General features: G+C 38.3%; 1 protein-coding gene and 1 pseudogene across 1 annotated transcript; both read left to right on the forward strand.

The window, feature by feature from the left end:
* The first annotated feature begins 147430 nt into the window (after window positions 1-147430).
* Dpp10 (dipeptidyl peptidase like 10) lies at window positions 147431-865006 on the forward strand. The gene is made up of 26 exons (XM_038349339.1): window positions 147431-147502; window positions 295894-296008; window positions 326066-326161; window positions 504132-504226; window positions 528170-528244; window positions 729719-729771; window positions 729872-729953; window positions 761504-761624; window positions 772483-772637; window positions 782351-782448; window positions 792067-792190; window positions 801768-801806; window positions 805964-806071; window positions 817453-817544; window positions 818170-818217; window positions 822626-822747; window positions 824472-824519; window positions 833929-834027; window positions 834139-834208; window positions 848609-848803; window positions 850050-850104; window positions 857989-858088; window positions 858331-858389; window positions 858505-858577; window positions 862763-862836; window positions 864872-865006. The coding sequence occupies exons 1-26, from the start codon at window positions 147431-147433 to the stop codon at window positions 865004-865006; spliced, it is 2403 nt and encodes an 800-aa protein (XP_038205267.1).
* Window positions 865007-1018974: 153968 nt separating this feature from the next.
* LOC119827168 lies at window positions 1018975-1056740 on the forward strand (annotated as a pseudogene).
* The last annotated feature ends 96693 nt before the right edge of the window (window positions 1056741-1153433 follow it).

The raw sequence follows: 1153433 nt of genomic DNA on the forward strand, positions 1-1153433 counted from the left end.
CTGTCCTGGCATTATGCTGTTAATCCTAAACAGTAAATGCTTCTTCTCATTGTTTTGGTACCTGAGTACACTATTCTTTTGTAGTGGTAATTACTGGAGACACTCCAACTGATTTTCCATAGTATGCATTATAAATAGGCTTGGTTTTTTTATTTCTGCAAAAGTTTGGATATATCACCACAAAATCTGAATGTTGTGATCAGTGATCACTGAATAATTTTGTATTCATATGAATATTATTGAAGTTATTCTAAGAGGCTACTAAGTTTTCTGGAAAGAGCCTGGCTTCTACCCCCATTAATCAGTAAGTACAGTTTAAGTCTGGTTTTGTCCTCCTGTTGAAACACAGTGTTCGGAGTACAATACCCAGTGCTGTGTGGTTCAAGCAGAGCTGTTCTTACCTGCCATACAGTTCTACTGTGTGTGTGTGTGTGTGTGTGTGTGTGTGTGTGTGTGTGTGTGTGTGTGTGTGTGTATGTATGTGTGTGTGTGTGTATGTGTGTGTGTGTGTGTATGTGCACTCACCCATGTATGCACACATGGAAGACAGATGTCTTCTTCACTTACCCACCTTAGCTTTTAAGATGGGTTCTCTCACTGAACCTGGAGCTCACAGATCCAGCCAACACTACTGTCTATCAGACTTCAGAGATCTTTCTGACTCTGACTCCTGTCTTTTAGCAGAGTGGGGTTATCAGCTTGTGCTCAGTTTGCCTGGCATTCACTCTCTTACATGAGTGCTAAGGGTGTAAACTCACGTCGTCATATTTGCTAAACAAACTACTTAGCCATCTTCCCAGCCCTTTGGTAGTTTCCTTATGTGGATATATCTGAAGTTTTCGGCTCATGAATTCCTTACCTTTCTAACATGTGATCTACAAAGTCACCCAACATGGACCTTCTATGATTCTTCAGCACAGTGAGACCTCAAGGTTAAGTCTAGAATGTCTTCCGAACATCATGCCCTGTGTCTTCCTAGTCAGGAAGCTCAACAACACTCAAGGTTCCTTAAATGCTTTTCCCTCTCAGAATTATTGCCCTTCATTGCCTAATGTTCAGTTCCTTGGAGAACATTCTTGTCTGCATTTTTTCAAGTTTGTTATTTTGTCTTTTATTTCGTGTTTTCAGTTAACTTACACATGCTGGTAAAGATGATCCCTATTCACCATCTGACGTAGACATCAGACATCATCAAAATGCAAATTGACCCTAGATAATATTTAACTTTCTAAGGTTGGGTGTTGCTATTAGTGTAATTCCCAAGCTGAGAGGGCATTATAATAAAATATAAGGGAGTCTTCCTAACATTCAATTTATTTTTTCAGAATACTGCCTCGGTAAGTGGGGGTGCTGTTGAAATCATTTACCAGACAGTTGTTGGACACAAAAAATTTATATGGATCTCCCTGGGAAGGGAAAATAGACAAGATCTCCTGAGAAATTTGAGAGCATGGGGTGGCAGGAGCAGAGGGTAAGGGAAGAGGGGAGGAAGGAGGAAAACATGAGGGAGCAGGATGGTCGAGATAGAAGAAGGACAGAGAGGGAGAACAAAGAAAGAGATATCTTGATTGTGGGAGCCATTATAAGGTTACCATGAAATATGGCACCAGGGAAATTCCCAGGAATTCATTAGGATGACCCCACTAAGACCCTAAGCAATAGTCCAGAAGGTACCTGAACTGGCCTTCCCCTGTAATCAACTTGATGACTACCTTAATTGTCATCATAGAACCTTCATCCAGCAACCGATGGAAGCAGATACAGAGATCCAGAGCAAAGCACTGGGCTGAACTCCCAAAGTCCAAAGAGAGCAATTATATGAGCACTGACTCCAGACTGATAGCAAAGGAATCTGTATAGGACCAAACTAGGTCCTTCCTCTGGATGCTGGCAACAGTTGTGTCATGTGCAGTCTACGGGGCCACTGGCAGTGGGACCAGGGTTTATCCCTACTGCTTGAACTGTTTTGGTTTTTTTCTGGAGTCCATTGTTTTTGGAAGGATACCTTGCTCAGCCTAAATATAGTGGGGAGGACCTTAGTCCTGCCTCAAAGTGAGGTGTCAGAGCTTGTTGGGAGCAGATGGAGGGTAGGGAAAGGAAGGAGGGATAGTGGGAGGAGAGGAGGGAGTAGAAAGTGGGATAGGTATGTAAAATGAGAAAAGATTACTTTAAAAACTAAATTAATTTTAAAAAGGAATTTATTTTACTTCTAGGTTTTACATGTTTAATATACACACAGTGTTTGTCTATTTCTTGTAAGTTATTTTTTTCAAAAAATATTTGAGTATTTTTCTCAAGTTATTGTCTAACTTATGGAAAATGAATCCTTCTGCCAATACAGTGTGTACTTGTAAGTAAAGCAAGGTATCAAGCAGTAGCTTTATGATATAAAAACTCTCAGCCCTTGATTGCCACCCTGGCTCCAACTCTTCACCCATTATTTCTATCTGGGGAGGCCTTTGGCATGTTCAGTTAGTGTGGTGGTTGGGTTTTAATTTCTAACATTCCAACTGTGAATCATCTTAGAAGGAGCCTTGGTGAAGCTATTGTCTAGATCAGGCTGGTCTGCGAGGATTTGTGTTGATGGCGGAGGGAAGGCCCACATTCATTGTAGGCAACAGTGCTTTATGCACTGGGCCTGAACTTTGCAAGACCAAAGAAACATAAGTGCAAGGGGCAAACAAGCTTATGTCTATGCTCTTGACTGTAGATATTACGTGACTAAGTGCTTTGAGTTCTCGCCTTGACTTCCTCTCAGTGATGGACTGAAACCTGCCTGTAAGCAAAATAAACTTCTTTCCATCCAAATGTTGCTCTGAATCAGGATAATTTATCACAGAAATAGAAGTGTATCAGTGGATCAGAGAAAATAACTAGATTTTTCTTGGTTTGATTATACCTAATCAGGAATTATTCCAATTTCATTAAGTAATATTTCCCTCACCTCTGTTAACTTTCAACGAACTTAAAGAAAATTCTGAAATCCTTGAATCATGGTTTTCTCCATCAGTGAGCTGCTTTCCTGCATGACGATTACGTAGTCAATCTGAAAAGCTTAGATACCATTGAATGAAAATTGAAAGAACTGTGAAGATTTCTTCAGCTGGTGCTTTTTAAAAAAATATTTTATTTTATTGTAAATGATATGTGTTCATGCATGTGCACTTGCTTATGATCAAACACGTACACACACACACACACACACACACACACACACACACACTGTGGATGCTGATGCCCTTGGAACCGAGGAGGAGCACCAGATTTTCTCAACTGAAGTTCTGGCTCGTTGTATGCCACACAACATGGTGCTCAAAACAGAACTCTGGTCCTCTACAGGAGCAGCAAGTGCTCTTAACCACTTAACTATCTCTCCAGGCCCTGTTTATCCCTCTTCAACATTGTCACAGTGGGATAAATCTTTCTGAAAGCTCTCAAAAGTAGTTTAGGATTTATTTTCATAATATGAACAATTGAGCCATTAGCAGTTTGGCACTCCAACCTTACTGTGTGACATAAAGGAAAAAATCGCTTGGCTTTCTTTATCTTGGAGCTTTTACCTGTAATACAGTCAGCATGTTTTCTTGCCTTTGTATGGACTGAATATGATAACGGTTGTAAAGATTTCTTGTGGACCCAAGCCATTCATCTTATACATATGCATGTATCCAAATTTTCCCTTTTCAAGGTTTATCATGATGGTGAATGCAAAGTCTGAGTTTATAGTATACCATTTTCTTAATTTTTTTTAAAAGAAAACTCTTTTGAAAGATTCAAAATAGGAGATAAAATTGTTCCTTGATTTCAATGCAGTCTGCATGAAAGCAAGGATACAACGAAAAGATGAAAGCAGGCAATACTTCAGGACAATAATGATGGCAACTGGAAACTCATTCTGATGAGCAACAGAAGAAATCTTTCTGTGTCTGCAACAAGCTGGAAGTTTATTTTTGTTGCTGATTTTCCCCCTACATACATGACAAGGGAATGCCTTATAGCAGAGCAGAGGTATTGTTAGGTGTGGAAGGCAGACCAGAGTGTGGCCTTGAATCTGCTCCTTGAGGACGAATGCTACAAAAAGAACACATTGTTTCCAGATAGTAATTGCAAAGACTTAATTCTTGCCCACTTTATATTTCTTTCATAAACCATTATTTATACAGAAAAGATTTTTAAGCATATGATCTCTCAAATAAAATAATTTTAACAGCATGACTATGAGTATAAAAGAGCTATTGACAGTTTGTGGGATGTCAAAGAACAAACAATTTGCTTCAGAGCTGCAGTCCCGCCCATGATACATGATACTGCTCACATGCTGACATCATGAAACTGATTCACCAGGGTAAAGAAAGCAAACGTAAATTTGGGAGGGAGAAGTAGTGTAGGGTAGGGAAATAATAGGAGGAGAGAGTGTGGGATTAAATTTAATCAAAATATGTTGTGCTTAATGAAATTCTCAAACTATGAAAAGTATAAAGAAAGATTACTCTTTCCCTTAACAACAGACTGCTACTATTCCTTCTAGATACATATTATTTGCTTTGCAATAAAAATATTTTTTAAATAACAAAAGAAAACATATTCACAATATGAATTCTTATTAGTATTGTTAATAATATCATAATCTCCCTTTTCTCCTGGTTTTAATCGCAAGAATTATTAAAATTTTTGTCTTTCTACCATGACTTTTGGTATTTCTATCTTAAAATAACAATAAAGAATCTGAAAAGTGGTTAAAAGCTTGTATTGCCCTTCAGGGAGACCTGAGTTTAGTTCACAGAACCTGCTTTGAAATCACCTATAACTCCCACTCCAGAGAATACAATACTCTTTTCTTTCCTCCATGCTTACCGGCACACATGTTTACAACTCCACACACAAGCACACAGACATATACATGAGTAAAAATAAAAGCTTAGGATCAGAGGGATTTCTCAGTGGGCAAGAGCACTTGCAGCTCTTGCAGAGGACACAGGCTTGGTCTCAAGCATCCGCATGGCAGCTCATGATGTTCAGTAACCCCAGTTCCAGGCAGATCTGTTGCCCTCTTCTGGCCTGTGTGGGCACTGAATACAGGTGGTGCAATGCATGCATATGTACATACAAGCAAAACAGTCACTCCCATAACTAAATTTAAACCTTTAAAAAATAAACAAGAATTAACAGTTAATCTTAAAAGATCCTTAACCAAGAGTAACTTGTTAAATTTGTTTCCAGCTTCATGTTGCTTTACCTTTCCATGATTGCTGAAGATACTGCAAGTTAATAATCTGATATTCAACATGCTTGGGATCAGAAATGTTTCAGGATTATGATTGGAGTGTGTATGAAATATTTGCATGAGTTTACTGTATTAGCTTTCATCCCTAAGTCAAAAACACAGTCTGCAGTTCTCCCAATTCCAAAACTCATAAGCATCATCTTGCTATTTGTTCAGTACGGATGCTGATAGCTACCTTCCTCATACAGTTGAGTAGTGAGAATCCCGTGGGCAAAACGCTCTGCTGGACTGGCATCTCTGTGCTTATCGACACTGAGAAGTGTTGTATAAATCCATCCTTGACCCTCACCATCTGTTCCTGTATCCATTCTCTGCATCTGTCAACACCTTCTGTCTTCTACACCTTCATGTCTCCTTCCATTATTATTATATGTTGATGATTTTCAGTTTCCTCTGAATGTAAGTGTTATGATGGTCCTTCCTTCTGGCTCCTGTTTCATGGCAAAGAGAACAAAGCAACAGTCCTCTCTGCCTCCTCTGTCCTTGCTCTTGTTTTCTACGTCACACTTATCAAGTTAGCAAAAGTGTTCCCAAATTTTTGCCCATTTTTAGTTCATATCCATCAATGAATGTTTATAAATTTTATTTTCATTACATCAGATGGCTCACAATGTATATCACTCCAATGTTGGTGGTCCAGTTCTCTCCTCTTGCCTTCAGAGGCACTGCACTCACATGTACGCACACACACACACACACACACACACACATACATACATACACACAAACACTTGCACACACATTAAAACAATTTACGAAGAGTTTATGGGAAAATGGTCATGTTTACAGCAAGTATTCATAATTTTTGTAATCCTGGATCAGAGGGCAAAATGGAATTACATATTACTATAGTATTTTCTCATTTATTAAATGTCCTGAGATGGTAGGTGGTCTCCTGTTCATCTGATGCCTAGCATGTAGCTCCTGTGTTATAAGAAACAGAAAGTCTCTAAATTTGAAGCTGTCTTGGCACTAGCCAAGGAGACAGGACTGTTTGCCATCCATTCTAACTGTGAGCTAACACTGCTGTTCATGCCATGAGATAGAGCATGGGGATTCTCCACTTTAGTGAACTTTGTGATCCCAGGTAGGATATGAACTGAAGCATCTGCACCCTTGTACACTGACTGGCTATGTACTCTGGAAATTTTTCATAATAGCAGTACTGTTCTGGTGTTTCTTTACCATTCTCTTTTTTAGATCACAATGAAACTCAGATACTCTTTTCTGCTGGCATACTAGGTTACGCTTTTGCTGCATAAGGAATTTTAACAAGAGTAACAAATCTAAAGGGTCCAAATACCTGGAAATATCGTCCTGACCTCATCTTTTATTACTTTCATGTGGGAACTTGATGTTCTACTGAGTAACTGTGAGTGTTTTTTTTTAATTTAATATATTTCATTTTTAAAAAGAGAAAATAAACGATCGTTTTTCATTTTACATACCAGTCCCAGTTCCCCCTCCTTACTCTCCTCCCAATCCCTCTACCTATCCTTCCCCGACCCCCCATTTACTCCTCAAAGAGGGTAAGGCACATTACTTTAAGGAAGGACCAAGGCCCTTCCTACTATATCTAGGCTGAACAAGGTATCCATCCAAAGAGAATGGGTTTTCAAAAAGCCAGTACAAGCAGTAGGGATGAATCCTGGTGCCACTGCCAGTGGCCCCGCAGTCATCCCAGCCGTACAACTGTAACCCACTCATATTCATATGAATGTGTATGTGTTTTGAGTATTTTTAAGATTTATTTTAGTAGTTACTTGTGCCTATGTATAGATATGGGCATGAACAAGATGGTGCCCGTGGAGGCCAGAAGAGGGCAGGGAGCTGGAATTAAAAGTGTTTGTGAGCCACCTGAAGTGGGTGCTTAGAAATGAGCCTTGGTCCTCTGCAAGAGCAGTAAGAAAGCACCGTGCCTCCAGTTTCCAGCTCTCCCGTGAGTATTTTAAATAAGCTGCATATTATGATTCTCAGCATGAGTGGGGAAAGGAAAGCATGATTTCTCTCTCGAGAACCCTTAAGCATTTCATCCAATTATGATTCTATAGGATCAGGAAAGTCCAACAGAAACCAAAGTCAGTGCTAACTGTTTATAATTCCCCACTACAGAAGAGTCTCCACATGTTGTCTTAATGAATTCCTGCTCTGCAGTACCAAACTCCTTTAATATTGCCAGTACCTAGAAACTACTTTGTAAAGACTAAAGACAAAAGCATCCAGTTCTCCAAAACATTGTGGAGAAATGATCTACCTGTAATTAAATTTATCATACTGTGACATTGATTTGTTTAATCACTATTTGTTGAGGTATTATTATTTTTCATAGGTCCTTTCATTCTTTACACAACTTATTGTTTGCAAAATTTTATTATTTCATTTTATGCTTTTTATATTTTCTTGCCCATGATATTTTTTAAAAAGTCAATTTCCTGAATGTTGTAATCTGTAATACACAGCAGCTATAGATACCTGAATGAAGGCTACAAGAGATTGACCCTTATACATTCCAACATGAATATGGGAGAAGCACATGAAACCTTACCTCTTTGAAGGTTAATGGTTGTTGGACAGGCCACAGGGTGACACTCTCATCACTGATAAGTTTTTCATGCTATAATAAATAACTGAAGTAACTTCCATTAAATTCCATGATGGGGAAGGGTAATTAGGAAGAAGGGGTTCCGAAGGAGAGTGAAGGGAGTAAGATAGGATAATAGGGTGAATAGAAACAGTTGCATATATGTATAAAACTGTCAAACAGTAAAGAAGGGGAATCGAGAAGTAGCTTAGCTGTTAGGAGCACTTGCTGCTTGTAGGGAACAGAGGAAGGTGAAGCCCTGAGTGAATGTGGATTTTGACAGTCAGTGTTGATGAGGATTCAGAAACCCATTGGCCCCTGCCCATATGGAGCAGGCATAAGATTCGTGAATGTTTCTACAGTCTGAGTCTGAGTGTTCCTAAAGGACTAGCCAGCCAGTATGTGAAAGGACTAGCAAATCCTCCCTGAAGACATATATATTATACACATTATATTATACATTATACATTATATATTATATATTATTATTATATTATATATTATATGTGACCCTGAGATCCCTTGACTGTAAAGACCACCAGCAGAGACTAGCTACCCCATTTCTGGGTTGTGTCTAGTAAAGACACTGAGATGCCAGGTCCCAGTGGTAGTCATAGCAGGAGCATTTGGGGACCACACCTGATAGCAGCTTCATTGCATGTGTGTTTGTGTGTTTGCACTTTTTCGTTGCCCTGCTGCCACTAACTAGGTTCCAGGACCCAAAGCTCCATGCATTGAAGCAGCTGTTCTTACACAGGGCTTCAGTTAGGTGTCCGGCTCTGTACTGGCTAGTTTAAGGTCAACTTGACACAAGCTACAGTTATTGGAGAAAAGGGATCCTCAATAGAAAAAAAGGCCTCAAGAAAATAAGGCTTTAGGCAGGCTTGTAGGGTATGTCCTTAAATTAGTAATCGATGTGGGAGGCTTCAGTCCATTGTGGGTGGGGACACACCAAGTAGGTTATCCTGGGTTCTATAAGAAATCAGGCTGAGCAAGTCATTGGGATGAAGCCTGTAAGCAGCTCCCCTCCATGGCCTCTGCATCAGTTCCTGCCTCAGGTTCCTGTCCTGCTGGAGTTTCTGTCCTGCCTTACTTTGATGTTAAACAGTGTTATGGAAGTATGGACCAAATAAACCCTTTCTCCCCACTTTTTCAGCACAGCATTAGAAACCTTACCTTAAACAAGAACTCATGTAAAATGGCTCACAATTGCTTATAATAACTCCAAGGGATCAGATGCTTTTTTTCTAGCCTCCAGGAGCACATGCATGTATGTGAGCCTCCTTCCAGCCCCCACTTCTACCTATAAATAAAATAAACTTTTAGAAATAAAGTAAAAATTAGAGAATTGAGGAAAGATTAAAAGCAGGTGTTTTAAAACAAGAGATTATTTTTAAAGGTACATTCTATAAATAGAGAGAAAATAATGAGGATAGATTCAATATAATTAGCTAACAATTGCAATGGAGAACCAAACATAGCTGCACAGCCTTTTATTTCCACATGTGGGAGGCAGAGACAATCATATATCAAGGCCAGTCTGGTATACATATGAGGTCTAAGCCAGTCAGAGCTGCATAGTGGGACATACATCAAAAACTTTGCCATGAAGAAACTCTTTTAAGAAATACTACATTTTTTCAGTTAGATATCTGTGGTGTGCTTTGCTCCATGATATCAGTGTTAAGGGCAGGAGATGTCTTGCAAAACGTGGTCTTCTCTTACCATGTAGATCCTGGGGATCAATCTCATGTCATCAGAATCAGTGCCAAACAACTTTTCCTGCTGAGCTACCTAGAAAGTCAATTAAAGTACTAGGGAAAATAAACATCAACCTAGAAATACTCATTTACTAGAAATGATGTTCTGTTCACCAGTTCCATGAAGATGGTTGCTTATCCGGGTCTTCTTTGTTACCACTGACGTCTTCATTGACCCATTAGCCATGGATGGATATTTAACAAAGGGACACACTGCTAAGACAATGGAGAAAAATAGCATTATTACAAAATGTGTTTTTATTTTTAAATTTTGTTTGCTTTTTTATATAGGCCTTATTATTTATATATTAACATGAATTTTATCTTCATTCATTCAGATTCATTCTATATAGTTTTATTGGAAGTAGTCATTATAGATTATTTACCTTATTTATCATTTGAATACAGTTGAAAATAATTTAAACCATAATAACTTAGGTATGTAATTCTATTGAACAACCAAGGGAAAATTTGAAATACTGAATTCTATGAAAATGTATACACTGAAACCTTGCTGATAGATAGCTCTCAGGTCAATATTTAATAATTCAAAATAATGTCTCACTTGAATTTATCTTGAATTTTTAATGAGATATCCTATTTTTACAAATATATTTATAGTTTATCATTTAAGTTCATTGTTATTGCTCTTTTGAATATTCACCTGTAGTCCCAGCTGGGCTCAAACACACTTTGCAGTCAAGGATGACTTTGAACTCTTCTGACCTTCCCATCTCCATTTCCCAAGTTCTGGGATTATAGGCATGCAACAACATGCCTGGTTCATTCAGTCCTGGCAATGAAACCAGGATTTTGTGCATGCTAGGCAAGCACTCTCTGACTGAACAACGTCCTCAGCTCCATTTGAACATTATTTCTCTAGTAATAATTGCTTACAATCAAGTTTAACCATTTCCCTTTTATTCTCATAGGAAAACTTGAGGATTTTCTTCCTTTCTTTATAATGTCTAAATGCAACATAATAAAAGTACCATGTTTTCCATGTAAAAATTGAACAACATCTTAACATGCAATGAACTATGCTCTAAGAATGTGATAGAGTAGAATAGTGAACACTTAGCTTTGATAAGGACAGAATCTTAGATTAGCAAATCTCAAAGGGAGACATACGATAAAAAAAAACAAAAAACAAAAACAAAAAAAACAAAACAAAAAAAAAAAAAAAACAAAGAGAGACAGGCAGGGGAGCTCCTGGCTCTTCCTGACCTACTAATGCCATCTACCAGCAGTTGATAACTCTATTTTGAAAGCCCACTGTCTGCTTGTTCAAACTGATCACTACATCCCTTCTTTCTTTTCTTTAATTCTTTCTTGAAATTCTTCTGCTGTCTGCTATGTCTGCAGTTCATTTTATGCATGAAAATAGAATAACCCTCCGTGTTGTGTTTATCACTTAGCTCCACAACTATACGACTCTTCGGTGATTTCTCAGTTTTAAAGTTTATTTTTGTGTGTTTCTTAGCCACTTTATGAAGCATGGAGAACTTGGAACATGTTTTATACTATGGGGGTGCTCATTATTTTTTGTGGTGTCATTGTCTACACTGTATCATGTGTCTATATTTGAGTGTCCCCAATATCCAATACTCATCTACTCATCGTCAAACTTCTCCTTTATTGATTTCATAGTTCTCAGCTACGTGGCTCCATGAGCTTCCCGTTGGCTTAACTAAATAAGGCAGGTACCTTCCTTAATATGATGAATCAGTCAGTTTCTTTTGGTGTAGCTCCTTGCTGTGTTTTGTCTAGATTAGTCACTTATACTGATTATCATGGTTCAGGACACTGTTAGCTTTATCTTTGCTGACAATGCCCTTCTCACCCCTATTCTTCCCTAAACTGTCTTTACATGTCTAGTCTGTATCCAGACTGGTATTTCTAAAATGAATACTTCTCTTTTTAAATTTTTAGTGGGTTTTCATTTTACCAGTGTAATAGCTTAAATTTAAGCATATTATCATTAAAAACATGCTTTACTCTCTGGCCACTAGTCGCATTACCTTCTCACATCAAGCAACTCTTTTCATTGTTTTCAGTTCAATAGACTCTCTTCCAACTAAATCTCTTCCAACAATTTTTTTTCCTAGCCATATAACACAAAACACATAAGTGTGTCAACATGTACTCTCTGTTGTGGTATACAGTTTCTCTTCCTTCACTTTATCCATGATGTTTATTCAAAAGGCTTCAGTGAGCTCAGGATACAGTACAATTGTTATAGTACATTTCTGGCCTGCAAAGATTCCTGGATTTGATCCCTAGTGGCACATAAACTAGGTGAGGGATCTTATGTCTGTCTTTGCAGTACTTGGAAGATGGAAGCGGAATGATCAGCAGTTTACGGTCACACCCAGTTACAAAGTGAGGTTAAGTCGAGACAGAAGAAAGACCCTGACTCCTACAATCTTGCAGAACCCTCTTCTGTGATGTCACCTGAGTCCCAGCTGTCAAGGATGTCTTGGTTGTATCTGGGAACTCCACAACCACTTGCTATTCTCTGATTTTGACCAGTTGAGGTTTCTGTAGTGATCTGCTGTCTTACTAAGCATAAAAAAATATAAATCACTTCATGGAAAGTTGAGTTCAGTTTCTATTATAACATAAAAACATTCCACTTTCATTTCTTTATTCTTTTACCAGCTCAATAAAAATAATACTTGATGGCTGTATGCTATTAGAGTTGGGAGCAGTGAGGGAATGCAGTGAACATGATTTTAAATTCTACCATTACACAAGTCGGGTTTAAGGCATTCGTTTCCTAAATGTAGTTTCTGTTTCTCTGGTGCCAGAAAATAATGCTATCTTCACTTATGCCGAAAGTCTTCCATATCTCCAACAGAAAGTGATTGGTTACCTCCAGGACAGTCATAGCACTATTGTAGAAGTAGACATATGTCTGGACTTCCACTTGTATTTTATTGCATGTGTGCATTTACACTCGACACATGAACTCCCATACAGATACATATCACACACACACACACACACACACACACACACACACACACACACACACACACACACCAGACAAGAAAAACAAAATAAACAGTATTATACTAAATAAAATTTTCAGATAGAAGGGTCAAAAAAACATGTAAACTTTTAAAGGGTTAAATTCTTTCTTCAGAGTTCATTAGTTTCACATTAAACCTCAAAAATCAAATGAATATTTGACAGACCATGTCTCTGGCAGTTGTCCAATAGTGGTTTGAAAATAATTCATTTCAATTACTAGTTGAACTGTTGTAATATCCATCGCACATATTTCCAAGATTGAATTTAACAAATTTACATAGAAGAAAACAACTGGAATAATTTATGTGCCACCCATTCTTCAAACACAAATTTAAATGTATCTTCTAGTAAAGGCACTGTACCAGGGAATCTTTCCTAATTCTGTATTCAAATATTTTAGATGGCTGTGTGGTGGTGGTACCTGCCTTTAATCCCAGTACCCAGAAGGCAGAAGGAGATAGATCTCTGTGAGTTCAAGGCCAACTGTTCTACAGAGTGAACTCCAGGACAGCCAGGGTTATACAGAGTAACCCTGTCTTGAAAAAGAAATATTTGAAATGTTTCAGTGTCATCAACATTAGTTAGTATTAGGTATTTTTTACACATATACATGTGCATGTGTGTACGTGTGTGTATGAATAGACAGATACAGAGAAAATATATGTGTTTCTATTTATATATTTAATAAATATCTATACATATTTACTATGCATATAAAATAGTCTCTAGTGTTTTAGAGTAAATCATGATGTATGCCAAATAAAAATTATAAAGAGCACAAAAAATAGAACCGTGATACCAGATTGATAAATAATACATTTTCAAAGGTTAAATATACTTTGTTTCTTACTCTCAGAACATCTCCAGCAGAAATAATTTGTTTTGATGTTTTCTTTTGCTTTCACAAAATATGCTGATTATGGCAAAGAACAAAATTGCCAGGAAGCAAAGAAGTGGTAAATTATTCACGTCATGATTTTAAAGAGTTCTACTTTATAGATAAAGGTGTGATAGAGACACTGACAACAGGAATATACCAAAACCATTAAATTCAAGACTTGGAGAGGCTTTTGAGGTGATTTAGGACAATTCTCCCAAGGGACAATATTTTATTCCAACATCTCTGTAAAAATGTCATGTAGCCACACCTCCCAGGCTGGTATAGGCTTGAGATTGTATGAGAGTTTTTAGCAGGGCTGAACATGAGTCTATGTTCTCTCTGGTTTATTAACAAAGCATTAATAATCAGGGTGGACTCTGAAGGAATCAGGAATATTTGGGGTCTTCACAGTGAAATAATCTTTTCTCATCTTTACGTGCTCAGTAAATGTCTCCTTTTGTCCATTGTGTACTCCATGGGCATAATCCGTCTTGTTTCACCAGATTCTGTGTGGAACATCCTGTATAATGAGCGGTTGACAACTTTCTAGAATTTTTAGTTGAGGCACCTAGTTATCAGCCATTTTTCTGCAGCTTTCATCTTGTAAACAAGACTGGATGGAAATCCACAGTGGCAAGAAACACATTCCCTAAGGAGTCTTAGTTTCTTCTGCTTTGTTACCAGCTCTTCCTTTTAACCACACAAGGGAGCACAATTTTAGATACTTTCCACAGGACTAGGATGAAAACCTGACACAATCAACTTAAGAGAGCAAGAGGTTGTTTAGGCGCATAGTTCAAAGGGATACAGTCCATCCAGAGGGAAAGACATGGCAGCAGGACACGGAGGTGACTGTTGTCACTGCTTCCACTCTCAGACCAATTATTGAACCCCAAAGCCCTTACCCTTTTCATGTGACCCCTTTTCTCTTCCAAGTCTCCACCTTCCAAAGGTTTCACAGGATCCCCAAACAACACTACCAGCTGGGGCCAAGGGTTAAAGAAGTTAACCCTTCTTTATGGGGACATTTCACAGCCACACCAAACAAGGGACATTTTCAATGTCCCAATCCTTTCCCTATTTTCTTCTCAGGCTGAACTAACCCAGAAAAGTCATCTCTTTCACAAGATAACTTTTAAATTTCTGAATAAATTGCCTTCTCCACACAACAGTTTCCAGCATGTCCTTAATACTGACATCTCCAGGTCCCATAACACAATTTTGCTTCCCTTTGTGTTCACCGGAAAGAATTTTCTCCAGTGCGTCATTGCCAGTTATGGAATTCAGTTTTCCTAGTAAAGTCATTAGAGACCCAACCAGCCTCCCTGAATATCACATCTTTGTGAGCATTTACCCATGGGAAGATTGGAAATACTATACTCTTGGTAGTTACTGACTTGTATAAGTTTGAGGCTTTTTTTTCACTATATAATGGTCTAAAAAAATAAGACATGTTCATTAGAAACAATATTTTGAAATTCTAATTTTTGTCTTTTACTGAATGGTGATATGTGGTATAACACTTTTTGCCAATTCAAAAAGAAAAATTGTCTATTATTTTTATATAATATGTAAAGTTATCTATTATTTACCAATCCACTATATATCATTATCACCTATATATCTGTCTTTCATCTATTAATCATCTATCAACTATATCTATCTTTTTATCTAGTATCTATTTGCTGTCCTTTATTGTCTATCTTTCTTTATGTCATCTATCCTGTCACCTCTATATCTCTACATCTATTTCTCTATCTGTCATCTATCCTGTGTCTATCATGAATTTATCATATGTATTTGACTCTTAAATCAAGTTGTTGCTTTAAATTTTCTATCCCTTCTTACTCTGAATCTATTATCCAGTAAATGAAAATATTCTAATGGTCCTTCCACTCAAGACTAGAAGTTTCTTTGCATTTTATATCATCTTATCTTTCTGCATTTTGATGCCATATCTTAAATATATCAGACTTTGTTATTTTCTTTTCATGACTATGAAATACTTTTAATCAGTTATAACCATATTTTTGCCCTACAATAGTACAAAACGTTCTTTGGTGCTGATACAAGCCTTCCTTTGTGATAAAATTTGTACAATATGCTTTTCTTACTTTTTTATTTTCACACTTTCTTGCTTTCATACAGTATTAAAATAGGTTTGAGATTGTTGTTAATTTAGTGTCTTTCATCTTTTTGTTAGTTTTGTTTTGGCTAATAGGACTTCTGATCTATAATAGCTTGTAGGTTATTTAACAGTTTTCTGCCTGGAGATTTTGTATTTTCTTTCTTATGATTAATTTATTTTGTTTTCCTGGATTCAGTTCTTTTTTTCACTTTTTTCTATTTCTGAACTTTTTGTCATTATACAATGCACTAAACAGTTGCATATACAATATTTAGATGCACATAAGTATGAATATTCATTTATGGTATTAAAGAGATATATTAGTATTTAGAAAAACAACTGTTTTTGTATATATATATATGTATGTATGTATATATATATATATATATATATATGAATTTTGGTATACACTTTCCCTGTTCCATTCTTACCAGTCAATCTTCATGTTGGCATTTTTGAGTTTCTTCTTAATATAGTATTTTCCCAATGTTTCTGGATCATATCACATAGTTATGTTGCCTATTTTTATTATAAATTCAAAAAAACATTCATTTTTTAGCTCATCAATTTTTGTAGTTCTATTTATTCTTTTATTCAGCCTCTGAATTTAGCATCCATATTATCTGTTTAAAATTGGAAATTGAGAGTCAAATCAAGCACAAATAGCAGTGACTTGGTATGTATCCAGAAGACAGACGTAAGTAGAGGTCAGTCTGTGTTGAAAACTGGCCTGGTAAGAAGCCAGGATGCTCTAGCCTTCCTAGTATCCAGGGCTCTTCTTGAGGCAAATCTACACCACTGAACCAAACAGAAGAATCTGAAAACGTAAGTTCACTTCTCTGCATTTGTTTCTACTTATTACTTTTAAATTTCCTTTATTACACATAGTTTCTGGTTTAACAGTTTCTCTAAATGCCTAATCAGCTAATGTCACTCATCGTCTTTGTGCTCATTTCAAAGGTGTCTGTGTGTGTGTGTGTGTGTGTGTGTGTGTGTGTGTGACAAGCACATGTTTCTTGTGACTGCTCAGTCATCCTAACACTAACACATTCTTCTCCCTTTTACCCCCTCTTTTTCTAATTTCTCTGATTTTTCTCCTTTTAAGTAATTTTAAAACATAACAGAGTAAAATGATGAGGTCAATTTATTCCTTTGGATCAATTTCTATTTCACTTTCTACTTAATTTTACATTTTACTCTGTTAGTAAAATATGTTATAACATATATATATATGTATATATATATACACACACATATGTCATTAGTTGCTAAATCACTGCAGTGTGGTAGTGCACACCTTTAATTGAGATCTCTTCCTGGTCCATGTAGCAAGTTTCAGGCCAACCAATGCTATACAATGAGGTCCTGTATCCAAAAACAAAGTACTCGAAATTAATTGAATTATGAGTACTTGAGTTCGTTTGATGGTTAATCTTCTTATTGTGATGCAGGTTAATGTCAGCATTTTCATATCTATGCACTTAATTCAGTTGTTCTAGAACAAGAACAAGAACTTAATTGAAATATTACAGTATAAACAATAAATATTCAGATTTACTTTTAATAGAAATGGTGTGTCATGACAGGTAGCTAACTATTTCCTCAATAAGACTGCAGTATGCAGATACTGCAAAGCAGAAACTGTGTGCGGTAGTATGATAGAATATTGACATCACACCCAGGAATTCATTATGTAGGGACATCTCAATTATAGGAAGCTTGCCATACCATGTAAAACCCAGAGATCAATGTCTACCAATGCAGAAGGCAATAACAACAAAACAGGCAAAAATAAAAGAGAGCTCACTAATATTACAGACAATACAACATGTAAATATGTGATAAGTTGTTGGAGAGATGGTTGAGAGTATAAAAATCTTGTAGCTCAAACATGAAGATGGGACTCTGCCACCATAGGCCCCATGGATAAACTTGGCAGACATGGCAGCCTCCTATATTCCCAGAATTTAGAGGCAGGGGAAGCTGGTTAACTAGAGTAGCCAGAAATTGTGAACTCTGGATTCAGTGAGAGAACCTGCCTTTATAAATGAAGTGGAGAGGGACAAGGAAGGAATCCAAAGTCAATTTAATGCTTGCATATGCAAGGGGATTTATATGAGTCCACATACATTTAAAGATATAGACATACATGCATAATACATAAACTGTCTAATTATTATACACAGTATTTGAATACTGTGTAATTATTATATGTGCTCAATTATTTTTGTAGTGTTTTGTAAATTTTTGACTGCCTGGGATCAAATATCAGGTGTAATTTTGTTGCCTAGGAACCTGTACAAGTGCATAAGTTACATATAGATATGTTTGCTTTGATTTATTTCAGTATATTTACGCATTGTTTTAAGAATAGAGTTATACTTAAGGATATGCGAAGTGGCAGGAAGATTCAAATAAAGTACACAAAACCAGTTTCATTTATTTTAGCATTCTAAATATAGAATCCAAATATGCCTCAAGGATCTAGTGTCCATTCAAAATTACAACTGTTTTAAAATGACATTATTCAAAATTTTAAAACTATTTCTTTTACTATTTTTAATTATGAGTGTAGCTGTGTAGAGGTGTGTGCATGTGACTGTAGACATCTACAGAGGCCAGAAGAGGTCATCAAAAAGCCTTAGGAGTGGTGTAGTGATTTGAAAGAGAATGACCACCATAAGCTTATGATGTCAAATTCTTCTGTTAGGTTCAGTGGTCAAAATATGTCTCAAATGGATACTAGAAAGGAAGGGCATCCTGGCTCCTTACCAGGTCAGTAATCAACACCGAGCTTGAACGTTTGGCAATCACAGAGTGGCACTACTTGAGAAGAGCAGTGTGACTCTGTTGGACTAGGTGCAGCCTTGTTGAAGGAAGTGTGTCATTGGAGGTGGCTTTAAAGTTTCAAAAGCCCAAGTTAGGCCCTGTGTTTGTCTCTTCCAGCTTCCTGCAGATCTCGATGTAGAATTCTCCGCTACCTCTCCAGTAATCGGTCTGCTTGACTGTTGTTCTGCTCCCCACCGTGATGAAATGGGCTAAACCCCTGACACTATAAGTAAACTCCAATTAAGCGTTTTCTCTTAGAAGAGTTGCCTTGGCCGTAGTGTCTCTTCAAAGCAATAGAACACTGACTAAAGCACATGGGGTTCATGAAATTATGAGCAGCCCAACACGAACTCTGTAAACTAAACTCAGGACATCTGCAGAAGCAGTGCACGTTCTTAACTGCTGAGTCATCTCTTCAGCAGCCCATAAGTTTTCATAGGACCCTTCACCCAGTCAGGTAGTGGGGGCTCGTGCCTTTAATCCCAGCACTCAGGAGGCAGAGACAGACAGATCTCTGACTTTAAGGACAGCCTGGTCTCCAGAGTGAGTTCTAGGACAAGCAGGGCTACACAGAGAAATCCTGCCTCTTGAAGAACAGCAAAGCAAAACAAAACAAAACAAAACAAAAGATAAACAAAACTAAAACAAACAAAAGAAACTTACCAACAACTTTCAACAAATGGTAAACAACAAAATGTTAGAATAAAATACAACACTTGGCAAAGTGATTCTAAATCACCACTCTGTCCTAACTAAGACCTACTGCTCAGTGTTCTATTACACATTCAAACTGTAATGACGAATAAGGGGAAATTAACAACAAAACGTTATGTTTCCTATCTTTATTGTGTTGTGATATAAAAAGTTTAAAAAATATTCACGTTTACACCTAGGGATATAGATCTGTAAAGAGGATGTGCCTAGCATGAACAAGGAGAACTGTGATATATGTTTTATATTTTGCTGTATTTTATATATACAGAGAGAAAGACACTATCTCATCTATCCTGGAGAATGCTATGTAGCTCAGGACGCTCTTCTGGCCTTGCAGACTCCTGGAGTACTCTTACCACTTTCAGTTTCTATGGTGTTGGTGATTAAATCCCAGGCTTAGTGTATAATAAACAAGTTTTCTATGAATTGATGCACACACTCAGCTCCACTATATTTTGATAGATAGTCACACTATGAAAGGATTATTACAATCAGTGAAATAAACATACCCAATAACCTCACAGGGTTCCTTTATTTCTGTTTATCTCTTGATAATAGTTTAGCTCTCCTGTGTTAGCATAGTTTGAGTATTTATTAATCTTATTTATTACAATTACTCTAGTAGTGCTTTCTTTTGTACTGTTATCCCTTTCTTCCCCTGAATAAACAACTCCCAATCTCCTGCTCCTCCAGCTTCTTGGTGTCACTTTCTTCTCTTCCTCGAGTAGAGCTCTGTCAGGTTGTGCAGAAGAGCGAGACTATGCAGTATTTATCTTACCATGCCCATCTTATTCTTTTAGGGTAGCTTCCTGTTTAATCCATGACATTACAAATAATAGTATTTCTTAAAAGAAGAAAGATATTCCTCTGTGTGTGTGTGTGTGTGTGTGTGTGTGTGTGTGAGTGTACCACAGTCTTCATCTGTTGATTCATCAATATTGAGGTGGATTGAATATCTTGGCTATTCGAGGAAAACAGTGTTACAGTGAAGAGGAGATTGAGATTACACCTTGACATTTCATTTCCACTAACCACATGTCTAGAAAAGGAATTTTTTTCTTGCACATAGTAGTTCAATTTTTAACTTTCTCTAAAACTCACATACTGTGGTCCTTCATGGGTATGATAATTTAAATTCCAATCAGTAGCATGTGATTTTCACCCTTATATCACATTCTTATCGATATATGTTAATGCTTATTCTTTTTGCTGTGTGTGTGTATGTGTATGTGATGCATATGTATGTCTGGTTTTGAAAGTGTATGTGCATGCATCTGGAGGAGGCTAACATCAGATGTTATCACTCCTTCACTCTCCATCTTGATTCTGAGATTGGAGTTCATACCAGTTGGCTCCTAGTTTTGGTTTGCACTCTCTGATGATCCGAATATTGAGTATTTTCTCATATAACTGTTGCCTATTTGTATGCTTCTTGAAATGTGTATTAACATGTATACATATTTTAGTTGTTTCCTTATTATTAAATTGATGATTACATATATTCATATATACATATATACATATATCCATGTCTAGTTTGCAAATCATTTATTTTACATGCCTCCTCTTTAGTGAAATTATTGATTTTGCTGTGCAGAAAACATTAAATTTACTACAATTATTTCAGTCTGCTCTTTTCTTTTTCTTTCTGTCTGTGTGTATTTTAAGAGTGATTCAAGGAACTGGAGAGTTGGCTCAAAGGTAAGAGGACCCACTTTGGGTGGCAGTACCTCAGTAGGTGGCTCAACCACCTAGAACTACAGAGCAGGACATCTGGTGTCTTCTTCTGGCTTCTGTTTACATTACATTCGTGCATGTATATAGACTGACACATGCATTTAATGAAAGAACACACTTTTTAAAGAGACACAGTCTTCAGCATGGTGATGTTGTTGAGTTGTGCAGCCTTCAGAAAGCGTTCCCTCTAGGATGTCTGCAGGTCATTGGAGCATGCTGATGGGCAGGGCTTTGTGAGCTTTATCTGCTTCTTTCTGCATGCTGACATGAAGCTTAAGGCTTACTCCATCGCATACCCCTTTCCACAATACACTCTCTCACCTCAGGCCCCTAACTCACAGCGCTCACCAACTGAAGACAGAAACCACCATGAACCAGAACAGCCTTTTTCTCTTTAGAAGTTGAGAATCTCCGGTATTTGTTCTAGTGACAGAAAGCTGAGTAGCCAAGTCCTGACAGATAAACTCTAAACCTTTCAGTTACTTCCTCCCTGAAGTCAGTTTTATTCTCAATAACCTCTGCAGATTACAAAGACAAATGGACATGCACAGTGCCTTTGTTTGTTAAAATAGAGTAGCTCAGGATTCCTCAGTTTGCCATAGTTGGTAAAGGATAAAGGGTTTGATATTAGGTAGATGAAAGTTTCAATTATAATTTCATAAAAGACATGCTGATAAACTGAGTGATTTTTGTGGTAGTGGCAGGGTAGTGTGGGTAAAAGCACTTGTCCCTATGTCTGAAAACCTGAAGGTTATCCTCAGAGAGGAAGGAGAAAGCTGACTCCTGAAAGTTGCCCTTTGTCCCAATTTGTGCACGACATTCACATGATTGCTTACAAACACACACACACACACACACACACACACACACAAATAAGTCAATGCTTAATAAAACTTAAAATAAAATATAGTGTATAGGTTTATAAAGTGTCCAAATTTAGGTAAGATTGATTTGAAATTTACCAGAATGTTAGATTTTCATTATTGCAGTTTGTTAGGTTATAACATATGTGCTCTAAACTAAACAGAAGGAAACCCACAGGGTCATGAATATAATGAGAAACATACAATGTGGTGATAGCATTTCATACGGATGTGACACCGTGCATCTCTTTGTGCTGTAGACTTCACTTGTCAGCTATGAAAGGCCAGCCATTATTTCCTGACATACTCTGATGCCTAAATAATACAAAAAGGCAAATTCTGTATTTTACTTGTTTAAAACGTTATGCTATATACCTTAGAGGAAACCTAAAGAACTAGAGCCTAGTACCATGTTTGATCAATTTTCAGAATAAATCCATGTAGAGAATTATTAAGCAGAACCTCAAGCTTACTGTTTTTAAAAATGTGATAGACTATCTAGCACCATGTCATGGCACATAAGCTAATTCACACATGATAGATACCATGTCACGGCACATGTGCTAATTGAATATGATAGATAACATGTTAGGTACATGTTAGGTACATGAATATGATAGGTACATGTGCTAATTCACATATGATAAATTACAACAAACAAAACAAAATGAAAAAAGGTAGTTTATGATTTCTTCCCAAGTTCAAATGTTGGACTTAAGTTATTATTAACTGGACACATTTATTAGTGTGATAATCACTGCTTGCCATAGAATGGACCATGTGACAGTTAAAAAGTTGTGATTATAAGGAAAAAAACATAACCATTATTTACAGCACTTGATTTTTAGTAGTCTAAGAATAATGACTTTAAAAATAAACATAGATTTACTAATTTGCTAATTAAATGTTTTCAAATTGACAATTGTTGCTATCTGCTGATTAGTTCTGTGCCTTTTTGAGTTCTAAACAAAAACCAAATGCATTATATAACTGAGAGCTTTCTCAAATTAATTTATCACTGAACTTAAACCTTTATCTAATAAAAATGTTTATTTGGCTTCAGGCATGAAATTCACAGATAGTCAAAAACAATTCTGCCACATCAATGCCAGCAATCTTTTAAGTATTTTGAAAATTAATATTTATGAAGGACAAAGGGTTACTTTTCTAATTTTGCAATTAAATGTCTATTTTTCTACTTATAAATAGAAAATGATTAGTGAATCAATATTTATGCCATTGTCAGCTTACCAATTAAATTCTACCTTAGTACTTACAAATGTACTTACTTGTCAAAGAATCGGCGACACGGGATTCTTTCTTTCACTCCTTTTGAAATAATCTTTCCTCTGTTTAATTTTTCCCTGGTGTTCAGCCTGGGGAATGATTTCTTATCCTATGTTCTAAACACGCTGTTCTTTCTTCTTCCTCCTCCATCCTTCCTTGATTTAGTGCTAACACAAAACAGCATAATGAGCCACAATTGGGGCTGAGGCAGAGCCTAGGGAAGGAGCACAGTTCTCAATACTTCAATACTCTCTCTCTCTCTCTCTCTCTCTCTCTCTCTCTCTCTCTCTGTGTGTGTGTGTGTGTGTGTGTGTGTGTGTGTAGGTGTGTGTGTGTTTGTGTGTGTGTGTGTGTGTGTGTATGTGTCACAGTCTCTCATTCTTCTGGAACTTACCAAGTATCCCAGACTGGCTAACTCATGAGTCCCAGGGACCCTTCTCTCTCTTCCTACCCAGTACTAGAAATCCAAATTCATGTCACCACACCCTACTTTGGTACATGAGTAGATATGGCTCGAACTCAGGTCCATGTTCTTGCAAGGAAGCACTTTATCGATGGAGACATCTTCCCACCTAAAAGCCAGCTATCTTCTTGAGATTGAAGAAGCTAAGCACCCTCAGAATATGAGACTGACCTGCTTAGTGTTCTTCTGAGATGGCACCTATGACCAGGGTTCTTTTGGTCTAAGGATTCTGTCAAATTATCATTCAATAGTGGAAGGCCATTTTTTGCTTTGTACTCTAGGAACCTTCCAGAAGGCTCCACTTCCTTTTTTGTCACATAAGCAGAAGATAGGTTCTACAAATTGTTCCACGCCATCATCTGTGTTACTGAGGCTGGTCTAGAGAGAGGAGTGTTGAAGGAACACATCAAAGAAAGATGGCCTACTCCTGCAAATGAGGAAATTGAGCTCAGGATTGAGATAACTATCCCATTTCTGCAAAGGACAGGGGTGATAGAAGGAATACAGAAAAGGAGACATTATGGAATTCAGCAAGGGCTGAAGGAAGACTAGAAATGAGCCACAAAATGGAAGTGAACAAAAGCACACTGATGCCCTTTTTCCCGCTGTTTCTTTAAGAGCACATATATCACCTGATGGATAGCTCAGCCACAGGCTGCCCGAAGAGGGTGACAATCAGACTAAGCTAAGCAGACAAGCCACACTGCTACAGGGAACAGTTCTAAAAACAGGTTTTATGATTTAGCATAGATATGTCTTTTCTCTTAAAAGAAACAATCTTGGCTTATATTTTATTCATAGAAGCCATTCTTTACTCCGTTGCCTTGAGTGATTTGGGCTGTGCGTGGGTTAGATGAGAGTGTCGTGGCTCTAAATTCACCCGTGCCCTTGAAACAGCAGCGTGGAATGCAGCCAGTATTTCCACACTTAGCCTGCTAGCCTGCCTCTCTGAGTCTGTCTGTCTCCTCGTAAAATCCTGGTCTGGCGATGCTGTTGAGTTAAAACATGCATGCATACACCACAGGCAGAATTATGCAGTTAATTCAAGAACAGCAAAAGCAAAAGGCATCTCGGTATGAAGAGCATTTGAAGAGTGTGAAATTCCCTATTTAACCCCGATGAAGAAGGAGGGCTCAGGGATTTATTGGTGATGGATAAGCAGAAATATACAAAACAGGAAGTAATATCACAAGCTTTCTTTCAGATGCAATAATAACAAGTATAGCTTTCCTGATTTTTCTCCTCTGCTAATGATTATTGTCTGTCCTAAATTTACTATTCTTTTGAATAGAAAGTTTAAAGGCAAAAGGATAGACTCACTGGGAGAATGTTAATTGTTTTCCATGTCATCTTCACACTGGAATCAACTATTTACCTCTATACCCATGGATTAGTAAAACACTCAGCCAATATTCAGAGAAACTTCTCTTTCAGTGGGTGCCATTGAACACAGAGATGTTTAACTGGTCAAAGTGTAAAGAATAAATGACTTTGACTAATCTGCACCAATGGGACATCTATATCATGCCCCTTGTTCGTAAGACTTGGGGAAAACATACACAAACACACACACACACAGAGAGAGAGAGAGAGAGAGAGAGAGAGAGAGAGAGAGAGAGAGAGAGAGGAGAGAGAGATTATTCAACAACTCAGCCACAGTTCTGAGAATTCGGCACCCAGGAAGGGCCCATGCACATGAACTTGGCCCTTGTTTGCTGATGACTTCTGACCTTTCCTACTATGGAGTACAGGCAAGTGAGAGCAATTCGGTCAAAGTCAGACCCCTTTGAAAAGTTGGAAATGGTCCTTCCTGACAGAGGAGACCATGGCCACTTTGCAGTTTTCATGGAAGGAAATGTGCTCATTGAACTCACCTCATAGCTAATATTTTTATTTAATAAAATAAGCATTTTATTTTTATTTAATAAAATATTTTTTATTTAATAAATGCTGTCTAACTTGAAATAGCTACTTTTGGTGCTTGTGTGACAGCTTATGGGTAATATACTTCTCATGCACACCTAACAACCTGTGTTTTATTCCTTAGAACACACATAAAAAAGAACAGAACACAATAGTGCCTTTGTCTGTAATCCTGCGGTTCCTGCTAGGCAATGGGAGGAAGAAACAGAAGGGTCCCTGGGAGCCAATAAGGAAGAATCAGTTCTCTACAGGAGAGATCTTGTCTCAGACAAGGCAGGTGGGGAATACTAATGTCTATGGTTGTGCTGCAACCTCCACACTCATACTACGGCAGATATAAGGAGATAAGGGTGGAGGAGAAAAAGGGAGAGAGTTTTAAGTGCTCCAAGATTATCTCCAAGGTTATGCTGTTGTGACTTAAAAAAGAGAAAAAAAGAAAACCACATCCTTGAAATTGTTTTCCAGAGTTTAGGGCCTCTGTGTCAAGGAGAGAATGTAATACAATGGTGAGATTCTGAGACCATGAACCTGAGAAAAGCTAACACACTTCCAAAGATCATAGAGTTTCCACATTAATTTATTTTTTGCTTTTGTTTTTAACCATGTGTGCATGTGTGTCTGTGGGAGTATGTACACATGAGTACAGTTGCCTGTGAGGACCAGAAGAGAGCGTTGGGTCCCCTGCAGTCACAGACAGAGCTGGTTGTTAGCCACCACACAACTTGGCTGTGAGGAGAAGAGCAATAAATGCTCTTCAACCCTGAACTATCTCTAGAGCCCTGAGTTTACCTTCTTGAAAAAAGTTTTAGTCAAGCAACCTACAGTTCACTAAAACATATATGGTTATAATCCCTTTAGGAGAAGAGCTGCTCTGTGTAATGAGATAATGGATGTTGTTCAATGAGAAAGAAGATGATACCAAAGACTAAAGTGGGGTGATAGAGACAGAGAACTATAGAAGGAGTGGCGGGCTGCTTCCCAGCCACCTGGCTAGCTTATGCCCCAAAATAACAACATACAAAATGTATTCTTTTAAACACTGCCTGGCCCATTAGTTTCAGCCTCTTATTGGCTAATTCTCACGTTTTGCTTTAACCCATATTTAGTAATCCGTGTAGCACCACAAGGTGGTGGCTTACCAGGAGAGATCCTTACCTGTGTCTGTCTCAGAGAGGAGAGGCATGGCTACTGCCTCACTGCCTTCTTCCTCCCAGCATTCTGTTCTGTCTACTCCACCTACCTATGTTCTGACCTATCAGGTCAAGCAGTTTTCTTTATTAATTAACCAATGAAACAACAGATAAACAGATGACCCTCCTACATCAGAGAACTATAATGTTACATGAAGTATTTAGGATGCTAAGTCATGCTGTTTGAATGCAGAGGAGAGTTATGTATATCCTATTATAAAGGCAAAATTAGCAGGATTTGAAGAGTTTATGTATAATAAGTCTGACTTCAGCAACCAAACAGATAATTCATCTTGTCACCAAAACCCTTCTTTGGAATGGAAGCATGTGTTTTGATTGTTGTAATATTTAGAGGCCTTGGGATTACAAGGGCTAAGGCATGAGGATCAGTGCTTGGGAGTTTTATTTCAGAGGCTTGGGAGATGGTTCAATCAATAAAGTCCTTCCTGAGCAAGCATGAGGACCTGAACTTGATGTCCCAGGACCCACATGTGAAGGTATGTGCCTACCATACCATAGAGGCAGAGTCAGGGCTGACTGGCCAGCCGAGTTAAATCTGTGAGACTCAGACCACTAAGAGAACTTGTCGGAGAGAAAGTAGGGGGAGTGCAAATGATCGCCATGCTTACCACTGGCATTTGGTGGCAAACAGACTTTTCATGAGTTCTCTGGCTTAGAGGTCATTGGGAAAGAAACTAGAGTGCTTTGCAAGAACTGCTTCTTGCTCATGCTTGCCAGCTGCAGGCAGGAGCCAAAGTCTCCAAATGACTCTTTAATGAAAGACACAGCCAGGACAGAGGAACCCCACAGAAGCCCTGGCCTGAGAACTTTGAAAAGTGTCTCACTGTGTCAGTTTTAAGTTTAGTGCAGAGTCCTCAGAGTTTAACCCTCTGTAGTGTTATCAGCTATGATTTTGCCAAAGTTATCTGTTTCAAAGATACTTTTAAAAGTATGTTTGCCAGTTGCTATCTGTAAATTAACAGTTAAATAGGATTTCTAAATCATTCTTGAGCCAGGTTTCTGCTAACCCTATAATGGTTCCCTCAATCAAAATATCTCTTTCCTTGCTCTCATCTCTGTCCTTCCTCCATCTTGACCATCCCATTCCCTCAAGTTCTCCTCTAACCTCTCGCTCTCCTACCCTCTTCTCCTCCTACCCTTCCCTCTTTCCCCACCCCCATGCACCCAACCCTGCCAGTCAATCCTGTCCATTTCCAATTTCCAGGAGGATATATATATTTTCCTTTGGGATCACCTTATTACTTAACTTCTCTAGGATCATGAACTATAGCCTCAATGTTTATAACTAGTATCCACTTGTGAGTGAGTACATACCCTATTCATCCTTTTGGGTCTGGGTTACCTCACTTAGGATATTGTTTTTTTAATTCCATCATTTGCATCCAAAATTCAAGATGTCATTGTTATTTTCCACTGAGTAGTACTCTAATGTGTAATGTACCACATTTTCTTTATTCATTCTTTACAATTTCTTCCATCTGTGGGACACACATGTGCATGTAGGGTGTATGTGTGTTCAGGTGAGTATGTTTACCCATGAAGGCCAGAGGATGACCTTGAATGCTGTTTCTAAGTTATTATCTACCTTTCCTAGTTGTCGTTTTTTAAGATAGAGTTTAACACATTGGTCTATAACACAAGTAGGTTATTCTGACTGGCAATTGAGCAGGTGAGTCCATCTTTTCTACACCTGTCTACACCTGCCCAGCACTGGGATTACAAGTGTTGATCAACACTCTGGCTATTTTGTGTGCATTCTGGCAATTTAACTCAAGTCGTCACGCAAGCAAGGAAAAACCTTTATTGTACATGCTGTATCTCCAGCCCATTATCCTTCACTGGATCTATGTTGATAGAGATCAATCAGATCATTCTGAAGACCACAGAATACTCTACTCTCAGCTGTGTCAGGAGACATTGTCCCTGTTCCTGCTAATGCAAATCTGGCTATCCTGCTTATTTTCATAAATATCGGAGAACATCCCTGCCCTTTTACCTGCCTTGTGCTCGTTTGTGAAGGTTAGATGTGGGCTATGAGCTTGCTCTTGTTTGCTATTCCTGGTTAAGAGTAACCCTGAAGTGGTTTTATAAATGTATACTTCCAATGGCTGTGGTGAGTGTCCATGTGTTTTTGTGCTTCTTTTTCTATTTCCTTTTGCTTCCCTGCAACACCTGCTCTTTTCTTTTGTGTGTGTGTGTGTGTTTGCTCAATATTTTTCCTAAGACCTTCACAGTTAAGTCTTTGTTACCACCACCAGGTGTCATATTTATACATTATATTAACATCTCTTTTCGGGAGCAATTTTTAAACTTTTAATTGCAGTGAATGAACCAAGTATGATATGAGAAGTGGCCATTCAACTCTAACATATAACTGTGGAATCAAAATTGCATGGATGAGACCTTTAATATTTACTATGTACTAGAGAGTTGTTCTGGCTCAGTGATAACAACAGAGCTGTTGTGCCATTGCTTATGGGTACCTGGGCGACTCTGAATGAACTTCAAAGAGAGCCCGTACCCTCTTGCTTGGTTTGAAGCTTCATGTTGACTATCAGCTTGGCAGGCACTGAACCTACCTGGGAGACAAACGGGCAAGCTCGTCTGTGATTCTTTCACTTAGGCTAATGGAGGTGTCGAGACCTATCCTAACTGTGGGGTCATGCGTCCACCAGCTGGACTCCTAGGCTGCCTTAAGGGACAAACGGAGCTGAGCATCAACTTTCATCTCTATTTCCTGACCCCAGATGCAATGTGCCCAGCTGCTTCCCATGCGGTAGCTATGACTCCCCTGCCATGGAGGACTGTTTCTTCAGACATTAAGCCAAACTAAACCCGCCATCTATTAGGTGGCTTATTGTGGGTGTTATCGTGGCAATTAGAAGGCTAACTGTTACACTGCGGTCGCATGCATCGCACTTGGCAACACAGAAAAATTGGGGAATAAGTCGAACTTGACCTCAAATAGTTCTGCAGTGAAAGGGTGTACTGCCCAGCTGGTCTAATCACCTGGTTTAAAATGTGTGCCTTTTCCCCACATTCTGAGGCAGACATTATTGAGAAGTCCTGACCAAGTTGTATGACCGCATTTCATCTTGAACTTTTTCATTCTCATTTTAAAAGCCACACGTTATTTTATGTAAAGCAATACAACTTACATATTAGATAATGCTTTACCGTGCCTTTAGACAGAAGTAAAGGGGGGAAACATTCGGGTTACAAAATCTTTTCCCAAAATATTTTTTTCTTTAAGTTACTCCTACTAGAAAGCTTTTTGTAACCCAGTGATTTGGCTTTCTAAGCCCCTGCTGGGTGGTTGCCTAAGTACAGGTCTTCTTCCTCTGTTATGGGATCAGGACTTCCCTGCCAGACTCATTTCCATTAACATCTCCTTGAATTCTTATCTGTTGTTTCAGGACCTTACCCCTTGCTACCAGATCTGGTAAAGAGAATCAGCAAAGAGAGGCTTGATTCCAGGCCTGTCCTCAGCAATGCAACCTGTGTTAGTGCCTTTTCTCTTTGCTGTGACCAAGTAATGAACAAAAACAAATTTGAGGGAGCCTTCTGTGGCTCACCTTTTGCGAGGATTTGGTCTGTTTTGAAAGCGAAGGCATGAGGGTGGGGAGCAGAGGCTGGATGCTCACATTGCATTAGTGATCAGGAAGCAGAGTGTGCACAAGAGGGGTTGGGCCTGGGTACAAAGTCACAATGTCTTCTATGACAGTTTTTCCAGGAGACAACATCCCCTAAAGTTTTCACGGCTTTACAAAGCAGTGGCATATTCTTAAAGTGTTCAAACATACAAGCCTGTGGGAAACATTTCTCATTCAAACCACAAGGCAGGCCAGAACAGTTTTGTGGGTAATTTTTTTCTCTCTCTCTCTTATTTAAGCTTTCTAGAACATTGCCCTTTGTTATAACAACCCCCTTAAACAAGGTAAAAGCAAAATCATTGTAGAGGTTTTATACTACTCCCACCCCCACAAACAAGTGTAAAAGCAAAATCATTGTAGAGCTTTTCTAATTTATTCTTTGAGAATTTCATACATATTCATATTCCCATTTCCGCCTACCAACAAATGACTCTCCCAATTTCATGTTCTTTATTAGAAATAGCACATTAAGTCCAATTAGTACCGCTCGTTTGCCCACAGGAATGGGCTAGTTTCTAGAAACTGAGTAACTTATCTGTGGCCATACCTAAAGAAGAATGTTTTTCCTTCACCTGGCAGCCATTAGCTGCTAAGAGCTCCTTAACTAGAGGCAAAAGCTTCTGTTACATGAAGGAACAGGACTGGAAAACACACACACACAATAAAACATATAAAGGTAATGTGTTTTAATATTTATTAAGTAGTGTTAAATTAAAATGAAACATTTAGGAAAATATATGTGACATCAAAATGAACACCAAATGACTTCACTTTATGCTAGTCAGCATTAAATTAACTCAACATTACATGAAAATGTTAAAAATCCCTGAAATAAGCAATAAAATAAAATTATGCGATAATCTTAACCAGTACATCGTGGTTAGAAATTCATTTTTAAAAGAGAAGATTTAGGCATATATTGTAAAACTGCTTTAAAGTCAATTATTTTTAGAAGAATTAGAAGGAAATGTATCACTGCAGTAGTTTCATTGTGTGTCTTAAATTAATGAGCAGGAGATGCACTAAAGTGTAGGCAGCCATAAACAAATTGTTTTTTTTTAATACACAATGCTTACTCAAGTTTACCTAAGCAGAACACTGAATGTTCAGAATATCAAGTTTGTGGACAGTAACTTTTAGAATTATATTTAAAATTTTTTATACTTAAAGTAACTATAAGTAACTAATACCCAAGTAACCCCCAGATGTGTAATATGCTTGCATGATTATAACTTGAATCAATTAAACAGATATTGAAATTATTTAAAAATACAGGCTTGGTTAAACAATTCCTTTGTTTTCCACATCCATTTGCATGATTTCCACATTTTCATTAAAGAAAAAGCTTCATTTAACTATTGGAATAACTGAAATTATACAGGTGATCAGTTAACTTGCCCAAAGAATAACACCATTATCAATGTATAGAAGTATTGTAGCTTTGTTTCCTCCTTTTTAAAATCATGTTCAAGAGATTTCTATGAGTTACTTGATACATGGGCAATTTTGATTCAGATTGATTCTCTGAGCAAATTAAGGGTATCCAGAACTTTTACTCCTTTAGCAAACAATTTACTAATATGCACACTTATTCGTTGAATGTACACAAAGACAAACAGAGGCCTAACGCTTAATAGACTGTGCTTGAGACGAGGCAATTGTTATATCAAGCCAGAGCGTATGGGTCCTGGATTCAAGGACATTGCTTGTTATTAGAAGGGGGCCATGGACCGAGTCCTACATCACTCGCACTTCTCAGGTTAGTTGTAGTAAGTCAGAAGTGAAAGCTCACATAGACACACTTACCCAAAGACAAAAGCTGGAGTGCCTTCAGGAGCCTGTATTCCTCCATGAAAACTATATGGGGAGCGTAGATACTGTGGCAAAAAGAAATACAAAATACACAGTTAGAGGAGAAACAGGAAAAAAAAAAACGAAGAAATTTAATGATTGAACCAAGTTTTTTCTTTCTCCAAGGAGATAAGGAGAAGCTTGATATGAAGTAGAATAAAGGGAGAAGGGTCCTGGAGGGGAAAATCTCACCTTGCTAATCCCACAGTTTGTGGAAAAAAAACAAACAAAAAACAAAACAACCTATGGAATAGTGTGGCCTAAAAAGCAACAACAAATCAAAGTTTATGCAAACATAGCTTAAATGGATAGAGATGTTCCATCCCAATCAGGAAGCCAAACCAGGAAGTGTTCCTGGTTGTGGAACATTTTTCTTCAACTAAGAAAATCCACTGAGGCCAGTCATGTGGAAGGGAGGGTCCTGAACGGATATTATGAGAGGTCTTTTCTTGAAACTGTGGAAGTGAAGACTGGATTATAGTAGTTTCCCCAGGATGGTGAAGATACCAGAGCTATGGGATAACTGCCAAGGAGAACTGCATAAGGAAGTGGAACAAGCCCAGGAAAGAGAAGTACGTTACCATAAACAAAGCCGAGGGGATGGAGCCTTCTAAAACCCTTTGATATCAGTCATGAAGCCTCAAGATTTGGAATTTGCCTTGTTGACTTTCAGTATTGATTTGGCCTCATTATGGTCCTATTCCTCCCTTTTAAATCAGTACTGCATATTCTGTGACATTGTTTGTTAAAAATTTAAAATTTGTATTTTGATTTTGCTGGGGATATTTAAGAGATTGCCGTGAGTTCAGGGAGACTTTGGACTGTTCAGCAACGTTGTGACTGTAAAAGACTTTGCGGCTTTTTAAGTTGGGCTAAACATAGTTTGCATTCTGATAAGGCTACATGGGATTATGGAGTAGAAGAGGCTAGGGAGAGGAAGATCATGGTTTGAATAGTTATAGCTCCCACGAGCTGTATGTTTGCATACATGGTCCCCAGTTGGTGGAACTGTTTGGAAAGGATTGGAAGGTATGGCATCACTGAAGGAGGTGTGTCATTGGGCAGGTCACTTGAGATTTCAAAAAGTCAATGCCATTATCAGTTAGTGTTCTCTGTCTTCTGCTTGTGGAGCAAGCAGATCTCTCTTGTGGAGTGCAGAGCTCTCAGCTACTGATCCAGTGTCATGTCTGCCTTTCTACTGCCATGCTCTTTATCATGATGGTCATGAACTCTAACCCTCTGAAACTATAAGCTCTAAATAAACTCTTTCTTCTATAAGTTGCCTTAGTCATGGTGTCTTATAACATAATAGAAAAGTAATTAAGACAGGTGTGTTAATATATAAGCGGCTGAGAACCAATAGAATGTAGAAACTTCACATCTTGCTGAGAAATCTGGGCTTTATAAAAATCTCATTTTATTGGGATTAATATTGTTAATATTTCTCATTATTATATCTCAGTTTCTTTTCCTATTGCTTTGATAATATTCCCTTAAAAAAGCAAGGTAAAGGAGAAAGGATTTGTTTTTATTCACAATTCAGAGTGTGGTTTTCCTGATGGGGAAGTTAAGGCTACAGGAGCATACAGCAGCATGTCACACTGTATGAACAGCCATGGAAAAGAGAACATTGAATGCTATACTTGGCTAACTTTCTCCCTTTATGTATTCCATCTACCCAAGCAAAAGAATGGTGGTTGTCTTAAGGTTTCTACTACTGTTAGAAGACACCATGACTGTGAAACTCATATAAAGGAAAACATTTAATTAAGGTGGCATCTTACAGTTCAGAGGTTCAGTTCATCATCATTATGGTGGGGAGCATTGAAACATGCAAGCAGGCATGTGCTGGCTAAATCTCGGTCAGAAGGTAGCAGGAACTGGACTGTCTCACTGGGCATGATTTGAGTATATCTGAAACCTCAAAGCCTACCTCCATAGTGACATACTTTCTCCAACAAGACCACACCTACTTCAACAAAGCCACACCTCATAATGGTGTCACTCCCAATAGACTTACAGAGGCCAATTATATTACCACAGGTGCTGCCCACTTGTATGTCTTCCCTTCTCAGTTAATCTAAGCAATATAATCCCTCTGGCGCATGCTTAGAGAATAATTTTTCACAAGTATTCTTGGAAGCTTGCTTGCCACATCATTCTAAATATTATCAGGTTGACAATACTACCCATCCGTAATTAGGATGAGTAAGTGAACGTAAGAGTCCACTTTCTAATAATTGTCTAGGCTTTATAGAGGGAACCATTTGCTAATCTGTTGTTACAGCTCATACATTTGTTAAACTATAATAAGAAAAGAAATTGTGTGAGTCTTTTTTAGGGTTGGGATTTCTTTGCTTCTTTTCCTCAGCAAGCAAGCAAAGCAAATGGATAGAGATGGAAGTTTCTTAAGTTAAAGGTCTGGAAATGATGGTTGCAGCCCATTTCCACTGCTTGACTCCCTAAGTAACATTTTTTTTTCCAGAATTCAGACACACACACTTGTCCCTTGAATTGTCTGTGGCTGTCTGTCTGCAACAAAAGCAGAATATTGTAAGAGTACAAATGATACACAGAGCCTAAAATTCTCATGGTCTGACTCTGTACAGAGAAAACAAAACCAGGCTCTGACTTTAGACATCATGCAGTTCACAACATGGAAGCTCCTCTACACACCTTTCCTCTTTTGAGTTTTGCTTTTTCTTCTTTCTTGTTTTTTAGATATACCTGGAGTCAGTTGTCTTCTGTGCTAATACATGTTTCAGGTATTCAGTGAAAGTCCATCCTTGGTACCTCATTCACAATTGCTTATCCTAAAATTTCATTTCTATTCTTACAGTCCTTAGGTTATGACCATTCTTTTTAAAGCATTGTATTGCTTTTTCCCTTGCAGTCTATCTCCAACATTGTCACTTTCCTCTGTGCCTGGCAGAATATCTGGCAGTTTCTTCTGTAAAGCAGGGCCCTGAAGGACCATCCTGCCTTGTTTTGGCAAGGTTTAGTTGTCATTTTCCTGTGGGTCCTACATGTATAATTTATATAGCATACTGTGAAGCAGTCCCAATGAGCAGTTTCTTGCCTAAATAGCTAGCTTTGTCACATTGAAAGCAAACTCCATAATGGGTTTCCTCTATGCCCATCATCCTCCTTGAATTAATTGCTGCTGCCAGGAGCAGACATGTCATATTGTCAAGAAAAGTCCAAGTTATTAAAACATTGAAAAGCCATATTCTGTAGATCTTTGAAGGGTATCAAGATTACTCATTCATCTGAAATGTATTTCTGCATATTTAGAAATTATAACTAAAATGACTGCAAGCTTGACTATGATAGTCAGCTGTTTCTGTCATTTCTCACATTGTTTGGGAAGCCACTTACTTGCACTTCCTGCTTACTTAGGTAATATTACTTCCTTCTCGGGTCTCTGATGGAGTTGAAGACTAGGTAGTTGTAGCAGTGTTTTTTTTTCCTTGTTAACAAATTCAGAAAAGAAATCTACATAAAGAGGTGAAAAGTGTATAGGGTTTATAGACATCAAGAGATAGTTTGGGGTTGATAATGCAAGTTAGGACAGAATAACTATAAGTGTGTGTTTAAAATTTGTTTATGTTGTAGTTGGCTTTAGTCTTCAGAAACTTTCCTCCATGGTTAATGTAGATTTGCATAACTTGTTTTTTGTTTGTTTATTCTTTTGCTTTTTGAGTTTTTGTTTTGGTTTTTTGAGACAGGGTTTCTCTGAAGCTTTGGAGCCTGTCCTGGCCCTAACTTTTGTAGACCAGGCTAGCCTCAAACTCACAGAGATCCACCTTTCTCTGCCTCCCAAGTTCTAGAATTATAGGTGTGTGCTACCACCACCCAGCAAGATGTACGACTTCTAATTCATGAAAATAAGTGACTATTGAATTCTCATGCGTTCTATCTCCCATCACAAACAAGGTTCAAAGAACAACATGAAAGAGAGTGGTGGAATAATTTAAAAGCTGGAGATTAGGCAGGAGTACTGGAAAATGCTGTTTTCAGGACATGGCTGAGTGTATGTGAACTCAATGCCCCAGTAACAGACCTTCATAAGATCAAGCCAGCAAGATCAGTCAACATTCCACAAGGCATCTCTAATGGGACTCAGAGTTACAAGAGAGAAAGAGAGAGGATGTGATAGTGTTAAAGGGACCAGGATGTGTTGAGTGTGTCTGTGGAATGGAAGGGGACATTGGGGTGCTGATTATCATGACTCCTTTTTCATGTGTATAAAATTGTTAAAGAAGAAATAATATTTTTAAATGCACCTTTAAAATTCAGCTATTTTTTTATTATTTCCTAAACAGACTCTTGGTTCAAATGTACAATATAATAAAATCATCAGAGAATAAGATTTAGACTGAAGATTTAGAAGGATACTGGGTTCATTGCTTTTAGCTTCATTATAAGAATCCTACAGGGGACATTTGACATTTTCTCTACTGCCATCCATTTCCCCAGTTGGTGGTATGTATTCACCCCAGAGAAAAATGCTTCATGAAACTAAGCATTATGGGATGCGGAAACAGAAACCTCCTCACAATACTATTAGCAGAAAGAATGGAAGCTAATTTTCTCTTATAAATGCTGAGCCACTTCCCCCACCTGGGGCTGTAAGCTGCAACTTGTATAATACGTGTAGACTTGAAACTTGAGCACACTCTAAGGGTAGAATTAGCCTCAAGCAACTAGGAATCATCATGATATGCAAAGCATCTCTCCAGGCTCAGCATATGGACCTCAAACTGGCAGGCAGCCTTAGCTGAAGGAGGAAGGATGCCAGTGCCCTGCCGTCTTCTCCTTTGCTGTTGGGAGAGATTTCAGCTTTTCAGCAGTTCCTCTTCCTGACCAGCTTTCCCCAGGATAAGTCAGAGCTGGCACCATATGTTTCAGGAACACATCACAGTATCTGAATTATTACAGCATGGCTTCTTCTTCCTGGGAAATGCAAGTGGCTTGGGCACTGTGTTTACAGTGCCAGGCAGAACTGCAGAGAAGAGAGATCCTCATTTCACCTCCCCATGGCAGACAAGGTATATCACACAGAGTCCATGATCTTCCCCCTTTCTGAAGTTGAGAGGAGGAGTTGCTAAATACAGTGCGAAACAAAACTCTTACTGAATGGTCATGTCCTAAATGATTATGGGCTCACAAATATTGGCTATGGGGAGTCTAATGAACTTCATTAAAAAGAAAATTTTATTTTATATTTAGTAAGTGTCTTTGTGTCTGCTTAGGGTGATGAGTATGTGAATTCAATTGCCTGTGGAAGTTGAATCCCCTGGAGCTGCAATTACAGGTAGCTGTGAGTTGCCTAGCATGAGTACAGGGAACAAAACTAGGGTCATCTGCAAGGGAAGGACCTACACTGCTGCATAGTCTTTCTGACCCTTCTGTGTTTCTTTAAGCATAAATGTGTTATTAATTCTTGTGTTACTCAGTGGTTGTGATTGTTAGGGACTGTGCTAAAACCTGGAAATAGAATTAATTGATTCTTAGAAAGATAAATATCACATATTTAGTATTATTCATGGTTCATAGATTTTATATGCACACAAAACCATATATATATACATATATATGAGGATTTATGCATGTATATATGTATATGTGTACAAATACATATGCATATAACATGAAAGTAGAAGTAAAACTGTCTAGGGGGATAATAAGGATTAAAAGAAAGAGAGGCAAGAGAAAAAGATGGTAGGATATTTGTTAAAATATGTTCAATGTATATTCAAAAACAGGAAAAACTATAACAAAAAATTATAAAATTCATTTGAAATGTTTAAATATGCCACTTGACCATATGGAGAAATAATGGAGCAAACAGACAGAGCATTGACAAAAAGCAACAATATGTGCAGGTGTCTTCGGAGAAATTCATGAGGGTGTTGCCATGATCGCGGGTGTGGGTGCTACATCTAGTGTAGATGGTACACACAGGAGCACCTGAAAACAAAATGCATTTAATCTTAAAGAAGTATCACAATAACAGAATGGGTAATGGATTGATGTTGTTTCTAGAGGAAGCAGAATATAAAAAAGGAAAATTGAGAGGTGATACATAACAGAGGTAAGGTGATACTTTGTTTTCTCTATAAAATCTGTAGGAAGGAGTGGGTACTTTAGAAGAGACAGACAGGATACAGGTAACAGACCATGGTTCATTGGCTGAATACATTCCATCAGGAGCTCGGTGTGGAAGAATAAAAACACCCATGTGTTTTTTGATGCTCCTCTCATTGGCAAGTAGAAACCTCCCTCTTGAATCTTGGAATGGATGAAAACACTGGTTTGATCAATAAAATGTGAAGAAAGTATATTTTCTGAAATTTTGCAGGTTGATTGATTTTTTTTTTTAAAGAAAAGCAGGTTCTCATTTAGCCCAGCATGACTTCAAACTCTGTATAACTAAAGATGGTCTTGAGCTGCATATCCTCCTGCCTCTATTTCCCAAGTGTTGAAGTTACGGATGTACATCACTATGCCTGGCTTATGAACTGGTGTTTGAACCCAAGGCTTTGAGTGTGCTAGTCAAGGCTTGCTATCAACTAAGCCACAGTTCCAGCCTCCTCTCAGGCTGAGCTTTAAAAATTGATTTAAGAGCCTAGTGTTTTTTAAAGAATCTGTCAGACTATTTTGAAGAAACCTGAAGGGTCCCATGAAGAAACTCATGGCATTATAAGAAAGAATAGAAGTTACTCACAGCCTAAAGCTGCCATCAGCTTGCCAATTATGTGAATAACATACCTCAAAAGGAATCTCTCTAGGAAGATTGAGATCTCCTAGGTAATATTTCAAAGAGCAATTGATTCCTTACTGACTCTAAGTTATGGTTTCAAATCAATTTCAAAAGTAAATTGTTATTATCATGGAGGCCATTGATATTTATGATGGCTAATACAGATGGCCAACAAGAGATCCCTGGGAGAAAAACCTCTGGACATGTCTGTGAGGGGGTTTCTAAGCTGTCCTCACTGAGGTGGAAAAACCTAGTCCATGTGGTGTTCTCCATCCATGGCCTGGGGTCTGGGCTGAAGAAGTGAAAACAAGCTGAGTACCAGTGTTCATCTTTGTGGCATCAGAAGCAGTATGACCAGCTGCCTCATGCTCCTGCCACCAGGCCTCCCAATTACAGTGAATCCTCAAATAGTGAGCCAAACCAGCCCTTCCTTACTCAAGTTGCTTTGGTCAGATATATTAACCCAGCAATGAGACACATGTAACCAAGCCAGTAGGGATAGGTTATACTGGAAAATAGTTGACACATATAACCAAGCCTGTAGCAATGGCATATACTGGAAAATAGTTGAGTATTTATAAAGTGCTTGTCCTACTGTCACTATGGAGCGATACAGAGGTCACACTTTAATCTGGGCACAGATATTCTTCCTGGACAACTGGACAAGCACCTCAGAAATCTCTTAGCATCTACACATCAGTCTTGCACTACAGATGCTCAAAACAAATGTTTTTTGGCTATCCTAACCTCCTCTGTTGAAAGGATTAAACAAATATTATGACATTGCTGAAATCCCAGTCCACATCCTCAGGTTTAACTCAACACATCACAGCACCACCTTGAGAAAGGTGAAGAATGCAAGAAGAATTTGCTCTTTATTCGAGTTCGTGGTCTGACAGTAGGTTACCAACCAACATCCTAACATTAATCATTTAGTGAAAGGGGACTGTGCTTGTGAATTCTACCCTGACACTTTTAGACACATATATTTCTCTTGCCCAGGATTGTTTTTTTTGTTTGTTTATTTGTTTGTTTTCCTTTGTTGGTTTTGTTTATCTTTTTTGTTGGTTTGTGTGTTTCTCCAAAGAACTGAAAGTCAGTCCTCTCAAGTAGAATCAAGGAAAAACATGCTTTTGGTTTCTGCCCTGGTTTGCCTTGCCAATTTGGCACAGCCTACAATCATCTGAGAAGCCTCAACTGAGGTATTGCCTAGATCACATTGGTGTGTGGACATATCTGTAGGGTATGGTCTTGATTGTTAGTTGCTAGAGGGCCCAGCCAATTGTGTGCATAACCATTGCTATGGGTTGGTAAAGAACCAAGCTAAATATGAGTAAGCCAGAAACATGTGTTCTTCATAATTTTTATCTTTGAGTTCGTGCTTCGGTTTCTGTCCTGATGTCGCTCAATGACTGAGTGTGACCTGGATTCTTCCCTCAAGTTTCTTTTGAACAGAGGGTTGTATCAAAGTAGCATGAAAGAAACTAGAACATGCATGATGTGAAGCAGAAACCTTACTTTGGTAATTACTAACACATATCACACACACACACACACACACACACACACACACACACACACACACACAGAGCTGACATATTTGTACTTAGACTTTCCAGCCCTCTATCTCAGATGCCATTCAATCAGAACTCTGTAAGTCCCTTTCATTATCCATTCAGGGTTTCTCAAAGACAGTGGTTCTCAACCCATGTGTAATGATCCTTTTGGGGGTTTCAATAACCCTTTCACAGGGGTTGACAAATACCATCTGCATATCATATATTTACATTATGATTCAGAAAAGTATCAAGATTATAGTTATGAAGTAGCAATGAGAATAATTTTATGACTGGGGTCAGCACAACCCATGGAACTGTATTAAAGGGTTGCAGCATTAGGAAGGTTGAAAAAAATCACTGCTGTAAGAGGTCCAGCTTCCTCTATAAATTCAAGTTGAGTTTAATTCCATTCAGGACACTTCTGTAATACAATAGGATACATCACAAACAAGGTTATCTTTACAACTTAAAATCATTAATAAATTTTGTCTTTAATGCTACATCTCACCCAGAACAATGATGGGGACAGAGTAGGATTCTAGAAAGAACAAAAAGATCCCAGCACTTACTGATGGCTGCCAGGGGCAGAAATAAGCTCACAGTAACACATATATGCTAGTTAATTGCCAGCTCCTCTGCAGTACTTCCTCAGTCTCTGCTAATAGTGACTATGCAATAATGTAATTTCATATCTAACTGTAGCAAAGACCTTAGAGAATCCCACATAATAAAAGAGAGGAGTCCAGAATCTTGATAGTTTAAGAAAAAGCAGAATACCCAAACAGACCAATAAGAAAGAAATAAAAAGGATGGAAACACAATGGCATAAAGCAAGCCAGCTTCTCTCCTCAGGTACCTCTGCTTATTTTTTGGGTGACAAGCTTGGCACTGCATACTTCAGAGAAGAAATTGGTCAGCCAGCAGATGGCACAGAAGACTGAGTTTACTCATCCTGGGATATCCTGATCCTCATTAGCTGGGACATATGTCTGTCTTCTGTGAGACCAAATATTCATGTTAGTGATGCAGACAAAAAAAAGTTGTGGATAAAATTAGGTTAGGTTACCGTAACCAAAGAAATGTGAGTGGAAAGAAAAAAGTAGATATTCAAAAAGGAGAGTGAAGATGTAGAAACCAATGGAAAAGATAATGGAATCTAGCGAACAGTGCCTTAGTTACTGTTTTTATTGTTCTAAGAAAATACCTGACAAACTTGACTTAAGGGAGAAAGAATGATTTATTTTGGCTCACAGTTTGAGGGTACAGAACAGCAGACAAGGCCAACAGGAGCATGAAGCAGATGGTCCAACTGCATCCATAGTCAAGACACAGAAAGAGATAATAGTTGCTTCTCAGTTCACTTTCTCCTTTTCGCTCAGTCTAGGACCCCAGCCTGTGAGACGGTGATGTCTGTATTCAGGATGGGCCTTCCATCTCAATAAATCCTGATATTTCCTCACAGTTATGTTCACAAGTTTGTTTTCACGGTGATTCTAAAGTCCATCAGCTTAACACTCAAGATTAATGATAACATGGAGCAAACAAATAGATATAAAATCTATAGTGAACAAAAAGCATCAATATCATGGAAGTTTTAACTAAAATAAGGAACAAGGGCACATTAACAAAGAATGAGAGATAATTTTAAGAGTAATTGCACTGCCGGATGCTGAAAGTCAGTCTTTTGAGGCAAGAACTAAAGGAACACCTTTTCCACTTCTGTTACTGTGATAAAACGTTCTGATCAAAATCAACCTGGAAGGGAAAGGTTTATTTCAGTTTGTACTTCCAGGTCATAATCCATTCCTGTAAGAAGTCAGGGCAAGAACTCAAATCAGGAACCTGAGCAGGAAACATGGAGGAAAGCAACTTGTGAGCTCATTCTCTGGCTCTGACTCAGTTAGCTTTCTCATGCAGCCCAGAACCAGAGACCACAGGCAGTGGCCTGGCCTCGCCCATCAATCAAGAGTTTAGACAACTCCTCACAGATATGCCCACAGGTCAGCTTTAACTAGGCAACTTCTGAGTGAGTCAAAGATGTTCCTCTCAAATGACTCCTCACTGTCAAGTTGACAATTCAATCTAAAATAAGATGCTCATAGGATCCACAGATCATGGATCATTCATGATTTTAACAAGGTAATTGAAATAAAGTAATATAGTTATACATATTAACTTTGCAGACCAAACCACTTCATGATGTAGGGATTTCAAATAGTAACTAGTTATTTGAGACCCGAATCTTGGGTGGCCTGACTGGTCACAGTGGATTTACATTGATACCCCTCATGGATCTATGCCTGGAGGATGAGCAGGAACTCTTTTCATATTTATTCTTTTATGTAGCAGTCTTTCCTGGTTTGTTCATATGAGTGTTTTAAAGAGGAACAAATGAACCCGAAGGTTCCCCAACCCGTCTCTGTTCAGAACATAGGTGGACACATTTTGTGAAGCACTGTAGCCACAGAACATGAGGTAAGACAGACCAGACTCAAGAGCTGGAGAAATGCATCCCATATTTTTCCAGAAACATAGCAGAGTTGTCTGTTTTGCAACAGACAGCACCACCAGCAGAGTTCTTGACAGTTTGGCTTGCTGTTCCAGCCCCAGTCCTTTTGGATAAAACTGGCCTTAACTGGTTAATTCTGTGTGACCTTTTTAGGTTAGAAGAAAACAATCAGGAAATTTGACTTCACTAACTCTTAAGTTCATAGCAGGGTTGAAGGATGAGACCCCTACCCCAGCTCACTACCCACCATGATAAGAGAGCAACCAGAGATCTACTGCTTATTTAAGCCTTTATTTATCAAAATATCCCACCTTTAAAATGTGTTTTCAAAAGACTTCTTTTTTCTAATTTGAGGAAGATCAGGTTACTAAAATTGTGACTGAAATTCCTAAAGAGAGCCATGCCTACCACTGACCCTCCATCCTATAAGGCTGACTAACTGGTTAGAACTTCAGTGGTTTGGGAGACTGGAATGTTGTAAATACACGGACTAATTACCCTTGGGTATCTTTAGTCCCTTAATAGCTATTTAGAGCTCTTTTCTATACCTGACCTAGCATTTTTGTGACCATTAGGTCAATCCTTTGGAATTTACAAATAGATGCCTAGCTTCAAATCATCAAAAGGGCTAAGAATGCTGACAGATGACATCTATGGCCTATGTCAGAGTTTTCCCAGCTTGGGTGTAGCCCACCTCCCCCTAATCCCCACTCATATACCTGAGAAGTACCTTTATTTCCGGCTTTCATTGTTCTCTTACTGCAGATACTTTGTCACAACTGCTCCCACATAGAGAGAATTTGTGATAACCCAGATCTGTGTTCTCAGACCCTGGTCCGTTTGTCTCCAGAATAAACACCTTTTATTCTCTTTGAGGTGAAAATTACACTGAGTGACCTCTGGGGATAACAATTAAGAAGCTTCCTGTAGATAACAGGGCAGAGAAAAATTATCAAGATAAAGAAAAGAATAATGAAGCTGGGGATTTCTGTCAGCACAAAATCTGAGTTTTGCCCTGAAGGTAATTGATTTCCTAGTATGGGTGTTCTGAGAATGGGGGGAAAAAATCAAAGTCAGAATTGTCTTAAAGAATGAAGTATAATAGGAGTATTTTTTGGAAAGCTGGGCCCCTGAAGAGTTACCCCTAGGCTATGAGTCAAGGGTGTGGGCAGAATTAGTCATGTTATTGAATTGCTTATATCAATTGCTGTATTTGATATAGCATAGAACATTCTAGTTTTTATTTTAAAAAATGGTTGCCAATTAATTTTAAAAATGCTTTTTTCCCCCAGAGAGGATTCATCACATTCAAGATTACTAGGTACAATGTGTGATAGATTTCATGAGAACATGCAAAAATAAATCAAAGGCAGAAATAGAAACCCGAAAGAAGGTACAGGAATCAGAATAAAAATGTAGGTACCAACTATAGGAAAAGGACAGAGACAGCAACTAATAAAGAAACAGAGCTGGGGAGACATTCAGTAGGTAAAGTGATTTCCTTGCAAGCATGAGGATATGACTTTCAACCTTGGAATCCATGCAAAAGTTGGAAACACACCGACCTTTCAAGTGGACTCCAGATATATTCCTACAACAATTGTCAGATGATTTACAGCTGATTTGAACTCCAAACAGGGGGAACTGATGCTCTTTTCTAGTGTCCTTAGGGAGTACATTTTTGCATAATCTCCCCCATATATATACTTTAAAATATTCTAAACTGGGAAAAAGGAAAAAAGTATCATATGCCTCCATTGTATTGAAATCATTTCTTTCCCAGGTTATCTCCAGTGTCAATATGCTTTTATTAATGTAGCAAAAATTTGAGGTAGTGTTTTAGGGTATATATTGCTTTGAAAAGATATTATGTTTCCTACTGAGTATCTTCTAAATGACACTATAGAAAATGCTCTGTGCCTGTCTTTTCATTATTTACTTTTTAAAATATTTTACTGAAACTATTTTGTACAATACATTATGATCACAGTTTACCCTTCTTCATCTGTTCCCAGAGTCTTTCAACTTCCCAATTTGTTCAATCCTTGCCTTCTATCCCTCTCTGTAAAAAACAAATGTTCTGTGCTATTTCGATTGAGAGGTTTATTTTCCTGTTGTCTTCAGGATAGAAATGTATCTGAAGAGAAGTTCCTTGAATGATGAAATGACAGCAGCCAGCCACCTCCCTGGGCTGACATGTAAGACTAATGACAGCAGAAATGGTCGGTCAGCAAGGCACCATGCTCCACCATACTCGCCTCGTCTACATTGCAGGCTTATGTCACAACCAGGTCATTCTGTGTCCTTCCTGGTACTATGCATGTTCCTGAACATTGTCACCACCTCCACAGCTTATCCCTTAGTCACCACTGCAGGACCCAATCATTCTGCCCTAGAGAAGACTCCAGTATGAAGTCAGAGGCAGTGAAGAGGAGGATTAACCTGAATACAAATTTTAATATTATAAGACAGAAATTTTATTTTACAATACTCACATTGATGTTAGGCTCCATTCTTCTTTTGTCATATTAAAAATGGTTTTGCTTCTTAACCTCTTAAGCATGGTTATATGTTTTATTAGGCTTAAAGAAAGAAGAAAAATTAAAAATGTCTCATTTTTGACATTTTCTCTTGAATGTACTTGCCAATTTATATTAAAATTTTCTTTGAAAATAATGTACAATGAACACAAAATAAACAACAATGTCAAAATTTTTGCTAGGTGTACGTGGTTCTGAGAAAATTACTTTTTGTGCCACTTATTCTGATGTTTGCTTCTATTGTTTTTTTCTTGAGTACACGTGTTCTGTGCACCTTCCCTGCAATGTGGTATTTAACATGATAAATTCTTCTCTTGTTTAGCACTGTGATTGCAACTTGTTTGAAGTCTCTTCTGAGAATGGCACCAGTAGTGTTCTAGAGCCCACATTCTAGGTGATGCCCTGCAAGTTGGGGACAGCACTGAAAGAAGCAGTACCACTTAGTCCTCAGAGAATGTGGAGAGAGAGAGAGAGAGAGAGAGAGAGAGAGAGAGAGAGAGAGAGAGAGAGAGAGAGAGAGAGAGAAAGGGAAGTTGGGCATATCTATAGACCCTTGAAACTGTCCCAGCTGATGTACTTTCTCCAACAAGGCTCTTCCTCCTAAAGGTTCCATAACCTCACTGAACAGTACCATCAATTTGGAGTGTTCAAATAATACACCTATAGAGAACATTTCTCACTAAAACAAAATAATGATCTTGAAATTCTGATCCTTAAGGCACCACCTGGTGAGTTTTTGAATTATAATCATGTGGCATATGCTTAAGGGTACTGGGGATAGCACTTATAACCTCATTCAACCTAGGCAAAAGATCTACAAACTGAATATATATATATATATATATATATATATATATATATATATGTATGTATGTATATATATGTATGTATGTATATGTATATATATACATATATATCTTTAGTTCAATATAAAACACATTAGTGTATATCTTGCTCACTCTTCTTAGGATGGTGTCTTAATTACTTTTCAATTGCTGTAAACAAACAAATAGAAAATAGCATGATCAAGACAACTTACAAATGAAAGCATTTACTTTGAGGCTCAAGATACCAAAGGGTTAGAGTCCATTAGCATCACAGCAGGAAGCATGGCAGCAAATAGATAGTCATGACACTGGAGCAGTAGCTGAGAGTTTGCATCTTCATCTCTAAGCATGAGGTAGAGAGATATAACTGGCAATGCTGTGAGCTTTCAAAACCTCAAGCCAATCTTCATTGACACACCTCCTCCGACAAGACCACCCAAGCTACTATTTCCCAAGCAGTTTCAATTACTAACTAACATTCAGACATATAAGCCTATCAGGGGGATGCTCATTCAGATTCCTTTTTCAGGGACTCATAGAATTGTGACCATGTCATATTTTAAAATGATTTTAGTCCAACTTTAATGTTCTTCATAATCTTTCAGTCTTTACACAGTTATAAAGTTCAATGTCTCTTCTGAGATGCAAAGCAATCTCTTAACTAATACCTTACAAAGTAGAAAAGAAAATTACATACTTCCAATATTTAATGGCATAGAATATGCATTACAGTTCCAAAAGGGAGGAATAAGGACACAATGAGGAAATAATGGACCAAATCAAGACTGAAACCAGAAAAGCAAATTCCAAATCTTGTAACTCCCTAGTCTGAAGCCTTAAGGCGTAGATGGCTCCACCAATCCAGTTTTGCTAACCGCAACACATTCTCTCTTTTGGACTGTGTCTTAGTTAGGATTATCATTGCTGTGATGAAGCACCATGACCAAAAAGCAACTTGGAAAGAAAAGTGTATATATAAACACACACACATACACACACACATACACACACACACACACACACACACACACACACACACACACACACACACAAACAGTCTCCATGGTGGAATAATGCAGAACTCAAAACAGGTAGAAACCTGAAGTCAAGAACTGAGGCAGAGACCATGGGACAGTTCTGCTCATAGAATTGCTCTATTGTTTGCTTTTATGGATTCTGTTTACTAGTCTATGTGTTCCAGGCCCACTCAGTCTTTCACTATTAAGAAACTGCTCTACAGATTTGTCTGCTACTCTAACTTATGAGGTCATTTTTCAGTTGAGATTCCCTCATCTCAAGTGATTTTTAGCTTCTTTCAAGTTGTCATAAAACTAACCAGAACAGGCAGAATCCACTTATTGTATGAAATGATCCATTCCAAGCATCCCATGACCCTGGCATCTCCAACATCCTGAGGTCTCCAATGCTATGGAGACTTCATTTTTAACACCTTCAATTAATGATGCCTCTGTGCCTCCATGCACAGTCTCTTTGGCAATACCACTTGGCCTCAGTCACTTTCCTTAAGCATTGGAAGATGATTCCACATCCCTTTATCTTGTGCATTCTTCATCACTTTAAAGCTGATCCCATGTGGCCAACTCTACTGAGTTCAGCTACCTCTTTGTAATGGAGCCTGGCCTTCTCTTAGAATTACATTTGTATAAGGTTTGATTTATTATTTCTTTTTAGAGACATAAAACTCATTAGGCTTTTCTTTCAGTAAATGTCTTAGAAAAAAATTGGGGAAGGGCCCTTGCTGTGAGGACAGCACCCCCTTTTTCCATTTTAGATCAGAACTCTTTTCATTAATTCCAACATGAACTTTGATGCCTACATTACATTTTTTGGTATTTATTTTTCCCTCAATCTGGATATTTTATATTTATTTTGCCTCATTTTTTCTTTTGCATTGTAGACCTGTGTTTGAATGATTACTAATAAGCATACAACAATACTAGAAACAATACTAGGCTTCTTGAAATCTCTGCCAGTGAAATTAGTCTAAAACTTTTAAATTTAGGCTGAAGTCAGATTCTTAGGACAAGAAAGAAGCGGCATTCTTTCTCAAAATATCCCAAGAACTGCTTCAGTTCCTAATGTTCCCATTTGAAACCATTTCACTTAAACGTCCACAGTTCACAATTCTTTCAGCCCTCTTGTCTTCCAGTCTTCTACTTTATTGGCCCATTCAGTTCTATGTACAAAATTCAACCATTTTCCTAGGCCAAAGCTGTCAAATTTTCCTCATTCTTCCAAAAGACCTAGCATGGTCAGGTTTGTCATAGCAATACCTGACTCCTGGTACCAAATTCTGTCTTAGTTTTTTACAGCTGCTGTGACAAATCATGACAAAGACAAGTTATAAATGAAAGCATTTGATTTGTGGTTTCCAGTTCCAGAAGACTGGAATCGATGATTATCTTAGTTACAGTTCTATTGCTCTGAAGAGACACCATGACCAAGGCAACTTAGAGAAGGAAGCATTTAATTGGGGACTTGCTTACATTTTTATAGGGTTAGCTCGTGGCCAATGTAGCTGGGAACATGGCAGCAGGCAAGCAGGCGTAGCATTGAGGCAGTATCTGAGAACTTACATCTTTATCTGCACCTGGAAGGCAGAGAAAGCTAGGAGGTATAGCATGGGTTTTTGAAATGTCAAAGATTACTCCTTAGTGCCACATCTCCTCCAGGAAGCCTACATTTCCTAATCCTTTCCAAAGAGTCCCTCCTACTGGGAACAAAGTATTAACGTATACCAGCCTATGGGGAGCCTTTTCATTTAAGCCACCAGAGATGGTGCGCGGCTTAATTGATTAAATAAAGTAAGGTGAATGGCAGAGGTATAGGAATAAAATTGTGATACTTCATAATGGTTCTTTGATAATAAGGTCTTCAGACTGGAGAACAATGGCATTTTACATGATAAGAGAGGTGGTTACTCAGTGAGTAACATTTTGGTAGTGTTTTGTGGTAGATAAAAAATAAAGAAGAATGTTTCATGTTTATACTGGACAGATTTCTGTATTGTATTGTATTGTATTATATTGTATTGTAAGGTTTTGTTCTATCAGTACCAAAGATTTAAAAGATTATGGATTTTTTGCTTTTGTAATTTTTAATTTTGTATTTTTATATGATAGTTCAACAAAGCCACATAAGAAAAAGAACTACTGCAATAGTAATTTTCATGACATTCATTGTGTATATCACATTAGCCACTCTGCTTAGAATTCCATAATGCTACCATTCCTGCAGCCTGCAACTGGTCAACTATGCCACATTTGTAAAGTAAGGAAATTGAATCTCAGAAAATTTAATAATGTGTTTAATTCATGACACTAATCAGTGACAATTTCTGTTGACTGCACGCCAAAGTCTTCAGTCTTGAACAATATACAAACTAACAGAAATAATACACTTTCCAAATGCTTCATGTCCATTATCAACTTATTGGTTGCTTTACTCTGTTTCACACTTCTTATCTGGGGTGGAGATGTGGATCAGAGATTTAAAATGCTTGCTTTTCTTCAAAAGGGCCTGAGTTCAGTTCCTGAGATCCATTGTAGTAACTCACAACTGCCTGTACCTTCAGTTCCAGGGGATTAGATACCCTTTTTCGGCTTTAGTGGACACCCACATTCACCCATATACCATACCTCACCCATACTTATATACAAAATAAAAATAAAATAAACTTTTAAAAAGTTTCAAAATGGGTTTGTCATTTTCTGTAGCATAAAATATCCTGTCCATCATTAAAATTTTATTTTATATTTCTTCTTGTATCTCTTTGGGCCCTAACTTTCCAGCATAAAGACATTGCTTTCTCCATTACCAAGTTAAGTCTGTGTTTAGTGCTTTCTTACGTATGAGTTCACAGTGGAACAACTTCTGTCACAATTTGGTCTCACAGTCTGTTGTAAGGAGACTGCTTGTTTGTTCCTGGCTGCTCAGTCCCAAAATAATCACATAGAAATTATATTATTTTCAATACTGTTTAGCCAATAGCTTAAACATATTTCTGGCTAACTCATACCTTAAATTAACCCATCTCCATTAATCTGTGTATCACTACAAGCCTGTGGGTTACTGGGTAAAATTCTGGTGTCTGTCTCCAGTGGGGCTACATGGCTTCTCCTGAATCTGCCTTCTTTCTCCCAGCATTCAGTTTAGTTTTCCCTGCCTTGCTCTACTCTGCATATCTCTTTTAGCCTGGCTTTACTATGTTAAGCCGTTGGCCGAAAGCAGCCTCTATTCATTAACCAATAAAAGCAACACATAGACAGAACTTCCTACAACAGTCATATACTCACTTGTTTGAATTGGGTTCAGGAAGGCTTATTGGTGTTTTTCTGTGTACTCAAGTTCAATACCTAATATGTAAAGGTGAGGCATGCTACAGTAAAGGATAGAACACTAATCTAAGAAGATCCATTTTTACCCTTAACATCTACTAATAGTGTAATATGAGAACATGCATTAGAGACCAATAGACCTCAACACTGTCATTGGTAAAACTGGTAGTCACAATGAAGCTACTTATTTTACCTTTCATTGAGCTTTTATTGATAGGCAGGAGCGTTTTATGATCCATATTGCTATGTGACTGCACATTGTCATTAATAATAAAAATAGTTGGTTGATCAACCGATTTTCTTTGGTTTTTAGACAAGTATATAGTGAAAAAAATTTTTTAAAAAGTGAATGCATTAAGACTGTGAGCTAAAGACGTGCTGCAGGAGTTCTGAGCTGCCTTTTCTCAGCTGGAGTTACCTGGTTCTGCTTTGCCTTAGGGACTTTTTTGTCACCCAGTAAGATGAAAGTTCAGAAGATAAAAACCAGGAAAGATTACAGGGATGTGAGATAAAAGTATTTTCAGAATGCAAGGAAGTAAACCAAGATAAGCAATGCCAAGCTGCCCAACTTCTCCATCTTTCTGCAGGCTGAGATGAAAGACAGGTATATGACTAGTCACACAGAAAGCTAAGCTACTTAGAAAATGTGGGATCTGGGTCTGGAGAGATGGCACAACAGTTAAGGGCATGTGCTCTTGCAGAGGACACAAGTTCAATTCCCAACACCAACAATAAGCTTACACAGTTGACTCTGGCTGGAGGGAACCCAACCTCTCTAGCTCTAAAGATACTTTCCCTCACATGAACTCACCGACATACAGACACATATTTAAAAATAAAAATACATTTACAAAAAGGAAAGTAAAAATGTTGGCACTGACTCCTGCACCATGAATTTCTTCTCATATGTGTGACATGTTCAAAAAAGCTATTACAAATACTAACAGTTAGTAATAAGCTGGTTTGACTGGTACCAATAATATTCTCAGCTGGTCTGGAGAGAGGCCTCAGTGTTTGAGTCCTTAGTGTTGTTTCAGAGGACACAAGTTCAATTCCCAGTACCTATCTTGAGTAACTCATTATTATGCCCAAATTCATGAACTTCCCCAAAAGACAACAAGGAGACAAAGTCCCGTATGTAAAAGCAATGAGCCTTTATTTTATGCAAGTTTGCAAATTCAGTCTCTCCGCATGTCCAACGTATCAGAATAAATGGAGAGCCCCGAGCTTACTTAGAGTTGGGTTTTTATAGTAGTAAAGGTAGGGGTGAGGGATTTCTGAAGTTCAGGACCCCTGATTGGCTGGCATTTGTCTAGGGGTGTCCTGGTGAGTATGTACTGGCAGGTGATCCTATCTACAGTGGTTGGAGCATTAGGCATTTCCTTTGGATGGTCTGTTCTTGGGTGGTACTCAGGTAATCTTAGTTTATGGTCCTTCCTGCAACTAGGTATTGCTTCAAGGTAAGCTACTGAGACTCAGGCCTCCATTAAACTCTGGAAGTTGATAATGGTTGGAAGTAAAGAACTTCCTTTGGGTGATCTGTTCATATTTAGCTTATCATGGCTGGCTCCTACACTCATAACTGCTTGTAACTCTAGCTTCAGGAATTGGACACTACTGGCCTCTGTAAGCACCTGCATGTGTGCGCCCTCTCCCCCCCCCACACATACACATGCACATGGAGGAGTGAGATGGGGATTGAAGAAGAGCTGTGGGAGAGACATAAAATATAAAGTAACTCTTTGAAGAAATATGAAAGAAGTGAATTCTGCAAGTCATCTTCTGACCTCCACATGCTCACTGTGTAGCTCACATGCATGCACACACATATGAATATACACAAAATGTGAGAAGAAGCACTTTGGGGGTATCATAAGATATATGAGGTAAAGATGTAACAAGAAGGGGGGGCCTGCTTGTTGGGGGTTTTCTGTCCCACCCGGTTCCCACAGCTGTTTAGCCCCAAAGAAAATCACACAGAGATCTCTATAAGTTATAAAGCTGATTGGCCCATTTGCTCTAACCTCTTATTAGTTCTTGTAGCATATATTAACCCACTGTTTTTATCTATGCTAACCATGTGGCTCAGTACCTTTTACAGCTGGGTAGATTACATGCTGCTTCTTTGGTAGTCTGGCCAGGTGTGGGAGGAATCAGCTTCCTCCTTCCCAGAATTCTCTTGTTCTCATTGCATCACCTCTACTTCCTGTCTTGTTTTCCCACCTATACTTCCCACCTGGCCAATCAGCATTTATTTAAAACATGATTGACAGATTACAGACAATTCTCCCTCACCATAGAGATCGTTTTATGAAAAGTTCCACTTTAAGAGTGAAATATCATGTATATCTCTACATGATCTATTCTCATACTCAATGGGAGACACTAAAGTTATGCCTATTCTTTTCAAGTTATGCCTACTCCTTTTAAGTACCTCTGAGTTATTAAGGACTGAATTGTAAGTAGTGGACTTCAGGTTCTATTCCACATGAGGAAGGATATATTTGCACCACAGCTTTAATCAGTATTGCATTACAAAGTGATGTACAAATTAAAATTGGGAAGCTCTCATTTAAGTCAGCTTAGGAGTTATTCAGCATTAGAAATATGACACCTGATCACCTTCAATGTGATGCCTTACCACAGCAGCAACTGCATGAATGCCATTCAATTTCCTGTGGGAATTGGCTGAAGGTAATAAAAGAAGTTCAATATCTGGTAGGAGATATATATTGTAGGAGATAGAAAGTTACTCCTCTTGACTTTGACAAACTTGCTTATTTATCACAAGGCATAAAGGAACCTTCAGTGATCTAATGTTAAGCTAACAACTGAAGAACACAAAATGGTATGGAAAGGTAATATTCTGTGTGTAAAATGGGGAAAAGACAGAACTTTTATTATCTTGGTCAATTTTTACAATATTTTTACTTGAGTGTAGGTATGTATGGTTGTGTCAGTGATGTAACACGTGTATGGTTAGCCTCAGAAGTCAGAAGAGGCTGTTGGATCCCATGAAGCTGGAATTACAAATGGTTAAGAGCTGCCAAATGTGGGAGCTAGAAACCAAATGCAGGTCTCTGAAAGAGCAGCAGAATATGCTCTTAATTGCTGCCCCATTATTTCTTCACCCCTAAGTTAAAACTTAACTCTAATCTTTTAAGAATAATTTCTTTGAAATCACTGGCTCCATCTTGTCTATTGAAATCAACAAAATTCAGCTCTATAAATTTAAATGAACTTGAATTACCAGCATAATCAATTCAGCTTAAATACTTCTACTTAGTAACAGCAACAAGAAGGACATTAAATAGGAACAGGAATAAGTCCAAGTTCTGAAAACATCTGTCAAAAAGGGAAGAAAGCAAAATATTCTTTAGGGTGTGAAGATGTGAAATCAAGGATAATATTTGGGTAACTTAGATAGTCTACTGTAACCAAAACTCTTAGAATCTTGGGGTTGGAGAGCTGACTCAATGGCAAAAAACGCTTGCTGCTTGTGCAAATGACCTAGTTAGACTCCCAGAAGATACAATGGATGGCTCACAACTGTTGCCTGTAATTCCCATTCCAGGGGATCTGACTTCAACTTCTGGCATCCATATAGACCCATATGCATGTGTACATACTTATATACTGATTCACACATATAAACATTAAAAATAAAATATAGAGTTTTAAATTTTATATATGAACTATATTTTGTCACCTCCTCAATTTAATTTTTGTATAGTATACTTGAAAATATTTTTCTCATAGTTGACATAATTGTTGATATACATTTTTTCTGATGATGCAAATATACACAGTCAAATGGTTTCTGGTGATACACTGGAATAGAATTCTTATGAACTTGGTCCTTCTCCCAAATAAAAATGTTAGAAAAGAATTTGCTCATATATGCCTTTATCTTACTGTTTCCTTGGACTCCAGCTCCAAGGGATCAAATACCCTCCTCTGCCTCCATGAGCATCAAAACACATGCTACATTCAATCATACAAACACATATAGATACACAGAGATAATAAATAAATCTTAAAATAAAAAAAACATTTTGGATATTATAATAGAATCACAGCATTTCTTTTTTCTCAAAATAAAAGAAAATGTAGGGGGTAGCAAAATAAGTTTATGGATTTCAGAGGCGGTTTCTTAGAAAAAGAATATATGTGGATAAGAAGAGTCTTTGCTTCCAGGATGTAATAACTAGGTTTGCTCCTAAACATAAGACTATATTAGATGCAGCAAGAGAGAGCTTGGGAAAGCCCTCTTCACATAACAAAAGTTTATGTTCCTGACGTCCTATGTAAGAAAACCTAGCACTTGGAAAGGTTCAGCCACATAAAGTCTCCTTGGAAAACTTTCATCACACCTCCCTCCCAAATTCTACACTTGTAAAATATGAATAAAAGATGAACAAATAAATAAATAAAATAAAATATTCGACCATCCCAAGGAGCACTGGAAGTCAATTCAATTTGTTTCTGATTTTCAAAGAGCACTTGGCATTTTCGTCTTATTAAGGAACTACATGACCTTTCTGAGCCATAAGCACGTTATACATATGTAATGACTATTCTTGGTTGTCAACTTGACTGTATCTGGAATGAACTACAATCAAAAAATGGAGGGCACACTTGTGATCTGGATCTTGAGACAAGAAGACAACATGCTTTTGATCTAAGATTTGAGGCTGAAAGACACAGGCTTTTGATCTGGATCTTGGAATTGGAAAATGCATGCCTTTAATATAGATCTTAAGGTGTGAATGCATGCCTTTAGTCTAGGCTACACCTTCTGCTGGAAGCCTATATAAGGGCAAAGAAGAAGGAAGGTTTTGTTCTTTTTTGCCAGCTTATCCTAAACTTGATAACAAATCCATTTCTTCTTCAGGATTCCAGCATATACAGAAGACCAGTTGAGCTACCCAGTTTTGTGGAACCGAGAAACTACTAGATTCTTGGACTTTCTATTCACAGCTAGACATTATTTGATTAGTGGGACTGCAGCCTTTAAGTCATTTCAATAAATTTCCTTTACACACACACACACGTACACAAACACAGACACACTCATACACACACATGCACACACGAGTGCACACACATGAAGAGAATCATTCCATAAGTTCTGTAACATTAGAGAATCCTGTCTAATATAACATTACAACATCACATAATACTAAAACTTTAATAATTGAAAAAAACATATATGTAGGCTCACATATAAGTAAATATATGCATACATATACATGAACTAATATCTTAAGCTTCATTATAAAAGTATTTTATTATATTTGTACATGTGTGTGAGTGTGTGTGTGTGTGTTTCTGCATGCCACATCACAGTGTGTATGGGGGTCAAATAAAAATTGTGGTGGTTTGCTCTCTCCTTCTACCATGCGGTCGTGAGCTCCAAACTTGGGTTGCTGGGTTTGGGAGCAAGTGTCTTTACCTGCTACATCATCTCACTGGTCTAGGAGACCTAAGAGACTTTCTAAATTGTTTTGAAAATTATCGATCTAGTGATTACCAAAGACTTTATCTCTACACTGCCAGGAAGCCATGAACATTTTATAATTTAAATGACATACCCAAAGTGAGAAATTACTAATCTATGCAAGGTGCACAAATGTATGCATGTGTAATCTTCCAGCACAGAGACACATAGTTCTCAAACTGTGTCTCTAATATCACTGCAATGAACTCATAATAATTCAATAAAAAAAATAAAATTTATAACTTATCAGAAACTGTGCAGGATAGCACATAGAGATGGTTCAGCTGCAGTTGAAGATGAATATGTTCCCTATATCACAGGCATTTCCTTTGAAAACTAGGTTATCAGGGGCAGCTGCTCTGATAGACACTAATTCTCTCTTTTCGATATCATGATGGAATACAAAGAACAGGTGTGCAGGATAGCATGTTCATCCAGGAAAAATTGGCAGAGCAAAATGAGCATTCGGAAGAATGTCATTCAAGAATTGATCTTTATAAGCCTGGTGATGGTGGTGCATGCCTTTAAACCCAGCACTTGGGAGGCAGAAGCAGACAGATCTCTGTGAGATCGAGGCCAGCTTGGTCTACAAGAGCTAGTTCCATGACAGGCTCCAAAGCTACAGAGAAACTCTGTCTTGAAAAAAACCAAAAAAAGAATTGATCTTTCTTTTATTAAATTTAATTTTGTATTAAATTTTATAATTTTACAAATTTTCACCTCCTCCCTTCCTCCCATTTCCCTTCCCCTCCCCACAAGCCCTCCTTCTCCCTCTCCAGTCCAAGGAGCAGTCAGGGTTCCCTGCCCTGTGGGAAGTCCAAGTACCTCCCCCATCCATCCAGGTCTAGGAAAGTGAGGATCCAAACAGACTAGGTTCCCACAAAGCCAATACATACAATAGAGTCAAAACCCAGTGTGATTGTCCTTGGCTTCTCAGTCAGCCCTCCTCATCAGCCACGTTCAGAGAGTCCGGTTTGATCACATGCTCCATCCGTCCCAGTCCAGTTGGCCTTGGTGAGCTCCCAAGGTCCAAATGAGGAGCAGAAGGAGGGAGAAAAGAATTGATCTTTATGAAGGATGCATAGGTGACTTAATTGGTAAAGAGCCTTTAAAAATTAACATCAAGTATTGGTTTCAATATCCAGCACCCAAGAGAAAAGGTAGGGCTGGTAGTAACCATCTGAAATTTTAATGTTGGGAAGGAAGAGAGAGAATTCCTGGTGACTGCAGGTGAAACCATCTATGTAAATGAACTCTTGGGTTCAGTAGGAGAAGCCATATGAAAAAGCAATGTGAGAAGTGAGTTGACTTGTGTTTTTGTCAACTTGACACCAACTAGGGCTATCTTGGGAAAGGGAACTCCCAAAGAAGAAAATGCCCCTAACATAATGTCCTGTAATCCATTTGTGGGGCATTTTCTTGATTAATGATTGATGTGGGTGGGTCCATCCCACCATTAGTGCCCCCTGGGCAGGTGGTTCTGGGTAGGTATAAGGAAGCAAGCTGAGGAAGTCATGTGGAGCAAGCAAGTAGGCAACATTCTTCTATGGTGTTTGCTTCAGTTCCTGCCTTGAGTTTCTGTCTTTGATTTTCTCATGAACTGTGACCTGGGCTTTGCAAACCAAGTAAATCTTTTCCTCTCCAAATAGCTTTTGGTAAAGATCTTTATCACGCAATAGAAAGCAAAGCAGGACGATGGATAATGGTGCTATCTGCCATAACTGAGATTTTGAGTTTCATCCCAGGGATCCAAGAAAAGATAGAATAAATCCCCACAGGATTTATTGTTCTCTGATCTCCGCACATGTGCCACTGCACACACCCATGCTTTCACAAATAAATGGAAAGATAAATAGATAGTGATATGTAATAAAAAGTTAAAATAAAAATTACATAGAAAATGACTAGGAAAGAAACCTGGATCAACTTCTGGCCCTTACAGGCCTGCAAATGTGTGTGCATATTCACTCATACATGCATGTGCACACACAGAAACATGTATACACACATGTGTTACACACACACACATGCAAATACACAAATTAGCATTAGAAGGAAATAATGGGCCATGGAGCTGCACAGAAAGTTAAAGCACTGCCCCTTGAAAATAAATTTCTGGGTCATTTATGTGGCCATTGTGAACTGCAATACATCTGACTGTGTCCTACTAAATCTACAGTCAGAGAATTCATGCAATGACAGCAGGTTGTTGAAACAGATACATGTGACTCTTCTTGTCCTTAACTATTTAAAGCAGTATTTTAGGTATTGTCTTTGTTCTGGCAACTTAGTGAATCTATTACTAAGATATTTGGTTTCATGAACCAAGGAAATTTGGAAACTTTTGATATTATCTCTATTTAGTGGCTTTAATATTTTCAAATAGTCTTACAAACTATTTATTAGAAAGTCACAAATTTGAATTTGCTGAACATGGATGAAATCCTTTTTGAGGTATTACCATGGTTTCACCAAACACAGGTACATTAGAATGAAAACAATTTGGAGAAGGAGTTTACTGTTATTTTAGACACAATTACATCCAAGTTTTTAAACTTCAAAAATTTACATGTTAATAACTTGTTTTTAGCTGGTTATATGCCATGGTATAATTGTGCATATCAAGACTTACATGTGGGTATTATTTCTCTCTTTCTACTATATAGATCCTGGAAACTGAAGTTAGGTCCTCAGGCTTGTCAGCTAGTGTCTAATACAGTCAACCATCCTTAACCCAGTGAGCCATCTCACTGACATACAGCATAGGTTGCTTGTTTGCTTTCTTTCTTTCTTTCTTTCTTTCTTTCTTTCTTTCTTTCTTTCTTTCTTTCTTTCTTTCTTCCTTCCTTCCTTCCTTCCTTCTTTTCTTCTTTCTTTCTTCCTTCCTTCCTTCCTTCCTTCCTTCCTTCCTTCTTTCTTTCTTTCTTTCTTTCTTTCTTTCTTATTTTTTTTTGTTTTTTGTGTTTTAGGGTTTGTTTGTTTGTTTGTTTGATTCTCTGTAGCTTTGGAGCCTGTCCTGGAACCAGGCTGGCCTCAAACTCACAGAGATCTGCCTGCTTCTTCCTCCTGAGTGCTGGGATTAAATGCATGTTCCACCACTGCCAAGCTTTTTTTTCAATTAATAGTTTTGAATTTTAAAAATTCTATCCAGTAGCTATAACCAGAAAACTAGAAAAAGAAGATAAGTTGCTGACTAGCCCTAAAACTTTAAAAAGTGATGTGACAATCTTTTTAGCATATCGCTTCTATATCAGCACATCCATTAATAATTCATGGAAATATCGGTACATTGGTACAAAGAACAAACCACACCAGAAAATGAATGAATGGTACAGCTTCTCATGAAGAAATGCTAGGCTATCATCAGCGAATTTTAAACAAAATGGCAGGATAAAGTGCCAATGAATAGCCCTACCATCAATATTTCTAAGATTTCAAATGTGCATATTTGTGCATGCAATTCATTTCCTGCAATTGCAGAGTAACATATTAATGCAGTCCTAGACACATATGAACAGACATGGTACACAAACTAAAAGATCATACATTCTATAGATTTCTATGCAATAAACCTGATTATTTTCTGGTCCTCCTAATAAATGGTAGAATCAACTTTTACAATTCTTTAAAAATTGAAGAGTCTCAAAAATTTTGTTGGCATTGGGATTTTGTGGCTGTAATTTTAGCAGGCTCTCTTGAAATCAAACAAGAACAGGTAAATGCTGGCTTTCTCAAAGACAAGAAGGGAGAGTTACCAGCTCTTGTCCATCCTACAGACCGGCTCAGCATGTGCTTCTCCTGGACATTAGTCCTTGCTCAGTAAATAACTGATGGTCCGTGTAGTGAGGAACCTGGAACAGTCTTGCAGAAGAGATATCCAAACAGACTCAGCTCAAATAGCCAATAAGCACATAGTATGTTGGGTAGCCTTCTTGAAATGGCTGAGCAGTTCAGGCTTGTGGCTCATATAGTTTCTTTTACTAACAGTTCTGTTATTATAGGACCTAAATACCTATGAATAATAAATACACACAAGATTAAGGTTGTGTTCTGGTAAAACTACTTATAAAAGATGTAGCATAGGTTCTGAGAGATTGAACACAGTCAATAAAGTACAAACAAGCAGACTTCAGCTTAGGTGTCCCACATCCATATAACTGGACATGCTGGCATATATGTAAAGCCCTAGTGTGAGGAAGACAAAGACAGGTAATCTCTAGAGCTCATTGGTCAGCCACACTAAGTGGACAGGTGAGTCTGTTTTCAGAGAGAGACCTTTTCTTAAATATTATGAAGTAGAAATGACTGATTGGGATACCTTCCAATCTTTAGCCTGCACATGAACATATAAAACATGAATGTACACACACACATATTATGCATATGTGTTTAATTTGTTTTACAGAAATGTATAGGCATTTGATGGACTCCATGATTTATGAAAAGAATGGCAAATAAGGATTAAGGAGGAGAATGGAAAAGGAAAATGATAAGCTCAAAAGGATATGGATTGAGAGTATAGAATATATTAGTAAAGGAAAGGAACCTAAAGAATACAACACACCTGTATTCTTTTTCTGCTTGATCTGCAAGATGATCTATGATAGCCATAATTTGTGTTTTGGCTTAGTGAGTTTTACATGTAAGTGGCAAGCCAAAGTAAAGAAATCAATAGCAAGTGCCATATAGATATATTAATAATAGATAATTAGATAGATTAGATAGATAGATGTTAGATAGATAGATAGATGATAGATAGATAGATAGATAGATAGATAGATAGATAGATAGATGATAGAAGGATAGATAGATAGATGATAGATAGGCAGGCAGACAGAGAGTTGATAGACAAGGAGAAATGGAAAGAGAGAGGGGATGAAAGGGTAGTAAAACATCAAATTGAGTGCTCAGAACATTGAACAACTTAACTTCCTGGTTGAGAGTTTCAGGCTGAGCAGAGTGTCCTCCCAGATGAGACATCAATGTAGAAGATCAAATAGGAACAGAGAGGTGGGATCATGTGGGTACCACAGCATGCAATAGAAATAAAGTGGGGAAGTGGAGGCTATCAGTTCAAGTTTATGATTATAAAACCCCCCATGGCTGATTATTTTATGGTTGAATAGCAAACTGGTGATGTCATGAAATGAACACTAATCATCTGTTGAAATAGTTTATATCCAGCTGTTCTCAAGAAAGCAATGTGTTTACTCTTGAGCTGTTTTGTTTTCTCAATTTTCTATCAAGATATAGAGGAAGGCAAACTATCCCCAGAGGACTTTTGAAATTAATATTCTATGGCATAAAGTGTGGGGTTGGGGCCACCCTATCAGTTTTTTTGAAAGTTTAAACAACACCTTAAAATTTACCAATATAATAAAATTTTGCATATATGTATAGACACATATAGTGACATTCTCAACTCTGTAAAATGTGGTTTTCAATTTCTTTTTGTGGCAATAGTTTGTATTACATATGAAATATATGTAACTTGTATTGTTATGAAGCTTGCATAATTCTTAAGGATAAATTAATGAATATCTCACTTTCATCAAACTCATTATTTTAGTACTGTCTCTTAGAAAGTATAATAAGATATTTGTCTAAACAATATGCCTGCTGAATGTTGACATTACACTATCGTAAAAAATAACCACTCTGAGAGCAATAAGTGAGTCAGTTAGATAATAATGAAGCTAGGAGAGAAGTATACTTATTTGGTTGACAATCAGCTGGCCATGTTACCAGTATGCAAGATCTTGTAGCAAGTATTCACTAAATGAAATAATCAACAGTAGTAGAATATTACAACTTGCTGTCAGAGAACTCATGAAATCTTCCTTCTAACTTCATGTTAAAGACTGCCTCTTTGATCTTAGTTAAAGATAAAATCTTAAAAATCTGGGGATGTCATATCATGTCTGTATTGAAGCTTGATTATCTTTGCTAGAATGCTTTAAACCAGATTAGAAATATCGATTCCTACTTAAATGTTCTCAGATCACTCAAATCTCACTAATGAATTTCTTTAAATAATGACTCCTATTGGCTAGTTAACAAACTATCATGAACATGTAAGACATTAATCCCTCAATAAATATGACCTGAAATCCCTACATTGGAGATGTATCACTTTGCTCCAGACTGTAATTGATTTAAAGGAGGCATTAATGAAGCCTTCGGCCCTTGCTTAGCGTGTATATGGCCGTGATTTTTTAAGAAAATTGTGAACTCCAAAGGTTCTTAAAAATCCATTTTGTTCTTTATTAAGATGCGAAATAGAGGTGCAGTTGGGTCACCTTGAGTTGAAGCGAGAAAGTGCATAAGAATGCAGTTTATCTCTTTACTTTGTGGAATTTTTTTTAAAACGAGCTCTTATATTAGTTACTTTTCCCATTGTGGTGATAAAAATATTCTATAAAAAAGGCAACTTATTCTGGATCCCAGCTACAAATGAAGTTCATTATGGCTGAAGGTCAAGGCAGTAGAAGCTTGATGAGCTGGCCATATCTTATCTACAGTCAAGAGAGAGCATCACGAATGCTTGCAAGCTTTTGTTCAACTTGCTTTCTCCATTTGTGCAGTCCAGGATCCCCTTGCCCAAGGAATGAGCTCATCCACAAGTGAAATGGATTTTCCTAACTTGATTGACTTAATTAGAATAATCCTCCATAGTCATTTTGAGATGATTTTAGATTTTATCAAGTTGGAAATTTATACTAATTATCACAATTCTTATTATGATCAAAACATTGTGGGCACTGAACTTGAAATACTGTCTATGATGTCTTTGTAGAATGCAGAAATATGGTTACTGTATCTGATTGGGTCTTCTGGAACTTAAAATTTGGGACACAAATATAAATATAAGAGGTTTAGTGAGTAATTCCCTTGGGCTTAACATCTACAGGGATTCAAGGAGTCTAGATTGGGAAGATGCACATAGAAGAAAATAAGACCTCACCAGACCATCCCCCCTTTTTTAACCAGGAGCCATGGTGCTAGGATGTATCTGTAGAATTACTCTCAGACTTCTCAATGCAAAGATATTTATACTTTCTTACCAGTCAGTACCAGTTACTTTCCTGTTGCTGTGATAAAATACTATAACCAAGCACAACTTATAGACTAAAGTGTTTATTTTAGCTTGTGGTTCCAGAGGGTCAGACTCCATCATGGGAATACAGGAGGAGACCATGACAGCTGGAGCATGAAACAGGAAAATCACATTTCATCTTTACACAGGACACAGAGAGAACGGGAAATGTGGTTAGACAGTAATCCTTCATAGCCCATTTCCAATGATGTAACTCCTTCTGCAAGGCTCCACTTGCTATGGATTCTGTAACCTCTATAAACAGTATTACCAACTAGAGAACAAATGTTCAAATTCGTGAGCCTATGGAAGATGTCATTACACATGGGGAAAAACACAAAGTGAACTCTCTGTATTAGCTACTTTTTGATGCTGTGATAAAATACATGGCCCAAAGCAATTTATAAATGAAAGCACTGATTAGGCTCACAGTACCATAGGTAAAGAGATGTACCCCAATCATGGGATAGAATGTGGAGGCAGAGCAACTGAAGCAGAAAGCAGAGATGAAGCTTTCCATCTACATACATAACAAGACAATACATGGTAGGAAGGAACAGGAAGTGTTATCAGGCTATAAACCTTCACAGCCCACCCTCAGTGACATACATCCTCCAAAGAAGATATACCTCTTAAAGATACTATAAGATCCCTAAACAGGACCACCATTTGGGGACCACACATTCAAATACACAAATGTATGGGTGTCATTTCTCACTCAAAACATTATACTCTCTTTAACTTGTCTCTACTACCCTGAGAAGGATGTGGCAGAGTCACCATTTAAAAATACTTTCAGAACTGGGGTTAGTATGGGCCTTGATCCTTGACCTGGTTTCTTTCTCCATCACTGTGATAAGTTAGCTTGACACGTGTAACTTAAAGGAGAAAGAGTTGTTTAGATCACAATTTCCAGTTATAGTTCATCTGTGTAAGGAAGTCATAATAGCAAGAACTTCAAAGAACTGGTCACAATGCATCCATGAGAGCAGGTAGCAGATGAATGCATGCATACTCTGGCTCACCTCACTCTCTCCATTCTTAACCAGGTCAAGACCTACTACCTAAGGAATAGTGCTGCCCACAGAGGGCAGGTCTTGCCACGTCAATTAATTAAAACAGTCTCCCCAGACATGATCACAGGTCAACTCTTTGTAAATGATTCATCTTTGAGATTCTCTTCTCACATGATTCTAGATTGTATCGAGTTCACAGCATGGACAGCCACACCCCTGTAGGTCACATGAAAAGTGAACAGGAGCAGCCCCTGCATTCTTCCTTTTGTGCAGCTCATACCCTCACAGTTCATGTGGGCTATAGAATTCGCTACTCTGCTTTGCCTGGGGAAACACGAAAGTGAAAGATGAGATGAACTATGGACCCATGCACTTTAGCTAGCCTGCAGTCATGATTGACACTCGCTGTTTCACCCCTTTAACACTTGTAGTGTCAGCATTAGCTGATGCCTCCATTCACTTTGATAACTCTCTGGCCAGAACACTGTGAAACTAGCAACATATAGATTTCATTTCCTGGCTTCCAGAGATCATTCCCTAAATTTTGGGAATAAAGAAAATGTATTCATGATGCTTGATGACATGAGAGAACTAAGAATTTTGACAGATGAGCCTCAAAATGAGGAACACTGCTTCTGAGAATATTATTTTATTGAGACTCATATTAATTGTGACCCTGCAAAGAGGAAATGGGTAAGTATCACTATCCAGAGAAACTTAATGCATTTTTTTCCAGTCATTTTCTCACATAACACAATTGTACTGCTTGTATACTGTTGTCTGAGTTTTCTGTCCTGCCCAGTTCCCACAGTCATTAAGTCCCAAAGAAATCACACAGAGGTCTACATTAGTTATAAATTGATTGGCCCATTAGCTCAGGCTTCTTATTAACTTTTAAAACTTATATTAACCCATTATTCTTGTCTATGTTAGCCATGTGGCTTGGTACCTTGTTTGGCAAGGTAGTCATATCTTGATTATTCTGTGGCTGGATCAGGACTGCAGAATAGGACTTCCTTCTTCCTAGAATTCTCCTGATCTCCTTGACCCACCTCTACTTCCTGCCTGGTTGTCCCACCTATACTTCATGCCTGGCTACTGGCCAATCAGCATATATTTAAAAATACAATTAACAGAACACAGACTATTTTCCCACATCAGTACATTATCAATAACAAGATCACTTCCTTCTTTCTTTCCTTTCTTGCCCTTTCTATTAATGCACAAGTTTTGAGAGAATAATAGTTTTATCTTGTACTGCTTCCTCCCCAAAACCTAGTTCAGTGCCTAGTTTATAATAATATAAACTAAACACAGCCCTGCTTAACAAATCAAGATTCTTCTCCTTTGTTCTACTCCACAGCCAAAATTACAACTTTTATTTATGCACAACTTGCAAATGTTTTATATAACCATGTGTAAGTTCCAGACAAACTATAATTTTGTGTGTGTATATGTGCGTGTTTGTGTACGTTGGTGAGTGTGAGTTCAGGGGACTGTATGACTTTATACATGTACACAGAGTTCCCAGGACAAGCTCAGTCTCAGTTCTCACATTTAACTTTGTTGAACGTAGGGTCTTTTGTTCTATGCTTCATAAACTATGTTAGCTGGCCCTTAAGCCTCTGGGGCTTTAGTTGACTCAACCTCCCATCTCCCCCATTTCTTCTTAGGATTAATAATGGATGCTACCATGTCCATGAGTACAAGGGTTCTGGGGACTGTGATTCAAGTCTGATGCTTTCAAGTCTAGTTATTTTTTTCTTCTTCTGGAAATTGTGTTTTATTTAAACACACACCCAGGAATTGAGACAGAGCAAATATGAGCATCTGGGGCTTGAGTTCACAATTCTTGTCCCTCTCCCTTGCATCCCAACACACACACACTCACACACACACACACACACACACACACACACACACACACACACACCACAGCTTCCATGTGCCATTATTATCTTCATTGCTCAGTCACATTGAAACGACTATTGACAACATTCATCCCAGACGGGCCTTCAGTAGGTAACTTTTAGTTCCCAACTAAATACAGAAAGGTATCAGTGGTAAGATCTTTTAAAAGGCAATGCTTTTTAAAAAAATCAAGTCAAGTTCTTTAAACACTGAGCCACATTCTGAGGTCGTGTGTGTGTGTGTGTGTGTGTGTGTGTGTGTGTGTGTGTGTGTGTATCTTCACAATACCAATCTGGCAGTCTTCTTAGCGACACTGTTAATAATTTCCTTGGCTCTTCCTACTAAGTGACTCGGGTGTGATATATTGCTTTTTTTCTTTTTCTTTTCCAGTAATCTGAAGGAGTACCATTGTCCACCAGTACAACATGAGAAGCATCTGACTATAATAATAATTTTACTCCATATTTTTTCTCATTTTGAATGAAAATTTTATAAAAGTCCATTTTATAAAATAAACTTTTGCATTGATTGAATGTAGTCAGAAAAACTTCTAATTTGCCAAAGAACTTAAAAACCAGTTCTGATTTTTTTTTTGTAATTAATACTGCTTGGGCTGATATATAGCTATACATCTCTAGATAACATATACATATTGTGTAGTCATAAAATTTCCCCATAAAATTATTTCATTGCTACTTTATAACTATAGTTTTGCTACTGTTATGAACTTACTGTAAATATCTGATATGCAGGAGATCTGAAGTGTGACCCATGTGAAATAATTTATCAGCCCCCAAGGGGTTGCAACCCACAGGTTGAGAAGCACTGGTATGACCCATCACTGCAGAGAAGTCATGATGACAGTAGCAAGAAGGAACTAGTCACATTGTCTACAGCCAGGGATCCTAGAAAAAGGAATACTGGTGTTCTTCATGTTCTTTTTCTCTTATTCAGTTCAGGATCCAGTCAGTGGAATCATGCCACCAGCGATGGGCAGGTCTTCTCATCTCAGTTAACATTCAAGATAATCCTTTAGAAGCAGGCAAAGAGGACCATGTCCCATCAAGTAGAAAATCAAATTAAACCAATAGAGATACCCATATTTTGACTCTAAAATCCCCTAAGATTCTTTACAATAAAATGGATAAGCTCAGTGATAGATCATTGACTACACTCCAGGGTCTACTCAGCTAGTATCAATCCTACACATAATAAATATTTATATTTTTGAACAAATGTCATCTGCTGCAAAGCACACATTTTAGCTGAATCATGAACACACTTACTTTTTTATTTAATTAGACACATGTTTTAGAGACTGTATTTTAAAGTATGCTGGCAAAAGACTCCAAATAAACTTATCCAGGACTTGGGAATAAATATTATATCTTGATATCAACAACAAACATTTTTTAAAAATTGTTTTTAGCCGGGCGGTGGTGGCGCACGCCTTTAATCCCAGCACTCAGGAGGCAGAGGTAGACGGATCTCTGTGAGTTCGAGGCCAGCCTGGTCTACAAGAGCTAGTTCCAGGACAGGCTCCAAAGCCACAGAGAAACTCTGTCTCGAAAAACCAAAAAAAAAAAAAAAAAAAAAAAAAACAATTGTTTTTATTGAGCTATACATTTTTCTCCACTCCCTTTCCTTCATCTCCCCTCCCCTTCTACCCTCTCCCATGATCCCCATGCTCCCAATTTACTCAGGAGATCTTGTCTTTTTTCTACTTCCCAAGTAGATTAGATATATGCATGTCTCTCTTAGGATCCTCATTGTTGTCTAGGTTCTCTGGAATTGTAAATTGTATGCTGGTTTTTCTTTGCTTTATGTCTGAAAGCCACTTATATGAGTGAATACATATGATATTAGTCTCTTTGGGTCTGGATTACCTCACTCAATATGATGTTTTCTAGATCCACCCATTTGCCTGCAAATTTCAAGATGTCTTTTTTTACTGCTGTATAGTACTCCATTGTGTAAATGGACCACATTTTCCTTATCCATTCTTTGGTCAAGGGCCATTTAGGTTGTTTCCAGGTTCCTGTTATGACAAATAATGCTGCTATAAACATAGTTAAGCACACACCCTTGTGGTATGATTGAATATCTTTTGAGTATATACCCAAAAGTGGTATTGCTGGGTTTTGAGGTAGATTGTTACCTAATTTTCTGAGAAATCTCCATACTGAAATTCAAAGTTGCTGTACCAGTTTTCTCTCCCACCAGCAATGAAGGAGTGTTCATTTTACCCCACATCCTTTCCAGCACAAGTTGTCATCAGTGTGTTTGATCTTGGCCACTCTTACAGGTGTAAGATGGAATCTCAGAGTTGTTTTGATTTGTATTTCTCTGATGACTAAGGATGTTAAATATTTCCTTAAGTGTCTTTCAGCCATTTTAGATTCCTCTGTTGAGAGTTCTCTGTTTAGGTCTGTGCTCCATTTTTTTTATTGGATTATGTAATCTTTTGGTGTCCAATTTCTTGAGTTCTTTGTATATTTTGGAGATCAGTTCTCTGTTCGATGTGGGGTTAGTGAAGATCTTTTCCCATTCTGTAGGCTATCATTTTGTCTTGTTGACAGTTTCCTTTGATTTACAGAAGCTTTTCATTTTCAGGAGGTCCCATTTATTAATTGTTTCTCTCAGTGTCTGTGCTACTAGGGTTATATTTAGGAAGTGGTCTCCTGTGCCAGTATGTTCAAGTGTACTTCCCACTTTCTCTTCTATGAAGTACAGTGTGGTTGGTTTTATAACTGCAAACATTTTTATACTTTTATTTTATTCTTGAACAAATCCACGCATGTGTCTAATGTGTTCTTGTCACACTCATTCTTCCACCCCTCTTTGTCCTTTCTCACCACTGCCTTCTCTCACTAATATCTATTGACGTTCATGTCTTTATCTTGTTTTTGCTTCATGACTCAGTATGTTTACAAGGTTGACTAGTGCACATTTTAATGTAACATAAGCTTTTAAGCACAAGTTAGATTAACTCCTGATATATCCCAGATATTTACCTGTTGTTCCCCAGAATAAAGATGTGAGCATCCATGTAATGCCCATTACTTAAAGCAGTTTGGATATCACTGTGATGACCTACTGTAATTTGGAAATTACTTTATCTCGCTTGCTGCTTAGCTATTCTCCCTGTCAGTGCCATACCTCAGATAATGTCACTTGGTACAGTGATTGCAGCAATGCTTAGAATTACTCATAATTTCCACAGACAATATCTAGGAGTGACATAGGAAGGGAATACTTATTACATTCTGTGCAAGAGCCTTAACAGTGACTGATTTTTAAAGATGGCTTTCCTGGCATCCAGATGCAAAGTCTCTAGTCCTGAGAGAAAACCTGTGCACAGATTAGAAATACTAGCAAAGCTTTCCTATGGCAGATGTGGGTGAGGAGCTGTGCTGTGCTAAAAATGGAGGGGGTTTAGACCAATAATTTTCTATAATCAATAATTAATGATGGCTAGCATGACTCTGACCATGACAGTTTTGAGGGAGTATATTTGACAGGATTATACTATAAAAAGAATAGAGACTATCTATATGAGAGCCCACTATCAGAAGTAATTGTTTATGCAACTATATTTCCACAAAACATTAAAAGATAAAGATGAAAAGCAAATTGTCTATGGAGTTGGAGAGATGGCTTAGTGGTTAAGAAGGGATATATCTCTTGCAAAGGATTCACATTGTGTTCCCAGGTTGGGTGTACACAAACCCTGTAAGTACAACCCCAAGGGACTTGTCACTCGCTTCTGGTCTTCATGGGCACGTGCTTTCAAGCATGCATACATACTTGTAGACACACACACACACATAAAATAAAATAAAAATCAGTCTTTAAAACAATAAGTTGTTTAGGAAGAAAAATGAGAAGCAAGATACTGGCGAGCAAGACAATGAAAGAGAAATAGTGGCATGACTTGGGGTTGGCAATGGTTTGGCTCTATTTTGTCTCATTTCACTTTACTTTCAGGAACTCAGAGCAAGAATGACCTTATGTCACAGCCTAGAATATTAAATTCTGTATTTTAAAAGCCAGGAACATAAATCTCAATTGATATTCTTTTAAGAATGATGTTTATCAGATAGAGAAAGTAGTAGACAGACAGAGGTGGCCTTCCATAATCTACATTATCATGTTCAAAGTACTTCAAATCAAACTGCTCCCTTTGTGCTGAACACGAATACAGATTGTTTCTGCCTTTATCCCCTATACACTATAATACAATAGCATTTATACTATATTAGTTACTCTAAGTAACCTGAAAATCATTTAAAATGTATGTACATAGAATATAGTAAAAAAAAAAAACTATGATGTTTTTATGTCAAGTTGGGTTTTGTTTATATAGTTATTTTTATAATTTTGGAGTTTTAAAAATAATAATACAATTATATCATGCCCCTTTCTCTGCTTTCCCATGTACCTTACACACACATGAGTGTGTGTATATTTATGTGTGAGTGTGTGTGTGTAAGGAACTTAAATATTTACATGCCTTGTTGTCCAAATATAGAATAGACCTTAACAAAATTTCAAGAAACCAAAAGTCTGCTTTTTGAGGTCAAGCCTCAAGTTAAATGTAGATGACCTTTGCAAACACAGATTGGGAGAGATGTACTGACCATCTTTAAATAAATATATAGATTTAATACAGAAATGACCAATTATTTGTAACAGAAGTCCAAAAAAATAAAGTCAAATTCCATGACTTTTGTGGCCATTCTATTACTTCACTTGTCACTTATCATCCTGCATCTGTCAGTCTTGTCATTTTTCCTGCACTAGGTCCCTTTGGTTTGTAACCAGTATTGATTCAATAAACACCATCAGTAGAAGCTGGGCTGGGTATATGGGAGAGAAAAGGAGTGAGAGATTGCAGAACATGGCTGTAGTCTTCATCAGGGCACTGTGACAATTCTTTTTCCCTACCAGTGGTGAAGTTGTGCCTCCACTGGAGTATCCCTGCAGGGATTATTGTCTGCTCTGCTAAGAGGTAGACAAATTGAATAACTGTATTTTTATCAAGGCTGTATAGGGTTGTATATGAACTCTCATAGAAAGACATTTCCAGAACAAAGATTGGGAGTTTCTTAGCCCTGTGCTTTGCCAGAATTTTAGATACAGAAATGTCAGTAAAAATGTGACAAGGAGGCACAAAGAAAATGCAATGTTAAATAGTATTAATATTCAAGGAATTATATCTATAATACCATTTATAGAGGTAGCCCTTTCCTGTAGGGTAGTATTTCGCACCAGAGGTCATCCCTTTGACCTGCCTCCTGGAGGCACATGGAAACATTTTGAGTTGTTACAAGTTTAGAAGGGTACTGACATGTAATAGATAGAAGTCAGGAGTGAATCAAATATCGTACAACAGTCAGAGAAATTCTCAGATCAATAACCGTCTAACCCAACTTGTCAATAATGTCAAGGTTGAGACTGCTTTAAAAGAAAAATCACCAACCTAGATAATGTGATGCCATTTTGAACCTCTGTGGAGACCCGGAAGTGATACAGCCACTTGGTCTTTCTGCTTTCTTATGCAGAAATTGAGGACAATAAGATTTAGTTATTAGTTTTTGTTAATGAACAGAACTCTTTACAAGTGCCTACTACAATGGAGGATAAAAGTCAGGAAGAAAACGCTTAATTACTATATATTTCTCACTCGCCTTTCTTTTTGTGGTGGAATAAGGGGGCTGCTGCTCTGGACTAAGTTTATTGGACAATCAGCTCCTTCTCAGAGATAGGGAGGAGACATGAACAGGAAAATTCTAGGGATGTGGGAAAAGAAATGTGTCTTTATTCTCCCCAAATTACTTATGACGTTAGGCAAAACAACTTCCTGCCTCTCTGTTTAGTTTTATTAACCATTAAAAAGATGAGAGGGCTTTCCCCCTTACTTGTCTCAGAGATTAAGATAAATGTGGTTACATAGGAAAAGCAACAGTCCAGAGGTGATGGAGAAATAATTTTGATTTCAGCAACATGTGCAAGTTCATTTAGAAGTGAGGCATATTATCCAAATCGAGGAATTTAAGTATTTACCCAGATTTTCATTGGCAAGAAAGTGCTTCTTGTCTTTGTTCCTGTGAATGTGTCTAAATCCATGTGCATATATGCAGGACTAATTGGACACTGTGGGATTTGGGAAACTATAAGAGAACAGGAAGTTGGGAGGAAGGCACAGTTGATGGAACAGATCTGGGAAGTATTGGAAAAGAAAATGCAGGTAGCTGGGGTCAAAACACATTGTAGACACAAATGAAGTTCTTAAATAATAAATTAAACCACATTTAAAACATATTAGGGAATTATCTATGGAAAATTTAAATGTATGCTGAAATAAATTGGACATAATTTTACATATAAGTCACAAGTAAATCTAACTTTGCATTCAAGCTGATTATGAAAGCCCACGCCTTAAATATGAGACCTTGGGAGACAGAGGTAAACAGAGTGCTCTGAGGTCAAGACTAATCTGGACCAAAAAGTAAGTTCTAGGTCATCTAGGGCTACCTACTGAGACCTTGTCTCAAACAAAATAAGACAAAATAAAATAAAATTTCACACCATTTCAACTCTATATGGTTCAATCCATTTCATATTTTCTCATTTTTCTTCAACTTCGTTTACAAATTTAAATAATTTTAACTTTTTTTCTGTATTTTCTCTGGTTAGAGAACAATTGATTCTAGTTTTCAAAAGATTGAACCATGACTCACCCAATCACATATCTTTTCTTTTGCCTCTAAAGATTGTTGTTTGTATTATTATTTTAAAATTGTAAAGTTCATAAAATCTACATTTGACATGTAGCTCAGGTTGCTTTCCAGTTTTACTGTGAGTTGATTTCAAAGACATAAGCATAAAAGCATGGCATTCATTGCTTTAAAATTATGTAAATAAAATTATGTAGATATATAACTTAAGTGGAACCTATAAAAGGAAATGCAATCCTGTTACTAAATTCAAATGCTAAAGGAAAATATCCCAAGCACGATCCATAGAATGCTTTCTTCTCTAGACATAGATTTCTTCATGTATCTTCAATGACAATTAATTTACACCCATACTCACTTTCTCATTCTGTCTTCCGAGAGTGCTGTTTTGGTTGCTACTGCAAATAGTCCTCGTGTTTTTAAACTTTTCTGTTAAATTTACTAGAGTGGTTTGGTTACCTTGGAATAAAATCTGAGACAGATTTGTGATCTAGCAATTGATTGCACCTTGTCTATGAGAATCCACCTGTCATGGGGTGAGCAAAGGAAACATGAGTTTCCTTTTGCTTTTTTTTGTTTTTGTATATTTTTAAGAAGGCAGTGTTGTATAAATGAGAACATGGCACTGTAATTTGCTCACAGCAGAGGCCTCCTTTGACTATAATGAGGAGCTCTTTGTTGGGATGCCTGATGCTCCTTAAGTTTCAATCCTAATTGACGCCAAGAAGTAGACTCTGGGTACGGGTTATACTAAGAAAGGCCATGACCTTGAATAAGGTGAATCTCTACAAACAGCAGAGTGTTGAGCTAGGGAATAAAGAGAGCCACAGCTACAAGTCAAGTATGGATGGACCCAGCAGCTAGTGCCCTATTAATTTGGGGCCTGAAAGTGAAAACAAAGGCAATCTTTTTGCATGTGAGATTCTTGAACTTTTCTTTCCATATTATTTTGGATATAGGGTCACATGTAAGCAAGGCTGGCCTTCTATTGGCTGTATAGCCAACAATGACCCTGAACTTCTGATTCTCCTGCCTCTACCTTCTGAATGTGGGGATTACAGACACATAAATCTACCTACAGTGTGTGGTGTGAGGATGGAACCTATGACTTTACACAGGCTAAGGATGCAGTCTATCAACTGAGAGAAATACACAGAATTTTCCTTCAACATTGTAAAAGCTGAAGTTTCACATAGGTCACTGATGAGTTGACCCACAAGTGATTTTCAAACTATGTCTAGATTTTCTCCTGAGCCATCAGTGTTTTTGAAATAGCCCAACAAGGGCTTTGCTTGATGGACATTTGTTAGACATATCCTATATATAGAACAACGAGCTTATTTCTCTTAATCTTTGAAGGTTTGAAACTTCAAAGGCATGGATTGTTCTTCACACTAATCTTTCCTATGAGCTTCAGCATGAAGATCTTTCATTCTTTACCAAAATTAATCCTTTTCCAATATGTATCTCATTCATTCATCTCACTGTTCTTTATACCTAAAATTCTTTTAATTTTTACCTAGAATTCTTGATAGACAAAATATAGCATTCTGCATCTGTCTTCTCTGAAAAAAAACTTATTTTTCTATTATCCTTCATTGTATCCTTTGTTCTGATTGTCTCCCGCAATAGTTTCTTAAATTTTATCTTCTAGATCATTAGCTACGTCCTTAGCTTTGTTATTGTATTTTGATTCCATAAATTGACTTTTAACGTATTCAATTATTTTAATTTCTTTCTTTTCTTTCCTTTTTCTTACATTATGAAAAGCACAATGTATACATTTTTTGTTTGTGTGTTTTGAAATACACAAATGTTATGAAAAGAATAAGTTATGCTAATTAATACATATTTAAACACTCTTTGTGGAAACAACATTTTAAGTGGACTCCCTTAGGTCTCAATAATTTTCAAGATTAAAATGCATTGTTAGAATTGTAGAGTGATAAATAAACATTATCTCATTCATGCGTGGAATTTACAAAACTAAAGGCCAAAGATTGGTCAACAGTACAAACATCAATGAAGGGAGGAAGAAATCTTTGAGATGTATTATACAAATAGGATAACAATAGGGAATGTTTTTTTCCCCATTTTATTGCCATTCATTTTTTAATGAGAAAAACAAATTCTTATTTTCTTCACAACACCCTATATTTATTTTTTATTTTTTAGATTTTTTTGCTGTAAACATTTCTCTTTATTATTACTTATCTGAGTGTTCTTTTACATTGGCAACTGTGCATATGTGTGTGTGTGTGTGTGTGTGTGTGTGTGTGTGTGTGTGTGTCCATGTACATGTGGAGACCCAGGAAAGGTACCTGTTTTTCTTTCTATCATTCTTTGCTTGCTTCCATTGAGGCAGGATCTCTTGCTGAACTTGGAGCTTCCAGTTTTCAGGAAACCAATGAACCGTCGATTCATTGAGAGACCTTGTCTAAAAAATAAGATGAAGAGTAAGCACTCAATGTTGAAACTTGGCCTTCATACACATATACACACAAGTGCACATACATAAATATACATAATGAGGTTATTTAATTTCAATGGTGCCTTCTTTTATTTCACTCTTATTTAGAAAAAAAATAAAATCACCCTTTAAAGCAAGCCTTTCTCATATTGTGAAAGAGCATTTCAGTCAAAATAGAAATATCCACATATTTTTTCATTTTATCTAGTGTTATTAACCAATACTGGAATTAGTAACCTATTACTTTTGGCACACCTTTGACCAGGTTATGACATAACAATGCAGTGAGTTTTTTTATGTTGAAACTTAGAGGAAAACCATTAGTATAAGGGTGTGTATTAATTCCTTGACTTAATGAGACATGAACGGTTTGATAGGAATAGAGGAACAAAAACATCTTGCAGACTGTAAGTGCATAGCCTTATTAATGTCTCTTTTTGTGGAGAGCTGAACAATTGCAGTATAGAATAACTAAGGAAGATGCAGAGAGACTTGCCTATATGCATAGCTGTCCTCATGTTGGTACACTGTAGAAGGCTAGTCAGTGATAGTGTGGAAAAACAGTTATTTCTTTACAATTTTCAGAGTCCTCACTAGTCAGCATCACTGTTGGCACTGGTAATGCAACTACAGAATGTTATTTGAATAAATAGCCCAGTTCTGAGAAATGGACAAATGACCTGAAAGCACTAGGTGTGAAGATGCTTGCCTGGTCTTACTGTGTCTGTCACTCAGTTGCTGTGACAACCATTGCTAAACAAACAATAAAGCCCATGGTAACCTTTACGGTTGTATGGAGTTGTGAGGGGAAAATTATAAAAAAAATATGGCTCATCCATTCTCAGGAGACCCATTCAATCACTGAAGCCTAATGTCATTTGTCTGCAGCTCTTTCAACAAAACAGTCCACATACCAATTTGCTTAAATGGTGGATACACATGCCAAATCTAGTTTTTCCTCGTCTCAGTCATTAATCATTCCTATCCATTATTCATTGGCTACCCATAGCCACGACAGTCTTCAGTACATGAAACTTCAATGCATATTACAGTATCTTGTTTGTAAGTGGCATTTGTCTCTGAAATGGAATGTGTGGCCTTTCCGAGTTAAAGGAAATATTCTTGGCATGGAAGCCAGCACTATGTTTTGTAGCATTATTCTTATAATCTAGAAAATTAATAAAATGAAGGCAGTGCATTGGAGATAACTGCGAGGCTGCAGATGGTTATTCCCTTGTCACTAACTAATACAGTGTGGTAATACAACCATACCCAGGAACCCCACCACTACAGCCTAGATCCTTGCTCTGGGATCCCATCAATACAACCTACAACAATACCCAGGTGCCCAACCAATGCAATCTACAGCCTTACCCAGGGATCCCATCAATACAACCTACAACAATACCCAGGGACCCCACCAGTACAGCCTAGATCCTTGCTCTGGGATCCCATCAATACAACTTACAACAATACCCAGGTGCCCAACCAATGCAATCTACAGCCTTATGCCCAGGGATCCCATCAATACAACCTACAACAATACCCAGGGATCCCATAGATATCACCTACAACAATACCCAGGGACCCCACCAGTACAGCCTAGATCCTTGCTCTGGGATCCCATCAATACAGCTTACAACAATACCAGGTGCTCAACCAATGCAATCTACAACCTTACCCAGGGATCCCATCAATACAACCTACAACAATACCCAGGGACCCCACCAGTACAGCCTAGATCCTTGCTCTGGGATCCCATCAATACAGCTTACAACAATACCAGGTGCTCAACCAATGCAACCTACAACAATACCCAGGGATCCCATCAATAGAACCTACAACAATACCCAGGGACCCCACCAGTACAGCCTAGATCCTTGCTCTGGGATCCCATCAATACAGCTTACAACAATACCAGGTGCCCAACCAATGCAATCTACAGCCTTACCCAGGGATCCCATCAATACAACCTACAACAATACCCAGGGACCCCACCAGTACAGCCTAGATCCTTGCTCTGGGATCCCATCAATACAACTTACAACAATACCCAGGTGCCCAACCAATGCAATCTACAACCTTATACCCAGGGATCCCATCAATACAACCTACAACAATACCCAGGGATCCCATAGATATCACCTACAACAATACCCAGGGACACCACCAATATACCTACAATTCCCAAGTACCCCAGCAATAAAACTTACAACCATACCCAGTGACCCTAAGAATACAAACTACAATACCCAAAGATTCTAATAATGCAATCTACATTAATACCCAAGCATATCAGATACAACCTACAAACAGTTTCCAGGATCCCACTTCATTTTGAAAATGCATTCGTATGTGATGAATCAGGTACATGCCATATGAAATATCTTTTTTAAATTTAATTTTATTTAGTGTTTTTGATTGGGCTATACACTTTCTTCTGCTCCTGTTCCTTCTTCCCCTCTCTCCTTCTACCCTTTCCCCTTGCACCCACACTCCTAAATTACTCAGAAGATCTTGTCTTTTTTCTTCCATGTAGATTCATATATGTCTCTCTTAGAGTATTCTTTGTTTTCTAGGCTCTCTAAAGGTGTGAACTAAAGACTGTTTTATTATATTTTATTTTTTTTATTTTTTGCTTTATGCCTAAAAGTCACTTATGAGTGAGTACATACTATGTTTGTCTTATATTTATATTTGTCTTTCTGAATCTGGGTTACCTCACTCATTTGTCCTTTTTCTAGTTCCATCTAATTGTTTGAAAATTTCAAGCTGTCATTATCTTTCACAACTGAGTAGTACAGCCTTGTGTAAATGTACCACATTGTCCTTATCCATTCTACAATTGAGGGACATCTAGATTGTTTCCACGTCCTGGCTATTACAAATAATGCTGCCATGAATGTAGCTGAGCAAATTTCTTGTAGTATGTTTGAGCACTCTTTGAGTATATGCCCATGAGTGGTATTGCTAGGTCTTGAGATATACTGATTCCTAATTTTCTGAAAAAATGCCATACAGATTTTCAAAGAAATTGTTAAAGTTTGCACTCCCACCAGCAATAGCAAAGTGGTCCCCTTAACCCCACATCCTCTTCAACATATGTTGTCATCAGTGTTTTTGATCGTGGCAGTTCTTACAGTTGTAAGATGATTTCTCAGAGTTGTTGTGATTTGCATTTCTCTGATGGCTAAGGATGTGGTTTATTTCCTTAAGTGTCTTTCAGCATTTGACATTCTTCTGTTAAGAGCACTGTGTTTTGGTCCGTATCCACTTTTCATTGGATTATTTAGTTTTTGATGTCTAGTTCTTTTTAATTCTTTGTAAATTTTGTAGGTCAATACAAAATTTGTAAGTCAAATGTGGGGTTAGTGAAGATTTTTTCCCACTCTGTAGGCTGTCATTTTGTCTTGTTGACTGTGTCCTTTATTTTATAGAAGTTTCTCAGTTTCAGGAGGTCCCATTTATTAATTGTTATGTGCAGTGTCTATGCTAGTGGAGTTATAATTAAGAAGTTGTTGTCTGAGGTTTCTGTCCTGCCCCATTTCCGTAGTCATTAAGTCACAAAGAAATCACACAGAGGTCTACATTAACTCTTAACTGATTGGCCCATTAACTCAGGCTTCTTATTAACTCTTATAACTATTACCTTATTATTCTTGTCTATGTTAGCCATGTGGCTCGATTCAGTGAGGTCGTCACATATTTCTTCTTCTGTGGCAGGGTCACAACTGCTAAATAAGCTTTCCTCTTTCCAGAATTCTCCTGTTCTCATTGATCTGCTTTTATTTTCTGTATGGTTGTCCCACCTACACTTTTTGCCTGGCTACTGGCCATTCAGTGTTTATTTAAAATATAATTGACAGAATACAGACCATTGTCCCACACCAGGAAGTGATTTCCTGTGCCAATGCATTCAAGACTAGTTCTCACTTTCTCTTCTGTGAGATTCAGTGTGGTTGGTTTTATGTTGAGGTCTTTGATCCTTTTGGACTTGAGTTTTGTTCATGGTGATAGATATGGATTGATTTGCAAACTTCTACATGTCAATATCCAGTTATGCCAGATCATTTGTTGAAGATGCCTTAATTTACCTTTTTTTAATTTTAGCTTCCTTGTCAAAAATCAGGTGTTCATAGGTGTGTGGATTAATATCAGGGTTCAGTTCAATTCCATTGGTCTTTCTGCCTATTTTTGTGCCGATAACAGGCTGTTTTTATTATTGTAGATCTATAGTAGAGCTTGAAATCAGGGATGGTGATGCCTCCAGAAGTTGCTTTATTGTATAGGATTGTATTGGCTATCCTGGGTCTTTTGTTTTTCCATGGAAGTTGATTATTGTTCTTTTGAGGCCAGTGAAGAATTTTGCAGGGATTTTAATGGGCATTGCATAGAATCTGTAGATTGCTTTTGGTAGGATTGCTATTTTTATTATGTTAATTCTACATACCTAAGAGCATGGGAGAGCTTTCTATTTTCTGATGTCTTCCTCAAATTCTTTCTTCAAAGCTTTAAAGTTTTTGTCACACAGGTCTTTCACTTGTTTGGTTAGAGGCACCCCGAAAATATTTTATGTTATTTGTGGCTATTGTAAAGGGTGATGTTTCTCTGATTTCTTTCTCAGCCCATTTATCATCTGTGTAAAGGAGGGCCACTGATTTTTTTTAGTTAATTCCGTATCTTGCTACATCACTGAAAGTGTTTATCAGTTGTAGGAGTTCCCTAGTAGAATTTTTGGGGTCACTTATATAAATTATCATATCATTAGCAAATAGTTTGACTTCTTCTTTTCCTATTTGTATCCCCTTGATCTCCTTTGGTTTTCTTATTGCTCTAGCTATAAACTCAAGTACTATTTGACTAGGTATGGAAAGACTGAACAGCCTTGTCTTGTTCCTGATTTCAATGGGATTGCTTTGAGTTTCTCTTCATTCAGTTTGATATTGGCTATTGCCTTGCTGTATATTACCTTTATTATGTTTAGATATTTTCCTTGTATCCCTGCTCTTTCCAACCCCTTTATCATGAAGGGGTGTTGAATTTTGTTGAAAGCTTTTTCAGCATCTAATGAAATGATTATGTGGGTTTTTTTCTTTCAGTTTTTTTATATGATGGATTACATTAACGTATTTTCATATGATGAACTATCCCTGCATCTCAGAGCAGGAGCTTTTTGATCATGGTAGATGATTTTTCTGATATATTCTTGGATTTGGTTTTCCAGTATTTTTGCACCAATATTCATGAGGGACATTGGCCTATAATTTTTCTTAGTTATGTCTTTGTGTGGTTTGAGTATGAGGGTAACTGTAGTGTAGCATGAATAACAAAAACCCAGAGATAGAAATTGGGGTTTAACCCCAAAATCAGAAAAGTCAGGCAGCCAAGCTACTAAAGAAGTCATACTTCTACCAAAACTGGGCGACTGTAGACTAAACAGACTAAACCTCTCTCTTTTCCCATTTATATTTCCTCTAGGGCTGGGATTAAAGGCATATGACTCCCTAGGACTGGGATTAAAGGTATGAGTCACCACCATCTGGATTTGTTTCTGCATTAGTCTTGTGTAGCCCAGGCTGTCCTTGAACTCACAGAGATCCATCTGACTCTTTCTCCCAAATCCTGGGATTAAAGATGTGTCACCATTACCTGAACTCTAGTGACCTTAGCTTTGCCTCTGGTCTTCAGGCTATATTTATTTATCAAAATACAAATAATATACCACTATACTGTAGCCTAATAAAGAGTTTGGCAATGTTTTTTTCTGTTTCTATTGTGTGGAACAATGTGAGGAGTATTGATATTAGTTATTTGAAAATATGGTAGTATTCTGCACTGAAACCACCTGGAACTGGGCTTTTTTTTGGTTGGGAGACTTTTGATGACTATTTCTATTTTCTTAGCAGTTAGAGGTCTATTTAATTTGTGTATCTAGTCTTGATTTAATTTTAGTGTATGATACTTACCCAGAAAACTGGTCATTTCCTTTAAGTTTTCCAGTTGTCTAGAGTACAGGTTTTTGAAGTATGATGTGATGACTATCTGTGTTTCCTTTGTGTCTTTTGTTATGTCCCCATTTTTCATTTCTGCTCTTGTTAATTTAGATATTCTCTCTTTGTGTTTTGATTAGTTTGGATAAAATTTGTCTATTTTGTTGATTTTCTCAAGAACCAGCACCTTGTCTCATTGATTCTTTGTTTTGTTTTCTTTCTTTTTATTTTGCTGATTTTAGCTCTCAGTTGATTATTTTTGTCATCTAGTCCTTCTGGGTGAGTTTGTTTCTTTTTGTTTTAGAGCTTTCAGGTGTTCTGTTAATTCACTAGTGTGGAATTTTTCCAACTTCTTTATGTAGGCATTTAATGCTATGAACTTTCCTCTTAGCACTGCTTTCATTGTATCCCATAAGTTTCGGGATGTTGTGCAGTCATTTTCATTGAATTTTAGGAACTCGTTAATTTCTTTCTTAATTTCTTCCTGACCCAGTGGTGATTTGAAGCACGATTGATAAAAAACTGAGGCAGAGAAATTGAGGTTCAACCTGAAGGTCAAAAAAGCAAAACAGCCAGTCACTGACTTTCACTTCTATCTCAGTTTGAAATGGCGATACTGATTCCAAGAATCTCAGAATGAGCCTGAGTTTGAGTACTGTATTTTATAACCCTCTCTAGGACTGGGACTAAAACCATGCACCATTGGATTTCTCTGGAGACTAGTGTGGTTACTGGGTTTAAAGGTATGTGTTATCACTGCCTGGTCTGTAAGGCTGATAGTGGGGCTGTTTTCTTTCTGATCTTCAGGCACACTTTATTATTAAAATACAAATGAAATACCACTAAAATGTTTCAGCTGAGCATTGTTCAGTTTCCATGAGTTTGTGGTCTTACTGCAACTAGTATTCTTGTTGAATTCTAACTTCAAGACATGATGGTCCAATAAGAAAGAAGGGTTTATTCCAAATTTTTTGTATCTGTTGAGATTTGCTTTGGTACTGAATATGTGATCAATTTTGGAAAAGGATCCATGAGGTGCTGAGAAGAACGTATATTCTTTTGTGTTTGTGTGAAGTGTTTTATAGATGTCTGTTAAGTGTTGAGTTATAACATCTTTTAGATCCTTTATTTTTTTTTTTAGGTTTCTGTTTAGTAGACCTGTCCATTGGTGATGGAGGGGTGTTGAAATCTCCCATTATTAGTGTGTAGTGTTTGATTTGTGATTTGAGCTTTAGTAATGTTTCTTTTACAAATGAGGGTTTCCTTGTATTTGGGGAATAAATGTTCAGAATTCAGACTTCATCTTGATGGATTTTTCCTGTGATGAATATGAAATACCTTTTCGGCTCTTTTGACTACTTATAATTTGAAGTCTGTTAGATATTAGGATAACTATACTATCTTGTTTGGTAGGTCCATTTGATTGGAATTTTTTCCCAACCATTTATTTTGAGATGATGTCTGTCTTTGAGATTGAGGTGTATTTCTTGTATACAGCATAAGGATGGATCCTGTTTTTGAAACCATTCTGCTAACCTGTGTCTTTTTATAGGCAAATTGAGTCCCTTGGTATTAAGGGATATTAATGACTAGTGATTTTTACTTCCTGTTATTTTTGTTTTTGTTGTTGTTGGTGGTGGTGGTGATGGTGGTGGTGGTGGTGGTGTGTGTGTGTGTGTGTGTGTTTCCCTTCTTTGAGATTTGCTATTGTGATATTATCTATTGCCTGTGTTTTTGTGATTGTAACTAAATTTCTTGAGTTGGAGTTTTCCTTCTAGTACTTTCTGTAGGGCTGCATTTGTGGATAGGTATTGATTAAATCTGTTTTTTTCATAGAATATCTTGTTTTCTCCATTAATGTTGGTTGAAAACTTTGCTGTATATAGTAGTCTGGGTTGGCCACTGTGGTCTCTTAGTGTCTGCAGAATGCCTGACCAGGCCCTTCTCACTTGCATTGTTTCTATTGAAAAGTCAGGTGTAATTCTGCTAGGTTTGCCTTTATATGTTACTTAACCTTTTTACTTTGCAGCTCTTAATATTCTTTTTTATTCTGTATGTTTAACATTTTGATTGTTATGTGGTAATGGGACCCCCCTTTTTCTTGGTCCAGTCTATTTGGTGTTCTGTAAGCTTCTGTTATTTTCATAGACATGTCTTTCTTTATGTTGGGAAAGTTTTCTCCTCTGATTTTGCTAAATATATTTTCTGTGTCTTTGAGCTAGACTTCTTTTTTAATTTCTATTATTTTTAGGTTCAGTCTTCTTTTGTTTTACATATTTCTCAAATATTTTGTGTTAAGAATTTGTTGCATTTAACATTTTCTTTGACAAATGAATCCATCTCCTCTATCATATCTTTAATGAGTGAGATTCTTTCTTCCATTCCTTTTATTCTGTTGTTTATGCTTGCATCTGCAGTTCCCATTCATTTACTCAGATTTTCCATTTCCAAATTTCCCTGTGTTTTTCTTTTTTTATTGCCTCTACTTCAGTTTTTAAGTCTTGAACCATTTCTTTTACCTGTATGATTGGTTTTTCTTAGTTTTCATTAAGGGATTTTTTGATTTCTTTCATTTTTTGGATTGTTTTTTTCCCATTCTTTTAAAGGATTTTTTTATTTTCTCTTTAAGACCCTCGATCATCTTCATAAAGTTATCTTTAATGTTGTTTCCTTCTACTTCAACTGTGCTGGGATATTTAGGTCTTACTGTTTTAGAGCCACCAATTTCTGGTGGTGCTGCATTGCTCTTTATGTTGTTGAGTGTATTCTTATCCTGTAGTCTACTCATGTCTTCCTCTAATCAGAACAGGTGACGCAGGTGTTTCATTGGACCCTGTGTCCTCAATTAATCACTCCCTCAGGTGTAGGCAGAAGAGAGCCTTTGGTTATCATTCCTCCAGGTGTCTACAAACCCAAAGTTCTGATAATCCTTCCTCCAGTTGTTGACAGAGCTGGGGATCAGGTGGTCAGGTAATTTCTAGGGCCACTGCTATTGTCACTGCCACACTGCTGCTCATTTTTCTCCCCCTGAGCCCAGCCTGGCCTGCCTGCTACACTGCTGTTCATACCTCTTCACCTGGTGTCCTCCATATGAAATATTGATTATAACTCTTCCCACCTCAGTCTTTTATGTTGTCTTGCCTTTGTCATTGCAGCCAATCTAACTGTTGACTAAATAATTGTTTGATCATGACAGAGAGTGAATTGCTTAGTCTATTTCAATTTACAACATACAGCAAGTCGCGTAATGCATGTGTGTTTGTCGGTGAAAAGAAAAAGACAAATTGCACATGTTATAAATTCACAATGGAGTTCTTCCTGCTGCTTTGGATGGAGGGAAGGAAAACAATGGTTTTTAGCAGATAGTTTGTCCTGGGTCATGATTTTAGATCAGTCAGCTCTGCTGTCTAACTCAAACTGTCTGAAAATAACTGGTAGTGTTTAAACTGCAAAATGTGTCTGTACTTCACATCCTTTTCCCAACCTTTAGAGGATCAACATGATCACTGATTCCTGAAAAGATTTTTGTAAGACATTATATATAAGACAGAGGTTCAGAACCAACCTGATGTTGGAACCAATGAGACGTATATTAAAAAAAAAAAAATAACAAAAGAAAACAAACAAGTACAGGAAGGGAAAAGAAATTCAGATGTTGTCTTTCTTCCCACCCCAAGTCCTTTTCTTTGCATTACCCTTTTCTGATGTGGGAAGTTCTTTTGTATGTGTTGCTTTTATAGGTTAATGAATAAAGAATCTACCTTAGTCTGTGATAGGGTAGAGTAGAGCTAGGTGAGAAAAAATAAGCTGAATGCTAGGGCAAAGAAGGCAGAGTCAGAGAGACACCATGCAGCCAACAGAGGGGAAAGAAATGAGCTGCCAGCTGGAACCTTGCAGGTAGGTCACTAACTTTGTGGTAAAATATTAAATAATAGAAATGGCTTAATTTAATATGTAAGAGCTTGCTAGGAATATATTATAGTGATTGGCCAAGCAGTGATTTAATTAATACAGTTTCTGTGTGTATTTCAGGGCTGAGCAGCTGGGAACAAACAAGCAGCCTCCTACAACAGATTGGCCAACGTGGTCAACTATGTTCACATAAAACATGAAAAAGCTTAAAAAGTAATTTTAGACTCTAAAGAACAGAGTTAAGCACAGCTTCTTGATATCCAGCATTTTGCTGGCTGTGTGCTGCAACTCCTTTAAGAGAGGTCTTCTTGATTCAACAGTTGTAGCAAAACAAACAAACAAACCCTCAAGGTTTCAAAATGGCAACACAAACCGCTCTGGCTCTTTCTGGAGGTTGAGTATTTGAATGGCATTTGTGGGCCCAAGTGCTTGTTTGCCCGCTAGGGTTGGGAGGAAAGTACCTGAGACCATGCCCATGTCTCAGCATGGGCAGACAGTGAAATCAGGTTTATTAGTAATGCACAAGCAGGAGAACAGAGATATTTCCAGGCCACACAGTATGCTGCATGACAGATTTAGCTATTACTCAGATAAAAAGGGTTTATGTGCTGCATGCTCCTTCTCAGAGTTAAGGTGGTGAGCATAGCTCCTAACTGGTAGTCCCAGAGCTGGTGGAAATGGTACCTCTGCCATTTTGAAAAGTGGAGAGAGGTGGAGCCAGCACCCAGGGATGCTGCAACCAAGCTGTTTACCATTTTAAAAGCTCTCCAGGACAGAAAAGGATTAGAGATATACAATAGGACAGAACACCTCTAAATGAGACATAATAATGTGTTTAAAAAATGTAAGTAGGCTTGGGAGAGAGAAAAAAAAGAATAGGAGACTAGAAATGTAATATAAAAGAGGACAGTCATAGATTAAAGAAGTAAAGATAATAAAATAAATATTAAACTTGTAGTAAAAGTAATAGAGTAAGAAAATAAGCCATGTAAAGATGAAATATACACAGAGTTTGGATTATGTAAATTATTGTGTTTTCTTAGAATTTTTTTGACAGTGAAGGAGCTAAGTACAGAGAGAATTTTCTTGTATGGGCTGCTAAACTAAACCAACATATATGTTCTAAAGGTTTCTTGACTTCCAAATTTGGATCTAAGAATGTGTTGCTTTAGAAAAGAGGTTTTTCTTTTGTTTCCATAGACAATGAGAACCTATGGATTAGTTCTAGACTAATGAAATTTGATGGGCCAAGATCCCCAAAAAGACTACTGTGAACACCCCAAAAATTACTTTGCCCAACAAAAAGAAGGAAGCTGTTTGGAGGAAAATATGTTTAAATTCCCAAATATTGTTTATAAAATGTTTCCTCTCATTTCAAAAGGGACATGATATAGAGTCTTGCATTGGTATGGGTGTTGCTTTATTGATATAAGTTTAGGTCAATTTTATTATATGTATATTTCTGCTCTTGTTAAGGTATTGTATTTGTACAGCTCATTTAAAAATGTAATGCATAATTTGAAAATATAGGTTAATAAACAGTCATCTACAGTAGTCAAACTTATAGTCATATTAGTTAGGTTTTCTAGATATATAGAAATATATTTTAATTAGATAGGTATTCTTCAGATCTTTCAGACTACAGAATATAGCATTTAAAATGTTTTAAGAACTTAGACTTTTCATGACAATGAGACACCAATTACTTCAAGAGAAAGATGAGCATCAAAGAGGTTCCTTGTGATAGCCATTTGGGCAAGAAATTGCTCTTGCCTGGACTGCTTGATGCTATGCTGTATTAACGGGACATGTAGGACCCACAGAGAAATGACTACTGAACTTGCCTGAAGGTGAGATGAACCTTAAGGGTTCTATCTTCATAAAAGAGTCTGCTAGACATTCTGCAGGATACAGAAGAAAGTGACTGACAAACTGCCAATATATGCAGTCTTTGAAATTTCCTGCTTCATGGATAAGTCTATTGGATATTGTGGGCCTGTGGACTGAAGATTGGATGCCCCAATGATGCAGAAGAACTTTGTGTTACTGTCCAGGCAGTGAAATGTTTCTGTCAATTCTAGAGTTTGGAAATTGCTTACAATGTACTTCCTGTTTACTTAAGATATATTATATGCTTCTGGAGTCTTTGATGGAGTAAAGAATAAATAGTTATAACTACAGTTTTCCTTAGTTATAATAAAAGATAAATTAGATATAAATATTTTTTCCCAGTGCTTCACATGAGTTAAATTATTTGACTGAATTTCTTTTTTTTTAGCTTAACATTGTTTTTTTATTTTTTTCTCCTCATTTTTTTTTATTAAAGATTTCCATCTCCTTCCCTCCTCCTCCCCCTTCCCTCCCCTCCCTTCCACCCATACCCCCACTCCACCCCTCTCCAAGACAAAGAGCCATCAGGGTTCCCTTCACTATGTTAAGTCCAAGGTCCTCCCAGCTCCCCCTAAGTCCAGGAAGGTGAGCAACCAAACTGACAAGGCTCACAGTGAGCCTGTCCATGCTGTATATATAAATATTTTAACTGTAATTCTTATTCAATACCTGTTTTGTTATATGTAATTTTACTATGTTAAAGTTAAAACCTTACTTTTTATTTAGACAGAAAAAAAGGAAAATGATGTGGGAGGTCCCTTCTGTCCATGTGTTGCTTTTATTGGTTAATGAATAAAGAAGCTGCTTTCAGCCAATGGCTTAGCAGAGTATAGCCAGGCTTGAAGAGATATAGAGAGAAAGAAGGCAGAGTCAGGAGAAGCCATGTAGCCCTGCCAGAGACAAACACTGGACAGAATATTGCCCATAAGCCACAGACATGTGGCAATGCACAGATTAATAGAAATGGGTTAAATTAAGATGTAAGAGCTAGAAGCTAGAGTGTAGACCTAATAGGTCAAGCAGCAATTTAAATAATATATTTTCTGTGTGATTTATTTCAGGAGTCTGGGCAGCCAGGAAATGAACAAATGGGTTCCCCCAATACTTTTCAAAATATGTGTATTTATTTTAAAATATGTTTATTTATTGTTTTTAATTGTTTGCATGTGTTTGTATGAGAGTCTAAGTATAGGTATATATAGTTGCCTGTGGATGCCAGAAGAAGGCCTCAGATCTGCTAGAACTGGAGTTACAAGAGCTTGGGAGCTACCAAATGGGTCCTAGGAACCAAATTCAGCTCTTCTGCAGGAGCAGCACATGCTTTAACTACTAAGTCTTCTCTCCAGCCTCAGTGTTTCTGTTTCTTAGCTCATCAGTGAGACAGCATTCTTAGGGAAAATCTCATGTTTAGTTATACACATTGCTTATCTCCAGCAACCTCAATTTGAAGAGCAGTTTCTAGGGACATTTTTATATGATGTTATTATGTGATTACTCAAGGCTAAACCAAGTGGATCAAGTCTCCAGGTTTTGAGCAAATTTAAAATATCGAGAAGTGTATAACTAATTAGTTACTTATGTGATTATGTGACTTAATTTTGTTTCTATTGGGTAAATTTTTGGGGGGGTTTAGAAATATTGTATGTGTGGGAAATGTTATTTTTGTTAACTATCATGTCACTTGCATCTAAACCAGTACCTGGCATCTAGTTCAGTCAACATTATTTGTAAATAAATGGATCAGGGAAATATATGTAGATTTCCTCTGGTGCTTTATTCTTTGCTCAATGATTTGCCCTAAGTTCAATAACTAGGAAAGTAAAAAATTGCAGCAGATGTAATGCAAGTAGCTTGAATCTGAAATGTCATAGATGCTTATATTTTAATATTTGTGCTTTAAATGCTGTGGAGGCTTTAGAAGATGGCCCTACATGGCAGGAGTGGGAAAGAGAGACTGGACTTTTGAGGATGATATCTCAGCCTAGTTCATCTATACAGATGTTATTCTCCTCTTCACTGATCCAACATGTTGTGAACAGTCTTGGACTGAAATCTCCTGGAAAAGTACAATGTTTCCTCCCATGTATATTGCTTCAGCTTTGTAGTAACAGCCACATGAAAGCTAGTTAGCAGAGCACAGTAACTACCCAATGCAAAAGTAAAGTGATAAGCCCCAGTCTTCCTTTCTCACAAATTTCATTCTCTCCTTTTCTGTTTACTGTGCTTTTAACTCAGACATGGTAATGACAAGCCTATTAAGTGGTGCATCGCTAAGAGGTTTAGTATACGATCCCAAACACAATTTCTTAATTTTTAAAAGACTCATTTATTTGTATTTTATGTGTTTGAGTATTTTCTTCTTTGTATGTATGTGTTTCATGTTCATTTTGGTGCCCATGCATAAGAGGAAATAAGATTTTCTAGAACTGGGGTTACATATGATTATCAGTCGCTATATGGGTCCTGGGAATCAAGTGTAAGTTCTTGGCTAGAGCAGCAAGTGCTCTTAACTACTAAGTAATTTCTCAGATCTCCAAATTAAAACTTTTGAGTTAGTGAGATTGGTAAATATGGCTTAAATATGTATATTTGAACATGTAAGATTAGTATTAAATACACATACACATATTTATAATAATAAAAGATTCATTAAGCTTAAACACACATTTATGTTGGGAACAAACCTTAGAATTAATGTTTCTTTTATTGTATCTTATTAAGATCAGTCCTTGGCATACACACACCACACACACACACACACACACACACACACACACACACAGAGAGAGAGAGAGAGAGAGAGAGAGAGAGAGAGAGAGATTTGTAGATTTTTTTGAATATTTCATAAATTATCTACAAACCAGAAGAAAAGATAAAAAACAATGGTGACCTGTTTTAGGCCAATGCTCAACATCTGGACAGTTCTTAGGGGAAGTGGTGACTCTAGTGTGAGGAATGCTGGAAATGCAGTTAGACATCTTTACAATGAACATTTGTTGTGATTGTCCTCTCTCCATGCCCTTAATGAGTCCTTTGAAACTAACAGGTCATAGCTTCCTCAAATATATTTGAGTGAGGTTTTAATAAATCAAATTATTAGACTAAACAGTAGGTATCCTTTTTGAAACTGGGATTTAATATGGGCTGGGAAGATGTCTCATGGGTTAAGGTGCATGTCATGTAAGCAAAAGTGGCACACTTCCCCAGAAACCACAGAAATGCCAAGTAACTTTGGCAGTCTTCTGTCTCCAAAAATGGAAATGGGATTCCCTGTAGTAATGAGGAGCAGTGGGCTGTGTCCTGCTGCCTGGCTAGCTTAACCCCCGAAATAACCACATGGAAATTGTATTAATAAAACACTGCATGGCTCATTAGTTCTAGTCTCTTATTGGCTAACTCTCACATCTTTATTCAACCCATTTCTAATAATCTGCATTGCCACTTCACTGTGGCTTGCCAGTATGAGTCTAACCAGCGTCCATCTCGAAGAGGAGAGCCATGGCGTCTGCCGTACTGCCTTCTTCTTCCCAGAATTCTGTTCTGTCTACTCCACTCACCTAAGGTCTGCCCTATCAAAAAGCCAAGGCAGCATCTTTATTCAACCAATGAAATCAACACAAATGCAGAAGGACCTCCTGCACCAATTCCCGGTACAAGCTGGATAGCTGGTTCAGTCATATTAGTAAGATTCCTGATATGAGTTGCAGGGCTTCACAGACAAGCACTAATGCCTGCCCCCCCCCCACACAAACAGATAAAATACATATTTTTATAATGAATGAGCCGTCTTCTCTCCACGTTTATAGATTAGTCATTCAAATATCAACCTAACAACAGACTCAAACTGCCTTAGAATAAAAACTGTCATTTTGTCCTTTACTGGTGAGGTGCAGGTAAACTTGACAAAAGCTGGAGATATCTTGAAAAAATACCTTAGCTGAGAAAATACCTCCATCCTATTGGCATGCAAGTAAGCCTGTTGGGTATTTGGATTAATCACTGATGTGGGAAGGTCCAGCCAACTATGGGTAGTACCGAACCTGGGCAAGAGGCCCTGGATTGTACAAGAAAGCACACTGAGCAAGCCATGGAACAAGCCACTAAGTAGGTTTCCTTTATGCTCTCTGCTTCCGTTTACCCTTCCTGGCTCCTGCTCCTCTTCAATTCCTGCCTGGACCACCCTCAATGATGGACTATGGCCAAAAGTTATAAGATGAAGTAAGTTGTTTTTGGATCATGTTATCTTATCACAGCAATAGGCAGTAAAGTAGAACAGTCCTCAAACACTGTAGAAGTGTCTCCATGTCCTAATGTTTCTACATTGCATCATGAATTATAAATCATCTAAAATATAGAAGGACAAGTGTCCCCTGAATGTCAATACTGTGCTGTTTTACATAACTGATGTGAGATCTGATATGTGAAGAGTCTTGTAATGCCTGAGGATAGCTACAAAGATTTATTGCAAGATATCCATTTGCTGAACCTTATTATTGGTCTTGTTAGTGGTGATGGTGATGGTGATGGTGGTGTGTGTGTATGTGCTTTGTGTGTGAGGTGGTGGGGTCATACACAAGGAGGCCACAAAACAACTTCAGGAAGCCAGTTCACTCATTCCAATCTGGTTCCTGGAATTGCTCTCAAGACATCAGGCTTATGCAACCAAAGCTTTTATCTCTAAACCATCTCGCCAGCTTTTGTTGAATATTTCTCTTTTATTTCATACGTTTGTAGTCTGTAGTCCACAGCATCAATGCCGCTGACAAGAATTGTATTAGCACTCCACGAAATATCAAGTGACTTTCTGTTTTCTGCTCTTAGGCAATATTGACCAAATATAATGCTCTCTTTGCTAGCCTAGAGTAGTTGAAACACATTTACTTAAAAGTAATAGTAATGATATAAATTAGTACAAGTACATTATGACCTGGAAAAGAATTTTCAGATGAGACAATGGTTTATATTTGAAATGGAGGAATATGTATATATATACAAAAATATATATTATAACTATAATTTGTATGTGCTGGATATTTGTATATTCAGTATCTGTATATTCATATAAATCATCCATTATGTATAAAACTCAACTTCTCTTTATTCTTGCTGTTTAGATGATCTTTCTCTTGTTCCTTTTGTGTGCCAGAGACATTTATACTTCTCTGTTCCTCTCCTAACCTTTTCCTGATTACAGGCCTTGAGCTAATTAGTCATTGTGCTTCCAAAGTTCAACACAAACAGCTTTGTTCCCACTCTTGCAAAGGCAGGAGGACACATCAGCATTCAGAAGGGACCTCTCGAAAACAACCCAAGATCATCTGGGAGTAGATCTTCCCCTTTGAATCAACACAATATACATTCATCATTTACCAAGTATAGTTTTGAATTTCTCTAGACTTTCCAAGTGAGCCCTATTATAATGAAATATTCATAGTATGCTAATACAAGTGTAAATAGCATATGAGGCCACATATAAATGATGCAGAATTTTAGTAAGTAAAGGTGCTCATTACTCTAGGATTTTAAGATTTTAAGCTAGAGTGCATGTCCAGGAATATCTGCCTGAACTGAAAGAGTCAGGAAGTTCAGGGCTAGCAAGATGGTGGCCAAGAGATGCTTACCAAGCCCGTAGTTGTTGGTGCAGTCCCTAAGACCTATATGGGGAAGGAAAAGTCAGCTGTTGCAAGGTGTTCTCTCACTTGCATATGTGGACTACGGTACATACACATGCATTCGTACAAACACAGAGAGACAGAGAGAGAAAGAGAGAGAGAGAAGAGAAGGGAAGGGAAAGAGGAATGAGGGAAAAACAAGTAAGTATAAGAAAAGATTTTTTTTAAAAAAGTAACAAAAAGAAAATGTCTTTTTGTTTTGTGGGTGTGTATAAGTATCCAGAAAACACAACTGTGTCCTGGATTGCATTATTTAGCTACAAAATTCAGAGTATTATTGTGCTAAAATAGTTAATTTCTTTTTTTCTAAATGAGGTGGTGGGAGTGAAGTTCATCAGCAGAGCATTTGTCTAGCATGGGCTAGCCCTAGGTTCCATCTCCAGTGCCTAAAATTAAAACAAGGCACAGTTTAAATTCTTTGGGCTATGACAGCACATCACAGAAGGCCTGGGTTTATAATTTTTGTCTTCTATTGGAGAGAAGAGAGGTCTCCTGACACTTCATCTTATTTCTGCCCTGTAGCAGTTCCTGCAACTAGTGACTGCCATGGAAGGAGGATCTCTCCCTCTTAGCTCTTCTCACTTCCATCATTGCCTTCACACTCTGAGACTTCAGTCCTTACTGCTTTCCTAATTTTAAACTTGTAGCATGTTTTAAATCTGCTCTTGTTTTATCTATTCTTGTGTAGCCATCAACGGTAATAAGATTTAAAGAGAATCTATATGACTGCATGTTTCAAACACGGAGGTACAGTGCAGGGAGGGGGTGCATTTTGGGGGAAATCTAAAGCATAAAGTATTTTTAATTTATAATGCATCTGTGGGAGAGGTGACATCTTTGCCATCCCACCTACCTGCTTTAGTATATTCTTTTTTATTAGCTTACTTGCTTCTTCGGTGAATTGAAGTGCAACAGCACTAATAAGTCAGTTGTAGTAGGAGCTGAGCTGGATGAAAGCTTTGAAATGTGTGAATTCTTAGGATAAAATATTAGAGGACATATACCCAGTCTACTTCTTAATCTGCTAGTTAGGTTCTAGAGCCATACAAATTTTCATGTTTACTCTGTGTGTGTGTGTGTGTGTGTGTGTGTGTGTGTGTGTGTGTGTGTATGTGAGAGAGAGAGAGAGAGAGAGAGAGAGAGAGAGAGAGAGAGAGACTGTCTGTCTTCACATGTAGAAGTTAAAGTTGACATTGGATGTACTTATTCATTAATAGATTGATCACTACTTACCCTGTTTTTCCTGTTTTTTTTTTTTTTTTTTTTTTTTATTTTAAGATAGCGCCTGTCACTGAATCTATAGCCTACCAATTTGCCTAGACTGACTGACCATCAAGCCCCAGTGATCTTCTTGTCTCCATCCTCCAGCACCCGAGTTATAGGGATGGGCACACCATTATACATATCATTTGGTGGTTGATGGTACAAACTCAGTTCCTCATGCTTTCATAGCCATTCCCTAACTTCCATCCCCTTCCTCTGTTTGCTTCTTCATGTTGCACATTTTAGAAAATGTGCTTGTGTCATTTTTTTCATGTTTATTTTGCATGTAATTGCTTTGTAAAGGGTCTGATGCATGTCATAACATACATGCGAAGGTCAGAAGGCAAGGAGTCAGTTTTCTCTTTCCACTAAGTGCAACCTTAAGGTTGAACTCAGTTCCCCAGCATTGGCAGCAAGGGCCTTTATCTGCTAAGTCATTTCACCAGCTCCGCTTGTTATTTTTTATTTTATTTTATTTTTGTTTTATTGAGACACGGTTTCTCTGTGTAACAACCCTAGCTGTCCTGAAACTCAGTTTGTAGACTAGGCTGTCTGCTTGTTATTTTTACAAACCGAGAAATAATAAAACAAACAAAAATAATTATAAAGAAACCATTTTGTAGAAAACTAAGTACAGCTAGTCATGGTGGCTCAGGTTTGTAATTGTATTATTTTTATAGATTCAAGACCAGCTGGAGTTACATAGTGATTCCAACAGGTTAGCCTACTGTGTAATATCCAAAAGTGAATAAAAATTACAAAATAAAAGGAATCATAACTGCATATTACATGTGTATACTCTTCTGGATGAAATTGGTACATATTTAGAGGGTAGAGGGTGATTCCTTGGTTAAAAACATTTGGTGCTAGTGGAGAGAGCCAAAGTTCTGTTCCCAGGACTTGAGTCAGGCATATCACAATTGCCTGTGACTACAGTTTTAATGGACCCTGATGTGGTTATTCCCCTCTGTATGCTGTGTGTTTTGTTGCTATTGGTTAGTGAATAAAGCTGCTTTGGCCTACCAGCAAGGCAGAACAGGACAAGGCAGGAATTCCAATCAGATAGGTGTAGAGAGAGAGCAGGCAGAAACAATAAGAAGCCATGTAGCTGCTGCAAGAGACAGATGTGCCAAAACCTTGCCAATAAACTATGAGCCTCATGGTAAAATATAAAATAATAGAAATGGGTTAATTTAAGATGTAAGAGCTAGCTAGAAAGATACTTAAGCTAAGGTCCTCCCAACTCCCCCCATGTCCAGGAAGGTGATCGACCAAGCTGAGAAGGCTCCCACAGAGCCCGTCCATGCAGAAGAATCAGAGCCCAGCGCCATTGTCCTTTGCTTCTCAGTCAGCCCCCGCTGTTGGCCACATTCAGAGAGACGGGTTTGGTCGCATGATCCATCAGTCCCATTCCAACTGGAGTTGGTGATCTCCCTTTAGTTCTGTCCCACCGTCTCCATGAGTGAAGGCACCCCTCACGTTCCTGACTTTCTCCCTAATGTTCTCGCTCCTTCTGCTCCTCATCAGGACCTTGGGAGCTCAGTCCAGTGCTCCAATGTGGGGCTCAGTCACCTTCCCCATCTGTCACCAGCTGGAGGTTCCCTCACGGTCCTGACTTTCTTTCTCATGTTCTCCCTCCTTCTGCTCCTCATCAGGACCTTGGGAGCTCAGTCCGGTGCTACAATGTGGGGCTCTGTCATTTTAGAGTGGGGAACCCCTGATGGCTCCTTGGCCTTGAGAGGGAGGGAGGGGAGGTATGGGTGGAGGGGAGGGGAGGGAAGGGGGAGAAGGAGGGGAGGGAAGGGAGAGAAGGAGGGGAGGGAGGGGGGAGGAGGAGGGAAGGAGATGGAAATTTTTAAATATAAAAAAACACCATGAGGAAAAAAAATAAAAGTATATCTGATTAAAAATGTTATAAAATAAGATACTTAATCTATTGGTCAAACAGTATTACAAATAATATAGTTTCTGTGTGATTTATTTGGGTTTGAGTGGCTGTGAACGAATGAGTAGCCTCAGCCAACAAGACCCAATGTCCTTTTCTGAATGTTGAAAGCACCACTGCTCATGTGGAAATACTTACACACAGGCATACACATACACACAAGTTTTAAAATATTTTTTTAAAGAAATGGTTTACAGTTAATGCAACCTTCAGTCTTCACAGTACCTTACCCCAGGGGCCATTATGATCAGCTTCTCCAGTTAATTTCCACTCAGTCAAAAACCTCCTTTCCAGACAGATATATTTTCTCATTGTTTCTTGAACACACCTGAACTCTGAACCACTTCCCCTTCAACACTCCCATTTATCCTGTTGACTTTCTCTATGTCACCCCATTCCAGAATATCTCATTTTGTGGCTACTTCAAAATATGAATCTCACTCCAGACCTGCTCAGACTCTATTCATAGTGCTTTCCTGAACTTTGTAAAACGAAGACTACCTTCCTAACTGGACATTGTTTTTGCAAAGGACCCAAATTCTATTCCTAGAAGCCACACTGGTAGTCTCAAAACCACTCATACCTCTAGCTCCAGGGAATCTGGCTTCTGAGAATACCTATGTTCATATTCACAGCATGTATACATAAGCATACACTCATAATTAAAATAAAAGTAAATCTTTTTAAAAGCAAAACAGTCAGAAACCTTTGGTTTAAATAAAGTTTGTAGCCTACTGAAGTGCCTCAGTTGTGAGGGCACTTGTCACAAAATTCTGAGAATCTCAGTTAGATCTCCTAATTCTCAGTGTGGTAGGACAGAACCAACTTACATGAATTTTCATCTGACTAACACACATTAACTGTGATACATATGTATATATGACAATGCTCACAATAAATAAGTGTAAAAACTTTCAAAAAGTAGAGAGAGATTTATTTATTACACGACTTTGTGCAATATTGCAGTATGTAACTCTCCTATAAATAATACAGAAAAGTTTTGATATAAGATATTTGGAAATTCTTGTCAACTTCAAATTGCATTTTATCCATTGTTTTCTAGCACAGTTCACAAAACATATTCACTTTTTCTCTTTTATTGAAAGTAAATTCTTTCCTCATATAATATAACCTGATTATAGTTTCCCCTCCCTCCATACCTCACTGTTCCTCCTCATCTCCCCTCTCTTCTGGATCCACTACCTTTTTGTGTCTCATTAGAAAGGAGTAGGTTGTTATCAAAAGGGACAACAACGAAATGACAAAATAAGATGAAGCAAACACAAATGAAGAGTCTCAAGAACAAGCAAAATAGTTAGAGACCCATTCATTCTCATAATCAAGACTCCAATAAAAATCCTGAGCTCATAGCTATACTGTATACATTGAGGAACTGATGCAGACCCATGTAGGCCCTGTGCTTTCTATATTAGTCTGTGTAAGCTCATATGTACCTTGCTTAGTTGCTCTAGCATATTTTGCAGACTAATGGTTTTTGGCTGGATTGGTCCCACATTATTCTTTTGATAGCCTGAAGAGTATCATCTTTCACCAAAGAGACTAGAATGTCGGGGTGAAGACCCCATGTAGACACCAGTTCAACTTCTCAGGGTTCAATGGGTTTTGTATGTTGTCCTTTGCAAAGTTACCCTTTTATCAGTTTGTGGAACGAAACCCTCAGTTGTTTTGGGATAGATGGTGCCCATTTGGCTTACAACTCAATTGAATGTAAACCAAACCCATGACTGGAAGTTTTGCCTAGTAAAAAAGTTTTGTCTTGTTGCTTCTTAAGTTCATTTGCTTAGAAAATCTTTTTCCAAACATTTACTCTAAGGTAATGTCTATTCTTGATGTTGAGGTATGTTTATTGTATGCAGAAGAAGAATGGATGCTATTTTCACATTGATTCTGCTAGTCTGTATCTTTTTATAAGGGAATTAAGACCACTAATATTAAGATATCAGGAGCAGGTATGAAGGAACAACTTCCGAGGGCACAGGCCTGAGCTTGCAATCTCTGTGGGACCAGGTCCAAGCCAGCAACCTCCACAGGACCAGGACCTGGCCATTGACCTTAACAGGAGCAGGGCTGAGCCAGCAACCTCTGCCAGAGCAGGCCCAAGCTAACAACCTCCACAGAATTAGGCCTGAGCCAGTGCCCTTTACTGGTAAATGCCTGAGCTAGCGCCCTCCATAGGAACAGGCCATAGCCAGTGACCTCAGTGGGACCAGACCCAGGCCAGTGACCTCCATGGGAACAGGCCCAAGACAGTAACACCCACGGTAGCAAGCCCAAGCCAATGACTTAGAAGCAGGCCAGAGCAATCCTCCACAGGATCTGGTATGAGGAAGAAACTTCTGAGGGAGCAGGCCTGAGTCATTAACCTCTTTGAGACTGGCCCAGAGTCAGTGAACTCTGCAGGACCAGGCCCTGGTCAGTGACTTCCATGGGAGCAGGCCCGAGCCAGGGACATCTGTTAGAGTAGGCCTAAGCAAGCAACCTCTGCTGGAGCAGGCTCAAGCAAGGGACCTATGTAGGAGCAGGACCTTTGGGAGTGCAGACAAAATTCCAGGACTTCCAAGTAACCTCTTGAAGCATTGAGTGGCCTCCAGGTTGGTTAGAACCATGGATGTGACTCAACCATAAGGAATAATCATCTAATGCTTGGATCCACTGGCCTGGAAGAGTGATCACAAGAGGCCCAGAACAAACTTCCACTAATGAGAGCAAAAGATGGGTAGACAAGGTAAGAACATACTCAACAGCACAAAGAGCAACACAACACCAACAAAAACTAGTAATTTTAAAATAGCAAGACTTTAACACCCCAATACAGATAAAAACAGAAGAAAATTACTTAAAAATTAACTTTAAGAGAATGTTTGAGGCCATTGATGAAGAAATGAAAAATTATCTCAAAGAAATTGAAGGAAAATAAAACAAAGAAAATTGAAAGAAATCAACAAATCTCTTGAAGAAAACTGAGAAAAAGCAATCAGACAGATGAAAGAAACAATTCAAGACTTGAAAACTGAAATAGAGACAATAAAGAAAATACAAACTGAGGGAACTCTGAAAATGGAAAATATAGGAAACTATCAGGAACAACAAATGCAACCATAAACAGCAGAATACAAGAGATGGAAGAGAGAATATCATGTATTGAAGATACAGTAGACTCATCAGTCAAAGAAAACATTAAATCTAACAAACACTTACCACAAAATATCCAGGAAATATGGGACACCATGAAAAGACCAAACGTAAGAATAATAGGTAATAAAAGAAGAATTCCAGCTCAAAGGCATAAAAAATATATTCAACAAAATTATTGAAGAAAACTTTCCTAACTTAAAAACATGAACATGCAGATATAAGAAGATTACAGAACACCAAATAGACTGGTCATGAAACAAAAGTCTCTCACCACATAATAATCAAAACACTAAAGATACAGAATAAAGAATATTAAGAGATGCAAAGGAAAAAGACCAAGTGACATATAAAGTTAGACATATCAGAATTACACCTGACTTCTCAATGGAGACAATGAAAGCCATAAGGTCATGGTCAAGTGTTATGCAGACATTAAGAGACCACGGATGCCAGCCCAGACTACTACACCCAGTAAAACTTTCAGTCACGATAGATGGACAAAACAAGATATTTCACGACAGAACCAGATTTAACTAATACCTAGCCACAAACTCAGCCCTACACAAAGTACTAAAAAAAAAAAAAAAACCATCAACTCAAGGAAGTTAGCTACAACTGAGAATCTCACAGCAGCAAATCCCATATAAGGGAAAAACACACACAATAACATCACCAACAATAAAAACTAAAATAACAGGAATTAGCAATCACTGATGCTTAACATCCCTTAATATAAATGGACTCAACTCAGCTATAAGAAGACGCAGGCTAACAGATTTGATACAAAAACAAAATCCATCTTCTTTTGCATACAAGAAACACACTTCAATCTCAAAGACAGATATCACCATAGAATAAAAAGTTGGGAAAATTTTTCTAATCAAATGGGCCTAAGAAACAGGCTGGTGTAGCTATCCTAATATCTAACAAAATAGACTCCAAACTAAAATTAATCAAAAAAGACAAAAATGGACATTTTATATTTGTCAAAGTAAAAATCCATCAAAACCTCAATACTGAGCATCTATGCCCCAAATAAGGGCACCTTCATATGTAGAAGAAACACTACTAAAGCTTAAATCATACATCAAACCCCATACACTAATATTGAGAGACTTCAACATCCTACTCTCACCAATGGACAGGTCAGTCAGACAGGAAATTAGTAGAGAGTTAAGAGAACTAACAGATGTTACAACTGAAATGGACTTAACTAACATTTGTAGGACATTCCATCCAAACACAAAAGAATATATCTTCTTCTCAGCACCTCATAGAAACTTCTCCAAAGGTGACCACATACTCAGAAAAAAAAAAAAAACTCAAAAGACATAAAAAAAAAAATTGGAATGAACCCATGTATCGTATCAGATCACCATGGCCTAAAATTAGAATTCAATAGAAACACTAATTTCAGAAAGCCCATAAACCCAAAGAAATTAAACAATGATCACCTGAATCACCAATGGGTCAAGGAAGAAATAAAGGAAAAAATTAAAGACTTCTTAAGCATCAACAAAAATAACCACAGAACATACCCAAATATTTGGTGTACAATGAAAGCAGTGTGAAGAGGAACATTCATAGCACTAAATGTCTACATAAAAAAGATGGAAAATTTTAGTAAGTTAACAGAACACCAGAAAACTATAGATCAAAAAGAATCAAACTCACCCAAGAGGACTAGATAGCAGGAAATAATCAAATTGAGAGCTGAAATCAGAAAATAGAAACAAAGAAAACAATACAAAGAATCAATGAAACAAAGAATTGGTTCTTTAAAAAAATAAAAAAATAGAAAAACCTTTATCCAACCTAACCAAAAGGCAGAGAGAGAATATCCAAATTAACAAAATCAGAAATGAAAAGGAGGAAATTCAGAGAATCGTCAGGTAATACTTTGAAAGCCTGCACTCCACAAAACTGGAAAAAAAATCAGAGAAAATGGACAATTTTTTTATAAATATCACTTACCAAAATGTAATCAAGACCAGATAAGCAAATTAAACTTTGAAATAGAAGCAGTCATCAAAAGCCTCCCCCCACAAAAATACCCAGGTTGTTATAGTGCAGAATTCTACAAAATCTATTCCTCAAATTGTTTCACACAATAGAAACAGAAGAAACATTGTTGCAAAAACTCCTTTACAAGGCTACAATTACTCTAATACCTTAACTACACAAAGACATTGCTAAGAAAAAGAATTACAGACTAATCTCAAGGACATTGATGAAAAAATGCTCAGTAAAATGCTAACAAACCACATCCAAGAACACATCAGAAAAATCATCCACCATGACCAAGAGTGCTTCATTCCAGAAATGCAGGGATGGTTCAATATACAAAAGTCTGTCAATGTAATCCACCATATAAATAAACTGAAGAAAAAGTAAACATGATCATCTCATTATATGCTGATACAGCCTTTGAAAAATTACAACATCCCTTCATGATAAAAGTCTTGGAGAAAGTAGGAATACAAAGAACTTACATAAATATAATAAAGGCAATATACAGAAAACATCAAGCTAAATGTATAGAAAATTATAATGATCCCACTAAAATCAGGAACAAAACAAGGGTATCTACTCTCAATACATTACATGAGGTTCTATCTATAGCAATAAGACAACAAAAAGAGATCAAGGGGATACAATTCAGAAAAAAGAAATCAAAGTCTCACTATTTGCTGATAATATGATAGTTTACATAAAAGACCAAAAAAAATCCACCAAGGAACTTCTACAACTCATAAAAACCTTCAGTAATGTATCAAAATAAATGATTAACTCAAAAAAATCAGTAGCCCTCCTTTATAGAGATGATAAATGGCTGAGAAAGAAATCAGAGAAACATCACCCTTCACAATAGCCACAAATAACATAAAATATCTTGGAGTAAGTCTAACTAAACAAGTGGAAGACCTGTATGACAAGAACTTGAAATCATTGAAGAAAGAATTTGAAGAAGATACCAAAAAGTAGAAAGATCTCCCATGCTCTTGGGTAGGTAGAATTAACATAGTAAAAATGGCAATCTTACCAAAAGCAAGCTACAGATTCTATGCGATGCCCATCAAAATCCCAGAAAAATTCTTCACAGACCAAAAAAATAAAAATAAAACAATAGTCAATTTCATATAGAAAACAAAAAATCTGGGCGAGCCATAACAACCGTGTAGAATAAGGAAACTTTTGGAGGCATCACAGTCCTTGTCTTCAAACTCTACTCCAGAGCTACAGTACTAAAAACAGCCTGAAATTGGCATAAAAACAGAAAGGAGGACCAATGAAACTGAATCAAAGACCTGGATATATATCCATATACGTATGGACTCCTTATTTTTGACAAAGAAGCAAAAAATATAAAATGGAAAAAGAAAGACATATTGAACAAATAGTGTTGGCATAACTAGATATCAACATGTAGAAGAATGAAAATAGATCCATATCTATTGCCATGCACAAATGTCAAGTCCAAATGTATCAAAGACCTCCACATAAAACCAACCACACTGAACTGCTTAGAACAGAACGTGGGAAGCACACTTGAACACTTTGGCACAGGAGACCACTTCCTAAATATAACCCTAGTAGCACAGACACTGAGAGAAATAATTAATAAATGGGACCTCTTGAAACTAAGAAGCTTCTGTAAAGAAAAGGACACAGTCAACAATACAAAGTGGCAGCATACAGAATGGGAAAAGATCTTCACTAGCTCCACATTGATCTCCAAAATACACAAAGAACTCAAGAAGTCAGTCATCAAAAGAATGAATAATCCAATAAAAAAATTGGGTAGAGACCTAAATAGAGAACCCTCCACAGATGAATCTAAAATGTCTGAAAGATATTTAAGGAAATGCTCAGCATCCTTAGCCATCAGAGAAATGTACATCAAAATAAGTCTGAGAATCTATCTTACACTGGTAAGAATGGCCAAGATCAAAAAACTGATGACAGCTTATGCTAGAGAGGATGTAGGGTAAAGGGGACACTCCCCCATTGTTGGTGGGAGTGCAAACTGGAACAGTTGTTTTGAAAATCAGTATGACTATTTCTTAGAAAATTAGGAAACAACCTACCTCAAGACCAAGAAATTACCACTTTGGGTATGTACCCAAAGAATGCTCAATCATACCACCAAGAACATGTGCTCAACTATGTTCATAGCAGCATTATTTGTCAAAGCCAGAACCTGGAGACAACCTAAATGTCCTTCAATCAAAGCATGGATAAAGAAGTTGTGGTACATTTACACAACGGAGTATGACCGAGTGGAAAAATAACAATGACATCTTGAAATTTTGAGGCAACTGGATGGATCTAGAAAACATCATATTGAATGAGGTAACCCAGATCCAGAAATCCAAATATAATATGTGACATAAGGCAAAGAAAAGTCATTCTATGATTCACAGTCCCAGAGAACCTAGACAACAAAGTGGATGCTAAGAGAGACATACATGGGAAGTAAAAGAAGACAAGATTTCCTGAGAAAATTGGGAGTGTGGGGATTATGGAACAGAATAGAAGTGGAGGAGACATAAAGGGAGGGAAATAGAGAAAATATGTAGCTCAATAAAGACAATGAAAAGAGTAATACTTCTTATTAAAAAAATTGAGATATCAATGACCAAAAATTGTTGATTCCTATTATTTTGTTGTTGTTGCTGTTGATGGTAGTGCTGCTGTTGTTGTTGGGGTGAAGTATGAGTGTGTGTGTGTTTCCATATTTATGTCTTGCTGGTATGAGATTATTTTTTCCTGTGTTTTCATGGGTTTATAAGGTTGAGTTTTCTTTTTAGCACATTCTGTAGGGCTAGATTTGTAGACAGAAAATGAAATAATGAAATATTTTTATGTCCTCACAATGTTGAAGCATGCATGGGCAATCTGTATATGACAGTTCTGATAAACTTATCCATATTGGGTTTCATGGTCTAGGTTGATGAGGACAAATGACCAGGTCTCTTCCTCAAGAGGGTACCAGATCTCATTACAGATGGCTGTGAGTCACTGTATCATTGCTGGGAATTGAACTCAGGGCCTTTGGAAGAGCAGGCAATACTCTTAACTACTGAGACGTAGTCCCAACCCTTGATAGACACTGTTTAAATCTGACTAACTCCAGTGAAGATAGACTCCAGTATAAATAGACCCTATTTAAATTTGACTTTTTCATGAAATGCTTTATTTACTCCATTTATGGTGATTCAAAGTTTGGAAGTATATAGTAGTCTAGGATGGCTTCTGTGATCTCTAAGAGTCTACTCCATATCTGTCCAAGTCCTTTTTGCTTTTAGAGTATTCATTGAGAAGTTCGGTGTAATTCTAATAGGTCTGTGTTTATATGTTACTTACTTGGTCTTTTTCCCTTGCAAATTTTATTAGTCTTTCTTCATTATTTATATTTAGTGTTTGGGTTATTATGTGCCAAGGGGACTTTTTGTTCTTGACCAATTTATTTGGTGCTCTGTATGCTACTTTTACATTGAGAACCATCTCCTTCTTTAGGTTAGAGAAATTTTCTTCTATTATTTTGTTGAAATATTTTCTGGGTCTTTGAGCAAGGATTCTTCTCTTTCTTTTATTTCTATTAGTTTTCAGTTTGGTGTTTTCATAGTTTCCCAGATTTCCTGGATATTTTTGGTCAGGAGTTCTCTTAGATTTAACATTTTCTTTGACTGATTTATCCATCTCTTCTATTGAAATTCACTACAGAAATTCACTGGGTTTGGTTAAGATGTTGTAATACCAAGTGATGGCTTGTCTCAGATTCAAGGAATTATGAGAAAACACTTTAAGACTCCAACCACCTCGGAATAACTAGCAGCTCCTTCTGTATGGCACAAGCTCCTGAATTCCTTTCTGTCTGAACAAAATGATTTCTAACTCATGCTTCCTGCAGCGCTCCACTGTGAAAGAGACTCAGAGAGATAGGGAGACTGCCATTCAAACTGCGTCCTCATTTTCCCCTCTCTAGCTCACAATCCGATAGGAAGTTTACATTTGCCATGTCCATTTTAAAAGATGAATGTATGACTGGCAGATGATAATAAAATCCAATATTTGATCAATTTCAAATTGAATGATAAGTTGAAAATCTTTCCTAAAGTCATGATCCAAAGAAATATGGAAGCTGTTTGCCATGTCTAATGGAGTTGATCTTTATTTTTTAAGAACTTATTCATCTGTAATATATTCATAAAGATATATTTTCTTTGCATTCTTCCCTATGTATGATACATAAAAAAAAGAGTTTGAAGTCAAGCACAGCATCACACATTTCTAATTCCCAGGTACGGTGGTTGATCAAAAGAACCACAAGTTTGTGGGTATTCTATACAGCCAACAGATGATCTCTTGTAACTGTATCTTTAGTTTTCAATGAGTGGGCTTATTCAGTACATAGCAAGTGAAAGTAAGAGAATAAGTAGCACATAGACAGGCAGACATATGGACAGATGAGCGGACACACAGATAATAGATAGATAGATAGATAGATAGATAGATAGATAGATAGATAGATAGATGATAGATAGATAGATAGATAGATAGATAGATGATAGATAGATAATAGATAGATGATAGATAGATAGATAGATAGATAGATAGATAGATAGATAGATAGATAGATAGATAGATAGATAGATAGATAGATAGATAGATGATAGATAGATGATAGATAGATAGATGATAGATAGATGATTAATGGATTCTAGGAAGACAGTTAAAATAGATGATATAAAATGATATGTAAAAAGATGATGAAATATAAAAAATGAAGACTTGATAGATGATGATGATGATGAAGATAGATAGATAGATAGATAGATAGATAGATAGATAGATAGATATAGATGATAGAGAGAGAGATAGAAGAGGGAAGGAGGGAGGGAAGGAAGGAGGGAGGTAGAGAAGGAAAGAGAATAGATTTGATTTAGGCAAGATGTGGGCTTAAGTCCAGTCTAAAGAGTTTTTTCCATTTTTATTTTGTGAGATCCTCCTGGCCAAGGTCCAGGTCTCTGGCCCTATTTCAACTTCTTCTTTCTTTCTGTGGTGATTGTCTATAGGAAACTGCACTGAAGGAGCAGTTTAAGAACAAGGTAGCATGGCAATAACTGTGATTCTGAGTTTAAACAAGTTGAGGCTTCCTGGAGCCTGATTACTGCATGTCATGAGAATACCAGTTCAAAGATGAGGCACACAAATACATGGACTAGGAACTGCTTCAGCTGCAAGCCTGGCAGGCCCTAATCTGTGCTTTGAGGGCTACCAAACTAAACTATTTAAGCTAACTATAGTGCTGCCACTATGATTGACAGCTACTCAAGGATGCTTCACAGGTTAACAAGTGATCACTGACTCAAAATACTGTTTAATTTAATTTATTTATCTATTCATTTATTCATTAATTGATTTATTTATTTGGTGCGTGCATAAGAATTTCTATAAGAACGTGTGTGTGTGTGTGTGTGTGTGTGTGTGTGTGTGTGTTTGAGGGTGACCATGTATTGTGTGCACATGAATGTAGAGAAAAGAAGTCAGTGATGTTGAGTGTCGTCTTCCGTCAATCTCCAATTTATTTTCGGAGATGGGTCTTTCATTGAGCCTGGGACTCACTGTTTCAGTTAGACTAGCTAGTGAGTTAGCTCAAATTAGAGGAGATATTTGCCTCTTTGCTTTTTATATGGGTATTGGGGATCTGAATACAAGTTCTGCTTTACCAACAAAAGCACCCCAACCTTCCCTCCCTTTTTTTTGAAAAAGGGTCTCATGTTTCCAAGACTCCAGCTCACCATGTAGCAAAGATAATGATGAATTTCTGATCCTGTTCATTTCACCTCTCCAGCACTGAGTTTAGAGGTGTACACTACCACACCTGGTTTATCTGGTGATGGAGACTGAGCCAGGGCCTTGTGCATATGAGGCAAGCATTTTACCAACTGACTCATGTCCCCATACCCAAAATATTATTTTCTTAGATGGCATTTGATAGATTTTCTACATGCAACAATGTACTTCATATACAATGGAAAAGTTAGTATATAAACTAAAAATTTCATTATGGGAATCTAGATATCATCAAGTCACAGATTATTAGATGTGTTTAATGTGCCCTTTTTAAGCTCTTCTATTTGGATAGGTTTTGGAGCCTATTCAAACTAAGAGTCAGAGTCAGAAGGAATCCCAATTCTATTTTTATAGAAGCAAAAGTCCCCTGTGTTGTTTCTTATGTGCTTAAATGCAAAGAGAACTGAACCATCCATTAGTACTGTCTGCTTCCTCAGAACAAAAATATAATTATTAGCTCATCCATTATAGATGGTGTTAATGGATAGTGCATAAAGGGAAACTTGGCTACGAACGTTTTGCTTGAGGAACCTAACGTTCAAGGAGCTCAACTCACTCAGTAAAGGCATAGGACATACTTTAGTTCTGCTTGAGTCTTTAGAGTATTTTCTTATTTATTCTTCATAAAATCCTACAAGGAGATTTTTATGCTAGACCCAAAGTGGGGAAAGTAAGAAAAGTAATAGCAACCAGTTACTTTCGTCACGCCAAGAATGCTAATGGGCATGAGGAGTTACTTTGCACATGAAACTCAATGCCCTGAGAAGACCAGTGACTTGCTCTTGGAGACTCAGCTCAGAGTTGAAAGCGCTGGGCCTTACTTAGATGATTTTCAGGACCAAACTAGTTTCATCACAACCCTATTTGCAACTGTGTGTGTGAGAGTTGTATATAATTGTCTGTGTGGCCATATTCACATGTGTATGTAGGTACATGTTTGGGGGTTTGTTAGAGGACAGCATCAAGTGTCTTTCTGCATTACTTCTAAACTTATTTTGGGGGAATAGGGTCTCTCACTGAGTCTGAAGCTTACCTACTGATTAGACTGCCTGGTCAGTGAGCTTCAAGCACCCACCTGCTTCTGTACCCCCATCTCAACCACAGGGGTTCATTTTATAAATTCATTCATAGGTACTGGCATTTTGAACTTAAGTCCTCATGCTTATTCAATAAACTTTCTAACTGAACTATCCTCCTAGCCTCCTATTACAATTTTTAAAGTAAGTGAAGACCTTCAGGACACAGGAGAACTAAAGTACTTATTACATTTCCATGAGGAAACTTTTCTAGCTCCTTGTATTCGCCCCATACTACCCAATTGTACCCACAATTGATAGGTGAAAGTAAACCGAGGGGAAAGGAGGATTAAATGTTAATTTTGGTTTCTTGGGTTAATGGAAAACTGGTTATGATGTAGCCTTTAAAGCAAATAACCTTATTATTCTCTGAAAATAAATTTATTAAAAAGAGCATATTGTTTATAATTTGATTTGTTTTTGAAGTTACTGGCCTTTCACATAGTTAAACAGCCAAAAAATTAGGAATGACAGTAGGAAAGATATCATTTATAAAATCTCATGAAAAATAGTCACTCTCACAGGCTAAATACACAAAAATTCTTTTATGGAATATGCAAATTTATTGTTTATGTTTGGTCATGTAATATTTATTTTTTGCATGTGTGTATGTGTGTTCACATGTGTGGAGGTGCACGTGTTTGCACAGAGCTGCATGTGTATATGGTAGATAGAAGTTTATGCCACATCTTCTTTGATTTATTTTTATCTTTATATTGAGGGCACATCTTTCACTTGACATTAGATCATTTCAATTTGTCTAGTCTAGCTAGGAAGCTCACTCTAAAATTTCCATCTCTGCCCTCTGTGCTGGGATTATAGGCAGATTTATATGTCCTACAGATGTTTATGTTTGTTCTACAAATCCAAACTTAGGTCTTGAAGCTTGCAATGCAGGTACCTTACCCACTAAGTCATCTATATTCTCCATCAAGCAATATTTCTTGAGATAATTATATATACATACATATATATATATATATATATATATATATATATTCCACTCACTGACAAACTCCAGTGAATGTAACCCTTGGATCCTACTGTGAAGAATGAAGAATAAGTGGTAAGAGCTTACATGTTTGTTTTATGTCTGTGGCCCTCATTGATATACAGAGCAGTTAGTTGGTATCCAAACACTTATCAAACTTACGGCTGACAGCCTTGGCCATAAGTCAGGTTCAGTCACCTGTCCTTGATAAGTCAATAAAAGAGCCAGGCTAAAAGGGGAGAACAGAGAAAAGGAGATTTACTCAATATGGCCACATTGGAATAAGGAACAAACATATCCAATAAACTCCTCACCAAACCCCAAGTCCATGTTTGGTGTCCTAAAATAAGATCAAAGGTTAAATAGAGTCCCAAGGATATGCACGTGTAAGCAGCCTCATCAAGATACAGTCCTGCTCACTGTGGAACCATCCTTGTCTGGGCTTCAGTCCCATTTTGTGATGTGCTTCGCCCCCTCACATTGTTAGAACTATATGAAATCTCTGAGAGGCAAGTTCCTTTCTTTTTCCTCCTCCTAGCACAAGGGATTCCTGGGAAACTCCACATTTCTTTGGGAGCTGTCAGATTAAGAAATCTTTTCTGCCAGACCAGTTTCAAAGGCAGCATATGAGCAAGGAGTGACCATAATCAGTTTAAACAGTGAACTGAGGGGTATTAATTAAGCATCTCACCATGAGTGTGCTAAGACCTGAGCTAAAACCTGCCTGCCCAATCCCAAAGTTCCTGCCCCTTATCCTTTAACCATGCCACTCCCAATACCTCAAAATATATAGAAAAGCAAGTGATGCAAATTAAGCCTCTGCCCGAAAGCATCAGAGGCTCAGCATAATGGATAATAAAATATTTACAATATCAACAGGGTCAATGATAAGTGCACTTTTGAACAAAAAAAACTGAAAGGAAGCAGCACGATGTAATGGCGGTTACATTATATTTTGTTTTCCTATTTAAGTAATGGAAAATTTCTAACTCAGAGCAAGAAAAGTGCATTTTAGGACAAGGCTATAGGTTGCATTAGGTTGCAGAGACATTCTGGGAGAAGAGCAGCAGGAAATCATTTTCTGGGGCTGCTGTGTTGGGACACAGGCTTCGGTGTACAGTGGCGAGCTGAGAGATGACAATCTTAACTTTGTACTCAGATTAGGAAAAGCAGTCATGCTTGGAGTATAATACTGAAGAGAGAGGTGAGGAAGGCTTTCACCTTCAGCCTCAACGAACAGTGACTGACAGGTGCTAAACTGACCAGATAGATAGTGAGCTCAACTTGACCTTGGAGGTGGAGGACCGAAAGCATAAGTAAACCTAATGTGTGCAACAGAAAATGCCTCCGTGCTTGTAGGCCTCTGACACTAGAGATCTTCTAAGGAGGGGGATGTGACCCACTTTTGTTCTTCTTTCTTGAAGCATGGTTGTATACTATATACAGGGGTAGTAGAAACCAAGGCAGATGATTATGGGGAGAATCTAGCAACTTCTATTCTTACTCTTGTAAATCTTCTTCTCTTCTCTCCTTCTCTTTCATTTCTCCATTGGCTGTCTTCCTTCTTCCCTTCTTTCTCTCCTTTTCTCCTTCATTCTTTCCTTTCTCCTTCTTTCTTTCCATTGTTTCTTCAAACCATTCATTCTGAATGAATCTCCTACTTCTTGGCTCTTTTTTTAAAGTAAGTTTATCAAATATAGTGATTATAAATTCCCTTATCAAGTAGCACTAAACCCATGTGTTCTAAAGAAAAATCAGGTTATGCCAACACTAAAGGGAGCCTGGGTATGAGGAGAGTGCCACTTCTCATAATGGTAGACAGCATGGCCTTACATGTGAACACAGCCTCCCTAATATAAAGTGGAGCATTGTAAAGCTTACTTCATCAGTGCAATACCTGTATTTCTCTGCATGATGTCATGGAAGTGCACATGGGAGCCTTTCGTGTATATGACTCTTGGTGTTAACACATCAGCTGCTTCAGATAAGTGCCTGTGAGCATTTAAGAGGGGATATTCAGTTCCATGAGATTGAAAGACAATTCCTTAACACCATGATGCAAAGGGCTGCTTAGGGGACCATGGCAAAGATCAGAGGCAAGTTTTTTAGCATGATTCTTAATATATAAGAATCTACATATTCTCTGCTCCCTTCCCTGCCTCTCTCCTCCCCTTCAACCCTCTCCCAAGGTCCCAATGCTCCCAATTTACTCAGAAGATCTTGTCTTTTTCTACTTCTCATGTAGATTAGATCCATGTATGCCTCTCTTAGAGTCCTTACTGTTGTCTAGGTTCTCTGAGATTGTGATTTGTAGGCTGGTTTTCTTTGCTTTATGTTTTAAAACCACTTATGAATGAGTACATATGATAATAATCTTTCTGGGTCTGGGTTACCTTGTGCAAACTGATGTTTTCTAGCTCCATTCATTTGCCTGAAAATTTCAAGATGTCATTATTTTTTTCTGCTGTGTAGTACTCTATTGTGTAAAGGTATAATATTTTTCTTATTCATTCTTCAGTTGACGGGCATTTAGATTGTTTCTAGGTTCTGGCTATGATGAACAATGCTGCTATGAACATAGTAGATAGAGCGCATGTCCTTTTGGCATGATTGAGTATCCATTGGATATATACCCAAAAGTGGTATTACTAAGTCTTAAGGAAAGTTGTTTCCTAATTTTCTGAGAAATTGCCACACTAATATCCAAAGGGACCGTACCAGCTTGCACTCCTACCAGCAATGCAGAACTGTTCTCTTTACCCCTCAACCTCTTCAACTAAGTTGTCATTAGTGTTTTTGATCTTGGCCATTCTTACAGGTTTAAGATGGAATCTCAGAGTTGTGTGATTTTGTATCTCTCTGATGACTAAGAGTGTTGGGCATTTCCTTAAGAGTCTTTCAGCCATTTTAGATTCCTCTGTTAAGAGTTCTCTGTTTAGGTTTGTACTCCATTTTTTATTGGATTATTTGTTCTTTTGATGACCAATTTCTTGAGTTCTTTGTATATTTTGGAGATCAGACCTTTGTCTGATGTGGGGTTGGTGAAAAATTTTCTCCATTCAGTAGGCTGTGGTTTTGTCTTGTTGACCATGTCTTTTGCTGTAGAGAAGCTTTTCAGTTTTAGGAGGTCCCATTTATTAATTGTTTCTCTCAGGGTCTGTCCTACTGGGGTTATATTTAGGAAGTGGTTTCCTGTGCCAATGCATTCAAGTGTACTTCCCACTTTCTTTTCTATAAAGTTCAGTGTGGCTGGCTTTATGTTGAGGTCTTTTAGCCATTTGGACTTGACCTTTGTGCATGGTGATAGATATGAATCTATTTTCGTTCTTCTACATGTTGATATCCAGTTATGCCAGCACCATTTGTTGAATATGCTTTCTTTCTTCCATTTGATATTTTTTTGCTATTTTGTCAAAATTCAGGTGTCATAGGTGTGTAGATTTATATCTGGGTTTTTTATTCAGTTCTATTGGTCCTCCTGTCTGTTTTTATGCCAGTTCCAAGCTGTTGTCAGTACTATAGCTCTGTAGTAGAGTTTGAAGTCAGGGATTGTGATGCCTCCAGAAGTTCTTTTATTGTACAGGATTGTTTTGACTATCCTGGGTTTTTTGTTTTTCCATATGAAGTGAGTATCATTCTTTCAAGGTCTGTGGAGGATTTTTCTAGGATTTTGATGGGCATTGCATTGAATCTGTAGATTGCTTTTGGTAAGACTGCCATTTTTACTATGTTAATTCTACCTACCTAAGAGCATGGGAGATTTTTCTACTTTCTGGTGTCTTCTTCAATCTCTTTCTTCAAAGATTTAAAGTTCTCATCATATAAGTCTTCTCTTGTTTGATTAGAGTAACTCCAAGATATTTTATGCTATTTGTGGCTATTGTAAATGGTTATGTTTCTTATGCTGAAGATGGATGGATGTGGGTAACATGCAAGGTCACAGTTTCTCCCCTAAGAGTCTGGTTTGAGCAGCCAACCTGCTAATCTCACCTTGTACTGTCATTCTGAGTTTTGCTTCAGGAAAATTTCTTTCTTTTTTTTGGGGGGGGGGATAAAAGACAGAACACCTAGAAAGATAGCTTATCTGTGTTATTTTTATGTTTGTTCTTGGTTTTGAAACATGGTCCTTCTGTGAAACCCTGTTTGTTAGTTTTAGAACTCAACTTTGTAGACCAGTCTGACTTCAAATTCACAGAAATCTACCTGCCTCTGTTTCTCTGGTACTGGTTAAATTGTATGCCACTATGCCCAGCTGAATTTTTATTTATTTTTATAATTATGTGTCTGGCATATATGTGGAGGGTGCTCACAGAAACCAGAAGAGAGCATCAGATACGGTAGAGAGCATCAGGTACGGTAGAGAGCATCAGATACAGTAGAGAGCATCAGATACAGTAGAGAGCATCAGGTACGGTAGAGAGCATCAGGTACAGTAGAGAGCATCATCAGGTACAGTAGAAAGCATCATCAGATACGGTAGAGAGCATCAGATATGGTAGAGCTAGAGTTACAGGCAGGTGCAAGATGACCAGGACGGATGCTAAGAATTGAGCTCAAGTCCTCTGAAAAAAACAATAAAGCTCTCTTAAGCATTGGGACATCTCTCCTTTCTCTCAGTTTTTTGTTTTTAAAAAGCAGGAGCAACTGGGAAGGAAAAAGATGTCTTGTGTCTTTGATGAGTCTATCATAGAGCAAACTTTAGGATACAGGACAGCAAAACTGCAGCTTCCTGTTTTGTTCCTGGAAGAGAACTGTGCGAATATGAATTGCAATGTCATAACTACTGTGTGTCCCTGGCTCCCTCTAAGCACGCCTAAGAATCTTAGATGTTCCATTAGAGAAAATGTGTTTTGGTCTGTGAACAAAGAGTGCACCTGTGTGAGCGCTGTCTGTTTCTGTGATGATGTGGGGATGCTATTAAGATATTAGAAGCAAATGGTGATGTTTTTCCAACCCTGATCTGATTCTCATGGTCCCTACAGGAAAATAGCAAGTGGCCAGAGAAGCAACTAGGAATCATTGTATTTCAAAATCAATTATTCTTGAAAGATCTTGCAAATATTCTCAAGAGATGACCCATAGGCAGGTCACCATTCTCAGTAGTTAAGCTTTGGTTTTGGTTTCTATCATGACCTATTCTGCCGTAATAGTTATCTTCTCTGTTTAGTCAAAACAGATTGAGGGGATATGTACATAGTAGTGACAAAATGATGCAAAGAGGTAGACAGGAAAACCAGAAAGCCCATGCAATGATTTACAGCAAGAAGCAGTAAACAAATGTGTATTTTAGGTGGCAAAAATCACACCAAACCTGAATATCTCTAGGGGCTTTGAACACACACACACACACACACACACACACACACACACACACACAGAACGGTTGTCCTAAATGTTGACCCAAATTATCATATTTAAAATCTCCAGTGCTATTGGACCTTGTGGTATAAGCCTGGAACTTCAGGTTGTGGGAAGATGAAGCAGGAAGATCATAGGTTCAAGTCCAGTATGGGCTATATATAGCAAGACCTTGCCAAAGAAGAAGAAGGAGGCTGAAAGGAGGGGGAGGAGAGAAGAAGAAGAGGAAGGAGAAGAAGAAGGAGGAGGAGGAAGAGGAGCAGGATATTAAATAAATTAGCTCCAAAGGAAGAGAATGGAAGAGAAGTGTAGAAAATTTAGATTTTTATATTGGAAGATGTAGTTCAGTGATAGAGTGCTTGCCAAGTCCTTAAGAAGACCTGAGTTTGATCCCCCCCCCCAAAAAAAAAACAAATAAAAAAGACAAAAATGGAGGCATGAGCTTACAATCTCAGCACTGGGGAAATGGAACAGGTGGATCCCTGGGATTCTTCCTTCAGTCATCCCAGCATGCTTTGTGAGTTCCAGGTCAGAGAAAACAAATATTGCCCAAAAAAAAAAAAAAAAAAAAAAAAAAATGACATCGAATGTTGTCTTCTGGTCTGAACATTCATGCACTTATGTACAAGCACAAATGCATATATTCAGGAAGGAACACATACAAATAGATAATAGAAAATAAATACATAAAATAGATTTTTTAATGTATTTCATATTTTAAAACAAGTAGACCTTAAACAAGGCAGTATTTTTTCCAGTGATAATAAGACAAATTGTTACTCTGTACAGGTCTGAGGTTCAATAACTCAGTTTTACTTAGTAGTAGCTAGAGATAAAAGTCACTCTCTATTGTGGTCTAGATGATTTTATCTTGTTGCCACAAGGGTTCCTGAGAAGTTGGCATAGAAACCATGTGCCGGTTTGTTTGTGTGTGTGGGGGGGGGGATCAAGTTGTAGGGAGAGGATTTCATATATGCTAATGGAAAATAAACCCAAAGTGCAACTCTTACATCATCTGCATTGCGTGAAGGGCATCTATTCAGAATTCACATTTTCTAGCAACATGTTGTAGGTTTATAACTAACAGAGTCATCTTTAGGGAGTGACACCCACACTTCCGACTGTGGCAGGGATTGGACTTTCTCTAGTGTACCTACTTGATGAAGGCATTTGGCTAGGAACCTGTGTGTCAGAACAGCCAAAAGGGTAGCCTTGAGTCAGGTTAGAAGAAGTCAAGAAGTGGGAAGTGAAGGGTGTGCTGTGGGCCAGCTGCCTGTTATTTGAAATTGATCATATAGAGATGAAATTGATTGGGCCACATCTTTTTGTCTAGAGTGTTTGACTAGGTTAGCTCAAATGTTCAGGGACACTACCAAGAAATTCATGAGGGTAGCTGAGATAGGAGAGGAGATCAGGCAGCAGCTAAGAAAAAAACTGTTTATTTGATAGGGAGGGGCTCATTCATATTTGGAGACTTTCAAAAGGCAAATGTAATTCCTCAATGGAAAGAAAGTGAGATTCATTAGACTCCTCTTTAAAAGACCTGTCGATTGGCCAGGGATGTTAACCCCAGCCCTCCACCAGATTTCAGCAGTATCCCTACCCAACACTATATGGTTGGGGTGGATGAAACTCATATAAGCATGTGCCCAAGTGTTTAACTCTAGCCTGACACTGTATTCCAGCAGAGTCCTTACCCCACGGCATGCAACCAGGCAGTCGGGCACTGTAATGATCTCTTTGTGATGAGGAAGCATGACCTAGCCCAGCATCATGGCAAACTGAATGGCACAAGGAGACTCACAGGCAGGTCTGTGGGCTGTCTGCCCTGGACTCCAAGCAAAAATCTCAGATTCATTGGCACATGGCAGCACCAACAAGATGGGCACTATTAGAGTAAGCAGAGGTGGCAAGGGAGCTGACCCCTTGACCAGCTGCAACAGGAAAGTGAGTCCTGCACTTCATTTGGGTAGCACAGCAGAACTGACCCTGTTGAAGAGAGAACAGGCGAGCCAGTCCTGAGATCCTGAGCATGGGAGACCTAACCCACCCCTCATCTATCATACAGATGCACGGGATAGGGTGAAATATCTTTCCTTAGCCGCCGACTCATCAATGCCTGAGGAAGGTCTGAGAGCTAGCCCTGTAGTCATAAGGGTGGGAGAGCCATCCCTGTCACCCAACAGCTGCAACACTCTGGAGAGCAAGTCCTACACCCACCTCGTCAAGGCAGCACAGTACAGCCAACCCTGTTAGTGGAGGTTTGGGTGAGCCAGACCCCCAGTTGTGAGCATGGGAGAACTGTCCCTATTACTCAGCTGTCTTGGGGTAGCATGGGTGGGGGAAAGCTGCCCCTCCAGCTCATTACTATAGCCTGAGACAGGTTAGAGAGCTAGCTGAAGACAGACACTTGCTGTGCAAGCGTGAGGAATTGAGTTTGGATCACAAGAAGCTAGATACCATAGCACTGTAATTCAATACTTCTACCAAAAGACGGGAGGCAGAAACAAGAGAATCCATGGAGGGTCATGGGACAACTAACCCAGAATGTGTAGAGATAAGAAACCCTATGATGGAGAAGCAAAGCCAATACCAGAGATTGTCCTCTGATCTCCACACATGTGCTGTGTCATATACACTGGTACTCACATTCATGAAGATACAGGTACATGCACACACACACACACACACACACACACACACACACAAAGTGCAAGGGTCCCCTTCAGAAACAGTCATGCTAATAAACCATGGTAACAAAACTAGTTCAAAGTTCTATTTAGCTCTTATGTTTAGGCTGTTAATATTTCCCACTAGGTCCCACTTGGCTAAGCAAGACTTACACAGAGAAACCAGGGCACCACTGTAACACATTAAAAGGCCAAAGTTAAGAAAGGAAAAAGAAGGATGTGAAATAAGGGCAGAGAGACATTGGTATGCATCACTCACAACTAAGATGCGTCTTACAGCTCTGGGCTCAACACGTTTTATTCTAATTTGTTTTCTAAACATTATATGCTTGAATACTTTCACTGCCTCATTATGTACTCAACATGGGGGTCTAGGATGTCTATCTGGAAGTAGAAAGTAAAGAACTTATCAATGATATTTTGAAAGTACTGTATTGTATGCATCACTGCATTTTAATCTGGGACAGAGGGTGGAAAATGGCATCTGGTTAATCAGGGGTTCATAGATTATTCGGTGATACAGCTTAATGATGCTGAGATAAAATGAGGAATTGTGTATCTTCCCTGGAGCAGCATTATAAAGTATCCTTCCTGGTACTTAAAATTGATTGTGCATTATATTGGTTAAAGAGTAGCATTTGGAAAATAAAATTAAGGCTGATTTGCATTGCTGTAGAATACTTGCACATAGATTTAATAAGACATTTTGTTTTGCTTTTGCTTTTAAAACACATTCAGAATTTGGATCCATTTATATTTACTCAGCATCTTATTGAGTGAATGTGTGCGTGTGTGTGTGTGTGTGTGTGTGTGAAGTTCAAGTACCTACAGAAACCAGAAAAAAAATCAGATCCACAGGGTGTGTAGTTACATTCTGTTGTTAACTACACACCATGAGACTGGGAACTGATCTTAGATCTTCTGCAAAAGCAGCAAATGCATTTATTACTGAGTTGTCTCTCCATGCCCACCAAGTTGCATTAAAGGAAACAGAATAAATACATGAGCATAATGGCTCACGAGGAAAACATCTCTCATGAACCACATATTAATTTGGGAGTGTAAAATACAAGAGCACATTTCATTAATTGGATCACATTCAATAATTCAGCAACTGTAACAAGATGATGTTTCAAATCATTTTTAAAGATTTATTTTTATTTTTAAATTTATATGTTCAGATGTGTGTATACTGCATGGGTGTAGAGCCTGCAGAGGAAAGAAGAGGGCATTGGAGCCCCTGAAACTAGAGTTTCAAGGGGTTGTGGGGTGCTGGTAGAACTTGGGTCCTCTGAGAGAACAGCAAGCACATTCTTAACTGCTGATCCATCCATCTACCATGCTTACCTCTCTTTTGGAAGAGGTGATTCTGTGTTTTAATTAAAAGTTTTGAAAAGTAATGGAAGCATGACATTACTAAATTTTACATCTAGAATCACATGGCAGAAGTTTCCAAATCCTTGATTGGCTTCTGTTGATTAAGTTTTAAGCTACAAAACTTTGTTATGCTATGTTTAATTTATGTGCATTTCTTTGCTTTGCAATCTATAGTAAATTTTTATTGCTTAGATCTGGGAAAAATTGTAAAAGTGTCAATAACATCTAGGTAGTAGTATTGATGTAAGTGAAAATAAACTGCTGATATAACACACACAGATGTATTAACTAAGTAAATCATTATCACTCCTTCAAATATGATTAAAAGTTATCTTATTTCTAGAAATTCTATTTTCTAGTAGGGTGTCTGTGAAGACAGTAGGAATCAGGATAACAATGACTGGGGCTAGAAAGATGGTTCAGTGGTTAAGCATGCTTGATACTCTTTCAGAAGACCAAGGTTTGACTCTCAGCATCCAAGGTGGGCAATCTCATTATCACCTATAACTCCAGTATCAGGGGCTCCAACACCAGCTTCCGGCCTCTGTAGGTACCTGAATACACATGCACTCACAAAGACACACATACACATAATTAAAATCAAATACAGTTTTAAAAAGAAGAACAAGCACTCAAATAATTGCAGTGAATATGTATGCAAAAGGACAGAGCAGACATCTTCTCTAATTTATGATATATTTCATTACCTCTGGAAAGAGGTGCAGGGGAGTTATGGTTTCAACATTTTAATCATCTAAGCAAGACATATATTGGTGCTATAGAATTGGTTTTATAAGTTGATATCAGAGATGAAAATACTAAAGAAGTTTGTATATTTTTCAATTTTTTAGTTTCCTAATGTAAATGATCAATTGACTCTCTTAGACACAATAAATCTTCTCTTCTCCCCTTATTCTTACTTGCTCACCCTCTTGGAAGATTTACATTTTAAAAGGCCAGGCAAATACTACAGAGGCAGTGAGTGTATATCAAGGACCTGGTTGTAAATCTGAAGATAATCATCTAGGAAGATTGGTTATAAAATGGACATTTTGGGCTGAGTGTCAAAGATTTAATAAATTAAACTTTGTCAGGCAGAATAAGGGATTGAGTCTCTGAGTGGCTCAGAGGTACAAAGCAAGCATCAGGAGAATTAGCTACCATATACCCGGACATCAGCTAAAGATCCTTCAGTGAATATCAAATCTGCAGAGTGAACGCAGCAGGCAGGAGCTTGGAAGTACTGTGTGAAAAAGAACCGGATGCTCTGTGTCAGTGAAACCCAAATCAAGCTTATGCTCCCGTTAACCAGAACTCTGAGTTCTGGAAAAAGAGACCCTTCCAGAGGGGCGCTGCATTGAGTATTATGCGGCACATATATCATGAGTCAAAGAACCATGTTTTGCATTGTGGTGATTATGCCTTTAATCCTAGCATGGGGGAGCTAGATATAGATAAATCTGTGAGTTCTGGGCTACAAAGTAGACACTGTCTTAAAAAGAAAAAAATTTAAAAAGTAAGAAGCAGGTGCTATAGTTTGAATTTTAAGTGTTCCCAAAAGCCTGTGTGTTGGAGACTTGGGCTCCATCATGAATTCTTGGACTGTGGCAAAACTTGTAAGAGGAGGAGCCCGAGGAAGCCTTCAGCTTAAAGGGTGGCTGTGCCAGCACAGTCTCCTCCCTTTTCTCATTTACATCCTAATTGCATTAGCTGTCTTTCTTGTTGGGATGACAACATCCTCACAAAAGAAGTTTCAGAAAAGAAGAGTCTATTCTGGCTCATGGTGAGAGGGTACTGTATATCAGATCTCAGAAGGCATGGTGGTCAGAAGGTAGAGTGGCTTGTCTTAGTGCTGATGTCAGGACTGTCAGGACGTGGGGAAAGGTAAATGTTGTTACTCAGTTCACTGTCCCCATTTTTATCCAGCCCATGACCCTCAACCTACAGAATGACATATGCATATTTAGGGTGTGCTTTCCCATATCAGTTAACTCCCAGAAATTGCCTCACAGACAGTGTGGATCTCCTAGATGACTGTAAATCCTGCCAAGCTGACAATGTGGCAATTGACATGGACTGTCACATTAACTGTAGATCACATCACTTTGCTCCACTTTACACTCTCAGCCCTGATACATTGACTTGTTTAGACTCAAAGTCATAGGATTATTCAATCATGGGCTGAAACAAAGAAGAATGTGAGTCTAAATAAACCCCTTTTCTGTGTGTGCTAGTTCTAGTTTCCTTAGGTGATTATTGGAGCAACAAAAACTGCCCAATACCCAAAGCCAGGAGCAGATAGAGGAACAATATGTAAATTCCTAGTAAGTAGCCAGGAAAGATCTTCCAGACACAAGGGCATTTCTCAGAGACTTCCCGGAAGGGAAGAATGAGCCATGTAGATTTTTGCAGAGAAGTATACTCTTGGCTAAGAGAACTGCAGAAATAATTCAAAGTTTCTATGCAAGGACAGCAAATGGCCAGTGGGCTGCAAGGCTGTGAGTAGGAGGAGTGATGGCGGAATGTTTCTAAGAGCTGGCTATGGCATATGGCAAGATGCGTGATGTCATTTCAGAAATAGCGTAAGAGGTATGGCTCTTCTTTTCTCTGAGACAAGAGTCAACTAAACAGCATATGTTTTGTGTATTTGCATGTGTTTGTGTGTATGTGGGTTTGTGCTTCTATGTATGCTTGCATGTGTGTGTGTGTGTGTGTATTTGTGTATGTATGCTTGTGTTTGTGTATGTAGTGGTGTGTGTTGAGGAATTGTGTACTCGTGGATTCCAGAGTGTCATCCTCAGTCACTCTACCTTACTTTTTTGAGACAAGATCTCTTACTGAACTGGTAACTCACTGACTCACCAGTACTAGCTTGTCATCATCCTCTGGGAATCTTCCTATTCCTGCCTCCCAGTGTTGGCTTACAGATGCTATGTCCTCACTTCCGGCTTTATGCAGCTACTGGGGATTTGATTTGGGTTTTAGTTTTGGTGTAGGAATCCCTTTACCCCCTGAGCCAACTTCCCTGTCCCTACTGTATAGTTTTGAATAGAAGAATGATGGAATACGGCTTCTGTGGTAAAAAGCTGACTTTGCCTTTTCTATGCAACTTGACGGGAAGCAACATTGTAGAAAAAGATAACAACAAACTCCTTCTAGCAATCCAGGCAAAAGATTCAAACCACTCCAGAAATTTCTAGAGGCAGAAGTAACAAGAAATCAAGATCTATTTTGAAGTGACAGCAAAGATTGATGTGATGTAATAGGGGAGAGAGAGGGCCATAAAGAAGTAACCTTGACTGCTGTTCTTCTGCTTCAACTAATTTTTAAAATGGAGCTGCCTTTTACAGAAATGGTACAAATGATGAAATGGGGGAAAGTTAGGAGATGCTTTGGGGTCCATAATCATCTTGAGATGTCTGTTAGTCATTGAGAGAGCAAAAAAAAACCTGTTGGTTTTGGCAGGTAAAATAATGAATGGACTAGACAGCTGGGGCTACAGCGGGCTCGTTGGTTAAGAGTGCTTGCTGCTCCTACCAAGGGCTCAGGCCCTGTTCTAAGCACCATGCTGTGAGGCTCACAAGTGTCAGTAGCTCCAGATCGAGGGTATCTGACACCATCTTCTAGCCTCTTTGGGCACCTGTACAAATGTACATACACAGACAAACATAAAATAAAAAGATTATCAGAAAGTGTTAGATATCCATCATAGATTGCTATATGGCACAGTGGACTCTAGTTTTTCACCAGGAATGTAACAGCTTCAGAAGAAAAAGAAAGGGTATGCATCTACGGAATGCCTTGCATCCTTGCTGCTTTACTTATTTTCTTAGTCAAACTTCAAGATACATTTATTTTTTGAGTTGGAGATCTTTCCCTTAATTTTAGAGAGCAAAGTAAAAATAAATTGGAGGTAGTTCAATGAGTAGAATGCTTGCTTCACACGCACAAGGAACTTAGCTTGACTCTCAGAACTCATGTTTTAAAAAAAAAAAGGTTGGCACACTGGTTCGTGTTTATAGTCTTAGCACTGATTGCACAGAGACAAGCTGTTCCTTGGGGCTTAATCACCAGCCTGAATAGCATCTGATGGATATTACGTCGGTGAGAGACCCCATCTCAACAATAAGGTGAAGAGATCCCGAAGAATTATAGTTGGAGTTTTCCTCTGGTCTACATACCAGTGCACATACACTCACCTGCATACATCAATCCCCATACACAACATACATAGCTAAAAATAAAACAGAATCTTAAAATATATGAAGTCTGGAGACACACAAATGTGGGATTGAGAGTTTCCACAGTGTTGAGATAAGGTGTCTTCTCTCTCCCTTTGCTCCCCATTTCTGACGTACATGAGACTCACAACTCTTGGGGGCTTGATGCTATAGCGAGTCAGATGCCAATGCTCTGTAAGGGCTGAGTTCCTCTCCCTTGTTTAATGTTTATCAAGTGCCTATAATCCCAGGCTTTGCAAAAAAAAAAAAAATCATTCACTTCTTTCTGCAGTGATCAGTTAATCAAACCCAGCCATACAGAAATTGTGCAAAAATAGGAGAAGTCTGGATTCCAGAATTCCAGAAAATCTCTGTTTGTCATAGTTCAAGCTTCTAAATCGACACAGAGTCAGAGGCTGGGGACAAAGCAGTGTGAGCTCACAGGTAACTTGAGCCCTGGAGGTCAGCTCCCTGGAGAGTGTGCAGAAGGAAGCCAGTAGACATAGTAGAGGCAGACCAAGACCAGAAATTCATCTGTACAGGTTCAGAATGATAAAAGAAGTTCCCTGATGATATAAAAATTATAAATGAGAATTAGGGGTAGAAGTGGTAAAAGTCTAAGAGGTTTTCACCAGAGGACTCACCGCTGGTGCATCATGTCTGTGACTGTTCAGGCATCTCTATGGCTTTCTCTGTCTACACTTGGAGAAGGAGGAGCTCTTCTCTGGAGATAATCACTATATATAGGGGGGAATCGAAGAAGTGAGACTTCTTTGAGCTTCTGGTTTAAAAGTCATTGATAATCTCTGTCTAATTCAGGTCCTCATTTAAAGTGATCGAGTGCCATCCCCCTCACAGATGAGCTTGTGGTCCTTGCTGATGGATGGATCTTTCCTAGATCTGGCTACTTGCCTCATTTAGAGCATTAATTCGGAATTTGAATATTCCTTAAAGGGAATGTCATTTGATATTTGTGTACTTATGCTTCATATTTCAGTCAGAAGTTTGGATTTCTGAGAATACTCTTACTACTCAGTTCACCTCACAGAGGGTCTTTCCTCATTCTGTGGTCACATTAGATCATAACATCACAGCAGCAGAGGTGCATGGTGCTATAAGACTCTCTGACTGGCCCTGGATGAAAAAGAGAAATAACAGGACCTACTGTTCTCCTATCTATTGAGAAAATGACCCTGGGTATATCTAGAGCCTTGAAGCAAAGTCAAAGAAAACACAGAGACAGCTAGAATTTACGGTTTATTAGTGTGATTAATATAACAATAGTGACGACAACCTCCAAACTAAGGAGATATTCATGGTATTGTGCAATGCCTGGGTAATACAAAACTGGTCATTAAGCTGGAGAAATTTATAAAATGCAAGTGAAAAATGGCTGGGAAGTGGGTGTGAATGGAGGACAGGTAACTTTTGGCGATACAGAATAACTTCTGTCTACCAGATGCAGTTTGTAACAGAGGAAGCATGAAAAATATAAAACACACCAGACTCTCAATGTGCCAAAGGTATTGTAAAAACACCACGCTTGAATCTGCTGAGGATGGCTCTGTCTTAGCAACGCCTAAACATGTGCATGTCAAATCATTTGTATAATTTAAAGGCATAAACATGAGTGGCTTCATGGGGTGTGCTGGGCATCTACCTTACTGAAGCAAACTTTCCAAATGTGTAAGGGTTCATTGGCACATCATATTCAAAGAAGAGGGAGTAGGGTAACTCTAATAGGTGGCTTCAGTAAAAGGCTATATTTCAATAATGACATCCATCTTCATATAGTTTCTAAAAGTAGTCTTCTTCATAGCCTGGTACACAGTGCACTTTGACCCATAGGAAGCAAAATAGCAAGAAAATGCGCAAGTGAAAGTTTTTGCTTTTTAATGTAGCAGACAATCTTAATGACTATGGATAATATAGGGTAACATTCATTTATTTTGTTTCCCCATATTCAAGACAATGAAATGTGTATGTGCAGGGTGTGGGGTGTCAGAGTAACTGTGTATGGAGACCAGAGGAGGACACCAGGTGTCTTTCTCAATCACTTTCAAACCCATTTCTTTTGACACGGAGACCTAGAGTTGCCCCACCCGGCTAGACTGGTTGGTCAAGGAGCTTCACGACTCTTTCTGTCTTCACCTGTCTCCCCATTGGTGGAATTGAAAACATAACACTTCTATGCCTAGGTTGTATGTGGGCACTGGGTGGGGATCAAATCCAAGTCTTCATGCTTGTCTGGAAAGAACTTTACAAATTGAGCCATCTCCTCTATTTGAAATCTTTCAAAATAAAGTCTTTATTAGTTCAGTCAGTTATTTGCCAGAAAGTAGAAAACTCCCAAAGTAGTATATATGCCTTTCCCCAAACTGTTACAATATGAAACTGAAATACTTTTTATGAAACACCAATGTAGGAGGCAGGGGAAGAGGGCCCATTAACTAAACTCCCGACCAAACACAAAATAAGAGGATTGGTTCAGATTCTCAGAACCCATGCAAATGTTAGGTAAGTGTGTCAGCCTACTTGTACACTTGTACCTTCAGCCTGCAATGGTTAAGACAGAAGATCTTCAGAGCAAATAAGATGTTGAGAATGTCCATATCAGCTATCTCTGGATTTGATTGAGAGACTGCCTTAATTAATTAAAATGGAGAGCCATTGAAGGAAACTCCTAGCATCAACCTTAGGTCTCCAAACAAGTGTTCCACAAATGTGTGTCCACATACATGGAAACATACACACACACACACACACACACATACACACACACATACACACACACACACACACGCACACACACACACACACACATATGCATGAGTATATACCACACACTGTATGTTGCTATAGGTCCAAAGCAGTTTCTTTATTCATTAATGGTAATCGCAGCACACAGAGGGGACTCCCACATCAACACAATCATATTCAAAGAAAGAATTATCAATATAGGACTAGTGAAGATGCTCACTGGGTAAAAGTGCTTCCACACTCGCCGGAGAACAAAATTGATCCCTGTAACTCATGGCAGAAGGAAAGAGCTGACTCCTAAAGAACCATCTTCAAAAAATTTCCATATGGCTGTGTCTGTGGTGTGTGCCCACCTCCCTACCTCTCACATACACACAAATAATGATTATCGTTATGGGTGAGGTAAAGGAGAGAAACACTGTTACTCTGTTAGGAAAGCGCCCCACTCTGACCTCTACTTCTAATGAAATATCTGTTAATTTCTCCTTTCTAGAGTTTCTGCGCAGGACAAGCTGCTTCATTTCTTTTGTTTATTTACTTAAAGACAAGGCCATTCCCCCCCTCCCATTTCCAGGTTACTGTCTCTAGTCTCCAGTGCTGGTGATCTCAACTTTCATCCTCATGTTTGTCTGGCTAGCACTTTATTCACTGAAATGTCTTCTCAGCAATAATAATTATTTGCAATAATGCTCTAAGGGCTTGAAATCTTCCCCTATCTAGATGTGGTGTGAAGGGCAGCATGCCTATTTACCATTACTATCTTCTAAGTATTCCCCACATACTCTCTTTCTCCCTGACCAGTGCCCTCAGGTGGTTGATTTTTCTAATTCCCCCAAAATATCTAGTTGTTATCTTCTCAGGGACACTGTGAAGTTATCATGAATAATAACTAAGCCATTCTAGAAACTTCCATGAGCTAACAGAGGGGGAATTGTGCATCACTAAGCCCTTTCCTTGTGATCAAAATATTTGCAGTTGTTTAAATACAAAATAGTCAAAATGGTACCCAGTTAGGCAGGTAGGTAGATGGACAAGCAGATGGGCTTAAGATAGATAAGTAATAGATGGATTATATTAGGTAGCCAAATAACTAGATGATATGAAGAGAGATGACAGAAAATTGATCATTATATTATAGCTAGATAGATATATAGATAGATACATAGACACATACATACGTGCATGTATACATACATACATGCAGATAATAGACAACAATGTAAAGCCGGGCGGTGGTGGCGCACGCCTTTAATCCCAGCACTCGGGAGGCAGAGGCAGGCGGATCTCTGTGAGTTCGAGACCAGCCTGATCTACAAGAGCTAGTTCCAGGACAGGCTCTAAAAAACTGCAGAGAAACCCTGTCTCAAAAAAACCAAAAAAAAAAAAAAAATAGACAACAATGTAATAAAAATAGATTTACAGATTGGTAAGTTGGATGATAGATAATGGGTGGACGGATAATTGATGATATATAGACAGATGATTAATAAATGATAGAAAAATGATAGGTGAGACATAAAGGTCACACAGATGGCAGATAATGGTGATATATTTATAGATAATTATTTTATACAAACTCACATATTTTATACTTATAATTTATATGGAATTCCAGAAATAATAACTTGGTACTTCATCACTGCACAGTAGAAGAGTACACTCACACAGCATTCTGGGTTTTGCTTTCAGCATCATATTCAGTAACATCCACGAGGTGTTAAGCACTCTATTATAAAATGAATTTGTATTTAATGATTCTTCTCAACAGTAGATTACTGCAGGTCTTTTCAGCATGTTTAGATATTGCCGGTCTGGTCTGTGATGTTCAGTAGTGTGGATATCTTAATTTCAATTTCTATCATTAATTTCAATTAATTAATTCTTTTCAATGTCTAATATTTTTAACTTATAGTGAGTTTATTGGTATGCAATCCTGGCATAAATCTGGGAATATCTGAATGTGAAAAAATATAAAGAAGAAATTAATGAAAAAAGGGAATAAAAATCATGAGAAGGGGAGAAGAATTCTAACAGACAGTGCATATATGGGCAAGATCTGAGTAGTTCCCTGAGGTGGTATTTACGGGAATCTGATATAAAGAAACCATGTTGTCATCTCAGACGGTCCCAGTCAGAAGGAAAAGTGAGTGGAGCCATGGAAACCCTCATTCCTAGATGCTCTCTCACCCTATTAGCATCTTCATCCTGAGGATGAGAGGAAAATCCAAGACACACACAGCATAAAACTCACTGCACTAGGGCCAGTGATCTAACTCAGGTAAAAGTTCTTTGCCACCAGGTCTGATGGCCTAAGTTTTGATCCTCTAGATCCACACAGTGGAAGGATATAACTAACTCCCTAAATTGGTCCTCTGAGCTCCATGCATGTACTTTGACATTTCACATCCCCATGCATGCATCACTGACAGTCTCTGGCACATGCACCTACACACACACACACACACACACACACACACACACACACACATACTGTAAATGCAACAAAAGGCAATTAAAGGTAATAATTGCACTAATATGCTGAGATTATGTTACATCCAGGAAGAAGTTTGAATGTTCTACTTATGCCTTATATTGTATTTTCTCTTTTATATGTACTACTTACTAAACACAATTGCTCATAGAATAGTTTGGAAGATGCTGTAAAAACTTCTCATCACCGACTCCCAAGATACAAACAAATTTAATAATAATAAACGAAAATCAAAATGAAGCAAAACATATCCCACCAAGGTTTCTGATCACAGACCGGGTATTCCTCTGGTATAATCTGAATGTCTGTATCCTCCTTGATTTCGTATTAAAAATCATAAATCCCAGAGTGGTGTGGTAGCAGATGGGTCTCTGAGACATGGCTAGGTGGAAATAGCCTCCTATCTGCTCCTTCGGCGCCCTCAGAAAGAGGCTCTGTAAGTATAACCTGCCCTTCCACTACTCAATGATACAAGAAATATTATCTCAGAACCACAGTATGCTCCCACCAGATGCAAATCTATCGGCCCTTGATTTTGATATTCACAGCTTAAACTACTGAAAATTAAATATTTTGTTTAATCATATAATATATAATATTTTGTTATAGTACAATGTACTGTTACCCTTTGTGTTAGAGAAATTGCATGGAGACCATCTAAAGCATAACTCATATAACTACCCAAATATCTTCACATCTTCATTCGTTAACTTAATCCATTGTCAAAGCCTATATTTATATATAATAGAGAAATCAAAGATAAAGGGGTAGCTGATAAATAGAAAATAGATAAATATTTTATAGATGATAAATACTTATTGATAAACAGATGATTTAATAACTAATACAATATATGACAGATAGATAATAATTTATATATAAATGGGACAGATACAGACAGGTAGTTAGATAAATATATAGATAAATGATAGATAGGATAGATAGATGATAGACAGATAGATAGATAGCACATCAATAGACAATAGGTATTTCACACCAATTTTAAGCCAAGCAAACAGTTGATATAGAATGCACTCTATGAAATTTATACACTTAATACATAGTTGTATATCATTTATATCTTTCACCTTAACATAATACATCACAAGCTATATAAGCAATAGAATTATGTGTTCCAGTTATGCAACCTTGGGCAAGGATTCGTTTAGGTCTTGGTGTTCTGACTTTAAATGGAAGCAGGGATAGCATCTTCACCCCAGAGTTATTGCGTGAAAAGCATTAGACAGTACCTGCTTCACATTAAGCACTCAATAAATGTGAGGCATTATTGTTTTTATATTATTATTATTCACAGGAAAAAATGCAAAACATGAAAATGGACTCAGTAGACCGGTGGAGTGGGAAGAATATTGCAGTGGTTGTGTGGTGACTAATGGCATGAGACACTAAATGACACGTGGAACTGCGTAAGAAGAGATCAAGAGCCCGGGAGTGGAAAGCAGAAACATTTCACTGATGTGCAGATCATGTAACTTCTTGGGGGAATCAGAGGAACTAGAGAAGGTCTTAGATAGAGAGAATATACATTTGAGCAGGCATCTTCAGGAAGGCAAAAGCAAGACTGTAGCATCCCTTGGCAAATGAGACGAATTCCTCAGACAAAACACTGTGCTAAGATACAGAAGGTGAGGCCATGTGGTGCCAAGCTGGCTGCCATCAGTGAAGGAGTCTTAGTTGTATGAAAAGGAGATTTTATTTTTGTTTTTTGAGAAGGGTTTCTCTGTAGCTTTGGAACCTGTCCTGGAACTAGCTTTTGTAGACCAGGCTGCCCTTGAACTCACAAAGTTCTGCCTGTCTCTTCCTTCTGAGTGCTAAGATTAAAGGCATGTACCACCATCACCAGGTTTGAAAAGGATATATGTTTTTAACAGTAACCAACTTGCTTGAATATTGTGCCATACACCCATTTATAGCTGGAAAATTGCAGACTACGGACACCAGCCTGTTAAAGTCAAACATGTCACTAAGAACGGAGGGCTCAGAGGTAGGGTCTGAAAATCCTGATGATACTGATGGGCTTATTACTGTTCTCTGTATCATAAAGCTTATGTCATTCTCTTACCAGTAAGAACAGTGGGCTTAGACTGGGACCACTCTCTTTTTTTTTTTTTAGGTAACCTGGAATTGAACAAATAGGCATCTGTCTGCAATAAATATGAAACTGAGCAAGTAGACCTCAGTGTGCAATCTTTGACTATGGTGTTGAACCCTGGCTGCATCAATACAGTTTTTTTTAAAGAATGTAGATGAGTTAATGGCCTTGAATTGAACATCCACAGCAGCATAAAGCATCACCGTCTCCTGTGTTGGTGTTTACTAACTCCGAGGACTTCTAAACGCAAGGATGATATCCGGCTTCAATGCCATAAGCACATTTTGAAAAGATGGGCAGTTTTAGAGCTGTGCACTCACTGGGCAGAGCGTGTGACCCTGAAGAGCTGAAGTCTCAGTTTGTCTTTAAAAAGGCATGGGAAGCTTGAGTTCAGTGTAATCACTGCGCTTTACTTTATATTCTTTAATGGCTGCCTTTTATTGTGTCTTTAGTGAGAGCCAGGAACTCAATTAAGTACTTTTTTTTTTTGAAACAATTTTTTTTCCAGTTTATTTATTTTTTATTAAAAATTGCCATCTCCTCCCCTCCTCCTCCCCCTTCCCTCCCCTCCCCTCCACCCACACCCCCACTCCCTCCCTCTTGAGGCCAAACAGCCATCAGGGTTCTCTACCCTATGTTGAGTCCAAGATCCTCCCAACTCCCCCCAGGTCCAGGAAGGTGAGCAACCAAACTGACAAGGCTCACACAGAGCCCATCCATGTCGTAGAGACCAAGCCCATCGCCATTGTCCTTGGCTCCTCGGTCAGACTCCACCATCAGCCACCCTCAGAGGATACTGGAAGTAGACAAGATTGCCGGAAAAAAATTAAGTACTTTTTAAAGTACTTTTAAAACTTTTATTTTAAAACAAAACACAAGTACACACACACACATACACACACACACACACAAATAGCATAAGACAAATAATGTTTTTACCCCATCCTCAACACACACACACACACACACACACACACACACACACACACACACACACACACACGTCAAAGAATGAAACATGCTGGCCTCCTAGAGAACTATCCATATGCTATGATCATTATCCTTCAAAAACTCGGTGCTGTCAGGAGTTTCATAAAGGTCTTTTTCCTTGGGTTTTTTGATGGCTAATATTGCGGTGTGCATCCTGGAGCATTGTAGATCAGTCATCAGTTTGTAAACTGAAACGTCCTTTAACTAGAGTCTGATCAAGGCATCTTCTCTTCCCTCCCCCAAACTTCCTTCCCTTGAAATGAGTCTATTGTAATCTTGGGTTTGTTGTCTTTGGGAGTCTGCCCTAGAGTGGGCCTGACGTTTGCACCTTCCTGATGCCAATCTGTATCTTCTTCTTCTCTGTAGTTCCCACAGATGGACAAGGGGGCTCTCAATTAGAATCAGCTTGGGCCTATTTGGCAGCACTATAAGTAATTTGTACTCCTTTACTAAGAAGCATATTGATGCTTAATGTATGGATCAATTACTTTATTCGTTTTATTGGAGATTCCAAAGAGATAATACTTTAATTTCAAATTCATTATTTTTATATATTGTATTGAATAATTTTACAGCTTGCAGAAGCTTCCTATAATCTATAAAAAGGTTACCCAGTAGCTTAATTCAAAAGAAGTCAGAATCAATGTTTCTTCCTGTTCTTTTACCTGGTATTTACGGAAGTAATAAATTGACTCCCTGTTTCGGAAGAGAACTAGTTAACATTATAACATATCTGATGGACACTGTCAACTACAGCACTTATTGGAGACCATATTTCTCCATCTTTGTCTAGACAGAGCCTTGTTGAGTTCAGTTTTGATTCTCTGGTTGATAAGCTTTGAAAGATTTTGGACTAGTTTGCATCAAGATGCAACAAAGTCAAAAACAGTTTTTATCTTTATCTTCAGTCTTATTTCCACCCCTTTTTCTGAGAAGCCTTGATGTCTTTTATTACCCCAATCTTTGTAAAAGATCTGATAATTTCTCCTGTGTTTGGCAGATGTACTCTATAAAAATATAAGATGCCCAGTTGAAACTGAAGATTAACAAACTTGAGATGTTCTTTTATATATATATACACACACACACATACATATATGTGTGTATATATATGCTGATTATTTGTAAATCAAATTCACCTAGAAACCATGGGCTCTGAAAGTTGATTAGGACTGGTTAGTCCCTGTTTCTAACTATGTAAGTCCAAGTCCTCTGAGAAGTAATTACAACTGGATAAACAAGAGAGCTGCTGATAAATAGCTGGTTGGTGGGAAATGTTTTTCATTGTCTCATGTGTTGGAAGACCTGATTTCCCGCTGGTAGTGCTATTTGGGGAGGTTAGGAAACTCCTAGAAGATGGCACCTAACTATAGGAAGTATCAGGTTACTGGCGATGGGCTTTTGGAGCTATTATCCTGGCCCTACATTTTGCTCTCACACACACTCTCTGTGTGTCTTTCTTTTCCCTTCCTGTGTGGAGATGGAATGCCAACTCGCTGCTTCCTGGTTGCCAGAGTGATCTCAAGCCTCTGTTGCCATGTTTTCCCTCTCGGGACTGATTCTGTCCCTTTATAAGCCAAAATAAGCACATTTCTCCTCTAAATTGCTTTTGGTCATGGTATTTTATCACAGCAACAGAAAAGTTACTAATAATTTGCCTAAAATGGGGAAAATGGAAGGGAATGGCAGATACAGGGAGTTCATTGGCTTTACCACTATGAAGAGAAAGAGAAGAGAAAGATCCATGGGAACATCCTCAAATTATAGAGCAGTTCTAAGAGAACTGAGTAGTCCTCAGGTAATGTCGTGTATTCCAGGAGTCCCACAGATCTGAGGAAGTAGGCTTGGGCAGTACTCCAGATGCATCAATTACATTCTTTTTGTGGTAAAGATTATAGTTCCACTGTTATTGCTATTTATACATTCAGTACAATGTAATAATGAGCTCTCCAAACCAGTTTAAATGTAGGGGTTTGTGTGCTTTTGAAGTGAAACTCTTTCATTTGAGTCTTCTTTTTTGATATTGAGAATCTTTTATTTAGAAATATTTCTGTTTTATTCTCTTAATTATGTATATGTGTGTGTTCATATGTTGCTATGTGTATATGAGTGATTACGTCCACAAAGGTCAGTGTATGTATATGAGTACTAAAGCCCTCAGAGGCTAACAAGAAGAGAGTAACAGATCCCTTGGAACTAGCATTGCAGATAGTTGTGAGAAGCCCAATACTGGGGCTGGAAACCAAACTCTGGACCTCTGCAACAGCAGCAAGCATTCTCAACCACTAAGTCATTCCAAGACTCACTGATAATCTTGTTTGTTGAGACACTTGACATACTGGAATGAGAATATCACATAATATCAGACATTTAATTTACTATGTTTTAATATTTGTGTGTGTGTGTCTATGTGCACATGTGTGTGCATCGTCCTGTGAGCACAGGTGTGCCTGTGTACAGGATGTGCAGGTGACAGTGTGGATCTGGAGGTCAGAGGACAACCTTGAATGAACTATTACTACACTTCCACCTTGCTCCATTTTCAATTTATTTAATTTATTTTATTGGTTTTTTGAGATGGGGTCTTACTATTTAGTCCCAGGTGGCCTAGAACTCACAGAGATCCTCCTGCTGTTGTCTCCTGAGAGCTCAGATTAAACATGCCACTACACGGAGTACATTCCACCTTTTCAGAGAAAATATCTGTTGTTTGCTGGTATTTCTAGGCTAGCTAGCCAATAAGATCCTGAGAATTCTTTCTTTCTACCATCTCACTGTAGGAACACAAGGATTACAAATGCACATTTCCAAGTCTTGCTTTACACAGGTGCTCTCGTCCAAACTCAGATCTGGCAGACCCTACATACTGAGCCATCTCCCAAGTCCACACTGCACTATTCAGTATCAGTGTACTAATATCAGTGTACTGATACTGAACAGCATCCATTGTTAGGATTGAAAATGGAGGTGGGAGGTGGTACATGCCTTTAATCCCAGCATGTGGGAAGTAAAGGCAGGCAGATCTCTGTGAGTTCAAGTCCAGCCTGGACTACAACAGTTAGCTCCAGGACAGGCTCCAAAGTTACAGAGAAACCCTGTCTCAAAAAACCAAAAATAAAAAATATTAAAAATGTTACATTTTTATATATACCATCTTTATTCTTCCCCATCTGTGGGATTTGACTATATTAAAGCTATGTGGAGAGATCTCAAAACTATTGTGTGCTCTTATTTAAACATGAATTTATCTTAATTCTTTAGTACCAAAATATTTAATACTCACCAAGTTAGTTTTCTATCTTTTGCTGTGATCAATAACTGAATAAAAACAACTTAGGAGTGGAAATAATGTATTTCAGCTTAATTTTCTAGATCACTGTTTATCACCGAAGTAAATAAAAACATAAACTCAAAGCAGAAATCTGAAGTCATGTTCACTTGCTAATTCTATACAGTATTACCACTAACGAAGGAATTCAGGCACAGCCCCAAAAGTACAGCAGAAATAATGAAGGATGCTGCTGGCTGACTTTCATACATGTGTTCATACTTAGTTAACTTTCTTTTAATGCCTAGGACCACTTACCTAGGGAATGGTGATGCCCACAGTGGGCTTGACTTTTCCAAATAGATTAATATTCAAGATAATCCCTACAGACAAACATGTACACCAATCTCATCTGGGAAATCCTTCAACCAAGGCTCCCATCTCAGTTGCTGCCAGTCTGTGTCTAGTTGACGGGTGTGGCTGGACAGGAGACTGAACAGGGTCTGTGTCCTTAGTTCAATGTATACCTACCCTCTCTGTAATGTCTATTTGTCACATTTGGTATAGAGCAGTTGAAATTTAACTAAACTAAGTTCCTGGGTTCAAAGTGAAAATTTATGCTGGGTTTCTAAAATCATGATATTTTAAGGGCTCCTATATAATTTTCATATAAATCAGATATCAAATTCATAATATTTTAATCATTTCTGAACTAAGTATACTTAGTCATAAGCTAAAATTTCATATCACTGTTGTTTGATTTTTACTTGTGATGATTTAGTCACGGTTGAGTTTCACACCTTATTCTTAGGTTTCTAAAAGACACTCATTAGGATCGTATTTCATGACAAATCAGAGTCCCCCTACAGCTTGTGTGTTTAACACTGAGATATGATGTAGAAAGCCTTTGTTCTGACTGATCTGCACTTCAAATTCTTAAATATACTTCTTCATTTCTTCTTACTAGAATAAGGTGTTATACCAAAGCAAAAATAATATATTAATAATTCTAAAAGAAAGTACTTTAGCTAATACTAAAAATACCTTTTCTTGCCTTCAAAGTATTATAATTTAAAATTATTTCTCATTGTTACATGCTAGTATTTTCAGGTTTACAGTACAATTTTTCAAAGATATTATTTTTTAAATATCAGGACTGCTATCTTAAATGATAGGATTTCTAAGTTGTACATATTTTCCTAATGTTATTTTCCTTTCTTTTTCTTTCTTTCATTCATTTATTCTTTCTTTTTTCTCTTTCTATTTCTTTCCTTCTTCTCGCTCTCTCATCTATGCATATCATATTAGTTCACTCAAAAGTATTTAAGGCTAGCACTGAAATGTGAAAGTGGAGGCAGATAATGCATAGGTGAGTGCACTGATCTGTATTCCACATAAAGTTTATTTGCGTAGGGCAAACCGGGCTGGATTTGACTTGTGCTCTAGAAATCCCCAATCCCTGGTGCAGAGGGATAATCTCTGTGTTATGGTTTCCAATGCTATGTAGAGACACCATCATCACTGTATTTATTATAAAAGAAAACAGCTAATTGGGGCTGGCTTATAGTTTCAGAAGTTTAGTCTATTTTCTTCATGGTGGCACGTAGGCAGACATGTTGATGGAGAGGGAGCTGAGAGTTCTGCATCTTGATCTGCAGGCATCAGAAAAATTATGTGCCACACTGGGCATAGCTTAAGCATATAAGACCTCAACCCCCCCCCCCCCCCCACAATGACACACGTCCACCAACAAGTGCATATCTCCTAATAGCGCCATTCCCTAGGAGCAAAGCATTCAAACATATAAATGTATGTGGCCATTTCTATTCAAACCACCAGAGTCCCCTCCTGTTTTATTTTTGTGTTTTTAAGTTTATTTACTTATTTAAAATTAAGTCTGTTTATTCAGTGGTGTGTGTGTGTGTGTGTGTGTGTGTGTGTGTGTATGTGTACCACAATATGAGGGTGGAGGTTAAAGGAGATTTTAGAGAAGTCAGTTCTCTTTTCCTACCACATGGGGCCTGGGAATTGAATCCAGGTCATCAGGCCGGGTAGCAAGCACCTTTACCTGCTGACCTATCTCATCACTCTTTATTCTATTTTATTTTAAGGCCAATCTTGATATGATATTTGACCTTGAACGTATTATGTGATTTATTTTTAAACTTAATTTGATTTCATGAATTTATATATAGTTAAGAGTTCTTTCCAATTGCAAATGTAGTGCTTTTCTCTTACTATCATAGCAATAGGAATGAATATACAGACATGTATGTAATATTTATGGCAAATATATAGTAAATATATATTATAGTAATATAAGTAAATGTATGTGTGTAACATACACACACGTACACACATATGTATATAATTTAGTATAGTTGTAAGCATGAAGGTCTGTGTTAGACCTCCAGAAGAATATAATAAAGTAGACATATTTGCATACTCGGAATCCCAGAGCTGGAAAGGCATACACAGAAGAATCCTTTAGACCTATTCTAATAAACAAGGAAGATGGCTTCTAAGGAAAGATGTCCTAGGTTGTCCTCTGACCTCCAAGTTACACACACGAGCACACACGCGCACACACACACACACACACACACACACACACACACACACACACAGCCATGCACCTATATACACAGCCAAGTACCACTTAGTGTGAGGAAAGTGACAGACAAGTCAGTATGCATATATATATATATATATATATATATATATGTCATATATATATATATATATGACAGTCACTAAATTGAATACTATAATATGCTAACACTGATGTACAGATACACACTGCTTGCAGTCTTGCCCATTTTGTGAACATTGGCAAAAGACTTGAAACTTTTGGATCTGAAACAGAGACCACAGTTATTCATGGCAGATGAAGTAGGATGAGTATCAGCATATTCGTATGGGCTTTCACTTCCTGCCAAGCCCCAAGGGAGAAAAGCTCTGCCCAGGCGGATTCCTGCTTACACAGGGGATCACTTACAGAGAAAGCCTTGCACCACAGGAGCCCACATCTTTGCTTCCGTGGAGAGATGCTATGTCATCCTCTCAGAAGCTTGCTGGAGCAATATCCATTCAAATGTTTTGGGGAAAAATTCCTGCTAACATGGACTTCAGGATTGTGAAAGATGCTCAGAAGATGGACGTCCATAAGAGCCTTTTGTCTGAATATTGGAATGCACAGAGTGACACTTCATTTTGTTGTGTGCTCAGTGTTGAGTATTTGGCTTTCTCTCTGAATATTTTGAGACTTTCAGGTCAACTGGCTCCCTTAGTTTTCTACTGCATATTAAATGAACTACACTCATGTTGGACGGCTTTTTTTTTTTTTTTTTTCTTTTTGAGACAGGGTTTCTCTGTAGCTTTGGTGCCTGTCCTGGAACTAGCTCTTGTAGACCAGGTTGGCCTCAAACTCACAAAGATCCACCTGCCTCTGCCTCCCAAGTGCTGGGATTAAAGGCGTGCGCCACCACTGCCCTGCATGGCTTTTCTTATTTAGAGACGCATAAAGATATTTTATTACTTGTTTTGAAAACAGTATACTTTTGATGTTTATCTAGCTTATTTTCAAACTGACATCACTATAACACATACTTTCCAAAATAGTCCTTCCTTATAAGGACAGCTTAACTACATGCTGAAAACATAAACCTGATATATTCTTTTTTGTTTTGTTTTGTTTTTTCAAGACAGGGTTTTTATGTGTAACTGCTCTGGCTGTCCTGGAATTCTCTCTGTAGACCAGGGTTCTGGCCTCGAACTCACTGAGATCCAGCTGCCTCTGCCTTCACAGTTGAGAGCAGAGAATGAATACACGCATGGCCCTGTTCAGCTCCCTTTCTGCACTCAGATACAGTCCAGCCTGCACTCTGCTGAGCCTTAGCCCAGCTAAGGAAACTTCCTCAGAGACATGCTCTGGGCCATCCTGTTATAGACAGTCACTACTGCACACTGTCTTCCAAGGTGAGTCCACATTCCATCAAGCTGAAAGGATAAAGCAACTATAACATAATCTCACAGTGACTGTTTTCAATAAAACACAAAACCAAAAGAGAAATCTTCACAGGAGACCCTGATGGAATTTAGTCTTGAGATAGTGGGAAAAGAGTTTTTCTCTCCGGGCCATTTCTTACAAGTTCTTCTCTATTTAACAAGGAAAACAGTTAGGCTCCTACCCAGTACTACATGCTAAAGATGAGCAAACATCCAAAAATACCCACAGAAAAGCCTTAAGCCTAGTTCCCATCAGAGATTTGCTTTCTTCTAAGAATTATAATTTACTGCACCAGGTAAGATTCTATTCAGCACAACTGTGGTGCCAAATAAGTCAGTGCAGGGTAAAGTTGAGAGTTACATAGTAAGCTATACCCTACAGGAATAGTTAGCTTTAAAAAAAGGCCCAAAGTTCAAGTGAGCTTTAGCGTTCATGGATAGGTGTTCATAATTATTGGGGAATATGGGAAAATGCAGGGCCTACTTCTCTGTGGGGAAGCTAGGAGATCACCCAAGTGGACAGTTCACCGCCCCCCAGGAAGATCTTCTTGTCCTATAAGTGAAGATTAAACATCCCAACTGTAAGTCAGTAAAGAGATAATTGCAGAGTCTCTCTCAAATGGTTGCTTTTTATGAACTGTACTATTCATTACATATTTTCTTCACCTCCTCCTCTAATGCTTATTGTCAAGTTGTTTAACTTAACATATGATAAAATGTTACAAGAAATGGTAGGCTTGAAATTAATTGAGACTGTCAACTACAAATCACCTGCAGGGGAATGAGAAGGTTATAATGTGGACTGTAAATTACAAAATTATACAGATCCATACCATACACCCGATGTCAGGAAGAGTGTTTTGGAGCTAACCAATGGGAGTTATTAATTTTTGATATCTCTATAACAGCATTAATAAAAATGTGATCATTGAGACACCCTAACAGCTTCAGAATGTATAATTTTGGGTTCCGCCTTTACTTTGCATCCTCCCATCTTAATTTGTCTTTTTCTCCTCTTTTCTTTTTTTTTCTTTCTTTAACTGAAATAAGGGCATGTATATATATAGATTTACAAATTTAGATAGAAAATGAGTAATGTGAAATATTTACCTATTATTCTAAATTTATGTAGACAGGTGGGTGATAAATAATTAAGCATGAGCAGTTAGGTAGATAAATGATTGATAATGACACATAGATAATAGATACATAGCTATGGGTAAATGAATAAATTATAGCTAAGTAGAAGGATAGATGAACAGATAGAGAGAGAGAGCAATAGAAGACAGATGATTTTAAAAAGAGTAATATATTGATCGATAAATGTCTGAGATACATAGTAGGTGATGGATCAATAAGAGATCGGCAGAAAGATACACAGGCAGATAGATGAATAATGACAGGTGGGTAGGTATATAGATGATAGAAAACTAGATAGATAGATAGATAGATAGATAGATAGATAGATAGATAGATAGATAGATAAGATAGATGGATAGATAGATGGATGGATGGATGGATGGATGGATGGATGGATGGATGGATGGATGGATGGATAGATGATGATGATGATAGATAGATAGATAGATAGATAGATGATAGATAGATAGATAGATAGATAGATAGATAGATAGATAGATAGGAATATAAGAAAGGACCTTTTTTTTACCAGCAAGAAACTAATCGAGATTCATAAGTCAAATAAACTTAAGCATGACAGCAAAGAGACATGTATTTTAATGAGTTTGATTACAAGACAGTCTGGTTCCCAGGATGATCTGATGTTACAATTTGCTTAGACTAAACAAATTGCTTTGTCTGGTAAATAACTCACCCCAAAACCGTAGCCTTCAGTTTCTGTTGGAGACTACAGAGAAATAATTACCAGCCTTAAAAACTTAGCTAGTGGGAAGTGTAAGGGCACCTCTAAGCTGCACACAGCAGGTTCTTAGGGGCCTTCACATGCAAATCTGAGGCTGTCTCTTAGCTTCTGAAGGAAAATTTTTCTGATTATTAGAGTCCAGTAGTAAATCTTTAGTAATAAACTAAGCATGGTAAGTATACCAAAAATAAAAATCCTCTCAATTTGCCAATATATAATCAAGATCTTACATAGAGTTCTCTCAACCTGTAGATTTCCCAAAGTGGTCTCCTAGTTTCTTTTTTTGCTATGCTAAAATGCTCTGACTAAAGTAACATAAGGGAGAAAGGGTCTGTCTTAGCATAATGTCCCAGGTACAGTTTGCCACAGCAGGGAAATCCATGTTGCCAGGGGCTTGAAGCAAGTGTTGACAATGAATTCAAGAAAGGCAACAGAGAAAGATAAACACAGCTGCTCAGCATTCTTGCTCTTTTTTATTCAGACCAGGATGCCAGATCAGGGGAGGATGCCACCCACAATTAATGTGGGTCTTTCCATCTTGATTGCATATTGATTACATAATCAAGATAATCCCCCACAGATACATCTAGAGACCCATCTTTAAGGTTTTTCTAGATTCTGTCAAGCTGACAATTATCATAAACCATCCTGAGTAGGAAATAGGTTCTTGTTGTCCTGTGAATTATATAAAGACAGAAGGCAAGGAGCCTACCCTAATGTCTGACTGTAAGAGAAAGCACATATATAGCTAGTTCCCAGAGATAAACAGAAAATATATTTGAATTATTGGAAAATCTAGTCTTGTTTAGGGAAATGAGAAATAGGAGGCTCAAAAGAAAAATAAATCCATCAAAGGAAGACTTGTTATCTGGAAAGGACAAATGTTTCCTAGTGTTATTTAACACTCTCTCGTGTCTGACAGCTTTCATGCCATTTGTAGACAGAAACCTTGTCTCCAAACAAACACGAAGATGAAAAATAAAATTACTGCTCATATCATCAGAAAGAGATGAAAGGTCTTTTGTTTCTTGTGCCAATAACCAATTCACTGAGATATTCTTGGAATGGTGCCAACGAGATAACTCAGTGAATGAAGGCACTTACATCTAAACCTAATGACCAGAGTTTGATACACAAGCCATGTGTGGTGGAAGATAGAACCAGTCTCACAAGTTGTGCTCTGACAACCACACAAGAGTGCGTGACTTCCTGTGCACTACCACTCCTTGTGCCGACACACACACATTGTGTGTGTGCAGGTGTGAATGTATATGTGTCTGTTCTTTAAACAGTAAAATAGGGTTGTGAAGATGGCTCGGCAGGTAAAGCCCTTGATGACCAGCGCTTGCATTCCCAGCATGAAGTTAAAAACCATGATGTAGCAGCAGCCTAGAACTCAGTAAAAAGACAAGCTCCCAAGAAACCTTACCTTCATATATCAAAGGAAGAGAAATTATGGAAGTCACTTAACATCAATGTTTTGCCTCCACATTTGCGCACACACAATTCTACTTGTACCTACCTGCACCAACGTGTCCACCCATATATTTATGAACATGCTTATACCTATGCATACAATGTCACACACACACACACACACACACACACACACACACGAAGTAGTAGAATGATCACAAGGTCTTGCTGAGCTTGTAGTGGGTAAAACAATAAAACTGAGATGACATCTTACATTTACAAGTCATTTCATTGTCACAGCTCCGCTCCACATGGAAAAATCACCCCTAGGAAAAATCACCTGCATTGTTTTATTGCCTCAGTGGCCTTCTATATGTCACCAAAGACTGAGGGGAGAGGAAGACGTGAGGTGTGTAAATATAACAAGCAGAGAGGCTCTCTCAGACAGCAACTCAGTATGAATGAGCTGTTTGTCAATATCCCCAGGTCTCTGGTGAGCAACAGGAATGACTCCGAGGATATTGCAACTCTGTCTCCTTCCACCAGAGATCATAATTGGGCTATGAATTTTTATAACAGGAGAGTCTTCCTGTTGTAGGCAGAGAGCGACAGAAAGTTTAGTTAGCAGCAAAAGAAGCCCCGAACAGGCTGTGTCGCCAGCATAGATATCACCTAAATAGGCAGTGCCTCTTTTTTCCTCTCTTCATCCTTTTTTTCCTTTCTTTTAAAACAAACATCTATTATGGTTTACTTGCTAAAGTTTCTGAAATATACAGCTCGTTTCTGAATGTTGCTCACTGTTCTGGTTTTTTGCCCAAGGACATGAGAGGCTCTCTGGCACTGTGGGGGAACTTGAAAAGCTGGTGGAGGTGAGGAGAGGTAATTTATAAATCGAAACCAAATGATACCAAGCAGTATGAACTAAAGTTGTGTCTTCATGTGCAAGGAGCTAATTGGACCCATTTCCAGCCAGATCTCTGAAGCTTAGCTCCTGAGCCCTCTCTCCCTGATGCTATGCTCTTACAAACACTCAATGGGGAACCAGCCCCTGCTGGGGAAAGCCCTGTGACAGTAGGTTGTTTGTGACAAAGCAGATTTACTTCAGGAAAAAGAGAGACAAGAGAGGGAGCCGCTATGCAAGTAGCCGCTTTTCAGGGTCACATTTGTTTTTATCTAGCTTATCTGAATTTGAAGAGTGTGTGTCTACTCTGCTTTGTAAAATCTCGAGGCATTTTTGTCTTTCTCTGACATATCAGAGTTTAACTGGCCCTTATTTATTACTTGGTTGCTGGTAGAGAGTAAATTTTGCTTCTTTGTCCCTGTGTCTTTACTTTGAAATGGAAGATCAGAACAGATAAGACTTGCCTATTTCTGGAACTATCTATCTTTGCTACTGATGCTGAAATATTTTAATGATATCTTGAGCCAGTTCATTCATTATCTACTTTCATGACCTGTCCTCAAGGATTCAACTTCATATTCTAAGGGGAAAGGCGGTACAGGGTAAGAATCTCACCCCTGAAGCACTGGATGACAGCTTCAGATACAAAATATAGATGTCTGCATTTCTGTACCTGGGAAGGTTTGGCGGTGTCTCTAGAATCCCCAGTAAGTATATGGGGAAGGCAGCTTTGCAAAGTTTTCTTTATGGGGATCTGAAACTGGAATTAGAGGTCATTTGGTTTTCCTGGTGCAATGGTGGAGCCGAATTTGGTAGATTTTTCTGAATGAAGGGTCAGCTCTCTATTGCAACCCTTAGCAGAAGTGTGTTACTGGTGGCCTCGCCCATTGTTTCTAAGTGGTGGGAGCAGGACTCCACACCACTGCAAGAGCAAAAACTCTCATTACCTACTCAAAGTGTTACTGTGTCCAGTCCATGAGTTAGCTTCTCCAAGAAACAAAATAAGAAAGAGTATCCAGAGGTACTCCAAAAACTTGCATTAAAGCTTACTTTAGTTATGTTTGTATACCATGGTGTAAGTGTGTGCAGTGGATTCCTGTGTGTTTGCCTGTGTGTGTAAGGTGTGCAGGAAAGTTCATGGACATATTTGAGGAGGCAGAGGTTCCTATCTATTGTATTTTCCTGTTGTTTGCTGTCTTCTTATTTGAGACACTGTTTCCTCCCTGAACTGGGAGCTTGCTGATTCAGCAAGAACAGCTTCCAGAAAACCACAGGAATCCTCCTTCTAGTGCTTCCCCAGCACTGGGATTACAGGCACTGAGTTCCACATGGGACTTCCTATTAAGGGCATGGAATCTGAACTCAGGTCCTTAAGTTTGTGTGGCATATACTTGCTAATCATTCCTAACCTCATTATAAAGCTTTTTATTTTCAATACTGCTTTGTCAATTAAATTTTAATTTTATTTTTATGTGCTCTAAAGACATTAATAAAACAATGTAATTATCATACAACTAAGTGTAATAAGAATCTACTGGAAATTTATAGGCAGGGCTCTTTTGTGAGTTAACTCATCTTTTCTTAATTTACATTTTAATATTTTGAGAATTTCATACATGAATACTGAATGTACATCACCACCATCCCTTCTTCCTCCCTCCAATTCCTCTCATGTCCACCTCCCTCCTAAATCATGATCTCTTTTTAGTTAATATTTAATTAATTGCTATATATACATACATCTACATACACAATTTAATTATATTTTCCTCATTGTTTTAAACATATGTAAATAATTTCTCACCCAGAAGATATTTTTCTAATTTACAAAAATTAACATATAAAACCATGAAGTTTTAGAGATAGAGGTGATCTGAATAATGGTACAGTGTGAAAAAATTATTTTTGCGAGGTAAGGAAGCCGAAGCAGGCTGCCACTGACTTTCTCTTGCTCTTAGCTCATCAATGATGCAACAGGAGCCCAAGCTGCCTGCTTAAGCCTAGCTAGGTACAAGCACAAGTACTGTTTGTCTCGGATGTGTTTATGGATATTGGATTATGAATTAGTGTTTATTGCTTTGTCTTTAATGACACCATAATCAAAGACCATACTGACCAGAATGGCAAAGGTTTTTTAGAAGGCAAAGTCTTCTTAATTTTTCTTAAATAGTATATCTTTCCTTTCAGTAAGAAATTAAGTTGGAACTTGATTAGCTACCATTGGAATTCAAGTATCTCATTTTCTCAAATTTAAGAGGGGAAAGGGAGGGAGGGAGGGAGGGAGGGAGGGAGGGAGGGAGGGAGGGAGGGAGGGAGACAGAGAGAGAGAGAGAGAGAGAGAGAGAGAGAGAGAGAGAGAGAGAGAGAGAGAGAGAGAGAATTTGCCTTGAGAAAAATCAATTTACATATGATTAACTTTCCAAAGTTTAAGCTATAGGAATTGACCACAAAAGATACAATGAAGCTATTCTTAAAAATAAGATTACCTCCTAGGCACCACAGTTAGAGAAGCATGTAACAATTTGTGTCTTGTTTTGTAAGCAAAGTAAATTATAGTGAATACTGAGAATGGATGCGAGGCCAGCCACTGACTTCAATCCAATAAGTGATCCTAAATGAAAGCCGCTATTCCTGCCGTGTACTTGCCTGTGTGAAAGAAATCTGTCATAAAGTAAGTTCCCTCACGGTGAGCAAATTGTCCAAAATGGAAACGCTTGAGATAACCCATACACTCCAGTAATGAAGAGAGGAGCGGAATGTAAAGATGGGAGCACTTTCTGAATAATGCATGCTCTCTCCCCAACCACTCAAATGATACAGGAAGGGAAAAATACCTGGGTTGCCAGATTTATGGCAGATTTTCTTGTATTTCACCTTTATACATGCTTTATACTTTTACAACAAGTAAAATTATTCCCATCAAAAAGTTATTTCTACTGGAACAGAACAAATAAAACATTCACAAGGAGCCGGGGATCCCAGATGTTCACAAAGTAAAGGCTTCTCGTCAGCTGATTCGTTATTATGACTGCTTGGGGGTAAACATAATTTTTGTAGAAACACAAGTAAAAAGACCGACAGCTGACAAGAGGAGACTTGGTGGTCTGAATAACAGGTACAGGAGGGGAGTCAGCCTGTAAAGACACCACTTAAAGCTGTGCTACATCATCCTTCATGGGCTCGGGCTCTGTTCTGCTGGACGATGCTCGCTGCAAACTGCGATCACCAGGGTTCAGTCCCCAGAACTCACTCTGTGGAAAAAGAGCCAACGCCTGCGTATTTGCCTCTCTCTTGCCTTCCCACTGAGGAACAATCCTCAGTGGACCCAGAAATACTAGGACACTGCTTGTGTTCCATTTACCAAAAGCATATTCCTCTGAGCACCTCGGACAGAGCCACCTGCAGGTGCACGTGGGTGAAATTAGTGACCTTTGATAATTATAGCCTAAAGTGCTCCACTTCCAAACTAGGCTGACTTTCTGATTTGTATCGCTGCTCTAGGTCCCAGTCTTCACACCGCAGCTTAAGCTCTTGCGCAGAGGCGGAGGGCAAAAGGAGAGGACTGCCACCTTAATGTCTTCCTTGTTGCTCTCCCCCCCCCCCCCCCAATTTTATGCTTGGCTCAAGGTAGACTCAGCGAAACGTATTTGTAAAGGGAATGGCTGGTATGACTAGGAAAGACTTAAAATGTGAAGAGATTATTTTTAATGAATCCGGGGGAAAAATGTGGAAAGAAGAATCATGTGTGGTTAATGTCATTTTTCACAAACCTTTAGGGATTCCATTGCGTTACCCAGGCAGCCATCTGGGGAATCCAGGCTGGAGGTTAAAGCCTTTCTATTGCTTTAAGTCAGCAGTCACACAGCGGCAGGTCACCAAGTGGGACAAATGTCTCCAGTGCAGACAGGTGTTGCACACGCCCAGTGGGGCTCCAGGCGGGGATCTCCCGCTACCCCTGCTTTCTCAAAGTGCTGGAGCATGCCTAGTGGCCGCTCTGGAGCCACGGAGGGTTTTTGCACAGGCTCACACTCCGCTTCTCCGGGTTTTATCCGGAGCCCGCCGGGAGGGGGGTGGAGGACAGGGGGAGCCCACAGAGCCCGGCGGCCTGGGCTACACGAGTGCGGAGCTTGTGCGGGGTTGTCTCTCCCGCGCGCTTTACAGTTGCTCGGGAGATGCTAGAGCGCAGAGCCTGGCTGCTGCTGCTGCTGCTGCTACTGCTGCTGCTGCTTCTGCACCTGACGCACTGAGCACCGCGCGGGGAGCCCCCGAGGGCCGGCGGCGGTGCGGGTGCGCGGGTGGCGGACTGCGGTAGAATGAAAGCCTGGCTCCTCCGCGGTTGCAAACCACCGCTCCGGCGCGATCAGGTGCTGGCAACCAGCCGCCCGCCGCTCCACTAACTTGCCACTTGGTCGCGTCTGGTGTCTGCATTTTCGGGTGGTGGTGGGGGGCGGGGACATTGGGGAGCCCGAGGATCTGCGGTAGCCGAAAAGAGGGATCCTGCAAAAGAGGGGAGCCTGCTTGGCTCTGCTGCCGCTCTCAGTCCCCTCCCTGGCGCTCCCTTCCCCCACCCCATCGCTGCCGCCGCTCTTTTCTTCCGACAATTCCGAGAGCGACGGGGCGTCTGTGACATGCGTTCGCTTGCCAAGTGACGGTCCCCGAGTGCGAAGTGCCCGCGAGGAAGTGCGAGCTCCGACGCGGGCGGCCAGGGGATGACAGCCATGAAGCAGGAGCAGCAACCCACTCCAGGGGCCAGGGCAAGCCAGGCTCAGCCGGCTGACCAGGTGAGAGTTGGCCTCTAGGGACTATCCCTCCCAGGAGGGGTGGCTCCACTTAGCCATTCCTCCTTGTCCCTCAGGATCGGCTCCCACGCTTGCCTCTTCTCATTCCCCCCACCTCCCACCCTACTCTCGGGCTCTTTTCGCCTCATTCATGGACCCAGCAGGAACTTGGAGCATCCTAGTACGCTCTGGGGCTGGGCGACGGGATGCCCAGGGTGGAGAGCAGAGGGGAAGGGGGCAGAGAGGTAAATGCTGGAGATGCCCCCAGGGATCCCCAGGGGGCAGTCGCCGTGGGAGGGAGAGATGAGCTCTTCTTAGCCGTGTGGAGTCTTGACTTCTCATGAACGCGTTTTGGATGGTTCCAGCGCGATCCTGGAGACAGTCTCTTGCACAGGTCTAGCCCTGTCTCACTGTGGTTCGGACGCGCGCTAGCCAGAGATTCTGAAGTAGCAAACGACCTTTAAGCTACCAGAGTTTCCCTTCTATTTTCTTTTGAGAAGACCAAGATGGAAAAGCTAGGTGGGAGAAGAGGAAGGGCTCGGCATTTCTAGTCTGCCCAGGAGACTGAACATGGGGGAGTAGAACGGCATTTATCACTGAGGGGGAAAGAAAGATACTGATTCTGCTCGTTTGTTGGGTCTAGATGTGTCGCGTCTGCAGAGCTAAGGGGCCCTGTATTGGCTGATCCTGTCCCTTTTGCGTCCTTCGGTACCTGTCACCCCATTTTTCGTTATTGTTGTTTGGGTCTTTAGAGCGTCAGTAGCCTAATTATATGGAGAAATGTCTGTCTCCTCAGTGTCTGGTTTTGGGGAGATTTGAGAGTTGGGTCACGCTTTTTCCTAAAGTTGGAGGGGTCAGGAGCATGACGATGCCCTATCGAGGAGGAGGGAAGCTGTGAAGAGCTTGCTATAGACGCGGTCACGTTTACATCAATTCCAACTGGAATAAGAGAGCCAGTACTTGGTCAGCACAATGTGATTGAGCTGGAGGAGCTCCGCACAGATATGCAGGAGGTGGAGCACCAAGAGCTCTCTGCCCCAAGAGTGCATTTTCAGTCGAAGGCTGCTAGAGGCGTTCACCTTAGAGACACTCTCGGCTCATGGTTAGAAGTGGGGGATAACCGGGCCTGGGACAGAGTAAGGCAACTAGACTCCAGCTATTCAGCTCTTGAACCTCTGAATCCGCCTTGGAGGAACTGTCCAAATTGCTCAGGCGATGCTGAGGTACAGGAAAGGATACCAGGGATGCTGTCACTAATATTCTAGTCCTGATCATCTCTCCTGGTCTCTCTTTCCTATCTTTCTCTCCCTTTCCCATTTCCCATACATGTGTTTCACACAGGTGGTGGTGATTTTTTAGAGGTTTACTGTCCTTTCTCTCTCTGTTTACAGAGTAATGTTGCAGATTTATGAGGTTGTTTTTCTTGTTGTTGTTGTTTGCCTTTAACTGTCCAGTACCTTTGCCCTTAGATACGAATGCAAAGATTAAGGCATTCCTCCATAATGCTCTCCTCTTAGACCTCTCCTCTGATCCCCTCCCCCATCAGCACACATCACCATGTAGAGACCGGTTATTAGGCTTGTTTAAAAATATTTTACGAGAGGAGAACAGATGTGACATTCCCCTTTCCGGCTGACGTCCTTAAATTTCACCAACAAACCTTGGACTCTTGGCTGCTCCTGGAATGATGTGACTGAGAAGAATAATTAGTCAAGAGAGTCCCCACATGAAATTTTTGCTCACTAACCTGTGACACCAGCTGGTAACTCGAGGTGCTGCAGACTGCTTCCACAAGGGCGGGGGTGGGTTACAAGAAGTCAGGCAGATATACAGAAGCACATTGTATATATGCATGGTAAATCCCTTTGTTAGATTAATGTAACACTTAAAATTCACATGGGGAAAGAACTTCAAACTTGGTTCCATTTATTTCTTAGCATGTATATTTGTAGTGGCTGTTCCAGATATTCAGAGAGTGGCCATATACAGATCTTCACTCTAATTGGCTGCTTTTATGACATTTTGTGGCTGCACATGGTTCCTAAGTGTCAATGGCATGCATTCTATACATGCATTAGAGGAGGCTGATTTTGTAAATGCAAAATCAGATTGATATAATTGTTACAGTGGCCTCATGGGAGACTTTCACAAACTCCTGGGGAATCCCTATAGCTAGCATTTCTTTTGTCTGAAGATTAATATCTGAAATGATGGCCATATAATGTGGGTGATCGCTGTGAATACTTAAGTTAGTCTGAAGCCCACAAAGAATTGAGCAGCTTCAGTCACTATGCCTTGAATTTCAATTATCAGACAACTTTCATACAATACTAGATATGCTAGATTAATTGTGCTGGCTGCTACGATACTTCAAATTTAAAAAAAATTGTAAATTTAACTTGAAGTGGGCCTTTACAAAAGTCTTCTGAGTGGTCAAGGAGGAGGCACGTTCCAGCCACTCACTCACTCACTGTGTATTGATTCTGAATGATTTAGATTGTTGAATGTTGTCCAAAAGGTCTTTCACTTTCTGTGATAGAGATTTTCATGAGCCTCAAAGATGCCTTGTCCTGTGGCATCTGACACCTATGTTCATTTAGAACTGGCAAGAACAGTCTTTCTTGGGAGTGGCAGTGGTTGGGGTCATGGAATCTGGCTGCTATCAGAACCTGTAAAGGGCTTGACCTTTCTGCTTTCTCTTGTCACCTGCTGTCCTCTGTCACAGAAGCCCTGGCCAGAGGGAACTTCTTCCAAGAATGAATCAGGGTCTGAACACATTTTTAATACTTGGAACCATGGATAATAAATTTATCATTTTAATCATCTCTCTTTTTAAATAACTGTTGATTCATCTATTTTTAAAGATTGATTATAGCATTTACAGTAGCTATTTTTGTTTTCATAATACTCTACATTTATAAAATGTTCATAAATAAGTACTTCCCCATGGAAAGACACCATCATTCCCACTTCACGTGATCAAATACTCACTTTTTATTAATTTATCTAAAGATCTGCGGTGGACAGTTGTAGCTCACAGTGATCTGAGAACAAGCGCTTCAGAAGCAGTTGCTGTGTGTGCTCTGATGCTCTTAGGTTGACCAGGAGATATTTATCAAATGCGGTTTCCTATTAGCCTCTCAAAGCAGCATATTGAGGTCCCTGCTGTTGCTATTTCCACTTTAGGGCTGACATATAATGTCCCCTCGAAAAAGTTACACCACTTAAGCCAATTTGTATCCAGCAATGGTGAAGTGACAGAACTTGGCTCATTTAAATCAGAGGTCCCATCTCCTAACTACGCAATCACAGCAACATGTTTTTATGAGAAGTAGGAAAGATGATCACAAACTTTGCTTTGCACATATGTGCACAGAAAGGCTAATTGATGTAGATCTCTTTAAAGCATCAGGCACATATATGTAAATGCTACCTTTTGGGATGTTAAAGCTAACTGGGCATTCCTCAGATAAGCTAGATACTATGAAACAAATAGAATAAGCCATCATAAATACATTAAGAAGCTTTTAGAAAGTTTCTATCGCTCATCTCTGGTCTCAAGGTCTGTGAATAGAGTTCTCATCTCTTAAGAGTCAGCAAGGCAAGGTTTTGAATTTGTTCTTATTCCACCAGGTGGCGCCCTTCTGCTGACGCCAATGGGGACAGATACACCTAAATGCCTGACTATCGTCTACGCCAAAAGACAAAACAAAAACAACTGTTGGTAGACAGAAGACCCAAATAAAGCAAAAGAGCAATCTCAGTTTCTGGAATAGAACTCAATTGTACTTTTTAAAGCAACTATTTGAAACCAATGACAAAAATTGACATGTATTTTTCTTTTAAAATCGCACTTTTGGTAGAAGTCCAATTTTATCGCAACTGACACCTGCAGGTCTCCTGATAAATATATCAAGTTATGATGACGTTGGTCATGTATAAAAAGAATTAGACAAATAGAGGCATTCTACTCTGGACCATTAGGTAACACTAATTGAAAACAACTTGATAGGGAGCTGTCGTTCAATGTTTTTACTGTAGCTTTGTCTAGCAAGGTTGCTAACAATTTTGAAATGTAAACTAAAGACAAAGTTGTAAAAACATTGTCCATGCTTCTTCTGCTCACATATAAACATGTCAAAATTTAGTTAAAAATTATTCTTTTTAGCGTAGAGTCTTGAAACACTTTGGAAATAATTCTGAAACAAATTTGGAAATCATTTGAAAGCAGGTCTATAAACAGTGCTGGGGGCCAAACAGGACAATCAGAAATCCAAGCCAGCCTGGGATGCAGAGTAAGAGCTTGAAAAGCAAACACAACACAGTAGCAAGCCCGTGCGACCCCCCACCCCCATATACAAACTGTATAGGGGACACATTGATTGTCTTCTAGCTAATGTAAAACATACCTTTTAATTTACAGTGGTATTTCTATATGATTTGGTTAGAAAATATAATTATGGTTGAATAAGGCTCCTGCTATGATTTCGAACAGAGTATAAAGTTTCTCTCCTTTGCCTTTTTTTTTTTGGTGTGTGTGTGTGTGTGTGTGTGTGTTGTGCCTTTACGTGTGTAAGGTGTCAATGTCCAGCATCTCCCTCTATTGTTTTCCACCTCAGGTTTTGAAGGCAGAACATCTCACTGACCCTGAAACTGGAACTGGTTAGCTAGATTAGCTGAACACCAAGCACAACGCATCCACCTGTCCTCTCTTTCTAAGAGTCTCTGCCCCTGAATCTCATGTGTAGGCTGAGGATCCCAACTAGGGTTCTTGCACTTGGACATCAAGTAGTTTACTGACTGCATTACCATCTCCTTAACCCCCTATTCTTGGGACTTCTGAAATAAGGTCTTGCTATGTGTCCCGGAGTTAGCGTGAATGCCCTGTGTATCAAGAAAGACCCCTACTTCATGATCATCTCTCTTCAGGGCTGAGGTAACAGGTGTGACAACATACCTGGCATTTTACTCTCTCTTAACTTCTTATTTTATTCACTTAAGCATACAACTATAAACTAATAAAATATACAACATAAATATTTTATACACAAGCCATTTATCTACTGAATTAAGAATATACCATAAAAACATCTTGCTGAGAATTATCTGGTTTTATATCTATTTATTTATTTCAAGGGATGAGAAAATGACATGTTTAAAAAATTAAATTATATAAAAACACATTAAAGGAAATTGTGTTGTTAAATATTAATGCTAAATTATCTTATGCTTATTTCACTGAAAAAAATGTTTAAGCTAAGTATCTTCCAAACTGAGGGGGGAAAATGAAGCCATTTCTAAAATTCACTATCTTGTGTTAATTATTATTGTAAAATATTTTAAGACTCAGTATGCAAAGGATTAGTTCATGTATTTAGCATGCATCATGCTGCATATAGACACTAATTACCATGACTATAGCTGAGAATTTTGCACTACCAACCATAAATATTTACTAATTTTCATCTGTGGGTATTTGCTAGAAATCCTAAGCTCAAAGTATGCATGGATCTACCAGTAATTTTTAACTTGTCACAAGCTAGATTCACCTGGAAAGAGAGTCTTAATGAAGGGTTGCCCAAATCTGGTTGGCCTATGAGAATATCTATGGCGATTGCCTTGTTGGATCTTACTTATGTGGTTAGACCCACCTGAAAGTGGGCCCTGCCAACCCCTGGTTTTAGACTCAGATTTATATATGAGTAGAGAAAGCCAACTGAGTACTAGGCCTGCATGCATTCATTCTCTCTGCTCTTCGCTGTAGATGATGTGATGTGCCTACCTGCTTCAAACTCCTTCTTCCTTCACTTCCCTGCAATGATGCATTCTAACCTACAATTATAAGGCAAAATAAACCCTTTTCTTGCCATTGCTTTTTATCAGTCTGTCTTATCACAACAACACAAACGCAGCTCAGGACAGACAGAATGATTTGCATCTTCATTTCACCTGTGAATGAAGGAGACTGTTGGGACTCTGCATGCTTCCCTCACTGATTAAGTGAAATAATATGGAAAAGAAGAGTGCCTTTGATGAATGCATGTCTTATAGTCAATACTCTCATTATTGTGTGGTCTGGGAATAAGAGCCCAATCAAAATCTAAATAATAAAAAGAGGATCATAGGTCACCTCTAACAGACACATTATATTTCATAAACTCTCAGTGGAAATTTTTGAAATTCAATAAGTCCATCTGTGTGTACAAGTATCATATGACCATTTTTACATTTCAAGGCATTCAGGTTTCAAAGTATTTCTGTTGCATCTTAGAATCCCGTCAGTCAAAACTCATTTGGTCACACCATCCTCTAATAGACCAAGCTGAAAATAAATACAGGGTAATTCCCTAACAGTTTAATTAGGTATCAAATACGCCACATAGAGTTTCCAATGCAGTTCACTTAGTTAGATAATCAGCCTGAGATAAAGATGTTTGAGGAAGTGATGTGATTTATAGAACTATATTCTAGGGGCACAGCCATGCACTCAGGAGCTTGAGACTGCTGTCTTCAAAGGAACTGCACAATATTGAGCACCATCAATTTTGCACTGAAGAAGGGGGCACACACAAGGTTCTACCCACCATTCACTGAAGAACTGCTGGCTGTTAACTGCTGCTAAGGAGAAGGGGGTCCACTTTCCTTTCTACTCCTTCTTTGAAATTTTCATATATTCACACAGTGTATTTGATCATATCTACTCTTCACTTCCCCTCTTTCTACTCTACCTGAAGATTCCCATACCACCTTCCTCCTAACTCCATGTCCTCACTTTGTAATTTTTAGAATTCATTTGTTTCCTGAACTCATTAAATCCTATTAGAACCCCTTCTTTGAACATGGCCTTTGGGTCATCCGCAGGGTCATGGGCATGGCAAAACTATCAATGGTGCCCTTCTAAAGAAAAGTGACTCTCCCCAAGTGTAGTAGGAGTGGCGGGCTGCATTCCCGTCTGGCTCCCGGCCGCCTGGCTAGCTTTACCCAAAATAATTACACGGAAACTATATTCATTTAAACACTGCCTGGTCCATTAGTTTTAGCCTCTTATTGGCTAATTCTCACATCTTGCTTAACCCATTTCTATTAATGTGTGTAGTACCACAAGGTGGTAGCTTACCAGGAGAGATCTTAACCTGCATCTGTCTCAGAGAAGACAGGCATGGTGACTGCCTCACTTCCCTTCTTCCCAGCATTCTGTTCTGTCTATTCCACCCACCTAATTTTCTGTCCTATTAAAGGGCCAAGGCAGTTTCTTTACTAACCAATGAAAGTAACAGATAGACAGATGACCCTCCTCCATCACCCAAGCAGCCATCAGGTGCCAGAGGACTGAGTCATTTTTTTTCAGTGGTGTAGCCACTGGTCTGTTGTCCAAGATCCAGTAAATAGCCTCACACTCACGTACATACAGATAACCCTGAGTGGACTCAGTGAGTCATTTATAAAGATGACAAGAAGGTAGGAGGCATGCTTGTTGGAAAAGGAAAAGGTTTGGTAACATCATCAAAATGTGTTATACATATGTGTGTAATTGTCAACACACACACACACACACACACAAGGAAAATGTATAGTGAACTATTTTAAAAGAAACATTCCTTGGGATGAGATTTCAGTCTCCTTTGAGAGGTTATTGTATGGAAGTCTGCAATATCCCAGGGGATGTCTCTAGCATCACTGGTGTCAACAGGGTTAGCAAGCACAGTCAGAACCATTTCCCCCTTAAATTCTTCTAGCTCAATACATATATACAACATATCATATACTGATATTCTTCTAAGGATAATACTCCCTTGTGTTTTCCTTCTCGCTGAATGACATTTTAAAGGTGTTAATCACATCTGCGTACTATATTTTTATCCACAGCACAGTAATGTTTCAAATTAAAGATTCATTTTATTATTTTAAAGTATGTGTGTGTGTGTGTTCATTTGTTTGTGGGTATGTATATGTGAATGCAGTATTTTCAGAGATCAGAAGAGGGGTTCAGATGCCCTGAAGCTAGAGTTACAAGTGACTGGGAGAGGCCATGAATGCTGGGAGTTAAACTTAATTTCTTTGCAGAAATGGCAGATGTTCTTAACTATTGAGCAATTTGTCTAGCCTCGCTTTCATGTTTTCATTGGCCAGATTTCCATAGTTTTTGGCAATCATCAATGTATCTGTATGGAATATGTGTGTATGTATGTGTATGTATGTATATATGTGTGGGGGGTATGTGTGTGTGTATTTGAGATGTTAGACAGTTGTTGTCTGTATATATGTAGTCATCCATGTTGAGAGTGAGTTCACCTGAGTATGTGTATGCAGAAGCCAGAGGTCAAAATCAGATACATCTGTCCATTTCTTTCCCATCTTGTTTGAGGTCCCTCAAGGTCCTTGATATTCTCTGTAATCTATCTGACCATCGAGCCCCCGATGTTTACCTGCCTCTGCTTCTCCAGAGCTGTGCTACAGATGCAGTCCATCCCACATCATGTGGCTACTGGGGACTGGGGTCCTCATTCTGGCATGCAAATACTTTACCCGGTGGCTCATGAACTCACCTGAGTGCACTTCTTTTTCTAAAGTAGAAATCATGTGCTCTCTAAGGCATTTAAATACACCTTCCTCCTCCCTGGTAGGTATTTTTATATATCTAAGAGACAATAAGCCACATTTACCTCCTAAGGGGTGATTATAAGTCCTAGGTTCAAACAGAGACAAGTAATAGGGTTCGAGGAAATAAGGTCATTGAGACAGAGATCTGTCATATATTCATCTCCTGTCGAGCTGTCCTGAAGTCTCAGAATTTTTTATATAGTAGGAAATCTAACATCCATTGCCACTCCAAATAGTTCACCTTTATGAAAGACTGGTAATTTTTTTATTTTGAAAAATAAATTCTCAGGAATTATCATTCAAAGTACTTTTTATCATGTCTTCTATGTAATAAAGTGACTTTATACTCACCATGACATTGTTTATCTGGGATAGTAAAAATGTTAGTAATTTCCAACAAGTCTTCAGGTAATATGTTATTCAAGTGATAAGGATAGAACACTTTTGTACAAACAGAAAAGCGAAACATTAAATGGGTTTTTAGATTTGGTTATTGGGAGGCAGGGAGATGAGATGACCAGATGAAGGATTGAGAGCAGAATTTAAACAGATTTCAGATTGAAGCCATCCATCGCCTCCTTCTCAAGGTGCCATCCACAGCCCCTCTAAAAAGCACAGTATAGCTCCAAAATGAATGGAGTGCGGAGAGAGCAGAGGAGAGTGCCCTTATGGCTTATGAACATCCAAGCAAGAGAAATGTTTACTCTTGGTATTGCCAGGCTTCTAGACCTTTAGATCTCTTGAGATAGTTCCCTCCCTGTTTTCTCTCTCCCTCTCCTCCCCTCCCTCCCTCCCTTCCACCTCCCTCCCTCCCTTCCACCTCCCTCCCTCCCTTCCACTTCCCTCCCTCCCTCCCTCCCTTCTGCCCTCCCCTTCCTCTCTTAACATGCACATGTAAATGCATACGTGGATGCTAGAATTCTTCATCATTTGGGGCATCTTCACTACCATTCTCCATTTTTTTTTGAAGCAGTGTCTCTTCCTGTATACAAAGCTTACTGTCTCAGCTAAACTGTCTGGCCAGTGAGTGTCAAGGATCCATTAATCTCTACCTCACCCCATAGCTGAGATTATAGACACACACTGTTATACCTGGCTTCTAAGTGTGTGCTTGGGACCTGAGCTCACAGTGCATTCTTTGAAAAAATAATTTGGCAATTTTGTCAACAAAAATTCTCAGCAAATGTATGTTTTTTTCTTTATCATTAAATATATACATATCACATGATGTATATGTACATGTGTGGTATTGAAATACACTCCATATTTAATTTTTTTTTTTTTTTTTTTTTTTTTTTTTTTTTTTTTTTTTTTCTCATGGTTTATTTTTTTTTTATATTTAAAAATTTCCATCTCCTTCCCTCCTCCTCCCCCCTCCCTCCCCTCCTTCTCCCCTTTCTCTCCCCTCCTTCTCCCCCTTCCCTCCCCTCCCCTCCACCCATACCTCCCCTCCCTCCCTCTCAAGGCCAAGGAGCCATCAGGGTTCCCCACTATTATTATACAGGATTGGGAAAAAATCAGTTTGTAACAGCTTCATTTATTTCCATTATTTTTAGATGGACACTTACTGCTTTTCTAAAAGGCTTAATTAAAATCTGTCTTTGAAGTATTCTTGGTTAAATATTCTCTTTCCAGAATTCAGGTCACAGAAATGAATGGCTTTACAACTGTTTTTTTTTTTTTTTTTTTTTTTTTTTTTTTTTTTTTTTTTTTGAGACCTTGTGATATATCATGTGGAAGTTTCAGCAAAGTCAGTCAACAAGCTGGAGTAAAAGTTCAAAGGGAAAGATGCTGATTGTTTCATCAGAGGAGCAGAGTTGACAGTCCCAGCAGCAGCTTGCAAATTCTTATAACTCTAGCATCAGGACTCTGAATTCTTTGGGGAACCCCTACACACATAGATTTTTTTTTAAAAAAATCATAAAAAGAAAAGTTAGTTGAGTTCATAATAAAAACTGACTCTACACTGGGAAATGTTCTCCCGGCAAACTCCATCCTATCTGACTTTAATATCATTGTAATTTCTCATACCTATTGATTTTCTTAGGTTAGAACAAATAGCTATGCATGAGGTTACAAGAAAGCAAATGAAGACAAGTGAGGGAAACAGTCATTTTTATTAGCTTCATACCTATCTCCTTTTTCAGAGCTAAATGAACATTCGATTTTTTATTTCATTCGGTGGTGTCTGCCTTGAAAAGAGCAGTGTGACAAGGTTGGGTTATAATTGAGAATGAGAATGGCAGGCTCCCTGGTGGTTTATTTAGAAACAGTGAACCAGGGAACCTAGGGAAAGCTACATTAATTTTGTGAGCATGGGGAGGTAAGAAAGTCTTCTAATGGAACCTGAGTGGTCCAGCAAGAGGAACCGAGTGACACTTTCAGGCTCATCCATCTATTAATCACTCTTCAAAGGCAGAAATAATTGTAAAATGCATGACGTTGACATTTTACATTTAGAAAAATTACATCATTTTTCTTTAACTTTAATATGTATGTGTATGTGGGTATATTCATATACATACAATGCCTGAGGAGGGAAGAAGCGCATGTCCGAACCCTTGGAGCTGGAGTTACAGGTGGCTATGAGCTGATGGATATGGGAACTGAATTTGGGTCCTTAATCACTGAGCAATCTCTCCATCCCCTTGTGTTGGTGTGTGTGTGTGTGTGTGTGTTTTCTAAATAGCTTTTTAAACTAAAAATATTACAAATTTACCAAATACCTTTTCTCACTTAAAAAGAAAGACTATATTCAAAATGTACAGAAAAAAATAATTTTTAAAATACTGTTCCTCTGAGTCAGGTTCTCAAATTGCACAGGTTGTTCTACAGTTTGGTATGAAGCTGAGGATAATCTTGAATTCATGATCTCCTGCTTCTACCAGAAGTGCTAGGATTACAGATACTTAATACCATACCTGGTTCCCCATGGTACAGGGATTAGAATTCAAAGATTTATATGAATGTCAGGCAACCACTACCAGCTAAGTTATATTTCCAACACAAAGTATGTATCTTTTATGATGGAGGAGTGTCTATGTGTTACTTTCATTGGTTAATAAAAAAAACTGCCTTGGCCCCTTTAATAGGACAGAAAATTAGGTAGGTGGAGTAGACAGAACAGAATTCTGGGAGAAAGAAGGCAGACACTTCAGGCAGTTGCCATAGGCAGATGCCATGCCTCTCCTCTTCAAGACGAACGCAGGTTAAGATCTCTCCTGGTAAGCCACCCCTCATGGTGCTACACAGATTATTAGATATGGGTTAGTTTAGATGTGAGAATTAGCTAATAAGAGGCTGAAACTAATGGGCCAGATAGTGTTTAAATGAATACTATTTGTGTTTTGTTATTTCGGGACATAAGCTAACCAGGTAGCCAGGAGCCAGGTGGGACGAAAAGCAGGCCTGCCCACAGCTCATCACTACACTTTTATTCCTCAACTTAATATTTTTGTTAATTGTTTGTAAATTTTATATAATGCACTCCAATCACATTCATTTCACATTCCTCCCTTGTTCACCCTCTCACCTTTGCACCCTAACCTCTTAAGCAAAAAGAAAACAAAACAAAACACCAAGTCCAATTTGTCTTGCCCATATACTCATTGGAGCATGGTCAAATGAGTGGCCATCCCCTTAAAGAAAACACAGAGAGAAACAAATCTGAATTATAAAACATTTGGCAGTTTAGAAATAGATCATTTGTTTGGCTACATTACCCTACACTTTAAACTTCCAGGGACCTGGGTGTTTATGAAAAGATTGTTATATCAAGTCTGTTATTCTTGGGGACATTATTGGAAAACACCAGCCTTCTTCTTTTCTTTTTAGTTCTATAAAAGGAGTAGCATGGGCATTCAAAAAGTTAAGTGAGCATGTGCTGAATTATCCAGTATCTTATAAAATATACACTATCTTTATTACTTGAAATTCCGTACATATATACAATGAATTTTGATCATATTCAGCCTCACCTTTCACCCAGATCCCCCTACCTACTCTGACTTTGTATGTCATTTTTTCTTTGGTTTTTAATAATCAACCTAGTCACATCTGCTGTTCACATGTTCAGTGGAGCTCTATGTTGCAGTGTGCCCAACCTATGAGGGGCTACATCGTTAAAGAAAACTCTCTGCCTCGCACAGAAGTCTTTTATTTAAATATTTATTTATTTATTATGTATACAACATTCTGCCTCGATGTATGCCTGCACGCCAGAGGAGGGCATCAGATCTCAGTACAGATGGTTGTGAGCCACCATGTGGTTGCTGGGAATTGAACTCAGGACCTCTGGAAGAGCAGCCAGTGCTCTTAAACTCTGAGCCATCTCTCCAGTCCCACCATAGAAGTCTTAAATTTTGCTGGGTCCCAGCTTTGATGGTAGCTGATGAACCTCTCTTCCCTCCCCTCTCACACCTAAACACACACACACACACACACACACACACACACACACACAGAGAGAGAGAGAGAGAGAGAGAGAGAGAGAGAGAGAGAGAGAGAGAGAGAGAGAGAGAGAGAGAGAGAGAGAGAGAGAGAATGACATATGCATGGAAATCAGAGGACAATTTTCAGGAATCTGCTCTATCTTCTACAATATGGATTCCAGGGACCAAATTAAAGTCATCAGTCTCAGTGGCAAGCATGATTACCCACTGAACCATCTCATTAGCCTCTATCCAGCTTCCACAACTGGGTTCTTTCTCTTTTTTGATCCAAGGAATTGTGGATATGCTACTTCTTTTTGGCTGTTCTTAGATGTTTAAATACATTTTATTATGTAATGACATTTTGTGAAGATGTCATGTCTTACCCACAGAAGAACAAAATTGTTTAAAAAATACTACAAATTAATTCAGTAGACCTTAAAATTAATTTAGAAATAATAGCATTAGAACCAAGTAATGTACACAGAAGAATAGATAAATGCAAACATAGATGAGAGAAATTAAAAATGATGTCAAAAGTAGTGAAAAATAAAGTCAAAGTTACTTGACAAAGTAAGACAAAATAAGGAGATGAAGATAGAGAAATCTCAAAATTTGTTAGCAATGGATAGCAACTGATAACTCCCAACCCACCAGAGCTGAACGCAAAGCACTGAGATTAAGAACTCTTCAATTATCTGAACTGTGCAGGGTATGCTGCTTTTATAAAAATATTTGGACCTATCTGTTTATTTACTTGAGTGGGGGCATTTATGTGTCAATGTGCATGTGCAGTGGTCAGAGGATACCCTGTGGGCTTGTTCTCTCTTCCCACCACAAGGGGGTGGTTAGGAGCAGCTAGCACCTTTATCAACTGAGCAGTCTTGCTGGTCTCAATGTCAGCTTCTCGAGGATCATCTTGGGAGCACCGATGCTTATGTGTGATTCCAACATGGTGTAGGGATGGAAGTGATTCACTTTGGTTGTGGGTTGCTCTGAGTTTCAGGGACCCGACTAGTGCTTCCTGAGGTGGTGAGGAGTTCCATCCAATCCTGCACAGAGTTGGAACATCAGAACTATATTTATTGTGTAACATTTATTGTGTGGGGGGCACGTTCAAGTGTAAGGGAACCATAGGAGAATGTGTATGGGGGTGTGCACATGTGCATGCACACATATGTTTATAGGGCATGTTCTAGTGTAGATGAACCATAGGAGGATGTGTGTGTGTGTGTGTGTGTGTGTGTGTGTGTGTGTGTGTGTGTGATGATATGTATATGCAACACTCTGCCTATTTCCTTGATACAGGACTCACACAACCAATAGGAAGGCTAGCAGTCATGTCTCCCTCCTTCAGCACTGAGGTGAGCTTTTAAAATAGATGCTTAGAATTCAAACATAAGTCCTCATGTACTTGCAGCAAATGCTTACCTGTTGGGACATCTCTAGAATTCTCAGAACGATATATTTCTGATTTTTTTCTCCCCTTTTATATGTACCATCTCTAAATTTAAGTAAAATTTCTTCTCTTTTCTTAAGTTTCTGAAATTTATTTCTGCCACATTGGATCACCTAGCATAAAGAATGAATCTTTTTTTTAAATATTTATTTATTATGTATACAATATTCTGTCTGTATGCCTCCAGGCCAGAAGGAGGCACCAGACCCCATTAAAGATGGTTGTAAGCCACTATGTGGTTGCTGGGAATTGAACTCAGGACCTTTGGAAGAGCAGGCAATGCTCCTAACCTCCGAGCCATCTCTCCAGCCCATAAAGAATGAATCTTGATGTCACTGCCAGTCTTGCCTCCCCAAACTCCTCCTTGGGAACAGCCCAAGCATCAGCAGTGATGTCCGTAGTCTGAGAAACACTTCTGTTACCTCAGCCTAAAACAACCTGCTTATCAAATTAGTAACGACCAAGAAGTGAGCGGACTGTTTCAAATCACACATTTGTTTATAGAGTTAGAAGCTGTTTTTGGTCCTGGATGTCTCCTAGTGTGAGAACTAAGTGTTTACCTGGATGGTGTCAGAATGCCACTTTCAAGTTCCTTAGCTCTTGACGTAAGTGTGACCTTTTATATAAAAATAAATGGTAAAAAATTGTATTTTGAAGATTTATTTTATTATTTTACTTTAATTATATCTATGTGTGTGTAGTTGTGTGCACGTGACTGCAGCACCATGGAGGACATCAGATATATAACTCCATGGAGGCGGAGTTATAGGTGGCTGTGAGCTGCCCACTGTGGGTGCTGGAAACCAAATTCTGGTCTTCTGAAAGAGCAGCAAGTGTGCTTGGCTGATGAGTTGAGACATCTCTCAGGCTCAGTAATTTGACATGGTGCACCTACAGCTTTACCATACCATTTATTAACAAGGAAAGCAAATTTTCAAAATAATAAGATGGGTGTGTGAGTGAGAATCAGGTAGTTTGCTAAAGAGATAATGGGACGTGAAAAATGGAAAAAGTATTACATTTATGAAATGTCATAATGAAACTTGTTATTATGACCTTTTAATGATTTAGTGTATGTATTCTAAAAGGTATAAGTCCATATGCAAAACTCAGTTGGCATCTCCGGAGTCTTCCCTTGCAGTGGACTAAGTCTAAGATAGTGTTCTTAGTCTTTTAATAATGAGCCACAGCCCTTTGTAGAAGAGCATATTTGTGTCATCTATATCGTTATGACAAGAAGTAGATTCCCAACTATAATGACATTACGGAAGTCCACTGTGACACCCACCATTCCAAGAAATGATGGTGCTCCCTCTATTTACAAAGAAGTGATCTTTCTTAGGCTTCCTGTCTTATGTCAGAATCCACAGACACTTGGCCTCTTTATACAATATTCTTATATGTATGGAATATGTGCATACTTGTGTGTGAGAGTGAAGGTTCACACTGCCCACAAGTGGGTGTGGAGGTCAGAGGACATCTTCAGGTGTTGGTCCTTGCCTCCTACTGTGTTTGAGACACAAGTTCTTATTCTTTGATGTTGCATTCACAAGGCTACTTGGCACTTTGTTCCTAGGCTTCTGTCTCTGCCTTTCATCCACTGTAGGAGAAGAGGGCTTACAAATGCACTACCACATCTGGTGTTTAAACATGGTTCTTGTACTCTGAACTCAGATGTCCAAACTTGCATGGCAATCATGTTAGATACTTGCCTTTAGAACTGCAACTCTTCAGAACTTTGAATACTGGTATGTTTCAAGGTTTTCCTAAGCCATTTATGGTGCAAAAACATGAGCAGATGTATACACACACACACACACACACACACACACACACACACAAGCACAGGCATCAGAACCAGATACACATGTATACAGACAGAAATAAATGCACATGTACATGCACATACAACCCTAAGTAGCTGGACTTCTTAGTGGGTGTGATTTCATTGCAGAAACTGTGATTATTTTTATTTTTAAACAGAGTTGTCAGGGAACCAAGTTCTAATACCAGGAATGAGAAATGTTTATATACTGAATAAATCAATCTATATAAAGAATTTTCTGGGTCATGCATAATATCTTTTGGTGGAAACAACTGGGGATGCCTATTGATTTAAGTTCATACTGAACCCCAGAACCTTGATTTTCTAGATTGAGTTTATTTTACTCAGCCTCTTCCTGAATTTATATTGCCTCTGGAAGTGAAATGGTGTTGTCCCCATAGAATTGTTGGGAGGCTAGACCATAGAGGGGCTTTTCACCTGGGAAAGACTGACAGATGCAGTATTTATCATTTGGTTCTTAATGTGTTGTTCTGCTTGACTGAATCTCTGCAGGGTGATGGAAAATCAAATTATGCTGAATGCCTAGGTTCCCATACATGGGGACCTGGTTTTAAAGAACCTCTTCCCATTTATTTGATTAACTCAGAAACTGAAGGTCGCCTTTAATCCTGAGTTCCTATCTTGCTGATATGAAGATTACAAGCTCCCAAGCAAACATGCATTGGGAGTTGGTGAATGGAATATGTAGCCTTTGTTTATATATTCCTTATCAGTGCCAAGAAGTCAACAGATTTGGGCGTTGAAGGTGGCAAACTGCATATGCATCAACTCTCCTGAGTGTGTTATTTCCTCTCCTCATCTCATGGATAAATTTCATCTCCTGCTTATCATACATTCTGTATTCGAAGTGTTGCTTCATTCCTTCCCAGAACTACAGTCCTTGGGCTGTAACAGTGAAGCCAAAAAAACCAATATGGAATCACAGATGGTGCAAATATTTGGAAATAGGTAAATACAATCTAGGATTAGATGCCTGGGCTCGGAAATGTCACTTTCGAGTTGCTTATGGGTCACACAGGGCAATTTTGAGTTAAGACAAAACCTGGGCAAATGCATGATGATGGAAAATTGCTGGTTTGGAGTTGTATGACTAACAAGCCCAGAATTGTTATATAAACCTCAGAATGAGTCGCTCTGTGTAATAGGGAACGGGCATTTCAGAGAGGTCATGCACACCCAGCGGTTATACAGGAGGTGCAAAATTAAGCAGGTTCCATAACAATCCACTGCCATCTGCTGACTTCCCTACAGCCAAATTTTAAAGAATAATAATCCTTCATGTGAGTGTGTTTAAGGCAAGGAAATATTAAATGATCTGGATTTTGGAAGAAACATAGGGCCAGTATGATATCTACATAAGTTAATTACTATTAACAGAGACTGTGAGTTCCTATTTCTGTCCATAAGAGTTTTAAGAAGGGATTATTATTTGAATAATCTCTCCCTTTAAATAATACTTATTTTTTAAAAAAGAGTTATTTCATTTTTATTTATTTGCATGTGTGTGTGTGTGTGTGTGTGTGTGTGTGTGTGTCTGTGTGTGTCTGTATGGGTATTTACACGAGGGTGCAAGCACCCAGTGAGGCCAGAGGGAGTATCAGATCTCCTGGAGCTGGACTGTAGGTGGGTATGAACTGCCTAGTGTGGTACTGAGAACTCACTGTGCCATCTACCTAACTTATACTTACACCTTTTAAAAAACTCTTTGCATTGATCATGTGATTGTCACCTAGTTTACTGATAAAACACAGGCAATTACACCTACAAAAGCACAACATTTGATGGGTTTGGTGTATTAGATACCAGCGTTCCCCTCTCCCAGGGGAGAAGTTGGTAGAGGAAGAACACTTTCATTATCAGTCCTATAGAAATTATATCTTGTTGTCTTTGATGCTATCAAAAAACAGTGAACATTAAAGTGGGTAGGTTATAGGTTAGCTAAAATGTTTTAATTAATTGTATTTATTTTCTGAAGATTAGGTTAATATGATTAAATTGTATGTATAGATTTTATCTGAGAGGAACAAGATCAGTTTTGTCATGATTGAAGGAACCTTGGGCTTATGGACATTCTCACTTCTCAAGTAGCCGAGACGAGGAAAATGAGTGTGAGTTCAGATATGAAGAAGGTATTTACCCATGCATGGCAAAGGATGGCTCGGTTGGTAAAGTGTTTGCCTCACAAATATGAGGATCTGATTTCAATATCCAGAACAGCCTCTGTTTTAGGGGAAAAAAAGCAATATGTAGTGGCAACTGTTTTTAATCCCAACACTGGGAACGTAAAAACTAATGGATTTCTGTGGCCCTCTGGCTGACCACCCTAGCCTTTCTGGCAAGTTTCAGGTCACTCTTAGATCCTGTCTCAAAAAATCAAGGCTGGCAGCATCTGAGGGATTACAGGCATGGTTGAATACATACTTCTACACCCATACATACATGCATTAAGTACTCATACATACATATATGCATATACATTCATGCACATACATATATACAAAGAATTTAAAACAACCTAAAGAGAAAGGGAGAGAGAGAGAGAGAGAGAGAGAGAGAGAGAGAGAGAGAGAGAGAGAGAGAGAGAGAGAAGAAAGAAGGAAGGAAGGAAAGAAAGAAAGAAAGAAAGAAAGAAAGAGAGAGAGAGAGAGAGAAAAGGCAAAGCAAACAAAACAAAACAACATGTGAGTGGGTCTGTGTGTGCAGGTGTGCACATACATGTGTGAAAGATAGTGTCTAATCTTAGGAGATTCCCCCATTATTTTCAGACAGCCAAGGTTAGCTGACCTGTGAGTCCTAGGGATTCTCTAGTTTCTACGACCCCAGTGATGGGATTACAACTTCATGACACAATGCCCTGTGTTTTATGCGGGTTCTTGAAATCAAACTCAGTTCCTTATGGCTGCAAGACAAGTATTTTGCAGATAAAACCATCTCTCCAGTTTGCAACTCATCTGCTTTCTGTAATTAAGATCCAAATTTACAAGCTCAGAGTCTATGTTAATAATAAATAGTGAGTACAGGAAAGCTCTTCTTCAATATATTAACCGGTTTCCAGAATCCAGCCATCTCTTCTCCTAGCACAGCTCTTGTATGAGCCAGTCCTCTGGGCTTTTCTGAAAGGAAAGCCCTTTTCATGCTCTTTTTGGGGGGGGTACTTACTTTGCATTTGTTTTTTTTTGTTTGTTTGTTTGATTTTATTTTGCAACTAACTTTAGAATAGGGTGCAATGTGTGCCTGCATCTGCTGTCCCAGCCAGGCTTCTTCAGCAATTTTATCAAAGCTCTCTACAAGTCCCATGGAGCTTTAAGTGTCAGACTCGATTCACAAACTCTGAGGTCCTGGAACTCAGCCAGTCATCCAATACTTCTGGTCTGTTCCCTCTAACAAATTGGTCCAGGTGTCTTTGAAGGACAGAGGAGAACAGTTTGCTAATCTCAAATAGCTTCTCAAGAGAAGATGAGATAGGGTCCTTGCATACAGCAGAGAGAACAGCCATTCTCCTGAACCTCAGTTCAGATCAAATTGCATGGGGCTATTGTACCTGGATATAGTTGTATTCGCAGCTGCTCTGAGGATGAGGGAGATACCTCACCCATGGGTTGTGATTTAAGACACATAAGTCTTCCTTCCTTCATGACAAACTTCCCTAGCAGCCAGAAACAAGTACATTCTTCTAATTTATCTTCAGATCTGGACTCCACTTATGCTTTCTTTTGTTCCTTTAATTTAAGGTCAAGCAGAGGGTCTTAACCACTATGTCTCAGTTGTACTTACTTATCTCCCGATGATAGCATGGCGTGCTCTGACCTACAACCCGATATTCAGGGTCAGCAGAAATTGAGGGAGTTATGAATATAAAGTATAGGTCAAGAGAAATAATAAAATAGGTCTGGGAATTTATAAAGAAAAGACTGTATCAGGAAACAAGCATCTTCCTTCCCTGGCTCTCTATTTGCTTGCTTGTATAAGCATTGTTGTGTTGCTTGTGTGTGTGTGTGTGTGTGTGTGTGTGTGTGCACGCTTACTGACGTGTGTGTGCGGACACCAGAGATTGACACAGAACATCTTCCTCAATCACTTCTCCACCTTGTTTTTTCTTTGAGTCAGAGTCTCTCAGAGATAGTCAAGCTTACTCCTTCAGTTAGACTGGCTGTATAACAAGCCCCCAGAATCCACCTGTCTCTGTCCTCCAGCACTGGAGTTACAGACATACACAGCCATGCTCAATTTTTACAAGGGCGCTTGGGAATATAAACCTAGGTCTTCATACCTATACAGCATGCACTTTATTAACTCAGCTAACTGTCATAAATAGATTTTGATAATCATTTGCCTCCCCTTCACAAAGGGGTTCAGTGAAGAACTTGGAGCTTAAGAAAACTTATCAAATTATCAAAACACATCCTTTTACTATACCTTTTAATTTCTCAGAGAAACTTATCTTAGTGGATACTGAGAAATGTTATTGCATATCTATACTTCCCAAAGACACATTCTACAACAATAAGTGTGTGTCTCCTGTCTGTACATTTATTGTGGTCTTCACCATCCACATGCAGTTACTGAACACACAATGTCTAGTTTGTGCTACTCAGAAGATGAGATTTTTTTTTTAAACTTATGTATGTAAATGCTCTATCTGCTATGCCTCTGTATACCATGTGTGTCATGGCTGGGTTGTCCCAGAGAGGGCATTAGATCTACTGAGGCTAAAGTTACAGAATAGGAAGAAAAAAACTTAAAAACTGCTCATCTATGATACAGAACATTAATAAAATATAAGGAATCTGATAATATGATTAACTACTTCCCTAAATAATTCAGTTAAAAATGAACCAGAGTAGAAGGTAGAGACTTCCCAAAGGAAGATATTCTGATGGCCAATAGATTTACAAAAACAAAATAAAAAATTGACTTCAATAATGTCAGGAGAAAGAAAAGATCAAATCAAATCATAATGGGATATCATCTTGCCCTCTTAGAATGTCTATTATCAAAAAGACATTGGGTTTCCTGGAGGTGATACACACCATTAATCCCAACACTCATAGGCAGAGGCAGGCAGATCTCTGAGTTCGAGGCCAACTTGGTCTACAAAGCAAGTTCCAGGACAATTAAGGACACACAGAAGAACCTTATTACAAAGCAAAACAAAAACCAACAAAAAGAAAGAAAGAAGGAAAGGAAGGAAGGAAGGAAGGAAGGAAGGAAGGAAGAAAGAAAGAAAGAAAGAAAGAAAGAAAGAAAGAAAGAAAGAAAAACCTTGGGTCAAGTAGATGCCTAAACAAGTAAATCCTAGAACCTGAGTAAAGGTGGAATGAGAGAAGGGACTCCTCAATGTTGTCTCTGACCTCCACATGCGTGCCATGACATATACATGACCCCCCCACACACAGCAGATACCCACATACTAATATAATAATAATAAAATATAATGAAAAATCCCTAAAAATAGAACTGTTTAACTGTTTTGTGGTTCATATCTGTCACATGAATACAGACCCAAAGGAAATCAATCAGCATATTAAGGAGGTGCCTGTGAGGCCCTGTTTCCTTAAGCTCTCTTCATAATCACTTAGAAATGGCATCAAACTTGATGCTCATCTAGACATGAGTGGTGAAGAGAGTGTGATGCATGTATACAATGGAATGTTATTCAGATATGAAAAGCTATACATTTGTAGAACACTGTGTTAAACAAAGTCATATGCCCAATAAATCCCTCATGTTCCCTCTCACAAACAGGCATTAGAACACATTCATCCGAATGTACATAAAGCCAGGGGGGTGGCTCAGTGCATAGAACACTGCTACACATATCTGAGGACATGAATTCAAGACTCCCCCCACCAAAAGCTAGATACAACAGCATACAGGTTTATAAGACAGTATTTCTGTAACAACCTTGGTGCGGTTGTACAGAAGCATGCAGAGGACGGCACACACGCTTTGTCTTGGAACTTTGCCTGAGAACAGTGTATGCCTGGTGGTTATGGCAGAAGCAGATTTCTGCTGTGTCAGGAATGTGGAGTCCCGTGATTAGGCAGGCAAGGATGAAGTTGGATCCTCCAAAGTCGTATGGCTCTAGTCAGGCTCTTTGACTTCACCAGCCTCAGTTTCCTTACCCATAATGTGAGAACAACAGCATCCACTGGCACAAGAGACTCCTGCTGATATTCCTACATGTACTGGTACGTCTGCCATGACTATATCTATGAAAGAGGGCTAATTACGATTTAATACTCAGCGATCAGTTGGCCAATTAGTGTTACTAATGATCAAATCATTATGATTATTAATACCTGTAAAATCTGTGTGACCCAGAAAGAATTTCTGTGTTCCCTAGCTGTATTTCCTAAGATCTCATAACTTCTGAACCTTGGTGTCTCAAGTAAGCTAAACTCAAAAAGCTATAGTTTGCATCTAGAATGTTCTCCTATGGTTTTGTTCCTGTATAGGAAACTTTGTCTTCAGCGTTTGGTGAGATTTACTGATCAGAAAAATGCTAAGAGATGATGCCTCCATCTGTTAAAGTTTCATGACCCATCTCCCATATCCCGCCTCACACTAGAAATGTAAACATCAGCTTGGCCATCTCTTGGAACTCAAATTATCATATGAAAAGGTGATAGGATCTGAGCATTGTTCTAAGATGCAGCTCAGGCCCCGGGTGGAGAGCTGGCATTTGTACTAATGAGTAATTATTATCTTGTTAATAATGAGATGGTGTTCTTTTCTTTTCAAGAAGCTTCCTCTCAAGGCAGTTTCTTGTAGGCACTTCCACCAGGAAGTACCCACAGGCCTTTCTGACGTGTGCCTGTCTGTGGAATGTACTAGGCTAAGGCAACAGCATAGTGCTCTCTTCTCAATCTCTCTGTCAATTGCCAAGAACATAACAGCTCCTTGCTCTGCTACTTCTCTTTAATACTAATAAAATTACCCTCAAAATACCTATCACATCATTTCTAAATTCTTTAATTAATTAATTAATTAATTAATTAATTAATTGGTTTTTAGAGACAGGGTTTCTTTGTAGCTTTGGACCCTGTCCTGGAACTAACTCTGTAGATCAGGCTGGCCTCAAACTCTGCCTGACTCTGCCTCCCAAGTGCAGGGAATAAAGGTGTGTGCCACCACCCACTGCCAGGCTTCTAAATTCTTTATCAATGAGACTAAGAACTCCAAAGGAAGTGTTGGCTTCCTCAGGAGCAGTGGGATTTGGGGAAGTAAATACAGTTCTCAACAAGTGACCATAGGGAGGACATCCTGAACACTTGCATCTCTTCTGCATTCCAAAAACAAACATTTGCTCTGCTGCAGTCTCTGTTTGTGACCTATTCACATGCTTCTAAGCAGCTGAAACTACTGGCAGAAACTCAAACCCTGAAACTATAGCTTAAATACTTTTTTCCTCCTTAGTCAGCTATCTCTGCCTTTCATCACAGTGGTAGGAAGATCACTGTCATCAAAAGGATTCTGTTTGTTAACACTCATTTCAATACTGTGCACTGAGTGTCTGTACACATGTATAAGTATGTAATATGCTCGAATATCTTCATCTCTATAGCATTGGCTCGCATATTTTGTATGTCTATTATGTAAAATGCCTCTATTCCTAACCATTAGACTTGAAACAAAAGACATACTTATATATTCCACAATTTGAAAAGAATTGGTGAGCAATCCCAGTGGACAGGTGAAAGGGCAGAAACTGCTGACATATTCAAAGAGAGGATTCTTTTTGAAATATTCATGCTTGAGCTATTTTACTTGGAAACAATAATGCTATGCAGAAATTAATAATGAGGACCTTATATTTTCTATGATACTAGATGTAAGGATACAGATTGACTGGGTGATGCCCAAAACTTGTTTTGGACAAGGTCTGACTTTGTGAAATTTTTTATATTATTATTTAAGAATATGGGAGCTCTCTACATATAATTATGATTTCATCAAGAGCACTTTCTTATATTATGTGAGCTTAACACAATTTGATAAGTAGGAACATTTATTGGAATAGCTTGTTCTGGGCTGGTAAGATGGATGATTCAAAGGATAAAGCGTGTTGTGTAAGTCTGTCATCATCAATTTGACTCCGCAAACCCAATAAAGGGAGGAAAGAAGCAACTCTTCAAAGTTGTTTCCTGACCCCCACAGATGTACTGTTGTGTGGGTGTCCTCACCTTGTACACACACACACACACACACACACACACACACACACAAATTAAATATATCATTCTTCCAGACATTTAACCTAAAATGTCTCATATGTTCAAAACCGTAGATGATCTTTCAGTGAGCAAGAGAATATTTTGTTGAGGGAGAGGTTAAAATATTTAGTCTTCCTAGAATCCACTCGAATCTTCTTTTATTTTCACACAATAATTACTTCAAAGATTATCAGTTCCTGAGTTTTTATGTTCTTTGTATCCTATATGCTTAAGAGGCAGAGAACTATTTTAAACTTATTAAAATATAGCTAACTATTTTATTTTATTTTTTCAAAACACCAATTATACCAGGTAGTTCTAAAAATTGTTATTAAATATTCCAAGAAGAAAAATAGTAATATTGGAATATTTTATTGGCTCATTAATAAAGACTACAAACCATTTCACAAAAGTAATTTTTAGTTAAACTGTTCTTTTTTACATCTGGAAAAAAAAAGATAGCTTTCTTATTGAGTTTAACATTCTTTGAATATTACAAACTTGAAATCAAATACCCTATTTTCTTTATAAAAGATTATAGAAAAAATTCAGATGTTCCAATCTGTGCTGTATCAGAGCATACTTAGTAGTAGATAATATTTTAACACTAAAAAGCTTATCTAGCTTCTGAGCCAGAGATGTAGTTGATTGGTAGAGTACTTAGCTAGCATGTAGAAAGTCTAGGATTTCATACCCAACAATGTATAGACACAATCATTTGATCCAAATTCAAAAGAAAAGAAAACCTCAAAAAAGCTCAAAACAAAACAAACAAAATCCAGAAAAGTATGTACTTTCTACTTTCTAAAATTTCTAGAAAGTCATGCCATAGGGGCAGGAGATGTGACAGAGAAATTAGGTTAGGAGCAGCTCATCTCTTCCAAAGGACCACACTTCATTTTCCAGCATCCCCTGCTTCAGATTGCACATAGTTGCCTGTAACTCCAGCTCCAGTGGATTCTTCTGTCCTCTTCCACCTTCTGTGGGCAGCTCCCCCAACAGCAAACAAACACACACCCACACACATATCTACAGAAATAAAAATAATATGCTTTTGCATGTTTTATTTTTTAATTAAAAATTTCACAGAACATAATTGAGCATGTTTTTCTAACACTTCCCAAATATTCCCCACCTCCCTATCATCTATTCTCTCTCTCTTTCAAAACAAAACTAAGAAGCAAAACAAAAAACAACAAAAGTAAGAAACAAAGAAACAACAAAAAAAACCCACTAAAACAAAAATCAAAACAAATAGACAAAAGACAAGAAGACAAAAAATACAACAAAACAAAGCAATCAGAGCAAAAAATATCACAGAATTAATTTTATGTTGGCCATCTACTCCTGGACATGGGTTCTGCCCTGAAATCTGATTAATATCTAGTGACACTCCATTAGTGAAAACTGATCTTACCTTTGTCACCAGATATCAGTTGAAGATAGGTTCTTGGCTGGAGATGGGACCCTATGTCTATTTCCACCCTTCAGGATTTACAAATGCAATCACAGTTTCTGTGAGTTCATATATGCATCTGCCCAATTTTTTTTTTTTTTAAAGAAGAGCCTGTTTCCATCCAACACCTCTCTTAGAATCATTCTATCTCCTCATCTGCATAGCTCCCGGAGCCCTGAGGGGAGAGCTTTGATGAAGACACAGTGTTTATGACTGAGGGCTCCAATGGCTCTCACTCTCTACACACTGGACAGTTATGGGTTTCCATGTTAACTCCAATCTACTGCAATAAGAAGCTTAGCTGGTGAGGAATTAACAAGGGACTCTTCTATGAACACAGCACTATTTCAATAAGAATTTTGTTATTGCAATGTACCTTTAACAGATGGTGGTGTTATGTTTTCCGCTCCATCCACAGCCACTCTTCTCTTGGCCACCTTAACAGTGTCATTCATGGATGAGTTCCATATCATGGAATGGCCCTTAAATACAATCAAAAAGTGGCTGCTTATTCCCATAACGTTTCTACCACCATGACACCAGAATATCTTAGTAATGCATAAAGTGTTTATAAAATAAAATATATAAATATATAATAATATATAAATATAACATAATGATAACATGTAAAATATGTCTTCTGAAAAGAAAAAACGCTACACTGAATAACAGAATGTGGTTTGTAGCCGTCTGGTTCTTGGTGTCTCCATGTACATTAGAATGATGAGGGGCTCTATTAGGAGAGGACACATGCATGAAAATCAGCTAAAACTCTGGCAATTTCTTTTTTAAATTCTCTCTAAATGGCATAGTTAGAGAGGGAACATGAAATGATATTAGCAAAGGCCTTTGTTTGTCATCAGTACTGAATAGATACAATTTAAAGTACAGGTCTGAGGAAAAACTAATCCTACCTTTATATATGAGGGCCAGGAGGAGGTGACTCATTTATCCCATGAGGAATCAGCCCTCTGGTGTATTATAGTCCAGGATCTCTTAGCTTCGACGCTCGTTACGCAAATTAACTCAGACATTCCATCATATAATCTAGTCCCAGTGACAAAGGACAACCAAGAAGCTTGGATACTCCTGGGCTTAGGGCTTTGAATGTGTTAGATGGGGCACATAAGTGTGTTTCTTTCTAGTGTCAGTATCATGGCAAACTCCATAGATGTCTGGCAAATTATGTTCCCTGGAAATAACGAGCATCCTATCAGTGGATGGGGACACACACACACTCCATCTTGTGAATATGGAGAATTATAAATCACTTTACAATGTAAAACATCCTCAGCTTTCACACCAGGACCTTGCACGGCAAGGCACATCTGTTCTTTTCATTCTGAAGCATGAAAAATAATCTTCATCCAGTTTTAGCTTGAAAACTCATAAAGTGAGCAACTTTCATTGATTTGTAAGAAGTCACAAAGGAAAAGTCTGGTGAAATATTGTGCCTACCCACATAGATTGAGACAAGTGTTTAGGCAGATTGTGTTTAATTCTCTGCTTCGTGATGTGGAATTAAAAGATCTGGAGGCTAAAGCCTCCATCTTATTTCAGAAATTTTATCTGGGCCAGGAAATGTTTGTTGCTCAGGTAGTTGGTAAAGTACTTGCCAAGCATGTGTGAGGCCCTGAATTCTAACTGCAGAAATACACAAACAAATTGAAAAGTCACATACCTGTACTACCAACTCTGGGGAGGTACAGGCAAGAGAAAATTTCAAAGTCATTATTGGCTATACAGTGAGTTTGATTTCTGCTTGAGATATATGAATCCCAGCCAAAAGAGAGCTGAGTGGGTGAATGAGAACTCAAGACTAAGATTAAGCAAGGAGAGAGGAACTCAGACAGACTGAAACAGGAGAGAGAGAGAGAGAGAGAGAGAGAGAGAGAGAGAGAGAGAGAGAGAGAGAGAGAGAGAGAGAGAGAGAGAGAGAGAGAGAGAGAGAGAGAGACAGAGAGAGAGAGACAGAGACAGAACAGACAGACATAGACAGAAAGGAAGGAGGAAAAGGGAGAAGATAACTGTAGGGAAGGGTCAAAGATAAGAGAGAAGAGAATTTCTGACAGGAAGGAGAGCTATTCACAGGGCTGCATTTAGCAGTTATCTGCTCTAGAAAGCAAGAGTTTAACTTATCTCTTAGGTGTCCTGTTCCTCCATCACAGGCTATTTCCATTCATCCATTAACACACATATAGAATGCGAGCATTTGCCATGCAAGCCTGATAATCTGTTCAGATCCACAGAACCCATGCACGGCTGGACTCCACAGCATTCACAGCTGCACTCCACAGCATGCATCTGCAGAATCCTTAGAAACTCACAGGGTACCTGGCATTTGTAGTAGCAAACACCAAGAGACATTGTATCAAATAAGGAGAAAGGCAATGACCCACAGCTAAGATTGTCTTCTGAGCACTTCATGATTGTCATGACTCACATATCCCTACACTCACAGCCATGAATAGCAACACAATTCTACCATACTCATATACATATACATGTAGTGTGGTATAGTATACTGCACTATACACGGAAACAAAGAAAATGGTGTAAGGCGCTTGCACACAAGTCAAAACTCTTCCTATCCTCACTTAGATATAAAGAGTACACGAAAGCCACCATTCTCAGTGGTCAAGTTATTTAAATTGCTTATTTCTTTTTTTAACTATATGAACAAGTATGTATATGTGTAGGTATGTGCATGTGTGATTGCAGCTACCTACAAAACTAGAAAAGGGCATCAGATCCCATGGCACTGGAATTACAGACAGCTATGAGCTTGGGGGTTTCTCTACAACAGTTTTACCCACTTTTTACTACTGTGATACATTCCCAATCATGTTGCGACCTTTCCAGAGAGACTCCAAAACACAGGATGTTTGTTCCTGTTCTTGTTTATCCCCTTCAGACATAGACCTAGATGAAGTCAGTATTAAATCTATGTCCAGGCATCTGAGTGATCTCAGCTTTGACTGTTATTATAGTTACCTTTTTACTATAATGTAGATTTTCAAAGAAAGTTCTTCTTCTCTCTCTCTCTCTCTCTCTCTCTCTCTCTCTCTCTCTCTCTCTCTCTCTCTCTCTCTCTCTCTCACACACACACACACACACACACACACACACCTCTTGAGAGTTATTGGGTCATCTGCACACTTGACCCCACTGTGCCAGACAGACTACTTTTTGCAAGAAAAAAAAAAAGCAATTTTAAACACAGCTAGGAAGTGCAGTTGGTGAATACTGAGGTGATACAGGCAAAGTCGTATTTCTTCTGGTCCTGGAGTTTTCTGAGATGAGAGCAGAGGCCTGACAAGGCTGATGTTCTCTTTGGAGGCTGCCCTTGAGTAATGCTCCCATTCATCACAACCACACAGGAGTCACCGATGGGGAAGCAGCAACAGGCAAAGCCAAGTCAGCTGTAATGAATGACCAAGGTCAATATCAGTCTTGCAGTATTTGGATATTAATAATTGTTAGATAAGAAAGACAGCTATTTATCTCATCACCCAACACACCTTCAAATATTTGTACAAGAGACAGATATCTGAATGCAAGCATGTGCTGTCTCTCATTGTCTGAATCTAAATGGTGACTGAGGACAAGCAGATGCCCTAAGTAAGCTGTGCCATTAATAGTCTGAAAGATGCACTCTTGCAGAGAGGAACAAATTTACCATTGTGTGAAAATTACAATAAATACTAAAGATTTTAAAGGATAATTTATCATCAGTTTCATCAATGATTGCGGAAAACTAAATTTTATATAGGAGTCCTGATTTCTGCATCAATCAAATTATGGAATTTATGGTGGTATAAAAGGGCATTATTGGATGCTTTTCCTTTAAAAATCGTGTTAGGATGTCACAAGAGATAGATAGTAAGTGAATTATATCACTAGGGTAGTCAACTATTACAAACAATATGATGACATTGTCATGTTGTGTCTGAAACGTAAAACTCACTGCATATCAGGTTGCTATTTCAAGAGTTTATTTCTATAGGTGAAGAGGGGTTCTGCAAACTCTTGGATTATAATCACTCAGTGATATGTAAGAGCATGTACATGGTTCTCATATTGTTAGAAGGTAAATTACATCTTATTCATGAGAAATATTGAAGTCAAGAATTTAAGTTTTGTTGGGGATGGGAGAAAGTAGACAAGAGAATTGGTTATATAAGCATGGGACCCAGAGTTCAAATCCCTAGTACCTATATAATAAAAATATGTATATTTTTGCATTTATCTGTTGCCTTGGTGCTATTGAGGGGATGAGAAAAAAGGACAGCTTGGTTTTACTGCCTGCCATCCTAACTTAGGTTCAATGAAAGATCCAATCTCAAGGTGGAGACAGATAGAGCATGACACTTAACATCCTCTTCCTGCTTTTGTGTGCACATAAGCTTATGTATCCTCTCCCATGTCTGTAACATACACACACGCACACACAAATGACACACACAGACACACAAATATGCACAAACACATATTCCCATACCCAAACCACTTGCAACATCCCTCAAAAGACATTTTAATCTTCAGCATTCAATGACCTATATTTAGAGCGTGTCAATAAAGAAATACTAAGTGACAAAAATTTTAATTGATCAGGCGAGCGACTGTACAAAAAAAAAAGAGCTCACAGAATATTAATGAACCATTTCACCAAATTCATTATGCATGAAAAATTAAACACTGAAGTCTTTAAAATGATAGGTTCTTTCCAAAAATCTGACAGAAATGCATGAAATTTAAATGCTTGTTGAGGCATATTTTAACTTTATGTCACCCTATATTAAAATGGTGAGAGTTTGCTAAATTTATGGAGGAAACTGAAAGAAGGATGTATGGGGTTTGGGTTTTAGGATTATAATCAACAAACCACAAAATAACATAAACATAGACATTTATGCTTGTCTAATTGGGTGGTGGTGATAACTCTAGGAAAATAGGAACACTTTTTTCATGACTCTAAATCTTCTACGGGAGCTGGTATGAACACACTGGAACTGATGGAGTGTCCTAGGCTTCATCTGTAAAATGTGAAATTATTAACCAGGAAAGTTTCATCTGTTATGTATTGATGCAAGTCATGTTTACATATTCATTTAAGTTACGTGTATGTGTATGTGTGTGTGTGTGTGTGTAAAAGAAATTTGAATAGAGGCTACATGTGTACATAGAGGGAAGTAATTTATATGTGTGTGTGTTTATGTCACATACATGGAAGAAACTCATATACATGAATGCATCCATATATTTATGATCAGAAATCATGTATAAACACATATTTGAATTGAAGTTGTTTATACATCTATATCTCATATAGAGGAGAAGTCTATCAAGGCTTCAAAAATCAAAACATATCATAATGATACAAAATCAGAAAGGAAGCATCATAAAATCCAGGGAAGTATGATTATAACAAGGTAGAAATTTCCAACTTAAGCAGAGAGGCTGAGAGAGAGAGAGAGAGAGAGAGAGAAAGAGAGAGAGAGAGAGAGAGAGAGAGAGAGAGAGAGAGAGCGCTATGTTAGGGTCATATTTTATGATATTTAGGGGAGAAATGATAAAAGTAGCAAAGTGCAATATCAAAATACTTTCTTAAGGAATGGGAGAAGAGAGAGGAAAAGTGAGATGGAAAACACGTAGAAGTCAGGAGATATGGCTATTAGATCTATGTGTCCTTACTTTTAGGATAGAGCACTGAAAGACAGTTGTAGATTGTAGGTGACATCAGATGGTCTGAGATTGGAGGTGTGGAAGAAAGTGAATATTAAGGAGGCAGGGTCGTGGAGAATATCAGATAGCTTGATCCTTCTGTGTAAAACATACACTAATTTCTAACACACATTATGGTTTCTAAATGTTCATTGAGTTTCACTAAAAAAGACTATTAATTGAGCAATTTTAACCCTGCAGAGATACATTAAGAGAGCAAATGGTACTATAGCTTCTTAGCAAGAATCAAACTGTCAAAATACACAAAACCGAAGAAAGACCACTATAGAGAATGGAGAGGAAAGAGGAAAACCATGCAATTCCTAACCATATAGAAAGACCCTCATAATTTCTTATAAAAATAGAAACGGATGTTTAAAACACATTGCAATAGTATTAATCAACATTTGGATGAGCTCAAATCTAGACATTTGGTAATCTGCACATGTTGTCATTGGGAGTTGGTACAGGCACTATACGACTTAAGCAAAATGAGGAGAAACTGAATGTAGGTTTACTCATTGATGTATTAATCACATCTCTAAAAATCTATTTTGAATATTAAGGCAAATATGAAAAGAAGTATATTTGAGATTATTGACTATAAATAATATTAAAGAATATCATCACAAATGAACATGAGTCTAAAAATCATTAAGAAATACAGTGCATTGTCTTATATTCAGATATGTGTATATATGAAATACATATATTTTCACCTGTGTACACACTCCAGGTAGGTGGAAGTATATTTTATTTGCTACCATTATTTTATCTAAGAGGGGTGATATAAGACTTAATACATAGTACATTAATTGTAAAAGGTATGTAGCTCAATTATTACTTTCTTTGCATCTTGGTTACTTTTGTATTACTGTGACAATAGACCATTACTAAGAAACTCACAAAAGAAAGGATATATTTTGACTTATGTTTTCAGAAGATCAGAGTCTATGATGGCAGAACAAACCATGCAGTCAGGAATAGCTGAAACTTCTTGATGGTCCTGATGAGACCTTTTGTGGATCACATCTTGATCTACAACCCAAAGGCAAAGAGATAAACCACACACACACACACACACACACACACAGAGAGAGACAGAGACAGAGACAGAGAGAGAGACAGAGACAGAGAAAGACAGACAGACAGACAGAGACAGACAGAGAGACAGAGACAGAGAGACAGAGAGACACAGAGACAGAGAGACACAGAGACAGAGAGACACAGAGACACAGAGAGACAGACAGACAGACAGAGACAGACAGAGAGACAGAGACAGAGAGACACAGAGACAGAGAGACACAGAGACAGAGAGACACAGAGACAGAGAGAGACTCAGAGACAGAGAGACACAGAGACACAGAGAGAGACAAAGAGCACACTAGGAATGGCCTGATTCCTTTGAAACCTCAAAGCAGACTCCCAGTGACATGCTTACTCCTTCTGATCCTTTCCAAATTGTTCCCCCAAGTACTAAGTACCAAGTATTCAAATATATGAATTTATGGTGGTCATTTATATTCAAACCACCACACATAGCATATATGAAACCCTGGGTTTAGTACCCAGTACCATACAAATAAGAAGTAATAGTGCATAGCTGTAATTCTGGGACTGGAGGGGAAGGCAGGAAATCCACAAGTTCAAGGTTGTATTTGGCTCTATAAAAGTCTTGAAGCCTACTGGACTGCATGAATGTTGTCTCAGAACCACCCTGAAAATAATAAAAGAGCACACATACTGCATGTATTTATCTAGGTAAGTTGTATAGGCCAAGGGATGTCATTAAAATGAGAATATATTCTTCTTTGAATATACATTATTGTGTAGATTTTTTGCCATAATTTACACACTTTTGATTATGAAAATTTAAACTTGAAATCAATTCCTTAATATTAAAAAAGAAAATAATAGACATAGACATATATATAGTTGGTGACATAAGATGTAAAAACTTTTTAAATGGTTTTAAAATGCAGTAACACAGTAATTTCATATTTGATGCAGAGAAGAATATTCTTAGATCAAAAAATGCCAGTAAAGTAACTTCCACTTGCCTTATGTTGTCATGTTTTATCTACATTTACCTATCTACTGTGTGTGTGTGTGTGATACACTACTGTACAAGGGGCAAGTCTGTGTTCTCCTATCATGCAGGTGTCTTTCTGGAGCTCAGATAGTCAAGCACGGCAGCAATTGCTTCCACTCTCTGAGACCTCTTGGAGGCCCCCTTTGAACTGTTGTTATTGATACTTTGGAATCTGTGTTTGTGAGGTCATGTGGATAATATTGCCCATCTCATGGAGATAAAGAAAGAGTAGTATGTAAGTTTATACCCTAGCAGAGATGGCTTCAGATTAGGATCTGACTCTCTGGCCAGGGTTGTCTTCCCTCTTCCATGTTGTTGCCTATAGTAATGTTGATTGTCATGTTAGACTGATACACACCTAGGAAATTAGCAAAGAATACATGTGAGTATCCCTAAGGATGTCTCCAGAGAGAATGAGCGAAGGGAGGCAGGTATAACCTGAAACTACCCTATAAGCTGGTGTCCGGTGAAATTAAAGGGGAACAAAGGAGAGCCTGTTGGTAAGAGCATACCTTCTCTTTACTTCCTGCCCACCATGAGTTCAGAAACATTTTCCATCTTGGACTCTTGTGACCATGAGGCTCTCTGTCCAAACAAAGGCTGAAGATGTGAAACTAACCAATCTTCTACCTGTACCAAAACCTCTGAAAGCTGAGTGAAATAAGTCCTTCTTCCTTTACATGGTCAGATGAATGAGAACCTTGTGCTAATGCATCACCTATATAAGAAGTGAGTCTTTTCAGGACACTCTTTCCTGCTGCTTTACAACTTTTGGGGGGATTGGGATGGCATGGAAGTAGAATGGACTTGCATGTGTGATGCTTGGATTGAGGCATTATATTGGGTACAGCACAAATCCCTCAGTATTTCTTTTCAGTGGATCTTGGAGCTACAGTGCTGGTTGTCACCTAGGGTAGAAGCTCCCTCGTGTTGACTTTTCCCTCCCTTACAACCTTGAACAAGGGCAGCGTCTCCTGGGATGACGGGGTGTTCTATAAATAGATAGTGCATGTCAATCCTCTTTGCAGACTTAACAAATGTATGTTGAAGAAACAGCATAGTAATTAGAGAATGGGAGCCTCTAATTCCAAACCCATTTTGTACTCGTGAGACATTATACAAGCATCTAGTTCTGATTCCACGTGGCTTTCAAGAAAGACATTTTTTTTCTAAAGTGATGTGGTCTTTGCCCCTTTGTGATACATTACTATTGTCTACTGTGAAAAATGTTAGGACTACCCATTATTTATATTCGAGTATAATGAAAACACCATACCACATTACTGACAACCCTGGAAGGAAATATTTGATTGGGCTGGCAACCTTGAATCCTGGGTGGGAAAAAAAAAAAAAAAAAGCCTGTGAGCACTGATAGCCTGCGTCTCTGTTTCTTGCCCATTATGGTAAGCATATGGTAAGCAACTTTTGTCCATCATAGAGGACCTTCCTCCATGGTGGACCATCTCACTGGAGGCTCATGGAAATGGGTGGAGCCTACGCTGCTTATAGAGTGAAGCTTGTTTTGCTCATCTGTCTCTTAAAATTATGATCTCACTTCTAGAGGTGATTTTCACCAAGAGCTTCCCTTTCATTCAGTTGTTGAACTCAATATACCAAGAGGATTCACAGCTTCGCTCTCACCTTTTCAGGTATTCATACATAAAATAACACTTTCATGGGCCTGGACAGATGGATCAATGGTTAAAGAGCTTGCCAAGTTTTCTGAAGGTTGTAGCACATTCCCCAGAATTTCCAAGGAGCCAAATGATAGCCCCTTTGAGGCTAGGTGACAGGGGATTCCAGGAATAAGCTGGTTAGTGAGACTACCGATGTCTCCAATCTCTATATTGGATGGAGAGATCCTTCCTCAAAAAGATAAAGTGGAGAGTAATCAAGGAAGACTAACCACTTTAACCCAGCATCAACCACTGTCCTCAACACACATGAATACGCATATATACCTGCAAATACATATATTCACACATGTGTACAAACAGGCACAAACACCATATACATACGTTTGAAAGATTAAAATGAAAAAATATTGTCATGAGAAGTATGACATGGCTGTGTGTGTCCAGAAATTATTATTGCATTTGTTTTCTCACTACTCTAAGTTAGATAATGAACAAAATTTGGGAGAACTTGGTCTCGTGTACCTCAGTCTAGCCTCAGAACTACTATATAGCTGAGACAGTCTCTGTAGTGCTGATCCTCTTACCTCTACCTCCTGAGAGCTGGAAATACAGCTTTATACCACGCCTAGTTTCTGTAGTACTGGTGACTAAACCAAGGGATTACTACATGCTAGGTGAGCACTTTCCCATTCCCCAGCCCCTTTGTGACAGAATTCTTAGCAGCACCTTCTGTCTTGGTTTTCCTTCCTTTAACAGCCCGGACAATGACACAATACCAGACCATAACAGCAACAGGCACCTGGTCAATGCATGCTAGAATATTCTGACATTCTTCCACATTTACTCCAGTACCAATACATAGTAATCCACTACCACACTGCTTCAAGTTTGATGAAAATCTCTATTTTCCATGACAACTGCATATTTGAAGGAAGAGGAGACCAGATAAAGAACCCATCTTGAAAGATGTCCACAGGAGCAATATCTCATGTCAATCTGAAGTGTTTTCAGAATGGAGGCAAACATACATCTCATCCAAATGTCATTTTTCCCCTGGAACCAGATGTTCATTTTATTTATGAATTGCGAACAATCCATCAAGACCCACAATATTTTCCCAGTGATTTCTCCCTGTGGTTTTCCAATTTATTTGACATGTAGAAAAAAACAATCGCTTCAACTGCAACAGATGAATTTGAGTTCAACTTATACATCTATGGTCATGGCAATATATTCTTTCTGCAGATGACCATTGTTTATCAGAATATCTTTGCTTTGGTACTGCCTGGCTTTGGGACATCCCCTTCATCCCATATACAGGCTTGTGACATTGACAGTGACCCACTAGATAACCACTGAGGAATTCTTAACTTTATGAAAGAACAATCTAAAGTTATTACTGCAAAATATTTCATATTGAAAACTTTTCAAATATATAGATTTCTAAGTTCGGAGTTTCAAAATACTTGCCGATTTATAGAATTCATTTATAAGTGTAAAAGAACTTTAATTGTTAACACTGAACTTGAAATTTTATTTCTCTTCACTTTAGCAGATTAATTGGACCAACAAGCAAAAAACTCTGTGTGGGTGGGAATGTTTGGTGAGAGCACATACATATATGCTTGACTTAGGTATGAAGGTTGGAAGGCAACCTAAACTCTTTCCTCAATCACCTTCCCCTTTTTGTTTGTTTCAGCAGCTCTTTGACATAGTACTTTTATCATATCAACAAGAATAACTGGTCCATAGGCCCTGCAGGGGTACCCTTCTTTCTACCTCGAAAAGTTGGGGTTGCAGGCATTTATGCATATGCATAGTGCCCAGTTTCTTTACATAGTTTCCAGAGATGCAAACATAAGATATTCCATTTGCAAGGCAAGCACTTCACCAACTGAGCCAGCCACAGAAAGGAACTTTTAGAAAAGATTGGGTTAGCATTTGTTGTCAGTATAAATACAATGAGGCAAGGCTTTTGATCATGTTGCAAGGAACTGATGAATGTTTGTGGACCTCTCCATCAGCTCACAGCTTTCACATATGTTAGAACATGTGAAGGTGTGGGCGTGGTGTGCAGCCAGACTGCCCTGAAGCGAACTGCCAAGAGGCATGTTTGGAGGCCAAGTGCAGTGCAGCACGAGGGCAGCTGAAATCACAGTCTGTGGCTAATGGCATAAAGCAAAAAAGAGAAGTGACTCCTATCGAAGAGCCTAGTCACTTGTTGAAAATCAATGATTAAAGCATAACCTAGTTGTTTGTAAACTGAAGAACATTACTGGCAAATAACTATTATGTAGGGAGAGGTTTAAGGAGAGAAATTAGGAAGCAAAGAGAAGATTAGAATGAATTGGAGTTGGACTGGTAGACTTACTTGAACAGTTATTAAGAGACTTTTACATTAGAGATGGTCAGCCACAATTAGGTCATGTGCTCCTGCTGTATGTCAGTCGTTTTTGTATGAAGGTGCATGTCCACATATGAATTGGATCCCAGAGGTTGATGTTGGTGTCTTCTTCAATTGATTTGTTTCATTTATTGAGGTATGGTCTATCACTTAACCTATTGCTTAATGGTTCAGCTAGTTTGCCTAGTCATCTTGGCAGTGGGATCACCCAGCTTCACGTTCTGAGATCTGGGATTCCGGGCAGGCTGTCATTGTCCTCCAGGGACACCAGTACTTGTTTGGGTTCTGGGGATATGAACCCTGGTCTTCATGCTTGCATGCAAAGTACTTAATCTACTAAGCCATCTCCACAGATCCAATGCCAATAATTTCAGGACTATAATTTAACTAAGAATTTACATTTCAGGCTTCAGTAACTTACTGGTTATCATCCAACAATGACATCTAATATTCTCACTGTACATTGAGCCCACATTGAACTCCAACATATGATTTGATTTGTCGGAAGTTGGGATATAGATGCTTGTCTATAAAAGTTGAATGTTAGAGGACTAGAGAGACAGTTTAATTGGTAGAGTGTTTAGTGTGTATGCATAAAGACCTGATTTCAGATATCCTGCATTACATAGACCTGGGTGTGATGTGCATGTCTACAGCTCCAGTGCTGGAGGTCAGATATAGGCAAAACCACAGGGCTTTCTGGTCAACTAGTCTATACAATCAGTGAGCTTCCAGTTCAATGTGAGACTTTGCCCACAAAGATAAAGTAGGAAGTGACTGAAGAGAACATCCAAAATCAACCTCTGGCCTTTGTGCACGTGTGTGTGTGCATACATGAGTGCATGTGCGCACAAACACACACACACACACACACACACACACACACACACACACACACACTAGTGTATACATCAACTGGCATACATATCTACAAACATGTACAGAAAGGAAAATGAGTTAATTGCTAACACATTCCAGAAACTCTACATGTTATTTGTATGTGCTGTATGATACTGAGGTTTAGAAATATACTTAAGATGATGGATAGACTACATTTGAGGTTGATATGAGTTGGAATTTGAATAGTTGCTGTCCTTGGGCTTTGTCTTATTATAAGTCTTTGTAACTCTACTTGCAGAATAGTTTAAATAATTTATAGAAGTTCTATGATGACAATAAATAATAATAATTTTCAGTGACTTTAATATATATGCTATATTATAATGTATATGTATTACATTATAATATGCAATATGATCTATATGATATATATATATATGTATATGTATATGTATATATTACATTTTGGGGGGAAGTTGGTAGGGAAACACACATATTCCACAGGGTGGTTATGGAGGTCAGAGGACCACTCCCAGTAGAGTCTGCACTCTTCTTCCACCATGTGTATACCAGGGACTGAACTCAGAACATCAAGTTTGATGACTAGCTCCTTTACCCATTGAGCCATCTTATCAGCTCCTCTTCGATTTTTACTAATGCATTTTCACTGTCAACTATTCCTGAATTTTGTTAAGTGATTTGGGGTATTTTTTTTTAGAAACAACTGAGCTTCTCCTTGACTATACTGTCACATTACAATGTCCTGGTCCCATCAGTCCTCCTTGTCTAGAAATGATTCAAATAATAGCAACAAGACTAATTAAAATATGTTTGTGTGTACTAACATATCTCGTAAGATGAAACACGTTGATCTCCTCAAATTCCTTCTCCTCTCCCTCCTTCAGTGTCTGCTCCATCTCTTTCTCTCTTTGTGTCTAATAAGCATGTGTATGTGTTCATGTATATGTATCTGTTTGTATGTCTGTGAAGATCATATGCTGGTTTCTTCCTGTATATCTATCAACCTGATTTTTTTTGAGACAGTTTCTCTCAAGGAGCACGACCCTTACTGCTATGACTAGCCTAGCTGGTCAGTGTGCTGCAAAAAGTCTCCTGTCTTTCTCTCTCCAGTGTTGGCATGATAGGCATCTGCCATCACACTCAGGGTTTTTTCTTTGAGTGTGTGTGTATGTGCCATGGGGTTCCAGTAGAAGCCATAATATAGCTTTTGAGAGTTAGTTCTCATATTTCATGATGTAGGCCCCATGTAGAATCAAACTTGGGAGGTCAGGCTTAGTGGCAATCACATTTACCTGCTGAGTCATCTGTATGCCCTGAAATTCACAGAGATCTCCAAATGTGATCCTTGGCAACTATATATTCCTTTTTATTCCATTAAAAACAGAACAATAAAAATAAGAGAGAAAACAAAAACAACAACATTCCTAAATAATTCTCTAACAGTTACTTGCTTAGATACAACAACTAACATTTTGTATAGAGAGCTCCTAACCATTAATGTTGCTGCTCATGAACTCCACTTGAAAATGAAAGATTTAAGATTTGACATTCAACTTTCCAAAGGTCAGTGACCATCTGCACCATGAGGGTCTTCTTGTTGGGGTTTCTGCCCTGCCCAGTTCCTACAGACAGTAATCCCCAAAGAAACCACACAGAATTCTATATTAATCATAAACTGATTGGCCGGTTAGCTCAGGCTTCTTATTAACTCTCATAACTTATATTAACCCATTATTCCTATGTTAGCCACATGGCTTGGTACCTTTTTCAGCAGGGTAGGTCACATCTTCCTTCTTCTGTGTCTGGGCAGGACTGGGGGGTAATGGGCTTCCTCCTTCCCACAATTCTCCTATTCTCTTTTACCTGCCTCTACTTCCTGCCTGATTGTCCTGCCTATACTTCCTGCCTGGCTACTGACCAATCAGTGTTTATTTAAAACTTAATTGACAGAATACAGAATTGTCCTACACCAACCATCTAGCTAATTGATAGATGATAAAACATCATGCATATATGTATGATAAAAAACAAAACAAAATTAAACACAATATTGAGCATCATTGGTAAATACAATGCTTTAAAATATCTACTTTTGAGGCTGAGCATGGTGGCACATGCCTTTAATTCCAGCACTTAGGAGGCAGAGGCAGGAGTATCTCTGTGAGTTTGAGGCCAGGCTGGTCTACAGAGCAAGTTCCATGACAGCAACAATTAGGGCTACACAAAGAAACCCTGTCTCAAAAAACAAGCAAACCAAAAGAAAATAATAGAAAAGTTTATTTTTATTATAATAAATGTCTTGTATTTCTAAGACAAAAATCTTGTAACCTGATCAAATTTCATATATATGTGCATATTCATCACATTCATATACAGATTTTTTTGTTTTTTACCTTTGAAAAATAGTGCTCATTATTTCTTTGGTTGGGAGTAAAAACAGAACATTATGAAAGTTCTATTCCTTTAATTAAAATTTTCCTTGTTATAAACTCTCATGTCTCAAATTTGCTGACATTTGTTCCTCTTACTTTTAGTGACAGAGCTTTGTCTTTAGGGTAGAGTTCTCTGGCAGAGAATCCAATTTCTATTTGCCTTGAACCTTATCTATTCTATGAATGTGGATGTATATGCCTATTTTCTGGTGGAGATCTATTAGCCACTCAAATGCAGTTTTCACTGTAGCCACGAGAGTGTTAGTAGCAGACAGTTCTATGAATCCTTTTGTATCCTTTGGCTTTTGGGGGTGAAGTACACAGACTATTAGAGGTAACTATTAATTTATCACCTGACTTTTCTTCTAACCTTCTGCTCTAAAGAAACCACCCTTTTCAGCACTTCCCATTTGGATTTCTAGGGTGTTAGGTGACACATAATACAGAAGAACATTTTGACCATAGAAAGTATTACAATTTTCTATGTTGTACCATACTTATATCCTGAAATATTGAGAAAGGAAAATTTCAGTTCACTTAGTGCCAGACAGTTCTATTTATTCTTTTGTTTTTCTTTCAGGACCAATGCTCAATAGGGGCACTGGGTTAAGTTGAAGTTGTCCTTTATTTACGAAACTTATTGGGAGAATTGTTAAAGCCATAGGCAGACAAAAAGACATTATAATAAGGGCTCTGGTAGGAGTTCAAGCACCAACAACACAGATAGTCAGATGGCATACTAGGGCCTCTGGTGAGATGCCAAGCCCAGGAGTCAGCATAGAGCATCCCTTTGCATAGATCTCAAAAGAAAAGAAAGGCTTCATGTCGCCAGGCTGTCTCTAATTCTTGGTGCCAAGGGGAGGGAAGGGACTTCCTGAGAAGGAATGTGACACCTCGAGGATATGACTGAAGAGGGCCACATTTATTTCAGATGCATCCATCTATGAAAGGAGGTTATCCATGTATCTGCTACTGGTAGCCTTATGATGTTTTTACAGTTTGGTAATCTGGGCCTATAAACTACCTTTGCAGGTAAGAGTGACGCATGCCATTCTGAAATCCAGGAATTCAAGTATTGGTTAGAGGATTAGAGATTCACAGGCAGGCTTTTAGTAAGGGGTTGTATTTTTTCTACCGTAATTAGAAGGAGACTGCGACAGGTGGGCATGGCCAGTGCAGTCCTTTATCTCAAACCTAACAGCCTCATCATCTCCTGGGATCGTTGTCTTTTAGTTACCTCTCTGCTCCTTTCACTTCGTGCATACAAGGAAGAGATAGTTAGAGAAGGCAGCCACTGTGACATGATTGGCTTATCATCCTTGTCTTTATGGAATGGTTAAAAATATCTGGATTTCCTAGGGCATAATTCACAGGTATGAATCTGAGTTTAGGTACATGTCAACTAATGTGTGAAAATGTCAGCTTGATATACTGAGTAATGAAACACTGTCATAACATTGGAGTTTTAAAGTAAAATAGAGGGGCTGGGTAGATGGCTCAGTGGCTAAGAGTACTCTTAAGCATCAGTACCTGGGCTTGGATCCCTAGTTCTCATGTAGAAAATCAGCTATGGCTGCCCAAGTGCTTCTAACTCCAGCCCTGTGGGGAAGAGAGACTGGAGAATAAGGGGGAGGTGATAGAGCAGAGCACCCAACATCTGCCTCTGACCTCCGTGTGGCTACAATGTGCACACGTGCGCATACTCGCAAATGAACACCACCCCCCTAACACACACACAGAGGCAGGGGTTCTACCTTCTAAACTGCTGACCGACAACCAAGAGGTAGTGAGGAAAATGTAGCGAGAGCAGAATGATCGTTTCAAGCTGAGATTGTCTTGAGTCCCCTTCCTGTGTTGTTGCATAAGCAGCTGCATGGGAGAAGCCGAGTTCTCTTTGCGGACCCCACCCCAGTTCGTGAGTTTGAAGAAAGGATGTTTAGAAAGGCAGCAAAGCCAACTGGCATTCCAGCTGAACTCTATCTTCTCTGACAGACAGTTCGTTTGGGCGTCTTTTTCATTCTGAGCAGTGGTGTTTGTGAAGAATGCAAGCATTGAGAGAGATCATTTGTTGTGTAGAGGCTTAGCTTTCAAATAACCCTTACCACTGCCAATCTCTGCCTTAATTCTTGAATTTTCTCATAGGTGTTCAAGAAGCCCTGCGGTGAGATTAAACGTTCAGTAATTTTTACCCCCAAAGTCATTAGGTACTGCACATTTAATCTTTTATATATGCAGATTAAAAATGAAGGTTGATTAAGTAGCAACAAAGAGATTCATTCAGAAAGAAACTCTGGCATATTCTTTGGTGTGTTTGGTGGAAATGAATAATTTATTAGGGAGGATATGACTTTATAAGAATATTGTCTCCTGAACCAGGCAGATCCCTGCAGCAGTTTGTAAACGGGGTCTGCTCTGCTGACCTACTCTGTGCCTGTTTCTATGCTGGGTGGTCTTTTGCAATGTGGTCTCAGAACACCCTTCCAGAACTGTTATGGGAAGTTTGGAGTGACTTTGACAATGGCAGAGTCCTTCTCTTCTTGGCAACCTAGAGTCCTGGAAAATTCCACAGCCACTAAAACCATACAGAGCCAGGGGTTTTGATATACTTGTTTGATGAATTCAAAGAGCAAAATTCACAAAGGGTGCAATTTAGAGAGTAGTTTCTTATAGATTACTAGGTGGGAGAGAGAAGGGGGGTAAACAGAGACAGAGAACAGTTAGAGGTCCCAGATAATAGAGTACCATCTAGTTGCTAGTCTAGGAGATTTTTACTGGACTTAAGACAGAAAAGGGGATGATTTACGGGGAGGAGGATGAGCTGATCAACCCAGTGGCCCAGCTAGGTGTCCACGTATCTCCCTTAATTTCAGTCATGCAGTCATACAGCCCTTAGACAGAGCTGCTCATTTAATAGGTGTCAAGAAAACAGGAACCAGAGCTCTCTTTTGGCACTTGGTCTAGAGCAAGGACATCATCAGGACTGCAGCTCTGGGGTTCCTGCCATACCTGATCAGTTTGCCTTCTGTTCTAGTTAGAACCACACTTGGATACATCGCAGTCTCTTGACCTTCCTTGTTCTCCTCTTGATCATGAGATTCCATGAATCTTTATGCTTTTTTATTTGAGCCTTCCCAGATAATGGAGCAAAATATGTTTTATGTGAATTTAAGCTAAAGTATTGCTGATTGACCAAATATATTTCCATTTTCATAAGTAGTTCAGAGCTCTCTCCCCAAAAAATTACCTTCATACTGAGGAAGCAGGCATGGTAATTCTTCATTAGGGAGGGAAGAAAGAAAACATTAATATTTGAAAATAAGAGAGATTTTGTTCGTCCTAAAGTCACAACACTAGCTTGCACCTATTTTAGGTTTCTCACCTAACTTTGCAAAAGGCTAAATGGGTATTTTTTCAAAATGACCAAAGAACTAACTTGGAAAATTTTTCGCCATGGAATGCTGGTGAGTTGTGAAGAGAGGTGTTTGCATAGCATGAAATGTATACATGGACTGAATATAATGTGCTATTAGCCAAGTAATGGATAGGAATTTGTTTGCATTTATTGAACATGTTTTTAAAATAAGAAAGTTGATCTATGAGATGACTCAGCAAGTGATGGTACTTACCATGAATCATGATTACCCGACTAGGATTCCTAGGTCCCCCAATTTGTCCTCTGGCTCCTCAGGAGTTCATTGGCACAAGTGAGCCCCCAAGTAAATAAATATAATATGAAAAATATTAAAGAACTAAAATATTTTTTAGCAAAGAAAATAAGTGAACACTTAGGTGTCATGAAGTCAAAAAATGATTAAGAGTGAGTGTGGGGGCAGAGCTTGAAGTTGTCCTGTTTACTTTGGAGAGAGGTGATGTGTTTTCATACCACTTGCCGGCTAACAAAGCCTTAAGGAAGGGTCTTGTAACTGTGCTGGAAACAAACAGAGGATATGGGGCCATGGACAGGAAACCAGAAAGTTTCTTTAGCAGAGCATAGTCTTTTTATATCCAGGTCTGCCTCCCCATCTGGAGATCTCGCATTCAGAACCCTGTCAAAGCTGCAGTGAATAACCCCGCCCCTCCCATTGAAAACATCCTTAATAAACTCAGGGAGTCACAGTGAAGCAAACATAGAGAGCAAGAGAAGAGATCTGTTCTGTACAAGAAATAATCCTGCATGCAAGAGTGTGAGACAGATGAGCAACGGCGATTGGGAATGAAAATCACACACACACACACACACACACACACACACACACACACACACATGTAATTAGCAAAGAAAAATGGAATGTTTTTCAAATTGTGTTTAAGAAAGTAAAATATTATAAAACTTGGGGTCACAGTGTATATCCCAATAATCCAGGCTTTATCATCCATCTTTCAGAAAACCAATTTGAACAGCCAAATCAATACTATGAAACAGCAAAAGAAGACTTATTCAATGTGGCCACAATAGGAAGTAGGAAAAAGATTCAGTGGCTTTCCCACTCCAGTACTTCTTTGCTGTCCTGAAGGGAGATTAAACTTAGAGGACAGAGCTGTGCACATCCATGCTGTTCTGGTCCATCTGTAGACCTGACGACCACTGGCCCATCATTGTCTGAGCTCCATTCTCTCCCACAGGATGATGTGACAGCCTGTCAGACCTGTGTGAAATCTGCCTTCACAAAGGGAACCCTGATAGCTGTTTGGCCTGGAGAGGGAGGGAGTGGGGGTATGGGTGGAGGGGAGGGGAGGGAAGGGGGAGGAGAAGGGAAGGAGATGGAAATTTTTAATAAAAAATGAGGGAAAAAATCTGCCTTCATGAGACAAGTTGCCTCTCTGGCAAGTGCCGGATTCAATCTTTTCCTAACTCCTAGCATAAAATTTCTAGAGAAATTTTCATTTGTTGGCGTCCATTGTCTTGAGAGTCTGAGAATCAAATTGAGGATCACAGAGTCTCTTTAGAATATCGTCACTTCTTTCAGACCAGACATAATAGCGTGTCTTCAGATCAGGCATCTGTGAAGAGAATGGTTCCAAATTTGACCTTAATTTACAGCTTATACATTTTTAGCATGATAATCATCAAGATAATTTTATATTTGACTAAAGTCAGCTACAGCAGGTGGAGGTATGTCTCAGTGGTTAAGAGCACTAGCTGCTCTTCCGGAAGATCAGAGTTCAGTTCCAGGCCCCACAATTTCACCTGTAACTCCAGTTCCAGGGGATGTGATATAGTCTGGTGTGTGTGTGTGTGTGTGTGTGTGTGTGTGTGTACACAAATAAAAAAGCTTAAATAACAAAAGTTGTATTTATATTATTTGTTATAATCTTTTTTAAAAATAAAGGCTATTGAGTATAAATTAAGTAGTTTTCTGTGATGAAATATTCTAAGGAAAATTGTTCTTCGTTTATCACAAAATGAAAATACCCAGAGAAATCATTGCTTGGTGGATAGAGTTCTTTTTCAATTTTCTGATTAAAAGCCCTTGGAATTGTAAGTTAATCTAATTCAGTTTGTATTAGTATTTGTGTAATTACTTGACACTAGTCTATCTGCAGTGGGTCTCTTCCTCTCTTTTGCTCTTTTTAAATTGAGAAGTCTATAACTTAGAAAGTCGTATTGCCTTAATTAAATCATTTATATTCTTTTTTGTTTTTCTTCTTTTATTCCGAGCAACATTTTCTCAAGCTATAATGTATCATTAACTAGATATATCTGTGTATATTGATCAATGCATTCTATATATCCAGTATAGATGTGAGACTAAGGAACATTTGGTGTATGGTTGATGTCTTAGTTGAGGTTTCTATTACTGTGATTAAACACCATGGCTAAAACGCAAATCAGGGAGGGAAGAGTTTAATTGGCTTACACTTGGCATATCACTGTTCATTGAAGGAAATCAGGAGAGGTAGTCAAGTATGGCAAGAACCTGGAGGCAGGAGCTGATGCTGAGGTCACAGGTGAATGCTGCTTAGGGGCTTGCCCCTCATGACTTCCTTAGTCTGTTTTTTATAGAACTCAGGATGACCAGACTGAGGATGGCACCACGCACAATGTGCTGGGCCCTCACCCATCAGCCATTAATGTAGAAAATGTCCTATAGCCTTGCCTATAGCCTGGTAGTATGAAGGCGTTTTCTTAGTTGGGATTTCCTTCTCTCAGATGGTTTTACCTTGTATCAAGTTGACATAAAACCATCCAGGACAGCTGGTATAACTGAATTGCAGAATTTTACATTTTGTCAAATTGTAGCAAGATTAAGTTGAACATGTGAAGAATAACATCATAGAAAATTCCATTCCTCCAGGGAGTAGCTTTAAAGATACAGAACTCAGTATAAGGTGAACTTGAGCAAAGGACTTCTGGGTTGCTATGCATTTTCTTCTGTTGTCTGACTTGCCCACTTTCAGCCCACTTGTCAAGAAAAGAAAATTTCACTAATTAATGAAAGTGTCTTCTACACTTAAAAAGAAACCATTACACTTTGTGCACTTGTTTCTTTTATAATTTAAAGAGATATGTGAGCTGATAGCCTCTGAACACAGGGTGTCTTCGCAATTGGGGCAGTCGGACAGCACCCGTACGAAAGGGACCGCTCATCTAGTTTCAGGGAAGTGGCTCTCTCAGCACGAGTTCAGCACTGGTCGCTCACTATTCAAAGCTAAGATAAAGCTAAGTACTCAGCCTCTTTCAGTGCTTTCTTGGTAAAACAACAGACCATGCCGGTACATTTTATAATAGCAGCAGAAAATAAAATTGTTTATTGTGACTTACTATTTTACATTTATGTATTTGTGTGTGGAGGTCAGAGGATAGCCTAAGAAAATGGATCCAAACAAGACTCAAGTGTATTTGGCCTTTTTAAAATTTTGCCTCTTTTTTTTTGGTGCTTGGTCTTGAACCAACAGCCTTTGTACAATAGGAAAGCACTCTACCACTGAACCACATCCACAACACCTATTGTATGTTGGAGTAAGTGGGCTGCTTGTTCGTCCTGGCTGCCTTGCTAGCTTAGCCTGAAATAACCACACAGAAATTGTATTAATTAAATCACTGCTTGACCCATTAGCTCTAACTTCTTATTGGCTGAGTCTTACATATCAATTTAACCCATTTCTATTAATCTGTGTATCGCCATGTGGCAGTGGCTTACCAGCAAAGCACGCCTATCTCTGGTGGCAGATCCATGACATCTCTCTGGCTCTTTCCTTCTCCCAGCATTCAGTTCTGTCTTCCCTGCCTACCTAAGTTATGCCCCATCAGCAGGCCAAGGAAGTTTCTTTATTCATTAATCAAGAAAAGCAACATACAGAGGGGACTTCCACATCAATTGTGCCTTTTGAAAATGCTCGGATTTCACAGGGCACATTACAGTCAGCATTTGGAAACCACAGCTTGTGTTTTGACTGTCACGTTGCAGATGGGTATTTTGTGGCTAAAAGAAGTGCTCTTAAAAGAAGAATGCCTCGGTCTCTCACCCTGACTGTAGGAAAGAAGAGAGAACTGTCACTTTTTGAAGATGGCATAGATCACAGGGAAAAAGAAGAGGCTCAGTTTCATCTTTGTGATTGTTAGTTTTGTCGTTTTTGACAAAATGTAAAATCAGCTGGGAAGAATGTCTAGGTGGGATGTTGTCTAGGCCATTTTGGTCTGTGTGTCTGTTGGTGGGGGATTGTCTTGATTATGTTAATTGACAAGACAGCCCACTGTGGGTGGTACCATTCCTTAGGCAGGGGATGCTGAGCTGTAGAAGTATAGAGTTGGGGCTAAGCACAAGTAAGCATGCATGCACTCATTGTACTTTGCCCTGGACTTGACTATGAATGTGCTGTGACCAGCTGCTTTAAGTTCCTGCCTTGACTTCCCTGCAATGATAGACTGGAACCTGAAAATGGGAGCTACAATAAAGCTTTCCCCCTCAACCTGCTTTTTCAGAGTATTTTATCACAGCAGCAGAAAAAAAAAAAAACTAAGACAAGTTTGCACCTCCAATCAGGTAAAGAATTCCCTTCCTCTAGACAGTAGAGAGGACATTTGTAAGGGACCAGGGACAGACAGAGGAGAAACTACTTTCCCCAGAGAGAAGAAATGGATTTCCACTCCCAGAAAGCCTCTGACAGGAATATTTTCATATGAATACAGATGTTTTACACATGCAAACACATATGCTTAGGATAATATGATGATAAAGTTGTGATACTTTCTGCATCAGAAGACAAGGTTTCTAAATAAGTGCGCCAGATGGATGACATGTATCCCAGCATAAGGCCCATGCAGCAGATTTCACGAGAAAGCCAATTTCAATTTTTCTTAACAATGCAACACCTTAAAGCAATGTTTTCTAACCTAACTTTCACATTTTAGTAACTATTCTCTGAAAAAGAAGTTTCTGAGCTGAGTTCTAATTGTAGGACGAAATATAAAATAGGTGCCCCACCCCAAATCTCTAAAGAGGGCAGCAGTAGAGAAACCAGTTGACACTGTCTAAAGCCTTTCCCCATTGTAAAATGGGGCCATGTTTGTCAACCTATACACCTAGGTCAACCCGTGAGAACATCTAACTGGCACAGCGCATTGGAGAAGTGCCTCTTTAAACCAGGGAAATGGGCGTTGGCTCGGTGGACAGTTCTCAAATGTGCTTTCTCCTACCCACTTGGTGAGCCTCAGATATAAGTGACAGACTGTCAAGAACCAAGATGCACTGTACCTAAGGAATGGTGTTCAAGTTTATGTGTACATGCACACATACATGTGTTCGCAGGTACACACACACAATAAATGAGTGTTGTGGGAAAAATGGGAAAGGGTAGGCATCACAGTAATAGCAGAGCAACATATATGCTGGAAGATGAACTATGGGTATGCAAGATATAGCACTGCTCAGCAAGACTTATCTTTCTTTTTGTAGACTCTAGTAGCAAGGGGCTATAATGATTCATTTTTCTAGAGTATTAGGGATAATCAATCTTTTATTTACATTATAAATGCTTAACCATGTGAATTTGCACCATCATAGCTAGGCAAGTCTGTGTACTTTGTTCAGTCTCTGCCCATACTTTGGCAAAGAATTGATGATCTCAGCAAGAGTGAAGGTGCTGTCTCTCTAACAGATTTGTGTTCTGCATGTAATTGCCTTCATCATTCATCGTTGAGAACAAGAATAATTCCTTTAACAAACTTCAAACATAGGATCCTAAGACTTGTGGAATGAGAAACAGTACAGGGCCAAAGGAACAGAACAGTTAGCAAAACATGAAACTGCCAACAAGCTTGCAGTTGACTGTTCAGACTTTGAAAAGTGCTGTAGCTTCAACATTTGAATCTCCTTTCTGTGTGCACAGTAAACATTCCGGCTCTCTGTAATTTTAACTAGCCCGAACGATGCTTACACTTTCCAGATACCAGCTGTTGAAGCAGCAACTTTCAAACAATTTTGCAGATCGGCAAACACATTATATCATTGTGCGTGTCGCAGCTGTCTCGCTGGTTAGCCTGGCTTTGCATTTCGGGGAGTAACTGGTGGATAGTTACAGTACAGTATTTGTTTGCCTCCAGCAGTCTTGGCAATTAGTGCCTTCCTAGCTCCAGTTTTTCTTCAGTGCAATAGGTAGCCTGTTTTGTGAAGCGTTTTACAAACCAAGGTGATGACTTTTATTATGAAAGAAGTAATTATTATACCTCAAAAAAAAAAAAGGGGAAAATGCTCTATTCTGGCTTGGAACATTTTTTCCCATTTATTTTGTGTGTGGTTTGCATGAGTATATATACGATGCTTCTCGTGTATGATGTGAGTGTGTGTGTGTGTGTGTGTGTGTGTGTGTGTGTGCATGTGTACTTCTGGTGTGTACATACCTACCTAAAGTCCAAAGATTTATGTTGGGAATTATCCTTTATTGCTCTTTCACCTTATTCTTTGAGGCGGGTCCTCTCAATAATATTCAGGGTTTGCAGCTATGCCCAGTCTTGCTTGTCACCCTACTGTAAGCAACGTATCTCCACCATCAAAACTTGGAATTGCAGGTAGAATACTATGTCCACTTAATATTTCTGCATTTTCTGTGATCATACTTGTGCAGCAAGTGCTTTAACCATTGAGTCAATGTACAGTCCTGGAATGATTTAACAATGAAAAAATGAATGTTTCTTGTGTTTAGGGAAGTCTGCTAAATATTTTTCATCTATTGAAGATTAAATAACAGAAGTGAATTAAATAGTCATTAATGTGGAGTTTGTTCTGTGGACCACCAAATTCCATAGGAAAAAGAGAAAACACATTGGTTTAAGGGAAGAGTAGACTCATCAAAGAGAGCTCAACTTCAGACTCTATCTCAGAACTGAGACTATAAGGGTAAAAGATTGTGGTAGAGTGTGGAATAGAATGGAACTGATATTACTGAAAAATCCTTTGAAGAATTTGTAACAGAGTAATAACTAGACCACGCTGGTGTTCCTAGGAAAAGAGCACTAAAGAGACAAGGGAGAGGAGATAGCATCAGATCTTCCTGATGTGGAACGGCAGAAAGGTGGTCTTTCCTGGCTGAAAGTATGAGAGCAAGAGGTTTGGGAAAATGGAGAATCCTAGTTCCTCGTCTATGTCTGTTGTCTAGTATGCAGCTGTTGATCAGAGAATGGCATTTTAGAGCCTGATTACCCATTAATTCAAGTGTTTAGTTGAAAATGGAAAAGTGAAGGCTTGAGATAGTTGGAACACTTTTTAGCTTGTGTGTGAATGGTGTACTCATACATAAAAGTGCTTGTGATGTACATGCAGGGGCCATAAATTGATGTCAGATATCTTCCTTCAGCCCTGATCTCTTTCTTAGTGAAGCCTGGTATTTACTATTTCAGCCTGACTAGCTGGTCAGAACATCCCAGAGATCTGCTTGTCTCTGCCCCTTCAGGCTGGGATTAACAATGCTGCACCTGGTTTATACATTGGTGCTGGCAATACAGGGTCTCATGTTTCCACAGCACGCACATCCCCAGCTCCAATATTACTATTCATCTTAAAGCTAGTTGGTGGCAATGTTAAGTTTAGGATTCTCATCTCAGGAGCCTTTATGCCTCTTCTCTATTTCTAATTTATTTTATGTTTTATTACCATCATCATTTAGTTTTTAAACACACCACATGCATGGAGTAGAAGAATAATTTCCTTTAAAAAATTATTAGTTGCTAAAACAAAGATCCTAGAGCAGAGAAAGGCAGAGCCTCTGGCTCTTCAACTTTGAGTGATGTTTTCATTTGGAGCTAACCTCTGCTTTATATTCTTTAACTACCTCCCTTGTCCGCATTACTCACTAAGCAAGTATTGATCACCACTTGTGTTGCAGAGACTGTAATAGGTGCTGTGTGAAAACGCTGAGACATTGCTGTCCTCGAGGCTTTCACAGATGAGGAGAGATGCTGTGGGAGGGAGACAGCATGGGGGTTCTACAGCTGCAGGAGCCAGATGCCCAGATAGTTCTAGGCACAACGAGCAGCCTTCAAGAGAGTGAATTTTACTAATCATATGGCTGATACTGGAGTTTCAAATGATCTCAAACAGTAGGTATAGGACCACCTTTTCACAGCTGTCGAGACGGCATAGCTCATGTCATATCTAACACTAGAATTTCATGATTATGCCTCTGAATAAATAGACTCCGAAATCCTTTCTGAGTTTGGCCGTGTGTATGAACGACATTTAAGTTGGCTGAACAGCAAGGGCTTGTAGTTGCTCAACCACCTTCCCAGCCCATTTCAATAACATCTTAATTAGAGTTTCTAAAGATTTGGGCATGACTCAAATATTTTAAAATAAATACGTATGAAATATTTTATGTGAGTTTTGATATCCGTTTTTAAAAATGGCACAACAAATTCTTGGTATAGACTTGCTACATTTGGTTATACTGTAGTGATTAAGATATTTTTATCTTTTATGCATGTGTGTTCATGGGTGTGAGTGAGGTATGGGTGTGCTATTATTTTTGTCAGAGTCAGAGGACAGCCTTCAGTGTCAGTCCTCATCAATTTCCATGCTGTCTCACAGAAGGTCTTTTCACTAGTTTGCTGCTGTTGCTGCTGCTGCTGCTGCTGCTGCTGGTGGTGGTGGTGGTGGTGTGTGCATGTACCAGGGTAATTCTTCTGTCTCTGTCTGCAGAGACTGGGGAATTCCTAGGATTCTCTGGTCAGACAGCCTAACCTAATAGGTGAGCTTCAGGCTGGTGAAAGTGCTTGTCTCAAACAACCAACCAAACAAAAGTAGAAAGTGCCTGAATAACATCTGTGCTTGTCCTTTAGTTTCTAAAAGCACATTCACACACACACACACTCACACACACACACACACACACACACACACAGCAAATACATAAGTAAATTAAGTAATCAACTGGATAAGCCAATTACTTTTTTCTTTACATTTGATGGGAGAGAGACAGCCAATGCTTTATTTGGGTGGTTAAGTATTTTTTTTTCTTTTCAATTTCTTATTCTATTCCCCTAACAAGCAAATACTAGTTGAAGCTATTTGGTGTTCTGCTTAAGTGCTCATGCACAAGACAGGTCAAAATCATTTGATGGTGAGTTAACAGTGTGCTATACAAAAACAGAAACCCAGGTTGCGTAACTTTGACCTTCACCTGTAATTATTTCTCAATGAAGCTCTGCCCTACTGATGCCTTTGTCAAGTACCCGTGCTTTATCCACAAATGAGCTAATTTTCAGGTTGTAAGGTTAATCTTTATCTATGTTACCTTTAAACTAAATTCTTATTGTTCCCTAAGGCACTTTAACTCTTTAGAAAATGGGTTGTGCTGGACTTCCTTTCTGGACTCTGTTATGGCGTGACCCCTCATTACAGAGTCTTTTGAGCTGTGAGGCAGCTTTATATCAAGTGAAGAGTATCAGAGCTGCCTGCCTTCTGGAAAGTATCAACCCTATGGACATGGCATGCAGTAACAGTTCCCTTTTTTCAAGAAACACGCACTAATCATTGACATCACAGAATGTGGGTTGGCATGGTCAAAATATTTCCTTCTGGTCTGAATCTTTCTAGATTGAAGACACACTTCTGAATATCTTTTTAAAGTCTTCTGTGGTACTCAGAGAATCCTTATATATTCTTAATTATTCTTACATATTTATTAAGTGAAACAGCATGTTATTTTTGGAAGGTCATTCTGTGTTTAATGGATTTAATAATAATTGTATGATACTAGTTTTGTCCATAGTACCTCTATAAGACTTAAACTTATCATATACTAAAATCCCTTGCTACAGTATCACATATCAGGATGAGAAGATGGCTTAGGACATAATCACTTATGGGGATCTGATTTAAATCCCCGAGATCTTGCAGAAGTTGACTTGCTGCTATGTGTTTGTAACAACTTGTTGGAGTGCAAGCAGAGACAGGATGATGTGTGGGGCTTACTGGCTAGCATTTCTTATTCAACCAGTGAGCTTCAGGTTCAAAGAGAGACACTGTCTCAAAAGCAACATGAAATATGATAGACCTTGTCCTCTGCCTACACACACACACACACACACACACACACACCCTGGGCAAGAGTACCTGTACATTTGTATTCACATGTATAAATATACCACACAAATGTACACAATAAATACAATCATAATAAAGATATTATGTAATCATAATAAATGTAATAGTAGTAGTATCACATGAGACTATATATATTTATATAGTTATAGTATAATAGTAGTTACACTTGTTCATCAGTTGTTCAAATAGCCTAGTTTCTGTGGTCCTTTATAACGATTTAATATTTCATTATTTCACTCTGAAAATGTCAGAGGAAGTCACACTGTGTTTATTACCTATGGAACTAGACTATTATTTTATTTCCCTGGGAAAATAATGCTTAAAGATCATGGAAGGGGGCATGAGAAGAATGAGTCAGTAGATCGAGAGGAATGCTGGGAAATGCTGCCATTTGAACATGACACAGCTATTACATCCATCAGTTCAGAGTCAGAATTACTATTTGCAATTTCAGTGCTGTAATTAACATTTGCATCCTAGTGTCCATGTGTATTAGCACGCTTTTAATGAATACGAATGGATGTGTTGCCTGTACAGTGTGCACAGAGGACTGGTACTCTCGGCTGCAAACCCCAGATAGTAGTATCTAGACTACTTTCATTTTAATACTTACTATCACCACTAAATAGGCATGGTCAAGAAATTTATAAACAGACTTAGGCTCCTAGGATTTCTATGCTACATACAAATAACAACAGGATTTACAATGTTCTTTTGAACAGAAATAATGGGATAAAATAATCCCTGTAAATGGCATTTGACATTTGCAATTTGAATTTTTGTTTGAATTCTGGTGTTTGGAGATTCAGTCTCTGAGGGGTCCAAGTTGGGAAGGAGGCCTAGGAAGGAATTATAACATCCAGACAAATGTGGCTGGTGAGCAGGGAGTGCCATGCATACTGAGAACTGAGAACAGTTGTGTGTGCGGAATGAATGGGGGTTTGGTCTCTGTGCCAAGTAAACGTAAGGAATAAAAGCTACAGCACATGAAGATGGTTTAGTGACAACTCTTGCTTTCAGCAAGTTGAAGAAAAGCTTGATTATCCTAATTCTGTGGCAGTTACAGGCGTCCTTTCTGGGGTTAAGCAGACCCGAGAGGATTACCTCATTTCCCAGTCCATTACAGGGTTTGAAATTGTTTATCGTTGCCGATTTTTCAGCCGACTTTTCAAAATGATCTCTGTCAACAGAAGTGATGTTAGGATGCACAAGCTCATATGGAATTGCTGGCAGTTCAGCTGATGTTGAGAGGGAGAAATATATAATACTTCAATGGGTATTTTATGTAGGTCGCAATTACGTAAAACGCTAAACAGGTGTTTGCCCACAGGCAGTACAGAGTTGTTTGTGACTTCCTTTTATCTCTGTGCATGTATTATAAGATGGACATGCCTGATCATGTGTATACAGGTACACATGTGTGCATACATGTGGAGGTCAGAGGACAATAGTGTCATTCCACAGGCACTGTCCAGTTTGTCCCAGATACGACATTTTACTAGCCTGGAGCTTGTCAGAGAGGCTAGGCTGGCTGGGCAGTGAGCCCTAGGGATCCATATGTCTCTATATTACCAGTATTGGGATGAAAAGTACACACCACTAAGCTTGACATTTGTCCTGGGCTCTGAGGGTCAAACTAAGGTCCTCGTAGTTAATCTGGCAAACACTTTCCCAGCTAAGGAATCTCCCCAGTTTCAACTTCATTTTTTTTCTTCCATCCACTCAGTGGACCTACACTGTTCTTAACACAAGATGGGCTCCTATCACTAAGGTTCTATCAGACTTTAACCTTCTCTCTCTACTTGAACAAGCAGGGACATTCACAAACTTCTTACCTCAACATGTTATTTCTTCCTTGACAAACTGTGATTCTAGGCATCCTTCTGACCTCTGGGTTCTCAACACACTCTCTCTGAGGTTTGTTTCACTTTCTGTCCCATGTATCCTGCCTTTCTGAGTCCCTGTTTTGTTGGCAGCTAGAATGTTAACTGCAGTACAGACGTAACTGGATTGGTTATTTAATAACTGCAGTATAGACATAACTGGATTGTTATTTGATAGCTGTAGTATAGACATAACTGGATTGTTATTTGATAACTGTAGTATAGGCATAACTGGATTGGTTATTTGTCCTATTGCTGTAGCGAAATGCCCCATGTAGCAACTTCAGGAAAGAAAATGCTGTTTACTCTGGCTCACATTTTGAGAGAACAGTCCATCATGATGGAGAAGGTATAGTGGCAGAATTGTGAGGCCATGGGACACAGTGTATCCGCAGCCAGGAGGCAGAGAGCAATGAATCAACTTGCTTGGCCAGTCTTTCTCTGTTTTATTCAATCCAGTATGGTGCACACATGTAAAGAGAGTCTTCTCACTTCATTAATGCATCCAAAAACTCACTCCCAGATGTGCCCAGAGACAATTGTGGACCCATGGTGATTCTGAATCTTATCAACGTGATAATCAAGATTAATAATCACAGTGATTTAGATCATAAAAGGCAAGAAAAGTTTTAACTCTCTCTGTTTCCCCTGTTGGTGTATTTTTAAAATGTGTTTTTATTACATAAGGGGTAATTATAGTCTATTTCTATAGTAACTCTTTGATGGATGTGTTTAATGTCAGTACTCAGGACTATATTAGGAGAAACACCTGGCATTATAATCTATGCTGACAAATTTATTGTGCATCTGATTGTGCAGTTCCAAAGAGTAACTTAAGCTATTGGATCAAATTTTAAAAAGTACTTTAGGGGCTGGAGAAATAACTCAGTGGTTAAATGTAATGAACACTCTTTCAGCTGACCTGCATCAAAGCTGCCTATGACTGCAGTCACAGATGATCTGATACCTTCTGGTCTCCACAAATAGCAGCAGTTATATGCACACAAGTTCATACATGTGTATAACACAAATAAAAGAATAAAATAATCTTAAAATTTGTTTACTTTTGTTGTAGAGGAACTCAAGTTATTCCCTTCACCAATATAATTTATTTGGTCAATATGATTAAGAGAAGTATAATGAAGTAAGCCACATGATTTTGGTAATCTGTGAAGCTGATGCAAAATGGTTAAATTAAAATTAAGAACACAGGTCACATTACATCTTAGCTGAAATATGTAGAAAAAGAAACCATATCTTCCAAAGTATATGGTGTGACCATTGGACTTGGAGGTTTTAACAGTTAATTTCACAAATTTATATGTATATTTGTAGTATAGATCAAGACATGCTGTCATATACTAAAGAGGTCAATTACAATGTGCTTTTCGATTCATCTTTCATGGAGTTATACTTACCCTCTTATCTGTCTTGTAAGAAGGTATTAGTCATGAAGGTCTCATTAACAAACTCCCTTCCCACATTTCCAGCATGGGGTTTTATGAATCTTTATAATTTTAAGTATCAAATAAATGAAAAATAAACAAATAAAATAAAAAATTCTGGATCAGAAAAGGAAAGAAAAAGGTAACAGATAATTTAGTTTTGAGTTGCATGCTCATTATTCACCAGTTACGTGGTTGTAGGGTAATCATCTAATGGCTTTAAATTTCAATTCCTCCATCTTAAAAATAAGCAATAGTTATTTAAATCTATCTAGTCCTTTTTTGTGAATGTTAAGAAACATTGTGTTTGGCTAACACACATAGCATGTTTGTTTCATAAGTGCCATTGAATATTAATCCTGGTTTTGTGGGTGATGAATATTGTTATTGATTTAGAGACTACCATTTGATTCTGTGTGTCTGTGTGTTTGTGTGTGTATGCATTTTGTATGTGCCTGTATGTATGTTCAATGTCATTTGCAGTATTGGAGTATTCTCTATTTTTTGAGACAAGGTCTCTCTCAGGTTGAACCTGATATTCACCAATTCAGCTAGACTGACAAACCAACAAGTCCCAGGGATCCTCCTGTCACCACCTCCTTAGAACTGGGATTGTAAATGCGGATCACTGAGTCTGCTTATATGTGGTAGTGAGAGATTAGCTTGTGTGCCCAGAATTTTACCGGCTGCTCTGCACCAAAGCCTCCTTGATACTTGCTTTAACTATCGACTACCACATCTACTCTTTCCTGTCAGTGAGGATTTGCTATGAGGTCTTGCCTTAATATCTGACACTAATTAGAGGCAAAGAATCATTTAATTCTTTGGCAGTGAATAAATGAAGAATGCCATCTCAATGACACCAAAGTGTCTGGGGAGGTGGCAGAGGACATGAGTTGGATTCTAAGCACCTATGTCACAAACCAAATAATTCACAGCCACCTCTCCAGCTCCAGAGGATCCAATGCTTGCTTCTGGCCTCCAAGGGTTCCTGAATTTGCATATATACAAACACACACACACAATTAAAACTAAACAAAAAATGTCACTAGAAAGACTTAGCAGGTAAACTCTGGTGTTCCCATCATCAATCTTAAGCCCTTTGACCTGCCTGTGAGGTCAAGTTCTTACCAGTAATGGTGTTCACTATACCACTGCAGCTGGTAGTTTTCACTTTCTCTATACCTATTTATAATGAATTCTACTCTGCAAAGCAAGGTTAGAATCTATGTATCCTTCTGCTGTTGCTCATGTCACTATTGGCCACTCATGCCTGGAGTTGTCCTCACCTTGTGTTCTCTGATCATTCTTACTCAAGACTCAGTCCTAGCATTGCTTTTCCTGACATCTCAGTGAGGGTTAAGATGTTCCTATGGTACTCTGTGTGTTGATCATTGTCTTTGTAACTGAGACATAAATATCTGACAGAAGCCACTCAAAGAGAGAAAGGTTTGGTTTGGTTTGTAATTCAAGGAAGTACTGTCAATGGAGTGGAAAGCGGACCACCAGGGACATGAGGTAATTTATGACATTGTCTCTCCCATCAAGAAGGGGAGGGCCAGCAGAATATGTGCCTAGCTTGTAAAAACTCATAGAAATTCACTTCCTCAGCAATGCTCCAACTTCTAACAATTCCCCAAATTTCAAAACAGCAACTCCACTTGGGGACTAATTGTTGAATACATGAGCCTATAGGGAATGTTTCATATTCAAAATTTAATACTCTCTGTCTACTTGTCATATGTCCCAATACCTTCATTGTGCTTACTTGTTTTTATCTTTGACCCATGAGATTGAGATGCAGTTCCTGTGATTTAATTAATTATGAATGTGTTGCCAGGGACATATTTAGTATTTCCATTACAAGACTCAGTAAACACATGTTGAACTGAACGAATGTTTTATGTAATTTTCCTTTCTTCTTTCAGCTTCTTGACTTGCATTCAGAAGGATACCATTTGTGTATTTGTATCCTAGCAGCCAAGTGTAATTAAAAACTTGAACTCTACATATAAGGAGTATTGAACTGAATTTTTCAGAATGGAATGTAAAAAGCCTTTAATTCCACTTGAAGCCTTATTTCTGGCTTTATTGAAAAAAAAATTGGTTGTTTTTATCTTTTCATTGTGTTTTATTTGTTTATGTATTTTGCATGTGTGTGTGTGTGTGTGTGTGTGTGTGTGTGTGTGAGAGAGAGAGAGAGAGAGAGAGAGAGAGAGAGAGAGAGAGAGAGAGAGAGAGAGAGAGATGGACAGGGGACTGTGATAAGTTATAGCCCCCAAAGAGAAGCTACCAAGGCACCTACAGTCTCTATCTCCTACTTCCAAAGTCTCCTTCATCTCCCATTGCACTGGAGGGAGATCAGAGGCTACATGATGGTGTGAGCTGTCACTTCCCAGATGCTGCACCTCTGAACACTGATGGGTTGCAGTCAAGCGTTTCACTCATCAAACTTCAGGAGGCATTTTAAACCCAAACATTAGTGATTTTGTTGTAGTTAGTATTATTTCTCAATGTGTCAGAAGCTAGAACCACCTAGAAGACGGGCTTCTTACTGTGCCTGTGGGGAACTATCTTGATTGAGTTAATTGGGTGGAAGACTTTTCCACATGCTCTGGTTAGGATCCTAGGCTGTAATGTTGAAATAGAGTAAGAACGTACACACATTTTTTTCTGCTTCTTGCTTATGGATGTGATATGACCAACTACTCCAACTTCCTGCTGTCTTGGCTTCCCCACCAGAAGGAATGGGAACCTGTACTGAAGACCAGAATATGACCTCTCTCCCTTGCTCTTGTCGGAATATTTGATCATAACAACAGAATAAGGAAACTAAGCCAATCTTCTGTGTCTAATATTTGATTCCTGACCATCATGATTTCTGAAAATCAGTTTTATGACCATTGGTTATCTGTTCAAAATTTGAACACCCCCCAAAATCTTACTAACATAATAAATTCAAGATAGATTTATTATGTATTTTTACAAAGAAGGGTCAGTATCATATATTCCAAGGAATGTCATCATAGTTAACATATTTGAATCTGAAGCATAAATATCATACATCCTAGTATTTACCACAGCTTCCTACTAAATTTTGTTCAGTGCCTCCTATCCAGTAGTTTCAGTTTTCAGTGATAAAATGCATTACTTTTTCTACCGAAGTAAATGAATTAATTGCTTTATATAGATATCAACACAAACAGGTAAATTTGTTATATTTGAAGAAATAGCTTGTAAAAGGTGAAAACAATTTATAAATTTTATTTTTGTCATTTTTGTGTGTGGTTTTGTATGAGTACTTGCATGGCATGGCATGGCATGTATGTGAGGTTAGTAGACAACTTTGTGGAATTGGTTCACTTCTCAAACTCTTATAAAGGTCTCAAGAATTGATCTCAGATACTCAAGCTTGTACAGCAAGCATCTTTACTACTGGGTCATCTTACTCCCTGTTGAAACCAGGTTTTCATTCTTCTTTCCAAAGTAGTAACATATAATCCTGGCTAGACTTCTCTGTACCCACAGGTTCAAAGGAAAGAAATTTGGTACCTAGATTGAACACTATGAAAATATTTAAAATTGTGTTTCATTTATTCTCCCCATTTTCCATTCATGGCAGGAACTTATTTGATTTCTGTCTCCATGTTTTCAAGCCATACTTAGAACCACATGGTTCTAGATTTCCAATTTTGATTATGAGTCTTTTTCATATTCAGTTCATTTCAGTTTCAGGAAATAACTCTCTAGCTCCATTCTTTTTTTTTAAGGATGTATTTATTTATTGTATACACAATGTTAAGCCCCCTTGTATGCATGCAGGCCAGAAGAGGGCACCAGATCATATTACAGATGGTTGTGAGCCACCATGTGGTTGCTGGGAATTGAACTCAGGGCCTCTGGAAGATCAGCCAGTGCTCTTAACCTCTGAGCCATCTCTCCAGCCCTCTAGCTCCATTCTTAAACCTGGTCTCTCTCTGTATATTGCTCTGCAGACAAGAAGCTGTCTCATTGCTGTGGGACAATGGTCTGTACCCTGTCCCTTGTATTTTAAATAGATGCTGATTGGCAAGTAGCCAGGCAGGAAGTATAGGTGAGGTGACCAGGCAGGAGGTAGATAGAGGTAGGGCAACAAGAATTCGGGAAGAGGGAAGTTTCAGTCTGCAGTCGTCACCCAGACACAGAGCAAGCAAGATGTGACTGCTTCACAGAAATAAGACAGACACCTCAGTAAACATCTCATGGAGAACTGCAAGTATGATTCTTTCAAAAGGATATGTAGGGATTTGGGAGATGGCTCTGCTAGTGAACTGTCTGCAATATAAGCATTAAGACTGGGGTTTGTACCTCAAGCAGACACCTGAAATACCATGTACATACGGTGACACATGCCTATAATTCAGCACTTGAGAGACAGGAACAGAAGAATCTCTGCAGTTTGTTGACTAGTCCTTTCCACATTGGCAAGAACCTGGCTCAATTGAAAATCCTGTCTCAAAAATATAGGTTGAGAATTAACATGACACATGGGTTGACCTATGACCTTTACATACATGAATGTACATTTGCACATACATTTACCCCCCCACACACCAAAAAATAAGCCTATAAATGTTACTTTATTTACCATTATCAAGACGATAGACAATGATAATATATAGTACTTAGCATAAGGATCTTTCTATAGCTTGAAATCTTATCCTAAATTATGAATTATAACCTGTGGAAACAGTAATTAAAAAAGTAAATAACCTCAAATATTATGAACTATAAATAACAGGGTAATAAAACTGAAGGAAAAAGAAGCTACACTGACTTTTTCTTACCCTGGTCAATGATGGCTTCTTTGGAGAACTCTTGCATTAATAATGATAAAATTACATCTGGGGAGATGACTCAGTGGGGTACAACCATTGCTACATAAATCTGAGGACTCAAGTTCAAATTCTCATAACTCATTTACAGACTGCCCATATCCATTGTCTCAGTGCTCCTACATGGAGAGGTGGTGTGGAGATGGGAGAACTACCAGGAACATACAGGGTAGCCAGGCTGGCACTCACAGCAGCTGACAGGAGACTACACAGTGGTGAATCAGAGATCTCATCTCAAGAAAGAAGGAAGCAAAGACTGATCGCTGAAGTTCTCTGTTTACCACACGTGTGCCATGGCACACGTACACATCTGCACTCACACTTTCCATCATGGGCAATATGAACAGCTGACACTTTTAATCAGAAATCATCATCTGTTATCAATAACTAGAGATTTTTGAGCCTGTTAGTCAGCTCATCATCCTGGAGGGTGTGTTAGGATGATGATAATGATTGTTACTATAACAACTGGTGTTGTCTGAGTTCTCCCTGTAATCTTTTGAAGCACTCTTCAATTTCATTTGACTCCCCATCAAAACTGAAGTTCTGATTAGATGACAAGGACTTTGTTGCTCAGGGAGACTTAGCTACTAGTTGCCCTTGGTCAAGAAGGAGGGGCTTTATACTAAGTCAGGCTACCTGACATTAATATATGCTTTTAGACATTATTCTTACCTTGCTTTCTTTTTTCTCCCTCTTTTGTTTGGTCCATCACTGTATCTATGTGGAGCTGTCAAAATCATGGCCATTAGCACCACCAATGATGGCTTTTATGAGTCTGTGTGAAATGCAAAATAAAAATAATGCAGAGTATTTCCAATTAGTGACCTTTAGAGAACTTTTTCATTTGATCTTACAGAGGAAACCTTGAGTTTAATGATTTACAAAGAGAAATCAATTCAGGAAAATTGGTACCACAGAGTAGTTTGTTTGCAAATGAATATGTGTAATGCAGACATCTAATACAGGGGAGCTGTATGTCATTTACACAAATTAGCTTGGGAAACTATTAAACGTGCCTAAACTTGGAGTTTACCTAATTGATAGTGCCAAGAATGAGAGGGAACTTTGTGTTCATTCTTGAGAGACTCAAAAAGGAGCCATAGTTCAGTCCTTACTGTGCACTATACTCTAGTCCATTCAGATGGCTTGTAATTACCACATCCATACACTCACATATGTATTTATATGCTCATATACTATCTATTTATATGTGACTAAAATATTTTACAGTTAATGAAGTAGAGACCCATAAATTATCTCAGTTAATTTTGATTTCAAAATTAACCTAATGATAAGTTATAGACTGAGTTGCCCAAGAGAAATATATATTGCATATATGTTTCAATGTGTTTAGTTATTGTTTTTGTTTTTCCAAATGTTGTATTTTGTAATGGTGAAGTTGAAATTTTTTGACAACATTTCAAAGTGAGGTTATTTCATGAGGAAATGGGTAATTTTCAAATTTCTTAAAATATTAGTAATCTAGCAACCTGGGCTCACATTCATGTGTTAATTTATGGCGAAAGTAGATTAGTGCTTAAATGGGAATGCTCTCTTTATAATACTGTAGTCACCACCTGGCTTACTTCATGCATCCAAATCAGCATATGTTAATATAAATTAGCATATGCTAATGTGGATCCCTGGAGGTCTATACTCAAATGCATTCAAGTAGGAATCAGCAAAGCATGACTCACAGTGCCAGGGTACTTTTAAATCTGAACTAAGGATGACTTAGACATTTTCAGAGGGTAAAATAAAGAGGGGGCATGACAAAAAATTCAGGAAACAGCACTATCAGTCCCATGTGGATGACACACTTCTGTTTATCTCTGCTTCTTAAGCCAGATCTGGGCAGGTCTGAACTAACTGTTCATTTCTTTCTGTTTGTTTGAATCTAAAAAATGTGTTATAAATGCTCAGTGTGAATAAGCAATGTTATTTTTAGTCTGGGCTTTGAAGATTTTCTTCTTCAGACCTGCCTTACCTGATGGGAGGAATAAACAAATGGTTTTCTGGCTAGTCAGTGTTTAGGAATGCATCAGAAAGCAAGTTCAGGGCCTGGGGAGATAGTTTAGTGTTACTGATAAAATGCTTACCACACACACATGAAGACCTGAGTTCAGGTGCCCAGAATCCATGGAAATCTGAACATGATAGCATGGATCCGAAGTCCCAGTGCTCATGTGGTGATGTAGGAGATGGAGATAAGAAAACCACAGAAGCTTGTGGGTTAGCTATCTTGGAATACAATTCAGTGAAGATAAGACCATATTGCAAACATGGTTGAGTATGAGGACACACAACAAAGTTGTCCTCTGACTTTTACACACACACACACTTAAAAAATAAAGAATAAAAGCAAATTCAGTAAGTATTAAGTTTATTATTGTGCCTGTTACTATGTGTGAGTGAAGATCCCCATGGAGGTCAAACAGATAATACAAATTAATAGAAGAAACCCATAAATGAATTCAATAATGCATATATTATCAAAGGCACTAAAACACAGAGGAAGCAAAGTAAATGGGTTATGTTCACCAGCAAAATGGACCCTCTGTCAATTGAGCTGAGGCTTGTAGGCTGTAATTTCTAGTTTAGAATCGTGATCTCTGATAAGTAGGGTAGAAGATATGTGAAGGCAATTTAATCCATCTCCATTTCATAATCAAATGAAGAAATAAAAATAAAGTTCATATTTAATTAGTTTGCCCTGAGATGCGCACTATAGCACCTAGCTCTTCCAATGCAAATTTAGGACTCTTTTCATCACATCCTCTGTGATTCCAAGGACATTTTCCCCCTGAAGAAACTAATAAAAATCTGTTGTCTGGGTGATTCTGAGGAGCATACTCAAAGGCAAAAGTTTTAGCATGGGTAATCAGTTTAATGAACATTTATAAGTCTAATTGTAAATGCATTTGACTCATACAAATAGATGCCATATATCTGCCAATAATCTTTCAATGTCTTAGAGGAGGGATCTTGCCTGGGGATGACTTGGCTAAGTACAAAAGCTGCTGCATTATCAGTAAGACTCAAAATAGGCCATTGTGAGACTTAAAGAGAGAGGAGAGAGAGAGAGAGAGAGAGAGAGAGAGAGAGAGAGAGAGAGAGAGGGCCATGGAAAGGCCAAGTTACCTAAGATTTTCCCGCCAATGAGTTTAACTTTTGCTTAAAATTTTAATCTTAAAAGAGTCTATTTGACTTTAGATCTTTCTCTCACCATGCTTTATTAAAATTGATTATTACTATTTTTCAGAATATCAGATCATGTATGCATATATCTATATATGGGTTGCAGAAACAGAAAAACTTGATCAGTAACTAAAAGTTGAAATATGTTCCTTTAAAGTTAAAAATTAAAGAGAAGAGAGGACTAGAGGAGAGGATCAAGGAAAGAGGGAGGACCAGAAGAGAAGCATAGTGAGGAGAAAGGGAGGACCAGAGAAGAGGAACAAAGAGAGAGGGAGGACTAGAGAAGAGGAATGAGGAGAGAGGGAGGACCAGAAGAGAGGAGCAAAGAGAGAGAGGACCAGAGGAGAGGAACAAAGAGAGAGGGAAGACAGGAGGAGAGGAACAAGGAGAGAGGGAGGACCAGAGGAGAGGAGAGAAGACAGAGGGAGCACTGGAGGAGAGGAACGAGGAGATGAAAACGATACCTAACTTTGTAATGCTGTATGGGAGACCCAGCAGTCCTAGGTAAATTAGGGCTCACCTATTTTTTCATCACAGGGATTTGAAGAAGTAATTTCAGATTGAAACTCAGAAAACTTCCTAGAAATAAAAAACCAGTGCTTGGTACATACTACAAGGCTTGTAAGAACAAGAATATTAGACAGCATATGTAAAAGAAAAAGAAAGGGAGTGTAGAGTTTTAATAAACTATAAATAAGTTGATTTGAGGCATTGAATGAATCCTGCTGAAAAGACAGAAAAAGATTATGTTAAAATATAAAAACTAAAAAGTACAAGTAAAAAACAAAAACAAAAAAATCCTGTTCAGCAAGAAGATTCCAGGACACCCTGAAAAATAATATACTACTGAGATTAGACTGATTGGGGAAAAATAAGAGAAATTTTCTTTGAAAATGATTGCTAGTATATACAGATATGTTACAGACTAGCATAAGTAATGGAATTTAGGAGCAAGGTGGGATCAACAAAATGCATTGCATTGACAAACAATATCAATAATTGGGGGTTTTATGAAACCTTTTTATTTTCGAGACAGGGTTTCTCTGTAGCTTTGGAGCCTGTCCTGGAACTAGCTTTGTAGACCAGGTTGGCCTCGAACTCATAGAGATCCGCCTGCCTCTGCCGCCCAAGTGCTGTGATTAAAGGCATGCACCACCATCGCCAGGCCTTATGAAACCATTTTAAATGATTGTATGGTATTGTTTGCCTTAATATCGAAGCAGTAAACATACAGGTAATCTATGCAATAAACCTTAATTGAGCTCCTGCCAGGTTAGCCACCATTACAGGAACCAAGAGACAAGAAGCCCAACTAAGACCAATACCCTTAAGTAGAGGTCTATTGAATGGGATATTGACTGCCATAGCTTCTTTTCTTGCTGCTGTGGTAATACCATCTGATAATAGAAGCGTAAGGGAGGGATGCTTTAACTTGGCTCACAATTCAAGGCTGCAGTCCATCTTGGGGAAGGCATGAAAATAGGAGCTTGAAGTGCTGCTCACACCGCAGCTACATTAACAAGTTGAGAGCTGGGAAGACATGCTACTTTTCAGCTCTTTCTCTATTTAAACAATCCAGGATCCCAGCCAGCAAAAGGCACCTTTCACAGTGGGTGGGTCTTCCCACAAGAAGGACCACTATCAAGATACCCCTGCCATAGACAGGTCTGTAGTCTTGTATACAGGGTAATAGTTGATTCTGTGATATTAATATCACACTGGTATTAATCTTGTATACATACAAACTAATGGTGAAAGCACTCTAAAAATAAATGTGTGGTTTTGTGAAAGAATGCAGAAGCAGTTTTTGCCATTTGGGATCAGAAAGATGAAGATATTGTGAAAGTTTTCATATTTCCTTGAAATCTTTTTGAGGCATAATCGGCCCATATTTTTAAAACCCTAATGCTTCAGGGTGTATGGTTGATTACCAACTCGAGCAAATAAAACAACTGCAAACACAGCCCTTGAACGCTCATACAGTACCATAACAGGCAATCTTGTTCTTAGCTACAAAATGCTTAATAATTTAGAAATGACATTTTATCGAGTTCTTCTTTCTGCAATGGAGTTTATTAAAATGATCATTTTGACTAATAACAGCTGTATCAAGTCCGTAGCTCCAGTAGCAGTTGGAAGAGCAACAATTTAATTAAATTACCTGGAAGGGGTAAATTGATTTCAGAGCAAAATCACTTATTTCAGTTTACCATTTTAGACCTCCGATTTTACTTGTTAATTGAGTTACCTTTGAATATTCAATTGTAGTAGGTTAGCCTCTTCATGAAGGGTGCAGTAAGACAAAACAAGAATTTCAAAACCAAGACACAAAAGTATCGACTACCAACATAAAGATGTGTTTCACAGCCATTTTAAGAGGCAGAAAACACATTGATATTGTTGTATTCCTAGGGTGGTTTTATTTGTTAGGCAAAGTAAGAAACATTAAATATTTTCTTACTATGAATTCAAGACAAGGATGAGACTGATCTTCCTAACTGGTCATTTTGCATTGTTGTAATGAAGTGTACATTTTCTTCTGTCTTCTCATGATACATTAAAAAGTCCACATGGGTTAAATTATGCAGACAAGTCAGGTATTAGGAATGTAAAGGGATCTTTAGTTAGTTAATTGTATGAGTGTGTGTGTACATGTCTGTGCATGTGTGTGTGTGTGTGTGTGTATGTGTGTAGAAGTGTGTACACTTGAGTGCGGGTGCTCACGGATGCCAGAAGATGTTGGATCTCCTGAACCTGGAGTACAAGTTGAAGGTGAACTGTGTTAGTATGGGTGCTGGGAGCTGAATTCGGGTCCTCTGGAAGAGCAGTACACATTCATAACTGTGGATTCATCTCTTCCTAGTACTGAGGTATTAGGAATTTAATGAAAATTTAAATAAACTGTGTACATCTCAATGATTGTTACTATATGCATATGTATATACTAACAGTAAAATTACTATCATTGTGACATTGGTTTTCTAAACACATGAAATCATTTAAAATATTTTTCCTGTAGTAGAGGAAGATGCTGAGCCCTCCAGCTGGAACTAAGACTTCTCATTTCCCTCTCATCCTATTGGCAAGAGCTTGGAGATGATATGTATCAAGACTCCTTCCTTTACTGAACTTTTGAGAGTAATTACATACTGTCATGCAATGACACCACAATTAATACATAAGATAGTTCCTAAAACTCTCTCTTGCCTTTCTTTTGTCCTCTGCATAACTTAAAGTTCTTAGTAGACAGTACTCTCTTTCTATTCAGTCACAATTTTTCTGTCCAGGTTATCATACAAGTAATTCCAAATGACACAGTATGTCCCTGTCAGTGACAGGTATCTTTAACACGACACATATGATGCCTCTCTATGCTGCAAGTAGACCAGAAACTCCATTCCTTTTATTGGTGAATGCTATCTGTTGCAGAGTTAGTCTATAACTGGCTTAGATAATTTATAATTTTATTTGTGGCTGATATTTCTGCTACAACTACCCATATTCTATTAACTTTAACTTTTGTTTTTTGTCAATATGCGGTTTTATATATTAATAAAATTTGATGTGATATTTCAACACATGTATATGACACACACTGACCACTTCCAGAGATTTTATTAATGCTTCTCCATATCATTTTTTTTTATTTTTAGGAATTCCTAGTTCCAATTCTTCATAAAAATACAATTAATTAAATCTCCTAAGCTTCCTTCAACTTTGAAAATACATGTCTCTGAAGTGCATATTCTATTATCCTTTTGCCTAGTTGCCATCTTATAGGTTTTTTTTTTTAACTTTCTTTTGTAAGTTTTATTTTAATGTGTGTGTGTGTGTGTGTGTGTGTGTGTGTGCGTGTGTGCATACATACAAGTGCAGTTGCATGTGGAGGACAGAAGAGGACACTGTATTGCCTGCTTAATGTGGTTGTGAACTAAACCTGGATCCTCTGCAAGGGCAGTTAATTGTTCTTAGCTACTGAGTTACCTTCCCAGCACCTCCCTTTTCTTTTCTATTGGGACTTTTTCTAATAAATTCTCATGACTTTAGTTTTTAGAAAAGGAAACACTGTGTATACAATATGGTATTTGTAATCATTTGCATATTTTGGGCTATTTCATTTAATTAAAAAATATGTGAGGATGGACAGTATTAAAACTCCAACACTGAGTAATGATTGATTTGCTTCAGTCTCCTGAAATACTTTTGTTTTGGGAGCCAAATGAATGCAGAAGTCAGATTGCACACATCCACTCTAACCTTGATTAGAGCTTGCTGGGGAAGAGAAGTAATTTTTTTCCTCTATTAATTCTCCCTTAAAGATGGAAAATGGCTGGCAAACCCTACACAAAGACTGGGGACTGGGACTGCAGACTTCTGCATCTTCTGAATTTTCCAGGTGACTGTATGGATGTAGGCTGAGCACCTGCTCAGAGGCTCATGTAGCATTCTTGCTGTTTGCTTCACTAGCATTGCAAACATAATAAGCCTCTGGAATCCCTGAACAGAATCACACTTTACACCTTAGTAACTAAAGTATACAGCCTAATCTGGGCTAAGGACCTCTTTCTCCATCCCCTTTCTGGAGTACAGTGTTGAAAGAGTTCTTTCTACTCTTGTAGACTTAGGGTAAGCTTCTTGTTGCTTCTCATATAACAGAATGATCCATGATTACTTTTTTTTTTTTCTGAATGAAAACTGGCAGAGAGGTTGATGAATATTGAACATAATACATAAACTCTATGCCTAGAGTTAATAAGGTAGGGTTTGATAATTTGACAGACTGCTTCCAAAATTTTCTATTAGGTCTTCTTATATAAAATTAGTTTATGATGATCTCACCTCTATTTATGCATGCATGTTTGTGTGCACACACACATGCTTGCATAGTGTTTGCACACATGTAGAATGGATATGTGTGTCTGTGTTTGTTTGGAAGCCAGAGGAGGCCATCAGATGTCTTTTGCTAGCATGCTCCACCTTATTTCTTTGATACTGTGTCTCAGTGAGCATATGGCTAGGCTGGCAGCAAAGCCCAGACATACTCATGTCTGCCACTCACATGTGCAGCTATGGTTGCTTTTCTTTGTTAGATGTATGTGTTCTGTGTGCTATTGTTTAGCTTCCAGGTATGTATGTGCACCATGTCTGTTCGTCCTGTTCACAGAAGTCATCAGGTAATGGTTCAGATTCTACAGAACTGAACGGCTGGAAGCCCCCATGTGGGTGTTTGTAATCAAACCTGCGTCCTCTGTAAGAGGAACAAGAATTCTTAAACTCTGACCAATTCCTCCAGTCTCCACAGATCCACAGATGGATTTTTATAAGAATGCTGGGGTTTTGAACTCAGGTCTTCATGCTTGCCCTTTTTCCCATTAAGAACTTGTCTCTACTTTTAATGATTATTATTATGATGATGTTCTGACTGTCTTTTCTGGACATACACACACCTTAGTCTCCAGTGTTAACTCCCAGGTACTTCAGGTCCCCCAGTATAATGTGCTTTCTTTCTTCTCTGAACATGGAAAGAATTGTCATGCAGCCTCTGTGAAAAAAAAGCCGTTCTGCTATAAGGGAAGATCCTGGGTATTCTGTTATGCTCTACAAGTCAAAGATGTTAAATTTATTCCTTTTAATAACTATCAGAGGAGTCCCCTAAAACACATATTGAATTAAGTTAATGCTCTTATTTTGAGCTCTGAATCTATGTACACATTAATAGTTCTACATAATCATAACAGAAGCTGCTGTTGATCTGGTAGGTATTGTGTGTTGGCCTCAGTGATGAGTCACTTATGCATATTGTCATCATTGGCTACCTTCAAACGACTACCCATGATTAGAGCTTGTTAGCTTCGTTTCACATATGAGACAGTTTCAACTATAGGAATGCGACATCATGTTATAGTTTGTGATACCTTGTAAGTACCAGAGCTGTGTCATCCTGATAATTCTAACCCTAGTTCTGTGTTGCTTATTTATATTTATTTTAGGATTGTTAATACTAATATGTTTGAATGCAGAAACTAATGTGCTACAATATACACGTGGAGGTCTAGAGAACACTCGAGATTTAGCTCTCTCTTTCCACCATGGGGACCAAACATCCACTTCAGACTGTTAGGGTTACACAACAAATGCTTGGTTCTTTTATTTTCTGAGTCATCCAATTGATATGTTTATACATGTATATAATATATGTGAGTGGACTTAATATAACAAAACAAATAAATGATTACAAATAAGAGGTTTATTCTAAAGACTTACACTGAAACAAAAATAATTGATGCATAAATTCAACAGTGATCAAAGGTATGTCTCTCTCTCTCTTTGTGTGTGTGTGTGTGTTTGCTTACATACAGTCAGTTGAGGTCACATAAAGACACCATCTATGATGATTGTTTTTAAGATTTGGAATCAAAATCTGATTGTGTAACATTTCAGGAACTTAATACTTATTTAAAGAATCTTAAGTAGTTTTGGTATTGCTTAGATTTTTGCTTGTATGTTTGCTTAAGATCTGGTTCTGGAATGTGGTCTTGGGTAGAGTACTGTTTCTGCTTATGAAGTGTTCATACACCCAAGCTTCCCTTTATAACATGTAGAGCTGTGTTACAGAGGAGCTGAAAAAATGTCTTCTTTCTCCACTCCCTTCCTCCACTTTTGGCTTTCTCCCGTGTTACACTTTATAGATGGAATGCAAGTGCTTTTCCTATGTAGTACCGTTTTACAGATTTCATTCATATTCTGGGACTCCCCTCCAGAATTTCTTGCAGCTCAAATTCCATCTCTGCCAAGAACAATCCATAGAGAGCCTGCCAGTGATGTAGACTTGCTGGGTTGGCAAGCTCTGGTAGGCATGAACTTGATGCTGATCCTCAGTGGATCTGACTACATCTTGCTCACTCTTGGAATGATGACGTGCCTCGGCTATATCCTATGTAGGAACGCAGGTTCTTGTGTGCCTGCTCTCCCAGTTGCAGCATTTCTGCTCTCCTGCTTCTTCCCTGGTCCTCCAGAGGGACCTAAGTGTTAAAACCTTCAGATAAGAGGTATAAATCAACCCTAACATCAGCAGGACAGAAGGTGAGAGATGTCTTTTATATCAGGCCACTCTTGAAGAAAGGTGGATTTTTATAAGAGACAAGATGAAGGGTAAAAATGGCTGCTTTCTCTCACATTCTCTTACCACCATACAGCACACAGAGTAGCATTTACTGTCTTTTTACTGACTTCCACATTAAGAAACATTCTATATAACAGTTTTTTTCTCTCTTCATGTGTGCATACACACACATACACACACACACACACACACTGATGTGATTTTCTAAACAAACAACAGTCTCTTCTATACTATGCTATATTTCTTCCTGTTGTCAGTGCTATTAGTGTTTAAGCCATTTCTTTCATGACTTACAATGCTAGTCATGTTATTTGACATAAGTCAAATATCACAGTGTGAGAAACAGCACTGCAACAGGTAAACGCAATACACATGCAATGTGGCCTTTCTCCTTGCTCTGTTTTCATGATCCAGAGTATGATCACCGGTAGCTATTCTTTTGTCACAGTTTATTGAGTAGGTTTGCATTTGTGCATTTGTTGAGCATGTAACAAACAAAAGTAAAAATAAACAAATAACATGTAGCAAGTAGAGAGAAATCGCAGACATAGCAGAACATCATCAAATCAAAAGTGTAGTTTTTAAGACTTAAAATAATATTTACATTAATGTGTGTTTCTCTGCACATATATGGGTACCTGAGAAGGCCAGAAGAGGACATTGAATCCCTGAAGTTGGAATTACATGCAGTGGCAGCCTCCTGAGTCCTGGGAACACAACAGGTTCTTTGCCCAATCACTAAGTGCTCTTAACCCCTGTACTGTACCATCTCTGCAGCCCCTGAGTTTAATTTGTTTCATTTCTTTATGTGCGTGCGTGCGTGCGTGCATGCGTGCGTGCGTGCGTGTGTGTGTGTGTGTGTGTGTGTGTGTGTGTGTGGTGTATTTATAGCATCTACCAGAGACAACTGTAATAACCAGATTGATAGAGCATATAAAGGCACTAAACGTACTATCATCTAATGAAGGGCTCGCAAACATCCAGCAGAAATCTACTGGAGAATCTAAGACAGTCTGCTGGAGTTTCTGACTGAGCTTTCTCTCCAGAGATGAGCTTCCCACTTTCCTTTCTCTTTGTGGGAATTTCTATGCTATGGGATAGACAATAGCATCTGCAGAAAAGGTTTTCTTTTCTTGCTTGTCTTGGAGACAAAGTAATTTCAGTGTCCTATGGTGCCTGATGCTTTCCTCGTGCCCCTTCCAGAGCCTGCGGCAACATGATCTGGAAAGAGGGATTCGGAAGGAAACTAAGGACTACTATGTTGCTTTCAGAGTCCACTTTCTACAAGCTTAACAAGCTCATCACAGTTTAGAAACATAGTTTAAATTATACTCCCAAGTCCAGTTAATTATTATGTCATTAGCAGGACTTTCTTAAAGATGATTCTAAAAATTTCAGTATTGCAATTCTACAATGAGTTCCCTGTACTGGAAGATTTGCAGCACAGGAAACAATTGGAGGCAAGAGAAATAGTCACTGACGACCAGGCCACTGTCTCCCTGTGTATGCTTAAATTTGGAGAGCACTCTCTGCGTGTATATTTGCTATTATTGAACAATTTATAGTTTTATATGATGTAATAGTCACCTCTTCAAACTGTTCTGAGTGTAAGGGATACCCATTCCTCCTCGGTGGGTAGTTTTTTTTTTTTTTTTTTAACTCAATGGGTAAATGCAAGCATGAGGACCTGACCCCAATCCTTAGCATCACATGAAAATGCTAGGTCTATACACTTGCATCCCAGTGCTAAAGCAGCAGAGAAAGGCAGGGCACTGGATCCTGCTGCTTGCCAGTCTAGCCTCCTACAGGCCACTGAGTGACACTCAAGAGGAGGAAGTAGATTTTCTGAGGATGACATCTAATACTTCCCTCTAACCTCCACATACACATGCACACAAGCACACACACACACATACAGATGCACACACACAAAGATGAACACATGTACATATACATTTTCATTAAAGACAATATGGAATTTATGGATTTAAAAACTCCCACTATTTTTCACTATCCAAAGTATCCTACTGTTTCCAGTACTGGGGCTCCACAATCCCTTTATATACTTGCTTATGTTCTAGTATCCATTTCATTCCAGGATGACTTTCTGTTTTCCAAATGTTGATCATGGTAAGCAGGAAGAACTTGATGGGGATGCAGACCTTGTTCTCAGGTTGTAGCTGATATCTCCCCATTGAGTCATAGGGCAAATTTATGATCCCTCTAGGGTGAGAACATGATCTTCAGACTCAATTAGTTTTTCTCCAGCTTCCTCCTTTGTGACTCAAAAATGCTTAGGCTTCCCTTATTTTTATTTTTTATCAAGCTTTTATTGTACACTTCTAATTTTATTCTCAGTGTGACCTCTTGGATATCTACAGCGAAAGGCAAATTGCTGTGGAAAACCCCTGTGGGAGCAAGTGAAGGGAAACAAGTTTCTCTTTCTAGAAGGAGTGGGACTAGATTTGCTTACTGGGAACACAGACCACTTCCTGCACCTTAAGAGGAGCAGGAGACCAGAATGACATAGGTTGTACATACTATAATAAGGAATTGGCCTCCCTTTGGGGGTTTTATAAAAATTTCCAATAGTTACTGGAATTTCCATAGATCTATGTTCTCTAATTTAATGGGGGGAAATGTAGAAGAAAGAAAGAGTCTACTTGTGACATACCTATAATGGCAACACTTCAGAGTTAGAGGCAGGAGGATCATCCTCAGTGATGTGACAAGCTATAAGGCTACGTAAGACCCCACCTCAAAGACTTTCTCAGTAACTGATTCTTTCATAGCAGAGCTAAACTCCAAACTAAATAACAGGTATGCCTTTACTGTTCTGAAACTGGTGTTACAACACTCAGCTAAGTTCAAGACTGTTGTCAGGGACTACCTTCAAAGAAAATACCTCATGTCACAGTAGGGGTATGGGGACCAGAAACATAGTAAAGAAGACACAGACCCAAATAAAATAATAAAACAGAAACATGGGACAGTATCAGAAGGGAGTTTTGGTGAATACTGAAATTGCCCGTGTTTAATCTTCCATACGCTTTTATACCATAATACAAAAGGAGGAAGAAGGCAACAAAAGACTTCTTTAACATGATACAAAGGACAGCTCGAACAGTTGTTTAAACCATCAAGCCATTAATTCACTCAGTAGCATTCTGATGTTTAGGCAGTGAAGCCACACTAGACCACTCTCTAGGTCACTTCATATTACAAAAGAAGGAGCAGAAATATGCTTTCATATCCTGACCATCATTCAGGATGAAGTGGATCTACCTGTATGGGCCATTTTAATGTCAAAAGAAGTAAGTAACCACATTCTGAGTCAGGATGTATAGCCCTGGTTGTTGTCAACAATTTTTAGCAACCTCCAAACTCTCTATCAGAAAAGGCTCACATTTTGGGGCCACGATAGACTGGGAGCTCACTGGAAATGCATAGAAACCAGTACTGTTTCCAGTATGCCTAAGATTGATTTTTGTCCATCTGTATGCTTTAAGTAATCTAATAGACACCAAAGATTTTGTTGTACATGGTAGTAACAAATTCTAATTGTTACTAATAATTAAAACCTAGAATCAGATATAAGGGTTAATGCTAAAGACCAAAGAAGCAGAATGGCCAGTCACTAGAGAGTTCTTATCTCTACCAATGCTCAGAACAAAGATCCTGTCCTCAGACTGCCTTCTCAGATGGCCATGCTGAGACTGATTGCCTCAGACTGCAGACCGCAGGGCTTCCATCTCCTCTCACCTTATATTTGTCTCTCTACCTAGTCATATCACTACTGTCTCCACCTCCCTAGAGCTAAGATTAAAGGCATGTGATGCCAAGTGCTGAAATTACCTTTGTGTGAGCTCTCTTTCTCTTTTAGACTGGATCAATTTTATGTAGACCAGGTGGTTTTGAAATAGCAGAGTTCCTTCTGTCCTCTTAGTCCTGTGACTAGAGGTGTGTGCCACCACTGCCTGTCCTCTTGTGGCTTAATTCTACACTCTGATCTTCAGGCAAACTTTATTTGTTATAACACAGACAAAATATCACTATAGTTTCCTATGCATTCCTTCTTCATCTTCCTCTTCTTCCTCCTCTTCTTGTCATCTTCTTTTTGTCTTCTTCCTCTTCTTTCTCTTCTTCTTCATCTTTCTCCTCTTCTTCCCTCTGCTCCTCTTCTCCTTCTTCATCTTCTTCTCCATACCTTTGAAACACACACACACACACACACACACACACACACACACACACCGAGAAAGAGAGAGAGAGAACCAAAAAGATTTAATGTTCTATATCCTCAGAATCATGTTTTGTGCAAACTAGTGATGTAATACAATGAGAATTTATTAAGCAAATCAAATTGCTGTATGTAGATTCTGTGGCTTCCAATAAACAACTAACAGCATGCCAATCCCTCTCCTCTCCCCACTGGCCTTGGTTCTGTCCATGCCAGGAATTCTATGGACTGAGGCTTTTCACTAGGCTTATTTTGACTTTGTACAATTCAAAACTACTCATACTTTGATAAGCAATTGTGCTAATTTTTAATTAATTTTGTTCTTTGCTAATTTGTAGACCTCTGCCAAATTTCCCACTCTCTCTGTTTCAGAAATTTGTCTGGAGAATGGTGGTAGACTCAAGTCTTGGAATTGTTGTAGAGAAGCTAATATTCTCAAAAGCAGTCCATTGGGTGGTGAGAACAAGATATAACAAATCTGAGAATCCCACCCTTTCCAATGTTCCAGAAGAGCCAGGTGATACAGGGAAAAGGTTACAGGATTCTGCTTTTGGAATTTACATTGGTGGATTTTAGTTAATGTCCTTTTCCTCCTATTGCTAATACAATTAGTAATATCAGAAACAGAAGAAGAATTAAATTTAAATAGAAAACTCCCATTATTCCATCATGAATTTGGTTCTATGGCCAAGGTTGGGAAATTTCTTGTATACTGAACATGTTACAAGTTTTTGTTTTTGTTTGTTTTTCATGAGGACTGATTTTTCTGGTGCTTTGTAATCCTGTGATCATCCCCATTTAATTTAATGTAGTAAAATAAAAGTATTTATTTAAATACAACAAATACCAACATGAAAAGTCAGGACTGGAGATACTGCTCAATGGGAAAGAAGTTTGTCCAACATTCAAGACTCCCTGGATTTGATCCTCAGCACTTCATAAATTAAGCAGCATGTGAACACCTGTAATGCAACACATATTAGCAAGAATGTAGGGATAGGAGAATCATTTTTTTTCACTGCTGGTGAGAATATAAACATGCTTAGCAACTGTGAAAATTAGTATGGAAATTCTGTTGCAAACTGAAAATTGACCCACCATGAAACCCAGTGTTGAACTGCTCCTGGCTTTGTACTTGGGGAAGTCAAATCAGAATACAATAGGGTACTTCTATCAAAGAAAACATAAAAATATGTCTGCTTGTGTAATGTGGCAATGGAGATGTTAGAATTAAAAATGAGCATAAATAGCTTAATGGTATTAAAATAGTTTTTTTGCTTTGGATCAGACATTGATTGGCCTGGTGTGGGGCTTTGGGCAAGAAGACTCCAAAAGCTTACATATTTGATTCTCAGCTGGTGAAACTGTTTGAGAAAAGATTGGCAGGTGTGACCTGATTGAAGGAAGTGTGCCATTGAAGGTAGGCTTTGAGGTTTCAAAAGCCTATGGCATTCTTAGTATCTCTCTACCTGGTGCTTATGATTAAAGATACAGACTCTCCACTAATGCTCTAGTGTCATGCCTGCCTGCCTGCCTGCCTGCCTGCCTGCCTGTCTGCCTGCCTGCCTGCCTGCCTGCCTGCCTGCCTGCCTGCCTGCTGGCATGTTCTTTGCCAAAATGGCCATGGAATCACCCACTGAATCTGTAAACCCTCAATAAAGTCTTCCTTCTATAAATTTCTTTGGCTATTGTGTCTTTTAAAAACTAAAATAATTTTAATTTAATTTTTAAATTTGATTCATTTAGTGTGTATGGGTAGTTTGTCTGCCTGTATATATGTGTACATACTGTAGGTGTCTCTGGTTCTAGCATAGCTGAGAAAAGAGCCTCTGCTCCCCTGAAACTGCAGTTATGAATAGTTGTAAACTAGCATGTGGGTATTAGAAACTGAGCCTAGGTCCTCTGAAGGAGCACCAAGTGCTCTTACAAAGTTTGCCTTCTTTCCATCCCTGTTTTTTAGTTCATAAATGAATTAATTGTGGCTTTCAAATTTGAGAATGAGTGAGAATGTGTCACACTTGAAAACGTGAAGTGATAAGGTTAGTCCCGTGTCTCAGGATCTTCTTGTAATTCTGTTTCCATTTTAATGAGCATGGAAGAAATCTAAAACCAGGTGACAGCATAGGTTATAGATACAATATTTTTCTAAATTGCATTCCAGAATCACCTGCTTCTTCTCTGCTGTATTAGATGGTCACCAGTGCAAATGCTCTGATATAGCAGAAGCATGTTGCTCTTTTTGCTGACATTTGCGTTACTGATTTTGATCTTGTAAAAGCAACAAATATTTAAGAGTCTTCTGGCATTCTTATACCTATCTTAAAGGGACCAATATTAAAACACATTTTTAATTGAGTTTTATATCTAAAATGTATAAATTATTCCAGATATAGCATGTTTTTTAAACTGACTTTTTTAATGTATTTTTTCACAGTTGTTTGCTCTATTAACATCATTCCTTCCTCTCCTCCTTTAAATGGCCCTGTCATGTTCCACCCAGATCACAGACAATTTCATGGTCTCTTTTATTTTGATTAATATTGTTATACACAGACACATGCACACATATGTGCACATAAATATATAAATACCACTTGCTTTTTCTATTTAGTGTTTGTCATTTGTATATGCTTTTAGGGCTTATGCATGGTATTGGATAATCAATTAGGAAGCTCATGCCTGGGAAAGACTGATTTTTCTTCTCTCAGCAGTCATTAATTGCTTGTAGCTCTTCTCTTAAGGGTAGGGCCCAGTGAGTTTTCCCCTATCAATAATGGTATGTCAACTAATATTATCACTATTTGGGTCCTGTTTAGGAAGCTATGCTGTTGAAATTTCATGGTGCAGCTTCCCTGCCATGTGTAGACGACTCCCAAAGCAGATGTTCTGGTCCTCTAGCTGTTACCACCATTCTGTCTTCTTTGCTGTGATGGTCCCTGAGTCCTAGGTGTAGGTGTTGTGATGTAGATGCATCAGTGGGGGCTGGATATCCCATCTGTCACTGGGTCTCTATACTTTGATCAGTTAAGGATTTTTTTTCTTTTTTTTCTTTTTCTTTTTTATTTATTTTTTTCTTTCTTTTCTTTTTTTTATTTTTTTTTTTTTTTTTTTTTTTCTCTTTTTCCCCCCTCCTCCCTCCCCTCCTCCTCCCCCTTCCCTTCCCTCCTTCTCCCCCTTCCCTCCCCTCCCCTCCACCCATACCTCCCCTCCCTCCCTCTCAAGGCCAAGGAGCCATCAGGGTTCCCCACTCTATGCTAAGACCAAGGTCCTCCCAACTCCCCCCAGGTCCAGGAAGGTGATCGACCAAGCTGAGAAGGCTCCCACAGAGCCCGTCCATGAAGAACAATCAAAGCCCAGAGCCATTGTCCTTTGCTTCTCAGTCAGCCCCTGCTGTTGGCCACATTCAGAGAGACGGGTTTGGTCGCATGATCCATCAGTCCCATTCCAACTGGAGTTGGTGATCTCCCATTAGTTCTGTCCCACCGTCTCCATGAGTGAACGCACCCCTCTCGTTCCTGACTTTCTCCCTCATGTTCTCGCTCCTTCTGCTCCTCATCAGGACCTTGGGAGCTCAGTCCAGTGCTCCAATGTGGGGCTCAGTCACCTTCCCCATCTGTCGCCAGCTGGAGGTTCCCTCACGGTCCTGACTTTCTTTCTCATGTTCTCCCTCCTTCTGCTCCTCATCAGGACCTTGGGAGCTCAGTCCGGTGCTCCAATGTGGGGCTCTGTCATTTTCTTCATCTATCGTCAGGTGGAGGTTCTATGGTGATATGCAAGAAATTCATCAGTATGGCTATAGGAACTGGCCTTTTCAGGCTCCCTCTCCTCAGCTGCCCAAGGAACTAACTGGGGGCGTCTCCCTGGAAACCTGGGAACCCCTCTAGGGTCAAGTCTCTTGACAACCCTCAGGTTGTTAAATTAAGATATATGCTTCCCTGCTCCCATATCCACCCTTCCTATATCCCAAGCACCCCATTCCTCCGAGCTCCCCCCATTCTCCCCTTCACACTTTTCTCTCCCCATCTTCCCTTGGCCCAGTCTTGCCCAACCCTCAAGTTCCCAATTTTGCCTGGCGATCGTGTCTACTTCCAATATCCAGGAGGATTACTATATCTTTTTTTGGGAGTTCACCTTCTTATTATCTTCTCAAGGATCAGTTAAGGATTTTTGCAGAAATCTCAATCTGCTGTAAAAAGAAGCTTCTTTGACAAGGGGTAAGAACTACACACATCTGTGGGTGTAACTGTAAGCATTTAGAGATTATACCGATTTGGGAAAGTGACAGGAGCCAATTCTCCTCTAGGTTCCATGTCCTTACAGCTGTGAGTAACTGTTTAGGTGTGTAGTGCAGGGCATGAATTCTCTTTCATTGAGAAAGCCTAACGTTCAATTTGACAGCTATTGTCTACGCCAAAATACAAAGACCACCATTTTGATGATAGTTGTATTATACACTGTATTTATTGTATGTGTGTGTGTGTTTGCACACCCACATGTACAAGCATAAACACCATGCTATGTATGTGACAGTCAGAGGACAACCTTGAGATTGCTCCCTCTCACCCACCATGTGGGTCTCAGGGATTGAATAAAGTCAAGTTGTTCAGCTTGTTGGCAAGTGCTTTTGCCCACGGAGCCATCTCAGAATGTCATTAGTTTAATTAAGAGACCATAATCAATCAGCTCTAAGAGAGGAGCTTGAACATGTTCTGAGGAACCGATGGGCATTGAATTGAAAGCCCAGAGGATGCACACTTGAAAAGAAACTACTTTTAGAGTACAGAGATCCAGGTTCTATACTGAGTAGCATTCAAAGCTCCCTCTTGCCAGATGATCCACCAGAGTGACGGTGTGCTCTTCCATCCCCAGCTGTGCACAGAGCTACTGCACTTCTAGAATACTAAATGAGGTCACCCAGAGATAGGGAAGCTCATTGGGACCAGCACTGGGGATATACAACATTTGTTAAACAGTGAACAGTAGGGTTATCAAGGGGTTGGCAGTAGATTCCATCATGCATGGGAGAACAGCAGGATTATCCATGATTAGGCATCTAGCCTTGAAATAGTCCAGGGTATGAGTGGGTATCTAAAGAGTGGAAGGAAAAAAGAGACATGACAAGAGAGCTAAGATATTATCTGATTTTGTGTGAGAGTGTGAATGTAACATGTCTGTATGTTTTTGCCATAGAACTACAATTTTTATAGTGAAATAATATAGTTACACACACATATTGTCTGTATGTATGCATACATACACACATACAAACAATATAAATATGTGTTATAAGAATATATACTATAATATACATGATAAATATAGGAGTATATCTGTGTTAGATTCATACATACAAATACATGTGCCAACACTATAAATATGTATTATGAGAATATATGCTATAATATACATGATAAATATATATTGATATTTTTGCATTAGATAGATAAATACATACTAACACATACATACACACATCTTCATTTATAGATACACATACACACATTAGGCTGTCAGTGTACATGTATGTCAGTTACAGAGGTAAATAAGGTATGGTCCCTAGGAAATTGTGCTGATATATACTGTACCATGATAGTCAGGCAGTGGTGTCACATGCCATTAATCCCAGCACTTAAGAGGCAGAGGCAGGCAGTTCTCTGTGAGTTTAAGGTCAGCCTGGTCTATGAAACAAGTTCCAGGACGGACAAACTGTTACACAAAGAAAGCCTGTCTCGACAAGCCAATAACTAACTAGCTAACTAACTAACTAAATAACTAACTAAATAAATAAATAAATAACTGAGATGGTAAATATAAAAATAAAACAAACAAACAAACAAAAAGCCCTCTATGGTATGTATTCCATTTTTGAGCAATATCTGTGTACACAAATCAGATGACCCCAAACTGAACAAATAGGCTCGCTGGCAAAGGAGAGCATTTGGGGAGGAAACAATAGGAGAAGCTGCAAGATCAGTCTTGCTGTGATCAGTCTGAGAGAGAGAGAAAAGAAGAGGTTGCTGATTTAGCCCTCCTTGTTCTGGCAGTATTTTTCTTTTAGTGCTTACAATAAGGAGGGAGCTGTAGTGAAACCTAAACACAGGAAATGGGTGCAAATGCTAATAAACAGGAAGAAATATTAGTTTTTAAGGTTAGTGTGAAAGGTTAGGAGGATCATTTTAAGTATTTGAAACGAACACCAAGCCTGTATGAAGTTTAAATATGAAAACCAGGCAAAAAATATAGCACAATTTTGTATATTCCCGTGGCCTTATGTCTACTGGTGAGGGAAGGTTATGCAGCCTTCTTATAAATTTCATCCTTTGGATCAAGTTGTATCCTGACTTAACATGATAAGTCACTTTGGGCACATTTCTTGGTTTTGTGGCAAAATATTAGACAAAAGCAATCAAAGCAAATTAGGGCTTGTTTGACTCACAGTTCAAGGACAGAGTCCATCCTGGGGTGGATGTCTGACAGAGGGGGCATGAGGCGGCTGATCACATTGCACATGATTTAGGGAGCAGGGACAAACGCTGAGACTCGGCTCACTTTCTCAGCTTTCCTTTTTATTCAGTTTGGGTCCCCAGGGCACGGATGCAGCTGTCCATGTTCAGCATATGTCTCTTCCTCCTCCCAAGCCTCTCCAGAAACACCTTCACAGACACCCCCACAAGAGTGTCTGCTAGATGATTCCAAACCTAGCAAGCTGGAAATCAAGAGTGAGTGTGAAGGCTACTGTGTCCCTTTTGCTGTCAGCAGGTGGCAGGTGGCAGGTGGCAGAGCTTGTGAATGCTCTGCTACACGGTTATCTAAGGTACTAACGCACTTCCCTCCTTATGTACTTCCCTCTAGGTGCTGATGCTGCCTCCCGGGGACGTCATAATGTCTCTCTTGCTCCTGTAAAGCTTTGCCCTGTGCTTTCAGAGTCTTTTAGATATTTCTGTAAAGCAGCTTTTAGCCCTTTATTCTCTTTTATGCTTCAGTGCAATTTTCTGTCTCTGGGACTCAGGTATGTGTCCCCCAGGAGAAAGGCTGGCAGATGTATTAAGTGCTTGGCTGTGAGCCTCAGCCCACCTTCCTTCCATTCAGAACTGACTCCTGTTTTGAGCTGTACTTGTCTACCTTAGCGTTCTTTTTTTTTCTTAGAAGATGTTTCTCATTGAGGGGATTCTTGTGCCTGGGATTGCAGACTTCGGTGGAGTGTTAGTTCCATTTGTGCATCAAGAACACAGAAGTTAAAGCTGGGGAGATAGTTTAGTCTGAAAGGTGCCCACCATACCTATATGAGGCCCTGAGTTTGGATCCCTAGCATCTTCGTAAAATCCATGTAAGAGCTCAGGTTCAATAAGAGACTGTCACCAAAGTAAGTTGACACAAGAGCAGATGAGAGGAAAAAAGAGTCAGTGTTTGGTAACCATGTGCATATTTTTCCACCACCCATACCTACGCACATGACACATGTATACACACATACTATATACATATGTACAACACACATATTTATACCACACACAAGCATGTGTACACACACAAGTATACAACTTATCAATTAACAATGACAGCAGTCCCATGAGTAATTACACAGAGAAAAGGAAGAGGATCTATAAAAACTGCTGTGAATTTATTGGCATTGAGTTAAGTGGAGGTGGAGGAAGAGAGGAAGAACAGCTCCGCCGATTATGAGAATGAAGAAGGATGCTACATTCACGACTATCTAATGAAGTAACTGTGCCAAAAAGAAATGGGCAAAATTGTGAGGGGTACCAGCACAAATCTACCCACAGTTCTGCTGTGAATGCATCATGAACTGAAACAATCAATTTCTAGCACACGAAGAAATCTGACTGAAGTCATGGAATCAATCACAACATTGAGGAGAGATGGGGAACTGGTAAGGAATGTGCATAAGGAAAATTCTTGTGATTTCTTGAATGTCACAAAACAAAACATTTGAGTTATTTACAACTTCTAAATCATATTATGATAAAATGTTTCATTGGGAATCAAACAGTAATTTTTGGTAAGTTTATCATGCTAAAGAACAAAACTGTTGCTTGTCCTCAGAATTATTTTCTGAGGCGATAGATCAATGATAAACATGTAATATATAAAATAGATAGCATGGCATGGATACAGAGAAGAATGCACACTGTCCATTTCATTTTGTTAGTATACTTAAAATAACCATAACGTTTACTACTAGAAAAGAAGGCTAGTTCAGGAATTCAGAGTTTATGTCCATGACTAGAAATATCTTGCATTTTTTTGTCATTTTTGTTGTTCACATTAGAGGCATTTAGAAATGGAGAAGAGGAGGGATAGGGTTATGTCTCAGAAAGTAGAGTGATTAATGAGCATGCAAGAAGCTTCCACGCATAGCATTATATAAACAGTCTGTAGTGGTGCACTCCTAATATTGTAGTCCTGGGGAGGTGGAAGTAGAAGGATTAGGAATCCAGAGTCATCCCTAGCTCTTAGCTATACAATGTGTTAAAAATAGCCTGAGCTACCACCTGAGACCCTTACTCAAGGGAAAAAAAAGATACAGACGAGCATAAAGATCACTACAGGTAAAGAAGTAAAGAAAACTTCACAGGCTAAAAGGGAAGGAGCAGTGAATCTGGAGCATAGGACACACACTTTGCTTATATTGGGTCAGTGGGTTTATGATAGAAGTCAAGAGAAATAAGAGAGAAAATAGAAATTAAAGGCAAGACATTGTCCACTATGGTAAGCAGACTCAGTTTCATCTGCAGTGATTTTGTGGACTGTGTTAAGCCATGTTGCTGAAACATCTAACTATGGATTTCCAAGACTGAACTGCAGAAAATGAGCTTGAGAGATGCAGTTTCTTTATTTATAAATGACATATGCAGAAGCGATTTGCAAATCTACAAACTAATGATCAAGATAAAAGATACTTTGATTGTTTTTAACTTAAAGTGATAATCAGAGGAAGATAAGGAAAGAAATAAAGAGAGAAAGTGAAAGAGGAAAAAAGAAAAGAAAGGAAAGAAAGGACGGAGGGAGGGAGAGGAGAAGAAGAAAGAGAAGGAACAATAAGTGTATGGATCATGAAAACTGCCAAGTTGATGAATAACTTACACATATGCACACACACACAGTGAAAGAGAGACAGAGAGAGACAGAGACAGAGAGAGAGATTGAATAGTACATCTAAAAACAATTCTTTATTTCTATTACAATAACTGTCATGTTGTTTATTAACTTTAGGCATTAGTTGAGTTCCCAAACTCGATTCTTTGGATGTATATTCTGTAAGCTGATCAAACCCTGGTAAAACAATAGGCGCACAATGTATTTGGCCAGAAAACTCACTATTTGAACAATCCCTGGAAGTCATCTCTTTTCTTCTTTGTTCTCTTTGGCGTGCACTCACTGTCTGTGAATGAGGTGGATGCTTAGACTGTCCCCACATGCAACGGTTTTCTCATGTATCTCAGGAGCAAGAATTCATTTTATGGATCCCTTATCTAACCACAGTGATCTCACAATATCCAATAAGCTTAGCTTCCAGAGTTTCCTAAAGCCATCAAAATCTCTAGTTGAACAAGTCCTTTATCCACAGTGGCATCTTGAGCAGGGTAAAGCACTTGGAAGGATTTGAGTGCCAATCCCAGGAATGCATGTTAAACTAGACTTGGTAGTGATGCACTTTGCAAGTCTATTCTCTGCCATCCATAAAGGACAACTCTGGCAACCACATGCCTACACTTGATCATACATCATACAAATACAGATTTTCACACATATTAAACAAAATGGAATTGTATTATCATATAGCTAATGAATAACATGTCAGCTCTAGATTATTTATAATACTTATAATACTTCAGGGGTAAGTGTATATAAGTAGTTCATATATATGATAGTTTAGGAAATCATAAGAAAAATTTTACTTACACAAGCACAAACATGTTTCTGAATATTTTTCCTCAAAAGATGATAAGTTACATACATAGATGAAGAACCCAGATACACTGACAGCTGACTCTGTTCTGTAAAGCAGTTATTTAGAGATTGGGCAGGTTCCTTACCTCTAATCAATAATCGATAACATCTGATGAGATAGATTTTATGTTATAAATATGATCTGAAACAGATCCTAACTTGGTGGTAGATATTAAGATCAAAGGTTTATCTTAAAGAGAAATCACAAGGAATATGTCAAGCACATACAAAGATAAATAACCAGAAAAGGGGACAAGAATGGAACGGAAATATATGATGATTGTCCTTGTTTCCTGTGATGAAATGCCCTAAGAAAAACTAGCTTTAAAGAAAAGAGGCTTTATTCAGTTCATAATTCCTTCACTGAAGGACACTAAGCAAGAACGTGAAGCAACTGGTTGTACTCACAGTCAGAACAAAGGGAATGCATGCATGCATGCTATGCTATGCTATGCCCAGGTTCTTTTCTCATACAGTTTTGTACTCAAATTCAGGGAATGACACTGCATACCTTTAACCTGAGTCTTCCCCCATCATCCCTGACAGCCTTGGACACAGATCAGACTGATTGAGAAAATCCATCTCTGCCCAGGTGCCTATAGATTGTGTCAAAGGGATGACTTAAATTATTCCACAATGAGCCATGTAGGTGATATGGAGTCAAAGCACAATGAGTCAACTGAGAGACTTTTTAGTATGGCAAAAATCTTATCTCTTATGACCTTTATTTTGGTTTCAGTTCTTAGAGAAGTTTACGTAAAATAATATTGATTAATATGTCCTCCTCATTAACAACTTAACATTCTAACTTTGTAAATTTTTGGTACTTATTGGGAATTTAACAAATACTTAAAAAACCATAATACATATTAAGCTTCCATATTTCCTTAGCCAAGACCTATCTCATAGCTCCTAGAATTATCTTGTGGACAGCTGTGATATGCTTTTACAGTTATGGCTTTTGTTTTGCTTTGCTTTGTTTTCTTCAAGACAGGGTTCACTGTGTATTAACCCTGGCTGTCCTGGGACTAGTTTTGCAGATCAGGCTAGCCTCGAACTCAAATTAGCGATCACTGCCTCCCAAGTGCTGGTACTAAAAGCATGTACCACCCCCACCAGATATGGCTTTTATGATGAAATGTGAACTGAATTTCAATCAAGTGCCAAGTTCAAATATGTCATCATTATGATAGAATTGAGTGTACAAATATTGTTCCAGAAGGTGGGACTACAGTTCTGTCAGAATAAAAAAGGATGAAAGCAATGGGGAGTTGAGTAACTTCTGGAAAATTGTGTTGTGGCTTCTTCCTATTGACTTTGGAAAAAAATGTCTCTGCAGTTGATGTGGAAAAGGTCACTAGGAATAATAGAACCTGGGGGCTAGAGAGATGACTCTGTGGTCATTTGCTTGCTGTTTTACAGGACCAGAGTTCAATTCCTATCACCCATGTCAGGTCACCCACAATTACCTGCAACTCTAACACCAGGAAATCCAATGCTCTCTTCTATCCTCCAGGGGCACACACACACACACACACACACACACACACACACACACACACATAGTCACTCATATACATACACAATTATAAAAGTAACTCTAATAATAAATAAAAGTAGCTAGGATGGGAACCTCAATGGTAGTGTGTTTGTCAAGCATAGATGAGATCCCGAGTTCAATTCCTAACACCATGATGATGTTGAGGAGGACTCAGGTAGAGTCCTACATACCCCTCCCCCATCCTGAATGCCTTGTTTCTACTCCTTTATTTCCACTGAAATCCACAGCTTTGGAAACACTTCTCCTCTTCCCCATTTCCAAAAACTTAACTTAAAAATACCCTTCCCAGCATTCCCTAGGGAAAAGTAGAGGGGAGGTGTGGTTGACCTGATTTATTAATGACAGTTTTTAAGTGGGTTGAGATTGGAGAGCTAGGCTGTCATCATGAGCTGAAATAGCTCATTTCCCCTGACACCTTCTTTCATAGGTGCAGCTATGTCTCTCCTGCCACCCTGTTAGCTGTCTGCAGGTTCTGTGTTGATCTCTAAATACGGCCACAGGGGAAGAATGAGCTTACTATAATCCTCTTACTCAAAGCTCTGTCTTGAACCCCAAATCCCCCAAATCTTAGCTCTAAGTCTCTTCAACCTGTATCAATGGGGGCTAATTGAAGTGTAGATTGTCTGAGAAAGACGGTGAAACCAAAGTGAGGAGGGTGGCAGGAAGAGGACTGTGTGTTCCGAGACAGCCTTAGAAAGGGACAAGTTAGTGCATCAGGATCGCTGGGATTAGCCCAGGGTTCCCCAGCATCATTAGTGTATCCCGGCTTGATGAAGAGTCCTGGAACAGAGATTAAGAAGGTAGTTAACAGATTAAGAATATGGTTCCCATGTTTATGATGGTGTCAATGTTTGTGTGTGTGTGTGTGTGTGTGTGTGTGTGTGTGTACAGTGTATGTGCCAGTAAAGGCCAAATCCTCTGGAGCCGGAATCACAGGCAGAATCACAGGCAGATCTGACCCACTGCACGCACATGTGTTCTACCACTTGAGTTCAGGCCTTCTGTATGATCAACAAGTCCTGTTATTAGCTGCTGAGGAGCCATCTCCCCAGCCCATTCCAAGCTCCATCAAGTGGCCAGGTTGGAAATGTGACAATAGGGTAACCTTGTTCCCAGAGTTTTAACTGGTGGCTTACCTTCTGTGTATTATGAAAGAAACTAACATTGGAAAATTGCTCAAACACAAACCAGTGAGCGTATGTCCAAGGGATGACTTTTACTTTAATAGTTTGGATACTTGCACCTTTCTAACCTGATTGCTATAGGCTGCTGACCTATAGCCTTGTCGGTTTGATTACAGCAGAGAGCATTGCACATATTCTAGCGGAGTTTCCGCTGTTTCAGTGTGTTGATGTGTCATTGTGACATTGTGGTTGTTAATTTGCCCTCTCACTCAAGTAGATCCGTTCTGGCTTCTACGGTGTGGACTTCTTCTTGTTCGTTTCTCTCTGTTGAATGTCCAAGAAAATAAATCTGATGGACTTCATGTTCCCTGAATTTGCTGGCCTTAAACAAGGAAAGGTATTACTTGAATTTAGGATTTTGCCATACAAATATTTTGATTTGTGTATAAAAATGAATTTTGTCTAAAGTCTAAGGTTTCTCTAATGTTGTATTTTACTTCCTTGCTGCACTTATGAATATATATCTGTATACATATGTATTTCTGTTTGTAGACATATATTTTCATGTGTGTGTCTGTTTATATTGTATCTTGTGTGTGTGAGTAGATAAATACATTAATGGATTTATTAAAGCCAAAGATTTGAACAAATGTTTTCTTTGATTCTTTCATTTGCCTCAATTTTCTTTACGTTTAAACACGTATACAGGCATTCTATGTCTCAGTATGTTTTCTATTTTATCAGTTAAGGATGAGAACGTCAAGAGAAACTTTGACTGTCTAAGCGGATGTTGAGACTATGTGAAGGTTATATGCCATGGCACTCATCAATTCTTTCATACGATGATCTCATTGCTTTGAGAGCATAGTCTATGTGGTGTTCCAGTTTAAAATTATTTAATGAGTTTTTAAGTTAGTAATGTCCACAAAATTGAATTTATTTATAAATGTTATTTTTTTTTAAAGCAAAGCCAGGGAGAAGTCTCAGTGGATAAACACTTGTTGCACAAGTGCAATTCCCACTTCTGATCCACTTGATGCATGTAAAGTAGGGTTGGGTAACATTCTTCTGTAATCCACCCTCAGTTGGCAGATGGATGGGGAGACAAGAAAACCTCTGAAACGTCATAGGACATTCAAGTTGGGCTGTACAGTATAGAATAAGAGGCATGGTGTCAAGGAAGGTAGAATGAAGTACCAACACCTGAGGTTATCCTTTGACCTCTGCATGGCTGCCATGGTGTGGTGTATACCCATTCACACTCACACACACAAATGCACACAACAGCATGCACACACAAACACATACAAGCACACACACACACACACACACACATACAACACCCATCTTCCAGATGTCAAAAACATTTAGCATTATTCAGCCACAATTTTAAACACACTACCAATATAAAATATTAGGGTTTTATTTTCATGTCACTTATTTACTTATTGATTCTGTTTTATTGACACAAGGTCTCATTGTCCAGCCCTAGATAGCTTAAGTCTTCAATTCTTCGATTCTCTCTCTCTCTTTCTCTCTCTCTCTCTTTCTTCCTCTCTCTTCCTCTTTCTCCACTTCTCTTCCTCCCTCCCTCCCTCCCTCCCCCCTCTCAAATATTTCTTTGTATAGCATGTTGAAATAATCAATATCATTTTGTTGGTATTGGTTTGGATTTATCTCTTTCATGCTATAACCCCTTTTCTTTCTTTAGAAACAGGAAGATTGGATTGATAGTTCTTGTTCATTTGTGGGTCAGATGTCCCATTCTACTAGGGCTTTCTATGAGCTGTTGCTGTTCTTTGAAATGACCTCATGAATGAAAGCTTACTGCCACACCTAAATCTTAGTGTGCTGCTGCCTTTCCCCACATCTCAGTGACGAAAGCATTGCATCCTTAGGTGCTGCGTGTGCCTGTCCATGTTTCTTTCACAGTTTGGAGTGCTGACTTTCCTTCACTCACCAACGATCCTATGATGAACGAGGCAGAAGTTACAGGTATTTCTCTCTCTTGCCTGTCATCAATACCGCATGAAGCCTGGGAGTGAACCATTTTTTCAATGGATTGGCTTCATTTCTCTTCAGTACGCAGCCAGCAGTGAGGCTACTGCTCTTTATGGCAGACCTATTCTGGGAATTTTAGAAACAATTTTATGTTTATCTTTCTAGCTTAACAGCAACAGGTTTCAAACATCCTTTCCATAGACCCTTCATTTCGATTGGTTACCAACCCTGATTCTCCCCCACCTCGTTTGTTCTAAGCACTTTTTTCCTTCTTCAATATCAGATGTGTTCTGTTGTCTTCCCCACGTCCTCCTTTCAAACAGCTTAGAGCTGCTGTTTGGCTGTCATGGGTTCATTCACAGTTTGTGGACTTGACCTACATTTACTCCCACCTGGATATGTGTATATCATCTGAAGCTAGGATCTGCATATAAGAAAGAACAGGTGGGACTGGTTTGTTTGTGTCTGGGTTACCTCTCTTGATATATAGTGTTTTTTAGTTTTATCTATTTTTCATAATTTAATTTTTGTGGCTAAGGGAAATTCTGCTGTGTGTATGTACCACATTTCCACTCTTTATTCACTTGGCAATGGAAATCTAAATGTATAAGGTGAAAGCCCTTTTCTTTTTTTAAAATTTGTATTGCTTTATAAATAACACCATTCTTCCACTACCTCCCCACGTCCCATTTTCCTCCCGCTCCCCCACTCCTCCTCTTCCCTCCCCCTCCAGTCCTAAGAGGGCAGGGTACCCTGCACTGTGGGAAGTCCAAGGCACTCCCTCCTCCATCTAGGTCTAGGAAGGTGAGCATCCAAACAGACTAGGATCCCAAAAAGCCAGTCCATGCAGTAGAGACAAATCCCAGTGTCCTTATCATTGGCTTCTCAGTCAGCCCCCATTGTCAGCCACATTTAGAGAGTCTGGTTTGATCACATGCTCGTTCAGTCCCAGTCCAGCTGGCTTTGGTGAACTCCCATTAGATCAGGCACACTGTCTTAGTGGATGGACCAACCCCTCGTGGTCCTGACTTCCTTGCTCATCTTCTCCCTCCTTATGCTCTTCAACTGGACCTTGGGAGCTCAGTTTAGTGTTTTTATGTGGGTCTCTGTCTCTATCTCCAAATATGGTATGCACTCACTCATTAGTGGATTCTAGCCATAAACAAAAGACATTGAGCCTATAGTTCATGATCCTAGAGAAGCTAAATAATAAGGTGAACCCAAAGAAAAAACATATAGTTATCCTCCTGGAAATTGGAAGCAGACATGATTGCCAGGCAAAAGTTGGGAGCATGGGGGTGGAGTGGGGGGAAGGAGAAAGGGGGAGAGAGAAAGAAGGGGAGGATTGGGGAGATATTGGGGGAGTGGGATGATTGAGGTGGAGGAAGGACAGATAGGGGAGCAGGGAAGAAGCTATCTTAAGGGAGCGATTTTAGGGTTGACAAGAGACTTGGCTCTAGAGGGGTTCCCAGGTGTCCACGGGGATGTCCCCAGCTAGGTTCTTGGGGAGTAGAGGAGAGGGAGCCTGAACTGGCCTTCTCCCATAGTCACACTGATGAGTATTTTGAATATCACCATAGAACCTTCGTCTGAAAATCCCCTTTGCAAGGCTGTTCTTAAGAGCTGTAAGATGTTTTAGTTTACCCTAATAAATGTCTACTTTGGAAGTGATTTTATGAAAAGCAAAACAAAATGTGGGGAGGATGCTGTTAAAGTCAGAGCCTCTCCTGGATTTCATTAAATGAGGAAATTAAAAGTAGAAAAAACTATCAAGGGAATTGGTACCTGCCATGGAATTATTCTCAAGGCTAACCAGGAAATCAAAATGGTGTCAAAGTCATAACTAGAACATGCCCTTGAAATGTCCTTGCTCATGTACATAAAACAGAAAAAATGTTGCATAGATGTATTACCTGGAAACTATATTCATAGTTAATAAATACAAAATACCTTATTTCTGTGCAATTAAGGGAAAGGATGTAGGTTCTTATTTGAAAACAACCTTTTACAATACTTTAAGTGCTTGTTTGTGTGTTGGTATGTGTATAGGAATGCAGATACCTAGAGTGACCAGAAAAGGGTGTTGGATTTTCTGAAGTTTGCGGTAGAAGTATGTAGTGATATTTCATTTGTATTTTAATAAATGAAGCTTGCCTGAAGATCAGAGAATAAAACAGCTCCAGTTGTCAGTCTTACAGACCAGGCAGTGGTAACATACACCCTTAATATCAATAACCACACTAGTTTGCTGTAGAGACTGAGAGATGCATGCCTTTAATTCCAGTGGTGCACACATTTAAACCCAGCCCTAGGGAAGAATATGGGACAGGAGGAGACAGCTCACAGACACAGTCTCATTATGAGATTCCTAGAGGAAGAATTGCCATTTCGGCTGGGGTAGAGGCAAGAGCCTGTGGCTGGCTGGTTTGCTTTTCTCACTTTCAGGTTGAACCCCATTTCTGGTCTGGGTTTTTATTATTCATGCAACAGAAGTGGTTGTGAGCCACCTGGTTGCTGCTACACAACAACAAGAAAGCAGGGTGAAGAAGCCATGAGAAGCAGCATTCTTCTATGGCTTCTGCTTCAGTTCCTTCCTCTAAGTTCCTGTCTTGGATGTCTGCCCTGACATCCCTTGGAAACGGAGTGTGACCTGTGAGTAGTTAGATGAAATAAACCCTTTTATCCCCCAAGTTGCTTTAGATCATGCTGTTTTATCACTGCAATAGAAACCCTAGCTAAAATGTCACCAAAAAGGCCCTCCCAACATGGGTGACTACTTGTCAAATCTGCAGGTCTTGAGCTCTGCACAGTTTGCAGAGGGTAAATAGTCTGAGACTCCTTAATCTTTGATATTCTGCAGGTCAATATTGTCCCACAGTAGTTGTTGATTCCTTCTATGAAAATGGAGAAGGGCATTTCAGAATCCTGCAAACATCTCCCTTGCTACACAGGATATTTTGTTTGCCTCCTCCTTCTTTTTCCTGAATGTAACTTTTCAATTCAAAGAAAACTGTTATACAACACAGAGTTTGTGGACTGGTAAACTTAAGAAAAAAGAACAGGAAACTAGCTGGGGGCGTCTTCCTGGACACCTGGGAACCCCTCTAGAGTCAAGTATCTGCCAACCCTAGAATGGCTTTCTTAATTAAGATATATAATTCCTTGTTCCCATATCCACCCTTCCTATATCCCAACCATCCTATTCCCCCAAGCTCTTCCCATCCTCCACTTCACACTTTTCTCTCCCCATCCCCCCACCCCCCCCCCCCCCAAGTTCCCATTTTTTTGTCCGTCAATCTTGTCTACTTCCAATATCCAGGAGGATAACTATATGTTTTTCTTTGGATTCACCTTCTTATTTAGCTTCTCTAGGATTTTTTACGAATTATAGGCTCAATGTCCTTTATGGACGGGCTCACTGTGAGCCTTGTCAGTTTGGTTGCTCACCTTCCTGGACTTAGGGGGAGTTGGGAGGACCTTGGACTTAACATAGTGAAGGGAACCCTGATGGCTCTTTGGCTTGGAGAGGGAGGGAGTGGGGGTATGGGTGGAAGGGAGGGGAGGGAAGGGGGAGGAGGGGAGGAGATGGAAATTTTTAATAAAAAAATGAGAAAAAAATAAAAATAAAATAGCTGGCATAAAACATCTATAATTTCATTAAAATTTATAAAAATAAAAAGAAGAAAAAAGAACAGATACCTCACCTGCTTACGCAATGAACACTAGGTGTTGTGGTCAGAACCTGTTGGGCTTTATTACATATAAATCTGCTGACAAGACAATGGGCCATGAAGATACCTTAGTAAAGTACTTGCCTTGCAAACATGACAACCTGAGTTCCATCTTCAGAACCCAGGGAAAGACCCAGATATAGCGATGCATTTTTAATATCCCAGAAAAGTTGAGATAGGAGGGAAAAAAAGAAAGATAGGAATACCTGGGACCAAATGACCAGCTAACCTAGTCTACATGCTGAAGTACCATGCCATTGAGAGAATCTATCTTAAATGAAAGTTGAAAGACACATAAGCTTCTCTTCTCAAATCACATTCATGTGCAGCACACACACACACACACACACACACACACACACACACACACACACACAGAGAGAGAGAGAGAGAGAGAGAGAGAGAGAGGGAGACTGTAGAGGGAAGACTAACTATATCCCTAGCAACCACAAAGGAGGGTAAGTTTTTGCCTGTCCATTGAGAATAGGGTGTGACTATTTAACTCAGAAATTATGTGAGTCCGTTTGTTGTTGAGGAAGCATCGTTCAAATATGATGTTGATGTTCATTGTAGATATTTGTCTTTGATCATATTATTTCCCACAGACATTAGATTTGAAGGTACAAAACCATTCTCATACCAACACTCCAGGAAGCCACTGACTGTCAATCATTTAGTCTAGGTATTCTGTTGTATTCCTTCTTTCTTCTTTTTTGTTTATACATTTTTAAAAATTATTTTATGATGTGTGTGTGTGTGTGTGTGTGTGTGTGTGCGTGTGTGCATGTCAGTGCAGTTCCCATGGAGGCCAGAAGAGGATGTTGGATCACCTGGAGCTGGATTTGCAGGTGGTTGTGAGCTGCTCAATATGTGTACTGGGAACTAAACTCAGGTCTTCAGCAAGAGCACTAAGTACTGTTAACTGCTAGGTCATCTTTCCAGCAGATGTGTTTGTTCTTTAAATTATTAAATGCAGCATATGTTTATCAATATCCTGTAAATTATATATTTTTATTCCACTTTGGGGAAACAATAATTTAGTATAAAATGTCAGAATAAGTGATGATGGTGTGCCCAGCACATCCAAACACAGTTCCCCACTCACTAGAAGGGCTGTGTGGTGCTACCTTGGTCAGAAGAGTATTGCAATAGGTAATGGTTAATGCAGAGGCCCATTATTGCCCAAAGGACTGATTATAAGTGATTATGAGTGCTGAACTTTAGGTGAGACATCTGCATTATGCTATCCTGAAAAGTTCAGGGAACATCCTAGAGGAGGAAGCAGGAAAATAAAAAAAATAAAACAAACAAACACACAAACAACAACAAAAAATGCCCAGAGCCTGAGGATCGGACTGAGTCCTGTGGCATGATGACTTCTGTACAGGAGCACATGAACTCACAGCAGCTGACTGCTCACACAAGATGAAGCCGGTTAAACATTCCCTCATGTAGGAGGAAAGGGCTCCAAAGTTTCATCCCTATCTGAGGAGCTAAGACTTCTGGGGGATGGAGAGTCACTTTTCTTTAGGAGTGTGGCCACTGGTAACTGTTGCATGCCCATATGAATGACCCTATACCCATCACGTACAGGTAGATAGCACTAATTGGATCCGGTGAGTTAAATAAATAAATATAAAAGAAGGACATGATGATTGGAATGAGATGAGATTTTTGTAGAGTCGGAGAAAAGGAGTATGGTGTAGGTGTGACCAAGATACATTATATACATGAATAAAGTTGTCAGAGAACAATTAAAATGTTTCAAAATGTGTGAGTTTTTTCTATCATGCTATTGTAGCTCAAATGGGAATTGTACTTTGTGTTGGTAGAACATCAAAAACCTGTTTTAAGTCATTTTAAGAAAAATAATATGGATTTTTCTTAGAGGGACAGAATCCAAATTGATTGATTTGATTTGGAAAATACTAAAATAATTATTAACTATATTCTCTTTTTTTTTTTTTTTTTTTTACAAACTGTCACTGACATTTTTAGACACCTGGGTACTTTACTATCTGCTAAGGTTTGAAATGAAGGAAGTTTGACAGAGCTTTGAAGAGCCTTCTTGATCTTTTCAAACTGTGGAAACTGTATGCCTTCTGAGGAGGAGGCTTTAATGTCCCACAAGGGATTGTGTCAGATATTGCCTTCTGGAGTCTTTGCTCTGCAGGATGTTGGATTTCCTTTCTTTACTGTTGAACATTCATTCTTAATGCCTTTTTTGTTACTGATTTCAGAAATGTGATGACAAGCTTTGAACTCAGCAAGAATAACTCATAGAGACCCCAGATAGCATAGAACAGTTATGATGTCTTTTAAAAATATTTATTTGGTTGCAATAAAACTTCAAAATCTATCAGAAAATGAGAATTTCACTTGGAAAACAATCAAGCTTTAGATAAACCATAGGTGGAAAAGACTGGAGTAGTTGAATCAGAACAAAAATGCTTTGAATAATAATAATACAATAGCTTCAATAGAACAAGTCATAATTTTGATGACTTTATTTTAATTTGACATATATTAACAAAAACTATAAAATGAGAAGTATATATAGATTTTTAGACTTTTATAATTTATTTAGCCACTGGCTCTGTCTGTGGGCAATCATGCCACAATATACATGTGGCAGGAAGTCAGAGGTCAACCTTTAAAAGCCAACTATCACTCTTCTCATTGTGAACCTTTGAGATCAAACTCAGGTCAGCAGAATTGGTGCCAAGTACACTATGCCATCTCATCAGCTTAAACATAGGTATTCCCATGGTTATAGAGGAGATGATTCTAATGATTTCCATTGTCTTGATAAGAATATCACTTAATAAATCAAAAATACATACACAATATTAATTCAATATTTGTCTTAAGGGAAACATCTTAATGAATCAAATGTGTGTGAAAATATCTGAACAATCTTCTTAGACTTTTAATGAAGATGTCTTTAAAGCAAGGACATATAATCAATCAATAATTTTATGTGCATGAATTTCTAGACATAATTTGCTAATTATGCATTTTGCAGATGCACAATAAAGCTGAATAAATAAGATGCTCAGAGAAACCGATGTTGTTGTAGTACAATTGGCACTGTTAAAATTATTCTCCCTGTCTCCTTGATCTTGTCTCATGCTTCTTTCTGGAACTTACCAAACTCAACGCTCAGAGCTTGTTGTAGGAGGTTGAAAGGGAACAGTTCGCTTAGATCATAGAGTTCTGAAGGTCATGGTGACTGAAATTGCCAGACTAGCCTATGCTATTAGTTCCCAAAGAGAAGTAATTCCAAAATGCTCCAATGTTTACACTTGTACAACTTGTGGACCTACGCAAATGTTAAAACAGTTCTCCCATTTGATCTGGAATGCACAGATTTTTTAAAGACTGCAAATATGGAGGATGAGGAAAAGTTCTGTGGGCAAAGTGCTTGCCACACATGCATGAGGGCAGAAATGTGGATCCCAGGGCCCATGAAAACGCTGCTGCAACAAAGAATCCCTGGACTCCCAACATCCAGGAGGTGGAGGTGGGAGACCTAAGGATCCAGTTCACTAGCTTGAACTGGAAAGTTCCTGGTTATTCATGAGATCTGCTTCAGCAAATACTGTGGAGAGTATTTGATTATAGAAGACAGTTAAGATCAACTTTAGACACACATACATGAGCACAAATAGCCATATGCAAGCATGCCTTACACATATATACACAAAACTTTTTATAAATGCCGGGCTTATCAAAACTTCTTTATAACATTGAGCTACTAAAAGTCAAACCAAACGTGATCAATTTCTTTTATTTTACATATTTGGAGGACAGACTCACTCAGTGACTTCATTGACTGGATCCCCAGAAAACTCATTAGCAAAAGTAGGCATGTAAAGATGATTAAATTCACCTTCTCATAAAACATCACAAGTTTCAATATTTTGCCTCCATTTTCCTTTTGTAGTGTGTTTAGTTGCCAATATCTCCAACATCAGGACATAACCACAATGCTAGCTGTTGGGATTTCTGTGGAAGGTATACTGTGGTGGGTTAGGACTAAGTTATGCTACAAAGATCACACCACACAATAGATCTCATGCAAGAGATTAATTGGGGTTGGGAGCAGGGAGCAAAATGCTGCCTTAGAACATGTGAGGGGGGAGAAAAACAGAGAGAGACAGAGAGAGACAGAGACAGTGAGATTGAGACAGACAGAATAATAGCTAGAGAGTTGGCCTTCATGGGGGTATAGCACATGCTCATAGGGAAAATACTCAACTTAAGGTCAAGAGAGTAGAAATGTGTAGCTATTGGCAGCGGGTCATGTGACTGCTGATGCTGAGTTGTTAAAGGCACTCTGGGGAAGCATCTGGTTTCTAACACTAGCTTTCTAAAAATTATTTTTGCATGTTTTTATTTTATAAACTGGGTGCTTTTTCTTCCTGTATGTCTGTATATTAGATGCATATCCGGTATCTGCAGATATCAGGTGTCAGAGCCCCTGGAAGCAGAGGTAGAGGTGGGTGTGAGCCATCATGAGGGCGCTAGGAACCAACCCAGGGGCCTCTCAAGAAGCAACAGTGCTCTTAACTCCTGAGCCAATTTTCTGGCCCTACACCCTAGCTTTTTTCTGGCCCTACACCCTAGCTTTTTTCTGCACTCTCCACTACATGAAAATGTGAGAAGTATACAGAATGTAGAGGCTGTAATGTTGGACTTTCCCTTTTGTTTATTTCACTTAACAGCAAGAATCAAAGTGCTTCAGAGTTAAATATTTACAAGCTTAGATGTGTTGTCAAGTGATCTTAGAACAGGGAGGTACTGTCAGATTAGCCCCGGCATATTTGGGTTTGGCATGGCAGCTTTCTGACTCTGGCTGTTACAGTTCAGCTGTGCTTGATAAAGATGAACAAGTACACTTCCAAAGAAAAGTGGAGTTCTTAATCTTTAAGCAATGTTATTTTGTTTTTTTAAATTTTTTTCTCATTTTTTTATTAAAGATTTCCATCTCCTCCCTTCCTCCTCCCCCTTCCCTCCCCTCCCTTCCACCCATACCCCCACTCCCTCCCTCTCCTGGTCAAAGAGCCATCAGGGTTCCCTTCACTATGTTAAGTCCAAGGTCCTCCCAGCTCCCCCTAAGTCCAGGAAGGTGAGCAACCAAACTGACAAGGCTCACAGAGAGCCCATCCATGCTGAAGACTCCAAGCCCATTGCCGATGTCCTTGGTTTCTCAGTCCTCCTCCACTGTCAGCCACATTCAGAGAGTCCGGTTTGGTCGCCTGTTCCATCAGTCCCATTCCAACTGGACTTGGTGGTCTCCCGTTAGTTCTGTCCCACCGTCTCAATGGGTGAACGCACCCCTCACGGTCCTGACTTCCTTGCTCATGATCTCCCTTGTTTTGCTCCTCATCAGGACCTTGGGAGCTCAGTCCGGTGCTCCAATGTGGGGCTCTGTCATTTTCTCCATCCAATGCCAGGTGAAGGTTCTATGGTGATATGCAAGATATTCATGAGTATGGCAATAGGATCTGTACATTTCTGGCACCCTCTCCTCAGCTGCCCAAGGAACTAGCTGGGGGCGTCTTCCTGGACACCTGGGAACCCCTCTAGAGTCAAGTCTCTGCCAACCCTAGAATGGCTCCCTTATTTAAGATATATAATTTCTTGTTCCCATGTCCACCCTTCCTATATCCCAAGCATCCTATTCCCCCAAGCTCTCCCCATCCTCCACTTCACACTTTTTTCTCCCCATCCCCCCATCCCACCCCACCCCCAAGTTCCCATTGAAAAGAGGCATCTAGAGGGAAGACAGACAGACAGACAAGCAGTATATATAAATTTAGGCTTGAGCCTTTGGAAATGGTCGCATTTTGTTTTACACTGAAAGTTGTTTGAATGCTAAAATGTGCAATGTCTTTCTTTTGTATGACGGAAATTTTTCTCCACTTTATTCTTTGATGCATTCACTCTGTCTATGCACTTGAGTGTTCTCTTAGCAGTCTCAAATGGCCAAAATTATACATAGTAAGGTTTTTTTTTCAGTTACTTTAGACTGCTTCACTAAAAGAGCACTCACCAGTAGCTAGCATTTAAAACGGCCTCCTAATATATATCCTATATAGTTGATATTTCAGAACATGTTCCCATGGGCAAGGGACACAGTGTGGAAACTGCTGTAATGGCTGCACCATAACAAGGGGCAAATTTTTACTGTGGGCAAGAAAGAAAATAAAGATTCAGAGGCAGCTGGGAGAATTCTGAGTAGAGAGAACGTGAAGTAGACTGGATATGACCAGATTATCTGTGAGACAAAGATGAGATGAGAGAGAGAGAGAGAGAGAGAGAGAGAGAGAGAGAGAGAGAGAGAGAGAGAGAGAGAGAGAGAGAGGGAGAGGGAGAGGGAGAGGGAGAGGGAGAGGGAGAGGGAGAGGGAGAGAGGGAGAGAGGGGGAAGGGGGAGGGGGAGGGGAAGAGAGAATGATGAACAAATCATAAGGATTATAAAGAGTTGTAAGAGTAGTGATTTCTTGAAGGACAGACTTATGAAGACAGAAAACCTGATTTCCAAGTTTCTGAGGAAATCTGGTTTTGATCTAAGCATCAGAAATCTTTCTACAGCCCAGCTTGAGCTCATTTCTAGGTGTATGTACTCCCTGAGACTTAACAGTCCCCGGCAATTTGCAATGATGATTTTAAAAACCATGAAGATTGATGCCTTTCTATAGTTTAATAGAAACATTTATTCTGGAGATTGCATTTAGGGCAGGAGGCCTATGCTATGTTCTCTAAATTGTTTTGAGTGGAACACTGGTGCCTGCTTTTAAAATAGAACTCCGTGGCCAAGGCTTTAGGAATTACAGAGTTAAAACACCCAAATAGGATGAGAGATTTCCAGTGAGCCACTTTTCTTATCCACAGTTTGCAAAAGCCCTGGTTAGAAATTATTGTTAAATTATCTTTGCATGTGAATGAGATTTCTATTCCATTAATGGCATAACTGGCTTTGAAAACAGAACCTCATTATTTTATCTTTCTGGTTTTCATTATTATGTCTCTGTTTATTGGGGTGTAGGTCCAGGTGCATTTATGTGTATGTATGCCGTGTCTATCTTGGAGACATTCACTTTTTCTTTTCTTAAAGTTTCTCATTGATCTGTAACTCCAGCTAGACTAGACTAGTCAGTCAGTCATTGAACACTAGGGAAGCATTTGCCACTGCCTTCTGAATATTGGGATTACACGAGCTTGCCACCACACCCAGTTGCTTCTGCTTCTACCTCCTCCACCTCCTCCTCCTCCTCCTCCTCCTCCTCCTCCTCCTCCTCCTCTTCTTCCTCCTCCTCCTCCCCCTCCTCTTCCTCCTCCACCTTCTCTTCATCCTCTTCTTTCTACTCCTCCCCCACCTCTTCTTATTATTCACATAGGTGCTAGTGGCCTAACTCAGGTCCTCATGCTTGCAAGCAAACCCTTCATTGACCTAACAGGCAAGGCTATCTCCCTACCCTTTTGTTTTCTTTTTAAAGGTAAATATACAAACTCATACTTAAGGACCCATTCACTTCATGTGGGCATGCTTGAACTCTGGAAACCCTGCAACTAACCCAACTCTGATTCTTCAGATGCTACATTGTCAGCACACTCATCTCCCTTGTTAAATGTGACGTGAGCTTTGAGCTCTCATTGCTGTCTATCTTGTGGTCTAACCAGTGTGCTCCCTCCTGCCTACTTCCATTTTTGTTTAATGACAGAGCTCTGCAGAGACCCGATGGGCAGCATGGTGCACCACACATACTGCCCAAGGAGCTAATAAAAAATTTACACACTGGAGCCTCAGTTGCATGAATTATTCATTGACAACTATCCATCAGGGAATTAGAAGTTTATGGCAACAGGAGCTGGGGAAAATAGAAAGAGAAATTACCCATCACCGACTTTTTAAGTGGAGCATTAGAAACTCAGAATTTGGAGTTAACCCATTCATGTGCTGTAAGTGAAGCAGTGGACAAGCTTACAAAAGGCATAACTCATTATTCTACAAGCATATAACTGCCTTCTAAATGACAAGCATATTACCCTTCTTTCTTTCCTTTCTCCTCATTAGGCATACCAACATGCACAGAACAAGCAGTGTTTTCTTGTTGGCCTTAGCATACCTCTTTAACATCATTTAGGTACAGCACCCTAACCAAGGCTCTGGGCCCAGAATAGAATCTTGTTTTGTTTTCTTCTTTATTAGAAACAGCCTACTGCATCCTAACCAGATCTTATGAATCAGAGAGGAGAGGTCAACCTTTTAAACCAGCTTAGTACATGCAAATTATAGAAATTATTTCCTGGCTTTCTGAAATTACTTTTAACAGCCACCCATAATTCAACATATTTCCCTAATTAGATGCTCAAAAAAGGTGGATTGACCAGTTCTGAATGAGAAATATTGCTTTTTATTTTTGATAAGTATCATGGGAGGCATGATTTAATTTACTGATTAAAGAGCATATTCTCTCTCCTCGCTCTGTCTCTCTGTTTCTGTCTGTCTGTCTCTCAATTTGCACAAACACATATGTAGTACAATTAATAAAAATCCAGAGACAGATATCGGGGTTCAACCTGAAGGCCAGAAAAGCAAAACAGCCAGCCATTGGCTCTTACCTTTACCATAGTCCAAAATGGCGATCTGCCTCCAGGAGCCCTCAGAATGATATGAGAATAAACTGTTTGACTTACTACAAGATTAGAGGAAAGGCAGAGAAACACAGAGGAAGCAAGATGAAAATGCCTTACTGAGAAAAGGTACCTAACCATGTGGCTAAACATAGGTAAGAATTATGGGTTAATTTAAGATGTAAGAGATAGTTAATAATAAGCCTGAGCTAATAAGCCAAACAGTTTATAATATAAACCTCTGTGTGTTCCTTTGAGACTGAATAATTGTGGGACCAAATGGGACAGAAACTTCCATCTACAATGTACCTGCTCAAATACATTTTTTACATAAAGAATATGTTGATAAAATTGATAATTGATAGGGCTGAAGAGATGTCTCAGTCAATTGACTGCTGTGTAAGCATGAGGATATGAGTTTTAGAACCAGAACCCATGTGAAAAAACAGACATATTGGCATGAGCCTTAAATTCCAGAGCTGCAAAGGCAGAGAGAGAAGAACCCCTGAGGATGACTTAACCAGTTTAACAAAACCAGTAAGAAACCCCGCCTTAAGAAGTAAAGTGGAGGTCAGGGGGCTGTTGCTCAGCTCTTTGAATGTTTGCTTACCACATTCAAAGCTTTGATTTCGGTCCTCTACACCAATAAGAAGGACAAAGTGGTGCACAACTTTAATCTTAGCACTCAGGGCATGGAAAGATCTGAAGTTCAAGGTCATCAATGGCTATTTAGAAATTTCAATACAAGTCTGGACTAGGCACCTTATAAAAATAAAACAAGGGCTAGAGAGATGGCTCATTGGTTAAGAGCATTGCCTGCTCTTCCAAAGGTCCTGAGTTCAATTCCTGGCAACCACATGGTGGCTCACAACCATCTGTAATGAGGTCTGGTGCCCTCATGTAGCCTGCAGACATACACGCAGACAGAATATTGTACACATAATAAATAAACATTAAAAAAAAACAGAAAAAACATAAAAATGACTTGCAAAGTGATTTAAAAAGGCACCTTGGGGGTGGAAAGATGGCTTATCAGTTAAGAGCACTTATTACTCTTGCAGAGGATTTAGGTTCAATTCCCAACTACTCATAAGGTGATTCAAAACTAACTGTAATCCTATTTTTGGCCTTTGTTGGTAACTCATGAACATGATGCACATGTATAATGTAGGCAAAACACCCATAAAATATAAATAATAAATCTTTAAAGTACAGAAGACACTTGGTATAATCCTCTGGCCCCTGCATGTACATGTACACAAACAGACATGCATTAACCACTCATACACAGCGTAATGATAGCTATATACTCAGCACCCTTATTTAATGTATATAATTTCCTATACACGCAGATATTTTCACGTAATAAATCTATTGATATATTGATAGATAATTATAGTTTTAACACATTTAGAATGTATGATCTCATATATGATTTAAAAATATCTAACAATAAATATAATGCTAGAATTATTTCTCATACAATAAGACTGATATTCAAAGAATTTGGAAGGCTTTTTCAAATTCTTATTCTGAGATGAAAAATAACTATAAGACTAATGTTCACAGAAAATCTCATCTTTTGTGGTATCATATAAAAATGTAACATATTCATGTGTAAATTTAAAACTTGTCACCAGGACTATATCTCACTTTCTGTTGTGGCCTGTTATTACTCTCCTGGGTCAGAAACCCCTTTCATAGCTTTTACATCAAAGTGGCTAATATAAACTCTAATCTTAAGCTATTTTATTTATTCTCTGTGTGTGCATGTGTGTGTGTGTGTGCACATGTGTGACTATGCATGCACATGTGCATAAACATGTGTCCCACCATTGATACGGAGATAGAGCACATGTTTCAAGAGTTGGCTCTCTTTCTATCTATGGTTTCTAGGGACCAAACTCTACACATAGCTTAATGTTGCAGTTTGTAGCTAGTGATGTGTGCTACTCTCTTACTGTGTATTATTTATAAATGAAGCTTTTCAAGAGGTACATATGCATTAGTGAAAAAGTATGCAATATACAGGACTGGGTACCACCAACTTTCAAGTGTCCGGTGGGGCTTCTGAAATGTGTTCCTTATGGATAAGAATTCTCCTGTACATATGACCTGAGCAGTCTAAATTTTGGACAACCAAGTTCTAATGATATTTATATATTATATTAATATAAATAATGTAATATTTATATTAAAGAAACAAATATGTTTTACTTGTGGAAAATGCAGAGGAGAAAAAGAAGACCTGGAGATGCATCAGCCAAAGATTATTACTATAATATTATGCAAAAATATTTGCACATCCTTGTTCCACATTCTTTTTTGTTTTTATATTTATTTTCTTTTCATTTTAGATAGATTTAGTCATCTACTTGTAATTTTACACACGAACATGTGGCATTTGTACAGTGTATTCTGATTATTTCAACTCTCTGCTTATATTCTCCAGAACTCCAGGATCACTCTCCCATATCCCCTTACCAACTTCATGTCTTCCTCTCTCTTTTTTTAAAAAATAAACTTTTAAATTTTCCACTGTAAATATTCATTATATATGGTATTTTGTCACATTCAGAGATCCAGAACAGTCATACATTGGATGCTGAACACACAACAGACAACCAACACTTAGGAAATGGAAAGTTGTCTAAACATGCTAATGGATCCTACCTATCACTCAAGGGAACAATTTATTAATACTGTATAAAGAATCATGTGCCAGAGCACACATTTTTCTCGGAAGAGCAAACCCACATTATATTGACCTGTTTTCAGTTTTAATTTTCAAAATGATGCTCTTATGATCCAATGAGCAAATCCATCCCTTTGCTAAGTGTGGGTAACTGCTTTTGCACTAAATCCATTGACGTTAGGGAGAGAACTACATTAAGTCAAGTGGTCAGCTGTCCAAGGGTACACTATCTCAAGTGGAACACTAATAAGAAAGGAGACATTACTTCAAAAGAAATTAATGATGTCATTTATTTCTTGGTGCTCTGAGGGACAGTCCCTATTAAGATGGATGACTTTTAGGGTTCTGTAAGATTGCCAGTGAGATAAAACCCTCCTTATTGGTGTCACTGTAAATGGAAGCTGAGGAGATTTGGCAAGATCATCTTTTTACTCCAGAAATGCACTTATTCTGCCACTCCCCCCCCATCTTTATTAAGCAGGTGCAAAGAGTCTCTTCATTGTGGTTCTGCTCACAGGGCCACCTGGGATCCTGTTCATAAAGCTCTCAACTGAGGAATTCTGTTGCTGACCCTTGCTCCTCTATGCCTATTCATCTAGAAAATATCTCCACATAAAATACATGCCAAAACCTTTTACCATTTAAAAATCTAAGATCTGCATTTCTTCCTCATTTTTCCCTAAGGTATCATAAATTGAAATCTCGAGCCATCTCAGTGAGAATAAGAAACTATTATATTTTTAAAATGCACAGTTTCCACTAAGAACACACACACACATGCACACACACACACACACACACACACACAGACACACACACACATACATACTGTAGATATTTTAAAAAGCAAGAAACAAATGTCTTACATCTATATTACTCAATTAATTTGTTTCTTTGGTTTCTGGAGCCAGAAATCAACTGTGGTAGGCGTTTTCTACTATGTGGGCAGGGGAAGGTCTGTCAGGCTTGTCAACAAATACCTTTACCCAATGAACTATCCCACTAGTCAAGAAGAATTTTTTCTTTTATTTTCAAAACATTTTAGACTTTTTCAGTTGTTTATATATGTGGTAGGAGGGGGCTGGAGAGATGGCTCAGCGGTTAAGAGCACTGCCTGCTCTTCCATAGGTCCTGAGTTCAATTCCCAGCAACCACATGGTGGCTCACAACCATCTATATGTGGTAGGAGGTGGTGTATGTGAATTCTTGCAGTGCCCTCAGAGGCCAGGAGGAGGCGACAGAGCCCCTGTTGCTGACTTTGCAGTAAATTGTCCTGTGTGGGTGCTCAGAACCAAACTCAGGGCTTCTCGAGCAGCAAACTCCGAACTGCCACACTATCGTGATCCTTCAGTCCCAGAAATAAACTCTTAAAGACGACATTTTCTGTTTATATCTTACTTCAAACTTCAAAGCTGAAATAAATGCCCAGAAGGAAACAGTAACAGAGAATCCTGCAGTAACTGTGTCACAGAAGAGGGGGTGCCGGTGAGGTGGACAGGGCTCCAGTACCTGGCAATGAACAACCATGTAGAGCTTTCCACCCTCAATGTCGGTTGTGAAGGCAATACTGTCTTTTAGCTCAGCTTACCTTTTGAGCTGAGTGTAGATGCAAATGAAAAGGATATTTTTCCTTAAAACCTGTGAGATTTTTTTCTTCTATTTTTCCATACTCTATAGTGCTTTCCTTATACCCCACACATGGCATTGTGCTATAGAACAAAGCGCTTTATTAAATGTTTATGAGCCATTTGGGCTTTTTAAGCACTGTTTTCCCTCATTCTAATAAGAGAATAAATCACTTAATAATAAAAGTCATTCTATCAAACTATATTATTTCTTTGTTCATTCATATTTTTCTTTTGTAAGTTGAGTTTTAATGAAAATATAGACAGCAATTTGTGATGGTATTCATACCAGACAAGTAAAAGATTTTTTATGAACTATTGCCACACATACAGGGTGCTTGTGTAATGTGTGAGACCATTTTGAAACATACATTTTTAAACTTTTCTAAACTTCATTGGCATTTTAAAATTTCTATAAAATTTGTGTTATTTTTCAAAGCAGAAAATAAATGGGGAGTGGTAAAGTTTTGGGGTAACATTTGTTTCTGTGAGATGACACATTAGCCAGGTATACACAGCATAAAATGGTGGTTATGCTCTCAGTTGTTTCTAAATCTGATGGAAAATTTATTTTATTTTTTTTTTGGAAAATTTATTTTAATACATAACAAAATAAATTATATATATTTACAAGTACATATTACTATACATATATTACTGTAGTCAGAGGCTGTTTGTTCCCAGCTGCCGAGACCCGAAATAATCACATAGAAACTGTATTATTTGCAATACTGTTTGGCCAATAACTTAAGCATATTTCTAGCTCTTACATCTTAAATTAACCCATTTGTATTAATCTGTGTATTGCCAGATCATTGTGACCTACCCGTAAGGTTCTGTCTGTCATCCAACATCTGTCTCCTATGGCAGCTACATAGATTCTCATTGACTCTGCCTACTCTCTCCTCCTCTACCTACTTAGAACTCTTGTGTTGCCATACTCTGCACTGCAATAGGCCCAAAGCAGCTTCTTTATTAACTAATGGTATTAACAACACACAGAGGGGAATCCCACGTCACATTAAATTACAAAATTATATATATACATACATGCACACATATATATTATGAAACTTCAACAGATGATTGGAACATCAGTTGTTAAAATCAAACATTCTACAACAATATAATCAAGATAGACTATTGTTATTTACATACTGAAAAATGATAGGGAAATACAGAATGTCTTAATTTTCAATCTTTAAGCTGCTATGGTTTTATAAGAGTAACAAATTAGAAATGCAGAGTTAAAACATTGACATTTATATCATACTTTGAGTCAGAGACAAGTGTCTTTCAGCCATTTTAGATTCATTTGTTGAGAGTTCTCTGTTTAGGTCTGTACCTATTCTTTAAATTTGATTATTTGTTCTTTTGATGACAGGTTTCTCAAGTTGTTTGTATATTTTGGAGATCAGCCTCTGTCTGATGTGAGGTTGGTGAAGATCTTTTTTTCTGTAGGCTGCTGCTTTTTCAACATTCAAGAATGTTTCATTATTGACAATCTTTTGCAACAATAGATTATGGGGTTTCATGTGAGTCATGATCTCCAGTTTCAGAAATTGTAGCTTGCTTCAGCAACTAAGATCACAGGTTACTCTTGCAGGGGATCCTGGTTGAATTCTCAGTAACAACACAGCCAACTATCTATAACTGTAGTTTCAGAGAATGCAACATTCCATTCTGGCATCTATGGACACCAGGTATACAGATGATATACAAACATATATGTAGGCAAAACATTAATATGAATAGAATGAAATGATGATTAAACATTTTTAAAGGAAGAAATAGAAGCTGTGAGTCAGACTCGCTAGATTCTGTATGGGTAGGAATTTGACCGTATAAATGTGTGGCAAGCTGACCACTTAGCAAAGGCGGCTCTCCCTGAAGTGGATGTGGTTGAGGTTGTCTTTGGCTGGTAAAACTTTCTAAGTTAACTAAGCATTGTTTAGGTTTATATTATACAACATCTGATTGCAAACCAATATTGTAATAGTTTTTTTGTTTGTTTGCTTGTTGCTGCTCTATTTCTTATATCTAATAATGCCCAGTGGGGCAGATGGTTTGTCCCAATAGTGCTTGAAGAGTCTTGGTAGAATACATTGTAGGGAACGTAGTTAAGGTTCTGTAACACTTTGTAGTACCTGCTCACTGTGTTCCCTCTATGACTTTTCTATAGAGCACATTTTTATGCTTCCCCTTCCTCTCCCTTAAGTCCACTTTATGTCCTCCTATGAGCCCCTTTTGTAATATTTTTGCTTCTACAAATACTTCCACATAAATATAGAATTAGATGTTTTCTTGTGGAGAAAAACATTATGGTAAAAGACATTTGTATATGATGAATAGGTATGTATGGAAATTAACATTTATGTTTAGACACCCTAAAAAATAGACAAAACTTTGTTATGACTTCAATATATTATGGCCAAAGTTTTCAGATCTCTGTCATATACTTTCAGATATGCAGGTGAAAAGACAATGATATTTTACTATTTGAAGATTTTTTAAAAATTATGTGTATGTATGTCTGTGTCTATGTACATGAGATTGCACTTGCTGCTCCTGAGAGCCAAAGAGGACATCAGACCTCTCAGAGGTGGAGTTTGGTTTGGAACTATTCAACTTTCCTTCTGAGAACCAAACTCAGATCCTTCCAAAGAATAACAAGTGTTATTATCCTCTGAGTCTTTGCTTGTTCCAGTCTCCAAATTAATTTTAATAAGCTGGTATCCATATGGCATTTTCATATACGTTATAATTAATTTTGGTTACCGTTTCTTCCCCCAGATCCTCCTCTCCCCATCTTCCTGCTCTCCCCATTGCCTGTAACACTTTGTAGTACCTGCTCACTGTGTTCCCTCTATGACTTTTCTATAGAGCACATTTTTATGCTTCCCCTTCCTCTCCCTTAAGTCCACTTTATGTCCTCCTATGAGCCCCTTTTGTAATAGTTTTGCTTCTACAAATACTTCCTCATAAATACACACACGTAACAAGAAGAAGCTTGACTTTGTGCAGAAAAAAATTTGGAAAAATCTATTCAGGATTTTTTTTCATATAATATTTGAATCTCTAGATATTGAAACATTTTTCAGAGGGGTCATGAATCATTTATTTTATTTTATATTTATGTCTTTGAATGTGTATGTGTGCATATGCACACACATATGTTCAGGTTCACATGCAAGCAAGAGAGGTCGTTGGGAAACAAATCTAGAACTCTGTAAGAGAAGAGAGCTCTTTGAAATGCTTAATATTCTATAAAATCTGCATCATAAAATTTTGAAAACTGAAGGTGTATTCTGGAATTACAAAGGCTAGGGACATGTTCTGGACAATAAACAAATATCGGCCTCATGGCCAGTGGCACTTGGCGGGACGTCTATCATCTGAATGACGTCAGGCTAATTGGGTGTCACCGGGTAACTGACATTGCAAAGAGGATCTGCTGCATAACAACAGGAAACAGTCATTGTTACATTGCACTCTGTGTTGAATTCATCTTTTGTGTATTTTGATTATTACTTAAATTTGGACTATTAGCCTTTGCTGTGAGGTTTGAACCATCTTGCGTGACTTTTTTTATATTATTGCAATCCTGGAATTTTGAGAGCGAGTGATATCTACGTCCCTTTTCCTGTGGCTGTGATAAAACAGCCTGGCTGATGCAAGCCACCATAGAATGGCTTTGTTCTGGCTCAAATGCTGTTTATCAAGGTGGGGAGTGAAGGAGCTTTAGGTAGCTGGTCACATGTTTCTACAGTCAAGAAACAGCAATGGATGTTTCCTAGTGCTCAGTTCACTCGCTCCATTGTACAGAGTCCGAGATCCCCTGCTGCAGGAATGACCCTGCCCACAGTTGAGGTGAATCTTCCCACATCATTCGGCACACTCGGTCTCTCCCACAAGCATGTCCAGAAACCCATATGCCAGGGATTCTCGACTTTGTTAAGTTCACAGCTATCATTACCATCACAGATAGTGCCAGTTTTTCTTAAATATTAAATCCTACCTAGGAGAAATTACGTAAGAGAATTCCATGGCAGTTCTTTTTTATAAATTGAATTTTATTGAGGTCTACATTTTTCTCTGCTCCCATTCCTGCCTCTCCCCTCCCCTTCAACTCTCCCCCAAGGTCCCCATGCTCCCAATTTACTCAGGAGATCTTGTCTTTTTCTACTTCCCATGCAGATTAGATCCATGTATGTCTTTCTTAGGGTCCCCATTGTCATCTAAATTCTCTGGGATTGTGATTTGTGGGCTGTTTTTTTTGCGTTATGTTTAAAAACCACTTATGAGTGAGTACATGTGATAATTGTTTTTTTTGTGTCTGGGTTACCTCACTCAAAATGATGTTTTCTAGCTCCATCCATTTTCCTGCAAAATTCAAGATGTCGTTATTTTTTTTTATGGCAGTTATGAATCCACTCAGGTGGCGAACCTTATACCCTGTGCTTATCTGATTTCTTTCAGTATTTCACAGTTGATGATTCTTTTAAAAGTGTTTCATACATTTATATAATACGTTTTAGCAATTTTCTTCCCCACTCCTATCCTTCACTCCACCCTCCATCATTTCTTCCTCTCTTTGGAGCTCTTCTCTTAAGCCCCTCCTGAAAGGATAAAAATCAGGTGAAGTAGGTACCTTTCAGCAGACCCTGACAAGGTATGCCACTAAAGAAACTGCCACATGCAATGGAGTTAGTGCAAGAGGTTTATTAGGAGAATGGGGAGGGGGAGAGAGAACGAACAAAAGGCCATCTTAGTGAGGGCATGAAAGAACCAGGCAGGCAGACAGACAGACAGACAGACAGACAGACAGACAGGAAGGCAAAAGATAAGAAAGGTAAGAGAGAGAGAGAGAGAACTGTGCTTGGCAGACCCTTTTAAGGGGCACACACTGAAGCAGGTGATGATGCAGCTGCCTGGGTGGCTGGCAGAAGCAGCATGCTGCTGTGGCGGGACCCAACACATCCTCCTGTCATATCTTCCTTCTGTGTGTGGCTCATTGAGTTGAGTAGGAAGCTATTCAGTGGAGTAAGGAAAATATTTCTGTAGCTACACCACTGAAGAAAGTGACATCTCTCCTCCAACAAATATTAATTGCATTTAGACACTCTAATAAGTATGGAGCTTCATGGATCACTCACTCATCCTTGATGTAATGTTGATGAGACCAATCTTATGCAAATCTTGGCCAGATAGGCATGACTACAGTTGAGCTATAAAAGATGTAAAAATCATCTGAGGATGTTATCCAGTTCTCTCTAAAATACTGGTTCTCAAACAATGAGACACCTGAGCTTTCCATAGTAGACATCCTAAATATCAGATATTTACATTATAATTCATAGCAGTAGCCAAATTACAGTTATGAAGTAGCAATGGAATAATTTTATGGTTAGGGGTCAGCAGAACATGAGGAAATGTATTAAAGGGTCACAGCATTAGGAAGGTTGAGAACCGCTGCTCTAAAAGCTGTAGATAGAGGCTGCAAACAAGATGGCTCAGTAGTTAAGAGTGCTTGCTGCTCTTGCAGGGTACCCAATATTGATTTCCTGAATGTATGTTGCAGGGCTAATAAGCACTGTAGCTCCAGCTCCAGGGAATCCCATGCCCGTTTTTGGCCACTGCAGTTCATATGTACATAATCTATAGACACACTCCCAAATAGATGTGTACATATGTGTACATATGCCTGTGTGTGTGTTGTATTTATAAAGTTCAAAGCTAGAGGTAAATATACCATCTACATCCTTAAGGTATAGAGGTCAATGTGGAGAGATGACAATGGAATGTGATGCTGGTAACATATCCAACAGATGTGTGCAACTTTGGGTCACTTATAGTTTTTACATTTGCCTAACAACTCCCCCAAACTTGAGTTTCTCTTCTACAGTCACCTCTTTGCAGATAAGGGAGATTTTATTTTGTTTCAGTAGATGATAGAAAGAGATGCTTTTAAAGAAGGAACTTTTCAACCCATCTAAGAAATGCTTACAGCCTTCCTTTTCTTCTGAAGCAGAGGCAAGCCTTGCACTTGCTGGTGAGTGTTCTGTAGATCTCCACCCCTCACAGCGCCTACTAGTTAGCAGTGTGGCAGAAATCCCACTGAGTAATTGTGTCTGAGACATCACAGACACGCAAGCTGGCAGAAAATGATGCTTCTTCCTCAGAGGAGCTCATTTGATAATGCTGAAGAATGGATGCAGGTGTGAAGTGAATCCCACTGCAGCCGTGACTCTGAAAACAGGTGACCCTGGACATGGGATATACCCATAGAAGGAAACATAGATTCTCACTTTGGCAAAGTGCCTGTGATCATAACTTTTTTTTTTTCTTGAGAGAAGATTTCACGTAGCCCTTGCTGGCCTTGAACTCGATGTGGAGCTGAGGATAATGAAGTCTTATCCTTCTGCCTCCACCTGGATTACAGAGATGTACCACCTCACCAGCTTATGTATTGCTGGGGTCAAAGCAAGAGTTTCATTATGTTCATTATGCGAGGCAAGCACTTTACCAACCAAGCACCATTCTTGGCTTGTCTATTTTATAACTTTGGTCATTTTAATTGTGATAGATATTATTAACGGTGACATTTGTCTATTTTATAACTTTGGTCATTTTAATTGTGATAGATATTTTTAATGGTGGTATTTGTCCTCATCAGTGCCTAACATGGAAAGGTATTTGATAAATACTAGCTGGCTGGATGAATACAGTAACATACTTTATATACATTAATATAACAAAGAATATAAATATATATATCATCAGGATTCATCATAAAACTACTACAGATCTTAAAACTGTCAATGGCCTGTGTCATCAGGGGTTCAGGTCCCAAAAAGGGTATAAAGACTCAGTGAGGTGGAGGGTAGGGAGGGAAAGGAGACAGACACCATCTGAGGGAGAATCAGGATGACTGCCAGCAGCATTTACTGAAAAAAAGAATAGACCTTTTATATCAAGAGTAGCATATAGGATTAAATGGATAAAAGGGAGCACGTCATCTGGGGTGTGGTTTGAGGAATCAGGCAGAGACCTTGTTACTACACACCAGTCAAGACTTTAAAGTTCCTTTTGCCAGCCATAAGAAGAATGATTGCTTAACTTAGCAAGAACTTTACTCAATCCCCTGAGGGAATGGAGAGCATCACCCAAATGCCTGACCTTGGGAAAGGACCTCTGGGGACCAGACACTATACTGCAATGTCTTTTTCTCAATATATGGGTCTATTTCCCCATAACATTCCCCAAAGGGAAAGTCCCGAGGTCTTATTCTTTTTCCATTATACCATAGCATTCTGATATCTCTACACTTATTAACCGAACTCTTGCCCTTAATGGCCTCAGGCTCTGGGTCTGAATTCTCACATTTCATCCTTGATATCAGCTGTGTCTCCTGAATCTCCAGCTTTCCTGTTGTCGGTGCAATTAGGAGAGCGCATGGAATTCTTGGTTCCGAGGTGGCTGAAATTTTTCTGAAAGAGTTATTTTGATTAGTGAGGCTACCACTGTACATATGTTCATCCTTTACCAAAGCATATACAAAATTTCCCAAAGGGGAAGACATTAATTGTGAGAATCATCAAAAATAAAGGTTCAAAGCCAGTGAAGAAGTGTGGTCTGCAATGTCAAATGCTGGGAGTTGTCAAGACGCAATGCTCGCCATGCTGCCCATGCCATAAAATGCTACCGCGCCAGTTGTGAATAATTAGCACCGCTTTTAAAGTTTAAAACGTGAAATTTCCATAAGATATTTAAAAAATGCCACAAGAGTTATGAGCTAAGACAAAGTTCTATGAAGATGATTTCTTACTCAGTAATAAAATTATTGATTTTTAAAATTTTAAAGAGATAGTCTATGGCTTAGCTGAACTAACGAAGCAATTCTAAGATCCTTTCTCTAGACCCAATGCAATCTTCTGAGTGAGCACATATGTCATCTACAAATAAAGGTTGGTTTGAAGTCTTTTGCTTTTTAATGTCAGATAGGTTAAGACTAATGCATAATTTAAACTATGGTTCACATTATCTTTTACTTTTTTAAAAATATTACATTTTGTTTATTTATTTAATAGGAATAGAGGCACATGCTATGATGTGTATATAAATCAGAAGAGAGTTTGTGGGTGTTTGTTCTCTTCCTCTATGGTGTGGATCCTTAGGACTAAACACTGCTGTACAGGCTGAGCCATCTGGACAGCACCTCATCTCACATTTCATGCTTACAGTTTGACAAAAGCAGAAACAAAAAAAAACAAAACAAAAAAAAAAACCAGCGTTTATAAAAAGAGTATTTCTTGTGGTAACTACTTACCTTTTTGTTGCCAAAATAAAATACCATGACAGAAAGTAACTAGGAAGAAAGTTGATTTGGGGTCCTGGCTCCAGAGAAAGAGTCCATAACAGTGTGAGAGGCCTGGCAGTCGCTGACTGGAACAAGACTTTGAGATACCTCATATCAACCACATACACAGGTAGCAGAGAGAGAACCAAGCAAGGTTATGACTTTCAAAGCTCCCCCAGTGGAGTACTTCCTCCAGCAAGCCTCCACATTCCATTTCATAACCTGCTCCAACCATCTACACCAACAGAGGACCAATTGTTCCAATATATGTGACCATGTGGGACATTTTTCATCAAGTGATAACATGCATTTGCTGCTGAGGTTTGCATCTGGGGAGAATGTAACACTGAACGTGATCCTCCTCTGTGAATGGACTATCTCACCCTTTCAGGGTTTCCTTAGAACGGAGTGGACCAGATCCTGCTGAAATATAAAAGGTTCCATATTCTTCGGTTGGGACAGAAGATAAATTCTACTTTGAAGTCATTGGTTTAAAGCACAGCATTGGCGATTTTTCTCATTTGCTCATTTGTTCTGTTGGTAAAAATGTCTTTTCTACTTTATACCTTGTTTCCCAGCTTGAACAGTAAAGTGTGAATCCAGTCTTGAAACACCGAGACTCTCCTTTCCCCTCCAATGACACATTAGATCCCTATGAAAAGAAAACTCACATAGGCCACAGAGCAAGCTTCTCTGAATGTGTTTAGTCTCGTTTAACATCTATTTCTTAATAATGGGTCCTCTTCAATCACTTTGTAATTCTTTGTTTCTTTGCAATTATTTAGCTCTGAATGCATATTTGTGTGTCTATGTGTTTGCTCACGTATCAAGGTACTGGCACCAAGAACAGAAAACAACATAAAAGAGTAAGTTCTTGTGGGACCCAGAACAGCTTGGATGCACTGCTGCCATGATACTGACTGACCACACTGGTTTCCAGGAAAAGTCATGTATGGACACCACCCAGGGAGGGTCAGCATCTAAATGGACGCACCTGAAATTCCAATCATTATATAATATTCGATAGGATCACCAAATTTCCCTGAAACCAGGACTCACCTATTCCTCTTTTGCTAAGATACCCCTAGACAAATGCCAGACATCCAGGGTCCCAAACCCTGGAAATTCCCTCACCTCCAACCTCTACTATGATAAAAATATCTCTACCCTGCCTGGACTGGGCACTCTCTGCTCTCCCACTACTGCATAGGACAGAGAGCCCAAGCACAAACTTGCATAAAGGCACTTTGCTTTTCCTAGAGGATTCACTCTCTGTGGTGGTCGTTTAGGGGTCTCCAGTCATCTAGGTATAGCAGTTCTCCCCTTCTACCAAGTGGGACCAGGGATCAAAGTCAGATGATCAGGCATGGTTTCAAGTGCCTCTGCACTGAGACATCCTGCCAGTCTCTCTTCTTTTCTAACTGGATTTTATAAGCTGATAGTAGTTTCTCTCCAGGTCTTCTAGATGTACAGATGGATAGGTATTCTTCAAACCTTTCAAAGACAAACACTATATGGCATTTTAAATGGTTTAAGAACTTAGTACTTTTCATGACAATGAGACACATCTGCTCCTGGCAGTACTAAACTACTTCAAGAGGATAATGGGCATCACATTGAAGAGGATCCTAATGGAATTTGTTAGTCATTTGGGCAAGAAACTGCGCTTGCCTGGACTGCTTGATGTTATGCTGTATGAACTGGTTATGCAGTACCCACAGAAAAATGACTGTTGAACTTTTGTAAAGGGGAGATGATTCTTCGGGGTTACTGCTTCATTAAAGAGTCTTCCAGACATTCTTCAGGACACAGAAGAAAGTGAATGACAAACTGCCAATATAGGCAGAACTGTCTTTGAAATTTACTGCTTCATGGAAAAGTCTGCTGAATATTATGGGCTTGTAGGCTAAAGATAGGTACCCCAAAGTTACAGAAAAACTTGGCATGACTTTCCATTCAGCGGGATATCATTGTCAATTCTAGAGTTTTGGAAGTTGCTTACAATGCACTTCTTGCTTACTTAGGTTATATTATATCCTTTTGGAATCTTTGATGGATTTGAATAATAAACAGTTATAATTATAGTTTTCCTTAGTTATGATAAAAAATAAAATAAATATAAATATTGAATTATAAAAAAAAGAATCTTAGTTTCAAGACTGACTTGTAGCCAAGAGCAAAAATAGTGCATCTTGCCATTCCTGGGGCTTCCCAGAGCTTATGCATGTTGCTCAGTGACACAGTATTCCAGGGAGTCATTTTGATGCATGCAATGGAAAATCACTGTCTCATGGGTATACTTTATCACATGCTCATACCAAAATTAATCAGTGGAAAGCTTTCCCAAATACAGCATTCAATTTTTTTGATAAACAGTCTGGTTGAGATTTAAGCAGTCTACAATCAAGGTCTGCAGAAGGGAATGCCCTGATCCATTCTCCCAATGCTAGGTTGTTAATTCTCAGTGATGTATTGCTTTCTAATGGTTGACTGTTTTATAATGTAGAAATAATAATTATTCATTCTTAGTAACCATTTCTGGTTCATAGGCCAAAAATATTAGAGATTATATTTAACTAAATATTTATGTTCATTCAGGTTTATGTAGTGAGGTGCTGTGGGCAGGGCTGCTTTTCATCCTGCCCGGCTCCCGCATGGTTAGCTTTACACCCGAAATAATAACACACAAATTGTATTCTTTTAAATACTGCCTGGTCCATTATTTTCAGCCTCTTACTCACATCTTGACTAACCCATATCTAATAATCTGTTTAACACCACGAGCGGTGTCTTACCGGGAAAGATTCAGCATGTCTGACCGGGCTGCTGGCTTCATCGCATCTCTCTCTGAGGAGAGGCATGGCAGTCTGACTAACTTAAGAGAGGTGTGGCATCTGACTGAGCCATCTACCTCACTTCCTTCTTCCTGTTCTGTCTACTCCACCCACCTAAGGGCCGGTCTATCAGATGGGCCAGGCAGTTTCTTTATTAGCCAATGGGAATCCTCCATCAGGTTTATGTCAGTATAAAAGGTGTTGTTAGCAGTTAAGAAAGAAGAAAAATAATCAGGCTGATACACATTCATTTTAAGAAAAAAAATGTGTGTCTCTTTGTGTGTAGGTCAGAGAACATCTTGGAGGAGTCTGTTCTCTCCTTCTTTCAAGTGGGTTTGAGGGGTTGAATTCAGGTAATCAGATTTGATGCCAAGTCCCTGTACCCATGAGCTCTGTTGCAGACCCTAACAGGATTGGTTTCTAATTAATCTGGTGTTTTTTTTTTTTATAATTGTGAATTTCTGAGCATGAGCAACACACCCATACAAGCATAAACATGCAATATTTTATTGTGATCATTTGATCATTTCCCAATTACAAAGAAATGAATTGTCAATTTTCTTCACAATCTTATATGATTCTAAAGAAAAATCCTGTTTTGAAGAGAAGAAAATATCTATTTCCATGAAATTTCCTTATAGTTCCTTCGTGCTCTTGACTGTTAGTAATTTGCTCTTACTTTTTGGTGATGAAGTTCCTGTAACAATCAGAGCCTCTTTGCTGCATTCTGATTTCTTTAGACCAGTCATGCTTTAGTTAGACCAATTCTGCTGAGTCATAGTGCGTAACCTCTCAAAAACCCCATTAATATTTCATTTGTAATCTCTGTGTGGCCTCACTAAGTTATAACATCCCATTTTCTAACCTGTTAGGGCATCAGGCATCAAGTACTTCTTCCCATACTTTTAATTACCATTGCATGATACTATGAGGAAAATATGTTAGCCAGTTGCTTTAGTTTCTCTTCTTGGTGCTGTGACAAATTATTCTGATAAAAGAGACTTAAAGGGAAAAATATTAGTTTTAGCTTACAGCTTGAGGTTACAGTCCATCATGACAAGGGAATCCAATCAACAAGAACCAGCTAGTCCGATGACTTCTATAGTCAGTAAGCTCACTTAGCTCAGGATCTCAGCCAGGGAATGGTGCTACCTACAATGGCTATTTCTTCCCACTCAATTAACAGGATCAAAAAAATTCTCCACAGGCATGCCCAGGTGATTATAGCTTTCATCACGTTGATAATTAACACTGACCACCACAACAGTTATGACAAAAGAAACAAAACCAGTTTAGAGTTTAGCGAATGGAAAGACAAATGCATTTTGAGCTAATGCGTGCATGTGCATATCGTCTGTACGTGTCAGTGTGTGAAGGGGGAACAAAGAGAGAGAGGAAAAATAGTTTGGGTGTTGTTTGTATGTGTCTGTGCATGGAAGAGTGTTCAAGGGAAGCATAAGAAAGCGATGCTCAGAAATGGGTGTAAGGAAGAAGAAAGGGTTTAAATCACATGTCTTATAAACATGCCTCTAAGGTACCACGGAGAGAAAGAGGCACTATTAGGACCAATGGGTGATCAATGAGCTACAGGAATTGGTTTTAAATCTTTGTCAGATTAATTTCTCATTTATTCTCTGGATCATTTACCTTTATTCTTCTTTCCCTTAGTGCATATCATGCTCTAAAATTGAAAGCATTCCTCATGATTTTACCAAACTCCCAGCTCCTCATGGTATTTCTTGCTCATTGTAGTGTTTATAATTAATTAAATTTATTGTTTGAGAGTTTCAGATGTGTATATAATATATTCTGACTCATCTCATCCTTTATCCCCTTATCATCCTCCCACTCTTTCCAACTTTCTTCCTCCCTATGTCTGTTTCTCACACTTGTCATTTTATTTTATTTAGTAACAGTCCCCTCCCCACATTTAATCAGAGCCATCTAGCTGAGGATAATGACTCTCTCTTGGTCAGCACCCTTTAGTACTCTTAATTCCTCAGGGAGGGGTAAGGCTCCACGAACTGATGGGACCAGTCCAGGCCCAGTGCAAGCAAACTTAGCCTCAGTGTGTTCAGTGTTGCAGTGGCTGTGTCCCGCGAAAGATAAAAATGTCACAGCTATTTTCCATAGCATTTGGCTGTTGTGTGGCTTCCACTCCTTATTTTATGACAGTCCCTGAGCTTCTGAGTAGGACTGAGCTCTTATTCTTAACACCTTGAGCAGCATTTCGTTCTGTACTCCCTGTTCGTTGTGTCTTAACAGCTGAAGTGTGGGTTTGTAACTAGGTTTCACACAGCTAACTTTTCTTTCTTTTTACTTTAATTAAATTAGTTAATTCATTTATTTTTGGTGTATAAATGTACATGGTGTATGTGCACGTGCGCATGTCTGTGGGCTCATGCAGAGGCCAGAGAAGGTTGTCCTGCTCTATTACACTCTTCCTCATTTTTTTTGAGATAGTGTCTTTCCTTGAACCTAGAGTTAGACTGAAGGCCACCAAGCCCCAGTGACCCTTCTGTCTCTGCCTCTGAGAGGTACAGGCACACCTGGCCACACCTGGCCATACTTGGTCAGAATGCTTGCATAGAAAACACCAATCCCCCTGAGCCATCTCTGCAGCTGCTGTATTAATTCACCTTCTGCTTAGTATTAGCAATATTTCAGCATCTTAAGGACTTGGCTCTCATTATCTTCTTCACTTCCCACTATCCTCTGAGGTTAACAGTCTTTAGACTCTGCATGAGGAGGATAATACTTCAGGAATTTAGCCACCAATTTGGGAAAAGTGACAGAATAGCCCCCATAAGTCTTTCCGCAGTGACATTCATACTCCCACATGGTACTGACTTTCACATTACCCAGGCAGTCCCTACTGTGATAATTGTTTTGTAAAAGGAGAATCAACACCTGTTGTTGTGAGGTGGAAGATACAGTGCCTATTGTGTTGGAATGTGTTGTTGCTCACTATATATATATATATATATCTGAGTGAAAATAATACTGAATATGCAACAAAAAAACAAAAGGCAGGGCACGTTAGGAAGGGCCTTTATCTCTGTGTTGATTCCGTCTAAAAATCTCTGTGATGTTGGCAAGTTCTGTGGTGACCTTTCTTCATGGAACTCCAGTGAGAAAAGGCATCCTATTGTCTGGGGAAAGGCTTTTCATTTCCACCGTGTGAACTGTTCCACACTCAGCAGATTAAAGATCGATTGCTCTCAGCCGGCAAAGAGCAATGTGAAGTTAGTTAGTCCCCCTAGCTGTCTCTCTCATTAGGCTGAAGAATGGAAGAGAAACACTTCCTGGTCTGCTGTCCTGCACACTAGCATCTAATAGTGAAATTGCTGAAATAAAACCCAAGAACAATTAGGTTGCAGTTCCCAAGTGTAACTGTATTATAGATGCTTCTCTTTGCTTTATACCTATATACACAATTTATGCTTCAAGTATTAGTGAGAATGAGCTAATGACGTGCCATAGTTAATGAAGCACCTTCTTTATCCATTGTTTCTTTCGTGTTTCTAGTTCATTTTGTTCAGCAAAATAAGATGTTTATGTTAATTTTTATGCATGCTGTAGTTAGGTTTGTATATATTATTTACGGAAACGTCTACATTAGCGCTAATAAATAAATGTTGGGTTTTAAATCATTGGCTTTGCTCTACTTAGTTTATTTATATTTATTCTTTTTTCATTACTGCAGGAGGAAACAGAGCCCGTGCTTTATTTTTATAATAAAACACTCAGAGAAGAGTTATTATGGACCCTAACACTCGTATGCAAACATCATTAAAGTTTACACAACGAAGGTTCTTAATAATGTTTGGAGAGATTTTGGTTCATGTAGTTTCTGTACTAATCTTTCTCCATCAGGATAAGATAGCTGGATTCTATGCTCACTAGGACCCGGGGAAACACTTGTGTTATTTGTAAATGGAGACTTGGCAGTGTTAAATCAAGCTTTCTGTTTGAGGTATACATAGCAAGGCACATCTTTTTCATTTTAGAATTTTAAAATATGGTTTATCTTTCTGTGTCAGGTAGCCTGTGGAGTTTCAAGAATAAAATAAACAGAGGGCTGGAAGTTGAAGCAGTATTGACTCTTTCTAAGTGGTAGCACTGTGGATTCAGTGTGGTAGCAAAGAGATGACAGAAAAAGTAGAAAACAGGTATAAGTTCTTCCTCATTAAAAGTGTTCATGGGACTGAAAAAATAGCTCCATCAGTAAAGTACATACTTCACAAGCATAAGAACATGAGTACAAATCACCAGTGCCCGTGTAAAAATCCAGGCATGTTGGTGTGTACCTGTAATCCAGTGTTAGGGTGTCCAGAGGCAAGTGAATCTCTGGGATTTACTGACGAGCCAGTATAGGCAAATCAATAAGTTCCTGATTCAATGAGAGATCTTATTGCAAAAAAGCATGCGAAGACTGAGCAATACAATCAACATAGACTCCGGGCTCCCTGATCCCCCAGATGTACACAGAAGTGTATGTATGTGCACCTACACACACACACACACACACACACACACACACACGCACACACACTTAAATGCATGTATACACGCATATGTGCACACACATACACATTCACAAACATACATGTACATTCAAACACACTCACACACAACCATTCTAGACTTTAACTCATTCATTCATTAAGTTCAGATGCTTTTTACTATAAAGGAATTTCATGAGATCAGTACAGCTTATCCCTAAACACTTAAAAGCACATAATAACTGATTTTAATATTATTTATTTGGTATATGATTTTTGTTGCAATTTTTCCATAGAATGTGATGTATATATCTCATACATTTGTTTATTTCAAATTTCAATTAATGGTTCCTCTGCCTCTTCCCCTTGCCCAATTCCTGACACAATGGGATAGGCACCTATATTGTTCTCTTTACCCATATACATAATAATTTCCCAAATATCAATTCTATAATCCTGTATTTTCTGCTTCTCTGGAGAGGAGAGAGCTTATTGTTAAACTCTCAGTGATTCCTTAGTTTTAGAGATACATAATTCAGTGTTATCTACATGTTTTAACTCATTAAAATATCAGTACTACTTCTTACTCTAAGTTTAAAATATTTTAAATGATTTTGTGTGTGTGTGTGTGTATGTGTGTGTGTGTGTGTGTGTGTATGTGTGTGTGTGTGTGTGTGTGTGTGTGTGAGTATGTGTGTCTGTCTAAACAGGGAAATGTGATAAAGCTAACTGTTTCAGAAAGGAAGCATTAATTAAAAAATCTAGGAAATGACATTCTCCCAACTTTGTTTAATGTTTGAAAACTTTCATAATATATCTCTGTAATAAAGTTAAGCAACTGCTAAAGTCATTGAAACATCTGTAAGGTAACATTATAAAGACAGGGCTTACTGAGAATTAACTTCTTCAGAAAAGTATTCTGGTAAAAGCGCTGTGTTTATGAAAAGTATTCTCTTCTATGACATCAGCAGTGTTCTGACCTTCTCAGGATAAGCCTTGATCAAGGCTGACAATTTTGGGACCTTGTGTGACATTCACTGGTAGGACATCTGCCAAGCACCTATGAGAAAAATGGATTTCAATTCTTAGTATGGTTAGAACATAAAAGGAGTGAGAGATGCGGTGGCTGAGAAAAAGAGGAACAGGAGAGGGGGCAGGAGGAAGAGATTGGGAGCAAGAGAGGAGAATGAACGGAAGGACAGAAGAAGGGAGCAAGAGAGATGATGTTCATGTTATGTATATTTAATACAAAATGTCTTAACTACTTTTCCTATGTTTGTGATTAAATATCCTGGAAAAAAAACCACTCCAAACGGGAAGTGTTTGTTTTGGCTCATCATGGCAGAAAAGGCATGGCAGCTGCAGCAGGTGGCTGGATGTTACATTGCTTCCAGAGTGCCAATTAAAAGTGGGTCCAGACTGTAAAACTTCAAGACGTGTCCCCAAGAACGTACTTCCATCGACAAGACTCCATTTTCTGAAGGTTTGGCAATTTTCCTAAAGAGTGCAAACATCTGGGGACCTAATGTTCAAACTGTCTATAGAAGAATTTTTCACATTTACATAAAAACAGAAAGTGTTTCTGATTTATAATTCCTAGGTAGAAAATTACCTTAAGTCCCAGTGCATTGATCTATTGCAGATCAGATGTATAGCAGTAATATTACCATCTGAAGTCCCTGTTCAGAAGTCTTCTGGGCAGAGATGTCTATGAGATAATTGACAACCATTTTGTTGAGTTTTTTGATCTAGAAAACTAAATATATATTTGGGATGCATTCTAAAGCAAGGATGAGAAACAAGTTTAAAATAGCCTCTAAGTAGAAAGACTGTCTCAGTCCTAAAATATCACTGAGGCTGCAATGCAAGCATCTCTCTAGGGTAATGTAGTATATATTTAGGAGAAAGACATTTCTTCCTCTAGATCATGATTTGTTATTAGTCATGAATATGCAGTGATATTATTAGTCATTTTCTGAATACTACAGTGCTACCTGAGAATGAGGCTGTTCTATAGGGTCAGGGAGTGTCCTTCTATCTCCTTAAAGATAAAGATAATGTCCATCCAGGCAGCCTTCCCTGAGGCAAGGGCTCCTTTTATTGACAAAAGCCTACATCAGAGGAGTAGAATATGCCATAGGGCCACAGATGGAAGTAGTGCTATCTCTCTTTCTTGCCTATAATTTTTCCCACCTTCCTGGAAAAGGTACTCAAGGTCATTAACTGAATGTTATTAAATCTGAACATAAAATTTCTAACTGAAACCTTTATTAACCAACATGACATATTGAATGTTCCTGGTCACAAACTTCCAGTAGCTGGTGAGTTAACAGTGTGTTTTGATTTGCATCTTAAAAAGGAAGAACTGCCCAGGTATATGCCAATGTCTCGATATTCATCCTCATGAGCAATTTATATGGCTGGTGTGTTGATGTTTTATTTAGTTACAGATTTTTCTACCTCCACTTTTACTTAAATGATGGATGTGTTGATGCTAAGCCTATTCATCAACAAGAATAACTAGTACTGAGGAAGTTTTGTGAGTTTTATAGCCATGAGAATTTCAGAAGCAGCCGGTTGTGACCAGGGAACGGTCTCTGACCACATCCTCATTGTATACTCATTATTTCCAACACATTCATCAATAGACAGGCCTTGAGGGTGACTGGATTTTACGGATCTGTAACATTGTGCCACTGTGCAGGCTCTAAAAACCTGCCATGAAGTCTAGGCCATGCTTTTCCAAGCTGAAGGATGAGATATTGATTGCCTTTCCCACGAGTTTATGCAATCAGAAAAACTTAGAATTTAAAAAACTTTAGGCAGTCATTCAGGGTAAACATTTACTTGTTTAAAGAATTTTTTAAAGTATCCATGATGGGGCTGTGAAGATGGTTCACGGTCTAAGAGCAATTGTTGCTCTGATGGAGGAGAGTTATCTGTCTATGTTTCTTTCATTGGTTAATTAATAAAGAAAACTGCCTTGGCCCTTTAAGAGACAGAAAATTAGGTAGGTGGAGTAGACAGAACAGAATTGTGGGAACAAGGAAGTAGAGTGGGGGAGACACTTCAGGCAGTCTCCATAGGAGTCTCCATGCTGCTCCTCTCCGAGATGGACGCAGGTTAAGATCTCTCCTGGTAAGCCACACCTCGTGGTGCTACCCAGATTACTAAATATGGGTTAAAGGAAGATGTGAGAATTAACCAATAAGAGGCTGAAACTATGGGCCAGGCAGTGTTTTAAAAGAATACAGTTTCCGTGTAATTATTTCGGGTGTAAAGCTAGCCGGCGGCCAGGTGGCGGGACGCAGCCCCGCCGCTTCCTTCTACATTGCTCTTTTGGAAGAATTAAGTTGAATACCCAGAACCTGCTTCAAATGGCTCACTACAACCAGTAACTCCAGTTCTAGGGGATTCAACTCCCTCTTCTGGCCTCCTTGGCCATTTGCACACACGTGGCATGCACTTAAAGGCATGCATACAAATAACTAAAAATAAAATAAGTCAACATATACAATATAGGGAGTGTCAGGTTATGCTCTAAATATTTCTGAATTAAATTTTAACTCTGTGGGGGATGTAGAAGGGCATTGGAGGGAAGGATTGGGAGGAGACAAGGGAGGGGAAACTGTGGTCCTGATGTAAATTAAATGAATAAATTCAATGAATAAAGAAACAAAATAAAATACTGTAATGTAGAAAAAACACTTCATTTTAAAAATGGAATTCTTTCTTATGTCTTGTGATTAATTGAGTTTTCTATTTTACTTGATTATGTGTGTGTGTTATATGTGTGTGGTATATGTACATGTGTGCACCCTTATTTACATATGGAGGCAAGAGTATAATAGGAGTGCCCTGCTCTGTCACTTTCTTCATTGTTCACTTAGCAACATGATCCCTCATTGGACCTGAAACCATGCTGTCAGCCACAAAGTCTCAGCTATCCTCCTGTCTCCACCCCTGATAGCAGGACAATGCTGGGTTAATAGGAATATGTGCAATGAGAGCAGACACTTTACATGGGTACTGGGAATTGGAACTTAGGTCTTCATGTTTCTTAGCCAGCTATCATACCTACTGAGCCATTTCCATGGCGTCTTAGTTACTCTTATATTGCTGTGAAAATATATCATGACCATGGGAATTTAGAAAGTATTTAGTTAGGGCTTGCTTACAGTTTCAGAGTGTGAGTTCATGATCACCATGGCAGGACATATGGCAGAAGTCAGGCAGGCGCGTGTAGAACGATAGGTCAGTGGCTGAGAGGTTACTTCTTTATAGCTAGTGCTGTAGATATCTTGCCAGCCAGCAACCAAATCATGACATGGAGACTTATTACTGATTATGAAAGCTTGGCTAATAGCTTAGGCTTGATTCTAACTAATTCTTATTACTTAAATTAACCCATATCTTTTAATCTACAGTCTTTGACATGACTCAGTTACCTTTAATTTGTAATTCTCATGCTGCTTGCTCTGCATCCCTTGGCATCTTCTCGAGACTCTGCCCTTCTTCTTTCCTAGTGTACTTCGTGCCTGGAAATCCTATGTAGCTAGTGAGCATTCAGATTTTTATTAAACAAACCAGAGTGGCACATCTTCACAGTGTACGAAGAGATTATTCCACAACACATCTCATCTGCAAATTGGAGGTAGAGAGAAAGCACAAGAGAGAGATACTGAGCCTGAAATGGGCTTCTGAAACATCAATGCTTACCTGTGATGACACACTTCCTCCTTCATGGCAGCACTTCCTACTTCCTAATTCCAAAACAGTTTCACCAGTCATGGTGTCCATTCTCATTGAAACCACCACATTCAACCTCTCAGCTTTTATGTTATTTATATGTTAAACCTTTCATCTAAACCTTGTCTTTCAACTACATAGATATGAGTCCTTCCTGGTGTCATTTCATGATGCTAGACTGTGTGTGTATGTGTGTGCAAATGAATTGAAATATAATTAATTATATTTCCACTTAGTCATTTTCACAAAAAGTATACAGATTTCACTCTTCTGATTTTGTTTTAAAATAAAGATTTCTTTCACTAAATAGTACCAGGAGTCTCTGAAAATAAATAAAGACTAGATCTTGACATGTCTAAACTTCAAGATCTGCATGTCTTTAAGACATATCAAATGGGATTGTTTTACTTATTTCTCCATTTTGGACTTTTGCTTAGTTTAAATCATTGTCATTCAAGTTACTAGAACACTTTTATACACCAAATATCTAGGTATAATGGATTATTCTTACCAAAAATGTTTACCGTGTATCCCTGCATCCAGATCTGTTAATCACACATCTTCAGTTGGTTACTACATAATAGAGTCATAAATTACCTAACAACAAAATGTGGTCTTTGAAAGATTTCTTCAGACAACTTCATCATTGTGGAGACAACATACAGTATGCTTTCCGGGTGTCTTAGCCTCCTATACCTGGATTGTCTCTTGTACATAAAAGGTCTAGCCTATAGTTCCTAGAGCCACAAGACTAAAATCAATCTCAAAAGAATATGATGTAGTCAAGAGACAAGATTAAAAGAGACACGTGAAGCTGCTGGGGTAAAGCAGCAGGCCGTTGTGCAGTAAGATTTTCTTTAAATGAGGGACTGTGTTCTAATTAACAGCAAAATATAATACATTAAATATGTAAATTAGTAATACAGTAATTTTTTGTGAATTAGTTGTTACACACTACACATAGTTATATATGTTTGACACTTGGCCGCATCATCAAGGAGGAAAAGAATTCTAGTTTCTTTACACTCTTCTTTATTTTTTAATTCCATGTGCAAATGTGTGTACAAGGAGCCAAGAAGGCAACATCAGTTTCATCCTCTGTTGCTCTCCACTATATTTTGAGGCAGTGTCTCTTGCTGAGCCTGATGCTCACTGATTAGCTAGACTGGATAACCAGTAAACCCTAAGGATCTTCCCTCTGCCTCCTCAACTCTGGGATTAGAATCACAAGCCACCATACTTGGCCCTTTAAGTGGTTTCTGGGCTTCTGAACTCAGATCCTCATGCTTGAGCAGCAGTTTACTGGCGGAACCATCTTCCCAGCCTTGACTTCATGATATCTTAAGGGTCACTATCAGATGCAGTTCATCATAGGCTTAAATGTTGATGCTGTTTTATAAAAGAACATTTCCTGTATCTGGGAAACACATGGTTTTCAAACGGAAACACTTGCTTGGGATCTTGTCATGATCCAGGGACCTGCTAGGAAGCACTGCAGCAGAGGACGTAACTGAAGGTGCTGGCTGAAGCTTGGTATGTGTCTACTGTGACCGTTGAAAGGCAAGTGGATGTGAAGGTCAGATCATCACTCTGTCAAGTCAGATGACTGGACACTAAAGTTTCTCGCAGCATCCCATTTATTTTGATGGATTCGGCTAGGTAGGAGGGCTGCCATTCTGCTTTGGGGTCCAGGAGCTCTGATGTTATACACATGTTTAATGGATCCATCTCTTGGGGTCAGGCTCACAGGAACAAACGGCACAGAGAGTATTGAATAAATTGCATTGCCTAAGTATAGGTTTATAATTAAAGAAAAAGAAAATTAACTTGCAGGCTATAGTGTATGAGTGAGTCTAAACTAGACTTCCCTAGTCAGGTGCTTAGGGAAGCTACAACAGCAACTTCAAATAATTCATGCTATGAAAGTAGCATAGCATTGTATCACGGCATGATTGGATATACCAGGGCAGAACCTAATATTTCCTTAGGTATTTAATTTTGAGTAGGAGGATTGATGGTGTAGGAATCACAGAGTAGGGAGGGCCCTGTGTGTTCCCTTCTGAGTCTCCACAGCTTCTCTGGATATTTGAAGAGCATTGCAGCATCATAGTTTATTTCTTTCTCTGTCTATTGGACTTCCTGCTGCAGTGTGTGTGTGTGTGTGTGTGTGTGTGTGTGTGTCTGTGTGTCTGTGTGTCTGTGTGTCTGTGTAGGTTTGTGTATGTACATGTGTGTGAAGGTCAGATAGAAATGTTCCATGCTTTCTTTTATCACCCTCTACTTTTTTATTTTTTTAAGAAACTCTCTCTTACTGAACCCCCAGCTCACCGCTTGACTAACCCAGGTTACTGGTAAGGCTCAGGGATCCTGTTCTCTTCCTCTCAAGTACTGTGTTTTGCTTGTATATAGGTATCAGGGACTAAATTTAGGACTTTATGCTTTCAAGGCAAGTATTTTACTGACCAAGTTATCCCCAGTTCCTCTTGTTTTCTTCTCTCTCATTGTTACACCACCACGTAATGAAGATAACCTTTTGGTAAGAAATAAAACAGGCTGCGTTTGTTCACTCAGAAATGGGATGCTTGAAGAACAAGGGTAGTGGTAAAGAAATACACTCAATAGGCAGATACACAAGCACAATGAGTACTTGGTATTAATAAAAACAGAGAAAGTGACAGGGGGTGGTTATATCATACTCTTATTTCCTATAAAGGCTCATGCACGGCTATTGCTACAGTTTGGATGTACTTGATTCCCACCAATATGAAAGATGAGTATAGGTAGTGAGAGGTGTTGGGTACTTTAAGAATGATGAGTTATATTCTGGTTGGGGTGAATCATTGCTCTCGAGGGTCTGTGCTCACTAACTTTGGTTGTTAGGAAACATGACTGGCACTCCTGTTTCCTTGGATATCTGCATTCTTCCTTACAAGCCCATTCCTCATCTTGTTTTCTTCCCCTATTTCCATTGTAAGTTGGGCCAACCTGAAGTATTCATAGAAACCACGATGGAGCTGTTGGTCATCTAGTCCCTCAGCATATTCTTAGTTTTTTTAACTTTTAATTCATGTGCATTGCTGTTTTGCCATGGGTGTCATTTCCCTGGAACTGGAATTACAGACACCTGAGAGCTGGGTGATGGGAATTGAACCCAGGACCCCTGGGAAAGCAGTCAGTGCTCTTAACTGCTGAGCCATCTCCCCAGTCCTAACCTTTAGCACTTCTAACCAAATAAATTCTTCACAAAATACCCAATTCAGGTATTTTCTTAGAGCATCACGAAACAAGTACTGAACTCAGAATCTGCTAGTCACCAGTAAACATAGTCTCTATTTCTTTTCTTAATTCTCTCTTCTTTCTCCTTGCTCCCCTCCTCTTCTTTCTTCTCGCTCTCCCTTCTTTTTTCCCTTCCTCCTTCTCTTCCCTCTCTCTCCCTCTCTCTTTTCCATGCTTCCTTGTATGCCACCCTGACATCAAACTTACTAACTACTAATGGTGGTCATTTTTTCTTCCAGCTGCCCAGTGCTTGAATTACAGACATGTATCAACACACCTGGTTTACTTCTCTTTGTTCTTAAAGAATTTGACAAGGTTATGGAGATAAAAACTCAATTCCTAATCCACTGATTTCACCTGACAGCCAAATAAAAGCAAAGAGATAAATTCCAAAAAAAAAAACATTTCAATATGAAAAATAGCAAAAGAGTGGAGAGATGGCTTAGTGGTTAAGAGCAATTGATGCTCTTACAGAGGACTGTATTCACTTCCTAGCACCTTAAGTCAGGTGGGTAACAGCTACCCAGAATGCTGGCTTCCAGGGACTCTTTTTTTCTAGCCTCTGTAGGTACCCAAACACACATGAACATGTATATACACACACAGTTGAAAAGAAAATTAAGCAAAAATAACAAAAGTAATACATCATTGGAAGAGAAAGTAGTCAAGCCCACTGGGTCTGTATTTCAGGCACTGCCAGCCTGCTCAGTCCATTTGCATTGATGAAAGAGACAGTGGGAGAAGGAAGGCACGGAGCTACATTCACAGATTAAGTCTGACAAGAGGCCCCATAAATATAAGCTGAGATGGCTCTTTCATTCCCTAGCCACCCAGACCCAAATACTCACACAGAAACTATATTAATTACAACAGTGCTTAGCCTGTTAGCTCAGGCTTCTTATTAACCAACTGTTACATCTTAAATCAACCCATTTCTATTCATCTGTGTATCATCACGAGGCTGTGGCTTAATGTTAAGGGTCCGATTTCCGTCTCCTTCGACAACTATAAGGTGTTTCCCTGAAAAAAAAAAAAGGTGTCTTCCTGACTCCGCCTACTCTATCCTTTTCAGCTTGGATATATTTTTTCCTGCTATAGACCAAAGCAGCCTTATTCGTTAACCAATAGAAGCAGCACATATACAGAAGAACATCCCACATCACATAAAAATCACCAAGAATTTCTGAGTAGACTTGAGAGGCCTCATTTAGCCTGGGGGGGGGTCAACATTGCTCCATTTTGTGAATATGGCTTTCATATCCATAGCCAAAAGGTGGTTGTATATGATAGACACACGTTATCAAGATAGTTGAAATAGTACAGAGATACGTTTCTAATTTTAGAGACAAACCACCTGTGTATGTGTGTGTATTTGTGAGTGTGTGTACATAGATGGCTTATGGAAAAAGGTTTGCCAAGGTTGCTGGCTACCAGCCTAGTTGTAGGTTCTGTGAGAGATCATGCCTCAAAGGAATAAGGTAGAGAATGGTAGAACAGGGATGTGTCCTTTGGGAGCCTCAGTATGTACACACACACACACACACATACACACACACACACACACACACACACACACACACCTTTTAAAAATAATAACTGACAAAAGGAAAAGTTACCAAGTCTACAATGGTACACTGATTCATTATACTGCTTTACTTGGAAGTTTTATGCTCATATGTTTATGTTGCAGAAGGTTGTAACGGAAATGAGTCAGCTATTAAACACCAACTTTTCCCGGATGCTGCTGTTATACTAATAAGCATCAACTCAAAATGAATCATTTCTCTTGTGACCAACAGTGGTAATTTTACAGCAGGGACAGACGTGGAATTTGTTATCTTTTTCTAACAGATGGGCCCTCAATCCTTGGTGCCTCTTCCCCCAGGAAGAAATGAGACAGAATTTGTTCTCCTCTTTTGGAATAGGAAAATTAAAAAGGAAAAGAAAAAAATGAAAAATACTATAAATTTAAACAACCTGTGGCTTTGTAATTCCTGCAAAAGGACAGTTTGGAGCAGTTTCCTTCTGAAGATGGGTGAGGAATGATCTGTTTTTAAATTGTTGAATGGAGGGGACATTCTAGGGACTTGAGAATTCTGGCTACTCTATTCACAGACAATGGGGAAAAAGAAGGCTCTCTTCCATTCATGAATGGAAACATTGACTGACTTGATGCCACTCCTTGCCTGACTTCCCACACAAAGAATTTCAGCTAGAGGGACAATCCTCTAAGCAGAACATAAAGAACATGTGCCGCATACTTACAAGAGAAATTTAAACTCACCTAGTGTTTAGTTAATTATTCCCGACCCATGAAATTTCTGAAAAGTATACAGAAAACTTCCTTATTACAGATTTAAATCAGCCTCTGTAAATTTCTCTGTTTTTGATTGTGTAATGTGTGTGCACAGCATTTGTGTTAGAGTTGGCTGTGACCATCTGAGCGGTGGGGCAGTTAACACACACGTGTTCTATATTCATATAGAATTTGAACTTACAAGATCATGGAATACTGATGTGTATAGGAGAAACTTTCTTTGAAATTTCTTTTTAAAGTACCTACACGGAACTGATTAACATTTTAATAGCAAAAGCAATAAAAATAATTAAAAGCACATTTAGTATCGGTTCTGCACCACTTCATTAATTTCTGTTTCTGTTTTTCTCTTGGAGGAAAAAAATGTAAAATTGGTATCTTACCTTTAGTTGCCTTATTAGGGTACTGAATTCCTTTATGTAAAACATTGTCAGACATAGGGTCTCCTATACCTTTGTATAGAACAGTATCAAATATCGGGGTTTATATATACGTTTTATGTGTCAATTTAAAAGAAAACGTGAATCTGTTTCCATCTCTCCTCTTTAAAAGGCAGCTTTGAAATCTTAACTTTGGATGGAATATTTAGTTTTAAAGTGAATTATATCTGATTTGTTGTAGAGTTAAACTGGAGGAGTTTAGTATGTGTGGGGAAATAATGTGTAAAATATAAAATAAACTCTCTGTCTTCATATTTGTTTAGACTCCTGAGAAAGTCACAAGTTCTTCTGAAAAGGAGGAAACCTCCCTACCCACAGCCTTTTGTTGGCTCTGTCTTCAGAGACTTGGCACTATGCAGAGAAATCAATTGGATCCAACTAGGGGAGGTCTTAGCTTACAAGCTGTGATGGTTGAGAAGCACGGTTAGTTAAGAGGAGATCAGGTTCACTGCCAAGTCCCTCTCTCCATTCTCAGTACTATCTAAAGGTCAGTTCTGTTATGAAGAGCAAATTAATAATGCCAGCCTTGAACTCAGCTCGGAGCTTCAGGGCTCCTTGCCCATCTTTAGCACTCCTATTTTGTTTAACCTTTGTTTGGGATCTTAATTTGACTCTTGGGCAATTACAACCTTTAACTCACTAGCAGAAAAGGAAACACATTAAACATTACCTTGAAAAGACAATGGAGGGATGGGGGCTGCTTCAGCTGGGGTGACATTTATTCACATTCACATCCCACTCTCCCCCTTCCCAGCTGAGACTCTTTAACTGGGGAAGGATGAGAACAGATGTGATCTTTAGCACACTTCACAATGAACTCCACCAGGGACCTCTTTCCCTTTGATTCCATTCATACTTAATATCATACTCCATGGAGTTGAGTATTTAAAAAATATTTTCCTCTTTTCATAATGAATGTAGTATTAATATTCCCAGAGTGTCTTTTGTTGGATGACAATAACTCATCTGTAGTCTCTCCCTCCACCTCTCTCCTCCCCTTCTTCTTCCTTTCTTTCCCTCTGCCCCTGCCCCGTATTCTCCCATCCTCCAAGTCACTCTATGCAGATACCTACTATAACAACAGCTTGACCAAGTGTAGACTTCAAAAATCTATAAGTTTATTGAGGATTTAAAGTAGTTTTAAAGCTCTCTGTTTCAAAGGAACTAATTTTCCTGCCTTAACGACCATTAATCCTTACAAACAACTTCATAAATATTCTACTCCTTTACTTAAATTAGCCCTATTTAGTTTAGAACTTAAATTGATAGACAGAAGAGCTCACAGACCCTTTCCACTAATTTACTTTGTGAAAAGCTCATAGAAATTGTACCCAACACAAACTCAACCCTGTGTGTGAGCAATGTGCTGTACGGAGGAGTTTTAAAAAAGTGTGGATTCTGTGGCATGTTGTCTCCACCGCATTGTAGCCAATGACATGGATTAGCTCCGTGCTACTATTTTTATTTGCTATTTTAAATAATAAATTTTTTTCTTAATTCTTCCCAGCAAATTTTAATGTACTGACTGGTAGGCAAGGCAAGCTGACAGGGTTTCTGTGTTCTCGTATGAGGAATATTCTACACTACACATGGATAATCTGTATCCAAGGAAGCTTCATATTACTCCTTTTTATAGATTGTTAATAGAATTTAGAAATATATTTTGAAAGCAACTTGATGGTAAATATCACTATGAATCAATAAAATTTATTTAATAAATATGGGTAGACATACTGGATACCACAAATTGTGCTATGTTTTGAAAGACAAGATGAGGGCAACTTCACTCTAGAATTTTTAGCAAATAGCAGAAAATTATTTTTATACCTTATTTATATTAAAAAATAAAATATGTGGGCTAGATAAATGGCACAGCATTTAAGAAGACTTTCTGCATAGGACCTGAGATAGATTCCCAGCACCCACACCAGGTACTTCACAACTGCCTGAAATTCCAGTTCCAGGGGATTCTACACCCTCTTGTGGCCTCTGGGCTTGCCTGCATGTGTGTGATGCATGCATACACTCAGATAAACACATACACAAAACATACATGCATATGTATTTCTTAAAAAATCTAAATAATTAAAATCAACTGTCTGGTCCAATAGCAATATATGATGGCTATCTAAACCAGAGATGCAGGGCTGCTGACCTAGTCTGTAGAAGAGTTAATCTTCCAGGCTTCTTCCTATTTATCCTTTTCTTCTTCTTCTTTATTTTGGAGACAGGATCTCATGGCACCCAAAATGACCTCCATCTCACTGTGGGCTTTAGTTCCCTATTCTCCTGCCTCCAACTCTTAAGGGCTGGTATTTCAGGTCAGTGCTAACATGCAGTACTGGGAATTGAAGTTAGGGCTTCCTGCACTGCAGGTAAGTACTCTACCCACTTAGTCACATACCCAGCCCTCTCCTGTCCACTGCACAAAATTACTCTTGAGATGGACTGTCAGTTGGACACTTACCCCATCTGAATGTCTCTGAAATTCCCATGGAGTTCTTGACTGCTCCCACAAGGCTTCATATTGCTGACACGAACATTTGTTCTTTATTCTTAATGTGAAAATCTGAGCAAATGCTTCAGTACAAATGTTTAGAGAACATTTGGTTTGTATGTTCCTATCTCAGATGAGTATGAAATAGTGTCTAACCAGGTGGAGCTCAGTTTAGAGTTAAACATGCCATGAAAAAGTAGCATGCGCAGAAAAATATGAATCAGCCTCATCCGGTATCTTATTGTGAGTAGTTAAGTTTAGAGTTCTGTTGGCAGGGATCCAGACAATTGTGCATGAACAGAATTAGTAGCTAGATGACTGGAGAATAAAATCCAGTTGTGCAACCACTAGGTTGTCATGCAGATACCACCTTGCTGTGAGTCTCAAATAGATCATATTAACTTGAAAACTTCTGTTCTTTCTTTTGCACAGGAATTGCCTAGCTTATCCTTTTGCTGTTGTGGTTTTTGTGCTTTTTTTGTTATTTAAAAGAGTGATATGCAGCCCTGGTTTGTTTCTAACTCATCATGCTGGATGATCTTGATCCTCCTGCTTCCACTTTCAGAGTTCTGGAATTACAGGCATGCATCAACACACCCAGTTTATGAGGTTCTGGGGATAAAATGCAGGGAATCGTAAATACTAGGCAAACACTCTTTTACTCTCCCACTGAGCTGCACCCCAAGTCCTTCACTACCTAGGGAGATTTTTAAAAACAAAGATTGCTGAACTAACAAGAAATTCTTTGCAGTTCTACAATGCACGGCGGCCATGACCTTGGTTAGAGTAGCTCTACCCTCAAAAAATGCTTCTTCAGTCATAGCAGACTCCTCTGGAGAGTCCGGGAAAGCTTTACTGGGCCTACTCTGCTTCTGGGGATTTAGGGAGTCTGGGATGTGCTGAATAATGTTTGCTTCAAATAAGATTTCAGTCAATGCTGATAGTGCAGCTCTGTGAATCACCCCAAGATGTGATAAAGAATGGTCTAGAAAGGCAGAGAACAACACACTACTGAGAATTAAGATATGGAAAAGTATAAAAGTTCATATTAAATTATACAATCTATTTAGTAGGGAGTCTATTAATTAGAGGCACTCAGAGAAGCAGAAAATTGAGAAGTCTACATCTCCTTGACAATATTAAGAAGTAGGCACTATGGACAACAGCTGGCACCGGTATACAAGGTTCTTCTTAAAGGCAGAAGAAGATCATGTCTTCTGAGAATTTAGGAATAACCTTAGCCTCCTCAGTTTCTATAGTTTAGTCTTCTCTGTATTTTAGGCATCATTGACATTGATACAGAAAGTCGTCAAAAAATTCTTAGCAACTTAATCACGGGGTGGGGAGAGGCTGATGGATTATAGGGGAGAGACAGTCGTTGTCTTTAGTTATTTACCAAATAGTGGTCCTACCAGGTTCTAGTGAACTGCTTAAATCTACGAGCACATAAATGTCCCTAGTTAAACTTAGTGGATCATAAAACAAAACAAAATGAATGAATGTGGGGAAAGGATTTTAGGAAATTGGGGTTGTTAGGTGTGGGAGGGAGATCAGAGAGATTTTGGATGAAGGTTTTCAAGATATATACATCTATGACATTATCAAAGGATAAATTTAGTTAAGTAGAAAAATGAAGTACTATTGATGAGATCGCTAGTTTAAGTTCATGTAGAGAAGTGAGGGAGTAAATGGGTAAGAACTGCAGAACTTCAAAGCCTAGAGAAGACAGGGCAATGAAGAGGGTGTAGTACTGGGGACTGTGACATCTCAGACACAGGGAGGATCTCTCGGAAGAGACTTAAGAAAGGAACTGGGAGCAGCTGGCAGGAACCGTTATGTGGTAGTGGGAAAATAACACATCATAGCTGATAGCATGATGTATCTGTTTCCTTGTTTAAAGATTTAGTGTGTGTGTGTGTGTGTGTGTGTGTGTGTGTGTGTCTGTGTGTGTGTGTGTATGGTGTGATGCCTGTGTTTGTCTATGTGTGTGTGTGTACACAAATCAGTACAAGTACTCGAGGAACCCAGAGGAACCCTTGAACTCGAGTTACATACAGTTGTGAGCTACTTTGGGTCCTCTGCTAGAGCAGGAAGGGCTTTTAAAATTTGAGCCACATCTCCAGCTCTGATTATGTTTCTTACTGGATTGTTGTGTGAATTCTCAGCTGTCCTTCCATGTTGAGAGATGACAGAACCAGAATCAGTACAAAGAGGTTCAATTCTACCTATCTGTGCTTCAGTGTTTGTATAAATTTTTTTCTTTAAAATTTAGTTTTTCTTCTAATTATTTTCTCTACCGGCCATGTCTTTGGTTGTTGCGGTACTTGCGTGCTTACAGAAGTCCAAACTAGACTATGGTCATCAGGTATTTTCTCACTTGCTGGATCTTTGAAGGAACTAGGCTTGGCCCAACAGGGATGTCTAACATTTTTTTTTAACATTTTTAATTAACGGTCATTTTTCATACAATATATTTTGATACATGATGTTATCATCTACAGAGTTCACTAAAAATAAAACATGCAGTTTAGTCATAAATGTTGCAAAAACATTGTCATGTTTTAATGAAGATTTTTTTGTGTTGAATTGGGTTTTATTCCTGTGGTTTGTGGACTACAAGTTAAATATACATGGTGAGTGCTCCTAGCTGGCTACTTCCCCAACTTTAGATTTGGTTGTTCTATCATTTTGCTACACAGATTAATTTTTTGTTCTCTCTCTCTCTCTCTCTCTCTCTCTCTCTCTCTCTCTCTCTCTCTCTCTCTCTCTCTCTGGGTCTGTCTGTGTCTCACTCTCTGTCTCTCTCTGTGTCTCTGTCTCTGTCTCTCTCTCTCTCTCTCTCTCTCTCTGTGTGTGTGTGTGTGTGTGTGTGTGTGTATGTGTTTCTGTGTTCCTGCATGCACCTATGTGCTTAGGTGTATGTGGCTGCCCTCTGAGGCAAGAAGTGGGTGTCTCATCTGTGGATCTGGTATCGCAGGCAGTTTTTAGTTGCCTGATGCAGGTCCTGGGAACTGAACTCAGGTCCTCTAAAAGAAGAGCAAGTGTTCATAAAGGCTGAGCCATCTCTCTAGTCTCCTGTTTACATCTTAATTACTTTGAACCTAATTTTAGCTGTGGTTTGGAACTGTACATACCACAGATGCTTAGCCTCCTCTAAGCACTCTTAAGCTGGGACATTGAAAATGTAAATACACTATAGAGCGTGTTGATGATTATCCCTGTTTCCCTTCCATCTTAGTTAGAATTTCTATTGCTGTGAAGAGACACCATGCTACAGCAACTCTTTTCAAGGTAAACATTTAACTAGAGCTGGCTTACAGTTTCAGAGGTTTAGTCTAGGTCTCTTCATGGCAGTGTGTAAGCAGACAGGGTGCTGGCGAAGGAGTTGAGCTTTACCTTTTGATCCACAGGCAGCAGAACCAACTGTGTGTCCCACTGGGTGTATCTTGAGCATAGGAAACCTTAAAACCCACTCCCATGGTGGTACACTTCTTCTCAGTCCACACCTACTCCAACAAGTCCATCCCCCCTAATGAATAGTGCCATTCCCTATGGGAACCATTTTCTTTCAAACCACTGCTCTTTCATAGTATTTCTACTCTAAAAGCCTGTCATCCACAATTCTAATTACTGGGGAGGAGTTAATGACAAATGGCAATTGATACAATTTCCATTTCTTTCAGAAGCTTAGAAATGGTAAAAAAGAAAACCAAAATCCACACAAACCTTAAAACAAATAGCACCAAAAGGCACTGAGTCTGCACTCGTGGTACTGAGTTGATCTTTAGGTCTGGCAGAGTCCATGTAAGTGAGGGAGGCTGTAGCTGCTGATGCACTGCGGTCATTGCAGGTCAAACAAGATCCAGGGGAGGCTGCAGCTGCTAACAGCTTCACCCCCATTCAGTCCGACTGCAACTATTTGTAGAAAGTCATTGTGCTATGAGGGCATTTTGTGTATTGGAAGAGGAAGATGCCTGTACCTCTAGATCCAGGGATGAGGTATACCCTCCCTCAGAGGGCACCCACATATACATAGTTACATAAACATGTGAACACACACTGAGAAACAAAGAAAAAAAATAGTGTAACATGTGTGTGCATGAGCGTAGGGCACAGGAGCTGCCATTGATATCTTTCTCCAATGCTGTGCACCTTATTTTTTGAGAGACCATTGTCCACTGAACCTGGTACTCATCTAATCAGTTAGACTCCGCTGGCCAGTGAGCCCCAGGGATCTCCTGCCATGCCCAGCATTTTCATGTGGGTTCTGGCCAATGACTGCAGGCCCTTCTGGCTGCACCATGGGTACTTTACTGACTGAACCATTTCCTTGGCCCCTAATGTGATAATTTATTAAAAATATTCACTCTAATTACAGAGTTCTTCGGTCAGAGAGATTAAATGAGGAAACTGCAAATGCACACGAGGACACTAGAGAGTTTTAAGAGGCATTGGCCGCTATGATTATTAACTGAAATTTAAATTTGAGAAATTATCTGCTATCATATTTTGTTATGGATCTTAGTTGATTATCATTTATTAGTACACTCTTCCACATTATTGACTCTTGACATTAAACTTGAATTTAAATTCAATTTGTTTAAGTTGATTTCAAATTTTCTGTACCAAATTTTTAATTAAATTTGCATATCTATGTGTGGGGAAAGATGTAGGCTACTCATGCATGCATGCATATGGCACAGTGCACATATGTAAGTCAGACCAACACTCAGAACATGTTCTCTGCTTCCATATTTCGGGCCATAGGGAACTGAACTCAAAAAGTCAGCTTTGGCAGTAAGTGGCTTTATCCACTGAGCCATCCCACTGGCCCTCAGAATTTTTTGTGCTATTATTTCAGACATATTATGAAGAAAACATGAACATATTTTTAAGATATGCTGAATACTATATGTATGTAATCTCAGATACTGCAGCTGCTGAGAAAGGAGGGTCAGATTCTTGGCCAAGCTTGGTTAGCGATTGGCTGTCTGAAATTTAAAATTCAAGCAAATGGAGGCAAATTTTATTTATTGAAACACAAAGCAGTAAGTTCATTTCCCAGTACCACAGACAAAGGCACTTTAGTATTCTAGAAAACAGTTCAATGATGTCAACATCAGTAGTTTCTTGTAGACAAGACCTACGATCCTGGAAGGGTAAAGTCATTCAGTGGGAAAAGGTGCTGTTGCTGAGGTCCCTCACCAGGGCACCTGAGGTAGAAGGGGAGAACAGACTCCTGCAGCTTGTTCTCTGCCTTCACATAACACTATTGCATCTAGGTACCAACACACATAACACACACCGTGCAAGGGAGAACCAAGTCCAAAATTGTCTTCTCTCTGACCTTCACAGTTCTGGTATTGTGAGCGTGCGCGCGCGCACACACACACACACACACACACACACACACACACACACACACACACAAATAAAAAGTGTAGTTTTTAAGAAACATTAAAAGTCTTTAGTCCTGTACACATTACGACTTCCTTGGAATAGATTATCCCTTTAAAAAAAGATTTGCAATTCTGGATTTGGGATGGTTTCAGAATGGTGCAGTATCCCATAGCCTCTACCACTCTGTTTCTGTACATGTTGGCTACGTGTAGTGATTACTTCTTGTCAGTTTGAAGAAATTTCTCATTTCTCATAGAAGAGTTTATGGGAAATGATAAACTCAGAATGTTTCTGTGTTATTTGTATTCAGCCTTGTGTTATACTGGCAGTTGGCAAACTGTTCAGTATGTGCTATGTTCAGTAGACACGTCCTATCTTAATGTCTTCCCAGGTGCATCTTACACAATGCTCTCTAACCAAACCCAAGATCACCCCAGACCTTATACAGAATGATACACAGTAATCTTTTTGGAAATTTGGCTAGTTGTCGGAGTTCTGCATTTTGAGGTTGTTTTTTTTTTTTTTTTTGAGCAAGATCTAGGTAAACATTTTCTAACTACACCTTAAAAACATCTCAAAAAAATTGAAATTCATGGTAGTTTCTCAAATATTACATCTAAGTGTTGTTTTTCTGAAATAAAATAATATGGAAAAATTTAAATTAATTTTATTATATTTATTTATTGTTTTTTTACATTGTGCGTGTCCCACAGTGTGTGTTTGGGAGTCAGAGGACAACTTTCAGGAGTTGGTTATTTTACTTAATATTAAAGTCTTTTTCCTTTTTTTTTTGAAGGTCAAACCTTTATTAAGAACCTACCATGTGCCACCTACTGAGCTTACAGCCAGCATTATCACCATCATAATCAAATATATGTTAGCTAATTTAACTATTTTTATTGATTTTTATTGATCTCTATGTTTTTCTCTGCTACCCTCCCTGACTCTCCCCTCCCCTTCAACCCTCTCCTATCGTCCCCATGTTCCAAATTTACTCAGGATATCTTGTCTTTTTCTACTTCACATGTGGATTAGATCTATGTGTGTCTCTCTTAGAGTCGTCATTGTTATCTATGTTCTCTGGGATTTTGATTTGTAGGCTGATTTTCTTTGTTTTATGTTTAAAAACCACTTATGAGTGAGTACAGGTGATAATTGTCTTTCTGAGTCTGGGTTACCTCACTCAAAATGATGTTTTCTAGCTCCATCCATTCTGCAAAATTCAAGATGTCATTATTTAAAAAAAATGTGTTTTTAGATTATTCAGTGAAGAAAAAAATTATTATGAAAAAAATCTCTTAAATTTTTAATGACTGGAACTTTTGCTGGACCAAACAGCTAAGGTGAATATACTTTGAGATCACATAAGACTTAAGACTGCATTGTACTCAGCCTGCTTGTTTAATGGGCCTTTAATAGACAATGGGACAACCAGCTTTAACTGTATTGAAATTTCCATGTTACCAGCTCTCATAAACTAAGTTAATGCACAGTTGTAATCCTAAAATGCACATTCTTGCATGACCCCAATGCAGAGACAGGAATGGGTATTTGTAGCTGTGTTAGGACAATCATTAGTTGAAAACACAAAACTGATGTTGAAAGCAAGCTTAGAAAATATGAATTCCCACCATGAATGCTGAATGTCATATATAGGCATTGTCTGATAAACAATGGTGTTTGTAATACTGATGTTGTCTTTATCCATTTGGGCCAGTTGTAGTCAGTGATTTAATTCCTTGTAAATCTCTGTTAATGATTTCTGTGATGTGTTCCACTCCTTTCCCATGTGATGCTTTCTGTGCTCTTCAATAAAGACAAAGCAAAGCCATTTGTTAGGGACACACAGAGACATGCAGAGACACAGATTCAGGAAGCAGCTTTCAGAGAGGCACAGATCTAGACTCATTCAGCAGATAGGCAGTGGCAGTGGAAGACACAGGAAAGTGGAGAATTCAAATTTAGGCCTGCTCCTACTCGAATAGCACCGGGGGAAAGTGCTTGGATTTCTTTCCCTACTGCGACACCAACACATTATTAGTGATTCTTAGTTTATCACTAATGTATTCAAACCAACTGAATTTTGATGCTCAATGTGAGGAATCTCAAATGTGTTAAATCTATGCAATTCAGTATAAATGTCCTTGGACTACTGGTGACCAAATCATCCTTGAAACTATCTGCAGTTGAAAGTGTGAACAGTGCAAATAGAATAGAAACAATTCGAATAAAAATAATTTAAAAAATTCAGCTTCCCAAGAGGGAATGATTTGGTACAATCTGTTACCCAGTTTGAAATAATTTTCAGCTTTATGGGGCTGGATTTTGAGAAACGTCATGTTTGTATTTGCAGAATTAAGCACGTAGGAAGGTTACTGAAGCACTAAAGTAAATACAGGGAAGAGATAAAAGGCAAGGAGTTTCGTTTCAGGACAGCTGGTGACTGTTCAGAAACAGACTGAAGAATCAGTAAGATAAAAGCTCAGACTTTAAGTCCCAAGTATTAGCACATCATTTTAAGCAGGGATAATGATATTTTAAAAAATTCTCCAATTTTTCTTAGACATGTGTTTGAAGAAAACACTTTTTTTTTAAGATTTATTTTGTGTGCACATGGATGTTTGTGCAGGTGCATTTCCATGTGGGTGTACATGTGTGAACAGGTCAGAGATAAATGTCGATTACTTGTCATTCCTAACGATAAAGTTCACCTTGTTTTCTTGAGGAGGAATCTCTTACTGGCCAGTGATTCAATGATTGACCCATACCGGTTAGTCAGCAAGTCCTGTCTCCACTTCTATTCCAAGGACTGAGATTTTAAGTACACCACCATGCCTAGCCAATCTTCTTACATGGATATTCTGAATCAGATGCAGATCTTCAGTCTTTATGAAAGTTTTCATTCTCAAAAGAAGTATTTTATGGACTCAACCATCTCTCCAACCCTATCTGCTGGTCCTTGAGATGAGTATTTGGTCATTGGCAGAACATTTTCTGGCTTTGATTCATACTAGTAATTGCTCCCGTCCCTTGCTTCTGAAGAGCATATAAGCATCACCACAGAAAATTACCCATCATCACATACACCTCTTCTGATATATCAGTGTTTGTCAACCTTCTTATGCTACAGCCCTTTAGTACAGTTCCTTATGTCTTTGTGTCTCCAAACCATAAAAATTATTTTGTTGCTACTTCATAACTGTATTTTTGCTACTGTTAGGAATCATTATGTAAATATCTGATATGTAGGATATCTGACATGTGACCCCTAAGGGGGTCTTACCCGCAGGTTAAGAATGGCTGTGGTAGATGGACATCTTGAAAAGCCTGTGGGAATACTGCAGTCCAGGGAAGAGTCTGTCATCCGTCATCATCTATTGTTTGTGTTAGCTAGTCGAAAATGAATGATATAGCAAAGCACCCACCTGATGTACATGGGAGAAAATGAATAGAAATTATCATAAGTAGAAGAGAGAAAGAGGAGTTAGAAAATAACTATACTTTAAGGCTAGGGAGGTGGCTCAAGGGTATGAGAACCTGAGTTCAGATTTACTGCACCAATGTAAAAAACAGAATGTGTATATATGTGCCTGCAGCATCTGTGAGGTGGGAGACCAAGTGGAGCTTGTGACCACCAGCTTAGTTAAAAAAAAAAAAAAAAAAAAAAAAAAAAAAAAAAAAAGCCAATTCAGGTCAGTGAGAAAGCCTGTCTAAAGGTAATAAGGGGACGAGTAAAAGAATGGGACTTCTGATGACCTCCTGTGGCCTCTGCACATACATTCACACATAGGAATATGTGCATACACACACACACACACACACACACACACACATGCATCACAAATACAAGCACAACGTTCACACAGAAAAAGAAACCAAGCAGAAGTTGAAAATTGGAATATGGAATGTCATTGTAGTTTTTCCTCATAATGAAAGACAAATTTACTATTGTTAGACTGACTGCCTTGAGATGGAAAACAACTCACTATACATCACCTCCTGTGAACCCATTACTCCTTGTCACAGCTGGTAGCAATGAGTGTTGATCTGACTTAACTCAATGTTATAATCACAGTATGAGAATCTGTTTCAATGTGTATTTTTAAGAATTTATTTTAGTGTGTGTGTGTGTGTGTGTGTGTGTGTATGAGAGAGAGAGAGAGAGAGAGAGAGAGAGAGAGAGAGAGAGAGAGAGAATGTTCCTGTGAGTTTGTGCATAGAATCACAGGTGACTGCAGAGACCAGAAGAGCACACTGAACGCCCCAGGAGCTGGAGTTACAGGTGGTTTAGAACTACCTAATGTGGGTGCTGTGAGCAGAAACTGGGGAACTCTGCAAGAGCATTTATTTCTCTTAAACCCCAAATCATCTCTTCAGCTTCAGGTCCCATGTTGTATAAAATTATTTCAGTGAAAAGCTGGCATTCATTGCAACCTTCTGTGTTCTGGACTTTGCTTTGGCAAATCAAGCTTCTGCATTTCCAGGCAGCAGGGCAGAACACAGGTCAATTGAAAAATGAATAGCTCGACTATGTGCTTTGGAAGAGATGTCCCAGTTTACCCTATCCTGTCAATCTTCTTTCCTTGTCAATATCTGCACACTGCCCATTGAGAAAATATTTTAACCATTGATATAAAAGAACTCACTTAATTTAGCTACTACACCCTGTTTGTTTTTAATGACTGGTGGAGAAACTATTTGAAATAACTTGCTTCAGTGTACAATGTACAGTGTTTGATGGTAAAGAACAATGAGTATTATTTTCTTATTTTCACTTTTTTTCCTCATACACTTAAAACAGCAATCGACAGTGCTTCAAGAAAAAAATGTGCTTTCAATTCTTTGTGGTGTTTTCTATTATAGTGATTGCAAATACAAGTTGACATTGTTTTTTTTTGTTTGTTTGTTTGTTTGTTTGTTTTTTTTTTAGCACCTTTACAGAGCCTTGCTCACAGGTAATGCACTGGAGCACTTTCTACACCAAGACAGCAGCTATAAAGCTCTGCTCCATTCTCTGGTAGGGGAAGGAGATTCCCCACCCACTCCAAAGATATCTACTGAATAATTAAAGAAGTGTTTGAAAAAAAAACTGGTTGTAATCAGCTTTCAAACTATGATTATGCCCTTGCCGAATCTTTCCTTTTTGAATGTATTTCTCCTGAAGCAAATATAATCATGAAACTCCCTTTTTGTCTCTGCAGGAACTGGGAAGTAACAGCCCTCCACAGAGAAACTGGAAGGGAATTGCCATCGCCCTGCTGGTGATCTTGGTAGTATGCTCGCTCATCACCATGTCTGTCATCCTGCTAACACCAGGTAATCTACAGCTCTTTCTATCTTTGGATGGTGCTGTGTTGCATAGTCATGATGCCTTAAGACGGTGGTGGTATACAGTTTATTTGAACTAATTAACACAGTCTAGATGTTTTAAATGCTTAATTAGACAACTTTGCTAATGGTATGGTGATTTTGTATCTTCAATATTATGTGCCATTTTGGGTGAAGCTGGAACATGAGATACATAAAATGAGGATACAAGAAAGATCCATATCTCCATTACTACCCAAACGTTTATTAATTTTACAAATGCCTAAGCCATGTGACTCTTTTTTGTGTTTCAATATTTATAGAAATTGTATTACAAACTTGGCATTCCTTTCAACCTTCTCTGTTCTGGACTTTGCTTATCCTTATAATGGTGAATGCATATATCCTTCAAGTAGTTAATGGATGAACAAATATATAATAAAATAGTAGTCCACAGAGATATAAGTCAATGCTCAACATATACAAAACACACAAAGCCCTGTGTGTGCATAATGCTAAGCGCAAAAATCTAAACACAAATATTATGTATTATACATAAATATTTGTATAAACAGCATTCATATGGCATTCTGAACAATAAAGGGCAAAATGGGGCCTGTGGATGTAATTCAGTTAAGAGAGTGCTTCACTAGCACGCCTGAGACCCTGGATCCATGCCCATACTCCATGAGGAGTAATGGTGCACAGCTATTATCCCTAGGGTACTGGTAGAAGTACCCATTTATTCTTGTCTATGTTGGTTAATGACAGTCCAGGATACAAAAAACCACAAAGAAACAAGATCTTAGGAAAGAGGCTAAGTTCGAATCTGGTAACAAAATTGTTCTCGGTGTTGATTGCATTGGTGTTGAGGCCCTTTGTAAATGCAGTAAATAGGAGTGATAGTACACTCGATTTTCATTGAGGGCTGAATTGAAGATGTGGAGTCTGGAACTGTGGATGATAACCCAATATATGGATATATAGAATATGAGAGAGGTAGAAATAATATCATAAGAGACCGATCAGAATGTGGAGACCTTTTCCATGTGCACCTTTTCATCAATGGTGTCTTGATACCTTAATAAGGATAGTCCCTGCAATAATCTTTGGATGGGAATCTTTAGATACTTTGATATGGAAATCATCATAGACGTAGTTCTTCTGTAGGTGCTACTTCAATCCTCAGAAGTTTTTCTGTTCTTTAGTAGCGGTTAATAAAGGAGGCAAAAGTAGTAGGTTCCTCAAGGCAGCTTCCAGAAAAGGACAAAATGGCCATGCTTCTGTAGCCCACCCGAGTGTCTTTTGCAAAATTGAAATAACTGTGTTTAGTTTTCTGGAAATATAATCGTTTCTGGAATAGGATTGAGTAGCTTGAGTCTACTGAGGAACACAGTTGTGACCCCTTGCTGTTGCTTTGTTTACACTTCACTCCTACCCAGGTTTCATTATTATCTAAATCCGTAAAGACAGTGGACTTATTTCCTCTTGAGCAAAATGTGATTAACAAGGACTCCACTTTAGAGTCATTTACTCATGTAATTATAGTGACTAATTTACATAAATGACAGTTATCAATCACTCCAGCATGGAGGGAAATATTCCATCTTTGTAAAAATGGTGACTTGCAATTATGTAAACTACCAAAAATTAATAGTTGATAGTTTATATTTATCCTCTGGAGTTCCTGAGAAAGAAAGGAAAGAAGCCAAGGAGAGCAGAAAGAAGAGAGAAAGGTAATTGAAGAAATACGCAATAAAAACGATTTCCTGGAAAGAACTGGCTTGCCTGGTACGCTCCGTGGAGCCTCCCCCTCACTGCCTCACTCGTGCATCTGTGGTTTGGTGTAATTGAGCAACGAGAAGGCTCTAATAAGTGACTGCAGCATGCCAAGAGGCTCCGCTCCAGGAAGATGAGCTTCTGTTCAGATGGTGTTTCACTTAAACATAAGAATTTGAGCATAATTACAAAAAATGAACCACTTGCTTTTGCTGCCTTGAATGGGTGCCTATTCACCAGATGCAAAAAACCTGGTTCTATGATTTCTGTGCTGCTTTTGAGCTCATCCTTCCAATCTGATTCTACTGCCTTTGACTTAGTGTTTCATTCTCTCAAATTGTTTCCTCACTCATTTAAAGAAAGACATGTGTATGTGTGTGTAATATATATATATATATATATATATATATATATATATATATATATATATATATATATATAACTTACACAGTATGGTCTGTATAGTCAGAAAAGCTGTTTGATACTGGAAAGGTGGGGAGTCTGTTAGTTGCTCAGTTCCAATCTGATGTTGAAGGCCTGGAGGATTTCCAAGTAACTGTTGATTTTCAATCTATTTTGGAAGCCTAAGGAAGTTTGTTCTAATCCTGCAGCAACAGTGTAGAAGAGCATAAAATGGGAAGAAGGCAAACTCTGGGTTCAATTGACACTGCCTGCCTCACTGAATAAGGTAGAAAATGAAAGAAGACTCTGATCAGCCTCTGACATCTAAATATGTATGTACATGAGTGTGCGCGCATACATGGAAATAAGCATGCACATACATGTACATCACAGCATACACAGAAGAAAGGAGAAAAAACGTTGGGCATTGGTAGATTCATGTGGAGATTAAACCATATTGTAGATGTTCTGCTTTTAATCTGCTCTCTTGCTGTTTTAAATTTTAAACACTCTCTTCTCTTCCTGTTATATAAACACAGAAGTCTACAAAATCTTCACACATACCCAATTCAAACACTGAATTTGCATATGACATTAGTCATACAAATGATAGTGACAATTATTGTTTTAATTTGTAATCTTTCAAGTGTGTTTCACATATTCATTTGTCATTGGAATTCTGTGTTATTTTGGGTAGAGATATTATGAAATAAAACCAAAATAATTATGGTGGATTATGATGCTTTAGTAAGTAGATACCCATGCTACCACCACTGCTGTTTACAAACCCAAAGGGCAGAGAAGGTGACATAAGCGGATAAGAAGAGGATGCATATTTTTCACTGGCCTGTCAGGGATGAAAGTATTCTAAAGAGACACATTTGTCCCTCCTGTTGGCTGACAGATTAAGAAACAAAGCACCCCATGGAACTGGAACTTACCTATGTAACTATTGCCTCTCAAATGCCTGTTGTGTAACATAGTAAGAATAACAGCAACAATATCATAATGGAGACCAGTCCATTATACATATGTGAATCCAGTTTGCCCACACTCTTTCTGTGTTATTTTCACTTTGAAAAAACTTATATTTAGGTTTCTATATTTTCGTTTTTTTTTTTTTTTTTTTTTTTTTTGTTCGAGACAGAGTTGTGGCTTTTGGAGCCTGTCCTGGAACTAGCTCTTGTAGACCAGGCTGGCCTCGAACTCACAGAGATCCACCTGCCTCTGCCTCCCAAGTGCTGGGATTAAAGGCGTGTGCCACCACCGCCTGGCTAGGTTTCTATATTTTCACTTTGAAAAAATTATATTTAGGTTTCTATAAGTGAATGCATACAAAAGATTAACTGGTCTGAGAAATTATTCAGAAGCTGCCTTTCTCAGAATAGCCTTGGAGTCTGTAGGTAATGCTGAGGAACGCAAGCCTATATCTAGACAAACACATGTTCATTGTAATTTTGGCTTGATTGCAGATTTTATTACAGTAGTAATTTCAAACAGGTGCCTCAGTCTCTGCTTGTCAGAATCTTCTGTGCCTTGTGAAGAGAAGGCTTGATTGTTTTTGAAGACTGAGTTAACCAATCAAGCATTCCACTTAAAAGGAAGCATTTCTGAAAGGGGAAAAAAATCTTCACTCAATGTTTAATTGAAGAGTCAAGTGCTTGAGTGCATTAATCGAACCTGCATGCTTTTTTAGCTTATGTTAACTTTAATAAATAGTGGGTCCTCATGACTTTAATTTCAGCAGTGGGAAGGCAGAGAAAGGCAGACCTCTGTGAGTGTGAGGCCAGTCTGGTCTACATAGAAAGAGACACTGTCTCAAGCAAATGAACAAACAAAAACTTAAAAGAAGGAAGAGGTGAGAACTTTTTGCTTTTAGAAGGCAATGAATGTAAGGCCGATAATTATACTCTACAAACACGGTACAAATTTCTTTTCACTAAAGGCATAGCAACCATCTAATGTGAATACACTTTTTCTAGTGTCTGCTTTACATCAAACGTGGAGCAGGGACTAGAGAGAGCTCACCTCTTAAACTGCTTGCCTTGTAAGTAAAAAGACCCGAGTTTGATGGCAAGAATGTGGCTGTCATGCCATGTTCTTGTCATTTAAGCACCAGGAAGATGGAGACAGAACTTCTTGGTGCTCTAGAACCATTCTTTTTTAGTTAATTGTTGTACCCTGTCCCAAAGGACAAAGACATGGAAGATATTCCTCAAGAGAACATTGGAGACTGTCCTCTGGCAACCACACAATGTATACATATACAAACATACATGACCCTCCCATGCACATATCAACATACGTGTGCGCACACATGCACATGTTTTTAAAACGTGACTTATCATGTTCTGAAAAACATTTTATGAGGAATATGGTTTACTAATTTTGGCTTGCTGTTGAAGCAGCAGTCCCTAGTCTTTTTAGTCACAATGTTTTGTAAAAGATATCCATCAAGTTCTTCAATTTGCCTGTCATGTTGAACTAACACCCTGTGGGTTCTTTATATGACACCATTATTCAGCTACAGTGGGCTGGTGCCCTTGATTTCATGTTTCTTATCATGGCTGACTAAGGCTGAAATTGTAGAGTCCTGACAGTGTCTCGAATGTTAGCTCTAGCTGTCATTCCTATTGCAGAGTTTTCATTACTTTGGCACTAGATATATGAGCATATGACATAGAATTTTTTTCAGAACAATCAGAGCATGGAAAGTATCAGACATTCATTTATAATATCAGTTTTAGCAGGGAATACCTTTGTTTCTACTTCCTAAAGTAGTCTCAATTTTAAGACTTTTGTAAGTGGTCCAATACCATGTAAGAAAATAGTCTGCAAAATGCTAGACTAAGTATATTAATGTTTAGGTAGAACTGTGCTACCTGGTGAAGTGTAGAACCCATCAAACTCAAGTAATTCACTGGAGTCAAAGGGTGGGACTAAGGATGGAGGGAACCAGATAGATGGCCACGCCAATCAACAGAACCAAAGTTGAGGTTAGTACTTGGGGAATCATGCCTTTGTTTACATAAATATCATCTAATAGGACAATTTAACTTTTCCACAGCAGTCATTATTAAAGCTTATCGAGTTTATAGCTGGGTAAGACTGTCCATGACTTTTGTCTTCAACAGCCTACATAGAACCTTTCAAACTATGAGAGATAGCCAGCAAAGAGAAAGCTGACTGGTCAGTACCTACTTGATTTTTTTATATCCTATGACCAAAACATGTGGCTGCCTTCAACAACTGGGTTCTATCACTAAGTTCTGGTGGAGAACCAAGAGTGGGGGCAATATCGTGTATTGTTTTGGAGATATCTGCAATATGTCTGATGGACATCTCAAGGGGCGATATACCATAAATGCCACTGGGCTTTCTGTCAACATTTGGCTTCTTAGAGGAACATGATCTCCTGTGTTGGGCAAATCTAGTCACATTTTTATTTTAGTAAGAATTTTTAAACCTCCTTAGTACTAGTTATTTCTCCCCTCCCCTGTACTCTGTCTTACTCTCCTATTCCTGTCCACATGTAAGCCTCCCTCCTCTCTGATTTCAAGCCCATTCCAGAGGAGAAAAAACATGCATGGCACTGTAAAGTTGACTATAAAGTCATAGTTGACAAGATCACAGGTCTCAGTGTGCTCAGTGTGAAACTACTGTCAGTCTTGAAAAATGAATGTAATATCAAACTGCCTCCCAAATCCCCTTATCCTTACCAATAGATTAGTCTAGCTCTCAACTTCCATTTGAAAAGTTGCTTTGAGATTGATGCTTTGAGGTGAAACTCACAACTATCCATAGTGCAGAGTAAATGTTAGTGAGCTGTCAGTCACAAATGGGATATTGAAATTATTTCCCTCTCCCTCAGTCCCCAAGGGTCATTATAGAAAAGGAGATGGAACAATAGTAAAGGTCAGAAGTTGAAGAAGACCAGAGCAAATCAATGTCTTCTAGGCATGATGGGACTCTTGTACAGCGGTTATGCTTGTTTGAACAACACCTGGACAAGATCAAGCCAGTTAAACATTCTAGCATTGATAAAGGAGAGACTTGTGAAGGCCCCTCCTAACTGAGGAGTTATTGACAATTGATGGTCTCTGTGGGAGGGAAAGCTAGTTTTATTTTTGGATATGGGTCTTGGTAATTCAACTCTGCTCCAGTGAATGGGCCAAGATTCCTGAGTTTGTGAACAGTACAAATTAGACTACATGGGCTCTAAAAACATTGAAAAAGAGTAAATGACATTGGGAGGGTAAGAGGAATATTTTGGACCTCAGAGGAGTGGGAGGTGAATTGAGTTGAATGACATTATATGCATGTGGAAAATTCTTTAAGAATTATATGTAGATAGATAGATAGGTAGATAGATAGATAGATAGATAGAGATAGTGTGTGTATGTTTGTGTGTGTGTGTTTGCGTGTGTGTGTATTGTAAAACAAGTCAGCAACCCAGCAGATTTAAATGGTTTTTGTAGAAAGTAAAAAGCAAGCAAATGTAAATAAATTGACCTCAGTGTCAGAATGACAGGTTGAGGTTCCAGCCTTGTGGTGATGCATCTTTATGAAAATAGATCTTGAACCATAAAGGATTAAACTTTTGGTAGACCACACAACAAAAGTCATCTAAGACCATATTCTTAGCCTGCTGTCATACTGTGTGTTCAACACATGTAAGTTTACCCTGCCTTTAAAACAAACAAACAAACAAACAAACAAAACAAAATTGATGTAACCAACTTTGCTTTCTGTGGATTTCTGTTGTCATCAGTTTTTCAAGCTAAGCTAAATGAATAGCTTTACTCTTATGTTGTCTTCTATGCTACTGAGTCAGAATAATTGTGTGTGTGTGTGTGTGTCTGTGTCTGTGTCTGTGTGTGTGTGTGTGTGTGTTGTGGCAATTATCCACTGAAAATAGCCAATGTAGTTGATGAAACCTTTAACCCACTCCCCACCATAAATGTCGCAAACCTCATTGATATAGTTTGGTAACATCAGTATGCTGTTCTGAGTCAACTGGGTGACTGTTTCCCTTTTATACTCTGTTACAGAGGTCTGAAGAGAATCCATCATTCCTTTCTCATGTCATGTTTTCTCTGTTGATCAATAAATGTTGAAGTTTTTGTTTGGGAGAAACAGTAGGTACAGACAAGACACTCATCACTGATAGGCTATAGACATGCTAGTAACCATAAACTACAGAGAAATGGGAGACACAATGAAAGCAATGCAGAATTCAAATTTGGACTCATTCATAGTCCACGTAATTCAAGAGGACATCAGTGTTATAATTCCTTAATATGACATGATGCATCTCAGTGTTCTCTGAGCCTATGTTTAATATCTGACCTGACACCAGGCCTTGCAGTGTACGGCAATGATATGAAGAATGCTTCCTATTTCTGCTCACTGTGAAAACAACCAGAAATATGCAAGTGCCTTGAGGCCTCATAGGAAGAATTTTTATAAAATTGGGCCTCTCAACATTTTATCATGAATTGCAATTGTGGGAGGAGGTGAGTCATTTTCTTCAATGGTGTTGACCTAAATTCAGTAATCACATACAAAAGAAAACATGGAAGTAGGAGGAATCCTTAGTGAGAAGAAGGAGGCCAGTGGGGGTGGGACCAAAAGAGAGGAAAGAGTCAGTAAAAATGAATGAAGTGCATTACAGAATTGTATAAACCTCAATAACAATTATTATTTAATTACAGTTAAACTGCTTTCTAAAATAAAGACTCTAATATTAAAAATATATCCATCTGCTTCTGTTGGGAGAAAAGGAGATAAAGACATATATCTGAGCATAGCTTTAGATGACATTAAGGATTTGATTGGACATGTGACAGCTGATTTGTTTTTGTTATACAGACATTCAGAGTGGGTTGATTCCGGTGACTATTTTTTGCCATTGCAATAATAACGCCTGCTAAGAGTCAGTTAGAATGTCATATTAGATTATGCTGCAAACAATTTCTTGGCAGCTATAATTTAACAGGTGTCATTAAAGCATGTGACCTGTGTCTTTAAATGTCAAAGCAGCAATTAAACTCTCTCATTATGCTTTTATGAGGGGAAAATAATATTTTACAGATTTTCAGATTTGCATGGCCCATGCATAAACAACAACATCAAACAAGATGCAATTTGTTTGCTTTATTTTGTTGAATTAGAAAAGGAGATTGTGTTGTGTTGATAGGAATTATGGAATGTCTTCGCTTGTTTACTTTTCCAGGAACGGCACAGATGAGCACACAAGAATGTCACATTGCTCAGTACGATTAGCCTGCCAAAGAGAAAACAATGGCAGCCTAACAGTTTCCCTTGAGTAAACTAATTGTTTTCTTCGAAGCTTATTTATATTTTGTACGCATTCATGCTATGTGTCTCTGTATGCAAACACTCACAGAGGTCAGTGAGTAGGGGTCATCAAATCTTCTGGAGCTGGAGTTACAGGTATTTATGAACCACCCAATATGGGTGGGGTCAGGAACCAAACGGAATCCTCTGCAACAGCAACAAGTGCTTTTAACTGTGGAGCTATTGCTCTGAGTTTCATTGTTGCTTGTTAAATAGACATTTCTGACAGCTAACAAAAATAGAGTAAGAAAAAGTTACAAAATTTTATTTATTTTTCCGTTACATTTTTTCTAATATTTTAAATTGTCCAAAATGTAACAGAAGAAAATTTAGTTTATATGATAATGTGTGTTTAGGTTTGCAAAGGTCAGAAGAAATCCTGTTTTAACACATAACATTTATTACAGTTTCCCACATACCAGATGCTGTACTAGGTGTTTGACACGTACTGTTTTATCTAACCTTCCACTACTAACATGAAGTAGAATATTTATTCATATTTTTCAGTATTTGCTAGAGTTTTTTAAATTATGATAGTTAACATTCAATTGGAAAGTTTCTATTTGCAACTTTTATTTATTATTATTACGTGTATGCTGTGCACATATGGGTGCATTGCGAAACAAGGAAGGACAGCCTTCTGAAGTCAGTTCTCTTCCATTACTTTTACATGATGCTGAGTGGATCAAACTTGCCTTGTCAGCTTTATATACAACATACCCTACATATTAATCCATCTCACAACGCCTGGCAGGATGGAGAATGACAGCAGATATCTATCTGGGTACATCATTGAGAAAGTACTTAGATCAGATGACCTGAGGTGGAAAAACTCACCCCCAATGTGAGCAACAGCTTTAGGTGCCCTTGTGGCAAGACTAAGTTCAAAGAAGAAGGTGAGCTGAGCGCCAGCATTCATCTCCTTCTGCTTCCTGCCTGTGGATGCCATGTGAGCAGGCTCCTCACGCTCTTACAATTGTTAATCCCCCTACACGATGGACTGTTCCTCCTAATGAGAACTTAATACATCCTCCCTTTCCTAAGGTGCTTCTTGTCACAACAGCCACAAAAGCAGCCAATATGCATGTTACCTTCATGGTCCAGTTCGTGCAGGGCAAATGCAGAGAAGTAGAAATGACATCCTGGGCTTCGGGGCTAGATCATGAGTCTTAGGCTTTATAAAATAGCTTGTGGTTCCTTCTCCTACTTGAAATAAGATAGGGACCAATGTAGTCCCCAAAATAAGCAAATACATAAGCCAAGCTTTGCTATGTTCTGTTTCTCACTTTCTTTTTAATGAGTAAAAGTCAATCTTGAAAAGGAAAACATTGTTGAGAAATTCAATGTGACACAGGGCAAGAGAGAGCTGAAAAGCTGAAAAAACATAATGTAAATTTTTATTTTACCTGTCATAACTTTACTGAAAGGTCAAATGCCCTGAATAAGTATGAGTATGTATTTTCTCTGCTAAACCACAATATATAAAATTGTATAACACAGTGCAGCATTATATATTTTCCTATACTTTCAGTCTTTTCTTCTAAAATATTCTTATTTCATCACTAGAAATGTTTCATAGATGAATAGATGGTAGTAATAAATAATAGATAAGTGAGCGATGCATACTTATTGTAGATGATACTTCAATGGACAAATGATAGATCTATTCCCCAGCCTTAGGCGTTATTCTTCATCTTTCATGGTTCCCTTCCTACTTTCACATCCTACACACAAATGCGTGTGCACATGTGCATACACATACATACATACGCACACACAAACTTCTATTTCTGCTTATGAGAGGAAACATAAAGAGTTCTTCTTTCTGAATCTGGCTTATTTCACTTAATGATATAATAATGATCTCCCATTCCATCTGTTTTTCTGCAAATATCAGGAACTCATTCCTCCACCATGTATTTTACAGCCACATAAAAATACTGTTGTGTGTGTAAAATTCCACACTTTCTTTATGTGTTCATCTATTGATGGATTTCTAGGCTTGTTCCATTTCTATGAAACTGTAAATAGCACAGTGATAAAATTGGATGTCATATGTTGATACACCCAACATACACAGGAGTGTACTGATGTACCCATCATGTATCCAGGACTGGCATTGCTGTAACCTATAAGAGCTTTCTTTTAGGTGTTTTAAGGAAGCTCTGCAATGATTTCCACAGCACTTTACTAGTTCATATTCTCACCAACAGTTTGGAGAGAAGATAAGTAGTGGCCAAAAGGGACAGAAGAGGATTGTGGACTAGAAAGATAAATATTAGCAAAGTATAACTGCTTTGACAGTGCCACAAAGAAACCCACTGTTCCATGTGCTAAATTTTTTAAAAAATTAAAATTAAAGAATAGTACTTTTAAAAGTATTGTACTACATTTTATCTTTGCTCTGGAAAATGACAATTTAACTAGGATGATTTTGATTATTTTTTATCTTTCCTGCATATATATTAATATTATTTTCCACTTTTTAAATTGTTTAGACAAGTGTAATCCCTTCCCTAGTCAAGAAATGTCTAGAGAAATGGGAATCTGTAAGAATAAATAGACTTTAGGACATCCTTCTTAAAATGAAGAACTATGCTCTTAAATCTGTGGACCACAAATTGACTTTGGCATGCCAGACACTGCTGCAGTATCCCCAGCTACAGCCTCCTGCGTTTTCCTGGAGAGAAAAATCTCACCAATAACTATAAATTTAGGAAGACAAGGCTAATCTATTTATTTTCTATGGTTCACAATTCAGCAGTTGAGAATCCTAATGATCTGAATTTCTGTAGCAGGCGTGGTCGGTCGGCAATTGGAAATAACCAAACTAGCCTTATATAAAATGCTCAGCTTTAATAAAAGGGGAAAATGGGACAAACTTACAGAGCCAGAGTTCCAGCGAAGAGCAGGGAACCAAGAGAGCAAACAACCAAAACATGGATCTTTTAAAGGTATTTTGTGCCCCGGAGGGGTCACGCCCCTCAGACAAGGGATTGGTCAGCTTCCCCAACAAATTTCTGTCTCTCTTTCCATCACAATCTTTATCTTTTCTTCTGTGACTCACATTCTGGGTGCTGGTCATGTGTGTGTGCGTTTGTGTGTGTGTGTGTGTGTGTGTGCAGCTAAGTGACACATCATACAGCACAGAACTTGCAAGCACTCTTTGCATGTAGCTGCCCACACTACAGTACATGCTTATAAATATGTGGCAGTGAACACATGCAGAATCAGAGAAGGACATCTTGTCCTCCATTTTTTAACCCTTTGTCATTGCTTTGAGACAAGATCTCTAGATCAGACTTAGAGCTCACTGATACAGCTATCGCTACTATCCAGCTTCTACTAGAATGCCCTACATCTTCCTCTCACGGTTGGAATGGAAACATTCGGGATGCTCACCTGGAATTTATATGCATTCTGGAAATCTTAATTCAATTGTCTCAATTTCATGGCAACACTTTAGCCACCAAGCAATGCTCCACATTGTGCTTCTCTTTATTGTTAATTTCTCAAATCTACCTGTACTGCACATTTTCTGTTCATTTATAGATATATTTAGTGCTTTAATTATCCTCTCATTTATTTTTTAAATTATTACTTGCTTTTCATATATCAATGAATACCAACACCTGTGTTTCCTCTGATCTCTACACATTCTCTGTGACACATGTGTATCAGCACTCACACACATATGTACATATTTATCAAACACATATACAGCACACACAAAGATAAAGTAAAAAAGGAATGTAATGGGGAGATGGCTTACTGGATAAAGGTCTTGCTGTACACGCCTGAGAAACCTGAGTTCAGATCCCCAGAACACATGTAAGAGTTAGATACTGCAGCAATCATCTCTATACACCCAGTGCTGCAATGCAGAGACAGGTAGATTCTGGAGACTCCCTTGTTATCCAGTTTAGACAAAATGGTGAGTGTAGAAGGAAGCAGCGGGCTGTGTCCCGCCACCCGGCTAGCTTTGCCCAAAATAATTACACGGAAACTGTATTCTTTTAAAACACTGCCTGGCCCATAGTTTTAGCCTCTTATTGGCTAATTCTCACATCTTCCTTTAACCCATATTTAGTAATCTGTGTAGCACCACGAGGTGTGGCTTACCAGGAGAGATCTTAACCTGCGTCCATCTCGGAGAGGAGAAGCATGGAGACTGCCTGAAGCATCTCCCCAACTCTACTTCCTTGTTCCCACAATTCTGTTCTGTCTACTCCACCTACCTAATTTTCTGTCTCTTAAAGGGCCAAGGCAGTTTTCTTTATTAATTAACCAATGAAAGTAACATAGACAGATAACTCTCCTCCATCATTTCCCCTTTTTCTGTTTAAACAAAAAAGAAAGGCTTCAAATTTAACATACCAAAATTACATACAACAAAACAGTTATCAAGCAAGTATTACAGTTACAATATTTAAATCTATTTTATCTTTTATCATAACTAAGGAAAGCTATAGCTATCTATTTATTCTTCAACTCCATCAAAGACTCCAGAAGGATATAATACCACCTAAGTAAACAAGAAATATGCAACTGTCAACCTCTAGAAATGACAGAGACAATTCGCTGCCTGGACAGTCACCCAAAGTTCCTCTGTACCGTTGGGGCATCCATCTTCGGCCTTCAGGCCCATAGTGTCCAGCAGACATTTCCATGAAGCAGGAAATTCCAAAGACAGTTCAGTCACTTTCTGCTGTGTCCTGCAGAATGTCTTGCAGACTCTTTCACGAATCAGGAACCCCGAAAGACCATCTCACCTTTAGGCAAGTTCAGCAGTCCTCTTTCTGTGGGTTCCTTGTGTCCAGTTTATGTAGCAGTCCAGGCAAGAGCAGTTTCTTGCCCAAATGGCTAACAAACTCCATAAGTAGCCTCTTCGATGCCCATCTTCCACCTGGTTGATATGACGTCATGATACTGATAGCGCTACTACAAGACTACAAGACCTGTTTGGGGTACCAGCTGCACAAGACAGTTCCAACTTGGTTATCTGAAATGGTGCACATCTTGTACAACATTCTGGCCAGACCTACACAAAATACTCAGAGACTATTTGCAATTTTAAAAGATATTAATCTTGGAATTTAACCATCATTTTACTTTCACAGGATCCCCCAGAAAGACATCGCCCCTATGACAGCTGGAAGTAATTCTAGAGGACGACATCCCCTCTCCCCGTAAAGTTTGTCCTTGGGTTTAGGGACATTATTTAAGGGTTGATTATAATTAGTATATGGTTGAGGGTTTGGGGGTTGGGGGAAGAATTTTATAAGCTCAGGGATCTTTTTGAAAAAAAAAAAGAGGGATAATTGGATGATGGGATAATAGATTTGTAATTGTGAGTTACTGTTTTAGACAAATAATTTGGTATCAATTCTTGTATATTGATACAAAGTTAAATTATATTGACTATTGTATGCATGCATGTTTCTACCTCTGTTTAAAACATTTATGTATTGATATATATTGTATTGATATATATATTGTATGTATTTACCATATTGCATTGTATATTTGTACATTGTTTATATTTGGAGGTCATATTGTCCTCATTTATTGCACAGTTGTTTATTGTCTTAGTCTTTAAGTTAGATAGGTATTGAGAATTATATAGATCAGTAGTCATCTATGTTTGTCATTTATAATTAGACTAATCAGGTTCGTTAGATAAATAGAGATTATACTCATAATAGATAGATAATCTTCAACCTCTTCAAAGAGCTGTAGAAAATGGCCTTTAATTTAACTCAGAGTTCCATGGTAGACAAATAATTTGGTAGTGAGACACAATTGCTCCTGGCAACACCAATCTATTCCCGAGAGAATGTTGAGCACCAAAGACACTCCACGTGGAGCCTTTCTTCTTGGCAGAACTGGACTTTGGGCAAAGAAATGCCCATACCTCAACCACTGACAGATACAGAGCATCCATAAATGGATAAAACAGGACTGTCATATCCTGCCAAGACAGGGTAAGATAGTTCTGAAAAGTTTCTTGCCTTTGAAAATGGTATGTCAGTTACGTTAGGCCTTAGCCAAAGTTGGTTGCTTCAACGCTGCAAACGTGACTTTGGGTGATTGTCCAGGTAGCTAGTTGTCTCTGTGATTTGTTGCATGTTTTAGAAGTTGTTTTAATACACTTCCTAATTACTCAGGTAACATTATTTTCCTTCTCAGATCTTCGATGGGGTTGAAGACTATATAAATGTAGTTACTTTCCTCTCATGACTTGGCCAAGTTATTTATTATACAAGACTTAAGCTAGTTGGAATAGGATATTTGTGCTTATTGTATATAATTTCATAGTAGGTTTAGAACTCTCTTACTTAAACAAAAAGGGGAGGTGTTGCGGGAGCTCCTTCTGCTCCTTCAGCCAATAGCCGCTGAGATACCAGCCCATTGGGGCATGGTCTCTCTTTTTAAAAATGCGGCCACTTCCCTCTGCTCGCTCTCTGGCTTCCGGCTCTGCTTCTGACGACTAGGCTCCCTTCCTGATTGCGCAGAGGGCTGTTGTCTGGGACGGTGATCTGTAAGTTTTTTCCCCTTAAAATAAATAACCATTCTATTAATCATAATTCCAAACTGGTGTGGGATTGTTTGTGATTTACGCCATCAGGTGAGCTTCAGGTTAAATGAATAACTCTGCCCCAAAAGTAAAGTAAAGAGCAATAGAGGAGGACAACTAGTACCAATCTCTTATCTGCATGTGTACATACATTTGATGCACCCATACACATGCCTACACACATGCATACATACACAAAATAAGAATGTCAACTATAGACAACAAAACAATAAAACAAAGGAACAGCAAGGTTTCTGTATGAAGTTTCTATTGGAAATTATGTTCCACAAGAAAAGCATGCACTCAAATATATCCAGGTTTAGCAAATGAATGTAGTTAGATGATTCTGTGTTATATAAAATATCAAAGACAAAAGGCTTGCAAGATATTGGTGGAAAATTTACTAACCATTATTTCTTTCCTTTTTAAGTAAGAAAACTATTGTCACAAACAGAAAGCAACATTTAAATAGAAACAGCTTAAGAAAAAGAAAAGTAAAGCTATGAAAGTAAATTCCTAATACATGAGAAGGAGGAAGTCAAATTACCAGCGACTAAACACAGATGTATCTCATTGGATATATACTGCTGGTTTTTTTTTTTTTTTTTTTTTTTTCTTTTCTTTTACTCGAGTGTGTGATTTGGAATGCACCACGGCCTTGTCATAAAGCATGGAGTTTCTTTCACACACAGATCTGATTTAGAGGTTATCATTTGAGTTATTCAAACTGGAACCTTTCAAACTGACAGGGCCAAGTGTTCTCCCTTCAAAAACAGACACCTGGATGAATTTTCAATTTTACTACAGTTCTTCATTATGTATTAAGAACAGTTAAATGCCATTTGGGTGATGATATATTTTTATGATAATATTTTTTATGTTTTAATGGACAATAACTTTTGCTGGACTTCACAGCTGAGTTAACAATAAACATTTAGGCCATTTAAGACTTGATCTGATAGCCTGCTGTATATGCAGCCTTTTTTTAACTCACCTCTAGAGAGACTATGGAACAGCCAACCTTGCTTGCCTTGAACTTCCCATGCATGTAGTTATCTTTTACAATCTATGCTAATGCATAGTTTTAATCTTAAATTATGTATTCTTCTAAACCCCTGACTCAGAGCAATATGTGTGTATGAATGTGTGCTATTGTAATCGTTTACTGAAAACAGCCAAAGGGTTGAAAGAAACTTCATATAACAAACATCTGGCATAAATATTGAAATCAACATAGTACTATAGTTTAATAGTGGTATGTTTGCAGTCGCGTTTGTTCTCTAGGTCAGTTAGGTTCAGTCAGAACCAGTAACCTAATCCTTTTTAAAATTCTGTTAAAGATTTCTATAAAGTGTCTCATCCTTCCTGATGTGATGCTTTCTGTGGTGTTCAATGAATACAGAGCAAAGCCCTTGTCCAGAGTGACACAGGAAATAGGAACAGGTCTGAGATACTCAAGAGGCAGAACACAGATAAGCTAAAAACCCGCAAACTACAGACTGGAGGCATGGGGTGAGAAAGGGAGAATTTATACGTGGATTACTTTTGGTCAAATTAGACGAAGAAGTGGTCAGCATTACATTCTTTAATGTAACACTGAAACATTTTGGTGCATTTGACATTGCTGTTAACATGTTTGCCCAATGGATTGTGATAGCAAATCTGAGATAATACACAGGCATGTTTTGACTACAAAAATAATGAAACAAATATGCCCCCCAAATAAAACAGAGACATAACTTGTTCATTTCTGGGATAGAAAATTCAAAGTTCATTATACTGTTCCATGTTTCAATCAGTGTAATGGCTGACACTTAATGATCGAGTTCTGTGCCTAGTGATCTCTTTATGAGCCTTCATTTGTGGAAGAAAATATAGTTAACTACACAATCAACAGTATTTATGAACTTATACCCATATTTTGGTGAGTTTTTTTCTTCCGTTCCATCAACACATACTCCTTGTGTCTTTGTTGACTTTTCACACAGGGTCTTGCTACATTGCTCTGGATGGCCTAGACTTCCTATGTAGACAAGTTTAGATCCAAACTTACAGAGATCCGCCTACCTGTCTTCTCAGTGCTAGGATAAAAGCTGTGTGCCAACAAGTCTTGTTCTATTTATACTTTTATTGCTTAAATATGCACTGAGAACTATATAGTTTCTTAAGATTAAAATGGTTTATATTTTTCTTTTCTTTACTAGATTTTGAGAATTTTATACAACCTATTTGGATTATATTTGTCCATATGCCACAACTCCTTCTAGATCTAACCCCCTTTTTACCCATCTAATTTTATGTCCTATTTCCAAAACAGCCATTAAGTCTAACATGCTACCTATATACTCTTGGATATGTGGCCATCCACTGCTGCAGGGTTAACTTACCAGGACTACACCATCAATAAAACTGATTCTTCCTTTCCTGGTAGTTGCTAATTGCCAGTTCCTCCTTAGCTAAGGGATAGAACTTCATGACCATCACTCTCTCCATGATGGAATTTTGTTTGGCTTGAGTTTGTAAAGGACTTACCTGCGTTGTTACAACTACTGTGGTGTCTTAGATGCAACTGTCCTGTTGTGTCTAGAAAATAGTTTCTTAGTAGGCATCCATGGAACTTTGGCTCTTACAGTCTTTACTGCCTCATCCTTAATGATCCCCAAGTTATGGGATGAATAAATATGATACATGTGTCTCATTTTAGGAATTGCCATTCTACAGTCATCTATCTATCTACCTATCTATCTATCTATCTATCTATCTATCTACCTGTCTATCTTGATATATATATTGATGAATTGTGGTTCTCTGTGTTAATCACCATCTACTGCAAAAAGAAACTTTTATGATAAGGGTTAAGAGACATACTAATTTGCAACTATAACAATAAATTATTAAGAATAAGTTTAATATTGTGTCTGTCTGGTAGAATAATAGTTGTAGGCTGCCCTCTAGGGTACATGTCCTCCAAACCTACAGGTTTTGGACCCAATAACAGTGTCTGATGTGAGCTTTATTTGTGGAACTAGCCAAAAGTGCAACCAGATATGAATTGGTTGATGGATTGGTTACCTCCATGACATTTGTGCAACTATTGCATCATTAAGTATGTAAGTCAGACCAGTCATTATTGTTGACAGCAGAGTTCATACCTGGCTAAGAATGATGATTACTTTTCACCTTTAGCAATATCTGACACTACAAACACTAACCAAAAGAGTAAAGCATCCATGCTTTTACCAGCTTCATTTTTTCCACATTCTATGAGTCAATTATATGGTTTCTTCATCAATAAAGTTTTTAAATTTTTCCTTATTTTCATATTTAACAAATGTTTAGGATTCCGTACATGAGTACAGCATTATATTGTTTCTCTACAACAATATAACTGTGTCCCACCCCAGGTCCTCCTCACTCCCTCTCAACTTCAAGACTTATTTTTTACTTATGGTTTATTTGCTTATTTTTTTACTTATGCTTATATATTGCATGCTGAATCCATTTAATGCTGCTCATATGTGAACATGTTTAGTGATGACAACTTGGGATTGCCATGGCTTTATCCCTGGAGAAGACATATTCTCCCATCTTTGCAATCCACTGATTAACTGTAACTATTCATCTAGAAGTGGGACTTTGTGAGATTTCCCACATCCATGTTTGGTATCAACTGCTGTTGTCACTGGGCAGGTCTTGTTTAGACAACCATTGAAATTTCAAGATGTTACTCCTTGTACCAGACACCCTGGTTCTCTAGCTTGTAGAATCTTTCTGTCCCCTCTTCCTCAGTTCAAAGTGTGGGAGACTGCACTCTAAGTTTTTAGTAAGAAACTCAAGAGATTCCCAAAACAATATAGGTTATTACTGTTGCCATTTGTTGTCTCCTTGAACTTGAATGTAAGACTAAATGTCCTACCTAACTATGTCCAAGAAAGCAACAGTAGCATTCTTATCTTGAGGGTAACCAATAGTCGAGAGCTACATAACTGGCTTCAAGTTCTGTACAATAGGGAATTCATGACTAATACTGTGAATACTGTCAACCTAGTAAACTTCCAGTGACTGGTAAGGTCATGAACCCTAGGAGAGAAGCCACTACCACCACTTTCCTAAAACAGTATAATTTTTAACTGTTTGAAATACTTATGCTTATACTCACAGGTGAGTGTAGCTCACACCCTACATCAAAGAAGTTTTTGATGTTGTTTGTTTTTTGGGGACAGGGTTTCTCTGTAGCTTTGGAGCCTGTCCTGGAACTAGTTTTTATAGACCAGGCTGACCTTGAACTCACAGAGATCTGTCTGAATCTGTGTTCTGATTAAAGACATGAGCCACCACTGCTCAACAAAGAGGCATTTTTGTTTTTTGTTTTGTAGCAAGCAGAGTCTATCATAGAAACTCAGAATTGATCAAAATGCTAAGAACAGTGGATTCAGGCTTTCTAGTCCCCACTTAATACGGCAATAATATAACCTCTATAGCTAAGGCTTAGGGACACTGAAAAAGCAAAAGGGTCTTCTCAACAAGTTATAATTGGTAATATATAGGGGTGTATAGGACTTCATTGGTCAACAAATCCAATAGCAGTAACCCATTCCTGGCTTAGGTCTTTCTCTTCGTTAGCCTGTGGTATCTAGTTATAGCATTATTGCCCTATTATAAGGTAACTGCACTTCAATATATATATATATATATATATATATATATATATATATTAAGAATATAGATTTCCAATGACTTTCAAAACTGTTTTATCCTTCTCCATTTTCCCACCTCTACTCTGTCTCCACATCCCACTCCTCTCTTCCTGTTCTGTTATTTCCCATTAACCCTTCCAACCATTGTACTCTATCCCTCTTTCCTTGAAAGCCCAACTGACTGTAACTAACTAATTTACTCATTTTTGTGTGTATTCCAAACAGAACACAAATATCTAAAAATTCCAAAAAAGAGAGAACATGTGCCATCTACCTCTCTGGGCCTAGTTACCAACTCTGTTCATTTACCTGCAACGTTCATAATTTTATTTTTTGATAGTTGAGTACCAATCTATGGTGTCAGTGTACAACACTTTTAATATCCATTCATTATCTGATGGACATCTAAACTGTGGTTGTTGTAATCTAAGAAGCAATGAACATGGATGAGCAGACATCTCTGTATTAATATGCCAAGTCCTTTGAGTATGTTTCCAAGAGTAGTATTTCTGGATCTTGTATTAGATCGATTTTCAACATTCAGTTTTGAGGAAACTCCACAGTGATTTCCATTGTGGCTATACCAGATTGCACTTTTACCTGGAATGAGTAGTGTTCCTTCCCCATATACTACACACCAGCATTTATTGTCATTGTGTGGTATTTTGTTTTGTTTCTTTTTTGCTTTATCTTTGCCCTTCTGCCTGTGGTGAAATAAAATTACATCATAGTTTTAATTTGTATTTTCCTGGTGGATAAGGATATGGAACATAAAAAGAAAAAATTCTTAAGTGTATATATTTCATCTTCTGAGAATGATCTATTTAGGTCCATGTCTCATTTTTAATTGTGTTGTTTATTTACTTGTTTATGTGTATGTATGTGTATGCACAGGGGTAGTCTGTGTGCTTTAGTGCTTTGCGAAGGTCTAAAAACAAAGAAAAACATTGTGAAGTTAGTTTGCTCCTTCTACCTTTCCCCGAGTTTCAAGAGTGGAACTTAGGTCACTAGGCTTGCAGAGCAATGGACATTACCTGCTGAGCCATTTTGATGGTCTCGTTTGTTTTCTAATAAATTAGGTTGCTGTGCCCAAGTTGAGACCCCCAGAGAGACACCACTGGAATCCAGTCAAGTCCAGAAGCAAAAGCAAGGTTTATTCTTTCCAGCCAGGCTGGGAGCTCGTCTACTACATACAATGCAGCTCAGTAGGAGGAACTCCCGTTTCTCATTTGGGATTGACATATATAGGCAAAAACCACAAGCCAGGTTTATTTAGGGTCAAGGGAGTTGGTCTTGTTAAATGAAGGGTGCAGGCTACTTCTGCATACCCTCTTCCTCCTTTAAGCAGATACTTCCACTTCTCTACATGCTCCCTGCCCTCTCCTGAGCAATTACTTCTGTTTCTGTCTAGACCATAAAGCTAGGTGTTGACAGGTGGCAATATCTTGGAACATGTTACGGTTTTTACTTGAACTCAGTGTCCTAATCAGCTGTTGATTTTGCAAAGTTTTTAAAATTTTCCATGTCCTTAGAAGCTAACATTTAGGACCATTTGTGGAGCTACCAAGATGGCTCATCAGGTAAAAGCATCTGTTTTCAAACAGAATGATCTGAGTTCTAACCTCAGGATTGAAATGGTGAAGGTAAAGAGAAGAATTGAGGCCTATAACAGTCTTCTGACCTCCAGTCATGAACTATAGCAGGCAAAACCCACAATGCATATATGTATTCACACACATAAAAATAAAATCAAGCCGGGCGGTGGTGGCGCATGCCTTTAATCCCAGCACTCGGGAGGCAGAGGCAGGCAGATCTCTGTGAGTTCGAGGCCAGCCTGGTCTACAAGAGCTAGGTCCAGGACAGGCTAAAAAAAAGCTGCAGAGAAACCCTGTCTCGAAAAACCAAAATAAATAAATAAATAAATAAAAATAAAAATAAAAAAATAAAATAAAATGCAATAAAAATTTAAGAAAATAATTTTTGGTCCAAAATTTTTCCAATTTTGTAACTTTTGACAGCAGTTTGTCTGCAGGGTAGCATTTCATTCCATAGTGAAAGAAGATGGCACAATAAAAACAAAGAAAGAAGATGAAAATTAGGACTTTAGCTGTCATACATAGTATCAGTTAAGGTTGATTGGCCCATGAAAGGCTGTAAAACCACCAAGTATGCTTAAAAACCTGGAATCTAAACTTGATTACTGTGACATGTGCCCTGCACTTTCAGCCAGTTCTATGAAGAGGGAAGAAGCAGGGAGCTTTTCATTTTCACAAGGACTGGAAAGATAGCTCGGTAGGTAGAGGTGCTTTTCGCCAGGACTGACAGCCAGAGTGTGAGTTCCAGATCTCACACACGGTGCAAGGAGAGACTGACTCCACTGAGATGTCCTCTGACTTCCATGTGAGTCTCATGGCATCCTTTCTCCCAATAAAATGATTAAAAATGTAATTACAAAATGTTTTTAAAGGGAAGTACATTGCAGGAGTACGCTGTATCAACACTAAACAAGAGAAAAACATATAGTTATCCTCCTGGATATTGAAAGTAGACAAGATTGCCAAACAAAAGTTGGGAGCACAGGGGTGGGGGTGGGGTGGGGGTAAGGGGAGATGGAGAGAGAGAAGGGAGAAGGGGAGAATTGGGGAGAGCTTGGGGGAATGGGATGGTTGAGATGGAGGCAGGGTAGATATGGGAGCAGGGAAGTATGTATCTTAATTAAGGGAGCCATTTTAGGGTTGGCAAGAGACTTGACTCTAGAGGGGTTCCCAGGTGTCCAAGGAGATGTCCCCAGCTTGTTCCTTGGGCAGCAGAGGAGAGGGTGCCTGAACTGGCCTTATCCCATAGCCACACTGATGAATATCTTGCATATTACCATAGAACCTTTATCTGGCAATGGATGGAGATAAAGACAGAGACCCACATTGGAGCACTGGACTGAGCTCCCAAGGTCCAAATGAAGAGCAGAAGGAGGGAGAACATGAGCAAGGAAGTCAGGACCGCGAGGGGTGCGCCCACACATGAAAACAGTTGGAATGATCTAATGGGAGCTTACCAGGGCCAGCTGGCCTGGGACTGAATGAGCATGTGATCAAACAGGACTCTCTGAATGTGGCTGACAATGAGGGCTGACTGAGAAGCCAAGGACAATGGCACTGGGTTTTGATTCTACTGCATGGACTGGCTTTGTGGGAGCCTAGTCTGTTTGGATGCTCACCTTCCTAGACCTGGATGGAGGGGGGAGGACCTTGGACTTCCCACAGGGCAGGGAACCCTGACTGCTCTTAGGACTGGAGGAGGGGGAGGGGGAGGGGGAGAGAGGAGTGGGAGGTAAATGGGAGGAGGTGGAAATTTTTAATAAATAAAAATTAATTAATTGATTAATTAAAAAATAGGAATGAAGATAATCACAGATAAAACACTAATGCCTAAGCTACAGCAGAAGGCAGTGGAATTGCTAGCTAACTGGAAGACAGATGGAGGGACAATCCCATGCATAAGAAGCAGACTGGCTTTCTTCTATGAAAGGAATTCTGAATAACTTGATTAGATTTTTCCCTTTTATTCATGTTTTAACAGAAAATTATTTCAAATGGGTTTTCAAATTAAAAGAAATATTTCTGAATTACTGATAGCAAGAATAAACCAGATAAAAGTGGCACAATTCTTTCTAGTAAAGAGAGCCGAAGAACTGAAAGTCTATCAATTAGTTTTTTTGTCTATTCAGTACTGACGGATGGAACCCTTTTCTTCTGAGATTATGTACCCAACTAATTTCAAAGGCCGTTTAAGAGCAAGATTGGATTCTGTTTTGGAAGGAAGAACAGAAATACCAATAGCAGTCTATGATCTTAAATAACAGACTAGAGTCTAAGAAAGAACATGGAATGAATTTTTCAATTTTTGTTCTAGTACTGAATTCACATTTCCAAAGAGGAACAATTTAGCTGCTTCTATATCCTGTAGCTATTTGAAAGTTATGAGTCCTTTTTATAGGTCTGTAAATACTGTTATTATTATTACATTCTCCATTTCTCTGGAGTTTGTGGTGTTCATAACGACAGCAAAGTCTTACATGGTTAGGAAATATTAATCACTTTAATAGCAATAGTTACCCTGTGATAGGTTTTCAGCCTGGCATGCATGTATAAGCACAGGTATCCATACACCTAAGTGAGCTAATTTGTTAGTCAGTTTAGAATATCCTGGGACTTAAGAACTCCCACAAGCAGAGAAAACATTCCATTAGGAGAATATTGCTTATATAGCAAGTGACCCGAAGGGAAGGATGTAGGGAGACAGGAAGGAGAAATTGAAGAATGGAGAAAAGAATGGGTAAAGAGAGAAAGAGGAAGAGGAAAGGGACATAGAGGTGAAGGGAAGGTAGGAAGGGGGAGAGGGGGAGAGGTTGGGAACAGGATAGAGTGCCAGAGAGAGTCCCTGATTATCTACCACATTCACTCTGTCCTGCATCACCCTGATGGCTTGTATATCACCAGCTCTAGATGAATCCATGGGTGGTTCTGAATCCTCATGATCCAATCACTGGGTCAAAATACTCAGGAAAATCCCATTTTAAAGAGGAAAGATTTATTTTTCTCACAGATTTAGAGGCCTATAAATGAAGATTCAAGGTGTTTCTGCCTCTTATTTCTGGAGTATTGTAAGAAAATAAGACATGGCAGTTGGGAATGTGTGGTGGGCAGAGTGGCTGCTCACCTTATGGCTGTGGTTTGTGACTTTTCTTAGGGAGGCATGAACAAGCATCTACTCCTCCCAGATACAAAACTAAGACAAATCCAAGTGATTCTATCCAAGTCCAACTTGGAAAACCCATAAATATATTAGTAGTATAGAAGTATGGGTGGCTGCTTATAGGAGCATGGTTGATAGGGCAGTGGTCTATACAAAGCCCATCCCAGCATGTGTGCTGCATCCCCAGAACTTCATGAATAACTTGTAGGTAGCTTCGCAGTTTATAGTCCCTACCGCCTAATAAACTTGGGGGAAGAAGAGAAACTTGGGAGTCTTTTAGCTTTCAGAGGCTTCCGATTTTGCTTGAGTTGTTTACTTGCAAAGTCTTAAAGATCCACGATGTCATGTTTCAGTTTGGAATTCTGTAACCATCAGTGAGCCTTCCTCCAGAATGAAAGTTTCCATTTTGCAGGATATTGTTACAAAACAAACTAGAAGAAAAGAAGGACATAAAAAGAAAGATGGAAGAGCAGAGGGATGAAGATGTCAGGAGGGAGAACATGAGAGGAAGTCAGACGAAGGGGGTAGGAAAAAAGGGAGAAGGAGACAGAGGGAAGAGTAAAAGAAGGTCAGTAGAAAGAGTGGAGGAGATGGGGCTGCAGGAAAGGGGGATATGGCAAAGCATAGGAAAGGGGCAGGGGAAGGAAGGGTGTGAGGGTAAGAGGGGAAGCTGGGGGTAGGATGTGGTCCCTGAGGGAGTTACTGAAGATCTATGTTCTTCAACTCAATCTTACCTCTAAGTGTCCATCACCCTTGATATTCACCTATCGCATTATAATCTCATCACTGCACTAATCCAAGGCTGAGGTCGGAGTCCTCATAATCCAATCCTTTCCCCAAGGTCCTCCTCTGAACTAGGCTGCCCTGGATAGCTCTCTTCCTGCATGTGAACATTAGGACATAGTTTAAATCTAGCCATAGCAGATCCCTTATATTTAAATTCTAAACAGTTCAAGTAAATCATGTTTGAACAAACTTCCCAAGAATGATAAGCCCTACAAGAAGTAAACTTTTAATTTTAGCAAAGTTTTTTTTTTTTTATATTGCAGTAATGTAAAGCCCTCCACTGAAGTTATTAAGGAAGAACCTTTGCATGGCAGCGTGCTATGCAATCTAATCCCAGTTTGCTTTTCCACCACCTCGCAGTGTTTACTTGGAGTGACCTGAATGGCTCTGCTGCAAATTAGCTTTGGAGATAAACTACTGAGACAATCTTTTAAAAAAAATGAAATACTAAACATTTTGCGGTGACTCTCCTCGTGTCTGATTGTCACATGAAGAACTGGGTTTCAATATGCGGGTCTTAGTGTTTCCTGTCTCCTTTTTAAAAGAGTACTCATTTTTGCATTGTGCATACTTGAGTGTGTATGTGTGAGTATTGTTAGAAACAAAGAAAGACCTTGCTTTTGTACAAAAGAACTAATGAAGAAAGTGAAAGTAGCTTACTAAGGCATGCCTTTTTGTAAAAAGGGTGTGCAAAAACCCAACAAGGCAAAAAAAATGTACAAAAAAGGCAATATGAGACAAAATGTCTGCTAAAGTACCACTGAGTTTGTTTGGGGCTGGTCATCTACTGCTAGGTATGGTGTCTACCCTGAAGTGTGATTTGTATGTCCAGTGAGACTCCACCAAAGAAAACTGATGTTTCCCCCCTTTTGGAAGGTATCTATTAAAGGTACCTTTTTTTTTTTTCTCATGGTTTATTTTTTTTTATATTTAAAAATTTCCATCTCCTTCCCCCCTCCTTCCCTCCTCCCCCTTCCCTCCCCTCCTTCTCCCCCTTCCCTCCCCTTCCCTCCACCCATACCTCCCCTCCCTCCCTCTCAAGGCCAAGGAGCCATCAGGGTTCCCCACTCTATGCTAAGTCCAAGGTCCTCCCAACTCCCCCCAGGTCCAGGAAGGTGATCGACCAAGCTGAGAAGGCTCCCACAGAGCCCGTCCATGCAGAAGAATCAGAGCCCAGCGCCATTGTCCTTTGCTTCTCAGTCAGCCCCCGCTGTTGGCCACATTCAGAGAGACGGGTTTGATTACAGATGAGAACCCATGTCTACTCCTCCAACTCAGCACTGGGACGTTCTCTAGCTTAACTTTATATAGGCCCTATGCACACTGTTGCAGTCTCTGTGAGTTCATACATGCATCTATCCTGTTGTGTAATGCATCCCCTCTAGCAATTGCAATCTGTCTACCTTTTCTACATAGCTCTCTGAGTCCGGAGTGAAGGGCTGTTTTAATGAAGACAACCAATTTAGGACTGAGTGCTTCAATAGCCTTCATTCTCTGCACATTGTCTAATTGTAAATCCCTGTGTTACTTCCCATTAACCACAAGTGGAAACTTCTCTAACAATGCTCTAAGGGTGGAGCATAATTTTGTTAGAAGTCATTTTATTGCTACGTTCTTTTAACAGAACAATAGTATTAATATAAAATTTAGCTCCATCTATAAGAGAAGGCTTGTGAACTTGACTTTCTGAGACTGACACAATGTGTTTATTATAATCATCCACAGAGAATACCGGTTGTCAAAGTCAATGAGTGGATGGAGTTAATGAGAGGAAGATATGGGGTCCATGAGACCCTGATGAAGACTCTTCTGCATCTTGACTGCTGGGGGTGATGTCATCAATGGCATAGAGTGAAACACACAAGAAAATGAATACAGGACACATAGTAAAGTGAACAAGGAGCAAGGAACGTACCATATTTTTTCTCTGCTCTTATTTTCCACGAAAGGACAATGCCTGAAGAGTATGCAGGACTTGCATGTGATAGGCTTCCACTAGTATTGTATAAGAAACTACACTTACATAAAAATATACATTAAACACCAGACTGCTAAAACTTTAATAAAGAGAGAATATGAAAAACTATTCAGATATAATATTGCTGAATTTCAGAAAAGTAAAAGGTTTAATTATCCTTAATATTTATCAATAATTTTCCTTTATCTTTCCTACAGGATTTCATATGTATATGCAATTTCTGACAAGTTGTGATACAGTTTCTACTAATCTTATCTATAATAGTCACTTGCATTGGGAAAATTCTGTTTTCAGTAACCTCAAGCTATTAGATGTAAATTTAATATGAAGGTAAACTACATGAGCAATCAAAAATGGAATATTTCAAATGTAAGAAAATATGAGAGTAGTAAGTTATCCCCAGCATCAGTACTGAAAACTTTAACAAGCTTTCAGATGCCGTGTGTGTGTGTGTGTGTGTGTGTGTGAGAGTGTGTGTGTGTGTATAAAGAGAGATAAGGATTCCTAGCTGAGAGGAGTCCAGTATGATGTGATCTGTAGTGTAAACAGACCTGTTTGAAGGGCCTTGAAAGATGGCTCAGTAGTTAAGAGTGCTTGCTGATCTTCCAGGAGACCCAGGTTCCGCTCTTAGTAGCCGCTTGTAACTCCACCTACATCTCATCAAATACCCTCTTCTAGCTTTGTGAACACTTGAACACATGTGCACACTCACACATAAATAGAAATAGCAATATATGTAAAGAAGAGAAGGATATTTTTGGGAATTACAAATGCTTGTTTTGAATATTTGAATAATTATTTATACATAAAACTGTTTAATGTTGTATACTTTTGCTGCAAGGTCAAGTACATACATAAATACGGTTGCACACTTGTGTACATGTGTCTATTCATGTGCATATATTCATCATCCTAAAAGAAATAGTAAGCAAAGCATGTAAAACTTGCTCAGAGGTTGAGTACTTGCCTGTGATGTGAGTATCCCTGGCTCTAACTTTCAGTAACGCAGAAGATAAACTGTGTTGGGTTTTTTAGAAAACTCTAAACTGACTTTGAGAGTATCTGAAGGGTTTAATTTCTTATAGACAAAGGAAATCAATTTGCTCCTGAGGTTTTCTTTGGCATCTTGGGCAAGAAAATCTGTAGGTCTCTCCAAAGCTCCTCAGCATCCTGCATCCTTACTCCCCTCTGACACAGGCTTTGTTTTGTAAATGTAAGATCCTGTCTGAATAGACAAGTCTCCTCTTTCCACAGGTACTTGTTATTTGAAACCTTTTGTCAGAATTCGGAAAGTTCAATGTCTTTAGAGTCATTTTGATTTGTATGTGTTTATGAGTGTATATCACATGTGTGCAAGTGCCCATAGCGGTGAGGAGAGGTCACCAGATACTCTGGCTCTAGAATTACAGGAGGTTTTGAGCTCTCCTATGTGAATGCTAAGAACCAACCTTGGATCTTTTAGAAAAGCAGTAAAGGCTCTTAACTGCTGAGCATTCTCTCTATCCCCAAGAAAGTTCAAATTTTGACCTTTCAGATTCCTCAGTAAACAGTCAGATGATATCTTTTTCTACTACATGCTTTTTACATCTGCATATAGTCATGTCTGGTGCTAAAACAGAAATCAGACACTTCTCACATTTTTAAGAAGTCATCTTGGCAGCCATGGTGTTAGTTAATGAATGCAGTGGACTGTATTTGAAATGAGTGACCGCCCTGTATACTGCAGAGAAGCCACAGCCAGCTCTTGGAACAATAAAGGCTGAACTTTTCAAAGATAAAATCGAGTGAGATTAGTACATATCTTTGACATTTAGTTTTCAGTCAGCGGGAAGGTCATAGCTAAAAGGTCACCGAGAAGAATTCGCTCATTCACAAATAAACAATGCTGTTATTTTGCAAAAAAAGTGACAAATTGTTTTCTATAGACCCATGAATGTAAAGGGGTGTTACAAACACAACTTTTTAATTCAAGCCATAGTCTTCTATTTCTGGGCTTTGAAATATAAAAAGAAAATCAAATCATGCTCCTCTTCCAGGGGTTAATGTGCAATACTTGTTTCCTTTGTAGCTCTTTACTCTTTGAACTTGGTATTCAAGAATATGATTTGCTTAGCACTTGCTAGGTGCTAATTGTGTGGTACAATTTTTCATTCATTCTGTTTATTTAAATTGCCTTGGATTAGAAAGTTCTCTCTTGTCTGTGATGTGTCCCTACCTCTCTCATATTTAGCTTTTTACAAAAGGCTAATTTTCCTGTTAAATAGTGTAAAAAGTGAGGAATAGCTTATGATCAAAGGCACAGAAAGGGGTCTTGCTGAAGAATGCAAAAACAATAGTTCTTCCCTGTTCTTGGGGTCTGCGTGTCAGTGTATTCCTTGGGACAGATCCATTAAATTGGTATCAACTAAAACAATTGCATAATAAAACTCTAAGACTTATTTAAAAATTTGAGACCAGGTGTGGTAGTGCACTCCTAGCATGTTAAAGTGTTGGAGGCCTAGGCAAGATAGTTAGGAATTAAAGGCCAGTCTCCATTTCATAAGACTTTTTCTTGCAAAACAAAGCAAAGCGTCAAGAAACAATCTTTGAGTGTCAAAATCTATTTCAAATGCTCACTTCAGATTGAAGTCTAGTTAATGTGCATTTTGAAGCAAAGTATTTTAAATCTTAAATCTTATTCTTGTAAGAAAAACAACGCAATTAAGTTCCTGACTTTGTATGTCTTTTCTTTTCAGATGAGCTAACAAATTCTTCAGAAACAAGATTGTCACTAGAGGAGCTTTTGGGGAAAGGATTTGGACTTCATAATCCAGAAGCTCGGTGGATCAATGGTAGGTGAAAAACTTTTCAGGTATATTGTTGGTTTTAAATTCTTTTTAACAACAACAAAAAAGTCACTTGAAGTAAGTGTACTGCTGTAATTTTTTAGAGTCACAAATGTGTTATCTAACCGGGTGAGAACTCAGGCTCATCCTAGAGAGAACCAGGATCTCAGCAGTGCATCACTACCTCTACAGCTGTCGTCCTCATCTAAAACTGACTCTAGTGTCTCTACTGTACTTGTCTTTCTTTCTGCCCTAAAAATGAAACTGCTTCAACTTTTCTTAAATCAAAGTTGTATTAAAATAAGAAAATAAAACAAAACCAGTGTGTGGTAACTTGAGTATTTGTTTGTCTTAATGGATGCTAATAAGAGAAGTTACTAGCTAAATTAATCAAGAAAAATAGATTTGTGAAGACAGCAGCAAGTCTACTTTGTGTGTGTGTGATTTGTCTGGCTGTGTGTGCTGAATGTCTCAAGGGGAAAGAGGTAATTGTTGACATTTACTTTCTTTAGATTAATACTTCATTTATTTTCATTTGTATGAAAACATATCATTTGCATAAAAATATGTATCATTTGTATGATAGAGGAAAATTTTGCCATTATTCAGATAAAGTTGATCTTATTAATGATTTATTTCTTCTTGAATGTTTTAACAAACCTTCACAATGGCTATTCTAAATGCTTAGAAATATTTTCATTGAGATGTATATAGACTTTGGGTTTGATTAATTTTGCATTACAATATGATATTTTTACATGCTTTTGCTTTATGATAAAGTCTTAATAATAAGAAATTAACCATTAATTTCTAGACACTATTAAAAGAAGATATCTTAACTCATGAGGGCAAGGGTCAAATCAAACTTGCTTATCTGACATCAACCCAATTCCTCAAAAGAAACTAGAACACGAATGTAACTTTTTAAAAAAATGAATGAATGTCTTTAATTGATACCTACGGCCATTTTTTCCTGAACATATGTCAGTTAATATTAGCTACAATATGACTTGTGAAATGGCATTTTTATTCTAGATAGCGACTACAATGAAGGGATTTTATTAATATATTTTTGCATTTTCCTTTGTAATTGTTCATAAATTTGAGACCAGCTATCTACAGAATTTTGTCTTTTCTCTATGATGGCTTACCTGGTATAGTTTTTTTTATCACAAATGAATATATTTTTAATTTAAATATAGCTAGTAAAATACATTATTATCAAGGGCTGTCCTGATGCACGGGTCTCCTCCTGATCGTTATCCCCAGGATGTGATCATTGTTAATTGTTCACATAATTGTCAACACAGGTTTTCATCAAAGGAACTGATAAAAGGGATGGTTCCAGAGTTCTTTAAACATTAGTAACACTGTAAATTATTAGATTTGAAATGGTGACTCATCCTTCTCTATATATTTACTGTGACTCTGAACCAAATTGTAGACATTGCCAGACTTAGGATGTAAGAAAAAAATCATGGCCTTTAACCCCCTTCTCAGACTAGCTTGTACTGTTTAAACATGCATTCTTCTTTTGTGTACAGTTGATGCTGTGGTATCTATCATAACACCTGAGGAAAACAGACATCTCAGCAAAGAACTGCAGGCTAGACTGAAGTACACTTCAGATTAGGACACAAATATTGCTTTTATACAGCTCAAGGTTTAAAGGCACATATTTGGTGTTAATTGCTTTTTTAAAACAATTTTCTTAACTATCTTGGATTAACTTGATCTTGAGATGGTACATGGGAGTAACGCTGCATGGCTAAACCGCACCTATGACAGTCTAATCCATTAGAGAAATAGTGTCTACACAAGGATTTGCTGTCAAAGTAATCCTTGAAATTGGAATATGCAGAGTCGACGCTCTGAGAGCAGGCAGTCTGTGTAAACAGCACTGAAGATGTTGCCATGTTATCCATAGCTGGAAGACAATGACTGTTTTCAGAGTGGTTGTGTTCCTGGAGTTACTGGGATCAAAGCCTTGGTCCTGACATTTCTGCATAAGCCAGGTTCAGCTACTCAGCCTTAATAATCTGATTGAACAAACTAGGAATAGAAAAAAAAAAAAAAAGAAATTATTCAGTGTGATCACATTGGGAAGAACAGAGAACTCTGGAACTACGCCCACTCCCCAGTCCATCTTTTTGGCCCTCCTGTCAGGATTAGGCTTAAATAATCAGCAAGAGGTATATTTGTAGCTAACAGTACAAGTCGAGGTGTGATCTTACTTATTGTTGTTTCCTCATTGTCTGGGTTCCAGTGTCCCCTGTGAGACTGTAAGAACTGTGTGAAATCCCTTTCCTTTGAGACATAGCTCTCCTCTGTGGTACCAGGCTTCAGCCTTTTACCTCTTTTTCCATGAAGTTCATGAAGAAATTCCAAATATTTTGGCATCCACTGTTTTAAAAATCTGATAGTCAAATGGAGGGACACAAGTACCTCTTTAGAATACTCTTATTCCATTAAAAATAATTTTTCTTTGAAAGTTTTATACATTTGTACAATGCATATTATTTGTGCCCTTTGTCCACTACCCCCTCTGACGCTCACTGGGGTTTGTAGCTCATCTCCCTGACGGATTCCTTCTTAGCAGGGCAGTAACAGTAGGTGGATCTGTGCTTTGTTTAAACTCACTCTTCTTGCTAGCAGTCACTAGATACTTACTTTATTTATATATTCCAAACATACCCAAAATAATTGAGTGGGAGTCACCTTCATGGAGGGGTAACCTTGAACTCCTTGTGAACAATAATATCTGAAAGTGAAAGACAGACTTTCTTTTTACTTTTATAGTTTTCTTAGCATAAAAGTCACCTGAATGAATTCAAGCCCAGCTCATTTTGAAGCTTCATTTAATTCTTGGAGGTCATCGTAGGAACGCTTAATGCATTATCGGTCAAGAGAAGGAGGGTTGCCTAGTTGGCACTGGCACGTGTGTTGTCATTGTCTATGCTGGTTCTCCAATGATGTATATGAGGGTGTCACTGCAGCCTTGGGCGGGTGCTGGTTCATGGTTAGCTAAACAACTGGCTTGCCCCACGTTTTCCTTTGTCCTTGAGATCTCCATATTTATAACATCTTCCTACTTACATCTCCTTGAAGCCTGGAAATCTGTCTGCTTTTAAAATTGTTAATCTCTGCACCTTTATTTGGTAATCAGTTTGAACTCCAGTGAATCTAACAGTGAAAGCCTTCTCTGCACAGCCGTATAATAGATTACATCACACATGCTGCATCTAACAGCCGGTTAACACTAAATTCACACAGAAACATGAGGTTGAATCTAGAAAATTTTCCAGATAGAAGGACAAAAGAAAGCCTGTCTTATTTTATTTTGTAATATGCTAAGTTTGTTCTTTGAAAATTTCGTACAAGTATTCAATGTATTTTGATATTCACCCCACTTTTCCCCTTGCTACCGCCAGAACTCCCCACTGTCTCTGAACCCCTCCCAAATTTGTGTCCTTTTTGTAGTTGTTGCTTTTAACCCACCAAGTACAGTTATGGCTGCTCATATGTTCATAGGTCTGGAGTCGTCTACTAGAGTGTTGTCTATTTACCAAGGGCCACACCCTCACAGAAAGCTGACTTTCCAAGCCCATCAGCCATCAGCTATTCACAGGTCCTCAGCTAGGGTTGGGACTTCAGCTTTTTGAGCTCCTACTGCTTGTGGGGTGAAATGTTGACCGGCTTGATGCTGCACAGGTATTCATTGCAGCAGAGCAGATTTCAACCATCAGGTGTAGAGCTTGCTATCTGCTTTGCCATTTCATTCTGAAAGACCATTCTCTTTTCTAACACACAGACCATACCCATGACTAGTTCACTTATACAGAGCGTTTGCTCCATTCATGAATGTTATGATAATGTCCTAAATTTACCAGGTACATTCATGTGTATATATACAGTCAGTAAAATCGGCATGTCTTTAATGATGTATTTATTAGAAAGTGAGCAACACTGTCAATGTAAAAATGGAATATGAGATAATTTATTCTGGACCCAAGTATGATTGACCATGGCCTGGAAAAACAACTTTAGATCACCCAAATTCCAAATTCCAATGTGGTAACAGTTTGGTTAAGTAAGAGAACGAAGAAAGTTATAAACAAAAGGAGGTACTTTGAAAATATATTGGAGGAAATAGTAAAGGGCAGGTTACAGCAAAACCAGGGGACTCTGACAGGGAGGCCTCAGATGCTGTCTGATGATGTTCTTAGTCTTTGAGTTACAGAGAACTAGGGTTCGTTAAATCATTGCATTTCAAAAGGTTTTATTTATTAGTTATAAGGATGTTATGTCAGACACATAGGTGGATAGAAGTGGCTACTAACAGGGGTGCTGAGGAAAACCCAAGACAAAATGTAATTAGGCTCCCAAACCTACGATATTCTAACCTCTTTACCGTCAGTGAAGACCTCATTAGTTAAGCAGCCTTGCAGACATTTCAAGGTGTGAGGTGACATGTTATTTTCAATAATTTTTATGTACCACACTGACTCCACACAGAGCACAGCTTAAGAGCCTATGCTGTTGCATGGCGAGGGCTTGTGTAGATTATCGTTGTTTCTCTTTCTTTGTTTTCAGTTTTCTTCAAGAAATGTATCTGTGAATATAAGATTTGAAATTAATAATAAAGAAAACTTATCCTCATCTCTCACAGTTTCATGAATCCCCAATCTCCCAACAGTCAACCATCATACACAATCCAACCTCCAGAAAGTAAATGATAAGGTGCTTTTCACATCACATGTCCGTGACATAAATGACTGTATCTGCTCAAAGCTTGCCAACACCCCTTTTCTGGGCCCTCACCCACGCTCTTTCACTATCTGGAATCTTTTCCTAAATCTGCTAGCCTAAGTTGTATGCTGTACAAACAGCTGATATCCATGGCAGCCACTCTTCTCTGTCAGTCATAAGGAACATCTGTCTTAGTTAGCTTCGTAGTCAACTTGACAGAGCCTAGAGTCACCTGAGAAGGGATGTCTCAACTGAGGGCTTGACCAGAGCAGAATGACTTATGGGCATGTCTGTGGAGGATTGTGTTGAATGTTAATTTATGTTGGAGGGTCCAGCTCACGGTGAGTGGCAATATTCCTCAGAGGTGATCCTGGATTGGATAAGAAAGCTAACTAAGAGCCTGTGGGCAGGCTACCAAGCAGCATCCTCTCTAGTTTCTGTTCGTTCTCCTGGCTGTGAGTGAGTTCCCTGGAGAAGAAATGCTTCACAGAAAAGCAATCTGCCTTTTCCTTTGGGTTCTTACCTTGAATGCCTGTCCTGACTTCTCACTGACCTGGGAGCTTAAGCCAAATAAACCCTTTCTGTTGACTGAGGTTTCTGTACTGCCTGGTTTCAGCAGTCATTAAGTCCCCAAGAAATCACACAGAGACCTACATTAATTATAAACTGATTGGCCCAGTATCTCTGGCTCTTATTTATTAATTCTTATAACTTATATTAGTCCATTATTCTTGTCTATGTTAGCCAGGTGGCTCGGCACCTTATTCGGCGAGGCAATCACATCTTCCTTCTTCTGCAGCTGGGTCACGACTGCAGACTGCAGAATCCTTTCCCCAGAATTCTCCTGTTCTCATTTCACTGCCTCTACTGCTTGCATAGTCACTCTGCCTAAACTTCCTGCCTGGCTACCAAAAAAAAAAAAAAAAAAAAACAAAAAAACAAAAAAACAAAAAACAGCATTTTATTAAACAAGTACAAGAAACAAATGTTTACAGAATAAAACTATTGTCCCACAGCACCTCTCCTCTCCTAGGTTTCTTTCAGTTACATGTTTAACACAACAAAAGAAACTAGTACACTCCCCCGTGAAATGCACACACACACACACACATACACACACACACACACACACACACACACACACACACACACACACACTACTCCAGCACTAATGCACTCTATAGCTCAGGTTGGATTTAAACTCATGGTATTACACTTCCTGTCTTAGCCTCTCAGGTACAGGAATTACATGCTTAATCACTATGCCCAATTTCTCTGATACAGAAGTTTTTAATATCTGGAAAGACTGTAGCCTCACAGATTTTTAAATGGGAAGGGCCTGCAATCCTGTCTCTAGAGATGTTCTGGAGATTTGATATTTCTTGATAAATCTCCTTTGCCATTCCTCTCCCAGGATGAAAAAGTCATGGTTATCACTTTTATGAAAAATGAAGGACATTAATCTAAGGAGCACCAATATTATTTACTATGATTAGAGATCTCAGCATTGGGAAAAGCAAGCAAATATATTTATGCTGCTGTTGTTTGTTTATGTTAAATGACATTACCAGGCTCAGACTCTTGTTTGTCACCATAACTTGGTAGAGTTATAGAAGCTGTAGGGCCTTACTGTCCTCCGTTTAACCTCACTTAGTGCTCACTTCAATTTTCTTATCTTTGACCTCTGCTTTTATCTTCTTGAACATTCTTTCACTCTTATTCACAGGTTTAAGTTTAAGCATTTTTATAATACTTTATTCTTTAAGAATTGAACACATGTATGCAAAGCATTATGAGCACATCCATTCACAATTTCACCTCCAGTACCACCTCACTGTAATGTTTAAAATCATCAAATATGCTGACATTCACATAGGGTAGAGGTGTGTTTATATCTTGATGTCTTTGAAGAGGGCTTGGGTTTTATGAAGAGTAATTTATAAAGACAAAAATAGTACACAAACAAACTTATTCATAGGGCTAAGTAATTTTGCAACTATTTACCTGTTAAACAGTTAAAATAATCACTTGGGAAAGACATGACATTAGATAAAAGCTTACAATAAAATATTAATTGAATTCCATATGATTCCATTAACATTTTTTCAAGATAGTTGGAATATGGGGTGGGTTCGTAAACAAATAGTTCTCAAGATAGTTGGGATGTGGGGCAGGTTCTCTGCAAACATCCTTAGGGCAATGACACCTGCTATTTTTTTAGGACAATGGTCCCTGACAAATCTTAGGACAATGGTCACTGACAGTGTATGCTTGATATAGAAAATAAAACCTAAATAAATGAAGGAGTATGGAGGAGACTATGTTCAAAGTACAATAAGAAATAATGCAAACCCTTGTTGAAATACTTAATAGAACTAAAATATTCAAAAGTTATTTGAAGTTTTCTGCCACTTTTTTTCTTAATGGCATCACACTAAAACTTAATGATTCAGTTCTTCATAATTATCAGTAAACTTCAAATTACTATGTTTTGGCTTACACCAGGGGTGCTGACTTTTTGCTACCTTTGCTACCCCGGCAAATTTCCTTCCTACCCCTACCTCCACCCTATTCAAGGGCTATATAAGTGCAGAATGCACTAGGACTCATCTGTGTTTATTTTCTGGCTGCAAATACTGATAAATGTTTGAAAAATATATGCACTGTTTGTATTGACATATGTAAGTCTTCTATAATATCCCCCATTTTAGTCAGTTGGTGACTCTTTTCCCTTCTATCACATAATACTCATTTATTACTCTACATATTCATCAACACAGTGGTACAAAATCAAATTTGTATCTGTTTAAGCATGGGTAGTGCTGGGGTCAACCAATAATTTGTTAATAGATTACTGTCTTTTAAAACTTTAAAAAAATATTAATTGAAAATTGCACTCTTCACAATTACATGCACACTCCTCTCAATTTTGTTCCATACATGTACATATATATTCATGCAAACACTAGGACAGAATATGGTTGATATTAAATACAGCTCAAATAGCATGAGTTGCTGCTTTTATTTATTTTTTTTCATTTTTGTTCATGCCTGTCACATTTTCAATAACTATGCCATTCCTTTTTAACAAACAGAAAGTTACTAAAATCCAAAGACTAATGTAAGTAGATTCATCTAGTCAAAAAAAAATTTTTATCTTATTCATGAGACTTGTTTATCTTAAAAACAGTTAGAGATGAGAGTAAGCATAAGAGCCAAGGACTGACAAGATGGCAGGGTAGGTAAAGATGCTTGCCACCAAGCCTGATAATCTGAGGTCAGTCTCCAGGATCCACATGGTGGAAGGAGAGATCTGACTCTTATAGCTTGTTTTCTGACCTCCACACATGTGCCATGACATGCAGGCACCCACAAATTGACAAATTAAGCATAGTAAAAGTTTTAAAAGAGTGACAGAAGGTGAATTTTTTTGATATGAGAGCCATGGATCCTCTCAGAGGTATGAAAGAGGGTAATAGAAATAAAGTTTCTGCCGTGTAGTACTTCACTGTGTAGATATACCACATTTTCCTTATCCATTCTTTGGTCGAGGGGTATTTAGGTTGTTTCCAGGTACTGGCTATGACAAACAATGCTGCTATGAACATAGTTGAGCATATGTCCTTGTGGTACGATTGAGTATCCTTTGGGTATATACCCAAAAGTGAAAAAATAATAACATCTTGAAATTTGCAGGCAAATGGATGGATCTAGAAAACGTCATACTGAGTGAGGTAACTCAGATCCAGAAAGACAAATATCATATGAACTCATTCATAAGTGGTTTATAGACATTAAAGCAAAGAAAACCAGACTACAATTCACAATCCCAGAAAACTTAGACAACAATGAGTACCCTAAGAGATACGAGGATCTAAACTACATGGGAAGTAGAAAAAGATAAGATCTCCTGAGTAAATTGGGAGCATGGTGACCATGGGGGAGGGCTGAAGGGGAGGGGAAAGGAAAGGAGGGGATCAGAGAAAAATGTAGAGCTCAATAAAATCAAGTAAAAAGAAAAAATAAAGTTTCAAGGCCTAAGAGCTGGCTCAGTAGTTAACAGTTCCTAGAATTCTTGTAACACCCACCCCAGACAGCTTGCAACTGTTTGTAACTAACTTCAGCTCCAGGAAGAGCCAATGCCCTCTTCCAGTTTCCGATTCATGCTCTGCCTTCTTTAACATACCCGGAGAATTATGGAAATGATGTCACCCTCAGCTGCTGAATCACATCTCAGAAAGTTGAAAATCAGGTTAGGGATCTAGTGAACTGTTTTCATGTCTTCCTTTTCTCCTTTGAGTAAGGTGTGGCAGAGTACTTCACTAAGGAAACAAACAAGTTATTAGCAAAAGCAGCAAAGGGCTTGCAAAAGTGCACTAGTTAGCACATTTACACCTCTCAAATGACCAGAAGCGTTTGATTGCTTTATTATTTGTTAAATTCTAGCTTAAACTGCTAGAAATGACAAATACAATCGTCTACTACAGCATCTCACACCCAAGTCATCTTCCTTATTAGCTGCAGAGAGTCAAACTTTTGTTTGAAATTCAAATCTAAATATTTCTCTTAAAGTGAATATTTCAAAGAATCCAGTGTATCTTAAAATAACAATGTTTATACTAAACACGGAGAGAGAATAGGAAAGAATTACTCATAAAATACACTGTTCACATTCAGATTTAAAACAAAAAATTCAGGAAGCAAATACATCTCTGTGTGATTTAGAGGTGAAATTATTGAAGAACTGGAAATCTAAACTTAGCTTAAAGGGACCTACATGTTCCCTTCCTTGGGTTTGCTGAAATAGAACATTGTATTTTGATAATGAAAGAAAAAAGATATAAAACTGCGCTTGGTTGGCAAGGGAGTGTTTAGATAGAGAATTTGCTGATCTGTAGCTGCGTGCCCAGTTCAACTCTGTTGACATAGAAAGGGCTTCAGTGAAGTAAATCATGTCCATAAAGTCCTGTGCCATCCTGCACAAGTGTGCTGGTCTTCACATTGTTGGTGCAGTAACTGGGTTTCCCTATTAATACCATATAGTTGCAGATGTGTTGAGCCCAATGTCTCCATTTCTATCATTTTATACACCCATTTAAGTACACATCTACCTGTTATTTCTATTTATCCAGCATGTTATCTATGGTACACGGCCAAGACATTTTCTTTATTCAGGTATCTACATAGACATAAACATTCTCCCTTCACTTAATAGAACTGTGAATACAGAGATTGTTTTCAAGTCATGCACCATATCTTTTCATACGACTCAGGCATTATAAAATGGAATTGCTAGTCAGAAAGGCAAGCAGGGTGGAAAGTAGAAATACATGGAGAATTGCAGGAACTATTTAATCCAAGCTGTGATGAGGTTTGATGTGCTTTATTTCCCCCTAACTTCACAATACACCTCACTGCACTCCTCACACTCTGCCCAGTATAGTGTGGACAACTGGACACATTCCCTATTCTCTCTGACTCTTTTCATTTACTAATGCCTTCACATATCTGCTAATGATCATGAATCACATATCTGTGTACCACTGATGATATCAATAGAAATACAATAAAATGAGGATTCTTAGAGACCATGAAAGCTGCATGAACAGAAGAACTGAAAGGATGGTTGAGGAGTTAAGAGCACTTGGTGCTTGTTTTTGCAGAGCAACTTCGTTCAGTTTCCAGCGTCCATGTCAAGCAGTTCATAACCACTTGTAACTCTAGTTCTCAGGGATACTTGTCTCCATAGGAACCTGCATTCATGCACACCTACACACAAACAGACATTCATAATAAGAGAAAAGAAAAGAAACTATGTGAACCCTAGTGATCCAAAGCAAGCACACAAAGGTTAAGTGAGAAATTTGGAGGATAGTTTCACAAACAGATCTTAGAACTAGAAGGCTATATTAAAAGAATAAAGAACATTTAGCACAGTCTTTGTAGAAGGAATAGATTTGAGAATTGGTATAGAGGACAGATGTGCTCAGAGAGTGAAAAAGAGCATTCTTGAAGAACAAGATGTATGAACACATGCAGAGTAATTTTCATACTGTATAAGGCTGGCTATAAGAAACATGCTATATGTTAGAAATAGAAACAGTGAATGTATTCAAGACTTTGGATCAGCACATGGTAATTTTACTGTAATTATTACACACTGATCCTCACCATGTTGATACTTTGATTAGATTACAGATTTGAAGCAAAGCTGAAGTTTTGCTGATGACTGTTAGCTCTATTGCTGCCAAATTAAAGTGGGAGGTTCTGGTGGCAAATATCTTCCTATATGTTCACAGTTTATCAGAATTTATACGCAATTATGTATTTTTAGAACATACCCATGCATGCTATTTATTAGTAGCTCTTTGAAAAGCCTTTAGAAAATAAGGGCACCTTTTAGAAGAGTAAATGGAGACCCAGAGAGGAATCTTTTAACGCTACATGATCCACAGGCAATAACAATCTCTGGTTAGAAGCAAGGTCTTCTTTGCCCAGAGCTTCAGTGAACAAGTGGAAGAAAGGACAAAGTCTCATGGGTTTCTAGGTACTATGACCTATGCTGATGATGTGACTACCTGTAACTTAAAGTCCTTCCAGCTTAGGGAAACACAAGGGGAAGGAAGATAATGATAAGGACATTTATGGAATTGTGGGAACTATTATTAGAATGTTTCTGTTTGACTATATTTAAATGATTTTGAGAAAATCCAATAATTTATGCAATTTTTAAGAGAAAGTCTTGCAGTCAGTCATAATTTTTAATTCTTCACTTATAGGAAAGAGTTCCATATTATTCTATTTTATAACATTATTCTTTATTGATTCTTTGCGAATTTCACATCATGCACCCCAATCCCACTCAACTTCCAGTCCCTGTATATTCTTCCCACACCACTACAGCATTTCCCTACAAAGAAACTTCCCCCACCCAATCAATTAAATAAAAAGAAAATTGCAAACATAAAAACACTTTATGCTTCTGTCTTTTCAAAAGCTCTTCTCTCATCCTAGTGGCTTTGGATGCTGACCCACACATTGCCCTCAGCAGCAGCTCGGACCTGGACATCACCAGGGCTTCAGAAGCTCATATTACTCATTTAATTCTGTTTGTTCATGTCACATTTCCTTCTTTCTATGTATGTATGTACATATCTATAAAGTGCTGATTTTACTTAATCGGGTCATTTAGTAAATTTCAATGGCTCATTGAGACGTCTGCATAATGTAGAGAGCCAAATATTTCAGACCTTAAGTTTATATTAGATTAGCAAGTACCTTCTGAGATTGTTAGCTGGGAAAATAACTTGAGACAATATTGTTTACCATTCACTTACTCTCTTGTTTAATCATTTAAAGCCAAGCATTTAGTCATGTGGAATATTCTCTCATATTCACAGTGGTTTTCTTTCATGTATGTTCAAAGAAGTGCCCACAGGACAGTTTTAACACTTACATTCTCTTTCCTCTCTGCCTAGATTACCTGTGTGCTTTTGGTTAAAAAGGAAACATTGTTAATATTTGCATGGAACTGTAAGAATGTATAAAAAGAAAGGTGAACTATCTGCCTTCATTGGGTCATTATTATGCTTCTGACAACTGAAGTTATACTTTGGGGACATCCCTGGTACCCAGGCACTGCTTCCTGAATATTTAATTTGACACAGATAATGTGTGAAATTCTCTGAGTTTGAGTACAAACGTGCTCATTTTATAAACAAAGAACTGCAGTTTAAAGCAAAAGAGGAAAATGGTCAAGACCATAGTAATGGTAGGTAACAGAATGGAAATTTAAGTCCATATATTCTCTCTTAATGAGCATAGTACTTGTGATCAAATATAAGCTCAAGGACCAGAATATTAAGGAAAAGGTAAATGTCAGGAAGAGAAAATTACCTTGAGATGTAGCATTAAGTACTTGCAGTATAATGTAGCAAACGTGAATCTTTGCCCAACTTACACAGAATTCTGAAATACAATGAACATAGAACAAACTTTTAAAACTGTGAGTGTGCAGTTGGAGCTAAGAATGACACCAGAATTCAGGGTACTTGTGCTCAGTACTGGACCCTCACTTCCTCCCTGGAGGTCATTTTTAGTCTCTGTGTGTACAGTGATTGCTGGCATAATATGTAATATAGATGCAGTTTTTTTTTTATTTTAGAATTATCCAAATCTGGATGAAATCACCCAGGAGGCCGTACATGAAGCCACAGTTTGAAGCAGATCTGTTCATTCTAAATTTCACATTGTCTCTGTTGAAAGGGAAGTGTGATGTCAACCATCAACACTATTAATGTTTTATAATTCTTTAGGATCACTCATAGATTTCCCTCCAAGTCATCTCTACTCCCAAAGGGTTTATTAAATGCTATAAAATAAGTTGATGGTCTCAAATTCCAATACTATTGTTATTGTAAGGTTTATTATTTGAAAGTCTCTCTCTCTCTCTCTCTCTCTCTCTCTCTCTCTCTCTCTCTCTCTCTCTGTGTGTGTGTGTGTGTGTGTGTGTGTGTCTGTGTATGTGTGTGTCTGTGTATGTGTGTGTGTGTGTGTGTGTGTGCACATGTGTGTGCTGGTAGGTATATGCCCTAAGCTAGTAGCATTAGAGTTCCTGGAGCTGGGTTACAAATTGTTGAATTTCAGTCATTGTGGTGGGTATTTGGGAACATATTTCTAGTTCTCAAGAGCAGCATGTGGACTAGCCACTAAGTCACCACTCCAGTTCCCAAGACAATTTTTTAAAATGACCCCTCATGATATAACACCTCTAGAGACCTGCAGGTATTTTTATGACTTAAATGTTAGTTAGCATTGTTCTCAATGAATACTGATCATTTTAGGAAGTGTGGGAAGTCCAACATAGAATATTCTCATTATGTTATCATCCTATAAAATTTTTCATTTTCATTTTGCCAGAGTTTTGTTTTTTGTTTTTTTTTTTTGAGACAGGGTTTTGCTGTAGTTTTAGAGTTTTGTTGTGAATTTTTCAATTAAGTGTTAAGATAGAAAGTTTATGTATGCATCTATCACCTGTTTGTGAATGATTTCCATTATTTTATGAATCATGTGTCATGAAAGGTCATAATATGAGTTCGATTCAAGAGCTGGAACAGAAGCAACTTAACAAAAACTGTGATAAGAAGTAGCACTGTTTTTTGGAGATGTGCTAAACAAAGTCTAGAAACTTTTTAGGCAGTCTGTCATGAACAGTGGATGCAGCACTGCAGGACTTAAGTGCTTTCTAAGATACATGAAATAGAAGGAGGGCTATTTGAGAAAAGGGAGAAAACTACCTTGGAAACTCAGGGCTGGGAGTGTGATGTGCGTAAATATAATCACAATATATTATAGAAATATATGAAAATGATAACGAAGTCCATAATTTTATGCCATTATTATTGGATAATAAAAATAAATTAATGAAATTTTAAAGATGTGGGTCCTGGGAACAAACGTTGAATCCTTCACAAAACAGTTCAGGCTCTTAACTGACGAGCTAGCCCTGCAGCCTGAACTGAGGCATTTCTTTCAAGTGAAGTTTTCTAACTTTAAATAAGGCTATGATGGAAAGGAAGGATTTCTCAGTCTTTGCTAGCACACAAGAATATACTGGGCAATTCTGTGATGGTGATGCCTTAACGAAATTATTGTTTATTTATTCATTCATTTATTTTTATTATTTGTGTGTGTGTGTGTGTGTACTCATTTGTGTCACTATGTGTATGTGGGTCCATGAGAATGTGTGTGAACTTGAGCAATAAAGTCAGAGTTCAACATCAGGCATCTTCTTTAATCGTTCTCCATTTTATGAGTCAAGGTCTCTAACTGAACTTGGGGCTTGCCAATTCAGGTAGACTGGCTGGTCACCAAGACCCAGGCATCCTCCTGCATTTTAATTACAATTTCAGTTGTAATTCAGACAAATTCAGTTTTACATAGGTGCTTGCCATCCAAGTTCAGGTCTTCATTCTTCTAAGTTGTGACTTTGGTTACTGAGTCATATATATTCATGTATAACTTACATATAATTACAAGAGGAGCTCTTCCCATCCAACTTGAGTCCTAAGACTTTGCCGTGACATCTCCATATCTTCAGAAAGCTTAGCTCTAATCTACCAAAGTTTGGCTGTGCATGCTGGTTTAGGAAAACAAGTTAGTGTGTAGGAAAACTGTGACATGGGCAGGGTCTGCTTGTTGGGGTTTCTGTCCCACCTGGTACCCCACAGCTGGAAAGCCCCAAAGAAAATCACACAAAGATCTCTATAAGTTATAAAGCTGATTGACCCATTAGGTCAGGCTACTTATTAACTGTTGTAGCTTATATTAACCCATTATTCCTATCTATTTTAGCAATATGGTTCGGTACATCTTTTAGCTGGCAGATCACATTCTGCTTCCTCGGTGGTCTGCGCAGGACTGGGAGAAATCAGCTTCCTCCTTCCCAGAATTCTCCTGTTCTCATTACATCACCTCTACTTCCTGTCTGGTTTTCCTGCCTATACTTCCTGCCTGGCCAATCAGCATTTATTTAAAACATGATTGACAGAATACAAACAATTCTTCCACACCAGAAAACTTTCAGTGTAACTTCTGCTTCTCCTTATCAAAACGGGGGAGGGGGGAGAAAATTGATAAGAGACACCTTTCTTTTCTCATTGCTTTAGCTGGACATGAAGGCCATTAATAAATCTTTTAAAACTGAGCTCCTTCCCCACTTCTAATCTGTAACACCTAGCAATGAGCATGGTGCTGTCAATACCCATGTCAGTTTAATGAGCTGGAACACTCATTACAAGAGCTGTATACCTAGGTCATTAATATGTCACCACTGCCACATCTTTACAAATAGCATTTTAAAGCAGATTCTTTGCACACATCTTTTCTCTGTTGATATGCCATTTCCCTAAGAATATGTACCAATTCATTATTTACACGTGCACCTGCCTCTCCTTGGAGTTGATTTCAACCATTTAGAGTAGTGTGAATTCTTTAATTTGTCTTTTGTAACTCCATGGTATGATAAAATAGTGTGTTTTTATGATGTGTTCCTCAGTTTTTAAGTTACCCCCAAGATCCTGTTATAGTGTAAGGATTGAGAATCATGAGACTGTCTATTTACAGATGTGAGTGAGACCTTGGGGAGGTCAGTTCATGCCTCTGAACAGTATCGTGATAGCTCTGTCACATTTTAAACCCGCACATCTCTAAGGTGGAGGGAGTAAGTGAGCCAGTCTGAAAGGAAGCATCAAGGTTCCAGAGGCTGGTTAAAGTTTTCAGCTGGGTCCCCGTGGTTCACATGTACCCAAATTCTACATGGTAATATCATCACCTACAAGATTGAAAGGATAATGATTCATTTCCTTAATGTTTAGGAACAGAATTTTTAAGTTAGTTTTCCCCAGAGTACCTACAAAGCTTTCAGATGGGTCTTTTCCTCTCAGCCTTTTATGTCCACCAAACTGTGTCATCTCTGTCTCATCTCCTTTCATGAGCTGCCATCTTCTGAGAGCATCTGTGATTTCCCTTGTGTTGTTTACTTCCTTTTCCTTCAATGAAACTGGTCCTAACTTCAACCCCAAATGCCTTTCATATTGCTACTACAGTATTGGTTCCATGAAGTATTTCTCTATAGACTGTTCTTTTCATTTTATTTCAGATTTATATATTTCAAGTAATAAACAGATCATCAGCTTGATGGCAAACACTTTTACCTATTGAACCACCAGCCCTGTCACAAATATTATGATTTTGGTGATTTCTCTGGATGGGTAAGACTTAAAATCTCTAACAGAAATTAAAAGTGAAAAATCAATTTAGCGTTTCTTCCTCAAAATAATGATTATTCAAGAAAAATACACTAATCAAAGTTGGTTCGTCTTTTTTCTAATATATACTTCTGGTTGTTTATTTTGAAATTGTACCATGAGTTTATTATTGTCAATAATATAACTGACTTTAATATTTTAAAACCAGAAACTGATACTCTATAATAATTCAAGTGGAAAAAAGTATATTTGTCATTCAAAGTTTTAGATTAGAACCACAAGATCTCAATTGGAAAACAATTTAGAAATTAAAATTTCCATATTATAGTTCATCCTCCAACAATATATATTCTAAACAATGTGATATAATTGGAAACCATTAATGATTTGAATTCAACTTGTATTTAGCCCTTATGGTTGAATAATGTCAGTAATCATTATTGAAGTTTTCCTTTAATTCATTGCACCATTGGATTTCTATCTGTTTTTATTATGACAGCTTCAATAAATGAGAAGTAGGGAGGGGGAGTGAAGAAGGAAGAGACAAGGGGAGGTTGGAAGAAAGGGAAAGGAAGAGGGAAAGAAGGGGAGGAAGAGAGAGGGTATAGGAGAGTTTGGGAAGAAGGGAAATGAGAAGAGAGTCAGGGATGGAGAGAGAGAGAGAGAGAGAGAGAGAGAGAGAGAGAGAGAGAGAGAGAGAGAGAGAGAGAGAGAGAGAGAGAGAATGACTGAGAATATAAGACAAGCTTTGAGTTCACAGGTATGTTATCTGGAATTTACCATGGGCCCTCCACTCTGATTCTTGGCAGCCTCTGGGACCTTTGAGAAATCCCTAGGACTTGAGAAATTCATGAGATATTAGATACACGTAGGCTTGTAGCAGCATACATGGGTTACAGCGAAAGTTTTAGTTTTTATTTTAAATTTCTATTATCTTCTTTCAACAAGTTATGCATGATAAATATTTCAAACACCTCATTGTATAGAACTTACTCTTCATTCTCTGTAGATGATTTGGGGCAGTATTCAAATTCAAACAGTAATTTGAGTTATATTTGCTCAAGGAAATCAAGAAACATTACAGCCATCACAGGGAGCAACCTCATATAAGAAAGAACACGCAGATTCCGCACATAGGATTTTGTGGAGATAAGTCATTTAGCTGGCATGGAGCTTACTGAGCAGGCTAGATTGGCTAGCCAGTGAGCCCAGAAATCTGTTTGTCTCTGCCTCCCAGTACTAGTATTACAAACACACCACCATGCCTGGCTTTTTTCTTTTTTCGTCCCCATGTGTTTAATGTATCAGACTCAGGTAATGATATGCCAAAGACAAACACTTTGCCAACTTAGCTATCTCCCATCTTCTTAAAAATAATCATTAATATTATTTTTAAAATAATATTTGATGGGCTTAGAAAAATGGATTAGTGTTTAAGAGCACTTACTACTTCTGCACAGAAGCAAAGTGCCTGTATCCAATCTGTCCAGCTAACAACCACCTCTAACTCTAGGTCCAAGGCACCTGTACACACAGAGCCATGTGCACTTTCAGGCACATACACATAAATAAAAATTAAATTTTTAAATAAAAGTTGACAGTCTTCGGGAATGTATTGAAGAATTACCTTAATATGATAATATGTTTTGTGCTAAACCTGCTATTTTCATTAATTTTATCAGCTACTTAAAACTAGCTATAATAACCTATAGTTGTTTGAATTCTAGCATCCACAGAAATGATTTTTCTAAGAATAGATTGCATAGCAATGGCAGTCTTGCCTAGAATTTTAGAAATTCGCATTTTACTATATCTCTCAGGAAAAGATTAGAGAGCATTCCCTCCAGCTTGGAGTATTTGCAGCCTCGTTAGAGTGAAAATAGGATCGAATAAACTGATAGTACCCTTTGGTGAGAAACATTGTCAGAGGCATCTCAAAAGTCAGGATAATTTTATAAACACGTCAAGACTTCAATACTAAAGCAGAAGTTATAGCTTGGATTATTTTTTTTTTCAATTCAAATGTTTTACTTATTTTTTTAAATTTTTTTTCCAGTTTATTTATTTTTTATTAAAAATTGCCATCTCCTCCCCTCCTCCTTCCCCTTCCCTCCCCTCCCCTCCACCCACACCCCCATTCCCTCCCTCTTGAGGCCAAACAGCCATCAGGGTTCTCTACACTATAGCTTGGATTATTATAAGTGAAGGAAGCAAAAGAACAGACAGTTTTCCTCTTTAAAATGTGTATGGATATTTGCAGTTTTCTTTTCTAGTTTTGACTAAACATACATTTACTAAATTTCTATTTTGGGTGTCAGCATTCACCTGTTTTTAGGAAGATGAACAAAGGAGTGTAACTTCATTCAAAGGTAAAGTAGATGGTCTAGAGAGATGTCTTAGTAGTTAAGAGCATACACTGTGCTTCCAGAGGATCAGAACTCATTTCTCACCACCCATGTTGTTGACTCTCAACTGCCTGTAACTCCAAATCCAGTGAATCTGATGTCTTGTTGCCTCCACAGGCTACTGCACACATATATGTACATACCCACATAGGAAACAGTGGGACAGAGATTTAGGAAACCTTTCCAATAACATATCTGGCAGGTATGTAATGTTGCTCAACATAGCAGGCACAACAGTATAGATAGAGCCTTTTCTGTGCAATTCTCACAAAGTAGCAGAGGTCTCAGGGGTAAGGAGGAGTCATAACACACACAGAATAAGGCATTCCAAATTGAGGGAAGAGTGGTAGGTTTTGCATATACAGGTGCGGACAGAACACTTTTTTACTTAAAAGGAAGTTTAGACTTCCCCTTTGAGAATTTAATGATTATGTGTGAATAACTTACTGATCATTGCCAAAATTAGTAGAGGAAAAATATACAAATTTATTGAATTATCATGCATTATTGTATAGCTATACCAAATATAAAATCCAGTAGAGGTCACATGGTTTATACTTGAAAACACACTTCAAGGGCAAGGAAAGCCAGAGTTGTTGGCAAATTTAAAAAGTCATAAAATACTTTTATGGAGCAGAATGAGCCTAAAGGATAGACAGAGACCCTAGGACAAAGATCCTTGGGGCCACTATCTTTCCTTTATTTTCAGTGTCTTCCTTTGTTATATGACTTTCATCTTCCTATGAAAGCCTACAGAATAACTCAGCATCATGCTTGTCTTGTAAACTAAGGTCCCAAGATAGTTTGATTTCCAGAACCCACATAAAAATGTCAAACATGATAGTGAACAGCTGTAATTTCAGCACTGGGGAAGCAGAGACAGAAGGATTCCAGAGATCACTGGCCAACAAATCTAGCCTGTTTGGTGAGTCCCAGGACAATGAAAATCTAGGTAGACAGCTCTTAAGGAATAGCACCCATAGGTTTGTCTTTTGCTTATACACAAATACATACTCATACACCTGTACAAACAAGTATGAAGATGCATATGTGTGAACAAACACTCACCTGTACACACATAGGCATCCTTCATGAATAAAGTATCAGTGGGATTGAAGACAGTTGAAGATAATTATTCATTGATGGGTTCAGTGCTGCATGGCTAAGGAGACGTCAGAGGATGCCTCTCTCTGTGCTTCATGAGAGAAAAGGATCCAGAGAAAGAGTGTGTAAGATGGCCCAAAGATAAGGTTACCATGCAACCCTTGTAGCCTGAGTTTGTGCCTCAGAATGCAACTAAAGATGAAAAGGGAGCAACAGCTCTACAGTGTTGTGCTCTGTCATCTACATGCCCACTGTAGTATGCACACACACCCACAGCTCACCCCCGGCAATGCAATTCCTCTAGCAAAGTTTCTATAATCTCCACAAACAGTGCCACCCACTGGGAACCACATGTTCATACATGTGAGCCTATGTGGAACATTTCACATCAAACTATAGACTCTAAGGAAATGAAATTCAAGACAAGATTTTGGGGCCTGAGGCCAGGGGATTTAGTCTTTTATAGTGGGGAAGGCAGTGGGATCTGGACCAGTTCTTGTTTGTGGTGGTAGCAAGTGGTTGCGGCCTTACAACTCAGGAAGCAGACAAAGGGAGAAGGCATGTTTACACCTTTTGCCATTTTAGTCAGTCTGGGCTCCCATTCGATGGGATTGTGTTACTTACCTTGCTGGACGGTATTCAATTCTTAGTTAAACCTCTCTGGAAATACCTCCTAGATAGGTCCAGAAGGGTTTATCACAGGTGATTCCAATCAAGTATATAGAGGAGCATTTAAAATTGCATATTGAGGATCCGAGTTCTGTTTCCAAGTAGAACTCTCTATTTCAAGTACTTCCCTTATTGTGTGAATGTATTTCCACCAGACAGAAGTGATGAATGCACAGCTGGAAAAATTTTCTAACTCTTAAAATATCAATTTTTATTAATTTTAATTAATGTTTTATTAAAATATATTTCTATCCTGATTTATTTATTTACTTACTTTACATTCATACTGAGGCTTTCCTTCTCACCATCCCTTCCCAGTTCCTCTCCCCTCACACATCTCAAACCTCTTCTGTCTCCATCCAAGAAAGAGCAGTCTCCTATGAGTATCAATAAAACAGGGCATACCAGTTTCAATAAAACTAAGCACCTCCCCATGTGATAATGCTGGGCACGGCGACCCACTATGAAGAGTAGGGTTCCAAACTCCATTAAAAGAATCAGAGACAGTCCATGTTCTCTCTGTTAAGTGTCCCATAGGAGGATCAAGCTACACAACTATAACATATATGCAGAAGGCCTAGGTCAATATCATCCAGGCTCCCTAGTTGTTGGTTCAGTCTCTGCGAGGCCCTATGATTCCAGGTTAGTTGATCATGTGAGGTTTCCCGTGGTGTCTTTGATCCCTCTTGTTATATTATGCTTCTTTTTCCTTCTCCTCCATATGATTCCCCAACTCTGCCTAATATTTGGGTGTGTATCTCTACATTTGCCTCCATCAGTTGCTTGATGGGGCCTCTCTGATGACAGTTGGGCCAGGCCCAATCGGTTCAAAAGAGATGGACATATCAGGCTTCTTATTCACTATTGTTAAGAGTCTAAATTAAATTCCTCCCTGTAGATTCCTGCGAGACTGTGTCGGGCTTCTGCCTGACCCCAAAATGTACCTTCTTCAGGAGTCTCTCCCTCCATGCCCTCCTAACATGATTGCTCATGTTCTCATCCCTCCCTCCCTCCCTCCCTCCCTCCCTCCCTCCCTCCCTCCCTTCACTCATAACATTTCTGCTATTTCTCTTGTCCAGAGATATCTGGGTATTCACCCCCATGAACACTTCTTATTACATAGTCTCTCTGGGTCTGTGGATTGTAGCATGGTTATCCTTTATTTTACAGTTAATACCCCACTATGAGTGAGAACATACCATTGTTGTCTGTCTGGGTTGCCTATGTTAGGAAGATTTTTTTTTTCTAGTTTCATCCATTTACCTTCAAATTTCCTGGTGCCTTTGTTTTTAACAGCTATGTAATACTGCATTGTGTAAGTATTATCATATTTGTTTATCCATTCCTCATCAGGGGGCCATCTAGATTGTTTCCAGGTTCTGTTTATTACAACTAAAGTTTCTACAAACATAGTTAAGAAAGTGTCTTTGTGGTACAATTGAGCATCCTTTAAGCCAAGAATGATATGGCTGGGTCTTATTGTAGGTTGATTCCCAGTTTTCTGAGGAGCACCATACTGATATCCAAAGTGGCTGTACAAGTTTGCACTCCCACCAGCCATGGAGGAGTTCCCCTTGCTCCATATTCTCTCCCACATGAGCTGTCACGTGTTTGATATTAGTCATTCTGACGGGTGTAAGATGGAATCTCAGAGTCAGTCATTTTGATTTGTGTTTCCCTGATAGCTAAGGAGGTTGAACATCTCCTTAATTGTTTCTCAGCCATTTTATAAAATGTTCCTTAGAAATAATGGGCTTAAAATTATCTTTAAGTCATTGGATATCCTTTTTCTCTCCTTAATGATTTCATGTTGTTTTACCTCCATCAATTGATTTCCACCACAACTCATACCAGATTATTTAAATTATATATATATATATATATATATATGTATGTTATCTGCTTTTAAAGACCAAATTCACTAAAATATTGTTATGACTAATCAAAAATATTAAAGTATTACATGGAAGTAATACTTATAATCACATATATTTTTTTCCTCATTTTTTTATTAAAGATTTCCATCTCCTTCCCTCCTCCTCCCCCTTCCCTCCCCTCCCTTCCACCCATACCCCCTCTCCACCCCTCTCCAAGAAAAAGAGCCATCAGGGTTCCCTTCACTATGTTAAGTCCAAGGTCCTCCCAGCTCCCCCTAAGTCCAGGAAGGTAAGCAACCAAAATGACAAGGCTCACAGTGAGCCCGTCCATGCTGTAGAGTTCATGTTCATTGCCGTTGTCCTTGGTTTCTCAGTCCTCCTCCACCATCAGCCACATTCAGAGAGTCCGGTTTGGTCCCCTGTTCCATCAGTCCCATTCCAACTGGACTTGGTGGTCTCCCGTTAGATCTGTCCCACCGTCTCAATGGGTAAACGCACTCCTCACGGTCCTGACTTCCTTGCTCATGATCTCCCTCCTTTTGCTCCTCATCGGGACCTTGGGAGCTCAGTCCGGTGCTCCTATGTGGGGCTCAATATTACAAAAGCATCTGTTCAACTATGTTTATAGCAGCATTATTTGTAATAGCCAGAACCTGGAAACAACCTAGATGCCCTTCAGTGGAAGAATGGATGAAGAAAGTGTGGAATATGTACATATTAGAGTACTAGTCGGCGGTAAAAAACAATGACATCTTGGATTTTGCATGCAAATGGAGGGAAATAGAAAACACCATCCTGAGTGAGGTAACCCAGGCCCAAAAAGATGAACATGGGATGTACTCACTCATAATTGGGTTCTAGCCATAAATAAAGGACATCGAGCCTATAATTCATAAAAAAAAAAAATCCTAGAGAAGCTATATAAGAAGGTGAACCCAAAGAAAAACATATAGTTATCCTCCTGGATACTGGAAGTAGACAAGATTGCCGGATAATCACATATTTTAAGAATAATTTAAAACCAAGCAAATAGTTTGGCTTTATTGACTATCAATGGAAGAAGAGCATGGGGAAGGGATTTTTATCTATATATGTAAGAACATTTAACAACAACAAAGCAGTGATTGCTCCTTACATAACATGTTGTCACTCTCCAAATCCCTGCCAATTCCACAGAGTGACAGACAGCAACAGGACCTGCTTTAAAGGACTGAAAACTGGAGATGGCCTGGCTGTCATTGATTCCTCTTAGCTCTGCTCTTGGCCTCATGTGTTCACTTGTTCATCCAAAATATTTGTTGCTGTAAAATTCCATCAGTCTTTGGATCTCCTTAAATGTTTTAGAGATAAAATTCATCCCGGTTTTCCATTTTAGAAAATTCAATCACAGATGCAATTGCCTTGATTGTGTTGCTTTAAGTGTAGAAGAACCAGAACTGTCACTTCATGAGTAGCAGAAGCACAACCAAAACGGAAATACTAGAGAGGCGAAAGGAAAGGCACATGTGAAACTTTACCGGAGTTTGGAAATATGAACATCTGATCTCTTGTGGAAGTCTCCTGGAAAACTGCAGTTGTGTTTGGCTATTTCGCTCTGCCTCGGGGCATCGTTTATGAGAGTGAATGGGAAGGAAATCATTGCACTTCAGAGGTAGGGAGCTCTCTGCAGGCTTTATGAACGCTACTTGATTTCAATAAGCATTAAAAGGGTCTCTAATTTTGCAGGGTTCTGCCTTCATGAAAGAGCTAGGATTGATTCTGTTCTGAGCACAGCAGGACAAAGCTCTTTGCTAGTGTGAAACACTCTTAATTGGTCCATATCCTCTTCTTGGGACTATCACACAGCCAGAGGCCATTACTTGAGGTAACTGGCTATTGACTCAGCAAGTGGACCAGAGGAAAAGGTCATTAATGAACCTTGATCAGAGAACACACTACCTACCTATGCCCAGTTTATAATCAGAACTCCTATATGGACATATATATATATCACCGAAGTCAGAGTGAGTTAGGCCTGGTCTCTGAGAGTAGGCAGGTAGGACAGAGGGCAAGAAATGAGTGTTGTCATGAAGCTCTGGCTTTTGTTAGAGATCTGACCTTAAATTTTATTTGGAGTTTATCCTGTTATTTAACTTAAACTAGGGTCTGGAGGCATGAACACACAAAGATAAAGCAGCAGCCCAAATTTTAGGTGGTTATGGTTACTGTGATCAGGCTATTACTATTGCCATATAGAACACATACTCTTGGGACATTGGGTAGTGGAGGATGATGGCAATGTGATGGGGTAGTCCATGGTTGTGGGTGCCATGGAAGGACTGGCAAAGGAAACACTCATGGAAAGCATCCCCAGAGGAGTCGAAACCAGAGCAAAGTAAATGCCGTAGCTCTTTACCAGTGATCTATTGACTGTTATACCTTATGTGTCAAAAACACAACAATAACCCCATGAATGTGCTAGTTTAGTGAGATGATCTATTGGATTGGGGAATGGTACTGTTCCTCATCTTCGAAATGAAAGCTCGAGTATTATGTGGGTTCTGTAAGATCATTGCTTATACAATGGTTTGAAGATGAGCTGAGAGTCAAAGCAGACGTGATGCCATCAGTCATGATGAAGTACTCCACAGAACTTTAGACAAATCACTTTGCATAGCTTCCCTTTTACACAAATATGGGAGTTTCTGAAATGAATGAGAATGTGAAGCAAGATCAGAGATGTTAGGAAAGAGCCATATGTACCTTACTAGGTAAACCCATTGCAAGAGAAATTGAAAATAAGAAAAATGAGCCAAAGTACTGTAGAGGATAATTAAGGAGAGAGGGGAGAATATTCTTTTTCTTCCATGATTTATTTCCCCTCCACCCATACCCCCCCTCTCTCCCTCCAGGTCAAGGTGCCATCAGGGTTCCCTACTCTATGTTAAGACCAAGGTCCTCCCAACTCCCCCCAGGTCCAGGAAGGTGATCAAACAAGCTGACAAGGCTCCCACAGAGCCCATCCATGCAGAAGAATCAAAGCCCAGCGCCATTGTCCTTGGCTTCTCAGTCAGCCTCCACCGTCAGCCACATTCAGAGAGTCCGGTTTGATCGCATGTTCCATCAGTCCCATTCCAACTGGAGTTGGTGATCTCCCATTAGTTCTGTCCCACCGTCTCCATGGGTGAACGCACCCCTCACGGTCCTGACTTCCTTTCTCATGTTCTCCCACCTTCTGCTCCTCATCAGGACCTTGGGAGCTCAGTCCGGTGCTCCAATGTGGGGAGAATATTTGAAACAGAGCACAGTCAGTAGAGATGGATGGTGTAGGAAGTAAAACAAGGAGGAAAGTGGTATTATTCTGATGGATCTAGCAATTTTCAATTTACTGGTAGAATTTAATTTGAAAAGAATATTCATTTGGCTATTGAGATTGGAAGCCTAGAGTCACAGGATATATTAAGAAATAGATAGATAGAGAAAGAGGGGTAGGTGGGTGTCTCTTCTAGAATTGTATCTTTGGAAATAGAAGAGGCAGGAACCTGTGAAGAAATAGCATTTCTGTTTGTTTCCCTGTTGACCAAAAACTTTTCAGAAGCTTTCCTGCTTTTGCTCTACTGTTTCAGGCATGGCTCTGAGTTCAGCGAGCAGGCACTGGAGTTCCCACATTCTTGGTCCTCTTCACAGTTATTAAACTAAAACCCTGGAATAGTTGTTGCTGGAAAGGAGACCGACTGTTATTAGGGAAATGTAGTGGAGACTGGAGGTGTGCCGTGCCTCCTGTCTGGACTGAGGCCTGGCTCCAAGAGAACTACAAAGGAGCCTGGCACTGGCCCTATGGTGATCATGGGGTCTATGTCATGGTACCCACCTCTCCCAGGTTGCTGCAAAACAGGCTCTGCAGCGCATGCTCTTCCTGTTGGATACAGCCCAGGTAGACAGAGGGCTGCAGTCTCTCTACTGAAGCCCTCTTTGGAAGGCCCTCTACTTTTTCTATTTTCCTGTCTCAACACTCCTTTGCTCTAAATTTTGTGTGCTCTGTCAGCAAAACAATACAAATTTTATGTAAGAATTATTTCGAGTTGTATATTTAGTGTTAGGAGTTGACATCTTGTGCTGCCCTGAGGGATTAGAAAGTCTGGCATTTAGAATATCATGTAGCAGGTACTTTAGATTTCATATGTACTTTTAAATCTCTGCTTTTTCACATTGGAATCCAGAATCCAAATGTCACCACTGAGGTTGGATTTAATTATCTCTTCTGAATACTGTGCTCATTTACCGCATAAAACTGTTTCCTCCTGGTAAGTTACTTTTAAATAAGTAGTTGCATGAGGCAGAAGTATATATTTTACACTCTTGAGAAAAGTTCCAGATGGAGGAAAAAACAAGATATGAAGCCAGCTTCTCCTCTCTGTTGCCTTTTCGTGTGTGTGTGTGTGTGTGTGTGTGTGTGTGTGTGTGTGTGGTGTGTTTTATGATAATTTTGGCTGTTGTTCCATAGGATACTCCTACTTTGGTTGTTGTTGTTTTTAGAAAAGGGCTCTCTACCAGCCTGAAATTTGCCAAGTAGGCTACACGGGCTGAAGAGTGAGATCCAGGAAGCTGAGTATGTCTGCCTGTGCCACCATGCCTGTCTTTTAAAATGTGCTTTCTGTGTTTTACACCAGTTGCAGGGATGACACTCGGGCCTTCATGCTTGCAGGGAAAGCTCTGTGCTGGCCAGGTCATCATATTCCTAGTCTCTTGTCTTCTACCTTCTGTTCATATTGGTCCACACTCACTCAATTGCAATACCAATCAATGCTGAAGCACAGGATGGGAAAATTGAAACCCTGTCAGGAGAGTGGAGGGAAAGACACTGTGGACTGCTGTGCAGCAGCAGGCAGCTTTGGAAAGAGTAGGAGTCCCAGCATCTGCAATGTGTGCCTCTGTGTTTCTGATAGTGTGTTGGAGTAGTGCCCTCAGTATATCCCACTATGCATGCCATCTTCAAAGGTTTCTGTGTCAAAGAAGAGAATGGAGGAAAATGTGCTATGAGAAAGAAAACTGCTGCTATTTTATAAGACTCTTCTTGAAAGATAATGGGCTCTCATCTTCTAAGATGAATGGAGAAAAAAACCAAAACATCAGTGCCCCTAAGTCCTTGAATTAGAAAATCACAGCGAGTATTATATGGAGTAAATATCACTGATGTGCTCAAGCCTGGATCCTGTTTTTTATAAACTTCTGTGTGGGTCTCTATGGAAGTCAGCCAAAAGTCTCCACAAATATATATCTTAGTTGATTTCCCTATTGCTATAGTGAAATGCCCAACAAAGGCAATTTAAGGGAGAAAGGATATCTTGACTTACAGATCTAGGGCAAGACAGTTCATTAGGGCAGAGACTATGTAGCAGAACGAGATCAGGTGGTCACATCATAGACGTCAGGAAGCAGAGAGTGAACGTGAATTAGAATCTGAAGGATGTCCTCAGAGGCCACTTTACCTAGTAGGCCTCCACCTCTAAAAGGCTCTGCAACCTCCACAAACAGCACCACTGCATGAGCCTACAGGGAACATTGATCTTCCAAACCACAATATATTTGAAAAGTTTCTACACCCCAATAAGCCTCTCTGTCAATACAGCAATCCAAATCAGACCAAATAAGAAAAAGTCCCTGTTTCATGAATGGATAAAACATTTCCATATGATTTTCCAGACTCCCAGATAGGAGAAAGGAAAGAGAGACTGAAAAACCACAAGTCTTTTTTCTGGGGTCAGTTAAAATACTCTGAGCATTTCTGGGGGAGGGGTAATCATTTGATGGGCTTTCTGAAATGTGGCAGGGCTTAGAGAAAGATGTGGGAGGAGGCTTAGAAGGAATTTCCACCAGAAAAATATTGTTAGTTGAGTGAGATTTTACTCATTGATACATGTGGATGGGCCTGTTTTTCCAGTGCATCAATTCATATGCATTTAATAATGTCATTTTTAGTTTGCATTTCTTATATAAAAACAGCTTGAATATGCAGTGTTAAATAAATTTACTTTCTCTTTAACATTTTATTCTGACATTTGCTCACAGTATTAGCTAGGAAAGTTCATAGTAACTTTCAAGCTCCCTAGTTAGAAATTTGCTTTACTTAGTTTTGATTTTTTTTAATGTTAACTCCAAAACAAAATGAAGCATAAGAACTGTGACCTAACTATTAGACAGAGGTAATCAGAATTCTGCATCATTATCCTATACATGCAAATTACATAAACTATGTGTTCTGGTTTCATTTCTGTGACTTTGATAGAATATCCTAATGAAAAATGACTTAGACTAGAGAGAATTTATCTTGTCCCAGATTTCCAGGTAACAGTTCATCAGTGCAGGGAGAGCAAGGCAGCAACTTAGAACAGCTAATCATGTCCCATCCGTAGCCAGGAGCAGAGAAATGAGTGCCAGTGGGACTTGCCCTCAGATAGCTTCTTCTACTCTTTTAAAAGTCCTGGTTACATCCTGAGTGAGTTAATCCAGATCCAGAAAGATGAGCATAGTATGCACTCACTCATAAGTGGATACTAGCTATAAAGCAAACAATAAGGAACCTATAGTCCACAACCCCAGAGAAACCAAGTAACAAGGAGGACCCTAAGAGAAACATATAGATCACCCTGGGAAGAGGAAATAGACAAGATCTCCTGAGAAAATTGGGAGCATTGGGTTGGGGGAGAGAAGGGAAGGCATAAGGGGATGGAAAGGAGAACTTGAACTTGAGGAAGCAGGATAGTCAAGATGGGGCAAGGACAGAGACAGAGAGCAAGAAAAGAGGTATGTTGATTGGGGGAGCCATTATGGGGCTACCAAGAAACCTGGTACTAGAGAAATCCCCAGGAATCCACAAGGATGAACCCAGTTAATACCCTAAGCAGTTGTGGAAAGGGTACCCCAACTGGCCTTGCCCTGTAGTCAGATTGATGACTGTCTTAAATTCATCCAGCAACTGATGGAAGCAGAGGCAGAGAGCCACAGCAGAGCATTGGGCTGAGCTCCCAAAGTGCAGTTGAAGAGTGGGAAGAGTGAGAATATGAGCAAAGAGGTCAAGACCATGATGGGGACACCCACTGAAACAGCTTACCTGAGCTAATGGGAACCTACCAACTCTGACTGGACAGGGGATAAACCAGCATAGGTCAAAACTAGTCTCTCTGAATGTGAATGGCAGTTGTATGGCGGGGGCAGACCGAGGGGGCACTGGCAGTGGCACCAGGATTTATCCCTGTTGCCTGTACTGGCTTTATGAAACCCATTCTCTTTGGAAGGATTCTTTGCTCAGCCTAGATATAGTAGGGAGGGCCTTGGTCTTTTCCCAAAGAAATGTGCCTTACCCTCTCTGAGGAATGGATTGGGAGTGAGGTGGAATGAAAGGTGGAGGGAATGGGAAGAGGGGAAGTAATGGTAACTGGGATTGGCATATAAAATAAAAAAGACAATTTTTTTAAAAAAATAAAATAATAAAAGTCCTGGTTGCAAAAACCAGAAAATAGTGCCCACCATTTCCAAGTTTGTTCCTTCTAAACAAAATAAGGGATTCATGAAAATCTCCCAGAGACATACTCATAGAGCATCTGATCTAAACAATCTTTCTCTGAGATACTCTGGGAAATCCCCCAAGCTGTGTCTTTCTTTCTATTCTTCCAAATATTAGCCATTAACTTACATTTTGTTGGCATTCAAAAATGGTGAATAAGAGTAGGTTTTTCAAATGTCATGCTTCCTTATTGGGTTCTTTGATATGGGTGTAATTTTTTTCTTTACTTCAGACTTCTTTCTTTTTTTATTTTTCTTCACTGCCCTCTTTTCCTCCCCTTTCCCTTTTTACCCTCTCTTGTGACCCCCACATTCCCAATTAACTCAGGAGATCTTGTTTTTCTCACCTTCCTATGTAGATCCATGTGTGTCTCTCTTAGGGTCTTCATTATTATCTAGGTTCTCTGGGATTGTGAATTGTATGCTGGTTTTCTTTGCTTTATGTCTAAAAGCCACTTTTAAGTGAATATATATGATATTTGTCATTCTGTGTTTGAGTTACCTCACCCAGTATGATGTTTTCTAGATCCATTCATTTTTTTCTACAAATTTCAATATGTCATTATATATTTTCTGCTGTGTAGTACTCCATTGTGTAAATGTACCACATTTTCCTTATTCATTCTTTGGTCTAGGGCATTTAGGTTTTTTTTATTCAATCTTTTTGGTGTTCTGTGAACTTCTTGTACCTTCATAGGCATATCCCTTTTTAGGCTGGGAAAATTATTTCCTATGATTTTATTGAATATATTTTTTGTGCCTTTGACTTGGAGTTCTTCTCCCTCTTCTATTACTATTCTTCTTAGGTTTGGCCTTTTCATGGTGTTCCATATCTCCTGGATAGTTTTTGTTAAGCTTTTGTTAGATTTAACATGTTCTTTGACCAATGAATCTATCACCTCTATCATACCTTCAAGGTCTGTGACTCTTTCTTCCTACTCTTGTATTCTGCTGTTTATGGTGGATGTAATTCTTTATCTTGCCACAGTAACAGAACAACAGAAAGATACTAGCAGAAATAATTTAGTTTAGCTCATGATTGATGTTGCAACTCATCATTGTGAGGAAAGCAAAGAAATGGGGACTTGAAGCAGTCATCCAAATTAAAGAGCAGAGAGGAATGTATTAATGCATGCATCCCTACTACTTAGATGCCTTCCTTTGCTCTTATACCTAAGTCCAAATCTAGGAAATGGTGTTATACACAGTAGGCTTTATCTTTCCAATTCAGTAACATAATTAATATTGCAGACATGTTCATGGGACAACCTCATCTAGACAGTCCCCCTTTGAGGATCACTCTCAGGTGATTATATGCTGACAATTAAAAATACCATCACAATATGACAGACATTTTTCTATTTGATGAACAAGAGAGTTTAATGATATGTTAAGACTACTTTACCAACTGGGAGCAAACATGACCATGCAGGTAGAACTGAATATTAATTAGGGTTCATCATATTGATTTTAAGTGCTTTAATTCTGTTCACTAATTAGGAGATGGACAATTTATATATCACATAGTCATTATCCAAAATCCCCTAGGAAATTAATTTTATTGGACAAACTTTATAAAGAAGACCAATATAATTGGAATACTACTAATTAATTAAAGGGATCAAGTGAAGCAGATAAGTAGGCTCCTTTCTTTCTTATGAGTACAAGCAGAGAATTCTGTGCTGTGTGATACTGCTGCAAGAGACCAGTTTCTTTTCTCCCACTCTTCCTGGCCTCACTGAATGAAGCTCTGCAAATAGGGCCCAGGAATAAAAGACTAAGGATAAACTAGTGTGTTGTGTTTACCATGGATCTACTCAGTGATGCACAAATCACAAGGGAGTCTCATGTGCAAACTGATAGATCACCTTATCAAAGAATAGTCATTTTATAGCTTCCGTACAATTATGTTGTGATAACCTGTTTCAGTGCTGATTTACACTAACTCTAAGGAAGAATGATTTTTTTTTTTACTTCCTGCCTCTCCGTCCCTTCCTCTGTCCCCCTCACCCTCCCTTTCATGTGTGTAAGTATGCATTTGTGTAGGAACAACATACATTTACATGCGTTCTTTTTTTTTAGAGACTAGAGATGTATCTAGTGTCACCTGTCAGGTGCACCCCCCCCCCCTTCTTGTCGCTCTCTCTTTCTCACATTTTTGTTTGTTTGGTTTTTTTCTAGACAGGGCTTCTCCATGTAACAGCCATAACTGTCCTGGAACTAGCACTGTAGACCAGGCTGGACTTGAACTTACAGAGATCCACCAGGTGAATCTTTCTTGATAATGGTTCTAACTCAGGTCCTCATGCTTGCATTTTACCTATTGAAGACATTTTTCTAGCCAGCAAGAAACACTTTTATTTTTACAAATTGTCAACCTATGACATTACACCTGGAACTTAATAAACTGATAAAACTTATTAAATAAATAAATGATAGAATAAGCTGGATAGTTCTATACCTTGGTATTTTAAGGTCCAGTCTGAAGTCTTATTGAACATGGACAGTGCAGGAATGAGATTAATCTGGTAGGGCTCTGCCTGTGAATTTTAACCTTCAGCAGCAATAGGGAAATACAAGGCTTCTCATTCAAGCTGATGAAGACTTTGAAAAACTCCTTAAAAGTCTGGAATATATGTGCTATTCACATAAGTGTAACACAATGTGTGATTATCTTAGAGTCTGTTTATTTAATACTGTTCTGTTAATTATAGCAAATTCACAGAAAGAGACATCCAGGCTCCTCAATAAGTGATTACTCTTTAATTGGTTCTTTAAACCTTATTTTTTTAAATGTATGTGTATGTGTTGGTCAATATGTGTGCACACTATATGTGGATATGCCTGAGTTTTGGGTCCATGGGGGTTGTGGAAAGATGGGAACAGACCACCAAGTCTAATAAACCAGAATCAAACTTTATTCCAGGAAAAAAATAAAAAATAAATATAAAAAAATAAAACGGGGCACAAAATAACTTATCAGTTAGCTGAGATCACCACAAGAGATGGGTTTTTAAGGCAGTGGCAAAGGCCAGCTTCTGAAAACACCTTCTTATAATAAGAGGCACCAAGCATTAGGTCTGACTAAAGGAATTTTTAAAATCTTGAGGTAACACTCAGAAACAGATTGCCTTACTTTACAATCTTCGTCAACAGAGTTTTTAAGTTAAACTAGTGTTTTTACTTTTTTTTCTGGTATTTCCAGTGGTGTTTTCTGAAGCTCTGTGCTCTCCCCTTTGATGTTGCCTGTTTCACACGGCAGGGAAAATGTGTAACTCAGAGGTCATGTATATCCACCTCCTAAAGGTTAACTCAGCTCATATCCATCATTAATCATGATGATCTAGGTGTTATCTTAGGCTAATTCTCAGTTTCCAGAGAGATGCTTCAGCTTTGTGAATAAAGCTATGGGTTGTAAAGTGGAGTGACCACTGTTAATAGTTAATCCTTAAGCTGCTGACAGTCTGCTCTCATTCTCTTAGGCTTACAGCTTTATATTTCTTTAGTTCTACATTCTTATTTCTGGAATCTCCATTTTTTAAATATTCTTATTCTTGGACTCTTCATGAGGAGGCCAGAAGAAGGTAGTAGAGTCCCTGCAGTTACAGAATGTTATGAGCAATGTGACATGAGTTCTGGGAGCCAAACTCAGGTCCTCAGGAAGAGCAGCAAGTACTCTCAACTGCTGAGTCATCTCTCCAGCCTCCAATGGTATTATGATTTAAGCATACCTATTTACTGTAAACAAACTTAGTGACATCAAAAGTAACTGACTCCTTATTTACCACAGACAGATACATGGCAACAATGGGAAGAAGTAGCAAATTTTGTTGTTAGTGGTAGACGAATTAACCTAATGCTTCTTCTTAACCATCTCATATTTGTTTAAGAATCTCACCTCTGTTTTATGTCAGAGACCGTGCAGAGTGTTTACAGAGCCAAGGACCATTTTTCTTAAGTTCAAAGAAGAAAAGGCAATTACACAGAAACTAGGAAAAGGCAACTCAACAATTTGTGTTTATGTTCCCAGGAATGCTTGTTGACTACACACAGCCACCATTCCTAAAGGTAATCAAATCATTCAAATAATGTAAAGCTAGGATGACTGCCCCAAGGGCTATTTTTAGATGTGAATAATTATATGTCAGCCAACTGGTATTTTCTCCCAAGTGGGTGTTGACATTTTGGGGGTCGACAGCGTCCCATGGCTCCAGCTGCATCCTTATGCCACTTCATCCTCTCTTTGAGTCTCTGAGGAAGGAATTATTTCTATGAGGATCCGATGGTCTTACTCTCTTGTCCCTGCTTTGTCCTTTTGCACCACTTGATGTCAAACGTTTTCAGACAAATTCCTTAAAGCATCCCAGCGTTGTCCCTAAATTCTTGGTTGAATATTGACCTAGAAGTAAGATGGGCACATCAAATTTATATTGTTATACCATATCCTGAGATGACCAGCTTCGAGAGAGGAAAGTTTGTATAATTTAATATTAAAAATTACCGATTTGTAGTTCCATACTAGTAAATATCGGGCCCAATGTTAAGTTGGAAACAGAAGCAATGCTTTAACAGTGTTTCCTCTGGTTTTATAAATGAATCTGGAGAAAGAACAGGGTGAATGATGGGGATGGAAGTAGGAGGAAGTCAAACTGTCTTTGAAAGGAACAACTTATTATTTTCTTTCAGTGATGTTAAATAGATTCCAGTGAAACAAGCTAATATACCCTTAGTGTCATATGAAAGTGAGAACTGCTCTAATGGCCAGGGACATGAAGTCTCCCTGTAAGTGTTCAGATGAACCTAGAAGCTGCTACTTGTGTGTCATTTTCTCATCTGTTTAGCAGACAGTTAGTCTTGATGGTCATGAAGGCCTGCTCCGAAAATGAATATTTGATGGCAAACTGCTTCTATTTTTTTCTTCTCTTCTCAAATGGGAAACAAAGGCAAGTCCTTACATTTTAGTGACATCTTATTTACCTATTTATTTATTTATTTATTTATTATTTATCTATCATCTATCTTATGTGTATTTTGCTTTGGGAGTATGTCCATGTGACTACAGTGACAAGTTGGCCAGAATAAGATGACAGATCTCTTGAAGCTAGAATTATAGGCAGTTTTGAGTTACTCTATATGGGTGATAGGAAACAGACTCAGGTGAAGAACATTATGCATGCTTAACCACTAAAATATCCCTCCAGCCCTCTAATTCCACTTTAGTTCTGTTTTCTTGACCCGAAAACCTAGAATTACTGGCAAACTTCAAAACACATTAAAGCCCTAATCTTTCAAAAATTTAAATAAGCTATAATGCATTTTACTGTTGATAAATAATTTATTTTATAGAAAGGTCGTCAGTTTGGTATCATGACAGAAAGATCAAAAAATAGAGAGAGAGAGAGAGAGAGAGAGAGAGAAAGAGAGAGAGAGAGAGAGAGAGAGAGAGAGAGGGAGAGAACGCACTGAGGAGATGGCTCAGTGGTCCAAGCACATTCTGTACAAATATGGACCCGAGTGGGACAACTGAGACCCATGCCAAAAGCTGAACTTGCACTCACAAGCCAATAACCCACTGCAGTCGGAGTAGAGAAAAGAGTGTCACTAGGGTTTCTGCTTGCTCTTCAAACTCCAGGTTCAGTGAGAGAGTCTATCTCAAGAGAATAAGTCAGAGTGATAGTGGAAGACACATGACACCCTCCGGCTCCGCACACACGTATGCGCACATATACTACACACACACAGACACACACACACATAGTTTAGAAAAGCTGCCCTATTTACTGTTGTGAATCGTTGAGCTATAGTTTTTTGTTTCCCATTTTTCAACTTTAATATTTTACCTATAATATGTGTGTTTTCTTTTAGACAAGTGGAAAACAGTTTTTAAAAATAACAAAAGATGGCAATTATATATAATATTTTCAGGGTATATATGTAATGCTAATCTTAATATATTTAATTCTACTGAATATTTTAAGAGTGTAACATGGATCAGAAAATTCTATTAAATGGGCAAGGTAGTTTACAAATCAGAATACATTTAATGTCGCTTTTCAGTTTTTTTCTTTGAATTTCATTGTTCATCACTTAATTTGAATGACCTAAAGTATTCATACAAAATGCATTTTTCTGTAGATAATAATTCTTTTCAGCCCTATTCAGCATTTAACGGAATGATTGTGGTGCAGTGAAAGCAATGCTTCCTATGAAGATCTTTTAAAAAGATAGTCCTCTCTTTTAAAGTGCTTTTTATGTTTACAATAGTCATGTTATTTTGTCTTTGCTTACAGTAGGAAACTAAACATTGCTGTGATTCATATGTGGAAATTCTCTTTGCCATTTATGTGTTTTCTATGTCCTCCACTCGTATAGTTAAATAAGAAAGAGTAAAACCAAAGGCTTTCATACTTACAAACGACTTTGCTAAAAATGATGTCCTTAGAACTTTGTAAAGACAGGATGGACAGAGACTATAATCATGACAGGCTCCAAGTAGAAACCGTCTGCTGTGCTGTAGAATTTCAGTTGTGGTGGAGAGAACTCTACCAGGCACTGTCAGTACTTGAGTTTGAGTTACTATAGGAAGTATCTTGCCAGGGGACATGGAGACTGGCTATTGGATTTTCTGAACCATTGTGCATTTCCAGATATATCCATTTAATTTCTTGTTGCTGTGATAAAATATCTGAGAAAATTATCAGCCTCGATTATTTTTCTATTGTTATGATAAAACACCATGACTAAGGCAACTTATAAAAAACGAGTTTGCTTGAGGCTAACAGTATTGGATAGATAGAATCTATGAGCATCACGTCATGGAAAATTGTAGGACACAGGCAGGACTATTGCTGGAGCAGTGGTTGAGTGCTTCCCTGTAATCCATGAGCAGGAGGAAGTGAGTGCTAACTGGGATAGGGCTGTGCCTTTGAAACACCAAAGGCCAACCCTCAACCCAGTGACAAACCTCCTCCAACAAGGGCACACTTCCTAATCTTTCTCAAATACTTCCACCAACTAGGGACCAACCATTCAAATATATGGGCCTAAGGGGAGCTGTTTTCTCTCAAACAAGTATAACAGCTTAAGAGAGAAAGGGAATATTTGGCTTACTGTTACAGGGTGCATTTCATCATGACTGGGAAGGATGGTGTCAGCAGTGTGAAGCATCTGATCAAATGGCATTGATAGTCAGGAAGCAGAGATGAATGCTGGTGCTCAACTCACTTTCTCATTTTGATTTAGTTTGGACTCCATTCGGTTCCATGTACATATAGGGTGGGACTCTCCACTTTAGTGATTCTAATTTAGGGACTGTCTCCCAAGAATATACCCAAATGATTATCTCCAAGGTGATTGTAAATTCTGTAAAATTTATTATTATTATTATTATTATTATTATTATTATTATTATTATTATTATTATATCACACCACAGAAAAGGGAGGGAACTTTGGGAACTGTTACATTTCAAATTCATAGTTTGTGGAGGGCGGGCCATTCTCTCTCTTAAGTAGGCTGCCCCAGTCTTAGACCTGGCCTTCCATGTATGGTTTCTAAAAGCAAGCAGATTTTAAATTAGGCAAGACTCATGGATGGAAATTGGCTGGGCTAAGTATATGTGGATAAGTATTAGATCACTTGGTTTGAAGAACAGTATCTATGTAGGGTCACAGCTGGGAAGCACAATGGAGAATTCTAAAACTTGAAATATATCTTTTGTTAGTAGAATGTAACCATGGAATTTGTTAGATACAAGGGCAGGGACTATGACCAGGTTAGAAAAGTATTCAAAAATAAATTATAGACTATTTTATCATATGGATAAAGACATTTGGAGTTTATTGAAAATGGCATAAAGAACACCATTGTATTCATGTGGCAGGTGATATGAACAGACTTCTATTTTTAAAGCTGGAACTTGAAACTCTTAGAGCCTTTGAAACTTAACATCTCAAACAGCCAAAGGGTCACAGTTGGCTCTCAGACATTTTAAATGGGAATACAGTTCTCTAAAGAAAAAAAATGTACTGTTTCTACTATATTCCTCTTTAAAATATCAATGAAGGATCGTATAAGATGCAGGTTACTACTCCTGAAGGTACCTCATTAAGGGATGTGGAAATTAATATCCATTTACTAAAATAAAACTTTTATTTATAGGGTGGTATGTGTGATTTAACTTTGTATAAAGAAAAAAGAAAAGAAAACCTCTATTAAATATTATCAATGAAATGAATAAACAAAAAGAATTAAAAGCATTTATCCTAGCATGTTTAATTTTTATTTTAATATTGAATTGGTGAATTAAAGTTGCTTTCAAAATACTTCCTAAGAGGTAAAATTATTTTTCCAGAATAGCAAGATTTTGATAAGATGGGAATCTAAACAAGCAAATGCTTTCTTTTCTTTCTTTCCTTCCTTCCTTCCTTCCTTCCTTCCTTCCTTCCTTCCTTCCTTCCTTCCTTCCTCTCTTTTTTTAGTAACCTCCTCATTTGCTCAAACAGCAGTCCTAGAAAATGTATGTGAAATCAAATCACCAACAACCCTTTCTATTCATATGTATTTTCAGGAATATATTTAACCATTTTAAATATGAGACATTAGTAGATATCTAAAATTTGTATTCAGAGTACTCTATGGATGTTATAAAAGCTGAGAGATAAGGTGCTATGGATGTGGCTCTGAAGGTAAAATCTTTACCATGCGAGCAAACCTAAGTTTGATCTCTAGAACTCACTTGAGAAAGGCATGATAGCGGTTCTTGTTTGCTTGTTTTGTTTGATTTTGAGAAAGGGTCTCACTGTGTAGCTCTGGCTGGAATTCATTTGTAGACTGACTGGCCTTGAACTCATAAATATCTGCCTACTTCTGCCTCTGGAGTGTTGGGAGTAAATGCATGGTTACTCACACTTGTAATTTTGGTGCTAGGAAAGCAGGAAACAGATGCATCCTTGGGCCTATTGGCCTGCCATCCTAGTTTTCTTTTAGAGTTCCTGGCCAACAAGACACACAGAATCAAATCAAATCAAATCAAATCAAATCAAATAAAATGAAGAAGTTTTTGAATAAGACATTCCATATTAAACTCTGAAACTCAAAACTTAGCTCTGGTTTTCTCTAGAACCTCTTTCTTTGGTTCATATCTGTCTGTTTCTACAATGCGTCCTCTTTGGCCATTCTTCCATGAATATGGATATCAATGGCTTTGGTGACTATGTTTCTTTGGCCACCTTTCTTCTTTTTTAAGAATATCCATTTGGAAAGATAATTTATTGTGGAAGGTGCTTGCTTTACCAGTGAGAAGGCCTGTGTTCAATTGTCTATAGTTACATAAAAATCAGAGCCGATGACCGAGAAGCCAAGGACAATGGTGATGGGCTTGGTCTCTACGACAAGAACGGGCTCTGTGTGAGCCTTGTCAGTTTGGTTGCTCACCTTCCTGGACCTGGAGGGAGTTGGGAGGACCTTGGACTCAACATAGTATAGAGAACCCTGATGGCTCTTTGGCCTGGAGAGGGAGGGAGTGGGGGTATGGGTGGAGGGGAGGGGAGGGAAGGGGGAGGAGGAGGGGAGGAGATGGAAATTTTTAATAAAAAATAAATAAACTGGGAAAAAAACAAAAAAATTAAAAAATAAAAAATAAAAATACAGAAATAAAAAAAAATCAGAGCCGAGTAACTGTTGATTATTATCACTAAGTAAACACATGTGGGTCCTTTGGGTTTCTGGCTCCCTAGCCTGATCAAATCTGTAAGTTCCATGCCAGTGAGAGATTTTGTTTTAAAAATTATGCCTATGGCTCCTGAGGAATAATAGCATTCAATGTTGACCTAATATATCCACACAAGTATATGTCGGTACTATATATATACACACATGCATAGGATACCAGTCAGATCCAATTGAGATTCATGGCAAACAACCCTTTAAAGGCCTTGCCTCTAATATCATTATACTCCGAGCTAACTGAGCTGAGGGCTTCCACCTAAGACTTTGGGTTGTGGGTGACTGGTGAGACGGCTCAACAGGTAAAGGTATGTGTACAGGGTAGAAGAAAAACCTCTTCTCACAGCCTATCTCGTGACTTCAACATGTATGTTGTCCCCCGCATGAAAGCTTCCAATAAGTAAATTAATTAATAGTCAAAAGCATAATTGAGTCACGAGGGGTTGTCGTTTTGTTGAAAACAGTTCCTATACCATTCAATCGCAGCTTATTACAAGTTCCAAAGTATTTCTGACCTTCTAAACTAGATTTTCTCCATTTTACCTTTCTTTATTTACTACAGCATGTTAATTATGTTTTTATAAAATATAGTTTTTATTTTTTTTCTCCATTGAAAATATTTTTTCTCAGATAATATGTAGTGACTACAGTTTTTCCTCCCTCTACTTCCCCCATTTTTTTTTTACCATCTTTCCCCCATCTGCATTCCTTTGCTCTCTGTGTCTCATTAATAATCAAACACATTCTAAGAGTTTACAATATACTATAAATTGATGGGGGATGTCCTTTTGTACATGTGTTGCTTTTATTGATTAATGAGTAAATCTGCTTTGGTCTATGGCAGGGCAGAATATAACCAGACTGGGAGAGAAATATAGAGAGAGTAGGCAGAGTCAGGGAGATGCCATGTAGCTGCTAAAGAAGCAAGAAGCAACAAACCTTGAGCCTCGTGGTAGAATATAGAATAATAGAAATAAGTTAATTTAAGATGTAAGAGTTAGCCAATAATAAGCCTGAGTTAATAGACCAAGCAGTGTTGTTATTAATTTAGCTTCTGTGTGAATATTTGGGTCGGGGAGGCCGAAAAACAAATGAGCAGTCTCCTACTACAAAATGGCACTGGAACAACTGGGGCTAACTTGCATGGCCTGCCACCCACTTCGGGTCTGGGTCCTTGTACATCTGCTCAGGGTTAGGAGGTAAGTAGCTAAGAGCACGCCAGCAGCTCAGCACTCTCTGCCTAGGCAAAAGACTGGATCAGTTCTGCTACGCTTACACAGACAGAAGAGCATGGCAGATTTCCACTGCCATACACAGAGATATTTCCAGGCTATGCAGTGTGCTGCTTGGCAGATTTAGCTTTTACTCAGATAAAGAGGGTTTATGTGTTGTGCACTCATTCCCAGAGTTGAGGTGGTGATCACAGCTCCTACCTGGGAGTCACAGAGCTGGCAGTAAAGATATCTCCATCACGTTGAAAGGCTGGGAGAGGCAGAGCCAGTATCCAGGGCCACTGTGACCATACTGCTTACAATTTTAAAAGAATTCTGGTCAGAAAAGGATTTCAGATATACAATAGGGACAGATTCAGACATAAAAGACCTCTAAACAAGACACAGTGTGTTTAATAATGTATGTAGGCGTGGGAAAAAAGGGAAAAAAGGATGAGCAGTTACAAAAAGATTTAAAGTCTTTAAAGAGACAGTAAAAGTAATATAAAAGAGTACAGACAGTCATAAATTAAAGGAATAAAGAAAAAAGCCATGTAAAGATGGAATATACACAGAGAATCTGGATTATGTATATTATTGTATTTTCTTTGAATTTTCTGACTGCAGAGACACATTTAATTCCAGGGGATGCTAAGCTAAATGCACATATATATTTAAAGGTACCTTGACTTCAAAATTTGAATCTAAGGATATGTTCCTTTGGAATAGAGGTTCTGCTTTTGTTTCCACAGAAGATGAGAACCTGTGGATTCTTTCCTATACTAATAAGTTTTGATGGAATAAGACTGCTTCTGAAAGGTATCTATGACACTTAAAATATAATCCTCAACAAACAGCAGGAAGCAGTTTGGAGAAAGAAACAAATTCCCCAAATGATTTTTTATTAATGTTTGTTTTCATTTAAAGGGGGTTGATTATAAGTGATTAATGGTTACAGTCTATTTGAGAGAGAGAGAGAGAGAGAGAGAGAGAGAGAGAGAGAGAGAGAGAAATGATATACAGATGAATACTTTGCATTAGTATGGATCTTGGTCTATTGATACAAATTTAAGGTCAAGTTTGCTATATTTATTTCTGTTATTGTTTAAGGTATTGTGTTTCAGCAGATTATTTAAAAATGTAATGCATAATTAAAAATTGCAGTTTGTCATTTATAATAGTCAAACTTGTAGTTATCTTAGGTTTTCTAGATATATAGAGATATATTTCTGTCAGATAATCTTCAACACTTCAAAGACCTATGGAATATGGCATTTAAAATGTTCTAAGAACTTAGACTTTTCTCAATGTTGAGACATGTCTGCTTCTGGAAGCACCAATTATTTTAGAGAGGTTGATGGACACTGAAGAAACTCATGAAATTTATCTCCAATGCGACAAGGTTGCCAATTGGACAAGAAACTGCTTTTGCCTGGACTGCTTGACCGTATGCCATATGAACTGAATATTCAGGACCACAGAAAAGTGACTGCTACATTTTCCAAAAGATGAGATGAACCTTCTGGGTTTCTGTTTCACAAGGGAAACTGCCAGATATTATGCATGACACAAAAGAAATTTACTGACAAACCACCAATATAGAGAAAACATTCTTTCAAATTTTCTGCTTCTTGGAGAAGTCTTCTGGATACTATTTTCCTGTAGGCTAAAGTCAGATGCCATAATATTACAGAAGAATTTTGGATTACTGTCCAAGTATTAAGATGTCTCTCTCAATTCTAGAATTTTGGAAATTGCTTACAATGCACTTCCTCTTTACTTAGGTAATATATCCTTCTGGGGTCTTTGAAGAGTTGAAGACAGATAGTTATAGTTTTTCATAGTTATGATAAAAGATAAGTTAGTTATGAAATTTTAGACTCACAAGATAGAATAGATGATAGTGTTTTCCTTAATTTGCCATAACGAAATAGAATAAATATTGTAGGCAATTTTTGCTTGATATCTGTTTTGTTATATGTAATTTTACAATGTTAAAGTTAAAATCTTCCTTTTTCTTTAGAGAAAAAGGGGGAAATGATATGGAATATCCTTCTGTATATGTGTTGCTTTTATTGGCTAATGAATAAAGCTACTTTGACCTATGGCAAGGCAGAATATAGCCAGGCAAAAAGGGATATAAAGAGAGAGTAGGCAGAGTCAGGGAGAAGCCATGTGTCTGCTGAGGTAAGCAGACACCATGTTACAGTCCAAGAATAAGAGGCAACAAACCATGAGCCATGTGGAAGAATATAGAATAACAGAAATTGGTTCATTTAAATTGTAAATTTAAATTTAGGTTGATAAGAAACCTAAGCTAACAGGCCAAACAGTGTTGCAAATAATATAGTTTTTGTGTGATTTTTTTGGGTCAGGGCAACTGGGAAACGAATGAGTGTTCTCCTACTACAGCAAATAGTATACTGAACTATAATAAGATAAAACAAAAACTAACATATTAGAATTGAGCAATACAAATAGAAGTAAAACAGAGCCCAGGAGAAGAAAAGACTCAATCATTTGCACTCAGGAATTCTGTAAAAACTCTGAAATGGGACTACCAAGGACCTGGTGCAGGCCCTGTGCATGTCAGCTTTTACAAATGAGATCATTTTTTCCACAAAGTAGCTGTACCATTTTTTTTTTAATTCTGAGTATACCTGGTTTACAGCTCAGCTTGAAGTACTCCCCTGGATTTTTCCATAGTCTAAAATTTTCTTTCCATAGAAAAACAGATTTTCATTTCTGTTTTTAAAAAGTGACACAATATTTTTATTAATTTCTTGAGAATTTTATACATTTGTACAATTAATTTTGATCATAGAAACTGCACCAGGTCTCCCCCCAACTCCTCCCAACTTTTCTTTGCCACTTCTTAGATTTTTGTTTTTTTTTGTTTGTTAGTTTGTTTTTTTAATGACCTATTAAGTCTAATTTCTGATGTTCACTGAAGTGTGGTTAACCTATTGGGACCACACCCTTACAGAAGATTGTCTCCACCCTCCCTCAACAAAGCCCTAGTTAAGTGTGGGAGCATTGTGTGTCTCTTTACCTTCTGTGCTGGAGCGTTGACTAGCAGGATCTTCAGTAGATGTTGCACTCAGCTACCATGAGTGCAGCAGTCCTGTCGTGTCTGGGGAACTTTGCATTCTTTTCCATTGAGTTCCATATATTTCTATTATCCTTCTGTCTTCATTCTGGTTCATGACAATGCAAGTGATGTCATGTTTTCATCTATTACTTGTGGTATTATAATAATGAGTTGTGTGCATGCTACAAGACCACATATTCTCTGGTGTAAATTTCTGAGTAAAGAAATAGGCAGATTGCTTGATTTTTTTCTGGTATTTTAAAATAAATAAATAATTGCATATATTTTTTAAATTATATGTGTGTGCATATATGTGCATACATTCCACAGTGTGGACGTCATAACAACTTTCAGAAGCTGTTTTTCTGATCTAACAATTTGGGTCTCAGGGATTGAACTTAGGACATCGGGCTTGGTAGCAAGTACTGTTATCCACTGCACAATCTCATTGGCCCTCTGTTGATTTTTCAGTGCTGCTTTAATTGGCCTGCTAGGCTCAGACCTTGCTGCCGAGTCCTTTGTGAACAGGCAGGATGTCCCTTGCTTTACACTGCATTCCAGCATGGAAATTGCTTTTCTTAGATACCTCATGGGTTCTCGAGCCCATGCTGACTAACGAGGATGGTTAACTGGCCCTGTCATACAATTGCACAGGGCCACTGTGCTAATAGAGCAATGAAGGCAAAATAAACGGAGCAGACTGTTAATCCTCCACTAGTCAATGGCAATGTGAGAAAACTCTCAACACTTCGTTTGAGGAAAAGTACCCCAATTTTGTTAAATGAGCAATAAAAATTAAGAAATTAGTGCTATAAGTAGAAGTATTAGCTATCTATTCATCTAAAAATAAGTTTGTTTTAAAATGAGTTTTGAGGACAGGAAAGTTGGCTTAGTGCTTAAGAGTACACAGTGCTCTTCCAGAGGCTGGAGTTTGCTTCTCTGCTTCAGGTGACCTTCAACCACTTATCGCTCCAAATACAGAAGATCTGATGCCTTCTTCTGGCTCCTGCAGTCATGTGAACTCATAAGCACGCATCCTTACACAAACACTCACATACATATACATTCTTTAAAAAATGTTTCATGTACAAAATTGCCTAAATCTTGCCTTTCCACAAAGGCATCTTTACCTGACACTGTAACTTTTTTTTTTGTTGTTATTGCTGTATTTTCATTTTCTCCTAATACTTAGTTAGCACTCTTTGTCTTTGTCTTCATGACAAACTTGCACTTCACAAACACTTTGAACTCTATTACTGCAATGAGATGCTAATTTGTAAGAATTATGAATAACAATTACATAATAGGTTTTGCAAACACATTTTTCCCAGAACTTGGAATCCAATAGCTGAAGCCCAAAGGCTTCTTTTCTTTTTCCATTTTTTCAGTGTTTATGTGATGTTTATTTATGTGTATGAATATGTGTGGTCCTGCACATGTTCAGATGTACACGAAAAGGCCTCAGATGAACTCAAGGAATCACTATGGACCACTCTTCCAACTTAATTTTCGAGGCAGGCAAATCCAGACCTGTCTCAGATGACTAGTCTCACTAGCCAGTTTGTATGCCCACCCGATATATACACGGTTTGGGGGTATACGAACTCCCTCAGACATGATTGTATGGCACGCACTATAATCACCAAGGTATTTCTCAGCTCACGTGGTTTCTTAAAACAAAAAGTACCATGTTATTCCCACCTTGGAGTGATAACATGTCAAACGAAGAAAAGGCCCTTGGTAATTATCTCTTCATTGTTGCTTAGTCATTCTTTTCTGCATAGTCAGTTAATGAGAAAAATAGGCACACAAGGCAAAACCATACAATGTCAATAGCTCCCACTGCATTTGCTTTTACTGTCCCAACATATGCCCTAAGTTTAAAGAGCAATAAAAGGCTGCTGCTTCTGCAGCCATTAGCTCTGGTTGCTACTGCCAGTCATGCATAGAGGTCAGAACTCTATCATTGCAACTTCACTTCTAGCTACTGTGCTCATTTATCAATGGAGGCGAAAAGAGCTGAGGAGACTGCCCGGGCTCTAAATTTCAAATGTAGTGTAAGAAAACTCTCTCCACTTCAGCAGATCAGAAGTGCACAATTTGCGATGCACACACATACAATTAAGAAAGTCATTCTAGGCAGCTGGAAAGACGAATCAGCAATTAAGATTTGTTATTAACTTTTCCAGAGGACTAGAGATGCATTCCCAGAGTATAGTTCCCAGCACCTAATTAGGGTAGCTCACAACTGCTTGTAAGTCTAGTTACAGGGGATCAGATGTCATTTTCTGGCATCTACAGGCACCTGCATATACCTATGCATCTTGATCATGTCAGTGTAGGCCATGATTAGGCCAGCCAATGGAATTATTTCGGGATAATGTTGCCTGATATATCTATAAAGTCAATAAATAAGAGAAAAATAAAAGTTCATCATGTTTGAGTTTCTTTCCGGGTTGTGTCACATTACATAATTTTCCCCAAACTAAGCATATTTAGTTATTAGGATCATTGTGGAAAAGTGAATTGGAAGCAGACATTTTTATCTTTTCATGTATTTTATTCTCTAGTTTCATTTTAGCTCAAACACACGTTGATTATATAGTTTGCATTTTGTAGATTATTATGGAAATGATTTTAACACCACAATCTTATAATATAGCAAGGGAGTTATACTTTCCAAGTGTTTGAACATTTGATAAAATTGTTCTAATTAAATTTATATGTATTATGGTTCCTTAAATGAGCAGAATGGATACAATGAATATATATTATGCAAAGGGGATTTATTAGATTGATATGCACGATTTATCAACATTTTGAGTCCTTCAGAAGGGTTAATATGGCATGAAGGATTCTTGGAAACCTCTCTTAAAAGTCAAAGGATGTTCTTATGTCCATACAGGCCAGCTGTGGGAGAAACAACAGGACAGATGCACTTGCCAACCAAAGACAAACACAGGCCAACAAAGGGCATTGTCTTTCTCTCTTTCTTGGGTCCAGACCCTGCTAGGAAGAGGTCATGCACTCTGGGAGAGGCCTTCTTTCCTCTGTTAATCATTCCTGAAAATGTGATAACAGTCTGCCTGGGGATAAGTTTTGATTTGACTGATTTGACAATCAAGAATAAACATCACACTTTAAGACCATGATAGGGGCCAGGCGGTGGTGGCGCACGCATTTAATCCCAGCACTCGGGAGGCAGAGGCAGTCGGATCTCTGAGTTCGAGGTCAGCCTGGTCTACAAGAGCTAGTTCCAGGACAGGCTCTAGAAAATGCAGGGAAACCCTGTCTCGAAAAAAAAAAAAAAAGAAAACAACAACAACAACAAAAAAGACCATGATAGGGAAACTCACAGAAACAGCCAACCAAAGCTAGTGGAAACTCACTGACTCAAGACTGACAGTGGCTGAACCTGTATAGGACTGAACTAGGCCCTCTGCATGTGGCTGGACCAGTCTGTGGGGCCACTGGCATTGGGACCAGTACTTATCCCTAGTGCAAGAACTGGTTTTTGGTAGCCCATTCCCTATAGAAGGATACCTTGCTCAGCCTAGATACAGTAAGGAGAGACTTGGTCCTCTCTCAAGGAGATGTGAAAGACTTTGTTGACTTCCCAAAAGGGAGGCCTCACCCTTGCAGGGGAGTTATTAGGGGTGAGGTGGGAGGAAGTGAGGGGGAGTGAGAAGAGGGGAGGGATAACAAACTGAGATTGGTATGTAAGATAAAAAAGATTGTTTTAAAAAATAAAATTAATTAAAAAAGATGTTACAGAGCGTGACTTTAAAAAATTTACATTAAAGTAGAATTGAGAAAACAAAATTCATGTGTTTTTTTCCTACTGGACACAGATTTCAGCAGAATATTCCTCACTGGACATAAAGAATAGCATTGCAGTCCCTGGGACACTCAGTTTCTAGCTTAGACTCTGGGTGATGTCATCCCATGTCAGTCTTGTGTGTCTTGCCAGAAATGCTCGATTATTCAAATAACCAATTACTCACCAGGTTGAGTTAGGCTGTTCAGCATTAGTGTTGGTACACTTAGGATTTTGTTTCTGAAATTTGGAAGCTTTCCTGAGTATTTTACCCACCAGCCAGCTATCTTGTAACTAAATTTGCTTATGGCCTCATGTCCGACCCATTCACACTTCACCCCATAGTAAAGTTGCACATGCTCAGTGCAAGACTTGATCTGCCATCCCCGAGAACAAATATTTGTGACTGTTGTTTCATTATACAGTGCTGCAATGCCTCTGTGCTTTGCTTAGATAATAGCTTATTGTGTGTGTTAGTTGGTACTAATTGCCAACCTTAAAGAATCTAGAATCAGCTGGAAAAGGAGCCTCTGGCCATGCCTGTGGGGGATTCTGTGGACCTTGTTAATTGTGGCGGGAAGACCCACCTGCCCTGGCAAGTATCTTATACAGAATGGAGAAAGGGAAGTGAGCAGTAAGCAGCCTGCACTCATCGCCCTCTGGGTGTGACATCGCCCTCCGGGTGTGGTGTGAACAGTTCCCACTGTCACTTTCCCACAGGGCAGTGCAGCAAAATGAATCCTTCCTTTCTTAAGTTGATTCCTTCAGGGTATTTTGTTACAATAATCAGAAAACAAACCATGACACCACACAAAGAATTACAAGCGTTCTCAAGATCTATTCCTGAACTTGTTCCTTTTGGCTTAGAGGGACTTTTGAATGTGTTTCCTTGAACGCTTTTATTGTTTGAGAATGTTTTCTTGTTCCTTTTCCTCTTGGTTATTTGAAGCGGCTCTAGAAAGCAGTACTTTAGGTATTGGAATATCTCTCACCACATAACTGTGTGATAGAATTCATTACAACTTATATGATTTATTAAATGGAGTCACCCCTGAAGCAAATGCATTATTAAGTAGTTAAAAAATTCATGACATATCCTTAACGCGGGGAGAATGCCTTGGAGGCACTCATCCATCCCATAAATATGTGTTTAACAAAATTGCTTGAAATGAATCTCTTCATTTCTTCTTATTTAAGACTTAGATATATATAGCATAAATAACAGAATACATTTCCCTTATAAGGTTGTGGCTTGTTGTTGAATGCAAATAGCCACAGCTTTCTCTTTGTAAGTATATAATAAAACATGTTCTCCTCTTATTAAAAGTCCTCAGTGGGCTGTGATGTTGCAGAACACATTCAGTGTGTGGCTGGTAGTTAACACCCTGCCTGGAGCTTACTCCAAATCCATGCTTTACAGTATATGTAATGGTTCATCTTGGTTATCAACATGATTGGATCTGGAAGCAATTAATAGACTCAGCTTTGGGTGGGTCTGTGAAGGCATTTCCAGGAAAGATTAATGAGGTGAGAAAATCTTCTCCTAGAGTGAGCCCTGTGTTACTCTGGCAAGCCAGATATAAAGTCCAAGGGAAAAATAGTGTTGCCTGCCATCATTTCTTGCAAGTGAGTGAATCTGAGCCATTGCTGCTGCTACTTGACTTTTGATGCCATGAGAATCTAGTTTCTTTAGTTCTACACAGTGTGAAGACAAGCTGCTTTCCAGGAAGCACCCAGGTCTTGAGTGTCAAGCTGGAACTGCTGAGACATCCAGCCTTGTGGGCAGAAAGGCTACTAACTGGGGTTTTAGTCCACAGTACAAGCTACCATTAGTAGCACACCAGGTTGTACTGTGTAAGCCCGTCTAGTAAATTATTCTTAAACATATGTGCAAGATAACAGTTTCTTAAAATTTAATGTCCACCATTGGAAATCTTGGCTGATTTCTAACTGTGCATGTTGATGTTATAGGAAGGTATTCCACTGTGGTCAGTTAGATTAGTAGCAACAAGGAGACTGTGGTACATTAAACTTGATTTTTGTCTCTCTGTAGGCTAAACAGATAGATGGATAGTATGGATGGATAGAGTCATTTGTCTATGTTATACACACACACTCACAATGAATCAGACACACACACAGCCCACAGAAAAATTAAATATTATATAAATATTAAGAAATTTTTTTTTTTTTTGGTTTTTCGAGACAGGGTTTCTCTGCAGCTTTTTTAGAGCCTGTCCTGGAACTAGCTCTTGTAGACCAGGTTGGCCTCAAACTCACAGAGATCCGCCTGCCTCTGCCTCCCGAGTGCTGGGATTAAAGGCGTGTGCCACCACCGCCCGGCTAAGAAATGTTAATATATATATATTTAAAAGAAAAAGAAGGAGCATATGGTTAACAAAGGAGATAAAATAGTATGTGTAGCATGAAAAAAGCAAAATAACAAACATAGATTCATGTTTCTGAACACTCTAATCAGAAAGTGGGGATGTCAGAAAGGATAAAAACTAGAGCTTGTGATTTCACTATAGGAAATAGGATTCACTTTGAATTAGAAGATACAAAAAAAGACCTTGGTTCATATTTATGTCAAGTAAAAGTAGATGTAAGAGAGCTACAACTTCTAAATTGAAATCAGCACAAGTATGCTTGCACTTATTTATAGTGTGTATATGCATATGTGCAGGTGTGTGTGTGCTCTTGTGTGAAGGTGCGCATGCATGTGTGTATAAGCATTTGGAGATAACAGGTAAACGTTTGTGTCTTCCTGGAGCTCTGGGATTACCGAGAGTCCACCAAACTTGCCCAGCTTTCAGCTGGGTGCTAGGGAGCCGAACTCTAGATCTCAGTCTTGGGCAACAAGCACTTTTATGCACTGAGCTGTTTATTTCCCCAGTCCCTCAAAATACACTGTGATGCAAGAGTACAGGCAGTTGTAGATTACCCTCTTAGTAAAACTGTACTCAGTATATGAGGAAATTGTTATCATCTTGAACGCACCCAACTGTAGAGCCATTAGATTCCGTAGCACTGGGAGCTCATCAGGCCCACCCCTCTCTCGGTGTTGTGCATGCCATCACAGTCTCTGAGTTCATATACGCACCAGCCATGCTGTGTTTGAAAGGCCTTGTTTCTTTGTTGTCGTCCATTCTCTCTGACTTTTAAATATTTCTGCCTCTTCTCCACATAAAGGGATGGGATGAATGGAGCCCTCCCATTTAGGACTGAGTGTTCTGAAGGTTTCTCACTCTCTTTATATTGTCTAGTTGTAGATTTCCTTATTAGTTCCCATACACTTCAGGGGGAGGCTTCTCTGATGAAGGTTGGGTGAAGCCCTGATCAATGGGTATAACAGAATGTCAATAGGAGTGATTTCATTGCTATATTCCTTTACCAGAACAGTAGTAATCAGTTTACCCCTAGGTCTAGGACCTTTATAGTCTCAGGTATTTGGCCACCTGCCCAAGCAATGCTGCAACTGGGTTCCATCTCATGGAGTGGATTGTTCACCAATCCGATATTAGTTGGTGACACCTACAAACTTTGTACCACTGTTACATTAGCACGTCTTACAAGAAGATCACCATTGTAGATTTTTTTTTAGCTGAGTTGATTTTTACCGTTTGCTTTTGGTCACATACAGAGTGCCCTCCAGTACCATCAACACTAGTCAGTAAAAGTGAAGTCTTTAGGTAGGTTCTAGCTTGACTTTACCATATTTAATGAGTTCTGTAGGTCTTGTATTTAGCAATAGAGATTAATTAAACTTATGGTAATAAGTTTACAGACAGCAATAGTCTATAGTCTAGGTTGTTTGGTGGCTCCCATGAGGCTCTTTTGCCCAACAGCTGGATTAGATTTAACTCAGTTTAGAACTAGAAGCTTCACATAGTGACAAGAGTTGTCCAGCTGTGACTCCATCTTCCCTGCTACTTAGCAATGTCATTTAGATCACCTTGATATATGTATATACTTTAGGAAGTTTCTGCTGTATTAGGTTTCCACTGAGGGAAAGTGGACACAAGTCCACATCCCTAACCCAGAGGCTATTTTAAATTGGAAAACCAGTTTTCTCCAATGGAGTCTCACTGAGTATACAAACCACTCTTAAGGTCATGCCCAGCAGTAGATGGCCAACACAAAAGAGATTCAATGGCATATTTAGAGGTTAATTGTCTCAGAATTCTTTGCATGGCTTTTTTCTTATAGGCATGTCAGAAAAATTATGGTTTCCAGTTTTGTGCTTTTATCAGATTTATGTGTGTGAGATGTGTATGTCTCTGTACTTCTATGTGTTTCTTGAGCTCTTTCTTCAGCTTATTTTCTATGGTTTGTTTTGTTCTATTATGTTTTGTGTTAATTTATCTTAGCAAGTTTAATTATTATTATTAATTTATATGCTTGTTTATATCCTAAATAGAAAGATATAAGAGTGCTAATTTGGCTGGGTAGGGAAGCAGGGAGGATCTGGTAGGACTTAGAAGAGGAAAACCACAGTCAGAATATATTGCATTTTCTAAAATCTATTTTTCAATTAAAATTTTTCATTAAGCAAAAATCTATCAGAACTGTAAAATAGAGATGTTTTAATAATTATTATAATTGAGATTTTAATAATCTTACTGTAATTGATAAAACAAAAATAATCTAAGTAAGCAAAGATGAAAATCTGAAAAAATATTGGAACCATTTCCAAGAAACATATTTGAAACACTAACTATAGTGTCAATATATTTTGAAGGGCAGGAATCCTCCAGAGAGTCTGCTCTGAATCCAGCAGAACTGGAGCAGCATCATAAGTGGTTATTTGGTAAACCTTGACGATCTGAAAGCAAAACCATAAATTTCTAAGACCATTGGCAAAGAAGGTCTCATGAGGGATACTAGACAAAGCCTTGATGTTAATTTGATTGAGAACACAAAATGCTAACATTTATGGGATTCTACTAACTGGTGCTTAGAAAGAAATAATCTTTGGCATTAATCTCACAAAAGAAAATACATCATTCTAATTTTATTTAAAAACTGGAAAATAAACCCACAGAAATCAAATTCAAGGCAATTACAACTAAATAAAGAGTAAATATCTGTTGGGAAATAATAAAAAGGGTGTAGAATCCTGGAGCTAGGCTTTGTTGTTATGCCTGCAACTACACTGCTTTGCACTTGGGTAAATGAAACAGGAGAGTTGTGATTTCAAGGTCAGCATGAAAACAGGAGAGGAGGACAAAATAAAGTAGGAATGTCTGGGATAATCATAAGGAATCATAGCGTTTTTCTATTTACCTAAGAATACATACATACACACACACACACACACACACACACACAATAAAATAAAAAACCAAAACCAAAACCAAAAAACCCAGCTGCATGCAAGAGAAGCCCTTTTTGAGCTGTTGGTGAGGGTTGTCCAAGAATCTTTTATAACATCACAGCTTGCTGCTATTGCCTTTAGTGCCCCTCAGAGATGGAAGGTAAGTCCCTATTGTTAAAGATATCATAACTGTTGGAAAAATGACTCAGAAGATTCAAGTTGGATTAGACCTGAAAGGGTCTTCCTTGAGTACTAACTTTCTTGGTACTAGAAGGCCCAGTGCAAGCTTCCAAAGGAGGCAAACAACACCAACAGTCCTAACTTGCTATGGAATTTATGAATAACAACATCCAGCATGACAAGATAACTTTACCATTGTTCAGACTCTGGCAGTAACCAACAGCTCTCTAACTGGACTTATGACCAGGTCAACAATAGAGAATTCATGCTGGATTGGAAGCCTAGTCAACAGGCAGGGATAATGAAATCATGGATTTCAGGAGAGACCCCTCCAATTTCCATATTAAACCAGCATCATTGCTAACTAAATTTTAAAAGTTATCCTTCTATGTCCACAGATAAGTCAACTTCTCACCCCTCATCAAGATAACTTCTCTTAGAAAGGGATGGAAACCATTGCAAAAAATCACAACCAATCAAAGTGCAGACTTGTGGAACCCAATTCTAAGGTGTGCATCTACAAACTGACTTATGCACCTAAAGCCCAAAGATCATTGCAGTAGAGGGAGCAGAACAATTGTAATAACCAGGGGAGCAGGAATTTTGCTGTGAGGGTGTGTCTCCTAAGATTGCCAGAAAAGCTACACCCATGAGGTCTCACCAACATGCCTGTCTAAACAAGATCAGAGCAAGGATGTCACCAATAGACAGACTAACTAATGTATGTGAAGGATGAAAGTTCAGGAGACCTCAACCCTGGACAAAGAGTGGGGAAGAAATAGTCTTCCTTATGGAAGAGCATAGCAATATCAAATGGTCAGCCTAGGAAAAAGATACATACAAGGAACATCATACAAAGTTGGTTGGATTTATATGTGTAGGAAAACATATACACACATGTGCTATACAACAATCAATGAAAAAATGAAAACGCACCATATATTTGAGCGAGATCAAGGGGATGGTTGGAGAGAGAAAAGGGAAACAGAAAATTATGTAATTATGTTATTGTAAAGGGAATTTTTTTAAAAAACAGATCAGCTCAGTCCGGTGCTCCAATGTGGGGCTCTGTCTCTATCTCCATCCATCGCCAGGTGAAGGTTAAGGCTCACAGTGAGCCCGTCCATGCTGTAGAGTTCACATTCATTGCCGTTGTCCTTGGTTTCTCAGTCCTCCTCCACCGTCAGCCACATTCAGAGAGCCCGGTTTGGTCCCCTGTTCCATCAGTTCCATCCCAAAGTTCTGATGAGGAGCAGAAGGAGAGAGATCATGAGAAAGAAAGTCAGAACCATGAGGGATGCGTTCACCCACTGAGACGGCAGGACAGAACTAATGGGAGACCACCAAGTCCACTTGGAATGGGACTGATGGAACATGCGACCAAATCGGACTCTCTGGAAGTGGCTGATGGTGGAGGCTGACCGAGGAGCCAAGGACAATGGCGATGGGCTTGGTCTCTACGACATGTACGGGCTCTGTGTGAGACTTGTCAGTTTGGTTGCTCACCTTCCTGGACCTGGAGGGAGTTGGGAGGACCTTGGACTCAACGTAGTGTAGAGAACCCTGATGGCTCTTTGGCCTGGAGAAGGAGGGAGTGGGGGTATGGGTGGAGGGGAGGGGAGGGAAGGGGGAGGAGGAGGGGAGGAGATGGCAATTTTTAATAAAAAATAAATAAACTGGAAAAAAATAAATAAAATAAAAAACAAAACAGATCAGCATGGGCACCATAAGTAGTAAGGTTTTTGTTTTAAAAAATTTAGAAAAATTAATAAAATTGTTAACTAACCCTTTAAAGGTGAAATATAACCATGACAATGAAAAGGGACCTTATTATAGATATTTCATTAAAAGAATATTATGGGACTATTATTAGCCATTTTAAATTCAAAAATTGTGAGAAATAGGTGAAAAATACAAATTATCAAAATTTTAGTAAAAACTATGGAACCATTAACAAACAAAATGATTAAATTAATAGACAACAAACAAAACTACAGAATGAAGTCAGTTCATGAAAAATGTATGAATGGCTAAAAGGACACAGAATATGCTTCATTTCCTAATTTGCAGGACTTGCACAAGTATTTACACTTTGCATTTTCTCCTTTTTTCCCATTTAAAATAGACTTTTCTCTCATACAATCCATCCCAACTACAATTTCCCCTATCTCTACTCCTCTAGCTACCTCACCTTTCTCTCAGATCCACTGTCCCTCCATTTTGCTTTCAGAAAAGGGAAGACTTCCAAAAGATGACAGCCAAGCAGGACAAAACAAGTTATAATAGGACAAAGCAAGATCCTTAATATCTAGGCTGGGCAAGGAAACCCAATAGAAGGAAAAGGGTGTCACAAGCAGGCATAAGAGTCAGAGATGCATCTGCTCCCACCAAAACACCAAGCTAACTGCAACAACATACACTGAGGACCCGGGGCAGACCTATGTACTCCCCATGCTCGCCTTTTCAGTCTCTGTGTCCTCATATGGGCCCTGCTTGTTTGATTTGTTCTCATCATGTTCTCTACGTGTCCTCCATCCCCTCTAACTCCAGCAATATCCCTCCCCCTCTTCCATGGACTTCCCTGAGCTATCAGGGGAAGAATCTGAGGGACACCTACAATCTAGACCCTCTCTCCACATGATGTTTGGCTATGGGTATGTGTACCCACTTCTGTTTGCTGCTGGAGGAAGCCTCTCTGGTGATTAATGGATAAGGTGCCAATCTGTGAATAAAACAGAATATCATCAGGACTTTATTTATGTATTTAAAGACCAGACTTGTTTGGTTCTACCCTCTGTCTCTGACTTTCCAGTCTTCAGTTTCTGGCCATCAAATCAGTAACAGGTAAAATTTCCTTCTGGTGGAGTGAACCCTTAAATCAGACATTTGCTGCCAGCATTGCCTGAGCACATCTTGCAGAAAGGTCAGATTGTAAGTGGAAGGTCTTGTAGCAGGGTTGGTGTCCTTACCTCCACCTGCCTCCATCTGATTATTCCTGCTCCCATCCCCTCCTACCCTCCCTCAGTCTTCCTGCAGGATATATTGTATTTTCCCTTCCATGGAAGATCCATGTATCTTCCCTAGATACCTTCTCTTTGCCGAATCTCTCTAGGTCTGTGGGTTGTGGCTTGATTATCATTAACGTAAGAAATAACAGCCACTTTTAGGTGAGTATATACCATATTTGTCTTTCTGGGTCTGGGTTATGTCTCTCATGATTTTTTTCTAGTTTCATCGTTTCCTTTCTAATTTCATGATGTCATTTTTTTAACTGCTGAGTAATATTCTATTGTGTACATGTTCCATATTTTCTTTATCCATCTTTGGTTGGGGGGACTTGTAGATTGTTTCCAGTTTCTGACTATTATGAATAAAGCTACTATGAACATAGTTTAAAAAATGCCTTTGTGGTGGGATAGAGAGTCCTTTGGGCATATGCAGAAGAGTGGTATTGATGGATTTTATGGTAGACCTATTCCCAATTTTCTGAGGAACAGCCATATTGACTTCTATAATAGCTGTATAAGGTTGCACTCACTCCAGCAGTGGAGGAGTATTCCCCTTTCTTCACATCCTTACCAGCATGAGCTGTCATTTCTTAACTATTCTAACAGGTATAAGATAGAACCTCAACGTAGCTTTGATTTGCATTTCTCTGATGGCTAAGGATGTTGAACATTCTTTAAGTGTTTCTCAACCATGTTAGAGTCCTCTATTGAGAATTCTGTTTAGTTCTCTACTCAGTATTAAAATTGTATTAATTTTTACATATTGAGTTTATTGAGTTCTTTATATGTTTTACATATTAGACTTCTATTGGATGTAAAGTAAGTAAAAATATTTTTCCATTCTTCAGGCTGTCTCTGTCCAATTGACTGTGTTTTTACTTTACAGAAGCTTTTAAGTTTCATGAGGTCCCATTTTTCAATTGCTGATCTTTAGTGCCTCTGCTGCTAGAGAACTGTTCAGGGAGTATTCTTCTGCACAAATGCTTTCAAGGCTTTTCCCCAATTTTTCTTCTATCAGGTTCAGTGTGTCTGGTTTTATGGTAAGGTCTTTGATCCAGTTGGACTTGAAATTTGTTCAGGTGATAACTAAGGATCTGTTTGCTTTCTTCTACATGCAGTCATCCAGTTCTACCAGCACCATTGTTGCAGATGCTGTCCTTTTATTCCAGTGTGTATTTCTGGATCCATTATCAAAAATCAGGTGTCCATAAGTATGTGGATTTATGCCTGGGCACTCAATTTGATTTTATTGATCAACACGTCTGTTTTTATGCCAATACCATTTTTATTATGGTAGCTCTGTAGTTCAACATGAAATTAGGGATAGTAATCTTTTAATCAGTTCTTTTGCTATTTAGGATTGTTTTGACTATGCTGGTTGTTTTGTTTTTTCATATGAAGTTAATTTTTTTTCTTTCAAGGTCTGCAAATAATTGTGTTGGCATTTTAATTGGGATTGCATAGAAATTATGAATTGAGTTTAGTATTATGGCCATGTTTACTATGTTATTATTACTAATCCATGTTCATGGGAGATTTTTCCATCTTTAATATCTTCTATTTTGTTTTCAAAGACTTGAATATTTTATCATTCAAGTTTTTCATTTTTTTGGTTAGAGTCACACCAAGATATTTTTATATAATTTGAGGCTATTGTGAAGGGTATTGATTCTATGATATCTTTCTCAATCTAGCTAAGATTCCTCTTTTTCCTGTATTCTTATTAATTATATGTTTGGTATTTTAATATAATATCCCAAATTTCCCTGGTAGTTTGTGTCAGGCAGTTTTTAGATATAACATTTTCTTTGCTCAGTGTATATATTTTTTCTATTATATCTTCAACGCCTGAGATATTCTCTTCCATCTCTTGATTTTGTTCATGAAGCTTGCCTCTGTAGCTACTGTTAGCATTCCTGCATTTTCTTTTTATTTCCAGGATTCCCTTAGTTTGTGTTTTCTTTTTTGTTTGTATGTCCATTTTCAGATCTTGAACAGTTTTCTTTCTTTCCTTTAATTGTTTGTGTTTTTCTGAATTTCTATAAAACTTTTATTCATTCTTCTTTAAGGATCTCTATCATATTCTTATAATTGGTTTTAAGGTCCTCTGCTTGTACTTCAGCTATGTTTAAATATCCACAGTAGGATAGCTGGACTCTGGTGGAGAGATATTGCACTGTCTGTTACTGATTATGTTCTTCTGCTGGCATCTAGGCATCTGGGTTTGAGGAGATTATAGGTCTAGGTGCTGATTTCTGGGTTTGTCTTGGTTGAGTGTGAGTTTCATTCCTTGACTTCTGATTCCTCTTTGAATTTTCAGAGAGTGTGATGGCTGAATATTGTCTGTTTTTCTGGACTTCTCAGCTGGTGTGTTCATTGGGGAACTATGAGGTTTTGGAGGCTAGGGGAAAAGGAGGTATGGGAAAGATAGTCTTAGGGATCCACAGTAGGCATGCACAGGGGCCAGGAGGAAAGCTCCCCATTGTTTTTTGTTTGTTTGTTTGTTTGTTTTTTATTTCAAAATGTCTGTTATAATAGAGTTCAGAAGATCCATGGGCAGCTATTTGATCTCCTGGAAAGTGTGTCTTGTGGTTGAGCAGGGTGTGTCTGCCAAGGTTGGGACACAGTGATGAGTTTGGAAAGGAAGACAATGGGTAATGCTTTGTGGGAGCACAGACCCTGGGAACTGGGTCTGAGACAACAGAGAGTGGGAAAAGTTTTCAGACAGCCTGGTCTGCACAAAGTTAAACTTTAACTTTTTATAAACAAATTACATATTGGCTATAAGAAGTTGGAAGGGAAACTAGAAGAGTTACTGAGGTTGTGGAAAGGTGGATGCTGTGCTTTATTGCATTTGAAGAGCTTGTTTGATGGTTCCATCAAGACAGCACAACTAAGGTTACCCAGTGACTCAAACAGTAAAGCCAGTTGCCTCTGAGTCTGATGACCTGAGTTATTTCTATGGAATACACAAGGTGAAGGTCAGGACTGACTCCAGCAACACACAAAATATGGCAATGCATTCTTACACATATGCAGCACACACACTCATACACACACAGACACATTTACTCACAGGCTCCCTCTCACATATACACACACCAAACACACACACACACACACACACACACACACACACACCTTATACACTTTTGGCAGGAATGTACAATGATTTTGACACTGAGAAAGCTGTGAGAATTTCCTCGCAAGTCAAATAATTTCTTACCACATTATCCAGCATTTCTATCCTGAAGTATTTTTTTCTACCTCATAAAGTAAATGCACATACAAAGACTTGTACAAGCATACACACTCAATGTTACTTGTGAGAACTTCAAACTAGAAAGCAGGCCAAACAACCTAGTACATCATTTTGTGGTATACTCCTCTTCAACAATGTAAGATTCCTTGGAGTTGATACATGAAGTGCGGCCAGAGAGATGGCTTATTGGTTAAAAGCATGAACTGTTCTTGCTCTTGCAGAGGACCCACAATGTCAGGAGGCTGGGCTCACAACTGCCTAAAACTCCCGCTCTGAGGGATCCACCAATGCTCTTTTCTTGCTTCTGAGTACTCATGTGCACATAAACACACAATGTACATATGATTTAAAATAAAGTACATCTTTAATAAAGCAATGTGGATAGACTCAAGCATGAGGTAGAGTGTAAGAAGTCTCACTTAATAGCTGCCTTTGCTTAATGAGTTAATCTATGCTGAATGTCGTTTTTAATGGAAAGGTATAGAGACCATTGGAGAAAAACCAGTGTTTGCTTGAGGCTACATGTAAGAGTGATTTTAAATTAATATCAGACATTATTTGTAGTGATGGAATGTTTGTAAGTTGGTTGTGATGCTAAACATCTAGCTTAATTGTTAGAGTGCCTGCCTGGCATGTAGGAAGGCTCATTTCTGTTACCAGTACAGGGTAGAGCAGGAGTGGTGGTACACAGCTCTGTCAGGATTTGGGACCTAGATGCAGGGATATCAGAAGTCCAAGGTCCTCTTCTGTGACTTGGGTAGTTTGAGACCAATCTTGCATACTTGAAATCTTGCTGAAAGTTAAATAAATAAATACATAAATTGATGGAGAGATAGATACTTGACTTTGTGGTTGCTTGGCCAGCAATGTATTCACTCAAGTTTCTCAAAGTCTACAATTAGTAGATCACTCTTTATGATATATAAGTTATTGCTCTAAAAATCCCTCTGAAATTTCAAAAGGCTTCTTTTAGGATTTCTGGAAAAAGATGATTTGAGTTCAAGAAAATAAGTCATATAGCCAGAATTGTTTTGCCTGCTGCCAAACTGCATGCCTATGCCAAGGGTTTCCATCACCATCAGAGCCTGGATCATCATTCGTCTTTGCCTGGACTGGAGAGTCTTGGAAGCCTCCCGGCCAGCTGAAGCTACTGAGGAGATGGAAGCGGAGATAAATATGGCAGAGCAGCCTGGGGTTCCTGTGGGTGCCAACCCCACCCAGGTGCAAATGGTAGAATTTGAGGACAGTGCCAAGGGCTGACAACCTCTGACAGAACCACCATTGCAAGCTCAATGTGTGTGTGTGTGTGTGTGTGTGTGTGTTTGCCCTGCCTGTGCACCTCATGACCCCACCAGTTGCCCTGTTTTCACTGGTGAGTTTGAGAAGGTGTGTGGCAGGTCTCTAGACTTCTCCTGCTATTTTTCTTCTCTTTGCTATTACGTGCACACTGCAGGTCACCAAGAAGGGCCACAAGCTCCACATGCAATATGTTAGGCTACGCAAATCTATCCCCACTGCTTGTTTCTAACTGACAGGGTTGCCCTAGTGCATTCGTGACTCACTCAAGCACCTTCTGGTCACCTTGTACAAGGAAGACAAGAGCAACCACCTCCTCAATGAGAAGCAGAAGCTACATGTGAAGAAAATCTATGAAAATAAGAGGCATCTGGTGTCCAGAGACGTCTATCCTATGGAACTGCTGGCCCAAGAAGAATTACAACACAAACATCTTCTCTTGCACTGGCACTTTTTCCAGTTGGACCAGCACCCTATTGATAAGCACCTGTCCTGCCCTGAGTTGACCCCACTGCATGATCTCCTCATCCCCATGGAATACTGTACCATAAGCTTCTTCGAAACCTATGACCTCCATGACAAGGAGTACACTGCCCGGGATGAATAGGCCAGCTAGAGGGAACAGGGACGAGGATTTGCTGATCTAAATTCACTCTTTCTGCAGCCATACCTTTTCAGTCTCTGATGTTCTTCTTTCCATCTCCCCCTCTTTGTTTAAAATGTTTAGATGGTTGGCTGTTCTGCCTGGGGATAAGGTGCTAATGTAGATTAAACCGAACAAATTAACAGTGCTTTAACAAAAAGAGGAGGTATAATCCAACTCACGGCATTTTCCAATTCAACTCCACTCTGAGGCTTTGGCCCATTCACAGCCCCCTCGTTGTCCCTTGTACCATCCAGTGTCTCAATGACAGTGTTGGATGTGGAGGTGTGCACACTTGCCTTCCACAAGTATATTTATCTTTTATTTTTCCTCACTTGACTGTAACACCTACCCAGTCAGATATTGCACTTATTTTATTTATGGCTATGAGCTACCTGGGGTCTTCTCTTGGTGGTTTAGGGTTAAGCAAAGGGAAGCTAAAGACACAGATACAAAATTTGGGCAAGGCCTCTCTGAGAGACTTAAGGACTGATCAGTCAGAACCTGGATAGCAAGTCTTGGTAGCATAGATCAATACCTGAGAGAATGTTCCACAGTTCTTATGGAAATGTGCAGATTCCCAGCAACTGCTATGCCCAGAACTTGCTATCTTCTTCATGTTCTTCAGACAGTTTCTTTTCATGTTTCATTCTTGGTTCATTTTTTTATTTATTATTATTAAAATTATTATTATTATTATTATTATTAAAAATTTCTGCCTCCTCCCCACCTTCCATTTTCCTCCCCCTTTTTCCACTCCTCTCCCCCCTCCCTCTCCAGTCCAAGGAGCAGTCAGGGTTCTCTGCCCTGAGGGAAGTCCAAGGTCCTCCCCCCTCCATCCAGGTCCAGGAAGGTGCGCATCTAAACAGACTAGGCGCCCCCAAAGCCAGTACATGCGGTAGGATCAAAACCCAGTGCCATTGTCCTTGGCTTCGCAGTCAGCCCTCATTGTCCGTCACGTTCAGAGAGTCCGGTTTGATCCCATGCTTTTTCAGTCCCAGTCGAGCTGGCCTTGGTGAGCTCTCATTAGACCAGCCCCACCGTCTCAGTGGGTGGGCGCACTCCTCGTGGTCCTGACTTCCTTGCTCATGTTCTCACTCCTTCAGCTCCTCATTTGGGCCTTGGGAGCTCAGTCCTGCACTCCAATGTGGGTCTCTGTCTCTATCTCCTTCCATCGCCAGATGAAGCTTCTATGGTGATATGCAAGATATTCATCAGTATGGCTATATGAAAAAATTTTGCAAGCTACAGCCATGGCTGAACCACAACACCCGTGGGAGTCTTCTATTCAACTGCTTGTGGGATTTCAGATCTCTCCATAGGGACTCCAGGCACTGGGAGACTGTTTAAGGCAAGTGAGACTCAAGAGGAAGACAAGGAAAGGTGTAAAGTAGAGAGAGTGAAACTGCTCTGTTGGTTTGTTTTTTGTTTGTTTTTTTCACATTTGGAAGGCTGTCAAAGTTTCTAACATATCTGTCCCTCCACCCTCTTTAAATCTTCTACTCATGCAGAGAAACTTTAGTCAAGGGAATTGTCAGATCTCACAGGCTGATCACTTGTTCACCTCCAAGCATTTCACAAAAAGCTCCTTCTCATTAATCATGCGAGGTCTCACCTGAAGAGTTTGACAGATCTTCCACAATAAAAAGTAATTACCTGGGAAACAAAAGACTAAAAAGTCATGATCATTTATTTATGTTAAACAGGTAAATTTAAAATAGATACATATATATATATTTTCAGCTGGGTGTAATTTTTTAATGGAATATTATTAGAAATGTTGGCTAATTTTACAAACAGCTAACATTTATGTCAGGCTATGATAAGTGTAGAAAACAATAATTATAGCAAGGCATGGTGTACACACTTGTGTTATCAGTGCTTGGGAGGCTGAGGCAGGAGGACTGATGATTTGAATTTGAGGGTATGCTGGTCTACATAGCAAAACTGTTTTACACATATACACAAAGGAAAAAACAAAAATCAAAGACAAAACAATCAAAAATCATATTAATAATGCTAATATCCAGTTTATGTGTTTCCTCAATATTGTGCTACACAATGTTACAACACTCAATTGAAAGATCACTTGTTTATCTTGCATGGCAGTTTCTAAACATGCTAAAATGTCTTCTGCTATTAGGTAGCAGTAATAACATTACCTCTTTAAAAGATCAAGCCAGTTTCCTTTTTATTTCACCTGTCAGTTCGTAAAGTGTGTATATTAATGAGAAACAGTGTGCCCTGCCTCTTTTATTCTCTCTGGCATGGTCTTCCCAAACATCTTTCTCTTCCATCTTTTTCCTTCTCCTCTGAAAATTTAATGCTTTGTTTCCTAATGAGTTTGCTTTCAATATCTATCTCTTATCTTGCATTGAAATGCTTTTGTCTCTAAATATTTACATACTACTCTTATCTATAAGCCTATAATGTTTATACTTGCTTCAAAATAATAATACAGTACAAATATTAAAATTCAGGAGTCCTGTGAAGGAATTTAGACAATAGTCTTCTTAGATAAGGTGTTTGCTAAAATAAATTAGAAATCACAATTTTCATGTTCACCATTGCATCAACTTTCTAATACATAATTAGATTAATGTGGCCTTCACTTTGTAATTTTTTTGCTTCATTTTGATTTAATTATATGTAAATTGTAAGATTTTCACATGTTTCATATATCAAAATATTCATTGAAGTGAAAATATACATGGGAAATTCTATTGTAATCCATTGCAAATAACAGTTACTCAAAATTTATATAAGTTGGAAATTGGAAGGAAAGTGTGTATTCTTACCGAAGGCAAAGCACATGTACTTCATAGGGTTTCAGTAGTGTCTGGAAAGAAAAAAGAGCTGTCTGCGGATGACCTTGGATTCTGTTGCCTCTACCTCCTAAGTGTTTGGATTACATGCTTGAGCCATTTTGCTAGGTTTATTCAGTCGTGGGAAAAGACTCAGGCTCTCTGTGCGCTAGAGACATGATCTACCAGGGAGCTCTTTCCCCAGCTCTGATTAAGCACATCTATAGGCCAATCCTATTTCGTTGACTCAGCAAGAAGAATATTGCTTGTCTCAAAGACTAAACTATCATTTTATGTTTATTATTGTTTTCTTTATTTGGAGAGCTGGGGTTCCTAGTGCTTGATAGGCAAGTGCCCTTCTATTGAGCTTCCCTCTCATGCTGTCCACTGAAGAGCTGAACACTCATCTTCAATGAGCTTTTTAGGGAGTTCCTGGCATGAAGTTTTTGATTGCTATCTATACAGGCAATTTCTTAGAAGAGAGATGTCTGCTTGGTGGAAGCACCGAAGACAAATCCTGGGAATATAGAATATTCCTTGCACTGTAAATGGCTTGAGTTTGTGGCTCATGGTTTACAGCCATTATGTCTTCGGTGGAGAGTCTCTTTTCTCCCTCTTAACTCTGGCTTTCCTGTCTTACATATGTGTGTTGATTTTTGTTCCCTTCACGATTTCACTAGTATTATAACTAGCCATAGACAACACAGTATTTTAAAGACGTTTTATAAATGTCAAAGCATAATTACCTGGGAACCTGCTTTGAACATCCTGTGTGGAAAGAGCTTTGTTTCAAAAGGAAAAGTGACTGCAGCCTGTTGAGTCAAACCAGTAACAGCAATACCAGAGAGACTGAGGTGGGAGAATCTTAAGTTCTAGTACAGTCTTGGATATAGTGTGAGCCCTTGTGTCTAAAGAAAGAAATGGGGAGAAAAGAGAAAGTATGGGTAAAAGTAGGAGAGAGAGCAAGGGAAAGGAACAAAGAAGTGCCAGGCGTGCTGACACATGTGTTTGATTCTAGCACTCAAGAGGCAAAAGCTGTATGAGGCTCAGCTGTTTCACACAGGGAGTTCAGGCCAGCCAGAGTTACATAGTAAGAGCCTGTCACTATCTGAAACTCCATCCTAACTGTGATTTTATCATTCCTTTTCCATATCACTCCTTTCATTTAGCCTATACTTACTATCCAATTATATATAATTGTGTGTGTGTCACACACATACACATGACTCATGAAATATATATGTATGTGTGTATAATTTTAGTTTTTGGTTCTCAGTAATGTTTTGATGAAGTTCTAACTGATAAACCTTTAGCTACTGGGATGTAGTCCCAATAGTGTTTTCCAATGCTGTGGGCATTCTCATGATGGCTAATTATAAGCAAGACTATATTCAATAACTGGATTGCGAAATTCTTTAAAAAAAATCAATATTTGTTCCAGTGAAGTAAATTAGGGAAGTTCCAGCCCACCACAGGTTGTCCTCACACTGAGAATTCCCTCTGCGGTACCCATATAAACAGGGGTTTCTTTCTGCTTTCTAAAATGCTATGACTGCTACCTTCCACACAGTTATTGGTATACAGAAAAATACTTCAAAGATTATTGCTAAATGAATAAAAACAGTGACAAACAACAATAAAATATGACTTCCCCCAGATAAATTTTCACTTCAAATTCCAAATCCAATTACTAAATGCTCAGAATTCCAGCTAAAGGAAGCTTGTGGTGATTGGTGACAATTTGGGAGGACAGCGGTGATCCTACCAAGGACTAGTCACATGAAATTGACTAGGTGTAAATATCTACTACCAGCATTGATAAAACTTTATTATAACATAGGGGAAAAGAAGATTGATCATAATGTATTATTTATGTGGATTTTAGTAGCTTGGTAATTAAACAATAGATTTTCATATGCATGAAAAATCATCTTTAAGCAATGTGACTAAACAGATAGACCTTAGAATTCAAATAAATCTCTCTAAAACCAGGTGCATGTACTTGTGGGTATGATGGAATTTAAATTAGTCAGAATAGCTCACAATGAGTTTTGAAGTTCATCATGCCTGAATTCTTGCAGTGTGATTTGTCCATTCTTGGAAGATATCCTGAGCAATGTGCTTGGAGTGACATCATCCTAATTTCTTCATACTAGTGCAATGGTGGACATTTTGTTTCTTTTGAGATACTGGAGCAACTGGATTAGGAATATCGTTGGTACAAGAGACTAAGGAAATTTTAAAGTATATTCAATATAGAGAATATCTGTGTGCTGTCCTTCCTTATATATTTAATATATTGATAAACTTTTTTTCTCAATCTTTGCTTTTGTTATTTAAGAGAATAAAGACATCAAAATGTTCCTGGAGAGGAATGAACTATTTTCCTCCTATAACATGGCTATTCACTCAATGTAGACATAGTTGAAGGTTGCTTCTAGTGTGTTGCTGGGAATTCAGTAGGCAGTACCTCTTACACCAAGAACAATGTAAAAATTGTGATTGTTAATATTTTTTACAGTTAAAACTGGAATTTGGGCAAGTGAGTTGGCTCAGTAGATAAAAAAAAAAAAATCTTTGCCATCAAACTTGATGACCAGACTAAAATTCTCAGAATCCCAATGGTGGAAGAAGGATCCTGGATCCTATAATTTGTCCTCTGACCTCCACATGTGTGTCATGGCAAACACACACACACACACACACACACACACACACACACACACACAGAGTTGTGGGGGAGAGGTAAAGAAAACAGGTGTTATTTGAAATGTTGTGATTTGCCTTAAAACATTATTGACATCAAAGATTCTAGCACCTGTATTCTTCCTTTCATGAGCTGTGTTGCTGAGCATGCAGTATCCATGTGCCAGCTTTTGCGACATGTCCATCAGCAGTGTGCTGTGACATCTTAGCACTCTAGCATTGGGTCATTCACAAGAGGTCACGCGAGGAAGCAGCATTTTCTGTAGCATGGTCAGAGTATCATGTAAACTCACCCAGATCTCTGTCCCCAAAGTTCTCTCTACAAAGCAGTGACTGGTCTTCTATTCTTTTGCCCTTGTAGTATAGAAAAAAAGGCACAAAGAGAAACACAAGAAACAAGAGATCAGGAAACGGGTGCTCTAAGTCAGTATAAGAAATGAACTTGAATATATGAATGTCAGAGCAGCAAATGCTGTGATTTCCATGGTACTCAGACCCTAGAGTAAGTTATCTCTCTCTATCAAGGTACATATTGCACCAGATTCAGTGAGAATAGCTCCCACAGGTTCTTGTATTTGAATACTTGGTCCACAGTTGGTTCAACTCTTTTGAGAAAGATTAGAAGTTGTGTTGGAGGAGTTGTGTCACTATGGTGGGAGTTTGAGATTTCCAAAATCTATGGCAGATCCAATCTCTCTGCCTCCTGCTTATGAGTAATATGTAAGTCCTCAAACTATTTGTTTAGCACCATGCGTGTAGGCCTGCCACTATGCTCCCCATCAGGATGATCAAACACTCAACCTCTGAAGCTATAAGAAAGCCCATGATTTAAATGCATTTTATACATAGCCATGGTTGTGGTGTCTCTTCATAGCTGTAGAAAAGTAATAAATATGCATAAATATGATTTTTTCTTTACATGCTCTCTATTTTTGAAAGTCATCAACAACATTTTAGTATTACTTTTGTGATCATATGATGGAGGACTCTCATTGGCTAATAGAGAAACTGCCTTGGCTTTTTGATAGGGCAGGATTTAGATAGGTGGAGTAGACAGAACAGAATGCTGGGAAGAAGGGAAGTTAGTGAGACACTTCAGGCAGTCTCAAGAGAGAGTCGCCATGAAGCCAGCTACCAGGTCAGACATACTGAATCTTTCCCGGTAAGACACCACCTTGTGGTGCTACACAGATTACTAAATATGGGTTAAAGCAAGTAAGAATTAGCTAATAAGAGGCTGAAACGAATGGGCCAGGCAGTGTTTAAATGAATATAGTTTGTATGTTGTTATTTCCGGGGCTAAGCTAGCCAGGCGGCCAGGAGCGGGGCAGCGGGAATGTGGCCCACAGTTCCTCACTACAATCAGAACAATATATTCAAATAACACAAAGATATCTGAATTATAAACCCGCTATGTTCATTAAAATAAATGTTGAATGTTTACACCATGACTCTGCAAACGTGGCCACATCTGTTGCACGATGAATGAAGTACTGATTGGACATTAAGAATGCACTTCCCAGATCCACTGTGTGTAGGCCGCTCCAGAACAGCTTAGTGTCTCACTGAAATCCAGGTGTGGGTTTCTGCACTGTTTCAGTATGTGGGCAGAAGACAGTGGGAGATGGAAAGAGCTTGTGTATATTAGTCATCACTTTCAGTTTCCATGTACCTAAAGTTCACTTGGCCTTATCTAGAAACAGGTATCACCTCTTAGTCTTCCCGTTCATAGCTAATGTTGCTGGATCTCTGCCTGTAGCTGAAAAAATTTATACATACAAATACATAGATAGACATTTATACACACAAGTATACATATACTTATATGCCACTATATGCATATACATACACACATGTATACATATATTTACACATATGTGCATATAAACATATAACAAATTTACACAAGCATAGCAACACACACAAACTTATAGGAGAATGCACATGCTTTTACATACACATGTATGCATACATATTTTATACATATATAAACACATTCACATACATTTATTTATAAACATAATTCATGCAAGCATATGTGTACACATGTATATATATGCATATCCCATATATGCATGAATAGAAAAATAGATTTACACACATGTATGTATATATTATATATGCAATATATGCTTCTATTTCAGGTGTCTAGGGTGTTACAAACATACATGGTATTGTGATGAAGAGCATTGACTATTCCCTTCCATTTTACAAATAATATGTGGCATGTTTAGGAGGAGCTGTTAGGAACTATGTTAATAAACTGTATAGTTTTCATACATCAAATTGTACTTATGAATGATGATATTTTAGAATCATATTTCATATTACGAATCATATTTCAGTCCTAAACAGACTGGCTTCATGAAATGGTAGATGAGTGAACACATTGGAAATGCACAAACACGGCAAAAATAGCAAGTCATACCATAGAACATTATCTTCCCCAGCACAGTCTAGTCCTGCTGACATCTAGGAGAGGCACTTTGTATTCATCATTTATCCTAACATTTAGGTATTTCCTAGCATATATCAGGGGACCAGTTAATGCCACTTAAATGGATATTGAATAGATTTTTGTAACATAAATGAAAAAAATTGGATGGGCTATTATTTTCACAATGTACATATTTATGTCAGTTTTTATGCTGAGATTCATTTCATAACAATAGGTATTTATTAATATATTTGGCTTTGTCTTCTGGAACTCTGGTGGCATCTGTATAAAGAAAATCTGAAGACATATATGACAAGAACTTTAAGTTTTGAAAAAAAATTGTAGAAGATATCAGAAAATGGAAGTACCTTCCATGCTCTTTGAAAAGTAAGATTAACATAGTAAAAATGGCAATCTTACCAAAAGCAATCGACAGATTCAATGCAATCCCTATCAAAATTCCAACACAATTGTTGACAGACCCCCAAAGAACAATACTCAACTTCATATGGGAAAAATAAAAAAAAAAATCTCATAATGGTTAAAACAGTCCTCTACAATAAAGGAATTTCTGGAGGCATCACCATCCCAGACATCAAGCTCTATTATAGAGTTACAGCAACGACAACAGCTTGTAACTGGCATAAAAACAGACAGGTGGACCAATGGAATCAATCTAAGACTTTGTTATTGATCCATATACCTATGAACATTTGATTTTGACAAAGAAGCTAAAACTATACAATGGAAAAAAAGAAAGCATCTTCAACAAATGGTGCTGGCATGATGTCAACATGAAAATCTGAAATTAGCTTTGCTTAAATAGTTAATTCTTCCCATAAAGTCCAAACAAAAGCAGAGTATTTTTAAAAGTAAATGGGAAATCTTCACTTTGAAAAAAGAATATATCAAAGCCGGGCGGTGGTGGCGCAAGCCTTTAATCCCAGCCCTCGGGAGGCAGAGGCAGGCGGATCTCTGTGAGTTCAAGACCAGCCTGGTCTACAAGAGCTAGCTCCAGGACAGGCTCTAAAACTGCAGAGAAACCCTGTCTCGAAAAACCAAAAAAAAAAAAAAAAATGTATCAAAGATCATCATACTATAGAGAAATATCCCAAGCTAAACCTCAAAGTATAAGTCTGCCTGTAAGAGGCTTTCAAGCAGAGTTTAGAATGTCCTGCTCTCTAATGAGAAGCCACATCGGTCATCATGTGGCAGACCTTAATATTCCTGGTACCCTTCCTGGTCTTCATCCCTAGTCTGGGAAGTTGTCACTGCTCCAGCCCTACACATCTGTTTCCCAGGTAAGAGGGGGATTTTACTGTTCTACTCTTAACTTCCTGATTGACCTGATGCATCCTTCTTTTCCCTTCTGTCCTTCCCAGTCTTCTTCTTCATCGTCTTCTTCTTCTTCTTCTTCTTCTTCTTCTTCTTCTTCTTCTTCTTCTTCTTCTTCTTCTTCTTCGTCTTCGTCTTCGTCTTCGTCTTCGTCTTCGTCTTCGTCTTCGTCTTCATCTTCTCCTTCTCTTCTTCCTCTTCCTCTTTTCCTTCTTCCCCATTTCTTCCTCTTCCTCATCTTCATTCTCTTTCTTCTTGCCATGCTGCTTTTTGTCTTTCTCCTGCTGTTGCCCTTCCTCCTCCCTTTTCTATTCCTCTCCTTTCTTCTTACTCCCTTCCCCTTCTCGCTTACATTTAGCTTTGTACCTCAAGATATGCCTTGGTCAATTTCATTGCTATTATTGCTTGATTTACATTGCTACCTATATGATAAATTTAAGTCTTAATACTGCTGGGTTGTTTGCTGGCCTCATTTCAGAGTAGAGATTCACACCAACAGTCACTCTGTTTCTGCCTTGGCATTAGTACTCATGCGCATCAATCCTTTCTCTCTTACTATCATTTCTACAGAGCTCATCTCTAGTTTGCCCTTGAGTATATGATCATAGGCAAAGGGAAACGGCAAGCACCAAGGTCTGCATTAATTAACAGGTCCATTAAGGGCTGAATGCCAGAACCTGAACAGATAAAAGCTTTCCAAGTGCACAGGTCCAGAAACTTAATGGCACCTTTCTTTAGCACGAGGTCTATAGACCGCAGTGATAAAGTACATGGCCTTCGCTTCATTTTCTGCTAATGCATAAAATCAGTGTCTTGCTTCTCTTTGTTCTTGTCAGTGGCTTAAAATATACTCAGCCTCAACCTAAGTGGAATTTACAAATGTGGATGTGAAAGTAGGGATCTGGACCCAATGTCAGTGGAAAATAAATAATGATTTAAATAAACCCTTCTATACAATTGATCTTACGTCAATATGCACACTGTCATTTTTATTTTATTCCAGTGGGTCAATGTTTGATAATTGTAATACAATATATAATATAAATTGTAGATTTTGTTTGTTTGTTTTGGTCATGACCAGAGGCTCCCAAATAACCATGCAGAAACTTATCATTAATTGTAAATGCTTGGTCTATAGCTTAAGCTTGTTACTCACTAGTTCTTATATCTTAAATTAACCCCTATTCCATAGTAAAATACAACATGGTGGTACCTTTTTTCAGTATGGTGTGTTCATCTTGCTTCTCTCCACATCTCTTGGAGACTCTACCCTTCTTTATCCTTGCACTCTCTTTTCTCATGTCTGCAAGTTCAGCCTAACTTATTCCTGACAAATTATTGGTTATAAGCTCTCCATTAAACCAACGACAGCAATACATCTTCACAGTGTTCAAAAAGACTATTTCATAGCAATAATTTTACTTATTAATGGAAATATTTTGTAATGAATTTTAAATTATATTGACCTACATAGCATGTATTTATATATCTATATTTTATTATTTTAACTCTATAATTCTCTATTATCTTTGAATGTTTCAAAAATGGTGGCTAAAATTGTAGCTTTGATTAGATTTATAGGCTAAATGATTGGCATTTATCTTCTGAGAATGTTCACCTACTTAATTTTCAGGATATCCTTCCAAAATTGCAAATATATTTTTCCATTCACTAATAGATTTCATTATAGACTTTATTGCCAAGAAACAGTCTCTTTGGTGGTTGGAAAATAGAAAATTTCTTTAGCCTAGTTACAGATGTATGTAATCAAGTAGTTTCAAGATTGATTTAATCCAGTCTTCTTGCATTGACTCTCAAGTAGCATGGAGCACATTTTGGGATTTCAGAAGAGGGTTAATTGGAGTACTTCTCAATTCTGACTGTCTTTGCTTTCTATTGCTTTGATAGACATCAGAAAAAATACTTGGGGAGTGTTGAAAGGAGCCCCCCTTTTTTTGTCCCAGTCGCCTAGCTTACATCTGAAATAATCACACAGAAACTGTATTCATTAAAACACTGCTTGGCCATTACATCTAACTTCTTATTTGTGTTAGCCACATGGCTCAGTACCATTTTTAGCAGGGCAGGTCACATCTTCCTTCTTCTGTGTTTGGGCAGGACTGCAGAGGAATGGACTTCCTTCTTCCCAGAATTTTTCTGTTCTCATTGACCCACCTCTACTTCCTGTCTGGTTTTCCTACCTATACTTCCTGCCTGGATACTGGCCAATCAGCATTTAGTTAAAACATAATTGACAAAATATAGACAATTGTCCTGTACCAGGGGAGAAAATGGATTATCTCATCTTAAATATTACAATCTTTTACAGAGTGTAGCCAAAAGAGGAGCTGACAGAGAGAGCAAGAAGAAGTACTGCTTACTGGTTTGCTCAGCATGGCTTACTCAGTCTGCTTTCTCATGCCACCCAGGATCACCTTCCCAGAGTGGCAGCACCACACAGTGGGCTGGTGTTTTCCATACTAATCTACCAAAAAAATGCCTTCCAGACTTCCTTACCTACTCAAATCTTATAGAGTCATTTTCTCAATTGAAGTTTTTTTTCCAAGATGTTAAGTTGATCTACATAAATAAATAATAAGCAAATAAACTAGTCAGGATACTGATTACTAGTTGGTGCATATGTAATGCTTCTTTAAGTAGAAAGCAACTTAGCTTGAGTCAGTAGGTGTGTTAGCAAGAAGCTAGTGCAACTGGCCTAGTGACATGGGAGGAGGGATGGCTGAGTTTAATTAAAGTGGGTGCATGAAAAATTGGCAGGAACTTTTTCTTGAAAAGTGTTGGACTAGGCTGGTTAAGGCACAAACCTTCCTTCTGGCTTCTACAACTCCATACTGTCTCTGCTTCACTTATCCTAGATAGTAGAACTTAATTTCTCTGTTAAGTTTTACATTAATCATCTGTATTTTATAGATATCGAGTAAAGCCACCACTGTGGTTATCACACTACTTTAGTTTTTTTTTTTTTTCCATATAATTCCTTTGGCTCACTAGAAACACTGATCTTTTTCTCTCTAGCATGTGTGGTTTCAGCCTTGGAAGTCTGACAGATCTACTTGGTAAAGTTCATGGTAGCAATGTAAAGACAGGCCATCAGACTAAATCATTTTGAAGGTAGAGTTGACAAGATCTCTTGCTAGACTGGAAATGATGTGTTAGAGAAACAAGAGATTCAAGGATGATTTCACAAGTTTTTGTTTGGTGGGTTTATTTCTTGCCTTTTCTTTGTCTTTTGTTTCTGTCTGAGAAAGAATGTAATATAGAAATTGTGGGGTAAGTGTTGACCACCTCTTCTCGGGGGCTGTACATGGGTGCATGAAGCCTCTAAAGGAGGTGCATGCAATATTCAACTTTATTCAGAGCATCATGGTTAACTTTAAGGGTTAAGAAGAATCACCTCAGTCAAGTATACAATCATAAGGGCAAGCCACATGTGGCAAAACCCTGTTTTTCTTTAGAGGCATATAAACAAATAAGAGTAGGTATTTTTAGTAAATAATCTGAAGTAAACTCACTCTTATCTGCTACAACTGGGAGGGACACAAAAGCACATTTCAAGAATGTTTTGAAGAAACTGAGGTTACAAGACTCTTGATTTCTTGGAGTTTTCACACAAGCATTCAGAAATCTCACATAACACCATCCTTGGACTGTGCTCTAACAAGCAGGTTTACCAGAAACACCAAGAACCTGGTTTTGACAAGCTTTTCCATGTTCTTGAATAGCACAACTAATGAATGAAGGAAAGTGACTATATAAGTATGTATATTTATCTCTCTATGTGTATATGCATATATGTATATACATATACATGTACACACACACATATATATATGTGTATACACACACACACACACACACACACACACACACACACACATATATATATATATATATATATATATGTTGGGGGAAGCTGTTAGTTCATTTCCAGCTTTCCAGACCATGAAATAACCACACAGAAACGATATTATTTGCAATACTGTTTGACCAATAGCTTAAGTGTATTTCTACCTAGCTCTTATATCCTAAACTAACCCATCTCCATTAATCTGTGCATCACCATGAAGTCGTGGCCTACTGGCAAAGTTTCAACAGGCTCCAGTGGAGGTGTCTTTCTCCTAATGCAGCCACATGGATTTTTCTTGACTCTGCCTTCTTCCTCCCAGCATTCAGTTTAGTTTACTTTGCCTAGCTCTATTCTGCCACATCACAGTCCAAAGCAGCTTCTTTATCCATTAACCAATAAAATCAACACATAACACAGAAGGACTTCCCATACCATATATGCATATATATCCATACATGTATATATAAATATATAATATATTATATGTATACATAAGCATGAAAAATATTTATTTGTATAGGAACAGAGATAGGAGAAAGGGAAAGATGAAGAGGGAAGGAGAAGGATGGGGGAAGGAAAAGTATTCACAATGAATTTAAAATTAGCTAGACTATTAGGATAGGAGGTGATAATTCTCAGACTTTCAGATGGAGCCAATGAGATGGCTCAGCAGACAAAGTCACCTATTATTGAACCTGACTTCCTGAGTTTGATCCCTAAGACCCACATAGTGGAATGAGAAAGACAAGTCACAAAAGTTGTCCTCTGACTCTTTTGTGTATACCATAACACACATTTGTGTACATATGCATGCATGCAGACACTAAATAAACAATGCATGATTTTTAAAAAGCAATGTGGAGGAGGCCAATAAGCTATAAATTTTAGCATGGGATGGTATTGTGGTCTTGATTCCAAAGGCAACCTGAAGGAAGAATTTATTATTCTTCAGAGACCCCTAGTATTAAATATAAGGCATTTGAATAATGAGGTACAATCACAAAGCAATATAAAGGGTACTTTGTTTTGGTTAGAGGACACTCATTTAAATATTAATTACATCTTAAAAAATAACAACAACACCTACAGTCATGGATGATCAAACACCTGTGCAGCACAACTTAGGTTAGTGCATAAAATCAATTATCTTTCAGAGTATATTTCAGATGCCTGAGACATCTAATGAAAAATGTCAGATAGTCATCTAAGTATGTGTATTTAAACACAATGCAGAAATATAGTTCCTGGTTCCTCAATGCAGATGCGTTGTTGAATCCTTGCCTCAGAGTCCAGCTAAAGAATGTGAATGGAACAGGCCAAAGCTGTCTTTCTCAATGCTGCTGGGATCAGGTCACAGACCTGAGAACAAGGCATTTATAATAGTAACCTATAGCTCATGATTCTTAGGTTCTTCGTGAAGTCATAAAAGCATGGTTAAAATGAAACAAGGAAAGGATGAAAGTAGAGGAGAGGATTAGAATCAGTTCTTCCAGAAACTTTCCATGAAAGAAGAAACAACACAGGGCATGGTAGTTATTGACCATGATTATAGGCCAAATGAAAGACTATATTAAATACATTGTTTGAGATATTGAAATATGATCATATTCTGGCCCAATTTTCCCTTATAGATTCTCCTGGATAATCCCAATGTATCCCATTTTAATTCATGTTCTCTTTTCTTTTAATACCTCAATTAAATTATTGCTGCTCATAAGTGTGTGGGTGTGGGGCCATCCACTGGAGCATGGGAAACTTCTTAGTTGCCACAACCAAATGAAAGTTCCTTTTCCTCCCGGAGAAGACATAAAGTGCTAAGAAGTCCTCCATCAGCCATGCTGAGAATTGCCTGGCTTACACTTAAGTAGGTTTTCTTCAAACATCCTCAATTTCTGTGAGTTCATGAGCACAGAAGGGATTTCATGTTCAGAGGTGAGCATTTGACAGCATTCCTTTCCATCTGCAACACATACCTTTCCTTAATTTTCTCTGAACTTTAGAGTGCTGGAGGCTGGTAAAGGCATCCAATCCAGAACTGAGCACTTATAGACACCTACTCTGTTTTCTTTCACCAGTTATAACTGCAAATAGAAACTCAGCTAATTTTTTTAATGAAGTGCATTTTATAATGTAAAGTGCCAGTAGGGGTGTTTGCTAAATAAGGTGATATATATGCAAGAAAAATGACAGCAGTTGCTCAATGGCCATCCTTGAAGATGTTTAAAGGGTAGAATTTAGGTCACAAAATGACATGTTTTTGTAGAAAGTACTGTGATAGTTAATAACAGAGTAGCACACCTCCACACAGAACTTGGCACATTCATGCGTGGTGGCAAGAGGGACAGCATTCTTCTGATTGCCTCAGTTTTCTCTCTGAGGCTGTGCCATCCAGTGAAAGTGAAAGAGAGAGTTGGCATAGAGAACTGTAAGAGGCAGGGGAATACATGATTTGAGGAAGCAGTATTTTGTGCAATTTGGAAATGGTCATTCTTTGAAAGCAGACTGTCCTGTTACCTTGGAGAACATTGTCATAGTGCATAATGCACCTACAAACATGAACATCAGTAGAGTGCCCTTTATAGTGACTGGCATCCTGAAAATATATGTTGAGTCTCATTGCTAGGAAAATATAGTGAGAGAGACCAGTGATTAATTGCCTAATGAAGAATATCAATATACTGTTATATTATGAGGAGCTCAGCCTAAGACAACTAGTTGACCCACTGCATTTCCAGTGGATGACAGAGATTCTGAGTACAGCTTCCTCTTTAAGGGTATCTGTATTAGTACTGGCATTAAGTAAAGTAACCCACCACTGCCACCAGGATTCTGTGTTTTCTTCCTCTCAGAGCAGTATCCACCATGATGGAAATAGAGCTTCCAATTTTTATTTAAAAATAGGCCACATCTTTCTCTTCTATATAACTTTAATGAGTAGATTTTGCATATATGCATATATATATGCTGCTTCAGTTCTGTAAAAAAAAAGAACTAAAATGCTTTTAAAATATATTAATGGTCCATTAAAATGATCCCTAGTGAAGTTTAAAATGAGCTATAGGGCACTTGTTTGAATAGTATATTAATAATGTGGAAATGAACTGAATCTTTTTTTGGAATTCTGGAACTTTCCATCTCCAGTGATCTATATTTAAGAATGACACAAGATATTAACTGGAGAATAAAAAAAATGTTTGTGTAAAGTATTTTTGACTCAGTTTCTGTATGAGGAGTCAGGAATGTTTGACAATTTTGTAGGAAAGCACCCCATGGTAGGAAAGCACCCCGCTGTAGGAAAGCACCCCATGGAAAGTACCCCATGGTAGGAGAATACCCCATAGTAGAAGATTATCCCATGCTAGGAAAGTACCCCATGGGAAGAAAATACCCCATAGTAGGAGATTAACTTGTCGTAGGAAAATCTGTCTCACATGGATAAATAGGATATGTCTGAGGATGAAATATATTTAACAAAGACTAATTTGCGGTAATTTGTTCTCCTATGAAAATGTAAATTTGTTGACGTTTATAGAAAAGTCTTTGGGGGAAAGGTTGCGCTTTCCTTTATCTACACCTCAACCCCATGACAGTTATTTATCACTCTGCAATAGTCTTCTTATGCTAAAGGCAAATAAAGAACAGGGTTTGTAGCAGTCAGGGAAAGTACTGCTGTCATTACACATACCAGGGTTTGACCATGCATCAGTAAATACCCACTCTTCTTGCTCATGCTAGTGGCCCTAATTAAACTCAGTGTTTCTCTCTCATACACATACAAAGACATTAAGGTTGAGGAGATGCATTTTGAGAATAAATATCTTAGATAAAAACTGAGGAGGTTAATAAAAGGGAGTGAAGAATTATGAAAATGACGAGAATTCATATATACATATACAAATTTGTCAAAAAAGTAAATTGACAGAAAGTATCTAAAATAATTATACTTCTAAATAAAGTACAAAAGTAACATTAAAACATTACAAGGCCAGAGCTTGAAAGCTAGTTTTGTGGATATGTTGGTGAGATTATTGAGAAAGTAGAGTTTTCTTCTCTTCGACATAAGACATTGTGTTACTCCCCAAACTATAGTTTAGCTTCAATTTTGTTGAGTAAAACAAGGGGAATGCAAAGCTGTAGAAGCTAAAAGCACTGAGCTTGAGGTTTGCCAACTGAATGGGTCTGGAGGAAAACTAACTATACCCATCTTCAGTTTTGGTTCCAGCAATGGTGATGCATAATAAGACAACAGGATACAGCTCACAGCTGCGGGAATAGAGCAATGACTTGGTAATCTATGTAAGTCCTGAGATGACAGGTATTATAACCTGCCTAAGAACATATCAAATGACCAAGAAATAACTCAAAGGCCATGATGATTTCACAATAGTAGGTAAAAATAAAAGTCAGAAATGCTTTATTGGGGGCAGGAGAGATGGTCCAGCAGTTAATAACATGTACTCTTCCTGCAGAAGACTCAAGTTTAGTTCCCAGCAGCCACATGAGGCAGGTTACAGGGGTGTGACTTCCTTTCTGGAATCTGTAAGCACTGCACATATCTACACATGGATAAACAAATATTCAAATAACTTAAAAAGCAAAAGATCTTTTTCCTTTATTTACTAAAAATAGATTTTTTTTTCTTTTTTCTTTTTTTGGCTTTTCAAGACAGGGTTTCTCTGCAGCTTTTTTGGAGCCTGTCCTGGAACTAGCTCTTGTAGACCAGGCTGGCCTCGAACTCACAGAGATCCGCCTGCCTCTGCCTCCGGAGTGCTGGGATTAAAGGCGTGCGCCACCACCGCCCGGCTTAAAAATAGATTTTTTATACACTGTATTCTGACCATGGTTCCCCTCCTCCAACTCCTCTCCCCTTCCCACTTCCCCATCCAGCCAAATCCACACCCTTTTATTTCCTCTATCATTAGAAAAGAGACATTTAAAAATTATAAGATAAACAATAAAAACAAACCAATACACAAAACAAGCAGGAAAAAAGAGCCAAAGAAAAAGCACAAGAAACAAATACAAATTCAGAACCACACACATTTACACATGCAAAAATCTCATAAAAACACAAAATTAAAAACCATAGCATATAAACAAAAGACCTGTAATATTAAAAATAAAGAACCCAGACAAATAATTTAGAAAGTAATATATTATAGATATTAATATATTACATTAATAATATAGATATACTTTTCTTAGTAAGACCTAATATGGAGACTTTTCTCACTGGGATTGAATGAAGAAGTCAAGGCAATCACAGAGTTTTCCAGTTCTGGAAGAACTAATTCAAAAAATGGATCCATGATATAGTGGCTTCATTTATATTTGTTAATGATGCCATTTCTCGATGTCATTTAATTAACCAATTTACTAATTTTTATCAAGGTTTTGCTATTAAGTAGTTTCTATTTTTATATATTACTGGGATGTCAAACCTGAAAATGATCATTAGTAATATTAGTTTATATTAATCTGAAATAATTAGATGCAGCAAAATAACAAAAGTTAAGACAGAATTCTGTAAGATATACAAACTAAATATACAGCAATAATTTCTTCCTGCCTGTTGAACTATGTGTATGTCAAATTGAGGGTCTCATTATTATTTGAAGATTTTCTTCCAATTCAATCATATTTAAATAAATTCCCAAATGGCTGGAGAGATGACTCACAGGTTGAGTGCTTCCATTCAAGCCCAAGGACACAAGTTTAATCCCAAATCCCATGCAAAGATAGAAAATTAAAAAAAAAAAGAATTTACAAAGTTGTCCTCTGACCTCCATACCTGAAGCCTGACTCACGTGCCCCTACTCCTGTGAACATTTTTTCTCCGTTACTCTATGTACATGAATGTTTGTATGCATGCATGTTTATACAGCTCATGCATGAGGTGGTAAGTGCCAAGTCCCAGGGGTCCCCTATGAAGCTTTTGCTGAGACATGCTGCGATGGATCTGCTCAGTGAAGCAGCAGAGTTTGAGGCACAAAACCCATTTGCTTGCTTTACCACTTTGGGTGGTTTTATTTTCTCAAGATCAGCTGTGATCTGAGAATATTTAATGCAAAGTCCCAGAACTACTTAACAAGTATTCAATTGATTGTACAGATTTCTGAATTGTGTGCTAGTCTTCAGTACCCCTGCTTTGTTTGGACAAGAATGTGGGTCACACTGTTTCCAGCATGTCTTCACTATCTCTCTTCAACTGTAGCTACTTAGTCCTGTGTTCTCAGATCAGCTACTATGGTGACACCATGCTGTGTGGTGCGGGCAGCTTTATTATACTATAGTGTTATAACTGTTCTCTACTCCTCTTCTTGATGATCTTCTACTGTACCTGAGCCAGAAGTTAAGATTTACCCACAGGTATGTATATAAAGAGCATGTAAAGTGTCAGTATCACGCATGGATTCAGGTGACCCTAGGCATGTTGCAATAAAACTTCTATGATAGAGAAGAGGTTGCTTTATTGCCATCTGCTATTATCTGAAATTGTATCTGACAGGCTACGAACTTTATCATAATTATTTTCATAGGCAAGAAAAATTCTTTTATATTTGCTTACCACTTTTATTTCTAATTGCATGAGTTTATTGTTACACAAAAAGGTACAAAAAAAGACAAACAATACACCACTTACAGTGTGGTTGAATACCAAAAGTAGCCACTAAAGACAAGCAGCTTCTGCCACAAGATGACTCAGAATTGACACAAGGAGCTGGATAGACAGCTCGGAAGTTATGGAGTGTTTTCTTATCTTCCAAAAGATGCAACTTTAATTTTCAGCACCCATTCATCAACTCACAACCTCCTGAAATCCCAACTCTATGGGATTAGATGCCCTCTTCTGGAATCCAAGCTGAACTGGGTATACAAGATACACACTCTCACAGAAATAGACAAAAAATAGACAGAGACAGAAAGACAGACAGACAGACATAATTACACACACAGGATCTAAACAAAATCTCTATTAAAAACTAGACAAATGCAGTCTTCTTGGAAGCTGTAACTCTCTTCCATACTATGCAGTGATAAGATTTTACATAAGAAATTTTATTCTTTATTTTTATTTTCTTGACCTTTCAACACATTCTTTTTCTTATTATTTTTATTGAGCTATATATTTTCTATGTTCCCCTTCCTCCCTCTCCCCTCTCCTTCAGACCTCTCCCATGGAACCCAAAATCCCAATTTACTCAGAAGATCTTATTGTTCTCTACTTCCTATGTAGATTACATCTATGTATGTCTCTCTTAGAGTCCTCATTGTTGTCTAGGTTTTTAGGGATTGTGACTTGTAGGCTGGTTTTTCTTTGCTTTATGTCTAAAAGCCACTTATGAATGAGTACATATGTTATTTGTCCTTCTGGGTCTGGTTTACCACACTCAGTATGATGTTTTCTAGATCCATTTTTGCCTGCAAATTTCAAGATGTCATTTTGTTTTGACTTTTATTTTTCAAAACAGGGTTTCTCTGCAGTTTTGGAGCCTGTCCTGGAACTAGCTCTTGTAGACCAGGCTGGCCTCGAACTCACAGAGATCTGCCGGCCTCTGTCTTCCAAGTGCCACTGTGTGTGCCACTGCAGCCTGGCGATGCCATTAATTTTTTTCTGATGTGTAGTACTCTATTGTGTAAATGTAGCACAGTTCCTTATCCATTCTTCGGTCAAGGCACATTTAGGTTGTTTCCAACTTCTGGGTATGAAAACAATGCTCATATGAATATAATTGAGCACATGTTCTTATACTATGATTGAGCATCCTTTGGATATATACCCCAAAGTAGTATTGCTGGATATTGAGGAAGGTTGTTTCCTAATTTTCTGAAAAATCACCATGCTGACATCCAAAGCAACTATACCACTTTGCACTCCCACCAGCAATGCAGGAGTCTTCCCTTTACCCCACATTTTTACCACCATAAGTTGTCATCAGTGTATTTGATCTTGAACATTCTGACATGTATAAAATGGAATCTCAAGAGTTGTTTTGACTTACATTTCTCTGATGGCTAAGGATGTTGAGGATTTCCTTAAGTATCTGTCAGCCATTTTAGATTCCTCTGTTAAGAGTTCTCTGTTTAGATCTGTACCCCATTTTTTATTGCATTATTTGTTCTTTTGATGATAAGTTGAGTTTTTTGTATATTTTGTAGATCATCCATCTCTCCAGTGTGGGGTTGGTGAAGAAATTTTGCCATTCCGTAGGCTGTTGTTTTGTCTTGTTGACCGTGTTCTTTGATTTACAAAGCTTTTCAGCTTCAGGAGGTCCCATTTATTAATTCTTTCTCTCAGTGTCTGTGCTGCTGGGGTTATATTTAGGAAGTGGTCTCTTGTGCCATTGCATTAAAGTTTACTTCCCACTTTTTCTTCTTTAAGGTTCAGCGTGGCTGGCTTTATGTTGAAGCCTTTGATAGATTTAGAGGGTCCTCATTTTGAATTGAATGTAAGTACTTAAGATACTGGGTAGTCAACTTAGTGTCCTCATTGCAGAACATTTTCTTTCTCTGTAAATACCTCTGTAGAGATGTCATCCTTTCAAGATTATTTATGGTTATCTGCTAACATACTGCATCCATTAGTAAGGGCTTCCTTTTCTTCATTCATATTAGTTTTGTTGTTTTTAAGGGTGACAGGGAAGATGTTGCATAAACATACTTATATGGTGTGTATGTTGTAAATGTTAGTCATTTAGTTCATGCAGGTCACATGAACTATGCTAACTGAGGAAGAAGCATAAGAGAGGCTCCAACCCTTTCCTCTTTTGTAAGAGAGGTTGAGGTGATAAAAGACAAGCAAGAAACCAGAGTGAGAGTGATGTAATATTAAACAAGATTAAAAATACCCATAGCTACAGGATGAAGAGTTTGATAGATAGACTATTGTATGCTGCCTATGAAAGTGCAATTTTGTGTTGTTGATTTTGTCACGTGGGAAGATATACTGCATTTTCCACTGTGTGTCTTTTAGCACTTAAGAGAAATTGAACTTCCAAACTTCTAACACTTGGTAGCATGTTTTCTGTAGCTTTATTTATATCAAGGAAGAATACTTACTTCTTAAGAATATTTATTTGGATTATGTATATGTGCATTGTGCCAGGTGCCTACAGAGTACAGAGAACTGTTTGAGTACCCTGGAGCTGGAGTTGCAGGTGGTGGTGATTATGTCACCTGATATGGGATAATCAGAGTTGGGTCCTCTGCAAGAGCAGCCAGCACAGTTATCACTGAGCCTTCTCTCCAAACCCAAAGAGGAATTCTTAGGAACTTCAGTTTGCTGATAAATGAATATCCAAAATTATTGAACATATTCTCATAGATTATTATTTCACTTTTCAATTATTAAACATATTTATTGCAATAATAATTGTATTTGGATTTATTTTAAAGTATTTGTGCCTTGAAGAAGTCAATTACTCTACAAACAAATAAAATATATTGGTATAATGTAGGCAGCATTTTCTTCCTCATGTAATTTGTTAATCAATTAATCTATGCATATGTGGTTTGTGTGTGTGTGTGGATGTATGAACTTGTACAGTTACACACATATAAAATTAATCCTGGCTTTTATGAGAATTTGTTGTATCAGAATTCAAATCTTTATGCTTGCTTAGAAAGTCATCTCTCCAGTCCCTTCCTTTCATATTTATAAGCACATGATCTTCATTCTCTGCTCTTCTAGATACATTACACTAATTAAACATATATAATATTTTTTAAAGAATTAAGATCAGATTACAGAAGGCTAGAGAAAAGACTCAGCACTTAAAAGCATTTATCGTTCTTGCAGAGGACCCAAATTCTGGTGCCAGTATCCATGTTATGCAGCTCACAACCACCTGGTACTTCAGCTCCAGCAGATTCAACATCACCTTCTGGCCTTAGAGGGCAACTGCATTAACATACTCATGAACCCCTCCAACATACACACACAATTTAATCTTTTTAAAGAAAGATCAAATTATACAAAGTAGAAATCTAGGGTTATTCTTTATGATTTTTTCATTAAACTGACATAAAATAAGTAGAGTCCAGGTGTTTTATAACAAATTCTAAATGATTTTATCTAGTTATAGATTTGAATATTAAAGATAGTTCTCAGAGGCTCCTAGAATCACAGAGCATAAGCCTTCCTAAGTAACTTAACCCGTGAGAAGTAAGCAAATACTGACCTTCTGTGAGTGCCATCCACAAAGAATACATGACTAAGTGAAGGACTCAGTGGATAGAAGGTCAATGACCCCTTGGGAGCATGACCTTATCTGAAGATGAGCATGCTGCCAGACATGCCAGTTACAAACTCTGTTTATTAGGAGGTTGGGTTGAAGATTAGGGAGGAAATCCATGTGCCTGGTGAAAATGGACTCAGATATTCTTCTTCTCAAGGATAAGTGCCTCCAGGTAGGGACTGATAAAAACCAAATATTCTTTTAGCTTTAGAACTGGAGACTAAAGCATGATAGGGAAAAGGTAGATGTGTAGGACCGAGAGTTAAATGCAGTGACTCCCAACCTGGTCGCTGCCCTCTGGGGACTGAATGAACCTTTCAGATGGTCACATATCAGATACTCTGTATAGTAGATATTTACATTACAATTTAAATACAATAAAAATATTAGACATACTCCAAATTAAGAAAGGATAAAATACAGTTAACCAATGAAGTGGCTTTCACATTATGTAACTAGCATTTGCAGTCAGTTATTGGGTGAGATTCATTTTCTATCTTTTGCCTTTCCTGAGAAGCCAACTCATGGAAAGATATGCTTAATTATGCTAGCTGGCATCCTTAGATTCCCAGCAGGCCTCAGCTGTAACCAGTCTTTTATTTAAGCTATTGTAGATTTGTCTAAAGTCTGAAGGAAAGAAGAGCAAATTTCTTGTAGGGAACAAAGTTTGAAATTAAACTCACTTCCAAGACAGAAGCTGTGTGATCCTAGAAAGAGATGATATGGGGGTTTCCCCACTGGCTTCCTGTGAGATCTGGGGTCAAACTCAGGTCATTAGGCTTCTGTTCAAGCTCCTCTGCCCACTAAATTTTCTTTCTGGCCCATACTTTCTTTTTTTTAATTGATTTTATTGAGCTATACATTTTTCTCTGCTCCCCTCTCTTCTTCTCCCGCCCCTTCAGCCCTCTTCCATGCTCCCCATGCTCCCAATTTATTCAGAAGTTCTTGTCTTTTTCTATTTCCCATGTAGATTAGATCCATGTATGTCTCTCTTAGGGTCCTCATTGTTGTCTAGGTTCTCTGGTATTGTGATTTGTTTTCTTTGCTTTATGTTTAAAAACCACTTATGAGTGAGTACATATGATAATTATCTTTCTGGGTCTGGGTTATCTCACTCAATATGATGTTATCTACCTCCATTCATTGCCCTGCTTATTTCAAGATGTTATTATTAATTTCTGCTATGTTGTACTCCATTGTATAAATGTACCACATTTTCCTTATCTATTCTTTGGTCGTTTGTTTCCAGCTTCTGGCTATGACAAACAATGCTGCTATGAACATAGGTGAGAACATGTCCTTTGTGGTTCGACTGAACATTCGATTTGAACCACATTTATACCCAAAAGTGATATTGTTGGTTCTTGTGGAAGGTTGTTTCCTAATTTTCTGAGAAATCGCCATATATCCAAAGGGACTGTACCATCTTGTACTCCCACCAGGAATGTAGAAGTGTTCTCTTTACCCCACATCCTCTCCAACTTAAGTTGTCATCAGTGTTTATTTAAGTCTTTATCAATTCTTTGGGAATTTCACATCATACATCCCAATCCTGCTCACTTCCCAGTCCCTACATATCAGTCCCTTACCCCTGCATCCTGCCCCTCCCTCAATTAATTAAAAAAAACAAGCAGAAGAAAATATGCACCTCATTTCTCTGTCTTTCCAGCACCTCTTCATTCATCCTAGTGGCATCAGGAGCTGCAGTGTGCCACACAGTGTACTCTTTAGTTCAGTCCACCCCACTTGCCAGTGCTCATTGTAATGAGTCACTGGTCTGGTTCATGGTTTGTGGCAGACCATCTTGGATACCCTACTGTTGCCTGGAGTCATGGAGATCCTTCGGGTATCATTCCACACAAGTGATCACTTCACACCCTAACAGGCCATAAATGGGTAGATGCTAGGGTGGGCCACCACAAGGACCAGGATGTGGGTTCGGGTGCTAGTCGTGCCGGTTGGTATAGTCTAGTCCATAATTGTAACTCAGACTCAGAATTTAGCATGTGGAACTTTTCTTCACAGTAGATATGGTACAATGAGACTTTATTATTTATTTTTTATATTACAAACATGACAATGCCACTGGCTGTCAATGGGAAGAGCCACAGATGAGGTTGTATCTCAAACTATGTAGAGAGTATTCAAATAACCAATCCAATAATAATAATAATAATATAATAATAATAATAATAAAAATCAAAAGCTCAATTGCACTAAAACTTGGAAATCGCAGAACCATTTAAGCCCTGTGGTGGCAGGCACTGTGCTTCCCGCCTTCAGATAAAGAGATCCATCTAGATATCTAGACAGGTTAGATTAGGACTAGAGAAATGATTCAATAGTCAAGAATACTGCTTGCTTTTCCAAGCATCAAAGTTCATTTCTCAAACTTATGTTGTACAGATCACAACTATCCCTAACTTCAGCTGATGCCATCTTCTGGGCTCGGTGGGCACCTGCACACATGCATATATGACAGGCATACAGACATATCCATATCCATGTAAATAAAATTAAATGACAATTGTTTAGATGGGGTAGGCACCCTTACATTTAGGCAAGGGCCTCATTATTCTCTCTGTCTCTGTCTTTGTCTCAGTCTCTGTCTCAGTCTCTGTCTCTCTCTCTCTGTCTCTCTGTCTCTCTCCATCTCTGTCCGTGTCTGTCTCTGTCTCTCTCTCTCTCTCTCTCTCTCTCTCTCTCTCTCTCTCTCTCTCTCTCTCTCTCTCTCTCTCTCTCTCTCTCTCTCTCTCCTTCACAGCTAACATTAAGAGATAGAGGCCATTTTTTTCTCTGATGCTTGACAGTGCCCTTCCTTAGGAGATGAAGAGTTCTGATGATAAAACAGCCTTCACATCCATTTTCATTATCATCTTATTTGGGTCCTAATGTTGCCGTGCATTGATGAATGTCACTTGCACTTTAGATTCATGTAAGCATTTTTCTTTTCACGGTATTGCACTGGATTTGCGTGTTCATTTACATGTTCTAGATTGCTGTTCAGGATGTCTACACCATCAAAACCAGTTAAAAACCTACAATAAAGATTTATTTGATACCCCTCATTTCTTTAAACTAATGATTGCCTTGTAAATTTGGCCACAACTGACTTGTTATATGTACATGTGCTGACATTTTTAAGTAGATATTTTTATGGGCTGGAAAAATAGCTCCACGGATAATGTGTTTGCTTTGTAATTATGAAGACTCAGATTTGAACACCAGAACCCACATCAGTGCTTGGTGATATTGTGCATATCTCTAATCCCAGTATGTCCATAGAGAGATCAGGGGCAGATAGAGGTGGATCCCCAGAAGCGCATGAGATAGTTAACCCGGTGTCTGAAGTAGTGAACAGCGAAACCCTACCTCAAATAAGCTGCAAGCTGAGAACCAACACAAAAGGTTGTCTTCTGACCCCATACGTGTCCCATACCACACATGTGCTTGCATTGAAATACATAAACATGCATATATATATATATAATATATATATATATATACAAAACTAAAAAATGTTTGAACACACATAATAATATCAAATGAACACTTAAAAGTAACATGTAATTTTCTTTATTTCTATAAAATCACTAATTCTATCCTCCAGATACCATTCTCTAAGTGTTACAAACATTATATTCTAATTAGGTTCCATGTTCTTTAAATGTTCACTATTGATATCTTCCCTTATGGACTGAAATATCAGGCTAACATGGAACTATCCTTTATATTAGAGTATTCCATAGGACCACACAGAGTGAGCACATGCATGATTTTTACTCCCAAATATTTTATTAATTTTATTCGCCTTGCTTACTTGACAAATGTTTTCAGTGATATTGTTTAAAGAAGCTTCTTTTTCAGATTAAAAAATAAGTGTGCAGATCTGAATACATGTACATGCGTATGGGTGTCGTGAATGTTGGATATCCCAGAACTGGAGTTACAGGAAGTGACAGTGAGTCACCTGATGTGAGTCTGGGAAACCAAATTCAAGTCTTATTTAACCATAGCAAGAGCTCTTAGCCACCGAGCCCTCTCTCCAGCCTTGCTTTCTTGAGTCTTTAAGATCCACTCCTTATGTAGCGTATGCATACCATTCCTGCTATGTACTAATATAAATGTAAATTACGATTTTGCAAGCTTCTGTATGATTCTGAAGACAGACTTTCTAGCCCAATTCTCACAGTTATTATACTTGAATCTCCTAACACTGTATTTTATGATAACATGGCCATAGCTTTCTACTTGATTTGCATTACAAATGAGTTCTGGTAGCAAATGCTGAACAGGCTCTGAAATATATTAACGGCAAATCCTCATATGGGGCCTCTGGCATCAATCACATTAGTTTGGAAAACAGACAAGTATCTTGGGTGCAGTGTTTAGTAAAGCAGCTTTATAAAGCAAGCCTACTCCATGTAAAAAAGAGAAATATATTAATAGCTATAAATGTGAGTTATGGTAGTAATGTAATTCACATGTCAGACAGCAAAAGCAGCAAGGATAAAACTGACTAGAAAAATATATAAAAGCAGAAGACTGTGTTATGAAGATGCCTGAGTAATTTTCATTTAGGATCCTATTAGTAATTTGTAGTTGTAAAAATATGTTTCTATCTTCATCATGAGGATGGTGTACACAGTTCTTGCATAGGCTGAGCTAATCATGGTATTTTCCATTTAAAATTAAAGTGAACAGAGCACCTATTTATCCAACATTAAATTAAGGTCGTAGAAATACCATGAAGAATCAGATTGGTTTCATATTCTCAGGTCTCTGTTCTTTCTCGTGAAATAGGTTAGCACCTACAATAATTACCATGTCCAATGTAGTCTGGTTTAGGAGTCCCCACAAGCATGGCCTGGTGAGCAGTGCTCAAGACAAAATCCATAGTGGAGTGAACTCTTGAGTTGGTATTTTATTTTTACTTAAATACAAGAAACTATGAATATTTGAGTGCACTTCTAACTCTGAAGCTACAGTCTTTTTTGAAGCTAATTGTTTCTGTTAGTGCTCTAATGACTTCAGGAAAGGGCATGTGAGATGGCTTTCTGCTTGCTTGAAAATCTGATTTTGATCTTTAAGAAATGATTCAAGAAGGTCACTTACTCGTATAAGTTGCCCACTGACCTCTACATCATGAAAATATACATATAATAATAATAACAATAATAATAATATATATTTTTTTAAAAACCTCTTTATGGTCACTGGACCAGTTTTGATAAAATGCTTCTTATTGAGAGCCCTCCACCAGTCCTTTTGTGATTAGGGTCAATTAATTTTTTTTTTGTTTTAAAAACCATTAAGAATTTCTTAAAATTAGTGATTATACATAATGAAAACACCTATTAAATTTCTTTTAAGTTTAATGGTAGTGAAGTATTTTTGTATTTTCTAGGAAGATATTTTAATTTAAAATATATCTTAGTTATGTTTCTGTAGCTGAGATTAAAAAAAAAATACCACCACCGAAAAACGACTTCAGGAGGCATGTGTTTAATTCAGCTTGTTCTCTTAGGTTGTATTTCATCACTGAGGTAAGTTAGAGAAGGAAATAAGACATGGGCCTGACTTTGAGGCCATTGGGAATGGATGCTCCTTTCCTTGCTTGCTTCCCAAAGCTTACTCAACCTGCTTTCATAAACAACTCGGGAACAACTCCCCAGTGTTGGCACCACCCACAGCGGGCCAGCAACCCTCACATCAGGCTTACTCATGTTCTCAATTGTACTTACCTCTTCAGATAACTTGAGCTTGTGCCAAGTTGACTGAAACGAACCATCACTCTAAGAAATTGTACTTTCCCATTAGTACACAATCACTGGCAAATACACCCATAAGATACCCTACTCTATCAAATTGTACTTTCCTATTAGTACACAATCACTGGCAAATACACCCATAAGACATCCTACTCTATCACTTTCTACCGTTTTCCCTTGAGACGAGGTCTCTCACTGATGTAGATCTAGGTGACCAGCCAGCAGGCTCCAGCAGTTCTCCTGTCTCTGCCCACAGTGTTGGGGTAACAGGTATGCATGGCCATGCCTGTTCTTTGTTCGTTTTGTCGTGGATGTTGTCATTGTTTCTTGTTTGTTTGGTACTAAGGATTCAAACTCAGGCCCTCTTGCTACCATAGTAGCTTGTGTTCTTCCCCACTGAGCCATCTCTCTAGCCTGATATGGCTGTAGACTGTAGGTCTCAAAATATTTCAGAAATTTTACGTGCTGATTATTTATCTTTCTTGTAAGGTAATCAATAAAGTTAGTTAAAATACATCACCTTTTACAAAGAAGCATTTTCCTATTTGTGGACTTTAAAACTATCACACTATTTGGGAAGTCAGCCCTTTTATCATTACATCTAACAACATTTCCCACATGCTAGGGTAAATGAGCTATTAAAATGAAAATTAAATGTAGTTTTTTGACATTTTAAAATTTAAAAAATGTGATAAAATAATACTTTTAACAGATTAAAAACTCTTTTTAGCTCATTTAAAAGAATGTTCTCCAAGAGATATATTGAGGCACTCTTCCCTCAAAAACCAATGATGAAGGATGGATTTTGAAGTTTTTTTTTTATTTTATTAAGCTATAAATTTTTCTCTACTCCCCTCCCTGTTTCTCTTGTCCTCCATTCAGTCCTTTCTCAAGATCCCCATGCTCCCAATTTGCTCAGGAGAACTTGTCTTTTTCTACTTCCCATGTAGATTAGATCCATGTATGTCTCTCTTAGGGTCCTCATTGTTGGCTAGGTTCTTTGGGATTGTGAATGGTAGGCTGGTTTCCTTACTTTATGTCTAAAATCCACTTATGAATTAGTACATATAATAATTATCTTTCTGGGTCTGGGTTACCTCACTCAAATATGATGTTTTCTAGATTCATTCATTTGCCTGAGAATTTCAAGATGTCATTATTTTTTTCTTCTGTGTAATACTCCCTTGTGTAAATGTACCACATTTTCCTTATCCATTTTTCGAGCGAGGGGCATTTAGTTTGTTTCTAGCTTCTGGCTATGACAAACAATGCTGCTATGACCATAGTTGAGCACATGTCCTTGTGATATGATTAAGCATTCATTGGGTATATACCTAAAAGTGGTATTGCTGGGTCTTGAGGAAGGTTTCCTATTTTTATGAGAAATGGCCATACTGATATCCAAAGGGATTGTACCAGTTTGCACTCCCACCAACAATGGAGGAGTTTTCCCTTTACCGCACATCATCCCGAGGATAAGTTGTCATCAGTGTTTTTGATCTTTGCCATCCTAACAGGTATGAGATGAAATCTCAGAGTTGCTTTGATTTGCATATCTCTGATGTCTAAGGATGTTGAGCATTTCCTTTAGCCATTTTAAATTTCTCTGTTGAGAGTTCTCTGCTGCAGGAGCTCCTTCTGCTCCTTCAGCCAAAAGCCACTGAGATATTTTCTGTTAGGTCTGGACCCCATTTTTTTTTTTAGTTTTTTTTCCAGTTTATTTATTTTTTATTAAAAATTGCCATCTCTTCCCCTCCTCCTCCCCCTTCCCTCCCCTCCCTTCCACCCACACCCCCACTCCCTCCCTCTTGAGGCCAAACAGCCATCAGGGTTCTCTACACTATGTTGAGTCCAAGGTCCTCCCAACTCCCCCCAGGTCCAGGAAGGTGAGCAACCGAACTGACAAGGCTCACACAGAGCCCGTCCATGTCAGAGAGACCAAGCCCATCGCCATTGTCCTTGGCTCGAAGTCAGGACCGTGAGGAGTAGTGCATTTACCCATTGAGACGGTGGGACAGATCTAACGGGAGACCACCAAGTCCAGTTGGAATGGAACTGATGGAACAGGGGACCAAACCGGGCTCTCTGAATGTGGCTGACGGTGGAGGAGGACTGAGAAACCAAGGACAACGGCAATGAATGTGAACTCTACAGCATGGACGGGCTCACTGTGAGCCTTAACCTTCACCTGGCGATGGATGGAGATAGAGACAGAGCCCCACATTGGAGCACCGGACTGAGCTCCCAAAGTTCTGATGAGGAGCGGATGGAGAGAGATCATGAGAAAGAAAGTCAGAACCATGATGGACCCCATTTTTATGGGATTATTTGTTCTTTTGATGATCAATTTCTTGAGGGTCATTCATATATATATATATTGGAGATCAGCCCTCTCGCCAATCTGGGGTTGGTAAAAATCTTTTCTCATTCTGTAGGCTGCCATTTAGTCTTATTGATGATGTCCTTTGCTTTACAGAAGCTTTTCAGTTTCAGGAGGTCCAATTTATTAATAGTTTGAGTGGTCTCCTGTGGTAATGCATTCAAGTGTACTTCCCACTTTGTCTTCTGTGATGTTCAGTGTGGTTGGCTTTATGTTGAGGTCTTTGATTCATCTGGACTTGAGTTTTGTGCATGGTGATAAATATGGATCTTTCTAGCCTGTGTCTAAAATAAATGATTTGAGAGTCCAGATTCTGGATATCTGAGAACTTGGGTTTTAGTTTTTACAAATCTTGGGAACAACCACATGAAATTTGCACTGCTGCTGAACTTCTCAAATCTGTGCTAGGTGTTTTGATCACTACCCCGATCCCTGCAGACTGGTCTAGAGTCTGGGAAAAGAATGTGCCTTTTCTTTATGGGAGTAAGCTGGAATGAAACTCTATTCAAGGTAATTGACTGATTCTCTGGGATAGATCTATGATTGTGTGCATGTGTGTGTTTGTGTGTGTGTGTATGTGTGTGTGCACACAGGTTGGTGTGTGCACATGTGTATGTACATGTTTTTATGTCTGCACATGTGTGTCTGTGCATGAGTGCATGTTTGTTTATTTGTGCATGTGTGTTTGTGTGTGTATATGTGTTTATGTGTGTGTGTGTGTTTGGGCAGGATGACTGTCAGAGGTCAGCCTCAGATGTTGTTCCTCAAGAACTGTGTCAACCTTATTTTTCAGGTAGAGACTGTTTAGCCTGGAACTCAGCAATTAGTCTAAGCTGTCAAGCCAGGAAGCTACAGGTCTCTACCTGTCCTTTCCTTCCCAGAGTTAGGCATGCATCAGAAAACCTAGCTGTTTTACACGAGTTCTGGAGATCAAACTCAGGGCCACGTGCCTGGATGGTATTAGTTACTTTTCTATAGCTTTGAATAAATATCACAGGATCATTAAATGTTTGATTTTCACTTGGTAGATGTTTAGGAAGGAATAGGAAATTTGTACTTGTTGGTGGATGTCTGTCACCAGGAAAGGGTTTTGAGGTTTCCAAAGCCAAAACCAGGTTCAATCTTAGTCTCTCTTGCTCTGCCTACTGCCTGCGGATCAGGATATAAGCTCTTAGCTACTGCTTCAGCTTCAGTGTCAAGCCTGCTTGCCTGCTGCCATGTTCCCTACTATAGTGGTCATGGACTATGTTGGTCTGAGTAGGAATGGCCTCCATAGACTCATGTGTTTGAGTATTTGGTCCATAGGGACTGACACGAGTAGGAAGCGCAGCTTTTTTGGAGTAAATGTGGCCTTATTGGAGGAAGTGTGTCCCTGCAAAGGAAGGCTTTGAGGTCTTATATCCTCAAGCTACCCCAGTGTGCCACTGCATCTCTCCTCCTGCTCCCTGTAGATCAAGATCTAGAACTTTCAACTCCTTCTCCAGAACCATGTCTGTTTGTATTCAACCATGTTTCCTGCCACGACTATAATGGACTAAGCCTCTGAAACTGTAAGCCAACCCCAATTAAATGCTTCCTTTATAAGTGTTGCCATGGTTATGGTGTCTCTTCACAGCAATAGACACTCTAAGTAAGACATGGACTAAGCCCCTGAAAGTGTAAGCAAGACCCCAATTAAATACTTTCTTTTATAAACCACCTTGGTCAGGGGCCTCCTCATGACAATAAGGTCCTCTTTTGGCTTCTGCAGGTACCTTCACTCACATGCAAATACATTGCAGACATACATATTGTTGTTGCTGTTGTCATTACTAATATTATTTTGGGTTTTGTTTTTGTTTTTCAAGACAAGCCTCCTTTGCCTAACAGTCCTGGCTAACCTGGAATTTACTTTGTAAAAGAGGCTGGCTCTGAATGCATAGAGATCTGCTTTCCTCTTCATCCCAGGTGATGGGATTAAAAGCATGTGCCACCACAACCCAGTTTGGACATACACATTACATATACAATTAAAAATAAAATAAATATAGGAAGTTTCATTTTTGTTTTATCAGAGTCAGTTTTAATGACATTGTCATGGTTACTTTTCACTATTTCTAATTTGGTGAAAGGAAGGGCCCAGTTTCAGCTCCCAGGGTAAGACACCTGAGTAATAATGGGTGTTTTAAGATAGAGTCAGTAAGTGAAAGGGAGCTTCATTGGTCATGTTTTGTCTATGCTAAGAGGCCTGAAGTTCAGGCAATAGAGTCTTTAGTTTTCTCTTTCAAGCTGCAAAGATGGCTGAAGACATGCTGGCATGAACAGACACAGAAATACACAAACACCACAGTGGTGGCTTGAATAAGAAATTTTCCTATGGGCTCTTGTATTTGAACATGACCATTTGCACATCTTCAGTTGGTGTTGCTGTTTTTGGAGACTATGAAATCTGGAAGAGGTGTGACCGTGCTAAAGGACGCATGCCACTGGATCAGCTTTAAAGATTTATGGTCTTTCCCTAATTTCTGTTGCTTTTTTCTGTTTTCTTTAAGCTGATGAGATGTGAACTCTTTGCTTCCTGTTCCCCTAACATGACTCCTCTATGATTCCAGACTCCATCCTGGTGGACTTCTAAACCAGAATAAGCCCTTTGTTCCCTGAATTGCTATTGGTAATATTGTTTTATCACAGCTACAGAAAACAAAGTAGAACATCAACATACAACTGGTATACATTTTATATAGTTTTGAATTAAAGAAATCCACTTGTCATGTTTTAGTTAATTATCTTCCATCTCTTAAAAACACCATCCAAATTTAGCCCTGGGAAATTTCCATAAAACCAACTTTGGCATTGGCTCTTTTTGTTACAGTCACTATGCAAACACAAGATGAGCTTTGTAAACATTGGCTCTTCTCATCCCTTCTTTCTGCTGGTCACTGTGTGTGCAGCTGTCTGCAAGTCTCACAGACAGCAAGATGCACCGTCCTCTAGTATCCTTGTTTTAAGATCCTAAGCATGTCATATCATGGGCCAGAGACGTGGTTCTGGTGTAAGATACCCGCTGCTGAGTTCTGTGCCTAAAATCCACAGTTTGAAAGGAGAAGCTAACTCCAACAAGTTGTCACCCAATGTCAACACACACATGTTTGGCATGCACATACCCATAAAGGAACAAATAAATAATAAATGAATAATTGAAAGAGAAAGCACATCCATAAAGACATTCTGCAAAGAGAAGGAAACTGCTAATAAATGAAATGAAAATAATTAAGTCTGAGTAGTGTTTCAGAAGGAATAACTAGATTATGGGTGTTCATCCTACAGTCACACAATGGTCCCAGAAACAAAACCAGAGGAACTGAATAAAGGCAGACGCAGTGACTATATTGTTAATAGCAGGCAAGACACCATAATAGAGCAGGGATGTAAACCACAGAAATTATTCTCGCAGAACTAGATCACAGAAGATCACACAGATGTAGTTCCTACTGAGAATTTCTCCCCAACACGCAAATGGCCACCAAGTCACCTGCTCATTACATGGAGGAGAGAAGAGAGCATTCTTTCAGGTATCTTGACTTATACAAACACTACCCACATGAGAACTAGTCCTAGATCCTTGTGAAATCATGTATAACCCTTAGCTACCTCTCAGAAGCCCCTCTTCCCTGGGGAGAGTGTTCTCCTGGGTGAATGGGTGCAGCACACACACAGACATTCAGTTCATACACAAATAAAAAAGGTTATAATCAGAGGGGAATTTGAAAGTGTCCCAGAGGGAATATGATAGACTAAAAAAACACTAAAGCAATTATCAGATATTTCATGACAGGTAAAGCATAAAATATTCAATGTTGGAGTCAGTGTCAAATTAGAAATGTGTATGACAATTGAAGGAGCAGAAATGACACTGTAAGTACTTAAATCATACTTGAAATAAAGTTTGGCAAGTGCTGTTCCGAATGCACTTGATATATCTCTTGCTAAAAAACCCACAGAAAATCTTAATAGTTAAATCTCAATGTTTTCTATGCTTTAAATTATATTGAATAAATATTGGTTTTCTATTTGTCATTTCCCAATGTTTCATTTAATTGATGATTTTAAAAAATATTTACAATAATTTTGACAACTTCATTATATGCACAGTCAGTACACACAAACATACACACACACACACGAGAGAGAGAGAGAGAGAGAGAGAGAGAGAGAGAGAGAGAGAGAGAGAGAGAGAGAGAAGAGACTAAAGAGAGAGATGGAGAGACAGAGACAAAAAGACATATTTACTAATGCTGACAACCTGAATTAAATCCTCAGGCCAGTACAAGTTGTACTCTGACCTCCACTATCTCACACTAATACATGCCGATAGGCATGCACATACATGCACACACACACACACTCACACACACACACACACACACACACAAATTAAGTGCAATTTCAAAAACTAGAAAATATATTTGGAAGTTTTTGAGTTTTACTCATTGATCATTGAATATAATTTTAGATTTACCGCCATGGTTAAAATCCTAGAATACTTATAATGTGATGTCTGACTTTATATCCTTAAATGATTTTATCAAAAATACAACCAATGTCAAGAAAATTTTTTAGCCCATGAACAAATCAACAGTGCCACACTGTATACACTGGCATCCACAAAATCCACAGATTCTGAACTTTTAGGCTATATAGGTGAGAACATTCTGTATCAGCAGTTTTCAACCTGTGAGTCATGCATGGCCTTTGTTAAACCTCTAGCTCTAAAAATATTTACAATGTGATTCAAAACAGTAGCAAAATTACAGCTATGAAGGAGCAATGAAATAATTTTGTGGTTGGGGATCACCACAACATGAGGAACTGTATTAAAGGATCACAGTCTTAGGAAGCTTGAGGACCACTGCCCTAGAAAGATGGAAACATATGTAAGAACGGCACCCCACCATTGTGGTCTCAGCAGAGAGAGTATTATTAGTACAGACATGTTACGAGTCAGGGGGAGGTGAAATGTGGAAAGAAATGAAATTCTGCAATTCCTTTCATCTAGCAGATGAATTTTGACTTTTTTCAATCAAAAGCATTTGGAAAAAGCAATTCAGACAGATGTTATCAAGAATAGAAATATTGCTTTTTGCTTTCTGAAACAATTCTGGTCATTGTAGATACAAGGAGTCAAGAAGGAAGAAAGGCTTTTCAGAGGCATCAAAGTCCTTTGCAATGCAAAATTTAGGGCTCTGTTGTGTGCAAATCTGTATGAGAAATCTGGACTCACAGTAGAAATTGTTCCCTCTACACTGTGAGTTATTAAAAACAGAGTGTTCCTCTCTTGGAATGGGTGAGCTGATAGAAATGGCTACAGTTATCATTATTTGATTAAATTTTTATTTCTACAAATGCAATTCTGAAAGTTTGTTTGACTTTTGTCACTTTTAATCTGGAGACTAGCAAAATGCAAATTGAATGTTTTTTATGAATGTCCCTAATTTTGAGTATAACTTACAAATATTCTATGTCAAATGCTTCCATAGTATAACTTAAAGGTTAATATGTTGAATTTGATGTTAAAGTTTCTACTGACAGGTGTTATATTTCCGATAATGGGTGAATACTCATGAATATTCATTAAAGATAAAATATTAGATATATTAAGCCAGCCACTTCTGGGTACCATTTAGTGAGGCCCATTTGGACTCTTAATAGGATGGACTGACCTAGCATCTTATAAAAGACCCTATGTTTTAGTTGCGTTCCTGTTACTGAGACAAACACCATGGCCAAGAAACTTACTTCGATTTATAGTTACATAGGGATAAGAGAACATGCTTGGAGAGCAGGAAGAGAAAGCTGAGAGTTCATGTCTTGAATCACAAGCACGAAGCAGAGAGAGTAAGCTGCAAGGAGAGCAATGTTTAAAGTTACCGAAGCCCACCCCCAGTCACACACTTCCTTCAGCAAAGCTGAGCCTCCTAAGTCTCCCTACAGAGTGTCACCAACTGAAATCCAAGTGTTCAAATGCCCAAGACCATGGGGACACATCTCATTCAAACAACCACAAATGCACACTAAAAGTCAATGGTGAATCATGAGGATGACAATACACATTAAGGAAAGGTCTATGGACTGGAAAGCTTCTGGATATATGTGAAGCATGCTGCTGCCATTCTGAAATTCCTTTCAGCTACCATGTACTTGGTTATACGTGAAGTATTTCAAACAATATTAAGTCCAATTAATTTGTTATAACTACATAATCATTCCTAATCTGTCATACAAACTTTGATTTATTTTTACTTTTGTTCCTTTGTTTTCTGAGTCTTGCTAGGTAGTGCTGATTGTCTTAAAACCCTCTGTGTAGACTGTGGACTAGCATCAATCCTACTTTTGCTTCTCCAATCCTGGTTCTATAGGCATGGGCTACTACATTCAGCCTTTGGGCTTAATAATATATGAGATATGTCAGGTTTACAGAGTATAAACTATGATATTTCCCGAAAAGCATCATCTCATTGCTGTTTAAACATTTGACTTCAGGACCTTTAATGCAAATATCACCTGATTTGAAGGTGAATGTCTGTAACCTCTTCAGAAAGGAGACAGAAGCAGAAGGATGGAGCCTGAGAGCTTTGGGAAACATAGTAAAATCCCGTCTTAAAAGGCAAATAATAGAATGCCATGTATATGGTATACAATAATTGCACATCATAGAAAATCAGCAGTTTAGGCTCATGAGAGCTTCCTATGTCCCATAATTCAGCCCCCATGTATGATTTTCTTTTATGGAAGATAAATGTGCTTGACACAAGATGATGGTTATTTTGGAAAAGACGCTCTTTTCTGTCATGGGGAACATAGCATTAATTATCTTCTCCAGGGATTAGGTCAAAGCACATCCTGAACTGTCTTTCTCATGTAGAACACTTTTGTATTCACACAAACCACCCCTTAATTGTGAGTGCAAAAGTTTGCAGCATTAGGAAAAATGTACATTTCTATACTTTATAGAGAAAATTGAAATCATGACCCAGTGTTCCCACCACTTCCATCTCATGTCTGGCTCACTCTTCTAGAGTGAATACTGAGTTGGAATACAATGGATTTGATCTGAGTTTCTAGAGAGTGCTCTGAACTCTTCCATAGATACTAAATTTTTAACAGAGATGTACAGTTGTGGTCAAAGTGGCTCAGTGGTTAAGAGCACAGACCTCTCTTTCAGAGGATCCAACCACCAATATTGGGTCATTCACCACTGCCAAAATTCCAGCTCCAGGGGTATTGATACCCTCCTCTGGTGACTGTTGGTGCCTGCACCCACATGCACACATTAACCCGCTCTCCCCCATACACATAACACACAGAGGCATATACAGAATTTAAAAAGAAAGAATCTGTTATTCATAGGATCTAAGTGCATAGCAATTTCATAGTTTGGGGGATAAAATAATTCAGGACAGCTTCAGTTTTGTGCTAATTGTGAAACTCTGATCTTGTAGATAAATGTCTAACTGATGCTTTTATAGCTGGAAAATTGTGCTGAATAGAAAAACAGTCTAGGACATATATTCATAATCCAGATTTCCCTTGCCTCTATCAGGTAGTAGCCAACAGCTTGCACTTCAGAGTATAAACTCGCTTTAAGAAAATAGCTGGAATTCTCAACTTCACTCATTAGGAATGAGGTAGGAATGTGGAACGTGACTCTCCGAGAGGTGTTTTGAGAGCTGTCACCACACACACAAAAAAACTTGTGCATTATTTTTATTGCATCCTAATTTTTATGTGAATACAAAATAATTTCCTTGGTGATACACATTTTATTTTATTAGATGTATTTTTGTCACATATGGAATAGCTGATATATGACAATAGCAAACCTCGAATGTCTGTACACTTGTTTTAAAAGTATAGTATGTGTAATTGTTGCTTTTCTGATTTTGCAATGAAATACCCTGACAAAAAGCATCTTTGGTGAGAAATAATTTTATTTTGTATTATATTTCTAGACTAACACAGTCCATGTTGGCAGGAGAGGCACAACAGCAAGTTGGTCTGTCACTCAAAAAATAGGCAGAACATATTTCACCCTCGTAGAGGAAGTAGAATGATCACAGGAAGTAGTAGCAGGTGATAAATCCCCAAAGTCAGTCACCAGTGACAGTGACATACTTCTTCCAACAATATTCCCCTTGTAAAAGATTTGATAGCTTTCTGAAACAGTGCTGCCTCCTGAATGCCATGTCATCAAATAAACCAGCCCATGGAGAGTGTTTCCCGTTATAGCTTCAAAACTACAAGTTCGGTAGCTCAAGGTGAAGGGGTTCACAGGTCTTTCTGTTTGGATGGAATATTAAGTTAAACAAAAACATTCATAACTAGTTAGATCAAGCATGTGAAGTAAAGGTTTGCATGAGGGTTTGAAGGTGTGTGGTTGATCGGCAGTTATGATTCACCAGACTAGCTTTAATATATATATAATTCAGTTTTAATAAAGGAAAGGAAAGGGAATTTACAAATCCAAGGTTCCAGCGAGGAGCACAGAAAACAAAGAGCAGGCGGGCCATGCCCCCCCCCAGCAAGATTTTATAAGTCAATATTAGCCTAAGGGGGACACGCCTTTAGCCAAAGGGGGACACGCCTTTAGACAAAGGGGGACACGCCTTACAAAACAAGGTTTTTGGCTAGGCTTCTCCTTCATCTCCCCCTTTTGTCTAAATAAGACAGAACTAAACCAAATACAACTATATTCAATAGGAACAAATAATAAATATAAAATTACAAACAACAAATAATATTAAGAAGAAACATATAACAAAAGTTTTACTAAGCATTCTATTTCAAGGAGTCTAAATAATGTAGAGGGTAGCTACAATTATCTAATCTTCAACCCCATCAAAGATCTGAGAAGGGAAGTAATATTACTTAAGCAACCAGGAAGTACAAACAAGAAACTTCCAAAATGTGCAACAAATGACAGAGACAACTAACTACCTGGGCAGTCACCCAAAGTTTCGTTTTGCAATGTTGAGGCAACCAACTTTGGCTAAGGCCTAACACAACGGACATAACATTTTTCAAAGGCAAGGAACTTTTTGTAGAACTGTCCTACCCTGTCTTGGCAAGATAATCCTTTTTTATCCACTTATGGATATTCTGTATCTTTGTCAGTAGTTGATATGGGCTTTTCTTTGCCCAAAGGCCAGTTCTGCCAAGAAGAAGACAAGCTCTCAGTGGAGTGCCTTTGGTGCTCAACATTCTCTCAGGAGTAGAGTAGTGTTGCCAGGAGTGATTGTGTCTCATAAGTACAAAACTCTAGGTTAGATTAAAGGCCATTTTCTACAGCTCTTCAAAGAGGTTGAAGATTATACTATCTATACTAAATATAATTTCTATGTATCTAAAAAACCTGAATATCCTAAATATAAATATGACAAACATATATGACTATTGATATATAATTCTCGATACCTATCTAACTTGGAAACTAAGAGAATAAACAACTGTGCAAGAAATGAGGACAATATCCCCAAACGTAAACAATGTCATTACACAAATAATATCAGAGGTAGAAATGTACATTGCAATATGATAAATATCTCAATATAACAATTGTTTTAAACAGAGGTAGAAGCATACTCTCATACAATAGAGGTAGAAGCATACTCACATACAATGTTCAATATACAAGAATCAACACCAATGCAATTTTCTAATAACAATAATTCACAAATACCAATCATCCCATCAAACCAGGTAATTCCCCCCCTTTTTTTTCATAAACACCCCTGAGTCCATATAATACCTCCCCCATCCCCTCAACCCTATACCAACTACTAAATGATGTCCCTAAACCAGAGGGCAAACTCTGTTGGGAGAGGGGGCGTCGTCCTCTAAGATTGCTTCTCGCTGACATGGGGGCGACGTTCTTCTCAGGGGGTCCCGTGAAAGCAAATGATGGTAAATTTCCCGGAATAACATTTGGTCGAGGAAATTGTAACTAGCCTCTGAATGTTTTGAGGAGGTCCAGCCAGAGTGTTGTCAAAATTGTACACCATTTGAAACTGTCTTGTGTAGTTGGTACCAAAAAACAGGTCTAATTTTAGCGCTATTAAAAACATGACGTCATAGTAACCAGGTGAAATTGATGTTGTGGGGCCCCATCTTCATCCTGGAAACTTCAAAGATTACTGAAGGAAAATTTTTTGTTTGTTACAGGAAAGGTAAACATTATCTACAAAGACATATACAGACATATATATTCGATGGAAGGTATAATAAAGACAGACACAGATATGAGGAAAGGCAAAGAAAGTTTACCAAGTATCATCATCATCATCATCATCATCATCATCATCATCATTATTATTATTATTATTACTCTTATGATTCTGTCCCATTTCATGGCTCCTGACCTGAGACAGAAACTCTGAGATATCTCTTATCAACAGGCTTGGAATTGAAGAGGGACTGAGCCATAGTCCAACTCCAAAACCAGCTCTATATACATATAAATAAAAGCACAGTAATATGTATATATGTAAAAAAATGTTTTATACTTACTAAACCTATTAGGGTTCTGTGTTGATCCATATTAGGTTGTAACTAGTGTCCATGCATCAGTATTTAAATATCCAGGGTCCCTTAAGTTCTTTGAAGATGAGTGGTTTCCTGTGGAGATAAGAAAAGAACCCTGCCCCCAACCTATATGCTTTTCTTACCATCAGTATGATCATCATCCTTGTGAATGAATTATTTTTCTTTTCCAAGGGGCTTCTCCTCTTCAAACCGAACCTTTATTAATTTTGATGGTATCCACAATTTTTCCTCTCCTGTGGAGACAAGAGCAAAACCCCTTCCCCAACGCAGCACATCTCCTGGCTTCCATTGCAAGGTCAGCACATCCTTGAAATAAACTGGTTGATTTAATTCAGCAGACTTTTCCATTATCCAATGTCTTTCTGCAGCCTTTGTCCCCTTCTCATTAGCGTTGAGAAAATTCAAGGTTAATAAAGCACTATGTAACCTATTTCTAGGGGTATTTTCCACCCCTTTCTGTTTGTTTAACATATCCTTTATAGTTCTATTTGATCTTTCTATGACTACTTGACCTGTAGGATTGTATGGTATACCTGTAACATGCTTAATATTGTAATAAGCAAAAAACTGTTTCATTTTCCTAGAGACATAAGCTGGACCATTATCCGTCTTTATTTGTGTAGGTATGCCCATGATGGCCATAACTTCTAATAAATGAGTAATTACTGAATCAGCTTTTTCTGAGCTTAAAGCAGTTGCCCATTGAAAACCTGAATAAGTATCAATGGTGTGGTGTACATATTTTAATTTGCCAAATTCTGCAAAGTGAAACACATCCATCTGCCAGATTTCATTTCTTTGAGTGCCCTTTGGATTAGCCCCTGCAGGCAGTGGTGTTTGGTTATAAAAAGAGCAAGTAGGGCATTTCTTTACAATTTCCTTAGCTTGTTGCCATGTAATAGAAAACTCTTTCTTCAAGCCTTTGCTATTGACATGATGTTTTTTTTTATGAAATTCAGAGGCCTGCAGCACACTACCAATCAACAATTGATCAATTTCGGCATTACATTGTGCTAGAGGACCTGGCAGACCCGTATGGGATCGGATGTGTGTTATATACATAGGGCAAAGCCTGTTCCTGATCATGTCTTGTACCTGGATAAACAATGAGGTTAGTTCTGTATCATCAGGTATAAATTCAGCAGTTTCAATATGTAAGATTACTCTTTCTGCATATTGTGAATCAGTAACTATATTAAGCGGTTCTTTAAAATCCCTTACCACCAAAGGAATGGCATATAATTCTGCCTTCTGGACAGAATCATAAGGACTTTGTTCCACCTTACTCAAATCTTCTGATTTGTAACCTGCCTTCCCTGATTTATTAGCATCAGTATAAAATGTACGTGCTCCAGTTATCGGAGCATCACGGATGATTCGAGGAAGAATCCAAGAAGTTCTCTTTATAAAGTTAAGCCTCTTGCTTTTCAGATAGTTGTTATTGATTTCTCCCAAAAAATTAGCACAAGCTCTTTGCCATGGATCGTTATCTTCCCACAACTTTTTTAGTTCATCAGCAGTGAAAGGCACTATAATTTCTGCTGGATCTATGCCTGCTAGTTGACGAAGTCTCAATTTGCCTTTTATAATTAATTCAGAGACTTTTTCCACATAAGTTTTTATTTTCTTACTTGGTTTATGTGGGAAAAAGATCCATTCTAAGATAATATCATCTCTCTGCATTAAAATTCCTGTAGGAGAAATTTTGGAAGGCAATATGATGAGAATACAACTGAGCTCTGGATTTACCCTGTCCACATGTGACTCTTGTAATTTCTCCTCAATCATTCTCAGCTCCTTTTCTGCTTCAGCTGTTAATTCTCTGGGACTGTTTAAGTCTTTTTCACCATCCAAGGTTTTATTTAAATGAATTATCATATCAGGGTGTTATCCCAACAGCCGGTCATAAGCTGGAAATGTCTCCTAACAACCTTTGAAAGTCATTGAGAGTCTGTAACTGATCTCTCCTAATTTGTGCTTTTTGTGTCTTAATTTTTTGCAAACCTATTTTATAACCTAGATAATTAACAGAATCTCCTCTCTGAATTTTTTCAGGAGCAATCTGCAATCCCCATTTAGGTAAAAGTATTTTTACTTCTTCAAACAGTCTTTCTAAAATATCCATGTTTGAATCAGATAACAGAATATCATCCATGTAATGATAAATTATAGACTTGGGAAATTGCTTGCATATTATTTGCAATGGTTGATTTACAAAGTATTGGCACAGGGTGGGAGAGTTCAACATGCCCTGTGGGAGGACGGTCCACTGGTATCTCCTTGTAGGTTGAGAGTTATTATAAGTAGGCACTGTGAAGGCAAACTTTTCTCTGTCTTTTTCTTGTAAAGGTATAGTGAAGAAACAATCCTTTAAATCAATAACTATGAGAGGCCATCCTTTTGGTAATAAAGAGAGCAGAGGAATTCCAGATTGCAGAGAGCCCATAGGTTGAATAACCTTATTGATAGCCCTGAGATCTGTCACCATTCTCCATTTACCAGATTTTTTCTTAACAACAAATACAGGAGAATTCCAAGGGCTGGTAGATTCTTCTATATGTCGAGCATCTAATTGCTCTTGTACCAGCTGTTCTAAAGCCTGCAACTTTTCCTCAGCTAAAGGCCATTGCTTTGTCCATATTGGTTTCTCAGTCAACCATTTTAGAGGCAGTGCTGTTCATATCTCTGCTTTGCGTTCTTGTACAGCCTGAACAGCCGGTTTCTGCCTTCTGTAATATCTTTTAATATTTTCCTCAGTGATATAGGCTCTAGAAGCAGCAGGAATGTTAATTTGGGTATTCCATTGCTGCAACAGGTCACGGCCCCATAAATTCACTGCAATATTGGCTATATATGGCCTTAATTTTCCTATTTGTCCTTCTGTCCCTATGCATTCGACCCATCTCGTGCTCTGCCTTACTTGAGATAGGGTTCCAATTCCCAGAAACTGAACATTTACATCCTGAAGAGGCCAATACAGATGCCAAGATTCTGGAGTAATGATACTTACATCTGCACCTGTGTCCAGTAGGCCAGTAATAAAAACGCCATTTACACACACTCTTAAGTTTGGTCTTTGTTCATTTATAAAAGTCTACCAAAATACACGTAACTCATCTTTCAGGCCATTTTTGCTTTTAACAGCAGGCATGGGGCTTTCTAATTTTCTTGACGAGGCATGTTCTCGGCAGTAACCAGAAATGACTGGACCACATTCGCCATGGGGGCCTGTGAGAGGCCCCCCATTGCGTTTCCCAGTGGCAACAGGTTGCCTTGTCTATCTCTTGTTGACCTGCACTCATTTGTCCAGTGTCTGCCTTTTCCACATCTCCTACATATACCTGAAGGCTGAGTCCTCCTACGTCTGTTATTTCTAGAAGAGGCATTATTATTATTATTATTATTATTATTATTATTATTATTATTATTATTTCTGAAAATCCGTTGTCTGCAATTCCTTTTAATATGTCCCATTTTGCCACAATTAAAGCATTTGGTAACTTGATGCCTCCTTTTTGCATTAGAAATTGCTTCTTCTACCCATGCTTCAGTGCCATAGTCAAATGATTCAACATTCATTGTATGTAAGACCCATTCGTCCAAGGGTGCTGATCTCATCTTTAAAGGCCCCAGGATCCTTTTACACTCCACATTGGCATTCTCATAAGCCAAAGACTTGATTATTATACGTCTTGCTTCTGGGTCAGATATCCCTATTTGTACAGCTTTAGTTAGCCTTTGTAAAAAAATCACTAAAGGGTTCTCTCTGATCCTGTTTAACTCTGATATATGATTCCAGTCTCTGTCCTGGGTCTTGAACCCTGTCCCAAGCCTTTAAGGCTGCTGTAGTACATATGGATAAGGTGTGTTCATCATAATTAGCTTGTTCTAGAGGATTGGAGAAAAGCCCTTCACCTAGAATTTGATCTAGGGAGATCTCAATTCCCTTTGCTCTTTCCTGCTGTTCTAAAAGTTTAGCCTCTTGTCTGAACATGCATTTCCAATTTAATTGTGACCCACTCTCTAGAACAGCTGATAATAATTGTACCCAATCGTGGGGCATTGCCTTATTGCTTATAGACCAAGTTTTGAGCATCTCTCTAACAAAGGACGAATGTAGCCCCAAATTCATAATGGCTTGTTTAATTTCTTTGAGATCATTCATACGGACGGGTTCCCATGTATATTCCTTGATTGACCTTAGGACTTTTGGAACCAGTCACCTTTTCTGATGTTATTATTGGAAAGGCAGGTAGAACTTTATGGAAATTATCCTGGAGAGTTTTACTCAATGATGGAGTTAAATTTCGCCTTTCTACCATTTGCTCCTGTTCATTACAGTCTATAATTTCCTCAATCTTTTCTAATCTGCTTACTATTGCCTTCTGTAAGGCCTGGATCTCCTGTCCAGAATTATGCTCCAAGGCCTTCATGGAGGATTCCAAAACATGAAGTTTGTCCAGTAGAGTTAGTATCTCATCCTTGGATAGAATTTTCATGGCATGAATTGTGCCTTCTTGTATTGACAATCTGTCAGCCAATCTGTCATATCCTTTAGACAAAGTCCGATTTTCACATTCAGCAGTTTTAATTCTCTCTGATAATGTTTCAGACAGGGACTGAAGTTTACGATCCAAATCAGCTGTTCTCTCCTCCTCAGCAATGAATCTCTCCTTAATATCAGACTGTAGTTTTTCTAAATTTTGCTCATTTGACAGAGTCATATCAGACAAAGCCCTATTCCCTTCCTTGAGACCTTCAAACTCTTTCTTGTTGTCAGTCTGAATTGTTTTTGCAAATACCTCGACCGACTTAAAGTTTTCACTCAAAATAGTTGTGCCCTTTCTTAAGCATTCAACCTCTGTCCTAAGAATCCTGGTTTCATTCTGTAAGGACTTTATCATTTTTCTATTTTCAAACCATGTAAGGGAGAAACCAAATACGAGAAAAATTGCAAGCCCTATAAATATCCAAGTTATGGGAATATCATATGTATCCTGCAATATTTCTACCATAGTATAATTAAATAGGCTGCAGAAGCTTTCAACAGTGATATGGTCAGACATTTTTTTTTTAATTAAAAGAAATTTTACCTGTAATGACCGTTCCCTGCCAGTAGGTGGTGAGGGCAATAACCGCTCGGACAAACCTACTCTGCAGTACCAGCGGAGCTAGTCTCCGGCAGGTCAGGGCCCAGGCCGAACTCAGCCAGGACTGGTGCTGCTTGAGGGGTTAGCGAGCTCGGACTGAGTCACCCACACAAGTCCTTTGCTCCGTACAAGTGGGGCTGGGATGGACTAGTCTGGGAAACTGTGCTGAAGCAATCAAGAGTCCAAGGCTGAATTCCTGCCACGCAGTGCGGGAACTGGAGCTAAAGGCTCCCAAATGCCCGAGTTGGACGCCAAATGAAGGTACGTGGTTGATCGGCAGTTATGATTCACCAGACTAGCTTTAATATATATATAATTCAGTTTTAATAAAGGAAAGGAAAGGGAACTTACAAATCCAAGGTTCCAGCAAGGAGCGGAGCACAGGAAAACAAAGCAGGTGGGCTGCAGGATTTTATAAGTCAATATTAGCCTAAGGGGGACACGCCTTTAGCCAAAGGGGGACATGCCTTACAAAACAAGGTTTTTGGCTAGGCTTCCCCTTCAAGGGTTGCTTCTTAGGGAAACAGTAACTAAAATCACAGTGAGACACCACTACACACCCATAAGGATAGCTTCTATCCAAATTAATTTTCTAATACAAATGGTTACAAGGAAGTGGGAAGATAAAAACTGGCTCTCCACTACTTGTGAGATTTAAAAAACAGCATAACTTACATCATAGATAGGAAGGCTCCTCACAGAATTAAATATAAAATTAAAACCTGTTGAGGTGCTGCCTGTAATCCAGAATCAGGGAGGTATAGTCAGGACAATAAGAAGTTCAAAGGCCATTATCATCATTCTCAGCTGCATAGTGAGTTCATGTGACTGCCTCAAAGCCAAAAAGAAAGAGGAAGGAAGAGAGAGAGAGAGAGAGAGAGAGAGAGAGACAGAGACAGAGACAGAGACAGAGACACAGAGAGAGAGACAGAGAGACAGAGAGACAGAGAGAGACAGAGACAGGAAAGAAAGAAAGGAAGGAAGAAAGAAAGAAAGAAAGAAAGAAAGAAAGAAAGACAGTAAGACAGTCAGAAAGAAAGAAAAGTTCAACAATTAAGAAAGCTAGCTTGTTACTTCTATGGAGAGCTTAATCTTTGACCCACATCAGATGATTTACAGTTGCTTTTGGCTTCACCTCCAGGGTATATGACACTTCTGTGGGCACTTCCACAAACCTTGTATGTTCACACACAAAGACTCGTGTGATTATAGGTAATTGAAAACAAAATGCTTTTTAAAAAATTAACACCAAAACCAACATGATGCAGGAATCCAGCTGCTAGGATTATACCCAGAAAAACAGAAAGAAAGAAGGGAACAGGCATTTTCATACCACTGGTTGTAACAACAATTTGGAAGTCAAAGGACAGCATGACTGACTTGGTTCTCTCTTTCCACCATGTGGGTTCTGAGTACTATGTTCAGGTTGTCATGCTTGGTGGCAAAGAGCTATTTTTATCAGTTCAGTCACCTCACTGGTTCTCATATGTGATATTTGTGGTTTTTGAAGTTCCACTCTTGAATGGCTCCTGTCCTCATCTAGTCCAAAAGATTAAGTAAGTTATTTTGGTGTACTTTTATTTTGACATTTTTTTTGTCTGCGTGTGTGTGTGTGTGTGTGTGTGTGTGTGTGTGTGTGTGTACTGCAGATGTCAGAGGACAACTTTGTGGAGTCTGTTCTTTTCATTCACCTTTATGTGGATTTCAGGGGTTGAACTCAGCTAGCTAGGCTTCTGTGGCAAGCACCTTTACCTGCTGCGACATCTTACCTAACTGGCATGGTCATTTATATCCAAATTTTCATTCATAAATGAGATTATGTGGTAGTTTCTGGTACACCATACGGACTTGGTAAAACAAAATCATGGGTCAAATAGGGTAAGGAACTTCTGATTATTCATCAGACACAAAGAAACAAAGACCTCATTTTTAAGTGTAAGCATGACTCAAATTTATTGAGATGTTTTTCTCAAAGGGTTCAGGGTCACAGACAGAAAACAAGAACTGGTAGGTTAAATTCAAAGGTCACACAGCTATTCATCTTAAATATGTTGTCTATTCTAACTTGTTTAAGGAATTACTCTTATACAGAGTAGTATTTCTAAGTAGGGAATCTTCACTTTTTCTTGTTGTTGTTTTGAGACAAGGTCTCAAAGATTCAACACTGGCCTCAAATAGTAATGTAGTTGAACATAGTCTCAAATTTTGGATCTTTCTGCCTCCATCTCCTGATTTCAAGGAATGTAGACATGGGCCAACACCCCCAGCTTATGCCATGCTGAATATGAGAGAATAACCAAGGGTAGGAAAGCCCTTGGTCACCTTGGTGAAATCCCAACGTTTTTTTAAAAAATCATTGTTGATAATGTTGTATCAGTTTTGACTTAGACACAGTAAAGAATGAAAACCAAATTCAGGGTGCTTGGGGCTCCTCTCCCTTCCCATGCTTCCTTTATTCTCACTATATTTATTTTTGTCCTGCTTAGCCTTTACTTTATTTAATAAATTCAATTACTGTAATAAAATAGCTGAGTGATTTGCTGCTTTTCTAGGTTTTTTTTTCCATTCTCAGGCATTGTCTGGGCAAATGGATGAAGGCCCATCCAAGGTCATTCACATCTAGATCTTTAAGCCTGGGTCACTGTTATTGTAACATAATAAATCTGTACACAAAGAACTGGTAACTTTGTGTTGATAGACTTTTCAGCAAATATTGTTATTTGTGTGAGAACTCTCTTGAAGTTGGTGAGACAGTTTTAGTCAGGCTCGGAACCCAGTCTTTCCTGCCATCCCTGTAAAGCTCTGTCTGCCTTTCTTTCCTCACTCTCGCACTGGGATTCAGGACTAGTACTTAGTATATGAAATCAACTGCAATTAAAAGCAGAGGTTATCACAGTCACAGCAGCCATACATCTCTTTAGGTGTGTAGCTATATATCCACTATCTCAAACAGCTAGTATAGGGGTGAAGGAAGACTCCATTGCACTTTCTGTAGGTTCCATATCGAATTTACTGAAACAAACTGACAATAGACAGCACAACAGAAGAAAGACATAAGAGCTTACTCCATGCACAACTTACTACTCTCTTACACACCACATTTATACACATATGTGCATATATGCAGAGGGACACAGGGGTAGATAAGAATATTTTTTCTGTGTAGGGAATATATGAAATAATTTTTATTATTGTGTTAAGATTCTTTTTATTTATTTTTATTTTTTTATTTATTAAAAATTTCCGCCTCTTCCCCACCTCCCATTTACCCCCCTCCCTCCTCCACTCTCCCTTCCTCTCCAGTCCAGAGAGCAGTAAGGGTTCCCTGACCTATGGGAAGTCCAAGTTCCTCCCCCCTCCATCCAGGTCTAGGAAGGTGAGCATCCAAACAGGCCAGGCCCCCCCAAAGCCAGTATGTGTAGTAGGGTCCAAATCCCATGTCATTGTCCTTGGCTTCTCAGCAGCCCTCATTGTCTACCATGTTCAGGGAGACCGGTTTTATCTCATGCTTTTTCAGTCCCAGTCCAGCTGGGCTTGGTAAGCTCCGAATAGATCAGCCCCACCACCATCTCAGTGGGTGTGTTAAGATTCTTGATTATCAACCTGAAAGACACTTAAAATTGATCCCAGGTTTAAGCATCCCTTTCACCTCACAGATTCTTTGTGTGTGTGTGTGTGTGTGTGTGTGTGTGTGTGTGCACGTGCATGAATGTGCATGTGAGTGTGGTGTGTGTGTGTAAGCTATGCACACATGTAAGTGAATGTGCATACACATATGTGCAACAGAGGCCAGAGGAGGGTGGAAGACATTCTCACCATCACTGCTCACCTTTGTACTTGGTCACAGGGTCGCTCCCTGAACCCAGAAATGCAGATTTTGTTGAGGCAGCCAGCAAGTCCCAGCATGTGCTACACTAGGCTCTGTCTACTTGGTATCTGAAGCAGGATACTTCAGACAGTCATTCTATAAACTAGAATTATGATATTTTTTTTCTGTCACTCACACAAGAGATGCACTCGATGGTGTCATGGTGTTTTCTGCTCCACCACAAGGTTCCCCCAGGCATTATTATTTAGAGGAAACTAAGGTCTTGACTCCAGTCACCGTAAAGAATTTTACACTGAAGCAAAGTTGACGTTTACTAATGGAAGGATGGTAGTTCATGCTGATGTGTCATTGATGAAGGGCTCCTCGGTGCCTTTCTTCTTTGAGAAATAAATTCAGTGAAGAAACAACAGTTTTAGTCGATGAGAAAAGCAAAGCAAACACTCTTAGACATTGTCTAGGGCTGTCACGAGTAGGGGAACAGTGATTGGAATTTCCCTCTGTATGCTGTGAGTATCATTGGTTAGTAAAGGAACTGATTTGGGCCGATAGCAGAACTATAGGGGAACAGAGCTAAGTGGGGAAAACTGAGTGGAATGTTGGGAGAGAGGAGGAGGAGTTAGGAAAAACCATGTAGCCCACAGGAGATAAACAATGGGAACATTACCCAGTAAGCCACAGACATGTGGCGATACATAGATTAATGAAGATGGGTTGAATTAATATGTAAGAGTTAGACAATAAGAAGTTCTAGCCATGGGCCAAACAGTGATTTAATTAATATGGTAATATTAATTAAACAAAAGCAAAACATCTTTTCCAAAGCAACATATCATTTGAAGTCAGGGCATTTTCAAAATTCTTATCTTGGATAAACCCAGTAGCATTTATAATCAAATGTCTTTTAACATACAGTACCCAGACTCTCTGTGTAATTTTTTAATCTTTACATGTCTTTATTTTAAACTTTATTTCTTTTATTTTTATTTTTCAGTTTTATGAGACTAGGTTTCTCTGTGTATCTTTGGAGCCTGTTCTGGTACTAGCTCTATAGACCAGTCTGGCTTAAACTCACAGAGAGTCACCTGCCTCTGGTTCTTGAGTGCCGGGATTAAAGGTGTGTGCCACCACTCCCGGCCACCCTTTTTCTTTCTTTTATATTTTAAGGACTTTATCCTTTCTCTCTTCCAAGCCTACATACATTTTTAAACACATTGTAACCATTTAGAGATTTTCTTCATTTTTGAATCTATCTTTACTGTATATCTCTTTTTTTCTGATCACACGAGTCTTTAATTTGCTAAGCAATATGGCTATAATTAAAGCCATGGCTTAATGGCTGGATCCACCCCATTCCTTAGCTTTCTGAGAGTCTAGCCTAATGGCAGAGGTAGAGGCCGGAGCTATGTTTATTTCCCCAACTCTTTGGCATTTCAAGATCCCTGCCACCATCAAGAAGCATGCTATCAGCTACTCATAAACACCATTTAAGTGTTTGGTGGTAGGGCCTCTTAAAAGAGCTGCAAGGTTTTTGATTCTAAAGCCCGTCTCAAATGAGGTGCACTTGACTCTAGCAAACAGAACCTACCTGAGAAAATGTTACCAAGAAGTCATGGAACAATATTCAAATTCATAAAGATAAATAAAAAAAACTTAGTATAACTAAAACAATCATGCATAATACAGAAACTTCTATAGACAGCACCATCCCTGACTTCAATCTCTACTGTAGAACTACAGTAATAGAGATAGCCTGGTATTAGTGTAAAAACAGACACTTGAATCAATGTAATCACATTGAAGACCTCTGACATTAAACTATACACCTATGAACACCTGATTTTTGATAAAGAAGCCAAAATTATACAATAAAAAAGCATCTCCAACTAATGATGCTGGCATAACTGGATATCTATCTGAAGATAGAAAATGAAAATAGATTAAGATCTATTGTTCTGAACAAAATTAAAGTGCAAGTATGCCAAAGACCACAACCTAAATCCAGTTACATGGAGGCTGATAGAAGAGAAAGTGTGAGGTAGCCTAGAACACAGTGAAACAGGAGACAACTTTCTGAATATAACACCAATGGCACAAACACTGTGATTGACAATGAATAAATGGTGCCTCCTGAAACATAAAAGCATCTGTAAGGCAAAAGAACGGCTACCTCAGTGTAGGAAAATACCCTCACCAACCACACATTTGACAGAGGACTGATATCCAGAATATATAAAGTACTAAGGAAACTAGACATCAAAATATCAAATAATCCAATTAAAATGGGGTATGGATCTAAGCAGAGAATTCTCAACAAAAGAATCTGATATGGCTGAAAAACACTTAAGGAACTGCTCAACATCCTTACCCATCAGAGAAATACAAACCAAAATGACTCTGAGACACCATCTTGTATCTGTCAGAATGGCTAAGATTAAAAAAAAAAAAAAAAAAAAAAAAAACTGATGACATCTTTTGTTAGAGAGGATGTGGAGTAAGGGAAACACTTCTTCATTGCTGGTGGGAGTGTAAACTTGTACAGCCATTTTGGAAATTGGTATGGTGGTTTCTTAGAAAATTGGGAATCAATCTAACTCAATATCCGGCTATAACAATTTTAGGCAGATACCCAAAGGATGTGTAATCATAACACAAGGACACTTGCTCAACTATGCTCATAGTATCATTATTTGTAATAGCCAGAACCTAGAAACAACCTACATGCCCCTCAACCAAAAAATGGGTAAAAAATGTGGTACATTTGCACAATGGAGTACTACTCCACTGAAAACACGATGACCTCATGAAATTTGCAGGGAAATAAATAGAACTAGAAAAAATTATTCTGAGTGAGATAACCCAGACCAAGAAAGACAAACATGGTATGTAATCACTCATAGGTGGTTATTAGGAGTAAAGGATAGGATAACTAAACTACAATTCACAGCCCCAGAGAGGCTAGATAACAAGGAGGGTCCAAAGACAGGTGTGTGGATTTTCCTGGGAAGGGAAAGTAGAAAATATATCCTGAGTAAACTGGGAACAGGGTTTGGAGGCTTCTCAGAGGGATAAAAACTAGAGGGAGTGGATTGGGCAGGCTGGATGTGGAAAACATGTTGGAGGTAGGATGGAGGGGAGAGTAACAAAAGAGACATCTTGATGGTGATGTGGAGACATTTTAGGATTAGGGAGAAACCTGGTGCCAGGAAAAGCTCCAGAAACCCATAAGAATACCCCAATCAAGACTCCTACTGATAGTGGATTAGGTTCCTAAACTGTAAGCAGATTGGTGACTTCCCTAATTGCCATCAGAGATACTCTATGCAGTAACTGATGGAGGCAGAGGCAGAGATCCACAAACAAGCACTATCACTGTGCTGAACTCCCAGAGTCTTGTGGAAGAAAGTGAGCAGGGATTGTACTAGCCAGTGGGGTCATGACAGGGGAACCCACAGAGACAGTTGACCTAAGCTCGCTGAAGCTCATGGACAATGGACCAACAGTCAGGGAGCCTGCATGGGATCAACCTAGACCCTCTGCTTGTGTGTGACAATTGTATAGCTTAGTCTCTTATTAAGGGTTCTAACAGTGAGAGCAGGACCACTCACTAGTGATTAGCTGGTGTTTGGTAACCTGTTTCTCATGCTGGATTACCTGGACCAGCAGCTAAGGTGAGGAGCTCAGTTCTGCCTCAACTTGATGTGTCATGCTCTGTGCAAGCCCATGGGAGATCTGACCTTTTCTGAAAGAAGATGGAGGAGGAGTGGATTGGGAGGGAGTAGCTGGGAACAAGGAGGGTATAGGATGACAGGAAGGAGGGGAAACTTGTTGGTATGTAAAATAAATGACAGAAATGTTATTTAAAAAATAAATTCATTTTACCCATAAAATAAATCTATAGTATATAGTAGCTTTTACTGCTCTCAGTCCTGAAATTATGTTTTCTTTCAAAGCATATCTAGAGACAGAAATATATTCATTTATCATGTATCTTCATAAAATATAAATGTGTAACAGGCATTTTGTTATTTAACATTGTAGTGATTTAATAAAAATTTATAACAGACTCAAAAAAAGATCAAGACATATTTTGATTGATGGAACAGATACTTGATTGAAGAACAGATTTACTGGTGAGAAAGAAATGTGGAATGGTTAAACTCAATGCTCAAGAATGTTTTTAATTTAAGGACAGTTTAGTAACTGTTTTAGCTGTCCTGTTGGAAACATCACTCTCTCAAAAAACTTGTCTTAATAGTCATTTTTACTATTAAGACAAACTTCTTGACTAACCACAGTAAGATACTTAGTCCAGATACTGGGCTAGAGGCATTCTTTTCTCTCCCCATGTCCCCTTTATTGCCTGTATCATTGTTTCTGTGTGTGCATGATTGTATAAATGTGGAATGTTTATGTGGTATATGTATGTGTGCACACACATGAACACACTTGTGTATGTGCACAGAGGACAAAGAAATGTATTGGGTAGCTTCCTTTATCAATCTGCCTTATTTCTTTGAAGCAGGGTCTCTCCCCAAATCTGAAGCTCCTATTTTTCAGCTACACTCACACAGTCCAGCCCAAGTCATTTTCCTTTCTTTGCTTCCCACCATGCTAGGCTTACACACATTCAGTCATACTTAACTTGTCATGCTGGTTGCAGGGTTCTTGAATTCAGGTCCTCATACCTGTACACTCAGTGCTCTTACTCACTGACCTGTCTCTTCACTCTATATCTGTCCATGTTCTTATCCTTCCTCACAAGTATTAGCTGCCCCATGTATGTTGACATGTTGAATGTATTAGTTATGCTGGCCCCAAACAAGGTCCATTTCTCACTAGCAATTTATCTGATTCCAGCTAACTTCTGAGTGTCAGTGAGTCTTAAGATACATTATTTGACCAATAACAAACTTTCACTACTTGATATTAAAATGTATTGAGTATGATGATTATAATGGTAGTTAGAGTAAGTAATCTGTAACTGGAATTAGCTTCAGAGAGTTCTGATTCAGAGTGAGGGAACTTATAAATAAGGATAATATTAGAAAAAAACAGGCTGTCTAAATTCTGAAGAAAAGAAAGAGAGCCATGTGGAGCTGGAGGAAGTAACTCCAGAGGAACCAAGTCAGTGTCAAATGGCTCACAATCAAGGGACTGACAGCTTCTTCTGGCTTCCATGTTCAGTGCACACACAAGCTATACATGTATGTATAAACATACACAATTACAAATAAAAGTAAATATTAGAAAAGAAAACTGCCCACTCATTATGGGCCACTCTGAAAATATATATGACTGTGGTAAACCATATCCTTGGATAATGGGAAGGCTATAGATTGAGTCCTGAGAAACATACAACATAGACTTATTTTTTTTCTCATTTTTTTTATTCAAGATTTCCATCTCCTCCTCTCCTCCTCCCCCTTCCCTCCCCTCCCTTCCACCCATACCCCCACTCCACCCCTCTCCAAAGACAAAGAGCCATCAGGGTTCCCTTCACTATGTTAAGTCCAAGGTCCTCCCAGCTCCCCCTAAGTCCAGGAAGGTGAGCAACCAAACTGACAAGGCTCACAGTGAGCCCGTCCATGCTGTAGAGTTCATGTTCATTGCCATTGTCCTTGGTTTCTCAGTCCTCCTCCACCGTCAGCCACATTCAGAATAGACTTATTTTTTGAATAAAAGAATTACACGTTATTGCATTATAAGGAAAGTATGTATTATAAAGTCCCAATAAATCAGAAGTCAAACATTTATCTTAAAAATTACTATGCAAAAACAAGGTACCTGGGCGAGAGTGAAGGCTAAGTGGGTAAAGTACTTGCTTCTCAAGTTTATAAATTCTGATCCACAAATCCACACAGAGAAGGCTGGCTATGGTCCCACATGCCTATAAAGGTAACTGTGGGGAGACAGGGTGATAACTGGAGCTTCATTTCTCTGGCCTCAAGTTCAGTGAGAGCCCTTATTTCAGAAGATAAAATAACAGTGATATGTATGTGCTCCTCTGGTTGCACACAGACCCCACACACAAGCACATACACTATGCTCACATGCCTACACACACAAAGGCAAGGTGCTTCATAAACATGCATTTAAAGAGCTATTCAACTTTGTGTGAATCCATACATATACATGAATAAACAAGAACACACATACACAGTCACAGACTAAAGCAATATCAAATGAATGTCTTTCACAGTCTGAAAAATGGAAATATCTAAGAGGCTTATGTTTAAACCATGTTTTCTGGGAGAGTTCCTAGGTATCTTTATTGAAGTCATTGGTTCTGGGGGGTTTTCTTCATAATTTTGTGTAAGTATCTTCCATTTGAGTAGCTATGCTATGTGTTCAGTAAGATGCTTGTTTTAGTTTACGCTATCTCCCACCTAAAAGACTTCTCGCTGGGCATTGTGGTTCCTGCCTGCTACACATCCAGTAACTCAAGAGGCTGAGGTAGAAAGACAGTGAGTTTGAGTCCAGCCTGGGTTACCCAGCAAAAGGCTTTACAAAAATAGCATCAACTGCTGGGCAATGGAGCCGCATGCCTGTAATCCCAGAACTAAGGAGGCACAGGCAGGTGGATCTCTGTGAGTTTGAAGTCAGCCTGGTCTACAGAGTGAGTTCCAGGACATTTGGAGCTGTTACACAGAGAAAACTTGTCTTGAAAAAAAAGAGAAAAATCCCATGAAGTGTTTAATTGTTCAATAAATATTTGTTGAATAAAAATTCATTAATCCATTTAAAATTTTTATATAAGAAAATAGTGATGGACTTTCAGGAGAAGTAAACTACAGTTTTTAAAGAGTTATTATTTGTGTATGGGCATGTGCATGTGTTCATGTATGTGTCCATTAATTTTGGGTATGTGAGTATGTCTGTGAATATTCATGTGCATGTTTATGTGCATTATTTATGTGTACTGGGAATAGAACTCTGGTCCTCTGAAAGCATAGAAAATACTCTTGGTGACTATATCATCTCTTCAGCTCCAAAAGCATAATATGGGATAAGACTAATTATCCTTTACTTCCTTAAGAGTCATTTTATTTGGTAGGGAGGCATAAGGATTAGTGCAAATTCAAACTTAGCCTGATTTACACAGCAATTTTTAGGCCAGACAATGCTACTAGTGAGATGGACTCAAAGGCAGGCAGACAGGCAGGGATGCAGGCAGGCAAACAGACATAGTTTTTAGCCATTGTTACCATTTTTAAATAGTGAAATGGTAAAATGAGAATTATTTCCTAAATAAAACAACAATTCATTATGACAAACATTTGAGTAATAGTCATTGGGAGAGAACCACATGTCTTTGAGGAAAATCTATTCATTTTTAGGTAGAAATGTTCAACAAAATAGTAAAATTATTGATTTTTTCTATTAAGGAAAATTATAACAGCAAAATATACCAAGAGACACAAAATGAGAGAAGCAGGACTACTATATTAGCTGACAACAGCTTTGTTCTTCTCTGGACATCTTTTTTGTTCTTCTGCTGTACTATGGAGCCACTGAACCCCTTCTATGCCCTTATTTTGATATTGGAGGTAACATTTCAGCAGGTTACATTAGATAAGAGTTTACTCTCTTTATTTTCCAGTTAGGATAAATATGGTGTTACAGTTATGTCTTAGTTTTTTGACCCGTTGCTTTGATAAAATCCCTTACTTGAGGGAGAAAGCATTGGTTCTGGCTCGTAGTTAAGCTGTAGTTCATCATGGTGGGGAAGTTAAATCAGCATGAGCTTGAGATGGTTGTTCCATTTGTATTCATACTTAATGAAAGAAAAAAATAGTTGAACGCACTCATAGTATTTGCTAATTTTTCCTTTCTCCATCTTAGAATTCTAAGACTTCCTACTCTGGAAATGGTCCTAATCATTATTAGGATGAACTATTTCATGTCAGAGTCATCAGGACACACTGTCACTGGCTTGTTAAGAAACCCGTATTCCTGAGGATTCTAGATTCTGTCAGGTTAACAAATAACACTAATCACTACAAACTGTGTCTATCACATGCATGAGTGTTTAACCCAGCCAAGCATTAGTTCCTTCAGTGTCTTTGGCATTAGACTTGGAGCTCTAAGGAGACCGTAAAGGATTGGTTCATATAAACAGTAAAAAGAATGGTCACATGTTCACAAAGAACCCCAAAGTGTTCATTTTTGTCTTGTTGCTTCATTTAAGTTGAACAAGGGCTTAAATGGAATCTGAAGTTACAGTCATAGCCCAGAATTAAAAATACAACAGCTAAAGTATATTCTTCTAACACAAAGGCAAGCGAACAAAATATTACTCAAGGAAACCAATAGGATGAATGTACTATAAGTGAACTGAAACATGAAATAGTCAGAACTGGACAATACAAGCTTGAATATTCTATTTTCATGAACCTGGATGTGAACTGTGAACAACAATTTCTGGACTATCTACCTGCTGTTATTGAGAGTCAACATCCTGACATGTTCTTTGCTTTATCTGTTTCTCCTTTCCTGTTTAAGCATGTGTCCTGGTAAAAGCCTCACCTCCCTTCCTCTGGTTATAGTTTGATTTCAATCATATCTGAACAGTAGAACCCAACTCTAGGGCACCATGTCAAGCATGCTAATGCTATCTCCTACCCAAATCTTAAACTGGAGATGATTTGGGTGTTAAGAGAACTTACTGTCCTTGAAAGAACCCAAGTTCGACTTCCAAGACCTATGTTGAGTAGCTCACAATAGCCTATGGCTCTAATCCTAGGGAATCTGATGGCCTTTGACCTCTTCAGGTACTTGCAAGTACATGGTCCACATAACTCAAGCAGGCACATACACATATACATAAAACAAACACACACACACACACACATATGTATATATAAAACATTATTGAAACTGAACAGATTATATTTAGGAATATACATGTATATACATAATATATTGTTATTGTGTGCATATAGATATATGTATGTTTTGAATATATGTACATATATAGATATGTGTATATATGGATATAAGTATATATCTATAATCACACAATAACAATATATGAAAAAGAGGCCATGGATTTGAAGAAGAGTGGGCAGAATGTATGGAAGGATTTGAAATGAGAAAAGGGAAGAGAAAAATTTTTGTAATTGTGTTATAACCTCAAAATTAAGACAGAAATAAAAAGAGATTGAAAGAACTAGTCACATTTTCTGAGGAGACAGAGACAGTCAATCTCCTAGCAAACTGATAAGCACTACAAAATTATGCCATTATCATGATGAGGAGATAATCTACAGATAGTCTCCCTTAAAATTCTAGTATTCCAATGGACCCTGTGACAGTAAATATTAAGGCAGTCATGGAAGTTAAATGGAAATTAGACTATATTAAGTTATACTAAATATAGATGGTAAAACAAATACTTCAATTCAGAGTATTTTAGGCTGGAATGATTATCCTTTTGTAACTCAATCACAGTGTAATAAATTCTTTTCCCCAAGACCCAAGGACTTTTCATTAGTAGCAAAAAGAAATATGAGACTAAGCCTTTAACATCCAGGCTTTTGAATTTAAATGTAAAACTTCGGTTAAAAACCAAGGAACAAAGCTTTAAACCAACATAATGCAATGAACGGAAACTTTCTCAATAAAACTCTGACAACAGGGATATTATCAACTATATAATTATATAACCTTTAATTATTTATTTTTATTTACTTTTCTCTTATTTGTTTTGTAATATTGCTGATATAATGTTGGAATAAGAAAGGCCAAGGTGTAACAAAATATAGCATCATATATTATAGACAGAAATTTCTGTCCCACCCAGTCCCACAGTGGTTCAGTTCCAAGGAAACACACAGAGGCTTATATTAATTATAAACTGTTTGGCCTATTAGCTCTTCCAACTAATGTTAACTCATAATTCTTGTCTTTGTTTAGCCACATGGCTTGGTACCTTTTCTCAGTAAGGTAGCCTCATCTTGCTTCTTGTATGTCTGGCTGGTTACTATGTGACTGCCTTTCCTCTTCCCAGAATTCTCTTAGTCTGGTTGCCTTGCTTATACTTCCTGCCTGGCAACTGGGAAATCAGTGTTGTATTAAACCCATATGAGTGACAAATCTTTACAGTATACGAAAGCATTATCCCACAGCAGTTTGAGGGTGAGAAAAGCAAAACATCCAGCCACTGGCTCTTACCTCTGCCTCAGTCCAAACTGATGATCCAGCCACCAGGAATCCTCAGAATGAGACTGAGCTGAGAGCTGTCTCCTCCTGTCTTATATTCCTCACTAAGGCTGAGATTAAGGATGTAGCCAGTTTCTATGGCAAACTAGTGTGGCTACTGTGATTAATGGTGTCACTACTGACTGGTCTGTAAGACTGAACAGGGCAGTTGTTTTACTCTCTGATCTTCAGACAAGCTTTATTAAAATACAAATAAAATATCACTACATTTGTATATGGAAATGTCTGTCCCACTGGGTTCCACAGCCATTTTTTACTCCTCCCCCTAAAAAATCATATAGAGGATTATATTAATCATAAACTGTTTGGCCTATTACTAACTACTTCTTACAACTTAAATTATCACATAATTCTTATCTATGTTTAGCCATGGCTTGGAACCTTTTCTCAGTATGGCATTCTCATGTTGTTTCCTCTGCATCTGGTTGGTGACTAACTCTATGCCTTTCCTCTTCCCAGAACATTCTTAGTCTGGTTGTCCCACCTATACTTCCTATAACTGCCTATATCATACACACTGAATGAAATTTTCACAGTGTAAACAAAATTTATGGCTTGAAATTTGAAGGCAAATGGAAGGAAATGGAGATCATTATGTTAAACAAAATAAGGCAGATGCAGAAAGACAAATACCATGCTTATTTTCATATATAGAGTATAAAATTTGTGTGTGTGCTTATGTGTGCCAGTGTGTGTGTGCTCACATGTGTATGTGTGTGTATTTGCATTTGTGGGTGACTGTATGCATTCATATGTGTACATGCTATAGGTATATGTGTGTGCATGCCTGTACATGGGTATTTGCACGTACATATATACCCACACGTGTGTCTGTGCTTGCATGTGTGTGTGTTCATACATGTGTATGGGATTGAGGTAGAAGGGATAATGAAAGGGAAGGAAGAGATCCTGAGGTGGAGGGGAGGGAAAAGAGGTCATGGATACATTTGCCATGCAACCACAAAGGGGGAATGCTTATGAAAAGAAATGAGACTAGAAAGCAAAGGGAAAAGGAGTTGAGGAAGAAGAAAAGCCAGAGGAAAAGTAATAATAACTATATGTAAAAATACCATAAGAACCATAACTTTGCCAACTTACAAAATTATCTTTTAAACTATATGATTCACTCTTTAAGAAATTTCTAATGAAGAAGGTTCTTCCTAAATATAAAAACAATTCCAGCATTTCAATGAATATATTAACTCAACACACTGAAACAGTTTATCACTCTGCCAAGTTTTACATATGAAAATATACCTCTTTGAAAGCATCTGCTACTTGTCTTCCAACATCTTTATGTAATAGATTGTTTTATAATTACAAAATTATATGAATACTTTTCAATTTGTACAAAATTACTTAATTAAAAGTATCTCCTTTGAAAATAAAAATGGGTGATTTACTACTTAAATTTAGGTACCATGGCAATTATATCCTTTAGATAGGTTCTCAATCATATCCAATGAAATAGTTTGTTGGCAAACTAGTTAATTTTAGTGCTTTGTTTTAATTTATGAAGGAAAACATAGTATTATATAACCAATAATAATAAAAACTAAGAAATACTACAAAGTTAATACTAATGTTTTCATGCAACTAAAAACTGAATGTTTTCAAGGAATTATAAAGTCTCTAAGGAAGTATATGTCCATGTATGTATTTACAGAGGAAATGGCATTTATTAAATTTCTGAAGGTTTGAATTTTGTCTTATTTTAAGTACTTTTCTTTTTGCTGTGATAAAATGTCTGACAAGGATAACTTAAAGAGAAAGGGTTTGGTTTTGGCTCATGGTTCAAGGAGATGAAGTTCTTTATGGCAAGAAAGGTATGGTGGCAGGAGTGGGAGGTTTTCAACTCACAGTACATGTACTTCCAGTAAGCAGAGAGTGAGGCCAGGTCACAAAACTTCAGGGATCCAATTCCTAGTAAGACTCCACCTTTTAAAGTTTTGTGACCTCCCCAAGCAGAAACTTCTTCTGAGTATCATTGCTGTGGGATTATGATTTTTATATTGTAAATATTTGTCACTTGTATTAGTTTAATAAAATGCTAATTGGCCAGTAGTCAGGCAGGAAGTATAGGCAGGGCAACCAAACTAAGAGAGTTCTGGAACAGGAAAAAGAGAGAGGGGTCACCAGCCAGAAGCAGAGAAAGCAAGATGAGAATGCTGCACTGAGAAAAGGTACCAACACAATTAGCAAAACATAGAAAAAAAATTATATGTTAATTTAAGTTGTAAAGCTAGTTAATAATAAGCCTGAACTAATATGCCAAACAATTTTTAATTACTATAAACCTCTCTGTATTTCTTTGGTATTGAATGACTGAGGGACTAGGTAGAACAGAATCTTCCAACTACAAATAGCACCAAAACATTTGGCAAGATTTTCCACACAAAGCCTGAGAAAGATTTTTTAAACAGATCATGATTCCAGACATATGAGTATATGGAAGGCCTTTCACAAAGTACATTAGGTACTCCCTTCATTTTGTGTGCCTGCTGCAAGTTAGGAGAGTTTAAGTCCTCATCTTGAAATTTAAATTTGTCAGTAGTATAGTTCAACTGACAATACCGCTTATCTTTCTTTTGTTTCTCTGTTCTGTCTTCAGTATTATCAACATAAAATTTACAGATCATTTGTGAATTGTCTTGCATGTAAGATTTCTATTACACCTGACCTTAAAGGAGTTGAATGGATGGCATTTTACACGAATAAGGCAGGTTTTTCATTTAATTAGAACCTTGTTGTATGGCAACTTTCAATGATGCTTTGACAGTGCTGTGGGAATTCAGTTTATACTTCTTTGCTTTCATAGAGACAGTGGTCATCCTTTTTTTTTATTGCTGCGAAAAAATACTAACAAGAAAAACTTTAGAAAAAAGGGGTTTTGTTCCTTTTTTTTTTTTTTTAACAGTTTGAGGATACAGTCTACCATGGAAAGGAATGCCTGGTGGCAGGAGCAGATGAACACATTGCATCAGTGGTCAGGATACAGAGAGAAATTAATGATGGTGTTCAACTCCTTCTTTCTGTTTGCCCTCCCTCCCTCAGTCCCTCCCTTTGTTCCTTTTTCCCTCCCTCCCTTCGTCTTTCCCTCCCTCCCTTCCTTCCTTCCTTCCTTCTTTCCATTTTTCTAAGTTACTATATTTTTGGTATGTGTTTGTGCTTGTGTGTGTGTGTGTGTGTGTGTGCATGCCTGTGAGATGTGTATGTATGGGAGCACACATATACAATGACACAGGCATAAAGGTGAGTGCATGATATATGTGAGGCAGTTTTCTTCGGCCACCATCTGAGCCCCAACTATTGAACCTAAGGTGTCTTGGTTGGCAACAAGAACTTTTATTTACTGAGCCATCTTGCTGGTCTAACCTTCTTATTTTAATTCAGTCTATGATCCCCAGTCCATGAAGAGGTGCTACCCACATCTGTATGACTCTTTTCAATTAAGCCATTCTAGAAAAATACTCAAAGATATGCCCATATGTTTATCTCTTAGATGACTTCAAATGTTAAGTTTATGTTTATACATTTAAAAAATTATTTTATTCATATTAATGCTTTGCCTGCAAGTGTGTCTATGCACCACATACTTGCCTGTAGTGTAACAAGTGGTGAGCTCCCATGTGGGTACTAGGAATTGAAACTGGGTTCTTTGCAAGAACAAGAAATGTTCTTAACCACTGAATCAACTCTTCAGCCTCAGTGTTAACTTTATAGTTAATTAAAACCTTCATACTATCATCAATTTGACTTTTCTACCTTGATGTGCTTGAATGACCTTTGTTCATGATGACTAATATTATTCCTATAAATTGTCCCCTCATGGACTTGAATGCTCAAGACCATGGCTCACAGGGGTAGAGTTCAGTGTGTAAGTAGAAACACTTTGTGCCTTACTTCTCAGTCTTCCTGATTGATCTCTAAATTTCTCTCAATTCCTTCTTTTTAATTCTTTCTAAAATCATGAACTTCCTTTGATGTACCATGTAGGATTCCCCTGTTATTATCATATGTTCACATTCATCTTTCTCTATAACTGAAAATATTGTAAATAATTATCACTCTAAATTCAAATAATATTCATCAGTAATATGAAAGATGAGTATGTTTCAGATTAATCAGGCTTGCTTGTTATGTAGACAAGGTGTTCCATGTAATTATAATTATTATCAAAGAACAAATTATATGTAAATAAATGCTGTACTGTTTAGTGCTCTGTATACACAGCTAGAAGAATTTTTGCCTTAGACTAACATTTTGGGGAGATCTCTCAACGGATTATATTGTAGCGTGATAGAGCAGGACACCTGATGATATGTGCAGCTGCACATATATGTGCTTATATACCACATCTCTCTCACACACAAAAAATTATAATATTAAAAAAACAATGCACATGACTTTCATAATAATCTGCCATTATAAAAGCTTTCAACACAACTGAGAACAAAAACAGCATTTTGAACCAATGCATCTAATGCCATGCACACTGGTAAAGATAGATTATGCTTTCATTATAATATGGACTGACACAGGAAGGCTCTTGCTTCTATTCAAAACAAGACTGGAGAGCTAGCTGTCCTCTAGTCTATCTTTGGAGGGAGGGGAAAACAAATGATTGAATGCAAATTGAAACAGAAATGCAAAATTATTGTAATTCCTAGCTGATAAGATTCTTTTTTTCCAAAATGCAAAAGAATGCACATTGAAATTTTCTGATTCCCTAAATGAATCTGCCAGTGTCACAGATACAACATCAGCTTAAATAAATCACTCTCTGCATTCCAGTAGGAAGTGACCTGAAAATTGAGTTAAAAAATAGTAAATTGTTTAAGAATAAGATTGGATAATAAAAAAAAAATTGGGGGTCAAAGCTACAATGGGTTGCTGTGACAAATTAAAAGCTTTCTCTGAACTTGAGAATGATACCATATTCATTAATTGTAACACTCCATATTTTTAAAATGTCAGTTCTATCTAATTTGATCTACATCACTAATACCATTTCAATCAAATTTCAGATAAATTTCCTTTTGGGAGACAGAAATTGATGGATTGACCTGAAACTTATGTTAAGATCCAAAGGCATAGAGTAGCCTACATAACTTTTAGATAGAAGAAAGAAAGTAGAAAAATTCCCTGAACTCATATTAAATAATTGTACAAAGTTATAGTCATCAAGATGTTTGAAAACTAGACACATCAATCAGTAAAGTGGATTATGAGTATAGAATGAGCTAGGTTTACAAAATAAAAATAGTAAGGAAATCCGAGAAGTTAAAAGCATTTCAAAAAGTTTTCAAAAGTCAGTCATTTGTAAAACCCCTTGTAAAACTGTAGATTTGGACCCATTTATCATATTAAAAAATAATTGAATGGGGAGTTTGCTGTGAGATTGTGTCTCCCCAAAGTGTCAGAAGCTACACTAAAGTCTAAGTAATATGGCTGCAAAATATGATGTGAACAAGGATGTTGCCAGCAGACATATTAGTATGCATGGGGGAAATACCACATTGCTGTAACACTACACAAAGATTAAAAACAATGGAAGAATGCCGAGACATGATAAATAGGCTCCCCTAGAGAAAGCACATCAATTGGTTATCAAATACCAAATAGTCAGTGATGAAACATATACATATAACAACATATGGACTGAGAAGCTTGTGTTTATATACTAGGAATGTTTACTAGGTTTGCATATATGTATATAACAATAATTAATGAAGAGAGGTCATGACTTGAAAAAGAGCAAAGAGAGGTTTAGAGGGAAGAAAAGGAATGGGAAATTGATTTAATCATATTATAATCTCAAAAATTTATCCATTGTCTTAGTCAATCTTCTATTGCTGTGAAGAGACACCATAACCAAGGTAACTGTTATGACACACTTTCTCAAAAAAGGCTCACCTACTCTGAAAAAGCCACAGCTCCCAATTCTTCTTAAAAAAAAAAAACACTCCCCAGTCACTAATGATGCAAATCTATGAGCCTATAGGAGTCATTCTTATTCAAACCACCAGATTGCTCCCACCCCAGCATCTACATATAGTGGTTGAATGAGCAGCGGGCTGTGTCCCGCCACCCAGCTAGCTTTACCCAAAATAATTACAGGGAAACTGTATTCATTTAAACACTGTCTGGCCCATTCGTTTCAGCCTCTTATTGGTTAATTCTCACATCTTGCTTTAACCCATATTTAGTAATCTGTATAGCACCACGAGGAGTGGCTTACCAGGAGAGATCTTAACCTGCATCCAACTCAGAGAAGAGAGGCATGGCGACTGCCTAAGGTGTCTGCCTGACTCTGCTTTCTTTTTCCCACAGTTCTGTTCTGTCTACTCTGCCTACCTAATTTTCTGTCCTATTAAAGGGCCAAGGCAGTTTCTTTATTAACCAATGAAAGTAACACATAGGCAGATGAACTTCCTCCATCCATCATATAATATTGTAAAATGAATTTAGTTCAATTTCAGAAGATCCCATAATCTTTTGGTTTCAACATTAGGGTTAGTTTAATGCAATTAACTTTGATAAGCTCACAGAGAGTGGCACTATTAGGAGGCATGACTTTGCCGGATTAGATATAGCCTGTTGCTGAAAGTATGTCATTGTAGAGCAGGCTTTGAGGTCTCCAATGCTCATGATATTGCCCAGTGTCTCAGTTCACTTTCTGTTTCCTGTGAATCAAAGATGCAAAATTCTCAACTCCTTCTCCAACACCATGTCTGCCTGCATGGCACTCTATAATATCATTATGATAATGGACCAAACCTCTGAACTGCATATTAAATATTTTTCTTTAAAAGAGTTGCCATGGTCATGGTGTCTCTTCACAGCAATAAAAACCCAAACTAAGACAGTACTAGGTACTAGGGACTTTGGTGTTGCTGTGATAGGACCGATTGTGCTTCTGTTTGAAGGAATATGGACGTCAGGATTATGGATTAGAAAAACAGTTGAATGTTTTCAAGTGTTGCTTAATGGACCATGGAAGCATGGAAGACAGTGGTGCTGAGAGGGATTTGAACTGTGTAATCCTAGATCAAGAGGGCATGAATTTCAGAGGGGCCATGTTAGGGAAGGATCTAGAAGAGAATGGGGGATTGGAGAGTAGAAATGACCAAAAAATGCATTATGTGTATATGTATAAAACTCTCAAAGAATAGATTTTTTAAAAATAATCTACACCAAAAGTGTAAGATTTAATGTGAAGCTTCAGAGCTTCCCTTGCAAACACTTATTCTAATTGTAATGGAAGATCATTGAGTAGTATAGATATTGGGTTTAGCTAACTTTTATGTGTGATGCTTTAATTTATTTTCAAGATTGTTTTGTTTGTTTGCTTTTTGAGACAAGTACCAGGAAATAAAGACCTAGACATGTGGATCTCTGTGAGTTCCAATAGTGTATGTGTGTCTTCTATCTTTCTGATGATTTCATTGGTTAATTAATAAACAAACTGCTTGGCCTGATAGGTTAGAACATAGGTGGGTGGTATAGACAAAACAGGATGCTAAAGTGAGGCAGATGCCTCAAGCAGTCGCCATGCCTCTCCTCTCCGAAATGGACGCAGGTTAAGATCTCTCCTTATAAGCCACCCCTCATGGTGCTACACAGATTACTAAATATAGGTTAATCAAAATGTGGGAGTTAGCCAGTAAGAGGCTAGAGCTAATGGGCCAAGCAGTGTTTAAATGAATACAGTTTGTGTGTTGTTATTTCGGGTGTAGAGCTAGCAGTGCAGGAGCGGGGAGGGATGAAAAGCAGGCCTGCTCATGTTCTCACTACATTCCAAACCAGCCTGCTCTACAGGGTGAGATCCAGGACAGCTAGAACTGTTATACATAGAAGTCCTTGAATGCTCCTTCCAAACGGAGAGGATCCTATAAGTTACATATACATTTATCAATTGATCCCTTAATTCTGTTCCTAGGTAACTGTCTATGTGAAATGTAACATATAATTATGACAAAACTCAGTCTTCATTTTTTATTGTAGTGTTAGAGGAAGAGGCCACTTATTTGTCCTGACCAACCAGAACAGAAATAATCACACAGAAAACATGTTAGTTAAATCACTGCTTGGTCCATTAGCTCTAGCTTCTTATTGGTTAACTCTTACATACCAATTTAACACATGTCTATTAGTCTGTGTATCAACATGTGGCTATGGCTTACCAGGTAAAGTTCCATACAGCTCCAGTGGGGCTACATGGCTTCTCTCTGATGCTGCCCTTCTTTCTCTCAGAATTCCATTTAGTTTTTCCCACCTAGCTCTGTTCCCCTATAGCACTGCTATCAGTCCAAAGTGGTCCCTTTATTAACCAATGATATTCACAGCATACAGAGGGGAATCCCACATCACTTCCCCTTTTCTGTTAAAATAAAAAGGATTGTTTTAACTTTAACATAGTAAAATTACATATAACAAAATAGGTATCAAGCAAGAATCACAATTATAATATTTATATCTATTTTATCTTTTATTATGACTTGGGAAAACTATATTCAATTCATCAAAGACTCCAGAAGGATACAATATTACTGAAGTTAACAGAAAGTGCATTGTAAGCAAATTCCAAAACTCTAGAACTGACAAAGGCATCTCACTACCTGGACAGTTTTCCAAAGTTCTTTTGTACCTTTGGAGCATCCATCTTCAGCCTACAGGTCCATGATATTCAACAGACTTTTGCCTGAAGCAGGAAATTTCAAAGATAGTTATGCCTATATTGTCAGTCACATTTTTCTGTGTCCTGCAAAATGTCTGGCAGACTTTTTCATGAAGCAGGAACTCTAAAGGGTGGTCTCACCTTTAAGCAAGTTCAGCAATCATTTCTCTGTGGTTCCTGCATGTCCAATTCATCAAGCAGTCCAGTCAAGAGCAGTTTCTTGCCCAAATGGATAACCAGCTCCATATAAAACCTCTTTAGTGTCCATCTTCCTCTTGAAGTTATTGGCACTGCCAGGAGCAGATGTGTCTCATTGTCATGAAAAGTCCTAAGCTATTAAAACATTTTAAATGGCATATATTGAAGGTCTCTGAAAGATTTGAGGAATGCCTGTCCATCTGAAATACATTTCTGTAATCTAGAAAATCTAACTAACATGACTACAAGCTTGACTATTATAAATGATTATCTATTAACCTATATTTCTTAATTATACATTATATTTTTTAAATGAGCTGCACAAACACAATACCTTAATCAAGATCAGAAATATACATATTTCTGACAAGACTGACCTTAAATTTGTATCAATAAACCAAGATCTATGCCAATGCAAAAATCTATAATATATCTTCCTTTAAATGTAAAAAAAAATACAAAAATATTTGAAAATATGGGCATAGTTCTGTTTAAACTTCTTCCTGCTATTTATTGGGCAATTTTTTGGGGATGTTCATGGTGACCTTTTAGGGGATCTTGGTTCATCAAACCACATTAGTCTAGAATGATTCCATATGCTCTCATCTTCTATGGAAACAAAAGAAGAATCTCTTTTACAAAGTAACACATCCTTTACTCAAATTCTGAAGTCAAGATACCTTTAAAGTATATCCGCTGGTTACTTAGATGGTTCAGAGTCAAAAAATTCAAAGAAAATACAATAATATATATAATCCAGACTCTCTGTGAATTTTCCATCTTAATGTGGCTTATTTTTCTTTGCTCCTTTTTATCTATGACTGACTGCCTGTCCTCTGTCTTTTTAAAGACATTGTTTTTTTTATAAACCATTTGTTTTCTTTTATGACTCTCAATTTCTTCTCTCTCTCTCCCAAGCCTATGTACATTTATCCAACACTGTGACTAATTTATAGGTCTTTTTTTTAAGCCTGGACTTGCGTGCATGTGTGTGTGTGTGTGTGTGTGTGTGTGTGTGTGTGTGTGTGTGTGGTGTGTGTGTGTGTGTGTGTGTATTACATGGTGCAATAGCATGTGTGTAAGGCTCCTGGGGAACTTTTAGGAACTGGTTCTCCATTTCCATCACCTGGGTCTTTGGGACTGACTGAGGACATCAGGCTTAGCAGCAAGTGCCCTTAGGAGCTGAGACATCTCACTTGCTCTATCTTTCTGTCTTTAGTATTTAGCAAAGTAGCAACGTGGAAAACGTTATAGGAGACAAACTGGTCTTCACATGTCACATGGCCTGAATGCTGATCAAGTGCTCAAGACTGTATTGCATGTGCATGACTAAACGCTTGAATGATGTCTTAATTTACATGCTCATTGTGAATGCTGTTGGCATGGTGACATTTCTAGAAAATTCAAGTTGATTTAAAGAAATCACCACATAGGTAATCTGAAAAGGCTAATGTATTTTAAATTAAAAAAGAAGCATTTACACTATGAATGCATTTATTGCACAGTATAGCCATTCCCATGGGTGTGGCTATTACACATGCATGAATTTTCAGTGAGTATATAGCAGGAAGATCACATTAAAAAGACACACAGAAAACATACACACTGTCTCAGTTACTTTCCCATTGCCGTGATGAAATACCCTGGCAAAGTCACTTAAAGGAGAAAGGGAAACTTGGATCGCCAGAGGCAGAGCCCCACAGTTCACTGTGGCAGGGAACACAGGGCAGCAGGCAAGGAAGGCATGTGAGAGGAGCAGGAGCTGCTCATGACATTTCACCCACACTTCCTCACTCAGGAAGCAGAGAAGGATGCCTCAGTTTGGCTACCTTTCTCTGCTTACAGAGTCCCGGACCTCAGGCAGAGTCTGCCTATAATTAAGAGGGGTCTTCTCATATCACTTATCGAGACAATCCCCTCAGGCATGCCCAGGAGTTCATATCCCAGTAACTGTAGATTCTGCCAAGCTAATAATTAATACTAACATACTAGCTATAATGCACTAGTAATATAATATACTTTGTTTACATTTTTCTGGGCTTTCCTCCAACCACGGGGATTATTAACCTAATGAAAACAGCAAAAGTAGAGACAGTACAGGAGCATGCTTTCTGTGTGATAGAGGCTTATAATTGAAAAGCACCTTGAGAGGAACTAGTGTCCTTTAGCCTTTGTTTAGACTTGTTATTAAGACTTTGTTTTAAACTCAGTTAGTAATTTGGGTGGTCATGTGACTTCAAATTTTCTATGTTTAGGAAAAGTGTTTATTTTTATAAGTGTGACTTGATTGATTTTAAGGCAAATTCTTTCCTTTATTTATATTAAATTTTCCTTGGGCATTTTAGATCAAGCCCTATACTTTACTATATTTATGTTTGTAAATACTATAAATATTTTGTGGTTTGGCACCATGACTATAATTGATATTTATATGGGGGTGTGTGCTAGGTGTAGTGATGAACATCTGTAACTCTAGGACTTGCCATGCAGATGTGGGACAACAGGAAACCAGGTAATGCTCAGATACATGGCAAGATCAATGCCAACCTGCACTTCAGGAGATTTGGTCCCACAAAACAAAACAGGAGTGAAATAAAAGGTGACTAAATACAATTTTAAATTTAATATTTATTTATACATATAATATGTCAAAATGCCCCTGGTTGAGTAGCTTTCATCTGTTTAACTTCAGAGACTTAATTTCAGTCCTGTTAGTAGAGTTTAAGGAACAAGTTGGAAGGGACTACCATATCAGATCATCTTCCAGTAGAATTATTCTCACAGGGTTCCTCGAGAGACGTACAGCTTGTTCATAGAATTATGCTAGGTGCTGGAGCTACAGAGAGTAGAATAAGAAATTTGTCCTCCAGGATCAAAGCTGCATTTAATTTTGCTCTTTCTCTGCAGCAATAGCAATAAATGTAGTAATTTTCCTTTTAAGAATTAGTAACCACCGTGTTCACTTGAATATTGAGTGGCAATGGGAACTTCAATTTTTAGCTTTATAGGCCTTTCTTAGTGACTGATAGTAGAGATTTCAGGGGCCCATTAACTCTACTTTGTGTCCACATAAGTAATCATGCTCTCCATTGTATGAATGGATTACATTTTTCATAACGACCTGCAAATATGAAACGTTCCTTTCTCTCCCGATTAGTTATTCTCTCTGGGCACATGAGTGCAAAAGACATAATGAAGCTTCAGGAGGTTTATCTATTTGAACTCAAGTAATATCTCCCAAGGTGACATTCTCATGTTAAGAGTTACAGTGGGTCTTGGCTTGGAGTTTTACAACACTTATTTAGATGGAGATTTTCTTGGAGGGATATAGAAACGCTAGCAATTCTCATGGTATCCTGGGCAGAGGTCTTTGCAGGTAAAACACTTGCTGCACAGTGTGAAGTCTGGAATTCTGACCCCAGCACCTACATAAAGCCCAGGGCACATGGTAGCCCACTTGCAATCCAAGAATCCAGGCAAACTGGCTAGCCAGATTGGCTAAACTAGTTAATTCTGGATTCAAAGGGGCTGGAAAGAGGTTAAGAGCATTGCCTGCTCTTCAAAGGTCTTGAGTTCAATTCCCAGCAACCACATGGTGGCTCACTACCAACTGTAATGCGGTCTGGTGCCCTCTTCTGGTCTGCAGGCATACACACAGACAGAATATTGTATACTAATAAATAAATAAATAAATAAATAAATAAATAAATAAATAAATAAATAAATTCTGGATTCAAATGACTCAGTGAATAAGATGGAGTTACTTTGAGCCTCCATGTGAACATGCATACAAGTGTACATGCATCCACACACATGTGATCATGAATCAACATACATGTATGATGTATACAGACATATAAATTGAAAAAAGAAACGTTGCTGTTATTCATTGCTATTTACATATTAGTCTGGCCTCTGAAATTCTTTATTTTTTTCTAATCTCTAGGCTACTTGCCTTACAATTCTATAGGAACTTTATATCATTGGGACTGCATAGTTGCTACATAAAGATATTTCCACTGCCTATTCTGAGTCTGTTTCATATGTCTTGGGAAACAGCAAAGGAAGGTCTATGGAGGGTCATATTTTCTGACCAAGTCAGAACTTGTTTGCTTTCTGTTGCTGTGATAAACAACATGGCCAAAAGCAGCTTGGAGAGGAAAGGGATTATTTTAGCTTACACTTCCACATCACGGTCCATCACTGAAAGAAGCCAAAGGGGAACTTGGAAATAGGAACTGAAGTGAAGACCGTGGAGTAAAGCTACTCACTGGCTTGCTCTTTATGGCTTGTTCAGCCAGCTTTCTTATACAGCTCAGGAATGTGTGCCCAAAGGTGTCATCTCCATAGTGGGCTGGTCCCTCGCCAAATTAAACATTGGTCGAGACAGTACTCACAGAGCAGTGTGACAGAAGCAGTTCCTCACTTGAGGATTCTTTTTCCCAGGTGACTTTAGTCTGTATACTTGACAAAAACTAAAGGGCATACGCAGTCTGAATCCCGCACTGAGAAGAGCTGATGCTTCTGATGAGAAGTTGTAGTACCATAAAATGGATCTGACGAATGTGGCTGACCCACTTCTGTCAAAGCCAGTTTACACATGTTATTGTCACGTGACCCAGAAACTTCTTTGCAATGAGCTCAGGGATGTATGTACCTCAGATAAAACATCAGAGTTATGCAGGATTGGTTGTACTGTGTGGTCTGCAGACATACTATGAAAAAGGTGAATTAAATGCAATTGACATGTGTTCAAAATTCATTATTTATTATTATTGATTAACTTCCCTGTGGGAATCTACACTAAGAGTAGAAATGCTGAATAAAAAAAGTATGCTATCCTAACTTTTCATCTTCAAAGTCCATTGTACCCTTGTGGTAAAAAGATTCTATTTTTCCCCGTTTTCAGTAAAACTTAAAACCTCCCAAAGACCTAAGGGTGGTAGAGGGGCTTTTCATTGCTGTAGTTCTTACATGTTAGTATATATTTGTTAAAATCCACTAGTATTACTTTTATTTTTAATTATGTGTTATTTATTTGTTTTGTGCATGGGTGTGTGAGAGTATGTGCCATGGTGCATGCAAAGAACAGAGGACAACTTACAGGTGTCAGCTCTCTCATTCCTCCCTGTGGATTCCAGGGAACAAACTCAGGCTCTGGGATGGCAGCAGATGCCTTTACCCTTGAGCCATTTGGGTAATCCTTAACATGTTTTTAAAATGATTAAGTTTTGATATCTGTGAATTACAAAAAGAAGACTGATGTTGGTTAAAAGTTAGGAGTTTGAATTGTACAGAAAAATGAATTTTGCTCATTTAAAGAATAGCTTGGTGAACCTAGTCAGTCTTGCCATATAGCATACTTAAAATACACTTAGGGTTGATCTCAAATATTTCACCACACAACGATTATTAAAAATGGTAACAGTGGAGTCGATATCAATTAGCTACTTTATGATAGCAATTCATAAAGATATCCCAAAATATCATATTGTACATGGTAAGTAAATAAATAATTTCGTACTTTCAATGAAGATGGAAAAACAATGACAAAATAGGGGCTTATATTTATCATTGATATGATAGAAAATGCTGATTCATATTGCTTTAAAAGTGAATGTGCATTGTTATATTTATCAAAATCTTTGAAAAGTTTATACAATTTTTTACATTTATAGATTATTTTTTATTTTAATGTGATTCTGTATAGTCAAATCTCTCTCCCTTACTACTTTCTCTTTTTTGTAGGTGGAAGTTTCTGTCGCGTCCACTCCCACAGCCCTTCTGTCCCAAAGAAACACACAGAGGCTTATATTAATTATAAACTGATTAGCCTATTGTTTAGGCTTATTATCAACTACCTCTTACAATTGAAATTAACCCATAATTCTTATTGATATTTAGCCATATGACTTGGTACCTTTTCTCAGTAACACATTCTCATCTTGCTTCCTCGGCATCTGTCTGGTGACTGACTCTGCCTTTCCTCTTCTCAGAATTCTCATAGTATGGTCACCCTGCCTATGCTTTTTGCCTGGCTATTGGCCAATCAGTGTTTTATTAAACCGATATGAGTGAGAAATCTTTACAATGTGCTAGAGCATTAAGCCACAGCACTTCTCTCTCTTCCCGTTCCCCTCCTTTCCCCTTTTCCCACCTCTTCTTTCCCATTCCCTCCTTCTCCATCCCCCCCCCGTATGTGTGTATGTGTTGGACATACATATGTGGATGCAGGCTAGATACAGACTTTGGGTTTCTTCCTCAACTGACTCAGCACTGTAATTCTTCAGACAGTTTCTCTGCCTGAACCTGGAACTCACCTACTGCAGTAGACTCGGTTTGCTATTGAATATTGAAAATCCATGCTCAGGTTTGCATGCTTAGTTGGTAAATCATTTACCCACCAAGTCCCATCCTTAATCCCATCTATCTACCTTATTCTCTCTTTATTTCTGCTCCTCTTTGTCTTTGAATCACACAGGCCAAATACATAGTTTGATTAAGAAAAGATAACTTATTAGATAATAGTATGCTTAAAGTCCTCCGAGATATGAAATGACTAATTTTCCATGAAAATGAATACAGTGGATTAATATTTAATAATTTGGATTCTAAAATATGACTGTCCTGTTTATTTGTATTTTGTTTTTTTTAAAAAAATGGATATTTGCTTTTTGTATGTGAATGTTTGTGTGAATATATGCCACATGTGAACAGTGTCTTAGGTAGCCACACAATGGCATCAGATCACCTGTAGCTGAAGGTACAGGTGGTAACAAGCCACCCAAAGTGGGTGCTAGAAGTCAAACTTAGGTTATCTGGAAGATCATAAAGTGTTCTTAACTGCTGCAGCATTTCTATAGCCTTCTGAAATGATTAAAAATTCCTTCATCCTCTGGAGAATAATTGACCAAGCTTTCCATATGCCATCCAGTGTCCTCTTGTTCTGTTTGTGTCCTTTCATAGGTTCCTTCCAGTAATAATTCATCTCTGAGTATTCTGCAGCCAGCAAGCCACCTAACATATTCATGGAAAATGATCAATAGTTATTACTGCTTAGTGTGATTCAAGCTGATGGAATTTTCATACTTCGGGATTTTAAAGGCTAGGGCTGTAAGATCCATGCTCACGAGGCTGGAGAGATACATCAGTGGCCAGAGCACTGGCAGCTCAAGCAGAGGACCTGTGTTCAATTCCCAGCACCCACATAGTGACTTACAATTTCCTGTAACTCTAGTTCTGAGGGATCTGACACTTCCGCAGGTTTCTGTGGACTGCTGTAAATATGTGTCATGCATGGACACACACTGGCACACACACACACACACACACATGAAAATAAATAATTTTTATTACAAAGATCAATGCATCCCAAAGACAGAAACTCTGGTTCTCAGGGACACTCAATTTTACTGTAGTTCTCCATATCAGATGATCTTCACTTAAAATGTGTGAAGTCTATTTGGGCCCTGAGGGTTCTCTTTATTTGGAATTAAAGCAACTATACGTGAAGGGTCAAGAAACTATGAGCAATCCTTTTATTTATACTTATGCACATAAACAAAAACTTTGTATATAAGCATATTTATTCATGCATACTGCTTATAACTCCTCTCTAACATATAGAGGAGATGCAAACTGTTCTTTTCTTAATTGTTTTTCCTTTTTTCTCCCATGAGTTCGTTATTGTGGATCATCTTAATTCAGGTTTGTATTGCTGTGAAGAGACACTCTTATAAAGAAAAATATTTAATTGTGGTGGTTCACTTACAGCTCAGAGGTTTTGTCCATTATTGTCATGACAGGAAACAAGGCAGTACACAGGCAGACATGGTGGTAGAGAAGGCGTTGAGAGTTCTTATGTCTTGATTCACAGGCACCAGGAAGTGGTCAGTCTCACAGAGTGTTACTTGAAGATATATGAGATCTTAAAGCCTGCCTCCACAGTGACACACTTCCTCCAACAAGATCACAGCTGTTCCAATAAAGCCACATTTCCCAATAATGTCACTCCCTTTGGGTACCATTTTCTTCCAAACCACCACATGAAGAGTTCTTTATTTTGGACAATTTCCTTGTAATCTGGTGTGTTAAGCTATCAGAAAAACTGCAAATCTGGCTGTTTCTTTAAGTGCTTCTGTCTGTCAGCATTGTGTCTCTGATCAACGCTAACATGAATATGGGAAGGGCTTGATTTCTGAATATACCTGCATGGCAATAACCTTTAGCCTGTGAGACTTAGCTCTTTTTTCTTTTATTTCTTTTTTTTTTCCTAATTTTTATAACTGAGTCCCTGGTTACTTCTTCTGATCCTTGTGCCTGAGTTCTGAACTGGTTCCAGAGGGTAATCTCCTGTGTCCCAAGCATGAGTAGACCCTTCTTTTTTTCCACACTCCTCTTAGTAAAGAACTGTTACTGAGGACTCCTAGAACCACATCTTCTTCTTCTTCTTCTTCTTTTTTTTTTTTTTTTTTTTTTTTTTTTTTTTTTTTTTGGAGGAGGGAGCAGAGTTACTCTGTGTAACAGCTCTGACTGTTCTGGCACTTACTTTGTAGTTCAGGCTGGCCTCACACTCGCAGAAATTTTCCTCTGTCTCCCAATTGCTGGGACTAGAAGTATGTGCCTCCACTGCCTAGCCCCAACAAGTCTTTAAGTTTTATGTTTGTTTCTTTAATTTCTTGGCTACGTTAGCTATCCAACTGTACTCAAGATTACCCTGAAAAGATTCAGGTGATATTATGCCTCTATTTCTGTGAATGGAGGAGTTGGGATCAGAGCTGGGTCAGTAATAATGTCCTTCAGGCCAGAAGATTAACATAATTTGAGCTATGGATATGATTAAGTTAAAAGAGTACTTGTATCCCATGCACAAGGGCCTGAATTCTTTCCCAAGAGAACTCATGAAAAAAAAAATAGAGCCAGGTGTAGTGATACTCACTTGTAATCCCTTTGATAGGGAGGTGCAGATGAGGAGAATCCTGGGATCACTGACCACCAAACCTAGACTATTTGTCAAGCTCCAAGGTAGTGATGGACTTTGTTTCATAAATAAGCTGTGCAGTCCCAGAGTAACAGTGCTTGAACTGTCCTCTGGGCTCTGCAAGGATGCAAATACATATGCATGTGCAACCCTCCCCACACATCCCACATGAACATAAATACAAACAATTATCCATTAGCGATTTCACTCACTAATCATGCTGCCCAACTCTTTATAAAACACATTCTATCATCTTATCTTGAAAACTGTGTTGCATTACCTATTTGAAATGCCAGGTTGAAATGAGGGTTATTAGACTGGGAGAGCTACACTAAGAATGAGTGTGACTGAAGAACGAGCATCTGACCTCCTCCCTGTGGCCAGTCACCCTTTCTTTGCATCCCACTCCCTGCTTCCCGAGAGCCTTAACACTCCTGCAGAAAACCATGTGCCTAGGCCAGCATGAAAGGAGAAACTCGGAGGCACCAACAGAGGGCATTTCACCCCGTATAAGATAGAGAGTTCCAGGTAAGAGACCTAGAGATTCAAGAAAGAGAATCTGCCAAGAACTGCTAGAGTCCTGAGCAAGTATCAATAGATTTCAGATAAGGCATTAACAATAGATAAAAGTTATATTTCAACAGTATAAAGGTCATCTTCCATATACTCACTACCTTTATTGCAATTTTGTAATGCTGAATAATCCAGTCTAGGTCACTTTTCATATTTTTAAAGGCAAGTCATCAGTACAAATTGCCTACAATTAATAAACCTTTTGGCCCCATTTTAGAGTGGTAAAGAGTCATGTCAGCAATGATTGAACGAGAAGATATTGTGGAATATGGACATTACATTTTTTCCTGACATATATACAAACATTGCCATTGAGTCTAGATCAGAGTAATATGGATTTATAAAGACAGTCATTGGTCTACTCTTCTAGCCTATAAGCAAAAGCTAGTATTCCTGAGGACATGATTTAGATGTCTTTTTGTTTGTCAGTTTCATTGGTTGCTTTTATGTTGGGGCAGCTGGCCCAATCCCTGCGTTCAGGGGCGTGGCTGCCCCAGGGGAGTAAGGTCCTTTAAAAAGGACCTGGGCCCGGAAGGAGCCCCTGTTTTTGCCCCCCGTGTTACCCTCAGCTTCGCTGGACCCTTGGCTCTGTAAGTTCCCTTATTTCTCCTTTTATTAAAACTGATTTATTATAAAGGACTATCTTTGGTTATTTCCAAACCCCTCCTACCGCCGGTACACTTTTACATTTTTTTTATCATAGGCTCTTACTATGTAGCTCAGACTGGCTTCAAATTTGTGATCTTCCAGCCTGTGTTTCCTGAATGCTAAGACTAGGCACGTGCCACTACTTTTGGCCTGAGAACAGAGGCTGAGATCCACGTTTGTAGATGTATAGTTTAGATTGGGAATTTCTAGTTATTTTAACATTCCCCCAATCACAACTAAAAGCCTATTGTCATTTTATTAATCAATAACAGCATAACTCATTTCAGTTATTAAAGATTTATATCCCAACTCCTCTGTCGTAAAAATATCCTATAATAAACTCAGCATTTTGTCTAAAGTTCTGGTAATTGATTTAACATAATTAACCATGATATATGGCAGGACAACATTTTATATCTGAAAATATAGCAAAATATTCATTGTTTAGAAATTGACTCCCGAGGAGCCTATAACACTATGATGTAGCACTGAAGGGTGGATATTGCTGGAATTATAATTTGATGCTAGGCCCTGTACTTTCTCTGAGTAAAAGTGGATCATGTAACTAGGTACATTATCTTCTGAGACTGTTTACTAATAAATATCGTGCTACTTATTTTCATCCTTGGAGTGCTGTTGTTTTCAAGAGTTGAGGGAGGCAATATGCCTGCCCCATGGAAGAAGCAATTCCCTGTCTTACACTACCCTTACTCTAAAGACTTGATTGTAACTTTTAGCTGAGAAGTACTTCTTGCTGATAGTAAGGTTCCCTAACAATGGCAAGTGTTCTTAGAAGAGTGATAAAAACATTCTGTCCATTGTGATTATAAGATACCAAAAGCTCCACCAGAAATTTAAAAAGACTAGAGAAAACTTAGAAGAGAGAAAAGAAGAAAACAGCAATACAAATAGCTTTGGTGACCATGGAGAAAAGGAAGAAGTTCATGCGCACACATGTATGCACATATGCACATCTCTATTCTCAAATGTCAGGGAGCTAAGAGACATGCAGAGGAAGAGAAAAGAGTGTTCTCCTTGAGTCCACAGAATTACTGGGGCACTGTATTTTATTATGGTAAAATTAAAGGTGTAAGGTTTGATTTAATTTTGAAAATAATTAGAACGAAGACTTATGTAGTAGAGTTTTTGACTTCTGTAAGAGTGTTTATTTTGTAGAATGTTTGGAACCAATACAAGACCTTATGGAACACATTTTTTTAGCTTAGTGATCAAGAATGACTGCAAAAGAAAATCAAGTCAGCCTCTCCAAAGAGTCTGTGTTTCAGCTATGCTGACTATAGGTGTCTTGTTATTGTAAGAAAACACCATGACAAAAGCAGTCTAAGAAAACCAGTGTTGACTTTAGCTCACAGCTCAGGCATATTCTGGTATGATGGCCAAGTCAAGGCAACTGGAATCTGAAGTAGGGGACAGGGACCACACTCTGGCCACCCTATGAATCAGAAAAGAGAGATGCATATCACTGTTCAACTCCTTTTCTCCATTTATACACAGCCCAGATTGCCAGTGCCAGGAGGGTGCCTTCCCACCTTAACAAATGCAGTCAAGGTAATCACTCACAAACATTCTAAGAAGATAAACAATCCTTTACAGGTATGCTAGGAGATATGTCTCCCACGTGGTTCCAGATTCAGTCAGGTCAAAAATTGATACTAGCCATCACAATATATTAAAAGATTGTGAGGAGATAATTATTGTTATGATAAAGCACTAGTTGTGACCTTTGCGGCTTACCGTGACAGGTGGGTTCAAACCATGGCAGGTAACAGAATAAATAAACCATGCAGACAGAGCTTGAATGTGGAGTTTATTGAGATAAAGGATAGAGAGGAGGGAAGGGAGAGAGAGAAAAAAGAGAGAGACGGGGAAAGAGCAAAAGAGTGGAAGGGGAGATGGAGGGAGGCAAAGGCCTCTTTGCCTCTTCAGAAGAACAGCTGGGGAGAGAGAAGGGGTTCTTTTAAAGGGACTCTGCATCTGCATACAATCAGTGTGCTGCCTGCCAGGTGCAGAGAGGTGAGGTGACTGGTTCTATAGGGGCAGGGTCAAGGTGTTCCTGTATACTAATGATTATAATTAATGAATCAGTATGAAAATGAAATATATAAAGTTAGCTTTATAAAAATTATTTAGAATGAAATGTGAAAATTCAAAAAAAGTGTTCAAATTAAAAATGTCTTAGGGCCCAGTGATAAGATTCTGAGAGGATATAGGTGATTGCAGTTAAGCCTGACAGCTTGATTTCCATCTCTTAGACTCACGTCATGGAAAGAGTATGCCAACAAATTATCCAAACCATCTCCTGAACTCCATATGTGCCCTTGATAAGTGCATGCCTACATACATAAGCATGTACAACACAAAAATATTCACAAAATAATTTTTTAAAATATTCAACACCAGATATGGTGGCACACATCTGTAATCCCAGCATTTTTGGCGTTGACGCAGTAATATAAGTTTTAGAAACTCCTAGTATTAATACAGAGTTCAAAGCCAGTTTGGACAAATTGAGACTCTGTCTCAAAAAAGCAAGGTAATGACACCATAAAATTCCAGAATTAAACCTCGTGCTGTGTGGGCTATTCAGTGATGGGTGATAATGTATGAAACTTAGGGATGAAATTGTATGAGAACACTTGCTATGTGTCATTCTGTACAGTGTGATTTTAGCCTCTGGTCAATTTTAAAGGTCTGCTATTTAGATGGTATTGGCTCTTTACCATTACAACTAAAACCTATTTTACTTTAATTTTATCTCTGTTTAAGGAATCAATACCCTTTCAGAAGTTCTACAATTGCAGATTGAAATTACTTTTGAAGAAATGATTACCTTCCCTGTGCCTTCTTAAAAGACTGGTTTCTTTAGAATGTGGGCATCACTTAAGGTCTGTGCTGCTAGGTGCATTTCAAATTCACTGAAGCAAGGTTTTTAAAAAACATGTCTCAAGGTGAGGGACTCTAACTGAAAAGAATCTTTGTATCCTCATATATCTTTGGACTTCAGTATTTTCAATATATAAGTTTGGTTAATTAGACTAAACAATACCTTCCACCACGTGTGTCTTTCTGTGCAGTTATATGCATACTAAGACATGAGTATAGGAGTTAGAAGGCAGCCCTATGTGTTGGTCCTCATCTTTTACCTTGTTTGAGACATGGTTGTTGTCTCTTTGTTATTCATTGTTTACTATGTATTATTGTCTGGTCCCCAGACTTTCAGGAGTTCTCTTTCTGTATCCCATATTACCATAAAAACAATTTAACGAGTGACATGTACATAGGTGTCTGGATTTCTATGAATTCTGAGGTCCTGCCTTTGCTCCTAATGCTGTATAACAGGCATTTTACCCTGTTACTCTGAGCCATCTCCTTAGCCCAACCACAATGTTTATCCCCAAAAGTATAGTGGATTAATTGAAGACTTGAATTTAGACACATATCTAAACTTAAAAGACTGTCCCTTGCTTTTCTCTCAGCCATTGTGGATTTCAGCTGCTTGCCCTCTGAAAGATTAAAGAATGCATTTCAGAGCATGCGTGTGAGTAGAATGACTGCCAAGAACAGGAGCCAACCCAGGCTTTCAGTGCAGGGAAGCTCATTCATCATCCTGTCTCTGGTCTGTCTTTGTCCAGTTTCATCATGGCACAGAGAGGAACCTGGGCATCCAGACACAGCACATGAACAAGTGCAGGGTGGAAATGCTGGAAAGCGTGAATAGACTTCACTCCCTGGGCACACGTGAGATGTTTAGCTTTCATTATTTGTAATTGCAATTCAGACCAGGAGAACAAAACTGCCCAGATGAGACATGGCTTGAAGGGCTTTGTGACTTGGTATTTGGACACTGTCTGTCACATTTCATCATGCTTTACATGAGCATTTTATGGTCTGTTATCTCAACATCAAGGCCACAACTGCATTTTCCCCTTAACAGGTGGTCTACAAATTGTCAGTCTCATCTCCTTCGCAAACAGTCTCACTAGATTTGCAATTTAATATACGGCACGCTAGTTTCTTTTTCTGCTGCTGTTATAGAGTACCTGGTGAAGGACAATTAAGGAAGGAAGGGCTGATTTTGGCTCACAGTTCATGGGCACCTTTCATCATGGCAGGGGCGGTATGGTGGCAGCAGTGTGAGATAACTGGTTACTGTTTGTTTGTACACAGGAATCACAGAGACTGGGGATAGGTGCGAAATGCTGGCCCTTAGGTAGATTTCTTTTTTATTACATCCAGGACCATAACCCATATGAATGGTCACATGTCCATATTCATGCTAGGTCTCCCCACCTATACATAATCTGTCACATGAATGAATGTAGGCCCATATTTCTATATGTTGTGGCAGCCAGGCTCTGAAGCCATAGGCCCCACCTGAGGTGGTCATGTAGCCCTGCAGACAGGCTGTCACTGCCCTAACAAAAGCCAGGATGTGCTGCTCCTTTCTCCTTTGTTAGAAAGGTAGATCGCCTGGGGAGAGGTGTTTGCCAAAGCTGATGACTAAGTTGCAGATGTTTCCCTAGCCCCCTGTCTCCTGGAAAGAGAATATTATTGAGGTATCCACCCTGGGTTACCTGGGGGTTAAAAGATGTTTTGTATAATAAACGCAGGTAGATCTTCAGGATGGAGAGAAGCCTGAAATGCCCTTCCATGATGATGGTGTAAGCTGTGTCTGGTTATTTTTCACGCCTTGGTACCGGTTCTGAGAGAAAAAGATAGTTTCTATGTTGGGGACTTTGACAAATGAACAGAGGGTAATCTGATATAGATAGTCCCTCACAGGTATACCCTTTTCTGTTAGACAATTCTAGATCCTTGAAGTTTACAACCAATATTAACCACAAAAAATGGTCAGTAATACTATACTAATAAGTGATTTGAGGATGAAACACCATAACAAGTGACTTAATATAATATGATTTTTACATTTTTAATTTGATATCTGAAAATACTTTAGACTAACAACACTTGAAGGTTTTTTTTCAAAATTAAGTTTGTCTTCTTTTTTTTTTTTTAATCCACTGCCCTTCAGTGTTGTCGTTTGTGTCCAAAACCTTCATTTGTGTCCTATAGGATGTACTAAACAAATGAACACAAACAAACCTTATAAAGGATTCTATAACATTTGTCTACTTGTTTATTTTGGTGATATGCTTATGTGTATGCACAGTTCACGTATGTCATAGTGCATAGGCAAAGGTTATGAAAGACCCCCAGTGTGGGGAGACTCTCACTCAAGTCTCGGGATAACACAACCCCCCCCCCCCAAGTAACTCATGAGAGACCATTCTTGCTGCAATCACACGAGGTTTAATGATGAGATGAGATGGGAACCAGTGCACTGGGGCCGAGACTCATAACCCATGCAGGGGAAGAGTTCGACCCCGAGTGACCCAGTGATATGAAAGGGGCAGGTAGGGTGTCATAGAAAATTCTGAAAATACCAGTGATGATCACAAGGGGGAAACTCCCTGTTTCTCAAGATTATTCTCAAGATTACAATCTAACTTTATCTTCAGCTAGTTCCTGAAACACAGTCACTGAACTGGCTAATCCTAGATTTCTGATTCTTCTCTTCCTGCTTAGAATTTTTGGCTATGTTCTTCCTGCTCGGGGGAGAGGGGTCTGGATTTATCCAGGTCTTTCAGTTAGAACACAATTTTCAATAAATCTGTTCTCCCCTTCCAAAGTGTGGGCTCCAGGGATTAAATTCAGATTCTTCTTCTTGCAGGACAGTGACTTAATCTGCTGAGCCATCTAGCCAGCCAGAGAAGTATTCTAAAACACTGTGGTAAATACATAAATACCTATGTAATATCATCCTCGGGAAATGAGCACTCTGCCTTGCTCATAGAGTTGACATATGTGTTATATACTGTCCTTGTTGTGACAAAAGATACCTGAAAAGAAGGACCTCGGGGAAAACGACTATTTCAGTCTCCAGATCCAGTGGACATGGTGGCTGGCAGTGACAATGGTGGATGCTAGAAGCATCATCCAAGGTCAGAAGTACAGGGTGAGCAGAAAGTGAGGTGGGACTATAGAACAAATTGACCCACTTCCTCCAACAAGGTTACACTACCTTCCCCAGAAGTTCCACCAACTGGAGACAGTGTTCAAGCACATGAGCCTTTGGGGGGCATTTTATATTCAATACACTCAAGCATTGGCCTGCTGCTATGTCCCCAGTATTCAAACATTGTAGACAAGACAAAATGGCAAAAAGACTCATCAAAGTTGAAGTTTTTCCATCTGTTTCTGTTTTTGCTTGAGGGGAGAGTCTCCTCTCATAAATTTAAGATAGACAAAAATGTATTTTACTTTAATTTTTTAAATTGTGCATAGGTGTATAGAGGTAAATGTACATACCCATGATTGTGGATATGCGTATAGAGGAAGGTTATGTGCACGTGAGTGTAGAGATCAGAAGAAATCATTAAATCTTCTGGAGTAAGAGTTATAGGTGATTGTAAAACATCTGATGTGGGCGCTAGAAACCAAACTGGGGTCTTCTGCAAGTTCTCTTATCTAAAGAGCCATCTTTCACTTCTTGTCTTTTGTTTTTATAACATTGTCTTGCATGTATAACTTAATCCACCATATTTCCCTCTAACATTACCTTCATTACTTCTTGTCCTCCTGAAACAACACTGTAATGTCTTACAATTCTGAGAAAAGGGAAATTTTTAGTAAACTTTGCCACCTTTCTTCCTTCATCTGTTGGCATCTCTCTTTGCTTCTATTCTATGCTGATATTATTTTTGGAATGTAGTCCTCTGAGTACAATAGCCATTTGGATCTTAATCAGAATAACTAAAATAATCCACAAGAGGTTGTCAGGATCTGGACTGCTGACTAGCCAGGGGATTGGAGAAGCCCATTAGATCCTAATCTGAGATTCTAGCCACTCCTTTCTACATCTTTTCCCTAGCTACATGTAATTCTGTCACATACATATGGTCTCAGGAGTAAGAGTATATGGGGGCGGGGGAGAAATTACCTGAAGGATGTACTCCATATATGCATCCAAGGAATTTATCCTCTATGCTGTGGTGAAATTTTTCATAAGTGTAACTCTTTTGGGGTCACCCACAACTCACTTAGTGTAGTTAATTTTAAATAGTATTATTAACATACTTGTTTCACATGCCCAAGGCCTTAGATCTAATCCCCACAACCAGAGAAACCAGCCTTGGTGATGCACACCTGCAATCATAGCAGTCTGGAGAAAGACAGAACAGTCAAAAGCTCAAGGTCATTATTGCCTGCCTGGTGAATTTGAGCTCCTATCTTAGAAGTAGGCTAATCTCACTCTGGTCTACAGAGTGAGCTCCAAAACAACCAAAGATCCACAGGGCAACCCTGTCTTAAAAAAACAAAAACAAAAAACAAAATTCAAATTGCCAAAGGGGGGGCAGGTAAGAAAATAAACAAACCAAAAATAAAAAAAGCACACTAAAAGAGAATGTGGAAAGAGAAAGAAATAGAATAGGGACTGCTGCGTAATTCCACTTCCTGCTTACACTCTGGTTTCTCTTCCTACCACTGCTTCTGTGAGGCTTGCTGTTAGACTGTGAAAACAGTTTTATTTCTTGGAAAGAGTCACTGGATCCCTTTTACTTCTCATAGACAGTGGATATTTCCATATGCCTGTGTGCTCTTTATATAATAAACATGTATATTAAATGAATATGTTGCATTATTTATATAACATATATTATTTATTCTATAAACAGTAGTAATGATATAAGTGTTTACTTAGAGTTTTTACCATGGTTTTGATCATGCCTGTGACAACTTTATTCAGTAAACAAGTTTTGATTTTTTTTTTTTTTTTTTTTTTGTTAAAAAACTGTACTCTATATGTGTGGGAACTGAGGCCATGAAGTATAACTTGCCTCAAGTGTCAAAATTGGCAAATGATAAAATGAATTTTATAGACTGAAAGAGTAACATTAGAATCTTTAAACTTTCCTAACTAAAATCATTGAACTAAAAACTCAAATGAATTTTCAAATAAATTAACACACAAAAAAGAATTAAGAATTATGTAAAATGAGTTGCCTTGATATAATTTGAGAAAATTTTGCATATTTAAAAACATAACCAATATAAAAATGCAGAATAATGACTTATTAATGCAATTTTTAAAAATAGCAACTGTATTTTGAAACAGGGTGATTGGAATTAAACCTAGGGCATCATGCATTTTAGGAAAACATTCTTTTACTAACATTCTCAAGGCCCACAGCAAGGGTATTTTTCAAGAACAGATCTCAATCAGGATTAGCATACAATACTTACAAAGATGGCTTTCACTGTTAATCACAGCAATCACCTATGGACAAACATTGTTTTTACTTGTTTATCTCTCCAATAAAACATAGGCTTGTGTAGTGTGGGGCTTCAGGCAGGCCTGCTTTTCATCCCACCAGGTTCCCACATAGCTAGCTTATGCCCCAAAATAACAACACACAAACTGTATTCATTTAAACACTGCCTGACCCATTAGTTTCAGCCTCTTATTATCTAATTCTCACATCTTGCTTAACCCATTTCTAATAATCTGTGTAGCACCACAAGTGGTGTCTTACCAGGAAAGATTCAGCATGTCTGACCTGGTGGCTGGCTTCATGGCGACTGACCCAGAGAAGAGAGGCATGGCGATTGCCGGAGGCATCTACGTCACTCCCAGCATCCTGTTCTGTCTACTCCACCCACCTAAGGGCTGGCCTATCAAATGGGCCAAGGCAGTTTCTTTATTAACCAATGAAATCAACTCAAACAGAAGACTCTTCCACATCAGGCTTGTTTACTTTCATGAGATTTTATTAACTCATGCCTCTATTCATAGACTCATGACTGACGTACAAGCATAAACAGCACAAGTCTGGAACACTGCCATTCCTGCAGAGCACAGAGATTTGTGGATACATGGTTTTCAGCTGCATTGGGTTGATTTGACACTGAGTGAGTCAAAGTTCCTGGGCACATTTTTAAGAAGCTCTTGTTTGTATTCCTGAGCAGTTCCTAAGAGGGCAGAAGCCAACAGGAAGTTGCTTGTAGGTTTTTCATAGTTTCTACTTGAATAACAATCTCTAGTTGAGAACTGGTGTGGTGAAGCATGATTGTTGTCTCAGCACTGGGGTGTTGAAGGCAGGGAATCATAGCCTATAAGCCTTTCAGGTTTGTATAGCAATATTTTGCCCCACCCCCCCAAAAGAAGATAAAGGGGCTAAAACAGAAAAAAATGTAAGTAAATTATGTGACTATCATCACATTCACTAAGTCCACATGTTAGCATAACTGAAAACATGCTCGGGAACTGTTCTCAAATTGTTCCCAGTTATTACAGAATCATCTCTTATGTTAATAATTGTTTAATAGAAATAAGAGGCCATAGTTTGCAGTACAGTGCTGTGTTTGGTCCAAGTGCCTTCATACCCCATACAGAATAGATACCTGGAAAGTCACTCACTAATTTATTTGAACCAGGGTTGGTAATCTCAACTCATGCAGGTGTTGATTATTTATGTGAAAACTGAGCCAACTTGCCTTCAACTGGGACAAGCTGGGACAGTTCCTTCAGATGAAGTCCATTATAGTCAAATTGTTCCATCTGTTTTCCCTGAATGAAAGAAGCCTCCCTTGTTGCTAGTCAGAGAAGGGCTCCTTGACTCAGGACCAGATGCAGGCTGTACTGCAGCTTCCTGCTGCAGACCAATTACAGTCTTGGCAGCTTGCAAGGCTCGCGGGGCAAACTTTTTTATAACAATTATCAATATCAGCCAATTTCTTAGAATGGGCAGAAATAAACACCAATGGCTCCAGGATAGGTCCTCTGTCTTCCAAAGACTCTCTGGCTGGCTGCCATGGAGAATACGCAGGAGCAAAGGCTGAAGTTTATGTAACACTTGAAATCCACACTTACTTTACTCCCATATTGCTTGTTCGGAGTTTATTACTGCAGACTATGTGGAATATTATAATATGATAGTGTTTTAGTGATATATGGACACGGACTTTCCCTGTGATATTTCATTCCCCATGCAGAATCCTATATGTGGACGTCTGTACACAAGTGTTGCATGCGGATCTCTATGTAAATTTTCTAGAAAGGCTGATACGCTGTCCTGTTTTCTACTTCGCTAATAATATTGTGGATGGAAGGCTGAAGATATTGTTCAGTGCTTAAGAGTGCATGCTGTTCTTGTGGAAAACCATGTTCAGTTTCTCACATCTTCAGTGTGGCATCTTACAACTGCATGTAACTCCAACTCCAGGGTGTTAGATGTCCTCTTCTGGCCTGGTAGACTCTGGTACTTATGTGTGTGTGCCCATACATATTCACACACATACACAAAATTTAAAATAAAGTAAACCTTAGAAAATGTTGGTGAAGACAACGAGCATCATGGCAATGACCTGTTTGCTCAGTGTAAACCTAGCATGTCTAGGTGACTTAGGATCTGTTCTGTGTGTTTTGGGGTCTGAAGATTCGGTGAGGAGCAGAGATGGAATTTATGGTTCTATGTGGTAATACCATGTCCCTGAACACAGAAATGTCAAATCTTATCATTATCTAGCAATTCCTACAATTTGTGACCTCAGGTGTAAGGGAAATGCCAATTACAAATATTATTTTATTCTATTATCTACAGAGTGTATGGAATACAAGTGGAGAATTCTCCTAAGTTGTCAGAGTACAATTAATTATGTTTTAAATCAAATTAGGTGAAGGTTTTCCTTTTTCTCAAATTCTAAAACTTAGTGCAAGATTTCTTTGAAACCTAAAAAGGAGACAGAATGGATATAAAAAAGAGACCAAGAAAAAAAAAAAAGAGACCAAGAGTTACCAACAGCCCTCCAGTCTCACAGAGAGCTTCTACTACAGATAGCCAATTAATACGACATCGGGGGCCTAGTGGTGGTGGTAGACACCTTTAATCTCAGCACTCAGGAGGCAGAGACAGTTGGATCTCTGTGAGTTGGAGGTCAGCCTGCTCTCCAAAGCAAGTTCCAGGATAAGCCTTAAAGATACACAAAGAAACCCTGTTTTGAACCACCTCCCCCCACCTAAAAAAGGAAGACAGCAGTGATTGCAGGGACTTGAGCCTCTTTAGGTAGAGATTCTGAGGCCATAGGAATCAGTCATGATCTAACCACTACCTTCAACATAGTGATCCTTCATATTAGAAGTTGATTTGTTTTGTAAAGTTATAGTCAATAAATATGTATTGTCTTCCAATAACCTAACCTCTTGAATAAAAATTATACTTGGAAAGATGTCCAAGAATTATAACTATCATTTCTAAAATAATCTATCAACAAAGGTCTAGAAAGATGTGTCATTCAGTGTTTAAGAACACTTGCTGATACTGCATACCTACCTCCTCTCCTAACTTCATTAATCATCCCAACTGCACTAAATTAGACTTGCCTCTTAAAATTGTTAGCCTGTCTGGTCATTAACCATATCTTAAACTTAACATGTTTCAAAGCAAATGTAAGTCTCAAATTTTTATTTTTTTGTTTTATTCAATAACTATATAATATTCATTAATTAGAAAAGTATATTGGCATGTCTTATCCTACTCTTGCTACTGCAGAGACAGGCCATCAGTTAATAAGTTAGGAAATGCTGAATTATTCCTATATATGTTATATACTAGAGTATGTTTGGCCAGTAAGAATAACATAAATGAGTGTTTAACAATCTGCATGATGTTTATTATTTTCTGTGATTTAAGTATTATAAAGTCCACAAGTATGGTATAGACTTAGGAATTAATATCATAAAAGCATTAATGATAGTATCTTTGGATACAAGACAGATAACATGTTAATTCATTTTTAATGAAAAACAATAACTTGTAAAAGTGAGTGGAGATATCACTTTAGTCTATAGGATTTTAGGGAGCTAACAGAGCAGGAAGTACATAGAATGTCTCTCTACTCAGAAGACCATTGCATTTATGGTCTGTCTGGGAAACTAATTTGGAATTCTGGAAACTACGAAAAGCTTGTTATTTCAGAAAGATAATTTAAATGGAGAATTGTGGCTAATAGCAGTGGACTTATTCTCCAGTGAAGCAACAGCTTGTTCTTCTATACTCCTATCCATTCTGAGAAGAAACTGCAGCATGGAATCATGGGGGACAAGTATATGTAGCTTGAATACATAGGCTCATTTCAAATTCCAGATATGGATACCCTGATCATTGATGGTTGCTTCTGACAACTAAATTGTCATCATGAGTGTTCCTGCAGATATTACTGGAAGTCCTTCTAATAATTCTAAGTCACTAATGTTGCTGCTAATTGTGGGATAGGGGGCAAACCTAGACTGACATCTCTGTTTTTTCCACCATGTCCTGTCTCCTTCACTGGTGTAATGAGAGAGTGGCTGAACCCCTCCATTTGGGGCTGCTGAGGCTTGACTGTTGCTCCAGAGCTCCAATAAGAAGAGCAGCAAAGGGAGGGATCTTGGCTTTGGCTCATGAATGCAGAAGCATTAGTCCCCTATGAGAAGGAGGCCAGGAAAGAGCAGAGAAACTTGAGTCATATGGTCAGGGAGTAGATGGCAATAGAACATAGGAATAGGCCACAGCAAAATAACTCTTCTAAGGACACACCCTAACTGATACCTATGCAACAGCTGGTCTCCATCCCTGTCTTTCCCTGCCTCTTACAAACTCCATCATAATGTAATTCTGTAAAAGCATGTGCCATGTCAGACTCCACAAGATCTGTTTCTGGAAACTCCACTGCCAGCTTTTAAGCCCAGAAGTGAGCTTTGCTAGTAGTCTTCTGGCCACTCAATTCAATCATAATGAAAGTGAAGACTAACAACCAAACTACTTTAATATAATGTAGTGCACACACAGAGGCAAAAAATGCACACATGCCTAGGTGGCACAGACCTCTAATCACAATTACCCGGGAGGCTCCCAAGTTCAGGGTCAGCCAGGGCAACTTGATAACATCTTGTTGTAAAGTGTAAAAAGTGGCCTAGGGACAGAACATTTTCAAAGCATGTGCGATGCTCTAGACTCCATTCCCAGCACTGACAACATCAACCTTGAAAATCCGTGTATGCAAGTGAGGTGGGAAGGTTCACTTCTGCTCCTTCTGCTCAATGGGGTGTTGGGAGTTTCTAACCAAGGAGAACAGGCTGGCCCGGCAAATGAATAAAGCTGTTCAATCAGAGTCTGCAAAAATTATCTGTGTTCACAAATGAACTTACATATTTAAATCACTGGAAATAGAACAGGATTTTGTTAGAACTAATTTGAAAATTAGTTGGAGGAAACAAAGTCCCCACAAAAAATTGGTTGCATTTCTAATCATCAATGAAGAAGTATAAAATGAAAGTAAGGAAGTAATTTAACTAATAATAGAATCAAAAGACAAAAACACATCTTTCTTTGTATCTGCTTGAAATACATTTTGTACAAGTGCATGGTGTGTATACATATGGGCATAGAAGTATACCTCTCGGCACATGCATGCTGGGGCCAGAGGAGGACACTGTCCACCACATTCTTTGGAGACAGGGTCTCACACTGAATTAGAAGCTTGCCATTTCAACTAGACTAGCAGCTAGGGAGTTGCCTGAATGCATCTCTCTTGTCCAGGAGCTGGTGGATGACCCTATACCCGTGTGCATATGGGCAGCACTAATTGGACTCAGGCGGTGATTTAAAAATAAAGAGAAGAGAAGTCGGGAAGGCAGCAGGAGACGCATTGGGAGAAGGCCAGGAGTTGGCGGGAGGGAGCGCTGGGTGAAAACAATTGGGTTGCATTGTATACACCTATGAGATTTTCTAAGAATGAATTTAAAAATACTTAAAAATCTGGTTATAAGGCTTGAGCAACTGAGAAAGTAGGATGCTGAGATATAAAAACCAATGGGACAGGATGAAGAGTCAAAAAGTTCCTGAAGATCTCCACAGAACAGGGGATTCTTTCAAGCAAATGGCACTAGGATAAGTGACTTGCTTGAAAGAAGATGGATCCTCATTTGATGCCCCATATCAAAACTAAGGAGAATAAATTCATGGCCTGAGTGGAAGGCTGAAAACTGTCAATTTCCTAGAAGAAAGCACACAATCCAAGCCTATAGCTGCAGTTCCAGGGCATCTGGCTCAGTCTTCTGGCCTCGAAAGTTACTTTCCCTCTAATGTGTGTGTATCATACTCACAAAGAAGTAAATAAAAAATTAATGAATTGAAAATAAAAACCACTAACACAGTAATAGGACAAACCACAGGAGGACATCTTGTGTATTAAGAGATTTAATCTGTTATTAAGTTAATATTATCCAGGGATTTGGAGAGATGGCTCTTCTGCAGGACCCAGGTTCAATCCACAGCACCTACACAGCAGCTCATAGTCAAAATGTTGGCTCAGTGTTTCAAGATCAAAATGGTTGTGGAGATGGGTTGTGGTGATATTTATTAAGCAGCATATGTCTACTTACTATCATGGAATTTCTTAAAAAATATGTTTATTTTCAACTATAAAAAGTAGGACATATACTGAGAACAAAAGGAGGTTTAACTGATGAGAGATGGAGGAGAGAAAGAGAGAGAGAGAGAGAGAGAGAGAGAGAGAGAGAGAGAGAATGTGCATCCTGTGAAAATTACCAAAATTCATTCCATATATTCATGAAACTATCAAAGAATAAAATGGACTGAGAAGTACATAATTCTTGTAAATGAGCATATTACAATCCTTGAACAAATACAAAACCAGGGAGCCTTGATAGAATGTCTCCAATCTCCTGTTCTTATTTAGCTTTAGCACAATTAATTAAAAAAAAACCCAGAGACACATATTGGGGTTCAACCTCCAGGTCACAAAAGCAAAACAGTCAGCTTTTACCTCTACCTCACTCTGAAATGGCAATCCTGCCTCCAGGAATCCTCAGAATGAGACTGAGTGGAGACCTGTCTCCTCCCATTTTATAAACCTCTCTATTACTGGGATTAAAGCTGTCACCTCTACTGACGAGTTTCTATGGCAAACTAGTGTGGCTCCTGGGATTAAAGGTGTGTGCTGCCACTGCCTGGTCCATAAGACAGACGAGTAGGCTGTTTTACTCTGTGAACTTCAGGCAAGCTTTATTTATTAAGATACAAGTGAAATGCCACTACAGTTCGCCCCACAAGGAGCCTCAACCCATTTTCACTGAGTTCCAATGGTATCTGTTCCAGTTTAACTGGGGCAGACATGTCTCTTGTCCAGCTGCTGTTGCCCTCCCGTCTCCAGAGATACTGATAACCTCATTGCTGAGCTTGACAAGACGGGAAGAACTGGATGCTCTTAGTTATTTTCTGCAATGCAACAGGTTAGTATTGTGTAAACGGGCAGGAGTTGCCCCTCTACTGCTATTCCTGTTTGTTTTCAATCGAGACTGGGAAGGAAGCATGTTAGAAGGGCGCAGGGAGTACCCTAGAGTCTATTTTGTTCCTGACTTCTACTGAATCTCCTTCTCCCATAAAGATAATGTCTCTATCTTTCTCTTCACCATCTGATACCAGAAATATGTGGGATTATATTTTAATAGGTAAAGGATAATTCAGTAAGTACCTGGCATGCAAGAATGATGTTTCAAGTTCAGATCCCCAACACACAAACAAAAAGCCAGGCAAGAGAAACACATTTGCAATTCCAGTTTGGGAAGGCAGAGACAGGATGTTCCCCACCATTATCTGATCAGCAAATAGCAGGCAGTATTGTGGTAATAAGACAAAATAAACACAAATGGTTAGGCGGATTTTTTTTTCCTGTGGTAGGTAATAATAAATGCCAGTCACTCTCAAATAAATGTGCTCCATCATTGCTTTCTTCCAGATTAGATTTTCACATGACTCTGTCTTCCTGTATATCCTTGACCCATGGAAACCACTTAGCTGTTAGTTGATTGGCACTGGGGTGCATCCAGTGCACTAGCTTACTACTTCTTTGTTCTGTTTAAACGGGTGGATTAGAGCAAAGCCCCTGTGAATAGTTCGGACATCATTCTGTGTCTGCATAGACATTTGCCTCCTCTTTTTATCACAGCTTCCAGCTGTGTTCCAGGGAGAAAACGAGGACGTTAGCATGCAGGAGAAGCAAGGCAGGGCACGAGGCTGAACCTTTTCTCTACCTAATGATATGGATAGCAGATCCCATACTTCAGGAGAGAAACAGGGGGCTTGTCTTTTTGAGGCAGAAGCATAATGTTCAGGAGAACGTGCATCATATCATGTTCGCTAAAGCACGTCGAGAGGAGAGAAACTGAAGTAAAATGCTTGCAGAGTAACATCTGTTCTCATGGGTTCTTTGACCTGTTTTCAACCCAGAGAAGTAAAAACGCAGCAACAGTTTAACGGGGATGGTCTGTCGGGTCCGGGTCTGTGGCTCTCACACAGAAGTGAGCAAGGCACCGTCTGTGCAGACAGGTGGCAAGGATTAAGTGGGAGGAAGATGGAATAAACAGAATGTAAAATTAGGAAAAGTCAGCAAATGGAAAGATGCAACCAGAGGTAAGTACAGAAATATGTGTCTCAACAACTCTAATCATTTCCATGCGTCACACGTGACTGCTAACTGTCAGCATGTTCAACCCTAGTGACAGAGAGCACTGTTTTTCTTGTGCCCCCATCAGGGACTACTGAAGGTTGGCTCACGCCATTTTGATCATTGGATTCATAATACACCATTTATTCACCCTTTTGGGTCTTATGATTTAAGATTGACACTTTAGCTTCATAAATTACCTTTATTTAAAAAGCTAAAAATGGGTCAGTGAGAAGATTCATTGAGTAATGGGTTTCATGTTATGTTTGGTTTACTGAATTATATTTCTGGGCCCCATATCATGGGAGGAGGAAACCAGTTTCCTAAAGTTGTCTTCTGAATGTCACATATGTGCACTGATATGCCCAAGTACACACACACATGGATACAGAAACATGAGGGCAGCGGGCAGAGAAAGAAAAGAAGGAAATTTATAAGAAAAATGTAAACACTAAAAGTTAGACTGGAAGATAGCTCATTTGACTGTGTCTGCTTTGTATGGATGAAGAACTTTCAAATATGCAGAACCCATATACCAAAAGCTAGTTGAGATGTATACCACCTGTTTCAGAACTGGGGAGGAAGAGACAGGTAGACCTTTGTGGCTTGCTGGAGAGTTCAGGTAAGAGAAAGACTCTTAAACAATGGTGGCCAGTAAAAGGAATGATACCTGCTACCCAACATTCATACACACGTGTTGCATGTACCTGCCCAGGTGTACAAAAACACACACCCTTGAAGCTCTCTAGAAAGGCCAGTGGTGCATGAGTAGAAGGAAGCAATGAACAACGTTAGTGCCACTTGGTAACCAGTGTTGCAGAGACTGATTGACTTGGGACTCTACCTCAGTAGTACTAACTATTGCTCTGCAATGGAACCTGAAAGGGTTAAATATCCTGAGGAAAGTCTTCTGCTTAGGTCAGCCTGAGGGTTTTTGTTGTTTTTGTTTTTTTTTGTTTGTTTGTTTGTTTTTTGTTTTTAAGTCTTGGTCAAATCCTAAGAGCTCAATTCTCTCATTTCCAGGACCACATACTGGGTAGTAAGTTTCTCCAGGGTCAACGTGCATGATAGTGTTTGATTCTTTAGATATTTGGAGCATGTGCATTTTTTTCAGGCTTCAAATGAAGAAAAGAAAATTTCAAACAGCTGATGTAAGTAGCCCAGACACAACTAAACCAACTGTGTGACTGTGGAATCATCAACATTTTTTCAGTCAGCAGAGTTTTTGATAGGATTCAAAAATTAGAAAATTATAGGATGCTTAAGAAATACTTCAACCTCCCCCAAAAGAAAAAAAAAAACTGTCTCATTTTCTCTGAACTTAGCCTTAAATTTAGCTCCAGGTTTTTATTTTTATTATTTTGTGAGCATGTGTGTGTTTTTTGTGTGTATGCATGGGAGATATAGGTACATGTTTATGTGAGAGAGCACCCATGTATGTAGATGCTTACACCTGCACATGAAGAAGCCAGAGGAGAGTCATTTCTCCCACTGGATCATCTTCACTTTGGTCCTTTCAGGCAGGTTCTCTCACAGAAACTGGAGCTAGTGTTTTGCAGCTACCATTGTGTATCCAGCAAGTCAAGGCAATCCTTCTGTGTCTGTTTCCCTGAGTTTTAAGGCAAGCATGGGCATCAGGATCCAAACTCCTTTCTTCATACTTGTGAAACAAGTGCTCTTAACCATTGATCCACACATCATTGTGGTGCCTATTTCTGCTTTTCTGATATTGGTAACTATATCCTATAGACATTCTAAAAGGTATTTCTGCTCTTCATCTCATGGTCCAATTACCTTTGAGAATTTGAATTTCAATCATTCTTGCTGTCACTTCTTTCAATGTTTTTTTTAAATCAATGCAGCATTTCCTCCAATTTATTCAACTAAATCAATTTTCTGTTCAATTACATCTTACCTTATGATTTAATTACATACTTGTTGGAGTGCAGTGATCAATTCTTCTCTTTAGGGATTTAATTGAAATATGCATAAATTGATAAATGTATGCCATTATGCATTTGAAGAGTCACAGCATCTGTTGTTTAAAAGTGTGAATTAATTAGTCAGACAACAAAACCTTCACATCTACTTTAGATACTTATGTTCACAACTATAGCATCAGTATTCTCTTTTTTGTCTTTTAAGTATCACAGTTTTTTCCTGTTCTATATTCAATGATATGATTCAATGTATTTTCCTTTAAGTATTGCCAGTGGCCCATGTAGGATTGTCACATCAGGGGTGAGAAATAAGCAATGGAAAATTTTCTGAGCAAGTGTTCATGGCTATGCGCATATGGGCACATGACTTTAGAGGCCAGAGTTTGATGGCAGGTGTCCTCCTCAAGATGTTTTGAAGATTGAGTCACTCACTGAACCTGGAGCTTCCTGATTCTGCTCTAGCGTTCCTAATGTCTGAACCTCAACACCTCTGGGGCTACAGATAGAAGGACTAACTAAGTATGTGGGTTCTAAGAATCAAACTCATGTCCTCATGCTTGTGGGACAAGCCGTTAACAGATTAAGCCATCTTCCCCTTTTCTTTAGTCATCTTGGTTGTGCTGATATTATAGTTGTCTTGAAGGTAAGAAACAGGCTTAAGATGCTAAAGAGGTAGAGCAGTAAGCAAGAGCTCAAGCTGTTCATGCATGAAGGTCTAAGTTTGAATCCCTAGCATGTAAAATACTGGCCATGGCTACCTGTGCCTGGAACCCCAGAGTGGTGGTGGGCGATGAAGTCAGGAATGTCACTGGGGCTTGCCAGCTACATGGTGATGGGTTCAGTGATACACTCTTTCTCAAAGGAGTAAGATGCACAGTGCTAGAGCAGGACAACTTCTGTTCTCTTATAGCCTCTACTCATTCATGTTTCCATAGACGTGTGTGTACACAACTCTGTCTCCCCCACCACACACACACACACACGCACACACACACACACACACACACACACACACACACACACACACACACACACACCATGCTGCCAACAGATAGGCAATGTTACAACATTTCTTTTTCTGTTCATTTGGTAATTGACTATACTGCATCATGGTGGCAGGCTGTTGATTTTGAACAGCAAACACAGTTGTTACTGGAATACTATCAAGTAACTTTATAATGACTAAACTTTAGATATTATCCATGAAAGATTTGGGGATGATATCAAAACAGCTAAGCTAAGGATAGTACCAACTCTACCAATAGACATTCCAACAATTAGCATAGAATTTTTGAATGAAAAGCCAAGGCTCAAATCATGATTAAATATGCAGAATTCATTATATCTATAATTTATAAGTTCAATGAGGCATTATCTAAATCATTATTAAGGAAATATCACTGTGAAATTTGAGGTCATTTAATTAGTGATGTCAAAATTAAAAGATTTGAAAGAAAAAGAGATGCTTATAATTAAATAAGGGTGGATCTCTTTTTAGTGAACAATTAGAAACCATGGATCTGAAGATTCTTCCTATTTGCAAAGGACAAGTGACCCTGACAAAGCTGGTGTATTCAGGAATGAGGATTTTGTAAAGAAGAGCATTTGTTACAATTTCAAACAGGATGTTAGGAGCAGTGGTTACATAACCTATCCTATGGCTATTAGTAGCCTAAGGAATTCTTTTCAGGGTTAAGGATGCAGTTTCCTGGTTGACAACACTCAGTGCTCTTTCAGAGGCCCTGGCTTTGGTTCCTAGCACCCATATGGTGACTCACAACAACTCCAGGTTCAGGGCATCTCTTCAGAACTCTACAACCACATGGCATATGCATGGTGCATATACATACATGTAGTCAACATCTTGATATACATAAAACAAATAAGAACTTAACCAACTACCTGGGCTGGAAGTGGACCTGAGAAAGCAAGCTCCACAGGAGTGGGAGACTATCCAGTCCAGGGACATTGGTGGATCAGGATTGAGCCAGCAACCTGGTCCAGAGCAGTCCTGAGACAGTGAACTCTACTGTAACAGATACAGGGGAGTAACCGCTGAGTGAGTGAGCCAAAGACAGAGACCACTGAGGGTCTAGATGTGAATCTGGGACCTTCAAGGGAGTAGACCTAAGCCAGGACTCCTATGGTTCTGGGCATGAGTCTAGGACCTCCAATGAATTAGGTCTGAGCCAGGACCTCTGCTGGCCTGGCCGTGAATCTGGGACCTCTGAGGGAGTAGGAATGGACCATAGATCTCTGCAGATCCAGGTGTGAGTCTGGGGACCTCTGAGGGAGTAAGCCTGAGCCAGGTCCTCTGTGGTTCTGGGCGCACTGAGCCTTGGAACTCTGAGGGAGTAGACTGGAGTCAGAGACCTTTGCAGGACCAACCCCAAGCTAGGGACCTATACAGAAACTGATCCAGATGGGGATTTACAGAAACAGGTTTGAGTTGACTACCTAGGCTAGAGCAGGCCTGAGACAGCAAATTGCAAGGGAGCAGAACAAAGCCCGGGAGCCCTGAGCAATCTCCAGGAACACGGAACTAAAACCGTGCCACTGACTGTACTATGAAGAACAACCATCTGAGCCTTGGATTCAGTGGCACCTAGATGATTAATCAACAGAATCACAGACAGCCCCAACCGTACCTATTAGAGGAAAAGATGGGTAGAAAAGGTAAGAACATATGCAACACAACAAAGAGCAACACAATACAAGTAAAACTTAAAGACCCTACAATATCAAGACTTGAATAGCCAAAATATAGATGAAGCAGAAGAAAATGACCTAAAATGTAACTTCAGAAGAATGTTTGAAACTCTTAAAGAGGAAATGAGAAATTCCCTCAAAGAAATGGAGGAAAAGAGAAACAAAAAATTGGCAGACATCGGCAAATACAGTAAAGAAAACCAAGAAAAATCAATCAAACATATGGAAGAAACTACTTAAGACTTGAAAACTGAAATAGATACAATGAAGATAATACAAGCCAAGGGAATTATAGAAGCAGAAATCATGAGAAAACTATCAGGAACCACAAACATAAGCATGAACAGCAGACTACTAGAGATTGGAAAGAGAATCTCAAGCACTGAAGATACAATATAGGAAATAGACTCATCAGTCAAAGAAAACATTAAATCTAACAAAAGCTTAATCTAAAATATCCAGGAAATATGGGACACCATGAAAAGGCCAAACATGAGAATAATAAGTATAGAAGAAAGAGAAGTTCAACTCAAAAGCATAGAAAATATATTTAACAAAATTATAGAAGAAAACTTTCCCAATATAAAGAAAGATATGCCTATAAAGATACATGAAGCTTACAGAACACCAAATAGACTACATCCAAAAAAAGTCCCTTTCCACATAATAATCAAAGCACTAAACATACAAAGTAAAGAAAAAATATTAAGAACTGCAAAGGAAAAAGGCCAAGTAACATATAAAGGCCAATCTATCAGAATTACACCTGATTTATCATTGGAGACAATGAAAGCCAGAAGGTCATGGTCAAATGTTATGCAGATATTAAGAGATCAAGGATGCCAACCCAGACTAGTATATCTAGCAAAACTTTCAATACCATATAAGGACAAAACAAGATACTCCATGACAGAACCAGATTTAACCAATATCTAGCCACAAAACCCAGCCCTACACAAGATACTAGAATAAAAACTTGAACCTAAGACATCAACAAAAACACAGACAATTGATGGTCTCATGGCAGCAAATCCCAAAGAAGGGAAAAAAGCACAAATTAACATCACCAACAATGAAAATTAAATTAACAGGAGATATTCAATCACTGGTCATTTATTATATCCCTTAATATAAATTGACTCAACTCACCTATAAAAAGGCACAGGCTAACCGATTGGATACAAAACAGAATCTATCCTTCTTCTGCATACAAGAAACACATCTAAACCTCAAATACAGACACTGTCTCAGAGTAAAGGGCTGGGGGAAAAAATCCAATCAAATGAACCTAAGGAACAAGTGGGTATAGCTATCCTAATATCTAACAAAATAGACTTCAAATTAAAATCAATCAAAAGAGACAAAGAAGAACATTTCATATTAGTCACAGGAAAAATCCATCAAGAGGAAATCTCAATACTGAAAATCTATGCCCCAAATATAAGGTCACCCTCATATGTAAAAGAAACACTACTAAAGCTTAAATCATACATTAAATCCCACACACTAATAGTGGGAGACCTCAACACTCCACTCTCACTACTGGACATGTTAGTCAGACAAAAAATGAACATAGAAATAAGAGAGCTAAGAGATGTTATGACTCAAATGGATTTAACAGATATCTGTAGAATATTTCAACCAAGCAGCAAAGAATATACCTTTTTCTCAGCACCTCTTGGAACCATATCAAAAACTGGCCACATACTTGGTAACAAAACAAACCTCAACAAATATAAAAAAATTGAAATAACCCCATGTATCTTATTAGATCACCATGGTTTAAAACTGGAAGTCACCATCAATACTAATTCCAGAAAGCCCACAAAAACATGGATATTAAACAATGATCGCCTGAATCATTAACAGATCAAGGAAGAAATAAAGGGAGAAATTAAAGACTTCCTAAGATTCAATGAAAATGAGCACACAACATACCCAAATTTATGGGACACAATGAAAGCAGTGTTAAGAGGAAAGTTCATAGCACTAAATGCCTACATAAAGAAGTTGAAAAAATCCCACAGTGAATTAATAAAACATTTAAAAACTTTAGAACAAAAGAAGTAAACTTACATGAGAGAACAAAATGGCAGGAAATAATCAAATTGAGAGCTGAAATCAACAAAATAAAAACAAAGAAAACAATACAAAGAATCAATGAGACAAAGAGTTGGTTCTTTGAGAAAATCAACAAAATAGACAATCCTTTATCCAAACTCACCAAAAGGCAGAGAGAGAATATCCAAATTAACAAAATCAGAAATGAAAAGGGAGGATATAACAATAGACAAGAGAGGAAATACAGAGAATCATCAGGTCATATTTTGAAAACCTGTACTCCATAAAATTGGAAAACTTTCTGGATAAATATCACTTACCAAAATTAAATCAAGACAAGATATGCAAATTAAACAGACCTATAACTGCTCTAGAAATAGAAACAGTCATCAAAAGTCTCCCAACCAAAAAAAAAAAAAAAAAAAAAAAAAAAAAGAGCCCAGGACCAGGACCACATGGTTTCAGCTCAGAATTATACAAGATTTTCAAAGAAGAACTAATCCCAATACTCCTCAAATTATTCCACACAATAGAAACAGAAGGAACATTGCCAAACTCTTTTTATGAGGCTACAATTACCCTGATACCCAAACCACAGAAAGACATTACTAAGAAAGAAAATTACAGACTAATCTCACTCATGAACATTGATGCAAAAATACTAAATAAAAATCGAATCCAAGAACACATCCAACCTGATCAAGTCAGCTTCATCCCAGACATGCAGGGATGGTTCAACATACAAAAATCTGTCAAGATAATCCACCATATAAACAAACTGAAAAATAAAAACCAATTGGTCATCTCATTAGATGCTGAAAAAGCTTTCAACAAAATATAACATCCCTTCATGATAAAGGTCTTGGGGAGAACAGGGGTACAAGGAACATACCTAAACATAATAAAGACGATATATAGCAAGCCAACAGCCAACATCAAACTAAATGGAGAGAAACTCCCAGTGATTCCACTGAAATCAGGAACAAGACAAGGTTGTCCACTCTCTCCATATCTATTCAATATAGTTCTTGAGGTCCTAGCTAGAGCAATAAGACCCCAAAAGGAGATCAATGGGATACAATTTGGAAAAGAAGAAGTCAAACTCTCACTGTTTGCTGATGATATGAGGTGGGGGGAAAGATATTTGTAATTCAAGAGGAGTTGATTTTCTTCTGCTGCTTTGTTTGTTTGGAAAACCATAAGAAGAATAAACTAATCCTGTGTAAATTGCTGCTATTCACATTTTAGCCAGAATCAGATAGGCATCATCAGTTAAGTAGCTGTCAACTGGTCCATTATGTATCCTAGAGGAGCTCTTTATCATGGGAAGGGCCATTCATACAGTTGACATTTCTGCATGAATTAGTACTAATTGTCAGTGAAGACTTTACAATGAAGGTGACATTTCTTGTGGTAACATTTTAGTAAAATGTATTTGTGTTCCTAACTTTATCTTACTTATAGGAATTTGACTCTTGAAGGTAAATATATGTCTAATTCCATCTTACCCCCTCCACCCAAATGTTCTTAGAGTATATAGATTTTTTTCAAGTGCAAAGCAACTGTCCCTTGGTGGCATTGAATGCTCTCCTGATCAGTCTGAGAGGTGAAGCTTCAATTTAGGTATTGAAATTTGGTCCATGGGCATTTCTATGAGCGGTGTTGAAAAAAATTGATGGTACTACCTATAGTAGGATGTGTTATCTTACCTCAATTAATTATAAAAACGTTCCCCACCGCATTCGCACAAGCCAATCTGATCTAGGCAATACCTCAGTTATCCCTCCTCAGGGGTCTCTAAGCTCTGTCAACTTGACAGTTCAAGCCAACTAGAAAAATGAGTTATAGCAAAGTGGAAAACCCTTTGCTGTAGGTATGAGATGCTACCTAATGTCTCTCTTAGTTTATGTGTTAATGATCTACTAAGTTTATACATTCCAAAGCTGTTTTGTTGCTGCTAGGTTTTTGTTTTATTTTGTTTTGTCCTTTTTTTCTGGTAGTGGAAGACTGTTAGGCTGGACATAGAGATGAACAGTGAATGGATATTAAGGAAACCAAAGACAGTACAAGAGAAGGTGACTCCAAGTCTACAACATACCAGTTCTATATCATCTCAAGGTTCTAATCAGACCTTAAAATTTTTTCCCACTCTGTGACTACTATGGAAAAATAAATAGTTCTCAGGGTGAAGGAATAAGATAGCTAATGAGTTTCTCTGTTAATTGTTTCCCCGCAGAAATACTAAGTTGAACAGTTTAATGTATAATAAAAGGTGTTAAAAATTAATTTGAAAGCAAAACAGCCACTCTTGGCATAGCAAAAGGAAATAATATATTGAAAAAAGAAAGAAGAAAAGAGTTGTCTATATCACCTATTTTCCAACTCCAAGTGGCCAAGTTTAGAGAGAGATGCCTCATGCTAGGAGGAAGAAAAATAATTAAGTCCACATCTTCTATTTGTAGCCCAGAACTGAGAAAAGCCCTATGACCCCTACTAGTAAACAGGCCAATCTATACAGATTGAATTCAAGCAAGACATGTAACTGCAGCATCTACCCCCTCTACAACCTTGTGGACTTAATAAAAGCTGTCTCCACTGCCTATACATGTCATGAAAGCCAGCATGAGGCTTTCATTGTTACCTCATAGCCAAATACATTTTTGAAAACTCAAAAGAAAGGCATCCAAGCTAAATAAACTAGTAAAAATAATGAAAGGGATTACAAGATCAAATATTAAATGACCAGTACGAGAGATCAGATGAGGGAGTTATTAAGTGATGGTGTGAGGACTCTAAAGAACTGGAATTTAAGGATGATTTGAAATAGATGAAAAGTCCAAGCAGGACCTGGAGTATGTGTGAGTGGGTATGGTAAGTAAATCAGAATGGAAAGGCAATATATGATGTGGGAACCTGCAAAAAATAAAAAAGACAGATGACACAGATCATCTTGGTCTGTTATTGATTGAATACAAGCTTGGGAATATGTGTTGAATGCTAACTTGAATTTTAGGGATCAAAAAATATTTGTTTCATGAAAGACAAGAAAAACTAATTAGGGAGAATGCGATAGCATGTGTATTGGGAATTCCTGGAGGCTGAGAATATGTCTTATTGCTAACAACTATTCTGTTATAACATTATAAAGAATAGTATTAATACAGGAAACAAAGAGTCAGGGTGGCAGGAATGAGCATATGCTACATTAGTCATTTTTTTCTTGCCTTCGTATATGAAAAATTATCAGACAAAGCAGTTTAAGGGGGAGGGTTTGTTCTGGCTTACAGTTCCAGGAGGACAGAGTTTACCATAGAAGGGAAGTATGCTGGGAGGAGCAGGGGACTTGCTGATCAATCTGAATCCATAGTCAGGAAGCAGTGAAGGAACAAGAGTAGGGCTGCTCTCTAAAACCTTAAGGACCATCTCCAGTGATCCAAGTCCGCTAGCCATGCCGCATGTCCTAAAGATTCCTTAACCTCCTCAAACAGCATCCGTGGCTGTTCTAACACAGGGGTTTGTACAGGAAATTGCATGTTCCAAGAAAAAAAAAAACCTAGGAGTATGGAATTTGGAGACTGTGTGTAGCTAAAGGTACAGTGCATTCACGTTCAACCTACTGAGTTCAGTGTACAGGTTTTTAATTTTTTTCATGTTTTTTTTATTTAATAATTTCCATCTTCTCCCCTCCTCCTTCCCCTTCCCTCCCCTCCCCTCCACCCATACCCCCCCTCTCCAGGCCAACGAGCCATCACGGTTCCCTACTCTATGTTAAGTCCAAGGTCCTCCCAACTCCCCCCAGGTCCAGGAAGGTGAGCAACCAAGCTGAGAAGGTTCCCACAGAGCCCGTCCATGCAGAAGAATGAAAGCCCAGCGCCTTTGTCCTTGGCTTCTCAGGCAGCCTCCACCTTCGGCCACATTCAGAGAGTCCGGTTTGGTCGCATGTTCCATCAGTCCTATTCCAACTGGAGTTGGTGATCACCCGTTAGTTCTGTCCCACCATCTCCATGGGTGAACGCACCCCTCACGGTCCTGACTTTCTTATGTTCTCCCTCCTTCTGCTCCTCATCAGGACCTTGGGAGCTCAGTCCGGTGCTCCAATGTGGGGCTCAGTCATTTTCTTCATCTATTGCCAGGTGGAGGTTCTATGGTGATATGCAAGAAATTCATCAGTATGGCTATAGGATCTGGCCTTTTCCGGCTCCCTCTCCTCAGCAGCCCAAGGAACTAGCTGGGGGCATCTCCCTGGAAACCCGGGAACCCCTCTAGAGTCAAGTCTCTTGACAACCCTCAGATGACTCCCTTAATTAAGCTATATGCTTCCCTGCTCCCATATCCACCCTTCCTGTATCCCAAGCATCCCATTCCCCCGAGCTCTTCCCATTGACTCGAATCAGTATAGTAAGGTATCAGTAAAATGATCACTCAAAGAAAAGATGGTAGGGAAAAATTGAAGCCCATAGCTGAGCTTTGAAGAGTTCCTCTTAAGGGATGAGACCTGTAGAGATGTTTGAAGACAGAATACCTAAGTAAGGCAAAGGTTCTGTTCATCTCAACAGAGATGTGACATCTCTGCGTCACTCTGAGGAACTGAGTCAGGAGCAGTTGACTGTAAGAGGAAATGCAGGGTTGAAGTGGTAACTGCAAGTGCAAGGTGGTGTTGGTAGTTCCAGTTTCAGGAGAGAAGGTCACAGCTATACTGGAGGAGGTGTGCAGACTAGCATGCGCAGTGGGCACAAGGACACGGAAATATTTTGCAGAACAGAGTTTATTGTTATGCAAAAGCTTTATTGAACAAGTGGGGAAATTCAGGACATAGAAGACTTGGATAGACAGGTTCATGATACTTTTCAATGTAGAGAAGTATATTCACTATATACTAAAGAATGTATGAATGATAGGTCACAAGCATAAGAAATCAACGATATTTAAGAATCCAGAGTGGATGGATTTAGTTGGGGGGAAAAAGTTGTTTTTTTTTTTTTTTTTTTACAAATGTACAAAATTTCCCATCCCCAAATGTTGGGTGATTTGGGGGGAGGGAGGCAAGGATGTGGATTTAACAAAGTTTTGAAGTAGATAAAAAGATGAGGCTGTTTCTTGTGGATGCAGGGCTCCTGAAATGATGAGGACCTGTGGCCCCGCTGCAAGGAATGTTTTTTGCTACTAGGACTGGCATCTTGCTGTGTTCCAATCATGAATGGCTCTGGATTCTTGATTGATCCTTGAGATTCTTAATTAAGGAACAAAATCTTAACTCTATATTTAATAAATCATTTGTGAAATTGTTTGGCTTTTCCTGTGAAAACAGGCCATTTTGTCATTCTATAATTCTTAGCTTTGATTTCCCAGGATATTGGTTCTGTGTTTTCTTTAACAATATAGGAACATTCAGAATGCTTATCTTATCCATATAACAATATACTATTTAAAGTTCATATTTAGATTCAAATGCCTCAGAAAACCTTGAAATTTCTTTTTATGCTCTTGATTTTTTTCAGTTTTTAAAGAATTGTTTATAGACAGATTTAGTATAATTCTTCAATATTAAGCAAGCAAATTATCTTTGCTAAACTAAACACATGCTTACATTTTTAGTAAGTAAATAAAATAACCTCAACTAATGAGGTGACTTTATGCTAATATACACAGAAACTGGAGTTTTTTCAACTGTCAGCTTCCCATTAAACCACCATGATAACATGTTAATGGATTAGGCTTTCTTTTCTTACACTATCTGAGAGAACATCATTTTAAAAATTTAGGGCATCTGGAAGGAGGGAATATTTATATTCTGTATTGGCTACTTTCCACATTTATGTGTCAAAATAGCTGTAAAAAAGCAAATTAAGGAAGAAGGTTTTTTGTTCGGTCCATAGCTGAAGGCTGCAATTCACTATGCCGAGGAAAACATAAAGGCAGGAGGATGAGGCAGCTGATCGTATTGCATCCACAGTCAGGGAGCAGAGGGAAATGAATGTTTGCATTAAAGAGTTTCTCCTTTTTTTTTTCATTTGTTCCAGTCAATGGTGTGGTGCTACCAACATTTAAGATGTGTCTTCTCAATTAATGTAATCTAGAATAGCCCTCACAGATGTGGTCAGAGCTTGTGTTCAAAGGTATTCCAAATCTGTTCAAGTTTATGACTGGTATAAACTATCAAATTTCCATCCCTGTCTTTTGACATTCAACCATATCACTTTTAAGCCAGTATGTCCCATACTTCACTCACATAGGTTCATAACACAATATGCATAAAATAACCATGTATTTTTAATAGAACAAACCTGTATAAACATTCAAAGTAGGAGTCTCTTCTGAGATATAAAATAATCTTTTAAACCTGAGCTATAGAATCAAGAACAAGTTACAGTGTTTCTATATGCAATGGCATAAATGAATATCTCCACTCCAAAAGGGTGGTATTGAAAAAAGGCAAGAAAAGATTAAATAAGGAAGATCCAAGCCCAACAGGGAAAACTCTAAATCCTTCAGACTCATGAGGGAATTGTCTGTGCTCCAAAAAAGGCTTACGTAACCTCTTCAATCCAACTCTGCTGCCTCCGTCACACATAGTATCTCTCTTGGGTCAACTTCCAGCTTCCTTCCATGCCTTCAGCTTTTCTTGGTAACCCCCATGATTATGGTATTATTGACATTTCAACTTAAACTTCGTCTTTATAACTTCTTGCAGTGCCAGCCTATTCCAGTGAATCCTTTCAGAGAATCTTAACCTTTAATATGTAAGTGTTCTCCGCAGCTTTTGGGAAGCTTTCTGTGTATGCCTCTATGACCCTCCTATTCTTACATCATTTGTGTCTATTAGTCAAGTGTTTCCTTGATGGTGATGTCATAGTCTCCTGTCAGAAAGGCATATAGCCTTGTCCCCACTGGACAAGAGTATCTTCTTTCTGCCTAGATGGCTGATTGTTTGGAGCAGGTAATATTTCAGTACAGGATGTCCCCTTTCAAAAGGATTTGTTTCCTTCTAGTTCAGAATTTTTTACTGGTGAACTCTCACTCTGGTATACCATTCTTATTGTTTGTGACTTTGAATGTGTTCAGATTTCTTTCCTAGAAAAACATGACTTTTTAAAATTTTTCTTCATTCTATCCCACTATAGATATAAAAAGCAGTGATCATTAGCATGCCACAGCCTGAATGCAACGTTATCTTAATATTTCCTCTGCCACACAATGAGTTCACCTATTTAAAATTCAGCATCACACAAGTTCTCAGAACATGGTCAGAATTTATTCACATCCTTTGTCCATATTTATAAGAATGGCTCTTAGTTTAGTTACTTGAGAATCCCTGTTCCCGTTAAAATTTCACAAGCCAAGCCTTCACTATCCACATTTCTCTTGTAGTCACGTTCTCTAAATTCCTACCAGGATGGCTTGTTGGTATCTTCTTAAAGTAGTCTAAGGCTTTTCTGGTTTAAAGTTCAAACCTATTATACCTTCCTCCTGCAATACTTCAAAGGCCTGCAAATGACATCATCACAGCCCTAGTCCTAACCAGGTCAGGTTATGTATGAGTAACTTTCCTCCTTGCTGCACCACGGAGATTGAAAATAGCAATTTACAGAATGCAGAGCTTATTCTAACCTGCATTACAGGGAATGCAGCCCGTTATGATGGAGAAGATGCAGTCATGGGAGCTGAGGCTTTTCTTGACACCTAGTAAGAATGCAGAAAGAATGAATTTCTGTGATCAGATAACTTTTAAATTTTAATATAATCTTAAACCCTTGGAATGGTGGGTCCTCACAAATTTAACTAACCTAACCTGGAAAATCCCTCACTGAGTTTTACCTCTAAGATGTTTCTAGATCCTGTCAATCTGACAAGCAATATAGAATCTTTATTGAGATTGTAGTTTCAATAGCCAGGGAAGTTCTTTCAGTGTGAAAATCTGGTTTTTTTAAGACACATTTCATTCGAATTTATAACCGAATTATTTCCTATGCCGGGATCATAATCTTTTACCACACTGAAAGCAAAATTATATGAAATGTTTCCTCTTGGTTTTGAGTGGAAGAGGTACAAATTGCAGGGTTTTTACATAGAAAGTCTTAAACTAGAATATACTGGTATAAATTTTTTTAAAAACATGTCTTAGTTTTATGTCTATAGGTGTTTTGCTGTGCACTATATACATGTGGTGTCCATGGGACCCAGATCCTATGGATGTGGAGATATACTTGTGATTGTGGGAGCTAAACCAAGGTCCTCTGAAATAGAATCATAAACTTTTAACTGCTGAGACATATCTCCAGATCCTGCTATGTATTTCTTTTTGTTATTCAAATTAAAGGGGGAAAAGGATTGGGCTGATGTGTCAGGCATGTTTGTTTATGAGTTTTAGAGACTGCAAATGGAAGCACTTAGGATTGGGGGGGGGGGTGGAAAGTGAAGCTATCGTGTGAAATATTTTCCTTTTAGGGAACTGATTGGGTTGAATATGTGTTTAGGATAATTGGCTCTTAGACTTCAGTGAGCTGAAAAGAAGGAAAGATTATTTAATCAAGGTACTGCAGAAGCATGTATAAAGCTGTGTTTTAACGATGCTTGAAGTATACCTAGCTTAATCTTCCCATGTTAAGGTACTCCACTCATTGATGAGCCACTCATATTTCATTTTCTAATATCAAATAAGAAGTGAGGCAGTTTAGAAATGCTTCTGTCACTGTGTTACTTATTAATCTAGCAAAAGAAGTTCTGAAAGCAGCCAGTGGGTTCTTTAGTGATTATAAGTCATGCAGTAAGTGAGAAGGAATGTAAGAATGAGAAAACTAGATTAGAAAGAATGGCTTGAAAACAATGAACACAAATAGATATTAAATGGTTTTGTATGATTTCATGAGATCTTTGTTCTAGATTGAGCTAAAGAATTACATGAGGATTTTATTTTTTTCACATTTATTCTTTATTTTATTTTATATTATTTTATTTAGGTTTTTCAGTAGCTGTGGAGCCTGTCCTAGAACTTGCTCTATAGACCAGGCTGACCTCAAATTCACAGGGATCTGCCTCTGTCTGCCTCCCGAGTGCTGAGATTAAAGGCATGCACCACCACTGTCTGGCCAAGATCACATTTTTTGGTTTATTTTTTATATTTAAAAATTTCCATCTCCTCCCCTCTTCCTCCCCCTTCCCTCCCCTCCCCTCCACCCATACCCCCCTCCCTCCCTCTTCAGGCCAAGGAGCCATCAGGGTTCCCTACTCTATGTTAAGACCAAGGTCCTCCCAACTCCCCCCAGGTCCAGGAAGGTGAGCAACCAAGCTGAGAAGGCTCCCACAGAGCCTGTCCATGCAGAAGAGTCAAAGCTCAGCGCCTTTGTCCTTGGCTTCTCAGTCAGCCTCCACCTTCGGCCACATTCAGAGAGTCTGGTTTAGTCTCATGTTCCATCAGTCCCAATCCAACTGGAGTTGGTGATCACCCGTTAGTTCTGTCCCACCATCTCCATTGGTGAACGCACCCCTCACGGTCCTGACTTTCTTTCTCATGTTCTCCCTCCTTCTGCTCCTCATCAGGACCTTGGGAGCTCAGTCCGGTGCTCCAATGTGGGGCTCAGTCATTTTCTTCATCTATTGCCAGGTGGAGGTTCTACGGTGATATGCAAGAAATTCATCAGTATGGCTATAGGAACTGGCCTTTTCAGGCTCCCTCCCCTCAGCTGCCCAAGGAACTAGCTGGGGGTGTCTCCCTGGAAACCTGGGAACCCCTCTAGGGTCAAGTCTCTTGACAACCCTCAGATGGCTCCCTAAATTAAGATATATGCTTCCCTGCTCCCATATCCACCCTTCCTGTATCCCAAGCATCCCATTCCTTCGAGCTCCCCCTATTCACTTAAGGTCATGCTTAACATCCTTAGCTATCAGGGAAATGCAAATCAAAACAACTTTGAGATACCGTCTTACACCTGTAAGATTGGCTAAAATCCAAAACACTTTTGCTTGAGAGGTTGTGGGGTAAGAGGTACACTCATCCATTGCTGGTGGGAATGCACACTTGTGCAACCACCTAGGAAAGCAGTGTGACGGTTTCTCAGGAAATTCGGGATCAACCTACCCCAGAACCCAGCAATTCCACTATTGGGAATCTACCCAAGAGATGCCCAATCATACTACAAAAGCATTTGCTCAACTATGTTCATAGCAGCATTATTTGTAATAGCCAGATCCTGGAAACAACCTAGATGCCCTTCAGTGGAAGAATGGATGAAGAAACTGTGGAACATATACGTGTTAGAGTACTACTCAGCAGTAAAAAACAATGACATCTTAAATTTTGCATGCAAATGGATGGAAATAGAAAACACTATCCTGAGTGAGGTAACCCAGACCCAAAAAGATGAACATGGGATGTACTCACTCATAAGCGGTTTCTAGCCATAATTAAAGGACATCGAGCCTATAATTTGGGATCCTTGAGAAGATAATAAGAAGGTGAACCCAAAAAAATATATAGTAATCCTCCTGGATATTGGAAGTAGACACGATCGCCAGGCAAAAATTGGGATCTTGAGGGTGGGGCGAGACGGGGCCAAGGGTAGATGGGGAGAGAAAATACATGAGGATTTTAAAAAGAAAAGTTTTTCCTCTAATAAAATGTGAAGACCAGGTGTAAAAATTTGTGGGCATGGTATGTATTCACAAATCTCAAATCCAATTATCCAACAAAATTGACTTTAAAGTAATCAATGGTAAGTGTATTCCTTATCTTATCAAGCTTCATTTCCTTCTACTTTGGTTCTAAGAGAAATAATGATTAATATTCCTACCCGTATCCTTAATTAAAAATCCCTCATGTCCTACTTAGGGTTTTCTCTGCGAGAGACCACATAGCATGAATTATGTTCTCCCTTCCATTGACCTAGGTCCGTTCATAATAAAAGTAAATTCTCAGATCTGCTTCATCTCTAGGACCTCAGAAATCAACCATGTTTAAGATTCCCCTTTGTGTTTGCTTTCTGAGAGGTAAACCACTTTGGGGATTTGGCTGCTATATTTATTTCTTTGTTATAAGAGGAGTGTGTGCAAGGATATAGGAACCACTAACAGTGCAGTAACAGTCTATGGAGATGTTCATTGAGGAATGCTATTTAGTTCTTTCTTACAGTCTATGGTGATTTGCTTATGAAAATCAAAGTGGTCAGAGTAGACCTATCAAAGGGAAAAATACTGAGTGGGATGGGAGTAAAGTTATTTAATCAAGCTCATGGTCATTGAGCACAAGAGAACAGGAGAGCAGATCAGTGAAAAAGATCAAACAAGGAACACACCTAGTCTGCCTTGCCTTTTACAGTTTGTAGAAGGAAGGAGTAGAAGAGCCAAAAGGAATAGAAAACACCCCATGAATGCTTAATCTTAATGTGAATATGTCTTTTGTTGTGCATGGACACAATGTTTATAGGAAAAGTAAATGATATAAAGAACCAGTTTATTGGTACTTGATTTCAGAAGCTAAGAAGGCTTGTGGGGCATTTTTTTTTGATTTATTGATGATTGATGTGGGAGGGGGAGTGTAGCAAGGAGGCAGCTTGTTGGTGCCTGGCCACTCAGCCCCAAAACAATCACACAGAAACTGTATTAATTAAATCACTGCTTGACCACCTACATATTAATTTAACCCAATTCTGTTAATCTGTGTATTGCCATGAGGCTGTAGTTTACCAGGAAAAGTTCCATCTGGCTCCAGCAGGGCTGCTGACTCCACTCTTCTTTCTCCCAGCATTCAGTCCAGGCCTTCCCATCTAACTCTGCTCTGCTATAGGCTCAAAGCAGTTCTTTATTGATTAATGATAATCACCGAATACAGAGGGAAATCCCACATCAGGGGAGAGCCTAGTCTACTGTAGATTTCCACAGGCAAATCTCAGAGAGACAATTCCACAATACAAATCACCTTTTTAAAGCTATATCTACTTATGTGTCAAGCTGATAAAAATTAACCAAGAAATACATACAAGTTAGCTAGAAGCAAAACCATTATTGTGAATAAAGGTCATTTTCTAAAGTTCTCAAAATGGATTGGATGATATGATAGTATCCTGGGTGATTTTGTTCTGCACTCATAAAAAAAAAATCTAGAAAAATACCAGGGAAAGGATGCTCTGACCCCAAGAGGATGCAGGTGAGTTGGAATCATATGGAGCCAGAGGACTGGAAAGAGGCCCAAGTCTGCAGAAGGGGAGTTCTGCATGGGCTGACTTAGCATTGTGAAATTACTGTAAATCAGCAGCTCCTGTAAGTTAAACACTGGATTGTAGATAAAAAGAATGGCTTCCTTTAGGAGCTGGAAGGTGTTCTTTCTGCTTCCTTCCTTTCAAAATGGGTGGCAGGTTGCCTATATTTTAATTAATTTCTATTTGCTAAGCCGTGAAAATGAGTAACCCTCTCACTAACCCATGTTCCTTGCACGGTGAAGCATGCGTTAGGCAGGTTTCCTGATACTTCCTGAGGATTAGCGAGAGCCAAGTGCAAAAATCTGTTGGGGTTATTGAAGGCTGACAATGGTGCTTCTAATGTGTGTTTATAATACCCATTTTCTCCCTTGCAGATATTTCATTATCCTGATGCATTTGCCAATTTTGGATGTCTTTGTTGTTGCAGATACAGATGTGGTATATAAAACCGACAATGGACACGTTATTAAATTGAATACAGAAACAAATGCTACCACACTGTTATTGGAAAACACAACTTTTGTAAGTAATGAATAATTAATTTTGTTCTGCATTCCAGTGCTCACCAGCAACCTCTCTATTGCTATGTATGTATCTATAACTCAGCTATAGTTTAGGTAGAGAATTGGTGTCAGGGTCTTACAAGATATGGATAAAATGCTCTTCTCACTTCTCCCATCATCTCCCCTCATGGGCAGGTTCAGTTTTTTCCATGGAAATGCCGAATTTCCCTAGGACATTTGCTGTAGAGGTGCCATTATTGCCTAATGTTTGTTTCTTTTATACCTTAGTCAGGGACAGCTGACAGTGGCTCCGGGGATTTTTACTGGGGCCTCCATTCCATTTCATTGGTCTGGATTACTATTTTTCTTTCATAGCCATGCTGGTTTGGTATAACCCTATAGGATATTTGAGAGCACGTTCTTCAGTGTTTCTAGCATTTTCTTTGCTGTTTAACATTGCTATGCTGCTTTTGCTGATCTTTGTGCTCATATGAGCCTTAGGTTTGCCTCTTCTTCTAGTCATTTGAAGAATTCTTTGGAATTTCTATGACGATTGTATTGAATCTGTACATTGGTTTTGGTAACATATCCATTTTATTGGTTTAGTATCTTTTTAATTAGTTCTATATTTTGAAGATTTATTGTGGAAGTCTTTCACTCCCTTGGTTAAGTTAGTTTATTACACATTCTCTTTCTGGTTAAGTTAATTTTCTTTTGTTTATTTTCTATTTTATTTTATTTTAAAAACAATATTATTTTACATACCAATCCCAGTTCCCTCTCCCTCCTGTCCTCCTGCTCCCCGCATGTTCTCCTCCGATCCACTCCTCAGGGTAAGGCAGAGAGCAAGAAAAGGGTGCCTAAGTAAGTTTAAACTCTCCCTCTCCTCTCTCTCTCCCCTTCTCTCTGTACAACAGATTGACATCAGATGTCTTCTTCCACAATTCTTTTCCACCTTATATTTGAGGTGGGTTTACTAACCTGTATCTGGAGCTCACCAGTTTGCTAGCCTGGAAGACCAGCAACTCCAGAAATCATTCTTTTTCCTTCTAACCTTAGAATTCCAGGTGTGTTCTGTCCCAAGCAGTTTTTTTACATGGATATTAGGAATCTAAGGTCAGAGCCTGATGTTTGCAAGTGCAACATTTTTCTAACTGAGCAATCTCCCGTGTTAAAAGTGTTTATCAGATTCAAGAAATTTTCTGGCTTAGATATTAGAGCCTTCTAGGAATCGGATTTTGTAACTAGATATAGGAATGCTTTTATTTTTTTCTTCCTAATTTATTTTGATTTTATTCTCTGGTGTTACTGCTATTACTGACTTTTAAGCAAAGCATTGAACAAGGCTGGAGAAATAGTTTTGTTTTCTTACTGATTTTAACGAAAAGCTTTCAGTTTCCCCATTTGGCATAGTACTGGGTGTAGTCTTACATACAGCCTTTTTGTGTTGAAATGCATTCCTTCTATTCCTAGCTTCTTCAGAGGTGTTATTATGTCAAAGCTTTACCTCTTTATCTGCGTGATGTGATCATGTGATTTTTGTCTCTGATATGTTGCATTTTATTTATGCTTTAGTATATTGCTGAACTTATCTTGTAGCCTTAGAATGGAAGTTACTTGGTCATTGTATGTTTTTCTAGATTTTTTTGTTATTGTTGTCTTTTGCTGTGATAAAGCACCATGATCTAAAGCAGCTTAAGGGAGGAATGGGTTCATTCTACTTACAAGGCTAGGTCACTGTCTATCATTGAAGGAAGTTAAAGAAGGAACTCAAGGAAGAACTGAAGGTAGGCTGGATTGCTACTCCACACCCCATTGTCCAAGGAAATCACTTCACAGTCAAAGTGAGGAATCACCAAGGATGACGCTTGCTGTCTGGGATGCAGACTTATGCTCAGCTAGATTTTACATATGTAGTACATGACCACCTGTCTATGGAATGGTAATACCCAGAGTGGGCTGGAACTACCCAAAAATCAATTAACAGCCAAGACAGTCTTTCACAGCCTGGCACACATACTAACTTGATCTAAATAATTCCTCAACCCAAGCTTACCTTTCAATTTTCTCTAGATTACGAATGCTGACACTTAAAACTAGCCAGGACAAGTATTAGTTTTGTAATGTATTTGTGAATTTGTTTTGCAAATATTTTCTTGGGAAAATTTCACCTATATTTATCTGGTAAATTGGACGATATATTTTTTATGTTGTATCTTATCTAGTTTTGTCTTCATAAAATGAGTTTGGTGATGCTCTGTCTCTTTGTATTTTATGATAGATTTCCTCAGTGTTATATCTTAAAGATTTGTTAAGATTCTGCAGTGAATACTCTTCTTCCTGGGTTGTTATTTGCTGCAAAGCAATTATTTAGGCTTGACTCTCATGGATTGCTGTGCATATGTTTATAATTGTTCGTGTCTGTGCCGGTTAGTTTCATTGTCATCTTGATACATCCCAGAGTCACTAGGGAAGAGAAAACCTCAACTGAAACATTATCACTATTGGATTGGCCTGTGGACTTATCTGCAAGGCATTTTCTTGATTGATGTGGGAGAAGCCAGTTAGAGTTTCTATTGATGTGAAGAGACACCATGACCCTGGCTACTCTTATAAAGGAAAACATTTAATTGAGGTGACAGGTTACAGTTTCAGAGATTTAGTTCATTTTCATCATGGTGGATAGCAAGGTGCCCTACAGGCAGACATAGTGCTAGGGATATCAGAAGGCAACAGGAAGTGGACTGACATACTGGGTAGTAGCTTGAGCATATATGAGACCTCAAAGCTTACCACTACCATGCCATAATTCCTCCAACAAAGCCATACCTTCTAATAGTACCATGCCCCATGAGATTATGGGGTCAGTTACATTCAAACTACTACAGGGTGCTAATGGATTATATACTAAAGGAGGCTCAGCAGTTAAGAGCGTTGGTGCTCTTCCAGAGGAACTGGGTTTGATTTCAGTCATCTACATGTTGGCTTCCAACTGTGTAACTCCAGTTCCAGAGGCTCTCATGTCCTCTTCTCCCCTCAGTATACAGCAGGCATGTACTTGATTCTTGGGCATACATGCATGTAGACAAAACACCTCCACATAAATTAAACTTTAAGAAAAGAAAGCTTAACAAGCCATGGAGAAAAAGTCACTAAGTTAAACAACAGCTATAAATATGTGTGTGAATATGTGTGCATGTATAAATTATTGAGTCATTAGAAACAAAGAGGTAACTTGGCAACACACCCAGAGCATGGAGACCTGTGTTTCATCCATATCCTGGGACCCATGTGGTGGTGGGAGAGAATTTTCAAGTTGTCTTCTTACCTCCACATACATAGGAATGCTCACAATATACACACAATATAATAAGAATACAATAAAAGTTGAGTTAAAAATAAAAGATAATACTTGCATTTTTGTTTTAATGATTCTTATCTACAAATAATTGCTGTGGATCCCACACTTCATAGTACTTAAGGGAAAAATTTATATGACAGACTTACTACTCTCTAAGAAAATGCATCTCCTTTGAGAGGATAGTGTCAACCTTTATGAAATATTATAGAAAGCAACATGGGGCAGCCTTTAACATTTCTTCACTAGGTGAAGGACCATGAGACATGAGAGACGGTACAAGAATCTTTGGGAAAAGAAGCTCTCCATAGAATAAGAAAGTAAGAAGGAAGAGGGGGTTTGGCACGGTGAGAGTATGATCATGAAGTCCAGAGAGAAGTCAGGGTGGCTGATTTTCTGCAGATTTCCTTTCTGGAATAAAAATTATACACATTTTCTTGCCCTTCTTTCTCTGCAGGTAACCTTTGTAATGGGCCTGATCTCACTCAGTCAAATGTGTAAGGATGAGTTTAGAGATCCAGTGTGAGAATATTATTAACATATAAGACTGACTCCTGCTGGTTGTATTACCTAGTTTGTGTGAATGAAATATTTATTTGATCATAAATTGTTCTTATTACCTTTAAAATTTATTAGTTATTTTAGTGATCTCATATTAAAAAAGTGTTAAGTTTATCATTCTCTCATCCCAATTCTTGTATTGTTAGTGCATAGCATTAATTAATTAGTGCATAGTATTCCATCTCATCCCATTAATATATCCTCCATGTGCTAATTATTATAGTTTATCTGTGTTGTGTATTTATTCTTTTAAATTTCTTTTTATGTCTATTCATATTCTCCTCTATGTTACCTGTAATGCTTAACACAGCCACATTTAGCAATGTTCTAATTACTATTCTTAAATGATGCATAGGATTCTTAAATTCATATGTGACATAATCCATTTAAAAAGTTTATGAGTCTCAAAAGAGTTAGAATGCAATGGAGAAAAGGGAGAAAAGTAGACGTTAGGAAAAGGGAAGATGGTATTTAGCAGCAACTAGTTCACTAAAACTAGAAACAGAGAGAAAAAATGTAAAATACAAAGATATGATTTCAAAAGAAGCTTTTCTTAAAAAAACATTTCCTTCCAACTCTAAGATAGCATATTGCTAAGGCCAATTCTGTTTTAAAGTTAATATGAAGTTAATATTTTGATTTAACATCTCTCCTAAGTCAATGTATTAAAAAGAATGTATAAGAATTAAGAGGTAATTACTCTTCATAATAAGAAATATTTTACTTGTAGTCATAATCCATTGTGATAACTATCACTGAAAAGGAATCTAGTAAAATAATAACAAATCAATTGAGAAGTCTTATTGATAAATATTATTTTCCAATGTATAGAAGAATATTCTGTTGTTTAAAAAACATGTTACACTAAAGTATGTAAATTTGTCTATTTTAAAAATATTTTCTCTACTCAATGTGTCTATGTATATGCCACAAGTGTTCATTTTGCTCATGAAGCTCAGAAGAAAGCATTAGATCCCCTGGAGTTAGAGCTATAGGCAGTTGAGAGCAGCCTGATGTGTGTGTTGGAAACCAAACTTGAGTCTTCTACCAGAGCAACAAAGTGTATGACATCCATGACATATCTAGCTCCTGGTTTTCTTTTTAAGTTAGAATAATTTGATAATATGTTTTTCTTTAAATATTTTAAGCACATCTTAAATATGATAACTGATTATTCAAAGTTGTGTAATGGCAGGTTGAATAAGCTGAGTCAGAATGATATTAGATATAACTGTCAAAAATAGATAATTTTCATGAAATAAATGGTCCCTCCCCATTCTTTGTGATTTGAGTTAGGCTAAATTCTAGGGAAGGAGAGTCCTGAAAACTTACCACTCCTTAAACATGAGGCTGGAAAAGTGTTTTAGCTCAAAATCTGTTCCTTAGCAGTCTAATCATTTAGAAATGTTATTTCTAGTGCCAGAACTAATTCATACAGAAGAGCATGATGAGCAGAATCAGAAACATCACCTGTGTGTCAGCTGTGATCCTTTTATTACTGATAATGTGAGCATTGGCAGTGGTCTTGGACAAAAAAAGCAATATATAATTCTGTTAAATTACTTTCTGAAATTACAAAAGGCTTGGAAATATATATCCAAGTCTTGTGTACTTAAGTATGAAAAGGGGTACTTCTATGGAAAGTAACAGTCAGAAAATAAGGATGTATATATTTTAACATATATACATGTTAAAGAGACTAGAGAGATGTGTCAGTGATCTAGAGCACTTCTCTTCCCGAGCACCGAGGTTTGTTTCTCAGCATCCATATCTTGTGGCTCACAACCCTCAGTAATGCCAATACCTTTAACCTCTGTTAATACCAGTACTTTGGGCATAAATACTCACTTACAGACACATACCAATACATAATTAAAACAATGAAAATAAATCTTAAAAATACATGTTTACAAAAACTCTTTAAAATTAATCTGAATCAGAAATAAAGCCACATGTTGAAAGAGAATGTATTTCAAGAAAAATTGTAGCTAGCCAGACTTGGTTTAACTGTTTATTGACTATTACCGAAATAGTAACACAGGCTAAATCTAGCAAGTGTATATCTTTTTGGCATGTATAAACAACTTCAGTCTACATTAAGACTCTTATATGTTCATAATGGTTATGATTTTCTATATTGTTTTCTTTGCTATGTCATTGTGAATACAAAATAAATTATGATACAGTTTTAAGAATAATGAACATAAAAGCGGGAAAATCAGTTATGGAAATTCTGTTTCTCCCCTCACACATCTTGGGCACATACTAACTTTAAAATTTAATTTTAAAATGTGAGTAGAAACTTCAGTTCTCTTCGTGTGTTTCAAAGGACAGTGTGTTATAGTCTTGTCTGAGTTATACACAGAGGTCTTCCTTTGAAGAGAATGTGGCTAAAATATCTCCAAATAACAACCTAAATTATAATTAAGAATAAGACAGAGGCTAGCTTCTACTAAGTTATCATAGACAGGGAGAGTGCAGAGTGCAGTTGGAATTATTCTTAAGGACAGGTAAGATGACTCATCCGATAAAGAGGCTTGCATGCAAGTCTGTAAACCTGAGTTCTGTCCTAGAACTGACTCCACTGGGCTGTCTTCTGTCCTCCACACAGATGCTGTGACATAGTCATTTCACATCTCTCTCTCTCTCTCTCTCTCTCTCTCTCTCTCTCTCGTTCTCTCTCTCTCTCTCTCTCTCTCTCTCTCTCTCTCTCTCTCTCTCTCTCAGACACACACACACACACACACACACACACACACACACACACACACTAATAATAAATACATTCTAAATGAAAGCACCAGCAATACTGTCCATTGTTGCTAATAAACCCGGCAAATAAACACATTTGAACATCTTCTTTTGATCAAAACAAAAGGCCAGAATGAATGTTATTTTCCTTTATTAGACTTGACGTGCTTGAACATTGCAAGGAGAACTTAGGACTCCTTCTTCTCAAATCCATCCTGGAGACTTGCAGTAGTGCTCACAGTTCCAGCAGTTGCCTTTGTGTAGATCTTCTTTGGATCCATGTGGATCTGGAGGTATGCATCAGGTAAGAGCTGGAAGACAGCAGGAGGCCAAATCTGCCATTGCTTTATGTTGGCCTCCAGAGAAGCCTGTGTTCTGAAATGTAGCCACAGCCAGTCAGACTATTTGGAGCAGTTTCATACTGAAGTTACACACCTTTGGCCATCTGATGACTGGTTCAGCCTTTCATTCCATTTCTGAATAATTTCACATCTGGCTAACTCCCAGTCATGGAGAGCTAATTAAAACTTTTAAAGAATGCTCTTCAGAGGAAGTTTTAGTTAGACAGGAAAGTTCAGTTTTTAGATTTATTGCACAGTTGGGTGGCCACAGTTAATGATAATGTGTATTTTGGTATTATGGAGAATATATTTCTATGTCTTATCACCAAGACTAACATAAGTTGGCTAAAATTATGTTAATACCTTGATTTAGTCTTTACACAATATTAATGTATAATAAAACACCACACTGTATACAAGTAAGTACTTATTTAATATATATGTGTAGTCCCTATACTAAAATAATGATAATATATGAACATGGTCACATGCACTTGTAATCTAGGACTCAAGACCCTGAGACAGGAAGATTAGAGTAAGTTCCAGATCAGAACGAGAGAAAAACCCTGTCTCAGAAAGAAAAAAATAATTTTAATAAAATGAACTTAAAAGTGAATATTAAGCATGAAGTCACATATTCAATTTCATATTCATTTATGGTGATTTAAGCAAACAAACTACATTCTCAAGAGATGTTTGTGAGTTCTGAAGTTGGTCATGCAATTTCTCCCTCCCTTTCGGCCTTTGGGAATGTTCAGCCTCTGCAGCTAAGGGATGCAAACCTTATGTGGGGTCTGGGAGAGTGGATTCTGAAACCTCCTAGTGAAAAAAAAAAAAGAAACTAAAAAAACAAAAAAAAAAAAAAAACAAGAAGAAAGAAAGAAAGAGCATATATTTTGATCACACAGTGGAAGCATAGTAAATTAATATTGAATCTGCTTGTGAGACGCATGAGTTCAAGGAGGCTCTGGTTTTTGGCAAGCACAGATTGATAATAGCAGTCCATCATACTGTCTCGAAGCTTTCTCGGCTCCCACTGCTGTTTATCAAGAAATTGAGGTTTAGAAAAACAGACGTCTAGAGCAGCCTTTAGAGGAAGGAAAAAAATGCCTTGACTCCTGATCCAGTTATTTTTAACACAACCGAATCTCTTTCAAAGTCCTCGTTTGTTTGTCTTTGTTTTTTGCTTTGAATACAGGGTTTATTTGTGTAGCTCTGGTTGTTCTGGAATTCACTTTATAGATCAGGCTAAACTCATCTTCCTACCACCGAGTATGTGCTCAAAATTGAACTTGGGGCCCTTGGAAGAGCATCCCAGGGAAGAGCCACTGAGCCCTCTCTCTACCAGTCAGGGAAATGTGGGGTTATTGTGTGTTTGTTTGCTGTTTGTTTGTTTTTTTAATTGACACAAATACTTTTAAAAACATCAGGAAAATGCTTGAATTAAATATATTTACATACATACTAATAGGTTAGGTGAATAAATATTAGCTACCTAGAGGATCAATAGATGACATACAGATGATAGATACAGACAGACAGACAGATAGATAGATGTAGATCTACTTGCAGATGTCTAAAACTTGAACTATTTTTTATCACATCTAAGCAGAAAAATATTACCACACACATGTAAGAAATAAAGAGAAAGGTGTGGTTTTAATTACCTCAGTTGCCTTAGTTTGACCAAGTTACATTTTTATCATAATTTAAATGTCTCGATATTTACTACCCATGCCATGATTCTTTCTTTTAAAATAACTTTGAGTTCTATGTGTGATCTCTATGCCTTTCTACGTGTCTCACTCCTTCTGTCTCTGTCTTTTTCTCTCTGCTCCTCTGTGTATCTCTCTTTCTTTCTCATACAAACACACACACTCATGCACCCTACCTTGCTACTACCATTCTATACTATCTATTGCTGTTCATCTTCACTCCATGTCTTTTTCCCATTTTTCTGTGTCAATCCAAAAGTGATGATATAGTTTCAATTTGAGGGTTAGCCTGGTGTAGATGCCCATGCCTGTTATCCAGCATTCAGCCTGGGTTGCTTAGTACATTCTGGGCCAGAATAGGCTAAAGAGTTATCTCCACTTTGGAGCAATGGAATGCACTTTCAGTTCACATCTTCTACCTATAAATGTCATGCATTTGTCCTACTCTGCCCTTGTCTTCTGCAATGTAGGGAATTGTGGCACGTTTGTCTACATTACTGTATCATAGCATTTCAGATAGAAGGTTCATCCTTCCTTTAGGTCTAAGCAACTCAACTATGAGTCTTTTCCTTATTAATGTTCATGAATGAGATTGGTACATGATTCTCTTTCTTTGTGTGGTTTGGGTATCAGGGGAATTGTAACTTTGCTTCAAGACTCAGCAATGCCACTTTTGGGTATATACCCAAAGGATGCTCAATAATACCACAAGGACATGTGTTCAACTATGCTCATATCAGCATTAATTGTAATAGCTAGAACTTGGAAAAACATAAATGCCCCTAAAATGAAGAATGGACAAAGAAGATGTGGTACATTTACACAATGGAGAAAAAAATGGTGACATCTTGAAATTTGCAGGCAAATAGATGGAACTCAAGATCATCATATTGAGTGAGGTAACCCAGACCAAGAAAAAGAAATATAATATGTACTCACTCATAAGTGGCTTTTAGATATAATGCAAAGAAAAACCAATCTACAATTCACAACCATAGAGATGCTAGACAACAAAGAGGTCCTTAAGAGACACATAGGAGAGACATACTTGGATCTAATCTACATGGAAGTAGAAAAAGACAAGCTCTCCTGAGTAAATAGGAAGTGTGGTAATTATGGAAGAGGGTAGAATGGAAAGGGGGAAAAGGGAGGGGAGCAGATAAAAGTATATAGCTCAATAAAAACAAAAAGATAAAAAAAGAAATAAATTACATATAAGCCAGCCACATAATTCTTCTTCCACAGTTTCTACTTTATTTTCTTGGCTAAGAATGAGTTTTGTCAGATGCAGTCTTGTACGTAATAACAAACATACCTGTCTTTGAGTTCTTGCTTTAAATTCCTGCACTGACCTTGCTCAATGATGGATTGTGACCTAGAAGTATAGGATCAAATAAACCTTTCCTCCTCTAAGTTGTTTTTGATCAGGATGTTTTATCATAGCAACAGAGAGGAAATTAGAATTGACTCTTCTGAGTTAACTGACTCATTGCAAGTTCCCTAACCTCTTTTGCAGAAAATCAAAAAACAATGACGTGAGTTAGGAGGGACAGAGAATAATTTTACCTAGCATCAGTTCCATGCTGTGATTTTATGAACCTTTTACATTCTTTTGAAAACTCCTGTACTATCCGCATATTACTTTTTAAAGTTTGTATTACTGTTTCAATATGCCCTTTACATGTGTCGTAAATCTGTTTATCTTGGCAGTACAAAGCACTGAACTTATGGCCTCGGGTAAGCTAGGCAAATGTTCCAGCACTGTTACAGCCACAGCCTAAATCTATTTTGTTACTGAGAATAAAATTTTGTTAAGAAGAAAAATAGAAAACAAAAATATCTAGGGTAAAATGTGCCTGTGGTATATACCAATGAATTGAATGAAAAATCAAGGAAGGAAAATAACCAAGTTAAATAAATTATTGAATTATATTTTAATAAATTATGAAAAGCCTTTTTCCTAAAGAGGCATAATTATAAGCAGTGGAGAATGAGGAAGGATATTGGCTTGATTATAAACAAGATGTCAGACTGGTGTCAACTGTAAAGGAAAAATCTCAGAATCTTAATGTGTTACATATAAAGAAAATGTTTTCTTGTGCATGTCCAGAGACCATTCATTTGCATACCCCCTTTATGGTATTTCCTAAGTCAGCACAAAGACAACATATTCACTGCAAGCCCATGTTTTCAGACAACAAAGAACCTATTTGTTTAAGACACAAGTAAATTAGAGTCTATTTTTCAATTGTATTTCTTTCTTTTCAGTGTTGGATTATGTACAAATTTTCCCATAATTAATATATATTGTTTAAAAAGTTTGCTGTGAAGATGGTGGCTGGGATTTTCCTCAGTTGGCAGAGTGCTTGCTTAGCATGCAAGAAGCTCTAGCTTCATGTACAGTTCCACATAAATGAGATATGTGCCGCCTGACTGCAATACCAGTTACTGGGATGTAGAGGCAATAGGATCAGAAGTTCAAGGTCATCATCAGATACATAGAAGTTTGAGGCTAGTCTGGGCTACATGAGAATCTGTCTTTAACAGTTCCAATTGAAGAATTGGTAGAAGTTTCCAGTTTTGGGGCCCCAAATTCTTGTTTTACAGGTTTAATGTTGATTCCCAAAGCGTGTCAGTCTTCGTATGAAGTTCTGTTCTAAACAATGGATCAAGATGCATATAAAACATAAATATTTTCCTTGTAGTCCATCAGTACTACGTTTTGAAGTTATTTTTGTGAATATCTGTATCCGTCCACAATAGTACCACAGAAATCTTTCTGTTTATGGATTCATAGATTTCAATATGTGCAATCTCCCAAGATATCCATATTCATATGTGGATATGAACATTGTGTCATGTCTTTGTATGTGGCAGCATTACTGATTTCCGTTACTCGGAACATACCTTCCCTTCTATCCTCTCACTTTCTCCATACACTCCCTCTCTCAGGGTCTCATGTATTACAGGATTGCCTTAAACTCACTGTGTAGCCAAGGATAACCTTGAACTCTTGATCTTGGTTCTACCTTCTGAATGCTGGGATTACAAGTGTGTACCACAGTCAAATTATGACATGCTGGGAATGTAAACCAGTGCTTCTTGCATAATAGTCAAGTACTCTACTAAATGAACTATCATTTCCTTTCCTTCTATTCATCTGCAATTAGTAATATAAGTTACATGTATACTTTTTAAAATACTTTTTCCTTTTAATAGCATTCAAAGACTGATTAGAATTTTCTTGCCTAATGCAGTACCATTTTTATTTACTTATTACACATCTTTTCCACACACAAAAGACTTTGGATGCCTTCTTTGAAATGTATTTGTAGGATCAATTCATAGCAGAGTTATGGGTAAACAAAAGTAAAGGTGAACTAGAAATTTAGTGTGTAATATCAAAATACATCGATGGCACCTAAGAATAGTATATCCTATTTCCTATTATCAATGCCTCAAACAACAAGTATTCCCATGATCACCTGTTTGACTGATATGATTTTGCTATGGCAGTGAATTAAATTTGTTTAATTATGAGACTGAATCACAATTTATGCAATTTATGCACAATTTCTACGTCCTCAGGGGTAAGTCCTCCATATTGGATGTTATATTCTATACTGTTCTTAGATGTTTTCATTTATTCTGAAACTCATTAAAGTCCTTCATTCGCTAGCAAGTTAAAAGTCTCTGTGAGCTTGGATGGTAGTTTGGTAGTTCAGTAGTTAAGAGTCCTTATTATTCTTGCAGAGGCCTTGAGTTTGATTCCCAGACCTTAGACTGAGCAGGTCACAACAATCTGTAACTCCCAGAGATCTCATCCCCTCTTCTGCCTTTTGTGGGCGCAGTACACTTTGGCATGTGGACACACACACAGACACACACACACACACAGACACACACAGATGCACATACATAAGCCATTCATTGCTATAAAAGAAACAAGTGAAGGAAATGGAAAGAAGAGTGATAGAAAGGATTGTGGGTAAAAGTCTATAGTAAATTAATTCAGCTACCTGTCTGTGGTAGTTTGAATATAATTGATCCCCATATCTCACAGGGAGTGTCACTATTAGGTGGTGTGAGTTTATTGGAGTTGGTATGGTCTTGTTGAAAGAAGTGTGTTATTTCGAGAATAGGTTTTCAGGTTTCCCATGCTCAGGATAACACCCTATATATCAGTTGATTTCTTGTTGCTTGCAAGCTAAGATGTAGTGAGCCCTATGACTGCCTGTAGGCCACTATGCTTACCGAGATAATGATAGTGGAGTGAACTTCTAACATTATAAGTGAGCCACTTGGATTAAATGTTTTCTTTAAAAGATTCTCTGTGGTCATGGTGTTTCTTCACAGCAATAAAAATCCCTAAGACACTGTCTGACTCAAGTACATCTCTAATAAGTGCTTGTCAATGCAATGCTTCAATGTTTCTTCAGCTTTCCTAATGAAATAAACTTATCAATAATAACATCTAAAACCATAGAGGCTAAGGAACTTATTGAAACATTGGACTTCATTTGAACCTGGATATTTAATAACAGGAGGACAGAGAATTTAGTCTTACTATTTGTTTATTTAATAAGATGGTAAAGTTATCCACACTTTCTCACAATATGAAAAATGCAGAAAATGACTTTCAATTCTGCACCTTTTGTAAGCTTAGTGGGAACAAATTGAAGGACTAGGTATCAGTATCTCTCTCTCTCTCTCTCTCTCTCTCTCTCTCTCTCTCTCTCTCTCTCTCTCTCTCTCTCTCTCTCACACACACACACACACACACACACACGTAATAGATATTCTGAGTGAGATTACCCTGACACAAAAGACAAACATGGTATGTACTCATTCATAAGTGGATATTAGGAGTAAAGTACAGAATAACAAATCTACAATCCAAAGCCCCATAGAAGCTAGATAAAAAGAGGTCCCAAAAGAATATGCACGTATTTCCCTGGGAAGGGGAACAGAAGAGATCTCCTGGGTAAATTGAATGTGGGGTGGGAGATGGGAGAATGGGAAATTGAAGGAGCAGGTTGGGCAGGCTGGCATGGGAGAGGGACTGAGAGTGAGAGTCATAAGAGACATCTTGATGAGGGGCATTTAGTGGTTAGGGAGAAACATGGTGCCAATGAAACTCACAGGAATCCACAAGGATGTCCCCAGCTAAGACTCTTAACCTAAACTGACCATCTACTGTAATCAAATTGGTGAATACCCTAATTGCCATGAGAGAGCCTTCTTTTATCCAGTAACTGATGGAAGCAGATGCAGAGATCCACAACTAAGCACTGGGTCGAACTCCTGGGAATTCTGAAAGAAGAGATGAGGAATTGTGCATGCTAGAGCAGTCAAGGTCTTAACAGAGGGACCCAGGGAGACAGCTAACCTGAGCTCATGGGAGCATGTGGACTATGAACCAACAGTTAAGCAGTCTTCATGGGACCATCCTAGGGCCTCTGCATGTGTGAGACCATTGTGCAGCTTGGACTATTTGTAAGGCTCCTGTCACTGAAATTAGGACTAAGCTGGCTTTTGGGAACCTATTCCGCATGCTGAATTACCTCGCCCAGCCTTGGTGCATGGAGAAATGTTTGGTTGGACCTCAACTTGATGTGCTATGCCTTGTTCAAGTCCATGGGAGGTCTGCCCATTTTTGAATGGAGATGAAGGAGGAGTGGATGGGCAGGGGGTAGATGAGTGTCTGGGAGAGAGAACAGTAGGGAGGAGAAACTGTGGTCTCTATGTAAAATAAATGAAAAAACTGCTAGTTAAATTAAATTAAGTTAAAAATAGCATGCCTGACAAGTAATAAGTACTCAAGTACTCAATAGATATTTATTGAATAAACTTAAAAAATTGTCAAATAAATTCAATTATCAAAAATTTTTAATGACGAAATTTCTACAGAAATCAAGAATTGTGGTAATTTGCTATTAGACAAGAATAGTCTAAACATCTTATTTATTAAGAATCATTTCAGAAACATTATAAAGCATTATAGCAAGAAAACAGATCTAGAATTTATGCTATTTTAGTATTCATAAAGCTTTTACTGTCTCTAAATACACACACACACATGCACACACACATGCACACACACAGTTTCTTGTGTCTGTGGTATATGCATTCATGTATGCAGGCGCACTTCCTGCTGTATGTAGATGTGGAGCCAAAGTTTAACATCAGTGTCTTCCCCGATTGCCTGCCCTCCTTTGTGGTTTTGAGACAACAGCTCTAGAGCCAGGAGCTATCCACTTCAGCTAGACTGGCTGGCTATTGAACCTCTGATCCCCCTGTTTTCTCCTTACAAGTTTAGATTAAAAAAAAATCAACCAAACAAAACAAGGAAAAACACCTGGATTTCTATGGGTGCGAGTGATCTGAACTCAGTTTCTTGTTCCTGTGCAGCAGGCACATCCACTGAGTCATTATCCCAGCTCCTTACTACTTTTGTGTACTCTATTATTCAGTGTACTTGTGCTTGAATGTAACAGAATCATTTAGGAGAAGAAAAATATATTTGAAATATATTGAGCATTAAGATAATTTGAAAAGTCATTAGAGCCGCACAAACTGAATTTCAAAAAAAAAATAATTGGCATGAATATGCAAGTCACAATGTTCCTGTCTCTCTTCAGTCAGAGCCTTTGTAGTTTGTCAACACTTTCTGGAAGGGAAATGCAGGAACATTTCCCTTCAAAATCACTCTGCCTGCTCTACTTAAACTATTGATAGAGCTCCCTGACCATTAAGTTTTGCCTTCTGTTAAAAATAAAAATTGTATAGTATGATCTGTGATCGAAATTAATAGAACATTATGAAGGCTATTCACATTTATTGAGCAGTGGGTATCCATGTGAAATATTTCCATGGGTTACTAGGTATGGATTTACTGTTCTGAAAAACAAAACACCTAGCCATGGAGTGAAGTGATTTTTTAAAATCCATCTTTAAAAAAAACTAGTCATGACAGTGTGTGCTTATAATCTCAGCATCAGGGAGTCTGAGGCAAGGGCATGCCCATGGCCCTATGTGTACCATGCCTAGCTTACTTGTGTATTCCAGGCCAGCAGCAGGTCCTATGTGAAAAGGAAAGGCGGGAAGTTCCTGAGGAGCATTATCAATGCTTGACTTGTCTCCATTTGCATATTTACACAATTTGTCCACCTGCCCCACACATGCATAAGTGCATACATATCATACAAAATTACCTAGTTATATCATGAAAATGTCTGCATTGTGTTGTTTTAGAAAAGGTTACAGTATCCGTAAAATATTAGGTGCCAAGAAGTAATAAACAACAGAAAGAGATCAGTGTTTGTAAAGCACAATGTTGTCATATCGCAAAGGAATATAGTGGAAGCTCTTTTTTTATGAACTGAGCAGTTAAGAAAAGGGAGAAGTAGAGAACAAGCAATTCAAGATCTGAGTTTCAAATCCTGCCAGATAAAAAGAACTATAACTGTGGGCAACAAACCACACTTTGTCCAGAGCTACAGAAGGAAAACTTTTCAGTTCACTTTTTGCCTGTTGCTTTTATGCAAGCAAAATGTGAAGAAGAGTAATAAGAGCCCTCATTTGACATCAAACAAGGCTGGTACTTTGACTGCCTTTCCAACTTCTATTAAGTGTTTTTCCTTTTTAAAAGATTTCACATTATCTTCTCTCCCTCTCTCTCTCTCTCTCTCTCTCTCTCTCTCTCTCTCTCTCTCTCTCTCTCTCTCTCTCTCTCTCTCTCTCTCTGTGTGTGTGTGTGTATGTGTGTGTTTGGCACATGTGTGCTGTAGCTAAGGAGTTTTTGATAGGTGATGACTTCTAGAAAGGAAGAGTTTGTTTTCTTCAGGGACATGGACAATGACAGGTCAGTCATATTCCAATGGACGGCTTTACAGCCATGTGCATATCAGTAGCACTAATTGGATTCAATAGGTTGCAAAAATAATAATAAAAATATATATTTTACTCAAAAAGTTACTGCTTTACATTTTCCAGTATAAAGAGCTACCCTGACTGATTCTACTTAGTTTTGTACTATACAAGGAGAGATACTTACATATACTTTTATTGTTAGTTTATTCCAAAAACCTTGAGTAACACTTAACCCAGCTGAGCAGTTCTCTAATGTAGTCTCCTACTTTTTAAGGCTACGACACCTTTCTTACTGGTTCTTGTTAATTTTAATCTCCTTCCTAATTCTTTCTGTTCAGTTCTTTTCAGCGTAGAGTCATGCAAAAGTGTATGTTCCATTTCCTGGAACTCCTGACACTTCAGTTTGTCTTCAGTGATTTCACGCTATGATCTTTGGTATCTGGCATGTGGCAACACTGTCATTATCGTTCTTCTAATTCTATATATAATGTCTGCGACAAAAGTGAATCATTGCACCAAAGCCTCCTAGTAGGGACATTACTTGGCAATAAAAGATGTAAAGTGCAATTTCAAGCAATCTACAAGAGTGATGATGGAAACAGTGATCAATCCTTTGATGAACTGCAAGGAGAGTTCTAGTCAGTCTGGTCAGACTTATCACATATGCTATGAAGCATAGAAACTTAATAGTTTATTTTTAGGCTTTTAAAAATCCTATGTGTCTCTGTATGTGTGTCTGAGTCTCTGTGTGTATGTGTATAAAGGTGCCTACAGAGACCTAAGGAGGACACCAGATCCTCTGCAGCTAGAGTGTAAACAACTCAAATAGGAACTGGTAATCAAACTCTTGTCCTCTGAAAGAGCAGAATGCAGTTGAACACTTACGTGAGGAGAATTAAAACATGAGTTTAGGGAAATAAAGTTTGAGGAAGGAAAAGGGGAGAGGCAAAGTTATTATAGCGAGTGGAGATGAACATGTATGAGGAAAAAAAGCATGTTCTGAGGATACAAAACTGTTTTAATAGTGTACTGTGACTATAACCCCAGCAAGCAATAATAGTCTTAAATGAAATCTCAATTGTATGATTTTACCGATAAAGACACAGGAGAAAATGTAGGATAAAAAACCTACTAGCTCGGAGAGGCAGAGGAGCAACAACCTGACCTTCCTCCTTAGCCAGCATCTCAGAAAAAGAGCTTCTCTACCATCTCAAAACAAAAAGACTATCAGACTCAAAGTCCCTCCTTACTGCCTCCTGTGCATTTCTCTGTTTTTCAGATTCCCTCTAACTTTATGGCTACTTCCTCTCAACTTGTTTCTTACTCTGCCTCTTGACACAAGGTTGATTTTATTTAATTAATAGTATCTCGATGTCCACAGTTTGATCAAGTATCCCACAACACTGTAGATAAAGATAGAAAGGTAACAACTTTGAAGAGTGCCCAGCCAACATAGAGAGACCATGTCTCAAGTGCCATAAATGAGGATATAAATAAGATAGTAGCACACAATGTTAAGAATATTTGTAGTGTTATTGATCACATCATAGACATGTTTGCTGAGGAAGGAATGCTGCCCCCTTTTACAAAAGAATAATTTGGTATTGAACATAACCTTCCACCTAAAATTCACCCATTAAAGATGAGGCTTCCAGATATCCCTGTTCCATCCAATTTTCAATATACTAGTCCCAAATATTTGTTTTGATGTCTTTCAGAAACTCAAGCACACCATAGCAAACATTAACACTTGTGGGACTAGGGAGATGTCTCAGAGATATAGAAAAGCACTTGCCCTGTAAGCTTGAAATCTGAGTTCAGATATCAGAACCCACAAAAGAAACTGGGTGTAGTGGCATGCATCTATAATCGCAGCTCTCGGGAGGTAAGGCTAGAGAGATCTATGGAGATGCTGGCTAGCCAATAGGACTGTATTGGTGAATTTCATGTTCAATAGGAGCTGCCAAAACAACAAAGCACTTGAAGATACAGTACCCAACATTTACTTCTGACCTCTACACACAGCACACAACACACACACAACTTTCACATATACATAGAAAAACAATATAGTGTGAAAATTATACATAAACATTTTTCTAATGGCAGCATTGATGTAAAAAACTCTAAGTAATTCTTCAACCACCTTATTTCTGCCCCTAAATACTAATCATTTATTTTCATATATTTCCCGTGTCCCCTGCTCACATCCTCACTTGTTTGTGTCTGTCTCTTCTTCTTTAACTTCTTAATATTGCTTGTGTGGCTTGTCTTCCTAATTCATAAAGAAGTCTCAGATCAACTCACTTCCAATCCATTTGCCAAAACAAAATTTTATATACAAAACAAATCTTACTGCCACTTTGGCTCTGGTGTCACCATTCCTGATACACTCTGCCATAGTCAAGGAGTTGATAATGTGGTTTTCATATGATGTCATCATATAGATTCCCATTCCCTTCTTTCCTGAAAGGCTTTAAAGCTATTTGAATGCTATCTAGAAGGCTTCTCATAACACAATCAATAATTTCACTGAAGTGAAAAGCAATAGATCATATATTCTTCACCTACACTCTCCAAGTATGTGATAGGTTTAGGCTTCTGGAAACTCCATCAAGAGCTGCTTTCCTCTCCCCTATCCTTGGGGCCATTAGCATTCCCATAAATGAGCAAACTTCCAAACCCCATGAAGGATACCCTTTCCCCATGAATAAAACTATTACATAACAATTTTAAATCCTTAGAACTTGATGTTAGCATCTTGATTTCTAACTTTCTTAGAAAAAAATTAAGACAACAACTTTACACATTTTCTCTAAGATGAAGAGGATCTAGTGCTGAGTGCCCCTACCCTTTTGAGCAAGTCCAGTCAGCATTTCTCACCCTGACAGCCACAGCCTTACTTTAAGTGCCTTGTCTCGGCAGGTTATTGGGTTTCAAATATCAGTTCTGCTGTGGACCATAGAGACACTTGATGCCTACCTTACTCTGCCCAATATGGCATGAAAATCCACTTAGTGGGGTTTCCTTTACCTTGTAGAACCTTCAGGAACCTTGCTGTTTCTCATACAGTGAATTACTTGTGTTACACTGAATAAGACAGGACCATGTACATATTTGTGTTTCTTGAGCTTATCCTTTTGCTGTTCTTTAAAGGAACTTCGCTTATATGTAGAAAACATGCCTTTTAATACCTTCCAGGACTCTCTGGACTGAAACAGTCACTATAGGCATTATTGTTTAATAATCGTAAACACATACAAAAATCATTGTTTTTCTGGTTAGATAGCTTAGGCAATAAGCATTGGAAGCTGAGTTTGATTTCCAGTACCCACAGAAATGTAGAATAGGTACTGCATGCTTATAATCCAATCATCAGTGAAGTGGGACATGAAGAGAGGGCATTCCTGGAATTTACTGGAAACCTAGCCTGGCCTACTTGGCTAAGTTCAGGGCCGGTGAGAAACCCTGACACAAAACAAATAGTAGAAGGGACATGAGGAGTAATTTTATGATGTCATGTTTCGGCTTCTACATCCAACCCTTACAGGCATGTATACCCACAACAACCTTTTCTTCAGCCCTTCATTTTAACAGGAAATAAGCTGTGAAGGGAGCACAACAGTTACTATATTAAATTTCCCCAAACTCGGATTTCCTTTTGTAAAATTGTTTTCATTTATTTGTTGGGTGACCGGTTGCCTATGAAGGCCAGAAGAGGGTTTTGTGTCCTCTGGAGCTGCAGTTACAGGCGCTGATGGAGGCTGAGAACAGGACTCTTGTCCTCTGGAAGAGGATCAATGACTCTTACCTCATAAGTCACCTCTCTACCCCAATCTCTAATGTGAAGTCCTATCCAGTTGAGACTCACTAGAATCATATTATAGCACACAGTTAAGGCCAATTTCAAGCAGCTTTCACTACTGTTAGAACTTTCCCCTCAGATGCAAGAGATAATAACACAAATGCTTCATAGCAGTGGCTCTCAACCTTCCTAATGCTGTGACCCTTTAATACAGTTCCTCACATTGTGGTGACCCCAATCCATAAAATTATTTCACTGCTACTTCATAACTGTAGTTTTCCTACTATAATAAATCATAATAAAATATCTGAAATGAAGGATAACAGATATGCGACCCCAAAGTTGAAAACCACTGCTTTATAGTAACATGAATTTGTGTAAAACGTCCAAAGTTTCATAAATTAATTACTAGATTTTGGCATGTATATGTATGTGGTATATATGAACATATATGTGCAGATGCAGGCAAGAAGACTAAAGTACCTAAAGGGCCCTGCTATAGCATTCTGACTTATTCCATTGAGACAGTCTCTCATTAAGCCTTATACTGGCTTTGCAGCGAACAAAACCCAGCAACACCAGCCCCACATCTCCACAATGCTAGGATTATGGGAACACATGGAAACAGCAGCCATTATTGTGGGCTCTGGGATTTGAACTTCAGTGAGCATTCTCAGCCACTGAGCTACCCCTGTAGCTCTAGAATGAATTTCTTATGTACACATTATGGACCCTTCCATCCCAGATGACCAGTGCTCAGCTCTAGATTCAACAGCGTTGGGCCCTTGAAAAGCTATTTGGAACACTTCCCAGTTTGTATGCAGCCTAAGCTGGAGGGAGTACAGTGATAATTAACAAAGTGTCAGACTGGATAATGGTAAGAACCGTAAAGACACTAAAATGTTGTTACCAAGGCCCAGACGCACCTGTGAAAACAGGAAGTTAATTTGTGTGAAGAATCTCACATAGGGGTGGAGGGGACAAAGCATGTGAGATTCCTTTAAATAATTCATACCAGGCAAGGAAAAAAAGTCTCTACCAAACAGAATGAAAGCAAGGAAGAACAAAAATACCCTCTGGCTTGTGAGATAACTCAAGGTCTGTTACAGGAGCCTTCCTGAATTCCTTTTGCATTTCTGTGGCCTTGAGACAGCCTCACCATCTATAATGTTGGGGATTTCTAATCCCTAGGACAGAAGTGATGACATCCGGTCACAAGGTTACCTGCCTCAGGCACTGCAGTTCTAGGAAGGGTACTGTTCTTTAAAGAGATGGCTGAACAGACAGTATCCTCCACATTGCTCTTTAAAACCTGTTCTGGGAACACTGCCATCGCTTCTGTCCTAGGGATTAGATTTTTTCCCTGTCTGGTATGAACCAGTCACAGTTTTCACTGGCCTGTCTCTCCTTGGTTTTGCTTTTCAGGAAGGTGACTTGGCACTGACAGATGCTTTTTCATAGTCCTTCATTTCTGCTGCTTCTTAAAAGACTTCTTGATTTTTAAAATCAAACTTTTTGGCCCCTACCATTGGATACCTTATTTTTTTTTATAATGACATGTAAAAATTCAGAATGGGAAATAAAGCGATTTATGCTCTTAAATTGTAATTTTGTTCTTGACAATACCAAATGAATACCCGACAATTCCATTCATTTTTGACAACATGTACCAAATGCCATAAGTTGAGGGGCTCGGTGATACAAAACTGATATCCTTAGAATCTGGCTACAAACCCCACACCCTACAGTTAGCTGTATTCTTTCCAGCTTGACTGCAGGTGGGAATTTTTTGTTATCTCTTCTACTTTGGACAAATTCTTCAGTGGCATGAGATTTCAGTTAGGAGGAGAAAGGAAAGGGAAGCATGGAACTCCAGGGAGGCAGTGAGTAATTATCTAGTCTTTCCATTTGATATGAGTTCAACAAACACCTATATTTCATGTAAAGCCATTTCTCCACCTTCAATGTATTTAACTTTCATCATGCATTTTAAATTACTTCTGTCACCAGATCTGTTCAATAGTTAAATTGTAAGCTCAGAATCCATCAGGTACACTGTAGTTACAGTAGTTTTTTGGTATCAAATGCAATTAGTTATGTATTTGTGTTTTATCTGATTTACCGAGGAAACTTCCTCTAAAGAAAGTTTGTCTTTGATGGATCTTTAAATACTTAAAGAGTTAAATAGGAAAAGAAAAAAACACAGACTGAAAATGGCAGCACACAGAATTTTCACTGTATCTTTTCTTTCTACTAATCAAACATGCAACTCTAAAATCTTTGTGTCTATTTCAGAATTTCAATAAGCCTTTACCTTAGTGTATGCATGTGTGTATGTATGCATACATTTGAAATACAAATGTATGTGTGTGTCAAATATAAGTATGTATCTCAAAAATGTGTATACAGAAAGCAACATAGTCTCTGTGAGTATTAGTGTGTGTCAAATGCAAACATATCTCATAAATAAATATATATAGACAATAATATACAACACATACAGACATACAGATAGGGAGAAAGATTCAGAGAAAAAGAGGGGGAGGAGGGAGAGAGGAAGAGAAGGAGGAAGGGAGAGAGAGAGAGATAGAGAGAGAGAGAGAGAGAGAGAGAGAGAGAGAGAGAGAGATTGTATATAGCTCATGGTGGATATCACTTTTAGCCCAGACTGGCAATGAATTTGCAAAGTAGTCCTTCTACTAATGCTAATAGTAGTAGTCCTAATGCTAGATTTATAGACTCACAGGTATGAGACACACACCTAACTCAGTATTTTTTTCTGTTTAGAGAGAGAATTTCATATAACTCAGACTTGCTTCAAACGTGCTAAATAGTTGAAGATGAACTTGAACTTGTGATTCTCCTATCTCTCCCTTGGTGCCCACTCTTATAGTCACAGAATGATCTAGGGCTTCCTGCATACAAGCCAAACACTGTACCAAATGAACACCATTCTAGCCCCATTTTTCCTCAGTTATAGAATGATTGCTTTTTAAGTATTTACCCATAAAATGGCTATTTTCATGTCTTTTCTACTAAACTGTTAGATAAGATTTTTCAAAACTTTGATTTAAATGTATGCACAGTGATTATTGCTGCATACACAAGACCAGTACTAACCCTGGCCACACAAAAGTCCCAGCATAGAGGGAGGGAGGTTACCAGCTGAGTAGATATTGGTATGTGATGGCTGCGGGGAGAGTGAGAGGCAGCTTTCTTTACTTATGTAATCATTGGTAGATCAACCACATACCAGGCTGGCCTCACTCCCAAAACTAGGTGGGCAATAGAAACTGGACTAGATTGTGGAGGAAAGTGTTGAGTAGAAAGTGATGGGAGGAATGGATGATTAGGGGAAGAGTTGTTGATGTGGTAAATTCATGCAAATTATATTGTCTGAAAGTCTCAGAATTAGTTTCCAAAGCAATGACATTGTTCATTTCAGAAGAGTATGTTGAGAATTCCTGTTCCTTCCCATATTTGACATCAGTACTCAACCCACTTTCTTGGTTATTTATCTACTTAAAATAATAAATTCTCTTTCTTTTTCTTCTTGTAGGTAACTTTTAAAGCATCCAGACACTCAGTTTCCCCAGATTTAAAGTATGTTCTTCTGGCATATGACGTCAAGCAGGTAAAGGAACTCTTGCTCTTTCTACAGAAATCTTTCTCTGTGGACACCGAGACAGCATTCGTGGTTATATTGAGAATGGCTTGGACATGTGGTGTTTGCTTTGCTAAAGAAATGGCTGAAGGCAACACAGTTGACTAGCCAATAACTAGAACAAACTCAAGTGACAGTGACAAATGCATTAGCTTTCAGAAAATGTGACAGAGGCGTGCTTGCTTTCAGGATAAGCCCATAAGCATCCAGGGAAGTGTCTTGGGTGTATGTAGGTCAGAGACTTTCCTACTAGCGATGTTCTGAGCTCAGTGTATACACAAGAAGAATACTGTTTGAAATAATGGATAACATATGCTTTGGTGTTGTGTTTAAAGTTTTCCTTTGTGTGTGTGTGTGTGTGTGTGTGTGTGTGTGTGTGTGTAGGCATCCATGTTCTACAGATCTACAGAATACTTTAATGGTCAGGATAACTTGAAACAAATGGTTTTCTTTTTACCATCTGTTTTCTGGAGACTGAGGTCAACAGTCTTAATGACAAGTCTTTACTCACTGAGCCATCTTGCTAAGTCAGGATTTCTTTTTAGGTTTTATGGATATTGTGCAGAATATGTAAGTTATTACTTGTGGCATGTGTGGGCATTCACATTCTTAATCATTTTGCCAGCTAGTGATAATTGTGTGTGTGTGTGTGTGTGTGTCTGAGCACATGAATGTAAGTATGAACCTATGTATAATTTGTAAAAAAAAAAAAAAAACAGGTATGTACATGCCAGGAAACACATATGAAGGTGAGGAACAATCTCTGTGTTAGCTCTCAACTTCCATCTTGTGTAATAAAGGATCTCTTTGCTACTTTTTTTTTTGCTTCTATATGCCAGGCTTATGGTCTGTGAGTTTCTGTGGGTACTTCTGTCTCCTCTCCCCATTTCCATAGAAGCAATGGAATCACAGACCTGTACTATGGGTCTGTGTTTTTCCAAGGTTCTGGGGATTCAAAGTCATGTTTTCACAGCCACTGCTTTTGCACACAAAAGCCATATCCAGTGCCATTGATGGCATTTGAGTATTAGCCACATAATCTCAGAAAATACCCAAAGTAGGACAACAAAAGAAATAAAGTTTTAGCAAACACAATGTTCTTCTCTCTGTCACTGCTTCGTTATTCTTCCCCAGCTTCAGAGCACAATTAGAACATACATATGGCAAGTAGATATTTTGTACATTGGTATGATTTCCACAGTTAAAAATCAGTGTGAGTGTTAAAAGGCAATTCCACACATTAGTTTCTGTAGAGAATAAACGATAGGAGATTATTCAAAGAAGTTTTATGAGCATTAGGACAGACAATAAAAATTTATGGAGTTAAGGCAGGAAGCCTCGTATAATGCATCAAAAGACTCCAAACACATGATATTTCACAGTTCAGAAGACTTGATGTTCAGTGTGTTAGCCTTTTGGAGTGTACATCTTGGGTCTCTTTAAAGCTTATGCTTTTACTAAAAATAATGTGTTCTGAAAAAGATGGTGAGATTGTCATTACAGGTTTATTTTCCTGTTCAGAGTCTTTGGGTTTTGATTAACTGTTGCTCTCCCAGTGCTTTCCTCAGTTTCAAATTTTGTAAGCAACATGTTACATGAGAAAAAAATATGTCTTTTTATGCAAAAAATAGAAAAATATTAAAATATATTATAAGGTCATGAACTAGTGCTACCTAGAGTAATTTAAATTTGACCTGCCATATAAAAAATGATGAAATTTATTTTTTGATTATATGTTTGACGTGAGTAGTGTGTGTGTGTGTGTGTGTGTGTGTGCGTGTGTGTGCACACGCACATGTGTGCTCATGCGTATGTATCATGGTACATGTGTGACAGTCAGATGACAGCTTTGGAAGTGGCTTCTCTGATTCTACTATGTAGGTCCGAAATACTAGATTCAGATCATCAAGTCTGGTGGCAAATACCTTTACCCACTGATCCATTTTGCTGACCCAATGACCATTGATATGTTAGCATGTGGTAAAAGTCATTGCAATCAAGACTAGAGCTATCAACAAGATGAACACTCATAGCCAACGAGAAGGCATCTAGAACTCAGAAGTGGGTCTCTTGAATGTAGCAGGCGAGTTATAGAAAGAGTGGCAGAACAGTCCAGCAAGATAAATTATAGTCTTTTCCACAAATGGTGATAGAATGAATAGATATCCACAGTCAGGAAGAAAACAAGGAACCAGCAAGATGGATCAGTGGGTAAGGGTGTTTGCCACCAAGACTGATGTTCTGAATTTGAGCCCCAGGACCATATGTAGTAGGGGAAGGAAACTGGCACTTACCAGTTTTTGTCTGACTTCTACTTGTATACTCGTATACTGTCGTCTACACTGATATTTCCTCAAACACATAAAATACAAAAAATAAAATGTAATAAAAGCATTTTAAATAGAAATGAAAAAGGGAGACAGAGAGGAGAGAAAGAAGACGAAAGGAACAGATAAAAGCATAATAGAATAAAAAATATCACCTAAACTGACCTCATTCTAATCGCTTGTGAAAAATAAGAATGAATTCAGACTGAATCCAAATATAAATGTATATGTAATCGGTAAAGAAACCCATATGTATTTAGTGTCTAAGACTAAGGAAAATTTCCTTAGACAATACACTAGGAGTGAAGTCTATGGACTTGGAAACTTGTTCTGTGCAAAGGTGCACTAGGATAGTAAAATTTCAATCTAGAGCCTGTGAGAAATATTTGCAATAACATATTTAGCAAAGGATTCCTGTGGTAGCTTGATTGAGAGAGGTCCCCCACAGGCTCAGATATTTGAACTTTTAGTTCAGAGTTGGTGTTGCTATTTGGAAAGGTTTAGGGGGTATGGCCTTGCATGAGGAAGTATGTATGTCACTGGGAGTAGGATTTAAGATTTTATATCATACTCTCCCTTCAATTTGCTTGTTCTGCTTTGTGCTTGAGGTTAAGATGTATATTATAGCTTTCTGCTCTAGCTGCTATGCCTAATGCCTGCTGCCGTGTTTCCCCATCATGATGGTCACTTATCCTTCTGATACCATGGCCAAATAAATTCCTCCTTCCTTAAGTTGCTTTTGTTCACACTGTTTTATCAAAGCAGCGGAAACTTGACTAAAACAAGCAACACATGTAAAGCATTCTCAGAATGGAATATTTAAGAGCAGAGGGAAAATAACTGTATGAAAAGCAAAGGAACCCACACCGGTAAAGGACTCATGAGAGATGCTCTCCACATTTCAAAGTCTTTAGTACTAGTAGAACCCACTTAAAACCAAAAATAACATCTATAAAAATGGATCAATTATTTAAAAAGAACAACTGTGTTGTCACTGAATTATTGCAGCAAAGAGAGAAATTAGATCACTCCAATATTGTTGCTAGGGTTGTGTAAGAGGGTATTGATGGTGGTACCAACTTGTGCTACTGTACAACCTAGCATGTGCACACTATGGTAGTTTTTCCAGTGACATGAAACCTAGGTTCACAGCAAGCTGTTTATGTGCATACTTACAGTAGTATTTAGTTATTTACTTTTTCATTTGCCTGGTTGAATGATTGTTTATTTTTCAACTTATTAATGTTTGACATAAGATCTTGTTATATGGCCAAGGATTGCCTTGAAACTCTATAGCTTTATTTTTAATTATTCCTTGAGGGACCTGAATACAGTCAGTCTATAGAGTACTCTACTAGCATACATAAATCCTACCACATAAATGAAGATGGTACATGCTTGCAATCCCAATTTTTGGGAGGTAGGGGAAGACTTTAAGGTTCCTGGCTACATAGAGAGTTAGAACCAAGACTGGCATATAAGAGACCCTGTTTGTTACCGTAAACAACTCAGATGTTATTTCATTGGTGAATGGCTAAATAGTTGCAAATTCATAAAATAGTATACAACTCATAAATATAAAGGAAATTGATTTGATACATGCAAGAACAGGCATGACTATCCAGGCTTATAAATGAGTTTTTTAAAATTAACTAGTTTATTTATTTTATTCATTTTTAATTAAAAATTTCCACCTCCTCCGCTTCTCTCATTTCCCTCCCCTCCCCATCCCCCTCCCTCTCCAGTCCAAAGAGCAATCAAGGTTCCCTGCCCTGTGGGAAGTCCAAGGTCCCCCCCCTCCATCCAGGTCTCAGAAAGTGAGCATGCAAACAGACTAGGCTCCCACAAAGCCAGTACATGCAGTATGATCAAAACCCAGTGCCATTGTCCTTGGCTTCTCAGTCAGCCCTCCTTGTCAGCCACGTTCAGAGAGTCTGGTTTGATCACACGCTTTTTCATTCCCAGTCCAGCTGGTCTTGGTGAGCTCCCCAAAAAGCAGTCCAAAAATCTTCTGAGTATGGATTCTGAGTATGTCATTCTGGTGATAAGAAAATTGAATGAATACAAACTCCTAAGTTTCTCTCTCTCTGTCTCTCTCTCTCATGTGTATTGTTTTTCTTAAATCTCTGACTTATTTCATCACGTTATAATCACATTTTCTGTATGAAACTCAACCCTGATCTTGCCTCTTTTTTTTTCTTCTTCTAAGTTTCTGGTTATTCTGCCATATTATATTTCTATATGGAGCAGATAATTTCTCAGTGGGTAAAGGTACCTAACCCCAAGCCTGATATCCTGAGTTCAATCCTATGGATCCACATAGTAGAGGGAAAGAGCAGAACTGTCATCTCAATTCTATACACATGCTATGAAACTCATAGACTCACACACATACCCATGTGCATCCATAAACATGTACACTAAAATACATAAAGAGAATGTAACTAGAGGGCACAGGTGAGAGTCAAAGAGCTGCCCTTGCCCCTTGGTCTCCCAAGTGGTAGTGAGTGTGAGAGCAAGATGTCCATTCCCTTTCACCCCTGTCACATGCAGGAGGAGAGAGAGCCTACTCTATCCCCACCACCTGTAGCATTTGGGAAAGCAGGCCCTGTACCTTGTCTGGGCAGCCCAGTAGAGCTGACCCTGTTGATAGGATTGCAGGTGAGTAGACCCCAAAAATGTGAGCATGGGAGATCTGCTCATACCCCTCATCTGTCATACTGTGGCATGGGCAAGGGAGAAATGCTCTCCCCACTTCCTTATCCTTCACCTGTGGTCATGAAAACAGGAAAGCTGTCCCTGCCTGGATCAACTGCAGCACTCAGGAGAGTGGCCCCTGTGGCTCACCTGGGCAACACAGTCGAGCTGTTTCTGGTGGTGTAGGTGTGGGGGAACTGGTCATGAGGAAATAAAAACAGAAGAACCAGCCCCTCCCTTTGTTCCTTGCTGTAAATGGTGAACTAGCAGGGAAATGCTAGAGAGCTAGCAGTGAGGATAAGGGAGAGCTGATGAACTGACCAACCCTGCAACCACCCAGGCCCAACCATGGCCATGAGTTGTTCTACCCCAACATCCATCCCATCTAAGATCTGCTGAAAAATGTGAAGGGACCAGTCCTGTAGATCCAAAGCTGTGGGATCTCTGCAACAACAAGATAACAACAGGGTCTCCAAGAGAAGTCCCAGTGAGGACCCAGTGTCAATAGTGTAGCAGAAATCAGAGGCCTCAAACCAGACCAATGAACACTTGCAAGTGAAGGTGCGTGGTCTAAAGGATATACTGTGTGGCTCACTGTGTCACACCTCAGCTTCCACGATGAGAACTCTCTTTTTTGTTTCCCTTAAATTTTATTTTATTTTATTTTATTTTGGGGGGTATGTTGTAAGGGCATAGGGCAGATGCAAAGGTATGGGGACATGAATGGGATTAAAATGCATGATGGGAAAGCCACAAAAAACAAATAGTTTTTTTTTTTTTGTTTGGTTTTTCGAGACAGGGTTTCTCTGTGGCTTTGGTGCCTGTCCTGGAACTAGCTCTTGTAGACCAGGCTGGCCTCGAACTCACAGAGATCCGCCTGCCTCTGCCTCCCGAGTGCTGGGATTAAAGGCGTGCGCCACCACCGCCCGGCGTAAAAAACAAATAGTTTTTAAAAGAGTAACTAGAATCACATGTGACAGAATGGCTCATGTTTTGATTTTAGAAGAAAATATTTGTTTATATTCAGAATTTCCATGCTTTAATATTTATTGGCATGTAAAATTTATCAAAGAACCTTTCCTCACATATTTTGTGCATCGTGTGAGCCTTAATTCTAAGGTAAACATGTCTATGTCACCTGGACTAAGAAAGCAAAGCTTTGCCAAATGCCTGTCTAACCACTTGCATGGGCCATCACTGTGCACATTTTACTGTTTAGCCTTGATGGTTTTGTACTTGATATAAATAGTCTCAGGAAGTATATTCTTAGGTTTTTACTCTTTCTTGTCAAAAGTTGTATAGAACTTACCCATGGCTCTCAGTAATTCTGTGATAAACTGTTCCTTTTTACTACTGTATCTTATACTACAATATATATCATGAGTGATCTACTCCACTGCTGATCAAAGCTGTGAAAGCTGTCCATGAGTAAAGTACTGTGTTGATTAAAGGATTTCCTTTTCTCTCCCTCTTTCCTATGTGTGACCCTGCTTTTCTGCTATCTCTATCAAAATAAGTTTACACAAGACAGCAAACTGCTAAGCATTCAAATTATGTGATAAAAATGGGAACTGGGTTCATCACTGTAAATGCCATGAAGCTCCCATTACTTGAATATTTACCATTTTCTAAGGAGGGGCAGGCTCAGAGATGTTAACCACCTCATTCTTAGGCTCTGCTTTGATAGGGTTGGATGCATCTTACTGGTTGCAGATGTCCCGGTCTTCTATCACACTATCATTGACTTAAGAACCAACAAGGATTAAGATGTGTTCAGGTATAATCATTATCACAATGACATTTACTTTGAACTGAATTCTAACTAATTAAAAAAAATGCAACTTCCATTCCATATGTTATATATTTTAATTTCTTTTGCATTTTGTTTGTGTGTGAATTCATATGTGTGCTTCAATGCACAAGTGGAAAACAGACGAGAGCTTGCAAGAGTCAGCTTTTGTTTACCATGTAGGTTCGGGGGGGTTAAACTCCGGTTGGCCGGCTTGGTAGCAAGCACTTTTTCCTGCTAAGCCATCTCCCAGACTGAGGTATACATTGTTTTTGATACTCAAGTCGCATCTGTGATATTTCTCCAGGCTTAGTGACTATGCATCTTCATGTTTTAAATTATTCCTTAAACAGTAGCTGTCTAAGTGACACATGGGTGCATTTAAATGACATAGAATTGAAAATATTTTAAAGGATTTAAACAATTTTATTGTATTTTAGTGTGAGTATGTGAGTGTGCTTGTGTGTGTGTGCTCGTATGTGTGCATACATGTGAATCATCATGTGTATATGTGCACACAATCAGGTGCAATTCAAAGGACAACTTGCAAGATTTCTCCTTTCAAAACAGGGTCATTGGGATAGCATTTGCATTAATAGACATGGTGGTAAGGATCTTTATCCACTGAGCTATCTGCTAAGACCTAGAAATGCTTTTAGAGTAGAAATAAAACTTTCCTGTGTGACTAACCTTGATCTAATTCAAGCTTTCTGAGAGGAATATTGGTGGTTAAAAATCATTCTACCCGCCTGATGTCTGTCTCTTGGTTACTTGGAATCTGTGTATCAATAGTTTGAATCCACATTTCAGTCAGCAGCTGACAACAATGAAATTTTGGATCATTTGGTTTATTCAGTATGTAGATTCTTAAGTCATCTTTGAACACTCTTCAGTATTTTGTACATAATATATTATAAGGATAAACATAAATTGAAACAATTATTTTTAAAACTGTTCTGTTCCTAATTCATGTTTTTTTTCTTCTGTTTCAAAGTATGGGGGCTGGAGAGGTAGCTTAGTAGTTGAGAATGCACCTGCTCTTCCTAATGACTGGAATTTGATTCCCAACACTAATGTTAGGTGATTGATAAACACCCATAACTCCCTCTCTAGAGGATCCAACATCCCCTTCTGCAATCTAAGAGCACTGCACTCAAGTACGTACACACATATGCATACACACACACACACGTCAAAAGTAAGAAAAATTAACTTATAATACTTGACAAGTGGACTTTGTTGTTTTACACTGTCAATTTCTTTCTTATTGTTTTTTATGTTTGTGGTCAGTCACTAATTAGATGTATTTAGCTGTTTCATTGTAATTGTAGTGGTCTTTTAAGCATCAGAGTGCATAATCTCTCCAAAAATTAGCTCCTTAAGAACACAAAAGGAGAAGCTGAAAGATTCCCTTACATCTGTCTAATACTGGGAACATATGGTATCTGCGTGTGTACATGTATACACACATTCATGTGCAGTTTACATCTATCTAATACTGGGAACATATGATATCTGTGTGTGTACATGTATACACGCACTCATGTGTGCAGTTGCACATGGAGTCAACCCTAGTCTACACGTTAGTTCTCAGTAGCCATCCATATTGTTTTGAGATAGTGCCTCTCAGTAGTCTGTGCCTTGCCCATTCTGCTAGGCTGAATGTCCTCTTTCTGTTCCCCGAGCTCTGGGATTACAACAGTACATGCATCACATTTTGACATGGGTTCCAGGGCTCAAACTCAGGCCCTTGTGTGTGCAAAGCAAATATTTTACCAATTGAGCTGTAGTCCCACCTCCAGGAATGTAGTACTCCACCTCTGCTGCTTGTGGCATTTTACTGTCTGTTCTTCACACTCCACGCTCTGCAGAGTGGATTTGATGTTCTCTAGATTTGGCTGCATCCACACTGTACTGTAGGCCCATAGACAAAGTCCTCTTTATGATAAATATCTATTTTAACTATGAAGTAATCACTGTAAAATGAATCAGGCACGCACTACTGCTTGAAAAAGTAACTCTTCTCTAGTGAACTATCTAATTAAATTATGTGTCCTAATATCTTAGGGCTTTACAATTATACAGACATCTTCAAGAAGCCTGTGGGAGCACAGTTTGGCCATGGGATTGTCTAAGCCATTAAGCTTCATACATTCGAGCTGTACCGCTACTTTGACTAATACTATTAATGATAAACTTATAGATAGACTTGGGAAATGGCTCAGTGGATTATAGCATTTTCTTTACAAGTATTAGGACCCAAGGTTGGACCCCCAGCATTCACTTAGAAAGTCAGGCATAGCTATGCATCTGCTTTTAACTTCAGTGGTAAGGCGTGGAGGTAGAGACAGATGATGAGAGAGCTTGTCGGCTGCCAGTTTTAGTGAGATACTGTCTCAGGAGAATAAGGTAGAATGTGATGGAGCAGGATGCCAAATCGTTCTTGATATTCACAGATGCAAGCCCCTGCACATACATGTGTGCATACACAGACATATGCAAAAGCACACAATAAACAGTTTTGCAAAAATGCAGTGTAGGTTAATGAGTATATTCTTATACATGGGACATCCTATATAAGAATATTCATCCTGCTATCTTCCCTGTCTTGTTTGCTAAATTGCTTGTCTAGTAAATACCCTCCATACTGAAGCAAAGTTATAAGGCAAAAGCAAAAATTAGTATACATTACATACACACACCTACATGTGTATAACTATATAGCTATACAAAAGAATGTAGAAGAGGAAGGGGTACAGGGGAAATTTGAAGAAGAACACTGGAAAGTGTTCTGCATTTTGTAAAATAGCTATTCATATATCCATCGTTTTATCACAAATGTAACCACCTAATATGAAACTGCCATTTTTCTAAAAATGTTTGTTACATTTACTTGGTTTTTTGTGCTTGTATGTATGCAATCATGCAGATCATATTGCATGTGTGTAAGTTAAAAAACAGCTTGTAGGAGTCTGTTTCCTGCTTCTACCGTGTGGGTTTGGTTATTGAACCTGAGGCAACATACTTGTCTGCAGTTTTCTTTACCCATGGAGCCATCCTGCTAGCCTGGTTCTGTCTTTTTTTATGCATATGTGGGTAATATGAAAATGATCTGCTTATACAGCTTTGCATATGCTATAATATGCTACAATATTCAGGTGATTTTATGTAGGCATTGCTATAACTGGTATCTCCATATGTAAACATATGGATATTGGTTTTTAGTTGAGTAAATTCCTGATGTGTGTATGTGTGGGTACCAGTAAACTTGTACCTATGTGTACCTACTCATGCTGTGTGTTTGTGTGTGTGTATGCGTGCACATGTGTGTGTGTGTTATACGTATATATAAGCATGTTGAGGGTAGTGGTTTAAGTCCCATGGCTTCCTCAATCACTTTTCTGTCTTATTTATTAAGAAAGAGTTTCTAACTGAACCTAGAATTCTTCAGTTATGGTAGACTATCAGCTCATGGAGAACCAGGGATTTGCCTGTCTCTACTTCCCGAGTGTTGGAATTCCATATTTGTATACCACCATACCCAACTTTTTACATGAATGCCAGGAATAAAAACTGTGGCCCTCACATTTGCAAGAAAGCGTTTTACTGATTGTGCCATCATTAAAGTGGCTCTGATGACAGAAGTTTTAGTAAATGAATATAATTCGTTAGTGGAAGAAAACACATTCATTGTGTCCCAAGTTTCCTAGTGCACACACTATTCATCTATAATTCATTTTTATCATGGATCACTTTAAAGTAACAGAGGACACAGCAAAACATACCATGGCTATCACCCTATAAAATAGAATTGCTCTGGCTCTCCAGTACTGACTCCATAACAAAACAGTAATTTGTTGTACGAGGGCTTTTGTTGTGGAATTCTTGAAGGGGTTGGCTTTGTAGAGCTAGCATTGTATACTTTCTGCGACTGATGGCAGAGGTGGCAGCTGTGTCCATGGTGTGCCTTGACTGAGCTGAAGGAAGGGTGTCTGGACTTCTTCACTTACAAAGTTGACAAGCAGAACTGGATGCCAGCCCAGAGTCTCAGTGGTTTTCATGTGAGCCTCTCCATGGGCCACTTGAGTGCCCACATGGCATGGCATCTGGCATCTTTCAGAGTGGTGATTTGGGAGAGCCAGGTGGACACTGCAGTGCCTTAAAAATTATTAAAACTTAAACCTAATCAATTATTTCTTCCATTGTACCCTATCACATGGGAACAGCTATACTTCCAGGTGGGGAATGCTATCTAAAGGCATGCAAGTAAGAGATGAGAGTCATGTATGGCTTGTTTGGCTATCATCCATTCAGAGACAGAGTAGTTGAACTATATAAAGTCTCAGTATAGTAAACCATGTGATCACCATGTCACTGGCCAAGTAGACATGATGGTATTTTAAAGAAATGCTGATATCTTTCAATCTGACCAACAGACATTTGAAACAATGAACTCAAGAAATGAGAATTTCTTCAGAAATTTTATACTGAAAGAAGGAAAAGCCTCTAGTCAAGGGGAGAACTTTTTTCTCAAAAAGAGATTTACATATGTTAGACAACCTTAGGGAATGAGACTGAAGCCCAGACAATAACGAGTCAGTAGTTTGTGGTGCCACACCTAGACCAGAACTGCTTAAATGTGCATATCACTAATCATTCTTTAAAGCTTGGTGTTACTGAAGGACTCCAAAGATGGACTTTGACGGTCACTGGATTTCTTTGTTTGTCTTGCCAATGTAGCCATATTAAATAAAATCTCCTTTTTATTATATTTTTCTCACTGTTACTTTGGCTGATTTTTTTTGTGTGTGTTCATGTGTTTATCTGTGTTTTTGTGCATGTAAAAAGTGTCAATGAACGCAAGAAGAGGGCTGTGGATCCCATAGTGATGGAGCTACAGGCAGTTGCAGCCCTATGTGTGTGCTGGGAGTTGCACTGAGGTTCTCTGAAAGAACAGTACACAATATTAACTACCAAGACATCTTTCAGCATAACTTACCTATTTTAATTGGCTTCTCAAGGACAAGTTCCCAGTCTGTGCATCTTGGAAACCAGACTGTTAACAAAAGTTGGGTACTCTGCAAAGTGTACAGTGGGATAATGCTCTTATACATTGTAAAAATTTGTCACTTGTACTAGTTTAATAAAATGCTGATTGGCCAATAGCCAGGCTGGAAGTATAAGTAGTTACCAGACAAGGAGAATTCTGGGAAGAGGAAGCAAGATGAGAATGCATTACTGAGAAAAGGTACCAAGCCATGTGAATAAACATAGATAGGAACTATGGGTTAATTTAAGTTGTAAGAGCTAGTTAATAATGAGCCTGAGCCAAGAGGTCAAATATCTTATAATTAATATAAGCCTCTGTGTGTTTCTTTGAGACTGAACAGCTTCAGGATCAGGCTGATAGAAACTTAAGCCTACAAAAATGAGGTAAATACTACATGATAAATGTTAATGAAGTGAGTTAGCTTAGAAGATGGCTGAAGAGTCACAAAAAGAGAATGTGTTTGGTGTGCATGAGAACAATGGCTTATCCTGCATAGACTGGTGCTGTTTTCACAGCTTGTGTGTTGGGTGTGTGTCTGTCTGTCTGTCTCTCTCTGTCTCTCTCTCTGTCTGTCTCTCTCTCTCCCTCTCTCTCTCTCTCTCTCTCTGTGTGTGTGTGTGTGTGTGTGTGTCTGTGTGTCTGTGTAGGTTGGAAATGGCTGACATTTGTTTAAATAAAAAAGGCACATCACAGGATTGAAGGAGAGGTGATTTAGTAGAATATAGATTTGATATCATATGTAATTGAAAAGTGATAGTTCAGGCTGAGTTAATAGTGAATAGTTTGTGGTCTGAAGTTCAAGGGTGATGACGAACCAGGTTTTTCTCTTTACATAAGATACTTATTAGAAGAGATAGTAATGCCTCCAAGGAGGAGGCACATAGCAGCATGACAGGAACCCCAGTTAAACTCAGGCCTAAGTAACAGAGAGGTGAGCAGGAGACTGAGAGTTTCCCTGTTGTGGCCCACAGCTGATTGCTGCTAATCGTAACCAGTGGTGCTGAGTTATAATAGCCATTCCCAGGAGTCAAGGCAGTGGTTACACACAGATCTAGAGAAAAAAGTTGCTTTAGTTCTGGAAACCAAATTACTCTAGTTACAAAACTTGTCACAGTTCAACCAAAATAGTGCTTTTTAAAGTTAACACATTCCAGAAGTTTTCACCTGATAGTCCAACTCTATTAAACCAGACACCAAGGTGGAAAAGGAATGAGGCCCAGGATAAACTGTACTTTGGCTCTGAGGCTGCAGCATTCCAACCACTCCACAGTGGCTGAAGTCTCATCAGGTCCTCAGCCTGGAAGGTGGTTCAGTGGAGGGTGTGGATCTATCCGGGAACTTTGGTTCACAGAGCCTTCAGTCTAGAGGCTGCACAGAATAGGGATGATATGAACTTTTCATTGCACAAATAAAAGTTTTCACATCCAACTAATGCTGGTGCAGGTTGCACACCTGCTGAGATTTCCTGTGTCCTGTATCCTGGGACAAAGAACTGGACCAGAGACATGTGAACAGTGGTAGAAATAGAAATAGTGCATTAGAAAGGAGAAAGGCACTCCTGAGGGTGGGGTGGACACAGACCTGGGAGAGGGGAAAGGCTCTGATGACTCATCACCTCCTGTGAGAGCCTTCTCTTGTAGGTATAGCTGGGGGCATTGTTTGAGCATGCTCAGTTTGGTCACATATAATTCCACTGGGGAGAGATTTCCAGGTCTTCTGCCCTCTGATTTCTTTCCTGTGTTATTTCTTATCCTCATCCTACTCTGCTGTCACAAAAGAGCAGCAGGAAGGTGGGTTTCACACAAGGAAGGCAGCTCTAACGTTGCCTCTGTACTCTCTGTGGATGTGGCCATCCTACTGTGTTATTTCTAAAGCAGATTGATACCTGCCCATGCCAAGTGCAGGGCAAGGGGGTCTTGAGCCTCCATGATCCTAACATACACCTAGGGAGAAAGCTATGTCTTTGCAACTAAGCTGTCAAGTTTGAAATCCTATAGATCCTATAATTCATGGCACAGTGTTTAGTCAGAAAGGACAGCTGGTTCTCTTTGGTTGTGTCCATCATGAAGAGCATCAAATACAGAACAACATATTCTAAATGAGTGGGATAATAGTAATTCTTATTGTAAATGGAAAACCTCAGTTAAGACACAAAATAATACAGAATGTGGGTACATAGTAAAAATCCTTCAGCCATATTTTCTGATTATACCAGCACAGCACTGTTTGGACTCCTAGGTGGTGTTAACACTAATTAATTTTTGCATTGGTTTGGTGTTGCCTTTTAAGAAAGAAAACAGTCAAAGACTGTGTTAGGGAAATAGCTAATTTGCAGGTAGTAGTGTAGCCTGGAGGGCATCTTCATTAATAAATGGAGAAAAGCTCATTTTTTTCTGAGGAAAGAGGGGTAAAGAATATACATAAGGTCAATGTATTTTTAAAGCCCTCAATTGTAAAATGACCAGTTTTTTTTAATAAAAGAAATTTACTTTGGGATTGGGGAAGTATAGTGGGCAGAGCATGGGGTTTGCTTTTGATTGTGCATTGTACACATGAATAGTGGGGTTTGCTCATGTGCCCCTGTAATGCGAGCTGTATGGAGGAGGGAAACTGGTGGGCTTTCAGGCTGCTATTCTAGCTTAAGTTTCAGTGAGAGATCCTTTCTAAAAGGAATAGGAAGAGAATGACAGAGAACATTACCCAGAGTCTTTTTGTGGATTCTTCACACAGGTACAGGCTCTGGCAAATTCCCCTCACCACACTCACACACAGAAAGAGAAAGAATGAGTAGGGGGAGAGGAAAGCAGGAGAGAAGAGAAAAGAGGTGGGGACAGGAGAGGGAGCAGGGGAGGAAAGAGAAAGGAGAGGAGAAGAGAGGAGGGAAAGTGAAAGGAAAGGGGGCAGAGGAGAGGAGGGAATAGAAGAGGAGAGGAAAGGAGGAGAGGGTGTGTGGGCTAGATGGCTCACATGTTAAGAGTAATTTCTGCTCTTGCAGAAATTCCAGGCCTGGCCCCCAGCACCCAGGTCAGGAGAGACAGGTAGTTCGCACTCACCTGTCCCTCCAGCTTCAGGGAATCTTCTGTTCTCTTTCAGGCAACTTCACTTACAATGCACACAGACACACAGATAACCTCACAAATAAAATAATCTTTAAAATCAATCAACTTTTATTTGTAAAACCAATATTTTTGTTCAGTTATAATAAAACTTTACCGAAAGTGTAGAAGTCTAACCAAGTATCAATTGCATAGTTTGGTTATATTTCATTGAACTTAATTTAAATCTGCACACATTCTTCTCACTCTGAGCCACTGAAACTTTGTCCAGGCTATGCCTGGCCCTCGATCTGGATGATACCTCCTTATCAGTGTGACATATATAAAGATTTGAGTCTTATGTGTGTCATGTGCATAAGTCAGTAACAGGCCTGAATGTAGCTCACGGGTAGAGCACTGTCCTGGTATGTACAAGGTGTGGGTTCAGTCCTCAACACTTGGGATTATGAACCCTAGTGAATAAGGCTAGGGGACTTGCCTAAGTGGAGCTTTATTCTAAAGGAAGCCTCCAAACATCAGAGATACATCCCAGGCTCGAGATATGATAATGACATCTGTGTGCCTGTTGACGTCAGAGAGATACACATGGGTAACTCTTCATTCCTTTAACTGTGTTGTGGATCTGTAACTAAATTCCTGAATCACGCCTGCTTTAAAATGGCCTACATTTTTTTCTTTCTGTACTAAAATTATTTTTGTTCATGATATTCAAATTAAAACATCATTGGTCTTTTTCCACATTGTGGTGTAGCTTTGTCAGAATCTGTTTTTCTTATAAAGTTAAGGGAAAGATTTCATGTTTTTCTTTTCTGACAATTCTATTTCATCTGTCAGTACAATATTATTTCCTCTGAGGGAGGGAACTTTGTTAATAGTTTGCATTATTGAATTTTTCAGATTCAATAATTCAACAAAAAAAATAACAGGATGTATGTTTCCTTGTCTTATTTCATAAATTTTGAGCAAAATGAGTTTTACATTTATTGGTATAATGTAAAATAGAGGCTTGCTCTAAAAGGCGCTGTGAGAAAAGGGGTTTTCTAAATGATGTTGTGGATGATGAGGACATTTAAAAGTTTATGATCTGACTTTTATATTATGGTGGAGCAAAGGTAAATTTAGTTATAAAGTGACAAGAGACCTGTGTTTTCAGAAAAATACTTCACACCATTATGCTGCAACACAGATAACATACCTCCTTTGACTTGTCACTGTGCTTGACAGCTTTGTCTCCTGTGACTGTCATTGCATCAGAGTTCTGAGAAATGATTAGATCAAAAGAATGAAGCCTATCTTTATACTTCTTTCTAAGAAGTTTGTTATATATATTACCTGGTGTTAATTAATGTATTATGGTTTTCATTTTTATTTATATATTTAGTTATAGAGGCAGATGTTTATTACATTTATTGTATACAGTTGCTGTATGGAAGATAGTTGAGGGAAACTGTCTACTGTATGGGCAGTTTTGACAGTTAGTCGTTAATATCTGGTACCTCAATCTGTAGAGTGTGAGGCTTAAAATAACCATAACCTTTTAATCATTAAATTTTGTAATAAGAAAGCCATATAAATCAAGCAGATTTTTCTATAACAGGATCAAATTGACAGGTCACATATCTAAACGGAGACTGTGTGTTGGTTTCCTGGTCACCCAGACCCAAATAATCACACAGAAACTATATTAATTACAACACTGTTTGGTCAGTGGCTCAGGCATAATTCTAGCTAGCTCTTACGTCTTAAATTAACCCATTTATATTAATCTGTATAACACCACAAGTTGGTGGCCTATCACTGAGATTCCAGTGTCTTTCTCCTTCCACAGCTACCTGACATCTGCCTTACTCTGCCTTCTTTTTCTCTGTATTTAGTTTAGCTTTTCTGCCTGGTTCTATTCTACTCTGCCATAAGCCAAAGAAGTAGCATTCATAAGGGAATCCCATATCACACTATAATGTGAAGATGTTTTTAAATGTAAAACATTATATACATTAATTACAAATTCCTTTTGCCACTGTCCATAAAAAACAAAACTAAACTAAAAACAAAACAAACAAAACTTTAGTAGTCTAGCAGTATTCTGTGCACTACAGAGAAGAACTGAGCAAAACAGATGACTTGCACAGACATGGGTATAGACGGAAAGAGGGAATGAAGAACCGATTATATAAAGAACCACAGGATGGTATGTGTAGGGTTGATGCTTGGTTTTTATTTTTGCTTTTATTTACTTCTACTTTCAACTAGAGATTCATATGAACATGTTTCCCACTGTGACTACAACACTTTCGGGCTTTGACTGTGCTGCTCCTAGTATACACCATGTTTGACAAAGTGTCCTAAAGTCATAATAAAAAAGATGAAAGAAGAGAGTACATGGGAAACCCAATAAAATATGAAATGTAGGTTGGAGAGATGGCCAAACAGTTAAAATCACTTCTTTATTTAGAGTACATGAGTTCAGTTCCTAGCACCCACATCTCTAAACCAGATCACAACTACTTGTAATGCAAATTCCAGAGTATCCAGTGTCATCGTCTGGTCTCCATAGGCCCCTGTATTCACACACACACACACACACACACACACACACACACACACAGAGTACATGAAATTAAAAATAAAACAGATTATTTTTTAAATTTAAGGAAGCCTATGTTCTAGTAAATGTTTTTTCTCTAGTTAAATTTGTAGGTAATTTACTCTTTTGAAATAAATGATCAGTAGTGGATAACACTAGTAGTGTGCAGGGTGTGAGTGTGTACATATTTGGTAATCATGGGTATCAAACTCATATGGCAAGTGCTTTTTATTGCTAAGGCATCTCAAAAACTCTCAATTAGTTGAAATTTATGGATAAGAAGAATACAGATAAATGCAAATAGGAGAGAGAATATGATAGATTTGTGGCATACTTTATATTTTAAATAACTAGGAACCAACGTGTTCTTCTAAGGAATTGAGACTTAGATGAGGAAAGAATTTCCAAGGATGAAGTCCCTTTCTTTAGCAACAGTTTAGAATGGCAAGGATGTTGTGTGGTTGAAATGACATGGGTCAGAGATCATGCTGGACTGAGGGCTTCCAGGGACTAATCAGAACTTGAAAGCTATCCTTAACCAACGTGACTGCCAGGTGACTGTGCACACAGGAGTGACTCAGCGTTTACCCATAATGTTATTTCTAAGAACTAAGTCAAAGGATTTTTTATCCCCTAGGATTGCAGGGAAAAGTCACTTTCTTTGAATTTAACTTTAAAAATGACCAAATGAGCTTCATATTCAACATGTAAAATGTTTGTGTTGATTTATTTCAAACCTTTAAGAGACTCAGGCATGAAAAGAAGAGCACAAATATTCCATTACTTTTGATCTTGAGTGACAGCTCCTGCCTTTAAAGCTCACTTGGGGGCACAAAAGGCATAGAATTTTCATGGAAAAAAAAGTTATCTCCTATGACTCAGAGGATATGTCATCAAGGTGGGGGTCCTCCAGCCCAGTAAAGAGCTTCGTAGCCAACACCAGAATGCAGATGAAATCTTATTAACAGATGGTTTCTCCAGTTCTTTGAGGTCATGTCAGATGGCAAACACTAAGTGGGGCTGCCAGAAAATTCCAGTCCATTTGGGAAATTATATGACTTAAGCCAAGTCTGAGTCTTTTACTCTGTCAAAGAATAAAATGGGTGCAAGTCATTTTGACAGGTCTCAAAAGCATCTTAGTAAATGAACAGAGCAGAAGAAGCCACAGTTGCTGATGTTAATGGAAAGACTGCGTTGAACTTGAGTGGGAGGCCAGGAAGCATCACTGGACATTAAAGCATATGCAGTAACAATAAAATATAGGGTGAAATCAGCCAAAAACATAAAAATCCCTTCATCTCAGCAAAAGCAAAAGTATGTTGCCATAGAAATATGGTTTTTGCATTTGCATGTATGTGTATGTACATATGTATGGGGGTGGATGTATGCAATGTTTGCACATATGTGTACAGTTAAATGTTGACTCCAGGTATCATTCCTCCAGTGCTTTCTACTTTCTTCTGGAAGACATTCCTCTTGCTGGTCTAGAATTTGTCAAGTAAAATAGGTTTTTTTATAAAGAACCCACAGATCTACCTAATCTGTCTCGCTGACTCAGGAATCAAAAGCATGCGTGTGACCACACTAGGCTTGTGTTATGTGGGTTTGGGGGCATTGAACTCAAGTCCTTGTACTAACAATGGAATCTCGGCAGCAACCAAGCAATCTTTCAGTTCTAAAATTCGAATTCATTTCACCCTTCCCAGTTACAATGATGCTCTGTGGTGTTGTAGTCTCACCACAGCATGTAGGTTGACTTCAACTATCGCTGTGTGCTGTCCCCTCTCTTGGCATCCCTACTAAGTGCAAAGTGCACTGCAAAGCAGGGAGCACTCTGGCCCGAGTTATAAACAAGGCCTCCTTTCTTACACTCAGGTGTAAGAAAGCATGCATGCTGCTGCAAATAAAGCTAGAGAGTGCTTCTGAGAAGCAAGCACTTCTCATTACTCTTATCCCTAAAGAAATACAGCAAAGAATTAGTAGAGGGTATCTCAGAAAACACCCGAGAAGAATCATTGTTCTGATTCCTTTGTTTCTGTAAAGCTACATTAATGTTTTAGGGAGTGTGTGTGTGTGTGTGTGTGTGTGTGTGTGTGTGTTGGGGTGTGTTGGGGTGTATATGTATATGTGAATACAGGTGCCTGAAGAAGATCCCCTGGAGATGAAGGCACAAGCAGCTTCTATAGGCTGCTCAGTGTGGATGTTGGAAATTGAGCTCGAGACCACTGGATGAGCAGCAAATGCTCTTTACCCTGAACCATCCTTTCCAACCCAAGTAACATTAAAGTTGAATAGATTTTCATTTAATTTTCCAAAGAAACAAAAATTTGCAAGCATAAAAAAGTGAAAGATTTTCCCTTATATTCAATCTCCCTTTCCCTCTCCCTTCCTTCTCCCTCTCTCTCGTCCCCCCATGGTGTGTGTGTGTGTGTGTGTGTGTGTGTGTGTGTGTACATGTGCACATAATGCATTCCATGTGCTAAGGATAGAATGCAGCATGCAAATCTCCCCTTCTACAACGTTCTTTCTGGGAATTGAACTCATGTTGTCAGGCCTGACTAGAAACATTTTAGTCTCTTAGCCATGGTTCTTCCCAGTTTCTCTTCTTTCTGAAAATACAAGAAACCAAGCATTAGGAAATCAGTTATGGCATGCTCTTTAATGCCATTTAGAACACTGTGTAACAAACAATAATAAAGATCAGAGTTCTTCCTGATGCCATCTGTAGGATTTTTTTTTTTTTTTTTTTGGTTTTTCGAGACAGGGTTTCTCTGTGGCTTTGGAGCCTGTCCTGGAACTAGCTCTTGTAGACCAGGCTGGTCTCGAACTCATTGAGATCCGCCTGCCTCTGCCTCCTGAGTGCTGGGATTAAAGGCGTGCGCCACCACCGCCCGGCCATCTGTAGGATATTAAAGAGCCCTTAAAATACCGTTGACAGAGTCACCTTCTAGGATTCAGATATTTGGGTTTTTGTTTTTTTTTTTTTTTTTTTTTTTTTTTTTTTTTTTTTTTTTTTTTTTTTTTTTTTTTTTGGTAAGTTGGCATTTCTTGCTTTTCCTATAAAACCCATCACTAACTTTTGCCTGTGTGTCTAGGATGAAGGGGAAAAAAAGGAATACTTCAGTTTTTTCATGTGATGATCATCAGTTTTCTTACTATTTTTTAGTAGCTCCGCACACTACAGTTTTAAAAATGATATGGTATTGAAAAGCATAACCTCAAGCAAGTTATGTTTGGACCATCTCTGTGAGATTACTTCGTGGTTGTTCCAGAATTTCTTCCAAATGTCAGAAAGTCTTTCATTCCTATGAAGAGAAAGACTTCAGTTGTATATTGAGTCTGGCTCAGCTTAGGGTCTGCCTCATGTGGTCAAAGTCAAATTCCTTGACTCATACTCAGACAAATTCTCCTCATTCATATCTGTCATTAGGGCAACTGCATGGCTTTGATAAGCATACCCTGCTGAATGCATGTAACAGCAGGATGGCTCTATCAAGCCATCCTGCTGCCTACTAAAGTTGGAAGTAACTGTATTGTGGATCTGCCACAATTTCAGAGTTTTCTTTGTACTCTCTTATGTCCTCTCTTTGATTAGTGGAAAAAAGAGAATGCTTATTCGCTGATAGTCTCACTTGTAAGTTCCCTTTTTTTGTTGTTTTGTTTTCTTTTGGGTTATTTTGTTTTCTCTTTCGTCAGAAGGTGCCCCAATACAGTCATCTTGAGCTGACAACATTTTTAATGTTATTTCTTAGAAAATGAGGCCCAAGAAAGTCAAATGTGAAAGCAAGGCGGTGGTAAAACTTGACCTAGATAAAGTTTTCCAAATTCTCACGTCAACTGTGTTTCCACCACACTATTCTTTAAAACGTTCCATTTTACAGCAAGGGGGGGCATTTTAATTCTTCTAAAATGCTATAAAAATCTATCTTGATCTCTTTCAAATGCTAATTACTCTATTTTTCACACATTTTCTCTTTTATTTCTAAATAATTAAATATCAGGAAATGTGCTAGGTCCCAGGAATAAAAATAGTTGTGTACACTTTTGCTTCCCACTTGAAGACTACAAATAGCCCATGAGAAAATGTATATAATTTAAATGTTAGAATACACTAAAATAAGGTAGACCTCCAGATTCCAATGGAATGACATAAAAACTGCGATGAAGATTCAAGTAGCAAGCAAATTAAGATTAAGTAAACAAACAAACCTGTGGGCTGATACTTTAAATAAGTGTAGGATGGAGTCATGAAAGGTCCTGGAGTGGTTACAGTCTAGAGAGACTTGCTGTGGCTCTGAACACTGGGAATGAGGCACAGAGATTGCCTCACACTGAGGTTGTTAATGTTGAATGTCAATGTGGTGGCATCAAGAGTCATCCATGAGATAGAGCTCCCATCATATTTGTGATGGTGTTTCTAGATTAGTGAAAACTGAAGAGCTTGAATTAATTTTCAGATATTTGTTTAAACTCAATATTTAATATATATCTCTGTGTATATGAGCGTATACATACATACTCCCGAAGTCAAAGGACAGTTTCATTTATCAAAAGCATTAAGTCTGAAAAACTGAACCTGTACTGGATCAATGCCTTCCACAATATATTTCTATTCTTTCTAAATCACTTTGGATTTTCCACATCACTTCGATGATTTCTTACTAACATGTTTTCTCATTTATTTCATACTTGGTCGTAGTTTTTAAAGGGGTCACCTGCTCTAGTTAGTTCATTCAATTCAGTTAGATAGCCATGGTCCTTCTAAAATATATCTGCTTGAGCTAATGAGATGGCCCATAGGGAAAAGGTGTTTGCCACCAAACATAATGACCTGAATTTGATTCCTGAGATGCCATATTAGAAGAAGAGAAATAAGTTCCCCAAAGTTGCCTTCTGACATAAACATGAACTCTTACATACACAAAGTAAATAAATAAATTGTTTTATTTTATTTAGATATGTGTGTTTATTTATGTGTGCCTGAGTATAGAGAAAACAATGAAGGTTCTTACAGTTGTACCCTGATGGCCAGCGATAGGAACTCACAACATTTCTGTGTAGATAGTAAAGTATGTAAATGTTGGTTGAGGTTCTAAAAGCCTAAATCCTTAGAAAGGGCCATTGAAGACAGATGATATTATAGGTAACACAAATATATCATTCAACTTGTGAAAATTCACTTCTTATTCTATTACTGCAGTTCTGCAGGTCTTCCCAACCTCTTCTGTTCTCTTTGCATAATTATAGCTCCACTACAAGCATAAAAGTGTAGTTTAATACAAGCATTAATTGTTGAGCATCAGCTGATAGAATATACATCTGCTGAACCTCTGGAGGAATGGATATAAAATCATTAGATGCTGTGCCCTAGCTTCTGGTAAGTTTAATATTAGATATTCTTTCCTTTCTTTAGCTCTGTCTACCTATCACCCTGATACCAAATTTATTCCTGATACCAAATGTCACTCATAACTGATTTCATCCCACTATTGCTCTATAGAAAAACTCAAGACATGACTGATCACTTCCTATAAAATTTCCAATGAGGTCATTCTTCACCTTTCATCTTGTGAAATAATTGGAGAGCACTATTTGAAAATCCTTCTGGCTACAACACATAAAGCAGTTTGACTAGGAATCATTTGCAGAATTATTGCACAGAAATATTTTTTATTAAGACCTAAAAATCTTCGAAAATGTCTTTGTACTTGAGAATATTTAATGCTCCCATGATATGGCAGAGGGGTGTGTTATAATGAGCTAAAATAATGTATTTCATTTGGTTTTTCTATATTCGTTCCACAGTACTCTATCAGATAGACTTACCTTAAAATAATGAGTGATTATTAAGTCAAAACATTAGGAGATTTGACATATTTCTGTATTTCATCACATGTCAGGAAAACATTCACCAGCCAGTCTTGAAGAGAATTGGTAACTTAAGTTAGAATAAAATCCATTTCTTTTATGCCTAGTTGTTCAAATGCATTTTACTTAATAACCCAATTAGACTTGAAAGTAGTACCACAGCAAATGTGTGATTTTAACTTTTGCACAATAAAACCTTGATTAGCTAGATCAGAACCAACAAGAAATATCAATTAGCCAGAAGGAACAAAATTATTTGGCATCTCCGAAGTATCTAGAATTTAGACAGCCATACTAGAGACTGTTGGAGGAAATGTTCTGAAGGTTATAAGCAAGCATCTAATCTAATCCTTTGTCTTTTATGGTTTTATAATCACTGTTTGGGTATTTAAATCTTCTGGGATCATTGAAGCAAATTCTTTTCTGGGCACTCCATTCTTCTGACAAACTAGAAAGTGGATTTAAGTTCCAGTCATTATCATCAACAAAAGCTGGAAGTTTCTGTTGATTCCTCAGGTAACTCAAGAAACTGATTTCCAGCTGACAGACGGCAAGTCCATAAATAGGCAGATGCTTGTCTCAGAATAGAGCTAGCAATGGTGATGGTTTCAAAAAAAAAAAAAAAAACAGAGGGAAGAATACTCAGGGACATTCCTCCAACTTTGTTGTATAGAAGTCAGAGCTGGAGACAGCGAGGTAGCTCAACAGGTAGAAGGGCTTGCTAGTAAGCCTTAGAAATTAGGTTCACTACCCAGAATCCAATGATAGGAGAAAGAAAGAATTGACCCAATGGTTGTCCTCTGAAATTCATGAACACTGTGGCATTTCCATGCCTGCATTTACACACATGCACATATACATGCAAACACTACTATACATATATCAATTTAAAATTATTTCTTTAAAACAATTTTAAAGATTGTCAGTGCTGCAATAAGTAACTTTGTGTTGAATCTATAGCTACATCAATTTACATTTCTTATTCAGATATTAATAACTTTTTAAAATCACATTTTTATTTATGTTTATGTGTGTGTGCCTTAGTTTGGTTTCTAGCACCTATGCCAGAACTTTCACCATTGCCTGTAACTCAAGCCCAAAGTATGTGGTTTCCTTTCCATGACTTCATGGGCACCTACATTGCCAAAGAGACAGATGACCCCTCAACATACACATGCACTGATGGAGGATTCCCATTGGCTAATAAAGAAACTGCCTGGCCCATTTGATTGGCCAGCCCTTAGGTGGGCGGAGTAGACAGAACAGGAAGAAGGAAGTGAGGTAGATGGCTCAGTCAGATGCTACGCCTCTCCTAAGTTAGGCAGACTGCTGTGCCTCTCCTCAGGGAGAGAAGCCAGACGCGCTGAAGCTCCAGCCCAAGATGGACGTATGCTAGAATCTACCTGGTAAGGCACCACTTTGTGGTGCTACACAGATTATTAGATATGGGTTAGTCAAGATGTGAATAAGAGGCTAGAACTAATGAGCCAGGCAGTGTTTAAAAGAATACAATTTGTGTGATGTTATTTCGGGGTAAAAGCTAACCATCTGGGAACCGGGCAGGGTGAAAAGCAGGCCTGCCCGCAGCTCCCCACTACAATGCACATATAATATGTTTTTAAAAATACACAAAATAAAAATAATCCAATATGTATAAGTGGTCTATCTCTTCATGTTCACCAAAAGAAGATAATTTTGTTCATTTTTCTGCTTTTGTTTAAGTTATGGTTGCCTAACAAAACTCAAGGCCTCGGGGAGTGACACCAAAACTGTCATTAAACTCAGCAAATCTTTCCATTCTGTTTCTACTGCAAAGACTTCCTGAGATTCATTTTGGTCCCTTCTTAGCTGTGTCTACAGAAATCACGTTCCTATCTTTTCCAAAAGCATACCATGAAAGCAAAGCTCTGTTGTTCAGATATGCTGATGACCTGAGACCCTTATATGACTTGATGATTTGATGCTTCCTATTAAATATTGTACAAATACCTAATACTCCATCTAGAACAAGCAGTGAGATATTAGCTCTTCTTCTCACGTTACTCTCCATGCACTTAATACATATTCTCTTTGTGTCCCCCTTACATATGACTATTCTGTGCCCTGTGTAGCACTATGGCTTCTTTCTTATTCGTAGTACTTACAAAGCTGCTTTGCCCATCATCCTTGCATTCTCTTCTTAGCCCTCACTTCAAGGTGGCAATTTTTCATACTTTGTTCTTTTATCATTCTGGTGATACTTCATAAATACCGATTTGGTAATAAATAAAGTATGGATTTGCTTCTGGACCACATCTGTGAAGTCCATGTCCACACCAGTAAGTCAGTTATGACCTCTGTTGTTCACCAGAGTCTAAGTGTGGCATCTTTCTTCTTCCAGTTATACAGATACCATAACACTAAACACATAAACACATACATATTCACATGCATACATACACAGAGACATGCACACATGTGCACACACGTATTCTCACACACATGTACATGCAAGCACGCACCTGTCAATGTCTTGAGACAAAACAGGATACTAAACCTTGATCTTTCACCAATTCTGAAGGATTTCTAGTCTACTTCTGTAGCTCTGACAAAGCCACATGTGCCTTACTGGAAAACCTATTAAAGAAATTCTGTTTTTTTCCCTTTTTTTTTTCATGCCATTTCCCCAGTGAAGCTGCTTCCCTTCTACACATCTTTTTGCTTACCTTGAGTGAGTCGTTGAGAACATGAGAGCCCATTGCTCACTGTGTATGAATCTAGCCCAGCAGTGCAGCTTTGGTGAAATTAATTCTGCCAAAAAAAATCTGATACACACAGATGAGGCAAGATTTCATTTCTATAATTAATGAAATATATTAATTATACCTAAGAGTAGGTTTTAATACAGTATTTCCATACATGTATATAACAGATTTTGGTCATGTTTGCCCCCTTCAATACCTTCTCTTGTCCCCTTCCAGGCTCACTGATCCTCTTTCCTTCCTGAAATAGTGATAGTTCTACTTTCAGGACCCAGTCTCTGCCTAAGCTCTTTTCTTTACTTGGGAAACCAATTAGTTCATACTTACAGGAGCGTGGTTGGAGCTACTCACAGGACTGTTAGTGGTGGGCAACTGAGTGATCTGTGGTTAAAGAGCTAAGGAAAATGTCTGTCCCTCCAACCAGCAGCTATTACCTATAAAGCCTGTAGTAGGGATGGGATCACAGGACCTACTCTCTGCTTATAACTTTCACCTTTCTGTAAACTCTCACAGCCTCCATTCCCTGTCAACGCTTAACTGCTTATAAAACTTCAGGTGTGGGGGAGTCCGCATGAGCCCTCCATGATAAATTGATGAGTAGCCTAGAATAATAGATTTATTAACATGTAACATATTAAACATATAGCCCAGGTCCATGTGTTTAATGCCAACTGCGGAGATTCTCATAGTAAAGTAACCACATCATGCATGAAGGACATCATTTCACAAGACCCCACTCCTTCATATTATTCCTTCCCTCTCTTCCATGGTGTTAGAGACAGTCTTCTAAAGAAAAGTCCAAATGTTATAAAAAATAGAAAAGTTGCTAGTTAGTCTAAAAAAAAAAAAAAACTGTGCTATAGCCAGCAAGTTCCCTTACACAATGATGGAAGGTTTTCTCTGGGTTTGAAGTACAATGATTTATGTAGTGAGACCGGAGAAACAAGATGTATTGAGTTCATTACATCTTGTATATCAGTACAAAGGAAAAGATGCTACCTTGCTTCTTTGATCCAATTGGGAGTATTTATTTCTAAATCATTAAATCCTCTGTAGTTACTCATTTCATGTCTCTAAAATATTTTTTAAATTGATAGCTACAATGAAATAAAGACTCCCAAAATGTGTTCAAAAGTTTGTTAATAGAAATGTGACTAAAATAATACTGAGACATGAAACCAAGTGCAGATTCATGACCCACAATATCTCCATTTTCTAAGTATTTTTTTCATGCAGAAACTGACCCTCATTCTCAGTTTTCACATGAAATTCACAGTAGCCATCTGCTTAAGCTTTGACCTATTTCCTTTCTCAAGTTTTCAGTTGAAATGAGAAGCAACTTTAAAGCGTATTTAAAGGCATGTGGGAAAGCTAAATATGGGGTTGCAGCTGGTTCAGGCTTTCTGTTGAAATTCCAGCGGTATGGTACAATTTAAGATCTATTTATGCAATTGTCATGAAAATGGAAAAACAATCAGAGAAAGCTGTTTGTAACATCATTTTGCCAGAATAATATATGTAAGATATTGTCTTGGCATTTTGCTTAAATAGTTTATTTAACTACAAACTAGTAAGGTAGTCATGTTATTCCATTCACACAAGTGTTTGGGTTGACCTTCATAGACTTGTCACAAATAGTGGCTTCAATATTAAAAATTAAAAATTATAAAGAGGTCTCAGTTGTAAACATTTAAAAAATGTAAAATATTATATAAAATACATTTTATTTTCCATTTAGTCTTAAAAATCTGAGAAATTTAATACTATAGGTATCCTGAGGTAGAATTTTCTCAAATTAACTATTTAGAACTACCAAATAGGAGACATCCCTCTTCACAAGGCCTCACAATTCTTAATACATTTCTGCATTACATGTGGGGAACTTGTAGACAGTTGTGTTAGTAATAGATGAACTCTGTCATTCAAACCTTCTATGTTCATGGGAAATTTCAAACGCTTTTGTTATAAATTTGATCTTGTCGTTTTGGAAGGCTCCTTTCAGGACAACAGTTGTCTCACGCACACAGATTTTCATATAATATTTACTAACTTCTGTACCTTTTTCAGATTGTAATAGAGACTTGTGATAGTACAAACCTCTAAAGCAAGAAATTTGGCAAGAAAAAAGCAATATATTTTTGATTTCTAGATTAAGAATAAAATATTCAAGTGAGCAAATCCAAGCTACAAAATAAATATTCTAGAGACTTTTTTCAGTGTGGCAAAAAGCTAAAGAATGACATGATGTTGCAAACCTATAATCTTAGGTCCTTATAGGCAAAGACTGGACGGTCATAAGTTGAAGACCAATCAGGGCTATAAAATATAAAATAGTAGTGACAGCATGGACAGTTAAAAAAAGCTTCTGTCAAAAAAAGGAGACTCAGGCTAGAGTAATGGCTCAGAGGTTAAGAGTACAGATGCTCTTTCAGAGGACCTGGGGTTAATCTCAAAACCCACATGGTGGCTGACAACTAGCTCTAACTACAGTTATAGGAGATAGAACACCCTCTTCTGGCCTCCTACAGAAAGCAGGCCTGAAAGTGGTGCACATTCATGCATGCAGGGATAATTCATACAAATAAAATAACATTAAAACCTTTTTAAAGGCAGGGACTCATGGAAAAGAGGAAAGGTTTCAGGGGAGAAGGGAAGACTGAGAGAGGAAAACAGTGGGCAAAACTTAAAATAAAATCATCATATATATGTACAAAAGTAAAAAAAAAATGAGAGAGACACAGAGACAGAGAGGTGGATAAGTAGGTAGAGAGGTAGATAGACAGATTCAGAAATATAGAGGGACTTTGCTACGGATATATCTGTCAGACATAGAATGATTGCCTATCCTGTGCACAGTACTAGATTCAGTGTCTGGTTTGTTAGGCAAAAAAAGGATAAAAAGCAGTGGGGGTCATGTACGTACTAATCTCATATGGGAAGACATCTACAGAAAATATGTAGAAAGCCAGGGATTTTCATTGTGTGGTTGCATAATAGCTGAGCTGGAATCACTAAATTTATCCTTTTTTCTCATGCTTTCTACCTTTGTTAGCTTAGGATGATGGACATAGATTCAGGTGTCCCAAATCTATTCAAAGCTGAAGTGAATGAATCACTAGTCAACGATGTGGTCATTTTTATGCTTATGCTTTTCTATCAAGTAATGAAACATTCCCCCAAACCCCTATCTCTGTGATGTTAGTTAACACATATTGCTGCTCAAGGGAAATGGGATGCTGATTATCTCTTTGGGACAAGCCGTGGGTCCCACCACCTGAGATTAAGTTTTCTTTCGGGGGGGGGGGCTTTCAATGCTAAGCATGTGAGGAACATGTAGACAGTTGTGTTAGTAATAGATAAACTCTGTCATTCAAACCTTCTATGTTCAAAGGCAATTTCCAATACTTTCGTTATAATTTTGATCTTGTCATTTTGGAAGGCTCCTTTAAGGACACCAGTTGTCTCACTCACACAGATTTGTCAATGCGATCAATATATTCTGAGAGCTAAGACTGCTTAGCTGTGCATTCCATAGGCTTCACTCTTGTGTGCATTTTATCTTGGACTACAGTTGACCCTGACAAGTGACAAGTATGTGGAAAGCAGCAGCAGGTTTTTCCAAGGTAGTAGAATTTAGGATTAGATGAAATCCATAGGAAACCTATCCTTAAAAAAAATCTTTAATAATTTAAAGTACACTGTCCAATATCTACATTGAATAGTCAATAATGAATAATTGTACCAGTTCAGAAAATTTATGAGTAGGATTTTATATGGGATGATGACTAAGCAATATGTTAACTACAGAGACATGCAAGAAGGCCAACATCAATTTCTGACCATTGTCTCTAAAATATTATTTCTTCTTTGGCTTCTGACAAAACAAAATCAAAATTTACTTAAATTTTAATTTTTTAGATTTTGAAGCATCATTTTGAAGCTATGTCTATCTAGGTATAATGACTCAAAGATAGAAAGTAAAAGACTTGGACAAAACCTTCATGGACTTGTCATAGCCTAGACTTGGAGATGAATGGATTTAAAGAGAATTTGCCATGCCAAAAGTAATTCAAAGAAATTGAATGTGAACATTTCAATGTACAATGCTGCATTATTCATCTGCTATCCAGACATTGCTTTTTTATATGCAAGTCCAGCATCATTTGACTTTCAAAGGATATCCTGTAGATATGTTGGGTCTAATGTACTGGGTATAAATTAGGGTATAAATTATAAAATTACACTACCCCATTTCAGTGAAACTTTATATTTAAATGTAGATTAGATCTTTCCTCATAGCTATCTGCCCTGTTCTCATAGATAGTATGAAGCTAATGTAAATTACAATTGCAAACAGGAGTCACCATGGCTTTAAGATTAATAACTATATTACCTTAACCTGATTAAGCCTTTTACACACTACAATTTCACGCATTTTATTCTGTCTTAAAGAAAAACATAGCCTTGTTTTCACTTAAACCTTGAGTGAATGAATCCATTAAACTTGTAAAATTAATCTGATTATTGAGTGTAATACATTATTGAGTATATTACTTCTGAAATGGAGAATGAAGGATCTTAACTGGGTGAGGACATGGATTAAATGCATTGAATTAGAGTTAGTATATATTAGATTACAGTTAGTATTTGGAACATATGACATATTTCACTTTATCAATGCTATCATTGTCATACTAAAAGAAAATACTCTGATTTTTAAAATGCTGATCATCTAAACATACATGATTTTAGCTGATGAAAATATTAGAAGAGAATAGTAGAATCTCTTCTGAAACTCAAAGCTATTTTGGGTGTTTATTGCCTTAGTGGATATTTAGTATCTTATTCAAACCTCTTCTCAAATAAACCATAACAGGGACTAGAGGGACATCTAAATGACTATTAGCATCTATTAGCATGTACTCCCTTCCAGAAGAGGAATTTTGAACTACCTGAAATGGTAGCAGTTCACATAGCCCAAAACCACATGTAACTCCTATAATAAACTTGATTGTACGTTGTTACAGGTAGAATGTGTCATATGCAGCACCATTTTAGCCTGTGAGCCACTGCTTTCTCTCTCACATGAGACCCATGCTGCAAAAATGATCAGCCTTTGCACCAGATTGTCTATAAGCATGCCCACTGAGCAATCCCATCTTTCCCTGATACACATGATCACAGAAATAAGCTTATCACAAATGTATTACCCATTTAGTTTTTGCAGTATATTTGGCAAACTTTAAGTTGTTCAAGGTGATCAGAATTTTGAAAATTATATTATATGAGAAAACAGCCCTTAATTACAGTTCACTCTCATACCCATTTGCTATGAGGAAATTCAGATAAGAAAAAATTATGTCTCTTTTCTAATTCCATTGCTCCTGTCTCTACCAGCATAGTATTTATCATTTTGAAGCAAAAATATCCAAGATTAACATCCTGGGTATGTATCCAAACATTAATATTGGTTAATAGATATCAGCAATTTGAATTTGGGGAAGATATGCCCATTAGATGTGCTTTTTCCATACACAGAATCATCTCATGTGTTGATCAGAATAGACTGGTATATGCTGGCTTTGCAAATCATTCTCACACTCTTGGGAGCTGCAAGTAACCACAGACGTGAGAGCTTCCTGCTGTGGACAGGTGCTCAAGGATCCTTCCATAACATGCATCCTTCTTTATAAACAACTATACATTTATACCAATGTATTCTTCCTTGCAGTAGTGCTAATATATCATGTGTTTATCTACAGACTTTTTTATGTGCTATAATTTCCATATGATATCTTTCCATAACAAAATGTGAATACAGGATCTTTCTCATCAAATTGTTTAAAATTTATTGACTGATTTTTCAATTTGTTCTAAGAACTAAGCTTTACTTGGCACAAGACATTACCTTCTGGTTCATAGAGTGTTTCTTAGAAAATTAGAAATCATTAGGGAATTTGTTCCTTACTCCTTAAATCCAGTAGCTTCTGTCTTAAATTATAATGTCCAAAAAGAATATTCATGGAAAGAAGAGCATACAGTTTTACTGATGATAATTTTTATTATTACTTTTATCTTTCTGTATGAATGTGTGCTGGTTCATGTGTATCAATGTTGTGTGAATGTCAGGGTTTGCCACACTTCACATAGGAAAGTCAGGACACAGGCAAAGATATTGCTCCTCACTTGTCACTTTATTTTGGACAGGGTCTGTGCACACTGGACTGGCTGGCACATAAGCTTCCCGTAATTCCCTTGGAACTCCTCCAATCTCAGTGTAGGAGAGCTGGGACTGCAGAAATGTGCTGTCATGTCCAGCTTTGTATATGTTCTGCTGATGGAAAATCAGGTCCTCATGTTGTTTGGCAAGTGTTTTGCTCAGCTAAAGTCTTGTTTTATTTCCATTGAGCTTCACAAATAGCAGCAACAAACAAATAGAGAAGCCAAAAGAGAGTTTAGACTTATTTTACTATGGGGTGATAAATTCTACAAACTATCAAAGGAGATGGGCTTTATAGTCTGAGTCTGAGGACAAGTTACTAGGGTATATATGAGAAAATTAGTGTTAGAAAAACTTTTCTAAAAAACTCATTTTAGTGCTGTCTCCTTCTCTGATCATAGGTTATTCTTTTGTCTTGACATGAGAAAAGAGATTTTTTCCCATGAGAGAAATTTTTCTCTGACTTTGGGGAGAATGCCAAACTCTTTGTAACCATTTCTCTCCATTGCCTTCAACTGACAATTCTTTGACTAAAATGGTGAAATTTCTCTTTCTGATCTGGAATTCATATTCATGAATACATTCTTTACTATTTCACAAAGCTGTCCACATTACTACTTAAAAAATCATTAGCAGGGTACAGTTTTGAAGCACAATCCCAAGGAGCTGTGTCTTTGCTGTCATGTGAATGATTCGTGGTTGAGATCTTGGAGGAGACTGCTCTGTATTTCCCTAGAACTCTTTTTCAGCAAATGGATTTCTTTCTTTTTTTCATGATTCAAAATCATTGTCAAAGGTATGCCCAGACTCCAGAGATCCTGTCCTAATAGTCTTTTCATGTTTAAAAGGAGAGGCTTTTGCTGGCGATATGGCTCAGTTTACAAAGTGTTTGCCATACAAACATGAGGACCTGCATTCAATCCCCAGAACCCACAAAAAAGGTATACCTATTGGTATATTCTATTACTCAGCAGGTGGAATAGGGAGATTCCTGGAGCTATCTGTCCAGACAGTATAGCCTAATAGGTGAGTTAGAGACAAGTGAGACTCTGTCTCAATAATCATGTGAATATGACCAGAGAAGAAATAGCCACAGTTGTCTTCTGGCTTCTTTATTTACACAAATACCCATGTGTATGAATACCTCTACACATGCATATACATATGCAAAAGCATTCTCTTTACTCATAATATGAAAATAAGATATAAAAAGTCAGAACTCTTGAGAATAAGGGTCTCTACACTGATAAACATGCTTTCTTCACAAACAATGTGAATTCTAGAATCCTAATCATGTTTTCAAAGAAATGGTTGTGGTATAACGTGTCTATGTGCAACTCGTTCCATAAAGGTATGTACTGCTTTGCCTACATTCACATATCGATATAACCCCCTAGAAAACATTTGGTCTATGTAGGAGGAGGCTGCTTGTTTCCAAGCTTCCAAGCCCCAAACAATAACACAGAAACTATATTAATTACAACACTGTTTGGCCAATAACTTAGTCATTTTTTATTTAACACATCTTAAACTAACCCATAATTCTTGTCTGTGTTAGACATGTGACTTGGTAACTTATATCAGTGAGACATGCTCACCTTGCTTCCTCTGCGTCTGGGTGACGATTGCAGACTGAGCCTTTCCTCTTCCCAGAATTCTCTTATTCTGGTTGCTCACCTATACTTCCTTCCTGGCTACTGGCCAATTGGCATTTTATTAATTCAATACAAATAACAAATTTTTACAGGATACAGGACCATTGTCTCACAGTACTTCCCCTTTTTTCTTTTCAAAACAAGAACCTTGAATCTAATCTCCTTTTTTAGCTTTCTTTCCTGACCATTATCCATAACAACTTGTAACCAACACTCTAAACAAAGAAAACATCCATAATCCATATTTTGAGAATGTGGGCATAGTTTTCTATGCTAAGTCCTGCTGATTGAGGACACTGATAATCTTATGGGGACCTAAAGAAAATTTAGGATTATGGTCAAGTCCTGATTAGAATATTCTGTGAGGTTTGAACATCTCAGCCAGCAGTCTTGAAGCTGTTCTGGATGTAAAACTCAGAGGAATCTGCAACAGAGGTCCTCTGAAATGTTGGATCATCTGGGCCGTCCACTCCTATCAGAGATTTGTCAGGGAGTCTCCCTTGATCAAACCTTATTTCTCTTAACCCAGAATGAATCCACAGCTTCTCATTTCCTGAAGAGGGATAGATGGATACAGCAGAGGAAATCATGCTTTTAAGTGTCTTTTTTCTGAAACAGACAATTCTCCATTATCTTTATTCAAGTGCTTAGAAGACTCAGGAATCTTGCCATTGTGGTGATTTTGCTAATCTTAAAAGCAAGGGTAACACTCAAAAGTGGGAAATAGTGTTGTGCAGTGACAATAAAGTACCAAGAATTTGTGTTCAGACCATTTGCAGTCAATCAGTGAAGGGTTTATTCATCCTCACTGGCCACTTGCAGGACTGTGTGTGTGTGTGTGTGTGTGTGTGTGTGTGTGTGTGTGTATGTGTTATTTATTGTATGGATTATTTTTAATTATTTTTAATCATTTGCATGCATGTTGGTATGTGCATGCGAGTGCAGTACCTACAAAGCCCAGAACCGAACATGGGATCTCCTGGAGCTAGAGTTGCAAGTGGTTGTAAGATGGCCAGTGTGAATGCTGGGAACCAAATGTATGTCCTCTGTAGGGCAGGAGCAGTGTGTGCTCCCAACTGCTAAGACATCTCTCTAGCTCTTATAGGACCATGTCTAAGGAGGATAAAATATGTGCATTTTATAAGTTGTATATGAATTGAGGCATGGTGATAATACACATGTGGTCATCTCTTGCATAGTATGGTATATGTGTGTGTGCACATGTGCATTCTTACCAGAAGCAGAGACAAAATACTTTGTTTATATGTACTGATGTTTTATTTGGGAAAAAAAAATATGAGAATGACATGGAAAATGAGGAAAGAAGGAAAAGCCCTTAGCTCTTATTTTCAAATACTAAGAATGGAAAGTATCAATGAAGAGTGTTTTATGGGAGGGGGGGCTTCATCCCTCCCTGATGTTCTATAAGCCGCTCATGCTGTTCTAGAAGATAAAGAATAGTGAGATTTTTTTCTTCAGTGGTGTAGCCACTGGTATGGTGCCAGTGTTCTTAGACAGAGCCTCCCAATCATGATCCTATAAGCAACCACAGTAAACTCACTAAGTCACCAAACCCAAATCAAACAAGTAAGAAATCAGCAAAGCAGAAAAAAAGACTAGTTGGAAAGAGGAAGGGGATCAGTGGGAGCACACGGGACAAGAGAGGGTGACAAAGTGAACATCATCAAAATACTTTATATACTCACATAAAAAGGTCATAATGAAATCATTGTTATGTGAAACTAATATGTGGCGATAAAACCTACTTAAATAACCAGAATAACGGAAATGTTTTATAGTAATTATATCTGACTATAGGTCTAAGAAACTTTCAAGTATGCGGCCACCTGGACACATTTATGTAGAGTAGCTGTTTAGGGGGTCCCCTGTGATAAGTATCTTTCTCTCTTTACTTCTAAGAGCAGCCTTCAGATAGGCAGGACCTTGTGAGCCCAGCAGGTGGTTCAGAGAGGCAGCAGACAGACTGTGGTCAACTCAGCTTCCACAGCATGTCCTCATGGCTGAGGTCTGAGTGAAGTGTTGTTATGGAGAGAGAGATAGGTAGGTGGATAGATAGACAGACAGACAGAGTAGATAGAGAGAGAGTGCTTGTGGAATTTAGACTGGGAGGATTGACAAGGACTCTGGAAAGTTCTCTGAACATCATTGTCAAATGATGGTGGAAACAGTTATTAATGAAAACCACTTGTCAGAAGCTTTCAAATGCTAGGGTGATGGGAAGAGTTAAGAATTTGCTAAAATATAAAATCCTGACTCAGAAATCATAGTTCAGTATTTGCTGATAAAGATGAATAATATTCATCTTAAAAGCAACCAAGGGAAATCTGAATGGGTGAGCTGAAAAATGCAAAGTTATCTCAGTATGTTAAATAGAAATTATGAAACTGGGCTCCCTATATGATGCAATGTTTAGCATTTTTAAAGTATTGCGTTATCTACTCAATCTTTAAAATCCCAGTCCATAAGCCGGTGAGATAGTAAATGGGATAAAGTGCTTGTCACCTGTGTGGGTCCCTGCGTTTGGATCCCAGATCCCACATCAAGCTGGAGTGGTCACATGTAAGAAAGAGCAATTCCCGGGCTCTTTAGGAATGCTTGGAGGCAGACACCAGAGCAAACTGGGAAGTACTGATCGAAAGACCCTATTTCAAACAAGGGAGCTGGGGAGAAGCCCTGCCCAGAGTTGTCTAACTCGTACATACACAGGATGGTAGATATGTGCTTACACCCACACATGCATGCACACACCTCTAGCGTGCGCGCGCGCGCGCGCGCACACACACACACACACCTATTCTGGGGAATTAGGAGTTATTTCCCTTTGCTCAGAATGTCTTATGTATCATATAATATGTAATTGGGGCATTACTCGATTAGTAGATTTATGAATGTCCAGGAGAACTGTGGGTATTGACAGCTCTCCCAAGGACTTCCTCCTGCTCCTCTGCTGCTATCACTCTGCCACACAGGGCTCCATTATCTACTTTAATCATAATGAATCACAGGGCGAGCTGCCTTTGTGAATGACAGGCACTTACTTATGCAAATGAATCGCCACATTGAGCTAGCTAGCTTAGTTGATCAAGCTTTTCAGGTCAAGTAGGACTTTCTCCCAGATCAGATAAATCTCTAGAGAGATACAGAGGAAATCATTAGACTCCAGTCATTTGATCTAAAATTCCACTGGGTGCTTTTGTTCTGACTTTTTTTTTCCCTCAGAGATTGATCAGGTGCACTAAGAAAACACGGAGGACTCTTATTTCTTGTTTTCATTAAACAATATGAGAGGCTCAGCATAAGTGCAAATGCTTTGAAAAATATGGTACAACACTGTGAAAGAGATCCATTCAATGTGAACAGAATCTTTCTGAAGTGTCCCTTCCTGTTAACATTTCTGTAATTTTTCAGTACTCTGAAAATAGTAATTAGTGACAGATTTTTAGCTTTATGACAATGACTTTCTTAGCCTGGGATCATTGAGTCACCTAATGGTGGTGATTCTTGTTTGTTCTACAATTCCATTTTTGTTTTACAAACTTGAGGGAGAGACTGCTTCCTTGGTACATTAGACTTTAGCTTCTACCAATGATCAAAATGTTTTATTGTGACTTATAACCTGGTTTTATAGCTGAATAAAAATAATTGTACATGTATTTTCTAATGATGCAGCACTTGGTGAAAGACCGCTGTTAACTTCATAGCTGTTGAGTTCAGTCAGCGTTCTGAAATTTGCCCTCTGAGTAACAAGGTCAAATGAGGAGGAGAGGCAGGCTGCTCAGCAGATACTGCCATTTGTCTAGACATTGTTTAGCTCCTCTGGAACCTTGTTCATTCTATTTCCAGTGTCCCGACGTAAGTCTTTGTTAGAGTCTGTCAGATACAATGTTCTGCAAAGGTTTCTTTGTGTTCTGGCTTTACAGTCCCGCTTTGACCTGTCTGTAGGCATACATACAAACATGTAAAGAGAAAAAATAATTTTCTTCCATAAGAGTTGGTAGGTACCATCTGCTTCAAATGCCAATGCTTAGGTTTCAGGGCATTCTTCAAAGGACCCATTGGTACAAGACACATCAATTCTTTGTAAGGTGATAGGCAATAATTTATACATACATATATATGTGAGTGTGTGTATATATACATATATATTTCTTTTTTTAAAAGAAAGAGGAAGTGCATTTAGTCTTTGACAGCTGTCATACTGATCTGAGTATCCACAAAACTAGCCCCAGGGGAATTCTGTTTGGGATAACAGATACCAGACTTCACTGTAGACCCTTGCAGCTTCTGAGCTGGTGGGTCAGAGAGGAGCATTGATAGGTATGAATTAAAAAGGCATAGCAAGAAAGAAGCACATGTTTTAATATTCTCAATAAATGCATCTTTATGCTAATCAATTCTTCCCTTCTGAATATGCCCTAAGTAAAACACTAGGTTCTCTCTCTCCTTTCTCCCTAAGCAGCAGTCTTGATCTGTCACAGATATGTGGACAGCCTGAGTCCACAGAGAAGTCTGCCCTGCTCTTACCGCCTTCCCAAAGAGAGCACAAAGCACCCAGGGAGCCATTGCAAGGGTGTCTGTGGAGTACAGAGGCCAAAGGCTGCAGGAATTTGACTGTTTTGGTGTCTACTAGTTTGTGTCCTAGCAGCACCCCTGGGAAAGACAGCCCATTGCCTACAAAGCTGACAGATGTGCCTGCTGAAAGTCTAAGAACTGGAAAACCTATTGCATCATCACAGTCATCTGAACTAGCACTGCTATTCAAAAAGTGTTTTCAAGGAATTAAAATAATTTTGTGTGGAAATGACTTGGAAAATATATACAATTAATTTCTTTTGAGAAAATGTTTGTTTTCCATTTATTTTGTGTATGGGAGCATGTGGATGGAGCAGTACATGTGAGATCTCAGAATATTTAGTAGGAGTCTGTTCTCTCCTTCCACCACAGGGATTGAACTCAAGGTGTGAGTCTTGACAAAAAGGCCTTTACCAGCAGGGTGGTGGTGGCCTGTGCCTTTAATACCAGCATTTGGGAGTTCAAAGCCAGACTGGTCAACAGAGCAAATTTCAAGACAGCCAAGGATACATAAGGAAACCCTGTCTCAAACCAAACAACAACAACAAAAAGTACTTTTACCTACTGAACTACCTCACTGGCTGCAAAATAATCTTCTCTCTTTCAGAATGCTTTAATTAAGAAAATAAGAGACTAGACACATTTTACAGGTACGGAGGATTTATCTACTTACTTATTTGTTTGAGGCACAGATAAGGATTCGGACTAGAGACTCTGATACCCCTGCCTCTGCTTCTTGGGTGATGAGGATCTAAGTATACAGCATCATTCTTAATAACACTTAAGTTTTTCAATGAAGAAATAGAGGACAATCTTTCAAGCTCACAAGTACTGTTTTCATTTATTCATTTTGTGACCCACTCTGCTTATTTATGGTTGTCTGCATGTCCCTGTGTGGAGTGTTATTTACATGATCAAGGGTAACTTATTATTGGCCATGCCACCATATTCACCTATGTCCGTCACCTCACTTTGGTTTCTCAATGATGGGTGGAGTCTTCTGAGCTCCCCCAATCCATCATTGTGCATATCTTGCTCAGATAGCAACCTGTGCTGTGAATCTGTGGGCACAGCAGCTACATGATACTCAGAAGATTGTCTCACAGCTTGCTGCCCCTTCCCCTTGCTCTTACACTCTTGTTCTTCATGTCCTGTCTTTGAAGATGTTCCTCGAGCCCTGGAGGAAGTGTTACTGATGTTCCATTTAGAGCTGAGCACTCAACAGTCATAGGCTCTCAACACTTTGACCAATTATCGGTCACTGCCATGCCATCTACTGCAGAAAAAGTCCGTCCTACCAATGCCGAGAACAGCACTGCTCTATGGGAGTAAACATAACTCTTCTAAAGGAAGCTTGCCAAGAGGTCATTTTCCAAAACCATAGTAGTCTTCTCACAATATGCTCAGTCACGAGCCCTTGAGCAGTGTACCAGATTCAGGCATGAATTCTCTCCTATATGGTAAGATTCCAAAACTATCCAAAAGTGACAAATCCTCTCTGTAAACATGAGAGTCTCAGATAACATGAACTCCTCATGTATTATGCCCATTTTGTTTGGCTATGGTGATTTTCTTTAAGGAGAGAGAATATACGAACAAAGGTTAAAGTTTTAAAATAATTTAGGCAAACCTGAATTTATGTGTAGATAAATGTTCACTGAGACATTTATTTATATATGTGGAATCAGGTAGTCGCTCTTCAAGCCTCTCCAAAGCAAATACAGAAAATGTCTGCTGAATCCTTGTAAACTTTTCTCTGATTTCCAAAACTGCATCATACCTTTATGTTCTTCACTAGTCTCATCTCATGTGTCCTTCCCTTCCCTGAAGGTTGACAGTTGTTAGACAGAAGCATAATCTCTGTGGCATTTCCAGATGCTGGCAGATGCTGGCAGTGTTCCTCTGCAACTTCACATGACAGAACACATCAATCTCTTTATATACCTCTATCTATATTTTAATGGACTTAACATTTTAATACCTTTAAGTGTGCAGTGTGTAGGCCCATGCATGTAAGTCCACAAATCCTTTTATCTCTGTATCCACATCTATATATCTATATTGAGAGTGAGAATGGTCAGAGGGCAGCTTTTAGGAGTCGTTCTCCCTTTTCTCTTGGTAGAGGCAGGATCTCTTCTTAGAGTACCATGATTCTAGTCCAGCTGACTCATCAACTTCGTCTTCTGCCTCTGCCTTCCATCTTACCTACATAGAGAAGTTCTAAGGCTGTGGATGTAGTCACCACATGTAACTTTTTAAGTGCATTTTTGGGTTCAAACTCAGGTATTCAAGCTTATATTTCAAGAGATTTTATTCACTGAGTCATTTTCCTGGTTCTGAACTTGAAGTTTTTAAGAAATTAAGGCCAATTTATTTGCAGCTATATCTTCAGCTGAGCTCTGTGATATTTTCTTATGATGAGGTTCAGGCTATAGGATTCTTTCAGCAATGCCATGGTGGACCTTCACAGTATAAAACAGAAGAGGTCATTGTATGTATCTGTATCTCTCCATATATATATATATGTGTGTGTGTGTGTGTGTGAGATATATATATATATATATATATATATATATATATATGTGTGTGTGTGTGTGTGTGTGTGTGTGTGTGTGTGTGTTGTGTGTTCATGTGTCCATTATATACATATATGGAGAAAGAGAGAGAGAACTTCATTTAGAGGGTGTCTCACTATGTGGCCTTGGTTGGCTTTGAACTCACAGAGAGTTCTGCCTATAACTGTTCCCAAGTACTATGATTAAAGGTGTATATCATGATGTCCAACTCTATAGTTTTATTTACTACTATAATCTCTTTGATCATTTGATAAAATATACTGCAACACATCAGGCTTGGCTTCTCTTTTGATATGATTTGACCATCAACATAAACTGACTTTGAGGCACTTTATCTCCAGCCTCCTTTGCCTAATTCTCCACCCGGCTTGTGAAGACTCGTTTGTTTTTGCATGGTGTTCTAAATTCTAAATGATAGCCTTTGAAAAAAGTGATAGAGGTGTCAGGCACCTATCAGCAGGTGATAGAAATAGATAATGTGGAAGATTGCACAATAGAGTTTTTCCATTAGTTGTGAAAGAATCACATCATCTGCAAGAAAATGTACAGAATTTGAGGCTATAATATTGAGCAAAATAGCCAGATAGAATGTATTCATTACTTTTTATATTTATTGTAATAAAATAACTGCAAGATGCAACTTTAGGAAGAATGGATTTATTTTTGCTCACAGTTTTGGGGTGCAACTGTCATGGTGGGGAAGGCATGTCAGCAGGAACATGAGGAGCCAATTCTCATTTTTTAATGGTCAGGCACTAGAATAGATGAATGATGCTGCTTAGCTCACTGTCCCCTTTCCGCACAGCCTAGAATCCTAAGGCATGGGGTAGGTCACCCATATTTCAGGTGGGTCTTCCAACTTCGGTTAACCCAATCCAGAAACTCTGTCATGGATATGCCCAGAAATTTGTCTGTTTGGTGATTCTAGATCCTACCAAGGTGACGATTAACAGAAACCAGTACTCTAATTTGTGTGTCTGTGTGCCTATATATCAAACTGTCTATCTATCTACCTATCATCTACCTAGTTTTTGGCATTGATATGCAAATAAACTTAAATCCTTCAATGATGTGTGTGATAGAGAGTTGCTTATCTACGGTTTTTCTTGTCAGTTTCTGTGTTGTGGTAAAGCAAACCTGTGTGCTCTCCATTTCTTCTTCCAAACTCAGGTGACAGTCAGCACTTCCTTTCTGTTCTCTGTCTCAGCATAATTTCTGTAGTAGATACAGTGTTTTCATCACGAATAGCCTTAACCAAGTATTACCAGAATGAGATGGTGTAATACTTACCACAAGGAGTCCAAGAAAGGGACCACCACTCCTTTTGTGATATTTCATCCAGTTATTCTATTTTTATCCTTAGGCATCAACACCTTTGTATGATCCCCAGAGAGCTTTTCCTAATTTCTTTCTATGCCCCATACCATAGTCATGTCTACTGTTCATTTGCTAGATGTTAGAAGTGTCCAAGCGCTGGACCCTTAGTTCTTGTACTAAATTTCCCACATTTTACAAAATTTCAGGTTATAAGAACTTCCTTTACTCTTAGTAAAAACCAAAAAAAAAAGAAGGGAAAGTAGTTGTGAGTGCTAGTTTAGTAGATTGCTCTTCTTGGAACCATAAAGACCTAAGTTTGATTCCTCAGAAGTCCAGAAGTTAGGATAGTAATGTGAATTTATAAACTTTATAAACTGAGTGCTGGGGAGAGGGAGACAGGGAGAGTTTGGGGACTCTCTGGACAGCCTCCCTAGGCATAAGGTAAATACTAGGTCTTGTTTCATAAACAGGGTCGTCACCATCTGAAGAATGATAATGGAGATTGACCTCTCCTCTTTGTATTCACATGTATACACACATATTCACTCACAGACACTGATTCACACACACAGAATCAAACTGAGTCAACAGATATAGTTATCCTGAGCATGTTGCAACCTCAGCAGGTTTAGAGTTTTTAGAGGGATGGATCTGAACCAGTGGTTGGTATTGTATTTGATTGATTTTTCCAAATATGAAACCATCTAAGATCTTGTTCTGAGATTGAAAAAGTAAAAACATGTTGTTTAATACATTATATACAGAGTGAATTAAAGAGCAATATTTGGCTGTACTTCATTACTTCATACCTAAAATGATTACAGTTCTGTAGTATCATCGATTTTGGAAATTAATTGATCATTTAATTTTAAAAATTAGAGTACAAAATAATGGGTTTCATGATGACATTTTTTTTTTTTTTTGGTTTTTCGAGACAGGGTTTCTCTGTGGCTTTGGAGCCTGTCCTGGAACTAGCTCTTGTAGACCAGGCTGGTCTCGAACTCACAGAGATCTGCCTGCCTCTGCCTCCCGAGTGCTGGGATTAAAGGCGTGCGCCACCACCGCCCGGCTCATGATGACATTTTGATGTATATGTCTTACATGTTGTGCTTATGTTTCATGAATAACTTTTAATGCTATAAAGCTAATATGGAAAAATCAAATGATTACATAGCAAGCAGATACCGTTGGGAATTCCTCCTGTCTTAGATGGTTTAAACATTGCCCTAGTTACTGCTCTATTGGTATGATGAAGCACTGTCACCAAGGCGGCTTCTACAAGGAAGCATTTGATTGGAATCTTGCTTATACTTTCAGGAGGTTGTCAATGGTCATCATGGCGCAAAACATGGAGGAAGGTAGCCATGATGCTGATGCAGTAGTTGAGAGCTTACATCTAATCTGCAAGTAGCAGGAGAGAGAGGGGGGGCAAGAGAAGAAAGAGAAGTAAGACTGGCTGTGGGCTTTTGAAGGACCAAACCCAACCGCCTGTGAGACACCTCCTCCAACAAGGCCATGATTCTATATCATTCCCAACAGTTCCAACAACTGAGATCCAGGTATTCAAACAGATGATTCTATAGAGGTCATTTTCATCCAAACAAGTGCATCGCTGCTGTGATAAAAATTCTTAACAGATGCAAATTAAGAAAGGAAGTGTTTATTTTGTCTCCTTGTTCTAGGGTATAATACATCATACCAGAAATGTGTTAGTATAGTATCCTGGTTTATTTATCATTGGAAGAAGAAAGTATATAACTTTTTAAATATTTTAATTTTACAGGAGGTCACCATTGGAGATTTTGAGAATTTAGAGATTTCATAGTCTGGGAGAGATGTTGTAGTCTCAGAGAACTGGGTCATTAGAGAGGCTTGAACTTTGAAGAAATTTTGAAAATTTAAAGAATCAGAACTTTTAAAGTTGTAGGATTTTAAAAGGTGAAATGTTTTTTTTTTGTATTGTGATGCTATTATTAACATGAGAGCTTGAGTATGAACTAGAAAGACTATCGTTTAACAATAGTATGTTTGCGTGTCACTTTGGAAAGGGGTTAATTGTGCTGCCTAGATTTTAAGCAACTTGATATAAGATAGAAACATTTGGGAAGACGGAACCTCAATTGACAAAATGTCATTATCAGATTGTCCTGTGGGAAAGGTCATAGTGCCTTTTATTAATTAATGGTTGATGTGGGAATGCCTAGCTGATTCTTGGTAGTACCACTATTAGACAATGAGTCCTGAGGTATAAAAGAGAACAAGACTAGCAACCCTTGGGGAGCAAGCCAGTAAGCAGTGCTACTCCATCCTTTTACTTGGGTTCCTGCCTCAGGGTTCCTGTCCTATTTGAGCTCCTGTCCTGACCTTCTTAGATGGAGGACAGTGATATATATATATATATATATATATATATATATATATATATATATATATATACACACACACACACACACACACACACACACACACACACGTGCTCTAATTCACTCTGTTCTTCCCAGTTTGCTTTTGGTCATGGTGTTTAACCCTAGCTATATAAAGTAACTATAGAAACTAAGATAACATGATAGGAAGTATTAGGCAGCTGGCCATATTGTGTCTGCAGTCAGAAAGCAGAGAAAAATGATAGCTGATACTCAGTTTTGCTTTCTCTTCTTTATTCAGCCCAGCATCCCAGCCTATAAAACTGTGCTATCCACATTGAATATGGGTCTTTCACCTCTGTAAAAGTAATCTAGACATTCCTTTACCATCTTCCCCGAGGTTTGCCTCCCAGGTGATTCTAGGTCCTGTGAACGTGGTAGTTGACATTAGCCATCACATATATCATGGACAGGTGCTAATCATTCACCATAAAATAGCTAAAAATGAAAATCAATTGTATCATCACATCTAAGTGTGGCCCATGGTCACATGGATTGTCATGTAATGGTAAAATAGTGTGTATATTATAAATGGATAAAACACAAAATGGAAGAAAAGCCATGGAATTTCTCCTGACATTAAACTGTTGCTATCTGAGAGATCTTGATTCCTGCAGAAAGATCAAAACAATATGAAGATCTATGTCACCATCAGCAGTGTTTTCAGATTTTATTCTGGTGTCTTCTATTACTGTCAGTTAATATAAACTGAGCCCCGCTTAAAAGCTTTAAGATAACGTCTACAGAATTTTAACTAGAAAAATTGGAAATAATCCCATGAACGCATTTAATTGAGGATAAGGAAGGAAAATCTCAAGTCTGCACTCATTTAAACTTGCTCAAGCTTGCAAGTGAAGTCCTATAACATGTGATATTTTTCCCTGAGAGACATTGTCTGTATGTTTAGTCATGGGTGAAATATATGATTGGTGATTCTAATATTAAATATTTTGGTACTATAAATAACCTCTACACATGATTGCAAGTAAAAATCTATACTCAGAAGTTTCCTTTTGTGCCTACATGTTGCTAGAAAATTTAGAATAGAATCTATCATGGGGATTTTTCCTTAAAGAACCAAATGATTCTCTATATGCCTTCAGCTCTGAGTCAATATGGGAATGCCAATGCCTTAATTTTAGTAGAATTATTAGTGTCAGAGCCCAGGCCCAGTTGGGCTTGACTAACTACCTTCAACATGCCAATCAAAGGCATACATCATAGTGAAAAGCATTAAAAAGAAATTATTCAATGTTTGTCACATTAAACAGATAAACAAAGATGTAAAGTGACTCCTTCAAGACAATTTTGGGATCTGATACAGGGTTTAGGTTTACAAGGACAGCAAGGGTTCCACATAGCCAAGCAGTCCTGATCAAGATGTGGTCCAGCCAGTCGTCATCATTATTTTCTTTGCTCCAGGATATTTTGCAAGACTGTATCAGAATTTTGAAATCCCTTTCCAGGAGAAAGGGATTTTTCTTTTGCTCCCAGGGCCTCAATCTTCTCCTTTTTTCTTAATGAATTCCTGGGGAAATTCTAATTTCTTGGGAGTCCTTGTCTCAATAGTTTGATAGTTAAAGGCAAGGACCCAAGAGACTATTTAGGATATCTTTCTTCCTTTCAAAATTGCTATGGTAATGTGACTGTGTCAGTTAATAGTGCACAAGCATAAAATAATAAAATAAGGCATGAGAATAAAGTTGTTCTGTTAGAATCATAGGTATAGAAATTCTCTTTACTTGAAGATAAAACTAGCAATTGATAGAATGATTATGCATGGCAGGAGCTTCAAGAGATAAGATAAAAAAGAAACAGATTAAAAATCACCACTAAGAATACTGGTATTCTGCAAATGGCAGGCTACCTTTCTATTGTGTGTATGTTGGTGCTATGGGTGGCATGTACATGTGGTGTACATGTGTACATGCATAAAGAACACGGAGGGCAACCCAAAATGCCTTCTTCAGCTAGCCCCCACCTTATTGTTTGAAGAAATTTTTCACTAGCTTGGAGCTCACCAATTCTACTATATTCTCTGGCCAGCAAGCTACAAGAATCTCTTGTTTCTGCCTTCCTAGAACTGGGATTACTCTTAGTATTTTAACCTGATTTCTGGGCATCAAAACCAGATCTCATGCTTACAGAATAAGTGATTTACTGACCAAGTCATCTCTCTGGCACTGGGATCATTCTTTGCAGAGATGGTACCAATGTTAATGCATTGGTCCCCAAGACAGTGCTGAGAAGGGAGATGATGTATTTGAGCAGCACTGTAGCTCTGTGTGTGAAGCTTCAAAGACCATCACTTGCCTTGAACACCTTCATACCTGCTTAATGTTTGATGAGACCAGAGCAGTTCCGATGTTGCAAGCTCTCTGCCTAATGCTGTTTTTCTACACTTGATGTGGATGCTACAGAGATACCAGGCTTGAATGAAGGAAATGAAGAAGAAACCATAATATCTAGTCACTCTGTTCATGATTCCTGCCAACATCATTAATCTAATATGCAGTGTGTAGAAACATAGGGAGAGCATCATCCTTCACAGAGGCACTCACAGAGTCTCTTTGCTTTTAACAAAGGCCAGAGCCTAAGAGGGGTGTGCCCATTTTATTTCATATTTTATTGCAGATTATGATTATTGTACATTATTGTTGTTATTAAAAGTATGTACTTGAAGCTGAACATGTAAAAATGGAGGGTGCATGTCAAATAATCCAAAGCTAACTCCAAAAGATTCCAAGATTATTATTTATTGTAAGGGGAAAATCTCATGGAACAGGAACAGGAAGTTCAACTTCAAGATGTAGAACGCTGGAACAAGAGAACAAGAGCTGGGCCGGCTGTTGGTTTTCTCTGGGTACCCAAACAGTCACGTCCCAACCTGGCCCAGCCTCTCAAATGATGAAGAAGGTTCCCTATTGTAGTTGGAATGGCGGGGCTGAATCCCGCCACCCAGCCACCGGCTAGCTTTACACTCGAAATAATTACATGGAAACTGTATTTTTTTTAAACACTGCCTGGCCCATTATCTGTAGCCTCTTATTGGCTAATTCTCACATCTTTCTTTAACCCATATTTAGTAATCTGGGTAGCACCACGAGGTGTGGCTTACCAGGAGAGATCTTAACCTGTGTCCATCTCGGAGAGGAGCAGCATGGAGACTCCTATGGCGACTGCCTGAAGCGTCTCCCCCACTCTACTTCCTTGTTCCCACAATTCTGTTCTGTCTACTCCACCTACCTAATTTTCTGTCTCTTAAAGGGCCAAGGCAGTTTTCTTTATTAATTAACCAATGAAAGAAACATAGACAGATAACTCTCCTCCATCACCCTATCATGTAATCACTTGAAAAACATTAAAACTGATAACTTTAAATGTACTTTTTTATTCTTTGAAAATTTCACACATGTAAACAATGTATCTTGATCATATCTACCACTGGATCTCCTCCCCTAGCTCCCTCTTAGTGCCACCCAACTTCATGGCCTTTCTTCCTTTTTCTATAATCCACTGAGTCGTATCAGTGCTTACCTATGAGCAGGGAAGTAGGGCCATGCACATAGGTGTGGGCAATGCCCCCCCAAAAATCTGGCTCCTACTACACAGGCAGACTTCAACTGCAGATCACTCCAAAGTGACCCAAGGAAACTGTGGACAACTTAGCACAATGCAGAGAATGCCATTCTTAATTTAAAAAAAATAAAGCAAAAATTCCTGATAACTTCAAAATTCTCACAGACTCTACAGAAGAATTTTTGAGATATTTTTCTCCAAACCCTTGTGTGCAGTATTAGGTATATGTGTGCACATTTGAGTGGTATGTGTGAGTGAATGAATGAGTATGTGTGTGTGTGTTTTAGAAGTAAAACTCGACATTCACAAAGGAGATATAAAATAAACCATTTTCACCTTTGCAAACTAACTTTCTAAAGATCATTTTTCTCTCAATCACATTACTCAATTTAAATAGAAAGCATTTTCCCAGCTATTGTCTGAATGCAGCAAAACTGTCTAATTACAGTATTATATATTGTATTCTTTGCAAAGCTTGTTATATTTACAGATCAGAGCATGTAATGCCACACCTGGGTTGCTATAGAGATGTCTAAATTTTGTCAAAACAACAAAAAAGCCCACCTTTAACAATAAATGCATCTGTTATATGTCTGCTAAAAATCTTACCTTATCTTGAACATCCACTGTAGTTTTGCATAAATATGATAGGAAGAAAAATACAGGTGCAAGATACTTCATGCTTTTTAATTAGGCACATTTCCAGTCTTATAACTTTTATTCTGATGCAATCCTCTTCCATGACTCACTTCTGGATTTAAAATTGTCAGTGGGACAAGTTACCTCTTTCAAAATCTTCAGACTTGCTTGTCAAATGTATGATGTGACACCTATACCCATGTTTAAGGACTAAGGTTTGTATAGAGGACATGAGGTGTGCATAGCTAAATGGCGCTGGTCAAGGTGTGGTCCACCCACCCCTGACCCATCAATTTTCCAGACTCCATCTTCCCCTGCAAGATGGTTTGAAAATTTGTCAGAACTGAGCTCCTCAGACTAGAACTAAGTTTCAGCCTTTACCTCTCTAAGCTGAGACTTCTTTGGAAACCCCAGCTTCCTTGTGGTCCATTCAGTCTTTCTCTTTCTAGCTTAAGATTTCTAAGAAAATTCTAGCTCCTTGTGCTCCATTGTTTCAACAGTCTGAAACCTATGGGAAGGCAGATATGTCTGTTTAGTACCTTCATTCTTGTGTCAACAGTTACAGTTTTACTCACCTCTACTCCAAGTCCTGACAGACTCCTTGTTTTTATGATTGACTTGCACTCCTTTTTGTGAGTGCTACTCTCTAAGCATAGTAATACACATTTTTAAACCTACTAAGACAAGATTATGAGAATATGGCTCAGCAATAAAAGCTTGCTAAACAAAAAAGAACCAGAGTTCAGATCCTCAGAACTCTAAAAGCTTTGTAGAAGCAGCAGCCTTTTGTAATCCAAGCCTCCTCCTAAAGAGACAAGAGATCTTCAGAGCAAACTGGCTAATGAGAGTCTACATGTACAAGTTCTAGTACAAGTGAGAGACTCTGCTTCAAAAAGAGGAAGTAGAGAGCAACCAGGGAAGAATCTCAGTAACCTCAGGCTAACACAGGCACACACTCATCTGTACTCATACACATGGGAAGGAGCATACACACATTTATGCACAAGCACACCACACACACACACACACACACACACACACACACACACACACAAAAGAAAATGATAAAAATTTTGCACATATTTTCCCTACCCACTCTATTTTCTATTGTCTCCATATGTTTCATTTGACATACATGTCATCTAAATAAGAAGGTGTGAATCCTTTCACAACTTTTTTGCTCCCACCATGCTTTAAGATACCATTATTTCTGTGACTTCAGGTTTAATTCCTTCCACAGAGTCAGACAGCTCTCCTCCTCATCTTCTAGAGTATCTTCCACTGACTTACCAACACTTAATTGAAAGCTCTTTTTTTTCTCATGAAGGCTTTCCTTTTTACTTACTTTCAAATTGTTCATACAATATATTTTAATCATATTCTTTACTCTTTCCCAAAACTTCCCAGGTTCCCCTTTCCTACCCATTTCATATTCTTTCTCTCTTAAAGAAAAGACTGACTCAACTTGCAGTTGTTTAGTTTGGAGATTTTGTACCACTCCTAACAGTTGGGGTGGGGTGTTTCTGACTCCTTTTTCTGCTCTTGGGACTTTTTTCCCACCTACTGGGTTGTCTCCTCCAGCTTTGCTATGAGGGTATGTGTCTAATCTTATTGATCTAGGTATGCCAGTTCAGTTGTTATCCATGGGTTGCCTTCTCTTTACTGATGAGAAACAGAGGAAGAGTGGATCTGGTGGCAGGGATGGGGCAGGACTGTGAGGAGTAGATTGAGAGGAGGTTGTGGTTGGGATGTATTGTATGGGAGAATAACTTTTTTAAAAAGGAGGAAAATGGGAAACTAGTTTTAAAAAAGGACAAGAAAAAACCAAAAACACTCAAAAATACTCAAAAATAGCAAGTGTGCACATGCACATATTCTGAAAAATAAATGAGAAGACAGAAAGCACAAAGTTCCTTTTGTATTAGCTAGCTCCTTCTGAGCATGCTACCTTCCCTGTGATATGGTTAATATATCCGGGGACACCATGCAGAAGAATATTGATTTTTCCCCCTTCCCTCAGCAGGTATCAATTGCAAAAAGCTTCTTGATTGTAAGAGTTTATGTCTAGTTTTATCTTTCAGTGCTGGATTTTGTCTGATTTGAACTTGTATAGGACTTACAGGTACTATAGCCCCTGTGAATTCATTCTGTGAATGTACCATTCCTGTTATGTCTGGAAAATGCTGTTCCTTGAAGTCATCTTCTACCTCTGGCCCTTTCAATCTTTCTGACATCTCTTCTGCATAGATGTTTGAGTCCTGAGGGAGCAGTGTGACAAAGATATCCCACTAATAGCTGCGTGATCCATAGTCTTTCACTCTCTGTATGTTATCCAGTTATGGGTCTCTGTCTGGGTTAATTACCATTTATCACAAGAATTTTCTCTAATGATGATTGAATAAGGCACTGACGTATGGATATAATCATATGTCATTAGGAGTCAATTTATGTCTATTTTCATTTAGCAGAGTAATAGTAGCAAGTTTTCTCCTTGGGTCCATGACCTATATAGTCTGAGAGTCTTGACCTCATTAATAGTGTCAGATATGGCTTCTAACTGGTGGAGCAAAGTTCTAATCCAACCAAAAGGTGCTTGGTTACTTCCATAACATTTTTGCCACTATTGCTCTAGTAAGTATATCTTATTGGAATGTCACTATATATTGTGACCTTATGGCCCATGGGGATTTTGTATTGATAATTACTTACTTCCAGAACAATAAATACTAGCTAAAAGGGTGAAGCTTTTCGTTGAGCACCATCTTGATTTCCACATGTTTGGTGTTATAAGTCTATTTACTGTGTCTTCATGAAAACTTTCCTAAACATGCTGATTTAAGTCTATTCTTGGCTTGTCTATGTTTTTGTAATTCAGCATAGATAATTGTCTGCTTCATAAAGGGTTTACTTGCTTAGTTAGTTAAGTAGCTCATTAAAAATAGGGACTATCTCAGATTTCAAACAAAAACTGGAAGTGCTTGGGATATTCTAGTAACCAATAAATATTTATTGAGTGAATATACAATAAGAAGTGCAATCTTAAGATTCAAATGACATCCAGGAGTTGCTTGCAGAGTCAACTTCGCCCCATTACTCTCTGTAGAAAGACTGGCCCTGGATGTATTTTAATGTGCTATAGAAAACCCAGTTTGTGCTTATCACTGGACTCATGAGGTTTGGAGAGAATGGACTCATAAAAGTTTCATGTTGAGTGGTTTTTTTTTTTTTCCTCATGGTTTATTTTTTTTATATTTAAAAATTTCCATCTCCTTCCCTCCTCCTCCCCCCTCCCTTCCCTCCTCCTCCCCCTTCCCTCCCCTCCTTCTCCCTCTTCCCTCCCCTCCCCTCCACCCATACCTCCCCTCCCTCCCTCTCAAGGCCAAGGAGCCATCAGGGTTCCCCACTCTATGCTAAGACCAAGGTGCTCCCAACTCCCCCCAGGTCCAGGAAGGTGATTGACCAAGCTGAGAAGGCTCCCACAGAGCCCGTCCATGAAGAACAATCAGAGCCCAGAGCCATTGTCCTTTGCTTCTCAGTCAGCCCCCGCTGTTGGCCACATTCAGAGAGACGGGTTTGGTCGCATGATCCATCAGTCCCATTCCAACTGGAGTTGGTGATCTCCCATTAGTTCTGTCCCACCGTCTCCATGAGTGAACGCACCCCTCTCGTTCCTGACTTTCTCCCTCATGTTCTCGCTCCTTCTGCTCCTCATCAGGACCTTGGGAGCTCAGTCCAGTGCTCCAATGTGGGGCTCAGTCACCTTCCCCATCTGTTGCCAGCTGGAGGTTCCCTCACGGTCCTGACTTTCTTTCTCATATTCTCTCTCCTTCTGCTCCTCATCAGGACCTTGGGAGCTCAGTCCGGTGCTCCAATGTGGGGCTCTGTCATTTTCTTCATCTATCGTCAGGTGGAGGTTCTTCTTATTATCTTCTCAAGGATCCCAAATTTATAGGCTCGATGTCCTTTAATTATGGCTAGAAACCGAATATGAGTGAGTACATCCCATGTTCATCTTTATGGGTCTGGGTTACCTCACTCAGAATAGTGTTTTCTATTTCCATCCATTTGCCTGCAAAATTCAAGATGTCATTGTTTTTTTACCGCTGAGTAGTATTCTAGCATGTATATATTCCACAGTTTCTTCATCCATTCTTCTACTGAAGGGCATCTAGGTTGTTTCCAGGATCTGGCTATTACAAATAATGCTGCTATGAACATAGATGAGCATATGCTTTTGTTGTATGATTGGGCATCTCTTGGGTAGATTCCCAATAGTGGAATTGCTGGGTCCTGGGGTAGGTTGATCCCGAATTTCCTGAGAAACCGCCACACTGCTTTCCAAAGTGGTTGCACAAGTTTGCATTCCCACCAGCAATGGATGAGTGTACCCCTTACCCCACAACCTCTCCAGCAAAGGTTATTATTGGTGTTTTGGATTTTAGCCAATCTGACAGGTGTAAGATGATATCTCAAAGTTGTTTTGATTTGCATTTCCCTGATAGCTAGGGAGGTTGAGCATGACCTTAAGTGTCTTTTGGCCATTCGAACTTCTTCTGTTGAGAATTCTCTGTTCAGTTCAGCGCCCCATTTTTTAATTGGGTTAATTGGCATTTTACCGTCTAGTCTCTTGAGTTCCTTATATATTTTAGAGATCAGACCTTTGTCAGTTGCAGGGTTGGTGAAGATCTTTTCCCAGTCAGTAGGCTGCCTTTGTGTCTTAGTGACAATGTCCTTTGCTTTACAGAAGCTGCTCAACTTCAGGAGGTCCCATTTATTCAATGTTGCCCTTAATGTCTGTGCAGCTGGGGTTATGCGCAGGAAACGGTTCCCTGTGCCCATTTGTTGTAGAGTACTTCCCACTTTCTCCTCTATCAAGTTCAATCTGAACTCATGTTGAGTGTTTACACAATAAGTTGAACTCTTTTGCGGAATTTGTGAGAGGTGATACTACTAAAATTACATTTACCTTCTACTTATTCATTCTATTTATTTATTCTTTTTACTATTTATTATTTTTCTCTTTCAATACTGCTTCATATAATGCATGCTAGCCACTATTTTCCTATGTAGTTTAGGATGATCTTGAACTACTGACTCTCTTACATCCATCACCCCAGAGTTAGGTTTGTAGGTGTGACCTAAAGCTCCTGGTTTATGCAATGCTGAAAATCTAATCCAGGAATTTTTATATGCTAGGCAAACAATGTGCCAACTGATCTGCATCCCCAGGCACTTTCATGTTTATTTTAAAATACTCTCAAATTTAATCTAGAAAATTTAGGAAAAAAACCCTTCACTTGCTGCTTCTTATCTTTTCTGTTGTGTAAGAAGAGCTTGAGAAATATGTATACTTGCTTTGCTACCAAGAGCAGGGACTGCACAGATGGAGCAGTGTGATTTATGACAAGTGCCACCTCTTCCTTCAAACTCTTTTTTTATTGATTTTTATTGAGCTCTACATTTTTCTGTACTCCCCTCCCTGCCTCTCCCCTCCCTTTCAACCCTCTTTCATGGTCCCCATGCTCCCAATTTACTCAGGACATCTTGTCTTTTTCTATTTCCCATGTAGATTAGATCTATGTATGTCTCTCTTAGGGTCCTCATTGTTGTCTAAGTTCTCTGGGATTGTTGTTTATAGGCTTAATAGATAGGAAAACAAAAACAAATATAAAATTATTTGCACTGGGTAGTAATGATGCATAATTTTAATCCCAGCACTCGGGAGGCAGAGGCAGGTGGATCTCTGTGAGATTGAGGCCAACTTGGTCTACAGAGCTACTAGGAGAGTGAAGGTTACACAAAAATCCCACAAAGAAACTGTGTCTCACACACACACACACACACACACACACACATATATATGTATATATATATACTATTTTTATATATATCCTATTTTCATATATATCCTATTTTCATATATATCCTATTTTCATATATATATATATATATATATATATATATATATATATATGAAAATAAAAGATCTTTACTGATTGAAAAGAGGAAGAGGAAAAGCAAGAGTGGAAATGAGATGAAAGATGTGAATGAGAATGAATGCAACCCAAACATCTTTTCTATTAGTTATATTAGTTATTAATTTTTATTTTTATATTTTAATAATGTTTTATTTTAAAAACTATAATTCAATTTTATTATCTTTACTTTTGGAACAGTATCTCATGTACTCCAATAGTTTTTATGTAGTTAAGGATGACCTTGAGCTTCTTTCTGATCCTCCTGCCCTGTTTCCTGAGCATGCATTATAAATACATATGAAAATGTCTTGACACAGTCTCTTACTCCATATAATTAATGTAAGCCAACAAAATAAATAGGAAATTCCAATAAGAGATAGGAAAAACTTTCCTCATACTTTGTATATTTAGTTTTGATTTACTGCATGCAATTCAGCTTTAAACTTCATTATTGAAAAATGAAGGCTCAGTCTGCTTTAGAGTTTCAACTTGAAAAGGGTTTCAAGTGTGTAGAGCTGGCATCCTCTAGAGACACTTCCTGTCACCATTATTAATGTCAAGTAGAAGAGCCCAGGGCTCCTTTGCATTTATGGTTCTTATACCTGAAGGATCAAATTTGTTTTTTCTTTGTAAACATGGTCTCCCTCAGTGCATGTCACTTCCCCAGGAAGTCTCAGCTCACTGCCTGAATTCAATTTGTGCTCAGAGCATCCTGAATCAGTCTCAGAACTCACCCACATAAGACCTAGCTGCTAATTGTCCATGTTAAATGATTGTGGTAGAAAGGCTGATCCCTAATATGACCACACAATAATCCCCCAAACTAGTAAATATGATTTATGGTAAAGGGAATTAAAACTGAACACAGTTAATCCATAAACAGAAAGAACAGAGTCATGTAAAGGATGTAAAAGAATGTTGCGTGGGTTTTTTCATGGGAACATGAACGAATACTTGTCAATCCCATATAAGATAGCACTGACAGACTGATGAAAATTAGAAACAAGCTTAGCTTATATACCAATGAATTTATCAGTGTTCCTTACAGGAGCATGGGTTCCTTAAAAGCAGCTGAATTACTGGAAAACCCACCCCAGCACTGGGGATGATTCACAGAAGCCACATCCCTTGTACAACTTGCAGGCAGGGCCACTGAAGAGGGTCTACTCTTTTCTGTATTTTTACTACTTATGAAACTTTGAGGATGGGGACTTGTGAATCTTGTACTTTCTAGACTTCTTGAACTCTGTGGGTTACACAAACTATTCTCCTGCCTTTGTGGAGGAATGTTTCAATTTAAAACACCAAAACCACAAATATGGATGCAGAACATAGAAAAAGGAAAATTCAAAGAGATGTGACAAGAAAGCTCATCATGAACCAGTTAGTGAGTGGCCCATAGATAATCTGGGAGATGCCTTCAGCTTGTGCTGGTCCAGGCAGGATTAAAGATATTCAAAATGGCTTCTTGTGCCTCTCACATTGGTTATCACACTACTACGAAAGAAGATGTGAAGAAATTGGCTTTCCTCCACAATTATCTCACTGGGAAAAGGACAAAACAGTGTCCCTGATGTCAATCAGAAAGGGAGCTTGTCTCCTAGAAGAAAAGACTGTAGGATAGACTGAAGCAGGGAGAATAATGATGGGTGGAACCACACTGTGACCATGTTTTAGTTATGTAGCCTTCTATTTGAACTTGTACCTCTACTAAGCCACCAAGGAGGATGGAGGAAAGTGATCGCTGGACTTCTTTGCTTCCCTTCTGAAGATGGGAACATTGAGTAAATCTTCTATGCTAGTTTAAATAGGAATAGCTCCAATAAACTCATGTATTTAAATGCTTGACCTATAAGGTGTGTTATTATTAGGAGATATGGCCTTGTTAGCGTCGGTGTGGCCATGTTGAAGAAAGTATATCACTATAGGGGCAGGTCTGGAGGTCTTATATGCTCAAGTTGCACCCAGTGTGGGACTCTGTTCACTTCCTGTTGGCTGTAGATGAATTTATAGATGCCTCAGCTTCTTCTCCAGCACTGTATTTCCTACATGCTTCCATGCTTCTCACCATGATAACAATGAACTAAACCTCTGAAACTGTAGGCCAGCTCCAGTTAAATAGTTTCCTTCCTAAGAGTGGCTGTGGCAATTGTGTCTCCTCACAGCAATAGAAACTCTAATTTACCTGCCTCCTCCGTTGTAATTTTGAGGAATGGTGACTGGGCCTGGAAGCTTCCAGAGCACAGGCTCTGATCATCACAATTCCAAAAGTAAGCTAACAGTTAACAAAGACAAGAGTGCCTTAGTATTGAAATAATAAATAGCTCAATTCTGCACATGATCTAAATAATAACACTGCTGGGGAAATTCATATTCTCTTTGAGATTTTTCTATTGATAAAAGAACTTAAGAACAAGTTCAGAAGGAAGCTCAAGGTAATATATTTTATCATTTTAAAGAAAAGATCTGAGGCATTGAGCTGCACATCTTAGCATCTGCTCAGAGGAGGAACATGTAGAAGAAAAAGAGGAAAAAGTCATGCCTTTTGAGTTAAACAGAAGTCACTCATGTAACAGGCAAGCAGTTACAAAGTGGGCAAAGGAATTTTGAGGAAGAATAAAATGCCAGAGTGTTAGCAAAACATGCTTAGAATAGAAATAAAAAGAACAAGAAAAGTTAAAAGTTTTGTGGGTAATTCAAAAACATTGTTTGTATTTATAAAGTTGCAAAGTTGCACCTCTGCGAGCCACTAAACAGAGTAAGACTCTGGGAAGGAGAAATACATTACGTGGTTAAGGAGATAATTATTCCTCCCACTATGTCTTTAGCATGACTTAAGGAGGATTTGTTTTTCTGAGGGGTGATCCCTTCTGCCTTACTGAACTGTTAGTTCTCCACCCAGGCCAGGGATTCCATTCTCTTGACCATAAGGAAATATTTTCCTTCATGAGTCTTTAATGTTAACTGTAACAATAGTAAGAGAGAACTTTCCTGGCATCACACAGGAATCTTCCCTATTGACAGTTTGATATTAGCTCAGTGAAATGTTTGTTGGATTTCTGACTACAAGAAAGTGGATCTGGATCTCTCAAGACCCAGATCTCCTTATGTCATTTGGAATGCACCATCACTGTAAAGAACACAGGAGATGCATGGAAATTTCCACAATGACAGAAGCTAAGGCAGTCTTTCTCATGATCATGACTTGGGTTCATGGGTGTTTGGTGAACACAGAAATCTGACAAGTTCACAGCACCATCTTAATGAATACGTGGAGAAGAAAGGTTCAGGTTCCTAGTTAAGGACTCTAATAGAGGCTAAGCACAAGTTGTCCCTCTACTTAATGCTTCTTTCTCGGGGGCCACAGCTAAGAGGTTCTGGACTTAGCAGTGTCAGCAAATCGCATGATGATTTTATGAAAATGCAATGAGGGAGGTTAGATTGAAAACCGGAGTGCTACCCCAAAAGGTATGAGGAGTTTGCATAATGCCTACAGTGTTCCTGAGCTCTAAAAGTTATACAACAGGGAAGAGTTCGGCCCCACTTACCAGAAACTGATCCTGCCCACTGATGGTGCCTCAGTTTCTTTACAGTGGCTAAGCTGAAAAGCAGCATACTGAGAGGCAGTGGGACAGACAGGCCCTGCATTGACAGGCAGTGGACAGACAGGCGCTGTGTTGACAAGCAGTGTACAGATGGGCACTGTATAGATAGGCACTATACCGAGAAGCAATGTACTGACAGTGTTCTGAGAGGCAGTGGACAGAAGGCATTGTATTGACAGGTGACAGGTAACATACTGAAAGGCAGTGGACTAAGAGGCAATGTATTGCAAAGTAGTACACAGATAAGTACTGTATTTACAGGCAGTGCACTGAGAGACAGTGTCTAAAGTCTCCCTGTTCCCATGAATCCAGAAAGCCAAGTTCCTTGAAGCTGGAGATTCAAGAAAGGACAATGAGATCATGAAACAATACAAAGACGAGGATGTGATAGACTTTCTGTCTTAGAACTTGCTAACAGTCTCTTTCAAGAAACAGTTTCCCACCACACACACATCGGGAATTATAAATGCTGATTGGTTTTAACTATCAACTTGACAAAAATCAGAATTACTGAAAAGAGTCTTAATGAGGAATTATCCAGATCAGGTTCACCTGTGGAGGGTGTGTGTGTGGAAGACTGTGTTGATGGAGCGGCAGGGCTGTGTCCCGCCACCCGGCAGCCGGCTAGCTTTACACCCGAAATAATTACACGGAAACTGTATTCTTTTAAACACTGCCTGGCCCATTATCTGTAGCCTCTTATTGGTTAATTTTCACATCTTCCTTTAACCCATATTTAGTAATCCGTGTAGCACCACTAGGTGTGGCTTACCAGGAGAGATCTTAACCTGCGTCCATCTCAGAGAGGAGAATCATGGTGACTCATTATGGCGACTGCCTGAAGCATCTCCCCAACTTTCCCAGAATTCTGTTCTGTCTACTCCACCTACCTAATTTTCTGTCTCTTAAAGGGCCAAGGCAGTTTTCTTTATTAATTAACCAATGAAAGTAACATAGACAGATAACTCTCCTCCATCAGGACTGTCTTCTTATCTGATCCAGTCCATGAGCAGCATCATTCGATAGACTGAGCACTGAACTGTACAAGAGTGAAAAAAGTTAGTTGAATATAAAAGGCAAGCAAGCACACAGTGAGCAATTTTCTCGTCTGTCTGTTCTTGATTGTGGATTTAATAATGTCTTGCCTTGACGTCCCCATTATGATAGACTATATAATGAACTGCAATCCAAATAAACTCTTTCTTCATGAGTTGCTTTTAGTTGGGATATTTTATTACAGCAAAAGAAACGAAACTTGAACACTAGGTCAAGCTTCCACCTGTGGGCCAGGTAGGATGCAGTTCAGCCCACAGTTATTGTTACTATGAAACGGGGAACTCCAGTTCACTTGTAAAATACAATACTTTCGGATTATGAAACCTTTAACTGTCATGTATAAAAACGTTCATCAGTATAAAAGCACATGCTGTCTGGAGAGGTTTCAGTAGTTAAGAGTGGTTGCCTCTCTTTATATGGCACCCATTTACTCCCAGGATCAATATTGGGGTAGCCCAAAAGCCCTGTATCGCTAGTTAGAAGGGATCATCCCCTGCAGATAACAACACCACATTCTCCTCGCACTAAACATATATACAAATTCAAAAGAGATCTTAAAAAAAGCAATAAATAAATAAACAAATGCCTATTTTTTTCTGGAAGTTTTTTTTTAGAGGTTCTGGTGTTACAGAGTCCTTAAACTGTGACAAGTCTCAGAATCTTAACTTTGAACAAACAACAACTGGAGTGGGTACTTCCGATTTTTTGAATTTTTGACCCCTTACATGTGAAAATCTGATCCATATTATACTACCACTTAAAATATTATTTTTTAATTTTTATCTAGTTTTTACTGCTTTATAAATAATATCATTTAAAATTTCCACTTTCTCCCCTCCTCCCATTTCCCTCTAGTGCCCCCACTCATCCTCCACCTCCAGTCCTAAGAGATGGCAGGGTACACTGCCCTGTGGGAAGTCAAAGACCCTCCCCACTCCACCCAGGCTTAGGAAGGTGTGCATCCAAATAGACTATGATCCCAAAAAGCCAGCACATGCAGTAGAGACAAATCCCAGTGCCATTATCATTGGCTTCTCAGACTGCCCCAATATCAGCCACATTCAGAGGGTCCAGTTTGCTCTCATGCTCATTCAGTCCCAGTCCAGCTGGCTTTAGTGACCTCCCCATTACATCAGTCACACTGTCTCAGTGGGTGGATGAAACCCTCGCGATCCTGACTTCCTTGCTCATATTCTCCCTCCTTCTGTTCTTCAACTGGACCTTGGGAGCTCAGTCCAGTGCTCCCACGTGGGTCTCTGTCTCTATCTTCATCTGTCGCCAGACAAAGTTTCTATGGTGATATTCAAGATAGTCATCAATCTGACTACGGGAAAAGACACGGTTTCTCTGTGTAGCTTTGGTGCCTGTCTTAGAACTTGCTGTGTAGATGAGGCTATCCTCAAACTCAGAGATCCTCCTGCCTCTGCCTCCTAAGTGCTGGGGATAAAGGATTGTGTCTCCACTGCCTGGATTAAAAAATATATTTTATGTGTATGGATGTTTGGCCTGCATGTATGTCTTTATATGATGTGCATGCCTTTTGCCTGAGGAGGTAATGAGAGCAGTTTCTGTGGAACTGGAGTTGCAGATAACTGAGAACTGTCATGTGTTTGCTGAGAATTGAACCAGGGTCTTCTGTAAGAGCAACAAGTGCTCCTAACTGCTGAGCCATTCCTCTGGCCCCTATCGTTCTGTTTTGTGTGTTATGTAAAGTCATCCAGTGCAGCTGTGAAAATTGACTCTAATGACAAAATTAATATTCACAGATTTCACAGCACTTCTAAGTTTCCTTCTGGAATTAAAATATGCACTGTAAAAAATCATCATACACAACTGGCATTATTTTTTCCTGCAAAAAAAAATTGAAGCTTTTTTTTATATCAAAGTTTTTCTCTTCCTGGATAGAGTCTGCATTGGCTTTTCAGGAAAAGAGTTGTATCCCAAATTCTCAGAGTTCCCAGTTATATACAAGTTTTAGTTATATAAATATATAGGTAGAAATCTCTCACTATCCTGGAGAATCTGATCATAGAAAAAAAAACTACCTAGTTATAAACTGAAAAAAAAAAAGGCTGTATTTTGAGATCCACCATTTTGTGACACTAACCCCTACAGAAACAAGCTTTACTGATTCATTCAATCAGAGTGGAGGGCAGGGATCTCTCATAAGGATTTAGGGATTTTTACCGCCATAAGGCTTTAACTTGTTCAGTAAGAAGGAATTTTCTACATTAACCACACAAATGGATTCAGTTCAGAAAGGATCCTAATATTAAAAACAGTGGCCTTAAAACCTAACAGTCCTGAAGTGTCTCAAGAACTTAAGATGCTACAAAGACAAGAGATTCAGGCTGAGGAGATTGTTCAGTGGATAAAAATCACTTGTGGTATAAATGTGGGGACCTGAGTTTGAGTCCCCAGAATCCACAGAGAACCTGGTGGCATAGCATGAGTGACTGCGATACCACTGTTTCGGCAGAGACCTAAGAGGCAAATGAGAAAATCCATAGAAGTTCATGGGCTGGCTAGTTTGGACTACACAACAGATAATAATAGATTAATATTCGAGAAAGGTAGGTGAAGATTGGCAGCCAAGGTTATCCTCTCACTTCCACGTACACGTTGTGGTTCACACATCCACATTCACATACATGAATGTCAGAAAAAAACACATATACATACACACAAAAATGTGTGTGAGTGTGTATGTGTGAGTGTGTGTGTGAGTGTGGTGAGTGTGTGTGTGTGTGTGTGTGTGTGTGTGTGAGAGAGAGAGAGAGAGAGAGAGAGAGAGAGAGAGAGAGAGAGAGAGAGAGAGAGAGATTCTAGTCCATTTAATTTTGAGTGGGATAGAGAATTGGTGCTACACCACACCTTGTTTTACACTCCAAGTAATTTTAATTATTCAGTTAATTACTCAGTGTTTGTTATGGATCAGACATGTTTATAAGCATTTTATAAATGTCAACTTATTTCAAGTCCTGAAGCTCTATGTCTTTGTTAGTCATACTTTATAGGAAAGACAATGCAGAGTTCATATCCTAGAATAACAGTAGGAGGTATAAGAATGGGATCTGACTCATCATGATAAGTTCCCGGACATAAAACCTTGGTCTTTGTGCTTCACTACTGCCTAATTCTGAAGCCAGAGTTTTCTGGGCACACATGGATAGACACCATTGAAGACTATTAACATAGATATGAAAACTGACCCTAAAAGAAAATCTTGTGGAGGGACTGGGAAGATGCCTCAGCAGCTACAAGCAAGTGCTGCTCTTCCAGAGAATCCAATTTCCAACAGTACACTATGGGGGGGGGGAGGCTCACAACTGCCTATAACTTAAGTTCCAGAGACATGTCACTCCCTGTTGGTTTTCGTGGGACACAGACCTACAGCAGACAGTCATGCATGCAGATAAATGAAAAGAAAACTTTCAATCATGTGTACACACGTGCTTGGGAAAAAACCACACTGATAAACCAGTACTCCATACCAAGGGTTCTAAAAACTACACAGCTTTTAGAAGTGGCATAAGGCAAATATTAAAAGCATATCTTAAAATCCTGGTGAACTTTGTTCATCTCTGTTGAGCTTCTCTAATCCCTGATACAGGATAGACACAGAAAGTGAAACACTAAGTGACATCTCCTTGGTTTGCAGGAGTCCACACCACATTGCTTCCCTGTGGGAGCCATTCTTGCTCCTCAATCACTGAGACCCAAAGCAGCTCTTTGATATTAAGGTGCTCACAATGTTTCAGAAACAAGTACACATATTTAAGCCTTTCAAAGTTTGGGTCAAAAGGTCTAATACAACTTATTTTGGCAGTTGATGAGGGTATGTAAGTGTTCTTAAGAAGGTGGGATTTTCTAGCTCTTTTTGGAGTTTGACTACAGATACTTGGGCAGTAAACCCCCAAGCTATCACTCAACAGTGTTTGTTACAGGCCTCCTGCTTTATGTCAAGTTCTCTGCTAGATCTTCAATTTGGTCAGTAGCTACAGCATATATAGAGATTGACAGACCCCAGAAATCACACAAGACAATAGGGTGACCGTCAGGATGTCCAGACATGCAGATACAGTACACGGAAAAAATGTCGTTTAAGAAAAAAGCAACAAGTAAGAAGGAGGATTATGAGTTCCATTCCTGATTTCAGGTCATAGTGAGAATGTGTAGAAGAAAATGCAAAAGCAGAGGGGGAGGAGGGAGGAAAAAGAGAAAAATTAAGAAAAGTATGAGAAACAAGCAAAGGAATAGGAAGAAGAGAAGGAGGAGCAAGAACAGAGGAGAAGAAAGATGGAGAGGGAGAGAACGACTGAAAGAAAGAGTTGGAGGAGGAGAGGAAAACAATTTAATCAAGAGCAAGTACCAATGTGAGATCATTGTACTCTGGCCAGGCCAAAGGCTACACTTGAAATTGAACCATGAGATAAGGACAGGGTTTGGAGAAGTGCTGTGATGTCTGTAAATAAGTCTGAATTATATAAAAGATAAGTAGGTGTCCAACCTGATTATCTACATTGTATTAGTTGAGTTTTAGGTACTGAGTGGCTTAGCTCACTATAAGTACTGTAATGGATTTCACAGAATAGAGCTCTCCCATGTTTAGAGAAAATTCTATCCAAAACTTTTGCCACAAAGCATAAAATGGTAAAAGAAAAAATAACTCATCTGTCAAATCAGGATGATTGATTGATTTAATTTTGCTTTCTGCAAGCTGAAATAATTATAGCAATTTTAACTAGGGAGGGAAGGAATGAATGAGGGAAAAAGGGTAGATAATGGAAGGAAAGGAAGAAAGGGGATAGGGAAAAGGAAGCAAAGAGGAAAGGGAAATGGAGGTAAGAAAAACTGAAGTATGGAAGGGAAAGAAACAAAAAGAAGGATAGATGGAAGTGGAATGAATGATAATTTAATAGAGTCCATACAAAGCTTAATATGTGTTATCTTTTAGAAAAAGTGTGATGATCAAGTTGGTGCTGTGGCTTTGAGTAGTTGCCTCTTATGCAGAAGTCCTGGGTTTGGTATTCAGCACCATATAAACCAGGCATAATTATGTACAACCTATTATCCTAACAGCCAGGAGGTGGAGATGTTCTACACACACAAAACATAGAAGAGTGCCATTCTATGATGGCCAGAGTAAGAGTTATTTTTTTGCTGATAGTAAAGAGCCACCACATTCAAAAAAGACTCTGGACTTGGAGAGAGGCATGATAGGCTTCATAAGGCCCTGCAAGGAGCAGGCCTGGTAGCAGAAGTTTCTCTTAACAATTACCAAGATCAAAAACACTGATGACAACTTATGCTGGAGAGGTTGTGGGGGAAAAGGGAACACTTCTGCATTGTTGGTGAAAATGCAAGCTTGTACAGTCCCTTTGGATGTCAGTGTGGCCATTTCTCAGAAAATTAGGAAACAACCTTCCTCAAGACCCAGTAATACCACTTTTGGGTATATATCCAAAGGATGCTCAATCATACCACAAAGACATGTGCTCAACTATGTTCATAGCAGCATTGTTTGTCATAGGCAGAACCTGGAAACAACCTAAATGCCCCTCAGATGAAGAAAATGTGGTACATTTACACAAGGGAGTACTATACAGCAGAAAAATAACAACATTTTGAATTTTGCAGAAAAATGGATAGAGCTATAAATCATTATTTTGAGCAAGGTAACCCAGACACTGAAAAACAAGTATCACATGTATTCACTCATAGGTCATTTTTAAACATTAAGCAATGAGAACCAGCCTACAAACCACAATCCCAGAGAACTTAGACAACAATGAGGACACTAAGCGGGACTTATATAGATCTAATCTACATGGGAAATTGAAAAAGACAACATCCCCTGAGTAAATTGGGAGCATGGGGACTTTGGGAGATGTTTTGGAAGGAGGGGAGAAGGGAGGAAAGAAAATGTAGAGCTCAATAAAAATCAATAAAAAACATTGGTTCATTGATTTAGTTTATTAAAACCATTGTCTGTCTGAAAACTGTAGTTATGAATCGGTAAGAATATGGTTAGTGGGCAGCTATTGGATGAAGTGCAGAAAATGGAGTCATATTAAGCAAAATGATATTACCACAGTTAGGGGAGAAAATATGAATTTGAGGTCACCTTGAATACAAGTGAGTTCGAGGTTAACTTGGGCTACTTGAAATGCTTCTTCCAGAAACTAAGGAAGTTTTGTTGCCATTGCTCTAGCACCCACACCATTCTCGTTTCTTTTTCCAGTGCTAAGGTGTGGGTTTGGATGTGTTTACTGTCTGTTTAAAAGGCTATACACAATCTAAGTAAAAAATTCTAGGTCAGAAATTAGAACTCTGAGCTTTGACATGTAAGAGGTTCTTACTAATGGAAGGTAAGTAATAAGCTTAATTTAGAATTCTCTGTGATTAAATATTCGCTTATACTAGTCTATTATCCTTTCTTTATCTTGCCCTTTTGCTTAAATCACCAGCCTATGATGAACAGTTGCCATCTTTATGAACACACATCCACTAATCTTTATGATGTCCCATGTGCTATAATTATACTAAAATTATCCATACTAGTGCAGGTATTATAATAAAGCCATATTAGAACTCAACTGTTACTTGAGTCTATGTATATATATTTTAAATAAAAATGAGTAATTAAGAAAAAAGGTGATCATTCCAAGGCTCTAGGGGCAGAATATGAGTTAGTAAATTTATTCAGAGAATATTTCCTAAGTCCCCAAAGCAGATGTGGGACAATGAGTAAATTAATCATTGAGGATTACCACTAACCAACATCTTAATGGCCTTCACTGTAATAAATTGCCATGATTAACCCAGACATAATTTCTGCTGCATACATGTGTAATCCAGATAAATGAGATCTTGGAAAGATACACTAAAACAAAAGCAGCACTAAAATGAGGAGGGACTTTAATAGTTTATTAAGGCAATTCATCAAGGCTTCTTTTGAGTGGGCTCATAGGAGTGTCATTCATGGACAGTATCTCTGGGCCTAAGGTCCCATTGAAATCTCCTACCCCTCCTCCCCAAAAGGTAAATACCTCATGCTCAATTAACTTTTTATTTAAATGAAATCCATTTGAACACTTCAGATGAAAATAACCACAAGGCAAAGCTTCAAGTCTCTGAATTTGTGGTATGATGTGTGCATGTATGTGCGCATGTCTATGGACCTGCATGTAGAGACGAGAGGTCAGTGCTGGGTGCTTTTCTTTATTTCTCTTTGCAATATATTGAGAGACAGGATCCCTTATGTTTGCTTAGAATTCATGGATTCAGTAAGAATGCCTGGTCAGCAAACCCAGGATATCCCCATATCTGTGGTTTCCCACTGTGGCTACTAAAAGCCTACACAGTGGATTCTGGGACAATGATTTATCTCCTCTCCTCACACTTGTGTAGCAAAGACCTTACACATTGAGCCATATCCCCATGCCTTCTAGTTTCTTTTTTTCACTGATTCCTGTAGGACATTCAATACTACAAGAGTACATTTGCATTTTTGTAATACATACCATAATGTCTTCAATATTTATCAATGATATATAAGCAATAAATCTGAGGAGAATGAACTGTTGTTCTGTGAGGTGGACTATAACAGCCTCAATAGGGAATGAAGGTCAAGCTTAATCTGTATGAAGAACAACAAAGGAGCCCAGAAAATGGATCAGAGATTAGACGTTCCAAGCCTGACCATCTGAGTCCTACAATTTATAATCTGATCTTCACTTTTGAAACATAGCACATGTGTATGTGCACACACACACACACACACACACACACATACACACACACACACGCACACGTAAATATAACTTTTAAAGACGACTTGAGATCATCATAGATGTATCCATGGAAGTCTAAATAGTCTGTGGAAACCCTCAATAAGTGCAAAAGTGTAGTGAGGAGTGGTGGGCTGTGTTCCTGCTGCCCAGCTCCCAGCCGCCTGGCTAGCTTAGGCCCCGAAATAACAACACACAAATATTCTTTTAAACACTGCTTGGCCCATTAGCTTCAGCCTCTTACTGGCTAACTCTCACATTTTGATTAACCCATATTTAGTAATGTATATCTCTTTAAGACTCTAGTGTGACTTTTTTTTTTTCTTTTAAAACACTGCCTGGCCCATAGTTTCAGCCTCTTATTGGTTAATTCTCACATCTTCCTTTAACCCATATTTAGTAATTTATATAGCACCACGAGGTGTGGCTTACCAGGAGAGATCTTAACCTGCGTCCATCTCGGAGAGGAGAATCATGGAGACTCACTATGGCGACTGCCTGAAGCGTCTCCCCAACTCTGCTTCCTTTTTCCCACAATTCTGTTCTGTCTATTCTGCCTACCTAATTTTCTGTCTCTTAAAGGGCCAAGGCAGTTTTCTTTATTAATAATGAAAGTAACACATAGACACTCCTCCATCATTTCCCGTTTTTCTGTTTAAACAAAAAAGAAAGGCTTTAACTTTAACATAGTAAAATTACATATAACAAAACAGTTATCAAGCAAAAATTACAGTTACAATATTTAAATCTATTTTATCTTTTATCATAACTAAGGAAATCTATAACTATTTATTCTTCAACTCCATCAAAGACTCCAGAAGGATATAATATTACCTAAGTAAACAAGTCATTTGCAACTTTCAAACTAGAAATGACAAAGACAACTCGCTGCCTGGACAGTCATCTAAAGTTTCTCCGTACCATTGGGACATCCATCTTCAGCCTTCAAGCCCATAGTGTCCAGCAGACATTTCCATGAAGCAGGAAATTCCAGAGAGTTCAGTCACTTTCTGCTGTGTCCTGCAGAACGTCTCACAGACTCTTTCATGAATCAGGAACCCCGAAAGACCATCTCACCTTTAGGCAAGTTCAGCAGTCCTCTTTCTGTGGGTTCCTTGTGTCCAGTTTATGCAACAGTCCATGCAAGAGCAGTTTCTTGCCCAAATGGCTAACAAACTCCATAAGTAGCCTCTTCGATGCCCATCTTCCTCTCGAAGTAGATTGGTGCTGCCAGGAGCAGACGTGTCTCATTGTCATGAAAAACCCTAAGTCATTAAAACATTAAATGCCATATTCTGCAGTCTTTGAAAGATATGAAGAATGCCTATCTGAAATATATCTATGCACATGGGCTGCCAGTCTAGACCAGAATGGACATCTTAACGGTATGACTTCAGGATTTGAATCTAAGAACATGATGCTTTGGAAAAGAGTTTCTTCTTTTGTTTTCACAGAGGACGAGACTCTGTGGATTGCTTTTATTCCAATATGATATGATAGACCACGCCCTCCTGAAAAGTTGCTGTGAACATCTTCAAAAAATTACTTCACTCAACTGCCAACTGAGATGAACCTGGCACAGAGGTTACACCATCAAAGATCTGATTAACAGCACCTCCATTCAGCAGGAAGCAGTTTGGAGAGAAATAACTGCGCCCATTTTCCCAAATATTGTTTATAAATGTTCTTTTACATTTAAAGGGGGATATGATATAGAGATGAATAATTTGCATTGGTATGGATTTTAAGGTCAATTTGTTATATGTATATGTATTTCTGATCTTGATTAAGCTATTTTGATTGTGTAGTTCATTTTAAAAACTGTAATGTATAATTAGGAAATATAGGTTGTTAATGGATAATCATCGATAATAGTCAAGCTTGTAGTCATGTTAGATTTTCTAGATATATAGAGATATACTTTAGTTAAATAGGCATTCTTCATATCTTTCAATAGTCAAACTTGTAGTCATGTTAGTGTGACTTTTTAATGGACTTGCCAGCAGACAGGTATATGGCAGGTAACGTTGAAGTGAATATTACATGTTCACAGAGCTTTTCTGTATAAAGTCTGGGTTCTGTTCTGTCTTGTCCCTCCAAGTGAGTAGTGATTCTAACTTTGGCATATACTGTATCAGCCAGGATTCAGTGACAGCCTCTATATATCTACCAGTTTCTGTGGAAAGTGCAGAAATCTCTAAGGAACCTGATCTAAGTTTGTATACCAACTCAATGCTTCTGTTTCCTCAGTCTTTCTTTTTTCACTATGTTCTGGTTGATAACTTTTCATATTCTGAAGTTATTCGGCTATTTATTATGACAAGGAGTCTTTCTTCTAGCCTGCCTATGCTGGCATGATAACTTCTTTAAGAGTAAATGGTAATTCTGTATTAGTCTCTGTTAGACAGGGTTCTCTGAAATAACAGAAGTGGTGGGGCAATTATGTATCATAGAAGGTTTGTCAGACCAGCTTACACAGTAAGAATTATATAGTTGAATGTTGATTTGCTATAACTGGAAAGGTTGGGAACTCAGTACCTGCTCATTTGTAAATCTGGATGCATCAGTAATCTTAAGCCTAAAATCTTTAGTTCACACTGGAAGGCAAATGCTAACTTGGTACCACTGTCAGCAAGGATGGCATCAGCAGTAACAGCAGAGTACATTCACTCACCAGCGAAAAGCAATGGTGTTTAAACAGCTGCACCAGGGATTGTCCCCTCAGAATACTTTTCATCTGGACCATCGCTGGCATGTGCAGATCTCTTAACGCATCCCAGATCCAATTATTATTAATCAATGTATAAATTCAAAGGATTTTTTTGTTTTCAAATTTTAGTAAATTAATTTATTTGTGTGTGCGGTGTCAGGGAGGCCCTAGGACCAGGGCACATATATGGAGGTCAGACAACTTGAGAAGTCAGTTCTTTCTTCCACAAAACAGGTCCGGAGGATGTGGTCAGAAGTCAGGGTGTCAGACACCTTAACATGCAGGGACATCTCACTGCAACTGCCTGGCAAGTTTGAATGTCCATTAAGAACACCCCTACTGACTACAGTCTCCAAAACTCTGGTATTTTATTCAGAATTTTAAGGTTGTTAAGTGTGAGGATAGATCTTATAGAAGCTTATTCTCACTCTAAAATGCACAAAATTCATATTAAATAACTTTTAAGATAACTAAAATGACAATATAATAACCCTTTCTGAATGATAAATATTTTAAGACCTTCTATCACATGAATTGAAATACATTTTGACAAGGAACAATAGCTTCCATTCCTTCCTGAAACTCTCATTTACGTATCAATCCTTTTTAATGTGGTATTTGATTTCTGCAAATGTATTAAGAAAGCACAGGACCAGAATTTTCGGGTCATTTGTTCTTATGCATCTCGTCAGGGAGGCGATTTCAGCTTGATTGCCTCTGAAGCATAGCTCATTCACATTTAATTGTCTTAAGAAGAGGACCCTGCTAACATTAATCCACAAAGCTGAGTGTGTCATTTGTAAGGGAAGCCAACTCTGAAGCTGACATTTCTTTTGTATCAATGAGATCTCAGCAGCAGATGAACCACAAATGGCAAATTATGCAAAGTAAAAGTTTAATCTTGAGGGAAACTTCAGCTGGATATTTCTGTTTGATTAATAATCTATAAGAAGATAACAGCTGACTAAAATTTATACAGAATCATAACCACTGTTGAAAGACTGTTGCCATGAACAAATGACATCCATTGAGTGCCCCTCCCTCATCATCTGCTCTAGCCAGCTAGCATAGTCAGCTCCCAGATGAATTAGCTTTTGCAGAATTAATGGACAGAGAGTTGAGAAACAATAAAAGCTTTATTTTAACTATGCTATTTATACCCAGCTTGGGCATTTATCTTTTCCAAATGTTTTATAGGTCTTTATGAGGCTGAAATTATTTTTCAGTTTTGTCCCAGTTACATATGCAAAAGACAAAACAATCAGAATCATCAAACTCTGGCTGAGACTTTCTATGAGAGTTCTAATTTTTCAATAAACCAACTTTATGTATTCAGTAGAATTGATATCTGAATTTTTTCAAGTAAATGATTCTGGATTTTTCTAAAATTTGGACTTCAAGATATTATCCTGCTTTACTAAGATTGGGATTAAGATGTTTCTCAGGTGGTAAAGAGCTTGTTTATCATAAGAAACCCCATGTTGAATAACCAGCACAGCATACATGAGTGTGGATATAGGAGCCTGAGTGTTAGCTCTCCATAGTGCAGCAAGGGTATGAGAATTTCAAGGTCATTCTTGGCTTTTTAATGAGTTATTGTTTGAAGGCTGGTGGCCTGGGATTTATGAGAATTTGTTTCAGGGAGAAAAAAAAAAAACAAACAATAAAGAGTAGAAAGACAGAAAGATAATTTTTCCTGACTGACTCTTTTGGGGGTGTAATGAGTTTTTAAGAAAGCACAACTTTTGCTATAGTATTAGCATGAACACCAACTACTCAAGTGTAAACAAATAATTGGAAAGCTGCCTAGTACATTAAATGCTTTCAAGTATTGGATATACTAGTTCAAATTCTAATGTGAACAGATATTTCAGTTTATGATCATGTTGTCTCAAATGAAGCAGATCTCATTTGATTGTTGAAGCTAAGCAGTATTGGAGCTGGTTAGTACTTTGGGTGGGACACACATGCTTTAAACATATTGCTAGTAATGCTGATTGTACCTTGAAAATGCAATTTGGTCAAATGTCTACCCATTAAAAAGAAAGGTAAAGGAAGAAAGAGAGGATTGATTGGTTGCTCTGATGAGAATTAGAAGGTTATGTAGTTGTGAGTTTTTTAAAGTTGTACATCACTCATAAACCATGCAGTGTCAAGTCTCTCTTCCTCCAATTGCAATATTAAAAATGTTGTGTATAATGAGAAAAAGTGATGGTGAAAGGCTCAGCCCTTAATGAAAAACCTCTAGCTCCCTTTCCAGAGAACGGGAAGTACTAAGGGAGACAGATAAGAAAGAATATAAAAGCAGAGGATGGTGAGCTATGCAATAAAAAGATGTTTTTAGGACATGACATGGTCATTGTCATCATGAAGTCATCTGCATAAACCCTTCACAATATTGGACCCCTCAGCATTTCATCATGGATGGGGAAGGGACCATGAAACCTTACCCTCTCTCTGAGGGTAAATCAACAATTAATGCTTATTGGGAAGGGGTATTTTTTTTCTTCAGTGGTATTACAACTGATAGATTTTTTTTTGCTCTAAATAATTCCATCTCACCTGTGCTAAAGTTAGAAACCTATGAAATACAATTAGCCATACACAGACAGATGTGAAAGTAGGGGTTCAGAAGGAGCTGGTGAAGAGACGGTGTCAATCAGGAGAAGAGAAGGATGGCAGATGGGATTTGGGGAGTGCAATGCCTAAAATGTATTGTATACATGCATGAAACTGTTCAACAATAAAGTGATTAAAAAGGACATGAGAAATATTTATTTCACATATACAAGATTTATATTTTTATTTTATAAACTATTATAAAATGCTTTGCAAATAAATAAAATCATACACCCAAATTGAGCAGACACAAAGTCTACACAACTCAGTGAATTACTGTGCAGTCAGAATAGGCATTTGGAAGAGAAGTTATGGAGCTTCACATTAAATTTTACACATTCAGTATTAAATTAGTAAAGTGCAGAAATATGTTTTAAATCACCTCTAAGTTCCATGTTTTCTCTAAAAATTTTCTTCTAGAAATAATATCCTTGAACAGGCGCAGAAGTGTGATAGTTGTCATACAAATAAATGTTTGTCTGGCAGCAGGTCAAGGGCTGTGAGCAATGTGGTTCTCATGGACAAGTTAGCCTACATATGTTTTGTACGTGTGTGTGCATATTGTATGTATGTGTGTACATGTGTGCGTACGTATGTGGAGTTGCCCATGTGCGTGTATGCTTTGTATGTAAAAACCTTATCCTTCGTTACTCTCATCTTATTATTTTGAGACATGCTCTCTCAGTGAACATAAAGCTTGCAGATTAGAGCAAACTGGCTGGCCAACCATGGTTCTCTTGTCTCTCTCTTCCCACCAGTGGTGTCACAGGTTTGTACCAATACACCTTGCTTTTTAACTGGGGTTCTAGAGATGAAATTCAGGTCTTCATACTTGTATAGCCCCCAGGTTATCAACTGAACCACCTCCTCAGCTCTTGCATGTTTTAAGAAGTTAGAAAACCCTTAGCTGAGGTCTTCATCCTGAGAGTTGACTGTTCTTAGCAGTAACAAATCTAAACTTGTAAAATATGGCTCTCCATGGAATGTGTTCATTTTATAAAGTGAAAGCCATTTTAACACCTATTTTTATGATGACCTTATATTAAAATTTAAATCATTACCTAATTCATTTATATTTTTATTTTCATTAAATCTTTTGCTTCCTTGCATTCATTTTGATCTTTTCTTTCATGGAAAATTGCTTATCTTGAAATGCTGAGACTGTATGAATGAAACAATAATTTTCCTCTTAAGCAAAACTCTATGCAAGAAAAATACCTATCTATCAGTAAAATGTCAGCTTGTTCTCCCATGAGTCACAAGTAGCACAGCCTGGGGACATGCACTGTGGAGCTCCAGAGCTTAACAAATGACTTTAACCAGATCCTCGGTGATACATTCGGAACACTAAAGAAAGCTGGGAATCACTGATTTGAAGTATATTCCACTCAATTTCACTAGAAATAAATGTGTAATTTATATCCCAGTAGACTTCGGGTAAAATATTTAACAGAGCTGAATATTGCTAAAATTTTGATATTCATTGGCATTCTGTACTCAGAAATTAATATATTTATTATTATAATGTATAAATAAGAGTCATCCTTTTATCTAGACCAGTGATTCTCAACCTTCCCAATGATGTGACCATATAATACAATTAAGTCATATTGTGGTGACCCCCAAAATAAAATTATTTTGTTGCTTTTCATAACTGTAATTTTTCACTGTTATGAATTATAATGTAAATATCAGATATTATATATATTATTATATATAATATTATAATATATATAATATCTGATATGAGACCCCCAATGAGTCGTGACCCACAGGTTGGGAGTAGTTAATCTAGATCAACTTGTTAGCTATCAATCATTCCAATTTTCTGCTGTTACCTTAATAAACCACCTTGGTCCAAAGCAACGTAGGAGATGAAAGAGTTTGTTTTCTCTTACAAATCAGTGTCACAGCCCTGAGTAAAACTTGAAGAAGCAGAAGGCAGGCCAGTTGGCTACCCCAGATAGCAATACCTTCAACCAGAGAATTTATTGGATGTGGGATTCACCTCTGCATGCCATGAATATGTTTTATTACTATGGGTTAATAGAGAAGCTGCTTTGGTCTATAGCAGGCAGAATATAGCCAGGCTGGAAAGGATTTGGAGAGAGAGTAAGTGGAGTCAGAGAGATGCCATGTAGCTGCCAAAGAAGAAAGATGCCCAGAACGTTTCCTTGTAAACCACAATCACGTGGTGATACACAGATTAATAGAAATGGGTTAATTTAAGACATAAGAAGTAGCTAGAAAGATGCCTAAGCCACTGGCCAAACAGTTGTAATTAACATAGTTTCTGTGATTATTTGGGTCTGGGTGGCCAGGAACAAAGAAATAGTCTCTGTTTATATCTACTCATAGTCAAGGAAGTACAACAGGAACTATGTAGGGTGCTGCTTGCTGGCTGGTTGACTCCCAAGTTGTTTACTGCTACCAACTTTCTTACCTATCACAGGACTACCTGCCCAAGAAGTGGCACAGCCATAGTGACCTGAACTTTTATATTAGCTAAGTTAATCAAGACTGTCCCTTACAGACATGTCCACAGACTCACATGATAAAGACAATACTTAATTGAGATACCTTTCAGGTGAATCTTGACTGTGTCAAGTTTACAACTAATTCTATGTACAGTACTAATCAATTAATCAAATAGTAACTTAATACATGCAAAAATTTACATGTAAATTTTACCATCTTGCCATGGACTATATTCTTTTACAATAAAATAAAGAAGTCAGTGTCTGATCCACAATTCTGTGGTCAAGATAGAACTTGACATCTTACCTTTTCTGCAGTAAATCACAGCAGTATCATATTGTGTAAATAATAAGCTCGCCAAACAAAAGGTCCAACTTAAGCTCTGAGAGTGGAAGTGACCAGACAACCAAAGAAATAGTCTGTTTTCTCAGCTTTCTAGGCTGTTCTCAGAGTCCAAATATGCAAGTGAAATAGAATGCCAACCTTGTGCCTGTATAATCTTTTAGCATTGCAAAGCTTGATGGAGAGAAGTTGATCTCCCCTCCCCTTGGCTTTGTGTTTTTAGACAGCTGTGACTATATGAAACTCAGTATAGATAGAGGACAGGCAGTAGTGAATCCTTTGCCCTTGCTCTGTGCAGAGTGGGTATTTTGTGTTGTATATGTAAATACGTGTACAAGAGTGTGTGTGCATGCATAGAGGCTGGAGGTTGGTGCTAGATGCCTTCCATGATCACTCTCTACCTTCCACATTGAGAGGTGTATCTCTCACTTTTACCTAGAGCTAACTAACTCAGCTAGTCCACCTATCCAGAATGTTCTAAGGGATACCATCTCTGCCTTCCAAACACAGGGGACATAGATGGGCCAGCAGGACACAATATTTACTTTTCTAGGGATCCTCATAACTGCACGACAAGTGCTTTGGTTCCCATTTTAAGGCTCATTTTATATACACTAAGTCTTATTTTTTAATGTGTTTTAGAACAGTGGTTTTTTTTTTTATCAGAATTTGAGTGTGGGAACCAATTTGATCCACTTCTGAGATACAGATAAATGGGAAATGTATTCATCTTCAAGGTAAAGATTTTCCATGATGAATTTTTAATGAGGGATCACATATTAAGTAACGATCTCTGCAGAGTGTGTCCTTGGTTCAGAGTGGTTTATTCAAAACCTACAGATAAGTGAACCCCAAGATGTTTGCTCCATCAGGAAGACAGGAATCCCAATAAAACCCAAATATACACGAGAAAATATCAGTATGAAGACTAGGTCACCCTGAACAAATTTGCCTTCTGGAGATTATATCTAAAGACACTAACTTTAGAGATAATCCCATCTTCCAAAATATACAGAGTCCATCTTGAGCAAATGGGAGCACTGTGAGCTGGTAGCAGGTTGTAAGGTGAATGACTTATTACTTATCTGTTTGCTATGACAAAATACCTGATCGAGGCAGATAAAGTAAGGAAGGTCCATCAAGATGTGAACACCTTGGTGGCAGGAGCTTGAGTCAACTCGTCATACTGTGTCCATAATCAGGAGGCAGAGCAAGATAAATGCAAGAGTTTAACTCATTTTCCCCTTTTCATTCAGTATAGGACCTCAACCCGTGGGATGATGCTCCCCAGATTTAGGGGGGATAATTCCTAGTTAATTAATTCAGTCTAAACTCTCCACCAAAGATGTATCTAGAGAAATGACTTGTTTGTGATTCTAGATCCTGTCAAGTTGACCATCAGTATTAATCACAACAGCTGATGACCTCTGGTTGTCCAGGTCCCTTTCCTAAAAGGGTGATATTCAACTCTGCTTTCAGTATCTTTTTCTCTAGTCTTTGCTGTTCAGTCCTCAGAAACCTTTGTAAAACAGTAAAGCTATAGCTTATGAAGAAATTATCCGCTGCTGACTTAAGGTCAAGTTGTCTTGGCCTGTGTTGATATCTCAGTTGTTTTTTTTTTTTTTTTTTTTTTTTGTAAGTATGAGGACCTGAGTTCCATCCTTTTGATCTATGTTTTTTTTAAAGAGGGTATGGTGGCATGTTATTGTAATCCCAGTACTCAAGGGATAGAGCCAGGAGGATCTCTGGGGTTCACTGGCTAGCACACATGTTTATGAATATCAGCACACATACACACAAACATGCACACACACACGTGCAGAAGGAGAGGGAGAAGAGGAAGGGAGAGATGGAGGGAGGAAGAGAGGGAAAATGGGAGGGGAAGAGAGAAAGCCTAACAGCCTTTTTCACATATGATCTTTTGTAAAGCCACAAGCCAGAGGACATTTTGCAGGGCTTGGTTCTTTCTTTCCATGGTGTGAGTCCCTGGAAGCAAGATTAGTTAATCAGGTTGTCTGGCAAGTGATGAGACATTTTGCTAGCCCTCGTTTAATTTTTTTGTGCTCACTAAGTAGCTATTTCTTTCGTGCTGTATTTTAAAACCTCTGCAAAAAATATTTGTAGTTACCTAAGCCCTCAAAATATCTAATTTCACTTGCTATATATAATAGAAAAAAGTCTTGGATCACTTCAGTTTATTATAAGAAATACTAATTGTTATTAACTTTTAACAACATTTACTTTTAATTTTAGAGTGTTTATTATAGCTTAATAGATGACTTCATGACGCACTCTTTTATAATCTACCGGTAAAGAAGAGTTTGATAGAGGTTATTCTGATTTCATAATACAAGGTGAGACTGGCTTCATAATAATGAACTCAAAGAAAAGATCTTTTTGTTTTTTGTTTTTGTTTTTGTTTTTTCAGAACTAGGTCATGAGGTATTTTTGGAAATCAAGCACTTGAGTGATCCAGGGAAAGAGCAAAGTTTGGGTGTACTAACCACATGTGATACCAAAAATCTTACAGTTTATGGGTAATAAGAGGCATTGTATTTGCATTATTTCTCTCACTTTGAAGATATTAGCAAATTATTTTGCCTTAGCTTTTCTGAGATTACACCATTTCTGAGCAAGAATGTAAAAGACCACATTTTTCTCTTTCTGAAAAAACTCCAGCCTGAATAGCCCTTCCACCACACTCATCAGACAGTCTGTCCCCCAAAGAGCCAAGCTTGGATGCCATTCTGGAGAATCCCATTAAAGGATAAAGGGTCATATGAAAAAGCATAGCAAGTAGGTACATTTTATGTGGGCGCAGTGAGAGAGGGACATAGAAATCCAGTGATTCACTTCAGTCCAGCCCTAGAGCCCTGAAGTGAGATTAAAGCTTAAACAGAGGGCCCAAGGATATGTACAATCAAGGAGTCTTTGTCAAAGCTCTTATAGAAAATGAGCTGAGGTGATTATTATGCATGCTATGTCATTTGCTGACAATCGAATTCTCAAATTATTGATTTAAAGCTTCTTTTAGTTTTTTGCATGCCTTTATTTATTTAGCATTTCAAAAGTAAAGTATTACTCCTTATTGGCCTTATAATTTAAATAATTTTGCCTAAGATCTAAAATTTCTGTTCTTTCTTATTTTTATCACTTAAATTATTTAAAGTACAATCTTAATTTTTGGGAAAAAAAAGTCTTACTATTCCAAAGGGGAACAGCCAGTGTTAGATATTCACCTAGTTGCTTTTGCCAATGTTTCATTGTTATTTCTTTTGAATTTGCATAGCAAATGCTTTTTAAAGATTTATAATTTTTTGCTAAAATTGGTGGTGTATGTCTATAATTTTAGCACTCCAGGGTCTGAGGTAGGAGGGTCACAGGTTCTAGGTCAATCTGAGAAACATAGTAAGATATTAAAAAAGTTAAAAATTAAATTCAGTAACATCTCAAAAATCCTTTGTTTAAATGAAAATATTAAACTTTACATCAAGAGAATAAAATAGCAGTAGTTAGAACAGATTGTGGGAGAAATGTTCTCTGCTTTCGTCTGCTTCAACTTGCAGAGCTTATCTCTGAATATTGATTAATGTTTAAAGTGATTTTCTTGCTTTGTTTCTTGGAGTTTAATCATTGAGCATAGCAGTAGATCACAGCTATTTGTACAGACTTGACAAAGGTTCTCACAAACACCTTGATGGACTAGGTTCAGATGAACCTGAGTCCTGTTTGTGTATCAGAAGCTGGGCTGTGGTGCTGATTAGTCAATTCTTGCTGCAAGAAAGTCAGAATTTTCCAGCGTTTTTCCCTCTCTGTTCTCAAGCAGAATCCTCTTGCCAGCTTAGGAACAGAGACAAGCCCTCCCACAACAACAGCAAAGAACTCCATTCTTATTTTCTAGACCATAACCATCCTTGTCTTTGCCACATCGTGTGGTAAGAAGTGATGAACATTTCAGGAAAGGGAAGAATGAGGGCTTTCATGTCTCTTCTGCAAGATTATAGCCATTCAAGTGTCCTTGACCATCTCAGGTGGGGATTATTATCAAGTGGTCTGCCATTCCAGATATGACATGGTAGGGTTAAAAGAGTGTTCTAAGGAGAAAAATAGACAATGAAAATCTGAGCCTAGGGAGACACTCAGTCAGGATAGTGCTTGCTGAAGATCTCCAGAAACCCATGTCTTAAAAAAAAAGGTATCTGACTCCAGTCTGGCATTTTCCGATCTGAAGCATCGAGCATAAAATAACTGCCATCGCTGCAAAGGAAAAGTTTAGAAGAGTATGTTACTGCTAATGAAACCAAAATGGCACCAAGCATAAGGATGCAATTAATGATTCAAAATGTATAATATTTATTAAGTTATTAAAAGTAAAATTTAGGGAGATAGTGGGATGACTCGGTAATTAAAAATGCCTGCTGCTCTGGCAGAGAATTTAAGTTCAGTTCTCAGCAGTAACAAACGGGTACTCAAGATCCAAGAGTCTAAGCTACTCTTTGGTCTCCATGAGCAATTGGATCTCTATGTGCCCTCTTTTAAATAAAAGTAAAAATGTAAAATAAATAAATAAAAATAGATGTGAAATTATGAATGTTGATTTATGGTTGAAGAATGTGTACCTGTACCTGTCCTGGTGGATAGGAATGACAAGGGAGTCTTTGGTCAGAGTGTAAGTGCTGGCTCTTCCTCTCCATTCAATAATGAAAATGTAAGATTTTAAACACTAAACAATGTTTGCTAGTTATCAGTTGCTTAAAGATTATTTAGAATTAGTACCATATACTGACTTTCTGTGTTCGGACTATACCGAGGGCTTACATGTGTGAAATGGTAACCTTCAAGGAAGTTCTAGTGGAAATGTAAGTCAGTTACTGAGGCTTCGGTGGTCACTGAGGTTTGAGTGAGGCCTGAGAGATAACTTTGGAAATATACCATCCTTATAGATGGCAAAGCACTGACTGTAGGCAAAAGGCCTCAGTTTATTCCTGGTGAACCCATATAAGATCAGTCTTAACTCACAGCAAGAATTTCAAGAAAGCTTAAAAGAGAGAAATGCCTCTTGTGTTTACTTTCTGAAGTCACAATATGCTATAATTTTCTAAGATTAGCCCTATGCATCATGGGAGTCATTAATAAGGACACTCAGAGTAGAGGTCTATGAGAATATGTTGAATGCTATCTACTATATGCTCTATGTGTGTGCACATATATGTATGAATATGTATGTATGTGTTTTCATATTTAACATACAGTCAACCCTAAAGCAAACCTTAGTGACAAATGAAAAGTTACAAGGTCAAGCTCATTAGTCCTTTAAAAATAGCCTGATTTGTTATTATCTTTTTGAAAGGAGCTGCATATCCAGCACTATCTCCTGTAACATGGATATCGATCTGCTGCATTGTCTTGTTTTGTTATTATTGACAGAACTCTTGATTTAATTCAGTGAATTAAGTGCCTTTTCTGTGTCTGCTGTTGGCATGCAGACTGCTGGCATGATCTATTGCATGCACAAGAGAGTGTACTTACAATTAGCTGCTTTGTATTGATATATTTAAGAGAACTACAAATGCCAAATGGTCAGAAAAGAAAGAAAAACAGAAACCAAGAGAAGGGGGAAGAGAGAACATAATGATATTCAAGGTGAACATTTTTAGAAACAATCCTCCTCCACAGTAGAGTATTGATAGTCCTACACATGGCAGGAAATTAATCCACACACTTGATAATGGCTAGAAACTGGGATGTCAAGACTGAGGTCTTCCCTTGCATATCTGTATTATAACAGATTGGTTTATTTAGCATTCTCAAAGGAGACAGGAAATAGAATTTTAGCAAAAGCTGGGCTGTGTGACTAATATTCTCGAATTGTAGTGCATAGAACAATCTCATGCAGGAAATGAAAAGAGGAAAAACCAGCCAGGATCCTAACTTTTCTGTGGGCTGGTGAAATGTACAATAATAGAAAATGGATCACTTTCTGACTGGCATTCTGCACATTAGAGGAAAACCATATTTTCCTCCTGAAAATATTATTTGGGAACACATTTCAAAAATCCTATCTTCATCTAGGCAATGAGCATTTTTAGTGGTAAATTAATGTCTTCAAGGGGACAAACCCCACAAACACAAGGAAATGTACCGAGATAGTGGTTGTGTCTTTGTAAACATGCCTTCAATGTTTGATTCTGAGATATTTTGTTGTACATACAGCCTTAAAAATCTTTTGCAATTAAAAAGTATTCCTTCACAATTTCACACATTTAAAATGTATTTATATAATATCCTCCATACCTCCAATTCCTCCCAGATTCCTCACTTCTACTTCCTACTTTGGAACCATCATTGTCATGGCCACTGTCATCCTCTAAACCTTATTGTTTCTCTTCTTTAATTCTCCATGGAGTCTAGTTAGTGCTGACCATGTGTGTTTATTATAGAGTGCCATCCTCTGGGCAATGGAGACTGACCATGGGGTACGCCACCAAAGGAAACTGACGGTACTTCCTCCAGTGGCCAACCACTGTCCATTGTTCCTTGACTAAAGAGGGAACATCATGAGCTTCCTCCTTCTCTGTGCTGGCATGTGAGGCTTGGTCTTGTGCTGGTCACTGCTGACTCACAGCCTTCTAATGATAGTATTGAATATCTATCCCATGTCTTGACTATAAAGCTGAGCTTTGGTGTACTTCTTCAAATAAACCTCCTTTATAAAACTATACTTTTCTAGTACACACACACACATACACACACACACACACACACACACACACACATGTATATTATCACTAAATGGCCTCTGATTTCTTTTCATCTACTTGGTGTCACCAAGAAGATAATTTTGTATGACTGTGGAGATTTAAAATTAAAATTAAAACATGCTGGTCAGGCCATATTATGAGAGAGATATGATCGATAAGTATTTATTTGAGAGTCACAAGGACAGTTTTGTACTGTCATTTCCAAGAATTACTCATGGCTGGGTGTGACCTGGTCATGACTGATTCTCTATGTTGTATAATGTTCATGGTGATTCAAAGATGTGCTTCCATGTAGCAGCTCATCCTTCCAATATTCTGTCTGCTTCATCCCAATCCCATGACCCAGCACTTCATCTTCAGTCATTTCTGAACAAGAGGAAAAAGAAGAAGAAGAAGAAGAAGAAGAAGAAGAAGAAGAAGAAGAAGAAGAAGAAGAAGAAGAAGAAGAAGAAGAAGAAGAAGAAGAAGAAGAAGCCCTGTTGGGCTGTATTCCTACCCTGAGGATACTTTGCATTTCAAGACAATCACCCCAATGTTTCTCCATGACAGCAAACCCAAGTCTTGCATTTGCACAAAAGTTTTGCAAGTAATCCTGGGGAACAATCTCTTTGTTTCCCACTGCTCTGATACAATGGTCTACAAAAGCAGCTCAGCAGAGGAAGGGCTTATTTGGGCATCAGCTCAAGGTAGCATTCATATTAATGCGAAGGTCCTGGTTGTGAGATCTTGAGGCAACTGGTTTAATCAAACCCACAGTCAGGAACTAGAATGATTAATACTTATATTAAGCTCATTTTCACCTTCTTAAATAATCCAGGATCCCAGCTCAAGAAATTGTGACAGCATCTGAATGGGTCTTCCTTCCCACTTCCTAACCTAATGAAGAGAATCCCTTACAGGCATTCCCAGAAGCCTGCCTCCCAAGTGATTCTTGATCTCAACAAGTTGACAATTGAGATTAACCGTCACAAAGCCCTAGAGATAATGTATGTATGACAGGGAATGAAAGGCAAAAATCGATATAATATTGAGCACATTGGTGTCATGAGTGAGGAGAATTTTTTTCTTTCTGGAAAGCTCTGAGGAACAAATGGAAGAAAGTACACATGTTAGTGTGAGCCCCATGGCTATGCACTGAAGTAAACAAGATGGACTCAGTGCATGATTAAAACCCATCTCACTAGCATTTGCTGTAAACCACTTATGTGGACTCTAAATGATGACAATCAGGGCAGTTGTAAATATGGCTCAGAATGTTAGAATAATTTCTGTTCTTTCAGGGGAATCTGGAATCAGTTCCCAGCACACATATCTAGCAGCTTACAGTTATCTATAACTCCAACTCCAGGGAATCCAACACTCTCTTCTGGCCTTCATAGGGCACACATAATGCACCTACACACACAGGCGGGCACGCGCACATGGACACACACACACACACAAATAAAATAATAAATAGGAACTAGAGAAATGACTCAGCAGTTAAGAGTACTTGGTGCTCTTGCAGAACAGTTGGGTTTAATTCCAAGCATTAAATTTGAGTGACTCACAGTTGCCTGTAACTCAAGTTCCAAAGTATCTGACACCATCTTCTTCCCTCTTGGGTTATGTGCATACACATACAGAAAAACACACATACACAATAAGATTAAATTTAAAAAGTCTATAGAAATTCGCTTTAGGCAGTTTTACAATTACAATGTGTTACATGTGAGTTTATAGTTTACAACTCTTCAAAATCTTATTGACAGCATTTAGGTGTGGCAATTATTCCCAGAGGCACTGTGTATGCATGTTGTAAGGGAGACTATCAAGCATGCAGTCCCCAGATGTTCTGGCTGCTTAAAACACCTGATACTTTCATCCTAGCCTTAACAGCAGTGTGATCAACAGTGAAAACTCTCTGAACATGAGCATTTTATAAGGCATAGAAGTTTCACTTGGCAAATATAAGAAGCACATATAAAGGCTCTCAGCATCTAGAGGGAAAGTCCCCTGAATTCTCAAAAGAACAGAAGGCATCTCCTTGAGAGAGGTCATGTCAGAAATATTTTCTAACTAAAGGTAATAAATGGTAGGTACATAAAAATATGATTATTTAATTATGTAATCAATTATGCAAACAATGCATAATTGAGGAAATGAAATTATTTTATGGGGTAGTCACACAGCTTTCTTAAATTTTTGGTACCCTTTCTTATATGTATCATAGCACAAGTAAATGAATCAACTTAATATTACTACAAATAATAATGATCAAACTGTAAACACATAGGCACACACAGAAACAAAGTACACAGACACATGTACACAGACACAACGAGAACATGCACACAACACATACATATACATGTGAATTCTCAAGAAAACATAAAGTTGGACATACCCTGCTGTTGTTAGCCATAAGGTTAAGATGAAGTTGACTTTTAGTCTCACAAACAAAGCGTTTGCATATTGGAGTAGCTTCCCTTTGCCAGCAAATACATTTGGAGCATTTGGAGTCTCCAGGTGGATGAGGGAGTAACCATATTTTGCATGGATTCTTTAGTTTCTAGAATCTGCCTGAGATGGTTGGTAAGGTGAGGGGTGTGATGGGATTTTATTTTCCTTTATTTTTACTTAATTTTTATTTATTCTTTGGTAATTTCTTAATTGAGTGTGATGTATTAAGATCCTAACTATCTTACTTCCTGATTTCCACTCCTCCTCTAAATCTTCACAGCTACATATGGTAATGTTTTATAATCAGGTGAGTGCAACCACTGCTGCTCGTAGGCATATGGGTGCAGTATGCTATACCCTGGAGCCTGGGCTGCCAGCCTTGAGCTGTGTGCTGAAGAAAACCCACTCTCAGGTGGGAGCATTTCCAAGCCACACAACCACTTCTGCTTTCCCTTCTGCGAGTTCTTTTCTTTCTCTTCTTAGCATGTTACCAGAGGCATCATCGATGGTAAAAAAAAAAAAAAAAAAAAAATGGTAGTCTTCTATGAGATCTGTAAAACTGACTCAGGATGATCAAGTTAGACTGAAGACCAAGATGCTTTGGGAGAATATTAGGGCTAAATTAAAATTTAAAGATAGATTAGAGGTTATCTCACTACCATAAACAAAAAGTTAAAATTAGGTAACTGGGGTTTTCAAATATAGTAAAACTTTTAGGGTAATTTTTTTTTTTTTTTACTTTACAAAGAAATAAAACAAGTAAAATAAATTTGGTGGGTATTAAAATTTGTGAGACCTACCAAGAACGAAATGCAAATGTAAACGAATAACCATAGGATTATTGCTACAAAGCAGACCATATTTTATTATCCTCTAATTTTGCCCACAATGAGCTGCATTAATTCAGCCCCTTTTACATACGTATTAATTTTTCATCTTACACTATCTTATTCCTAAAATATTTTTGACTCACATACTTCAGAAGGGTGTTATTCCTCAAAACAATGAATTCTAGAATAGCAAAGAATAATGATTGCATTGTGCTTGCCTTCATGGGCTGTGTGAACACACTCCTGGCTCATAGGATTGCAGCACTGTGAAACTAGAGTAAAAGTTCCATTAAAGAAATGCTACATGTAGTGGCATGTGATTATAATTCCAGCTCTGGGGAGGTGTATAGACAGATCCCTGGGGCTCACTGATCAACCAGCTTAGCTGAATGTCTGAGATCCAGGACAGTGAGTGATATTATCTCAATATGTTAGATGAAATGTACCTGAAAAAAAAAAAACTGTGTTCTGGCCTCCAATGCATGCATGCAAATGTGTGCACACATGTGCGTGCACGCACGCACACACACACACACACACACACACACACTCTTGCACATGCACACACACAGGCCTGAGCACATACAAAAGCACATGGATATCTACAAAGATTATAGCATCAAAAAATAAGCCTGCTTTCAAGTGCCTGCAATTATCTTTTAAAACACAAACTCAAGCAGAAGGATGCTCACTGAACCCAAAGAGTAGGGTAATGTGTCTCAAAATATAAAGAATTTGTGGAAATAGTTCATTTATATGAAGCAGAAAGCAAAAGACAACTGCCTCACATTAAGCGCATTGTTGAGTTCATACCAAGGCAGTTAATGATAGAGATTAAGAAACTCTGGCAATTCTAATATTTTGTAAAAATGAAGGCTCAATTAATTAATCTGGAGATAGGTGTCTTACTTGGGAATCCTATTCCTTTTCCCTTTCCACAGGGAATTGAAATAGAGGTTACATCAGAGAATTGCCTTTGACAGTTCATTTAGAAAGAAATAATGTTCTAAGTATTAACTGAATAGAGGTGATGGATGTGTGAAATGAGCAGGAGTCATTAGACCAATCATTTCAAAAATTAGATACTTTTCTTCTTTAATCCAGGACTTATAAATTCATTAACAATTCTAAGTATTTTGGACTTACTTGAAATCAAAGAATTGTACTTGGGCATGGAGGTCCAGGTTGTCAATCCTAGCCAGGACTCAGGAGGATGAGGAGTTCAGACAGGAAGATGTGTAGTTCAAGGTCATCTCCTCATCTATGTAGCAGTAGTAGTGATACCTCCAGCAGTTCTTTTATTATCCAATGTTGTTTTACCTATCCTGATTTATTTTTGCTTCATAATTTGCTTTTGTTTCTTTGTTTGTTCTTTCTGTGTTTGTGTGTGTGTGCATGCATGTGTGTGTGTTTCCATATGAAACTAAAATTAATCCTTTCAAGATGTGTAAAAATTGTCTTAAAATCTTGATGGGTACTGCATTGACTTTGCAGATTGCCTTTGGTAGAATGTCCATTTTTACTATGTTAATTACTGATCCATGAGCGCGGGAGTTCTTTCCTTCTGATATCTTCTTCAATTTCTTTCTTCTGGGACTTTTATGTCTAAAATCATATTATCTGCAAGTAAAAATACATTGACTTCTTCCCTTCTGTTTGTATCCCTTTGACCTCCTTCTTAATGCTCTAGTTAAAACTTCGAGTGGGATATTGGACATGTATGGAGAAAGTAGACATTATCTTATTCCCCATTTTAATAGAAACATTTTGATTTTCTTGAAATTTAGGTTGATGTTGACTGTGGGATTGCTGTAAATTGTCTTTATTATGTTGGGGTGTTTTCATTGTACCTCTTGTCTCTCCAGGATGTTAATTAGGAAGGGATGTTGGGTTTTTCAAAGGCCTTTGCTACATCTAATGAGATGATAATTGTGTTTTGTGTTTCAATCTGTTTAAATGGTGGATTACAGTTATCAATTTTCATAAATTGATCTTTACATGAAGCTCTGAGAAGATTCCAATTTAATCATGATAGATAATCTATTTGATGAGTTCTTGGATTAAGTTTGCAAATACTTTATTGAGAATTTTTACACTTTTGTTTAAAAAGGATATTGGTCTATAATTTTGTTATTGTGCCTTTGTGTGGTTTAGATATCAGGGTAAATATGATCTCATGAAAAGAATTAGGAAATTTTATTTTATTTCAGTTTCTATTTTGCAGAATAATTTGAGGAGTATTGATGTCAGTTCTTTGAAGGTCTTGTAACTGTGCTGGACCCATCTGGTCCTGGGTGGTTTTGGTTGGGAAACTTAATTTCTGCTTCTATTGCACTGAAGTTATGAGTCTGTTGAAGTAGCTTATTTGATCCCGATTTAATTTTGGTAGGATATTATCTATAAATTCATCCATTTGTCTTAGATTTTCTAGTTTATTGGGGTACATAATTTTAAAGTATGCAATTATGATTCTTTTGAACTTTCTTGGTATCAGTTGTAGTGCCTCCTTTTATCTATAATTTTCTCAATTTGAATCTTCTTTCTATATCTTTTAGTAAAATTGGCTAAGGGTTTACCAATCATGTAGATTTTCTTCAAGAACCAATTCTTCAATTCTTTGCTTCTTTGTTTTTATTTCATTGATTTCAGCTCTGGTTTAATTATTTTTTCCATCTACTCTTTTTTTTTTTTTTTTTTTTTTTTTTTTTTTGGTTTTTCGAGACAGGGTTTCCCTGTAGTTTCTAAAGCCTGTCCTGGAACTAGCTCTTGTAGACCAGGCTGGCCTCGAACTCAGAGATCCGCCTGCCTCTGCCTCCCGAGTTCTGGGATTAAAGGCGTGCGCCACCACCACCCAGCTTCCATCTACTCTTTTTGTGTGGTATTTTTTGTCTTCTTCTAAAACTTTCAAGTGTGTCAGGAGGCTGATAATGTGAGTGAGGTACCTCTAACTTTTTATCTTCCCCATTTGAAACACCTTCATTGTTTATCATGTGTTAGAGTAGACTCCATTTCTATTGTCATTCAATTACAAAAAGTTTTAATTTTTTTCTTGATTTCTGTCTTGTCTCATTTTTCATTCAGCGGTGAGTTGTTCAGTTTCCATGAGTTTGTGTACTTTCAGGTTTTATTGATATCCAGCTTTGCTCCAGAGTGGTCAGATAGGATACAGGGTGCTATTTGAATTTTCTTGTATCTGTTGAGATTTTCTTCAAATATACTATGTGGTCAACTTTGGAAAAAAAAATTTCATGAGAAGAAAATACATTCTTTTTATTTAGATGAAATGTTCTGTAAATATCTGCTAGGTCCTTTTGATTTATGATGTTGTTTAGCTCCAGTCTTTTTATTTAGTTTTTGTCTGGACAACCTGTCTTTTGGCAAGAGTGGGATATTGAAGTCACCCATTATCAATCTGTGAAGGTCGATATGTGATTTTAGCTAAAGAAGTGTTTCTTTTAAGACCTTGGGTGCTCTTGTGTTTGGTGCATAAATGTTTTAGAATTATAGTGTCCTCTCCGTGGGTTTTCCTTTGATGAGATGCAAGTGTCCTTCCCTGTCTCTTCTAGTTAGTTTCAGTTTGAAATCTATTTTGTCAAATATATAAATAGTTATATTTCTTGCTTCTTGAATCCATTTGCTTAGAATACATTTTCCCACCTTTTTACTCTGAGGTGACATCTATCCTTGATGATAAATTGTGTTTGCTGTATATTGCAGACAGATGGCTACTCTTTCCTAATGTAATCTGTTAGTTCATGGCTTTGTGTGTGTGTGTGTGTTTATTGATTTTTATTGAGTTCTACATTTTTCTCTGCTCCCCTCCCTGCCTCTCCTCTCCCCTCCTTCAACACTTCCCCCAAATCCCCATGCTCTCAATTTACTCAGGAGATCTTGTCTACTTTCTACTTCCATGTACACTAGATCTATGTAAGTCTCTCTTAGTGTCCTCATTGTTGTCTAAGTTATCTGGGATTGGGTTTGTAGGCTGGCTTTCTTTGCTTTATATTTTAAAACACCTATGAATGAAGACTTGTGATAATTGTCTTTCTGTGTCTTGGTTACCTCACTCAAAATAATGTCTAGCTCTATCCATTTTCCTGCAAAATTCAAGATGTCATTATTTTTCTGCTGTGTAGTACTCCATTGTACAAATGTGGCTTTTTAATATTAACTTTGCTTTCTATCTTTGATATTGAAAGTTATTAATGAGCAATGTTTATTGATTCCTATTCCTTTTATTTTTAATATGAGGTTTTGCTCCCACTTTTGACTTTTTGTTCTGGGATTTTTTTATTCTTTGTCTTTTTCTGTGTGCTTAATCTCTTCAGACTGAATTTTCCCTTCTGTGAATACCTTATGCTAAGTATGTTGATGTGAAAGATGATTTTAGTGACAAGATTTGTCGATTTGTTACTGCACTGATGGTCAATAGAATTCAAAGAAAGCCCAATAACCATGCTCACTCCCCAAAGGGCTACTACATGGCAGATTCTTTAAAAATGCAGAAGCAGATTTTGTTCCTCTAATTCTCAGAAAATGATATTCAAATATACCCTACAAAAACCAATAAACAAAAACAATGACAGACTTGAAATCAGAAAACAAATTAGCTTTTTTATCCTCTCTTGTGACTCAAAGCCTTCTGCCTGCATTCCATCCTTCTGCATCACCTAATCCTACCCTTTCTTGGTCTCCTATCTGAATTTTGTGTTTTAGCCACAATACACCCGTTACAGGCTACAAGTCTATGAGAAAGAACATTCTTCTATCATTCTGAGTTGGGGTCACCTTGCTTACTATTATGTTTCTCAGACCATTTATTTCTCTACAAACTTCATGATCCCCTTTCATTTACCTGCTCTCCTTGGGCAGTGTCTTCTCATGTGTCTGTATATTTACGTGCTATTGACTCCAGTTATGACTCCATTCAGTTATGCAACTGCTGAGCTGTTAATGATGCCTCTGACTGTCCACTACACAACACTACTGAGAGCAAGAATCTGGACCATTGACCTCCTTCTGCCCCTGCAAATCTCTGTCACCATCAGTATCCATCATAAATTCTTAAAATTCTGCCTTGACATCACTTTCTTTTACATAGGTCCCATTACTAAATTTAACCAGCTCAGTGTTGTTCACTCACTAATTATTCAGAACATTGGAGCACACATGGCCGGCGTTTCCAGGTGCATGGCTGCTGGGTTCCTGGAAAGATGTGCACCTCTATCCACCATAGTGAAGTCACTGATGACAGACAAAAGAAATGATTTGACCCATACCTCCCCTCCCTCCCGGAGGGAGGGAAGGGGGAGAAGGAGGGGAGGGAAGGGGGAGGAGGAGGGGAGGGAGGGGGGAGGAGGAGGGAAGGAGATGGAAATTTTTAAATATAAAAAAAAAACCATGAGAAAAAAAAAAGAAAAAAAACGTATAAAAAAAAAAAAGAAATGATTTGACCAAATTTGTCTTTGTTCCTTGAAAAAGGCACGAACTTTCTGTTTCATTCATTATCCGTGATATTTCTTTAATTGATTTGTTTTCTTGTGTTAATGGTTCCTTTCAGCTTGATAATTGTGGGTTTGACATGTTCCTATTTTCCTAAGCTCTTGAGATGTAGCATAAAAATAATTATTTACATGCTCTTTATTTTTTAGCGTTGGGAATCATAGCTGTGTCCTCCTCTTAGAACTGTCTTTCTTAGCTGTATTCCAAAGCTTTATTAAATTTGTATATTCATATAAATTCAAGGATGGTTTGTTTTTTTTATTTGTTTGTTTCAAAACAGACAAAAAATGTTATGGTTTTTGTGTTTGTTTGTTTTCTACCCTGATTTGACCTGCTGGGGGATCCAAATTCAGTCTCTATTTTATATGTACAATTTCTTGTTTTCTGTTAGTGTTGGCTTTTTATTTTAGTCTACTCTAATCTCATGAGATATAAGAGGATATTGAAATATACAATGCTGTGCTTTTCTTGTCTTTTAGAGTTTCTGTTCAAAAGTAATTCAGATGAGTTTTCCATTGCAAATCATTTTGCTTTTTATTCTTACAGCTTTCTTCATTCTTTTTCTTCTGTGCCTTAGTAATTTAGCTATGATGTGGCAGGGAAATTATTTCTTGCTTATGTCTGTTTTGAGTTTCAAATGCCAACTGCTCTTAGACATTTAGCCACCTACACACTCACAGCCAACTCATTTGAGGAGATTGCTGCTACAATTGCAATGATTAAGGTTTTTTATGCCTCTAGTTTATATCTCGGCACCTTGTCCTTGCTCATGGGTTCTTAGGTTGGTATCATGACTGTGTTTCAGAGTTCCTGAATGTTGTGGCCATGATTCCTTTTCTGCATTTCTGAGTGAGTGCACCACTTTCTCACATTGGCTTCAGTTTCCGTTTATATTTCCTGTTTTATCTGCTACATTTCTGCTTGAGATTTGTATCTCTAATGCTTGCATTTTTCATTAGCTTTGTTCTTGTGTTTCCATGCCAGTGGGACTTAAGTGAAGATCCTCCAGAACTGTGTTAATCCACATGTGGCAATCTCAGCACTTCTGTACATAGATGAGAGGTGGGAAACGGATAAATTCTGGAAGCTGAAGGAGCATTTAGACTGGCATATACAGTGGTGAATAAGAGAACTCATCTCCAACAAAGAGAAAAGATGAACAGCAAAGGTTGTCATCTGACCTCCACATATATAGTGTCTCATGCATATGCCTGTGTGTGCATACTCTGTCTCTATCTGTCTCTATCTGTGTCCTTTCTGTCTCTTTCTCTCACACATATACCCATTACATATATACAAATATGTATGCAATACACACAAACACACACACACACACACACACACACACACACACACATATATATATATAATCTGTGTATATATATAGTACATTTCCAAATGACATAAAACTTGCACCCTTCCAAAAACTGAGACAATTCTGGAAGCATGATCTGCCCATCCTATTTCAAAACAACATGGTCTTCATCCATGGGTAGGACAACTTTAATGAAACTGATTTGTGGTTTGAAATCCTCCCTGCCACTTTGCTTGCTGAGTACAAACAGTACAATAATGCAAAGAATGTTCATGTTTTAACATTTTTTTGTTTGAATATTTCTTCTTGAATCACAGAGTAACAATTAACTTTTAAACTATTTTGGATGCTACTGCCAACACATCTTATTTGAGACATCTTTTTAACTTAGTGTCAGCTCTCTGAACTTGAAATAAACATAAATACTGCAATTATTCTTGTATTATAAAATATTCCACTTTTAATGGTAGTAATTATTTTCAGTGATGAAATTTCAAATGCATAGCATTTTACTTATCTTTGATAATAAATAGTCAATGCTTTATGACACATGGATGGCACGCTACACAGAACATAGCTAAACAGGAAAAATAAGAAAATGAGCCCCAATTAATTTTACAGTTTTTTTTCCATTGGCTTTGTTTCCATGTAGGTTTCAAATGTTTATATGGTATATGCATTGACTTACTTTTTAAATAATTACATCTGCATGGGTATTTTGCAGGCATTTGTGTCTGTGCACCATGTGTGTGCCTGTAGCTGCAGAAGCCAGAGGAGGGCATCAGTTCCCCTGGAACTAGAGCTACAAAATGTGTGTGAGCCATCATGTGGATGATGCGCATTGAATTCTCGTACACTAAAGAGCCTTCAGCTTTCCTCAATGCCAAACATCTCTCCAGTCACTATTATATACCTTTTGATGGCATAAAGGAGCCTTGGCACATTTGGATTTTATTTACATAGTGGCATTTTTTATGCAACCTTCAGTATTGATAAAAACAATCCTGAATGTGTGTTTCCAGTTCCAGCCAGGTCTCTTTAGAGGGATGTCATGTGTTTCTAGACAATCAGGAACTACTGGAGGTCAAAGCAGCTGGTTGTCAGACCCATTAGCTTTTATATTCTTTTCCTATCTGCCTTGCTTGACCTCTCTCTGAAATTAAAATATATTTAAAAAGAAATTCTATGTGTAGATTTGCCCTTTTTCCTTGGTAAGCTTTATATATATAAATAGATAATTTCCCAGAGATAATGAGTGCCTGTGAAAATGAGGGCTTTGTTGGTCATGAAGGTACTGGTGTAATTATTATCATTATTAGTATTTATACTAAAATACATTCATTACTTTTTGTCTTGCTAGGGGCAAACTCATACTCACTTTCTTTGACCTATGAAGCACATTGCCTTCCTCATCTAGGAGTTAGACATTTCTTTTCAAAGTTCTTATGTACAAAAATATCACACACAGGGACATACATATTTTGGAAATACAAAATGTGTTTTCAGAAAACACATGTAGCAATGCCAGGAACTAAAATAGAACAGAAACCCTTTTCAGAAAGAAAAAGCAATTTAAAAAGACAGGGAGCATTTTCAGGAGTATCTCATAAAGGAAAGTCCAATAACTGGACCAAACAATAACTCTAGCTGTTAGTTTATACAGCTTCGAAAATATGAGTACACTACCCAGTTATTGGTCATGGAATTATGGATTTGTCTCATTGTAGAAGCCTTCACCTGAGATCTTTGCTACTGGTTAATAGCAAACATGCCCCGTTGCTCCTCCAGTCAATTAAAGGGAAATGTTTTTCTACCTCAGAGAAGAAAATGGCTGGTGGTGGTGGGTAGAGTAACTGCTTTCTCTATGACATGCAGTATGGTCTATGGCCCATCCACAGCTACTTTCCTTGTCCTTAGCATTTAGGTTATAAATAGCATTAGAAAAGGACAAATCTTCAAAATACAAACATTAGATTTTTTTTTTTAATCTCAATGGAGAGGAAGTTAGTAATATGTTGGTATTTTTTTAAAAAGTGTGAGCCTTGTCAGTTTGGATGCTCACCTTCCTGGACCTGGGGGGAGTTGGGAGGACCTTAGACTTAACATAGTGTAGGGAACCCTGACGGCTCTTTGGCCTGGAGAGGGAGGGAGTGGGGGTATGGGTGCAGGGGAGGGGAGGGAAGTGGGAGGAGGGGAGGAGATGGAAATTTTTAATATAAAAATAAAAAAAATTGTTACCATAGATGTCTTTGAGACTATTTCTAACTTGTGAACAGAGAAAAATGCAAAGAAGTACTTACTGCCTCATATTTGCATATGAGTCTAGGGGCTGACAAGCCATCTGTGAATACAAGACTTCCAGACTCTTCTAATACTAGTATTTCCTTCCAAGAATCATGCTGTATGGTGAAAGAGTAATACTGACGATTGGAAGTTCAAAAACATGCTCTCACTTAACAGTATCTAGTATTGCCAGTGAGGTTACCCAGTGGGTAAAGGTTCTTGCCACCAAACCTAATGACACGAGTTGGATTGTCAAATACACGTGGTGGAATTAAAGAGTTATCTCCTGCAAGCTGTCTGTCCTCTGCCCTCCACAGGTACTCTGTGGCATGTAAGCGTCCAATGAAAAGCAAAATACATAAATAAAATTGTGGAGAGAGGAGGGATCCAAAAATGAATGTGTGTGCTTTTTTTCATCCCCAGTAGCAATGTTAGAGTGTTCCATTTTCTTCACATTCTTACCCTTCTTTTACATGACGTACAACTTATTATTCAGGTATCTCTGCCTGTTCCTGAAAATAAAATGTTATTAGAACACAGACACACCCATGGGTACTTTCTAATAATTCTTGGATGCTTTCACAGTAAACTGGAGAGTCAAACGGCAAACAGGTATCCCTCACAGAGACTGCAGCTTCCTTGGCCCTTCAGAGAAAAAGTTCTCCAAACCCAGCATTAATAAACCAAAGATGCACATCTTTGCTTTATTACCAATCAATTTCCATATTGCAGGTACTTAGAGTTAAAAGTGAATCTCATTATATATGGATGGAATGATTGAAATCATTTTGTTTGAATACATCTGTGAATTTGTGATTGGTGTTAACTTTCTATTTATTCACTTACTCATATTCACTCAGTGTGTTTATTAAATATTCATTTATTCAATACACCATTAAAATCTTAGTATGTGTCAGTGGCTGTGTAAGGCTCGGAGGATAATGTGATAAGGCTAGATAAGTCTCCTTTCTTAGATGAGACTATATTTTATGGAAATACTGTACTTTATAAGTAGAAAAAGGAAAGTCTGGGGTACAGAAATGAAAGGAGCAAGCACATGAATGGGGGGGGACTAGGAGAGAATATTAACATAGTATTTTCCAATGTGTGAATATTTTGTGTTTTGAGAAAATGCTTTACAAAGAACACTAGGGATTGAGGATGTAGCTACTTGGTAGTGTTTGACTACCATGCATGAGACTTCTGGGTTCCATCTCCAGCACTGTGCACACTCGGTGTGGGCACACTGAACCATAAGTCAGACATGCTGGCACACACCATTAATCCCAGCACTAAGGAGGTCAAGGCAGGAAGATATGTAGGCCAAAATCATCCTCTGCCATAGCAAGTTTGAGTCTATCCTGTGCTCCATGAATCTCAGTCTCAAGAAAACACTGTACTTTAGCCATTTGTCTGGATAACTGGTTTCAATTCCTCATCATCCATCATTCAGTGTTTAATATGGGAAAGCTGCACAATAGATTTCTGTGGCGTTTCCTAGGTATCCGGCCATCCCACGTCAGAGTTTGACAGAGCACATTACAGATCAGCATTACCTGGCTAAAATACGGATGTGGAACTTTGTTGGCTAAGACACAAGAAGATTCATAACTTCTGAAAACAGAATGAGACTGAATGATTCACACCTCCAGCTCCACAGTGCGGGGTGACCTATCAGGTCCTGAAAGTTTCCCTTGTGTAGATAGATGTTAGGTCTGTAATTAGTATGGTAATGCTTCATTCAAAGAACCTTTGAAGTTTCCTTTTCTTTTATTAAGAACTCCCCTTTCAGATGTGGGCTTTTTAAAGCACCTTTAAGATTATGGAGAAGGAAGTTCAAGGAGAGATAATATAATAGTTATTCTTCCTTGGGCTCTCAAACTTGTGAAAAGATTACTTCCTTTTTGTTAAACTGACTTAGATGAATTTTTCAAAGTGGTGTGTTTTGGTGCTCGAAGGCTGGGAGCAGCCTTTGATCTTCTTGCTATTCTTTCTAACATCTTCCTTTTTTGACCACTGCACAGTTGGGTAACAATCTCTGTAATATTATAATAACTACCTTACGAATATTTTGTCAGCCCCTCTGTGTTGGTTTCTACTCATTGTGGACTTGGCAGGACCCAGAGTCTCCTAGGAAATGAGCCTCTGGACAAGTCTGGGAGGAAATTTTCCATTATGTTTATTGGCATATGAAGACTCATCCTTAACATGGGCAGCACCACCTCATGGACTGGGTCCTAAACTGAATGAAAAAGAAAAAGTGGTCTGAGTTTCAACATGTACTTCTCTGTGCTTTTTGACTGTAGGTATGGTGTGAGCAGCTGACAGCTGTCTCGCCTTCCTGCTGCTCTGCCTTCCTCACCGCAATGGGCTAAACTCTTACACTTGAGCCAAAATAAAGCCTCCTTCCTTCCTTTCTTCCATCAGTTGCTTTTTGCAGGCAATTTTCACAAAGAAACCAAGACACCCCCAAAAAGGCAAATGTAAACATGCTGGAGGCTCATTTCAGCAAGAGGAACTGGTTGGATGTGTTTATAGTACACAGTCAGTAAGATCACTACCATCTCTGCTGTGCACAACCATTCATGATTGTAGACTATTAAAATTCAAGACTCATTTTCTGTTTCTTTTAATTGATTTTACTGAGTTATACATTTAAGTTATACATTTTTCTCTGCTCCTCTAACTTCTCACCTCCCCTTCAACCCTCTCTCATAGTCCCCATGCTCCCAATTTCCTCAGGAGATCTTGTCTTTTTCTACTTCCCACATAGATTCGATCCATGTATGTCTCTCTTAGGGTCCTCATTATTGTCTAGGTTCTCTGGGATTGTGATTTGTAGGCTGGTTTTCTTTGCTTTATGTTTAAAAACCACTTATGAGTGAGTACATATGATAATTTTCTTTCTGGGTTTGGGTTACCTCACTCAATATGTTTTTTAGATCTGTCCATTTGCCTGCAAATATCAAGATATCATTTTTCTGCTATGTAATACTCCATTGTGTAAATGTACACATGACCCTGAGATTCCATCTAACACGTATAAGAATGTACAAGATCAAAAACACTGATGACAACTTATGCTGGAGAGGTTGTGGGGAAAAGGGAACACTCCTGTATTGCTGGTAGGAATGCAAGTTGATACAACCCCTTTGGAAGTCTATAAGGCTGTTTCTCAGAAAATTAGGCAACAACCTTCCTCAAGACCCAGCAATACCACTTTTGGGCATATAACCAAAGGATTTTCAATTGTACCACAAGGACATGTGTTCAAATATGTTCAAAGCAGCATTGTTTGTCATAGCCAGAACTTGGAAACAACCTAAATTCCCCTTGACCAAAGAATGGACCCATTTTCTCTTACTGTCTTTTGGCACCTGTAAACTTTCCATGAATCAGCACCTTTTACCTGGAACTCAACTTCCTCAGTGATAAAACCAAGTGTTAATTTAGCTACTGTAAGGTTGTGTGATTGGAGGTTCATTTATAAGAAATATAATTACTGACCTGTGGCACTGGCCTAACAGGTCGAAATGATCTGTTAGGAAGATGTTTTGTGTATGTGTGTCAAGCTTTCAGTAGTGCTTTTAAGAAAGATGTGTTACCAGGAGTGACTGTGCATCCCCTTAATTCCAGCATCCTAGAGCAGAGGTAAGTAGATTTCTGTGAGTTTGAAGCAAGCTTGATCTTCATAGTGAGTTCCATGACAGCCAGTGCAATATAAGGAAACCTTTCTCAAAAAAAAAACAAACAAAAAACAAATAGAGATTTATCTACCATACTATATATCTAAATGCTATATGGATAGATACATTACAAAGATACAAATTTCAATGAATATTGGTTCCCAGTGCTACATGAGACTAAGAATAGTTAGACTTACAAATGATTGAATATACACTTGACAGAGATGTACAGGACTTAGAAGAATTTTCTCTGGATCTGTTAAGAGTTAGTGTTCATTAAGTAATGTAGCCCAGTGAGCACTTCTGTTACTGTATATGAATGTGTCTTCTAATATATACATAAACATGTATGTATAGCATATATATGTGTGTGTGTGCGTGTATGTATATATAAAGTCATAATTTTAGAGATAATAAAATATATAAGGGCAATTTAATCAAATATATGCCTATATACATATGCTGAGAGCAGGAAGAAATTGATAGGTAAAAACACAGAACAGGCCAAGTGTTGGTGGTACATGCCATTAATTCCAGCACTCATGAGGCAGATCTCAGAGAGTTTGAAGCCAGCCTGGTTGAAAAAATAAATTTCAGAACAGCCTTTGTTGTACAGAAAACCCTGCCACAAAAAAACAACCATCTCCAGCCTGATATACAGAGTGTGTTCCCTGACAACTAAGCTATTACAGAGAGAAACCCTATCTGGAAAAACAAACAAACAAACAAAAATAAATAAATAAATAAATAAATAAATAAATAAAATAATGACCAGTCAACTGAAAAAAAATACATACAGAATTATAACCATGAAATTTGAAATGAATGCAATTTATGCCCTGGCGATGCTGAAGCATGCATGGGGCTGCTCATATATGGTGGTTCTGTTGAACTTGTCCATATTGGGTTTCACTGTCTAAGTTGATGAGGACAACTGACCAGGTCTCTTTCTCAAGAGGGCATGAGATCTCATTACAGATGGCTGTGAGCCACCATGTGGTTGCTGACAAACTCGGGACCTCTGAAAGAGCAGGCATTGCTCTTAACCTTTGAGTCATTTTTCTAGCTGCCAAATTATAATCATGCCATATTATTATATTGCATGATATATCTCATTTATTTAGAACAAAACACTAAGGAAAGGCAAGTCCATTGTGTTGGATGTGGTGACATGAATTTTTAATCCCAGTCCCCTGGCAGGCAGACAGACAGAAAGGGCAAATCCCTGGAACTCATTGGCCTACTACTTAGTGAGCTACAGGTCAGTGAAACTCCCAGTCTTAAAAAATAAAGTAGCTAGTTCCTGAGGAATTATAACACAACAGGCTGTCTTCTGGTCTCCACATGTACGTGCACACACACGCACGCACAAACACTCACACACACACACACACACACACACACACAAATGAAGAACGTTTATGTGATCATTTGTGAAATTTTAATGTGGTTTGTATGTTAGATGATCAAACTTAACTCATATTGTTTTTTCTCAGGCATGACAGTGACACCTTATTTTCCTGGCAAAAGTAGAGTTAAATGTGCCTGTGCAATCTCTTTAGGCCTTTTGAAAAAAGGAAAACCAGCTTTATGTGTGTAGTATTCAAATAGACAATGGAAGAAGTAGATACCGGAAGATTTTCAGAGTTAATGAATCAAAGTGGCTGCTGTTAGTCATCATTGTCTGGTCTTTCAGCTTTTTAAAGGTTGAATTTCTTAAATCAAATAAAACCTTCAGCCTAGCTGACTATGGTAACATTGTTCCTTTTAACAAAGAGATTATTTTCAAGTTTTTGTTTATTTGTCTGTGTGTATGTGCCTGATTATACGTATGTGCACATGAGTGCAGATACCCTCAGAGTCCACAAGAGGGCAATGGAGTGCCTGTAAATTGAATTACAGGCAACTCTGAATTATCCTAGATGGGTACAAGGCAAGTGCTTTAAAAAGCTGAGCCATATCTCACAGAAATATTATTTCTTATAGAGACAGCATAATGTGGGAGAAGATTTCTGTCCACATGACTTACCATAATAAAATTGCAGAATCAACTTGAAAATGACACATTAAAAAGATTTTGAAGAAAAGATAGTTTACAGAAGCTGAACAACTTAAACAGATTTTATAGCAATCGAATTGAGATGCTCAAGTGTAATTGAACAGTGTTTGCCATGAGATAAACTTGCTTAAAATGATGTATTCAGGAAATACATCTTCATAATAAAAACTTTAAAATACAAGTGAAGAAAAACCAAAGAAAAATAATCAACTATTGAATTACACTCCGTGCTTGTATGAAAGTATCACAACGAAACACATTAATATTTATAATTAATATATACTAAGAAAATTAAAGAATAATTATTAAAGCTATAAGATAGATAGAAATGGAACCACACAGAAAGGCTGAGATATGAAAGGAAATTACAAGTTGCCATGTTATGAATTCTTTGCTCTTCCAGTTTCAATTTCCAAATAAAAAAGTTAATTAATTCACAACCTAGAAAGTGGTTAAATGTAAATAAATAGTTACATAAAATTATAAGAACTGAATATACTGAGCGTAGAAAAATAATCCCCTAAAACTGTTATAGAAGTTATAATATTAGCACAGCATTATCACAGCTCAGGCTGTTATCAAAATGAGGAGGAATGTCAGTAAGTCAGATGATCCCATAGGCTTCATGTGTTTTATAAAAAGTATAACTTAATTATTTCAAGGGTGTTAACTTAAATTCTTATGATAATCAAAAACATAAAATAAAGTAGAAGTACTCAAAGACATGGATAAAATAGGAGAGAGACTAAATTGAACTTTTGAAATTTGAAAAATTCCATTTGAGAGATACTGGAAAATTAAGCAATATAAACATTGGGCAGAAAAAAAATAAACATTGGGCAGAATAAAGAGTGGAGACCATAGAAGAATTTGTGAAATGGTCTACATAATTACAGAAGCTGAAATTAAGATGCCAACACCCACATAACATGCAGAACATTCCACAGATGCCTATAATCCCATCTCTAAGATACAGGCACACAACCACACGTGCATATATGCATATGCACACGCACAAATAAATTAGAAATGAAAAACAACCGAAGACTTTTCTTAATTAATATTAATGTCATAGAATTACCTGATGAAATGCCAAGATCAATCTGTCTCCTCGAATTAAATTATCCCTTTATTTTTGTATGTGTATGTGTGTGCATGCTCATGGGGGTGGGAGGAGGTGTCTACATGCATGTGCAACTATACCCAAGTGTGTGATTAGACAACAGCAATAGTCTTCATGTTGTCCCTCAAACACTGTCCACATGACCTGTTGTTTTGTTGTTGAGATGCATTCTCTTGTTGTCCTGGAGCTGGCCACGTAAGCCACTGGCTCAGCCAGGAGAACCAGGAATTCATCTTTCTCCTCTTCTCCAGCACTGGAATTACAAGGACCTGGTGCCATGTTCAGCTGTTTGATGTGGTTTCTGAGGTTTGCCCCTGGCACTATTGTTTATATGAGAAGTCCTTTAATTCCAGGTGACCCTTTGCCTGATGGGGAAAGATCATGTGACCTAAGGTCCAGATACAGGGTGTACTGACTCTCATAAATAGCATGTGAGCACAAAGGAACTGGATGGAGGCTAGCCACTCAGAACACAGGGGTTAGCATTCAGCCACTGACAAGTTCATTGCCTTAGATCATGTGACAAGACTACCTACCACTTAGAATGATGATCTGAGAACTCTGACTCCATGGAAAATGTTTTTTAAAATCTAGTTTCATATTTAATTTCCAAATGTGAGAAGAAAATGACAAATCATATAGCAAACTGTTAAGGATCATCTGATTTTTAAAAATTCATTTTAATTATTGAGATTGTATACAAGTATAAAATACTTCATGTTCATGTTCATTCTCGCTTTCCCTCTCCTACTTCTCCTATAACTCCCTATGTTACCCTCTTGTGTGTGTGTGTGTGTGTGTGTGTGTGTGTGTGTGTTTGTGTTTTAGCTCACTGAATTCAATTAGAGCTGTTCATAGGCTCCTGAGAATGTGGCCACCCACTGAGCATGGCCAACTACGAGAGGTCACACACCTACAGAATATTGCCTCTCCCTCCTGCAGCAGCTATCAGCTGCCAAAATCTCCTGCACTGGGATTCAGGGACTTTGGTTCCCCATACCCATGCTGGTTATTTACTGGCTTGATCATGGGCTGCACTCATGAGTGATACATACATGCTAGCTTTAACCTTAAGAGATAGTTGAAAATTTGAGAGCACATAAATCTTCAAAATGCAAAGTACACACTTCCTCTGACTAAGACATGGGAAGTGTCTACACAGATGCACTTTCATGTGTGTCTATGATTTTGTTCAATTTTAACCAATATTGCTTTGTGGTTTTGTGGAACAACAGTTTTATAGGGTTCTGAAATAGACCCATTTTATGCATATTTTAATTTCAGCCAAAAGTACTTAGAAGCAATTTAATTTATGAATACTAGCCTTGAAGGATTGGGAACCAGTGATTTCCTCTGTGACATTACATTACACATCTGATTACAATCTGAAAGAATGGTCCATTTGCTTTGGTGAAGGTCTACCATGCTCTAAGGTTTATGCAATTAACAATATTAATCACTTCTTCAGCACACTTCAATCAATCCTTCATATTTGTTGCTCAGTCATCATTGATTTTATCTGTAAAACATTCCCATATCTGCAAACAATAAACTTCCAGGGACAAGGATTTGGCTATATTATATTATAATGTTTGGAATTATAGGATAAAATCATAGTGACATAGTTCATAATTAAAATATCAAAATAGATTTCCAGAAATACAGTACAAAGTCCTGAGGAATTCTGTGAATTTTACCCACATACCACTGGGATATTCTGGTGTGCTACTGAAAATCAAAATTGGCTTAGTCTTATTTGTGCTATTGAGCTTTTAAAGTTTCTTCACTACGTTTAACATGTGAAGAGTTGGCAGAAGTGAGATAGCTCAGTCAGTAAAGCACTTAACTTTCAAGGAAGATCTGTATTCTATCCCCAAAAGCCATGTAAAGAAAACCAGATATGGTGATGTGTGCTTATAGTGCCAGTGATGGAGAGGAGATGCAGAAAACTAGATCTCTAGGGTTCACTGGCCAACTAGCCTGGCCTACTTACATTGCTGTAGACCAGTGAGAGATTATTTCAAATAAAAGGAGGAATGACATCTACAGAATGACAGTTCAAGGTCTTCTGATCTCTACATGTACACACATACATGCACACTTATATACATACTACCATCTGAACACAAACTCACACGCAGAAATACATACATATGCGTCTGAATGCACATGCTCCACACACACACACACACACACACACACACACACACACACACACATGCATGCACATACTCACTCACACACATTCGATATGCAGAATCAGAGCTGACCTAGTCTGGAGTTTGTAGCTATGTGATTTCAAAGATGTTCTTAGTACCTGTTGACACAGCATTTGTTACAGACATTGGTCCTCACACAAGTGTCAGAGCACCAGGCAAAGTGACAATGGGTACCTACAGCAGGAAATGATGTCTCTTTTGTCTGAGCGCTGGCTCTGGCTGTCAGGTCAGGACTCAGAGCAGCTGCTCCAGAGGCTTCCCGTGTTTTACATCTACACTGCAAGCAGAAGCTGTGCCGGAGTGATGCAAACATAAATGGAAGGTTTAAAGACTAACAGAGCAGAAAGTGTGATATTTTAGAAAACACTGGCACTGTGTATAGCAAAGAGGGTATTCTCTCCATGCATCTCCTGAGCGACTAGGCCTGAATTTTAGTTCTGATCTATTTGGCTCCATGTTACTGGCAGATCTATTTGGATTCTATCTTATCCAGTCCCTCAAGCATTTACAGAGAAGGTGTCACTGAGGTCCTTCAGGGAAGGACAAGTAATGACAGTTTCCCACTAATTTGAGTCTGTATGCATTTCTAAGAAACACTGGGGGTAAGCAAGGGGGTAAGTGTCAAATGAAGGGGAGGCTTGAGGATACTCACAATAGAAGCAGGAGCTCCCTGACTCTGCTTACCCAGTCTCAATTGCAGTCCCTTTGCCACGCCTTTGTCTTCCTCAATCCCATTCTCTCCTTCCTGAACCCTTTCTTGCCTTCCCCTTCCTCCATCTCTGTCTCATACATATTCTGTTTGTACATATGCATGTATCTGTGTATATATTGGTGGTATAGATAAAGCTCACATAGATATAAATATAAATATCAAAAATAGTACAAATAGATATGATGATACAGGTAGTCTTATTGGTGTAGACTTGTGATTGGTATAGATAGATTTATGTCAGTATGCTCCTTTTATATCATTTCCCTACAAAATCGCAGTTTAGGCAAATTATTGGTTATTGATGTAGAGTGTGGTATTAACAAGAGCCCCCATAGTTTGTCTACATGCATATTTAGTTATTTTTATTATATGTCTTGTCTCTTTATGCCTTTACTGAAGGTCTATCAAAAGATTACTACTATGACTCAATTGGTGACCACTGACCAATGAATGCATTTTGAAGTTGTTAATCCTAAGTCTGCTCTAACAAAGAGACTCAGTTCAACTGATCTCTGCAAATGTACAAGTCAGTGTACATCTTGGCCCTGTAAGTCAAACCCTTTGGAAAGGAACATTTGAAAAAATGGGAATGACAAGGGTAAGCCCACTAGTGTTCAATGGTTTAAAAACGATCAAGTCTAAAAAAATTACAGTTATCGATAGAAATCATCGCTGTAGCTCAAAGTCATGTTCAATGCAAGCCTTTTTGTGAATTATAAGACTCATCTGTGGCATAGGTTGCTATAGCTGCAATAATAAAGAAGCATTTCATTGTGCTTCAACAGCCAAGAAAGAACCAAAGAAGTTAGAGAGTAAATACAACGGTCCAGGGAGTGTCCCTGTACAGATTATGGTGGAGTCCATACTCAATGCAGAGACTAGAAAATGGTGCTTAAACACAGCACAAAATAGAGTAGCAGAAGGAAAGATTCAGCACTGACACTAAAAGAATAAAATGTTATCTGAGAGTTTATCAATATGATTATTTGCTCAGGCACTTTTTAGGTTAAAATATTATTTGAGCTCTAACATTATTTTTCACTGTCATGGGTGATCGTATTCAGCTTACTTTCAGGAAATTTTTCATGCTGTTTCGGGTTCTGACCCAACAGAATGCTTTTTACTGCACCCAGGCCTTCTGCTTTTGTTAACGTATCCATTAACTCAGCAAATGTGTGTTTCTACTATGTCACAGATTCAGATTCTACTGTGTCGCAAATATCAGTGGCTTTATTTTTTTTCTGTTGTAGTTAGTTCAGAAAAAGCCAAGCTATCTTCTGATTACACCAACGTGGAAGTTTGATGTCACATGTAGATCTGGGATGGTGATATAGAGGCAAAGCATTCACCTAGCATAGAAAAGGCCTGAGGATCCCTTCATGGCAGAGAGGAGAGGAGGAGTAGGAGAGGCAGCATGCATCAGGGAGGGATGGAGAAAGAGGGACATAGAGACACAAATAAAGAGCAGACAAAGAGACAGGGACTTGGAAAAGGGGAACTTGGATTCTTTTATGAGCTGTTAGAGAAGTCTAATTCTTGTTTCACACCGTATTCCATCTTTAATTTACCATTCTATAAATCAGAATCACACATAGCTGCCATATACATGCAAAGCAAACATTTCTTTAATTTTGTTAATTGTTGAATGAAACATGTGACTAGCATGTAGTTTCAGTCAGTAAAACAAGTCTGATTTTAAATGCTTTGTGTAACTTAAGTGAAGATGTAATCCTGTATGTTGAAGTAGATATAGTTGGAGTTTATGTTTTTTTGAGATAGGAACAAGTCAGAAAAAAAATGCATGGAAAATCACAATGTCTAGTGTTAAAGATAGTAGCACTAAGGACATGGCTTGTTGGTTCTCTAGTGCTTTGCTAGGTCATGGCAAGTGTTCCATCTGGTGGTTAAGATGCAATGGTATCAGATAGCAACTATCTACACCATGTAACCTCGGGAGTCACACACACGTTTGTCCTCTGACCTTAACACATATGTGCATGTGCACTCACACACATAGATGAGTGTATGCACATGCAGAGAGAGAAACAGAGAGAGAGAAAAAGAGAGAGAGAGAGAGAGAGAGGAGAGAGAGAGAGAGAGAGAGAGAGAGAGAGAGAGGAGAGAGGAGAGAGAGAGGAGAGAGGGAGAGAGAGAGAGAGACCAAGAGGTCTGGGTTGAAGTTGAGTCTTAGATCATTTGTGCTACTTCAACAAATGACTTAAGATGAGACAATTTATAAAGCTGAGAATGTTTCTTATGATAATTCGAGAGACAGAAAAGTTCAATTTCAAGCCACTGGTGGCAGTTAAATCAGTGAGACTACTTGTGTGCATCCTCACAAGCCAGGAGGCAGAAAGAGGAAGAAAGCAATATATCAGACAGCAGCATGGAGCCTCTTTGTAATGGACCATCATTCTGCAAACCTCCTTTCAACACTGACAGTCAGATCATGAACAACTGACTCTTGGGGGAAATTAAGTCAGTGTGACTTGTGAAGGGAACAGAAATGTTTAAGCCATAGCAAGATGCGATGAATCAAGAGAAAAGTCATCATTTATCCACTATTGTAGAAGTGGAAAGCTTGGTTTATAGGGGCAATTCTAGTCCATATGTTGTCCAGGCAGAGCATCGACTTTGCAGGAGGGAGCAGGGCGCTTTGATCATCTAGGAGAGAAAGAAAAAAACTCACAGGAATAAAGAGCCTCTGGTAATTATTTTGAAGTTATCTTTTGTGTGTTAATCCTGTGGGCGAAAGGAACTCATTGAGTCACAGTAAACCTGCTTTTGGAAGGCTTCAGAAAGTGTGTGTTGGTGGGGATATGGGAGAGTTAGCATTCAAACTGCAAACCTGGATTTGATAGGAAGGATTTGTTGACAGTTCCTTTTCTGAGTCGTAATAAACTCTAGTCAATGGCAATATAGTGTTTTCTTTAAAAACTGCTGAAAAAGCAAATTTCAGGTACTCACCACAAAAATCAGAGGCTTGTGAGGTAAATCATAGATTAAGTATATCAACTGAGATAAGCTAGGTGAGGTGGCCACACTATTTATTGGTACTGTGCTCAGATAATTGTGCTAGTTCTCTAAATACAGCCACTCCCAAGGTACATCCATATGCCTTTCTTTCATGTTTAACTAATCCATTCATCTGTGCAAAAGTTTGTATCTTGTTTTATAGTCAAAGCATGGAGATAATAAGGCATTAATATAATCTTTCTTGTTTATAAAATACTATATATGAGGTAACCAATATATTTTTTTCTTTTTGAGAAAAGGATCTTATTATAAAGCTCAAGTTGGCTCAAACTTGCTATCCCCCTGCCTCAGGATCCAAAGTACTAGAATTGTTGTTTTCTAGACCTTGCAAATGGATCAGTATTACTATGGTCATCTTATTTATGTAGAGACCCGGGCTTACAGAGTGCTTTTTAAAACCTGTATCCCAGGTGGTAGAACTTAGTCCTCACACTTTCTTTTTTCTTTTTTTGGTTTTTTGAGACAGGGTTTCTCTGCAGCTTTTTTAGAGCCTGTCCTGGAACTAGCTCTTGTAGACCAGGCTGGCCTCGAACTCACAGAGATCTGCCTGCCTCTGCCTCCTGAGTGCTGGGATTAAAGGCATGCGCCACCACCACCCGGCTTAGTCCTCACACTTTCATAGCATGCACTTTACAACTGGGTCTTTCCCCAGTCCCAGCCACAGCTCGTAAATGGCAGGAAACAATACATCTTTCTTGGTAGAAATAGGAAACCAATGTCCATAAATGATCATGGTACCTGTGTCAAATGTCCAAAATAAAAGAGCCTTGCTACTGTTCTGTAACTTTCCCTGACTATATCAACAGCCAGAAGGGTTGACAATCATGCAAGGGATTAATAGCCATAAACAGTAAAAACAATGTGAAGGTTTATGACAGAGAATATCTATGAACAATATTGAGTTCACAGAATGCATTTTAGAAATAATATGTCAGTGCTCACTATATTCATATACTTTTAAGGATGTGTTTTTCTATTTTTAGCTATACATACATGGGAGATTCATATGAGTGCTGGCAGGTCCCCTCAGTGTTCAAGAGAGCTGAAGTCCCAGGTGCTGGGAGCTGTCAGATATGGGTACTTACAGCTGGCCCCTGGTCCTCTGTAAAAGCAGCAAGTACTCTCAACCAGTGAGCTACCTCTCCAGATTCTGTCTTTTCACATTTTGTTTTGATTCTTTATTCTTTCTTCAACATGCTCTGTATATAGGAACATGATTTTAGGAACTGATTGGTCAGTGTGTCATTAATATTTTATTGTTTTATATAACGCTATAAGATAAGAGAAATTTCCTTTCAGACAAGCTTAAAAATAACCTTAGGAGTTAACTCAGTTCTGCTTTCAAATAATGAAGTAGAAAAAATTTAGTTAAATAATATATTCCTGCCATGCATGCTTTTAGGTTCTGGTGAGCTGTTCATTTGGTTGGGTTATTGTAGTGGTGTGTGTGTGTGTGTGTGTGTGTGTGTGTGTGTGTGTGTGTGTGTGTTTATGCACAATGTAAGTGCAGGTTCTTGTGGAGCCCAGAAGAGGAAATCAGACACCTTGAAGCTGGAGTTACAGGTGATTGTGAGCTATGGGTGCAGGGACCTTAACTCAGATCCTCTGAAGAGCAATAAGTGCTCTTTTTTTTGTTTCCAGTTTATTTATTTTTTATTAAAAATTGCCATCTCCTCCCCTTCTCCTCCCCCTTCCCTCCCCTCCCCTCCACCCATACCCCCACTCCCTCCCTCTCCAGGCCAAAGAGCCATCAGGGTTCTCTACACTATGTTGAGTCCAAGGTCCTCCCAACTCCCTCCAGGTCCAGGAAGGTGAGCAACCAAACTGACAAGGCTCACACAGAGCCCGTCCATGTCGTAGAGACCAAGCCCATCACCATTGTCCTTGGCTCCTCGGTCAGCCTCCACCATCAGCCACTTTCAGAGAGTCCGATTTGGTCGCATGTTCCATCAGTCCAACATTAAGTCACCTCTCTAGGCCTATCATGTGCTGAATTTTGCATTCTGTACTTTGTAACTAGAATAGATCTTTCTCAGTTTCATAGACCTTGTACAGCTTTTCATTCTAAATTAAAATAAAAATATGTTTTGGTTTTTCTTCCTGCTTCCTTTCTTTATAGTTGATCTTTCAATTTCTATTTATTTTAATGCCAATCAAAAGCCTTGGGTGCCTCTGAGTTTACTTAGTAACTAGCTCATTCCCTTCCATCAGGGAAGAGCTAAAACATGGTGGCTGTTAACAATGTGTTCAGTTTCATTTCAGAAAGTTTGTGATCCTCTTGATAAAAAATAGACTTTAACACAATCTATATTACTCTTGCATTCAGCAAGAACAATGCTGATGTGTTTGTACAAAAAGTTTCCCATTAAAAATGATGTTCAGACACCCTAAAAAATGGCTCAATAAGTAAATGTACTTGTCTCTAATTCCAGACATGAATTTGATCCCTGGAACCCACATGATGGAAGGAGAGATTGGGCTCTTAGAAAGATTCTTCTGACCACTACAAGCATGCTTTACCATATGCATGTCCACATCCCTGCATACAAATAAGAAATACATAAATAAAAGTAACTAAAATTTTAAAAATGCATGTTGGAGAAATGAGTAGTTAAGAGTAGTTACTGCCCTTGAAGATGCCCAAAATTTGGATCCCAGCACAGATGCAAGACACACATTTGTAGCTCACAAATCACTCTAACCCCAGCTCTGACATCTGGGGTTAGATCTGACATCTTCTTCTGACCTCTCTGGTGACCTGTACATACACAAATACACCCAAACGCATGAATAAAACAAAATAGATGTGTAAAATGGAAGGGGTTGAGGAGATAGTTCCATGATTAAGAGCATTTCCTGTTGTCCCACAGTAACTGAGTTCAGTTCTCAGTACTCACGTAGCAGCTCACAACCATCTGTAACTCAGCTAAAAGAAATCTAAGATTTTTCTTACTTGCTTTACTTACTTTCTTCGCTCTGTTTTCACATTTTGCCTGTGCAAAATATACACAGAAAAACACCCACTTGTACTTATAAATTAAAATGATAAATCTTTAAAATGGCAATGAAAATAAATGGTATTCAATTACCTCTTTGATGTTATTAACATGGAAATATATTTTAATGTAAAAATTTTAGCCACTTAGAATCATCACTGTCTTTGTCCCCAGAAATTAGCAAATAATTCAAAAGTGATATATGATCTCCCTCTGTTTCTCTTTCTTTTGCTCTCTCTGTTTGTCTCTCTGACACAGCCATCTCCCCTGTGTAACTTAGGTGGGCCTTAAACTTACAGTCCCAATACCACATCCTTCCCCTTGTTGGAATTATAGGTGTAGCTGGACACCTGTATTATAGAGTAACTTCTAATCTCTTCATCTGATCCTGAATACAGGTGTTGTTGAAATACTTCCAACTGAGGATGCCGGTTCCAGGGTAATTCCATTTTGTACTCAGCAGTTGTGACAGGATCAGATTTCCTTAATCTTTTGAAAAGATAAGCACCAAGATAAAGAAACAGCAGAACTACCTGCTGGCATGGGTACAAGATGAGGATTACAGCACTTGGTTCCAGCAGGGATAACTGTGTCTTTACTGCTTTTAAAAGTGGGGTGACAGATAAGCCTAGTTATGATTACAGTTATCCTTTTATATCTTCATAGATATTATTGGCAAGTGATGGTTCTGTTACATACAGTTGATCTTATATTGTTCCTGCTGGAAAAACAGCAGAGTGTCTTTCTCCTGTTTTTATAATTATTTATATTTTTAAGTTTTGTTTTTAGGCTACACAAATCCTCTCTCATTATGATCTGTAGTTCCTCTGGTCCCTTCATGTTTTCCAGCGCCAACAGTATTGAGCAAGCTAGTCTAACACAATGCATGCTCCCCAGGTGCAAGGCTTTAGTCAGGGTCTTTGCATTCTAACTGTCTTTAGAGGTAAGGGGAAAGATTAGAAAGTGGGGCTTGGGAAAGGAAATAAAAGAAAATAGGGGTGAGAGGACAGAATGGAAAGGGAAGGAGGGCTAGGGAAAGAGGGAGATGGGAGAAGTGAGGAAGGGAAATGAGAACAATAGAGGGGGAATGAGGGAGGAAGGGGAGGAGAGGAGACAGGACCTAGACAGAGGGGAGAGAGAACAAAAGTCAGGAAGGGGAGGGAATAGGAGAGAATTCACACTCACTTCTTCAGACTATAGCCCTGTGTTTCATCTCCACTCTTAACCTGTCCTCTGAGTGTCCCATCCCACAGCACTCTAGACCATGTTGCCCTTGGAAATTCCTGTGATACTGCAGACATCTAAAGCCTTCCTGTCCCAGAAAGTGACATGGTTACAAACTATAATGAAGGATCAGAGCCTTGCTGTAGCTCTCTGTCTCCTGTCTCTCATTAAAAACAAGGCCAAGGATGGTTTAGGAACGAAAAATGATTGAAACCACAGGTTCATTACACACACACACACACACACACACACACACACACACACATAAAGCAGAATTGCTCAGTACTGTGGGAAAGATTAGAAGAAAGCATGTAGCAGAATCTTTCTACTGAGTAAATTGGAAAAAAAAGCTAGCGATGCAGGAAGTGAAAGGCTTGGTGTCACAGCAGAAACTTACAAAGATCACGCTGGAACCGCTTGTTCTTTCTTTGTCCTCCTTTACCTCTGACACTGAATTATCTTTTGAAACACTTCACCCAAGTAAAGGGTTAATTTTTATTAAATATTTAGAAAAAGAGTATTTTTTTTTTACTTTCAAGGCCAAAAAAAATATGTAATTGTCCATTATAAGTAGTTTGGATGCAAATAGACCATCACAGAAAGAAAGAACATGCTGAAGAGAGTTCAAAGAGTGATACTCTCAGTTAGAGTACAGACATATGGATATGGTCCACCACCTTCATCCTAACTAATATCAACTGTAAATGAGAAAGATATCCTTGGGCATACATAATATATATGTACGTATGTACATTTGAGTGTTTGAGAATGGAATACATAAAGCCAGAATGAGCACCTATTGGAATACTCAGCATTTAAGGTTGCGGTTCACCATGTCAGGATAGCTCTCTGAGCTGGGCATTATAAGGAGGATTCCCTTTGCAGCAGGATTCCCCCTCTACCTTATTCGGATAGTGTCTCTAGGCCCAGATGCCTGACTTTATTTGGAGAATTACCTTGCACAAAAGCTCTCTGCAAAAGATTCAGAGATTCAGCACACCCCTCGCCCCCGTATTTGAATGGGTACGTTATTAATGTTCATCTGTCCTCAGTCAGGTCCACATAAGTAAATTAGGTATCTTCTACTCTTGTTTGTCAGTCTTCTCCCCCCACCCAGGTTTAGGCTATATAAATTGGCACTGTGTCCTTAATAAACTGAGCTGTCTCACTGACGCTGACTGCAGAAAGCTAGTTTCATTATGCTCACAGTCGTCTGAACTCTGCTCTCTGCTTCTGGTCCCTTCCTTTTCCTGGGTCAGGGCCCAACAACTGCTGCAAAGAAGGGAGTCCACACAGTACTACTAGAGATGAGAAGCAAGAGTTTTAAAGTTAGGGATGAGATTATAAGATACATGTGACATTGGAAAGGAGATTCCGGAGTAGAAGCATACAAGCTTCTATAGGAAAGAAGAGGAAGAAACAGAAGCTGTCAATAAAACTTTTGCATGTAAATAACACAATGCTTGATAGTCTGTATGCTTTAAAAAACAAAAATAAAGATAATGAACTCAACAACTGAACAAAACAAGGAGAAAAAGTTGCAAGTATTTTATAGAAAGAAATGGTTATACAGAAACATATTCTGTTTCAGTCTGTATCACTAGTATTATCAAGTAGCTTTAAAGCCAATGCATTTGTCACGTCACTTAGAAACATATTAGATAGCCCCCACTATCTCAATGGAATGCAAACTTTGATAAATCTCAGAAAATGCACTTAATTTTTTTCTTTTCTTTTCACTTCTGGCTTCAGCCAACTTCCCATATACATTAGATTTGGTTTACCTTTCACCACTGAGTCTCCAAAGATATAACATGAGTGTTCTTTAAGTTTATTCCTTCTCTTATCTAACGATGCTATCTCCCCTTTTCCAGCTGGGTTTTATCAATAGATGGCAACACTATGTTGATAAACTGGACATAGCAGCATGCCCCTTACATCCCATCACTTGAGAGGTAGGCAAGAGAACCAGGAATTCTAGAATATCCTTGCTACACTTCATTTTTGACAGCAGCCTACCTGGTCTACCCAAGATACTGTCTCAAAAATTATTATACTTATGACAATATCAAGAATTATAGAAGCATATGGAAGTTGTAGAGAATAACAGTGACCATGACTCTTTTCTATTGACTATCTTGTTTGGCTAAGAAAATCCTATAAAGGATAACTTATTCAGTTTCCCATTATAAGGAAGTATAATAATTTTTAAATTGATTATAGACCAATCAATACTTTTCTATCCTCGTGTACAGCCTCTTTGTCATGCTTAAGACAGCTGGGGGCAAAGGAGGTGTAGTTAATGTTAGCATACACAAGACAAAGTATCTATTAGACTCATTAGAGTAATTACCAGGGTAGAGAGAGTTGCCTCCCGATATCAGTTGCTACAACTTTGACCTTTCCAGTAGATTTCCCTATAAAATCCAAATTTTCTGTGTTAAAAAGAAAGTTAAAACCATGACTTATACTTTTAGGCCAGATTCCAAGGTCAGAACAAGGCCACTCCTCCCTAAATCTCTTTCTGGAATAGGGAGATAAGAAGCAATCTCCTTTGCTTTGTCTCTGCAGCTTTCAGTTCATGGTACCTGACTCCTCCTTGCTCATTGCCACATTCACTCTGCTGGCTAAAAAACCATGATGTGAAATTGTTCTCACCACTGAAATGTTAGGAAAAGCCAGAGATTTTCCTTCTTCTGGAGATTGGTACAAGACTCTTCTGGGAGACTTGTGCCACGAATAATAAAAACCTAGAGACAGAGATTGGGGTTCAAGCTGAAGAGCAGAAAGCAAAGCAGCCAAGCCACTAGAGAGTTCTTACCTCTACCAAGACTCACAAACAAAGAGGCAATCCTGTCCTCAGTGTGACTGTGGACTGCAATGTTTGTCACCAAATCTCAGACTAGAATGACCTCTTGTATCCTCTTGCCTTATACACCTCTCTCTACCCATCCATATCACTCCTGTCTCCATCACCCTAGTACTGTGATAAAAGGTATGTGATTCCCTAGTGCTGATAACACTTTGTGTGATTTACTTTTTCCATTTTAGACGGATTGATCTCGTATAGCCTAGGGTGTCTTTGAGTGTTAGTATTAAAGGCATGTGCCACCACTCCTTGGCCTCTAGTGACTTAGCTCTGCACTCTGATCTTCAGGCAAACTTTATTTATTAAAACACAAATAAAATACAACTAGAGTTCCCCTTTTTGTCTAAAACAAAAGAGAAGGCTATAGCTAATATAAGCCATAATCTGCTTAAAGACCAAAAACCACCCACCCTACCTCTTAGGAATCTGCGTATTATATTCTTGAATTTAATTCCTGCTCTCTGGGGGTGACAGCATCTTTATGTGATCTCAAAAAGAAAAAAAAAATGGGTCAATTGTCAAGTCCTGAGATAAGTATCTTTATCATTTGTTGTCCAGGCTTTGTGTAATGGGAAAGTACAGGGCTTGTCTCAAGTCCTGTCTAGAGTAGTTTCTTAGGCTACACCAACTCAGCTACTCAGCAAGCCACCTCAGAAATTGTTCTGAGCAGTTTGTACTCCAAATCTAATCTTTAGGTAGTTTTGTTTGTTTGTTTGTTTGTTTGTTTTGCTTATTGGTGTTATCATAGTCTTGAAGGAATCATCATTTTGGGGCCCCGTCATCCTTTTAGAGACTTCAAATTTTACTGTTAGGTGTGCTCATGGTTCATTGCCGAAAACTGATAGAGATTGAAACTTGAAACCATGTAGAGGAAGGTAGATGAAAAATTTTTTTTAGAGTTATAAGACCATTAATATGATAAATGTTGAGATAATATCCATACCTTCAGAAAAGCTGTTAAAGAGTCAATTAAAACCAAAGGATTATGAGATTAATGGCAATAAAAAGTACTTAAGTATTTGTTTTTCCTCTATCCTGTTTCAGGTGGCTCTTCTGACATGAGACAGAGATTTTGGATTTTAATGTAATAATCATGCTTGAGTTTAGAAAACGAGAGAGCCACATTCCAACTCCAAAGCCTGCTTTGATATTCAACTGGAATGGGACTACAAAGAGACCATTTGCAATATATGTCTGTAGAGAAAAGCAGAAACAAGCATTTGGGAAGATTTATGAAATTTTATCCTGTTGGAAATGTGATATACCAATAAGCAAATTTACTCTTTTTCTTAGGACCTTTTTTTCTGGGGGATTTGTCTTTTTTCTTCAGAGCTCTCATTTGCCCAGTGGTCTTTGGATTCCTTAGCTGGATACCTTTATTCTCCAGAAAACACTAAAACAAAAACTTTCCCAACCTTAATTTTGGGGAGATTCTCTTTGGGCAAGCTATATCTAATCAAATGCAAAGCATTTGTTAGTTTTATTGTTAGTTTTATTAAATGGCCATGCCATTTGATAAACTTTTATCTCTTCAAGCTATGAGCTGTCTCTTATTCAAATCTAACCTTTATCAATTTTGATGGTATCCATTGCTTTTTTTCTTCTTGTGGAAATAAAAGCAAAACTCCCTCTCCAATGTAGCACATGTCCAAAAATCCAGTCCGAGGTTAATATATCTTTAAAGTATACCAGCTGATTTAATTCCATAGTTTTTTTCTACTCTCCAATGTCTTTTTGCAGCTGTTGTTCCATTCTCATTAGCATTTAGAAAATTCAAAGCTAAATAAGCATTATGTAATTTATTTCTGGGGGTCTTTTTCATCCTTTTCTGTTTACTTAACATATCCTTTAGAGTTCTATGATCTTTCTGTACTACCTGCCCTGTATTGTGTAGTATACCTGTAGTGTGCTTTATATTATAATAATTTAAAAAACTGTTTCATTTCCTTAGAGACATATGCTAGAGCATTGTGTGTCTATTTGTACAGCTGTGCCCACAATGGCCATTACATCTAGAAAATTTATGATTACCTTTCAGGGTATAATTTTTGTAAACCCATTTTATAGCCTAAATAATTAACAGAATATTCTCTTTGTATTTTTTCTGGAAAAAAATTTTAATCCCCAACAAGGCAAATTTTTCATTACTTTTTCAAACATTCTTTCTAAAGTATCTGTGTTTGAATCAGCTAATAAGATGTCATTCATGTAATGGTAAAATATGGATTGAGAAAATTGCTTATGCATCATTTCAAAGGCTGCCATACAAAATATTGGCACAGGGTTGGACTATTTAACATTTACTGAGGGAGAATCTTCCATCAATATCTCTTAAAATGCTGAGAATTATTATAAGTAGGTATTATGAAGGCAAATTTTTCTCTGTCTTTTTCTTATAAAGGTATAGTGAAGAAACATTCCTTTAAATCAATAACTATAAGAGGCCATCCTTTAGGTAATAGAGAAGGCAAAGGAATGCCAAACTTTAGAGAGCCCATTGACTGAATCACCTTATTAATAGCTCTGAAATCTGTTACCATTCTTTCATTTTTTTAATAACATATACAGGAGAATTCCAAGGGTTGATTGATTCCTCAATATGCTGAGCACTTAGTTACTTCTGAGCCAGCTGTTCTAAACCCTGCAGCTTCTCTGTTGTTAAAGTCCCTTGCACAACCAACATAGATTTGTCTTTGTCTATCAAATATTTTAAGGGTAGGGCTTTTGTTACCTTTGGAAGATCAGCAGCTGTTGTGCTCTGTTCTTTTACAACCTGAATGGTCAGTGACTATTCTTTATAATACTTTCTAATATTTTTTTCCTGAAACATATGTTAATTTATGGTTTGTGTCTAAGATTGGGGGACTATTACCCTGAGTATCACAATGTTGTAACAAATCATGCCCCTGCAAATTCAATGCTATGTTAGATACATATTGATTTAGTTTTCCTCTCTGTACTTCTGGCCCTATACATTTAACCTATCTCATGCTCTGTTTTACCTGAGATAAAGTTCCAATCCCTAAAACCTGAACATTTTCATCCTGTAGAGGACAATTTGGATGCCAAGATTATGCTGAAATTATTGTTACGTCTGCACACTTTTTCTATCAGACTTTCAATGACGTCATTTATTCATAGTTTAATTTTATAGCAGTTTGTCAAAATACTTACTTTATGGCCAGTGAGATATGTCCATAAATGGAGGCTTTCTGTATGGCCTGATCCCGCAGCCACTTTTATAATAGTCTCTCAGAGACTTAATATTAATCGCCAACTGTTGGTCTATTGCTCAGACTTATTACTAACTAACTTTTACAACATAACCTAACCCATTTCTATTAATCTGTATTCTACTACATGGTTTCAAGGCATTACCTATTGTCTCATACATCTTGTTGCCCCAGTGGCTCACTGGCATTTCTCTGCCATCTTCCTGATTCCACCCTTCTTCTCCCTGTATCTTTGCTTGGATTTCCTCCCTGGCTCTATACTGTCTTGCCATAGGCCAAAACAGCTTCTTTATTAATTAGTGTAATAAAACATATTCACAGCATACAGAGGGGTTATCCTGCAGCATACGGCAGTCTACTTGTCTCTGTCACCACCATTCTGTTTACAAGTGTATACTACCACGCCTGGCTTTTATGTGGATTTTTTTTCACATATTGTCCCCAGCCTTATTTAATCATTGCTGCTTCCCCCTGTAGTGAAGAATCGAGAATGGTATTATAGATACATATCTGACTCTGTCTAGGCTAACATAAAACCTGATAATTCTTTTCTTTTCTTCTTTTTTTTTATTAAAGATTTCCATCTCCTCCCCCTTCCCTCCCCTCCCTTCCACCCATACCCCCACCACTCCACCCCTCTCCAAGACAAAGAGCCATCAGGGTTCCCTTCACTATGTTAAGTCCAAGGTCCTCCCAGCTCCCCCTAAGTCCAGAAAGGTAAGCAACCAAACTGACAAGGCTCACAGTGAGCCCGTCCATGCTGTAGAAGTCATGTTCATTGCCGTTGTCCTTGGTTTCTCAGTCCTCCTCCGCCGTCAGCCACATTCAGAGAGTCCGGTTTGGTCCCCTGTTCCATCAGTCCCATTCCAACTAGACTTGGTGGTCTCCCATTAGATCTGTCCCACCGTCTCAATGGGTAAACGCACTCTTCACGGTCCTGACTTCCTTGCTCATAATCTCCCTCCTTTTGCTCCTCATCGGGACCTTGGGAGCTCAGTCCGGTGCTCCTATGTGGGGCTCTGTCATTTTCTCCATCCAATGCCAGGTGAAGGTTCTATGGTGATATGCAAGATATTCATGAGTATGGCAATAGGATCTGTACATTTCTGGCACCCTCTCCTCAGCTGCCCAAGGACCTAGCATATAGTTATCCTCCTGGATACTGGAAGTAGACAAGATTGCCGGACAAAAAATGGGAACATGGGGGTAGGGTGGGATGGGGGGAGGGGGGAATGGGGAGAGAAAAGTGTGAAGTGGAGGATGGGAAGAGCTTGGGGGAATAGGATGGATGGGATATAGGAAAAGTGGATATGGGAACAAGGAATTATATATCTTAATTAAGGGAGCCATTCTAGGGTTGGCAGAGACTTGACTCTAGAGGGGTTCCCAGAACCTGATAATTCTTATACCCGTTTTTTTCCTCTTCCTATGTTTTTTTATTTTTTTTATTAAAAATTTCCATCTCTTCCCCTCCTCCTCCCCCTTCCCTCCCCTCCCTTCCACCCATACCCCCAGTCCCTCCCTCTCCAAGCCAAAGAGCCATCAGGGTTCCTTTCTATGTGGATTTTTAAATCCAAACTCAGGTCCTTATGGTTCAGAGCCAGCGTTTTACTGACAGAGTCATCTTCTCAGGATTGTGTCATCACATATTCCATTCAGTATTCACTCTAGAGTGTGATGCTGTGGGACAATGGTCTTTTGTCCTGTCACTTGTGTTACTTTTAATAAATGTTGATTGGGCAAAAGCCAGGCAGGAAGTAGAGGCAAAGCAAGGAAAACAGGAAAATTCTGGGAAGCGAAAAGACCCAGTCTGCATTTGTCACCTAGACACAGAGGAAGCCAGACACAGGGCAAGCAAGATGTGACTGCCTCAGTGAAAATGGTACGAAGCCCCATAGCTAACACAGACAAGAATTATGGGCTAATATAAGTTATGAGAGTTAATAAGAAAAGCCTGAGCTAATAGTCCAATCAGTTTATAATTAATGTAGACCTCTGTGTATTTCTTTGGGACTGAATGGTTGTAGTACTAGGCAGGACAGAAATCTCAGTCAACAGTCTGATTCAGAAATTAGCAGAAAGTTAATTCTCTTCTTTTTTACAAGTTGGAAAGTACTGTTGATTCTCCTCGTTCTTTAAGAATACTTACTCTATATGTTGCTTTTATTCATCTTTCCTCTTTGCAATTGCCTTTTCTCCAGTTGTGCCTCGTTTCTCTGTTCTCCAGTACCATCTGCTTCTAATTCTTGATCACCCTTTGAAAACAGCTACTTCAGGACTAAAATTCATAGCAACAGTGATCACCCATTATTTTCTTCAAAAAGTTTGTGTTTTATTTAGAAGTTTCTAAGCAATCTAGACTCATGGGAGATGTAGAATTGTAACATTTTAAAAGGAAAACTGATTGATACTGTAATTTACATTACTTGCCTGCTTGTGCTTTTCCCATATGAATGGTAATTAAAAATAAATAACATTCAACAGTTCCCTTGAAGGTTTTAAACATGGGCACAAACCTTCTCTAAATTAATATTTAAAGATGCATATTTGAAGAGATCCATCTTTTGGAGATTTATATGTTGTCCTTTGTTCATCCAGTATAGAAAGAATTATAAATGAGAAATAAACTTTTATTAGCCCAGATAATAAATATAAGGATGTTTTCTGTAATAGAGACACATTAACTTTCCAAGATACAAGATAGTAACTTTTGTTGGAAAAATTCAGCTAAAATGGTTTTGTAATTTATATATATTCTCCAAGTCTAGTAAATGTGGATGCGGTCTATATCTATTTAAGAGGACCATAATTGATTACTAATTCACATGAAGTTTACAGGACTTCTTTACACCTCATTTGCATCTCCTTGTTAATTCTGAAAAATGCTCTCAGGATGGACTACTTAGTTGCCCTCTCTCTGCCCTCTTCTCTCTCACTAATTTGTTTGGTTTGATTGACAGTGCTTTATTTTTAGGATGAACTAGGTGATTTAACATCTCTCTTTATATTTATTTCACTTTGGCAGCAAGCATTAGTTATAGCATGCTATAAGTCACTCCCCAAAGTGTTAATGCTATCCATAAATTTTGACAGATAGTAGGCACATAGGCCCTCTTGTTATCAATCACTGGGGAATAATTGATGATGATTGAATCAAATAAATGTCATGTTTACAGAGCCTTGGCTTTGTCAATCAACTTGGATAAAACAAAACCTATGAGATCTATAGAAACAGAGCCCAAAAAGCATTGCTTTCCATTCATTTGGAAAAGGTAAACTAGTCTTTGTTTTGAAGATATTTTTTTCCAAGACGGAGCAATCTAAAGCCATACAAAAAATATCTTAACTAATAGCTAATGGAATTGCTAGCTCAAGGCAGATTTCTCATCTATTTGTCTTGATTGAAGACTTGTTCAAATTCACATTGAATACATATTATCAAGGCAAGGGATAAAGTAAATCAAGACTTTACTGGGTCAGAAACCTTTTCCTGTGCACACTCAGTCCCACCTCCAATAAATGTGTGTATGTGTATGTGTGTGTGTGTGTGTGTGTGTGTGTGTGTATAGCCTGACAGAAATGCTTGAAGTTGAATCTATTTCAAAATTATTATAAAATTCAAATTAATCGTTAGAGAGATGGCTCGTGGTTTGCTTGCCATAAAAGAAGATCTGAGTTGAGAAGCCCAGTACCTACCTGGAAACCTAAGCAGACAAGTACACACTTGTAATCCTAGGCCTTGGAAGGTGGAGGCAGTAGGATCTCTGGATTGGCCAGGTCTTCTAGTTTTATCAATAAGCAACAAGCTCAGTGGGAGTCAACCTCTCAAGAAAAATGTGACAAAATAGAAGTGCTACTTAGGAAGATACCAAATTGCTACCTTTGGTCTCATTATCCATGCACACACCCATGTAGACACACCCATATGTGTGCACACATGCGTATGAACATGGACATACATATAAAGTAAGCTTGCTTTAATGTGAACTTATAAAGTGTTACAATTCTTGTTGGTGCTGAAGATTGCATTTGTGTAAAGTGATACTTCTATCAACTGTATTGATTGACTTGGAAATTGGTGGTTTGATTGAAACGTATTTTTCCCCTATTGTACAGTGTACTTTTTCTTGAGTTATTGCTTGCCTAGGATGCACACAGAAAAAACAGTGTGGCCTTCATAAATACTGAGACTCCCCTCACCCATTTATTGTTTGTGGTATACATGTGTGGGCATATTTGGATGTATGAGGGGAGGATGGGCATGCATGTGGAGGCAGTAGGTTGATGTTGGGAATCATTCCTTATTGCCCTACCACATTATTCAATAAAGCATGGTCTCTGAATAAAACCAGAGCCTACTAAATAGTTGAGTCTTTGTAGGAAGCTTGCTCCAAGGATTCCTTGCCTCTGCTCTCCTAGGATTGAATGAAAGGAGGCCCACCATGCACACTCAGCATTTATGTGATTTCTGAGGATCTAAACTCTAGTCCTCTGGCTTGTACTTTGATTACTTAGCCACTGTGAATATTCCCAGACCCTGATAATGAGTTTTAATATATTTAATTTTCTGAAAAACTGTTCAAGGACATTGACTTCAATATAAAGGAATTCAGTCAGAACTATAGCAAGGAGAAGAGAACTCATTAGTTTTTATTTATCAATTCAGCTAGCTCCAGAAAAAATATATTCTGTTTTGCAATTTTATTAATTAACAATATCCTGAGTGCTAAAAGAAATTAGTCATTCATAAAATGCATCTGTTTTCATATGACATCATTACTAGTTTGATCATTTTGTACTCAACAAACAAACCACAAATTAATAATGTTATCTAAGGATATGCATCACTCACATGAGGATACTATTAAACATAGTGTTTACTTTTGTTTACAATAGATTAATCTATGGAAAACCCACTGTGCTTTAGTCATTGAGAAGGATATTTTGCGCGTATAATTTTCAGTTTCTAACTGGCAATTGTTTAAGGATTATCTATTTGAAAACTGTTCATAAGCAAAATACCAAATAGAGGTTCTACACATCTAAGCATATGGAGTTGAGAAGAAAGCTCAGTAAGTGTTTGCCTCACAGGCATGAAGATCAGTCATATCCCCAATCTATCATGTGTCAAAGCCAGAAGTCTTGGTACACGCTTGTAATCAAAGCACTCAGGATGCAGAGACAGGAAGATCACTGGGAATCCCTGGACAAAGAGTTTATGCAAAGTGGTGAACCCCAGATTTAGTGAGAGACCTTTCAAGCAAGTGAGGGAGAGAAAAACTAAAGAACGCATCTCATGTCTGATGTTGACCTCTAGCCTCCACATTCATCTGCTCCCCTTACACATCTAAACAAATGTGTACACACACTGACACACACACACACACACACACACACACACACACGCACACAAACACACACAGAGCAAACATATTGCTCAAGTTAAAAATACTAAACACTAATACATCAACCTGGCAACATGAGTTGAATTGGTCTCTGGATTCCAAATCTTGAGTTTTTACTTTTTCACAATCTGATTCGTAGTACAGAGAATATTAGCTGTAGTAAGTGGCCCCTTTAAGGGATGCTGCCAAAAACCATGTCAGGGTCCCTGGGCCTACTGCAGCAAGGCTCTTTGTTGATGTCCATAGGTCCTTTTACCACCAAAGGTCTTGCAGATACCCAGGGAATTGACCATCACCTGAGGTCATAGTTATTTAATGACCTCGCTGCTGCCAAGGCCATGCTGATCTGAGTGGCTTACAGTGTCACCCAAGACCATGACCTGACATCTGGAACGAAGCTGCTTCAGAGGGCCATGTCTGAGTGCATGATCCTTCTATACCTGGGGTCCATGTTGATGACAGTGGAATGTGTTAACACTGGGGGCCATGCCAACCATGCATGTTGAAATCGAGATCAATGCTGAGCCGTCACTGCCCTTCACTAACCCTGGGAGATCTGGCTTTGTCCCTTGATTGTTGCTGTAGTAAGAGAACTGGTCCTAATCTTCATGGGGAGAATTGGCCCTGTCCCACATGGGAGAGCTGGCTCCAATAATGCCAACTCTGGCCTTGGAAGAACTGGTCCCTGTCTTCACCATGGTTGTTGGAGAGCTGACCCTGATGGTGTTGACACAGGAATACTTGCTCTTCCCTCTCCTGAGCTAGGTAGTCCCAGCAAAGGCCCAGACTGACCAACTCAGTTACCACCCAGGTCCACAACCAGTGCTTTAAGTTGGACCACCAATACATCTACCCCATTTTTGGCCTGCTGGAATGTGTAAATTAACTGGTCCTGTGGATCCAGAGCTGCAGAATATCCGTGACTCTCAGCAACAGCTGGATACGCAAGGGGAGTTTCAGTGAGGGTCCAGTATTGATGCTGTACCAAAAGTCAGGGGCTTTGAACTATACCAAGGAGTCTTTACAAGAACAAAGACAAACAAAGTTGTTTGAATGAAGGATATACTGCAAACACGCCACAGCCCCCAGTACCACCAAGAGAGATGAAGAGGTGATGAGGAGCTAGGAAAAATGGAGGAGCAAAGTGTGATTGTTTTTTTCTTGGTTTATTTTTTATATTTAAATATTTCCATCTCCTCCCCTCTTCCTCCTGCTTCCCTCCCCTCCCCTTCACCCATACCCCCCTCCCTCTCCAGGCGAAGGAGCCATCAGGGTTCCCTACTCTATGTTAAGAACAAGGTCCTCCCAACTCCCCCCAGGTCCAGGAAGGTAATCGACCAAGCTGAGAAGTCTCCCACAGAGCCCGTCCATGCAGAAGAATCAAAGCCCAGCGCCATTGTCCTTGGCTTCTCAGTCAGCCCCCACCGTCGGCCACATTTAGAGAATCCTGTTTGGTCGCATGTTCCATCAGTCCCATTCCAACTGGAGTTGGTGATCACCCGTTAGTTCTGTCCCACCATCTCCATGGGTGAACGCACCCCTCACGGTCCTGACTTTCTTTCTCATGTTCTCCCTCCTTCTGCTCCTCATCAGGACCTTGGGAACTAAGTCCGGTGGTCCAATGTGTGGCTCAGTCATTTTCTTCATCGCCAGGTGGAGGTTCTATGGTGATATGCAAGAAATTCATCAGTATGGCTATAGGAACTGGCCTTTTCCGGCTCCCTCTCCTCAGCTGCCCAAGGAACTAGCTGGGGGCATCTCCCTGGAAACCCGGGAACCCCTCTAGAGTCAAGTCTCTTGACAACCGTCAGATGGCTCCCTTAATTAAGATATATGCTTCCCTGCTTCCATATCCACCCTTCCTGTATCCCAAGCATCCCATTCCTCCGAGCTCCCCCCCTTCTCTCCTTCACGCTTTTCTCTCCCCATCTTCCCTTGGCCCCGTCTCGCTCAACCCTCAAGTTCACAATTTTTGCCCGGCGATCTTGTCTACTTCCAATATCCAGGAGGATTACTATATGTTTTTCTTTGGGTTCACCATCTTATTATCTTCTCAAGGATCCCGAATTATTGGCTCGATGTCCTTTAATTATGGCTAGAAACCGATTCTGAGTGAGTATACCCATGTTCATCTTTTTGGGTCTGGGTTACCTCACTTAGAATAGTGTTTTCTATTTCTATCCATTTGCATGCAAAATTCAAGAAGTCATTGTTTTTTACTGCTGAGTAGTATTCTAACATGTATATATTCCACAGTTTCTTCATCCATTCTTCCACTGAAGGGCATCTAGGTTGTTTCCATGATCTGGCTATTACAGATAATGCTGCTATGAACATAGTTGAGCAAATGCTTTTGTAGTATGATTGGGCATCTCTTGGGTAAATTCCCAAGAGTGGAATTACTAGGTCCTGTGGTAGGTTGATCCCAAATTTCCTGAGAAACAGCCACACTGCTTTCCAAAGTGGTTGCACAAGTGTTGCATTCCCACCAGCAATGGATGAGTGTACCCCTTACCCCACAACCCCTCCAGCAAAGGTTATCATTGGTGTTTTTGATTTTAGCCAATCTGACATGTGTAAGATGGTATCTCAAAGTTGTTTTGATTTGCATTTCTCTGATAGCTAAGGAGGTTGAGCATGACCTTAAGTGTCTTTTGGCCATTTGAACTTCTTCTGTTGAGAATTCTCTGTTCAGTTCAGTGCCCCATTTTTTAATTGGGTTAATTAGCATTTTAAAGTCTAGTCTCTTGAGTTCCTTATATATTTTAGAGATCAGACCTTTGTCAGTTGCAGGGTTGGTGAATATATTTTCCCAGTCAGGAGGCTGCCTTTGTGTCTTAGTGACAGTGTCCTTTGCTTTACAGAAGCTGCTCAGCTTCAGGAGGTCCCATTTATTCAATGTTGCCCTTAATGTCTTTGCTGCTGGTGTTATACGTACGAAACGGTCTCCTGTGCCCATTTGTTGTGTGCCCACTTACTCTTCTATCAAGCTCAGTGTGTTCAGATTAATATTGAGGTCTTTAATCCATTTGGACTTGAGTTTTGTGCATGGTGATAGGTATGGATCTACTTTCATTCTTCTACAGGTTGACATCCAGTTATGCCAGTACCATTTGTTGAAGATGCCCTCTTTCTTCCATTGTGTACTTTTGGCTGCTTTATCAAAAATCAGGTGTTCATAGGTTTGTGGTTTAAGATCTGGGTCTTCTATATGATTCCATTGGTCGACTTCTCTATTTTTATGCCAATACCAAGCTGTTTTCAATAATGTAGCTCTGTAATAGAGTTTGAAGTCAGGGATGGTAATGCCTCCAGAAGTACCTTTATTGTATAAGATTGTTTTGGCTATCCTGGGTTTCTTGTTTTTCCATATAAAGTTGATTATTGTCCTCTCAATATCTGTGAAGAATTTTGATGGGACCTTGATTGGGATTGCATTGAATCTATAGATTGCTTTTGGTAGAATTGCCATTTTTACTATGTTGATCCTCCCAATCCAAGAGCAAGGGAGATCCTTCCATTTTCTGGTATCCTCTTCAATTTCTTTCTTCAAAGACTTAGAGTTCTTGTCAAATAAATCCTTCACTTCCTTGGTTAGAGTTACTCCCAGATATCTTATGCTATTTGTGGCTATTGTGAAAGGTGATACTTCTCTGATTTCCCTCTCTGCTTCCTTATCCTTTGTGTATAGGAGGGCGACTGATTTTTTGGAGTTGATCTTGTATCCTGCCACATTACTGAAGGAGTTTATCAGCTATAGGAGTTCTTTGGTGGAGTTTTTGGGGTTGCTTATGTACACTATCATATCATCTGCAAATAACGAAAGTTTAACTTCTTCCTTTCCAACTTGAATCCCCTTGATTCCCTTATGTTGTCTTATTGCTATTGCTAGAAATTCAAGCACTATATTGAAGAGATAAGGAGAGAGTGGACAGCCTTGTCGTGTCCCTGAATTTAGTGGGATGGCCTTCAGTTTCTCTCTGTTTAATTTGATGTTAGCTGTCGGCTTGCTGTAAATAGCCTTTTTATATTTAGGAATGACCCTTGAATCCCTAATCTCTCCAAGACCTTTATCATAAAGGGGTGCTGAATTTTGTCAAATGCTTTTTCAGCATCTAATGAGATGATCATATGGTTTTTTCCCTTCAGTTTATTTACATGATGGATTACATTGATAGATTTTCATATGTTGAACCAGCCCTGCATCTCTGGGATGAAGCCTACTTGATCATAGTGGATAATTTTTCTAATGTGTTCTTGGATTCGGTTTGCCAGTATTTTATTGAGAATTTTTGCATCAATGTTCATGAGTGAGATTGGCCTGTAATTCTCTTTCTTGTTTGAGTCTTTGTGGGGTTTAGGTATCAGGGTAATTGTAGCTTCATAAAAGGAATTTGGCAGTGACTCTTGTGTTTCTATATTATGAAATACCTTAAGGAGTATAGGTATTAGGTCTTCTTGGAAGTTCTGGTAGAATTCCACATTGAAACCATCTGGTCCTGGGCTCTTTTTGGTAGGGAGGTTTTTGATAACAGTTTCTAATTCTTCACGACTAACAGGACTATTTAGATTGTTCACCTGGTCCTGGTTTAACTTTGGTATATGGTATTTATCTAAAAAAAGTCCATTTCTTCTATATTTTCCAATTTTGTGGCATACAGGCTTTTGTAGTAAGATCTAATGCTTCTCTGAATTTCCTCTGTGTCTGTTATTATGTCTCCTTTTTCATTTCTGATCTTATTAATTTGCATGTTCTCCCTCTGCCATTTGATTAGTTTGGCTAAGGGTTTGTCAATCTTGTTGCTTTTCTCCAAGAACCAGCTTTTTGTTTCATTGATTCTTTGGATTGTTTTCTGTGTTTCTATTTTGTTGATTTCTGCCCTCAGTTGATTATTTCCAGTCTTCTACTCCTCCTAGGTGAGTTTGCTTCTTTTTTCCAGAGCTTTCAGGTGTGCTGTTAAGTCACCAATGAGTGCTTTCTCCGTTTTCTTTAAGTGGGCACTTAGTGCTATGAACTTTCCTCTTAGCACTGTTTTCATTGTGTCCCATAGGTTTGAGTATGTTGTGTCTTTGTTTTCATTAAATTCAAGAAAGACTTTAATTTCTTTCTTTATTTCTTCCTTGACCCAGGTGTGGTTCAGTAGTTGACTGTTCAGTTTCCATGAGTTTGTGGGCTTTCTGGGGGTAGCATTGTTGTTGAATTCTAATTTTAATCCATGGTGATCCAATAAGACACAGGTGGTTATTAATATTTTTTAATATTTAAAAATATTTAAATATTAATATTTAATAATTTCTGTAACTGTGGAAGTTTGCTTTGTTACCAAGTATATGGTCAATTTTTGAAAAGGTTTCATGAGCCGCAGAGAAGAAGATATATTCTTTCCTATTTGGGTGGAATGTTCTATAGATGTCTGTTAAGTCCATTTGGTTCATTACCTCCATTAAGTCTTTCAATTCTCTGTTAGGTTTCTGTCTGACTGACCTGTCCATTGGTGAGAGAGGAGTGTTGAAGTCTCCTACTATTAGTGTGTGTGGTTTGATGGCTGCCTTGAGTTCTAGAAGTGTTTCTTTTACATAAGTGGGAGCTTTTATATTAGGGGCATAGATATTCAGGACTGAGACTTCATTCTGAAGGATTTTTCCTGTTATGAGTATAAAGTGTCCCTTTCCATCTCTTCTGATTGATTTTAGTTTGAAGTCAACTTTGTTAGAAATTAGTTTGGCCACACCGGCTTGTTTCTTAGGTCCATTTGCTTTATAAACCTTTTCCCAAGCCTTTACTCTAAGTAGGTGTCTGTCTTTGTGGTTGAGGTGTGTTTCTTGTAAACAGCAGAATGTTGGATCCTGTTTTCGTATCCAATCTCTTAGCCTGTGCCTTTTTATAGGTGAATTGAGTCCATTGATATTAAGTGATATTAATGATGAGTGGTTGTTAACTCCGGTCATTTTTTTTGTAGTAGAGTTTGTGTGTTTCCCTTCTTCTAGTTGTGCTGGTGAAGGGTCACTAGATGCCTGAGTTATTGTGGGCGTTGTTGGACTCCTTGGTTTGTGATTTTCCTTCTATTACTTTCTGCAAGGCTGGATTTGTGGCTACGTATTGTTTAAATCTGTTTTTGTCCTGGAATATCTTGCTTTCTCCATGGATGGTGAATGCTAGCTTTGCCGGGTATAGTAGTCTGGGCTTGCATCCGTGTTCCCTTAATGTCTGTAGCACATCTATCCAAGACCTTCTGGCTTTCATGGTTTCCAGTGAGAAGTCAGGTGTAATTCTGATAGGTTTCCCTTTGTATGTTCCTTGACCTTTTTCCTTTGCAGCTCTTAATATCTGTTCTTTATTCTGTATGTTTTGTGTTTTGATTATTATATAGCGTGGGGATGCTTTCTTTTGATCCAGTCTATTTGGTGTTCTGTAGGCTTCTTGTAGCTTCATAAGAATATCCTTCTTTAGGTTGGGGAAATTTTCTTCTATAATTTTGTTGAATATGTTTTCTGGGCCTTTGAGTTGTAATTCTTCTCCTTCTTCTACCCCAATTATTCTTAAGTTTGGTCTTTTCATGGTGTCCCAGATTTCCTGGATGTTTTGTGTTAAGAATTTGTTGGATTTGTTTTGTTCTTTAATCTGTGTTTTTATTTCCTCTATAGTATCTTCAGAGTCCGAGATTCTTTCTTCCATCTCTTGTATTCGGTTGGAAATACTTGTCTCTGAAGTTTCTGTTCGTTTACTCAGAATTTCCATTTCCAGCCTTCCCTCGGATTATGTTTTCCTCATTACCTCCATTTCATTTTTCAGGTCTTGTACTGTTTCCCTTACCTGTTTGATTGTTTTTTCTTGTTTTTCTTGGGTGTCTTTGAGAGATTTATTTATTTCATCTACTTTTTTGTTTGTCATCTCCATTTCTTTATGGCAGTTTTTTACCTCCTGTTTAAGGTCCTCTATTATTTTCATGAAGTACTGTTTAAGGTCGATTTCTTCTATTTCTTCTGGAGTAGGGTGTTCAATTCTTGTTGTTTCGGGATGACTGGATTCTGGTGATGACATGTTGCCTTTCAGGTTGTTGGAGGAGTTCTTGCATTGGCGCCTGCCCATCTCTTCCTTCAAATGGAGCTAGGAGAGACTTGGTGACTTGTTCCAATCCTTGCTCTGACTGAATCTGGGTGGATCTCCTCAGTGCCAGGGCAGGAGCTATTCCTTGCAGCACAATCTGAAGGAGCCTGCACTCCCTTGCAGGGCTCCTCAGACCTGCCTGGAGGGCAGCCACTCCCCCCTCTGGTTAGGTGGCCTTGGTACAGGGTCAGGACACTTGAATACACTAGGGAAGGCCGTCCAGATGGGACTCCACAGCACTGAATCAGGGATTCCTTGTAGCTGAGGGACGCCTCCCAGTTGTGTCTTCTGGTTTTAAGATCTGGTGTCTTTGCTCCCAGATGTGTCTTCTGGTATGAATATCCGGTGTCTTTGCTCCCAGATGTGTCTTCTGGTCCTCCTAGATGTGTCTTCTGGTCCTCTCAGATGTGTCTTCTGGTCTTAATGTCCAGTGTCTTTGCTGGCCAGGGAGTTCTGGAGAGGGCCTACCTTGCTGCAGGAAGGCTAATGAAACAAAGAAGCTCTGGCCGGTTGCACTCCCTATGCAGTCCCAGCGCCCTGCTTGGGCTGAACTGGAGATGTTATGAACCCGAAGAGGGGAGGTAGAAGGGACGGTTTTTCTGGGTGCAAGCAGGGTGGGGTCGGAAGATGGAGACAGTAGCTAGTGAGACTAGCCCCAGCCAGAAGACTAGAGAGTGTAGCCCCATTGTTGTTTTTTAATATTATTTTTTAATTTCCTTTGTTGGAGGGACACTGCAAGGGTGAAGGGAGGATGTGGAGGGACAGAGAAATGAGTGAGATTGAGGTGAATATGTGAAATTCCCAAAATAATCAATTAAAGATATGTTGAAACAAAAGATTGATGATCTGAAAAGCACACACACACACACACACACACACACACACACACACACACACACACATTGTCCCTTTAAGGTAAGATCAGTTGATAAGAATAATTTGACTGGTTCAGAGGGCACTTCAGTAAACATTTGTCTTATTTTCCTTGTGCCTCCCCCGACTTGGTGTGTGTATGTGTGCATCCGTGTATGTGTGTTTGTAAGTGTGTGTGAATATATAACTATAATATATTATATGAACTTGTATATAGATAGTTAGATCTACCTTGGGGCGTGATCTCTTGGAAAATATCCCCTCTTCAGATAGACCAACATGGAAAATTCTTTCCTCTTGTGTGTACACAGGCACACTGCTTGGCAAAGGCTCTTCCTCTGGGAGAATATTGCCCAGGTCAAAAAGAAGAATAATATGCATTTGTTTTCAGATACCCTTTCTTTCCTCACTGGATTGTTTTTTGTAGACAACACATTGCACAACTGTAAAGTAAGTTCCTGCTGTGTCTACAGAACACCATGATACAAGTTGGCCCTGCAGATATTCAGGTCTGCAACCACAGACTATTTCTGAGGAAACACGAGGTGTCCGATGGAAATATTAGTTGACTATCTTATGAAAACACATATTTCTCTTGTTTCTTTGTACAGCTTATAATTCTGGCTAAAAGCCAAATGTCTTATATGTGACATTAGAAACTTAAACAGATAGTTTTTGAGGGTCTTTTATGTTTTGGGAATGGATTGTTATGCATGTATGTGCACATGTTACTGATATTAGGTACCGCACCTGGCAATCCATCCTGCAGCTTCAAGCATGCCAACCACCACTCTCTTTCAAACTGTATCTGTAGGCCAAAATTTTACAGTTGGAGTTGCAATTTACTTCAAAATGAAATTTATTTTCATTCCTCAAGTTGTAGTTGGGTACTTGGGTACTTAGTGAGTGCTTGTAATATGGCTGGTGAGACACAATGGTTACAGTTTGAAAATATTCAGTTAAATTAAAACTATCCTTAAAAATATTGCAAATGAACAGGAAAGATGTCACAACAGTTAAGAGCACTTACTGCTCTTGCAGAGAACTGTAGTTTGATTTTCAAAACCCACATCAACAATTAACACCTGCCTGTAATTCAAGCTCCAAGGAGTTCTCACCCCCTCTGACTTCTGTGGGTACCTGTGTACATATGCAGGTACACACACGTGCGCATGTGCACACACACAGTAAAAAATAATAAATCTTAAAATTAAAACTATTTAGTTTCTCTTGTTGCTACCAGAAACAATATTTTATACTTTGATAATATTCTGCTCGTTTTAGACTAAACTGGTCTAGCTCAATCCCCATATCAAAGAAATAAGAAATTCAATTGGATTCTATATTTTCTGTACTTATATCTACCAATATTTAAAACCATTTATTTAAAAGTCATCTTCTTTCTCTTAGTTAACCATGATCCTTAGCTGACGTTTTCTTTAGCATTTGTAAAGAACATTGAAGTTATTGAATCCCATCACTTGTGACTTCTGGTATTGACATGAAACTAAGTATTTTATTATGTTCATATACTCAGTATTTATAATCTTCTTAAAACCATGTTCTAAGCAAAATGAAATGACAACTGAGATTTTCTGCCTGACTCTACTCAATGCTCAGAGCACACAATGTTCAGTGCTACTAATATGTTTGCTGCATGTGATGATTAGAGAACCAAGTATATACCTGCTGTGTCCTACCACACAGGTACCTGCACATCATGTCCATTCTTGCTCTATGCACTCAAGAAAATTGAAGCACCCTAAATGTTCATTGATAGATGAGTGAACAGTGAAAATAAAATTATAAAATTTTCAGGGAAATGAGTAGCACTAGAAAACATTATATTAATTAAGGTTTACCTAAACTCTGAAAGGCAAATACCAACTGCCTTTCCCATAAGAGGGTCCGAACCCCTAACTCTGTAAAGGTCAAGAAAATAGAAAGAGGCCCATAATACTGGAAATAAAAAGTTGTGTGGAAGAGAGTTTGGAGAGTAGAGAAATGTGGAAAGGGGAATACTGGGGTGTGGGTCAACAGGGAAAGGAGTATCAAGGAAATTGGGGGGAACTAGGAGAATTGATCAAAACTCTATGGGAAAATATGTGACATGTTATGAAAACCCCATATGGAAACCTTCTAATTTGCAAGTTAATTTAGACAATAAAAATTAGAATAAAAAAGAAGCAACGCCAACCAAGGAAAAATGTCCTATTTCTGATTATATTAACTTATTCTTTCATGGTCCTGAATATGCCAAAAAAGGTGGTGTTGAAGCTACCATTTAGTTTTAGGAAGATATTTGCTTTGTTAAGTCTTATTGTTTAAACAAATAGCAATGTTTGACAGAAGTAGTGCTTTGATGTTATGTTTTACCATCCATATATTGATTGCATAAAGAACTGCTCTAACTTTATATGTTTTAATTGGGTCTCATTGTGTTCAAAAGTCCTTACTATATGATTAGTTAACATGCATCTTGGGTAGGAAAAGTGCAAGGAAGAATAAGCAGCTTAGGAATTGAGATAGCCATTATTCTTATGACTAGTCCTGAGCACAATGATGTGAATGTGTGGTAGCAAGTTTTGGGATCTGACCATCTCATGCTGTCTTTCTCTACATGGCTTGATTTTCTATTCTTCTGGTTATTCCTGTGACCTATATTCAAAAAAGACATGGTTCAGTGACATATAGCAGAGTTTGGAAAACATTTTCCATACCACTCCTGTGTAATGGTTGAGAAAGATTTTCCTGTGTAGCTTCTGACACAGTATCTTGGAAGTTCATTTTTCCCAATCACAGCTCTGGACATACTCATTAACGGTCAAAGTTGTGGTATAATTAAACATTTTTGACATTGCCAGTACAGTCAAATGTGATTTTATTATCCACATGGCAACCCTTTAGTCAACATGAGAATGGAGTAGTTTGTTTATCAGACATTGTTACATAGTGTTGACTTGCTGTAATAAAGAGTATGTCCTGACATAAATAGGACTTGCTGAAATATAAATTTTTAAAGCTTAAAATTTTATTACATTCCAAATTCTGGCATTGTTTGTCTTAGCCAGAACCTGAAAAAAACCTAAATGTCCCTTGACTGAAGAATGCATAAGGAAAATGTGGTACATTTACACAATGGAGTACTACATTACAGAGAAAAATGATGACATCTTGAAATATACAGGCAAATAGATGGAGTTAGAAAATATCATATTGAGTGAGGTAACCCAGATCCAGAAAGGCAATTATCGCGTGTATTCACTCATAAGTGGTTTTTGAACATAAAGCCAAGAAAACCAGCCTACAAATCACAATCCCAGAGAAACTAGACAATAATGAGGACCCTAAGAGAGACATATATGGATCTAATCTACATGGTAAGTAGTAAAAGACAAGATGTCCTGAGTAAATTGGGAACATGGGGACTATCAGAGATGGAGGGAAGAGGCAGGGAGGGGAGCAGAGAAAAATGTATAGCTCAATAAAATAAATAAAAAATTATTATATTTATTTGTTGTGTTTGTGTGTGTGTTGCATAACAAAACAAATGTGAAGCTAAGTATTGACTTGTAAGAGTCAATACCTTTCTTCTTTCATGAGGTCTCTGGAGTCAAACTCAGGTTGACAGACTTGGTCACAAGTACATTTCCCTGTTGGGCCACCTTTCTAGCCCATAAATATTTCCCCATGATTGTTCTGCCTCAATGACTATAATTTTGGATGTTATGGTTAATCAGGAAAGTAGAGAGTAAGGATTTGTCTAAGAATTCCCAGATAATAGTCTGATCAGAATTTTATAATTAAAATACAGTATAGTTTCAAGCAGCTAAATTAATTGGTGCTGTGCAATTAAAATTCAAAGTAACCACAGAATTATTTAAAGCATTATTTTCCTAATAAAATGATAATAGTATCAAATATTGATAGGACATTTTTGATATATGAAGACTTCATGAGTTATGCTTATTTCAATACACTGAATGGCTTAATTGGGTCTTATTCTTAGAGGTAGGTCCCTTAATCATCCTCAGTTTTTTGACTATGAAACCCAGTGTTTCCAATATCTGCAATATATTCATCTGAATTTAAATGTAATGTGCAGCTGGCAGGAAGATCCAAGAGCATATCAAATAACCAACCAAGTCATTGAGAAAATTGAATTGCTCCTGAGCAATCTTATATTATCTCCTTGTTCCATATCTGGTGGTACTTTCAATCCAAAATTGAATTTCCATTTTTTCTTAACACTCTTCAGTTGCTATTCAGGTATCCAAGTAATCCCTACACTGGGCCTAGGTTTTCCTGTCTTTGTATAGGTCAAGAAAGACAGTGAATACCTGGGTATTCCCTCATGTTTCTAAATTTTTCCAAGATATATAATTAGAATATGTTATAGCCTTATACATCTGCCTATATGACCTTATTTACTATTATCCAAGCTGGCCATTTCGACCCCTTGAATATTATCTCCAAAATTAACACTTGAAAAGTTCACAATTGAGGTAAAACAAAGAAAGCCAGACAGATGAATGGAGGAAGGGAGAGAGAGAGAGAGAGAGATAGAGAGAGAGAGACAGAGACAGAGACAGAGAAAGAGAGGGGGGGAGAAAACTAAAACTTTCCCCAAACCGTCTTTTAATGATTTAAACGATACAACTTTGTGATCCACTCTGTTCACAGTTATCTTCATTGAACACGAAAGTGACTATTACTTCCCATTATAGAATGACACTAACTTAAATAGCCTTCCCTTCACTCATCTTTGCTTTCCTTCTCTTCTTTTTATTTTAAATATTGTTTTTGAGAACTTCATATATGAGCATTCTATTTATATGACTCCTACTCCCCTCCCTGTAAACCCTATCACTTCTCATTTTTCTCTCTCTTTTTCCTACCATGATACAAGAGCTTATATAGTCCAGGTTGTGTTTGAACTCTTTATGTGGCTCAGGATGGCCTTGAACTTCTGATCCTTCCACACTAACTACTCAAGTCCACAGAGTGGTGCTACCCACAGTCAAGGTGTATCTGTCCACATGAATTATCTTAATTATCTTAACTTAATCTATAAGTTCATCACAGCCACACCCAGTGTTCTGTCTCCTGTGTAATTATAGATGCTTCCAAGTTGGCAATATGAGCCAACGCAGTTAGTAACTGCATGCTTGCAACTTACCACTAGCCAGAGAGGGAACAGGATCAGTCCCTGGACCTCTGACTCTGTTTTCTGCCAATCAGTGGTTTAGGGAATGATGTAGTTGGCATTTTTCAGACTTCCTTGGTTTGGTCGAGCTTTGAGCAGAGTATTTGGCTGCTTCAAGAATGTTGTGCTTTTAATATTAACAGAGTTAGTGTGGGCCATGTTCCAGACTGGATAAATATGCATGAAATGGGGGAGTCCATTCCTCCTCTATTTGAGTTTCCTATCATCAGAGACCTTACAGAAAAGGTGAGATAGAACTGTATGTTGAAAATCAGTTGAATGTTACCTTCACTAGTGGGGAAAACAACATTCTCCAGATATTAGTGTCACCATTAAAGTAATTGCTTTGTAAAGATCTCTCCCCAGAGTTTCATTTCCTGTTGAACAGCAAACCTTTCTCGTCAGTTTAGTATTCAGCTCATTTTTCATAAGCAGCATATAAAATACACATTCATCTTTATAGATGTCTGACTGTATTTTTATCCCAAGGTTAGTTATTGTCACATCTTTTCAACCCATAGCCTTTCTCCCTGCCAAGAGCTCTTCTTTATTGACTTCTTCAGTAACTTCCTGGCCTTTAAAAGAAAACCATTTGTTTTACTTGAAGACAGTACCATCATCAGGAAACTGAGGCAAATGAAGTTAAGGCCCACATTTCCATATGTATTCCATGCTGAGTCTAGGAACACATAGTTACCCACATCCTGGCTATTGTACTACACTGCAGCCTTGATTTTCATGCTGTTGGAACAAGTTAATTAAAACTGTAAAACTTCTCATGGTGGTCCATAATCAGTAAAAGTGGGTACTTATTTTGGGGAAAATACTTGTGTTTTATTTATTTTTTAAAAGTAATTTGTAAATAAAATTTTTGTTCTATGATATTTGATCTTTTAATTAAGTGGAATGTAAGAAGGTAAGCATATGCATTTAAATAGGCAAAATGTAGAGTCTTTCTGCTGCAGAAAGATGAAAAATGTACTAATTTTTATCAGATATTGTGGTTTTAGTACCAGAGAGGTAGCTGAGTTGGTAGGGATCTGATTATCATGCACGAGGCCTTTGGTTCAATTCTCAGCACTGAATAAACCAGGTATGGTTATGTAAGACTGTAATATTAACACTTGAGAGGTTTGGTCGTTTGATGGCCAAATCATGAATTTGAAGTCTTGGCTCATAGAGTGGCTCTATTAGGGGGTGTGGCCTTGTTGGAGTAGGTGTGGCCTTGTAGGAGGAAGTATGTCACTGTGGTTGGGGGCTTTGAGGTCTCATAAGTGCTCTAGTCACTTCAGTGTGACAGTTTACTTCCAGTTGCCTGCGGATCAAGATGTAAAACTCTCAGTTCCTTATCCAACAGCAAGTCTGCCTGCATGTTGTCATGATGCTCACCATGATAATGGACTAAACTTCTGAAACTGTAAACCTGACCCAATTAAATATTTTTCTTTATAAAAGTTGTTTGGGTCATGATATCGCTTCACAGCAATTGGAACCCTTACTAAGACAGGAAGTAGAAAAAGGCAGAAATGTTCAAGATCACAAACATCCAAAGTCATCTTCAATTATAGAAGAGAATTTGAGGCCAGCTTGAAATATGAAAACCCTATCTCAAAATTAATTAATTGATTAAATAATTAAATTAAAATAAGCTTTAAAAATTCTCACAACTCTAGCTGGAGAGAAGGAAATGAGTAAATAAGGATGACAATTTCTAGCAAAGGACCAAAGTTATATATGATATTTTAAAATAAACATTAAAATAACAAAATCTTATGAAATAAATTGTATTGAGTGACCACAGAATAAGAGTCAAATTAGATTTTCACTTCAGATTTTTCTTAAATATTTATTTTATTTTTATTTATTTGTGCATGTAACATACACACGAAATGCATAGGTACTTGTAGTGGCCAGAAGAGTGTGTCAGATCCTCTAGATAAAGAGTCAGAGGTGGTTGTGAGCTGCCTGATATGGATGTTGGGACTGATCTTACGTTCTTACAAGAACAGCAGGAGTTCTTATTCACCGAGCTTCCTCTCTTGACATTACTATAATTTTTAATTCAAAATTAATTTTAGAGAAGGATATGGTGGTGTACACCTCTAATTTCAGCACTTGGGAGGCAGAGGCAGGAGGATCTCTGTGAGTTTGAGGTCACCCCAGTCTGGTCGACATAGTGCATTCCAGGCCAGCCAGTACCATATTCTGATAAACTGTTTTTACAAAATTAAAATAAAAGACACAACCACAAAATAAAAACAATGTCAGGTTATTGGAGAGATCGTGGTTTTAAGATGCTGAGAACAACTAACTCTGTGATGGTTTATAACAGAGAGCTGGGATGGCTGGGATTTGGTGTTTGAAATCAATTAGGAAACAATGTTACAAAACAATATAAATATTGAAGGTACCTCTATAGAAAACACAGACAGAGTTAAAAGGCAAATGATAAATTGGTTCAAATAGACATAAAAATAAAGTGATAATCCACAATATGAAAAGAACATTTCAATTTCATTTAAAAAATTTCTAAAGAATAAACAGATAATAAGCCAAATAAAGTCTCTTTACTTTCCAACATTTCTAAACATCAGACTGACAGACATTTTTTTATTGTAGTGTGGATTCCGTGGGAGGGGAGACAGAGCTCAGACAGCACAGGAATGTACATTTTTCTTCACCTTTTTGAGAAATCACTCAATAAAACGAAACAAGATATGTAATTGTAAACATGTTAGTATTTTGTAATCTTTAAAGTTATTTCCTAAGGTTACATAAAAAATATTTTTGGTTTTACCCTTAAAATCAAATGCCAGCTTGGCTGGATAGAGGATTCTAGGTTGAAAGCCTTCTTCCTGCAGAACTTTTATGATCCCCGACCACTGGCTTCTCGCATCGATGGTGCTGGGTGACAAGTCAGCTGTCAGTCTGATTTTTGTCCCCCTGTAGGTTATTTCTTTTTTTTGCTCTAAAAGCTTTTAGGATCTTCTGCTTGTTACCAGCACTCCAAAACTTCACCAAGATGTGTCTGGATTTTTTTTTTTCTTTCTTTCAGGGTAAGGAGGAAACAGTTCACTACCTGAATGTTGGTTGAGTTAGCATATATTACATTTTAAAATAGCTATCGACCCTAGTAAGGGGGCATCTTCCCATGTAAACACACATAGGGAAGAGTCTAGAGGCTACAGTGGGATGGGCAGGCTGACTGAATCAACTTTATCATTTGCCATTATGTGAATTTTTATATTAATACTTGGAGTTCTAATAAAAAATATTTTTTAAAAAAATCTCAGAATTCTCTATTTTTTTGGAAAAACTGGAGTAATAATAATATATTCGTAGATGAATACCTGAATGAGCATATTTCATTAAAATTATATTTACTGTAACTGTATTAATGCCTTAAGATTCCCTCATCCCAGATTGCTATTAATTATCTGTTGGGATAGAATGTGAAGTTTTTCTAATACAAAATCTAAACAACCTGTTTTGATATTTGTTTTTTCTGCTTACTACAAAGATTTTGTTGAATAAATTAATCAATTGCATTTCAAATAACTTTGAACTTTTTTCCTGGTTGAATTCCTTTGGATATATATATATATATATATATATATATATATATATATATATATATATATATCCATCCATATGGATATATATATATATATTTGTGTGTATTACAAATTTTATATATGTTATAAAAATGTTTAATTCCCATGATTATCATGATAGATATATTACTTTAAAAAATCCTCCTAGATATTATATATGATGTTAGACATTATATATAAGATGTTGAAAATATGGTTTCATAGAAAGTTACTGAAGCAAGTTGCCCATGAGGAGGGCTTATTGCACTATAAACATATCAATGAGGTCATAAAGGGAAATTTCCCTGAGTCCTGAGAAGCAATGGAAACATTTGTAGGTTTCTAGTGTGCATGGGGGAGGGGGGAGGATTCCATACCACATACCTCAAGCCACACATGTGTCAGAAGGCACAGAAGCAAGCATTATGCATGATTGTAAATTATCCTGTAGCTAGTTGTATAAGGAGGGTCTAGAAGTCCACAGAAGGCTTTGCTCAGGATTCTGTCTAGAAAGCTACAGGTGATATGACTTGGTTTTCAGTAATAGAGAAGCTAGAACGTGCAGAGGGCTACCTATAGCAGGATAGAACAGGTACAGAAAATCCTGATGGCATGCAAATGACTTACAGAAGATCATCATCCTCTGGATACTATCCTTGTCTTCTTAATGTTTGCCAGGACTGCCCCTTCTCCTACTTTGAAACTACTCCTTTTCTTGAAACTATCCATGTTTCTGCAACTATCCACATGCCTTTGTTCAACTATTGCTCCAGGACATGAGAACCTAGCAATGACAACAGATGCCACTGGACACAATATTTGCCTATGGTAATACTGTTTGCTCATTTATATAAACATAGAAATATTTCTTTATTGAAATTATAATTTTTAAATTATATATAACTTTTATTAATTTTTTTCTTTGACAGTTTAAATACATACACAAGACATTCTGCTTACTCTCAGCCCTATCCTTGTCTAGCTTTCTTCCACTGCTTGCAATCTGCCTCCCCTGTAAATCCCTTCCTCACATTCTTGTCCTTGTGTTTTGTCTTGTGACCCAGAGTGTAATCAGAGACATATGTATGACCAGAAGTTTCTAAGTATCCAATGAAGTCTGGTTGGGCTACCTGATGGAATATTGACTACTTGGGGATCCTGGAAGACAATCATTGTCAGGGTTTGCTTTGGTCCCATGAGCCCCTTCCTAATCCATGACTGATCAATTACAGTCCTAAGCTTGAGTAGGCCTGGTGCATGCAACTGTACCTGCTCTGAAGTCATGGCAATGGTGGTGTCATGGCCAGAACTTAACCCTTCACAGCCTTTCTCCCTGTCTTATGACTCTTACATTCTTTCTGCACTTCTAATTTTCATTCTCTCCGCTCTAGTATTCAGGCTAAGTAGAATTATGGTTGGGCATTTGTCTTTCATTCCGCCCTAAATTTCTTTCTACATCAATATGCTAGAAAGAAAACTAATTTATAGGAAGTGAGAAAGTGTTAGAATTTATTTCCAAGTAAATTGAAAGCCTATTTATGCTGCCAGTAATTGACCTTTAAGAGCTGTTCAGGTTATCCAACCACATATTTTCAAATAATGGTAAGTGTGAAATAGTTTAATGTCAATTGATGTGGAAGTTGCTCATTTGCATTAATTAGTGAAGAAAGGTCTAGCATGTGAAAATATTTTATTACAAAGGGGGACATTTTAAATGAGGCTGTGCTTTGAGTTAGCAATACATCCTGGTGAAAGTTACATGTTAAGTGAGAATTATTAGCACGGTGGATGTAGAAATTCTTGCCTAGTATTCACAAAGTTCTGGGGTAAATTCCTAGCAAATACAATATAAACTGGGAAGGGACACACACATGTAACCCCACCAGCTAGGAGGTAGCAGCCGAGAAGTTCAAGGTAATCCTTGGCTACATAATGAGTATGTAGACAAATTCAGGCTACACGAGCAGATTTTTAAAAATTAATCTCAGAAAAATTAATTTGGTAGAACACCTTTGAAATAAAATTGTCCATTACAGTGAATATCCTATGTTGAAAATGCTCCTATGATTTTGGGGTCTCTATATTTGAATAATTGGTCCATCATTTTCATTAAAAGAAACCTGGTGCATGAAACATATTTATTAAAATTAATCACAGTAGGAGGTCACCTTTTATAGTTCAACATTGTTGTAAACATTTTATCAATATTCTTATGTTATTAATAGAATTCTAAGTTATCAATAAAAAGGATAGAAGATTCTATAGCTAAAAAGCATAGCATTGTGGTGGGATACATTTACCATTATGACCTCACCCAGAGCAGAGCTCCATGATGACACAGTAGAACATTGAAATTGAATAACACAGCATTGTGATGGCCCAATAGGAATTACTATAGCAAAACATGACAATGTGATGCACAATCTTCCATCGCTTTGGAACAATAGGGCACTGTGATAGCATAATATGAGATTGTGGTGCAACATGACAATTTCATGGTCCAGCAGTTTGCTGTGATGACACAATAGGGCACTGTGATTGGAAAAAGATGACTGTGGTGACACAATATGGTGCTATAATGGCACAGAAAAAAAAACATGACAATGGTAAAATAGGATATTGGGATATCACAACAAATGCATGTGATTGCATTGATGGGGCACAGTGATGACACAGCAGGCAGCTTTATGACACTTTATGATACTCTGATCCTACAATGTAGTACTAGGATTGAAAGTAGAACACTGTAATGGCCCTACAGAACTCCATGATCACACTCATGATCACTGACTTGGCCCACTACTACACTGTAATTTCCAAATGGGGTTTTGGGATGACTTAATAGGGTGTGGTGATGGCACAGTAGGACATGGTGATAGCACAACTGAGTACTGTGACGGGACAAAAAACACTGGGATAGAGCTGTAGGCATGATGGTGAAAGATAAAGTGCTAAGAGGGCACATTAGGGTAACGTGATGGCACAATAAAGCCACAATAGGGTGATATGAGGGCACAATAAGGCAGTATGACATCACAACATGACATTGTGATGACACAGTGAAGCGTTATGATGTCACAATAAAGCACAATATTGTCACAATATACCACAGTAATACCTGCATAGGGTAGAGGGATGCTAAAATGGGCTCTGGGTTGCAACAATAGTCATTCTGGTGGTACAGGGTACAAAAGGACATGGTGATGGCAACAGGGGCAGTGCAATGACAGGAATAAGACATTGTTATGACAGAACAGCATTGTATTAGCAAAGTAAACAATAATGATGGCAGCAGTGGGAGGTTTAGTACGGTATAGTGATGGCACGACAGAGCTCAGACCTTTAATACCAGCCCCCAGGACACAGAGGCAGATGGATCGGTCAGCCTGTTTGTTTTACAAAGCAAGTTCTAGGGTGAGTTTTCCATTTGTACAGAGAAACTCTGTCTCGAAAAACAAACAAACAAACAAGAAACATAGACACAATAGTCATGGCATATTCGTAGACATAATGGTCATGGCATTTTAGGTCATTGTAATGACACACTTGAGGACTGTTACAGAAGAACAGGATACTGCAATGAGACAATAGGGCATGATACTGGCACACTATAATGTTGAACACCACCTTGTAAGTGTAGAGCACAGCATTATGATAGTCAAATGATGCATTGTGATGGAACATGCGGGCACTGCGAAGACTCGTAGACACTGTAATCATACAATAGCACATCATTAGTACCGCATTGTCATATTAGGTCACTATGAAGGCAAAACAAGGCATTTGATGGCAAAATAGGCACTGTGAAACATGATCTTATACTCCAATGACAAAATAGGGCTTTGTGTTGGCACATTAGGACACTCTAATATCACAAGAGTTCTTTGTAATAGAGCAAATGGAGATGATAAGGAAGCACAATATGGCAGGATGATAGCAAAACCGGACATTTGAACAGTACTGTAGAGCCCTGGGATGGAAGCCACAGTTCATTAGGAGACTGTGTGAGGGGAATGTGATAACCATTACAGTACAGAAACAGAATACATTATTAGGACACTGTGAAGACAAAATTAGGCTCTGAGATGCCACAGTAAAGTACTGTTAGCACAATAAAGCATTGTGATGGCAAGAGGGGTCTTTTGATAGCACAATGGGAAATTGCTGTGGCACAAGAAAATACTAGACACACAATTGTTACTCCACAAGAATCCATTGTGATGGCACAATAAAGCACCATCACACAGTTGGATACTGTAGGGCACAGTAAGGAGCATGGTGATAGTGTAATAGAGAACAGTGGTGCCAAGATATGCCATTATCATAACACAATAAAATATAGTGATGACATAATGGGCATTGTGCTAATAGAACAGAGCATGGTGGTTGCATAATAAGCCATTGATGATACCACAGAACACATTTATGGCACAACATTGTATAGTGATCACTCAAGAGAATATTGTCATGGCACAATAGGGCCCTGTGATGGCACGACAGTCACAATAATGACATGGCAGAAAATTGTGATGGCACAGTGGGGCACTATGAAGGCATAATAGGGCATTTTGTTTGTAGAATAAGACATGGTAATGACACAACACAGTATGGTCCTGGCAAAATAGACCACTTCAGTAGTACAACAGAGTACTGTAATGGAATAGTAGGGTGTACACATGACACAACATGGCACTACATTGACATAATAGGGCATAAACAGTCATAATATGGCATTGCATTGAAATAGTTAATGCCAAAATTTAAATGTGATGGCAAAATAGGGGGCTATGATGGCCTAATCAGGCACTCTGGTCCCACAACAGAACATTGTGTGGGCATAGTAGAGCACGGTGGTATCACAAGAGGGCATTGTGATAGACAATAGAGCTTTGTGTGAGCACAATAAAGTAAGGGCACAATAAGACTCTCCTATGGGAAGACAAGGCATTGTGAGTGTACTATACAGGATGATTATGAAACTATAAGGCACAATGATGGGACAAAATGGTGCTATTATGACAAAATATTGCAGTATGAAGGTAGAATAGAAAATTGTCAAGGCACATTTGGGGCCTTGAATTAAAAACTTAGGCACAACACTGCATTGTAATGCACTCTTGATCATTGTTATAGCATCATAGACCAAGGTGTTGGCACAATTTGGTATTACCAGACAATAATGTGTCACTGCAACAGTAAAATGGGATGTAGGGATGGAAAAACATGGAATTGTGGTGCTAAGATAAGACATTATTACTATAAAAAATAAAAAGCTTCTCAGGGCTGGCATTATCAGGCACTATCATAGACAAAAGGACACTGATGGCATAACATTGCATCGTGGTAACCCAACTGACCATTATGTTGGAAGAATATATGACTTTTGCGGCACAATAGGTTATTATATTTTCATAAGATGGCATTGTTATGGTATAATAGTGTATTCTTGTGAAAATAGGACTTTATGTTGGCATAAGAGAACACAATGATTGGACACTATGTTATCGTTAGGTCATAACATGGCATTTTAGTGATAAATACAGTTCTGTGTAATTAATATGGCACTGTGGGCACAACAGAGATTTGTGACGGTAAACTTTGCATGATGGGGAGAGAGGGCACTGTGATAGTACAATAGAATATTGTTAAGGCAAGACATATCTATATGAAAGCAATATTAAACATTATACAAAACAGGGCATAGTGATAACACAATAGGGATTTGTGATGGCACAATATGGCACTGACAATACCACGAGGCATGTTGTTGGCACAACAGGGAAGCATGAGATTCTAAGAAATAATTGTCATGGAACAAGGACACAATTACAATTGTGAAATGTGGTATAACAATTGGGTACAATGATGACCCTAGGATATTGTGGTGAACAGTAGGGCACAGTAACAGTAGAATAGGATTCAATGGTAGCAAAAAAATTGCAATGACAAAACATTACATGGTGTTAATAAAATAGGGCATTGTAGTGGTACAGCAGAGTATAATAAGGCTCATAGTACAATAGGGAACTATATTGACACAATAGAAGACTTGAAGGGGTATATAATCACTAAAATAACTAACCACTATAAATGATGGCAAATGGTCCACTTTAAAGTCACAATAAGACAATGTTTGGCATATCATAGAATTTCAATGTTAGAACAGGGCATTGTGACAGTATAGTAGCTCATTGTGGTGACACATGAAGGTACTGTAATGTCACTACAGGGCAATGTGAGGGCACATTAGGGAACAGTGAGGACACAGCAAAGCATTATGATGGGGAAATATGGCCCTGTGTTGATATAACTCAGCATGGTTATGGTGTTATGGGATATTGTTATGACACAACATCAGATAATAACAAAATAGTTTATTTTGCTGATAAAACAGAGGTGTGTGTGTTGGATTAATATATGATGCTATGTTTATGTTTGTGATCTCTATGAGGCATATTTTTTTATTTTTCTGAGGTAATAAGGTAATGTGTTTGTACATTAGGGTACAAAAACAGCAAAGCATACTAATTGAACATTATGATGACATGAAGTTAATGTGTTTGCATATAGCTATATATGATAGTAAAAGTAACTACTAGGATGGCACAAGAGAGCTCTGAGATAATAATGATTTAACAACAAAGTAAGCAGAATCATGACACAATAAACTGTATGTAAATGGTAGAGCATTTGAAATCATGACTGTGCAGTTGTGACCAAAAGGTGAATTTGATGTCACAGCAGGGCATGGTGGTGGTAATTGGATATGACAATAATGTACTGGGTGGTAGAGCAGGATACTCTTTGGCACAATCGAGCATCTGATGTCACAATAGGAATCATAGGGCATAGTTATGTCTCAATATGGCACTCTGCATTCACAAAAGGGTACTCTGATGACACAATAGAGCACTAAGGGCACAATAGGATGCTGAGTATACTATATAATATATAGTGTAATAGAATACTATATCTCAAAATAGGGCATTGCTATGATGAAATAACAGCAATATGATAAAAATAGGTTATTGTGATGTCCCAATAGTATACTATTGTCACAATATATCACAATTTGACAATGCAATGTCACAATATTAATTAATACTGTGATGTATCAATAAGATGCTGTTGATACAACAGGCTGTACTGAGATGTTACAGTTGTGGACTTGGGAACATCTCCATAGCATATTGTGAAGAAACACTAGCTATGTGATCACACAGTAGGACAATACAATGATATCACAATAGGACACTGTAATGATATAATACCACTCTTCATACTGAAGATACATGTCCCTGTCATGCCATACCAGGTCAATGTGGTCTTACAGTTGGGCACTGTGATGATACAATAGGGAACTCTGATGTCACATTTGTTACAAGGTCACTGTAATATCACAAGAGAGCACTGTGGTAACATAATAAAAACTGTGCTGTCACAATGTGACAGCATTATGTCACAATAGGGCATTGTTCTAACAGAGTTGTCTACCACATAACAAGACACTGTGATGACATAATATGTCTCTGTACATTAGTCAGGACCAGCTGATAACAAAATGGAGACTATTATATCCACTATTATATTAAACCATTTTACTGTAACTATACTATAGGACACTCACATATTTCAATGATATCATATAGGCTCTGTGATAGCATTTTAGGATAGAATGATATAATATATCACTGTGATATGATAAAGCATTTACTGGCAAAATAGAGTACTGTGATACCACAATAAGGTGGTGATAGAAATTCATGGCACAGACATGGCACAACAGGCCACTCTAACACATCACAACACTGTGTTATCACTATTTGGCATTGTGGTATCAAAAACATGCAATGTGATAGTACAAATGGGGATTCTGTTGGGACAGTAGCTGTGTCAGTCTGGTGACAGAGCATTGAGCTGAAACAATCAATCCCTGTGAGGATAAGAGTGCTCTGTGATAATAAAATAGAACACTAAAACACATTGGACACTATGAAGATACATGTCCTTCTGATTGCATACCTCGACAAACTGATGATAGATTGGGGCAGGATGATAACACAGTTGGGCACAGTTGTAACAAAATAGAGTATTGGGATAGTACAACCATATTGTGATACCACAAGAAGGTGATATCTCACAAAAATAGGTCATGGTCATAACACAACAGGAGGAGTTTTAGCACAATAAAACATTAAAATTTCTAATCACAATAGGGCCAAGTGACAACACAAGAAGAAGGCACAAACGGGAGTTTTATTGGCAGAATAGAGAATTATGACGTCACAGTAAGGCATAATATGGCACTATGATATTACAGTTGGGCACTGTGATGAAACAAAAGGAAACTGCAATAAGCTGTTGCAACTGGAAATTATGAAGACAAAATAAAAAACTGTAATGTCAAAATATTATATCATTGTGTCACAATAAGATATTGATTATAACAAAAGGGCATAGTGATGCCTTTTGTGGTGTAGAACAGATACTACTATTAAACAATAGTGCACTATACCATCACAGTAAACACTGTAATGTAGCATAAGGGCATTGCCTATCAAAATAAGATACAGTGATGTAACAACGGGGCATTGTGATGACACAATAAGATACTCATCAATAATCATGATGTCATAATAGATCATTATGATATCAAAATGAAGCAATACTCTGTAACAATAGGATACTATGCTGTCATAATAGGAAATTATGATAACACAGAAGGAAATGGATGCCATAATGCAGCACTGTGATGACACATAGGCACTTTTATTTGCATAATAGAGCACTGTGATATTAAAGAGGGATATGTGATGACATATATACACTATTATGGCTGAATATAATATTGTGATGACACAAGAAATTACTGTGACATCACATGAAGGCATGGTAGTATGATGTCATAGCAAGGCAATTTGATGTCACAATATGACACTGTGATGATGCAAAAGGACACAGTAATTATACAGTATGACACTGTGATACTTTGTTCATCGTTCCCTTATACTAGGGCACTGTGATAACACAGCAGGAGCATGGTCATATAAAATTAGGGCATTATGATGACACATGAAGGGCTGATGATAACAAAATAGGGCATTTTTGTACAAATAAATTCTGTGATGGAATAATAAGGCATAGTTATGGCACTTTAGGGTACTATACTAACATTTGTAATCTCTATAAAGGCCTATATGATAATATCATGTTTGTATAAGTAAAGTTTTTCTGAAGATCAGAACGTAGGGAAGCAAATCCATAGCCACCTTACCTCTCAACTTCACAGCTGAAAAAAGACCTGAGTTCCTGTTTCCTCCTGCTTTATCATTTCTCCCTTTGCCCAGCCATATCACTTCCTGCCAGTCTGTACAGGTCTCCAGATGTTTATGGTTAGCTAGTGGCTAGCTCTGACCACTGATCTTCAGGCAAGCTCTATTTGTACAAACAATATTTCACCACATTTCCACTTTTATGTCTAAACATTCAAAAAGGAAGATTATAACTAATAGAAAAATATATACAATAAGTACAATGATGATTTTCAAATATATAGGCAATAAGCATGTTAACTAATGTCTAGTACATTAAAAATTGACAATCAGAGAAAATGTTCCATATCTATCATATCTTTGTGAGTCAAATAATTGTACTTTTTATTCTAACTTGCATTACAGAACTACCTTTTTATGTCTCTCAACCTTATATACTTTACATTTCTTTAGTGAATTTCTTTTTTGAATCTGGTAAAAAGGAAAATTATCACTATAACTATAAAGTCTTCAACTACACCAGAGATCCAAAAGGGAAATAATATTAACTGAGTAAATGTGAGAAATGACAGAAACAGCTGGCTACCTGCAAGTCTCTTCTGCATTATTAGGACATCCATCTTTGGCCTATAGGCTTAGCATATCTGACAGACTTATCCATGAAGCAGGAAATTCTGAAAGGCTGTTCTACCCTCTCTTGGCAAAGTTCAGTAGTTCTTTCTTTTGTGTCCTGCTTGTCCAATTTGTACAGTATGCTGTCAACAGTCAAGGCAAAGAGCACTCTCTTATCAAGTGGCTAACCTTTGCCATAAAGAGAATAAACTCCATGTGGAGTTTCTTCGATGCCCATCTTCTCTAAAGTAGATTGGTGTTGCTGGGTACAGACATGTCTCATCGTCATAATAAAGAAAAGAACCAATGTTATAAAAATATCTTAAATACCATATTCTATAGCTCTCTGAAGTGTTTGAAGATGCCTGCCTATGTAAAATATATCTGTTTGACCTTGAAAGCCTATCTAATATAACTACAAGTTCAATTGTACTGGGTAACTAATTGCTAACCTGCATTTCCTTATCATCTTAAATTATTGGTAATAATTTTCAGGGTCTAAAACTTTGAATTGCATTGTTAAATGACTTGCATAGGTACCATACCTTGAACAAGATTAGAAATGAATGTACAATATATTATAACAAAAATAATAATATTGTACCAATATGCAAAAATGCAAACCAATGTAAAATATTTAAAACTGGTAGTTGCTTTTTTGGTTCAAAAGTAGATTCAATAATCTACCTTTCAATAATATTTCTATATTTCCTCTTACTTATTTTCAGAGTAGGTTCAGTAATCTATTCTTATATCCTAGGGGTATTCCACCCCCCCTTTTTTTAAACAAGAACTCTCAATCTAATCTCCTTGGTTCAACTTTCTTCATGACTATAACCAATAACAATGTGTAACTTATTCCCCTAAAAATTATAAATATCCATAATTCATTGAACAACCCAAACCACCCACCCTACCTCCTGGGAATGAGGCTGTAATATTCTTAAATTTACTCCTGCTGTCTGGGGATGACAGTATCTTTAGGAGATCTGAAAAAAAATTGAGTTAATTGTCAAGTCCTGAAAGAGGTAACTGTATCATTTTGCATAATGGGAAAGTGCAGGGCTTTTCTCCTGTCCTAGCTAGTGTAGTCTGTAAGGCTGGGTCATCTCTGCTAGCTACCTTGAAATTATCCTGAGCAGTTTGTAGTCAAAAAATGATCTTTAGATGATATTTTTCAGCTTAGTGGTGTTATCATAGACCTGATGGAATCATCATTTGGGGGCCTTATCCTCCCTTTGGAGACTTCAAATATCACTGTTAGGCATAGTCTTGGTTCACTGCAGAAAATTTAAACATTTTAAATGTCATGAGCAACAGATCTCAAAAAGGTTAAAGGAAAGCTTCAAAGACTCAAAATTGAACCAATGGATAATGAGATTAGTGGAAATAAAATAGTCCTTTAATTTTGTTTTTCTTATGTTCCATATCAGATGGCTTTTCTGATAGAAGACAGAGATTTTGGACTTTATCAAACATGCTTGGGTTTAGAGAAGGAGAGAGCCACACAGGCCAATTTACTCTTTCTCTTGGAATATATTTTTTGGATGATTTGTACATTTTCTTCAGATGTACCATTTCTCCAGTGGTCTTCAGATTCCTTAGCTGGATGCCATTACTTCCCTGAAAAGACAAAAACAAAACCTTATCTTATGTTGAGTTACATCTGATCAAATGAAAAGCATTTGTTACTTTTATTGAGTTAGTTTAGTTTGGATGGCTATGTTATTTGATTAAATATTGCCTCTTCTAATCAAGTGGTATCTCTTGTTCAAATGTAATCATTATCAATTTTGATTATATAAATTTCTATTCTCCTGTGGAAACAAAAGCAAAACCCCTTACCCAGTGTAATACATGTCCTGTTCAGAAGGGAACTCTGATATCACAATGCTATAATGTGATATCACAATAGGTACTGTGATGTCACAAACTATGGTGTGATGTCACAATACAGAACTGTGATGTTGAAATATGGAACTGTGATGTTACAATGCAACACTGTGATGACTCATACAGCACTACAGTGTCACAAGTGGCAGCATGCTGATACAATAGGGTACTGTGATACCACAATGGGACATTCTGATATCAAAAAGGGACACTGTAATGATATTATAGGGCACTCTGATATCCCAATGCTATATTGTGATATCATTATAAGCAAATGTGAGGGCACAATGCCATGCTATGATGTCACAAATGGGCACCATGGTGATACAATAGGCAACTTCCACAGCACAGTGCTATAGTGTGATGTCACAATATGGTACTGTGATATCACAATAGGGTCTTGTGATGTCATAAAGGGGCACTGTGATAGTAAAATGCTATCTTGTGATGCTTCACATTTTGATGCCCTAATATAACACTGTGTTATCACCATATGACATTGTGATACCACAACTGGGCACTGTTATGTTATGATACAACACTGTATTAACAAAATAGGAAATTATGAAGTCACAATAAGGTACTCTGAACTATTATGTCACAATAAAATATGATGTCACGATATTATATTATGATGTTATAATATAATAGAGCACTTTGATGTTATAATAGGGGCTGTGATGACACAATAAGGCACTATCAAATAATAATAGACCACTGTGATGTCAAATTAGGGCATAATGATGTCACAACTGGACAATGTGATGACACAATAGGACTCCATAGTAGGGCACTGGTGTGTCAAAATAGGTCACTCTTATTGTTCTTTAGGGAACTGTCATAGAAAAATTTAACATTTTGATTATACAACATGGGATCAGAAAAACAAGGAAATTTAGCAAAACAAAAATTTGTACTGGAATAATAGGACACAGTCACAACATTACAAGGTACTGTTTTAACATTTGTGTTTTCTGTGAAGGCATAATTTACTATTTCTTGAAATGATATTGTAATATGTTTACACAATAAGGAGTTTCCTTGGTTTGAATTACGTTGGCCAAGATAGGATATTTCAATTAAATTTTTGCTCCTTATTGGTGAAAATATTTGGAAAGAATTAGATTAGAAGGCATGGCCTTATTGGATAAAATGTCACATTGGTGGTATGCTTAGTGGAGCAGATGTATCTCATTGTCATGAAAAGTCTTAAATTAGTAAACATTTTAAATGCCATATTATGAAGGTCTCTGAAAGATTTGAAGAATACCTATCTAACTGAAATGTATTTCTATACATCTAGAAAATCTAACATGATGACAATCTTGACTATTATTGAAAACTATTTATTAATCTATATTTTAATTATACATTACATTTTTAAATGATCTTCACAAACACATTACCTTTCTCAGGAGCAGAAATATACATATAACAACATTGACCTAAAACTTGTATCAATAAACCAAGATTTATACCAATGCAAATTATTAATGGCTATATTATATCCCTCTTTAAATGTAAACAAACATTTATAGGCAATATTTGGGAATATTTGGCCACATGGATGCCAATTGTTGGAGGGAGATGCTTGTTTGTCCCAGTGCCCAGAACCCAAATAATCATACAACAGAAACTGTATTCATTAAATCACTGCTTGGCCCATTAGCTCTAGCTTCTTATTGGCTAACTCTTACATCTTAGTTTAACCCATATCCATTAATCTGTGTATTGCCACATGGCTGTGGATTACTGGAAGGAGTCTAACATGTGTCTGTCTCAAGCGGAGGATCCATGGCTTCTATTTGATTCTGCCCTTCTTTTCCCCAGCATTCAGTTCAGTCCTCCTGGCCTAGATCTGCTATGCCCTTCCCTGCTCTGCTATAGGTTCAAATCAGTTCTTCATTCATTAACAGTAATCACAGCATACAGAGAGAAATACCACATCACTGTGATGACAACGTAGGTGAATATATTTATACAAGAGGACATGGTGATGACACAGGTTACTAGTGGTAATGGCACAGGTGACTAGTGTTAATGGCACAAAAGCTTACTTAGTTGGTAATATAAGACATTGAAATGTACAAATTGGGTTTGGTGGTTGAACAATATAATAATTTATGGCTCAATGTGAACATTATTTTGGCATACATGGAGCAATGACATCAGTATCAAGCACAGTGATTTGACCATAGAGATGTAACAATACAAAACTGTGATTATAAGTTAGATGATAGTGACACAAAAGTGCACTGTGATGGCACAACAGAACATAATTATGACATATCATGACTATGTCATAGCATTATCAAATACTGTTACAGTGTATTACATGATGGCTCAACAAGGTACTGTTGTTAGATAGCAGAGTCTGTTAAGGTCCCAGCAGGTACTGTGATAACACAATAGATTTCTGTGATGTCATACTAGGGCCATGTGATGTAACAATAGGTCAATGGGATAACCAAAGAGGTCGCTGTAATGTCATATCAGGGCAGTATGAGGAGGGCAAAATTGGGCACTGTGATATAACAGGGCAGAGGCAAACTACAAAAGGGCACTCTGATGATAAAATGGTGCAATGTAATCACATAATGCAGCAGTTTTATTTTATGATATGACACTATGATTGCATAATAGATCATTGTGATGAAAAATAGGGGACTGTTGAACTGTTGTAAATATGTCAATATGGAATGACACAGTAGAGGCATTATGAGGACCCATTACGTCACAGTTATGTCACTATAGGACAATAGTTATTATACAGTATGACACTGTGGTGACACAATAGGACAAAGTGTTTAAACAAAAGCACACTGTTATGTTGCGATACAACATAGTGATGTCATGATAGAACACTGTGATGGCAAATATAAAGCATTATGTTGATATTACAATGTGACACTGAGATCAAAATAGGACGTTGTTATGGTGTAATAAGGAACTATTATATTATAATAGGACCTCTGGGCATTGTGGTTTCAAAATAGAACACTGTTGTGTTACAATAACACACTAAGATTTAATGATAGGACACTACAATGATAAGAAGGATACAGTGATGACACAGTGGATCACAGTGATGGCATAAGAAGGTACAATGATGTGACAGAACAGTGGGATTCTGGCTTGGTAATAAGTCATTATGTTGCAAAAATTGGACATGTTGATAGTACAAGAGAGAAATTTTGGCATTTGGCACACACGGAATAATAATGGTAATGGTAAGCACTATCATTTTATAATAGAGCAATTTTGGCAAAATGCACTTCGTGTATTTTGATGTAACAATGCAGCATTTTGATGACAAGGTAGGAGCAGGTGATGACACAAAAGTACATTGCAGTGGCACAATAGGACACTGGTATGTGACATCATGACTCTATGATGGCATTGTTAGCACTTTTTTTTTTTTTGGTTTTTCGAGACAGGGTTTCCCTGTAGTTTCTAGAGCCTGTCCTGGAACTAGCTCTTGTAGACCAGGCTGGCCTCGAACTCAGAGATCCGCCTGCCTCTGCCTCCCGAGTGCTGGGATTAAAGGCGTGCGCTACCACCGCCCGGCTTCATTGTTAGCACTTTTATGGCATATTTTGGCACTGTGATAACTCGGCCAAGACTTTTGATGGCAAAATAGTACTGTGCTGACTCATTAGGGCACTGAAGTAACACAATAGAACACTTTGATGACTACATTGTACAGTCTGATGACAAAATAGATTCATGCGATGTAATAACATGGCAAGTCACTGTAAAAATACAACAAATCACTAATGATGTCAAACTAGGGCATTCTGGTGCCACCAAAGGGCACTGTGATGTCACTCTTGAGTACTCTTTTGTCCAAATATGGTGTGATGAAGACCATATTTGGTCACTGTGATGATATAATAGGGCACTGTTAGGTCATAAAAGGATATTGTGATGATACATTATGGCACAGACTTGACACAGATTAGGACACAGTAATATCATAATAAAGTCCTGTTATAATATAGTAGGAAGCTGTGATGATTCAATAGGCCCAACTTAGATCACAGTGATATCCTATAATGGCACAACAGGCACTATAATGATATAGTGGAACAGAGTGGTGTAGTGCACTGCACTGTGATGACATATAGGTTATTCTTATGTCACAAAAGGACAGTGTGATGTCAAAATAGTGCACAATAGTTTTTTAGGATGACTCTCATGGCAAAATAGGGCATTATGTTGACACTGCATGGGATGGTGTTAACAATTTAGGACATTTGATTGGACCAATATAAATCTCTACTTAAATAATAGGGAACATTCATGGCATTGTAGGGTACTATTTTGATATTTATGATCTCTGTAATGGCATAATTGGAATTTTCCTGAAATGGCAATACAGTGTGTTTACACAATAAGGCACTTTGGAGATCTGAATGAGAATGACCACCATTTGTTCTTTTATTCAAATTTTAGGTATCTAATTGTTGAAAATATTTTGGCAGAATTAGGAGCTGTTGTAGCTTTGGTGGAGGTAGGATGCCATTGAGGGTTTGCTTTAGGATTTCAAAGGTCATGCCATTTCCAGGTAGCTCTCTCACTCCCCTTCTGTGTCATAGTTCTTTTAGCAAGGAATCTCTCAGACAATGATCCAATACTCTTTTGACTGCCTGGCAGCAGTATTACCACCATGATGATCATGGAATCATTCTCTCAAACTCTATGCAAGCTGCCAAATTGAATGCCATTTTTCTAAATTGATTTGGTCATGTTCCTTCTTCATTGCAAAAGAAAAGTAATTAAGATAGTCATTGATATGGCACAATACAGCACTGTGAAATTGTAATTGGTCATTGTAATGAAATAATAACTCAATGTGTTTGTACAATAGGTCACCGTGATGGAATAGTTAACTAATGTGATGATACAATAGAATACTGAGTTGGTAATTTAAAGCACTGGGATGCAAAATTCAGGCATTTTGATGGTAAAATTGAACCTTTTGTGGTACAATGTGACATTAGTTTGGAACAACATGACATAACGATGGCACTATTAAGCACTATGATTTCACAATAAGGCAGTTTGTTGCATGATATATGATTGTGATGCAGCAATAAAGTACTATGTTGTCAAGCAAGAAGATGATGTCATAAAAGTGCATTGTATGATGACATCATTCAACACTTATGACATATTAAGGAACTCTGATGGCAGGAAAAAGACACTGTGGCATAATTGGCATACATGACACAATAGGGTACTGAGATTACAAAAAAAGGTAACTGAGATATTACAAAACTATACTATAATGACACAATAGGGTACTTTTAAGTTACAAAATAATGCTTTGCTCACATAATAGTGTACTATGATGGTACAGTAAGAAAACAATGTCAAAATATGGAACTATCATGTCACAATATGACACAGTGATATAACAATAGGACCCTGTCATACATTAGGACACTGTGATGAGACAATAGGCTACTGTTAGGTCACAATAGGAGACTATAATGACAAAACAGGTCAATGTCTTGACTCATCAGGGCACAATTATGTCACAGTATGAAACTGATGTTACAATACTGTGGCCCTTCATTTGGCACTTATAAAACTGTTTAATCACAATATAATTTTAATGATGTAATAGTTAAATAGTGCCTAGTACCATAGGCACTATTAACTCACAACAGGACATATGATGTATTACAGCACAGTATTGTCACAATAGGGCATTGTAATGATACAAATGTGTACTGCCATAGATATAATACTAGTTTGACAACACAAGTCACTGAGGTGTCACATCAGAGCATTTTGATATCAAAATAAAAGTACTGTGGTGAAATAATAAGGCATTGTCAGGCCACAATATGACACTGTGATGTTATAATAGGGTACAATAATAACACAACAGCACACTGGGATGACAATAGAGCACAGTGTCGATATAATATGGCACTGTTATTATTATAACATGACAATAGGGCAGTGTAATAAAAAGAAGTCATTGTTATGACACAATAAGAGAGTGTGATGTCACTATAGGGCAGCTTTATAACAGAAGAAAGCTATGACGACATAATAGAGCACTTTTAGATTACAATATTATTGCATAATGGCACAACATTATGCTGTAGGACACAATGATGAAACAATAGGAGATTTTAATAACATCTTATGGTTTAATCATAAATAAAACCATATTGACAGTACAATAGAGAGCTGTGCTGACCCAGGAAGGCACTAAAATGTCATGTAATGACACTGATATGACAGTAAGGCAGAATGATGACACATTTGTGAACAGAAATTATTTGTGCACTATTATGTCATAATATGACACTATGAAGTCACAATAGGATACTATGATGAAATAATCAAAAACTGTTGTGCCACAATAGGTCACAATGATATCATAATAAGAAACTGTTAACTCACAATAGGACAGTCTGATGTCAGGTTACAGCACAATGATTTCATATAGGACACTGATGACACAGAAGTATACTGCCTTCATATACTATTAGGAGGATACCAGAGCATATTGGGGGGGTTTTTTGAGACAGGGTTTCTCTGTGGCTTTGGAGCCTGTCCTGGAACTAGCTCTTGTAGACCAGGCTGGTCTCGAACTCACAGAGATCCACTTGCCTCTGCCTCCCGAGTGCTGGGATGAAAGGCGTGCGCCACCACCACCCGGCTCACCAGAGCATTTTTATATCAAAATAATTGTATAGTAATGACAGAGTAGGAAATTTGATGACCTACTGAGTGATCTTTTTTTTTCTGAGTGATCTTATAATAATGCATGTTAATGAAAAATAGGGCATAGTATTGACATGATAGAGCATGACTTTGTCAGAATGTGGAACTATTGTCATAATAGGATACTGTCATGAGACAATAGGGCACAGTTAGGTCACAATATGTCACTGTGATATTATAATAGGACACTGTCATTATAAAATAGAGCACTGTGATGTCACAGTAAAGTAATGAGATGTCACTAAGAGTCACTTTAAAGATACAGTAGAATACTGAGCTCATATATTATGGCATTGTCATGGTAGAGTAGTGTACTAGAATGATACAGTAAAATAATATGATGACAGTATAGGCCATGGTGATTACCAACAGAGAACAATTCTGTGGCATACAATACTGTGATGTCATAAAAGGACACTATGATGCCACAGCACAGAAATGTCATGTCACAAAAAGTTACGGTCATAATGCAGTAGGTCACTGTGATATTACAAAATGCCATCATAGGGCATTGTGTTAACATAATAGGGCACTGTTATGTGACAATATGACTTGGTTTTGTGACAACATAATAGGAAACCATTATGCCATAATAGGAGATGGTCATGTCATAACACGGCACTTTGAGGTCAGCATTGGGCAGTGTGATGACACAGAAGTGATGACACATTGTGCTGTCGTAATGAGTCACTCATGTTGGAAACTACGAAGATAAATAGGGCACTTTAAGATCACTTTAGGACTCTTGAATGGCACATACAACAGGGTGTTGATATAGTAGGACACATTGCTGCCACAAAAGAACACAGTTATATCACTATATGAGATGTCATAGTAAGGTACCATGATGACAATATAATAGGACATGGTTATGTCATAATAGGACACTGTGATGTCACTAAAAGGCACTGCTATAATAGAAAACTGTGATGATACAAAAGGGCACTTGTAGATTACAGCAGGACTCACTGTTGGCACAGAATGGCACTGTAATGTTACAGTTGGGCACACTGAGGAATAAAGCAATGGAATGGCATCAGAGGGCACTCTGATTACAAAATAGGGCACATTAAAGTCACAATAGAAAGCAATGTTGACCTAAAATACACTGATACCTCTTATCAATAGGTGATGTTACAAAAGGACATGGTAACATTCTATGACACATTCAGTCATAGAAATATCATAATGTCACACTGTTATTGAAAGTACGACACCATGCTGTTCCAATAGGGCATTGCAACAGGACTTTGTGATGATATAACAGGACACATTATTTAGCAAGAGGACACTGCGATGTGAAAATAGAGAACATTGAGTCATGATTGGACTCGTAATATCACAATAAGAACCTGTTATAATCAGACACTGCAATGATACCACAGGACATGGTAATATATTTCTACAGGATTCTGTGATCACACAATTGGTCACTGTTACATGACACAATACAATACAGTATTGTTACAATAAAGCACAGTGATTCCAAGGTAGAGCAGCATTGTGATGTCAATACACTAGGACATTGTGATGTCAGAGAATGACAATGTAAAGACATAGTAGGACACTGTGAACACAAAATGATACTGTGTTTCAATAGGGTATTGTATTAAAACAATAAGCCACTGCTATGTGACAGTACAAAATTGGGATGTCACAATAGAGTGCATTAAAGATACAGTAAGTTTCTATGGTGACATAATATGGCACTATTATGTCACAAGAGGACAGTGTGATGTCACAGTAGGGCACTATTATAGTGTTGAGGTAACTATGATGACACAATATTGGAGATTTATATCACAATAAGGCTCTAGGATGGCACAATAGGGCACTGTGATAACGTAATAGGATACTGTGATGAAACCATAGGGCAATGTGATGACAAACTGGAGCACTGTTATATCACAATAGAGCACTGAACTATCAGAATAAAGTATAGGGCCATCTATTCCAAGCCAATTCAAATTATAATTAGCCCAATTTTATTTCAAGCTTCAGCTGACAACAGTGTCCATGTGGATTTTGGATTGGAACCCTAATTGGAGCAAGACAGGTTTTTGTAAAGGCACAATCCATAGTTCTTTTTCTGTGGTGGACATGCACTTCAGCAGGTATGAGAGGAACTGGATATGGGGTATTAATATTTCTGGAATTCCTGGTATTGTCTTAAAAACCATTGGCTTCTCATGGGATTGGCCTCAGATTTAAGATGGAGATGGGTTTTTTTTAGCCATTGGCCTCAGATTTAAGATGGAGATGGTTTTTTTAGCCATTGTAGTAAGACACTGTGTTGATACAACTTCCTTCCCCCTCTCATACATACACACACACAACTCTATGATATTACAATAATGCACTTTAATAACACATTCCATTCAAACCCAGTGTCACAAGAGGATACTTTGATGACACAATAAGACATTTATGATAGAGTAGGACACTGTGATGATAAAATAGGACTCTGTGATAACACAATAATAGGGCAGGGTTTTAGTTAAAGCTTCTATTGCTATGATGAGACACCATAACCACAGCAACTCTTATAAGGGAGATACATTTAATTGGGGTAGCTTACATTTTCTGAAGATTATTCTATTATCATTATGGAGCAACATGGTGGTGTTTAGGCAGACATGATGCTGGAGGAGCTGATATCCCTACTGCTTGACCTGCAGACAACAGGAAGTGGTCTGAATATCAAACTGAGCAAAGCTTACACAAAGGAGACCTCAATGCCCACCTTGACCATGACATACCTTCTCAAAAAAACCCCACCCTTATCCAGCCAATCCACATCTTCTAATAATGCCACTCCTTATGAGTGTCTATGGCCAATTACATTCAAACTACCACAGGCAATGTTATATTATAGGCCACTGTGTTCATATAATATAGTACTGTTATGTCACAATAGGATATTGAAATAACAGAATAAATGTTATAATAGGATAGGTCACATTGTTGACAAAATAGAGCACTGTTATATCACAATAGTAAGCATGATAGGCACTGTGCTGACACAATAAGGCACTGATATCACAAAATGACACTAATGTCACAACAGGACTTTGCGATGAAACATTAGGCCTAGTGATGATACAATAGGACATGTTACTTAACAAGAGGACTCTGAAATATAACAATAATTTGGAGTATAATACAGTAGGACATAGTGTTGGCATAATAGGCACTGCTATTACAAAATGAAGCACTGTTAGGTCACAATTGAACACTGTAATGGCTTGGTAGGATGTTGTTGACCCTTAATGCAACTGATATATCACAAAACAACACTGTAATGACATAATAGGGCACTGTACTGTCATAATAATAGATGCTGTGATAATTTAATATGACACTGTGATGTCATAAAATGCATAAAATCACAACAGGACACTCATCAGAATATGGCATTGTGATGTCACAAAAAGGGCTTTATTGGGTTATAGTAGAGCACTAAAATTGCAAAAGTACATTTTTAATAGAGTGGTACACAGGAGGAAACTATTAAGGCCAATAGGGAATTGAGATGATAAGGCAGGGCATCTTGAGAGCAGTATTGTAACACTATAGGCCACTGTGTTTACGTAGTTCAGCAATATTATATGAAAATATGACATTAAAACAGTATGATGGCACAAGAGACCATGGTGATGACACAATGGGCAATGTTGTGACAGAATAGAGCTCCCTTACGTCACGAAAGGATAGCTTGATAGTGTAATAGGCAAATTTAATTGAGCAGAGTAATGTATTAATAGAACACTGTGATGACACAATCAGGCCTTATGATGACATAAGCCACTGCTTTGTCCAAACAAGAGACTGTAATGTCACAGTAGAGCATTGTGATGACAACACAATAATGTAATGACACAAATTGGCATCATTATGTCAAAATAATATGCTACAATGGCATAACAGAGGACTGTTTTAATAGGACACCTTGATAGCACAATAGTGTATTTTTAGCTGAAAACAGTACTCCATAATGTCATAATATGACCCTTGGATGATATAATCAGTAGGAAGCATGGATAATGAGTAGGGAACTACAATGACAAAATAGGTCACTTCAAATTCAAGGTAGAACACTGAAATATCAAATTCATTTTGTATTATACAGTGTGGCATTGTGTTGATCCAATAAAGCACTGTTATATTACAAAATGATAGTGTGATATCACAATAGAAAGTTGTAATGACACATTAGGGCACAGTAATGTCATAACAGAAAAATTTAGTTCACAATAGGACTCTGTGGTGTCACAAAAAGGTGCTATGATAATACAGTAAGACACTGTTGACTCAATATGACAGTGTGTTGACAGGATAGAGCACTGCTCTGTGACAATACGATACTTTGATATCACAATAGTATACTGTGATTTCATAATAGGAAACAATGATAAAACAAGTGGTTTCTAATAAACCTGCAAGGTAATATTATCTGAAAATATGATACTGTGCTATCACAATAGGGCACTGTACAATATGAATTTACTGAGATGACAAAGTAGGGGATGTTGATGAAAACATTAAGCACTCTGACATCATTAAAAGGTACCACTATGCCACAATAGGATACTCTAATGTCATAATAGTATACTCTAATACCCCAATAGATTACTGATATAATACAGTGGAACACTGTGGTTGCACAAAATGGAAATATAATAATAGAGGACACTGTGATGACATAATAGAGCAGAGTTATGTCACAATAGGCCACTGTGTTCATATAATAAAGCATCGCTATGTAACATAATTGTATAATTATGTTACATAATTGTGATATCACAATAGGGCACTCATATATCAGAGTGAAACATGCAATACCAATTTAGGGAACTCATTCAACACATTGAGACACAGAAATACCACAAAATTTCACTGTGATGAAAAAGTTGGACACTGATGACACAATAGGGCATTGCATTGTCACATCAGGGCACTGCTGTGTGGCAATATGTCTTGGTGAGCTTACAACACTGTATATAATAGGGGCTGTGATGACTCAATAGGTAATGTTTTCTCACACTTAGAGACTGCATTGTTCCAATAATGCACTGTGATGGCAACACAGGGAACTGTGATAACAAACTAGGGTACTGACATATCACAATAAGTCAGTGTGACAATACAGTAAGACACTGTTGACACAACTTGTCACTCTTTTGACACAATAGGGCATTGTTATATTACAATGGGACACTGAAATTTTAAAATAGAATAGAGTGGTGTCAAATAAATAGGACAGTGTGATGACACAATAGAGCATCTATGTTACAATAGGATGCTAAAATATCACGTTGCATCACTGCTATAATACAAGAGTACACTGTTTTGATGCAATAGGACATTGCTAACTTATGGTTGGAATCAGTGATGGTACTACAGAGCACTATGCTAACCCAATAGGGAACTGATTAGTCAGAAAATGACACTGTAATGTCACACTAGGATGCTGTAATGATGCATATTTCAGATCGGTGATGCCAATATAGGGTACTGTCTTAGTAAACTAAGATACTGTTATATCACAAAATGGCACTGTGATGACATGAGATGTTGTAGTGACATAATAGTGTAATGTGTTGACACAATAGGGCAATATTAGTTCAAAAGAGGACACTGTGATGACACCGTAGGGCATTGTGTTAACCGAAATAGCCACGGATATGTCACAAAAAAGATACAATGATGTCACAATAGGACACTGTGATGTCAGAATAGGGCATTGTGATGCCATAATAAGGCACTGTTTGGCCAATACAGGGAAATATAGTGTTGCAATAAGGCACTTATTATAAAGTGTGATACTGTGACGACAAATAGGACACAGTGATTGCAAAATAATATACTGAACTGATAAAGTAGGACAGTGCATGAAACAATACTGTTATGACACCATGAGGTCACTGTGTTTACCCAATGGGGAACTGTTATGTGATAATATGAAACTGTTATGGTACAATAGGTCTCTCCTTTAATACACTAGGATACTTTGAGCTCACAAAATGGTTCAGTGGTCATGCAGTAAGACACTATGGTAATATAATTGGGTATTGTGTTGACAAAATGGAGCACTAATTTAACACAATATGGAACTGCTATGTGACAATACAACACAGTGATGTCATAATGTTGGTCTCTGGGAGGATACAATAAAGATTTATATCGAAGTAAGACACGGTGGAGTTAAAATAGATCTATGAAATAACACATTAAGACAAAGTGATGGCATCAAAAGGAAATATAATGTTACTGTGATTATACAATAAAACACTGTTACAATATAGTAGAACATTATGATAGCACAATTAGGCACGTTTAGATCACGTCAGGACTCTGTGATAACATATGAAGGTATTATGATGATATAGTAAGACATTGCATTGACACATTAGAGCATTATTGCAACAAAATATAGTACTGTAAGTTCATAACAGGATATTGATAGCATAAAAAGGCATTGTGTTGATACATTAGGACACTGTTAGTATATTGGACACTATTATGGCATGATAGGGCAATATGTCAACCCAAAGGACAACTGATATATCACAATAGAACACTATGATGTCACAATAGGGCACTGCTAAAACATAATAGGAAACTGTGATGGCATAATATGCCACTCTGCTATGTCAGCATTGCACACTATGATGTTAGAATGGGACACTGTGATGTCACAATAGGGCACATGTCATAATAGGACACTACTATTATAATAAGATGCTGTTACATTACAGTGGGGCAAATAATGTATAATATAATACATAGTGCAAATATGTATAATAGGACACTATGGTGGCCCAATAGGGCATTGTGATACATAGGTCACTGTGTTAACTCAATACATCTCTACTGTGTGACATATGACACTGTGACATCATAGGAGGACACAGTGATATCACAGTAAAGAAATGCTTTGATAAAAAAGGACATTGTTCTAATACACTAGGATATTGTTTTGTCACAAACCGATTCTGTGATGGCAGGGTAGGACATTGTAATGATAAAATAAGGCACTGTGATGACATACAGGCACTGTGATGACACAATAGGATATTATTATGACACAATAGAAGATGCTGATGTCAGTCAGGCAGTGGTGACACATACCTTTAATACCAGCACTTTGGAGGCAGAGTCAGGTGGATCTGTGCAGTAATATTTCATTTGTATTTTAATAAATAAAGCTTGTCTGAAAATCAGAGAGTAAAACAGCCACACTGATCAGCCATACAGACCATAAAGTGGTGGCACACACCTTTAATTCCCGTAGCCACACTAGTTTGTGGTAGTGGTGAGTACCTTTAATCTCAGCACTAGAGGAATAAGAGATTGGAGGAGACAGGTTTCAGCTTGGTCTCATTTTTAACATTCCTGAAGGCAGCATGGTCATTTTTGGATTGAGGTAGAGATAAGAGCCATTGAATGACTGCTTTGCTTTTCTGGTCTTCAGGTTGAACCCAATATCTGTCTCTGGGTTTTTATTAATTGCGCTACAGACTCCATAAGTTCAAGGCTAAGCAGGTCTACAGAGCTAGTTCCAGGACAGCTAGGGCTGTTACATAAAGAAACCTTGTGCCAAAAATTAAAAAAAAAGGTTTTGATTGTTACATTATGTTACTGATGAGATCATAGCATGCTGTGATCACAGTGTGCCCTGATGACATAATAAGGTACTGTTTATCACAATATAACACTATGATATCACTTACCACATAGTAGGACACAGTGATGACATAGTAGGCCACTTAGATCACAATAGGACTCTATGATAACACAACAGGTGCTGTGCAACAATGGTGTTGCACTCTGCAAAGATTTGTCACTTGTACTGGTTTCATAAAATGCTGATTTGCCAGTAGCCAGGCAGGAAGTATAAGTGGGGTGACCAGAACAGGAGGGATATGGGAAGAAGAAAGGCTTAGTCTGTTGTCGTCCTCCAGACCAAGAGGAAGCAAGATGAGAATGCCTCACTGATAAAAGGCATCAAGCCACTTGGCTAACACAGACAAGAAGTGTGGGTTAGTGTAAATTATAAGAGTTTATAAGAAACTTGAGATAATAGGCCAACCAGTTTATAATTAATGTAGACCCCTGTGTGTTTCTTTGGAACTGAAAAGCTGCAGGACCAGGCAGGACAGAAACTTCTGTTAATAAACAGGGCATTGTGAGGACACCAAAAGTCACTATGCTGATAGTGTAGGGCACTGTTATGTCACAAAAGGACACCAAAATGTCACAATAAGTCATTGTTTTGACAAAAAAAGGACAGCGTGTTAACCCAAGAGAGCACTCACAGGCCACAAAACAACACTGTAATATAACAATAGGTCACTGCAATGACACATTCAGATACAGCAATGTCAAAAGTGGAGACTGTGATGATATAATTGGGCACTGTTATGAGATTGTAGGCCACTGTGCTGACACAATGAGTCTGTGTTATGATACTATAAGAAACTGTATTCACACATCTGGGCTTTGTTGTGTGATGGACCAATACTGTGATGTTACAATCAGGCACTGTGATGCCATAGTAGAGCAGTGTGAGGTTAAAAATGAGGCAATTTTAAAATAATTTTGTTGTGTAAGAGGGCCTGCTTTAGGTCCTGGCCACCCTGCTAGCTTACACCCAAAATAATCACACAGAAATTGTATTAATTAAATCACTGCTTGACCAATTATATCTAGCTCTTATTTGCTAACTCTCACACCTTTATTTAACCCATTTCTAATAATCTGTATAACACCATGAGGTCATGGCTTACCGGGAAAGATTTAGCATGTCTGACCTGGCATCTCCATGGTGCCTCTCTTTTTGCCCTTCTTCCCAACATTCAGTTCTGTCTACTCTGCCTATCTAAGTGCTGCCCTATCAAAAGGACAAGGCTTTTCCTTTATTCAACCAATGAAAGCAACACATAGAAGAACCTCCTACACCATAATTTGACTCTGGTGTCATAAAATGGCACTGTGATGATACAGTTGGATTCTGTTGAAACAATATGATATCATGATGGCAATATAGGGCATTCTGTTTACCCAATAGGACACTATGATGTCACTACAGGGGACTGTGATCACACAACTGGTCACTGGTCATAACAGGACACAAGGATGCCACAATATGTCACTGTGATCATACCATACAACACTATGATGGCAAATAAGGCACTATTATGATACAATTGAGCACTCTGATGACATTATGGGGTACTGTTATATCACAACCACTATGATGTCACAATATGGCATTGCAATGTTATAATGGGCAAGTGTTATGGTATATTTGGACACTGATGTTATAATAAAGAACTGTGATGACATATTAGGCACAGGTAATGCATAAGAGGACACTGTGATTTTAAAATAGGACATTGTAATGATTAAAATGGACCATGGTAAGGGGTCACTGTGATGACACAGTGGAGTACTGTATTGACACAATAGGGCACTGTGATGTCACAGTAGGACACTCTGATGTTACAACTAGTTTCGGCAAGGGCACAGTAGGGTATGGTTAAGTTATAATAGGAGACAATGATATCACAGTCAGATACTGTTATAGTACATTAGGATAGTTTGGAGTCATATTATGAAACTGTCATGACATGTTATGGCACTATCCAGTTACATAAGAACACTGTGAAGTCCCAGTAGAGCAAAGTGATGATACAGTAGGGCACAGTGGTGGTATAATGGTGCACTGCAGTGACACAATAAGATTCTTTTATGTCACAAAAGTCTACTGTGTTGTCACAATAAGATATTGTGATGATACAATAGGACACTGTCAAATCATAATAGGACACTGATATCACAATGATCATACAGTTAGACACTGTGATGACACAATAAGACACTGTGTTAATGAAATAGGATACTGTGACATAATAATACAGCACTTTGTGTCACAACAGCCCTTTGAGTACTCATTTAGGCACTGCAATGCCAAAATAAGACACTGTGTGACAAAACAGGGAATGGTGATAATAAATTAGGTCATTTTATTGGTAGAACAGAAGTCTGCATTGGAATAATCAGGGCACAGTTATAGCTTAATTTGGTGCTATATTAACATTTGTGATATGTATTAAGACATAATTGGGCACTTTCCTGAAATGATAATGTAATTAGTTTCCAGAATAAAAAAAAAAAATGTGGGTGATTTGATTGAGAGTGGTCACCAGAACTTTCATTTGAATTCTTTGTCAAGTTGATGGAAGTGTAAAGGAAAGACTTGGAGGTATGGCATTGTTGGCGGAAGTATGTCACTGGACGTATGCTTTTTGATTTCAGAGGCTAATGTCCTTCTCATACAGCTCTCTCTCTTTCTGTCATGGTTTCTGTCTCAAGAAGTAAGCTCTAATGTGATTCAGTGACATTTTTGTCTTGCTATTGCTATACCCCTGTCATGATGACTATGTACTCTCCCTCTGAGTCTATAAGGAAGCTACCACATTAAATGCTTACTTGTGTAAGTTTGCCTTGGTCCTGTTGTGTCTTTGCAGCAATGGAAAAGTAATTAAGACAGCTACTGACATGGCACAATAGAACATTATGAAAATGTATTTGGTCATTGTGGTATTATAATATAGCAATGTGTTTGTACAATTAGTCACTATGATGACACAGTAGAGCATGCAGATTGGAAATTTTATTTCACAGAAGAATACTGTGATGCTAAGCTAGTGTACCACTATAACACACTAGAACATAGTGATGTCACATCCAAATAGGCTTCTGTGATGAAACAATGGTGCTCTGTGTTGACACAATAGAGTATTGTGTGTCACAATAAGGAATTGCATTGTTACAATATGCTACTTTTATGTCAAAGTATGACACTATGATGTTTTAATAGGTCTCTGTGATGATGAAGTAGGGCACTGTCATGGCAGAATAAGACTCTGAGATGACACAATTGGATGCTGCTGTGTCAGATTAGAACACTAGGTTTTCATGTTAGTGCTCATTTATGTCACAATAGGCACTATGATAACACCAAAGAGCACTGCCATCTGATATGGCAATGTAATAACATAATAAGTCACTGAAATGTCATACAACAGGATTTTGTGGCACAGTAGTGTACTTTGATCTTTGTGTAGAATACTGTCATGGAAAAATATAACATTGTATTGATGCAAAATGTAATGGTAATAACATTTTAGGACATTTGGTTGGTACAAAAAAGTCAGTGTTGGTATTATAGAATACATTTTTGGGTACTATATGTCAATGTTTGTGATATCTATAAATTCATGTTTCAGATTTTTCTAAAATGATAGTGTAATCTTGTTTGAAATTTTAAGGTAATTTTGTGGTTTGAATCAAGATGAATTCCTTGAGTCCTTTATTTGAATTATTTTATTTTTTTAGGAAATATTTTTTTTTATTTTCTGTTGAAGAATATTCAATCACACTATAAATCACAAGTTTGCATCTGCATTAATTAAATAAAATTAAATAAGCAACTAGTTGACAGAAAGTAATAAGAAGGCATCTGGAAAAACATTGAGAGATTCACCAGAAGGAGGGAGAGAGGGATTTGGAGGAGCGTGTTTTTTTATTTTAGTTTTAGGGTTTTTTTTTTTTTGTTGTTGTTGTTGTTTTGGTGGATCAGAATAACACTGTTTGGGAGATGCCAGCAAGGAGAGAAGGTTAGTTATTTGCTACTCAGCCTCTCTGAGCTAGAAGGTTTTCACTCCAGTCTTTGAATTTTGAGTTTTATTTATACATACAATGATAGATAAATGATAGCTTTTAGTTAAAGCTACCCTAAGTAGCAGTGACAGAGCCATTATCTGAGGAAACAGAATTTCCTTTAAGCTACAGCCTGAGTGTCCAGGCTGCAGCCAGAGAAGCAAGCCAGTAACTGCAGAGTCCCAATTGCTGGTTAAAATGGCAGTAGATAAAGGCACAGTCACTGTGTCAAAGTTAAAACAACAATTTTTTGGCTGGTTTTTATCATTTTTTATTAAAAATTTCTGCCTCCTCCCCGCCTCCCATTTTACCTCCCCCCTCTACCTCCCCTCCCTCTCCTGTCCGAAGAGCAGTAAGGGTTCCCTGCCCTGTGGTAAGTCCAAGATCCTTCCCCCTCCATCCAGGTCTAGGAAGGTGAGCATGCAAACAGGCTAACCCCCTCAAAGCCAGTATGTGTAGTAGGATCAAAACCCAGTGCCATTGTCCTTGGCTTCTCAGCAGCCCTCATTGTCCGCCATGTTCAAGGAGTCCGGTTTTATCCCATGCCTTTTCAGTCTCAGTACAACTGGCCTTGGTGTGCTCCCATTAGATCAGCCCCAGCAACTCAGTGGGTGGGTGCACCCCTCGTGGTCCTGACTTCCTTGCTCATGTTCTCCCTTCTTTGGATCTTGGGAGCTCAGTCTGGTGCTCCAATATGGGGCTCTGTCTCTATCTCCATCCATTGCCAGATGAAGGTTCTATGGTGATATGCAAGATATTCATCAGCATGTTTATAGGATCAGGCCATTACAGGCTCTCTCTCCTCAACTGCCCAAGGAACTAGCTGGGGATATCTCCCTGGACACCTTGGAATCCCTCTAGAGTCAAGTCTCTTGCCAACCCTAAAAAGACTCCCTTAATGATACTAGAGAAGGTAAATAAGAAGGTGAACCCGAAGAAAAACATATAGTTATCCTCCCGGATATTGGAAATATACAAGATTACCAGGCAAAAATTGGGAACTTGGGGGTGGACTGGGATGGGGATAGGAGGAGATAGAGAGAAAAAAGTGTAAAGGGGAGGATGAGGAGAGCTTGGAGCAATGGGATGGTTAGGATAAAGGAAAGGTAAAACAATTTTTTAATAAAATGTTTCCTCTTTTGTTAAAAATAGATTCCCTTTTCTCAAACAATATATGAGTTTACAGTTTCTCCTCTCTCTACTCCTTCCAATTCTTCCCACCTCCCATCCCTTCCAGACTGATCCCTTTTTTTGTGTCTCAATAGAAAAGAGCTGGCTTTTTAAAGATAACATCCAAACATAACAAAATAAAATACAATAAGGTGAAACAAAACCATCACACTGAATTCAGACAAGACAAATCAATGAAAGGAAAATAGGCCAAAGAGAAGACCCCAGAATCAGAAACCCACTCATTCACACTCAAGAATCCCATAAAAAACCCATCAAATTAAAGACTATAATATTCATCCAGAGGACCTGATAGAACTTTGTAGAAGCGGTGCTTGCTGCTTTGATCTCTGTGAGTATATATGAGATTTGCCCATTGATTTAGAGGGCCTTTGTTCTTCTGGTGTCTTCCATTCCCTCTGGCTCTTACACTCTTCCTGCCTCTTCTTCTGCAGGGTTCTCTGAACTCTGAGGAAAGGGATTTTGTGGAGATATCCCATATAGAGCTGTGTGTTCCACAGTATCTCTGTTTAATGTCTGGTCTTTGTATTTGATCCCATCTTCTCTAGGGGGTAGCTTCTCTGATGGCTGACTATACTTATCTATAAATATAGCAGAATATCATTGGTAGTCATTTTATTGATACTCTATCAGATCCTCCCATTTCTATTCTCCCCACCTCCAAGTCTACATTTAGAATCTATCCTATTTCCACCACCTAGGAAGATCCATGTGCTCCCCCCCTATTCTCTTCCTCTAGACCAGTGTTTCTCAAAATATGGTTCATTATTCCTTTGGCAAACCTCTATCTACAAAAATATTTACATTGCAATTCATAACAGTGGCAAATTATAATTATGAATTAACAGAAAAATTAATTTTATGGTTGAGAGTAACCACAATATGAGGAATTATTAAAGGGTCACAGCATTAGAAAGACCCTAACCTCTCTAGGTCTAAGGATTGTAGCTTTGTTATGATTCATTTAACAGCTAACACCCACATATAAGCAAATACATACCATATTTGCCTTTTGGGTGTCTGTATTGTCTCACTTAGGATGATTTTCTTCTTGTTCCATTCATTTTCCTGCAAATTTCACAGTGTTACTTTTTTACAGGTGAGAATTACTTTATTATATAAATGTATCACATTTTCTTTATTCATCCTTCATTTGAAGTCCATCTATGTTTTTTTCTAGTTTAGGGCTAGTATGAATAAAGCAGCTATGAACATAGTTCAGCATGTGTCCTTATGGTAAGATGGAGGATCCTTTGTGTATATGCCTAAGAGTGGTACAGCTGGGTCTTGATGTAAATTAATTCCCAAATTTCTGAGGAAACATTATATTGGTTTCCACAGTGACTGTACAGGTTTGCAATCCTGTCAGCCATGGAGAAGTGTTACCTTGCTCTCTACCCTCCCCAGCATGAGTTGTCACTTCTTGTTATAGGGAGGGGCCCCGCTGTTTGTCCCAGCCAACCGGCTAGCTTACACCCGAAATAACCACACAGAAACTGTATTAATTAAAATTTGGCCATTAGCTCTAACCTCTTATTGACTAACTCTTACATATTAGTTTAACCCATCTCCATTAATCTGTGTATCACCACGTGGCAGTGGCTTACGGGAGATTCTAATGGGTGTCCATCACAGGCAGAGGATCCATGGCTTCTCTCTGTCTCTGCTTTCTTCCTCCCAGAAGAATTCTGTCTTTCCCACCTACTTAAGTTCAACCCTATGAACTAGGCCAAGGCAGTTTCTTTTTTCATTAACCAATATAAGCAACACATAGAAAGAAAAAAATCCTACACCAATTTTTGTTATTGATTTTAGCCATTCTGACAGGTGTAAGATTGAATCTCAAAGTAGTTTTGATTTGCATTTCCCTGATGGCTAAGGACGTCTAGCTTTCTTTAAGTGCTTCTCAGCCATTTAAGGTTTCTCTATTGCAAATTCTATGTTTATATCTGTATTCCATTTTTTTAAATGTTGATCAATGGAATTGGATTGATGTCCCAGATGTAAATGTAAACACTTATGGACACCTGATTTTTGATAAAGAAGCCAGAACTAAATACATGAAAAAAAAAGATGCCATCTTCAAAAAATGGTACTGCTTAAAGTAGATATATACACGTAGAGGATTTCAAATAGTTCCATACTCATCCCCCTACACAAGCTCAACACCAAGTGAGTAAAATTCTCATCATAAAACAAGATGTACCAATACCAATGTATTGAAACCAATAGAAGAGAAAGCAGAAGAAAAAAAAAGCAGAAAGAAAGAGAAGACTTTCTGAACAGAACACTATTACTCCAAGCATAAGATCAACAATTAGTGAATGGGACCTCATGAAACTGAAAAGCTTCTCTAAGGAACAAATACTGTCATTAGGACAAAATAGCAGTCTAAAGAACAGGAAGATATTTTGCCAACAGCACATCCAACAAAGGATCAATATCTAAAACATATAAAGAACTCAAAAACTGATATCAAAAATAACAAATAATCCTATTTGAATTCTTGATTCCTAGTTGATAGAAATATTTGAAAATGATTGAGGCATAGAATTATTGGAGGAAGTATAACACAAGGGCTATGTTTTGATTATAAAAAGCTATTCCCATTCTCATTTCTTTCTCATTCTCTGTTTGTCTCTGTCTCTCTCTTTTTCTGTCTCATGGTTGTCTCAGCTCTCATGCTTTCAACCAGGGTTAGTTTTGTATGCCTGCTGCCATTCTTCCACCATGAGGATGATCAACACTAAGCAAGCTGCCAAATTAATTTTTATCTTTTTTGATCAAGTTAAATGTTCACAGTTATAGAAAAGTAAGAAAGACACTCTCACAGCATTGTACAATATTGTGAAATTATAATTGGTCATTTTAATAGCATAATAGATATAAGTATTTCCATAGTAGATCACTCTGATGATATACGTGATTACTGTGAAGGCACAATAGGGCACTGAGTTGGTAATATAAAGCATTGTGATGTTAAATTCTGGCATGTTTATGTTCAAGTAGAACAATTTATGATACAATGTAGCATTAAGTTGGCAGAACATAATATAATGATGGCACTATCAAAAACTGTTAATTCACAGTAGAGTAGTTTGTTGACACAGTACAACATTCTGATAGAACAATAATAGCACTCTAATGTTAATGTATGAGAGGGTGGGTAAAGTGTTCTACAGTGGTAAAGTAGGATATTGTTATGGAACATCACAAGTCTATGATGGTGGTATTGAACACTGTTTGTCACATTAGGAAACTGTGATGGCAAAGGCAATGGTAGCTATGGTATGTAATATACTATGCAACTAATGTTACTATGATAACACAGCCGAATCTCTGAAGGCACAGCAACTACTGTGATGATGCAATAGTGTACTATAATGTTAAAATAGTAGAATGTGATCTCACAACTGAGCTCTTGAGATAATATCAAGATAATTCGACTTCACAATAGGTCAATATGATGACAAAAGTGGTTATGATGATGCCACAACAAGGCAGTATGATGATATAAGAGGGCACTCTGGTGATATACAATGGCATAGTTATTATCAAAATGACATAGTGATGCCAAAATGGTAGACCACTGTCATGACAGAAGAGGGCACCATTATGATGCAATAACGCACTATGTTGAAACAATAATAGTGTCATATGTTATGTATAAGAGCACTGTGACATCACAGTAGGATGTTACAATGACAAAACTGAGCAATTTAAGGTCACAATAGAACATTGTAATGTCGCAATATGGCATTGTGACAGTGTAGTAGGATTCTTGGATGATACCTCAAGGAACTGTGATAACATAATAAGACACTGTCTTAACATAATAGGGCACTGTGAGATCACAATATAACAATGTGACATCATAATAAGAAACTATAATAACATAATAGGGCACTATGCTGTTAAAATAAGACACTACTATATCACAATAGAACAGTTTGATGTCACCGTACAGAATGGTGATGGTACAATAAGATACTGTAAGGATATAATAGGTCATTGCGAGGATAGAATAGGCTTTTGTGTTGATATAATAGGATATGCGACACTTTTTTTTAATATACTAGGATTCAGTGATAGCACAGTAGGGCTGTATTTTGACACCATAAGGTACTGTTATGTCATGATATAACATTGTTATGTCAAAATATAACAATATGATGACAATGTGGGACTGTGATATCACAATAGGGTATAGTTATATCACAATATGTCAGTGAAATGTTACAAAAGGGTACTCTGATAATACAGTAGGTCACTGGGATTACTGAATAGAGCATTTTGATAATACAATAAGGCACTGTTTTGACACAATAGAATCATGTTATATCAAATATGACATGGTAATGTCATGGTGGGGCACTGTGATGACATTATAGAATATTGTGATTATGCAGTAGGGTACTGTGATAGCAGAGTATATACTGTTATCTCATAATAGGGCATTGTAATCATATTTTGTGGTATTGTAATAGCAAATTAGGGCATTATACGCTAAAACAAGAGATAGTGATAACAAATTAGGACATTTGGTTGGTCCAGCAGAAGTATTGTTGGAATAAAAAGATACAGTCAGGTATATTAATATAAGGTACTACTTTTTCATTTGTGATCTCTGTAAAGGAATAGTTGAGCCTTTTCCAAAAATTACAAAGTAATGTGTCAGCAGAATATAGCTTTTAGGTGGTTTGATTTAGAATAGCCACCATGGATAGTTTTATTTGAATTATTTGTTGCTAGTTGATGGAAATGTTTTGTAAATATTGTGATTCTTGGTCTTGTAGAAGTAGTGTGTCAGTGAAGGTATGCTTTGAGGTTTCAGAAGTTCATGCCCTTATGAAATAGGTGTATTTCCATCTCTTCCTTATGATTGTGGTTGAATCAATTAGATTCCCAGGTACTGATCCTCGGTCATTTTGGCCTGCTTGATACCAAACACCCCACCATAATGAGCATTAGCTCACTCCATGAATCCGAAGGAAGCTGTCAAATTAAATGCTGTCTTTTGTAAGTTGCTTTGATCATGGTCTTTGTCACAGCAATGGCAAAGCGATTAAGGCAGTCATTGTCATGGCAGAGGAGAGTACTCTGATGGTGATTGGTCAGTGTGATGACATAATATGGCTAATGGTTTGCACAGCTGGTCACTGTAATGGCTCAGTAGGACACTGATGACAAATTGGGTCGTTTTGTGTCACAAAAAGATATTGTGGTGTCACAATAGTGCATTAGTAAAATAAAGTAGAACACAGTGGTGTCACAATATGGTACTATGATGACACAATTGGGAATAATTGTGTTTCAATAGGATGTTGTGATATCACAATAGGGCACTGAGATGGTACCATAAACTGTGTTGAATCAGTAGGATACTATGTTGATGAAGGGTCATTTTTGCCTGTGTAATACCATGCTACCCATTGTGATGATCATGGACTCACCCTCTGAAACTATAAGCAATCTACCATATTAAATGCTCTCTTTTGTACCTTGCTTTGGTCAGATGTTTTGATAGCAATAGAAAAGCCATTAAAGCAGTTACTGTTGTGGCAAAAAAGAGACTTTGGAAAGGTAACTAGTCATCTGATGACATAGTAGATGAACATGTTTGTATAACAGAACACTATGATTGCACAGGTGATTATGTGATGGCACAATAAAGTACTGAGTTTGTTATATTAAGCACCTTGAAGCAAAATTTGGGCATGTTGATATAATATTAGAGCAATTTATGGGAAACTATAACATTACGTCAGCACAACATGGCATAAGTTTGGCATTATCAAGGTCAATGATTTTACAATTGAACATTTTGGCACAAATACACCATGGTGATGCAAAAATACAGCACTGTGACATAAAGCAATGCTATGTGATTGATATGGATCATCATGGCTATTAGGGAACTAAAGAACACTAATATGGCATATTTGATCACTGGGAGGGCATCAAAAGATATTGGAATGACCCAGGAGAATCACATCAAGGTACAATAGGTACTGTGATGACGAAATAGGTTACTGCGATAACACAACAGTAATTATTTTGTAGTAACTCAATATAGTGAAGAAAAGGTCACTGTGACATCATGCCAGGGCAATATAATGGTATAATAGGGATCAGATGTGTCATAGGAGGGTAATTTTATCACAAGAGAACACAGTGATGCCACAATGATGAGACAGTAGGGTAATTTTACATCATGATAGGACACTACGATTGCAAATTGGGGTACCGTGATAGTTTAGTAAGAGACTCTGATGAGTTCTATAGGGCACAATTATGACAAATTATGGGGCTTTGCTAGTATAAAAGGGCACTATTATGTTACAGTCAACACTATGATAACACAAAAGGGTATTACATTGACACAAGGAGTGCCTTGATATGAACAATGAAGAACTAACTTTAGGAAACAGTTGTCATTTTATAAGACATTGTTAATCAGTAGGACATATTAGTGTAACAACAGGGCACTGTTATGACACAATTTAGATCTTTTAGGCCAAAATAGGACTCTGTGATATCAAAATAGGGAACTGTGACAATACAGTAGGTACTGTGATGACACCCTAGGGCACTGACATAATATGGCCACCTATGTCACAACACAACAATAGGGTATCAAAAATATGGCACTGGGTTGCCACAAAATGGGACTGTCTAGTCACAATAGGGCACTTTTATGTAATAATATGGCACGGTGATGACACAATAGAACGTGATAAATGCACATTGTGGGACTTCTATATTAGGGAACTTTTATGACAGTAGAGGACTTTCAATCAAAATTTAAACACAATTTAGATCACTATTAGAGCAAGGTGATCATACAGTAGGATATAGAAATGGCATTATAGGACGCTGTGATGACAACATAAGTCACTATGATGAAAAATAAGTACTTTCATGAAGCAATAGGGCTCTATTATGCTACAGCCATATCATGATAGGGAACTTTGGTTGTTCTTTTTTTTTTTTTTTTGGTTTTTCGAGACAGGGTTTCTCTGTAGCTTTGGAGCCTGTCCTGGAACTAGCTCTTGTAGACCAGGCTGGTCTCGAACTCACAGAGATTTGCCTGCCTCTGCCTCCCGAGTGCTGGGATTAAAGGCCTGTGCCACTGCCGCCCGGCAACTTTGGTTGTTCTTTAGAGCACTGTCATGTCAAATTGGACATTATAATGACACAGCATGGGATGGTGACTAAAAAATTTAGGGCATTTTGTTGGTACAACAAAGTTTATATTAGAATAATAGGACATAGTCATGGCATTATATGGTAATATTTTGATATTTGTATCTCTATGAAGACATTTTCTGAAGTGTCATTTTAATGGGTTTGCAGAATAAAACAAGTTTTTGGCTTGAATAGGATGCATACCATAGACTCTATTTTGGATTCTTCGCTCCTAATTGGAAATATTTGGGATGGATTGGAAGGCAGGATATTTATTGGCAGTGGAAGTCTGTCCTTTGAGGTTTCAAAAGCCCATGACATTCCCAAATAATTCTCTCCTGCTCTCTTTCCATTCTTACTCTATCCCTTCCTCCCCACCCATTTCTGTCTTATGGTTCTTGTTGTTTCAACAAGTAAACTCTCAGGTACTACCACAGGGCCATTTTTGCCAGGTTGCTGTCATGTTCCCCTAAAATGATGAGCATCGACAGCCTCTGAAACTTTAAGCAAGCTAGCAAATTATTTTTTTCTTTTTTTTTCTTTTTTTTTTTTGTAATTTGCTTTGGTCATGTTGTTTCTTCATAACAATAGGAAAATAATTAAAACAGCCACTGTCATGATATAATAAGACCCTGTGAAACTGTTATTGGTCAGTTTAATGGTATAATAGGCCAATGTGTTGACACAGCATGTCACCTTTATAGCATAGTTGATGTCAGTGATGCCACAATAGAATAATGAGTTGATAATATAAGACTTTATCATACAAATAGGGCATATTTAAAATACAGTAGAACTTATGGCACAAGATGACATTATTTTGGCAAAACATGATATAATAAAGACTCTATCAAGCTTTGTGATTTCACAATAGTGCAGTTTGTTGGTACAATACATGATTATTTTGTGACAGCACAGCACTGTGATGGCAAGAGAGGAGAGTGTGATGGCGCAATAGGACATTGGCATAGCACTGCCTTACTATATGATGGCATTATTGAGCAATGTTCAAGCATATTAGGGCACTTTATTGGCATGATAAAGCACTGTGATAGTCCAATACAATCCTGTGATGGCAAACAGCGTATTTGATGAAACAATAGTGCATTGTAATAGACAATACAGAACTGTAAGGACAAATCCAGCACTTTAGTGACTCAATTGAACACTGATGACACAACAAATCATTGTAATGCAATACTAAAGCAACGTGATGACATAATACAGCACCACAATGACACAACAGGCCACTGTGATATCACACCAAAGCAATGTGGTGATACAATAGTGCACTGTGGTATCACATTTGCAAGCTAGTTTGTTCAAACAAGACAGAGTGAAGACTCAACTGGACACTCTGGTCACACAACAGGGTACTGTGTTGATACAATATGGTACTTGTATATCACAAAAGAACACCATGATAGCCCATTAGAGCATTGATACTTCAATGTGACCCTGGGATTTTGCAATAGAGCTCTGTGATAACACAACAGGGCACTGTACAATACAAGGGGATACAGTAATGTTACAATAGAGCACAATTATAATATAGTAGGAAACTGTGATAACACAATAAGGCACATTTAAATAGGACTCTGTGATTGCATAAGAGTGCACTGTGAAGATACAATCAGATGTATTGATGACTAATCACGGCACTATGATGTTACAATAAGCCACTAAAAAGGTATAATAAAGCATTGTGGTGGCACACAGGCCACCCTGGTGATACAATATGACACTATCATAGCATAATAGGGTACTGTGATAATATGAAAGGGTACTGTGATGACACAATAAAGAACTGTTATGACACTAAATACTACTGTGTGAACTGTTGTGTGTGATAGCATCACACTGTGATGTTACAATACAGCACTGTTATACTACACTAAGACACTGAGATGTCACAACTGGGTACTGTGACAACACAATACCATACTCTTATTATACAATATTGCTTTCTAATGACTCAATAGTGCAATGCTATAACACAGTAGGTCTCAATAGGTCACTGTTATTCTATACTAGGATTCAATGATGTCACAATAGGGTACTGTTATGGTGTAATAGGGCACTATGTTGACATAATAGGAAACATATAACACCATTATGTTACAATATGGCACTGTTGAAACAATAGGAATTGTGGTTTTGAACACTATGGCACCATGATGTCACAATATGGCACTGTGATGATACAATAAGGCACTGTGATGACATAACAGCACATTGTGGTATTGTAATAGGGTGCTGTGTTGACAGTTTTTTTTGTAACAGTATGACACAATGTTTATTACTACAGGAAAATGCAATGATCCAATAAGGCTCTGTGATGACACAATCAGGCACTGTTATGTCACAATAGGAAACTATGATATCATGACAGAGTATTTTTTAAAACACCCTAGGACACTATGATGTCACAATAGAGCAATGTAATCACACAGTAGGGCCCTGTTAACAATAGGGCAGTGTGATATAATAGAATCCTATAATAACACAATAAGACACTGTGAATGATACAGTAGGACTCTGGGCTCACACACTATGATTTCACAAAGTTGTTTGTTGACACCATTGTTATTCAACAATACAGTACTGTGATGGTGAAAGAGGGGTGAGTCATGGCACAAAAGTGTAGTATAAAGGAAAATAGGACATTGGTATGACACGTCACTGATGGGGGACTTCAGCCAATCATGTGCTGTATAAGGTGTGTCCCTCCTCCCCCGGGGGGGGCCCAAATAGCCTATGAAACCATCGATGTGCACTTGTTTTTCCTCTTTGGTTCCCTGCACTCCTGGTGTTCGCAGGATCTTTGGTTGTGTAAGTTTTCCCTTTTTCCTCAATTATTAAAAACTAATTCTTTTGTATTGAGCTGGTCTGGTTATTTATCAATTGATCACACCCCTACACATCATGACTTTATGATGGAACTATTGATAACTGTTATGCTATATTTGGGTATAGAGATGGCACAACAGGTACTGTGATGACACAGCAGGGTTCTTTGCCAAGTAGAGTAGCCTGATAATACTTAGAGTACTATGATAAACTATAGGGCACTGTAATGGCAAATAGAACACTATGATGGATGAATTGATCACCGATGACACAACACATCCTTAGAGAAAAGTGATGGCTTGTTAAGACACTGTGATGACACAACAGGTCACTGTAATGTCACACTAGATTAATGTGATGGTACAATGGGGCACTTCTATGTCACAATTGACTACTCTTATGTCTAAACAGGGTCTGTGAAGACACAACAGTATGCTGTTATGACATGATAGAACACAATGATGTAACAATAGGGCACTGTAATAAAAGTAAACTGTGACGTCACAATAGGGCACTGTGGTGATAGAGGAGGGCACTGTGATTATGCAAGATGGCACTGCTGTATAACATCAGGACACTGAAGTATCACAGTAGGACACTGTTATACTACAGTAGGACAATGTGTTTTAAAAAGGGGACCCTGTGATGACACAGTAAAAAACTGTTAGGTTGTAATAGGACACTGTGATGACACATTAAGGAACTGATAAGTCAGATACAAGATTTTTGATGTCACAATAGGGCAACTGATGATGCAACAGGGTGCTGACATATCACAGTACAATACTGTGGTGTCACTATAGGGTAATGTGATGTTACAGTACGGCACTCTGATTCCACGTGGCACTGTTATGACAAAATATTATAACCTGTGTTGACACATAGGGCATTATAACAGTAAAATAGGGCATGGGGGTAGTTCCTGCAAGCTCTACTTTTCTGTTGACAGGGAAACAAACCAGAAAAGGGAAGAAGGAAGCACGGTTCAGCACAGCTTAGTTAGTCATTATGGCTCAAACTTGGAGTCTGATTCTGAGCAGCTTACTTTTCCCACTTTTAAACACAGTACAACTTTGGGAAAAGGTTTCTTCATTTTGATTATCACAATAAAGCTTAGGGCATGGCTATATCAAAACTCCTTTGCAAAGCACATATCTTTTGCAAAGTACCTGTGACCACTTCCACAAGAATGGATTCTATTTAATGAGAAACAGTGCTCAGAATGAGGGGGATTAAGGTGAAGCCTGACCCTACAGAATGGCAGATTACTGGGCTATTAAATAACATACATTCCCAGCCTTCAAGATATACACACACCTTCTACTGAAGAGGAAAGTCTGCATATTTAACAATTCTGGTTTCTCTATTTCTGTCTATAAGCATGGGGACCTGGTGTCCTTTTCAAAGGGTTCTGTTAAATGGTAGGATATTGTGATGTCAAAATGCTGATACAACAGGGAAATGAAATGACAAAATAAGTCACTGTTATACACTAGGACACAGCGATGCCACAACAGGGCACAGTGATGATACAGTTGGACATCCTGAGGGTGCAATAGGGCACTCGGGTATCACACTGGAGCACTGTGCTGATACAGTTGAATGCACCATCTGATGACACAACAATAGGACACTGTCATGTCACAATATGGCACTGTATGACACTATAGGACACTGTTTGATACAATAGGACTCTGTGATGATCTAATAGAGCACTGGTATGTCAGAATAGGACACTGGAATATCACAATAGGCCACTTTATATGTTCTTTAGGACACTCATATCAAAATAAAATGCTAGGATGACAAAATATGAGATGGTGATAAAAATTTAGGACATTTTTGTTGGTACAACAAATTCTATGCTGAAATATAGGACATGATTATGGCATTATACAGAGTGATTTTGTGATTTCTATATATGCATTCTTGTGTGTTTTCCTAAAATGGTAATGATTTACAAAATAAAAGACTTTGGTAGTTTGAATGAAAGAATTGGCCCCATAGGTTCTATTTTGAATTCTTGTTTCTCTATTTGTTGAAAATCTTTGGGAAGGATTAGAAGGCAGATCCTTGGTGGAGGAAGTCTATCACAGGAGGTATGCTTGGAGACTCTAAAGGTACATGCCATTACATGGTAGTGGTCTCTCTCCCTTTCCCTCTCTTTGCCTTATGGTTGCTGTTTCAGAAGTAAGCTACCAGGTACTGACCTACCACCATTTTTGCCTACTTGCTGTCATGGTTTTTAAATAAATAGATAATAGACTCTCTCTAAAATGCTAAGCAAGATGCCAAATTCAATGCTGTCTTTTGTAAGTTGCCTTGCTCATGTTGTGTTCAAATAAATAAAAAAGTATTTTAAAATGGCATTGTTATGGCATAATATAGCACTCTGAAAGTGTAATTGATTAGTATGATGATATAATAGGGCAATGTGTTTGCACAGTAGATCACTGTGATGGCACAGGTGACTATTGTGATGGCAAAAAATAGTGATGAGTTGGTAATATCAAACATTGTAGTGCAAAAAAATAGGGTATTTAGATGGCACAATAGTATAATTTGTGGCTCAATATAACATTATTTTAACATGATATGGCATAATGATGACACTACAAACATTGTGATTTTACTATAGAGCAGTTTGTTGGCACAATCCACCCTTGTGATGACAAGATAGGAGAGGGTGAAAGCCCAAAAGTGTACCGTGATGGTACAATAGGTCATTGGTATAACATCACATTTGTATGAGCACATATTTCAGTCCTGTTATGGCGTAATTGGGAACTATGATAGCAAAACAAGGCATTAGGCTGACACAAGTCATCTGGTGGCACAAGGGGTACTGTTATGACACAGTAGAACACTGTGGTACACAATAGGGCACTGAGATGACAAAACGGTACTGTGTTGACCCAATAGGGCACGTTATTTTACAATATGACACTCTGGTGTCACAGTAGAGCAGTGTTAGGTTATAATTTATAATATTAGGACACTGTGATGATATAGTAGGACACTGTGATCATACAAGAGCTTATTGTGATGACAATAGGTCACTGTGCTGTCACAATATGACACTGTGTGATGCAATATAGTACTGCTATATTACAGTTGGGCACTGTGATGCACAATAGGACACTGTTAAAATATTTAGGACATTGTGATGACACAGAAGGGTACTGTGATATAATAATATGCAAAATTATGTCACAATAAGACACAGTGATATCACCATAGGGCAATGTTTATGCTAGGGCATTGATATTAAAGTAGGACCCTATGATGATACAATGAAACACTTTGGTGACACAATAAGATCCAGAATTTATACAATATGACAGTTTTATGCCACAAGTGGAATCTGTAAGGTCATAATTGGGCTCTGTAATGACATTGTTATCTATAACAGGTCATTATGATGTGAAAAACTGCTAATGTGTTGGCATAATGGGATATTGTGATTGCACAATAAAGCATAATAATGTCCCAGTATGACACTCTTAGGTCATAACAGGACACTGAGATGAAAAAATAGGACACTGTGATGATGTAATATGTCACTATTTTGTCATAATTCAACACTTTAGCTGAATAGGGCACAGTCATGTCACAAGAGTACACTAGCAAGTCAAAAAAGGGTTATAGTTACTCTAACTGTTACAGTAAACTAGGCTACTGTGATGGTACAATAGGGCACTCATATCATAAAACAGCACTGATATCAAAATAGGACATTATTATTATAGAACAAGACACGACTGAAACAATATAATATAATAGTAGGGCACTGTAATGGGACAATAGGGCATTTTATGCCACAAAAGGACTGTGATGTCACGACTGTAATGATATGGTTGGACAGTCTGATAACACAATATGGCACTGTCATGAATCAGCATTGTCAGGATACAACACAACACTGTGATGTCACATTAGAACACTATTATTTCACAATAGGACACTGATACCATGATAGGGCACTGTAATACAGTAGACACTGTGATGATATAATAGTGCATTGTTGTGATGCAATAGTATTGTTCCTTTGATAACTGGGTACTATGACATCACTAAGGACACTGTAATGATATGGAGGTGCAGTTATAGCAGAATATGGCCCTGTTCTTACATAAGTAATCCCTATGTTGTCACACCAGGTATTTTTGTTAACATAAAATGTACTTTGATGTCAAAATAGGGCACTATGATTGTTGAATAAGGCACTGTTATGGCAATATAGGACATTATGATCACAGAACATTGAATGGTAATAACAAATTAGGACATTTGGCTGATACAACACAAGTTATAATCATAAGGCAAAGTCATAATATTAAGTAACATTTTTATATTTTTGATCTCTTTGAAAGGCAATTTCCTGAAAATATAGTGTTATGTGATGATAATAAGGTACTTTGATGGGTGAAATGAGGATAGACCCTATAAGGTCATTTTTTTAAAAAAAATATTTGGACCTACTTGGTAGAAAATTTTTGTCATGATTAGATGGTGTAGTGTAGACAGAAGTTTCTGTCTTGTCTGGTCCAGAAACCATTCAGTTCAAAGAAAGACACAGACCTGAATAATAACACAGAAACTATATTAATTACAACACTCTTTGACCAATGGCTCAGGCATATTCCTAGCTAGCTCTTACTTCTTAAATTAACCCATTTCTATTAGTCTATAAATTGACATGTGGTCGTGGCATTACCTAATTTTCCACGTCGTGATTCCTTGGTGGCTGGAAGATGACTGCTTGACTCTGACTACTCTCTCTTTATATATCTCTGTTTGGATTTCCCACCAGTATTTATCATGCTAAGACATTGTGCAAAACAGTTTTATTCATCAAACAATAAAAGCAGCACATATACAGAAGAACATCATACTCAGTGTAGCATTTCTAAAGCAAGTGTAAAATATGTTTTGAGGTTTCAGAAGCCCATACCATTCTGAGTTCTCTCTCTCTCTGTTTTTGTCTCTCTGCCTCTTTCTGTCTCTGTATCTGTCTGTGTGTGTATCTTTACCTCTCTTTGTCCCTTTCTATATCTCTCCCTCTCTGACTTTCTTTTTCTGTCTGTTTTCTTTGTCTGCATATCTCTTTGTCTGTCTGTCTTTCAGTCTCCTGGTTGTTGTCCCTATATGTAAGCTCTTGAATACTGAACCAGGGCTATTTTTGACTGTTGCCCTGCTTCCTGTCATGAGGATCATAGACTCACCCTATAACTATAAGCAAGCAGGCAAATTAAATTCTGTCCTTTGTAAGTTGCCTTGGTCATATTATCTCCTCACAGGAATAGAAAAATAATTTAGACAGGTATTATCACAGCACAATACAGCACAATGAGCGTGTAATAGATCATTGTGATTACAGAAGAGGGCAAGGTCTTTGAATAACAGGTCACTATGATGGCAGGTGACTACTGTGATGGCAAAACAAAGTACTATGTTGGTAATATAAGGCATTGTGATGTGAAAATTGACCATGTGTGGAGAACATCAGAGCAATTTATGGCATAATACAACATTATTTTGGCAAAACAGCATGATGATGGTAATGTCAAGCACTGTGATTTTAAAATACCGCTGTATTTTTGCATAATACACCATTGTGATGCAACAATATGGCACTGTGAAGGCAATGTAGGAAAGGGTGAAGACAAAAGTACACTGTGATAACACAATGGGACACTGTTATGGCATACCATGAATCTATTACAGCATTATTGAACACTAGTATGGCCTATTTGGGTACTGTAATGACACAAGAAAGCAATGGGATATCAAATGAAGTCCCCTGAATGCAAAACAAGGTACTGTGATAACACAATGAGATACTGTTAGACATTATAGGACACAATGATGGCACAATAATGCTTTTTGATAACACAGTTGGATGCTGTGATGATGCAACAGATCTATGAATATCAGAATAAAGTGCCATTACCTTATAAGGGAGCATTTTGATGTCACTATAGACACTGTACACAATAGGACACTGTAGGTACAAAATAGGGCACCGTTATCTTTTTTATTATCATTATAACTAGAACCTTCTCTCACACTGTAATCCTAAGCACAGTTTTTCCCAATGTACTCTTCCCATGTCTTCTCCAACTCCTTTCTCTCCCAGATCCTCTCTTCCTTCAGTTTCCTTCAGAAAAGAGCAATCCTCCAAAAGATAACAACCAAATACTACGAAATAAGTAAGGGAAGACAAATGTCCTTATCTTGAGGCTGCATAAGGCAATCCAATAGGAGAAAATGAGTTCTAAAAGCAGGAAAAAGATTCAAAGACATTTCCATTCCTATTGTTGCAGCTCCGCAGAAACATCAACTTAACAAAATAATATATATATATATATATATATATATATATATATATATATATACAGAAGATCTGGCATAGACCCATGCAGGCCTATGTGAGCCTTGCTTAGTTAATTCAGTGGCCCATATTCTCCTGATATCCTCCATCCCATCACTCCTACAATCTTCCTCCTCCTTTTCCAACAGGATACCCTGAGCTCGTAGAGAAGGAAACTAATGTAGATATTCAATTTAGACTCTCTCTGTTTCTGTTTCTGACCTATAACAAGAGGGGGTTAGCCCTGTTTGTTTGTTGGGGTTTCTGTCCAACCCAGTACCCCACGACCGGCAAGCCCCAAAGAAATAACACAGAGATCTCTATAAGTTATAAAGCTGATTGGCCTATTAGCTCTAGCCTCTCACTGGCAAACTCTCACATCTTGATTTACCCATTTTTCTGATCTATGTTAGCCATGTGGCTCAGTACCTTTTTTCAGTGGGGCAGATCACATCCTGCTGCTTTGGTGATCTGGGCAGGAGTGGGAGAAACTAACTTCCTCCTTCCCAGAGTTCTCCTATTCTCTTTACATCATTTCTACTTCCTGTATGGTTTTCCCACTTATATTTTCTGCCTGGCCAATCAGCATTATATTTAAACCATGCTTGACAGATTACAGACAATTCTCCTGCACCACTTCCCCTCTTTTAAAAAAAAATACTAACAATGGAAAATATCTATAGTCCATTTTTTGGGGAATGTGGGCGTAGTATTTCAGGTTGCTTTAAGCTGGTTGGGGGCACTGATAATCTTATGGGGACCTACAGAAAATTTAGAGTTATGATCAAGTCCTGATTGAAGTATCCTGTGAGTCTTGATCATCTCAGGCAGTTTCCATATTGACCCTAAATAGCCCCAAATTCCTATTGTCTCTGTTCAAATCTTCTTCCTCTATCCCTATGTCTGATTACTTCCACTGTCATTCCCACCTTCCCCAAGACTACCTACCAAATCTATTCTATTTCCTCCAATTTTATTCCTCTGTACCTAACCTCTCTGGACTTATGCATTGTAGTTTTATTATTATCACTTATTTAACAGATACTACCTACCTGAAATTGAATACATACCACATTCATCTTTCTGGATTTGGGTTAGCTCACTCAGGATGATTTTTTTTTTCTCATTGCAACAATTTGCCTGGAAATTCCATGACGTCATTTTTATGAAAAGCTGAGTAATACTCCATTGTGCAAATGTACTAAAATTTCTTTATCTATTCTTCAATTGAACTGCATCTAAGTTTTTTCCAGTCCTGGCTACTATGAATAATGCTGTAATGAACAGAGTTGAGCAAGTGTCCTTTTGGTAGGATGGAACCTCCATTGGGTATAATGCCCAAAAGTGGTATAGCTGTGTCTTGAGGTAGATTGATTACAAATTTTCTGAGGAATCATCATATTGATTTCCACAGTAATTTGCTCCCCCACCTATAATGAAAAAGTGCTCCCCTTGCTCTGAATCCTCCTCATCATGAGTTGTCTCTTATGTTATTAATTTTATCCATTTTGACATGTGTAAGATGAAGTCTCAAAGTAGTTTTGATTTGCATTTTCCTATTGGCTAAGAATGTTGAGAATTTCTTTAAGTGTTTCTCAGTCATTTGAAATTCCTATCTTGCAAATTTTGATTAGCTCTGTACCCTATTTTTAATTAATTTTTTTGATATCTAATTTCTTGAGCTGCTTCTATATTTTGGATATTATTCCTGTATTGTTGTGGATTTGGAATTGGTAAAAATCTTTTCCCACTATGTAGGCTGCCTTTTTGTCTAATTGATGGTACATTTTATTTTGTAGAAGCTTTTTGGTTTCATTAGGTCCCATTTATTATTGATCTTATATCTACACTGTCGGTAATCTGTTCAGAAAATTTTCTATCATATCACGCTTTCCCATTTTCTCTTATATGAGCTTCATTGTGCCTGGTTTTAAGTACAGTTCTTTGATGTACTTGAGTTATGTGTCAGGTCATAAATATGGATTTGTTTTCATTCTTCTATATGAAGACAACCAGCTTGGCCAGTACCATTTTTGAAGATGCTTTTTATTTTTAGTGTGTATTCTTTTATCAAAGTGTGGTTTATTTCTCAAAAATTGGGTGTCCATAGATGTGTGGATTTATGTCTCAGTATTCAATTTGACTCCATTGATGACCATTTTTATGCCAATACCAGTGGTTTTATCAACTATAACAGCACACTAAAGCTTGAACTCAGGGAGGGTAATACCTCCACAAGTTTTTATTGTTCAGGATTGTCTTTCTAGTCTGGATTTTTTTTTTTGTTTGTTTTCTACTATCAAGTTGAGAATTGTCCTTTCAAGGTATGTAAGAATTGTGTTGGGATTTTTATGAAGATTTTGAAAGTATTGTAGGTTGCTTTTGGTATGTTATGATTATTATGTTAATCCTACTGATACATGAGCATGGGAGATCTTTCCAACTTTGGATACCTTCTCTAATTTCTTTCTTTAAAGACTTGAAGCTTTTGTTGTACAACTCTTTCGCTTGCTTGGTTAAAATTACCAGAAGATGTTTAATATTATTTGAGACTATAGTCAAGGGTATTATTTACCTGATTTCTATCTCTGCCTGTTTGTCATTTTTATATAGGAGGGATACTGATCTTTTTAAATTTATCTTGTATTTAGCCACCTTGCTGAAAGTGTTTATCAGCTGTAGGAGTTCCCTGGTTGAATTTTAGAGTCACTATAATATAATCTTCAAATAACAATACTTTGTCTTTCTTTCTAATTTGTATCTCCTTGAGCTCCTTCAGTTTTCTTATTGTTCTAATTAAAATTAAAATTTCAAGTACTATATTGAATAGATATATAGAGAGTAAAGTCTTTTCTTGTTCTTGATTTTAGTGGAAGTACTTTGAGTTTCTCTCCAATTAATTTGATGTGACTATAATTTTACTGTAACCTGTCTTTATAATATTTAGATATGTTCCTTGTATCCCAAACTTCTCCAGTACTTTTATCATAAGTGTTAAATTTTCTCAAAAACCTTTTGTGCATCTAATGAGATAATCATGTTCTTTTTTCTTTTAGTTTATTATATGGTGGATTAAATTCATTAGTTTTCTTATATTGAACCAACTCTCCTTGTATCTCGATGATGAAGCCTACTTGATCATAATGAATGATAGTCTTTATGTGTTGTTGAATTTGTTTTGAAAGTATTTTACTGAGAAATTTTTGATATATGTTCATAAGAGAAATTGGCTTACAATTATCTTTTTTGTTGAGTCATTATATGGTTTGGGAATCAGGGTAACTGTGGCCTCAAAAAGTGAAGTGGGCAATGTTCCTTCTGTTTCTATTTTATGGAATAATTTGAGGAGAATTGGTATTAGCTCTTTTTTAAAGTTTGATGGAATTCTGCCCTAATACCATCTGGTCCTAGGGTTTTGTTTTTTGTTTTGTTTTGTTTTGTTTTTTGGTTTTTTGAATGACAGACTTTTAATGACTACTTCTATTTCACTATGTTTCCTTCCTTCCTTTCTTTTTTTCTTTCTTTCTATTTTATTTAATTAACATTTTTTCATTTATTTTACATACCATCCACAGTTTCCCTTCCCTCCTTTTCTCCCATTACCCCCCCACTTCTCACCTACCCCTTTTCCCACCCATTCTTCTTCTATCTCCACCCAGAAAGGAGCAGGCTTCCCAAGGGTTTGAAAGTATGACACATCGAGTTGATGTAGCACTGAGTTCCTCCCCCTATATCAAGGCTGGACTAGGTAATCCCATCCTGGATTACCAAGTCAGCTAAACACCAAAGATAGGACCTGATCTCACTACTAGGAGCCTTTCAAAAAGGCCAAGATATAGAACTGTCATAACCATGCAGAGGGCTTAGGCAGGTTCCCCTGCAGGCTCCCTAACTGTTGGTCTTGAGGCCATGAGCTCCCACAAGCTTAGCTCAGCTGTCTCTGATGTTGCCCTCACTACATAATAATCAAAACACTAGACAGAAAGAATAAAAAAAGAATATTAAGAGTTGCAAAGGAAAAAGGCCAAGTAACATATAAAGGCAGACCTATCAGAGTTACATTTGACTTCTCAGTAGAGACTCTAAAAGCCAGAAGGTCCTTGACACATATTTTGTAGACATTAAGAGACCATGGATGCAGAATCAGACTAGTATACACAATAAAATTTTCAATCATCATAGGCAGAGAAAACAAAATATTCCATGAAAAAAACAGATTTAAGCAATCCCTATCTACAAATCCAGCCCTACAGAAAGGACTAGATGGAAAACTCCAACACAAGGAAATTAGCTCCACCTATGAAAACTCAGGCGTAGTGTTAAATTGCTAGTTGAGATTTCTTTTGTGACAACACAATAAGATATTATAATGATATAATAGGACCCTAGGATGACATAGTACAGTATACTCTCAGAAGTCCAAGATGTGTATTATTGGTTGCAATGAAATAAAGTATGTTCTAAGTTGTAATATCAAATCCAGTACTTTCTCTTTCTTAGTTATATTCTACCATTCTCTGTTGACGATGAATATTGCATTAACCACATGAAAATGAGCTTGTCAGAACACTTGAAATAGGAACTTGGTTTGAATCCCAGTATTTGCTTCTGTTACTTATTGAGAACATTAGGATATTAGAAGTAGTCTCAACATTGTTTTATCAGTACCTACACTCCAACAAATTGGAAAATCTAAAACAAATAATCTTTTGATAGGAACAACTTACCAAAGTTAAATAAAGATCAGACAGACAACTTAAATAAACCTGTAATCCACAGTGAAATAGAAGTAGTACTCCTGTCAGTACATGTCAGTACTCTTCCTCTCTCAATTGGGATTTATATTCCTGTGAGACATACTAAAACCATAGCAACCTGGTAAGGGAAGGGTTTATTTTACCTTTTACCTTAGAGTATTTCATTCAGGAAAGTTAGGACAGGGACTCAAGGCAGGAAGATGGAAGCAGGAACCTAATCAGAGGCCATGGAATAGTGGTACTGATAACTTTGCTCATCTTACTTTCTTATGAACCCCAGGACCATCAGCTTAGGAGCAGCAGTGGTCCCAATGATCTGGACCCTCTTATATCAATAATCAAAAAAACTTAACACAGACTTGTCCATTGGCCAATGTGGGAGGGATATTTTCTCATTTGAATTTATTTCAAAATTACTTTAGCTTATGTCAAATTGATATAAAACCAGCCAGCAAAGCTTCCTTAGTAAGTCCCCTCTAGTTTAAAAGTTAATATAGGAAGATGCTTGTAAGCCCAAAGTTTTTTGGGTTGGAATTAGCAAATTTACTAGAAGGTAAAAATTAGACCTAGCTTTATCACTTTATGAGGTGTGAGATCTGCATTCACTGTCAGAGACACTGAAAACTCCTTTCTGCATCCAGAAAGGCATTTTCTTGTGTGTCTCATAGAGTGAAATTATCTACTTCTGTATGGCACATCTATTTTCAGTGTAGCATGTTTCTAATCCTGCATCCTTTAGTATGTGTGCACTAAATGCTATCAGTAACATAGCCTGACTTAGGGCTCGATGGGGAAATTGTTCACAACCTTAAAATTGAGTCTTCTGGTTGCATTTCTTTGGGCATCTTACTAAGAGGTTAATCATAGATCCAGCCTCACCACTCTCTCTGAGTTACAAGCCTGCATTTCTGAGTGCCTCTGAACACTACCATCATTAGTAGTGAAAGCAGCTTAATAGAGAGTTTGAAAAAGCAAAGTGTTCTGAGGCCAGTTTATGAGTTTCCTTCTCTTATCACCGAAAAAGGTTTTTCCTGCATTTTGCATGTGTCCTTAATAACATCTGGATTTTGGGGGGTAATCTTTCATTGGTGAAATCTACCTATTGTTTACTACAGTATTTGCCCATTATAGAACCAAACAAAGATTCTCAGAAGCCTGGGCTGGCATCTAAATTATGGCTTCTTTTGTGGTGGTAAACACCAAAACCAAAAGCAGTTTGGGGAAGAAAGGGTTTATTTCAACTTGCAGCTCTTAATTCATCATTCAGGGAAGACAAGGGAGGAATCTGGGGGCAGGAGCTGATGCAGAGGCCATGGAGCAGGGCTTCTTATGGATTTTGATCCTCATGACCTTCTCATGCTCATTTCTTTTTGTACCAGGACCACCAGCCAAGAGATCTCACCATCCACAGTGAGCTGGGCCCTCTCACATCAACCATCAGCCAAGAAAATCACCACAGCCTTGTCCACAGACCAATCTTGTGGGGGTGTTTTTTCAATTAAAGTTCCCTCTTTCAAATTAACTCTAGATTGTGTCAAAATGACATAAGACCAGCTAGTTCAATTTACCCCTTGTCAGCCTCATATGCAGAGACAACACTATTCAGCTATAACTTTTCCTTTTTCCTTCTCACCAAGTTGCTTTTTGGTCATGGTATCTTCTTGTGGCAAAAGGACAACAAAACTCAGACAGATGAGTTTTCATGCTGTTCTCAAAAAGAGGAGGTACTGAGAGATAAATCTCATATTGAGTGCCACCACTGTCTGAATTATTGACTTCTGTTCTCTCTGCCTGTGTATGCTGATCAGGATATCTGAACAACTAAGGTGATCTGAAGCAAGAAAATGTGCTTTCTGTTTCTATTATTTGGAAGAAGTTTGTTTCTGCTGCTTTGTAATACGGAATTATATTCATGGAGTAATATTAATGGACGTGGCATTCGTGGGCTTATAGAATACACAAGTCGGCTCTTATTAGTAAAGTCACTGTTAGTTTAATTGATCTTAAAAATAAATACCTTTTTCTTGCTCAATAACAACCTCCAATAGTTTTTTACCACCTACAATAGTTAACCACATCTGTGACTTGTGAGAGTCACTGTAAGAATGCTTGGTGGTTCCTGTGCTGAAATCTAGAGAATGCAATGCTTGCATTTCTCTTTCTTTATTGTAACAGAAGAAATGTGGATTTTACAGTGGGTAATGACTTTGATCCAATCCTGGCTTATGTGTTACAGTATGCAATGGAATTTTATCTGTCCATGAAGGAAAATGAAATTTGCAGGAAAATATCTGGAATTGGGAACTATATTACACATGATAACCCTGACTCAGAAAGACAAATATTGCGTGTTCTCTCCTATGTGCTTATCTGAATGTCTACTTTTTACAGATGTATATTAATGTGAAAGTGAGCATGTGTAGAATTCAGGAAACAAGGAAGGAACCAATGCGAGAGAAAGAGGCTTTACGGGAAAGGGGTTGGGAGGGCTATAGAACACACATGATGAGAAGGTGGGTGTGGGATTATTAGGGTCAGCAGAGAGGGACTAGGTGGTGGATCAGCAAAAACTGTGGATGTATGAAAATGCCACAAAACTTCTACTTTGTAACAAATAAAATGAGAGTGCTAAAAATTGGGGGGAAATTTAAAATACTGCTGCACATTAATTGTAGCGTCTGTCATTTCCCATCCATTCTCCCTTTTATCCAGGGTTTGTTTCAGGTTCGCAGAGTGTCTTTATAATGGAACTTTTAAGGAGACTTTTGTAAAGCACTTCCTTACAACGTTATGAGCCATGTTTATGACAGGAAAGGCAGCTCCCTCATGGCTCCTGCTCTACAAACCATAGAAGAAAGAAAGCCTTTCAATCAAAAAGGTCACCACTAACTCCTCTTCAAAGGTGTCTCTAGAATAAACATGGATGCCTTCTATCACCAACTTCCAAAAGAAGCCAACCCCTTCTGGCTTGTACCATCTGCTTGCTCTGTCATTGTCCTTTATGAATGCTATCGACTCAGGCTTACTTTCTCACAGTTCAGTTTCCTTCATTCTTTGAGTTGATGGCAAATCCATAGTCCCATTTTAAATATTCTCTGGGCCATGAAAAAAGCATTCAATGTATACCAATTTAGCAGCTTCACTGTAGTGCAGAGAAAGATAGCAACTCTGGATGAAACAGAAGTTACTGTATCACCTATTGCCTTTTTTCTTGTGGGTCTAATTCTCCTTGACATGAATCCTTACAGATGTCTTAGGCAATAACTGATGTTCTACAGGGAAAATGTGGAGAAGCAGCAAGGCATTTAATCTGATGTGTTAAATCATCTTTCTAACAGTGAAATCCCCATTAACTTTAGTAATCACAGTTAATTTATGCATTGCCCTAGCAATGAATCTTTGAGCATTGTTGTTAGAACTGGGATTCGGTTCTCCAGTAAAGTCATGGTTTGCTCTGTCCATGGCTTCTGGAGTTGTTGGGGTCAGAGCCTGGGCCCTGGGCATCCTAGTAAACCATGTTCAGTCATCCATCCTCAATATTCAAATTAAACAAGTCCTGGTGAAAATCAGGAAAAAAAAATTTATTCAATTTAGTCATACTGGGGAGACAAAGAGGTTCAGTGACACTCAAGTGTATCTTCCTGGTCCCCACAGGGGTTTTAAAAGGAGGGTCAGAATTATGCATAATTAAGCAGCCCTGATCAAGTTTAGCATTTTCAGTGAGCTTGCAGGTTCTTGTACCCAGGTACAAGGATGGAGACAGATGGATATTAGGTAATGCAGGGCATATTAGAGACAGATACTCTTCCAAGGAAGGAAGTAGACTAGATATAAGATAAAACATGAAAACACAAACATACCCGCTGTACAAAGAATTAGAGGTTTATATGTCACATTGCATGCGTTTTTAGGTTGCGTGGATTGTATGGACTTTGCGGCTCACTTGTATAGCATGGGATTCCTTACATATGCTCTGTCTACTACACATAGCTCGACGTGAAGTCTCATGTGTGTGCTTCAGTGTTATAGTAAATCATAGATCACCTACAGATATTTTGTAACTCTGTGTCACCCCAGAGGGATTTGGGTAGCCTTATCCAGGGGTTCGTAACTTTGCTCTTTTCTGACTGCTTTCTTTCCCATATTAACTTACCTGCCTCTGACCAAGGATCTCCCCGTCCATCCCAATCTCTATTCTACTTTACTGCCTCACTAACCTTAGGTAGATACTAGATTACTCCTTGGTGTGTAATCAGATTTGTCTTGCCCATAAAGAAAGGGAGCCATGATTAAAAGTAAATGAGTTATATGTTAAGGAATATCAGAAAGATTCCTTAGTGGTCTTTAGTTCTTCCTGTAGGGTTGAGGCTTCCTAGGCTTTCCTTTCTTCAATACACACTAACAGGTTTATTGTTACTCTTCTTGTTCAGTTCTTGTCTAGCCAGTCATGATGGTAAGACTTTTTGGACTTATCTTCTGCTCTTACTAGGATACATTCTCACATAAAACTTTGTAATCCTCTAGCTTTTTACAATCTTTCTATTTCCACATCTGCAATAATCCCAGAATTTGAGGTTTGGGAGTTGGATTGTAGATGCATCCAGTAGGACTGGGCTCTACCGTTCTATATTTTGATTGCTTCTAGTTTTCTGTAATGGTCTCTGTCTGATGAAAAAATGTAACTGTATTGCAATCTGAAAAAGAAAAGAAATAATTTGTAAAAGGAATACCAGAAAGAAATGTTTAAAGATAGAAATGTTGTTAAAGTCAGGGTAATAGGTGAGTTTAGAGCAGTGTATTTAAGGAGATGTCCATTAAAAATAAATACACTTTTCACTGAATAACCTGCTTTTAATAGTAATCCATCACTTTACAGATGGAAGGAGAGGGGAGAAAATAAAGAGAGAAGAAGAGAAAGGGAACACATATGCTTAGCCTGATTTGAGACGTTCCTTTTTATCATCCATATTCTAAGATCTATTGTGGGTATAGGATCTGATCTTCATTCTACAAAGTTATACAACAAGGCATATTTGAGGTCATTGCAGGGAAATGGACATATGCACATACCCAGACTAATGCATTATGACAAAGGACATTGAACTTATAGAAAAAAAAAAGCTCTAAGCTGTGTACAATGCTAGATTCTAAGATATCTTAGAAACTTCTGACTTTGTAGCATGTCATGTAGATGAGATCAAAACTCTACGGTATTTCAATCTGCTTCTGCTATAGCTTTACAAACTAGTAAGGGCTATAAACTAGAGATTACTTAGAAGTGATGTTCCACCATGCCATACCTGCAGACAGAAAGGGATGTAATGTACCACAAATCAGAAAACACATTTTTCCTGGACTCTAATACACATTATCTGAAAGCCAGTTAAGAATTTTGGTTTTTTTTCATGTTTGCTATGTGTGTATGTGGTATATATGTGGGCATATGGATGATTTGTGTGCATGTCCCTATGTGCATGCAAGTGTGTTCTGTGTGCCTGTGTATGTGTGTTTTTGCACATGTATATACATGCATGTGAAAGCCCATCACTGATGTCAGAAATTATTTTCAATTAATCCTCCATCTTAGTTATTAAGGCAGGTTCTCTCACCAATCATAGAGCTCACCACTATGGCTAGTTTTCCTAGCCAGTTTGCTTTGGGGATCCCTGTCTCAACCTCTCGTGGCAGGAATTACAGTAGGCCACCAAACCCATCTCCCATTTACATAGGTGCTGAAATTACGGGTAGACTGCTGTATACAACCAACATTTACATGGGCTCCTGGAGATCTGAACTCTGGTCCTCATGCTTACACAGCAAGAACTTTAGTCTTTGAGCCATTTATCCAGCCCCATCTACATATTTTAGATTTCCATATAAGAGCTGGCAACCTCTAGACTAGCTATTATAGAAAGAGAACAACATTCCCTGGCTCTACAAACTTATATTTCAGTGATTATTTTAGTGGCCTGTCTTGCCCCAAATGTTAATGCATAAGAAGTGTTGCTTGCATGATTAATGTGGAGCTAGAAACCCAGACACTTGTGCTGAGTGATCTGTGGCATGGGTGAATGGCTACGTGTGCTAGGTGATCAGGGGTGAATGTCTGCCTTGCACTCACAACACAGTTCACACATATTCACACATAACGCATGAAGTTAGGGGTAAAGGAAGTGGCTGAGTTGGTAAAAATCTTGCCACATAATCCTAGAGAACCTGGATTTGTTCTCCAGAACTCATATAAAGCTAGACATGGGCAACAGAGATCTCTCAGTACTTCAGCATGCTGACTGCTTTACCAGAGAATCCAGGTTTAATTGCCAGCATGCACATAGTAGCTAATAGCCACCTGTAGCTCCAGTTTCAAGGAATCTTCTGGCCTCCAAGGATAATGCATGCACACTGCGTGGAGAAACACATCCAGGCTAAACACTCATGTGCATAAACTAAGAATAAAAAGCTAGAGTAGGTGGAGACTGCCTGCAACCTGGAGCTGAAAACACAGAGACAGGAGTATCCTTGGGGACTAATTGGTCAGCCAGCATAGCTAAATCAGTGAACCCCAGGTTTGGACACACTATCTCAAAATACAAAGGAGATGGAGACTTTATTTTCAAGTTGAAGATCAATTCAGGAAGAAACCTGAGTTTCCTCAAGCCTCCATGCATTCACATGCAACTTCATGCCTAACTGCACACCCACATGTAGCCACCCATACACAAAAAGCAAAAATCATAAAACTGGCAATCAGATACATCATTTTATAGGATATGTGGTGAATGTCAACATAGATAACAACAAACACTATGTTTGTTTTCTTAGTTCTCAATAAAGGCAATCTCAGATTTGAAAACTACTCAGGTGCTGGTTCCTGCCTTCCTCCTTGCTTAAGACAGTCTCTGTTTTCATTTCCCACTGCATGTGCCAAGGTAACTGGTGACTGAGCTTCTGGAGGCTGTCATATATTTTCCCCATCTTACTAAAATCACACAGGGATTGAAAATGTGCAGTAACTCACATGGCTTTAGGTGCATTCTAGGGAACTAAGCTTCAGTCTTTATGCTGTGGCAAGTGCTTTATGTACCGAACCATTTAAGGAGAATACTAAAATAGCTCGAGGGGAGCTGGAAATATGGCTCTAAAGTTCAGAGAGCTTGATGCTTTTTCAGGGGACCTGTGTTCAATTCCCAGCACTCATGTAGGGTAGTGCCACACAAACACCTGTAGCTATAGCTTCAGGGGATCCAGAAACTCTTTTGCCATCTGGGAGCAACTGTACTAATGTAGGCATACTCCCTCAGATGCAACTGCATATGCATAATTAAAAATAAAATTTAGCTGGGTGGTGGTAGCACATGTCTTTATTCCGAGCACTTGAGAGGAAGAAGCAGGCAGAGCTCTATGAATTTGAGGTCAGCCTGTTCTACACAAGCTAGCTCCAGGACAGGCTCCAAAGATACACAGAGAAATCCCGTCTTTAATAAACCCAATGAATAAACAAATAAATAATAAATAAAATTTAAAGAAATTCCTGAAGATTACTGAGTAGCAACCAACTATTTAACAAAGCACTACTCTACAATGACAAAAACGTACTAACCCAGTTTGTTTTTACTAGCAAAGACAAAAAATGAGTTTCTCCCTTTCAGAAAGACTGTTTAGCAAAAATCATGTGGGTATTGTGTGTAAGCACAATACCATGTAGTTAGATGAGCTTTAGAAGGTCATTCAGTGTTGTGTCTGGGAAAAGTAGAAAATATTGAAATAATTAGCCCTATGCCACAGAGAGTTTCTAAGAGCTTGTAAGTAAATACATTTTAATGTAGTGTCAATAACAGCAACATAAACAGGGTACATCCAAAGAAATTTTCCACCTCAATTAAGGATACCCTAACTTAAAAAAAATAGACAAGTAAATAAGTTTAAAACAACATGCATAAAAGACCAGCAGAGAAAGTGAATTTAATTTGCTTGATATGTAGGCTAGGCATGACATACAGGCTAGGCATGACATACAGGCTAGGCATGACATACAGGCTAGGCATGACATACAGGCTAGACAATGTGAGATAGACATTGATGGAGCAGAAGGCCGGAAACAGAAAAGCTCTTGAGTGTCTTAGAGGAGCAGGAAGTTGATTTAGGGAGGATAAGATGTCAGGAAAGAGAGTTACTAATACATACAGAACAACCAAGTTTAAGGACCCTGTGGCTGGGGCAGCTTCAGCAATAAATTTTGGGCCAGTGGGTTACCCTGTCTCAAAAACTAGGCAATACCCAAGAAGATAGAGGTAGTACTTGAGGAACTAGAGCATAGTTTGACCTGGGTTCCAAAGAGTCATACACACACACACACACTCACACACACACACACACACACACACACACAGAGAGAGAGAGAGAGAGAGAGAGAGAGAGAGAGAGAGAGAGAGAGAGAGAGAGAGAGAGAGAGAGAGAGAGAGAGAGAGAGAGAGAGAGCAGGATAGACAGAATGGATAATAGGAAGATGTGTTTTCTAGCCAAAAGGTCACAAAAACACAATAGTCCTCGTAACTGGAATATTTCAAATGTCTCATATTTTGCCTAATATCAATCTTTAGTGTGCATTAAGATCAATACTTTCCTGAAAACAATGATTGAATACTCTATTCTTTTTTATTTCAGATTTTTCATTACTCATTTACCGCTTCATATTTGATTTACAACATACACACTGGGTAAGTTCTTTGGTTTTCTGCATTTTTATGAGCATTTCTGACAGGCTAAGTTGTCACAGATGTCAGTTTGTTCACATGAAAATCTTGACATCTTTTCAAGGGAAGTGTGGGAGTTGAATCCTCCTGAAGTCGAGGACTCAGTGTTGCAGTATGCGGCCTGGGGTGTGCAAGGACAGCAGCTGGTAAGCATGCCACCCCACTCCACCCCCAACCCTGTACCCTGGGGCTAAATTAAAGGAGTTACAGAGCTCAATTCCTTGTGCAATTTAGTCTGCAGTCCTTGATGTTTTCCTAAGTTCCACTGCATTATTTATCTTAAATACTTTTTTATTTAAATTATTTATCTTAAATGGTTTCTTAAGAGTATGTCAGAAGAAGACTAGGAGGTAGCTAAGTGAGTAAAACCAAGTAGCATGAGGACCTTAATGTTTACTTCCAGAGGAACCTGGCCCTGCCTCTTGAGGACCTGACAGATAGCCTGCTTCAAGCCTCAGCGAGGAGAAGGCAGTCTCTTTAAAAAGCTAAACAACCTACTTTCTCTTCTTCCTCTTCTCCTCTCTTTCTCTGTCTCTCTCTTTCTCTCTTCCCTCCCCTTTCCCTTCCTTTCAATAAAATTCCTGAGTCAAGCTTTGCCTGTATGGCTTATGTGTCTCTGGCGCACCACGAGGTCTCTGGCTCTCTCTGGCCAAGGTCCCTTGCAAGCAGAAGAATCTCCATGGGCTCTCAGTCGCCAAGGTCCCTCTTGCACAGAAATCATTAGACTCAATCTTAACTCCAGCACCCATTAAAAAGCAGGATGTGACAATGTGTGCTCAGAACCCCAGCCCTGGAAAGACAGAGAAAAGCCCAGTGATGTTAGTTTTTTATTTATATTTTATTTTCTAAAACCAACATAAAAATTCTAGAGTTCTCTAAATTTTACCTAATCCTTACCTAGTTTGTTTGATAATAATGTTTTCGTAAGATTTAATTTCACTTTCCACTGTGATGTCTCTTTTCAGATGGATTAAATCGAAACTTAATTTTTAACACACAGTGGTTTAGAATTGGTGCTAACACTCACTTGTATTATTTACAAGCATGTCTATACTTTGAATGTGACATGACCATGTTTTATGTGCTCAATACATATTTTGATGAATGCACTGAAATGGAGAATTGTGTCGATTTCCCAATGGTGGATGCATTTCTCTACTGAGCCTTAGAACAATCTCATCTCAATAATTATGTACCCATTCATATATTCTTGCTAATGATGTTGGGTGTGTGATGTCTTCCTTTGGGGTGCTGTTAATTTTACATGATAGTACTGAACTATGCTTTCAAGAGTAAGGGGATTTTAAGAGGATAATTACATCTAAAGTATGAAACTGAATTCATGATAATTTAATCATCATGTATTTATCTTATTTACAGGCCTAAGTCTAACCTTTAAATGTCTTTTCATTGAGTTTAGAAACATCTAAATGTTCTAAAATTAAAATTGATAGTTTAACATTAGGCAGATGGGCTGAAGTATGTTTCTAATTTTCTGTGCTCCTCAATTTCTTCATTAATAAAACAAAAATATTTATGCCATCATATTATGATAAAAATTTGAGTAATACTACTATTTTCTTCAATATGCCACCCAACATTGTTGTTTTTATAAATAATTCATTACTCCATTTATAAATTCAAGAAATCATTTCTAATGCTGCTAGGTTTAAAAATGAAAGGACAATATCAATTTAACAAATAGGCTACCGGGAAAATCATGAAATCTTTTGAAGTGAGTAAGCATGAGATGGGTGTCCATGGCAGCGGCAGATCCCTTGACCTTGGCCAAGTCATTATTTATCATGATATCTTACGTTCACCATTGCAAAAACGAAGACATTTAGCTTTGCCTTCAAGCCTTCATCATTTACCACACTCTATTATGTTAACTTCATTTTGAAAACACCATTTTGATGGCTTTATACTGGTAAGCATGAGGATAATGAAGAAGAAAGGATAAGGCAGGTTGGAAGAAGAGTGAGGGACCCACATCATTTGTTCATTTTTTACAATCACAGTGTCACACTCAGCAATATTTGAGCGTCATCTATTTAGAACTGTGCCCTGATAGATAATGGATATTACTGACAGGTGAACTTGCGTGGTGACTTGGTGGATGTGATTATTCCCTAAAATGGAAACTGGGAGTTAAATGAGTGTTTGAGGCACTGGTTTAAAATGGAGAGTGAATCTACAATTTTCTACATCTTTAGCATAGTTTTATGGATGTATGTGAGAGCTAGATTGAGCAAATAAAAGGCTTGTTTTAAAATATTCAGAAATACATGTCTGAGTGTAATAGTCACTAAGTTGTATTTCACAAATAAGTCCTGCAAATAGTCTGCATTCACTATAATTTCTGCATTAAGCAGATGATGTTTTTTTAAACTATTAATGATTCTTTGGTGGATTTCACATGCATCCCAACCTTGTTCATCTCCCTGTCCCCACCTTTCTGCTCTCTGCCCTTTTGACCTCCAACCCAAAACAAAACAATATTTAAAAGCGTAACCAAAAAATAAACAGCAGCAACAGCAACAAAAGTTTTTGTAAAATCTGTAGTGTGGCCCAGTGAGTCACACAGAAGACCCCTTTGTCCGTACATCTTTCATTGAAATGAATCTTTGCTCTGGTTTGAGGGCTCTGGCTTCTGCTACACTGCTGGGCCCTCACTGGGATTCTTCCAGGATATCCTTATTGCTGCCTCATGTCAAGGAGATCCTGTATCTTTCAGTCCAGCACCTTCACATACTCCAGCAGATAACAGACGAACTGGATATTGGGGCAGGCTAACTCATAGTCCTGGTTCTGGGCCTGGATGATGAAGCAAACAAGCCAGTGATTTAAAATGGAATTGAACCCCAGCTGTCCGGATTCCAGTGTCATCCATGTATGCTAGCATTTACCCTGTAGAAAGTTAGGGAAACTTAAAAACCATGTCTTTACACCTCATTTACAGTACTGTCTCTAGAGTCAACTTTTTGCAGTGGTACATAAAGGTGACAAGATCACCGAGAGTTAGGAACAAATATGCCTGTTGCTTGCAGAGAAAACATGACGGAGGTATTTGTGCATAGCCACAGGGACCAGAAGCAGGCGGTGGGGAGCAGATAGTGTTAAGGGGAGGTGGGCAGTCACCCAAATCTCAATGCTTCAAGTTGGCAGTGTAAACAGTTCTGCTGGCCACTTTTTTCAATGTCAGAACCAATGAAATTCTAGATCCTAGAAACAACGCAACTTCATGTCTCTTGAGAATCCTTAGAAATTCTTTAAAACATTGGTTGGTTTCAGTGACATTCATTTTCCAAGCCTGGGAGAGATGTATGTATATCTACACTAAAATAATGTCACTTTGGTATTGCTAATGAAGTGGTATTAATTGTTTGGTTGATTTCATAATTCTCAATAATTAATTTTTCTACATATTTTAAAGATAATTATTAAAATATTGTTTTGTCCTTTTAGGCACATGGTATACCAATATGCAAGCAGGCAAAACACTCATACACATGAAATAAACATTAAAAATTTAAAAACTAAAAAAAAATAAATAAAAAATAAAAATGAAAATCCTTTGTGAGTGGATCTTGGATCTACTTACCACCAGGTAACAACAAACTTCAGAATAGCATTTATTTCCTGTATGGATTTACTTATATTTTCTGGCTTCCCTTTATTTTCTTTTTGGAAGATTAAATTTTTATTATTTCTGATTATGTGTGAATGTGGGGCTACAAGTATGCACAGATGGGTACAGGTGCCTCAGAGGTCAAATGAGTCTGGAGTTATGGGCAACAGGAGTCTCCCAATGTAGCTGTTAGGAACTGAACTCTGGGACTCCAGAAAAGCAGCGCCCACTCTGAGCCACAGAGCCCATCTCCACAACCCTTTTCCTTTTATTTTCCACTCGGCTGATTTCCTTATCACTCACAAAGAGCTTATAACTGTGTGCCTTCCCAATCAATTTTGTTATTTAATATACTTATACAAATATCAGGCACCCCAAATAATGCTTGTCATAAGTAGTCTAGCTGCTAATTTTATCATTGTTTTAAAATTATGAAAGAAATATCTTATTGAAAAAGAAATATTGAATTGAATTTTTAAGTTATGTGAGATTTTAAAATTGAGTAGTTTTGTGGGAACTGAGCTGCAGTTCTTTGGACTTTTACAAAACATTTTTAAGAGTTTTTTTATAAAGCTTTTGCAAAGAAATCAGTATTTATCAAGGTTATATCTTCGTACATTTGAACATAGATTCAAATAAAGTAAAAGGCATGAACCAAACTGGCTAACGGTGGACTTCATATGGGTATGACAGGCTATGCCAATATTTGAGGCTATCAGCAAACTCAGCAATGTGATTATATGACGGATATGCCAGTGCAATGCTTTAATTAGCTATGGATTCAATAAACTAAAGACTCTTGGATTGTGTACTTACTGGTGGATAATTAATTTCTAATCCTTTGTTTTCATTTTCAAATCTTATTAGCTATTAAATAACCATACTCTTGGTTATGCAGAAGATAAGAAGAGTCACATGACATGTGTAATAAAGAGGGTTTAAGTTGGTGCTTCATTGCTTGACCAGGATCTGCAGTTGCATTACCGTGTTGAGTATGAAAAGGAAGGGGAAGGGAGTGGGCTGTTGGAGGGGAAGGAGAGAGAGGGAGAGACTAATTGCTTCCTCTCTTCTTATAAGGCATGTTAGTTACTGCTTTATTAAAGGGACAAAACACAATGACTAAGGCAGCTAGCTTACAATAGAAAGCATTTAACTAGGGGCTTCCAGTTCAAAAGGTGTCTATGACCATCATGGCAGGGAGCTTGGCAGCAGGCAGTCATGGTACTGGAGCAAAAGCTTATAACTTATATCTGACCCATGAGTATGAAGCAGAAAGAGAGTGAGTAAGTGAGAGAGACAGAGAAAGACAGAAATGGAGAGAGTAAGAGCACTAATTGAGAATGGCATGGTGTCATAGTCAGTGTCCTATTTCTGTGAAAAGACACCATGACCATAACAATTCCTATGAAGAGAACTGTTATTTGGGACTTGTTTACAGTTTCAGAGGTTTAATCCATATCATCAAGTTGGGAAGTATGGCAGCACACAGACAAGATGCTGGAGAAGCAGCTAGGAGTTCTACATCCAGATTCACAGGCAACAGGAAGAAAGGGGACACGCGTCTGATGCCAAGACAGACACATTTCTTCCAACAAAGAACTACAATTATAGACAGTTGTAAACTAGACTGTTGGATGCTGTGAATTGAAACTATGTCCTCTAAAAAGGAGGCCAGATCTCTGAGTCATCTCTCCAGCCCTTGGGGGATCCTATTGATTGCCAATTGACGCAACCACTGTGGGCAGCACCATTCTCTAGGCTGGGCTCTCAACTGTGAAAGAGTGAAGAAATCTAGCTGAGCATAAGTGTTAAGCAGAGAGTGTAGCTATATTTATTCCTTGCTGCTGTTCACTGTGGATGTGAGGTGATTGCTTGAGTCTGGACCTTGACTTTTTGGAAAAGATGGACTGTGTTCTGAAATTATAAGCCAAATACACACTTGCTCCACAAAGTTGCTGTGGTCAAGTATCTTATCACACCACTAGAAATAAAGGAAATTGAGTTCTGAAAGCACTAAGACCAAAAGGGTTCTGATATGAAGTTCACATTGCGAGGGCAGGGTAGCCTGAGGGGATAGAACAGTTCCAACGAGGAAATGCTTTGGAAGGGATGTTTTAGATTTAGGTAGCAAAATTTGTGTTTCTGGACTGCTAAGAAATTCTCAGATATAGGAGGAAATAAAAAAGAGCTACATGGACACATATTTAAAATTTTTTGTTAATGTATGTGTTTGCATGTTTTTTGTGTATGTGCATGTCTAACATGAATGCACTGGAAGACATAACCTCAGGTGTTGCTCTTAATGTGCTGTCCACCTTTTAATCTAACTCTCTACCTACCTACCTACCTACCTACTTACCTATATATCTCTTTATTTATTTTGAGACAAAGTCTCTCACTGACCCAGACCTCATCAAGTAGTCTAGACGGGTTATCTAGCAAGCTCTGTGGACCCTCCTGTCTTTACATCCCCTACCATGCTACCATGCCCGGATCTATACCTGAGTGCTAAGGACTGAACTTGAATTCTGGTGGTCTAGCACTTTACTGAGCAACCGTCTCACCAGTTCCTTTTTAGTATTTTGCATAACAGAAACAACAACTTTGATCTATCCATTACAAATATTAAGAAGACAAAAAGAACCAGATTGACATGAGAAATAATGGTAATGGTGTCCCACCTTCATTAGAAGTATATCACATTTTCTGTACTTTTTAATTAACCACTGGATTACTTAGAAATAATAAAGCAAGTAAAATAATCACCTTTCTCACTTGTTTTTCTACCATACACTGAAATCTCTCTTGCCTCTCTATTATATTCCATCCATCATGTGAATTTCAATAGTTAAATAAAGGTGTTTTAGCAACATAGGTTTTATATTTGTAAATCAAGGTTATATGTAACTCAGTGTGCTCATATTTTGCATAGCTGCCACTAAGCAAGTCATTTAGATAGGACAACCATGTAAATGATACCTGCTGAACATTTAATACCAGCTCTTTCCATTTCATTACAGCTATTGCATAACTTTTATTCCTGCATCTGAATGTACAAGGTATCTTGCATAATGATGTCAAGACCGAGACAGTCAGCTGTCTAAACAATAACTTAAGGATATATTTTGCAAGATGCAATTGCTTATTATATACAGTCCCTCGGGTGAAAAGATCCCAATTTGGAATAATTCAGCATTTTAATAAGTCAGTAAGTATTGAGAAATGGCATGCAGATAACTCCTTGAGGGACCCATCTTCTATGTCAGAGTCAGGGTCTTTCCCTCAGGAGGCACTCGAGGTGTCATTCAGACAGGGAGCTTCTTCCCAATAAGGAAAATAAAACTATGAGAAGACATTCATACTTAATGATGTAATTGATTAGCCACAGCTCTTTCTCTAGTATTTAATTTTTTTCTTTGTTAGTATACAGAGTAAAGGGCTTAATTATGGCAGCAATGTGGGGAGGGCAGTGGGGAAGAGAAATAAACAGAACAAAGAATTCATGAAAAAATACCATATTGAAGGCTGTTGGTTCATATACTAAAAGAAAGACCACTAAAAACGGGGGGGAGGGCACTCTATCTAGAAGAAGAAAGGGAATCAATTAGAGTTGGGAAGCGGCATGAGAAAAGCTAGTCAGGAGTGGAACAATAAAAGAGAACAAACCATGATGTCAATATGACATTGTTGCCATAATTAAATTGGTCTAAACCATATTGCCTACAGATTTTTATGTGTACCACATGCAAGCCTAGTGCCTGTGGAGGCCAGAAGAGGGCACCATGTCCCATGGACCTGTAATTAGAGATAGTTAGGAACTGCCATGTGAGTGATGAGAACCAAACCCAGAGCCTTCACAAGAGCGGGATCCTTGAGAAGATAATAAGAAGGTGAACCCAAAGAAAAACATATAGTAATCCTCCTGGATATTGGAAGTAGACAAGATCGCCGGGCAAAAATTGGGAACTTGAGGGTGGGGCGAGACAGGGCCAAGGGAAGATGGGGAGAGAAAAGCGTGAAGGGGAGAATGGGGGGAGGAATGGGATGCTTGGGATACAGGAAGGGTGGATATGGGAGCAGGGAAGCATATATCTTAATTAAGGGAGCCATCTGAGGGTTGTCAAAAAGCACTTTTAATCCCTCTAAGCCTCCCTGATTTCTTCAGTGTTATTCAAGAGTGTGATTTTTCTAGTCTTCATGTATTTATTCTGTTTCTGTTGTTTATCTTATTATTGATTTCTAGTTTAACTGATAAGATAAAAGAGATTACTTATGCCCTCAATATTGGGTAAGACTTGATTTGTGGGGCAGATTTTGGTTTACTTTGGAGAATCTTCCACCAGAGGATGAGAAGACTAGATTTTCTTTTCATACTGTACAGCATTTTCATGGGCTCACAATAGGCTATTTAACAAACTTAATTAAATATAAAAGATCTTAAATCACGCAGAATGTGCTCTATGACCATGAGTGAATTAAATTAGAAGTGAAAATCATCAATATACACATATCAAATATGTACATGCAAACACACATACACAAGGATGTATGCATGGAAACTCAAAACTATATAAACAGATGTACACAGTAACAGATATATCCACATATATACATGTACGCACAAAGAAACACAAACATATACAAACACATAGACACACAGTGCATGCACACACGTGTGGACAGAGATAAACACACATACGTAAACATAGATATAAATATAGATGAATGTGCACACAATCCTATACCAAGATACACACACACACTCACACACACACACAAACAGGGGGAAATACACACAAAACCACACATATTTGTGAAGGTGATAAAGCTGAACAAGTGGCTGGTAAGCTGTGAGCCCTAACTTCTGGTGTTTAGCTTTTATTTTGATCCAAGGGCAGCTTTAGTCAAGGCAGAACCCAAAAGGGAAACACACTGACCTCCAGGCAACAGCTTGAGGAAGAACCTTGTGTGAGTTTGTACAGAAGCAGGAGAGAGAAAGCCAGGAAGTGAGATAAGAGGTGAAGGAAAGGATGTAGGAAATTCAGTCATCTCTGGCTGAACCTCAGTTGCAAGTATGTGCATTTCAGCAATAGCCAGCAGAGCTACTCTTGTAGCTAGCAGCTTTAAGTCAGAAAAGTAAATGCACGATAGTGTAGAAATATATTTTCTGTGTTTCTCTCTCATATATTTTCTTTTGTGTATATGTGTTTGTGTATGTGTGAATAAGAGCACATGTGTATGCATATCTGTCTGCATGTGTTTGGAAGACAAATGTTGACTTCAGGAAACTTCATCAATTGATCTCCAACTTATTTTGAGGTACAGTCTCTCACTAAACCTGGAAATCCTCAATTCAACTAGACTAGAAGGCCAGTGAGTCCCAGGGATCCTCCTGTCTCCTCCTCCCCAGCCTTGAAATTACAGACACATGCTTCTGTTCTTGGCATAATACATGTGAGTGCTGTGGGTCTAACCTGGATACTTGTTTAGTAAGCACTTTAAGGAAAAAACTACCACCCAATCTCCTATAATGATATACATAAAACATTAAGAACAAGACATTAGGGCATTTTTTTTTATTTATTTTTCTGGGGAGGAAAGGGTTTATTGGGCTAACACTGCCACATCACTTTTCATTATCCAAGGGACTCAAGATAGGAACTCAAACAGGGTGAGGATCTAAAAGCAGGAGCTGATGCAGAGGTTATGGAGGGGCGCTGCTTACTGGCTTGCTCCTCCTGGCTTGCTTGCCCTGTTTCCTTATAGAATCTAGGACCTTCAACCCATTGGTGGTCCCACCCATAGTGAATTGAGCCCTCCTACATCAAATGCCCTATAGGCAGGCTTGCCGCCGTCCAGTCTTATGGAAGCATTTTCTCAATTGAGGCTCCCTCCTCTCTGACCACTCTAGTTTGTGTCAAGTTGACATAAAAACTAACCAGCAGAGCAGAGCTCCACATCATTACACCACTGCACTGGTTTCAACAAGCTCCACCTCTAACCATACCCATTAGATGCCATCTATTTGTAATTATAATTCCAATTACATTTATAACATTAATTAAATGTATTTCTCCATACACATCACTTGTTTATTGAACCTAGAGCCTTGTACAAGCATAGGCAAGCACACTACTACTGTTTAGCTACATCCCAAACTTTAATGTATTTCTTTTGATTAACAAGTTTATTGGCCACCCACTTATTGACAAATTTTATGGTCACCAATTATGAGCCACATATAGGACAATTAATTTTTCCATGTTTCCATAAGCAATACCAGAACAGCAAGACCAGAAAACAGAGAGCATAGAACAGTAGCTGACATTTGTTCTGAAGAACATTGAGAGGTTTAGACATAAGAAGAGATGGAGTCTGAGGAAGAGTAGGAAAGCTGTTGCAGGTGTGACCTATGATAACTGGAGTCTTAGGAGAAGACAGAAAGGCCAAGGGGAAATATCTGAAGGAATAAAAGAGAGAAATCCAAAATTATATCTAAGTCAAAAGCATGTATAAGCAAGATGTCCATTGAACCTAAACATAATCAATTCACAGGAAGTCACACAGGACTTACTGATCAAAACTGGAGGTAAAGATGAAGTGTTGTCATGGATGGGGAATAAGAAAATTACACCTAATGACAAGAGTCCAAAAAGCCTGTGGAGTTCTACATAGACATGGTGGAGTCATACAGGAAGCTTCTGGCAGAAAAGTCATGGGGACACATGCTATAAGAATTTGCTTCTGGGACATCATCAGTGTTCCTTCACTCCTGCTGATCTGAATTATCCATCCTGTCAGTATGAAGACAAGTGACTCCACAGGAATTCACATCTCCAGGACACAAAGATGAACACTGAAAATCGTACACACATGACTAACAATGAATCACCTAATTTCCTCTTCTGTGTAAAACATACTAATGTTAAAATCAAAAATAATAGTATACAGGCTGCAGAGATGTCCCAGTTGGCAAAGCGCTTCCCTGGCAAATGTGAGGGCATGAATTAGATTACCCAGATCCCATGCTAAAGGTTGGGTATAGTGGCAAGTATCTGTAATCTCAGTGATGGCGAGGTGTGGCATGTAGACAGGTGGATCCCTGGAAGCTAGCTTAGCCTACTCAGCAAATCTGGAGGCCACTGTGAGACCTTGTCTCGATAGGTGTATTGGTAACTGAGGGATGATACCCAAGATTGTTTTGTCATCCAATATGCATACGTGCACCCATCCACACTCTTATATCCCCATATACACATGTACTACATCTCTGTGCACAAACATTACACACACAAACACACATGCAAACTCAAAGATACATGTACACATATATACCACACATATGTCTAAGCAAAATGCTACTATAGTTTTGCATGATCTGTAATGTGTGTATATTTGTGTATCACTCTGTGTGTGACATAGATAGTAGTTATCATCATAAATGTGTCATGTCATGTCCACAGCAGAAAACTATGAATTTGCAATCATTCCATTTCTTTGCTCGAGTTTAATTTATTTATACAGAGTTCTGCAGATTGTAAACTGACTGACAAAAATTGGGTTATATGGCAAAAAAATAAAATAAAAGTGAGAACTTACTGTCTGCATTAGATATGGTAATTCTTGTCCAACAATTGATAGAATAAAAAATTCATAAATTATTTCAATATTTTTGTTATTCCCAATATACTTGGAGCTGAAGTAACTTGTGAAAGGTCTTCCTAAAAGATTAGTGATGTAAAATCACTTCGATTTTTTTCTACAATTCTGTGAACTTTTGAAGTATTGGGATTTTCTTGTTCTTATTCATAAAAGTTAAGATGTATTCTCTTGGTACCTAATCCACATTTAATTATGCAGCTAATAAAATATTTATTAAGTAATTCAGTGTTTCTGGTGCCTTATGTTCCTCTAAAGGTCATGACCTTCAAGAATTCAGTTAATAAAGTGCAGAAATTGTTCCCTGTAAAGAAATAAACCATGAACTTAAGATTTTTCTTAAAATAAAATAAGTTTGTGTTTAGAATTTATAATGTGCTATTTACTTTGTAGAATCCAGTTGAAGTGAAATTAAAGAGATGCTGACATACTTACAATCCAGAAGCAAGGACTGGGGAGTTGCCTCAGTGGGGAAGAATGCTGGTTTGAATTCCCAGCACTCATGTAAACAGTGTGCTTTACATAAGCCTGTTACACCAGTATTGGTGGGGTAGTGTTTTTCATTTTTCCTTTTTCATTTTCATTTATTTTATTTATTCATTTTCATATTTTTGATTTCGTGACTCCCTTTGGTGATTTTTCTTTATGGACTCTATTTCCTGTCTTGAAGTGTTTTCATTTCATTCCAACATTTGTGTTTTCGTAAATGGTTTTATTCACACCTTCCTTAAGGTGCTTGAACATATTCCTTGTAGCTGTTTTGAAGTCCTGTCTTGTGCTTCAGTTATGATGTAGTTCTCAGAGTCTAGACTAAGTAGTATTCCTGGGCTCTAGCAGAGATGCATTGTTCTGGTTGTTGTGGTTTTTATGCTGGTGTCTAGGCATCTGGATTTAAGGTGACTGTAATTCTAGTTGCTGATATCTGGCCTTGTCTTTGTTGGGTGCCTTCTAGTTCTTAAGAGAGTATGTTACCTGATAGGGAATGCCTGGTAGGACCCTGCCAGGTGTGGGCACATGGGGTCCAGGTAAAAAGTGCTTGATATTGATATTGATAGGTATTGATAGCTGACAGTAAGGAAGGCTATTGGCGGACAGATATAGAGTCCACAAAAGGGAAAAAAGCTGAGTGTGCTACTGGGAATGGGGCAACGAGATAGGAGAAGTCCCAGCAGGCGGCCTGCTACAATGCTGGGGATAAGATTGGGGATTGGAACTGGAGCAAAGGACAGAATCAAGATCACCTGCCTACCTGATTCCCTTGCCTGCAGAATGACCTGCTGTGACCTGCCTGGGGGTTCCTGGGAGAGAGTGCCTGTGGGATCTCCAATTGAGACAAAGGGATATGGGGTGGAGTAGTACAGGGTCCCTCAGTAGACCCTGCCAAAGAATTGAGCCAGCTGACCAAGACTGGCCCTGGCTGAGGATGGGAAGTGCATTACTAGGCACCTAGCCCCCCCCCCTCCACCCCCATCCAGAGACAATCAGAAGCAGAGGGGAGTCAAGTCAAGCAGGAACTCATTTATTTCCTTACAGCATGCAATTTATAAAGCAAGAAGAAGCGGGAGTGGAATTAGCCAATCACATCAGCAGTCGTCCGCATGAACTGTGGCTCCTATAGCCCTAATGGAGATCAGGAGGGCATCAGGCGCTTTATGTCATCTTACCCCATCTTTAACTGGAATCATCGTTTTTGTAAATATGCCAGGTCTCTTCGCCTCCTTGCTCCCCTTCAGTGCCATCTTGGCTGGGAATACTTTCCACGGCTTTGTGATGTCACTGGTTTTGAAATTTGTGCCTTTTTCTAACTGTTACGCTTTGGGGGCCAACCTCAGCCACTCCAGCCTTCTATGTGCTCCATTTGGCCCACAGAGTAAGACAGCTGTAGTAGATCCATGTGGTCCACTGGATACTGGGGGCAGAGAGAAACGTTGACACAGCAGAGAGTGGGCAACAAAGCCAGGATATGACTGGATAATTAGAATGTGAGGACATTAGGGGAGTAAAGATGACCTACCAGATAAAAGTCAAGGTTTCTTAATTTGGGTTAAAAATTAATGTTTATCTCTTAGGAGAAGGGTACGAGTTATTTTTTTTAAAAGTTATTTGCAAAGACTGTTGGAAGATTGGATATATTTGAATACATACTGTTAGTAATAAGGGCCAAGGGAAACAAGTTTTCACAAGCACATACACATGTACACACAAACTTGAAAATGCACACACACACACACACACACACACACACACAGAGAGAGAGAGAGAGAGAGAGAGAGAGAGAGAGAGAGAGAGAGAGAGAGAGAGAGAGAGAGAGAGAGAGAGAGAGAGAGAGAGAATTGTTGCCTCTAGCAGGCAATTGGTCCTGTGTTGTTTTGCCATCACTACAAGACTCATTTCATTTTGCTATTTATCAAGTCAACATTCCCTTCCCAGCTCTTTCACTGTGCTCACTGACATGAGCACTGTCCTTCGCACCAGACGTGGGTTCTCATCTCTATGCTTCTTCCATCTTTGTCACAGCGGAATCCCACTGTGGCTTGAGAGCATCCTTTCCCAGCAGTTCACTTACAAATGCCACTTATTATCTGGTAGCTCAAGATGCTCATCCTCTAGGGTTGTGAGTTAATTGAAGTGGGTCAAGGGAACTGAACTCTGCGAGAGGAGCAATTGCTCTTAACCACTGAACCAGGTCTTTTCCTCCCGATTCTGTATTTTTGCCACTCTCTCTTTTGTCTCTTATGACATAATAACATTATAAACATCGAACTTAGGAAAGAGCACTCAACTCCTACAAAAGACTGGTGGAAAAACAGCAGTAACTGAGTACATGCTTTTTCTCTGTTTTATTTTCTATTGTATCACCAAGAAACCCACCTGAAAAGATCTTGGAAAGTTTGGTTGGAGATTTCCCTGTGCCTAGGTTGTTAGTATGACATTAGCTTTGGGATGGCTGCCATCTTTCACTTTCTGTTTTTCTATTGTACAAAAGGGTCTAGAAAAAAATGTTTTCAGTTTAATTAAAACTGAAGAGGAAGATTCTAAATTGTGGTGAGATTCTTTCAGAGAACTTTCCTTATCTTTTTATCTCCAAAACCAGATGAATATCTTCCTAGTAAATTTGGGTTGGAAGTTTTTTGCTGGCTGGAAGAGGTCACATTGTCCCTCTTGCCTGGCAGCTTATCTAAATAGCTCAGCAGCATGGGGCTTCCTCCCTCCATCAGAACTTCCTGCCTCTACCCACCCCTATCTGGAGAATATCCCTGGGCCTGGACTACTGACCTCATCTGAAAGCTATTTCTAAACCAGACTACTAACTTATCTCTAACTTAAACCTTCCACAGAACCCTGTTAGAAGGCTCCTCAGCTGCACATATGAAAGCTAAGACTTGTGCTAGGAGACTTATGATAGGAGCATGCCACTGAATGCAAATTAGGGTTTGCTTCCAGGCTACCCAATCCTATACAGTCATTATACTCTGGAATAAAGTTAAATTGATTCAATGAAGTCTGTCTCCTGGAACGCTGTCTCTTTCATGCTCATGGGTTGGGTACAGAGCTTTCTGCTGCTGCTACTGCCCCTCTCCCTCTCAATCTGGTGGCCAACAGACTGAGAGGGAAAGAGGATCTGCCACAAGTTTTCAGATGCAACTTATCTTCAGAACAATATTACCAGAATTAACATACAGTTATTGAGAAGGGATCTCAGTTGGAGGGTTGGAAGGATGTGTCCAATTGAAAAGTAATCACCATGAAACCATGGAGAACTGAGTTCAATCCCAAGAATGAATATATTGAATACATATACATATGTATACACACACAGACACACAGACACACAGACACACAGACACACACACTCTCACACACAGAGACACACACACAGACACACACACACACATATATGTACATATATATACATATATATGTATATATACACATATATATGTATATATACACACATATATATGTGTATATATACATATATATATATATATATATATATATATATATATATATATATATATATATATATATATATAACAAGTAAACGGAAAAACAATTATGGGGGCATCAGGTTTGTATTCCCTACAATGGGGAGCTGAACACAGGTGAACATCTGGGGTTTATTGTCCAACTAGCCTAGCCAATCGGTGAGCTTCAGATGGAGTAAGAGACAGTCTCAAAAGCAGTAAGGTGGAGAAGCAATTGAGGTGGACATTGACCCTTTGGCTTCCACAAGCATGTCCACACATACAGCTAATATCCATACTGAAAGGAAGGGGTATGTGAGGTAAGATAATGACTCAGTAATGTATGTTGTCGACATAACTACATCTGGAATTAATTAAAACCCAAGCAGCTGGCTACACCTTTGGGAGCCTTTCCTTCCTCCCTTCTTTCCTTCCTTCCTCCCTTCCTTCCTCCCTCCCTTCCTCCCTCCCTCCCTCCCTCCCTTCCTTCCTTCCTTCCTTCCCTCCTTCCTTCCTTCTTTTCTCCTTCCTTCCTTCCTCCTTCCCTCCCTCCCTCCCTCCCTTCCTCTCTCCCTTCCCTCCTTCCTCCCTTCCTTCCTTCCTTCCTTCCTTCCTTCCTTCCTTCCTTCCCTCCTTCCTTCTTTTCTCCCTCCTTCCTTCCCTCCTTCCCTCCTTCCTCCCTCCCTCCCTCCCTTCCTTCCTTCCTCCCTTCCTCCCTCCCTCCTGCCCTCTCTCCCTCCCTTCCTTCCTTCTTTCCTTCCTTCCTCCATCCCTCCCTCCCTCCCTTCCTCCTTTCCTTCCTTCTTTCCTTCCTTCCTTCCTTCCTTTCTTCCTCCCTCCCTCTCTCCCTCCCTCCCTCCCTCCCTCCCTCCGTCCCTTCCTTCCTTCCTTCCTTCCTTCCTTCCTTTCTTCTTTCCTTCCTTCTTTTCTCCTTCCTTCCTTCCTTCCTTCCTTCCTTCCTTCCTTCCTTCTTTCCTTCCTCTCTCTTTTTAAACTACACTAGCCTTGGACTAAAAGAGATCTACCTCCTTCCACCTTTTAAATGCTGGGATTAAAAGTGAGCACTACCACACCCATTCTGAGATTGTTTTTTCTTAATTAAATCATTTGAAATGGGGAGGCCCATGTTTAACCCAGATTTTTTGAGGTTAGAAAATAAACCTTTAATTCAGATCTTTTGAGGTAAGTAGATTTTCTTTTAATCGGGGCCACGTCTTCTGACTGCAGCGTACATAAAGGACAAGCTCTATTTGCTTGCTTTCCCTCAGTCTTACTGGCAAGTCCATTCCTTCACTGGCATTAGACCCTACTTCTTCAGAATTTGAGTATACTGAATATCAGCCAAGACATACAGTCTCATGGACTGAACAACTACTGGATTGTTGGAACTTCTGTTGGAAGAGAGCCACTGTTAAACTAGTTGGATCACAGACTGTAATACAATTCTAATAAATTTCATACATATGGTATCTATTTATGAATCTATGTATGTATGTATGTATGTATCTATCTATCTATCTATATATCTATATATCTATCTTTCCATTCTATAAGTACTGTTTCTCTGGAGAACCCTATCCAATATGACCAAGAATCAGATTTCTGGATTAAATTATCTCTCTCATGCTTTTTCCCTATCAAAAATAATTTTAGTATGCCATATTATAGTAATTCTTACATCACAGGTAGAGTTTATTGAATTTTATAATATAAATACAAGTGCAAGTGACAAGCCACTCAGGGGAACATTAGGAGGGAAACAAAATAATATACAACTTTGTTTAGACTGACCCACTCAATATGTTTAAACTTAAATGACACCTATCCTCAACTTGTCAGTGGTTTAATTGCATTTAGGCTCACAAAACAATATGAAAATAAACAGTATATTTCTGGACATAGGTTTTCCATGACTGAGCCTAGTATTTATGGTTATTTTTACAAGTATCCAGTAATTTTGAAGGACATAGGAAAAGAAGTAGTTGAATGTTTCTTCTCTTCAATAAAAAATAAAATGTCGAACTTTACTTCATTTGTGGCCAAGGATGACTTGAAATTGCGGGAAGTAGAATAAAGAGCCCAGAGTAGTGAGAGAAATGTGCACGGGAGATAGCCAAGCTCGGTTCCACTTTCTGCATTTTTCAATTTGTTTTCTTATCAGCATGCCCATAAACTGGAAAGCATTAGGCTCAAACTCTCTGATAAGCATATGAGAATTTCTTCCAGTTGTCTCCACCCTCTGTAGTGGAAACTCGTATTTTAAGAGTTTTGGGCTTTCCATTTGCAATAAACAGAATTGCAGTAAGTCTGAAAACAAATTATTTTAACCTCAATGGCAGGTGCATAGGGCATATACATTGTGGTGACCCTTAGATGAGTAAATATGAGGTCACCTATCTGAGCGAAAGATGTTAGTTAATTTAGCTTGCTGCCAGCCTGGAACCTGGAAAGAACTTCCTACCCTGAGGGTATCAAGTTTAAATGGTTGCCTGCCACCTGCTAATTAAGTACCTATGAGAAGGTAACAAAAATGGATTCCTACTTACTCAGAGCCACTGGGAAATATTGCGTGACTTCTCTTGGGGAAACCTGAGAAAATGGCTGTTCTTCCAGATAGAGAGCCAAGAACTGACCAAAGTAAACAGATCTACCGAAGGTCAGCTTGGTGAACTAATGAGTTTCTTGAGATTGCTTGCAGGGGTGTAAGTAAGAAGTTTCCTACAAGAACATAGATAAATTGATGAGAGCTGAATCACAAAACTCACTCCAGGGTGGGTGATGCTCGAGAAAGCAACATCTCCAGAACTCTGAATTGCTTGAAGGCAGCTCAGCTGGTGGGAAAGTCTGCAGGTAGCACAGGGCTTTCCCCAGTGATTGTTTACTGCTGGTTGAACCTTAGGGGAGGTTACCATGAAACTTGTATGTTGCAGCTTCCTGGAAGGTGGGAGTTTTGTTTTCTTCCTGACTTTTCCTAATCTTCTTCCTCTAGGAAGGAATTTTTTGCATTTGGAGGACATTAAGGCCAGAATTGTCTGGTTTAGAAGTGAGCAGAAGGCAAAATGGCCAGGCAATTTTCAACACTAGGGACATGTTGAGGAAAAGCTGATTAGAATACCAGCTCAAAATCTGGTAAGAGGTCTGAACCTGCAACTATAGCTACCATTGAGGGAGACCCTGAAAGACTGTGGATGTTTTTTGTTCTCAGGAACATCTTTTCATTTCCTCATCCCTTGGAGTCAGGGAACGGAGATTTACAGAGCAATATGTAATCCACTGGTTGATTTAGGATTAGCTGTTAGGGTTCTTACCCATATTCTAGAACACACTAGACTCATAGAATGCAACCTTCAATCTAAAGGCAGAAGCAAAGGCAGTTAATGAACAATAAATTGTGTGTGTGTGTGTGTGTGTGTGTGTGTGTGTGTGGTATGTGAACATTGAAGCCTAGAGGAGATGTTAGGCTTTCTAGTCTATCACTCCTTACCTCCTTACCATGCTCTAGAGAGAGGGCATCTCATTGCACCTGGCAGTCAGTAAGCTCCAAAGACCTTTCACATCCCCCTAATGCAGCTTTGTGCAGCTTTGACATCTTTTTATTTGGGTACTGGGGATTTGAACTCTAATCTTCATGCTTTTGCAGTAAGTGTTCTTATCCATTGAGCAATCTCTTCAGGCTCCAAATTACTGTAATCTAAGTAATTAAAAAACCAAAAATGTATTGAATTTTTAACCATTGGGGTTTATTGTCTCTATAATCTGCTAGCCAAATGGAGGAACATAAAGTATCTCTTCAAAATATCTCTATTCCTGCCTGAAGCATTGCTCCAGTCTGGGTCCATGGCTTGAGTTGTAGACCTTTGGGTGAAATACTAGACTGACTCTTTACAAACAATGAAAATGAAGGCTGAAGTCTGCTCGCTGTTCAATATCACCAAAAGATTGAACTGGGGAGGAAGCATTGTAACCCCAAGTCTCTTTGAAAGAAATCTCATTTGAGGATCTGGGAATATAGCTGCATGGGAGGGCAGTTGCCTCACATATACAGAGCTTTGTTCTCAGCCCTGGGTACCGAATACAAAACAAAATCAGCTACAAATCTCCTTCTTTCTTTCTTTTTTTCTATAGGATCACAGAAAACTGTCATTGAATTCACTACTGAAAATTGTTACATGTTGTTAGTATTCCTTTTCTCTACATTTATTTAATATTTAAAATATTAGATTTAATTTCATGTTTATTTTCTACTTAAACTTCTGCTGTCATTCATATTGAGTACTTTCTGTTTTTCTTTATTATTATCTATCATATCTACAGTAATTTTCCTGTGCTCTTGTGATGGTTTATATTGTTATCAACTTGACAGAATCTAGAATACTTATAGAGACAAATCTTTAGTCATGTCCTTGAGGAAGTATCTGTATTAGGTTAGTTGAGGTCGTTAGACGAATGAGAGCATCTTGTGTTGTAGTAGTGAATTAAATAGAAAGGAGAAAATGAGCAGAACAGCAACGTTCGTATCAACATTCATATACCTGCTTTTGGACTGTGTCTGTAATGTAATCCTCTGCCTCACACATCTGCCGCTATCTTTCTGCACCATGATGGCCCATGGCTTGAAACTGGAGCCACAATAAATACTTCCTTCTTTAAGTTGACTTTTCTTCAGGTAGTTTGTCACAGCAATGAGAGAAGTGACTAAGACATATTTCATTGGAAAGTCCTATCAAATTCTATGTTTTTTTTCTGTATTACAATATCTAAGGATTAGCCTAGTACCTAGTGCTTTTGGTTCATATTAAGTAATAAAAAAAGGAATGAAGTCAAGTATATGGTGTAGTGAGGGAACAATGAAATAAAAAAAAAAAAACAGGGGAAAATGAGCACAAAACACCTAGGTAATAGCCTCCTCAAGTCATGGAGGATGATTTATACTAAGAAATATTTTATAGTAGTAATACACTTGAAGATTATATCCTGTAGATTCCATTTTATTTATTTAAACCCAAAATATATTCAATATTCTTTTTTCCAGTGTAACAATTTATTCATAGTATGGTTTTTTGAAGCTAGGTGAATTTTCTGGACTGGAGTAGAGAGGATTTGCCCTTTTCATTGACTTTTATTTGATATCCATTTTTCTTCTGAAAAAAGTGTATGTGTAAAAGATAATAATTGGGAATATGGAACAATTAAAGTTCAGAAGTAAGAATTTATAGCACAGAAAGTTATAGTTCACATTCTGTAAGTCTGCGCCATGTGGTGCAGGTTCTCAGAGGGTGGCACTTTGAATGAGCTTCCCGAATGAAAAGTCATATATGTTGAAGAATGAGAACGACTGCATAGAGACCCTGTCTGGAGAATGCCAGAGATGGATGCCCAGTTGACATGAATGATTTGATTGGGCCATTCTCTGTCCCAGAGATGGTCCTATCACAAAATGAATGTAGTACTTCATAACCGACAGAGAGATTTATTAAAGGGCAGATGTCGGAGGTAATCAAACTATTTAGCTTGTGCTCATAGCTTGACTTAGCACTGAGAAATGGACACTGAGAATTTATCACATACTGGAAAATTAAGGAAACAGGATTTCAAAAAGAGAAAAGCTGATGGCTGCATTGAGGCTTTCACTGAAATACTGACACAATTCTTCATGGTCATACTTAAGGTGAATGATAACTAATAATAAATCCCATGCAACATTTTCCTTTGCTTTAAACTGATTTCAGCATGCATCAAGCAACGTATTTAGAGCTGAACATTTTAACCTCCTATTCAGATGGTGCTGAGAGCAGAAAAGCAACATGGCTCAAATCCCCAAGAGTTTCTGTTGTAGTCTCTTACTGCTTTCTTACTTTGGGAATCATAACTTTGAGTTCAAAATTTATGGTTTGCTCTCATAAGTTGTATCCATGATTTCAGATCTGCCCTGGTTTTTGTTGGTATTGATAAAAGGTCTTGTATAACCCAGGTTAGCCTTGCACTTGCAATGTAGTTAGAAATGACCTTAAGCTCCTCGTATTCCAGCCTTTATTTCCCAAGTGTTTAAATTTTAGGCATACACCATTATTCATAATTTATGCTGTGCTAGGGATTAAACAAAATTGTGCATGCTAGGCAAACACTGTACACAATGAGTTATATCACCAGATCAAGATATATATTTAATACATAACAAATACAAAAAATGTACATCTATTGATTGAAGTGTCTTTCCATCTATACACACATATCTGCAATGCATATATTTTGGAGTGGAGTTTCTGAAGCTTTCTGTTCTATAGATGTTCTGATCTTTCAAAAGTCAGTAAGATTTAGAAAGTGCACAGAGGGGAGGGGAGCAGAGAAAAATGTAGAGCTCAATAAATACCAATTTAAAAAAAGGAAGTGCACAGAGCAGTTTGCCTTTCCTAAGCAGTGCATCAGCGTTGTAATCCCTTCATATATTTAATAAGAATTATTATTGTCTTCTTTGTCTTTTTAAATATTTTAATTATAAAACCCAAGCACTTAGGTTTTATTTATTTGTACTCTTTTATAATAGCAAAGGAGTCTAAGCTATAAAAATCAAACTAGACTTCCATTTCTTCTTGATTTTTTACTTCCTGAAATTAAACAGTAATTCCTTCAAACTTTTTCTTAAAATGTAATGTTCTTTGTTGCTTGGCAAGAACATTTTCCTTTAATATTCAGTGAAATCTGATCTGTCAAGGAAACATGACAAATACTTCAAAAAATTGTATGTATTCAAAAAAGATGGGGTGCTTAAAATCATCTCCTAGGTGTTAGGATAGCTACTGAGAACTACCTCATAAAGACCTTGTTTTAAGAGTGTTAGAGGAGGGTGGTTTGATTGTTTTTTTCTCTGTCCCAGAGACAATTCTGTAGCAAAATAGAATTAGTACTTTAAACACAACTAGCAGCTAGTTGATTATAAAGGTGAGATAGCTCCATACTTAAGAGTGCTTACTGCTTTTGCAGAAGACCTGAGTTTAACCACTTCAGGTGGTTCATTTCCTATAACTCCATCAATGGATAATTCAACTCCTCTATCTTTTGCTCATACCTATATACACATGCATGAGTGCATACACGCATATACACCACACACACACACACACACACACACACACACACACACACACACACAATGTAGTCCTAAATATTATGTCTTGCAAAATCATCTTATATGTATGATGAAATTCAAGGTGATTTATTTTCACAATATTTACGATCCATGCGAGTACATATATATGTTATAATTTTGCTTTAAGGATGTCCATATATTGTGTTTTTGTCCATTAAAGAAAGTATTGTTTTGTCCCTATATGTAGTCATAAATCATCAAGTGCCTATAATATCTATATTTGTGTATGTCTGTGTGAATGTATGCTATCTCTCTTGCCTAATCATTGCAAGATTTCCATATGGCTCATTTTCAAAATAGCATGTTACAAAATTATTTTCTTTTTCTCTCCCTTTCTTTTTTCTTTATTTTATATAAAAAATATAGTCTTCTGTTTTCTTGGCTTGAACTTGTATTCCTCCTACCTTCATCATCTTGGTGCTGAGATCACAGGTATGCAGTTGCAATTCAGATTACATATAGTGTAGGAAATTGAACCTAGGACTTCATAAATGCTAGACAAGCATTCTACACACTGAGGTAGATCCCCAGCACAATATTTTAAAACAAGTGTTCAGTTTTCTATACCATACATGCTTAAGAAATTTAACAAGTTCTTGTTCTAGTTTCGTTCTAATGCTGGGCAAATTTAATGACAAAAAGCAATTTAGGAGAGGAAAGGGTTTACTGGCTTACAATTCTAAATCACAGACCATCATTAAGGGAAATTAAGGCAGGCACTCAAGTAGGAACTTGAAATTGAAACTTGAATCAGAAACTATGTAAGAAAATGGCCTGGTGATGCTTTCATTTTATGGTGCTGGCATAATTGGATGTCAGAATGTAGAAAATACAAATAGATCCATTTCTATAACCCTGTACAAAATTCAAGTCCAAGTACATCAAAGACCTCAACATAAATGCAGTTGCATTGAAGCTGAAAGAAAGTGAGAAGTAGCCTTGAATGCATTGGCACAGGAGACAACTTAATGAACACCAATAGCACAGATACTGAGATTGACAACTAATAAATGGAACCTCCTGAAATGGATAAGCTTCTGTAAACCAAAGGACACTGTCAACAGCAAAAAACAACAGCCAGCAGAATGGGAAAAGAACTTCACTAACCCCACAACTGACAGAGGGCTGATATCCAAAATATATAAAAACTAAAGAAACTAGACATCAAAATACCAGATAATCCAATTTAAAAATTGGGATACAGATTTAAACAGAGAATTCTCAATGAAAGATTTTCAAATGGCTGAGATACACTTAACAATTGTTCAACATCTTTAGCCTTCAGGGAAATGCAAATTGAAACAATTCTGAGATACCATCTTATCTTATAAGAATGACTAAGATCAAAACCACTAATGACAACCTATGTTGGAGAGGATATGGAGCAAGGGTAACACTCCTCCACTGCTAGTGGAAATGAAAACATATATGCCACTATGAAAATCAGTATAGCAATTTCTCAGAAAATTGGGACTCAATCTACCTCAAGACCCAGCTATACCAATCTAGAGCATATACCCAAAGAATGTTCAATCATTCCACAAGGACACTTGCTCAACTATGTTCATAGCAGCATTACTCAAAATAGCCAGAAACTGCTAAAGAATAAAAAGGGAAAATGTGGTATATTTATATAATGGAATATTACTAAGCAGTAAAAAACATCATGACATCATGAAATTGGCAGGTAAATAGATGAAACTAGAAAAAAATCATACTGAGGGAAGTAACCCAGGCCCAGAAAGATCAACAAGGTATGTACTCATAAGTTGATATTAGATATAATGTAAAGAATAACCAGGCTATAATCTTCAACCCCAAAGAAGTTAGATAATAAGGAGGGCCCCAAAAAAGAGACATGGATTTCCCTGGAAAGGATAAATAGCAGAGATCTGGTGAATTGGGATCAAGGTGGATGGAGGTATGGGAACATGAGGGATTGGGTTAGGGGGATGGATGTTAAGAATAATGAAAAATATATTTTAGTGGGGGGAGTTTGGGGGTTAGGGAGAAACCTGGTCCTTGGAAAACTCCCAGGAATCCTCAAGGATGACCCTAGCTAAGACTACTAGTAATAATAGAGAAGGTGCCTGAAATGGCCTTCTCCTGATGTCACATTGTTGACTTGCATTCTTCCAGTAATATAAAGAGGCTAGAGTGTCGGCTCATTGATGAATAGTGTGCACTGCTCTTGCAGAAGACCTGAGTTCAATCCTAGCACCCCCACTGGACAGGTCACAACCATCTGTGTTTCCATCTTCATGAGATCTGGTGTCCTCTTTTGGCTTCCTCTGACACCCATACTCATATATGCATACTCTCATAGGAACATACAAAATTAAAAAGGAAATAAATATTTAATTTTTAAAATTATTCAACATCTGTTGTCCATTAACCCATGTACCAAATTAATTTTGTCATCACAGAGACCATTAATCTCTGAAATTAACATTGACAATTTATTCACTGACATATGAGCATCTATAATCTACACACAAATATAAATGTATTCATTAATCAAAAAGAAATATCAATCCAAATAACAATGAGATCGCGCCTCATATCTGAATAACTACCAGTGAACTAATCAACTGATCAAGAAACACAAGTGCTGACTGTGATATAAAATTGTCAAACATATGCATTGCTGGTACAAAGGAATCTAGAGAAAGTACTCTAGATAACAAAGAGAAAATTCTTTATATTAAAATAAAACATCATTGTGATCCTAGTAATTACACTTCTGTGGTGGTTAAAATGAGAATCCCTTCCCACATCCCCATAAGCTTATAAATTTGAGTGCTTTGTCCCTGTTATGTGGAATTGTTTTAGAAGAATTTGGATGTATGGCTTTTTACTACTTAGAAATAAATTTGGATATTAATCCACATTCCTCCAAACACCTGATTTTTGACAAAGAAGCAAAATATATCAAATGAAAAAAAAGAAAGCATATTTAACAAATGGTGCCAGCGTAACTGGATATCAACATATAGAATAATGAAAATAGATCCATATCTATCACCATGAACAAAAATCAATTCCAAATGGATCAAAGACTTCAACATTAATTCAGCCACATTGAACGTTATAAATGAGAAACTGGGAAGTACACTTGAATGCATTGGCACAAGAGACTACTTGCTAAATATAACCCCAGTAGCACAGACACTGAGAGAAGCAATTAATGAATGGGACCTCCTAAAACTGAAAAGCTTCTGTAAAGCAAAGGACATGGTCAAGAAGACAAAACAACAGCCTACAGAATGAGAAAAGATCTTCACTAACCCCACATCAGACAGAGGTCTGCTCTCCAAAATATACAAAGAACTGATGAAACTGGTCATCAAAAGAACAAATAATCCAATAAGAAAATGGAGTACAGATCTAAACAGGGAACTCTCAACAGGAATCTAAAATGGCTGAAAGACACTTAAGGAAATATTCAACATCCTTAGTCATCAGAGAAGTGCAAATCAAAACAACTCTGAGATCCCATCTTACACTTGTAAGAATGGCTAAGATCAAAAACACTGATGCCAACTTATGCTAGAGAGGATGTGGAGTAAAGGGAACACTCCTGCACTGATGGTGGGAATGCATGCCGGCACAGCCCCTTTGGATGTCAGTGTGGTGATTTCTCAGATAATTCGGAAACAACCTTTGTCAAGACCCAGCAATAACACTTTTGGGTATATATCCAAAGGATACTCAGTCATACACAAGGACATGTACCCAATTATGTTCATAACAGCATTATTTCTCATAGCCAGAACCTGGAAACAACCTAAATACCATTCAAACAAAGAATGGATAAGGAAAATGTGGCACATTTACATAATGGAGTACTACACAGCAGAAAAAAATAACAGCATCTTGAATTTTGCAGGCAAATATATGGAGCTTGAAAACATCATTTTGAGTGAGGTAACCCAGACCCAGAAAGACAATTACCATATGTACTCACTCATAAGTAGTTTTTGAACATAAAGCAATTAAAAAAACAGCCCACAAATCACAATCCCAAAGAACCTAGACAACAATGAGGACATAAATCTAATCTACATGGGTAGTAGAAAAAGACAAGATCTCCTGAGTAAATTAGGGGCATGGAGACCTTGGGAGAGGAGAGAAGGGAAGAGGAGAGGCAGGGAGGGGAACAGAGAAAAAATGTAGAGCTCAATAAAAATCAATAAAAAAAGAAGAAATGAACTTGGGGGCAGGAGAGAAGGAGGGAAGGAAGGAAGGAGAGAGAGAGACTCTAACAACAGACAAATAGAGGGAGTCAGGTGTCCTCTATCATGATTTACCCTGAACTAGAGGCTCATGTTTCCCATTGTGTTATTTTGGTGGGTTTTGAGGTTTTAAATAACCCATGCCAGGTCCAGTCTTTCTTTCAGCTTGTACATCAGGATGCAAAGTTCTCAGCTACTTTTACAGCACTTTAAATGGAGGCTGCTCATTCATTTCCCACTGCTCAGACCCAAATAATCACACAGAATCTATAACACTGTTGATTACAACAGTGTTAAGACAATGTCTCAGACATATTTCTAACTAGATTTTACATATTAAACTAACCAGTTTCTATTCATCTGCGTGTCGCCACGAGGCTGTGGTTTACTGGTAAAGATTCTAGGTGTCTGTCTTCTTTAGCAGCTACATGGCTTTTCCTTGACTCCACCTACTTTCTTTCTATATCTATGTTTGGATGTCCTTACTCTGTTAAGCCATTGGCTGAAACAGTTTCTTTTTTAACCATTGGTAATAAAACAGATTTATACCATACAGAGAGGAATTCCACATCACAGCACATTGCTTTCCTGCCTCCTGCCATGCTGCTTAATGTGATAGTTATGGACTAAACCTCTGAAAGTGTAATCAAGCCCTAAATTAAATACTTTCTTTTATACGATTTGCCTTGGTCATGGTGTCTCTTCATAGCAATAGAACAATATGACAACTTCTTTTGTTTTCTTTTCTTTCTTTTTTTTTGAGACAGTGTTTCTTTATATAACCATAGAACTTGCTCTGTACACAAGGCTGGCCTCAAACTCACAGAGATCTGTCTGCCTCTGCCTCTTGAGTGCTTGAATTAAAGCCACACACCACCACTGCCTGTCATAAGATAACTTATTAGTCTTGATATGAAAGAACAAAGAAGAGGACTTCCATATGACATAGGCAATTCTGTGCTAAATGCTCTTGGGAAAACTCAGTGCCTAGAAACAAGCTAAATATATACTAGTAGGTGGGGGGATGACAGAAGCATTCTATATAGATGTAATGGTTGCCACCACACTTCCTTAATTTCCATGTTGGCAATTGCCGCCATTTGTGATTGCTTTTATTAACATGTTTTCTCCAACAGCAAGCCACAATGAAGACAGTCCAACCACTCTTCCAGCTGCAGTGTATCTTTATAGTGCCTCCAACACCATTACAAGCAGTAGAGACTGGTTCAAAGAATGTGTTCTTATTTTTAATTATGAGTGCTTGTGGGTTTGTGAATGTGTGTCTGCACAGCACAGAGCTGGGCATCAGAGGCCTGGAGCAGGATTTATAGTTCCACTGTACTCACACTCTTATTTTCTTTAAAGCTGGCTAAAACCTTGAGGTACTACTTCTCTGAAAACAATAAATAACACGCACACACACACAACACTGCTGCTGGTAGAATCCTTAACTATAGGCTATTGACATGCTGACCTTTCTGTACCATCCAGTCTTAGTTCATTTCTTAACCAGTATGGTGGACACACTGCTTTACACCTGGGAATAAATAGGTGAGAGCAGGAAGAAGATGAATGAAAGGCAGAATGTACTATATACTGCGTACCTAAAACTAACTAAAAGCCATCACTTCATTTCTTGCTTTCTTTCTGCAACATCTAAGTTTACCTGTGGGTGGGAAACTGGTTATGCTCACCATTATCCCACCAATAATTCAGGATGTTCACAAGTCTAGCAATGATAGCATCTGCTCCTGGGTAGGGCAGAAAGAAGAAAAGAAAGTACTGGGTCATTTTACGCTGTTTAATAATCAATTAGTAGATATAATTACCAGTTTAGCCACTAATATGTGGAAGAAATGCTTTTTCTATGAAAGGATGAACAATTTCAAAAATTTGACATTAAAGACATTTTCAATAATGAATAATTAGTTATTTTATCCTGAATTTTCCACAAAAAAGACATCATATTTGTGAGCATTGTTGATTCTGGTATTGGAGCTATTATGATTTAAATTATTTTGGAAAAATTTTGGATATGTTCAATTTAAGACTCTTTGGGGGCTTGGGAAATGAGTTCATAGGTAACACACTTGCATTGTAAGTATGAGGACCTGATTTCAATTGTTGTCACTTAAGAACAGCTGAGCATGCTACCTAGTTTATAATCCTAGCTCTACCCGGAGGTAGAGATCCTGAGATCATTGGGGCTCTCCGGCCAGCGAGTTTAGTTGACTTGTCATGTCCCAGGCTAGTGAGAGAAACTTTCTCAAAAAAATATACATGCAACACTTGGGAAAGACACTTAAAGCTGTCCTCCAGCTTCAACAGTCTTATTTAGTGTATACACTTGCTTCAAACACACAAACATGCACCCAAAAACTCATTTATAATGAAACTCTTCAGCTATCAGGCATGATGCTATACTATTAATACTATGATCTGAAAGGAATCAGGGTCAGCACAAGAACTACAAGAGCAAGTCCTCAGCCCAAAGGACATTTATTTACCCCCAGAGAGAAAAAGACAGGGGTTTTGGGGACAAAGGAGAAGGGAAAATAACAATAGAGGGTGGATATTTTACCTGGAGGGACAAAAGACTGCCTTTGTGACAGATATGTCCCATAGGCAAATGGCAGTTTATAAAGGTTAAAGGTTAAATGGGAAAATACCTGTTATTTTAATTTTGATTGGACAGGTTCGTTAGGGCAACCAATAGGGAACTTTTTTTTCAGCTTTTTAAAAGATTTATTTATTTCTTTTTTTGTAGTTCATTTTTTTTATTAAAAATTTCCATCTCCTCTCCTCCTCCTCCCCCTTCCCTCCCCGAGGAGGACTGAGAAACCAAGGACAATGATGATGAGCTTGAACTCTACAGTATGGACGGGCTCATTGTGAGCCTTGTCAGTTTGGTTGCTCACCTTCCTGGACTTAGGGGGAGCTGGGAGGACCTTGGAATAGGGAACTTTTAATTGCTGTACTACACTAGTTTTTTTTTTCTCATTTTTTTATTAAAGATTTCCATCTCCTCCCCTCCTCCTCCCCCTTCCCTCCCCTCCCTTCGACTCATACCCCCACTCCCTCCCTCTCCAGGCCAAAGAGCCATCAGGGTTCCCTTCACTATGTTAAGTCCAAGGTCCTCCCAGCTCCCCCTAAGTCCAGGAAGGTGAGCAACCAAACTGACAAGGCTCACAGTGAGCCCGTCCATGCTGTAGAGTTCATGTTCATTGCCGTTGTCCTTGGTTTCTCAGTCAGCCTCCACCGTCAGCCACATTCAGAGAGTCTGGTTTGGTCCCCTGTTCCATCAGTCCCATTTCAACTGGACTTGGTGGTCTCCCATTACATCTGTCCCACCGTTTCAATGGGTGAATGCACCCCTCACGGTCCTGACTTCCTTGCTCATGATCTCCCTCCTTTTGCTCCTCATCAGGACCTTGGGAGCTCAGTCTGGTGCTCCTATGTGGGGCTCTGTCATTTTCTCCATCCAATGCCAGGTGAAGGTTCTATGGTGATATGCAAGATATTCATGAGTATGGCAATAGGATCTGGACATTTCTGGCTCCCTCTCCTCAGCTGCCCAAGGAACTAGCTGGGGGCATCTTCCTGGACACCTGGGAACCCCTCTAGAGTCAAGTCTCTGCCAAACCTAGAATGGCTCCCTTAATTAAGATATATAATTCCTTGTTCCCATATCCACCCTTCCTATATCCCAACCATCCTATTCCCCCAGTGTGGTGGTTTCTCAGGAAATTCGGGATCAACCTACCCCAGGACCCAGCAATCCCATCTCTTGGGAATTTACCCAAGAGATGCCCAATCATATTACAAAAGCATTTATTCAACTATGTTTATAGCAGCATTATTTGTAATAGCCAGAACCTGGAAACAACCTAGATGCCCTTCAGTGGAACAATGGATGAAGAAAGTGTGGAATATATACATATTAGAGTACTACTCAGTGGTAAAAAACAATGACATCTTGAATTTTGCATGCAAATGGTTGGAAATAGAAAACACCATCCAGAGTGAGGTAACCCAGGCCCAAAAAGATGAACATGGGATGTACTCACTCATAATTGGTTTCTAGCCATAAATAAAAGACATCGAGCCTATAATTCATGATCCTAGAGAAGCTAAATAAGAAGGTTAATCCAAAGAAAAACATATACTTATCCTCCTGGATATTGGAAGTAGACAAGATTGCCGGACAAAAAATGGGAACTTGGGGGTGAGGTGGGATGGGGGGTTGGGGAGATGGGGAGAGAAATGTGTACTTCACTAGTTTGATAGCTGGGTCTTAGTGGTCAGCTTTAAGGGGAGGAAGTGGCCAAGTGAGGGAATAGATCTTGGCTATATTTTAGGATGTAATCTAGGTGTTTGTAGCAAGGCAGAGGGAATGGGGGAAGAGCAATGCCGGCTAAAGCCATGCTTGCATGCCAGGTCCTGCTAGAGCCCCTTCATGCTCTTGAAGAAGGAATTACCAAAGAAAATGGGTCTATGGAAAGCTGCATTTTGTTTACCAGCTTAAAGGATTTTTATTGCTGCTTGTCATTAGCAACCATGTGAGTCAATATGGACAGAACAGGTAGAATTTTCCAAGATTATTTTATTGATCATCAAGCACATTTATATAGATACAAAGACCTCATACTGAAGCTTAGCAAAAAGTCAGAAGTCAGTTTGCTGTTACTAAAATAGCATTTAATGACAGTCATCAGTCTCTTTGAATTTGCAAAATATCATTTCACAGCCAAAACAATTTGGCACTACAAGACAAGCATTATTAAGTAGATGAAATATCAATGATGAAAATATAGATTTAAAAGTAGAAAGGCCATGCAAAAATTTCCAAATGACAGCCTGATATCAATAAGATAAGGATATATATAGGTATTAGTCTTTCAATGCTGTATGAATATAAACATGAAATGATATCAGTTTGAAAGCAGGTAGAGAAAAAAAAACATTAGCTATCCAGGGCTCATACCTTAACACAAACATTTAAGAAAGGCATACTAACATGTTTGGGTTTTTATTTATTTCCTGTTTCCTAATACAGATTTATATTTTTGAAAACAATATCTACTATCAACCTGATATCAAGAGCAGTTCTTTACGACTGACATCTTCAGGAAAAGAAGGAATTGTTTTTAATGGTATTGCTGACTGGTTATATGAAGGTGAGTTGGACAATTCTAATTTCCAGAGGACAAAATGACATATTTGTGTATAAAACCTCCAAGAAAATTCTGTTTGCTACAGATATCCATTGTCTCCCTGGTTCTCCTCTGCATTTCTTTTCAAGACAGTCATGCTGTCTTATTGCATGTGCTCACATGCTGCCTGGCTGTGATTCATATTTTTATGTCTATTACACACATGCTTTATGGTGAGTAGATATGTGTGAATGAATACCTATGACTATATTTACACTGAGCTAAACCAGTTTCAGTGATGATGACACATAACTTCTATATGTAGATGGTCACATCACTCTGGAATTAGGTGGAGAAAAAGTGTTATTCTTTGGAAAAGAAGATGCAAATTCCTACTTGTTAAAATAGGGGGCTGTCTAATGGGAGCACACCATGGCCAGCTGGACTGAGACTGAAAAAGCATGGGATAAAACCGGACTCCCAGAACATGGCGGACAATGAGGCCTACTGAGAAGCCAAGGACAATGGCACTGGGTTTTGATTCTACTGCATGTACTGGCTTTGGAAGGGCCTAGTCTGTTTGGATGCTCACCTTCCTAGACTGGATGGAGAGGGGAGGACCTTGGACTTCCCACAGGGCAGGGAACCCTTACTGCTCTTTGGACTGGAGAGGGAGGGGAAAGGGAGTGGGGGGGAGAGGGAGGGAAATGGGAAGTGGGGAGGAGGTGGAAATTTTTAATAAAAAAATTGCCCAAGGGAGAATGGAGAGATGGCTTGGTGGTTGAAAGACTGAACTGCTCTTCCTAGACACCAGAATTCCCATCCTAGCACTATTATTAGGTGTCCCACAATTGTCTCTAATGCCAGTGCCAGAGACATCAACTTCATGGGTATCTGCACTCACATGAACATTATTAAAAATAAAAATAAGGAGTTAAAGAGATGATTCATCACTTCAGTGCAATTGATTCTCGTCCAAGAGATCTGTGATCTGGTCTTAGCCTACAGTGTGGCTCACAATACTCTTTAACCAAATTCTAAAAAAGCTAATGCTATTTTCTGTTTTTCATGGGTTCTTGCATGCACACGGTGCAATAAACTCATGCAAACACAAACTCTATACAGAAAAATAAAAAAAATAAGTAAAAAATTAAAATTAAAAAGCTAAATTTAAGAAATTACACAAATCATTTGATTTTAGTACTTTCCATGGGGGACATTCTGTCATGTTTTAATAATTGCTACATGGGAACAAAAATGGTGCCTAATTCATGATTTTTTTGATACTGCTAAATCAAATTTTGATAATAACTGAGCATATCAAAGTGAATTAGACAATAAAAACCTCTGTCCAGTTTTGAACATGGAGTAATTATTAACTAGTTGTGCTCAAGAATAAGATATCGGGCCTGTGTTTAATACCTAGGCTTGTAACTGTTCAACCAAGATTGTCTAAGTATGTCAAGATTTAAGGTGAGTCAGTCTACTTGATCACAAGTTATAAAGTAAGAAGAATAAGAAGAACTGAGAAAATTAGTTTCATATCTCAAATTTTTCAAATGCAAATGTTATGGTCTATATATTATCTTTTTTTTCACTTAGAAAGTATTTTATTATTTTCTGTAACCAAACCCATTTAGGTAAAACCTTCCATATTTAATACATTGTGTCGCCTTGTACAAATGGGAGCTCATAAGTTTTCTAGACCAATATTGCCAATAATTCATGTACACAGCTGCTTCAACATGATACAAGGGAACACTTGTTTCAAAAGTTGGCAGTACAACAGAAGAAAATAAATGGTCCATACATCATATGTGTGTATACATATTAGCTTATAACTTCTCATTTATGTAAAAGGCATATAATAACTGTATACTATATGTCAATAATTATAACATTTTTTTCAGTAATTTGAAATTTCCAGAGATGGTGCATTCCCTTTAAAAATAAAAGTAAATTAAAAATCTCAGTAAACATCAATATTCAATTACTAATAATATGTGGTATCTAAAACCACTTTTTAAAATTTTTTGATATTTGTTTAGTGTGTGTGAGAGAGAGTGAGGGGGGACGTGTGTGATGTATACACGCTGCAGCATGTATAGGGAAGTCAGGCAACACTTGCCAGATACAGTTCTGTCCTCCTATCATGTGGAGTCTGGAGATGGAACTCATGATGGCAAGCACTTTGACCAGCTAAGCCTTTTTACCAGTTCAGACATCACTGCTTAAATTCCATTCTCAGTACACACCTGAAAAGAAAATATCTCAGAGTATGATAAGGATATCCCAGACAGTCCTGGAAAAGCAGGTGTATCTACTTGTCACAAAGCTCTTACAGGATACTTTGTATTCCCAGCAGTATGGTAGCATGCTGATACTTTTAGTTCTAAAATAAAAACAAATCATTCAGACATCCATCCATTCATCCACCTTCTCACTCAATGGTATTTACTGTTAGCCATCTGTATTCTAGCTATATTCTAGTAGTCCAAGACTACTTCCATGTGCAAGTGATCATGTGGCCTTGAGGACCTTACATTCAGTAAATGATGTTACTAAGTAGAGCTGTCTTATTGAGCTGTAGTCAAATTTAGATGTATATGTGTAGTTGGTTGAGGTCTCAGCTTGTGAGTGTACATTTATATACACATAATATGTATGTGTGTATATGGGTTTGTGTGCATAATATGTTTTCATAAAAATGCAAGCATCAGGGAAAACTATGTAACACCCAGCACTGTCTCAAGTCGTAGCGAGAGCTGTGGTGAATGGCAGTATGAGAAATAGTTACTGCTTGGGAGAGTAAAAACAAACAGCTAAACACACACCATAACAAACTTGTTCTCTGCTGAGAATTCTGTAAGCTAATTCCGACTTCTCTCTCTCTCAAAGATAAGTTACTAGAGATGCTGAGGAAGGCACGGACTAACAAGGCTGGATACTTCAGTCATTCTAGAAGGCAGAAACTAAGGGATAGCTTTGTCTGGAGAAACAGAGACTCTGAGAGGCCTCTTGTATTCAAAACATTCTTAATTCTGCAGCAGACTCTGAAAGATAAAGAAGCCTTATCCAGTACTTCAATCATTCATAGTAAATGTAGGTTTGTAAAGAAGAATGTTGTATTAGCCAACTCTAGTTATTTACAAAACATTTTTCATGAAGCAAGCCCCTTGAGTAGATATTGAAAGAATAGGAAGTATTGGGCTTTGGAGATGTGGGTAAAACCATTGATATGAGGAGCCAATTTAGAATCACCAGAACCCATGTACACCTGGTGTGGTAGCACACATGCATCTGTAATTTTAGTGCCCCTAGAAGAGAAGGGAGACAGAGACAAAAGAATACCTGGGATTTGATAAGTCAATTAGTCTGCAGTATACAAGGGTGAACAAGAGAAACCTATGTGAAAGGGGGTAGAAGATGAAGACTACCACTTGACATATCTTCTGACGTCCACAACTGTGCACACACAAGGATGTACACACACATGCGCACACACACACAGACACACAGACACACACACACACACACACACACACACAATTGCACATGAGAAGGAGTGTCTAACCCCAGGAAACAACTTGCAAAGCTACAGAAGGGATGAACAGGTGTTTGCCCCTAGGGATTTCAAATGCCTTGATAGTTATGGTGTGTAAAATGAGACAGAAGAGGTCACTAAGAACCAAGATCAACTGTAACCTGTAACAATGAGCGGGGACTTTGGGCATTTTCTTACTGGTGTGTAGGGAAATGAGAGAAGCTGGTCAAGCAGGGAGTGATAAGATTAGCTCTTCCACAGAGATAGGTCACTTGGTGATAGTGTAGAGTGTGGGTCGAACGGCGAAAGGGACTTGTGAACAGCTATTATGTAAGATAGTTTCTGTGTTCAGTCAGGAGATAATGAGTCATAAAACTGGGGCTAAAGCAGTTAGTGGGAGGGAAAAATTCTAAAATTGATGAGGCAGTAGCATAGTTAGGTCTTAGTGGCTAAGCAGATGGGTGCACGAGGAAAGACGAAGAACGAGTCTATTGCTCTGGGTTTGGGTCGCTAACGAACAGTGGTGTCGGACACAGTGAGAGAGCAGAGACAAGGAGAGGCTATCTCAGAGGAGAGGGGTTGGTGTAAGTATAGACATTTCACAGTCTGTTGGCATGCTATGATGGCTGACACCTTGTGATTATTTTAAGCCAACAAGGTAAATACTCAAGGTCCCTTGCATAGGTTTGCTTCTCTGGCTTGAGCACTGATTGAGAGGACTGAGACATCGACTTATTAGGAAAGCTGCATGGGGATCATAACCATTCCATTTTTGTGAAATTTAAGAGTTAATATTAAAGATTATTTTTTGATTTACTTCTTTACTTTGTGTGTGTGTGTGTGTGTTTATGTGTGTGTGTGTATAAGATGATAACTTACATGAGTCGTTTCTCTACTTCTATTATGTAGATTCTGGAGACAGAACTCAGGTCATGGGGATTGGTAGCAAGTACTTTTACCCACAGAGCATCTCACCAGTCCTCAATTCTTTTATGTAATATGATAACAAAACTCTATGACTGTGGATGGAAATCTGTTAGCACAGTACTTCTGTATGGTACAGTATCATACAGAAAATGCTTGGACTGGTCCCCAGCACCACATACAGAGGGCATGTTGGTAGTTGTCTGTAATCCCAGTCTTGGCAGTAGGGCAAGAAAGATTGGGAGTTCAAGATCATTCTCAGCTACAAGATGAATGCAAGGCCATTCTGGGATACATAAAACCCTGTACATATATGAAAATGTCTCAATAAAACCCAAAATTATGTGCAATTGATGTATAAAATACAATTAATAAAAAGTATAAATGTATTTATAAATGTCAAAATTAACAAAATGTAATCAATTAAAAAATCAATAAAGATATAAATAAGATTTATATTGAAATGAATAATATAAACATAAATTAATATAATGTAAATATACTATAAATAGTATAGATAATGAATAAGTAAGCAAGTAAATAATCTAAAGATCTGAATTGCTCGTGGGCAGTGTGGTGGAGTCCAAGAAGATCACAAGGAAACAGGTCACAGACTCCTTTCCGATGGCACTGTAGACACGACACGTTGCAGAAGGTAATCTGTAGAATGACAGGCTTTGCCATGCAGGTTAAGCTTTGTCCTCTGGCTCCTACACCATCAGGTTGGGGTTTTCCTCAACCAAAGACTCTGAATAATATTGTCCATGAGTTTCCCAGTTTTCACCCAATTTCCAACAGGAATCCTACTGAAATAACCACTTCAAAGGATTTGGCAGTGGGTTTAAGCAATCTTTGGTTTTCCCAGCTTGTGCTTCTCATTGTTCCCCTGCTTCCCCAATGTGCCAGCAGTTCCTACACTCTAGCCTTCTTCCTCTTCAGTGTCCAGAGTGTGAGTCAGGGACACAGCTCTGTATAGTCTGTGAACTTTGATGGCATGTGGCCTGGAGAAGCAGATTCCTCCTTGGACTTCACAGAAAGCAATTTTGATCTAAATCCCTATATCTGGGAGACTCAGAAGGGGCGTAGCATATTGTTTTTTCTTAAATTAAAACTTGACTTCTCTAAAGGCCATGGGGGGGTGGAAATAAAGATAGTTCATATAAAAGACAAGGAAAGCTTCAAGCCAGGTAGCACGGTGTGCTTCTGCACTCGGAGGGCAGGAAAATTGAAAGTAAATCATTCTCGGCTGTAGGGTGAATTCCAGCCACATGAACTACATAGCAACACCTTGTCTCTAAAGAAAATCAATGTGGTTTTATGACAAATTTTCAGGACGGGACATGGTCTGTTCCCTACCAGGCCAATTTGTGATCACAATATTAATGCCCAAAGACACTAAGTACTCACACACCTTCAGAGTGTCACCTTAAGTCTCTTTCCTTCTAATTTCATAACCATTCAATTCAGAACAAAATATAAACCTATTTTTGAAGAGTTGTTGAAATTCAGAGAAATGTGCAAAAAATTTCCAAACTATAAGACAATTTTCAATATTATGTATATTGAAAGTAAATCTAATATAACCCATAAGCACCTCTGGATTTGATGCAGGAATACAACTAAAGGTACTACATCAAAGTTTCTTTTAAAGAACTTGTAATTTGACTAAAACAGGAGGAATGTAGAGCATATAGTTGCCAAGATCACAGCTTGAAATGATGGGGGAATTAAGAGAGGATAATGGAGTAGGTAATATAATCAAAGAGTAATGTATAAATATGTGTAATATTTGTAACTATATAAAAGGAAAATCCTCATTAAGTACTTAATTTATTAGAGAAAAATTTCTGGGACTTTAAACTGTTTTGAGAGTGGCTGAGGTCTGGAGATATGGCTCAGTGGTTAAGAGAGTTTGCTGTTCTTCTGGAGGACCCGAGTTTGGTTTCTAGCACATCAGTTAGCTCTCAATTACCTGTAATTCTAGGTTCCTGGGATTTGGTGCCTTTTTTAAGCCTATGTGGGCACCTGCACTCATGTTACCACACATACAAACATACATACATACATATAATAAAATAAAGAAAATCTTTAGGTCTTTAGAACAAGAAGATTAATCATGCCCAAATTATTTATCATATGTTTTAAGGGATCATTCTCTGACATTCATACACATCTATAGAAGTAATTTATCAGTCAAATGTGAGCACAGTATTATAACAATGAATAATGGTGTCTGTCTGGAATATTTAAAATGCAGTGAACTGACCAACTATTACTTAACAGACCTTTCTGCTCAGAGTAGTCAGATATGAACAAAAGTCAGGTCAGATTATTCAGTAGCTTTACAATCTGAGCTCAGTTTGGTGGCATGGAGGAAATTAAGGTGCTCCATAGAGAAAATGATGGCCCTTGCTTTGTTCTGAAGGAACAGCAAGAAGAAAAACAACATAGCATTAACAATTCGCTTCCACACACTTACCACTGTATCAGTTTCATTTAAAAAAAAAAGAACAAGGCAAACTACCTATTTTTGCCATATTTCTTATGTTCTTCCTCATCAGTCTATCAAATGCTCGGCATTTGCTGACTGCCAGTGAAACAAGAAATAGAAAATAAGGTAAAGTAAACATACTGAGACAGAGCCATTGGAAACCAGAGACACAAAGGGTTACAGACAATGTGGGCAAGGGAAACAGCTGGTGGATTCACTGACAGACCACTGAGACCTTCATGGTTAGGCCAAAACAGGACTGCAAAAGATGGGACTGAAAGAAAGGAGTGGGAGGTGAGTAAAGACAGAAAAGTCCCACAGGAATGATGACAGTAGCATGAAGAAGGTAAGTGGAACAGAACGCCCACACAAACTGCAGTGGTGCCTTCAGGAACTGTTGTCTGTCTCAGTTGATTACAGGTGGACAAAAAACCAGCTTGTCTTTTAGAAGAGCCTGTTCATCCGAATGAAATGATTGTATCTTTGATTTTGAGGAACACTTCATGTTTGTGGCTATGTGTTCTTAAGTATCTGTGAGGAAAAACAAAACAAAAAAACTCCATGTGTTGAAAACTCCATCTGCTCTACAGTGAAATTTTCTAAATCACAGAAATATATTTTTTCTAAAAAGCCAAGCTGCACTAAATTAGAATGCAGTGTGATTTGTAAAAAAGAAATTGTTTGTAAATAATGTAATATAATTAGGATAATCCTTAAATAAACGCCCTGTTAGTTGCAATTCAATAAATGTTGCTTGTTTCAGGATGTCTGTTGAGGAAATTCTATTAAAGATGCTCATATTTACACTCTTCGTATTGTAGATGTTGGTCCTTCCTTTTAGTCACCTTGGTTGAGAGAGTCTTTTGTTCTCTATGTCCACATATATCAAGAAAGACAAAACCTTAGAGTCCAGGGATTTCCCCCTCTCTTCCTCTCATCTCCCTAGAGAAGATCTGGAATCACCAATGTCAGGGCAAGCATGTCTGTCTTTTCCCTGCTCTCTGGTGACCTAAAATCAATTCCTTGAGGTTGTGTCAGAAACACTTTACTTAGGGAGCTAACTCCCTAGCATTTTTTAAAAATGTATCAGCCCTGTGGTACAAAGAAGCCAACTCCCAACATTTTTTTAAATGTCTCAGCACTATGGGACAAAGAAGGATTTGCAAATCACTTGTTTTGTATAGTAACAATATACTTCATTTCTGGCAGGTAAGCTTTATTATCAGATCAAGCAAAGTGACTGGACTTTCTGTTAGGTTTTGGTTTTCTTCTGTTTTGTTTTCCTGCTATATTGAGCTCAGAGTGATGACAAGAGAAATTTGAGCTTCTGATTAAGAGAGTTGGACTTGTGAATATGTTCCAACTGGAGTTATTATTCATACAGGCAGTAAAATGTCTAAGATCCTCACAATTAAAAGAAGAGAAAACAAACTATCCTGTGTGTTAGTGGTGACACAGTGACAGGTTATTCCCAGTTCTACCCTAGCTTCTCAATCCCTATGCTTTCCGGAGAATGTTGTTTCCTCTTCAGTGTTGTTAAACAAACAAAAAATGCAGTATTTCCATAGAAAAAAAAAAGATTCCATTTATCCACCATTTCAGAAACATAAAGCAAATACAAAAAGGGTAAGACTACCAGATTCTTACAGTGCGTGATCCGGTGGCTTTTCTTCATAAATGTTTGCCTGGTTACAACTAGTGTCATGTAGGTTATTAAGATTGTGACCAATTGTTTGGTAAATCTTCATAAAGCTGTGTCCACAGAACTATAGATAGCAAACAAAGTTGACTCCCAGGATGTGTGTCTCTATGTAACGCAGATGTTGCTCCACTGAATGGAAGGGTTCCTACACAGCCAGTCTATTAGATAGCTTGCTAGTCTAGCAGGTGATGCTGTTCCAGGGACAGGGTAGTCATCACAGCCTTTATACATAAGGTAGGAGCTGAATTCTGACTGTTGCACTAGATGATATATTGTCCATGTGATTATTGATAGCCACTTTGATTATGGGTTTACTCTATTGACATTACATGACATTAAGATACTCATAATTATATTTGCATATATTTAGTCCTTCTGATAAGTCTTCCCTAAAATTTCTCTTCCTCTAAATTTCAAGTTTTATTCTTCTTGTATGTCTGATCAAGTTGACATTTATTAGTTACTTTCTACAGGTCAGAGCTTTTCCTAGAAACATAAAAATATTTTGCCCAAAATTCTGACAAGTTAGAGATCTGGTTATTAGTGTACTTCATTGTTCTTCCTGAGTCAGAATATCGTATACCTCTGACCCAGTTCCAGCTTGCTCATGGGTGCCCTGCTCAGGGACCTGCCTAGAGTTTAAGCCTTCATCTGTTCCCAACTTGTATTGGAAACACAACATGGGCCATAGATGGAAAACGAAGGAGTGAGGCATGTCAGAGACTGCAGTACTTTATGTAGTCTCATGTGCTCTTCAGGCTCCGCCCCTTACATATCCCGACATTCTTTTTATAGTGGATTGTTGCTGCATGCATTCAGTTCATAGTGGGAAGTTTGGGTCACACTGTCATTTTGCAATCCATTTTGCAGGTAATTATTTAATTTTCATCTATTACTGGGCTTTCTTGAACCTTGGCTTTCTCTTCCAACTGCACACAAGACAAGGATGCCATGGGAACCTTTGTTCTTCATAAGTGTTTTCAGCTTGAATTTCTCTTTTCTTCCTGCGACATTTTTCTAGGTTTTTAGAAGAATAATGTCAACATGTTCTATAGTCTTTATGATAACCATTACTTTTGTTGCAACCAGGTGGCACACGCATTTGTTCTTTCAGCCCTTGTGACGCTACCAACATGTCACTTCAGGTCACCACCAATGACAGCTGATGACTCTCAGCTGCATCTTCTTTTATAGATTCTCCCATACTTTATTTTCTCCCCTGGAAGAAGAATAATTATTTCAACCCACACACAACAGAGACACAATACACACACATACACACACACACACACACACACACACACATCATAACCAAAAAATACCACCTATTCTCAATAATTTAATTTTGAAGCTATATTTTCTGGATATCCTCTCTAGGTATTAATTACTGTCTCTGGGTCCCCAAAGGAAAGACTTGAATTATTCAGTAAAATGATTTGAAGATGTTTTTTTTACAAAGAGACTATTTGTAGAGTTGAAGCCATGGCAGACCACAGAGTTACCTGCTATAATCTAAGCTAAGAGCAGCCAAGTCAGCATCGTCACTATGAGCGCAGTGAGGAGCTGTTCCCAGACACAAAATTATAGTATAGACTTATGAACAGTGTTCGTAATATCATTTAAAGTTCATAGCTGGCCTGAGGTTACATTGCAGGATGGCACTATGAGAATAAATGATCTGGTTTTACACACTTCCTTCTAATTTTGAGAAAGCTATAATGATGACACACTATAGGAGCCAGAGGGCATAATATACGGGCTTTGGGGTTCCTATAAATTAACTTTCTGAGTCAGAAATATATAGTGGATCTTATGCTATATGAAAAATGTTTCTCTATATATTTCATTCTCTTTTTTGGAGCTAAAGTGAGTCCCCAACTTGTTTGATGAGGGAATAGAAAAAAGAGTTGCATGCAAATATGTAGAGATGCTATTATGAGTAGGCAGTTTTACCTGTACCTCACTCTTCATTCATCGATACTTTCATGTGCTAGGACCGTGTTACCTCAAACCCCAAATTTGATGGTTAATCCTCCTCCCTCCTGCTTTTCTTGGAATTCAAAGTGCAACTTGAAAATACAGACTTCTCAGAGAAATTGATAAAATCTAACATGTTGTCTAGAAAATATTCATGCACAATGAGGATTTCAAGGACAGATATTTGTGGGTCACTGAGCCCACATCTCTACAGTCGATCTCAATTAACACTCATTTATTCTAGAGGAACTTCTGCATTCTCACATCGCTCACTGGTGGTCACCTGATGGAGAGAGACTTGCCTTCCTGATGATAAATGACTCCTTGGTGCCTAATATGGTTATACCTCGGTTTACTGGAACACTGTACCCCAAAGCAAAGCAGTATCCATACCCCAAGGTAAGCAATGCAAAAGGGCTATTTTTTTCCTTCTCTCTGCATCAGTGACTTGATGGAAAACATGCTTGTTTCAAGAAAAAGTGCCTCTGAAAAAGAGGCTTCCTATCTGTAGACATAGCCATCAATTTGAAGTTTGTCACTTGAAGTCAACAGAAAGAGTGTGGGTAGAAAAAGGCACAAATGCGGCTAGAGGAATTTTTCAGGCAACAAATTACTTGTTGCATAAGCAGAATGACTTGAATTTGATCCTCTCTAAACTGTTAAAAAGCTATGCTTGGAAGTGCTTACTTGTAATACCAGGAGTGGGAAGATGGATATAGGTGTACCCCAGTGGCTCATTGGTCAGGTGGACTAAAGCTCATGGTGAATTCCCGGCCAACGATAAACTTCATCTCAAAAAAGCAAGGTGGATAACACTAGAGGAATGGCAGCAATAGAACCTCTGGCCTCTATATAAATACATACATGTGCCCCCTTTTTCTCTCTGTCTGTCTGTCTATCTGTCTATCTGTCTCTCTGTTTCTGTCTCTCTGTCTTTCTGTCTCTCTCTCTTTCTCTCTCTCTCTCTCTCTCTCTCTCTCTCTCTCTCACTCACACACACACACACACACACACAGGCATACTGCTGTACTTCTTCCCTTCTGATACTCATGTTTGAGTTTTTTCTTCTCACCTACTGAGTTGAAAAGAAGGTGAGAAGAGACGAGAGACAAACCTGAGGTGAGGACAAAAGCTTCTCCTAGGTACAACCTTGGAGTTGTGAATAGATATTATAAAATGAAGGAATATCACAGCTAAATAAGTTAGGACTTATAGTTTCAAAAAAGTTTTAGTTGCTTTCAAATGATTTCTTAGGGCAGTTAATGTGCTATAAGTTAATATGTATTTTAATTCTCTCATAAAAATTGACTGAGCATAAAAAAATCTCCAGTCAAGAATAGATGAATCATAAAGGGTTCAGTAAAGGATAGAACAAGCGTAAAGAATTTACTAGTAAGTACGTTAATATCAGCATTATTTGGGCAGAAAGTAATAAGGAATGTGGTTTATGAAATGCTTCTTTTGAGTTCTATCCAGGGGTAGATGAGATATATAAAAAGGTTTTATAGGGCGAGAAGTACATGGCAAACTTGCCTAGACAAAACTACTCCTATTGAATGAGGCTTCTAGGACAAGAACACAAATAAATTGGAAAGCACTTTGGTTTCTCTTGCAGGTCCTTCTGAATGCCTCAAGGTTTCCTGTGTGGTAGCAGTGGTGGTTGTGATGATGGAAGTGGTAGTAATGGTGTGTGTGTGTGTGTGTGTGTGTGTGTGTGTATGTGTGCACGTGCATGTTGCATATGCATGAGTGTGCAACGATAATGTATGGAACCCAGAGGTAGGATGTTGCATGTCTTTCTCAATCACTGGGTGCCTTTTTTTTTTGAGACGGTGGATCTCACTGAACCTAAAACTCAGCAATTCAGCTGGGCTGGTTAGCAAGTAGACTCCAAGAATGCTCTTTCTTAGCCTTCCAAGATACCCCTAGATGTATATGACTATGACCAAGTTTTCACTTAATGCGAGATTCAAACACAGATCCCCATCTTTATACTACATTTATCTGACTTAGCCATCTCAGGCAGTTTAAATTCTCTCATAAAAAGAAATTGTAATACTGTTTATTTCATTTTGAGAATTTCATAGATATATGCAATCTATTTTGATTATATCTAATTTTTATTACTTGACTACAAGTCCTGCAGAACCCTGTTTTGACAGTTCTTCTACAAAATTTTGTATCCTTTTCTTTAATTTTTTTATTTATTTTATTTTTGGTTTTATGAAATGGGGTTTCTCTGTAGCTTTGGAGCCTGTCCTGGGACTGTAGACCAGACTGGCCTCGAACTCATATAGATCCGCCTGTCTCTGCCGCCCAAGTGCTGGGATTAAAGGCCTGTGCCACCATTACCTGACTATTCTCTTCATTGTTATAACCCTCAGGAGTTTAATTAATTCATATGTTCATGGGTGTGAGGCTAATCATTTAGAGTTTCAGGAACCTATCATAGCCACACTACTGAAGAAAAAACACTCTCCACCATAGCCACCAACGGCCAAGAACTCCTGTATTAGTGGTGAGGCTGGAGGTTCCCACCAAAACCCATGCCACAGTGATGACTGACATGGGCTTATGCTGCCAATCTCTCTTTTAAACACCTGTCTCCCCAAAGAATAACAGATAAGGAGCTTGTGTTGAATCCATTTATGCATTATTCATGCAAAGAGGTCTTCTGAATGTCTTCTTTGTACATTTTTTAGTCCCTAATTATGCAAACCAAGAAACTGTTTCTACTTTTAGTGGTGGGATACACGCCTTTGAAGGTCAGACTCTGATCTCCCTTTTCAACACGTAAGTTCTAGGAATCATACTCATGGCATCATGGGAGGTGTCAAGCCCCTTTACCCACCCAAATATCTCCCTGACCCCCAAGAAGCTGTTTTTGTGCACTGATTTGGAGAAATATGCTTTGTTTTTCTCAAGGGCAAATATCTTTGCTAACCTTGAACTTTATCAAGGTTAACTGTATAATACCCAGAAAAATAAATAATCAAAAGTCATCACACTTGTTAGGCCAGTCTGCTGTGGAAAAACAGCAAGACTGTAATAAGTTTGAGACTACTAACCTGTTTCTTTTCTTAAACACCACATTCGGGCATTCCAGAGAGAAAGAAAATGAATATTGTTTCAGGACAGAATGTCTGCATTTCCTGATGCCACCTCTTTCTCCTTCTGATGGTTGTAGTGTTAACAAAGGATTGGCAGTAATGAACTTCAATGACTGGAAATGTTATTCTTGATATTCTCCAGATGGAACGAGCGTAGAAGGCACCAAGTCAGTGCTCTTCAGAAAACTGCAGTCTGTCCCTACAATGAAAGACTCTTGCTTACAAAACATATTCATCATTTTCATGCAAAAAATCATGTGACTTTTTCACAATTATAAGTTCAGCCATGTTTTTGTGGTTGATGGCTTGAGCCTGCAAACAACACACCAGCCCTTTTTGCATGCTAGATAACTGAACATTCTTCTCCAATATATTAATTCTTTCCCTACTTTATTTAGTAATGGTGGTGAAATCTTATCTAGCAGTTACAGAAAAAGGTGACGGACCAGTGCAGTGAAGGAATGTGCAGCTGTTTGTGCACAAATGAGTGAGTTCAGTGCCTTCAGTGTCGTGGAAGACACAACACAGCAACTGATTTCTCAAGAGTGGGACTTGCAATTGATTTTCATTTTTTAAAATAATGTGCTTAGATATTTCTTGAAATCACTCTCTCAGCTTTGGTCAGTTCCAGGTCTCGCCATGTAAGAAAATGAAGACTCATAAATGGAGAAATATAAATATTTGAGAAAATTAAAATATGTCACCAGAAACTCACATACAAAATCATTATAGATAATTTATCATTTAATAATATATGGCTATTTTTATTTTTACTGATTTTTATTGAGCTCTACCTTTTTCTCTGCTCCCTTCCCTGCCACCCTCTTCCCCTTCAACCCTCTTGCAAGGTCCCCACCCACCCAATTTACACCAGAGATCTTATCTTTTTCTACTTCCCATGTAGATTAGAGCTATGTATGTCTCTCTCAGGGTCCTCATTGTTGTTTATGTTCTCCGGGATTGTGATTTGTGGGCTTGTTTTCTTTGCTTTAATGTATGGCTTTTTTTAGTCATGATTCTGCATGTCTGTCAATTTGAACAAAGTCCTGGGTTCTAGTAAACATTTTTCTTTTGTTTAGAGGGAGGCTACCATTTTTTCCCATTGCTTAATCTTCATTGTCATCACTTTTCTTTCAAAAATGGAGAAACTGAGATTTTAAAAAGGTTAAGTGCTTCTTTAAAAGGCATAGTTAGTAGCTAGATAGATGACTCAGCAGTTAATAGCACTTGCTGCTCTTACAGAGTACCTGGGTTCTGTTCCTAGCACCCTCAGCCAGGAACTCTAGCTCCTGGGAATCTGATGTTATCTTCTTGATTCTGTAGATACTTGTATGCACAAACACACAGACACACACAGAGACACAGACACAGACACACACACACACACAGGCACACATAACCTCAAATTTCTGCATATGGTTTTTAAAGATACATCTTTTAAGTCACAGCTATTTCAGGACAGGAAAATAATGTAAATAACATTCCTATGGATCAGCTGTTATTTTATAGGGGCTCAAAAAATCTGAACACCAGCCTGACAATCACAGATACCGGCTGGGGTCCATTTGCCCCATATACATCCACATCCAGACTCAGCTATGTATGGGCAGCAGAGAGTCTCACCACATCAACACATGAACGTAGTGTGATGTAGGTTCCAAGTGGGCAATGACTGCCAATGAGTGTTTTTAAAATAAAACCTGGAACTGGGGATATAGCTCATCCTTTGCACACCATGTGTGGGGAACTTTGATAATCTAGACATTATCTGGTTTATCCAGATAAAATAATTCAGGCCTGGTGTTGTAAGCTTGTGATCCCAGTACTGAGGAAGCAGAAATAGGCAGATATCTGGGACTCACTGGCTAGCAGCCTAGCCTCCTTGGAGAGATCCAGATAATGAGTGGCTCTTGTTTCTAAGGATATGAGCTATGTTTGTGAGGATGACACCTAGGCTTGTACCTTGCCATTTACATATATATGCACATGCACTTCATGCCACATGCGTGTCCACATATCCACATACTTTAAAAAAAAAAACTAAAAATGAAAAGGCATATTACCAGACAAAACCAAATGACCATACCCTTGTCTGGATGTGGCTTTTTATGGGAGATGACCACCCATGTACTTAAGATACCAGTTTTCAAAGAAAGTTGGGGTTTGGGTCCTTGTAGTCACAAGAATTTCAGTGTTTTTGAGTATGTCTTTCATTTTCAAACTTACTCCTTTCTACCCTAGTTTTAAATGATCATTAGTTTTCCCATCACAAATTCAGGTTCAATTTGCTTGCACACAATAAACTTTGAGAAAGTGACACTTTAGAAATCGAGATAACGCCAAGTTCATACTAAATTGCTGTTTAAATTAAGCTAGATTTAAAAACTGGTGCCACAAAACTCTGCACAGTCAGATGTACTGATGAAACACTTACACCAAACAAATATATTTGGATTTTATTTAATTCAGCATGATTTGGTGCTCATAAAATACCCTATCATTAGCAACTCAGCACAAAAGAGATGCGGAGTTCTCTCTCTCTAACCTCAGGTTAATCTTCTTAATTAAAACATTATCTCGTTTAATGACAATTTAGTTGCCAGTAAAACAAGGTTAATTATTATTGAGGCTTGCATTTCAGAATCATGGAGGAAGGGATTTTGTGGATGTGCAGTCTTTGTGGGAAATACGACTGTTGAAAGCAAAGAGATGAGCTCTCTAATTTGCACACTCTCTGAATGATTCGAATATTAAAAAGTGCAAATGAACTTACTAGGTTTGCTTAATTCCAAAACCCATGGAAAAGTAAAAATGTAACTCAGATTATGAAATGCTGAATAGCAAAATTTGGGAGCCAGCCTGATGTCTCACTGAGGTGCCTTTATATAAAAATGGCCTCATGCGTACAATTTTTAATTTGCATTCGGGTGGAAGCTGATTGGGATATTAGTCTTCCTGCACAGGTGCGAATTTATGGTTTTAGTGGCAGGTTCTCTTAAAGAAATGATCAGTCTTTGTGTGCCTTCCACAGAAGTAAAACAAACTATCAGTGAGAGTTCACACAAAGATCCAATCTAACTTAATGTCCTTATTTGTCTAGTTAGTATATTTAATTATAAAAATGTAAGCACAAATTTCTCTAACTGGATAAAAATTAGTATCATAAAAACCCCAATCATTTTAGTGCATGGTTGTATCCTCTTATAGATAGCTTATTAAGCATCTCTTTATTAGTTAATATAGCAATGCTATGATAGTTTATCCAAAGAAAGAAAACATTTTTCTCACAGTATCTGCTTTCTGAAATATTCTCAAAAGAACATCTGCCTCAGTTTTTAAAATCAAGTAAATTGTGCATTAGAATTTTAATCACATAATTTATGATGCATTATAGCAGAGGCAACGTTTGAACTCATATTCCTCTGACTCACAGATGTAGGTAACTAGATCTCAAAACACATTCCAGACAGCAGCTGTGATCATATTAACCTTGCGCTGGGTGTGGGTGTCACCTCCTCTGTACCAGTCTCATGAAAACTAACTTCTGACACCAGTGAGGTGTGTCAGATATAAGAAGACAGGTATATTTAATAGATACTATATAGATAAATAGATAGATAAATGATAAATAGATAGGAGGTAATATGACATAATAGTGGACAGAGAAATGATAAACTACATAAGATGGAGAGATGAGAGACAGATGATAGATGGGACATCTTAGAAGATGACTGATGATAGATGACAGGGAAATATGACTGAGCTGAACAGTTTTGTGTCAATAATAGTTTCACACGAGCTTGAGCCATCTGTGGAGGGAACCTCAGTGAAGAAAATATCTCCATATGACTGATCTGTAAGGAAGTCTACAGGACATTTTCATAATTAGTACTTAATGGGCGAGTGCTCAGCCCTTTGTAGGTGATGCCATGTCTGGGCTGGTGGTCCTGGATTCTAAAAGAAAGCAACCTGAACAAGCCATGGACAGTAAGCCAGGAAGCATCATCCTTCCGTGGCTTCTATATTAGCTTCTGCTTCCAGTTTTCTATCCTGTGTGGGTCCTTGTCCTCACTGCCTTTGATGATGAACTGTTGTATATAACTGTTAGCAAAGTAAACTCTCTTCAAGTTGCTTTTATTATAGCAGTTTTATTACAGAGTTTAATTACAGCAATAGCAACTAAGATAGATCAATTCTATGTGGTGGATAGAGAATAAATAGGAGATAAATATGTTAGATAACAGATGAAAGCTATTATGTTATACATTAATTGAGTATAGTTCAAATAGATAGATAACAGATCATAGATAGATGATAGATGACTGATAAATAAAACACAAAGATAAAAGATATAATAGAGATACAGATATATATTTATATATATATATATGATAGATATGCTAGGTGATAGATAATTGACAAATAAATAATAAATGTGATAGAGATAAAAGATTAATAGGTGGGTAGTAAATGATAACTAGATGGTAATAGGTGAGTGATGTTAAATTATAAATGACAAATAGGTGATACATATATGATACAGATGTATATGAATATAGGTAACAGATTGAGTACAGATAGCAACACATGGAATAGTTTTTTAATCAGAAAACTTTACTGATGACTTGGCACTGGAGTTCAAGCATAGATACATAGTTCTTCATCTTGAGATTCTTATTTTAGATCTGTGAGCTGGGGACCAGGGCGCTGAGTATCTAAGGTCCCAGGTGATGCAGATTGGTGCTACAATCCCAGCTGGCCAAATTACATCACAAAACAAGGATTAAATTTTAACCTACTAGATCTAGCTAGAGAAATAACAAAACAAAATCATAAATTATGATCCTAATAGTGGCTTCTAGTAGTCATGACATTCCTTTAGCAAAAAGAAATTTCCTGACCGCTTTCGTTAGCTACAAAGTTCGGGTACTCTTCCAGAAATGTGTCAATCTCTAGTGATAACCAAATAAAACAGCTGCTAAGGGGCTTTCTCACGCTGAGTAGAATACATCATGTTGTCTCAAGCCTCAGCTTGTTTTAGCATTTGTCTGAGTCAATACTTTGAGTATGAATCTCTATTTGCAGGCCTTAAATTAGCTTGATCACATGCCTTCAATTTTTAACTCGTGTTTTTTAATTTCCTTTCATCTTCTCTGTATCTAACATGTAGTCTTTTCAAGCTCCACCATACCACAAGGATAATTGCATATTGTTTAGAAACATCTTATAATACATCACCTGATTTATTCACATGGATACAATTTCTTTACTTTTCTTTTAATATTTCCATGTGTGTGTGCTGAGAGCACATGTATAGGTCTACATGTTTGTGGATGCATTGCGTATTTATGTAGAGGTTGGCGTCAGGAATCATTCTAAATTGTTTCTTCACCTTATTCATTGAGGTATAGTCTGCCAGTCAAACCAAGTGCTCACTGATTTGGCTTGCTTTATTAGCCAGCTTTCTCTGGGGATCCCTTTTCCACCTGCTGTGATTGGAATTTCATTGCTTTAATGTGCCAATCTTTCTTTTAAGCATTGCTGATCACTAAATAGATGTCTCATATATTTAAATGACCCTTGGAGGTACAGAAATTGCCCTTTCTGAGTCTGTGCCAGGAAGAGACCACCAACAAGTTTATCTGGTATTTATTTGGGTGTTGGGCAGTGGAACTCCAGTATTCATGCTTGCATGGCACATAATCCAAGCACTGAGTAATCTCCTCAAGCCCAGCATGAGTTATTCTTTCATTCCTCTATGCAAAGTGCTAAGGTGTATTTGGGAGTGTTTGCCTTCATTTCTCTTTCTTACAGAGCATTTGGCCACCTTTGTTTGTCATTGCCTGGCAGATAACAGAAGTCACAACTAGCATGTATGTTTAAGTCTCAGCTCTCTCAATATTAGTGATTTTCTTTTAGTATCTCTATTTCCATCTAGAGAATGAGTAGAACAATCTTTGTACTGAAGTAGGGACACTTAGTGACAAATCTAGGTGATCAGCCTTTAGAACACGTAAACTAGAAGCATACCAACTACCGCACTGTGGTGGTTATTGTTCCTTCAATAGAATTTTGATTAGCTAAAACCAAGTTACATATGCATTTCTACTCTTCCTGTCACAGATTCAAAGAAGGCTCTTTCTACACCTCTCAAAGGTCATTTAAATATGAGTCACCCATTTAGTACAGATTAAAAAGAAGGGCTGGGCACATTAATGCACTGGAATACTTTAGGATCTTTTGAATTTTTAATGTGGTATCTGATGCATGTGGGTAAGATTTTAATATTTCTGCATTTATTCTTAATTACATTTTGTTTATTTATTTGTGTGTGTGTGTGTGTGTGTGTGTGTGTGTGTGTGTGTGTGTTGGTACACATGTGTCACGGCACTATGGAGGTCAGAGGATAATTTATAGCAACTTGTTCTGAGGAGGTTTTCTATAACCTTTGTGGGTGGGATTTTCCTTACCTTCCCCTTTCCTGTCCCATTCCCTTTTCTTTCCTGTTCCCTTCCTTTTCCTCTGTCTTGCCATTTCTTCTTTTCTTTCCTTCCATTCCTCTTATCTTTACTACTGGCTTCTCTCCCCTCTCCTTATTGTCCCTTTCTCTCCCCCCTTCCCTGCCTGTAGAAAGCTCTACACTGCAGTTTCATGATGTGAACAGTCACTTGGTCTACTGCCTATTTTGCATGCACAGTTCTTCTGCAGCTCTGAGAAAGGAGCAAAACAGCCCTGCCTAATGAATAAAGCTACCCTGATTTCCTCTAACCTTTAATTGTCTGGTGAAAATGCTCTGGAAGTGGCAATCTGCAAAAAAACAATTGAAAGTAATCAAGTGGTTGAATTTAAAAATCATTTCTATTTCAGAGAAATTGGACTTTTTATCCCCAGTAAAACACACATATACAACCCCCTACAAGTAAACTAGTCAAAATTCCATTTTTAATTTTAATATAGTCTAATGCTTATATATTACATATTACAACTTTTATTTTCTCAAAGGCAGGTCAAGTGAACCCAACAGTGAAATTATATGTTGTAAACCTGTATGGACCAACTCATACTTTGGAGCTGATGCCGCCCGACATTTTTAAATCAAGGTAGGCAATTTCGATTCCACTTTTAAGCAGAAATAGATATTTTCCATCCAATTATCATTTTGTTGCAATTTAGAAAATGATGTGATCAGTGCCACAATTCCACTTGAAAATGAAGCAGAGGTTGCCTCCATCAGTTGGGAATGAAGTCATTCTGGTTGCCTGGCTGTTCCTAAGAAGTACTTAGTTTCAAGGTGACTAGAGATACCACTGAATGATGAAAGATGCTAATGAGTGGGCCTTTGGCTGGTGATATGAAGGACAGAAGACAGAGGTTAATTTTCCACTGAATTTTCTTCTGGAGAATAGTTGGCCCATTCTTTTGTTTTGTTTTTGTTTGTATCTTTGTTCATTTGTTTTTGGTTTGTCTTTTTTTTTTTTTTTTCAAGACAGGGTTTCTCTGTGCAGATTTAGAGCCTGTCTTGGAACTCCCTCTGTAGACCAGGCTGTCCTCAAACTCACAGAGATCCACCTGCCTCTGCCTCCTAGCGCTGGGATTAAAGGTGTGTGCCTCTACTCTTAAGAACCCCGGGATCAGGTACTGGGGCTGCAACTCAGTTGAAAGAGTGATTGCCTGGAATGCTCAATGCCCTGGGTTGAATAAATCCCCAGCACTGTAATAACTAGATACAGTGGCAAACATTTATAATCTCAGCCCCAAAGAAGGGGAGTTGGGATAGTGAGAATCTTAAGATTATCCTTAGCTATTTAGGGACTTCCAGGCCAGCCTGGTCTACTTGAGGCATTTTTTTTGTTTTGTTTTGTTTTGTTTTTGTTTTTTTACAAAACAACAAACACCTAAAAGACTAAATTCTCTCTATAATGTGTGTAGTTTATCTTACTTTCTCCCACAACTTGCTGATTATTTAGTTGGTGTTCTTCTGTAAGTAGAATCTTTGAATGAATTATGATTTGTTTAAGATCAGAAGTCTTTATAGTTATGATGTTTGAACAGGACCTGAGGAGGTGGCTCAGTAGGTAAATCTCATGAAGAGTTTAGATTCCCAGAACACACACAGAGATATAAGGAATATTGTATATCTGTAGTCACTAGGCATCTGTGGTGAGATGGGAGCCAGAAACAAGATAATAACTGGAAACTCATGGGCCAACAAATGTGGAGGCTACAGTGGTGAGCAATCAGAGACCATGCTTCAAACATGGTAGAAGGAGGTGAATGACATCTGAGGTTGTCCTCTGAACCCCACCCCAACCCCTAATACATACATTGTGGTATGCACAAACTTGAATGAACACTATAAATAGGTACACATATATCCAATGCATACATTTAATGCTGGAAATATCTTCTGAACCAACCAGATAATCAATTATACACTGAAGTCCTAAATGTCTCAAGCTTCTAAAGAGCTGCATTCAGTGTTATTGTCAACTTACCAAGGTCCTAGATATGAATTGAGAAGCTAATCTTAAAGAGTTGTCTCACTGTTCATAAATAATATATACCTATCTTCTGTCCTTTCTTGTCTGCCAATCACCCCCTTTTTGTAGATATGTGTTGTTTATAGCAAAGTTGCTTATATATGTATATAACATAGTCCACATTACACACACGTGTGTGTGTGTGTGTGTGTGTGTGTGTGTGTGTGAGAGAGAGAGAGAGAGAGAGAGAAGAGCTAAATTTAATGCTTGTTTTGATGACTTCTATAATCAACTCAAAATTTCTGATTATAGAAAAATATTTGAATGTCGACAAATTTTGGGAAATTTAATCACAGGTGGGCATATTTACAGATAACACACTCTGATATGTATGGAAGTTATTCAGAAAGGTAATAGATTCTACATAATGTTCCTGATTAAAGACCTTCTTTAATTGTCTAATATGAACTTAATTTTTTTAATGAACGGAGTAGATAAAAGCCAGAAAGAATGAATGTGTGTGATAGAATCTCAGCATCAGCTGGGAACACACGTCCAATGAGATAAGCCCATTCCATCTTGTTCTAGAGTATTTTATCCACATTCAATGAAAAAAAGTTTAAAGTGGTTCAAAATGATAAGTAGGGTGTAGCAGGGTCGAAGGAAGCAAACAGAAAGCTCTGTTTCTGGAGTTGGACCACCCGACGTGAGTGAACTAGTGACAAGTAAAGAAGCATGGACACCTGTTCACGACAAAGCCGGCCCTGATCCTAGCACAGACTGTATCAGGCTTTCTTTTAGGCCACCAACCAGCCCCTGAATCATGACATGAAGACTTAATAGTTTTAAATGCTTGGTTTTAGCTTAGCTCTTATTTTAATCTCCTATTTTATTTATATTTATGCCTTGGAGCTTTTTACGTTTCTTTTCCTCTGAATATCTTACTTTCTAGCTGTCCTCATACCTGACTGGTGGCTGACTGACTTCTGGCCCCAGGAGTGTTCCTCTCTTTCTTCCTTGTTATCTTCTCTCCTTTTTCCTTTCTCTCGAGTCTAGATTTCTCTTCTTATTTATTTTCCCTGATTGCTAGCTCTGCCTATCCCTCGCCTACCTAGCTATTGGTTGTTCAGCTTTTTTTTCCAGTTTATTTATTTTTTATTAAAAATTGCCATCTCCTCCCCTCCTCCTCCCCCTTCCCTCCCCTCCCCTCCACCCACACCCCCACTCCCTCCCTCTTGAGGCCAAACAACCATCAGGGTTCTCTGCACTATGTTGAGTCCAAGGTCCTCCCAACTCCCCCCAGGTCCAGGAAGGTGAGCAACCAAACTGACAAGGCTCACACAGAGCCCGTCCATGTCGTAGAGACCAAGCCCCTCGCCATTGTCCTTGGCTCCTCTGTCAGCCTCCACCATCAGCCACCCTCAGAGAGTCCGATTTTGTCGCATGTTCCATCAGTCCCATTCCAAGTGGACTTGGTGGTCTCCCATTAGTTCTGTCCTGCCGTCTCAGTGGGTGAACGCATCCCTCATGGTTCTGACTTTCTTTCTCATGATCTCTCTCCATCCGCTCCTCATCAGAACTTTGGGAGCTCAGTCCGGTGCTCCAATGTGGGGCTCTGTCTCTATCTCCATCCATCGCCAGGTGAAGGTTAAGGCTCACAGTGAGCCCGTCCATGCTGTAGAGTTCACATTCATTGCCGTTGTCCTTGGTTTCTCAGTCCTCCTCCACCGTCAGCCACATTCAGAGAGCCTGGTTTGGTCCCCCGTTCCATCAGTTCCATTCCAACTGGACTTGGTGGTCTCCCGTTAGATCTGTCCCACCGTCTCAATGGGTAAATGCACTCCTCACGGTCCTGACTTCCTTGCTTTAAAACAATCAGGTGCCTTAGGCAGGCAAGGTGAAACAAATGCAGCACAAGTTAACACAATTGAACAAATACGCACAGACAACTGTAGCATGTCCTTACATTGATAAACAAATGCAGCATAAACAAACGTAACACAATTTTGCCTATTTAAAACAATAATCCACAACAACAAACAGGGAAGGGGCACCATGAAGACTTATTCAGGAACTATTGGCAGACAATAGTCACTAAGGGAAGAGGAGTCACTTTTCCTGGGGATGAGGCTTCTGAGAGGATTGCAGTCTCCTGTAGATACTCCTTCACATGAAGGCAGCACTAAGAGAGTTCACAGAGATTTTTAAAATGCACATGAAGTTGAGAAGGAAATATAATGTCGAGAGGGGGCAAGTGAGCAATTGGAGGGGAGAGAAGAGAGCATTGATTTGATCAAAATGCATTATATAATTGTATGAAATTTTCAAACAATAAAAGGTAAAGGAATTAAAGAAATCATATTCTATATATATATTCTTTTATATATATTAAATTTGTATTACCTTATCCTTTTTTCTTTGATTGAGGTATAATCAAAATAAACAAATAAAACAATAAAGAAGCTGGTAATAGAGCTTTCTGAGTAGAATGCCTTCCTGACATTCATGAGTGAGTGTGGAAGTGCATGCCTGTAGCTCCAGCCTTGGGAGGTAGAAACAGGGAGGGCAATCTCAGAAGTTCAATGCCATCCTTGGTGTTCTAACAAGTCTGAGTCAGTCTGTGATGTGTGAGAGCTTGTCTCAAAACAAAACAAACAAAAATAACAATGTAGATGAAGGACGGGAAGAGGAAGATGTTTGGGTAGATGTAAGGGAACTTACAAAGGGGTCATTGAGGAGTGGAAAGAAAATTTAGGGAGATAGTGTATAAAGTGAAAGAGGGGTCCCAGTTAGGAACCGCAAAGAACCTGAACCAGAGAAAAGCATGTAGCATAGGGAACTGATGCTAAGTGTGTCTGAAGAATGACATAAGGAAACTTCTCAGTGCCTTGAGTTGTACCCTATAACCATCAACTCTTAGTTTTATGGTTGCCTACACAAGACCATACCTGTCAGCATTGCAGCATGAATGAGGGAAGGACACGCAAGGCTCCATCTGTAGTTGAGCTCTGGGCAGCCTATGTCTGTTAAAGAAGAATTTTTTTTTTTCAGGAGAAAATGCAAAGATAGTTTGCCCATAGCTAAGTGGTCAGCACTATACCCATATGTATGCAGGTAACATCAGCTGGGGTTCAGTGGTGTGTGTGTGTGTGTGTGTGTGTGTGTGTCTGTATTTATATGCATATATAGAGAGAAGTAGAAAACACAGATTTGAGAGTACTATGTGGGTGTGCATAGCAGAGTGGGAGTTGGGATGCAAGGGGCAGATCTGATGAAAATTTATTGCACTGATGTATTAAATTCTAGAAAACAATTGAAAATAAATTATTTTTAAAAACATGTTTGATAACTTGGGGATGGCCATTTTTTTCCTCTGGAATCTGCCTTCATTCCCCCTCTTCATTTTATTTATTAACTTTTACTTATTCATGTCGTGTCAGCAGATGTACATAGACCATGCATAAAGGATGTCTTCAACATCAATTATTTTGTACACAATCTACTATTATTCCTTATTTAAAGTACAATTATACTGATTCTGGATAGAATACAACTCAAAAGGATGTAAAAAAAATGGCCCAGTTCCCTTCCAGTATCCAAGAACCAGACCCAATGGGAGGTGATATGGTTCATATCATATGGAGAAGTAGTGGTGTTTTCCAGATGCTCGTACTATTAAAGTATTACAAACACTGAATGCTTTTTCTAGAAAACTTAGGTAGGAAGTTCAAAGTATTGCTCTAAAGCTAGTAAGAATATTCTTTATAATGAGTCATTAAGACACCAATATCTATCACATTTATTGGAAAAAAAGATGCACTGTCTTTTTTAATTTTTGTTCTTTGAACACACATGTGTGGAGATGTATGGAAAGGTCTGGGGACAGCTTGTTGGAGCTGGTTCTGTCTTCTACCATGTGAGCCCTAAGAATTGAACTTTTGTTGCCAGAGTTGTCATCGAGTACCTCCACACACTGAGCTGGGTTGTTGGCCCTGCATCATCTGCATGGGTCTCATCACTCAGTGTCTTTTAGCATGAATTTGCTTATTAAAGATTTTCTATTATCACTGACATGACTCTGGGACTGCTTCTGTCACCTGGGCTTGATGGTGCTGTGCTGTCTCTTCCTTGGCATATGTCTACTCTGAATTCCTTAGTGTTCCAAGAAGTAGCAGGACTTTTTGGAAAGTCTAACTCATTCATGTTTCCTTTTCCATGGAAATGACTGAAAGGGCCTTTCATTTGAGTGATTCATAACATCAACATTAAGTCTTAGGAGGACATTATTCTGAGACTGTAAGAGGGCCACTATAGTGCAGTTAGGGTATAATTCTTGGGCACCCTCAAAGAGAACAGCATATATAGGTTGACAGCTATCAGGAAGACACAACAGTGGTTACACAGTAAACCAATGGCAACACAAGTCAGAAGCTAGGGAGATAGCTCAGTCAAGAAAGTGCATGTACTGAATTTGATTCTCCAGAACTCAGATTTTTTTAAAAAAAAATACAAGCAGGGTGGTCCATACTTCTAATCTTAGCACTGGTATTGCTGAAAAATGCAGATCTCTGTGGCTTGCTGGGCAATATGATTAAATTGGTGATCCCCTAGGCTATTTAGAGACCCTGTGGCAAAAAAGAAAAAGAAAAAGGAAAAAAGTATGTAGAGTGACTAAGGAGTACAATGGGGATTGAATCCTGTCCACCATCATATGTATACATATTTTTAAACATCCACATACTTATATGCAGAAAGGAAGGGAGGAAAGAAGGGAGGAAGGGAGAGAGGGAGGGCAGACAGACAAACAGTATGAAAGACAGATAACAGAGGTCTGATTACCAACATAACCATCTTTAGAGGGTTCTGGGACTCCTCTTCACAGACCGTGTGGACAGTTGCATCTCCTAAGCCAGGACATGCTGTGATAGAAAGTCACCATTACTAGAATGGTGTCCCTTTGACCCTCTTGTCTTTGCTCTGTGACTCAGTCTATGCTTAAGAACTAACAGAGTGTGTGATAGGAATCCAAGTGAGATGAAAACCAGGGACTTCAAGGTCAATAAAGTGCAGAATCATTGGAAGAGATTCAGCTAATCTAACCGTGTTTCCTCGATGCCTAAGTGTCAGTCTCTACTCTAATTTCCATGTTATGTACATGCAGCAACATAGTGGAAATTTCCAATACTTGGAAAACATTTCTTTTAAAACTATGCAAATTTGTTTTAAAAAATAGTTGTCATTTTTCTGATTTTAGACACCAAGGAAAAAGTGATGTTTATATATAAATAAGATGAATATTAAGGTACATCATATTAGATTAAATTTTGTATGAATGGCTAACATGGATGAAATAAGCAAATCATTTTTTTAAAAAATAGAAGTGTTTATCTACAAAATAGTAATATTTATCTTTATCTAATACATCCACTATAAAACCCTAGTTACCAACAATGTGCTGTTAGGATTAAATTGTTTTTCAAATATTAAATCTTTCTTGGAAGTCACTATAGACCACTTTATGTAATAGTAAATTTTATCTTCTGTGAAGGGATAGCAAAGATTTTTCTAAGGGCACTTTAAATAAATATTTAAATTCTTGTGTTTTATTATTTACTTTAGAAGGTGTTCATCTACTTTCACATCTTAATTTGCTCCCTATTGTCTAGGTCAGGAAATTGAAACCAATTTTTATGTAGGCTTAAAATCGGTTCGCCAGTGAAGGGTTTTCCCCTCAAAGTCTTGGATACTTTGATTTGTATACTCGTTGATAATTACTTCCAATGTTCATGTTAATTTTTCTGTAATTTGTGGCAAGATTTGTAAGTCTTTACAAAAGTCATATGAGTTTTAGTAGAACTGGAGGCATTTGTAGCTGTCATTCAGGAATATCTCTTATGACAATTTAGCCTTTCTTTTTCTTGTTTGTTTATGGGGCACATAATTCCTTTTACTCAAAGCTTAATCTCATAAAATCTATAAAATTTCATGTTTACATCTTCTGGTTGGGTGTTTCTGTATGTTCCAATGTTTGTATGTGACAGTGTAAATGATTTGAATTCCCTTTCTGTGCTTGTGTGACAAGTATTATATACACATACACACACATGCCCAAGTCACCTCTCTAGACCCTTTAGATAGTTTAGTGGTCATAATGCCAAATATTGCATATTCAAAATAAGTTTCTTGGAAAGAGTGTTGAAAGTAGAACATAACACTCTTCCTTTTGGAGCCCCTGGCCCAGTGACTTGGTCAAAGAGTATAGCCAAATCACTGTGCATGTGATTCAAGGTTGCCCTGTTAATTGCTTTTGGCACATGGTGTTGGTGTATCTCAGAGCTGACTAGCAACTGGTAAGTAGGGATCAGCTGATTATAAAAACTTCCAGATGTTTTGAATAGGCTCAGGAAACAATGTCTGACATTACTCCATGGCCAATTATACTTGTCCTTCTACTGACATCTTCATTTTGACAGGCTAACAGATATTTTTAGAGGGAAGTGTAGCCATTCATAAACACATGCAAAAAATGTGAGATTCATGGAGCTTAATTTCTAGCGTAGGGTTGTCCAATGACAAAATATTTGTTCTTTCATGTTTTTACATCTATAAATGATACTTTTCACTAACTCTCACAAATATTTTGCTTTTCTAAAGACTTAATTTTATTCATTTGTGTATGTGTGTTTGCGCGAGCATGTGTTTATATGTCATGTGAGTGCAGTGCCCTCAGGGGTCAGAAGAGGACATTGGATCCCAGAGTTGGAGTTACAGGAGGTTAGAAGCTGTCCCATGAGGGAGCTGGGTGCTGAAATTCTCTTCAGAATAATGCTGCAAGTGCTCTTAATTGCTGAGTTGGCTCAGCATTCTTTAAACACAAGTTTTAACACAAGCACAGATGGCACTTTTCAGTTGTTTCTAATGCGACTCCACTGTTATGCAATTGGGAACATATCTAGAAAGGTTGCTGCTTTTTCCTTTTCATCACAAACCAGACCATGATGGCTGGTTTTTAAGGTGTGGGAGCTCAGAGTTTTGCAATACATTATATTAATTTCTAAGCATAAAATCAAAATATGTTGTAAATAAAATTTGTATTACATATTTATAACAATTGCCCATCTCTTTGAGTAAATTATACACACAGTAATTAACATTCTTTGTATGGTAAAAATTTAATATCTATTCAGATGCTTCTGTTTGATTTCCCCTTTTTATGTTTAACTCTTTGAGACAAGGTGAGGAACAATATTATAAAAAAATGACTGAAAGATTGGAACCATTTTGTAATCAACAAATGACTCAAACAAGCTCCATAGTGTTATTTACTTTTCTTGTTGTTATGATAAAATACCTGATTAAAAAACAATCAAAGAAAGGAAGAGTTTATTGGGGCTCACAGTTTAAGAGCACAATCCATCATGGCAGGTGTGTCAGGGGGAGCATGAAGATGCTGGCCTCAGGGCATCCAGAGTCAGGAAGTAGAAAGAGCTGGATGGCTGTGCTCACCTCACTTTTTCCTTTTATTCATCCTGCAATTCACGCAGCGGTGCCACCCACTTTCCAATTGGCTCATTCTCCTCAATTAAGCCTCTTCAGAATGACATGTCAGTGATGACTTCTAGCTGATTCTAAAGTATAGTCAAGTTGACAAGAAGATTAAACATCATATATACCATATACATAATATCATATACATATAATCCCTGTAGCTGAAGACTTCATATATAAGATAAAACATGAAGGTTGTGCATAAGACATAACCATTAAGTCAAGGCTAAGTTTTCCATTTTTATTGGCTATCTGCTCTTCTTCCAACAAAAAGTTTAGCATAGTGTTAAAATTATATACCTGCTTTTTATATACTAGTCCCAATCAATAAACATTGGTCAGAAAAGTCAAGTATTTGTTGTTTTCTGTTGTTCCAAAAATTGCTTTTCTGGGAAATAATTCATTCTGAAATGTTTTCTCATATCATCTGTATATTTCTTCATATATACGTGTATCTGCATATATACATATACATTTATTTAAATTTGGGTCTGTGAATATTTAAACAAGAATATATATGTTTAAATATGTAAACAGAATACAACATTCTTCTGTTTCAGTTATTGCATATAAAACACCACATGGATTTTTGTCAGTATTCAACTGATTGTCAGGCTCTAAATATGGATCTTTGTCAGTATTCAACTGATTGTCAGGCTCTAAATATAAATTTTACTTTTTTCAAACTAGAGAATATTACATCACCATGGTTAAATGGGTGAGCAACACCAGGACAGTGGTCAGGTGGTTGAATCGGCCTCAGAACATCTCCATCCTCACGGTCTGTGAGTCTACTACCGGGGCATGCAGTAGGGTGAGTTTAAATTATTTCCATGTTTTGTATAAGGTAACGTGGTTAGGAGTCATTGCTATGGAAGTCAGGTATGGTTAGGGTTTCATATAGGAATTTCAATATTTTATTTACAACAATAGTAGCAAAAGGAATAAATCCTAAATGTCTATACTTTTGTGGTTGGGGAGCTGTCTTAGAGAATGAGGTGCTTTCCACATAGTTTTGAGTATCTGAGCCCCTAAGTAAAATTCAGACAAGTGTGGTTAGCCCCTTGTATTCCTAGCATTTGGGGGGTGAAGACAGGGGATTACAAAAGCAGGTTGATTAGCTAGACTTGATGAATTGCTAAGCTCAAAGTTCAGCAAGAGAACCTGCCTCAGTAGGTAACACTGAGAACAAATAAGAGACTTAACATTAATCCTGGCTTCCACATGCTTGTGCACACACAGATATGGAATATGCATGCGCGCCCCCCCCCCACACACATACACATACACACATACCAGACACATACACTTCCAACAATAAGAAGTAAATAAAAGTACACACTATAATCTATTCCCTTATATATTCCATTTTTTAAGAGAGTGGCATCAAGAATAAGCAAAGGAGAACACACTCTCCTCTTAATGAAATGAATACAGCAACACAAAGACAGTCTAAACCATGTGGAGCTTTTTGCAACTGAGAAATTTTTTGCATATTTTGTCTTTCCCTTGACATTATTAGATATATTCTTCCAATTTTCCTTAGAGATGTCCAAGGTTCCATATAGCTCACATTAGCTCTGTGGTTGTATTTCCTTCCCTATGATAAATAAAAGCAGAAAAAGTAGCTATTGTTCCACAATATTGTAACAGTGAGTTGAATTTCAATTTCCAAAACTAATTTTCTAAACTCTACAATAAATCAAATGGGCATCATATTTAAGGCTCTTGGTAAAGAACAGGGATCAATACTTAAAATTTTTATATTATATTCTTGATAGGTTATAAAGGATTCTCAGATTATTTAATAAGAAAATTTGCAAATTTCTGCTTTGGAAATGATCAAGCATTGCTAGTTATACTTTGCTCAGTAAACCACTAAAATTTTATAACACACTGTTTTCAGACATGGGCTAATAGGAGGAACAGGGAATACTAGGTACGTGCTCTCCTGGTGAACACCATCTTCAGTGAGAGGGTGGAGAGCAAGAGGCAAAGATGTGGGAAATATGCAAATTAGGACTGTCTCACTCAACCATGTGACCAGCGAGAATCACATTCTCATCTAGCAAGCTCCACTCCAGAAGCAGGGATTTCTAGGAAACAACACAGATCTATAAGAAATCTTTCTAGTCTTTGACTCTGTGCAAACATTGCTTTCATTTTGAAGGAAATTTACTTTTAAAAGGGAAAATGAAAAGCTCAATAGATGATTTTCCACCATACAGATTTGTGAAAGTTAAATACTCTATAATTTGAAGAATTATGACCCAGTTTTCTACCTCCAGACTAGTCTGTGGGAGCATACAAAGTATAACAGTATTAAGGCCCGCAGGGTTTTTGTCAGCTATTAGAAAGATACTTCACAAAATGCTTTGTGAACAACAGATGAAACTTTCAGTGAAAAAGTGCAGCATTTGAGGAGAAAAATTAACTGGATGAGCCTCATCCCATTAAACACTGAATAATGAAAAAGAAGAATTAAAAGCAAGTCTGAATTCCTGAGAAAAAAATACAATTACAATATATAGCTGATCTTTTGAGTGTTTGAAGCAGTTGGTCACAGAATATCCAGAGTCTAGAGCATAAAGAATTGACATCTGCTTTTCTTCTTAACTCAATTACATGAAAACCTTAATTGCATATATAACACTGTAAATTGTTATACACGTGAAATTATATGTAGAAAATTCTAGGATGAAGATATTTTATTAAAAAAATTGAAAATATAATGATATAACATTGCTCTATTATAGGTGTTTCCAATGTGTCCAAGAATTTGCTAAATCCAAACCAATATAAACAATAATTAGACAACTCATAATCAAGGTGTTACAAATAAAAGATTTAGAGAAAAATATTGAAGGCATCATCAGAGAAGACAACACTAATATAAGGGAACATAATTATGAGACTTGTCTACATTTTATCGGATACAGCATAAAACAGAGGAGAACAGAATGACAGAATTCAAACTGATTTGCCCTCATTGTCAAACTTCTTCAAGTTTGAGTTTTCTTAAAGGGGATGGATTACATAACCACATAGGAAACATGTATTTTAGTTGATCGAACTAGAGCAATGGGATTAGATCAGTGATTAATAATCTCTTGGTCAAGAATCATTGTTGACTAATCAGGAAGAAATATATGTATGATTCAAATATATGTATGATTCAAAATTCATAACAAGCTAGAATCACTAGTGAAGAAGAAGATACAGTTATTTACAGTCAGTGCCCTTGGCACTCCTATATCACATATGTATATATAGGAGTGCCAAAGGCAGAGTGTGTGTGTGTATATATATATATATATATATATATATATATATATATATATATATATCAGTAAATGTACACAATATTTCAATGAAAAAATAGGTTAAAAATATCTCATCCAACAACAAGATTTTCTTGATAGTTATAAGCCTTAGCCTTTAATTGCTAAGCAATCTTTAGTCCCAAAGCACATTTTGAGTGCTAAAGGACTGTTTACAAGCCTCAAATATAAATGGAGCAAAGAAGAGCTAAAGAGATGGCTCAGAGGCTAAGGGTGCTTGCTGCTCCTGCAGATGACCCCAGTTCAGTTGTAGGTACCCCTGTCAGGCTGCTGGGTATCTACCTGAAACTCCAGCTCCAGGGAATTCAGCAAACACTTTTATCCTCTGTAGGTACCTGTTCACTCATGGCCCCCATACAGACAAACAGGCATACACACATGCATATAAAGTGAATGTAAGTATAAAAAATAGATAAAGCAAAGAGTCCCCCATTTATCAATAAAGGATTTAAATTAGAAACATGTGGTATCATCAAATATTTGGAAAAGAAAAGAAAAAAGCTAAATTCAAGCATACTCCTGTCTGGGTGTGTGTTACAGAACATGCCTATAATCCAATACTTAGAACATGGCATCCGGAGCATCATAAGTTTGAGAACAGGTTCAGTTCATAGTACAACTTCATCTCCAAAGATAACAGGAAGGAAAATTGTAGATGTCTGCTGGGTTACAATATATAGCTCATCACTGTGTGCAAGTCACAGCCACGGAATTTAATATAGCCCATCACAGTGCATCCATAGTCCACAGCAGAGTGAATAAATGCACGCATACTGGCTTGCTTGCTTCTCCACTCAGTTCTATTTTTGCACTCTGGTACAGTTCAGGATCCCTTACCTAGGGAATGGTGTTCCTCACAGTGGGGGGTCTTCTCACATCAATTAACTTAAGACAGTCACGCACAAATATGCCTACGAGCCAACCCAATGTAAAAAATCAAAACAAAAACCAAAATCCCCTCCATTTAGAATCTTTTTCCAGATGATTCAAGGTTGTATTAGGTTAATAGCAAAAGTTGAAAATCACAGTGAGTAAATAGATGTTTACTGAATAATTAGACAAATGAATAGAAGGTATGATACAATCATTTGTTATTCAGTCTTTTAAAGGAGAGATAAATAGCAACATGGTCGAATCTGGATGGCATTATTGTAAATTAAATGAGTCAGGGGAAAATAATAACACTGAATGGAGGTTATAACTCAGTTAGCGGGTGCTTATTAGCACACCCTATTTTCATCCTCAGCTTTCCATAACCTGGGCATGGGGACATACCTCCACTCCCAGGTCGCTGGAGCCGGAGGCAGGAGGATTTGAATTTCAAGTTGGACTGGTGGCATAGCTCAACTGATAGAGTGCTTTCCTAGCTTACACAAATCCCTGAGGTCAGTGCTCAGAACCACATACACCAGATGTGGTGGCCGCAGGAATAAGTTCAAGGGCATACTCAACTGCATGGGAAATCAAAGCTAACCTGGAATACAGGAGAACATCTGAAATTATTAATGATGCTAAAAGAAAAACAAAAACAACAAAACGTTCAGAATCCAGTATGTCAATCTAGATGCAATTAAATTTTCCTCATAAATATATTTCCAAAACAAAAACAAAACAAAAAAAAACCTTAAACATACCAACTCTCAACTCTAGCAATGGAAATAGAACATGATACATGTTGAGTAATGGGTTTTGTCACAGAGATATAAGATTATTTTAAGACATCTAGATTCATAGAGTATGCCTATAATCCCAGCACTCAGGAGGCAGCGGTGAGAGAATCACAAGCTTAAGGTCAGTCTGTAAACCTCATGGAGTCTAAGGACCAGATCTAGCTATGAGAAGAAACATCACAAATTTTCAAATTAGGGGCTGATGAGACCATTTAGTAATTAAGTGTGTACAGTTTCTGCCGTGGTTGGATTTGATTCCCAGGACCCACTTGGCAGCTCAGAACTGCCTGAAACTCCAGCTCCTGGAAATCAGCCACCCTCTTGTCTCCATGGGCCTCCACTCAAGTGCACGTTTCCTCACACAGTGATAAATGCATTCACATGAGTTTGATGACAAGCAGTTCGGCCTCAGCTCTGAGTTCTGTGATCCCAGCCTGTCCATTGTCAGCACTTTGACACAGCCTACACCAACAGCTCCCTGACAACAAAGCCCCCAAGAATACAAAGAAGTTTAAAAAAAACTTAAAAAGGGAAACTCTTCATTTCCAGGTGATAATTTTGTGGAAATAAAACCCAAGAATCTATACAGATGCACACATGCACCCATAATTTAAAAATAATGCTTTTATATTTGAAATCTTCTTGAATTATTTAGAAGAAAAGAGAACATCAATAATAAAGCAAACAAAAAAATTTAGGTAATTGGTAAACAAGCATAAAGAATAGATTTTTAAAATCTGGTCATAAATTTTCTTTATGTTTAACTTATTTTCAAAATAGAGAATTCAGAAAATGAAATAAAATACATAGAATATTCTAATAATATTAAGATGGAGGTAAGCTAATATAAGATAAATATTTAAATATTAAATGTGTAAGGGCAAATTTAAATATTTCAGCATTTAGTGCCACAGGATTATAAAAGACATTTTAAATGCTAAACAAATGTTCTTGAATTGAAAGACTTAATATTGTTTTAAAAATGAGTTCTATTCCAATTTCAACATAGTCAAGTTAAAGTTTCTTCGGTCCCACAATCCCAGCCCCTTTTAGAAAGGTTTTTATGTATTCTTTGCTGACCTTACCATGTAGTGGAGGAAGACCCTGAACTTTTGATCCTCTTGCTGAATGTTGGGTGACAGGTTGCACCACCACACCCAGATTCTCTCAGATTTGTTTTCCACAAAATAAAAGCCTGTTTACAATTTTATTATTGTGACCAGCAAGGTGTCTAGAGGGTAAGGGTATCTGCTATCAAACTTGGAGACCTAAGTATAGTTTCCCAGGTTCTGTATATGGTGGAAGGAGAAACACACACACACACACACACACACACACACTCCCTTCACCTCTCTTATTCACATGCTAAATATAAAAAATGTAAAATAAATTTACTGAGAAGCTAATATATATATATATGTATATATATATATATATATATATATATAATTCAAAATAATCCTACAGAAAAAGAAAGTTAGATGTATTTGTACAACCTGATTGCAAAAATATCTAGAAATTTATGGAGTCTTTGATGGGAGGTGAGGGGCAGAGAGAGACAAATTATCAGTTGAATTGCATGTTCTACAGAAAATGTACCATCATTTATGGTATCAGTGATACCTACTCTGTGGTATCAAATCGGAAGGGACTATTTACAGCTACTTCATAGTAATGCCCTAACTTTAATTTGAGGCCAACTACAACTCTAAATCCAAAGGGTGATAATGTCAACTTTCCAGAAGAAAGTGTGGACTACAACTTAGAGTGTGGTTTATGGATAGGTATTATTTAAATCTGGTTTTGTCATGGAATATCTTGTTTTCTCCATTCATGGTGACTGCAAGTTTTGCTGGGTATAGTAGTCAGAACTTGCATCCATGGTCTCTTGGTGTCTGCAGCACATCTGTGCAGGACCTTTGGCTTTTATGGTTAGGTTGTGGTTTAAATCTGAAATATTCCTGTGGGCTCAGGTATCTGAACTCTTTGTCCCCACTTGGTGGCACTGTTTGCGAAGGGTGTGAAATTTTTAGTAAGTGGAGGATTTATAGGCCAACTCCATTTCCTGTTTATTCTCTGACTCCTGAGTGTGCACTAAATGTGACCAGTCTGTGCCCTACTCCTGCCCCCATACCTTGTCAGCCACAATAAATTATATCCCTCAGACTGTAATCTGTAATGAACTATTTCTTAAGTTAAATTCCTTCTTGTCAGGAATTTGAGCATAACAGCAGGAGAAATAATACAATTCTACTACACTGAATAAGCCAAATAATAACCAATCACAGAAAAAAATACATAGAGATTCGTCAAAATCAAACTCTTCAGGAACTATTATGTAAATGGCTAACAAAACCATGAATGATAAAACTGTTTTTTGAAATGCATCTTACACAAATAAATACCACAGTCAAACCAATGTACCAGTACAAAAACAAACAAACAACTGACCTTATTTGGTATTAGAGAAATGTAGATTAGGAACCTACTGAGATAATAGTACATACTTGGAGAATGACTAAATTAAAGCAGCAAAACAAAGACAGAAAGATTTTGTGGATAAAGATGTAAAACATTAAGATTTGTGTTCTTTGCAGGTCAAAGTGAAAATTATTCAATTCGATTAAGATATATTTTGAAGATCAACTGAGATTAGACAAAACTATAAATAGACTATTTTTAGTACAGTATACCTACATTTATGCCTGTTTAGTCATTTGACTATTACTTACTTGCACAAAAGTAAAATCATACGTTTACTAAAGGATTTGTAGGGAAAATAAAACATCAGCAAAATTTTATTCACAATAACAGAGATTGCATGTAAGAAACAGTCCATTAACTGGGAATGGATTAAAACATGAGTCATATTTATTGATTTTGTGTAATTCCACCTAGCAATTTAAAAAAGGATTAGTCATATGGGTTGGGGAGATAGCCCTGTGGGTAAAGTGCTTGCTATGCCCACATGAGGACGTGAGTTCTATTCTCTACAAGTCACATACGGCTGGATTCAGCTGTGGGCACCTGTAACATCTTTCTCCTGTGGCAGTTCACAGGCCAGGTAGTCTGGCATAGGCAGCAGCAAACGAGAGTCCTATCTTAAACAAGATGGAAGGCAAAGACTGATACCTGGCATTGTTCTTTGACTTTCTAACATGTGCCAGGGCATATCCACACCTAAAGTCATACACACAGGAGTGAACACACAGACACATTGAGAGAGAGAGAGAGAGAGAGAGAGAGAGAGATCATTTTAAAATAATTTCTTTTCTAATATCAGAAATAGAATGCTTGTACAATTCTAAAAACAAAACAATAACATAAGAATAAACATCAAAAATGTGGCATGAAAGAAACCTCACACCAACAAGTGATACATGGTTTAATTCTCTGACTTTCTATAACCAAACAAACTAATCTGTAGGGGAAAGATGAGAAGAATGACTTTTTGGAACCACTGCAGAAGTTTGTAGAAATGGAAGAACCTGGGGCTCCTTATCTTGATTATACATGAATATATCAAATTGTCAAAACTCATGAAGTTAAGCACTCCTGATCTGTACATTCCACTTCGTGTGAACATTCTGGAAACACATTTCCTAAATGGATTTTCAAGAGAAGAATTAAAGAGGCAGCAATTTGTCAAAGACTAATTTAAGTGTGGGGATTGGATAGTTGAAGCTATCGTCATGTATTGGATGTCAGTGATGCTCTTCATGTTACATTGTATCTTTTTAACATCATTCCAGCCATTAAGCTCCATCTGTTTATGTTATTAATTGACCAGGACTTCCTGGTGTACTTGAGAAACTGTTCTAGATGGGTTGTTACTCAAAGGAAAGCCTCGTTGTTTTAAACTCCTGGATAGAGGTGTTGGTGTTCTTTAGTAACATGGATTGCCTGGTATGTGAGAGGTGAAACCAGCTTAACCAGAGACTCCTGTTACCTCTTTTATACAAGGATAATCAAAGTATTTTTACTATGTGATCACAAGGAGAAGTTAAAATGCCACACATCATGTTTGTCGGTGCATTTATTTAAAATTTTAGAGACTGGTAATTTTATGTTATGTCTGAGCTTAAAAAGTTTCATTTTCCACAAATTTAAATTATATGACAAATGATGGCAATGAGAGTTTAGCTCTGATTGGAGTCTTAAGAAAACTGGGAGGATATGGATGAGCAGCTGTTATCAGAATTCTTTATCTTTCTAGGTAGAAAGAATGACTGTTACTTCCGTGCCCACTGAGAATTAGAAAATCATTTCTTTAGATATTTCCGATGAGTGCATCGAGCCATTGGTAGTGAACCACTGAAAAACCACACTTGAAAACATAAAGTGATTGGGGCTGTAATTTTGTTTGAATGGATACGAGTACTTGTTGCTCTTTCTGAAGACCAGAGTTCAATTCCCAGCACCCATGTTAAAAGACTCACAACTGCATATAAGGCAAGCTTGAAGGATCTGAATATTTCTTTTAACTCTGAGGACAATGTTTTTAACTCTGAGACAATGAGGACAATGTCTGAGAACTCATGTGTATATTCCTCCACACAGATAAAACATATACACATACTTAATAATAAGTTAAAAGAGATGGATCAATTATACAGTATGTAATAATCTATTTAGAATGAACAAGTAATATAAAACTATGAAAATAGCATGAGCAATTTGAAGTGATCCCTTCTTCATGTAGGTAAGAACCATGCATAATGCATTTAGTTGTTTTTAGTTTGACCACCTTTTTGAACATATATTTGTGTCTTTCAACAAACACAGCTTCATGTAATGATAAAAAGACATTATTTCTAAAATATTTTATCTACTTGAGGTTAATTGGTCAAATTTGGCTCTTGCAATGATCTTGGCTGTGACCCTTTGCTAGCTATTTCAAAGGAAAATCAAATTTGGCATGTCCTAGGTTTGATATTTTTCTCTAACACTGAATGACTACTAATGAAGAAAAAGGGATATGACTAAAAGTGATTTTAAAAGAATTTCTTTTTTGAATTTTATCGCTGGCTGTTTGCCCAGTTCTGCTGGAGACTAAATTTTGTTTCCAGATGATACCTACAGGTGAGAAAAACAGGGTCTGGTGGCTCACAGAATTCTGAAGGGTGTAAGAAAACAAACTGGAGAGGGACTTTGCTCCTCTACTACCCAGGTGATGTGTTCCTGGGAGCCGCCCTCACCAAAATGCTGCGTCTCTGCTTTTCATCCAGTTCAAATCAGTATTGCCAATGGGATGGATCTCTGGAAATATTTCTCGAGTTCATGGGAGGGAAGGGTCTGAAGAGAAGAGTGTAAGAAAAGTTACATGAATGGATGTTCATATTGGTCTTAGATGCTTCATGAGTCAATTGTTCTGTTTCAGAAATATGAGATGACGTCCGACACCTGGCTCTCTAAACAGGTACAGTATAAGTGGCCTGTGTCCCTGTTCACCTGCTCACCACTGCAAATATTTTCCTCACATGTTAGTTATATAACCTTCTCTAAAATGTTATCTCATGAGTCTAGGAAGATGGTACATAGATTAGAATAGTTCTCATTGCAAATATTTCTACAATCCATGTAAATGCCATGTAGATGAGGTAGCCTATCTATAAGGAAGACAGAGATAAAGAATCCCTAGAGCAAACTGTCTAATGAGACTAGTCCAAGGAAGAGCTTGCAATGGATTTGACTGAGAGACTGCCACAATGACAAGTGTCCAAGAGTCATGAGGATGACTCCCTACATAAACCTCAGCCCTTGACATGTTCATATATGCAGCAGCATTTACCTACAGCACATGTTCTTCTACACACATGTGTATGTATATATACCACAAATAAGTACATACATGTGTGGACACAGAAAAATGGAATAGACAAAGACAAGTTTTTCAATGATAAGATTTTAACCCTTTGGTTGAGTTTTAAGAAGTGATTCCTTTTCTTTATTTGTGATGCCAGATGTGGTATTCCATGTATTTCTAAAGCTGATGGGGGGGGGCCCTCTAGCTCAAGGCCAACCTGGACTACATGGCACATTGAAAAATAGCCTAGGCTCCATAACCACTTACAAAAAACAAAAAGTTTTTTACAAACATTTAATATATACCTTCTATCACTTCCACCGCTTCACCTTGAAAATTCAGAAGGAAATACAGATAGTTGACACAGTATAATTGACTTCTTTTCACCAGTAACTCCTCACTGGTTTCACAAAGGGCAGTGTGAGCTGGTTGGGTTGGCTTGGGTTTGTTTTTTCTTTCCGTGTTATTCTTGTAAATTGTTTTAAATGACAGATACATCTTGGTTTTTTGTTTCTACCAGTTACAAAGCACCAAGTTCAGCTTTTATATCTCCTAATCTATTAAGGCGACCATGAAGACCCTTTTGTAAAGAGAGAGTATATTTCTTGTCCATCTAGTCCTTTATTTTCATTAATAATTGTCCATCTAGCTATTGACAAGATCTTCTTAAGACTCTTTGCTGCCTTCACCAGTGTATCTAATTCATCATTGCACTTTAAAAGTTTGCATTCCTGTCATTTGATCTTCATCAGCTCACAGACATTGTCTAGGTCCTGACTGTGGGTACCACATTCCCTCTTAAGTTGGTAGACACCCAACCTTTCATTCTCTTGCCAATCTCTTTGCCTATGGATTTGCTGAATGGCTGCTGTGAAGTACACTCTTGGATGTCACTGTCAACCTCACCTTTCCTTTCCTTCCCAGAACTCAAATGACTTTGTGTGTTCCTTCTGGCCTTTGCAGCATAACCTACACCCTTGAATGATCCACAACAGTTAAAATTGAAAGTCACCCCAGTTCTACAACATGCAATCCTAAATATCTTCTTCTCCATCCTATTATCATTACTCTCAAGTATAGAGGGTGTTCACATGCCCCTTTCTTTGGAAACTAAATTCTCTCAAATGCTTTTGGTCCATAGCATATCTAGATTATAACCTTCATCATAAATCACTTATTAATGTAACCTCCTGCTCAAACCCTAACCATATCACATCTTCCAATACAATTATTTTAAAATCTTTGTGTAATAAGGTCTACTATCCCTCTGGCAAGATAAGACAACAGAAAAGATGTTTTCTATTGCTACACATTGAAATGTACACCCTCTGCAGTATTCAGCACAAGAACACTGCTGTCCATATTTATTGCCTGGAAAAGAGAAAGTAGAAAGACTATTGATAGATTCATGCTCTCACTTGCTTGAAATAGATTCCAGGTAGCTATACACACAGCTGTACACATGGAGAGAGAAGAAGATTCTATTGTGTCCTGTATATGCATATGTGTATTAATATAATTTTACCTTGTTATTATGCAAGATAAAATGTAAATAAAAATTTGAATTTATAACCAACAATGCTTTTATTCAGTTTAATTAGTCACTAAAAGTAGTCATTAGAAATTAAAAAACCTGATGGATATCAGTATTTCTGAATTGCTCTCTTTTACATATATTATTCTATAATTTTTTTAGATCCATAAAAATTCATAATAGTTTAACAGGCATGGCTATATCAAATCCAGATTCATGAATGCTTAATAGAAGTCATTTCTTAACAACAACACACCCATTTATCAATTATTCAGTAAGAAAATGCATGTGGTGGTCTGTCAGAGTTGATTTTTTTTCCTTCAGCAGAACTATGGAAATCTTACTGAATTTTTAGAATTTCATGAAATAGAAGAGCTGAGTGTGGTGATGAGTGGAAACACATTTCTGTGACAAATTAGGACTTTAGCAGCAGCACACAGTCACTTTCAGGATAGTTGAAAGAACGTAAGAAATGAAAGTGGTTGTCCTAACTTCCAAGGGCCTAAAGATGGATGGTAAGTGTGTAACACATCTGAAAGTTTACACGGTTGAGTTCAGGTCCAGTGTTGTGTTTCCCAGAAGCACTATTGTGAAGGATGTTCCATATGTGAAGACAGAGAGGGAAGTGCATGGTGAACCCAGTCATGTGTTCTGTTTTTGTTATGGGTTAAGTCACGTGATCTTTCTCAACTTTTACCTATATGTTACTTCTGAGATTTCCACTTATTCCATACATTATCATATCTTTTCATGAATATCCACAAAGTGAACAATGAAAATTGCCATTGCTGTTAACAGTGTCTATTCCAGGTGCTGGGGATGTATCACTCAAGACTGTAATGCACGAGTCACACAACTATAAACAGATGCACACGTGTGCAGTGCATGTAGTGAGTGGTGTTACGTGGTGCAAGAAAGAAAATTAAATGAAAAAAGCTGTTGGGAGCAGAAGGTGATAATCACTAAAGCAGCTACAACACAGAGACATAGGAGGCAGTGCTAGACATGGATAAGTAAAGAATGAAGGCCATGGTGAAGGAGGGAGCACACTCAGGCCCAGGGAGAGTAAAAGAGAGAGGAGAAGTTCACAGTAGCAATGTGAGGACTTTTTCAAGACCAGGAGGACACTTCAAACAGGGTCACAGAATGGTTTGATTGTTAGAGCATGCATTGCTCTTGCAGAAGAACTGAGTTTGGATCCCTGCACCCACTTGGGTGACTCACAACTGACTGTAACTCCAGCTCTAGGGGTCTCCACAGAAACTGTCACATAGGCATATAAGTATCATTTAAAATAGTGAAACTTTAAAATGTTTAAATCTTACATTGGAAACCGTATCACATATAGAATCATTCTTTAATTAGGCAGAAAGAAATATGATGCTTTATCAGATGTCAGTTTTCTTAGTGTATCGTTTGTGCATATATATATATATGCACACACTAATAAATATATATATATATATACACTAAGAAATATATATAATATTTCGTGAAGAGATACACACACACACAAACACATGCACCATACAAAACACTATATGTGTCTTTGTGGATGATTAATGTAATGATTTTCAAAGCCTTAATAATTGTATACATGTATGTCGCTGTAATTTAATTAAAAATTCACCTGAGGTTCACAGCTGGGAATGAGCATTTTGGCAGTGTGTGTGAGGAGAAATGAACATTAATGGCAGGGGATTTCGAGTAAATAATCTTCTGTAATTCCCTAACTTGTAGCATTCTATTTTTTATATTTTCAGCAAATATTGTGTGCACTATCAGAAATGAATCTCCTGGTAGTAAAGTTGCTCAGTAAAAGATTTTACAAACATCCTTCTTAAAAACTTTTTATGCTTTAAAAATATTTTGATAATCTGGTATGTTTAATTTGTTTACTCTTTTCTTGCGTTTAAGAGATAAATTACTGAGTGTAAACTCAGGTCAAGGTATAATATTTCTTGTCTGTATTTATGGACATAGGTATCTAGTCTACTTTTTAATCATTTTCATTCCCCCATGAATGAAACTTCCCTATTCTTTCCACTTTTGATATTAATGCATATATGACATCAATTTCACTTTTTAAAAAATTCTAGATGCCATGCCTTTTATTTTTAAACATCTTTTCTATTTCCCAAACTAATTCAGAATCAAACAGCAGCTTATGTTTGATGCTGAGTAGAAAGTGCCCCTGTCTAAGTTCTGAGATTCTTCATGCTCTTCACCATTACAGAATGAGGAGCCTGTGTTTTCCAGAGATGGAAGCAAGTTCTTCATGACTGTTCCTGTCAAACAAGGTGGCCGAGGAGAATTCCACCACATAGCTATGTTCCTGGTCCAGGTAGGTTCTGGGATCTTTCTTTGGTATAGTTTTATTGTCCGTGAAGGCTCCATGCTCTTTCCTTTTATTTGACTTTGTGTGTGCTGGTGTGTGTGCTGGTGCACACATGACCAGTTGCTCACCTGTGGAAGACAAAAGCTAAGCTCTAGTGCCAGTTTTCTCCTTTCACTTTCTTTGCAGCATGGTCTCTTAATTTAAATTCTGCTTCTGCTAGGCCTGCTGGTGCATGCGCTTGCAAAGGCTCTCCTGTCTCTACCTCCCATCTCACCACAGGAGTGATGGGGTTGCAGGTGCTTGTTACCCAGTCTGACTTTTACATGGGCTCTGGAGTTTGAAACTCATGTCCTCATGAAGATGTGATGAGAGCTGTATCAACTATGCCATCTTCCCAGACCCAAAGGTTCAATTCTTGTGCCTTTCAGAGCCTAGAGTGAGTGCCATGAAGCTAAGCACATGGGGATCACACATATTTTGGGAAGGTGATACCAACACACATCACAAATATATTCAAGCTGCATCACCACAATGTCAATAAAATTTAGTCAGCAGTATGTACTGTGAATTGAGAGCCTTGACATACAGTATTTATTTATTTATTTATTTATTTATTATTTATTTATTTAGACAATATCTCATATAGATCAGGGGCTCCTTGGCCTTACTCTATGATAGATGATGATCTTTGACTCCACCACCAGATGCCAGGAGTATAGACATATGCCACCATCTCAGTCTATGCAGTTCTGGGGATCAAACCCAAGATGTACGTATGTTAAACAAGTTTTTCTGCCAACTGAGCTATAGCTCTGGGACACAGAATTTTGCCATTGCTGTTAACAGTGTCTATTCCAGAATTTTGTTCTTGTCATTGTGAGACAAGGTCTCACTATGTAGCTCTGAGTGTCTTAGAACTCACTATGTAGACCAGGGTATTCTCAATTTGAATATTCAAAGCCAAGGAGATCCCCATCAAATCAAATAATGCAAAAAATAGTGCATATATACTAGAAAATCAACACTGATTTTAAAATATAAAATAATATTTTTAATGTGTTCTCAATGATGCAGAAGCCAAGAAGAAAGAAAAGTTATTCCTTCAAAATCTCAAAAGAATTTTAAAAGTTTAAATTATTTTAAAAATCAGAAAGTTTATTAATAGCTGATTTAAATATGTCAAGATTAATGAGCCAATTTAAATATAATTTTCAATAATGAACATTCAGGAGGAAACAAGCATCTTTGGAAGTAAAATAAACATCCTACTCACACAGACAGAGCTTTATAATGACAAATAATTGTGAGTAAATTGAAATATTATGAGAACTTCTCAAGCATGTAGCCAAAAGTATCTTATTTTTATGAAATTTAAATATAAATGTGGCATAAAATCCCTCACAAACTTGGTTTATTTAAGTTCTCAGATCCTTCATCTCTTGTGATATTCTGAAGCTGATGCAACCTTAATAAAGCTCACTGGAGCATCCAAAGACATCGAAGGGGGCCTGCATGGGAAAAGACATGGGTCAGCAGTAGAGGGAGGAGACAAGAGAGTGAGGTGGAAGTGAATGGAACCAAATATGTGATGTATGTGACTGAAAATGTCACAATGAAACCCCTGATGTATAATTAACATATACCAACAAAACATGGAGAAGTTGCGATTATCTATGTACATATTTGATTCTAGAAATTTTTACTTTGGAATCACAAAATTTGGTGTCAGAACAACAGTGTTACCTAGGGTTTGCATTATTAATCAATCTCTACAAATGTGATGTTAATTTTAATCAAGGCCTAAATAAAAAAAATTAGGACATGTGTAATTTCTACAGCGAAGAGGAAGACTGATTTTCTTAGTATGCTATTAAGGTAGAAAAGTGGACGATTTAATTATATACTTGTGAGTAATGCAATTGCATTTAGTTCTAAATAAATACATGTATTTGTATATTAATAAATTTCCAAGGTTTTCTGTGTCAAACTATTGGATTATTAGAACAGGCAGGTAAGATTTTAAGATAATATTTTCAGTTTCTATATCAAAAATGGAACATTAGAAAATACATTTATTTATATTTTTCTAAGTTTTATCTAGTGATCATTAGATATTATTAGGGAAGTATTTTGTCCAACAAATTGCACTTTATAAATATTATAAATAATCAGGAAATTTTACAGAATCTTTATTATTAAGAGTTATCTTATTATTTATGTGTATGAGTTTGTCTGTGTGTCTATTTTGTGTGTGTGTGTTTGTGTGTGTGTGTGGGTTTATGCCCTTAGAAGCCTGTGGGAATGTCAGATCCTCTAGAGGTAGAATTATGGAAGTAAGCTGATTTTGAGCCACCTGGCATGGGTGCTGGGATTCAAACAGAGGCTCTCTGGAAGAGCAGCATGTCTTCTTAACAACCAAGCTACTTCTGTAGTCTTCTTTGAATTGTTAAAACCACATACTCTTAAATTTAGCTACCATTTTAACACTCAAGATGGTCCCATTGCTAAAGCAACTGATATGCAGGCAAGAGGACCTAACTTTGGATTCATGGTACCTAAAAGCATGGGCAGAGACATCTGTCATCTTTGGGGGATGGAAACATTTGGATCGCCATAACTTACTGGCCACTCAATCTAGCCAGCTCAGGAGCACTATGTTCAGGGAGAAATCCTGTCTCAAAAGACAAGGAAGAGCTAAATATTGGGAGATACCCATGTCAACCTCTGGCCTACACACAAAAACAGACAAATATATGCATGTACATGTATACCCTCACCAAAGAAAATCTTTATAAATGAATTGGAGAGTGAAGACTAGAAAAATACATACAATATATGATGATATGCATGGTTGCAAATGAAGTCAGTTTACTTAACTGATTTAGAAAGGAGACAGTATCTAGTACTGTGCTGGGCAGATGGTGTCCTCCATTTTAACTTTCACATTTAGTTAAGAGTTTCTCTTTAATATTTTTTTTGAAATTTTTTCTTTATTCTTGTGATTTTTATCTCTTTATAAAATGGAATATGATTATGATTCCTACATTCCCTCATTCTCTCCATGGCCTCTTTAATACATCCCTTTCCAACTTCATGCTTTGTTGTTGTTGTATTATAACCACTAATTCTAGTTAGTGCTGCACATAGACACCTAGGAGGGCAACTGATGGAGCAAGGGAAACATACCAGTGGCCACATTCTCAAAAACAAAAGAATGATTCTCCTCCAGAAGCCATCTGCTGCCAGGAGCGCATTAGTAAGGAAAGGACCAAGAGTTTCTCTTGAAGTCTTGAAAAGAATTTCATATTCTCCCTGAAGCAGCCTGGTGTACAGTCTCATTCATTATTCCTGCAAGGTCCACAGCAACTTCCTGGAGCAGCTGTGTTGACTCTGCTCATCTTTCATACAGAGTGTGAAAAAATGTCATTGAGGTAGCAAACTTCCCTCCATTCTGGGTGCCATTAAGGGCATTTATAATTTCATCTCTGAGAAAAGAACAAGACCGTGGTATTGTCTGTAAAATTCCTGTGGGTAGACTCAAATTAATAAATTTTTAGGGAGTCATAAATTGGTGTTTAGGAGGAAACATTTTATAGTTCATAAATATGCCCAGAACTCACACACATGTATAAACACACACAGGTGCAGTCTCACACACACATGCACACATATATACCAAATTAAGAGACATAGCTTGAAACTTCTTATTTTAATTACTAACAGCTATTAAACTGTACATGTATAGTCAGCATATTTTCAAAAAATAACACCTGATTAAATTAATGAGAGAATAAATAATTGTGTTGCAGTACTGCATTCCTATTATTATTTTTTATCTATTTGTGCATTTATTTCCAGTTCCTTTACATAAAAATAAGAACCTTTTCTTTAAAGATTTCAATTAATGTAATATAGGTTTGCAACATTTAAAGAGTGATACATGGTTTTTCAGATTTCCTCTAATGGAATTATTAATATTTTGCATTTATCATATTCTGAAATGTAATTTTAATATAACTGTAGCATTCACTCAAGCCGACTGGTTATACTTTCTCTAAATGATCCATTTTCATCATTAAAGTGATTCTACTCATTGTTGATAGATTCTCAGATAAGAAGCCCTATTCATAAACAATTTTATTTTCAATTGCCCCAAAAGAATTCATTTCTAAATGTTCAAACATCCCTAAGGGTATTAGTCAGAGTTCTCTACAGGAAAACAATTGATGAAATAAGTGCATATGAGAAGAGGAATTGTAAGATTGTCTTAAATGATATAGTGGGAAAGGCCAACAATGGCTGTGTCATACTGGAAAGGTATAGTCCAGCAGTTTCTCAGTCCATATGACTGGATGTCTCAGCAGTATGAATAGGCCCTGAAAACCTGAGGAATTGCTGGAGAGTCACCTTCACTGTATATTTAATGCCTAAAATGTTGATTCTATCATCTGCAAAGAGAGGCAACAACAAAAGGCTAGATGAACTTACCGCAAGTGATGAAAGCAAAAGCATCCCTTCTTTCGTGGCCTTTCCTTTGGACCACCACAGTGAAGTGCTGCCCATATTTAGGGTGGATATTTCCACTTCCAATAATCTGATCAAAATATCTGTCACAGGAATGATCAGATTATTGCCTTCTGGTCAATTTCAGATCCAATAATCTTGACAACACAAAATGTATACCACCCCATTTCACCAAGTAAGTCACAGGCATATGTAATGTGTTTGTTTTGGTTTCCTATATAATGACAAGGGGCTCTTCAAAACAAAACAGCATCATTTATAACCAAAAAGAAGTGGGCATTGCATTAATGACCTCTCACCAGGCACTGTTGCCTTGCATCATCTTCCTGGCCTTCCATTGGGCAGTAATCCACTGCTTGTACAGAATCCTGGTCATGACCAACCCTGGCAACATGGTGACCTGCATCAGAACATCTGCCATTTTCATCCCTTGGGCTCAGTTGTGCCTGGTAGCCTCTTGACTCACTCGGGGCAATTTCACTTGTTTGAAGTGGTTCCTGAATGAGACAAGTAAATCTTTGCAAACATTTTGCTCACTTTCACAAGTCTAGATAAAAACAAAGGGTAAACTACCCAAGTGCTCTAAAACTCTCTTCTGTTCAGAGTATAAGGGCTGTGCTCATGAGCTTTGCTGGATTTTTTTCACATTTATCCCTTCTCAAGGTAATTCAATAAGGAGAAGTAATTCTTGTATTTTTCTTAGTCTCCTATTAAATATGATAATAATTTTCCATAAAATACACCATTACATTATGATATTCTCTCTCGTTTTACCTCTTTCACCTTTGCTGTGTCTAAGCACAAGTGCATGTGTGGAAGGCAGGTGTCAACCTTGAGTGTCATTCCTCAAGTACTATCTACCTCAATATTTGAAAAATGGAGAGCTCAATAAAAATCAATAAAATAAAAAAAGAAAACAATCTCTCACAATTCACCAAAGAGAGTAGTCTTGTTTGGACCATAAGCCCCAGGGATCTGCTTGACAGCGTACACACCCCAATGGCCAGTGACTGTTGTTTTTCCCGGTCTCTCTCATGTAGAATCAATCTCGGGTTTTCATGCTTTCACAGCATGCAATTTGCAGAGTGTTTTATCTCCTTGCCTTCATCATGATATTTAAAATTTGTATTTGAAATATGTGCTTTTTCATAATGGCAAATAATTATTAAAATAATTCTTATTAGCATTTAGTATGCAAAGTATGTTTATATTACCAACTATTTATTCAATGTTTCAGTGAGACCATATGCATAGTACACATTCACTTGTATTTTGGATTATTATTTAATATGTGTAAACTGCAATTTTTGCACCCAAAGTAAAATACTTGTATATCCTTATATACATGTTTCCAAATTGCTTTCATTAGGAATGTGTGAAAGCAGAATAGTGACCATTGCCTTGTGTTCCGTATAACCGATTAAAAGAATACATGAAAACACTATTTGGAGTATAGAGAGACAACACAGGCTTAAGAACACATACTCCACAATCACCTGAGTTAGGAACCAGCACCCAGAAATGCCTATCCCTCTAGTTCATAGAGTAGCGGGGAGAGTCGTGGTAGAGACATTGTGGCTTCCAGCCCAGCCATAATAAATGCCGTAGCTTCAAAAGTTTCAACAGAGACTCTGCCTCCATGGAATAGGAGATGAAGATGGTAAGAGGACACCCAGTGACCTCTGTGGCTTCCATCCATGGGCATAGGCAGGTGAACCTTCGCATACATTTACACATACAACGACATAGACACAGGAACATAAATGTTTGATCTTATGAACAAGGAGTATCTATTTGTTGTCATATGTGAACGTGTTCCTCTGAGCAGTCATTGGTACATGACCCATCTACTAGTCATTCTTCTCATTGCTCTGACAAAATGCCCCACAAAAGTAACATTTATTTTTCTCACAGTTTAAAAATATAGTCCATGATGATGGAAAGGCAGAGTGGCAGGAACTTGATGTGGCTAGTCTCATAGAATCCATAGTCAGGAAGTAGAGAGAGATGAGGGCTGGTTTCAGCTCACTTCCTCTGCCGTAGTCAGTACAGGACTCTGGATCATGGAATGGAGTTGCCCACGTTTAGGGCACATGTTCATTACTCAGCTAACCTAACCTTGAGGCTCCCTTATGGGCATGCCCAGAAGAGTGTCTCCTAGGTTATTTCAAGTCATGTTATGTTGAGAGTCGAGATTAAACCTTACAACACCCTTCCCACTCAGAGAAAGGTGAACAGTGTTTCAAGACTGTCATCTTTCCAAACTGTGTTAAGCACAAAAATTGTTTAATGTTGTATCTGCCCACTTTGTCTATACAACAACAAGAAGTTTCACATATTAGAGTTGATGATTCCGCTCAGAACCATTTAAGTCACCTTAGTCATTGTAAGTAGTGTAGAGAATAGCATGCTCACAAAACAATCCTATCTCCTAATCAACCTAATAAAAGTTTTTCATTAAATTTCACTACTCTATCTGATTAGAACATTGTCTGAAAACAATGGGTTCATTTTCTGTGATGAATAGACAGTAAATTAAAGCATACTATTTTTAAGCAGTACAGTATTTCCCTTATTTAGAAACCATAGACTTTAGGCAGAACTTAATATCAGATATTTGAATAAACAGCGAGTTATTGGGTGACAAATACAGGCGTTGCTAAATATGCCAACATGCCTCCAGTTTTTGAATAGAAATGCATAATTCATATTTTACTTTTTTGCATGAGATAAAATCATCACCAATTCAGCATGTGTGTGTGTCTGATGTCTAGTCTCCAATACAGCCACTCTATTCTGGATTTCCAGCCCTCTTTGGAGAATGATGAAGTCATATGATTGTTTGCTGTTTTATTCTGAGTTCTGAGTTTAGAGTTGAGGAGTTGAACGCAAAGTACATTGCTCTGCTGAAGCCTCTTTCAGAACTACACCCAGATTTAAATCTACACTTCTCATTTCTAGTCTGCCAAGTTTATATAGAAGAGATGATGGATTCACCAGAAGATATTATTTCTGTGTAATAAATATTTGTATTCTTTGCTACATTGTTAAATTTCCATTTCTTCACCTGAGAGAGGGTTCAACTGGAAAAGCTACTTGTAACCAAGCCTGATATCATGAATTTAATTATGGGGGCTCACATGGTGGAAGAGACACATGACTCCCACAGACTGTCCTCTAACCATCACATATATGCCATGATGTATACACACACACACACACACACACACACACACATACACACACACACAAATGCAAATAAAAACATTAATCAATCATCAGTGTTAAAAATGTAAATTTACTTTCTTTGACTTGATGTTTCCTGAAAGTGTTTGCACTACTACCCTAAGTTCAGACACTCCTTGTGTAAATTAATCAAGTTTTCACATTTAATTTTATGTGCTTTATAATAATCTAATACATTCTGAGTGGTTTGGAATGAGTTACTTGGAGACCATACAATAGTTAACGTGTTTACTATTATGTAATATGCTGTTTAATGTAAGTCATAGGAAAATGAGCGAGGCACTTAGTAAAAAATATAGGTTCATGTTTTCCCTAGAGGTTATTTATCATGTTAGAAATACATAACTGGAAGTGATGGATATTCCAAATAAAATTAGAAAGTCATGAACTTCCAATAATGTGTCCAACAATAGATTTTCCATAGTTTAAATAGTGTATCTTTGTTGCAGTAATATTTTAGTTCTCTGAGACACTGTCTTATATTTAGCTCATTCTACTTTGTACTTACATAGCACAGCCTGGTTTGAGCTCCTGATTTCCCTGTTCAGCCCCTAAATCTGGGTCTATAGGTGTGTACCACCATAGCTGACTTTAAATGTGTAATATCTGGGACCAAACACATCTGTGAAGTGAATACTGCATGACTATATTTTTTTGCACACTGTATCCAAGGCTTTCTGAAAGGGTTTGAGTTTTATTCATAGGGAACTGAAGTAGTCCACGTACATATCAAAATTTCCTGGGAAACGAACAAAACAATCAACTCAGAAATCTGTGAACCAAAGGTCTTTCAAAATAGTCACAAGTACAGTATGGTGTTTTAAGTGATTTTTCATCTTGAAATTGACATTATAGATGAACTAAAATACTGATGCCATAGAACTCTGTTCTTGGAACAATAAAAGCAGATCCTGAAAGCAGGTAGGTAAGGGTAGCTGCATGGTTGTTTAGGATTCCAAGATGGTCTTCGGAACCATCTGGCTAAAACCTTACAGATTTTCTGTTGTCCTTACATTTGTACCTTTGGTCTACAAAGACTTAAATCATAGTATTACCTCAGATAGTTCATAAAGAAATATATATGTATGTATACACACACACACACACACACACACACATATATATAAAATGTTGATAGTGATAGCCAGAAGGGCAGAGAATTTGTAAGAACAAGATTCCATCCATTTGTTCATTTGTTTTTTTTTTTTTTTCTTTCATTGAGGAACGTTCTGGTTATGTGACCCAGGCTTACTGTGTAGTCAAGCTATCAGAGAGTTCCAAGTCCTCCTGCCCCAGTCTTCTGAGCTGAGAGATTGTAGGCATGCACCTACATAGTGGGCAGGAATAGGTCATTTAGGAAGATGGAAATGAAGAAGACTAAGACTGTTTTGAAGAAAGATTTGTTGCTATGACAACAGAGTGGCATCTAGACTATGTGCTTACTTTCTGCTTCAAATAGAATTGACAGTAATATGTGGTAAGAAAATTTTCCCAATGATACACCTATATTCTGAACATAGTTACATCAAAGATGCCTTCGGAAGAATATCCCTCAGGTAGTAATATTCTCTCAGGGCAATGCTATAGATCTGGGAGTTAATAACGGCAATTACAACTTTTTAAAAACCAAATTTCTTATTTTATAATTTCTTGTCCTAGACATGTAATAAAACACTGCAAATTTCTAATTGTATCATTTATTTGTGTTCTACATATCATTTGCTTGTAAACTCTTTGATATATGAACAACATAAATGCATTTTATTTCCAAACTTGACATTAATTTTTCACTGTTTGTTTGTGTCTATATATAACCCCTTTAGGGATCATGTATCAGATATTTACATGACTATTCAAAACAGTAGCAAAATTGTGGCTATATAGTAGCAATGAGATACTTTTATAATTGGGATCACCACAACATGAAGAACTGTTTTAAAAGGTCACAGCATCAAAGGATGGTTGAAACCACAACCCTAGATGAAAGCTATGGTCAGCTAGTCATTACTAAGAGAGGGTGAATCCATTTTTTCCAGAGAGACCCCCTGCTAGGTTATCCGATGTCAAGTGGTCAATATTAAACATACGTGCAAATGAACGATATTAAGTCAACTCAGTGAATTCATTAATGTATACAAACATGCCTTTACTAATAAATATGTATAAATATATCTGCATATGTGTGTGTGAGACAGACAAAAATAATTAAAGAAAAGTTAATACTTTGAAAGATCATTGGGGGTACATCGGAGTTGAAGGTGAGAAAAATGGGAAGAATTAATGTAAATGCAGTATTCATATATGAAATTCTCAAAAATGTTAATGTAATTTTTATTATTGGGATTAGATAATATCAGAACACCTTCCCAGAAAGATGCATGCCAGTACACTTAGAGTACACATACCCTCCTGTGTCCATCTTGCTTTCAAATGATTCATCAAGTAAAGGAAAAAAATAACAATGTATTTAAACATTGTACTTGGTGAATTAACTTTTTATTTAACTTTCTCAACCTTTGTATATTTTTCAATAAATAGAAAGTATAGTACCATCTGATAAAAAACAAAGAATAAGGAAAAATAAGTGTTAAGGAGAAAACATGAAAATGAGGTGCCAGGGAAGCTCATGTTGCCAGTGGAATCTAAATTAGGACAGATGTTAGAAAAGCAATGCCAGTCATGCATGTTGACACATTCCTGTAATCCACCACTCCAGACTCCAGAGCCCGAGTCACACGTAGTGCCACATGCCTGTGATCCAGCAATCAGGAGGCTGAGGCAAAGCGCAAAGTGATCTCCAGTCTCAAAAACAAACACAAGCAAGAAAGCCACCACAGGTGAAGAGCACATGTGTGTCCTATGACTAAGAGCCCCAGCCTCAGGTGATTCCTCAGTCACCTGCCTCTGAAAACATAAGGAAGTTTGATTTTAAGAACCAAAATGTGGGAACCATAAATAGAGTCTGTGGATGAACAACTTCTGGCGTTTTGTCGCACAGCGAGTTGACCTTGGCTGACTAAAATTTGGCTACTTCAAAGCTAAGAAACCTTTGCAAAGAAATGGTATTTGTCTGTATTAGCCTGATCAGATCAATGTGTGCTGGACTGAGATGGCATGTGAGCATGTGCAATTACACAGAAAAGAAGAGAAAAATGTTTGCGGAAGCATACAGCCTTGTCCTGGTTTTGGTATTATATAACTTACCAAATGTTACAGTAGTACGCTCATAAGGAAGGGCAAGAATAAATGGTATTGCTGGGTTGCAGCAAGGTTTCTTCTGAAACTTTAGCTACCATGCTGCTGCACAACTGCCCAGCTGCCCCCTCTGTCTGTAGAAGTCACAGTGGAGCCAAGTGCTTCCCTCAGGATAACTCGCAGTTGCATGGCTACCTGGCACTTCCTGAATTGTTTACCTATGTGTCAGGGAGAAAGGCACTGTCTTGCCGTAGTCTTTTTATTAGAACATGTGTGAGTCCTTGATTTTGATATAGGAAACTGAATGTTAGTTGAGAAAGAATTAGATGAAGCAAAGGCTGCCAGTATGGTTTTTTGTTTACCACCGAGACACTGTTTAAGTAAAAATGAGAAATCAATATTTTCAATTTTATTTTTTGCAGAGCAAAAATGAGCAAATTACAGTGCGGCATCTGACATCAGGAAACTGGGAAGTGATACGGATCTTGGCCTATGATGAAACGACTCAAAAAATGTGATTGTTTTTGCTTCTCTACATGGCTTTGTATTCTCTACATCAGCATTGTCAAGTGTAATCTTTTCTATTATAAGAGAATAATTTTCTTACCAAAGCTCTTGTTCAAATAAGCTACTCATGTAACAGTGACCCTCTCTTTGAAAGCATTTTTTTTTTTTTTTTTTTTTTGGTGCAGGACAGCAGACTGTTCTTGCAAAGGACCCAGGTTCAGTTCCCAGCACCCACATTGGGAAACTCTCAAACTGCTCATAATTCCTGCTCCAGGGGAACCTGCCATCCTTTGCTGGCTTCTGCCTCCTCCACTTGCATGCACATATGAACAGAAATACAGATATACGTAAATACAAATAAATCTTAAAACTGTTATCTTTGCTTCATTCACAGACACTGTACACAGACCCAGTCCTATCACATACTCTTCAGACTTTGGGAAAGATTATGAAGTAGAATGAGTATTTTACAAAACAAGACACATACATTTCCCTGTTGGAATAAATTCCCATGACTGAATAACAAAACAGTTCTTGCCTGTCTTTTAGATGGGTTAGAAAATTCAAGTGAAAAACTAAGGTTGACAAAAATAAATATACCTCTAATGTTATTGCTATTTTTCCCCAAACAGTTACTTTCTGAGCACAGAGTTTTCTCCCCGAGGGAGGCAGCTGTACAGGTAGGTGGTGTGAACTCTTTTTCTTTAGGTTGACTTTTCAGAGGCCATGAACACAAGACAACAGAGGTGTGGGGAAAGCTCAGCTCATTTTCAATATGGCAAGGGAACAACCAGCCTCCCACATGACACCCTCAAACTCTTGGTCTTGTCTCTTGGGCTCAGACCTTAGCAGGTGTAGGGAGCTACAGATGGGTTAGGATTTTTTTGTCTTGCTGTTTACATTTGTGGGGTTTTTGTTTGTTTTGTTTTGTTGATGACAAAAAAAGACAAAGCTCTCACTTCAGAGAGAATAAAAAACAGATTATTCTGTAACCAGATGTAAGTACCATGACATGGGAACATAGATTTAGGTCACCTCAAATACTGTGTTCCAGCTGGGTACCAGTGTCACAGAGTTTTATAGTAATATGGCATAGAAAATCATGAATTAAAATACTTTTCAAGTATATTGGTGGGAACTTCAGGTAGACAACTTAGAGTAAGCCTTCCAAATCTGTGCAATATGTTCAATATGTTCAGGTTCTTTCTTGGAAATTTAGTTCATACCAAAACACTTCAAGGAAGACATTGAAAACCTGAATTAATTTTTAATATGATCAATCTCTGCAAGAAAGAACCTTATACTCTTACTCTGGTCCTTTGGGTGTGACCATCTGGAAGCCTGGGAGATCGTGCCCAGACTGGAGATTCCTATGTCACTTCTTCTTTTTTATTTTTCCACTTTTATAGTTTCATGGTACTCTGTGTGCATGTGTGTGTGTGTGTGTGTGTGTGTGTATCTATGTGTGTGTTTCTTTTCTTAATTTAAGACATTTATATATTTTCCTAGCAGTCTTTTCTTCTGCTCTTTCTCATGTTGAGTTTTCTGTACATCAATCAATATGACATTAATATAATTTATTCCTGTATAACATAATAGCATGATGGAAGGGACTTTTAATACAAATTCAAGCAAGCAATAACTTATTTCTATCTTTTTTTTTTCTTATTTTTTTTTTTCCGGAGAAGGTAGCCTTACTGAGTCTAGAATATTCTTGACTTAAACAAAATGAAGCAATACATACGTGAATATTCACATCAGCCCAGCAGCCCCAAATGTGAAACTAAATCCATCAAGGTCTTATGCGCTCAGCCATTCAGCATTAAAATGTCCCCTCATTCTTCCAGCTCTCAGCAGGACCTACAAGAATGACTTTTTATTTGGGGCAGGCAAAAGGTCTATTATTTTCAGATTCTACATGCACTTTCTAATTTCCATTTCACACACCTATTTTAAACATGTCAAGGCTGCTGTGGTTATTCTCAGTGGAAATTCACTCTGTTTGAAGAAGTTTCACCTCTCCTTCTTACCAAGTCACCTAGCTTTCTTTTGAGGGTAAAAATGTATGTGAAGTATATAAGGGGATAGAGTGCTCACTAAAAGCATGGGAATTGGAGTTTGGATTTCCAACTATGCAAAATCTGGTTAGAGGAAAATCCAGCATTTGAGAGGGGAAGACATTGGGCCCCCAGAACAAGCCAGCTTGCTAGACTAGCCAAATAGACAAGCTCTTAGTTCAGAGAGAGACTGTGTCCAATTAAATAGAGTTGGAGAACACTTGAGGGAGTAATTCACATCAACCTTTAGCCACCACAAAAAATGGATATGCACAGGAACACACACCCTGGAGAATGGTACCCCTCACTTTCACAGTGGGTCTTTTCACATCAATTAATCCCTCAAAGACATGTTCATAGAACAGTCATATCCATATAATTCATCATTATGACTCTAGAATGTGAATTTGGCAGTAAAAACTAACCATCACAACTATGAACAATGTTTTAGAGATATAGAAATACTTGATCATATTTTATTCTTTTCATTAAAGAAACACAAAAAGAAAAGTCTGTTGGAGACAAACCTTGGTCAAGGTCCTTGGATGAACATACTTGAGGCTATTTGCTCTGATTAGTCTAAATGTGACTTGAAGCATATCAACTCTTTAGATCTGTGTGGTTACTTGCATGATGACTGGGTCTATGCAGTCAATGGTTCATGACCTGACTAGTGCAGTGGACTGGCCTATAAAGAGAATATCGTGCTAATAAATGTCCTCCTACATGACTCATTAAGTACCAGTTGACTTGACAGTAAGATGTAGTTTGACCCAGAAAACTCAATCATGCTTGATTTAATGTATGAAAGAGTGAGAACAGTTACCAAACCCAGTGTTTATATTTTTGTCTAAAAGTATTGTATTTTTTTTCTTTCAGGAATGTCATAAACTGAGTAGTGTAAAGGGTGGCTGGGGAGACAACGGGTAAAATGCTTGCTGAACAAGCATGAGGATCTGAGTTCTGATCCCTAACCCTCATGTAAAAAGTAGTGGTGTATGTCTATAATACTGGATAAATGAAAACACAGGAGGATCCCTGGAGCTTGTGAGTCAGCTAGTATAGCTGAAATGGCCAGCTTTGGGTTCTGTGAGAGATGCTGTTTCAAAAAACTAAATTGGTGAGAAATAATGGGTGACACCCAACATCAGCATTTGGGCCCTGCACTTGACACACAGGAGAGTGTTCCTGAAGACACATGCATATCACACATATATACACACTAAATATATAAGTACTAAATACCAAGGGGAATCTCTAGAGAGTGTGGATGTGAAAACTTTATGGAAGAGGAAAGAGAAAGGCTTTAAATGTTAGTGTTACCACTGATAAGGTATATGCAACTCAGAACCTTGCTCATTCTCTTTGGAATAATGGTTCAACATCATTGTAGATGTATTTATCATAACTGAATTTCTCCCTAAAAATTGTTTAAATAGAAAAATTCATGACCGTAGTTCAAATACATTTATATGATTATCTCACAAGTGATCGAAGGGTGAATTTTTATGTTCCTAGTATGTCTGTGGATTGTGATGCTCTCACAGCATTTCAAGTATAAAGTTGTAGCTCTGAGGGCTAGAAATAACACTAAACCTGGGTTCCTTCTCCCACCCTTGTGTCCATTCTAATACATTTTCTTTTTTCCCCACTAATACCTTTTCTTTTTTCCCCAGCATTGTCATACAGTATACATCAATGTTAACATGCTTATTCACACATGCAAGTGTGTGTCTGAAACATACTAAAATGTGGATGAGAACACTTTGTTCAAATAAGCTTTTTGATGTTTTTGTTTAGTGTATATTAGCTGTGCACAATACTGTCCTTCTGACAGTATGACATTATCATACATGCATGTATTTTGATCATATTCACTTAGCATATTCCCTCCAACTCCTGCTGGTCTTGTTCCTCTTCTCAAGTTTCCCTTCTGCTGTGTGTGTGTGTGTGTGTGTGTGTGTGTGGAGAGAGAGAGACAGAAAGACAGACAGAGAGAGAGAGAGAGAGAGAGAGAGAGAGAGAGAGAGAGAGAGAGAGAGAGAGAGAGAGCGAGAGCCTTCATTCAGGAGCCATTAGCTGTCCATACTTCCTAAAGATATCCATCATGAGTTCTCCTCTTTTTTTTGACAGAGGGGGAAGAAAGCATATGTTTTCATCTGCTAATTAGGCTAATATTGCACTTGGAACTATTTATAAAATAAGAGATATTGATATGTGGTTTAATCTTGAATAAACTGGTCATACCTTCTGACCTAAAGGAACATTATCATAAAATAAGACAAAAAGCTCCCCATTAGTCTTGTATGTCAGTAATATTTCATGTATTATCAAACAATTGTGGTTTTTTAGTTAAGATTCCAGGGCTTAAAATTTAAGATGCTCAATTCTAATGTTTAGAGTGTTGAGATTACAAACTTATGAGCTTCATTTGGGGAAATTGTGGAAATATTTATTCATCTTTTGGCTGTTATTTATTGAAGATTGTTTTATCTGTGCTGTCATGAGAAAGTTCTCTCTTTTAGACTGTACATACACATATCTATAAAGAAAACATAGGGGCTGGAGATAGCTTAGTAGTTGAAAGTCTTTACTGCATTTGCAGAGGACCACAGTTCAGTTCCCAGGACCTAGACACTCTCTTCTGGCCTCCTCAGATATCCACACATACACACACATACACACATGAGCATACATGTAAATGAAAATGAAATAAATTTAAATAGTGAAATGCAATTAACAATAAATTATAGTGAAGCCCATGTAAATCAGTGAATTTATTGATAGTTATAGACACCTACAACTTATATGTACATATCATAATTTTAATGTTATCCCCAGAAGAAAAAGCTATATGTCATAACTTTAAACATGGAAATTGATTTTGCATGTTTTGGATAAATCACAAATTAGAAGGTATTTCCATAGGAGGAGTAAGGCAACTTTTTTGTTTGACTATATTTTAATGTCAATGCCATGAAGTTCAAGTGGCTATATTAACGATTTTCTCATTTTTGTTTTATTTTTTCAGTGCTTCTACCGAGGGACCGTTGAATCGTGATTGCATCTCATGCAACTTTATGAAAGATGATTGCACATATTTTGATGCAAGCTTCAGTCCCATGAACCAACATTTCTTGTTATTCTGTGAAGGTTAGATAGTATATGATTTATAGTAGGATCCCTTCCATCTACTTGGTTTGACAAGTTTCGTTGTTAGTAGGTATTTATAAATTAGGTAATTGCTGAGATTCAAGGTTTATTCCACTGTTTCACTTAGAGAAGGCCAGAAGAGGGCTTCAGATTTTATGGAGCTGGAGTAGGTGGTTGTGAGTTTCTGAAGTTGGGTACTGAAAACTGAATCTAGGCTCTTTCAAAGGGCAATGTATGCCCTTAACTGTTGAGTCCCATCTCTCCAGTCCCCTCAAACAGAAATCCTTATGTAGATGGAGCTGCGCTGCTGCGTCCCGCCACCCGGCTAGCTTTACACCTGAAATAATTACACGGAAACTCTATTCTTTTAAACACTGCCTGGCCCATTAGTTTCAGCCTCTTATTGGTTAATTCTCACACCTTGATTTAATCCATATTTAGTAATCTGTGTAGCACCACGAGGTGGTCACTTACCAGGAGAGATCTTAACCTGCGTCTGTCTTGACGAGGAGAAGCATGGCGACTGCCTTCTCTCTCCTGAATTCTGTTCTGTCTACTCCCCCTACCTAATTTTCTGTCCTATTAAAGGGCCAAGGCAGTTTCTTTATTAACCAATGAAAGTAACACCTAGACAGATGACCCACCTCCATCATCCTTAGGAATTAAAGTGGATGTACAATAGATAGGGACGTCTGAACTTGGGGAATCTAAAAAGGTAGACAGACACTTATTTTGACAAAATCACAGTGCAATAATAATCTGTCTTTAAAGGGAACAACTGCTTTCCTCCTAATGAGCAGTTTTAAGGTTAAGAGATTTAGGATAAATAAGGACAAAGGAGCCAACTTCATAGGTAAAATGCTTTCCTTTTGAGAACAAGGACCTGAATTTGGTCCCCAGAAGTATCATAAAAAATCATGTCGAGTATGATGGCATGCACTTGCCTTTCAAGTGCTGTGAAAAAGAGGCAGGGAATACCTGGAGCTGGCTGGTATTCAGCCTCGCCTACTTGGCAAATTCCAAGCTGATGAGAGACACTCTCTCAAGAAAATAAAAACTGAATGACAACTGAAGAGGTATGCTCAAGGTTGTCCTTTGAGCTCTCCCTGCACACACACTAATGGTTCTGCTCACACAGAATACCCATACCAATGCATACAAGGATTTGGAGACTGATAGGAACTCACCTCCTCTGCTCTCTCTCTTTTGGTGCTGAGCAGTGGTTTCCACTCCGTTTTCCTTCTTTCATCTTATGTTATCATGCCATAGTCTTACATGGATGTGTTTAGGGAAATCTTGCAAAGAAGCATTAAAAAGACTCGTTTTTTCTTTATTATGATACTGTTTTTCTCAGATATAAAATGGAATTCCTGCATCCCCTTGAAATACAACCAATAGCATAAATTATTTATTTTGTTTCTGTTTTTATTGTATTTTAGATGTAAAATATTTCCATATAGAAAAAAGGAACTCTGCCACATAGTCTTTATGATAAGCATGAGTTAGTTAGGTGTCTTATTATGTTTACTTAATTGCTTGTGTATGTGTGCATCATGTATATATACATGCTATGAGATATATGTGGAGGTCAGAGGAAAGCTTATGGGAGTCAGTTCTTTCCTTCCAGCATTGTATTGACAACAAGAACCTTTGCGCAATCGGCCATCTCTCCAGTCACCTTACATGTCTTTAAAAACCTACATATGTATGTTTTTAAATTCCAGGTCCAAGGGTCCCAGTAGTCAGTCTCCACAGTACGGACAACCCATCAAGTGAGTACCAGAAAAGACAGCTTGGAAAATTAAGCTTGGACTTGATCATAGGCAAAGTTTTGTTTTTGTTTGTTTGTTTTAATTCTGGGTGTCGTGCATCTAGGACATTCTTCAACAGGATCCTTAGCATAAATAATGCTTTTTGAGGCCTTCAAGTTGATTTTATTTATATTAATAAAACAGAAAAAGTAGTGGTTTGATCATGTTACTGCTTATGTTAGATCTTGATACCTTCTTTACCTACACCCAATAAAGAAAGATAGATAGTGATGTGCATTCCCACCCTCTTACCTCTGAGTTTCTGGAAGATTTTTGAGCCCTTTGTAGGGTATGTCCCATCCCATAACTTTTATAGAGATTATAACACTTCAAAGGTCCTAAATATATCTTTTTATAGTGAAAATATTATTTGCTTATTAGTCTTGGGGGTAGGGCGCATGAGTTTCCCTCTTATCTGTGAAGACAAAACATGTTTAAACCTTTGCTTAATGTAATATGAATCTCAGAGATAGTCATAAAATATTTGGAAAATTATAAAATATTTTATGTGGTTTATTTATCTTATTTATATGAAATATGCAGATATCATTATGTATATTCACATATATATATTATGTGTGAATATTCTTGGTTGTTCATTTATATATCCACCCAACTTTATTTTTGATTGGCTACCCATGTTATCAAATAATGCAGGAGAGGCTAGGGTTTCACTAATAAAATGGTTATATGTTAAAGAACTTGAAATAGAGTGAATAAGTTATATGATTAAGTCAATCTTTTCTACAGATTTAATGATTCATTTTTATTTTATGTGTATGGGTATGTTTTGTATACCTAGTGTATGCACTTACAGCATATGAGTACATAAGTACCCATGAAGGCTAAGAGAAGGCGTTAGATCTCCTGGAATAGGGTTTACAGTCAGTTGTGAGATGTGCAGTGTGAGTATTAGGAAGAAAAGGCAGGAAATGCTGATCCTCTGAAGATCAGTGTGCTCTCTTAACTGATGAATCATCTTCCCATCTCCCAGTTGAGCTGATCTTAGAATGAATTCCTATATTATATTTCTTTTCATCCCTGTCTTCCATCTTCATTTTCTTCTTTTGTTTCCTAAATTTACAAAGTCAGAATTCTTATCTAATGATTTATCATGTTCTGTATAATCTAATTTTATTTATGTTGATGTGAATGTACACCACGTGTGTTCAAGTGCCAGTGGAGGCCAGAAGAGGGTGCCAGATCCTCTAGAAGTAGAATTATGGGGCGGGGGTGTGTGTCATGAACTACATGATGTGGGTATTGGAAACTGAACTCAGGTTTTCTTCATAAACACTGCTCATTCTTGACCACTGTGCATCTCTTCCGCACCATAAGCAGTATTATCTTAACAGTATATATTTTCTGGTTGACATATTCAAGTCGGAGAGCATCCATGAGATAATGTTTTATTATTTTCTTTTACATATAAAGAAACTGAGTCACAGAGAGATGAAAAGGACGTAGGCAGAGTTATGTTAATAATTAATAAAGCCAGAAATCAAATGAAGCAGTCTGAGCTTAAGATATTTTTCTGTCATGGTTTTATCCTGAGTCACATTTACTGAAATAGCAATCTTCATTAGATAGGGCTACATATGTAAATGTGTAAATGTGACATGTGCCATTCCAAGAAAGGAAAGGCAGCCCATGCTCATCAAGTTGTACCATATCAAGATTTATCACCTCCTCCCACAAAGATAGATCCTGAATTTGTGTTGTTTTCTCCTATGGCTGAGAGACAATTCAGAATTTTTTTCAATTTTTCTTTGCTCCTTTTTCCTCATCTTCAAAATATATCTTAAAGGAGATGTGATAAATAATTGGATCTGCTCATTACTCATAGCAAAGATAATTATTTTTAGACAGTGAGAATTTTTTTACTTCTGCACATACATAGGGTCATTTGCAATGTGTGTAAGATTGAAGGTATATGCTGAATTAAATTGAAATCACCTTATTGCTTTGATTAAATTCTATAATATGCATAATTCATAGAAATAGCAAATGTCTAAAAGCAGCCCATGCCTACACTTAATGTTAAACATTTCAGTAATCAGATCATCAGTTTTGGAGAACCTACTTCAAAATGCAGCATCCAAGCAGAGATAGTTATATCAAATTCAGGAGAGTTAACAAAACAGCAAGAGTCTTTAATTTAGCAGATACAAAATAATTGTACGAAATGACTCCATCATCACCTTCTGAGAGCAGAAACACAGAAGTTAATAGTTAATAGTAAGGGTCCAGTGGAGCAAAAGGACAAAAACACAACAGAAGATATGTTTATAACCTATGATATCTGATAGTTGACATTGGGGTCACATTTCATATATGACCTCTGTCAAAAAATGAATCAAAGGACATTCTTGATGAGATATGGATTTAATTTTATTCCACTGTTACAAAGCTATGTTTTTATAACATTATTGACAATTACAAAACATTTTTCCTGAAAAGTTACTAAATATTGCATCAAAAAGTCAACTATGATTGCCTCATGGTCAAGATGTACAATTTTTAGTTGGCTGGGTGGACAGAGGTCAGATGCTTGCTTTTCTTTTAATGGACAATTATTTGGGAACACAAAGGTTGAATTTAATGACAAGTGAGACTGGGGGTTGAAAAAATAAAAGCAGAGATAAGACAGTCGCAACTGTTCTCTGGGCCACATGTAGTAAAATATGGCATGAGAAGAAAATTAGGAAAGGAAAAATAAGACTATTTAACCAACATGGAAACCAATAGAAAACAGAGTAAATAAAATATCATCCAATATCCTTCCTAACAAATTAATAACACAATAACTTTAACTTAATGACTACAGGAAGAGGGTCTCATAGTTTTCCACTAGGAATATAAAGAGCAATGAACATTTAAAAACATCACAAAATCAGCAGCCTCCAAACTTTTATATTTTCTTTTTACTTTTGTTAATTAAAGCTAAATAAGTAAATCTGAATATAAATTTGTAAAACAAAGTTATAGATGATCATAAATTACATAAAATTTTGAGAAGATGTAACTAAGGTTTTAGAATACCTTCCTAGCATACACAAAGTCCCAAGTATAATCACTGGCACCCCATAACATGGATGTAGCGATTCATTCCTCTGATCCCAGCCTTCCAGAAGTATAGGCAAGATGATCAGAAGTTCAAGTCATCCTTAGTTACATAATGGGTTTGAGGTTAACCTGGGATGGTGAGATTCTATTCCAAAAACAAAACAAAAATAAAACACAAGGTATTTTGTCTGATCAGATATTTAGGCAATTTGCATTTATCTTACATTTATATGGGAACCTTTCAGGTAATTTTGTTGTTTCTGTTTTAATATTTTTCAAATACTCTATACTGAACATACATACCATGTATAATAAAGAAGAAACCCTTCATTAAAATATCTGTGGACTTCAGATGTGGCATAAATACCAATTTCTACATGGCTAATGTCTGGAACACCTTTTCTTCCATTGACCCCATATTTATCCAGATGTATCACAGTGAAAATGTTGCAGAGCATCACTGTTTGAAAGGTTTGTGGTACAAGGACAGGTGCACCCCATAGCTCAGCCTTGGGGTGTGCAGTTTCTGTTTTTAATTACTGGGACAAGCAGTGCATCCCATAGAAGGGCCAGGGAAAAGGGCAGCTGTCTGTCTGTCTGTGTATTTCCTCTGCTTACACTGCCAAAAACATTCTGCTATTGAGGCTTCCCCCTTTAATGCCATTTTCTGTCTTCTGAATACCATTAATGTGTGATTTGGGGTGGCTCATCTAGCCATAATTTGGTAGATAAATGACGAGGCTAGGTTTCCTGTCACTGCCTTTGCCCTCACCCCGTGCTCCTTCCCTGCTTTTAAGTATGACTGTTTCTTTTACTTTTCTCTTTCTTTCCAGCCTCCCATTTGCCTTCCCTGTGTCTTGAATCACTTTCCATTGCTTCTTTTTTATTCTTTTCTCAATTCTTATCCCCCTTTTCATTTCTTTCAAAATTTTCTGTTCTTATTATTTTCTCTTTGCTTCCTTATCTCCACACTTAATTGGATGTCTTAGTATTACCTCATCTTTAAATCACTTGTCAAAACAAGTCATTTTTGCTAAACCTATTTTCTAAATTTATTGTAATTTATGGTGTTTCGATACTATTTTGAAATGTTTTAAATCTTTCTTAAATTTGTTTTTTAACTACAATTTAGTTCTCTGTGCTCATAGAGAGACATTTATTTCATGAGTAAATTAATTCAATTTAATTTAATAGAAAAATTCCAACTGTTATGATAGTGATATAATTAGTTTACTTGTAATTATGTTTTTCCCCACTGGTAATTTATAATAAGCTATATGAAATTACTACTATAATACTCCCACATTGGTCCCTCTAGACATTCTTCTTCATTTACTAAATTATTAATTGAAGTACAATAAATTAGTGCACCTTTATAAAACAAACTATTAAATATGATATGTATTTAGAGTTATAAGTACAAAAATTTAGCAAACTTTAATGTCATATCATTTGTACTAACATTGTCAAGTGACACTGGAACCTTGTACATGCAAAAAGTAGTATCTGTTTTTATCTATTCATTGTGCTTTTATATTAGTGTTTGGAGTACAGATAGTTAATGTTAATGGACTATAGAGGATAAGAATTTAAATTTTTAGGTCTAGTGAAACTGTTGAGTGGGCAAAAGTGCATGCTGCCAAGCTCATAAGTTTTATACCCAGGCATACAAGGTGGAAGAAAAGGACTCCCAAAAGTTGTCCTCTGATTTCCACGTGTGTGCCTTGGTTTGCACATGGCTACACTTATGGTCCACTAAATATCTAAATAAAAATGTTGTTAACTCTTTAAAACATGAATCTACACATTAAAATATTTTCTATGGAATATTTTTGATTGTTTCTTTGAAAATATTTCAGCATTTAAATAATGTTGCTGAGTTTTAGGAAGGTCAAATAGCATATTCTTTACAATTTTTGTTATTGAGGAAAATATTTTAGAAGCAGAAATTTGTTGGGAATGGCATCATACATATAAGTCATAATTCAATTAGATATAAAAATGTTGTGGGATATTTGTTTGCACAGACACTCTGATACTGCTAACAAAGTTGAACCTCAAATCAAGGGGCAGAATCCATGACTGCTCAATCAGATGAGCTTTAAGTAATTTGGAGGGCCAGATAGAGAGGTACAGGAAGAGATATGGATGGGTTTAGGGAGATTTCTTGGTCGTTTTGATCTGGAACAGTAAAAAAAAGAGTCAGCCCATAGTTTCTCTGCTGCTTTCTATCTATTTATCTATCCATCTATGTATATGTATCTATCTATCATCTATCTGTCTATCTATCTATCTATCTATCTATCTATCTATCTATCTATCTATCTATCTGGTTTGCATCCCAATATTGACTCCTGAGTTTTTATCAATTATATAATGACTTAGATAAAAATATCACAGAAATGAATTGCTTCTGGTAGAATGTGACTATTTCTATTTCTGAGCCTGAGGATGGAGCCCAGCAAAATAACACTCATATGGCATGTGTGAAGCTCTATGCTCCATCCCCAGAAAAGCAAACAGCACCAGCATAAAAAGTAAATAATTAAAATATAGGAAATGCATTTGGTCAGTAGAACAGATAAAATGTGATTTTATAAAAGAAATTAATAAACACAAAATATTTTAAATGAAAACATAATTCAGAGTGATACTATTAAAATAAATATTGAAAATTAAGGGTTTGAAATATTAACAAAACAGAAAGAAAGAAACTCTCCCAGAACTACATAAAAATAAGTGAAATCAGTCATTGAACCTCTATTGGTGATAGACTCTGTCTCTGTTTGTAATCAGAAAGGCAGCAGGATTTGTGAAAGAAGATTACAAAATTATAGTCAGGAATCTCCATTAAAAATCATTAAAAATCCAAAATGAATAAAACTGCAAACCATATTGATGAACAGAAAAATAAAATGCAGAAAGTCTGTGCTATGGGAGAAAAGGTCACCATCAATAGAAAAGGGTTAGATTCACCCCATTTCACATACCAATGATAAAATGATATAACTACATGTGTCTCATCAGATAAGTAGTAAACAAAATACCATGGAACCATATATTTACAATGCAAAGAGAAAATAAAAACATTTACTTGTATATTCCACAAAATGCTTAATGAATGTACCATGACATTTAGATAAGCTGTTCCAGAAAACAGAGACCTAGGCATGCATACTAGTATAGACATCTAATCCTAGCAAGTGGAAGGCAGAAGTAGAATAATATCAGATTGAAGATTAACTCAGATTGCAAAAACTGTCCAAATCTATCATGGGCACCCTATCTAAGAAAGGAAGAAAACTTATACCATCTATTATTTATATTCCAAATTTAGAACTAAAGTAAAATTTACCTCTTTACCTAGGTGAAAAGATTCAGGTGGTGAAGAGTTTCCCTTGCTAGCACAAGTCCCCAGAATTGTCTTAAGAAAAGCAGTGCACTGTGTGGTCATACTTAGTCTCAGTCTGTGGAGTTGGAGACTGGAAGAGCCCTTGAGTCAGTAAGCCACCCTGTGGACCATAAGTGACCCTGCCTCAGACAACAACACAAAGGTGGATTGCACCTGAGGAAAAATAGGGGTTGTTCTATGGCTTCTACAAGATAATCATTGCACCTTCTCCGGAACACACACACACACACACACACGAATAAGAAAAAAGAAATAGAAAAAGTTTCTCAGGAATTTAGATATGAAACTAGTTTACCAGATATTGCATTTAATAATTTATTAAAAGACTAACATTTTGTGTTTACTAACATTATACATATTTGCTCATTCCATGTTGCCAAAATGCCCCCAATCAATGTGATTCATCATATCTCTATGAGAACCACAAATGATTTATAAAACTAACATTTGATAAATTTGACAAACATTTAACAATACAATCATAGAAATTTCAAATCGGCACTACAAAATATTTCAAGGGAATTACTGAATTTGACGATGGTCTCCACAAAAATAGTATAGCTGGCATTATGAGTAACATTGAGAGAAAGATGCTTCTGTATGATCAAGGGAGGCAAGCTAGCTTCCTACAACCCTTTCTCTACAATACTCTGTTGGAATACTCAGTCAGGACATAGACAAGAATAATAATAGCAAACCTGTCTTTATACTTTATTCACAGAAGACATAGTTATATACAAGAAGATTTTTGTTTATTTGTTTGGTTGGTTTTGGTTTTCTGAGACAAGGTTTCTCTGTATAGCTATGGTGCCTCTCCTGGAACTTGTTCTGTTTAACAGGCTGGCCTCAAACTCACAGAGATCCCCCTTCCTCTGAATCCTGAGTACTGGGATTAAAAAGGCATGTGCCACCACTGCCCAGCTACAAGAAGACTTTTAACAATAAGCAAAAACTTACATAACACAAAGAAAACTGTTAAAATGAGCAAATCTGCCACACACACACACACACACACACACACAACTTTAATTAACTATATTTTTTACAAATACCTTACAAATCATAATAAAGATTTAAAGTCATTTCAAATACCCTAGAAATGAATCTAGTTAATAAAAAAACATAAAACATAACCCCTAAAATAATAGCTATGGCATGTGTCTGAGAAATAGCAAAGACTCAAATGTACACATAAATGCACACACAAACACACACACATGCACATTTAAGGATCACTTATTTTTACTATGTAAAGACTCCCCAAATGTATTTTTTTTTTGGTTTTTGGAGACAGGGTTTCTCTGTGTAATAGTCATGGCTATCCTGGAACTAGTTCTGTAGACCTTGCTGGCCTCAAGTTTACAAAAATCTGCCTGCTTCTGCCACCGAGTCCTGGAATAAAGGTGTTGGCCACCACTGCTTAGCCCAAGTGTATTTTTATATTTCACAAAAAGTAAGTAAAATCTAGCAAGTTATTTATATGCTTTTCATGGTGCATCAACATAAAATTGCATATATTTACTATTGTGTGGCATCCTCATGTCATAGCACATATGAACAGCTCAGGAGACAGCTTGTCCTCCTTTCCTACCACAAAGGTCCTTGGGATCCCCCTTGTCTACTAAGGCTTGGGGGCATATGCCTTTACCCGCTGAGTCACCTCCCAAGACTGTCAATTAAATTTTTAAATTTTGACTGATTTTTAGTATTTTGTGACATTTTCCAGTTCATCAGTGTGTTCTGCAGCATCTGATATTCTATAGATTCTATAGGTCTCACTTGGAAATTTTTCCTCTTAGACTATAATTATCACATATCTCATATTTTGCATGTTTAGTTTTTGGCATATAATTTTGTGCTTTTTCCAGAATATTGAACAGTTGCGCTATAATTTTAACATTCTCATCTGAGACTGATGTTGAGTAGGTCATTTCTGGGTTGCTTCCTACTGACCACATTTTGTTCTCTTCCTGAGTTTGTATAATGGTATCCAAATTATTCAAATTTTAACTCATTTACTGCTAGATAACTTTGCAGTCTTTTAAATATTCTAAATGAGAGTAGTAGCATGATTATAATTTTATTTTGAAATGTAAATGGTAACTCCAATGTATTGGAACCAATGGATGGAAAGTCACTAGTATGAACAAGTTCAGTTGGAAAACCCCTGTAGTGATTTCGGAGACAGACTAGAAATTTCCCTCCATGCTTGGCATGGTACCTGACAGACAGATATCAGCCACCCGAGGATAGTTCATGGTGGTGGATTGATTTCCAGTAACTGAATTGAAGGTAGCTGTTTATGCACCCCTTTGGGTATGCAGAATGCTCTAATATAATGTTTTGTTTTGAGAATTTTATAGATGCATGCAATGTATTTTGAACATACTCACCCCTCAATTCTCTCCTTAACTCATCCCAAATCCAACTCCTACACTTCATGTATCCCTTCAACTCCATATACTTTTCTATTTCTATAACCCACTATGACCATTTTATGTTGCACATATACTTGTGGGTGGGGACATCCAGTAGAGCAAGATCAATCAGCCAGGGCCACACCTTTAAAGAAAACTTTCTCTCCCCCCATTAGCAGTCAATAGCTTCCTGGCTACTGATGAGGATTTTTGAGCCCCTTCACACTTCATGCTGGAATGTTCTCTGGATTGACCTTGTCCAAGAACTCACAGCTGCTGTGATTTCACTAGAGCAATGGTTTCTGTCATCTGTCATGTCCAGAAGACAATGTTTCATTTTGGTCTATACTGATTTCTCATTTTTACAATCTTTCTTTCCCCTCTCCACAGTAGTCCCTGAGCCTTGTACGGAGGGTGTAAAGTAGATGCACCTCATGGTGGGTGCTCTACAGACACTTATTCTCTGATTTTTCAGAGTATTTCATCTTGGAAAACAACTCTATGATGAAAGAAACTATCCAGAAGAAGAAGCTCGCCAAGTCAGAAATCAGAATCCTGCATATAGATGACTATGGTAAAGTTTGGCACATGCTATATCCTTCAAGAACAGTTTTCTCTGAATCTTACTTACACTTTTATATTTAAATGAGTCTCCATCTTTAATATTTTGCTCTTTCTTTAAAAGAACTTCCTTTACAGTTGTCCTTTCCCAAAGATTTCGTGGAGAAAAACCAGTATGCTCTTCTCTTAATAATGTAAGTATTTTAATGTTTTATTGAAATAAGTAGATCTAAAGATGTCATAATTATGTTCTTGTGCCTCAGATGGCAGATTTATTAAATGAACAAAAGAGTTATTCTTACCTAACTAGTGTCCTGGTTTCACTTCTTTTGCTGGGGTAAAATATCTTGAGGAAAACAACCGATGGAGGAAAGGGTTTATTTGGGTAGTAAGTCCAAATTACAGTCATCATTGTGAAGAGTCAAGTCAGATATTTCAGACAGCTACTTGTTTCACATCCAAAGTCAAAAGCAAAGAGATGCATTCATATATGTTTGTTTGCTTAACTGTGCTCTGCTGAATTTTTCCCCTATTATTCAGTTCAAGACTACCTGCCAAGGGAATGATACTGCCCACAGTGGAATGAGTCTTTCCACATCAATCAACAGTGCTATCCCTTATAGACATGTCCAGAGACCAACATTGTTTAGAAAATTGCTCTTCCAAAGTGATTCAAGTTTGTGTCAAATAGATAGCTAAAACCTCTACACCACAACTAGGTTCCTCATGGAGACCATCACTGAATATTGCTTGAGATTGTTCTAATTTTTGGTACATCTTCATCATTATAATGAATGTGATACTGTCACTAAAAATAGTGTTACCAGGCATCATGGTTTGTGTATGTCTGCTTAGTAATTATTGAAGCATTGTTCTCTTGGTCAGTATTTATCAACAATGAACAAACTTTTTTCATTTTTAAACAAAAAAATTAGTTATGTCTTTGTTAGCCTTTCATTTCATATTCCTTGCCTTGTGACCAAAGAAATTAAGTCTGTGTTTAGGAAACCTGAAGGTTGGAATGTTGTTCTTTAGATATGAATTTACTCAAACTTTTTGTGATATCAGGGTGTATGGACTTCAGCATAGTGACCATAACATCCCATCTTATTTAGCCTTCAGCTTCTGATGCTCTGATTTCTTATGAAACCTGGTAGCATATTGGTTCACAACACATTATGCTATCCAGAATTTTGTTCAGGGCCTTAGTAGGCACGTGAAAATATGAAGGTGTTTTGTGTTTACTTGATATACAGGATGATTACTCTGAAGTATAGCCTGCTTTTGTTCCAAGTCTAGTTTGCCATTTACTACCTGTGGTTCTTTAGGAAAGTGACCTAACTCCTACATAGTAATTCTGCCTATGAAATAAATCACACACTTTGTTCCATGTCTCCATTGTGTTCCCTCTAATATATATGATTCATAGACTTGGAGTGATGGTTTGCACTAACTGTATTTAGATATTTTAATTATGTAACTAATATGTCACTGTGTGTGTGGGTCTCTAAGTCAGAAGTCAATATCAGTCAATGTCAGATGTCTTCCTTAATTTCTATTCACCTTTTCTTTTTTAGTGGAGGCAGAGTCTCTCACGTCCCAGGAACTTGCCAAGCAGACTAGGCTGGCTGAGCAGATAGCCTCAGGGATCCACATCTCGGTACCTTCCAACACTGGGATTATAATTGTGTAGTATCCTCACATTGGGGACATTTTGTAGAGATTCAAGAGATCTAGCTGAGGTCCAGACAGTTTGTTGACCCTCATTACCAAAAGGATCTGCAATTATAGTGATAGCTTTCTCAGGCACCTCTCATGTATTCAGTATTAACTCTTCTGCGGCTCTTCCCTTTCACCAGTTCTTGCGTGTGGTTATGACATATTGAGGAAATATTAATTGCACAAAAATGAAAAAACTTGAAAAATCAAGCATTATTTTGTCTTAGTCATTGTTATCATACTTTCCCTTGGAGAAACAAAAACAACATCTACCTCTCCTTCTAATATCTCAGAACAAACTTACATATGATTCCTTAAGTCCTAGGAGGAGCCAATGAGTTTATTAGGCTTACTTATAGCAATGGGGGAGCGGTTTCAGACAGGAGCAAATGTGACCTTTGTCTTAATCAGGATTTTTTTGTTGTGAAGAGATAGCTACGCCATGTCAACTCTTCTTAAGGAAAGCCATTTAATTGAGACTAGTTTACAGTTTCAGAGGTTTAGTCCATTATCATCATGGAGGGGAGCATAGCAGCATGCAGACAGACAGGATGCTGGAGTTGAGAGTCCTATATCTTACAGGCAACAGGAAGTATTCTGAGCATAGCAAACCTCAAAGTCAGTCCCCATGGTAACACACTTCCTCCAACAGGGCCATACCCACTCTCACAAAGCCATAGCTCTAAATAGTGTCACTCACTATGTGATATGGAACCTACTATATTCCAACTCCCACAACCTTAAAACAGCCACACTGGAAAGTCTGCTCCCAGGAGGTTTGATGAATTCAGCTGGCAACATGCTCCTCACCATTCTCAACTTATATACTCCAGTCCTGCCCCCAGTCTGTGCCAATACAATTGGAACAGGATGGCATGTAACTGGTAAGGGTGGGTGAATGCTTGGTGAGTGTCCCATGATCCTCTTCTCCTATAAGCAGGCCCAGCAAAATTGTAAACAGTGGCATTTTGACTAGGAGGACAGTCCTGTATTACAGTCACCTTGACCTTCAGCAATAGGGATTTTTGTTGTCCTTGTTGCTGTCACAAATTCACTAAAAACTAAAGTTTCCTTAGAAACAGGGCCCTACGAGGGTACCATGACCTTTCAGATGGAATATAAGGGATGGCATTGTATTTGGGTATTGATTTCTTTATTCAGACGGATGCAGAGGCAGGTGTTTGTGCTTCCATGCCTCCCTGCTGCAAGGATGAGGAACTCACTGTGGAAAGCAGACAGACCTTCAGGTGATTTCTGTTTGAGGAGGGATGCTAACTTGGTCTTCTTGGCTTCAAACTTTTTCTATCATCGGGTTGATTCTGACTAAATAGAATGATAACTTTAAATCAAGAAGTTGATGCAAAAATCTGGTGCAGTGGAAAGGGCCATCTGAGTCTCCTTTAAGAAGCATAGTAGTAAATATGTTGACTGAGACTGGCTTCCAATTAGAGCTGTCAGGATTTCCAATCCACTGCTTAGTAGTTAAGCTGCTGCTATATTGTAAACAAATTGGGGCTAATAGTGTGTCCTTACATATGCACAGTGTGCAACAAATTTTATATGCATATTATTTATACAAAATGAAAGTGTTATCTGGGCATAAATGCTTGCACTTAGTGTTTAATAAATTCTAAGTATAAGCATAGTTGTTTAATAAACTGTATAAAAACATAATGTTATCTGGGACATAAACACTTTGAGATAGTGCTTAATCGGTTGTAAGTATAATCATACTTTTATTAAAGATAGTAATACTTAACACATTTAAATATAACGGTATAAATATTAGATGTGTGATATAGGACCTATAAAATTATTTAATACGTAAATGCTACCAGATCAGATGAAGTAGTATAGTCAGGCTCTTGGAATTTATATTGCTGCATTCTGACCGGCTGAAGCAAAGACTGCAAGCAGGTATTTGATTCTGTCTCCAGTTTCTACCTTTAGATACTGCTCACATTATATATTAATCTACTCAATTCCAGACTTCTAGGTTTTAAGATATCAGTTATCTAAAGTTGTGCAAAGTATGTCACATATAACCCAATAATGTATGTTATAATTTCTATTGATTAACATAATAATTTCTAGAACTTTATGGTAAGACATATAAATAGACAATGGCAAGCATAAAGGTGTTTTTTAATCCCTTTTTGCCTATCTAAGATGGATTCAATTTGCCTAATATGATTATCTCCAGTCACTTTTCTGAAAGTGGCATTAATTCATTTTATTTATAACTGGAAAATCCCACTGCATAAGGAGTGAGTGAAATTGCTTAGAACTGAAGGAGACACTTTTTCCTCCTAAATGTAAACCCTATTTTCTAGTTATAATATGACTTCTCTTTTCTAAAACTGTAATAGTTGATTGTGTTTTTCAGTAGTTATGAGTTAAACATTGCTGAGCAGAAAATAGCCAGGCTTCTTCTACTTTGTCAGGCATAGAGGATGACTTAGCATCTTGATTTTTGCTTTTTTGTGCAGTGTATCCGGTCTACAAAGAGACAGAATTCTTTTCTTGGTCTGAAGAGCTTGGTGCACAGCTGATTGGGGTGTTCAGAAATATAGTTCAGTTCATAAATTGCTTGCATAGCATGCATGAAGCCTGGCTTCCAGCCCCAGTGCTGCATAAACCAGGACTGATTGTACAGGCTGTATCCCCAACATTCAGGACGGGAAGACCAGAGGATCAGAAATCCAAGGTCACTTCTGAGCTACTTTATAAGTTTGAGGCCAGCCTAGGATACAAGAGATTTCTCTCTCTCTCTCTCTCTCTCTCTCTCTCTCTCTCTCTCTCTCTCTCTCTCTCTCTCTCTCTCTCTCTCTGTCTCTCTCTGTCTCGCTCTCTCTCTCGCTCTCTCTCTCTCTCTCTCTCTCTCTCTCTCTCTCACACACACACACACACACACACACATACCAGAAACCATTTGATCCCAGCCAAGTACATCATCTCTTTGATTTTGTATATTTGCTCATGCTGCCACATTCTTCGCCCAACTTAAAAAGTTCTAGTAATGTTTAAAGACATATTTCCAGATAATTCACTGCATGTCCTTATTTTTGATATGTAACCATAGGAAAGAATAATCAGTAGCACAATTAATAAAATTCTAGAGACAGATATTGTGGTTCAACCCGAAAGCCAGAAAAGCAAAGTAGCCAAGCAACTAGAGAAGACTTAACTTTTACCAAGGATGGGAGATCACAGACTAAGCAGAATAAGCCCCTCTCCTCCCATTTTATATTCCCTCTAGTGCTGGGAATAAAGTGTGAACCATAATGACCTGGCTTTGTTTCTGCATTGATCTTGTGTAGCCCAGTGTGGCCTCGAACTCACAGAGATCCATCTGCCTCCGTCTCCCAAATCCTGGGAGTAAAGGTGTATGCCACTACTGCCTGACCTCTAGTGGCTTAGCTTTGCCCTTCTGATATCTAGACAAGATTTATTTATTAAAATGTAAATAAAATATTACTGTAGTTTCACCCATCCATTTGTTAACCAATTAACTCCTTTGTATCATGCTGCCTCAGGGCACTAATTGGAGCATTAGTCATGTCCTGTGACTACTGACAGAATTCATAGATGAATGATCAAAAAGCAAAAAGCAAATGGATCAGTCAACCATAAAGGTTTTCAAGAATGAGGTGAATTTGAGAAAGATTGGAGCACAAAGAATTTGAGCAGTTACAACATATAATAATTTACCCTTCTAGGTGAATCAGTTTCTCATTTCTTTAGATTTTCTGAATGATGCTGAAAATTGAGCCTTATACATCTTCTCACTTGACTTCATAATTTTACTATTGAACATATATTCTTATGCTAATAAGAATTAACATCAACTACCATTATTTCATTTTATACATATCATTCTGAATACATATAGACACCATGCATGTATGAAGTATATATGCAGTTTCACGTTCTTACAAATGTACCTATGTGTGGACACATGTGGAACATTGAAGGTTAGCATCAACTCTCATTCTCAATCACTCTCTATCTCAAGGGTCTCTCTCTAAAGTATTTGTTAGGTCCAGCTCATCATTTTACCCCAGGGAAATTGTTTCCTGAGACCTGTCTCCTATCTCTGTCTCTAGAGCCTGGGATTATAAGCAGGCCACCATATTGGCTTGGCCTTTTAACTCGGTGCTAGGTATCTGAACTTCAGTCCCGTGACTGCCTGTAAAGTTCTTTATCCACTAAAGCATCTCCTCAATCACCTGTGATTAGTTCTTAGAGAAACATACCTGCATATAATTTGTTCCTATCTTAACAAGAGGAAGCTAAGAATAGAATATGTCATGTCTGCCATCCCCAGAGTCATGAACAGGGCAAAATTTCCTGAAATGGAATCAAATTAGTTAAGTCAAGCCCTCTGCTTCTTATACTACCTATCATGTCCTCCCAGCAGATTTTTCCATATTATAATAATTACTAGATGATTATCAATGAATACAGAATTGAATCTGAAGAGATTTATCTCTAGTCAAGCTCCTTTGTTTCTGCGTTCTTCCCATTTCACAGTTCACAATCTTTTGAAGATGACTCTGCAATGAATCCAAGACCTCACTCTAGACTTTAGCCTTTGAAGTTCAAATACTTCCAACAGGTGTCACTGGATCGGGACCATGTCTTTGACACTAGGACCTTTGGAGCTCATTCTAGATCCATTGAAGTCAGGGATTTTGGAAGCTTTTTTATTGTGGTCTTAATGCACTGCTGAGATGGTAACTATAGAAAGCATCACCCATCGCCTCTAAAGGCTGATGCTCTGGGAACTATTGCACATGAGCCACGGTGATGTGTCTTCTATGACGATGCCAACTCCTTTATCACATATGAAATATCCCACATCTGATACAGAACCTCAAATCATGCCTACCTATTTAATGTACAGTTCATGACACATTTTCTTTAGAAAGTAATTTTCTCACATACTTGGATGAGGACAGGGTAGGTATCATAATTTTTTAATAGATGAGGAAAATTGAGGATGATAAGTGATAGGTAGCACCCTATAATATAGTGATCATCTATCGAGAGATGAAATATTATCAGGAGGATGGGAGTACAACGAAGACTCAGTGAGTAAGGGTGCTTTCCACCAACCCTAAAGACTTGAGCTTGATCCCCCAAGTGGAAGGAGAGAGATTATTCCTGAAAGCTGTTCTATGACCTCTGTATGTGAACACACACACACACACACACACACACACACACAAAACCAATCACAAATAAATGAGGAAAATGTATAAACTCACAAAAAGGCTCAAAATAGTGTAGACAAGTAAGGGGCTTTCAGGATCTTCATCTCTTAGGTCTATGCTGACTAAGAATTCTGGTTTCCTTGCGTTTGTAGAAATGAGCCTCATATGCCTAACATTTAAATGAATATTTTCTGAGCAAGTCTTATAACTGTGTCATTGCTAAAAGCTGAAGTTTTCTAATTATCTAATTTTGTGGTTTCTTTACTTCTGTGTCTCAGTGTATTGATTTGTTAGATGGTTCCACTATTATCCATTGTTCATTGTTAGCACTGTGTTGCTGGTTTTTTTTTTTTTTTTGTGGTGGTGGTTGTTGTTTGTTTGATACAGAAAGGTACGATAAGATTAAAAATCCGGGTTATACATCCAGATTTTCATTGATAAATCAATTCCTAGAATCCAGCTAGATGAGTAGGAAAACAAAATGGTATAACTACCAGAAGTTGCCACAATGCCATATCAAGAACAAAGTATACTTTCAAGGTTTGCATAAATACAAAGTCAAGGAATTTAGAAGATCTTTTTGAGTTTGGCCTGACTTAGCAAAGGTTTGTAGACCGGAGCTAACACACAGTCACCCTTCAGCTGAGATTTATTAGGAGAGAGCCTCATAGTCATGGACAGCCATGGCCATACCCTGAAGTAGAAGAGAATGAGAAGTGAGGCAGGGAGAGCACCATCACCTTGAAAGCAGAGGCTTTTTTCAAAATCCAGAGAGCCCTTGGAAAGATGGCTGCCATGTGTAGCATGATGGTGAGCTCTGAAGGGACAGACAGATCCCTCAATTCTCCAGAGCAAATGAAGTGCCAGGCTTTTGTAAATTTGCACCCCTCATAAACTCAGCAGAACCCCAGGTGTCACTGAGCTGAGCATTGAGCCCCACACTGGCTGGGACTGAAGTTCAACGTTGCTTAGGTTCTGGGTAGCTACCTCCTTTTGGTTTCTGGGCAGGCCTGAGTTCTCTAACAGTCCCAGAAGGAAACAGTCCTGAGTGGCAGGCATAGTGGGTACTTGACTCAATTTATTGGGAGAGGAAAACAGGTTCCTAGTGGGTCTGTAGTATAACAGTATGTAATGAGTGTCTGTGGATTCACTCTTAATTCACCCCCATTCCTGATCTCTATCTTGGGAATTCTGTGTCTTTATATTGTACTCACAGGAGTCCCTTGATCAATTAATTACATTTTTACTGAGGTTGTTGAGAAATTGTCACTTGCTTGTTTTGTAAAGGTATAGTCTTTTATTTTTGGTACCAAACTTGCAGACACTATCCATATGACCCAGGAAGTCATGTATGGACTACCCATCCTTGAAAATCCAATGAACATCTGAACTATTAGAAGAAAAAGCAAATAAAAATAAAAAATAAAGAAATATTCAATGTGGCCACATCGGAAAGAGGGGTAAAAAAATCTAGTGACTCCTTTTAGCCCATCCCTAATTTCCTGAAGAGAAATTAAACTTGATTTTCTGGAGTCCTGGGCAGAGTGTGGCCATGTCGTCCTGAACCACCATCTCTTAGCGCCACTCTCATCCTGCAAGCTGGTCTGTCAAGTTCTTAGAACTGTGTGAAACCTCTTGCAGGGAGACAAACACGCATCCCCTCTGCTCAGGCGGAGAGTCTTCTTTTTCTTACTGCATGAGATTCTTCAGGACAATATCAGTTCTTGGGGTTTGTTGCTTCCAGACTCTGGTAGTAAGATCAGACTGTCTTCATTTCTGCCAGAACAGTCACCATGCTTTTGTATCGCCCTGTTAGGTCACCAGCCTACTCCTACTGTTGATCTTTCTCTTCCCAAATTCAAGTCACACCTCCTGTGGTCTTGCTACTAGCAGAGCTGAAGAGTAGAAACAGGCTCCACATTGCTCTTAGACTTGATTTTTTTCCCTTGCTGTGGAGAGCAAGACCTATAAAAAGACCTCTGTTCCCAAACCCAATGAAACACCTGCTATATCCTGTATTCCTTCCCTACTCCCACCACTGTACGGAAACCTAGACTCCTGCCACTGTGTGTCCCATCACTTCCAACCTTCCACTTCCCCACCCTGCACTGACCAGTCTCCACTGCCCCAAAATAAAGTACCTTGCATTGTTGCCCTAGGTTTTATCAAACTGTTTCTGGCTCCTGGAATGTAGGCTAAGTTGTAAAAAAAAAAAAAAAATGGAAACCTGAAAGAGTGAGAAAGCCCCTTTTTCCCCTGGAACATAAGACTTTCACTTCAGAATCCATCAAGCTGCTCATGCATGGTGTTGAAAACCCTCCTAATTTGTTTGAGTACCTTCCATTGAAACTGATAGTATCATTCCCTATTTATACAATACTCCATCTAAGAGATTCATTTTGTGTGTATTTGTGTGTGTGACTACACATGTGTGTATATGTGTGTAGAGGCCAGAAGTTGGTATTAGGTATCTTCCTCAATTTATCTCAACCACATTTTTTGAGACTAGGTCTCTCACAATACCTGGAGCTCACTGACTCAGATAAACTGGTGGAATGGCATGCCCCAGGAATTTCTCTGTGGCACACTGCTTGGATGAAGGATGTGAATTACCATGACTGGTTTTTTTTTCACATGTATTGTAGGGATTTCACACAGGTCCTTGTGTTCCTGTGCCAAGCACATTACTGATGGAGACATTGCCTAATCCTCTTCCACATTCTTTGAGCCAGTGTATAGAATGTTTTTCACCCTAACAGTTAACAGGTGTGCAGTTATTTCATACATAACAAGAAGATAGTGGATCCTTCTACTCTGATCTATTTCTATATTGTTCTGGGGTTCCTTTTAATGGTAAGTGATGTAGGTGTAACACTTTCAAATGCAAAGGAATTGAAAATTGGATATTCTGTCTTTGGGATGATGCAAATATTTAAACAAATAAAAGATCTTCCAGTCTCCTTTTCTTTCTCCTTCACTGATGCTGTTAGAAATTATCTCAGATGAAAATTGGCCAAAGGATAAGAATTAATGTAGTGAGACTTGACAGCAGAGATCATTAGAAGATTGTATTTCCTCCCTGCTTATCCTACATTTTCTGCCTGGGTGATGTCCCCTAGGCCCTTTTCTGTTGGTTCTATTCTCTTATTTTCATGTGTTGTCTAGGATGTTTATCCCAAGGTTAATTTCGTGTGGATGATACTAATAGTCCATTTTCAAGCTGTAGGCCTCGCTCATTAATAACCATGCTGTTCACTATTTCAACCTGTGTAGTGGTGAAAGTCCATCTTTTGACTCTTGCTGCAGTTTGAATAGCAGTACAGAAAGGGGTGGATTCTGCATTTCTTTTATTGCTCTCATGAGAGTCTTTAAAAAATATTTGTATTTGGCTAAAGAAACAGTGCTGTGCCCCCGTTAGAGAAAGAGCAAAAAGGTATATAATGTCCTTGAAGGAAAGAAAAAGTCTTTAGTAGATAATCGTTGGTCCTGGCATGAGGAAGTCTGGTCTACCAAAATCACAAAGCAAATGGGAAATGTGGGGCAGGATGTAAGGAAGAATAGAATAAAGTTTCTGTTATATTAAGGCACACTATTTTTTCATTCATAAAAATATTTATTTTATTGTTTTATTATGTCTTTGTGGAGAGGGGCTATGTGTGTGTGAGTGCAGATGCTATAGAGGCCAGAAGACTGTGCCAGTTCCCTTGAGCTGGAGTGAGTCATTCTATTGGGTACCGAGAACCAAACTCTGGTTTGTTACAAGAGCAGTAAATGCTCTTAACTGTTGATCCATCTCTCCAGTCACCATAATTTTAAGATAAATAATGCATTAAATACAATATATTCTTAAAGTTAAAACCCAAAAAAGAACCAACAAGCCACCATGGTAGCCTTCCCCAGGTGTTGTTCTTTGTGGCCTGCAGGTGGAGTCCTTATTGTTTCAGCCTCATGTGGCACTTGTTCTTGACCCCTTGCTGTTGTACAGGTGTCTATCATAACTGTTATGTTTCCAAATTTCAACTTACAAGGCACCAGTGAAATTGGATTCCACTAACCCTAGGATCCAAGTAAACTTTTTCTGTCCTTTTAGATGTTCTGTCTGAATAAAGTCACATCTTGTAGTGCCAGGCATCTGAAATTCACTGTATGAACTTTAGGGAACAAAATTCTTCACATAACAGCTTTCATTTTGCCCATAATCACTTATTTCCTTTACTTTTTAGTTCCATACCATAAGTAAAGGGCCAATAAATAAACAGTAAAAATGGCCGCTTCATGTCTGGGGGTGAGGTTTTTGTTGTAGGTAAGAGATAACAGAGGTATTTGGAAGAGTCCAAAGCAGAGAGGAAAAGAAGCAAACAGGTCATGGCCAGGGCTATCTGTAAGAGAAGCAGGAATAGTAGGAAGGGGGCAGAGGGTAGGTTTGCTATTTTCTAGAGACTGAATGCGTATTTGGGAAGAATGAAGCCTGTGAGCTGTAACAGCTTGGGAGATAGTATAATCTAGTAGTTGGGGAGGAGAGAGGGGCCTGGAGGCTAGCAAGGGTTTGATATGCAGCAACAGGTATATGATAAAGGAAATAGCCCTTATGGAAGGCAGAACCCCATTTTGCAGGTCCCTGAAAAATGTTGGGTATAGGCTTCCAGCAATCTCTTTGTAGGTTACAAGAGCCAAGCCTCATTTCTAGACACAGGCACTGGTTTTTGGAATTTGGAGAACTTGAGATCCCTTTGGATTTAACACTTACAGATGCTGTCTGTGTTCAGTGTTTAATATTCTTGGGGTCTCTGTCTCTCTCTGTCTTAGTCTCTGTCTCTGTCTCTGTCTGTCTCTCTCTCTCTAAATATGGTGACCTAGAAACTGTTTTTTTAATCTTTATTTATTAGATTTTGTTTTAAAAAATATCAATCCAAATTCCCATTCCCTCCCCTCCATTCCCTCCACACACTCTCCCAACCTACTGGCCTCTAATCCTCAGAGAAGATAAGGCAATTTGCCTTGTGGAAATTCCAAGGTCCTCCCAACTACATCTAGGCTGAGCAAGGTATACATCCAAAGAGAATAGGATTCGCAAAACCAGTACATGTAGTAGAGACAAATCCCAGTGACACTGTCAGTGGCTGCCCCAGTATGTCCTGCACCTGTCAACCACATTCAGAGGGACTAGTTTGGTCCTATACTTGCTCCTTCCCAGTCCAGCTGGAGTTGGTGAGCTCCCATTAGCTCAGGTAAACTGTTTCAGTGAATGTTTCATGGTCTTGACCTCTTTGCTCATATTCTCATTCCTTCTACTCTTCAACTGGACCTTGGGAGCTCTGATGTGGGTCTCTGCCCCTGTTTCCATCTGTTGTTGGATGAAGGTTCTATGGTGATATTTAAAATAATCACCAGTCTGACTATAGGGCAAGGTCAGTTCGGGAACCCTCTCCTCTATTGCTTAGGGTCTTAGTTGGGGTCATCCTTGTGGATTCCTGGGAATTTTTCTAGATCCAGGTTTCTTGCTAACCCAATAATGACTCCCTCAATCAAGATATCTCTTTCCTTGATCTCATATCTGTCCTTCCTCCATCTTGACTATCCCACTCCCTCAAGTTCTCCTCAATCCTCCCCTTCTTCCCTTCTTTTCCCCTCTTCCTTCTATCCCCTGCCTCCATGCTTCCAATTGTGCCAGGTGATCTTGTCTGTTTCCAATTTCTACCTGGGTCTATATATGTTTTTCTTTGAGTTCACCTTATTATTTAGTTTCTCTAGGATCATGAACTATAGGCTCAATGTCCTTTGTTTATAGCTAGTGTCCAGTTATGAGTGAGTACATACCATATTCACTTTTTTGGGTCTGGGTTACCTCACTCAGGATAGTGTTTAAAAACACTAATGATAGCTTATGTGGGAGAGGATGTGGAGTAAAGGGAACACTCATCCATGCTGGTGGGAATGAAAACTTGTACAGCCACTTTGGAAATCAGTGTGGTGGTTTCTCAGAAAATTGGAAATCAACCTACCTCAGGGTCCAGCAGTACCACTCTTGGGAATATATCCCAAAGATGCTCAATCATACTACAAATGCATCTGTTCAACTATGTTCATAGCAGCATTATTCATAATAGCCAGAACTTGGAAACAACCTAGATGCCCCTCAACTGAAGAATGAATAATGAAAATGTGACATATTTACACATTAGAGTACTAGTCAGTGGTTAAAAAAAAGACATCTTGAATTTTTCATACAAATGGATGGAATTAGAAAACACTATCCTGAGTGAAGTAACCCAAAACCCCACAAAATGAATATGGTATGTACTCATTCATAAGAGGATACTAGCTAGAAACTGTTAATGAGATCTGTGTACTGTGTTGGTGTCTCTTTGTGAGCACATATGTTGTTGAAAACCAGTTTTGATGAAACTCTTATGTTAAAGGGTAGGAACATGAGGGTTAGAATTATTAAGCAAAAGAAACAGAGATATAAGATAAATAAGAGATAAATAAGAGACAGCAACACAGAACAGAATCAGGAGGGATATTCAGTGAATCCTGAATCCTTCTGCTTTTATTTTCTTCATGCTTATGCTCTTCGCTTTTAAATGGGAGGGAAGAATGCAATAGATTTCATTAGCATGATATAAAGAATCGATTTGAATCCTCTGACCTTTAGCCCAAGTGGTGCAGATCCACCTCTATAACATTGATTAACCACACCTAGGTCAGAATCTCTTGTTTGTAATCACATCTGTTGTCAACAACTTTGAAAGAGCAAAAATGAGCCTCAAATCTCTGACCTCCAGTAAAGGTGAAACAGGTTTACGTCTGTGGACCCTCACGATATGTGATGGTAGAAGAAAGATGACCTGGTGAGGTTACCCTTGAATAGTGAATTATGAGGAGAGAATTCTTGGAATGTAGCCCTGGTAACAAAAAGAAGCACTTGAATCTGACAGTGTAAAGTAATGCTATCTCTCACCAGTGGAGAAAAGATTCAAGTTCTGTAATTTTCATGTCCACCTTGGCATCTGGCTTTCAAATTCTTTTCAGACATTTGCGTTTCTGCTTTCTTTCCTGGCTGTTAGCTTGAAGGCTGAAAAATACTTCTCCCTTTACTATTTGTTTAACTTCTCAGTGAGAATTCTATCATGGACAGGAAGAACACCCTCAGGAAATATTAATACAATATTTTCTTCAGAGTCCAACAATCTTTAAGGTATTATATTTCCTGTTAAATTATATGAAGTTTCCATGGCTGTTAGCACTCTATCAGACCCTTCAACCCTTGTAAACCATACATTTATTTCCTCAACACAGTTGAAAACATCTAACAAAAATAGACTTGTCTGTTAAGATGACAGTCATTCTTCAGAAAAAATATCTTTAAAAGGACCACATATATTCTCCATTTCTTCTCTTCGAAAAATGAATTAAATCAGGCTCAACTATGCAGTTTTAAGGCATGTTTACACCTCATCTTTGGGGCTCTTCATTTAAAACTTTATGTAAGGAAAATGGTTTGTCATCAAGAATTAACCTTTAGGCTTGTCAAAAATTATGCAAAATGTTAAGAGCCAGCATAGATAATTTCTGTACTGGTTAGCCATTTAGTATGAAGGTAAAACCTACCCGACTGCCAATTGCTCTTCATTTCATCAAGTATGCTCAAATTTGCAGGGATGAAGAACCAGGAGGCCAGATGGTGACAGATAAGTTCCATGTTGACTGGGATTCCGTTCTTATTGACACTGATAATGTCATTGTAGCAAGATTTGATGGCAGAGGAAGTGGATTCCAGGGCCTGAAAGTTTTGCAGGAGATTCACAGAAGGATAGGGTCAATAGACGCAAAGGACCAAGTAGCAGCTGTAAAGTAAGTCAGTGCATGTCTTCCTGTTGCTTTCCATAACTGCAGACTCCGTGTGATGGGACTCATTAACTCACTCAGACGTGTTTGTGGGTCTACTAATTTTCTATGTTGAGCATGTAGCTTTCTTGCATTTTTCTCAAGTATCTATCACACTTAGGGGCACCATAAAAGAATAATCTTATTATCATCTGCAATTAGAATTTACTTTGGGTTTATGGAATTGTGAGAAGCACTTTACCACTATATTCCTGATTGACAGAAATCTACACTATCTAGCATGTCCACAACTAATTATGAATCTTCCTTTAAAATACTAATACTTTTTTGGAATGTTAGTTACAGTGTTTCTTTGTGTGTGTGTGTGTGTGTGTGTGTGTGTGTGTGTGTGATGTGTAGGTGAGTACAAGCTGATAAACAGATGTAGAGGTCAGAAGACAATTGGCAGGAGTTAGTTCTCTTTTTAAGTCATAAAGATTACATGTAGATCATCAGATTTTACATTATTACCTGTACCTACTAAGCTATCTCATCCACCCTTAGCTCTCATTCTTTAAATCTCAAGGTTACTATTACTATGGTGGCATGAAAGGTACAATAGGAAGGTCATTGCTGCTTAGTATACAAAGATCAGCCAGGCGTGTTGTAAGGAAACTATCTCTGTGGTTCATGGTACACCTGGAGATTCCACATCTGTAACAAGCTCACAAATGATGACAAACTACTGGACTGTAGCTTTGAGCAGAAGACTGTGAACTGTACAGGCCTTTTGTATAAGGAAAGCCTTTCTAGTAAAGTACTTCTACTGGTGTGTATGTGTGTGTGTGTGTGTGTGTGTGTGTGTGTGTGTGTGTGTAATGCTACCATCAAATGTGGGAATCAGAAGACAACCTCAGGTGTCCATCCTCACCTTTCACCTCATTTGAGACAGCATCTCTTGAGGTCACCCCTGTGGACACCAGGCCACCTTTCCCATGAACTTCTGGGAAGTTATTGTCTCTACCTCCTGTCTTGCTGAAGGAACTCTGGGATTGTAGGTGCACACTACGTTACCTGGTTTTATGAGGGTTCTAGGGATTTGCACTGAGGTCTTCATACTTCTGCCCACTGAGCCAATACTTCACCCCATAGTGAAGCATGTCTAAAGACTTTGGGGAGTGTTTATATTTGTCTATCTGTCTATAAGTCATAAGTTCAGACATGTGTTTGACTCAAAAATGTATAACAATGTATATTTATGTTTTTCTCACAGATATTTGTTGAAACTGCCATATATTGACTCCAAAAGATTAAGCATTTTTGGAAAGGTAAATAGAAACACTGAATATATTTTTCCATACACACACATATATGCATGCATTATGTATGTATAATTTCATGAGTCATTATACTTTACTTTTCTGTATGACCCTTTAAAATCACATAATTCATATTGTGTCTATTCACTTGCTTATTGGATGTCTATTTCTGAAGCATACAGTTGATGGCTGGTGTTAGAAATGAGCAGTATTTCTATGTATTTGGAGGAAGGTGTATATGCACATGAGTTTAGTCCCTGCAAAGTCCAGAGGGGCATCAGATCCCCCTGGGTATGAGGTTATAGGCCTTTGTGAGCCTACTGATTGAGTGCTGAATTCACGTCCTCAGCAGGAGCAGCAAGCACTCTCAGTGGTTAACCACTAAGCTGACATCTTTTCACCCTCAAACTTAAACTTTAAAACTTATTAGGCAATGTTTCATCATTAATGGTTACCTACATCCTGTGAAGCTTTTTCTTTTTTTATAGCTTAAGCAGGAAAGAGAGGACAGAACTCTTGCAAAGCATGGTCAGGATTTACACTTTTAATTTCCAGTAGCTACTCAGTTTGTTTCCTGACTTCTTGGCTCACTAAAGTCATCTTTAACACTGAAACTCAAAATATGTAATAGGAAGTTCCCAGAAATCCCTGGATTTATCCCTGGAGTTACCTGCTATGAGTTCTGATGCTTACCTTGTATGATCCTTTAATGAAAAGCACACTAATGGCAATACATTTTAATGTTTTAAAACACTATTTCCTATGAATCTTACACCGGCACTTTCATTTCCACTCTCCCAGGTCTCTTCTTTTATCATTTGTTTATTTGTGTGCATCTCTGTCTTAACCCCCTGTGTGTGTGTGTGTGTGAGCGTGCGCGCGCGTGCACGTGCACACACGCAAGCATGCGCATGTTGTATATACTGAGTTCAGAGGGTAATTTTGGGGAGCACTTCTTTATGCTTAATGTGTGGGTCCTGAGACTCAAGCTCAGTTCATCAGACTTTGATACAGACATCCTTATTCTCTACACAATTTCACTGGACATATTTATTGTTTTTTGTAGAATAATTTTGTGGGTTTTTTTACAGTTCTGAAGGATAGTGGTACAAAAGAAAGGTGGTGCATGGGTTGAGTTTCTGAGTCCTCCCACCTAGCTTGAAAAGGAATGTTCTTTTCTTTGTCTGGTGTCGGCTCAACAGCTAAAAATTAAAAACATTATTAAACAGCTTTACAGTAAATTACTTTGAGCATAAATAAAATATCTATAAGAATAGCCCTTAGCTAGTTTCTAAATCTTTTTGCCCTCCCATTAGAATATTATTTATAAGTGTACACACAGATATATACATACATGACAAATCTTTTCACTGTAATGTTAGCTCCTAGACATTATGTGTGATTTATTTAAATGTCCCTGTGAATGACTGCTTTCTCTATTATGTGCTAACTGGCTTGTTAGAATAATGAAAACATTTTAGCAGCTATGCATTTAACTGACCATGGTTTGTTCTTTTTTTTTCTCAGTAATTAGACTTGAGGCTTGGAACCATGGTAATTTAAATTATAGTCATTGGAACCTAACCTCAATCCACCTAAAAATATATTCATGGGTCTTTTATTTTACTCTTTAAAGCAAACATTCTTGTTGTGAAAGGTCACAAAACTCCTAAATCAAAACTTTTCTGAATTGTTTTCTTTTTAAAAAGTTTGATATGAATTTAACCTGCATGAAAAATGCGAGAATTTTATAAACATCATGCGAGAAAACAGCATTGCAATGATCACTTAGCAATACAAGGAATATGATTATTTATTCAAACCAATCCTGTGTACTCTATCTCCAGCACTTTCCACAGAGCTATGTGGAGAGCAGAAAAGACGGCTCCGCTTTATATAAAAATATGCACTACTCTTGCAAAGGAGCTGTGTTCATTTCCCACAACCCCCATCAGGAGGCTCACAATTGCTTATAACTCTTCCTGAAGGGGATCTGATGTCCTCTTCTGGCCTCGATGGGCACCTGAACTCACATGCATCCACCACCACAGCCACATATGCAAAACAATTTTAAAAGAGTTAAGTTTACTAATAATAAAACACACAAAGGTCACATTATTGAATTTCTAGTTGTTATAGAGAAATAAATGGAAGGTAAGCAACAAAATATCCAATGATATGAAGGAGAAATACAGTCAAAGATGGGTGATGAGAAGGGCAGTTTAATTTATATTTATTTATTACTGGTGTGTGTGTGTGTGTGTGTGTGTGTGTGTGTGTACATGCATGCACACATGCATGCCGTGAATGTGTAGAAGTCAGAGGACAGCTTGGTGGAGTCATTTTTTTATGAATCTATTTTTTTGTGAACTTAACAGATTTTATTGCTTCTAGAGTACATCCCTAAAAACTCTAGTAAATTTTTTAGACACATAGCCCTGCCCTGGAACTCACTATGTAGACCAGACTGGCCTTGACCTCGTAGAGATTTGCCTTACTTTGCCTCCTTAATACTGGGTTTATTTTTTTTATTTTATTTTATTTATTTATTTTTCTCATTTTTTTATTAAAAATTTCCATCTCCTCCCCTCCTCCTCCCCCTTCCCTCCCCTCCCTTCCACCCATACCCCCACTCCCTCTCTCTCCAAGGAGAAGTTGAAGTAACAACTTCCCACTAGGAGATCTTGAGGGGATGAGACCAAACAGTAAAAATCAAGGAACATGGCTTCCCAGGGCTGGTTTATGGTTAGAGTTAAGACTGACTATAAAACATATTAAACTTGACTTACAAATAGGAAACCGATGTTTACAGTTTTGCATCTCGTTATTTTTTAATTAATTTATTTATTAAAAACTTCCACTTACTCCCATTTCCCTCCCATTTCCCCCACTCCCGCTCCCTCTCCAGTCCTAAGATAAGTCAGGGTACCCTGCCCTGAGGGAAGTCCAAGGCCCTCCCTGTTCCAGCCAGGTCTAGGAAGGTGAGCATCCAAACAGACTAGGCTCCCAAAAAGCCAGTACATACAGTAGAGACAAATCCCAGTGCCATTATCATTGGCTTCTCAGTCAGCCCTCATTGTCAGCCACATTCAGAGAGTCCGGTTTGATCACACGCTCATTCAGTCCCAGTCGTGCTGGCCTTGGTGAGCTCCCATTAGATCAGTCACACCGTCTCAGTGGGTGGACGAACCCCTCACGGTCCTGACTTCCTTGCTCATGTTCTCCCTCCTTCTGCTCTTCATCTGGACCTTGGGAGCTCAGTTCAGTGCTCCAATGTGGGTCTCTGTATCTACCTTCATCCATCGCCAGATGAAGCTTCTATGGTGATATGCAAGATATTCATCAGTGTGGCTATGGGATAAGGCCAGTTCAGGCACCCTTTCCTCTGTTGCCCAAGGACCTAGCTGGAGACATCTCCTTGGACACCTGGGAACCCCTCTACAGCCAAGTCTCTTGCCAACCCTAAAATGGCTCCCTTAATTAAAATATCTTCTTCCCTGCTCCCATATCCACCCTTCCTCCATCTCAACCATCCCATTCCCCCAAGCTCTCTCCAATCCTCCCCTTCTCCCTTCTCTCTCCCCATTTTCCTGTTCTCCCACCCGACCCCCACCCATGTACTCCCAAATTTTGCTGGGCAATCTTGTCTACTTCCAATATCCAGAAGGATAAATATATGTTTTTCTTTGGGTTCACCTTCTTATTTGGCTTCTCAAGGATCATGAATTATAGGCTCAATGTCCTTTGCTTATGGCTAGAATCCACTTATGAGTGAGTACATACCATATTCATCATTTTGGGTATGGGTTATCTCACTCAGTAAAGTGTTTTCTATTTCCACCCATTTGCATGCAATATTCAAGATGCCATTGTTTTTTACCGCTGAGTAGAACTCTAAAGTGTATATGTGCCACACCTTCTTTATCCATTCTTCTATTGAGAAGCACCTAGGTTGTTTCCAGGTTCTGGCTATTACAAATAGTTGCATCTCGTTATTTACAAAAGAACTTCTTAAAGTTTTAAACCAGATCAAGCCATTTCTGGAGTTTGTGAAAATGCATTTAATCAGAGCTGAAAAATGCCTGAGTGAACAAAAATTTTGCCACATACACATGAGACTGTGAGTTCAAATTCCTACAACTCATTTAAAGTCAGATGCAGTAGCTCACACCTGTGACCACACTGTACCTACATAGAGGTTGCAGGTGGAGACAGGAAAATCCCCAGAAAGTCACAATGCATCTAGCCTGGCTTATTCAGCAGTGACTAGGAGTTGGAAGACTGATATTCAAAAATTTTCTCTGATCCCTGAATATGCACTATGGCACAAGAGCAACTGCACTATCACACAAACAACATAAGTGTGTGTGTGTGTGTGTGTGTGTGTGAGAGAGAGAGAGAGAGAGAGAGAGAGAGAGAGAGAGAGAGAGAGAGAGAGCGTGCATGTGTGGTGTGTGTTTGTGTGTCTATGTGTGTGTATGCATACATAGACACACACACATCATACACATATATAGAAAAAGATGTGAGGACTTAAAGAAACAGAATTAATGCAGATAGATACATGGTGATAAAATTTTGCTAATTCTGAAATGCCAAATTTTAAAAATACTTTTTAGTCATTATTTGAGAATTTAATGCATATGTACAATATATTTTAATCATGGTGAAGACCAGGAGTTAGGCAGATCCCAGGCAAACAAATAAACAGGGAAAGGATTTCATAGGTATATCAATGTATTTTTTACTTTAGTGCTTAAAATTGCCAATTTCCTGATTCTTCTATCTCCCCAAAACAAAGACTTGGTGCTCCCTTTCCAGGAGAACTATTCAGGAGGACTTTCAAATTTCTGGGGGTGGGGGTGGGGTGGTACTCTTCTGACAGAACCAATTAGCTTCCATTTCTTTGTCTGAATTAGCCAATCTCCCACAGTTATTTCTGGGGAAGAAAAGGAACCCACACCACTGTCATAATACACTATTTTGGATTTTGCAGAAAAACTTTAATTCCAAGTTTGGGTCCTCTATTAAAATTTCTGTGATTATAGCATTGGTTATAGGAAACCAAACACTGGCATGGTAGAAGCAGAGCATCCTGAACTGTTGAATGCTTTCCTCCCCATTGAAGGCAAACCACCTAGAGATCTAATTGGCTGCAGGCCAGTCTAAGGAGATGCAAACTCAGAATGTACTTGAAGTGTGAACTGTTTTGAAAATGAAGCCCAACACCTGCCCATCTAGCGAGAGCTCACATCTGACTCTCACTGCCGTCCACAGTCTGTTTTCCAACAGCTCTTTTAAGTTCAACTTTTGCCTCAGTGAATAAACATGAAGTGATTGAGAGGATGGTGAGCAATTATAATTTAATTCATCCTAATTCCTGTCAGTGTTGATTTTTCCCTTTAAAAACAGAAGTTATTTCTCTGAAATAAATCAAATTAAAGCAGCTTTTTAGATTTGATTTTTAAATTCCACAGTGTTCACTATCATTAAGTCTTAAAGATTATTTAGCTTCATTACATTCCAAATTTTCATATTAAAAAAAATAATGGAACACAGCTCCTCAGGAAGCAAGAAGCAAGGGATGTGTGCACCAGCTCTCAGGAGAAGCAAGGGATGTGTGCACAAGCTCTCAGGAGAAGAACCCTGGCTGGGACGTCTTGTCAACTTCTCATTAGATGGCTTGTTTGCTGCTGCTATTTGTTTCCTGCCTGTCTCATTCCAGGAGTCTAGGGAATTCTTCAGGAAAATAGGAAGACATTTCTGTTAGGCATTTTTATTGTGTTAGTATACCATAAGATCCCCCAACTCACTATGTCTAACAGGGGCTGGCCAGATGACTCAGAGGCAAAGGTGCTCGCCACCAAGCCTAATGATACCTAGGACCTACACGGTAAAAGGAAATAACTGACTCCTAAAATTTGGCCTTTGACCTTCGCATGCTCTAGCACAGTGGTGTGCATGTGAATGTACAAATACACACACACACACACACACACACACACACACACAGGCACACACACACACACACACACACACAGGCACCACATAATAAAAAAGTAATTTCCAACAGTATCACAAGCATACCCTTAAAGTTTGTTTAAAATGAAAAGTCTTAACATACTGGAATCCAATCTCTCAGGAATCTGAGGCAGGAGAATAATAGATTAGAGGCAGTTTAGGCAAATGAAATACTTGTGGGAAAGAATGAGAGAGAGAGAGAGAGAGAGAGAGAGAGAGAGAGAGAGAGAGAGAGAGAGTCCCTCCAGTCTACTGAATTAAACCATTACTGTAAAATGTTGTTAGGTGATTTTTTTTTTCCTGAATGATACTGCCATGTAGATTTAAAGTCTATATGCGATGACATGATGTCACGCATCTCCGTGACAAACTGATTCCTGTAGTGGGCAGTGAGAGCTGACATCATTGGTCCCTTCCTCCATGTTTGTTTGCTTTAGCTTTTGTGCAAAGCACAACTAAAATCTGCTCCTCTGTCAGGAGTCAAACCAACACATTTTGAGCTCATGGCCTCACATTGTGCAAACTTTTCATGATTTTGTTCCCATTCTCCCTATCAGGCACTTGTATCTTCTGCTCTGCTGATCTACCTCAGTTCTTGCACAGTCCCCATGCCATCCCTGCGCCTCCAATAAACACTGGTTAATTGCTTTTGTATATATAAATTAGAGCACCACAATCCTACTCTGTTCCTATTCCTTTTCTTCCTCCTCTTCTTCTCCAACATCTCTTTCATTTTCATCTGTGTCTTCTGCCTTCCTTTTTCCCTTTTCCTTTCTCTCTATTCTTTTTTCCTTTTCCTTTCTCTCTATTGTTTTTTCTTCTGCTTAATTCATGCCTTCCCCACTGGTGAGAGTTTCATCATGTAGGCCTCACCTCTTAATGATGCAGAAGGTAGATATCTTATCAACAGATTTCCCTGTAAATATAAATCTCTTACAACCAGAAAGATCCTGTATGTCCTATGTCTGGCAGATTTTCTTTTCTTATCTTCTTTGTGTAAGTGATAACTGTGCATGTTTCTGTGTGGAAGGGTGCATATGCTTGCAAATGTGTCCATGCATGGGGACAATTGTATCTGTTATTTCTCAGGCACCATCCACCTTGAGTTTTGAGACAAGGTCTCTGATTATCCTAGAACTCACCAAGTAAGCTAAGCTCATGGGCCAGCTAGTTCCAGGTATTCACCTGCCTCCACCGCCCAAACACAAAAATGTGAAGTGTGAACCACAATTCTCAGCTTTTTAGATTTTTAAAGTTGGATTTTGGAAGATCAAGCTTAGGACCAAAAGCTTGCATGGAAAACACTTTACTACATGTGCTATAAGTACAACATCTGTCTGTATTTCTCAAAATTACCACCTCAAATCATCCTTATCCGAAGGAGGATTATTCATCCCATGACAGCAGATTCTGTTCTCTTAGAGTCAGACTTTGGAGTGACAGGCCCTTAGTCCCTGCAAGGCAATTGCAAGCAGAGTATATAGTTTGTTCTGTATTTTTAGTGTTTTATTCTCCTTTCATAATTGAATGTAACCACCATTATTATTGAGTATTCAATTAAAATACATACCAAATTGTCCTAAAATGATATATAAAAGATACTTTATTTCGAATTATTTGGAGCATTTCCCAGATACATGGTGTAAAATTGTGACTTTTTGTGATATATAATTAATTTCATATTTTACTTAGTTATTTAAAAAGCCTGTTGCATAAATTTTTAAACAGCTGTTGAATCCTCATAAGTACACAGTGATTTTTTTTTGCATTCCATTCTACACTCAGAGACACGGGGATATGTGCATTATTAAACAGCAATCAAAAGGTACAAATATCGTTAGGAATCATTATTATAATTTTTCTTTTGCTCAGGGGTACGGGGGCTATATTGCAGCAATGATCCTAAAGTCAGATGAGAAGCTTTTCAAATGTGGAGCCATGGTTGCCCCCATCTCAGACATGAGGTTGTATGGTGAGTATGTCCTAGACAGTCCTAATCTAAGGTATTGATTGGTGGAAAGCAAAATCCCAATGCAGAAAAACTCAATTGAGCTCATTTATCATGTGTTATTAAAGCCAGTTGTGAGTTATCACCTCCCTGATGCAATTGATTTTACCAGAGCATGACAATTACATTTGAAGTACATGAATAAATAATGAAACAGGGTTCAATTTGCTTCTTCTAATGTTGTTTTCTTTTTCTTTTGGTGGCAGCCTCGGCTTTCTCTGAGCGTTACCTTGGCATGCCATCAAAGGAAGAAAGCACTTACCAGGTAACTAAGACGAAAATAACAAAAAGCAAAGGTCACATTTTTGTTATGATGATTAGGTTGAATTTCTTCCATTTGGGTCTCTCCACACATACAAATACTTGTGTTTTACTTTCAGGCCTCCAGTGTACTGCATAACATTCATGGTCTAAAAGAAGAAAATATATTAATAATTCACGGAACTGCTGATAGTAAGTATTGTATTTGCCGCTTCTATCTGATGGGAGTTATCCTGTTACAAAGGGACACATCTTACATGTAGGACTTGTTTCCAGAGGGTTCTGTGAAGCTACTGAACAAGAGTACAGGAAGTAACATGGAGAATGAGATGTCTGGCAGGAAGTGGGAAGGAAATAAGGTAGTACTCTCCATATCACCTTCTGATATGATAGGGAAACTTGACTTCTGATCTTCCATTCATGTAGACAGCAGCTACTGGCCATTTACAACCAAAGACCATATTGTGACTAGCGTTGACTAGGAAACAAAAAATAATTGATGTCAAGATGTGGTTCCATCAGGGCTCAGATCAATGAATGTGGTATATGTGTGTGAGGATGTATGATTGTGTAGATTTATGCCTCCATGTTTGCATATGTGTATGTATGTATCCTTTAGTTAAAATTAGCTTAGGAGCTATGAAGTCTAAGAGTCACGTGTTAATCTGGGCTCCGACCTGAAATATAAAAAGATGCACAGGAAAACAGTAATTAATGGGCTCCAAACCAAGCAGCTCATGGCTGGTACCCATAATCCTTTTGTTTTACTATGCAACAAACTTCTCATCACAATGTAAAATTTATAAAAGAGAAAAAGAAAGCAAACCTGGTGCAGCCTACATAGGGACCCTTCTCTTGACAACTCTTCTAAAAATCCACAATTATCACATATTGGGCAATGTATTCAGAAAATGATTTAGTTAATAGAAGCATTGCATGATGCATGTCTACAGAGAGCACCATGCTTCTAAAGGATGCCATAGTGTTAATACCGTCCACATATGTCAATAGCAGTCATGGGAAGTCGCTAATTGTTAACAATGTGTCAGAAAAGTGCACTACAGCACTTAGCAATGTCTTGTTTGTTCTGCAAAAAAATGCTGTCCTACAGAGCTACCATTTTCACACCTAGTCTATTAGAGAAATAAGTGTTGGGAAAGCAGGACTTTACATGGAGATTTGTTCTGTTACTGCAGTTCTTATCCACTTCACTCTGAAACCTGAGCCAACTGAACCAATAATAGAGAAAGTGAGATGATTTTATCTCTAGATACCACCCTGCAATTTTTCAGTATTCTTTGAAATCCATTTACTAAGTGTCTTAGTTAGGGCTTTTATTGCTGTGAAGAGACACCATGACCACAGCCACGCTTAAAAAGAAAACATTAAATTGGGGTGGCTCACTTACAGCTTCAGAGGTTTAACCGTTACCATCATGATGGGAAGTTTGGCAGCATGCATGCACATGTGGTGCTAAAGTAGTAGCTGAAAGTCCTACATCTTGCAGGCACCAGGAAGTTGACCGAAACACTAGGTGGTATCCTGAGCATAGGAAACCTCAAGGTCTTCCCCCCACGGTGACCATATTTCCTCTAATAAGGCCATACTCATTCTAATAAAGTCACACCTCCTAATAGTGCCACTTCCTGAGATTGTGGAGGCCAATTACATTCCAACCATCTCGTTAAGTTGCTGATATTACTGTAAACAAGTTTCCTGTTTGATTCAGTTTCAGACCAAGTGCTTCATATACCTCATGTTATATAGCGGTTCAGAGGGATGTGGCCATGTCTGTGCACAGAGTTCATGTGCACACATGTCCACATTGATTCACCACAAAGCTCATAGAGAAGCTGACTTGTGGGTGTTTGATGACATTCTTTTATTTATTTAATTAACATTTTTTTTCATTTATTTTCATACCAACTCTAGTTTTTCCCTCCGTCCTCTCCTCCTGTTCCCTCCCATGGTCCCCCTGCCTCCCATCTACCCCTTCCTCACCCACTCCTTCTCTGTCTCCATTTAGAAAGGGCCAGGCCTCCCATGGGCTTGAACAAAGCATGGCACATCAAATTGAGGCAGGATCAAGCTTCCCCCTGCATCAAGGCTGGGCAAGTAATTCAGCATGAGGACCAGGTTCCCGAAAGACAGCTAAGCATCAATGACAGGTCCTGATCTCACCACTGGGAACCGTACAAACAGACTAGCTATTATTGTTGCCCAGAAAAACAATAAATCCATCCATTTATTCAGTCAAACTTTATTGTCCCATTTAGTCCTTTGAAGGAGACAAATAGAATACAACAGACTTTACACTGAAATCAAAACAGAAAAGAATCAATTGCAAAGTTGTTGGGGAGGGTAGTTCAGTGAGGACCTAAGCTTGGATAAGCTTGGATCCTAGAATCCAAATAAAGCCCCACACCGTGGTGCACACCTGTAATCATAGTGTTCCTAAGGAGAGATCGGAGGAGGAGACAAGAAGGAGAGGATAGGAGACTACAAGCTGGCTACCAGGTAGCCTCGTATGCCCAGTGTAAAATGAGAGACTCTGTCTCAAATCAGTTGAAAAACAAGGACTGACACTCAAGGTTGTCCTCTTGTCTCTGTACATGAGCCCATACTCACACATCACACATATTCTCTCTCTCTCCTCCCTCCCTGCCTCTCTCTCCTGCCCTCCCTCTCACTCCTGACATAATAATTCATTTGCATGCTCATCTTTTCAGCCATATCTAAATGTAAACATGATAGAGTCCTTTTCATATATCTTTCCTTCCATCCTCCAAAATATATGAATTATATGAGATTGTTTTACCTCAAGCATTGCCCATATAAATCTATATTCATAGTCACAAGCATATACTAAGCAAGTTACAGTTATTTAGAATTGGTGATGTTTTTCTTATTAATTATAATAGAAAATTGTTCAGAAAGATCTTAAGCATATTTAAGATGAATGACTATTTGGAGCTGTCTAACCTCTGCTGTATAGAAATATCACTCACCACCATAAAACAAGAGCCTAGGGAGGCTCAGACCACTGATAAGGCTGCCCTAGTTTGACAAAGACAGATACAAAATATTAGCTTAAAGTTATTTATAGAAATCTAAGTATATGTATAGAGTGAAATGAATAGCCTAGGCAGAATAAAGGCAAACTGTAGCACAGGAAGATTTGAGTGGCAGGTCTAAGCTTTAGTAACTAGCTCAGACAAAGCCATTACTAAATACAGAGCTTCTGAGATGTGTATTCCAAAGCTTAGAGACTTTCCATTCAGACAGAAGGAAGATAGAGGGAAAAGAGAAAAAAACGGTTTTGTCTGAATCAAATATTTAACACTGAATAATGAATGACATACTCTATCTTCTCAACATGGGACATTCAGTTCTAGTATGAGAGTTTAATCACAGTTATTCATTTAGTTACATATTGTGTGTATATGTATGTGTGCCCATGCTTACAAAAGCATGTGTTTGGGATCAGAGGACAACTTTTGGAAGTCTGTTCTCTCCACCACTTATGGGTCCCAGTAATGGATTTCAAGTTGTCAGGCTTCCTGCCTAGCACCCTTTTCTGCTGCGTCATCTCATTGCCACCCATCACTCCTAATTTAAAATAATAATACAGTGCCAATGTTTATGAATTTCTAGGTTCTAGAAATCCTCAAGTATGTATATGAAGATAGTTCACTGTGTTCATGGCAGGCAAGACACACATTACCTTCAGTGTTTAGAAAGAACTAAATATATAATTAGTTAAAAAATAAATTATCTCATGCAAAATATACCTAAATGACCTCATACAGAATTTGGCAGGTGCTCTCTTGTGTACACTCCAGATTTTGGATTCTTTAGAATTCAAGTAAAGAGTAAAGCCCAGGTATGGTGGTGTATGCTTATAATCTCAGTGTAGGCAAGATGCTGGGCAAAGACAAGTGGATAAAGGGAACCTGCTGGCCAGCTAAGTTAGCTTATTTGTCAAAGTCCCTGGCCATTGAGAGACCATGTCTCAAATAAACAGTTGAAGGAATTTGAGTACTTACTTCCAGAGTGGTTCCCTGACTTCCAAACACACTCGGAAATGTGCATATGCACACCCCCTCACAGGAGCAATCACAAAAATATACACATATGCAAAGACTACCAATGAATACTTAAATTCACCTTAGTAATAGCCCCTGTGTTCGTGCTCTGTTTTATGATGTGAAATGAGACACTGCCATTTTACCTAACAGCTTTCTAGTTAAAATTAATGATGGGTCTTCCAAGTGAATAATGTATGCAAGATACTTATGCTCTTTGGAAAATATATTAAAAGTTTCTAGTTCTAATGGATTCATTTCTTTCAAATTTCATAATTTAATATTTTTGCAGCAAAAGTTCATTTCCAACATTCAGCAGAATTGATCAAGCATCTGATAAAAGCTGGGGTGAATTATACTCTGCAGGTAAGCCGTCATTATGGAAAAGGCTTCTCATCTCAGGGTTACATCAGGGTGCTGGAGCTCTCAGTGTGACTTTGTGTCTGTGGCAAGGAAACATCACATTACAAGAGCTCCTGGAAAAGTAAAACAGCTCTTGAAAAATGGGGGGGGGGGCCTGTGTGTGCATGTGCCTATTCTGTGCCTGCATGCATACGTGTATGTGTGTGTATGTGTGTGTGTGTGTGTGTGTGTGTGTGTGTGTGTTTCTGTGAGCCACACGACATGTGTGGATGTTGGAGGACCAAAGAACAAATATCAAATACTGTAGCTTCATGTACATCACCCAGATGATATAATGACATGACATGTATTTCATAGGGCTTGATAGGACATGTCCCTGTGTCCTCACTGGGTAATGTCCTTAGAACTGATTTCTCTGGCTGGTTCTGTTCACTGCCTCTTCCTTCACAAGGCTTTCTGTGTTTTCTTTATCTCTAAACTAACTTCTGGGTTCTCCATTGGCTTCACTTTATCACCTTAGCCATTATCCTCATAGGGGTTGGCTAAATAGCTAACACAGACTGACCAGTCATTCTCCTTGGTAACCTGGAGGTCTTCATGACTCCATAACTCTCCACAGGAGCAAAATTAGAAACCCATAGCCAACCCTAAGGTCCCAACTAGTGAGTGGTGGTTGGGCCTGTTTGAGCCACAGTTGAACCTTCTCATTTGATGAATAATTTTAGGGGTTTATCCCAGGAAAACAAGTGCCAAGAAGGCTCTGTGTGAAGTCACCATACCCTGGTGCATTTTCTCAAGAAAACTCTCTAAGAGTTTACTTTTTACGTCTCTGAACCTGCTATAGCAAAAAATCTTTTCACTTTCTGACATGCCCTCAAGGCAAGTGAAGGGATCCTACCCTCCTACAGAGACAGGGAATTCTAACCTCCTTTGCATGTTGCATTTCAACTTCTTAGACCTGTCTTAAAGAAGTATATCGCCTTTACTGTAAAACTGACCAGAAAATGTATGGACATTTTTAAGTTGCATAAAAAACTGATACATATTGCAAATTCTCTCAAGCAAACACTTTACAGGTCTGGACCTTGTATTCCAGAAGTTACATGTTTAGTCAAGCAGACTACAATATTTAGGCCACAGTAGTCAAGAAGAAAGAGGAAGAGTCTACTATTTTGGCCAACAAGCTTTAATTTAAACGGATTTTTGTTTTGTCTTGGTGAGAAAGGTTCCTGAAAGGAACAGTGTCTTCTCCTAAAATTCTGCTGCTGATATCAACTTCTGTCTTTAGTCATTTTTCTACCACTGTGAAGAGACACATGACCAAGGCAACGCTTATAAAAGAAAGCATTTAATTGAGGGCTTGCGCTTAGTTTCAGAGGTTAATACCTTATCATCATGGTGAAGAACATAGCATCATGCAGGCAGACATGATGCTACAGAAGTAGCTGAGAATTCCATAACCCGATCAACAGCCAGCAGAAAGAGAGAAACTAACTGGGCCTTTGAAATCTCAAAGCCCACCCCTAATGACACACTTTCTACACCAAGGTCACACTTCCTAGTCCTTCTCTTCCTTTCAAATAATATCACTTCCTAGTGACTATGCATTCAAATATATGAGCCTATGGTGGTCATTTTTATTTAAACTATGACACGAGGAGTCTAACAAGGGTTTAGACTCTCAAGTCAAAATAGAGACCCTTCTCACAGGTTTCAGAGAAAAGAGAAATGTGCAAAACTATATGGCTGATGGGTATCCCTTAGTACCTGCTTGAAATAAGGTTATTTCTGTTTCCTATGTCCCAGTAGAAATGGGAAAGTTTCAGCCTTTCAGCTAACATGTGTCGATCCAACCAGATTTAGATTCTTTAGAGAACTTAGAAAACTTCCTTTGGGGAAGTGAATGTTAAAAACTTGCAGGCAATCATAGGAAGGTTAATGTAGAGAGAGAAAGAGGCAGCTGCAGGTAGACCCTACCTCTGGAAAACCCTAACCCAACCTAACAGTTACTTGATTTCACCTTTTTCTTTAATGTCAGGTCTATCCAGATGAAGGATATCATGTTTCCGATAAGAGCAAGCATCATTTCTACAGCACAATCCTCAGATTCTTCAGTGATTGTCTAAAGGAAGAAATATCTGTGCTGCCTCCAGAACCAGAAGAAGATGAATAACAGACCCTACTAGACAGTGCTGAAGGGGTTATGGAGGCTCAATGAAACCGAACCAAGGGACTGTCATGTTGTAGATGCTCCAGAATTCCAAGGAGAGTTTGAGGAGATGGAACTGGAACAGCACACTCAGAAAGTGAACTAGAACTTGCAGACAGACGTCCTCATCTACTGTGCTGCCAAGGGTGCAGAAGGTGTTTCATTGTAATGGGAAGTTTCAAGGGTTGGTTTCCTGGGAAAAAATTAGTTTCACATTAAAGTAGGAATAGTGCATGTTTCCTTCCGTTATCCCCTTTTGTTCTGTGACTAGTTACCCTCACTTTGATTTCAATGGCCACAATCACCTTTGCATAAAGTGCATAACATACCATCAGTATCATAGTCCCTGATCTTTGATGGCTGAGCTGCAATCTAACATGTTAATGTATCTTTATAATAAGTGCAATTCTCTCATTGTCTATTATTATGCTTAAGAAAATATTCAGTTAATAAACAAAAAGCAGAGTATTTTACATAAAGTTCTGTTTTTAAAAAGGCATTATTAAATGAGTCAAGACTATGTAGAAATATGGATCTCAGCACCTTCCAAAGTCAGGCAGTTGTCAGTAGATAGAATACCTTTAAATCAACACACACGAGTGTATGTCTCACAATATAATATATATATACACGCACGTGTGCATATGCAGACAGTGAGTCAATCTTTATATGTTACTCATGCTACAAAGGGTAAACTTTAATGAACTAGAATGGATAATCTTATAAGGCTGCAATGTGGACACTTCGTTGAATGAGCCAAATATGATGAGACCCTTTTGTTTCCAGTTCAGATTCTAGCGATTGCTTTCCTATAAATGTTTGGGTTGTGTTTGCTATTGTTTTTAGTGGTTAATAGTTTTCTAGTTGCAGTTTACTTTTTTGAATATGATATCTTGTCACATGTAAATTAGATACTTAAATATTAAATTATAGTTTCTGATAAAGAAATTTTGTTAAACAAATTCAATGCCACTGAGTGGCATTTTGCTCTCTTGGTGGAGAAAGCTTTTTTAAAAACTCAGACCTTCAACTTCCAGCTCCCAGTGCAGTAAAGTCAATTCTCATTTTTGTTATAGAAACAAAAATCTGAATTATTTCATTTTTTTCCAGAGTCAACTTAGTATTTCATACCTGCTCGATTCATCTGTTGCTGTTTAATTAAGCCCTTGTGATAATTATTAGAAGTGAAATCTTTTTTATTCATTGCCCCCCCCCAAATTTACAAATAGCAGTATGTGGTGTTTCATTGGAATGGAAGGCACACGGGTACCAAATCCTCCGATGTGTCTGTCAGCTTGCAGCAGTAAGTGAGAATGGTAAACAAGACTAACTGTGAGGAATTTCAGTCAGAGAAGGCAATGGTGGGGACTGAAGCCGGAGTGTGTTCTCAGTCCACTTGAGGCATCATCCAGGAGATGTTTCAGAGTCTCAAGCCAAACTCTGAGAAGATCCAAGAAGTCTAATGTATGTTCACAGCTTGAGATCTGTTTTTAAAGGGGAAGCTGGGTTACCATGTCCTCTGAAAACCAGGAAGGGAATTTTAAAAGCCAAGAATGTGTCCAGTCACCCTCTGCTTCTTCAGCGAAGCAACCCAAAAGATTCTGAGATGTGGTCCTGGGACTCTGAGGCCAGATCTCTCACTTTTCTCCTCAGTGCTTTGGAATTGTATCTTCTCTGCTCCATTAGATTAAATTTAATATGGAAAGATGCCCTCTCCAGAAAGACCGATTTTAGGTCTTTTCCAAGGCTAGTGAACACATTTTTTAAACAAAAAAGGTTGTAATGTTTCCAAGGAAAGTTTTGCCTATTTTATTAAAGTGGGAGTTTCTTTCTAGGCTGATTTGAAGTCCAACAGAAGCTTTTTAATCAATATTTTAGATTTCAACCACTAGAGATTTTTATGATGCAAATAATTATGTTGTCTGAAAGATGTGGTTTATTGAATGTCTATTTGAGTAACATTTAAAAAGTGTTTACCTTTACTGTTCATCATTTCTCTTGTTTATGGTTATTATCAATGTTTATCTATTTTTGATTAATTTAATACAGTTTGTAATGTGAAAGTTGCTTGTCTGGGACCACTTTCACCTCACAGTACCGATGGATCTCAAACAAAAACATGATGTTTAATAGGAACATGGAAAGTTGTCCTTTCTGTGATTTTGGGGGCTCCCAGGACTGGGCCATACCACACAAAGGAAATACCAGTGTCTTCTATTTTGTGTCATGGAACTATGGAACTGGATACGACCTTTATGCTTTGGCCTCGGTTGCTTTCCAATGATTTTTAATGCATAATTCCAAATTCTGAGAGTTTCCTGAGACTTGAAAGGCAAACATCCCACATGATAATTTTTCCTTAATATTAAAGTAAAGCTACAAAAGAAACTAACAGTTCTATAGTGAGAGACATCAGGAGTATTAACTCAAATATGAACACAACCTTTTGAAACTCCTTTGAAAGAAAATTTGCTTCTCTCACTTCCATTTAGAGCATTTCTTACTCAGTAAATAGGGATCAACGAGAAGTGTCTTGGTGTCTCTTCTATTGCTATGATAAATTACAATCACCATAAGCAACTTAGGAAGCAAAGGCTTATTTTGGCTTCCTTCCACATGTCAGGGAAGATATGGTTGTAGGAGTACTGAGATCTGGCCAGCTGTCACAAAGCAGAGGGAAAACAAGAAGTGAGACAAGGCTAAAACCGTCCAATGTACCCTCGGTGCAGTACTTTCTCAAGCAAGGCTCTGCCTCCACAAGGTTCTATAGATCCACTCCCTCCCCCTAAACACTGCTGCAAACTGAGATCAAGTGTTCAAACATGGGAGCCTGGAGGGAACATTTGACATTCAAGCTACAAAAAGAAGGCTATGTTATTCTGTTGTTCTCTAAAGAGTGAAAAGATGGGGTACTGTTCAAAGCATGGGTCTCAGAAGCCTGTGAGGATGCTTCAGCTCAACACAGACACTCCCATTAAGGATCTTGTTTACAGAGTTATAAGAATGAGATGTCTTGAGCTCTGGTTAGTTACCACGTGGAGAATTTTCCAATCCATTGTCCTTCGGGTGAGACTTAGGCCTTGATTTCTGCCAGGTAGAGCATTAGTTGAGCCATTCCCATCCCCACTTCTGATGACTTTAAAATGAGAGTTACAAGACTAGAGAAATACTGCATGGGTTAAGAACACTTGGTCCTTTGGTGGAGGATCCAGGTACCCACTCTGGGGCTTACAACAGCCTGTAATTTCAGTTCCAGCTGATTTGATTTGACATCCTCTTCTGGTCTTTGCAGGAACCTTCATGCACATGGGGCACCTACAGAAAAAACAGGTACACACACACATATAAAACACACACACACATATATATACTTTATATATATATATATATATTATATATATATTTTATATATATAATATATGTGTGTGTGTGTGTGTGTGTGTGTGTGTGTGTGTGTTCCTGTCATGTCTTGGGTCCAGTGGGCACATAATATCTATTTCAGAATCATGTTCTTTGATCTGACAACCTTTGGTTCTTGTAGCAATCAACATTTCATAAGTATGATCTGATCTCTACATTCTGGTTTGAGAATTCACTAACAAAAATGATGCTGCTAGAGCCCATACTCATTAGTGGCACATCAACTACTTACATGCAGGTCTAGCTCCTCCATTGAAATCCAGTCTTGAAAGCTCCTCCTGAACATGTGATGTATAGTTCTGGGAAGGCTTCCTGGACTCCCATTGACCACAGCTTCACATTCGTCTCTTTCCTCCTTTTCTCATTCTTCTCAGTCTTCAATCTTTCTTCTTAGCATTGCTTTCTAAAATTAACTACACTCGTATCAGCTGTTGACAAAGGACCTACTTTCCGGAGGAAGTCTGTTTTCCACAAGACCTTATTCTGTGAATATGATGAAATAAGGAGATAACATGAAAATAAAACTAGTTTCTTTCTTCCTTCCCTTCTTGGTAAAGAGTCTAATGTCATATTATATCATGTTGCTTTACTTTACGTTGTGTTATATTGTGTTCTGAGACAGCATCTTGTAGTAGCCATGGTAGACTTGGAACTAACAACATAGACTGGGCTGGCCTTAAACTCACAGGGATTCACCTGCTTCTACCTGCCTACTATGTATGCCTCCATGTTCAACTTGAACTATGGTTTCTTTCCAGATTTGAATATGCTGCTGTCTCTATTTAAAATTTATATAAATTGCCAACTATATGCCAAGCAATTTCAACATGGCCTGAGATCTTGGTATTCCCACATAATACATAAAGAAACCAGGTTTATATGAAGTTTGTAACTCACCCATAACTATGTATCTAAGAAGTAAACAGGTTAGGTCACAGCTGCAGTCAACTGAGAAGCTTATGTCATGACTGCTCTTCTTTGCATTGCTACTAAGTCAATATGAAAAGAGTAAAGATGTGTTCAACCCATCTGAGTCACAATGCTAAATATCTGAGATTATAGTCCTGGGTATTTTTTTTGAATAGCTTACCATTTTTACTTCCACTAGTCAGGCTAGTGCTGAGGTGTGTTTGGAATTGTCTGAGTGAATTCACTAATGTCAAGAGGACATGTACATTATAATATTGACATGTTTGGTGAGGGCTGAAGGGATAAGGAGATGGCCCAGAGAATCAGAAGTACTTACCTAGAAAGCTTGAGGATCTTCAGCACCCATGTAAAGAAATAAACTGGGTAGTCAACCTTTGTAGTCCCAGGACTGGAGAGAAAGAGTCAGGCACATGGTTGCAGTCATACAGCCTGGCAGAATGGGAATGTGTGAACAATAGTCAAAACTAAGACACTCTTTCCTAGAATGAAGTTGTAGAGAGACAGAGGAACATACCTAAAGCCAACTTCTGGCCTCCACACACATGAAACTGGTGGTGGTGGTGGTGGTGGTGGTGGTAGTGGAAGACTCTTAACTTTTAAACTGGAGATATACAAGATTTATTCCCTACTTGTGAACTTAGGCTCAAATAGCCATGACTGTATTCCAGAGAGGACATTAGTGAGTACTCTTGTGCATACGTTATTCCAAGTTTATTCCATAGCCATACAAGGGTATATCCATAGTTTGAAGAAGATTTTTTTGTTGATAAAAGACCCAGGCTTTTAAACGTGAAAATCTCACACCATTTTTATGCTACACATCCAGGAAGCAGATTCTGGTGCTTAGAGTCAGAGCAGACTCAAACAAACTTGAATTGCCTCCCATAGTCAACCACTGAAGGAAAATGATTTGTTTCACCACTGATTTGATCACTGTTGATCAGATGAACAAAAATTTAATTCATTTTGCAAAATTTTAGAAATTTTTAGAAGAAAATACAACATTTCTCAAGGCACATTGGATAATGCACTGGCCACATACATGGGAACAACTCTCTGAAAGACACATAAAGTTAGACACAGTAGCATAAAACTGTAGTTGCATAGCTTTCTGTGATGATTAGGAGATGGAGGCAGGAGAAACCAAGAAATCCCTGGCCCTATTCACCTGCCAAACACAGTGGAAAACACGATACTCGATCTAAAACACGGTGGTAGTCAAGGACCAGTGTGTCGTCATGTCCTCTTACTCCATACACCTGCACATGCAAACATAGACATACTACAAATACGCACACACAAATAAAATAAATTATTTCAAAGACCAGACAAACAGTTTTGAAAGGATCATATTCAAGTTCAGTTTTGATACTTTGTACTCTATAATACCAGTGAACTTCCCATGAGCTTACAGAGGTAAAGGAGCCCACTGACATAGCTGTAAAGTGGATAGGAATGTCTGGGTTGACTACCACTCCTGTCCAGTTCGGTTAGACTTAGTGTTGCTAACCTTGAAGTTACAGTCCATATCCATCCTGTAGTTTCGGATTTGGTCACACATTCTCAGAAGCCCAATTAATAGGGAGAAAATGCAGAAAGGGGAGATTTACTTAATGCGGTCATACTGGGACAAAAAACAAAGAGACCCTGACACTCTCTAATCCATCTTCAGTTTACAGTTTACACAAAGGAACAAGGGTAATCACCTTCTAAATCGTCCCTGTCAATGTGGGATGCATCCCACCATTGAACCAACATTGTCTGGGCTTCAGTCTCATCCTGTAAGATGGTCTGACAAGTTCTTAGCCCTTCCTTCTTTTGTACCACATGTCCGTCCTCTGGCTGTTACAATGCTTCAGCCTTCTTCTCCCAGCATAAGATCTTGGGACAATTCAAGTTTCTCTGGTTAACTATTTTAACAATATAATCAACAGAGGGATACAAGTGTCTCTTTAGAATACCTTCATTTTCTGCCAACCTGGTTACACTAGCACTATTTTAGCTACTTGACATAAGTTTAGTGTGAGAAAGCAGGCTTTCTCCCCCCCCCCCCCCGGAAGCTTCATTCACCTTCGTTCCCAATAAAGGCTATTTGCCACATGAGCTCAAACATGTGAAGTTTGAAGCAGTGATCTCTGATAAAAAGAATCAAGAGTCAGAGGGGTTAAACAATTCCTCAGTAGTATCATACAGTCCAACAATAGGACTGGAAAATGAAGTCAGTTTGTGATGCCTCTGAGTCTGGTCACAGTTTTTGGTTGGATTCTGAATTCACAGCATCTGTCATTAGGTTGGGTTAAACTGTGGAATCACTGGCTCTTCATAAAGAGCTATCATTTGACATTTTCCAAGCTACAAGTAAACAGACATAAATTCAAAGTGTTTTAAATTCCTGTGACTAGGCAGATGCATGACTGCCTTCTGAAAATTTGTCCCATTTGCCAACTCTCAGGCATGACCCTGTAGGAAACAGAATCAGAATTATTGCACAATCACCAAGTTGAGAAGTATCAGGTGGAGAATGTGAGGAGGGCACTGATGAGGACTGTCCTTTTTGGTAAGACATTTATTAAAAGAATTATTAATGTCAATGCCATGGGCAAACAAACAGAGAGACAGCAACTTAGCAGGGGTTCTGATGAGAGTTCTAGCCACAGGAAGAATGGAGATGCTTTCTTATAAGTCTCAGAGAAAGCATTATGTTTCTACAACACGAGCATGTAGACAAACTGTCCCTGATTCTTGGGTCACATGAAGAGGTGAAGTCATTACAGAAAAAGCGTAACTCTGAGGATGGACCCCCATCATAGCCCTCTGATATCCTAAGGAGTCTAGCAACCCAAAGCTTGTCAGCATTCTTGGTTCTTCATTCTTCCAGAATCCAGACACCCGGGACATGTTTTTATAGGCTCAGAAACAGGCTGTTGACACAATGTCTACCTCTTCCTGTAGCAGCAAGGAACCTAGCATCAGCTGTGAGGACAAAGAGAGAAAGGGTTGAAGAAAGGTTTGACTGGAACAATGCCTGCTCTTGGATTGCAACAAGTGATTTTACACATTAAAATTTGAGAAACATTGGCTTAAATAAATCGTTAAGGCATCACAAGAGAGTTCAAGGTGGATGTTTTGAGGACAGGTTTAAGAGAACAATGGCACAGTGAATGCTGACCAGCCTTCTGCTCCTTCCCCACTTCAGCTTTGGTCTGTTGTTTAGCCTCCAAATATTGTGACATCATTATGTTTTCGCCAAACAACATCAAAGGCTTCTTACATGATAGCATTCAAGTATATTTAATGAAGAGGTGCTTTCCTTTTGCTTATAATTCTTTTCAAAAGCAGAAATCTCTTCATAACCTTTGGTTCAGGTTTGGTTACAAATACTCAACTCAGATTGGGGAATTATCTTTCTAGACCTACAGTCTCTTACCCGAAAGTCACAAAGCAAGAAGGATAGGAGATTAAAATGAAGATAGAAAAGGAGAGGCATGGAAATCAACGATCTGATCTGTATGGGTGTTTTGTGTGTGGAGGAAAACCTCAAGCTATTGGACAGTAAACATGGAATATTTTTATACATGAGCCTTCTCTTGAAGGTATATCTCTATCCCCCACCACAAGAAGATTCTTAAATTCCTTCCAGTTCTTTATTCCTGGGAATCAGTACCCACTTCCCCATTGGCATATTATCTTCATCACTGACGTGTTATTCAGGGCAAGCAGGTAGCTTTGAAATTTGATTGCTGCATTATCGGTCCCTTTCTGCAGGCTTTATTTGATCTAACAAGATTTATGATGCCTTGATTATCTCCATATGGTTTGAATTTTTAGGCACACCATTAATTCTCCTGATTGATGGGTTGTAGAAGGCTTATACCAATAGGGGAAAAAAGGCCTGGCAATGAAGCACAGGTAACAGGACTTCCCCATTCATATGCACTTTTAGTGAGTGTGATTCTCATTATATCTCAACATCTGTCCTTTAGGATGCTGTGATCTTTGTGGTGTAATTGGATTTTGAGCCCTTGGGGAGAAGAACGTGTCAAATTCCTTTGCCAGAATAAATAGAAAACTTCAGCTTCAAGGTTGTCTAGCACAAAATATTGCCTGTCTACTCTGTACCATGTATTATACTATTTGATACAACTATGTGGTTATTTATTTTAGTTTTGCATTCATTTATTTGTTTCTTTGTGGATGAAGGAAAGTACTGCATGCAACAGAGTCTGTGTGGTTGTCAAAAGACAATTGGCAGGAGTTGGTTCTCTTCCTTTACCATGTGGGTTTGGAGTATAGTCAGGTCATCAGACCCCACAGCAAGCTCCTTTACCAGCAAAGATATCCCCACCTATTTATTTTGTTAATGACAATATGAATAATGCATATAAATATTAATGACTATTTAAGTGCAAACCTCATAGTCAAATGAGTCATTATTTTCTAAACAATAGTAGCATATTTGATCAGATGTTAGCTTTCATTGTAACATAAATTTTCAGTTATGTCATGATGCTATCCCCCAGACTTTTCCCCTTTTAATATACATCTTATTAACTGAACCTGCCTATGCTAATCCAAAAACTCCATAGCCTCATTTTGCTTTCACAGTAGATTAAGTGCAGCTCCCTGTCCTGAATTCAACTTTGGGGAATTTTCTCATAAAACACAGCTATATTTTTGATAATTACATCACAACCCAAATTGTTTATGACAAAATGTAATTACTAAAATCATGTGTAGTTTAGCTTGTGTTATTTGGACATGTTTTGGCTTTACTTTAACTAAATGAATGTATCAAGACTAGAATCTACATTCTTGAAATAAGAATTAATTGGGAAAAGATGATGAGTTACTGTATGCTTGTAGCTGATCCTGTGCCTCTGGTTCTCAGGGGAGATGTTGCTCGACCTGGACATGGAACCAGCCTCCTTTCTCTGGTTCTGTTTTTTTCATTGTTTTCTATTTAGCCAAGCATGGGATATTGCATGAATGACATGCTTTTCTCTTTCCATGCTTGTTAGCTCATTCAAGTTTTTAGAGATTTGATGTATGGTTCTATTTTTAGGATGATTTTCATCTATATATAATATATGCATATATACACATATATGTGTGTGTTGTTGTACACTTGGTATTAAGGGAGCACATCAGCAGGCAGAAAATGAGTTAATTACTCCTTTATGCCATTAAATGAAAATCTATTTATGGAGCATACTCTACAAAGGTAACAGGTTGGGAACTAACTATTATATCACTGCAGCCCAGGGTAATGGGTTATAGGGAATCTCCTTTGAGAGAAGTACTTTTATATTTTGGGTGAGTTTCTTTATGTACAGATTCCTGGGGTGTCATTTCGTACTATGTAAAGGAGAATAGTACAGTCTGGCAGGTGTGCAGTTATGAGAAATTAGTGCAAACTGCTGTGCATGCAATTTATTTCCAGTTGTGCAACATCTGCCATGTAAATAAGGGTCATGCAATTAAGGAGCTTGCAAATCAGGGCCATGTCAATCAAGTTCATGTAAATCAGGTCAGTCCTGGTTGATCAAAGCTCGGTTCTAGACCAAGCCTGGGGTTGGAGGCTGTAGTTCTGTAGCCAGGTTCACCACTTCCATGCTGGCACTGCTGGATTCCTGACCATGCTTGTGAAGACTCTCTTATGGCAGAGTGGTTCCATTGTCTAGTATTTTGTTAATGGCCTGCCCTCCACATTTATGAGGGAAAGTATTGATTTATGTATTCAATGGGTAGTGACCAACTTGGTAATTAGCAAGGTAATTAAGGATAGCTCCTTAATCTTTGATGGTGAGTATAAATTCTTCTTTTGTAGTTATTTTCAGATGTAAAATCTATTGTGAATTATATTCACCCCATGGCATAATAGCACAGCCGTGCCGATTCCTTCTGTCTGGCTGGTCTGGGTTGTAACACCATCTAGCAAAAACACGAGAATGATACCATTGACTGACGTCTCCTCCACTGAGCTTAATCCTCCATTCCTAGGTAACTGCTATTTGACTTTCAACTTCTTAGAGATAAATTTTAAAGGTTTCTTCTTAGTAGAAGTACCATAGAATGTCTGTCGTTCCATGCCTGGCTTCTCTAACAGCTTCTCAGGTTGTCACAGTTCCATGTTGTCACCCCTGACAAGAATTCATGCTGATTCTTGTAGTGGCTACGTGTGTCATACTGTGTTCATGAACTCCATTTTTTATCCATTGAACTGTGGCTTGGGGATTCTGTATTTCAGTTATAGTAATTACCAATAGTACCCAGAGTGACCTACAGAATCAATGATGTCAGTACCAAATTATCAATGTGATTCCTTACAGAATTAGACAAAATGATCTTGAAGTTTAAAAGAAGCTACAAAAGACCCTAAACACCCAAAGCAATCTGAGAATGTCTGGACAAGCATAAGGCTTCATAGTATCAAGCACACTTTAGTGTACAGAAATGGTTTTAACTTTCTGTGAAGTCTATGAAAGGTCCAATCACTTTCTTCAATATGCTCTTATCCAATTTTATATCCATCTATCGCATCTATCCATTGTTTCTAGCTACTTTCAAGCCTCAAATTTCTCTTCGGTTTTATTTCACTAAATACATCTCATGCATGTGTATGCTAAATTTTAAAAATTTTATTGAGTTTGTCTCTGCTTACACCAGATGGGCCTCGAATTCAGAATTTCCTACCTCAGGCCCCTAAGTGCTGAAATTACAAGTATGAGATACCCCACCCAGCATATATACTTGCAATTATGTGTAACTTATATCGTAACCTACCTATGTTGTAGTTAGTAACTAAAGAAACTCAATCGCTGCAGGAAGAAGAAATTGACAGCTTATGTATACTAGGCACTAGACTCTATTCATTCAGTCTTCACATTTAACATAACCACTGGATAAATGTGATCACTAGTACAATTTTACACAGGGAAACTGTAAGCTTAGCAAATTTAGGTTTGTTATCTAACATACTAACAATAATAAATGATAATAAAAGAAATGAGCCAGATTTAAGCATGGTGCAAAACACTGCTTCACTCCCCACATCCATGAAGTCATCTCTGGGGGAGTTATTTAATTTGACCAATGGAAGCTCAAATGGGACAAGTTTAAGGAGAGGCATGCTGGGGTCTCATTTACCATCTCTCTAAACTGACACCATGACCTTTACTTGAAGTTGATTATTATTCATGGCAGCTAAATTGTGCCTAAGTGCCAGCAAATGGCTCACGGAATTCAGAGGACCATAATGAAGAATTTAGTAAGAATTGGCTGTCTCTGGAACAGATCTTATTCTGGATGGCAAATATTTTACTTGCGCCTTTGAATCTGTCCCCAGATCCAGGACATATAGACATAGAGCACACTCATTGCCACTTTCAACAACAACAAACTCCCCAATGACTTGAATTCATAGCCCAAGATTACTGGGTGTGCTGAAGAAGCCTCCACAAAAATTTGTTTTGCAGGACAGGAGAGTGAAAAATTAGTTGAAAGTACGTACTGCTTTTCAAATGACCTGAGTTTGGTTCTTATCACCCACAATAGCCAGCTCACAACAGACTATAACCACCTATAACTTCAGCACCAGGGGTCTGACTGCTGGCTGCCCCAGACATGTGTACCCATATGCACACCTCATACACAGACAGATAATTAAATAACCAAACATAAAATCTTTGACTGGGTATGGCAGTGCATGACTTTAACTCCAGCACTAAGCAGGCAGAGACAGGAGGATTTCTTTGAGTTCAAGTTAGGCATGGTCTAGATAGTAAGTTCCAGGAAAGTCAGGGCTACAAAGTAAGACCTTGTTTCAAATGAAATAATAAAATATTTCAAAATCCTTCACTTTTGTTTGAAGCCTTTGAAAGTTAAAAACTGTGGTGTCTGTCCTGTAGTCCCCTGTTATACAACAAAAACAGGATGCAGTAATGGGAAAGAAGAGTCCTGCCTACAACAGGAAAGGGTTTTCTACCTGTGGAAATGACACAGCTCAACCCACTTTACCCCTGAAAATAGAAACCCAAAGCATCCTAGTCAAGTGGCCAGACACTACTGGGTATAGACTCACAAACCTATCATGTGGAGAATTAGTGTATTTCTTACTCACTTAACTTCTAAAGATGGTGATTAAATCATCTTATTGATGACATTAATGTCGACACACATTAATGACCAGCAGAGGTTTCAGAGAGATTCAGTGATGCAAAAACACTGGGTGGTTTTGAGAATGGTACAGGGCATCTCAAGGATCAAGGGTCCCAGAAAACTCTGTGGCTACCAAGCTGCACAAAACAGTAGCTTTCCTAATCTTGTGAATTCAAATAATGAAATTCATGAACCGCAGAAGGGTGAGTTTTAGAGTTTATTATATGTTCAGAAGGGAAAGTTTAAGGGAGGAGGAAGACAGAGAGAGAGAGAGAGAGAGAGAGAGAGAGAGAGAGAGAGAGAGAGAGAGAGAGAGAGAGAGAGAGAGAGAGAGAGAGAGATCCAATATAGAAGAGCTCCAATATAGCAGAGGGTAGCACCAAGCTGCTAGTCTGGAGAAATTTTACTGGATTAATGTCTGGAACTAGGGTGAGGTATGGGGCATGGGATGGACAGGTCAGACCAGTTGACCCAAACAAGTGTCCAGGTGCCTCCTCTCACCTTGCGTCACCGAGTCACACGAGCCTTTATATAGAATTCTCTTTAGGAGACAACAACAACAAAAACAAAAACAAACAAACAAAAAAAAAACAACAACTAGGAACCAAAACTATCCTCTGGCATCCTTACCTCCACCGAGGTCATCCTCAGAATAACTACGTGTGGTTTCCACCCCACATAGCCTGTTTCTATGCCATGCTCTTGCCTAATGTGTGGGTGCTTCTTTCCAGCATGAGATGCAACGTATTACTAACTACCTACAGCAAGATGAGGGCAACTCCAATCCAATTGTCATGTCCTGTCCCGAGGAACTTGCTATTAGCTTATTTAACCTGGCTACTTTCTGTTTATGATCAACAACTGTGATTTCCGAACCTTGGGAAGAGCAAAGTCATGGACATCTAAGGCTTGTCCCTAAAATTTACTTTTCACTTTTATTATAAAGTTTTGTTTTCCTTTTTTATTTTTTGAAACATTGACCTTTATTTTTTTCTACTCTAATTCTTACTCGAAGCAACACATTTTCTTACCTAAGCCAGAGAAAAGCAATGGCTGATTCCAAGGTTTTTAACTTTAGCACTGAAATTAATAAATAACAAATTCACCAAGTCTTTTTCGTGCATTTGGTAAAGACAGAAATCTCTAGAGGAACAATTCCATGCAGAAAACAAATGGGATAAAATCAGACGAGACTGCCAAACCCATTTGTCTTAAAGGAGTTTGGAGAAAATATGGGATGGCAGGAGAGCCTGATAAGACTTGTGCAGGTAAGATGCTGCAGAGGGCAAAGGTGCCTGATGCCCATCCCTGTGGCCTGAGTACAATTCCTGAGACCTAGATAGTGGAGGAAGAGAACTCCTGACAGTCATCATCTACTTCACACTTGAGTCTGACCTTTACACTAAATAAATGGTCTAAAATAACAAGAGGAGAAATGTTCTCAGCTCTAATATTCATGATTTCTCTACCGTATGGTATTACAAAGATCCAAACTTCACAGTCTTACAGGGATATGTCTGTTTTCCCAAAAGTCATTTGTTTGAAGGTCTCAGGACTGCTAGTACAATTGTTAGTAGCAATTTTCATGCTTTGCCTGTATGGGCTTAAGCACTATTATTGCATCTTTCATTTGGGGAGAATGGCTGTTTCTAGCTGATAGCAGGATTCATGATCGCCTTTCTCCTTCTTCTTTCTATTTTCCTTTCTTCAAGGGAAGCCTTCCCCCTGCTCCTAAACATCTCTTTCGGTACTCTAGTTCTTTCCTTGAGAAGGCCTTTTCTCTCTCATTTTTTTTTTCTTTTTGGTATGCATGTGCTTATGTCTGTGCAAGTGTGTGTGTTCTGGTGTATATGGAAGCCAGAGACACTCATTGGGCATCCTTCCTAGGGTTCAGGTCCCCTTCTTTCTCCAGGGACCCTTTTGTGTCCCTCTTTTCAGTGCTGAGATTACAAACACACACTCCCACAACCAGCTTTCAACATTTTTGGATACTGTACTCTGGTCTTCATTCATGCAAGACAGGCTCTCATGAAAAATTCACTCATGATGATGATGCTTCTTTTTGTCTCTAACCTTGTCTCACTGAACACTGAATGGGGTGGGGGAGTAAACTCTCTCTTTACAAAGCAGACAGCTTCAACTCCCTCAGTTCAAGACTACAACAACAAAAGTCCCCTGCTTCCTCATTAGCATAGGGCCCATTCCTAACTTCACACTGCAATCTAAGTAAGATACAGACTCCCAAGGTCCAAATGAGGAGCAGAAGGAAGGAGAACATAAGCAAGGAAGTCAGGACCGCGAGGGGTGCACCCACCCACTGAGATGGTGGGGCTAATCTAATGAGAGTTCACCAAGGCCAGCTGGACTGGGACTGAACGAGCATGTGATCAAACCGAACTTCCTGAACATGGCGGACAATGAAGGCTGCTGAGAAGCCAAGGACAATGGCACTGGGTTTTGATCCTACTGTATGTACTGGCTTTGGGTGGAGGGGGGGGGAATAGCCTGTTTGGATGCTCACCTTCCTAGACCTGGATGGAGGAGGGAGGACCTTGGACTTCCCACAGGGAACCCTTACTGCTCTTCGGACTGGAGAGGGAGGGGGAGGGGAGTGGGGGAGGAGGAGGGAAATGGGAGGCAGGGAGGAGGTGGAAATTTTTAATAAAAACAATAATAATAAAAAACAAACTCCTCACCCTTTCTCCTCCTCCCATAACTATCTTCTTCTGCCACTCCAAGCTGTAAGGTACCTGTAGTTCCTTGGCTAGCTCCCACAACCCTGTCTCTATTAACTGTTGTGTGATGCCAACTGTACACATATATTTCACAATACTTTCTCAACCCAAAAGCTAAGAGCTTGCCTTAACGTTCTCCCAGGCCTGAAAACAGGGACCTTCTATTGATATTCATACCATACCATTGAATCCAACTCCTGAATTGATGCATTACAATTCATTTAGAACTTAAAGTCTTAATAGCAAAAATCGGGTGAGAAGCGGTAAGTATTGGAGTGCATTTTACATAACTGCCATAAAAAAGGAATTTGAGCAAATCAACAGAATTTAATATAGTCTTATGTGCCCTTAAGGAGGTGGTACCTATTTGGAGGGATGATTGCTTTGTCCAGATGAGCACCTGTTCAGAACATCTGCTACCATAGGCTCGGGACCTGGAAGGAGCTGTCAGTCTCATTTCCTCTAGAGCCATGCAATTAAAGATGTATGAGAACAATTGCAAAAGTGAAAAGAGCCCTTCCAGCTGGCTTCGGAGCTAGTGAGTCAGTCCTTTCTCAGACAGCATCCATGAAAGCTGAGACCTGAGCAAAGATTGCTGCAAGGTGCGCTTCAGGATGGAACTTGTCCATTTCATGGAGGTGGGGGTTACAGGGTGGTGGAGACCCACAGCAGCCAGGTCTGTCTTCTTGAGCGGCTTCTCTAGCTCCTGCATTAACCTTTGGTAGCACGATTCCATTCCCATCGCCTTCTTATTCCTTCTCTCTCCACTCTGGCTTTGACCCTTGTTCTCCACAGTGAGCTTAAATTTACTTTTTCAATGAAATATAATGAGCAAACCTTGGGAGTCACACTTTGCAATACACATTTCAGTGGTTTCTAATAGATTCACAAGGCTTCACAAAAAAAAAAAAAAATCACCACTGCGTTTTTAAGCTCTGCTCTGAGAAGCCATTATGTATATAAAGCCTGCAGTCACCTTCCATGCCTCTGTCCCCCTAAGTAACCGACACAGATCCCTAAAGACAAATATTTCTTCAAGAAAAAGTACTGCAGAAAGAATGGATACAAATATGCATCCCAGGGACCACAGGAAGAAAAGGACATTTAAAGGTAAGGTGAAACCAGTTACATAATTTATTTTGACACAATTCCCCTTGGTTATAAGAGTCAATACTCAGGCTGCCCGAAGTCTGCAACTGGACCAACCATTGCTGCAGAAGTGTTTTTTCCAGAGGCTACCTGTGAGTGGTGTGTGTGTGTGTGTGTGTGTGTGTGTGTGTGTGTGTGTGTATGTGTGTGTGTGTGCGTGTTTCAGGGGGTAACAGGGACTTCTGTGCTTCATGGCAAGCTGACAGTCCTTGTGGTCTTTCACGATAGTTTTTATCCAACTGGAGGCAAGTTCTTCCTTCCTGTTCCCCTCCAGCTATTTATTATTATTATTATTATTATTATTATTATTATTATTATTATTATTATTATTTAAGCAATGTGACTATAGTTTGGCTCAGACAGATTTCACACAGTCCTATCCTTGGGTTATTGTTGGGACTGTTTGGAGTCCTGGCCTCCAGCTGCTCTTCCCTGCTAGTGACCTTTTCTTGCCCTTTTGATTTGAGCTTCTGAGAGCAGTGTCAAAGTTGTGCACCAATCCTGCTTCCTGAGCACTCATTGCCCTGTCCTTGACCAAGGGTCAGGCGAGGAGGTCTTCACCTCGCCTCGTTGGGTTAGGTATAAACACCTGTTGGTCCACATGGCTGTGTTAGCTATTAAAAAACCTCAGTGATGCTGTTCAATAAAGGGCTTCTTCTACCAGCAGCTAGAGAGGTGTATGCGTGTTCAATCCTGATGTCCTTCTCTGGGTTTCAGTTCCAGGCCATGCTGGCACAGCAGGTTATGACAACCATTTATCCACTATTATTTTCTAGAGACTTCGAAATTCTGGATATTTAGACAGAAGGTAGTCAGTTCAGGTTACATAACTTCTATTGCAAAAAGCCTAAGCTGGAGTCCTCCCAGTATACTTCTGTGAGATTTTTCTGCTCCAGGCTTTCACCTGACGTTGAAATGTTCTACTTCCAGAAGTCCCCCCTCACCACTCCAACCCTATGTCTCCCCGACAACCTGATCACTCATGTTCCCATTCCCCCTGCCCTCAGTCTCCTCATGAAATATTTTCTATTTCCCCTTCCCATAGAGATCTGACTGTAACCCAATGAGCTCTCCTTATTACTTAGTCTCTCTAGGTCTGAGAATTATAGAATTATTGTCCTTGATTTAACAGCTAATATCCATTTATGAGTGAGTACAAATTATTTTTGTCTTCTCCAGCCTGTATTACTGTAACAAGGAGAGGGATGCTTGTTCGTCATGGCTACCCAGAACCAAAATAATCACACAGAAGTTGTATTCATTAAAACACTGCTTGGCCTATTAGCTCTAACTTCTTATTGCCTAACTCTTACATATTAATTTAACTCATCTCCATTAATCTGTGTATCACCACAAGGTCATGGCCTACCAGCCAAGTTCCAGCATGTCTATCTCTGGTGGTAGGTACATGGCTTCTCTCTAACTCTGTTTTCTTCCTCCCAGAATTCAGTTCTGTTTTCTCTCCCTACCTAAGTTCTGCCTATCAGGTCAAGGCAGTTTCTTTATTCATTAACCAATACAAGCAACACACAGAGGGGACTGCCACATCTCCTCCCCTTTTCTGTTTAAATAAAAAGGAAGGTTTTAACTTTAACATAGTAAAATTACATATAACCGGTATCAAGCAAAAATTACAGTTACAATATTTTTATTTACTTTATCTTTTATCATAACTAAGGAAAACAATAACTATCTATTATAGATGACTATCTATTAAGCTATATTTCTTAATTATACATTACATTTTTAAATGAACCATACAATCACAATACCTTAATCAAGAGCAGAAATACACACACACACACACACACACACACACACACACACACACATATATATATATATATATATATATATATATATATATAACAAAATTGACCTTGAATTTGTAACAATAAACAAAGGTCCATACCAATGCAAATTATTCATTATCTATATCATATCCTCCTTTAAATGAAAACAAACATTTATAGACCATATTTGGGAATATGGGCATAGTTTTGTCCATACTGCTTCCTGATGATTGGGGACACTGTTAATCAGGTATTTCATGGTGTATCCTGTGTGCTATGTTCATTTCAGTCAGAAGTTAGGTGAAATAATTTTTTGAGGGTATTCATGGCAACTTTTCAGGAGGGCATGGTCTATCAAACCATATTTGTTTAGAAATATTCCACAGGTTCTCATCTTCTGTGCTAACAAACAAACAAAAAAACCCTCTTTTCCAAAGCAACATATCCTTAGACACAAATTTTGAAATCAAGATACCTTTATAATATACATGCTGGTTTAGCTTAGTAGCCCATACAATGAAATATCTCTCTGTACTTAATTCTTTCACATTAAAAAAATTCAAAGATAACACAATAATATACATAATCCAGACTCTTTGTGAATTTTTCATCATTACATGGCTTATTTTTCTTTACTCCTTTTAATGTATGACTATCTCTACTCTGTTTCTTTAAAGACTTTTTAAAAACTATTTACTTCTCTTCCAACTCTCTATACTCTTTGTCTTCTTTCTCCCAAGCCTACATACATTTATCCAACACTGTGACCCATTTAGAGGTCATTTATGTCTGAATCTCTCTTATTGAGAATCTGTAATTATTTACTGTCTTGGAACACTTCTTACAATGCTAAGTGCTTCTTAAAACTTAAGCTGCATCATTGCTATCATTGCTAGGGGTAATATGGCAGTGTCTGCTTGCCCCACCTAGTCCAGCATCGAGGAGCTGCTCGTGCCTCTGAGCTGTGTGCACCACCCCACTTCTAGGCACACAGCCAGTCCATGCCACCATCAAGCAAGCTGTAGCAATCTGCTCACAAAACCCACTCAAATGCTCCATCTCCTGAAAGAGCCAGAGGTTGCTCTGGCAGCATAGAAAATAAAGCAGGCCCTTCTCCTACAGATTAGCACTCTAATATGTGCTAGTTAAATCCATGTAAAACCTGAGAAAGCTTGAAAAGGAATTCTAGAAAAAAATACAGAGTTTAACACAGCTTTTTGTTGTTTTCTGGCAGTGTGCCGCTGCTCCTTTAAGAAATATTTTCCTGACTCAGCAGCAGCAGCAGAAAAAAAGCCCTACCATTTTGAAATGCATGTATGCTTTGTCACAGTAGATTACAGGGTAAGAAGCTAAAACCTTGTGTAACTCATATCTGAAAACTACTGGCAATATTGAATCCTGTCTTTGTGCCTTCTTTCCCTGTTCATCAGCTCCAATAATTTCCTCAATTATTTCAATCTTTTTGTTATTGTCTTTTGGAAAGCCTGAATCTCCTGGCATATATATATATATATATATATATATATATATATATATATATATATTTCTAGTGATTTTATTGAGGCATATAGCCTCTGGTCCTCATTCTTCACATGTGATTCCAAGGTCTGAAGTTTCTCCTTTAAAGATAACATCTCATCTTTGGCCATTACTTGAATAGCATGCAAATTGCCATCCTGGAGAGACTATCTGCTAACTTATCATAATTTTTAAACAAATTTTGATTATCAAATCCAACAATATGAATTATTTTAGATAATTTCTTAGTACCCTTAGATATGGATTCAATTTTGTCTATCAAATTAATTCTATTCTTTTTAATAGTATTAATATTTTTCAGGCAGCTTTTGATTTTTGTTGGTATTAATCCTGTCAATTAGCTCATTATTAGTTTGTAAAGATTGTATCATTCCTAAAAGTGCCATATTCTTTCTTAATGATAGAATATGGAGAAGAAAACTGAATCCCAAAACCCAATAAATTGAAGTATCACCATAATCATATAAGCCTCGCATAATACAATCTATAGTATTAGGAAAATTAATAAAATTTTAATATTAATTTATTAATTAAAAATTAATAAAGTTTTAATATTAATGAAATCTGCCATATTAATTTATTAATTACCTGTTACAAGATCTGGTAAATTGTTTTAGGTATAATAATCTTTATTGTCCAGCAGACATCATTGATAACAATTCACGATGGCGACAGGAATGCTTTTGAACTGCTTTAGTTTCCTGCCTTGGTACTGGTTAAACACTAAAAAAAATATGCTTTGCTTGATAAATTAAAAGCAATTAAATTAGTTCCATACATGGAGCAAGAAAACCAGAACTCATTGGCAGGGAGCAGAAACTGGAAGCTGTACAAGTTGCCTCATGGCAAAGAACCACCCCAGGGAATGCAGTAGTTGTGCATGTGCTTGGGAAGTTTCCAAGTTGCCACATGCAGTAAACTCTGCTGTGGCTGGGACTCTACGTAAAAACTGCTTTGGTAAAAGCAAGCCAAGCAGGCAGGGTTGGGAGACTAGTCTGGAACCGTGGACCGGCTAGGCCATTAGGCCATCCACTAGGGAGCCGTGGAGTCCGAATCCACATGGGCACCAAATGTGGATGGATGCTGAAAAGAAAACCAACATTAACTCAGACCTGAGAAATAGATGGTTATTTATTTAGGGGTAGACTCACAAATCATGTTACTGTACTGAGAACAATTTTCTTCTAGTTCTATCCATTTGCCTTCAAATTTCATGGTGTCCTTGTTTTTAATAACTAAGTAATACTCTTATATGTAAATGTACTATAGTTTCTTTATCTATTGCTTGGTTGAAGAACATCTAGGCTGTTTCCAGGTTCTGTCTATTACAATTAAATCTGATATAAACACAGTTGAGCAAGTGTCCTTGGGGTATAATTGAGCATCCTTTGGGTATATGCCCAAGAACAGTATAACTGGGTGTTGTGGTCAGTTGATTACCAGTTTTCTGAGGAACAGCCACACTGAATTGCAAAGTGACAGTATAAGTTTGCATTTTACCAGCAATGGATGAGTGTTCTGCTTGATCCACACCCTTCCCAGCATAAGCTGCCACTTGTGTTTTTGATCTTAGTTATTCTGACAGATGTAAGATGGAATCTCAGATTTGTTTTGATTTTCATTTTCCTGATGGCTAAGGATGGTGAACATCTCCTGAAGTGTTTTTCATCATTTGAGATTCTGTTCTTCTCTTAAGAAATCTCTTTTTAAGAGAATTCTCAACAGAAGAATCTCAAATTGCCTAAAGACACTTAAGGAAATGTTCAACATCCTTAACTATCAGGGAAACACATATTAAAACAACATACCTATCAGAATGGCTAAGACCAAAAACACTAATTACAGCTTATACTGGAGAGGATGTAGAGTACGGGGAACACTCATTCATTTCTGGTGGGAATGCAAACTTGTACAACCACTTGGGAAATCAGTATGGTCATTTCTTAGAAAATTGGGAATCAACTCAGGATCCAGCAATACCACTCTTAGGCATATACCCAAATGATGTTCAATCATACTAAAAAAACATCTGTTCAACTATTTTTATAGCAGAATTATTTGTAATAGCCAGAAGCTGGGAAAAAACTAGATGTCCCTCAAATGAAGAGTGCATAAAGAAAATGTGGGACATTTACACATTAGAGTACTACTGAGAGGAAAAAAAAATGACATCTTGAATTTTGCATGCAAATGGATGGAATTAGAAAACACTATCCTGAATGAGTTAATTCGGACCCCAAAAGATAAATATGGTATGAAATCTCATAAGTGGCTACTAGCTATAAAAAAGGACATTGAGCCTATAGTTCATGATCCTAGAGAAGCTAAGTAATAAGGTGAACCTAAAGGAAAAAAATGTATATAGACCCACCTGGAAATTGGAAATAAACAGGATTGACTGGCAGGGTTGGGAGCATAGGGGTGGGGGAGAAGAGAGGATAGGAGAAGAGGCGTGTAGAAGGGGAGGGTAGAGGAGAACTTGAGGGAATAGGGTGGTCAAGATGGAAGAAGAACAGAGATGAGAGCAAGAGAGATATCTTGATTGAGGGAGCCATTCTAGGGTTAGCAGAAACCTGGCTCTAGAGAAATTCCCAGGAATCCAAAAGGATGAACCCACCTAGGACCCTTGGCAATAGAGGAGAGGGGTTCTGATCTTGACTTGACCTGTATTCGGACTGATGAATATCTCACCATAGAGCCTTTATCCAGCAACTGATGGAGCCAGAGGCAGAGACCCACTTCAGAGCACTGGACTGAGCTTCTTAAGTCCAGTTGAAGAGTGGAAGGAATGAGAATATGAGAATCAAGACCATGATGGGCTCACCCACTGAAACAGTTTGCCTGAGCTAATGGAAGCTCACACACTCCAGCCAGATTGGGAAGGAACAAGCATAGAACCAAACTAGTTTCTCTGAATGTTATTGACAGTTGCATAGCTGGGGCAGACTGAAGGGCCACTAGCAGTGGCACCAGGATTTATCCCTACTGCATGTACTAGCTTTTTGAGACCCTATTCTCTTTGGATGTAGACCTTGCTCAATGTAGATATAGTACAGAGGGCCTTGAACCTTCCACAAGGCAATGTACCTTACCCTCTCTGAGGATTAGATGGGTGTGAGGTAGGAGGGAATGGGAGTGGAAACTTGGAATGACATTTCTTTTTAAAATCTAATAAATTTTTAAAAAGCCAATCCTTGCATCAGAAAAAAAGAATTCTCTGTTTAGATCTTTACCCCATTTTCTATTTGGATTATTTAGTTTGTTTCTAATTTCTTAAATTCTTTATATATTTTGGAAATCAGCCCTCTGTCAATAATGGGATTGGTGAAGATCTTTTCCAGTGTTGTAGGCTGCATTTTTGTCCTATTGACAGTATCTTTTGTCTTACAGATTTTTTTCTTTCCATGAGGTCCCATTTATTGTCAATCTTAATGCTATTGGTATTCTGTTCAGGAAGTTGTCTGCTATGCCTATGCATTTGAGATTATTTCCCACTTTCTCTTTTATTAGGTTCAGTGTACCTGGACTTACATTGAGGTCTTTGATCCACCTGGACATGAGTTTTGTTCAGGGTTACAGATATAGATCTATTTACATTCTTCTACGTGCCAATATCTAGTTAGACCAGCACCAATTTTTAAAGAAGTTTTATGTTCTTTCATTATGTAATTTTGTCTTTGTTGTCAAAATCCACATGTCAATGGCTGTGTAGATTTAGGTCTGAGTCTTCAATGCTATTCCATTGATCTACATGTCAAGAAACAGAACAGTTTTAAGAACTGATGTATTTGCATAAAGGGAGAGCATTATGGAAGGCAGCTGAAGTGGGTTCAGTAGAAAAAGACTTTTATTTATTTGCTTATAATCTTAGTTTCTTTGGACAAAGAGGAGATGTTGGCTTGTCTGCTATTCTTTTGCCTCTGGACTGCCCCTGTCACCAAATGATTTTTGCTGCTGATCCCGATTCCTTCCTCTGATATCAAAAGCAACATTCCCAAACTTTTGTGAGGGACTGGAGACCAGCCAATCCTCCAGGAACTTTCTGTGTTTCCCCTGTCAAAATGGACTACCAAGGCACCCTGCCCTGTAGACTGAATAATTACAGGGTGTTGTCCTTCTCCAGTGAATGACAGCTATACAGGGACTACCCAGACTGTTGAGGTATTTAGCCTCAAGGAAAGAGAAAAAACTGATTGATCTAAGGTATGATCTGCTGTCATTACTATTTTAAAGTTACCAAATAAGTTCATATATAGAGATATAGATTAGATAGATAGATAGATAGATAGAAAGATAGATAGATAGATAGATAGATAGATAGATAGATATGGATATTCATTATATTGGTTCTGTCCCTCTAGAGAAAACCAACTAATATAGTGAAGAAAGCTACTACTTTGAGGAATAGATGAAAATAGGGAGGAAAACATACAAGCCAGAGAAGATGTAGATACCAGGTATTCTGCTTGGCCGTGTCAAGCTCAAAATGAGTTGATAATTTGAAAGTGCAGATCCATGTATGTCACAAAAATTCAAAGTAGGTGGATGGGTCTGCCATCCTGGAGGTATTGTGACTAAACTTTTCAGTTTGGCTATTATCAGCATGCAGATTGTGTTTTGACTTGAGACTACATACCACTTGATGTTCATGAGGACTGTAACAATTCTGGCTATCTGTGCTGGCTGGAATGTGCTTTATAGAGCAGGATGACCTTGAACTTGCAGGGATCCACCTGCCTCTATCTCCTGAGTACTGTGATTAAAGGCATGTGCCACCCCTGCAGCCATGCTTCAAGAATATTTTTTAATGGAAATAGTACTGTTCTACTGTAAATATGGCTGACAGATCAGAAGACTTAGGCTAAAGTTTACCATTTATCCTTGGGAGGTGGGAGCATGGGCCTTTGAATGTGTAGAGACTTTCTGCACCTTCCAGCCTCTCTCTTAGCATCACCTAGGCAATGGTAAGGTGGTAGGGAGAAACTGAGAAAGATACTTTGCCTGCTCCTGTTCCCAGTGCCTTCTACTTTCTCTCTGTACTGATGACTTGAACAGTCATGATTTTGTAGCTTTTTTTCTTTAAGTTGTTTTTATTGAGCTATATAGTTTTCTCCATTCCCCTCCCTTCCTCCCTCTCCCGTGATACCATGCTCCCAGTTTACTCAGGAGATCTTGTCTTTTTCTACTTCCCGTGTAGGTTAGATCCATGTATGTCTCTCTTAGGGTCTTCTCTGTTATGTGAGTTCTCTGGGACTGTAAATTGTAGGCCTTTTGTTTTGTTTTGCTTTATGTCTAAAAGCCACTTATGAGTGAGTACATATTATATTTGTCTTTCTGAGTCTGTTTTACCTTACTCAGAATGTTTTTCATTATTGGATGAGGGAGTTGCCTTCCTATATGCTTTGAAGTTTTATCCAAAATGTGACTGGATTTTTGTCAAATGCTTTCGTGTGTGTGTGTGTGTGTGTGTGTGTGTGTGTGTGTGTGTGTGCTCTCTGTTAGCTCTTGGTAGGAACACATGACCCTTTACTTAATGAACATGTTGAAGTGATGAGTTTTCTTAATTACTGGTTTGATATTTGTGCAATCTTACAAACCACTCTTGAACAAATGCTTGTGAATAGGTATTTAGTGTATTATGCTGTGTATTTTGGGTTTTCTTTATCTATATAGTTGTATCTGGAGGTGTGTGTGCGACTGTACATGCTATGTACATATGTACATATGTATGGGGGCACGTGGAGGTCAGAGGTCAACATTAGGTATCTCATCCTGCTGCCTTTTTGAACCTCCCTATTCCCCTAATCCTTGCTAGGCCCCCTTATTCCCCAGGGAAATGTGAGTGTGCTATCTGCCCATTCTGCAGCTCCACAATGCAGGATGCCCATTCCACAGCCCCACTATGCAGGACAATCAGACATGATAGGAAGTCGAGTCAAGAAGGAACTCCATTTATTACTGTGTCCACTTATATAGCTTAAATGACATGGTATGTGTTAAGTTGGGAGTGTAGATGGCAGCCCCTCATATCTATCCCAACCCCCAGGCCTGAGAGTTGTATTTGTCTGGACTCCAAATCCCAGCACACCAGGTCCGGACCCCTCCCTGGGGGGTAGGACCACTCCCACAGAGTATTTAAGTAAACTCCCAAAAGAGGAAAACGTGTTTTCTCTCTCCCCAGTGGTGGTGGTCACTTTTGCGGCCTCCCAGTTCCCCCTCAGGTGCACCCAAGAGCACAGGACTCCCATTAAACCTGCATATTTCTTAATATGGCTTGTTTTGATTTGGCTTGATTGGGAATTTGCGTCAAAAGAGAGCTCGCAATAGGAAAACTTCCTAACAGTATGATGTGGGGGCCTCTGTCCAATAAGAGGCGGTTAAACCCATCCGCTGGCTGTGGGGCCATCTGCCTAATTTCTGCTGTTTCGTCATCACTCAAACTCGAGCCAGGCTTTTCTCTGTCCTATAGGCCTCGAGGTACAGGCCCTGAGATAATTTCGGCCCAACATCATCCCACTTCACCTTATTTTTTGATCTATCACTTTACCTGAAGCTTACTGATTCAGCTAGAATGATTGGCCAATGAACTCCACAAGCCCCCTGTCACCAATCTGTTTCACCCAGTTTTTATAGTGTTTTTGGAATTTGAATTCAGGTCTTCTTGCTTATGCACCAAGCATGTGATCAACTGCGTCATTTCTCCAACCCCAACCAGCTTTTTTTTTTTTTTCTGAAGATATTGTGTCCTTTTTCAATAATCTGAGAAATTGTTATAACTTCCTTTCTTTGTGGCATGACACCCACACTGTGCTTAAATTACCATTCTTGCTCCACACTTGAACATCTATTTCCTCACAGTATGAAATGATATGTATATGATATAATTCGAGCAATTGGGATTTTCAGCACGGATGGCTTGATTATTGTTATTGTTGTTGTTGTTATTTTATTTTTCCAGTGCATAGAATCATATAATATATTTTAAAAATGTAAGTGGCTTGACAAGGTGGCTCAGTGGGGAAAAGAACTTGCTACTAAGCCTGACAATCTGAGTTTTGACTCCAAGACCTATATCTTAGAAAGACAGAACCTATTTATGCAAGAACCTACTCAGGCAAGTAGTCCTCCAGCTTCATACACACACACACACACACACACACACACACACACACACAGAGAGAGAGAGAGAGAGAGAGAGAGAGAGAGAGAGAGAGAGAGAGAGAGAGAGAGAGACAGAGACAGAGAGAGAGAGACAGAGAAAGAGAAATGTAAATTATTTTATTTTTTTTATTTATTTAAAAAATTTCCATCTCCTCCCCTCCTCCTCCCCCTCCCTCCCCTCCCCTCCCCTCACACCCTCCCTCCCTCCGTTTTCAGGCCAAGGAGCCATCGGGGTTCCCTACTCTATGTTAAGACCAAGGTCCTCCCAACTCCCCCCTGGTCCAGGAAGGTGATCAACCAAGCTGAGAAGGCTCCCACAGAGCCTGTCCATGCAGAATAGTCAAAGATCAGCGCCTTTGTCCTTGGCTTCTCCGTCAGCCTCCACCATCAGCCACATTCAGAGAGTCCGGCTTGGTCTCATGATCCATCAGTCCCAATCCAACTGGAGTTGGTGATCTCCCGTTAGTTAATTATTTTAAATGGACCACAAGTTCAGTACTTATTTCAAGTCTTAGGGAAACAAATAATTTCTCATTTATTTTCACCCATAATTCAACATTTCAGTCTCAGAGAAATTTTTTAAACTTTACCACTGACAATATGATGACAAAAGATATTCTTAGACCTTTTTTGTTAAAACGTTTATTTTATTTATTTATTTTCTCTCTTGCTCTCTTTCTCTTTGTGTGTATGTGTGTGTGTTTTTCTATCTATTTGCCTGTCTGTCTGTGTGTCTGTGTCTATGTTTGCACTAGTTCAATGCTAGTCTGGTATGTGTTTTAAATTCTAGGGCTATATAGTGAGAACTGGTCCCATACACACACAAAGTTTTATAATTTTATTAAAATCTGTAGTTTTCATGGATACACAGTTTAGATCATAACTTATGAGATTTTTCTTAATTGTAAGGAAGATTTCCATAAATTAATCATTAGACTATAAAGTTAATAAACTTCCATTGCTTAAGGTTTTCTCTTCCTTGATTGTTATTAGTATAAATTGTCTCTTTTTTATGTCATACTTTTTAATCATTTCATTTAACTTGCCCCTTGGGTGTGTACTTATCTTAAGGAATTATTCATATTGATTATTCTCTTTTATCTTTCATTAAGCTTAACTCTTACTTCTAAAGTTTCTTTCTAAATAATATTTAAAATTTATTATCTGAAAATTCCAAATAATTTTCCAGCATATTTTGATCATATCTGCCTCCATTTTGATCATATCCTTCAGCTCCTTCTAATGCTCTCTACTTCATCTAATGCCCTTTCACCTTAATATCATCTTTTATTGTTATTAAGAACCCCTGGTTTCCAGTTGGTGCTGCCCATAACCACCTAGTGGCTACCTGCACAAAACAAAAAGTGCCAGGAGTCACTCCTGGTGGTGGACAGTTCCCAGCAAAGGATATCAGCAGTAGAAGGAAGATGAAGTGAGCCAGGCAGTGATGGTCAGGAGATTCTTGCAGCCTCACTGCCTGGTAACCAGAGTGCTTCTTTATTTAACATGATTTATTAAGAAGGGATACATTCATGTTTTTCCAAAACATAGATCACATCACTTTGGGTTTTGGACATGCATTTTACATCCTTTTACTCATCTTTTAGTCATTATTAATAAATTAGGACAGAGTAGTTATCATTTCCAATCATTTCCCTCAAGTTTTAACATCATTGATAAAGAGAGTTATCTTTTATAATCATTTGTACTCATTAACCCCATCACCCATTTTTTAAGAATCTGGAGGCTTGTGACAAACTGTTCTTAGACTAGTTGCTTTTGTGGCTACAAGGACATTAGACCAAAACAAAACCTTAAAGCCAGCCCAGGCATACTGCCATGTCTCGAGCAGTATATTATTAACTATTAATGGTTAGAGTGGCCAAGAAAACTCATGCCAAAGCTGTTGCAGTCACTATTTAAATTCTGGCATAACAACGTTTCTATTTTATACATTTATAGAACACGTCTATATGTCTAATCCTGGCATTCTCTTGTTCCTTGGTTATATGACACCACAGTGGCTCTGTATGTGCTAACTCTTCTATGAAAGGGAAATCCTAACATCTCATACATTTATCATCTTTTGACTCCATATATTATTTATCAGTATAATAATATATGGATAATATATAATAATATATGTGCAGGGCTTAGATAATTTCAGCTAATCTAACTTTGTTGCTGTGTATGTCTTGCAATTCCATCAGTGTTTAATGGGAAGAGGTTTGCAATCTGAACTATGGCATCTAGCCTACTGAATCTTTCGAGCTTTTTGAGTTTACTTTGCTTTGAATATTTTGTTTCTGCTTAAGTACAGGGACAGATGTTTAAAGAATGTCTCAAAGTCTCAGAAAGAGACCTCTGGTCTCTTTATGTGTATCTCAAGCTCTAAGACGTAAGAAAGACCTTCATATAGATGAGAATATCTCCCTCAAAGTGAAAGGGGTAATATGCTCAAGACTTTCATGGGGAAGGTTAGAAGCAATAATCCTGGGAGAAGGCATAAGTGATTCATAAGAAATTTGCCATCAATCAGATATCCCCAATGTGTATAAATATTAAAAGTCCCCCAAGTATGCACCAGGAGGAGAGGAGAACCAACGGTGCTACAGGAGCCATCATGTGGCCCAACTTTGACGGATCTTTGACAAGTAGCTGTGCTGGCTTTATGCCTTCTGCCATTCCCATCGGATATGGCTGTGCCAAAAAATAACTATCCTTCTCTAAATAGCAATCAAGTGCTAATAGATCCTCAGAGAGTGGGGGTCGTGGGGGACCCCTCTTCCACCCATACTGGAACTGTAACTACCTTGATTTAGCTTTAATATCTAAGGCTTTTCTAATTTTTTAGTATTCTTCCAAATAATTTTGTTCTTTTTCTTTTTCATCATCTTCTAAACGTATTAACTTCTAATATATGCTCTCATCTTATTTTTTCTTTCATTATTTTAACTTCCTAACACATCCTAGAAACATATTAGAACCTTAATGTGAATTTTTCTATTTTCTTGTATTTGCTGAGTTTTAGCACTAGCAAGAGAAATTTTAGAAACTTTATTTTCTGTAAATGATTATTCATAAATATTAGTAGTACCAAATATGAAATGCTAAATATATAATATACATTCATGTTGCTATATTATGAGATATATTTTATATACTTATATGCTAATTGATTTAATCATAAAATATATTAATAATATTTTCTATATGCCTATAATATGACAAAAAACAGTCATTGCTACAGGACTGCTGCTTACCTCTGTGAGGACAACTTGGTAGCCCAATGTCCATTCAATATTGACCCCAGACTACACGCTACATTCAGGTGATACTTAATTCTAGTTCTGTTTATTTAAATAAAAGCTATATGTTTCTTCAGTTAGAAGTAAGCACTGATTCCTTGTGAATTTGTCTTAAATATGATTGAATTTTTAAATATTACTCATGGAAAATTGATCATATATATATTTGAGGTTAATTTTCCAAAAGAGCCTTAAGTAAGAAAATAAGAAGGCAATATATGGTCTAATATTTTGCGATATACAGATGTATTATTCTTAATTGTTAATGAAATTGTATTATTACCTGAAATTTTCATTTTGTTAGATTTTCTTTTTTTTTTTTTCTCATGGTTTATTTTTTTTTTTATATTTAAAAATTTCCATCTCCTTCCCTCCTCCTCCCCCCTCCCTCCCCTCCTTCTCCCCTTTCTCTCCCCTCCTTCTCCCCCTTCCCTCCCCTCCCCTCCACCCATACCTCCCCTCCCTCCCTCTCAAGGCCAAGGAGCCATCAGGGTTCCCCACTCTATGCTAAGACCAAGGTCCTCCCAACTCCCCCCAGGTTAGATTTTCATGTGCAAGTAAGAACAGTTGCTTTAAATTCCTGAAAAGTATACTGAAATACATATACTGAAAATATAATTTATAATTTCACATGCAGTTGAGCATTTAAAATGCAGTGAAATTGTAATTTGCAGAAAGCGAGTCTCATCTTACTTCCTAAAATTTTTATTAGAAATACAATTGAGCTCACTGACTGATGCGTGTGGAACAGTGGTGTACTTCTTCCACTTACCTCCGTTTGCGACAATTTAGGCTGAAAAATACGACTCGTAATGTGAGCAATCTTTCTTGTGAAACTTGGATCAGTAAAAAGTATGGGGTTTTCATGAATAAATGAGCTATTGAAGGCAATTCTTTAAGTTCAATCTTTTATAAAAACAAATCTTTCCTTGAAATCTCCAATAACAAAAAAGAAAGATGGATTTCTTTAGGAACATCTAGCTGAAACCATACTCTATTAATGTTTTGTGTTCTTTCATGAGCTTCAATTTTAAAGAAAGGACAAAGTATTAGAGAAGAAAGGAAAGCGGGAGAAAGGAAGAAAACAGAGGTGGAAGAAGGAAATGTAACTAAGAGGGGAAGAAGAAAAGGAAAGAAGGGAGGAAAGAATGGAGGGGGAAAGAGACACAGAATAAGGAAGGGAGAAAAGAGATAAAAAGGGAGGAAGGGAACATCCATTCACAGACTCCATATAGGGAACAAAGAAGAGTCCCAAGTTACCATTACACTAAAGTCCAGCTAGACAGATAGGTTTGTTGAGACCACATATGAGAACAGAGTTGGCTCAAAGATGGCTCTATCACCACAAAAGTCCAGCACACAGCTGTGGACTCTCCAGAGTTGCACCCCTGAAGTTTAGCATGAGGTAGATGTATTTGTGCAGGTCAGGGAGTGCTCCTCCAGGCAATGCAGCTGATCAGAACGTCTCCTCCCCCAGCAGTTATTTGCTGCTTTTGTTACCTTGAAAGCTTATCTTTTTAGCTTGGGAACTGTTTAAGACTTCCCACCTGAACTGTTTTCTTCTGTGTCTCCCTAGCATCTACCTTCCTCCCTGGAGGGAAGGTTTTAACTTAGAGAGTTATCAGGGTTTCAGTCCTGGTCCAGGATGGAATGTTTCAGCTCTGAGGAAAGTCTTATTACATGGGGAGAGAAACAGAAAGAATAATAGGATGTTTGTGTAGAAAATATTTTGTCAAATGAACCAAGAGCAAAATATATTATTTGTTCATACATTAATAAGTGCAGGAAGGTATGGAGGGTGAAAGAAAATCAACAGCAAAAGAGAGACAAGAAAAAGTGGCAGAGAGCCGGGCAGTGGTGGCGCACGCCTTTAATCCCAGCACTAGGGAGGCAGAGGCAGGCGGATCTCTGAGTTCGAGGCCAGCCTGGTCTATAAGAGCTAGTTCCAGGACAGGCTCTAGAAACTACAGGGAAACCCTGTCTCGAAAAACCAAAAAAAAAAAAAAAAAAAAAAAAAAAAGAAAAAAAGAAAAAGTGGCAGACAAAATATCTCAGAGGGACTACAGATGTATAAGAGGGTAAGAGAGCTTTCTGTGCAAGCAAAGAGATCTGTGTTCAAATCCCTAGAACCCACATATAAGCCAGGCATGGCCATGCACACCAGTAATCCAAATACAATGGCAAGCACAAACAGGAGAATGACTTGGAACTGCCAGCCTAGCGCCGGGGGGAATTGAGAGCCGCTGTACCAAGACAAAAAGGTAGAGCGCGACATGGCAAGGCAGGCCACTGACACTCTTCTGGCTTCTATGCATAGGCATATGCACCTACACACACACACACACACACACAGAGAGAGAGAGAGAGAGAGAGAGAGAGAGAGAGAGAGAGAGAGAGAGAGAGAGAGAGAGAGAGAGAGAGAGAGAGAGAGAGAGAGAGAGAGACTAGCCAAGCCCTTAAAAATACTAAATGGGAAAATAATGGCCAAAGTCTGTGTGTGACCCACTCTATCATATTGCCATAAAATTTTATCTGGAGTGAGGGTGTTTTGTTTGTTTTTTGTGTTTGGTTTTTCTCTTTCTTTTTAATTTGCAAAAGAAAACCACTACAATTTTTTTCTCTCTAAAACTTCCGTGATCAATGTATCACTTTCAGGTATAAATATTTAATGAATTTATAACTTGTTTCCCAATAGATGTCTTTCAGTCTAGCTTTAAAGAATAAACATCATTTCAAAGAAATGAGATTCTTTATTATGCGTTCTAAGTTTTTCTCTTAAATTTTTTATTTGTTAAAAAAATTACACCAACAGCAATAACAAAGATCCCAATCAAACAGAAAACAACAGACTTGAGAGACAGCCCAGTGGTTAAGAGCTCTCATTACACTTCTAAAGGACCCAAATTTGTTTCCCAGCACTGACACTGAACCACTCACAACCACCAGGACCAGGGGATCTACCAGCCTCTTCTGGCCTTCATGGCCCATTACCTCATGGCATATATACATACATATAAATACAAAACTTATAAATCTCCCCAAAAGATTTTAATTTCAGTTTATTTGGTGGCCTGGAAAAGGTAAACCAAGTCCAATATCATTCTTTTTTCCAGACCAATAGTACAGAATCAAATTATTAGCTGTACATTGCTAAGAATGTATTGACTGGGATGGCAAAGGTCTTCTCCAAAGTTCTTAGAAATCTTTCTGGGGTGCATTTGAAAAAGTGTTTGGTACAATAAGAAGTGGATCAGGCCGCCAAGCCAGCACTCAAGCTGGATTTTGTTAAACCATATTCAGGTTTTAATTCAGTCTGTGGATTTTGATAATCCATTGAATCTGATTCTGATAACAAAATGTCTGAAAATAGCAACTTAAGAAAAGCGGCTTATTCTGTCTCACACTTTGAGTGTCGCTGGTAGGGAAACTGTGCTGGCAGATGCTAGAAATGTCTTTTTACATGTCATCTAGTCAGGAAGCACGAAGAGACAGCTACTGGTATTCAGCCAACTTTGACCTTTTATTTAGTCCAGAACAACAGTCCATGAAACGCTGTTGTCTGTAGTTGGGAGGGGGGCTCCTCATCTCATTTACACTCATTTAGAAAGTCTCTTAAGACACATCCAGAGAATTATCTCCTACATGCCTTAGACTCTGTCAAGCTGACACTATTACGCATCACCATTACTTTGAGTGAATGTTTAGGACTCCTCTGTAGAATACTGTGTGAATTCTAGGTATTGTCTTAGTCGTGGGCAGCTGAAAGCAGACAAAGTGAATGAGTCCACCTAAACTGCTCTGAAGAAGAAAATTCTTCTTCTCCCTGGAAGGATGCTTCATATTCTCCCCTACTGAATCTCTTCCTTCAGATAAGGGCTTAGCATCTCAGTGCCCTGGAGTAAAATAATAGTTTCAGGACACAGGACAACAGAATTATATTAACATGAGGTTTTTAATACGGAAAGGGAACAGAGCAGGCATGGGGATGGACGAGCGGAGCATTCTCATAGAAGCATTCTTATAGGGCAGCACCAAATCCTTGCTGGGTACGAGATGATACCTAAAGAAGCAGAACGCTGTGAGCACAGCAGATGCCTGGGGGCTTCCAGTGCTCTGGCACTCCTGACTGGTGTGTGTGTGCGTGTGTGAGGGTGGGTGGGTGTAGGTGTGTGTGTTCAGCTGCTCTGGCAGAAAGCAGTAGTTACTGTTTCTTGGCTGTGCTCATGCCCCTCACCGTCCCTCATCCACAACTGAGAACTTCTGAGTCTCGTTACCCTCTGCTTTGTTATTAATATTTGTGGCTACTTTCTCTACCCATGAGTCAACTTTTCTGTCATAAGAATTCTTCTAGGGCTTGTAGTGACTTTCTATCCATTATCTTATTAATGAACTTTTGTATGAACCAGTGAATATTATACATTCTGATGCTTGGTGTATATTTGACGAAAAATGAACTGAAGCTAGAAAAATGTACACTGATAAACTGTCCACTATAATATTTTAGTGCCCTGCAATGCAAACTTCACTAGTACTAAGAAATAAAATACAGTTTTAAAATGGTTCTGTACCACACTTCAGCAGTTATTTACTTTTTAAAACAGCAATTTTTATTGTGTGTATTTAAGCAATACAGCATGATATTATGAGATATAGACATATAATAAAATGGTTCTGAAGGTAAAGCAAGTTAACATAATGGCCATCTCACATAGTTCATCTTTTTTTCTTCCCACTGGCAACAGCAACTATCTCCTGCTCTTTCAGCTGTAATTCCAAATTCGGTGTGCTATAAGGAACTTTATTCTAAATGCATGTTGAATCCATAACTTTGTTCATCTTATTATCTTTGTTACTTGTTCTATTTTGATTTATGCTTCACCATTTTGCCCTTTCGCCCACACCCTGTGGGGGAAAAAACAAAAAAAAAGAATAAACAAATAAACTTCTATATATATTTGACCTTATGTCTTTTCATTTTGAAATCTATATATACATAATCTTATATTGTATCATTCTTTCTGTGTCACATTCTTCTCACTTAGCACATTGCTTCCAGGTCTATTGTGTCATGGCAAATGTCAGGGTGTCTTCTTTTCTAAGGCTAAAGAATATTTCAATCTCGCTACCATTCTCTCTCTTCCTACCCCACTCCTTCAATCTATCCCTTTTCCCTCCCTTTCTTCTCTCCATGTAACAATTTTTCTTTCTGAGTCAGTGAACACTAGATTTTTTTTCTGTTTTGCATAATGTAAGTAGTCAAAGACTTACCATGGGAAACTGTATAAAATATAATATATATATATATAAATATTAAAGTATATTATATATAACATATATAATATATATTATTTCTTTCCTTCTTCCCTCCCTCTCTCCTTCCCTTCCTCCCTCCATCCCTCCTCCCTTCCTGCCTCCTTCTTTCCTTTCTTCTTTCTTTTTTTAATTGAAAATTGATTCTTTTCTTTTACAATACTTTCTGACCACAATTTCCCCTTCCTACATTCCACCCAGCTAATTACCACCTCCCGTCTCCCCCAGACAGATCACCCCCACCTCCTTTCCTTTTCCTCTTTGGAAAAAAAAAGCAAGCCTTTGAGGAAAAGCAGTATTATTTCTTTTGAGTATGTGTTTGTGATACTTTAAATGGAGATGGCCCCATAGGTTCACAGGGAGCAGTGCTACTAGCAGGTGTGATCTCGCTGGAGTAAGGTGAGATTTTGTTGGAGAAGGGGTCCTGGGGATGTGAAGTCTATAATGCTCAAACCAGGTATAGTATGACATTCACTTCCTGCTGCCTACAGATCAAGATGTAGAACTCTTTGCCTCCTCTCCAGCACCTTGTGTGCGGGCATGCCACTGTGCTTGTTGCCGTGACAATAATGAACTAAATCTCTGAACTGTAAGCCAGCCCCTATTAAATATCTTTCTTTATAAGAGTTGCCATAGTGTCTATTCACAGCATAAATCTGTAAGACAGTATTGAAAAAGAGATTGCTGACTGAAGCAGTATTGCTATTTTAAGTTTAATTATAATCTAAACAATTTTTGTTACTGGGCACACCAATCTATGTTGAAGATGAGAGCTTGCAGGTTTCCCTTTTCTCTACATCCTCACCAAACTTGTTCTCTGTATTCTGTTTTGTAGGTTGTTTTGATGGCTAGGCTGTGTTTGTTTGCTAGTCTGTTTTGATGCTAGTTCTCCTAAAGGCATGAGCTACCATTTCACACCATCTTCGTTTCATAATTCCGTATGATTCCTATGTTAGGTTCCTTTCCAGGTCACTTCTGACCAGTTTTGCATCATTTTAAAAAAAAAAAAAAAAAAAAAACAAAAAACAAAAAAAAAAAACCTATTCAAGACTTTGCCAGTTTTAAACTAATGAGACTGGTTATCTTCAGTTCAACAGTCTTTAAAAGACAGTGGAGCATGGTGTTCAAATCAGCATGCTGGGTGGTCAGTGGTCAGGATGATCAATGGGTAGCAGAGCTCCCAACACCAGAGGCCAACACTAGGTTTGTGTCTTGTGAGTCCAATGAAAGAAACTGGCAGAGAATGTATAAGTGCAAAGGCCAAAGCCTTTCATGAATATCAGAGGAAGTAGAGTGAGAGAGTTCCATGACCGCTGTAAAGATGACCAAGGTCAACAGCCATGAGGCGAAACACAATAAAGTTTCAGATAGAGAAACTGGGATTCATCCTGAAGGTCAGAAAAGCAAAGCAACCAGTCACTGGCTCTTACCTCTACCTCAGACTCTGAAAATGGCGCTCTTGCCTCCAGGAATCTCAGAATAAGACTGTGACTGAGAGACATCTCTTCCCATTTCATAATCCTCTCTAGTGCTGGTATTAAAGGCATACACTGCTCAGTTTCTATAACAAAATAGTGTGGGTACTAGGATGAAATGTGTGTGTTACTCTGGCCTGATCTGTAAGAATGGCCACTGTGGCTGTTTTACTCTCTGGACTTCAAGCAAGCTTTATTTATTAAAATAAAAATGAAATGCTACTATATTTCCCATTTTTGTCTAAAATAAAAAGATAGCAATAACTAATATAAGAAAACATATACAATAAATACAATAACTATATACAATATATAAGGCAATAAATATATCAACAATGTCTAGTCCATTTGCATTTAACAAATTCAGAGAAAATACTCCATATGCATCCTGTCTTGGTGAGTTCTAAGTTCCATACCTAAGTTTCTATCTATCATAACTTTCTTTCTGCATCATGTAAATTTTAACTATTTAATCTTCAACTCCCTCAGAGACCCGAGAAGAAAATAATATTAACTGAGTAAGCAAGAAGTATGAGCAAGTGATTTCCAAAAAAATGTGAGTAATGACAAACAGCTGGATGCCTGGACAGTCACACCAAAGCACCTATCTTTGGCCTTCAGGCCTAGCATGTACAACAGACTTTTCTGTGAGGCATATTATTTTGTGTCCTGGTTGTTTAATGAGAACAGCATACTCTTAGCAGTCAAGGAATGAGCATTTTCTTGCTCAATGGCTTACTTTAACCACAAAGAAAGTAAATTCCACATGGAGTTCCTTCAATGCCCATTATCTTCTCTGAAGTAGATCGGTGCTGCCAGGAGCTGACATGTCTCTCTGTTTTTGTTATACTACAACAGGTTTGGGATTATTGTAGCCATATGATGTAATTATTGTTTATTTTTGTATTTGTGTCCCATTAAGTCATTTATTATAGAATGGTGACATACTTTTTTATTGAAAGTAGTTTTTTTCCTACAGTATATTCTGATTTCAGTTTCTCCTCTTCCATTTCCTTCTATATTATCCCCTACTTCCCCAGCTATTCAAATCAACACTCATTCTTTCTCTCATTAAATCACTTTATTAATAGTAAATTTCATCTTTCCAATATAAATGTCTATTTCATGGCATACTTAGATTTCCCTAAATATCAAATTTACCAAATTACCTAGAAATTGAACTTTAGTATATGTACATTAATCAGGTATGAAAGAATTTTAATTTTGTATATTTTGACTGAGATATTAATGTTTTTAATATTTTAGTGCCTGTGAATTCTTATACAGTAAAAATGTCAAATACTGAGTATATCCAATATAATTTGCTAATAATCCCTGGAAAACAATGTAAATACACAAAGTTAATAAGTCTAGCATGGTGTAGATGGTTTAAAAACAATGGAATCAACACTAAAATCCTAATATAGGACTAAAACAAATTATGACCATTATTTAAATTATGTTCATAACATCTTGAAATATAAGCACTACTTTTATGAAACTTTGCTGCTAATGAATACTCAACTGTCCACATTTAGTAACCAAGCTTGCACTGCTGTTGATTGACATATGATGAATGGGATCAAAAGTTAACTACAATGTTCATTCCATGGTTGACTTAAGTACGATAGAAAGGACTTGACAAACAACAAGTAAGAAGTTTGGGTTCTTGAGGTGATAGAACTTCCCTATAATCCCTACACTTAAGAGAATGAGGCAGGAGGATCCAAAATTCTAAGCCAGTACTCAAGTCTGGAGAAATAAAAATCCTTAGCTCAAGGGAAAGTCTAGGCTAAATAAGACACCCTGATTACAAAACAACAAATACCCTGCTGTCATGTCTTGGTCTTCTTCTGTATTAGCCAAGATATTATCTTTGAACAGCCATTTGCACATATGGGCAGCACTAATTGTATACAGTGATACCTATGTGTGTGTATATACACACATAGACACACACATCTAGTTCAGAGTTAAACCTGGGTGGAAATCTGGATGAATTATAGGACAGAGATGGGAAAGAGATATGACAAAAATACATTGTATTTATGTCTAAAATTTTCAAAGTATAATACTTTCTAAAAATGGGAAAGTAAAAGAAATATGAAAAGAAAGGTTAAAATGTTCAAATTCTGACAAAATTTCACACCGTTTATGTAGACTTTTTCAGTTTTTGTCTGGCTGGCAATTTTATCCGAGGCAACATTTTCATACCATTTTTTATATACTTTTTCAGTTTGTGTCTAGCATTGCAATTTTACCTGTCATAGGCACTTCATTTTGAAGGTCCACAAATTTTTCAGTAAACATGTCTTCACTTATCTAGGTTTTTGACCATGTGACTTTATATCACCTGTGTAAATGTGACAGGAGTTGACATGGCCATTGGCAAAGAAAGGAAGAGCTGGTAGTGTGTGTAGGAAGGGAATCAATTTCGGAGACAAACACAAGATCAGCTCAACTTGTTGTCTAATACCTCAGCAAATGTCACACCTTCTAAAGAGCATTGTAACTGGGCTTCCCCTCCTCACAAAAGCCATCATCTAGGATGAGAGTTCCAAAGGTGTTTCCTCTTTCAGCTTCATCACCCTAAGCAGAAAAATGTCCTGGAAAAAAATATGTGTTTCAAGTTTATAGAGGATGAAGTCTTGATCCCTCAGTGCCAATCATTCTGTAAGTAGAAGATTCACAGGAAGAAAGTGTGGGCTTGTGGGGAAAATTTTAAATCTCATCCCAGACTTGCTGTGTGCAGCTTTCTCTAACTATAATTATTTGAGGTGGAGAGGTAGCTTGGCTATTATAAGCACTCACCACTTCTGAAGACCTGGGTTCAGTTCTCACCATTCATATGGCAGCTCATAATTACTTGTAACTTCAGGTCCAGGACACAGGGCATCCAAATGCTTTCTTCTGGCCTCTACAGGCACTGCATACACATGGTACACGTGTATATAAATAAATATTTTTTTTAAAAAAGAAAAAAGATATTCCAGTCTCTTTGTGTTAATAGAAGACTCTTAGAAGGATGGATTATTGTTCTGGCCATCCACTGAAAATTTGTAAGCTGCTTTACCAATGAAATTGCTGTTTTTATTCATGCTTTCATTTCACCAATTCCAACTGAACCTTATAACAGTGGTAGAACAGGTAGCTGTTTTCTGTACTACTTTTTCTTTTGTCCTTTGAGACAGAGTTTTACTTTGATCTATAGCTCTGGCTGTCCTGAATCTCACTCTGTAGAGAAGGCTCACCTTGAACTCCCAGAGATCCACCTGCCTCTGCCTCCTGAGTGCTGGGATTAAAAGTACATGCCACCACCACTCAACTGTTTTTTACAATTTCATTGGTTATAAATTCCAATGCATAGTCTTTAAACTAATTCTGATAACTCATCATTTCACATATTCAGCTCGTATTTCCCTTGACTGCTATTTATTATTTTATTATATCATATTATTATATAATTATATTATATATATATATAGTTATTGCTAATTATTTAGAGTGAAATGTAGATTAAAATACAGATATACCTGTAAAAATATATGTATGTATATTCAACATGTGTATGTGTGGTTAGCATTAGTAATGATCTTGTCTGCATCTGAAATAGTTTATAAGGCATGTACATAGTTGGTATTTGAGATACAACTATAACAAATTACCCATCAGTTGGATTTTGGAGAGTATCTTGGCAGTTGGTACAGTGCTTGCCTCACATGAATTAAGCTTTAGGTTCAATCCATAGCCTTACATGTGCTCAATGCTGCATCCCTGTAGTAGGAGAGAACATGTGTTCATTTTCTGGCCACTCAGATTCAAAATAACCACAAAGAAACTGTATTAATTAAATCACTGCTTATCCCATCAGCACTACCTTCTTATCAGCTAACTCTTACATCATAATTTAACCCACTTCTATTAATCTGTGTATCGCCACATGGCTGTGGCTTACCGGGTAAAGTTCCGGTGTCTGTCTCTGGCAGGGCTACATGGCTTCTCTCTGATTCGACCTTCTTTCTCCCAGCATTCAGTTTAGTTTTCCCTGCATAGCTAAGTTCTGCTCTGTACAGGCCCAAGACAGTTTCTTTATTAACCAATGGTATTTACAGCGTACAGAGGGGAATCTCACATCACACCCCTGTGCATGGTGTTGCATCCCTGTAATCCAATCTAGAAGCAGCCTCACAGACAAGCCAAGAACTTGGTCTCCAAAGTGAATCTAGATCATGTGAGGTTTACAGTCAATGTTATCAGGGTTGTATTATGTTTATAGGGATTCACAATCAGTTAGCCCAAGAAAAAGAATATACTTGTTCACCCGAATCCTTTGTTGGTAAATAAAATCTAACAAAAAGAATGATCTTTCTCTATAAAGAACAGATGGTCATAGAGAGCCTGAAAACTTGCCAGGCAGATATTGTGCTGTCCCCTTCTGGACAGTCACTGGTGACTAAGGGTTAGCTTTCTCACCCTGGGGATTATGTCCTCATCCTATTTCCTTTCTGTTGCTATGGAAAAACACTCTGACCAAATGCAAGTCAGAGGATAAAAGGTCATAGTGCTTCACTGAGGTAAGTCAGGCCAGAATCCCTCAGAGGAAGGGGCAGGACCCATGGGTCAACACTGTTTTTCTACTCACTTGTAGGCTCATGCTCAGCTAGTTCATTAAGCACAAGACCATCTGCCCAAGGAATGGTGCTGCCCATAGTAGAAAGGGCCCTCATAGGTCAATTAACCATGAACAAAACCCTTAACAGGCATGCCCACAGGTCATTGTTATCCTATAGTCTCTCAGGTAAGACTTCCTTAGATGAGTAGGCTGTGCCAAGTTGGCAGTTAATGATAACTAGGGCACTGGATTTGAAATATTAACTTTCCTTGGGTATTGTATAACTTTCTCTGTCTACTATTTTTCTCATAAAGACTTGGCCCGAGTCTTCTTTAGCATGTTGCCTCTTTTAGATGAAATTCTACAATGTACCCACTACTGCCACTTATGTATTCCATCCGTGTCTCATGCTCATAACCATAACATTGATTCTACTGAAAACACATTTATCATGATGAGTTTAAATTTTTGACATTTGACTATCATTCTTTCTGCTCTTTCTCCCCTCCCATTTTCCTTCTCACTCATTAAATGTACTTAATGGTAGGTCTCTTGGTTACATGTGCTGGATGAAAAGAACTCCATCATTTTTAGGAACCTTTTCCTAATCAATTTTCAGACCAAAAGAATTAGCTAGGTGCTCTATCATTAAGCTAACTTTTCTTTTGGGAAGTTTTCAGCATTTTGAAGTTTTTGATTGACACTTGCTAACTCAGGGCCCTTCTCCTATGAATATTCCATTTGAGGCTGCTGAAAATGGACTTTTCTAAAATTGCAAAATTTTAAATTAATAAGATTTTTCTGGTGTCTTTTTTTCAACCCTAGTTATTGGAAAACTAATGCCAGTTTCTGGCCTTTGACTATATTAGGCAATCATGCTATGCACTTGCATACATGTGGACAAAACATCCATATGCATAAAATTTAAAAAAGTAAACCTTTTAAAAATATTATTTTAGCTAGGTGGTGATGGTACACACCTTTAATTCCAGCACTATGGAGGCTGAGGCAAGTGAATCTCTTTGAGTTCAAGGCCAGCCTTGTCTATAGAGTAAATCCCAGGACAGCCAGAGCTGTTTCACAGAGAAACCCTTTCCCAAAAGACAAAACAAGCAAACTTTTAATATTAGCCCAAGCATGAGGTCTACAAGATAAATACTCAGAAAGAAAGGAAGGCACACCTGAAACCTGGATGTGGTCTGCTCAGAAAATTCCCACTTCTGGTTTCAGCCAAGCTATTTTTTCAGAGCTGAAGTTCACTGATGCGGCTTGAGCCATCAAAGTTTCCAAAGGATGTAATGTTACCTAAAATTATTATAGTGATTTGTCTGGATCACTACATTTTTAGCCTCTGATATTAGTTTTATTACTCCTGGCTATGAAACTTAACAAAGAAGATGGAGCTGTGATTCCCAGCCTTTTAGTTGTTTTTACCAGGTTTCTTCTTGTCTTCCTTCTCTTCTGGGCCTTTTCTTCCTTATCATCCTGTATCTCCCATATACTTTCTCTTTTTTGAATTATCCAGGATGAGAAAGGGCATACTCCAACTACAAAATGTCAAAAACAATCACAATAGTCAGAACGTTTTTCTCTCAGAAGGACACGAGTTTCTGCTGAATATCTTCATTGAGATTGTTTTCAAGTTTAGTATCAGATAGAACTTTGTGCCATGATAGAATGTGTTCTGATGAGTTAGACAGAGGATGCTGGTATTATAGACAGAAAGGACTGAATAAAGCAAAGATTAACAAACAAAACCCAAGAAATAGTTTAAACTTTGAAATTCCCCTCCCAGGGAAAAGTGGGGCAGAGAGACAGAATGATGAAAATAATGAACTGTTTTCCATGGGTCTCCTTCTAGGACACATGGTCACTGCCTGTGACCTGTGGTGTCCAGGAACACATGGTCACTGCCTGTGACCTGTGCTGTGTCCAGAGACACATGGTCCCTGCCTGTGACCTGTGCTGTGTACTCATTAAAGTAGTGGATTCAGTTACCATGCCAGTTAAAACCACAGAGCTGTCGAGAGACTGTTATCTCTCTCACCTTACTTTCTCAGACGTGCAAGCCAGAAGCTTAGCTTCAGCTTGGCAGTGGCATTGTTGTGTGTGATTCTTAGACTTTTTATCCCTGTTGCAAAATATGACAGGAACTACCTAAACAGAGAATAAAATATATGTTTTCTGGGTTTTTTTTCTTGTGTGTCTGTGTGTGATATGTTGCATATCTGAAGGTCAAACTATAATCTGTTGGGAGTAGTCTCCTTATACTGTGAAGGTTGCAGGGTGTCATCAGGCTTGAGAGCAAGTGCCTCTATCTACTGAGTCATCTTGCCTGTCCCAAAAAATATTTCTTGTGACTCATAGGGTTCCTGAAGTTTCAGCTATTAGTCCTTGGCTTTTGCATGTACATGAACATCACACACACACACACACACACACACACACACACACACACACACACACTTTCATAATTATTCTCATACTCATAATGCCCAAGGTGCTGGCTTTATCCTTGTTTTCATTACTTTTTTTCTTCCAAATCTCTGTACTCTCTATACATTAGGCTCTTTCCACATAACTATGTCTTGTGTGCTGATTTAGAAGAAGCAGGTCTTCATTCCCAATCCTCTTTTCCTCCTGAACTTATGGTTCCTTTGAAATTTTACTTTTTTCATGTTGTTCTATGTTTTATTTATTTCTCTCATGTTAGCTATGTGTATTATGTGTGCATATGTGCCTATCTGCATGTCATGTATGTGTGTGTGCATATGCATTGAACACCAAATTTGGCGTTTGGAATCTTCATCAATAGTGGCTTATCTTAGCCAACTATGCAAGGTCTTTCAACTGACCCAGAGTTCACCAGCATGCACATCAGGAGAGTACAGAGAGTATAAAAGAGCTGTTGGCAGCTGATACCTGCTGAGAAAGGGAGAGTCACTCTGCTTTGGGGATTTGACAACTGGTAGGTTGTTCATGCCCCAATGCATGGTCACACACACATGCACATAAGGACAGCACTAAATGGGCTCAGGATATTATTAATAACAAAAAATAAATAAAAATAAAAAGGACATGAAACCTGGAGTTGGGGACACTAAGTGGAGTTGGGGAGATAGTGTTGAGTGGATATGGTCAATATACATTATATAAATGTATGAAATTTTTAAAGGATAAAATTATTAAAAATGAGAAAGGGTTGTTTTAGCAGAAAGTTGTGTAGCTAAAATACAAAGTCCTCTTGCACTGCTTAGCACTTACCTGGACTATTGACTTTTCTCATCCTCTGAGGAATCTGTAATTAAGAAAAGTCTATATCTGTGTCCTTTTAGTTTTTTAAGAAAATGTTCTTTTGCTGCTCTATAATCCTCTTCAGCTATCATGTTTCCTTAGAGTCTTCTTGTTTGTGATCACTTATGAGACTATGTACATATATATGTATATATATATATATGTGTGTGTGTGTGTGTGTATGTATATACATATGTACAAATACTATGGATATATATGTATATATATGTAAAATATTTACAAATGTGGAAAGTATTGGTCAGCTCTTTTGGCTGACCAAATATGGCATATATTTCTCTTTTTAATACTTATGTGCTTGTGTTTCTATATTTATCTGTCTGTATATCTGTGCAGGCACATGTGCATGTGAGTACTCATTGAGGGCAGGGGAGGAGGTCTAGATTCCCTAGAGCCAGAGTAAAAGGTGATTGTGAGCCTGACAAAGATGTAGGCCATTGACCTTAGGTCCACTGCAGAAGCAGCAGGTACTCTTAACCCCCTAAGTTGTCTTTCGAGCACCTTGATGTATCAATAACAGTATGCCTCAGTGTGAGCTAACCTGAAGACTGAACATTATTCATGCTCATCTTGGTGCTTGTCTGATTTCTATGGCTTCTCTCCCTGTCTCTTTTATGTACTGTAATTTTTGTAAGGAAGTGGCTAAGCACATCCCATGCTCAACGAATGGGCATCTCTGTTTTATCACTGCTTGGGTTTATATGCTGTAAGTCCTTCCAGGTTAATGTATTTGAACATAGTTCCCCTGAAGTTGGCATTGTGTTGGGAAGCTGTAGAACATTTTTGTCATGGGGTAGATGTAGGATCCTGGGAATGTGCCTTGAGAATTCTGGATTAGCTCTCCTTCCAGATTGCTCTGGATTCTGACTAGATACAACATATCCTACTACAGGCTTCCAACATCATAGACCTAGCTTTCCAGCTTCCCAGGCAATTCGCCTTTCCTACCTTATAAAAATGATTCCTCTGAATAAATCTTTTCTCCCTTGAGCTGTATCTGACATGTATTCTGTCTCAGAGATATAAAAAGTAATGAATATAAGACCCTTAACAACAATATGTCTGTTTGAATTGTTTGAAATTACCAGCACAAGCAGTGTTTATTATTGGTTTATTTGCCTTCTAAGTATACACTTATCTATGTCTATCTCTCTACTCAATTGTTTACCATAGCATAGACTAATAGGTATTTATTCTATTATGTTCCTCAAGTACAGTTTACATTGTATTAGCTTGTTCTACCTCAAAAGTGAGTGAAGCTACATTCCTTCTCCTTTGCTTCTAAGAATTCTAACATACTTATTAATTAATGTTAATTGTATAAAGTGAGATTATTATCATATTTTCATATACACGATGCACTTTGACAATATTCAGCCTGTCACTCTTCTTCTCATTTTCCCCTTCCTCGGTGTCCCTCTTCCTCTTCTGAGCTGAGGGTTCACTTTCAAATGTTAGAACTCTGAGATTCTCTGAGCAACCTTCAGGGGAAAACCCTGCCAGTATTTTGGAAATTCATCCATGAGTCAAAGGGCTATTATTTTCTGTTTTAGTCTGCCATGCAAACAGAATTTATTAATCCAAAGAGAAAGCTCTTAGTGTCTGAGAAATAGCCAAGAGAAAACCCTGAGGGTGTGATGCCCTCGGCGTATTTTTGCTTATTTTGTTTTATTTACTGTCATGGATTCTGTGGTAGTTTTCATATTATCTTTGTTTCCAGAAAGAGAAAATAATAAAGAGCTACTTCAGTGGTCAAAGGATCATGACCAACTGTCATGCCTCATACCAGTCATGTGTGTTACCAAATGTCTGGCCAACCTTTCAAATGTGAAGTCCCTTATACTCACATCATACTGTATTTGCAAAGTGCTCTTTATATTCACTGTCTTAGGAGTTTGGTGTCTACTCTCTTTCTAATCCCTGTGAAATAATTTCCATTTTTCCATTATATTAGAACTGAAAAATTATTGTTGATCATATTTCCCTTGTTGACAAAATCCAATATCTGTACAGCATCCTCTTTGTATAACATCCGTGTTTTTCATGATATGTCCTACTTAGAAGTCTCCGAATTTCTTCATCAGAAATTCTTTTTTTCTTTTTTATTAAATTATATAATTTTTTTTACAAATTTTTACCTCCTCCCATTTCCCCTCCCTCCATTTCCCCTCCCCCTCTCTCTTAAGTAGCCTAAGTTTCTAATTTGGCTCTCCAAAGTCCCCAGGTCCTTTTCCTCACACCAAGACGTGTCAACAAGGAGACTGTCTACCTGTTAGTCAAGATCATCATCTTGGCTACACCAGAGTGTCCCCATTTTATGAACCTTGGTACATATGTATTAAGGAGTCAGCCTTGGGGCAGCAACCACTCCAAATTGAATTGAAATTTTCATTAATAATGCAACAATAATTGAAATCCTACAAAATTTCAATTTCACTAATAAAAATGCTTCAAGTTATTAATTCCTTGATTTTAAAAATCTAACTGGATTATTTAAGATCTTACTCTATGTATTAGACATCTGTTTTATGAAGTAGCTAGGAATAATTTAAAGCAGATTTGTGTAGTACCAAAGTTAGCATATTGCTTTTAGTAATATGGGATCAGTATACATCATTTTAACTGATCACTGTAATAAGTCATTTTTAGATAGCATACATGCATGGTGCTAATTGTTTTGAAGGAAAAATTGGGTTAGGAGAGATAGCTCAGCAATTATGAGCATGTATTGCTTTCCCAGGAGATATGATTTTCCTTCCCAGCGTGCTTGATCATGGCTCACAACTGCCTGTAGCTCCAGCTCCAGAAGACCGGATGCCTTCTTCCTGCCTCCACAGACACTACATTTATATTCACACTCCCTCCAGCATTGCCCACATTCATGTAATTTTAAATAAAATCTTTAAAAAAGAAACTTCCTTTAATCTTCCCTCTCTTCTTATCTCCCATTTCTTTCCTTTTTATTCATAATTTCTTTTGGCTGTCTCTCACCAAATTCATCTAATTTTTAAATAACTTTCAAGTGCAAATCATGACATCTGTAGTAATAATAAAATGGAAATGACCTGATTTCTGAAGTTCAGATTACTTTTGTTTGCTTCAGTTTCAGGGATAAATGCAGTTGCAATGGAAGTCCTAAGGAAATATATTATAAATGCCATTTGGGTTTAGATTATTAGAATGACTTAAATTACTTGCCAAGCAAGAATAGTATCAAATATTAAATGACACATTGTATGTGAACGGATTCATGTATTTCTCACTTTTGCATATCTGTGACCAAAACACCCGAGAAAAAAGAACTTACAGGAGGAAACGTCTATGTTGGTTCAGGATTCTGCAGAGATTAAAGCCTTGTGGGGAGAGAGAAATACTATGGAATACACCGGCAATAAAGTGGTTCATTTCATAGTAGACCAGAAGCAGTGAAAGAGGAAGACATGGCTGTAGTAGCCAGTGTCAGAATGCAGTACCAGGAACACTTCTCAAGCAACTGCATCCTTCCCCTGGAAAAGCCTGACCCAGTGACACAGTCTGAGTTCCCAAATCATTCTTCTCAAGCCATCCAGAGCTCTTAGTTTAGCTGTCAAAGCACACCTTGTCTTGAGGTTTTCCTGTGTACAGACTCCGTCAAAAGCACTCTACTTTCATATGACTCACACCTCTCTTCTTTTGGCACAAGCATTGCTTAAATAAGGAAGTAAAAGGAAGCTTGAGATGGTCAGTTGATAGAATGACAGAACTAATGGTCTTTGATTGGAATGCTGATGAACGGCTAGTTTCACTTATGGGAGCATTTTCACTGGATAAGCTCTCTTCTGGTCAGCACTTTTTAAACTTTTCTACTTGGACCTCTTTTTCTTGAGATACTTGTACCTAAATCTGGAGGTATAACTGTATAATGTAGATAAATGTTTTGGTTGTTTTATTTTTTGTCAACTTGACACAAGCTAGAGAAATCTACAAATATGTGTGTGTGTTTGTGGGTGTGTTTATATATACATATAGAGCTATATAATATATATGTATAATTTTATCATTTCTTCAAGACACAAACAAATTTTCATAAAATGGATTTTGCTTATTTCTTTTTACAAAAAAATTAAGTAATGACTCAGTATTAGAAACATTAGAACAAGGAATATCTTTAACATTTTTTCAGAGTTAGTCAATATTTTGATTTTCTAATCATCAACTCTTAATTTTACTTTTGCATTTACATGTAATACAAAAAGGCAGAATAATTTTTAAAGTCATTTTGGGAATTGTTAAAAATGTTTAACTTAATCCAAGATAAATTTCATTGATTTTTGTAATAATATTTAAGTCAGAAACTCAAACATTAAAAAATTGACCTGACTTAATTACCCATTGTATTCATTAATTACAGCAGTGCCACATAAATAGTTGTAAGTATTATTTATTCACCAATTTTTTAAAGCCATTATTTTGGTTTAAGATGTTCTACATAGTTGCTCCCTTGTTTATTTCGTTCCCTTTAAATCCCCTTGGTGATGATCTGAATGAGAAATGTCTTCCTTAGTCTTGGGCATTTGAATAGTTGTTCCCCAGTTGGTGGGGCTCTTTGGGGGAGGTTAGGTGGCACAGCCTCACTGGAAGAAGAATAACATTGGGGCAGAGTTTTAAGATTCTTGAAAAAGCACTTCTAGTTCATTCTGCTCCTGCTTGTGCTGGCTGAGGGTGTAAACTCTTTCCTTTTCCTTTTTTTTAAAGAAAACATTCTATCTTTTTTTTTTCATTTTACATACCAATCCCAGTTCCTCCTCCCCTCCTCCTCCCATTCCTTCCATCTACCCCCTCACCCCACCCCCATCCACTCCTCAAAGAGGGTAAAGCACATTGCTTTGGGGAACATCTAAGGCCCTCCCTACTATATCTAGGCTGAGCAAGGTATCCATCTAAAGAGAATAGGTTTCCCAAAAGCCAATATAAGCAGTAGAGATAAATCCTGGTAACACTGCCAGTGGCACTGCAGTCTGCCCCAGTCATACAACTGTCACCCACATTGAGATGGACTACTTTTGTCCAATGCTGGTTTCTTCCCATCCAGCTGGAGTTGGCGAGCTCCCATTAGCTCAGGCACATTGTCTCAGATCGTGTCCCCATAATTGTCCTGACCTCTTTGCTCATATTCTCTCTTCTCCCACTATTCAGATGGACTTTGGGAGCTCAGTCCAGTGCATGGATGCAGGTCTCTGATTCTGTTTCCATCAGTTGCTAGATGAAGGTTCTATGGTGATATTTAAGATATTCACCAATATGACTACAGGGCAAGGCCAGTTTGGGCACCCTCTCCTCTATTGCTTAGGGTCTTAGCTGGGGTCATCCTTGTGAAATCCTGGGAATTTCTCAGGTTCCAGGTCTCTTGTTAGCCACATAATGGCCCCCTCAATCAAAATATCTCTTTCCTTGCTCTCATCTCTGTCCTTCCTCCATCTTGACTATCCCATTCCCTCAAGTTCTCCTCCTCCCTTCCCTTGTCCCCTCATCTTAAGCTTCTGTCCTCCCTACTACCCCCACTTGCATGCTCCAAATTTGTCAGGTGATCTTGTCTATTTCCCCTCTCTAGGTGGATCTATGTATGTTTTTCTTAGGGTTCACCTTGTTACTTACCTTCTCTACGATCATAAACTATAGGCTCAATATCCTTTGCTTCACAGCTAGTATCCACTTATGAGTGAGTGTATATTATGTTCATATTTCTGGGTTGGGGTTACTTCTCTCAGGATGTTTTCTGTTCCAGTTCCATCTATTTGCATGCAAATTTCAAGATGTCTTTTGTTTTTCACCACAGAGTAGTACTCTAATGTGTAAATGTACCACATTTCTTTAAAAATCCATTTTTCAGTTGCAGAAAAACATCGACGTTGTGTCTGGGTTCTGGCTATTAAAACTACTGCTACTATGTACATAGGAGAAAAAATGTCCTTGTAGTATGATTGAACATCTTCTGGACATATGCCCAAGCATATTGCTAGATCCTGAGGTAGGTTGACTCCCAATTTTCTGAGAAACTGCCACACTGATTTCCAAAGTAGTTGCACAATTTGCATTCCCACCAGCAATGTATGAGTGTTCCCTTTACTCCACCTCCTCTCCAGCATAAAATATCATAAGTGGTTTTGATTTTAGCCATTCTGACAGGCGTAAGATGGTATCTCAAAGTTGTTTTGATTTGTATTTCCCTGATAGCTAACGAAATTGAACATGTCCTTAAGTATCTATGTTCATAGCAGCACTATTTGTAATGACCAGAACCTGGAAACAACCTAGATGCCCACCAATGGACGAATGAATAAAGAAAGTGTGGCACCTCTACACATTAGAATACTACTCAGCAGAAAAAAAAAAATGACATCTTGAATTTTGCATGCAAATGGATAGAATTAGAAAACCCTATCCTGAGTGAGATAACCCAGACCCAAAAAGAGGAATATGGTATGTACTCACTTAAAGTGGATACTAGTCATAAACAAAGGACATTGAGCCTATAGTTCATGATCCTAGAGAAGCTAAGAAATAAGATGAACCCAAAGAAAAGCATATATAGATCCACCTGGAAATTGGAAGCAGACAAGATAACCTGACAAAATTTGGGAGCATGAGGGCAGGGGGTGATAGAAGAAAGGGTAGAAGGGGAAAAGGAGGGGTGAAGGGGAAGCTTGGGGAGAGCTTGAGGGAATGGGATGGTTGAGATGGAGGAAGGACAGATATGAGAGCAAGGAAAGAGATATCTTGATTGAGGGAGCCATTTTGGGGTTAGCAAGAAACCTGGCTCTAGAAAACTTCCCAGGAATCCACAAGGATGACCCCAGCTAAGACCCTAAGCAATAGAGGAGAGGGTGCCTGAACTGGCCTTGCCCTGTAGTCAGACTGATGATTATCTTAAATATCACCATAGAAACTTAGTCCAAAAAGAGATGGAAACAGAGGCAGAGACCCACATCAGAGCACTGGACTGAGCTCCCAAGGTCCAGTTGAGAGCAGAAGGAGGGAGGGGTCCACCCACTGAGACGATGTGCCTGAGCTAATGGGAGCTCACCAACTCCAACTGGACTGGGAGTTAACAAGCATGGGATCAAACTAGTCCTTCTGAATGTGGTTGACAGTTGGGGAAGAATGAGGGGCCAATGACAATGGCACTGAGATTTGTCTCTACTGCATGTACTAGTTTTTTGGACTCTTGTTCTCTTTGAATGTATACCTTGCTCAACCTGGATGTAGTGGGGAGGGCCTTGGACTTTCCATAGGGTGGGGTGCCTTGCCCTCTCTTAATATTGGAGGGGATGGGAGGTAGGATGTATGGAGAGACTGGGAGGGGAGTGGAAGGAGAGGAGGAAGTGGGAAGTTAGATTGTTAGTTTTTTACAGTAATAAAATAAAATAAATAATAATAATAAAGTAACCAAAAAATTGTCCACTTGGTCTTGATTTAATTTGGGTATGTGGTAGCTATCCAGAAAATTATCAATTTCTATTACATTTTCCAATTTTGTGAAGTACAGTTTTTTTTTTTTGTATGTATATCCTAATGATTCTCCAGATTTCCTCAGTGTCTGTTGTTATGTCCCCCTTTTCATTTCTGATTTTGTTGATTTGGAAGCTCTCTCTCTCTCTGCCTTTTGATTAGTTTGGATAAGGGTTTGTCTATCTTGTTGATTTTCTCAAAGAACCAGCTCTTTGTTTCATTGATTCTTTGTATTGTTTTCTTTGTTTTTACATTGATTTCAGCCCTCAATTTGAATATTTACTATCGTCTACTCCTTTTGGGTGAGTCTGCTTCTTTTCATTCCAGAGATTTCAGGTGTGCTGTTAAATCACTAGTGTGAGATTTCTCCATTTTCTTTATGTGGGCACTTAGTGTTATGAGCTTACCTCTTAGCACTGCTTTCCTATTGTCCCATAGGTTTGGGTACATTGTACCTTCATTTTCATTGAATTCTAGGAAGTCTTTAATTTCTTTCTTTATTTCTTCCTTGACCCAGGGGTGGTTCAATACAGCACTCTTTAATTTCCATTTGTTTGTGGGATTTATGCTGAATTTTAATTTTCAACCATGGTAATCTGATAAGATATAGGAGATTACTCCTTTTTTTAACTTTGGTGAGGTTTTCTTTGTTACCGAGTATATGGTCAATTTTAGAGAAGGTGTTTAGAAGAAGGCATATTCTTTTGTGTTTGGATGGAATATTCTGTAGATGCCTGGTAATTCCATTTGATCCATGATATCTATTAGTTCTCTTATTTCTTTTGTTATTTTCTATTGTTAGGTTTCTGTCTGGCTGACTTGTCCATAGGGTGTTGAAGTCTCCTACTATTAACATGTGGGGTTTGATGTGTAATTTAAGCTTGCATAAATATTATTTTTATGTGTGTGATTTTGTATTTGGGGCATAAATGTTAAGTATTGACACTTCATTCTGATAGATTGTTTCTGTTATGAGTATAATGTGTCCTTTTCCATATCTTTTGATTGATTTTAGTTTGAAGACTACGTTTTTTTTTCCTCATGGTTTATTTTTTTTTTATATTTAAAAATTTCCATCTCTTTCCCTCCTCCTCCCCCCTCCCTCCGCTCCTCCTCCCCCTTCCCTCCCCTCCTTCTCCCCCTTCCCTCCCCTTCCCTCCACCCATACCTCCCCTCCCTCCCTCTCAAGACCAAGGAGCCATCAGGGTTCCCCACTCTATGCTAAGTCCAAGGTCCTCCCAACTCCCCCCAGGTCCAGGAAGGTGATCCACCAAGCTGAGAAGGCTCCCACAGAGCCCGTCCATGCAGAAGAATCAGAGCCCAGCGCCATTGTCCTTTGCTTCTCAGTCAGCCCCCACTGTTGGCCACATTCAGAGAGACGGGTTTGGTCGCATGATCCATCAGTCCCATTCCAACTGGAGTTGGTGATCTCCCATTAGTTCTGTCCCACCGTCTCCATGAGTGAACGCACCCCTCACGTTCCTGACTTTCTCCCTCATGTTCTCGCTCCTTCTGCTCCTCATCAGGACCTTGGGAGCTCAGTCCAGTGCTCCAATGTGGGGCTCAGTCACCTTCCCCATCTGTCGCCAGCTGGAGGTTCCCTCACGGTCCTGACTTTCTCATGTTCTCTCTCCTTCTGCTCCTCATCAGGACCTTGGGAGCTCAGTCCGGTGCTCCAATGTGGGGCTCTGTCATTTTCTTCATCTATTGTCAGGTGGAGGTTCTATGGTGATATGCCAGAAATTCATCAGTATGGCTATAGGAACTGGCCTTTTCAGGCTCCCTCTCCTCAGCTGCCCAAGGAACTAACTGGGGGCGTCTCCCTGGAAACCTGGGAACCCCTCTAGGGTCAAGTATCTTGACAACCCTCAGGTAGCTCCTTAAATTAAGATATATGCTTCCCTGCTCCCATATCCACCCTTCCTATATCCCAAGCACCCCATTCCTCCGAGCTCCCCCCATTCTCCCCTTCACACTTTTCTCTCCCCATCTTCCCTTGGCCCAGTCTCGCCCAACCCTCAAGTTCCCAATTTTGCCTGGCGATCGTGTCTATTTCCAATATCCAGGAGGATTACTATATCTTTTTTTGGGAGTTCACCTTCTTATTATCTTCTCAAGGATCCCAAATTTATAGGCTCGATGTCCTTTAATTATGGCTAGAAACCGATTATGAGTGAGTACATCCCATGTTCATCTTTTTGGGTTTGGGTTACCTCCCTCAGAATAGTGTTTTCTATTTCCATCCATTTGCCTGCAAAATTCAAGATGTCATTGTTTTTTACCGCTGAGTAGTATTCTAGCATGTATATATTCCACAGTTTCTTCATCCATTCTTCCACTGAAGGGCATCTAGGTTGTTTCCAGGATCTGGCTATTACAAATAATGCTGCTATGAACATAGATGAGCATATGCTTTTGTTGTATGATTGGGCATCTCTTGGGTAGATTCCCAATAGTGGAATTGCTGGGTCCTGGGGTAGGTTGATCCCGAATTTCCCGAGAAACCGCCACACTGCTTTCCAAAGTGGTTGCACAAGTGTGCATTCCCACCAGCAATGGATGAGTGTACCCCTTACCCCACAACCTCTCCAGCAAAGGTTATTATTGGTGTTTTGGATTTTAGCCAATCTGACAGGTGTAAGATGGTATCTCAAAGTTGTTTTGATTTGCATTTCCCTGATAGCTAGGGAGGTTGAGCATGACCTTAAGTGTCTTTTGGCCATTCGAACTTCTTCTGTTGAGAATTCTCTGTTCAGTTCAGCACCCCATTTTTTAATTGGGTTAATTGGCATTTTACCGTCTAGTCTCTTGAGTTCCTTATATATTTTAGGGATCAGACCTTTGTCAGTTGCAGGGTTGGTGAAGATCTTTTTCCAGTCAGTAGACTGCCTTTGTGTCTTAGTGACAATGTCCTTTGCTTTACAGAAGCTGCTCAACTTCAGGAGGTCCCATTTATTCAATGTTGCCCTTAATGTCTGTGCAGCTGGGGTTATGCGCAGGAAACGGTTCCCTGTGCCCATTTGTTGTAGAGTACTTCCCACTTTCTCCTCTATCAAGCTCAATGTGTTCAGATTAATAGTGAGGTCTTTAATCCATTTGGACTTGAGTTTTGTGCATGGTGATAGATATGGATCTACTTTCATTCTTCTACAGGTTGACATCCAGTTATGCCAGCACCATTTGTTGAAGATGCCCTCTTTCTTCCATTGTGTACTTTTGGCTCCTTTATCAAAAATCAGGTGTTTGTAGGTTTGTGGTTTAAGATCCGGGCCTTCTATACGATTCCATTGGTCAACTTCTCTGTTTTTATGCCAATACCAAGCAGTTTTCAATAGTGTAGCTTTGTAATAGAGTTTGAAGTCAAGGATGGTAATGCCTCCAGAAGTACCTTTATTGTATAAGATTGTTTTGGCTATCCTGGGTTTCTTGTTTTTCCATATAAAGTTGATTATTGTCCTCTCAATCTCTGTGAAGAATTTTAATGGGACCTTGATTGGGATTGCATTGAATATATAGATTGCTTTTGGTAGAATTGCCATTTTTACTGTGTTCATCCTCCCAATCCACGAGCAGGGGAGATCCTTCCATTTTCTGGTATCCTCTTCAATTTCTTTCTTCAAAGACTTAAAGTTCTTGTCAAATAAATCCTTCACATCCTTGGTTAGAGATACTCCCAGATATCTTATGCTATTTGTGGCTATTGTGAAAGGTGATACTTCTCTGATTTCCCTCTCTGCTTCCTTATCCTTTGTGTATAGGAGGGCGACTGATTTTTTTGGAGTTGATCTTGTAACCTGCCACGTTACTGAAGGAGTTTATCAGCTGTAGGAGTTCTTTGGTGGAGTTTTTGGGGTCGCTTATGTATACTATCATATCATCTGCAAATAATGAAAGTTTAACTTCTTCCTTTCCAAATTGAATCCCCTTGATTCCCTTATGTTGTCTTATTGCTATTGCTAGAACTTCAAGCACTATATTGAAGAGATAAGAAGAGAGTGGACAGCCTTGTCGTGTTCCTGAATTTAGTGGGATACCCTTGAGTTTCTCTCCGTTTAATTTGATGTTAGCTGTCGGCTTGCTGTAAATAGCTTTTATTATATTTAGGAATGACCCTTGTATCCCTAATCTCTCCAAACCTTTTATCATAAAAGGGTGCTGAATTTTGTCAAATGCTTTTTCAGCATCTAATGGGATGACCATATGGTTTTTTTCCTTCAGTTTATTTATATGATGGATTACATTGATAGATTTTCGTATGTTGAACCAGCCCTGCATCTCTGGGATGAAGCCTACTTGATCGTAGTGGATAATTTTTCTAATGTGTTCTTGGATTCGGTTTGCCAGTATTTTATTGAGAATTTTTGCGTCAATGTTCATGAGTGAGATTGGCCTGTAATTCTCTTTCTTGGTTGAGTCTTTGTGTGGTTTAGGTATCAGGGTAACTGTAGCTTCATAGAAGGAATTTGGCAGTGTCTCTTGTGTTTCTATATTATGAAATACCTTAAGGAGTATAGGTATTAGGTCTTCTTGGAAGTTCTGGTAGAATTCCGCACTGAAACCATCTGGTCCTGGGCTCTTTTTGGTAGGGAGGTTTCTGATAACAGTTTCTAATTCTTCGCGACTAACAGGACGATTTAGAGCATTTACCTGGTCCTGGTTTAACTTTGGTATATGGTATTTATCTAAAAAACTGTCCATTTCTTTTACATTTTCCAATTTTGTGGCATACAGGCTCTTGTAGTAAGATCTAATGATTCTCTGAATTTCCTCTGTGTCTGTGGTTATGTCCCCCTTTTCATTTCTGATCTTATTAATTTGCGTGTTCTCCCTCTGCCATTTGATTAGTTTGGCTAAGGGTTTGTCAATCTTGTTGATTTTCTCCAAGAACCAGCTTCTTGTTTCATTGATTCTTTGGATTGTTTTCTGTGTTTCTATTTTGTTGATTTTTGCCCTCAGTTTGATTATTTCCAGTCTTCTACTTCTCCTAGGTGAGTCTGCTTCTTTTTTTTTTTTCCAGAGCTTTCAGGTGTGCTGTTAAGTCACCAGTGAGTGCTTTCTCTGTTTTCTTTAAGTGGGCACTTAGTGCTATGAATTTTCCTCTTAGCACTGCTTTCATTGTGTCCCATAGGTTTGAGTATGTTGTGTCTTTGTTTTCATTAAATTCAAGAAAGACTTTAATTTCTTTCTTTATTTCTTCCTTGACCCAGGTGTGGGTCAGTAGTTGACTGTTCAGTTTCCATGAGTTTGTGGGCTTTCTGGGGGTAGCATTGTTGTTGAATTCTAATTTTAATCCATGGTGATCCGATAAGACACAGGTGGTTACTAATATTTTTTTGTAACTGTGGAAGTTTGCTTTGTTACCAAGTATATGGTCAATTTTCGAAAAGGTTCCATGAGCCGCAGAGAAGAAGGTATATTCTTTCCTATTTGGGTGGAATGTTCTATAGATGTCTGTTAAGTCCATTTGGTTCATTACCTCCATTAAGTCTTTCAATTCTCTGTTAGGTTTCTGTCTGATTGACCTGTCCATTGGTGAGAGAGGAGTGTTGAAGTCTCCAACTATTAGTGTGTGTGGTTTGATGGCTGCCTTGAGTTCTAGAAGTGTTTCTTTTACATAAGTGGGAGCTTTTATATTAGGGGCATAGATATTCAGGATTGAGACTTCATTCTGATGGATTTTTCCTGTAATGAGTATAAAGTGTCCCTTTCCATCTCTTCTGATTGATTTTAGTTTGAAGTCAATTTTGTTGGAAATTAGTATGGCCACACCCGCTTGTTTCTTAGGACCATTTGCTTGATAAACCTTTTCCCAACCCTTTACTATGAGTAGGTGTCTGTCTTTGTGGTTGAGGTGTGTTTCTTGTAAACAGCAAAATGTTGGATTCTGTTTTCGTATCCAGTCTCTTAGCCTGTGCCTTTTTATAGGTGAATTGAGTCCATTGATATTAAGTGATATTAATGACCAGTGGTTGTTAACTTCAGTCATTTTTAGTAGTAGAGTTTGTGTGTTTCCCTTCTTCTAGTTGTGCTGGTGAAGGGTCGCTAGATGCCTGAGTTATTGTGGGTGTTGTTGGACTCCTTGGTTTGTGATTTTCCTTCTATTACTTTCTGCAAGGCTGGATTTGTGGCTGCGTATTGTTTAAATCTGTTTTTGTCCTGGAATATCTTGTTTTCTCCATCAATGGTGAATGCAAGCTTTGCTGGGTATAGTAGTCTAGACTTGCATCCATGTTCCCTTAGTGTCTGTAGCACATCTATCCAAGCTCTTCTGGCTTTCATGGTTTCCATTGAGAAATCAGGTGTAATTCTGATAGGTTTCCCTTTATATGTTATTTGACCTTTTTCCTTTGCAGCTCTTAATATCTGTTCTTTATTCTGTATGTTTTGTGTTTTGATTATTATATAGCATGGGGATGCTTTCTTTTGATCCAGTCTATTTGGTGTTCTGTAGGCTTCTTGTACCTTCATAGGAACATCCTTCTTTAGGTTGGGGAAGTTTTCTTCTATAATTTTGTTGAGTATGTTTTCTGGGCCTTTGAGTTGTAATTCTTCTCCTTCTTCTACCCCAATTATTCTTAGGTTTGGTCTTTTCATGGTGTCCCAGATTTCCTGAATGTTTTGTGTTAAGAATTTGTTAGATTTGTTTAGTTCTTTAATCTGTGAGTTTATTTCCTCTATAGTATCTTCAGAGTCCGAGATTCTTTCTTCCATCTCTTGTATTCGGTTGGAAATACTTGTCTCTGAAGTTTCTGTTCGTTTACTCAGAGTTTCCATTTCCATTCGTCCCTCAGATTGCGTTTTCTTCAATACCTCCATTTCATTTATCAGGTCTTGTACTGTTTCCATTACCTGTTTGATTGCTTTTTCTTGTTTTTCTTGTTTTTCTTGGGTATCTTTGAGAGATTTATTTATTTCGTCTACCTTTTTGTTTGTCATCTCCATTTCTTTATGGCAGTTTTTTACCTCCTGTTTAAGGTCCTCTATTATTTTCATAAAGTACTGTTTAAGGTCGGATTCTTCTATATCTTCTGGGTTAGGGTGTTCAATTCTTGTTGTTTTGGGATGTCTGGATTGTGGTGATGTCATGTTGCCTTTCATGTTGTTGGAGGAGCTCCTGCATTGGCGCCTGCCCATCTCTTCCTTCAAAAGGAGCCCGGAGGCCTTTGGTGTCCTAGACCAATCTTTGCTGTGACTGAAACTGGTTGGATCTCCCCAGTGTCAGAGGAGGACCTATTCCTTGCGTCACAATCTGAAGAAGCCCGCACTCCCTTGCAGGAATCCCTAGACCTGCCTGGAGGCCAGAGTCTGATTCCTCTGGGTGGATAGCCTTAGAACAGGAGCAGGACACCAGTTCAGGTGGAACTGAACTGGTGGAATACCACACAGCGAACCTGGCAGTGTAATCTGAAGGAGCCCGCACCCCTCCGCAGGAATCCTCAGACCTGCCTGGAGGCCAGAGTCTGACCCCTTTGGGTGGATGGCCTTAGAACTGGAGCAGGACACCTGAGAACTCTAGGGAAAGCTTGGGAGACACAGGGACGGGAGAAACAGACACAAGCCTGCAGAGGGAAGTGGGGGTAGGGGGTCTGTGCTCTCTTCCAGGGCAGGTTGCCCCAGGGTCCGCATTCACTCACTAGTTCAGATGGAATGTCAGTGCACAGGATCAGGGATTCCAGGCAGCCCAGGGTCGCAGCCCAGACAAAAGGGCCAAGGTGGGGGCAGGGCGGGATGGAATACCACACAGTGAACCTGGCAGCACAATCTGAAGGAGCCCGCATTCCTCCGCAGGAATCCTCAGACCTGCCTGGAGGCCAGAGTCTGACCCCTTTGGGTGGATGGCCTTAGAACTGGAGCAGGACACCTGAGAACAACTAAGAAAATATCACTGGTGCTACTGTGTTGAGAGGTCAGCGAGGTATGAAAGTGCATCTCCAGAAGTCGTCATCAGGACTGCAGTGTCCCAAAGAATGATGGATCCTCTGGCAGACTGTCAGGTCCCCTTGCAGGCCAAGCAGCTCTCAGACAAAGGCCTACCTTGCCCCGGGCAGTCAAATGAAGGAGGGGACCTCCTACCGGCCTGGGTGCACTCAATTCCAGGTCCCTAGAGCCCAAACAGGGTGAGCTGTGGGATTTTGTGGCCCCAAAGATGGGAGGATGAGGCAGGGGGAGGGGGGGAGGATTCTGGGTGCAAGCTGGGAAGGGACAGGAAGAGAGAGGCAGTATCCAGGGAGAATAACCCCTGCAGGAAGAGCAGGAAGTGTGCTGGTGGCAGGGGGAGTTGTGGAATGTCGGTGGTCCCTCTCCGGGCAGCTGCCGCGGTTCGGGCACTCACTCCTCACTCACCCCAAAGAATCGAAGACTTATGTTTTTAAATATTAGGATAGCTGCACCCACTTGTTTCTTAGATCCATTTGATTGGAAAATCTTTTTCAAACACTTTACTCTGAGGTACTGTCTGTCTTTGAGGTTGAGGTGTGTTTCTTGTATACAGCAGAAGACTGTACCCTGCTTCTGAATCCATTCTTAGTCTTCATCTTTTTATATGTGAATTGAGTCCATTGATATTAAGAGATATTAATGACTGGTGATTGTTAAATGCTGTTATTGTTCAGTGATAGTGTTTGTGTTCCCTTCTTTGGTTTTTGTGGGTGTGATGTTATCTGTTGCCTGTGTTTTTGTGTGTGCACTTACCTTCCTTGGATTGGGGTTTTCCTTCTACTACTTTCTTTAGGGCTGGATTTGTGGATAGGTATTTTTAAATCTCGTTTTGTCATAGAATATCTTGTTTTTACCATCAATGGTGATTGAAAGCTTTGCTGGGTATAGTGATCTGGGCTGCCATCCATGGTCTCTTAGTAACTGTAGCATCTCTGCCCAGGACCTTCTGGCTTTCATGGGTACCATTGAGAAGTTGGGTATAATTCTGATAGATCTATTTTTATATGTTACTTGGCCTTTTTCCTTTGCAGCTCTTAACATGCTTTCTTTATTCTGTATGTTTTGTGTTTTGATTATTATATGATAAGGGGACATTTTATATTTTTTTTTATCCGGTCTATTTGGTGTTCTGCATGCTTCTTATAACTTTATAGGGATATGTTTCTTTAGGTTGGGAAACTTTTCTTCTATAATTTTGTTGAATATATTTTTCTTGAATTTGAGCTAGAGTTCTCCTTCTATCCCTATTTATTATTCTTATATTTGGTCTTTTCATGGTGTCCCAGATTTCCTGGGTGTTTTGTGTTAAAAATTTGTTGGACTTAATGTTTTCTTTGACCAATGAAGCTATTTCCTTTATAGTATCTACAGCCCCTGAGATACTCTCTTCCATCTCTCATATTCTGCTGGTTATGCTTGCCTCCGTAGTTCCCATTCATTTACCCAGATTTTCGATATCCAGAATTCCCTCAGTTTGTGTTTTCTTTATTGCCTCTTATTTAGACTTCAAGTCTTGACCTGTTTGATTGGGATTTTTTTGTTTTCTTGGGTTTATTTGAGGGATTTATTAATTTCTTCCAATTTTTTGTTTGTCTTTTCCTCCATTTCTTTAAAGGAGTTGTTCATTTCCTCTTTAAAGTCTCCATCACCTTCATAAAATTACATTTAAAATCCTTTTCTTCTGCTCCTTCAAGTTTAGAATGATAAAGTATATCCCAGTGGTTCTGGTGTTACCATGTTGCTTTTTAGGTTTTTGGATAAATACTTGCATTGGTGCCCACCCATCTCTTCATTCAACTGATGCCCACAGTGTCTTTGCATCTGGGTCCAATCCTTGCAGTGGCTGTCTGTGTCTTGGGAACTGTTATTGGTTTGTTGTGCACTGTGACTGTCTGTGTCTCAGGGGGTTTGGAACAGCCTACCTGCAGGAAACTCACCTGCTGGCTGGCTACTGAAGCCACTACAGGTGGAGGGGGGCCCAGAGTTTTGGCCCAGTAGATGAGGTCCTACATACTGTATGGGGTGTCCTGCCAGTGGGCTGGTCACTCACTTCTTGGTCCTCTCTGTTTAGTTGCAGGCTGTGTTTCAGAGTTCAACTGAGGTTGCAGGGGTTGAGGGGATGAGCAAGTTTGGGGGCAGGGTGGGATTTGTAGCTTGCAGGGTCAGATGCTCTGACTGGGGGAAATTGAGGGTGTAAACTCTTAGTTTACTGCTGCTGCTGCCACATTTCCCCACCATGATAAATTCTCACTCCTCTGAAGCCATTAGCAAAAATAAACTCTGCTGCAAGATGCTTCTGGTCAAGGGACTTTATCACAGCAGCAAATGTTAACTCATATACCTCTCTCACAATGACCAAACTCCTTGTAGTACATAGCAAAGTTGTGCCTTAGGGCTTTATATATATTTCTCTCTCTCTCTCTCTCTCTCTCTCTCTCTCTCTCTCTCTCTCTCTCTCTCTCTCTCTCTCCCTCCCTCTCTCTCTCTCTCTCTCTCTCTCTCTCTCTCTCTCTCTCTGTGTGTGTGTGTGTGTTTGTGTTTGTGTTTCTATGTGTGTGTGTGTTTGTGTTTCTATGTGTGTGTGTGTGTGTGTGTGTGTGTGTGTGCTGGTATCATGGAGACCAGAGATGGTATTAGATATCCCAGAGCTGAAGTTAGAAGCTGTTGTGAACTACCTACATGGATACTGAAGTCAGGTTCTCTGAAAGAAGAACAGGTGTTCTTAACCACAGAGATTTCTGTTCTGCCTCCTTTCCCAAGATCTTATGGAATCCTAACTTCCCCTTGCTTTGAATGCTTTTCGCTTGGCTTTCTACATGGCCCAGACTCTCCTTTAGTCTTTTCTTGAACATAATCTGATTGTGTTCCTCTCTAAACATCCTACTTAATATTCAAGTCTTAGCTCCATATTTCTGTTTCATTGTCTCTGTGTATAGTCCCTGTCACTCAAATCGTGGTTTTAAAAAAAACCACACACTGTAACACAATACAATCCTAAAATTGATTAATTTGCTGCTTATATACTGAGGAATGATGGGAAAAATATTAAAAGATGTTTGTTTTCTAACATTACGTCACTGTTACTAGAAGAGTAGAAAAAAATCATACAGTAAAGAAACTGGAGTTTATAGCATGGAATTGTCCTGAGTCTGATGTAAATTCTTCCTGGCAGTGTTTGTCGGTATTGCTAGGTGTGATATCATGCATAGGCCACAGTGTGCTCAGAACCAAGGATTTGGTAATATCACCATCTCCAAAGATAAATTAGCCATAATTCTTCATGTGTATTGCTAAAAAGAACATGGCTAGATATATGTCAGTGTCCATGTAAAGCAATCCATATTTAAATTTAAGACATTGGCTGCCTGCTTTCCTAAAGTAGACACAAAGGCTTTTGAAGTAGCTTTCTTTGCCCAAGTTTAGTGATTCACATTACATGATTGACGTGCTCTAAAGTGTTTAATTTTATTTTGATGTTGGCTGTGTGACAATTCCCATGCATGTGCCCTTTAGAGCTTGACAGTTTGTCTCTAGCTGTGTCCTGGCTAAATGTTCCATTACTCCACAGACATGGGCTAAGAGAAGAAAGCAGAGGTTTAGGCTGTTGACTTGCTTTATGTTGCCTTTATCGTGCTTCAGTATGTTCCTTGTTTCCCTGCTCTCTCCAAGACCTTTATAATAAAGGGATGTTGTATTTTTCAAAAGCTTTTATTATTGATTTTATTGAGCTATACATTTTTCTCTGCTCACCTCCCTTCATCTACCCTTCCCTTCTACACTCTCCCATGGTCACCATGCTCCCAATTAACTCAGAAGATCTTGTCTTTATCTACTTCCCATGTAGATTAGATCTATCTATGCCTCTTTTAGGGTCCTCATTGTTGTCTAGATTCTCTGGGATTGTGATTTGTGAGCTGGTTTTCTTTGCTTTATGTTTAAAAAACACTTATGAGTCAGTATATGTGATAATGTCTTTCTGTACTTGGTTACCTCACTCAAAATGATGTTTTCTAGCTTTATCCATTTGCCTGCAAAATTCAAGATGTCATTTTTTTCCTGCTCTGTAGTACTCCATTGTGTACCACATTTTTCTTATCAATTCTTCTGTCAAGGGCATTTAGGTTGTTTCCAGTTTCTGGCTATGGCAAACAATGCTGCTATGGACATAGTTGAGCACATGTCTTTGTGACACGATTGAGCATCCTTTGGAGATTTACCCAAAAGTGGTATTGCTGGGACTTGAGTAAGGTTGTTTCACTTTTCAGCATCTAATGAGATGATCATGTGGTGTTTATGTTTTAGTTGGTTTATCTAGTGGATTACATTGGCAGATTCTCATATGTTGAACCACCCCTGCATCACTGGAATGAGGCTGACTTGTCAACTCTCTTTGTCTCGTTGATTTTTTGTACTGTTTGCTATTTTGTTGATTTCAGCTCTCAATTTTATTATTTACTGCCATCTAGTTCTGTTGGGTGAGTTTGCTTCTTTTTGTTATAATATTTTCAAATATTCTGTTAATTCACTAGTGTGGGATTTTCCTGGCTTCTTTATGTAGGCGTTTAGTGCTATAAACTTTCCTCTTAACACTGCATTTATTGTGTCCCATAAATTTGGGTACATTGTATGGTCATTTTCATTGAATTTTAGAAATTTTTTAATTTCTCCCTTTATTTCTTCCTTGACCCTTTGATGATTCAAGTGAGCATTGTTTAATTTCCATGTGTTTATGGGCTTTCTGGAATTACTGTTGTTGTTGAATTCTACTTTAAGCCATGGTGATCTGATAAGATACATGGGGACATTCCAATTTTTTTTTATCTTTTGAGGTTTGTTTTGTTACTGAGTATGTGGTCAATTTTTGAGAAGATTGCATAAGGTGCTGAGAAGAAGGTATATTCTCTTCTGTTTGTATGGAATATTCTATAGATGTCTGTTGAGTCCATTTGAGTCATAACATCTGTTAGTTCTCTTTTATCTCTGTTCAGTTTTTTGTCTGACTGACCTATCCAGTGGTGAATGTGGAGTGTTGAAGACTCCCACTATTAGTGTGTGGGGTATATTGTATGATTTAAGCTTTAGAAGTGTTTCTTTTACATAGGAGGGTACCTTGTATTGGAGGAATAGATGTTCAGTATTGAGATTTCCTCTTGATGGATTTTTCCTGTGACTAATATGAAATGTTCTTCTTTGTCTCTTTTGGTTGATTTTAGTTTGATGTCTATTTTGTTAGATATTAGAGTAGCTACACCAGCTTGTTTTTTAGGTTCATTTGATTGGAATTTTTTTTCTTTACTCTGAGGTGATGTCTGTCTTTGAGGTTGAGGTGTGTTTCTTGTATGCAGCAGAAGGATGGATTCTGTTTTTGTATCCAACTTGTTAGCCTGTGTCTTTTATAGGTTAGTTGAGTCCATTTATATTAAGGGATGTTATTACCAGTGATTGCTATCTACTGTTAATTTAGTTTTCATTGTTGGTGATGTTAATTTGTGTGCTTTTCCATTCTTTGGAAACTGCTGCTATGAGAACGTCAATTGTAGCCAACTTCCTTGAGTTGGAGTTTTCTTTCTAGTACTTTGTGTAGGGCTGGGTTTGTCACTAGCTATTGGTCAAATCTGGTTTTGTCATGGAATATCTTGTTTTGCCTTTCTATGGTGATTGAAAGTTTTGTGGGGTATAGTAGTCTGGGCTGGCATCCATGGTCTCTTAATATCTGTATAACACTTGACCAGGACCTTCTGGCTTTTATTGTCACCATTGAGAAGTCAGGGGTAATTCTGATAGGTCTGCCTTTATGTGAACTTTTTTTGATCCAGTATAATTGGTGCTCTGTAAGCTTTTGTATCTTCATAGGGATATGATTCTTTAGGTTGGGAAAGTTTTCTTTTTTGATTTTGTTAAATATATTTTCTGTGCTTTTGAATTAAACTCCTTCTCACTCTTCTATCCCTATAATTTTGGTTATTTCATGGTGTCCCATATTTTCTGGATATTTTGTGTTTAGCTTTTGTTAAATTTAATGTTTTCTTTGACTGGTTAGTCTATTTTCTCTATTGTATCTTCAGCACTTTATATTCTCTCTTCCATCTCTTGTGTTCTGCTGTTTATGCTTGCATTCGTAGTTCCTGATTATTTTCTCATGATTTCTCTTTCTATAATTCCCTCAGCTTGTATCTTTTTTATTTTTTTCTATTTCAGTTTTTAAGTCTTGAATTCTTTCTTTCATATGTTTGGTTGCTTTTTCTTGGTTTTCTTTAAGGGATTTGTTGATGTCTTCCAATTTTTTGTTTGTCGTTTCCTCCATTTCTTTGAGGGAATTTCTCATTTCCTTTTTAGAGTCTCAAACATTCTCCCAAAGTTATTTTTTAGGTCATTTTCTTCGGATTCATCTATATTTGGTTGTTCAAGTTTTGCTGTTGTAGGATAACTAGATTTTACTGTTGTCATATTGCTCTCTGTGGTTTTGCATGTGTTCTTACCTTGTCTACTCATCTTTTCCTCTAATTGGTGTAGTTGGAGCTGTCTGTGACTTGAGTGATTAATCTTTCAGGTGTCAGTGGATCAAAGGCTTGGATGGTTGCTCTTCGTGGTACAGTCAGTTCCACAGTCCCAGTTACTCCGTGGATCACTCAGTGTTCCTGGTGGTCACTTGGTGCTCATGGGGTTTGCTCTGCTCCTGTGCTGTTTGCTGTCTCTGGCCTGCTCTGTCCTAGTTTGCCAGCTCAGACCTGTTTCTATAAATGTCCCTGGTCTGGATCTGCTCTTGCTCCTGTCTTGGTGTTGGTGCTGCCTTAAAGGTCTCTGGCTTCAATCTACTACCTTGGAGGTCCCAGCTTCAGGTGTTCTCAGACCTGCAGAGGTCCTGGCTCAGGCCTACTCCCTCATAGGTCCCAGACTCATGCTTGGACCTGCAGAGTTCTCTTTTACTGCCTATTCCCTTAGTGGTCCCAGACACAAGCCCAGACTCACAAGGTTCCTGCCTCACGTCTCTTCCCTCAAAGGTCTCAGATTCACATCCGGACCCACAAAGATCTCTGGTTGTGGCCCACTCACTCAGTGGTTGCTCCCCTGTACCTGCTCGTATGGAGTTTGCTGTCTCAGGTCTGCTCCAGCCCAGGTCTCTGGCTCAGTCCTACCTGTGCAAATGACCCTGGTTTTGATCTACTCCTGTTCCTGCTCCCATGGAGCTTGCTGTCTCAGGCCCGCTCTGGCCTAGGTTGCCAGCTCAGTTTTGCTCCCTTGGAGCTTGCTGCCTCAGGTGTGCTCTGTTCTAGGTCATGGGCTTAGTCCTGCTCCTGTGGAGTTTGCTGCCTCAGACCTGCTCTGGCCTAGGTCACTAGCTCAGTCAATTCTTTGCTTTGCTTTGTTGCTTTAACTCCCAATTTTTCCTTCCTTTCCCTCTCCTTCCCTTTATCTCTCCTCTTCTCTTTCACTTTTTCCCTGTCTTTTCCTGTTTCCTGTCTTGTTCTCTGCTTTTATCTGTCTCCATATTTTAGGTTGTATTTCTTTTGGTCTTTCATTCTCTCACTGTCTTCTTCCTTACTTTCACCTCCCTCTGTTCCTTTAACCCTACTTTCTTTCTTCCTTTCCTTCCTCCTTTTTTCCTTTTTATGCAACTGGGAATGGCTCTGAACTTCTGATCCTCCCCCACTAAACTCTCTGAGCTCTGGGATTACAGGCATGCTTCACAGAATCCAGTTTATTCAATTTTGAGCATCCCATTGTTCTACCAACTGAACTATATCCAGAATGTGTATGATTTCTATTAAAATAAACAAAACAACTGAAAATGACACACCAGTTTTTCAATGCTGCCCTAAGCACACTGAGCACAAAACATCCACACAAAACCATCACATAAATTATGCTTTTTTTCCTTTACAATAAACATTTCAGATCTGTCTGTGGAGATTTGCCTATTGTTACATTGATTCATAAAACTCAGTTAGATTAAATCATATTTTAAAATTAGAAATGGGAAACAATTTCTTTTTTAAAAGAATATAGTAGACAATTTCATTAGATGAACTCATTTATTTGTTATATTAAATTATGCAAAAAAAATATATACTGGCTATCTAGGATCATCATCCTTTAGGACTGTTGCAGGATCTCTCCTGCATCTTAACGACAATTCAACATCTTCAGCCTTCAGTTATTCTGTCATTTTGTCTTTCTGCTTTGCTTCTTTTTCATACTTGACATTTTGATCAATTGCTTCATCATTCTTGATGTTGATCATCTTCAAGTGAGCATTTGTCATGGTCCCTAGAGTGTTGTAGGAAGAAGGGACTAAGATATTCAATTTCACTAGAATAATTTAGTGTTTAGTTATTAATTTTATGATTTCTCCATAATGTAAATAAGTCAAGTGTTTGATCATGTTCATGTGTATGTGCATGTACCTGAAGGCCATATGATGATCTTGACTGTCACTCTTCATGAACCATCCACCTTCTTTTAGAGACAGAGTCTCTCACTGGCCTGAAATTCTCCAAATAGGCTCAGATGGCTGGACAGTGAGGCCTAGGTATCTCATGTCTCTCCAGCATGGCTCTGGCAGGCATTGTCCTCCTTTCCCATTCATTCTACCTTGCAAAACAAAATAACAACAGCAAAACCTTTATATTACATTCCTAAAGTTACTTACCAAGGTATAGTCCCTTATTTGGTCACTTCCTCCTGCTGAGACTGACTACAAATGTCCAGCTAAGTATTAAAGTTCAGCAATCAAAAGTCCCTTTTTGGCTGTCCTAATTAACCTGCCTAATCATAATTAAACACTTCATGATAACACAGGATTTCCCCTTATACCTTTATACACTACCATTCGCCTCTGAGTCACATCTGCCTCCTCTCTATCCAAAAGCAGTCCTTTGTTGCCCCCCAAGACACAAAAGTATCCCTTTCCTTTCTCTCTTCTTTCTTTCCCATTCTGCCTCATATCCCCTATATCCTGTCTTTATATCTTGTTCCCCGCCTTTTGTTTCTCTGGAGCAATAAGTCTCCTTTGTGCTGAGAAATGGTCTGGTGGTGTCTTGGGCTCAATACCTGTCCCTTCACCCTCTGCACTAGGGTTGCAGGCTGTGCCTGACTAAGCTGCCCAGCTCCTTTAGACAAATCTTAAGATTATTATTTTGACATATTTTCTTTTAGTATTATCATTGTTGCAGTGACTGTTTTAGTTTTATCTGTTTACGATTTCTGTTTAATTTGTAGTTTATGTCATTTCTCCTCTATGATTTATCAATAAACATTGGTACATTGTAGGTGGTCCACTTTGTAAATATTTGTAGGGATTGATTCCATATTATCTTTTGACAACCACCTACTCATCATCTATTTATATATGCATTCTATAAAATTTATTTTAAAGGTATGGGAAATTTTCACTAATTATATTTCATTTTATACATTTCTTTCAAAGATTTTTTGTAATTTTCATAAGACCTATTTTAGAACTATGAACATCAAAAACCTGAAATTTCCTTAAACAAAGTAATATTTTATTAAATTTGATTTAGTATAATTGTGTTTTTATTTACTACATTATTGCAAATATCTTTTCTTAGATGAAGATAATCAACAATTTTACTGAAAATACATTTTTTCTTCTAATATATCCCTATTATGGTTCCCTTTCCCCAAACTCCTGTCAGATCCTCCCCACTTACTCACCCACCCGAATCCACAACCTTTTTCTCTCCCCTTAGAAAACAAAAAATTTAAACATGTAATAATAATAATAAAATAAGATAAAATAAAAATACAAACATACCAGTAAAGGGTAAAAGAAACAAACATTTTTAATGACAAGTCAAACTCACTGTTAACTTTATTAATTTCTCAGTTGAGTGTATTTGTGTGTAATAGAGGCAGATGTGCTTTTTTCCAAACTGACAGATGTTCAATCTTCCTATTTGCTAAAATAGCTGAGATACTGTCAAGAACGAGACAAGAAAGTGCCCATTTCTAGGGAATGTGTTCTAATTGACACGAATCAATTATGTTAATGCTAGTTTCTGTCTCCAGTGAGCATTAGTGACTGTCATACTAAGCAATACCCTAAATAAAGTGAAAGGAGAAATGCTTGATAAATTTTAGGTAAACCATTTTGTATTTGTTTCAAATAAATAGACTAAGGCCAGCCCAATTTTTCAGTGCATTAAGGTACTTGCCGCTAAGCTTGCTGACTTAAGTTCAATCCTAGGAACACATGGAGAAAGGAGAAAGCCGACTCCCATAATTGTCCTCTGATCTCCACTTATCTACTGTAGAATTGCATATATATACACAACATAAATACATGTAATAATCATTACAAAACAAACCCTGTGTTGATGGACTCCATACTACTGATATTATCTACTTACTACATGACCTTTTTAAAATTTTTATTTTCTGGTAGTTCAGGGAATCTATGCTGGAGCCTCATGATTAGGACATAAAAACTTTATTACTTAGCAACAGCCCTTCATGGCCCTTTTAATAATTGACAATGATCTAATTGGCAGAGCTTTAGCCATCTTCTTGTTACCATATGAGGAAGTACACAATAACTATAATGAAACAGCTCAGTTCTGAAATCACTTAATTAATTGATTTGATCAACTCTTGAAATTGTACGTGTGAACTTGCTATTAGATTTTTATTACACAGATACCCTGGCCTCAGTTATTTTCATTTGTAACAACAGAATAACAAGATCATCTACCTTAGAACATTGTGAAGACTGAGTGAAGAAAGAGTTCAACTGGAAATATTTTCTTATAAACAGCTAATACATCTCAGATACCAATAGATTGTTGTCATCATAGCTTGAGGTTCTTTTGTCAAATATGTGAGGGACAAATATGTCTCCCTGAGCCAAAGCAATATTCATGAAGACAAAAGAATGATGCCGTTGGAAGTGAGACTTCTACTGAGAGTCTTGCAAGAAGAGGGGTCTGGTGCAGGCATGCTCGGTCAGTAGCAGCAGTCTATCCCCAGTCATGCACGCACCTCCTTCTGTTCCTCATTAACTGAGGGCTCCAGGTGCAAAACCTTACCCAGACATCACCCAAGTTTTCTTATTACTTTATAGGGTATCCCTCCTTCCCTTTTACACCAAATCCTGCAATGAAGACTTTTCAGTTGGCTTTTCCCACCCCTGATGTCTTGTTACTTAAGGACTCTCTCTGGATGCATGGGCTTGGTCAAGTGCACAGACTGTCTGTGATGTATCTTCTGAAGATAAACTTCCTGCTTGTGTGCTATGTGACCAGAAAGCCTAGACAGGTAGGGCCTCCTGCTTCCAGCTAACCTATACTGTGTAGCTTGTTAGCCAAAATGTAACTAAGGTGCTTTCTGCATTGAAAATAAACCATCATATTTTATTCTCAACAAAGTATAGTTATTTTTAGCCAGATATACACTACAAGTTATGTGTCCTGTGTCAATAGTTCACCTATCAAGGTTACTTGACAGCAGTTTCCCGGCACACAAGCTCGGGTAGAGTGTGCTTAGATGGTATTAGCCTCCCTTTATACTAACGCTAATTTTAAATCTACAAACACAGCTCAACTTATAGTGGGGCATGGATCATAAATTAATTATAAATTGAAAACATTCTAAGAATGATTTTATATATTTAATAACATTCAGTTTAGATATTAAACATATAATTTAATATTCAGTTTAACGCTTTGAACATTATAGCTTAGCCTCACTTAAATAATACTCTCAGTACAAAACATACACACTCTGTGTTTGTGTGTCTGTGTGTGTGTGTGTGTGTGTGTGTGTGTCATTCTTACACTTTAATGAAGTGCCCATCCAGGTTTTAAAAAGAAATCTCTCTTTCCATTTAACACCAAAATTTCAGGATTTCTATCTATCGTATTGTTTCTTTGTCATGCTCAAACTCTCACCTCGAGACTCAGTCACAATCTTGAGATACTTTACTTCTAATATAGAGAATTGTGAAGTGTATGTCATCTTCCTCCCCAACTTGTTTTATTTTAAATACATAATACTAAAAACATGTTTTTAAGCCAAATATGAGATTCGAAACCCAGTGAACATTCATCTAGTATGCCATTCAATAAGACATTGCCAGATTCTACCACATTTTCCCTTTATTTTTTTAAAACAGACTTTAACATGTTTTAAACTCACTGAATTTTTACCATTTGTAAACAATGGCAATACAATTCTGTCAATTCTGTTTTGTTGGGTTTTTTTTGTTTGTTTGTTTTTGTTTTTGTTTCTCAAGATCTTTCCCAGTGTATGGTTTGTACCTAATCTAAAATTTCTGAAAGCCAGAGATCAAAGTTTTGATAAAGGTCATGCAATCTTGATTGTGTTCATAACATTTTGTATAAATTGATAGTGCTGTGGACCAAATCTAGAATCTTGAACATACTAGACAAGCGGAGTATAGTTCTCTCTCTCTCTCTCTCTCTCTCTCTCTCTCTCTCTCTCTCTCTCTCTCTCTCTCTCTCTCTGTGTGTGTGTGTGTGTGTGTGTGTGTGTATTCATTTAACCATGGTTTCTGGCATAAGCATGGCTCCTCAGTGAGCTTCTTGTCTTTACCACTCCAATTCTGAGCTTATAGGTATTTGTCACCATGACTGGCTTTCTATCTCTTTCTTTCTTTCTTTCTTTCTTTCTTTCTTTCTTTCTTTCTTTCTTTCTTTCATTTCTGATGGTGTAGGACATGCTGGAGATTAAATTCAGAATTCAGGTCCTTTTGTTTGCACAAAACCATTTTATCCAAAAGGTACTACTTTCCTTAGCATAATGTTGAGAAAAATCCTGCTTCCTCTGTTACCAACAAGCAGAAAAAGAGACATTGTTATTTTTTTTTCCAGAAGCAGCTACATACACATTATTGTGTAATTATCTAGTTGATTATTTCTACTTCTCCTTTTTTTAAAACCAAGGTAAGAAATACATACACAGAAACCATCTAGTAAACACTTGAAAACCAATGCCCTTCTGGTAGACAGGATTGGTTATGGGACTTTCATTCACTATGACTGTCCTTTTATTAAGTACATATTTCCCATCGGTAAACAAAGAAAACTTAGAGGGATTTTAGTACATGATGTAGACACAAAAACACCATTCTGAACTCAAATGGAAGAAATAGTTTATTCTAGAACAAAATATAAATAACTGTGGCCTGCAAACATACTTTCCTCAAATACCATGTTTTACTATGTTTTTTTTATGATTTTTATTAATTATAGAACAAAGGAAGTCATAAATCAAATCCTTTACCAAATACAGTGGTGGGGGCCACAGAAATCCAGGTTCCAGCAAAGCGGGAATAGGAGATATGAGGGGGTCAGGTGTCTGAGGTAACATGATGGCATTTTTAACTTTTGGATTGGTGAAACTTGTGGTCTTCTATAAGGATTGATAATAACCAGGAAGTTAGGTCAGAAACAAGGGTGGGCAGTGATAGCTTTTAAAGGGACTTAAAAGTAGCTCGTGATAATTTGTCTCTATAATATTTTATTTCCCCATAATCTCAGCCCTTTGTCCTTGTAGAATATTTAACACAAGTTCTGCTTCCCCACTCCTTCCCTTCCTCTTCCTTCCCCTTCTCCCCTCCTCTGGGTTTTTCCTTCTAAGCCCTTCAGTTCATAGTATGTGTAAACTGATTCAATTAAGAAATATTTCCTCACCGGGCGGTGGTGGTACACACCTTTAATCCCAGCACTCGGGAGGCAGAGGCAGGCGGATCTCTGAGTTCGAGGCCAGCCTGGTCTATAAGAGCTAGTTCCAGGACAGGCTCTAGAAACGACAGGGAAACCCTGTCTCGAAAAACCAAAAAAAAAAAAAAAAAAAAAAAAGAAAGAAAAAAAAGAGAAATATTTCCTCCCAGTTCTGCTCTGTTTATCATAGCCACAGGAACCCATAACATTCTTGATGAGCACTGTAAAAGGAGTACATCAGAGACATTTCAGAATTCAAACAGCCTGGATATGTTCTTAGCTCTCTGCTATAGACTAGTCTATCAGTCTTTTCCAATTAATACCTCTCTTTATTTCACTCCAGCTTAACTTGTTACTCCCTCCTGAATGAGTGCCCTCTCTCATTGTCTTCACCCTACTACGTTCTGGAACAAGAAGTTTCAGCATGGTAGAAAATTCATTTTCCATCTCTGTGTTCTGATGTTGTTTTCTTGCTGCCCATCTCTTTTTTAATGCATCACCTTACTCATGTCAAGTCTGCAGTTGATGACAGTATGGTCCGTATGAGGCTTAAATAGTATGTTTAGGACAGAGCACTGCTGAAGCGATCATCCTTACTTTTCGTGGATTGGCATCTCACTGAACTTGGAGCTCACTGACTGCATAGGCAGGCCAACAAGCCTTGCAATTTTTCTACCTTGTGACTGCCCCCAGAACCCCTAAAACTGCATGTGTGTGCCACTGTATCTGGCCTGCACATGGGTTCTGGAGATCAAATTCATGACCTCATGTTTACATCTCTAATTTGCACCTCCTTAGCTTTTTATTTTGCTTTTCATAATTAGGTCTGAATCCAGTTTTTCTTTTTCTTTCTCTCTCTCTCTCTCTCTTTTGTCCGCAATTTTTTTAATTTTTTTAATTTTTTTTAAAAAAAAACTCAAATTTTATTGTATAGAAATACATACATATATATGGATATATCCAAAGATGCTAGTCTCATGTTTCCCCGTCTTCCTCTTCTTCAACACCTCTGATATAAAGGACATCACTGCACCTCATTAGAACTTCACCCGGATGGCCAGACAATGCACCATCTATGTATTCTCTTTTTTTTGAATAGTTTTTTTTGGTTTATTTTTTTATATTTAAAAATTTCCATCTCCTCCCCTCCTCCTCCCTCTTCCCTCCCCTCCCCTCCACCCATACCCCTCTCCCTCCCTCTCCAGGCCAAGGAGCCATCGGGGTATATATATATATATATATATATGTGTGTGTGTGTGTGTGTGTGTGTGTGTGTGTCTGTTTTGAAAAAAGAAAACAAACTTATTTTCATTTTACATACCAATCCTAGTTCCTACTCCCTTCCCTCCTCCCATTCCCTCCACCTACCTCTTCACCCCACCCCTCATCCACTCCTCAGAGAGGGTAAGGCACATTGCTTTGGGGAAGGTCCTCCCTACTATACATAGGCTGAACAAGGTACCCATCCATAGAGAATGGGTTTCCAAAAAGACAGTGCAAGCAGTAGAGATAAATCCTGGTGCCACTGTTTGTGGCTCATCAGTATTCTGTAGACTTATAACTGTCACCCACATTCAGAGGGTTTAGTTTGGATTTATGCTGGGTCCTTTCCTGTCTGGCTGGAGAAAGTGGGTTCCCATTATTAGCTCAGGTAGACTGTTTCAGTGGGTGTCCCCATCATGGTCTTGACCTATTTGTTCATATTCTCACTTTTTCCACTGAACTTTGGGAACTTATCTCAGTGCTCCTCTATGGGTCCCTGCCCCGTCACCATCAGTTGCTGGATAAATGTTCTATGATGGCATTTAAGATATTCACCAATATGACTACAGAGCAAGGCCAGTTCGGGTACCCTTTCCCCTATTGCTTAGGGTCTTAGCTGGTGTCATCCTTGTAGATTCCTGGGAATTTCTCTAGTGCCAGGTTTCTTGCTAGCCCCTTGTCCACAAGTTTTAACTCAGTATAGAGGTTACACTTGCTAGGTAATAAGAACTATCTCATAAGTAGTAGCTCACTTCCAAAAGCAGGCTTGCTGAAGAGCAAGTCATTAAAGAAATACAAGTAAGCAAACCGACATGAAGAATGTGACAACGCTGATTAATGATGGCTAGCACTGAGTACAGAAATTGCAGGAACACTGTCATTCAAACAAGAGTGTAAACATAGATTGCTAAACTGCTTAGCAATTGTCATCATCTATTTAAAAGCATTATTTGAGTACCTGCTGAGACTGGGAATATATTTGTTGGATAAAATGTCACAAAATGTCACTAGTTCCATGGAAGGTTTGCTGCAGTGTTTTTTAATTATAGAGCTTCAAAGATAATTTAAATTTTCATTGGTACATCATGTATAGATGCTATATGTATATGTGGTCCATTTGTAGGTGTTATATGCACACATCTTTATGTAGATTATGTATCTGTGCTCACGAGGAGACCAGAGTAAGTCATCCAGTGTCCTCTGTGTCGCTCTTTGCTTTATTCCCTTGATGTAGGATCTCTGACAAACCTGAATCTACACTAGCAGACTGCAAGCCACAGGAATTTCCTATCTCCATTCTAGTACAGCATTGGGTTGCATGTACACATTTGACCACACTTGGCATTTTTACTTAAATGTTGAAAATTTGAACTCAGGTCCCCATGTTTGTGCACTTGTATGCACTGAGCGTTCTGCAACTCAAATATATCCTTGATTAGAAAATGACAAGGTGCAGTCTTCTACAGGGTTTATAATACTTCCTGTGAATATAATAAAAGTGGGATCAAGTGCTTTACCAGTATGCACACAAGCATACACATTCTTATTTTACCATAAGGATACAAGACAAAAAGTTACCAATGTTTTGGAGGAAGTAATTCAGGTTCTCATACTTGTACACGCTTATGCACTGAGCCATTTTCAACTGAGACATATACTTGATTAGAAAAAAATCAAACTTCAGTCTTGTGCAGTGTTTATAATACTTTTTAAAATAAATATAGTAGAAGTGTGTTTAAATGCTCGACTGGTACACACACATGCATCATGCATGCAAAATCTTATTTCACCATAAATATATATGTCATAATATATATCACCATATGTATGTATGTATGTATGTATGTTTGATGAGACATTACCAAGGTTTTAGGGCAAGTAACTATTTTACTATGAGAGTCAAACAATTTTCATTTTTAAAAAGATGCATTACTTATATGCAGGTGTTTTTCTGTGTCTGTGTAGTGCCACATACATGCAAATACCCAGAGGCCATAATAGGGTATCAGACCCACTGGAGCTGCTGGTATGAGTAGTTAGTTGTGAACTGCCCAATATGAAAACAGTGGGAAAACACACACACACACACACACACACACACACACACACACACACACAAAGTAATGAACAAAAAGTTAGAATTAAGAAGACAAGGGCAGTGACTTCTATTCACAGGCCTTGGTGAGCTAACCATGTCTGCTCATGATTGGCGGATGCTTAGAATGTTCTTCAGGAGCTGAATTCTTAGAAAAATCACTCACTAGCTGTGCATCCTTAGGCATGGACTTCAGTGCATCTGTTTTGTTTTTTCTCATTCAGTAAAATTTGATTGACAGTTGCCATATCAGAGGATTTATGAGAATTCAATGAAGCTCTTTGAAAACAAGTAAAAATTGATTTAAAAAATTCTAGGAAAGTGCCTGAAAAATAATAAGACTAAACAAATGTTAAATCCTATTTTGGGTATTCAAAAGATATAAAGACACAGCTGTTGCAGCAAAGGTAGATTGTCTTTTAAATAATGTTTATTTTATTTATGTGTATGTGTAGTGTACGCATGTATATGTGTGTGTGAATGATGTGTGGTGTGTAAGTATATGTGTGCAAGAAAGAGGGAGAGAGAGGGGAGAGTAATAAACAAATGTTGATTTCTGGTTTTGCTATTCAAGAGATATAAAGGCACAACAGTTACAGCAAAGATACATTATCTTTGAAATACAGCCCGTGCATATACAATCTAGAAGAGAATACAGGGATGGTGGGCCATTCTCAACTGCTCTCTGCCTGATTCCCTTGAGAAAGTCTCTCATTAGACCCTTGCTGTTTCTGCTTTCCTGAATTGCCAGCGAGGTTTTCAGATCGGCCTCTTCCCACCACAGCAGAGTGGAAGTCCTCATGTATGCATAGCAAGTGCTCTTGTCATCGGAACCACTCCGACCCCTAAATTGCCATAGTTAAGAGTGCCACTCAGTAGGGTCATGGAAGGAATTCTGAGGGGTTTCTGATAGTGCTTTAAATACATTTGCAGCTCCTTTTTACCCCCAAAAGGGTCACTGCATTTCAAATATCGAGAACATAGAAGCTGATCACTTCAGGCTGATGCATCTTTATTTCCTGCCTTTCAAATGGAAATTCAGTCACAGCGCATAGTAATTCTCTGGTCTCAGAAATCTAGAGAAGAACTGAGAATTAGGTTAAAGATGGCCAATCAGAGATTCTTTCACTGCATCTTGAGCATGTTCTTTCTGCACAAGTAGGTGAATTTGCTGAGAGGAGATTTTTTTGAAAGGCATTCTCATTTCTAATCATCTTGGTCACCTGGAAGAACAAGCCCCTCTTTTACAAGTGTCGACTGCAAGACATTCTAGTTCTTCCTCCAGGAGCCAAGCAGAGCAAACTCACTGTCACAGCTGGTTGGATGCATACTTTTTTGTTTCCTTATTCATCCAGCTATATACTTCATCAAGAATCTGAACCATTCAGTGTGTGTGTAAGACCTTACCAGTGTGTGCGTGTCTTGGGGATTCTGTTGCTATGAAGAGATACCATGGCCAAGGCAACGGCTACAAAGGAAAAACATTTAATTGAGTTGGCCTACATTTTTGCAGATTTAGTCATTTATCATCATGGTGACATTTGCAGCGTGCAGGCAGACGTGGTGCTGGAGAAGGAGTTGAGCATTGCATATCTTGACATGCATGCAACAGGAAGTGGTCTGACACCCTAAGCATGGCTTGAGCATATGAAAGATGTCAAAGCTCACCTTCACAGTGACATACTTCCTGCAACAAGACCACACCTATTTCAACAAAGCCACACCTCCTAATAGTGCCACTCCCTACCAGGTTATGGGAGCCAATTATATTCAAATTAACACATTCCACTCCCTGGCCCCCATAAGCTTATAATAATAACAACACAGTGCATAATGTAGTTAGTTCAATTTCAAAAGTCCACATAGTTTACCACAGTCTCAATGTTTAAAAGCCCAAAGTTCAAAATTTCTTCTGAGATTCATGCAGTTTCTTAGCTGTGATCCTCTATAAAATCAAAATCAAAAAAACAGATCACATACTTCCAATCTATAATGTCACAGGATATACATTACCATCCCAAAGCATAGGGAAGGGAACGTAGTGAAGAAATGTTGAACCAAAGTAATAATGTAAAACACCTGGACAAGTTGAAAACTCTATGTCTCCATGTCTGATGTCAAAACACTCTTCAGATCACCAACTCCTTTCAGCTTGTTGGCTACAATGTAATTCTTTCTCTTGGGCTGCTTCCATTCCCTGAGAGCAGCTTTTCTTGCTATGTACCCCACAACTCTGGCATCTCTAACATCTTGGCATCTCTAATAAAATTTCTCTTTCACAGCTTCATACATCCCTGACATAAGCCTGACCTCATCATCTTTCCTTAGTGGCAGAGGAATATTCCATAACCCCTTTCATCTATCCTTGACTCAAAAAGCCAGAGCCATGGGGCTGAATCTGCCAAGTTCTGTTGCTTCCTGGGGCTGGAACATGGCCCCTTTGTTCAATTATATCTTCACCAGATTTTTGTTTCCCATGGTTTCCTTCACTGTGTAAGCTTCACTCTCCAAAAACTGGGTCTGTAGACCAGGCTGGCCTCAAACTCAGAGATCCACCAACCTTTGCCTCTGGACTGCTGGGACTGAAGATGCACACGTCTGACTCTAAGCTTTTCTTTATATCTTTTTCACAAGTTGGAAACTTATCTGGGTGATATCTTGCCCTGAAGTCACCATTCTCTTTATTCCATTTCTTAATCCATTTATCCTCTTAAACATAGGAGTTAGCTCCATTCCACTTTCTGGTGCTCCTTTCCTCCTCAAATTTTACATTTTGTATTTTTCCCTGCTTGACTTGCTCCTTTTATTATAACTCTTTATTAGGCTAAACACTAATAAACACATAACAGAGTCAATACTAGGTTTTGCGGTTACTTTTGCCTGTAAATTAACCCAAAACTTTTCACTTTAGTGTAAGGCAAACCTTTTGGACAAGGACAAAAAGCAGCCACATTCTTCACCAAATGCCACAAGAATGATTTCTAGTCAAGATACAAAAATTTTTCTCCTCTGAAACCTCTAGAGTTTGGCCCCAACAGTTAATCAGATCCCACTAAGAACTACTGTTTTCATCCTTCTAACACTATTAGGTAGCCCTTAAAGTGCTCAGCTCCTTTTCTAATCTAAAATTCCACAGGCCATATTCCTTCAAACAAAAGTAGGGTAAGACCTAACATAGGAATACCACAGTCACTGATTTCAACTTCTTAGTTAGGGTTCTTATTGCTGTGAGGAGACACTGTGACCAAGGCGACACTTACACAGGAAAACATTTAACTGGGTGCTTTAAAATTTCAGACGTTTATTCCATTATAATCATGGTAAGAAACATGGTGGCATGCAGACTGGAAAGGTGAGGGAGAGGGAGTTGAGGTTGCTATGTCTTGATCTAAAGGCAACACAAAGTTGACTGAGACACTATGAGTGGTTTGAGTATGTATGAGACCTCAAAGCCCACTTCCACAGTGACACACTTCCTCCAACAAGGTTATACCTACTCCAATGAAGACACACTTGCTAATAGTGCCACTCCCTATGAGTTTATAGGAACCATTATGTTAAAACAACCACAGTACATGTGGAGATAAGAGGACAATCTTGGGATTCCGTTCTATCTTTTACTATGTGGGTACCAAGGATTGAGCTCAGGCTGTTGGATTTGATGACAAGCATCTTTACCTACTGGGCCATCTCACAAGTCCATACCCAAAACCTTTTGAGAAACTCTGGGTATAAAGAGATCAAAAACAAATATGCAAATCATTCATTTCCAACTGTATATTCATAAAATAGATCATAAGGAATAGTCATAAGAAAATTTATTTTAAATCAATACAGTAGTACAGTTATTTTTTACCATTGTTTAAGATAAAAACAAATTTCATGCTAAAAAGCTATATGTGCTCAAATCTGTTTAGATAAAGATGGGATGTTGGCTGAATATTTGATACTACAGGCTGAAGAGCATCTTCTATGTGTGTCACATGGTCAAGATTGATTGTGTGTGTGTGTGTGTGTGTGTTTGCAGAATGCAATACTTCCTTTTTCTAGGGATAAAGAAGAAGTTGTGGGCAGGATCTAAAGCAGATTTTTCCATCCTGAGTGGCCTCAAAGCCACTATTGCCTATCTAGTTCCTAACAGTACTAAGGAATGGAGCCAGTTTAAGCAGGCTCTGGTTGTGTGGTGGGGTAGTGAGGGGACTGATCCTGCTGCCCCTGAGTAGGTCTGTCTGGCAGCACAGTGCCTAGGTAGTGTGAAAACTTTCAGACAGTGTTTCTTCCATCTCTACAGAGAGACAGATTTGGTTACTTCCCTCTTTTGTATATGCATCTAGAGATGCATATACTCTAGAGAGTTTGGCATTTGCTTGCTCCCAGGTCAATCATATTCTGATAAAACCCAGTAGTTCAGGCTTATGTTAATTAGCTTCCCAGGACTTTAGACTTGTGTTAATTAGCTTCTCCAGAGGGTGCACCTTCTTAAGAGCAGCTCTGAGGACTCTTAAAATGAGTCTTTCCCCATTTCCCCATACTCCCGGCAGGAAGCATGAGGGCTCTATTGTTATTTTTCTCTTTCTTTCTTTCTTTCTTTCTTTCTTTCTTTCTTTCTTTCTTTCTTTCTTTTCTTTTTTCCTTTTTTGTATTGAGAGAAAACCTGGCAAGCTCCTAGAAATAACACTGACCAAGGGCTGGTGCCTGCTGGGACAGGGGCAATGGAGTGTAGAATGCCTGTGTCCCATTACTGCTCATAGGGAGCTTATAACAATCACTATTAACCCTTCTGACATTCCTCCCAGCAGGGGTCTCTGGTCCCATGGATGGTTCTCAAGTGTCATCACCTAGCCCTCTGTCCAATTGTGGGGTCACAGAGTGGTTTCCTGCTATGTTCAGATCGAGGTGATGCACTTTCCAGTATGTTGAAATTTTCTACTTTTCAGAGCACAGGACAGACTTCAGAGCTTCCTAGGTGCACAACCAAAAATGCTCTGTTACATGCTTATTTTTTAATCTTTATATCTGTGAAGGACTTCAATATTTCATGTTGAGACTTTTGTGTGTGTCTTGAAAAGATCAACATAACAATTTAGGAAGATTGCTGAGGGGCTTCACTGCTAATGAGATATTAACCATTGTCTTCAGAAGGTGCCACTACAGGAAGTTGGCCCATATTGTGCCTAAGAAGATGTGTTGGAAAATTCTGAATGCAGGGAAAGTGAGATGGTTCAATGGATAAAGGCTGTTGCCACAGAGCCTGACAATCAAAATCAGTCTCTGGGATCCACGTGGTGGGAGGTGAGAGCTTACTCCCACAGGCTGACTTCTAATCTGCACACGTCCTCTTTAGTGTGCAGATGGGCAGGCATGCTCACACAGAAGCACACACATATGCACACACACAGAATTAAACACAAACTTTAAAAAAAAAAAACTACAAATGCACAGTTTCACACGTGACTCAAATCCAACAGTGACTTATCTCAAGATGGCCCTTGACTATAATTCTTCATGTTTTCTTCACCCAACACTTAATGCTGAAGGCTCAGACATTTAACTTTGAGTCCTGGTGACTGTCCTGCCACAGCTTAAAGGCCTCTGTGGGAATCTTGTTTGAGAGAAAGGTAACAGTCATTCTCCTTTAGGATGGAACAAGATGGTATTCTGTCTAAATCAGAATTTAAAAAGAAATGTAGAAAAGGCAGCTGTGTAGATTGATTCATTATTCCTCCCATCAATTTCCTTGAATTAAGCCCATGTCCAGGGCCATTCAGTGAATACATTCAGCATTGGGAAAACACTGTTAAAAACATCATGATTGTGTTGTTTATGTGGACAAATCTTGGGCCACCTACTCATTGAAATAAATGAGATAGCGTTTTTTTCTCTTGTTGCATTCCTGCTGTTTAATCTATATCAAAGCAGTCTACACACATCAACTCCTTCCTATCTTAACTCAACATGAGGCTTCCAAAATTGAGCCATAAATCATTTTGAAAAAGGAATCCGAAAAAGAAATGATTTTTATGTGGGAAGCAGCATTCTAATTGAATTTTTAGAGAATCTTATTGAGGAGTAGAAGAGAGGTAATACACACAGGAAACAGTGAGCAGGAGACACAAGGTCATGTGCAGGCAAGGATGAGAAGAGCAGATGGGAGAAATACATTCTGGCGTCTAACTGGAGAGAGGCACATAAGTAACACAATTTGAAAGGTGATCTAGATATTCTTTGTGTGCCTTTGTGTGTTCCCATTCTAGTTCAGCTGCTAACCTGTGTCATGTATATGCCAGTTTTCTACAAAAGCCATGGAAACCCATGCATCTGTGAACTGCTACACCATGCTCATGTAAAGTGCTGGCTTGAAAATATGTTTATGGAGTAGAGGCATATACATGTGAGGAGGACAAGAAACAGCTTTCTGTGGTCAGATCTCACCTCTCATCATGTGAAACGCAATGCTTGATCTCAGGTATTCAGGCTTGGGGTCAAGCACATTTATCTGTGGTGCCTTCTCAATGGCCCTAATCTGATGTTTTTAATAAATGAAATTCTATAACATTAGAAGACTGCGAGGAAGAAAGTTTCATAAGTGTTGGTAAAAGAAATGATTTGGGTCAAAATAATATTTATGGTTGGATCAACCAAAAGGGGTAAAAAATATATCAGACATGAGTAAATGAGAGCTACCTGATTAATTTTACTAAATATGGTCTCTGACTATAAATGGAAATTTTGATAGTAAGTTTTGAATCTTAGTCTAAAAGAATTGGATGCTGGTTAATTGCACACTGGAGAAATTAGAGAGGTTTACAGTGAAATGCAATTTTCAAAAGGGACAAAGAAATTAAAGTCATAACTTGCCTGTGTGGACAGACAAAGGGAAGACATAAAAGGACTGGGTGTCTGGAGACACCTGTGGCAAATTGCTCACTTAATTTGTCTCTACAATAGATAAAACTCCTAGACTAGCCCCACACATTTTTTTTTACCTTCCCTGAAAGAGTCAGACCACAAATTGCATAGCAAAACTAAGACATAACTCCATGCTCTGCTCATGTCCCCTTATCTTTCGGAGACTGGCATAAGCTGACTTGTCTTCTCACTGCCGAAAACTGTGTCATTCTGCCTGCCATCTTCCTCTCTAATGAGCCAACTTCAAGGGAACACAGCACAGGGCCATGTCTGCTAGGGAACTGGGGCCTCTTGCATGCTTGACTGATATCAAAGTTGAAGAAACAATTTCCTATCCTTCTTGTTCATTGAGTGGGTTGCTTGGAAGCATGACCTCCACGCTAGCTTTGAGGTGTGTGTTCTTTAAGCAAGGCAAAGCTTGGCTGATCTCCAGAGGTAGCTCTTCTGGTAATGAGCCTTTCTTTTGTCATCTCTTAAGAAGTGAGTTTTTCACTTCTTAAATTAACTATTTGCAGAAGAAATGTCTCAAGGTGTAGATTTATAGAACCTGAGCAAACCTAAAATTCAGTGAACTAGTTATTTTGTAAAGTGTAACTTGTATGCATATATGTGCACAGGTGCATTACTGTGTGTGAAGGAATGTGTGCATATGCAAATGTGTGTATGTGTGTTTGTAGGCCAGAAGACAACCCTATGTGTCTTTCCTTAGGTGATAGGTACTTACTTCTTGTTTTTTGAAACAGGATCCATCATTGATAAGCCCAGAAAGACAAGAGCATCTACCTGCCCAGTGCTAGGATTTAAAATGTGTCTTTTTTGTTATAACTGTAGTTGGTATGTTTTGAGACAGGCTCTTACTGTGTAGTTCTAACTGGCCTGGAACTCACTATTTAGATCATGCTGGCCATGGACTCAGAGACCCTCTACCAGTGCTTGGATTAAAGGTGTCCTCCACCACACTGACTACTCATTGACTTTAAGAGTCTGTTACACTGTTGTCCAGAATGGAATGGAGTTCACTATGTGGTTCAGGCGGGCCTTGAACTTGTGGTAATCCTCTCAAGTGTTACAGATCTGTGCTACCACTCTCAGTACATAATGTAATGTATAAGAGTGTTACATTCCCCAATTCGCTGGTTGCTATCTCTATATGGACGGGTTGGCAATGGTTAACTCAGAAGCTGTTGTTGGTGGCAAAGCAAAGACAGACTCTTGAGTGGTGAATATAACGACACTGACTGCCAGTGGTATGGCCCCTCTATCAAATAAGCAATCTTGAGAAGTTGGGAACCACCCACCAAGCAAGTTAGAAAGTTCTGATTCTGGGGAAAGACCCCACAGGGATCATACCTGTCTTCTGTCCTCATAGCCAGTCAGAAAGGAGCCCAATAGGGACGCGGGGCACACAGACTGAGGCAGATTAAGAAACACAACAGGTGTTCCTGTATCTTACTAACACAGATGTAAACAGGAACAATTTTCCACAGATTTGTCTTTCTCTTTTAATCAAAGGGGTCAGTGGGCTGCCTGATGCTGCATTGTAATTCTGCTCGGTTAAGGTAGGACATTCCTGAAAGCCTGATTTACATGAGGAGCCTGAATGGGAAAGTTTAAGCCTTTGGCAACACAATCTCTAAAGTCTCTGACAGCTCCTAGCTCTTTTTGTCTTGCTTGACAGGATGCTCCTATGAGGCTTACCTGTGTGCCTCCACATCTCATCTCCCTCCCTACCATTTGTAGGTACAAGAGCCCAAATTTATTCCCATCATGTGTGTGGGCTATGATTATGGTTAATAATATAGATATAGGCTTTGAGGTTTTAGTAGTTTCTCTTTTAAATTTACAGTCAGTCAAAATAATAAAATTATAAAATACTTTTACTTTTTGAAATAAAAAATAAATTTAAACCTGAAGTTTTATGTATGATTTAAATTTTTGATACATCCAAATCTAAACTGGACATATTTTAAAGGTGACATAATTCCAAATATCTAGTAACTATCCTGGTGCTAGAGACCACATAGTCATAGATTTCAAATGACAGAAATGATGGCACACTTCTGCATAATCCCAGCATTTGGGAGGCTGAGGCAGGGTGACAGGGACTTCCAGGTCATCCTGAACTGCGTTGTAAGACATTATTTTTACACTCCCATCTCTTCTTTGGAATTAAATCTACTTCTTAGCACCAAGTTTCATGGAAATGTCTCAACTTACTCCTTTACATTTGAAAAAAAGTATAATGAATTTTATTGGTTCTAGGACACTTTTTGACATGGTGTATATGAACAGTATTAATAAAATAAATATTGGGTATTAATATTGTCCTCCTGGGACTTTGTAGAGTAAGCCCTCCTCCCAAAATATCTGGTAAGACATCCTTTCAACCTCTGGTTCGTAATCAGTGGGGAATTGGGAACATTATATTTAATTTATGTGAGACATGGTCTCTTTACATTTGCTTAACCATCCTTGCACTCCCAATCCTCCTGCATCTGTTTTTGTGCTGGTATTATTACCTGCACCTCCATATAGAGTTAAGAGAGGACGTGTTTAATTGCATCCTTTTGTTGTGGTATTCCTAGTCACGACCTCCTTCAAAGTATACTTTAAAGTGCCATGGCTACCATATGGCTGTGCAGGTATGAAACAGTTTCCCTAAGTCCAAAACAATCCTTGTAGGTTAATTTTGGATAATTATAAATCTCTCAAATGCTTCAAAACATTTGAAATTAGAAAGCCAGTCTCACTGAAAATCTATGAGATGGGTGTGAATCACTGCAGAATTCTTGACTGGCCTGTGAGTACCGTGTATGTGTGTGTGTGTGTGTGTGTGTGTGTGTGTGTGTGTATGTATGTGTTTTATCTGTGCATGTTTTTGTGTGTGTCTTTGTGTGGGGGGTATGTGTGTGCATGTGTGTATGTTTGTGTATACTATTATATGTATACTAGATGAATATATGAACATATACACATATAATGTATATACATGTACATATATATGAGGATTTATATATGTACATATACTAATATTAAAATTGCATAGCATGTAAAAAGGGTTGGCAATTTCTTGCACCCAGATGTCATGTTCTTTCCTCTTTTGGAAAGATGCACTTTTCTTTTGTTCTGACTCAGCCCGTCAGATAGCTCCTTTGAGAAGCTCTTGGTTGTTTCTCACAGTCAGGCCTGTGCATAGGTGACTAATCCCTATTTGCTTTCTTCTTGTTGATTTCTTGGCTGTCTACTTTCCAGAGCGTCAGGGTTAGACCCTAAGAGGAGAGAAAACCTGAGATATGTTTTCTTTCTCCCTAGAGTAGTGAGGATGTGCTGCATTCTCAGCAGATTTTCTTCTGTTCTCCTGTTGGGACAGTGTTTGTTTCTAACCTTTTACATTGCTTCTCTGGTTCCCTAAGGGTTTGGTGTAACAAAACAAACTATAACATCCTGTCTAAAGCACTCTCTCTACTTTACTTTCAATAGAGGATATAATTGGGGTCTTTTGTTTGTCAATATTTCTTTAGCTCTACAGGGCTTGTAAGAAACAATCGATAAAAACACAACTGCAGAAAACTATTTTATGATGACAAATACTCGATATTAAGGTATCTCCATTTTTTACAAGTTGTATACAGTAACTCATGCTAAGCCTTAAGTCAAATACCCAGGAAGCTTGGTGCAAATCAAGAAAAGTGAAAGGGCAAGCACAATTAAAACCTTTCTGCATAAAAAAATGATAGTATTTATAATGGGTTTCCTATGTAATTGAGTGTGTGAGTACATATTTGTGTGCTGTGTACAGGCCAGAAGTCAATATCAGGTGCCTTGTAATTGCTTTCTATCTTGGCTTTTGAGACAGAGTCTCTCTGTGAGACTAGAGCTCATTGATTTAGAAAGGTTGGGTAAAGATTTCCAGGAATCTGTTATTTCCACTTTCCTAGTGCTGAGGGTCCAGTGCATGCTTTGTGCCTAGCGTTTTATGTGAGTACAGGAAATATGACTCAGATTTCAGGCTTACAGTAAGGCAAGTAATTTACACACTGCAAATAAGCCCCTGTCCACTGTAGAGTTTTGTTTGATTTTACCAGTAGATACAGATATTTCTATTAAAGTTTAAAATGATCTTTGAGATCCATCTCCAAGCATATAGTCTCCCTGTTATAGAACTTTGGGATATACCACTATCAGGGAAGGTTTTCAAACTTGAGTCCTTGACATTGTGACTGTTAAAAAGAACAGTTAAAAAATAAAATATATTGTCTTTGTTGAGTGACACATTTTTGTCTACTCCCCTCCCCTTCTACCTTCTCCCATGGTCTCCATGCTCTCAATTTACTTAGGAGATCTTGTCTTCTTTTATGTCCTATGTAGTTTGGGTCCATGTATGTCTCTTTTAGGGTTTTCATTGTTGTCTAGGTTCTCTGAGATTGTTTATTGTAGGCTAGTTTTCTTTGTTTTATGTCTAAAAACCACTTATAAGTGAGCACATATATTTCTTTTACTGGGTCTGGATTACCTCAATATGATGTTTTCTAGCTCCATCCATTTGCCTGAAAAATTCAAGATGTCATTATTTTTTTCCTCTGTGTAGGACTCCATTGAACAAATGTACTACATTTTCCTTATCTGTTCTTTGGTCGAAGGGCATTTAGGTTGTTTCCGGGTGCTGACTATGACAAAAAATGATGCTGTGAACATAGTTGAGCACATGTCCTTATGGTACGATTGAGTATCCTTTGGGTATATACCAAAAAGTGGTATTGGTGTGTCTTGAGGTAGGTTGTTTCCTAATTTTCTGAGAAATTTCCATACTGATATCCAATGAGGCTGTACCAGTTTGCACTCCCTCCATGAAGGGAGGAGTGTTCCCTTTACCCCACATCCTTTCCAGTATAAGTTGTCATCAGTGTTTTTTATCTTGGCCATTCTTACAGGTGTAAGATGGAATCTCAGAGTTGTTTTGATTTGCATTTCTCTGATGGCTAAGGATGTTGAGCATTTCCTTATGTGCCTTTCAGCCATTTTAGAATCCTTTGTTGAGAGTTCTCTGTTTAGGTCTGTACTTTATTTATGTTATTGGATTATTTGGGGTTTGTTTTGTTTTGTTTTGTTTTTGGCGACTAATTTCTTGAGTTTTTTGTATATTTTGGAGATTGTCCCTCTCTCCAATCTGGGGTTGGTGAAGATCTTTTCCCATTCTGTAAGTTGCCATTTTGTCCTGTTGACTGTGTCCGTTGCTTTACAGAAGCTTTTCAGTTTCAGGAGGTCCTAATTATTAATTATTTCTCTCAGTGTCTGTGCTACTGGGGTTATATTTAGGAAGTGATTTACTGTGCCAATGTATTCAAGTCTATATCCCACTTTCACTTCTATGAGATTCATTGTGGTTGGCTTTATATTGAGGTTTTTAATCCATTTGGACTTGAGTTTTGTGCATAGTGATAGATATGAATCTATTTTCATTCTTCTACATGTTGATATCAAGTTATGACAGCACCATTAGTTGAATATGCTTTTCTTTTTCCATTTTATATTTTTTGCTTCTTTGTCAAAATTCAGGTGTTTGTAGTTGTATGTGAATTGATGTTTGGGTCTTTGATTTGGTTCCATTGGTCCTCCTGTCTGTTCTTATGCCAATATCAGGCTGTTTTCAGTACTGTAGCTCTGTAGTAGAGTTTGAAGTTAGAGATTGCGATGCCTCCAGAAGTTCTTTAATTGTACAGGATTGTTTTGGCTATTCTGTTTTTTTTCTTTTCCATATGAAATTGAGTATTTTTCTTTTGTGGTCTGTGAAGAATTTTGCTGGTATTTTGATGAGCATTACATTAAATCTGCAGTTTGCTTTTGGTAAGATTGCCTTTTTTTTTTTTTTTTTTTTTTTTTTTTTTTTTTTTTTTTTTTTTTTTTTTTTTTTTTTTTTGTTTTTCGAGACAGAGTTTCTCTGTGGTTTTGGAGCCTGTCCTGGAACTAGCTCTTGAGACCAGGCTGGCCTCGAACTTACAGAGATCCGCCTGCCTCTGCCTCCCAAGTGCTGGGATTAAAGGCATGCACCACCACCGCCCAGCTAAGATTGCCATTTTTACTACGTCAATTATACCTACACAAGAGCATGGGAGATGTTTCCATTTTCTGGTGTCTTCTTCAATTTTTTTCTTCATAGATTTAAAATTCTTGTCATATAGGTCTTTCACTTGTTTGATTAGAGTTACTCTGAGATATTTAAGGCTATTCATGGCTATTCTGAAGGCTGATATTTATCTGATTTTTTTCAGCCCATTTATCATCTGTGTAAAGGAGGGCCACTGATTATTTTTAGTTAATCTTGTATCCTGATACATTACTGAAGGTGTTTATGAGTTGTAGAAGTTCCTTGGTGGAATTTTTGGGGTCACTCATGTAAGTTATATCATTGGCAAATAGTGAGAGTTTAACTTCTTCTTTTCTGATTTGTATCCCTTGACCTCCTTTTGTTGTCTGATTGCTCTGTGTAAAACCTTAAGACTATATTGAATAGATATGGAGAGAGTGAACAACCTTGTCTTGTTCTGTGTCTTTTGCATTAAAAAACAGAAAAGGAGACTTAATATTTGAACAGTTTGACTAAGAGCATGCTTAAGTAGAATTCTCCACTCTGTAACTGTGTCTTCTGTTGGTTATGTATGGTTTGTCTGTGCTGTCTGTCTGTTGTGTGTGTCAGGTCAGTATGTTGAGCCTGTGTACTGTGTATGCCCATGTTGCCATGGGCTTTTCTCTGCATTATTAAACAGCACAGAGAACACCACATGGGAATTCTTTACAGAGATATTTAGCATAGTTTTATAAGAGAAGAAGAAACTTTACTGGCTCCAACTGACCCAGCACAGCACTCAAAATCTTTCATGAATGCTATCAGTGTTTATCCACATGCTACTTCCTACATCTATGGAATTTCTTGGTTAAAATTGTTTTTATCCTGTTGGCTGCTTTCTGCAAATGATCACAGCACACACACATACATATCACACTGGGTAAGAGGCACGGAAGAGTACACAACTGAAAATTGCGGCTATTTGTTATCTTAGGTTGTAAAAGTTGGTTAAGTGGGAAAGTCAACGCAAATAAGGTTGGTCACATTGTTCGCTTAAGGTCAGGTTAAATGTAAGTAGGCAGAATACACAGTAGGACAGTGGTTAACCTTATGGTCTTAAATGCTCTAGAGGTATATTATTAATTTGACTGAAAGGTCTGGCAAAATTCAGGTTCCTCAAAGGTGAAAGGTATTTTCAGAAAAAAAAGATACCACTATACTTTTGGGGGGGTGGTCAGGGACTTGCATGCATGCCACAATGTGCTTGTATAGTTTAGAGTACAAGGAATGGAGTTACTTCCCTCCTTTCAGCCACTGGGTTCAGGGGATGGAACTCTGGTTGGGAGGCTCATGGGCAAGTGGCTTTACCTAGTCTGCCAATTCTGTGGGCTTTAAGAGCATGTCTTACAAAATGAGGGATTGCATATATCAATATGCTATTGAATTCCTGTTATGAAGAACCAGGAGACATGTTCATGGTGCTTTGGGGATAAACCTCAATGCCAGCAGGTGCCATGGAGAAGACTTCCAATAATGAAGAAAGGAATGTAGATGAAGAATCAGTCCCTGAGACACAGCTACTAAAAATAGTCATTAAGTAAATAAAAGCAAAGCACATCCATTTGATGCTAAAACTGAAATACAAGTTGAAACTATAGAGTATGTGACTTTGCAGCAAATTAGCACATCTTACATTCAGTTACGTTCTTTAACATTTTAATCTTTTTTATTGTGTATGTATTGTGTGTGCTTGTGCTATAGATATCTTCCTTAATCACTTCCATGTCTTAATTTTTGAAACTGGGTCTTACACTGAAACTGGAGCTAAATGGATTATATGGACTGGAGGGCCATCAAGACCCAGGTTTAACCCCAGCTTAATTTCTGCCCCGCAGTTCCATGGGAGATGCTGCCATATCCCCCTTTTACAAGGGTGCTGGAGGTTTAATTCAGGTCCTCATGTTTGTGCATTAATCACTTTACCCCCTGACCCATCTCCGAGGCCTAATCTCTACTACTTTTACATTCATACCCTAGGCACGTTTGTATTGAAACACTCCTCACAGCTAATTTCTCTTGGGCACAATTTCTGCTTTACTCCATAGTACATGGATGTTTAAATATCTGTCCTTTATATCATTTTGACCCAATGATTTCCTTTAGGGACTATCTGTGGATTTTGGTATTCTGCTTTGTGTTTAAAGCAAGAGAAGAAAGAAAATATGTTAAAGCAGAGAGGCACTGTTTTTTTTTTTTGTTTTTTTTGTTTTTTTTTTTTTAGAAAGTACAAAATGAAACTGTTCCAATAATATAATTTTTAAAATTAGTCAGTTATTGAGCATAACTCAATAATTAATTATCCAGAGCCAACTGTGGATAAGGCCAGTGAGCCAGTGATTATGAGGAGGGAGGGAGATGTGTTAAAATGACTAAGATTCCTAATATCAATGAAAGGTTAAGCTATTAATGAAGACAATCTGTACATAATTACAGAGCAAGGAAGAGAAAAACAAGGGCTGCAAGACTGGAAGGGAGTGTTTTATATTCAGAGAAGACAGAGCAGAGGTAGTCCTCGCGACCGCAGCAGGTTCCAGGCAGTATGTGGTTATTCAGCAAGAGCAAACGAGGAATGGGAATCACATGATGAGCACCCAGCCAATGAACATTGGACGGACTTCAGAAAAGCCTGTGTTGTGTCTATAGTGTATTTTTCGTTCTGTAGCTGTAATCATATACTCTGACCAAAAGCAGTTTGAGAAGGAAAGGGTTTGTTTAGTTGACTGACAATTTCAGTGGACAATCTATTACTGAGAGAAGTTAGAACAAGAAAACAAACAGGAACCTGAAGTAGAAACAAGGAGGAATGCTGCTCTCAGGCTTGTTCAGGCTTGTTCTTGGTTCATTTTCTTATCTATCACAGGATAACCTGAGTAGGGAATGATGCCACTAACAGAGGGTGTGATCTCTTGTATCAATTAAAAATCAAGACAATCCCCTATAGACAGAGTTGATGGCCAACCTGATAAAGACAATTACTAAATTGACACTCTTTCCCAAGTGGTTGTTGGCTGGGTCAAGTTGCCAGCTAACACGAGGACGTTATACAGTATGATGCTCGCCAAGGAGAGAGGTTGCTTATGCTACCACTAAAACAGCTCTCACCTCGGATGGAATAAGACATAGTTTATTCTGAAGCCAAACATGACTGACCATGACATAGTAACCCAGATTTAGGTTACATCAATTTCATGTTCCAATGAGGCAATGATTTCATTGTAGCAAAAGAACAGCAAAAATTACAAAATCAAGGCACTTGCAAATATATAGATTGATACATTAGGGAGCCAAGTCCCAGAAACATCAGAAAATTCCTGCTGTGGATCTCAGACCCTACTTGATGAGACTCTTTTTGGATTGGTGGAAGCTGAGGGTCTGTAAGGCTATTCTGAAAGGATTTATCTCATAGTCATGTGGATTTGAGTTTACATCCGGGTGGAAAATAAATGGTGATTAAGGGGCTAAAGATAGAGTAAGGTAAGCTGTAGTTGTTCTCTGGATCTGTGACACTCCAATCACTGCAGGTCTGACCAGTCAGTCAGGCTTCTAGAATGTCCAGTGCAGTGTGTTTTCTTCTTGGAGGCTTTGATTCACATATGGGAGAAAAAGGAATTGGTTATGTGCAGATCACATACAGATGCGTTAGCTCTCATTCTCTTCTAGACTATGGCAGCCGTGTAGCACTGACATGTTGTTAGGTGTTATAAATATTCTGGATATGCTTTTATTTAATTTCTGTTTCTTTGTGTGTCTGTGTGTGTGTGTGTGTGTGTGTGTGTGCACGTGCACATGGGCTTACTACAGTGTGGAGATCAACTTGTAAAAGTCATTTTTCTTCTACTATATGATTCCTTGGGATTGAATTAGTTTGACAAGCATGATAGCAAATACCTTTACTTTCTAAGTCCTCTTTCTAGCCCTAAGATTGAATTTAAATTATATATGAAGATATGCTTAGCTTATATGCCATCACTATGCCAATTTATATAAGAGATTTGTACATCCTTGGGTTCTGGTGTCCATAGAAGCTCACTGAACTAATCTTTCATAGATACCAGAGGTGGGTAGGTATAACATTGCTGATCTCTGTGATTATAAAGAGGAAATAGTTTCAGAGTCTTGAAATGCAGAAGGAACCTGGGAATTTGATCCTCAGCATACCGACTATCTCAAAGGGATCAGAAAAGTAGACAGAACAAACATTGAAAGGAGAGGGCCAGACTGAGGGATGAGCTTTTTTTGTAAGACAGAAAGCAGTCTGGAATACAGAAGACACTGCCCTGTGAATGGGCAGATGTCTAATGCCCCAGAAAAAAGAAAGGAATAAAAGTAAAACTGTGGTGTGGGAGTCACCTGGGTGGTTGGGGTTTATGTCTTTAGTTAAGCACTGAATTTTGTAGCTACTTGTTCAGTGAATTGAGTTTGCTTGAAGGCGGAGAGGCCATATCTCAGACAAGACAAGAACTACAATATGAGAATTACAGAGGTACAAGTCCAGACAGCGTTTTGAAATACCTACTGTTTGTGAAAGCAAGCAGGCTGGAGAAGATAGGAGAAGAGTTTCAGATTCCTTGTCTCTAACATTAACGTGAATACCTATGGATATTTCAGAGTTGTGGAACAATCTTCCCAATTTAATGCAAGAAGTCAGCCAGAGAAAGGCACAATAGCAGACTATCAGACTGTAACCAAAGAGACACCGTCGGCTCTGTCATCACTGTTTAAACTTCTTAGATGTATATATTGCCCTTATAGCAAAAAAAACTTTAAAAAATATATTACTCTTAGTTATTTTGTGTGCCATGGTGGATATGTGGAGTTTAGAAGACAACTTGGAATCATTTCTCTCCTTCTACCACGTGGATCCCAAAGATAGAACTCAGGATATAAGGTTTGGCAGCAACCACCTTTATCCACTGAGCCATCTCATAGGTCCACACTGCAAATCCATTCAAGCAACTACAGGTATATAGAGATATAAAACAAATTACAAATATAATTTCCTGATTATATAGCAGAAAGAAATCCATTTTAGTCAATTTGGTAGTATACCTATAGTTTTACTACTTAAGACTATAGTAAATTTGCATATTAATGAGCTTGGTGTCCTTTAATATTTTTAGATAAATAATTCAAGATGGCTGAAAATTTGATAGTGCAAGGTATACGGCAATTAACTTTCATCAGTTGATCGGCATTGATTTTGTGTGGAGCTGGCAGCTGGGAGTAGTATGCATACCTGTCTCCATGTGTGTAATTGCACATCTGTGTGCATGCATTTGGAGGCCCAAAGCAGATGTTAAATATCTTCCTCAATTCTCTGCACTTTGTTTATTGAGTCAGGGCCTCTTGCTGATGCCAGCCCACACAAATTCTGCCTAGTCAAATTAGTCAGGTTCTGCCAGATACCTCCTCCCTTTGCTGTTGTACAATGTTTTACTATCTTTTTTTTTTTTTGGCTTTATTCTTAGTTATGAGTGCCCAGCCTTAGCTTGAATTGTTTCTTTGCTGCTTCTTTTTAAAACTTAAATTACCACATCTACCTTTCGCCTCTGGGCCTTTTCCTTTTCTTACTTCTTTATATCTTACTTTCAGTCTTATTCCATGGCTGACTGGGTAACTCGGTAGCTGAGTAGTTGTGTAGCTGGCCCTTGACATTCCCTCCCCCTTTTTTGCTCCTCCTTCTCCTCATTTCTCTGCTTGCCAACCCCGCCTATCCTTGTTCCTGCCTCACTATTGACTATTCAGCTCTTTATTGGGACCTTTAGGTGTTTAAAACAGGCAAAAAATTCACAGTTTCACAAAAATCATACACCCTAAAATAATATTCTTCAGCACTTTGCCTACCAAGTGCTGATATTACAGGGGAGCCACAAATACTACCAAGTATTCACTTGCATTCTGGGTTTTCTACATGGAGCTATTTCAGTCTCAGGGTACTGATTGTGTGGTTGGATGCTGAGAATATCATTTAACATAAAGGTATGACAAAAGAGCACATGTATACAAGTATGTTTAGTGCCATCTCAAAAACTGAAAGTTCTTTCTTAACCCCAAACCAAAATTCATCTCACTTCTTACAATGAAACTCAGGTCATGAACTCCAAAAGTCCTTATAAAAGCCAAACATTCTAACATAATATCACATGAAGATATTGTAAGTTGATACTCACATGCTGATGAATGATGATAGGAAATCTTGAAAAGCCTTTGTTTTTGTACGTAAACCACTCAGATTCTGTAAGAACAGAAAACTTCACATGTATCATAAAGACATTGAAGTTAATGAAGTCTTGACTCCAAGTACAAGGGTTTTAGGCAGCTTTTTTAGATTGAACGGCGGGCTGCGTCAAACCACCCGGCTAGCTTTACTCAAAATAATTACACAAAACTATTCTTTTAAACACTGCCTGGCCCATTAGTATCAGCCTCTTATTGGCTAATTCTCACATCTTGCTTTAACCCATATTTAGTAATCTGTGTAGCACCATGAGGGGTGGCTTACCAGGAGAGATCTTAACCTGTGTCTGTCTCGGAGAGGAGAAGCATGGTGATTGCCTGAGACGTCTGCCTAACTCTGCTTTCTTTCTCCCACAATTCTGTTCTGTCTACTCCGCCTACCTAATTTTCTGTCCTATTAAAGGGCCAAGGCAGTTTCTTTATTAACCAATAAAAGTAACACATAGACAGATGACCCTTCTCCATCAAGCTTTCATTGGCACTACCTAAAATGACTGCATGCGCAATGCAAAGTGTCCATGCTCTCTGTTAGAGCCAAGGCAGCCTTACGTCTTGTGAAACAGTATTTAAACCGCACTAGCTATTCCTTGTAATTATGACATATTTTATTTTGGATTACTGTTTTGGTACTTAGGCATTCAACAGCCTTTCAGAGTTGCTAATTTTTTCTCACGTCCCACATTCACTAACACAACTATATACGTGATTGTGACCTATGCTGTAAGAAGCCACATAATACTGAAGGCAGGCTGGTCTCAGAAGTGAAGACAGCAAGATCCAGGCAAGATAGCCTCAGAGTGTCCCAGACCCAAGCATGCCAGAATTCATGTTTATAGAGTTTGTTACCCAAACAGTAGAAAAAGGGACATTTTTTACACAAATTCAAATGAAGAGATCAGTGAGTTTATTGGTGAGGGGTTACTGAGAGGGGCTCAGTGGCCCTCAAACAGCTGCCTCACCACAAGGCCCTGTCCTATCATTGGTGGTGATTTCATAGAAGCTGTGACATTGCTTCCCTCATTTCTATCAACATTCTACTTCCAGTGTAGTCACAGTATAGTTCAGCTGCTCCCAATATCACTTATATTTGAGGGGAGATGGATCTCAGGTAAAGGTCCCCAGAACTTTCTTCTCTCCACTTCCTAAAGAGTGCCAGTAACTCCATTACCATTACCAAAGGCCTGCTCTAGTTGCCATGACTACTAGGGAACATCCCAGAATCATATTTTAGAAAATCTGGAGGGTAACAGCACCCATACAACAATATTCCAGAATTCAAAGGAAGAGGAAGAGAACTAAAGTCTGAAGAAACCAATAGGTATCAAACAGCATAGTCAGGCAACATCCTGAGAAGGTAATGTAAACGAACTTTTAATGATTAAGGAGAGGGATCCCAAGGGTGTAGGATTTGTTTGTTCCTGTGGCATTCTGTTGCTCTGTAGCAATGTTGCTCTCTACAATTTCAAAATGGTGATGTTCTCATGTTTTAATCTTGCTACTCATTTTAATGATGATGTGGAGAGCTATGAACACCAATAGGTGTTTGGGATTCTCCCTCAACAATGTCAGTTCACTTTCTGCATTGTTGTTCAGGCACCCGCGACTGAGAAACTCTTCAGACCACCCTTGTAGATCAAATGGAGGGAAAGAACTATGCCTGTGAAGGTGACACAGGGATGCTGCTCCAAGGGATGGGTAGAGAAGAACCTGTAGACCACAGCTCCTCTTCTCATGCTTTCAATGTATTTGGATAACTATTTCTGAAAAATTCTTAGGAGAACCAAGAATTGTTTTGTTTGCTTTTGTTGGCTTGTTTGCTTACTTTCAAGATATGGTCTCAGACTCACTCTGTAGCCCTAGCTGTCTTGGAGTCACTCTGTAGACCAGGCTGGCTTTGAATTTAGAGAGATCCACCTGCCTCTGCTTCCTGAGTGCTAGGATTAAAGGCATGTGCCATCAACACCCAACTCTTTTATGACTCTAAACACTGTACATTTGATTGTGTGACAGTGATTATGACAGAAAATTCCACTTAAAAATCACTGCCCAGGACAATAAGAAATGTCAGTTGGTAAAGTGCTTGATGCCCAACATAGTATTTTGAATTTGACACACCACGTCCACATGGATGAGGAAGAGAACTGATACGTACTGAAGTACTAGATTGCCTCTGCTTTAAGTTTAAAAGCCATAATTTAACAAACACAAATTAGGTTCATTTCTCTTTGTGATTAAGCCTGTGTTTCTCAAGGATTGGGCTATGCTCAATCCTTAACTACAAATGGTTCTGTACTGCATATTCCAAGAATGGCAATCATGTCTGTTTTGCTCCTCTAACTCTGCCTATTTTGCTCACCAAACACCCCCATTTGGAAACACCCTATTCATGAGCTATAAAACCCTTGTCTTGCTCACACACACTGCTGGAATCTCAAACCTGCCTTAACGAGAGGCAGTCCGTGTGTACATATATAAAATGCTTGCTATGACTATTTGGGTCACTAGTCTTTCTCCCCCCATATTTGTAATTAACATGTGAAAGTTGTCTACTGAATTCCACATACAGGCTATGGCAATACAGGTATACATACACAGAATACTATTTAATTTAATAAGAAGATCTTAAAAATAAAATAAAATTCACTGCTGTAGTTCTTCCCCAGTAAAACCTTAACAAATACTTAAAAGAGGCAATATCTGCCTTTGGAGTTTCTCTACTTGCTTGTGACTTGTTTAGGTCATCTATGATTCAAAGTTATTTGCCCTTCTACATGAAATAGCAGTAAGTTTATATTTAGTGAGAGTCATGTACCCAGTATATTGCAATCTGAGGATTCAAGAAGAGTCACATATTTTTTTTTTGTTTTATGATTACTAATCTCAGCTGTCAATTTGATATTTAGAATAATCCTGGAAGCAATTCCCAGGACATATCTGTGAGGGGTTGTCTAGGTGAGACTAGCTGAGATGGTATATCCATTGCTTTTCTTTTTTCTGTTGTAAAATAATCACTCAAAAGTAATTTAAGGAAGAGTATGTTGTAGCTATGGTTCCAGGGAACAGAACTCATCATGGTGAAGAAGACACGGCATAGCAGCAGGAACGCGAAGCTATGTGATCACATTCCGTCCATACATACAAAGGAGAGAGAAAAAGGAGAGAGAGAGAAAGAGAGAGAAGGAGACAGAGACAGAGTGAGACAAAGAGAGAGACAGGGACAAACAGTAGTGGGATAATGGTGGGATAAAGTGAATGTATCAGTTTCTCTTCTGTTGCCGTGATATGATACAATGATCAAGGCAACTTATAAATGGCATAGTTTTACTGAGCATATGGTTCTAGTGGACTAGAGTCTATGACTGAGGGATGGCATGGTGGCAGGCAGTGGAAACAGTAGCTGTGATCTTACATTTTAATCCCCAAGCAGGTAGCAAAGAGAGATTTATAACATGAATAACAAAATCCTAGAGACAGATACTAAGTTTATCACTACAGATATTTAGACAGAGCTGAAGATCAGAAAAGTAAAGCAGCCAAGCCACTAGAGAGTTCTTACCTCTACCGAGGCTCAGACAAACAAAGGGACAATCCTGTTCTCATTATGATTGTAGACTGCAATGCTCTCCATCAAACCTTAGACTGCAATGATTTCTTGTCTCCTCCTGCCTTATATATCTCTCTCCTCCCAGCAATATTACTCCTGTCTCCATCTCCCTAGTGCTGAAAATAAGGGGATGTGAATCATGAGTGAGGGAGCACCTTTTATTTTTTTTCAAGTCAAAACATTTATTCTGATTATTTGGAGGGATTTAATATAGTCTGAAAGTCCTGGTTTACTTTTTTTTTCCTCGTTTTATTTATTCAAGATTTCCATCTCCTCCCCCTTCCCTCCCCTCCCTTCCACCCATACCCCCACTCCACCCCTCTCCAAGACAAAGAGCCATCAGGGTTCCCTTCACTATGTTAAGTCCAAGGTCCTCCCAGCTCCCCCTAAGTCCAGGAAGGTGAGCAACCAAACTGACAAGGCTCACAGTGAGCCAGTCCATGCTGTAGAGTTCATGTTCATTGCCATTGTCCTTGGTTTCTCAGTCCTCCTCCACCGTCAGCCACATTCAGAGAGTCCGGTTTGGTCCCCTGTTCCATCAGTCCCATTCCGACTGGACTTGGTGGTCTCCCCTTAGATCTGTTCCACCGTCTCAATGGGTAAAAGCACTCCTCGCGGTCCTGGCTTCCTTGCTCATGATCTCCCTCCTTTTGCTCCTCATCAGGACCTTGAGAGCTCACTCTGGTGCTCCTATGTGGGCTCTCTCATTTTCTCCATCCAATCCCAGGTGAAGGTTCTATGGTGATATGCAAGATATTCATGAGTATGACAATAGGATCTGGACATTTCTGGCACCCTCTCCTCAGCTGCCCTAGGAACTAGCTGGGGTCGTCTTCCTGGACACCTGGGAACCCCTCTAGAGTCAAGTCTCTGTCAACCCTAGAATGGCTCCCTTAACAAAGATATATAATTCCTTATTCCCATATCCACCCTTCCTATACCCCAACCATCCTATTCCCCCAAGCTCTTCCCATCCTCCAGTTCACCCTTTTCTCTCCCCATCTCCCCATCCCCCCATCCCACCCCACCCCCATGTTCCCATTTTTTGTACGGCAATCTTGTCTACTTTCAATAACCAGGAGGACAACTATATGTTTTTCTTTGGGTTCACCTTCTTATATAGCTTCTCTAGGATTTTTTATGAATTATAGGCTCGATGTCCTTTATTTATGGCTAGAAACCAATTATGAGTGAGTACATCCCATGTTCCTCTTTTTGGGCCTGGGTTACCTCGCTCAGGATGGCGTTTTCTATTTCCATCCATTTGCATGCAAAATTCAAGATGTCATTGTTTTTTACCGCCGAGTAGTACTCTAATATGTATGTATTCCACACTTTCTTCATCCATTCTTCCACTGAAGGGCATCTAGGTTGTTTCCAGGTTCTGGCTATTACAAATAATGCTGCTATAAACATAGTTGAACAAGTGCTTTTGTAATATGATTGGGCATCTCTTGGGTAAATTCCCAATAGTGGGATTGCTGGGTCCTGAGGTAGGTTGATCCCAAATTTCCTGAGAAACCTCCACACTGCTTTCCAAAGCGGTTGCACAAGTTTGCATTCCCACCAGCAATGGATGAGTGTACCCCTTACTCCACATCCTCTCCAGCAAAGGCTATCATTGGTGTTTTTGATTTTAGCCATTCTGACAGGTGTAAGATGGTATCTCAGCGTTGTTTTGATTTGCATTTCCCTGATTGCTAAGGAGGTTGAGCATGCCCTTAAGTGTCTTTTGGCCATTCAGACTTCTTCTGTTGAGAATTCTCTGTTCAGTTTAGTGCCCCATTTTTTAATTGGGTTAATTAGCATTTTAAAGTCTAGTCTCTTGAGTTCCTTATATATTTTGGAGATCAGGCCTTTGTCTGTTGCGGGGTTGGTGAAGATCTTTTCCCAGTCAGTAGGCTGCCTTTTTGTCTTAGTGACAGTGTCCTTTGCTTTACAGAAGCTGCTCAGCTTCAGGAGGTCCCATTTATTCAATGTTGCCCTTAATGTCTGTGCTGCTGGGGCTATACGTAGGAAGCGGTCTCCTGTGCCCAAATGTTGTAGAGTACTTCCCACTTTCTCCTCTAACAGGTTCAGTGTTCAGATTGATATTGAGGTCTTTAATCCATTTGGACTTGAGTTTTGTGCATGGTGATAGACACGGATCTACTTTCATTCTTCTACAGGTTGACATCCAGTTATGCCAGCACCATTTGTTGAAGATGCTTTCTTTCTTCCATTGTGTGCTTTTAGCTCCTTTATCAAAAATCAGGTGTTCATAGATTTGTGGGTTAAGATCTGGGTCTTCTATTCGATTCCATTGGTCGACTTCTCTATTCTTATGCCAATACCAAGCTGTTTTCAATACTGTAGCTCTGTAATAGAGTTTGAAGTCAGGGATGGTAATGCCTCCAGAAGTTCCTTTATTGTATAAGATTGTTTTGGCTATCCTGGGTTTCTTATTCTTCCATATAAAGGTGATTATTGTCCTCTCAAGATCTGTGAAGAATTTTGATGGGATCTTTAAGGGGATTGCATTAAATCTATAGATTGCCTTTGGTAGTATTGCCATTTTTACTATGTTGATCCTCCCAATCCAAGAGCAAGGGAGATCCTTCCATTTTCTGGTGTCCTCTTCAATTTCTTTCTTCAAAGACTTAAAGTTCTTGTCAAATAGGTCTTTCACTTCCTTGGTTAGAGTTACCCCAAGATATTTTATGCTATTTGTGGCTATTGTGAATGGTGATGCTTCTCTGATTTCTTTCTCTACTTCCTTATCCTTTGTATATAGGAGGGCGACTGATTTTTTGGAGTTGATCTTGTATCCTGCCACGCTCCTAAAGGAGTTTATCAGCTGTAGGAGTTCTTTAGTAGAGTTTTTTGGGTCGCTTATGTACACTATCATATCATCAGCAAATAATGAAAGTTTAACTTCTTCTTTTCCAATTCGAATCCCCTTGATCCCCTTGTTTTGTCTTATTGCTATTGCTAGAACTTCAAGTACCATATTGAAGAGATAAGGAGAGAGTGGACAGCCTTGTCATGTTCCTGAATTTAGTGGGATGGCCTTGAGTTTCTCTCCATTTAATTTGATGTTAGCTGTCGGCTTGCTGTAAATAGCTTTTATTATATTTAGGAATGACCCCTGTATCTCTAATCTCTCCAAGACCTTTATCATAAAGGGGTGCTGAATTTTATCAAATGCTTTTTCTGCATCTAATGAGATGATCATATGGTTTTTATCCTTCAGTTTATTTATATGATGGATTACATTGATAGATTTTCATATGTTGAACCAGCCCTGCATCTCTGGGATGAAGCCTACTTGATCATAGTGGATAATTTTTCTAATGTGTTCTTGGATTCTGTTTGCCAGTATTTTATTGAGAATTTTTGCATCGATGTTCATAAGTGAGATTGGCCTGTAGTTCTCTTTCTTGTTTGAGTCTTTGTGTGGTTTAGGTATCAGGGTAATTGTAGCTTCATAAAAGGAATTTGGCAATGACTGTTCTGTTTCTATATTATGAAATACCTTAAGGAGTATAGGTATTAGGTCTTCTTGGAAGTTCTGGTAGAATTCTGCATTGAACCCATCAGGTCCTGGGCTCTTTTTGGTAGTAAGGTTTCTTTTTTTTTTTCCAGTTTATTTATTTTTTATTAAAAATTGCCATCTCCTCCCCTCCTCCTCTCCCTTCCCTCCCCTCCCCTCCACCCATACCCCCACTCCCTCCCTCTTGAGGCCAAACAGCCATCAGGATTCTCTACACTATGTTGAGTCCAAGGTCCTCCCAACTCCCCCCAGGTCCAGGAAGGTGAGCAACCAAACTGACAAGGCTCACACAGAGCCCGTCCATGTCGTAGAGACCAAGCCCATCGCCATTGTCCTTGGCTCCTCTCTCAGCCTCCACCATCAGCCACCCTCAGAGAGTCCGATTTGGTCACATGTTCCATCAGTCCCATTCCAAGTGGACTTGGTGGTCTCCCATTAGTTCTGTCCTGCGGTCTCGGTGGGTGAACGCATCCCTCATGGTTCTGACTTTCTTTCTCATGATCTCTCTCCATCCGCTCCTCATCAGAACTTTGGAAGCTCAGTCCGGTGCTCCAATGAGACGGTGGGACAGAACTAACGGGAGACCACCAAGTCCAGTTGGAATGGAACTGATGGAACAGGGGACCAAACCGGGCTCTCTGAATGTGGCTGACGGTGGAGGAGGACTGAGAAACCAAGGAAGGTTTCTGATAACAGTTTCTAATTCTTCGCGACTAACAGGACTATTTAGAGCATTTACCTGGTCCTGGTTTAACTTTGGTATATGGTACTTGTCTAAAAAGTGTCCATTTCTTTTACATTTTCCAATTTTGTGGCATACAGGCTTTTGTAGTAAGATCTAATGATTCTCTGAATTTCCCCTATGTCTGTGGTTATGTCCCCTTTTTCGTTTCTGATCTTATTAATTTGTGTGTTCTCTCTCTGCCCTTTGATTAGTTTGGCTAGGGGTTTGTCAATCTTGTTGATTTTCTCCAAGAACCAGCTTTTTGTTTCATTGATTCTTTGGATTGTTTTCTGTGTTTCTATTTTGTTGATTTCTGCCCTCAGTTTGATAATTTCCAGTCTTCTACTCCTCCTAGGTGAGTCTGCTTCTTTCTTTTCTAAAGTTTTCAGGTGTGCTGTTAAGTCTCCAATGTGTGCTTTCTCCTTTTTTTTTTAGGTGGGCACTTAGTGCGATGAATTTTCCTCTTAGCACTGCTTTCATAGTGTCCCATAAGTTTGAGTATGTTGTGTCTTTATTTTCGTTAAATTCAAGAAAGACTTTAATTTCTTTCTTTATTTCTTCCTTGACCCAGGTGTGGTTCAGTAGTTGACTGTTCAGTTTCCATGAGTTTGTAGGCTTTCTGGGGGTAGCATTGTTGTTGAATTCTAATTTTAATCCATGGTGATCCGATAAGACACAGGTGGTTACTAATATGTTTTTGTAACTGTGGAAGTTTGCTTTCTTACCAAGTATGTGGTCAATTTTTGAAAAGGTTCCATGAGCCGCAGAGAAGAAGGTATATTCTTTCCTGTTTGGGTGGAATGTTCTATAGATGTCTGTTAAGTCCATTTGGTTCATTACCTCTATTAAGTCTCTTAATTCTCTGTTAGGTTTCTGTCGAATTGACCTGTCCATTGGTGAAAGAGGAGTGTTGAAGTCTCCCACTATCAGTGTGTTTGGTTTGATGGCTGCCTTGAGTTCTAGTAATGTTTCTTTTATATAAGTGGGTGCTTTTGTATTAGGGGCATAGATATTCAGGATTGAGACTTCATTCTGATAGATTTTTCCTGTAATGAGTATAAAGTGTCCCTTTCCATCTCTTCTGATTGATTTTAGTTTGAAGTCAACTTTGTTAGAAATTAGTATGGCCACACCCGCTTGTTTCTTAGGTCCATTTGCTTGATAGACCTTTTCCCAACCCTTTACTCTGAGTAGATGTCTGTCTTTGTGATTGAGGTGTGTTTCTTGTAAACAGCAGAATGTTGGATCCTGTTTTTGTTACCAATCTCTTAGCCTGTGCCTTTTTATAGGTGAATTGAGTCCGTTGATATTAAGTGATATTAATGACTAGTGGATGTTAACTCCGGTTGTCATTTTTTATTTGGTAGTAGAGATTGTGTGTTTCCTTTCTTTGAGATGTGCTGGTGAAAGGTCACTAGATGTATGAATTATTTTGGGCAATGCTGGACTCCTTTGTTTGTGAAGTTCCTTCTATTATTTTCTGTAAGGCTGGATTTGTGGCTATGTATTGTTTAAATTTGTTTTTATCCTGGAATATTTTGTTTTCTCCATTTATAGTGAATGAAAGCTTGGCTGGGTATAGTAATCTGGGCTTGCATCCATGGTCTCTTAGTTTATGCAAAATATCTATCCAGGACCTTCTGGCTTTCATGGTTTCCATAGAGAAGTCAGGTGCTAGTCTGATAGGTTTTCCTTTATATGTTACTTGACCTTTTTCCTTTGCAGCTCTTAATATTCTTTCTTTATTCTGTATGTTTTGTGTTTTGATTATAATATGGCAGGGGGATATTTTTTTTTGATCCAGTCTATTTGGTGTTCTGTAAGCTTCTTGAACCTTAATAGGAATATCTTTCTTTAGGTTTGGGAAGTTTTCTTCTATAATTTTATTAAATATATTTTCTGGGCCATTGAGCTGTAATTCTTCTCCTTCTTCTATGCCTATTATTCTTAGGTTTGGTCTTTTTATTGTGTCCCAGATTTCCTGAATGTTTTGTGATGAGAATTTGTTGGGTTTGCTGTTTTCTTTGATCAGTGCGTTTATTTTCTCTATGGTATCTTCAGAATCTGAGATTCTTTCTTCTATCTCTTGTATTCTGTTGGTTATGCTTGTTTCTGTAGTCTCTGTTCATTTACATAGATTTTCCATATCCGGCTGGCCCTTGGGTTGTGTTTTCTTCCTTGCCTCCATTTCAGTTTTCAAGTCTTGCACTGTTTCCATTATTTGTTTGATTGTTTTTTCATGGTTTCCTAGGATATCATTTACGGATTTACACAACTCTTCAAACTTTTTGTTATTCTTTTCGTCCATTTCCTTAAGGGAGTTTTTCACCTCCTGTTTAAGGGACTCTGTTACTTTCATAAAGTCAATTTTTTCTACTTCTTCTTGATTAGTGTGTTCAAGTCCTCCTGTTATAACTTCGTTGGGTTCTGGTGCTTTCATGTTGTTTTTCAAATTGTTGGAGGAATTCTTGCATTGGCGCCTGCCCATTTGTTCCTCTGAATAATCCCCTTTGGGTCTTCCTTTAGAAGTTCAATTCCCCCCAATGAATTCAATTAACTCACCCCAATGAATGATGGATCCTCTGGCAGACTGTCAGGTCTCCTTGCAGGCCAAGCAGCTCGCTGACAAAGGGCCTACCTCGCTGGAGGCAGGCTAATGAAGGAGGGGACCTCCCACCGGCCTGGGTGCACTCAATTCCAGGACCCCTGAGCCCAAACAGGCTGAGCTGTGGGATTTTGTGGCCCCAAAGACGGGAGGATGAGGTGAGGTAGGGGGTTCTGGGTGCAAGCTGGGGAGTGAGGGAGCACCTTTGTGTGAATTTTATTACTTTTTAGACAAATTTAATCTCATGTAGTTGAGGGAGGCCTTGAGTCCTGGGTTTAAAAGTGTGTGCCATCATTCCCTGGCCTCTACTGGCTTAACTCTGCACTCTGATCTTAGACAAGTTTTATATATTAAAACACGAATAAAGTATCAATATACAGATTATTGGAAATGGTATGGACTTTTGAAGCCTCAAAGCCCATCCCCAGTGACACATCTCTTTCCAAAAAGACCCCACCTCCTAATCCTTCCTCAACAGGTCTGCCAATGGAAATAAAGTTATTAAACATATGTGCCTGGGGAGATCATTCTCATTCAAACTACCACAATGGTAAACACTTAAATCCTAAACTCAGTGCTGTACTTCATCTAGCACAGCCCCATCTCCTAGAGTTCCTATAACTACCCCAAACAAAGACACTAATTAGAAAACAAATATTCAAATACATGACCCTATGAGGACCATTTCTCACTCAAACTGCCACAGGTGGGAAGTTTCACCCTGAAAAAGGTTAACAACAACCCAAAGACTGGGCTCCTGAAGTGAATAAACAGTAGAAAGTGAGCTGAGCACCAGCATGTAAGCTATCATATCATTGGCAAATAGTGAGAGTTTAACTTCTTCTTTTCTGATTCGTATCCCTTGATCTCCTTTTGTTGTCTGATTGCTCTGTGTAGAACCTCAAGAACTATATTGAATAGATATGGAGAGAGTGAACAACCTTGTCTTGTTCTGTGTCTTTTGCATTAAAAAACAGAAAAGGAGACTTAATATTTGAACAGTTTGACTAAAAGCATGCTTAAGTAGAATTCTCCACTCTGTAACTGTGTCTTCTCTTTGTTGTGTGTGGTTTGTCTGTGCTGTCTGTCTGTTGTGTGTGTCAGGTCTGTGTGTTGAGCCTGTGTACTGTGTATGCCCATGTTGCCATGGGCTTTTCTCTGCATTATTAAACAGCACAGAGAACACCACATGGGAATTCTTTACAGAGATATTTAGCATAGTTTTATAAGAGAAGAAGAACCTTCACTGGCTCCAACTGACCCAGCACAGCACTCAAAATCTTTCATGAATGCTATCAGTGTTTATCCACATGCTACTTCCTACATCTATGGAATTTCTTGGTTAAGATTGTTTTTATCCTGTTGGCTGCTTTCTGCAAATGATCACAGCACACACACATACATATCACACTGGGTAAGAGGCACGGAAGAGTACACAACTGAAAATTGCGGCTATTTGTTATCTTAGGTTGTAAAAGTTGGTTAAGTGGGAAAGTCAACGCAAATAAGGTTGGTCACATTGTTCGCTTAAGGTCAGGTTAAATGTAAGTAGGCAGAATACACAGTAGGACAGTGGTTAACCTTATGGTCTTAAATGCTCTAGAGATATATTATTAATTTGACTGAAAGGTCTGGCAAAATTCAGGTTCCTCAAAGGTGAAAGGTATTTTCAGAAAAAAAGATACCACTATACTTTTTGGGGGGGGGGGTGGTCAGGGACTTGCATGCATGCCACAATGTGCTTGTGTAGTTTAGAGTACAAGGAATGGAGTTGCTTCCCTCCTTTCAGCCACTGGGTTCAGGGGATGGAGCTCTGGTTGGGAGGCTCATGGGCAAGTGGCTTTACCTATTCTGCCATCTCTGTGGGCTTTAAGAGCATGTCTTACAAAATGAGGGATTGCATATATCAATATGCTATTGAATTCCTGTTATGAAGAACCAGGAGACATGTTCATGGTGCTTTGGGGATAAACCTCAATGCCAGCAGGTGCCATGGAGAAGACTTCCAATAATGAAGAAAGGAATGTAGATGAAGAATCAGTCCCTAAGACACAGCTACTAAAAATACTCATTAAGTAAATAAAAGCAAAGCACATCTATTTGATGCTAAAACTGAAATACAAGTTGAAACTATAGAGTATGTGACTTTGCAGCAAATTAGCACTAGCACTAATGTTTCCTGGCTTCCTGACTATGGATGCAATGTGACCTCATACTCCTGCCTCCATGCCTTCTCTTCGATGATGAGCTGTATCCATACATACATCTGTGAGAGAAAAAAAAAAAAAACATTTTCTTATAAGTTGTCCCTGTCTACTTTTTTGTTTATTTACCAACAATGCAATTAATACATGTTCCTAAAAAGCCATTTACTCAGTAAATGGAAATAAAATGAAGAATTATTTGCTACAGGCAAAAGATAATGCACTTTACCTAAACAATCTGTGTAAATATCTTTCTGGATGAGGGGATTAAGAGAAGAGTAGGTAGCTGGAGAGAATGGTAGTGTAACAAAGGAGGAGAAACGGGACAAGATAAATAGGACACATTAATTTGTACAAGTATGGTACCAATTTAAGCTGTATCTGTTTTCTCCTGGTGTGTTTGCTATCCATATTGTCACCTCTACTTATTTCTGTTTTGCATTATGACTAGTGCATACAAACAGTAAGACCAAATCTAAGTAGGAATTTATCAATCTGATCAATCAACAGACTGATAATGTATAATCTGTCCTTCATACAGGATGGAATTAGTCTCTTGTCCCATTTTTTTCTATGTCACATTTCCTCAGAAAAGAAAACTGAGTCTGTAAGGTGTGCTTCCTTAAAATGCTAGCAAATTCTGCTGGCATATTTGTTAACTTAAGCATACAGAATACAGATGACTTAATATTTCTTGTGTCTGTGTCCTTTAGATGCAGTAATGCTGCCTCTTAGTAACTAGAACCTGATTAGTTTTCTTTCTAACTACTCAGGTTGCTCAGTTCTATCTATCTTGAAAATTGTTTGAAGAGGAATGGAGATTAAGACTAAGCAGTCAGAAGAACAGGTTTTTTTCCCTATTACTCCTATACTAAAGGCTGCAAATCAACATTTGTTCTTCATGTTATGTTGCTACTATTGTGTGTACATGCTCATTGCTGTGATTGTGTGTACATGGGTGCAGGTTCATGTGGAGTCAAGAGATCAGGTTCAGAAATCATTTTCAATAGCTCTCTAGCTTGGTATTGTGTAAGGGTCTTCTATTCTCTTACAATTCACCAATTTCAATAGGTTGGCTGGTCAGTGAGCCTCAGAGGTTTTTTCTTTCTCTACTTTTGTAGCCCTGGGATAATAGGCATGACCCACAATACCCTCTTTAAAATCTTAGACTTTGGGGATGGACTCATATCCTCATACATGGAAGGCTAGTCCTTTGTCAACTGGCCATCTCCACATTATTTCCCAAATCATCCTTGAGAAGATAAACAAGGTTATTTTTTACTACTGAAAATGCATCCTTCACCTATTGATGATCAACCCTTACCATCTTTTTAGAGATATTAACGTTGACAGGACAGGTATGATAGCTATTAGTTGTCAACTTGATTGCATTTGGAATTAACTATAATCCAAAAATGGAGGGTACACATGTGAGGGGTTTCTTCTTGGTTTTATGTGGGAAGAATACTTCTAATACAGATATTTGAAGTAGGAAGAATCACCATTAATGCATATCTAATCTGGTCCATACCTTCTGCTAGAGACCTATATAAAGGCATGGAAAAAGGAAGATTTTGCTCTTTGTCTACTTGCCCTCACCTTGCTAGAACATCCATTCCTTCACTGTCACTAGAATCTATTCCTTAGAGATTCCAGGGTATGAAAGATCAGTTGAGACATTAAACCTTGTGGGCTGAGCAACTACTAGATTCTTGGACTTTTTGTTCATAGGTAGCCATTATTGGATTAGCTGATTCACATTCTTTAAGTCATTTCATTTAATTCCATATAGATATAGATATACATCAATGACAGAGAGAGAGAGAGAGAGATGGGGAGAGAGAAATTTATTTTATAACTTATGTTACCCTAGAGAATCCTGATTAATACAGTGGATTCTGACCTATATAGTATGACTGAAGATTGTGGACCAGGGCTTGTTGAGGCTATTCTGAGTAGTTAACAGCATTTATAATTAGTCTTCCTATTTCTCCAGTCTCAAAACTTAGATGTGATGGCTGAAGCTACTGCAACCATTTTGTAAGAACAATTATGAGAGTCAATGGCCTGGATAAAATGGCCAGATTAAAAAAAAGGCAAAATAAAACTGATTTCATGAACATTTTATGAATTACTGTTAGTGCAGGGAGTCATGACTCATAGCTTAAGCAACTTGCTCTCTTTTTTTGTGATGGAGTCTTATAAGTTATAGGAGAATATAACTTCCTATCATTTATTGCACAAAGGAAAAAAATTATAAAAGCCAATCCAATTATATATACAATAAAGAAACATCTGGCATGGAGAAAGATAAATATTTGCTGACTTTAAAAATTATTTCTGGGACAAGGAGATGGCTTAGTTCACGTAAGTCATTTTTTTGAGCAGTCATGAGGGCCAATACCCACATAAGAACATGACTGTGGTCTCCAGCACCGGTGGTGGAAGAGACAGAAAGATTTCTGGGATTTCTTGGCCAACCAGCCTATATAAAAATGTTGAGCTCCTCATTGGTTAAGAGACACTGTCTCAAATCAACTAACCCAGGCTCATAGTAGTTCATAGAGACTGAATTGACAGCCATGGAGCCTGCATGGGGCTGATCTAGTTCCTCTGCGTATATGTTACAGTTGTCAAGGTTGATCCTCTTAGGGATTCCTAACAGTATGAAAAGTATTATTTCCGACTCTTGGAGGCTTTGGGTACCCTATTCCTCATACTCGGTTGACTTGTCCTTAATAAAAGAGAAGGTGTTTAGTCTCACTGCAACTTCTTATGCTATTGTTTGTAGCTATTCATGGAAAGTCTGCTGTTTTCTGAACAGAAACAAGGAGTGGGTGGAAGGGGGAAATAGTGAGGAGGGACTGGGGAGGAGAAGAGGGAGGGGAAACTATGGTAAGGATATAAAAGGTAAATTAGTTGATTAATTAAAAAAAAAGAAACAATCTCAAGAGAATAAGACAGAAAGATATAGAGGAGGACACTGAACATTCTCCTCTGCTCTCTATGTATGGGTACACAAATTTCCACAGGTATACATACATCAAATTCACACATGCACACAATGCAAAAATATGCAGGTATATATCATACCTAGCATATAAATACACCATACACAAGTACACATATACACATATCATACCAAGGTTAAACAAACATTTCTCTCACATACACACATATTATACCCAACATATACATGTAACATATGCATATGCACATGTGTACATATGGTATCCAGAACATACATATACTAAATGTATTAGTCAAGATTCTCTAGAGGAACATAATTTATAAAATGAATATATGTGTGTCTGTATGTATATACACATGTAAATATATCAGATGTGTATGAATGTGTAAATATGTAAGCGTAAGCATATATGTAATGCTTATGTGTATGTATATGTAATGGCTATTTATTAGAATGACTTACAGGCTGTGGTATAGCTAGTCCAACAATGGTTGTCTGCCAGTAAAAGGTTCAAGAATCCAGTAGCTGTTCAGTCAATGAGCCCAGATATCTCAGTAGGCCTTGAATATGCATGATTTCCAAAGAAGTAGGCTGTAATGCCAGTGAAGGAATGGGCTTTGCTGTAAGAGTAAGAGCAAGCTTCCTTCTCCCATATCCTTTACATAGGCTGCCAGCATAATGTGTGGCTCAGATTAAAGTTGGATTTTCCCACCTCAAAGTTCTAGATTAGAAGTCAGTCTTCTAACATCAAGTGCTTTAATTAAGAAAAAGAGACACATGTGGGCCCAGTCATTTGGGTAATTCTAGATATAGTCAAGGTGACAACTAAGATTAGCGCTCAAACCATCATACTACATATATTCATACATGCTATATTACACCCAATATGCACACATATATTGCCAACATACACATAATACACCAAGCATGCATATTTTACATGCAAACATTATTATACCCAAAAAGTAATGCACTACACACTCATGCATACATACTAAGCAGATGAGTATTGCGTGTATGTACCATACTCAGTATACAAATATATTACACATGTGAGGTTGGATGTCATTCTGTGTATGTGTTACTGTTACTAGTTGATGAATAAAGCTGTTTTAGCCAATGGCTTATTAGAGCACAGCCAGGGAGGAAATCCAAATAGAGATAGAGAGAGAGAATAGGTAGAATCAGGGAGACACCATGTAGCTGTCAAGGGAGAAAGACATTTGAATCTTACCAGAAGGCCACAGCCTCATGGTGATACACAGATTAATAGAAATGGGTTAATTTAAGATCTAAGACCTAACTAGAGATGTGCCTAAACTATTATCCAAACACTGTTGTAATTAATTTAGTTTCTGTGTGAATATTAGATCAGGGTGGTCAAGAAACCAATGTACAGTCTCCTTTTACAAATGGTGTCTACCGTCTGGAGCATGGGTCCACATAAGACCTAAAATAAAGCTTATGCATGAAAAAAGAAGACTTCTAGACACACAGAGAACAAAAATGGGAGCAAAGTACAGATTCGTGGTCTACCGTCTGGAGCATGGGTCCACATAAGACCTAAAATAAAGCTTATGCATGAAAAAAGAAGACTTCTAGACACACAGAGAACAAAAATGGGAGCAAAGTACAGATTCGTGGTAGTCATGTTTTTTTCAAATAATCTCTGTGTCTCTGGAGCTGAGGCAATGAGTATGGCTTGCAGAAGCAGTGAACTTAGCTTCACCATTTGAAAGTCCAAGAGAGGCAGACCCATCATCCAGACCTACAACAACCATACTACTTGCCCATTTAAAATGCTCCTTCTCAAAAAAGGATTGCTGATGCATAATAGGACAGACTCAGAGATAAAGACCTCTAAACGAGTCTCAGTATGTTTAAAAATATGTATAGGCTTGGAAGAGAAATGGAAAAGATTATAACAGTTATAAAAATAAATAAGTAGTTTTAAAAAATAAAACCAAGTCTTTAAAAAGACAATACATGATTAAAGAAATAAAGATAATGAATATTAAAAAGTAATAGAAAAAAGACACATAAAGATGAAAAATACACAGAGAGGTTGGATTATGTATGGTATTTTATTTTCTTTAAATTTTTTGACTGCAGAGAGACATTTGATTGTGGACGCTGCTAAGCTAAGCCAACATTTATATTTTAAAGGTATCTTGACTTCTCGAAAAACCAAAAAAAAAAAAAAATTTGAGTCTAATGATATGCTATTTTGGAAAAGAGATTATGCTTTGTTTCCATAGAAAGTGAGAACCTGTGTATTCTTTCTAGGTTAATGTGGTTTTATGGAACAAGACCTCCAGAAAGATCTCCTTGAACCATAAAAATACTTTGCCCAACAAACAGCAGAAAGCAGTTTGGAGAAAACAATGCCCCAAATTCCCAAAATGATTGTTTATAAATGCTTTCATTTAAAGGGGGATTTAATAAAGAAATGAATATTTTGCATTGGTATGGATCTTGTTCTACTGATACAAATCAAGGTCAATTTTGTTACACTATTTGTATTTATTTTTACTCTTATTTAAGGTATTATGTTTGTGCAAATCATTTAAAATGTAATGTATAATTAAGAAATAAGATTAATAGATAGTCACTTATAATAGTCAAATTGTAATTATGTTATGTTTTCTAGATGTACAGAGATATATTTCAGATGGATAGGTTTTCTTCAAATATTTCAAAGACCTACAAAATATGGCATTTAAAATGCTTTAAGAACTTAGACTTTTATTGACAGTGAGACATGTCTGCTTTTGGCAGCACCAATCTACTTCAAGAGAATGATGGACATTGAAGGGGTTCCTTATGGAGTTTGCTAGCCATGTGGGCAAGAAACTGCTCTTGCTTGGACTGCTTCATGCTATGCTGTATGAACTGGACATGCAGGATCCACAAAACAGTGACTGCTAAACTTTTCAAAAGATGGGATGATGTTTAAGGTTTCTTGTCTTCACAGAGGAAACTGCCAGACATTCTGCAGGACACAGAAGAAAGCAATTGACAAGCTGTCAATGTAGCCAAAACAATCTTTCAAAATTTCTGCTTCATGGAAAAGCCTGCCAGATACTATGGACTTGTAGGCTGAAGATGGATGCCCCAATACTACAGTACAACTTTTGGTGACTGCGTAGGCAGCAAAATGCCTCTATTATCACTAGAGTTTTAGAAGTTGCTTACAATGTACTTTTTATTTACTTAGGTAATATTATATCCTTTTGGACTTTGATAGAGTTGAAGACTAGATAGTTATACTTATAGTTTTCCTTAGTTTTGTATAAAACTTTAGACTCACAAAGACAGGATAGATAATAGAGTATTTTATTTAATTTGTCACATGTAAATGGACTAAATATTATAACTATAATTCTTGCTTGGTAGCTATCTTATGTATGTAATTTTACTATCTTAAAGTTAAAACCTTCCTTTTATATAGACTGAAAGGGGGAGATGATGTGGAATATCTTTCTGTATATGTGTCTAAGTGTTGCTTTTATTGACTGAAGAATAAATCTTTTTTTTTTCAAATAGCTTAGCAGAGTAAAGCCCAGCTGCAAATCTGAACAAAGATATATATAGAGAGTAGGTGGAGTCAGGGAGATGTCATGTAGCTGTAATGGGAGAAATATGCTGGAACCTAATAGGTGGGTCACAACCTCATGGTGATACACAGATTAATACAAATGGGTTAATTTAAGATATAAGAGCTATCTATGAATATGCCTAGACTATTGGCCAAAAGGGTTATAATTAATGTAGTTTCTGTGTGAATATTTGTGTCAGGGTGACCAGAAAACTGATGTGCAGTCTCCTTCTACACACATGTATTATATAAACAGATACAGCACACCAAACACACATATGTGCATATGTATTAATACACCATCATCAGCATCTATATCACACATACATAAAATTCTTTGCCAGCCATTGCACTCAGCAGGTTATTAACAGTGGGAAAAGGGCATAAATTTGAAAGGGAACAAATTGGAGAGGGCTCAGGGCAATTGTTAGGTGGGTTTTGAGGTGATATGTTCAAAATACATTTAATACATGTATAAAATCCTCAAATAATAAATATTTTAAAACATGCATTGTGTATAGTTACAGGTCAAACAACTTTTGAAAATATATCATAGAGCCTTTAAAACCCAAGCTCATTTTCTAGGTAGAATGAACATTTCATCCTTATGGAAATGCTATGGGGCAATCCCACTAATTCAGGTTAAGTAAACATCTAAGGTGATTCTGAGAGAGGATACCTTCTTGATTCCCAATTATTATGGGAGAAGTTTGCAAAAGACTGTCTTGAAAAAGGTCCATGAGAGGATAGGTCAGTCCCTTAAAGGAGTGTGACAGATGCTAAGTAAAGCTGGAGTTCAAGCTTCTGCCTTCTGCTCACTCACTGTGCAAAGTCATGATCACCTGCCTTCTGCTAGGATCATGGAAGCATCCCTTAAGAATGGTAAGAAACTCTAAAATTACTAAAAAATTAATAATGGAAAATGCACAATGAACATTTATATTTTAACCTGGACATTGCATGAGCTTGCAATCACGTGTGTATATGCATATGTAAATGTTTTCATGGTTGAATATCAACATGTATTCCTATCTCCCTATCTCATTCATTGAGGCAGGGTCTCAGTTGAACTCAGAACTCATTGGCATAGAAGCTCTATTTAGCCAAGTAGGTCCAAAATCTACTGTCCCCAGACTATTTGTAGATTTTGACAATTCAATGCATTGATTTCAAGGAATGACCAACAAGAGGGTGCTCAGTGCCTTGCGTCTCATGGTTCAGTTTGTGTTTGGTACTATACAATATGAGTTCTAGTCCCAGAAATCAATTTGGTATAACTGGGTTAGGCTGTAGGTGCTCATTGTGCCAATAATAGTTTCACTGCTAGTTTGACTTTGTTATTATTTGCTTACCTGACTACCAACCTAGACCTGAATGTATCATTCTCTGGATATAATAAAATTGATGTTGTTCAGAGCAATCCTGAGCTCCCCACTCATTTGCTTATTTCCTAATGCTTGTTGATCTGGGATTCAGGCAACGCTGTTTTCTTGTATGGGTGGACAGAAAATGGTGGGATTTCCCAACTAATCAGTTATAAAATAATCACACTCCCCCATTACCTCTGATAATTAATACAATCCCTCACAGACATGCTTACAGGCCCTTCTCACAGGTTATTCTAGATTGTGTTAATTTTAATTAAAAGCAATAATCACAGATGGCATTCTCAAGAGTTTCAACCTCACAACCCCAAAAAGATCTAATAGCCTCTATTATTCTATTGAAATACCTATATGGCACTAAAAATTTAGTAGCATATAGGAGACAAGCTTACTATTGTCTATGCCTTTCTAAGTATTCTAGTCTACATCCCAGCAAGCCTATAAAATTAAGGCTGGAGACACAAGCCAAATGGTTAAGCGTTATCAACCCCCATAATATCCAGTTCATTTGTATATAGCACCCGTACATTAGAAGAAATGGCTGAAATGCCATAAAAAGAGTTATTGGATGGTTATTGAGGTTCTGATAAGTGATGGATGTCTTAATTAGGCCTGTTAATAGTCTCCTACTGGTGGATTGTAATAACTGAACAGTCAGGCTGGGAGTTAGGGTCACTGTATTCGTTTGTTGAGTGCCAGCAAATGAGGTTTCCTCTTCAGAACCAAATTATAATTTTATAGCTTGCTCATAAACTTAACTCAGCTCAAACACTATTTAAAAACCTCAGAGAGGTGCTTATTTACCAAGCATTGAGCCGCTGTGCTCTAAGCTTTAAAACTTGAAGTCCAGCTGCTACAATACCTAGCCTCAACAACAACCTCATTTGTGTGTGTATGTTCTCTCCTGTGTGTTCTCTGACAAGTGTGAATGCACAGTAGTGTGAGTGGGTGGGAAAGCTCCCATTGGTATTAGGTATCTTCCTGAATGGATCTTCACCTTACATATTGAGACAAGGTCTCTCTCTAAATCCAGAGCTTGTTACTCTGACAAGAGTTGCTAGCCAATTTGACCTCTAGAAGCCCTTTCTCAACTTCCTGAGAGCTGGGATAGTAGGTAGGCTGCAAAGGCAGGCTATTTTGTTTCTCTGTGAGTTCTGGGAATCTGAACTCTGGTCTAATACTGTGAAGCCTAGGCTGGCATACATGTTAACTATGTAGACTGTGACAGAGTGTCTCATAGAGTTGAAGATGATCCTGAACTCATGATACTCCACCTCTTCTTCAAGAGTGTTGAGGTCATAGGATCATGGTATCACTCTTGGGTTAGACAGGATTAGGAAGTGAACCCAGGCATGAGGCATGAAAGGCAAGCACTTTACCAGCTGACCTGTAGCCTTGGCCACCCTGTTCGGTACTTGATAACCATGCATTTGAACAAGCATATTACTGCTTGCATCAGATAGGTGACATATTTACCTGTATAAACTACCATTTCTGTGAAACTGGCACTTTGCCATGCAGTGTTTCTTTTACTTGTAATCAAAAGACTTATTCAGTTCTTAGTTAAGTTACATTTCATATCAATTTATATGTGAGAAAATGAGGGTACAAAAAGGTTAAGTAATACCTGCCAACTATACAGGAAATGAGGAAGAGGGCAACAGAGTTCAAATTGTAAATGACTTTGAGTAGAAAGCAAGGCCACAGGCAAATCTCTTATTTACCTGCAATTATGTGTTTGTCCCCAGCAACTTGAACTTGGTCAAAATTAACTGAATAACCAAAAAGAGCTTGGTAAACTTCTATTCTGATTACTTTTCCCCAGTTTTCTCTACTGATACAGCTCAGTATAAAAGAATTTTCATGTCTTTGTATCTCTCTCCACTATCAGATTTGCTCACTCTTCATGCATGTGTGAACTTGCAATTCAATTACATGACATCATGAAATAGAGTTATTTAAATGGGATCCTTAAAATAGTAATTTCTACAAAAAGTGTGTCAGTGCAGAAAAGACCTCACAGAGGTACAACAAAATATTAGCCTTTTCAATTAAGCTTGAAAAAAGTAATTTAGGAATGGGAAATATTAATTTACAGAAAGACAAAAAATTACAAGTAGGTAAATAGTTCTATTAAAAAGAAGAAACCTTAAAATTAGAACGTGATCCATTTTGACTGTTTTGTATCTAGAAAGGAGAGGTGGTGCCACAGTGACAGGATTATTCAGTAAAGACATTAATTCCAGTTAGTGCACAGATACTTAGAGTTACATAAAATTATAATATAGAATAAGATGTTTGAACCACTCATTTTAGTTTCTAATCTGATATCTCATTGAAAGCTATTTTTCTAGATATGTTTTTACATTTAATCTTTATTTTCAAAGTATTTTTGTGTTTATATGTTAGGGGCATGTCTGTGTGTACATGCACACATTTGGAGAAGAGGACAACTTGCTGGGCCTGGGTCTCTCCTTCCATCATCTGGGTCCTAGAAATTAAGCTCAAATCCTCAGGCCTCAGGGTAGGCTCCTTTTCAGACCAAGCCATATCATCAGCCATAAATTTAAATTGAGTTGTTTTTTTAAGATTTATTTATTAATTATGTATATAGCATTCTGCTTGCATGTGTTCCTGCAGGCCAGAAGAGGGCACCAGATCTCATTATAGATGGTTGTGTGCCATCATGTGGTTGCAGGGAATTGAACTCAGAACCTCTGGAAGGACAGCCAGTGCTCTTAACCTCTGAGCCATCTCTCCAGCCCTTAAATTGAGTTTCTAAACAATCTGACTATAAGTTGTCAGTGATGACTATTATCTATTTATGGTTTTAAGTCCATTCACCAAATCCTGCCCTCTTAAGCACACACTACCCTTCTCTTCCTCACCTACATCTCAGGAACAGGTGATTGATAGTTTTGTCTCCACAGTCTGGTCATTTCATATTTATGATGTCATATAACATGTAGCCTTTTATATTTGTTTTCAAGTAATACATTTCAGAAATTTATTTTATTGTATGTGTCAATACTTGATTAATTTTCATGCCCAAGCAATTTATTATGTGAACATTCCAAATTTATTTATCTATTCATCAGTTAGTGCTGAGTTATGGTTGTATCCACTTTCTTTTTAGTACTTATGATAGTAATATTAATATTGATAAAGGTCTCTGTAAGTCTTCTGTCACTATGAAGTGATGGTTGTTATGGATGGCACTAAAACTACTATTATCCTGACTGTAGTAAGTTAGAAACAACCCTGAACTCCTAGAAGAACCTTGGAAACAAACACATCAATGAGTTAAAAGATGGCAGACTGACTTTTCCACTTGTTGACTCTTGAGGAAAGGCAATGGGGAATGATGTGTGCATGTCAGTTGATTTCTGATTACTGTGATAAATCCCATGACCAAGTGCATCTTAAGAAAGCGAAGCTCGTGATGCTCAGCGGTAGAGTCCTCACGGTAAGCGTCTAGCAAAAGACATGCTTAAATATAGAGACAGGAATAGAGAGCTGACTGATTACTCTTTTGTCCATATTTAAGAGACAGAATATAGAACAGCAAATGGGATGAGCCTGTAAGATCCCAGAGTCCACCCCAGAAACATACTTCCTCTAGCAAAACTCCATCTCCTAAAATATGTAGAACCTTCTCAAACTTTACCAATTGCTCATATACAAGCACACATGAGGGACATTTCTCATCCAAGAGAACATAACGCAGAATCATATACTGACTCCAGGCATGCCTATTCTCTCAGATGTGATTTTTATTGCTTGAATAAATTTACACACATTGTATATGATATGCAGCAACTAACATTTTTTTTTTTAAATTTCAACAGTCATTATGAAGACCACTAAACACAGGGTATATTAGCCCATCATAGCCAGCCATACCCCTTCATTCAGGGAAGGGCGATCAATTTTCCAGCTACTTGACACTCATTCGTTCTCAACCAACTTAATCTACTTTCTACTATAAGAGGCTAGGCTGGTCATACATGCACAACATGATATTGATCATGCATCCTAAGAGGAACTAGCAATTTTTCAGGACCAGAATGCTCGTGCTTTTTGGACTCACAAGCTATTTTGCCTCAGAAATATTACACAATGCTGAGTACATAACTCTGGAAATAGTTGCAGGAATCAAACCAAGATTTACAACAAATCATAAACCTTGGGGTCTGCAAGATGGCTCTTTGGGTGAAAGCTCTTACAGTAGAGGTCAGTGACTTAAGACCAATCCCCAGGACACTCACAGTGAATCAGTTTCCACAAGTTGTCTTCTGCCTTACACACAAGCACTGTGGCATGAATGTGCCCCAAATAAATAAAATAATAAAAGATCAATAAAATTAATGAAATTTACTTGAAAAAACAATTTGGTATGCATACATTTGTTTAAGAAAAAGCAACTTGGCATACAAAGAAGCAAACACACACTTGTTTAGCATTACATCACAAATTAAATCATGACAGTGTCTGATACTGCAGGAAATTGAGCATCTTCAATACTTTTCAAAATTGGTCAATACTTTAGTGTTAAACTTGTCAGCACTGAGAATGTGCCTTCATATGAAAACAGCACAAGATGGCAGAAGTAAGTACAGGGCTGTTTCAGAAGCTGTTACACACTATGTCCTATATCAAGCCAAAACTTCTGCAAGACATTTTAGGAAACTGAAGTCAGTCACTCAAAAGTAATGTTTAAAGTCAAGTTTCTTATACAATATAATCAGGATATATGGATTTGATGCCTTCATGCTCATAAAAGATAATGGGAAATATTTTAAGTCTTTGTTTTTTGAAGTTAAAGTATGATGTTTTGTAAGAGCAGAGAACTTTGCATACAGAGGAGCAGAGGAAAAACACTATGATCTGTCACATACAGCAAGTTCACATCTGAACAACAGTGTGTCAGGGAGCTTTATTCACATTGCAGTGCAATGGTTTTCAAAGTTCAGAGTGCACGTGCTCTGTGTTTAAAACTAAGGCAGACTGCTGAGTGCTTCCCCAAACAGCTCAGGTTCACTACACATCTGATTTTGAATTAATTCATAGATATTGTACTTTCAGAATTCTTCTCCTACTGGTATTTCTTTCTTTTTTTTTATTTTTGGTTTTTCGAAACAGGGTTTCCCTGTAGTTTCTAGAGCCTGTCCTGGAACTAGCTCTTGTAGACCAGGCTGGCCTCGAACTCAGAGATCCGCCTGACTCTGCCTCCCGAGTGCTGGGATTAAAGGCGTGTGCCACCACCACCCGGCTACTGGTATTTCTTAACTCTCACACTGAGTAACACAATACCAAATAAAGCTGTGACTTATACTTTAAGAAGCTATGCTCTAGACTTTCTGATGAGGCACCCGTGCTTCAGAGAAGAGAAAGTAAAATGGATAAAAACTCAGGGGACTCAACTTAAAAAACATCTTTATTAGAAGTGTGCTTGAGGAGGACAAGATGAAATTTATCTTCCAAGTTAAAAGACAAATTGTTACATCTAGCTTTTCTACAGTTAACACACACATGGCCTTCACCTAAGTGGCGTCTTTTGGTTATGGAATGTCTTAGGATTTCTATTGCTGTGATCAAACATGATCAAGAACAACCCATGGAAGAGAGGGTTTATTTTTGCTAACACTTGCATGTAACAGCCCATCTCTGAGTAAAATAAAGCCAGGATCTTAAGTAGGACAGAAAACAGGAGAGAGGAACTGAAAAAGAATCCACGAAGAAGTGTTGCTTGTAGGCCAGTTATGATGTGGTCAGCCTGATTTTTTTCTTTCTTTGTCAAAGTATTATTTAAAATTTTTTATATAACACATTTATATCATATTCTTTCTTTTTTCATAATTCCTCCTATATTCTCTTCACTTATCTACCCACCCAACTTCACATTATCATACTCATTCTCTCTCCCCTTTTTCTAAGTAAATATATACATACATACATACATACATACATACATACATGCATACATATGCCAGAAAGACCAAAAGTACCAAAGAAAATAAAGATTATAAGATTGGCCAACTACTCCTAGACATGTTGATTAGAGGTGGGTCACTGTATTCACTACTCACTCCCCCTTATCTTTGCTAGGATTTTGCCTGCTTTGAACTTGTGCATAGCTTGTGTGTACTATCATAGCCTCTGAGTTCATATGTGCATCAGTCTTGATGTGTGTGGATGGTGCTGCTACCTTGGCGTTATCCAGCAACTCATTACCTGTCAATCTTTCCATCTCCTTTGCATAGGTACTGAGTCTTGAAGAGAGGGATTTGATGAAGACATCCATTAAGGACTGACTCAAATGTCTAGTTGTGGGTAACTATAAATTCCCCTCTGCTCCAAGAAAAATATTTTTTGATGATGTTTGAGTGAAGCACTGATCTATAATAATATAGCACTAAGAGTTAAATTGTTTCTGTGTTCATTTAGCAGAATGATAGTAGTAGGTTTTTCCCTAGGGTCTATGACCTTTAGTCTCAGGTCCTTGGTCACTTACGGTGCCAAGTTCCATGTCATGTAGTGGGCCATAAATATAATTTAAAAAGTGATTGCTTGCTTCCATAACATGTGTTTCATTTTTCCACCAGTATACCATGCAATCCGCCCGCCTATTTTTATTTATAAAGTGGTTATTTATTTATTGAATATGAACAAAGAGAGTATATTACAAAATTAGAAGGCTGAGAGCTTTCACAAACATCAAATAGAACTTTGAAGACTAAAGTATAGAAGGGCTCTATGTGAATATGCTGGTTTCTTATAGCACTGTTGATCATCCTGGCAGAGATAATACTGCCACAGTGAGCAGGCCCTTCCATATCAATCGTAAATCAGGAAATGCTCCGTAGTCTTGCCCACCAACCATTCTGGTGTGGCCATTTTCTGAGTTGAGGTATCTGCTTTTAAAATTATTCTAGTTTATGTTACATTGATAAAACTCATCATCACATTAACACAAAACATTTTACCTTCATATGTGTTCATCAGGCCTATCTGCCAAATTATTTTTTTATTTTTTTTTCCAATTTTTTTTTTTTTTTTTTTTTTTTTTTTTTTTTTTTTTTTGGTTTTTCGAGACAGGGTTTCCCTGTAGTTTCTAGAGCCTGTCCTGGAACTAGCTCTCGTAGACCAGGCTGGCCTCGAACTCAGAGATCCGCCTGCCTCTGCCTCCCGAGTGCTGGGATTAAAGGCGTGCGCCACCACCGCCCGGCTCCCAAATTATTTTTTAAAAAAGAGATGTTGATTAATTTTCTATTTTCCTCAATAATTAGAAGCACAAGTGTGTGCAATGCAGCTTGCTACTGTGTCTTTTAACAAAATCAGGGTAGTAGGTCCCATGAGCTCCCCAGCCAGCTTCTTAGACATGTTTGCGGTACCAGACATGGGTTCCCTTCCGCAGTGTGACCCTTGAGTCTAAATAGAAAGTTGTTCTTTACCCTCAACACACCCATACCACTGTTGCACCAATGTGCATGACTGGCTAGGCAGATCATTATAACTTGCAGGGTTTACAGCTGAGTAAGAATGTGTGTGGCTTTTCATTCTAATAAGCCTGACAAGTGTCTTCTGGTATTATGAAATCTAAAACAAAAGCTGTTTTATGTTAATCACTTAAAAGGAGGAGGCTCTGGAGAAGCTCAGGCTGCTCTGACAGTCAAACCACACCACAACCCTGCAGATCCACACAGGCTTGAAGTCAGGACCACCAAGAGATGGTTGACCCCTAGGTGTGCATATGCACAGGGTATGGATCCTGAGGAATTTACAAAGAATTCTGCAATTTCTTTGTATAATTTCATTTACAGTAATGGAGTTTTATTTTCTCTTTATTTTAAATTGGGCCTCCGGAGAGCCTAGCAATTAATCACTAGTCACTAATTTGACATATAACCTGAGTACTATACTTACTTTGAAGCATTTTATATCTGAGCCCACAAAGTCAGAAAGCTGAGTGCATAGGAATGCCCCATCCTCAAGCGAAGTAGTGTGTGTAAAATTTGACTCTAAAATCCACTTATTGCACAAGTCATTAGAGGTCACTCAGATGCTCCTGCCTCTTCTCCATTATGCTCCTTCTCCCAACTCCCACTGGCCTCACCAGGAAGGACCCTACAGTGAGTTGCTCTGTGGATGGCTCTGTGAGGTGTAGTGACCACACTTAGAAATGCTCAGCTGAAAACTTACTGGCTCCTTCTGAGACCTTCCTGAAGGATGGTGGTGAAGAGAAATCAGAAGTTCGGCAGGAGCATAATTAGAAGATTTGTGAAAAGAGACTTGTTTGTGAACTGTCTCTCATAGGTTTGTGTTCCTGCTCCCTAGCTAGTGGTGTGCTTTGCGGAGATCATGGAAAATTTAGGCAGTAGAGCCTTACTGAATGAAGTGGGTCATGGAGGGGTGAACTTTGAGGATTGACAATTAAGCTACACTTCTTCTCCCTCTGCTTCCTGACTGTGGCTGCAATGTGAAAGCCAGCCTAGCCTCTGATACGATCCCAACATAATTGTGTATTAGTTACTTTTCTGTTGCTGTAATAAAACACTATGACCAAAGCAACTTACAGAAAGAAGAATTTATGGGGCTTATGATTCCAGAGCCATAAACGCCCATCGTGATGACAGGAAAGTGTGTCAGCAGGCAGGAATAGGTGCTGAGGTAGAGAACTGAGAGCTCAAACTGTCAAGTCTGAATACCCCTTCTTCTAAGATGGCAGTGTTGGTAACACTGAAGACTTTGGCTTAGTAAATTGAAAGTCTGTTATCAGATAAGCATGCCTATAGGTTTCTGTTTATCAGAAAAGGAGATCTCCTAAGACAGGTTTCTGTCCTCCAGGAACTACCCTTAATCCTTCAGGAATCCCCCTTACCTTTCTTTCAATGATCAACAACATTAGTAAGGGTGCTTAGTTTCCAGTCAATCAGACAGCCAATGTCAGCTCACATCCCTACCCTGCTGACTGTCAGAAAAATCTGCTTTTCTACCATTTTGCTCTTCTCTCTGCTCCCTGATAGATGATGGTGGCAGTTTGATCCCCAATAAATCTTTCTTTCTGCCCATGAGTGGTCTGGTTCGGTGGTCCCTCTGTATCCTCACTTACTGAACCTTGAACCACAAGTAAGATCACAGAGATGAGATTGAACTGGGAACAGTATGTGAAACCAGAAACCACATTGAAACCAGGTGAGTCCAGTGACATACCTCCTCTAGCAAGGCAACATTTCTTAAGCATCCTCAGACTGTGCTACCAACTGGGGATCAAGTGTTCAAATGCCTTAGAATGTGTGTGTGGGCTATTTCATCCAGACTATCAAAACCTCCATCCCTTTGAACTGTGAGACAATTAAATCTGACCCCCTCTTTGTTGGCTATTCTGCTACCCCAAGCAGAAAAATAACCAATAATCTGTTTAGAAGAAAGTTATGGGTCTGGCTTCCCTCAAAGATGAAAGAGAAACAAAACAAAAACATGAAAATATTTGTCCTCTGAATATTTGTCAAAAGGTGACTGATCACAGGAGGAATTTAATTGTCACCTGTGGCTATTCTTCAGCCTTTCTGCAGTAGCCACACCTGTCATCACCCAATGGGATCCTGCACAAAGTAGCCAAAACATTGAAGATAAGAGGCCAGAACATACTCTGTCTACAGCATCGTTTCTTAGCAAGATTAACGTTTGGCACCACGGCAGGTAGATTACATGGGATCACTTCCATCAGGAAAGGGCTGTTTCTGGCTCACAGTGACATTGGAAAACGAGTCTGGCAAGTATGTGAGCTCCTCAAGCTGCCGCTGTAAAATCAGGTTAACCCACACAGCTCAGCTTTGGCTCGGCCTCCTTTGCCTTTGCCAGTCATCTTTCTCAGCCTGAGTGGCAGTGGTTTCTGGTTTGTGGAGATTTGAAACATTCTTGCACATTTACAAGTTTGTAAACATTACGTCCTGAAAACTTTCCCTTGCCACATTTCAGAGGCTGCAGTCGCTCTAGCTAGAAACATGTTGCTTCGCCTTCTACATTTATGTATCTGACTGTATTGCATGAGAAGTATTTTCTTTTATTTCAAAGAACCAGATATTTCTTTCATTGCCTTTTACTCTTTTTTATTACTCTAGACTTCATTATTTTGATTCTTATTTCATTTTTTTTTCTATCTGCTTTACTTTGCACCCCTCTTGCGAGCTTCTTGTATTAGGATATTTGATTATTTATTTATTAGACTGCTTCCTTTTTTTCAATGTAATCATTCATTGTTAGGATTTTCTTACCACTGTATTAGTGGAATCCTTCTGCATTTTGACCAGTTTCATTTTATTATAAATATTTTACTTATTTGTGTATTTTACATTTTTATATATGTAAAGTGGGTTATATTTTGAATTTACATATTAAAATATATACACATATTGTGTGTATGTATAAATATAATATACATATTATGACTTTTACAAACTCTCTAACGGGGGAGAGGGTGAGCAAATGTGAGGAGCAGAGAACAAGTTGTAGGAGTCAATTCTCCTCACCATGTGAGTCCTGAGGGTTAAACTCAGGTCATCAGACTGAGTAGCAAGCACCTTTACCTGATGAGCCATCTTGCCATCCCATATGTATACATTAGTATTATTATTAGTATTAATAATATTATTATTATGGAGGCAATTAAATGCCCTTCATTTTATATAATTACATTTTTATAAGAGCACCTAAAGTCTTTCTTAGTCAATTTCTACTATCCTATACTATAAAATATAGTGTATATTTGCCATGGCTCACATGCTGTATCTAGTTCTCTGGATTTTTCTTCCTACAGACCTACACATTCCATGCCCTTCCCACCCTTACAAGTGGTTGTGAACTGCTGGGTATTGGTTCTGGGAACCAAGCTTGGGTTTTCTGGAAGAGCACACATGCCTAAGCCACCGAGCCCTCTCTCCAGCCCCCATGATCTATTTTTGAAGTCTGGCTACATCCCGCACTAAGTGTGTGTCCATGTAGCACCACGATACTTTATCCAGGATGTCTGTAGCAGTGGTGTTCCTTCATGGCTCACTGGGGCTGCTGTGGATAATGGAGAAAGGAATGCAGGAGCTCAAATATCTTCGTGAAGGATTAATTTCATTTTCTTTGGGAATATATTTGACTGAAGGATTGTGAGGTCAAAAACAATGTTGTGGGATTGATCTTTCTTTCCATGTTCATGTGGGTTCCAGGTATAGAACTGAGGTCATCGGGTTTATACATCAAGGCTCTCACCTATTGAGCCATTTCACTGGGCCTGTGCTAGCTTTCACTCCTGGAAATTCTGTACAAAGGAAATTGGGTTGTCTGTGCTATATAAAAAGAAGATTAATTTTTAATCTCAGGCAGGTGAATACTCAGTTTTTGAACTGCTTTATTAAGAAACTTTCCCTTTCTGTGTTGAGTTGCTTTCATAACTTTATCACAGATGAAATGACCACAAAGCTGGGATGTGTTATGATTTCCCTTGTTTGTCCTGGTCTGTTGTTTATGGAGCTCTGATGTGCCAGAAACATACTGCTTTAGTCACTATAGATTTATAATGTAATTTTATACCAGGTAATACAATTCTTTAACTTTATTTTTCTGTTCCTCCATTGCTTTGGCTAAGGAGTTATTTATGTATTTGTATTTGTTTTTTAGAAATTATGATTTTTTGTAAAATAATGTCTGTTGGAATTTGATAAGGAGTGCACTGAGCTTGCATATGGAATTGGGCAGAAGTGGTATCTTAACAATATTCATTTCCCAATCAGGTTCTATCTATTTTAAATTTATGAGAATCATGAGTTATTTATAACTGTCTATTTCTTTAGGTTATTGAATTTTTAATATTTTCTTCTTTCTATACATGTATGTGTGCTGTTGCATGTATACTTGCATGGTCACATGTGTCTATGTGTAGATATTCAAGTTAGATAAAAGAAGTCTTCCTCAGTCACTGTACACCTTTCTCACTGAGAAAGGGGCTCTCATTTAAGCCCAGAGCTCATGGGTGTGGCTAGTCTTGTTAACTCGTTTCCTCTAAATACCCCATCTCCACCTTCTGAGTGCTAGGTTTACAGATAACATGCACATTCAGCCAGCATTTTTTTGATTTCCAAGTATGCAAACTGTCTTCATGCTTGCACAAGCAGGTGTTTTCACCTCTCAGCGTCTCTGCAGACCTCACTTCTATTTTCTCCCTGGATTATTGTTACTGGTTTTCATATTGTTTCCATTATGAGCAAAAGATGCATCATGTCAGATCTAAATGGTTTTCATTCTGTTCAGGATGTCTTTGTGGCTTCCATTATGGACTATCATGGTGAGTGTTCCTTGAGGGTTTTCTAATAACTAAAGCTTGTTTGTTCTGTGTGTTTGTTATGATCCAGTCTGCCGCTCTGACCTATAATCTTGCTGACTATCTAGTCATTTGATAATTTACATAAGAAAATATTAAAGTTTGCAGTGGTGATGTGTACTACCTTATGTATTATATTTTCACTCATGTCCCTAATATTGGGCAGATGCCCATTTAGAAATGTTAGATGCTCCTGTTATGGTTATTGACTTATGATTACATAATACACACATTTATCTCAAATAATTTGCCTACCTTGTCAGTGCCAAGATTGCAGGAAAACACCAGTCTCTGGCTTTGCTACATGCATCTTGGTTTCCCTTCTCTTGATGAGTTAAAATATTCTGGCAAAAAACACTTAGGGGAGAAAGGCTCTACCTACTAAAGCTTCCTTAACCGTCCCAAACAGTGCTGCCAACAGGGGACCAAGTATTCTAACATGGAAGTCTATGGGAGGGACTTCACATTCCTACCAGAACACACTGTTGGAGGATCTGATCTGGCGCTCCTGTGAAAAACAGTTTACCAGCTAAACCATCTCCCTAGCCCTGTCTTGCCAACTTACTAAATATAAGTATCCTGTCCTTACCCATGACACCTCCTTCTTTGCTTGCCTAGCAACCTTACAGCAAATAAGGTTTTGGGCCCTCACTCTTCATCAGTAGTTTTATGTGCAATGAGGAAATACATTATTTTTTTACCTGCTTATTGTATGGTAAGCATTTAATCCATTTTCACTGAGTGTGTGAATGAAACTGGCATCAAATTAAAAGCATGCTTGGCTGCCAAACCTCTTTGGCTCACATGCCAGTGGGGACAGGGATGTCATGTCTGTGTCTCATCTGTGTGTAAGTGAAATTCTAGGGAGGCAAGTAGAAGAGCATGTGGGAATGTGTGCTCCCCCTTCTGGCTTTCACTGTGCAGTTCATACTTAAACACAAACCATGATCGCTTTGATATTCAGCATGATTAATAGCTCATAGGAATATCAATTATTAGCTATTCACATATCCAGTTGGGATCAATTTCTCAAAACTATAATGGGGTCCTGAGAGAATAGAGCTTCTCAAGGGGGCTTCACGCTAAGCACTTTCACCCCCATGAAATCTCAAATTAGCTAAAATCACATAGATGACCAAACAAAAGAAACATGATCTTGCTTACAAAAAACAACCAAACTTACTCACTTGGTCTGTTTAGCTAGCTTAAACAACACCAGGATCACTGCAGATGCATCCTAACCTTTTCTGATGGTGTTGACAGTGAGAACAGCCTGTCTCCATCTTCTTCCAACCTAAGAGTTTCCTCCTGTGTGACAACTGCCACCAGGTACAGCATGTGGCCACATAGACACTAAGAGGTTTGACTGCCAGTTCTGTTTTGACTACACAGCAGTAGAGAACTGAGTGTCTGGCCTGTTTCTTGGCCACTCATAAATGCAGAGGCAGACGTCTCTATTGCTCAGGAACAAGCTGGCTCAGTCACATTCTTTCCTTCGTTCGTTCGTTCCTTCCTTCCTTCCTTCCTTCCTTCCTTCCTTCCTCACTTCCTTCCTTCCTTCCTTCCTTCCTTCCTTCCTTCCTTCCTTCCTTCCTTCCTTCCTTTGTTCCTTCCTTTCTTCCTTCCTTTCTTCCTTCGTTCGTTCGTTCGTTCGTTTGTTCCTTCCTTCCTTTCTTCCTTCCTTCCTTCCTTCCTTCCCTTCTTTTAAATTCTTCTCTCATACAATATCCCAATCATAAGTTCAGTTCCTTCCACTCCTCCCAGCACCCCCACCTTCTCTTACCTATATATCCACTCCCCAAACAGCAACTCCCCCAAGAAAAGAGCAGACCTCCTAGGGATATAAAACAAACATAACACAATAAGATTTAATAAGACCAGGCACAAATCCTTACATCAAAGCTGGATGAGGGAACCCAGTAAAAGGAAAGAGTTTAGAAGAGTAGGCAAAAAAATTCAGAGACACCCCCACTCCCAATGTCAGGAGTATTACAAAAATACTAAGCCAATAACCAAAACATTTGCAGAGTGTATAAATCAGACCCATGAAGGCTCTGCTATTGCCACTTGTCTCTGTGTCTCCCAAGACCCCTACTTAGTTGATTTTCTGAGTTTTCCTCTTTTAGTGCTCTCCACCCTTCTGTTACCCACAATTCCTCCTCTGCTTTCTCTACAGGGTTCCCCAAGCTCTGAGGAGAGGGTTCTGATGGAGAACTCCAAAATGGGCTCTCTCTCGTTCTAATGGTTGGCTGTGGGTCTCTGCATCTGTTTCCATAAGCTGCGAAAAGATGGCATTAGTCATTCTTAATTTGAAAAATAGCATGTTTCTTTCTTTTACAACACACAAAGTCTTCTCCTGTCATGTCTTATTTGTCAGTCCCTCAAAAGAATATTGCATAGGTCTGGACTTTTTTGCAAATGAAATTTGAGTGGCCCTCCAAACATTCTATTTATGTGAGCTGCTTGCTTGTTACTTATTCAATACATTTTGCATTGGGTAGTAGTTATAAAAACATACACGGGGAAAATTTCTTTTCAAACTTATAGAGTTAGAAGTGTATTTGAATGCAAAGTAATCATATTACTTATATCTGTGAGACAAAAATACATAAGCTCTTTTCTAACTACCAGGGAGAATTTGAGCCTAGGGCTCAACATCACCCAAGAGCTTGTGGCCAGAGGATCATCTTTTATAAACATTGCTAATGTTAGAGCTGTTGGCAGGGCTCAGGTAGTATAGGCCTTGCATGTGTGAACTCCCACCAAAAGACATAAAATCTCATGGTATAGGCTGCAGTGACAGCACCCCGAGAGTAGAAGTAGGGAAATCAGAAATACGAAGTCATTATAAGCTATATAGTGGTCAGAAGCAATTAATGTTTTAACTTATAAAGTAATATTTTGTTTGGCTAATGAATATTTCCAATTACATATTTTTGGCTTTTGATCTGATTTTACAAACATCCTTACAAAACGTGTGATTGGCTTAGAGAATACCCTTAAAATGGCAGGGACCTAAGGACTCAGCACATATGCGATGTGAATGAATACCACCCACACCACAACACACTCAAACCTATGGGACACAATGAAAGCAGTGCTAAGAGGAAAGTTCATAGCACTAAGTGCCGACTTAAAGAAAATGGAGAAAGCACTCATTGGAGACTTAACAGCACACCTGAAAGCTCTGGAAAAAAAAAAGAAGCAGACTCACCTAGGAGTAGTAGAAGACTGGAAATAATCAAACTGAGGGCAGAAATCAACAAATAGAAACATAGAAAACAATCCAAAAAATTAATGAAACAAGAAGCTGGTTCTTGGAGAAAATCAACAAGATTGACAAACCCCTAGCCAAACTAAAAAAAAAAAAAAAAAAAAAAAAAATGGCAGAGAGAGAACATGCAAATTAATAAGATCAGAAATGAAAAGGGGGACATAACCACAGACACAGAGGAAATCCAGAGGTCTTTTAAATTTGAATCTGTCTTTATTGGGTATCTGAAATCTTTTTTTCTGACCAGGAGCACTTTTTTTTTTCCCAAATGCAAAACAGTCATGGCTAGGACCAGTTCTCTGTCCCTCCTTGTTTGCTCTGACCAGTTCAGCATGGTGGAGGTATGTTCACTGCTCCTGCTAGCTATGCTCACAGCCCCAGCTCCAGAAATGCAGTGGGTCTAGGTTGCCATTAAGCAGTTTGTAACATGCTATTCACAAATCCCATTTAAGTGCTCCATAACTGCACCAGCATGAACCAGGAAGCCTTCTCTTAAAGGAGCTGCATATCTGCTTCATGACAGCAAACAAAGCCTATCTGAAAAAGTGTGGTTACAAAGACACTGAACTTGGGCCCCAATTTTGTAGGTCTAAAAGCCCTCTTTTTAAAGTTATTTTTATGTCATATGTGGTTTCATGTCCCAGATGGCAGATGCCATTTTGTCAATGGTGCCTCTTCTTTGGTTTCCCAGCTGCCAAGAGCCAAACAATCACACAGAAGCTATATTAATAACTACACTGCTTGCATCTGTCTCCTTTGGCATCTCCTTGACTCTGCCTACTCTCTTTCTGTATTTCTGTTTGGATTTTCTGCCTGGCTTTACTCTGCTAAGCCATTGGCCAAAACAGCTTTATTCATTAGTCAATAAAAGCATATATAGAAGGACTTCCCATATCAAAAATATCAAGGGTCACACGTAGTCATATTTTAATATGCTAGAAAAGTGTTAATTTGAACAGCCAAAGCAATAGTGAGTCAAAATTATGATGCTTTGCATTAGAAAAACAAAGCAGAAACCAAGTCCTTTATTTCAGCTTAATAATAACATTTTTTTCAATTCTATTAATTGTTTTTAAAGTCAGAGTATGCAAGGAGGATAAATCTGGCTTATTTATTTAACTTTATAGCAACAACAGACTTGTAACTGATAGGGTATGGAACCAAAGCACAGAATTGTTTGGGGACTAGGCTTGACTTCCGATCATTTAGACTGTGAAATATATCAGGTTGTAGGTGTTACTTTTCTTGATGCTAGGACAAGATAACTAATAATTGAAATTTAATGAAGGAACAGTTTATTTTTGCTCACTGTTTGAGAATACAGTCTTTTATTTTGGGGACATCATGGATGCAAAAGTATGAAGCATCTGTCCACAATGCTACTGCACTGGCTGGTTTTATATGTCAACTTGACTCAAGCTATAGTCATCTTAGAGGAAGAAGCTTCAGTTGAGGAAATGCCTTCACAAGATCCTTTTGTAAAGCATTTTTACCAATTAGTGATTGTCTTAAGGTTTCTCAAACCAGCAGTTGTTTTTATTTCAAGAACTTATGTATTTTTCTTTTCAAGAATGAAGTTAAGAGATACATCAAGCAACTTTTCTGAGGAGTGTCTCTGAACTCTGTACAAGGGAGACAAACTTTGAAGCCCTGGGATCAAACTGATGGAAGGAAGGGGGAATGAGTTCAGTGGCCAGTTGCTGGAGTGCTGGGTTGGTGTCCACTTGAGCCATGTTGGATGTGTGGATGGATCTTGAGGTTTAATATTGTCCTATGTAATTAACTTATGACAAATGTATCAGTAGACCCTTTCTCATGAGCCTGTTATATAATGTCCCAGGGTGTTGTAGTGATGAGCTGCGGGCCCACTTCCAGCCGCTCAGCTCCCGCATGCTTAGCTTTACATGCAAAATATCAACACACAAATTGTATTCTTTTAACCACTGTGTTCCCACCACCCGTCTCTCAGCCACCTGGCTAGCTTATGCCCCAAAATAACAACACACAAACTGTATTTATTTAAACACTGCCTGGTTCATTAGTTTCAGCCTCTTACTCACATCTTGATTAACCCATATCTAATAATCTTTGTAACACCACGAGTGGTGTCTTACCAGGGAAGATTCAGCATGTCTGACCTGGCAGCTGGCTTCATCGCATCTGTCTCCCTGAGGAGAGGCATGGCCCAGAGAGCAGAGGCATGGCGATTTATCTCACTTAGGAGAGGCGTGGCATCTGACTCACTTAGGAGAGGCGTGGCATCTGACTGAGCCATCTACCTCACTTCCTTCTTCCTGTTCTGTCTACTCCACCCACCTAAGGGGCTGGCCAAGGCAGTTCCTTTATTAAAACAGAAGGCCCTCCCACATCAGGGTATGGTGGACAATAGTGTGTAACCTGGAGGATTGTGTTGCTTAAGAATTTCAAGGCATCAAAGAGAAGGCGAGCCATCTCCACAGTGACTACTCACCAGAGAAGACATGAGGATTCAATTTAGAAGATGCTGACCTCTTAAGCAATTATTGCAATGACACAAATACCCTGCCAACATATTTTCATTAAGTACTTAGAACAGAAACCATCATGCTTCCTGTTATTCTTAATAATTCTAGGAGAAATCATTTTCTGCTTTGGTGCTAAGTGACACTGGAGCCTACAAAAATAGTTCAGCTGCACATTCAAGGAAATCTTGTGTCGGAGAATGTAGGAGTCATGACTAAGTTGCTGGATATTCATGCTTGAAGCCTGTGTTTCACTTGGCTGTGTCATTGATCTCAAGTCCCTAGTCACTCTCTGCTTGCCTCACTTAGTGCATCTGCCCTGCAAGACCTGGTTGTAAGATTCCTAGTTTAGATTAATGTTCTCTGAAGAGGCACTCTAGTGTCTCTTTGAGATGCAATCTTCAGGGTTTGTTATAGCATTCAGACCCACTTTCCACTCCTTAACATCTGACAAAAATTTGGAGAGGTCTTGTGAACAAGAAAAAAGCATTGGGAATTTATGAAATAATTCAAAATATTCCTAAAATGAAATGAATTGAAATTATTCACAAATTAGGAATTAAAAATGTTTCTGACTATTCTTATAAAGGGATTATGAAAACATCTAGTTACATATCTGCTGTAGGAATTCCTATCACCAGTAGCTTTTAAGATACCTGCTCATTTGAGTGTGGCCTCTTATACTATATATTCTGTTGTAAATAATGCATCCAGCCTCTCTCTTCAGACTGTTGGATTCAGTTGTTGTTCCTGGTTTGAGCAGAGGACTGTAATCTGTGAGTCTTTGTAGTGAGAGAGGCGACGGGCTGCATTCCCACCCGGCTCCCGGCCACTTGGCTAGCTTATGCCCCGAAATAACAACACACAAATTGTATTCTTTTAAACACTGCCTGGCCCCTTAGTTTCAGCCTCTTATTAGCTAATTCTCACATACTTGCTTTAACCCATATTTAGTAATGTGTGTAGCACCACGAGGTGGTGTCTTACCGGGAAAGATTCAGCATGTCTGACCTGGTGGCTGGCTCCATCGCGTCTGTCCCAGAGAGGAGAGGCATAGTCTGCCTGAGGCATCTGCCTCACTCCCAGCATCCTGTTCTGTCTACTCCACCCACCTATGTGTTGGCCTATCAAATGGGCCAAGGCAGTCTCTTTATTAACCAATGAAATCAACTCAATCAGAAGACCCTCCCACATCAAGTCTTCCCCTAAATAAATAACCCTCTATTATACTCAGTTCTGGGTTAGTGTGAGATTTCTTCAAAGCGTCCATCTTTATCTGGTGTCTCATGAGCATGTCAACTCCACACCTACCAGGTGGATCAGCTTAAAGTCCTAAATGATCCACAGCCCAGAAAGTCTCTCATTCCCACCCTCTTGACTTTCTTTTAACTACTTGTTGTATAAGGAGAGTGGGCTGCTTTTCATCCTGCTCAGCTCCCAGCCACCTGGCTAGCTTTACCCAAATAATTACATGGAAACTGTATTCATTTAAACACTGCTTGGCCCATTAGTTGTAACCTCTTATTGGCTAACTCTGACATATTAGTTTAACCCATCTCCATTAATGTGTATTTCCACTTGACTGTGCATTACCAGCATAAGTCTAACCAGCAACCGTCTCAGAAAGGAGAGCCATGGCATCTGCCTGAAACTGCTTTCTTTCTCCCAGCATTCTCTTTGGTCTACAACACCTATCTAAATTCTGCCCCATCAAAAAGCCAAGGCAGTTTCTTTATTTGACCAATGAAAGCAACACATAGAAAGAAGACCCTCCTACACCACCTATTAAGTGTTTTTTTTTTTTTTTTGTAAAATCCCCACCACAGTGGAGCTAACTGTGTGCTGCAAATTGAAATTTCCCAAGCATGTGCAAGCCTACCCCCACCCCCACTGTCATGTTCCCTGCCATGTGGCAATTTGCATAACTCTGGTTTATATTTCTGGCTCCTGAGTTCTGGGCTTCTTTCTCCATGTATGAAATTGATTTAATTGCTTTTAATTTGTCAAATAAAGCATATTTCTCAGTATTTAATCAGCATTAAGGCAGGGGAAACTAAGTGGCTCAGGACTGTTCAAGGCACCAGGATACGCTGCTAGTCATGACTCTGCAACCAAGACACTTGCTGGACTATAAAGATTATTACCCATAAAACAATTTACCAAATTCCATAACAGGTAATTAATAAATCAATAAACTTGAAAGTTATATAATGGCAGATATAATTACCATTGAAACTTTCAGTAACTTTTTTGCTAATGCTATGGATTGTATTCTGCAAGACTTATATGGTTACGGGGATACATCCATTTTTTATTTATATTATGTCCTTAAGAAAATGGCTTGATAACAGAGCCAAGAATGAGGCAGTTTTAGAAATGATACAGTATTTACAGACTAATAATTAACAGGTAGCTGACAGGATTAATATCATCAGAAATCAAAAGTAAGATGAAAAATTAATACTATTGAAAAAGTAACATGATTTGACAAACAAAATTAAATCCATGTCAAAGAATACTGAGAAATTATTTTAAAGAATCCATACTGTTGAATTTGACAATCAAAATGTGTTAAAAAGTTATGATAGGTTAGCAGATAGAATATCTCTCCACGATGGCAATCTGCACATTATCCAAATAATGTCCAAGGATGAGGTGTTATCCTTAAAGGAAAAACTTCAGACCTTGGAATCAAATATGCAGAATGAGGACCAGAAGCTTGGAGCCTCTATGAAATCACTAGAAATATATGCAGGCCAGGAGATACAGGCTTTGCAAAAGACAGTAGTAAAAAGATTTGAAACAATTGAGGAAATTATTGGAGCTGATAAGCAGGGAAAGAAGGTACATGGCCTCTTATACTAAATACTATATATGACAATGTAAAGCATGCATCCAGTCTCTCTCTCTTCTGACTGCCAGATAAATACTATATATGACAATGTAAAGCATGCATCCTGTCTCTCTCTTCTGGATGCCAGATTTGGTTGCTGGTCCCCACTTGAGCAGAAGATTGTAATCTGTTAGTCTACCCCTAAATAAATAGCCCTATATTATACTCAATTCTGAGATAGTGTGAGATTTCTTTTAAGTATCCATCTTCACATATTCTGTAAAATCCTTTATGTATCTTTTTGATTAATTTTTATTGAGCTCTACATTTTTTCCTCCCTTCCCTGACTCTCCCCTCCCCAACCCTCTCCCAAGGTCCCCATGCTCAGGAGATCTTGTCTTTTTCTACTATCCATGAATATTAGATCTATGTATGTCTTTCTTAGGGTTCTCATTGTTGCCTAGTTTCTCTGGGATTGTGATTTGTGGACTGGTTTTCTTTGTTTTATGTTTAACAACCACTTATGAGTGAGTACACATGATAATTGTCTTTCTAGGTCTGTGTTACCTCACTCAAAATGATGTTTTCTAGCTCCATACATTTGCCTACAAAATTCAAGAGGTTGTTATTTTTCTGCTGTGTAGTACTCCATTGTGTGAAGTACAGTTTCCTTATCCATTCTTTGGTCAAGGGGCATTTAAGTTGTTTCCAGGTTCTGGCTATGATAAACAATGCTGCTGTGAACATGTTGAGCACATGTCCTTGTGGCACGATTGAGCATCCTTTGAATATATACCCAAAAATGGTATTACTGGGTTGTGAGAAAAGTTGTTTCCTAATTTTCTGAGACATGGCACAATGACATCCAAAGGGGTTGTACTAGCTTGCATTCCCACCAGTAACGCAGGAGTGTTACCTTTACCCCACAACCTCTCCAGCATAAGTTGTCATCAGTATTTTTGAACTTGGCCATTCTTACAGGTGTAAGATGGAATCTCAGTGTTGTTTTGACTTGCATTTCTGTGATGTATAAGGATGTTTAACATTTTCTTAAGTATCTTTCAACCATTCTAGATTCCTTTGTTGAGAGTTCTCTGTTTATGTCTGTACTCCAATTTTTAAAATTGGATTATTTATTCTTTTGATCACAAATTTCTTCAGTTCTTTGTATATTTTGGAGATCAGACCTCTGTCTGATATCGGGTTAGTGAAGATCTTTTCCCATTCTGTCATTTTGTCTTGTTGACCGTGTCCTTTGCTTTAGAAAAGCTTTTCAATAAACCCATATCTATCACCATGCACAAAACTCAAATACAAATGGTTCAAAGACCTCAACATAAAGCCAGTCACACTGAACCTATAGAAGAGGAAAAAAGTACACTTGAATGCATTGGCACAAGAGACCACTTCCTAAATATAACCCTCATAGCACAGACACTGAGAGAAACAATAATTATGGGATCCCCCCTTATGTATCTTAATCATTCTAGAAAACTCTTGAATATAAAAAGGAAGATTTAAATTGTTTTAGAATCAGAAACATTAAATTATGTGTAATGGCTTTACTTTGTCACATTTTAGAAAACATATGCTCCACCTTCCTAGTGTGGATTCTTAAATCAATGATGAAAGGGCTAATTAAAGTGCCCTCGACTTCTACTTCTTTTCTATGAGAATAGTCCATCATTTTTTAAAAGTACATCTGATGAAGGCTTCTTGCTTTTTTAAATCCAAAGTTACTCATGTTCTATCCTAGATTTCAGAGAAACAGCTCTCTTATTTATTATAGATACCATTTTCTCTTCAGAATAGTGGTACAGTATGCCTCTGATCTCATTAGGGTTTTATACTCTGTATCAGAATAAATTCTTATGCTGTAAAAAAAAAAAAAAAAAAAAAACAATCACAGAGAAAGGTGGTTAACTTAGTCCTGATGTGCTTGCCTTTGCCTCTGAGCATGAAGACCTTCAATACATTTCTCAGAACCCATGTCAAAAATCAGCCAGGCAATGTGGTGCATAGCTGTAGGCCGGGCACTGGAGAAGCAGAAACAGATACAGATAGAGAGCTAGGATTAGCTACCCAAATACCCTAACCTGACTGGAGAGTTCAGATCAGCCACTCATGACGTGTCTCAAAAAGAAACTGCATTTCTCACCAGAGGTTGTCTTCCAGTCTCCATGTTCAGGTACACCTGCAAATACTCACATATGCCCATGCAATTATTCACAGATACAGGATTGGTTACAGTGCTGGTATTTCTTGCTGCTTTGTTTTACTTGAACAATGATTTGATCATATGTCTTTGGGGGACAACTGACAGTTAATGACATTGATAAAGACACAGTAGAAGATGGCTCAGAAGGCACCAGCAGTGAAGATCAGGTGTGAATATGTTAATCCTTAATGACCACTGTAAATCTTCTAGTCTGAACTTAGAAGACAGCATGGTTCACAGCTCCAGGCATTCAGTGGACTCTCTGACATGACTGAATGGGAAAACTGAATCTTTGCAAGTCGGATGAACAGTCAACTTCAGTTCCAATTAGGAAAGCCAGGGTTAGAGTGCAGATTTCTGCTTTCAAAATTGCTTTTTCTTTTTTTTATTAATATTAATAAAAAAATCTCCAAAAATATCTTTATTCTTTTCCATACTTCAGCTGTTGCTCTCTTATTCCTTTTTCCTCCCTCCTTTTCCTGGGATGCAGACCTCTTTTCCTCAATGCTTACATTTGTGTTTAAGAGGAAGCCTCAAAATTATTCTTTGATATTTTTATGTATTTGCTTAGTTTGTCTTATTTCATTATTAAAATATAATTTATTTATGGACATATGTAGACTCTTTTAGAGGAAGATAGGTATAGAATTACTATACAGAATTTCATAAGTATATGGCGAAAATAATTGTATAGGATTCTGAGGACTATGTATGTTTATCCTCTCCTGCACCAACTGAATGTGCTTACAGGTGCCTAGGGAATAACTTTCTTCTAAGGCTGAAGTACAAGTTGTTTTTAATCCATAATTTTGTTTATCATTTCCAAGAGCCATCACTTAGATCCATTGACTCTCTATAATGTTTTCTTTTGTTATGACTCAATATCTGTTCCATTATTTGTTCTTTTGTCGTGTGCACTAGGTTTGTGCTGCAGTTGTTTCTTGTCTTTAGCAAGTTCTTCAGTTGTATCATTCAATAATTCATTTGTACTCTTTCTGATTTTTTAATTTAAGCACTTAAATGTATAAATTTTACTCATAAGACTGCTTTTAATGTTCTTCCAGAGGTTCATTGTTTTGTATTCTCATTTTAGCTTATTTTTTCTTCATTTCTTTGACTCATTTATTATTCAGTAATGTGTTTAATCATGAAAAATTTGTATAATTCTTAGACATTTATTTGCTCTTGATTTTATGTGATCAGAAATTAGGATTAGGATTTCCTTAATGTCCTAGTATGTGGTTTATTTTAGAGGAGTTTCTATGGACTGCTGAGTAGGATGTATATTCTTTGTCTTTTGAGTGAGGTAGTATGCAGATACCTATTAGGTCTAATTTATGGCTGTCATAGTCACTGCTCTGTTGCTTGTGAAGATACACCATAACCAATCATAAGATAAAACATTATTTGGGTGCTCATTTACTTCAGAATTTTTTCCCATTGTCATCATGGAGGGGAGCACGGCAGCAAGCATGTCAGGCATGGTGCTGGAGGAGGAGTTGAGAGTTATATCTTGATCCACAGCAGAGAGAGTGGGCAAGGACAGACCCAGATATACTACTCCTGGTCATATACCCAAAGGAAGCTCCATCCTTCCATAAAGACACTTACTCAACTACGTTCACTGAGGTTTTATTAATAATAGCCAGAAAGCAGATACAACATAGATGTCCCTGGACTGAAGAATGGATAAAAATATGTGGTATTTACACAATTGAGTATTACTCAGTGGTTACAAAGATGCCATCATGAAATATTCAGGAAAATTGAAACAACTAGGAAAAAAAATCATCCTGAGTAAGGTAACTCAAGCCCAGGAAGACAAACATGGTATGTACTCACTTATAAGTGGATATTAGTTGTTAAGTCAATGATAATCAAACTATAAATGCATGCCTGTAATTTGAAAATTCAAAATGTGTTTTAAAAATCTCAACTCTAGCAGAGCGGTGGTGGCACACACCTTTAATCTCAGCACTCAGAGGCAGGTGGATCTCTGAGTTAGAGGCCAGCCTGGTCTACAAGAGCTAGTTCTAGGACAGGCCAAAGCTACAGAGAAACCCTGTTTTTAAAAACAAAAACAAAAAAGAAAAAAAAAAACTCAGCCATCACTTCTAAAAACATACATACAAGTAACATTATATGGACTGAACAGGTTATACTGTTATATTTAGGAATAAGCATATATTTGTGCAATAACAACTAGTGAAAAAAGAGGCCATGAATTTGAAAGAAAATGGAGATATTATGCAGGAAGATTTGAAGGGAAGAAGAGGAAGGGAAAATATAATTTCAAAATTAAAATTATATTTAAAACATTCTCCCTAGTTTATTCTAATATGCACTCAGACCCAAGACCCAAGTAGCAACCCAGGACATTTTATATAAGTACAAATAAATGCAGGACAGAGAGAGAGGGACGGAGAGAAGGAGGAAGGGAGGGACAGAGGGAGAGAGAGAAGGGGGGGAGATTGACTCTAAGCCTTTTGTCTGAACCTATAGTATCAAGATTGTAAAAATACACATTCTTGGGTTACATATTGACTCAGTCAGTCATAATCACTGCAGTCTGTGTTTGTCTTCTCCACCCACCTCCATGGCCTCACTGTGACACACACAGTCCTTTGTATGACACATTGAGTCATATGCCTTAGGGTCAGTGGTAGTGAAGGTGACACCTAATAGTATGCATTCATCAATGACTGAAAGCATCTGTTTTAGATAAACTTTGTATTTGGAATCAGTAAAATGAGTTTAGCATTGAATCTTCGCTCCCTCTCATGCAGAAACCTCAGGAGAATCTCATAACCTTGACCTTTTGTCTCTTTTCCTGACACACTTCCAAAACGGAAACTGTTCTTAACCACTTTACCCGTAGATGAGAACAAACTGTACTGCTCTAGGAGGTGGGAGAATGTGCTGCCAGTGAAGGTTATAGGGTGTTCCTGGAAGAAATACTGCAGCTCCAGTTCATTATGAAGCAATGATTAAATAGCAAACATAACAAATGCAAAAGCTGAATGGAACAGAGAAAGGAGAGTGTAGATTGATGAGAGAAATTGTGTATCACAGAAATTAGGAAACCAAACTCTACAATAACATTGAAGGACTCTTGCATCAGAAGATAGAAGCATGACACTATTATTATCACTGAAAACTTGACCACCGATTAGTAGTTCTGTTTGTTTTTAAGAAAACAGGCAGCATTCACTCCACTAAATACCATCCCTAAACTTAAGGCAAACGTGACATGTATGACTTCTCTTGGAGCGATGCAAAGAAATGTCTACTCATTGTAGACAGGCATCAACAGCAGTCAAGAGGGAAGGTTCCACTCAAGTCTAGCTTAGTGAACTGGCGAGCTTATCAGCAATGCTATAGGAGCACAGGTGACTGGAAGGCAGCTGCAGAGATCCATCAATACACAATATGTAGGCAGTGCTACTGAAGAACTTCTTGCCCCAGCTATGGCTCACTGCTTGTAGAAGCTTGGAAGGGGGTCTTATGCGTTTTAGGAGCTTTTAAATCTTGTTTTCTTCTTAAGCTCTGTAAGTTTCATTTATTTCCTGAGTCTTAGCAAGATTCTCTCCAGGAGGAAATATTTTCTTTCAAAAGAAATAGTTGTACAATAAATGTCAGAAGCATTTCAAGGACTTTTTAACAACTTCCAGAAGCTGTTATGTAAAACAGTACCTAAGGAGTCTTGTAGATTCTGATATTAATGTTTTCCTAATTTTAATATTTTGCTACATTTACCTCAGTTTCTGAACTTCAGTAGCAGACCCACAGAGTGTCAAGATATTATACACAAGTGTCAGGATATTATACATGTTCAACCTTCATTTGCACACATTTTGACTTTTCAAGTTGCTTTTATGGTTATAAAGTAATTTATTAATTATGTAAAGGACTTGGAATAATTGCTTGAATATTCAGAAGTTATATTGAAAAGCCAGTGTTCCTGAGTTACATAGAGGGCCTTGAAACAGTGCCAGTAAAATATTACTTAAAATGCTATTTTTAGATTTAAAAGGTTTTTCATTTGTGTATATATGTGTATGGTTGTCCATGTATCTCACCGTGAATGTACCCACATGTGTGTGGGTATCTTTGGAACTTAAAGGAAAGAGTCAGCTCCCTTCAGGCTGGAGTCAGAGGCAACTGTGAGTCACTGATGTGGCTGCAGGAACCCAAAGAGAGGTCTTCATAAAGAGACACAAGGACTTTTCACCACTGAAACACATTTTTTTTTTTTTTTTGCTCTTTGAGAATTTTCTGCCTGTGTTTTGGTCATATTCATCTCCCCCAGAAATGCCTCTCACTCAGATGCACCCCTTCCCCTTCTTGCCCAAATTTGTGGATTCTATTTGTTTTTATTCACCAAATGAAATTTGTATTGCTGTTGTATTCTTAGATGTAGGACCTTCTGCTGGAGTGTGGTACATTGACCTGGGGCAACATTCTTAAAGAAAACTCTTCATTGAGCAGCAATCTATTTCCAACAGATCCTCAGCTATTCATGTCTACCTTCATGTCTGCTTCCTCTCTCCATGCTCAGGTTCGGCCTGGCTTGAATTTGTATATATCTCCCTCTGCACAAGACTCAACTCCAAATGGATAAAGAACCTCAAAATAAGACATGATAGCCTGAGTCTTACAGAGGAGTAAGTAGGACATAGATTTGAACTTAAAGGTACAGGAAAGGGTTTCCTGAAGAGGAAAGACTAACAGTTGACAAATGAGAGTGTGGTGGTTTGAATAAAAATGGCCACCATAGCCCCAGAGGGAGCAGCACATTAGAAAGTATGGCCGTGCTGGAGTTAGTGTGACTTTGTTGGAGGAACAGTGTCACTAGGGAGTGGGCTTTGAGGGTTCAGAAGCTCAAACCTGCCTTAGTGTCTCACTGTCACTTCTGCTGCCTCTGGATCAAGATGTAAAACTCTTACCTCCTTTTCCAGCATCATGTCTGCCTGTGTGCCACATGTTTTCCACCATAGCAATAATGGACTAAACCTCTGAACTGTAAGCCAGGCCCAGTTAAATGTTTTCCTTTATGAGAGTTGCCATGGTCATGGTGTCTCTTCACAGCAATAAAGCCCTAAAACAGCAAGCATATCAAGTTAAAAAAGTTTAAAAAGAGGCACCATACACCGAGGAGAAAATATTTACCAGCTATACGTTTGGCAGAATGTTAGTGTGTAAAATATGCAAAGAACTCCAACAATGAAGGGTCAAGGAAACAAAAACCCAATTGAAATATGGGGCATGACACAGAAAAAGAGTTCACAAAACATAAAACACAAATGGCTGAAAAATGTTTAAGAAGTATTCACCAAGTATTCATCTTTCAAAATGCATGTGTTAGTATCACTCCTTAAGTTTTTGAGAATGGGACAGTGACAGCAAGGATTAGCCAACTTGATAGAAATCAGTACAGGATGATTCACAGATGTGGGATAAGGGAGGGAAGCGGTGCTGTGTGATCAGCTTGAACATGAACCAGAAGGCCAGCAGTGATGAGCAGGAAGGTGCTCTTTCATTTATAAACGAAGGCTTTGTGATCACACTCTCTTTTTATAATTAATTGTGCTATTTACCTATTTCATGCCTATATGTCCATATGCATCCATGTATATAATATCGTCTGATTACTATCTCCCCACTTTCTCTTATCTCCTTCCCTTTGTTGCCATCCCCCACCATGTCTTTATCAGTCCTTTTCCCAGGTTCACAACTTTAAGTCTTGTTTTGTGTCCCACTCAGTCTAGATTATTTCCAGTACAATGGTTACATGTTCTGTTTTCAATTCAGTGATCTTGATCGTATTTTTCTTCTTCATCTTTTGTGAGGAAGTGATATTCCTAGTAATACAGTCAGGATCAGGTTCTCATCTGCCTCTCCCTGATTCTGAATCTGTGCCCCTAATTAATTTTTTTGATTCCTTTCTGGTTTTAAAAAATGTTTGTTTGGCTCTATAGCATGGCTATATTTTCTTTTTTAAAATAGGTATTTCTCTATTACTAATACTACATTGCCAAAGGAGGAAATGGCATAAAACTTTAAGTATTAGCTCTATGTGAGCAGTAGAGGCATTAGTATAAGTAAGGAAGTGGGCTCCAGAGATGGATCCTATAGGCACCAAGGAGACAAAGTCAGATTATTGCATAAATCAACTATCACTTTAATTCATGCCTTGTGGGTGGTATGTGTGTGTATATATGTTCAAGTGCACTTGTGTGTGAATGCACACATGAGTATATACAGAAGAAGATAAAACTCACCTGTGCATACTGATCCTCAGGGTGTGTCCTTGTGTTTTGAGACAGTCTTTCATTCTCCTTGGACTTGCTGATTTGGGTTAAAGCACCTGGTAAGCATATCATAGGGATCCTCAGGTCTCCACATCCCAGCACTGGGATTACAGATGCACACCAAAAGGCCTGCGCTATGTACATTGTCTCAGGGGATAAGACTCCTCTCCTAACATTGCAACGCAAATCCTTCACTGACTGTGCTACCCCTCTCCAATCCCCGCCTTCCCCCGCCCCCGGCAGCACTGAGCCATTATCTGTGTGTTTACTTGGCATCTGTTAAGGGTGTGTGCTCAGCTGCAGTAAAACGGAAGACAGACTTTTGCTCCCTCCTTTTTCAGCATTTACCACTTCATTGCTGGCTTCCAGACAAGCCAGTTTGGTCTGTCTTCACAGCACCTTTAAATTGCCCATTTTTCAGCCGAATAGCCCCCAGCTAGCCGTGAGTGACTCACATCAGTCTTTTGCAGTTTGATAGACTATTCTACATTTTATCATCAGAAATCTGGAGAAACGGCAGGAATGTGGATGTGTAGGCTTCTCTAGGCATGCTGGGCACTTTCTCCTTGCTTCTCTTAAAACTTACTTTGTCTGAGTTAGGAAATACTTGGAAAATCATTACAGCAGGTACACTAAAGAAAGACTGCCATTCTTTCAATTTAATGGGCCATTCTAACCCTTAGAGGAAAATGGGTGGTAGCTGTTGTCATTTAACTCAGTTTCCTGTGAACTCCTTGGCACTGCAAACCACTGCAGCACATTCCAGCTGTCTCGAAAATGACAGTCCCATTCCTAACTAATAGTGTTTTCTTTTTTTTCCCAGAAATACTTCAGATCTTGTAAATTTTGGAAAAGCATGAAATATGGAGATTTAGAGCTTTTGTTGTAATATAATAACCGGGAGAATCTTAGTAATCATTCCAGGAGCTGGTGGAATCGCTGCCCATTTGCATGAGACCCCAAGTTCATTTCCCAAGTTTATAATACAGTAACAATTCCCCCTACGGAAGTACTTTCCTTTTTAACTGTTGACTATGTACGTGTTATATATTGATCTATGTATAGAAGAAATATGATTAAGAATACTAAATGTCTGCGGTGATATTTGAAAAAAATATATGAGCTAAAAGGATGGCCCAGTGGATATGAATGCTTTCTGTTATCCAGAGGGTCTGAGTTCAGTTTTCAGCATCCACATCAGGCAGCTCACAACCACCTATAATTGCTGCTTCAGAGGATCTGATGACTTCTTCTAGCCTCCAAAGGTACCTGCATACACATGCACACACACCTCCAGGCCAACCACATGAATATTAAAAGGAATATATTATTAAATTTGACACTTTTTATGAGTGAAAGCAAAGCCTAGATCATCAATAAAGAGACCACTAAGAAAATCATAATAAGGTTTTTGAGCTCTCATTTCATCTCACGTCTAGACATTCCTAGCGGGAAGAAAGTCCCTGAAGAGTGCAGGTGGCTGTGCACTTGCAGGCAGGGGTGGGGGAGAAAGGCCTTCACTCTTCACTTCACTTGCACCCAGGACACTGTGTTAGGCACTTTCCTGAAATTTCCTCTGACTGCAGTGGGAGGGAATTGCTCCTGTCTCCCCAAATTTCTCTTACCTAAAGGAACTAAACTCTCTCTCTCTTTTTTTTTTTTTAGACATAAAGCTTTATTAAAGGAGAGAGGGAGAGAGGGAGGGGGGCGCATGTGGACACGCAAAAGGGGGGCAGTGAGAAGAGAGAGAGGGAAGAGAAAAAGATTCAGGATCGGAACTAAACTCTCTTTTTGCTGGTTCAGTACCTGACACTATGGCTTCTATGTTAACTGCATCACACCCCGGAATGAGTGTCACTCAAAGTTGGTCTTTGCCTGCGGGCCTTCCCTTGCTAACAAGCCCATTTCTTTACTGCATTAAAGCCTATTTCTTCAAGATTCTGGCATATACTGAATACCAGCTGGGACACCCAGCCTCATGGATTGAACAACTACTGGATTCTTGAACTTTTCATTAGTAAACCACCATTGTTGGATTAACTGGAGCACAGCCTATAAACCATTCTAATAAATGTTTTATATACAATTTAATTATTATTCTATTGCATGCTATATGTGTAATTATATGTTCTATAATTTTGATTATTTTACTTTAAATGTTATGAAGCCTGCTAAGTACAGTTAATCATTTGAAAGTATTTTGAAAAACTAAAACAAATGAACAAGATACCATGTCTACCAACTTGTTTTTGATGCTCAATTTCATGTTTGGTTTTCCAATACAAATAAATATATTTATTCCATTAGTTTTATTCTTTTAGAGAACTCTGAATAATACCACATGCATACACATAATTAAAAACAAAAATTTTAAGAATATATATTCAAATGTGGAAACAGGGCAAAAATATTTCTAGGGTCCTTCCTGCTTATGCAATTGTTTAAGATGAACATTTATTTCAGTTTAATGGGTGTAACTTTACACCTTAAAAATGGCTTTGCAAACCAAAGAAATATGGGGAAAACTTGCAAAAGTACTTGTAGAAGATCATGTGTTTATGTTTTCAAAGTTTCATGGAGACAGTGTTGTATTATAAATTTGGGGCATGATTAGTTACTGATTAAACATTAGACCAAAAACCATGTGTAATGACTGCAGAAATAGTTGTGAAATAAAAAATCTGAACAGTCTCACATAAGCACATGCTATTTCTCTTCCTTCTTTAACACATATTGAACCAAATATAAAACTTGTCTCCCAGATGATTCTCTTGACTCAAATAAATACTGCATTTCGTAGATATAAAAAGATTTTTTTTAATCTTTCAAAGAGAGTTCTCAAAGTTCCAGGGTCTGGCTACTCAGGTGAAGAAAACGTCTTTTTCTTCAGATGATTTTGAGTGGGAAGCAGTTAAATTGGAATGGCATTTTAAAATTTTAAATTAGTTTCAGTATATCCAATATTGACAATGTATTCTTCTATGGCACTTGTAACTTAGACTATCAGAGTTCTGTGTGTCTTTGAAGATTTGAAGAAACCGATTTTAAAGAAAGAAGATTGGTCAAGGTAATGTTTATTTGTATTGGAAATTCAAATGTGCAATTAAGCATCAGAAATAAGTTGACTGGCACCATGCTTATTTGTTTTAGATTTTCAAAATATTTAAAAAATGATTAAGTGCAATTATATATTTTATAAACATTAAAGTGAAATATATGAAAATGTGCATTTTGTGGTGTGTTGTATGTGTTCACATGAGCCTATGTGGGCACATAGGACAAAGAAGGGTGTGTCGTGTCCTCTTTCATCATTCTCTTCTTTAAGCTCTGATGACAGGGCCTGTCCTTGAACCTGCAGCTGGGATGGCAGACAGTAAGGCACAGCATTCTGGGACCATAAGATAGGAGGATGTTGTGGCTCTTCTGGCCACTGTGGGCTTCTGACACAGGTCCCACAGATTCGAACTCAGGTCCTCATACTTGCACGACAAGCACTCTTACACACTGAGCCATTGTCCCAATGCTAGTTTTAAAAATGCAGTGTAAAATTTACCTAGGTAAAAAGACATTAGCATTAAGGAAACTTCATGTATCTCAGAAAATTGTCTTCTTTTAGAGCTAGCATTGATTAAGGTTTTACACAGATGGACGACTATTTCTTTAACTTTTTAAACTTCACCTGCCTTATTTCATTTCATGAAACATCTATGTGATTTATCCATGGTATTTAGTATATTAACATGGACAACTAATTTCAACCCCTGCATCATGGTTTAAACAATGCAAAGCTAAAAAAAAAAAAAAAACAATGCAAAGCTGTGTGTCCATTCTACCAATGATGAACAGTTAGATTGCTCTTAGTTTGGGTATATTGTAAGGAACACCTCTGCCAACATTCATATAGGTATGTTTGAAGTAGCCTTTAGAAATTAAAATTCTGCATGTTCAATTTCAATAGTTAATTCTATATTTCAGCAGTTAATCTTAACAGGGCATTAGTGTAATGCTAATGTATAAATTGAAGACTATTATCATATTATCAGTGATTAACAATGTACTCTTTCACAATTTCATGTATGGATACAATGTATTTTGATCACTTCCTTTCCCATCCTTAGTAGGTCTGCTTTGAATAGTTTGGTGGTTTGAAAGAAAATGACCTCCATAGGGAATGGCCCTATTATAAGGTATGGCTTTGTTGGAGTAGGTATGGCTTTGTTGGCAGAAATGTGTCACTGTGGGGGAAGAGTCTGGGGTCTCTTGTGCTCAACCTACACACTGTGACATAATTCACTACTTGTTTCTTGGGGATCAAGATGTGGAACTCTTGGTTTATTCTCCAGCACCATGTTTGACTGCAGGTCACCATACATCCCACATTGATGATAATAGATGAAACCTCTAAAACTGTAAGTTGTCCAAATTAAATGTTTTCCTTTATAAAAGACACTGTGATCTTTGTGTCTATTCACAGCAATAGAAACCCTAGCTAATCCAGAAGCTGGTACCAGGGACTGGGAAATTGCTGTGAAAGGCCTGACCATGCTTCTGTTTGAAGGGCTATCGACCTTGGGACTGTGGATGAGAGAAGCTTTAAGTGCTGCTCAATGGGCCACTCTAGTAGAGACATGGAAAAGAATGGTGCTGAGCACCATTTGATGAACTGTCAAAGCCTGGTTCAAGGGGTTTCGGAGGCAAAGGATTTTAATATGTTACCTAGAACCATTCTTGTGTTATTTTGGTGAAGAAAGTGGCTGCTTTTTACCTTCTTCTATAGAATCTGCTTGAGGCTAAAGTGAAGAGATTTGGATTAATTCCACTAGTAAAGGAAATCTCAAAATAGCCTCAGTTAGACTCTGTAATATGGTTATTAGTGTTGATTATAACAAAGACATATAATGAAAGGGAGGAAGCAGGGCAAGAAAAAATACAAAATGTGTAATTTGAGGAGAAAAGAAGCACCATGAAGTGGAATGGAAGTAAGTCCTGTGTTCAGAGAGATAATCAGATTAAAAAATGGAATAATGGGGGCTGGAGAGATGGCTCAGTGGTTAAGAGCATAGCCTGCTCTTCCAGAGGTCCTGAGTTCAATTCCCAGCAACCACACGATGGCTCACAACCATTTGTAATGAGGTCTGGTGCCCTCTTCTGGCCTGCAGGCATACATGTAGACAGAATATTGTATACATAATAAATAAATATTTTTTTTAAAAAAATGGAATAATGGGCTTGGTGACCTCAAGGCATGATCTCACTCATCTAAATTCTCAATTTGTGAAAAATATTTAACAAAAAGTTTAGAGCTCGATGTGGTGGTACATGCCTTTAATGCCAGCACTCTAGAGAAAGAGGCAAGTGGATCTCTAAATTGAAGGCCAACCTGTTCTACCTACATATAGAGTTTCAGGACATCCACTGCCTACAGTGAAGGAAACTATCATAAAAAGAAAGCAGGTAACAGGAATCTCAGATATTAATACAGACACTGACTGGAGTAGGGCCACAGACTCAGTCATAGCCTTCAGCTGTAGCTCGGGCTCTGTCATCACCATGACACTGGGTAACAGCTCAGGCCACTCAGATCTGCATGGCCCCAGGGTCACCATGGCCTTCAGACAACATGGACTCAGGGATTACCATTGAAGGCTACATCGATGCCTGATACCTGAGAGGGTCCATGTTAGTGTAGGATGCCTATGTTACTGCTTGGGTCATGATGATCTTAGTGATTTGCATTGCCAGCTGAGGCAATGGTGACAGCCATAACTGGCTGCGGCCAAGAACCATGTCTGGGTCTGTGTTCCTACCACAGCCAGGGTCTGTGTTGAAATCCGAGGCCCATGTTGCCACCAAAGGTCACACCGAAAACCAGGGTCAAGGTCACAATATGTGGCCTTGTTTGTTTCCAGGAATGTGCTGCCACGAGAGCCAACCTGAGTGCCCTGTGATTCCAATCAAAGTCAGGATATCATCCGGGCCCAAGGTGCTGCCAAGGGCCAAGTGTGGGTCCATTGACCAGCTGCAGCTGGGGCCTGTGCTGATGTCTGTGGCCTGCATCACCTCATAGGGTTATAGGAGCCATGTGTGATGAAATCAGAGGGCTGCTGAGCTGGCCAGTCTGTTCACTGTCCTTAAAAATGTTGCCCCGACCCCTTGCTTGCAGTGCAGCAAGGGAGCTGGCCCCCAACCCTCATGGGAGAGCTTTCCTCCTGCATTTAGGAGAGATGGCTTCACTACTCACTATGGGCAAAGGAGAACTGACCTAGATGGCTTGGGCATAGGGGGTCCTGACTCTTCCCATTGCATGAAGGGAATTCCCCAGTGATCTGTACTAAACAGATCAACTACCACTAGTGCTCACCACCTAACGTCTACCGTACCTAGGACCTGCTGGAGTTTGTAAAGGGACTGGTCCTACAGAACGACTCCAGCAAAGCCTCCATGACTTGTGGCAGCCATGAGATATCCAAGGTGAGTTTTGGTGAGGGTCGAGTCATGATGGTGTGCCAGAAATCGGAGGTCTTGACCAGACCAATGACTCATTGTGTGCAGCTTATTGAACAAAAGGGCACACTGTGTGACACACCTCGGCTCCCAGTGCCACCAGAATGAATGTGGAGGTGTTGGAGAGACGGGAAAGATGGAGGAGGGAAGAGGTTTCATTGTGTATTTGTTTGTTTTGTTTTCTCATTTTTGTTTTTTGTTTGTTTGTTTTGTTTGCTTTTTTGTGTTTGGTTTTTCAATTTTTTTTTTTTTCCCTGTGGGGTATTGCAGTGTGGAGGAAGGATATGGAAGGACTAGAAGGTGGGTGAAATTAAGGTGCATGATGTGAAATTCCCAAAGATTCGATGAATAAATTATGTTAACACAAAACACAACAAAAATACTGGAGAGCTGGGTGAAGATGTAATGGAACAAGGGGGCCATTTTCTAGCCCCAGCAAGCAGCAGAACTTGGCAGCTTTGGCCACATGGTTCTGGCTTTCGAATCAACAATAGAGAAAAGGGCTTGTAAATTCTTCCTATGTCACTAGGGGAAGCTGTTGAGGCCAGTCTTGTGTCAGGGGTGTCTGTGAATGGAGGCCAATAGAGACCATTGGATGAAACTGAGAAGGTGAAGTCTGAATTATCTTGGAGATACCAAGATGTTGGAGGTGGCAGAGCTTCGGGCACTTGATAAGGAAAGCTACCAACAGGGAGTAGAACCAGGCCAAGAGAGAGAAGTGTGTTGCAGTCAGCAAACTAAAAGGAGTTAGAGATCTGTAGAGCATTTTGACATCAGACATGGTGACTCAGAATTTGGAGTTTGTCCAGCTGGTTTTCATCTTATTTTGGTCCAGTATTTCCTCACTCATGATACTCCTGTCATTACATTTTGAAATGGTATTTGTCTTAGGTTTATATTGCTGTGAAGAGACACCATCACCATGGCAACTTTTATAAAGAAAACATTTAATTGGGATGGCTCACTTACAGGCTCAGAGGTTTCAGCTCTTTCTCATCATGTTGGGGAACTTGGCAGCAGACAGGCAGAGGTGGTACTGGAGCTGAGGTTCCATACATCTTTATAGGCCAACAACTGGAAGTGGATTGATTATCACACTGAGTAAAGCTTGAGAAAAGGACCTCGTAACCCAACCCCACAGTGACACTATTCCTTCAACCAGGACACACCTTCTAATAGTGTCGTTCCTTTTGGGGGTCATTTTCTTTCAAACCACCACAATAATGTACATCTAGTGCCATTGTATACTGGAAGTATGAAATCTGATTTTTTTTTAATTTTGATTTTCAGGGGGATTACATTTAAGAGATTATCATGAGTCTCAAAGGATACTTTGAAATTTAGACCTTTAAATAAATTTGAAACTGGTACACACTATGGTGATCAGGGAGTGGGATACAGTGTTTTGAAAGAAAATGTCCCCCATAGCGAGTGGCACTTAAAACAGGTGTGGCTTTGTTGGAGTAAGTATGGCCTTGTTGGAGGAAGTGTGTCATTGTGGGATGGGCTTCAGGATCTCCTGTGCACAAGCTATACCCAGGGATAGAGTTCCCAAGATGTCGAACTCTCAGCTCCTTCTCTAGCATCATGCCAGCCTGAATGCCCCATGTTTCCTGCCATGATGATAGTGAAGTAAACCTCTGAAAGTATAAGACAGAAAATTAAATGTTTTCTTTTATAAAAGTTGCTGTAGGTCATGGCATCTCTTCACAGCAGTAGAAACCTTAACTAGACAAAGAGTTTGAGGAAGTCCCATAATAGTATCTATAATGACTGGCCGGCACTTCTTCCTACCACTATTGTGACACAGTCTATATTTTCTACACATTCCCTATCACTTGGTAGCTTTGACAATTTAAAAAATAAGAGTTTACTTTATTTTTAATAATGTATATATGTGTTTATCTGTGGATGATTATATTCAGATGAGTGCAGGTGCCTGCAGAGGTCCAATGATTCCTAGAGCTGGAGCCACAAGTGATCATGAGCCAACTGATGTGGGTTCTGGGATTGAAACTCAGGTCCTCTGGGAGAGCAGAACAAAATCAAAACTGTTGAACCATGTCTGCAAACCCTTCTTTGCCCTTCTAGGAAATAACAAATACATTCAGGGCTAATTGACATCTTTTCAGTTTGATTTTCATTTCCCTGATGATTATGATATTCTTGTGAGAACTAACTTCCACCTGACCTGTTTTCCTGGAGGGCTTTGAAGCCCTTGTCTGTTCTGGGCAATACTGTTTCCAAGGTGTGTGGTCAGCTCCCCACCCAAAGCCATTGTTCCTTTATGGTTTTTCCTGCTCTCTCCTGGGACTTTTCATTTTATGTAAATATTTAAAAGTTTTTCTCAGTTTCATGTAATTTGGAGGGATCATGCAAAAATAAATATTGTTCATTTTAGTATTCTGATTTTTTTCTATACTTTTTAAAATAGTTTTATTATTTAGGTCTAATATGTAAGCCTTTATTCCATTTTACACCTTCTAAACCTTTATTTTTTTATCTCTTAACTCTCTCTTTCCCTCCTCCTTCCCTCCCAGCTCTCTGTATGCATATACATGTATATGCTAACACAAGTGCCTGAGGATCCTGGAATAGTATATGGTATCCTCTGGAGGTGGAGATACAGGTTGTTGTGGACTGCCAACATGGATTCTGGATACCAAACTTCAGCCCTCTGAAAGAATATGCTTAGGCTTTAGAGCTTTGAGCACCAAGCCACCAGCTCCACACTAGTGTTTTTAACTGGTAAGATACATGTGTCTCATTTAATTTTTCTAAATACTGATACCAGTCTTCCCAGTTTATTGGAACAGTTTATTGACATTTTATTGGAAATGATTGCTTACTCCACTGTGAGGTCCAGAACTTTTGTCAAAAGTCTCTGGGCTGTATATAAGCAACTTTTCTCTCTATTCTGACACATAGTTCTCTTTATATGTTTATATGACAGTGCCCTACAGTTTTGTTTCCATAGCTTTGTACTACGATTGGAGGTAAAGTGATAATTCATTTCTCTCTTTTATTTGCTTGTTTTTCTGTTTGTTTACTCATCCATAGGACCTATTCTCAGTGTGTAGCTGTGGCTGGCATGAAACTCACAGAGATGTGCCAGCCTCTCTGCCTCTCAATGCTAGATTATAGGCAAGCAACACCACACTCAGCCTCTTTGTTCTTTGTGTTCAATGTTTCTTAGGTATTCGGGAATGTTTCTCTGTGTTCTTTCATGTAATGATAGCTCTACCTATTTTTGTTCCATGAAACATATAGTCAGTATTTTGATGTGATTGCATTGAATACATAGATCAGATCACTTGTGTTACATAGACACCTTGGCAATATTGATTCTTCCAGTCAATAGACACACCACTACTAGAATTTTGTGGTCTCCTTGCATCACTATTTTCAAATTTCCATTATAGCATACTTTTTTAAAAAAAAATACTTATTTGATTAAATGTATTCCTTAATTAGGAAACTTTTTATAGCAATCATATGGGATTGCTGTGTTGATTCCTGTTGCAGATCATTAGCTGTTGTTGAGGAAGACCTTCTTCCCTACTTCTGCTCCTCTGACTTTACCAATGTGGCCATGGCCAATTCCTAACTTGTTTGTAGGAAGCTTGCCAAAATGTTTCCTTTAGTTTCTGAATCCTCAAAACATGTCAGGATAGAATTAGACAATGTCTAAAAGGAGATCTAATCTACTAATTCAGCTTTGCTTCTTTTAAAAAAGAATCTTGTGGGGCTAGGTTTAGGTGCACATCAGAGTATACATATAGGGGTGAGTGCAGTGTATGTCAGAATGCACATATGAGGGTGAGCAGGGTGTGTGTAATGGTGTGAGACAATTGTCTATATTCTGTCAATTATATCTTAAATTAATGCTGATTGGTCAGTAGCCAGGAAGGAAGTATAGGTGGGACAACCAGACAGGAAGTAGAGGCAGGTCAGTGAGAACAGGAGAATTCTGAGAAGAAGGAAGATCCCTCCACAGTCCTGACCCTACCACAGAAGAAGCAAGATGTGACTGCCTTACTAAAAAAGGTACTGAGCCATGTGGCTAACACAGATAAGAATAATGAGCTAATTATGGGCTATATAAGTTATAAGAGTTAATAAGAGGATAACTATATGTTTTTCTTTGGATTCACCTTCTTATTTAGCTTCTCTAGGATTTTTTACGAATTATAGGCTCAATGTCCTTTATTTATGGCTAGAAACCAATTATGAGTGAGTACTTCCCATGTTCATCTTTTTGAGCCTGGGTTACCTCACTCAGGATGGTGTTTTCTATTTCCATCCATTTGCATGCAAAATTCAAGATGTCATTGTTTTTTACCGCTGAGTAGTACTCTAATATGTATATATTCCACACTTTCTTCATCCATTCTTCCACTGAAGGGCATCTAGGTTGTTTCCAGGTTCTGGCTATTACAAATAATGCTGCTATAAACATAGTTGAACAAATGCTTTTGTAATATGATTGGGCATCTCTTGGGTAAATTCCAAGAGTGGGATTGCTGGGTCCTGGGGTAGGTTGATCCCGAATTACCTGAGAAACCACCACACTGCTTTCCAAAGTGGTTGTACAAGTTTGCATTCCCACCAGCAATGGATGAGTGTACCCCTTACTCCACAACCTCTCCAGCAAAGGCTATCATTGGGGGCGGGGTGGGATGGGGGGATAGGGGGATGGGGAGAGAAAAGTGTGAAGTGGAGGATGGGAAGAGCTTGGGGGAATAGAATGGTGGGGATATAGGAAGGGTGGATATGGGAACAAGGAATTATATATCTTAATTCAGGGAGCCATTCTAGGGTTGGCAGAGACTTGACTCTAGAGGGGTTCCCAGGTGTCCAGGAAGATGCCCCCAGCTAGCTCCTTGCGCAGCTGCCAGAAATGTCCAGATCCTATTGCCATACTCATGAATATCTTGCATATCACCATAGAACCTTCACCTGGCATTGGATGGAGAAAATGACAGAGCCCCACATAGGAGCACCGGACTGAGCTCCCAAGGTCCTGATGAGGAGCAAAAGGAGGGAGATCATGAGCAAGGAAGTCAGGACCGTGAGGGGTGTGTTCACCCATTGAGACGGTGGGACAGATCTAACGGGAGACCACCAAGTCCAGTTGGAATGGGACTGATGGGAGAAGGGACCAAACAAGACTCTCTGAATGTGGCTGATGGTGGAGGAAGACTGAGAAACCAAGGACAATGGTGATGAGCTTGAACTCTACAGCATGGACGGGCTCTCTGTGAGCCTTGTCAGTTTGGTTGCTCACCTTCCTGGACTTAGGGGGAGCTGGGAGGACCTTGGACTTAACATAGTGAAGGGAACCCTGATGGCTCTTTGGCTTGGAGAGGGAGGGAGTGGGGGTATGGGTGGAAGGGAGGGGAGGGAGGGGGGAGAAGGAGAGGAGGAGATGGAAATTTTTAATAAAAAAATGAGAAAAAAAGAGTTAATAAGAAGCTTAAGTTAATGGTCAATGAGTTTATAACTAATGTAGACCTCTGTATGATTTTTTTGGGGACTTAACAATTGCTGCAACCACACAGCACAAGGACTGGGCAGGACAGAAACCCCAACAATAGTGTCAGAGTGCACACATGTTGGTGAGCAGGGTGTGTGTCAGAGTGCACATATGAGGGTGAGCGGGTTATGTGTCTGAATGCACATGTAGGGGCAAGGGTGTGTGTCAGCACATATATGGAAGTCAGAAAATAACCCAACTATTGATCCTCATCTCTATTCACACGAATATAGGGTTACTACAGGCATAGGTCTCAGCAGGAATCACTTCCTAGAGGTGTGCATAAACTAGCTTTAGGTCACATGTGGTTTCTTTCCCAGTAAAGATTCCAGCACATCTCCCCCTTGTCTTTGTAATTGCTTTGTCAGACATGGGAGAGTTTGAGAACTTTCTATATCTGCTCATGAGATTTTCTTTTATACAAGGTATTTAGGACGTGTGTAATACTTTCAAGCAACTAGAATTTTACATTAAAATTGACATTTATTTATTGTGTGTGTGTGTGACATCATGTATGAGGAGGTCAGAGAACAATGCATCAGAGTCTGCTTTCTCTTCCCATCATGTGAGTCCCAGGAATGGTGCTCAGGTCACCTGGTTCAGTGATAAGCACCTCTACCTGCTCAGCTCTCCCATCACTTCTAGAACTTTAAGTTCTTATCGAAGACTTGGACAAGTGCGAGAGAATGCCTCACACATTGTGAGAGAAACTCAAAAGCTATGTTCTTGGTCTTGAATGGAACTGATGGTTCAGTGAAACAGGCCCTGTCCACTCAGGGTAGAGATCCAATGGTTTCTGTGCTTTTGACAATGCTTTGATCTCTTTGCCATCCCCTCTCAGATTTGATGAAAAGGCCATTATTGAACTCTTGCATCAGCACCAATGTTCTTTCAGTTTAATTTTAAGCACTATTTGCAAGAAATTACGAACACTGTCTTGGTAGCCTAAGAATCTTAAAAGGAACACCTATGCCTGGGTTTCTGAGACTCTATTCAGAACATCCTGCTAATAGAATCATAAATAATTTCACCAGTGAGTTGATGAAACTGACTAAAGAAAATCTACAAAATAGTAGAGGATGCTCATGTCAGATATGTGGAGGTGGTGTCACTAGTAGTCATAGAAATGGATATGGTGCCTGGCACAGGCCTTCATGTGGTAACTAGACTATAATGATCCTCATTTCCCAATAACCAATTTTCCTGGAGATGGTATTGTATTTTGTAGATTTGAGTCATTAATTTTCAAATTATCATACCAATTTCTATTTTTTTTACTGAACCTAGTTACAAGGTACATATGATTATGTAAAAATTGAGCTCTCTTTTCAAAAAAGGCTTCCTTTCTTAGTACAGAATAATGGGTGAAATTGTACCAAATAAACTTTCAGAACATAGGGCTCAGCAAAAACTTTTTTCCTTTGAATCATGTTTGTTCAAAGCTTGCTATTTCATAGGTTTGTTAACTTAAAAAGAGAGAGAGGGAGGGAAAGAGAATTATTCACATAATTGCTATGAATTTTATTGCTGTATTTTAAAAAATATCCTTAGGTATGATCAACTGTAATATGCTATTATTCTGCCACAGAATAGTAATTGTTTTTACGTATTTGTAATTTCCTGAAATGAGACATCTTACTTAGCTTAAAATTCAGAAAAGATCAGATGTTTTGAAAGTATATTGGGTGGGTGAGTGGTAGGGGAAAAATGGCTCAGCAGTTATATTTTCTGCTCTTCTGGAGAACAGAATTCAGTTCACAGTACCCGTGCTAGTTAGCGCTCAACTGCCTGCAACCGCAGCTCCAGGGCCTCTGGTGCTCCCTCTTAGCCCCTGAAAGCACCGGCATGCATGTGCCAAATATAATGTCATATTTTTATACACAAGAATGAATATAAAAATGTTGAATATTATTTTATTTAGGAGTGTGAACACCAAGGAAAGAGCTGGGAGAGGGAAGGAAAGGATGTAGATTTTTAGTTAGCTTTTATGGGTAAATGTTGCTTGAGAGGAAGAAGCAAACTTCCTGTTCAGTTTTGAAAAAGTGAGACAGAGTCTCAGGAAGCCCAAGATTCTTGGAACTAGCTAGTAAAACATGATCTTAAGCATCTAATGCTCTTTTCTCCATCTTCCCAATGCTGGGATTACAGGAGTGCACCACACTCTGTATACACAGTGCTGGGGATCTAACACAGCGCATTGAACATGCTAAGTGAGTACTCTCTCAGTGTAGCCACACAACTGTCTAGTCCTGAACAGCTGTAATTATCTTATGGACATCAAATACACAAGTGAGTCTGTGTTTCAGTGCCAGCTGTTCTAAAGTAATTACTATATATCTTTTGACAATTAAATGTGTAGGTGCTATTTTATTTGTGGGTCAAGGAAAAAACTGCTATGTCTCCATTCCCCTGAGAACAGCATGTATTGCAGGACCATCACTGCCATGACGGCATGTGGATGTCAGACTGTAGTGAAGAAATATGGTCATGTAGGTGGAGCCCGTATAAGGAGATCAGTGTTCTTAAGTACCAAGAGGTACTTTCCTTATGTGTAGATAAAGCAACAGCAAAGACTGCAATACACTAAATCTACAGGCACTTGATTTTGGTTTTCCTTCCTAGACTCCAGAACAGCAGTTCTCAACCTATGGGATGCCTAAGACATGAGAAAACAGGTATGTATATAGTGATTCCTAACAGTAGTAAAATGACAATTATGAAGTAGGAAAAAATGTAAAATAATTTTGTACATGGAGTCACCACAACATAAAGAACTGTATTAAAGGGTTGCAGCATTAGGGAGGTTGAGAAACGCTGTTATAAAATTTTTACTAGAAAAGAATATTCACCATTTAAGATGTCCAGTCAGGGGAATGAGTGGTTCAGTGGTTTAAAGTTTTTCTAGCTTTGCAGAGGACTGGCTTCCTAACATCCATATGGGTCAATTCACAACTGTCTGTAACAACAGTTCCTCATGATTTAACCACTCAGAAACCTCAGTGGGTACTCATGTCCATGTGCACGTGCATGTGCACACACACACACAAATAAAAGACAGTACATAGATGAAGACAGATAGGTAGATGATAGATAGATAGATAGATAGATAGATAGATAGATAGATAGATGATAGATAGATAGATAGACAGACAGACAGATGACAGATGATAGCTAGCTAGCAAGATGATAGATATAGTTAGATGACAGATATACAGATTGATGATAGATAGGGAGATAGATAATAGATTGATGATAGACAGACAGGCAGACAAATAGGTAGAGACATAGTAGTTGATATATAATTGAAAGTAAAAATTAATCTTAAAACTTTCCCAGGTGGTGTCATTCTTTTACAAACCTTAATAGGCCAATAGTGTTGTTTTAAAAATGTGGTATCCAAAGCAGATTATTTCATGTCAATAGCAGAAATCAATTGAATATGCAGCAGGATAGATAGTAGCAGCAATCTCTTTTGAAAAACAAAATCGTGAATCAGCCTACATAATTCTGTAACTGACAGATTATTTATGCTCTTAAATGTCCACCATTCTTGGACTTAGGGTGTGGCTGTGTGGGTAGAGTGCTTATCTAGCATGCACAAAGAGCTGGGGTTGATCCACAGCACTAAACAAACCCAGTGTGTGCACACCTTCAATCCAGCACTCTGCAGGAAGAGGCAAGGTGACCAGGAGTTTAAGGTCATCCTTAGCTATATACCAAGTTTGAAGACTGCCAAGGATATATTCTATTCTATCCTGTCTTAAAACAAATCCATTTTAAATAACAAAGTAGTAATAAAGGCATTAATTAGTATATTAATTATCATCAGAATGTTTTAACATACAAACCATATTAAAGAGGTAGATTGTTTCTTTGTATGTTTGTTTGTTTTGAGAGAGGGTGTTGCTATAGAGAGCCCAAATAACCTTGACTTCACCTCAGTCTCCTCAGTGTTAGAAAAATGGCCATGTACCAATATACTTTGTGAAAGCTTTTATAAAAATATTTAAGGACACATCTGTAGTAAAGGTAACTTGAGCCTAATTTATAGTCCAACATAATAACAAAAAGTTAATTGATGAATGGTACTTTTTATGGACCTGAAAGTATTTCTTCCTGTTATTATAAACAGCCTAGTAAGCTACATACAAAAGCTCTTTCCATACTGCATACAATTTTGATTTATTAAGAAATAATCACTCTGCCAAAGGACTAAGCATATAGCTCAGAAAGTAGAGTGTTCCTTTGATGAGCACAAAACTCTTGATTTTATCACCAGCATCACATAATTCTAGCATGGTTGCCCACACTTGTAATGCCAGCTTTTGGGAACAAGAAGGGAGAAGGATCAATATTTCAAGGTCAGCCTTTATTACATATTTAATTCTAGGCAAGCCTGGACTACATGAGGCATTGTCTCAAAATAATATAAATAAATGATAATAAAAAAGACCTCCCATATCTAGCCATAGAACAGCTGTGACTTTATGCTTGCAGGACTTTAAAAAAGATTCATTTTCTTTGATTCTGTGTGTCTGCACAAATTGCATGTAGGTATCCACAGACAATAAAAGTAAGTTCTGGGTTCCTTGGAGCTGGAGTGACAGCTGGTTGTGAGAAGACTGATCAGGATGTTGGGAACCAACCTGAGGCCTGCTGCAAGTGTAGGAAACACTCTTAACTTTGGAGGCATGTCTGCAGTCATTTGTGTATGTGTGTATGTGTGTGTGTGTGTGTGTGTGTATGTTTGTCTCTGTGTGTGTGTGTCTATGTGTATATATCCAACTGCTCTCCCCAAGTTCCTCTATTCACTTAAACCCTAGAGATTAATATAGTCTCTATTAAATACCGAAGTTTGGCTCATTAATTAATCCCAAAGGTCCAAGTTTCTTCTACTCTGGTGCTTCAGTAGGTGGTAGATGCTTCCCTAGGTGGATACTGCTGTGCAGTCTCATTGGAATATGCCTCTGTGCTATGAGGAAGTGGTAGATGCTTCCCTAGGTAAACTCTGCTGTGTTGTCTCAACACTGGAAGCATGCTTCTGTGCTGCTAGGAGGTGGTAGATGCTTCTCCATACAGACTCTGATTATAATCTCATTGGAAACATGCCTCTATGCTATAATGAGGTGGTACATGCTTTCCTAAGTGGGATCTCCTGGGTGGGCTCAAGAAAAAAAAGCATGACTTTGAAAGGGAGACAACGATGCTAGCATGTTTTTTGTCTGTTCCATAGCAACCATAAGGTGAATGAGCTTTGTCCTGCTGTTGGTCCCCTGCCATGATGCACAACCTCACAACAGATAGACAACCAAGGAGCCCATCATGGACCAAAGTTTCTATGACTTTAGGTCAGATGAAATATCCCTTTAGAGCTTGAGTTATTTGGTGTAAGAACTGAAATATCACAAACACATTAACATTCTTTTGTTTTTCATTTAATTATAATAATAAAAATACCTTCCCATGTATTAATATCCGAGTTGGTGGGTTCTAATCCTCTACATGACCAGTAACTGCTTGGAAGTAGATTGTGCATGATGTGCCAAGCTGGAATTTATCTAAGCAGTCCTGCATTCAATCTTGACTATTGAAGTGAAAATTTATTGAAATTTTCTAAAAATAAAATATGTTTTATCAATTCAACTAGAATGTAACTTCACAATGTCTCCTACAAGTTCTCAATTTTGTAGGAAAGCACAATGGACTGTATACTTGACATCACAATCAGCCTTCATCAGAATGTCCAATCCCCTATGCATTCAACTGTAACAGTAATTGTAATGCATATTCATTCTACATGGCCAGCTTTTGTAGTAGGTATTATTTGAAACAGGATGAAATTTCTATTTTGATTGCATTTATATGCTACTACTACTACTAATAAGTGTGTGTGTATGTGTTTGCATTTATGTGCTGGCACTACTACTACTGTCATTATTAGTGTGTGTGTGTGTGTGTGCGTGTGTGTGTGTGCCTGTGCATGTGTGTGTGTGTGCATGTGTGTGTGCCTGTGCATGTGTGTGTGTGTGTGTGTGTGTGTGTGTGTGTGTGTGTGGTTGGAGTAGGCATGAGTATGTCATAGCATATCTGTATAAGTCAGAAGACAACTTGCCAGAGGTGGTTCTCTCCTACCACATAGGTTCTGGGGACCAAACTCAGATCATCATGGTTGGTGGCAAATGTCCTGATGTGTTGAAACATGCCACCAGTTCTGTCGCTTACTTTAGGACTTCTCAACTCTCTGAGTGCATAAGTTGACTAAATCAACTTAACTGGGATGTGGCTACATTAGAGCTTTCTGGGCTGTTTAATGGTGCAAAGTCTCCATAGGGATTTTGTTTTGTTGGCTTCCTAATAACTACAACAAGATGCTCATTCACTTTTTCTTTATTTATATTAATGCCTAACTCCTTCCAGCTATTTTTTCTAGTATTTTTTAGGATGTTGTGGTTTGAATATGAAATGCCCCTATAGGTTCAGTATTTGACCACTTGAACCTGATACTCAGGTGCTATCTAGGGAGACTGTGGAATCTTTAAGAGGCAGGGCCTTGGTGGAAGGAATGGGCTATGAAAGATTGGCCTTACTTTCTATGAACTAGCCCATTTCCTTTCTTTCTGCAAATTCAGTGTGACCAGTTCCCTCCTATTTTTGTTCCTATGCTTTACTTACTGTGATGGACTTTTACCCTTGAACTTAGTCTAAAGAACCCCTTCCTTCTGTCATAATTTGCTGTATATCAGGTATATTTGTTACACAAAGGGTTGTTATGATCATTTATATTTCAAATATTATATGAATATAATTACTTCCAAACTCCCCAGGCACTTGGGAGGAAAAGAAGAACTCACCCATCTCTCATGAATTACTATGCCTACTTGAATGACTTAGGAAAGACTATATAAGTTTTATTTCCAGGAATAGTTGAGAAACATTCTTTTAAAGGATGATACAGTAGCTTGTGGAAGACGAATTCATTTATTGAGAGTGAAGAAGATGTGGGATGTTTACCAGGTGGAACATGACCTTCTCACAGCCACAGAGGCTTGGAAGTATACGGAGTACTTAGGGAGGATGAGGGTTCAGCTGACTGAACAGGTGTGGGCTTGTTCCCTTTTCACAGTGAGGAACTGCTAAGGAGATGACACAGGCAGGGATGCCTGCATGGGACAAATTAATCAAGGACTCTCTTGACATTCTGCTCTGGAACTGGTTGGTTGATAATTGTGTTTCTTATGAAGTGCTCTGGGAACATAATAATAAATTCATAGTACTAAGTAGATAAATTTGAGAACAAAATATACTTTTAGGAGCTGTGTGCATTCTCCATGTTGGAAGAAATCTTTTAAAATAAATTGCTGAAAGCAGTCACTTAAAAACAGATGAATGGGCTGCAAAGACAACTCAGTGGTTTAAAAGCATGTTATTGTTCTTGCAGAGGACCAGAGCTCTTCAGTACTCAGGTTGGGTGCTCACAATTGCTGTAACTCCAGCTCTGGCTGCAGGGTGGAGTCTGATGCCCTTTTTTTTTACCTCTGTGGGCACTTGAGCTCATTTACAACACAAACACACACACACACACACACACACACACACACACACACTATATATATATATATATATATATATATATATATACATATATATATATTTAAAGTAAAATTTTGGGGCGTTCGTCCAGTCAGTAATGTACTTGCTGCACAGACATGGGGAATTGAGTTCAGATTCCTGGCACACATGTAAACTGGATACTGCAGCACAGTCCCTAATTGCAGAGCCTGAGATGTGAGATGTGAGAGAGGGGCAAGAGTATGCTCTGTAGCTTGTTTGATAGCTACTTGGAGGAACACAGTTGTATATGTTCTGCCTGTGTGAAGAGCATGCCTCATAAAAGATAGACGATGAAGTCTGACAACCATGTTGTCCTCTGAACTTCATAGACATGCGGTGCAATCCTCTGCCTACACTAAACCTGAAAGCACACATGATACACCACACACACACACACACACACACACACACACACACACACACTACAGATTCACATGATGTAATACTTCAGCTACTAGAGCAGCACTCTTTGCACCAGTTGAGCACAGTAGCCAACTACAGTTGTCGCTATAGTGAAATTATCATACATATAATTTTAATTGAGATACCTTCTCTCAATTTATGTTTTTCTCTTGCTGTCAGTGGCTCTTCCTGGTCATGATACATTTATTATTCTTTGGAGGTGAGGGTTAACTGTCCATACCCTTCTCAATCTCTAAGAACTTGAAGGTATCATCTTCCTCTTAGGATTTCTCAGTAAAAGGTCACATTTGGGCAAGTGGGTGTGCTTCTCGAATATTCCGTTTGAACCTGTAGAACCTAATTAATGTGTATCTTTCAGACTTTAAAGAGAGCTAACTGATGACACTGGGTAAGAATCTCATGGAAGCCGGGCGGTGGTGGCTCACGCCTTTAATCCCAGCACTCGGGAGGCAGAGGCAGGCGGATCTCTGAGTTCGAGGCCAGCCTGGTCTACAAGAGCTAGCTCCAGGACAGGTTCTAGAAACTACAGGGAAACCCTGTCTCGAAAAACAAAAAAAAAAAAAAAAAAAAAAAAAAAAAAAAAAAAAAAAGAATCTCATGGAACTGAAAATCTCCCATTACTGCCGAGAATAAATCTCATTGTGGAATGCTATAGTGAGGTATGTGGGCATGCCTCTTATGCCTTCAGGAAGATTTAGATCAACTTCTCATCTTTAAGTAGGGCACAGATGTCTTCTAAAGAGAAATGTACCCACTCCTGTGTATCTTTGTGTGCATAAATACATATATGTATATGTGTTAGTTATAATAGACAAATAAGAACAGATAAAGAAAATCCTGCATGAGACATGTTTCCTTAAAGGGGAAGCATGAGCAAATGTTTCATTAAGAGAGAAACGTGAGAATGTAGAAATGTTTCAGCAGTTAGAACATTTGTGGTTCTTCCAGAAGAGCCAGATTCAGTTCCCAGTACCCAGAGCTGTCTGTAACTCCAGCTCCTGAGATGACATATTCCTCTTGGGACACCAGGCACACATGTTGTGCCAAAATATATATTTTAGCAATATAATCATACACATAAAATAAATATTTAAAGAGCTATCACTCTCTAATTTTTGTTGAAATTGCATTCACTTAGTTAGAATCAATATTCCTTCTTTTTTCTCTTTTTGTATGTATATGAATGAGTGAAGTCCATAAGTTGATACTGTGTGTTCTTGATCATCCTTCTTATTCATTGAGGCAGGATACCTAATAGGAAAGTCACCCGTTTGGTTAGACTTTGCAACAAGCTTTCTCTGTGAACCCAACCCCTGTCTTCTAAATGCCGAGCTTATAGGTGGACTACCATGAGTGCCAGGAATTTATGTGGGTGCTGTGGTCTTCAAATTTATGAAGCAAAGGCCTTTTCCACTGACCTATCCTTTTAGCTTGCAAATTAATCATTTTTGCATGAGAATTCCCCAGCCTTTAGCACCACCTGTGGTGTTCGACAGTCCTCATGGCTCCCTAAAAAGAAAATATCTCATCACTCAGAAGAAAACCCTCCTTTCTCTAAGCAGTTTCTCCCTCATGCTGCCCTAGCTTAGTCAGAGCCCCAGCAACTACCAAAATTCTTTCTTGGTGGTTTTGATTCTTTCCTTGGTAGTTCACATAAAGGGATCTTCAAATTTTGTCATTTGGTATCTTACTCCTTTTACTTGTAGTATTTCTGATGTTCACCCACATAGTTTCAAGGTCAGTGCTCCATTCTCTCTTTAGGACTGAATAACACCTACCTGTAGAAATATACTTCATTTTGTTTGTCTGCTCATCCTCTGTGGTGTTTGGGGTGCATCTATTTTCTGGCCATTGTAAACAATGCTGTTCCCAAGATGTGTTTACATGTGCTGGTTTGAATACCTGGTTTTAGTTCTTTTAAGAGTAGAATTTTTGAGCTTCAGTTAATTCTATATTTCACTTTTTGAGCTTTTGCCAAACTGGTTTTTAAATTTTATTTATGCATTTATTTATTTTTTTCTTTTCCTCCCCCCCCCCAATCTTTACCCTTCCCCCAACTACTTCTCTCTTCCCCTAAGGAAAGTGCAGGCCCTCCAGGTATACGTATTTCTTTGAAAGGTTTGTTTCTTTTTATTTTATACATATGAGCTATGGCTTGCATGTGTGAGTGCCATATGCATACCTGGTACCAGTGAAGGTTGAGAAAGAGTGTCCTATCTCCTGGAGCTGGAGTTACAGGCATTGTGAGCTGTCTCATGGGTGTTAAAAATAAGACTTTGGTCATCTGCAAGAACAGTGAGTATTCTAACTGCTGAGGAACTTCTACAGGCCTTACTTATTTTTGGTGTGTGTATGTGTGTATGTGTGCCATAGCACGTGCACAGAGGTCAAAGGACACCTTTACAGAAGCCAGGTCTCTTTTCCTCCCTTATGGATACTGGGGATCAAATTTAGGACTCAAACTTGGCAGAAAGTTCCCTTAACCCCCGAGCCATCTCACTGCTCCCAAATTTATTTTTGTAGTGACTGAGCCATTTTCCATTCTCATCAGTCTTCCCATGGTTTTGTTAGCAATTTCTTTACCTTTTAAAAGTTTACACAGTTGTCCTAGTAGGCATGATTGTGTTGCTGAGATTTTAATTTGAATTTCACCTATGACTGATGACAATGAATATTCTTTCATGTAATTGTTAGCTTTTCACATATTTGCTCATCTAGTCTAGCAAGTACACGAGCTCCATGTTCAGTGACAAAGTAAATTAAAAATAGAACTACTATATACCTTAACTGTATATCCAGATAACTCTACACCACACCATAGGGTTAATGAATTCCCAAGATTATTTCTGCTTTATTTACTGTAGTAAAGAATTGGAATCCACACAACTGTTCATCAACTGATACATGGATGATGAAAATTTGAAATATATATATATATATATATATATATATATATATATATATGAATTGTATTTACCTCTACAGAAAAGTGAAATCAAAAAATTTGCATGACCATAAATAAATATAGAAAGTAGATCAAATAATATCAGAAGGAAAATATATACATGTTCTTCCTCATATGTGGATCTTACCATATATATACATATATACATATATATATACATACATATATAATATATTGTGGAAAATGTACATATAATATATGTAAACAAATGTGTACATGAATACAGACTAATAAAGACAACAAGAAAGACTAGCTACTAGGAGATGAAGAAGGACTGAATGCCAGCAATGGAGAGGGACATAAGTAATAAAAGAGGATATAAATAAAGCTCCTTGGTTTCTAGTTCTAACTCTCTCACAGATTCTTTTCTGGTGATAGATCACTGTGTGAAAATATACTTGATAGTGAAAGTATAAAACCCAGTGTGAAACTGCAGTTTCAGGATGACTGTTGCTTTTAGAAGTTCAGAGACATATAGACATTGGGAAGCTTAGTTTCAGTGCATGATGGATTTTGTTGCCATTGCTGTTCACTGGATCTTTATAATATTTTCTTACTAGGATAAATACTGCATGTAGGTAAACTTCTAGTTTAGTTCTAGAAAGAAATGTAAAGCTATATTCAGGGCAGGCACGGGGAATGATAGAGGTAAAAAAAAATATCGAGGGGACCCTAGTCTGTAGCATCTGAAACAACACAAATAAAGATGCACAGAGAAAGGGGGAAAGCAAACATGTTTTGTAAATATTTTTATAATTTCATTTTTTTAACTTTTATTTTGATATGGAGTCTAGATTTTGACTTGTTATGCAACCCAGGCCAGACTCAAACTTGTAATTTTCTTGCTTCAACCTCCTGAATACTGGAATTAAATCTGACCGTGTAGCTGATGAACTAGTCTCTCAGTAGCTCAGTAATTGTGTTTTTCAGTTTATGATTTATCTTTTGTCATTTATTGTTATTATTATTGCTATTATTATTATTGTGATTTTTTTAAAAATTGTGTATCTGGGGAGGGAACATGTGTGTGAGATTGTCTTTGAAGGCCAAAAAAAAATATGGTATTAAATGCCCAGGAGCAGGAGTTACACACATCTGTGAACTGCCACACATGGGTTCTGGGAACTGAACTCTTGACCTCTGGAAGAGCAGCAAGTGCTCCTAACTACTGAACCATGTCTCCAGCCCCAATAATTAATCTTGAGAGTCAGTAAGCTGTGATTCTGATGAAGATTGCTTTCTCTAGACTATGATTTCCTTTCATAGGCTGAAAAAGTCCTTCCTTAAACCAAGATGCTAAAGATTTTTCTTTAAAACAAAAGCCTTTGGGAGGTACCTCAAATCCCAGTCAAAAGAGCTAGCTACCATTATAAAGATGATACTAATATATATTGGACTATATGTTTCATTCTATTTCTTGTCTCCATTCTATTTAATTAATGTACCTTTCATTTTATCATAGAGCAATGTTCCTTGCTTGGTTGCTTTCTCTCTTCCTTTCTTCCTTCTTTCCCTCCATCTTTTGGCTTTTGTGTTTTCTAAAACAGAATCTCACTATGTATCTCTCGCTATCCTAGAACTCAATATGTAGATCAGGCTGGGTTTGAACTCACAGATCTACCTGCTTCCCAAGGTGCTTGGGACTAAAGATGTGCCCCGCTATGCTTGACTGAGCAATGTAACTTTCTAATGAACTTTCTAAGATGTGTCAGGAAAAACAAAAACAAAACCTACAAAAAAAAAAAAAAAACTGGTCTTGTTACTTTTTAAAATATTGTGCTGAAATTTTCAGTGAAATTGCAGTTTCTCTATAGATTGCCTGGGGAAAATTTTTTGAAGTATTGTGTCTTCCAAGACACATATATAACAGGGCTCATTTTTCATGTAAATGTTTTTGTTTCTTTTCATAGTTTGTGTCCTTCACTTCTAACTCTGTTGGGGTTTGGTGCAATGATAAATAGATCTTTCAAACTAGAACTTCTGTCTTTCATCACTCCTGACCAACCTTTACCTGGTTTGCCCAAATCTCCGCTATCAATATGACCCTGACATTTAACATTAAGAACTTGTCTGTTGTGTCTGTTTTGGGTGAGGATCCTACCAAATCAGTTTAATCAGAATTACCTGTCCTTAATATATGATTACTTTTGATCTTAGTCCCCCTTCTTCTGCCAGCCTTGGTGATGACAGATAACCCTAGTCTGTCTTCTGCCCTCTTCAAGCTAAGTGCATTTATCCAGGCTCTCTCTAGGCCCTGGGATTTCCACTTGGCAATTGTTTGACCATCAATCCCACTCTGAACCTTGCCTATAAATTTCTATTTTCCTTTTTGAACTTGGAGGTAAAGCAAACCTGCCTCACTCCTACACAATCTAGCTGTGTTTCTCTTCTAGATCTGTCACAATTGTCCTGAACAAATTTGATCAAAGATTTTTTTTAACAAATACCAAATATCTATCAAAACACTGGTAGGGTGAAGTGCAAATTATTTGTGTATATCACCTTCAATTCCCTGACCTTCTTAAAATTGTGTATTAACTTCTGTTATTCTAGGACGTCAACAGCTTGTTTATTTATTTATTTAATTTTGGTTTTTTGAGACAGGGTTTCTCTATAGATTTGGAGCCTGTCCTGCAACTAGCTCTTGTAGACTCGGCTACAAATTCAGAGATTCGCCTGCTTCTGTTTCCTGAATTCTGGGGTTAAAGATGTGCACCACCACTGCCCGGCTGACTTTAACAGCTATTATAGCAAAGATCATGCTGTTTAAATTTTTTTAAACTTCTTTCTCAACTGGGATATATTTTTATTATTCCTTTGGTATTTAATTTTCTTGGCTATATCCCTTAATACAACATTGAATAGAAGTGCTAAGGAAAAAAAAATACAACCTTTACTTCTTGTGGATATTGGAAGGTATCATCGTTCTATATTTAAATATAAAACTGGTTTATAGCTCTGTATATGTTTGCAAATGTCTTTTATTAGGTTCAGGAATCTTTATATTTCATTTAAAAGTTTTTAGTCATGAAGAAATGTGGATTTCTGTAAAATCTTTCTCTATATCTTTCAAGGGTACCCTCTAGATTCTGTTTTGATTATTGATAAAATGAATTATACTAATTTTCAAATATTGTTAAACAATTTCTCACTTTAAGAAATAAGTTGTACATTATTACTCCAGGGAGTCATCAAAAGATTAAAAGAAAAATGCATCAAATAGTTGAGAAATCAAATCAGGATACTTTTAGTTTAGCAATAGTATTTAAAATTATAAAAATTATCTATTTTATTTGTGTGTGTGTGTGTGTGTGTCTGTGTGTTCTGAGTACCATGTTTGTGTGGCTTTCTAAGGAGGCCAGAAGGAGGTATCTGATCCCCAGGGGCTGGAGCTAAAGCTGGCTGTGAACTGCCTTAAATCACTACTGGGAACTGAACATGGATCCTCTAAGAATAGGAACTGATTACAAGTGCTCATTTGTCTCTGCAGCCTCTGAGGGTTTTTTTGTTTTGTTTTGTTTTGTTTTTGTTTTTGTTTTTCTTCAGCTGGTGTATTGTACCATGTTGTATTTCTCATATGTATGATTAGGTGGTGAGATGAAACATAACATGACTGGGCATTTTGCTTCTGTGTAGTCTCTTGGGGCCTGGAATAGAAGCTCAGGGGAGAGAACGACCTCTTCATAGTTCTATTCAACAGAATCACCGTGCACAAACTTGAGCACTGAGATATACAAAGGGAATATTGTGCATATCACTCACAGGGATTGACAACTGAAACAGCAGAGACAGGTGTGCATTTGAGAAGTATAGCTGGTTACATGATACAGGAGGGATGCATGAGGAACTTAGAACACCACAGAAATGAGCGCAGTGTAGGTGCTGAATGAAATGATTGCAGAGGAAGGAACTAGCTTCAGATGAAGCAACATACAGGAAAATAAAATATTTGATATGAAGTTAATTTTCATGTCTCTAGCCTTAGAGATTCAATATACTGCCTTGGGCCATTCTAAAATAAAATTGAAAATGACTATGTGCTAGCAGATTTGAATGAATAGTATCAGAATGATTTTCTCAGATGGCTGAAGATAGATTTGTTTGCCCAGATTACGGGCCTTCAATTTTAAGTTTGCCTCACAATTGCTTTAAAAAATTATTGAAACAGAGCCCTGGGTCTGCCCCTAAATCTGTGATGTGCAGGCCTGCAGAGATGCCTAAGGATATGTAATTCTTACAGGCCTCTAGACTCTGTTTCTCGTTCTGAAATCTGTTCTGCCATGCACCAGCCAGCGCCCAGTCCCCTCAGTTAAAGTGTTTGCTCAGAAGGTAAGATAGCCAAGAACCAATATCCAGGACTCTGATCTAGCGTTCTCCTTATTACATGGATATGGTGACGATTTCAACCCGTTTCATTTCCCTTTATGCATAAAGCATGAGTATGACTCAATGACCTTTAATAGATGCTCTTCCTTCTGAGCTCTGTGATTCTTTTCTGCCCTTGATTTCTTAAATCAGGATTATTTCTGTGGCTCCTTTTACCAATACAGACTATTCATTTGTAATATACTCAGTTCTAATACCTATGTTTTGATCATTAGTTATAATAAGATGAAGAAAATATCCTATAGGCTGTATCTGAAACTTCCCAATGCCTTAGGAGGGCTTTTTAACAGCAAAGGCAACAGTGCATTTTCCTGTGAAACGAAAATGAAAGACTAGCAATTGAGCTTTCAAAAAGATTTATTTTTATCATTTTAAAATTATGTCTAAGTAATCATGGCTATGTATGTGTGGGGGGGAAGGGTGCATGCTTGCAGAGAGAAGATATCCGATCTCCTTTAACTGACTTACAGGTAGTTAAGAGCCACCCGACGTGAATTCTAAGATCCCAACTTGACTCCTTCCAAGAACAGTTCACGTTCTGAACTGCTGAGGCATTCCTAGTCTCACAGATAGTGATTCTAACAGCCAGTACTAGGAAGTAAAGAGCTCGTGGAGGAGACACGTGTAGGAGAGAGGATTTCAAAGGACCATGACCAGAGTAAAGAAGCCTGTGTGACAGACGGGGACAGGAGAAACAAGCTACATTTCCTTTCTTTTCTTTCTCCTTCTCTCTCTCCTTATTCCCACATTGGAGCATTTCAAACATCTTCTGCTGCTAGTGGAAGTTTGAATACACTTGAGCTGTCAGCCAGAACTTAGTTATCACGGAGGACCATGAAAGGGCTTCAGTGTCCCGTAGCAACCAATGTTAACTCAAGAACACATTGCTCTCCCTCAAACGGAATTAGTGTCAAACCAAAATATGAGTGTCAATAGCCTAGAAACACAGATTTAGAGTACCCCAAATACCATGCTCCAACATCGTAATAGTTTTATGTATCTTTTAAAGTAGCAATACAAAGAAAATTATAAATTAAAGCATTTTTCAAATGCATGGGTGGGAACCCTGGGAAGGTGAGTTACATGATGCAGGGGTATCATTTCTATAGGCCTAAGAAATTATATGATATCGTTCTTTGTCTTTGAGTTGGTGGACCAGGGGCCAGTTAGTGTATTCCAAAATGATTGTACCTGCTAGTCACAATGCTACTAGGTCAGTCACAGAGGTAAGCAATAGGTGGCCGTTAAATGGGCTGAAGAGAGTCTAAGATAAATTCTTTCTGGAGCTACAACCCTGAAATTCTCCACAATCATGGAAGGTGAGTCAATTAATTATTTTTTACAGAATCTTTAGCAGAGGTGTGACTTGTTTTTGGAGCTTCAAAATGGATACCTAATCTTGGAACCACCACCTATCCTAATTCTCCACAAGTCCTGAAAATACTGTCTCACCTTCAGTAGCTCAGTTCTTACATCTGAGAAATAGTGCATAGGAACTCAGGGTCTCTTTGGATGTCCTTGTACACCAATAGTTGCTATGTCCTTTTAGGAGACATGGCAGAGGGACTGGCTGTGCCAGATGGCTGCTAATGACTAGCTTTGAGAGATGTATCCAAGGTGGCGTCGTTGTGACAGTTTTCTTATTACTTCTAAACATTCAGGAAGGGCGACAGCTGGCCAAGCAGTGCCTTCCTGGTTTCTTTTGTTAGCGTCCACTAATTAATCTTTCCATTGTGGGGAGGACTCCCTTTGGTTGTGTGTGTGCCCATGGTGTAATCTTCTCCGTATAGAAATCTTAAAAAACCCAATGATCTTTTGCTATGTTAAGTTTCCCAAGGATCTTCTTCATGGGTAAATGCATTTATATACAAGAGAATTTAGTCTGGATCCATTTACCTTAGAGATCTGTGCTGGGAAATCTAAACTCAGAAAGTTGCTCTAAATCAGCAAACAAATGGTTCAATTTAAACAGGAAAAGTTCCCTACTTTAATTTAAAAAAGAAGGAGGGAAGTAAGGAAGGAAAGAAGGAAGGAAGGAAGGAAGGAAGGAAGGAAGGAAGAAAAAAGAAAGAAAGAAAGAAAGAAAGAAAGAAAGAAAGAAAGAAAGAAAGAAAGAAAAACTTAGTGAACTCAAACAGTTGTCTCCAATGCTTATTTCTAAGTGACCGACATCTCTTACAGAGCATTCCATGTGTGGAGTTCAGAGCCCACATGGAATTTGTTCAGAAGAATTTTTTATCATTAAAATAGAGGCAACCGGGCAGTGGTGGCACACACCTTTAATCCCAAGACTCAGGAGGCAGAATCAGGTAGATCTCTGTGAGGTTGAAGGCAGCCTGGTCTACAAGAGCTAGTTCCAGGACAGGCTCGAAAGCTACAAAGAAATCCTGTCTCCTGTCTTGAGAAACAAAACAAAATAAAATAGAGGCAAATGCTGTGCATTTCTTAAGGCTTTGAAGGGCATCATGAAGAGCTGTATATTTTAATTTCACCTTTGTCTTTAAAAATAGTGTCATAAGTCTTATTGAAAAATAGTGATGATTTCAAATTGTGTTGGAGGCTGACATTGGATAAATAATAAAGGAAGAAAAGAGGAAAGAAAAGGAGAAGGGAAAAGAAGGGAGGAAAAAAGCGAGGAAGGAAGGAAAGAAAAAGAAATAAAACAAATTAGGTCATCTGTAAGTTTAGGGTTCTACTCCCAATAAAGTTTTATTTTGATGTATTAAAGGGAATATGACTGACTTAGGTGGCTAAAAGGTAATTAGTGTTATCATTGTGCTTGCCAAACACACCTTCAGTGTGTCTGCCCAGACTACTGCACTTGTTTTAAAGAAAAAGTGTAGGAAACATGAGGTCCTTGTGGTCACAGGTAAGCATTAGGGAAATCAGGAATGCTACACATGGTGGGTTGTTTTATCAAAAGGAAAGAACCTGCTTTCTGCCCAGGTGGCTAGGAAAAGAGGTGGTTAATATCCTGCTGACCTCTGCACTATCTTCATAACCAGACCACACTGGCTCTCCCAGATTCTCGTGTTTATTTCAATAAATCTGTAGTGCTACCCTCTCCAAAACTCTTTTCATAAGCATTCATTATCTTGAGCCTGTTTTCTGAGCTAATCTGTCAAATCTACATTTATGGAAGATGCACATGTACTTTCCAAGAGTTTCAATATAATTGTACTGAATAATTTTATATCAACTTGACACAAGCTAGAGTTGTCTGACAGGAGTGAACCTCTGTTGAGAAAATATAAGACCCAGATATAGGTTATTTTCTTAGTTAGTGATTGATGGGGGAGATTCCAGATCATTGTGGGTGGTTCCATCCCTAGCTTGTTGATCCTGGGTTCTAAGAAAGCAGCCTGAGCAAGTCATGGGGAGAAAGCCAGTAAGCTACACCTCTCCATGTATTCTGCACCAGCTCTTGCATCCAGGCTCCAGCTCTGCTTGAGTCCCTGTCTTGATGCCCTCTACAACTGGACTATTATCTAAAATCATAGGCCAAATAAACCCTCTTCTCCACATCTTCCTTTTGGTCATCGTATTTCATTTCTGCAATAGAAACCCCAACAAAGAGAATAAGTATGTCTTAAGTTTTGATGTACAGATAGGATTGAGTTAATTATCATTAAGAAATATTTTAGCCAAATTGCGCTGTGCTTAAATATGCCTACAACTCCCCAGTGTCAGACTCCAGAAGGTCAAACCAACAAATGCTACAGAGTCACATGGAACCAAGTTTCCTTATTGTCTCATACAGATCAGCACTCAGTGGGCAATGGTGTTTACAGAGACCACCACAAAAGAGAATGAAGCTTATATGGCTTAAATTCTTAACTCAAGGTAATGAAGGATTTACTCGGGGTTCACATTTAATTTTTCTCTTTGCAATTACTTCAGTTCAGGCTATGTGACCCTTTTACGTGAAGTCCTCAGACTCAGTCATAGTAGGAATGATGTAAATTTACACTAATCAACTTTGCTGAGAAATAATTTCATGAAGGTCTTGGATTCAAGTGGGTCAGTGAAATGGAGTATCCTTCATTAAAAGATTTATTAGAAGAGTTACTAATGCCTCCGACAGCAGACCCATCATGGCAAGAGCTTTGAGCAATGTTCAAGTCCACGATGGAAGTATTACATCCCTTATACATTTCAGAAGGAGTTGGAGTTTCTGCACCAGTGAAGATACATACATAGTTCATAGTAGAAATTGAAGTTTGGCAGTCTCCTGCTGGTTTGTGGCAGGGAGGGGTCTCTGGGGACTATAATGTATAATGAACTATACCAGTGTGAAGGGCAAGAGTTTAGAACAACAAGTTATTTTAGTTCTGGAAGCCAAATTGCTTTCATCTGGGGAACTGTCATTGTTCAACCAAATTGGAGCAGCTTTATAAATCATTGTAAATAAGAACATGAATGATTTTCTTCACACATTGGGACCAATGTTCTCCAGGTCTGTAAGTCATTCCTGCCTTAGTCAGAAAGAGCCTGGGTACAGTTGTCATAGAGGAGAGGTTTCCTGGGGGCATTTCTAGGACTTCTGTGAGTCTAGTTCACCGCTAGTCATGTGCAGTGTGAATCCACAAGCGTGCCTCATTCTGTTGTCTGTCTGACAAAGAATTCTCCCTGGCAGAATCACAGTGAGAACATGTCTTGCTGGCTCACTGCTGGCTCAGTGCTGGAGCCCATGATGCCCTCGTATTTCCCTTACTCTTCTAGGTGGCATAACTTTTCAGTGGGTTCTATTATGGCCAGTGGAATTCCTATAAATGAGATCTTAACACTTCATCACAGCATTTTGGGGAATCCAAATCACCTTTTCAGACTGAAGGGCACAGGAGAAACCAGGTTAGGCCACCCATCTTCAGAAAGGCAATTAATACCCCCAAATTAATAGAGAAAAGGAAATAAAAAAGAAGGAAAGGAAGCAAATTATAGGTGGCCACATATAAAGAAGGACAAATTTATCAATCTATACTCCCAATATCAAATCCATTTTTAGGGTCCTGAAGTGAGGTTAATTTAAGTACAGAACCAGACTCATCCTTTGTCTTGTCTGTAAGGTAACTTAAAAAGTTGTAAGTTTTCAGTGTCCTGCATTTAGTGCAAGTGTCAGATTTTTTTTATTCTCCCAGCATAAGAGACTACAATTTACTGGGGTCTATTATTTCAGTAGTCTAATATCCAAAATAAAGGACCTATGCTTTTCTTTAGAGTACCTTCATCTTGCCAGGCATGTCACAGTGGCATGCAAGTTTTCCTTCCAAAATTTCCAATGTATTCCAGTGATTCCATCTTTTTGGTATAAGCCTCTTACATCTCTGCTCTTGGCTCCTCCAGCCTTTTTGTTCCCTCTCATGTTCTCTTTGGTGCTCTGTGGATGCCTTATTTTAGCTCCTCTCTCTTAGGAATGATTTTCCTAGACCCACTTGGGCAGATTCTCTCCTCTGCAGCAGAAAAACAAGCAGTGTAAGCAAGGGAAAGGAGCTGCTTTCCTGGAAGTTGTTGAAGCTTTTTGATCCGCTAAAATTCAAGAATTCCAGCATAGCTAAGGACATGCTGACAACCTTTCTTCCTTTTGGCAATTATCTAGGAATTTTACTATAAACCCTTCATAGAGGGAAAGGACATGTCCTAACCCCTTTGTGCAATGACAGTGGACTTCAGCTTCAATTTGCGAGATTATAACCCTACCTAAATTACCTTCAGAGTTTCTCCACATCTCACTTTTCAAGAGAAAGATGAGGAAAAAAGTTTCTTAGCTGTCTTTGAAATGTACCTATTTCCACTAAGATCGTTTATGTGGCGAAAGTGAAGACTGCCTCTCCCTTGAAACCTGTGTGTGCTCTTGGGGTATCTTACTCTTTTCCTCAGTACCACTCTCTCTTAATCCCCATGCTTACAATCTATGCTGGAAATGTCTTTTAATAGACCATGGTTCTCTTTTGAGGAGTCCATGCACAATGTTCTCAGATGTGCTTTGTTCTTTCCCTGAGTACCTTTCTGTTTTTAATAAATCCCAGCTTGGCTACATATTAATTCATGCTGAGGTTTACTGTTTGTTCTATAGAATCCAATGATCTGGTTTTACCTAAATAAATGCTTCCAGTGGATTAAAAGAATCCCCAAACTGCTGAAGGCAATGGTGTGGAACTGTGCCTCTGTCCTTGCCATCCTTCACACTTAAATGTTTATCTCACATCTGCTCCATGAAACATCCCCTAATAACTCCCTTCAACTGAAACACACAGGGGCCGCAGCAATAATTTAACAGTTAAGAGTTCTAGCTGTTCTTACAGAAGACTAGAGTTCCAGTCTCAGTACTCGCAACCACCTGCAGTATGCCCCCTTCTGGATACACAGCCATTGCACTCACATGTATGCATGTGCTCATGCACACACAGGTACATAAACACATAGACACAAATAAAAACTAATCTTTAAAAATAAAAACATTGAAGCACACAGGTGCTCAACATTTTAATAACAATTTATAGAGTTTTAAAAATTTCAACCTGCTGTTTAATCGTTTATTTTTGTTTTTCATTGGTAGACAGTAAGATCTTCATGGCTGGGACTAGCATCATATAATTATGGCTTTCTGTTACTGCTCTGCTCCTGGGGTCTGAATCAAATGCCTGACACATGATGCCTCCAGTACATATTTGTGACTTGAGTGAATACATCCAGACAGTTCTGTGCATACTAGTGCCATTCACGATTGTTTGTGAAGAATGAAGAAGAGCAAAATCAATCCTAAAGTTTTCTAAAAATCTAAGCCAAAAAAGCAATGTTCCAAGATGTTTCAATGAACCTCACATGATAAACAAAAGATTCTGTCATTTGGCAATATGCAGTGACAGGAAAGCAATCTCCATTTTTCTAGTCACATCACTGTTTACAGTTCTAACCATAGAAACATGAGCACAACAGTTTCCATCATCCCCTATTGCATGGAACCTGAAGAGACTCCCTGATACAGATCTTACAGGATTGAGTCTAAGTGTTCCCATGATTGCTTAGGTAAGCATGACTGTATTTCAGATTCTTTTTGTGGTTTTGTTTTGAGACAGGGTCTCGCTATATAGCCTTTGCTGGGCAGCTCTCTTTGTAGAGTTCTAAGACTGGCTTAGAACTCATAGATATCTGCCTGCCTCTCCCTGACAAGTGTTGACATTAAAGTTATACATCACTATGCCCAGCTGTACTTTATTTATAACATTATTGACTCATCTCAGAACACATGGAACTGATAATTATTGTTCTTAGGCATCCAGGAATAATTGAATGTTGTAGTTTCTGAATGATTGTATTAAGCCATTGCCTGTCTGAAGCCTGACAAACAAGGAATGTGCTAAGAAATACTGTCAAGAGAGAATAAAGAGTTTCACAGGGCAGGGTAAGATCTCTGTTTCTCTTAGCATGAATATTACTGGAACTGTCACTAAGCATTCTGGCAGCATAGTATAGTTGATACCAGACACGTCAAGCAAAATGGTGAAAGAAGCAAAAGACTATCCATGCATCTCAGTAGTAATGCAGTTAAGCTCTATTTTCTCCAATGAAATGCTAAACACAAATTTTGAGTTATTACTCCAGAGTTATGCTTTCTAACTACAATGTGAATCCTATAAAAAGATAGCAAGGAAGATGCTTACATCAGCACTGTGCACCCAGCAACAGCAACCCTTGTTACTGAAGCCTGACTAGCTTTCAATGTTCTTAGCTGATGATCAACTTTCTGTCCACTTGCAATCTTGAAGAGATGTATTTACACCAGGAAGACAAATCAGGACTAGAATTCCTGGTTGAAATTCAATGAATATTTTCAGGGAGTTTGAAATATGTTTCCATATATTTTTCCAAGAAAAATAATGCTACCCCCACCAAAGAGAGATGGAAAGTTTATGTTCACACATTTGCTGCATTGATTGTTGAGATGGGAAGCCAAGATGCAAGTGAAGAATCATAAAACTAAACAGTGGGTACAAATATGAAGCAGTATCTTGGATGAAAGTCACGCTCTTCTTTCTTTGTCATCAAAACTTTAGCTAATTTTTTTCTAAAAAGGGTGCTCAGTTTATTGTCACATGTGTATATATTTTAGTACGTACATGAAGGAGATATTTGATACTCATCTTTAACTAATATTTGATTGTAAGTACACGAGAGAGCAAGAGATCAAGCAAGAGTGCATGTGTGCCATGGCACATGTGTCGAATGTGAAGGTCAGTTCTCTCCTTCTACCATGTGCGTTCCAGGAGAGCTCAAGGTGTTCAGCATCCTCTCCATACCATATACCTAACACATTTCCTTGCTCCAGTGGTACATTTTCAGGTGAATTACAGTGCTTTGTTATTTAAAAAAGCAATTTAATATATACAGCTTTCCATTTCATGCAGACATTCATGTTACTAGGCCTGAATAATATCAAGCTGCATTTCAATGAACCGAATACTGTCACCCGGTGAAAGTATATAAAACTGTCAATTTTTTCAAGCCTGCATAGTTACTAAATGGTTTATTTTGTTTCATTTTTGCAATGCCTATTGAGGATAAATGAATCCCAAGTTTTTAAATTAAGTAATTTATTTTGAATGTGCTATGGATAGGGAAAGTGGAATGCCACAGTGTGCATGTGGAGGCCAGAGGAAAACTTGAGCAAGTATGTGCTTGCCTCTTGTGAGCGCCATAGGCTCATAGTGAGTGGCGCTATCGTGCACGTGGATTTGCTGGAGGAAATGTGTGCTGCGGGTAGGCCTTTGGGGTTTCAGAAGCTCAAATCAGGCCCAGTGTCACTCTCTCTTCATGTTGTTGCAGGTCCGTAGTTAGAATTCTATGTTCCATCTCCAGGACCATGTCTGCCAATGTACTGCCATGTTTCCTTCCATGGCCATTAAAGACAGAACTTCTGAAATGGTACGCTTTTTCCAAGTAAATGCTTTTCTTTAGGAGGCTTGTTGGTAATGGTGCCTCTTCATGACAACAAAACCCTACCTGAGACACCTCTCCTGTGTGGATCCAGGGTCGTCAGGTGAGGCAGCAGGAACATCTACCCTTTGAACCATCTCGATGAACTGGATTTTATGTTTTATTCCTACCTCCTTTCTTTTTCACCCAGGACAGTGTATAAATTTAATCCCACTTTGGTTATTCCTTATATAAAATGAGGAGATAGATCAGAATCAGCTGATGAGGCATGTTGAAGATTAAAGTAAAACTTCAGAGAAATATCTTTCTGGCATCCTTGCTCCACACTAGTCATGCTATATTGCTATTTCACACCCATGCTTTTGTGGTTTTCTGTATTTTTTGTACAGATTTTCTTTGGGATCATTTTTATTTTCTTATTGAATTATAATAAGTAAGTTTATATACTATGTTTCCTTTGTTATAAATGTATTACAGCCTTTTATAATCTGTCACTTGGTTTAAATTTGATAGATTACCTACATGGGAATTTTTAATGTTCACATAGTTAAATGTATTATTTTTTCTTATGGTTTCTGAATTTTAACTAATAGATTTCTAATACTTTTCTTAATGTGTACATACAAAATATTTCATCTTAATAAAGTTATCTGCTCCTTAGGTTGCCATATTAATTTTGATTTACTAAAATATATTGGATAACCCAACTCTTATTAAATTTAAAATCCATGCTATCATGTTAAAAATCTAGCATTTAGATTTTGGAAAGTTGACTCAGCAGTTTAGAGTCTGCATTGCTCTTGCAGAAGATGTGAGTTCATTTCCCAGCACTCACATCAGAGGGCTCACAATCACCTGCATTTTCAGTGCCAGTGCATCAGGTCCCACTTCTAGTCCCTAAATGATGCTATAAACTCACAGAGGCACAACATACACCTAAGTTACAAACTAAGTAGACTTTCTCACACAGGTGTTTGTAATACCATCTCTTGTGCAAAGCCAAAATGGAAAAGGAAAAGATTCATCAGCAAAATCATCATTAGACTTGTATACCTGGGCAAGTGTTGGGAGTTGTGGACCCCCCAACCCTGAATTTCCTGTAAACAACTTGTTATGCTCAGAACTGCTCTGAGCATAACAATTTGTTTTCCTGTGTTTCCAGCTTCTCTAAGCATGAGACCCTCACGAGTTCCTGATGGCAGGGGAGTGGTTTCTGGTGGGTTTGGCAGCGGTGTGGCTATCAGTTAAGGATCCATATATAAACTGCCCTGGAACACAATAAAGGGGGCTTTCATGGAGAATTTAAGGATGACCCATGTCTCTGTCTCTGTGTGTTTCTCTGTGTGTGTCAAACTCCAGGCCCTTGCCCAAATCGTGAATGGTCCAGAGTGAAGGCTGTAGGTTACAGGCATAGTACCATAGTACACGTAGTACAGGCGCTATAGGACCGTAGTACATGTAGTAGCCTGGTCGCTCTAGGCAAGTCCACCACAACTGGCCAACTGATCTTCAAATCTGGTAGAATTGACAAACAAATCTGTCAGGTTGGGAGTGTACGCCCCTGCCCCTCATATCAATCCCAGCTCCCAGGCATGGTCTGGACTCCAAATCCCAGCAGGCCAGGTCCTGACCCCTGCCTGGGGATGGGGACAGGACCACTCCCCAGGGTATTTAAGTGATCTCCCAAAAGAAGAACATGTGGTCTCCCTTTCTTCCTCCTGGGGGTCGCATTCCTGCAGCTTCCTGGTTCCCCCTCAGGGCCACTAGAGAGCACAGATCTCCCATTAAACCTGGATATTTCTTAATTTGGCTTGTTTTGATTTGGCTTGATTGGGAATTTTGGGTCAGCAAGGAGTTTGTATTAAGAAATATTCCTAACATTTTGGAGGTCCCACAGAGATAGGGCAGGCCCTTTCCACATTGCAGGCCATGTGTTGAAAGGCCCCTAGTCTACAGTTTGAGCTCTCAACACCACACTTAAAACCAACTTCTGGGCTATATTAGCTGCGTTTTGGTGAGTTCCTTTTCTTGTCTATGCTATAAGGTTTGGGAAGGACCCATTCATACTTATTTTTGTTGTTTTCGGATTCCTGCTGAAGTTGTGAGCTCACACCAGGAATTTAAGTCCCAGGTTGCCTTCAATCCCACAGGATCGGGCCTGGCTGAGGTAGAGATCTGTCTGTCCTGGGACACCGGGCATTCCGTCACCACGGCCACTTTTGGACCTAAGAGCCATTTTGAAGGACACTCTAAAATGGACTTAGGCCACGTGGTTGGGCATAGACTCTAAAATGGGCACTGGGCACTTACAGTTCATAGGCAGGTCTGTTGTTGCTCCTATAAGCCTCTTACAAAAATCTTTTAAAATTGAGCATGTCTGACACAAATAAACAGAGCTTACATATATATGTCCATGGTTTTTGGCCTCTGTGCTCTTGCCACCCTCCCCATAGTAGCCAGTGTCTCACAGCACCAGAGGCACTGGCACCTCCCCCACTCCCTCAAGCCCACACTTCCCAATCCCCTTCCTGCAGAGCAACATTCTTTCCCCTCCCTTTCCCAATTCGGAGGTTCAAGGTCAACTCCCACCTCCCCCTACCCCTCCTACCTCACTGCTCCACGTCTGAACACTCTCTGTGCACTGAGCCAGCCCCTCCCATGCTCCCTTTTCTTTTCTAAATCTCTTTCATGTAGAAAAGCAGCTAGGTTCCTTTTCTACTAATCATTCTGCTTCCTCAGTCAGTACCAGATATTAGGAAAGAGTTAAAAAAAAAAAAGGTTGAGGATGGTCCCCAAACTCCTATATGGGAATTGGTGAAAATGGCCTTTAAAGTTTTTAATGCCTGAGAGGAATCAGCTGAGTTTTCCCGACAGACAAAGCTACAACAACCTACAGGTCCAGGCCTTAGCAGCCATCCTAAGGTCACAGGAAGGGTAACAAGGGAAGCCAAACACAAAGCTCTACCCTGCTGGAGCCCAGGTTAAGTCAACCTCACAGGCAAATTGCTTCAAATGTGGCCTAAATGGTCACATGGCACAATATTGCACTATGCCTACTCCGAGGTTGTGCCATATCTGCCAACAACCTGGACACTGGAAATCACAATGCCCCCATGTAGGCTTGTCCTCTATTGCCACCACATAGTGGTCCAGCATCACCATCTGCAAGTGAAACTGTTCCAGCTCTCAAACTTCTCAGCCTTGCAGAGGATTGACGCTGCCCTGATGTGGTATATTCCGTAACCCTCTCTGAGCTTAGGGTCATGCTACAGGTAGCGGGTAAGTCCATTATTTTCTTATTGGACATGGGAGCTACCTATTCGGTTCTAACTGCTCACTCGGGCCTTACATTTCCCTCACCAATTTTGGTTATGAGAGGAGATGGAACCTGTTCCTCCCCACTTAAAACTCTGGCACTGCCCTGCATTCTTGCAGGACAATTTTTCTCCCATTTTTTCTTAGTGATACCTACTTTCGCAGCACCTCTACTGGGTCAAGATATCCTTAGCCACTTCAGGGCCACGCTCATTTTAGCCCCCACACACTCTCCTGAGACACACTTTCTTCTCACTTTTGCAGCTTCTCAGGTTCCTACCTCAGACTGTCCTGTCCCTACTCTCCCTTACCCAGTAAATCCCCAGGTATGGGACACCTCTGCTCCTGTAATTGCTACTCATCATCAGCCGGTGCTAGTCTGCCTTAAAGACCCTTCATCCTTCCCTTGCAGACCCCAGTTTCCCATTTCTGAAACCCACCGCCGAGGCCTTAAGCCTATCATCTCTTGTCTCCTGTCTCAAGGACTTTTAATTCCTACCAACTCACCTTGCAACACTCCAGTTCTTCCTGTGTGAAAGCCCTCTGGTGCTTACCACCTAGTTCAAGACATCTGCCTCATAAATGAGGCAGTCATTCTAGTTCACCCATTAGTTAGCAACCCTTACAATTTCCTGCCTAATGTCCCCCTACCACCTCCTACTTTACAGTTCTAGGCCTAAAAGATGCCTTTTTTTACTGTCCCTTTACAATTTGACTCATACTTCCTCTTTGTCTTCACCTGGGAGGACCCTAATTCCTGGTCCTCCAGACAGTTTACGTCGACTGTTCTCCCTCAAGGTTTTCAAGACAACCCCCATTTTTTTCTGCCAAGCTCTGCCTTGAGATCTCTCAAACTTTAATGCAGGTTCTAGCACGCTCTTCCAGTACGTGGATGACCTATGTCTTTGCAGTCCTTCATTGTCTCTGTCCCAACAGGCCACCTCTATGTTCCTGACCTTCCTCAGATCCCTGGGATATGAAGTTTCACCAGCTAAGTCTCAGCTATCCTCTCCTATAGTGGTATATTTGGGTGCTCACCTTAGACCGGGGTCTAAGACCCTCACCTCTGACAGGGTTCAGGCATTTTGAGATTTACGGCCCCCAACAACAGGGGCTCAGATCCTCTCATTTTTGGGTTTGTTGGGATTCTTTTGCCATTGGATTCCTAGCTTTTTCATTACAGCTAAGGCTCTATACCAGGCAGCTAAAGAGATGCCACGGGGCCTCTCACCCACTTGGCCATCGTCCATTGCCACTTCTTTCTACTTTGGGATGCCCTTCTAACAGCTCCTGCCCTTGCTCTTCCAGACCCCACAAAACTTACCATCTCTATACAGATGAGAGGTCAGGAGTGGCCACGGGAGTTCTAACCCAACAGGCTGGGCCTTCAAATCAGGCAGTCACCTTTTTATCCAAACATCTAGATGTCGAGAGCCCGGGCAACAGCAGCTGAACTCACTCAGGAGGCTCTCACGATTGCCTTGTCTGAGCCAATCATGGTATATTCCACCCATCGCCTCTCAGACCTCCTGAGACACTCCTCTCTCTCCCTCCTTGGGCTTTCACGAGTCCAGACTGTTCACTTACTGTTTCTAGAAAACCCCCAAATTACTTTGGCTTCCAGTCCTGCCCTAAACCCTACAACTCTCCTTCCTGTTCCCTCTCCCTCTAGTACCTCCTCTCTCTCTTGTGCTCAGAGACTGTAGAGGCTTTAACCTCACTGCGGCCCAGTCTTCTAGACCAGCTACTTACAGATCCCCAGCTCACCCTGTTTGTTGATGGAAGTTCTCTTCCAACAGGCAGCATATGCAGTGGGCACTTCCACTGACATAGTTGAAGTGACCCACCTGCCAATGGGAACCTCCTCTCAAAAGGCTGAATTAGTTGCCTTGACCAGTGCACTCCAAATAGCTAAGGGCAAATGTACTAATATCTACACTGACTCTAAATATGCCTTCTTGATAGTCCACACTCATTCTACACTCTGAAAGGAAAGGGGGCTTCCTTACTACCAAGGTCACTCCCATAGTTATTAGAACACTAATAGCCAACCTTTTGGAGGCCCTTCAGCTCCCTGCAGAAGTAGCCATTATTCACTGTTGGGGGCATCAATCCTCCAGGGATGCAATAGCCTTGGGCAATTCCAAGACTGACTCAGTAGGCCGGGGGAGCTGGCCTCCAGCTCCTTGGACTCCACAGAACATATTTTGTTCTTAACTCCCTCCTATCAGCCCTGTTACCAACTTAAAGAGAGGGACAAGCTTATGAAAAGGGGGGGCACAAACACAAAGGATGGATGGTTCTAAATAACCATCTCATTCTTCCTCATGACCAGGCATTGTCAATCACTTCAGACATCCACCAGACCTTACACATAGGCCCTAAATCTTTGTTCTGTTTCTTGGAGCCCCTTTTTGACCCCACCCATCTCTGAGATCATATTTTACAGGTTCACTCCTCCTGTCATATGTGTGCCCAGGCCAACCCACAAGGGGATCTCCACATATGCCAGTCTCTACACCACCTTCGTGGACACCAACTGGGCAAGGACTGGCAGGTTGATTTCACCCATATGCCTACTCGTAAAAAACTTCATTATCTCTTAATGCTTGTGGACACTTTTACAGGATGGATAGAAGCATTTCCAGTCTCCAGGGAAACAGCAGACGTCATAGCTCAGGTACTCCTAGACCACATCATTCCTTGGTTTGGTGTCCCACAAACCATCCAGAAGGACAATGGGCCAGCCTTCACTTCCAGGGTCATGGAGGTTGTGTCAGAGGCTCTCAACATCTCCTGGAAATTCCATACCCCCTACCATCCACAATCCTCAGGAAAGGTCGAGAGGGCCAATGGACTCATCAAGCAACAGCTAACGAAGCGCTCCATTGAACTCAGGTTGTCTTGGCCCTCCCTTTTCCCTATTGTCCTGACTCATGTCAGGGCCACCCCACATTCCCCTACAGGCCTGAGCTCTTTTGAGTTGCTTTATGGCAGGCCCTTTCTCCTTAACCATCGCCTCCCAGTTCAAACTCCTCCACTACCTCTCCCTCTTAAGATCTCTTCTCCCTTCACAGGCTGACAGGTGTCTTTCTGCCACCATACCAGTGGACGCTAATGCCCCTAAACTTGCCCCACTCTCCCAAGGGAACAGAGTATTCCTCAAAGAGTTAACTTTAAGTCTCTTGAACCTCCATGGACAGGACTTCACACAGTAATCCTCACCACCCCCTTGGCTGCCAAGCTCTTGGGACACCCATGCTGGTACTATCTCTCCATGCTCAAGCTGGCATCTACTCAAGATACTTGGTCTCTCCAGCACCTAGGACCTTCTACCTTCCTGTTTTCCAGGATGCAACAATGAAGGCCCCACCTGCTCCTCATTCTGGCACACTCATCTTTATCAATAACAGATTTTTTTTCCTAGACACCTGCCTTCTCAACTTTCCCAAGGAACAGATGCCTGCCTTCTCCAGCATGACAGATCATGGGATGCCTTTCCAGCCACACCTCTCGCTAAACATGGACACCTGGCTCTCCCCTGACCCACGCCGCCCCATGCCCACAGGAAGTAGCCAGATTTGAGTCTACGCCCCTTTTTCCCAAAGAGAGCCTAAGTGTTTGTCATAATTACCGTTCCAATTTTCTGTCACCCCTATATCCAAAGAATCTGGAATGTCAGGTTGGGAACACAGGCCCCTGCCCCTCACATCTATCCCAGCCCCCAGGCCTGGTCTGGACTCCAAATCCCAGCAGGCCAGATCCTGACCCCTCCCTGGGGATGGGGTCAGGACCACTCCCCAGGGTATTTAAGTGATCTCCCAAAAGAAGAACATGTAGTCTCCCTTTCTTCCTCCTGGGGGTCACATTCCTGCAGCTTCCTGGTTCCCCCTCGGGGCCACCTGAGAGCACAGATCTCCCATTAAATCTGGATATTTCTTAATTTGGCTTGGTCTGATATTTCTTGATTGGGAAATTTGCGCCAGCAGGGAGTTTGTATTAAGAAATGTTGCTAATGGAATCATTTGAGAAGTTTGAAAATGAGGCTGCTAAAATGGGGGAAGGCTCCTTCAAATATTCCTGAATGTTGGACAAACTGAAAGTTGAGTATATACATGGAATCACTATCGGCATCTCCTGTGGAAATGGAAGAACAGGAAATGCTATATGACTATCTTGATGTCCCAGGATACAGAGAGTTTATTAAAGAGAGGATCACAGGCACATATTAGGCTGATTGTGCTATATTGGTTTTTACTGCTGGTGTTGGTGAATTTGAAGCTAGTATCTTCAAAAATGGGCACAGCTGTGAGCACTCCAGTAGGATTATTCACTGTGTGTGAAGCAACTAATTCTTGGTGTCAGCAAAATGGATTCCATTGAGTACACGCCTAAAGACATATAAATAAATTGTTTAAGAAAATTAGCAACAACCCCAACCCGGTAACATTTGTGACATGCTGGAGTTAATTACTAATGTGCCTTGGTTCATGGGATGGAGAGTCACCTGTAAAGATGGCGGTGTGACTATAGTCACCCTGCTGAGAGCTTGGGATTGTATCTTACCATCAACTTGTCAAACTGGCAAGCCTTAAGGACTGCCCCCCTCCAGAATGTCTATAAAATTGTGGTATTGGCACAGTTCCTGTGGGCTGAATGGATATAGATGTCCTCAAATCTGACATGGCAGTTACCTTTGCTCCAGTCAATATCAAAATAGAAGTTCAGTCTGCTGAAATGAAGCTTTGAGTGAAGCTCTTACTGGGGATATTGTGTTTCTATATAAGGAACATGTCTTTCAAAGATGTTAGACATGGCAACGTTGCTACACGCAGCCAAAATGACCTACCAATGGAATCAGCTGTCTTGATTGCTCAGGTGATTAGCCTGAGCCATCCAGGTCAAATCAATAATGATTATGCCATTGTACTGGATTGTCACACAGCTCACATGGCATGCAAGTTTACTGAGTTTAAAGAAAACATCACATCTGGTAAGAGGCTGGAGGATGACTTTAAATTCTTGAAATTTGGTGATGGAGCCATTGTTGATATGGTCCCAGGCAATCCCATGTGTGTTGAGAGCATTGTTGACTCTCCTTCCCTGGGTTCTTTTTCTGTTTGTTCCTGACATGAGGCAGACAGTTGCTATGAGTGTCATCAAAGCTGTGAACAAGAAAGCTGTTGGAGCTGGCAGGGCCAACGTGTCTGCCTATAAATCTCAGAAGGCTAAATAAATATTATTCCTAACACATACCACTCCATTCTGACTCAGTGATGGAAGGTCTCAACTCTGTTTGTCACCATTGACCATTTATGTTTAATAGTAAAAGACTGCTCACTGATAACAGTATAACAAAGCCTTCAAAAGGAAAGGAGAATGTTTTGGGAGCCATTTTTTTTTTGCCAGGGACAGTTTTAAGTTATTTCTTTTAAGAATCAGTACATTTTAATGGAAACAATTTGCCCAAAAATTCATCATAAAATTTTGAGACCTATTAAAACAAGACTAATGATAAATAAATGCACAGAAATCCTTAAAATCTCGTGATTATGTTTTCAGATCTATATTTTGCTTGAAGAATTAACATTTCAATCAACACATTTTAGTTACTGCTAAAGTATAATACTATTTGCTATATAATAGATTAAAAAGGCTTTAATTTAACCATCAAAAAATTCTTGAAATTTTTATACAACTTTTTACACATTCTTCAAGACAATGTTGACTTGATGCCTAATCTTTTACATGTTTCTTACATGTCAGTATCCTCAAATTCCTTTTATGGTTTCTCTCCTGTAATACAACAACAAACTATGACCTCAAGATTGTTACAGGTGTACAGAATGGGTTTAGGAATGATTTGATTTTGTTTGTGTGTTTGTTCTGAAAACATTTATTGTCATAATGAATTATTTACCGACTGTGGTGGAGGTTTTCTCAAGTCACTTGTCATTAATACATTTCACACATCCATTTATTTACTTATTATTTATTTTATTCTTCTTTCATATATTACATCCTGACTGCAGTTTCCCCTCCCTCATCTCCCAAGTCTCACTTCCCAGATTCTCTCCCCTTAGTAAAACAAACAAATGTCCCAGGGACTTCAACCAAACATGGCATAACAAGCAACAATGAGAATAGGCTCATACCACTACACCATGGCTGAATGAGAAAACTCAATAGGAGAAAAACGGTCTCAGAAGCAGGCAAAAAGAGTCAGAGACAGCTGCACCTGCTCCCCCTCTTATGAGTTCCACAAGTACACAAAGCTACTCAGCCATAACATATTTGCAGAGGACCTAGATCACACCCCTACAGTCTCCCATGTCTCTGTGAACCCACAGGAGTCCTAGTCAGTTGATTCTGTGGACCTTGTTCTCATGGTGTCTCTGACCCCTGTGGTTCCTCTGATCTTCCCTTCCCTCCTCCACAGGTCTCCCTGAGTTCCTGTAAGGTTTGGCTGTGGGACTCTGCACCTACTCCTGTCAGTTGCTGGATAAAGTCTCTCTGTTCTGTTTGATGATGATTCTGCTAGGCTCTCCTAGAATCATCTGCAGGCAGGACACATCAAAGGTTTTGGGACTAGGTTGGTATTCCAAACCCTCCATTTGAAGTCTTATCTGGTAACAAAGTATGGCCAGTTCAGGCTCTGCGTCCCCCATCAATGGAGTCTTTGCTAAGGTTATAGATTCCATGGATTTCCTTCACACTACCTTTCCATCTTGCCATCTCTTCAATGCCCTCCAATTCCAGTCATTTCTCCCAATATTTTTCTCCATCATTCCACTCACCTGATCCCTCCTGTTCCCAACCCAACCACCCCCAACCCCAGTCCAGCCTTGAAATCTATTCTGTTTTCCCTTCCCAGGGAGATCCTTGCACTCACCCCACCCCCAATCCCTACTCCTTACTTAGTCTCTCTGGGTGTTTGGACCATGGAATGATTATCACTTACTTTACAGTAATATTGACTTATAAGTAAGTACATAACATGTTTGTTTTTCTGACTCAGGGTTACCTCACTTAAGATAATCTTTTCTAGTTTAATCCATTTGTCTGCAAATTTCATAATGCCATTGCTTTTAACAGCTTAGTAATACTGTTGGGTGAATGTACCACATTTTCTTTATCCATTCTTTGGTTGAGGAACATCTAGTTCTGGCTATTACAAATAAAGCTGCTATGAACAGAGTTGAGCAAGTGTCCTTATAGTAGGATGGTGCATCCTTTGGGTATGTGCTCAAGAGTGGTACAACTGGGTCTTGATGCCAATTGATTCCCAATTTCCTGAGAAACTGCCATATTGGTTTCCTTAGCAGCTGTACAAGTTTGGACCCTACCCGGTAGTGGAGGAGTGTTCCCCTTGCTTCACATCCTCACCAGCATGAGCTGTAACTTGCCAGTTTTATCTTAGCCATTTAGACAGGTGTAAGATAGACTCACAAAGCCATTTTGATTAGCATTTCCCTTATGGCTAAGAATGTTAAACATCGGGGCTGGAGAGATGGCTCAGCAGTTAAGAGCATTGCCTGCTCTTCCAAAGGTCCTGAGTTCAATTCCCAGCAGCTCACAACCATCTGTAATGAGGTCTGGTGCCCTCTTCTGGCCTGCAGGCATACATGTAGGCAGAATATTGTATATATAATAAATAAATATTTTTTTTAAAAAAAAGAATGTTGAACATTTTGTTGTTTCACTGCCAATTGAAACTCCTCTGCTGAGAATTCTGTTTAGGTCTGTATCACATTTTTAATTGGATTATTTTGTTTGTTGACGTATAGTTTCTTAAGTTCTTTAGGAAATCAGCCTTCTGTCAGATATGAAATTGGTTGGAGATCTTTTCCCATTCTTTAGGCTGCCATTTTGCCCTTTTGTCAGTGTCCTTTGCCTTACAGAAGTTTTTTTTTTTTTTTTTTTTTTTTTTTTTTTTTTCTCAGTTTCATGAGGTCCTGTTTATTAATTGTTGATCTTAGTACCTGGACAATTGGTGTTCTGCTCAGCAATTTGTCTCCTGTGCCAATGCTTTCTAAGCTATGTTCCACACTTTCTTTTCTATCGTCTATCTGTTTCAGCATATCTGGTTTCAGGTTCAGCATAACTGGTTTTATGTTGAGGTATTTGATCCACTTGGATTTGAGTTTTTTGCAGGGTGATAATATGGATCTATTTGCATTGTTCTATATCCAGTTAGACCTACACCATCTATTGAAAATGCCCTCTCTCTTTTTATTGTATATTTCTGGCTTCTTTATCAAAAATCAGGGATCTATATATGTGTGGCCATACAGCTGAGTGTTTAATTTGATTTAATTGATCAACATGTCTGTTTTGATACCAATATCATGTGGTTTGTATTGCTACAGTTCTGTAGTTCAGCTTGAAATCAGGGATAGTGATGCCTGCAGAAATTCCTTTTTTGTACAGGTTTGTTTTGGCTATCCCGGTTTCTTTCTTTCTTTTTTTTTTTCATGAAGTTGAGTTTTGTACTTTCAATTGTGTAAAGAATTGTTCTAGAATTTTAATGGCGATTGCATTCACTGTACATTGTTTTTGGTAAGATGATTTTTTTTTGCTATGTTAATCATACCAATCCATGAGCATGGAAGGTCTTCCCATCTTCTGTTATCTTCTTCTGCATCTTTCTTCAAGGACTTGAAGAATTTATCATATAATTCTTTCACTTGCTTGGGTAGAGTTAACCCAAGATGTTTTATATTATTCCTTGCTATAGTAAACATTGTTGTTTCTCTGACTTCTTTCTCAGCCCATTTGTCATTTGGATATAGGAGGGTAATAGATTCTTCCTTTTTGCTTATCTTGTATCCAGTCACCTTGATAAAGGTGTTTTATCAGCTGTAGGAGATCCCTGGGATAATTTTTTTAATTTTTTTTATTTTTTTCCCCTGGAATAATTTTTGGGGTGACTTATGTACACTACTATATCATCTTCACGTAATAATACTTTGCTTTCTTCATTTAGTTGTCTCATTGTTATAGCAAGATCTTCAAATACTGTTCTGAATAGATATGCAGAGAGTGGACAGCTTTGTCTTCTTCCTGATTTGGGCAGTTTCCATTTAATTTGATATTTGCTATAAATTGCCATTATTATGTTTATGTATTTCCTTTGTATCACTGATCTCTTTATGACATTTTCATGAAGGGATGTTAAATTTTTGTCAAAGGCTTTTTTTTTTGTCAGCATCTAATGAGATGATCTTGTGGATATTTTCTTTCAGTTTTTTTTTTTTTAACGTGGTAGACTGTTTAGTATAGATATTTGTATGTTGAACTATCCCTGCATCACTGGAATGAATCCTACTTGATCATGGTGCATGATCTTTTTAATGTGTTCTTGATTTCTGTTGTGAGTATTTTATTGGATATTTTTGCATCAATGTTCATGAAGGCAATCAGTCTGTAATTCTCTTTCCTTATTGAATCTTTATGCGGTTTGAGTATCAGGGTGACTGTGGCATCATAAACTGAATTTGTCAATGTTCCTTAGGTTTTTATTTTGTGCAATAATTTGAAGAGTTGATATTAGTTCTTCTTTGAAAATCTGGAGGAACTCTGAGCTAATATCTGGATTGAACTTTTTTTTGTTGGAAGTCTTTTAAAGACTACTTCTATTTCCTTAGGGGTTATAGGTATTTAAATTGTTTATTTGATCTTGATTTAACTTTGATACATGGTATCAGTTGAGAAAATAATACATTTCTTTTAGATTTTCCAATTTTGCAGAATCCAGGTTCTGAAGTATGAAAATGATTCTTGGAATTTCCTTGGTGTCTGTTGTTATATCCCTCTTTTCATTTCTGATTTTTTTTTTTTTTTTTACTTTTACAAGACAGGGTTTCTCTGTAACTTTGGGGTCTGTCCCAGAACTAGCTCATTTAGAACAGGCTGGCCTCGAACTCACAGATATCCACCTGCTTCTGTCTCCCAAATGCTGGGATTAAAGGCATGTGCCACTACTGTTTGGCCTCATTTCTGATTTTGTTAATTTGGATATTCTTTCAGTTTCTTTTATTTAGTTTGGATAAGGGTTTGCCGATCTTGTTGATTTACTCAAAGAACAAACTCTTTGTATCATTGATTCTTTGTGTTGTTCTCTCTATTTATATTTTATTGATTTCAGCTCTCTGTTTGATTGTTTCCTCCTATCTGCTGCTCTGTATATGTTTGTCTACTTTTGTTCTAGTGCTTTCAGATGTGTGAATAAGTTGTTAGTATGGGATCTCTCCTATTCCTTTATGAAGACACTTTGTGCTATGAAATTTCCTCTTAGCACTGTTTTCATTGCTGTCCATGAGTTTTAGTATGTTATGCATTCATTTTCATCAAATTCTAGGAAGTGTTTAATTTCTTTAATATTTCTGCCTTGACCCAGTAATTGTTCAGTAGAGAGTTGTTCAGTTTCCATGTTTGTAGGCTTTCTATAGTTTCTATTGCTGAAATTCAGCTTTAATCTGTGGTGGTCTAATGGGATAAAGGAGGTTCTTTCAGTTTTCTTGTATCTGCTGAGACTTGTATCATATTGTGACAGAATATGTGGTCAATCTGTTAAAAATATGTTATTTGGTCTTTTTCTTTTGCAGCTCTTAGTTTTCTTTCTTTGTTCTATATGTTTAGTGATTTGATTATTATGTGGAGCAGGGACTTTCCTTTCTCATCTAATCTATTTGGTGTCTGTAAGCCTCTTGAACCCATATTGGTATATCCTTTATGTTAGGAAAAATTTATTCTAGGATTTTGTAAATTATATTTTTGGGATTTTGAGCTGGGATTATTTACATCTTCTGTTATCATTCTTAGAATGGTTTTTTCATAATGTCTAAGGTTTCCTGGATGAACCTTCACCTGGCGTTGGATGGAGAAAATGACAGAGCCCCACATAGGAGCACTGGACTGAGCTTCCAAGGTCCTGATGAGGACCAAAAGGAGGGAGATCATGAGCAAGAAAGTCAGGACCGTGAGGAGTGCGTTTACCCATTGAGACGGTGGGACAGATCTAACGGGAGACCACCAAGTCCAGTTGGAATGGGACTGATGGAACAGGGGACCAACTGGACTCTCTGAATGTGGCTGACGGTGGAGGAGGACTGAGAATCCAAGGACAACGGCGATGAGCTTGAACTCTACAGCATGGACGGGCTCATTGTGAGCCTTGTCAGTTTGGTTGCTCACCTTCCTGGACTTAGGGGGAGCTGGGAGGACCTTGGACTTAACATAGTGAAGGGAACCCTGATGGCTTTTTGGCTTGGAGAGGGAGGGAGTGGGGGTATAGGTAGACGGGAGGGGAGGGAAGGGGGAGAAGGAGAGGAGGAGATGGAAATTTTTTATAAAAAAATAAAGAATTAAAAAAATAGAAATATTTTAGATTTAACATTTTCTTTGATTGGTTAACTCTATTTCTTCTACTGAATCTTCAGTGCCTGAAATTCTCTCTTTTATCTCTTGTATTCTGTTGGTGATGATTGCATCTGTAGTTCCTATTTGTTTATCTAGATTTTCCATTTCCAGATACCTTCAGTTTATGTTTTCTTTATTGCTTCTATTTCCATTCCATGTCTTGAACAGTTTTCTTTACCTGTTTGTATGTTTTCTTAGCTGTCTTAGCATTCTTTAAGAGATTAATAGATTTCCTTTGATGCTTTGTTTGTCTTTCCTTGATTTCTTTAAAATATTTTTTCCATTTCCTCTTTAAGGACCTCTATCATCGTCATAAGTAGGTTTTAAGGTCTTTTTCTTGTGCTTTGACTGTGCTGCATATTCAGGTCAGGTCTTGTTGTAGTATGATAACTGGGTTTTGGTGTTGCCTTAGTTGTTTTGATTGTGTTCTTACATTGGTGTTTAAGCATCTGGATTTGGGATGATTATAGATCTAGATGATGATTTCTGAGTTTGTCTTTGTTGAATGGGTATTTTGTTTTTTTTTTTTTTTTGGTTTCTCTTTCCTCATTGTTCTTATGGTCTTTGTGGCAAGAATTTCTGGTGGCCAGCATTACCTGTGATGCAGTATGGAGTGTCTGTTCAAGTTGGTGACTGGACCTCTGGCAGCTACCTTGGCATTTGGTGCAGTATGGGTGAGGGTGGAGTGTCTGCCTGAGTTTGGGGTAGAATACTGTGACAAGGAGATAAGTGGGGATTGAGGATACTGAGTGAGTTGGGACTAGGGACACAGTAACAGGGCTGGTAGTGAGATTGCGAGGGTAGGGGGTTAGGGAAATAGGTCTTTGGGAATCGTGTCGAGGAGTGGGGCAGTTCAGGTGGCTGCTGGGTCACTCACCTGGAGTGGTCTGCACATGCCCATGTGCAACTAAAGTCCCAGAGTTGGGGGCAGGGGGCATGACACCTTCATCAATTCCTTTTAATATTTATTTAATTATTTTATGTGTATGAGTACTCTATCTGCATGTATGCTTGCATACCATAAAAGCTCATCAGATCTCAGTATTGATGGCTGTGAGCTACCATGTGGTTGCTGAGAATTGAACTCAGAACCTTGGGAAGAGCAGCCAGTGCTCTTAATTGCTGAGCTGTTTCTCCAGAGCCACCCCACCTGCCACTGCCATCGATGCCTTTTATGTGAAATATCTGTCTATGCCTTTACCATATTTTAAAATTTTTTATTATTAAAAATTTCCACCTCCTCCCCCCCTCTCATTAACCTCCCCCTCCCCCAACTCCCCTCCCCGTCCCTCTCCAGTCCAAAGAGCAGTCAGGGTTCCCTGCCCTGTGGGAAGTCCAAGGTCCTCCCCACTCCATCCAGGTCCAGGAAGGTGAGCATCTAAATAGACTAGGCTTCCTCAAAGTCAGTACATGCGGTAGGATCAAAACCCAGTGCCATTGTCCTCGGCTTCTCAGTCAGCCATCATTGTCTGCCACGTTCAGAGAGTCCGGTTGGATCCCATGCTTTTTCAGTCCCAGTCGAGCTGGCCTTGGTGAGCTCCCATTAGATCAGCCCCACCGTCTCAGTGGGTGGGCGCACCCCTCGCAGTCCTGACTTCCTTGTTTATGTTCTCCCTCCTTCAGCTTCTCATTTGGGAGCTCAGTCCAGCGCTCCAATGCTGGTCTCTATCTCCATCCATCGCCAGAGGAAGCTTCTATGGTGATAATGCAAGATATCCATCAGTATGGCTATAGGAAAGGGCCATTTCAGGCTCCCTCTCCTCAGCTGCCCAAGGAACTAGCTGGGGACATCTCCATGGATACCTGGGAACCCCTCTAGAGTCAAGTCTCTTGCCAACCCTAAAATGGCGCCCTTAATTAAGATATCTTCTTCCCTGCTACCCTATCCACCCTTCCTCCATCCCAACCATCCCATTCCTCCAGGGTCTCCCCATCCTCCCCTCCTCACTTTTCTCTCCCCATCTCCCCTTACCCCCAACCCCACCCCCAAGATCTCAATTTTTGCCTGGCAATCTAGTCTACTTCCAATATCCAGGAGGATAACTATATGTTTTTCTTTGGGTTTACCTTCTTATTTAGCTTCTCTAGGATAAGGAATTATAGGCTCACTGACCTTTATTTATGTCTAGAATCCACCTATGAGTGAGTACATACCAAATTCATCTTTTTGGGTCTGGGTTACCTCATTCAGAATAGTGTTTTCTATTTCCATCCATTTGCATGCAAAGTTCAAGATGTCAGTGCTTTCCGATTTTTCAAATTTGTACTTACTCTGACATTTCAGTGATTCTTCCTGTTATTATTTTGAAGAAATTTAATCATTTGTCCAATATAAAATGAACTTATTTCTGAAAGGTAGCATGAACCACTATATTTTTATTTTTTATCTTTGAAATGTCTCTTTTCGGTTCTTCACAAAGAATTTTATTACATTTCTCTCTCACTCTAAATATTAAAATAAATTGTTGGAAACATGCAGTTAACTTTGTAAATAGCTTCTCTTTATTTATCATTAATTCTTGTAATCTAAATTTTATTTAATACTTAAAATATACCACCTATATCTAGTGATAACTTCATAGGTTTCTGTATTTAGGTTTAGTTTGCCCATTATTGATTTTCTTGCATTTAGCCTCTTTCATATTTCTAAAATATATTTTTGATGCTCTTACTTTACTATTTTATTACCTGGATATTTCTCTTACTCAATATATTACTAGAGTAAATTTGTTAACATTTACTTAGATGTTTTTGTACCCAGATTTATAAGTATATTGAAAGGTTCTGCTCATACTGTTGGTCTAAAAAGAATCCCCTCCTCAACAAAAATGCCTTGCAGAGTCGGAAGTGTTTGTATGATACTCAGCAATGGAAAGAAGAGATAGATAGTAATTTTTTAAGTTACATATACTGACAGCATAGAGGGAAATGAGGCCACAAATCACGCTCTTACATACAGACATAGATACATACACACAACACACACACACATACACTACACACACAGCTTTTGAATAGATTCAGAGACATTCATATGGACACAGACACAAAAATACACACTAACACAGACATATAAACATGAAGATAGACACATAACACTCATACATTCTGGTTGTATTAAGAAGGAAAATGCACCAGCAGGGATAAGGGAGGCATGCTATGGTCCTGGAGACCACAGGACTCCTGATTCTATCAGAATCAGTGATTCAGTTGTTGGGAAAAGTTAATGGGTTGGCAAGGAATTTAAATTCACAAGATTAAATACTCTGTATTATCAAGCTGCTGGCACTCAGAAAGGGACTGTTCAGGTAAGGGTCATTGTCAACAGAGAACAACAATCAGTCAGAGAGTGAGGATACTGATGTTTGCAGCATTTGAGACTTCTGTGTATAGTTCAGAGGCTGTGTTTAAAAATTCAAACATTGCCACACAACAGGAGATGGTCTAAGGTGGGTATGGTGACACATACCTTTAGTGTTGGCAGTAGGGAAACAGAGATAGGTGCATCTCTGTGAGGTTGAAACCAACCTGGTCTGCATAATAGTTTCCAGTCTAGCCAGGGCTACATAGTAATTCTCAAAATACAATAGTAAATACAAGTGGTCTATTGTTTATTTTCTAAATTGCTTTTGCAGAGTGTTGGTAATAAATGTATGTGAACCTTAAAAATTGGAAATTCTTATATATTTTTCTACAATATAATTAAAATATACTTAATGTTTGAATATTTTTAGAATACAACCTTTGTAGAAAATTTAGAATGGTAATGGTCTTACTCATTCTTCTTGGATAAAAGTCACCAATCCAACCTGCTGATTATGGATAAGTTTTAAATGATTGAATTTTATGAGGAACCCCTTTGATGAAGAAAATTGTAAATATACTTAGGTTCTACAAATATTTAAAATTTTGCTTGGAGAAAATTTACTCCATTTAAAAAAAAATGGTTCTAGTAGATGAATCAAGATCCTTGCACATCTGAGGCCAAACCATCACTTAGCAACATCCAGCCTACAGTTTTCCAGACTTGGAGTTGGGGCTGGTTATCCTCAGTTTGCTCCCAGCTGTGTTTAGCCACAGGTATGTGAGGAAACAAGTATTTATTTTCCTTTTTTATTTTCAGGTTATTAGTGCTTACTGTATTAATCTTTTCTAGAGACTAGTTTTACTTAGCTATTACTGATTGTATTAATTTTTAACATTCCAGTTCACTATTTTGTGTTGCTTTACTTCTGTTCATTTCCTAATATTTAAGAAAAACTATTAGCTTGCTTATTTTGCTATAGATTTGTTGATTCCTGTAAAAACAGATTATAAGATAAGAATTTCTTTTGAAAATAATCTAATATAGGAGAGACATGTAGAGGAAAGTGTCCCATACTTCAAGAGCAGAAGCAATTCCAGGGGTTTAATCACTCTCTTCTATGAGACCGGGGTTTATTTTATAGTTAACCTCAGATACAGACTAGTGGGCAAGAAAGCTTAACTATCCTTACCATCTTCTCTCCCTCTCCTCTATGTGCACTCTCTTCGCTCTACATTCTATTCATGAGGTCATATATAGTGATCTTCATATTTCTTTATTAGCATGTGCTAATTATACACAGTCGGTGAAAGGTGGTTCTTTTTTTTTCACGTACCTGTGTATTTTGATTATATCTGAACTTTTCACCCTGTCTTGTCTTTCCTAAACTCCCACCAGTCCCCTACTCTTCTCAACTGGTCAGCCTTCTTACTTTCAGGCCTTTGGGAAAAAGCATTTATGTGTTTCTTTTGTAGTTGTTTTTGTGAGCAGCCATGCAGACACCCATGGAGGTTGAAGGTAGACACCTGAACTCCAGGAGCTGGAAAGGCAGGTGTGTATGTGTGTGTGTGTGTGTGACTTCTGATGTGGGCCTGAGAACTGAACTCTGGTTCTCTGCAAGAGCGGTATTTTTTGCCAATGAACCATTGCTCTGCCCCTTCTTTAAAACTTGAATTAATCTTCATATTTCTGACATAAACTTTGTGTAGTCATGATATATTGATCTCTTGTATTGCTGGATTTACATTGTGATTCTCTCTGCCTAGTATGAATAATCAGTATATACTCAGTTGAATCTGAATGACCTTATGTTCTGTATCCATTTATTGAACTAATCGTGTATCAAAATACGAAACAAATTGTAGAAGAAGTGAACAAGATTCCCATCTCATTCTTTAAATAATACAATATTCCATCTATCCACATATTTTACATATCCATATATTTTATATCCATATATATTTATATCAGATTAGATAATGCTACACTAGTTACTTTTATATCACTGTGACAAAATACCATGACAAAAATACCATAAAGAATAAAAAGGTTATTTTAGCTTAAAGCTCTAGAGATATATATTACATGATATCAGAAAAGTTGGCAGGAAAAGAATGCGGGAAGGATATCACATTTCTAACTACAGATGAAACAGAGAGTGAACAGGAATCGGAGTGAGAATATATACCAGTTCTCAGCATTCCCAAAGCTGCACCCCTTTAAAACAATTTCTCATGATGTGGGGACCCCAACCATAACATTGTTTTCATTGATTACTTCATAAATATAATTTTGCTACTATTATGAATCATAATGTAAATATGTGATGTGCAATCCCCAAAGGGGTCATAAGCCACAGGTTGTGAATCCATGTTATAGATCTTCAAGCCCACCCCAGTGACTTTCTTCTAAAAAATTTTGTCACCTAAATGTTCCGTAACCTTTCCAAACAACACCCCTGGGGACGAAGTGTTTAGACATATGAGCCTGTGGGAACATCACTCAGTCAAACCACCCCACATACATTGTTTAGGCTCTGTGGGAGATTATCTATGTAAACACTACCCCATTTGGACGTATTTAATGCTTCTCTTTCTGGAAGTCTTCTATCTTCTCAATAAATATCTCTAGCAATTTTAGTGCCTCATTTAGCATAGATAAAACAATAGACAATTTAATACCTAAGGTTGGAGGTTTATGCTTATTAGAACAATCTTTGTTTCATCATGTTAATTAACAGCAGTGCATATTTATCACAGAAAAATCAAATGTGTTGATTATTTCCTGGGTATTAACAAGTTCAATGGAATTTGCTAAGAGCCTCTTATATTTGAGTGTAGCAATTTTGCACCCAGACATACACAACCAGGATGCAATATATAACAAGATGGTATACAAGAGAAGTTAGAAGTTAAGTTGGAAATATAGGTACCCAATGTCTGCCTCACCTAAATGGGGATGAGGTTGACTTTACATATTGCTAGATGTACTTTATTTACTTGAAATGGTTGTTACATTTATTTATGTATATGAGAGGCAGAAGGAGAGGGAGAGTTGTACAGCTGCAACAATGTAGGAGTCAAATACAACTACTGGGAGCGGTTTGTTCATCAAGCTTGTCCTGTGGGTCAAACTTAGCTTGTCAGACTTCCTAGTTCAGTTACCTGCTGAACCATTTTGCTAGTCCATCACTCACTTACCCAATGAACATTAATCAAAGGCCTCTAAGCTGCAATATTTATTTTGTGTGATGTGTGTGCACTCCTCACACACGTATCTGTGTGTAAATGTGTGATGATAACCCAGAGAATGAGATCAGACTGCTCTGCCCTAGCACTCTCTGTCATATTCCCTTGAGATGGGGTCTCTGGGACGACACCTAAATCTAGGCAGCAAACTCGGGATCCTCTCGTTTCCAATCACTCTTCCGCTCTGGGTTTTAGGTATTTGTGTCATGACCTGATTTTTATCTAGATGCTAGGAATTCAAATTCAGGACACCATGTTATCTTATTCATTGACCTATCTCCTTAGCCCTTCTTAGAAAAAAAAATGGCATTTCAAACATACGTAATCCCGGGACATGTATAACAAATGCTACTTTACCAAAGTAATTGTAACGTAAACCTTCCTGCAGTCCCAGGAAATGGAATGTTGTGTTTCTTTTCTCATCAGATTCCAATTTTGAAAAATACTCTTATGTTAGTTTTGAATATTGGAAGTGCCCAGAGCTGAGCGTTCCTCACAACTATGTTTCACTGTAAGACCCAGGTAGTGTTGAAACGCACAGAGCTGCAGCTTGACTAACCTGTCCGTTTGGGTCCTGCTCAGCCTCTTCGGCATCTGGTGACATCATCATTGATAATAACCACTGAAGGAGACACTTCATAAAAATTATTTTATAAAATATATACATACTTTACACAGAAATCATACCTAGGAGAATTGTGTATATCTTAAAATTTTAGTATTCAATGAAACATGAAATTAATATTTTTGATTTCCTTGTAGTTTACATCGAACTGTGAATTAGCATTTTTGTTCCTTAACAACGGCAGACTGAACATAAGTTCTGTGAAGGACAATGACCCAGGAACAAGCATCATTTTCTGTATGAAAAGATAATTTAAATTCATTGAGGAAGGATGCTGACATGCTATCATTTCTTATTATTGTTTATAAAACAGGTGCTGAGAAATTCAGTTAATTGGTGGTGTGATTCTAGTCCTTTATAGTTCCTCTTTAGTTAAGAACTCTGAGGGACCGAGGAAGAACAGTTTGTATTCATCTCCATCCCCTTCCGTTGGTAGTTCTTTGGTAATGCTTCACACCCCTCACCTCTTTTGGAGCTGGTCAGAGTAGAAAGGTTTGCTCTTCATTGTGGGAAGGTCATGGAATGAGAACACTTCAGGACAGGGTGTGTCTGATTCAGACAAAATGACACACATTTCTCTCATCACAGGACTCTTGATGGATGCAATATCTCCAGCCAAAAGTGTTCATCTTTGATCTTTAACATTTGTGGGTCCTAAAATATCTTTCTAAACCCTTTGGTAAAGGTACGCTGGGAGTCGGGACACTGTGTGCCCTCTGTTGTGTTTTCAGTGACTCTTTTTACCTAGATTTCCATTAGTTTTTGGGCATTTCAAAGCTAATTTATATTTTGTGCAATAAGCCAATAAATATTTCATCCAATATTTCAAACCTTGTTTAATTTTTAAAAGACCTTTCTTCAGAATTCGTATCATAAAGTTCTCTGTTTGATAGTTGTTAAGAAGTAATTAGCCAGAAAGCAGTACAACTCGCATGTGTATTTTGTGATGGTTAAGTCCTTCATTCTGGTTTTCAAAATAATAATAGGCTGGTGGGTACAGGAGAGTGTATTATCTGGGAAATGAGTGTGAGTCAATGGTCATACGGAAAACAGAAGACAAGCAGAATAGCAAAGATATAAGGAGGGAACACTTTGTTTCAACAGATGTTGGCTCTAAGTGGAAGAATACCTGGAACCAAATGTGTAAGACTAAATGGTTGCCATGGTGAGTATATTGAGAACACCAAAAACAGGACATGCGATCATGGATAGCCCCCAAGTCATTGCCACCATTTCAAAACTTTAATAAAATTGACATTCGGCTATGACAAGATCATATATATTATCTCAAATCTGAAGTGCCTTTGCTTAAGATGACATTAGGGTGGCATGGAGATGCAGCTTCTCTGGCACTACTAATAGGGTTGTCATTTCAATAAGTTGGTGATGCTACAGAACAAAGCAAAGAAGGATATATTTTTAAAGTGTACTTATTGAACTGATACATAAAATTAAAATAAATATGGTATACTATGTCAGGTTGTGACACATTTATATTATCTGTCTACATATTACCCATCATTTTAGAATATTCAGGGTTTTTTCTTGACGTTTCCTCCATCACATACAGAGTGTATTGTTGTCATCTGGAGTCACTCTTCTGAACTGCAGGTGGCATTTAAGACATGATTTCTCCTATGTGACTCCAACCTGTGACTTTCAAGTTCTGGTAACCACTATTTTCAGCTTCAAGGAGATTAATATTTTAAGATTCCAGATGGATGCAAGGTCAGTCATGAGGTGTGTGTGTGTGTGTGTGTGTGTGTGCGCACATGTGTACAAATAGAGAATATATGATATTTCTTCTATATATTAACTGTTCGATGCACAATTTATTCCATTTATTGGTTATTTCTATTAACACTAATGAAAGCTGAAGATGTCTTTTGTTTTGGTTTGTTTTGTTTTTACATACTGCCTTTATTGTGTTTTGATTTAAGCCCAGAAGTGGGAATTTGGATCATATGCTCACTCTGTTTTTAGTTTAATATTTGGAGGGTTCTCTACTGTTTTACATAATTCATGCACTAATTTTTATTCTTAGCAACATGGTGTCAGGATTACCTTTTCTTCTCATTCTTTTCAGTGTTCATATTTTGTATTTTTGACACTAGCTATTTCAAGGAGGATGAACTGCTAATCTAAATGATCTTATTAGCATTTCAAATACTTGTGGTGAGGTTGCAATGTCTCCTCATTTATTCATGGACTTTGATGCCTTCAAAGTTGAGAATTCATCTTCTGTCTACTTTTCATTATGTCTTCTATGGTTATTTTTGTTTTGGTTTTTCCATTTCATTGATATATATATGTATATATATACACGTATAAATATATACGTATATATATATATACATATATATATATTCTAGGTATTAATTCTTTTAGATAATAATTTTGAAAGTATTTTCTCCTATGATGTATTTTTCTCTTTGTTGTGTTGATTACTTGCTTGGTCAAGAAGATATTTTTGTTTGTTTTGTTTTATTTAATTCCATTATTTGTGTTAATGCTTTTCTATTATGTGTCTTTGGGTATTATAAAATACCCTGACTTATTCCAGTGCTCTGAAACTCATTCTAATCATTTTAAAGTTTTATGTTACATTTCACAATGGCATTTACTAGAATGGGAGTGAGGAGTCTAGTTTTTTCTGCATTTATTGATATTTTAATTTTCCCAGTGTTGTTTATTAAAGGTACTCTCCTTTCCCAATAGCATCTTCTTAACACCTGTTTCCTGTGTGAGACAGATACCTGAGTTTATTTCTAATCTCTATCATCTCTCCCCTAATCTATCTTTTTTATGATGCTATCATATTGCTGTACTGGATCCTGCATTTCCATACTGTGTTTGGGACTTAAATGATATGCTACTGTGTACTTTCTAAACAAAGTTAATTCAATAGTCAGAGATTTTTTTTCCCATTCTCATTTTTTTGTTCTGTGTTGGATATTACTTGTTTCAAAAAGTATTGCCATAAACATGATGATTCCTTGAGGGGAGTATGAAATTTTTTATAATATTAATTCTTCTAACCTTTGATGATAAAATAATTATTTTGTGTGTGCTTGTGTTATTTTATGGTTCTCCATTAATTCCTTTCTAGTTATATTTATACAATTATTTCATGTTTAATTTTATTAATAGTTATTTTGTAGTTTTGTTGATTGTTGATAGCTTTTATATGTATATACTGATTTTGAGTCATTTCAATTCTGTTACCTTATGTCAAGCCCCTCTCTCATCATTCTTCTATTCAAAGCTTTCTTATTTCTAGAAACCTATTCCTACTTTGATTTTTTTTATCCACTACGTTTTATTAGGGTTGCTTATATAAGCATAAATTGAAAATTGTTTACTGGAGTGTGAACAACTTACCAGTGGCTACACCACTGAAGAAAATGCTCTTTTGCGCCCAGGATCCAGTAATTGCCCATAGTACCTAAGTGAGGGGCAGAGTATCTTGAGTGCCTCCCCCATGCAAAACAGAATGGTGATAGGGCCAATCTTAGACAATTCTTATAGAGGTAATCACAGATACAGTATGTTCATGAGTAAAGTGGCTCTCTCATGCTCAGAAGGCATTGTTCTGGGGGAAGTCATCTCTGACTTCAGTCACTCTACTCCTTCTTCAATGATCTTCCTGTACCATGGTGGTATGGGTGATCAAGATGCCTCTCTTAAGGCTGAGCGTTCTCCACAATTTTACCATTTGGAAACTTTATTAACCATCACCCACCATAAAAGGACACTTTTCTAGTGATGACTGAGAGTATCACTAATCTGAGTAAACATAAAGGCATTTAGAGGCAGTTCAATACCATGTCCTCTAGCAAAACAGACACAGTAGGTTCTCCTGTGGGACCTACATCTTTCCCAGCTATGGCTCTTGGTCATATTTATAATACCAGGCATGAGTTACCTCTACAGAGCATGCCCCAAGTCTAATCAGAAAGCTGTTGTTCACCATCATAATGATCATGAAACTGTTGTATCAGTGAGATTTACTATAGGTCTTGAGGTACTCAATTGAGGGGTATCGTAGATGATTGTTATTTCCCAAGTGCTTTCATAGCACCATTAAACACTATAAAGGAGGGTTAGCAGGAAAAAAGCATCTAGTTTGGATTCAACTTGATTTTTTGGATTCCTCTAGGGCCTGTGTGGTAAAAATAGGAAAGTTTCCCTCACTGGCATTAGACCTCTCATTTAACAGACTTTCTTTTCTCAGATAAATATTATTCACTCATGCAAGTTGCTTGCCTTAAGATCTTTTGACAATTAAGATTTTTGATACACTTATTGAATAATCAGTTTCAAATGGAGATGTCTCTCTTTTTTTCTTTTCCCTTATATGAAAACCAGACTTACTTATATATTGTATGCTTATGATAATTTCCCCTCTTCCTCTCTCTCCCAGTTCCTATATACATCTTTTGTCAATGAATTTCACCCCATTTCTATGTTCTTAGAAAGTAAACAGAATTCTAAGGGATACTAATAAAATAAATAATATGAAACAAAAACAAACACATCAGAATTACACAAAGCAAACAAACAGGAAAAGAATCCAAGAAAAGGCACAAAAGCTGTTATAGACATAGTGCCACACTCATTTACATACTTAGGAATCCCATATAAACACTATGCTGGAAGCCATAATATATGGATAAAGGACCTGTAAGGTATAAAGAGAGAAGAAGAAAAAGTGTATAAGCAACTATAAAAAATAATAATAAGATAAAAAGGAAAAATCTTGATACAATATTATGAGACAAAGATCCTCCAAAGTTGCCATTGAATTCATTTTCTGTTGGTCATCACTGCTAAAAATGTAGCCTACACTTAGGAAAAGTTTGTTTCCTTAGTGATATTTCCTTGAAAGAAACTAAATTTTCATTTGCTGGTGGTATCAACTAGAGATTGCTTCTGAGCAAGGGATGGGGGACATGTGTCCTTTTCTCCTTTCCATTCTAGGACCCTATTGGGCCCAGACCCCTATATGTTCTGTGCTTAATGCTTTGGTCTCTGTAAGTTCCTATGTGCATAAATCTTATTGACTTAGAAGGCCTTATTTCTTTTGTGTGCTCCATGACATCTGATTCTTAATTTATTTTCACAGCTCTTTATATGGAGTAACCTGGGTTATGAGGGATTTTATGGCAATATCCCACTTAGGGCTGGTGCTTCAAGCTCTCTCACTCTCTGCATATTATATGGCCATAGGTCTCTGTGGTTTTTCCCTTCTGATGCAGTAGGAATGATCATGGATCAGAAATGGATGAGAAAGGAGCTGATGTAACAGTACAGCAAAATGTCATTAGGATCACTTTATTGCTATGTTCCTTTAAAGAATAGTAGTATTTAGTTTTACTCTAAGTCTTTGGGCTAGCTAGTCTTGAGTCCTTAGTCAACCAAGCAGTATGGCAAATATAAAACTTCTTTCTTATTTTCTTTATTTGTTTTTCTGATATATTGGTGTTTGTTTTCCTTGTTAAAAATTCTTAATTCTGCTTTAATTTATGCTTTGTATATGACTTTCTATTATTATTTATTCCAACACACTCTTATATTTCCCTGCTAATTTCTTTATTGATCTATTGTGTTTTAGTAGTATATTTAATTTCTACATATTTATAAAGTTTCCAAATTGTTCTTGGTTTTGGTTTCTAGTTTTAGCATCTTGTTCTGAGATTAGATTATAGATATTAGTCCCTTATATTTTAAATCCTTTGAATCATAATTTGTGGCCTACCTTTGGATATGTCCTTGAAAATGTTCCATGTGCTGCTGAGATGTGAATAAAAAGTTATTTAATAGTGTTTCCTCTTCTGAGCTGTTGCTCTTGTACTGTACATACAACCTTTAAGTGGGGCCTTGAATATCTTGTAACTTTCTGTGTTTTTTTCAGCTTTGTTTATGTCATTTGAGCATATCTCCAGTCTCAGAAAAAAATTTCAATTCAGAGGATGTAGGAATGCAATGGTTCCAAAGACTGAGTATCTAGACACTGTTTCTATAGGTACTGACCCCTAGCTAATTATTAAATTGGTCCTAAAATTTCTACAGACTTATTAAGTGGTAATATTGTGACTGACTTAATTAATTATCAAGTAGAATCAAGTAGGTGAAAGGAATGATTTAGCTAGAATCTGAACATTATGAACAACTGTTTGTAATCCCAGCACCGAAGAAGTGCAGACATAGGGGTTGCTGTCCATCCCGCCTAGTTATAATGTTGACTTCCAGGTTCACTGAGAGACTGTATCTCAAAAATGAAGTAAAAAAAAATTAAGAGGTCACCTGATATTGACCTATGGCCTCCAGATGCATGTGTACACAAAAGCATTTGAACCTGCACACATGGGCACTTAGATATGTATATACACATACCTTCACACACACATAAATGTTATGAGTGTGAGACTGGTTGCCCAAATAAAATGTAGGGATCAAGAAAAGTGTGAACCCAAAATTGCAATGTATAGAGTGCTAATATTTAATAATTCTCATGAATGTTTTAGAAGTGGCTGTCAGACGAGACTTGATTTTTCTAATATAGGGAGTGATCAAGAACAGAATTTCATTAATATGAGGCATAAGAATACTAATTAAATTTGACAGTTCAATTCTATTAAGAAACATTTTAATTTCTTTTATAAGTATGAGAACTGAACGGCCATGAATTGCAAAGAAAATATGGCAAAGACTTCTAGGCTATTTTGATCTCTGTGAAGCTTAAATACATAGAAAGATAACAATGGTATTTTATGAGGATGATACTCAATATCAAGAAAGGCCGACTTGTAAAGGATTTAATTCCTCAAGAAAATTATTTAATTTCTCAGCACGATTAGCAAGAAAAGTTAGAGAAATAAATGAAAGATACAAGAGAAGCATACAGTAATAATGAGACGTAGTAGCTAGAAAATAAACGATGAAGCGTGAGAAGAAGCAGGATGAACTTCACAGAAACGACAGTGCTGTGGCTTAAACATAGATTTTCCCCATAGGCTCATGGGTTGACAACAGTTGGTCATCAGCTGGTGGTGTTATTTTGGAAGGTTAAGACATCTTTGAAAGGTGGAGCTTTGGTGGGACGCATATCATTGAGGGCAGGCGTTAGTGGTTTATAGCTTGACTGGGCTTCATGTTCTCTTTCTGTGCCTGAATGCCGATAATGTGTGATCCGTTAACTTCCTGGTGCTGTCATTATGCTCTCCTCGCCTGTTGCAATGGCTTTCCCACAAAGGTGCATTCTATTCCTCTCAACTTTCAGCCAAACAAATGCTTTCTCCCTCAAGTTGTTTTATGCAGATGTTTGTCACAAGAGCAGAAAATTAGAGAATTCAGTACAGGCAGTACTTGATTCTTTGTAACAAAGACACGAAAGATTATTTTGGTTGTTGAACATGTATAACAACAGCAGAAGGAATTGAGAAAACTCAGCGATTTATGTAACGATGGCTGTCTGAGACTGATGAAGTGTGGGAGAATACCAAAGTCCTTTAGAAGAATTAGATGTGAAATATACTGAGGAACTTAGGCCACTACCACGTCACTCATTATGAAATAAAATGTGACTGAATTAATCATCAGTGGTATTTGTGTATTTGTTTCTGCTTGCGCATATGTATCCAGTCAGAAATATTCGCACGTGCAAAAGTAAAGAACTGTTATTTTTGCCAAATATTTTTTTATAAATTATAGCTAACGAGCCTCCTTGCTAGCCATATCGGAGAGAATCTGTCACACTAAAGGATTAGCTTCAGGCAAAATTCTATACAGTGCTCAAAGTCCAGTTACAGTACGTGTCTTTAGTTAAGTATAAATGCAGCACGGGCACCAATGACATGTCTCTGCAGGTGAAGCTTCTTGCTGCATGTGACTGGAGACCTGAGTTATACTCCTGGAAGCCATGTAAAGGTGGCAGGAGAGGACTAGATCCAAAAAGTTGTGCTCTGGCCTACACATATGCTGTAGTATGCATATTCTGTCTGTCTGTCTGTCTGTCTGTCTGTCTTTCACTCTCTTCCACACATACACAATTTAAAGAAAGGAGCAGCATACAGTGATAGTGAAACATGTTAGCAGACTCCATACTTTTCATGCTTCATTAGAAACTGTGGAGTAGCAGTTTCTTCTAAGGTCATCAGATACATAAATATTAAAGTCCACCCCCCACCTCTGAGACATTGGTCTCATTTTGTTTCCCAGCCTGGGTATATTTTTACCTTAGATATGTGAGTAAAAAAGCAAAACAAAGTTTTAATATCAGAAAGTTTGGGCAGAGTTTGACATGAAGTTATAAAGTGCTATCAAATACTCAAAATAATTATACATGAAGTATCACATGTCTGGAAAAACTTACCACTAACCACCTTAGAAACATTGTAAACATTTTTGCATTCATTTCCAACAACATTAGACTTATGTTTGGGAAATTTATTATGCCTATTTAATCAAAAGCAACATGAGTTTCACTCTAGTTTTATAAAAAGATGTGTGTGTGTGTGTGTGTGTGTGTGTGTGTGTGTGTGCATTTGTATGTGTATGCAGATGTCTGCAGAGGCCAGAAGAAAATAATAGAAGACAATAGTGAACCTCTCAAGAGGATTCTTAATCTAATCTGTGGTCCTCTAGAAGAAGTTAGCACTCTTTATTCTTAAGCCATCTCTTCAGCCCCTCCCTGATTATATAAGATAAATATTGAGAAATAATTATTGATGAAATATTAAGAGTAAAGAAAATGATATATAACCTCACTACCTAACACTGACTAGCTTGGAACTTGTGTAGACGAGGCCTTATCTCAAACTCATAAAGATACATCTGCTTCTTCCTCCTGAGTGTCAGATTAAAGACGTGTGTCCCCCACATCAGACTGAAAATAAAAATTTGAAACATAACACTTTTCTACATTTTGATAAATATTTTAACATATTGATAAGAGCTTGATGAAATAATTTTGACTTTAATAGAATCGCTTTAATTTTAGTTTTTGTTTACATGCTTTAACTGTGTTTTATTTTATTTTATGTGCACTGGTGTTTTGCCTCCACATACGTCTGTGTGTCGGTGCTGGATCCCCGAGCTGGAGCCGCAGGCAGTTCAGAGTTGCCATGTGGGTGCTGGGAATGGAATCCAGGCCCTCTGAAAGAGCAGCCAGCATACTGAAGCACTGAGCTTCAGTAATTAATTGCCATCTAAAGACATCACAGAGCTGGTGTAATGAAGCTGCTCAAACATTTGTTGTGTCTCAAGTTCTGTTCATCACAGTACTGTGAGGATACCTGTTCTGAAGCCTTAGAGTTTCACTTACGGTTTGCATTTTCATGATTTACACATTATTTTTACGGTTCTACTACTTCAATACCCAGGAAGTTGAACCCACTTATCACTATGTTGAAATCACTTGGCAAGCTCTTCTTTACAGCCAAGTTCCCTGTGACTGGCTCTCTACCATAAACATCATCCAGACAAAAATGCTGAGTAGTTGAGCCACATTACTAGCATTTCCTGTGAGTAGAAATTAATTAATTAACCTAGATTAATTAAGATAATGAGTGAATTTCTTTAATTCACTACTGTTTAGCCTTTGAAGCATCTTGCTGCAGTTATATATATCACACCGTGGGTGATGCATATGCATATCTATTTACCTGTTACAGATTTTATCATATTTAGTATGACTGTTGAACAAAAGGAAGAATGGGAGCTATGTACATGTGTGAATGTTCATATGTCTGCAGTGTACAAGTGAATGTGTACATGTGCATGCGGAGACCAGAGGAGCTTTTCATCTTGATTTTTGAAACAGTGTCTGTCACTGGCTTGGAACTCAATAACTGGTTATGAGCAGTGAGCCACAAAGAAGTATTTATTTTTGCTTCTTTGTGCTGTGACTACAAGAGTGAATCGCCACCCTGGACTTTCTTATATGAATTCTGGGGCTCAAATCAGGTTGCTATGTTTATACACTAAGGACGTTACCAAATAAGGCCTCTCGCAGATCCTGTCTTGTATTGTATAAATTTTAGTTGTTTTATTTTCCACTAACTTGCTTCATGTGTCTTTTAATATTTTGGTTGGTAGTGAATGATGATTGAAAGCTTGGGTTTCAAAGATAACATTTATCAGTGAATATTATAGAATATGAAGGAGAAGCCCAAAAGCTGCAGTGGATTCAGAGTTCAGAATACTTAGGGTCAGTGCTAGAGAGATGACTCTGGAAATAAAGGTGCTGGCTGCTGAGCCTGAGAACCTTGATGCACATGGTGGGAAAAGAGCACTCCCATAAATTCTCCTCTGACCTACACACACACACACACACACACACACACACACACACGTGCACGCATACATGCACTCACACGTGCACACATATGCACACACACACAGGCATATGTATTCCTGCCCCATTAAATAAAACTTAACAAACAGTAAAAAAGGATCCCCAAACCATATAAAAAATCATAAAAATATCTATATGAGTGTTTTAGGGGGGAGAAATAAAAAATATCAAAAATTTTCATCCCATGGAGATTGCACACAGAGAAAGTTCAGTATTGCCCCCTGAGCACTTCTAAACAGAAAGTGAGGAAAATATAAGCGAGCACCTCTCACTTGTTCTCACTTTTGTGTAATGACTTTGCCAATAGCAGTGGTATGGAACTTTAGTCCTTCGGAAGAAAAGATACAGATTGTTTTTGATTGCATTGGCACATTTTTCTCTCCATTCTGAAATTACTTAGGAGGTGGTGTGGAACACATTGATTCTCCCTTGTAATGCAGAGCTGTGTGTTTGTTTAGTACCAGGGAAAACAATTGCACTAATGGACTTTGGAATTTAGTTATAGAGATGAATAATGTGCTCAAATTATCCATGAGAAAACTCATTATCTTGTTCAGTGTTAATTTTATATATTTTCTTATACAAAATTATGCTGAATCACAAATCATTGTGCATGTGCATAATTACTATGTTTTAAAAGTCTATTATACGTTAGATATTTTACATTTGTTCAGTTTTCATCTACAAGAGGTGTACTTCAACTCTTTTTCATCTATGTGAGGATCCTGAGATTAGATATATCATTTGGCATGTAGAAAAATAGTTAAATAGCATACCTAACATCAACCCTGGTAGACTATGATGATAATGAAAATTAATGATGAGATACTCTGCCTGTTGAGACCTTACTTCTTTTGAACTATATTTTTCTAAAATATACACCAAAGTGATTCTGTTTCTTTTGATATTTTCATTTATAGGGACAACGAACTTGGGTTTCTAAATAAATTTATATGTGAATTTAAACTATACTTTTACTTTTTTATTTATTTACAAGTAGATTGCATATATAAATCTAGTTGCTTTGCAAGTCAAATAGTATTTTACGGATCTCTTTTAATTTTGTAGAATTAATCCTAATATTTGCATACTGAGCTTTCTAAATAGAATTTAGCCAATAGTTCCTCTCAAATTAGTAGTCTCCAGTTGTTACTTCACTACATAAATGATAAAATCACAGTCTTTTTTGGGGGGGGAGGGAGGATTAAAGGTGTGTGCTACCACTGCCTGGCTTAAAAGTCATTCTTTAACTTAGCTTCCTGGCTGTTTCATGGTATGGTCTTTGCTTGGTTTTCTCACTTGATTTCATTCCGTTCCTCCTTTTCGACTCCAGGAACCCTGAGTGCTCGGCTACAGACTTCCTGGTTTCTGACCACTGGTCTAGGTTATTCATTGTTTTAAATTCATTTCACATATTCTTGAAGATTTACTCTGAATAAGCCAGCAAGTTTTCTGTTTGGAAGATTTAGAATGTGTGGTTTGGTGCTGGAAAGCGGTTGAGCACACATATTGTACTTGCGTAGGACCCGAGTTAAGTTCCCAGACGTGTAAAAATAACCCAAATTATTCTTGTTTTGGAATTAGTATCAGGCACAGTCAGATAGTATGTTTTTCTGCAGGTCTGCCTCTTTGACCTTGTCCCCAACACCACAATCTACAGGACTCAAGAAGAAAACATATCACATGTTAGTGGTGTAAAGAAAACAAATATGAAACCATTTTTCTGAAGATGAATCCAATGATATTGGCAGAAATCTATGAAATCGAAGGTCTCAGCTGTGTCCTAAGATTCATTTAATTCTTAAGAGCCTGGGGATTCCTTGACGTCCTCAGATTTGTAGATTCATGTGTGTAAAAGTGATTGGCACATATATCTGACACTTGTCTTTCTGACAAAAAAGACGCAGGTGGAGGATTGACAAACAGCCTCTCTTTACAGGATTTTCTACTTAAAAGAGTTTTATAAATAGATTGCATGCTTCAAAGTCATTACTACTGTCATTTCTATTCTTCCTTTAAAAGTTATTAAGCTTTTCTCCCAGGACTGTGAAATGTAAAGGAGAAAATCTGGTGAGCCACTGTGAGTGTCCTGCTAACTTTCTGTCTGTAGTTGCTGCATTACTTTTATTTCTCTTAAGAAAATGGCAGTAAATTGGCACATCAATGGCATTTTAGAAATCCTATCATAGACACTGACTTAAAGTCTAATTTGTAGTATAATATCGATTTCCTTTAGAAACACTTACATAATTCTCATGGAGAAACTTGCTAGATGGTGTTATCCTTACACACTGGCAGTGTTTATTGGCTTTCTTGGGTATTTGTGAAGTATTGACTTCCACAGCAAGTGGTTTTGGGTTGTGTTATGAGGCCTTCAAAAACCATGTCTTACAACACACAAACTCATATACAGATACACACACACACACACCTCATTATTCTTTGTGGTTTTTGTGCTACATAAAAATATATGTAAGTATAATTAGGATACCATATTTCCATTTAAGATCTGATGTTATCTGAAAATGATTATTTTATCTCTATATGTATGTGCATGTTGCATACTGTGTATGTGTCTGTTTACAAGTGTGTGCACGCTGTACACATGCATTAAGTTTAGCTGACAACCTCCAGTATTCTTTTCCCTTCCACCTTTATTATCTCTAGTTCACCATTGTGCCCACCAGAGTAACTGGCCCTCAAGACTTAAGGAATTCAAGAATCCTTTAAGTATTCTCCCTCCACCTTTATTCTCCCCACAGGAGTACTGGGGTTATAGATATGCACCTACTGAATCCAGTTTTACATGGGTTTTAGGGATTAAAACGTGTGTCCCAATGCTTGCACAAAAAGCTCTTTGCAGAATGAATAATATCCCCAGCCCGTGGGCTATCCTGCTTGCAGGGCAACCACTCTTACCCACTGAACTCCTTTCCCAGCCCCATCAGCTCCAGATTTTAGTTGAAGAGTATTCTCTTACAACAGTCTTCACTTTAAGTAAGTGTTTAAAAAGGGGGGATTAAGAACAAAATCCTCAGCTCAAACTGAGTAGAACTATAAAAGTAATTAAAGATCAATAAATAGGAGAAGATGTGTCAGCACGCAAGCTCCACTCTGCACTGGTGATTCTCACCTCAGCTGGCTTATCTTTTCCCACAGTACTGAGCATTATTAGGGATAAGTATATGGGCTAATATGTCTTATTGCGTTTTCTGAATATTGCTTTCTTATGTCCTTACATTCACCAATAGAGAAAATTACATCAAGCATCTCAAGGGATAGCTCAGCGTTCAGGAGTGCTTCCTGCACATCTTGCAGGTTGCAGATGAATTCCAAGCTCCCACACTAGGCAGATCACAACTACATGGAACTGTAGCTCCAGGGGATCTGATACCCTCTTCTGTTTCCATGGACATATACAGAAATAAAATAAAATTACATCTTAAAGATAAACCAGATCAGATTTCCCTTTTAAGGAGAAGATTGTGACCTGCTTGGCGGGACATACTTTTGGAATTAGGCCTAGATGCATGCCCTATTCCTAGAACTTGGATACATTCCTTTGAGAGCTCGTTTACTTGACAAGAGAAGTTGTGGTAGCAATCACAGGGCATCTGCAGACACTCATGAAAATTATTTGCCCAAGAAGAAGACAGTGTGTTTTAAATGTTTAGATAGTTATCTGACTTGATTTGTTTTGGTTTGAGATGGAGATGGCCTTGTATTTCTGATCTACGTGTTTTCAGCCCCAGAGCAGGGGTCACAAGCATGGGTCACCCCACTTGATTTTGAGCCATGCTAAGGACTGAACCCTGGGCTTTATGCATGGTAGGGATGAGTTGGACCTGCTGAGCTACAAGCCAGCCCTCAAGTAACATTTTGTCATGTTAAGTGGAATTCTCTCTTTGGTTCCAGTATTTAATGCATTTAACATTTCTAATATCTAACTTATTGGACCTGTAGATCCCTTCTCTGTATCCTGTCTTGAGATAATGCCATGGGAGGCTGCAGGATTTTCTTTTCTGTCTGAGGACATGACATGTGCTAGTCAATTGAATGAGTGGCCATCTATTATCTGTGAAAATGATCTTCTGTGGTTTGCCCTGGCAATTTACCGATTCATTCGTAACCTTTTAATTCCAACTACTTTTCTGTCGCCATACATTCCTCTAAGAGATTGAATGAAACTTCCAGTTGTACAAGGTTGTGCATTTAAGCTCTTTAAATAAAAATGGGTATGAACTCCTTTAAATGTTTATGCAAAAGTTGTGTCCTTCTGAAATAGAGTCTTTCTTCCCTTTAATGGTTCTCTCAGTGCTAAAATTGGAATAAATATTTCAACTTTTGTGGTTGCAAATCACAGCCAACTGAATAAAATGTGGTTCTGATTTCAAAACAGAAGTCTATCTATATGTGATTCCTTCTCTGGGAAACATAAGCAAAGTCTATACATTCTTTATCAGGTCTCAATAACAAGGCAAAGTAAGATGCCGCCAATGTTGATCCCAGGGAGTCGGGGGTTGATTGGAACTTTTGTTACAGCATGGATGTCACAGCATGGACAATGACTCCCCTACAGTCACATAGATGGGAGTCACGTTGTAGTTAACCCTCCCCAGCCTATACAATGATAACTGTTCACCATCGCTTCCAGAGGGCATATGCAATTAGAACAGAATAGCACCCAAATATCTGAGGGAGTGACTAGAACCTTGGTAAGGGTCCGTTGACCCACCTCACCCCTCCTTCGGTGAGGGAAGGCCAGTAAACTCAGACCTCAGTGGGACTGGCTCTTGCCGACAGGCACAGCTGCTCTGATGAGGATGTTGCCTGTTTTGCTTAGAGGACAATATTCTGCCACAGAGGGAAATTATTAACTTCACTTTTTCCTCTCCACCCATCTGCTCAAAGTCACGCACAGCTCTGTGCCCTACCTCATTTGAAGCCTAGCAAGGCTTATATACCTGTGTTTGAAAAACATGTTACTCCTGTGGTTTTGGGGGTTTTGTTTTCCTTTTGCTGCCTAGTGGGAATTATTCACTGACTTGATTCAAGGAAAGGTATTCAAGGTTGATGTCTGCACAGGGGTGTCGCTGAGAAGGCCAGGAGAAGAAGCATCTCTGCATCCCTGACAAAAAGAGACCATCTGTTCCCCAATCTGTGGATCCAAAGATATTCATCTGTCTAGAATAGAATGCTTTTTATATTGTGTTTGAAGGAACACACTCTGATGAGACATTAATGGCCTAAATGTATAATTTGTTAAAAACTTAATTTTGAATTTATGTAGTATCTCTAAGTTCATATGTTTGTGCAGGCGCAAGTGTGTGTTCACCAAGGATGACATCAATTTATCCATCTTTCTTTTTCAAAAGTTTTTTTAAAATTAGTTTTCAATTGAAGTGAGTGTGTCTGTATTGGTATGTGCATGTGAATGCAGGTGGCCAAGAGAGGGTGTCAGATTCCCTGGAGCTGAAGTGACAGGCAGTGTGAATAGCCTGACAGAGAGTTTGGAAACTGAAATAGGATCCCCTGAAATAAGTAGTACCAGCTCCTAACCATTGAGCCTCTTCTCAACTGAGAACTTACATAACTCTTGTTATGTAAGACAGTGTCTTTGGTTTTTCACTTAGCTAGAGTGTGCAAGTAGACTAAGCTAGTCTGATTGGCCAGCAAACCTTAGGGATCTGTCTCTTGTTCTCTACCTCTGAAATTGCATGTGGGCACTACCATGTCAACAATGTTTACATGGGTTCTGGAGATGGAAATCAGGTTCTCAGGTTTGAGTGGCAAGCACTTTACCAACTGGACTAACTTTTAATTTGAAATGACACCCCTGAATTGGCACAGCATTTTGTTCATGTTAGGAACACATAAAGTAATGTTTACATAATTTAGTTGCCCTGAGAAGAATATAAAATTATTGGATATACCATCAGAGAAGGAAAGTGGTGTCAATGACAAATTCGTGTGAGGGTTTTCTTTTTATCTGTACTTTAAAAGAACTATTTAAAATAAAATATCCTATCCAAGCACAGTTTGGATTCTTAGCCACCTGGAAAGATCTTGATTCTGAAGGAAAGAACTCATATTTCATTTTGTAGGATACCCTGTTGGACTCTGAGATTGTTCCCCTCCTTGTGTAACTCTGAGAAACTATTTAATCTCTCTCTGCTCCCTTATTTTCCATATAAGGTGGGGTGATCATATATCAACATTGGCTTCTTGATGTAAACAGGGTTTCTGGAACAGAAAACTCAATGGAGAAGTAGACTTGCCCTGACATTACAGTCACATAATATCCAGAGCTACCATACTAGAAAGATGTGTTACCTGCTTTATCTACAGCATATGCCAGACATTCAGTAGCTTCTGTTGTGTCTAGAATATTTTCTTTTTGAATCCTACATGACAGCATTGTGGGGAAAACTATGTTTTTCTTATTCTACAGCTAGGAAATTTCATATGAATTAAAGATGGGTCAACTGGCCTAAATGAGACAGTTCAAAACTAGTGAAGAGCAAAATGTTTAGAATTAATGAGCAAATAGTTAAAAAGAATTGGACGACAAGACGGATGTTCATAGTCACGCTGGGTTGAAATGTGCTTTGCATATATTAAATCAATGATAAACAACTTATAATTCATAGAAATGTAGAGGTTAGCATAGAGTAAGGGCTTAGGGGTACAGATAGTCCTCCCTAGGGAAGAAAAATAAAAGAGATAGTTAAGTATGAATAATGGGGTCAGAAGTAGAATCAGAATATCAAGCAGGGACAGAAGAGGGGCACTAGGTGGAGGATAAAGGGAGAGACTGCTAAAATTAGGGGCCATTGAGGGGGTAATATGGAAACATAATATAGTAGAAGCTTTCTAAAATATATACCTGTATGAAGGCAACAAATACTGGAGGAAACAGATCCCCCAACTTGTCATCTCTTGCTGCCAAATGAAGCCTCTAATAACAGGAATGGGTCACAGCTAATGAAGTCAATGGCCAAAGGACTTCCCAGACAACCCAGGTTGTTGCCAAGTTTATTGGTTGTTCTTCACAAACTAACAGCCAGGCCCCATCGCTGAAGACAACTCATTGAACATGGAGAAGTCAGACTGATGCCTACCTATAGCTTTTACCCCCACTAACTAGTATTCATGGTACTGGAAAAAAATATCTTGCATATTATCAGAAAAGAAAGGTAAATGCCAGCCATGCTGCAAACCCTTGGATCTACAGTGATGTTGTGACTTCAATATATGTCAGTGAAATTGTGTAAAGAAGCTAATGGAGTAACTTTCTAATCTCTGATTTGACTCATACCATGAGATGAAACCTATACCTGACACTGCTTGAGTGACCAGGAACCTGACTAGATAGCCCAGGGACCTAGAGTCAAATTAAATACTACGATTCTACTAAAGAAATGAATCAAATAAAGTAGCCTTTAGTGACATTCTGCTATACTCATAAATTGAGTACCTTGCTCATCCGTATCAGGGAAGCCCTCCTGCAGTAGATGGGTACAAAACCAGAGACCTACACCATGACGATATGCAGAGAGTGAGAGACCCTGGAACATTCAGCCCTAAATAGGATATCTCCATCGAAACTCTCCCTTCAAGGTTTAGGGAATCCTGTGGAAGCAGAGCCAGTAAGAATGTAAGATCCAGGGAGATGTCAGGTACCATGAATACAAGGTCTTTTAAATTCAAGAGGACAGAAGCACAAATAAACTCACAGACTGACGCAGCATGTACAAAGCCTACGTGGGTTTGTGCCAGATGTGGTCCTTGAACTGAAAAGAGAAATGAACATATGCCTCCAACCCAGAAGCAATCTCCAATTGATAACCACTTGCAAATTTAGTTTGCTCCAAGACAGTTTCATTGGGAAAACAAATGACGCTTAAGGGTAGGCTGCACACCCAGTAGTAGTAGTTGGCCAAGAGAAAATGAACTCAAGAGAATTGGTGGGATGACCAACCATGCAACCACCCAAGACCAAAACCAGGGTTATATGTTGGCTCATCCCAGCATTCATCCCATCTGTAACTTCCTGGAGCACTTGGGGATGGAGGATGGGGAGAGGCGCACGATCTCTACTACACAGGGCAGCAACAAATCTCCAGGAAGACTCACAGAAACGGCCCAGTGACAATAGTATAGAAAAGACTAGGGACATTGAACCACACCAATGATTCTTTGTGATTAATGCCTACATGTAAAAAAATGCATGGACAAAGGTGTTCGCTACATGACTCACACTGCAGCTTCCACAATGAGATTTTCCATTTTTTCCTTTTTTCTCTCTTAAATTTTGTTTTGCTTTATTGGAGGGTAGCAGGGTGGGATCAAGAAGCATGATGTGAAAGACAGAAAGAATAAATAAAAGGAAACATTAAAAGAACAAAAATGACCTCAATATCATTTTTGGAGTTTTCTTGTTTCATGATGTTATGTCAGGAATTATTCTTTTTCTTTTTCTATTTTAAAATTTTGTCTCCGTCCCCGTGTTTCTGCCCTATAGCCCCTTTGCATATACTCTATAGCTTCTGGTTTTGTGTATCTGGAATTCCTGAGTGTGTGAATATCTGTTTCTTGTGCCTTTTCTGGATTCTTTTCTTCTGTTTGTTTTATACTATTCCAATATGTTTGTTCTGTTTTATATTATTTTATTATTTGTTTTCTAATGAGAGAGAGAAAGAGGTGGGTCCAGATAGGAGGGAAAGTGGAGAGGAGCTGAGAAGACTGGAGGGAGAGGAAGCTCTTATCAAGATATATTATATGAAGAAAAATGAAACAGAAAAGAAATGTGCCATCTTGTGTGCATGCACACAGGGAGACAAGGCTTGTCCCTTCTGTGTTTCTTAGCTGTTTTTGGTGGAAACTGTTGTTTTCAAAGGCAACTTGCTTATTGGTTCAAAGGCAATCAATTGAATTAATTTAAGAAATCTCTGTCTTTTAATTAAATATATTTTATTGCATTGATTTATTGCTACTATGTTCGTGGGCACCCAGGCCAAAGTGAAAGTATACAGGTCAGAGGGGAGCTTGAAGGAGGAGTTTCTCTTTTCCCCATGTGCATCCTGAGGCTGCAACTCAGACACCAGACTTGGCAGCAAAAGCCTTTTCCCGTGCACCACTGTGTCAGTACTTACTGCTTTGCATTGTATTGTTATGCATCATAGCACTATTAGAATTTTAACACGCTGGTGATTTTACTATGTCCATTTCCAGGACTAGAAGTCTACTCTGGGTCGTGTTGAGATAAGTATCTGCACCCTGCAGTATACACAGCTTCTAGGATATGTCAAACACATCTCACATCTGTGACTCTTTGGAACCCTTTACCTCAGCTGTTCGACCTAGACATGTTTGTGCTTTAACCAGGGTCAATGCCATTTTGAACATACCTTACAGCATCATGCCATCTTGTTTTGAAACCACCATGTAATTCCATTACCTGTACACAGCACTGTTCTAAAATCACTTCTTATAAGATTATTTTAATAAATTACCTATAAGTTAGTGTACATAGTTGTTTTAGAACTTTATACATTACCTAAAATTTACTGTACATGGTTAATAAGAAGAAATCAATGATCCACTTTGTGTATGTGGATTGTGAATGTTTGTATGTGCACATGGCATGAGTATATATATTCATATGTCCATTTTAGGTATTTCTTTTATCACTCTCCACCTTGTGATTGTTTATTTAGATTTATGTGTCTTGTGTCTACGTCTGTGTTTATGTCTTCATACATGCATAAGCATGCCCAGAGAGGTCAGAGAAGTGTGTTATTTCCACTGTAACTGGAGTTCCAGGCTTGTATGAGCTTTCTGGCATGGATACTGGGAGCCAAACTTGGGTCCTCTGCAGCAGCGAGTATTCTTAACTGTTGAGCCATTGCTTCAGCTCCTCTACCTGAATTTCTGAAACAGGGCCTCTCAATGAGACTGGCTGTCAGTAATTAGATAGGACTAACAATAGTTTTGATTTTGGTTTAGTTTTATAATTGTCTTTTGTTATCCTTTCATGACATTGCTCTTTTAAATGACACCTAGCACCACTGTTTTCAAGTTTCAAGAGAGAGGGTGGATGGATGGAAAGATGGATGAATAGATAGATGAATGGATGGATGGCACTGGAGAGAAGGGTTAGCACTTAAAAGCACCAGCTTCCTTTGTGGGCAAGATTAATTGCTTCCCAGCATCCATGTCAGACAGCTCTGTTTCCAGTCCACGGGGCAGATACCCTCTCCTGGGCTTTGTTGGTACTGCATTCATATGCCCATATCTACACAGACAAAACACATAAACCACCATAAAAACACATCATTTTTAAAGAAAAAGTTTCAAATATGATGTCCTTAGGAAGAGCCTTAATCCATACTCCCAAAGGGCTTATTTTATTATTTAACAAATTGTATAGGTTTTGGTGTTGTTATTGCTTTGCATTTTTGTTTTTTCTTTTAACCCATGCTCCCATTTTGCACACTTCTGCTACTTGAAGCAGAATTCTTTGGCTTCCATCTTTTCACCTGTTAAAAACTTTCAGAATCTCTCTTCAGATCTTGAGAAAAACTCTGAATCCACTTTTCTTCAAGAGAAAGGCTTCTCTGACAGGCTTTCTTCTGCTTCCATTTGAACTCTCTGGGTCTGCGTTTCAACTGCTTTTCTGGGCTCCATGAATTCAGATTCTACTTTTAATTGCCCCGTCTCTGGTTTTCATGACACATCCTCAAGGGGGTCCCCAAGGGCATGAAAAGCAACTCTATAAGACTCTCATGACAGAGAATAACTTTATTCTGCTTTCTTACTTACTGAGGCTTGACAAAGTATTCTATTCTGGGTTAAAAAAATGTCCTTCTCACAATTCTAAAGCCAGTTCTTCTTTTTCTCATGCACTCATTGTTACTAAAAGAAAATGCCAACACTATTGCCTTCATAATGACTTTGGTTATCCATGATATTCTGAAATTTCATACTGATCCCTGGAAGAAATAGAGGGGGCAGGAGAAATGATTCAAGCAATGGGAGCACATACTCGACTTCTAAAAGACCAGAGTTCAGTCTCAGCTACTGGCTTCTAACAACTGCCTGTCACTCTAGTTCCAAGGGATGCATCATCCTCTTCTGAAGCCCATCTGCACTCACACACATGTATTTCTCTCTCTCTCTCTCTCTCTCTCTCTCTCTCTCTCTCTCTCTCTCTCTCTCTCTCTCTCTCTCTCTCTCCACACACACACACACACACACACACATTCACAATTTAAAAATACACACACAAAAGAAAGGAGAAAATAAATTGATCTATCTCAATTTCCAACTTTCTTGCTGCGCATCTTGTCTTACTTCAAATTCTGAATCCCTTTGGTTGTGATGAATTATAAACATGCCTTTAATTAGCTTCTTCCCTACTCATTTCTGAGCTTGTCATTCTGAAACCCCTGTGTTCTGGGATTTTGTTTTTGACTCCTATCCCATCCTCTGCACAGTATCCTGGTTCTCTGCTCAGATGCAACTTACTCTCACATCTGCTGTTGGCTTTCTCTCTCTCTCTCTCTCTCTCTCTCTCTCTCTCTCTCTCTCTCTCTCTCTCTCTCTCATATTTTAATGTCTACTTCTGTGATAGTCTGCTTCATAAGATTCTGGTGTCCTTCACACATGAAGTTTATACATTTAATATATGGAGTTTGTGTGTATGTGTACACACACTTATATGACTACAGAGGCAAGAGATCAGCTTCAGTTGGTTTCCCTGAAGTGTCACACACTCTTTTTAGCTAGTTAGTTGGTTAGTTAGTTAGTTAGTTAGTTAGTTAGTTAGTTAGCTTTTGAGACAGGGTGTCTCACTGATCTGTAATCATCGAGCCTCAGAGATCTGCCTCTGTCCACCTCCCCAGCACTAGGAATGCAAGCACTCACTACCAAGTCTGGTTTTTTTAATGTGAATTCTGAGAATCCAAATTTAAGTCCCCAGGCTTGGAAAGCAAGCGCTTTACCAAATGAGCTGTATCTCATTCATTTTGTAGAAGAACATTTTTTTTTTCAAAATTCTAGAGTGTCTTCATTTGGAACTCAAATATAGCTTGGAACAGAGGAATAGACAAGTTGTTCATTGTTCACAGATGGCCTATTGTCTTAGGTTTGTATGAAGAGACAGCATGACCACAGCAACTCTTGTAAAGAAAACATTTAATCAAGGTGGCTTACTTACAGTTTCAGAGGTTCAGTCCATTATCATAAAGATGAAGAGCATGGTGTCATGCAGACAAACCTGGTGCTGGAGCTAAGAATGCTACATATTGTAGGCAACAGGAAGTTGTTTCGCTGGGCAGTATTCCAAGCATAGGAAACCTCAAAGCCCACCCTGCAGAGATAGACTTTTTCCAATAAGGCCATACTCACATCAACAAAGCCACATCTCCTAATAGTATCATTACATATAAGATTATCAGGGCCAATTATATTTGAACCACCAAAGTTATAGATGGTTACATTGAAAAGGGAAGGTGATTGCTATCATTTAAAATGGGGATGGGTTTCTCATGAGAGCCTTAGTCATCAATATTAATTGAGTTCATGCCTATGTACAAAAGTCTTTTTTTCTAAACAAAGAATTTTGTCTGCAAGATAATTCCTTTGATTGGATAGAGTTACCTACTCACATTTAATTATATTCGACTAGGTTCATATATGGAGCCTCAGTATTTTCCCTGGCAGACATGATAATCAGGGATTGTGAACATAATTTCTGAAGCTTTGATGACAGATGTTCATATTTCTGACCATTGCCCTGTGCATCTGCCAAAATGATGAGCCAAGATCCTTTAAAATTACTTGACACATTAATTCTGGACTGGGGGATTGCTAAGTTGGTAAACCTTCTTCTTGGAAGCATGAATACCTGGGTTCAACCTACAGAACACAACAATCAAAAAGCCCACTCTGATCATAGTGCTCTCAAAATTGTATGGTATTTGGGATATGTAGGCAGGAAGATCCCTGAAACTCATTGGCCAGGCGATCCAGCTGAATGGATGAGTTCTAATTTGACCTCTGGATTACACACACACACACACACACACACACACACACACACACACACACAAACACAGAGAGAGAGAGAGAGAGAGAGAGAGAGAGAGAGAGAGAGAGAGAGAGAGAGAGAGAGAGGGAAGAGAGAGGGGGGGAAGAGAGAGGGTGTTTTATTTTGCTTTTCTGTTGCTGTGATAAAAACAGTAACACAAAATCTCTCAGGTAGGAAAGGCTTTATTTCACAATACCATTGTCCCTAATCAAGGAAATGCAAGGCAGGCACTTCCCAGTGAGACCATAGAGAAATGTTGCTTCCTGGCTTCTCCAAGACCCAGTTTCAGTTGCCTTTCTCAAGTTCAGGCTCATCTGGCAAGGGATCACGTGCCCCACAGTGAATTAGACACTTAGGCTTCTATGAGCAAGCAAGACAACCCTTATATTCACAGATATATCCATAGGCTAATCTGATGCAGGCAATTCTTCAACTCAATTTTCCTTGTCCCAAAAGATTCTTAAGTATCTAGTTTGCAGCAAAAAAAAAAAAATAATAATAATAATAACCAGTACAAGACAAGATAGTACCAGGATTTGTAAAATTATTTCCATAAGGGATCTTCTAACATTTTTAATTATAACTATGTTTTAAACTCTAAGATATTATCTTGATTGGAAAAATATGTAATGGGGTATAATATTCAATGTTTAATAAAACATTTATTGCTAAATTAAGTGACAGAGTCTATATTATAATAATCACATAGCAGGCCTTTTCTATTTTTCTGATAGTTGTGTCTAGGGTGAAGGTTATAAATCAACAGAGAGATGGTAGTTTTCTTTCTATTGTAAGCTCTGTAAAAATTGCAATAAATCTATTTGAAATGTAGAAATGACCTTTACAGGTGCATTTTATGAAGATTCTTTCTTTTCTCTTCACATGAGTTTTATTTTTCAGACCAAGGTTCTGTTTTTCACAGTTACATCTCATTGAACATGAAAATACATACTGTTTTATTACAAAATGGTGGTGGTACACTGCATTGTATCTATGGAGATCAGAGATCAAAGGAGACACAAACAGCATAAATAGAAAATGCAGTAAAGGTCCACTATAAATCTGAACGTATCTCGATTTGCCTCATAAGTTCTGAGCCTTTGGGGGCGTATACGAGGTTTTCAGTCTCTCCAAACTTCATGTTGCAGAAGGTAATTTTATGTAAACTATAAATCCCTGTATCCACATGTTAGAGTCCTCAATTATCTGAGTATTCTTTCCTCCTGAGTAATAACATACAGTTGGTAAATGTGCAACAAACTCATGTAAAATACTGCAAGTTGGAGGTGCACAAACTATGAGGCGTATATCTCGCCACCCATCATATCTTAATGCCCAAACAACAGTGATTTGGGGCATAATGCACACTCAAGCTTGAGCATTTCAATCACACACCACAAACGTATCATTAAGGTTTGTATTTTTCATGAGAATGCCAGCCATTCTTTCTGAGTGTATTGTCATAATAAGCTTACCAAGGAGCGGCAAACAGAAATAGAAACCCCTCAGATGCCCCACGATTCTGTTTTCTCATACAATTGCACTCTAGAAATGAGAGGTGATTTTCTTTTCTTATTCCCCAAGGTGTTTTCTGAAAAGGCAAATAAAATATCAAGCTTTTTGTTCTGCTCACCTGCATTTGCCACCACCATTCTCAGAGCGATCTCTGCCTCTAGCCACAGAACTCTTCCCCATCATTTTCACCTCTGGAAGGGGGCTCCTAAGAGGAGCCAGGAATGTTGAATTGGGGTTCGCATAGGAAACAAAACACAGGAGTAACATGACTCTCACACTCTCTGTGATATGACATATCCTGTGGGAGAATGTGACTCTCATAAAAAAAGAAAAAAAAAAAAAACCCTTACAGCCCATTTTGAGAGTCATGAGTTCCTAGAAAGATTCTTCAAAGGAATCATAAAACGTCTTGATACAACTGTGCCATTGTCAGGAATGTAGCTCAGTTTGAGTCATCAGGCTTCCACTCATGAATCTTTTGGATCCAGGTCCATGCCTGTAATTATAGCACTCTAGGTGTTAAGAAAGTAGAACCGGAAGTTAAAGGTCAGCTTTGGATGCATAGTGAGTTCAGGACCAGCCTGGAATACATAAGACCTTGTCAAACTAAAGATCTGCACTTAAGCACATCTGTATTTGTTCAGTAAATAGTTACTGGTGTTTAGCTACTATAGAATTCCTTCTGCAACTTTTCTTAGGTGTGTCCATATACCTGTCTATGATTGACATCCTTTCATCTTGCTAAGTGTTGTATCAGAAAAAGAAAAGATTGCTTCTAGAGGAAGAAGTTTCTCTTCCAAAGAAAGCATTCTGTCTGTTTCACACAGTTTTGTTGGTATGACAGTGGATAGGAAGAAGCAATGGTTTTCCCCCACAAGTACTGGATGTATTCAGAAGAGGGTATTTGAACCAATTCCAAAGGCACAGTATATTATGTTTCCAGAGGGATACTGTAACAAATTATTAAAAAAAAAACCAGAGACTTAAAAATAACAAAAAAAATTTCTCTCTCAGGTATTTGCAGCTCTCATTTGGAACATTTTCTTGGCTATGGACAATAGATTTTGAAATCCCACATCTGAATGCGGCTATCTCAATGAGGATACCAGTTATTTGGGATTAAATTTCTACCTTATTTCAGTATGGGCATGAATTTTAGGGAGACACTGTTAACACACAAATTGATAGAAAAGGCTGTTGCATTTGATTCCCAGTCTACTTATAGAAATATAAAGAGCAGGAGTAATAAAATAATAGTTTGGCCAATAAAGTGCTTGCCTTGCTAACATGAGTTGGATCACCAGAATGGACATAAAAAGAGTCCAATGTGCCTTTAATTCCAGTGGTGGGGCAGTGAAGACAAGAGGGTTTCTGAAGCTTGCTGGTCAGGTATCAAGTTCCAGAACAATTAACTCTGTCTCATAAAACAAGGTGGCACTTGAGGAATGACATTCAAGGTTGCTTTCTGGCCTCCATGAGCATGCATTATGCATACTCAAAAAAAGAAGCGTATCCAGAAGAAAGGTCACAGAGAAGGGGACCAGCATCTCTTTAGCACTGGTGCACAAGGCCAGGAATATGAGTTTAAATCCTGAGATGAATCTTCTCCTTCAAAAGCTTATTTTCCTACTCCTGAGTGTACAGTGATTGGTGTTATGCAACTCTACTGGCTAGTTTTATGCCAACTTGAAACAAGCTAAAGTCATCAGAAAGGAGGGAGCCTCAATTGAGAAAGTGCCTCTGACTATAGGCAAGCATGTAGAGAATTTTCTTAATTAATGATCAAGAGGGTCCAGCCCATTGTAGTTGATGCCATCCCTTACCTTCTGCTCTGTATGAAAACAGAACAAGCAAACCATGGGGTGCAAGTCAGTATGAAACACCCTTCCATAGCTTCTGCATCAGTTCTTGCCTTCAGGTTCCTGCCCTATTTAAATTCTTGTCCTGCCTTCCCGTGATAATGAACAATGCTATGAAAGTGTAGGACAAATAAAACCTTTCCTTCACAAAGATTCTTTGGTCATGATGCTTCATCACAGCAATAGAAACCCTAGCTAAGGCAAAATCTTTAAGACTCTGTCAGATGCTGACTTCTGACTACTAAATTCCTGCTTATCTGTTAGAAAACAAAATAGCTAGCTTCTTATTTGCTTGGATTAACTATTAGAACAACCAAGACAGAAATTCTGTGTTTAAGTCTACACATATCTTAAATGTTGAACAAACAAATAAAAGCAATTGCCTCTGAATACCAAAGGTTTCCACATACAGTAGAGTTTTGAAGGAAGTGGAAAGAATAGCTGCTACAGAACTGAAATTCTCACTTAATAGCTGTTTGTTTCATTTTGGCTCTTGTGCCATCAAGGTAATGATACCACCATCATTTTTCTTCTTTTAGCTCTCTTCAGGTAGCATGTACAGTGAATGGAGTTATTTATTTAATTATTTTACAAACAACTTTTAGATAGAAACTCCATTTTCAACATGGTTGGCTGAGTTCTCTTGATTTGCTAGAATATAAGATTACTTGAGACCCAATATGCTTTGATCTATTTGAGTTCTTGTGCACACCAGTCCTGTTGTGCCTAAAAAGCCTTTTCCTTGTTGTCTTCCATCTCTTCTTGTTCTTACAATATTTCTGCCTCTTCTTCCACTAGATTCCCTGAGCCTTGAGGGGAGGGATTTGAAGGAGACATCTCATTTAGAACAGAGTGTTCCAAGGTCTCACTTTGCACTTTGTCCAGCTGTGGGTCTCTGTATTTGTTCCCATCTAATGCATGAGGAAGCTCCTCTGATGATGGCTGAGAAAGACACTAATTTATGAGTACAGCAAAATGTCATTAGGAGTCATGTAATTGCTACATCCCTTTCACTGTTCAGTAGTGTTTCATTTTCCCCTAGTTTTATGCCCTTTCTAGTCTCAGTTCCTTGGCTACACAGGCAGGACCAGGCTTGGATTCCATCCCAGGGAGTGGAATTTAAAAACAATCAGTTACAGATTAGTTAATCTCACAACATTTGTGCCAATGTCTTACCAGTACATCTTGCAGGCAAGTCACCAATTGTAGAACAAAAGGTTTTCAGTTGAATTGGTATTTACCTTTCTGTCCTGGTAGTGTGCACAGTGAGTACCTTAAAGTAACATGAACACAAGTTAGTAGAAGTGAAGGCCCTAGATAGGCATCAGCTCACCTTCTTTGTGGCCATGAGGATATATAGATGTGATTTGAACAATAGGATCTTACACTAAGTTTGTGGAGAGCAACCAATAGCTTTGGTCAATAGCCTGAGTTGTTTCATGGTTCCCACAGGATTGTGTTGGCCAACAACTCATTTAAATATAATCCATTCCTGAAACTGGAGGTTGTATTTGATGACAGGAAATGTCTCATTGTGTCTCTGTCTTCCATGTCATTTGATAAGTCCATTTAGCTTTCTTTTATGTATGTATATATGATAAAAGCTTCTACTTTATTAAGTTTCCATACAATCCCTCAAATGACCCTTAGTTTTAACTGTCCCTTCTCATAGTATCCTCTTCCCCATTTCCTTCTGCTTTCCTGTTTGTTGCTCCATTTCCTGTGTCCCCCAACCCTATCTATACATAACTATCTATTCTAACTCCCTCTCCTCTAGCTTTCTACTCTATAACTAACCTCTGTGATTATATAGATTGTAGCCTACTTTCAAGATTTAACAGCTAACATACACATATAAGTAAATATATATTATATTCATCTTTTGGAGACTATGTTACCTTATTCCAAGTGATTTTTTTCTAGATCCATACATCTATCTAGTAATGTAATGATTTCTTCTATTTTAATTTTATTTATTTATTTATTTATTTTGTTTTTCGAGACAGGGTTTCTCTGTGGTTTTGGAGCCTGTCCTGGAACTAGCTCTTGTACACCAGGCTGGCCTCGAACTCACAGAGATCCATCTGCCTCTGCCTCCCGAGTGCTGGGATTAAAGGCGTGTGCCACCACCACCTGGCAATTTCTTCTATTTTTATAGATGAGTTGTATTACCTTCTTTAAATGTACACATTCTTTCTACCCATGTATCAATTGGTTAGCATCTTGTCTGTTTCCTATTTCTGACTGTTATTACTAGAGCAGCAATGAACATAATTGAGCAGTGTCTCTGTAGTAGGATGAAGCATTCTGTGTGTATAAGGCCAAGAGTGGTATAGCTGGATCTTGTGGTAGATTGATTACAGCTTCCAGAGGAACCACTGCACTGATCTCCATAGGTGTTGTACAAGTTCACACACCCACCAGCAAAGAATGAGTGTTCCGCTTAACCCTCACTCTCACCAGCATGAGCTGTCATTTGTTTTATTGATCTTAGGCATTCTGACTGAAGTAGGAGGAAATTTCAAGGAACTTTTATTTGCATATCCCTGTGGGATAAGGATGCTACACATTTCTTCAAGTGTTTTTCATCCATTTGTGTTTCTTCTTTTGAGAATTCTCTCTTTGGATCTGTACCCCATTTTAATTTGTTTATTAGTTTTCTTGATTTCAGGTTTTTTTCTGTTTTCTTACTTCTTTATGTGTTGTAGATACTAGTCTTCCATCAGATGTGCAATTGATAAAAATCATTTCCCATTCTGTAATTTACTGCTTTGTCTGAATGAAGACAATCTTTGTCATACAGACTCTTTTCAGTTTCACGAGGTACTATTTACTAATAATTGTTCTTAGTACCTGTGCTATCAATGTTCTGTTCAGAAAGTCTTTTTCTATGCTAATGCACTCAAGACTGTCCCCCACTTTCTCTTCAAACAGATTCAATATATCTGGCCTTCTGCAAAGGTTTGAGATTCATTTGGTCTTGAGGTTGTAAGATAGATGGAAATCTATTTGCATTCTCTTTCACACACTGAAATGTAGTTAGATTACATCAGCTTGTGTATTCCATTGTGTATTTCTGTCTTCTAGATAAAAAACTAGGTGTAACACAGGGTATGAATTTACATCTGGGTAGGTCTTCAGCTCAGTCCTGTTCATCTACATGTTTGTTTGGTGTCAATAACATGTGATTGTTTTTACTAATGTTTGATAGTGCATCTTGAAATCAGAGATGGTAATACCCATGAAAGTCCTTTTATTGTACAGGACCATTTTAGTAATTCTAGTTTTGTTTTTTTTTTGTTTATATGTTTATTTACCTTATGAAGTTGAGTATTGTCCTTTCAAAGTTTGTAAAGAAGTGTGTTGGAATATTGATGGAGAATGGGTTGAATCTGTAGATTGCTTTTGTGAAGATGGCCATTTTTACTGTTAGTCCTATAGATCTATGAGCAAGGGAGATCTTTCCAAATTCTGATATTTTCTCTTTCAAAGACTTGAAATTTTTGTCATACAAGTCTTTCACTTGTTCAGTTGCTTAGTTTGAGTGACCCCAGTATACTTTATATTATTTGTGGCTATTGTGAAGAAAGTTGTTTTCTGATTTCTTTCTCAGCCCATTTGTCATTTGTATATAGGAGGGTTACTGATGTTTTGTAAATTTTCTATCCAGTCATTTCAGTGAAGGTGTTTTACTGCTGTAGGAGTTCCTTTGTAGAAATATAGAGGTATTTCTGTAGTGTAGTCATTATCATGCTTGCCTAACAAGTAGGTATTGCTATGGCAAAATACTATGTTGGGTAAATTACAATGGGGGCACTGTTAAGACACAACAGAACATTGAGATGGCATAATAGCACACTATGATGACAAGCCAGGGCATGAGCATGTCAGAATGCAACCCTCTGATACATAATATCATACTATGATATAACAGTGGGACATTATGATGAAAACTATAGAGAAATTCTGTGTCATAATACTACAACATGATGTCATGAAAGGCCACTGTGATGTCATAACAGGGCAATGTTATGTCATAGTACTACAGTGTGATATGACAATAGGGCACTACAATGTTGTAATAGAATACAGAGATGTTATGATAGGGCATTGTGATGATACAGTGGGGGACTATAATGACACAATAGGGTACTTTGATATCACAATAAAAATAGTGACATCATAATACTGCAACAATAAACAATAGGGCAATGTAATGTCACAATACAATATTGTGATGTTACAAAGTACACTGTGATGCCACTACTGGGTGGCAAAATACTATACTGTGTTATCAGAACAGGGCACTGATACATCAGGATACAGCACTGTGGAATCACAATAAGTCCAATAGGTTATTGTACAAGACAGAGTTCTCTAGAATCACAAAACTTATATATGTGTGTGTGTACACACACACACACACACACACACACACACACACACACACACACACATATATATATATATATATATATATATATATATATATATATATCATATAGGCTGCGGTCAAACAATGGCTAATTGTGAATGAAAAGTCCAAGAATCTAGTTGGTGCTCAATCCCATATATCTAGGTATCTCAGACAGTCTTCAGTATATGCTGGAATCCCAGAGAAGTGGGCTCCAATGCCAGTGATGAAATGAATGTGTTAAAAGGATAAGGGCAGGAATGGATGTGCAACAAGGTGAGGGCAAGCAGGCAAAAAAAAATCCCATTCTATTGTTAGAGCTGGCTCATTTGTTCTCCAGTTGCCCAAGCCACAAAATGGTCACTCAGAAACTATATTATTTGAAATACTGTTTGGCCAATAGCTCAAGCAAGTTTCTGGCTTACTCTTATATTTTAAATTAACCCATCTCCATTAATCCGTGTATTGCCATATGACTGTGGCTTACTAGCAAGGTTCCATCTGGTGTCTAATTTCGGTGGGGCTATATGGCTTCTCACTGACTCTGCCTTCTTTCTCCCAGCATTCAGTTTAGTATTCTCTGCATAGCTCTATTCTACCCTATCACAGGCCAAAATAGTTTGTTTTATTCATTAACCAATAAAAGTGACACATATACAAAAGGATTTCCCCACACCATTTCCCCTTTTCTTTTTAAATAATAAGGAAGGTTTTAAATTTAACATAGTAAAATTACATATAACGAAACAGTGATCAAGCAAGAATTATAGTCATTATATATATATATATATATATATATATATATATACTTTATCTTTTATAATAACTAAGGAAAACTATAACTAAAATTATATCTATAACTATTCTTCAACTCCATCAAAGACTCCAGAAGGATATAATATTATCTAAGTAAACAGAAAATGCATTGTAAGCAGCTTTCAAAACTCTAGAGTTGACAGAGACTTTTCGCTGCCTGGACAGTCACCCAAGTTTCCTCTGTATCATTGGAGCATCCATCTTTGGCCTACAGGACCATAGTGTCTGGAAGACTTTCTCATGAAACAGGAAATTTCAAAGACAGCTTTGCCTATATTGGCAGTGTTTCAGTCACTTTCTTTTTTGTTTAGCAGAATGTCTAGCAGACTCTTTCATGAATCAGGAACCCCAAAGAATGGTCTCTGTTACCATTCTCCATTTTCCAGATTTTTTTTAACAACAAATATGGGAGCATTTTAAGGGCTGGTTGATTTTTCAATATGCTGAGCACCTAGTTGCTCCTGCAGCATCTGTTCTAAAGCCTGCAGTTTCTCTTTTGTTAAAGAACATTGTTTAATCCATATAGGTTTTCTAGTCAACCATTTTAAAGGTAATGCCATTGGTACATCTGAGATTTTGCCAGTTGTTGGTATATGTGGTGCACCAATGTGGCCAACTAAATCTACACAAAACCTGCTATGATAGAGATATGAATAATTTGCATTGGTATAGATCTTGGTTTATTGATACAAATTTAAGGTCAATTTTGTTATATGTATATGTATTTCTGATCTTGATCAAGGTATTGTGCTTGTGGAGCTCATTTAAAAATGTAATGTATAATTGAGAAATATAGATTAATCATGCTAGTTAGATTTTCTGGATATATTTCAGTTATTTAGGGATATTAGGTATTCTTCAAATCTTTCAGAGACCTTCAGAATATGGCATTTAAAATGTTTAAGAACTTAAGACTTTCAACGACAGTGAGACACACCTGCTTCTGGCAGCACAAGCTACTTCAAGAGGAAGATGGCCATTGAAGAGACTCCTTATAAATTTGGTTAGCCATTTGGACAAGAAACTGCTCTTGCCTGGGCTGCTTCATGGTATGCTGTAAAAACTGAACATGCAGGATTCACAGATAAATGACTGCTGAATATGCCTAAAGGTGAGCTGACCCTTTGGGGTTCCTGCTTTATGAAAGAGGCAATGAGACATTCTGCAGGATACAGAAGAAATGAGTGAACTCTCTGAAAATTCCTGCTTCATGGGAAAGTCTGCTGGATACTATGGGCCTGTAGGCTGAAGATGGATACCCCAACAGCACAGAAGAACATTGGGTAATTGTCCAGGCAGCGAGATGTCTCTGTCATTTCTAGAGTTTTGAATGTTGCTTACAATGCACTCCCTGTTTACTTAGGTAATATTATATCCTTCTGGAGTCTTTGATGGATTTGAAGAATAGATAGGTAGTTATAGTTTTCCTTAGTTATGATAAAGTTAAAGAAAATAGAAATATTATAACTATAAGTCTTGCTTGATACCTGTTTTATTATATGTAATTTTACTATGTTAAAGGTAAACCCTTCCTTTTTGTTTAAACAGAAAAGGGGGAAGAGTTTGGGAGGTCCTTCTGTTTATGTGTCCCTTTCACTGATTAATAAAGGAACTGCTTTGAACCTATAGCAGAGCTGTAGAGGAACAGAGATAGGTGGGAAAAGCTAAATGGTATGCTGTGAGAAAGGAGGCAGAATTGGAGAGACATCATGGTGCCACCAGAGACAGACATGGTGAATTTTGCCTGTAAGCCACTGCCATGTGGCAAATACAGATTAATAAAAATAAGTTAAATTAATATAAGAGTTAGCCAATAAGAAGCTAGAGCTAATGGGCCAAGTAGTGTTTTAATTAATACAGTTTCTGTGTGGTTATTTTGGGGCTAAGCTAGCTGGGTGGCCAGACAAACAAACGGGCCCTCCTCCTACAGTCTTTGATCATTTATAGAAGTATGCCAAAATATATATTTTCTACTTTCTGTTGGAAAATTTTATTCATCTCTATGATTAATATATCATTCAGAGTAGTACAGTTTTTTTTTTTAAATAACAGACATCAGATTTTCCAATGTTCTTGTGGAGGCAAATCCTCTACAGTGACTTGGATTGATTGGAATGCGTTCAACTTGAGGGCATGTTAGAGACCCCTCAAGGAGTACCCTGATGATAACAGGTTGCTTTGTTTGTCTCTTTTTGCTGTAAACTCACGGTTCCAGTGATATCCTTTGCCACATCTTCTGCATAATCCAGAAGGTTAGAGCCATCTATTTGGGTTATTCCCAGATGAAACATTATTTCTATAAATTCCCTGTCTACAATCCCTTCTCAAATGCCATATTCTACCACAATTAAAATATTTGATATTTTGATGTCTCTTCAGACCTATGGAAATTGCCCAAGCCTCATTGTTATAGTCAAAATGTTCAACATTGGCTGTGTATAGGATCCATTCTTCCATTGGTGCTGATCTGAACTTTAAGGGCCCAAATATCTTTTTGCATTCTAAATTAGTATTTTTAAAAGCAAGAAACTCAATGAGAACTCATCTGGCTTTTGGATCTGCTACCCCTATTTGTACAGCTTTAGGTAATCTTTGCAAAAAGTCTCTAAAGGGCTCTCTTGGGCCTTGTATAACCTTAGTATATGATTCAATTTTTTTTTTTTTTGGTTCTTGAATCTTTCCAGACCATTCATGGCTGCTGTATAGCATAGGGATAATATATGTTCATTGTGTGTAGGTTGACCATCCAAATCAGCATAAAGGCCCTCACTAAGAATTTGACCTTGGGAGGCCTGAAAACCTCTGACTCTATCTTGATATTCAAGGGCCTTATCTTCCTCTCTCCAGTAACTATTCCACTGAAGCTATGAACCATTTTCTAATACAGCTGAGACTAATTTCAGCCCATAATGTGAAGAATCTTTATTTATTGAAGCCCATGTCTTTACAAACTACCTCACATATGGTAAATTCATACCATAAGAAACTCCTGCTTGCTTAATATCTTTTAGAACTTTTATACATATTTACATTCTGTATATTCTTTGGGTATGTAATATTTGCTGGCTTTTCAGAGGTAGTAACAGGATAAGTAGCTAAAATGTTTGGTAATTCATCTGTGTCTCTGAAAACTACTGTCAATGTTAAGTGTTTACTACTGTCTTTTGTCTATAACTTATCTCCTAGCTTATCAGCTCTGACAAATTCATTAATAGTTTCAAATCTTTTTATCAGTGTCTATGGTAGATTTTTTTTCTTAACCTGAGAATAATTCTAATGATTTTATCTTATCAATTAATATCTGGTTCTCATCATGTACATATGATTCCAATTTTCTATTTTTTCCATTAGTGATATCCTCTCATAATTACCTTCTTCTCTCTTCTTTCTCCCACATCTAGTTTATCCAGGAGGTCTTCTTTTTTTTTTTTAGCTTTCCCATGAGGCTGCTTTCTAACTTTATTTTTTTCCTCATATTTTTATTAAAAATTTCCATCTCCTCCCCTCCTCCTCCCTCTTCCCTCCCCTCCCTTCCACCCATACCCCTACTCCCTCCCTCTCCAGGCCAAAGAGCCATCTGGTTTCCCTTCACTATGTTAAGTCCAAGGTCTTCCCAACTGCCCCTAAGTCCAGGAAGGTGAGCAACCAAACTGACAAGGCTCACAGTGAGCCCGTCCATGCTGTAGAGTCCAAGCCCATTGCCATTGTCCTTTGTTTCTCAGTCCTCCTCCACCATCAGCCACATTCAGAGAGTCTGGTTTGGTCGCCTGTTCCATCAGTCCCATTCCAACTGGACTTGGTGATCTCCCATTAGTTCTGTCCCACCGTCTCAATGGGTGAACGCACCCCTCATGGTACTGACTTCCTTGCTCATGATCTCCCTCCTTTTGCTCCTCATCAGGACCTTGGGAGCTCAGACTGGTGCTCCAATGTGGGGCTCTGTCATTTTCTCCATCCATCGCCAGGTGAAGGTTCTATGGTGATATGCAAGACATTCATGAGTATGGCAATAGGATCTGGACATTTCTGGCTCCCTCTCCTCAGCTGCCCAAGGAACTAGCTGGGGGCATCTTCCTGGACACCTGGGAACCCCTCTAGAGTCAAGTCTCTGCCAACCCTAGAATGGCTCCCTTAATTAAGATATATAATTCCCTGTTCCCACATCCACCCTTCCTATATCCCAACCATCCTATTCCCCCAAGCTCACCCCATCCTCCACTTCACACTTTTCTCTCCCCATCCCCCCATCCCCCCATCCCTCCCCACCCCCAAGTTCCCATTTTTTGCCCGGCAATCTTGTCTACTTCCAATATCCAGGAGGATAACTATATGTTTTTCTTTGGTTTTACCTTCTTATTTAGCTTCTCTAGGATCACTAATTATAGGCTCAATGTCCTTTATTTATGGCTAGAAGCCAATTATGAGTGAGTACATCCCATGTTCATCTTTTTGGGCCTGGGTTACCTCACTCAGGATGGTGTTTTTTATTTCCATCTATTTGCATGCAAAATTCAAGATGTTATTGTTTTTTACCACTGAGTAGTACTCTAATATGTATATATTCCACACTTTCTTCATCCATTCTTCTACTGAAGGGCATCTAGGTTGTTTTCAGGTTCTGGCTATTACAAATAATGCTGCTATAAACATAGTTGAACAAATGCTTTTGTAATATGATTGGGCATCTCTTGGGTAAATTCCCAAGAGTGGAATTGCTGGGTCCTGGGGTAGGTTGATCCCAAATTTTATCCAGGAGGTCTTATCTATTGCCCCTTCCTAGGTCAATCCATACATGGAGCTCTTAGGGCCTTTCTTGTTACCTAGTTTCTCTGAGATTGTGTGTTGAGAAGACATTGGTTTCTGGTTCTAGTTCAGTTGTGGAGTTTTTAATTTTGCTGGCAAGAAAGTACATAAAATATTTGACACTGAAGAATGAAAATTCTTAAGTTTTTTGAAAATATTTCTTTTTAATTTTCCGCAATGACTTTTAATTCTTTTCTTTTTAAACATTTTTAAATAATATAATTTGATCTTATGTAACCTGCCCCTAATCCTCCAAAATACTTCACAGCACCCAAAACACTTCATTTTCTTTCTCTCTTGGGAACCTATTTTCTTTGGAAGGATACATTGCTCAGCAGAGATATAGTAGGGAGGACTTGGACCTTTCCCAAAGCAATGTACCTTACCCTCTCTGAGGAGTGGATGCAGTGCAGACTGCAGAAATAGGCGGAGAAAATGGGAGGAGGAGAGGGAGTGGGAACTAGGATTGGTATGTAAAATGAAAAAAAGATAGGTTTTCTTTTTTAAAATATAACATAAATTAAAAAAAACCTCAATGCCCAAAGCAAAAATAAAGTACACACACACACATACACACAAACACACACACACACACACACACACACACACACACACACACTTGCATACACAAATTCACCGAGACCATGATAGCATGCATAAAACCTGTACAAGTTCAAGTCAAACAATATCCCAGCATGGGAGTGTGGGTTGGGGGAAGATTTTGACACAAATCCCATTCTTATATGAGAAACTATTTGCTGTTGATTTTGGGAGCCAGCCTGATCTAAGACTTTCTCAGAGTTCCTGATATAAGGACAAACGGAACATTAAACGAACAGGAATAGAGTTTCCCATGTCTAGGATATGTCTGGAGGCTAGTATTACTAGATAAGGATGTGTTTTCTAGGAACCAGGATTTCTTTCCTGAAGGGCTGTGGTTATCAGTCGTTAGATAGCTGTGTCTGAGGTATTCTGTGTTGTCTTTGCCAAAATTTTCTGGTTTATCTCTCTAGTGATCTTGATGCATTTTCCTTTGTAAACAATATGTAAGATGCTGTACTTAGTAAACTTGTTTGGCAAAAGTCAATCAGCTTGTGCAAGATCTCCTGGTACCAACTATTGATTATTCATATTACAAGAACATTTGTTCAACTATGTTCATAGCAGCATTATTTGTAATAGTCAGAACATGGAAACAACCTAGATGCCTCTCAACCAAAGAATGGATAAAGAAAATATGGAACATTTACACAATATAGTACTACTCAGTGGAAAAAATATTGACATTTTCATGCATTTCTGTTTTTTTCTGGGTGAGGTACCACACCCAGAAAGATGAACATGGTATGTACTCACTCATAAGTAGATACTAGCTGTAAAGCAAAGGATAACAAGCCTATGGCCCATGATTCTGGAGAAGTTAAGTAACAAGGTGAACCCTAAGATAAACATATATACATCCACCTGGGAAGGGGGAAAAGACAAGATTTCCTCAGAAAATTGGGAGTATGTGGGTGGGGAAAGAAGGGAGGGCAGAAGGGAGGAGTAGAACTTGAGGGAATCAGAGAGCTGAGATGGAGAAAGGACAGAGATGGAGAGCAAGGAAAGAAATATTTTGGGGCCAGCTGGAAATCTAGCACTAGAGAAATTCCCAGAAATCTACAAGGATGATCCCATCTTAAAGCACAATTATTAAAAACTCAGAGAGAAAAATGTGGTTCAATCTAAAAATCCAAAAAATAAAAGAGCCATCCACTGGCTCTTACCTCAACCTCAGACAGAAATAGTGATCCTGACTCCTGAAATCTCAGAATGAGGCTGTCCCTTAGAGCTGTCTTTACCATCTTATATCCTTCTCTTGGACTGGGATTAAAGGTATACACCACTGGAATTAAAGGCACCTGATATCCACGGCAACTCTGGGATTAAAAATGTGTATCATTATGGCCACTGAGAGTAAAGGTGTGTGTTAACATAATCTGGTCTGTAAGGCTGACCACTGGGACTGTTTTACTCTCAGTTCTTTATGCAGTCTTTATTTATTAAAATACAATCTAAATGTCCCTATACCAGCTAAGACCCTAAGCAATAGTGCCAGTTAGATTGATGACTATCTAAATGTCAGCATATAACCTTCATCCAGCAACTGATGGAGACAGAGGCAGAGACTTACTGTGGAGCACTGGACTGAGCTCCCAAAGTCTAGTTGAAGAGTAGAAGGAGTGAGAATATGAGCAAAGAGGTCAAGACCATGATGGGAACACTCACTGAGACAGTTTACCTGAGCAAATGGGAGCTCATCATTTCCAGTTGGACAGGGAAGAAACAAGCATAGGACCAATCTTGATCCTCTGAATGTGGGTGACAGTTATACATCTGGGGCAGATGGGCAGAGCCAGTGGCAGTGGCTTCAGGATTTGTCCTGATGGCTTGTACTGCCTTTTTGGAACCCATTCTCTTTGGATAGATACCTTGACCAGCCTGTATATAGTGGGGAGGGTCATGGTCCTTCCTTGGAACAATGAGCCTGTCCTCTCTGGGGTGTAAATGGGGAGATAGTGTAGAGGGGAAAGTGGAGGGAATGGGAGCAGGGGAGAGAGTGGGAACTGAGATTATTATATAAAATGAAAAGAAGATAGTTGGTTTTCTTTTTAAAAAATAAAATAAAGTGAGGAAAAAGAGTTCAGTTTTTGCTTCCATCATATATGAGGTTTCCCCTCCTTTTTCTCCTCCCCTCCTTTCTCCTTCCCTCCTTCCTTTCATCCCTCTATGCTCCCCATCCTTTTGCCGCCTTTTCTCTCTCTCATATACAGACATGTGCAGTTTCTTTTGTTCTGAATAATCAGCCATGCTTAAGACAACAGTGCTCTTGTTGGGAGAAGGATCAGTGGGTAAAGGACTTGCTGAACATCTGTAAGCATTAGATCACTAGCACTCTGATAAAAGTTTGGCATGGATTTCAGTCTTCAATCCCAGCACAGATGGTGGAGAGAGGATGAAGATGGCAGATTCCAGGTGGAAGAAGGACGAAGATGGTAGATCCCAACAACTAACTGCTTTGGTGGTCTCATCAGAACGAGTACCAGGTTCAGGTGAATTTCATGTTCAGTGGAGAGATGCTATCATTAAAAATAAAAGGTAGAGAGTGACAGGAGGCACCTGACATTGACAACTAGCCTCCACTCCTGTATAAAGAGCAGGAGAGGAAATCTTTCAGAACTTGGAAAGTAGATCTTGAGTTCTTTCTACACAAATAGGATCTTTAAGCAGCAAGATTCTTTCTCATTCAAGGGAATAGAAATGAATCCTAATTTGTTAGCATGAGGTGCTATCTATCTAGCTTAAAGGAGTCTATGTTTAGAGACTCCTTCTATGGTTACCCAATATCTGTGGGTAAATAAGTGATCTCATCTGGAGAGAACTTAGCCATATATACTGTGTGACAGTCTGCTCTGATAGTAACATGATGCAGAGGGATGCACTGTCATGTGGTTCTCTGAATAACATATTACCCTCATTACTGTCTGAAAATCTTTGGAGAAGGGATTGCAGGAGATTATATAGTCTCTCTTTTATGAGTTTTTGTTTCCTTAGCGTTTTTCTTCTCCAATTGGTGGTACTGGCAGTTGACTCACAGTATTTGCCATGCTAACCCCAGATGCACTCCTGAATCTCACATCCAGTCCTTCAGATGCTCTTTTCTTTTCTTTTTTTATTTTTCCATGAAAAAAATTACACTTCCTCCCCTCCTCCCAATCCCCTCCTGCTCCTCCACTCACCCTCCTCTCTTCCCCTCCCTGCTTGAGAGAGGGCAGGAATCCCTGCCCTGTGGAAAGTCCAAGGCCCTCCCCCCTACATCCAGGCCTAGGGAGCTGTGCATTCATATAGACTAGGGTCCCAAAAAGCCAGAACATGCTGTAAAAACAAGTCCCAGTGCCTTTATCAATAGCTTCTCCTTCAGCCCCCATTCTTAGCCACAATCATAGAGTCCGGTTTGATCACAAGCTTGTTCAGTCCCAGTCCAGCTGGATTTGGTGAGCTCCCATTAGAAAAGGCACACTGTCTCAGTTGGTGGACCAACCCCTCGTGGTCCTGACTTCCTTGCTCATGTTCTCCCTCCTTCTGTCTTTCAACTGGACCTTGGCAGCTCAGTCCATTGCTCTGATGAGGGTCTCTGTCTTATCTCCTTCCATAGCTGGATGAAGATTCTATGGTGATATTCGAGATAATCATCAGTGTGATGGTGGGGCAAGGACAGTTCAGGCACCCTCTTCTCTGCTGCCCGAGGACCTAGCTGGGGACATCCCCGTGGGCACCTGGGATCCCCTCTAGAGCCAAATCTCTTGCCAACCCACTCTTGGGAATATACCCAAGAGATGCCCAATGTACTACAAAAGCATTTGTTCAACTATGTTCATAGCAGCATTATTTGTAATAGCCAGAACCTGGAAACAACCTAGATGCCCCTCAATGGAAAAATGGATAAAGAAAGTGTGGAATATGTATATATACACATTAGAGTACTACTCAGTGGTAAAAAAAAAAATGACATCTTGAATTTTGTACGCAAATGGGTGGAAATGAAAAACACTATCCTGAGTGAGATAATCCAGACCCAAAAAGATGAATATGGTTTGTACTCACTCACTAGTGGACTCTAGCCATAAACCAAGGGCATTAAGCCTATAGTTTACAAGCTTAGAGAAGCCAAATAACAAGGTGAACCCAAAGGAAAACATATATAGATCCTCCTGGAAATTGGAAGCAAACAAGATTGCCAGGCAAAAGTTGGGAGCATGGGGGTGAGGGTAGGGGTGGTGATGAGGTGGGGTGAAGGGGAGAGGGGAAGAGGAAATGGAGAAGGGAAAGATTGGGGAGAGCTTGGGGGAGTGGAAGGGTGGAGATGGAGGAAGGGCAGATATAGGAGCAGAGAAGAAGATATCTACAGTATACTCTTTTCTTTATAATTTTCTCTCTTCCGAGCTGTCTATCAGTATGATCATCTATGTACTCTGCAGTCTAGCAATGACATTAACCATTGTTTCTTTCTAGTACTCATCAAATCTCATGTTTTAAGTGTTGTAGCTATTACTTTTGTTCTTCTTTATGTGTATGGTTGGTTGTGTGTGTGTGTGTGTGTGTGTGTGTGTAAATGGACTAGTGTGTGTGTGTGGAGATGCATATGTGCTTGCAGAGGCCAGAAGTCAACCTATGATGTCATTAGAAACTTGCCTTCCACCGTTTTTTTTGGGGGGAAGGAGCAGGGTGTTCAATTGATCTAGAGCTTATGAAATATTACTAGGCACTTCAGTAATCCTCCTATATCTGCCTCTCTATCCCTGGGATTCCAAAAGAAAACCATCAGACCTGATAGTTTATATGGGTTCTGGGGACCAAATTCAAATCCTCCAATTTGGAAGAATTGACTATAAACTGAGGTGTCTATCCTGCCCCATCCCATACATGCTTTCATATTACTCAGAGGCTTATATTAATTATTAATGTATGGCCAATAGCTCAGGTTTATAGCTAACTAACTCTTACTTTTAAATTAACCCATATCTATCTATGATTTGCCACATGGCTCAGGGCTTATTACCTCATTTTAAACATGTTCTGTTCATTCAGGTGCTGGTTGGCACCTCTTCTTGGGCAGCTGGCTAGTATCTCCAATAGACTGCTCTTCTCTCTTTATTTGCAGTTTGGCTTTCCTTCATGGCCTTATTCTGACTTACTATAGGCCAAAATAGCTTCTTTATTGACCAATGAGAGGAATACACATTCCCAGCTGCCCAGACACCAGAAATAATCACACAAAAATCTGTATTAATTCGAAAACTGTTTGGTAAATATCTTAAGCATATTTCTGACTAACTCTTACATCTTAAATTAGCCCATTTCAATTAATCTGTGTATCACCTCATGGCTGTTGCTTATTGGGTAAATTTCCATTTGGAGTTTGTCTCCAGCAGGGCTACATGTCTTCTCCTTGACTCTGCCTTCTTTCTCCCAGTATTCAGTTTAGTTTTCCCCACCTAGATTTAGTCTGCCTTGCACAGGCCCAAAGAAGTTTCCTTATTAACCAATGGAAATAAAACATATTTACAGCATACTGAGGGGAATCCCACAACATAGTGTAATTATTTGTATATGACAAAACTAAAGAAAATATTTAATTATCTAGTCAATCTCAGTGATTTTAAAGCTTTATATCAATGTACTTTTCTATCATAACTAGGAAAAACTATAATTATAACTATCTAGTCTTTAACTCCATAAAAGACCTGAGAAAGAAATATTACCTGACTAAACAGGAAATATAAGAAAGTGACTTCCAAAAAATGCAAAAAAATGACAGAAACATCTGGCTTCCTCGACAGTTACTCGAGATTCCTCTGTAATGTTGGGGCATCCGTATTTGTTCTACAGGCCTAACTTATCTGATAAACTTTCCTGCTAGACAGGAAATTTTGGAGGACTGTACTTCCTTGTCTTGGAAAACTTGGAAGTTGCCTTTCTTCTGTCCTACTGGTCCAGTTCATATAGTAACTGTCAACAATTAAGGCAAGAACTGTTTCTTTGCCTACATAGCTATCTTTTGCCATAAATAAAAGAAACTCCATTATGTCCATGATCTTCCCCTGAGTGAATTGCCATTGCCAGGAGCAAACATCTCTCATTATAAAAATCCTACTTTAAGAGGGAGCCTGAAAAGGCCAGTTCCTATAGCCATACTGATGAATTTCTTGCATATCACCATAGAACCTCCACCTGACGATAGATGAAGAAAATGACAGAGCCCCACATTGGAGCACTGGACTGAGCTCCCAAGGTCCTGATGAGGAGCAGAAGGAGAGAGAACATGAGAAAGAAAGTCAGGACTGTGAGGGAACCTCCAGCTGGCGACAGATGGGGAAGGTGACTGAGCCCCACATTGGAGCACTGGACTGAGCTCCCAAGGTCCTGATGAGGAGCAGAAGGAGCGAGAACATGAGGGAGAAAGTCAGGAACGTGAGGGGTGCGTTCACTCATGGAGACGGTGGGACAGAACTAAAGGGAGATCACCAACTCCAGTTGGAATGGGACTGATGGATCATGCGACCAAACCCGTCTCTTTGAATGTGGCCAACAGTGGGGGCTGACTGAGAAGCAAAGGACAACTGGCGCTGGGCTCTGATTCTTCTGCATGAACGGGCTCTGTGGGAGCCTTCTCAGCTTGGTTGATCACCTTCCTGGACCTGGGGGGAGTTGGGAGGACCTTGGACTTAGCATAGAGTGGGGAACCCTGATGGCTCCTTGGCCTTGAGAGGGAGGGAGGGGAGATATGGGTGGAGGGAAGGGGAGGGAAGGGGAGAAGGAGTGGAGGGAAGGGGAAGGAGGAGTGGAGGGAGGGGGGAGGAGGAGGGAAGGAGATGGAAATTTTTAAATATAAAAAAAAATAAACCATGAGAAAAAAAAATAAAAATCCTACTTTATTAGAACATATAAAATGTCATATTATATAGGTCTTTGAAATGTTTGAACAATACCTACCATTCTGAACATGACTAACATGACTAGAAGTTTAACTACTATAGATGACTAACTGCATTTTTGTAAATTTGCATTTCTAATTATACCTTAGCTTTGTAATTGAGTTATATAAACACAATACCTTAAATAGGAGTAAAAATATAGATACAGTGTGACAGAATTAATTTTAAATTTATATAAATAACCTAAAAGCATACCAATGTAAAAAGTTTTGAGAGTAACAGTTGTTTTATGAATTAAAGTAAATTCAATAAATTACCATTTTCCATTATAATACTCTACCCTTCTTTTCATCATTTCTTTTTCTTTTTTTGTTTGTTTTAGAAATGGTTTCTCAGTGTAGCTTTGGTGTCTGTCCTGAAACTCACTCTGTAAACCGGGCTAATCATGGACTCATAGCAAACCACCTGCCTTTGTCTCCCAAGCCTGGAATTTAAGGCGTGTGCCACTACCACACATCCTTCTTCATCATTTCTATATCTTATCTCCCTTTCCCAAGTTATGACTAGGGTATTTTGTATGGCTGCTTCATCTTAGTCAGCAGCCTTGAAGCTGTTGTGGGTATCAGACAACATGGGTCATCATTCTCATCAGAGACCTTTCATGGGGTTTTATTCAAACAAACCATATTAACCTAGAAGGAATCCACAGTTTGTCATCTTTTATGGAAACAAAAGCAGAACCTCTTTTCCAAAGCAGTGTATCCTTATACCTGAATTTCAAAGACAAGACACCTTAAAAATAATAGGCTGGTTTAACTTAGCAGCCCCCACAACCAAATGTTTTTTAACAGTTAGTTCATTAACTGTCCAAAAATCCAAAGAAAACACAATAATATACATAATCCATACACTCTGTATAATTTCAATCTTTATGTGACTTATTATAATTTTTTCTATTCCTTTCTAATGGGTCTCATATCATATTCTCTAAATTATTCTTTTAAGCTATAACTGTCTCTATGCTTTTTCTCTCTCTCCCAAGCCTACATATATTTTTTAAACATACTATGACATGTTTAGAGAGTTCTTTTGTCTGAATCTGTCTTTATTACATATCTGTAATCCTTTTTGGCCACAAGATTCTTTAAAGTAATAAGAGGGCATGGCTAGGACCAAAGCAGTGACTTTAGCTGTTGGGTCCACCCAGCTGTGCTTTCGAAAATGGCAAAGTTACTAATGAGAGTCACACTTACCTCCCCAATTCTGGAAAGCTATGGTGTCCACACTACAACCAAGTAGCATGTAGCCTGCCACCCACAAATTCCAGTCAAGTGCTCCATAGCAGGGCTGCTCAAAAGAGTCATTTGTCCTGCCAGCACCAAGACAAGGAAGCCACCTCTTAAAAGAGCTGTGCATCTGCTGTCTGCCAGCAAACAGTCTATCTGGAAAAAAATGTTGGTGCTAGACCTTGCTGGTACATGCCTTTAATCCCAGAACTTAGTAGGTAGATGCCAGTGGATCTCTGTGAGTTCAAGACCAGCCTGGTCTAAAGGGTGAGTTCCAGGACAGGCTCCAAACAGAAAAACCCTGTCTTGAAAGAAAAAAATTGTGGCAACCAAGAAGCCATGTCTGACTCTGTTTTTGTATGTCTAGAAAACATTTTTTAAAAGTTTTTTAGGCTTTAGGTGGATGTACATGTACCACATTGGAGTGCCTTATGTAAATGGGGGTTTCTCTGCCCTCTGCTGTTCTGTAACTGCATCAAAATAATCACTCAAATAAGTCAAATAATCACTACCAAATAATTAGTGATATTAATTATTTATGCTCCTGCTGACTACTAAATAACTCTTACATTTAAATTAACCCATATTTCTATGATTTGTCATATGACTCAAGGCTGGTTACCTTATTTTCTGCACATGCTGCTTGATTGGTGGCTGATTGGCTTCTCTTCTTGGGTGCCTGGGTGTCATCTCCCCCAGAATCTGTCATTCTCCTCTTTATACCTTCAGTTTGGCTTTTCTGCTTGGTCTTATTCTTCCCTACTTTAGTATAAAGTAGTTTCTTTATTAGCCAATGAGATGAATATATATTCCCAGAACACAGAAGTGTTATCCCACAGCAAGTGACTAACTAAGCTATTACCTAAACACCATAATATTTTATTTCTTGTCTAACCCAAACAGGCTTTTTTGGAGAAAATAATGTCAATTTGTTTCAATATGTAAGGTGTTCATATGTGGAATTGAACCACTGTAGCAAGGACCTTTGGTGAGCTACTTCCTACTCTTGTCATACATCTTTATTTCTGATTTTAAAACAGCTTCCCCTGATTTTTATACACTGAAAATTGCAAGATGCAATTCTGAAATGACCATCAACAACATTTTTTCCATTAACTCATAGTAATGACTGTTGAAACTCTAAAACAATCCTTTTAGTGGATGTTAAGGAAACTCAGAATAAAAGGCAGCAGTCACACCCTGTGGTCCTGCTTTATCAGCTCTTGACAAAGTGACACAGGGGAATTAACTTCTTTCTGTTCTAAATTTCCTTATAGGCAAATGTAACTAGACTTGATTTGGTACTTTTGCAATCAGAGGTGATTTTTTGGGATCCCCAATGCTCTGAGAACTCTAGAATTCCTTAATTTTATTTCACAGTATTGCCATAGAACATACCAGAGTATGACAGTTATTTACACTTTGAACTTACTGTGAAATCAAAATACAATTTTGAAAGTGTTAGTCACATTTATTTTGCTATGATAAAGCACCATGGCCAAAAAGTAACTTTGAGGATAAAGTTGTTTATTCTGGCTTACAGTTCCAGGAGAGTAGTATGCATCATGGCAGGGAAGGCATGGTAGGGGCAGCTGGAAGCTGGATGATCACAATTTCATCATCATCGTCATGCAGGGAACCAAGGGAAAGAGCAAGAACAGGAAGTAGGATGGGACTATAAGCTCTCCAAGTACGGCCCTAGTGTTACACTTTCTCTAACAAGTGTCTACCTTCTAAAGGTTCTATAACCTTTTAAAATAACACCTCAAACTGGATTCAGGCATGCAAATCCATGAGCCCATGAAAAATATTTCTCATCCAAACCACCATGCTTTGTCCTTTAGGAGGTGAATGTGAGTACCATATGTCTTCTAGCTACATTTTTGGTTCTAACTCTTTTAAAATAAACCTCTTTTGCACAATTGGTTATGTAAACCTCAACAATTATGTAGATATAGAACTCTATGCAGAAGTTACTATAGTAGACTCTGCAAGATCAGTGTAGTCAAATGTTTTATCTTATCTTATTAACAACAAAATAAAATGCTTTGATGCAAAATCCAAAATTGTGTCTGATCATGCAAAATCACATTTGTCTCTTTTGAATTCTTCCAAGACTACCTGTGATGTAGGAGTGTTTCAATCTATCTTCTGTTTCATTGGTTAATTAATAAAGAAACTGTTTGGCCTGATAGGTTAGAACATAGGTGGGTGGAGTAGACAGAACAGGATGCTGGGAGTGAGGCAGATGCCTCGGGCAATTGCTGTTTCTCCTCTCTGATCCAGTCGCAATGAAGCTCTGACCCAAGATGGACATAAGCTAGAATCTTCCCTGTAAGCCTCCCCTCATGGTGCTACACACGTTACTAAATGTGGGTTAATCAAAATGTGAGAGTTAGCCAGTAAGAGGCTGAAGCTAATGGGCCAAGCATTGTTTAAAAGAATATAATTTGTATGTTGTTATTTCGGGGCATAAGCTACCCAGTGGCTGGGAGCTGGGCGGGATGAAAAGCAGGCCTTCCTGCAACTCCTCACTATAAAATGGTGCCCAACGTGGTGAGGAGAGTGGCCGGCTGCATTCCTGCCTGGCTCCCGGCCGCCTGGCTAGCTTAAAACCCAAAATAACAACACACAAATAGTATTCATTTAAACACTGCCTGGCCCATTAGTTCCAGCCTCTTATTGTCTAATTCTCACATCTTGATTAACCCATTTCTAATAATCTGTGTAGCACCACGAAGTGGTGTCTTACTGGGAAAGATTCAGTATGTCTGACCTGGTGGCTGGCTTCATGGTGACTATCCCAGAGAGGAGGGGCAGGGCAATTGCCTGAGGCATCTGCCTCACTTGCAGCATCCTGTTCTGTCTACTCCACCCACCTATGTTCTAACCTATCAGGCCAAGAAGTTTCTTTATTAATTAACCAATGAAACAGAGGATAGATAGAAACACTCCTACATCATACCAGTCCTTCCCATCTTCAGGAAAACCAGAAAAGCTGGCTGTTCTTCCAAACTTGGGCCTTACACATATTGCTTACAATGTCAGGAAATATATTCTCAGTTTCAGAACTGAATCATTCTTTGCCATGTTTTCTAAGCTACCCCCTTTAATAATTTCCTATCCACAACTTTTCTGTCAATAAATGGCAAGGTCTCCTCCCAATTATTCTCCAGTATTGTGTTAGCTAAAAAATCTTATAAAGGCATAACCTGTGCTAACATTTCACCTCTACAGCTTCTACTTGGAAGATAGATCTGCCATGTGTGTCTCTGTGTGTGGTTTAGGTTAGAGGTCAGCACCTTCTGTCTTCCACAGTTGTTCACCATATTTTTGGTGAGAGTTCCTTTCATTGCACCTAGTGTTCATGAGTTGGCAAGAAGAGCTGGTCAGGGATCTCCAGGATATGCTTGTCTCTTCACACCCTCCCCCACTGCTGAGGTTATAGACCTGAATGGTTAAGTTAAACTTTATGCATGGGATGGGGATCCACATTCAGTTCTTTATGCTTGTGTAGCAAGCACTTCATTCTCTGAGTCATGATTATCCCAGCCTTAATAACACTTTCTTGCATGTATTACTGGAAACCTAGAAGTCCCATTTTATTGGTGAGCTTATTGGTGAAGTTTATATGTATAGAGTCAGAAGAGGACTTAATTGAGATAGAGAGAGAAAAGTGCTCTCAGTGGCAGGGTCAAGGGTTGGAGAGAGGAGATAGAAAAGAGAGTGATAGCTATATATACATTTCTTGTTTGTATGTTTGAGAGTTTCTTACGTAATCCTAGCTGACTTGTATTCATTGTGTAGCGAAAGATGACCTTAAATTTCTGATATGTAGTTCTTTAGGTCCTGAGTTCTGGTATTCTAGACATGTGCCATCTACCTGAACTAAGTGTCACTTTAGTAGAGTACAAGTAAAGAAATACACCTTGGAGATACAAGGTGCAAACAAGAGGAAAGCAGAAAGAACAGGGTATGTGCAAAGTTTGTTTCTTGTAATTTTTATTGAAGAGGGTGAAATGAGCTCTAAATGGGAAAGCAATACCCAACCCGTTTGGAACATCTTTAATATAAGAAAATATGCATTATATTTTACTTCATGGTTGAATAATAACAAGATGTCGTGTATATACAACTGAAACTATCACCACAAGAAAACACATACAGGAATCTCCTGAAAAAAATAAATATGCAGTCTCTCTCTACTTAAATGGAATATGATTGTTTTAATTATATTCTAAAATTATATTATACATGAAAATCATGTTGGTCTCTCTCTAAATATATTAACTAAGATGAACTGACAGTTCATCATGAACATGCTAAGCACTTTGATCTATGAGATTCTCTTCCCTCATTGTAGTTGTAGTTGGCTTACTGATGTGAAAAAAAATAACTGACAAAAGCAATTGAAGGAAGGGCTTCTTTTGACTCAAAGCTCTATCTATCACAGCAGGAAAGATACGAGGCAGGAACAGAAGCAGCTGGTCACATTGCATCTGTTGTAGAAAGATGACAGAGTCCAATGCTGGTACTGAGCTCACTATCCACCTTTATGGAGCCCAGGACCCCAGCTTATAGGATGGTACATCTAAAGTATTGGAGGCCTCCCACTACATGTAATCTAATCTAAGGAATTCCCTGCAGGTATGCACAAAGTTTATCTCCTAGGTAATTATAGATTTTGTCAGGTTGATAATCAAAATCAACTTTTAGCAGTCAAAGAGTCTGCATACCAAGGGGCTGGAGGAATGGCTTGGTGGTTAGGAGTATTCACTCATCTTCTACTTGACCTCCATGTGGTTCTCAGAACCTACATCGGGAAGCTCACACCAACCTTTAACTATAGCTTTAGGGGACCTCTGGCCTTTTATGGCCTTTGGATACCTGCAAGCTGAAAGCACACACACACATACACACACACACACACACACACACACACACACACACACACGAGAGAGAGAGAGAGAGAGAGAGAGAGACCCATACACTATAAAGCAAATCTTGAAAAAAAAAAGCTATACTGGTGATATTTATGTCAAGTTTACAAGGGAGACTAAATGGGATTTTTCAGGAAGTCCTAACTATCTCCAGAAGAGTAATAGTACCCATGGATCTGATGAGGAGCTCCACACATACTGAGTCAAGGACAAGTGTAAATAACTGAGCACACCCACAAGATTACCTGGGACAAAAGGCTCCTCCCTAGAACATTAACCAGTGCCCTTCAGTGCAATGATGATGGCCTCCTTTTCAATAGCTTCCTTTTAGTAACTAAAAGTTACTGTGCCTGTGGTATGTGTATATGTATATATGCATGTTTGCCTGTGTGTGGGCACATGTGTATACATGCAAGTGTAGGGTAGAGAAAGGATATCATGCTCCACATTATAAATGGAGGCAGTCTCTCCTTTGAACCCAGAGTTCATCCATTCTGCTAGCTTGCTCCAAGAATTCCCTATCTGCTGCTCATAGGCTGGGATTATGTACGTCTTTCACTCTCCCCTGACAGTTACATGGTAGTTGAACTCTGGTCTGTACACTTTTATGTCATGCATCTTGCACAGTAAACTACTTTACCTGCCCTTAAAATGAAATTCTTAATGAAGTTATGGATTCTACTTTCTTATAGTCTACTTATTCTGATTATTGATGTCACAAAGTGGGATACCTTGGCCAAAAGTAGAACCTCAAATGGGTTTCATTATAATCGCTTGTTTCTCTATTGAAACAATTACATAAAATTTAGATTTACAAAAGTTCATTCATAATTTAGGTTCTTGAGTGGGTATTGAGCTATCACTCATGTATTTCAGTACAGTCAGCTATTTTGTCCCAGTTTCAATCTTTGGCGCCATTTACTTGAATTTCTGATATCTGAAGGAAAGTCAATTGCAACTACAATGTATAGGAATCAAGCAGCTGAGTGTTCTCTCTGAGTTATTTGTGCCATTTTATTCCTTGTGCATTTCAATTAACAATTTTTAGTATCATGTATTTAATGGTACATAAAGTTCTGATGCAGAAGAAAGGAAAAAGCAATTTGATTCATGCAAAAGAAGTACAGCACTTCAGTCCTAAGAATCTCCATGTATATTTGAAAGGCAAGAGATTAGAGGAGTTTTGAGAATAACACTGCCAAGCAGTATGATGAGAAGAAGCCAGATAGTACCCTCAGCTAGAGAGTTGATTCAGTGGTTAAGAGCCATACCGTGACTATTTTTGTTATCATTTTGTTTTTGTGTTTTTTTCTGGTTGCTTTAAGACAGGATGTCTCTGTGTAGTCCTGGCTTTCCTCCCGTAACTCTGTAGACCAGACAGGCCTCAAACTCAGATACCATCCTGCTAGAGTATTGGTGTTGGGATTAATGAACTATGCCACATACCTGGAACAGGCTGCTCTCAGAGAGGACCCCAGTTCAATTCCCAGCACCCATATCAGGTGACTCACAACCACCAGTATTTCCAGCTTCGGGAAGCCAATGCCCTTTCTGGCCTCCACAAGTATGTACACATACACAAAAATATATATAAATAAAATAAAACCTAATATAAGAGTAGTTGGAACTTGAAACAGCAGACATTTATAGAGAGAGGGCCTTTTGATAGGGGCTAAATCCGAGGAAGACTAGAAGTTGCCATGGAATTTTTGAAAGTTGAATGTGGTTAATATAAATAAAAATTATTGAGCAAAAATATAGTTAAGCACCAAAATTATGGGTGATATTTTTCTTTCCTAGACATTTTTGTATTTTTTGAAATTGTCTTAAATAAATATGTACTCCTTGTGAGATGGGAAGAGAAATTTGAAAACCACAGGTATCCTTTTTTTGCTTAAAAATCCTTAGAACCAATTTCACACACAATTTAACTTTGAAATAAAATGATCCTTAATTCTACAGAAAAAAATAATTTAAATAATGCAAAGTTCGTAAAGAAGTCCTTTCCTATTTTGTTAACTACAAGGACTTATTAGCATACATTATCCTATAATTCTAGTCTAGAAAGAACATGGAAAGGTCATCCCCTTAATTTCCTTATTATTGCCTGAGATGTCTTGAAATTATGAAAGGAAGATTACAGTCCATCTTATCTTAGACCCTTTGAGAAGTTGCCATGTCTTCCTTTGCTGTTCCTTTTTACCACTTAATAATGCTTGGTTGAAAGAGTATTTTAAAATCTGTATTTAATAACAGTCTGAACAAAAGTTAAGAAAGAATGGCTGATTTGTAAAACCGGAGAGGTTTCTCAACACCAGGGTGCAATTTCTCGATGGCTTTTATCTTTCTTCACAATCAAGTCAAATTCTACATAACTAAACTCTTCCTCTTTCCTTAAGCACAATTTTTCTTCAGTGACTGAAATTCACTCTTACCCAGGGGCTCTTTCTCTGCAGGAGATTAGCATTCTAATGAGACAGGGATAGAAAAGGAAAGAGGAGGGACTATCTCTGTGCACCCAGCATGGGGCAGGCTTAGTACCAGGTACTTTCTGCTGTGATCTTGGACTCTCAAGCTATTCATTCATGTAAATGTATTTAATACCACATGTCTTAATTACTTTTCTGTTGCTGTAACAAAATACTTGACAAAAGCAACTTGAGGAAGCAGATGTTAATTTTGGATTTTGGTTTGAAGGTTCAGTCCTTCACAGTGGGGATATCCCAGGATAGGAGTCTGAGGCGGCTGTTCAAATTGGAGCCACCATCAGAAATCAGAAAATAATTTATGTTGGTACTCAGCCATCTCTCTTTTTTATGTAGTTAGCTCATGTGAAAACTGCTGCCCACATTTAGAGAGGAGCTTCCCATGGCAGCCGAACCCAGAGACTCCCACACAGAGGTGCTGAAGAGATAACCTAATGTACAATTTCTCCAAGAGGTACCTGGAAGCTTGTCTTCTATGTGATTCTAGATCCTGTCATGTTGATGTCAATACCAATCTCACACCACTCTGAAAACTAATATTTAGCAAGGACCAATGTTATCATAATGTCCTTAATATGACCTGGCATAAAGAGCGGGAGGACATCTTTTACCTGCCGCACCAGTCAGAACTGGTCTCAGACTTAGTTCTGGGTTTGGAGTGTTCCTCACCCATCTTAGGCCCTTCTGAATGCCACTCTTCCTCACAATGCAATTCTCTATGTGAAACTGGCGAAAGAATATGTGTGCCTTGATTCCTAGTTAAACGCCACTCATTTCCTCTGAAGACATGTCTTGCCACCCTGATAATGAGATAACCACTCTCTAGTATATAATTACCATTCCCAAACTCTAACATCGAGCCTTGCTACTTTATGAGAACAAGGAGTATTAGGTATATAATTATGAATTTAGAAAACACACACAATAGAGACTCAGGAGATACTTGTTAAGTAATGAGAGAGAGAGAGAGAGAGAGAGAGAGAGAGAGAGAGAGAGAGAGAGTTCTAGGAAGGATATAAATGCACTAATAAGTCTAGAGGCACACACATAGTTGCAGTAGCATAGATAGTTGCTATTCATTGAATAAGTGGAGGGGGCAGAGAGGAAGAAGGGAGGGAGGAAACGAGTGAGGGAAGGGGGAAGAAGAGAGGGAGGGAACGAGATAAAGTAATGGATTGCTACAGCACTTGTAATTACAGCTAGGACTTACAGCTTTTCTATTAGGCATCATTTTACAGCATGGCATCAGAAAAGGGAACTGACAAATCAAGACAAAAAGAAGACACTGGCCAAAGTGCAAAAGCGACCAGAAAACCCCTTTTCCTGACCCACGTGAGTGACTGCTGTTTCTTTCCCAATAATAACTTTAGCCTCTTTCCGATCTTCTTTCTTCCTGGGTAAAAATAATGATACTTTGATTTTTCCATTTGCTGTTTCTATAAAGAATATCCCAAGCTGGATGACTGGTTATGGAATGTAGGTCCAAGAGTGAATTTCTGGCTCCTGAGAGGCTCTGCTTTGGGACTTAGCTCAGCTCACATGACAGAGGAGGTACTACACATAGGATGGGGAGAGACTACCTGGTCAGATGGGAGGGTGCAGAGTCAGAACTCATGCTTTCTCTTTCAGCACAACTCATTCTGGGGGAAACTGACTCAACCCATCTCTTAAAAATCCACCACTTCCTAGTGACAACAGGCTGAGTAATAGAACATCCATGATGCTGGGGAATACATATCCATACATATTATACAGTCGTTCCATCCTCTAACATTCCATGCAGAACTACAGTCAGCTTCCCAAATCCTTCCATAAGTTACTTCACACAAGCCTCATTGCTTTCTGCATCCTTTCTTGTTCAGAGACAGTCCATCCTCAGCCATTATTCAGTTACCAGTATATTCATGATCATCTTAGTTGAAGACTATTAAGATAGTGAATGATTGAACGAATGATAGCTCTTATTCATATTAGATTGCATATTTTGTGCCTTTGGGATGACCTATCCCCCCCTCATTTGTATTGCTTTTATGTTCCAACAATACATCTTGGCAAAAGCAGCCTAAGGGAGAAAGGGAGTGTTTGGCTCACAGTTGCAGAGGGAATACAATGCATTGTAGTGGCAGGAGCTTAAGGATTCCCAAAAATCATGAAGTGGAGAACAAGAGTAGACAGGTTGTAAAATCTTAAAACATTCTCTTGACATACACTCTCCCACCAACATCTACCTTGTGAATGTTTCATAATGATCCCACACAACACCACTATTGCAGGGGGATGGAGTTTTAAAACTCATTAATTTTTTGTGTGTGACGTTTCACATTCAAGCCACAACAATCACCTCGCCTTTAATATTCATAAAACTAGTAGAATAAACACAATTGTTTCATTATTTTGATTCTGTTGTTACCGTGCTGTCTGCTTGGAATCGCTATAAAAGAAATACACTTTCCAGCTCAGCAGTGATGAAGTCCTATCCATGCTCCCAGCATTGGGAGTCTAACTGACAGTGTCAGTTCTAAGCTCTAAACCTTGAAGACATTTCACCTTTGTTTTTGTTGATCAGTGTGGATGAGAACTGCTTGTTGCAATTTACACTGGGCTAATTGGACTGTTTGAAGACTCAGTTCTCTATATTTTTCTTTTCCACCTATTTATTTATCTGGGTTGGAGACTATATGTGCATGTGTGCTATGATGTGAAGCTGTAAGTCAGAGGACACACAGCTTGGGGAGTTAATTCTCTCCTTTCCCTATATAGGTTCCAGGGTTTGCACAGACAATGCCTTTATCCACTGAGGTTCTTACTGGCCTCTGAGTTACTACCTTTATAAATAATCATTCTCAATTTCTCGTCAGGTGAAAACTGATAAAAATTTTTGACATATGTCACTTATTTAGGGGAGCTAATATTTGTAGTTGGACTTTCTTTTAGAATACCAGCTCAAAAATAAGAAATGGGGAGTTATTATTAATTAAGAAAGCTCAGCATATAGCTTAGACTTGTTCCTAACTAGTTCTTATAACTTGAATTAACCCATTTATACTAATCTACATTTCACTGCATGGTGTTACCTCTCTTCCGTCTTGAACCACTGTTTCCTCTGTGTTGCCTGGCTTCTTCCCTGTGCCTGTATTATCTCCACCTATTCCTGTCTCTGCCCTGAAGTGCCACCTATAGTTCCTGCATAGTTATTGGCTATTCAGCTCTTTATTAAACCGGTAACAGCAATATATCTTCACACAGTTTATAGATATCCTACATCAAATATTTATCTTCTTTAGAAAGGAATTTTTTGGAAAAATTTTATGAGAAAATATTTTCACTTCAGTCATACATGGAGTTTTCTTATTACATTTATTATTACCATACATCACTTCTTATTACCAATATTTCCAAGGATGAAATGACATTTGTAGCTTAACACATTTTCCTGGCCATTAAAATTATGAACAAGAGCTCAGCTTTTCTAGCCAGCCAGCAGGAAGGTTTCCTGCAGGTAGGATCCCCCATTACCCAACCCCATCTACCTGACCCTCCAAGATACTAGACCCACCTCACCCTCAAACTTACCTATCCTCCTGCATTCTCGATGGAACTCTGAAACACAGCTTGTTTCAATATTGAGGGGACTTAAGAAGTGAGTGAACAGCCATGCAATGGAGCACCCCACTTCTAGGATTTCCACAGTGAGACAAAATCCTGGGTCCCTCCTTCAACTCCCTTGGCTTTTCTTGCCAGCCAGCAAGAGAGTTCCCTGCAGGTAGGCACCCCATTACCCAACCCCACGCACTGGACCCTGCAAACTACTAGCTCCATCTCATCCCCAAACTCACCTATTCTCCTGAAACCTCACTGGAACTCAGAAACACAGCTTGCTATGATACCGAGGGGGACAAAGAGCTTGCTACAATACTGAGGGAACCAAGAGCTTGTTATAATGCTTAAGGGACCAAGAGCTTGCTACAACACAGAGAAGACCGAGAGAGGACTAAAAGAGCAAAGCAGGAGAGAAGACCAAGGGAGCAGGCTTGGAGAGACCTCAAAGGCTTTTTGAGACACAGACATTGACAGTACATAGCAGACCAAGAAAAACTCCCAAATACTCAGACAGCCACTGCAAGGATTGGACCAAAACACAAAGACACTGCCAGCCTCATTTGAAGGAAGAGACGAGTAGTTACCAATGCAAGAATTCACCCAACAATCTAAAAAGTGGCATGGTAACACTAAAACCCGTAGGTCAAACAACAGGAAGAGTTGATCATTATAACCCAGAAAAAGAAGAAGAAAATGACTTTAAACATAACTTTATAAAAATGATGGAGACCTTTAAAAAGAAAATGAAAAACTCCCTTAAAGAAATGGAGGAAAAGACAAACAAAAAAATTGGAAGAAATTAATACATCCCTCAAAGAAACCCAAGTAAACCAAGAAAAGCAATCAAACAGGAGAAGCAAAGAGTTCAAGACATTAAGCCTGAAATAAAGGCAATAAAGAGAACACAAACCAAGTAAATTCTGGATGTGAAAAATCTGGGAAAATTAATAGGAACTACAGAGACAAATAAAACCAACAGAATACAAGAGATAGAAGAAAGAATCTCAGGTGTTGACACTGTAGAAGAAATAAACTCTTTGATCAAAGAAAACATTAAATCCAACAATTTTTTAACACAAAACATCCATGAAATTTGGGACACCATGAAAAGAGTAAACCTAAAAATAATAGGGATAGAAGAAGGAGAAGAACTCCAGCTCCAAGTTACAGAAAATATATTCAACAAAATCATAGAAGAAAACTTTCCCAACCTCAAGAAGGATATCTATAAGAAGATATAAGAAACTTTCAGAAAACCAGAGACTGGATCAAAAAAAAATCCCCTTACCATATAATAATCAAAATGCAAACATACAGAATAAGGAAAATATATTAAGACGTGCAAAGGAAAAAGGTCAAGTAACATAATAGAAGTAGACCTATCAGAAATACACCTGACTTCTCATTGGAAAACATGAAAGCCAGAGGTCCTGGGCTGATGTGCTGCAGACACTGAGAGACTAGGGATGCAAACCCAGACTACTATACTCCGTAAACTTTCAATCACCATCAATAAAGACAACAAGATATTCCATGACAAAACAAGATTTAAACAATATGTATCCACAAATCCAGCCCTACAGAAAATATTAGAAGGAAAACCCCAACCCAATGAAGCTAACTGTACCCATGAAAACACAGGCAACAGTTACCCACCCCCCCCACACACACACACCAGCAAAAACCAAAGAAGGGAAACACACAAGCACTACTACTAAAAAAATAACAGGAATTAACAACCACTGGTCATTAATATCTCTTAGTATCAATGGACTCAACACACCTATAAAAAGACACAGGCTAAGAGAATGGATAAAAAACAAGATTCAGCCTTCTGCTGTATACAAAAATATGCCTCAACCTCAAAGCCAGGCACTACCTAAGAGTAAAGGGTTGGAAAAAAAGATTTTCCAATCAAATGGACCTAAGAAACAAGCAGATATAGCTATCCTAGTATCTAACAAAATACTTTTCAAATGAAAGTTGATCAGAAGAGACAGAAAAGGACAATTAATACTCATAACAGGAACAATCCATCACAATATACCCTCAATCCTGAACATCTATATCCCTAATACAAAAGCACCCACATATGTAAAAGTAACATTACTAAAATTTAAATTTCACATCAAACCCAACACAATATTAGTAGGATACTTCAACACTCCTCTCTCTCTCCAATGGAGCGGTCTACCAGACATAAACTTAACAGAGAAATAAAAGAATTAACAGATGTCATGAATCAAATAAACTTACCAGATATCTATAGAACATTCCACTCAAACATAATAGAATATACCTTCTTCTCAGAACTTTATGGAATCTTCTCTAAAATTGATAACATATTCAATAACAAATCAAACCACACAGCTACAAAAAATTGGAGTAAACCCCTGTGTCTTTTCAGATCAGCATGGATTAAAGTTATTATTTAAAAACAATACTACTCTTAGAAAACCGACAAACTCATGGAAATTGAACAGTAAACTACTGAACCATCCCTGGGTCAAGGAAGAAATAAAGAAATTAAAAACTTCCTAGAATTCAATGTAAATGAAGGCACAACATATCCAAACCTATGGGACACTATGAAAGCAGTGCTAAGAGGAAAGTTCATAGCACTAAGTGCTTATATAAATAAAATTGAGAAAGCTCACATCAGTGACTTAAGAGCACACCTGAAAGCTCTAGAACAAGAAGCAATAGAACAGCTCTAGAACAGGAAAAGTAAAAGACAGGAAATAATCAAATTGAGGGCTAAAATCAACAAAATAGAAACAAAGAAAACAATACAATGAATCAATGAAACAAAGAGCTGGTTCTTTAAGAAAATTAACAAAATAGATAAATCCATATCCAAACTCATCAAAAGGCAGGGAACAAACATCCAAATTAATAAAATCAGAAATGCAAAGGGGAACATAACAAGAGATATTGAGGAAATTCAGAGAATCATTAGGTCATACTACAAAACCCTGTACTCTACAAAATTGGAAAATGTAAACAAAATGAACAATTTTCTAGATAGATACAATATACCAAAATTAAATCAAGACCAGGTGAGAAATTTAAATAGTCCTATAAACTGCATGGAAATAGAAGCTGTCATCAAAACCTCCCAACTAAAATAACTCAGGGCTGAGTGGTTTTAGCGTAGAATTTTACCAGAACTTCCAAGAAGAGCTAATACCTATATTCCTCAAATTGTTCCACATAATAGAAACAGAAGGAACATTGCCAAACTCTTTTTATGAGGCTACACATAAATACTCAACCAAGAAAGAGAATTACAGACCAATCTCCCTCATAAACATAAATGCAAAAAGAAACTCAATAAAATACTGGCAAACTGAATCCAAGAACACATAAAAAAATACACCATGATCAAGTAGGTTTTATCCTAGAGATGCAGGGCTGGTTCAACACAGGACAATATATCATATAAATAAACTGAAATAAATAATCATATGATCATTTCATTAGATGCTGAAAAAGCATTTGACGAAATCCAACACCCCTTCATGATAAAAATCTTGGAGAGATCAAGGATACAAGAAACATATCTAAATATAATAAAAGTAATATATAGCAAGTCGACAGCCAACATCAAATTAAATGTAGAGAAACTCAAAGCACATTCCACTAAAATTAGGAAAAAGACAAGGCTGTTCCACTCTCTCCATATCTCTCCAACATAGTTCTTGAAGTTTTAGCAATAGAAATAAGACAACAAAAAGAGATCAAGGGAATTCAAATTGGAAAGGAAGAAGTTAAACTTTTGTTATTTGCATAAGATATGATAGTGTATATAAGTGAACCCAAAAAATCTACCAGAGAACTCCTACAGCTGATAAATACCTTCAGTGATGTGGCAGGATACAATATCAACTCAAAAATATCAGTATCCCTTCTATACACAAATGATAAAGTAACTGAGAGGGAAATCAAAGAAATATTACTTTTAACAATAGCCACAAATAACATAAAATATCTTTGGGTAACACTACCCAAAGAAGTGAAAGACCTATTTGACAAGAACTTTACGTTATGATACCAGAAAATGGAAAGATCTCCCATGCTCTTGGATAGGTAGGTTCAAAATAGTAAAAGTGGCAATCCTATCAAAAGCAATCTATAGCTTCAATGCAATCCTCATCAAAATCCCAACACAATTCTTCACAGACCTTAAAAGAATAATAATCAACTTCATATGGTAAAACAAAAAACCCAGAATAGCCAAAACAATCCTATACAATAAAGAAACTTCCAGAGGGATCACCATCCCTGACATCAAGCTTTATTACAGAGCTACAGTAATGAATATAGCTTGGTACTGGCATAAAAACAGGGAGATTGACTGATGGAGTTGAATCAAAAATACGAATGTTAATCCACACACCTATGAACACATGATTTTTGACAAAAGAGCTAAAAATATACAATGGAATAAAGTATCTTCAACAAATGACATTTGCATAAATGAAGGTCAACATGTAGAAGAATGCAAAAAGATCCATATCTATCCCCTTGCACAAAACTCAAGTCCAAATGGATTAAAGACCTCAATATAAATCTGAGCACATTGATCCAGGTAGAAGAGAAAGTGGTAAGTAGTCTTCAATGCATGGGCACAAGAGACCATGTCCTAAATATAACCCCAGTAGCAGAGACACTGAAAGCAAATAAATAAATGGGACATCCTGAAACTAAGATGCTTCTGTAAAGCAAAGGACATAGTCAATAAGACAAAAAGCAGCCTATTGAATAAAAAAAGATCTTCACTAACCCCCATCATAGAAAGGACTGATCTCCAAAATATATTTTAAAAAAACCTCAAAAAAATTAGACATCAAAATTCTAAATAACCAATTAAAAATTGGGTATAGAACTAAAAAGAGAATTCTCAAGAGAAGAATCTTAAATGGCCAAAAGATACTTAAGAAAATGTTCAACATTTTTAGCCATCAGGGAAATGCAAATTAAAACCACTCTAAGATACCATCTTACACCTATCAGAAAGGCTAAGATCAAAAATACCAATAATAGCTTATGTTGGAGAGAATGTAGAGTAAGGGGAAGACTCATTCATTGCTGTTGAGAATGCAAACTTTTACAACCACTTTGGAAATCAGTATGGCAGTTTCTCAGATAATTGGGAATCAACCTACCTCAGGATCTAGCAATATCACTCTTGGGCATATACCCAAAGATTCTCAATCATATTACAAAGTCTTTTATTCAGTTTTGTTCATAGCAGCATTATTTGTTATATCCACAACCTGAAAACAACCTAGATGCCACTCAACTGAAGAATAGATAAAGAAAATGTGGTACATTTACACATTAGAGTACTACCCAACTGTAGAAAAACAATGACATCTTGAATTTTGCATGGAAATGGATGGAACTAGAAAACACTATCCTGAGTGAGGTAACCCAGACCCAGAAAGCTATATATGTTATAGACTCACTTTTAAGTGGATACTAGGTATAAACAAATAATATTGAGCCTGTAGTTCATGATCTTAGAGAAGCTAAGTAAGAAGGTGAACCCTAAGAAAACATATAGATCCACCTGGAATACAAGATTGTATGACAAAATTGGGACCATGGAGGTGGGGAGAAAGGAAACTGGAAGAGGAAGAGGAGGGAAGAAGGAGAAAGGTGAGAAAAACTTGAGGGAATGTTATAATTGTAAAGGAGGAAGACAGATGAGAGCAAGGAAAGAGATATTTTGATTGAGGGAGCCATTATAGGGTTAGCAAGAAACCTGGTTCTAGAGAAATTCCCAGGAATCCATAAGGATGACTCCAGCTAAGACCCTAAGCAATAGAGGAGAGGGAGCCTGACCTTGACCTGCGCTGTAGTCAGACTGATGAATATCTCAAATATCACCATAGAACCTTCATCCAGCAACTGATGGAAACAGAGTCAGAGACCCAAATTGGAGCACTGGACTGAACTCACACAGTCCAGTTGAAGAGTTAGAGGAATGAGCATATGAGCAAAGAAATCAAAATCATAAAACGGACACCCACTGAAACAGTCTAGCTGAATTAATGGGAGGTCACCAACTCCAGCAGGACTAGGAAGGAACAAGCATAGGTCCAAACTAGTCCCTCTGAATGTAGTCGACAGTTGTATGGCTGGGAAAGACTGAGGGGCCACTGGCAGTGGCACCAGGATTTATCCCTACTGCATGTACTGGCATATTGGGAATCTATTCCTTTTGGATGGATACCTTGTCCAGCCTAGGTATTGTAGGGAGGGCTTTGGATCTTCCCCAGATCAATGTGCCTTACCCTGTCTGAGGATAAGAATAAAGATGGGGGTGGAATGAGATGGTTTGTGGAGGGGATGGGAGGAAAGGAGTGAGTGAGAACTTGGATTGGTATGTATAATGAAAAAAAGATAGTTTTTTTGTTTTTTTTAGCTTTTAAGCATATGAATGCCAAAGCAATCAGAGGGCCAAACCAGAGGTTTTGGAGACAGCACAGAGAATGACCTTTAAAAAAAAACAATAAATATGAACAAGGACTAGCTAGTTAGTGAAGTGGGTAAAAGCACTTACTGCCAAGCCTGACAAGCTGAGTTCAGTTCCTGAGACCGACATGGTAGAGGGAGAGAACTGACGCTCACAACTTGTCCTCTGACATCCATGTACTTGCAATGGCATGTATGCCCTCCCCTTCTTCAGCACACACACTTTTACACATCCATACTTACCCACATAATAAATGTACTTTTCTATTTAAATAATGATGAATAATATATGTCCAAGAGTACAACAGGTAAGTTCAGTTGCATCTATGCCCGCAGCAGCTACAACAACAAAAAAGAAAATAACAACAAAGATTAGCAACAAAGAACTTAATATGAAAGTCAGACATGACTCTAGAACATATGTATATAAATCAGCAGAGAGAATAGTAACAACAGAAACAAAATAATGAAGACGATTGTGTTTGTTCTGATAGTTACATGACTCTTGGAAGCCAGGTAGTTGTTATGGTTTGAATGTAAAATTGTGAAATGTCAAGCAAAATATTATGTGTTTGAACAATTGTTCCCCCCATAATGGGGTTGTTTGGGGCGGTTATGAAGCCTTTATAAGATAGAACTTTGTAAGAGAGTATGTGACTAGGGGAATGCTGTGTATGTGTATGTGTGTGCATGTATGTTTTTGTGTGTATGTATGTGTGTGTACCTTATACATATAGACCATTTATATGCCTTAAAAATGATGTATATATATGCATACATACACACATATATGTGTACATAAGTGTATATATATATATATGTGTGTGTGTGTGTGTATGTGTGTGTCTGTCTCTGTGTGTGTGTCTTTGTACATGTGTATATATGCACAACATTGGGCAAATGAATATATGTATGCACAGCACAGGGCAGTTAACTAAATTCTAACACCAAGTCCCAAAGGCATGATTTTTCTTTTTCTTTTTTATTACATACTTCTTTTTACAATAATCTCTTGATCTTATTTGTCTGTTGGTGTAGGTTGAATGACATACCTGTGGAAGGCATCAGATCTCCTCAAGCTGTAATTAAAGATATTATAAACCTTCTGACATGGGTTCTGGGAGTCAAGCTTGGATCTTCTTCAAGAACACTATAGACTCTTACTCCTGAGTCATTGTTTTACCAGTCTGTATATGAACTTTTCATGTGCACTACCAGAAGTAAAAGAATCAGGGTGTTAGATGACTCCTTGTAGGTTGGTAGTAGGCAACACCAGGATGGACTTATGAAACACCTGATGCTCTTTGACCTAGTGTTCTGTGTGATTCCTAGTAGTCTGAACCTGTCTTGGCATGTATGAGAGAAGGAATCTCTTGACATAGTTCTTTAAAATGGTTAAAATACTTGTGAAAAGTAAAGAGAAGTGTTTGATTTTTAAGCTGGTGAACGCTGGCACTTAGATTGGGCAACAAGGAGGTGTAGGTAGCCATATTCTTTTTTCTGTTGACCTAATAGAGTTGGAACCACTTATTTCACACCTGTCATTTAAAGCAACAAGTTAGTCTTTATCCAGCACAGAGCACATTAGTGGAAAAAGTTGGTGCTGTTTGTGACACCAAAGGAGAAATCTATAAAGGCTCAGTTTCCTGAGAAAAGTGAGAAGTCAATACCCTTGTATTTTACAGGTATCCACAATAGTGAACGGTGAGATCTCTGTGTGTTTCCCCATCTCCAACCCTGTTGAATTTCATTGGGGTTTTTATAGAGATCATAGTGGCATGTTCCCATGGCCTTACATTAACCCTCTCTGACAGAAACCTTGCTTGTATTGTATATTTGCCCTTTTAAGGTCCTGATATTGGGGCTGGAGAATCAACTCTGCAATTAAGAATGGTTGCTGTACGTTGAGAGACCTGAAGTCTGTTCTCAGCACCCACTTTTGGCAGCTCACAATCACCTGTGAGTGACAACTTCAGTGAGTCCAGTGTTCTCTTCTGGACTGTATAGGCCATTGCAATCACATGTGCATAGTCCCACAAAGATATGGACATAAAATGTATAAGTGGTAAAGCAAATATTACAAAATCCCAATAATTGCAAAGAATATAATGAAATCACACATGGCATTTAACAACTCAATGTTGAACTATTAGTGAATTGCAAAAAGAAAAAAATTAATTTTTATAATAAAGCACAATAAAGAAAATGTTTAGTCTATATACAATAAAGGGCCAGAAATTTGTAACAACTTAGAAGGAGCAAGTTTGAATTCAAAACTGTAACATTCAAATAAATATCATTCTTTTTGACATTTAATATTAAGCCTAAATAAGTATGTTGACTTTTACACTAGAGATCCCACATTGCTGTAGCTGCACAGGCATGCTGTAACAGGCCCACCACATTGCAATACATTTAGTATTAATGATGCCTTAATAAGGTACATTATTTTGCAAGTTGATATTTAAGGCCTTGATTATGTTACTAAAAATAGTGAACAACTTCATTGTCACTCAGGATTTTCCCAAACAATTTGACATATACAAAGCCCTTTAAAGTGTATTTTGTTTAACTTATATTGCAGACTTTTCTTGTTGGCCTCGATATAAACACACACAATAACATCTGGTTTGATATTAATTTTTGCACAAATGTTAACAATTCTAGTTTTTATTAAGAAAGACTGCACATGGCAGAACATCCAAAATCCTGGGCACTAGAGCTTGTATGCAATAAATGTTACTATTCTTGGTGATATACAATATTGGCCTGAATATTTTCATGGACTCATAGATACTTTTTCAGGTCTGCATGTGTATAGTATAAGCACATGCATATATAAGTATGTGTATACAAGTATGTATTTGTGCACTTGGAGGCCAAAGGTTGAGGTCTTTAATGAGTAAACACTTTATATTTTTAAGACAGAATCTCACTTTTAACCCAGTGGTCATGAATTGGTTAGACTGGGTGGCCAGACAGCTCCAGGGAACTGCCTGTCTTTTTCTCTGCACTATGGTTACCTTACTCACCCTTTTTCCACAGGCCTAGGGATCTGAAGTCCAGTAATCATGCTTGCATGTCCCCCACTTTACCAACTGAACCTTCTAACTAGCCCCATTTTTATATGCTTTAACATATGGACTTGCCTTGTTCCTCTGACACCTAAAGAAGAGGGGAGGGTAACCATATGCTGATCAGATCATATGCTGAAGAGAATGGCACCAAATCTCATAGGTCTTATTCTTAAAGTCTGATAAGCTCAGTCTCATGATGAGGAAATCCTCGTGCCAACCCTTATTGAAGGATAGATTACAGTACATTGTGCGTACTCCTCGAACTGCCAAGGCAATGAAAATTTTGAAAGCATTAAGAAACAGGCAGTAGAGGAAAAGACCATTGACAAGTGAAAAGAATATAGTTCTCTGGGTGGATTCTGAATAGGAAAGGAGATTGCTGGACACACTGGTGGCTTCTGAACCGAGTCTCATGTTTGGAAATGTGTCGGCCTTCATTTTGAACAATGTACCTTAGCACACATCAAGGATAACATTGGCAAAAACTGAACCTGGGTGCTGAGTATAGAAGACACTTTCTTCCATCTTGTAGCTGTTCTACAACCTGAACTTGTTCACAAATATGTTTGTTTAAAAACCTAACTGGGGCAGGGCAGTTCCTGGAACAATGGCTCCATGATTAAGAGCCTAAAGTGTTCTTCCAGAGGACTCAAGTATAGATTTATAGGAAGCAGTGTCCGGCAGCTCACAACTTCCTGTAATTCTAGCTCCAGCATATATGTTGCCCCCTGCTGGCCTCTGCAGGTACCAAATTTCTATGTTCATTACATAGAGATACACATATACTTGTAATTTTAAAAAATAATAAAAATAAATCTAAAAATAAAAGTACTGGCAATTCATCATATTTTAATCAACTAGTTACATTGTCCGAGTTTCTAAGTAGAAATAGAAGCACATTTTGTAAAAGTCCTTGAAGCTTTGCAGGAAAAGCCTGTGAAATATTTTAGAAAGCAAGATTATACCTTTATAAAAATGTAAATGTACTGTATAAAAACTAACATTTATAAGACATTAAAATATTCAATGCAAATAGCTCGGTGGAAAATGCAAAAAAAAAAAAAAAAGATTAACTGTTGCTGGTATGGTGGCCAATACCTATAACACCAGCACTTGGAAGTATGAGACAGGAAGATCATTCTGAATTGAGTCGAGGCTGTGCTGCATAGTTAATCCGAGAGTAACTTAGGGTATACAGTGAAATTCTTTGTGGTACAATAAAATAAAAAGCTATTTAGAATCTCTTGGGGGAGTTAGCTGTTTAGGTGACTAAGCATGATGGTTACGATTCTATAAACAGCCATGGCTGCTCATGACTTGAGTTATTTTTACTGTGACGAACCCAGAATGTTATCGTTCTTTTTCTAGTGTTATATCACAGTCCCAGATTGAAAGTCAGTCTTTAGCAGCGGAACTTTAGTATTACAAATGGGTAAGCAATTTTTAAAGTGTACTGCGAGAAATATTGAAAAAAGGGGCTTACCAAAATCATTGCACTCATTTACACTCCCCAATCCATTTTTTAGATGTCAAAATTGTTCTTCTGTCTCTCTGCCTTTCTTTGTCTGTCTCTCTGGATGCCTCTCTATCTGTCTCTCTGTCTTTGTCTTTGTCATTATCTTTATCTTTGGGTGCCTCTCTATCTCTCTCTCTGTGTCTCTGTGTCTTTGTCTCTGTGTTTGTCTTTCTTGCTGTGTGTGTGTGTAGGTGTGCGCACATGTACACATGTCACTGTGCACACATGGGGGTCAGTTTAAAATGCCGTGAGTTCATTTCTTTCCTTCCACATGCACATGGGTTCCAAAACTTGAATTCAGATCATCAGGCTTGTACAGTAAGTACCTTTACCCACTGAGCCATTTTGCTATTGCCTACACAATCAATTTTATTTTTTCCATGGTTTATTTTTATATATTTAAAAATTTCTGTCTTCTCGTCTCCTCCTCTCCCTTCCCTCCCCTCCCCTCCACCCATACCCCCCCTTCCCTCCCTCTCTAGGCCAAGGAGCCATCAGGGTTCCCTACTCTATATTAAGACCAAGGTCCTCCCAACTCCCCCCAGGTCAAGGAAGGTGATCAACCAAGCTGAGAAGGCTCCCACAGAGCCCATCCATGCAGGAGAATCAAAGCCCAGTGCCATTGTCCTTGGCTTCTCAGTCAGCCTTGAGAGTGGGGCGAGATGGGGCCAAGGGAAGATGGGGAGAGAAAAGCATGAAGAGGAGAATGGGGGGAGCTGGGAGGAATGGGATGCTTGGGATACAGGAAGGGTGGATATGGGAGCAGGGAAGCAAATATCTTAATTAAGGGAGCCATCTGAGGGTTGTCAAGAGACTTGACTCTAGAGGGGTTCCCGGGTTTCCAGAGAGATGCCCCCAGCTAGTTCCTTGGGCAGCTGAGGAGAGGGAGCCCGAAAAGGCCAGTTCCTATAGCCATACTGATGAATTTCTTGCATATCACCATAGAACCTCCACCTGGCGATAGATGAAGAAAATGACTGAACACAATCAATTTTAAAAGAAAACTGATGTTAATGTAGGATGCAAATGCATGGAAAACATCTCGAGTCAGTCTAGCCTCGTTTTTACTTAGTTTATAGATTGTTTCACAGGGTTGTAATACAAAATTAATTTTGGTGTCTTTTGATCCAGCATAGTGATTTATTTGTCTAATTAAAAGTGATGAATTAACTATTTTTGGTTAACACAGGGAAGGGGCTAAAGTCTTCCCTTTTAAAAAATATTGTCAAGAAAAGGAAATGGAAATTCTTGCTGCTGAATATTGATTTTGCAAAATTTACATTTCATTCATTTATTATTTGAATAATCTAATTTCATCGCATATTTGTGCATGGTATATATGCCATGTGTACGGCGTGCATGCCTGTGTGTATATGGAGACCAGAAGGAGACATCAGGGGGCCTGCGTTCTCATTGTCAGCTTATTTCCTTGAAACAGAATCTCTCCCTGAAGCCAACAGCTCCCAGTGATCCTTCTGTTTCTATCTCTGACAGAGCTGGGGTTACAGATGCGTCCAGGAAGACACTAAACTTGTGACATGGATTCTGGGGACTGCAACTCCTTTGTTAAGATTTTCAGAGGGACTCTTGAAAAGTGAATTCTGCCTCAGTTTGTCTTTGTGTGAAATGAAGTGTAGTGGTAATTATATAAGCCTGCCTCACTATCATGTAGCATTGGAGAAAGGCAAGGAAATATGTCACACGGAGAAGGCTAGTTCTACAGAAACATGATGAAAACCCAATGAAATAACTCAAGAGGGAACGTGGAAAACATAGGTTTCCACTGTGTCTGTATGTGTGGAAAGCGCTGATAGCTTCCTTGGGTCTTTCACATAGTTAATTTTATCCTCATAACACTAAGATGCGCTCATTTTCCATAGTTATATTACAGTAGAAATTTTTGTATATGTGTTTTTAGACAGCAGCAAAAGATTTGTGGGAAGGGGTGTAAGGGGACCATTAAATGAGCCCCTTCAAGACCTAGTGGACTGTTCCTCTCCTAAAAATAACAAACACCATCTGTCAGACAGAATTTGTGTGAAGGAAGAATAATGACTTTTCATTTACTACATCCACCAGGAGAGCAGATAAATCTCCTCGAGGTCATGGGTATTTTTTGGAGTGGTTTCAATTTAGATTTTATTTGTGGAGATAGCTGTCAAGAGGAATGCAGGAGGCAAGTCAGCGGTGTGTACCATCACAGTGCGGGCTGCTGACAGTACCCTGAACTGACAGCGACCGGCTAACAGGTAAGGCAGCCCAAAATACAAAGGTCAGAGGGACACACAGTTGGAGCAATATTACTGTGGGGCAAATATTAAGAACATCTCAGGACTAAACATAGGAAAGGACAAACTAGAAGTCATCTCGTTCTGAGTCCCATCCTGGGCATGTATAACTCAGAATGTTGATTCTTTGTTTTCAGGGAGTGAGTTTGCACAACGTAGATGTTTAAGAATAGTTGTATGTGAGACAATGATCTCATATTATACGGTTCAGGGGTGGCGCTTAGACCTATGTGCTGGGTCTCTGGCCTTGTGGTGCTTATGGTGTAGTGGGCATGTCAGGCAGTCAGAGTAGTTAGTTCTAAGAATCAATATGTCTATAGAATGTTCCACACTATGGGAACAGTTCATGTAAAGATCATTGTAGAATGCTTCTAGTAGAGATGATATTTAGGCAGTGTCTGGAAGATTAGGATAGGTTGGTTGGAGAATTGATGGTCAAAAATCAGTAGATCTCAGTCCAGTGCTCCAATGTGGGGCTCAGTCACCTTCCCCATCTGTCGCCAGCTGGAGGTTCCCTCACGGTCCTGACTTTCTCATGTTCTCTCTCCTTCTGCTCCTCATCAGGACCTTGGGAGCTCAGTCCGGTGCTCCAAGGTGGGGCTCTGTCATTTTCTTCATCTATCGTCAGGTGGAGGTTCTATGGTGATATGCAAGAAATTCATCAGTATGGCTATAGGAACTGGCCTTTTCAGGCTCCCTCTCCTCAGCTGCCCAAGGAACTAACTGGGGGCGTCTCCCTGGAAACCTGGGAACCCCTCTAGGTCCCGATGAGGAGCAGAAGGAGCGAGAACATGAGGGAGAAAGTCAGGAACGAGAGGGGTGCGTTCACTCACGGAGACGGTGGGACAGAACTAATGGGAGATCACCAACTCCAGTTGGAATGGGACTGATGGATCATGCGACCAAACCCGTCTCTCTGAGTGTGGCCAACAGCGGGGGCTGACTGAGAAGCAAAGGACAATGGCTCTGGGCTCGGATTCTTCTTCATGGACGGGCTCTGTGGGAGCCTTCTCAGCTTGGTCGATCACCTTCCTGGACCTGGGGGGAGTTGGGAGGACCTTGGTCTTAGCATAGAGTGGGGAACCCTGATGGCTCCTTGGCCTTGAGAGGGAGGGAGGGGAGGTATGGGTGGAGGGGAGGGGAGGGAAGGGGGAGAAGGAGGGGAGAGAAAGGGGAGAAGGAGGGGAGGGAGGGGGGAGGAGGAGGGAAGGAGATGGAAATTTTTAAATATAAAAAAAAATAAACCATGAGGAAAAAAAAAAAAATCAGTAGATCTGGAGACAAGCAGGAAAGCACAAAACTACTCCTCGCCAATGCCTATGTCATCATAACAGATTCAGAAATGGTGACTATAGTAATAATAGTGTATATTGAGCAGTTACTCAGTAAAGGCTTCATAATCCTAGAACACTCCAAGCAGGTTAGGTCCTAACAATCTTCTTGTCTAGGTCTCTCCTGTATGGAGACTGTAGGCATTAGCACCATGCTTGGTCTTTTTCACAATACTTCTGACAGATTTAACTTGGGTCATTAGACTTCAAGGCAATCACTTGCAGACTGATCTGTTTTCCAAACTTAAAACAATAGCTTTATGGCTGACATAATTATAGTCAAAATTCAGTTCTATCTATCTAAAAATTATTTATGTAGACTATAATGTCAAGAGTACATACTACACAGTTAAACAAGATGAACACTCCTATGCAGAAGCAACCATTTACATTACTGATCCCAATGAAGTATGTAAGTGGATACAAAATTCTTATACAACTGACATTGTTTCAAATTTCAGATGTCCCTAAATTCTTATTTTAGAGCCTGTCATGCTGTTTTCAGAGAAGAGTGTTTTTAAAGAGGGAAGGAAGAGAACGAAATCCAGGAACTAAATTTTAAAAGAAAATGACCTAAAACAAAAAAAAAAATGTAACTTTGCAGAATCTGGAAAGGCCATGAAATGTATGTAGGCAGTTGACCTTCTGATTCAGGAAAGAAGTCAAGTGGAACCATACAGAGAATGTAATACTCAACACGTGCTTAGTTTGTAGTTTCTGTGAATAAGGATGCTAAAAGTAATGAACTAAATGTGTGAAGCAAGAAAGGAGCTAAATAAACATGGTTGGTGCCTCTGAAATTGAGCATAGAGTTTCACCTTTGTGAGGAGAAATTTACCAATTCAATATTCATTCTTGCATTGATTTTGAACTTCAACTTCAGAACACCATACTTCCCTCTATCCCTAATCCTTCTGGTTTTCCTGTCACTTCAGCTACATTTCAAGTCATATGCTCCTCCAATATAGTTGGGCAAGCAAGAAAGAATTCTAAGAACTTCAATATTTGTATTTCATGAATATTTCACTATCAGAGCACCATTCCTTTACATTTGTTTATTAATATTTATTGTGGGCATGATGTGTGTGTGTGTGTGTGTGTGTGTGTGTGTGTGTGTGTGTGTTATATGTGCCATGGTACACATGTAGACATCACAGAACAATTTCTGGGAGTTGACTTTTCCCTTCTACCATATGTATCCTAGGGTCCTAGGGAATGAATGAAATTGGCCTGTCAAGTTTGACAGCAAGTGCCTTTGTCCACTGAGCAAATCTCACTTGCCCAGAAAATCCATATTATAGACTATAGTGAATAGATTACAGCCAAGCCAAATGTTGGGTAGTTTCTTTCTTTTCTTCCTTTTTTTTCCTTCCTTCATTTTCTCCTTTTATTTTTTTTTTTAAATTTGAGCCTAATCTTACTATGTAGCTTTGGCTGGACTACATTAGCCTATTCTCAAACTTAGAACTCATAATGATCTATCTACCTCTTCCTCCTTGGTGATTGAATTAAAGGTTACACTAGCATGCTCCAACTTTTATGGTTTTATAACAGCTGGATGATAACAATGCCTTTCCAAAGGATGTCTTTTAAAAGCACAAGTTCTTCTCTGAGAGAATTTTGCTTAGAGAAAGAGCTTGGTATATTGGTGGGTGGTCTGAGTTCTGCCTGAGTCAAGATTTCCAGAGTCAACTTTGAGCCGAGAAGATGATGGTAGAACTGGTGCAGGGAAGTAAAAGCCAAACAGAGCAGCCTTACTACGAATGTGTAGATGAAGTAAGAGTCAGTTAAATGCTAGGCAGAAGGGCAAGCCATTGCTCCACTGAGTCAGAAATCATCCCCCAAAACTGCTGATTTATTCTGTGCTGAGTGAGTTTGGCACCTATCATACAGTGGATTTTTATTAAACTGTAAATATCACCCCCAAGCTCTTACTGGAAGCCCAAGGAGTATTGTGAAGCTGTTTAAGTCATGTGATAAAGTACCATGGTGAGGTACCCTTTTCTAGTCAGATGATAGATAGATAGATAGATAGATAGATAGATAGATAGATAGATGATAGATAGATAGATAGATGGATAGAGAGATAAATGGATGAATAGATAGGCAGATGATAGATGGGTAGGTAGGAACGTAGGTAGGTAGATAGATAGATGACAGATGCAGATGATAGAAAGTATAAATAGGCATATGTACAGTGAGCAGACTCTCCCTGGAGTGGGGCACTTAGCCCTCAGGATTTGAGAACTGAAAACCAGTGTATATTTTTATTAAACTACTAAAACAATAGATGATGGGAAGATAAAAAAATTGTAAGCCTATATTGATAGGTGGATTGGTATGTAGTAACTGATACAGATTGATAGATGATTAAAAAAATTAAAAGGTGCTAAATTAGAATCTTTGTAGTCCTTTCACAATCCTCTGGGATCCAGGGGCCTGGGACAGTTGTTCTTCTCCTGGCACATATAGCTTGTTCCGTAGGCTCAAATAGCTTCACTTCACACATGCTGCTGTCCTTGGTGACCCCATGCTACTAGTATTTATATTCTCAAACACATTTAGAATGGTGTTTATAATTACCCCAACCTGGACTTTTCCCCTTACGTTTTTCTAATCCAAAGAATTCTTTTTTTCAGTTATCAACTAGAATGGTGAGGGGTCATGCAAACCACAAAGCTGGTCTCAGATATGCACAGTAAGGAGGGATGATGCCCTCAATAGTTGTGACTCAGGGTAACCATTTCAGTGAGCATCACATATTTCTGTGCAGCAACACAGTCTTTTCCTGAAACGAGCAGATGCTTTTGTGACCTGGTTGGTTTCCCATGGCAGGCTGTGTCTCATTTGTGGGTCTGTATCTTGCAAATTATCTGATTGTCAGAGGTGGTTTAGTGTGTTCTCAAAACTCAGACTGTTAAGGGTAAATATCAAGTTAGTATGTTCTGAAAGGCTGCCCAGTTGAGGGCCAAATGTATTCAGCCAGAACTAATTAAAGTTACGTGGAATGCTTTCCAGCTTATGTTGAAGAAAATCACCAAATGCAGTAATGTGATACATAGATGTCTTATTTAAAATTGACAACTGACTATTTTTTTCATTGTGATTTCCAACTTACCTGACTAAAATTCATAATTATCACAAGCCACAAAACCTGTATTTTTAACTTAACCAATATCTCAGGACTGAGGCTTATTTTGTTTCCTATTGCTGTAATAATACACCATGAGCAAAGTAAATTGGGCAGGTAAGGATTTATTTCAGATTATAATTTCTGGTAATGCTCCATCACTGAGAAAATTCAGGGCAGAAACATGGAGGCAGGAACTGAAGCAGAAACCATGGAGAAATCTTATTTATTGGCTTGCTACATATGGCTTTCTCAGTCTGTTTTCTTATGTACACCAGGACCACCTTCCCAGGTGAAGCATCCCCCATTGAAAGCTTAGCTCTTCTTCATCAATCATCAACCCATCATAGACTTATGTACAGGCCAATCTATTGGGGGAATTTTCTCAATTGAATCTCTCTGCAAATGACTCTAGATAGCATCAAGTTGACATAAACCTAGTCAGCACAACTGACCCCTTAGAAACTGACACATAAAACTTTGCTGTTAAATTGTAGACTTTCTCTTTTTGCTCATCCCCAATATCTTGTATTGATATTACAATTTATAACACAAATAACTTGAAAAGTCCCACACTCTTTAAAAACTTAGGCTTTTAAAAAACCTAAAGCCTCTTTCACTTCTCAAAGCCCCTTCAAAACATCCCAAACATCTCTTAAATATTCGGTCTCTCTAAAACTCCAAATTCTCTTCAAAACTCCCAAGTATCTTTAAATTTTCATTCTCTAAAACATCCATAATCTCTCTAAAGCATCAACATTTCTTTACAAGTCCAAAATCTCTCAACTGGACTTCCATAAAATCAAAAGTAAGCTAAGTATTTTCTTAATTCATGAAGGAAGAATAAGGGCACAGTCGCAATCTGAACAAAGCAAGATCAAAGTGCAAGAGTGAGCAATATCCAGTGCTTGGAATCTGGGTTTCACTCACAATCCTCTGGGATCCAGGGGCCTGGGACAGTTGCTCTTCTCCAGCTCTGTCATTCCTGTTTCATGGGGTCATGATGGCTTCACTATCACACAAGTTGCTGTCCTTGGTGGTCACCCCATGCTACTAGCATCTCCAAAATCTGGGGATCTGCACTGTACTGGGATTCCACTTTCCACCAATTTCCTCTCCTGAGATCTCTTCAAAGACTGTAACCCTGCTAGATGGTGCCAAACTTCTTCGGCACTGGGAGTTTATTTCTCTGAAAGAGTAGCAAGCCTCCTTAACCACTGAATCATCTCTCAAGCCCCTGGTTTGCTTTATTGTATACATCAAATGTAAACAAATATATATTGTTTTAACCTATCTCAACCTGTTTATTTCACTGAGCAGAACCTACCCACACCCAGTTCAACTGCGATGTCACAAATTCTAAGATGTCCATCTTTATTATGGATTAATACTGTCCTACTGTGTATATACTAGTGTTTTCTTTGTTCATCTGATGGTGAATACTCAGGCTGATTCCATTTCTTTTCTGTTTCAAATAATGCAGCAAATTATGGGAATTCAGATAGATATCTCTGAATTTTTTTTTTTTTTTGTTTCCTTGGATATCTACCCAGGGATGCAATTTGATTCGTAGTACTTCTAATTTTAGTTTTCTGAGGAACTTCCACATTGTTTTCTATAATAGTGTATTAATTAACATGCACACTAACAGCAGGAAGAGATTGGATTTTCTATACATTCTCCCTGGAATGTGTAATCCTTTGTCCTTTTGATTATAGCCATCCTAATCGGTGAAAGTGATATCTCATTGAGATTTTGATTGCCCTAGTGATGAATAATTAGCACATTTCCTGGTTCTAGTCATTTTACATCTCCTTTTGCGAAGTGTGTATTTAGGTCTTTGGCTAATTTTTATACCTTTAAAAAATTGCTTATTTTTATTTGTGTATATGTATGAGTGTATGTGTATGTGTATCTCTGTGTGTGTATGTGTGTGTGCATACATTCATGTATGTACAGTGTGCACTGAGACAGAAAGAGGTCATTGGACCTTGAAGCTGGAAGAGAAACTTCTATACCATTGCCGTCTAAACAGCTGTCACTGAAGAGACACTTCTATATCATTGTAGTCTAAGCACCTGTCCTGAAAAACTGAGTATATGTATGTGAATATTTTTCTGTCTTCTGTTTCACTGAATTGTCTGTTTTTCTGCTAACACCATTACAATGCAGTTTCTGTGGCTTTGCATATTATGTTATGTATATATACTATGTATATATAAGTATATTATGTAGTCTCATGTTACCCAATTCATTCTTTTCTTTCACAAATTACTTTGGTTAATCTGAATCTTTTGTACAAGGTTCAATACAACTTTAAGATTTACTTTTCTTTCTAAAAAAATATGCTTATGGTAGTTTGAATGAGAAGTGGCCCTCATGGGCTCATTTATTAGAATGCTTCATCCCCAGTTGATGGCACTGCTTGAGGAGGTCCATGATGGCTGACAGCCTCACCTTACTTCCTGCTCAGGCACTGGCCATGTCTCCGCTTGTCCCTCTTCATACCCTCTTCTTCCTATGAGTGGAGAAATTTAATTAAGCAGCTTCTTCCCATGGTTGGCATGACATGGCTCCCTGCCATGATGAACTCTAATTCCCTAGAACAGGAAGTAGAAATGAATTCATTCTTTCCTAGTTGTTTTGGCTCAGTGTTTATTATAATGCAAAGTGCTATGTAATATAGTATCATGTGCATTTTGTTAGACTTAGATTGACTCTCTAGATTTCTTTGGATGACGTAGTATTTTAAAAACATTAGATCTTCAAAACTGAATTTTTAATAGGCTTTATTCTGTTTCACTGATCGCTCTATAAGACTCAGGGCATAGCTATCTCTCATAGTCAAATTTGTTTATTCTACTCTTTGTAGTTATTATAAAGATGAATGTTTTATTCATAACATTTTTGAATATACCATTAATAAAGCATAGATATTTCATTGATTGTATATATTAATGCTATAGTCTATAATAACTTCCTTAATTTTATTAATTTTAATGTATTTCCATGGGATAATTATAGTTTCTCTAACCATTTTATTATAATTTTAAATGCATGTGCATATGTATATATATATATATATGTTTCTGCAAGTATATCATATGTTCACGTGTGTGCAGATATAATTGGAAGTAAGAAAAAGATGTCAGACCCTCAGGCCTGGAGCTATAGCTGCTTGTGAGCTTCTTGACTTGGGTACTGAGAACTAAACGTGTGTCCTCTGGAAGAGAAACAAGTGCTCTTAGCCACTGAGCCAGCTCTCCATCTTCTCTATTTTAAGACTTAATTTTTTTATTGACTTTCTCTGTGTAATGCAATGTACCCAGTATACAAAGGCAAAACATTTTCTTCTTGTCCAAACATCTGTAAGGTTAATTCCTACTTCATGTGTTTGGGTTTTTTTGTGGTCTGGCAGCCAGGAATGAACAAACAGCTTCCACCAACAACTGACACAACAATGTGGTTGACTATATCCATGGAAAACCTGAGAAAGCTTAAACAGGAATTCTAGACACAAAAGAACAGAGTTAAGCATGGCTCTTTGGTAGCAGCATTTTCTCAAGTGGGCTAGAAGCAAGCTTAGGCACAATTCTTTTAAGAGAAAGTTTCCTGACTCAGTAGCAGTAAAAATCGTGGGGCGCCTTTAAGAAGGCTTCCTGGTACAGCAGCACAAATGGCTTTGACTCTTTTAGGAGATCCAGCTATAGAGTATTTAAATGGGGATCTGTTAATTAAGATATATACTTCCCTACTCCCATATCCACTCTTCCTCCATCCCAACTGTCCCATTCCCCCAAGCTCTCTCCATCCTCCCCTTCTCACTTCTCTCCCCCAACTCCCCTTACCCCCACACTCTCAATTTTTGCCTGGCAATCTTGTCTACTTCCAATATCCAGAAGGATAACTATAAGGAAGCCATTTGAGGGTTGGCAAGAGACTGGACGCTAGAGGTGTTCCCAGGTGTCCAAGGAGATGTCCCCAGCTTGTTCCTTGAGCAGCTGAGGAGAGGGCTCCAACTGGTCCTATACTATAGCCACACTGATGAATAACTTGCATATCACCATAGAACCTTCGTCTGACCATGGATGGACATAGAAACAGAGACCCACATTGGAGCATTGGACTGAGCTCCCAAGGTCCAAGTGAGGAGCAAAAGGAGAGAGAACACGAATAAGGAAGTCAGGGCTGTGAGGGGTGTGCCCACTCACTGTGATGGTGGGGCTGATCTAATGGGAACTCACCAAGGTCAGCTGGACTGGGTCTGATGGAGCATGTGATCAAACCGGACTCTCTGAAGGTGGCTGACAAGGAGGGATGACAGAGAAGTCAAGGACAATGGCACTGGGTTTTGATTCTACTACATGTACTAGCTTTGTGGGAACCTAGTCTGTTTGGATGCTCACCTTCCTAGACCTGGATGGAGGGGGGAGGACCTTGGACTTCTCAGTCAGGGAACCCTGACTGCTCTTTGGACTGGAGAGGGAGAGGGAGGGGAAGTGGGGGAGTGGGAGGGAAATTGGGAGGAGGGGAGGAGGTAAAAATTTGTAATAATAATAATAATAATAATATAAAAAATTAAAAAATGGGGATCTGTGAGTAGAGTGCTACAACTTGCTTAATGGCAACAGAGACTGGCTGTATGCCTAAAAATGGGGTAATATACATGGCTATCAGAGACAGCCAACATGCCTCCACCATGTTGGACTGGGCAGAGCAAGCAGGCAGGGTTCTGTTGGCCCTAGTCATGCCTGCTTAACATTTAAAAAAATGCTGCTTCTGGTCAAAAAATAATTACAGATACACAATAAAGACAGATTCAGATAAAAGAGACCTCTAAATGGGTCACAGCGTTATATACAGAGTCTGCGTTATGTATATTATTGTATTTTCTTTGAATTTTTTGACTGTGAAGAAGCTAAGCACAGAGAGACATTTTATTGTATGGGATGCTAAGCTAAATCAACATATTTCTTTTAAGGGTATCATGAGTTCAGAATTTGAATATAAACTAAAGGTTCTTCTTTAGTTTCCACAGGGCATGAGAACCTTTGAAATTCTTGCAGACTAATGTGGTTTGATGGACCAATACCCTCTGAAAGGTTGCCGATTATCCCCTAAAATTACTTCACCCAACAAAAAGCAGGAGGCAGTTTGGAGAGAACAATGCCCAAATTCCCAAATATTGTTTATAAATGTTTGTTTACATTTAAAGGGGGATATTTGATAGAGGTAGATACATTGCATTGGTAAGGAACTTGGTCTGTTGATACAAAATTGAGGTCAGTTTTGCTTTGTACATATACATATACATATACATATACATATACACACATATATATTTCTATATATTTCTGCTCTTGATTAAGGAATTGTGTTTGTGCAGCTTCTTTAAAAATTTAATGTATAATTAAGAAAAATAGGTTAATAGTCATTTATAATAGTTAAGCTTGTAGTCATGATAGTTAGGTTTTCTAGATATATAGAGATATATTTCAGGTAGATAGACAATATTCAAACTTTTCAAAGATCTATGGAATATGACATTTAAAATATTTTAAGAACTTAGGACTTTTCATGACAATGAGACACATGTACTCCTGGCAGCACCAATATCTTAAAGAGAAATATGGTCATCAAAGAGACTTCTTAGGGAGTTTGTTAACCATTTGGAGAAGAAACTGCTCTTGCCTGGACTGTTTGATGTTTTGCTGTATTAATTAGACATGCATGACTCACAGAAAAATGACTGCTGAACTTGCTTAAAGGTAAGAATGTTCTTCAGGGTTCCTCCTTCATGAAAGAGTCTGCCAGACATTCTGCAGAACACAGAAGAAAGCAACTTTTGGACTTTGCCATTACAAGGCAGAACAGATCTTCAAATTTCCTGCTTCATGGAAAAGTCTTCCTGATTCTATGGGCCTACAGGCTATTAATGGATGCTCTAACAATACAGAAGAACTTTGGATGACTGTCCAGGCAATGAGATGTCTCTGTCAATTCTAGAGTTTTAGAAGTTGCTTACAATACATTTTCTGCTTACTTAGGTAATATTATATCCTTCTGGACTCTTTAATGGAGTTGAAGAATAACTTATTATAACCATAATTTTCTTTAGTGATGATAAAAGATAAAGTAGATATAAATTCTTGATTGATAGCTGTTTTGTTTTATGTAATTTTACTATGTTAAAGTTAAAACCTTTCTTTTTAGTTATACAGAAAATGGGAAATGGTGTGAGAAGTCCTTCTGTATATGTGTTGTTTTTATTGATTAATGAATTAAGAGACTAATTTGGCCTGTGATAGGGCAGAATAGAAGTAGGCAGGAAAACTAAACTGAAAGCTGGGAGAAAGAAGGCAGAGTCAAAGAGAAGCCATGGAGCTTTCAAAGGAAGAAAGACACAATCCACAAGCTGGAACCTTGCTGGTAGGCAACAAGCCTCATACTAAAATATAAAATAATGGAAATGGGTTAATTCTAGATGTAAGAGTTAGCTAGCAATATACTTAAGCTATTGGTCAAACAGTATTGCAAATAATATAGTTTCTGTGTGATTATTCTGTGGTCTGGGCAGCCAGTTATGTACAAATGGCTTCCGCCAACAGCAAATGCTATCCATGTTAAGTATCTCATAAAACTCCATGAATACCTTTTATTTATCTGCCTTCAGACATATTTTTTCTCTTTAAAATAGCATTCTTTGGGGTGTTATGAGCTCCTGGAGTTTCATCCCAGCTCTCAGAAGAAGCTTTTTGTTTCTTATTCCACTTACCCCAGAGGTTGGTGATTTGTTCTCATACCTGTGTTTGATTTCACTAAACCCAAGTAATCACAACTGTCTCCCTGGTATTGCTCTGGCATAGGTTTATAGGGTTAACTACTTATTTTTTTTTATCATGGTTAAAAGATGAATTTTCAGCCGGGCGGTGGTGGCGCACGCCTTTAATCCCAGCACTCGGGAGGCAGAGGCAGGCGAATCTCTGAGTTCGAGGCCAGCCTGGTCTACAAGAGCTAGTTCCAGGACAGGCTCTAGAAACTACAGGGAAACCCTGTCTCAAAAAACCAAAAAAAATAATAATAATAAAAGATGAATTCTCAACTCATTGTGTCTTGTTCTTCCATACAAAATATATCTACTTATGATTACTATATTAGTTAGTATTACAAGGAACCCATAATTAAGTAAGCAAAAAATCTCCTTAACCCATCTTGTATCTTCATTTAATTTTCATTCCCTGAAGCTAACCAGTATCCTCAATTAATTTTAAATTATGCCACCTGGATGTCTTTCTGTTGCATTTTATGGGCTGGCAGTAAAATCAATTTCCCTGTAAACCTGTTGACCCAAAGCTGATCCCTGAAATCCGTGGTTGCAGAAGAGAACTGACTCTTGGAAATTGCCTTCTGATCTTCACATGTTTGCTGTGCCAGACATGTGCACATGTGTACATACCCAAACACAGTAATACTACATAAATTTTGAAATTATATTTTACTCTATTTATTCCAATAAATTTCATAGGATCCTAATTTCTATATTATCAATGCACAGTCCCCAATAATATGAAATATGTATCCTAAACTTAAATTAGAACTCTATTTGAAATATCAATGTACAATAAGAACTTTAAAGGTTTATTTAGATTGTATTTGATTTTAGAGAGTTCTTTTTGAGCTTCAAAACTCTTTTAAGTTGTTGAAATTGGAACAGTCAAGCATATACATACTAATTGAGTTATCAGAAAGCTACCACTACTGAGCAGGCAAGATGGTTCAGCAGGTAAATTTGCCTGCTGTCAAACATGATGTCCTGAATCATGTTTGTCCCTAGAAATTTTGTGACAGAAAGAAAAAATGTAGTCACATAAAGTTTTATCTGACCTACACATATGCCCCCCCCCCAACTGAATAAACTATAATTATGTGCTGTTGAACTTAATTCAACCAATAGAAACATAGTTGCCCCTGTGATTTTTTGCCAAATATCTATATTTATGGAACATACATTTAGATGTTCAAATGGTTTAAATGACAATAAATTTATTAAAAGAAGAAGGAAACTTTACCTAACTAATTTAAAAATTCTTCCTAATATTTATGAATTTATCTCATTGCAATTTGTAAATCCACTGAAATTTGACATTTTTATGACTGCTTCTGAATTTACTGAAATTTTTTGAAATCTTGGTTATACTCCTGTTAGCCTCTTCCAAGGAAGATGAAGCCTTTTTTTTTTTTCCAGGGCATTATTCTTCTCATGGTTAGAGTTGTAGCTAACCAGAGAATACTGCTCAGTAAGTGATATTTGAATGAATGTCTGGCTCCTGTGGTTTTCTTTTCTACTGAAAAATACTCTTTTCAAAATGTCTAATTCTTCCTGAATCATGTTTTACCCATTGCTCCTGCTGCCTTTATTTATGATCAGTCTTCCTAGTTAACCCATGCTTGTGATTTAATACTTATTTGTTGATATACACCAAAATGTTTCCTCGAGATAAACTGCAACCTTTATGCATTATGTTCTAATAAATGTCTGCACACAAACGTCATTGTTTATAGGTCATAAATTTGAAGGCTGTGCTTTGTTTAGCTCTGCTTTAGATTATGTGGGGTTACTTGTTCTGAGGATGAAATACACTAAGAACTTGGTGTTAGGGCTGCATGATGGCTCTGTGTGTAAAAGTGCTTGTTTTGTGATTTGCAAGAATGTAGCAGGCATGGTCAGTTGGCAATTGGAAATAACCAAACTAGCCTTAAATAAAATACTCAGCTTTAATAAAAGGAGAAAATGGGAGAAACTTACAGAGCCAGAGTTTCAGTGAAGAGCCGGGAACCAAGAGACCAAAACAAACAAAACAC

Source organism: Arvicola amphibius, chromosome 12 (genome assembly GCF_903992535.2).
Source record: "Arvicola amphibius chromosome 12, mArvAmp1.2, whole genome shotgun sequence".
Lineage (NCBI taxonomy): Eukaryota > Metazoa > Chordata > Mammalia > Rodentia > Cricetidae > Arvicola > Arvicola amphibius.

Coding starts and splice junctions, on each gene's coding strand:
- Dpp10 (XM_038349339.1), top strand. CDS start 147,431: ATGACAGCCATGAAGCAGGAGCAGCAACCCACTCCAGGGGCCAGGGCA. Junction 761,625..772,482: donor TGCTGACTGGTTATATGAAG/GTGAGTTGGACA, acceptor CATTTATTCTAG/AGGAACTTCTGCATTCTCAC. Junction 817,545..818,169: donor GATGAAACGACTCAAAAAAT/GTGATTGTTTTT, acceptor TTCCCCAAACAG/TTACTTTCTGAGCACAGAGT.